General features: G+C 32.3%; 15 protein-coding genes, 2 long non-coding RNA genes and 1 other non-coding gene across 37 annotated transcripts; 10 read left to right on the forward strand and 8 right to left on the reverse strand.

Moving 5' to 3' along the window:
• The first annotated feature begins 1,528 nt into the window (after positions 1–1,528).
• Positions 1,529–113,349, forward strand: LOC115889044 (calbindin-32). 3 transcript variants are annotated; one of them, XM_030908961.1, is made up of 13 exons: positions 1,529–1,605; positions 63,691–63,842; positions 68,084–68,169; positions 80,449–80,538; positions 88,220–88,306; positions 90,124–90,180; positions 93,878–93,961; positions 97,416–97,471; positions 97,838–97,883; positions 105,050–105,061; positions 107,242–107,298; positions 107,359–107,430; positions 109,659–113,349. In XM_030908961.1, exons 2-13 carry the CDS (start codon positions 63,695–63,697, stop codon positions 109,806–109,808), a joined length of 945 nt encoding a protein of 314 aa, XP_030764821.1. In that variant the 5' UTR covers positions 1,529–1,605; positions 63,691–63,694; the 3' UTR covers positions 109,809–113,349. The 3 variants fall into 3 exon arrangements, with proteins under 3 accessions (XP_030764821.1, XP_030764823.1, XP_030764822.1); XM_030908962.1 differs by lacking the exon at positions 1,529–1,605 and adding an exon at positions 4,315–4,365; XM_030908963.1 differs by lacking the exon at positions 105,050–105,061.
• Positions 20,940–28,634, reverse strand: LOC115889046 (general odorant-binding protein 56d-like). The gene is given in 3 exon segments (XM_030908964.1): positions 20,940–21,230; positions 21,233–21,445; positions 28,478–28,634. Coding segments are annotated over 3 exon segments (489 nt in total). The 5' UTR covers positions 28,538–28,634; the 3' UTR covers positions 20,940–21,014.
• Trnah-gug lies at positions 67,761–67,832 on the forward strand. Its single transcript has one exon. It is a non-coding gene; the product is annotated as a tRNA-His (tRNA).
• Positions 113,350–120,473: 7,124 nt separating the features above from the next.
• LOC115889016 (histidine decarboxylase) lies at positions 120,474–159,201 on the reverse strand. Its single transcript, XM_030908916.1, has 13 exons — positions 159,145–159,201; positions 158,122–158,160; positions 155,669–155,955; positions 145,067–145,186; positions 136,890–137,035; positions 136,702–136,834; positions 128,357–128,586; positions 128,226–128,296; positions 126,401–126,420; positions 124,911–125,340; positions 121,329–121,496; positions 121,097–121,270; positions 120,474–120,913 (listed from the first exon to the last, which is right to left on the reverse strand). The coding sequence occupies exons 2-13, from the start codon at positions 158,147–158,149 to the stop codon at positions 120,717–120,719; spliced, it is 2,004 nt and encodes a 667-aa protein (XP_030764776.1). The 5' UTR covers positions 158,150–158,160; positions 159,145–159,201; the 3' UTR covers positions 120,474–120,716.
• A 5,491-nt stretch (positions 159,202–164,692) lies between these two features.
• LOC115888990 lies at positions 164,693–199,134 on the forward strand. 3 transcript variants are annotated; one of them, XM_030908897.1, is made up of 16 exons: positions 164,693–164,996; positions 165,060–165,148; positions 168,630–168,780; positions 177,571–177,730; positions 177,813–178,076; positions 179,310–179,523; positions 179,581–179,734; positions 185,390–185,558; positions 185,613–185,777; positions 187,008–187,251; positions 188,496–188,717; positions 188,773–189,164; positions 190,466–190,895; positions 191,006–191,357; positions 196,404–196,686; positions 196,748–199,134. In XM_030908897.1, the coding sequence occupies exons 1-16, from the start codon at positions 164,730–164,732 to the stop codon at positions 199,072–199,074; spliced, it is 5,883 nt and encodes a 1,960-aa protein (XP_030764757.1). In that variant the 5' UTR covers positions 164,693–164,729; the 3' UTR covers positions 199,075–199,134. The 3 variants fall into 3 exon arrangements, with proteins under 3 accessions (XP_030764757.1, XP_030764755.1, XP_030764756.1); XM_030908895.1 differs by having other exon boundaries at positions 164,693–165,148; XM_030908896.1 differs by having other exon boundaries at positions 164,693–165,148; positions 190,478–190,895.
• A 4,648-nt stretch (positions 199,135–203,782) lies between these two features.
• On the forward strand, positions 203,783–235,367 carry LOC115888999 (cysteine dioxygenase type 1). Of its 2 annotated transcripts, none has more exons than XM_030908905.1 (4): positions 203,783–204,254; positions 222,945–223,177; positions 230,495–230,680; positions 235,247–235,312. In XM_030908905.1, the coding sequence occupies exons 1-4, from the start codon at positions 204,010–204,012 to the stop codon at positions 235,252–235,254; spliced, it is 672 nt and encodes a 223-aa protein (XP_030764765.1). In that variant the 5' UTR covers positions 203,783–204,009; the 3' UTR covers positions 235,255–235,312. The 2 variants fall into 2 exon arrangements, with proteins under 2 accessions (XP_030764765.1, XP_030764764.1); XM_030908904.1 differs by having other exon boundaries at positions 203,785–204,254; positions 230,495–230,661; positions 235,247–235,367.
• A 205-nt stretch (positions 235,368–235,572) lies between these two features.
• On the reverse strand, positions 235,573–237,716 carry LOC115889000 (AP-3 complex subunit sigma-2). Its single transcript, XM_030908906.1, has 4 exons — positions 237,505–237,716; positions 237,360–237,451; positions 236,842–237,133; positions 235,573–236,223 (listed from the first exon to the last, which is right to left on the reverse strand). Exons 1-4 carry the CDS (start codon positions 237,571–237,573, stop codon positions 236,101–236,103), a joined length of 576 nt encoding a protein of 191 aa, XP_030764766.1. The 5' UTR covers positions 237,574–237,716; the 3' UTR covers positions 235,573–236,100.
• Positions 237,717–238,119: 403 nt separating this feature from the next.
• Positions 238,120–564,949, forward strand: LOC115888967 (neogenin). 3 transcript variants are annotated; one of them, XM_030908855.1, is made up of 24 exons: positions 238,120–238,330; positions 497,072–497,240; positions 511,708–511,844; positions 526,292–526,505; positions 527,879–528,103; positions 536,075–536,219; positions 540,267–540,427; positions 540,494–540,612; positions 543,351–543,807; positions 546,682–546,964; positions 547,175–547,381; positions 551,118–551,409; positions 551,469–551,627; positions 551,685–551,887; positions 552,874–553,021; positions 553,097–553,258; positions 553,581–553,775; positions 553,930–553,965; positions 555,250–555,411; positions 555,483–555,689; positions 556,641–556,712; positions 559,087–559,309; positions 561,982–562,142; positions 563,744–564,949. In XM_030908855.1, the coding sequence occupies exons 1-24, from the start codon at positions 238,243–238,245 to the stop codon at positions 563,977–563,979; spliced, it is 4,461 nt and encodes a 1,486-aa protein (XP_030764715.1). In that variant the 5' UTR covers positions 238,120–238,242; the 3' UTR covers positions 563,980–564,949. The 3 variants fall into 3 exon arrangements, with proteins under 3 accessions (XP_030764715.1, XP_030764717.1, XP_030764716.1); XM_030908857.1 differs by having other exon boundaries at positions 543,639–543,807; XM_030908856.1 differs by lacking the exon at positions 556,641–556,712.
• Positions 387,699–400,594, forward strand: LOC115888969. Its single transcript, XR_004051345.1, has 5 exons — positions 387,699–387,869; positions 388,043–388,246; positions 388,704–388,780; positions 389,709–389,924; positions 400,295–400,594. It is a non-coding gene; the product is annotated as an uncharacterized LOC115888969 (long non-coding RNA).
• Positions 400,983–402,122, reverse strand: LOC115888970. The gene is made up of 4 exons (XR_004051346.1): positions 402,109–402,122; positions 401,836–402,044; positions 401,495–401,646; positions 400,983–401,416 (listed from the first exon to the last, which is right to left on the reverse strand). It is a non-coding gene; the product is annotated as an uncharacterized LOC115888970 (long non-coding RNA).
• Positions 528,186–532,646, forward strand: LOC115888968. 2 transcript variants are annotated; one of them, XM_030908858.1, is made up of 2 exons: positions 528,186–529,152; positions 529,215–532,646. In XM_030908858.1, exons 1-2 carry the CDS (start codon positions 528,564–528,566, stop codon positions 532,493–532,495), a joined length of 3,870 nt encoding a protein of 1,289 aa, XP_030764718.1. In that variant the 5' UTR covers positions 528,186–528,563; the 3' UTR covers positions 532,496–532,646. The 2 variants fall into 2 exon arrangements, with proteins under 2 accessions (XP_030764718.1, XP_030764719.1); XM_030908859.1 differs by having other exon boundaries at positions 529,083–529,152; positions 529,205–532,646.
• Positions 564,950–568,157: 3,208 nt separating the features above from the next.
• LOC115888993 (THO complex subunit 7 homolog) lies at positions 568,158–570,830 on the reverse strand. Its single transcript, XM_030908900.1, has 2 exons — positions 570,664–570,830; positions 568,158–570,612 (listed from the first exon to the last, which is right to left on the reverse strand). The coding sequence occupies exons 1-2, from the start codon at positions 570,671–570,673 to the stop codon at positions 570,059–570,061; spliced, it is 564 nt and encodes a 187-aa protein (XP_030764760.1). The 5' UTR covers positions 570,674–570,830; the 3' UTR covers positions 568,158–570,058.
• Positions 570,831–576,206: 5,376 nt separating this feature from the next.
• LOC115888994 (transcription factor CP2-like protein 1) lies at positions 576,207–691,171 on the forward strand. The gene is given in 12 exon segments (XM_030908901.1): positions 576,207–576,407; positions 595,837–597,052; positions 627,212–627,323; positions 628,789–629,039; positions 633,244–633,470; positions 635,644–635,856; positions 649,907–650,170; positions 668,700–668,767; positions 679,691–679,844; positions 689,443–689,639; positions 689,828–690,063; positions 690,066–691,171. Coding segments are annotated over 11 exon segments (2,118 nt in total). The 5' UTR covers positions 576,207–576,407; positions 595,837–596,739; the 3' UTR covers positions 690,149–691,171.
• On the forward strand, positions 577,014–578,054 carry LOC115889084 (probable inactive tRNA-specific adenosine deaminase-like protein 3). The gene has a single exon (XM_030908999.1). It carries the CDS (start codon positions 577,014–577,016, stop codon positions 578,052–578,054), a length of 1,041 nt encoding a protein of 346 aa, XP_030764859.1.
• A 10,177-nt stretch (positions 691,172–701,348) lies between the features above and the next one.
• On the reverse strand, positions 701,349–704,120 carry LOC115889088. The gene is made up of 4 exons (XM_030909003.1): positions 704,027–704,120; positions 703,674–703,730; positions 703,516–703,593; positions 701,349–703,460 (listed from the first exon to the last, which is right to left on the reverse strand). Exons 1-4 carry the CDS (start codon positions 704,118–704,120, stop codon positions 702,460–702,462), a joined length of 1,230 nt encoding a protein of 409 aa, XP_030764863.1. The 3' UTR covers positions 701,349–702,459.
• A 28,504-nt stretch (positions 704,121–732,624) lies between these two features.
• On the forward strand, positions 732,625–741,332 carry LOC115888988. Of its 5 annotated transcripts, XM_030908889.1 has the most exons (11): positions 732,625–732,724; positions 732,807–733,164; positions 733,454–733,731; positions 733,781–734,031; positions 734,090–734,275; positions 734,325–734,423; positions 734,479–734,718; positions 739,805–739,916; positions 739,978–740,377; positions 740,427–740,761; positions 740,819–741,332. In XM_030908889.1, the coding sequence occupies exons 2-11, from the start codon at positions 732,861–732,863 to the stop codon at positions 741,296–741,298; spliced, it is 2,685 nt and encodes an 894-aa protein (XP_030764749.1). In that variant the 5' UTR covers positions 732,625–732,724; positions 732,807–732,860; the 3' UTR covers positions 741,299–741,332. The 5 variants fall into 5 exon arrangements, with proteins under 5 accessions (XP_030764749.1, XP_030764751.1, XP_030764750.1 ...); XM_030908891.1 differs by having other exon boundaries at positions 732,638–733,164; positions 740,439–740,761; XM_030908890.1 differs by having other exon boundaries at positions 732,641–733,164; positions 740,436–740,761.
• Positions 741,333–743,513: 2,181 nt separating this feature from the next.
• On the reverse strand, positions 743,514–843,272 carry LOC115889139. 6 transcript variants are annotated; one of them, XM_030909079.1, is made up of 22 exons: positions 843,097–843,272; positions 840,413–840,700; positions 832,488–832,623; positions 828,921–829,252; positions 824,358–824,573; positions 821,785–822,153; positions 813,418–813,616; positions 810,379–810,905; positions 771,735–771,873; positions 766,625–766,860; positions 757,215–757,370; positions 755,548–755,935; positions 752,677–753,026; positions 752,481–752,619; positions 752,258–752,430; positions 752,068–752,206; positions 748,884–749,092; positions 748,685–748,832; positions 748,420–748,622; positions 748,171–748,366; positions 747,830–748,059; positions 743,514–744,562 (listed from the first exon to the last, which is right to left on the reverse strand). In XM_030909079.1, exons 2-22 carry the CDS (start codon positions 840,525–840,527, stop codon positions 744,051–744,053), a joined length of 5,112 nt encoding a protein of 1,703 aa, XP_030764939.1. In that variant the 5' UTR covers positions 840,528–840,700; positions 843,097–843,272; the 3' UTR covers positions 743,514–744,050. The 6 variants fall into 6 exon arrangements, with proteins under 6 accessions (XP_030764939.1, XP_030764943.1, XP_030764940.1 ...); XM_030909083.1 differs by having other exon boundaries at positions 840,413–840,600; positions 843,060–843,272; XM_030909080.1 differs by having other exon boundaries at positions 843,020–843,272.
• On the reverse strand, positions 779,633–785,602 carry LOC115889140. 3 transcript variants are annotated; one of them, XM_030909085.1, is made up of 2 exons: positions 785,374–785,602; positions 779,633–785,281 (listed from the first exon to the last, which is right to left on the reverse strand). In XM_030909085.1, exon 2 carries the CDS (start codon positions 785,267–785,269, stop codon positions 781,286–781,288), a length of 3,984 nt encoding a protein of 1,327 aa, XP_030764945.1. In that variant the 5' UTR covers positions 785,270–785,281; positions 785,374–785,602; the 3' UTR covers positions 779,633–781,285. The 3 variants fall into 3 exon arrangements, with proteins under 3 accessions (XP_030764945.1, XP_030764946.1, XP_030764947.1); XM_030909086.1 differs by lacking the exon at positions 785,374–785,602 and having other exon boundaries at positions 779,633–784,970; positions 785,039–785,164; XM_030909087.1 differs by lacking the exon at positions 785,374–785,602 and having other exon boundaries at positions 779,633–784,967; positions 785,039–785,156.
• Positions 843,273–854,885: the final 11,613 nt, after the last annotated feature.

Here is an 854,885-nt window from a genome sequence, read left to right on the forward strand (position 1 = left end):
TTGTAATAACATTTTAGCATGTCACGTTTTTCTTTCACACAACCAAAGCCGCATAATAAAAAACACACAATTCTAACAGATTATTGAATTTTATAAGTTACTATATGCATGACTTGTTTACTACATCGTTAGAATCGTAATGAATTTTTCTATTTAAATCTGTAAAACATCAAATTGATGATGATGGTAAAAAGACAAAAGGTCTGATGACAAATCTGCAGAAACTGTTGTGTAGCTGGAAAAAAATTGGCAATGAAAATGTACCATGAGTTTGGGGAAACCTTGTCTAATAACGTCAGAAAAAAATTACATCGAAATTTTCAATTTTCGATATTTCTCGAATATCTCATATTAGGAGTTGAGTTTGAAATACTCTGCATAAAGTGATAAAATTGATATGATATAATTTTTGTTTAAATCCAGATTCTATAATTATTGCTAAATGTTTATTTATTGAGATCCCTTGATATTCGATCTGTAGATATCCAATAAAAGAAGCTGCATTATTGATGAATTCGTTGCAATAAAATCAAACTTTCGGGAACAAAACGAATATAGAATTTGCAGGTAAGTGTATCTGAATAACCACTCGAGAGGGGAAAACTTCGTAAAATATGGATGAGCTTTGTTCCAAATACTCAGTTTTCCGTTGAGCAAAATAAGCTAAAATCAATAGAAAGGTGTAAAAATAAAATCTCAAATGCGATGCCTACCCAATAGCCTAAAGATGCATGTGTATGGGCTCGTGTATTTTCATCAGGTCTTTTTCGTATACACCTAGATATGTCAAGCTGGAATTTATGTTACTTAATTGATGGTTACTATTACTTAAACCACAAACTATGCAGAAGAAAATCAAATTTATCAAATAAGAACATTCTTTTTTATATTGGTTTTAAAGCAATTACGCCATAATTCTTGTGGAGGTCCTTGGCGTTGTTTTTACAGCTACAGATTTGTACCCATCTGAGTCCGCGTTGACAGCATTTCCGAAAACAGACGAATTATCATTTTGTTTGTCACTCTTGTTTTTAGGGATCGCTTGACTACCTGTGAGATTCTATATACTCTAATATATAAAATAATACTTGACAGAGTTCTTATTATAGGCAAGAATATAGCACCACTCCACACTTCACGTGCAAAAATAATCGAGTCCCGGGCTATCATCGTTATTCAGAGCACTATATTAAAAAAACTGATTTTACACGTCATACGGCAATATGGAGCGCTTATAATATTTTGGACTTTTTATTTTGGAGCATGTTTCCGCTGCATAGCGTTTTAATATAATTTAGTTGTAGTAACTGCGATAACACAAAACCGGCCGTGCCGAGAGAAAATTTACCCAAATTTTGTCAAAATGCAATGCAAAATGCATGCGCATTATTACTATATTTTAATTTATTATTAAAGAAGCTTTCTTAAAAACAGCTGGTAACCCTGTGTGTTTATTACTTCGATAAAACACTAGTACCATTTACTCTACTTTATTCTGCAAGTGACTGTTTTTAAACATGTTATAGTGATTTTGTGCGTTTCATAGCAACTTTCTACACAATAATTATTTTTGTTGTCAGCTGCCGCCGAAAATATAAGACAACTGTAAGTAATCATAGCTACTCATAAATTACCATCCTCGATTAATTTCTCAAAATATACTGGAAATTCTTTCTTAAAAATATAGAGAAATTGACATAAATAATGGGGGGCGCGTAGCGGTAATCCGTACCGCATTTATATTTTTTAAGTATTCTGTAATTTAAAATATTTTATTGTAAAATTTAGCATGCTAAACAGTAACAAGCAACACTTTTAATACATATCTACTTTATTAGCACATAAAAAAACTTAAACGTATTATAAAAAAAGGAACCGAACTAAACATTTTTAGTATTCAAAATAAAGAAATGTAATTTTGCCAACTTACAAAAACTAAATAATGCAGAACATAAATATAATACTAAATTAAACCCAACAGAACCTTTTAAATATTCTTAACCACTGGAAGAAGATGAAACTTTAGTTTTATTCTATATCTATCGTTGATACAATTGATTAGTCTATCACTATAATTTTTGGCGAACAAATTTGTTGCCTTGGTTGCAAAAACTAGTAATTTTATGGGTTTCATATACATGACAGCGACCAACTCGCTTCTTATTGTCCCTAACTAGTACTTTTACCTCTGAAGCATATTTAGCGAGAAAAGCTTGGAAATATCTAGGAAGAGAATAATTCTAATAATCTGTATATTAATACAGTTCATTAGAACGGAAATATCCATTTCCGTTCCATGAAATATCCATTTCCGTTCATTAATACAGATTATTTAACATATTATTATAAAATTAATTAACAATTTAAAATGAAATCAAAATAATTAAATAATATGATATCTATTTTACTTACATAATCGGGCACGTAGCCGCACGGAGTACCGCAGCTCCTGTAGTTGCCAGGTTTACGACAGAATTGCTACTGAACCAAAATCGCTGGATACGTAACTACTACGACCCAGGGTATCGAATATCCCTTAATAAGCATATTTAGTGGCACCACCGACGTATGCCTAATGGATATTTTGTTTTAACAAAATTAGTAAAATTGCGGTATAAAATTCCGAACGCGCCCGCTCGTGGGTTAATCATACTTCAATAATATAATAGGTGCCTGGGTGTTTGTGAGTATTTGTAGTGAGCGCCACATACATATTTTTAACATGTTTGAAGAATAATAACTTGTAGTTCTTACTTGTATAAAAGAATGAAAAAAAATTGGCACCGGGAGGCACGTATAGCCGCCCATATACTAAAATATGTTAATATCTCGAAAACTGCGACTTTGACTGATTTTGATGTTATTACAAATTTTGTTGCAAATATTATTCCTAATCTTAATTTGAAAACCGCGTTTCGCTAGCTACTGTAATTTTGGAGTTACGATTTTTTAAAATTTTTAACCCCCTCCTATACCCCCTTACCAACCCCCCACCCCCACCAAAAACTAATGGCCAGATTCTCGGGTGCCACAGTATTTTTGTGCCAAATTTGGTTAAAATCGGTTCAGCGGTTTTTGAGTTATCGTGTTACAGACGGACAGGCGGACGGACAGACAGACAGACAGACAGACACTACGAAAATATTTTGTATTTAGGTCATTTATGACCCAAATAACTCATTTTGAATGAAATTAAAAAAACTTTTTTTTTGCCGATCCTAATAGCTTACCATACCTATTGGTATGGTCGGCTAAAAATATACATGTCAGTCATGCTATACGTAAAAAAGGTCTCTTGGTAAAAATAATATAACCCTGTATTTATCCCTTTTAGAAGCAACCGTTCTGAATATATTTGGAATGGAATTAGTCAATATATGGCATTATTGACAAAAAATTAACATATTTTTATGTTAGTTAGTTTAGATAGTGATTTGAGTGAAATAGTAAATTTGGGAACTTTTTATTTTTTTGTAAATTAATCATAAATTTTTCTCGATGAAATTATGATAAATCAGTTTTTTTTAACCTTTAGCACAAAAACATTTCTAATTTAACATTTGTTGAATATGTTCAATTTGTGTCAATAATGAGTTTCGATTCCAAATATCTCGAGAACCATTACTTCTAGCGATTTTTACAAAATAGATCTTTCTTACGTAAGAAATGGCAGAAATGCTTATTTTTTACTCAGTAGTATTTAATACAGGTGCAGACAAAAATTTATTACACTTCAAACTACTTTAAAATATGTAGCGCATCTATAAAAGTAAGAGTCACATTGACACTGAAATCCAATTTCTCCCAAACACCAATTTTCATCTAAATTCCTCGTTACACCCTGTATCTCTGAAACGAAACATTTTATAGAATATCCATTTATACGAGCTATTTAGATATTTCTATTTGCAGAATATGCTGCAGAAGCTTCTGTATACATGCACATATTATACACGCTACATATTTTTTTCTATATAGGTACATAATGTAATTAAAAAAAAATAAAGTTTCAAGTTATTTCTCTAAAGCAGTTCGATAATCAGAAAATTGCGAAAGCAAATACTTCTATTTCCAGGAACTATAGATCTATACCTAAGATAGATCGATTAATAAAAAATACCCTGGCAGTTCAATCAGACCAGGAAAAACACATTATCTTGCCAGTCGATTAAGGGCACTGTTCTTTAGGAAGACCCCTATGTAAGCCGTTAACGACCCACACGCGTTATCCTTAATCCGTAAACATCTAATCTTTTTTATTGTAGAGAAAATTGGAAATTGTATTAAGAAACAGTACACCTGGGGAGAATAGTCTGAAGTATATGGGTTGTAATATCCCAACGTAGGAATTAGAAAAACCTAAAGGTTAGTAGGATAACTACACTGAAAAAAAAAGTTGTTAGTAAATGGGCTATTTTACTAATATATACATATTGTTACGTTTTTCGTCGGTTTCGTGTGGATAGAAAGTCACAATTTATTTACACTAAGTAACAAACAATAACGATTAAAAGACTTAAAGTACTATTTACACACTATTTATAACTTATTTACAATTTATCTAACTATTTAATGTACGTCTGCTGGATCTGTGTCTATGAAAGGAATGCGGACAAAAAACATTTAAATAAACAGCAATATATTTTATACGTCGACTTGATGAGTACGTCACCGCAAATCGTTCCGCCCACTCATTTTATTGGCAAATTTGTCGATTTTTTATTTATGGAGCGCGTCGTCTAATTTTTTACGGAAAACATCGAGAGAATATCGTTTTCCCTCCCACGGATACCCCGTAGCTACAGAACGGACAGACGTACTGTATCTAAAAGGAATTTATTTTGAATTTAGCGCGGCGATTGTAACTGTATGCGTCGACCGGTTGTTTTTCTCTGTCCTCTTCAGGCCTCAGGCATCGGCTTATATATGAGAGAAACAGACAATCCAGATTTGACTCGAAAATTCTTATCCGCGTCGACATGGCGCCTAAAGCTCTCGCAGCCAATATCCACTCTTCAGATCCAAAGTACAGAATATCGTCGACCCCGCCAGCGTGTCTAGAGTACCGTCCATCCTCGGCAGGGGATAGCTATCCTTCTTGGTAGGACAGTTTCCAGTGACGACACCTACAATTATGCGTACTAGGTTCTTTTTGTTTTCTAGAAGTTGTTTTGTCTTTTTTCTATCTACCAGGGGCTCTCTTGCTATCTACCATCGTCTTCGAGCTGTAGCGCATTCCTCACGGTGTTGCCACGTCTCTTGCTGCTTGGCCTTGATGGCAGTTCCTATAGCTTCCTTCAGTGTGTTGACGTCACAAGTGGTGGGTCATCTGCCACGGCTTCTCCCCTGGCCCCCTCTTTGGCGAGTCTGCTTCCCGAGATTGCCGTTGCTGTGACCTGGCACCCAGCATAGAGTAGCCCCGCCTTGACGCAGCCAGGACAGTGCTTCTCGAAATTCCATCACAGTCTTCGACCTCACTGATTGCATGGTGATGCTTCTTAAAACGCCCAAGCTGTCAGAGTATATCACGATATCCCCTATTCGTCTATCAGCAATTTTCTCTCGTATACAACTAGCCGCTTCCTTTATCGCGTAAACCTCTGCTTTTAGAACATTACAGCCACCCGATAGCCTTAAAGATCGTCGGATGTATAGTTCCTCTGAGAAGATGCCTATACCTGTGCCTCTTGAAGTTGCGGAAGCATCTGTGTAGACTGATGTGATAGCAATCTCTTGAGTGTTCATTACTCGGTTGCTTTCCCATTCTTCTCTTGTCGGGATGCAAATCCTTATCTTTTCTCCAAAATCATGTTTGGTGAGCATATAGTCCGTTTTCTGGTTTAGCAGATGTGGACTCGTGTTGACCATGATTTTCACTATCACTGACAATATCCTCGAGTGACCGTAGTTGGTCTGGTTCCACAGATTGGATTCCCTTAATCTTAGGGCACCCTTAGCGGCCAGATCCTTCACGAGTCAGTCGATTAACTACAACTCCAGAATTGTTTCTAACGCAGCTTGCGCTGTGTTGTTCCTTGCTCTAGTTGTACCTAGTGCTGCTAATCGCTGTACTTTTGTGGACTAAATAGTTACTTAAAACATAAATAGTAATTAGACTGAAATCATAAATTTGAAATATTTTTGTGACAAAAGTTCAACTGAAACTGTTTTATCATCATTTTTTCGAGGAAAAATTTATAATTAATTTAAAAAAATAAAAATTTACCAAATTTATTATTTCAGTCAAATAACTAATCTACTCATGCAACGAGTTTATTTTTTGTCAATAATGACATGTATTTTTCTATTTCCATTCTAAATATCCTGAGAACGGTTGCTCGTACCGATTTTTACCAAGGGACATTTTTTACGTAGAAAGTCACGGAAATGTATATTATTATCTCAGTAGTTTTATACAAGTACGAACAAAAAGTTATTACTCTTCAAACAGTTAAAATACATGTAGGTGGTGGCCCCTACAAATATCAGCCATATCATACATAAAAGACTTATACTATTAAAAGCCATATTGACATCAAAATAAAATTTCTCATGTCAAAAACCTCGCAGACGTCAATTTTCATCCAAATATTGACGTTACTTCAAATATTATTTGGAAAAAATCGATCTCCAAAACTAAGCATTTTAGGACATACCTTTATGGAACTTTTTTACTTTTTTTTTTCTGACCACCTTGTATATTAAACTCGAGATTAAACTGATATAAAAAAAATCAAAAACAGTGTATTTAGAAAACAGTTACCATAACAAAACAAGTTCGAGACGCTTCTGCTTCGAGTCTGGGACAGATAACACATAAACAGATATCCAGTTTTCTTTCGGATCGTTCAAAAATACTTCTCTGAAGTAAATATTACAACAAGACACGAGACAGATACAAACATAATAGAATTATTCTTGACATATGACGATATTCGTAAAATAATAATGGCTTTTTATTGATTTTATCATAGCTTTTTTCTTTTTATTCACTTTATTTTTAAATCACATAAAGTCAACATAAAACAAATTTAAAATCTAGTTCGTTCGAAAATATACAAAGAAAATACGATATACGACAGACATCAGATATACATTACCAGTGCATTTGCTTTTTATTATTGTACAGCTATAGGTATACTCGTAAATCGTTTAGAGTAAACGGTTAAAGCTATATACCTATATTACTTTGACACAGCACAGATGTTATATAAGTATACTATACCTCGATATATACATTTTTAAAAAAATGGTATAAAGTAGAACAAAGTTTTATAGAAATGCAATATGTGCATCGTAAAATCCAAACATATAATAATATACAGGATTTTCCACTTCCACAACCCAAACCACTGTCTACAAAAATAAACTTTAATATTTATTATATATTTTTGAGACTCAGTACTTTATAAAATTAATTTTAAATTTTAGCTCTAATCTAATCATTTAATTACAATGCTCCATGTCGAATAGCGTGAATACCCATGTTAACGTTAGTTTGTATCCCCCCCCACGTAACTTTTTACTACATAACAGAACACAATTTTTACTTCACGGTCCTCTCCGCTCTACGCTACGCTAGGTTTTACGCCTCATGTGAGGCCACGCACTAAATTTTGCAATTTTGGCGGAAGTTTGAAACATCTTGTAGAGTGAACATTAGTTTGAAACATCTTGTAAGCACAGTCATCAGCGTATTTAAGTTCTGTGATTAATTTTGTACGTGTTTTTGCCTTGCGTCTTTTCCCTGTATTATCTGTATCTAATGCCCAAACCTCCCTCCTGCAGTTTGCACTATAATGGAGAGCAGATGGTGCAGAAGAATGTGTGGAAAAAACTGGGGACTTAACCGTAAAATGACTCTATGGCTATACACAAGGGTAGTAAGACCCATGATAACTTACGGGTCGGTGGCGTGGTGGACAAACACATCGCAAGTAGGTGCGGTAAGGCTGTTAAGTTCCACAAAAAGGGTTGCGTGCCTGTGTGTAACTGGGGCCATAAAAACCACTCCTACAAATGCGATGGAAGTCTTGTTGAACTTACCACCACTACATATTTTCATACAAGGCAAAGCCAGATCTGTCATGCACAGGTTAATTCACGGTCAGCAAGCCAAACGCATAGTGCTGCTAACCAGAAGCTAATCGATGAGCTAAAAGCAGACAAAGTATTGGGATTACCAATTGATGCAACGTCTACTAGGTATAGCTTCAACAACAAATTTAATATAACCATACCAGGAAGGGAAGACTGGAGTAAAGGTGTACCCATTCAAGCTGAGGCAACCTGGTATACAGACGGCTCAAAAACGTCAGAAGGCGTAGGAGCTGGTATAGTAAGGCCGAAACAAGGGAGATCCTTCCACGTAAGCCTATCCAAGGATGTCACAATTTTCCAGGCAGAAATAACGGCAATCCACTATTGTGTAGAAGAAATAATAAGGCAACAAAGAACAAATCGTTCTGGGGCCATCTTCACAGACAGCCAAGCGGCGCTAAAGGCACTCGGCTCCGCGGAGGTCAATTCTAGACTAGTATGGGACTGTGTGCGTGCTCTGAATACTCTAGGCGAACGTAGCACTGTTACGTTGGCCTGGGTGCCAGGGCACGAGGGTCACAAGGGTAACGAAAAGGCGGATGAAAGGGCCAAGCAAGGATCATCAATGCCATTCATAGGCCCAGAACCCTTCTGGGGCGTTGCAAAGGCGGTCACGAGACTGGCCACGGAACGATGGGTTGCCAACGAATCTCTAGAATGGGGGAGAAACTCACCAGGGCAGAGACAGGCGAAAAGGTTCATTGTAGAACATTCGCCTAAATTCACGGTAGACTTGATAAGCAAGGACAGAAAGACAGTCAAAGCTGTAGTAGGTCTACTAACAGGGCGTTGTAAGCTAAATAGGCATCTAAAGCTGATGGGATTGACAAACGAAGCTATGTGTAGGTTCTGCCAATCTGAAGAAGAAACGTCAGAACACATTTTATGTCGGTGTGACAGCCTGGCAAATGTGCGGTTCCCGGTAATAAGCAATGATAGGCCATTGCCAAGGAGCTACATGGAGGGTTCAGTCTCCAAGTTGCTAAACTTTGTGAAAAGGATAGGACTGGAGAATGTAATCTAAGGATCAGAAGAGGACCACAATAGACCTGAGAAGGTCGCAGTGGATCAGGCCGAAAGCCACCTCTAAGAATCTAATCTAATCTAATCTAATAATGGAGAGCGCTGCCATGAATATGTTGAATAAGAGAGGCGGTAAGGCACATCCCTGCCTAACTCCTGTGTTTGTTAGGAAGGGATCACTCAGTATTATGGAGGATTTTACACACTGTAAGAAATTTGTTGGGTACTCCGAACTTTTTCATAATTGCCCAAAGTCCCAAAGTGCGTCGCTTTTCACAGAGTCGAAGGCGTTTGTTAGGTCGATGAATGCAACATAAAGTTTAGACTGCTGCTCTTTTACCTTTTCCTGTAGTTGGCCTATGGAGAATATGGAATCGTCGGTGCCGCGGTTGGTGCGAAAATCCATTTGCGATTTTGGGAGGACTTTTTCTATATGTATAGGTACAGGCGGTTTGACATAATGTTTGCAAGAATTTTTCCTCCGATAGCCAGTAGTGAAAATTCCCGGTAGTTTCGGCAGTCTGATGCACTTCCTTTGTTCTTAAATATATTCATCATATTCGCGTTGTAAAAGTGCAGAGGTATCTCTCCGCTTTCCCATATGACATCGAAGAGATGACCAATAAGTTCTTTACTTGCACATTTATAGATTTCCGCCAGAATCGCGCCACAGCCAGCTGATTGGTTATTTTTAAGCTATTTTATGGAGTCCTTTATTTCCTGTTCTGTTATTGATATATCTAAAGGTGCGTCCACATTGCTCGTGATCCTGATTGCGCTCTTGTTTCTGCGATTGTACTTACGTTGCTTGCGCTTCCTGTTTGTCGTGTTTCTCAAGATCTTTCGGCCCGCAAGCAACAGCTTCACAGTTATGTGGACGCCGCACAGTGGAACGAGCTTATGGGAGCGGTTGGACATGATGTTTTCTTCTCAGCACTTTTAATCCAAAAGACGAAAAAATGATTTTTATATACCGTAATAATGTATAAACAGAACAATTTTAAATTTTAATGAAAGAAAGTGGTTGGCTCATTACAAACCATCCACAGGGTGACATAAAAATATAGTATGTTTTGGAAAAATCTTAGAATTTTTAAATGCTTATAAACTTTGCCAAACTGTCGTGGAATGTTTTAGTTTTAATCTTTTTAAAAAGAAATAGCGTTAGATTTTACCACTGAGATCTAGGACTACTGATACCGTGTTATAAAAATATGGTAATTAAGGGCTTATATTTTCCTATTTAATATAATTTTGCTAATATCTTCGGTTTGAAAAAAGATATCAAGATGCGGTTTTCACTGACTTTTTAAGCTTTCATTACTCTTTACTATCAGCTAAAATTACATATATTATCGCATTTTTTTGAAAAAACGCGCAATGTTTGTTAATTGTAAGACAGCGCCCCGTAGCGTCTACGTTCAAAAGCTTACTATTATTTTTTATATGGTATAATATAGAGTAAGAAACGCTCTTTTAAATGAGCCCCCGCTAGTTGGATTCCGTCCATCCAGTCCGGAGGTATTAATATTTAAATAAAAATAGATCTAACTTTCCCCACCACTTTATTTTGGCATATAGCTACATGGCTAACAAAAAATATTCAGAATTTACTGAAGATTATGAAGCTATTATTTATACTACCCTTTATCTAGGCAAAATTGTGTAAAAACTCCATTTTCTTATTTTTTATAGCAGTTGTGCCCTCTAGCGGCCATTCTACAAACTTGAAAATAATTTCCAGCAATTTCTCATGGCCTCTTTAGTTATGAATATTTTTTTCCGCCGGCCTCACGGCTAATACTTTCCTGAGATATAGCCGAAAGCTATTCTTAGTCGGACACCCTGTACAATTTATTATAAGCAAAGAATATAACAGTAAATCAACGCACTAGAATATTTTTATTACAAATAAAAAAGCTCAACACTGCACTTTAACCCGCTTTCTTTTTCCAACAGTTTATAAGTTTTCCATATATTTGTAGCACCCTGTATCTGTTTTTGATTTAAGCGTCATTTTGTATTTATCCAATTAATAATTAAATATTAATAAATTTATAAAAAAAATAAAGATAATTTGACTCTAAAAAATTTTAATTAATTTATTGGAATTGAAAACTTTTTGATTTTAGTATAGCATGTATTAGTAATATATAAAATGAAAATGTTTAGAGGGGGCAAGCTGGGGCAAGATGTTAAATTAGTTTCGTTATTAGAAAGGCTTAATCTAGCTTGTGACATATATAAAGTCTTGGCCAACTTTGGCCATTTTTTTATTTTTCTACATACACATTTTTTTGCTACTAAATATAGTATTTAGTAGCAAAAAAATGTTTGTGTCTCTTATATACAATTATTGTTCTCCCAAACTTTTGTGACTATATATATCTTTTATTTTAAAGTGAAAACAATCGTTTGCACTAATATGTATGGTTAAAAAAAAGTATTAATGTCTTTGCCACTTTTTATAAAACTAGGTTGTTTCACAAGAAATGAACACCATAATTAAGTCAGTGTAATATCTTCAATTGAAACTTTTCAAACAGACATATAATTAAAAATATTTTTTTGAGTTGGATAAAATATAACGGTCTGGACTTTAAGTAATTAAAATCTTCTACCAAAATTATTTAATTTAAAATTTTATTTTTAAGCCAATGTCCAACATTTTATATTGGGTCTTTCCACCGTGCGCCGTTGCTTGCAACCCGAAAGATATTGACTTTGATATCCTGAAGTATTTTTAATAGCGGCTGCTATGCCGTAATCATTATTGCAATACGAAGGAGGCAAAGAGAAAAAAGGCGGTGTTGGATTATTTGAGCAGCACAGTGAAAGTAAACTTCTACACGATGTCAATATGACCCCTCACATTAAGTCCAAAATAACGGAGTTACTTTACTTTGAAAATTTCCAAAAAAAATGATTTTTTGCAAAAATTTTGAGAACCACTGGATCTTTTCTGGATTTTCTTTCTTGTAAATTTAATCTACTGCCTATGTTGCCATATTATCAATAAATTATATTTTTTAACCAAAAACTAAAAAAATTTCCAAAAAATTTTTCAAAAAATTCCGAATTTTCAAAACATTTTTTTCGCGAAAAAAACCTCATAGGCGTTTTTCTGGGGTTGAACTATACTACCAGTTAAAATATTTGCACTTACTTCTGGGACGCCCTGTATTATTATAGCTCGACTTGGCGTCTTGGCGGACTGTGTATTACTGTTATCACAGATAACAGTGCTATTATATTAGATCGGTACCTGTTAAATATTCAATTGTGCTAAACCTTCTTGACTACAAGTATTATTCTAGTTTATGTATTAATACAGGCATTAATACTATACTGAACATATATCTGACTTCCCCTATTAAGGGTTCCTATTACCTAGAGTATATATTCAGCTTAACATGATAAAGGAAATATATATTTCGTTATTACGATATTTTAATAAATAAATATGCATATGCTCAACAAAGCTGCTGCTTGGCAACAGAACAGCATTAATTAAATGATACTGAATAATAAATGTTTTTAATTTTATATGCTGGTTTTTACATAGGTTTGATAAATAACGTTTTTAATTAAGTTGGCTAAACTCTAGGGACAAAATTGCGTAGATTTATCGATTAATAAGCAATATGGGACCAGTTACTGTAGAGCGAAATTGAACCGACCAAAAGCAATTTCAAGTGAATTTAATATCTAATATTAGCAGAAACTTTAACAACACCATATACTTTAGTTACCTTCATATTTTTTAATTAAATAAAATGTGGCAGTAGAAAACAATTTCAATTTAAATAAAATGTGCATAACATAACATATATATAAAACTATAAGCTACTATTAATACATTATATATGTACGATTGCGATAAAAAAAAGTAGTACAACAAAATATGATTTAATCTGCTGGTCTATAATAAAATATTTTCTTTCAAACTGTTAACTCAGTCTCATCAGAATTTTTATACTTTTATTTCGGCACGTATACCTACTAATTATTACCAAATCCATGGTAACACCTAAAAAGTTATGTGGCATAATTATATCATATCATATATCGGTGGCATATCGATATCCTTATGGACCAGGAGTTCTATCTGGGACTACTAATTCTTGTACTACTTTTTTTTATCGCAATGGTACATACTATATGCTACTATACCGGGTGCGTTTCAAAAGTGGCTCACCCATATAACTTTTTTATTTTTAAGTTAAAAACAAGATAGAAATATGTCATAAATTAGGATTGATTGACGTATTCAAGTGTTTTTCACTAACTTTCTGTTTCACCGGAAATGACGACAACTTTTGATTTTTAAATGACACTCTCGGTATTTTTTTACCTTATTTAATAGAAAATAACACTCTGAATAGAATGACATACCTATCATATGTCAACTTTTGACATTTCGCATATGGTTTATTTAAAATGATAACTTGCGGTTTGTAACGAAAATTTGACTCGAAATACCAAGTGTGTGATATCAAATTATTCGTATTGAGATATGATTAAAAATTCGATTTGTGCATATTCTAACTGGTCAGAAGAAGACACAAATCATTAGACGATCAAATCTATTTTTCCAAGGCTCCTTGATTAAGAATTAGTGTTTTAACTAGCCATGGCACTCTAGATTGAATTTTAAAATACGATTTTTTATTAAGCGAGAATGGCAAAAGTTGACATATGATATGTCGTTCTATTCAGAATGTCATTTTCTATCGAATAAAGTAAAAAAATACCGAAGGTGCCATTTGAAAATCAAAAGTTGTAGTAATTTCCGGTGAAACAGGAAGTGACCAAAACCAATTCAATACGTCAATCAATCCTAATTTATGTAATATACCTACTAACATACAAAATATCGTTTTTGTACCTATATGAAAAACTAAAATAGTTATAGGGGTGAGCCACTTTTGAGACGCACCCAGTATACATCTAACGTTTATTATATCTAAACAAATGAAAATAAATATCCTATGTCACTGTAACCTCAAAAATAATTCATCATGTAAAAATAATAAATCATGAAAATAGGGTTAACAATAACAAAAATATAACACTTTAAATTTGACCAAAACATTTTCAGATGCGTTTTTTCTTCATCTGAGTGTATTCATTAAAAAATACATAACATGCTCCTGATTTATAAGATTTTTAAAATATATATTTCAAAGATTCTTTGAAAAAAAAAATAAAAAACAAAATAGTTGGGTTCTATTGTGTAATAGGTACAGCTGGTTCCAATAAAATTGAATACGATTTGAAACATATTTTTATTATTTAGGGCAGTATATTCTATGATACCAGTCCCCCATTTCTCTACTCATGTCATGCTGACGTTCTGAAAACTTTATTTGCCACTTTCTCAAAAGCAAAGTTGTTTTATACAATGTAACAATAACCTTAACGTGTCAAAATACTTGACACATAAATATACACTACCCAAATATTCCAAAATAATGTGTAGAGTCGTATTCATTTTTTTTGGAACCAGCTATACATTAAGATTTTCTCTTCGAAAGTATCTTAAAATTTATTGGACAACTGAACTAAAGCGATACCTATATGTTGACCATAGTTCTGTGTAAGGTGAGAAAGTTAGAATACAAACAAGGTCAATAAAAGTAGTCATTTCTTTTAAATATTATGAGTAAGGAAAACATTGAATTAAAGTAAAGAAAGAAATTAGAATACTCTTCAGAAAATAAGAAAGTAGTATATTGCCGTACAGCCGGTACATGAACATAGTAAATAAGAATACTCTTCAGAAAATAAACTATAAAACAAATGTTATATAAAACAAAATATAACATTTGAAAAATAACATGATATAGATTATTTAATTCATTCATACCAGATGGCTTGTATTTGAGTACTCCCAACTCAAATACAAGCCATCTGGTATGAATGAATTACTTCTTGTACTACTACTGCTACTACTACCACTACAGCCATTACTCGCTGATGAGTATTTGACACGCATCAGAAGATGATTACGCAAAGCGTTTCCTTTCATGAGCTGAAAAGCCCGATACGTGATGTTATCCCTCTTCCGCACTCCGGACATCAGTGGCGGATACCAAGGCACCCCTAAAATCTATAAATGGTGTTAAATATTAGGCTTTTGGGTTAAAAATGGCCCTCTAAAAAGCATATTCTACATTGCCACCCCACCCCCCTAAAAAATTCCTGTAACCGCCCCTGCCGGACATTCAATAATCTCATTAATTTGTTGCCTCTTTACTTTTTAGTTGTCGTTGTTAACTGACTTTCCAATTCTTCTCCATTGAGTTCTATTGTACGCTGCTTCCTCCCACTAAACCTGCATGCTTATCCCCTTTAAGTTTTCGTGGAGAGTATCCTTGTACCTTCTGAGTTTTCCACCCGGTTTCCTCTTAGCGTCTACCGTAAAGAAGAAATTTCGGTAGGTGTCTGTTGCAACTTGTTTAATGTGTTCATGTACCGGCTGTACGGCACCCAGGTTTTGCTTCATAGTGGGGATTATTATTACTCGGTACACTGCAAGTTTCGTTTTTGTGCTTATGTCATGATTGTAGAAAACCTTATCTTTTAATTTCCAGAATGCTCGTGAGGCGCTGCTAATCCTGTGCTAAATTTTAGAGTCGATACTGGCTCTTTCCGAAATCAAACTGCCGATGCCGAGGTAATTGAATTCCGCTACATATTCCAATAGTACACAGGCCAGCAGTCGACACAAGATCTCGAACTATATTTTAAATCGAAGTCTCAGCCCAGAATAGAGGTGGGCAAAAGTAGTTGCGTATATATTCTGTGGTTCATTCATTTGAACAACATTTTCGAAATGAATTGTGAGTGTAGATGCACTATTTAGAATACGGTTCGTTCAAATAAATCTTAGAGGATATGGGTTCATAAAATAGCACGACGTATGTATAAAATCATATGAGATTTGTAAAAGGGATTCGTAAGAATTCAATCGGTTCGTGACTCACAATGCAGTTAATTTGTTCGTTCAAAGAATCCGTTTAAATGAATCGTGAATCTATAAATTAGCACAGCATAGTTTTAAATAGATCGGCATAAAATCCTTACATTACTGCTTGAATTACCACTTGCATACGATTATCTTTGAAAGAAGTAGTATTGTATACTACGTATTTTGTTCAGAAATAATGCCAATAATGGATATTAGAATTAGATAATCTGAAGAAATAGCAACAGAGTAATATGTATGTATTAATATTGTATATATTCTGTTATAATAATTTAATATATTAGTAACACATTTAATTATATTTGAACGCTGTCTTTATAATAATGAAGACCGCGTATATATATCATAGGTACTCGTATAGTAAGTCAACATAGTGGCGGACTAAGCCTGTTGGAGGCCCGGGCGGCGAAGCTAAATGTGGTCCCCGATCTGTTTAGATAATGATATACTTCTAATGCACATTTTGTAAAAATTGAATGACGTATGTATAATGGTTGAAAAAATTCAAGTATTTATACAGGGTGTCCCAGGCTGAGCCTGCGTTAGAAGTTTCTAGAGAACTATATCTAGATACGAGATTTTGTGCGTATCATTGTTTCACAATGAGATCTATCGATTAAAAATATTTTCAATATGGCGGCACTTTCGGAAGTACCGGAAATTGACTGCAACTTTCTTATTTTAAATGGGTGACCCCATTTTTTATTACATACTTAAATTCTCTGTAAAATTTTATGAATTTTGATATTAACACTCTATACCTAACGTTAACCGTTTTTGAGAAAAAAAAATATTTATAATTTTTAGAGGAAAAAACTGCCTGTCAAAAATATGTATATAGCCTAAACATCAAATTTAGTGATTGCCACAGCCACTGTACCATAAAGAGAAGACATATGGCTATGTCAAAAATTAAATTGTCCGAATGACATATAATAATGGCCGCATAGCTGTCATGGAATTGAGCGATTAAAAATTATCAGAAATTATTTTTTTTCAAATGGAAATCCATTTTTTTTTTATTTTACTCGTGAAAAGGCTTTCGTTACTTTCGTTTTTAAAATTTGTTACTTTTTGACTATACATATTCCTGTACCTAAAATAAATCGTTTTTAAGTTATTTAAGATTCAGCTTTAAAGCGTATATTTTTCTTGATTTTAACCAGTAGCTTATGACAGTATATTATCGATCATCATTTCCAAGCTAACTTTGCGCTGTTTTTTTTTTGATAGTACGGTATATTATTAAAATATCAACTATTATATATCACTAAAGAACGAAAATACGAGATATATTTATATAAAATAAATACACTTTTTAAACTTTTAAGCAGTAGTAGTTATAATATAGGAAATTCAAATATTCATTTTCTAGCAGATGGAAATAAATTGTCTGACTGTTTGACACTAAAAGGAAGCTAGATAAAATCAAGAAAAATATACGTTTTCAAACTAAATCTGAAATAACTCAAAAACGATTTATTTTAGGTATAGGAATACTAGTGAAATAAAAAAAATGGGTTTCCATTTGAAAAAAAAAGATTTATGATAATTTTTTAATCGCTCAATTCCGTGACAGATACCGCCATTATTATATGACATTTGAACAATTTAATTTTTGAAATAGATAGCCACAAAATTTTCTTGAAACAAATTTTCTTGACAGGTAGTTTTTTTCGTCCAAAAATTTTAAATATTTTATTCTTAAAAATGCTTCCAGGGAAATACCGCGACAAAATATCGCGATTTTGTAAGTCCTCCAAGATCCGAGGGGCCCCTTTGCTGTCTCAGGCCCATGGCTCCCGTTATACTAAAGACTTCACTGACATCATCAGTAATGAAGTTATAATACAAGTTATGCTGTGCATTAATTGTAATTTAAAATGTTTATTCAGTAAAAATAAAAAATGAAACCATTGAAAAATAACTTAAAAGCTAAAATAAATAAATTCAGTCTCAAAATATATAAAAAATAATAATTATTCGATATTTTAAACAAAGAAAATTATCCCTTGATTTAACTTCCTAAATAGAAAATGCCATTGATAATTACTGGGCCCTGATAGTTGATAATTAAGTAAATATCTGCTTCGATTTATACTATTTATAGTTGGCGTATACGTATGGTTTGCATACTCCACCTACAAACTGCTTTATAACTACTGCTTTATAACTACTTTATAACACATATTGGCCTTTTGCCAGTTGAATAAAAAGTTACTTATTAAGATTCGGAGGCCCCCTAAAAGACGGGGCTCGGGGCGGACCGCCCCTTCCGCCCCCCATTACACCGCCACTGAGCCAACAATAGTAGTCATTTTACAGACCACTGCAATTATAGCATTCTTTTTATCTTATGGTTCATCTAATTATCTGTTTATTGTGTAATAAAAAAATACTACGTAACTATACCGGGTGCGTCTCAAAGTGGCTCACCCCCTATACCTTTTTATTATTTCAGACAAAAACGAGATTGGGTATCTTAATATAAGACATAAATTAGGATTGATTGACGTATTCAATTATTTTTTGGTCACTTTCTGTTTCACCGGAAATAGCAGATTCGGTATATTTTTACTTTATTCGATAGAAAATGACACTCGAATACAATGACATATCATATGTCAACTTTTGACATTTTCGCTTACAGAAAAATCCTATTTTAAATAGAGAGTACTATGGCTTTGTTAAAAACACTAATATTTAATCAAGGATCCTTGAAAAAACAGATTTGATCATCAAATGTTTTTTCGCGTCTTGTCCTGGCCGGTTAAAAGATGGCCAAATCGTTTTGTTAATAATATCTCAATTTTTTTAAATGGAACGAGGTGGCTCATTAGCATATTTGGAAAAATAATTTTTTTTACGAATAATTTAGACACTTGGAATTAATTTACACACTTGGTAGTTCCAGTCAAATTGACGTTATGAAACGCATGTTACAATTTCAAATAAACCATATGCGAAAATGTCAAAAGTTGACATCTGATATGTCATTCTATTCAGAATGTCATTTTCTATCAAATAAAGTAAAAAAAAAAAGAGTGCAATTTAAAAATCAAAAGTAGTACATAGTTATTTCCGGTGAAACAAGTGACTAAAAACAATTGAATACGTCAATCAATCCTAATTTATTTCATATATTAACATACCAAATCTCATTTTTTTATCTGAAAAAAAAAAAAGTTTTAGAAAGAGCCGCTTTTGAGACGCACCAGGTATTATCTTTTGTATGTATTACTGACAAAACTTTGTGGGCAATATTATAGAATCACAAAAACAGTTGTCAGTTCCAGCAACACCATTTCTGTGGATAAACGGTTAATTTGTAACACATGTTTTACTGGCTATCGATTGCGTATAGAAATTGGAACATTAGGTTTTTATTACTCCAGAAACGTCATTAAATGCAATGGCTTGTCGTAGTCAGTCTGGCATCATTGACCGATAATGAGTTGAAGCTCTAAGTTGACATAATATTATATCTTTTTAAGTAGGAATTATATAGTAGACAGGGTGCTACAAATTCGAGACACGAGCATTGGTATCTCGGTAACCGTAATAGATACGAAGATGGTTAAATTTGGGGCAAAGTTGCGCTTTGGGATGTTCACCAAGACGCCATCAAAAAGTTTTAAAATATCGAGGATTGCTGAGTTTTTTTGGAAAAATCGATTTTTTTTGAAAATCGATTTTATTTTTTCCTGTCGTTACTTTTAGAAAATCAAAAACAAATTGCACATTCTCATAGCCACTTTATTAGGACTATCTGATAGTATAAGTTCCTCGGCAATTTTAGACTTATTTCAAAAAACGGCAAAGAGAAAATGTTTCTTTTATCGAGATCTACCAGCCCTGAAAATATTTTCCCTTATTTAAGACTCACCCTGTAAAATTTTTATATCCTTCTGTATCAATAATTCATAATAACATAACTCGGAATTCGTTCAAAAAGAAAGAAAATCTGTCAAAATTCAATTTGTAAGTTAATTCTTAATTACAGTTGGGGGTTGGAACCTTTGGTCGGTGCTCTGGTGTTGCAACAGCTAAATAAAACACTAAATCACCACAAAACAAAACTCATAACTCAAGTTTTAATCTGAAATCTGTTTTAAACTGAAGTTTAATATCTGGTGATGATGCTATCATGGGTACCGAAAAGCGCGTCAGTGCAAAAGAAAAGTATTTTGGTGTATTGTGGTGATTTAGTGTTTTATTTTGAAGTTAATCCTTTTTGATTTATTTTTCAAATTTCAATTTTACAAGTTAAAACTTTTTCGTTGTTAACATTTTTAAATATCATCGTAAAAATGTGTACCATGGAACATAATAGAGTGCATATTATGTTTTATGATATCATCAGATAATTCTATTTCTGTAATTCATAAATGCTTTTGGTGTATCACAGTCAGATCCTGTAAAAATGTATATGTTGGGTCAAAACAAATCAATTGGTTATCCTGTCTTTTACATCTATGCATTTTAACAAAATTAACATTTTAATAAAATTTAACAAAATTTTAGCACCAGTGCTAAAAAGTAAATGACTTTTACCATCAGTGACATATATGTCACATTTTAGGCACTGACAGCATGCGTTAAAAATTACATTTTTACTGACGTTTGTAGAAAAACATATTTTTCACATACTTACTGTGCAAATAAAAAGATATTTTTTATTAAGAGTTTTCTTTTATTTTATATAAATATATTTTAACGATACGTAGATTTAGTATAGGCACTATCTAATAGTGTTTATGGTGTTGAATTTCTAGATAAGCACTCCACTTCTCTTTCCATTAAAAAAACTCAAAAATTATCAAAAAAAATAAACTATTTAATCTCTACCAGCTAAAATCACAATAAATTATTTAAATTATCAAAAATACAAATAATCTTCTTATTCCTTCTTCTCCTCCTTCTTTTCACTCTTTTCACTCTTTTCACTCTTTTCACTCTTTTCATTCTTTTCATCTCCCTCTTTCTTGTTCAGGTCAGGATGGGTGTGTTCGAAATAGCACTTGTGGATGAGGTAAACGGTCTCGCAGGCATCTTTTCCTTTAATCTTGCAGTCCTCCACGATGGCCAGAGCCTTTTCTTTGTCCGCTTCGGGGGGGGCAGTTTGGCCTTGACAACGTCGATTTGGACTTCGCCGTCGTCGTTAACGAAGCCTGCCTTTTGGTAGAAGCATTTGGTGAAGCATTTGAGGGCGGCGTCGTCTGTGAACTCTCCCTGGTCCGCCTTTTCGATCAGTTCAGGCTTCACTTTGGTCTCTTCGATGCATTTCTGACGGTTTTCGATTATCTTTTTCCGTTGTTCTTCACTAAAGTCCTGAAAAAGAGAAAATTGCATTATGCAGGATGTCTAAAATTCGAGGATGACCTCTGAGATCTCGGAAAATATAAGACATCCGAAGTAGGTCAAATTTTAGCAAAGTTGCTCAATTTTATAATGAATTATACCGTATGATCGAAAAAAAACGGCGTCAGTTGGCTTGGAAATGACGATCGATGACATTTCCCATATAATTTTACATATAAAATGACAGCGATCTTCATTTCATAGCCATCGCTGACGCCGTTTTTATTCGATCATACTGTATTTATATTTGAGTGAATTTCGTTCGGCAAATTATAAATATCTGAATAGGTCGAAAAGATATTCGGGAGAAACGAAATAATGTAAAATGGTTTTTAATGTTTTCAGCATATATTTAAAGAGATATTTTAAAATAACTGCTTCTTCATTGTCACTCTTTTTCTTTATTAAGATGACGCAATTAAGTTTCAAATCTGACGTTTTTGTTTCCAACCATCAGTTTTATTCCTTTTTTATTACTTGTTTTAAAAGCTTAGGACCTCTTTACAAAAACTTTTATGAGAATTTTTGTTATTATTTATTTTTTTAGGCAGGTGTGCTGTACATTTATATTTAGGAGGTTACAAACTATTAAAAAATGTGGTAATAAGCTATGGTAAAGTGCGTATTTAAAAAAAATGAGCTGATGATAATATTCCGTAAACAATCGCCCGGTTTTGACATTTAATAGGTCTGTTCGTTTTCCTGTTATTATCGATTCTGAATCATCCTAGAACTCTCCAGCACATGCGCAAATGAAATAATGTCTGCATATTTCCTTCTGCGCATACGCATCACAATTCTAGGACGGTTCAGAATCCGTAATAACAGGAAAACGAAAAACTAATAGAACTATCAAATAAAGAGGAAAATGGCATTGCCGTGGTGGCATTTGATATAAAATAGCTCTTCAAATAAAACCAGGAAAAATAAAAACGATTTTAATATATTTCGATTTTTTCCACATATCTTCAGAAGTATTCAAATGATATGCGGGAAATTTTTATTTTTCAAATCGTCATTTTATTAGAACGAAATTGTAAAACTACCATAATTTGACATTTTTCATAAATCATACCTCTTATTTCCAAGATCACAATCTTCACCCTGTACAGGGCGGGTCAAATTAGAAGCTTTTAAAGGGAAACACCATTTTTTCTATAGGTGATAGACGAAAACTAATATCGATATCTGGAGCTCAATTTTCATCAAAAACATGATGGTGAAAACCACACATCGATATCGGTTACTGTTTTGGAGTTACAGGGTTTTTTTCAAAAATGTGCATTTTTTGAAAACACAACTTTTACTATAGAAAATGTTGTATTTCTATGAAAACATTTCAAAGCACCTTTTTACGTAAAATTTCGTGGTTTAAGTATAATTTTTTTAAATTAATAATTTAAAAGTTATCAACAAAAAATTGATTTTTTATTTCGGACACCCTGTATGTTTTTAATCAACTGAAAAGAACTTAAAATTAGCTTTTCAAAAATATACCACAGTTATATTTTGTTATAATCCCTTTCGAAATACAGAATTTTTAAAAGTTCGCCACTTTTAACTAGTAGGCTTTGGACCCCTTATTGATGATATGCCCCTAACGGAACTCGAAAAACATATTTTTCCAGCAAGACGAGGCACCGCCTCAGAACGCTGAAGTTATCAGAAAATTTTTGCAGCCAATTTCAAGAATAATGGAATAGCTAACCAAGATCCCAGCCTGGCTGTTGTGCCGCCCGCGCCGGCTGGCTGTTATGTGTTGGCTGTCGAGGCCGCCGGACTTAGTGCCTTAGGATTTAATTTTATGGATATCTTTGCGGAAGAATAAAGGTTCTTACTTTTAAATTGCCCATATAATCAAGACAAAAATTAGAACTAGTTAGCAGTTATGAGAGGGTATCTTTACCCCCTCTGAGTTAATATTTATTAACTCAGAAATCCAGAAAATGTTCAAAATCTGCAGCCCCGTCTGTTCATAACAGAAGACGGTCGATATGTCGAACACCTGTAGCAAAATCTCATGTCTTGGTTTGTTATCTATTTTTATTGTTATTAGATATAGTTTAAATATTTTGTGATGTTAGTTAAATATAGTTTAAATTGTTATAAAATTCTGCATCTCTCATTGCAAATATTATTTTCGTTTTAATTGCTGCTTACAGCTATAATTTTTGCATTACAGCCGGCGCGTTCAAAGACTATAGTTATTTAAAGTGGGCGAATTTTTATAAACTCTATATCTCGAAGAGGAATCGAGCAAAATATCAAGTGTGTTATATTTTTGGAATAGTAGAGTATCAGCACATCATACATTTTGTAACCAATTGCTAAAAGTAAATATTTCTATTTATACCATGATTTGATTAGATTCGGCCAGTGTGCGCCGGCGCCGTTCAAAGCTTACTTATTCAAAGTGGGTGAATTTTAAAAACTCTATATCTCAAAGAGGAATCGAGCAAAATATCAAGTATGCTATATTTCTGGAAAGGTAATTTTAAATTATTTTCAATGAATTAAAAATATACAAGGTGTCCCATATAAAAAATCAAATTTTCTGTTGATAACCCTTAAATTATTAATTTTAAAAGATTATACTTAAACCATTAAATTCTACGTAAAAGTTGCTTTGAAAATATTTTCATAAAAATACAAAATTTTCCATAGCAAAAAAGTTACAGCGATTTGTTAAAAATGCACATTTTTGAAAAACACCCCGTAACTCATAAACAGTAACAGATATCGATGTGCGGTTATCCCCATCATGTTTTTGATAAAATTGAACTCCAGACACCGATATTAGTTATCGTCTATCTCCTATAGAAAAGGGTGTTTCCCTTTAAAAGCTTCAATTTGGCCCACCCTGTACACATAAAAAAATAAAAGTTATCAGACATTTTAACTCTTGATAAAGGCCACTGTTATCCTGTTAAATAAACTAACATTAATCAATTTTGAGGTGTTTTGATGCATATACTGGGAAGTAATTCATTTTTTGAAAATGCGTAAAAAGCATACATAAAGAAATTGTCATTGTAGAATGAATAGTAGATCTCATATTAATTTAAAGTCAGCCGCTTCATAACAAAAATTTTTTTTCTTGCAACTCTATATTTATTACCTACTAATTTATGGTCCTACCAACTATTTGAATAGAATTAGATAACAATATTTCGTCCTATTGCTGCCAAAAATCACTAACTAACATTTTTCCGAACAACCAAATTCAATCACTAATTATATGTTTTGAAGCGGAGAATCGATTGCAAAAGTCATTAACTACGATTTCTGGCTATTTATGTTTTATTTTAATACCGAATAGTTAGTAACTATAACATCTGTATGCAATGCAATTCATCTTTAGACGCATTTTTCTCGGAAGTATTAAAAAGTAAGTTAGTGACTTTTTTGGCAGCAATGGGATGATTTATTAGTTACATACCATACAAAATTGATTTAAATCATTAGTCCAGCAAAAACCGAAATATAATTAATAATTAGGCTAATATATTTAATTGAATAATAACAAACAATAATAGAAATTATAACAAACTATTTAAAAATAATGAACAACATGAAATTCCTCTTTAACTCATTATATTATACAAATATATCTACAAATTGGCAGTAATAAAAGACGGCATATAAAATTATCCCTACAAAACTATTCAACAGAAACTAACAAAAAGCAATGTCACTTTGGAATAATATAAAACCCTGGTATACTTTTCTGTATTGATTGTTTCAATCAGTAATAGCTATTACTTATTATATTTTTTCATATATGCATAATAAACTATATTGTTAAATAAAAATAAGGTAAAAGTTGTTAGAAACATAATATGAATACCTACTGATTTAATTGAAGGTCGCATAAAAAAAACAATGTTAACTGTTCAAGTTTTTTTTTGTTTCACATGCATTACTTTGAAAAAATAGGTTATGAAACTAATGAATTTCCTGCAACAAGATATCTTTATATCAACAAATACAGTGCGATCAAATAGTTCTATAACCAAGCGTTCTCACAAAGTTAAAGCCTCGGTCAATGCCTTCAAATTCTGATAAAATTAAAAAAAAATTTAACACGGTCATAATGTAATCTTTCTAACATCTTATTATTTTTTTCTTCGGTTAAATTGGAGAATTATCAAATTATTATAACCACTTCTAACCCTTATGAAAATATTTCTCTAAAGGCCATTACTTTAAACGTCAGTTAAAATATAATAACCGACAATCAAATATAGATATCACTAAATTGTTTAAGAACATGATAACCATTTTAAATATTTGTTGCTAATATAATAGTGATAAAATATAATATACATTTATATTTTTTATATTTTATTTAAATTAAAGCTAAATTATATTCCTAAGTTTTGCAAAATTGTAGTTATTAATTTAATAATGCCTATACAGGGTGCGTCTCAAAAGTGGCTCACCCGTATAACTTTCTTATTTTTCAGATAAAAAACGAGATTTGGTATGTTAGTAAATTCTAAAGACGGGGCCCAGGGCGGACCGCCCCTTCCGCCCCCTGCTCCGCCACTGAGCCAACAATAGTAGTCATTTTACAGACCACTGCAATTATAGCATTCTTTTTATCTTATGGTTCATCTAATTATCTGTTTATTGTGTAATAAAAAAATACTACGTAACTATACCGGGTGCGTCTCAAAAGTGGCTCACCCCCTATAACTTTTTTATTATTTCAGACAAAAAACGAGATTTGGTGTCTTAATATAAGACATAAATTAGGATTTATTGACGTATTCAATTGTTTTTGGTCACTTCCTGTTTCACCGGAAATAACTACGACTTTTGATTTTTAAATGGCATCATCGATATTTTTTTACTTTATTTGATAGAAAATGACATTCTGAATAGAATGACATATCATATGCCAACTTTTGACATTCTCGCTTAAAACAAAATTAAATTTTAAAATCCAATCTAGAGTGTCATGGTTATGTTAAAAACACTAATCCTTAATGAAGGAGCCTTGGAAAAATAGATTTGATTGTCTAACGTTTTTAGTGCCTTGTCCTGGCCAGTTAGAAAATGCTCAAATCGTATTTTTAATCATATCTCAATTTTTTCAAATGGAACGAGGGTGGCATTAGCATATTTTGAAAAAGCATTTTTTTACGAATAATTTGGTACCACACACTTGGTATTTCGAGTCAAATTTTCGTTACGAACCGCAACTTATAATTTCAAATAAACTATATGAGAAAATGTCAAAAGTTGACATATGATATGTCATTCTATTCAGAGTGTTATTTTCTATCAAATAAAGTAAAAAAGTACCGAGGTGCTATTTAAAAATCAAAAGTTGTAGTCATTTCCGGTGAAACAGGAAGTGACCGAAAACAATTGCATACATCAATCAATCCTAATTTATGTCATATACTAAATATATGTCAACATACCAAATCTCGTTTTTTTAACTGTAAAAATAAAAAAGTTATAAGGGTGAGCCACTTTTGAGACGCACCCGGTATATTATATGTTAATACAGTTATATATACAGTATGTCCCCGAAGTGTTTTTAGAAGAGGTATATAAAACTTTTTTTATTATTGACATTTTAAGAAAAATGCATTTTTCATAAAAAATTTTGCTTGTTCTAAGATGACCAATCCCGTCTATACTTTTCCACATTTCCCATACGATTTTAGAAAAAAAATAAAAAAACATAAAAATATAGCTGAATTTTATTCCTTGAAAAGTCCCAAAAATCAAAATGCGCTTGTATGGTTATATAATTTTGATTTTATTCTTTGATACATGGCTATTATAATGTTGATTAAGTCATATTTTTGCTGTTGTTAAAGTGTCACATTTTCTGATAACTATTAACACCCTTTCCTTAGCATTGAACTAAATACATTTTGTGTTTCTTTAGCTGCTTAAGACAGCAAAAAATATGACGTTAATTCAAATTCTATTAATAACAATTGAAAAAATTCAACTATACATTTTCATGTTTTTTTTATATATTTTTTTTACACCAACGGTATGAAAATTTAGAAAAGTAATAACTGCATTAACCATTTTAGACAAGCAAATTTTTTTATGGAAAATTCGTTTTTTTGAAAATGTCAATAATAGAAAAAATTTTCCCCTTGTAAAGACAATCCGGGGACATACTGTATATGATTTTTTGTAAATCTACTGAGTAAAATTACATAGCACATTACATACAATCACATAGCACAATTTATTAATTAATATATATTATAATTTTAAATTAAAAAACAGTAAGAAAATAAGTTTAAATTACCCAATGAGTCCTCAATCATTGTTAACATTTTTATAAAAAAATTGTAGAGTGAATATCTTAAAATAATTATTTTTAAATCAGAACACATTAAAAAAAATAAATAAACTTTAAGTAAAATGCAAACATATATCTAATGAATTTTGCCGCCCTCGTTATTTAAATAGCATAAATTTCACAGATATTGATATAAACTACATATTATGTAGTTTATATCAATATCTGTGACATTTGACAGCATAATGTCTCTTTCATCCATATTAAAACTTAATTAAAAAACTTTAATTTATTTTTTAAACCAACGCTGATAAAAGTTGCATAAAATAAAATTCTGTATGCTTGTGACCAATGGTATCGTTCTCTGGAATATAATTTTACAATCATGCTTCTAATCTTTGGCTGAAATTATGAAGCGAAATTAAATATAATATTTCAAATTATGACATAAGATTGATAAAATATTTAAACCTGTATGGATTTACATTGAAATATGTTATCTTATTATAATAAATTTTGTATCTGGTAAAATATTCACCTTAAATTTAATAAAGATCAGAGATAATTAACTCTCCGGAGTTTAATAAAATTAAAAAAACTCCAAACAGATGTAATGAATTTTGTATGGCCTATCACTTTTAAACAATTTTTGACATCAAACGCTTTCAATTTTCTCTTATTTCCGCGATCGCGCACCCAAATCATCACCAATTTCTTTTTACCTGGCAGGAGACAGCCGACACGACGATGACCAACACTATCACTTTCAACAATCCATTCATTTTCGCTCTTGAACGAATCGATCCACTTTCTGTGCGTAATTAAGTCCATTCTTGAAAAACCATTTGTTTATATACGCGAGTTTACCGGCACCGAGGCCGGCCGTGGATTTTACTGTGTCTCCGCCAATGGACCAGTTTGCTTATTGATGGGGCGGCAGTACTATTATTATTGTTGTTTGCGATTCTTTTTTCTCATTGGAAATTAGCAATTTTAGTTTTTAGTTAGTATTTTCCGTGGTACCGAGAAGTTACAAATCCAAAAAATGTTTGCTGATTAATTCAAATATTAGATAAAATAGTAATTCTTGTTTAATAAACAGGGTGGTCCAAATTGTAATCGGGAATACTCGGCTGCATATTCTGCAGATAAATATAAGTAAAAAAGTTCGTATTAATTTATGTCCTAATATGCTTAGTTTTGGAGGTACAGGGTGGAGAAATTTCACTTTTAGTTTGATTTTTTATAAATAATGTCTGAACTAATGTCGATACCGTAAAATGGGGGAATAGAAACATAGTGGTGAAAAGAAACAAAATTTCTGAAAAAAATCAAATCACGATTAAAAATATTCAAAGTAAAAAGAGTCGACATATCTAATTTTTCTATCATTGGTAATACACAATAAAATGTAAAAACTATATTTTTATCTGTGGCAGCACTGTTTCTGTCAATCAGCTGATCAATAAATGTAAAATCGATTTATCACCTATTTTGTATGGCGCAAAAACTTTTAAAGTAATACATAAGCTGGTACATGTAAGTTGTTATATTATATATATTGTTAATTATTCTTAAACCTACTTAAATATGTAATAATTTACTGTTTCTAATCACCTTGTTGGAAGTAGAATAGATAAAAACCTTAACATCAATGTGTGTTTCTATTCTCCCGAATAGGAGGTGAATAGAAACACAAATGTTATTTTTATTTAATATTTATACGCATATTTTTCAAAAATCAAATTATATGTATACGCAAAGAACAAACAAAGACCCATGTTTTAAAATATTCGGGAAAATAATACCACATTTTTATCAACCAGTATATCGCTAATAGCCTACGAAACTGTTTCTATTCACCCCATTTTACGGTACTTTGATGAAAATTGGTGTCTGAAAGTGAAAAAAGTATATAGGGAAATTGGAACAACTTTCGTTGCAGTTATTTTAATTTCCCTATATACTTTTTTCACAATGTAAATATACTATAATACACTATGTGGCACTATTCACTCGGCACTATTCACTTGGCAATATTCAATTGGCACTAATCGCAACGGTTACTCCTCAAAGCTTTTGATAATAATTTAAGAGCGGTTCGGCTTTTTCCGGAATTGTGTCGCCAAATATTATTTATTCATATTAATTATTATTTTCTTTTAATGTATGACATTCATTTGTAAGGACATGTATGAAATACCTATAAAACATTGGAAACTGACGTTATGCCACGATCCACGATGGTTTTGTAGTTCACAGTTCACACAGCTTTGTAAGTTTTAACAGTAGCGTAATAGTTATTACACTGAGGTAATAAATAATATGTATTTTTTTAGTGCCAAAGGTACAACAGAAACATAATCTTTTCTAGAAAAAATTATAATTATTTAAAGAAAAATAATAAGTAAAAGAAAAATAATAAGTCACCCGAAATGACTAAAACTTTTAATTTTTAAATGACACCCTCGGTTTTTTTTTACATTATTCTATAGAAAATAACATACTGAATATATTGACATATCATATGTCAAATTTTGACATTTTTGCTTAAAATAAAATTCTATTTTAAATTTCAATCTAGAGTGCCATGGCTGTGTTAAAAACACTAATTTTTAATCAAGAAGCCTTGGAAAATAGATTTGATCGTCTAATGTTTTTAGTGTCTTGTCCTAACCGGTTAAGAAATGCCCAAATGGTATTTTTAACTATATCTCAATTTTTTTTAAATGGAACGAGGGTGGCTCATTAGCATATTTGGAAAAAGCATTTTTTTACATATAATTCGGTATGACACACTTGGTATTCTAGTCAAATTATTAATCAATCGGCTATTCGAGTCAAATTGTCGTTATGAATAGCACGTGCAATTTTAAATACACCATTTTCGAAAATGTCAAAAGTTGACATATGATATGTCATTCTATTCAGAGTGTCATTTCCTATGTAACAAATCATCTAACTTGTCATGTCAAGGGTGTCATTTAAAAATCAAAAGTTGTAGCCATTTCCGGTAAAACGGGAAGTGACCGAAAAGAATTGAATACATCAATCAAAATTTATAATTATTTAAAGAAAAATAATAAGTTCCCAAATTTTTAATTTCACTCAAATAACTATGTAGTTAACTTGCATAATATTTGTTGTCAGTGATAACATGTATTAATAGTTTCCATTCCAAATATGATGAGAACGGTTGCTCGTAGCGATTTTTACTAAGAAACCTTTTTACGTTAAAAAACGACGGAAATGTATATTTGTTTACTCGGTAGTTTAATACAGGTATGGTCGAAAAGTTATTATACTTCAAAGCAGTTCAAAATGTAGGGGTGCCCCCTACAAGAACGAATCACATTGTCATCAATGAGACACCAATTTCACCCAAATATAGTTCAGAATTTATTTTGAAAAAATTTAAATAAAAATTCTACACCCTGTATCTCCAAAGGAAGCATTTTAGGGCATAAATTTAAACGAACTTTTTTACTTATTTTTATCTCCAGAATATGCTGCCGAAGATTCCCGAATAAGAATTTGGACCATCCTGCATAATAATCCAAGGAATAAAAAGGTCAATGGGACAATTTATGCTTAAAAGATAAGGAGGGACCACAAGAGAATATAAGTAATAAGACGGTAAACACTTAAGTGAGAGTAGGAAGATTTACGAAAGATTGAGAGTGATGAGAAAATGCTATTTATTTATTTAAAGATTTTCTGTGTTGAAAGTGCCTCTAGTAAAAACATATTAAAAAGTGCAAGACTTACGAGAGTCTTTACAGCTATACCGAGACCAACATTAATTAACAGACTGTAAAACCAAGGCCAGGACCAAGGGAGTCTTCTTTGCGATTCTTAGTCTTGGTCTTTTTTTCAGTTACAAGGGGCCGTCCTCTACAGGAAACACTGCGACCTGTGAGGTCTATTGTGTGTGTCCCCTTTCTACGTCTGCACCCATTCTCCTATCCCTGCACCCTTTCCTATCCCTGCACCCGTTTCTACGCATATGCTCCTGTCTATATCTCCAGTAGACATTCTGCTTTTCCCTGCTTTTTCCTATGTATGTATGTATGTATGTATCCCTGCACCGTGCACCCTGCAGCGACTTATGCAGGTTCTTAAAAGGATGGGAGCATAGTTCCTCCGGTTCTTGCCTAGATTTCGCAAATAAAAAGTGCCGCTTGCGATCCAGAGCTTCGCAGTGATATATTATGTGCTCCGTTGTTTCAGTATGTTTATCGCAAAGTCTACAGTAAAGACTACTGTAAGTAAGTACTTTCATACAGGTTAAGCTTGTTCAGGTAACACAATTCCATATGTCCTACCAAAAAACCTGTTGTAATCCGCACTTTATTCCTGCTAAGCATTAGTAGTTCCTTTGTGGATTTAGATGTATAGGGAAATTAAAATAACTTTGGTTGCAATACAACCACCAGCAAACTCCATAAGACGACGCATGATGTCATTGATGACGTGCAACCAAAGTTGTTTTAATTTCCCTTTGGGTCCTTAGATAAAGGCATTGCTACGCCTGTGCGTGTGTCTGTATCTCCAGTAAATATTCTGCTTTTCCCTGATCCAGGGTTTTAGTGCACTACGCTATGGACCATACGTTTGGGTATTTCCAGTACTGTCCCTGGACAAATATAGGATGCCGACGATCCTTGCCTAGCTAGCTCATCGGCTTTTTCGTTTCCATGGATTCAACTATGGCCCGGCACCCAGAATAATGTAATTCTGTTCCTTTGTGCCAGAGCCCCCAGTTCAACCAGGCATTCGCATACGAGTCTCGACGATACGTTTTTTTGGGTTGGTTTGGTTTTGGTTAGACGGGGTTTGGTTTGCCTAGCATCATACGTATCTAATTTGGAAACCAAATAAGTCTATGACAAATTTCTATTGTTATTTTATAATATTCAGAAATAATAATTTAATAATTTAAAATAAATAAATCTACTTTCCATCCAATAAATTTGTAATATATGCGTATAATCCAATTATTTGATTTCAATAGTACAATATATTCGTATTGATGCAGATATTAAAGTAATTCCATATTAAACCCCTAGTAGTATTTTTAAATAGGGGATGACAACAAAATCCTTATACAAATAGGCACACGATTGCTCTTATCGAATAAATTTAATATTTGATTCGTAGTATAATAATAATTGAAAGACTCACATTTTTCATTGAAGAAAACACCTACAACATTTACATAGACCATAAAATTGGCAATCAATTTATTCAATTTCAACATATAAGTCCTGTAAAAATTGTTTAATCCTAAATTAAATATTGCTCAGAAATTTATACATATTCTTTATTTTCTTTTATTGTACAAGAAAAATGATATTCTTTAACTTATATTTCTTTTATGAAGTCTATATTAATTTTACTTCAAAATTCATACGAGTATATACCAGGCGATGCATCGTCGTTGAAAACAGAAAATCCCATGCAAATTTTGAACTGTCCAAATATTTGCTCCCCTATTAATTTTACAGCTCAGTCGTAAATATATTTTTTAAAGGTCTGTCTATACTGAATATACATGCGAAATTTGAACCATTTTGGACTAGGCGATTTAAAGTAATTTAAGAAAAACTGCATCTATATTTTGAAGAGGTAACAATGCAAAATCAGTCAAATCAACATACCTTATGTAGTCAACCTAAGATTTTATCATTGTCAAATGTACCTAAGTTGTTGTGCAGTCTACATTTATTACTACCTTAAAGTATCTACGCTTGTATACCCGAAATATATTTTTGTAATGTAAAACTGGTTCGAATGAGGCAAAAGCCTAACATTTAAAAGACACAATTTGACATTGACAAAATTATAGGATAACAACTTAAGGTACGTTTGCATTTGCCTGGTTTTGCGTTGTTACTTGATCATTTTTAATTCAAAAAAATGCAGTTTTCTTAAATTTCTTAAAATCGGCTTTTCCAAAATTGGTCGAATTTGACATGTATTTTCAGCATACGCAGACTTTTAAAAATATTTACTATAATAATAATAACTATTTACTCACTTAGCTGTAAAATTAAAAGGGGAGCCAATATCTGTATAGTTCTAAAATTGTATGGAATTTCCAATGTTACCAACGAAGATAGAAAGACTGAAGAAAGGATATTGGGAGGTGGAGGAATGAATTTGAAAAATTTAATTTTAGAAAAATTAACATTATACCTGAAAAATGTTTTAATATTAGTAATTATATTTTATTACCACATATACGAATAAAAGGCTTTATTATCTCAAATAAATATACCACACCTATTTCAATAAATTCATGATACAAATTTCTGAAGCAACAAAGGAAACGGAACTATTGTGTTTCGAATGCTGAAACTTCACGTTTTCCGCCATTTCCTATTATCTGAAATCCTTCGGATAGTGCTAAGAATCCAAATTAAATTTACCACTCTAATTTCCCTTTTTTCACTCTATTTCAAATTGGTTCTTTGTCTTCGCTTTAACTCGTTCATGTTTATTTATCTAGTGGAAAGTAATTCGCCATGCTTGGCATTTTTAAGAGTTTTCAATTGCAATTGTGTTTAATTTGCTATTGAAGACCACGATTGTTCTCATTTTGTGAATTAGGTATCAGTATTACTTATAAACTATTATTGATACTGAAGCAAAAAACATCAAAAATTCAAATATTTACTTTATGCAAAAAGAAAAAATAACTAGTAACTCCAAACTTTTCACAAATTTGCTTAAACCAAAAAAAAATTCTTTGTGCTTCACAGTGGCGTATTTATGGTTAGGTTTGGTTATGGTCTGGACACCCCCCAGGGGACTTTACGCAAAGATCGCAAAGAATTTACTAAGGTATTTTAAAATATCCATTTTTCATTTAACTATTGCTTTATACAGGGTATTTTAAATATATATGCTATCTCTCGTGAGGATATTCCGCAAGTAAAAATAAGATTTATTTTTCATATCAACATAGGTCCGATTCTGCTTTGTTTTGTAGCTACAGGGTATTAAAGTCTTAATAATCTTTCTATTCATTATAATTTTTTTTTCAAGTACTTTTAGTGATTCAAATGAAATTTTGAGGGTGAAAGTTACTATAAGTGCAACATATTTTAATGCTAAAAACGTATCGATAAATTCATCAGGGACGTGCATATGGGTTATCACTTGAATGTTTTTCAAAAAAAACATATGCGCCACTGACTTTCTTCTTTTGATATCAAAATTGTGTAGGCCGTTTAACGACAATTAAAAGTTATCTCTAGATATTTTGTCGAATTCGGCCTCCTTGATAAGATAAACGCAATTTTATTAATCACAATTAATAAAATTAAAATAAAAAAAAATTAAAAATTAACAAATTATATACTAGGTGGCCCGAACTTCGGGAGCATATTCTTCAGATAAAAATAAGTGAAAAAGTTCATATAAATGTATGTCCTAAAATGGTTAGTTTCGGAGATACAGGGTGTAGAAGTTTGACTTTTATTTCGAGTTTTTCCAAATAATTTCTGAGTTAACGTCAATATTTGGATGAAAATCGGTGTCTGCGAGTTTTTTTACATGAGAAATTTGATTTTGATGTCAATATGACTCTTACTTGTAGAGTGCGCCACCTGCATATTTTTTAACTGGTTTGAAAAGTAATAACTTTTCCTCCGTGCCTGTATAAGACTGAGTAAATAAATACTGGTAAGTAACTACTGGGTAAATAAATATACAATTACGATGTTTTTTACGTAAAAAATGTCTCTTGGTAAAAATCGCTACGAGAAATGGTTCTCGAGTTATTTGAAATCGAAATTATCAATACCTGCCATCATTGACAAATTATAAATTTTGACTAAATAGTTATTAGACTGAAATCATAAATTTGAAATCTTTTTGTGCTAAAAGTTAACAGAAACTATTTTATCATCATTTTTTCGAAGAAAAATTTATGATTCATTGAAAAAAATAAAAAGTTCCCAAATTTATCATTTCAGTCATATAACTATCCACTTAACACGTTTATTTTTTGTCAATAATGACATGTATTGACTATTTCCATTCTAAATATCTTGAGAACTGTCGTTTGTAGCGATTTTCACGAAGATACATTTTTTACGTAAAAAATCACGGAAATGTATATTTTTTCAATCAGTAGTTTTATACAGGTATGGACGAAAAATTATTACTTTTCAAAACAATAAACACACAGGTAGGTGGCGCCCCCTACAAATAGGAGTCCTATTGACATCAAACTCAAATTTCTCATGTCAAAAAACTCCCAGACACCAATTTTCATTAAAATATTGACGCCACTTCAAAAATTGTTTGGAAAAAATCGAAATAAAAATGAAACTTCTACACCCTGTATCTCCGAAACAAATAATTTTATGGCATACATTTATACGAACTTTTTTACCTATTTTTATCTGCAGAAGTTTCCGGAATACAATTCGGACCACCCTGTATTTTAACTAATTTAGATTATTTTTTCTACCTCCTTCGACCAAAGTAAAAATGAGAAAACTATTTAGATATATGTAATGTAATAATTGAATACAAATGAAAGAGCGTCGCTTTTTAACATCATAATAGTCTTCGTTAAAGCCTATGTGACACGGTCAAAGTGTACTTGGATCATGTTCACTTGGGAGCTGCGCGCGTCTTACTTGTGACACAAGTGACAATTAGTAGTAGTAGTACCATTATAGGTACATTATGTGAGACGCGCGCAGCGTCCATGTTTGATCCAAGTACACTTCGACTGTGTCAACAAGGTGTCAACCGGGCTTTAAACCTGATTGACCGATGACAAACTGACTAAGCTGTTAGATCTCGATAAAAGAAACATATATTTTCTCTTTACCGATTTTCAAAAATAAGTCCAAAATAACCGAGCTATTTTACTTGAATATTAACTAACTTATGCTTGAATATATTAAATGAATATATTATATTTATATTTACTTGAATATGAACTTGAAAATTAAAAATACTTTATATATATTTTTCTCTTCATTTTTCAGAACCACTGGATCTTTTCTGGAATTTCTTTCTTGTAAATTTAATCTGTTAACTATGTTGCCATATTATCAAGATATTATGTGTTTTTAACCAAAAACTAAACAAATTTCAAAAAAAAATCAAAAAATTCCAAATTTTCAACTTTTTTCTGTTGAGAAACCTCATAATCGTGTTTCTGGGATCGAAATACCGGGTGCGTCTCAAAAGTGGTTCACTCCTATATTTTTTTTTGTTTTTCAGATAAAAAACGAGATTTCGTATGTCAGTATATGACATGAATTGGGATTGCTTAAAGCATTCAATTGTTTTTTAACACTTCCTGTTTCACCGGAAATGACTACAACTCTTAATTTTTAAATGGCACCCCTGGTATATTTTTACTTTATTTGATAGAAAATGATATTCTGAATAGAATGACGTATCACATGTCAACATTTGACATTCTCGCTTAATAAAAAAATGTATTTTAAATTTCAATCTAGAGTGCCATGGCTATGTTAAAAACACTAATTCTTAATCAAGGAGCCTTGGAAAAATAGATTTGATAATCTAATGTTTTTCGGGTCTTGTCCTGGTCGGTAAAAAACATCTAAATCGTATTTTTAATCATATCTAATTTTTTTTAAATGAAACGAGGTTGGATCATTAGCGTAATTGGAAAAAGCATTTTTTTCGTATAATTTGATACCACACACTTGGTATTTCGAGTCAAATTTTCCTTACTAATCGCAAGTTATAATTTGAAATAAACCATATGCGAAAATGTCAAAAGTTGACATATGACATGTCATTCTATTCAGAGTATTATTTTCTATCGAATAAAATAAAAAATACTGAAGGTGCCATTTAAAAATCAAAAGTTTTAGTAATTTCCGGTGAAACAGGACGTGGCCGAAAACAATTGAATACGTCAATCAATCCTAATTTATGTCATTTACTAACACACCAAATCTCGAAATCCACTTTTAAGACGCACCCGGTATACTACCCCTAAAAATAATTGCACTTATTTAAGACTCACCCTATATATATATATATTTAAATAGAATATTTTACAATATAAATAATTGTATTTATAATTTTTTTATCCTGCATATCTAATTAATATTTTCATTAATTAATTATACAAACCAGGGTTGGCATGATTTAAATCCTGATTTAAATCAAGTGATTTTTTTAATTTTAATCATGTGATTTAAATCAAAAAATTAATTTTATTGAAACTTGATAATAAATAAAAAAATAACTATAAAAGTTATAAAAATCTGTCTTAGAAAACTATAAAAAATATTTCTATAACAGATATAACAGATAATAAATCGAAAAATAATTGTAAATTTTATTATAAAATAAAACTGTATAAAAATACCTATTCATCAATTTAAATGTTGAACCGATTTTTGAAATAATTTCCTGTGAATCCTAAGACCGCTAAACGCAAGGTTTTATTTTAAAATTTATGTATAAGTGACAAAAATTCGCTGTTCGAATACATATCATTCGCAGACTGGTGTAGAACTAGGTTCTTCTGATATAGAGACGACGATATCTTCATTCCCGAAAATCTATAATCGTTGTCAGAAAATATATTGTTTTATATTTTTTTTTGAAACGTTGGTATGTTTCCAAATTCTTACCGACATTTTGATTTGCAGTAAGTACTTTACACTTTGACATTAGATAATACATAATCAAGGATAATAGTATTTTCATTCTCGACTTAAGACAGGGGCGTAGATAGGTGTATGCTATGGGGGTGGTACTATGATTAAGTCGCAAAAAAAATCACCGTCGGAATTTTTTTGTCGAATTAAAACGATGGCGATTTTTTTGTCTTCAAAAAGATATAAAAACATAACACAAAAATTAAAATATAGATTTGTAAATAACATAAACAAAAATGAAACAACGACGTTTATTAGTTAATTTTCTATAAACTATAAAAATAATTCTAAACTATCAAAAAAACTATAAAAACTATAAACTATAAATAAAACTACAAAACAAAATCAAGTTTTCTAGTACGCTGTTTGGAAAACCTATCAATAACAGCATCAACATTTATTTCAATATCTTTATGGATATTGATTAGAGTTAACCCCACTAATCTGTCCTGGCCAATAAGAACACTTTGTGTGCTTTTAATTAGGTCGAACATATAAACGATAAATCAACATAATTAAAAGCATACAAAGTGTTCTTATATGTCGGATTTTAATTTAAAAAAATCCTTTCATAGTCAATGACTATTTCAATTCTCGTATCTCGTCAAGCGTCAGGGGGGGTACTGTCCCCCAGTACCCCCCCTTATCTACGCCCCTGACTTAAGACTACCGAACAATAGTGTGTTGTTTTATTAAGAGTAGAAATTATACTTTTTTGACGATGCTGTATATTTTGAGGACCATCGTAAAGCTATTCCGACGTTACAAGGAGGCACAAAAAGTACATTTTTACTTCGAATAAAACACCATTTTTTTAAAACATTACAAATAATTTTTTAATCAATTTCAAACATTGCAACATAATACAAACAGTAATCGAGAAACGATTTGTACACTCGTTGAATTTGACACCCAATATCAGTTTAATAATATATTTTTGCACTTTTGTGCCTAGGCGTAACAGTGCTTTACTTTTATGCCTAACCGTTAAAATGACAAAAATTAATACTTTTGAGACGTTTGAAAAAAAAATCCTTTTGATCTGAAGGGAGCGACTTTTTTTGCGGAATATATTGGTGACCGATGTGGAAAAATTACACGCGCCGTAGAATTGTTATTGTTATCGGTATCGCTCAGAGTAATAAAGATTTAGCCATTTAGGATAGGACTTTAATTCCTAGTCATTTGGAAATCCGATTTAAATATTGTTTTGAATTAAAATCAAAAAAATCGGATTTAAATCAAAAAAAATCCGATTTAAATCAAAAAAATCTGATTTTTTTATTTTTTTAAAAAAATCGTGATTTTTTTCAACCCTGATACAAAACCCTGCTATTGTATGTGACTCAGATATTAAATTTTTCAAACTTCAGCATTTCAAATACTTCATTCATCTTGAGATGCTGCAGGTAGGTAAATTAAAATGCTAATAAAATTCTTAATTATGCCCCAAAACTTTTTGTAAAAATGAAAATTTCCTTGAAGTTTTATTTGATTGGATTCCTAAATTAATTCATAGAAGTGAAATATAATACTTTTTAACTTATTCTTTTAGAACTCCTATAGATTTTCAAGAAAAATGAAATCCTATATTTTCCTTATCATTTCATATTATGTGGGTCGATTATATTTCAAAAAAATAATTTAATAATAGTTAACATTAATAAAATCCAGTTCATGTCTTGCATTCATATTGTCAAAATATCATAATCAAGACTATAATTTGTGGAAATAAATAAAAAATATATAAATATAACAAGGTTAAGGCTTCGCCAGGTGTTAATGTACAATACATTAAAACTATTATTAGCATATTTACTTTGAATTTTGTTAAATAATACCATAATTTACAACAGAACAAGTCATTGGATTTTCCAAAGACATATGCGAAAAAGGTAGTTTTATTGCCAATGTTAGGATCATTACAAGCATTAGTAATATACAAAAATACAGGGTGAGTTTTCTACGATGTTCTCTGTGGGTATCTTGAAAACTACTGGAGATCTGGTTAGATGGGGAAAGTATGAGTCGGTTAAATGGGGAAAGAATATCAGTTTTGAGGGGTCATAAATATACGCCTTTCAGATTTTTGAAAAAAATCATGGATTACTAGATTATTATATTATAATCTATTTTAGACAAAAAGTTGTAGATAATAACAACCTTAATGAGATTCCGTTCTCCGTTTTTTTTTCTAAAGCCTGTCATTTTTGACATATGACACCAACATACGTTTTTTTTTAAATAAAAACCATAGTTGACCATGACTTCATAAAAAGCGTAATTTGTTAAGCTTTTTATAGAGATAGAACCTATAATATATTTTTTTTTTGAAAAATTACTTAGTTATAGCCAATTAATATCTTTCTTGACTAAGTTCACTTAGTTGGCATAGTATTCTTATTCTGTTATGATTTATATCTAACTTATAAAAAGACAGATTGTTTTCTTAAACGGTTCTTTACAATTTCCATTGCACAAACTAAATCTTAAAAAAAAATAATATCACTACTCACACTTTAAGTTATTTTAGAAAATGTTCAAAAAATCTGCCATTGTTTTGAGTACATAAATGCATCTTTTTAAAACTGAATTACCTACTAGCTTTTCTCACAGAACGACCGGTCGACTTTATTAAACTTCTCCCGTACCGCCTCTTGTGCCTCTCTTAATTCATAAGCCGTGAGTGCCTCTCTTAATGCATAAGTTCTTTTGCAAACCTTGTTGTTAACCATACCGCCTAAAAAAATCTAAAATGGATAGGTCAGGTGATCGAGGAGGCCCATGCAATTGGTCCACCTCTTTCTATCCCAATGTTTGTATAATTATGTGATACATAATTTTTAACATTTCTTTCATTATGGAGGGGAGTGTCATAATGAAAGTCATGTCTTGAAAAACGTTCTCTAAAAAGCGTAAGTAACGTTCACCGTTCAACATATCCTCGAAAATGTATGGCCAAGAAAAGTTGAACCAATAATCCTACACGCTTTTCTTCATTTTATAAATTCATTTTCCAGTTTTTGTTTATTTTAATTTACAAAGTTTGCATGTGGCAGTTTGACATCTCTGAAAGCCACGACGATTGAACTTGTTTCCATGGCTAACTAATTAAGTAAGATTGTTTAAAAATGATACGAATTGGCTATAACTGATTTTTGGAAAAAAAAACTATTGTAGCTTATAATCTTATACCGCTGAAAATCTTAAAATATGGCGCTCTTTATGAAGTCATGGCCGACTATGGTTTCCATTTAAAACAAACATAGGTTTGTGTCAAAAATGACAGGATTTAGAAAAGAAACGGAGAACACAGTCTCATTAAGGATGTGATTATGTACAACTTTTACCTGAAATCTTTTTGTCTAAAATGGATTATAATGAAATTAGAGACAATTTTTAAAACAGTCGAAAATTGATTTTTTCGAATTATATAGTAAGCCAGGGAACTTTTTCAAAAATCCGAAATGCGCACATTTATGACCCCACAAAACTGCAATTCTTTCCCCATTTAACCGACTCTCTATATCCAGTAAATTCCGAGATACCCATAGTGAACATCGCAGAAACCTCACCCTGTAAAATGCTATACATAGTAATAATTATATTGTATAAATAAATATTGCCTCACTTAATTTATAACTTTTATATTTTAAGGACTATGACATGCTTTTCTTTAGAAAATAACGTCTAATATACAGGGTGGCGCACCTCATTCGCCTCGATTGATCATACGAAAACAGAAAGATGTAGAAATAAAATATTTTATGGGTACATGTGGAGAGTCAATGTGCACAATTTAAAATTATTTTGAAATATACAGGGGGTCTCAGAACTAAGATCCATACCAAAGTTATATTTTTTCTTCTAACACCCGGTATTTTATTTCATTTTTGGATTCTTGGGCCCAGAAAAAGGCATTTATTATCAGGGTTATATATGTTTAAAATCATTCGTTTTTGAGATATTTAATGATATTTAAATATACATTACTTTTAAGAATTAATTCTTGTGCTGACTTTAAAGGTAAAGAAATAAACTTTACTGAAAAATGTTATTGTTTCCTTAAATTTATACAGGGGTACCAAAAATTAGTGATCTATTTTATGGATTTATTTTACATAAAAACTTTGTTATTTCAAATGCAACACTCTGTATGTTTTAAATAAATCAAAGCAGATTCAAATGCTCTTTCAAACTATATTAGGGTTTTCTATACCATAGGATACATATACCTATACATATCTATCTCAGATTTTGAATAAAAAGCGATTTTTAAATAAAATTGCAATCAAGATGGCCGGTATAGCTATGGCAATTTTCTATTGACAGTTAGTAACTATTTTCAAAATCAACATTAGTGTATGGATATTATTATTTAAACAGATTACTAAAATTTACTCACATTAGTTTAATAAGTAAGTACATATTCTTTATTTTATGAAGAAAAATAAAGCCATATTTGCTGGTGGAACGAATGGATATGTTACTAGTGATTTTGTTTTGTGAGGAAAGTTATTTCTTGGCCTCAAGAGCCTAATACTCAAAGATATCCAAATAGGAATCTTCCTGATAAGCGTTCCTTTGAAAAACTACCTATCCTATTTCCTATTTCGCAGAATTGGTAGTGTAGTTTATAAAAAACCTATTAGGCAGAAACCTATCGTTAGAAGCGAAGAAAATGAATTTGCCGTAATTGGCTCTTTTATAAAAAATTTATACATCTACAAGTTATCGTAAAATAAAACAAAGAACTACTTCTTCGTTTTTCTTGATAGAATAATAAATACATATTAATATTGTAGGTCAATTAAATAAAAGTAAACTGGTATAGATTTAAATAAAGTCTATAAGCTAATGTCGAATTTGAAAATAGTTACTAACTGTCACTAGAAAATTGCCATGGCGATACTAGCCATCTTAATTGTGAATTTATTTAAAAATCGCTTTTTATTCAAAATCTGAGATAGATAGGTATAGGAAACTATACTAGGGTTTACTATACCTATCTATCTCAGATTTTGAATAAAAAGCGATTTTTAAATAAAATGGCAATCAAGATACCCTAATATAGTTTGAAAGAGCATTTAAATCTTCTTCGATTTATTTAAAAAATACATGGTATTGCATTTGAAATAACAAAGTTTTTATGTAAAATAAATCCTTAAAATAAATAACTAATTTTTGGTACCAATATATATATATATTTTTTTTTGGTAAGCAATAACATATTTCAGTAAAGTCTATTTCTTTGCCTTTAAACTCAGCATAAGAATTATTTCCGAAAAGTAATGTACAGGGTATTGACATCAATTCTCTTGTAGCATGCATATTTAAATATCTTTAAATATCTCAAAAACCAATGATTTTAAACATATTTAACCCTTATAATAAATGTCTTTTTTTGGGCCCAAGAATCCAAAAATTAAATAAAATACCGGGTGTTCCATAAGAAAAAATATAACTTTAGTATAGATCTTAGTTCTAAGACCTGTATATTTCAAAATAATTTTAAAGTGTGCACATTGATTCCCCACATATAGCCATAAAATATTTTGTTTCTACATCTTTCCATTTTCGTATAATCAACCGAGGCGAATGAGGTGCGCCACCCTGTATATGCATCAATATACAAATAGAAAAATTTAACAAAGAATATTATAACATACAAGAATATTCAGTTCATGTCCTCGGAATGTCTTGCAAAAGTATTGAAATGTATGTTTTATATAAAAAATGTTGCTTGTTCTAAAATGGTTAATCCCAATTAAGGTTGATTCTCACTATATCTTCCATCTCAATTCCATATCCATTTCATATTCGTTCCGTATTTTTATTGTATTGACGCTATACGTAAGCTTCCGTTCCGTATCAGTTCCATACTTTTTATTGTACAATTTATATCATTACGAAAGTTATAGGTATTTTAAAAATGTGTATCTTATGAAAAAGGTAATAGATTTAATTCAGAGATGAAATGATAAATAATTATCAACAAAATTTAAACAGAGCTGGTACAAATGTAAGAACTTGTTTCCGATATGCTTCAATCCGTCCGCCAAAAAAATGTACGGAAACGTAGTGTGCATTGTTTGTGGCGTTGTTCTATTCATTTACATGATATAATATTTTATGTAAACGGAAGGGAGCTGATATAGAAGGTATAGTGAGAATCAACCTTTATACTTTTCCAAATTTAAAAAATCACAGCCCCCTATGTGAGCTAGGGGGCTAAGTTCTCTAACGCCCCATCTACATTCGTGTACTATGAAACCCCATCATCAATGAATCGAATCAAAAAATGGTCCGATTTAAATGAAACTTCATATGTCGATAGATTGAACCAAGACCAACTTGACTGTGTACAGCACGTGGCACTGTGACAGTTACTTTTGACGTAAGAATCGTGAAAAGTTTATGTCGTCCGATCGCGACCAAATTTGGTGGGTAGGCTACGCGGCGGTGCACACGGTCCCACCCTGCAAAGTTGAATAAGACGTTTCTTTTACATCATCATCAGGGTAGGACTAACGATTCAATATTGAAGAAAAGTGTGGGTCGATGAAGGCATAATTGGGGACGGGCTACAGGATAACGCCCCCGACGTTTCGAACCGATGCCTCTAAATGGACGAAATCATCAGGATTTTTCTTAATTATTGGTCGATTGGAACCAAACTCGGCACGTGGATAGAGGTACCTGAATGGAGTCCTCAGACGGACAGACGGACAGACAGACAGACAGACGAAAGTAAGAAGTTTCACTTCAAATATGTGCACATAGTGCACACACAATTTTTTATATAAACGCTGCTGTTAAATAAGTGCAAAATAATTTATAAAGACATATTTAAATATTATAATTAATTAAGAGAAATTTATAAACAATTAATAAAAAGAGAAAGGGCTATTATCAAAAAAAGGTAGCAAGTTTAAAAAACATGCTACAAAGTATTGTTTTCTTTTGAAACTGATTGAAAACTTAGTTTAGCCGTCGTAGAGGCCTCTTATTGGTCACAATTTTTTAAAAATCCAACCAAAAAAAATTGTCATTTCTCGTAGGTAGGAGGTAAGAAATAATATGAAAATAATGATGTTAACCCTATGCACAATTGAATTAAAAAACAATAAGTAATCATTAGCTAATGATGATGCTTTCTAAATTAAAACGAGACAATGAAACGTCTACTATATCCTGTTGAAATAATTGATTCTCTGCATTTAAATAATAAAACGCGAAAATTCCCATATAAAAACGGTAGAATATATATTTTTCATTGCCGTAACCTGCACATTTGGGTTATTAGCGGTAAAATAGCCATACACATTTTATATTTTTCCTACTAATAGACAAAAAATCATTTGGTACGCTTGGCATTGCAGATTAATCATGGACTTAAAACAAAAATGGGAATATTTGGACGGACTAATGACAATAATTATTTTACTGTATCTTTTAAATCTCAACAAATTTTCCAGTGTTTGCGTTTTTCATTAAAATTTGATTACCAGAATATGTTGGTTATTTTTGAGTGAATAATATTGATAATTGTATACCGGATGACAACGAAATTATTGTACAAATTGCAATTTAATAATCTAATATATAAAATTCTCATGTCACAGTTTTGTTACCATAATCCTCCGAAACGGCTTAACCGATTTTGATGAAATTTTATATATAAAAATATATATATTTATATTTTTTTTTTTTATATATATATAAAAATATATATTTATTTTATTTTTTTTTATATTAATTTTATTTTTTTATTTTTATATTCAGTAGGTCCTAGAAAAGGTTATTATTAAAAAATACATACAACCATAAATTTTCACCCTTGTACCATCAACCCCTATTTTTTTAATAGTTTATTTTATTTTTTTAACATAATCCTCCGAAACGGCTTAACCGATTTTGCTGAAATTTTATATGTATATTCAGTAGATCTGAGAATAGCTTGTTAAATATTTTATACCCCTAAGAGATAAGGGCGACACACCCCATTTTTTTTACTTTTTGGACAATTTTTTTTATTTTTTTATAATGTGGCGTAAAAAATTCATACAACCCTCAATTTTTGCCCTTCTGCCATCAACCACTATTTTTTAATAGCGATATTAGCAATTCAATAATTTTAATTTAACAACACAAATTGTTTTTAAAAATTTTCAGAATACCTTAAATTAAAAACATTGGTATGATTGGATATATACCGGGTATAATGGTATTTACCTAAATTCAATATACTATTTATTGATCTTTTGTGTATATACCGGGTGAAAAACTTAGGTATTTACCCAATTTTCAATATACCGGGTGCTTGCCCATTATTGACCTTAGCCACAGCGACGCGTTTAGCAGAACCGGCTAAAATAATATTTCGGGGCCAATCTGAAACAATACTTAATTACCCAGTGTCGTCCGAACTGTTATTCGGGAAACTTCGGCAGCATATCTGAACATAAAAATAAGTAAAAAAGTTCGTACAAATATATCATAAAATGCTTCGTTTAGGTTTAATTTCTATTTCTTGTTTTTATAATTTCTGAACTAAAGTCAATATTTGACTGACGGCAATATGACTCCTACTGGTAGGGGCGCCACCTACATATTTTTTAACTGATTTGAAGAGTAATAACCTTTCGTTCGTACCTGTATAAAACTAATGTTTACGTAAAAAATGTCTCTTAGTAAAAATTGCTACGAGCAACCGTTTTCAACATATTTGCAATGAAAATAGTCGAAACCAGGAGCGGATAAAGGAATTTATTTTAGGGGAGACCCAAATAAAAATTAATGTAGAATATTCTTTTAAGGGCGCTTTTTTTAACCCAAAAGCCTAATATTTAACCCAATTCATAGTTTTTAAGGGGGGCCCAGGATCCATGGGCCCCCCACTGCATCCGCCAGTTGTCAATACAAGTCATTATTGACAAAAAGTAAACATATCTTGACTAGATATTTATTTAACTAAAACGATAAATTTAAAAACTTTTTATTAGTTTAAGCTGTTAATAAATTTTTCTAGAGAAAAACTACGATAAAACAGTTTATGTTGAATCTTTGGCATAAAAAGATTTCAAATTTATTATTCGACGAATAACTATCCAGTCAACATGTATAGTTTTTGTCAATTATGACATGTCTATTCCAAATATCTTTTTCTTTCATCTGTTCTTCTTATGATATGTCTGTTCCAAATATCTTTTTCGATTCCAAATATATCTTGAAACCATTATTCCTATAAGGATTTTTACCAAGAAACCTTTTTTACGTTAAAACTGAGGGAAATGTATATTTTTCATCCAGTAGTTAATACAGGTGCGGACAAAAAGTTATTACTCTTCAAACCAGTTAAAATTATTTAGGTGGCGCCTCGTACAAGTAGGAGTCATATTAACATCGAAATCAAGTGTCTCATGTCAAAAAAACTCCCAGACACCAATTTTCATCCAAAAATCGACTTTAGCTCAGGAATTATTTGGACACAATCGAAGTAAAAATAAAACTTCTACACACTTAGGACATACATTTATACGAAACGTTTTTACTTCCTTTTATCTGTAGAATATGCTGCTGAAGTCCTCCGAATATAATTTGCAACACCCTGTATAAAGACACTATTAGTTTTTATTGAAATATTTATATTAGGTCCTCATAGTTTTTCTATAGGTACTCGGATTTGAACAATCTCAGCATTAATATGTATTATGATTTAATGCTTTTTTCTACTCCTATCCAAGGAACTTCAATTTTTGTCTACTACCACGAATATATTACTATCGAACACGATACTATATTAGCAGTTAAAAATCGGAAAAAATATAAGGATCTAAGTAAAATTGGTGTTACCGTAGTCTTTCATTTTCTAAAATTATTTTAGTTATTGTCCTCCACCCTTTAAAAAATCTAGACATACCAAAGTTCCATTTAAAAATACATTGACCTACTACAATGACTACTTGATTTTTGACGTAATTATTAAATGACCTCATTACAGAACCAGAATGATCTTATTACAGAATGGAGATGGAGATAAATAAATATTAAAAATATCAGAAATTTTAAAAGCGCACTACCAATTTTGATCAAAATATAAATAACAGAAACTTGTTTTGCAAAAAAAAGAAGAAACAAGTTTAGATTGGAAAGTGTCCATAAGGACAATGTTACTATTTGGCGCTGTTCTTGCAGCGGATGCGATCCTAAGCTTCTGATAATTTCGGAGCGGTTCGGCATTCTCTGTAAGTATATCAGAAAATATTTTTTATTGAAATTTATTATTACTTTAATTTATTTTCAGAACTGAATACTAGTAGTATTAGAATGTATTTATTTAATAATAAACTTTAATAAAAGACCTATTGAGACTAAAAACATATTATATTCTTATATCCAAAGAATCCATTTTAACTGGCATAAAACATATATATTTTTATATTTATAGAAAATGACTTTTATATTGAAATACTAGACTAGAAGTGTGACTAGTATTACTCACTTAAACTTGAAACTTGAAACCTGAAGCTCTTATAATATATTTATTTAGACGTAGCATGCACAACCCATGACTCTTTTGTAAGGTTAAACTGTAAAATAGTTCAAAAATATACTATTTTATTTCTCCCTTGGAAGCTATAGGTTTTCACCTTACAGAGAACCAGTATTGATAACATGCGGGTATAAGAAATACGCACATAAGGTCATATTAGCATTATTTTATGATTTAATTTTGAAATATTTATAGAGTTGATCTTGTGTCAATTTAAAAAAAATACAAACCTTGAATAGAAAAAGTGTATGTTTCAAAGGATTAGCAAGGCTTTTTCATAAATTATCATCATATTAAATAGAACGACTGTTGTTTTATTGCGGGATGTGTGAATATGTATCATTTCCTTTTCTTTGTTAGGTTTTAATGATGTAAGACGTATGTACGGTATTTAAATAGACAACTCCCCATATCTAAATGTCAAAGTTACGAAAATACAAATTTATAAGAAATAGCAATATTATAGTTTTCAAAAAGTAATATTTTCTTAACCAAAGAAATGTTATGATTGTAATAATGTTTGATTGTCGTAAAATGTTTAAATCTATACTAATATATAAAATCCTTAAGTACATACTGATTAATCACGATCCTGCTCAAACCACTCAACGTAAGAAGCTCAATTCTGGCGTACATGTTGATTCTAAGGTGTAGACGTTCGATAAGAAAGGATTTTTCGAAATTCCAGTTCCAAGAGGGTGAAACCACCCCTCAAATATTAGAATATTTTTTATTTAAAAAACGGCCAAGTTTCCGAAAAAATGCTTAAACACGTAGATTTTATTTTGTTTTTTTACATATTTTAAATTTTTTTAAAAATATATACACGGTGTTTCGAAAAATCTAGTCATTGATTAATCACGATCCTTCCTGATTAAAGCGCTTGACGTAAAAAGCTGATTTTTGGAAAACAGATTGACTTTAGGGTGTAGAAGTTCGATAAGACGGGATTTTTCGAAACTCGAATTCTAAGGGGGTGAAACTATACCTCAAATATTAAAATATTTTTTATTTAAAAACCGATGAGTTTTTCGGAAAAACACTTAAACACGTATATTTTATTTTGTTGTTTTACATATTTTAAGATTTTTTTATAAAGTTATACAGGGTGTTTCATAAAATATGACCATTGAGTAATCACGATTCTGCTTAAACTGTTTGCCGTTTAAAGCTGATTTTTTTTAAAGCGGATTGACTGTGGGGTGTAGATGTTCAGTAAGGAGGGGTTTCTCGAATCTCAAATTCCAAGAGGGCGAACACGCTCCTCAAATATTATAATATTTGTTATTTAAAAAACGGTTAGTCTTTAGGGAAAACGCTTGGACAAGCATATTTTATTTTGTTTTTTTACATATTTTAAAATTTTAAAAAAATCATACAGGGTGTTCCAAAAAGTTGGGTAATTTCTTAACCACGATTCTGCTTAAACTTCTTGACGTAAAAAGCTTATTTTTGGCAAACGGATTTTTCGAAAGTCAAATTCCAACGAGATGAAACTACCCCTCAAATATTACCAAGTTATATAATAATATCGCCATATTGTTTTTTCTGATGCTGACATAAATGTGAGAACATTTTATCCAGTTTTTATGTTAATGGAAATGCTTGCTTTGCTTTATCATCACCATTACAAATGATTAATTCGACGCTAACGAAGTCTCTGGTACACGCTAGTATTATTATAAATAATCTTCAATTTTTTCAATGCAAATTAAAGATATTTATCTTATTTTGAGCCAAATACCGGGTGATTTTCAAATGTGACTCACTACTATAACTTTTTATTTTTTTTAACGAGAATTGATATATGACATAAATTAGGATTGGTTGACGTTTTCAGTTATTTTTGGTCACTTCATATTTCACCGGAAATTACTACAACTTTTGATTTTTAAATGATACCATCGATATTTTTTTTATTCAATAGAAAATGGCCTTCTGAATAGAATGACAACTCATATGTCTACTTTTGACATTTTTGCTTAAAAAATAGATCTAGTATGTCATGTTTTTTTTTGCTTTGTGATGAACTTTATAACATTTGATTTTATAATTTCATTGACAGAGAAATTTGACTCGTACCAAGTGTGTGGTATCAAATTATTCGTAAAAAAATGCTTTTTCCAAATATGCTAATGAGCCACCCTCGTTCCATTTGAGAAAATTGAGATATGATTAAAAATACGATTTGGGCATTTTTTGACCGGCCAGGACAAGACACTAAAAACGACTCCTTGATTAAGAATTAGTGTTTTTAACATAGCCATGGCACTCTAGATTGAAATTTAAAATACAATTTTTTATTAAACGAGATTGTCAAAAGTTGACATATGATAGTCATTCTATTCAGAATATCATTTTCTATCGAATAAAGTAAAAATATACCGGGGGTGCCGTTTAAAAATCAAAAGATGTAGTCATTTTCGGTAAAACAGGAAGTGACCAAAAACAATTGAATGCGTCGTCAATCAATCCCAATTTATGTCATATACTAACATACGATATCTCGTTTTTTTATCTGAAAAAATAAAAAAAAATTATAGGGGTCAGCCACTTTTGAGACGCACCCGGTTTATGTTACGGCTAAAATGGATACTTGGCTAGTTCAAACTAACCAGCCATTTTGTAAACAAACAGCAAAACCAACACCACAAACTGACACCTAACCAACAAAATAAACGCGCTTTTTGCAAAATAGTTGGCTTGTAGTTGGCAGTATCCATTTTAGCCATAGCCAGGAAGGGGTAAAATAAATAAATAAAATAATTATTTTGAAATTTCGGAGAAACGGTAGGGATTACAAAAAAAAAGTTATAGAGCGTCAAATTTTACATAAAAATGATTTCTATACTTTTTTACTCAAATCAAAATTAACCGAGATAGGATGGCTAGAAGCTAGGGGATGATAGTAGGAATTTAAAGAAAATCATGAAAATTGAAATATGCTGAAAGATTCATATATTTAAACGTTGTTTTTAATTTGCTCAGAAAATTATCAATTTCAATTCACCTTCTTTTAAATTCACCTACGAGAAGGAGTGAAAAATGTAAATAAGGTGGATTTTTCCAAATTACAGAGAAATGGTAAGGACTTTGAAAAAAAATGTTTAAATTATAGTTGCGCTCTAGCTTCTAGCCACTCTACAGGTTAATTTTGATTTGAGCAAAAAAAGTATAGAAATCATTTTTATGTGAAATCTAACGCTCTACAACTTATTCAAACTTTTTTTTGTAATCCTTATCATTTCACCAAAATTTTGAAAAAAAAAATTATTTATTTATTTCATCCCTTCTCGGGGGTGAATTTATTATATACAGGGTGTTTCAAAAAACATGTGCCATCTCTCGTGGGGAGATTCCTCATGTAAAAATAAGATTTATTTTTCTTATCAACATAGGTCCGATTCTGCTTTGTTTCGTAGTTACAGGGTGTTAAAGTCTTAGTAATCTTTTGATTTATTATAATTTTCTTCCCAGTACTTTTATTGATTGGAATGAAATTTTGAGGGTAAAAGTTACTATAAGTGCTACATATTTTAAAGCTAAAAAAGTGTCGATAAATTCATTAGGGGCGTGCATATCGGTTATCACTGAAATATTTAAAAAGAAATTATGTGCGCCACTGATTTTTTTTTCCTTTAATATCAAAATTCTGTAGGCCGCTTAATGCCAGTTAAAAGTTATTTCTTCATATTTTGTCGAAATCGGCGCGGCGTCCTTGATGAGATAAACGCAATTTTTTATTAATCAAAATTAATAAAATTAAAATAAAAACGAAATTAATAACTTATATATTTTACCTAATTTATTATTAATATTATCACTATTATTTATTATTACTATTAGTCCAACCTACAGCAATTTCAAATAAAAAAATAATGGTATTTAGTTTAGGATAATTAAAAAAAAACTAATTTTAAAAAGTTTTAACATCCTGTAACTCTAAAACTATGCATTTCCATACCCATATTTATAGGACCTTCTTTTCATATTTTTTGATGGGGATCAATGAGTACTTATTTAAAACTTTCGCAAGTTAATGATATTATTTTTTTTAAAGGTTGCTATTAAACTTTATCAAGGCAAATTAATATAATTGCGTTTATCCCCACAAGGAGGCCGAAATTGACAAAATATCAAGAGACACTTTTAATCGGCATTAAACTGCTTACACTATTTTGCTAACTAGAGATAAAAAAGTCAGTGGCGTACATGCTTTTTTTAGAAACATATTCCAGTGATAACCATGTTCCAGTGATAACCTATAGGTACGTCTCGTCGGTGAATATGTCGACACTTTTTTAGCTTTAAAATATGTCGCATTTATAGAAACTTTTACTCTCAAAATTTCATTCGAAATGCTAAAGGTACTTTGAAGAAAATTATAATAAATCGAAAAAATATTAAAATTTTAACACCCTGTAGCTACGAAACAAAGCAAAATCGGACCTATGTTGATATGAAAAATAAATCTTACGCGAGGAATCTCTACACGAGGCACATGTTTTTTGAAACACCCTGTATACTTATATCAAAAATACAAGTTTTTACCAAAACTTCGTATTTGACGGCCTATTTTATTAAATCTATTCTAAGTTAGAAAACCACCCTTTAATTAGTTTTATATTCAAGAATAAACAATCGTTATGAGAATTGTAAAAAAAAAAAATATTCGCTGATAATAATATTTCTTTGTAAACTAGCATATTATTAATGTTCTAGAACGTTCTTTATTTTTCTCTAGTAAAGCCCATAAACAATTCTAGAAATTATACTATGTAACGGTAATAAATTATATTTTTTAATTGTAACATTTTATTGTTATTTAAATTAACAACCTACAAAAAAGTACCAAGAACTCGGTGAACTGTTTTGTTTACCCACCAATCGTTTATATGCAATTTTGCATAAGCTTTAGCCACAACAACCTCATATGAATATGTATGAAAACTCAGAGTATTGTTAAGAAAAGGCACATGTTACACAATACTAAATCCTATCATTCTGATTAAAATTTTCCACGAATTATATATTCAATAAATAAAGAGCAGTTAATATTGAATATACAAGAAAATATAATGCCACTGACTGGAAAAATTAAAAAATTTTAATAAAAGTTTTATAATTCGATAAAAACTAGCTTCTTCGTGGTTCTTCATTTTTAAGCAAATTTTTCTAACCAATTAAAAAATAGGCATTTCAATGGATAGATATACAAGGTCCGGCAACAGTGCCGGCATCGAGTCAGGCATCCGCAGCTCCTATAATAAGAAACTTAGGAATTTTGTATAAGTGCAAACTAGGGATGTCAATCCCGAAAGGTTTTCAAAATCCTGGGATTTTTGAGATTTGAACGACAAATCCCGGGTTTAAAATTACCAATGAAATACCTAATATCATAAAAAAATTTAATATAAATATAACAAAACACGAAAATTAACAAAAAACTCTTTAAAAAAATCATATTGTCAAGGTGTATTACTGGTTGCATAACTGCATACTGCTAAAAAAATCGCAAGGTGCATTGAGGAACCTGGCGTATTCGCCAGAAAGTAAAGAAAATTATAGAATTCTTTAGAAAAATCTAGAAACAACCGCCAGGGGGTATACCTATAAGGCCCGCGCTTTGACAGTTGGAAGTTTTAAAGTTTGAAGTTTAAAGTTTGAAGTTTGCAGTCTGAAGATAGTCTGAAGTTTGATAATACCGCGAAATACCGTTAGAGTAATAGTAGTTGCATAAGTTGTGTTGTAAATAGTATAAGTTGTGTGTACAGAGTGAAACAAATAAATTCGTTAAGTATTTTATCGTGAGTTTAAATAGTGGACCCACGGAATCCGTAACAATTGGTGTCAGAAGTGGGATTCAAGAGGATTTTAAGAAGAAATTAAGTGGATTGGAAGATTTTTAGACCGGATTAGAGTAATTTTATGGTTGGTACAAGGGAACAAGCGAAGAAAATGGAGGAAGTAAGCAAACTATTAGGCGATTTTATGGAGAATATGAGAAGAGAAAAGGCAGAAGAACAAGAGAGGTTGCGAAAAGAGAAAGAAGAGGAACAAGACCATCTACAGAAAATACTTATGGAAAATCAAGAGAAAATGTTGGGTAATTTGGAAATTCGTTTCGAGGAGCGACATCGTAGAGAAAAACAAGAAGAACAGGACCGGCTTGAGAAAATTTTAGAAGATTTAAAAATTCAGCGACAACAAGACAAACAAGAAGAGCAGGACCGTATTCAACAGAGTATCGAAAATTCGGAACGAAGACAAGAGACCCACTTCCAAGAAGTCGTAGATCTGGAGGAGCACCTTCAGCAGAAAATGGAAAAATTAGAGATGGACCTACAGAAGACCAAGGTACAAGTAAGGACACCTGGCGTTTCTGGAACTGCGAACCTCAAGGCACCGACCTACGATGGACAAACGACCTGGACAATGTACCACCGTCAGTTTGAAGCAGCCGCCGCTGCCAACGGATGGACTGACCAGGAGAAAGCAGCGGCACTTGTCATCGCGCTGCGTGGCCCTGCCCTGGAACTGTTGCAAACTATTCCTGCAGCCCAACAGCAGGAATACCAAACTTTGGTCGCTGCACTGGACAGAAGATATGGCGACCAACATCGACGCCAACTTTACCAGGCCCAGATCAAGACACGTCTGCAGAGGTCCGGAGAGAGTCCGCAGGAATTTGAAGCAGACTTACGTCGGCTGGTACACCTAGCGTATCCTGAAGCACCGGAAGGATTTAGGGAGAAACTCGCTGCTCAGTGCTTTATCAGCGGACTGAGGGACAATGAATTACAGAGGGCGCTGCAAATATCGCGTTTTTCTACCAGCAGCGAAGTACTCGTCAGGGCGCTGGAAATAGAAGCTGCATTTAGCGCCATTCCTAAACCGAAGATAGGCTCGGTAACGGTTGAGGAACAGCCAACGAGTTCTTACATACGTTTGGAGGAGATGTTTAATAAACTATGCGAATTACTAGTGAACAAGAGAGTCAACAACACCCAGACAGAGAACCAAAGAAGATTCCAGGATATGAGGTGCTATGGATGCGGCAGGAATGGCCATATCAAACGAGATTGTCGCATCCAAATGCGATTCAATTCACCATCCAGAGAACATCGGCACATCGGAAGATCCCAGGACATAAGTTGCTATAGATGTGGCAGGAATGGCCACATCAAACGGGATTGTCACATCCAAATGCGATTCGATTCACCATCCAGAGAACATCGGCACATCGGAAGATCCCAGGACATAAGTTGCTATAGATGTGGCAGGAATGGCCACATCAAACGGGATTGCCGCGTCCAAATGCGATTCCATTTACCATCGAGAGAACATAGGCACCAGGAAATCAACACTAATGAGCGAGTATTGGCTGAAGAAAACAGAGCCCCTATGATGTTTTCCGTTAGGAGTCTAGGAAAAACCGCTGACAGTTTGGTGATCAACGGGAATGTCAATGGTAGAAGAATTCGAATGACTGTGGACACAGGCGCTATGGTATCGTTGGTGCGGACTAACTCAGTGCAAGGATTGAAGATGATGCCTCTTAGAAGAAGAGTGTATTTACGTACAGTTACGGGGGAAATGGCCGTTGTACGGGGAGAGGCTTTCATGGAACTGGAGTTAGGGAATTTGAAGTTTCGACATAGCGTTTTAGTGGCAGACATTGAAGATGATTTTATCATGGGTATGGATGTGATCAGTCAACATGGTTTTTCGTTCGATCACCATAGAAACATCCTGAAAATCGGAAATGAGGAATTTTCTGTATCTAAAGAGAAGAGACCAGGAAATATGGAAGCAAGATCAGCGGAAATTGTGATGATACGTGGTGATGCCAAGAAGACTGTGTTCGGGAAAACTGAGAAAACCTCTGAGTGCCGTGTAGGACGGGTACAAATTATCGACAACGAACCAGATCGACGACGAGCTACCTTGGGCAAGAAAATGAAACATCGTGAAAGCACTATCAGAGTAAGGAATTTTAAATTGAGAACTGACGAACAATGGACGACGATACAATTGAGGAAAGATCAAATGGAAGATCCAGACATCGGAGCAATACTACGGCTCAAGGAAGGTAACGGCGAGAGACCACCGTGGCAGGATATTGCGGACAGAGGGCTCGTTTTCAAAGCTCTCTGGGCTCAGTGGAATTCACTGGTGATTGAGAATGGATTGTTAAAGCGCACGTGGCAAAGTGCGGATGGCAGGACAGTAACAACTCAGTTACTGGTACCAAGGAAGAAAGTTACCCAGGTATTGGAAGAAATTCATGGCGGTAAAACTGGAGCCCATCTTGGGGTAAACAAGACCTTAAGCAAGCTGAGAGACCGTTTTTACTGGGTAGATTATTGTGAAGATTTTAAGAAATGGTGTCAACGTTGTAAGATTTGCGCAGCTAGACAAGGACCAAGTACTCGATCTGGAGGAAAAATGAAACAAGATAACGTTGGACTGTCGTTCGAAAGAATCGTTAGGAAGGGAAGATTACTGGACGTTCATAAGCACGTTAGAAGTAAGATTGCGCTAGCCAGTGACCGGATGAAAGCTCGTTACGACCTCAGAGCTAATTCTACGGGATTTCAACAAGACGATAGGGTATGGTTGTATAACCCACAGCGCAAGAAAGGAAGGTCCCCAAAGTTAACTCCAGCATGGGAAGGTCCTTATACAGTCATCAAGAGGATAAAGGATGTTGTGTACCGGATTCAACGCAGCCCTAGAAGTAAGTTGAAAGTAGTTCATCTGGATCGATTGAAGAGATACCAGACAGGAAACCTTGATCGGGACGATCAAATTTGAGAAGGGGGCAATGTCAAGGTGTATTACTGGTTGCATAACTGCATACTGCTAAAAAAATCGCAAGGTGCATTGAGGAACCTGGCGCATTTGCCAGAAAGTAAAGAAAATTATAGAATTCTTTAGAAAAATCTAGAAACAACCGCCAGGGGGTATATAAGGCCCGCGCTTTGACAGTTGGAAGTTTTAAAGTTTGAAGTTTAAAGTTTGAAGTTTGCAGTCTGAAGATAGTCTGAAGTTTGATAATACCGCGAAATACCGTTAGAGTAATAGTAGTTGCATAAGTTGTGTTGTAAATAGTATAAGTTGTGTGTACAGAGTGAAACAAATAAATTCGTTAAGTATTTTATCATGAGTTTAAATAGTGGACCCACGGAATCCGTAACAATATGAACACCAAACAAATTTTAGCAAACAAATTAAAAAAAAATAGCGCAAAAATATTAATGCGTCCAAAGTTTCATCCCCCAGTCTTGAACGTATCTTATTACACAAGATCCTTGCCGAAGAAAAACATCTTTCAGATTCCACGCTGGTGGCCTCAATGGTTGATAAAAATTCAAAAGGTTTTTGGAGATTACGTCCCCGACTACCACCATTTGAAAATAATAATTCAATTTCTTGGGTAATAATGTCCGACAATCGCGTCTTATTACTTCTTTTGGTTTTTATCGGCTTTGAAGATTGTTGTAATACTTTCTGCAGTTTAACCTTTAAAGGTTCATTATCTTCTCTTCTCAGAAGTTCGGCAATGGGAAGCTCATCCTCTTCGCTGTCGTTACTGGTTCCTCTTCTAGAAGTTCCTATCTGATGAATTGTCGAGCTCTAGTCTGATTAAAAGCTTTTCTATTCTTGATTTAATTAGGGAAATATTAAGTTATTTATTAAATCAATAAAATAAAGAAATATTAATATTTATATAATCCAATCCAGGGATTTTTCAAGGCAAATTTTCTTCCGGGATCCTGAGATTCCGGGATTCCGAGATCCCGGGATTGCCATCCCTAGTGCAAACCTAAAATATCTATTAGGGTGTATTTCAGGAAAATATTTTAACTTTTACAGGGTGGCTCAAAAAAGTGTTAGTGGATCGAGATTATTTTTTTAAATGGAATACCCTGTATATTATTGCATTTTTGGCTTCCTTTCTAATAACTTTACATAATCCTGAGATATTATTAAATATGTTTTAATAGTTTCAGAAATATTATTAAATAAATAAACAAAAATTTCAGCCATTTTCAAAAAATTTATTAAAAATACAAGAAATCAAAACTATTTTAGGTATTTACTACAGTTGGTTTGTACTTAATGGAATACCGTGTATATTATTGCATTTTTGTATATTATTGCATATGTACCACACCACCCGCATTACGTTGTATTTGATATAGCATCGCCGATTGAAAGAATTGGGGCTTATTTCTATCATCAAGATGACAGTAATTAATTTGAAGCCCAAACTTTAAAAATTCTGTTTAAATAATTTAATATTGGAGTGGAACATATTCCCGCCTTCCACAGAAACTGTATCGATTTAATATGACATAAATTGACACAGTTCCAATCTAAAATGTCAATATTCCATGGGTATACCGGGTGCGTCTCAAAAGTGGCTCACCCCTATAACTTTTTTTATTTTTTCAGGTAAAAAAAATGAGATTTAGATATGTCAGTATATGACATAAATTAGGATTGATTGACGTATTCAATTGTTTTCTGTCGCTTCCTGTTTCACCAGAAATACAAATTTTGATTTTTAAATGGCTCCCTCGGTATTTTTTTACTTTATTCGATAGAAAGTGACATTCTGAATAGAATGACATATCATATGTCAACTTTTGACATTTTGGCTTAATAAAAAATCGTATTTTAAATTTTAATCTAGAGTGCCATGGCTGTGTTAAAAACACTACTTAATTGATAATCAAGGAGCCTTTGAAAAATATATTTGATCGTCTAATGTTTTTAGTGTTTTGTCCTGACGGGTTACAAGTTTCCTAAATCATATTTTTAATCATATCGCAATTTTTTCGCCAGGGTGGCTCATTAGAATATTTGGAAAAATCATTTTTTTACGAATAATTTCATACCACACACTTGACATATTTGAGTCAAATTTTCGTTATGAACCGCAATTTCAAATAAACCATATGCGAAAATGTCAAAAGCTTACATATGGTATGTTATTCTATTCAGAGTATTATTTTCTATCGAATAAGGTGCAGTTTAAAAATCAAAAGTTGTAATCATTTCCGGTGAAACAGGAATTGACGAAAAACAATTGAATACGTCAATCATTCCTAATTTATGTCATATACTAACATACCAAATCTCGTTTTTTTAACTGATAAAATAAAAAAGTTATAGGGGTTAGCCACTTTTGAGACGCACCCGGTATAACATATTTAGGGTAATATACTTTATTTTACAGGGTATCCCAGAAATAAGTGCAACTATTTTAAGGGGTAGTAGATCTCAATAAAAGAAACATATTTTCTCTTTATCGTTTTTCAAATAAGTCCAAAATAACGGAGTTATTTTGCTTTGAAAACTCCACACCTGTAATTTTTAACCAATCAAAACGTGTTTTTATGACAAATCACCATGGCAACGGATAAATTTTAGTGAAAATTTTTTCCTTGTGGGCACCCAACAGCGAATTATACTGGAAATTTTTTGACGTTTATAATGACAGGATATCATTTTGAGAGTCTGTTTTTTATTTGTTTACATGATAATTTTGATACATTTCAATTACAAAGCTGAGATGAAAGTTTGTAAACTGCTTCCATACGCTTGACTTCGATTTTCTGGTATTCACGGGTGTCAACTGCTTAATCTCCTGGCGAATATTTTCTTTGCTTTCATGACCGAAGCGAAACATTTTTTTTAAGCCGTGCCGCTTGACAGCTTCAAAACTGAAATAGTTTTTAGGTTTGGGTGTCACTTAGTTATCATCACGGGGGTGTCACTTGTATGGGAAAATAGGCAACAGTCAAATTTAAACGTGCCAGGATAAACGACAAAGAAAGCAACATTTGCCAGGCATTGGCTTTCTTTGTCACTCACATTGCTTAAATCATGATACCGCGGCCATTTTGTCAACAAAGAAGCTGGCCGGCTGTCCTGGCAAGTGATTTAAAACAATTTTGCTTTTACAATATTAAATACCATTTGGATGTATTTAATGCGATTATTCAATTAACTGGTAAGTCAGAAATTACACACAAATACTTTATTCGTAAATACAACTAAGATGTAAACGTAGTTTTGTATTTTTAGATTTCAACTTTTGCAAAGACCCGCCGATAGAACTTGCCTGGCAGCGTACCTGTTTAACTAAACGTATTATTTCCTGATAATAATATCAAAACACGTAAGTACCTCTATAATTTATGATGACAAATGATTTTGATTATGTTTTATGTTATTTAAATACTTTCTAACCTCAAATAATAGTAAGATCCTTGTTTATATCGCACAGCCCGTTCAAAACTGTATTGTCTTCAAAAAATGTTTACAAAACAAACAATTATTACAAAAACAATGTCCTTTTAATCTGATTTATACCTCAGAAGGATGCCAGTAAAATTTTATTAAATCAACATTATATTATTTGGCCATTAATATCCAAAAAGGAGCATATTGCCTAACTTAAATTTTCTTTTACTTCTCTTGACAATGTTCTCTATATTCTCTATTTTGAGTTAGTAAACTTTTGAACGGGATGTGCGATATATAAAATACATAATATATCCAAGGGTATGATCTGATAAAAGTATTTTTTGATGCATTTTTTGGTTTTTTATGCACGTTGGCTTGGTTTATGTTTTATTCAGCTTATATTTATTTGGTATAATAGTTTTTTTGCCTTTGGAATGGCATGTATTGAGGCTATAGATAGTGTTTCATTAGATCATTAAAGGAATTTAAATTAGCACATATTTTTTGTGATATTAGTGTGTTATTTTGATACAACTACTAGGTAGTTGTATCATAGTGCCTTATGCATGTTATTATATACTTATGTATTATCAGTAAATAGATGATAACATACTACTAAAATGTATTTTTAATAGTATGTTTATCTTTCCTATTCCCTAGTTATTTGCAAAATGTATTTTGAACTAATTTAAGTCATTAATTGATCATCTTTATTTTTCAGGTTCCGGGATATTCTTTTTCATTATTAAAAAATATATATATTTCAATATTATTGTAATATAAATCGCAGCTCTAAAAAATAAATGATATTGTTTACTAAATGTGTAATTTATTTACTATGAATTTTCTCTGAAAATAATAAGTCTTTAATAATATCATTGATTTGCTGTGTAAAGTTAATAGACATATTTTTTAATATTTTAAATTATATTAAAGTAATAAAAATATGTTTATTAACTTTAAACAGTAAATCAGTGATACTTATAAAAATATTTTTTAAAAAATTTCCCCTCTTTTAAGCCCCGCCCCTCCAATTCCCCTCAATTTAGCTAGTACTGCCAGGCTGCACCAGGTGGCGTCTGTTTCCATTTTTTAACATGAAGTTAGCATTTCTTTAATGTACCTATTCTCTGGTTATCATAGTTACTAAATAATAATAATAATAATAGTAACTAAATAATCAATTCGACCAAAAATCGAAAAATACATTTTAATTATTTGATTTTCAAACACAATTTGTCTTCGACTCGATTAACTTCGATAATTTTCAGAATATTCATGAGTTCGAAAAAATTTCCGGAAATAATTTGACATCTAGTGGTATTACGAGTGAAAATTTCCAAAAAAAAAATATTTTTTGCTAAAATTTTGAGAACCACTGGATCTTTTCTGGATTTTCTTTTTTGTAAATTTAATCTACTACCTATGTTGCCATATTATCAAGAAATTATGTTTTTTTAACTAAAAACTTAAAAAAAATTCAAAAATTTTTAAAAAAATTCCGAATTTTGAAAAAAAATTTTCGCGAAAAAAACCTCATAGGCGTGTTTCTGAGGTTGAACTATACTACCAGTTAAAATACTTGCACTTATTTCTGGGACACCCTGTATATTATATTGATAAATGAGGTCTAAATTATAAGAAAATGTATTTTCTGCGAAAATTTGAAGAGATAGGTAAAAAATAGTATATTTAATACAATTTGATAGACAATGATATTGTGCATCTGATTCTCGTAAAATATACAAGGTGTTCAGTTTAAATTTTAAAGAAAATTTTTTGAATAAAAATAATTTAAAATAATAATTTAAATACATTTTTAAACACTCTGCATAAGGTAGTATAATTTTTATTATTGCAACATAAAATTTCGTAAATAGAAAAACTTCAGTACAATCGAGAGTACAATATTTGGTTTTAAAAACTTAAATACGTCTAGAGAAATGAAGCATTAAAATTATTACTGTATTTTGATATAAAGGTAAATATTTTAAAAACGGTAAGATTAAAATGCGGTAAACGTTAATCAAATTTACCTTTATTTTAATCGTAGTAACTAAAAATGTAATAATATACAGGGTGTTCCATTTAAAAAATGCAACTTTGATATTTTTTTATATATTATGGACACTCTGCATCTTGTAAAAATATTTTTAAATTGTAGCTCTAATAGTCCTTCAACGAATCCAAAACTTACAATTTGTAGAAATCTAATCAAACGATTAGATTTCTACGCATACAGATTTCTACGCATACGGAGTGTTGTAGCTAAACAGCTACAACACTCCGTGTCTTATGTGGTGAATAACCCTGTATAAAGAAAAAAAAAATACGTAAAAAATAATATAAGACTTCTATTTTTCCAGTTAACTTTTACGATTTCTATTGTTACCGAACATCACCTGATTAACATGAAACAGTTTTATAAAGCGATATTTTATTTCAGGAAAATGACTTCCCAAGCAGAACTTCAAAAGAAACTCAATTTGGAAAGGGCCACCAACTTTATGAGACAATACAGAGACCCCAATTCCAGAGAACTCAAGAAACTCTCCGCTAATCAGTTTATGGAAGTTTGGAGCCATTACGATAGAGACGGTAAGAAAGTTTACTAAAGATCGGCGATTTTAGTAATTTATTACCTATTATGAAAAATATTTTGATGAAAAAACGGTACTTTTATGAATCTTATCAAAAAATATAATCAACAGAGTTTTTCTTTTAAGATATAATCTACTACAGTCTGTCCAACGACAAGATCCTTGATAGTGATAGATGTGTCTGTCGTTTTAATTTCCAAGTAGTTTATTTTATTTTACAAAGAAATAAGTTGGTACAATTGGAACGCATAGCAGGAAATTAATATATATATATTTGACTGACAAGTGATTACTTCAAAATATTGTGAGAAAAACTTATAAAACTGAAAAAATGTAATCGAGTTATTTTATTTAAAAAAACGGTATGTGCTAATACAAAACAAACAATAACAAAACACCACATACCAAAAAATATAAAAAAGAACTATTTCTGATTTTCAAGCTTCAAGAAACTTCCCGCATTTATTATTATATTTATTAATACAGCTTATGTACAAATACAAATTTGTAATATTCCACAGGAATAAATAAAACAACATAAATAAAACAAACTATTTTATTAATAATAACACTTACCAAATTCAATACCTTGGTTGATTAATTAACTCTAATCTTAATTTTTTTAAACTAGTACCTTTTGACATTATTTTTCAGTACTAAAATCCATTATTTACCTATCGTGTGATGTCGATATTTTACAGCTACTTCAGTTTTTAGTATATGTTTAGTACGATCCTTGTACCATATACGAGATGCACTTATCTAACGACGAGATGGTATACAAACTTTATTGATGGTAACTTTATTGGTGTATAAGACTTTCTCCGTGGCCAGCGAGTATTAACTATAAACTGTGCTCTGGGTCTGCAGTTAATATTCCCTCGATTTTTCCTCCACTTGAATTCAAAAGCCACAAAACACACGTAATAACACGAATCAAAATGCATAATCTTCCAAAACGCATGGTATTTGATATAAGTTCACACAAAATTATAATCTATAATTTAGCCAGACTTTGACAAGCCTCAAAAATCTAAAGGCGAGTTCATACGCATCGGCGTCCGTTGTCGGTCATCGTTCCGTGAAACCAATAAAATTGAAATATGCCATTTTTGAAATAAACCAATAAAACTGGTTAAAAACAGCAAGAGACGACGCATGACGGATTTTTATTTAAACCCATCCATAGTTAACTTAAAAAATATTAGAAACTTTTTTTAGTAAAATAAATATATTAGTATGGGACGTATCTACTTTTCTTCTGTCATCGTCTGTCGAAATCTTACCTGAGAAAAAAAACAGAGTGTAGTGTATTTTTTTTCTATAAATAACATGCTTAATTTTACATAACAAAGTTGTATAAACGGGGCTTAAGTTATCTTTCTAAGTAATTTTCTCATGGTAACCATAGAAACGGCTATTATTGTTGACATCACTAATTATTTAATTTAATTTTAGTTTCCATGTATTCCAAATTGGACGTTTTCTACGAAAAGTGACGTCATCGATTTTGAAAGCTGCCATGCAATTTAAATACTCTTTTATGCATCCATATCTTTGAATCAAGAGGTCAATATCAAAAACTAATTTTATTTCTTATTTATTAATGAAACATACAGGGTGGCGATGGCGCCTCTCATACACCGCGGAGAATAGTAGTTTATATCCATCGCAATGTAATTTTGGCAGCATATTTAGGTTAACTGAAAGCATTTTATAAAAATATATAGCATTATACAGGGTGTCCCCAAAAAAAGTTACACATCAAATTTGTGTTTTTTCTAATGGAACATCCTATATATTAATTGATTTTCGGATTCTGTAAAAAAAATAATGGTGAGTTTTATTAAAAAAGCATATACCTAAAATCTAAGAATTTTGACATATTTCACATTTTGTGAAAATGAAGAGTAAATTTTAAATTTCGATAATATAGCTACCCAAATTTTAGTTGACCTTGTATAGTCTGATATTTAATTACAATAACCATTGTATGTTAAACCAAATTGCAAATTGACCTGAAAAGTTATACAGGGTGAGACAAAATTAATATGGAACATTAAAAAAAAGCAAGTTACACCTTTATTTTAAATGGAACACCCAGTATATTTTTCCGATATTCAATGGGGAATATATCTTCAAAATATTATTAAGTTTGGCTACCCATCAGACAAAGATTTTCCTAGATATTTTAATTTTTATGATTTTGCGTCAGTAGATCTTTATTATTTGAAAAAACCTAGGGTGGCTGTGTGATATACCTTTTGTTAATTTAACAAAAATTAAAGATTGTAGAGTAAAATACTCGGTAATAAAAAGATTCACCTTTAAAACATATTTTAATTATTACAGGATTACAACTAGTTATAAATTTATAATTATGTGCCAAAAATTAGCCAGATGAAATCAAATACTCAAAATGCTTTCTTTCCTGTTAGATAACTGCATAAAATAATTGTCATTTCAAAAAGATCTTTTAATTTTAAATGGCATACATAATATGTGGAGTTGTAGCTCGAAAAGCAGCTACAATAATTTCTCTCATATTGTCGACAATAGTTGGTCGAGTTTTGTATAAACACTGTTTTTAACATAGGTACATATATCCTCATAAGCCAGACTAGATAAAATCAGGAGCATTTAAGTATTCTATTAATTAGTAAATGCACACTGCATTCAGCAACTAACAGAATCATATCAATTATCTAGGAAGTAGGATATAAGTTTGCATTTTCGGCAAATTTCTGAGATTTTTTTTTGTTTTAAGTGACACAAAATGTTAACTAGTTGTTAAAGTTGGACTAATTATACAGCTATGTTGAAGTTGAAGTAACATCAGACATATCACAGCCACCTGAGAATAATATACTGGGTGTTCCATTTAAAATAAAAGAATAACATGCCTTTAAAGATGACCAATGTTCAATATTAATTTTTTCTCACCCTGTATAACTTTTTGAATCAAGTTTTAATTTGATTTAAAGTACAATAGTTTAACTAAATATTAGGCTATACCGGGTAAATTCCAATTTAGGTAGCTTTTATTGTAATTTAAAAATTGTTCTTTATTTCTAGAAAATGTTATATATGTTAAAAACCTTACATTTTAGTCATATACTTCTCTTATAAAACTAACCTTTATTTTTCTCCCAGAATCCGAAAATCAATTAATATATAGGGTGTTCCATTACGAAAAACACAACCTTGATATGTAACTTTTTTTGGGGACACCCTGTAAAACTCTCTATATTTTTAAAAAGTGCCCTGAATTAACCTACATATGCTCACAAAATTTCATTTCAATACAAACTGTCGTTCTCCTTGGAGCCTCCGTGGCGTATGGGAGGCGCCATCCTGTATTTGTTGTAATCTCTTACGTTATAATAATAAAGTTTCAATAAAACATGAATGTGACAAAATTAGACCACTGGAGTTACTTCTCCTGTCAGTTATTTTTAGTTAAATACATATCTAGGTACATACCTATCCTAGGTACCTTACCTACTGTTTTCTATAAATAATATGCGTATCTAGGTAGGTACCTTACCTACTGTTTTCTATAAATAATATCTTTTTAAATCTGTTATTAAATTAGGAGAATTAGTCACCCAAGTGTGAAGTATGTGTACCTATAATTAGTTAAAAAAATAATAATTTGAAATTAAGTACCAAGCGTATATGAACGTATACCTTTTTTGCTTTATTTGGAATCAGTACCTAATACCTATTATCTATATTTATTGCTATATTCACTATTATTGTATATTACTTTATTAGTCTACTTTAAATAAGTCTTATATCAGTAAAAATGAGAAAAAAGTAATTGAATTTCAAACCATATTTCATGCACTAATAATCTTACAAATCGATTTCGTATATAAAAGCGTATTAAAATACGAATTCCCATGTCTCGATAGCCGTGATCGTCTAGTGGTTAGGACCCTACGTTGTGGCCGTAGTAACCCAGGTTCGAATCCTGGTCACGGCAGTGTCAAACACTGTCACGGGGAGACTAACTTTTTTATTTTTTTTTCGGGTCTTATAATTATTAAATTAAACATACATAGTAGAAAATTTTGAAAAATTCCTAATATTTTAATTATTTTTCTATCTTTTATGAGTTTATTGTTCAATATATACCTACTCCGTTCTTTCTACTGCTTATTTATTTTTATTTTTATTCAATTTAAAGAAATGTTATTTGCTACTGTTTTAATAAATATATTTATATATTTGCAGGGAATGGTTACATAGAAGGTACCGAGTTAGATGGATTTCTAAGAGAATTCGTTTCCAGTGCAAACGCTACTGATGTTGGACCTGAGGTAATATGACAATTGTAAAAATACAAAAATCGTCAACACAAAACATCACCCTTGTTTTATGCCTGGCAATTTAAATGCAGTTTCTATTTTTGTAGTTTTGACATTATTTTTTATTTTTTTGAACTTTTGTATTTTTTCAAACAATAAAACGAAATTTGGTACGTTGGTATATGACATAAATCGGGATTGATTGGCTTATTCAAATACCTTCGGTCGCTTACTGTTTCCCCGGAAATGACAACTTTTTATTTTTAAATTGTATCCCCGGTATTTTTTATTACTTTATATTCATTACACTATTCATAATCTTTAGTAAATTTTGGATATTTTTCATTAGAACCATTTTCTCCTATCTGCTAAAATAAAGTGGTGGGGTAAGGTTAGATCTATCTTTATTTAAATGTTAGTAACTCCGGACTGAATGATCAGAATCCAACAAACGAGGGCTCGTTTAAAAGAGCGTTTCTTACTCTATATTATACCATAAAAATAATAATAATAAGGTTTAGAACGTAGACGCTAGGGGGCGCTTTCTTACAATTTAAGCGCGTTTCTTACAATATATAGCGCGTTTTTTCAAAAAAAAATAAATAAGATAGTATATGTAATTTTAGCTGATAGTAAAGAGTAGTAAAATATTAAAAAGGCAGCGAAAACCGCATCTTGATATCTTCTTTCAAACCGAAGATATTAGCAAAATTATCATAAATACCAAAAATTAAGCCCTTAATTACCTTATTTTTACAACACGGTATCAGTAGCCCTCTTGATTATGCCCATTCTAACAAAAAAATAAGATAGAAATAGTTAGTGTTTAACAATACTTTTGAGACGTTTGAAAAAAAAATCCTTTTGATATGAAGCGAACGACTTTTTTTGATGTATTGAATATACCTATCGGTGGCCGATGTGGAAATCACACGCCCCGTAGAATTGTTATCGGTATCGGGGTATTTAGCCATTTAGGATAGGACTTTAATTGGAAATAAGTCCTAGTCATTTAGAAATCCGATTTAAATATTGTTTTGAATTAAAATTTAAAAAAATCTGATTTTTTTAAAAAAATCATGATTTTTTCCAACCTTGGTTAAAACTAACCATTAAGTTTTAATCAAGGGGCTTTGGAAAAATAGATATTTTATCGTCTAATGTATCGAGTGTATATTTTCCTGGTCGCTTAAAAGATGCCGAAATCATATTTTAAATCGTAACTCAACTTTTTCGAATGGAAATGGCTTATGAGCATAACGGGAAAAAGCATTTTTTATGAATAATTTGGTATCGCATATCAGTCAAAATCGTTACATTTATGGCGATGGCTCTCTAAGGAGTAATTTAAAATGCTATTTTTTAATTGGAAATATCAAAAGTTGACATATGATATATCATTCTATTCCTTTGTTCTATTCAGAATGTCATTTTCGGTCATATAAAGTAAAAAAAGACGGTATCCTCTATACCATTTAAGAATCAAAAGTTGTTGTAATTTCCGGTGAAACAGGAAGTAATCTGTATATACCCTGTGGTTTTTAGAAATGGCTTGTCTCTATAACTTTTTTATTTTCTCAAACCAAAAAACGAGAGTTCGTATGTTAGCATATGACACAAATAAGGACCGACTGACGTATTCAATTTTATTCATTGTCACTTCCTTTTTCATCGGAAATGATACATTTTCCATTTTTATAATAATTTCCATTTTTGTCCATAACGAAAATTTAAATAGCTAATATGTATGCGGTACCAAACTGTAGAACAGTTAGTACTTAGTTAGTTCGAACACATGTCGGAACAGCTACCGCCAAATTAATGAGGTATCCGGATTACTGGAGGAATATTTCTATAATGTTGTTTCCAACTTAAACCGAAATTTTAAACACATTTTTTATTTAAGGTATCAAAAGTGGACATATATGATATGTCATTCTATTCAGATTGTCATTTTCTATCAATTAAAGTAAAAAAGTAAAAAATACAGATGGTATATTTTAAAAATCAAAAGTTGTGAATTCCTGTGAAACAGGCAGTGACCGAAATTAATTAAATACGTCACTTAATCCTGATTTATGTCATACACATAAATAAAGAAGTTTTAAGGGTGAGCCCCCATATAACACAACACAATCCTATAGATATCTTGAGGATATCCACCCAGGATATAGTAAATATCTTAGGGATATCCAAACACCAGAGGAGGATATTTATGGGATATCCAGATGGGACAAAAAAAGTAATCTTCGAGACATCCCTAGGCAAGCCTTTTTCGATTATTTGGGATATTTATAGGATAATACAAAGATGATGTTGGGATCATAATATAGAATATTTTTAGGTCATTATATTAGGACTGTTATTTGACAATTAATACTTACTTCATCCTTAGTTTATAGTAAAAACGTTCGCGATTTAGTTTTATTTAGCCACGTTTTGACGTTATTCATTGGATATTTTTATTAACAGCTCTAAAATATACCTACATTTTATGACAATGAATTTTGTTTCAAAATTTAGAAGTTTATTTGTATGAGTTAAGAGCTTACAATTTATACTGTACCATCGAAAAAAAACGGCGTTCAATTGACTTGAAAATTACGATCGATGACATTCCCCATATAATTTTACATACAAAATAACAGAAATTTTCATTTCCAAGCCACCTCTGACGCCGTTTTTTTCGATCGTATGGTATTATACCAGATTATACTACCCTTTATGGACCCTCTAGCAGTCTAGCAGCAACAGTTTACATCAAAGTAAGCACACAGGATACAGGCAGAGTACTTAAACCACCGAGTAGCGACAGTCCCGTTTTCAATTTTCTTTGCGGCTGCGCGAAATAAGTTGTTTATCTGTCATATGAAGAAGCGACGTTGCCACTGTTGCCATTTATCAAATATCTCTATATACTTATTTCAAGTATACCTCAGGCAACGAATCGTTTTATTAATTATTTATTAGCAGAAAGAAGCTATTATTATAGAAGCAGAATTATATTATAGAAGCAGAATTATATTATAGAAGCAGAATTTATTAGCAGAATAAAAAGACATCATGGGCATATATTGAAACATTTTACAATTCAGATAAATCTCAGTTTTATAGGTGTGCACCTAAACTAACTTATGCTCATTTATATCCCACGTCATTTGAAAGTATGAAAGTAAGCTATGCGGCGCAAGTTTTAAGCCATTCAGTGGCATGTGGTATGAATACATACATGAGTTTGGGTGCACTACCTCATGAGGCATTTGGTACAATTGAAGTAATTGAAAAATTTAATCGTCTTTTTGACGTTCTGAATTCAAATTCAACCCAAAACCCATTTAAATTTCAAAATGCTTATGACGGTTCGGAATTTCAGAATCAATTTTTGATAGAAATGTTAGAATTTTTGAAAAATTTAAAAATAATAAACGTAAATGGGAAGGACCTAACAAACACATTGAAATTTATTAAATGCTGGACAATTACTATAAAAAGTATTTTTAAATTATGGGACAACCTAAAGGCAGTAGGGTATAAATACCTCATGACTGCAAGGCTGAATACAGACTGCCTGGAAAACTATTTTGGGAGCGTAAGGCAGCAAAGCGGTAATTGCGTAAATCCCACCCCCATCCAGTTCCAAAGAGCATTTAAAAAGCAATTTATCCAAAATTATTTTCATTCAAAAAATATGAACTGCAAACCAGACCTCGCCCACTTACTAGTGAATCTTAAATCCGATTTCAAGGAATTGGAGACAACGGCAGAAGCAGAAACAAACTTGGAAGTTTTGGCTGTATCTGTAACGGACCACAGTTACAGAACTGAAAATATCGAAATAAAATGCCTTTTATTATGTTTGTGGGTATTTAATGAAAAAGATGTCTACAGGTTCACTCATGCGAAATATGCGAAACATTTAGCAGAGAGTGTCAATCGCTAGATGTACACACATTATTAACACATTTTAAGGCATTCGATCCTCTAAAGGGCATTTTTGGTGGATTGTCTTCACCGCCAGAAAGATTCGTAAATTTTGTTTATAATTTAGATTTGATTTTTGATAGCGAATTTGAAAAAAAAATGATAGGTGATCAAATTTCAAATTCGCTTTTAAATATATTCAAAAATTTGATCACCCCTGTAAAGACTTTCCAAAATCATTTCTTTTAAAATTATTTATTAGGTGTAAAATATTTTATACTTTAAAATTTAGAAATAGAGATTTTAAATTTAATAAAACCAAAAAAAATGTACGTAAATTAAGAAACTTAATGCATGTATAATTAAACAAGTTATAAATCGAAACATTTGTTTTTTTTCTTTCCAGCATCCTTATAAATTAGTATTCTAGATATCTTTAGTAAAGCCCTGTTGACACGATCCAAGCGTACTTGGACCGAGTCAACCGGGTAAAATGTAATACCAGGTAATACTGTATGATCGAAAAAAAACAGCGTCCAGTTGGCTTGGAAATGAACATCGATGACATTCCCCATATAATTTTACATATAAAATGACAGCGATCGTCATTTCATAGCCATCGCTGACGCCTTTTTTTTCGATCATATTGTACTTTTTAAATTCTTTTTTGCATCAATTCCATTTTTTTTATTACTAAGTTTTATACAAATTATTTTATGTAAAATAGGTAAAAAATAAACTGACAAAAAAAAAGATAAAAATCGATATTAGGTAAAAGCACAAAAAACTTTTTTTGCATTTTAAATAGCAACCACAAGGTTTCTTTTCAATCTTTTTCAATGAGATTCATATTATATCATTTATCTCTAAATATTATAAATATGTAATTCCACTTCAAATGGTGAGCAGTGTATACCACGTTTATAGGACCACTTCATAAGTTGAGCAGTTAAATACGTTGTTTATCTGTCAAGCACGTGATAAGAGAGAGAAAGAAAATTTGGTCCCACCCATAGACTTAAAATAAAATATAGACTACACTATTTACATCTCAACGCGGACAAACAACCTTTTTTGTACACATGTTTACTTCTGGGTACAGTCGACCGAGCCTTCCTCATCCAGCCTATGTTGTCACGTCTTTAATATTATCAATATTTTTTTTCTTGTTATACACATATATTGAGATATTAATACTACAGTTTAATAAAGTAGGTTTTAATATTCCATAGATGTATTAAATAGTTCTTATACTACTAAATTATAAGTCGGATACTATTTAAAAAGGATAAGTTCTTTACAATATGGCAACACCGATTAGAGGCGAGGGAGCCTATTCATTCATTTATTACCTTGTAGTACGTGTCGCACGTGTGCGGTAAAGCTTTGTTGCCGCTATCTCCCCGGCTGTATTACCGCATTTTCTTAGCTTGTAGTCCTTAAGAGTTTATTTTATTGACTTTTTCTGTTCAAAAACTATAAAATATGGTTCGCCAGTGCCAAATTTGCAAGAAATTTGACTTAAATAATCCATTTAAGTCTTGAAACGACTTTTGACCGGTAGGCAACTCTCAATTTACCAATTGGGAGTCAGTGGCGTTGTTGTAGAAAGGCGCTTATTTAGATAATATTTTAGTAAAATATAAAATCTGAATTTTTTCTCTTACATTACATTATTTACTTACTTACATTGTAACAAAATCATAATTATACCCCTGTTAATAATTAATAATGTTTTTATTAAAAATATATTCCGGTTTATTCTAAAATTATCTTCAGAATCTAAAATAACATACAAGAATTTTAAAATGATATTATATTATGAAACAATATTTTTTAATATACCGGGTCGTCTCAAAAGTGGCTCAACCCTATAACTTTTTTTATTTTTCAGATAAAAAACAGATTTGTATGTTAGTAGGTATATGACATAAATTAGGATTTATTGACGTATTCAATTGTTTTTGGTCTCTTCCTGTTTCACCGAAATGATTACATCTTTAGATTTTTAAAGGCACCCTCGGTATATTGCTACTTTATTCGATAAAAATGACACTCTGAATAGAATGACATATCATATGTCAACTTTGACATTGTCCTAAAAACATATCCTATTTTAAATTTCAATCCAGTTTTTTTTCAATCCACTAAGTTTTAATCAAAGGAGCCTTGGAAAAATAGTTTTGATCGTCTAATAGGTTTCGTGTCTTGTCTAGGCCGGTTAAAAGATGTACAAATCGTATTTTTAATCATACATATATCAATTTTTCAAATGGAACAAGGGTGACTCATTAGCATATTTGGAAAAAGCATTTTTTATGAATATATTGATACCATACACTTGGTATTTCGAGTCAAATTGTCGTTATGAACCGCGTGTTACAATTACAATTAAACCATATGCGAAAATGTCAAAAGTTGACATATGATATGTCATTCTATTCAGAGTGTCATTTTCTATAGAATAAAGTAGAAATATACCGAGGGTGCCGTTTAAAAATTAAAAGTTATAGTCATTTCCGGTGAAACAGGAAGTGACCAAAAACAATTGAATGCGTCAATCAATCCTAATTTATTTCATATACTAACATACTAAATCTTGTTTTTTTTATTTGAAAATATAAAAAAATTATGGGGATGAGCCACTTTTGAGACGCACCCGGTATAATAAAGACAGTACCGAGTTATAAATGTAGTTTTTATTTTATCCACTTCCTATCACCTTCCTTGCTTTAATGGAACAGATTTATGTTTGCTCTAATTTACATAATAAGACATCACTTAACCAGAAAAAAAATTACAACAATCATATTTTTTTTCTCTCCCTGTTGCCGATTCTATTATATCTGTGGAATAGATCCTGTTTTGATTAATATTAGGGGTTGTAAATGTTTGACTAAAATTAATAATTTATTATTAATTTCAAAAATTACCTAATTTCGATGATAAAATTTCTTCTATAACGTGTATTTTATTATTTTTATCCTTTTTGGACTCTAAATTGTTTTTTCTAAACTTTTATTTAAAAAATCTTAATAAAATATAAAAAAGTTTAAATACGATATATTTTTAATTTAATTATAGCTTCATTAAAATAAAAAAATTACCCGGCTATGATACGGAGAGTTCAGGTGTACTTGAGAAACGAAAGACAGTGTTGTGTTTCTCGGCAGAGTCGTCAGGGAACGACCGTTACGACAGAGACAACCTATCTATCGCTCGTGTCGCACTCGTTATAACCTAAAACAATAACACAACAATAACAAGACAGTGTCTGACCGCATGTTCCAGCTATTTATGAATGGGATGCTCAGTCTATATTTTATTTTAAGTCTATGGTCCCACCACATCAAAAGAGCCGACGGTGTCTGTCGCTACTCGGTGATCTACGTACTCTGATACAGGTATAATTTCTAACACCACACATTCCAGAAACTCACAATTTAAACACAAAAATAGGATTTCTGTTCGAATAGATCAAACACGAAAATGGGTTTAGGGATAAAGAACAAGCGCTTTTCAACAAATTTTCACCTATAATTTTGTCACAAATTTTGCATTGTGAGACCCTGAGTCGTTCGTCGTTTTTCGACATTAGTTGAGGTTAGGATAAAATTTCTGCTAGAACAAGGCTAGAACTATTAGTATAAGAAAAAACTAAGTCAAACTCAATCAGTTTTATTAGTTTCAGTAATTTTTAAGCCCATTAAATATCGACAAACGACCGAATTCACCTCGAATTTCACTAAATCAAAGAACTGAATAATACACGATGCAAAAACAAACAACTGTCGAGATGGATTGTGGGAAATTTTTTGCGCGGGCGTTTTAAATTCTCTATATTACTGGGAGTGGCCAAGCTCATAAATATCCAGATTATCCAGAAAATACCAACAGGATATTTTGTTGCCTTGACGTAATATATATCTATCTGTATTGTTTATTGCATTTTATGTAATATAAAAAGTAATACATTATTTATTTTTCCTAAATATCTAGACGATATTGTTAGGATATTTTATTATCATGAGCATGTTTGGATATCTCAGCTGGATGTACAGCTGGTTCCAATAAAATTGAATAGGATTTAAAGCATATTTTTTATTATTTCGGGCAGTATATTCTCTACTCATGTCACGCTGATATTCTGAAAAATTTATTTGTCACTTTGTCAAAAGCAAAGTTCTTTTATTCAGCATCACAATAACGTTAACATGTCAAAATACTTGGCACATAAAATATACACTGCTCAAATATCCAAAAAAAATGTGTAAAGAGTAGTATTCATTTTTTTTTTGGAACCAGCTGTACATCAGACATACGACCATAGAGATATCCATAGGATATTCTATTCTGAGACATCTACAGGATTTCAGGATGTCTGGATCTTTATAAGATGATCTTATAATGGGACATTCCGACATTCTATCCTGCGGATATTGTGTGTTATATAGGCCACTTTTGAAAAATCTCAGTATATGTCAAGAAAATCTTTTATTGGTGGGGTTCTAACTGATCTGCCATATTTATAAACTATTCTAAATAACTGAATATAAATAAATATAGGATAATAAAACACTTGATTTATAACAGTTTTTTGTTTGATGTTCCTATCTGTATAATAATTTATTATATGGGTGCATCCAAAATATTATAATAAATATTGAAACGTAGTTAAGTTACGACGCGACACGTTTGTTAAAAATACCCAAGTTGAAGCTTGTTGACATTTTGATATTTTACCAGAAAAAAGTACATCCAGAAATTTTAATTAAAAAAATGTTGTTTTATGTCCTATAGGTCGAAAAACACGCCGCTCCACTTTTTTAGCATTTTATCTTTTATATTTTTCTTTTAGCTGGAAAGAGCATGGAAAATGTGTTTTTTTTATTTTTCTACTTGAAAATTCAAAAAGAATTTTAAGTTCAACTAAAACTAAAGCCTTTTCTAAAAAATTTTTGTTCGTATTCGTACCTAATTTTTCACAGCTTATTTTTTCCTTTTCCATTCTCAAAATAGCTCCTTACATACAGAGTACATTTTAAAATTGTCTAACTAATATAATTTTTAATAATGTGGATATACATGGTAGTCCGTACTGTATTCCGGAAACTTCGGCAGCATATTCTGCAGATAAAAATAAGTAAAAAAGTTCGTATAAATGTATGTCTTAAAATGCTTAGATTCGGAGATACAGGGTGTAGAAATTTCATTTTATTTCTATTTTTTCCAAATAATTTCCGAAGTAACGTCAATATTTGTATTGAAAGTTGGTGTCTGGGAGTTTTTTGATATGAGAAATTTGATTTTGATGTCAATACGACTCTTACTTGTAGAGGACGCCATCTACATATTTTTTTACTGGTTTGAATAGTAATAACTTTTTGTCCATACCTGTATAAAACTACTGAGTAAAAGAATATAAATTTAGGACGTTTTTTACGTAAAAATAGGTCTCTTGGAAAAAATCGCTAAGCGTAATGGTTTTCGAGATATTTGGAATCGAATTTATCAATACATAAATTGACATAAATAATTAAACCTACTCACTAAATAGTTTTTAGACTGAAATCATAAATTTTAAATGATGTTTTGTCAAAAGTACAGCAGAAACTGTTTTATCATGATTTTTTCGAAGAAAAATTTATGATTAATTTAAAAAAATAAAAAGTTCCGAAATTTATCATTTCAGTCAAAGAACTATGTACTCAACATACTATGTTTATTTATCAATAATGTATTGAATAATTCCATTCTAAATATCTTGAGAACTGTTGCTCGTAGCTCGTAGTCGAGCTTTACCAAGAGACAATTTTACGTTGAAAATCACGGAAATATATATTTTTTCACTCAGTAGTTTTATACAGGTACGGACGTAAAATTATTACTCTTCAAAACAGTTAAAACGTTAAAACACATGTAGGTGGCGCCCCCTACAAATAAGAGTCATACTGATATCAAAATCAAATTGCTCATGTCAAAAAACTCCCAGACACCAATTTTTATTCCAAATATTTAAGTTGCTTCAGATATTATTTGGAAAAAATCTAAATAAAAATGAAACTTCTACCCACCGATATTAAGCAGTTTAGGACATACATGCATTTATGCGAAATTTTTTACTTATTTTTATCTGCCGAATATGCTGCAAAAGTTTCCGGAATACAGTTCGGACCACCCGGTATATATTTTTAATAACTTCAACACACACAGGGTACCGTATGATCGAAAAAAAGGCGTTAAAGATGGCTGGGGAATGACAATCCATGATTATTTTGGCGATGTCAATTTCTAGACACCATTTGCTAAAAATTGGCATAAAGCTTATCAAAATTTAACACTAATATAGAAAGATTAAAAATAGATAGAACGTTTCCAGAAACACAAATCTATTCCCAAAAAAAATTTTTTTTTCAAATTTTAAACTAAGTACGCCATTTAAAAATAATTTTTACTAAGTATAAAAATAAATTATAACCTTCTTAAAACCAACTGACAGTAAGCTTCATCAAAAAATAAAAATAGTATGGGCCAAGTAATGACGTCTAGAGCTTAACCTGGCCGAAATTGCCATCGATTGCCATTCACCAGCCGTCTGTGGTGAATCGTATGGTACTTTGGTACGCATATACATATAAAATTGTAATGTTATTTGTAATAATAATATATATAGTAGGTACTGTAGTGTACAGGGTGGACCATTTTTGTTGTTTCTATAGGGTATCTAGGAAACCGTAAGAAATATTCAAATTTTGATACTGCAGTCTCGGGTTCTTTTTTTGAAAAAATCACAATGCCGCAAACGGATCGTGGCTATCTTGATCGGTTTCGAAGCTACAGGGGGATTCTCAAATTTTGTACTTTTTGAAGATGTTCGATAGTTTGTTTATTTCAGCAACTACGCAAAAATGAATTATACATTCTAAATGTACTTTTCTGTGTAGAATACAGTGGCGTAGTCTGACTTTTTTCGAAAAAAATATTTTTTTTAGATATTAACTATACTTCTGTTTTTTTAAATAGAATCCCCTGTATATTTTTAAATTTCTTGATTCAGCTTGGCATGGGCTTCTCGAAAATATATAAGACTCTATATTTATTTTCACTATTAACCTCAACATTTCAAATTTTTCTTAAAATATCCAGTTAGTACAGTAGGCCGCGCCGAGTAACAAAGTAAACGGTTGTCATGGCAATCGGTACATAGCTTTGATATTGCTTTGATAGATGCGTGACATCTCATTTCAACAGATTGAAGTGTGTGTATTTTAAATAATAAAAAAATTAGTAAATTTGAAAATTTTTATAAATATAACATGTTAGAATGTTATAATGAGTGTAACAAACATAAGCAAATGACAGCTGATTTATATTTTTAGGGGTATTTTGAGCGCGAGCAACCAAACACAGCCATTTTTAAAAGGTCAGAAAATAGTTTAATCCTAGGTCACCTGATATCACTCTCTTAGACTTCTTTCTCTGGGGCTTTCTAAAAACGAAATTTATCGAAATGCAAATTTATTAGAAGAGTTACAAGATAGTTTTGTTGTGGCTCTGCAAAGTGTAACCAACATACACATTCGAAACGCTGTTAGAGGCAGCATGCAGAGACGGTGCCAACCCCGTCTAGATAATAATGGGCAGCAGTTTGAACATTTAATGTAGTCTTTGTGTTTTTATATTTTATATTAACTGAGAAGCCCGATTGAAGTAACCTGTTGAGTTTGTATTAAAATATGTTCTTTTGTTTCTGTCACACTTATTTTTTTTGCTTCGTATTTTTTGAATTTATATAATTGCTAATACATGGATTAATTTGAAAGTAGATATTCGCTTGTTTCCTTAAATACTCGGCATGACCTACCAAGAGGAAAGTCGATATCTTTAAATAAAATGGAATTTTAAAGTTAATAGTGGAAAAAAATACATAGTGTTATATATTTTCGAGAATCCCATGGCAAACTGAATCAGGAAATTTAAAAATACACAGGGGGTTGTATTTAAAAAAAACATAAGTATAGTTAATATCTAAAAAAATATTTTTTTCCAAAAAAGTCTGACTACGCCACTGCATTCTACACAGAAAAGTGCCTTTGGAATGTTTAATTCATTTTTGCCTAGTTGTTAAAATAAACAAACTATCGAACATCTTTAAAAAGTACAAAATTTGAGAATCCCCCTGTAGCTTCGAAACCGATCAAGCCACGATCCGTTTGCGGCATTGTGATTTTTTCAAAAAAAGAACCCGAGACTACAATATCAAAATTTTAATATTTCTCACGGTTTCCTAAATACACTATAGAAACAACCAAAATGGTCTACCCTGTACATATTAATAAACCGTTTACTGTGTTTACTTGTGTTTTATAGGCTGTATCTGACGACATGTTAATAGAACTGAAAGCTTGCTTTATGGAGGCATATGATGACAATCAAGATGGGAAAATTGATATTCGTGAGGTTCGTATAGATAACACTGGGGAACAATTTGAAAAATAATTTGTGTTGAGTTCGATATTTAAGCTGTTTTATAAGTAAATTGACATGCTAATTCCAAAACTGTATTTAGTTTTTTCCTATCACGTCAAGTTTTTTCCCTACAGTTGTGCATGCCACTACCCTTCGCAGGATTGTCAGTCACTTCTGCTCTCCTACCGGCGCGGCGATTACGGCGAACCTTCTTCAACTTGGGGCGTGAGTGACGTTGCGTCATCCAAAACTAATTCAGAAGTGTTTAGCCCCAGCAAGGAACTATTAAGCTTGACCAATCGGGTTGGTTAGCGTGGTTATTTGGAGGGTGTTAATTCATTTGTGTTTGTTAAAGTTTGTTATTTGTGATTGGTCGGGCTTAATAGTTGCCTGCTGGGGCTAGACACAAGTAACTAGTTCGGTCAGTTACGCACTGGTTACGCAGGAGATGCTAAAGTACGCGGATGTGTGTCGCTGTCATATAGTGAAGTAAAAGTCCGAAGTGGAGTCTATGTTTTTCTCTTTACATAAGATAAACCGTGTTTAGATTTTATTTATACACAAACTACAGATTTTCGTTATGTCTGCCTCTGGTAGTTCTCGTCGTAAGTGTCTAAGCAGCCCTGTCAAATTGTTGAACAACTCTTGGAAAGCTTTAAGAAGCTTGCTTGCAATATGAGCATCAAAGTGCATTTTTGTACAGTACATAGCCATCTTGCTAACTTCCCAGAAAATCTTGGTGCTGTTAGTGATGAACAAGGCGAGCGATTTCACCCAGATCTGTAGGTTATGGAGGCAGTATCAAGGCAAATGGGATGTCAGTATGATGGCTGACTACTATTGGGACATCAAGCGGGAATGCCCACAAATTGAACACTCCAGGAAAAGCTATAAGAGGAAATTTTTACCATAATATCTTTTTTTATTATTTTTTGCATAAACACAATTTAACTTTTAATATATTAACCTCTGTATGAATAAAATATTCTAATCTGTTTGGTCAGATCTTACCTTATTTCCCTTTGTATGTGCACTTTTAAGGTAAAAGGAGGGGGTATGCTGTAGCTTAAAAACTTGACGTAATAGAGAAAAACTGTGAATATTTTTGAATTCAGAGACCAAAAATTAGTCAAAAACAGGTCACAGATCCAAGTCAACAAAATTGCTGTTCCCCAGTGTAATATTAAGTTATATTTCTTTAGAAAATTTACAGTAGAATTATTAAAAATTATATAGCTGTAAATATTACAATGACAATAAAATATAAGAATAGCTGATTTTGTTCCCCGACACGACAGGCAGGGGCGTATACAGGAATTTATTTTAGGGGGGGCCCAAACAAAAAATAATGTAGAATATGCTTTATAGGTCGCCATTTTTAACTTAAAAGCCTAATATTTAACCCAATTTATGGATTTTTAGGGGGGGGGGCGGGCCCCATGTGCCCCCCCTCTGTATTGGCCACTGGCGACAGGTGTGGTAACTTTATTTATTTAAATAAAAGTGCATCAACCTTCAAATGAAAAAAAAAATAATGGAAAAGTACCTTGTGTATATTTAGCTGGTACGACCTACGAAATAGTACCACTCTTCTTTGGCGATATTTTTTTGTGTTCCATTTTCGTATGTTTTGCAGGGTTTTTCATTTATGAGTACCAATAGCTACAAAGATGTGTTTTTCACATCACTGCTACTTTTGTATGAAACTAAAGATACTACACATAGATTTGTTCTAACACTCTTAGTTACTGAAATACAGGGCGAAATTGAAAATCTTGCATTTTTTTTACCTCCTTTATGTCTCGGTTATCGAAAAGAACTTATCGAAAAGGCGAAAACTGAGACCCAGTTTTTCACGTAGAATTCAGTGGCGTAACTAGATTTTTGTTGCCAGTTGCCAGCTGTCATTTTTGAAATATGCTCATGAAGGCCAAGTCCACAGAGAAAAGAAGAACCGAGTGACAGTCCGCGCTGTCATCCGTCAACGAAGCCAGCAGTCAGTTAGTCAAGATGGCCGCCGGCTAGTCCGATTGTGCTCCTTCGTTTCTGTTAAATTTCAGTCCAATTTATATTAATGTTAAATAAAAGTTGTTAGAACACGCGCCTCATTTCAATACGACCACGTCGCCAGCCTCCAAATACTTAATAACATAGGCGACCGTTTTAAAATCGTTAATCAAAAAAATCGAATAATTTATTCGACGTCAAATTTTCGTTATTGTCTATTTCTGTGTTTAGAATTATTGCACAAGTGCATTAAAAATATCAATAGCTCTGATTGATAGCGTGCTAAAAGCTGCACAAGTTTATTTTCAGTGCTGTTTATAAAGGTAACACGATGGATAACAAAATGATTTTTTCAACTAGGTTTATAATTAGATTATAATATAATTTTGTTATTAGATTAAAATGTTAAAAAATTAATTTTTATCTTGTTTATGAAAATAAGTACAGAATATATTATATTTTTAGAAAGCTCAAAACAAGGCAAACAAAATAAAAAATAATATACAGGTTATCCCATTAAAAAGAATTTTGAGTCATATTTCAGAAACGACAGGTCCCAGCGAAAAACTTATTACGTCACTGTAAAGAATATTTTGGTCACTGGTTTCGACGTAAAATACTCTACCGGGACTCGACGTAAAATACTCTACCATTCGAATAAGTTATAAGCTAACCAAGACACGAAGAGAGTCGAAAAAGGCAACTTTTTTAAATTCGCCCGGTGTTTCAGAATCCCAGAGGCCTAGGAAAAATATGTCTGTAGCCTGTAGCATCTCTAGTTTTATAACAAAATAGCAGAATGATGTGAAAATCGCATCTTTTTATCTCAAATCATAAACAAGAAATCCCATAACCCATAAAGCACACAAAAATGGACACCCTCTATTTGTGAAGACTGATGCGTTTATCACAAGTACATACCAGAGGTCACCTAAGCTCTCTATGTGACAGCATAGTACTGTAACAAAAGATTGATTCTTAAAAATATCTTTTATTTAGTATCAATATTCGCAGATATTAACATTGAAAATGTTTCTGTTATCCTATATAAGGGAGCCCAAATCGAATTAAAATGCTACATTTGCCACACCATGACGTCATATATACAAGGGAATAGGAAATCTCGGCGCAGCGGCGGCAGTCGGCCAGCGCGCGCAAAAACCATTACATCGCTAATTGTTTATTGATATATCTTTATTAGTTTAAAAGTCGAGCGTGGAATTTATGAAGGTACGTAAAATAACCTCAAGAGCGTCCGCTAACGTTTCATTTTAAACCCAAAATTGGACGTCTGTGAGCGCGGATTAAACTCATTACATCTAATTGTTTATTGATATATCTTTATTAGTTTAAAAGCAAAAAATATGGGGTTTGCTTTGATACCTTGTCAAGACATGAGCGAAACTTTTAAATTGTTTCTTTTTTTCATTTAGGCCTTCGTTTTTCGTTAAATGAAAGTTATATTAAAAAAAAATCTCTATTTTTAAACCAAATTTTCGCATGATTGAAATGATTATTCATGTTTAAAGTTTTTTTTTGGTCATAAGCGCTAATGGAAATGTTTTTTTGTAAATAATTATAAAAAATTACTCCCTACGAAGACTTTATTCTGTACTGGATCAAAAAATAAGTATTTGTTTTCTCTATACGGTGGTATTAATATATCGATTTTTGATGATAGTGCCTTTTTACCCTGTTTAATTTTGTACTACTTTCGGAATAAGGGTCCCCATATCATGTACTGTGATGTACTGTACTTCCATCCCTGAAAAATTCAGCTTGTGACACCGAAGTGAGAGGTAACGTCAAAATAAGCTTTAATCTACCTACATCATCATAGGTAGGTGTAGGTACTCTAGGTAAATTCTACCTAGACAGTAGCTGAACTAGCTGACAGTAGTAATTAATTTGTTATCCGATAAGTAGTTGTCATTATATAAGTTTAATCGTCTTATACCTCCTATAACGGTAGGTTTTGGATTTTTCCTGATTGGTTTGTTAAACAAAAATATACTGGGCATATAAATGTCTGTTACAGGTTAATTCGTTAAAGAAATATGTTACACACATATTATTTTAATAATAATAGTATAATAGTAATGGCTATATTATGTTATAACACATTATTGAATTAACAATTGAAAACAGTATTGAATGTACTTATTTTAACCAATGCATTGTTTTGTTTTTTTAATCTCACAAATAAGAAATATTTTATAGTTTTTATTATAAAAAACAGTGATTATACAATTTATTTACACCCCTTACACTGTTTTCTGTAAGGGGTGTAACCAGGAGTATATTTCGTAACCTTTTACGATATAAGAGGGCACAAAGTGTTTTATTACTTAATGCTTAAAATTTAATAATATATTTGTACATAAAATAAAATAGACTAGAAAGTCAATTAATTAATATTGACGTAATTACTAAATAAGTACAAGATTTTTTTTCTAATTATTTTAGTGTATTTTTAGTCACCGAATTATAAAGGAGAGATATCCAACCATTGCATTATTTTACTCACAAATAAATGTTTTATGGTTTTTATTATAAAACAACGATTAATTTATTATACACCCCTTAACCCAAACACTCCAAGGAGGATATTTCGTGACCCCGTATTTAAAGTGGACAAGGTTTATTAGTCAATGTTTTAATTACCCAGCGTCTTTAATAAAAATCTAATGTAATTTTTCATAGAAATGATCTGACATGAAAAGCAAATTTTATCAAAAAACTTTTTGATTATCTACAAGGAGTAAACCGCTGACAAATGTCTGTATACTAATGCCAAAGTAATGCCAAAAATACAAATTAAATACCAAAATTTCTCATATAATGCCCCACTAATGCCAAGCTGATTCCAATATAATACCACTAATACCACGAATAATATGTAACACATTTGTTTCACGAATTAACCTGTAACAATACTGGTAGGTACGTGCACAGATTTTTTCCTAGGTAACTTAAAAGTCGTTAAAAAGTCTAATTATATTTAAAGAAGATATAATTCCAACAAATTACATTATAAGGCCAATAATGCACAAGTAATACCATTAAAATTTTAGCGTTTTTAACTTGTGTAACATATTTCTTTAACGAATTAACCTGTAACAATAGTGGTAGGTACGCGCACAGATTTTTTCGCTAGGTAACTTATTAAGTCGTTAAACAGGCCTATAAAAGCTATAACAACATAGGTAACTAATATTTATAATTTAATTCGAGTTTTAATCTCAAATAATAAATGTTTTTACTGGTGTATTTCTGAAGTGTTCATTATTAAAAGTAGATATTCTTCAAGTTATGCGAAGTAATAAGTAATGTTTCCGGTGAGACCGCGTATATGTCACCGGATTCTGGTTAGTATAAAGACTTTTTCTATAGAAAGAGTTTTTTCTATATTTTCCTTTCAAAATAAGACTAATTTCTTCTTATTCTTTTAAATATTACAGTGTTTCTTTTTCCTAAAATGTTATACTTAATTTTCGCTTAAAATTAAAAAATCACAAATGGAGGAAAATATACGTTATTGAATAAAGTTTATACAAATCACTTTACCATAACAAAAAAGTAAAAACATGTCATGGCGGAAGATATTCAGGTGGCATTTCACACATTTATCTATTAAAATCGAGATTAAAATAATAAACTTGCGTAACATGTTATACACGAGATAGAAAGTTTCAGAATCGATTAATACGCAATACGCTACGCAGTCAACTTATTCCTATGCGCGGATGAGCGTCTTCAAGACTCTTCCTTCGGCCAGGGTCACGACGCCGCCGAAGAGGAATCGGCCTACGTTTGGCTAAACAGGCTGGACACGGTGGAGTACGATATTGGCGAGTCTGAATATTTATAAAAATTTGCAAAGTAAAATATGTTGAAAAATAATTAGTCCATACATATATAAAAGCTCAAAGGGTTTTTTTGTTGCATCCATCCCGCCGAAAGCGCTTTACCAATCTTGATGATTCTTTTTTTAAATGAAAGGTATATATGTGTAGATTTGTTATGAAGTATTTTTATAGTGCTTAATGGCTATTTCTTTGTGTAAAACGACTAAATACTAAAACATACCTGAAAACACCTACACACAATACCTCCAGAAATAAATTAGTTGTCATTGTCAGTGGTGTGTCAGTTAGATTATATATTACGTTTTTAGATATTTTAGAGTGAGTTGATGCCGCCAGCTTTAGATACATAAATATTAGCACAAAGGTTCGTTTAAACGACATTAGTGAATTAGCTACACAAAGCGATTTTAGGAAATTCATCCTCTTAGAGAGTAAAATTATCTCGGAACAGTTTGTTGTATGAAAATTCCTTACTATTTCGTCTAGAAGAATGAAATCCTACAAAAAGAATTAGAAGAAATTTTTGAAATTCATCAACCAAATGGGTAAAGTTAGTAAAAATTTATATAAAACTTGGTGACGTCTGGATTATACACATAAAAATTGGCACAAAGGTAAAGCGAATTTATGAAATTTATACCCTTAGGGAGTAAAATAGGGAATGAAAGTTTGCTGTACGAAAATGCAATACTATAACATTATAAACCAGACAGTATAAAATTTTATACAAGGGTTTATTTAGTGACATCATAAGGAAATATATCTTCCTCAATTATCCTTCAAAGAATAAAAAATAACCTATAAAGAGAGTATTAGTGCTCTTAATAAATAAAAAAAAGATGAAAAATAAAAAACATCTATATGTTCACTAGCTCTCTATAAAGAAGTAAAAAATCATTTAAATCAATGCATAAAGATTGGAGGTGTAACGCGAACGTAGTCGCGAGAAAAAGCTAGTAATTTATTAAATTATTTTATTTAACTCATTAATTTTCATTGAAAAGGAATTTTTGTAATTCGCCACTATATTAGTTAAAAACTAAGAAACTCATATCAAATTTAAGTTTTGCGATTTTGGCTTATACGTTTTACAAAATCTGAACACATTTTAAAAGAAAAAAAGTTTTTGATAATATTTGTGTAGATTGACTACAAGTTGTATAACATAAATTGCTACGACCGGTCTACCTAGTGGTCTGCAGCATCGCCTTGTGGTGCAAACGTGGGCCTGTTAATCTGTGACGTGACGCACAACAGCCAAGAAAAACAGAAGCGTGGCTAGGAATTTAGTAATTTAAAAAAAGTCTTTTAGATACAGTAGTAGGTATTAAAAAGTTTTGTGTTTAAATGGGCTTTGCCTTTAACAGTTAAAAAATTATATCGTAAAGTGTAACTTTCCGTAAGAATTCTTTATCTGTCATTGATCATGATCTGTCATCATGTTAAATTGATGTTTTGTATGTTATTTTGTTTTTTTCGAGGTTTTTTTGCTTGCTTGTTTTACGGATAGGTGCGATCGCATAATTATTTTTGATAATGTTTTATTTAATGTTAACACTACTACTTTTTCAGTGAATCTTTAAATCTCTTGTTTTTTGTTAAGTTCGTTATTTAAACATATGTATGTAATACATTCATATTAACACTAATCATATTTTTACGTTTTTATTCATCATTTTCAATGCCCCCCCGGTTGCATCTTTGTAAAGGACTGTGAATTTTTGACAAAATCGAAACAAATTAATAACGCTAATAAGTTCTTTGACTAAACTTTAATACTTATTTGTCTGTTTTAGCTGGCTCAGTTACTGCCCATGGAGGAAAATTTCCTGCTGTTGTTTCGTTTCGACAATCCTTTGGAATCGAGCGTGGAATTTATGAAGGTACGTAAAATAACCTCAGAGCGTCCGCTAACGTTTCATTTTAAACCCAAAATTGGACGTCTGTGAGCGCGGATTAAATTATTGCGTGTGTAAGTGGGAGTTAACTAGAGATGCTGCACTAAATTAGAGCGTAAGCGAGGTCGGTGTAGGGCTTAATAAAAAAGGTAATTTAACTCGGACTTAGAAGCAACTTATGAAATGACCCCACTTGATTCAATATAGTAAACAATAAACGTATTTTCTATAGTAACCGTTTTTTTACTAACTCCTCCTTTCTTTCATATAGTAGCGTATTTTTTTACTTAGTGGGAGCTTAGAATATTTTTTACTTTATTCTTGCTCTGATTAAGATAATATTATATTAGAATTTTATCTACAGCCGAGAGAGAACCTACACCCTAAATTAGATTGTAGGGCATGTGGGAGAGGTGAAATTAATCACCGGGACTTATATAGAGACAGTTAGAGATCTATTGTGTCCGTCGTACAGTTTTAAAGCTTTTGACAAAAGCCAGTATCTGAAACGGTCTTACAGAGGTTAGTTCTCCATCTCCGATATCGAATGGTTGTAGTCTCACCGCACTCAGTAATGAGGTGTTCTGGTGTTTCCCCATTTTTTCCACAGGATCTGCATTCGCCGTGGTATGATCAATCTAGATTTGTGATGAATGAACCATTTGACTTCAGATTCGCGATCAGCGACCCAAAAAACTCACTTATACTGATCCGAACAAAAGTTCGGTTCCGTGGTTATTTAAAATTCGCATCGGTCATATTTGATCCGCCATTTTGAATTCTGTTAATCCGACATCAGATTCATGATCATGATCAGCAACCCAAAAAACCCTATACCGGTTTTTGTTAAGATCCGTGCGATTTTCGGAAATAATGACTTGCGAAAAACAAGCTTTCTTTTTGAGGTTAGAAAAAATATGAGACATGCTAGTTCAATTCTGACGGATGTTTTGAGTTTATTAGTCCTATTTAGGTACATTAGGTTATAGTATTATACATGAAAAAAAATTTTTTTTTATTTTTTCCTACTATATTTTCCTGAATTTTTACGGATTTTCACCAAGCTTTGAGGTTAGATAGCGGAGTCGTGCTCAGCGCCGAAAAATACTATAAGATATGATGGTCCTGTAAAAAGCACAGACCACTTTTTTTTGTGTGCCTGTGTAAAAAAAGGCCAAAATGATATTCCGCGCAAATTTTGCAGTGTAATTAGTGGAAAATGCAAGTTTGTTAACTTTTTCTACTAACTTAAAACTAGAACTACTAATTTTGGCGTTCTGAAATTGAAACCAAAGCATCAAACTTTTACGCTTATTAAACCCACTAATTTATTCCACTAATTTCCAGCGTCTGAATGAAGCTTTAGTAGTAAAAAAATTGACTCTGCTTAAGCTACAAGCGCACTCTTCTTAAAGTCTATAATGTAATTAAACGCAAAACCCGACATAATCCTAAAATGAGTTAACAAAAATTAAAATACTAAAAATAGATTGAATCAATTTCGTGGCTCGAAAGAAACAGAAGCCCCTAAATCCATCATAATTGTTCGATTCTCATTGCCAAAACTTTTCCAAATATTAACTTTTAGCTGTGTATCAAACCGAAGCAATTTCGGGAAGAGCGTTACATTTATCTTGCCATCTAAAATTTGATTAATGTCAGCTGGGGAATGGCGCACCATTTTTAATATTTTTTCGGCGTCTGGATAGTTAACCCTCTATAGTCTACGAACAGGAACTAATGTAGACGTATAAAATACTTAGCTTATTCCTTTTGACATTTTCGTACCATTATTTTTTCAGATTTGGAGAGAGTATGACACGGATGGGAGCGGTTATATAGAGGCTGACGAGTTAAAGGTGAGCTATACGATAGATACTGTGTTTTACTATATTTTAAATGTCGGATTGTTACATTATTTTTTCTATTAAAAAAATTGTATGTATACTATGTACTCATATTTGAAGCTAAAATTCTTACTAATAGCTATTAAATTGAAGGATTTGAAGGACATGTTTGAAAATGTGTAGTTTGAAATGTTGAAATAGTAATAAAAAAGTAAGAGTAATAAATTATAAGATATTTTTTTACATGTAAAAAATTGTTTTTTACGTGTAACAAATAGTTTTTCACGCGTAAAATTTGCTCACAAATACACGCCGCATCACTACGTAGTTCTTAGCCGTCGCGTCGGCTGGTCGGATATATTGCGTACATAGATGGCGTCTAGATGAACGACCAGTTTCAGCAGGGCTGTCAGATCTAACGATTTTTTACGTTTTACCAATTAGGAAATATTGTTTTCAGACATGTTAAAATATCCGAGTTAACTAGAAAGCGAAGTTCATATTCATGAGCTTATTAAATGTTCTAATATTAAATAATACATTTAAAATATTAATCGTAATTACAGTAGGGTAATTAGTATAGTTTTCACACATTGTAGAGGAAGAAAAAAAAAGATTATACAGGACAGATCAAAAAGAAACTTTAAATATGCTTTTTTATATTTTATCATCGAAACTAGAAAGTATAATACCAGGTATCAGTGGCGGATCTAGGGTAAAATACGTCGTGGGCAAAGACAAAATTTGGCGCCCCCACAATTCAAAAAATGTATATAGACAACCCCCCCATGTTTCTGACATACTTATATTTTGCCGCCCCTGTGCCGAAATTTTACTTGTATGTAAAATGTTTGCAGAAACTACTAACATACCTTATGTGATGTGTGCATGCGGTGCGTGATTAGAGTTTTTACCTATTGATTTCGGACACACTTTGGCGCCTCTGCGGCGCCCCTGGCACCTAACGTCGTGGGCAGATGCCCACCTTGCCCACGCCTAGATCCGCCACTGCAGGTATCATACCAACCATAAATAGAGTATATCATATAAAAATATTTTGAATTTTCACTAGAATCGACTCTTCATAAAAAATACTAGATCAAAGGGAAACTTAATCCTTTGATCTAGTTTGTATACTATTTTTGGGGTTTTTCTGCACGTGTGCAAAAACTGCACTAAAACACTATATCTTATAGAAAATTTTGCATTAAATTTGAGGGATATCATCTGAAAAATTATTAATTTGGAAGAAAAGCGGCAACAAGCTGCAGAAAATAATAATATTTTAGTGCAGTCTACTGGTCGCAGCGACCAGCCAACGGCCAGAGGTCGTTAGTCGTTAGTGCGCGTTGTATCATTTCATTTAATGGCATTAGAGGTAGCAGCGACCTGGTCGTTGCGACCTGTCCGTCATTGGCGTCATGTCAGTGCGTTTGAGCCCTAAGAAAAACAAATTCCAATTCATTTAATTTTGCATATAGAGCATTGATATTTTTTACGTACAACCTTAGAAATATTTATCTTAAGAATACTAGCATGAATTAATCAATTACCATAGTTTTTTCATAAAAATTTAAATAAAACACACTTTATTATTTTAGCCGATAATATCGACTAGTAGGATAATATCACAGTAATATCAATCACAGAGTCGGGAAATATCAATCAAACATTTTTATTAGCAATTTATCTAAAACATCGTTAAAAATACCATTCAACTTCAAATGCATTCAATACAAATATAATATTCAGCATCTTCAATGTGTGTGCAACACAGCTAAACCACAGCCAAACCACAGCTTACTTTCTCCCAAAAAGCTTTCACAAAAAACTTTCACAAACATTTATCATCAGCCTTTTTCTTTAGAACAACGCATCGTTTGACTTTATTAGCCCTTTTGCTTCTGCAAATTGGTAGGCGAGCTTCCTGACAGATTTTTCTCTAAGTCCATAGAACACTTTTGACCAGTTAATAATATGATTTGCAAACTCAGATTCTTGCTCAGCGGTGAAAACACATTTTCTTCCCAATTTATATTTTTTTGGAGAAAAGCGACCTTTTATACTATTCTGTAAGGTCCCGTATGGAACATCAAACATGTTTGCAGCTATTCTTATTGATACAACTTTCTCGTTTACTACTTGAAGAATACGTTTCATATTATCTTCTGACCATCTTCTGACCATCTTCTGACAGACAGACAAACGGACAGACGGACAGGCTAACAGACGGATATTTTAATACAAATTTTGAGAAAGTGAATCAAATTATTTATTAATTTTTAATTTATTACTTTTTCAACATTTCTAACTACACTTTTTTAAACATATCCTTCAAATCATTCAATTTAATACCTGTTAGTAAGAAGTTTCACTTCCAATATACGCACATAAATTTCTTTATTATGCGCACAATTTTTCTTAGCATTTAAATTGTTCCTAAATTTTACAAATATACGCTGTATTATTATATTACATGTTACATATGGGGTTTTTAATGGTAAAATCCCTGACAAAGATTATATTAGGTAGTTTTGATAAAAATTTACTAGTGGAAGTCATATGTAAGTAACATAACACCGGGAATATCTTAAAAATTTAAGAAAATGTTCACTTTTTAATTCTGCATCTAAAAGAAAAATAGTATACAGGGTGTCGCATTTAAAGATTGAGACATTTTAAATATTGCGATGTTGGCGAGACCATAAAAATTACACTGTATAAGATGATCCTGCGCGGGTTTATTCTTTTATTTTAGTTGTTTAGGAAAATATATCTAAGTATTAATAAAGTTAAATGCACTCCACTTTTTAACCACATTTCGGATTATAATGTGTTTAACCAAAGTTTTAGTCTTATGAGAAATAGTATGGCAACACCCCATAGTACTTTAAATAGAAATAGTGTATTCTATACAGAATTTTATGCTGAATCTAATTATCTACAGAACAATGGAGAGTACAAAGTATTTCCTAATTTTAGGATTTTACAATATTAAGGTTAGGTTGCAGTTTTACTACTGGTCCCTACAAAATGAATAAACTCGACAGGGCAATAAGTTGTTAAATCCTATGATATATGCCTAGAAAACTATAGAACAAACGGCAAGAAACTGAAAACTACCAGCCGCCCAGTGATGCTCTCCTGTAAAATTAGTAAAATGGCGCATATCATGTTTTTCCCCAGGACCTTTCATTTTAAAATAAAAATTAAAACTTTATCATAACTTTTTTTTGTGATACCCTGTACGCCACAAAATATTTTTAGGGTATGTCCCTTTATAAACCATTCAACATCTATGTAAAACTTTTTTCCATATCTTCGACAACGACGTCGATATGGATCTTCCTCTCACTAATGAGCCACCCTACAACCTATACCAACTTAAATTTATTTAAAAAACCTACCAGCCTGCCATTGCCTTGTGTCTTGGATAAATAAAAATTTAGATAATATTCTGAACCGAACTATATAAAATAAATCTTTCTTTTTCTTAAGTATCCAAACAACTTTTCACTTATATAAACGATCTTCTTAAAACCGTTGTTTTTAAAAATTTTACCCCGCTCCAACAGAGCCAGACGCCTACGCTCATTAAACATCAAAAGCAAATGTTCCAAATGGGAATTTTGTTCGACAGACCCATTTTTATCGGATTTTCTCTATTTTTTTAAAGCGCTCTCTCATTTCTTACTGCTTTATTTTCCAGAACTTCCTGAGAGATCTGCTCAAAGAGGCGAAAAAAATAAACGACGTCTCCGAGGACAAACTCATTGAATACACGGACACAATGGTGAGTAATAAAGTGCCGAATCATCCGTTTAACGATGGTCTAGTCTGATAAAATTACTCGTCGTAAAAAGATAATGCTTAGTCGATGGCTGTTGAATTTGTCGCTTCGTATATCTTATTATTTCGTTTTGGTATTTTGTTGCTTTATATATTTAGTACTTTTTTATTTACTAATAAAATGTTGTGTATAGTAAACGAACACAAAATTGAAAGGGCGTCATATAATGGCCAATTGTTTTTTTTTCTTACTTGTTATCTTCTTAAACCTCTGATGATTAAAATGTTAAACGCGTTCTAATGATTTCTTCTTCTTCTTGTTTTATAATGGCTCTACTACAAGGCTATTATATCTACTCTGCTACTATACAATTGCAAGCTCAATATTTTTTTTTGTAATGGAATGGTTAAAACACCTTTTATAGGCGAATAGTGCTCGTGGATCACTGAACGACCTCTTCCTAACAAATTAGTTAGACAGGAATGTGTCTTAATGTGTCTTAGCGTCTCTTCTATTCAACATATTTATGGGAGGGCTCTCTATTATAGTCACAGTTTAGGAAATTATTCCTTAAACTGTGTTATAGTAGACAGTAACTGCAAAAACGTTACAGCCTAGGCATACGAAGTTTTGGGCCTTAAGCTGAACATCGGTGAAACTAAAATTATGTGCACTCCCCCGGAAAATCTAAAAAAAGAACTATTATGTAGCGGAATTACCTCGGCAGTTTAATTTAGGAAAAGGCCAATATCGAGTCTGAAATTCCGCACAGAATTAGCAGCACCTCAAGAACATTCTGGAAATTAAAAGACAGTGTTTTCTACAATCATAACTTGAGCACAGAAACGAAACTTGCGCAGTGTACCGAGCCATAATCCGTACCATGTCATATGGAAGCGAAACCTGATGCGTGCTTTACTGCCGGCACACGAACGCATTAAACAAGTTGCAACAGAGACACCTTATAGAAAACTGTTAAGAATTAAACGGTACCATCATGTCTCAAACGTATCAGTTCTTGAAAAAGCTAGCTACGAGAGCGCTGAAGTCATGATGCTAAATCCCGCTTAAGATAGGCTGGCCACGTATACAGGATGCAAGTAAACCGCCTACTACTTCTATTCGGCGAGCTTGTAGAGGGTTAGAGAAAACCGGGTGGACAACTCAAAAGATACAAGGATATTTCTCATGAAAACTTAAAGTGGATAAACATGCAGAATCAATGGGAGGAAGCAGCGCATAATAGAACGCAATGGAGAAGAACTCAGTCAACAACGACAAACAAAAAATAAAGAGACAACAAAGTAATGAGATTTTTGAATGTCCGGAGTACGGAAGAGTTATAACATCACGTATCGGGCTTTTCAGTCACAGAAAAGCTCATGAAAGAAAACGCCTTGCGGATCTTCTGGTGCATGTAAAATACTCGTCAGCCAATAATGGCAGTAAGTAGGTAAGTACGTACTCCCAACAACATCTGGAGAGACGAAGGCCGTCGAGGCAAACTCTAAACAGTGTGGAAATCAAAATGTTACCTACTAAAAAAAGTCCACCTACGAAGAATCAGCTGCTGAAGTATGGTCAGGTATTATTCTAACTGGGTTATTTATAGAGTATTGGGAGGACCCTATTGGGGTAGGGTATTGTATATTTTAAAGGAAGGGGGAGACAATATGTCTAGAAAAAATGTTTTCAGATGGGATATTTGCAGTTTCTATGCAAATATTTGCAGTTTCTATGCTCGGGATTAAAATCCAAGAGTTTTAGGGTGTCATTGGGGATGGTAATATATTTTGGAATATATAATTGGGGACGGGGTCGATACGAAGATCGACGCGGATGTCGGAGTTGTGAACATACCAGGGCACGCTGGTAATGTGCCCTGGTATGCACTGGTGCGCAGTTGTTTCAGTGCGATGTTGACTTAGTCGTGACCAGGGGCTTTTCTGCTGCGCAGTGTAGACGAAGGAATTAGAGACGAAATTTCTTAGTGGTTGCTGGGGGAATTCGAGCCTCCAGAGGAGGAATGGGGTTTACGATCCACTCACACTTTTTTGAGCCACTCTGTAGAAGTTAAACTATTTCCTGAAACACATCAGATCAACAACATCCTAATACCTACATACCTACTTTAGGTCTACACTTATACCAAATTTCTAAGTGTTTTATTATATAGAAGCTACAGGTGCCCGACGCACTGTTACCGACCTGGATAAGGAGTAGGAACGACTTTGATCGTGGCAATCCTTATTAGCCTCTACTTTTTGATACCACATTATTAAAAGTGTTGTCCCCTATTCATAAATATACCTATGTAAAAATTAAATTTTGCTTAACTACATGATCAGTGTACTAATTCTGCAGCCGGATCTTAGACTATAACGTCTGGAATCATATTAAAGAAGAAAAGTTGTCATTTTTATAGATGCAATATTATACGGGGTGTTCCATTAAAATAAAAAAGTACGAGTACATCTGGCAACACAAAAATATATTATAAAGATAGCTGGTATATACACTACTTAAATCAGCAACCAAAATTTAAGATTTTGTACATAAGTGATTCACATTAAATATTTAATATGACACCTTACCCATGAATACGACACTTTACCATATACCGGGTGCGTCCCAAAAGTGGCTCACCCATATAAGTTTTTTATTTTTTCGTATTCATATGATTGATTGACGTATTCAATTATTGTTTTCGGTCACTTCCTGTTTTACCTGAAATGACTAGAATTTTTGATTTTTAAATGGCACCCTCGGTATTTTTTTACTGTATTCGATAGAAAATAACACTATGAATAGAATGAAATATCATATGTCAACTCTTGACATTTTCGCATATGGTTAATTTGAAATTATAACTTGCGATTCGTAACGAAAATTTGACTCAAAATACCAAGTGTGTGGTATCAAATTATTCGTAAAAAAATGCGTTTTCCAAATATGCTAATGCTATGCACCCTCATTCTATTTGAAAAAATTGAGATATGATTAAAAATACCATTGGGGATTTTTTAACCTGCCAGGACAAAACACTAAAAACATTAGACTATCAGATCTATTTTTCCAAGGCTTCTTGATTAAGAATTAGTGTTTTTAACATAGCCTACATGGCACTCTAGATTGAAATTTGGAATACAATTTTTTATTAAGCTAGAATGTCAAAAGTTGACACATGATACGTCATTCTATTCAGAATCTTATTTTCTATCGAATAAAGTAATAAAATACAGAGGGGGCCATTTAAAAATCAAAACTTGTAGTCATTTCCTGTGAAACAGGAAGTGACGAAAAACAATTTTATTCGTCAATCAATCCCAATTTATGTCATATACTAACATACCAAATCTCGTTTTTTTTATCTAAAAAAAACTAAAAAGTTAAAGGGGTTAACCACTTTCAACGCACCCGGTATACTTATCTATTAACACATCATTTTATGTTTCAGTTGCAAGTTTTTGATGCAAATAAAGATGGACGCTTACAGTTATCGGAAATGGCAAAGTAAGTAAAAATATTACAAATATGTATCTATTATTTATTTATGTACTAAAAGCGTTAGTACATGGGACAAGGTATACCCACTGAGACGTTTAAAGGCACTTGTAATATACAAACATTATTTTTATATTTTTTTTATATTTAGGTCTCTGTACCAGTATCTCTTTGTCAAAATGTATTGTTTACACATGATAACATATTTTAAAAGTAATTTAATAGTATGATGGGTATAGTTAACTAAAATTTCATTCAAGAAACATCGAATCTTTTAATCGTCTTGAACTTACAAGAAAATCACATTCAATAACAATGATTAATCAGTTTTTCAAGCTAGTATCTCTTGACAATGATCAATTATTAATTTTCTAGGCTACTTCCCGTAAAAGAAAATTTCTTGTGCAGGCAGGTTTTCAAGGTAAGTGACTTGCAATATTCTACTCATTTTACAACCCATTCTTTACTTAGATACTTCAAATACTTACGCCGCAAGTAGATTTTCTTCTTTCTCACATTTAACACCTAATTTACTTACATTTTTAGTAAATATAATGACATGTAAAAATATTTATACTAGTCCTTTCGAAAAAAATATTGGTTTAAATCATATTAATACAGTAGATAACTTAGTTCAAGGTATATAATATCCCTTGAACTTGAGTGACATTTGAATTGGTAATAAAATTGATTTTTTTTTTCACATATATAAAGGGTGTTACCTGAGTAGTCTAAAACATTTCACGATGTGATTCCTCATATGTTATAAGAAAAAAAAGTTCATAGGTATAAACATGGGGTATAAAGTACTTCCTCCTGATATACAGGGTGTACAAAATTTAAAGAAAAATGTGTGTGCACTATGTGCGCATATTTGAAGTGAAACTTGTTACTAACAGCTATTAAATTGAACGATCTGAAGGACATGTTTGAAACAGTGTAGTCTGAAATGTTGAAAAAGTAATAAATTAAAAATTACTGTATCTGGTATAAAAGGAGTTTATTACAGTTGAGGGTTGGAACCTTTGGTGTTACACAGCAAAATAAAATTACACTAAATCACCACAATACACCAAAACACTTTTACTTTTACACTGGACGCGCGTTTCACTAACCATGTTAGCATCATCAGCAGATTATTATAAACTAGTTAGTTTTGGTGTATTGTGGTGATTTAGGGAGTTTATTTCCTTTAACTGTTGGTTTTTCTACTTCAATCAGTGGCGACGTACAGCGCACACCATTGGATTATTTGATTAAAATAAATGATACGCCCCTGTTTTTTTTAAGATACTGTTTTTTTCTTGATTTCCTTCCTTTCCTAACAATATCTCTTGAGTTTTTCTTGTATATCGAACGGTTTTCGAGAAAGAAAATTATTTCAACTACCTCGCATATCTCAAAATCGTTAGAAAACGAGCATTCATAATTATCTAGACGTAGGTACTTTAAATTTTATTATATTTTCCTCTAAATCCATTTAATATACAAGTAAATCTCAAGAGATTTTATTAAAAATCTCTTAAATTTTATTAAAAAGTATTGGTAATCCAGAAAAATAAATTGATTTCTCGTAAAAAACGCAGTTGCGTACCATTTATTTTAAGCCGATTAAATCCGATATTTTTAAATTTTTAACACACTGTATCAACATCAAACACTCTGTATCAACATCAAACACTCTGCATCAACAAAAAGAAAGTACTTGTTCATATACAGGGTGATCCGAACTGTATTCCGGAAACTTCGGCAGTATATCCTGCAGATAAACATAAGTAAAAAAGTTCGTATACATATATATGTATATGTCCTAAAATATTTAGTTTCGGAGATACAAGGTATAGAAGTTTTATTTTTATTTCAATTTTTTTCAAATAATTTATGAATTGACTTCAATATTTGGATGAAAATTGGTGTCTAGTAGTTTTTTGACATGAGAAATCTGATTTTGATGTCAATAATATAACTAGTATATGTAGGGGCACCATCTTTTTTTAACCTATAACCACCTACATGTGATTTAACTGTTTTGAAGAGTAATAACTTTTCGCCTGTACCTCTATATGAAACTACAGAGTGCAAAAATATACATTTCAGTGACTTTTTACTTAAAAAATGTCTCTTAGTAAAATCGCTACAAGCAACCGTTCTCAAGATATTTAGAATGGAAATAGTTAATACATGTCATTATGGACAAAAAATATACACGTTGAGTAGATAGTTATGAAATTTGACTATTTGAATTTTTAGTTTGACTGAAATAGTAAATTTGGGAATTTTTTATTTTTTTAAATTAATCATAAATTTCTCTGCAAATAATGATGATAAAACAGTTTCTGTTGAACTTTTGGCCCAAGAACATTTCAAATTTATGATTTCAGTCCAGTAACTTATTAGTCAAGCATGTTGAATTTATGTCAGTAATGACAGGGTATTGATAATTTCGATTCCATATATCTCGATAAACATGACTCGTAGTGATTTTTACCAAGGGACCTTTTTTACGTAAAATGCGTAGTAAATGTTTTTTTTTCTAATTAGTTTTATACAGGTACGGACGAAAAGTTATTACTCTTCGAACCAGTTAAAAATATGTAGGTACTGTAAAATGGGGCGAATAGAAACAGTTTCAAAGGCTATTAGCGATACGGTTGATAAAAATGTGGTATTATTTTCCCGAATATTTTAAAACATGGGTCTTTGTTTGTTCTTTACGTATACATATAATTTGATTTTTGAAAATTATGCGTATAAATATTAAATAAAAATAACATTTGTGTTTCTATTCACCTGTTATTCGGGAGAATAGAAACACACATTGATGTTAAGGTTTTTATCTATTCTACTTCCAACAAGGTGATTATAAACAGTAAATTATTACATATTTAAGTAGGTTTAACAATAATTAACAACACATGTAATATAACAACTTACATGTACCAGCTTATTTATTACTTTAAAAATAAATATTTTATTTATAAAGTTTGGTTTGGTTGATTACCAATGAGAGAAAAATTAGATATGTCGACTCTTTTTATTTTGAATATTTTTAATCGTGATTTGATTTTTTTCAGAAATTTTGTTTCTTTTCGCCACTATGTTTCTATTCCCCCCATTTTACGGTAGCGTCATATTGACATCAAAATCAAATTTCTCATGCCAAAAAACTTCCAGACACCAATTTTCATCCAAATATTGATGTCACTTCATAAATTACTTTAAAAAAAATAGAAAATAAAAGTTAAATTTCTAGACCCTGTATCTCCGAAACTAAGTATTTTCGGACATAAATTTATACGAACTTTTTTAATTATTTCTGTCTGTAGAATATGCTGCGGAAGTGTCCGGAATACAGTTCGGACCACCCTGTATAACCTTTTTTCTTTTAGCATAATGAGGAATCACACCCAAATTTTTTAGACTACTTGAAAAACACCTTGTAATTTCAAAACTTTATTAATTATAGTTTTAAAATATTTCAATTTGTTATTTATAAATACTAATTGAGGACCGTACAACTTACAGGTTTACTCCTTTTCAAATTATATTTTTAAATTTTACGATTATGATACAAAAGCAAATCATAATAAGTATACAGAGAAGAAAAAATACTAAAATCCGTAAAAGTTTTATACAAAACAATGTTGTGAACTTTAGATTTCTTTAAAAATATACATTTTATTACACAAAATCTTTACTGTAATTGGCCTGTACTTTGCACGTGCACTTGCACAAATTAAGTATTTAAACAAATAAATTAATATATAAAAAAGTGCCCATATGATTTAAGAGTTGTAAATATGAGGTTTTTGTACTGTTTAGTATAACTGTTGTTATATTTATATTTCAAGTCATGCTTTTATATTTGCGATCGGGCTATATGTAACTTACTAGCCCGACAGTATTTGCTGTAAACTCTACATACATTACTACAGGGTAGCCCAATTTTAATATTTATTTTTCATATTGTTTAAAAAACTAACTAAAATATATTTAACACTATTAACGCTCCATAGATTGGCTCAACAGGGTGTTTCAAAATACAAATGTCATCTCTCATTGGGAGATACCTCTCGTAAAAATAAGATTTATTTTTCGTATCAACATAGGCCCGATTCTGCTTTGTTTCATAACTACAGGGGTTAAAATATTCATCTTTTTTCAATTCTAAGTGCTTTTAGCGATTGAAATGAAATTTTGAGGAGAAAAATTACTATAATTGCGACATATTTTAATGCTAAAAAGGTTGTCGACATATTCATCAGGGACGTGCTATAAGGTTATCACTAGAATATTTTTCTAAAAAAATATGTGCGCCACTGGCTTTTATTTCTCTTATTAGCAAAATTATGTAGACTGTTAAATGCTGATTAAAAGTTGTCTCTTGATATTCTGTCGGTTTCGGAGTTTCGGTCTCCTAGATGCGATAAACGCAATTTAATAGATTTGCCTTAATTCAATTCTAATAGCAACCTTTAAAAAATGATAATGGCATTAACTGGCCAAAATGTTAAATAAGTACTCATTTATCCCTCATGGGTGTGGAAATGCATAATTTTAAAGTTACAGGTTGTTAAAACTTTTAAAAAATAAGTCTTTTGTAATTATCTTAAAAGCCATTGTTTTTGGCGAATTTGCTGTAAGTAGCACTACATGAGTGTTATAAATTTTAGCAAAATTTAATAATAAATTATATTAAATAAACAATTTGTTGCTTTTATTTTTATTTTATAAACTGTGATTAATAAAATGACGTTTATCTCATCAAGGAGATCGAATTGGACAACTCTTAATCAAATGGCCTACACAATTTTGCTAACAAGAAGAAAAAAGCCAGTAGCGCACATGTTTTGTTAGAAACATATTCCAGTGATAACCCCATATGCGTCCTTAAAAAATGATCCGTAAATCAGTCGAAACTTTTTATCATTAAAATATGTAGCACTTATAGTAACTTCTACCTTCAAAATTTCATTCGAGTCAAAATTTCAAGCACTTAGCACGAAGAAAATTATAATAAATTAAAAAAAATGAAGACTTTACCTCCCTGTAGCTAAGAAACAAATCAGAATCGGACATGTATTAATATGAAAAATAAATCTTATTTTTACATGAGAAATCTCCCCACGAAAGAGAGTTTTTTGAAACACTCTGTATGACTTACTTTCTGTAATTTATATATTTTCACTTGTGTACCTTGAATGTGTAAAATGATCGAACAACCATGCATTTAATTTAAAATTAAAATACATTTGTTTAAAAATTTAAGTGATTAGAAGTGATTTCACGATTATGTTTTAAATATTTCGTAATAATGTCTTACAAAATTTTTATTAATGATGCTAAGAACAGAACATTCAATTATGATAATTTGTAACTAATACACACAGTTGGGCGACGCGACGTCAAGAATGTCACGCCGACAAGTCGTCGTTTAGTTGTTAACTAACTCGTCAACATCGATAGCAATAGCTAATAATTTAGAACAAGTTAGAGCTACAACTATTAAAGTAAAACATTGTATGATTAAAACTTAAAAACATAGAATAAACATTTATTAAAAACATGGGATAACCATTTTCGGCTAATCATAAGATGTGACTTGTGTTGCTGACTCACAATCAGAAACTTCAGAATCAACATTCCTTTCAGTATTCTCACTTTGGAGAATAAAATGCCGGGTGCGTCTCAAAAGTGGATCACCCCTATAATTTTTTATTTTTTCAGATACAAGAACGAGATTTGGTATGTTAGTATATGACATAAATTAGGATTGATTGACGTATTCAATTGTTTTTGGTCACTTCCTGTTTCACCGGAAATGACTACAACTTTTGATTTTTAAATGACACTCTCGGTATTTTTTGGCTTTATTCGATAGAAAATGACATTCTGAATAGAATGACACATCATATGTCAACTTTTGACATTCTCGCGTAATAAAAAATTCTATTTTAAAATTCAATCTAGAATGTCATGGCTTTATTAAAAACACTAATTCTTAATCAAGGAGCCTTGGAAAAATAGATTTGATCGTCTAATGTTTTTAGTGTCTTGTCCTGACCAGTTGGAAAATGCTCAAATCGTATTTTTAATCATATCTCAATTTTTTTCAAATGGAACGAGGGTAGCTCATTAGCGTATTTCGAAAAAGCATTTTTTTACGAATAATTTGATACCACACACTTGGTATTTCGAGTCAAATTTTCGTTACGAACCGCCAGTTATAATTTCAAATAAACCATAAGCGAAACGTCAAAAGTTGACATATGATATGTCATTCTATATATGTGAGTGCCATTTTCTATCGAATAAAGTTAAAAAATACCGTGGTGCCATTTAAAAATCAAAAGTTCTAGTCATTTCCGGTGAAACAGGAAGTTACCGAATACAATTGAATACGTCAATCAATCCTAATTTATGTGATGTACTAATATACCAAATCTCCTTTTATAACTTAAAAAATAAAAAAAGTTATAGGGGTGAGCCACTTTTCAGACGCACCTGGTATAGTGGACCAATATTTTTGAATCTACAAATGACAGTCCATATCGAAGAAGTGTGTGTATCCCCGATTTACGAGTAATCGCTCAATAAACATTCTTTAACTCTTTTTTAAAAAGTGTAGCAAACATGCCTGAAAAAGAATTAGTGTTTATTTTACCTCAAAGGAAAAATTAAAAAAAATAAGTATGATTATTGATACATTCCAACATTTTTAATAATCCATCATTATTATAGACCTAAAATCTAATGTACTGCCATTAATTGATCAAAGAGAAACAATAACCACCGCTTGCTATTTTCACAGAATAGCCTAAGTCAAACTATAACCAAAAATATCCGGAGAAATGAGTAATAAATGTCTATACCTATGTGGCGGATTCATCTCTCAAAAAAAATCCTTTATGGGTATTTCGCCATTGCACTGCAAGAAAAATCTACAAAATAAAATAGTTATTTTTTTAACACTTCTGCGTTAAACCTAAACGGACACTGCTGGTCAGAAGTTATGTTTACAGTAGTAATAAAAATTTGCCTAAAAAAGAAAAAAATGCTTAACGTTTCGGAAAGTGTATCTCTTTCTGTCGTCGGAGGCAAAAAAATACAAAGAATAAAGAAAAAACTATTTAAAATATTTAAATTCAACTATTCGAGAACACTTTACTTTTTTCAAAACAGATACATCTACAAGAAACCGTTGACGTTCTGTTCAATTTTCGTTTGTTTTGTAGATTTTTCTTGCAGTGCAGTGGCGAAATACCCATAAAGGATGTTTTTGGAGAAATGAGTAATCATTAACTAATGACCAAATCTAACCTCAATCGTAAACCTGTGACATTGTTGACATTATCGACATATACTTCATAGTTGACGTGCCGAGTTCAACAATAAAAGTAGACGCGTCGACGCCCAACTATTGCTGTCATTAAAAATTATGTTTATAAATAAATTTTCATATAACATTCATAAATTATGAAAACCTCATACAATCTCAAAAAAGTAATAAACAAAGTCTCATTTAATACATAGTATCTAAACTAGCTGCACGGCTTTATCTGTCTATCTTTGTGCCAATTCTTTTAGGAAGGATTCGAAGTGAGTACATAAAACCACTTGGTGTTTGAGAGGAAGTGTCAAAACCAAATCCAATGATACAACTAAAACTTTGAGTATTTTAAAACAATTTTACCTATTTTCTTTCGTATGAAAATTTTGTTTTTCTTTCAAATCTTTCTGAATATTCAACGTATTTGACACTTGCTCTGTAGAATAGTGGAATGCTGCAAAATTTAAAATGGACTTTTCTTACTTCTTAAATCTCTCAATACAAAGCTGTACTTAAATTTTAATTAAAAAAGTTTGTAACTGTTTAAACATTCAAAAAATATTTCGTATTTTATTTGTGATGCCATTGTAAAGATTTCAACGCTTCTGTTAGTACTAAATTGATAAAAAGATTTTTTTTTAGTTTATACAAATTTTTGAAACATAATTTTAGTTTGAAGATTTGATTAAAAAAGTTCAGGGCTTTAAAATGCAGTCAGGGTAAAACTAACTTTTAAACACAATTTCGCATTTTTGTGGCAATTTAATTTGTAAAAGTTATAAATTATTAAGCCCCATACCCACTAGGTGCGTCTGTTTGATTCGTCTATTTCATACGCCCATTCATGCATAGTATATATGATGCGATTCGTTAGTTCGTTTAGAAATTCGTCCATTGTATTCGTGATAGTTCCTTTGATGGTTCGCCCAAATACCGACACTCTACCAAACTGCTGCACAACCGCTTTGGGGCATCAAATCAACGCATTGACGAACCGCATCGACAAAACTCATCAGTAATATTATTTAATATAAGATCAGTAATGCAGTCCGAAATAGTCCATTTTCTATTTTCGTTTAATGTTACATATTTAAACTTCTTTTGTAGAAACTCTTATAATAGAAATAATAGAAAGGCATGCTTACACATTTAAGAGTTATAATTTTGATACAAATCTTTAGCTCATTAGCGAACGCATGCTGATATATTATTATTTAACATTCAAATAATTGAATTGGTTTATTTTTTAAGACTTATGAATTTACGATTGGCGATGGGGTAGTCCACTGTCATTGGAAACAAAAAGGAAACAAAATGCAAATCCTGAACTGTCCAAATATTAGCTCCCCTTTTGATTTTACTGCTAAGTCGTAAATAGGGGTTTTAAAGGTCTACCTATGCTTACCAGATTTAAACAATGTTAGACAAGCCGATTTTAAGTAATTTAAGAAAAATTGTATCTATTTTTAAATTAAATTGAACAAGTAACTATGAAGAACCAGTCGGCCATGTCAACATACTTTAAGTTTTATCCAGTTTTATTCCAGTTTTATCATTGTCAAATATAATTTGTTATGCTTGCGGAGACCACTAACCGTAGGTACACTACTACGTTACAGTAGCCTTACAGTACAGCTTAGCATGGCTGAGTGTCCTCGAAATGTATTTTTGTAATTTAAAACTAGTTCAAATGTGGCAAAAGCCTAACGTTTAGAAAATACAATTGGACATTGACAAAATTATAGGATGGCAACTTAAGGTACATTGGCTTTTGCCGGGTTTTGCATTGTTATCTGTTCAATTTTAATTTAAAAATAGATACAGATTTTCTGTTCAAAATTGTTCAAATTTGGTATGTGTATTCAGCATACGCAGGCCTTTAAAAACCTATTAACAATTTCGCTGTAAAATTAACAGCGGAGCCAATATTTGAACAGTTCAAAATTTGAATGCGATTTCCTATGTTTCCAACGACGATGCACCTATTCCGGTATACATATAATTTTTCTGTAACCTTCATCTCTTTAATATTATATTATAAAACATTGTTTCAAAACATATTACAAAATATCAGAATTACATTTATATTTTAGGTTTATGGATAATATACAAAATTGTAAAATTGTGCGTAATTTTTTAATATTGTATTTTATGTTTTAATGGAAAAATAATGTTATAACCTCGGTTATATCTAATTTTCATCCAAAGAAATCAAAGTCTAAAAGTCACTATTTTCAATGTTACCCTTTGAATAGTACAGGCAATGTTTTTCATAAGCAGTTTACCAGGTACTTTTATTATATTAAAATGTTGATTAAAAAATAAAAACCTATATGTATCCCTTACCGCTTATTTTGAAAAACTTTGCCTTCTTAGAAGACAACCAGCAGCTTTAAATGTATTTATTTCATCTAACACGTTAAATTAATATTACAATTATTTTATACAGGGTGCTACTAAACTAACCAAAGACGACATTGAAAGGGTTTTTGCACTTTATGACAGAGTAAGTTGTGCCATCACCGTTATTTGTTTAAATTATAAAAATATACATTTCTTGTTTTAGGATAACAATGGAACAATTGAAAATGAAGAACTGAGAGGATTTCTAAAAGACTTATTAGAACTTGTTAAGAAGGTAAAATAATTATAACCTTATAAAAACCATACGTTGTGTTCGCCACACTTAATTTCAGGACCTTATGTGCTCAAGAATAGTTTTAAATTGTAGACCTTACTATACAATTCCAGAAAATTTCTTACAATAAGCAAACAATATATCTTTATCATCGGTTGCATCAGAGTAGCATACGCAGATAAATTATGAAATATTTTTTTCTTGTTTCAAGACTGACATTGTCGTTAATTTTCAAAATTTAGAAATTTCAGTCGGATACAAATAAACAGAGACAATAAAACATTTTTTTAAGTCTGGAACTACTCTTGGCTTAACCACCAGGACCAAGAAGAGACAACCTTACCAAAAACGCTTACGCTTTCAAAGCTGTACGAGAAAGTATTAGATGAGCGGAACGCCAAACAGTCGATTTTGGTATTCTCGTTGCCGTGCGAATCGTTTTCTGGATACGCGTTGAGCACATAGCACATATAGACAGCATCGCATTTTTTCAGGCATCTAATAGGATAAAACAATGAAAAATGTCAATGTCATGTGAATCTCTTCTTCTTCTTCTTTCTTCTCAAACTCTCCTTTTCAGGAGAGAGCTGCGTTGCCTAGGCTGCCAGGACCATTCTGGCAAAGTACTTTTCTGCTTTTCTTTTTTCTTTTTTTTTGGGTGGTCAAGTTTAATGAACTTTCGCCGATTTATCTTTCTTAACAATTATTGAGGCTATTAAACAGGTTGCTTTAAGCTCTGCAACTATTCAGTTATGCATGCATTCTACGATTGAAGCTGCAGCTCTAAGTCCCAATAATTACTGTGCATTTCAAGAAAATGTGATTATGACATTTCTAATTTACGGCTATTTTTTTTTCGTGATTATAAAGTTAATGTTAGGCTTATTATTAGTAAATATTTAGAGTTTTAAATTACTAACATTCAAAAACAAAGCGATTTGTTTTATGAGTTCTGTCTTGTTGAATTTAAAAAGGATGTCATGCAGGGAAATCGGTTTTTGCTCTATCTCATTGTCGAAATAGGAATATAAGATTTTTTGGTGATTATAATTATGTGGACAAGCAATTATCAAATGAAAGACATCAGCAACCTCTCCACACTGACACCGATTATCTCTATTAATTCTGATTTTATAGAGATGTGACGGGGATAAGCAATGGTTTGATCTGAGTCGACACATGGTGGTTATTTGTTGCTTTGTCAAGTATTTATATTGTTTGAACCATGGTGTCCTATATGGCTGCTAAACTGTAGTGCAATATTCTTTCCCTTTCGTTCTACCAATCGCTACAAATCTTTCTTTCCATTTATTATATATGAATTCTTTCATTTTTGGTATAAAGGTTTTATAATCTGCTTTGGGTGTTAGTGTGGGAGGTAAGAGCCGTCCAGCGTTGGCCAACTTGTCTGCTTCCTCATTTCCATAAATGTTCGTATGACTTGGTATCCATGCTAATTGTACGTCCCTTTTGTTTATTAATTTCCTTCTTGTGACCGGTGTTAATTCGTCCGTTTCAGCGTCTATTCCAGTTTTGCTTATCTTCTTTAGGGCACTTGATGAATCAGAGAATATAACTGCCTTGGCGATGTCATATTATTCTATTTTAAGTAGAGCAATGTATATAGCATAAACTTCTGCAGAACAGATAGAATGAAAATCTGGCATTCGATCTGAGTGTCTTAGTTCGCTGACTTCTGAGAATACCCCCACTCCAACCTTCCCGTCTTGATCTTATGCTATGTGAATCTCATAATCTATTGTTGAGTTATGTCAACCTATTTTTCTATAGATATGTATGTCATCATTCTTATTCTACGAGGGAAATGTTGAAGACGCTTCTCAGCATTTTCGATGTTTTGAACAAAGCAAACTCTTAAATTATTTATTTAAGTACAATAATAATTACACTTAAACAATTAAATTCTACGTAAAAAGGTGCTTTGAAATTGTTTTCATAAAAATATAACATTTTCCATAGCAAAAACTTACAGCGATTTGTTAAAATTGCACATTTTTGATTAACTGCGAAACGGTAATGTATCGATGTGCGGTTTTTACCATTATGATAAATATTGAACACGAATATTAGTTTTCGTATAGAAAAGAGTGTTTCCCTTTAAAAGTGTCCAATTTGGTCCACCCTGTACATATCGAATATCTAATTTTTGGCATAAAGACACCTCTGAGTCTTGCAACTTGATGTGTATTTATAATATCGTTTTATAGGACTACGATGCTCAAGATCTTCAAGACTTTGAAGAAACCATTCTTCGAGGCGTGGACTACAATCAGGATGGCAAAATCAACAAGAAAGAACTGACCATGATTCTCCTAGCTATCGCGAAGCACAATCAGGAGGAGGAACCAGCGGCATAAGGGAAACACGAAAACGCAGCGTGACGAAATAATTCGTAATATTTAAGGTTTTGAAGTTGCCAATTTATCGACGTTATACCATAGCACAAATTTTTAACGGTTAAATTAGTTTTCTAAATGTAATGTCGTTTTACTCAAAACGGTGTAACTTCTGAAGCTGCTGCATCTGTTTTGTTCTAAAAGTTTTTCTTTTCTGAAAATAAATTGTTGTTTCTAAACCGTCCTATATCGGAGTTCTAAAGTAACATTAGATATATTGCTATGAGAATCCGGGAGATATCTTGTATGGTATACTTCTTAGAATAAATACAAAAAAAAATCAGGAATTTAAGAGGACAAGACAATATAGTGCGTTTTGTTTATTATTTTTTTACAGAATGACTTTATACAACAGTTTCATACAAAACTACTGAATAAAAGAATGATTTATTTTATTTTATTTTTACATTTCATTGTAAAACTCCGACTTTTTAGACAGAGACAGTTATATGAGGAATCACTGAGTTGCTGAATTATTCTCAGTGGATTTTTACTTGAAGTTTCAGTGACAAAATACAGATTTTTTTTTGTTTCAAACCAACAATATTCAAGTAACAACGAATATAATTATTACTTTTGATTGTGAGTTTTTTATGAGTATAGCATTCATCTGGTAGAATACTCATTATAAGTTTTAATTACACACATACTCAGTTCAGGTTGTAGTTGTAACTCATAGGTACTGCCTTTTATTGAAACTGTATTAAATATTTATACAAATTGAAAGTAAGCAATTGATAAAAAAGTAAAAACAGCAACAAAAACCATATAAAATTAATATTAGGTCTAATATATAATTTATATCTATCAAACTTGCACTGCTTCAGAAAGTTTCATTTCAATTATAGTGAATGTTAGAATTTAAACACCAGTTTGAAACACCAAATTCGAAAGAAAATGTAATGTAATTATAAACTGCTACTTGTCCTTAACTTTCTTAGAACAGCCAGCTGCCGGATTATTACGCTCATCGTGTAGTTAATCAAAATATAATTCTTACACGTCTATTTATAGAGGAATACACTTTTAACAGAGTGCCAATCAAAAAGTTGCCGCAAACAGAGGTTCTTTTTAATTTGAACCAGGTCTCTTTGAGAAAAATGGATGCCTTCTTTAACCTAACCTGTACTTTCTACCGTGTTTGACTTTGAACCGTGGCAAGCCTATTTGTAACAACAAATCTGTTTGACAACTTTTTGATTGGCACTCTGTTAAAAGTGTATTCCCCTATAAATATATGTGTAAAAATTATGTTTTGATTATTGATATTGAACTACTTGATGAGCGTAATAATCCTGCAGCCGGATCCTGTATTATCTATTGTATGTTTATGTTACGTAGGTAAAATCGTAATATTAAGATCCGGTAAAATCATTAGCTTATCGATTTCAATCAAGAAACTTAAAAAGCTTTAAGTGAATGAATTAATATATTATAACGTAGTTATCCATTTTGAAAGAGTAGGCTTTTGTAGAGCTTTATAAAAGCAGCAAAAGGAGTAAAATGGAACGCTGTCAATAAGCTAAGATATACAGAAAAGATAAAATAATAGTTAATACCTACCGAGAAGGAAAGTGTTTTATTACTATCTTGGTTAACTAATTATTATATCTCTATATAAGTAACGAAAACATTCGTCTGACGTTCGTATAGGTACTATTTTATTTACAACCACACCATTAATCGAAAACTACATACATTTTTTTATTTACATACAATATTTTATTTTAATTAAAAATAGAAAATTGAATAATTTAAATTTTATTTAAAAAATGTAGTAAATGCTAAAAATGTTCTTTTATGGTTGAGGTGCCATCAAAACCAGTATCATATAATTTGATACTTTGATTGATTAATAAACTTTTGACAATTTTGAATTTCTAATTCCTTCGAATTCTTGTAACATAGAAAGGCAAAATGTTGTTAGAAAGTGACAATAACCAAGATTTTTATATTGGTACCGTACTATAATTTGAAGAATCTGCAGCTTCTTTAAGTAATGGCCTGTAATGGTAAGGCACATAAATAAGAGAAATAAAAGAGAGAAGTAAAGGTTGATAGTGTGACACAAAATTTTAAAGTTATGTTAACATTATAAAGGGTGTGAAAAAAATAGTGTATCTAACTTCGGTAAGTGATTCTGCAGATAGATATAAAACAAAAAGTTCCTTTTAACATATGCCCTAAAATTGTCCCCGAAGATGTTACAAAGGTTATAAATAAAAATAATATATTTTGTTTATTTTTAAGAACATTTTTATACCGTTTCTCCTGAAATTTGGTACTCCTACTCACATTTTAATTATTAAACTTCCGTAACACCCCTCAAAAAGGGTACTTTCCATTAGGGTACTACTGGTGGTACCTCTTTTATCCTTGTAGGTACAGTAATTTCAACATAATATGCCATTAATAGCTAGACCTTTTTTACGTAAATAAGTGCTCTGTATTTAATTTGAAACGGTGAACGATTTTCAAGATATTTGCGTTTAAAGGTTACGATGCATCGATTTTAGTATTGTAGAGAAATGTTAAAGTATAAAGAAATTTTAAATAAATTAACCTTCTGATTTCGCTAATGCTTTAGCGAATCAATCCGACGTATCAATTTTAATTGATACGTCGGAACGTTTAAACGCAAATATCTTGAAAACCGTTTACCGTTTCGAACTAAACGACGAGCACTTTATTTACATAAAAAAGTCGTAGTATTAAGTCTTATTTGTTGAAATTACTGTATCTATAAGGATAATAGAGGTACCACCAATTTTTCATTGTATTTTTATTGTACACTATCGCCATTCGATTTCGTATTAAAATGTGTGTAAGACTACCAAATTTCAAGAAAAATAATTTACCATGTTCTTAAAAATAAACAAAATATATTATTTTTAACTAAAAACTAAATTTTGTATTATTTTTATGTACCATTTCGAAGACTCTAACTTCAAGAAGCATTTTAGGGTATATGTTTATTGGAAATTTGTGTTTTATTTTTATCTCTAGAATCACCAACCGAAGTTAGACACACTAATTTTTTGACACCCTGTATAATAATATCACCGAGAATATCACCATATAATATGGTTGTAAATAAAATATTTTTTAGTTTTATTTCCATCGTAAAACAATGTAATTATAAACTGCAGGCAATTAATATTAAATAAGATCTTAGTTACTGTGAACTGTTAACATATGATTGATGTTGTACTATATTTTCTACTGTTTCTTATACAAATAAATGCTAGTGTGTCGTTTAGTATATTTATAAGTATGTATTAAATTAATTTATAATAATTATATCATAAATCAGAATATGATTAACGTTAACATATTATTTAAACATTTTTTAAGATATGTAATGTTAATTTCTGATACATTTAAAATCGTATACTTAATGGTTGTTCGTATATTTTTAAGAATATTTATTTATACCGTGTGGTGCATCGGAACACAAACATAGGAAATCTCATGTAAATTTTGAAAAGTTAAAATATTATCTCCCCAGATGATTTTATACAATAATTTGATTATATTAGACCTTTTTGAAGAGGCGTTAATCTTTTGAACTTTCTTCTAGAATTTCGTTTTATTTGGAATAGGCGTCTAAAAGTACGCCTTCAAATTACTAAAAAATCTACCTTCAAATTACTAAAAATGTATAATAAGGCTCAAAAAAAGCTACAATTAAAATACCAGCAAAAATATGATTTTATCGTTATCAAATTCACATCAAATTCATGTCACATTTTTTTTTTGTTTACAACAGATTATGTGGTTCGGAAAGGATGGTTATTTTTTTCTGAATTGGAATGATCATCTACAAAAGAACTAGTGGAACTGAGAATAGTATTCGCGGAGTATGACTTGATTGCTGTTCATTACTCGATCACTCGCAGGCCTTGCTTATACCACATACATCCACAATACTTTAACAAATAAAAGATATATAGTTACAAATATTTCTTAAAAGGAACTTTATTAAACTATACTAATTATTAAAATGTGTACATAATCCCCCATTCACAGCCAAACAATACCCCAAATGATTGTAAAATTCAGGCCACCACGCAGCATTCCACCAGTAGCGTAACTATCGATGTGCCGTGAGTGCGAAGCACACGGGCCCGGGCGCATATTCGGAATTCGCCGACACATTAGCCGCTCGGTATAGTTCGGGTGCTGCGTAAATCGCCGACGTATTAGTCTAATACGTCGGCGATTTACGATGCGCTCAAAATATTGATACTTTCTTCGCAAGTTTGTAAATCGGATTAATTTGATCTGCATCTGTAATGAGTATTCGGAATTTTTTATGATCAATCAGTAATCGTCTGTATTGGTTTTCATTGTTTTCCAGTGATTAGCACATTTCGAGCAGATTGATAATTTAAAAACATGGATTTTAAGACATTACCAGCTGTACCTGATAAATAAATAGTCTCCAATAAACAGAGGTTGCAGATTACTGATAAAAACAGATTTTAGATAGTAGATGCTGCTTTTTGAAGAGATATTAAATAATAACAGTAATGCTGTTAATGTATTATTAATATAAAATAAATAGTAATAGCGCAGCTTTTGTTTATACTACGCAAGTCTTATGCGCTTTCATTTCCAAACCATACGATTGAAAAAAATTGCGTCAGAGCTGGCATGGAAATAAAGATAGCTGTCATTTTGTATGTAAAATTATATAAGGAATGTCAATGATCGTCGTTACCAAACCAACTAGCCGCTGTTTCTTTCGATCATACGGTACTTGCGATAAGTCTTAAAACTTAACTTACTCTTCATTAAGGCTCCAATCATTCTATTATCGGCATGGAAGCTTAAAACTGCTTAGCGAGTAAATTTTAGTTTATTTTTATTTAATTATAGAACGGATAACTGCCTTGGTAAATGTTAGAAGAGAAATTTTTGAAAGAGTTCCAAAAACATTTTCTGAGACTACGTCTAATAAGCATTTAGAAGGTTTTATCACTACCATTTTGATGGCAAACAAAAGAAAAATAGGGAAGCGAGCCGCAAAAGAACTTCACGAAATATAGACTGTCCAGTAAAATTTACTTAACTAGCACACGCTATCGCGAAAATCACTTATTACTTTACACTTGTTCTTGTGCAATTTTGTAGCTGTGTTTTCCTTTTTATTTTGCAAAATAAAAATAATTGGAAATATGTGATTTTTCATTAGAGCATTAAATTTGACAAAAAAGGAAATTTGCTGTATTGTCGCTGGATTTCTGCACATCGAATAGAAATAGAACTAAGCTAGTTGTAGCATCAAAAAGAGCATGAAAAATTATACTGGTCAAACTAGTTAACTCAAAATCACAAAAACTCTAGTTACCTAATGGTTGTATTAAGGGGACGATAAGGCAGCTGAGTTACGAGAGGTGCCCGAAACTGCCACTTTTTTTGGCAATTATTTCAATAGAAAATGAAGTTACTCGTACAATAGACATTGGTAATAATACAAGGGTAATATTGTGTCAACTTTCGCCCATGCTAAAGCACGGAAAAAATAATTTTAACATGTTCATGTTCCTATTTACATTGTTTATTTTAATTTTGTTAGTTTTGTTGTTGTTTATTGTTTTGTTTTTATTTATTTGATATTTTATATATTTTGGGTTACATATTCTGTGTTGCAGTAATAAATAATACTATACGTATAAAAATTAATTTGATAATGTTATTTCTAACTCTAACCTAAAATATGAATGCATATTATTCAGATTAGTATACCATACTAATTATACATTATAAGTATTGAAATATGTAGGTGTAATAGGGGGCCCGGTAAAATTTTTGCACACAGGCCCGTAAGTCTGTTGTTACGCCACTGCATTCCACAGAGATGTCGTTTTCAGTTCCTCTAAGTTTCTGTATTTAATATGCCCATAAAGATGGTTTTTGAGTGTTTTCCGCAAGGAAGTCGTTTGGCGAAAGATCGCCTGTGGTCTTTTTCTACTGTAACCCCAATAGACGGGAGTCAATGTTTTTATTTTATTCAATATGAAGAATATTCAAGTTATTGTTGTTTTCTTCCTGTTTAATTATTTTTGTCTTCAGACTTCCATATGCTTAATACCGTGTCTTTAGTTTCAAACCTCTGCCTAGTTTATTCTTTAAACTGTGGACTTGTTCGGTATAGGCATTGCAGAGACTGGGCTGCGATCAAATCTAACACAGCGGGAATACTATTTTCAACAAAATGCCGCTTAACCATCGTAACTTTTTCAAAAGTTGCGAAAATCTTAATTATTTTATACAAAATTACATCGACTTTGACAATGACACAATCACATTTTTGCAGGTAGGTATATTAATTGTAGCTTTCTCTGGGCCGTATTATAAATTTTACTTATTAAAAGGTAGATTTTTGCAAATAACTTTGGAATTTTCCAAATGAAAAGAAATTCTAGACAAAATTACAACTTTCACGTTTCTTCAAAAAAGTCTAATACAACTTTTGCATAAAATTATCTGGGAAGATAATATTTCACCTTTTGAAAGTTTACATGGGATTTCATATGTCCCGTGTTCGAATGCACCACAGGATATACCAACAAGAGTAACAGCACAGATGAAGCCAAATAACATATCAAAACTAAAAATTCTAACTCAATAAACAAGGTCGTACAGTTTTTCTCTATAGAAAATTGAATATCTCTATTTTTTGTTGTTGACAGGTTGTTCTATCTACTTCTTTTGTAAAAAGCTTAGTAAAAATGCCTACAGTATTGCTTAAATGAATTATAATGTTCAAATAGTAGCAACATTTAAAAAAATAGTTTTTAATACATTTCTAAAATAATTCACGTTAGTAATCAATGTGAATTAGACTTAATCAGATTTTTTGCATAGTAAGAAATATTTCTATCCTAGTAATTTACTAAACAACACTACTATCATAAATCTAATTACATATAGGTTGTGCAGAATAAACATACTCATATTCTACTATTAACTTTAAATATATAATACATACCTATAGCTGAGCATAATGTTCCTTGTAAAAAAGTATTTTAACATATATGTCTTAAAAGTAAGTAAAACGGCTGCTATCGAATATATATCACTTCTAAAAGACTTCTAAAGTTAAATTTTCAAATATCTATTTTCTCAGAATCGTTTATATTCCATTTAAAGTATTTTTATGCAACTGTTTTGTTTGTTATGTATTTTATCAATAATATTTAGATAAAAGATACACACAGGGTGTCTCGGATTATGTAGAGCTCAGAAATATTGTTTATCTAAATAAGAATAGATTGAAGTTACCCTGTATATTAAGCGTTAACCATCGAAGATATTATTTGCAGGTACAATAATGTGCTTTCAACCATCTTTGTTTTAAATGGTTTGAATATGACGTCAAGTTTATATTCGTTAAAAGTCAATATTATAAATTTTTTTAAGTAATTTTTGTTAACACACGTATAATGTTCGTATATCATTTTTTATCTATAGTATAAATATAATTTGTTCCGTTAAAATACCAAGCTTTAATATAAAGAAATCCTTTGAGGTACCTACTAAATCTTAATCTATATTATAAATGTGCTTGAACTACATGATCTATTATTATAAGTAAGGGTACTAGTAAATTGTAATAAGTTTTTATAAGATTGTTTTCCTTATGAAATAATTAGTTTTCTATAAAGAAGATATCAATTAGATTGGAATATTTTGTTGTGAAATAAAATACGTGAAAGTAAGAACGGAGTTTAATTTTATAGTATTTTTAGTTAGTAATTTATAGTCCACATTATTTTTGATGTAACTTTTTGCTCATGGAAATAATACTTTTTTTTTACGATTATTCAAAAAGTAGCTATTTTTTACACCATTTACTGCATTAAAAATCAATTTTTTTACACTAGTGCAAAAAGCACCTTGACATTATTAATGACGAGTTTAACAAAAGAGAAAAAAATTGTTCCTTGATTTTGTTAATCCAAATATTGTTTCTAATGCAAGTATATTTTTGCTAGTTGCCATATAAAGTCTTATGTAAATTAATAAGTTAAAAAATATTTGCCTTTTCCCAGGAATCGAACCCTCGCGCTTCGAATTGGTTAATCATAGTTGTCCAAGAATGTCCTTCGACGGCGAAAATTGTCATAATTTTCAAGTTGTCAGTTGAAAACATTGTATTACGTGTTTTGCAATATTGTTGTCAGGTTAAAAATGTCGAGTTCGGATAGCGACGAAGAAATTATAGGTACCCCTCCAGATATAACTGAAATAGGAAATGAAGCTACGACAAATTTATTACCCGACAAATCTAAAAAGGTGCATGAAATTTGTTATAAAGGGTTCGTTGAGTGGTATGCCACAAGGTTTGTTAAGAACATTACTGAAAACGTTCAAAAAAAGCATATTTCAAAGAAAAACCAGAGATATTAAAGCCATTAACCTTTTGGTTGGGAGTATTCAATGTTGAAGGTTACGCTGTTATTAAATAAAAAAATTGTGTGTGCACTATGTGCGCATATTTGAAGTAAAACTTCTCCTACTTCCATCTGTCTGTCCGTCTGCACGTCTGTCCGTCTGAGGACTCCATTCCGGCTATACACGTGCCTAGTTTGGTTCCAATCGACCCATAAATAAGAAAAAAATCTGGTTTCTGCAGTGTAACACACCTGTTTAGTTTTACTTTAAAAATAGATGTAGTTTTTCTTACGTAAAATCGGCTTGTCCAAAATTATTCAAATTTGGCATGTGTATTCAACAGACACGTAAACAGTGTCAAGGTATTCTGAGAAATGCTGACAATGGAATCTTGGTAGGTGTCGAGGAAAAGCTCGATCGGTGAAAGGAGTATGTTGAGTTGCTCTACGCAGATACACGGCCCGATCAACCATCCATATCTAGAAATGATTCTAGTCCTGATATTACAAAGAAAGAAGTCAAACGTGCTATAGATCTTCAGAAGAAAATCAAGACAGTAGGACCGGACCAGATCCACGCGTAAACCCTAAAGCTAATCGCCTATACAGATGACAGGAGCCTTAAGATTCTTACAGAACTGTTTAATTTGATATACAAAGCCGGCAAGATACCCACTGATTGGCTAAAATCCACTTTTATCCTATTACCCAAAAAACCAAACGCTTCTCAACGTGAGGACCACCGGTTAATCAGCCTGATGTCGCATGTCCTCAAAGTATTCCTCCGCGTAATTCATACCCGTATATACAACAGATGCGAAGGGCAGGTTAGGGATACACAGTTTGGATTTAGGAATGGAGTTGGCACGCGCAAGGCACTTTTTACACTGAACGTGCAGCGATGGAGGGACATGAACGTCAATATATATGCCTGCTTTATAGATTATAGAAAGGCCTTTGACTGTGTGTCGCACTAAAAACCTGCCGAGATTCTTAGAACCACCGGTGTGGATGAGGGGGACCTGCGCATTATCACCCAGTTATACTGAAACCAGACTGCAGAGATCAGGACGGATGGCGGAACATGAAGTAGCAATTAGGAAGGGCATCATGCAGGGGTGTGTATTATCCCCACTCATTTTCGACATCTACTCCGAGGCGGTATGCCGAGAGGCACTAAAGAGCATTGAGGATGGTATCAAAATCAATGGTACCCTGATCAACAATACCAAACTGACCCCAAAACTGAAATTTTAGTGAAGATCGAACAGGCCAGACGTACATTTGCTTCCATGAAAACCCTCTTCTCCAGCCGAGATCTAAGCCTCGAACTTCGCATACGCATGCTGCATTGCTACATCTTTTCAGTATTTCTCTACGGCTCTAAGAGTTGGACACTCAATCAGACATTGGGAAAACCGCATTAACGCTTTTGAGATGTACTTGTATCATCGTATGCTGCGTATATCTTGGATGGATAGAGTGACAAATGAGGAGGTGCTCAGGCGGATGGGCAAAGATAAAGAGCTCCTATCAACAGTGAAGGAAAGGAAGTTACAGTACGTCGGTCACATCATGAGGGGTGATCGATACGAGGTGCTCAGACTGGTCATCGAAGGCAAAATTGAAGGCAGGAGATCAGTGGGAAGAAGGCAAAACTCCTGGCTTAAGGATCTGCGTCGTTGGTTCGGAAGAACATCGATCGAAATTTTCAGAGGTGCGGTTTCACGCACCATCATAGCCAGTTCGCCAGATCGCCAATCTCCGAAGGAAGACGGCGGCCTAAGAAGAAGAAGATTCAGCATATATGCAGGCCTTTAAAAATCATTTACGATTTGGCTGTAAAATAAACAGGGAAGCCAATATTTGGATAGTTCAATATGCATGGGATTTTCTATGTTTCCAGCGCCGGTGCACCATCCGGTATATTTTTTTACAATATACATATATTTTATAATACTTACTACAATACAATGAGGAGTAAATTTACTGGCACATAACAAAAAAACAAAGTTCAGCAAAAAATATTACACTTTATTACATCTAGCAACATAATACGAATTATTCTAATGTACTTTTCCCGAATGTTGGATGCTGATCGAAAAAAACGGCGTTAAATTGGCTTGGAAATGACAATCGAACACATACATTATATAATTTTACATTTAAAATGACTAAGATCGTTAGTTTCAATCAAACTCACGACGATTTTTTCGATGCTGTGGTTTAATAAACATGTAATTAAAAAGATAATAATATAAAAACATTATCTAGGAATTACAAAAGGTATTTTGCAATATAATATCTATATTATCATAAAAAAGGTAACATAAATAAGGCATTATTCATTAAATTTTTGCATCAAACAATTTTTGAATATTAATTTATTTAACTTTCTCAACTGTCTTAAACTCCAGCAATATTATATTTTGACTTTATTGTTATAATTTAATCATTCAAATAACAATTACTTTTTAATATCGAAAGATGTCTTTTTTGGAAGTTTTGCCACCGCATGCCCACACTTATGACAAACGTCTTTAACTTGCATGCAGTTGTTGATTGAAATGTCAGTTTGATGATCTACAGATTTTGAACGAGAATGTCTCTTTGATGGTATGGCAAGATTGTCCTTGTTTGTTGCATTTGGACTGGAATCGTTATCTAAAAGTAATCAAAAGTAAAAAATGTCATTACATAAATTTCAACAAGCCTAAAAAATTTACTTGATGTGCAAAGTAATATATGCTTAATTATTTATAATCACAGACTATTCAGTACCAGCCGGTCATCATAAAATTTTTACATTGAAATTTGCGATTGAATTTCATTCAAATAATATTTTACCTGAAGTACTGTTGCTTTTATCTTCTGTCTCGGAAGAGTCTTCCAAAACTGGTAAGTTCTCCAGTGGTGTCTTTAGGGTAGGTGATGTTTCAATGCCATGAAACAAATCTAGCCTTGAATCCAAAGAAAACTGCTTTCCTGACATTAATATACCTTTAATTCTTCTTCTCATTGCTACAAAAAATTATAAATATATATTATTAATGTCAAGGTAATAGTAGTATATGTATACCAGGACTGTCTTGAGCATCTTTTCTAAGTTTTATTGTTTTTGAGAACTGTTCCAGAACATCTCCTTGATCGTATATTGCAGCAAATGATCCGTTTACTATTTTTGGTGACATTGGAACGTTAGAAAGCAATAAACTGGATCCAAAATTTTCATTCTTGTCCCTTGTTTCTAAAAATAATCAAAACATGATTACGCAAAATAAACAGGCATTGCATAGAGGGTAAAAGATGAAAGAATGGACATATTATAAGTCCCAGTTACTTTCAATGAATATAAGTAATAAATGGAAACCAATATAAGAGAAAATAAATAAAATAAAAAAAATAGAATCAAATAGAATGTTTTAGTCTTCTTTATTATACAGGGTGTTTTAATTACTGTGGTGTTTTATTTATCGTGTTAAAATACATGTACCATCTCCGTGGAGAGATTCCTTACTTAAAAGTAAGATTTATTTGTCATATCAACATAGGTCCGTTTGGGTTTTGTTTCGTATCTACAAGGTGTTAAAATCTTAATAATCTTTCGATTTATTTGCGTCACCCTTAGTGATTCAAATGAAATCTTGAGGGTAAAAAAACGACTAAAAAAGTGTCGATAAATTGTTATCACTGGTATATTTAAAAAAAACATGTGCGCCACTGGCTTTTTTCTCTTTAGATATCAAAATTATGTAGGCCGTTTAATGCCAGTTAAAATTTAGCTTTTGATATTTTGTCGAAATCGGCCTCCTTGATGAGACAATTGCAATTTTATTAACCACAATTAATAAAATTAAATTAAAAACAAAATTAATAAATTATATATTTTACCTAATTTACTATTAAATATTATTACCATTAGTCATTATTACCATTAGGCCAACCTACAGCAATTTCAAATAAAAAATAATGGTATTTAAGATAATTACAAAAAACCTAATTTTAAAATTTTGTAACATCCTGTAACTGTAAAACTATGCATTTCCATACCCATGTTTATAGGAACCCTTTTTCATATTTTTAATGAGGACTTATTTAAAACTTTCGCAAGTTAATGATTAAAATTCTTTAAAAGTTGCATTAGACTTGGATCAAGACAATTTAATAAAATTGTGTTTATCTCATCAAGGAGCCCAAAATTGACAAAATATCAAAAGACAACTTTTAAACTGCTTACATTATTTCGTTAACAAGAGGACAAGGTTAGTGGTGTACATGCTTTTTTTAGAAAAGTAGTCCAGTGATAACCTATATGCACGTCCCTGGTGAATATGTCGACACTTTCTTAGCTTTAAAATATGTCGCTTTTAAAGCAACTTTTGCCCTCAAATTTCATTCAAAACGCTAGAAGTAGGTACTTAGAAGAAAATTATAATACATTTAAAAAAATATGAAGATTTTAACCCCCTGTAGAACAAAACAAAGCAGAATTGGACTTATGTTGATATGAAAAATAAATCTTATTAGGACCTAAACAATTACTTTGTAAATGTGGCGAAGAATATAGTGAATACTATCTCACCCTCCCTTGATCCTCTATCATTTCTCTCTGACTATAATGTTAATTTGCACAGTTTCTTCCTTACGCCTGTGGGGTTGGCAGAGCTTCGCAATACATTAAATGATATTAAAAATAAATCTTCAGCAGGGACTGACGGACTTACTCTTAAAATGTTCTCTAGTATGCCGGAATGTACATTAAACCATCTTTCAGCCTTAATTAATATGTCATTTGAAGATGGTGCTTTTCCAAATTGCCTTAAGTCGGCGATAATTATTCCTTTGCATAAAGGAGGTGATAAAGAGCAAGCTTCCAACTATCGTCCAATTGCACTCCTTCCCACGTTATCGAAGATCATGGAGAGACTGGTTAAAAAGAGGCTTGTATCATTTCTTCTAAAATACAAAATACTCACCCCTTTCAGTTTGGGTTCTTGAGTAACAAATGTACAAATGACGCTATGTTTTCGCTGTTTAATAATGTATACCCAGTCTGAACAACCGTCTCGTTACAGCAACAATTTTCTGTGATTTCTCGAAAGCTTTCGATTGTGTTAATCATAACATCCTACTAACAAATTGCAGTACTATGGTATCAGGGGAACGCCTCTTGAATGGTTTAAGTCCTACCTTAACAACAGAAACCAGCGTGTGAGGGTTGATAAGACTGTGTCTTCTTGCAAGCCAATAGAATGCGGAGTACCTCAGGGCTCAGTGCTAGGTCCTATTTTGTTTCTGTTGTTTATCAACGATATTGCTAGTCTGGACATCAGTGGTAAAATCTGTCTCTTCGCGGATGATACTTGTTTCACATGGAGCAGCCCGGACACCACGGCACTTCATAGAACCATTTCCAGTGACTTAATCAACATAAAAACATGGTGCGATTCTAATTATCTGTGTCTCAACGTCTCTAAAACTAAAGTCTTATCATATAAAAGTACGTTGCTACCTTTTCAACTTGATAATACCACCATTGACGTCGTTGATTCTGTGAAATTTTTAGGCCTTGTTGTGGACAACTATTTAAAATGGGATTTGCACATCGATGCTTTAGCTAAAAAATTAAGTTCTGCCTGTTTCGCACTTAGATCAGTTGCTAATGTGCTTAATTTGTCAACATCTAGGACAGTCTATTATGCCCTTTTTGAGTCGCATCTCCGATACGCACTTCCATTCTGGGGTGCGTGTTGTGCGACTCAATTTGAGCGTATCTTCAAATTACAAAAGAGAGCTGTGCGATATTCACTGAGGCTAACCAGTCGTGCTCACTGCCGGGACTTGTTTAAAAGATATAAAATATTAACTCTTCCTTCCCTATTCATACTCGAATCCGTCTGCCTAGTTCGCAAGCACGTATCGAGTATTTCTCTAGGGCCAGTTCATGGCTATCCAATTAGGAACGCAGAGCATAACATGTATCTGCCAACCCCTCACTCTGAGTTAGTAAAGAGTTCCATATTGTACAATGCAAAAAAAAATGCACAATCATCTGCCATCTGAAATTAATTCCATTTCATCCTTTCCTGCATTTCGCAGAGCCTTGAGATCATACTTACTGGAGAAAGCCTTTTACGCGGTTAACGATTTTTTTATTAATATCTAGGGTTCTAAATTTAACACACATTCACTAAATTTAAGAAATGATTTTGTTTTCTATCCATTTAAATTTAGTATTGACATTATATAGAGTTGTTTATTTACATGTATGTTTATATTTTATTTATATTTAATTAAATAAATTTTTGACAATGTACAATTTCTATAATTGTATAAAGTATTGTTTTAGTTTTGTATGTTTGCTGTTAGTTTTATATGTTTTTCTATTGTTAAGTGAAGTTTTGTATGCTTTTTATATTCTTTTTTAAGCTTTGTCAACAAAATTGTAAAATTTTTTTATGACAATAAAGCAATTTCTTTCCTATTTTTACGTCAGGAATATCCCCACGAGAGATGGCTCATGTTTTTTGAAACACCCTGAATATGAATTAAATTGAATATGTATAACGTTTCCTGAAAGGATAAGTTTATTTCTTGGTCGTAAAATAGCTCACTAATATATTACAGTATAAAATATTATTTTGATTAGTAGGTAATTTACCTCCTAAAGGAACCTTTGTTTTTCTCATATATTTATCTCTCTCCTGCAGGATAATATTGGCAACCCCCACTATTTCCTTCCAGTCAGTAATGATATCTTCAAGAGTTGTCCTCGGCGAAGTTACAGTAAATCTAATGACGTATTTTCCCTTTAAGTTTGCCGGTACACAGTGTATGTTACCTCGAGAATTTAGCCGTTTACACAGCGTTTCGGTGATGAAATTATCACCCACCAATCGGAACACAACCAAACCTAAATGGCGCTTGGCGGGAATTTCAAACCGGGGATCGTTCCGGACAAACAATTCAAACTTTTCAGCCATGTGCACGCCTTTTCTTATGTGCTCTTGAATGCCAGTGATGCCATAATTTCGGATGACAAACCATAATTTTAGAGCACGAAATCGTTTGCTGAGAGGAATTTGCCAGTGCTATCAAAAAGAAAAAATACATATAATAAAGTAACAGAAAACACTTATTATTTAGGCCCAGTTTCAAACCTTCTGGCAAAACTTAAGATTAATCTAAGTTTGAGTTGGTAAATAAGTTAGTAAGTGTTAAGTAATCTAAGTTGGATCTCTTTGTTTAAACTGGAAACTCTTTTCTTTAATTCAATGTTATACATGTCAGTTAAATGATAGTAGCTAACTTCATGAGAGATTGATATATCTTTAGTATCATTATCAACTGCACTGATATTATTGGTGGCGTATATGCTATTATTTTTATGTTTCTTTAAGAGTGTGAAACGTGTGAAATTTAAAATAATTCATCAAATACTTAAAATAGTTCGTCGATGTCAATAAACCAAAATTAAGAGAATGAAATAAATAAACCAATAATCGCCCGATAAAAAAATATATGTAAACCAAAAACAACCAGTTCAGAATAAACAAATATTACTGCCCATACTTCAATTTTCAAATTGTAGTTTAACTTCACTCTATCCACCAGTAGGAGTTAAAACTTAAGACTGAAGCAGATTGCAGTTTATCGCAACCCATAAAACTTACTTTGATAGAAAATCTCAAGATTAACTATTACCTGAACATTAACCAAATGCTATAAAACTGGCCGTCATAATCGAACACTGGTAGTTGTCATAATGAAGATAACAATTTCCTTAAAGGTTTTGAAGTTTGGTAAACTAGAAACATAGTAATAAAACAATCCTAGAAACCGTGTGATTAGACTTTTTAAAAATCCTAAAGATATAAAGATATCGTTAATAACATAACATATACAATTTTTTGTATTCATGTTATTTCAAACCTTTTAAAAAAAGTTAATCAAACTAAATCGAAGATATTACCACAGCCATTAATAACCAGTCTGCCGACATAAGATCCATTTGCATGGAAATGTACGTCCATATCTAGATATGTGCAATCTCATGCTACATAACAAATCGGGTTCTGAGCTCCATTATGGAGCTTCATTCAAAAAAAAATTGAGACTACTCTATAAAAACTACAAAGTTTAAATACCTACCATATAATCAATAGCCAGACCTAAATATAATGAATTCGGTCAAAAACTATGTGAATGAATTTATTTACTTATTACCATTAACAATTTAACTGCTATAATTACATATTAATCAATTACCTAAAATATTATATATACAGGGTTTTCCAATATTCCGTGGACATAGAACTACTACGTATCTTTGAAATAAAATAAGTTCATTGTACAGGGTGTCCCACTAAGAATAGCTCTCGGCTGTATCTCGGAAAGTATTATTCTAAAGTACTCTGAAAAATATAACTAAAGGGGCTATGAGAAATTGCTGGAAATTATTTTCAAGTTTGTAAAACGGCCGCTAGAGGGCGCAACTGCTATGGAAAATAGAAAAATAGAATTTTTATAAAATTTTGCCTAGGTAAGGGGTACTATAAATAATAGCTTCATAATCTTCAGTAAATTTTGAATTTTTCTTGTTAGAACCATTTTCCCTTATCTGCTAAAATAAAGTGGTGGGGGAAGGTTAGATCTATCTTTATTTAAATGTTAATAACTCCGGACTGGATAATCAGAAACCAACAAACGAGGGCTCGTTTAAATGAGCGTTTCTTACTATATATTATACCATAAAAATAATAATAATAAGGTTTTGAACGTAGACGCTAGGGGGCGCTTTCTTACAATTTAACAAACATAGCGCGTTTTTTTCAAAAAAAAATAAATACGATAGTATATGTAATTTTAGCTGATAGTAAAGAGTAGTAAAAGCTTAAAAAGTCAGCGAAAACCGCATCTTGATATCCTCTTTCAAATCGAAGATATTAGCAAAATTATAATAAATATCAAAAAATAAGCCCTTAATTACCTTATTTTTACAACACGGTATCAGTAGCCCGCTTGATTATGCCCATTCTAACAAAGAAATAAGATAGAAACATTTAGTTTATTTTAAAATCGACGAAATACCAGAATACTATAATACCAGATGTATTAATATCTAATAATTAAGATATTAATAACAGTGAACAAGAAACGATGATTCTGTGAAGTAATGGTAAGCTTTGGAAAAAAGTTGCTTTTGACGTAATAGTATAAACGTCAAATTGTTATTAGATCAACATTTTGATAGTCTTAGCAGCGTTTTTTTTTTATCTTTTAATTGCTTTTTCAAAATGCCTTTATTATTTGAAGTAGGTAGTTGAAGTTGTTTGCGTATAGAGGTAAATTGTGTGCAATTAACTTATTTTGATTTAAAAGATATCCACGGAATATTGAAACTCCTTGTATATTTTGTAGGTCTGATTTTGAAAAAGAAACTGCAATCTTTTTTTCTCAAAAACTCTGCGATGGTAGGTTTTTTACAAGACAAAATATGTAGTAAATTGTACTAGAATGACCGTTTAACGAAAAAAAAATCGGTTATCGGAGGAGTTGGAAAATATTTATACTGCATATATAAAATATAGATAGAGATATAAAAAGAAGTAAATTGTGTCCAATGAACTTATTTTGATTCCAAAAATACGTTAGTAGTTCTATGATGGAATTGGGAAAACCTGTATATTCCTTATTAATATTGCAATTCGAACATATTTTTATAATTTATACGAGTCTTATTTTGCTCTATTATTAATACCTATTACTTTGAAATATAAAAAAAACAGTCAAGAAAATGATAGAAACGTATATCAATAACATATACGTAATTTTCCATCCATTTTCCATAAAGTTGGAAAAAGGAAAATTTAATTAAACCAAAGTATAATAAAATTCAAAATAAATTCATATTGGAATATGTTATTGCAATTTAATATTAGAAGCATTATTGTATTAAAATGGTTAGTTATATTACCTGAATATTCATGTGTTAAATACAGAGGATTGACGTTAAAAGCTCCATGCAAAGCGCTGCTGTTCTTAACCCTAGAAACAGTACAAAAAATACTAGTTAAATATTTTTTTTAATAAAACAGGATACAGTACCACATGGCAGTGCAATCAAAATGAACCATGAGCCATTTGGAAGGATTAAAGGCGATGGAGTTCGCTTTATCAATCCCTTTCAGCCAAATTCGGTATTCCGGACAGGTAAAGGCTGATCCAGCGTAAGCCGCATCCACGTGGCACCACAAAAGTTCGTTATAACAAACTTCCGTGATTTCCTCTAAATTATCAAAGGCGCAAGCACCGGTAGTACCCAAAGTAGCGCATACCTGAAAAATGCCAGTAAAAAATAAAAATTTAGAATGCAATAAAATTTAGTAATTTTAAAATTTTCGGTAACAACAGCTAACAATTTAGCTAAAATGAATCAAATCGTTGATCAAACTCTAAGTGCACGAGTACAGTTATTTTATATTATGTAACTAGCGTGTACCAGCGACTTCGTTCGCGTCGAATTAATCATTTGTAATGGTGATGATAAAGCAAAGCAAGCATTTCCATTGACATACAAACTGGATAAAATTTTCTCACATTTATGTCAGCATGAGAAAAAACAATATGGCGATATTATTATATAACTTGGTAATATTTGAGGGGTAGTTTCATTTCGTTGGAATTTGACTTTCGAAAAATCGGTGTGCCAAACATAAGCTTTTTACGTCAAGCAGAATCGTGGTTAAGAAATTACCCAAGTTTCCATGGCAAATGTTCCAAAAATGGCAAAAATTCCAAAATATGTAAAAAAACCAAATAAATTATGCTTGTCCCAGCGTTTTCCCGAAAGACTAACCGTTTTTTAAATAACAAATATTGTAATATCTGAGGGGCGTTTTCAACCTCTTGGAATTGAGAAACCCCTCCTTATCGAATCTCTACACCCCACAGTCAATCCGTTTGCCAAAAATCAGCTTTAAACGTCAAGCAGTTTAAGCAGAATCGTGATTACTCAATGGTCATGTTTTATGAAACACCCTGTATAAATTTATAAAAAATCTTAAAATATGTAAAACAACAAAATAAAATATACGTGTTTAAGATTTTTTCCGAAAAACTCACCGGTTTTTAAATAAAAAATATTTTAATATTTGAGGGATAGTTTCACCCCCTTAGAATTCGAGTTTCGAAAAATCCCTTCTTATCAAATCTCTACACCCTAAAGTCAATCTGTTTTCCAAAAATCAGCTTTTTACGTCAAGCGCTTTAAGCAGGATCGTGATTAATCAATGACCAGATTTTTCGAAACAACCTGTATACATTTTTAAAAAATCTTAAAATATGTAAAAAAACAAAATAAAATATACGTGTTTAGCGTTTTTTCGGAAACCTGACCATTTTTTTAAATTAAAAATATTATAATATTAGAGGGGTGCTTTCACCCTCTTGGAATTGGAATTTCGAAAAATCCCCTCTTATCGAACCTCCACATCCTAGAATCAACCTGTATGCCAAAATTGAGCTTCTTATGTTGAGTGGTTTGAGCAGGATCGTGATTAATCAGTATGTCAGTCACTTAAGGATTTTATATATTAGTAAAGATTTCACAAAGTAACTTTTCATTTCCATTCCATTTCACTTGTCTGAAAAAGTAGTGAAATAAGCGTTCGGCATTTAACGTTTTATGTAAAAATGGCCAGGTATTTTTACATAAATAAAGAATGAAATTATAGATAAAGGATTATAATATATCCATATTGTAGCATATTTTAGACAACTCCTTTATTTTTAAGATTTTGATGGTCAAACAGCAACAAAATATTCCTTATGTTTGAACTAAATTTTCTCGAAAATAAAGAAATAATTTAAAATTTCGTTACAATACGGAAATAGATAGAAGTTGTGTGATTGCAGTGATATATAATTTATACGGTTTTCTAACAAATTGCTCGCTACTGCAACCTACTGCGCTTGGCAACTGCTGAAGGTCTACAAACCTTAATCAAGCATTAATCAAAGCACGTGTGTTTGGAATATTGGGTGTGACTTAACACGACAGGATCGGGCTAAGCCTTAGGCAGATTTCTGATATATAATATATATTTCCTTCGGCCACACACCCACTTTACCTAACCCCTGAGAGTATCCAGAACAGTACAGCCCTTGTGTACAGCTTAATAGACTCTTAACAAAGCTGCATTTATCGAAGGACATTTATTCTCAAAATGGCATTGTGCCCAAGAATTCTTAAATTATACACTGTTTTACGTTTTGTATTTTGTGTGGAATATTATATACTGACACCCAGTATACACTGATATATTCTAGGTATTATACCGGGTTACTATTTACTATTCAATTTTCAGGGAATCTCCTTATAAAATTAAGGTAGGGTGAATATGCCAGTAGTCAGGCATGCACCAGTGGTCGGACACAACGTATTTATTGGGAAATAAGTTAAAAATATGGCTTATAGTATTGCTTCAAATACAGTAGAACCCCAATTATCCGAGTCGCAATTATCCGAGCTCCGGATTAACCGATCCAATCTAAAGACCCTGATTATCCGAGGTCGCGCGTCTATGCTCCGTATTAACCGATCTTCTAAAATATACCCTATGTATATTTACATATTACCGTTTAAAATCGTTGGGACCCACGGGGAATCCCCTTGGCCCGTGTGAGTGGTTCTCCTTATTTATATTTTTGAACTCTTTTAGCATGTAAATTTGAATGAATGTAGCTCGTTATTGCGTTCACTACGGAGAAGTAGTATTCGTATGTACTCGCATGATTTATCTGGGTGGAGTTCTAGTTAAGTGTATACCAACTACTTTGTTTAAATTTTCGTTTGTCGTATTATAATGGAACGAAACAAACGTAAAAGAATTGTCGTTCCTATTGAAGAAAAAATAAAAGCCATTAGGAGAATTCAAGCAGGAGAGACAATTAAAACTGTTGCACGAGATTGTGGAGTAGGTGAGGTAACAGTTGGAGATTGGAACAGAAACGGCACTAAAATAGAAGAATGGTGTATAAAACAAGCCTCTTCATCTTCAAGAAGAAAATCAATGAAAAAAGGCGACTATGAAAAAGCTAACGAAGCTTTATTCACGTGGTTTACTCAGCAAAGATCAAAAGGTGTGCCTCTGTCAGGTCCCATTTTGCAGCAAAAAGCAATAACGATTAGTAAACAATTTCCAGAGACAGATAGGGTTACCAGCAGTTCTGGATGGAAAGGTCCTGTACAAATTTAAATGAGACAGAAGAACAAGAAAGTTTATTAGAATTAATGCAAAACTTAAAAGGTTGCGAAAATGTGACAAGACAAGGCGTTGATGAATGGGTTACAGCAGATGATTTAGAAGAAGAAATGACTATTGAAGAAATAGCGAACGCTTTTCGAGAAACCGAAAAATCAGATGACGATAACTATGACGAAGAGGTGGATGAACAGCCTTCCACTAAGATTACCCATCAAGAAGGTTTTGCTTCCCTGGAAACAGCTCTGAGGTATATTGAACAACAATCAGAGGCAACCCCAGCGGATTTGCTTCTTCTTAACAGGTGGAGAAATATGGCAGCGAGAAAAAGAAGATGCAATATGAAACAGCAGCGCATAGATACTTATTTCACTGTTTTATAATGTAGATAGTATCTACATATGTAGGTACTTATGTATTTACATGTTAAAAATGTTAATAAACCGTTTAAAGTATGTATTGGTGCTTATTTTTTAATAAATCCGGATTATCCGAGTTTTCAGTTATCCGAGGAGGGTGTCCTCCCCGTTACCTCGGATAACCGGGGTTTTACTGTAATTAAAAACCCAATTCTGCCAATTCTTCCGCTTTGTTCTATTATAACATTTTCTTTGTCTAAATTGTCACCCTGAAACCGTTAAAAATTCGGGAAAGTGACCATATGTTTGTGCTTACTAATTTTTGTCTGTTAAAGATGAAGGTAAGATAGTTTACTGACCCTAAAATATAATTTTAGGGTCAGAACCATGTCTCCTGGGCATTTTGTTTTTTGGCTCATGTCAATACATGGTTACTTTTTAAGAATTTTTAAGAGCAAAATGAACTTGCCACCAATAATTTGCAATTTTTTCAGTTATAATTTATTTTCGAATTTTTTTTTCAATATAACAAGGCAGCTTTGGTGATTATTGTAAACTATATACTACTATGATCTGCCCATCATGTTCGCCGTTTGGAAAATGCTTGGCAGGACGGTTAGAGGCCGCGAAGCGTTACCAGTTTCATTAAATAAACTTCGCTTGGTCCTTAAAGAAGAATGGGAAAACATAACGCAATATGATATATGCAGCCTCAATGACAGTATGAACAAACGTATACAGGTCGTTATAGCAGCAAGGGAAGGCAATACAAAGTATTATGGTACTTTTTACAATTTCTTTTTCTGTTTGTATAGTTCAGTATTACATCTGTTTTCCTTAATATCGTTAGTTCTGTTATTATTATTAATGTTTATTAAAACCAGGACTGTATCGTTAGTCTTTAACGTTTTTTTTTTTTAAATTTAGTATAGAGTATCCGATGCAGCGTAATATGACGTTACGACAATAGTCATTAAAACCATCTCGTCTTTTTAAAAAATTACATCAAAAGTAATGATAAATAGGGCTAAAAATAACAAAAAAAAATAACACTGTAAATTTGACCAAAAATTTCTATGTTGCGTTTTTTTGCATCTGAGTGTATTTCATAAAATTTCATTTCCGTGCCACCAATAAAGAAAATTTAATCAACAATTTAAACTCAGCTTTCTCTAAACTGTCCGACCACTGGCATTCACCCTATTTACCTAAGTACTACCGTCGTGTTTTTGATATAATTTATTGGCTTCTGTGCATTCTTTGACTAGCTGTTGATTTTCTGACCATTTAGATGTTTCTTTAATGTCGAATTAAACAGCAAATAATTGTTAAAATGTGTTAGAGTATCTTAAATTAACAAAGTAAGTATACTTAGGTATACCAGGTATAATGGTATTTACCCAAATTTAATACCTATTGGGTATATTCCAGGTCCAAGACCTGAGCCCTTTTAAATTTCAATATACCGTGTTTGTCCATCACTACGATTAAGGTACAAAATAAACCTCTGTGAATCCCACCTATCTACTGCTGATTAAATACAAAGAAAAGCGCTGCATCTAGGAATTCTCATATAATCCTATATTCAACGAAATGAACATTAAACGAAGAATTTTTTAACTGATTGTGTAGTATTAAGTATTATTTTTATGTTTTCACAAAATTAAAGATAAACTTTTGAAATCAAAATGTAAGTAAGAAAATCCTAAGTAATTGCAGTAATAGCAACTGAAATAACTATACCAATTGATTGTTCGAGAACCTCGGACAGTATTAATTACAAACAAGGGATTTAAGCCTCCGCAATCTCAACCATTTTAAGACGATTTCACTAATTAGTCATTTGTGAGGAAACTTTTAGCTAGATAACAAGACCAATCCCCTTGAAAATAATTTTTCGATGTCATGGAAAAGATCGAGATGGCTCTCTTTATTTTTGCAATAAAATATCTGTCGTCTTTCGAACAATTGGATAGAATATTCTGTTTTGTAAATTCAGCATTTTATAATCTATAAAAGAAAAGAAAATTTTAGATTTATACGGCAATTAAAAATATATTAAAAATGGTAAATAATCAAATCGTTTTGTTTGAAGCGATCTTTTTTTGAAATACATATTATATTTAATTAAAATATATAGATTCTGCCGTTTACAAAAAAGACAGACATAAAAAGAATATCTATCGGTAATATGAAATTCACATATCAATGAAAATTAAATAAGCCAGTCGAATAAGATCTATTATAGGGGGTTACTTGGAAAAAAGTTTTGGAAAGCTAATTATAGTCTTGACTTGTTCAGTGACATGGAAGATAAGTGTCCTAATTTAGCACGGTTGCTCGATCGCTGCTCGACTCAGGAGGACCTAAAGATGGTAAAATTATTTGCCTTTTTCTAGATGTTCACCTATAATTCCGAAATGTTGCGTTCTAGTCAAATTTTACTATTACAAAAATTAAAGACCATTAAATTCTGCGTATAATGAGTATTAACTGGTTCAGTTCGGTCCAGTAGTATGGCAGAAATCGAAAGATGAAGAATGGTCATATATACCAATTTTGCTGATAAACGCATTAAAGTGACATTCAAATGTTCGTCACACGGAAATGATCATTCTAAATAATAAACCATAAAAAATTTTCGCTTTCCGTCCAACTCTCAATGAAATTACTTAAGAAGTAATATTCTAAATTAAACTAATACATACGTACATTTAATTAACATTAAAATTATTATACACTAAATTTTCCTAATATTAGATTATACGAAGCATTCTTCTTAAGCCACAATCACGATAAGGTCTATACCTTCATGGCGGATTCGTCCTTGAAAATTTTTTTTCACTGAAATAGAAACCTAAAGAAATAAAAGTTTTTTTGTAAAATACCACTGCGTCTAATCCAGACGCAAACTAGCTTGTCAGTAACTTTTTACTTGTAAAATAAATTTACCTAACGAAATGTTGTGTTCGACAAATTTATTTCGCGAGTAAAAAAGCAACTCACAAGCTAATTTGCGTCTGCATTCTACGCAGCGTTGTTTTACCAAAAAATAATTTAAATTTTAGGTTACTCTTCGAATGGATGGGAGCCTGAATGGCTTTCTGGTCCCCTACTGGTTTCTGTCAACTGCGACGACCTCGGCATTCCCTAGAACATTTGTAGGACACGCTGTTGAGTACTTCTGGACGTGCTACTTCCTTTATAGTGGGTATGGGTGGCAAGCCGTATTTTGTTGCTTTTCATCCCCACTGGGGAGGATTTTTAGCCTGTCTCAACCACGTCTGGACTTGGTGATAGTCTGGCAATCGTATATCAGCATCTTCCTCTGCTGCTTTTACAATAAATCCTTCATCATCTAGCTTTTATGGAGTATGCTAATTAGATGTTTTTTATTGCGGTCGTTGGATAATAAATCTTCTTTTGAAGTGGTAAAACTGTTAAAAATAACTATTTTTAAGCATCAGTTTTAGCTATGCTAGTGATCCGAATTCAACGAATTGATACTCATTCTACGCAGAATTGTTGGACGACGGAACGCAAAAAAATATTTATTTTCTCGGTATGTATTACTTGATGTAAAATGCTAATTTGATGCTAATTTTTATTGTATGGTTTATTATTTAGAATGATTATTTCCATGTGACGAACATTTGAATGGCACTTTAATGCCTTTATCAGCAAAATAGGTAAATATCACCATTTTTCATCTTCCGATTTCTGCCATACTTCTGTACCGAATTGAACGAATTGATACTCATTATACGCAGAATTTAATGGTCTTTAATTTTTGTAATAGTAAAATATTAGCTATAACGCAACATTTCGGAACTATAAGCGAAAATCTGAAAAAAGTCCAAGAATTTTACCATCTTTTGTCCCTCCTGAGTCGAGCGGCGGTCGAGCCACCGTGCAAAACTAGGTTACTTATCTTTCATGTCAACTGAACAAATCAAGACCATAATTAGCTTTCCAACACTTTTTTTCAAGTAAACCCTCTAATTTAATTGGCCTAAAATAGAAAATCGAAATTTTACTATTGTTAAATTTTACTAAGTTTTCTTGATATAAAGCACTATCTGTTGACACAGATGAACCACAAAAATTACAGCACGGTACCCACGAGAAATTAAGAGACCTAGAAGAAGACCAAACCTGAGATGGGACCATGGTATTAGGAAATTAAGAGAGATAACTTGGGCCCGCCTAGCCAACAATGGACAATAATGGGTCCAATTATAAAGAGAGTATCTAAGTATATGAAGAAAGCTACGTACATAATTGGAAACGGTTGAATAAGCTGAAAATGATAATAATGACGATGAAAGCACTATATAGGATGGAAACTTTGGCAGCATATTCTGCAGATTAAAATAAGTAAAAAAATTCTTATAATTTTATGTTTCAAAATAGTTCGTTTATGAGGCACAGGGTGTAGAAGTTTAATTTTTATTTCTATTAGGATTCTAATTTTTTCCGATTTTTCCTAATAATTTCTGAACTAATGTCGATATTTGGATGAAAATTCGTGTCTGAGAATGTTTTGATATGATAAATTTGATTGTAGTGTCAATATGACAGCTACATCTTTTAACTGGTTTGAAGAGTAATAACTTTTCGACCGTACTTGTATAAAATTATTGAGTCTAAATAAAACATTTTTACGTAAAAAATGCCTACATTGATAAAAATCGCTACGAGTAACCTTTCTCAAGATATTTGGTATGTAAACTATCAATACACATAATATCCTCATTGACAAAAAATAAACATGTTGAATAGATAGTTGTTCGACTGAAATGATAAATTTTGAACTTTTAAAGCTTACCCAAAAAGGTATAAGTCCCTGTTCTCGATCCTGCTTGATAGCTTTCAATAATTTACTTCCTCTCATAGAATAATTTTCATCACAATCAATGTATCTTAGTGTCACAAGGCCGATTAAAGCTGCTTTTTCAACGCTGCAAAAACTCAAATCATACATCTCTACTAATATAATAAAATTGTATCTATTACCTGGAGTGAGCTTGATCAGAACAGTATGCAACTAGTTTGCCGTTAATTTCATGTTTAGTAACATCGGGGTAGAGTTCTTCATACATTTTTATTGCTACGTATCTTCCAGCCAAAAGACTTATTAGTGTACATTCACTGGCAGTAGTCTAAATATACAGTTAAAACAAAATCATGGAAATTAGTTTTATGCTACAAATCAATTTGCAAATACTGTTTATTTTGAAACCTTTGGATACAAAATAATCAATCGCCAATCTATTTTTTTTAACTCTAGGTAGATCCGACCATATTAGCATAATGCATAATGACTACGATGTATAGTTAAAAATTCACTGACACGTAGAAAATATATTCTATTTATGCCTATATAAAATCCCATAACGAATCGATATCCGAAGTGTAAAACTTCATTCAGAACCTCCCAATTAGTGGAATAAATTAGTGGTTTCAATTACACTTTATATTTTTTAGTTTACGATCATTGACAATGTCTAAAAAACACAATTAAAATTAATAAAATATCCTAGCAACAGTTTGCGGTAGTTTGTTGTATCCATAGAGAAAGCATAATATTTAGCTTATAAAACAAGTAAAACAATAAACTTTTGATTTCTGACCAAAATTTTTCTTGACGGATGATAATCAAAGGCCAAAATGACATTCCTCGCAAATTTTGAAATATATTTAGTGGAAAAGTCAAAAGTTTGTTATCTTTTTCCACTAATTGAAAATTACTACCACTAATTATGACGTTCTGAATGCTTACATTAAAATTAGGTGAACAAACTTCTACGACTAATTGAAACTACTAATTTATTCCACTGATTTTAAGGTTCCTGAATAAAGCTTTAAGCTTCATTCAGAATCTCGCAATTAGTGGAATAAATTAGTGGTTTCAATTAGCGTAGTAGTTTGATCCTCTAATTTGAATTTAAGCATTCAGAACTCTCAGAAAATCAGTGGTAGGAATTTTCAATTAGTGGAGAAAGTTGACAAATTTCACTAATTATACTTCAAAATTTGCGAGGAATGTCATTTTGGCCTTTGATCATCATCCGTCAAGAGAAAATATCGTTATAAATCAAAAGTTTATTATTTTATAAGCTAAATATTAGGCTTTCTCTATGGATACAACTGATTACCGCAAGCTGTTGCTAGGATATTCTATTAATTTTAATTATGTTTTTAGGCATTATGGAATGATCGTAAACTAAAAAGTATAAATTTTAATTGAAACCAATAATTTATTCAACTAATTGGGAGATTCTGAGTGAAGTTTTAGACTTCGGATATCGATTCGTTATGGGATTTTATATAGGCATAAATAGAATATACAGGGTTGTTCACCACATACGACACGGGGTATTGTAGCTACTAAGATACAGAGTGTCCCAAATAAGTAAAAAATATTATAGTTGTATTTTTTAAATGGAACACCCTGTATATTATTCTATTTTGGGATTCTACGATTGAAATAAAGGTAAATTTGATTAAGGTTTATCATACTTAAACCTTACCGTTTTTGAAATATTTTCAATTTTCTGAAATTGCAGTAAAAATTTTAGGGCTTCATTTCTCCAACGGTATCAACGTTTTTAAAACTAAATATTTACTGAAGATTATTTATTGATCAGATATTATGTTGCAATAATAAAAATTTTACTACCTTATACAGAGTGTCCAAAAATTTATATTAAATAATTACTAGCTTTAAACGGCAATAACTTGTTTAATTTAAATGGAACACCCTATATATTTTACGTGAATCAGATGCACAATGTAATTGTCTATCAAATTGTAGTATACCATTTTTGACCCATCTCTTCAAGTTTTTGTAGAAAATGCATTTTCTTATAATTTAGACCTCATTTATCACTATACCCATCAATATATGCTCAGACAGTCAGGCGGCACTTGGGGCGCTTATGAACCCAAAGGTATCGTCGAAACTCGTCTGGGAATGCCTAGGTGAACTGGGAGCTCTGGCACGAGGAACAGAATTAAATTATTCTGGGTGCCGGGCCACAGCGGCATCCAAGGCAACGAAAAAGCCGATGAGCTAGCTAGGCAAGGATCATCGGCATCCTATCTTGGTCCAGAGCCAGTACTGGGAATACCCAAATGTATGGCCCGTAGTGCACTAAAACTCTGGATCAGGGAAAAGCAGAATGTCCAGTGGAGAAACAGACAGGGGCACAGGCACAGCAAGGCTTTTATCCAAGGACCTAGCTCCAAAACCGCAAAAGAACTGCTAATGCTTAGCAGGAATAAATTGCGGATTACAACAGGCTTCTTGACAGGACATATGGCTGTCAAGTGTTACCCGAACAAGCTCAATCTGTATCAAGGAAGTCTTTGCTGCAGACTCTGCGATAAAGATCTGAAACAGCGGAGCACATAATATGTCACTGCGAGGCTCTGGATCGCAAGCGACACTTTTTATTTGGGAAAGCTAGGCTAGAACCGGAGGAACTATGCTCCCATCCTATCAAGGACCTGCATAAGTTAGTGCAGGGCACAGGGATAGGAGAATGGATGCAGATATAGAAAGGGGACAAACACATTAGGCCTCACAGGTCGCAGTGTTTCCGGCAGAGGACGGCCCCTTACTGTAAAGAAAAAAAAATCATTATACCCATGGAATATTGACATTTGAGATTTTTTTAGCAACACATATGTACAAAATTTACAGGTGGTAAATATTGCAAGCCCATTGGCATACAATAAAAATATTTAAACTGTAAAAGAGTACTTATACCAATTAAATATACCACCATTATTTTCGACCAAAAACACCACTAAAAATTAGTTAATTACATACTTTTAAATTGTTTTAATTAACAAAATATTCTAAATAAATGTGGATTTGTCTCAGAAATCAATAATAATAAGTTATGAAAATGAACGTCTCTGTTTTTATAAATAAGCATTCGTCAAAAAATGAAATAAAATTTATAAGGTGTTACTTTTTCCCACACTGTCTAATAAACACACAAAATTCAGTTTTATAGTATTTGGAGCAATTATTATTAATCAACGTAAACAGTCAATTAATGTAGTTTGAATACTGGGATCATATTAATTGGACCTCTTTAACAAAAATTATATAAACAGTTTTTTTTATTTTTTAATTAAATAAGCCAACTATATCGACAATATTAGTATCTGTACCCTTTGAAAATTTGTAACATCTTTAAAAACTTGTTACATCTTTAAAAATAAGCTAAAATGTCAATATTCCATGGGTATAAGAAAATGCATTTTATACGAAAACTTGAAGAGATAAGTAAAAAACGGTATAATACAATTTGATAGACAATTAAATTGTGCATCTGATTCTCGTAAGATATACAGGGTGTTCCATTTAAATTAAACAAGTTATTGCCGTTTAAAGCTAGTAATTATTTAGTATAATTTTTTGGACACTCTGTATAAGGTAGTAAAATTTTTATTATTGCAACACAATATCTGATCAATAAATAAACTTCAGTAAATATTTAGTATTAAAAACTTTGATACCATTGGAGAAATGAAGCCTTAAAATTTTCACTGCAATTTCAGAAAATTGAAAATATTTCAAAAACGGTAAGTTTTAATTGTGATAAATCTTAATCAAATTTACCTTTATTTCAATCGTAGAATCGAAAAATAGATTAATATACAGGGTGTTCCATTTAAAAAAATACAACTATAACATTTTTTACTTATTTGGGACACTCTGTATCTTGTAAAAACATTTTTAAATTGTAGCTCTAAGAGTCCTTCAACGAACCCAAAACTTACAATTTGTAAAAATCTAATCGGTTAGCTACAATACTCCGTGTCGTATGTGGTGAACAACCCTGTATTTTCAGCGTGTCAATGAATTTTTAACTATACATTGTACTCATTAAGCATTATGCTAATATGGTTGGATTTGCCTAGAGTTTAAAAAAGCTTAAGAAAGTGTATACTGTATGTCCTGGAATCGTCTTAACAAGAGGAATAACCTTTATATTATTAACATTTTGAAAAAAATGAATTCGTTATAAAAAATGTTGTTTATTCTAAAGGGAAAAATACGGTTGAATTTACTAAAAATCAAACGCGTTTCTATGGTAATATCTTTGTTTTCGTGCTTTGACAGATAATTTATTTTATTAATGTGATTAATATCATACTTTTACTGTTCTTAAAGTATCACCGTTTGCGATATCTAGTATTACCCTTTCCGTAACATTGAACTAAATACATTTTTGCTCCTCTAACATATTAACACAGCAAAAAGTATGACGTTAATCAAAATTAATAATAACTATCTATCACAGGAATGACAACGAAAATTATATTACCATAGAAAGGTGTTGTGACTTTTAGTACTTTTAATAAAAATGCAATTTTCTCAAAATGTTATCTAATAACAGAGATAACTATACTCTGTTTTTTTTCTCAGGTAAGATTTCGACAGACGATGACAGAAGAAAAGAAGATGACGTCCCATACCAATCTATTTATTTTACTAAAAAAAGTTTGTAATAATTTTTAAGTTAACTATGGATGGATTAAAATATAAATTCGTCATGCGTCGTCACTTGTTGTTTTTAACCAGTTTTATTGGTTTATTTCAAAAATGACAGATCGTATTTCAATTTTATTGGTTTGACGGAACGATGAACGACAAACGGACGCCGATACGTATGAACTCGCCTTTAGATTTTTGACGTTTGTCAAAGTATTGCCAAATTATAGGTTATAATTTTGTGACAACTTTTGTCAAATACCCTGCGTTTTGGAAGATGATGCATTTTGATTCGTGTTATTACGTGTGTTTTGTGTCTTTTGAAGTCAAGTGGAGGAAAAATCGAGTGAAAATTCACTGTAGAACCCAGAGCGCAGTTTATGGTTAATACTCGCTGCCCAGGCAGAAAGTCTTATACAGACACACCAATAAAGTTACTATCAATAAAGTTCGTATACCATCTCGTCGTAGATAAGTGCATCTCGAATATGGTAGAAGGACCATACGTTTAGTATGATCATACATACTAAAAACTGGAGTAGCTGTAAAATATCGACATCACACGATAAGTAAATAATGGATTTTAGTACTGCAGAAAAATATTGTCAAAAGGTACTGGTTTGAAAAAATTAAGATTAAAGTTAATTAATCAACCTGTGAGGTATAAAATTTGGTAAGTGTTATTATTAATAAAATAGTTTGTTTTATTTATGTTGTTTTATTTATTCCTGCGAAATATTACAAATTTGTATTTGTACATAAGTTATATTGATAAATAATATAATCATAAATGCGGAAAGTTTCATAAAGCTTGAAAGTGAGATATAGTTCTTTTTATATTTTTTGGTATGTGGTGTCTTGTTTTTGTTTGTTTTGTATTAACACATACCGTTTTTTATTAAATAAAATAACTCGATTACATTTTTTCAGTTTTATACAGTTTTTTTTTACAATATTTTGAAGTTACTTGTCATTCAAATTTTAAATACATATATTAATTTCCTGCTATGCGTTCCAGTTGTACCAACTTATTTCTTTGTAAAATAAAATAAACTATTGTGAAATTAAAATGACAGACACATTTATCACTGTCAAGGATCTTCTCGTTCGACAGACTATAATAATAAAATAGTGTTTCTCCTCTTGTAGAGACAATCCGAAAACATACTGTATATTATATTTGATTTGTGTAATATTGCCTTAGTATTTTATTATTCATAGATTTTCTAATTAAAATATTTTGTTCCGTTATTTTATTAACACATAGATAATTACTGAAAATTATATTTTCGTTTTTATTTAACTACTAAACGTGAGAATAAAATAAGTACATTTTTGTTTTCATCTTAAATATTGTGGAGACATTTCTCAAGGTGAATAAGACTTCCAAGGTTGCTCTTTAAACCAAGATAATTGTTTATTTTTATTTTATATCATCATTTTTAATTAATAAACTTCGAATTTAAATGCCAATATTGCCAATATTGTTAAAGTTTTGAGTTTCAACATTTATTTCCTTCACCAAATAGTCAAGATAAGTTATTAACAAAATATGTCACATCAAAAATATTGTGTATCTACATAGGTTGAATTTTTAACGATAGAAATGTCAGTATAATATTTGTTTTTTTTTCTGTCTCTCTAATTATTCATAAATATTTTATTATTCAAAACATATTTATGAATAATAAAAATCTTTTTTTGAAAACTTATTCTAAGCATCATAACATCATCAAATACCATTACACTATCATTACTTTTATATGAGCCAAAATAGCCTTAGAAATGTAAATTTAGATTTAGTTGCTAATACAGGGTGGAAAGTGAAAACGGAAAGATGTTGAGACAAATTTTTATGGGTATATAATGTGGAAAGGTATAGTGCATAATTTAAAATTATTTTGAAATATAGGTACATATATTATTATAAGGATTAATTATATTTAAAAACGTTAGTTTTTGAGATATTCAAAGATATTTAAATATGCAAGCTATAACAGAAAAGATTATCAGCACCCTCTATATTACTTTTCAGAATTAATTCTTTTGTTGAGTTTAAAGGTAGAAAAATAAACTTTACTGAAAAATACTGTTGCTTCCTTAAATATATACAGGGATATCAAAAACTGCTGGTCTATTTTAAATATTTATTTTACATAAAAACCTCGTTATTTCAAATGTAACACCCTGAATTTTTTATAATAAATAGAAACATATTTAAATGCTCTTTTAATCTATATTAGAGTTTCCTCTCGTGGTGCCCGGTGGCATAGAGGTACAGGCTCTCGTCTACCAATCCCAAGGTGTGGGTTCGATTCCCACACCCGGCATTTCATCAGCCGTCTATTTTTATTAAAATAAAAATAGTTTGGGTACCTAGGTCGACTCAGCCTTAAATGAGTACTTGGGATTCACAATCCTGAGGTAATAATAGGCGGTTGAAGCGTAGTGCTAGCCACATTACCTTCCTTGTATACCGAACGGCTCTAGTATAGCAAGCTGTACCTTGCTACTCCCAAGGCGTTAAACGCTATATACGGGAGTTATTATTATATATAGAGTTTCCTATATACCTATCTGGGTCAGATTTTGAATAAAAAGCAATTATTCAATAAAATGGCAATTAAGATAGCTAGTTAATAGCTATTTTCAAGATCGACATTGGTTAATGTACCTTATTTAAATTTATATTAGTTTACTTTAGTAGGGGGAGATTAGGGTTCCTGCATCAAGAGGAGAAGAAACCTGTCCCTAGAAGTGAAAAACATGAATTTGCGGTATACAGCTCTTTTATAGAAAATCCATATATCTACAAGTCAGCGTAAAATAAATCAAAGAACTACTTTTTCGTTTTTCTTGATAAAATAATAAAACTTATTTATTAAACTATTGCACGTAAATTAAATAAAAGAAAACTGTTATAAGATAAATAAGTTTAAATAAAGTCAATAAACTAATTTCGATTTTGAAAATAGCTACTGTCACGAGAAAATTGCCATGACAATCCCAGCCCTCTTGGTTGCCATTTTATTGAAAAATCGCTCTTTATTCAAAATCTGAACCAGATAGGTACCGTATGATCGAAAAAAAAACGGCATCAGCGATGGCTATGAAATGAAGATCGCTCTCATTTTATATGTAAATTTATATGGGAAATGTCATTGATGTGCATTCATGCCGTTTTTATTCGATCCTACGGTATAAGGAAACCCTAATATAGTTTGAAAGAGCATTTAATCTGCTTCCACTTATTTTAAGATATATCGGCATCGCATTTGAAATAACGAAATTCTTTATTAAACGAAGGTTTTTATGTAAAATAAACATTTAAAATAGACCAGCAATTTTTGATACCCCTGTATATATTAATAAATCAAATTTATCAGTAAAGTTTATTTCTCTGGCTTAAAACTCAGCACTAGTTGGTCTAAGATCTTAGATCTCTGACACATCCTGTACATTTCAAAATAATTTTAAATTATGCACATGCGCTTCCCATATATACCCATAAGATACTTTGTTTCTACATCTTTCCGTTTTTTTATAATTAACCAGCGAATGAGGTGCGCCACACTTTATATTTTTGACTCAAATCTATCATTCTCAAATTCGAACATTTAAAACCAGATAAAGAGACAGAAAAAAACCTTCGGATCGGATCTAGAAACTTTGAACTTACTTGGATAACGCCACCTCCATCGCCATTTTTCCTATGAAGAAACTCTTCAGGTAGACCTATCATCTTGCCAAGCCAATTCATCACAATCATTTCCAATTCTGTACAGGCCGGACTGGAAGCCTGTTAAGTTTATGTTTTAGTTTATTTTTCAGATAAAACAAAGAGTTTTATTCTGCGTCTGAAGAAAATGACTCCATTTACGTAGTCAAACCTTTATAATTTTACGCGTAAAAAACTACTTTTACGTCTAAAAAGCTATTTGTTACACGTAAAAACTAATTTTACGCATATTTTTTTTAATTTATTACTTTTTCAGCATTTTAAACTTGTCCTTCAAATCCCTCAATTTTCACTTCAAATATGCGCACATAGTGCACAAACAATTTTTTTTTCAGTGTATCAAAATCTCTTATTTTTTGATATCATCGTTTCGACATTTGACTTCGTGTGTGATAACATTGATAATAAATTGAGGCATGTAAAAAAAGCTCGTGATGCCAGGAATTATGAATTATTTGTTTATTATTGCAGTATGTATTTAATATTTTAGTTGATATATCTTTATAGAGGAATTTATCTTTCTGCAATCGTGTTCTCATAGTATGTACCTATGATAATTTCCAGTTATTTAAAAAATATGAATTAACCAAATCTATTCTATGAGAAAAAATTGGCGCCGGGAGGCACGTATAGCCGCCCATACTAAAATATGTTAATATCTCGAAAACTGCAACTTTGACTGATTTTGATGTTATTACAAATTTTGTTGCAAATATTATTCCTAATCTTAATTTGAAAACCGCGTTTCGCTAGCTACTGTAATTTTGGAGTTACGATTTTTTTAAATTTTTAACCCCCTCCCATACCCCCTTACCTACCCCCCACCCCACCAAAAACTAATGGCCAGATTCTCGGGTGCCACAATATTTTTGTGCCAAATTTGGTTAAAATCGGTTCAGCGGTTTTTGAGTTATCTTGTTACTATTTAGAAAATCGAAAAACTAATTGCACATTCTCATAGCCGCTTTATTAGGGCTACCTAACAGTATTTTTAGATTTTCGATTTAGCTGATAATTTCCAACGAGGCCAACTTAATTTCTTTAAATACGGACCTGCATTTTTTATTTGATGTTTTGAAAGCTCTCGGTCTTCTGAGTACAGTGATATGCCACACTTAATATTTTTTCTTGTTTCGGACTTTTGAACACAATTTGTTTAAACTAATTTCAAATCCTGCTCGGTTTTTAAATATTTAATCTATTCCTCGTTACAACATATTGATAAGCTTTCAAACTTAATAATGGCGTGGGGTAAAACATTGAATGCGGAAAAAAAATCAAAAATAAAATATAAAAATAATATGAAATAAATAATATAATTATATAATATATATAAACAATCAAATTATTTCCCCGGAAGATGAATTGGAAATGGTAGAGCAGTATAATGGCCAGCGCGGTTCCTGGACGTGTCGCCAAGGGGCGGGGGGACATTACTTGACGTCATTTGTAAAAGTGAAATCAGTACATGTCAACTTTTACAATAGAGTACAAAATGCATTCGGAAGTATAAGAAGAAAAGCCACCCTTGTTGCATGATGTGTAATATATGTAATGTTTGTTACATCTTTTTCTTCAATAAAGACGATTTTTTTTTCACAGATGTTTCCTGGTTTTACACACAACGTGACGACTCACTGAGCAGGTCTCGTGTGTTGCTACCGATCTAGAAAAGGTCTAGAATTACTGATTTTTGGATTTTATGGAAAGTATTCCACGGTATTCCTATTTGGCGTAGTTGTTCTTTTAGGGTTTTAGGAATCAGTTCCATAGATGAAATTATCAGAGGAACTATTGTGACTGATTCCAAAGCCCACATGCTCTTTATTTCAGATTTGAGACTGGTGGGTTTTGTGATTTTCTCAGTTATTTTACTTTCTAAGTAGTCGTTGTTGGGGATTGCAATATCTATTAGTAGAGTTTCCTTCTTGCGTACAAGCACAATATCTGGGCGGTCGTTATCAATTTTGCGGTCAGTTATAATACCTTTATCCCAGTATATTTTGATGTCCTGACTTTCCAGAACGGGGGGTGGTGTGTATTTATAATACGGTTCAATGTTTTCGGGATCACAGCCATACATGTGAAGTATTTCCAAGTAAACGATGGTAGCTACTTTATTATGACGCTCTAAGTATTTTGTGCCCGCCATATTTTGACAACTGGACAGGATGTGTTCTATTGTTTCTTGCTGACAGTTGCATTTTCCGCATAAATCGGATGGTAGGTCCTCATTGAGGATATGTTTCCTGTAGCTTCGTGTAGCTATTACTTGATCCTGTACAGATACCATAAATCCTTCCGTTTCTGGGAAAAGGTTGCCATTTATTCGCCATCTGAGTGATGCGCGTTTATCAACGTGGGTTTTTCCTAGTTCGTAGAGATATCGCCCATGTAATTCCTTTGTTTTCCAGTTTTGAACCTTTGCTTGCTCGGTAGTCATGTTTGGTAGGGTTTTATATGTTCTGTCACTTAGGTTGAGAGGGGTATAGTTAATATCTGCTGTTGTAATAGCTTTGGCAATTTCTGAGTCACTTTCATTAAAATATTTTCTTAGTCCCATTATTTTATTGTGGCAGCTTTGGACTACATCTGCTATATTTCTACCTCCTGCTTCTCGAGGTAGGGATACACGTTCTTTACAAGATTTCGGGTGGTGCATTCTATTTTTGGTTAAGCTTACTCTGATTTTGGTGGTTATTCTTTCCAGATCTGTGTGACTCAATTTAACAATTCCAAAGGAGTACTGTAATACCGGAATTGCATATGTGTTAATAGCTTTTCTGATGTTATTATTATGCCTATGAGTGTACTCAGTGGCGGCCAAGTTTGTACAGCCAGCGATGATATGACTAACGTGTTCCTCTGACCCATGACATAATCTACATCTACTATCCACATTTTGTTTGAAGATCTTTTTTTGTCTATATCTTGTACTTAGGGCTTGATTTTGTGGAGGCATTATTAGACTTTCTGTCTCTCCTTTCAATCCTGCACCATTTAACCATTGTATGCTACTCTTTTTAATGACGAAGTTCTTATCTAAATGTCTCATAAATTGTCCGTATAGTGGTTTTTCTTTTAATCTTTCTATTCTTCGCTTTTCTATTTCTTCTCTTATTTTCAATTTCATGTTCCTGGATTGGGGATTGCTACTTCATTTGTGTCATATTTCATTCTGATTCGTGCTGCTTCCTTCGTAATTGAGTATTTTGCTCTTGCTTCGTCTTGCTTCTTGATAATCTTTACCAATTCATCTTTTTCCTCTTTTATGTACTCACTCAGTCCCATGATTGCAGTTTCTAATGCTTCCTCAAGCTCTAGCAAACCTCTTCCTTCATCTAGTCTTCTCATATAGATCCTATCAACAATGTCTTTTGGGTGGTGAATTTTCCCTGAGGTAAGTAGTTTTCTAGTCATTTGTCAATTTTCTTTATCTCCTCTTTTGGCTATTCCACTAAACCAAAACTGTAAGTCATTACTGGAATTGCTATTGTGTTTATAGCTTTTATTTTGTTTTTTGCACATAATTCTGTGTCAAGCACTTTTCTGATTCTCCTATAATATTCTTTCCTTAATTTATTCTTCATACTCTTGTTGTCGATTCCGTCTCCTTCTTCTAAGCCTAAGTATTTGTAAGTTTCCTCTGGATCCAAATTTCTTATTTCAAGTTCTATGTTCGATTCTACTTTTATGTTCTTACTTTTTGTCAACTTCCCCTTCATGAATGTAGCTGTGGAGCACTTGTCTAAACCAAACTCCATATTGATGTCTTGGCTGAATGTTTTGACAATTTTGAGCATTTGTTCCATTTCCTTTTCTGTTTTTGTAAATAGTTTCAAGTCATCTAGATATAATAGGTGGTTTATCTTAACATTGCAATCTATTTGATACCCAAGGTTTTTCTTTTTCAGTAAGTTAGCAAAGGGGTATGAGAGCTACGCAGAATAACAAAGGTGATAGGGAGTCTCCCTGAAAAATTCCCCTCTTGATTGCAATGTTATTATTAGTAGTGGTTTGGTTTGGTTTGGAACTAGATTTGGTTTAGAACTATCGAATGAATACTATCAAAACATTCGATAGTTGCAATTCATTCGAATAATTCGATAGCTAGTAAGAAAACATTCGTCGAAAACTATTCGAATAAAAATATCGAATAGATGCGTCATCTGCCTTGAAATATATTAATTCGGCAGCAAAAACCATTCATTTAAAAAATTCATTCATTTGTAAAATTCATTTATTCGTCAGGATCGATTATAATGAAATATAAACTGGATTTTAGTTGTCGCCCGGCGACGTAGGTTTCTTTCCTAGAAGCCCGACAGCAGTCGGCGGTCGGTGGCAATGGTATGAAAAAAGCCGGCATCTTTGATTTTGAGTCAGATAAAGATAAGGACACATTATTTCTTTTATTGAGGTGCTAGTATTTACACAGAAAATACATTATGAACGGCGCTGTTGCCGTATATTCGTATTAGTTGGTATTAGCAAAGAATATTATTATTTGGTATTATAGTTAGTTAGGGATAGTGTAACTATATATTTTGCATGTTTTTTTATTAATATTCTGTTGTTACACTGCAATAATACTTTTTATTTTGGATATAGGAAAATGATTTTTAATGTTTTTAAGCAAAACTGGTTTAATAAATAATAATAACAGTAATAATTTGTTATACCTATTAACACCAAAATTTAAAATCATTTAATATAAACATTTTTTTAAGTAGTAGCAAAATATAAACAACAAATTAGAAGTCAAAATTATTTATATTAGATCCTATTTAAAAATAATATAGTCTCTAAATTTTTTGGCAACGTTGGTTTATTAAATAATAATAATTACAGAACTAATTCGTTATATTAACAACAAATTTTAAAATCATGTGAAAACAACAAATTTTAAAATCACATAAATATAAATATTTATTAATTTTCTAAGCATGCAGTGTAATAGAAGAAAAATATAAATAAAAAATTAGAAATCAAAATTATATATGTGTATTACTTTTTATTACTTTGTATTAGTATTTAAAAATAATATTTGCTTTTACTGGCATTTACTTTAAAAAATAAATGAAATATTTCTCCGCAAAAATCTACATGTAAGAGAATTAGCATATACAAAATACAAATATCGTTAACTTTTTTTTAAATTGGCACGTGTAAAACTTTAATCAATCAATCTAATTTTCTCATCCCAAAATTTGAGTTCGATAACCCCCCATTTACTTAACCACATTACTTAAATATGATTATTAAGTTCAACTAATTCATATTACTAAAACATCTAAAATACAAATATATATGTATTTTTAAAATTAATTGTAAGTTCACCTCATCTCTCTTAAAATTGCTACTTCTCAAAATTTTCCATTAAAAAAATAGACCATATACCGTATAAAATTAAATAATTGAAAGATCGGAAAATCACACAAATTTTCGGAAAAATTTTGACCACCTGCACACGTACATAATCGTCAATTAAAAAAAAACACTACTACTTTAGTATTTTAAATATTTTAATAAACGCAAAAATAGCACAGTATTTAGAAGGCAAGTTATAAAAATTTGGAAGAACTAATAATGCACTGACGCAGACAAAAATCAAACGAATACTAAATTTCATTTATCAAAAGCATTCGATAGTCGTGGCTTAACGATAACCATTTAGTCGCACGGCGAGGTTGTCACATATGCTTTAGTATACAAATGAATGAATGATTTTATTCGAATGAAACCATTCGATAGTTGAAATCATTCATTCAGTAACCATTCGATAGTCTAATTCATTCGATAGTTCCCATCGCTAGTTATTATTATTATTATTAAGAAAGTTCAAAGAGCCATAAATAAAATTGAACGAAAAATAAATGTGTGCAATAGGGACGGTGGTAATCCTTTCGAACATGTAGAGCATTACAAACTAGTTTGCAGAATTTGACTTATTTATAATAACTACGATTAATATTATGCATATTATTAGATCGCACACTGAGATTTCAAATTCACAATAAAAAAAAAGGTAAAAATAATATCTTTAAATAATTGCGGACCTGGATATTATTTATTTGAATCTTTTAATTGGCTCGATTTTCCTTATTCATTATTAAATAGCATTTAATAATTTAAAAAACCAGAGTCGGACTTGAAATTATGTTAATAATAATTAAATAGTTTTGTTGTTGTTAAGATACCCAAAACAAAACAAAAAAGTATAAAGTGTGGCATATCATTGTACTCAGGAGAACGAGTTCTTTCAAAACCCGAAATAAAAAATGCAGGTCCGTATTTAAAAAAATTAAGTTGCCCTCTGTATCTCCCAAACTATCAGATAATCTGCAAATCTAAAAATACTGTCAGATAGCCCTAATAAAGTGGCTATGAGAATGTGTAATTAGTATTTTGATTTTCTAAAAAGTAACGACAGGAAAAAATAAAATCGATTTTCAAAAAAATCAGTTTTTTTCCAAAAAACTCAGCAATCCTTGAAATTTTTAAAACTTTTTTGATGGCATCTTGGTGAACATCCCAAAGCGCAACTTTGCCCCAATTTAATCATCTTCGTACGGTTATCGAGATACCAATGCTCGTACCTCGAATTTGTAGCACCCTGTATAGTGGTCGTGCTAATTATATTAATTGCTTATTGATTCTTTTATCGTTTGATTTAATGACAGAATCGCAAAATTATAATAATTATTGTTATAGTAACTATCATTTATTTTGTATTCATCAGAATACTTTGATAGCATGATCAATTTGTTAAGACCAAATATAATATGATAATACCCGTATTATATACCTAGGAGATATAACGTCAAATATGGCATAATAAACGCAGATGTTTTAAAGAAAAGAATAATATAAAATGCTCCCTACCATATGCCATTTAATTAGAATAATTTTTATATAATGCATAATAAATCGTCCTATTGCTGCCAAAAGTCACTAACTAACATTTTTCCGAACAACCAAATTCAATCACTAACTATGTTTTGAAGCGGAGAATCGATTGCAAAAGTCATTAACTACGATTTATGGCTATTTATGTTTTATTTTAATACCGAATAGTTACTAACTATAACATCTTTATGCAATGCAATTCATTTTTAGACGCATTTTTCTCGGAAGTAATAAAAAGTAAGTTAGTGACTTTAGTTAGTCACTAACTAACATTTTTCCGAACAACCAAATTCAATCACTAACTATGTTTTGAAGCGGAGAATCGATTGCAAAAGTCATTAACTACGATTTCTGGCTATTTATGTTTTATTTTAATACCGAATAGTTATTAACTATAACGTCTTTATGCAATGCAATTCATTTTTAGACGCATTTTTCTCGGAAGTAATAAAAAGTAAGTTAGTGACTTTAGTTAGTCACTAACTAACATTTTTCCGAACAACCAAATTCAATCACTAACTATGTTTTGAAGCGGAGAATCGATTGCAAAAGTCATTAACTACTATTTCTGGCTATTTCTGTTTTATTTTAATACCGAATAGTTACTAACTATAACATCTTTATGCAATGCAATTCATTTTTAGACGCATTTTTCTCGGAAGTAATAAAAAGTAAGTTAGTGACTTTTGGCAGAAATGGGACGAAATATAATTAACAATAATAACAAGAAATCAGTGGGTGAAGACGAAATAATTGATATTAATAAATTTTATTAATATTGAAAAAAAAAGGTTAAACCTGCCCTTATCAGCCGCTATCACACACAATAAATATGTCTTTTGCCTCAGAGATATTCTCAAAAATGCTTAAGAATTCTTATATAAAACCATGTCACAAAAAAGTCAAAATGATGATCAATGTGAATTACAAACATCAGCAAATTTTTTGAAAAAATTCTACATGACGGATTATTGAACTTTATGGAACAGTTCCCACTGCTCTCTGATAAAAAAATGGCTTCAGAAAACATAAATCCACAATCACTTGAAAGCGCCATACACTCATTAAACAACAAAAACAAAACACTGGCCGTGAATTGGATTTGTTGTTGACTTTGGATTTGTCCAAAGAATTTGACAGTCTTAATTATCAAACACTTTGCGAAAAACTTGAAATGTATTGCTTTAAAATTAATAAAATCCTGCTTGGAGGGTCGAACTCAATTGGTCGAGAAAGAGATAGTTTTGGCAATATATATTTGGAAATCTCACAAAATTATAATTGGGCGTAGTATTTTACAAGGCTCTACACCGAAGCCATTATTATACGCCCTATTCACCAATGAACTTCCTTTTGTTCCACAAGAACATACCGTTCTATATGCCTATGACACCTCTAAATGTAGTTTTTAGTGAGAAATAATAAATTATTTTTAAGCAAAGCTACAAACTGTCGCTTCATGCCTTGCAAGTAAACTTTGTAGCAAATTATGTATCATTAAATGTTGCAAAAATGCAGTAGATGCTTTGTGGAAAACGAGGTAGCAATTCATTTGAAATGGTGTCAGATGAAAACAAGATTGTTCTACAGTTACATTAAAGTTTCTGTGTATACTTATACTACGTAAACAAAAAGATTATGTTGGAAGGCTCATATTTCTGACATTTCTGCGAGAATTACCAGATACTAGTATAGTTATAGTTTCAAAGTAATTACAAAAAATATTTTTGGGGGAAATTCAAATAACACTTCGAGAGTCTTAGTGATAGCGATGCATCAGAAATATTATGAAGCTTCATTATAGAAAAAGTTGTAAGAAAACATTAATTAAGAATACATATCTCGTGTTTCCTCACTTGTGAACATATTGTTGACGTTAATACGCTTTACACTATCTACTATAATTTTTTGTGTCCAGATTTGATATTTAATAGAGTAAACCAAAATTAACTTGCTATCATATAAAGTGTCAATTGGATTTCCAAGGCAGACTTGATCTTTTGAGCGAATTTTTAAAAAATCTAATTTTTTGGTGAATTTACATAATAATGAATAAAAATTAGATACCACCGTATAAATTATTTTTTGCTCTATCTAAGAGTATAAAAATTCAAAATGGCGGCCATAAGAAAACAAAAACTTGACTGTTGTTGTGCGAAATCTAGAAGGCTTAGAAATTTTCTGAAAATGGCATTTAATTGGCCGGGGTCAAAAATATAAAACTACCAACTTACGTTGCAATAGATACAATAGGTCTGAAGATATTCTCATTTAAAATAAACGCATTATTTTCATTTTTTTTACATAAATCCGAAACTAATCAAGATACCGGGGTTTTCTTCCTAGGTGTTTGTCAATCTTCTAATTACACAACTTTTGTCCCATTTAACCGAATTCCTATCTCTTGTAGTTTCTGAGATGCCAGTGTTCAGCATCGAAATTGTCACCACCCTATCTATACAGGGTGTTTCAAAACAAATGCGAAAAACTTCAGGGGGTGATTCCTTGTTCAAAATAAAGTGTAGTTTGCTTCATAAACGTTGGGTCAAAAGTCAACCATTAGGGAGATATCGCGGAACAAAGATGGCGGAAAAATAATGTTCTTATTTCTTATCTTGAAAACAAAAAGAGATAGACTAATGAAATTTTATGGAAGCATTACTGTTATGAAAACACACTTTCTGGTAATTTTTTCACTTTTTTAAAATGAGTGGAAGGGGTTGAAAACGAAATTTAAAGAAAAATCTTATCAAACACATGCAAAAAAATTAATTTGGATATTTTAGTTTGTTTAGAAACTTTTTTATCTCTTGTATTTTTTTTATAAAACTCACCGATTTGAAATTAAAAAATAAAATGTAAAGCATTACATGTCAGAACTAAAAATATTTTTAGATTAAGAATCTAGTGATAATAATGATAATAATAATAATCTAGATAATAACGTATTGCAGTAGGGTAATGTCAAATAAAATAATAGAAACATCCTAAAAAGTGACAGCGGCCGACTAGATTTTTTCTAAAAAAATTACAGCTGCCCACTAGATTCTTTATCTAAAAAATGTTTTTGTCCTGACATGTAATGCTTTACATTTTATTTTTTATTTCAAATCGGTGAGTTTTATCAAAAAACACAAGAGATAAAAAGTTTCTAAATAAACTAAACTATCAAAATTAATTTTTTTGCATGTGTTTGATAAGATTTTTCTTTAAATTTCATTAACAAGATTGATAGGGGTAGTTTATTTCAACCTCTTCCACTCATTTTAAAGAAGTGAAAAATTACCAGAAAGTGTGTTTTCATAACAGTAATGCTTCCGTAAAATTTCATTAGTCTATCTCTTTTCGTTTTCAAGATAAAAAATAAAAACATTATTTTTCCGCCATCTTTGTACTGCGATATCTCCCTAATGGTTGACTTTTGACCCAACGTTTATAAAGCAAACTACCCTTTATTTTGAACAAGGAATCACCCCCTGAAGTTTTTCGCATTTGTTTTGAAACACCCTGTATATACATTTCATGAGCAGGGCTGCAGTTAGTATCGCATTAATGAAGATAAAATGTGTGAGCAATAGACCATTCTACTAGTATTAATCCATCAAACTTAATATATTTTTAATGTTACATTACCCAGGTGAATCCTATACAATTGATGGCGTTGCTGATCATCTCGCCCAGCATAGAAGGGTAGCTGGTCAGAGCAGGGAAATAGGCGTGCATATGAGGACTTTGCCAATGAGTAACTCCCGGCATGATAACTTTTTCCAAATCTTTAAATATGTTGTCCCATGATTCTCCTTTCAGCGGGGCAGAATCGGGGATTAATTCCCTGATGAATCCAGGTTTTTTGTCTGGAAACACTCGGCGTTCTCTGATGTTTTCCAGATAATCAGCGATGTAATCTATCACTTCCTTTCCTGTAATGAAGGTGAAAAAAATTACTTTTTCTTAAAGTCTTCAGTTCCTATCTACTTCATCATCGTTCTACATTCTACGTAAAATAATCCTGGTGTAAATGTTTATACCACAAACAAAACAGCGTTTTATTGTCATCATTTTGTCAATTATTTACATTACTGGTAGATAAAAATGGAAAAGGCCTGCATTTGCATTATCCAGATTCTTTTTTCCTAATTATCGGTGTTCACTAAGTATAAAATCACGTTAATACAATATGAAAAATAATTTTCATTGTAGCAGCGCCGTGCAGTCCATGGAAGCGGGGGAAGCACCGCTTCAGTAAACTTTTTAAAGATTTAAAAATTAAATAGTTAAACGTTAATAATACTGTTATTTTATAACAAAAGATTAATTTTATTTGTTAAAATTATTTATTTGAAACCTTACAAAAACGTAGTAAATTTAATTAGCCTTTTACTGCATGGATGCGCGCCTGGAAATCGCCGCCGGTCGCCTATCCCTTCTTCATGTAGGTGTTATTGACCTCGAACGCAAACGACAAATTTAAGCCGGAAAATCGCGCACAGTTACTAGCCACGGCAGCGAACTTTCGGTCGCCTTCCGCGACTTTTAATTTATCGGGACGGGTGCGGTTGCGATTTTATAGGTAATATTGTATTTTTTTCGGATTTAACTTAGTGTTTACTGCTTCGTTCGTAATGGAAGGTCAAGAAAGACAAGCTTCTGCTTCTGCTAGTGTGGACAATAATTTAGACTGTGTTTGTGTTGTATGTGTGTTATTAAAAAAGGGATTTTCTAGTCAGAACTTCCAAGACCGCTTAAGGAATGTTGTCATTTGACTGGTTTTGCATTTTTACCGTACAGTTTTAATTAAAAATACATGCAGTTTTTCTTAAATTACTTAAAATGGGCTTGCTCAAATTTGGCATGTCCATTAAGCATAGGCAGACTCGAAAAAATATGAACGACTTAGCTGTAAAATTAATAGGGGAGCCAATATTTGAACAGTTCAAAACTTGCAAGGAATTTCCTATGTTTCAAACGACGATGCCTCACCCTGTATATCTATTGTATACGCTTCTTATAGATATGTTATATTACAAAATTGTTATAGTCCTTTTTTGGTTTTATATGGATATGTTGTTTTGTAGCACGTAATAATTTATAAAATGTTATCTTATACAGTATGTCCCCGGATTGTATTTACAAGATGAAAAACTTTTTTATTATTGGTATTTTGAAAAAAAAGGAATTCTTTATAAAAATGTTTGCTTGTTCTAAAATGGTTAATCCCGTTTATACTTTTCCAAATTTTCATACCGTTTTAGAGAAAATTAGAAGAAAAAACATGAAAATAGGGTTGAATTTAATTTAATTTAAATAAAAAGGCGTTTCTATGGTAATATAATTTGGATTTCATTCTTTGATAGATGGTTATTATAAATTTTGATTAACATTATATTTTTTTGCTGTTGTTAAAGTGTCACGTTATCCGATAACTCCTATCACCCTTTCCGTAGCATTGAACTAAATAAAATGTATGCTTCTTTAACATTTTAAAACGGTAAAAAATATGACGTTAATTAATATTCTACCAACAACAGTCTATCAAAGAATGAAAACTAAATTATATTACCATAGAAACGCGCTGTGATTTTTAAAACTATGTTTTTTTCTAATTTTCTCTAAAACAGTATGGAAATTTGGAAAAGTGTAAACAGTATTAACTATTTTTGAACAAGCAAAAATTTTTTATGAAAAATGCATTTTTCTCAAAATGTCAATAATAAAAAGGTTTTTCCTCTTGTAAAGACAATCTGGGGACATACTCTAGTTGGTTACACAAACATTACAGAATCTATTTTGCTACTTGGGTAAGGCAATTTTACTATATTTGTATCATACCGATATATTGTCATACAAATAAAATCTAACAAACTGCACAATAAAGAAACATAAATTCCCATAGAAAAGAAATCGTCAGCTACATAAAGCTTCATATAGGATCAAAAAACTCTAAACGTCAATTTGAAGAAAATACAGTTCAATAACATGCAAATATCTTTTCATTCGCTTCTTCAACATTTTCAATAATGTTACATACCTACTGAATGTGGAACACTATTAGAAAATGTAATGGTTTGTTATAAATTTATTATTACCTTTTGTCCTAAATTCTTCACTATCCATTACTTTCCCACCTATAAAAAACAAAGATTGTAATATTATACCACCTGATATTAATGCCATTATCTGATTATGTCTGACGTCCTCTTTACTTTAATTTAATTTATTACAAATCAATTCAATCAAATGACGACGAAATAACACTATGACGAAGAAAACTTAAATTTTAATTATAAAATTGTTTGTTTAAAATTTATTGCTTGAATGATATTAAGAATTCCATTAACAAGAACAACTAGGCTCAAACAAAAGATGCTACTAGACAATAATTTGATGTGGTAAATGAGCGTGAACAAGAGCGAAAACAGAATATGGAAGAAATATTTGGCAAATGATTGTGTTAATTAAATAAATTTCCAATATTTTTTCATAAATTATATGGTTTTTAATATGTTATTAAATGTTTGAATGGAAAATTAGATGCCAAAAAGGGGAAAAAATGTAACTAAAATAGTTTAGATTTTTTTTTATTAGAATATTTGTAATGCGATATAGATAATGTGGAAATTGATAAATTAAAAAATAATAATTAGTTTTTTTTCCTTTCAGTATGTTAATATATTCTTTATTTATTGAAAGGTATTAAGCCAGTATTTTTTTGAAAAAATACGAGAATTTAGAAACAAAACACTAAAATAAATATTTATATAAATTGCCCATCTACAGTGAATGATGAGGTTAAGCAAATATATTGCATGGCACATAAATTTAAATCAGATATTAATTTTATTGGTATAAATAAAAACAGTACATCTCAACTATTAATAGATAAGAAAAATATACACAAATACAAAATAAATTATATAATAATCGATTATTACTTAATATTATTTATAATTTATCAACATAGTAACAGATCCGAATAAATTAACAATATACTTCTAAAATTATTGTGCCAAAAAAATATTGAATACTGCAATTAGTATACATAAAAATATTAGGAATATTGAATTTATGTATTTATGTATAAAAAATATTTTAGTTAAAAATTGGGTTACCTTTTTGAAGGAAATATTTTTTAAACAACAGCACACAGTCACAGCGAATCACTGAAGCCAAACAGCAAAAAGCAAACGAGCAACAAGTTGTAGCTGCGTCCTTTTATATAGGGCTTCCTCCTCCAGGAAAAATCGGAATTAATAGGATTTTTTCCTCAATAAGTCCAAGCGATAAAAGGGGGGAATGAAACAATACAATAGGTTTTTTTTTTAGTTTAGGTTTACCATTTTAAATAGTTTACCAATATACAGGGTGTTCCTTAATAGCATGCTAATATTTAAGGGGATCATTTTTGTGCCTATTAAAAAAACATACTTCGTATGAAAGTTTCCTGAAAGTCTTAACTTTTGCGATAGAAGGTGGAATTTTTTTCTAAAAAAACGATTTATTATAATAACTCTATGTTATACAGTATGTCTCCGGATTGTCTTTACAAGATAAAAAACTTTTTTATTATTGACATTTTGAGATAAACGCATGCGCCAGAAATAATTTGCTTGTTCTATAATGGTTAATCCCAATTATTATACTTTTCCAAATTTCCCCAATTTTTCCAAAAACACCCCGTATAATGTTATATATTTATCGGAGTACACCTCCACCTGTGAATACCTGAAAAATAGTGAAACTCATGTCATAAGTTTAGTTATCAATGATTTGTAATTTTGAAATGGTATTTTAAATAAAAATAGTTAGTACAGTGGTTTAGTACACTTTATATATCTATAAACCCCCCAAGAAACATAAAAGTGGTGTCAGAAGTGGGATAGATATATAAACTCGTGAAAGTGCAACATAGAAACGAAATCTACGAACGCCAACGCAACCTCGTCAAACTTCGTGCTCAAATACAGACATCGCCACTTTGGTAAGTCTCCTGTTTATAAACATTGTTAAAAATGGCTCAAGTAACACCAGAATTACTCCAACAACTATCGGAATTAATTGCCAATGCCATACGACAGTCTCAAATACCTGGTCCAACAGAACAAACGTCATCAGCACAGCCTCGACCACCCCAATTCTCCATGCAAGCGTATCGCGCTGCCGACGGAACTTCAATCACGGACTACTTTACACGGTTCACCTGGGCGCTCAATCTGAGTAAAATCCCTGAAGAACAGCATTCTCATTATGCACGTGTCTATATGGGTTCTGAGCTCAACGATGCCTTAAGATCCTTGTCAGTCCTGAAGATCCAGAATATTTAACATATACTCAAATTCAAACGAAACTTACTGTTCATTTCGACGCAACACGCAATAAGTTTGCTGAAAGTATCAAATTTCGAAGCATCATGCAAAACCAGGAGAATCCATTGCTAGTTTTACCTTAAGACTGCGACAAGCTGCAACCTATTGTGAATATGAAGCATTCCTCGACAGAATGTTGATTGAACAAATGCTCGCAGGTCTAGAGTCAAGAGAAATGTGTGACGAAATTATCGCAAAGAAGCCAGAGAACTTCACCGCTGCATACGAAATTGCCTACGCACTCGAAGCCACTCGAAACACTGCTGACGAAGTAAAGACTGCTGTCGTCAAACCAGATACAACGAACAAGATTGGATACGAAAAACCTCCATCTCGAAAGAATGGTAATCAGCGACCAAACAGTTCATCAACACGCCGATACCAGAAATCACCAAATCAAGCAAGGTATCACCAAACAAATGAGACATCCAAAGACAATCAGCCAGTATGCTCAGGTTGTGGTGAAAATCACCCTCGAAGTCAGTGCAGATTCCTCAACGCCAACTGTCTCAAGTGTGGAAAGAAGGGACACATCAGCAAGGTATGTCGATCGAAGACAACACGGGGTACAAATCTTGTCACTGAAGATAAACCAGCAGAAAACATTGATGTCGTGCAGCATCTCAGTAAACTAGAGGTAATTGGTACAATCAAGTCATCACCAAAGAAACTGATTGATGTCAACATAGAGGGAACCACTGTCAAAATGGAACTTGACACCGGCGCTCCATGCTCTATCATAGCCAAATTAAAAGTAGCTACAATCAAACCAGAGTTTATAGAGTTTCAATTTGGTGAATATCTCAGTGGTGGACGAATCACTCGATTTGATCTTCGTGGTATCATTGGAGTGTGAGGTGTATTCTCTGGTATCACTGGAGGTTCTAGTTCACGAATTGATGTTCTGGTAGCTGGTACAATTGGTGGTTCTTCATAGTATCGAATATGGCGTTGACGATCATTTGTTGGCACTTCTATTGCTCCTTGAAATATTCTTATTTGGTCAATATGACGTCTTATTTGTTTATCTTCATAGTTGATTTCATAGTGGAGATCACCTGTTCGTTTAGAAATTGTGCCAGGGAGCCATTTATCGAGCTTCTGGTTTCCAGATAGGAAATACACTCTTTGTCCATCTTCCAAGGTGCGAAAAGTTGATTGCATTGCAGCTCGTTGTTTTTCCAACACTTTCGTTGATATATCATCAGGTCTCGTTAGATTAAGGCGAGTGCGAAGGTCTCGTCCTAAGAACAATTGAGCTGGGGACTGTCCTGTGGTGGAATGTGGTGCTTTGCAATATTGTCGAAGGAATTGGTTAAGATTACTCTGTAGTGTTGCTTTCGTAGTTTTCATTGTATATAGTCCGTCTTTCACTGTTTGCACATACCGTTCCGCTTGTCCATTTGTTGATGGATGATACGGTGCTGATAGTTTGTGGTATTTTACTTCACTATTCTTCAGAAAAGTCTTGAATTCTTCTGCAATGAATTGTCTACCGTTATCTGAAACAACAGTGATTGGTGTACCATATGCTGTGAAGAGGTTGTCCATAATAGCGATTGTTAAAGCTGCTGTGGTAAGAGTGGTAGGTTTTACTTCAACCCATTTACTGTAAGCGTCGACAACGATTAACAGCATCGTGTCGGCTACTGGACCTGCGTAATCAATATGAATACGTTCCCATGGTGCCTTTGGGTACTCCCAATGGTGGTCACGAAATTTGGGTGGATCATGCGCTTGTGTTGCACATGCGGTGCAAGACTTAGCAAGTTTCTATTTATTTTTAAAATACGTACCTAAGTATATTTTTAAATAACATAACCCTGCGCCTTAAATATTAAATCCATTATGTATCCATTTACATGACCCTTAAAAAACTTCCAGTATTCCTTAAAGTTTTAAATTCGCTCCAATTTAGAAAAAACTATAATTATTAGATATATACTATACTCACACGCTCAGCTATTTAACACAAGTGGACTGAGCAGACCAGTTTGCGCAGTTTAACCTGTACTACAGCCTAGCCTGTGGCATATAAACGCAATTTTATAGCACATACTTATCTGCGTACAATGAAGTGAGTACTGCACTCACATCACCACATTTTCTCCATTGAAAATAGCCTCCCGAGATACACTTCTGTCTTGCACTTTACTCGCTTGTGCAATAAAAAAAACAAGGGATTTTCTACAGTCTTTGAGCGACATCTTGCCTTGCAGTATATGATGTAGGTGTCGCTTAAAGTTGCTAAACTGCAGAGTAAACTGATTAGTTCTGAAGATGCTCTGTTGGCTGGAATATGAATGTAATGTATTTTGGGGGAACTCAGCATTTTCTTGATGTATGCTTTGCGGAACATCACAAACGTACATACATACATACAGCCGTTACTCGCTGACGAGTATTCTACACACATAAAGAAGATCGTCACGCAAGGCGTTTTCTTTCATGAGCTTTTCTGTGACTGAAAAGCCCGATACGTGATGTTATCTGCCTACCGCACTCCGGACATTCAAAAATCTCATTGCTTTGTTGCCTCTTTACTTTTTGGTTGCCGCTGTTAACTGAGTTTACAACCCTTCTCCATTGAGTTCTATTGTGAGCTGCATTTTCCTACTCATTCTGCATATTAATTCCCTTTAAATTTTCGTGGAAAATGTCCTTGTATCTTTTCAGTTGTCCACCCGGCCTCCTCTTACCGTCTACAAGCTCACCGTAAATCAGAGATTTTGGTATGCGGTTTTCTTGCATTCTGCATACGTGACCAGCCCATCTTAAGCGGGATTTTGTGACCATGACTTCAATACTCTCGCAGTTAGCTTTTTCAAGGACCGATACGTTTGAGACATGATGGAACCACCGGACCCTTAAGAGTTGTCTAAGGTGTCTCTGTTGCAACTTGTTTAATGCGTTCATGTGTCGGCGATAAGGCACCCAGATTTCGCTCCCATATAACATGGTGGGAATTATAATTGCTCGGTATACTGCAAGTTTTGTTTTTGTACTCAAGTCATGATTGTAGAAAACCCTGTCTTTTAATTTCCAGAATTACCTTGAGGCGCTACTAATCCTGTGCTGAATTTCAGAGTCAATATTGGCCTTTTCCGAAATCAAACTGCCAAGGTAATTGAATTCCGCCACATATTCCAATAGTTCTTCTCCGATTTTTATAGCATTGTTGTGATCTTCCGGGGGAGTGCACATGATTTTAGTTTTGTCGATGTTTAGCTTAAGGCCCAAAGCCTCGTATGTACAGATATATGTGTTCAACATTTCTTGTAATTGTTGTACCGTGTTTGCAACTAGAGCGAAGTCATATACACGAACGTATACACGATCACAAACGTATACACGTGCAGACGTATCAGAAGTTAAATGATAAATTTAACATAGTACTTTTTTGGTTCTTTTTTGTCTGTCAAACCCTTATTCCAAGGTTTATAAAATAACAAATACTTGAGTTATAACAACGAATAAAACAAAGTAAAACTTTTATTTTTATTACCAATTGTATTTAAGAACCGCATGCAAGTACTTTCTATTATATAGATAATATTTTCTTTTCAACTTAAAATAGTAGAATGTAGAATGTTTAGGAGGGAGATTAATCACAGCGACCTTGCAGATCTAATGTTTCCCTTTCTTGAGTTATAACGAGTTAAAACTCATCATACAGTCTCGGGGTTTTGACAAAAGCCAGTATCTGAGACGGCTCCACAGAGGCCAGCTCCCCATCTCCAACATCAGCCGTACCAAAGTGCAGTATGGCACGAACGGTTGTCGTCTTGGCGCACTCAGTAATACAGTGTTCTGGTGTTTCCCCATTTTCCCTACAGAATCTGCATTCGCCGTTGTTATTCAGCTTCAAACTACTGAGGTATTCGTTGAAGAGACAATGTCTTTTTAGTGACAATCTAAAGATTAACTTAAATCAAGGATAATCTTTAATTTTTTTTTCGGTCGTAAATTCTGAGAAACTTTGTGCAGAAATGAGTGTAGACCGTTGGAGGATTCCCATTACCAGTTACGATTTGAGTCTTCCAAGTTCTTGAGTTCCGCTTAAATAGTTTCCGCTTGGAAAGCAGAACGGTTCTGATCCAGTTAGTGGAGTGTTCGATCCTTTTCTAGCTAATCGTCTACTTTTTCATTGCACACTAAATGTAATCGAATTGAAAAAAGTGGAAGAATCTGAAAGTCTAGTTCAAAGAATATACCGAAAAGTATAATTTTAATTTTGCGAGAATTCACCCATAATTCACCGTTGACAACCAATATGTCAATTTGACAATTTTAAGTATATTTACACTTAAAGCTTTAAGTAAGATTTTATAATGGCCTTTGTAAGCCTTATTTTTACTGCTCTTCGTTTAAAAAGTCTCCAGAAAACACTAGTCGAAGAAAAACTAGAAGCATTAAAAGTTGACCGTAAAGAACAAGACAAAGTAAAATTTCGTTTCAGACATATCGGTGTTGATATTCGAGTTGCTGTAAAGAATTTCTTCAAAAGAATATTTAAATGCCCGGAAGAATCTCGTGTTCACCAAACTTGTTACAAATTACAGCACGAGGGAAGCTGTGAAAACTATACTTTGAAAAGCGTATTTGGTTTTCTTGGAGGAGTTCTTTTGACGTATCTTTTGTATTTCTTCTTTATATTTCAGTTAAACGTTAAATTAACTAGTGCCACTGTAATTTGTTCTCTGTTAGGATGTATTTTAACCGTTGGTTTAGCGTTCAGTTCAAATGTTAGGTAAGTGCAAATTGTTTTTATTTAACATATTAATAATATTAGGCCAGTCGGTACGTCGTTTTAAATAGGCCTAGGTGGAAATAATTAGGGGCAAGCTGAATTATTTTTTATTTTCTTTGTTTTGATATACTGAATGATATATTCAATTGGCACGGTCTGTCGATCCCGGATTTGGCCGCCATTTTGAAAAAAATCGATATAAAAACTACATTTTTATGGATTTTTTAAAATATCTCGGTCTGGGTGCATTGTAGAAAAAAAATGCAGGTAACCAAAAATAAAGCAAATTAAATTCTCTACAAAAAAGGTTCTATTAATTATTCTTGTAAACTTATCAGTTTTAAAGTTATAGCAATTAGCATCTAAGGTGTATTAGCCGACCATACCAACTACACAGAATATATAGGCGTAGCTAGATATTCTGTGGCAACAGGTATGGTAAGCTTACTTACTAACAACTTTAATAAACATGTTGTTCCAAAATGGTATTTTTCCAAAATGTCTTAAGACGGCAATAATCATTCCACTGCACAAAGGAGGAGACAAAGATGAAGCTTCTAACTATCGCCCAATTGCACTCCTTCCAACGCTATCTAAGATCATAGAAAGGTTGGTTAAAAACAGGCTGGTATCTTTTCTGTTTAAGTACAAAATACTTACTGAATATCAATTTGGATTTCTAAGCAACAAGTCCACAAATGACGCTATGTTTTCCCTCCTTAATAAAGTTTACTCCAGCCTAAACAACCATCATTCTACAGCAACAATTTTCTGTGATTTTTCTAAGGCGTTCGATTGTGTAAATCATAAGATCCTAATTAATAAACTGCAGCACTATGGGTTCAGGGGATCATCTCTCGAATGGTTTAAGTCGTATCTGAGCAACAGGAGTCAACTTGTGAGGGTGGTACCACGTTGTCTTCTAGCAAGCCAATAGAATGTGGAGTACCACAAGGCTCAGTACTAGGCCCTATTTTGTTTCTTCTTTTTATTAACGACATTGCTAACATAAACATCAGTGGCAAAATATGTCTTTTTGCGGACGACACTAGCTTCACTTGGAGCAACAAGGACATCGCGGCACTTCATAGGATTATATCAAATGACTTAATCACCATTAAATCTTGGTGCGATTCGAACCTCCTGAGTCTCAACATTTCTAAAACTAAGGCTTTGTCGTATAAAAACTCGTTGCAGCCTTTTGTACTTGACAACACCACCATTGACGTCGTAAAATCCGTAAAATTCTTAGGGCTTGTTGTGGACAATTCTCTGAAATGGGACATACATATCGAAGCTTTGTCGAAAAAATTGAGCTCTGCCTGTTTTGCATTAAGGTCTGTTTCTAAGGAGCTTAACTTGTCAGTGGCTAGAACTGTTTATTATGCACTTTTTGAGTCGCACCTCAGGTATGCCCTTCCATTCTGGGGTACGTGTTGTGCGGCTCAATTTGACCGCATTTTCAAGCTCCAGAAGAGAGCTGTTCGATATTCACTGGGACTAAACAGCAGAACTCATTGCCGGGGCTTTTTTAGAGAATTAAAAATATTGACTCTTCCTTCCTTATTTATATTTGAATCCGTTTGCCTAATACGTAAACATGTATCAGCTTCTCAAGAAAGGCCATCTCACACTTATCCACTCAGGAACGCGGAGCAAGATCTTTATCTACCTACCCCACGCTCAGAGTTAGTTAAAAGTTCAATATTATACAACTCGAAAAAAATGCACAATCACCTGCCATTTGAAATCAAATCCATAACATCATTTTTTTCATTTCGCAAAGCATTGAACTCTTATTTACTAGACAAGGCTTTCTACGCCGTAAATGAATTATATTTGAATTGAAAATCGAATTTGATCTTGAAAACACTGGTCTAATGTTTGCTATTGCTATATTTACTAATGACATAGAAATTAATTTATTTAGAGGTCATTGATATTTTGCTATAAACTGGCTAAATATTTTTGAATATTGTTTTAATTTTTTTTGTTCTTTGACATTGTAAACATTTATATATGTTTATTTTAACAATAAGACTGACAATATTATTTGTATAATGTTTTGTATTATCTTTTGTTTGTTTGTTTGTGTACCTTGTTTTTTTTTTACTTTGTTTGTTAGTTTACCTTTGTCCACAAATTGAAAAATGTTTTGACAATAAAGGCATTTATTTATTTATTTATTTATTTAAAAGCTATTAAGATCGGCAATTTTTTTTTAATTTCACTCAAAATGAGTTATTTGGGTCATAAATGACCTAAATACAAAATATTTTCATGGTGTCTGTCTGTCTGTCTGCCTGTCCGTCTGTAACACGATAACTCAAAAACCGCTAAACCGATTTTAACCAAATTTGGCACAAAAATACTGAGGCACCCAAGAATCTGGCCATTAGTTTTTGGTGGGGGTGGGGGGTTGGTAAGGCCGTAAAAATGGGAGGGGGTTAAAAATTTAAAAAAATCGTAACTCCAAAATTACAGTAGCTAGCGAAACGCGGTTTTCAATTTAAGATTGGGAATAATATTTTGCAACAAAATTTGTAATAACATCAAAATCAGTCAAAGTCGCAGTTTTTGAGATATTCCGTTTTCCGTATATAGTCCGTTTTTGAGAAAATCTGTGTGGAGAACTCCAAACTCCCATCGGACCCGACCCCAGGTGGCGGATAGGGGAAATAACCGCGGACCAAAATTGGAAAAATTCATTTACTTTGAAACTAAAAGAACTGCCTACCAACTTTTTATTAACATATTTTAGTATGGGCGGCTATACGTGCCTCTCGGCGCCAATTTTTTTTAAATACATCTTAATGTGCGCTAGTGTTAAATTTGATAATCGATCTATTCGACAACTGCGCGAGACGGCAGCCGGGGTGCGGTTAATTACGCAAACCAGTTCGGGCGACTTTTAGTTTTAGCGTTTCATTATACTATTCCGAAGTAAGACACAAAGATTAGGATTAGGCATATAGGGGAAACCACTTAAAAAAAGTGCGCCGAGTGCTCTACCGACAGGTAGTGTGGAAACGAACACAAGAAAAACATAAATTTGTACTGGAAAATTATTCAAATTTACATAGAATCAGTTTCTCATATTAAATGAACCACAAGAAAATATATGCTTTGTATTTAAGTGCCTGTATCTCGTTAACCTGTTCATGCACGAAATCGGTGAATAGGACCTTTTTTGTAGAGAATTTAAATAGCTTTCTTTTTCGTCTCTTTCAAATTTTTTGTACAGTGCACCCAGACCAGAGTTATTAAAAAAAAACATAAAAATGTCATAATTTGACAGGATTTTCCAATATGGCGACCAAATCCGGGATCGATAGACCGTGCAAATTTAGTAGAGTATTCAACAAACCAAAACAAAGAGAATAAGTCTTATTGCAGTTTTCCCCTAATTCTTTCCACCTAAAACCACTTGTCGACTGGTCTATATGTCATTATTGTTCATTTATAATCATTGTTGTTATAGATGTATTGTTTTATTGACCTTACCTCAATTTTTTTCAAAGAGAGGAAGGCAAGCACTTTTGGCCTACGCTTTTGTCCTAGCTCTTACTGGACCTGCACAAAATACTTTAAATAATATGGGAATATTAAGTGAATCACTAGCCTGTGGACAGGTAAATACTGAATCTCACTCACATTTGAGCCGTTTACTGCAAAATTCGATTAACTCCATTTTCAGAAAATCTTAAATTTAAGTATAAAACCACTTGGTATATTTATTATCCAATTGAGAAATGGTAACCTCTGATGTTATAAATATAAAAAGTTATGAATATAGAAAGTGGTTTTACACGAAAATTTAAGATTTTTTAAAAAGTTGAGTTAATTGAATTGTGAAGTGAATGGCTATATAAGTAATTTATATAATAGTATATAGTTTTATTAGGAGTAAAAATGACACTTTTTTAAAAAGTAATTTTTACTCCGATTAGAACATAGCTATTTTTTAGCGCATATACGCACAAACAATAGCGCACAAAAAATAACGCACAAATAATTTTTTAAACAATTTCAAACGTCCCAAATAATACAAAAAGATTTAAAAGTCATACCCATAGATAAATGAAACAAGTTTAGATTGGAAACTGCCCATAAGGACAATGTAAACACTATTTGGCGCTATTTTTGCAACGGTCGCGACCCAAAGCTTTTGATAATTTCGGAACGGTTCGGATTTTTCCGGAATTATATCGCCAAATATTATTTATTATTATTTTTTATATGAATTTTATCAATGAGAGCGGGTTAGATTTTGAAATATTTTATAATTTTTGAAGAAACTTTGACAAGAGATATGGGCAAGTAAATATTATTTCTGTTTGCGGTTTTTTTAGCAACTGCAAAATTTTGACGGGCATTCCAATCTAAATTTATCACTTTATGTCAGTTAATCTATACTAATACCGTATGATCGAATAAAAACGGCGTCAGAGATGGCTATGAAATGAAGATCGCTGTCATTTTATATGTAAAATTATATTGGAAATGTCATCAATCGTCATTTCCAAGCCAACTGGACGCCATTTTTTTTCGATCAAACGGTATATAAAATCCTTAAGTGATACTGATTAATCACGATCCTGCTCAAGCCACTCAACGTAAGAAGCTCAATTTTTGCATACAGTTTGATTCTAGGGTGTAGAGGTTCGATAAGAAGGGATTTTTCGAAATTCCAGTTCCAAGAGGGTGAAACCACCCCTCAAATATTACAATATTGTTTATTTAAAAAACAGTCAAGTTTCCGAAAAAACGCTTAAACACGTATATTTTATTTTGTTGTTTTACATATTTTAAGATTTTTTATAAATATATACAGGGTGTTTCATAAAATATGACCATTGAGTTATCACGATTCTGCTTAAACTGCTTGACGATTAAAGCTGATTTTTGGCAAACGGATTGACTGTGGGGTGTAGAGGTTCGATAAGGAGGGGTTTGGTTTGGTTTGGTTTGGTTTGGTTTGGTCGAATCTCAAATTCCAAGAGGGTGTAACGCCCCTCAAATATTACAATATTTGTTATTTAAAAAACGCTTAGTCTTTCGGGAAAACGCTTGGACAAGCATAATTTATTTGTTTTGTATACATACTTTGAAATTTTTTAATAAATCTAAAAAAATTAAAAAATGAAATACAGGGTGTTCCAAAAAGTTGGGTAATTTCTTAACCACGATTCTGCTTAAACTGCTTGCCGTAAAAAGCTTATTTTTGGCAAACGGATTTTTCGAAAGTCAAAGTCCAACGAGATGAAACTACCTCTCAAATATTACCAAATTATATAATAATATCGCCATATTGTTTTTTCTCATGCTGACATAAATGTGAGAAAATTTTATCCAGTTTGTATGTTAATGGAAATTCTTGCTTTGCTTTATCATCACCATTACAAATGATTAATTCGACGCGAACGAAGTCGCTGGTATACTCTAGTATAATATATTTTGGTACTTTTATCAGTTATTCTGCTTAGGCGTAAAAGTGCTTTACTTTTATGCCTAGGCGTTAAAATGACTTTTTTATATTGTCAATCACGTCGCAAAAATTAATACTTTTGTGACGTTTGAAAAAAAAAACGTATTTTAAGTTTTATCGAGGTTTTTATAAATACATGCATAATAATTAACCATTTTGTGAGCCATGTTAATAAAGTATGTGGCTATAATATGATGCGTTTAAAATTAATGAGATTATTAAGTTCAGCCACTTATGTAAAACAACCAACTGGGATACTAGCTCTTATGATGTCGACACCTTCTATATAAATGTCGACATTTTCTATTTTCGTAAAAACATTAACCAGTCTAGCGTTCAAATCCTTTCCTCTTAGGCCTATAAAAAATAAGCATAATAAACCTTGGACCACTGTCTACGCATATCTTCTAAAAAAATGTTCAGTATCTCACTTAAAAAAATTCTCAGACAGTCTCTTCTTCCACAGTTACGTAAAACTATACAGAAAAATTTATCATAAGACTATAAGAGCCGCTAAGGACCTTTATTATAATAGGAGAATAGTCAATTCTGGTAATGTTGCTAAAGAAACATGGTCTATTGTGAATGAGTTGAGAAACAAACCTTTTCTTCGTCTAGCAATATCTCTACCTCACCTGAGAACCTTAACGATTACTTTGTAAATGTAGCGAAAAACTTAACTAATACCATATGTCCTCCTCATGATCCACTTTCTTATCTCTCTAATGATATTGTAAACTTACACAGTTTCTTTTTTTCGCCCGTAGTTTTAGAAGATTTTCGCAGTACAATTAATACCATCAAAAATAAATCCTCTTCTGGGACCGACGGGCTAACTTTAAAAATGTTTTCGAATCTGCCAGAAAGCACTCTGAATCACCTAACAACTTTAATAAACATGTCGTTCCAAAATGGTATTTTTCCAAAATGTCTTAAGACGGCAATAATCATTCCTCTGCACAAAGGAGGAGACAAAGATGAAGCTTCTAACTATCGCCCAATTGCACTTTTTCCAACGCTATCTAAGATCATAGAAAGGTTGGTTAAAAGAAGGCTGGTATCTTTTCTGTTTAAGTACAAAATACTTACTGAATATCAATTTGAATTTCTAAGTAACAAGTCCACAAATGACGCTATGTTTTCCCTCCTTAATAAAGTTTACTCCAGCCTAAACAACCATCATTCTACAGCAACAATTTTCTGTGATTTTTCTAGGGCGTTCGATTGTGTAAATCATAAGATCTTAATTAATAAACTGCAGCACTATGGGTTCCGGGGATCATCTCTCGAATGGTTTAAGTCGTATCTGAGTAACAGAAGTCAACTTGTGAGGGTGGATACCACGTTGTCTTCTAGCAAGCCAATAGAATGTGGAGTACCACAAGGCTCAGTACTAGGCCCTATTTTGTTTCTTCTTTTTATTAACGACATTGCTAACATAAACATCAGTGGCAAAATATGTCTTTTTGCGGACGATACTAGCTTCACTTGGAGCAACAAGGACATCACGGCACTTCATAGGATTATATCAAATGACTTAATGACTATTAAATCTTGGTGCGATTCGAACCTCCTGAGTCTCAACATTTCTAAAACTAAAGCTTTGTCGTATAAAAACTCGTTGCAGCCTTTTGTACTTAACAACACCACCATTGACGTCGTCAAATCTGTAAAATTCTTAGGGCTTGTTGTGGACAATTCTCTGAAATGGGACATACATATCGAAGCTTTGTCGAAAAAATTGAGCTCTGCCTGTTTTGCATTAAGGTCTGTTTCTAAGCAGCTTAACTTGTCAGTGGCTAAAACTGTTTATTATGCACTTTTTGAGTCGTACCTCAGCTATGCCCTTCCATTCTGGGGTACGTGTTGTGCGACTCAATTTGACCGCATTTTCAGGCTCCAGAAGAGAGCTGTTCACTGGGACTAAACAGCAGAACTCATTGCCGGGACTTTTTTAAAAAATTAAAAATATTGACTCTTCCTTCCTTATTTATATTTGAATCCGTTTGCCTAATACGTAAATATGTATCAGCTTCTCAAGAAAGGCCATCTCACACTTATCCACTCAGGAACGTGGAGCAAGATCTTTATCTACCTACCCCACGCTCAGAGTTAGTTAAAAGTTCAATATTATACAACTCGAAAAAAATGCACAATCACCTGCCATTTGAAATCAAATCCATAACATCATTTTTTTTTCATTTCGCAAAGCATTGAACTCTTATGTACTAGACAAGGCTTTCTACGCCGTAAATGAATTGTATTTTGAAAATCAAGTTTGATCTTGGAAACACTGGTCTAATGTTTGCTATTGCTATATATACATCGAAATTAATTTATTTAGAGGTCATTGATATTTTACTATAAACTAGCTAAATATTTTTGAATATTATTTTTATTTTTTGTTCTTTGACATTATAAACATTTATAAATGTTTATTTTAACAATAAGACTGACAATATTATTTGTATAATGTTTTGTATTATCTTTTGTTTGTTTGTTTGTGTACCTTGTTTTTTTACTTTGTTTGTTAGTTTACCTTTGTCTACAAATTGAAAATTTTTTTGACAATAAAGGCATTTATTTATTTATTTATTTATTAAATGATCAAAATTCTTTAATAACTTAACAAATATATTTAATAATTTAACAAATAGAAGAAACTTATGAGCTAACTAAAGCTATTTTACTCAAAAACTTTTTACTTACTCAGATAAAAAATTGAGTTTTATCCGGTTGAATTTAAATATATTTTTAAAAGTAATTTTCCATTTCATAGCGTTAATGGTAATGCAAAAGATATTTCTAATCAATGGTGAACTGGAATTTACTAGTTTTTCATTAAATTATATACAACTGAAACTAATCAGTGTTCTATATAAAATAATTTGATTTTAAATTATGCAAATTGGAAAAATTGGAATACAGACTGGGGATCGTTCGAGTTATTTAAGTAATGTTATTTTTGTTAGAGAACATTTCGGTAAAATAAAGGTAAACTAAACAAACAAAGTAAACAAATAAGGTACACAAACAAACAAACAAAAGATAATACAAAACATTATACAAATAATATTGTCAGTCTTATTGTTTAAAATAAACATTTATAAATGTTTACAATATCAAAGAATAAAAAAATAAAAATAATATTCAAAAATATTTAGTTAGTTTATAAAAAAATAAATTTATTTCGATGTCATTGGTAAATAAAGCAATAGCAAACATAAAGTCTGTCCATACCTTTGAATAAGAAGACTAAGGAAGGAGCATATCAAAAATCTTAGGTACACCGCGATGGGCCTCAAATATGGCCGACTTAAATTCCGGTTTATCAGTGTCGTTCTAATTTTATTTAAAAAATGTAAAACTATGATGTAGGGTAGACGTGGGGTAGACTCAATAATTTGTTGTTTTATTTTACGTTGTGAATAAATGTTGGTAGTTATTAAAATTGTTATAAAAATATATAATTCTAATAAAAATAGATAAGTTATAATAAGTATTTATTAACACAAACATCCGATACGCTACTGAAGCAGGTAAGTCAAATTAACGTATCTAAATTCTTTGACATCTAATCTTTGACAAGTAATAAATAAAAGCTAAAATGCAAGAAAAATATATAATTTAGTTAATTTAAGTAAATTTCATAAATGATCGGTTTACTACACGTATGTATATTATATAGTCACTTACTAGCGAAAAGTTGTTCCATTATTTCACTCAATTTTTGCCGAGATCTACCGCACGCTACATAACCAACTATTTTAGAGTCTTTTTCGATAAATCACGATAATGTCACTGTTAATTTAAGTTCTGCCACAATTTCCATCTAGATTTACTACCTTTATACAACTATCAGTAGTAGAATAAATAATAAATAACATAAAATAAGCTCCGTAAAGACTGACAAATCCACAAAAAATCAAATTCAAATGTGTCAAATGAATCGTCAAACAGAACTGTGAAGTATCCCCACCCTAGAGTGCTTTTATGGTGCTTTTTCCGCCCACCATGCATGGATACATGGATAGCATTATGCTCCTTCCTTAGTCTTCTTATTCAAAGGTCCATACAGAGAATACATGACAGTAACAGTTTCGTCTGTCGTTTGAATTCACAGGTAAATTGTATTCTGTGTTATTTAATGGATGTCATGTGTCGAAATCCCCGACTCGTTCAACAAACTTTAGATCGATATTAGGAATTCACAGGTCCAATGGCAGTCGGTGTCAAAATATACTTCTTCGAATATTTTTTTCGAAATAGGACGGTTAGGGTCGTTTACCAATGATAATTTACTTATCGCTGATCTTTTTTGACAGTGGTCGTCTTAGCTAATAAGTAGCAGTTAAACCCTCATATGGGCTATCGAAAATGCATTTTTTAACAAGGAAAACGTAACATGCATTTATTTCAAAAACTGTTTGACTTAGACATATTTTGTATGATTATATGTGATAACTTTTGGTCTATTCTACTGCAACCTTTTCAGGTCTATTAAGGTTGATTCTCACTATACCTTCCATATCAGCTCCCTTCCGTTTCCCTTCCGTTCACATAAAATATTATATCATGTAAATGAACAGAACAATGCACACTATCCATTCTGTTTCCCTTCCGTTCCATATCCTTTCCTTCCATACATTTTTTTGGCGGACGGACTGAAGCGTATCGGAAACAGCGTTGTCAAGTTCTTACATTTTTACCAGCTCTCTTAAAATTTTGCTGATATTTATTTATTCTTTTACCTCTTAATTAAATCTATTACCATTTTTAAAAGATACAACTTTTTAAAATAAAACATTCGTAATGATATAAATTGTACAATAAAAAATAATAGCGTCAATACAATAAAAATACGGAACGAATATGGAATGGATATGGATATGGAATGGAAACGGAAGGTATAGTGAGAATCGACCTTTATGGTTCTCTACTCTCTGGATTACTTTCTCTAATCGTATCCTTTTTACAAAGACTATAACTTGAAAACTGAACCAATATAGCTTATAACCAACGGTTATGATGGCCTAGAAAAAAGAATCATACATTTGCCAGATCGGTTATCGCACTGGCTTAGAGTATATTATGTCGTGTCTGATTGGCAAAATCTGTACATGGTTTCGTCGGTTAATATCATCAGCTTTAAAAAATACATATTGAGCTCCCAATGCCATGTTAGTAGACCAACTACTGATTTGACAGTTTTCCTGTTTTTTCTTTAGAGATCTGCTGTAAATTTTAACGAACATCTACATATATAAAATGCTAATGTTTATCTGTGTCGTCTCTACTGAAGTAACGACTTGCTCTAGAAAGTTGCTTTTTTTACTAAAAGATACCTAATTGGCTCTTCTAAAAACTGTCGTCGCCGGATTTTTTGTTTTTCATTTAATTAAAAAAAATAAAAAGTATTTTTTTTCCTTATGTCGTGGCGGATGCGCCAGGCTTCAACTAGTTCTATTATATTTTATAAATTACAATACAGTGGGTACAGGGCCGCTTTATCCATTAGGCAAGATAGGCAGGCATTTTTTTAATGAGGGGCGGCATTTTTTTTTAATGAAAACAACTCGGAAAAAGATATATTCGAAAATGAAACATACTGCGACAATATTATAATAGTTTTGAATTATTAAAATAAAATATTAAATATTTATTAACAATTAGTGTACATAGATTTATGTAAAATGATTCGAACCACCTTGACAAAAAATGCCAAGGAAACCCCCTTCTTAAAAATATAATTTTTAGTTTAACATTATTATTGTCCTTTTTGTGTTTTTTATTTTATTTTTATTATTTATATTGGAAAAGGCGATACACAAAATATGAGTCAGCTGCCATTTTCGGTCCTACGATTATCCAGGCTCAGAACTTAGTAAGGACATGGTGTTGGCGAGTCATCAAATCGATTATATATAGTGGGCCCTCCTCCTTTGAGTCAGATATTTACAATAAGAATTAACCTAAAATCCAAGGAGGCAATAGAGAAAGATGTGTCCTCTATTACAGAAACGGGACAACACCGGTATCAGAAAGAGACAGAGAAAATGGAGACAGATCCTCCAACCTCCACCTTACTGGTACCTTAGCCGCAGACATGCTCATCGATTGTGAATGGCATGGAGGGCCAAATCCCAACCGTGTAAGATTGTATACCCTCCTAATAGGAGGTAGATGTCCACTCCTCAGAGGAAGAACATCAACTTTTGAACATCTGTTGTCAGAAAAGGATGAGAAATACCCTGTCTTCCCAGCAACAGAAAAAATCCCCATGTGTGATGAGTTATAAACTGTATGATGAGTTATAACTCAAGAAAGAGGAACATAATAAACCTTGTTCCTGATTCTCACTCATTCTATATACATTCTACATAGGTACGGAAGACTGATACAAGAAAACCGGTACCATAAAAAAAGGATTCAATAGGTACTGGAAAACAGATTCAAAGCGGTACGGTAATAAAATCAAAACGTTTCAAATGTAACATACCACATCTATAATATTAGGTTTGTATTTGTATAAAATATTGTTTAGCACTGTTTTATTGATAACTCCGACGCGACGTCGTTTAATTGTAAAACTTCGTCGAATCCATATTTCGATCCATTTTGTATTTCGGTCATTCCAAGAATTATCCCGGTACATCCTGTAATATAATTCTGTCCTACCGGTCTAATTGTTGATATCGGTATACCACCAGTTGTAAGACCGGTATTTCTTGATACCATCAGTATTGAAGTACTAGGATCTAATATCTAACCACCATAGAAATGTTCTGGTCCAACTGATTGTTTTAATGAGCCTCGTTTGGCCATTTCATCTGCTTTGCCTTATTTTTAATATTTTTAATCGCGTTATATTTTTCATTACTTTCAGTCTATTTATTTATGACAATCTCTATTATTGAAGAAGAATTTCTTTTAGGAACAATTAAAACAGGCTGTGAAACAAATAATTGACGTAATTAAAAAGCCGTTTGTGGCAATCAAAGAAGCTATCAAAAAGGTGGTGAAAACCGTTAAAGAAGTGATTAAGAAAATTAAAGAAATACTGTTGAAAATAAAGAGGATTATAATGGCTTTAGGTAAAAGCAGCGTATATTTACGCTCAAGTTAATTAGTGTTACAGATTTCAGATTTTTTATTTATATTAAAATCTTGTTCTAGTTCGAGTAATAAAGTCTGTGTTTGAATTTCTGGGCAAAATTATCAATATCTGCAATAAAGAACTGGGCACGCCTTTTGAGAGATGTTCCAGAGTTTTCGAAAATGCTATAGCTGATTGTAACGCTAAATTGGGGCCGTTATTCAGCTGGTTGTGTTCTTTGGCTTATATTGTCAAAGCGGTTTGCTATATAGTAAAAATATTCGATTATGTTTGCATGTTGGTTGACTTTATCAGTAATTCTGTCGTTGGAGTTGTAATAAGAAGTAAGTCAATTATCATCTTAAATAGTATCTTTAATATAATACGATAAATATAGTATTATAGAATAGTCTCTGAATTTAAGTGATAATTAAAGATAAAAGTAAATAAGAGTATAATTGAGTGAATTATAATATTTACATAAGTAATATTAGATTATTACCGCTCATGATATTTTTAATCAAAACCTATTTTTGCGTATATTTATGAATAGGGGAATACACTTTTAACAGGGTGCCAGTCAAAAAGTTGCCGCAAACTATGTTTCATTAATATTAATAACTGATTTTGGAGACGACATTAAGATAATAAAATTTTTTGATCATTTATACAGGATGAGTTTCCTACGATGTTCTCTGTGGGTATCTCGGAAACTACTGGAGATAGAGAGTCGGTTAAATGGGAAAAGAATTGCAGTTTTGTGGGGTCATAAATATGCGCCTTTCAGATTTTTGAAAAAGTTCATGGCTTACTAGATATTTAAAAAAAAAAATTTCGGCTATTTTAAAAATTGTCCATCCATTCCATTATTATTATTTTAGACAAAAAGTTTTCAGATATAAGTTGTAGATAATCACATCCCTAATGAGTTTGTGTTCTCCGATTTTTTCTAAAGCCTGTCATTTTTGACATATAACACAAACATATGTTTTTTAAATGGAAACAATAGTTGGCCATGACTTCATAATAAACGCCATTTTTAAGCGTTTCAGCGATATAAGCTATAATATGTTTCGAGATACCCAGAGAGAACATCGTAGGAAACTCACCCTGTATATCAAATTAAAGCTATTTTTGGCAACCCCTATTTGCGGCAAGTTTTTCATAGGCACCCCTTATAACATCATCCACAGAATGAAAATAGCTTTAATTTGACATGTAAATGATCATTGACATGATCATGATCATCATATTAATATAGAAAATAGATATCAATAGAAAAGAAGTAAGAGTTGGTAAAAAAGTTTGTCCTAGATTTTCATAAGACGTCATTCCTAGTATAAAATATACAAGCATTCAAAATATAGGTATGCTAACACATATTTTGGGTTGTAAGGGGTTGTACCATGTGTTTACATTATAATCGTAAAAGATTGGAGTGAAAAATCTGAAAAAGAAAATTAGCTATGGAGCTTTTTTGGAACACTGGTTCACACTGTATTACCATATTTATATTATGATTTATATTAATTTTTATAAATTACAAAAAATATAAAAATGTGATTTTTTGTTCGTAGAAGTAAAAACTTTTGTACGTCATATCAAAACCATGTTCTATGTTCGAATTAAATTTTCTCATTCATTCAAATACGAAACCAAGGCATCTAAAAGTCTGACAGAAATAGCAAAAGAAATTGTAGCGGAAATCAAATACAGAAGTAAAGGAATCGTTGCTTTCTTCAATCTCATGACCTCAGCTGTTATGTTGTTCTTCTTGTACATGGTCTTCCAGTAAGTTCTTGAAACACATATGTTTACATTATAATCGTAATTCTGTTGTAATTCTAGAACAGCTTATTATAGAATAAGATACTTAACAAGCGAGAGATTTGACAACATATACATTACCAAGAATTTTAGAGATATTGACAGAAGAAGATCAAAAATTGGTAGAGAAACAGTATTGCCCTTAACTAAAAAGGAGAGCAAAACATATGTTCCGGTAATTTTTATATTAACTATTTAAAGTTTTATTGTCAATACAACGGTATCATACTACCTATTACAGTAAATGTTACAGTTTAGGTTAGGCTCTTAATATCAATAACATAAAAACATACAGGCTAGCGCATCTCATTCGTCTCGGTTGATTATACCACACAATTATACGAAAACGGAAAGATGTAGAAATAAAATATTTTATGGGTATATGTGGGGAGGCAAAGGTGCTCGGTGGCGAAGGGGAGGCAAAGGTACAGGCTCTCGTCTACCAATCTGAAGGTAGTGGGTTCGATTCCCACACCCGGCAATTCATCAGCCGACTATTTTTATTAAAATTAAAATAGTGTTGGTGCTGAACTACTTGCATCAAGGGTAGATTTGGACCAGTAGTGCATATTGAAAAGTGACCCAAACGACATAAACTTTAATATAATAATAAATAACAAAAACAATAGGTAAAACACGAAAATAAGTGAAATCAAGGACGAACTTGGATTAATAACTAAATGACGTTACATGAAATAAACCCCTAGTTTTCGGCCGTTTTCTGTTAAAAGCAATATGGCGGCACAAAATTCCTAGAAATTTTAATAAAATTATTGATTATCCGACTTTTGGACATTCTGATCTTAGAACTACCTACGTATAATTAACCAAGAAATTCGTAAAAATTATATTGATGGACGATAATGTTACATAAACATGTTTAAAAACTTATGACGTCATTTTTTTAAGTAAACGCCCTAAATTCGGATGCATGAAAACTGAACTTAATAATTTTAATAATTTAAACGTTTTGATATTTAATCGGACGTTTTGATATTTTCACATAGGGGAAGCCCGGGCAAAGTGAACACCCCGGGCAAAGCGAATATCCCCCACTATTCTCAAACTATTCGTTTGGCATCAATCACGTGACATAGCAACGCTCGTCTGTCTTTGCTCAATACGCGGCAAACACCTAAGTGGGAGAGCAGGCCATGCGGCGTCCGCAGAACGGCAAACTGTGTTTTCGAAAAATAATTTCTAATATTTCGAGGTAAGTATTTTGATGATTAATGATTAGAAAGACTAAGAATTAATGATGTCACATCAAATAGATTTCAAGCAATGAAGGGTGTCAGGTAGGGGTGTGTTCTCTCACCCCTATTGTTCAATATTTATACCGAGTACATAATGCGTGATATTCTCGATAACTGGCAAGGTGGAGTATCTGTGGGGGGAAGGAAAATCAATAATCTAAGATATGCCGACGATACACTAATCATAACATCAAGTGTGGAAGAAATGGAATTTATTATGCAACGTCTCCAAGAAACTAGTACATAATTTGGGCTAAAACTTAATCCTAACAAAACTACTGTCATGATTGTGGACCGACAAAACAACAACCAACCTCACGTGGGAAACATAGCTGGATTTAAGGTGGTTAATAAATACTTATATCTGGGATCGCTAATCGACAACAGCGGCTCATGCGAAGGCGAAATAAGACGTAGAATTGCGCTGGCTAGAACAGCCGTAACTAAATTAACTAAGATATGGAAAGATACAGCCATCACTAAGAACACCAAACTAAGACTGCTGAACTCGCTTGTTTTCCCGATTGCTACGTATGGGGCGGAAACATGGACGCTGAAGAAAAGCGATACCAGGCGAATAGATGCTTTTGAAATGTGGGCATATAGACGTCTGCTACGTATACCTTGGACAGCCCATCGTACGAATGAGTCAGTTCTCCAAGAACTAAACTCACAACTCAGCCTCTCAAAAAAATAAACCGATGTTTTCTGACATATATTGGTCACATTGCTAGAAGAACGGACTCACTGCAGCTGCTAATAGTCGAGGGAAAGGTAGAGGGAAAGCGACCACGAGGAAGATCACCCAAGAGATGGGTTGATCAAACTAAAGACCTAATCGGCCAAGGCCTTCATGAAACCGTCAGCATGGCTCAAAATAGAGCGGACTGGCACAATACGATAAAAACCGCTACAGGAACATCATAGTCACTAATCCCTCTTCAGGACCAACGGACCAAAGAGAGAGATTTTGATGATATTTTCTATATTATTTGTTTATTACTATTGGGCGTATTACAGTTCTATTACGTGTCAAAGAGCTTTATTATAATATGTCGAACGGAGAATTGAAATCAATAGTTTTCTTATGAATTGACTTAACCTTAAAAATGGTTGTGCTGGGCAAAGTGAATAGGGCAAAGCGGATATGGTATCCACTTTGCCCGGTTTTTACGATTATTTAGTTTCGGTATTACAAAGCTCATATTTTGTTGCAGATGGTGCATAAATATAAAAAAAAGACTAATCAAGGCTCTTGGGATAAAGATGTTATGCGGACGGCTATAAATTTATGCAAAGCCGGAGAATCGGTGAAGGGCACAGCTAAGAAATATGGTATGGCTTATGCGACTTTGTACAGACACGTCAAAAGTGGTAACGTTACTCCAAAACTCGGCAGATTCCGCCCAGTTTTCAGCGAAGATCAGGAAATAGAGTTAAGGACCTATCTCAAAGACATGGATTCCGTGTTTTTTGGATTAACTCGAGATGAGTTTAAGAATTTAACATATACCTACGCCAAAAAAAATAATTTGAATTATCCAAAAAGTTGGGACAAGTATGAAAAAGCCGGAGATGATTGGCTACAATCATTTTTGTCACGTCACAATGCCATTACTCTCAGGACTCCGGAGGCAACATCGGTTGCAAGAGCGAAAGGATTCAACAGACATGAAGTCGGACGTTTCTATGATAATCTTGAATCTTTGATTGACAAATACAATATTGACGCTCTAGATTTTATAATATGGACGAAACCGGTATTTCGACGACAACTAACAAACCCCCTAAAGTACTATCAATAAAAGGAAAGAAACAGGTAGGCATAATTGCAAGTGCGGAGCGTGGCCAATTAACGACAATGATCGGTTGTTGCAATGCCATTGGTTCATTTTTACCGCCCTTCCTTATTTTCGCCAGAAAGAAGATGCAGTCTAGGCTACTCGACGGTGCTCCTCCCGGGACTCAAGGTACTTGTACACCAAATGGTTGGACTTCAGGTGAGGTATTTCTTGCTTGGTTGCATTTCTTTGTAGAATATACACGACCTAACGCCGACAAAAAGGTACTTTTACTTTTGGACAACCATGAGAGCCACAAATACTATCCTGCATTGGAATATGCAAGTAAGAATAATGTCATAATTTTATCCCTGGCCCCGCATACTACTCATAAAATGCAGCCTATGGATGTGGCCGTTTACGGCCCACTAAAAACCTACTTTGAAAGAGAGGTTAATATGTTCCAAAAGGCTCATCCTGGGCGCATTATAAATCAATACGACGTAGCCAGACTGTTATCACCAGCCTTTCTGAAAAGTTCAGTAGCCATAAATGCAGTTCATGGATTTGAACGGCCTGGCATTTGGCCAGTAAACAAACACGTTTTTGGTGAAGAACACTTTGAACCAGCGGATGTGATTGCGGGCAGATCAGATATGAATATTAGCCGAGTAAGCATACATTCCTTACAAACAATAGAAATTCCTGATACCGCTGCAGAAGCCTCTTCAACTCCTTTGCCCTCACATTTACAAGAAAAGATTTTAACAGTTGATCCTCCAGGAGAAATGATTCCGCGTCCAGACAAACCCACAAAGAGCGACTCATCTAAGCCTCAACTTCAAGAAAGCACCCCAGAAAAAAATAATGTTCAGAGTGACATTGCCATTACACTAGAACCAGGAACAGAGTCACTTAAAGTTTCTTCTACTTTGGAACCGAATGCGACAAGTATTCCTGTTGTACATTCTCTAAAAGGTGATGCAATGGTACCAGATACTTCAAAAATATTCGCAGAAATAACGACCGTGACGACCCTCCACCGAATCCGGAACCTGGATGTTCAAACTTTCACCAGAGTCCCATATCATTAAGACCAATACCAAATCCTTATAAACCACTGACAACTCGTAAACGCAAATTTCAAAAATCAGAAGTTTTAACTAGTACTCCTATCAAAGAAGAGCAAAAGCAAAAATTTGAAAAAAATAAAGTAAAGAATATTACTAAAAAATTAAATGTAGAATTAAACAAATTTCCTAGAAAGACTGCTAAAAAAGGTAAACAACCAAAGAAAATTAGGAAATTTGAAGATATTGTATGTTTTTTTTGCGGTGAAATATATATTGAAGAAGATGATTTTCCAATTGAAGATTGGATTCGCTGTGGTCGGTGTTTCCAATGGTGTCACGAAGAATGTCACGTGATACTTAAAGATATTTAAATATGCATGCTACAATAGAATAAAGTAGCAACACCCTGTACATTACTTTTCCGAATTAATACTTGTGAAGACTTTAAAAACAGAGAAATAAACTTTACTGATGAATTTTATCGTTTCCTTAAACTTATACAGGGGTACCACAAATTGTTGATCTATTTTAAATATTTATTTTTCATAAAAACTTCGTTATTTCAAATGCAACACCCTGCATTTTTTTTTAAATAAATCGAAGCAGATTTAAATGCTTTTTCAAACTATATTAGGGTTTCCCATACCTATATATAAGTAAGTATTCGTTATTTTATCAAGAAAAATAAAGCAGTGTCTGCCGGCAGAACGAATGGATATATTACTAGTGATTTTATTTTGTGAGAAAAATTACTTCTTGGCCAAAGATACCCAAATAGGAATCTGATAAGCGTTCCTTTGAAAAACTACATGTCCTATTTCTCAGATCTGGTAGAGTGGTTTATAAAAAACCTATTAGGCAGAAACATTGTTATAAATTTAAATAAAGTCCATAAACTAATTTTAATTTTGAAAATAGCTACTAACTAGAAACTTGCCATAACGACACCTCTTGATTGCCAATTTATTGAAAAATTGCACTTTATTCAAAATCTGAGGTAATATAGTTTGAAAGAGCATTTAAACTTGCTTCGACTTAATTTAAAAAATACTGTGTATTTGAATTTTTTTATGTAAAATAAATATTTAAGATAGACCAGTAATTGTTGATACCCCTGTATACATTAACCGAAGCAATCAAATTTTTCAGTAAAGTTTATTTCTCTGGCTTAAAAGCCGGCAAAATAATTAATTCTGGAAAACAATGTACAGGGTGTTGGCAATTTTTTTATTATAGCATGCATATTTAAATATCTCAAAAACCAAAGCTTGTAAACATATTTAACCCTTATAATAAAAACCTTTTTTGGGCTCAAAAATTCAAAAATGAAATAAAATACCGGGTGTTCCATAAGGAAAAATATAACTAGATATGGATCTTAGTTCTGGTATACCCTGTATATTTCAAAATAATTTTAAATTATACACATTGCCTTCCCACATATACCCATAAAATATTTTGTTTCTACATCTTTCGATTTTCGTATAATCAACCGAGGCGAATGAGGTGCGCCGCCACCCTGTATACACAAATCTACTTCTATTCACCAAAACGTTTTATTTTTAACTCTTGAAGTTAATTTTATTAACTCTATTAGCATCATCTGCTGATAATGATGATGGTCATGCGGTTTGCAAGACAAACGTTTAAAATTTTTTGGTCGATTTGTGTAATCTTTCAGAACTACAATTTCTGTACAAAATTATAATTATTTACCTAGATATCTTCCGGAGCCTTAGCTAGCTCAGAAAGAAAGAAGCTATCCAAATCAGCAGTTTCTTTAGCCACTGCTTCTGTTAAACTGGCCACCCATATGGTTGCAGATTACTGTTTATATTGGATATTGACCATGATAACGTATCACGGAAGATATCAATCGAAAATTCAAGGCAATGCTTGTGTGATTGTATTTATTGTCAAAAGTAACTAATAATCAATTTCAGCACCTAATCTTCCTGTTGCACATATTTCTGGCGAAGGATTTATTGCAAAACTCCTACGAGTTATCGTCAATGCATTTCAACCAGCTGGAATTCAACTGGAAATTGATACAGTGCCTTGCCTGCCAATTCCAATACCTCCAGATTTTGACCGATATATTCAAATTGGTACTACAAAAATAGACAGCTATACATCTAAACTGATAAATACTGTATAATACTGTAATGATACGTTACAACCATTATTTGTGATAGATAATTCCGACCAAAATGTGTCAATTTGTTTAGATAAATATATTAACCATGTTGTGAAATAAGTATACAGGGTGGTCCAAACTGTATTCCGGAAACTTCGGCAGCATATTCTGCAGATAAAAATAAGTAAAAAAGTTCGTATAAATGTATGTCCTAAAATGCTTAGTTTCGGAGATACAGAGTGTAGAAGTTTCATTTTTATTTCGATTTTTTCCATATAATTCCTGAAGTAACGCGGATGTGATGAATATCTGGATGAAAATTGGTGGATGGGTGTTTTTTGTAGGTGGCGCCACCTACATGTGTTTTAACTGTTTTGAAGAGTAATAACTTTTCGTCGGTACCCGTATAAAACTACTGAGTAAAAAAATATACATTTACAACTTTTTTTTACATAAAGAGGGTCTCTTGGTAAAAATCGCTACGAGTAATGGTTCTCGAGATATTTGGAATCGAAATTATCGATACCTGTCATCATTGGACATAAATTAAACATGTTGACTAAATAGTTATTAGACAGAAATCATAAATTTGAAATCTTTTTGTATCAAAAGTTCAAAAGAAACTGTTTAATTATCATTTTTTCGCAGAAAAACTTACGATTAATTTAAAAAAATAAAAATTTATTATTTCACTCAAATAACTATACTCAACGTGTGCTTATTTTTTGTCAATAATGACATGTATTGACTATTTCCATTCTAAATATCTTGAGAACGGTTGCTCGTAGCGATTTTTACCAAGAAATATTTTTTACATAAAAAGTCATGGAAATGTATATTTTTTTAGTCAGTGGTTTTTATACAGGTACCGTCGAAAAGTTATTACTCTTCAAAACAGTTAAAACATATGTAGGTGGCGCCCCCTACAAATAGAAGTAATTTTGACATAAAAATCAAATTTCTCGTGTCACAAAACTCCCAAATACCACTTTTCATCCAAATATTGACGTTACTTCAGAAATTATTTGGAAAAAAATCAAAATAAAATGAAACTTCTACACACTGTATCTCCGAAACTAAGCATTTTAGATCATACATTTATACGAACTTTTTTACTTATTTTGATCTGTAGAATATACTGCCGAAGTTTCCGGAATACAGTTTGGACCACCCTGTATATTTAGATATGCATATTTTTTAGGTATCACACTTATGCTTTGTTGGATATTAACATTACTTGAACCTTACGGGTTAAGATTTCGAAATTATATCATGGGATATTACCATCCTTTAAGAGCAAAACAAAGAACTATTTGGTTGTACAATCATATTTTAAGATCGCGAGCCACGTTCTTGATATTTGCCAGAAGACAACTGAGAAGAAAATTTGGGAAAAAAGGGACAGACTATATAAGCTGTAAAGAATTATTAAGATCAAAATTAAGGCAAGCGTTATCTCCACTAAAACTAATATTAATGATTAAAAAAATTGTGTGTGTACAATGTGCGCATATTTGAAGTGAAACTATTAACAGCTATTAAATTGAATGATTTGAAGGACATGTTTGAAAAAGTGTAGTTTGAAATGTTGAAAAAGTAATAAATTAAAAAAATAATAAATTGTTTTATTCACTTTCACAAAATTTGTATTAAAATGACCGTCTGTCCGTCTGAGGACTCCATTCGAGTATCTCTATCCACGTGCCGAGTTTGGTTCCAATCGACCCATAATTAAGAAAAATCCTGATGATTTCGTCCATTTAGAGGCATTGGTTCGAAACGTCGAGGGCGTCATCTTGTATCCCGTCCCCAATTATACCGATATCGACCCACATTTTTCTTCAATATCAAATCCTTAGTCCCACCTTGATGAAGATGTAAACGAAACGTCGTATCCCACTTTGCAGGGTGGGACCGTGTGCCCCGTCGCTAACATAGCCTACCTACCGAATTTGGTCGCGATTGGACATCAACTTATGACGTTTCTTACATCAAAACTAACTGTCACAGTGACCCTGTCATATACGGTCAAGTTTGCCTTGGTCTATCTACTCTTGTTTCGCCATTGATGATGAGGTTTCATAGTGCACGAAACATCATCAAAATATCATGTAAAGAGTATTCAGCCCCCTAGCTCTAGAGTTACGACGCTACAAAGACCTATCTCAACTTGCTCATTGGCTTACCACTCTTTCAATCGGAACCACTCTTCGTCTCGCGTGTCATCTCGCTAGCTCATGTGTCACGGCTTTAAATTTTTACTCCCAGCGCGCGTAAAGGAGTTTTACTTCAAAAATCTCTACTAAAAATCACTGAAACTCCATGTAAAATAGATTTCTATAAATATAAACAAAAACACTGTCAAATTCCTCATTGTATTCATTTAATCATTTTTCTGACCTCATCTGAACGTTTAGCGTTCTTCTGATGCATTTAACTACGTTTTAATATGACTCTTTTTTTCATTTTAATCTAAAGAATTGTTTTCTTCCAAATATATATGTGCTAGTTTTTAATAGTCTGTCCAGCAAGAGTAGGGATGATTTCAACAAACTACATTTAAAAATTGGCAGAAAATTCATGATACTATTAAAATAAAATGCCTTACAATAATTGTCAATGCCATGTATTCTCAGATTTCTGTTCTGTATTATAACAACACGATTTTAAACGTATGCCTAATTTTTAGTTGTGGTATATTGAGAATTTGTCTCGGAAGTGATCTACAAAAAACATGTCTGCTTTGCGGAGACGTGTATCGTGAAGGTGATGATAACAAATTTTTCAAATGTCAAACTCCTGATTGCCCCGGTTTTTTCTGCCTTGAATGTTTTAAGGATTTAAAAAACATCTGTCCTGTTTGCTTATCTCCTATTGAATATGGAGATTTGGACGATGCTGATGAAGAGAAGTATGCACTTTATAATATTTCACTAATATCTGAAATAATAACTGCACCTTCTCAGAGATTCCTCAGGTGATGAATCGCCTTCCAAGAAACCGAAAAAGAAAAAAAGAAAATGTCCATGTTTCCCTTGTGGTAGAGATGACAGCGATGACCGAGAACAATTAATTGATAAAAGAGAAGATAAAGAGTATCCGGAAGACAAAGAAGGCACCGAAGATGAAACTGATACATCCACCGACTATTCAACTACTTATCAATATGATGACACTGAACAAAAGCCATATCCAAAAGATTCAGTTTTGAAAGATGTAGAAATGCAACCAGTTCCAGATTATGCCAGCATGGAACATTTTAGAAATGAAAGAAATGTAGAAGTCGGAATAGAAAATATCATTCATATGTCGAAAGATGCTGGGACAATAGTAGAAATAGATATTAAAGAAATATGCGGTAAGTATTCCAGTAAATCCTCAGGCATAATAATAAAATTTAGTACAAAAAACTAACAGTTCTTAATATTATCATAGTGTGAACGTTGATTGAAAGAATTGGGAAGATACGCAACCTAATGGGCAAATTCGTGACAAGGCTAATTTGATTTCCCCTTACGTCTCAAGTTCTGTGTGGTAGAGCCACATTCGTTCTGCGTCCAAGGCATAAAACACTCATTTTCTCTAATTCGGCTAGCGAAGAAATATCGGAGACGGTGTGGAACTGAAAACGACAGTGTTGCCGTATTAAAATGTGTAATATCATGACGTTTGATGAATTTGTTTATATGTATTGAAAATTTATTTGAGTTAAACATAGAATAAACATTAAAAATATTTTTTTATAGATACTGAATATTTCGTATGATCGATAAAAGTCGTTTAGTTGGCTTGGAAGTGACCATTATTGCCATTTACCATAATATTTTACATATGAAATAACAGAATACTTCATTTCCAAGCCAACTCTGACGCCGTTCTTTGTTTAATGATATAATATTCTATTGAATTGTTTAATGATACAAAAGCCGTATTATTAACGTACTGTGGCCAAAATCTGTAGTTCTGACAACACTGTTCCCGGCAACCACTTACTATCGACTAAAAGTAGAACTACGGTAAAGTATTCTTTATCGGCTGCGCTGTAACAGACTATCAGTGCGCAGCGGCGCAGAGCTAAACTAAATCTCGGACAGCCTGACGGAAAACTCCCAAGCCAGCTATCTCGGGCATATTTTGTGCCACGAAATCGCCCATAAGGTTGCGTATCTCTTGTATAACCTTTTCCCCGTCAATTTATTATTCTCATGATATACAGGGTCTTAAATAAATGCAAATATTTTCAGGGCTGGTAGATAAAAGAAACATATTTTCTCATAACCGTTTTTCAAAAAGTCCAAAATAACCGAGTTATTTCACTTGGAAAATATTCTAAAAATATGATTTTTTGCTTAAATTTTGAATACCACATATCTTTTCTAGATTTTCTTTCTTGTAAATTTAATATACTACCTATGTTGCCATATTATCAAGAAATGTTTTATGTTTTTTAACTTAAAACCAAAAAAAAATCCAAAAATTTCCAAACTTTCTATTTTTTTTTTTCACGCGAAAAAACAGAGACATATTTCTCGGGCCGAAATATACTAGTCCTAAAAATATCTGTACATATTTAAGACTCGCCCTGTATATTTAATTATTTTTTTTTTGTAAATAAACTAGAACAAATAATACTAGAAAAATAATACACTTTTATTTGAGATGCCGATATAGAAGAACAATGTTCCGAGTCAAGTCCCCTTATCGATTCAGCCAGTCAGTACTCAAATCAATCAGAGAAAGAAACAAGGCATGTTGAATTCATCGGTGTACCCAATCGATGCACAGATACTAGAGGAAAAGTCAAACACAAACTAAAGTATTTCCCATCGCCATCAGTATGCATATGTTCAGATCTTGATTTGGCAGAGCAGTTTGAAGAAACTTCGTTTGTAACATTGCCAAAAAGTACAATGTCTACCAGCACCAGGTCAGATTGTAAATTTTGCAAAGCGCCTAGAGCTCATGTTATTTCGGCTCTAAATATTGGTTACGAAACTGAAGAGGAACTTAGAAACATCGTACCAAAATTAGATTTGTCGTTTTTAGATGGAGGAATAAATCAATTTGACTCTCCAAAGTTTACAGATAGGTAAAGCAAGATTGCGGAGACAAAAATTTTAAATTCTATTTTGTGTATTTTTCAGTTATATAATTGTGTAGGTATTTGGCCTTTTAATAACACAAAACTTGTTTGTTTAGATTCACAAATGTTAGATATGAGGAAATGTGCGAGACTCCTAGTTCTTCACGAAGATCTTTGGAATCCTCTTCAATCCTTTCTAGTCTTCAACACTCATCATCAGATCGAGAAACTAATCCTTTTATTAGGCGAAGAAATACTGATGCTCGCCGAATGGCATATAATACAGCATATAGTAGAGATAATATGGATTCCTCAAGTTCGATAGATAGCTATGAAATGAACAAAACAAGAAATCGAAAAATTAAACAGTATTATGAAACTACAAATAGACTTTGTATGGACGAACGTTGTCAATATATAAAGAAAAAGACGCCATTTAAAGATATGTTTAAGAAACTGCTACCAAAGGTAAGATATTTAAACAATAACATATTATATAAATATACATAAAACTTCCAGAATAATTAATTGTAATAATTGGAAGTGTTAAGCTGGTCAAATTAGTGTACAGGGTGGGTCAAATTGAACGCTTTTAAAAGGAAACGCCCTTTTCTATAAGAGATTGAGAAAACTAATATCGGTGTCTGGAGCTCAATTTTTATCAGAAATATGAAGGTGAAAATCGTTCATCGATATCTGTTACAGTTTCGGAGTTACGGGGTGTTTTTCAAAAATGTGCATTTTAAGAAATCGCTGTAACTTTTTTGCTATGGAACATTCTGTATTTGTATGAAAACATTTTCAAAGCATCTCTTTACGTAGAATTTAATGGTTTAAGTATAATTTTTTTAAAATTAATAATTTAAGAGTTATCAACAGAAAACTAGGTTTTTATTGCGGACAACCTATATATTTTTGATTAACTGAAAAGAACTTAAAATTACCTTTCCAAAAATATAGCACACTCGATATTGTGTTATAGTCCCCTTCAAAATACAGAATTTTTAAAAGTTCGCCACTTTTAACTAGTAGGCTTTGGACCCCTTATTGATGATCTGCCCCCAACGGAACTCGAAAACATATTTTTCCAGCAAGATGATGCTCTGTCTCAGAACGCTAAAGTTATCAGCAAATTTTTGCAACTAATTTCGAGAATAATTGAATAGCTAACCATGGTCCCAGCCGTTGGCCGTCGAGGCCGCTGAGGCCGCCGGATTATTTCTTATGGATTTTTATCCTTGCGGGAATAAAGATTCTTATTTTTAAATTGCCCGTATAATCTAGACAAGAATTAAAAGTACTTAGCGGTTATGCGAGGGTATCTTTCACCCTACTGAGTTAATGAATTCCGCGAGAAATGTTCAAAAACGGTCACGTCTGTCCATAACAGAAGACAGTCGTCATGTCGAACACCTATAGTAAAATCTCTTGTCTTGGTTTGCTAATAATTTTTATTATTATTAGATATAGTTTAAATGTGTTGATGTTGTTAAAATATAGTTTAAATTGTTATAAAATTCTGCACCTCTCACTCCAAATATTATTTTCGCTTTAATTGTTGCTCACAGTTTTTTTGCATTACAGCCGGCGCCACACACTGGCCGATTTGAATTAAATCAAGACATAAAAAGAGTTACGCGTTTTGTTTTTATTAAAAATTAAAAAAATTAACATAATTTACCTAAATATATAAACTGAAGTAGTTTTAGTTTCATATTTAACAGAAATTGTATTATACAGGGTAACCAAAGCGGTAACCTAGGCTATAATCAGAATACCGTTTATAGTAGTATAGTATAGTATTTATTCGAAACTAAGACTTTTAGATTACACTGTATAATTTTATTGCGGGTAACTTCGGGCAACCTTTTTGGGTGGATACTATACCGGGTGTTGCATCGTCGAGCGGGACATAGGAAATCCCATGTAAATTTTAATGGGGTCAATTATTGGCTTTCCTAATTATTTTAAAGAATAATTCTATTTAGGTTTATTGAAGAGCACTAAAACCCACATTCAAAAGAATAACTTTAGATATTTTTGATTAGCCCGTTTACGAGTTATCGCCGATTTCTTTTTAAATATTTCTCCTTTCTTATGGCCATGTATTTACTTATGAGCACCAGTCAAGGTAAAAGATATGATTAAAACTGACTTGATTTGATTTGAAAAACGCTAAAAGTCATAATATTTTTCCCTCCAGCGCGACCGGTGGTTCGTCACAGAACTAATAAATTTGTGTATAACTGGTTGCGGTGAAAAAGTCCTTTCAAAGATCTCAATTTCAGTTTCCCATATATTTTAGTTTGTATATGATAACTGTCAAAGTTGTCATTTCAGAAATTTATCTATTTAGTGCTTTATGATTATTATTAAAAACTCATACCTACATCGAAAATATTAGCCATGAATTACACTACCAAAGAAAAATTATTGATGATTAAAAGGTATTATCAAGGAAATAGTTATCAAAAGGTGTCGGATATCAGTGGCGGATACAGAGGGGGGGGGCCATGGGGCCCGGGCCCCCCCTAAAACCTGTAAATTTGGTTAAATATTAGCCTTTTGGGTTAAAAATGGCGCCCTAAAAAGCATATTCTACGTTACTTTTTTTTTGAGCCCCCCTAAAATAAATTTCTGTATCCGCCCCTGTCAGACATGTTTGCAGCTCTGTATCCGAATAGACCGATACCTGGAAAATCTACAATCGCAAGGAATATCCAGAGATTTGAGACCAAAGGTACCCTAATAAATAACTGCAGATGTGAAGCAAGGCGGGAACGAAGAGAAGATGCAAGAAATGATACCGACTTGGAAATTTTATTGTGTGTGGAAGATAACGATGGAAAGATCAGCAGAAGGAAACTTGAGGATGAAATAGGAATAGATCACACTACAGCGTTTCGAATTTTGAAACGACATAAATACTATTCCTTCAAATATGAAAAACACCAAGAGCTACGAGATGGGGACGAAATACGGCGGCAGGCGTTTTGTTTTGATATGATGGAAAGAGCAAATACGGATAGGGAATTATTAAAAAACATATGTTTCACTGACGAATGCACGTTTACCTTAAATAATGAACCCAATGTTCAAAATTATCGATTTTGGAACAAAGAAAACCAACACAGGTTTGTCGAAACCAGGACGCAATATCCACGGAAAGTAAATGTTTGGGCAGAGATATTCGGACACAATATTATCGGGCCATTATTTCTTACGCGAAATTTAAATGCAGAATATTATTTCGAACTACTCGAAAATCATATTTTACCTGCTTTACATGAGGCCGCTAGGGAAAATCAGGAAGTTTGGTACCAAATGGATGGCTGCCCGGCACATAGTACCCTGGCTGTTCGGGAATATTTAGACAATAGTTTTAACGGAAACGTTATTGGCCTAAATCATACAGTAAATTGGCCAGCAAGGTCTCCTGATATTTCGCCAAATGATTTCTTTCTCTGGGGCCATTTAAAAAACAGGATATACAAGGATAAAAAATACCCAAATCTAGACGAGTTAAAAAATGCTATTTCTGCCGAATGCAATAGAATTTCAGTTTACCAACTAGCGAATGTAAGACGAGAATTTTATGATCGCCTGGGTTATTGTCTAGCAGTCGATGGAGGAATATTTGAACATCTTCTTAAATCCTAAAGTTCTAACAATTTAATAGTACCTCAATTAATAAGTTATTGAATATTGTAATAATACTAAAATTAACCTTGTAATTGATTACTTTATTTTACTTTAATTCATATTAATTTGTATTTATAAATACATCTTTAAGATTTCCGATGTAGGAATGAGTTTTCAATAATAATAAGGCACTAAATAGGTAAATTTCTGAAATGACAACTTCATTTGACAGTTATCATAAGAAAGGAGAAATATTTAAAAAGAAATCGGCGATAACTCGTAAACGAGCTAATCAAAAATATCTAAAGTTATTCTTTTGAATGTGGGTTTTAGTGCTCTTCAATAAGCTTAAATAGAATTATTCTCTAAAATAATTAGGGAAGCCAATAATTGACCCCATTAAATTTTACATGGGATTTTTTACATGTCCCGTCCGACGATATATATCCCCGGTATAGAAAGGCATTGCATAATATTGAAAAAAATATGTGACATTGGAAATATGGTGAGAACACAATCAAATTGCTTTTTGTATTTTGATTTTTTAATAATTCATTAAGAATATCATATTACCTAGCTTATTATCTCATACGATTTTTAAAATACAGACTTATACTATTATTTTTTGGTATTAAATAAGTCCATATCTCAGTAATCCCATTCCATAACTACAGTTTTAGAATTTAAAAAAAATAAAGCTTTTTATTACATTTGAGCACATCAATTATTGTATATCTATTTAACTGCACGCTTAAAACTTGCCAACTTTTAATCAACTTTGACCTTTCATGAAACAATAAATCATTCATTTGGTTTGTCAAAATCATGGGTAACTAGTCTGCTGGAATAGTAAAGTATCAGCACTGACATTTTTGTGACCAATTGCTAAAAGTAAATATTTCTATTTATGCCATGATTTGATTAGATTCGGCCAGTGTGCGCCGGCGCCTTTCAAAGCTTACTTATTCAAAGTGGGTGAATTTTTAAAAACTCTATATCTCAAAGAGGAATCGAGCAAAATATCAAGTATATGATATTTTTCTGTAAAGGTAATTTTAAATTCTTTTCAATTAATTAAAAATATACAGGGTGTCCCATATAAAAAATCAAATTTTCTATTGATAATTCTTAAATTATTAATTTAAAAAAATATATACTTAAACTATTAAGTTCTACGTAAAAAAGTGCTTTGGAAATATTTTCTAAAAATACAAAATTTTTTGTGATTTGTTAAAAATACATATTTTTGAAAAACACTCCGTAACTCGGAAACGGTAACAGATAACGACATGCGGTTGTGACCATCATGTTGTTGATAAAAATTGAGCTCCAGGCACCGATATTAGCTCTCGTCTATTTCCTATAGAAAAGGATGTTTCCCTTTAAAAACGTCCAATCTGACCCACCCTGTACATTATATTAATCTGTATAATATACATATAATAATATTTAATCAAACTATACGTGGTTTTCGTAAATGTTTCAAAAACATTTTTTATATAAACATAGCCATATAATGTTCAGATTAAGTCGAATTAAATACAAATAAGTATTTATCTCGGTATTTATATAATTAAATCTGTGGTTAAAAAAATCTTTGTGCTTTTCTATAACTTTAATTCAAAGTTTACATTCGAAATATTAATATTAATATTAACAATAGCACTGTGACAAATAGATTAATATTAACAATAGCACTGTGATATTCAGGAACACATCAAAAAACGATAGGAAACATCACATATACAATTAAAATAAATATAATTTTATTATCGATTTTTTTTCTAATAATTTAAAAAGTATTTTTTTGTCAAATGTTTCAATTTTGACATAATATGTCATCTTAATCGTATTTTTTTGTTGAAATTTTAGCGCAAAAAGAACAAACAAACTCTACCATTGTATCTAAGAGACATCGACGATACTGTTGAAGTGCGTTCGTACAATTATTCAGCCGAAAATTGGGACATTTTGGATGCAGAGACAGATTCCCCAACCTATCCATTCGGCAGTCGACAATCCAGCACCGCTTCTGAAGAACAGCTCCTTCTTGGCAGCAGAAGAATACGTGGAGGCGAATGTACTCACCTTATCAACTGTAAATTGATTGGAAGAACTTGCACTCAAAGAATACCACAAGCTAATTATATCAACAGTAAAATCATATATAATTTAATATCTCCAACACCGACCAAACTCAAATACTAATTTTTCAGGGCAATTGTTATACAAAGACTTCTCCAAACTTGCTTTGCCCCCAAAGCCAAAGTCTGCCAATGTTATCGATATCTTATCAAGATATTTCCTTAGCATAGAAGACTTGACACCCACAAGAGATCCTGGGTTTTCAATGACAACGCCTGAATCTTTCAGAAATACACAGCCGGGACAAAATATTGAACCAAATTTGAAGAGTGGAGAGTCCGATTTTATTATATCAAGATCATCCGCTGCGGTTCTGAATCTTCCAGAAGAGGCGACACCCGCTTCTTCGGAAAGTGGTCTTAGTAGTACGGTTTGTCGAGAACTTTTTGGTGATACTTGTCCAAAAGGAATAACTAAGGGAGCGTCAGAAAATACAAACCCTTTTATGAATGATCAGGAAACAGAGCAAATCAACATTTCCATAGAAAATAATTTAAATGATACGAGTGGTTCTAATTTAGTAGAAAATTCATTTACTTCAGAAGAAAAAACTTTAAGTGACCCTATAACAGCACAACAAAACTCTCTAACTCAAATAATAAAAGAGCCTTCAGTAAAAAGCAACCATAGCATTCCATTAAGCGTTAAAAGTGTTAATCAAAAGAGGATATCCTCACAGTTCGAAAGAACTGCTTCGGAGGCACCTTTAGAAAAAGTGAGTGTGTCAAGTATCCAAAAGAAAGCATCTTCGAATTTGGAACAAGCAATTTTGGAAGAACCAGTAATTTTATCAAATAAAAGGTCCAGAGAGGGGAAGGACGAGCTATTGTACAAAGATAACAAAACCGAAATTAGTCTTGTAAGAAGTTTAAACGGGGATAAAAAGCAATCAAAACTGACTTTACCTCAATCAAATACAGTCCTTCGTAAACCTTCTTTAAAACTGCAAATAACGTTACATAATACATTAATTGAAGAGGAAGCAAATTCTGATATAATTAATATGAAATCTCCTCAAAGCAAAGACAAATTTGTTGAAACAACTGAAACTTTCCCTCTAAAACCCGACTGGCTGCTTTCCAATGACAGCGCAGCTGGAAAAATAGTTATAGCCAATGACAAAATGCAACAAACTTCAGATAATGATTTTTGTCGGTCTTCGGCTAACATCATCAAAACAAATTCGAAAAACATTTCAAGACCCTGCCTGTGTCCTTTAACTTCGGGTGATAGTTTCAAGGTAGTACGTCAATCGCGAGAATACAGTGATATTTTTAGGCCAGATGCTTCAACACCAAAATACACTACATCTGAGAATTACTATTCATACGAAATACCTGAGAAAGATCCTAATACACAACGTCATTGCAAATGCCCTGCTTGTCGCGCAAAACAAATGAATCGGTACAAAAAATCTTCAGAAGAAGAATCATTGTCTGGTGACTGGCAGGAACAACATCAACATTATAGAGCTAATAATCCACCATGCAATTGCTGCAGGTGTTTAAATTCTCTACCACCAATAGAAACGACGTACAGAAGAGATACCTTCAGAACGCCATCTCCACCACCTTTTTATTATCCACCTGAACAAGCTTACAATGAACCTCGATACATTCAACAAGTTTATCCCGAAGTTGCACTACCAACCAGATTATCCCAGGATACTGAGGCTTCGAAAAAACCTTATAACGTTCATATAGAACATTATCATACCGAATGTCAGTACTGTTGCAAGCCTCGAATGCCTTCGCCACAGAGATACCCTAAAATGAATCGAGACAGACAATACATACCTCGATCAAGGTTTAGAAAACCTTACGGTATTCCTAGAAACTACGATCCCAGATCTTACACTTCTACGGAAGAAACTGAGTATAGTGATTACGATCCGAATGACGAAAACAATTTGACGGATTTACCATACCAAGATAATGAGGATTACTTAGAATTGGTTCAGGAACTGCAAGATACCTTACACACCCGGAACAGAAACAGAGTAAGAAAAACTATGCAAGAATTCGAAAAGCGAAGTAAGCAAAATAAGCCTTTGGAAAAACCGATCATAGACTACGATCAGGCAAGCGAAAGCGAAGAGCCGATAATAAAAAAGATAGAGGAATTGAAAACGTGTAAGAAAATGTGTTGTGCAGGAGATAAGTGCACATGCCAATCGAAGAGAGATGCCCCAAAAACGGGGTCGCTTGGGAAAGAGAAAGCCAATGTACAAGATCTTAGGGAAGATGTCGAAAGGCCTTCTCATTGGACAATGGATCCAGGTTCTGGAGAATGGTATAAGGACCATAAAGACTCCAAATCTAGAGGATCAAAAAGCTCCAGAAATAGTTCTGACGTAAGGGAGTGTTTCTGTAAATGTAGGCAGGCTAGACGTATGTAAAAATCATCTTGTTTCATATCTGTCAGTTTAAAATTGACAATAATAAAAATGTTCAAACGAGATACATTTCTTGGTGAACAATAATACTAAGTTTATATTGTTTTATTTGCACTTGTTAACAAAAAATATGCCTTTACCAGTTGATCTCTGAGATTACATTAAAACCTACTTTTTAGGAAAACGTTGAACCAATTCTGACTAAACACCTTACTTCCTTTATTATCTGGATGAAATAAAAAAATGCCAAGCCGATATATTTGAACTTTACTTTGTATAGCTGTAACAAATATTATTTTGTAACAAAAACATGCTTTATCTTTTCAATTATACAGGGTGAGCCTTAAATAAGTGCAAATATTTTAAGGGCTGGTAGATCTCGATAAAAGAAACATATTTTCTCTTGTTTTTTTTTTGAAAAATTAAAAAAAATATGAATTATTACTCAAATTTTGAGAACTTTCTTGTAAATTTATTCTACTACCTATGTTGCCATATTATCAAGAAATTGTTTTTTAACTAAAAATTCCAAATTTTCAATTTTTTTTTCGCGAATAAACCTCATAGGCGTGTTTCTTTGGCCGAAATATACTACCTCAAAAAATATTTACACTTATTTAAAACTCACCCTGTATATTAAATCATTTTTTTAATAAACTACCTAGAACAAATAATAATAGAAAAATAATACACTTTTATTTGAGATGGCGATATAGAAGAACAATATTCCGAATTAAGTTCCCTTATTGATTCCGTAAGTCAGTACTCAAACCAATCAGAGAAAGAAACAATAAGGCATGTTGAATTTATCGATGTATATTTCGACCCCAGAAACAAGATTATGTGTTTTTTTCGTGAAAAAAAAATTCTTGAAAATTTGGAATTTTTTTATTTTTTTTAGTTTTTAGTTAAAATCCATAATTTCTTTATAATATGATTTGATTTGGTAAAATAGAAGTTCATAGGTACTAGATTAAATTTACAAGAAAGAAAACCCAAAAGAGATCCAGTGGTTCTCAAAATGTTAAAAAATATTTTTTTTTAAATTTTCAAAGTTAAATAACTCGGTTATTTTTGACTTATTTCAAAAACGGTAAAGTATATTTCGAGATCTACCAGCCCTGAAAATATTTGCACTAATTTAAGACTCACCCTGTATATTCTTTTTTAAAAGATTTATCATCCTTTATCTTCTCTGATTTTACAGTGTATAAAAAAAAGCTATAAAAGAAAACATTCCATTAAAACTTAAATAAGGTTAATTCTGTTAACTATCATTCTTTTGTTGAATATCCTAGAAAAAACTTGCCAGATAAGGCAACTAAGGACATATATATTTTGCAAATGTGGTCTTCCAATTAATACCATTTTTCAGTAAAGAACCTAATGTATGTAATTTATACCGCGTTTAAAAATAATCTTCAAGTTATACTAATCATAAACTCACTAAAAATACCGCATAATCGAAAAAAACGGCGTCCAGTTGTCTTAGAAATGACCATTCCAAATGGCCATCCCTGACGCTGCTTTTTTCGTGATCATATTGCACATATTGACGATTATATTGTTGAAAATAAATCCAAAGAATTTTTGTACCTACTAATGCCGTTACCCAATAGAAAGAATGCTACAATATCTTTAAAAAAAATTATTTTAAATTGACTTTAGAAGTGATTTTCTATATTCTATAACACTATTAAGGATTTTGATATAATAAATATCTATTTTTTTCTCTCTCTGGGTATGTTATGTATCTTCCTCCTTCCATCTTAGGGTCTAACGTAGCCTTTCCTTATTCGCAATGATGACCACTTATAGATTGCAATAATTATATTGTTTAAACTTTAACGAGTACAGTCATTGAAAATGTCTAGAGTGTACCCAGAAATCCACGGCATTGGCCATTTTAAATAATTAGGAGCAATATACTAGCATCGCCAACCACATTTTTTTAGTTCAAGCCACTCTAACTCACTTAAATAATATCTTTTTTTTTTGTTTTCACTCTTGGCTTTAGGTCGTTGGGGTTGCAAAGATGTTTCTAGATTTTGTTCATTATTTTTTTATTTTATGACGACGTTTCGACAGTATATGTCTTTTTCAAGCCTCTTGAACGTAGATTCTTACAGAGTTAAAATTTGTTAAACTGGACAACACAATAACACATATTAACTATTGTTTTTAATTGTTTTTGGACATTACACTTTACTATAGAGCACGTACGTATTTCCTTTGTAGATCGCTCTGTATAAAACACGTTTATCGTTTCAATACCCGATGTCTACTTATTAACATTGAAACTATGAAACTACTTATATACATTGAAACGATAAACGTGTTTTATACAGAGCGATCTACAAAGGAAATACGTACGTGCTCTATAGTAAAGTGTAATGTCCAAAAACAATTAAAAACAATAGTTAATATGTGTAATTGTATTGTCCAGTTTAACAAATTTTAACTCTGTAAGAATCTACGTTCAAGAGGCTTGAAAAAGACATATACTGTCGAAACGTCGTCATAAAATAAAAAAATAATGAACAAAATCTAGAAACATCTTTGCAACCCCAACGACCTAAAGCCAAGAGTGAAAACAAAAAATATATCGTATACAAGTCAAAGAAACGAAAAAAAAAATTAAATAATATCTCTACCCTTTATCACCGTTATTAAATTTATAAGTGCCAGACTAATTCGGTTAGAAAGTTGTCACTCTTCATTCTATTATGATTTTAGTTTAGAAATATCATTATTATCTCATTATTTTTAGTATTTGTTTATAAGACATTTTTACGTATAGTGAAAGTCAAACTTATTTTCAGACAAGGGTTGTATAAACTGTGGTTGTATTGTTAAATATTTTTGTTATAAACAGAATGGACTGTAATAGTCAAAAACATACCACGTATTTGCCAGCTTTATATTATTGAAATCCGCCACTCTCTGAAATGCCTAGTCTTTTCATGTATTGCCAGAGCAAACAGCGTAAGTCTTCAATTAGTACACGCTTGACTGCGGATCTCAGGCATTCCCTGTAATGATGAAATAATTTCAGTGAAGTACCTGAATTATTACAGTTACCCTACGGTTCAAATCTTAAAAATATAAATAAACTACAAACAAATTTAAAAAAAGACTTTTATTTCATTATCAAAGCAATACTTATTTCTATAGGTATCGGTTTTTATTTAAATTAATTGATTTTATTTTTCGGTACAGGTGCGCCAATCTATTTATTATTTGGTTTTTGCATTCATAGAAATTTAACTTTAATATGATAATAATTTCAAATTACAGTGTAATAAAAGATGGTTCACCCTGTATACAGAAATAAGTGCAAATATTTTAAGGGGTGTTTGGTTTGGTTTTTCTTTTAAAATAAATTGATAATAACTGAGTTATTATTTAAATTTGAAAATCTAAAAAATAATGGCAACATTTTGAGAGGCACCGGCAGCAATCGATGATCCGCGGTAAATACGAGGCAATTACCTGGATCTCAGCTTGTTCGACGCCCCAGTGTTGACACATGGACTAGAAAGATTTAAAAACGACTTGGAAAATTCAGATTAACAGTGTTTTTTTTTACTTTTAATCTGAATTTTTATTATACCTTACATTAGAAAACGGGACTTCGATAGATAGCAGATCAATATAATTAGGTTAGAGCGTCGTTTTATCGCTTTACCTAAAACCAGCAAAACCTCCAAACCAGCAAAATTTCAAATGAATTTGATAAACCTAAAATTCAATAAATTGATCTCTGTCATCAGCTGATCGGTTTAAATGTAGGTCAAACGTTGACTCTTAACATATCTAATAGAGGGCGTCATTCAAAGAAATTCTAAAAAAAAAAATATTAGATTTATTCAATATCTTTGGACTCATCGGTTTTGATGAGTAAAAATTAAAATAATATTCCACTAAAAGTTAGAATATGTGACGTTCAGTTTAATAGATATGTGAGTGTGCACTATCAAAATATTTATATGTATATAACTAATTGAGGGAAACAATTAAAAATATTTCGTAATATGACCAAAAAAAGCTGCTATAATAATTGCTCATTATTTAGAGTTTCATAATTTCAGTTTACTAAAGTATAAAAAGGGTATTTCAAATAGTAGGCGTTGAACTATACTTAATAATAATTTACAATGATTAAAAAATCTACAGTGAATAAAATTAATTTAAGTATTTTTGGTAGAAATTTAAAAATGTGAACTTAAAACTTATAAACATACAGAACGTGTATAGCGTAGAAAGTGGCAACATCGCATTCTCTTGAAGCACTATAAACAAATTTCCGGAAACTGAACAAGCGGCACTCAAAAGTTTTTCAATATTTTCCGAAAAATGTCAGAAAGAAATAAAATATACGATTTTTTCCCCAAAAACCAGTTAAAATACTTGAATTTATTTCTGGGATACCCTGTATAAGATTATCAAATAAATATTAGCATATTTTAAGTATTTTAATATTCGCAGTAGGAATTGTGTACCAAGATATTGATTATACAATATCATAATATCGTGAAGATACATTACATGTTATACTCGTAACCACTTAAAATGAATTGTTATAAAATAACGGCGGAGAGAGCAAAATATAATATTTTGTTCTCTCCGTGTATGTCAGCGCGTACCTTTCTCGTCCCATCATCGGACTCATTGGCCAAGCTCTTATTCAGTTTTAGTCATTTTAATTTAATTGTTTGGTTTAGACTTTAACCAGTGTAAACAACGAAGAAGTAGAGAGCGTATCCCGATATTCGCACCAGCCAGGACGGATAACACTCGTTTCGACACTTTCCTGACCCCAAGGATCAGTTTTTATCGAAATCATCGGAAACAATACAGAACGCGATCGTCCAGTCGTGCGAAGATATTTCACATCAATACTTCTGTAATACACTTTTAATTTTTGTTTTTTATAAAATGTCCCTGTGCGTCTATCAACCGCTTAACAGTGACAGAAATGAAGAAGAATTCTGTGAAATTACCTTGACGAAACATTTGGGGCACTCTTTGCCAGAAATTTGTTCGCTGAGTGATGTGGTGAGTGAGCTGAGTAAAGTTTTCGAAAGTGAGAAAGTCAACGTCGAATTGGTGCACTACATCATGAGATCCTACAAATCTAACCCTGCGGAGTGGAAGAAATATGCCAAATTTGATCGATTCAAGTAAGCTAGATGTAGTATTAATTTTATTCTTCTCAATTTTCAGATTATTATGACAAAGCCTATAAAATATTTCCATGTATTAAACCGTTTTTCATCTAGCTAATTATTTTTATAGTAATTTCTTTGTTATTATTAATTGTAAAATTTACAATAAATAAGAATAAGTGTATTTACCACCAGAGCTGCAACAAGTCAATTTTAAAACACTTAAGTCTTAAATCGTTTCTAAAATCAAAATTATTAAGGAATATTAAGTCATTTTTGTAAAGACTTAAATCAATCAAACGTTATTTAAGTCGTTTTTATGACTTAAGTCTATATTTTTGACTTAAATCATGATGATCTGCAAGTTAAGTCAGTAAAATGACTTAAATCAATATAATTGCCCTCATGTCAAGACAACCAGAATTCAATCGTTCTCTTTTTTTAAATATTAATATTAATTTTCTTATATTACCAATTAAACACAAAACATACAAACACAAAAATATGTTTTTTTATAAAATTTAACCGATTTTGTAGTACATTATATGTACCTATTCATAATCATAACATGTCTATTAAAAAGGAGTGATGTGTTTTTATCACTATGTAATATCATAACCAACATGATATACAGGCTAGAGACCTCGATTTGTGACGTCACCGCAATAGTCGGGCTTTTGTATTGTACCCCATAGACTTAAAATAAAATATAGACTACACTATTTACATCTCAACGCGGCCAAACAATCTTTTTTGTATACATGTTTACTTCTGGGTACAGTCGACCGAGCCTTCCTCATCCAGCCTATGATGTCACTTCTTTAATATTATCAATATTTTTTTTCTTGTTACACACATATATTGAGATATTAATACTACAGTTTAATAAAGTAGGTTTTAATATTCCATAGATGTATTAAATAGTCCTTATACTACTAAATTATAAGTCGGATACTGTTTAAAAAGGATAAGTTCTTTACAATATGACAACACCGATTAGAGGCGAGGGAGCCTATTCATTCATTTATTACCTTGTAGTACGCGTCGCACGTGTGCGGTAAAGCTTTGTTGCCGCTATGTCCCCGGCTGTATTAACGCATTTTCTTAGCTTGTAGTCCTTAAGTGTTTATTTTATTGTCCTTTTCTGTTCAAGAACTATAAAATATGGTTCGCCAGTGCCAAATTTGCAAGAAATTTGACTTAAATAATCCATTTAAGTCTTGAAACGACTTTCGACCGGTAGGTAACTCTCAATTTACCCATTGGGAGTCAGTGGCGTTGTTGTAGAAAGGCGCTTATTTAGATAATATTTGAGTAAAATGTAAAATCTGAATTTTTTCTCTTACATTACATTATTTACTTACTTACATTGTAACAAAATCATAATTATAACCCTGTTAATAATTAATAATGTTTTTAATAAATATATATTCCGGTTTATTTTAAAATTATCTTCAGAATCTAAAATAACATATAAGAATTTTAAAATGATAATACATTATGAAACCAATATTTTTTAATATACCGGGTCGTCTCAAAAGTGGCTCACCCCCTATAACTTTTTTATTTTTTCAGATAAAAAAAACAGATTTGTATGTTAGTAGGTATATGACATAAATTAGGATTTATTGACGTATTCAATTGTTGTGTCTCTTCCTGTTTCACCGAAATCATTACATCTTTTGATTTTTAAAGGCACCCTCGCTATATTGCTACTTTATTCGATAAAAAATGACACTCTGAATAGACATATCATATGTCAACTTTTGACATTGTCGCTTATAAACAAATCGTATTTTAAATTTCAATCCAGGGTGCCATGGTGTTGTTAAAAACACTACGTTTTAATCAAGGTGCCTTGGAAAAATAGTTTTGATCGTCTAATAGGTTTCGTGTCTTGTCTAGGTCGGTTAAAAGATGTATAAATCGTATTTTTAATCATACATATGTCAATTTTTTCAAATGGAACAAGGGTGACTCATTGCATATTTGGAAAAAGCATTTTTTTATGAATATATTGATACCACACACTTGGTATTTCGAGTCAAATTGTCGTTATGAACCGCGTGTTACAATTACAATTAAACCATATGCAAAAATGTCAAAAGTTGACATATGATATATGTCATTCTATTCAGAGTGTCATTTTCCATCGAATAAAGTAGAAATATACCAAGGGTGCCCTTTAAAAATTAAAAGTTATAGTCATTTCCGGTGAAACAGGAAGTGACCAAAAACAATTGAATGCGTCAATCAATCCTAATTTATGTTATATACTAACATACTAAATCTTGTTTTTTTTATTTGAAAATATAAAAAAATTATGGGGATGAGCCACTTTTGGGACGCACCCGGTATAATGAAGACAGTACCGAGTTAAATAAATGTAGTTTTCATTTTATCCACTTTCTATCACCTTCCTTGCTTTAATGGAACAGGTTTATGTTTTCTCTAATTTACATAATAAGACATCACTTAACCAGAAATAAAATTACAACAATCATATTTTTTTTTTCTCCCTGTCGCCGATTCTATTATATCTGTGGAATAGATCCTGTTTTGATTAATATTAGGGGTTGTAAATGTTTGACTAAAATTAATAATTTATTATTAATTTCAAAAATTACGTAATTTCGATTATAAAATTTCTTCTATGACGTGTATTTTAATATTTTTATCCTTTTTGGACTCTAAGACGTTTTTTCTAAACTTTTATTTAAAAAACCTGTCTTAAATCTTAATAAAATATAAAAAAGTTTCAATACGATATATTTTTAATTTAATTATAGCTTCATTAAAATAAAAAAATTACCCGGCTATGATACGGAGAGTTCAGGTGTACTTGAGAAACGAAAGACAGTGTTGTGTTTCTCGGCAGAGTCGTCAGGGAACGACCGTTACGACAGAGACAACCTATCTATCGCTCGTGTTGCACTCGTTATAACCTAAAACAATAACACAACAATAACAAGACAGTGTCTGACCGCATGTTCCAGCTATTTATGAAAGAGATGCTCAGTCTATATTTTATTTTAAGTCTATGATTGTACCATATAGTACTGCATATAGTTTTAACGTTGAAAATGTTTCTGTTATCCTATATAAGGGAGCCCAAATCGAATTAAAATGCTACATTTGCCACACCATGACGTCATATATACAAGGGTATAGGAAATCTCGGCGCAGCGGCGGCAGTCGGCCAGCGCGCGCAAAAACCATTACATCGCTAATTGTTTATTGATATATCCCCAAAAATCGAATTAAAATGCTACATTTGCCACACCATGACGTCATATATACAAGGGTATAGGAAATCTCGGCGCAGCGGCGGCAGTCGGCCAGCGCGCGCAAAAACCATTACATCGCTAATTGTTTATTGATATATCTTTATTAGTTTAAAAGCAAAAAATATGGGGTTTGCTTTGATACATTGTCAAGACATAAGCGAAACTTTTAAATTGTTTCTTTTTTTTATTTAGGCCTTCGTTTTTCGTTAAATGAAAGTTATATTAAAAAAAATCTATTTTTAAACCAAATTTTCGCATGATTGAAATGATTATTCATGTTTAAAGTTTTTTTTGGTCATAAGCGCTAATGGAAATGTATTTTTGTAAATAATTATAAAAAATTACTCCCTACGAAGACTTTGTTGTGTACTGGATCAAAAAATAAGTATTTGTTTTCTCTATACGGTGGTATTAATATATCGATTTTTGATGATAGTGCCCTTTGACCAGGTCTAATTTTGTACTACTTTCGGAATAAGGGTCCCCATATCATGTACTGTACTTCCATCCCTGAAAAATTCAGCTTGTGACACCGAAATGAGAGGTAACGTCAAAATAAGCTTTAATCTACCTACATCTTAGGTAGGTGTAGGTACTCTAGGTATATTCTACCTAGACAGTAGCTGAACTAGCTGACAGTAGTAATCTTTGGTAGTAATTTATTTGTTATCCGATAAGTAGTTGTCATTATATGTATAAGTTTAATCATCTTATACCTCCTATAACGGTAGGTTTTGGATTTTTCCTGATTGGTTTGTTAAGCAAAAATATACTGGGCATATAAATGTCTGTTACAGGTTAATTCGTTAAAGAAATATGTTACACACAGATTATTTTAATAATAATAGTATAATAGTAATGGCTATATTATGTTATAACACATACATATGTATTGAATGTACTTATTTTAACCAATGCATTCAGGGACGTAGCAACAGGGGGTGCAAGTGGTGCGGCGCACCAGGGCCCGGGGCCCTGGGGGGCCCGGCACCGCCCTAGCGGCATTAGCTCTTGCAACCCGATTCTAAATTTGACTTTTAGCATTATTTGAGAATATGTTTTATATATAGATAACTTTTTAAGTTAAAAAGTTATCTAATGACAAAAAAAATTATTGGTGTCATGAATAGGGTGTCCCATAAGTCATGGATCAAATTTAAATAGGAGATAGGGGAGGTTATTTCCAACAAAAAAAGTGCTATAAACAATAAACATGTATCCTAAAATGGCTGGTTTTCAAGATACAGGGTTATTGTTGTTTCTTTACACAAAAACCGTTCGTCGGACAAAAAAATGTCAAGAGGCCATTTTTGACAGCAACTAGTAAGAGGTTATGAAAATAATTTTTATTTTGGAAAAAAAGCAGTGGCGTACCGATTTTTCATTGAATAAAATTGTCATTTTTCACTTTCAACACACTGTATCTTGAAAAGCAGGTATTTTAGGATACATGTTTATAGTTTTTTTTTGTTGGAAATTACCTCCCCTATCTCCTGTTTAAATTTGATCGGTGACTTATGGGACACCCTATAAAATAACTAAATTTTAAGTTGTCTAGTTTTGCATTCAGCTGCGATATGAGTCAGTACAAACATTTGTCGGAGCTGAAAAGCGAAAACGGAAAGAAACTGAAAAACGTGAAAGGGAAAAACTTCCTAAATTAACTTCCTTTTTCCATCGTGTTTAGAAAAATACAGTTGAATTATCTGAATTGTCTGAACCTGAAAATAAATACGATCAGGATGACCCCGGAATACCTCTATCACCGAAGTCAATTACAATGAGTATTGCAAAAGAAGAAAACCATGAGTCAACCACAATTTCTTCGACTTCCCTATCTGTATCTGTTTCACAAACAACGGTTTCACATCTCAGTACCGAAAAGAGTAATTTCAGCAGTATTCTCAGCGATTCGAATAAAAGATTTATAGCAAAATACGGACCATGTCAACTAGAAAATATGCAATTTCCTAAAAATGCTAATGGTCGATCGTTCAGTTTGGCGTACTACAACCAACGATCCAAGTCAGGAATTGTATACAGAAAAAATTGGCTGTGTTACTCACCAACATTGGATGTAGCTTACTGCGAACCTTGCTGGGTTTTTGGAGACAGAACTCAAGGATCATTAAATTGGCTAAATGGATTTAATGGCTGGGGTCATATTTCTCGGAGTATGACTAAGCACGAATCTTCTAACAATCACATTTCTGCTTGCCTGATATATAACAAATGGAATAGCGATCAAGTATTGGACACGGACTTGGATAAAACGCTGAAATTTAAAAATAATTATTGGATTAAAGTTTTGGAACGAGTTATTAACGTCACATTGACTTTGGCTAAAAATAATGTATCATTCAGAGGAGACAATGAATCGTTATATGATGGCGATCACAATCGTGGCAACTTTCTAAATATTATTGAGCTATTGTCAATTTATGATCCAGTTTTGAAAGAGCTTTTATCAAAAGATAAAAAATGTGTAAAATATTTGTCGCCAACCATTCAGAACGAAATTATCAACCTCTTAGCCAATGAGGTAAAAACTAAATTGATCAGTCAAATAACTGAATCTCCATTTTTTTCAGTAATAATGGACACAACTCAAGATATTTCAAAAATTGATCAAGTGAGTTTTGTAGTGAGATATGCCGACTTCATCAAGGATAACGACAATGTAAACATTATTCGTGATGTTGTTATAAGGGAAGTTTTTCTAGGGTTTGAAAAATGTATGGGGCAATCTGCTGAAGACATGTTGAAACAATTATTATTATTCTTTGAAAAGAATAATTTGAGCTTTGAAAGACTACGAACTCAAGGCTACGATGGTGCGGCTAACATGACTGGCGTCTACAATGGCCTGCAGGCCAAAATTTTGGAAAAACAACCCAACGCGTTATATGTATACTGTACTGCACATAATCTAAACCTAGTTATCAATGACTCTGTAAAAATTTTAAGGGAGTTACAAAATTTTTACGATTTTGTAGAAAGTCTTTATGCATTTTTTGCACATAGCATAAAACGATGGGCAGTATTGACGGAAATGTTCGAATCCAAGAAGCACACATTAAAACGATTGTGCCCAACGCGATGGTCGTCTCGTTATGATTCTCTTCATAGCTTAAGGTTTCACTATCGAGAAATTTTACAAGTTTTGACAAAACTAACCCTAACAAGCTCGAAAACAACGGAACAAAATGAAGCACTGGGATTAAAGAAAAAACTGGAAAATTTTGAAACAGTTGTATTGATAGTGATTGAACATAAAACATTAAGTATCACAAAGCTTGTGTCCAATGCACTTTTGGAAACTGCTAAGAAAGACATTGCAGAAATGAGGAACAGTTTTGAGGAAGTTATTAATGAAGCAGCTGATTTAGCTCGTGGTTGGGAAATCAATCCAAGTTTTAAAGAACACAGGATCCGCAAAGTGAAAAAACAATTCGATGAGTTATCATGTGATGAACGATTATTCAATGCCAAAGAAAACTTCCGTGTCGGTGTTTAATATAACGTTGGACGTTATTATATCTCAACTTGAAAATCGATTCAAAGGGTTAAATAGCGTAGTTAAAAGATTTAAAGTAATTTTTCCTTCGGTCTTGAGAGATCATTCTGATGCTGATTTGGTCCTCCTATCTGAAAACCTGATCAGCTTTTATTCCTATGATCTATCATATTTATTTTCGCAAGAAATTATTATAAGTTTCAGGCGAGTTTACAAAGATCAAATAAATGCAGACATTTCAGTTAATGACTTGGCGAAGTTAGTTATTTGCGATCAAATGATCTCCAGTTCATTTACAGAAATCTGCTGTGCTTTTATCCTTTTTCTAACAATTCCTGTATCGGTAGCGACTTTCGAAAGATCATTTTCAGTATTAAAATTAATTAAGAATTATTTAAGAAATAAAATGTCGCAGAACAGACTCTCCGGCTTGGCAATTTTATCAATAGAAAACGAGACAGCCAGAAACTTGGATCTTAATAGAATAATTTCATTGTTTGCCAATCAAAAGGCAAGAAAGGTAGATTTTTTTCAGCATAAATAACTATAAATTAGTTAATAAGTAATAGTTTTTTAGTTTTATGTTTTTGTTACTACATTTATTACTACTCCCCATACATTTTTGTGCAATAAATGTGTTATTCCATTTTTCATTGTTTTTTTTATAATGAAGAAAAGGGCCCGCTGGTGGTCTTGCACCAGGGCCCGGGTTCAACTTGCTACGTCCCTGAATGCATTGTTTTGTTTTTTTAATCTCACAAATAAGAAATGTTTTATAGTTTTTATTATAAAAAACAGTGATTATACAATTTATTTACACCCTTTACACTGTTTTCTGTAAGGGGTGTAACCAGGAATATATTTCGTAACCTCTTACGATATAAGAGGGCCCCCCCCACAAAGTGTTTTATTACTTAATGCTTAAAATTTAATAATATATTTGTACATAAAATAAAATAGACTAGAAAGTTAATTAATTAATATTGACGTAATTACTAAATAAGTACAAGATTTTTTTTCTAATTATTTTAGTGTATTTTTAGTCACCTAATTATAAAGGAGAGATATTCAACCATTGCATTATTTTACTCACAAATAAATGTTTTTATGGTTTTTATTATAAAACAACAATTAATTTATTATATACACCCTTAACCCAAACACCCCAAGGAGGATATTTCGTGACCCTTATTTAAAGTGGACAAGCTTTATTAGTCAATGTTTTATATATATATATATATATATATATATATATATATATATATATATATATATATATATATATATATATATATATATATATATATATATATATATATATATATATAATTACCCAGCGTCTTTAATAAAAATCTAATGTAATTTTTCATAGAAATGATCTGACATAAAAAGCAAATTTTATCAAAAAAAACTTTTGATTATCTACAAGGAGTAAACCGCTGACAAATGTCTGTATACTAATGCCAAAAATACAAATTAAATACCAAAATTTCTCATATAATGCCCCACTAATGCCAAGCTGATTCCAATATAATACCACTAATACTACGAATAATATGTAACACATTTGTTTCACGCATTAGCCTGTAACAATACTGGTAGGTACGTGCACATATTTTTTCCTAGGTAACTTAAAAGTCGTTAAAAAGTCTAATTATATTTAAAGAAGATATAATTCCAACAAATTACATTATAAGACCAATAATGCACAAGTAATACCATTAAAATTTTAGCGTTTTTAACTTGTGTAACATATTTCTTTAACGAATTAACCTGTAACAATAGTGGTAGGTACGCGCACAGATTTTTTCGCTAGGTAACTTATTAAGTCGTTAAACAGGCCTATAAAAGCTATAACAACATAGGTAACTAATATTTATATTTTAATTCGAGTTTTTCAGAATCGATTAATACGCAATACGCTACGCAGTCAACTTATTCCTATGCGCGGATGAGCGTCTTCAAGACTCTTCCTTCGGCCAGGGTCACGACGCCGCCGAAGAGGAATCGGCCTACGTTTGGCTAAACAGGCTGGACACGGTGGAGTACGATATTGGCGAGTCTGAATATTTATAAAAATTTGCAAAGTAAAATATGTTGGAAAAATAATTAATCCATACATATATAAAAGCTCAAAGGGTTTATTTGTTGCATCCATCCCGCCGAAACCGCTTTACCAATCTTGATGATTCTTTTTTTCAATGAAAGGTATATATGTGTAGATTTGTTATGAAGTATTTTTATAGTGCTTAATGGCTATTTCTTTGTGTAAAACGACTAAATACTAAAACATACCTGAAAAACACCTACACACAATACCTCCAGAAATAAATTATTTGTCATTGTCAGTGGTGTGTCAGTTAGATTATATATACGCTTAGATATTTTAGAGTGAGTTCATGCCGCCAGCTTTACATACATAAATATTAGGCACAAAGGTTCGTTTAAACGACATTAGTGAATTAGCTACACAAAGCGATTTTAGGAAATTCATCCTCTTAGAGAGTAAAATTATCTCGGAACAATTTGTTGTATGAAAATTCCTTACTATTTGGTCTAGAAGAATGAAATCCTACAAAAAAGAATTAGAAGAAATTTTGAAATTCATCAACCAAATGGGTAAAGTTAGTAAACATTTATATAAAACTTGGTGACCTCTGGATTATACACATAAAAATGGGCACAAAGGTAAAAGCGAATTTATGAAATTTATACCCATAGGGAGTAGAATAGGGAATGAAAGTTTGCTGTACGAAAATGCAATATTATAACATTATAAACCAGACAGTATAAAATTTTATACAAGGGTTTATTTAGTGACATCATAACGAAATATATCTTCCTCAATTATCCTTCAAAGAATAAAAAATAACCTATAAAGAGAGTATTAGTGCTCTTAATAAATAAAAAAAAAGATGAAAAATAAAAAACATCTATGCTCACTAGCTCTCTATAAAGAAGTAAAAAATCATTTAAATCAATGCATGGACGATTCGAGGTGTAAAGGTGCGTATTCATTATCCGAACGAACGAACGAACGAACGAACGAACGAACGAACGAACGAACGAACGAACGAATGAAAGTGCGGTATATTTAGACGGGGACCGAACGCATGCGGCCGTTTGTTCATTCGTTCGCTCGACCATCCGTTTCGAGTCGGTACATCAAAGGCGTTCGCCAACAAATGCCTCCGGTCCTCTCGTGCGGTTCTATCGTGCGGTCCCCGTCCATACCACTAGCGAACATTCGTTCGTTCGTTCGTTCGTTCGTGCGGATAATGAATACGCACCTTAACGCGAACGTAGTCGCGAGAAAAAGCTAGTAATTTATTAAATTATTTTATTTAACTCATTAATTTTCATTGAAAAGGAATTTTTGTAATTCGCCACTATATTAGTTAAAAACTAAGAAACTCATATCAAATTTAAGTTTTGCGATTTTGACTTAACACATTTTAAAAGAAAAAAAGTTTTTGATAATATTTGTGTAGATTGACCACAAGTTGTATAACATAAATTTCTACGACCGGTCTACCTAGTGGTCTGCAGCATCGCCTTGTGGTGCAAACGTGGGCCTGTTAATCTGTGACGTGACGCACAACAGCCAAGAAAAACAGAAGCGTGGCTAAGAATTTAGTAATTTAAAAAAAAAGTCTTTTTTAGATACAGTAGTAGGTATTAAAAAGTTTTGTGTTTAAATGGGGTTTGCCTTTAACAGTTAAAAAAAAATTATATCGTAAAGTGTAACTTTCCGTAAGAATTCTTTTTGCTTGCTTGTTTTACGGATAGGTGCGATCGCATAATTATTATTGACAATGTTTTATTTAATTTTAACATTACTACTTTCAGTGAATCTTTAAATCTGTTGTTTTTTGTTAAGTTCGTTATTTAAACATATGTATGTAATACACTCATATTAACACTAATCATATTTTTACGTTTTTATTCATCATTTTCAATGCCCCCCCCGGTTGCATCTTTGTAAAGGACTGTGAATTTTTGCATAAATAATAGTATTTATTGATAGTTTTGCCAGATATAAATATGAAAAATATTATACACAAAGGTATTAAAAAATCACATTAACTTTTTATCGCGTTAAAGTAATTGAATAGCATTAATATTTAGATCTAAAACACGAATATTAATATGAAATAAAAAACAGCATAAGATGAACAGAATAAAATCCAGACAATAAAAAGCATGTCCTAAAATTGCGTTAGCGAGTATTTAGTAACTAGTAATAATATACCTTGTGATAAAGTCTCCAAATATTAAACAATTTGAAAACTATACTTTATCGACAAGTTAAGAAAATGTATTGTATATGATAAGGGCAGAATACATTTTAAAGTTTAATTAAAAATAATTGTAAAAATTTGCCTAACATATTTAAGAAATGTGGATATCAGGTAGAATTAACTATTATCATTAAGTAATTTGTAGTTCGATGTTCATCAAGTAACCATCTCCATATATCGTAAATAAAAAGAAAAAGATATCATTTTTTTTATATAAAATACTGAAATAAAGTACAATTCATTTAATTTCTTTAAAATATATTGCCATTTCATAATAATAATATATATTTCATAATAATAATAATAATTTTCAATATTTATTTCATCCTGAATTTCCAAATCTTGTTTTCTTTCATCGGGATGTTTGGGAACATGCACAGTCATATAAGGGGGTTGATTTCGAAAAATTGTAGGCACAGCATCTTCTGTAGGTTTTGAACGTGTCCTAGTTACAGTTAATACTGTTGGGAAAGAAAATGTAGACAGATCCTGAGTACTTATTATAATTGCTGCTACAAGGCACAGGAACAGAACAATGTCGCGGCATTCTTTATTTCACAAAGAAAAAATAAAGAAACGAAAACTGTTTTACTTAAAAATACACGTCACTTACGTTGGTTTAACACTATACACTAACACTAACGCCTATTAATTATGTTTTTATATAAATTCCCCAACTTTTTCCTAGTCCGGACACACAGCCCGCATCGCCGGTGTTACTATAATTTTTACCGAAAGTATATTTTTTTTCGCGGGTACGATGTTATGAATCGGATCTAGATAGTTCACTATTCACTCAGAGTACACTCAAAATTATTTAGTATAATTTTATTAGATAGAAACGCGTAAAAAACACAGATTTGTTGTGAAACTAATGAAAACAAGTTTGTTTACGACTACTAATTCTCGACCACTTCGGTAGAACTGTCAAAACAGTCAGGCCTTGAATATGACGTTAGCCACGGTAATATGTATCTCGATGGCATAAGCTAAGGGCTGGAGGATCTTAAGGTACTCTTCAATATATTCGAGATAAATTTCTTTCGTTCGTCTTGCAGGCTATATAACGGAGTCGGGGATTTACTTTAAAGACAATAAAGTCACTACGCACGCGTAACACGCCAAATAATCAAAACCGGTTCCGAAAAAGTAACGTTTTATTTTGCTAGTGGTACTGAGCATTTTTTTTTCTGCTGCTTGGCTGCCGCCTACAGTTTAAAAAGAAATACTGCTGTTAAAAATTTATCAAAAAGATATTATATAAAAATCTGACTTAAATCTTTTTAATGAATTAAGTCTTTTCTTTTGTACTTTTTTTTTAATGACATAAGTCTTTTCTTTTGTACTTTAGTCTTTGTACTTTTGTGACGTTTGAAAAAATGTTTATTGTTTATAAATAGATACTTTTTTCAATTAAAGATTAGTTGTGTGAAGTTTTTTTTACTTGAAATCACTTATAAAAAAATAACAAAAAATCCAGTATATATTCATAGAAGCCTCATCAAACACAAAATCATAAAGATTTCTCTGCGGAAATGCATCATTCTCTTTTTTCCAAAAATAAACATAAATGAACCAACCAACCAAACCGAACCAAAACAAACCTAACCAAAGCAATCAAAACACGCTGTAAGCTAAAACGCGTCTGTTTACGAATTCCAATTATTCAGTATAATCTTGCTATATTTTACAATATTTTATGAAATAAATGAAAATGGTACACTTCCGCAAAAACTTTTTTGCGTGTATGTATTTACGTAAAAATTTCTAGAATGAAAAACAAAAACGTGTTTTCATGTAATTGGTTTCAGATATTCTAAAGTTGAAAATTTCATGACTTACTAGCTTACTTCGGGTTTTTCTTATTACCGATTCTGAACCGTCCTAGAACTGTGATACGCATGCGCAGAAGGAAATACGGAGAAATTATTTCATTAGCGCATGCGAGGCAGAGTTCTAGGACCGTTCAGAATCGGTAATAATAAGAACCCCGAACAAAGCTACCATTTGGAAAGCCCACCCCTTCCAAGTACTAAATAAACAAATATTTCTTATATAACTGATTTCAGCTAAACTAAAATAGCCCTGATTTCAGTAATTCTCTAAGTTGAAAAACTGAAAATGATGCATTTCCCGCAGAAAAATTTTTCTGACATAAAAATGCTTCCAACTACTAAATAAATATTATTTCCATAACTGATTTCAAGTAAACGAAAGTAGCCTAAAATAGTATTCTAAAGTTGAAAAACTCGAAAAGGATAGATTTCCGCAGAAACTTTTTTATGACATACTATTCGAAAAGGCCCCTTCCAATTACTAAATAAACAAATATTTCTTACATATCTGATTTGAAGTAAACGAAACTTGAGCCGATTAGTTTTTGACAAGTTTTTGTTGGTTATTCTGAAAAGTAATTAAAAAAATTAATCAATACGTGATGTTACTTAAGAGTCCACATGAAAGGGTGTTTAAGATAACGATTTTATCTTCATCATTCTTTTTTCAAACATTGCGTCTAAAAAACAGTTTCTTTTGTGCACAGCTTATTTAGTACACCAGCTGGTCATCTTCGCTTATTTTTGTCAAAGTACCAGTCTCTTAAAGTATGTCAGTATATGACACCAATCAGGATTGATTGACGTATTCAATTATTTTCGGTCTCTTCCTGTTTCACCGGAAATGACTACTTTTGATTTTTAAACGGTACTCTATATTTTTTTATTAATAAATTTATGTTCATTTCATATATTTTTTTTATTTTATTTGATAGAATATTCAAAACATTCTGAATAGAATCACATAATATCATATGTCAACTTTTGACAATTTCGATTTAAAAAATGGTATTTTAATTCATCAATCTAGAATGCAAAGGTGTGTTCATAACGACAATTTGTCTCAAAATATACAGGGTATCCCAGGCTGAGCGCACATTACAAATTTCTAGAGAACTACAATATCTAGATCGGAGATTTTTTGCACAGCATTGTTTCACAACGAGATCTATCGATTAAAAATATTTTCAATATTGCGGCACTTCCGAAAATACCAGAAGTTGACAGCAACATTTTTATTTTAAATGGGTGCCCCCATTTTTTATCACATACCTAAGTTCTCTATAAAATTTTATGAATTTTTATATTAAACACTCTATACCTAACATTAACCGTTTTTGAGAAAAAAAATATTTAAAATTTTTGGACGAAAAAAAAACTGCCTGTCAAAAATCTGTGTATAGCCTAAACGTCAAATTTAATGATTACCACAGCCACTGTGCCATAAAGGGAAGACATGTGGCTATATATTTCAAAAATGAAATTTTTCGAATGTCATATAATAATGACCGCAGCTGTCATGGAATTGAGCGATTAAAAAATTATCATAAATCATTGTTTTAATTAATTTCGTTTTCTGACAGATGGAAATAAATTGTCTAAATGTTTGACACTTAATGTCAAAGGAAACTAGATAAAATCAAGAAAAATATACAAACGTTTTCAAACTAATTCCTAAATAACTTAAAAACGATTTATTTTAGGTATAGGAACATGTATACTCAAAAAGTAACCAATTGGAAAACCTTTTCCCTAGTTGAATAAAAAAGTGGGTTCCATTTGAAAAAATGATTTATGATAATTTTTTAATCGCTCAATTCCATGACAGCTACCACCATTATTATATGAGATTTGAACAATTTAATTTTTGGAATAGATAGACACATGTCTTCTCTTTATGTCACAGTGGCTGTGGTAATCACCAAATTTGACGTTTAGGCTATAGGTACACGTTTTTCTGACAGGTAGTTTTTTTCGTCCAAAAATTTTAAATGATTTTTTCTCAAAAACGGTTAATGTTAGATATAGAGTGTTTAACATCAATATTCATAGAATTTTACCATTAGAGTAACTAGAAATGTATCCTGGGGTAGGTCAGGGGGGCCTGGGGTTGAGCCCAGGGGGAGGCTAGGGCTTTTGTTTGTTTAAAAATGAAAAATAATTTTAAAAAACACATTTTTTGAATAAAACGTTTACATGAATTTCTCTATCAATAAATTTCATAGACTTGGTTATCAAACCCTGTTCCCGTATATTACTTAAATACCTACAAATTTTCTAAAAAAATAAAAATTAACACATTTTTTGAACACAACAAAACGTAGCCAAGAGTCATAATTCAGGATTTCTCTGGGGGGTGCCCAGCAGTACCTGGGGGAGGCGGCACCCCTGTAGTTACGCCAATGAATTTTACAGAGAATTTAAGTATGTATTACAAAAAGAGTAGTACTCTCATATATACCAACCATCTGGAGAAGAGCGAAAGTCATCTTCATACCCAAAATAGGCAAAACTGACTGGGCTAACTCCAAATCATTTAGGCCTATTAGTCTCACATCGTTCATATTAAAAACGATGGAGAAAGTAGTGGACAACCATATTAGAGTAAATCATCTACAGGTTAAACCACTGCACGATAGTCAGCATGCATATAGAGCGGGCAGATCCACAGAAACTGCTCTGTACCAGTTAACTGAGCTAATACAGGCAAGCCTGGATAGCAAAGAAACAGCAGCTAGTGCCTTCTTGGACATTGCAGGGGCCTTTGACAATATACCTCACAAGGTGGTCAAGCGATCTCTTGAAACAAGAGGGGTGAACAGTACGATAATTCGCTGGTTTTGGGAAATGCTCTCAACACGAACAGCAGAGGCTGAGATAGGTACCAAAACTGTAGTTGTTAAAACAATGTAAGGAACTCCACAAGGTGGAATGACCTCCCCCCTACTGTGGAGCTTGGTAGTGGATGAACTACTGGAAGAATTAACTCTAGCGGGAATACACTGCATAGGGTACGCAGATGACATAGTTATCATTGCACGGGGGAAACATGAAGGCACCCTGTGTGATATTATCCAAAGAAGACTCCGCATCGCTGATAGATGGTGCAGGACTGTCGGGCTGAGTATTAACTCAGATAAAACCGCAGTAGTGCCATTCACCAGAAAGCGAAGTTTGAAAAACTTGAAAAGAATCCATCTAGATGGAAAGGAAATACTGCCATCACAGGAAGTGAAATATCTGGGAATAACCCTGGATAGTAAACTTCTCTGGAACAGGCATATTAAGAACATTACCAGCAAAGCCACAAAGGCTCTCATGATATGCAGAACACTGGCGGGAAATAGATAGGGCTGCGCCCCTAACATTTTGCGCTGGATGTATACCATGATAGTAAGACTAAGAGGTGATTACTTGCTTGGTATACAAAACTAGAGCAACTTACAGCAAGGCAAAACCTGTGCAAAGTACAGAGACTGCCATGTATCTGCATCATAGGTGCCATGAGAACATGTCCAACAGCAGCAATGGAGGTCATTCTAGACCTAACACCACTGCACATTGTCGTCGGTAGTTATGCCAATGCGACAATGATTAGAATGGTTACTGACGGAAATAGTACTGGGAGAATTTTCAGGTCAGGGGCTTGGAACACCCTCAAAAAGAAAATTCCACTTCTACAACTCCCAGTGGATGACATACTAAGAATTTACAACTTTGAGAAACACCTCACTGTAGTATTGAGCAGTAGCGTAGCGTAGGCCCCGCTGCACCCGCAGTGGCGGGGGGGCCTCGTGATTTTGAGGGCCCCGCATTATTTGTTCCTTTTTTACATTTTATTTGTTCCTATTAATTTATTTTAATTTGAATCATATTTTTATTAGAAAAATTATATTTATGTTTATTTATTTTTATTATTTAGTTTTCTTTTAGTACCTAAGTTTTGTTTTATGTTGATTTATTTTTAAAGTTTTATTTTTTATATTCCTTTATTATTATTTTTTCTTATGTGGAATAAGTTAAATTTTTGTTTATATATATAAAATGACTTGATATACCTACATAAAGCTATATTATGTTTTTTAGTGTTTTTTTTTTATTTTAATATAAGGGCCCCTAAAAAATCTTGCGGGGGGGCCTCACATTTGAAGTTACGCTACTGGTATTGAGTAATAAAAAGGATTGGAAGAAAGAAACGCTTATTCAGCATATAAAAGACCATACCATCACGAGGTATACTGATGCTTCTAAAACCAAAGCAGGGACAGGGATAGGAGTATTTGGGCCGAAAACTGAATACTCCGAACCAATGGGCACCTACCCCAGTATCCTTCAGGCAGAAATTTGCGCTATCGAAAGATGCGTACAATTTATCTTAGATAGGAACTATCGAAAACAGGAAATTGCCATCCTATCCGATAGTCAAGCAGCACTTACCGCGATCAACTCAGTAATCATCAATTCGAAGCTGGTCAAAGAATGCCTAGAAAAGCTCAACAAATTAGGCAAAGAAAATAAAGTCCTCCTACTCTGGGTGCCTGCTCACCAAGGGATAGAACGCAATGAAAAAGCAAATGATCTAGCTAGAAAAGGAGCGAACACTCCACTAACTGGACCAGAACCGTTCTGCTTTCCAAACGGGAACCAACTGAAAGCGGAACTGAAGAATCTGGAAGACTCCATCCGTAACTTGGAATGGGTGTCCTCCAACGGTCTAAGACACTCGAAAAAGTTTCTTAGAACTTATGACCGAGAAAAATCAAAGGTTTTCCTTGATTTAAGTAAAAACAATCTTCGGATTGTCACGGGATTTCTAACAGGACACTGTCTCCTCAACGAACACCTCAGTAGGCTGAAACTGAGAAACAACAGCGAATGCAGATTTTGTGGGGAAAATGGGGAAACACCAGAACACCATATCACTGAGTGCGCCGAGACGACGACCATTCGTGCCATGAACCTTGGTACGTCTGATGTCGAGGATGGAGAGCTGGCCTGTGTGGAGCCGTCTCAGATACTGGCTTTTCTTAAAGCCCTGAGACTGTATGATGAGTTATAACTCGTTATAACTCAAGAAAGGGGAACACACAATAGCCCTCCTAAACATTCTACATTCTACATGTATTACAAAATGGTGGCACAGATTTAAAATAAGAAAGTTGCTGTCAACTTCCGGTATTTCCAGAAGTGCCGCCATATTGAAAATATTAATCGATAGATCTCGTTGTAGAACAATGATGTGCAAAAAATATCCGATCTAGATATTGTAGTTCTCTAGAAACTTCTAATGCACGATCAGTCTGGGACACCCTGTATATTCGTTAAAAAATGTATTTTTTCAAATAAGCTAACGAGCTACCAAGTTTCATTTCAACAACGATGAAATGTATTTTTTCAAGGCTTCTTGTTTAAATTAGTTGTTTTAACATTAATTTTTAATCAAGTGGTTTCAAATTAATTGTAAATACTATATGTTTGTAAGCGAAAATCTCAAAAATTTATCAAATAAAGTACAAAATATCGATGGTACCATTTAAAAATCAAAAATTGTAGTCAATTTGGGTGAAAAAGGAAGTGACCGACACTAATTAAATAGGTCAATCAATCCCGATTTATGTATGTATGTTTTGTGTATATGCTAGCAGGCCAAATCTTGTTTTTTTATCTGTAAAAATAAAAAAGTTACAGAGGAGAGCCACTTTTAAAAAACACCCGGTATATAAGCGAACTATAACTAAAAAAATAATAAAATTATTCCATTTTAGATACACGAGGAACTTAGTAGACGATGGAAATGGAAAATATAACTTAATGGCACTTTGTTGGGGCGAAGGTCACGGTTCCAGTATTCACGACCACGCAAACTCACACTGCTTTATGAAAATTCTACAGGGATCATTAGAGGAAGTCAGATACGACTGGCCAAAAGAAGAAGAGGACGAACTTAAGGAATCTGGTAGAAAAATATTAAACCTTAACGATGTTTGTTATATTAACGGTAAGGATTATAAAAATATCCTCGTTAAATATAGAGGGTGTTTCAAATAACATGTGCCATCTATCGTGGAGAGTTCCTCGCGTAAAAATAAGATGTATTTTTCATATCAATATATTAGTGGAGTGCCCAGAGACTTTTACCTCGGAATTCAATTACTGTCAATGTATTAATGTGAAACCTTCTGCATTGTGTTTTACAGATAAAATATGTTTTTTTATGTTTACCCATTTTTTTTTTCGTTGCCGTTGCTTTTAATTTTTTATTTTAGTAATTTTAGTAAATTATTAATTATTTCCTTCTTAATTTTTTGATTTTCTTAATTCTTTTTCTAAGTAAATTTATTGAAATAAATAAATCTAATGCATAAGATATACCTATTCTGCTTATATTCTAATCATTGAAATTTTGATTGAAATCGAATTATACAGGGTAGCGCGTCATATACGACACGGTTTTTGCAAGGAGAACAAAAGTTTGTATTGAAGTGAAATTTTGTGAGCTTATGTAAGTCAATTTATAGCATTTTCTAAAATTATATAGAGTTCTACAGGGTGTCCCCACAAAAAGTTACACATCAAAGTTATGTTTTTTGTAATGGAACACCCTATATATTAATTGATTTTCGGATTCTAGTAAAAAAATAAAGGCGAGTTTCATTAGAAAAGTATATGACTTAAATGTATAGTTTTTGAAATACATTCACCGGCACGAAAAATGGGCAACTTAAAACTTTGAGGTATTTTAAAGTTTAATATATTTTGTTCTAGTGGGCCGATTTTGATGATTTTTTAAGCAGTATGTAGCCAAATTATCTGTTAATTATAAAGGAAAAACAAAATGTTGGTATTTTGGTGAAAGTTTGAAACACCCTGTGGAACATGTTAAAACAGCAAGAAATTTAAAAATCAATTTATCGTCTAGATACATCCTTTCTCCATAGTTTGTTTTTCGGTTCATCTCGTTAGCTTTATTTTTGTTGGAGATATTCGCTTTTGAAGAAGACACTAACATTTTTTCGTAATTTTTACATTAAAACCATGCCTTTGCTTTCCTAGTCAAAACAACCTCGTCCTAGTCAACAGATCTAGTAAGTTCTGGTCCCGAAGCAGACTAAACTTACAACAAGTCGATCGTCTTGATTAGAAGTTCTCATACGAAGGTTCCTGGACGTCTAGGTTGACGTGCTCATGGACGTGGACATAATTCAAAAACCACTTAGCATACTCTATGGTATTGAGGTATTTTTGGAACCGGAATTTTATAGCAAATTCACTGCACAGATATAAAGCATTTAATTTGAAAAACTAAAACTTAAGTGTAAAAATATATTTGACTCGCCTTGTATATTTATAAAAATATTTGTGAAATGTGAACTACCATTAAATACAATATATTTTGTAAAAGGTTTGGAGTGAAAATCTCAAATAGGAATACTAATACAGAGCTTTTTCGAACACGGAACCATCTTGTATGTATGCATTTGTATATGCGTGTTTATTTAAATACTAAAGTGAAAGCAACGAATTTAAATCGGTAAACTTTGTAATATATCTTATTAACAATACAATGCAAAAAGTTTTATAAAAATTCGTTCACAGTAAATGAATTCCGAGGTTTGTATCCCATAAGGGCTTAAAGCACTCCACTAATAGGTCCGATTCTGCTTTGTTTCGTAACACACCATTTTTATCGATAATTTTATTAACATTTGAAATTGTCACAACACAAAGCGACGCCCAGTTCGGGTTCTTTTTCACTTAATGTTTACTACCCGAAACTACTTCGTATCACACAAACCTGAGTATTTTATAGTTTCAATTTCAAAATAACTGCACCATTAAAAACTAAAATACTTATATTATGACAAAGCCACGATTTTAATATTATTTCAATGCGATCGACATCGGAACTACGTAAAATACACAGCCGAAAACTTCTGATCTCTGCCGTATCGAGCACTGCGGTATAATGTAATAACTGTAATGCACCAAGCCTATCCTATACTAACTAAAATTATAGGGGTAAGCCACTTTTGAGAAACACCCGGTATATAAGATAAATAGATAGATAGATGCAAACACAATCTCTGTAGTACCCAGTGGCGGATACAATGGGGGGCCCATGGGGCCCGGGCCCCCCCTAAAATCTATAAATTGCGTTAAATATTTGGCTTTTGGGTTAAAAATGACACCCTAAATAGCATATTCTTCATTACTTTTTATCTGCCCCCCCCCCCTAAAATAAATTTCTGTATCCGCCCCTAGTAGTACCCCATCATTTACTGCTTAATGGCATTCGGAAATGACGATAGAATATTGCCCCTATATGTATTTGGCGAGATCTAGAATTATTTCTTAAGTAGAACTTAAAATTGTTGTAGAAATAAAATTGTTGAATCTGACGTACTAAATATTTGTTTATCTAGAAAGTCTAACTGTTATTATCTATTTAGCAACAATAATATACATATATATTTATGAACGTTACACACATCGAGAATTTTAAGACAGTAAAAGTGATGATAAATAATTGTGAAATGTGCTTCGCATATTTGCAAATTAATGAAATAGAAAAGGCACTGGAATGTCCATCGAAAAATTCATAAATTATCAATATAATCAATTTTTAACACGTACTCTATGTATAAACACGTTAGTTGTTTTTTAAATTGATAGAAAATATTGATATTAGCTGAACTTCCAAAATAGCCACTTAATAGTATTAAAGAATCAGGAAAATCCCTATAGTATTTAAGACAAGTTAGTGTGTTATTCATTCCTCAATGAGTCCATTGTGCATTCTGATAGCTAAAGAAACCTCCTCTGTAAGAAAGAGTTATTCCTATCCACAAAAATTGTGAAAACATTATTTATGTTGATTGGATATTACGTTCCTTTAATTTTATTTTGAATCTTAAATACTTATTTGACTTAACCCTCAACTGGCGTGGTGGAGTCTAACGGACCCCAAGCACTATTTAAACTTCTGTAAAATGTTTACGTTTAACATTTAGGCCTCGCCACGCCATTTACCTTTAAGTTAGGGTACCAATATGCAACTGTTAAAGCCGCACTTATTTTTATCAAGTATTGTTTCTTGAAATAAGTAAAGATTCATTGGGGTCTGTGTGGCACCACCACGCCAAGAATGTTTCATTATTAGCATGGTGGGTAGTCCAAAAAAATTGCGTCACGGGGATGCTAATTTTGAGGAAGCATTAATTGAGTGGTTTGGTGACTTAAAGAGACTTAAGTGATATGAAGATAGTCGAGACATTGATTTTTCTCTGAAGAGTAACCATAACTCCGATTCTGAATTTCTTACTTATAGAAGTGAAAAAATTGAATAATCAATACCAGAAACGAAAGAGATGCCGGGTGTTACATCGTCGGACGGGACATAGGAAATCCCATTTTAATGTGGTCAATTATTGGCTTCCATAATTATTTTAGAGAATAATTCTATTTAGGTTTATTGAAGAGCACTAAAACCCACATTTCAAAAGAATAACTTTAGATATTTTTGATTAGCCCGTATACGAGTTATCGCCGATTTCTTTTTAAATATTTCTCCTTTCTTATGGCCCTGTATTTACTTATGAGCACCAGTCAAAGTAAAAGATAATTGACAAATGAAGTTGTCATTTCAGAAATTTACCTATTTAGTGCTTTATTATTATTGAAAACTCATTCCTACATAGGAAATCTTAAAGATGTATTTATAAACACAAATTGATATGAATTAAAGTAAAATAAAGTAATCAATTACAAGGTTAATTATAGTATTATTACAATATTCAAAAACTTATTAATTTTGGTACTATTAAATTGTTAGAACTTTAGGATTTAATAAGATGTTCAAATATTCCTCCATCGACTGCTAGACAATAACCCAGGCGATCATAAAATTCTCTTCTTACATTCGCTAGTTGGTAAACTGAAATTCTATTGCATTCGGCAGAAATAGTATTTTTTAACTCGTCTAGATTTGGGTATTTTTATCCTTGTATAACCTGTGTTTTAAATGGACCCAGAGAAAGAAATCATTTGGCAAAATATCAGGAGACCTTGCTGGCCAATTTACTGTATGATTTAGGCCAATAACGTTTCCGTTAGAACTATTGTCTAAATATTCCCGAACAGCCAGGGTACTATCTGCCGGGCAGCCATCTATTTGTACCAAACTTCCTGATTTTCCCTAGCGGCATCATGTAAAGCAGGTAAAATATGATTTTCGAGTAGTTCCAAATAATATTCTGCATTTAAATTTCGCGTAAGAAATAATGGCCCGATAATATTGAGTCCGAATATCCCTGCCCAAACATTTACTTTCTATGGATATTGCGTCCTTGTTTCGACAAACCTGTGTTGGTTTTCTTTGTTCCAATATCGATAATTTTGAACATTGGGTTCATTATTTAAGAAACATATGTTTTTTAAAAATTCCCTATCCGTGTTTGCTCTTTCCATCATATCAAAACAAAAAAGCCTGTCGCCATATTACGTCATCTCGTAGCTCTTGGTGCTTTTCATATTTGAAGGAATAGTATTTATGTCGTTACAAAATTCGAAACGCTGTAGTGTGATCTATTCCTATTTCATCCTCAAGTTTCCTTGTGCTGATCTTTCCATCGTTCTCTTCCACGCACAATAAAACTTCCAAGTTGGTATCATTTCTTGCATCTTCTCTTTGTTCCTGCCTTGCTTCACATCTGCAGTTATTTATTAGGATACCTTTGGTCTCAAATCTCTGGATATTCCTTGCGATTGTAGATTTTCCAGGTATCGGTCTATTCGGATACAGAGCAGCAAACATGTCCGACACCTTTTGATAACTATTTCCTTGATAATACCATTTTTAATTCTGTATTTTAATTCATGAAAGTACAAAATAATATCGTTAAAAAAAATAAAGTTTAAAAATTGCAACTCAAATAAAAACACAACGTCTTTTGCAGGAGCAATTAAATTTTTTACAAGTGTTGAAAATGTCCAGGATTATTTCTTATTATATCACATGATGCAATTATGCGATTTCGTAGGTCTTCGATATCCTGTACAGGTGTAACGTAAACTAATTCTTTTAAATATCCCCAAATACAAAAATCCAAAGGATTCAAATCTGGGGATCGAGGCGGCCAGAAATGAGGCCCACCTCTTCCTATCCAGCGGTTTTTATAATTAAGATTTAAATACCTTCGTACATCTATGCTGAAATGTGCTGGAGCACCATCATGCATGTAATACATCTCTCGTCTAATCTGCAGGGGTAAATGTTCTAGTAGAGGAGGCAATTCTTGTAGGAAATAAAAATACGACTCACCAGTTAATCTTAAAGGTAGAAAATGGGGCCCCTATTAAATGTTCATCGACAATTCCTATCCAAACGCTAACGGAAAACTGATATTGATGTCTAGATTCTATAACTCAATGAGGATTTTCTTCAGCCCATACATGCCTATTATGGAAGTTTTGAATTGCATCTCTTGAGAAACTAGCTTCGTCCGAAAAAAGAATTTTTGAACAAAAAAAAAGGGTTTTCCATATTCATTTGATGAAACCATTGGGAAAATGTCATTCTCGGCTCGAAATCTCTTGGTAAAAGAGCTTGAACTCTCTGTATATGGTAAGGATATAACTGCTGTTCTTTTAATATCCTCCATACAGTTGATGCACAAGTATTTAATTCCGCTGCAATTTTCCTGGTACAGGTTGCGCTTCAATAATATTTAAGACAGCAACTTCTAATTCGGGTGTTCGAATTTGGCGGTGTCGGCCGGTATCCAAACTTCTTTTTTCGAAAGTTCCAGATTCATGCAGCCTTTGATGAAGCCTAGTGAACGTGCTGTGGTGGGGAGGTCTACGATTCGGATACATTTCTGTATAAAGACGACAAGCTTCCAAGGAATTTCCATTTGCACGCCCATACATAAAATGCATATCTGCCATTTCAGCATTAGTGAAATTAACCATTATTGTTTTACTGATTATGTAATACGTAATTAAAACTCCTTTTTACGCAATTAAATAGATCATAAAAAGGCTTCGGAATAATTAACTGATCGTAAAATAATAACGTATTGCAGTAGAGTAATGTCAAATAAAATAATATTAGAAACCTCCTAAAAAGTGACAGCGGCCGACTAGATTTTTTCCTAAAAAATTACAGCAGCCCCTAGGTTCTTCATCTAAAAAGTTTTTTTCCTGACATGTAATGCTTTACATTTTATTTTTTAATTGCAAATCGGCGAGTTTTATCAAAAAAAACACGAGAGATAAAAAGTTTCTAAACAAACTAAGCTATCCAAATTAATTTTTTTTTGCATGTGTTTGATAAGATTTTCTTTTAAATTTCGTTGACAAGAATGATAGGGGTAATTTATTTCAACCCCTTCCACTCATTTTAAAAAAGTGAAAAAATTACCAAAAAGTGTGTTTTCATAATAGTAATGCTTCCATAAAATTTTATTAGTCTATCGCTTTTCGTTTTCAAGATAAAAAATAAAAACATTATTTTTCCGCCATCTTTGTACCGCGATATCTCCCTAATGGTTGACTTTTGACCCAACGTTTATTAAGCAAACTACCCTTTATTTTAAATAAGGAATCACACCCTGAAGTTTTTCGCATTTGTTTTGAAACACCCTGTATATATTTATATATATATATATATATATATATATATATATATATATATATATATATATATATATATATATATATATATATATATATATATATATATATATATATATATATTTGAATATAACTTGGCTAAGAAATCCATAGAAATTAAAAACCTATATATTTTATGATTTTCCCGTACAAATTATTTGTATTTATTACTTTAGCTTCACATTTCAGTTGTTTGTGCGTTCAGTATTATGAACTATATGTGAACTGTGCGTTCAGTAATACGGGAAAATCATAAAATATATAGGTTTTTAATTTCTATGGGTTTCTTAGCCAAGTTATATTTCTGTTGTCAAAAATTCCTAAAAAATGCGTTTTACTTTATTTTTATGTCTATTCTTATTAATTTATTGAAAATGAATTAATAAGAATGGACATAGAGAGAGAGAGAAATTGTTTGTTCACAAGTTTGAATTTATAGTAAACAGTGTTAAAATAACAAACTTTTTATAAAATCTCTTCATCATTTATTTTTAATTGAAAAAAAATTGGGGTCCATTGGACCCAAGGTAAACGGTACAAAAATTCACCACGCGCCAGTTGAGGGTTAAATAAACTAGACGAATATGAAGATCAAATTTTTCAAATCTTCAGCACTAAAATATGAGCATTTCTTTTATTTTAGATTCATTAGGCCTTCACAGAGTGGAAAACGTCTCAAGTTATGATACAGCTATTAGTTTACATTTATATTGTCCTCCATACGATCGATGTTCAGTTTTCAATCAGAAAACAGGAAAAAAATCGCAAGCTACAGTCACATTCTATTCAATGTATGGAAAAAGAAACAAGGTAATTGTCAATTGTCAAGGTAAAGTTTCTGTTCAAATAGGTAGTTTTGTTATCAAATATCTGCCTCGTCACTAATTACCAAATTCAAATAAGTTAAAAGAAAGCTTGGCCGGCCGTAGCTCCAGCTTTAGTTTTTCGATCTGCGGAGCGGAAGGTACTGGGTTCGAACCCCAGCCAGTACGGTCGCTTTATTTATTTAAATAAAAATATTTATTTATCTAAATAGAGCGGCCAACGAGCCGCCACCTCAAGGAAGACAGTGGCAAACCACCTCGAGTATATTTGCCTTGTACAGCCTCTCAAATAGTGTCGTTCGAATTCGGCAATAAACTGTAGGTCCCGTGTACTTGTGAAACACTGATGACCCACATCACAAGTACATGCGAAAGGTAGCCGACGCTCTATATAGAGTATGGCACTGTAAGAAGAAGAAAAGAAAACCTATCGGTGGAAATTCCCACAATTTTGAAAATAATTTAAACCATTCCTCTAGACATTGGCTGATATGTGTCAGAAGCCTCCCGATAGACGATGAGCTCGAGGAGGGGGGAGGAGTTAAATGACATTTCACGCCCTTCATTCGTCTAGATGCTAAATCAAATGGAATATTCCAAATCCGTGCAAACACATTTCTTTTCGTTGCATGTATTCCTTTCAAAGCATAGCGTTAACGAAGTACAATATCATGATTTTTTAAGTATGAAATTTTAAACTTGATGCGTTCACTTAAATCATACTTTGACTGTGTAAAGTTATTTGTTAACATAAATAATGTTGTCTGTTTATTTATTTTGCTTTATATTTTTCGGTAATTAAAAAATCAAAACTGACATGTACATAATATATTAAATAAACAAAATAAATAACAATACAATTTTAAAATAATAATGAATTTTTATGTTTCTAAATAGTGGCGGACAGTGGCGGATACAGAGGGGGGCCCATAGGGCCCGGGCCTCCCCTAAGATCTGAAAATTGTGTTTAATATTAGGCTTTTTGTTAAAAATGGCGCCCTAAAAAGCATATTCTTCATTACTTTTTATTTTGGGCCCCCCCTTAAAATAAATTCCTGTATCCACCTCTGGTGGCGGATACAGAGGGGGGCATGGGACCCGGACCTCTCTAAAATCTATAAATTGGGTCAAATATTAGGCTTTTAGATCAAAAATGGCGCCCTAAAAATCATATTCTACACATTCTGTATTACTTTTTATTTGCCACCCCCCAAAAAATAAATTCCTTAATCCGCCCCTGTTTCTAAATTATTATTTATTGTGTCGGAATGCGAATTGCCTTCATAAAATTCTTTAATTCAAAAATGAAAATGAAAGCACATTACCTTTAATAACATAGATTCTTTATAATTTAAATTTTGTAATATATTATACGGTATTGTATAAAAAGATAATAGATGTCCTCCACAGAGTTAAATCTCTCAAATGGCACGAGGAATTAAGAAACCTAGAAGAAGATCGAACCTGGGATGGGACCATGATATTAGGACTTAACTTGGGCCTGCATAGTCAAGCAGAACTAAAAGCGATCAACTCAGTAACCAGCAATTCGAAGTTGGTCAAAGAATGCCTAGAGAAACTAAACAAATTAGGTAAAGAAAATAAAGTCCTACTCTGGGTGTCCGCTCACAAGGGGACAGAAGGCAATGAAAAAGCAAACGATCTATCTAGAAAACGAGCGAACATTCCCCCACTAACTGGACCCGAACCGTTCTGATTTCCAAGCGGAAACTAGCTAAACGGAATTGGAGGACTCCATCCGTAACCTGGAATGGGAATCGTCCAACGGTTTAAGACACTCGAAAAAGTTCCTCAGAATTTACAACCGGTAAAAATCGAGAAAAATCGAAGATTTTTCTTGATTTAAGTAGAACAATCTTGGATTGTCACGGGGTTTTTAACTAGGACACTGTCTCCTCAACGAGTACCTCAGCTGAGAAACAACGACGAATGCAGATTCTGTGGGGAAAATGGGGAAACACCAGAACACCTTATCACTGAGTGCACCGAAATGACAACCGTTCGTGCAAAAAACTTTGGTACGGCTGATGTCGAAGATGGAGAACTTGCATCTGGAGCCCTGAGACGCTATGATGAGTTATAACCCGTTATAATTCAAGAAAGGGAAGCACACAATGAATCTGTAAGGTCGCGGTGATTAATCCCCCTCCTAAACATTCTACATTCTACATTGGACATAGCCAACAATAGACAACAATGTGCCCAACTGCACAGAGAGTATCTAAATATGTGAGGAGGACTACACCATAATTGGAAATAGTTGAATAAGCTGAAAATAATGATGATTATATAAAACAGAATTTGAAAGACCTTTTGTTCTAGAACAAATCTGAAGTTGTCTCTGAAACTGAAATCTGTCAATTCTAAACTGTGAAGTTAGACAATAGTTAGACAAAAACAATGCTGTCCTTGTCTAGGCGGCCATACTTGTCGTGAGGAGAATGACAGGAATGACACTAATGACTGTTTCCAATTTTCCTATTTCACTGTCACCCCCCTGCTAATAACCACTCATTGGAAATCTGCTGAAGAAACATCAACAGGTTATTGTCTTGGTGGCGCCATCTACCAAAGGATATCCGAATCTTTATTTTACAAGAGTTTGTAAAGTGTATGTTTAAACGGACGGTAGGCATATCTGGGTTAAGGTTTATTGAAAATCAGCTAAGGAGGACTGATACTATATTGGTAAAATTGATTGGTACTGCAGATATGTAAACATTAGACTTACGTCAATTGTACCTACAGGAAGGAATTATGTAGAATACACAACGTACAACCCGAGAGAACCTCAACAAATGCTACTAACCTTCGTGATATGCAGCCTTAGAAAAATCAACTGTAGGCAGAGATACAATCTTTAACTTGGAACAAACATGTATGATCAACCATAATCGATGGTTTTATTTGCTTAGGTATACTTTTTAAAATATTTGCAGTGTTACACCTTTTTTACCGTAAGACAGGTATGCATTGATCTTTACCTTGAAGTTAGTGTAAAGTCTTGTGTTTTCTAATGGTTACCAATGGAAGACAAAAATTCAGAATGCAATGAAGACTTGTAATATGACATCCTCCTCCTAGGTGCCTTCTCTGTTGGAGTTGGCGATTAATATAGCATATGACTCTCTGTCCAGAGCTTGGTGAACAAGAGTGTTTCCGTTGGTGTGGGTCCAGTCTCTTATGTTACGTAGCCAATATTTCTTTTTCCTCCCTATGCTACATTTTCCATCGATTTTTCCTTCTATTATGAGCTGTATTTCTTCATATTCTGAGTGCCGCATTGTGTGTTCAAGGTAGGAAGTCTTTTTGATATTTATTATGCAGGAGTTTTCATTCTGTTTAAAACTTCTGCACTCCACGTCCAACTTATCCTCAGCATGCGACGATACATCCACATTTCAAATGCATTAAGGCGTTTGATGTCTTCTTGTTATAATATGACATAAGGGTCATTTAATATCATCCTGATTAATCGAAAAGAAGAAAAAAGATTCAGTCTCGTTTTTTTTTTGTATTTTTTCTTCTTTTGGATTTATAAACCAGCAGTGCGATTCTACCGTATGATCGAATAAAAACGGCGTCAGCGATGGCTATGAAATGAAGATCGCTGTCATTTTATATGTAAAATGATATGGGAAATGTCATCGATCGTCATTTCTAAGCCAACTGGACGCCGTTTTTTTTCGATCATACGGTATAAACATATTTCCTGTCTAGTGACTGATCAATTGTATAAAAATGCCATAGGCTGGGCAAGAAATTTCTTGCTACGGAGCTTACAGAATCCCACTGCGGGTCTCTTCGGGAATAATGGACGCCTTTTTTAAAATCCTGATTAATATTAATTTAAAGTTAAATGTTTTTAAGTTTAATTTTAGACTGTAATATGATTTTAAATGAGAAAAACGCAATATATGAAATGGTGTTATGTCAACACTGTAACACTTAAAAGGCAGACCTATGAAAAAAATGCATTCAACCATTTTTGTAGAGAATTTCCTGTGCATCAATTTTATATATTATAAAGTATTTTTCTGTAGGTGTCATATTGTCCGACATATAAAGTTATAAGTGACATTTAAACCCTCCCCCCTCCTCGAGGTCATCGACTATTTTCGGGGACATTTGACACATATCAGTCCAAGTCTAGAGGAATCGTTTTTTAAAACCATTTACAAAACTATAGGATTTTTTTCACCGATTTACCTAATTTCATTGGGGTAAATGGCGAATGCGCTAGGCCACGATTGTTATAATCATATATTTCTTAAATATTTATTAACTTGAATGTGGTTGAGTTACTATCCACTATATTCTTATATTGTTTTACTAAACTCTCCGTTTTTTTTAAGATGAAGTATCAAAATAATTTAGATATCTGAAATATATATTCTAAATACATCTTCGACACAACTAAATGTATTTATGCATGCATAAAAACGAATTATGTTATTAAATTTCAATATTTTCAGAAGATTCCATTAGTATAATGTAAATATTGCTAAAATATAGTTAATATACATATTTATAAAATTTGTTTGTTGCAGGACCTTAAGGATATTTCAACACCTGAGGATAATTAGAATATATTAATTTAACTTTTTAAAATTATAATCGACATACTTATAGTTTAACTATTTGTTGAAAATAATGTATATATATATATATGTATATATATATATATATATATATATATATATATATATATATATATATATATATACAAATAATTATTATTTTATTATATTTCTTAAACCACTTGTTATACTAAGTTTTCTTCAGAATAGGAATTAACAAACTAATTTAATAGGTTTAAATCAGGTATTCATATTAGTACGACGTTTCGCCTAATGTGGTAGGCATTTTAAATACATATTAGTAATAGCGAATAGAATTTGTAGAAACAACATTAAAAGCAAATATGATTTTTTAGAATAAATATGTATTGAAAATGCCTACCACGTTAGGCGAAATGTCATTATATATATAAGAACATAAATAACTCAAGCGGGAAAACATCTGTTTTGTAATTAAAATAATAAAATGTTTCCTGTACTTAAATAATATTTAATTTGTTATATTTCTCTTAACTTGGTATGCCAAATAAGTTTTATTTACCTTAAGAATTTAATTAAATTTATTAACATTAAAGATAATAAACTAATAATACAAAATAATAAAAAATATATTTATTATAGGTACTGCATCAAAGTTATACATAGTCTAATAAAATGACCTATTCTATAAATATAATCTTATATAGCTAAATTGCATAAAAATATGTGCAGTATGATCATTATGTATACCTAGGTGATGATGGATCTTCTAACAGGAACCTAGCATCTGGTGAATTGTGATCTGAAGCTATATCTAGGTTTTGAAACTGGTTCCCTAATTGTGGTCAGAACTTAAGGTCCTTTATGGCTTGGGGCAAATCTGGAAGCTTGATGTCTTTGATCTGTTGAGGAATGTTCATATTTTTAACTGCTGAAACTGCCCGTGCTGGGGCAGCTGATATTCCAGCCTATAAAAAACAATGTGTAGTTTTAATTACAGGATATACCAAAGTATAAAGAAATATATTTATATTTAGATATACAGCTAAACATTATTACAACACAATATCTGCTTCTACACAGCCCCCTACAACATAGTTTAGAATTCAAAAAGCATATATGGCGTATTCTATAAGTAAATTACTATAACATAATTTTGAATACTAGTAGGAGACTGAATTAAAAACAAAACACATAAATGGACATCATAAATTAGTATTTGACATTGTTTAACAAAAAGAATTGATTCATAAAACTCACGTGTTATAGAAAATGATTGTCATAAACTAAACTTAATGTCGACATTATTTGCAAATGACTAGTCCACATCTATAATTGAAATATCTAATTGTTAAATAATTACTGAAATGAAAATGTTTCTTCTCAGATATACAGAAACAACAATTTATATAAAACTACCTTTTAATATATGTAATATCAGCGGCATGAACTATGAAAGTTTTAAAACTCAAAATTATGTGCCTAAATTTAAGCTTCAAGAAAATTTAGAAAAAAATTACAAATATAAATTAACCTAAATCATACACTTAAACATTATAAACTAATAAAAGTACAAGATAACTAACCTCTTGTTTTTCTAATTTATTTTGATCTTCTATCCTAGTTAATATTTCTGTCATGTTGGTTTCCAACACCATTCCACCCATAACCAACTCATTTAATATAAAATGTACTTTATCTACATGGAAAATTAAATCTAATTCGCATACATTCTCAAAACATTTGTCTAAAGTTTCAACGAAGACCTGGATTAAATCCAAAATTCCTAACTCACTTTCTGAAGAATCAACACAAAAAACAAAATACAGGGTGGCATAATGTCTGTAAATTAATTTGTAGTCACTGCCACCAATTAAACTAAAATTTAAAACATTGTAATTAAGAAATAATACAAGACAAAGCACAGATAACATATCGAGAGCTAAAAGGCAGGACCTTGCAATTTTGGTCATCGCCTTAATGGAAGTTGTACGAAGTTTTTATTGGCTCCTGTAAAATTCATTTTTCGTAAATACGAAGTTCTGTCTTTTAGCCCTCGATATACTATGTTACCAGTGGGGATATTAATATAAACAATATTCACCTTCCACCTTCTAAAAAATTACAGACATTATCATCCCTTTTTGACACCAGTTGAAATGTTTCTTTAATTATCTGTTGTTGCATATCTTCAGGCTGAAATATAAAATTATTTAATTATTTAAATAATAGTTCTACACAATACTTACAAAATACTGGTAGAATTTAGATAATCTAGGTTTTCCATGATTATTAAATACTAAAATAGCTTTAATCATGATTTACTATATATTATGACAAAGCAAACTATATAACAAAACTTATAAAATCCTAATTGTTCTTAATAAAAAATAATAAATTGAAAATTCCAACTTTTTAAAATATTTTAGTTTTTAACCTAAGTCACCTAAGTTTTTAATTTTTAAAAATGTAAACAGCTGATTTTAACCATAGTGGTGATGTGTCAAAATAATTATTCTACTCTGTGGTCAAATGATAAACAAGAAAAAATCTTTTATGAAATGAAATTGCTCCCATTAAAATCAACAATCCAAGTAATTTGTTATACGAATACTTATGTGGGTCATGTAGATAAATAATAAAAAATTATTTCATTCAGAAATTACAGCATAGATAGTTATTTCAGAAGTTATGAATTCTGATTAGTAAACCCTCCTTTACAGGAATCTGTAATGATTTTTGTCTTTGTTTTCTCTATATTTTGTCTCGCTTCTTTCTCCCCACTCGTTGACTTTGTTGACAAAAAAAAATGACGGCCGACAATGACGGAAGAAATGAAAGAGGAAATTTAGTAAAATGGCGTCGTCGGTTGATGAATGAGATTTTAAGGTTGCTTTGCGTATCGGTAGAAATTTGTGAATTGACTGAATAATAAACAAATATGAATTATAAACAATAGACAATTTATTACGTGTGCAATATTAAAAATGAAACGGACATTTTATGTGAATTGTTCACTATGTAAATCTTTTTTTCTTCTGGCGGTAGCTACTGTTTTAACACCTACAACACAAGGTAACCAAAAAACCAAATGGTTTTAAATTTATAGTTTTCAATAAGTAGTTTGGTATTTGAATTATTTAATGCATTAAGTAGCACAGATGTTTTGTTGAACTATAGAATATTATAGCTCATATACCTACAAGTTTTAAATTTGTTACAAACTTAGTTTATGTTTTGATTGTGTAGGTGTAAATTTAACCTCTTTATTAAGTTTATGTACCCACTAACAGTATGCTTAGTCGCAGCATACATTATTTTTCGGGAAAATTTTACTTATTCAATAGGAATTTAAAGAAATGATATTATTTACCAACTTTTCAATTGTTGAGTTATTTTATATCAAACAATTTCTGAGCTACTGCGCTGATTACATAAATATTAACAATTAACAATTTTAAACGGTATTAGAGTATATTATTAATATTATCAGCCGATAAATGTAGTTAATTTTGATGTTTTAAAAATAATTTTAGTGCTATACTTTGCCTCTCTTGTTTGAGAAAAATGATATGAAAATTTTATCTTATTGTACTAATATAATAAATATTTTTATCTTAGTGTTGTTATTGTATAACTACCATATTTTGCGCCATACAGTCTGAAAAATACGATAAGATATGAAATGAAATTCCACTACATTTGGAAACAAAAATGGATAAAATTATGTTTTAAAAGAAAATTGTAGGTAATCGTCTCGGTAATTCTACTATAATAACTAAAAATAAATTATATTTTTTTGTAATATACCCTTACAAGGTGTGTAATTCATGTAATAGGTACCTACCACTATTAATTGCTATCTCCCAAACTAAGTGCTACTATATCAGTTAAATTAGAGAAAAGTTGCCTTTTTGATGGCTATTTGGTCTTTTTATTGCGCTGCCAAAATTATATTAATTTCTGAGATACAGGGTGATTTATTAAAAACGGATAATATCTATAGAACAATTCATTTTTGAAACGCAATTTAAAATTGATAGTTTGTAATTCTTTAAGCGCTATAACATGTTTCCATCAATTCTTATTTTCGTCTTTTCGTATTCCGGCTATCACCATCAACTTAATTATTTTTAAGACGGACCTGGTTTTTTTTTATTTTTCAAAGCTTATCACTTTTCAAATGCAATGATGCATTACACTTACCACTTTGATTAAATATGTGTAAAAAACAAACATCATTTTTGGGGTTATTGTGATACAGCATTACATTTGGGAGCTATGTTTGGGAGCCTTTTAAATAAAAAAAAATACAATAATAATAACAGACCCGTAAGTATATAATAAAAAATAGTAATACAAAGAACAGGTGGTACCTATATTTCGACTTCAGGAACACGTCTATCAGTTTTTTTTTTCAAAAAAAAAATGTTGAAAATCGGGCATTTCAGAAAGCCTTTTTAGAACTGCCTGTTCATCGCAAATTTTCTGGAGGTCTAATTTATAATCTCTGCTATTACCATGGTTACGGCTTTACTCTATATGGTTACGTTAAAAAATTCGGTGGCTCTCAAAATTTTTTAATAATAAATCACTTGATGAATCTTTTTTTTTAATTTTCAAAATTGAATAACTCTGTTATTTTGACATATTTGAAAAACGGTAAGGAGAATATATGTTTTTTTATCAAGATCTACCAGTCCTATAAAATATTTGCACTTATTTAAGAATCATTCTGTATATGTAGATGTTTTTTACATCACCGTGTATCTCAGAATCTGACGGAATTTGGCAACACGGTAAAAAGATCTTAGATGAGCACAGAAAAAGCAAATCTTTTTTTAATTAACTAACCTATCTTGTAACACTTGCCGTTTGGTAGATAGCAATAGTGGTATCACAAGAATTAGACGCCCTGTATATTAGTTAAAATCGAAGTTAAAATATAATTTAAACAATATTTTTATATAATAAAAAAATTAACTTTTTTACTTCGTTTTTTGAGAGCGTCACGATGAAATTTTTACCCCCTGTAGGTATCTCCGAAACGAAGCATTTTAGGACATACATTATACGAACTTTTTTACTTATTTTTATCTGCAGAATATGCTGCCGAAGTTTCCGTAATACAATTCGGACCACCCTGTATTATACCGAGTATTACGGTATTATACTTAAAGATGGAAAATTATATAGTGAATATCGATTGTCATTTCCAAACTAACTTGTTTGTAGTTTGGGTCCAGGAGGTTGCATTATGTTGAAGACTACAATTATTCTTAAAATAGTATCACTTATTGTAATATGTTTTAGTTACTTGAAACAGCTGATTGACTATTTGCCACAGAAAATTCTACAATATATTTCCTATCAATTAAACTTTTAGTTACGTAATCGAGGGCGCGATTTTTAAATTAATTGTTGCCAATCATGGACATATTCGGCGCCGTGACTTCAAAATCAAAATTCTCATGTCAAAAAACTCCCTGACACCAATTTTCATCCAAATATTGACGCAGTGCCTTCTATTAAAAGATCAGCCTACGGGCGAGATTTATGACGTCACGCTAGTTAGATATAACGGATTAATAAATATGTTGTAGAATACATGGAAAACATAATTATTCCTCAGATTTTTGGTTTGTATTTTAAAAATGATATAGTTTACATGAAATATACATAATATATAGTTAATAACTACAACATATATACCTATTTATAGTAATAAATACTTTGGGAAATAAACTATGAACCATACAAATGCAACAAATGTTTTACAATGTACAGCTGGTTCCAAAAAAAATGAATACGACTCTTTACACATTTTTTTAGAATATTTGTGCAGTGTATATTTATGTGTCAAGTATTTTGACATGTTAAAGTTATTGTGACATTGAGGTCATTGTGTCAGAACGTCAGTATGACATGAGTAGAGAAATGGGGGACTGGTATCATAGAATATACTGCCCGAAATAATAAAAATATGTTTTAAATCGTATTCAATTTTATTGGAACCAGCTGTACAAATAATGTATAGGTACATAAGATAATGGGTAAAATGTAAATATATTTTAAATTTTGGGGTTTGAAAATCGATCTAATTTAACAAAAAACATTCAATATCTACTAATAGTAATGTATTATTATTTGCATTCACAAAATTTATATGTATATTTTGCAAGTATCAATGTTCGAAAAATTATATTTACAAATAATACAATATTATCTAAAAAAAGGCGTCAGCGATGGCTATGAAATGAAGATCGCTGGCATTTTCTATGTAAAATTATTCTAAAATTTTTGATTTTCTTGGGATTTTTAGGTTCGGGAAAAACGCTGATTTAAGTTTTCATTTGGGTTTTCATTATTTTTATTTGGTTTAAAAAAAACGTTTCGGCAACTATAGCCTTCATCAGTGTTGTGTCATATGAGAAAAATAGTGTCGAATATAATCCAAAAAATTACATATACAATATAATTCACACCTCATAATGTTTACTGCAATTAATAAACTAATATAAACTTATCAAAAGATGACCACATGTTTTTTAAAATTATTATTCTTAACACTAAAATTATCTACATTGACTATGGAGAACGCAGTAAACATTATGTGTGTGGTGTGAATATTTTATATGTAATTTTTTGGATTATATTCGACACTATTTTTTTCATATGACACAACACTAATGAAGGCTACCTATAATGTTAGCCGAAACGTTTTTTTTAAACCAAATAAAAATAATGAAAAACCAAATGAAAACTTAATCAGCGTTTTTCCCGAACCTAAACCCCAAGAAAATCAAAAAATTTAGAATATTTAGAAAGAAGGTTCAAGAATATCAAATTTTCCAAGATTGTAAAATTCTAGTTAATTATTTTATGTGTACAGTTATTTAGGGAATGTCATCGATGTTCATTTCCAAGCCAACTAGACGCCGATTTTTTTCGATGATACAGTATAATTCTTACGTAAAATGTAAATAACATTAGACCAATTAAAACAAAGAAATATGAATTTCTTAGTATTTTTAGTAACACCTTTATTCTTAAAACTTAATTTAGTATTATGCAAATATACCAATTTTATTGTTATTTTATTCATATTGTATTCAGCCATCACTTAAATATTTGATATTAATTTGGTATTGTAAATAATCAACACTATTCATTAAAAATTACTGAACAAATATATGTTATGCTTGACATACATTATATATTATCAAACAAAAACACACTCTTCTTTTAAACTGTATCAGTCTTGTCTTTACAAAAATCTTTTTTAAAATTTGAACTCAAAATAATAATCTTTTTCATGATCTTTAATACACATATTCTTTATTTTTCCCCAGATCATAATACCTACTTACATGTTTATCTTACGTGTTTGAATCTATCGAAGCTGAACCAACAACACTTGAAGTGGAGATTCCACAATATGAATAAAATAAACATAATTGTCCAATTTTCATTAATACTATCATAGGAGAATATTATTTTTAAATTTATTAAAGATATTTTCAATAGAATTCTCTTGATTTATAACTCGTACCCACTTTTCTTGCTCTTCCCACTTTAGGCTGCCTAGTATAACTATCCTTTCCACCAGGAACACAACAAAGATGAGGCATAGCACCAAAAACACACTCCACTTAAGCTTTATTGATGAATTGTTAGAGTCTTAAAAAACACACACAAAAATCACGATGAGTAAAAAATGTATGGGCACTTTTAGGTTAAATCACTTACACAACGTGTAATTTTTCAATTTTTCTATTTTTTATGCGAAACCGAGAGTGACCATATATCTGGTAGTGGTTTATGTCACTTAAACACCAAAATAATTAGTTTTTTGCACTACAATAATAAATAATCCCAAAAATCATAGAGTTAAAACCAAAAATCAACCGACAAAATATGAAACGGAATCTAACCCAATATCTAAGTATGTACAGCTGATGAAGTAAACAAAAGTCCGCCCCCAGGCTGATCTTTTAAAGAACGGCAGTGATTGACGTTACTTGATAAATTATTTGGAAAAAATCTCGAAATAAAAATGGAATTTTTACCCCCTGTATTATACCGAGTATTACGGTATTATCAGAGTAAGTAGATCGCCGAGTAGCGACAGAAACCGTCGGTCGGCTCCGTCGTCGGTGGGACCAAATTTTCTTTCTCTCTCTTTTGACGTGTTTGACAGATAGACTACGTATTTAACTGCTCTACTTATGAAGTGGTCCTATAAACATGGTATATACCTGCTGATAATTTGACGTGGAATTAATTATAAAGTTTTATACATAATTTTTTGTTTTGTTTTATCCTTATTTCTAAATTTGAATGTATAAAATATTTTAGAGCTAATAAATAATTTAAAAAACGATTCGTTGCCTGAGGTATACTTGAAATAAAGTATATAGAAATATTTGATAAATGGCAACCAACAGTGGCAACTTCGCTTCTTCATATGACAGATAACATACTTATTTCGCGCAGCCGCAAAGTAAATTGAAAACGGGACTGTCGCTGCTCGTCGGTTTACTTACTCTGGTATTATATCTACATATGTACTATATCGAAAATTGTATGGTGTATATCGATTGTCATTTCCAAACTAACTTGTTTGTAGTTTGCGCCCAGGAGGTTGCATTATGTTGAAGACTACAATTATTCTTCAAATAGTATCACTTACAATATGTTTTAGGACCGTTTGACACGGGACTTAAATTTAAGAACTGAAAAGTAGTTTGGGATATATTTTATAAAATATTGTATGCAAGAAATATGTATGTATGTCAGTGTATGTAAGTGCATGCGCAGAAAAGCGCAGGATTTATTGACGTTATTATTAATTACTTGCTGTTGATTGTTGAATACAAAATAAAAATAAACTATACTACAACTATGGAAAAAGAAAAATTGATATTAGTAGTCGGTGCAGTTGGTGGAATTTCGTTAATATTAATACTAAAAAAAAGAAAGCGGAATTGTGAAAATATGTGTAGAAAGAAAAACTGGCACAGGAAATGGATTGGCAAAAGAGCGGAAGGAAAAGGCATTTTGACAATGTTAAATAAAGAGTTGCTCCATGAAGATCCTTTATCATATAAAAACTTTCTAAGAATGAATAAAATATCATTTGAAAACAATTAAGGTCAAACAAATATAACATAAACATAACCTTACAAAATCAGAGAAATGAAATTATGTATTGCGCATGTTCAGCTAATTGCATGCAAGAATTTAGAACATGTTCTATTTTATTGCATGCAATTTGACTAAAAATGCGCGCGCAACAAATTGTATACAATTTAGGCTGGAATATTGTCCCGTGTCAAACGGTCCTTAGTTTCTTGAAACAGCTGATTAACTATTTGCCACAGAAAATTCTACAATATATTTCCTGTCAATTAAACTTTTAGTTACGTAATCGAGGGCGCGATTTTTAAATTCAGTTGCCAATCATGGACATATTTTGCGCCGTGCTGACTAACTGGAATTTAAATTTCGCGCTGGGGTTTCAGGTGGTAGCAATGCTGTAAAAAATGTCAAGTTGCCGCATTTATTTATTTCCTGGCATTGTCATTCGTTTTGACACTTTTTGTATTACAAGTTTTTGGTTTAAGTAAATAGTGTTGTGCTTTAAGCTTGAAAATGTTTACTAGCAGACCTTGCAGTTGAACATTATTCTTTTTAGAACCTCTTTTAGTGCGAAGTATACAAGTTAGCCTAATTTAGCTTAGATAAGCCGTAAAAAATGCATCCTAACTTTATTAGAATATAGAATATTTTGAACGGGAAATCGGTAGTAATGGCCCTTTATGTCCCTTAAGTGCAGTTAAGAAGGTGAATTTTATTGATGTAAATAATAACTGTTCATATAATATTTATAATTAATTTATTTTTGTTTCCTAAAATATGTTGATTAAATGAAAATATGTAAAAATGGGCAACGCTGTGCCAGTCAAACTTAATCACGTGACTAAAAGTTTATTCGGTATGATATGAACTGTATACCTATGTATACTGTACCCTGAATACCCTGTATACCTGATGCATGAATTGTTTTCTTATAAATACTTTTGTAAATACTCGTGTTTTAATACATTTTTATAGACCAAACTTTAATGATGATTATTTTAAAATAATTGACATTATCTCTTTTAATAGATTTAATATTGTTCTATTTTGGAACTGAAATATTTTACGACACATCAAAATAATCGTTATCGGTCTTTAAGTAAATATTTTATTTTTAATTGATCTCTAGTGTTAACACTAATGTCTCATGTGACATTTAATGAGAAGATTTAGATATATGTTATTTTCGTCTTTAGTTGGTTTAGTTTACAGACTAGCTTTTATTTTTGACACTCGGTGACATAAAAAGACAGAAGACCTAACAAAATCGAGACCAAAAATATACTTGTATTTTTAGAAATAATTTATCTAATATTTCCCGATGTTGATTTCCCGATGTCGTAACATTCATTAAGTCTTATGTTATTACTATTTATTAATAATTACTTATTTAATTTTGCGAAAAGAAATGTGAGTTGTGGAAAAAAGGAACATCAATTTTTAGAATAAAAATTTCAACATAGGGAAACAATAAATGAAGTGTGTTTTTGCAATTATTATTAATCGTGATGTTAGAAATTATTTCCAGATAAGCCTAGTATCTAGATTTTCGTAAATAATTAATTTACGAAAGAGTTCATTGACAAAACAAACTTGTCTATCTTTCATATCTTGCAAAAGTCTGAGTATTGAAGTCTGAGCCACTGAAACAGAAATCTAAATAAAAGTTATACAGGATCCGGCAATAGTGCGTCGGGCATCTGTAGTTCCTAAAATAAAAAACTTGAGAATTTTGTATAGGTGCAAACCTAAAATATATACGAGGATGTATGTCAGGAAAATATTTTAACTTCTATAGGGTGGCTCAAAAAGTGAGTGGATCGGGATGATTTTTTTTAAATGGAACACCCTGTATATTATTGCATTTTGGCTTCCTTTCAGATCACTTTACACAATCCTAAGATATGAGTAAATATATTTCGATAGTGTCAAAGATATTAATAAATAAATAAAAAATATATATTTTTTAACCTTCTTTAAAAAGTTATTACAAATACAAGAACCTGTCCTGAAATCAAAACTATATTAGGTATTTACTTTAGATGATCTATACTTACTTTGCTATAAATATCGTAATCTTAAATCATACAGGGTGTTCAAAATTCTACGCCAAATTTAAAATAAAAATATAAAAATAATTTTTCTTTTTTTTTTTAATGTGACACCCTCTATATTATTTTTTATTTTTTATTAGATGGAGAGTTAAAAAATTAAGTAGTAAATTAAAGAGTTAAAAATTTTTTGTACTTAAAGTAAGTATTTCAAAATGTTTAATGGTTTCGCCGAAGGTTTCGCAGATACACCCAGTATTATTTCTTATGGCTCTTTCAACGGTAAAATACAAGGGAAAAATCAGAGGATGCTTTGATAAAAATTTACTGTAGAAAATGCCATATAAAATATAAAACTGGGAATATCTGCGAAACCGTTAAAAATTTTGAAATACTCTTAAATACAAAAAATGCTCATTTTTTAATTCTCCATCTATTGGAGGAGTAGGTAGTTATTTTATATTTTAGAAAGTTTCGCGTAGAATTTTGAACATCATTACCATATTTATAGCAAAATAAGTACAGACCATCCAAAGTAAATACCTGATATATGGTTTTGGTTTCGGGACAGTTCTTGTATTTTTAATATTTTTTTAAAGAAGGCTGAAAAATATATATTTTTATTTATTTATTAATATCAGTAGAGGGAGATGGAGGAGCCGGAGGATGAGGCGGCGGCGTCGGAAGTGACGTAATCACGAGGGGTAAACCGCAGAGGGAAAAGTGTACACCGTAATTCCTTTTACTCAAATAATTCCTCAGAATTCCTCATAATTTCTTCGGAATTCCTTGGAATTCCTGGTCTTCAAGGTCAAGGTCAATCATTCAAGGTCTTCCTTGGAATTCCTTGGTATGAACTCTTTCAGTCTGAACCAGCGTTGCCACCTCGGTTTCGCAGTTCCGCAATGAATTTTCTGGTGATTTTTATAAATGTCTAATGTCTCTATAAGTACTAGATCTAACAATAAAAAGTACTTTTACGAGATTTACGTTTTAGAGTTAAATTTTAGGGCTAATAGGGGATCATGCGGTGGAAATACTGGAAATATGTCGGCACTTACTTATTAAAATTAAATTTTCTCGGGATTTTTTGAAAATGATAGGTACCTAGTTTACTCGTATCTATAGGAAAGGAAATTAATAAAACTTCAGTTGCACGTCATAATACGATCACCAGTAAATTCCATAAGATTACGCATGGTGTCATTGATGAAGTGCACCTAAAGTTGTATTAATTTCCCTATAGTATATACCTAGGTATTATTTCGAGGAAATGAAAAAATCAACTATACACTTTCTGAGTACTGAATAAAAAAATCTTATGAGGGTTTCTTTAAAATGGCGAAATCAGGGAACGTTATAAGTAGATCTCTCGGGGGTGGTTCGGACGTACTATTGGAATATATTTTAGATATATAATCGAGGGTACAATATTAAATTAAAAGAATATCTAACCTGTAGATATTTGATATTGGAAAATTTTGGAAGCGATTCGAAAACGAAAAACGAATAGTAAAGAATCGCCTGCAAAACGATTTTTAACCATAAACGATTACTACCTATTATAATATTCATGGTTTACTATCGTTAATTTTTTATAAAGTTGCTTGTAATTCCTCTTAATTCCTGTGGAATTCCTCTAAATTCCTAAGGAATTCCTTGGAATTCATCGGAATTCTTACGAAAATCATTGGAATTCCTTGGAATTCCTTGGAATTCCTCGTAATTCCTTGGAATTCCTGTAGAATTCCTTCATAGTGTACACCATAATTCCTCTGCGGTTTACCCCTCGCGTAATCAGTTGTGAACATGTAAAATGGGCTAATAAACAAGAACAAACAGGTTTGAACCGCTTTAAAATAGAACTAAACATGTTTGAACATAAAATGAACAGGTCCATTGTTTTAAGCTAAAAAGCGGTTCAAAGCAGATCGAAGCTGTTCACATCGGTTCAAATCTGTTTGTTCTTGTTTATTAGCCTATTTTACATGTTCACAGCTGATTACGTCACTTCCGACGCCGCCTCCTCCTCCGGCTCCTCCACCTCCACTGGCGTGGAATCGGTCATCTCCCGCTACTAATATCTCTGACAGCATCAAAATATATTTACTCATATCTTAGGATTATGTAAAGTGATCTAGAAGGGAGCCAAAAATGCAATAATATACAGGGTGTTCCATTTAAAAAAAAATCATCCCGATCCACTCACTTTTTTGAGCCACCCTATAGAAGTTTAAATATTTTCCTGAAACACATCTTCGTACACACTTTAGGTTTATACTTAAACAAAATTATCAAGTTTTTTATTCCAGGAGCCCGACTCACTATCGCCGGACCCTGTATTTTGTAAAATGCCACTGCGTAGAATCCAGACGGAAACAGCTAGTACCGTTTCAGGGTCAATGCTTAACATCTTCCCGAGCATCTCCTCTTTTTTCCGTCGTCAGAAGTAAAAAAAAAAATATTTCTTTGATTTATCCTTCTTGCTGTTTTCTTCTGAAATTCTCTTACCAGATATCTATCCCCCATGAGATCCTCCATATGTTACAAAGTCTTTAAAGTCAGCCATAGAGTATGCAAGTAAAGAAAGAAAATGTTTATCTCATCTGCAGCTTTGTCGGCAATTTATTTTTGAAACTACCCAAACGGCATTAATCAACGGAACAATTCGAGATGGTCGATAAAAGTACGTGTATGACAATGGCTGTGTACCGTTAAAACAAACGTGTATGGAACTATTTGTTCTATGCGGTGCATGTGCGAGATAGGACGTAGTTGATATATCTCGTATTGCACAAAGACAGAATGGAAATTTTATCATAAAAATACGACTCATTGGGCACACAATTCATAGTTATCTCGCATTTTAAGCAAGTTATTTTACTTATTTTTATTCACAAGAAATATACTTATATACTAGGGTTTCCGGAATCGGAGCTGTTTTTCGGAACTGGGAATTTCGGTACCGCGCCTCTTAGGAACCGGGATTTTCCGATTTTTTCGGTACTTTCGGTACTGACTAATTTTTGTTCAATGGTGGTGCAGTTCATCAATCAGAAAGCAAGGGATGGCTTTTCAAAGTAAAATGGATAAAAAATTGAGATTTTTAATGAAAAGAATATCAAATTATTGTCATGAAAAAAAATGAAAACAAGTAAAGAAAAAAAATTAAAACCGTTAATTAAATTTCACATCAAACAACATAAACCGACTTAACTGAATTTGATACAAAAGCTCTAAAATATTGAATTAAAAATGCAAATATCTATTAAAACATTACATAATAAATATTATAGGAACTTCGAAAGAAAAAAGAGGCAAGAAGAATAAGAAATAGCATCATTACTTATTTAGAAGAGTTTGATTTCGACCGCTAGAAAGTACTATAAAGGACTTTCTCACGTAACAAAAAAATAATGTTTTAATTATTGTTACTGAGGCACTTTCTGTGATAATTAGAGTTTCCAGAATCGTACTAAAATATTTTTGTTCAACGATTGTGGTGTTCGTCAATTAGCAAGCAAGAGATGGTTCTCAAAAGTAAAACCGATAAAAAATTGAGAGTTCCAAATGAAAATAATATCAAATTATTAAGTCATCAGAAACTAAACATGAACACAAATAATGAACACAAGCGAAAAAAAACACATAGGTAGCTTAAAAATTACACCAAACATCAACCAACCTCGAAACCAACTTAACTAAATTAGAAAAAAATTAACATTTTGAATTGAAGACGCAAATGCCTATAAAAACATAACACAAAAAAAACTAATACATTCAGCAATAGTATACTAAATAATAAAATACCATATCTAAACTTCAATAATTGCTAATAAACTTCAGAAGTAAATAACTTCAGAAGTAAGAATAGTAAGAGATAGCATCACTATTTATTTAGAAGAGTTTGATTTCAACCGCTAGAAAGTATCAAAAGTCTTTTGCACGTAACAAAAAATATATTTTTAATTATTATTACTGAGTCCCGGTTCTGAACCCTATTACATACAGTGCCGGCCAAAAGTGGAGAAACTTTTATAATTTCTTTCCTATTTGCGATTGTGTATAATAATCCTTCATTAGATTTTTTATTGGCATGCTTGCTAATAGTTACATTAAATAATGCACACAAAAAACTTAAATAATTGTTTTTATTGTATAAAATAAATAATATTTACTTTCCTAGAGGACATAAGTGGAGAAACTTTACTAACAATTAACAAAAACTACCTATTTTTTAATATTTAGTTGAAAATCCTTTGTTCTTGATCATCGATTCCAACAAAGACCTAATTTTATTTTCTGAAATCTCAGACCAAGCTTGTGACAGAGCAGCAAATAATTGATCTTTATTTGTAAATTTTTCTGGGTGTTTCTGCCTGACTTCGCGTTCTAGTTGCTCCCACATATTTTCTATGGGGTTCAAATCCGGGCTCTGAGCTAGCCATTTTATAACAGGCACTTGTTCTGCTTCAACAAATTCTTTAACGATTTTTGCAGTATGCTTTGGATCGTTATCATGCTGAAACACAAATACGTTTAAATAAAATATACGACGGCCTCCCCATAAGAGTTGAGGATTTACGTCCCAGTATTGAAGGAGGACAGAAAATCGAGTCGAATGGTTTCAAGACATAGGTTCATCCTTGTTTAGTCAAACCTCCTACAACACAAGGATAGACTTATGTAGGAGATGCATTGAAATTCTATAGCCATCCTTCAATATCGGGACAGAAATTTAAGCGGTAGGTACCTTCCGTATACTCTATTTTAAACGTATTTGCTGAAACAAGAGGTAACGATTCCAAACTAGAGGTAACGATTCCTCAGCAAATGGCAACATTGTATTTCTTAGATACTGATACCGATCCATAATTTCTTCTTTTCTTCTTAGTGGTCCCATCCCATGGCCAGAGAAGCACCCCACACAAGCACGTTGCCACCCCCATGTTTGATAGTTGGCGTAGTATATTTCGGATTGTATCTTTCATTATTAGGACGCCTTACCCACTTCATAGCATCGGAGCCGAACATGTTAAATTTGCTTTCATCCGACCATAGCACTTGTTTCCATTGATCGTAAATCCAATTTAAATGTTCTGTGGCAAAATCCAAACGAGACCGTCGACTTTTTTCGAAATAAAAGGCTTTTTGGCAGGGCGTCTGATGGCGTGTAGCTTCCCTTCACTTAGGCGTCTTCTAATAGTCCTCACAGAAATTGAAACATGTGGATTTTCCTTTTTTATATCGACCGCAGTAAAAAATTGATTTTTCAAAGAACACCTTATTAATTTATCGGTGGCAGCTCCACTTTTTCTGAGCCATCCTGGTTTAGGTTTACTTTCAATTATTGATCCTCTTACTTGGGACAGTTTTATTTGTTTGCAAATAACACTTTTATTTAATTTTAACTGACTTGCAATATCAACTTGCTTGACTCCCTCCTGGTATTTTTTAATAATCAGTTGTTTTACCTGATTGGATAAATTAATACCACGAGGCATTTTACATTTTTTTTAATTATTATTTTTTAAAATAATAATTAAAAAAAGATAGAGCGATTTCTGAAGGCACGTTTTGCCACTCATTTATGAATCCTTATTTTCTCTTTTAGGTGACCATTTTTTCCTCGCCTGTTTCAAAGTCCCATAAGAGATGATTCTCCTTACCTCTACCCCACCCCTCTAGAATCCCAAAATCCCGAAGGAAAGTTTGTCTCGAAAAAAACCCGGTATAAGATTAAAAACTCCGAAGATTAACACCAATTTTTTATGCATAATGTATTAATTTGCTACATTAAGTCCAGTAAATAAGGACACAAAAAGACCCAAGTCTCTATGTAATTCGTCTTTCTTGACATTTTAGGCGGATAGTGTACCTTTTGGGGAGTAGTTCAGTAAAAATCAGTTTTTCGCAAATATCTGCCAAAATATGGAATTTACAATTTTTTTTTCAAATAAAAAATGAAGCTTAGGTCATTATCTACAAAAAAACAGCATGACACTTTTTTTCATAAAGTCCCTGGAAAATGGTTAAAACCGCCCTAAAAGGTCAAAGAATGGGGTTTTCGCCAATATTGGTCGAAATATCGCATGTAGATGACTTTCATGATCGCCAAATGAAAGATTGGGTCCTTAGCTACAAAAATCATCCTGACACTTTTTTTTTCTAAAGTTCTTAAAAAGAAACCAATTCGACTATTCGTAATTATGCAATTTTCTTTTTTGTTTACACTTTCCGGAAATCCCTCGGAAAATTCCAAAAAAGCCGAAGAAGTCATTCTTGAATAGTTGTTTTTTACTAAAGTGTGATTAAACAAATACTTCAAACTTTCTCAGTTGCTTAAAGGGATTCTAAAAACAACAGTTAAAAAAAATCTTGACAAATAAGCTATTATTAGTAAAAATATGAAGAAGTTTGTTAAAATCTGAAAAATTTTTGGGCTAAGGAATGGTTTGCTCGTTTTTTTTATTATCATAAAATATGACAAAATTGAAACAAGTTCCAAAATGTGATAGCTGTTGATTCTACCTTTTAAATGAGCTTTGAATCATCAAAAAATATTAAATTTTAATCGAGTTATTAAACAATTTGACCTATCAATTAATGATACGCTTATGAAATTTATCTTCGGAGCGTTAACACTTTCGAGAAAATTTAGTGATCCTCGAGGCGGAAGATCTCTAAAACTACTAATCCTAAGCTTCTTTTTTCTAAATCTAAGCTTCATTTTTTATTGCAAGAAAAATTTTCTATATTGCATATTTTAGAAAATTTTTAGGCAGTTACTTTGGCAGCTATTTCGAAAAACTGATTGAAAAAATGGCCATTTGGGGCCATTTTTTCGGCCAAGGCTGGGGAGCAGGGTGTTACAATTTTTTTCTCAAAAGATACACAATCCGCTTCATTTACTGGACTTAATTTCACTATTTGAAAACTAAAATAATTAACGTACTTACAGACCGACAACGTCAAGACCCTGACTCAGAATGGCAAACTATCAAAAACATTGTAAAAATACTCCAGCCAATAAAATTAACAGTCAACGCGACATATATATATAGATTTATGCAAAACAGAAGCCACATTAAAAGACTGCTGAAAGCTCCACTGAAAGAACTATCCTAAATTAAAATTCCATTAAGCACAGATATACAAGATTATTATTTATTTAATAGATTAAGAAAACGGATCAAACAACTCAGAACCATTTATTCTGACATTTTCGGCATTCTTGCAAATCTCGAATTTATAAACTCTGAACCAGATGATTAATTCAAAACATCCAATATTTCCCTAATTAAATCTGAATTAGAAAAACTCTTGATCAGGCTGGAGCTCGACAATGGAGATGCACCCAGAACAGAAACCAGTAACGACAACGACGAGGATGAGTTTCCCATTGCCCAAATTCTGAGAGGAGAAGAAAATGAGTCCCAGAAGGCATTAAAACAATGTTGGAAGTCTATGCTCATGCAAATAGGGGCCAAGCTGTAACATTGTTATATTACATAACTTCGCTGTAAAATTAACAGGGGAGCCAATATCTGGACAGTTCAACATTCACATGGGATTTTCAGTTTCCAACGACAATGCACCACCCGGTATATTATTTATAATGTTTTTCTTAACTATAAATTTTCTTTGTTGTTGATATTTTACAACTACTAATTTATCTCCAGTCCTCGTATCTATTTCTAACACGAAAAAATCCATATGCACCAACTAGAAACGCAATTATTGAAGTCTTTTATTTATCTCTGTTTCGTTAACCCATCGCAAGAGCGCGCCGGTGTCGTCCTTTTGGGGTTTGAGTGATGACCAGGCGTTATTCCAGATTTATTTCGATTTTAGTTATATTTACGGTTAACGTTCCAGACTGCGGTGACTGAGTAGAGGATCAACGCACGCTCTGATGTAGCATGGCGCCTTTCTATAAACCGTTTTGTTAGTTTATCCCGAGGATTATCCTATATAGACGAATTTCGGAATTTAGATTTCCCTTTTTTTTTGTGAACTAAAGGTTGAGTAAGAATCTATTAATACTAATTCTTTAACAGACTTTTTTTTTATATAACTGTAGTTATTGTGGCAAAGATACTATAAAAGACCAGAAAGAGATTTATTCTATTATTTTGTATGTAATTTAAATAATGTTTAGTTTTGCTTATTTAATAAATAAACTTAAATGTATTAGTGTATTTACTTTAAAGGCGGGTTGATACGGTTACCCAACAAATTTCTTACAGTGTGTAAAAACCTCCAAACAAGCCAAAAGTGTCACATCACGGATCACTGAGCAATCCATTCTTAACAAATACAGGAGTTAGGCAGGGATGTTTCTTAGCGCCTCTCCTATTCAACATATTTATACTCATATTAAATGGACCGCAAACTGCAGCATAAGGTCATTAGATACAGACACGACGGTGCGGTGGTCTGTTCAACATAAAAACACGCATAAAATGTATCACAAAACTTCAATACGCTGATGACCGCGCTCTAGTTGCTAAAACGTTGCAGCAATTACAGCATATAACTGGATATACGAGGCTCTGGGCCTTAAGCTGTACATCGATCAAAACAAATAAAAGGTACAAGGATATTTTCTATGAAAACTTAAAGGGATAAGCATGCTGAATCAGTGGGAGGAAGCAGCGCGCAACAGAACGCAATAGAGAAGAATTATTGTAAACTCAGTTAACAACAACCAAAAAGTAAAGACGCAACAAAGTATGCTTATATGAGATTTTTGAATGTCCGGAGTGCGGAAGGGAGATAACATAACGTATCGGTCTTTTCAGTCACAGAAAAGCTCGTGAAAGAAGACCATAATGAAAGAAGACCACATGGGTAACCATTTTCTGATGCGTGTCAAATACTCGTCAACGAGTAATGGCAGTAGTAGGTATTCTAAGCGCCGCGCCGTTATAAATGGCAACATCCAATTGTACTTGGTCCAACTAACTTTAATTGTATCATCTCGCCTTTAAAGAAATATTCAATAGTATTTTCGGATATTAAAATATACTCCTAATATTTAATTTACTCCCTGCACAATATATAAAATAAAATTAAATAATTATCCGTCAAGGACAAGTTTATCTTTCAAAACAAGAAACAGAACTTCTACAACGTAAAAATGAGTTTTAATTAGGAACTGTTTGGTTTATCGGTTTAGGAGGAACGTTTTTTTTTTCTTATAGATAATACATATATTAACAAAATAATTTAGTGCATGAACGAGGCTGTTGGTCGTATAATAATGTTTGTAGTCTGTTAAATTTATTTCATTATTGGAAAATGTATTAATATTACAGCAAAATTTATGTAGTTAAACGTTTTAATTTATTTATTTTTATTATTGAAATTCGGATTCAGGTATTTATTTTTATTGGTGATGGGATAATTCGAGCGAAAATTCACTCGAGTACCCGATTATTGAAATAACCGACATCGCTTGATTATGAGCGAACGCTGCAAGTGACGAGTTACGAGCGACGAACGCAAGCGATCCTAGAATGAAATAAATTGAAATCCGATTTTAATGTAACATATTCGATAAAAAGCCGAGCGAATTTTCTACATATATTGCAGGTAGCAAATTTATACGACGTTATCCGTTGCATATCTGAGGGACAAAATTTTACGACCTACATCGACAATAGTTTGAAATAAACTAAATCAAGCGAATCGCTTGCTATCACCGATGGAATATGGCCTTTCGTATGTGCCCTGCGCACGCAACTTACCGCTTGGCGCTTGACGTTAACGAGTACTGATGACAACAAGCGACGGACGAAAAACCGTCGCTCGGTTATTGCAATCGCTTGAAACTCGAGTACTCGATTATTGAAATTAATCGGTTTTTCCCATCACTAATTTTTATTATTGAAATTGAAAGTACAATCCCTGACGCTAAATCCAAGGAATCCAAATCCTGCTCTTTGGACGGATCTAATGCAGACAGATATGAGAACTGCCTCAAAATAACCCTTGAGAATAAAATGTTAATATGTACGTCTGTAGATAAGAACCTTTGGTTGTTCATGGACATTCATCTGAGGTTTACCGAGTTACCGAGAACTGTGTCAAAATGGGCTTTCATTAATTTTAAATCAATATATCGAAGTAGACATAATAATATGCTTAACAATAACATAAAAAAACTCTTAGTGAGAGCCTGTTTCTCATTTCACATTTTGTGACGTTCTCTATAGTGGAATGACAGTTGAAACTGTTATTTAACAGCTTAAAATAACAGTTTTTATAAATGTATTATATTGTTAAAGTAGCCATCATTGTCAGTATACTACTGTTTTTTTCTGTAAATAGCAACTAGCAGCAGTTACGAATTTTTATTTCGAAGTAGGTAACAGTTCTAAAATATCATATTTTTAAATAATAACCCGTCAGTTTGCTATTGTAAGCCTTGAAGAAAAAGAATCGACAAAACTACTAGCAATAAAATAATATTTTCTTAGTAACTAATTCCTTTGATGAAACAGGCTATCTATTTTTTTTTATTAAAATTAATACTATGTTGACATCGCCGAAGCTCATCTTTCATGGATTATGTTTCCATTGTTTACAATCTGTGTGTTCGTAAGGAACTTAAAAAATGAATATTTCACTCTTAACAGCATGCGGAATCTCGAATTTTCTCGAGAAATTTCCCTAAGGGTTTTCCAGATGATTTACTTCCGATCGCTTCAGGAATACATTTTCCATTGCTTCGCCTTAATCTGCCGGCTTTGACATAGTATTTTGTGCTGTATCAGACCGGTATTACTTTTAAAAGGAAAAGTTATATTGGGCATTTAATATTTATGTTTGTTTTTGAATAGCGCCTTAGGGACATAAATAAGAAATGTGTAATGTTACGACATTGGAGAGATTTATGGGATATAAGTTTTATAAAGTCATTTTATTACGTAAATCTACCTAAATAATTTAGTAGCTCTGATAGGTAGGTATATAGGTTAATAAGGGTTCTTATATCTCTTATAGCTCGATGTAAATGTTCTTAAAAATGTATTTTATTTTCTATTCCTCTGGACTCTCAACACGAATTTATTAGTAACTTAGGATTATGTAGAATGATGAAAGAGGAACCACCCTTGGGAGCCTACCTTAGCCACTCACAATTTTTTGAAACAACATTTTTCGGTTCTTTATAAAATTACATTAGATTCCTTTTCTAAATCTGTCTTATCTTATTTTTTGAGATCTTATTAGTGATGGGATAACTCGAGCGATAATTCGCTCCAGTACTCGATTATTGAAATAACAGACATCGCTCGATTATGAACGAGCGATGCAAGTGACGAGTTACGAGCGACGAAGGCAAGCGATTCTAGATTGAAATAAATTGAAATCCGATTTTAATGTGACTACAAAGTCGATCTTGTATTGTCGATCTTGTCACTTATAAACAACACAGGGTCATTAGAAGGAGAAATAAGAAGATGTGAAATGACAAGAGTGGCAGTGCGAAAACTTTCAAAGATATGGCGACACAAAAACATATCTAAACACTTAAAAAAGACTTATTCACTGCCTAATATTTCCTATATTAATGTATGGGTCCGAGTCCTGTACGATGAGACAGTCAGAAATGAAAAAAAATGACGCAACTGAGATGTACTGCAGTTGGCAACGAATGCTCAGAATTCCCTGGACTGCCCGGCGAACCAATGAATCTATAATCCAAGAGCTGAACATCACAGAACGCCTCTCAACTTCTATACGTATACTTAAATATTTCGGTCACGTTATGAGGAGGGATACTGACTGTATGGAAAAAAACTCATTATACAGGGCAAGGTTCCAGGAAGAAGACTAAGACGCCGCTCGCCCTCCCGTTGGATAGACCAGCTATCAAAGATCACCCACAAGCCACTACACACGCTTGTTCATGAAGCACAAGACGGAATATTAATTTTTAATTAATTATGGAGACAAACCTCACACATCACCTGACCACTACATTCCTCTTGTAGGAATAAAGACATAGAGAGAGAGAGAGAGAGACAAAGTCGATCGAATTTTCTACATACATTGCAGGTAGCGATTTTATACGACGTTATCCGTTGCGTATCTGAGTGACAAAATTTTACGACCTACATCGACAATGCTTTAAACTAAGCTAAATTAAGCGAATTACTCATCGCTTGCTACTTGTCATTTGCATTCATCACCGAAAGAATATGTGCTCTGCGCAAGCAACTTACTTCCGAGCACAACAAGCGACATGCGAAAAACCGGATTATTGAAATCGCTTGAAACTTTAGTACTCGATTATTGAAATTAATCGGTTTTTCTTATCACTAGTTCTTATTTTTCAACAGTTGGGTATACAAACTGGTGAAAAATAAGAACTCAAAAATACAAGATTATAGACAGAAAACTGTAATAGTTTCGTCTAAAGGCGACTCCACACATTTAGATATTTGGTATATGAACGAATATGTGTCATCATCATCATCATTTTCAGCTTATTCAACCATTTCCAATTATGGTGTAGCCTCCCTTACATACTCTCTTTGTATTTAGGATTTGAGTCCATTGTTGTCCATTGTTGGCTATGCAGGCCCAAATTATCCCTTCTAATTTCCTAATATCATGGTCTCATCTCAGGTTTGGTCTTCTTCTAGGTCTCTTAATTCCTCGTGGGTACGATGCTGTAATGTTTGTGGTCCATCTGTTATCAGTTCTTCTTGCCAGGTGTCCTGCTCATTGCCATTTGAGGGATTTGACTCTGTGGATGACATCTATTACCTGGGTCTTTTGTCGTAGCCACTATATTCTTTTACGGTCTCTCTTGGTTATTCCCAGCATATTTCGTTCCATTGAGCGTTGTGCGACCTGCGATTTCCTTATGATGTCCGATCTTATTATGAATTAAGTTATGATTGTCCAGGTTTCGAATGCGTAGGTCATGACTGATAGTACATATTGGTCGAATATTTTCTTCTTTAGATAGAGTGGCATTCTAGATTTGAATATGATTTAGTTTCTTCGATAAGTACTCCATGCTAACTTAATTCTTGGGTTGATTTCTGGTAGTAGAGTATATAGGTTGATTATGGTAGTAGTAGTATCTTCTGCTACTATTTCCAGTGTTGGGCTATTTATTAGAATGTTTCTTTTCTTTCCACTGGTTCGTTGCACATTACTTTAGTTTTTACTAAATTCATTTTGAGACCCACTTTATTGCTGGCTGTATTTAGTTCATTAATTTATGCTTGTAGTTCTTAAGGACTATTGGCAATTAGGACTATGCCATCAACGCATCTTAGATGGTGAAGATATTCTCCATCTATTTTTAAACCTTTGTTGGTCCAGTCCAGTTCATGGACGATTTCTTCTAATGTTGCTGTAAACAGCTTTGGGGATATCGCGTCTCCTTGTTAGAAAGTGTCATAGTTAGTAAATGACCACAAATCAAAGGCGCGAATATTTGCAAAACTAGCGAAAACCTGTCTGTCTACATATTCAGACAGTAGCAGTGCCTCGTAGCTGCATTTTGTGTTTACTATGTTAAAATTTAGTGATGCAACGAAACTACAATAGAATATTTGAAAAACGAACTTGATGGAGTGCATCTCATCCGCTTCACAAAAACAGGATCGAAGTATCTGATGCTTGGAATAGAATATAAAAAGAATTAACCATCCATTGTTCCGTCTTAGAACTTAACGAAAAGAATCTCAGGTCTTCTAATCGTTTAAGAATATTAGTAGTTTAAGATTAGTAAGTAATTTTCTCCAGCTAGTGTCATTCTTCGCAATGTGGGGCCCCACTTTACTTAATGGAATTTCAAAATCTTCTGCAGACAATCTACAGAAAGGTTTAAACAAACCATAATACTCCTTTACCATTATATAATTATATTTTCTAAAGATTGTTAAGGAAACTGATAAAAAGGGATACATATTTCCGCGTCGCGTCGGTGGGAAGGATAGCCAATGTCATTTTTTAATATTTTATTTTGTTTTCTTTTCAATTAATTGTTATACATATTGGGATACATATTTCCGCGTCGCGTCGGTGGGAAGGATAGCCAATGTCATTTTTTAATATTTTATTTTGTTTTCTTTTCAATTAATTTCTTCAAATGTCTTTTTCTCTTTTTATTTAACACAGTATCAAATATGCCGTCACAGCAACCATTGCACTGAAATGTCTTCATTTTTCACTTCCATCAACTATTCAAGAACAAAATAGGCCTCGTCAACCTTAGCAGCTAAAAGAAGACGTTAACTTAAAATATTTTGCTTTCTTCTTTTTTTGCTTTCTAACAAATTATTGGTTATGAATGACATCTCAAAAATAATTAATTGAATATTATATTCTTGAAATTAATAAGTAGCAAATTCTTGTGGCATTTTATAAATAGGTATGTACTACATTCTCGGAACTTTTGAATGTTGGAAATTATTTATAACGTCGCTTTATATTTACCCGCTGTATAATTTATCGATAACGGGTATTTAGTGGAGTAATTAAAAATACGCTCGAGTCGTCTTTGATTGTCAATATAAAGTATAAACCTACTCGTCGCGTTTCACTATTACGATCTACATATTCATTTTTATGAATGAAGTTTGTTGTGTCTGCTCGCATGGAACTTGCAAACATGAAAGAACTACTGTTGGGTTGTAATTATATCGCCCGTCTTTTCAATACTGAGAATAAAGTAACATTATTTAATACATTTTTATCACATTTGAAACAATAATCTAAATATGTGGGTAATTCCACATTCCTACATTAGCAATTTGTTATTAAAGTACTGGTTGAAATATTGATATTAATACACACGTTCCGAACCTATTGCATCTGTTTTTTTTTTGTGTAAGTTGTACGAAAGAATATTTGCAGTAGGGTCAACTGGGGTAAATGTAAAAAGGGGTAAATGTAAACGCCTATTATTTTCTGGTTTAAAGAAAATTTGAACCTAACTTGGCAACATTGTCCGCATTGCGCACATTTGGTTTAGTCAAGGTCAGTTTTTAAATCATAAAACGGCAGTTGGTTTTGAAATATGGCGCGGTCAACATAATAGTGCAGTTTCAAGTGAAAAACGGTTGTACCAAAGTGTTTTAAGAAGTGGATTACTGGCCAAAAAACGGTATGTTTGATAAGAATTTTGGTTTGAATAATTGTTAATGTTATGATTGTTCAGTATTAAATCAAAAATTAGATGTATTTTGCAATTAATAACCTACAAAATATTATTTACATTTGCCCCTGAAGAAATTAGTGTTGGGGTAAATGTAAATGACCAAATGGGGTAAATGTAAATACGAAAATTAATGTGATTAGCCGCCGTCATACACCCCTGAAGACATGGCTAGGGCTGTAGAAGATATTTTGAACAGAAATAGAAGTTACCAACAAGTCGAGGACCACTATAGTATTCCAAAAGCGGTAGTTTTTAACAGAATTAAAGGACGAAAAACTGCAGTTAACAAATTAGGGTCTGGACGGTCACAAGCGCTTAGCTTTGACATCGAACGTGATTTAGAAAACTGTATTAGGGCGCGAGCACGAATGGGCATTCCATGTGACAAAGAAGATGTAAAACAAGTTGTGGCTGAATATGTGCGTGTAACTAATTTAAAAACCCAATTTGTCAAAGGAACCCCTGGAGATGATTGGTACCATTCATTTATGGAAAGACATCCAGGATTGTCAGTTAAGAAACCAGAGTTGCTACAAAAGTGCAGAAAAGATTCCAGGGATCCCTTCGTCGTTTATGATTTTTACACCGACCTGGTCCAAGTTTTTGAAGAAAACACATTGGAGAATAAACCAGCTTTTGTATTCAACTGTGATGAGACTGGGTTTTGTCACGATCCGACTAAATTCAAGGCGATTGGGGAAAAGGGAAAGGCGCTGTCTAGAATATCGGGGGGTTCAGGCAGAGAGTCCACCACGGTACTTGCGTGTATTGCCGCAGATGGATCCTACCTTCCACCTTTAATAGTATTTAAAGGAGTAGGTGTTCAGGCTAGATGGACATCGGATCGAGCTTTTCCAGGAACTCGGTAACACAATATTAATTAAATATTAACTCATACCTATTAAAAAAAATTTTGGACTTTTTTTGTCTTCCAGGTATACTTGTTCCGGTCACGGTTGGATGGAGGAGCCACAATTTTTTGAATGGTTGTCCACAGTTTTTGTTCCTCATGTACAGTCTACACGAACTTCTCGTAACCTACCTAATCAAACCGCTGTGTTGTTTTTTGATGGACATTCTAGCCACATAAGTGCGAGAATAATCAAAGCTGCTATAGAAAATAATTTGCACCTGGTAAAGTTTCCCAGCCACTTAACAGACAAAATACAGCCTCTTGATAAATGTGTTTTTGGCCCTATAAAAAAAATGTGGGAAAAGAAGCTTATCAACTTTGTAAAAGGACAACTTGAAAACAGACAATCGGGCCGTTTGTCGAAGAGCGTATTTGTCGAATTATTAGGAGAAGTGTGGTCACAAGGAATGAAGCCTAGTAATATTGTAAGGGGCTTTGAAACAACCGGCCTTTTTCCCGTCAATGCCAAACGATTTCCCGAATCAGAGTTTAATCCAGCTACACTAAAAAGGTACAAAGAAAGTCTTAGCGAAAATAATTCACCAAGCATAATAGAAACAACAAATACTAATAACTGTTGCAATGAAGAACCTCTTGTGTCAACTATATCAGCAAACATACCAATTGCTGGTCCATCTGGTAAAAATCCAGAAACTTGTACACCGCAAAATTGTCAAAATATGGTAAGTCCTAATCCGAATGCTAAAGATCCTGATCAATCACCTGAGGCATTTCTCCCGCATTCTACACCTGTTAAAAGTATACACACATCCACCTCCACCGTGACTCCCAACACAATAATTAACATATTTGCTGAGCATAGTAATAGTCGTTACATTAATCAATCAGATGTTAAAAAAGTCCAGAGGCAGATTACTCCGAGATTGAAGCCACAGAAGTATGGCGAAATTTTGACTACCCCACAAGTTCTAGAGAAAATGGAACTTGCTCAAAAGTTAAGAAATCAAAAGAAAGGGACCAATAAAAAGCAAAAAGATGACAATGAAAACAAAATTAAAATGGCACATAGTAAGAAAAAAAGGGCTGTTCATGAAGAAGAAATTCAAGAAGAATCAATAGACGAATCTGCTTTGTGTCAAGATGACTCTTCTGATGATGATCTCTTAGAATCAGTCATTGCTGAATCAACAGACGAAGTTGAATATCATGAACCAGTTTGGAGTGAACTAAAACCAGGGTTATTTGTATTAGTAGAGTTTAAGGGAGGGCAGAGAAATACAATCCAATACAAGTATGTGTGTTGTATACAAAGCATCGATCAAGAAGATGAAGATATTGTGGTTCGAGAGGTTAAATTCTGTATCAACAGAGTTTATTCAGAAGCCAAATGATGTAAGTAACATAACATTCAAGATGATTAAAGCAATGTTACCAGATCCAAACCTCGAATATCGTGATAGAAAAATTATTTATATTTTTCCTGGGGCAGTTGCGGTGTATGAAAAAATAAAACTATAGATTTGTATCTGTAGCGATGTTAAAATAATAGGCTCGCATAGGTTAAGTCTACTGTTTAGTGAGCTAATAGCTGTTTTTGAACCTTAAGTTTTTGTGGTTATTTTGTTCTTCTTTTGCAATTAAAAATTTGTATATATTTTTTGTATTTCGGGGTAAATGTAAACACCCCTCCTTTTAAAATAAAAATGTATAAAAACATACAGACTAAGATTTGTTTTCATTTGCCTCTTATGATTCTAATGTCATACTAATACTTCATGAAATATTCATTTACATTTACCCCTATTAGCTGGGTAAATGTAAACACGTAGGGGTAAATGTAAATTAAAAAATAAATAAAAACTAACGTGTCAAATGTCGGTTTGGCTTTGTAAATTAACAGGTAATAGACTAAGCGACACTGTGCTCAAATTTCAAAAGTTTAAAAAGTAAGAAACCTTAGATAATCATTAGCAAAGTTGAAGTTGATAAAATCGTTTACAATTACCCCAGTTGACCCTACCTATGTCACTTCTCGGTACCAACCATGTGTCCTTTTTATAGGATTTTTTGGAATTTGTAATAATTTGATATTTAATAATTATACTTAAAAGAAGTTAAGGAGTTTGTTTTCAGTACATTAATAATCGAACATTGTATTCCGGTTTAATAACTTTTGAACCTCGGATTTTAGCTATTCGTTTTGGACTTGAATTTATACGACTCGTACCCCCATCTAACTTGAGATTAGTGACGCAGTACGCAGCTAGGAAGTTATAAAGCTATTGATCTTACCAAATAAACTTTTAGTCGCGTGATTTAGCTTGACCGGCACAGCGTTGCCGACTTTTACATATTTTCTTTTAATCAAAATTATTTAGGAAACAAAAATGAATTAATTATAAATATATTAGCAGTTATTATCTACATCAACAAAGCTCACCTCCTTAACAGCACATAAGGGACATAAACGGCCATTACTACCGCTTTCAAGATATTCTAATAAGGTTGCGATGCGTTTTTGCAACGGCTGTTAAGCTACTTGCATCTTGTACACATTGCACTAAAAGCGGTTCGAAAAAGAATAATTTTCGACTGCCAGGTCTGCTAGTAAAAAAAATTAAGCTCAAAGTATCACAACAAAATTCCGAGCAAAATACACTTAAACCAAAAACTAGTAATACAAAACTACAGTGTCAAAACGAATCAAAATGTCAGGAAATAAGTAAATAAATGTGGCAACTTTAAATAAATAAATTTTGACATTTTTTACAGCAGAGTTACTACCTGAATCGCGCGCGGGAAATTGAAATTCCAGTTAGTCCGTCCAGCATCATATATCCGTGGTTGGCAATAGGTGTTTAAATTAAGGACCCATATTTCGCCACAACATTTTCAAAGTTATATCTAAAAAAAATAGTTGCCAGTTAAATTTAAAATTATAAAAATACCAGTCGTATGTACACCACACGATGACATTTTGAAATGTCAGATCATTTTTTTCAATTTTTTAGCTGGTGGTAAAATTTTCTGGTACCTATATTTTTTACCATTATATAGAATAACTAGCGTGTACCAGCGACTTCGTTCGCGTCGAATTAATCATTTGTAATGGTGATGATAAAGCAAAGCAAGAATTTCCATTAACATACAAGCTGGATAAAATTTTCTCACATTTGTCAGCATGAGAAACTACAATATGGCGATATTATTATATAACTTGGTAATATTTGAGAGATAGTTTCATCTCGTTGGAATTTGACTTTCGAAAAATCCGTTTGCCAAAAATAAGCTTTTTACGTGAAGCAGTTTAAGCAGAATCGTTACGAAATTACCCAACTTTTTGGAACACCCTGTATGATTTTTTAAAAAATTTCAAGATATGTAAAAATACCAAATAAATTATGCTTGTCCAAGCGTTTTCCCGAAAGACTAACCTTTTTTTAAATAACAAATATTGTAACATTTGAGGGGCTTTTTCTCACCCTCTTGGAATTTGAGATTCGAGCAACCCCTCCTTAGCGAAACCTCTACACCCCACAGTCAATCCCCCTTTACCAAAAATCAGCTTTAAACGTCAAGCAGTTTAAGCAGAATCGTGATTACTTAATGGTCATATTTTATGAAACACCCTGTATAAATTTATAAAAAAATCTTAAAATATGTAAAACAACAAAATAAAATATACGTGTTTAAGAGTTTTTTCCGAAAAATTCACCGTTTTTTAAATAAAATATATTTTAATATTTGAGGGATAGTTTCACCCCCTTAGAATTCGAGTTTCGAAAAATCCCTTCTTATCGAACCTCTACACCCTAAAGTCAATCTGTTTTCCAAAAATCAGCTTTTTACGTCAAACGCTTTAAGCAGGATCGTGATTAATAAATGACCAGATTTTTCGAAACACCCTGTATACATTTTTAAAAAATCTTAAAATATGTAAAAAAACAAAATAAAATATACGTGTTTAAGCGTTTTTCGGAAACTTGATTGTTTTTTAAATAAAAAATATTGTAATAGTTGAGGGGTGGTTTTACCCCTCTTGGAACTGGAATTTCGAAAAATCCCTTCTTATCGAACCTCTACACCCTAGAATCAACCTGTATGCCAAAATTGAGCTTCTTACGTTGAGTGGTTTGAGCAGGATCGCGTGATTAATCAGTATGTCAGTCACTTAAGGATTTTATATACATAGATATTAGTATAGATAATACGAGTAGATAGATAGATATTTTTTTTTCATTTCCAGTGTATTTGTGCTGTTTCAAATGGAGCGGACTGATCGTGTGTATTTTTAAGGTCCGACGGAGTACTTTCACCTGTGCATGTGAAACAACGTATTTAATCATACATATAGCAAATACGCACGCGGATGGTCCGTCGTTAGAAATTATCCGGACGGATCATCCGCGCCCATGTGAGTCTATTCATATGAACTCATGGCACTTGTTGAACGGACGGTCCCCTCCATGTGAAACAGCACAACAGGGATGATCAGCGTAGGCATGTTCAGTCGTCCGGATACCGGTACCAAGACCGGTACTTTTGAAATATTCCGGTATCGGTATCGTCTTTTACAGGACCGGTATACCGGTTTCGGTACCGGTACCGGAAGACCGATTTTAATACCAGTACAGGAAGACTGGTTTAAATCGCTCCCGAAAGACCGATTTCAATCAATACCGGAAGACCGGTTTCAATCGGTACAGAAAAATAGATTCATGAAAATATGAAAATCAAAAAACCTGTATATCACGATTTCGGTACCGGTTTTTTGCACAAAGCTGATTGTGTTGTCCAACTCTAGGTACCGTATGATCGAAAAAAACTTCGTCAGCGCAGCGATGGCTGTGTGTAAAATATCAATTTTATATGTGAAATTATGGGGAATGTAATCGATGTTTACCCAAGCTAACTGGACTTTCTATTTACAATTTTTAATACGGTATCGTGAGGTATATGCTCACTGGCACAGCAACCAAAACTGTTAATTCGGTCTTTCCGATATTCCGGTTCATCCGGTCTTTCGGTACATCCGGTACGTCCGGTAATATTACTGAAGAATTTAAAAGTAAATTTTCTCATCATATAAAAAAATCTGGAAAAAATTAAACAATTTAAATTTAATCTAATTTTATTTAATCTGAATTAAGTTGGGTTGTGTTTTTCTCGTACTGTATTTTAGTTTACATAATACAGGATGAGAAATATAGTAGTCTAAAAGGAATTGACGTCATAAGGGTCATAAACACAAGAAGATAATAATCGGTTAATATAATCGGTTGTAATATAATCGGGAATGAATAATCGGTTGTAATGAGTTTTGTAACGAGTAGTATTTACTATCTATTGCACTTTAATAAGTTTATGCATTTGTTCGGTGCTTTTGTGTGCTAAGTTCCACTTAGTCTATTAGGTGCGAAAAAATCTTCTGTCTATGTTTTTGGTTATCGTAGAACGAAAGACATAAACTGTGTCTGTTTGAAAGTTCAAGAAAACTCCGGATTTGAGGAAAAGTTTGATATCGGAATTGAATTGTTTTATTAATTTAACAGGTCCTTCATTATATGAAGTTGAAACTAATCTTATTTTTCTAAGCTACAATCGTAAATGCTGAGGTGTGTGCTGGTTATCCCATTTTCGTGTGTTTTACAGGGTTTCTAGTTTACCAGTAGGAGCACAAACATGCGCTTTTCACATTACTTTGCTACTTTTTCTTATGAAACTAAAGGTTTGTCCTAGCCATCTTACTGGTTGAATTTGAAATTGTTGCATTTTTCGACTCTTCGTATCTTGGTAAATTGCTTTTAATTATTCTGATTTAAGTTGGGTTGTGTTTTTCTTGTACTGTATTTTAGTTTACATAATACAGGATGAGAAATATAGTAGTCTAAAAGGAATTGACGTCATAAGGGTCATAAACACAAGAAGATAATATAATAAAATTACACTGTTTAATATGATTCAAGGAAACAAAATACACAAACAACTAGATAAATAGGAAATAAATACCACCAGTCGCAAGCGAGAGCTCAAACCGACTCCATTAAAAAATCAGCAGCTGACATGTTTGTACACAAACCGTCTTTAAGGCCTGTCTCGATTTTATCGACATCGCCGCATTTCGTATCTAAATCAAAATAAACAGTGATAATTAGGTGTTAATTGGGTTCGGCATGTGTTCATTGGGCGCAGAAAAATCCTTCGACTGTTTGCCATTAACGGCATTCGACAAGTGTCATTAATTTTCAGAACAATGAATAATCGGTTGTATAATGAGTATCGTAACGAGTAGTATTTACTATCTATTGCACTTTAATAAGTTTATACATTTGTTCGATGCTTTCCTGTGCTAAGTGCTACTTAGTCTATTACGGTAAAATCTTCTGTCTGGTTATCATAGAACGAAAAAGATAAACCATGGTTGTTTTAAAGTTGAAGAAATGTGGGGATTTGAATAAAACGTTGATACCAGAATTAAATTATCTTTGACAGACGAGACGAACAAATACAAATTTTGTGCAAGCGAGTCAAATTATTTATTAATTTTTAATTTATTACTCTTTCAACATTTCAAACTACTGATCAACAAACATGTCTTTCAAATCCTTCAATTTAACGGCTGTTAGTAAGAAGTTTCACATCAAATTGCGCACATAGTGCACACACACTTTTTTTTAATGGAAAGTCCTGTAGGTATATTAATTTGTTATTTTATGGTCTTATTATGAGCTTTCTAAAAATATAATATATCGATGTACTATACTTATTTTGATAAACATGATAAAAAATAATTATTTAACTGTTTAACATAGGCGGCCGGTTTAAATTAGGTTATCAAAACAATCGAATAATTCATTCTATTTCAAATTTTGGCTATTGGCTATTCGTGATAACTCTGATTGACAGCGTGTTATCTAAAAGCTGCACAAGTTCATTTTTAATGCAATTTATTAAGATAACACGTTGGACACCCTGTCCAACGTGTTAAGTCCCTATTTCAGTTGTATTGATTATTTCCGTGTTGTAAATTTTTAATGCTGCCGTGGTTGATGATATTGAAATAATTCGAAAGTTTCTAAATAAAATGCATTTTCTTGAAACATGATCTTCTTCAACTCGGGCTCATTTTGGGATTCTTTTGTATTCGACCAAACCATGCAGTGATTGCATTAATTGGTTCACAGATTTATTAGTCTCTTCATTTTTCCTCGTTCTGCTTCCTTCGTGTTTTGTGTGAATAACATCCATAGGTGGTTTCTACCTTTCATCCTTTGTTGGCATGAACCTAGAAACATGAAAATGTCATTAATGGAGTAAAGGCCTGGAATCGTATTTAGTTTTTCTTCATAGATCTTATAGTTCTGAGGTTTTCTATATAATAAGAAAAAGCATTATTGTATATTTTATTATGTATAATGCTTTGGAGCATATAAGTGCATATTTTGTATTGTTTATAACTGAACCCTATTAAGGAACTTTTGATGTGAATAAAGAAAATATACTCTCGGCATGTTTGTACACAAAGCCGTTCGACCGGAGCTTTTACATTCAATATAATTTATGATTAATTTAAATCTCAAGCCGACGTAATTAGGTGATAATTGGCTCTAACTCGCTTCGGTGCGCATTAGCTAGCTGGACGGCATCGGCATGGAAAAACAGCTTAACTAGGAGAGCTGGTAATCGGCATATGAGAGATTCTATTATATATTTCTTGATATTTTTTATATATTTTTTTTTATTTTTTTTTGTGGTATTCTATGTAATAGTAGAAATGCAAGTGCAAGAGGAATTAGCCACAACTAAAAAATATAAGAACAATAAAAAATTGTTTTTTACGCCACGGTACTGACATAAAATTAGAGATGACGAAATTAGAAATGCATGATGAATTATAAATGCATGACAAAGGGAGATTAACACTTCCTGGTCTTGGTCTTGCAGGGCCGTCTTGGTCTTTTTTCCAATAACAAGGGGCCATCCTCTAGCGAAAACACTGCGACCTGTGGGGCCTATATTGTGTTTGTCTCCTTTTTATATCTGCACTCAATTCTCCTATCCCTGTACCCTGCACCAACTTATGCAGATTCATAATAGGATGGGAGCATAGTTCCTTCGATTCTAGCCTATTAACTTTCCCAAATAAAAAGTGTCGCTTGCGATCCAGAGCCTCGTAGTGGCATATTGTGTGCTCCGCTATTCAGGATCTTTATCACGGAGTCTGCAGCAAAGACTTCCTTTATACAGGTTGATCTTGTTCAGGTAACACTTGACAGCCATGTGTCCTGACAAGAGGCCTGTTGTAAGCAGTTCTTTTGTAGGTTTTAGAGCTAGGTCCTTGGATAAAGGGCTGGCTGTGCTTGTGCCCATGTCTGTTTCTTCAGTGGACAGTCTACTTTTCCCTTATCCAGAGTTTTCCGTCTTGGTCTTGATCTTGCCGCAAGACTTTTGCAAGTCTTGCACTTACTTTCTACTGTTTTCGAAAAAAAAATGCGTTCTGTAACTTTAACACTATGCATTTCCATACCCATGTTTATAAGAACTTTTTTTCACATTTGTTGATAAGGAATCAATGAATTTAACACTTTCGGTAGTTAATGATATTATTTTTTTAATGTTGCTATTAGACTTGTATCTGCGATGGCAATAACCCGGAGGGCAGTGATACCTATATTTGCCATAGTTAATTTAATTATGATGATTCATAATTATTAAATTATTGATAATAAAATACGACCACTAAGTCGAAATAGTTCAGAACAAAAAAATCACAGTTAGATTGGAATCACCCATATATGAGCGCGAAAATTGGCATTAATTTTCCTAGTAAATAAAAAAAAGTCGTGGCAATACCCCTGGGGCAATTAACAGGTCTTATACGTCGGTTTTACGGCTGCGATATCGCTTGTGTCGCAGTTACGGCTGACGTTAATTGCAATTGACTTATTTGTTTGAAAATCGAACCGTATCAAGCCGAATCGAATATATATGTCTAATTTATAAATTATATAGTCGGTGACTGGGAAAATATGGGAGTGTTGGTCGACAGTAATAATTAGTTCTGAACTTTTTTATACAGGGTGCCAATTTTACAAACAGTAGCAATCGGGAATATGAGATAAAAAATAGCATCAGGAAGTTTATAAGTACATTATGAGGTATTGTGGAACCAAAATAACTTTTTGACTCAACCTTTTTTTTTGGGGTGTTAAATATTTTTATGTACGACTGAGATCTAGGAGGAGTGTGGGACTTACTCTCTTCTTATTAAGTTGACTGGAGGACAATACCCACTAAACATCACTTCTTCCAGGTTTACCTGGACCCGCTGCAAGCACCTCCTCAGTACACGCCAGGCTGTTCTTCCTTTTTACCTCTGTTCTTCGGTGCCGCTATTATATTTTGGACTAGTTTTGAGATGGCTCAAAGTTTCGTTTCTTTTCCGTTACTGTTTTTAGGAAGATGTCTGCAAAGATGATTTGACACAACCTGCCTGATCCTTTTTTATCTATCCGGCCTAAGGCCGTCCTCTGTCGGAAACACTGCGTCCTGTGAGGCTATTGTGTTTGTCCCCCTTCTATATCTGCACCCATTCTCCTATCCCTGTGCCCTGCCATAGCTTATGCAGGTCCCTGATAGGATGGGAGCATAGTTCCTCCGGTTCTAGCCTAGCTTTCCCAAATAAAAAGTGTCGCTTGCGATCCAGAGCCTCGCAATGACATATTATGTACTCCGCTGTTTCAGGATCTTTATCGCAGAGTCTGCAGCAAAGACTTCCTTGATACAGGTTGAGCTTGTTCAGGTAACACTTGACAGCCATGTGTCCTGTCAAGAGGCCTGTTGTAATCCGCACTTTTTCCTACTAAGCATTAGCAGTTCTTTTGCGGTTTTAGAGCTAGGTCCTTGGATAAAAGCCTTGCTGTGCCTGTGCCCCTGTCTATTTCTCCAATGGACATTGTGCTTTTCCCTGATCCAGAGTTTTAGTGCACTACGGGCCATACATTTTGGTATTCCCAGTACTGGCTCTGGACCAAGATAGGATGCCGATGATCCCTGCCTAGCTAGCTCATCGGCTTTTTCGTTGCCTTGGATGCCGCTGTGGCCCGGCACCCAGAATAACTTAATTCTGTTCCTTCGTGCCAGAGCTCCCAGTTCACCCAGGCATTCCCAGACGAGTTTCGACGACACCTTTGGGTTCATAAGCGCCCCAAGTGCCGCCTGACTGTCTGAGCATATATCTTCTGTATTCTGCACGGATCTCCTCAGTACACACCAGGCTGTTCTTCCTTTTTACCTCGGTTCTTCGGTATAATTTGCCGCTTTATATTTTGGACCAGTCTTGAGATGGCTTCAAAGTTTTCCTTTCTTTTCCGTTACTGTTTTTAGGAAGATGTCTGCGAAGATGATTTGACACAACCTGCCTGATCCTTAATGCGCATTGATACTTGCGCATATACTTGCCGCGAAAAATTACACATTCTGTAACAAATAATGAAGATTACAAATTCTGCATACAGCTGTTAAAATTCTCCATAAAAAAGATTTCTATTTATTTCATGAAAATGAATCGTAATTTGTTAAATGGGCATCAGTTACCATTCAGCCATTTTTGAGTTTTTAATTTTTTCCAATTCCGTATTAATCATACTACAGTTTCTTATTAAAAGGGGCTCTATTTATAGAGCCCCGCTAGCCAGTGACTAATGCCAAGTGACTTGTCTCAAAATTTATGTTCCATTACTGATGCTCCTTTAATAACGTCATTATTAAATGACGCAAATTTATATATTAAAGCAAAGCAACGCGGACAACGTTTGTTTAATATGAACATTACAACGCTGCTCAACGCGTGAGACGGCACTACTCAACGCTGGACGCGCCAAGCTCAGAGGTGCTAATATGAATACGGTCTTAGTGAGTAGCCACCCCATTGTTGTGTGTTGTAATCGTTAGACAATGGTTTGTGTGAATTATGAAATAAAATGTCTTGGACTGGCCTTGTCTTTAGTTTTGTAATTTTACGTAGCGTTTCGGTAATCTAAGTCCGAGTCTAAAGCTTAAAACTACAAAGCTTATAATATACTGGAGCAAAGCACTCACTAGCGAAAATGTTGAGTGCAGTCAAACGTGAGGTTGTCCACGGAGTGGTTGCCATATTGTGGAAATTTTCATACTTGGATGGCTAAAGATTGTCATTATTATTAAATATGGAAAGGGTTTCTTTAAATTTACGCTTTCTCCAATGGAGTTCCATGTGGACAACACGAGCTTCCGACCACTTTATGATGTAGAGCTTACCCCACATAGGGTCTGCAATACCTGACTTTATTGTTTCACCTCTTTGCGTAGGTTTTTTTATGTTCGTTAATTCGTACATTTACAGGACATTTTGTCTCCGCAATATACCACTTATCGCATGTCATAAAGATATCAAATACATATGGGAAAACCAATGTTCTTCCTCCAATTCGTTGATATATTTTTTTTTTGACATTAAACTCCATTGAAGAGATAAATCAAGCATGAAATAAAAGGTCTGTAATAAGAATATTGATGTCTAAAAATCATCGATATTTTTCAGGAACCGATCCTTAAGCCTTATTTAACATGTAACTAAACATGCTAAATAACAAAGTTTTATAACTTGTTAGAGAAATTCAAGTAAAAAAGTTATAAAACACAATGTTATACAACATTTTTCTTGTTATATACCATATATTATTAAGAATATATTATTATTATCCATTAGGTGTCGGTAAAGATCAAAGAAAGTTATAAAACTTTGTTTTATAACACGCCGCGACTTGTCCACACTTATGTTATTAAACATTAACTGCAGGACGAGCGGCGTTTGAATTTAGTATTTAGTATTGCCTGAACTCTCGCGTTGCACACAGTGATTTTTGTTAATTGTTTGCGCAATGCAATGGTGGAAAGAACTTACCACTCATTTAATTGAGTTATTTCGTGAGCATCGAGTATTGTGGGATCCTATCTTCATGGATTTTAAAAACAGAAATAAAAACACGACGCATGGACTGAACTAGGTGCAGAATTGAAAACTAATGCAAGTGAAGTTGAAAAAAAATGCGTTTGAGGTCATTTTAAATACTACAGCTGCTACTGCTTCGAGCAATAAAATGTACACTCATTTTGTTTAGTTTAGTTGTGTTACATAGTCTGGATGTCTGCTATTTTATAACAAGTTATAAAACAAAATTGTACAACAAATTTGTTGTATAACTTGATATTTAACATGTTTTGTTACATAGTCTGGACCCGGCTTTACCGTGGTTTATCAACCTGATTAACTTGGTTTTGCAACGGAATACAACCCTATGTGGTTTGATAAATTCTTTGATGGGGCTTTAAATAAATATTACTGTTCATAGCGCAATAATTATTATTTTTGGATGTCTCCTCATATTGTTTAATTTCGTAATATTATAAATATAGTTGGGAGTCTGTTTTGATACTCTTATTTCAGTAATTGTTGAGTTCTTAAGTTCATATTTTAATAGCATCCGGAAAAGGATAAATTATTATTCATTAAGTAATTGAGTTAGATAAGCGAAGATATATGTACCAAATATTAATTTTTTGTGATAAACTTTATATGAATTTTCTTAATATTTGATTGATTATTTTAATAAACCAAGTTGATGAGTAGAGATATAGAGGTTGATTTATTACGACCAAAATTGAGAGAAGTGTCAAAGCGTTTTTTACGAAATATTATTCATATCCATTTATTAACTGCAAACGATTCTGATAAGCCATGATTTATGTTAAATGTCAAAATAAATAAAGTAAAATGGATAATTGCTATATAATCAAATTAAAATGTTAAATTATTTGGATCTACATAATCTGTTGCACATTTTTGGTATTAAGAATTAGGTTATATGCAGATCAATGCAGATGACAGTTGTCATCTGAGAGGAAATGATTTAAATAATCAGTAATTCTAAAAACAAGAAATCAATTTATTTTAAACAGGCTGTTTGCAGTTAGAACTGATCGTAAATTCTGTAAATTTCTGCACTAATAAGTTTTATCAGAATCTAATTTAGTTACAAATCGGGTCAAAATTCCTAATTTTAAAAATATTGCCTCCTTTTAAACAGCGACATCTTAAAAGCTACTAACGAGTTTTTCAATATCATGACCCACACGGTTTTTTTTCTAGGAGGAGGAGGGAAAATCTTGAGAGTTTTGTGAACATGTATAGAGACATGCAATTTTGTGTTTCTTATTTAATTTTAACTTTTAAACTCAGAAAACTCATTGTATAAATAATATCGTTTAGTAATAATCATTTAATATTAATAAACTGTTTTGCAAAATTACATTTTTTTGTGAAACTATGCAAAAATATCTTATTTTTACAAGTTTCTTATTAAAAATATTCTAATGTATCAATATTTTTTTTGTAAAATTACTTAGGTATATTTTTTTCAGTGTACTTTTAAAAAAATAAAATTAGTTTTAATCATGTGGTGATGATGCTAACATGGTTAGTGAAACAAGCGTCCAGTGCAAAAGTAAAATGTTTTGGTGTATTGTGGTGAATTCGTGTTTTATTTTGCCATTCCGATATACATACATATTTGGAGGAGGCCGGAAAACATAACCAAGAGAGACCGTAAAAGAATAGAGTGGATACGACAAAAGACCCAGGTAATAGATGTCATCCACAGAGTCAAATCCAATAAATGACGATGGGCAGGACACCTGGCAAGAAGAACGTACAACAGATGGGCCACAAAAATTACAGCATGGTACCCACAAGGAATTAAGAGACTGAGAAGAAGACCGACCCCTAAGATGGGACCATGATATTACAAAATTAGCAGGGATAACTTGGGCCCTCATAGCCAAGAATAGACAACCAATGGGCCCAACGCCCAACTACAAAGAGAGTATCTAAATATGTGAAGGAGGCTACACCATAATTGGAAATGGTCGAATAAGCTGAAAATGATGATGATGTTGTTGATTATGATGATGGAGGATATATGGATATACGTAAGGTAGTAATAAGTATAAAGATAGAGTAAGTATAAAGGTAGTGTGTTTAATAAGTACAGGGTGAGTAAGTTATAGAGTATACAGGGTGCTTCAAAAAGTGTGGCGAATAGAACATATATTTTGTTTTTTAAATAGAACACCTTATTTTTTATTTTATTTTTAGATTCTGCATAAAATTCCATAACTTTTTTATATATAATGTTATATACCTAAAATTAATAGTTTTTGTAGTATTTAAATTTGTTTAACCAAATGTTAGATTGCAGTGTGATAAAAATTTGTCAGTGATGGCATTGTTTCTGAAGTTGGAGAACTAAAATTTGGTAGGAGAATTTTATAGAGATATAGAAAAACACCTATGTAAAGATATTTTAGTTAGGTGCTACAGGGTGTTTAAAATATATTTATGAATTTCAACGAATTTGTCAAAGAATTTCAAAAAAATTCAATTTTTCAATACTTTCTCAATTTCTGTCCACACCCGATTGAGTGAAATTTCCACTCTACAGAACCGAGTGAATCTTCAATTCTCAGAGTGAAAAGCACTGAGTGTTTTCACTCAATCGAGATTAGACGAAAGACTCCTTTTTTACTCATTATTGTTTACCTTGAGTAGGATTTTGATCGATTTTGATAATTTATTCACTTTAAAATGAGTGAATCACTAAGTGTTGAGTTCAAGACACCTTTTATTGAGTGACTTTTACTCAAATTTGTGTTACACTTAACTCGATTAGTACTCATATCTGAGTATTAATTTCACTCAGTATTGAGAAATATATTCTAAATTATTTTTTTAAAAGCTATATGTAAGCTAACTTGTTATTTTATAACAGGTGGGCAGGTGCCTTTCAAAGGTAAGTTTCAGTTTAGGACATGGTCTCGAACATGTCCATTTCCTAAAATTCACTTTTGGGAGGCATCTGGTCACTTGTAATAAAATAACAAGTTAGCTTACATAGCTTTTAAAAAAATCATTTAGAATATTTCGTTTTTTTTAACAAACCAAATAAAAAACTGTAGAACCTTCAAAAATATTTTTATTTGTCATTTTTATTTGACAAAAAAACAAATAAAACCAAATATAACACTATTATTATAATATCAAAAACATTTTAAAAAGTTTTCAACTCTTTTTGGAAAAAATACAGGAACTTTTTAAGCTAGATGTCTAGAAAAGTTGCATCACATCGCAAAAATCCGCTTTATTAAGAGCATTCGTCAGCTCGGCTACCAACATTCTCGAATATTTCTAATTTCTAAACTAACTTTTAATAACGAAAATCCTCCGGAAAATCCAGATACTTTTCCTCCTGAAAATTAAAAAAAAATGTTATTCTGCCAAATGTTCCAGTTCCCAGTTCCAGATTGAGGGAAAGTACCTAGATTTTCGCTACGCTAATTAGTCCAGGAAACATCCGAGCATTGCGGCAATCAGTAGACGCAGTCGAATTTGAATATATGTTAGGCGGATTTCTGCGATGTGAAAAAAAATGTTCTTAACATAAAACATATTTAGGAGTTATGAGTTCGTATTCGCTTCACCACGCCACGCGGCCACTGTCACACTTTACATCACACACACATACACTATGGACTTGTAACCTGGGCACCTTCGAAGGAACAAGACAACCTACGACTCGAACAGATAATTAAAAACTGAGGAACAGGGAAATAGCTTATTCGGTATCGAAGAAGCGCGTATGACGTATGATTAGTAATGAGCGAAAATACTCTAAACTGGGTGATTTCACTCAAATTTTTATTGTGTAAAACTATAACATGAGTTTTTAAGTGAATTTTTCTATTCCATTACTCAAAGATAGGGGTTATAACTCGAACATGAGCTTATTCAATAGCTATTGATTAAATAGAGATCATATTTGAGTAAAATGATGAATTTACTCTATTTTAGATAAAAATGTACTCAATTATTTCACTCAAAAAATTCACTCCCTGAGAAATATGTGTTCACTCAGGCTGATTTTTTACAGTGTAATAAGTATAAATTGTAGAGATAATAGTTACAGATTTTCCTGAAATGAATTAGTCAGTGTGACTGATATTACTGATATACACGAACAAGCCAAGAAAAATATATTTTTTGGTTCAGTACTATATATTATAGAGTACTTTTCTAAGTAGTATAAGGCAATAGATGTAGATTATCTAGAAAACATATTCAAGTGTATAATGGGACGGTTTCGCGGCAGTAGTAATATTGGCTTTACCAAATGAATTATAAACCAGAATTACTACGAGAAAAAAAAACTTTACCGTATGTCGAAGAAAATGTCTATATCAGTAGTGTAACAGGGGGAAATTTTGAGGGTCGGTTTGATGAAGTAAAAGGCGATAGTTTAAGTTCCTCGTGTATTTCTCTCTCTCTTTTGTAACTCTTTGCTATAATGGCTAGAAAATTATATAAATGATTTGCTGATCTTAAATATTATGGATAAATCTTACCTAGCACCAAGTTAATTCATACAAAATATAATAACTAATAAGATGTATGGTGAAATTTTAAACCACAGGCACAGTAGTATTCAACAATTAGGTAATCTAGTATTACCTTAATCTGTGGCTATTTGCCTCGACAGAAAATCCAACTCACATCTTTCATAATATAGAAATACACCAAGAAATTCACGACTGCGATTTTAGTTTATTTGAGTAAAGTTAATTAATTTTAACTAATACCAGTAATTGTAGTAATTAAGTAATAAATAGTTTGTTTATGGTAACTATGATTTTATAGGGTAATTGTATTAAAAATATGGGTAAAAATAGAAAAAATTGGAATAAATCGCAAACTATTAAATATAGGTAAATGACAAACTTAATAAAAGTTAAAGAGTTTTGTAAAATCTATCAGAAAAAATGATAATATATAGGGTGTCCTATTTAAAAAATTTGAGATTTTTTTATTTTAAGTAGTTGAAATTCATAAACATATTTTAAACACCCTGTATCATTTAACTAAAATATCTTTATATATATCTTTTTTTCATCTCTATAAAACACTCCTACCAAATGTTGGTACTCCAACTTCAGAAACAATGGCGCCACTGACAATTTTTTACCACACTGCAATTTAACATTTGTTTAAACAAATTGAAATATTACAAAAACTATTAATTTTAGTTATATAACATTATATACAAAAAAGTTATGGAATTTTACGCAGAATCTGAAAATAAAATAAAAAATAGGGTGTTGCATTTAAAAAACATATGTTATATCCGCCATGCTTTTTGAAGCACTTTGTATACTCTATAGTAATTTTAAAATATGTATCTTAACCTTTCCTACAACTTTTATATTTAAATTTTTTTGTAAACCTTCCAAACCAAACCAAAACAAATGAGATAATGGACTCTATCGTTGACTCTATCCTTTGAACTTCAAAAATGCTTAAATTAATTTATAAAAGTAAAATTTCAGAAAATGTGAATAGCAGCAGCACTGCTTCCGACAACTTAGCCAAGAGAAAAAAATCCTCAAAAAAAAAGAAAAAAACTCTCCTTGTCGGAACTTCGATAGCTGGGGCCTGGTCGTAACAAAAGCCGGGCTTCAGGATGAAACTTCTTTCAATGTTAAAAGTACAGCGAACGTAATGACTTATAACGCGACTGAAGGGGATATAAATCGAAGGGAGGGACTATTTTTGACGTTCTTTTTCAAAATCCTTCATCCTCCGAACGGAATGAAGATGAAAGGGGAGATGAGATATAGGTATCGATTTATATCTGCTGAGATTAATAAGCCTTCTAGAAGTTTTGTCATAGTTAATTTACTACTGTAATAATTCAGATAATAATCCGATATATATTTAACATTTTAACGCTTTTATGTATGGAAACGGTCGATTATTAGGTAAAATATAGGAGGTACCGCAAAAAGTTACATATAAAAGTTATAGGGTTTATAAATATCTATTAGCGCGTAATAAATTTAAGTATACAGGGTCATAAAGTCGTGGCATATCAAAGATTATTTTTTTTAAATGGAACCCCCTGTATATTATTGCATATTTCGGTTCTTCCTTCAATTCTAAGCAAAAATCGAATTACACACAATGTACCTCATACCAACCGTTTCCGAGTTATTGACTTTTGAAAATATCAATTAAACAATTTGATTTAATTAATTTCCATGTGTTCAGTTTCATTTAACGATGCTATTTTGCCGAAACTGTTATACATATAATTATTAATATTTGACATTAGTTCTCAAGTTAGCATTTATAGATGTATAAAATGAGAGTATAGCAAGTCTAGAAATTACAAAATTTTCGTTTAACATTTCAATTCTTCAATTTATGTACATTGTGTATTACGATTATTGCTTAAAATTGAAGTAACAATTGAAATATGATATAATATAGGTACAGGGGTTTCATTTAAAAAAAAATAATGTTTGATATGACACGACTTTATGACCGACCCTGTATACTTAAATTTACTAGTAGCTAATAGGAATTTAAAAACCTATTACAACAGTACCACAGTTTTGGCAGAATGGTTAGGTTAGGTTAGTTATCATTAAATCAAACCAAACACAACTAATTAAATCAAATTGTTTAAGTGATATTTTTAAAAGTCAATAACTCGGAAACGGTTGCTTTGAGGTACATTGTGTGTATTTCGATTTTTGCTTGGAATTGAAATATGTAATGATATATAGGGGGTTCTATTTAAAAAAATGAAACTTTGATGTGCCACGACTTTATGAACGACCCTGTATACTTAAATTTATTACTCGCTAATAGATATTTAAAAATCCTATAACTTTTGTATTTAACTTTTTGCGGTACCTCCTATATTTTACCTAATAATCGACCGTTTCCATACATAAAAGCGACCCTGTATATAAAAGTGTATACGACAAGATATACATAAAAAATTTAAACAAACCATTTGTTTATTAACAGCAAGATTTTGCCATAGACTTAATTAAACCCTTTTTTCTAGATTTGATTTGACTACTTACGTATTAGCATAAGTCTCAGGATTTTTATAAAAACAGAAAAGGGGTGTTAATAGTGCTAAATAAATTATGTATTTATTGTATTTTATTTCAGATTGCAGTTTCCTTTTCAAGATTTGTTTTCTATTTTAATGATTTTCCTTTTGTTCTTTTTAATGGCACTGTCACTTTTGTTAAACCTGCCTTAATTCCCGAGGCGATTGAAGAATGTATATTAAGAAAGTTTCGTAAAAAAAAGATTTCAAAGCTTTGTGTGTCTGATTATCTCTTAGGGTATATATTCTTTAATTTCTTTCTATAGGGAAAATACATCAAAAAGAAAGAATGATTTGGTTCTGTTTTAAAATCAAGATCAAAGCCATTCTTTTATATTTTTTGCGGAAGCTTTTTTTTTGTAAGATTTAGTTAATGTGGTGGGCGTATTGGAAGAACAGAAAGAAAACAGTCTTAAAGAAAAAAATACAATAATATTGTTTGACTATAACTCTCCAATATTTTATAGTATGGTTGAATTTTGCTGCAAACCCAGAGCAAGGCAGCTCCAACTAACGTCGCCATTTATGTACTGTTATATTGAGAGAACTTATTGTTGCAGGATCGGCCAATTTTTTAAAGGGCAATTCATTAAAAATCACCAGCCACCCCTTCAATTACTTTTGTAAATTCACAAAGCGTTAATAAATATAAATAAATTTAATTAAACACGTGTGTATAATTATAATATTTATTATAACGGTTAATTAAAAGTCACAAAACAGAACTTATGTATGTAAGATACTCATTGCCATCTCTTCTTGTCTAGGAGAACCTTACTGGAATTCTGAGCCTAAGAAAATTATCATTAGGTGCAAAAAAACTTAGAAAAAAGGTTGTTTAGGTAGCTTCGAAATGACGACTATTGACATTTACCATAATATTTTACATATTAAATAACAGCGATCTTCATTTCCAAGCCAACTCTGATGCCGTTCTTTGTATAATCATATATTATATAAATTGTTTAATGATAGAAAATCCGTATTCTTAACGCACTGTACCCAAAATCCGTAAATCTACGGATTAATCCATAGTTCTGGCAACACTGTCTCCGCAACCCACTCTGTCGACTGAAAGCAGAATTACGGTACAGTCGTACAGCATGGTACAAAGAAAACAAGGTATGATCGATAGCAGCCCCAATTTCGTTCAGTTTTCGCATATCACCTGTGACGTCATATGCCATACAAAAAAATATCCATATTGTTCAATCGCCACTAATAAAAAAAGACTTAAAATAAGGAAGAATTAGGACATAATCCCAAAAGTTATGTCAGTGGTGACACACCATAGCCAAGACAGGACGGAAGTTGGCAACATGCAAGCTACCGATCTGTGGCGGCGCAGAGGGCGGTCGACTCCGCCAAGAAGCAGAAAAGCAACAATATGGCTGACCATCCACGCCGAAACACGCCGTTGTTCAACATCTCAACAAAACGTGTCATACATATATTATAAATAATATTCTATCAGTATCTTTAGGTGTATCGTTAGTGGTAATAAATTGTTAATTAGTCTTAAAGTAGTGGAATGTGGTTTTTGGGGTATCAAACATCTCAACCTCATATCACCTTCATCAAAACTACCCGACACAAACGTACAACATCAAAATTTCCGACATGTCAAATCATCGAGCTTGACATTTGAAAAATTATTTTCGCATTTATTATGTGTCATCTGTTTGACAATTTGAAATTGGCGCGCGGAGCTTGCCGACCAATGGTGCCGTTTATCACCTGTGACGAAGTGACCAACCTGCGCAATATCATAGGTACCTTGTTTTCTTTGTATCATGGTCGTACAGTATCTTTTATACGCTGCGCTGTAACCGACTCATCAGCGAGCAGCGGCGCAGAGCTAAACTAAATCTCGGTCAGGTTGACTAGCGGCGACACGGTACCGTCAGCTACATCCCGGACATGTTTTGTGACACGAAATCGCCCATAAGTTTGCGCATCTTCTTATTTCATCAATCAACGAAAAAAGTCATTTTTAATCTAAAATGGTTTTAGAATTTATGTAAAAACAGATGGCATTTGTTTTAAGGTAACACAAATCTTTTTTTTTTCTTTATTTTTATTTTTTTAATCTCTTCTTTTATTGACAATTGATAGGATTAACTATATTAAAGTAAATACCGCCTATGCAGAATTATTTTGTTTCAAATATAACGTAACTCATTATTGGTGAATAAAACAAAACTAAAAAAAAATTATCAAATCTTAAATATAATTAGGTAAAATAAAAGTTAATATAAACATGCTTTTATTTGAACTACAAATATTTCTAGCTCAGAACAACAAAAATATATCAGCAATTTTGTTAGTAAATTAAAACATTTAATCTTCTTTCAGTTTTAATTGGACTAATAAAAGAAAAATCCGCTTTTTCTCGCATGTAAAACTGTAATCTAAAATCCGAAATTTGCCCATGTCGCCGAGGGGATTATATATTTTCCAAATCCCTCTATTTTTCCAACGCTACTGTCGAAAAGCTCCCTTTTTTCTATTTATCCTCGTGGAAATACCCCGTTTGTAAAGTCTGACTCGAATTCCTCGGGCAATTCAAAAGTCTGCATTGAGTGTTTGTTCAAAAGTTTAGGCCCGAGGCTCTCGTTTCATTATCTTTCATGGCGGCTTTTTTTAAATCTTTTTTGATGGGTCTTTAGATACAAAGAAACAAAAAAGGGGTTTTTACTTTTAAATATGCCAAATTGGTTTTATGTAAACTATTATGGGAATTTTCTTTTCTTTATAAAGCCGTAAGCTTAATAGCGTAAATGAGATGAGCTTTTTTATGCTTAAATACAATGCAATTTACTGTTAAGGGTACATAAAATAAATATTTTGGTCATTAAAAATCATACCAAACTTGTTTTTCTTTTAGATTCCCATATGTTTTTGAAAAATATTTAATAACGGTCACACATTCAATTTAAAGAAAATCAAGAGGAATCGTTAAAATGATCAATTTTTAAATAATGTCTACTTTTGTAGCGTGTACTGGAAAAGCCTATATTTTACTTTAAATAATCTATATTTTTCTAACCACCGAGACAGAAAACCTAAAAACTCAGGAAGCCTAACAAACTCTCAGAAACATAAATTCAAATCTAATTCAAGCGTGTCAAGTAAAACTTCAAACAAAAGAAAAACTTCAGTCTAAAAGGGGCTTCGACTATGAAATAATTTGTAAACAGTTCCGAGCAGAAATCATTAGTTTATGCAGTTCAAAAATTTGGCTTGAGCAAAATCCGTCTTGGCCCTGGTCTTGGCCCTCAGTCCCGGGCACCTCTTAAGTTTGGGAGAGGGTGCTAAGAATCCCCCGGTTGCCTGACACACTTAAACTTAAAGATGAGAACATGGAATTGGTACATGAAATGTACGAAGCCTGTTCTAAGCCGGAAAGGTACATAATGTAATCAAGGAAATGAAAATAGTTTAATATTGATATACTTGGATGCAGCGAAGTTAGTTTGGTTAGATGGCCCAATTCGGGCCACTGTAAGATTGATGACTATGATGTATATCACTGTGGAGATACAACAACACAAAACAGAAATGAAGTAGCCAGCAAAAAAGTGAACAATTGTGTAATTAATTTTATAGGTATATAAAACAGAGTGGCACTACTTAAAATTAATGGCAAACCTTTTAATATAAATATTATACAGTCATACGCTCCAACCTCAGAAAGCTCAGATCAGGAAATCGAAATATTTTACGAACAACTACAGACAGCCTTGAAATACACAAAAAAACAAAAAGTCAGATTCCTGTTAGGGGATTTCAATGCTAAGGTGGGCAAAGGTTCTGTTGGTTAGGGAATGCCTGGGAATGAGAAATAATAGAGAAGACCGCCTAATCCAGGTTTGTCAAGAAACAGACAGTATGATAATGAACACCTTTTTCCAACTGCCGCCTCGACGACTCTACACATGGAAGTATCCAGCTGACTCGCCGCAAAAAGTGCTTCAATCAATTTGATTTTATTATCATTAACAAAAGATACCCAAAACTCTGTAAAATCCGTAAAAACGTATCCAGGAGCGGATATCCTTTCAGACCATAATCTTCTGCTTAGCAAAATCAAGATACGCTTGAAGAAAACTCGCAAAAGAAATCCTCAAAAACGCCTAGAGGCTAAAGGACAACACCACAAGAATGGAAGTTAAAGAGGAACTAAACAACAATATTAACAGCATATCTCTGGGCATAAATTATGAAGACATGGATGTAGAAGATACCTGGAGCAAAATATAAAATGTCTGCAACCTTGTAGCAGATAATATGCTTAAACCTGAAAAAGGAACAAAAAAACAGCAATGGAGGAACGACGAAAACACAGGAATAAGAACGAAAGAACGTACAAGGAAATAAACAACAAAATAAACAAAAAGGTCAAAGAAACAAAGGAACAATGGTTACAGATCCAATGTAGGGAGATTGAACCCTTGGAACAAAAACATGACACCTTCAACCTGCACAAGAAAATCAAGACCATGGTAGGAAGGACTAGCTCACGCAGCAGTAACTTGATACTGGACAAACAGGGTGGTCTTATAACTGACACCAAAGGAATACTGGAAAGGTGGAGAGAATACATGGGAGAGCTGTTCGATGAGGAGCAACAGGCGGAAACCATTGTCCATGCTGATTCAGGTCCAGAAATAACACTAGATGAGGTACGGCACTCAATAACACGGCTAAAAAATAACAAAACAACCGGATCAGACAATGTTCAAGCAGAAATACTGAAGCTGTTGGAAGACAACCAACTTAAACTTCTGACAAAGCTACTCTGACAAAATATACGAAACAGGAGAATTGCCTAGAGACCGGCTGATTTCCACGTTTATTCCTCTTCCTAAGAGAGCAAATGCTAGTAGGTGCTCTGACTACCGAAAGCTTAATGAGCCTTGCATTGAAAATCCTACTTAACATCATCCACTCTCGCATATTTAGAAAGCTTGAAGAAAACATGAGCAAAGTTCAGTTCGGATTCCGTCTCTTCTTGATTTTTAACTGAGGTTGGTGCAATTATCTGCCAGTATAAAGCCGGGAACAGATTGTTCTGACGTGATGGGTTGTGCCGTGTTGTGTTGCATTATGATGTGCTGTGTCATGAACACATTGTTCTGATGCGATTAATTTTTTGAACAAAATTGGCAATGCATTATTTGCCTTCATATCGCCATAACTTCTAGTTCCTCAGACGAATTTGATGAAGAATGTGCTGCGGCTGTTTGTTCTGCTTTAATAAGATAGAAAAAAAATTGTGGATACACGAAATAACCGAAAATGGAGAACTGTCGGGCGAATATAATATACGTTAGTTAATCTTCTTTTTAAAGGTTGGTTGCGGTAATGCCGTGACTTTATGTCGAATAAACATTCATGGTTTCTAACGTGCTCAATTAATAAAATTTCGTCTATTTTAAAGAAATCAAACATCACTATGTGCAGCTAAGCGGTTGAAAACGGTTTTCCTGCATAACCTTTATGCATGAAAAGATGCCGATAACTTAAAACTCTTTTTTAAATTGTTTAAACATCTTATATACCGGGTGGTGCATCGTCGGTGGAAATATAGGAAATCGCATGCAAATTTTGAACTGTCTAAATATTGGTTTCCCTGTTGATTTTACACCGAAGTCGTAAAATGTCTGCGTATGCTAAATACACATGCCAAATTTGAACAAGCCGATTTTATTTATTTTCAGAAAAAGTGCATCATCAAGATATTTAAATTGAAACTGAACAGGTAACAATGCAAAACCAGGCAAATACCAATCTGACTTAGTGAATATCAAATTGTATTTTCTATACCTTAGGCTTTTGCCTAATCCGAATAAGTTTTAAATTACAAAATAAATTTCGGGGACACTAACCGAGGTACTATAATGTAGTATTATAGACAGCACAACAAATTACATTTGCCAATGAAAAATAATGGGTAGTAGATTGTCGACAACTTAAGGTTTGTTGAAATTTGGCTGGTTTTGCATTGTTACCTGTTCAGTTTTAATTTAAAAGTAGACGCAGTTTTTCTTAAATTAGTTAAAATCGGCTTTGCGAAAATTGTTCAAATTTGGCATGTGTTTCCAACATACACAGACCTTTAAAAAAATATTTACGACGTCGATGTAAAATTAACAATAAATGGACAGTTAAAAAAAGTTTTAAAAAAATTTGTGTATTCCATGATTTTCATCATAGAATTATCCAGTTTTGGAATGTTACAACGTTGTATCCACTTTTATTTAATAAATATAACATCTCTTTCCGGCCGATAACATCGCAGCCAATTTAGGCGATCAAATCGTGAGGAAAATTGACGCGTCACATTACCGTATAACGAATTCATTCGGAGAGAGATTCCTATCGAAAATGAACGGTATAAATCGCATCCGATTCGCTCGACACGATCGTTTCCCTAACCGAGCAAAGGTAAAGGTTAAAAATAAGCCATGCAGTTGCGGCATTGATTTGCATAATTTTAAAATTCGACTCCCTTAATTTCGAAAAATGCGTGGGATTCTTTTCAGTCTCTTAATTGAAACAACATACAAAAGTTGAGTTGAAATACTTTAGTAAAATGTATTTGTATACAGGGTGTCGTATAACTCGTTTCAGTTGATTTTATTTTTTTTTCTGAGGGAGAAAGGCAGTAAGTCGTTAATGCTTGATACTTCAAACTGTTTAGATCTTTATGAATAGGAGATTTCTAAATTGTCAAGTGACGTTAAGCTTCTTATGATGTTTGTAATCTTCTGGCCTATTTTAATAGCCTATTTGTTTAAATGTTGGTAATTTGTTGGCCTATCGTGTGTACCTACCGGTGTCAGCACCGACACCAGTGTTGATCTAAACACCGGTGTTAATCTCCGCGATACCCGTTTTGACTGCGAAAAAAAAATAGTCTTAATAAATTCATAATAAATCTGATAATAACAGTAATGTCATATCCAAATATATTATAAGAATATATTGCTAGTCAAGGAACAGAAATTGAAGCCAAATTTTTGAGATGGAGCTATACAAAATCCACATAAGTCGGTCCTTTTCGTTCAACAGCTTTGAACTACGCAAGCGTAAGATGTGCTTCACGATTAGTTGATTTATTTCATACTAACCAGTGCTACATATTTTGATGCTAAAAATGTGTCGACAGATTTACCAGGGCGTGCATATGGGTTATAACTAGAATATTTTTCTAAAAAAACATGTGTGCTACTGACTTTTTTCCTTTTATTCTTATTTATCCTCCCCACGACAGATGGCATATGTTTTTGAAACACTCTGTATATGGTTAACAAGTAAACATAAAATAGTTAAACGTGTTTATCGGTTCCACAAATATTTATTGTACATACATATTTCTTCATTTTCTTTTCTGTACAAACTGGGAGTAGCGAGAGAGACAGATTAACAATTTTTTAAAGCACTGTGGTGATAGACTAATATTTTTTAGATTTTGAGTTTGATATGTGAAAAAGGGGACTTTTTCAATACGCGAGAGAAAAGAGGACAGTGATATCAAAAAGAGGACTGTCCTGGAATAGAGGACGGTTGGCAACACTAGTCAACACCGACACCAGTGTTGATCTTGACACCGGTGTTCATCTCCGCGATACCCGTTTTGACTACGACACCGTCGTTTTGGTAATCGGCTTAAAAAAAATAGTATTAATTAATAAATTCATAATAAAGCTTCATTCAGTACCTCGAAATCAGTGGAATAAATTAGTAGTTTCAATTAGCCGTAGAAGTTTGTTCACCTCATTTTAATGTAAGCATTCAGATCATCATAATTAATGGTACCTAGTAATTTTCAATTATTGGAAAAAGTTAACAAACTTATAACTTTTCCACTAATTATACTTCAAAATTTGCGAGGAATGTCATTTTGGCCTTTGATTATTTATCAACCGTCAAGAAAAATTTTGGTTAGAAAACAAAAGTTTATTGCTCTATAAACTAAATATTATGCTTTCTCTATGGATACAACAGACTCCCGCAAGCTGTTGCTAGGATATTTTATTAATTTTAATTGTGTTTTTTAGACATTGTGAATGATCGTAAACTAAAAAGTATAAAGTGTAATTGAAACCACTAATTCATTCCACTAATTGGGAGGTTCTGAATGGAGCTTATATCTGATAATAACAGTAATGTCGTATCCAAATATATTATAGGAATATATTGCTAGCAAGGAACAGAAATTGATGCCAACTTTTTGAGATGGAGCTATACAAAATCCACATAAGTCGGTCCTTTTCGTTCAACAGCTTTGAACTACGCAAGCGTAAGAAGTGCTTCACGATTAGTTGATTTATTTCATACTAACAAAAATACTAACCAATACAAGTCTACCACGTAAATCAATTTAGCGTCTGACTATTTGCGCCTTTACTTATAAATTTAAATTTAATCTCTGGCATATTTAAACAAAAACATGAAGCGGATAGATATGATGAATATCTAAAATAACAGTTTGATATAATGCCATTACCAATAAAAAATAATACATTATACGTTATTAATATTTAGAGTTTAAAATAGTGTGCGAGCAGGTGACAGCGTTCAGCGACGAAATTGACGAATCAGATCGTTTTATTTGGCGCGTGCGCACGAAAATCCTGTTGAACAAAAAGAATAGACTTAGTGTGTAAATGCGGTACTAGCAATATATTCTTATAATATATTTCGTCGTATCGGTGTTTATTTTTATCTTTTATTGAAGCTCACCGATTTAACTTTCGCTTTCAAATTTAAATGCATGTACTTTATTTAGCCAGATAATCACTACAATAAAATGCAAGCGCCATATAAACAACTATAATGTAAAAAAGTGTTTAAATACAAATAATAGTCAGCTATAACAATCTGGCAACCCTAATATAACTAGATGCCAGATAAAAACTCTCGACACCGGTGTCGAGATGCCGCTGATGAACACCCCTGTCAAGATCAACACATAGGATCAACACTTGTATGTTTGTCATCAATCGGTTGTCATCCGGTTGTCATCAACAGTTAAAACCGGTGTTCAAAAGTGCTTTGAGCAATTCGAATGAAATTTGGGGGATAAACGTGAGTTGCTACATATTTTTGAGTGCTACATATTTTGATGCTAAAAAAGTGTCGACAGATTTACCAGGGACGTGCAAACAAAACTTTTTTCAAAGGGTTATAACTAGAACTTTTTTCATAGGGTTATAACTAGAATATTTTTCTAAAAAAAACATGTGCCACTGACTTTTTTCCTTTTATTATTATTTATCCTCCCCACGAGAGATGGCATATGTTTTTGAAACACTCTGTATATAGGGTTCAAAACACTGGCTGGCCAAATTATTTGAATGACGAAATAAATCACCAGGACAGACATAGGCTAAGAATTCATAGGAGAACACTCGTTAAACTTTACAGCAGACCTAGGAAACAGAGACGGGAAAACTGCCAAAACCGTAATGTGTCTACTAACAGGGCCTTGTAAGCCAGTTAATAGGCATTTAAAGCTAACAGGACTAACAGATGGTCAGGCTAAGAAATACTGAATAAAAATATAGCTATACATGTATCAAAAATAAAATGAGAACCAAGTTCTATTAAAAAAGACAAAACAAAGTAACATTCATGTTTGGTAAGTAGAAAATAGCAATTCTTGTTGCAAATTAAATGAAATATATCAAACACGGAAATATAATTTTAAAGTTGACGTTCTGCTTAGTATAAATAAAATATCACGTTAAAAAGACTTTGTCTAAAGTCGAATCCTTTAAGCGCGGTCTAACTAAAACACTAAATTACCACAATACACCAAAACACTTTTACTTTTACAATGGACGCGCGTTTCGCTAACCATGTTAGCATCATCAGCAGATGATTAAAAACTCATTTAACTTAACTCAGTTTTTAATCATCTGCTGATGATGCTAACATGGTTAGCAAAACGCGCGTCCAATGTAAAAGTAAAAGTGTTTTGGTGTATTGTGGTGATTTAGTATTTTATTTTGCTGTGTAACACCAAAGGTTCCAACCCCCAACTGTAAGCGGTCTAACTGATGAATGGTTAGGTACATTTTATGTGATATTAGATTGAACATTTAAATTTTTCGAGATATTTGAGAGCACGGGATCTAAATATCGGAATTTCAGGGCAAAATATACACCGAAATCCCCTACTAAGTTTGGAAACCCTACCAACGATATTTGAATTCGTCTCACCTATAAAGTCGTTCGATACAGAATTGTTTTTTTCCAATGCATTCTCAGTACTTTGGAAATATTAAATGACAGGAAAACTTTACGTTTCGTTGCGTTATACTGTCTCTTATTTTTATACAGATTATTTTTCTAGAGAAGCTGTTTCTTTAGTACCGACCCTCCCAGGATAAAATCTCGAAGGAGCTTTCTAGGAGCCCGTAAAACGCAAATACTAAATATTTATGGGCAAGGGTTCTGTTCTCCCTCTATAAGAATTTATTGGGCCATAGTTTTAAATGTCCAAATATTTTCCGGAACATTTTTATTTTGGTTTCGGCCAGACAGCACTATATTTCAGGTCGTATAATGTACGTTAAAGAGTTTCTCGCTTCTTGGAGAAGCTTTATTGTCTGCTGTGACCAAGTTAATGAAAAATACTTATTTGTTGTTTTAAGATGTGAACTTAAATATTGTTATTGTATATATAAATTAAAAAAATAAAAAAAATAAGGGTGTGCACTATGTGCGCATATTTGAAGTGAAACTTGTTACTAACAGCTATTAAATTGAAGGATATGAAGGACATTTTTGAAAAAGTAATAAATTAATAATTTGATTCGCTTTCACAAAATTTGTATTAAAATTACCGTCTGTCCGTCTGGGAACTCCATTCAGGTTCCAATCGACCCATAATTTAAAAAAAAATCCTGATCTCGTCCATTTAGAGGCATCGGTTCGAAACGTTGAGAGCGTCATCCTGTAGCCCGTCCCCAATTATGCCGAAATCGGCCCGCTTTTTTTCTTCAATATCAAATCATTAGTCCCACCCTGATGAAGATGTAAACGAAACGTCGTATCCAACTTTGCAGGGTGGGATCGTGTGCATTGTCGCTCAATTGGCCTACCCACCAAATTTGGTCACGATCGGGCGACATCAACTTTTGGCGTTTTTACGTCAAAACTAACTGTCACAATGACACGTATCGTACACGGTCAAGTTGGTCTTGGACCAATCTATCGACATACCATATTTCATTTAAATTGGACGATTTTTTCGCTAATGTTGATGGGTTTGATAGTGCACGAAACGTCGTCAAAATATCATCGAAAGATGGGGCTCCCTAGCTCACATAGAGACGACACTAAAACTCACGATACCCTAGACAAGGAAAGAGAGTCTCTCTTTCCTTCTCTAAGGACAAAATACTGGGAAGCTGAACCGCGCAACCGCGGTCTATGTCAAAGTCAGCTGAACTGCCGCTGATGGAGTATGGACTTCGTAAACAACGGTACTTTTATAAATTATCAGAGTAAATATGGCCCTATTTAAAAACAAAGTTAAAAACTCATCAGCATTCCTGTATTTTTAAATAATACAATAAAGAAGATTTACAATTTGTGAATGCGTTTTGGGAGACTGGATTATTTTTAATTTGTGTTGTTTCACTTGTTAAAAACACTATAATAATAAGAAACGTATTAATTGCCCACTGTGTACTCTAAATATGTTAGTCTGTATAGTTTGTGGAAGTTGCAGTATATTGCAACAACAGTTGAAGGTAAACACCATGAAGTAAAATTGGAAATGGAAACACATAACTTTGCCTATGACTTTGCCACAAAGGAAAGTTATAAACTGTGGTACGAAAAGCAGAAGATCAAGATAAATTATGCATTCGCCAAGTCAAGAAAATATAATGACTATGTGGAAAAAAAGCTTACAATTATTATTGTAATCATAGTAAATCAGCCAGGTAGGTAAAATAGAAATGAAAAAAAAAACACTATGCCAAATAATCTCTTTTTATTTTTAGGACACATCAGCAATTGTTCTAAATGAACAGAGAAGGCTAGTAGTTCAATAAAAAAAACATATAATGTGCCATAAAAGGAAAATGGATAAGGAAGAATAATTATTCCGAACAAAGTGAAAGAGGTTATTGGTTTAAGACTTTATTTATTTTGTTTTTCGTCTTACTTAAGTAAATATGTATTGACTGTTGGTTAAGGGTTTTATATTTATTTTGTAATACTTACTACCAGTACAATGTGTTATGGTTTATTGTTAAAATGATTGTATAATATTGTTGTAATTATTGTGTTATTTATTTTGTTTTTCTTCTTACTTAAGTAAATATGTATTGACTGTTGGTTAAGGGTTTTATATTTATTTTGTAATACTTACTACCAGTACAATGTGTTATTCTTTATTATTAAAATGATTGTATAATATTGTTGTAATTATTGTGTTATTGTTGTATTGTTGTAATTATTGTGTTATGATTGTATTTTCTTGACATGGCATAAGTGAGAACCATAACAACAACCAACAATCATAACAACACCCATAAATTTCTTGCAGTTTCTTCTTATAAGCCGTAGTCGAAACTGCAACATTCTAATAAAATTAGAACTATAAATTTGTTTTTTTTTATTTCTAATATGTTACAGTTATTAAGCTAACAAATTTTCCCAAAACGTTTATTTCCCCATGAAAATGTGATTCAATTTAAGAACTGACATTTTAATAAAAAATTTCAACTTGATTCGGAACATAATCTATTTCTCTGCCCTGTACTGTATACTGTATTACAAATTTTTCTAACCGATCTTCATTCATATGTAGGACATAATGATAATAACTAGAGTAGAATTCGAGAATAATGAGCTTTCTCCAAGTAAAGGCTGATTCATGGTACACCGTGACGGGCCGGGGCCGTGCGACGGTGAAGGCACGGCCAAACATTGTCAAATGTTATTTATACCTATGCATTCATGCTAAGCCGAGCACGGGCCGAGCTTCGCCGGAACCCGTCCGTGCCCCGTCCGAGAAATGTCGGTGTACATTTTTCCTCGGATCCGTACGGTCCGGCCCCGTTGCGGCAAACATAAATGAGTCGCCCGGGCTAAATACTTCGTTCATCTACGGGCCTATAGCGGCTGTTTTCTAGCAGTGTTGCCGCACCCAACTTTTAGCGCGTACCACATTATAAACTAAAAATGTACCACTTTGGTACAATTTTTTAAAGCACAACAAAATACATCTGCATATGACTTTAACCGGTTTGGTCGCTGTGAATTTCTTCATAAATTTCTACATAAAAAAACTTCCTGGAGAAAGACACAAATCGAGACGAAAAACATGAAATAGAAATTCAGAAAACCCAATTATAAGTATGTATAGGTTGAAGAATTCTAAGTAATTCTAATACTACACACAATACTTGGAAAACTTAAATTTTATTTAAAAAAAACGCAAATATAGAAGCATGTTAGAAACAGTAAATTTTCAAGTTTTTTCTTCGGGTTATTTAATATAGGCAACGCTATAGACATTACAACGTTTATAATACGTCGTTAATTAATGCGGATTTTCTCCGAATGGTATCGGTAAGCGCGTTTAATGCAATATCAACGACAATAATTATTAAATATCTATTCAATTTCGGTGCGCGTGGGAAATAATTATTGTACCAAATCATCCTGGATTTGAAAATGTAGTACTACTGTACCAAATAGAATTAAAAGTATTTAATTTGGTACAAATGTACCACTGCGGCAACACTGTTTTCTAGAATATAATCGGCACGGACATGATCCCCGTTGTCCACTCGGTGTAGCATATATTGAAGGCCCGGACGTGGCTCGGTGTCTACTTTACGGAACGTGCCCGGCTCGGGTACGGCCCGGTGTACCATGAATCAGCCTTAAAGCTATGGTTCTCACTTATGCATCAAATTAGATAGTGATCATGCAATCTGCAAATGAAACAATTTTTAATTTACACCAATAATCAGTGCAACTTTGACTAAAATCATTTGATGTAAACAGTATAGGTATATACAGGGTGAGTTTCCTACGATGTTCTCTATGGGTATCTCGGAAACTACTGGAGATAGAGAGTCGGTTAAATGGGGAAAGAATTGCAGTTTTGTGGGGTTATAAATATGCGCCTTTCGGATTTTTGAAAAAGTTCATTGCTTACTAGATATTTGGAAAAAACAAATTTCGGCTATTTTAAAAATTGTCACTAATTCCATTATAAGCTATTTTAGACAAAAAGTTTTCGGATGAAAGTTGTAGATAATCACATTCTTAATGAGATTGTGTCCTCCGTTTTTTCCTAAAGCCTGTCATTTTTGACATATGACACAAACATATGTTTTTTTAAGTGGAAACCATAGTTGGCCATGACTTCATAAAAAGCGCCATTTCTTAAGCTTTTCAGGGATATAAGCTATAATATGTGTTCTTCGAAAAATTACTGAGTTATAGCCAATTCTTATCATTTTTAAACAATTTCACTTAGTTAGCCATGGAAACATGTTTAATCGTCTTTGCTCTCATAAATGTGAAGCTGTCACATCCAAACTTTGTAAATTAAAATAAACAAAAATTGTAAATATGAATTTTTGTAATGAAGAAAAGCGTGTAGGATTATTGGTTCGACTTTTCTTGACCATACATTTTCGAGGATACGTTGACCGGCGAATGTTACGTTTTTTAGAGAACGGTTTTCAAGACATGTTAGGAAAGCTAAATTTAGTTAAAGACAATGTTTATCTTTCTTGACTAATTTCACATAGATTGCATAGTATTTTTATTCTGTTATGATTTATAACTTATAAAAAGCCAGAATATATTACTGAACGGTTCTTTACAATTTTCATTACACAAACTACTCGTAAAGTTTAAAAAAATAATATCACTACATACAAATTAAGTTATTTTAGAAAATGTTCAAAAAATCCTCCATTGATTTGAGTTGCATCTTTTTAAAACTGAATTACTACCTATTCTCACAGAAGGACTTAATTAAACTTTTCTCGTACCGCCACTTCGAGTGCCTCTCTTAATTCATTAGTTATTTTGTAAACCTTATTGTTAACCATACCGCATAAAAAATTCTAAAATGGATAGGTCAGTTGATCGAGGAGGCCCATTCAATTAGTCCACCTCTTCCTATCCCTGCGTTTGCATAATTATGATATAAATAATTTTTAACATTTCTTTCATTATGGGAGAGTGGGGGGTAGTGTGTCATAATGAAAGTCATGTTGGATTGATGCGTGAGTATCTACGCGCTTTTTTTCATTTGAAAAATTCATATTTCCAATTTTTGTTTATTTTAATTTACAAAGTTTGGATGTGATAGCTTCACATTTCTGAGAGCAACTGCGATTGAACTTGTTTCCATGGCTAACTAAGTGAAATTGTTTAAAAATGATAAGAATTGGCTATAACTCAGTAATTTTTCGAAGAAAAGATATTATAGCTTATATCACTAAAAAGCTTAAAAAACGGCGCTTTTTATGAAGTCATGGCCAACTATGGTTTCCATTTAAAAAAACATAAGTTTTTATCATATGTCAAAAATGACAGGCTTTAGAAAAAACGGAGGACATGATCTCTTGAAGGATGTGATTATCTACAATTTTTATCTGAAAACTTTTTGTCTAAAATAGCTTATAATGGAATTAGGGACAGTTTTTAAAATAGCCGAAATTTGTTTTTTTCGAAATATCTAGTAAGCCATGAACCTTTTCCAAAATCTGAAAGGCGCATATTTATGACCCCATAAAACTGCAATTCTTTCCCCATTTAACCGACTCTCTATCTCCAGTGTAGTTTCCGAGATACCCATAGAGAACATCGTAGAAAACTCACCCTGTATATTACCAAATATCAGCCAAATACATTAACCGCCTTCCTTCTTTAAAATGAGCAAATAACGACAAATTACATTTCGTAACTTTAATAATCTGTTAAAAATCTGTTGTTTTAAAAATATATAAATGCAGATCAGTTTTTAAATATAGCCATATTTCTAAAAATAGTCTAAAAACTATAAAAAACAAAATGAACAACCAAAACAGTCAACTACTGTTAGCAATTTCGCATAATTACAGATTCCAGCCACGCATCACCTTACAGATTCCCTCTTATACGCGAAACAAAAATAAAACCTTCTATATCTCTCATTATAGAACAAATTATCAATGCAGGTCCTCTATTAGAACAATGTTGGCAAATTACAATGAGCATCAAAATGATTTAGATGTATTTGGAGCCTCGTGCACTAAATTTACACAAATGGTTAGACTTGTTCTGGAGAGGTGAATGACCTTGAAATTGACGCCAAATAATGTAGCTGATGGAACTGTTTTTGGTGGTGATGTGTGTCATGTGTGTATGTATTTGGTTGGGTTAGGTATGTATTGGTCTGATGTTGGATAATTTTGGACGCTTCATGGGCTTTTTCTAGTTTTTTTTCTTATTCTGTTGATCTTTCTAGTTCTGTTTCTTAGTTTTTCTTTTAGTATTTAAGTAATTAGTTTAGTTTTAGTTTAGTTTAGTTTAGTTAAACACAACTGTAAAGGATATATGTATCTGTTAAGTTGTTTCAATAAATAAATAAATAAATAATAAAATTATTTGAAATTATTATTCGATTCTCGATTATTCATAACATTCATAATGTTCAAAATTCCCGCAAAGCGCTTCTCGCCGAACAAAACCGAACTCTCCGTGAATGATCCGAATGCTTCCGAGGTTTTCGTGAGTTTTAGTGTCGTCTCTCACATAGGGCCCCAGTTACGACGCTCCAAAGGCCAAAGACGCATCTCAACTTCTTCATCAACTTTACCACATTTTCGATTGTTACCACTTTTTGTCTTGTGGGTCACCTCGTTAGCTCGTGTGCCACGGCCTATGAATTTTTACACCAAGCGCGCGCAAAGATTTTTTCACTTCAATAAAAAAAAATGATGAAAGTTCATGAGAAAAACATCGTCATTGTATATCCGGATGTATAAGTAATTCTTGTAGCCTGTCGTCGTAGTAACCAACCAAACTAACTAACCTAACCTATCCAGTAGTAGTGTATCAAGTGTCACCTCCAAGAAGGCAGTGGCAAACCACCTTGAGTATATTTGCCTTGTATACAACCTTTCAAATAGTGCCGTTCGGTTTCGGCGATAAACTGTAGGTTCCTTGTACTCGGTACTGGTGAAACACTGATGACACACATCATAACTACATAGGAGAGGTAGCCTGCGTTCTGTATAGAGTGTGACACTGCAAGAAGAAGTTATTCTTAGCCCGCGGTTACATTGGACGCGGGTCCGTGCGTTTTTTTATACGTGCGAGCTCTGACGGAATTTACTCTTACGACTATTTTATTATAGTGGTTACATTAGAAGCGTGTTCATGGTGTCCTGTGTGCCGAGTTTGTCAAGACAAGCGCCACTACTTTGATGCTGTGTGAGGATATAATGTTAAAATATCTATACTCATGAAAAGAAGAAAATGTTGGGTAAATTATTTATATGCAAGAAGAGGAGAAGAAAATGAATTTGTAAAACATTTGGCGAATTAAGACAGCAAGGGGCCAAATTTTTTGGATATTTTAGAATGTCTCCATCAACAATAATATATCCCAAATAAAATTAAACCTGGTATTCAAAAATATTCAAAATTTTCGGAAATGTATTGGGATCAGAGAAAAAAATTCTAACGCTCGGACGTGCACGTATTAAAAAACAAACCAGTTTGTTTTCATCCGACCAACGGAAATTGACGTACGTGCACTAGTGATGTAAACTTTAGTTACTTTTATGGACTTGTAACTACTAGTTACTTTTGGTAATAGGACTCGTTATTTTGGACTCGTTACTTTAGTTACTCGTTACTTTGGTACTTAGTATCGTTACTTTATAATCGTTGTTTTGTGTACAGGTGGGAAGACTTGGGCTTGACGTGGAACTTCGTTTACTTTAAACACTTTAAACATAAACATATTGATAACACCTAGACCTACGTCGAAGTTACTTTGTAACGATTACTTAGAATTTTTACATCACTAACGTGCACGGACGCGCAAACTCCGATGCAATGTAACCGCCTGCGTAGATACCATTTGTTTCTTTTTTGCTGCGTGCACGTCCGTTCACGTACGACCAAAAAAACGCACGGACACGCATCCAATGTAACCACGGGCTTAACGGTGCTATTAAACAAAAACTTCAATCTGTACTGTAATTTTATGTAAAGGTAGAGTGGTTAACGACCCAAGAACACCAACACACTTCTCGCCGACGTTTCGGAGTCTATTTACTCAACTTCAGGACTCTGTTAGAAGAGGAAAAAGGTTAGAGGAAAATAAAAACTATTGCGCATTTTTATGTATTGATAGGGCTTTGAAGACGGAACAGAGGCCGAAACGTAGAAGAATTAATAACCAAACCAAACCTAACCTAATCAAGAAATTTATATTTAAGTTCTCTTCTTTGTTTCTGGCCATTTTTACTACAAGTTCAACCCTCATAAATTTTAAAGATTTCAATAAAACAAAAAAAAAATGAAAATATAAAAAATCCATGAAAGCACCAGCTTCCTCAATGGGCGACTCATTGATGTAATATTGTTTTGTAGAGTTATCACCTCTATCCTAAGGAATGTATAATGTTTAGCAGGGGATTAATCACCGTTACCTTGCAGATCTATTGTGTGTTTCCCTTTCTTGTGTTACAACGAGTTATAACCATCATAAAGTGACAGGGCTTTGACAAAAGCCAGTATCTGAGACGGCTTTACAGAGGCCAGCTCTTCATCTCCGACATCAGCCGTACCAAAGTTTATGGCACAAACGGTTGTCGTCTCGGCGCACTCAGTGAAGAGGTGTTCTGGTAGTTCCCCATTTTCACAGAATCTGCATTTGGCGTTGTTTCTCAGCTCTCAGGAAGATTATTAGAAGTTATATTTTGGTAAAACACATTTGCCTCTGGATTTTTCATTAATTTGGTGGGATAAAGTTAGTCCCTGTATTTTGCAGTGTTTAAAGTTAGTCTGCTGAGATGAGACCGGCAGAATGAATGTAGTCTGATGACATAAAGGGAGATCAGGTGAGTCTGATCTCTCTTCCAATGAGATCGAACCTTCTATTGCGATATGCTACACGATAAAAAATGTTAAGGTCTGTGACTCGGTCGGTAATGACATTTAAACAATTCTTGCACACGATGAAGGAGATAAAACCGTCAACTGTAATAATTATATATCGACAATTAGTGTCTTATTACGCAGATGACACCGTAGTGATCGGACAGTCTAAAGAACAGCTACAGACTCTGATGAACATCCTAACAGAGCACAGTACCAGAATGGGTTTGGAGGTAAACGCATCTAAGACCAAAACTATGGTGTTTTCTCGGACCTCTCAAGATCACCCTCAATTGGACATTGTTGTTAATAACACCACTTTACATAATGTACAAAAGTACTGTTACCTGGGTAGGGAAATAAACAGTCAGCTCGACCACTCTATAGAGATTAAAAGAAGAATAGAAATCGCTCGTGCAGGATTCTTTAAGATGCGAAGCGTACTCTGCAACCCGCGTTTGTCCATAGGGGTAAGGTTGAGAACACATAAGTGCTACGTTTGGCCTTTGTTGCTATACGGGTGCGAAACTTGGACCCTAAAACAGGAGGACCTCAGGAAGGTGGAGGCATTCGAAATGCGGCTTTATAGGCGAATACTACGTATAAGCTGGACCACTAGAACAACAAATGTGGAAGTACTGACCAGAATGAACACCCGTACCCACTTAGTCAACACAACAAAAATAAGGAAAGCCTCTTACCTCGGGTATATAATGAGACACGAAGAATACGAACAGCTTCAGCTAATACTTCAAGGTAAATTCGAGGGAAAGCGCGGCATAGGAAGGAAGAAGAAATCGTGGGTTCGAAATATACGAGATTGGACAAATATTTCAAACGGGAATACTTTAATACATCGAGCCCAACATAGGACAGATTTTGCCATAATGGTCGCCAACCTCAACGGAGACGGTACCTAGGAGGAGGAGGAGTGTCTTATTTATAAAAAATGTTACTAGTTTTATCAGGATCCAAAATTAATATTCTGTAGGTATATTCGACGAGAATTTACAATAACAAAATATCTAATATTATTATAACAATTCCAAATAATACAATACGTCTACTGTAGTTATTTACTATTATAAATTTACAAATTCGTTATTTGCAAATGATTGAACACTATAGCTTTGGCACAGTCAAAATAAAATTATGCCAACTGTCCAAATTATAGGAATGTTATTAAATTGTTTTGTAAATTATTCGTGCATTATGGATTTTCATGAATTTTATACAGATAACAAATATGCTAATTATCAGAAACTAACTTATCACTGTGATTGATTGTTCATTTATTAGTTTTCGATATTCAAAATAGAGATTATCTTTTCAATGGCAGACACAGATGTTTTAAGAGATTAGTTTAATATTTATTAAACTAATCTCTTAAAAATAGAAAAATATTTTTAAATAAAATAAAACTCATGAAATTGTATTCGATTTTAGAAAAAATAGTACGTCATTTAAAATCTGTTTTCTAAAATCTACAAACAAATAATAGCTAATTAAATTTTAAAAAAGTATATAACAACGTTGTTTTTTAAATTCCATTTTATTATGTAAAACAATTGATGATAATTTTTTTTCTGTTTTAGGTAAGTCCAATTCTTTGCTTATACTGACGGTTTTATGGTAAGTAATTTTATGGCCCAGATTTATTAATTAACTGATATTGTGATGTGTTTGAAACGTGTATTAAATTACTAAACTAAAGAGAATACAAATTAACTGTCAAAATAAATTTATAAATGCTTATGCGTTCCATCATAGTAAAAGTATTTTAGAAATTTTGAAGAAATTTACTGAGGATCTTAATTAATTATAGGAACTCTCAGTAACTTTTACTTAAACTATGAACTTAATTAAGAGATGCAACGCATCACCCGCATCAATGGAAGCTTTGCCGCTGTGTTATATTTGTATATTAAAGATCCATTGCGATTTGCTTTGGAGTAGCTTCCCTTGATTTATCAATTCGTTTTTTCCATTAACAAATGGAACTTCGAAATTCGTGATTTCAAAATGCTTATTTGTTTTAGCAGGCGTACATGTTTTAATTCTCTTTTTCTGATTGTCTTCTTTTATGGACAAATACAGATAAATTTAAAGGAAGCGCACTATGAGTGACGCTATTGACAGCGAGTTATATTTTTACACATTTGATCGATACTAAAACGTACAGACGGACATAAGGTTTTAACTAACCCAAATATTTACATCGAATTTCGTTACAAGGAAGTGTGATATATCTGGTTGAGGCAAACAGGTAAACTGTTATAAGTTAGCTTTATTTTTGGATTACAATGCCTATTAATCTTGGTTTTACCGTGAGAATACCTTACTTACAATGAATGTGTTTCGTTTGAATAGATCAGAAAAAAAATTGTGTGTGCACTATGTGCGCATATTTGAAGTGAGACTTCTTATTAACGACTATTAAATTGAAGGAGTTGAAGGGCATGTTTGAAAAGTGTAGTTTTAAATGTAGAAAAAGTAATAAATTAAAAAAATATTTTTTACGTGTAATAAATAGTTTTTTACGCGTAACAAATAGTCTTTTACATGTAACAAATAGTTTTTACGAGCAACAAATAAATTTGTAAGCGTAAACATAGCTTTTTTACGTGTAACAAATAGTTTTGTACGCGTAAAAAATAGTTTTTTTTGTGTTACAAATAGTTTTATACGCGTAATCTATAAAATTAATAAAATAGTTTGTTACATGTAACAAATAGTTTTTTACACCTAATTTGATTCGCTTTCACAAATTTGGGGAAGGGCGCGTAAAAAAGTTTCACTTCAGAAAGCCATATTTGCATTATTAATAATGGTCTCGACAAATGTTAGATTCTTGACATTGAATTATTTTATAAGTTATTAAATTAATATATTTTTAAATAGTGGCTATTGGTACTAGCGATTTCTTCACCAGATGTCTCACCAAATAATTACTTCTAATTTTCCAGTTGGATTGTAAGAAGGAAGTTTGATGTAACATTATTAACAGAAACGTATAGATACGGAATCAACTAATAGAATAAATGAATTAAAATTGAAAATTAAATATTATTTGACTAAACACGCCATATTCAATTTAAAGTTTCTAAAAACGCTGCAAAGTTCTGACGCAGAGTTTTGTTTAATTATGAACTAAGTTTCAGGATTTCACCGGCTACGCCGGAATATCCAAATTAAATACCTTTTAATTTTACCGTTTACTCAATAAACGTTAGATATTATCATCATATTCCTGTTAAACCAGTGGCAACTAAAAAAAAAAAAAAGGTTAAAAGGTACTGTACCTACGGGTCAACAGTAATTGAAAAGGGGTTTATTAAATAAATATTATCTTGGAAGCAAGATCTTCAATATTGTTGGGTGGTCCAAATTCTATTCGGAAAACTTCGGGAGCATATTTTTGCAGATAAAAATGTAAGTAAAAAAGTTCGTGTAAATTTATGCCCTAAAATGTTTTGTTTAGGAATTTCATTTTTAATCCGATTTTTTTCACTCACTGTACTCAATTTGCAAACACTTTCACTCAAAACTAGTGCCGATATTTAGAGGAAAATTGACGAATGTGTATTATTTGACATGGGAAATTTGATTTTGATGTCAATACGACTCCTACTTGTAGAGGACACCTACAAGCCTCGAGCAACCGTTCTCAAGGTATTTGGAAAGGAAATTTTCAATACATATCATCACTATCAAAACTAAACATATTAGGTTTGTTTCAACCCGCCGCAGAACCGTCAAGGAACGATCACGCTCGTGCGCAGTAATTCAAATGTGTTCCAACCGAGATTTGACGGTTATCGGACGATCCTAGTTGCGTACCAACCTATCTTGGGATCGTTTAGTTACGATTTCAGAACGGTAATTTGGCTACATGATCCAAATTGAAAACTGTTTGGGTTGACTTGGGCATTAAATCATATTGGCAGGGATTGTCGATATTTAACAGCTGATTGTGGTCCGGTGTCTGGCTGATGCTTCTGTCGTGGTTATTTTTTACGAATTCGATTACGTGTGCGTTATACTTTTGCTTGTGAGTTTGTGTGGAGTAAATCGTTCGGAAATTTTAATTAATTTTTTATTTTTAAAATAATGTTTAAAGATTCTACCCTGGCAATGAAATAACAGAAAACTACGCATAACAAGATCATAAAAGAGAGATTGTAGTTAGTGAGCATACAGTTGAAACAACATTTACCAACAATTACTGGATTCTGATTCTCCATTTCAAGAATAATAATTATTATTATTGCAATTTGCAAACGAAAATAATGGTTAAATAATGGTTATGTTATGAAATTCTAACCGAAAACAAAAAACCGATCGATACACACACGCTTGACACTTAACAATCCACAAAGCGTTGATACTTTTTGCACCGTCACGAAACTATTCGATGTCCGCGCATGCTAACAAAGTGCAAGAAAACCGATTCGAGTACGATTTCGAAACGATCCCGAAATGCTGGTTGGAACAAACCTATTGACTACATTGTTATTTCACTGAAATAAAAATGTTGGAGACTTATTTTTTTAAATAATCCTAATTTTTTCTAGAAAAAGCAAAATTATGATAAAACAGTTTCTGTTGAATCTGTGTGTAGTTTATAAACTAGCTAGAAATTTTGCTCTATTTTAGGGTCACTGAAATTAATGGAGTTATCATGTTAACCAAACTCATAATTGTTTATTATTCAAACTAACTAAAATGACCACAGTCCACAGTGCAATGTTACGTGTAATGTACTATTGTAATGTTAAAAGAAAAGTACAAAATCATGACATTGATGAATATTCAAATTATAGCCAAGTATCCATTTAGACCCTAACATACATAGGCAAAATATTTCGAAGAGTATAGCTTTATCCACGAAGGTATATATAATTTTATATAAGGTTTGTAGAAAAATAATAAAATTTATCCAAGTATCGGCCGCCACTGTACAGAATAGCAAAATAGATAATTGAAATATTGTTTTATCTTTCAAAACAATAGAAGCCAGATTTTCTAGTAGAATCTAATTTTCTGAACAAGACAATGAGGGAGCTACATGTTTTAATAAAACCCTGTTTTCAAATATAATTAGATGTGCCGATATACAGAGCACGTATTAGTTCAATTTATAACTTTTTAATGATGTTAAATCCGTATTGTTACGGATAGGGCTAATAAAGGGAATTTACCGTAGTATAATAAACTTTTAATTAATTTGATTTGGTAGATATTAGTTGTTATTGTGATTTATATGTTAATTAGTTATAGGCAGGAATGTTATAAATTTATTATTATTTTTAAATAGAATTGACAATGTATACTAATGTAAATATTTGTTAACAATATTATTGAATGCAAACCATACTAAATTAATATTTATTTATGAAGAAATATACAGGGTGGTCTGAACTGTAATCGGAAAACTTCGACAACATATCCTGCAGTTAAAAATAAATAATAAAGTTCGTGTAAATGCATGTCTTAAAATGCTTTTTTTGGGAGATACAGGGTGTAGAAGTTTCATTTTTATTTCGATTTTTTCTAAATAATTTCTGAAGTAACGCATTGATACTTGGTTAATGATAATTAGTGTATGGGTGTATTTTGACATGAGAAGTGAGAAAAAATTTGTCAAGTGCGAGTCGGACTCACGCACGAAGGGTTCCGGACCATTCATTATCTATACAACATTAGACACTATATTATTATAAACTTTTTTTCCGATTTAGCTGAAATTTTGAATGCGCGTATAAGTAATTTAAAAAAAATGAAGAAACACATTACTAAAAATTGTATTAATCAATAATAAATATGTAAAAAATAAAAATAAATATGTAAAAATATGTAAAAATTAAAAAAAAACGATTAAAAAAAGTCGCCTTGACTAGGATTCGAACCTGCCTTAGTACGGCTCTAACGTTATAGCAGCGTAAAGTCCTAACGCTTTAACCACGCGGCCACCGAGGACTTGAAAGATTCTATGTAAAATTCTTACTTAAAAGATAATGTTTAATGAAAGTACTTTTTTATTTATAAACATTTACTTAATTCTGTTTTTAGTATTTGTTCTTATAGCGGCAACATAGATACATTATCTGTGAAAATTTCAACTGTCTAGCTATAACGGTTTATAAGATAGACCTTTGTGACAGACTGACGGACGGACAGCGAAGTCTTCGTTATAGGGTTCCCGTTTTTACCGTACGGAACCCTAAAAAATGATGATCAAATAATGAGAAATTTGGCACAAAAACATATCCAAATTTGTTACTTCAGTCGTCTAATAACTATTTAGTCAACATTTTTTTTGTTCAGTGATAACGTTCATTAATTATTAATTATTTCGATTCCAAGTCTTTTTTGTTTTTTTTTTATCCCAAGTATATTGAGTCAATCAAAACCATTACTCGTAGCCTTTGTTACCAAGAGATCTTTTTTACATAAAAAAAGGAGGAAATGTGTATTTTTTCACTCAGTATTAGTGGGGGGTAATACAGGTATCGACAAAAAGTTCTCTTCAAAACAGTTAAACATGTAGGTGCGCCTCCTACTAATAGAAGTTATATTGAGATTGAAATCATATTTTTCGTGTCAAAAAATACCCAGCCACAGTACATCCAAATATCGAGGATAATTCAGAAATTATTTGAAAAAAATCGAAATAAAAATGAAACTTCTACACCCTGTATCTCGAAAAAGAAGGAATTTGGGACATATTTTTCCGCCGTTTTTATAAAAACTTTTTTACTCATTTTTATCTACAGAATATGCTGCCGAAGTTTTCCGAATACAAATCTGGTCCCCCTGTATATTCAATTATTATTTGTGATAAAAATATTTTTACAGGTATATTCAGCCTGTTCTTTATTTTGTTTGATTTCTGTACACTGTTATTGCTTCGATGAAATAAATAAAACTGCAGTCGTTTTGGCTACAGAAACCTCGGTACGATAAAATCTGAAAACTGTTTTCAGGAGGGCCGTAAAGCATTATTTATAGTGGGATTGTTTTGGAAATTTATAGTACTGTAGCTTCTTGTTATAACGCTGCCTTTGGACTTTTGTCAACTAACGATTCCGAGTTGGAAGTTCTGAAAGAGTAGAATGTACAATGAAAAAGGTATTTAAGTCGGCAGACTTATTATTTATGAATTGTATATTCAATTATTATTTGTGATAAAAATATTTTTACAGGTATATTCAGCCTGTTCTTTATTTTGTTTGATTTCTGTACACTGTTATTGCTTCGATGAAATAAATAAAACTGCAGTCGTTTTGGCTACAGAAACCTCGGTACGATAAAATCTGAAAACTGTTTTCAGGAGGGCCGTGAAGCATTATTTATAGTGGGATTGTTTCGGAAATTTATAGTACTGTAGCTTCTTGTTATAACGCTGCCTTTGGACTTTTGTCAACTAACGATTCCGAGTTGGAAGTTCTGAAAGAGTAGAATGTACAATGAAAAAGGTATTTAAGTCGGCAGACTTATTATTTATGAATGGGGTTTGGTCATATAGAAAATTAGACGAATGTAGTAATATTACTAGGTATTGAATTTTTTTAGGGCTATTAATTTTACCCTGAAAAATTATATCGATTTTCATTTACAATCAAAAAATCAAAATAGTTTATTTACTTTTTTTTAAACATTAATATACACAATAAACAAAGAGAAAAAATTAAGTAAATGGGACTGTGTCGCGATTATAAAAAAAACCGATACACAAAAACAAAAACAGTAAATGTTTTTGTGTCGCACAGCCCTGTAAATATTTAAAACAAATATACATGCAAAATGATACAAAGATTAATACAAAGAATTCAAAATAAAATACATAAAATATACTCAAATACAAAAAAAGAGAATGCAATCAACGGGAATGACCAGGAGGAAGGCTAGGGCACCAGGGAAAAGTTAAATTAAGTTGAAATCATCAGGTTATTATTAAAATTAAAAACTAAAAGGCGACGAAAGCAGGCAGGCAGGTTAGTCACTCGTTTAAATTTCTAACGGTTTTGTTTTTGTTGTTCTAAATATATAGACTTGACACTATTTACAAATTTTTCATATGAAAGCTCTTGAACGCATTTAGGAATCTGATGCCACAATTGAATCGCTACAAAGCTGAAAGATCTCTGAAATGCCGCAGTTCTGTGCTGGGGGACTTTGAAATTATTTACATTTCTGGTAAAATAAGAATGTTCATGAGAATTGAAAAGTGAATTTAAATAGGGTGGTTTTCCGGTTTTTAAAACTTTATAAATAAATGATAACATATGACATTTACGTCTATTGCACATTGATAATATAGAATTACTATTTAGGTATGGTGTAATGTGATGTCTATAGGGTATATTAAACGAGAATCGCATACATGAATTTTGAATTTTTTGTATAGATTTCGCTAGCCCTGCAGATAACGAGGCATCATAGACTATATCACCATAATCAAACAATGATAAAATAAGTGTATTGCATAAGTAATATTTAACAAAAGGTGGTAGAAATTTTTTATAAATATTTAGTTTTTTTAAGCGACAATATGCATTAGTAAGTTTATTTTTAATGTGTGAATTGAAAGTAAGTTTTGAATCGACATGTATTCCCAGATTTTTGGCCTCAGCAACTACAGGTAGCAAAACATTATTGATCTCAACTTTGAAATTTTTTGTAATACCCGTCACTCGAGCCTTGCTGGATTCAAAAAAAAGTACACAAGATTTCGAAGTATTTAATTTCAGATTATGATCTGTAGCAAATTTATCAATCCTATTTATATCAATATTATATTGTAAATTGGATATGATATAATTCTCGTTGGTGAAAGATAGATACAATTGTGAATCATCAGCGTATTGTTGTAACTTAGAATGCGATAATTCGTCATTCATGTCTGCTACATATAAAGAGAATAATAGCGGGCCCAATATTGATCCCTGAGGAACACCAGCGGTCATAGGAGTATAAGGAGATTTTAGCAGACTAAAGTCTTTTTTTATGCCAACACAATGCGATCTTTGAGTAAGGTAAGCACGTAAAAAGTTAACGGATTGTTCAGATAGTCCAAAATAATGCAACTTTGCTAGTAATAAGTTATGATTTAACGTGTCAAATGCTTTGCTAAAATCAAGCAGACTTAAACACGTTGTTTCTTTCATTTCCTGGGAAAGTCTTATATCATTAATAAGCTTAACAAGACATGTAGTTGTACTGAAATTTTTACGAAAACCTGATTGACAATCAGGAATAATTTTCATTAAATCGGTGTAAGTAATAACTTGATTACAGATATGTCTCTCTACTATTTTTGAAACAACCGGCAAAATACTAATAGGTCTAAAGTCTTCCTGATTTGTAGGATTCGTTTTTTTTGGAATAGGTATTATGACAGATTTTTTCCACAAATCCGGAAAAACATTCTCAAGAATACAGGTATTTATTATATTCATTAGTGGTTTCCCACAAAACGGCATGCATAGTTGTAGATCTCTTATTGACAAATTGTCTTCACCAACCGCATTTGTTTTAATTGACTGTATAATTTTATGTAATGATGTCTCATTAATTAATTTAAAGTTCAGTTCTGAAGTAATATTTTTGTGCCTATTATTATTGTAAAAAAAAATTTTTTCTATCGAGGTTGTGTCGATTATTCTATTGCAACTAGCAAAAAAATTATTAAATTTTATAGGATCCGCAATTTCAGGTGGAACTTCAGAGGTTATTCTATGAGTGAGATTTAATTTTTTTGCTGCTTTCCAGAAGTCACTACCCTTTTCACTAGATAGAGACTTAAAATAAGAAATTTTTTCACGGTTAATAGCATGTTTAGTGTAATTTCTTAGATCACGATAATATTTAAGCCGAGCATCCGTCTTATTTTTTAAATATTTCTTATGAGCATTATCCCTCAATTTAATCAAACACTTAATAGTGCCTGTAATCCAAGGTGTAAAAGGCTTAATTTTAGTTTTTTTTTGTTTTAAGGGTGCGTGTTTATTAATAAGATTTGAAATATTATTATTAAATAATTCTAATTTTGTGTTAATATTATTTGTATAATAGATGGTACCCCATGGTAATTCTTGACCGTCTTGTTGAAACTTTTCATAATCAATATTGTCATAGTTCCTGTATTGCATATATTTTTCTTTATATTCGGTAATGGGTATATTAAAATTTCCAAATATTAAACAGTGATCTGATATAGTCTCAGAAATATTAAAAGAGTGACTACTTTGGCAGTAAAGATTATTGTCGGTAATTATACAGTCAATTAGTGTAGATGCGTTCGTGTTCATATCTATCCGCGTAGGTTCCGTAATATGCTGAGTTAGATTAAAGGTATTAAGCAGTTCAATCATTTTTAATTTAGTTCTTGAGTTTTTTAATAAATCGATATTAAAATCTCCAGTTAGAATAATGTGGTTATAATACGGAACAGTAGCAGATAACATGTTTTCTAGAGTGTCAAAAAAATGCTCTAAATTCGACGAAGGAGGTCGATATAAACTCACAAATAGCAAAGTTTTCTTATTTAGGTTGATACGTACGCCAACATATTCACAACTCTCAGAGGTTATTCCAAGATCCACAATTTGACTACTAATATGTTTCCTTACATAGGCTCCCACGCCGCCACCCCTGGCCCCACGATCCTTGCGTATTAGATTATATCCCTCAAGATTAAAAGAACTTGAATCCCAGTCAGATGTTAACCAGGTTTCTGACAGTCCTAGTATGTCAAAGTTGCAATCATAAATATAATTAGCGAACTCGTCAAACCCTGTATTGAGTGATCGAACATTTAGATGAGCAGTGACAAGGCTCTTAGTTTTGACAATTTTGGAATTATGGCCTACCTGCGCAATATTATCACCTAATATCATTGAGATGTCGCAACCCAGTACCCACGCCAGTGCCTAGCTCCCATCGATCACACCCTCTCAGATTATAGCAATATAAAAATCGAGATAAAAATAGCAAGTTAAGTACACTCATTTACATATTCTGTGAATTTTTCCGATTCACCGTATTCCAGAAACCGCAGTAAGTAAACATTGTGCATATAAAAACGACAAAATGGATCTGTTAGCAACATCTTTAGCGCGAGAATATAAATATTAAACGACTTTTACTGTTGGCCGCGTCCATTTTTCCCTATGCTCGACGTGCACGCTACCCATTTTGCATAATGGTATCCCCGTACCTGTTTATCATTGAAAACACGTTTGGTTGTCGGTATGTAATGCCGCCTTAATTGATGTTTAGTCGGAACGCACGCGGTATAATAAATAATCTCGTAAATAATTCGCAATACTTTTCGATAAAAGTAATTGTTAAATTTTTGTCGGCTTCCGAACGACGCAGAACATGCCCGCTTACGAACGGTATAGAAAAGTAAGAGATAACACTGATGTTAATATAGGCAATATATGGTAAAAGAGGTACGAGATATGCGAAGAGACATGTTAACAACATTACGAAAATCTAATCGATTTTATGAGGTGGCTTTTAATCTGTTCCACTACATTTTCAGATCATTTTCAAAATATCTACTAACTTGGAGAATATAAACCTTTCATGACAGAAACAGTACTGGGAGAATTTTTAGGTCACGGGCTTGGAACACCCTCAAAAAGAAAATTCCACTCTTTCAACTCCCAGTGGATAACATACCAAGAATGTACACTTGAGAAATACCTCACTGTGCAATAAAAAGGATTGGAAGAGAGAAACGTTTGCTCAGCATCTAAAAGACCATGCCACAACGTGGTATACTGATGTTTCCAAAAATAAAGCTGGGACAGGGATAGGAGTATCTGTGCCGCAAACTATAATACTCCGCACCTATCCCAGCATCCTTCAGGCAGAAAGCTACGCTATCCAAACATGCGTACAATTTATCTTAGATAGGACCTATCGACAACAGGAACTAGCCACCTTATCCAATAGTCAAGCAGCACTAAAAGCAATTAACTCAGTAACCATCAATTCGAAGTTGGTCAAAGAATGCCTAGAGCAGCTGAACAAATTAGCAAAGAAAAATAAATTCCTCCTACCGTGGGTGTCCGCTCACCAAGGGATAGAAAGCAATGAAAAAGCAAACGATCTAGCTAGAAAACGAGGAAACACTCCCCACAAATTGGACCAGAACCGTTCTGCTTTCCAAGCGGAAACCAACTTAAATCGGAACTCAAGAACCTGGAAAACTCCATCCTTAACCTGGAATGAGAGTCCTCCAACGCAACTGTCTGAGATACTGGAAAAAGTTTCTCAGAACTTACGACCCAGAAAAAAAAAAGATTTTTCTCTGTTTAAGTAAGGACGATCTTTGGATTGTCACGGGATTTTTAACAGGACACTGTCTCCTCAACGAATACCTGAGTAGATTGAAACTGAGAAACAACGGCGCATGCATATTCTGTGGGGAAATTGGGGAAACGCCAGAACATGCACCCAGTGAATCATCATTGAGTGCACCAATGACTAAAGAATACAAGGACATGTAACGGCCATATACGGGCTGCAGCAAAATTTGTGACCTTTAGACGCCATTTTTTTGGACATAACGAATGAATCGTCAGCTGTTCATGAGCGACAATTTTAGCGATTTTTAATAGTTGGTTGTGTGTAGTGAACTTTGTATAAACTTTATTACAATGGTAATTTGTTCAGCTTTCAAGTGTAAAAGGCGCAATGATAAGAAAGATCCAGGAGTTACGTTTTATAGGGAAATAAACAGTCCACTACACCTTTTTAGCGTTTTTTATTGAATTCGATAATTATTTTTCTAATATTATATGTACTTGATATGTGCTATACGTCGATACTAGTTTTGTACCTTTTGTTAACATTTTATTACGTTTTTTTCGTAATTAATTAGTATGATACCACAGGACACACCAGAGGCGTAGTGAAAATATTTACCAAAAATATAAATATCGCTTCAACCGGCCATGTTAAGAAAAATATGTGCCACGGCACTGTTTGGAAGAATGGTCATAGTTTGGTTTCGGTTGCTATTTGTCCTTGTATTCTTTAGTCATTGGAGTGCACCGAGACGTCAACCATTCGTGGCATAAAGTTTGGTACGGCTGATGTCAAAGATGGAGAGCAGGCCTCTGTGGAACAGTCTCACATTCTGGCTTTGATGAATTCGCCTCCTAAACATTCTATATTTATAAACCTTTCATTTAGCTCCGCGCTTTCATAAGGAAACGCTCATTTGCCGGGCTATCACACTAACATAGAATGTGTTTGGCAGTTAATTTTTTTAATTGACAGCATCTACACGTGGTTTGGTCTATTAATCCCATCAGCTATTAATGCCAATTTAGCTTGAAGTGTTAGTAAATCCCTAACAGTTTTGATGAGTTTCCTATTTTTGTTTGTTATATGTGCCTTAAATTTTAACTAGTGGTCTACTCTGAGCTGTTTCAAAAAAAAATCACTATTCTTAGGATTTGTTAGTCATCCATGATGACAAGAGACACTGTTCTTCCACTGTTTTGTGACCATAACAAAAATGACCTTGCTTATGTAGCCTTACAGAATGATTGTCGTCCCTCATTTGCATTGATAAGTTTTTCATCACCCTTTTCGTAGCTTGTGTGGCCCTTGTGTCTCGGTTCTTCCCCTAACCTGACTTTTCTACGTATTTAAAGCCTGCACGCAAACCTATGCTAGTTTATAATTGACTCCTATGGGACTGAGTCTTTAGCGCTACTGGGTTATTTGTGCATGGAGGGGCCAATTGACTGGCGTGTTCTCTCCTACCCGAGGAGTACACCGCTGGCGAATTTCTGTACACTAATGCCAAATTATACCATATTAATACCAGTAATATCACGAGTAATGCCAAAAATTCCAACTAATACTACTAATTTCACAAGTAATGCCAAAAATTCCAACTAATGCGACCAATACCAGAAGTAATACCACTAATACCAAGTAGTGTTAACATCTTGTCGAGGGGTGTCTCACTCGGGTAAAAAATGTACACGTACTGCCAAAATATCCTTCCACTGCTAAGCGACTGCCAGTGACTATGAAGAAGACTACCTATGACTGCCATGTAATTATTATATGCGACTGCCATAAGACTGCCAGCGACTGCCAAGAAAATGTACATGTAATTCCACTAGTGAGACACCCCTCGCATCTTGTACACCAAAACTCTCTCACCAGCGGTTTACCTTTCGCTCCTACCTTATTATTTCTTTTACACATTAGTGGATGGCCGATATTTCTATATGGAAAATTGTCACATCCTTGAATAGGCTTACTGGGAAAGCAACCCCATTTTATACCCCTTCTGATGTTCTTGATTCTTGATCCATCTCCATATCAGATTTTTCCTGACTTCCTTACCTGGTACATTAATTTAAAACTAAAAATGCACATGGCAGGCAAACGTATATAAAGATAAAGTTGCTGGAATACATGTAGATATAAATGCCATAGCAACTAGTCTTGTTTGTATAGGTTTTCAATTTTAATTCTTTATAATTTCTACTCGAACTCCTACTGCGCCTGTTTCCCTACACATATGAGTAGTCAGAACACCAGTCTTGATCCTTTTCTTTATGTGAAATCTCATTCGATCGCAAATTTCAACGTAATATAATAAAATTCATAATTAAAAAAATGTTAACCACCTTCCAACTCCATCTAATGACCAGTTTTATAGTTCCATAATATTGCATTGTCACCAAAGATACTGCACGTCACCAAAGATACGGCAAGTTTACCAAACTTTAACCCAATTGAATCAACACTAACAAGGTAAGTTAAATAAAACCTTTTAAAAACGTTAACTTCGCCAGCTGGTACCGAATAGACTGTGGATCGAATCTGGTACTCTTCGATAGCCATACTTGCCGCCGATCCCCGGCCGGTCACGAAAAATAGAATGTTAATAATAATCATCAAATCGGATTGCTTGAAAATTTCATTAACAATTCATAAAAGAATGACAGGAATCTATTATCGGAAATAACTTTGCCTGTGCTATTGTCTCCTAATCATCTAAGGAAATAACGCAATTCTTCCGAGGAACGATTTGAGGTATGCGGCACGATCGTGCAAATCGAATGTGGCGCCGTGATAACGGTAACGTGCACATCGACGATTTCCGATCGTTTAAGTCCAACTGGCAAACAAAAGGGTTAATTTGAATAAAAACGTAATTTCGTCCAATAAGCGCATCGTGATTGCCGTTACGAGTTTTCGGGAAATTTTACGACTTGTTGAAGGCGTCCGTAGAATTCAATATTTTTGCTCTTCGAGTTCGGGGACAAAAAGGCTGTGTTTTCGTAATGGGTTGTGTTAAATCGTTGTATTAAATGTTTTCACAAGACATTTTTTATGCGCATATTTTCAAGCTCACATTTTAACAAAAATTTCAAGAAAGTACTAAGCCCAAACAAAAGACCAATCTTACACAATACACAATAAGAGTACCCAATATACAGGGTGGCCCGAACTGTATGCCAGAAACTTTGGCAGCATATTCTAAAGATAAAAATATGTAAAAAAGTTCGTATAAATGTATGTCCTAAAATGCTTAGTTTCGGAGATAGAGGGTGTTAAAGTTTCTTTTTTATTTCGATGTTTTCCAAGTAATTTATGAAGTAACATCTGCTTCATGAAGTAACATCTGGATAAAAATTGGTGTCTGGAGTTTTTTGACACGAGAAATTTGATTTTGATGTCATTATGACTCCTACTTGTAGAGGGCGCCACCTGCATATTTTTTAACTGGTTTGAAGAGTAAAAACTATATTCATCCTACTATAAAACTACTGAGTAAAAAAATATACATTTGCGATGTTTTGCGAAGGTTTTTTGGTAAAAATCGCTGTGAGTAATGGTTCTCGAGATCTTTGGAATCGAATTTATCAATACCTGTCATCATTGACGCATAAATTAAACTTGTTGACTAACAAGTTATTAGACTGAAATCGTAAATTTGAAATATTTTTGTGTCAAAAGTTCAACAGAAACTGTTCTATCATCATTTTTTCGCAGAAAAGTTTATGATTAATTGGAAAAAAATCACAAATTTATTATTTCAGTCAAATAACTATCTACTGAACGTGTTTATTTTTTTGTCAATAATGTATTGTATTGACTATTTCCATTATAAATATCTTGAGAGGGTTGCTCATAGGGGTTTTTACCAAGAGACATTTTTTACGTCAAGTTTTTAAGTCACGAAAATGTATATTTTTTCACTCAGTAGTTTTATACAGGTACGGACGAAAAGTTATTATTCTTGGAAAATTTGATACTCTTGAACCTTGTTTCTAAATATTCTAAAATTTTTATTTTCTTGGGATTTAGGTTCGGGAAAAACTCTGATTAAGTTTTCATTTGGTTTTTCATTATCTTTATTTGGGTTTTAAAGGAAAACAAACATTTAGGCTAACATTATAGCCTTCGTCAGTGTTGTATCATATAAACAAAAAATAGTGTCGAACATAATCCAAAAAATTACCTACAAAACATTCACACCACGCACCACATAATGTTTACCACAATTAATAAACCAATATAAACTTGATACACATAGTTTTAGTGCACACACAAACTTGATACACATAGTTTTAGTAAACAAAAGATACACATAGTTTTAGTGCTAAGAATAATAATTTTAAAAAATATGTGAAAAATATAATGTGCATGCGGTGTATGCACGGGTAAATGGTTGAGGAAAATGGAAACACATGTTTGGGGTAAAGGAAAACAAGTTTTCTTTTTACCTCAAGTCAATACAGGGGTGCCAGTTCTCACGATTTTGTACGTTTTACCAATTACAAGATAGTGCTTTCAGAAATATTAAAATATCTGAGTTACTGACTAAAAGCAAAGTTTCTATTCGTGAGCTTATTAATATTCATTTACCCTATGGTCACCTCAATTGCTATTCATAGCGAAAACCAAGCTGTTTTTATTTACCCTAATGTGGTAGATAAATGAAAACATTCATGGGGTAAATAGAAACACTTTAAAACAATCCTTATCTCTACTTCAACAAAAATTGTCATGTTTTTTTATGTATACCTTCACATACCAAGCTGAGAAGGAATCGTTATCCATAGGAAAACTTATAATTTTCTTTTATACCTTCTCTAGATAATTTTAAAATAAAGTTTGCAAAAATCGTTTTTATTTACCGCGATTGACCCTACATGAATATGGAGTGACCATGTCTCCAAACAAATTTACACGATGCATATAAAATTAGCATGAGCTATAAGGTCTGTCGATCGAGTCGGGGAAGATTTGACAGATGACATGACAAAAAATTACAGAAATGACAGGCACAACTTTCACTCTCATGGATCGTTGCACTAAATTATATTTATAATGTGCACATAATCATAATCAAAATAAAGACATGGTTAGCCGATAATTATTCATGGTTAGCCAATCTTTGCTACATTTCTATTATCGTAAGTGTGTAGTTGTCGTAATGTGTAGTAGTGATGGGCAAAACTGTTATTTTTAGGTAACAGTTGAAACTGTTATAGTTATTTATAAAAAACAGCTTAAAATAACAGCTTAAAAATAACAGGTTTCTTTATTTTATTGCTAAATATCTGAAAGAATATGAGGCGGTCACCGCCAGGCGTATTAACGCAGTTGCAACAATGACGTGCTCGGTGTAGTATTTCCAGGGTGTCATAACATTTCTAAATATCGATTGTTATCTAAAATACCTCTCTAAAAACGGGGGTTGTTTACAAATAAGCGCTGTTTACAAATTGCGATATAAAAAAGCCAAAATGCCGCCACTCGTCTATATCTATAAATTCCGATCTACCTACGCCCTACCCCTCGATCCGCGTAGATTCTGAATTGCGTAGCAGTGTACAGGGTGCATCTCACTCGACGGGCGAGAAGCTCTTCGTTATGATTTTACCATTTGCGGTCAAAAAATAGCAATATAAGAAAATGTGTAGTATATTCTTCATAAGTAAACCAACTACACACTAGAGTTCGAATTAATTTTACACTTAAACTAGCATGTACAGTTTGACAAATATAGGAAGAGACTTGGGGATAGCACCGGTCGCGCACACGATAGAGAGAGAACGCATTCGGCGGAAGAGAGATGCAGTTACGCTACGAAAAATCTGATTGAAGCAAATTTGTGGGATGTCCACTGCGCATCGGGGGGCGTCTCTTATTTTATATTTCTCACGTCTCTAGCTATACTTGTTAAGTTGTACCCGCGACTTCGTTCGCATCGAATTATTAATTTGTAATGGTGATGATAAAGCAAAGCAAGAATTTCCATTAACATACAAACTGGATAAAATTTTCTCACATTTGCCAAAAATATGCTTTAAACGTCGAGCAGTTTAAGCAGAATCGTGGTTAATCAATTACTCAACTTTTTGGAACACCCTGTATTATTTTTTAAAAAATTTCAAAATATGTAAAAAAACAAAATAAATTATGCGTGTCCAATCGTTTTCCCGAAAGACTAACCGTTTTTTAAATAATAAATATTGTAATATTTGAGGGGCGTTTTCACCCTCTTGGAATTTGAGATTCGAGAAACCCCTCCTTATCGCACCTCTACACCCCACAGTCAATCCGTTTACCAAAAATCAGCTTTAAACGTCAAGCAGTTTAAGCAGAATAGTGATTACTCAGTGGTCATATTTTATGAAACACCCTGTATATATTTTGTAAAAATCTCAAAATATGTAAAACAACAAAATAAAATATACGTGTTTAAGAGTTTTTTCGAAAAACTCACCAGTTTTTAAATAAAAAATATTCTAATATTTGAGGGTGGTTTCACCCCCTTAGAATTTGAGTTTCGAAAAATCCCTTCTTATCGCACCTCTACACCCTAAAGTCAATCCGTTTTCCAAAAATCAGCTTTTTACGTCAAGGGCTTTAAGCAGGATCGTGATTAATCAATGACCAGATTTTTCAAAACACCCTGTATACATTTTTAAAAAATCTTAAAATATTATTCTGAAAATTTTTCAGAATAAATAAATACTTAAATATTGAAACTTAATAACAAAGTATTGAAACATACAGCGCCATAATATCTCGACCTCCGCCCGTTATGCTCGTAACAGGTTGAAAAACAATATGTATCTAAAACAACTGATGCGTTATTCTCCAACCTGTTTCAAACCTCCGATTATCTCGAACGCCGTTCTGTTATGCTCGTAACAGGTAAAAAAACAACATAGCTAAAACAACTGATGCGTTATTCTCCAACCCGTTGCGAGCCTCCATCGACAATCGACCGATGCAGCAGCGCTCCTTTCCCACTCCTGTTATCTCGACAGCCAGGCGTTATGCCCGCAACTGTTTCAAAAAAGCTGCTTCTTTTATATCCTATTATTTTTAAGCTGTTGTCAGCCCAACACGACGCGCCGCGCCGTAGCGCATACCCCACTCCGTTGTCCGTTGTATCTCGCCGCCTGTATCGATGGTTGTCGAAATAATAGGTTTTCCATCCATACTAGTTGTTTTTGGAATTGCTTCGAGTAGCATCGAATTTCGTGGCGGTGCAGAGCGCCGACTTCGTTTCACGAACACTCGATCTCTGCGTGTCGTTATTTTATATCTGTTATTTTTTAAAAGCAGTAACGGTTGCGTTATGTTATTTCTAAATAATTGTTATAAAATAACAGATAGTTAAATAACAACCCATCACTAATGTGTAGTGATCGTAATTCTATAAACTTTGGTCGTACTAAAGTTTCTATTGCTACACTTTGCAAAGCGTTGAAGTCATGATTACTAAATCCCGCTTAAGACAGGCCGGTCAAGTATGCAGGATGCAAGAAAACCGCCTACCAAAATCTCTTCTTTACGGTGATCTTGTGGAAGGTAAGACGAAAGAGTTGTCAACCCGGGTTGACAACTCAAAAGGTACAAGGATGTTTTCCACGAAAACTTAAAGGGGATAAGCATGCAGAATCAGTGGGAAGAAGCAGTGCACAATAATAGAACGCAATGGTGAAGAAAATTGTAAACTCAATTAACAGGCGACAACCAAAAAGTAAAGAGGCAACAAAGCAATGAGATTTTTGAATGTCCGAGTGCTGAAAAGAGATAACATCACGTATCGGGCTTTTCAGTCACAGAAAAGCTCATGAAAGAAAACGCCTTGCGTAACCATCTTCTGATACGTGTCAAATACTCCTCAGCGAGTAATGGCAGTATTGTATTGCTAAACTGTTAGTAGGGAAGATATAAAAATAAATCCTATAAGAGGGAGGTTATTTTACCTGTCTTTAATATTTTAATGATGCATTCATTCTTAATAGCTACATCCTTGACTACGTCGGTATTTATGCAACCTATAATATCGCGGGGGAATAATAAACTATTTATACTCTGCGAATGCAACCTGTCCGACAAGAATATATAACTCGACATATTAAATCCTGCGATATTTTATGCAGGCGGTCGCCGACAAACAATTCTGCATTGATAAAAAGGCAACCCGTGGCAAATTATTGTATTATAACTAAGTAAGGCGGCGAATTTTTGACTTGGCGCTAATATGCATTCAATATTGCCCACGCAACAGGTTGATCGTGACTGTACGCGAATATTAAACGTATATAATCATATCGGTTATCTGGGGTGTTTGTCGTAACATATGGAATCGCCGTCACATTAGAAATATTTATTGTCTTTGTGTGTATTGTAAAAAATGCAGGAAAAAAATATTATTAAATTGCAACACTAAAAATATTTTAACTACACTCAGCAGCACGAACAACGGGCACCTTAAAATTTTGATTTATTTAAAGTTTAATATAATTTGTTCTACTGATTTTGATGATTTTTTCGGCAATATGTAGCTAAATTATTTGACTTTTTAGTACCTACCTCTTTCTAAATTAAATGAAAGTTCCCATCTGGCAATGATACGAGGGAAAACAAAATGTTGATATTTTGGTGAAAGTTTGAAATGCTCTGTGGAATATGTTAAGACGGCAAGGAATTTACAAATCATTTTATCGTCTATATACATCCTTTGTCGATAATTTATTTTTTGGTTCATCTCAATAGCTTTATTTTCGTTAGAGGTATTCAATTTTGAAGGTGACACTAACATTTTTTCGTAATTTTTACATTAAAACCATGTCTTTGCTTTTGGTCCTAGTCAATAGACCTAGTAAGTTGTGGTCCCAAAGCAGGTTTTCTTGACATAAGATTGGCTTCGTTTAATCTCCTTCTTACAGTCCGTTCACTTACATGTACGTTCCTTAGGTGAAATTCATTATAAATTTGAAAAGCTGGCAAATGTTCTCATACGAAATTTATAAAAGTTTTCAAACGAAGGTTACTGGACGTCTAGCATATGAACTTGTCTCGAGGAAGCGACTGCACTGTACTTTGTGCACACTTAAATCTAATAGCCACATAATTTTGATCTCTATCATCTTCAATTAAAGCAACCATAGCGGATACAACTTCTGGACTTAAAACCCAATCTGGTAGAGTAACTGTCCTACAGCCAGATAATATACAGAGAATAATAATATAATTTTTCAATAAAAGTGACATTACATAAATCATCAGACACTATTTCATAGGTCTGTTGACTGGGGCAAAAAGCATAGCCACGGCGAAAAAATTAGTCTCTGATTCAAAAGCGAATATCCCCAAAAAATAAAGCTATTGAGATGAACCAAAAATAGATGAATAGAACCATCTAGATCATAATATTATTTCAAATTCCTTGCTTTTTTAACATATTCCACATCAGGATGTTCCAAACTTTCAACAAAATAACAACATTTCGTGTCTTCTCGTATAATAGACCTATTGGAACTTTCATTTTTAATTTAGAAAGAGATACTAATATTACAGTTGAGGGTTGGAACCTTTGGTGTTACACCAGCAAAATAAAAACACTAAATCACCACAATACACCAAAACACTTTTACTTTTACACTGGACGCGCGTTTCGCTAACCATGTTAGCATCATCAGCAGATGATTATAAACTGATATGAAGAGATCTAAGCCAAATAATTTAGCTACAAATTGCCTTAAAAGATCATCAAAATCGGTCCCCTAGGACACAATACACAAAACTTTAAAATACATCAAAAATATAAGGTGTCCGTTTTTCGTGCCGGTGAGTGTATATTAAAATACAGAAGTTTTAGCTTTTTTTTGTCATGTTGAATTATTTTAATTGAAATAGACGTATACCGGGTGTTGCATCGTCGAGCGGGACATAGGAAATCCCATGTAAATTTTAATGGGGTCAATTATTGACTTCCCTAATTATTTTAGAGAATAATTCTATTTAAGTTTATTGAAGAGCACTAATTCAAAAGAATAACTTTAGATATTTTTGATTAGCCCGTTTACGAGTTATCGCCGATTTCTTTTTAAATATTTCTCCTTTCTTATGGCCCTGTATTTACTTATCTTATGAGCACCAGTCAAGGTAAAAGATAACTGTCAAATGAAGTTGTCATTTCAGAAATTTATCTACTTAGTGCTTTATTATTATTATAAAAAACTCATACCTACATCGAAAATATTAGCCATGAATTACACTACCGAAGAAATAGTATTGATGATTAAATGGTATTATTAAGGAAGTAGTTATCAAAAGGTGTCGGACATGCTTGCTGCGCTGTATCCGAATAGACCGATACCTGGAAAATCTGCAATCGCAAGGAATATCCAGAGATTTGAGACCAAAGGTACCCTAATAAATAACTGCAGGTGTGAAGCAAGGCAGGAACAAAGAGAAGATGCAAGAAATGATACCGACTTGGAAGTTTTATTGTGCGTGGAAGAGAACGATGGAAAGATCAGCACAAGGAAACTTGAGGATGAAATAGGAATAGATCACACTACAGCGTTTCGAATTTTGAAACGACATAAATATCCTTCAAATATGAAAAGCATCAAGAGCTACGAGATGGGGACGAAATACGGCGGCAGGCGTTTTGTTTTGATATGATGGAAAGAGCAGACACGGATAAGGAATTTTTAAAAAACATATGTTTCACTGAGGAATAATAATAATAATAATAAATAATGTTTATTCAAACTGATCCAATTACAAAGTATATACAAGACTTATACATAACTTCCGAATACAAAATAGTGAATAAACATAATATCCTCTTAAGGTAGAACCTTGTCTGAGGAGTTTTATTTCTACAACAATAACTACAATATTTTATACTAAATTTTTAACTATATCTAAATGTATCAAATTAATATATTTCATTGTCCAATACTTAAGCACGCTAAAAAACAAGTTATTACACAGCGGTCAGATATTGACATAGGGTAGATTGCAAGTTCTAAGGCATATTAGATTACATTATTTTTTTTTCAAATATTATATTTATTGTGAATGGTTTTTTTCCTGAGTATAAATGTATGCATTTCGGTTATTGTTTTACCAAGTATCCATTCTTTTAATCTTTTTTTAAAAATATTAATGTTTTGACAATTAACAACTTCTTTAGGTCCTACATATAAATGACTTTTTTGTCCGATAGTTTTATGCATCCGAGGTACATTAATAGTTAATTCGCGTCGACGTAGTGGGTATGAATGTGGGATTAGATTATTTTTACTTCTGTTGCTGAATGTTATAGATAATGTATTAAACCAAAATAATTGTTTAGCGTCAAAAATGGCTGCTTCTATGTATAAGGCATCAGAGGGATATCTATAGTTTTTATCGTATATTATTTTCAGCAACCATTTCTGAACTATATTTACACTTGATAATTGATTTTTGCTTGCTGAGCCCCAGGCCACAATACCGTATTGTAAATGGCTCTGAGCTAAAGCAAAATACACATTTCTTAGTAATTCTATAGGAATTACACTTTTTAAAAACTTAAATATTACAATAAGTGATCTTAACTTTTTAGTCACAAACTGAATATGATAATTCCATTTCATGTGGTTATCAAAGATGACTCCAAGATACTTAAATTTGTTTGTTGAGCTTATTGTCACTAGCTTATTGTTATAAGTTATATCTAAATTGAATTTTGGAAGAGTATCTGAATAGCAGGCAAAAGGTAAGAAGAAAGTTTTCTTAAAGTTAACAGTAAGAAGATTATTATTAAAGAAATTGCACACTATTTCCATTGATTTTTCTACTTTTGCTTTCAATTGATTCCAACACGTTGATCTGAAGAAAATTGCTGTATCATCAGCATAACTCAAAATGTGTGCATCGAGTTTCAAGTTTAGTAACTCATTAATGTATATACAAAAAAGTACAGGGCCCAGTACAGTGCCCTGAGGTACACCATAGTTGACCACCCTTTTCTCGCTTTTAACACCCTGGATGGACACGCTTTGCTGTCGTTATTTAGATAGCTTCTAAATAGATCGTTGGTCCTTCCTCTAAAACCCATATTACTAAGTGTGTATAACAGGATTTCATGGTGAACTGTATCGAACGCTTTTGCTAAATCTACAAAAACACACAAAGAAACCTCGGATGCACCAAGTGCCTCCGAAGCCAATTCTGATAGTTTTATAATAGCATCACTTGCGGATTTGGACTCCACGAATCCATATTGATTTTCGGAAAGGAGTTTAAATTGTTTCAGATACAAACACATTCTTTTTTTAATAAGTTTCTCAAGAATTTTGGAAAAGTTACTTAATTGAATTGAAGTGTGAATGCACGTTTACTTTAAATAATGAACCCAATGTTCAAAATTATCGATATTGGAACAAAGAAAACCAACACAGGTTTGTCGAAACAAGGACGCAATATCCACAGAAAGCAAATGTTTGGGCAGGGATATTCGGACACAATATTATCAGGTCATTATTTCTTACGCGAAATTTACATGCAGAATGTTATTTGGAACTACTCGAAAATCATATTTTACCTGCTTTACATGATGCCGCTAGGGAAAATTAGGAAGTTTGGTACCAAATGGACGGCTGCCCGGCACATAGTACCCTGGCTGTTCGGGAATATTTAGACAATAGTTTTAACGGAAACGTTATTGGTCTAAATCATACAGTAAATTGGCCAGCAAGGTCTCCTGATATTTCGCCAAATGATTTCTTTCTCTGGGGCCATTTAAAAAACAGGATATACACGGATAAAAAATACCCAAATCTAGACGAGTTAAAAAATGCTATTTCTGCCGAATGCAATAGAATTTCAGTTTACCAACTAGCGAATGTAAGAAGAGAATTTTATGATCGCCTGGGTTATTGTCTAGCAGTCGATGGAGGAATATTTGAACATCTTCTTAAATCCTAAAGTTCTAACAATTTAATAGTACCTAAATTAATAAGTTATTGAATATTGTAATAATACTATTAAATAATACTATTAACCTTGTAATTGATTACTTTATTTTACTTTAATTCATATCGGTATGTATATCGTATTTCGTAATACATATCTTCTTAACCATTATAGATCTTAAGTGTAGCACCCCATTCAGTTAAAACAAACATTTTTCGTTTCACCCTATTGCATCTCGTTTGAAAGCAAAAACCTGTCATTTTAAATATCGAACAATTGTTATTTGTTCTGTTTAATATTTCAGTCTACCCTCCGTAACATAAAACTATAAAAATTTCTAAACAATAGGTCACGTGTCTCATTAAAAAAACTCTTAACAGTGGTTTAGTATTGAATGGAAGATTATAATGAACAGATGGTGCTTATATACATTGCTTCTCTGGGTTACATAAAAATAATGCAACTAGATCCTATTGCTTTTTGTAAATTTTCTGTTAGTAGATTAGTTAATTATAATGATATAGTATCGTTTTTCTTCATCATCATCATCATTCTCAGTTTATTCAACCATTTCCAATGATGATGACCCTGATATATTTAATACCCTCTTTGTTGTTGGACCCATTGTTATCTGCTGTTGGCTATGCGGGCCCTAGTTATCCGTGTTAATTTCCTTATATCATGGTCCCATCTCAGATTTGGTCTTCCTCTAGGTCTCTTAATTCCTTGTGGATACCATGTTGTACTTTTGTGGTTTATCTGTTATCCGTCCTTCTCACCAGGTGTCCTGCCTATTGCCACTTAAGGATTTGATTCTGTGGATGGCATCTATTACCTGGGTCTTTTGTCGCATCCACTCTATTCTTTTACGGTTTTTCTTAGTTATTCCCATCATATTTCGTTCCATTGATCGTTGTGCGACCTGCAGCTTCCTTATAATGTCCGTTTTAGTGTTCCTAAAGTTATCGTTTTTCTTGTACCTCCTTAATTGCCTTCAAATATAGATTAGATAATGAAGTGCTAAATACCTTATTAGTCTACTAAACGCCATTTTAATTATAAATTAACACGACAACCCTTTAAATATATCTTAACGAGTTCATTGGCGCTCTGATTTGAAAAATATGTAGTAAACATCGATTAGTGCGTTAAGTTAGCGGAAATAATTTCTATAGCAATAATAATTTTGACCATGGTAGACAGATGACCAGCTGGTATTCTAAATAAGCAGTGTTATGTAGGTATGCATCTAAATGTATAAAATATAGCTATATGTATTGATTTGTTTTGATCCAACAGCAAAACGTTAACAAGCCGTATGGTTAGTTTGATTTGACCACGGACGTAATATAATCATTTTTGTTAATTGTTTTTTAACTGTTTTTAATATCTATATATATATATAAACCAATTCCAACCAAGTAATGACAGTCAGTAATGATGCCCAAAAGTCTTTCAAATCGGAGTAAGTGAAAAAAGCTCGATTTTGGCCGGGAAATTTTTTGGACATTTTCGAGACACAGTTTAAATGGGGTGATTATAGGGATCCTATCTATCTCTATCCTCGCTAGAGGCCTCGTTGGTCGTTTAGCTATTTACCGTTTCCGAGATATTTGCGTTTTTTGATTTTGGCAAAATTTCAACTTTATATTGTTTTCTACGAGTCCGTGTGAAAATCTAAGAAACGAAAAATAAACCAAGAGAGGACGCCATCAGTCGTCTATCCGACGGTACATAAATGGTTTCTTACAATTGAAGGGTTTGGTAGATACCCTAAAAAAATGTAGAAAAACCAGAATTTACAAAAAATTGCCCGGCTAAAATCCAGCATTTTTACTTATTCCGATTTGAAAGATTTTTGGGCGTGGATCGATGCAGAAGTCTTACATTAACGTCTCCTAACCGTACAAGGTAAGAAATGGTAATAAATAAAAAATCGATTTTTTTCAAAAAAAAATTCTATTTACTAACGAAACGTTCAGGGGAAAAGAGAGTTTTTTCTTTTGTCAAAAAGCTCCAATTGGAAAAAAAACGCCATCTTAGACGGGCCCTAGACGGTCAATAATATTGCACAATATTGTAGTTTACGCAATATGATTGACCGTCTAGGATTAATATTGAAGTGTGCACAATGATTCAGCAAAAGTTTGAGCGAGTTAAAATTTTATTGCACCATATGTTTTCATTGCATAGTGTAGGGTTAATATTGTGCAGTAATATTTAGTCCTACCAGTCAAAGGGTAAAGAACAGAAAATATGTCGGAAAAGCAGAAAGAAAGAGAATTTCTGAATAGTCATTCAGCTATACAGAGATTTGCCAGCTCTGTGGAACGTTAAAAGCAAAGAATATCATCACCGGGATAAGAAAAGTACTGCGTATAAAACATTATTATTGAAATATAGAGAAATGTTTATCCATGCAACAAAAGATGATTTGAAAAAAAAATTATTTTGGTCAGACATTTTCCACAACACGAGAGAAGTCCCGCTCATGCGAAAATATTGACGCTTGTGAGCCCGCAATGTTATTGTGTAAATAAATATTGATCGTTTAGGTTTGACGTGTCATACAATATAATATTGTCCAATAAAAGTATTGTGCAATTATATGGTAGGTCTAGAGACCGCCTTATACTCGTCAACCCAAATTTTCTCATGGCACGGTCGATTTTGTGTGAAAAAGATCATAGTTACTACAATTAAGTTATACTCAAACGCTATGCTACGCAAAAATAATCGTGGTCCAAAATATTACAGATGCTCCCGAACAGAAAGTCTTTTCTTAAATTGGGTGTTTTTAAACAGTGCTGTGAAAAACAATCATAGTCCTGGACTACGACCGTTTTCGCACGCCTTAGTGTCTAATCATTTATTGCATGTTAATAAATACAAGTATCCTTACATAAAGTAATATTTTGTAAAATGCAAAATTATAAAATAAGTACAATACTTATCAAACAGTAATTTAAAGTACACAAAAAAACAATAAATACACAATGTAAATATTTTGACCTATAACCATGCTATAACCCTTCACTGCTTTCTAAAAAATCAGTAACACTAAAATAAGCCATATCAAGAAGGTAACTTTTAATTGTCGTTTTAAATTGATGTCTTGGTAAATTTCTGATATTTTGAGATAATTTATTAAAGCATGCAGGAGCATAATGAAGGCTGGAGTTCCAAGATCTGCCGAGGCGCAAATGAACAGGCTTTATATTCATTCTGTTTCTGGTTGTATAATTGTGTTGTTCATCATGCGTAGTATATAGTTCTAGGTTATCCTTCACAAATAAAAGACACTGGGGGATATAGCAACATGGAAGTGTCAGTATTCCCATTCTTTTGTAGGCGTTTTTTGTATCTGCTTGATAACTTAAATTTGACAAAATTCTCAATGCTTTTCTTTGCAGTCCAAACAGTCTGTCAGCATGAGCTGAGTGACTCCAAACAAGTATTCCTTAAGTAAGCGCCGAGTGAATGAGAGCATGATAGGCAACTACTAACACATCACTCTCCACACACTTAGCCAATCGCCGAAATGCATACATGCTCATGGAAACCTTCCCTGCCACATAGTCTACGTGACTTTCAAAACTCAGTTTTGTGTCAAATTTTATTCCCAGAAATCGGACACTGCAGAAATCTATTTTATATTTTGTTTTAAGAGAAAAAATAACTCTTTCTATTTTAGTGTCATTCAGGCATAATCGGTTTGCCTGAAACCAGTCACCAACATTTAGCAAAATCGATTCAAAATCAGTTTGAATTTCTTCAGGGGATTTCCGAGCACATAAGATAGTCGTGTCATCGGCAAACAAAATCATATTATTCTGAAGTTTAGCCACGGGTAAATCATTAATGTAAATTAAAAACAATAAGGGTCCTAATACTGAGCCTTGCGGAATCCCATATTTTACAACACTCACATCAGAAAGCATACCGTTGGTTAATGTTTGTTGAGATCGGTTTACAAGATAATTAGCCAATAATTTCGAACTCAAATTATTTACGCCATAATATGAAATTTTTTGAGAAGTATGTTGTGATCAACACAATCAAAGGCCTTGGTAAGGTCTTTGGAAAACCGAACCAACATAGTTACCGCTCTCAAAACCCTCAATTATATCTTCCACCAAACGAATACAAGACATTGTTGTAGATTTTACGAAACCCAAACTGATTCTCTGTGAACAAGTTATTAGATTCAAAGTAGTGTGTTAACTGGTGTTTCAATAAATATTCAAAAATTTTTGAAAGTGTGGGTATTAAAGCTATAGGTCTATAATTATTCACACTTTCAAGATCACCTTTTTTAAATACTGGTACGATTTTGGAAAATTTTTAAACAACTGGGATACGTACCGTCTCTTATACATCTATTGAATAATTTAGTTAGAGGATATATTAATAAATTTATTACTTTTTTAACTAGTGGAATGGTCATGTTATAAATATCTTTACTATGCTTCTTTTTTAACGAATTTACGGCGTTTCGAGTTTCTATGAAAGTTACCTCTCTAAAGGAAAAATTTAGATTTAAATGTTTATTAGAAAATTTTGTTATATAGTCAAGCGCTGTGCTATTTTCTACGCTCAAAGACTTTACAATATTTTCGGTTATAGTTGTAGTGTGAAATGGTGCTATTTTTTTTGTTTAAAATTTAGCAAGTTATGATAAGATTGATAAGCTCCTCCAGTGTGAAGGACACTGAAGGCTAAACCCCAACCGTGGAAAGGTGTATACCCACTTAGGAGGTAGATGTCCACCCCTCGGAGGAAGAACATCTGTTGTCAGATGGGGATGGGAAATACCCTGTCCCCCCTACAACAGGAAGATCCCCATGTATGATAAGTTATAACTGAAGAAAGGGGCACACAAAAGTCGCGGTGTTTAACCCCCTTCCACTCATTCTACATTCTATCCATATTATATTTCATAATTTTATAACTGCCATAACTAGTGCATTTTGTGTTATTATAATCAAATAGGATCGGAGTGTTTATTTCAGTTTGGTATTATAAAAATAACTAGGTATTGTATTGTATAATCTAATCACTCACTTGAAACTAATAATTGCTGTATTTAACAACAATTGTATTATTTTAGACACATCGATAGTAAATATTTAATTTTAAACAGGTACTTAATACTAAAACCAATAAAAATGTTTTAAGATTTTGATATCGTCACAATTCCCATATTCTAGAATTGTTTTTATTCAAGTTTAGTAAATAAAGCACTGAATACGAGAGAAAGATAGTGTATTTTCCTACTTTCTATGCATTAAGAAGTTTGAATAAATAATGAAAACCAAGCTTAATATCAAAATGCTTTATACGTACCCAGATGTTCCAACATTATATAGCAGGTTTAATATAAAATATTAACTCAAGCTTTCTGTATTCTCATATACTTCTCCAAATTTCTGGAAATTTTACAATGTATAATCAGGTAAAAGCTGAGTGATTTATTATTTTAATGCTACAAAACTTTTGACTATGTTCTTAAAGTCTCTACAGTTAATTGAGTTTGTTGAAAATTACTTTCGGCAGACACATTTTGCTTAATGCTGATTACAAGCCCCACTATGTAGAGAGATGATTGCATTATTAATAAGTGGCAATCGAGGTGGCAATGTAGTTTTGGAGAGTTTGTTAATTTTAAATGCTTTTTGTTTACGATGAAAGTTGTGTAATATTAACTAACAATCTCATTTAGCGGGCTTTTGTTTAGTTCAATATGAGATAAATAACATTATTTGTTTTTTTGCTTGATTTGTAAGTTTGAAGTGAACTACTAAGCTGTACTACTGTGGTACTACTAGATTCACGAACATAAAAGAAGTTTGACTAGCAACTTTGAATTATTGTTGTAACATTGACATATAAATAATATCAGACAATGTCAAATTGATGAATTCCAATTTTCAAACTTTTTATCGACTCGAAAGTCCATAGCGGCTAGACATCTAACTTTTAATCTATAAGGATATTTCTAGATTTTTCATTTTTTCCTACCGTTATTAACTTAAAACTACCTAAAATTCAAAATTTGAAGTTTCTGAAACTTCTAGAAGTACCTTAGAATTTTCATGATCTGTGAGTGCGTCACTGTCGAATTTAAAGAAATTTAACAAGCGATAATTCATATACTATGAGGTATAATTACTAGATATATTGGCAATCTAGCCAGCTATAGTATGTCCTCTTGATTAGTAAAAAATAATATTCTTGCTTTATCCATAACGAAGTTACACAGGGTCAAAAGTGCCCTGCTTCGAGAAAAGATTGGTACGACGGTGCTCGGATTGTCGTGGCGTCAATGCCTCCATGTTGGTTTATTTAAGACTATTTTTCTGTTTATATGAAGACTGAAGAGCCTGAAACTACGACAATAACATTGTCAGATCTTGAAAATAAGAATTATATTAAGTCTGTCTAAATTGAAACTGTAGGCAGAGTTGGGTAACGACAGGTAGAAAATTATTTTTTACGTGTATGTAGAAAATGTAGAATATGTAGAATGTTAAGTAGAAAATGTATAAAATCCAAATACGTGTACACAATTAATTTAGTATATTTAAAGCCGTTTTTTCACTTTAAAAGATTCTTCCTGGATATTTCGACCAGAAACTCGACCCGCCCAGCAATTGCGGGACTTCACAGAAAGCAACTGTCAGAATAACCGTCGTTCTTTAAATTCTGTGTGGGTGTGAATAAAATTCGCTATTGGTTAATGTCAAAAGATGGCTGGGCGACCAAAACAGAAAACATCATTTTTGGTCAAAATATGACTTCCAAGAAATAAAGGTAAAAAGGAAAAACACTTCTTTGTGCATTTACTGTGAAGAAATATTGAAAAATACTGCAAAACAAAGACTTATCGCGCAATGAAGGAAGTTAATGATTTTTTAATTGACAATTTAGACATGCAAGGACTGGAAGGTTCTCAAGATTTTAAAAACAATCGAAATATATTTCGAAAATTAAATGAGCTTATGAAACGTTACAATAGTTCGAACTTTTTGGAAGTTAGCAGAAAATCATTACCCTTCTCTATCCAGACTGGCAAATTAAGTTAAACACAATCCCGGCGTCTTCAGCTCAACTAGAAAGACTCTTTTCAAATTGGTCGTTTATTCACTCTCCAAACCATGAGACACTCACCAAAAAAATGAGACATTGAGAAAAATTGAAAAATGCTAACTTATATTTATTATCACTTGAAGATTCGTCGTCTAATTACGAGTATTGTATTGTGTGTACGTGTAGAATATACGATAGAATATTCAAAATGTTCTACCTACCCATCCCTGACTAGGCAAATAAACAAATGTTTTATTGCTTGTGTATGTTAGGTCAACAATACAAAACAAAACAACAAAACCAAACCCAAACATTAACTTGTTAATGTCGACATTAACCGGACATCGGACTTTAACCGTAACATATATACAGTGTGTCCGTAAAGTAACGGATAAATTCAACGGATTTTTTTTGGAAAAACGCTCGGACACGTCAATCTTAATTTTTAGTGGCGCCATTTTTACACTAATTTGCTATTAGACAGGGTGGCCCAAAAAAAGATATCACGTGATACTTCAATTTTTTAAATGGAATGCCCCGTATATTTTGATGAATGTCGATACATTGAGACGAATTCAACGATATAGGGGTTAATAGGTCTATCTTGAACCGTTTTTTTTACAAAAAATAAAAAACAGTCTTTTTTTTTAGTCTTATACATGTCTATAATTTATTCCAACTTCCTTTATAAATCACCGAAATAAATATTGCTTTAATGAATTTGTCTTTTTTTTTTTGTTAGAAATGTTAGAAATACGATATATCTATCACACATAATATATTTATGTGTTATGGTTTAAGTCGATAGAAAAAAACACGAGACAGAATTATTAATAGACCAGAGTTTCTAATAACATTCTCATTTTCCAAATGCGCTCTTTCCACCTCCTGGTAATAACCAAAGACCTTAACATCTTCACTCTCAGACGTGGGATATAAATGAGGCGTTTGGTCGTAGATCAAACCGCACTACGAAAACAGAGTTCCAAAAATACAGCTGCAAAGACAGACGAAAGATTGGAAAACAAGAAGAAACGGAGAGACACACGGAGGCAGTTTTAGAAATCGATAGAATTTCTTCGATTGATTTATTTTAATGAGTTTTGATGGCGACCGTTAATATTAGAAGACTATATTTTTTTAATTTCCTCCTTCTGATGTTAGGTAGGAGGTATATTATTACAGCCATATGTCTGGAGAGTCGGATTACATGTGATTTTAATAATTTTTGACTGAAATTTAAACGCCTCATAAAATGTATGATTTTTATACTTATTTTATACACCTATTATCCATACTCAATATACCCGAGGATTGACGGTACTAGAGTACGTCTGTCCGTTCTAAAGATACGGGGTATCCATGAGAGGGGAAACGATATTCTCTCGATGTCTTTCGTAAAAAATTAGACGACGCGTCCCATCAATAAAAATTCGACAAACTTGCTAGTAGCCAATAAAATGAGTGAGCGGAGCGATTTGCGATGACGTACTTGTCAAGTCGACGTATAAAATATATTGCTGTTTATTTAAATGTTTTTTGTCAGCATTCCTTTCATAGACACAGATCCAGCAGACGTACTGTACACGCTACTGTTCAAAATACTAACTTGTGAAAGGTTATGTTTTCATTTTTTTTTGTAAATTCTACAAATCAAACACTTTATTTCCGTATCAGACAATTCTTTCTTTAATAAAAAGTAATTTTTTATTTAGATTTTTTCCAAAAAATACGTAAGATGATATTTAAAAATGAAAAACAATCCAAAAACTTCAAAGCCCTCAGAAACATATAAACAAACACTTACATACCTATCACTACTAGTTCAAAATCTATACAGGGTGTCCCAGAAATAAGTGCAAGTATTTTAACTGGTAGTATAGTTCAACCCTAGAAACACGCCTATAAGGTTTTTTTTGCGAATTTTTTTTGAAAATTCGAAATTTTTTGAATTTTTTTAGTTTTCAGTTAAAAAACATAATTTCTTGATAATATGGCAACATAGGTATTAGATTAAATTTACAAGAAAGAAAATCCAGAAAATATCCAGTGGTCCAGCTCAAAATATTAGCAAAAAATCATTTTTTTAATAAATTTTCAAAGTAAAATAACTCCGTTATTTTGGACTTATTTGAAAAACGATAAAGAGAAAATATGTTTCTTTTATCGAGATCTACCACCCCTTAAATTACTTGCACTTATTTCTGGGACACCCTGTATATAAATCTTAAATAAAAATCGAAAATAAGCGCATAAATCTTTATAATTTAATGATATACTATAATCATTAGATATATGATATACCTAATACACCGGGTGTTTCTGAAAAGTGGCGCACCCTTATAACTTTTTTATTGTTTTCAGATAAACGAGATTTGGTACGTTAGTATTATGACATAAATCAGGATTGACTTGTTTTCGATCACTTCCTGTTTCACCGGAAATGACTACAACTTTTGATTTTTAAATGGCATTCTCGGTATTTTTTACTTTATTTGATAGAAAATGACATTCTGAATGGAATGGCATATCATATGTCAACTTTTGACATTCTCGCTTAAAAAAATCGTATTTTAAATTTCAATCTACAGTGCCATGGCTGTGTTAAAAACACTAATTTTCATCAAGGTCCTTGTAAGGCCTAAAATAGTTTAATGTTGTTCGATCGTTTAATGTTATTCGTGTCTTGTTCAGATCAGTTAAGAGATGCTCAAATCGTATTTTTAATCATAACTCAATATTTTTTCAAATGGAATGGGGAATGAATGTGTAGATCTTTATCATATTTAGAAAAAAAACATTTTTACGAGTAATTTGGTACCACACACTTGGTATTTCAAGTCAAATTGTCGTTACATTTATGGCCATGGGCCATAGCACTCTAAATTGATATTTAAAATGTTTTTTTTTAATTGAAAATGTCAAAACTTGACATATGATATGTCACTCAATCCTGAATGTAATATTCTAAGTCACCGAAAACAATTGAATACGTGAATCAATCCTAATTTATGTCATAATATATTAAAATACCAAATCTCATTTTATTACCTGAAAAAATAAAAAAGTTATAGGGGTGATCCACTTTTAGAGAAACACCCGGTAAGTATACCTAATATACGATCTTTGTTAATAAACATTTTTAATAAATAATTGACAAATAATAGTCTTGTTTGCATATAATTTGTATACCTCTGGTACCTTCGTTTTGTAGGGTGAGTTGTGTTGTAAATAAGTGCAAATATTTTTAAAGGCGGTATATTTCGATTCCAGGAACGTCTATGAGTTTTTTTGCGATTTGTATTCCATTTTTTTAGAATTTTTTTAAATGTTTAATTAAAAACGTAATATTTTTAATAATATGGTAACTTAGCTAGATAGTTGATTAAAATCAGAGGAACGAAAGACAACGAAATCCAGTGATTCTCAAAATGTTAGCAAACATTTTCTTTTTAAAAAAAGCAAAATAATCCTCTATTTTGGACTTGGACCGCAAAGGGAAAAAATAATTATTTCGTTGAGATTAGTGATGGGAAAAACCGATTAATTTCAATAATCGAGTAGGTACTCGAGTTCTAAGCGATTTCAATATTCGAGCGATCGCTCGTATTTAAAAATACGGTTTTTAGCCTGGTTTTTAGTCCGTTGCTTGTTGTACCCGTAAGGCCAAGCAGTAAGTTGCGTGCGCAGAGTACATCCTTTCGGTGATGAATGGTATTTAGCAAGCGACGAGTGATTTCGCTTGCTTTAGTTTATTTCGAAGCATTGTCGATGTAGGTCGTAAAATTTTGTCACTCAGATCCGCAACGGATAACGTCGTATAAATTTGCTACCTGCAATGTATGTAGAAAATTCGCTGGGCTTTTTATCGACTATGCCACATTAAAATCGGATTTCGAGTTATTTCATTCTAGGATTGCTTGCGTTCGTCGCTCGTTCATAATCGAGTGATGTCGGTTATTTCAATAATCGAGTACTCGAGTTATCCCATCACTAGTTGAGATCTACTAGCCCTGAATATGTTTGCACTTATTTTAGATTCACCCTGTATTATTGGTGTGAAAGAATAAAATTTGTATTTTTGCACTGAGATTCTCATTTTGAAACGGCCTTAGAAACAAAATGTGTTATTTTACTTTTTTTTATTTCAGACTAACAATTCACTTCTAGGATTCTTCTTCGATTTATACGTTGTAAAAGCCAGTTTATTAATTATCCATAATCTCCATTTTAAATTGGTTCTTATTTTTTTTCCGTTGATTTATTTTAATTAGTAGCATGGTAACTCTATTAATTATAACCCTTATTTTCAACGTCCAAAATTTATTATCGCTAGAAACAGAATCTAACCTCGAATAACAGTCTTTTATAGGACCTGTAATTAATACAGGTGGTTTTTGTTCGTCGCTTACCTGGTCCAAAAGCTTATCGCTCAGGTACACTCACACATTATACTTAAGGTTTGTTCCAACCATCCTTAAAAAGGAAGACCAAAAGAAAGCGAGACCGCAAAGGGTGTGCAAGTGCAAAGGGTCGATTTTTAATATGGTCGATTTGAATTCAGATTTATCAGTGGTGTTCTATTTTTTTTAAATGTGTTAAAATATAATATTGGGTAGACTCAATAGTTTGCTGTTATTTTATGATAGGTTTATAAATGTTAATAGTTATTAAAATTAGTTAATATAATTATTTAATAACACAAATATTAATACGCAACTGAAACAACTAACTAAAATAAATAAAATTAACATATGAAAATTATTTTTGAAGAAGAGTCTTTTTGACGTGTATTTTCGTCTTACCTAAAAAATAAAAACCTTCTTCGCAAGATCGGAACTTGGCCTGAAACTTGGTACATTTATACTTATATTTTCTCATTTCTGCTCAATGGTTTATTAATGTTTTCTCACCTGCGTATAACTTTTCGGATTAGGTATTAATTTGATTTACAGTAATGATGGGAAAAACCTATTAATTTCAATAATCGAGTACTCGAGTTTCAAGCGATCGCAATAACCGAGCGATCGCTCGAGCGAAATATCGCTCGTATTTAAAAATAAGGGTTTTCGTCCGTCGCGCGTCGCCTTGTTGTAAGTACTCGTTAACGCCAAGCACCAAGCAGTAAGTTGCGTGCGCAGCGTACAGATTCTTTCGGTAATGAATGGCAAGTAGCAAACGACGAGCGATTCGCTTGATCGCTTGATTTAGTTTATTTCAAAACATTGTCGATGTAGGTCGTAAAATTTTGTCACTCAGATACGCAACGGATAAATATATATATATACGGCGTCATATAAATTTGCTACCCGCAATATTTGTAGAAAATTCGCTCGGCTTTTTATCGAGTATGTCACATTAAAATCGGATTTAAATTTATTTCATTCTAGGATCGCTTGCTTTCGTCGCTTGGTACTCGTCACTTGCATCGCTCGTTCATAATTGAGCGATGTCGGTTATTTCAATAATCGAGTACTTCGAGCGAAATTTCGCTCGAGTGATCCCATCATTAATATAAAGTACAATGGGTTATTTTTACTACGTATTAGAGACTATTCTGGGTAAATTTCAATTTAGATAGCTTTTATTGAAATTTAAAATTTATTTGTTTATTTATGGATAATGTTAAATATCTCAAAAACTTTACATTTTAGTGATGCTTCTCTAATGAAACTCGCCTTTATTTTTTTCTTAAAATTCGAACATCAATTAATTTATAGAGTGTTCCATTGCAAAAAAAACACAACTTTGATGTGTAACTCTTTTGGGGGCACTCTGTAGAACTCTATACAGGGTGTCCCAATAATCCGTGGACATAGAACTACTACGTATTTTTGGAATCGAAATAAGTTCATTAGACACAATTTACCTCTATACAAAAGTGCTTCGTTTGGCCGCTAGAGAGCATCAATCAAAAATAAACCCGAACTTAATTAATTTAAAGTTTATTTTAATAGTTATTTACAGTACAAGTGTGTTTATGAACATGATTACAACTCGGTCTACGACCTCGTCATTCTAATCACACAAGTGTTGTAATCATGTTTAAACGCACGTGTCATGTACAACGTATTATCTACTACCGAAAAATAAGAAAATGCTGTTTTAATTTTCGTTTATTAGTCGCCCACCTTTAACTATGACGTTTGTCACATTCTTTTCTGAAAAGTCAGTTTGCCCTGTCAAGTAAACGCGAGCACTTTTTGCCCAGAAAAATCATTTTAAAAATTACGATAAGCGATTCCGAAAATCTCCCTTCAGATGTAGAAGTTGCCGCAGCACGTGCCACGGAATCATTATTGCTTGAAAAGTTAATATATTTAGATGTTCGTAGTTGTTTTTCATTACTATAAAAACTAGTTGTGTTATAGATTCATAACACCACTAGTTGTGTTTTGAATTTCATAACGTAACTGAAATACTAAAAAAATAGTGATGTAAAAACATTATAACTAAACGGCTGTAGATAAATAATTTTATTTATAATATTTAATATTTAAAATAATCACATTTTTTCGGATATTTTAAGAACGGTTATTACGATTTGAATGAGATTTGGGGTATCTGTGTTTTGCTAAGCGTTTTAATATTTGACTTTCACAAAAATCAAGAAAAAGTACGGGTAGGATGAAAACTACCCCCACCCCTACATAAATTTTAGTATAAATATTTTGCAACTCCACCAACGACAGGTTTTATTTTCGTATAATTGTGCCTCTAGTATTTACTACATTTTTTATCTCTTCTGTCTAATTAGTTAGTTCTGTGATCGTATACACTGAACATTTTTTGTCGGTTTGGAACAAACCTATAAACGTATATAAGCAAGATCGTTCGACGTGATTCGTGGGCCACTCTTTTTCGTTTTTCCATACGTCCCTTTTGTCCAATTTAAATGGATGCGTTTTAAAGGACAAAGGCCGTAATATAGCACCTATTGTGCTTGGAGGGTTTGTTAGTACGGGCCGTATTTTTTAATTCTTTTTGGGATAAGGGGGAGCGTTTTTTTCTCCTTTTGTTGTTTGTAGTAATTTGATCGCACTTTGCTCGCTTGAAAGCTGCAAAAAAGGAGGTTGTTGTTTCAGTCCTATATTGGATAATAGGTATTACGTGCTGATTGAGTTGGGTTTAAGGTCTGTTTGTATGGATTATCAATCAGGGGTATTCAAGGATTAGTATCCGTTGACACAAAACGTCAGGAAGTTTATCATACTCTATGTTTTGTTTAGTTTTAGATATTTGTTTACTATTTTCTATTCTAACTAGTTTATTAAATAAAGTACTAGTAAAGACAATAATATTATTCTAATCTGGCTTAAAACTATCTCAGTTTTACCAACTTTTAATACTTATGTTGAATTTGTTGAATAATATCTTCAACGATATTCAACACTTAGCAGTTAAGTATGAAATTAAGCACAGTTCATACTATAAATTATTGAACTAAAGAGAATGAAGGATTGAGCTAAACGAAAGAAGATCTGTCAATAGAAAATTTACAAACGAATATAACACACCATCGCCACTTGCAAGAAAATCTACAAAATAAAATAGTTATTTTTTTGTAAACACTGCTGCGTTAATTTAACGGAGACCAATTTGTCAATTGTGATTATTAACTATATATTACTAATAAAAAATTTGTCTAACAAAAAAAGCAGAAAAATAACAAGGGATAGGAAAACAATATAACGTCTCCTAAAGCCTATAAAGGAAAAATAAAAGAGGCTTTGTTAAAACAGTATATTATAAATATCTATGTATGTTATGTATTGCTCAGGCATCTGTAGAAGTTAGTAATGTATGGCTATCGCTTCTTTGAGTTTAATGAACATAACATAAGTAAAACATTAAAAATAAATAAAACATAATCACGTACAGAATGTTTGAGACTTTTTGGTTTTACCTCCTTAACTAATTGTTATCAGGTAGTAATAATTGTTAATTTAACTTGATATTATGTTATTTTAACAAAACGTCAACGGTTTTTATAGATGTATCTGTTGAAAAAAAATAAAGTGATCCTGAATAGTTATATTTAGATATTTAAATAGTTTATTTTGTGCCCGATGGCGTAGAGGTACAGGCTCTCGTCTACCAATCTCAAGTAGTGGGTTCGAATCCTACACCGGGCATTTCATCGGCCGGCTATTTTTATGAAAATAAAAATAGTTTGGGTACCTAGGTCGACTCAGCCTTAAATGAGTACTTGGGATTCACAATCCTGAGGTAATAATAGGCGGTTGAAGCATAGTGCTAGCCACATTACCTTCCTTGTATACCGAACGGCTCTAGCATGGCAAGCTGTACCTTGCTACTCCCAAGGCGTTAAACGCTATATACGGGAGCTATTATTATTAAATAGTTTTTTATGTTTTTTTACTTCCGAATACGGGAAGAGACTTCCCGAAACGTTAAGCATTTTTCCACCGTGAAGCAACTGTTGTTAGACAAATTTGTTTATTAGTTAATCACTGCTGACAAGTTGATCTTCGTTGAATTAACGCAGCAGTGTTGACAAAAAATAACTTTTATTTTGTAGAATTTCTTAGAGTATAATATCTTTATTTTTTTCTTAGACAAAATTCGATCTAAAAATGCTGGTTATTAATGTGCTAGTAATCAATTATAGTTCGCAAAAGCACACCCCGCTTTTGTTATCGAAATTGACTCGCCGAAGTATAACAATCAATTACATCTAATTTTCTAGATAACGCGGCGCAGATAGCGTAACGTAAAAGTGTCCCTTTCCGCTCTCCGACGACCTTTAGCTCTTCGACGAGCCTTTCTAACCCCGAGTACCCCTCCGCACTTTTACCAATGGATGCCTCTCTGACCCATTTCCTGCTTCGACCTCCCAGTCGTCGAGTCTCTCGATTAATTACCGTACCTATCCGAATTTAATTAAAATGGGGATGTTCGTGTTAAGAAAAATATGTCGATATGACATCGATTTTTTAAAAGCTCCGTATTTTTTTTGTATTGTATAATTGTTATTACCGTGTGAGTTCTATTCAATGGTTGTAGAATGTAGAATGAGTGAAAGGGAGGTTAATCACGGCGACCTTAAAGATCTATTGTGTCCCGCTTTCTTGAGTTATAACTATACATGGAAATCTTCCTCTTGTAGAGGGAACAGGGTATTTCCCAACCTCCTCCGGAACAGCTCTTTATCCTCCGAGGAGTGGACATCTACCTCCCACGAGGGTATACACCCTTCCACGGTTGAGGTTTAGACATCCGTGCCCTTTAGAGTCATGGAGCTAGTACCCTTAAGGTGGAAACTGGAGGATCTTCTTTTTCTCCACTTCTCTAACTTGGTCTCGCGCCTTAGATCTGTTACCGGTGTTGTCCAGGATCTATAATAGGGGATTATATCTCTCTTTCTCTATTGCCTCCTTGGATTTCAGGTGAATTCCTATTGTGTGGACCTGACCATGGGCCTCCTCCCTCGAGTTGATGACTCGCCAACTCGATGTCCTTACATTGGACTTCTGGAAAAGCTAGTATGCTACACCGCGAGGGTTAGTCGGTCTACTTCTGGAGAGCATCGTATGTACCGGGTGGCCAACTAAGAATAGACGCCAACTGTATCTCAAAAACTACTTATCTTATAGCTTTGGGAAAAAAATTGTAATAAGTTTTAATAAGGCCAAGAGAAATCGCTGGAAATTATTTTTTGAAATTTGAAAAACATCCGCCAGAGGACGCTTTTGTGATGACCAATCAGAAACCAGGGGTTTTCTAAAAAATATGCAAGTGAAGAGGTATTTTAAATATTACTATTGTAGTCATCCAGAAATTTGTATTTTTTTATATAGAGTATTTTGCTCTATCTCATAAAATAAAGTGGTGGGGGAAGGTTACATTTGCTTTTATTAAAATAAGGATAACTCTGGTTAAGGTTAACCGATTTTAACAAACTAGGGCTCGTTTAAAAGAGCTTTTCTTCCTTAATGATCTCCAATATAAATTTTGTTTCCATAGATTTTTTTTGTAGTAGCTAGAGGGCACTGTTTGACATCGTAACAGATATTGCGCTTTTGCATAAAAAAATTAAATAGCAGGTTATATTTCTTTTTACACAGTTAAATAGAGCACAAAATTTCCAAAATATCATCACAACCTAACCAAACCGGAGATATTAAGAGATCATGTTAGGCTGCCGCTTAGGATTAGGATTATATGGTCTAAAAATTATAGTAGTAGGTTAAGTAACAAAAAGAGGTAAATTGATTACGTCAAATTATCAAAATATATATTTCAGTTTCATTTTAATGCTATTTAATTGTTATTTGTCCATGTTCATTCTTGATTCGACCCAATAAATAAAAACCCAGGCATATTTAATCCAGTGTACTAGCTGGATTTCCATGGCCAGCTCCAGCGTCTCAATCTAATAAAGTAAGTGGTATCCAAAAAGCCCCGCACATTCAGAACAAAATAAGCGGCACAACTGCACCACCATGTTGATGAAATAGCAATAAATGCACTTTCATCATAATGGATCCTCTATCAAAATTGGTAATTCACCAATTGTGGGTAGTTCATTTCATTCAGCTGATTAAAAAAGTTCAATCATTCGCCATCCAAGAATTCCAGCCCAAACATTTACCGACCAACGGTCTTGGTGGTGAACTACTTGCATCAAGAGTAGTTTTGGACCAGTACAGTGCTTAGTGTTATTATTCGCACCTTTAGTGCTATAGGAAAAGTAACCCGAACCAACATTACCTTAATAATATAATAATAAATTACACAAACGACAGGTAAAACATGAAAACAAGTGCAATCAAGCAAGAACTTTGATTAATAACGTTACATGAAATAAACCCCTAGTTTTCGGTCATACGAAATTCGGCCGTTTTCTGTAAAAAGCAATATGGCGGCACAACATTTCTAAATATTTTAATAAAATTTTAATCTGAGATCTTAATCTCTCAAACCATCTACGTATAATTAATAACAACTCAAACCAAACTTAACCAAGAAATTTGTAAAAAATATATGGATGGACGATAATATTACATAAAGACGTTTAAAAATTTATGACGTCATTTTTTCTAAGAAAACATCCAAAATTCGGATGCATGAAAACTAAACTTCGTTTTGATATTTTGATGTAACCAATTTACCTCTCTTTGTTTCCTAGCCTACTACTATAATTTTTAGACCATGGCGGCAGCCTAACATGATTTGTTCTCTTAATATCTCCGGTTAGAGAGAAGATAGAAAGTTGCGGTTTTCGCTGATATTTTGGAAATTTTGTGCTCTATTTACTGAGACAAAATACGTGAAACAAGTCGTTAAAATGCGATCTGAACAGACAACGTTATGCCTCATCTGACATAATGTTGTTAAAATGACGGAATAAGCAAAAAATTTTATTTTAAATGAAAATTAGGGTCCATCTGCGGACGTACTATCGTTTCTTTTAAATTATCGATATAGTTGTACGTCTCTATATTGACCTCCCACTCGAGGACTCTCCCGATTAATTGCCCCCGTATCCGAATTTGATTAATCTGTCGTCTTTCGATTGGGGAAGAGCGGCGCAGGGCTAATTAGCCGATGGAAAACGCGAATTAGAAATTTACGACTTAATTAGTCGGAGGTTTCGTGTAGCGGCCCACCTTCAAAGCAAGATATTCAAGAGTAATGGATGGCCGATTAGAGTAAGATACTGTAAATTAAAGGTACTCATTATATTATTAATTTACAATGGAAGAGTATCGTGTATACGATTAAAAACTGTGTCGGAGTGACAACTGACTGATCGGTGAAGGGAGGGCCATTCAATCTTTATATAATCACTAGCGTGTACCAGCGACTTCGTTCGCGTCGAATTAATCATTTGTAATGGTCATGATAGGCAAAGCAAGAATTTCCATTAACATACAAACTGGATAAAATTTTCTCACATTTATGTCAGCATGAGAAAAAACAATATAGCGATATTATTATATAACTTGGTAATATTTGAGGGGTAGTCAGTAATATTTGAAAAATCTGTTTGCCAAAAATAAACTTTTTACGGCAAGCAGTTTAAGCAGAATCGTGGTTAAGAAATTACCCAACTTTTTGGAACACCCTGTATGATTTTTTAAAAAATTTCAAAATATGTAAAAAAACCCAAATAAATTATGCTTGTCCAAGCGTTTTCCCGAAAGGCTAACCGTTTTTTAAATAACAAATATTGTAATATTTGAGGGGCGTTTTCACCCTCTTGGAATTTGAGATTCGAGAAACCCCTCCTTATCGAACCTCTACACCCCACAGTCAATCCCTTTGCCAAAAATTTGCTTTAAACGTCAAGCAGTTTAAGCAGAATCGTGATTACTCAATGGTCATATTTTATGAAACACCCTGTATAAATTTATAAAAAATCTTAAAATATGTAAAGCAACAAAATAAAATATACGTGTATAAGATTTTGTTCGAAAAACTCACCCGTTTTTAAATAAAAAATATTTTAATTGAGGGATAGTTTCACACCCTTAGAATTCGAGTATCGAAAAATCCCTTTTTATCGAACCTCCACACCCTAAAGTCAATCTGTTTTCCAAAAATCAGCTTTTTACGTCAAGCGCTTTAAGCAGGATCGTGATTAATCAATGACCAGATTTTTCGAAACACCCTGTATACATTTTTAAAAAATCTTAAAATATGTAAAAAAAAACAAAATAAAATATACGTGTTTAAGCGTTTTTTCGGAAACTTGACCGTTTTTTAAATAAAAAATATTGTAATATTTGAGGGGTGGTTTCACCCTCTTGGAACTGGTATTTCGAAAAATCCCTTCTTATCGAACCTCTACACCCTAGAATCAACCTGTGTGCCAAAATTGAGCTTCTTACGTTGAGTGGTTTGAGCAGGATCGTGATTAATCAGTATGTCAGTCACTTAAGGATTTTATATATTAGTAGGCTCAAGCTTCCAAGATTATTAAGTTCATCTTATTTTTTAATGAAAACCTAATTTTTATACATATACATATTTATGAATAGGGAATACACTTTTAACAGGGTGCTAATCCTAGATCATATACATAGTATGCTTACGTGGATAAGTAAATCACTATAGAAACTGTCGCAAACATATCAACGACTTTCATTTATCTTCTTTTTTTGTTGCACACGCGGTGCTTCTACACTATCTATCCTTATCGAGGACCTTTCGTCCACGCGCCAAATTTGAACTTTAATTTTAAAAATGTAATTTGTAAAATGCACATATTTGAACAATACATTGAATGTTTGCTGTCACAAAAATTAAATTAGGTATATAAAAAATACATTTAGCCACTCCGTACGAATATCAAAATTCTTAGGAAATCTAACCATAAAGTATGCCATGTGGTTTATTTGGTTTGGTTTGATTTGATGACAATGAAAAGTTGGTTTCCATAACAATGTACAAATTGTACTTTCTAAACCGTATTCACCGTTTGAAATTGTGATTGTCTTGGAAACACGGGCAACTTTCAATGCGCATGCGCAAAGTAAGGTCCTCGGAAAAGACACACCTATTAAATGTTTTATAAGTGCAATAAAAAAGGTTTGAAAATGACATGTCGTGATGTTGGAGACATATTTTTTAATGCTAAACTTATGGCGTTGATTTATCCACGTAAGTATTTTGATCCACGTTAGTATATTAGGGCGGTGATTAAAAAGTTGCCGCAAATAGGAGTCGTCACGGTTTATTGTTTTTCCTACTAGTTTATACGGGTCCGACAACAATGCGTCAAGCTACAAAGTTTGCATTCACAACCTAAAGTATGTATTAGAGTTAGAGTGAATTTCAGGAAAATGTTTTAACTTCAAAAAAGCTCAAAGTGTGTGTGGATCGGGATTATTTTTTTTAATGGAACACCCTTTATGGTATATAATTGCATTTTTGCTATTATTAAATGTGTTTTGATAGTTTCAGAAATATTAATTAAATAAATATTTTTTTGAGCCTTTTAAAAGATATATTAAAAATACAAGAACTATACTGAAATCAAAATTATACCAGGTATTTACTATAGTTGGTTTGTATTTACTTTGCTATAAATATCGTAATCTTAAATCATACAGGGTGGTCAAAATTCTATGCCAAACTTTCTAAAATATTTTACACATTCTTCTTCGTTTTTTTAAATAGAACCGCTAGAAATTCTAAAATGCTTTAAATACAAAAAATGTTTATTTTTTAATTCTCCATCTAACAAAGAACTAATAACAGTTGAACAAACAAAAAAATAATAACAGTTGTTCCTTTTTTAGCATAGCAATTTACATAACTAAATTTTAAACATATTGTTTCTCTAACTTACAGTACAAGATAGACAAACAATATACTTATTTAAAATTTAGAAATATTTGTTTCGGATCCATCAACTTTTGATTCCCTTTTACCCTCCTTTTAGGGGCTAAAGTATCTATATTCGTTCCAGGCGGTCCATTATTGTAATTTGATATATCCACGGAAGTTAATCACTGCGGAGAGAAAAGATGTAAGACGAGTTTCGTGTGGGATCCCCCAAGTCTCTCCATAGCGAGATGCGACGGATTAATGTGCAGGAGGTACTTGATTGAAATACGTATTAAGCATGGCGGAAACGAAATTTGTATAAGGACAAAGGAAACTGTCATTTTTGGCTCGTGGTACTCTTATTTCCAACTAATGCACGATTTGACAGTTTATAATGTACATATGTATGTAGATTGGAAACTGTAATATTAATAGCATCACAGGTTGTATTGAACAGCGGGTTCAATTTCATAATATAATATTAAATATATTTCAACCTAAAATCGTTGATTGCAGGAAAATAGAAGATGCGCAACCTTATTGGCCAATTCGTGACCCAAAAGGTGTCCAAGACACATTTTTGGCGATAACGCATAATGATGGGGAAATTTCTAGTAACGGAAAAAAATAAGACTTTTGAAGCATTTTTTCTAATCATAATTTAACTAATAATAAAAAAAACTCTTTATTAATCCTTAATATGAAATCATCGAGCTTGTATTAGATTTTTTCAAAGCATTTATGTGGCTGAAAGTTGTACAAGGATGAAGAAACAGTGAGGTAATGTTAGGAACTACAAAAGTGTAGCAGACAATTATACATATGTAGTTTTAAAGAGTGACTGTTACAGAATGAAAAACTTTTTACGTAATTATTATAAAATATAATAAGTCAATTTCGTCACTTAATGGTTAACTATGCAGTGAGCCATCATCATGATCATTCTCAGCTTAATCTACCGTTTCCAATTACGGTATAGCCTCTCTCACATGTTTAGACACTCTCTTTATAGTTGGGCCCATTGTTGTCTATTGCTGGCTATGAGGGCCCAAGATATCCCTGCTAATTTCCTAATATCATGGTTCCATCTGAGGTTTGTCAGGTTTGGTCTTCCTCTAGGTCTCTTAATTCCTCGTAGATACCATGTTGTAATTTTTGTGGTCCATCTATTGTCCGTCCTTCTTGCCAGGTGGCCTGCCCATTGCCAATTGAAGAATTTGATTCTGTGGATGATATCCATTACCTGGGTCTTTTCTCATATCCACTGTATTATTCTTTTACGGTGTCTCTTGGTTATTCTCAGCATATTTCGTTCAACTGAGCGACATGCAGTTTCCTTATGATGTCCGTTTTAAGTGTCTCAGGTTTCGCATGCATACGTCATGACTGATAGTGCATATTAGTAGAATGTTTTTTTCTTTAGATAAAGTTGGCATTCTATATTTGAATATGATTGAGTGTCTTCCATAAGTACTCCATGCTAACTTAATTCTTCGATTGATTTCTGGTAGTAGATATCCCAAGCTGTGTATAGTTGTCCCAAATATAAAATATATGTATTCTACTATTTCCAGTTTTATGTTATTTATTAGAATGTCTTTTCTGTCTACTAGTTCGTTGTTTTAGTTTTTGTTAATGTTATGTACAAAAAGTAGTACAAGTAACGAGTAATGTACGAGTACGAGTACGAGTAATGTAACGAGTACGAGTAATGTACAAAAAATATATGAAAATATATTTTAAAGAATTTTTATAGAAATATCAACGAATCGCATGAAGCATATATTTGCATATTTTACATTTAGAGCTGGCGTTCGCCTTTTCTTTATCCCGAATATCTAGAATAACGCTAAATCGAAGCATTTGGGTCGGGACGGATGGATGGATATGGAAATATATCTCGAAATACATATTCATATCCGAGGCACATTATAATCCCGCTGGCAATACTGGGTCAGACTTTTTCCAGCCGAATTGTACACATATCGCATAAAATCTTTCAACGCATATCCTTAAAACGTTTTAGCAGTAAAATATGGATGAAATATTGCATATAAATTTGAAAATACTCTAGAGTACTTTATCCGAGCCGTATGTCATCGTTTTTGCTGGGTTTTGTTTGAATAGAATATGGCATGAACTTGAAATAGGCCAAAATGAGTTGAATTAATGTTATATCTGCAGTATTGTGGTGAAGTGGCGTTGCTTAATTTAGTATCTTTAGTCTGTTTTAGATTATTAAAGTTCGGGTGGTACTCAAATATTGGGGTTAAATATTAAAACATATTTATGGCAGTTTCTCGAGATAAGCTCTATAGAAACTAGGTTTGAAATGAATATAAAGTGCCGAGTAAAGTTTTACCTAGAGATACACCTATCCCAGTGATGGCGAACCTATGACACATATTCAAAGATAAAAAATTCATGATTCAAATATTTGACTAATCATTTAATGATAATATTATTGCTTGCATCAAGTAATAATAATTAATAATTTAATTCTGAAACCAATGTAAATAACTGGTTTTAGAATCAGTTAACCAGTCCAGAGAAATAATTATGATCGGTTTGTTCTTTTTTTATATCCAGTTTATTTAATTTTACTGACATAATATGTTTGAAAAGAGAGTTTAGGTGTTCTTATTTTTGCTTTAAACTAAAAGGTATATGTGGTATTGACCTCAGAGTAAATAAATCTGTAATATAATCTAAGGTATTGACGATATTGATTTTTTTATTTCAGACCTAAAATCAAATAATCTTAAAAATATTAATATTACAAAGGCGTACATCTTTCAAATATTCTTAACCAGCGAACGTAACGCAGTCGCAGTCATCGATCTCCATCCGCCTCGATCAAAACCATAAATATAACGAAAATAGTTAAATTTCCACCCATTTTAGTTGCCCATAATGTTAATAAACTTTTATGTCGATGATACTCGTAAAATTAAAATCATGAATTTGGTGGTTTTCGATTTATATATAAAACAAAATATCAAAATTCATAATTCGTTGTACTGAAAAATTGTAAAAATTGAGATACGCCTTTACATCTTTTACACTAAATCACCACAATACACCAAAACACTTTTACTTTTACGCTGGAGGCGCGTTTCGCTAACCATGTTAGCATCATCAGCAGATGATTATAAACTAGGGACTAACTGGAGTTTATAATCATCTGCTGATAATGCTAACATGGTTAGCGAAACGCTCGTCCAGTGTAAAAGTAAAAGTGTTTTGGTGTATTGTGGTGATTTAGTGTAATTTTATTTTGCTGTGTAACACCAAAGGTTCCAACCCTCAACTGTAATAATTTACATCTTTTAACCACGAAATGATATTACGAATCTGTGAATGGTTACTATCTACTGGTTATAAAACATCATCAACATCATCATAATAATAAGAGAAAGCTTTGTTCTAAATTTAATTACAACGTTGCACGACTTGCATATTATTCTTTAATTTGCCCCGTAGTTGAGTGGTTTGATAAATTTTGTTCACGTTAGTTTTCTAGTCCTTCTAGTATCTTTCACAAGACGTCACCTTCATCTTTTCACGCCACTCCGGTAATTTATATTATATATGCCGTCTTTCATAATCAGTTCTTTTTGTTTGACATTCTGATTTGAGGGATTTCACTGTATATCATTATCTGTTATCTGGGTCTTTTCTCTTATCCACTCTAAACTAACTAAAACAAGAAAATTACAAAAAGGTAAAGAAATTTTAAGGGTCTAATATCTAGTGTCCACTCGCCTGGTGAAATTTCCCGTTTCCATATACCGATTCCAGACATATACCGATTCCTGGACTGTTGTTCGAAATATACCCAGGGTATCGGAGACATAACGTTGACTTCGCCCATCCTCAATTAAAGCCACAATACGAGCAACATCCGTTACACATAATGGCATTTTTTAATTTGACAACCGTTTTTCTCATATTGCAAATACTCATAAATCCGTTTTCGCCTATGTCATGTCGCCTTGAATTTTTACACATAAAACTTTCTGCCTTTTCCGAAATGAATTCTGAATTTTTCCGAGACGTTCGTTTTAAAACAGCATATCCCCAATACAAAAAGAGATAATATGGTGATTAAAAAAACAAAGAGCTCACAAAAGTTGAGGCTACAATGTCATTTAATTTAGCAATAGCTACTACCGCTGCTGCACCCTACAAGGTGTTACAAAGTTCGGGCAAATAACTTCATCTTATTGTTGTGTCCTATGCTCAAAATAAATTCGGAATAAAAATTTCTGACGTAGCATCCGTTAAAAAGGAATTAATTTACAATTTAAAAGAAAAATCATCAAAATCTAATGAGTGGTTCGCCAGAAATCCAACTTCGAAATTGGGTCTAGTTTTTAGTGGCCGGTTTTTTTGCCGGTGAGTTTATATATAATTTATTATTCCTTATTTATACTACACTTAAGTTCTGGATTACAATCCGTCTTTATTAACTAACTAATTTATAACCTCTAAATTTGCTAGAGGCAGAATAACAAATCGCATTGTTTAAACAAGACCGGCAGAAATAAATTATCCAATCAGTTTATTAAATCTGCTTTTCTCTCGGGAGAGAAAAACTGACAGCTTTAGCGAAATCCTCGGAGAAAAATGAAGCGCCATTAGCTTTTCGCAATCGGCGAAGGCAATCGATGTGGGAAGGGCGCCGCTACTGATGTGGCAAGCATTTTTCTAAATTTGTCACGTGATACACTCTCTCAAAACGTATGAGAAATGGTCGGGTAAAGGGAATATATATGTCGAAGATAAATCTGAAGTGGAATGGATGATTGGTGGATTACTCATCGGTGTTTTTTTTCAGCTTATGAGAAATAAAATTGCCCTTGAAGTAATGATTGTACAGGGTGTCCCATTTTAGTTGAAATCATACGGTATCCCCGTTATTAGTAAAGATAGGAGGTTGCGGTCTGCACAAACCTGTCCCACTTTTTTGTCAAACGGAAGATGTAGTCAACAAAATTTTCATAGCGCTCTTCGTTTCTGAGCTACAGGGTCTTTCGGGCTACAGGAAAAATTTTGCAATTTGGGACACTTGTATCTCTGTTATTATGAAAGGTATCGAGAAGATGGAAACTGATTCTTGTAGAACTTTTTACGTAGAATACAGTGGTGTAACGTTTTCTTGGCACAATGCAAACGGCAGCTTTTCGTCTTTGCGAGCAGTCGTAGGTTCGTTTTTTTTATTTTTTTATTAGGTGTTATAATTAATCAATAAAACAATAATTATTGGGCGCCAGGACATTCACTCAGAAATAATAGATCTCTTTACCCCAACTTAAATTTATTTATAATTAAAAAAATATTAGACAAGGACAGTAATTGATGGATGAAGTTAGGTTTTTAAAATGAATTAATACTTAAAATAATAAGTAATCAAAATTTAAATGTATGACATAAAAAAAATAGTATCACTTGTTCTGTTGATTAAAAATCATTGACATATTAATATTAAATTACGCAAAATAAAGTTAAATAAGTACCTCGAACTAACGCAGTTCATGAACCTTGTATGCGCACATAATTCCGTAAATCAATCAAAAGTTAATTAAATAAATATGTCAAGTGACACCATCACAAAATACTTGACAAGATATTAAAATATATAAAAATTTGTATATTTAAAATTAAGAAAATTATATTTTAATAATAAAATTCAAAAATGATATCTAATAATTACATAATTAATTACGTAATTCGTCAACAGTAAGTAAATAGATTTGAAATGAGTTAATAAAAAAATATGAAATCTGGCCTGATTATCCGGTGCAATTCCAGGCTTTGGCTCGTCCTTCTGGATGGTGTGTGGACGCTAGGTGTGGGAGCTCATCCCCAATCTACCACAGTCTCGAACAGCCCCTTACAATACCACCAGCCATGTGGAAATCAAACATGGATCATAGATACAGGCTCTCGTACCTCAAACCACCAATCACGACATATAACTCGCCATGTAACTGGACGGTAAAACCCTGGAAACGACACAACTTATGCACAAAATGCATTTTAGCAATTTTAGAACTTACCTCACGATGCTGAGGGTTTACTCAAAAATTAAACTCATGACAGGACAACCAAAACCACGTTTAGAAAATCTGTAAAGAGATAAGGTTGAACCAAAAGAGTAAAAATATGATGATGATCAAACTTACCACCAAAATACACATGAAAACTTAAAATTGATTCCTTCCCGAAATGCCAGGAACCATTAGGACTACATTACAAAGGTTAATGGAATTAAAACGTTTAAACTTTTTCGGATGACTTTAGATAAGTATGTCGATGTTTAAGCCACGAAATCTGAATCAAAAATGATGACTTCCGATAGTCAAAAAGATGGTCTAGTTCTGCGCCGACAAGGGCAAGTACGATCAACAGAGTGTCTGAAATTAGTCAGAACTAATTAGGTAGGCTGTATGTTGGGTTGCCAATAGTATCGTTTTATTAAAACATTACAGTGGGGTAGTCTGATTTTCTACGAAAAAAAATATTTTTGAAAATATGAACTAAAGTTATGTTTTTTCAAATGGAACACCCTGTATATTTATAAATCGTATAATCCGTCTTGCTATGACCTTCTCAAAAATATATATCACTCTATATTTATGTTCAGTATTTACCGCAATATTTAAAATATATCATTTTCCTATTAGTAGGCCGTTATATATAACAAAAAAATCAAAATGTCTTATTTATTAAAATAGTAATACACATATTAAAATTTTATTTGGGACTGAAATATTTTTCTTTTAATCTGTACCATTGAATCTCTAAATATGTTTTTCTTATTTTTTATAACGGGATTTATTATAACGGAATGGATTTGCAAATATCTAAAAGTTTACCTGCATTTTCCAGGTCTTCGATATTGTTGTAGTTGCTAAGATATATTTCATATTTCAAAAATCCCTAAATACATAAATCTAGAACGGACAACTCCAGTGCTCAGGGAGGCTATCCTATGGGTCCATTGGTCCCAATTCATTGATTTGGGAAATAGTAATTTAACAAAATTCTTATATTTTCAGTTGTGAGGGGGAACCCCATCTTGCTGAAACTAAAGGAATATCTAAAAGTTCCGGTACGATAGCTTTCAAGATTTAGAAATAGCGGTAGAGAGTTAAGTTTCCCTGATATATAGAGATTTTATTAGTGGCTTCCAAAATAAAACAAGAGTCAGATAGTGGCTCTGATAGCAGTATATTTTTAATAATTCTTTACTTTCTTTTATTATCAATCATGACCTACTAATAAAAATGATCGTTTAATGAAAACTTTTAAATATTGCAGTAAATAGTGAAAATAAATATAGAGTGATATATATTTTTGAGAAGCTTATGGCAAGCCAGATCATATAATTTATAAATATATAGGGTGTTCCATTTAAGGAAAACGTAACTTTAGTTCATATCTTCAAAAATATCCTTTTTGTAGAATAACATACTACATACGCCACTGTATTCTACGTAAAAAGTTCTACAATAAACAGTTTTTATCATCTCGATACCTTTAACAATAACAGAGATACGGCAGGTGTCACAAATTGCAAAATTTTCAAAAAGACCCTGTAGTTCAGAAACGAAGAGGGCTACGGAAATTTTGTTTACTGCATCTTCCGTTTGACGAAAAAGTGGGACAGGTTGGTGAAAACCGCACCCTTCTATCTTCACTAAAAACGGAGATACCTTATGATTACAACGAAAATGAGACATCCTGTACAGTAATACCCCGGTTTCTATATTACGTGAAAAACTAGATATACCCTGCTGGTCATCCAATTTATGTGGCCTGGATTTTAATGATGCGTGTGACAGAGAATAATATAAATGACCGGTTGACAGACAGAGAAACAAAATTAAATGCGGCATACAATGTTGCCGGTTTTTTACGTTTGTAGGAAAATGTGTGTAGAAAAATATAAACTATTGTAAAAACTTTCCTGTGTACTACTGAAATGATGATAATTTGATAATATATCTAAACTAAATATAATCTATTACAGCTGTAGTAAAATGAGTACTAATTGTAAAAAATAAAGTTCCAACCCTAGATGCAAAATTTTTGTAAACGCCTACTTGTGCGGTTTGAATTCTTGATGCAAAATCCGGCAATACCGCATAGAAGAAATGTGTCGACCTAATTTTTATATCTTTTTAATACATTTGATTTTCCATTAAGCTGTCTACATCACTGTCTTATACGTTAAAATCCAGACCGCACAGTTTCGATGACCAAATAGGTATATGGAAAATAGGGCATTCTACCGCCATCGCCAACCCGGCATATATCCTTTTATAGGTAGTCTATTTACATCAGATCCAAATTAGTTTTGTTTAAAAAAGGCCGCGTAGTTAGTAGATAGCCTCTTTAGTTATAAATATTTTTCCCTAGGCCGCGCCGTACGGCTGATAGTTTCCGAGGTACAGCCGAGAGCTATTCTTAGTGGGACACCCTGTACATACTTTTGTTGCGGGTGAACAAAAAAAAAGAAAATGAAATGCAACTATGCCAAAATATTGTTCTATATTTATATTTATAATATATTTGCAACATTAAATACATCAGTCGGTCTAAGAAGATATTTTATTTCGGATATATACCAGGTGAGTCCTAAATGAGTGCAAATATTTTCCAGGAAAATTTTTGGCGAAAAGAACCTTACAAGCGTGTTTCTCGGGTCAAAATATACCCCTTCTAAAAATATTTGCACTTGTTTATGACCAATTCTGTATATATTATTTATTATTTATATATCGAATATTCAACTCAGTTTAATAATATGTATTTTTTTTATTTTTAGGTAAGTCATCGTCAATTTGATTTTAAAAAGAAAATATGTGTAAGTATTAATAGTAAATTTCACAACTAATAATAATTTTGACTACAATGAAATACACCTACTATACAATAATATACGTAAAGTCGGTCCAATTTCTTCGGCCAGAGGGAAACTTTCGACAGGCGATATAAAAAAATACAATTTGCTTATCAGTTAAAATGACAGACAGCCGTCACCGAGGCCGTCACTTTCATGAGTATCTTCTCGTTAGACAAACTTTATATGGAAAATTGAGAGAACAATCAAATTAATATTTTTTTTATAACAATACTAGTTTTTTTCTTTTATCAATATTATGGTGAGGATCTCTCTTTTGACAGTCGTTCGTACAACAAGATCGGAATGATCGAGACTAATCGATTTGATAGTTATAGCCATTTTTTCTAATGTTGGGAATAATCGGATGATTTTAAATTTAACGCTCATTCTGCATTCTCTGCATCAAAAATCAGCGTAGTGTCATCTTCGTAGGCAATCGTATGTTCTATAATGACCCCAAGATTGAACCCTGAGGGACACCACGGGACACTTTTTATTAATTTGATTTTATTTGACACTATAACTCTACACAGACCATTATACTTAAAAACCTTCTAGGTTCTATTATCTAAATAAGATTTAGGATTTTTTAAGTAATATGCTCTGTTCAAAAGAGCAGGTCTATCAAAAATGTAATCCCATACTGGTGGTTACTACTCGGAAAACCGATTTATTTATTTTTATATGAGCAAGTGTTGTTTAAACGGTTATACTAGGGTTGTCTTTTATATTTTGCATGTAGAAACATAGTAGGGTGCTTTTCAACATATATCTCTCTGTATTTATTTCTACAAGAGGATTGTAGTGGTCAGGTAATGTTTGGTTTGGTTTGTAACCTTTGTGTGCGCAGAGACTTGTGGGTGAGTTTTGCTAGCTGGTCTATCCATCGGGAGGGCGAGCGGCCTCTTGGTCTTTTTCCTGGAACCCTGCCCTGTATAATGAGTCTTTCCTTACAGTTAGTATTCCTCCTCATAACGTGACCGAAATATTTAAGTATACGAGACTGTATAGAAGTTGAGAGACGTTCTGTGATGTTCAGTTCTTGGATTATGGATTCATTGGTTCGCCGGGCAGTCCAGGGAAATCTGAGCATTCGTCGCCATCAACAGTACATCTGAGTTGCGTCAATTTTGTCCATTTCTGACTGTCCCATCGTCCAGGACTCGGAGCATAGATAAGTGAAACATAGATTGGAAAGCGCCCATAAGGACAATGTAAACACTATTTGGCGCTATTCTTGCAACGGTCGCGACCCTAAGCTTTTGATAATTTCGGATCGACTTCGGATTCAATCCGCTGTTTGGATGTTCCGAGATGAACGAAACCGACGAAAGTTATCCGTTCTCGAAGTGTTTCCAAAAAGATGGTGGCGACATGCATTATTTCTCTTAAAAGCGGGTCAGATAACAATTCCTCTGCAAGATTAAATAAAAAAAATGATTTCTATTTAAATTATACCAAAAGTTGTCTGTCAATATTCAGTGAAAAAATTATTTTTTTTTTAATAATAATTTTATTCTGTGAGAACTAATAAGGATTTTTATCATTTTGTTAATATATTATTGGTGGCATTCAGTAAATAAGAAGGAGAGATAAATTTATTTTTGTAGCACAATAAATTTGTAGCAGGTTATAAAATCCGCAAATATAATGAAACAAAAATAAAAATCCCTATCGACAATAAATTTGCGGTTGAGTTTATTTCCTGCCAACACGAAAGCAAAAAAATACCGAAAGAAGAATATGATTTAGTAGGTAATTAAAATCCGTCGTCAGTGTCGCTTCTTTTTTTTCAGTTATTTGCCGAATTTTAATTGGAAAAGTTGAATATATTGCGGATTTTGTCTGTATATGTGGCGGAAATACTACATACGACCGACTGGGAAATGTGTACAATTCGAAAATGGGCAATTGAAAAAGTTGTTTCTGCTTGGAATATTAAATTTGTGAAAATTCTGGTTTGTAATAATTCTATTTCAGGAGAACGAGAATTGTTCTATTTTATTTCAGATCGTTTTTATGCATGTGAACACTGTGAATAATGATGTAATAAAGAACAGTAAAGTATTTCTCTTTGTTTTAACTAGAACTAATTGGAAAGTGAGAAAAACAGAAAATATAGATATTTGTTACATTCCAATGTTTGTTACTATTTACATATTGTAGTTATGGTTTGTAATATTAGTCTGCCTAACTAATAATAATGAAATTTTTTGAAGTGAAACTTCTTTACGCACTATGGGAGTAGAAATTGAAGGCCGTGGCACACGAGACGCGTCTGGAAAAGTGGTAACGATCGGAGGTTAAGACGGAGCGTCGTAACTAGGGTCCTATTTGAGCTAGGGGGCTGACATTTGGAACATTCCACTAATTTTCAAAATAGGACTCGTCGGGCCCTACCTACATGGTAGGGCTCTGCCAACTAACCAACCCACCCTGTAAAGTTATCAAACTCTTTCCGTTTATATCTTCATCAGGGTGGGACTAACGATTTGATATTGAAGAAAAATGTTGGTTGATTTCGGCATAATTGGGGACGGGCTACAGGATAAAGCCCTCGAAGTTTCGAACCGAAGCCTTTAAATGGACGAAATCATCAGGATTTTTCTTAATTATGGGTCGATTGAAACCAAACTCGGCACGTGTATAGAGGTACCCGAATGGAGTCCTCAGACGGACAGACGGGCAGACAGATAGACGAAAGTAAGAAGAAGTTTCACTTCAAATATGCGCATAATGCGCACAATTTTTTTATATATATAGATAGATATAACACACACAAGTAAATATAAAAACTTCTATATTGAAATTTAGAAATATCTTATTGAATTTAGGCAAGTAGTTACGTATTATGGCGTTTTATTGAAAAGAAGGTATGTTTTTAGATATGCTGAGATTTTAATCAGAATCAATATGACTGAAGAGGGTTTATACCTACGGATGACTCGCCAGCCTATAAATTGCCACGTTATTTCGGCGTGAATATTTAATGCAATTACCAAATGAAGTGGAACGTCGAAACACTCCATCCAATCTTGAATGGGTGAACGTCACATTTTGTCTTTTATTACATCTACTTCAGACAAATAATCTAAATAGACAAATTTTACTGTACAAAACGAAAGTACCCAAGATTTACAGACTATATGTATACAGAATAATGCTAAGCTGCCCCGTATTTATTAAAAGTTTATTGTTATTATTATTACTATAATATATAATTTTCAGCTTATTCAACCATTTCCATATTTCCAATTATGGTGTAGCCTCCCTCCCATATTTAGATACTCTCTTTGTAGTTGGCCCATTGTTGTCTATTGTTGGCTATGCGGGACCAAGTTATCCCAGCTAGTTTTCTAATATCATGGTTTCATCTCAGGTTCGGTCTTCTTCTAGGTCTCTTAATTCCTCGTGGGTACCATGCTGTAATTTTTGTGGTTCATCTGTTGTCCGTCCTTGCCAGGTATCCTGTCAACCAACTATTTTTTCATTATTATAATTTTTTTCTAACACTTCTTTATTTAATAATTTTTAGGTTTTATCTATTGATATATAATGTTTATTTGTTTCTATATCAATAATTCCTAATAGCATAACTCAGAATTGAAAAATCATATTCGTCAGTGTTAGGCTTTCAAAAATTAGTTTGACAAGACCACAGTTATTTAAGTTTTACAAGTTAAAGCCATGGAGTTTTTCCTTTTCAGATCAAATTTTGAAGAAAAGGATTATATTTAGTCATAATAATTATTGGTGAAATCAAACTATAATTAAACAGTGGTAGTTAGTAAACAAGGGCTTATTTACATTTTGCTTATACCGGGTAGCTTATACATAGGAAATGTCATGCAAATTTTGAACTATCCAAATATTGACTTCCCTGTTGATTTTACAGCGAAGTAATAAATATGTTTATTAAAGATCTGCATATGGCTGAATACACATGTCAAATTTGAACAATTTTTTAACTAACACAAGGCGTTTTTAACTAATTTAAGGAAAACTGGGCTTATTTTTTAATTAAAACTGAACACAATGCTATAATAAATAAACTATAATTGAATGCAATTTTTTGTGCTGTCTACTGTACTATATAACACCTATAAAAATTGTTCAAATTAGAATGTATATGGTTAACCTATTTTTATACATGTCTATAAACCAGGTTTTAAAACACTGAAACTACGTAACGCCAGTCAAATGATGGTTTGTGGTACAAAATCCTACCCTATTTTCGTCATTTAAAAACATGGTTCTATTGTAACTAGAACCCATGTAAACGCACTTAGCAGTTATTTCATTGCATCATGGATTTCTCAAATAATTGACACTGCTGTATCGTTATAAAATTTACAAGTTCTCCAGTTCTTTTGGCACTTGTGTTGTAATATCTTAAAAATTAGATATCAGGTTAACAACCCATTGTTTAGTAATTCTTCAAAACTTACTTCTATATACATAGATATACATTATATATACAGTTCTAGTATAAAGAAATTTGAATAATATTAATTGATTAATTTTTGCAGTCAGAACCATTTGACATTATCAATTTTCTTTGAAATATGATCAAATCTACGCAGTTGATAAAGCCTCATTTAGTAATTTTGTATTATCTGCAAGATCTTTCTTGTCTGATCTTAACAATGATAATGAATATATACTATTGTAATTATTTACTGTCGCTACAAGACATAAACATAATTTTATTCTTAGATTAATGTGGTAATGTCAAATCTTTAAATACAGCGCTATAATGTACCATATTATGTGGGGCAAACATTGCAAGTCATTTTATACTATTTAATAGTAAGTAAGATGTTTTCTAGCAGTCATATTTAAAATAAAATAAGTTTGTTACTCTATAGACAGTTTCTTAATGTATTAGATTCCAGTGCAATATTACTTTTAAAGTCTTTCCTTCTTGGGTATGTTTGAGAAGACTTGGATTTTTGTCGTAAATTCATATTTTATGTTTGCATTTTTCGTTATTTACCTTTATAATCCTGAAAGCTTTTTTAAGCTTGTAAGGAACGATAATGCTCGAGTTACTCTGTATTTTTATGCCTGATTTCTCTTTGGGAATATTTTTAAGAAATATAGGGAAATATATCGATATCGAAAGGTTTCAATATATTGGGATAAAATGTTCTTTTGGTAAAAACAATTTTTTGTACCTAGTAAGTTCTAGATTTTTCCAAATTTAGTTGTCTTGATATAGGAGAAGAACGAGAGCTTAGATGTATTTATTATAAATACATTTGAAGAATGTTTCTTTTTTTTAAGAAATATTTACCACCAAAGACCAAAGCCTCATACTCACTATGCGCCGATGCGTCGATTTGATTCGTCCATGCTTACTATGCAAGAATGCATATAGTAAGTATGATGCGGTTCGCCCAAAAACCGACATCGACCGCCCAAATCGACGCATTGACGATTCGCATCGACCAACCGCAACAGCGCATAGTAAGTATTGTGGCTTAAGTATCAATTACGTGGCGGACTTATTTTATCTATATTTGATTACGGCGATGTGGTTTATGGTACATTAAGATCTCTAAAAAAATCCAAATACTTTAAAACTCCTGTTTAAGGTTTTGTTTAGAATATCTTTTTTTTGAGATCATAATGCTCTCTCAATCATAATCTCTTTTTAATGACATCATAATGGTACATTAAGATCTCTAAAAAAATCCAAATACTTTAAAACTCCTGTTTACGGTTTTGTTTAGAATATCTTTTTTTTGAGATCATAATGCCACTTTTTAATTTTTTTTCTATTTTATCCATGAATCTTCTTCTTCTTTTAATGCCAATCCATTAACGGAGGTTTGCGATAACATTTTCCATTGCTTCTTTATCCCTGGCTATGGTATAGGGACTATATATCGTGTAGCCCTGTCCACTGTCCGACATTCAGGCCTGCATTCAACAATGCCTGCTGAGCTTCTTCGATGCGACATTTAATTTCCTTGTCTGATGTCCAATCTTCGGAGAGCCAGATGCCCAAGTACTTAAATTTATCTACCATTTCTATGGACCTTGTGTTAAATATTATCAGAGTATCAACACTTTGAGTTATCAAAAATATCCAGAAACCCAGCATATCTGGGTTTCTGGATATTGTTGATGTTTAAACCCATTGGCTTTGCTCTGTTCTTCTACCTTGTTGACCAGTTGTTGTAGGTCGTGGATATTATGTGCAATTAAAACCGCATCGTCGCGTCGGCCTAGCGAATGTTATTAATTCACACTTCATCAACCGTGACTTCCAGTTCCACGTCCTCCAAAGCCTCTTAAAAATAGCTTCTGAATACAAGTTGAATAGGATAGGAGTGGAGACAGCACACAACGGACATGCTATATGAAGTCTTTTGAGGAGATGCATTTATTTGTACGCGACCGAATGCCTTTTCGTAGTTTATGAAACACAACCTTTTTCAGTTCTGGACAAGCACTTGTGTTGCGACTATCGCTTCCCTTGAACCTAACCCTTGCCTGAACCCCATTTGCGAATCGCTTATGTATCTTTCACATTTTTTGTAAATTTTCTGGTGTATGATTTTTAGAAATATTTTTAGGGTGTGGCTCATCAGGCTGGCTCACCAAAGTGGGATATAGGCAGGGGGATAAAGTAGAACACAACCACTGTTTGGGGTAGTGCTCTGTAGTAGAAATTTCATCTGGGCTAGCCGTCTCGTAAGTGATCGATAGGCCGGTTAGCGAGTTATTGATATCTTTTAAATACTCCAACTTTTTATTATGTAAATAATTTATGTAATTTATAGGTCTAATTAATAATTTGAATTTTGTAATTATTAGATTCAATAATCAATGTATTACGAAAATTATTACAGTGTGAACCGTATACTTTGGTGTAAACCAAAAATTTGGTTACTAATATAATAGGTCTGTCATTTTATAATTATTTAATAGCATTGCGGCATTTAATTAATATATGTTTTTAGTTAGAAAATCATATTTACTATAAAAAAGGGTTGTAAAGAGTAGACATTTTAATTTCCAAAAGGGCGTTATTAATTTAAATTAAACATATTTGATTAATGTTTTTTGCTATAGTGTTTATTTTTTTATGTTCGGTAAATCTGATTTTAAAATAATTGCTGGTGGCATATACCTAATACAGGCTAATACCGTATGATCGAATAAGAATGGCGTCAACGATGGCTATGAAATGACGATCGATCACATTTCCCATATAATCTATACTAATATCCTTGTATTTGAATTTTTAAAGTAGCTCAACCTAAGACGTTTATGGATGTAAAGCACCAGATGGCGGGGCGTATTTCACAGTCTTTTACTAGAGAAAAATATTTTTTGTTACTCTGAATTTTGAAGCGGCCAATAAAAACAGAGAAAATAAAAATCGATAATTTTCGAACTGTGCCAATTGGTTACTAATCGACCAGATACTTTTTGTCTATTAGATATGCTATAAAAGCTGGTAATTATACAATTCGACCATTGTAAATACCCGACAAATTCCGCAAGGCCGACGAGGTCGATGTTTTTCACTGATAAGAAAAAAAAATGTTTGTTTAGATAATTTTCGAGATATTTTTTCTTTCTGAATGCACATTTTAAAGTATTTTATATTCTTTGTCCGCTTGATCTATTATACTGGTTGCACGTATTGAAGTTTTATTTCTTGTAGTTTTAAAATATTTTCTTGTTTCTTTGTAGTTGTAATGTAAAATTAGATTAATTTATTAAGTTTGATTATAATGTTTAGTGTAGACTACCAGAAGAAATTTAGTAGTGTTTTTTATTTTATTTTGAAGTTAAGTAGTAGGTGAAGGGGTAATTTGGTTAATTTTTCTTTATGTTTGATTAATTAATAAGTTTGATAATTTGTTTAGTGTAGAATACAAGAAGTAGTTTGTGTAGTGTTCTTGTAAGAGATTATATTCATTCATTTTGTAGTTGAGTAGAAAGTGAAGGTATTTGGGTATTTTTTTCTTTTTGTTTTTCTTCTAATAATTATTGTAGTAGTTCTTTTAAATATTGTGATAGATACATTATAATCTTCCTTCTAATTTTCTGGTAGTTGAATATACGAAAAAAATCTGATCAAATTTATTTTAAATGAAATTAATCTAGTCTTATTAATTAATCAAATTAAACTAGTCAAATAATATTAATTGCAATCAATTATTGAAAAATATTAATTATTTTGGAAAATAACTTTTGAAATGGAGTATTATTGTAAAAATTTAGCCATTTTTTTTTACCCAGTAGCGTATTTCAATATGATCTTATCATTTATCACTGTATAATAACTTTGTTGTGGCAGAAAAATATACCAGTTAGTTTCAAAATATTATTTTTTTTAAACGTCACAAAAGTATTAATTTTTGCGACGTGATTGACAATATAAAAAAGTCATTTTAACGCCTAGGATAAAAGTAAAGCACTTTACGCCTAAGCATAAAAGTATGAAAATATATTATTAAAATGACATAAGTCTCAAATTCAACGAGCCGTAACCATAGTTTCTCGATATATAATTACTCATGGTACAAAGCAAACTTGAAAACAAGGTATGGTCGATAGGGTCTCCAATTTCGTTCAGTTTGCGCATATCGCCTGTAACGTCATATGCCATACAACAAAATATCCGTATTGTTCAATTGCCACTAATAAAAAAAGACCTAAAATAGGGAAGAATTAAATAACCCCTAAAGTTATGTAAAATCATCGAGCTGGACATTTGAAAAGTTATGACACATAACTTATGACACATAACTAAAAGTTACATACACATTTATTATGTGTCATCTGTTTGAAAATTTGAAATTGGCGCGTGGAGCTTGCCGACCAATATTGCCGTTTATCACCTGTGACCAACCTGCGCAATATCATACCTTGTTTTTTTGTATCATGATAATTACTTACAAGGTATGAGTTTTAAATATGTTTATATTATTTGGAACGTTTGAAATTGTTTAAAACATTATTTGTGGCGTTTGAAAAAAATAGCATGTTCTATTCGGAGTAAAAATGACTTTTGTGCTTCGGCTGTATGTCAAACCTACAGTCTCGCCACGAAAAGTGTCATTTTTACTCCTAATAAAACAATATACTAGAAATTTTTATGTTTTAACGGGCTTTGTGAGTTAAAACATAATGATATTTTCAGTTTTTATAATTCTTGATCGAAAATAAACGGAGTCAGCGATGGCTATGAAATTAAGGTCGCTGTCATTTTATATGTAAATTTATGTGGGAAATGTCGTCGATCGTCATTTCCCTGCCAACTGGATGCCGTTTTTTTTTCATATGGTACAAAGTTAAAGCAAACTTGACTCTGACCATGTTTTACGCTAAGAAAGATTTATTTCGTGTAATAAAGATTTAAATGGTGTATTAAGTACATAATATTTCTTTAAATGTCAAATAATATTATTGAAACAAATGCCAAGTTTTATTTTTAATTAAGAAAAAAATTAATCAAGAATGTATAAATGTTTTGTTTTCAAAAAAAAATTATCTTAAATTCGTAAAACCTCAATTTAGAATAAAATGATGAAAGAATGAAATAAAATGTTATAGCCCTGGATCAAATCGAAATAAAGTAAGTGTATGTAACTTTTTTTAAATATTAATAATTACCAGTAATTAGCATTAATGTACCAACATATTGAAAATTGTTATTTCTTTGTTAAATACGGTTTAGAATCCTTAAAATAACAGCAAAAATAATCGAAAATCGACAATGAAATAATAGTTTTGTTTAAATTTCTTAATCAGCTGAGCCTATTATAGTTCGCAAAAATCCGAGCTATATTATTACATTACTCTGAGGGAAATACCGCAAATAATCGATATTTTTGACTCCGCCCCTAATCACATGCTTCATTCTTTTAAAGCTTTACGATTTGTTCACCAGAGGCAGCACATTTTGTCGAGAGGTTGACCAACTTTAAGAATATATAAACAAGGCTAATATCACAGAACACACTAAAGAAGAACGCTGACTCCCATGCATTTTTTAGTTTGAAAAGGATTTCAAATTTGTAAAGAAATCTGTAATCTGTATATTAAAGTGGCGCCATCTAGCCACCCAGGAAAGAAACAAAGGTGGCGGAAAATTTAAATAGACGCAATTTATTTTTAAGCAAGACTATTAGACTTGTTCGCCAGTTAAAGCCAATCAGATATCTACAAAATAATGTGTAGTTATCTGATTGGCCCCAACTTGGCAAACAAGTCAAATGGTAAAAAAGGATTTATATACAGTATGTCCCCGGATTGTCTTTACAAAAGGAAAAGCTTTTTTATTATTGACATTTTGAGAAAAATGCATTTATACAAATTTTTGCTTGTCTTAAAATGGTTAATCCCGTTTATACTTTCCGAAATACCGTTTCAGAGGAAATTAAGAAAAACATGAAAATAGTGTTGAAGTCCTAAAAATCCAAACGCATTTCCATGATAATAACGTTCGAAAAACGGAATTAACCATTTATACAGCAACATTTTTTATGAAGAATACAATGACAAGCAACATTTTTTATGAAGAATACATTTTTCTCAAAAGGTCAATAATAAAAAAGTTTTTCCTCTTGTAAAGACAATCCGGGGACATACTGTATAAAGGTTAAATTATTGTAAAGTGTTAAATGGTTTGCTTATATCATTTTATGTACATAAAAATTGTCAATAAATAATTTATTTTAATTTACAGAAAGTTATACCATGAAACATTTTACAAACAAATAAAAAAGAACATATTAAAAAGTATAATATTTATTGTAGTACCAGATTTAAGGACATATAACTGATTATTAAATAAAATTATTAGATAAATCAAAGACATTTATTATTTCTTTAGCTTCAATCGCATTTTGATTTGGTGGGTTGCTTTTACCCATTAGAATATTATTTAGTTTTTTTATATAATGAAAAATATAAATTTTACTAAAATAGTCAAAAATAAATTGTTCATTTTTCTCTGTATGTTCACAGTTATCAAAATTGAGTGACACATGACATCTGATAACACTTACTATTCTTTTCTTAATAGCATTAGCAGATATTGCTGAAGGGACAAATATTTGGTGGAGCTTATATATTAAAATAATATTTTTTATTAAATTAACATTAGCATATTTTAATCTGGAGACTGTTGCATCATATTCTTTAATACTTATTAAAAAGTGATGATAATCATCTATAACATCTCCCTCATGCAATAATTTTTTTTTACAAATTTTACAGCCTGGAGGTATTTTTTGAAACAGTTTATTTACAATAAATCCACTGACATAACCAACTGCACCAACCTCAATTTCGTTAATATTTATATTCGATGCCTCAGGTACATGCCACTGATCTGGTTGTGCTATATCCGGGGTTTGACTGGTTATGAGACTCATCATTGTTGCTAAAGAGTGAGAAGCGTCATCCTCACAATTAGCATCACGCGGGTGAAACTGTATATTTTTTAGTAACAATGCCTTGTAATACGCACTGAATGCCAGACATGTGGGGTTAATGTTTCTCACTCCATACTGTCTCATTTGACCAAAAAAATTTCTAATGGATCTTGGTTGAACATTCTTGTTGAAAACGTTGTGTAACCAAGATCCAATAACTTTTTTCTTATGGCTAGAAACCCTTTTAAGGTTTGTACCCACCCATTCAAAACAGGAGGCTTACTGCGATCAGTTGGCTTCGATTTGATACATTCCATACTCTGTAGTATTGTAATTGCACGCCTCCACTCGGCTACATGAGCAGACTTGCTAGAAACCAACTGTCGCAGTACCTTGCCTGGTTGGAACTTTAATGTTCCATTTACGGTGTCAAAAATCTTGTCAAATATTTCTAAAATTTCTGCAGTGTGTAACGCATTAGAATTTAATTGAGACAACCCATCAGCAGATTTGACAGATGTGATGGCACAATATTTAATCCCTGCTGCAACAGTTGCACTAAAAACCTGTGCCGCAATTGAGACTTTCATTTTTTTAATTTTTTCTGGTATAACATGAAAATCATGAAGTTTTTTCATCACATTGATATTATTGGATCTGTCAATGTTGTAAGCATTTAAAATATGGGACCAGGATACATTTTTTTTTCTTTATTCACATAAAATTGTATGTCTTTGGTCAAAAGATTATTTCTAATACTTTTTAATAAGTGGGGTGGATCAAATATAGTTACGAAGTTGGTATTATGGACATCAACACAAGCTATATCTGTATATTCCTGACCCTTTAAAATATATTGCCTTTTAGTCGACTCCTTTAAGATGTTGACAGCTTTTACATTATTTGCACCCTGGTCACATACTGATGCAATTACGTGTAAATTAATATTTTCACATTTGTGAATTATCTCTTTTAAAAACTTCACAATTGTCTCTGAAGGCATAGGCCCTTTGTGAAACATATATGCAACAGGTTGTTTCCATGTTTTAAAAATCCCTCGCAGCATAAAAACTGTTGCATGATCTGCAACATTTTTTGCTTCATCAAAGCCAAAAACACGATCGTTTTTTTCGTCATAGTCTAAATGAGGTTGGAGAACCATTTCATCAAAAAGTAAAACTGAATACCTGTCTTTTGGTCGCATTTTATCAGCTATCTTTCCCATTGACTGGAATACTGAATGAGATAAACCAGCATTTAAAGGAATTTTGTATAGTAAACCCTTCAATGTCGATGAGGAGGGGAGACTAAACCCTAATCGAATTAACATTTTATAGGTTGCAGGGCTGGACTTCCAAAGAATAAGAGCATCCATTTTGTCCTCAATAGAATACTTCCTTCCTTGGGGTTTCCTTTTTGCATTTGTCAATTGACAATTAAAAAGACGCTTTTGAAAAGATGTTAAATTCGTGGTGAGTTTTGCAAAATTTTGGTTTTGGATAACCTTACGTGCTGTCAGAAGCCTCTTCTTTGTAGAACTTTGTCGAGCTTCTAATAATTGACATTTAAGTCTTAGCTTCCGGACTTCATCATACAGCGCCAGTGACCTCGGGGACAAATTCTTCCTCTTAATTCTTGACACAACAGGGTCAAATTTCTGAGACTTCCCTAAAATGAAAAATGACATGTGTACCAAGTTAAAATAATAATAAAGAATAAAGGATTTCAAATATTTTAAATTTGTTGTCCTATATACTGTACTAAAAAACATAAATATTCACGTAAACCTACCACTCAAGGTACTATGTGGTGAAGAACTAGCAGACTGAGACTCCGTTTCTTGCACTGTCTCTTCCAGTTTATCTAAATCAGCAGCAGATGAGCATGAAGGCTTGATAACAGGACCAAATTCTGGAGATTTTGCTAAAATGAAAGATGACATAACGTAACCAAATAATAATAAAGAATAAAGGATTTCAAATATTTTAAATTAGTTATCCTATATACTATACTAAAATACATAAATATTCATGTAAACCTACCACTTGAGGTACTATGAGATGGAGAACTAGCAGACTGAGACACCATTTCTTGCACTGTCTCTTCCAGTGTATCTAAATCAGCAGCAGATGAGCAAGAAGGCTTGATAACAGGACCAAATTCTGGAGATTTTCCTAAAATGAAAAATTACATGTGTACCAAGTTTAACTAAAAATAATGAATAAAGAATTTCAAATATTTAAACTTAAACTTTACTGTGGAAATGTCATATGAAATATAAAACAGCGAATATCAGCGAAACCCTTAAAAAAAATTAAATACTCTAAAATACAAAAAATGTTCATTTTTTAATTATATCCATCTATTGAAAAAATAATACACAGGTTCCATTTAAAAAAAAAATGATTTTATATTTCAGAAAGTTTGGCATAGAGTTTTAAAGATTCTCTATTATTTACGATTACTATATTTATAGCAAAATAAGTGCAGACCATCTAAAGTACCTAATAGTTTTGATTTCAGGACAGTTCTTGTCTAAACTATCAAAAAATATTAAATAATATTTTAGGATTATGTAAAGTGATCAGAAAGGATCCCAAAAATGTAATAATATACAGGGTGTTCCATTTTAAAAAAATCATCCCGATCCACTCACATTTTTAAGCCACCCTATAGAAGTTAAAATATTTTCCGGAAATACATCCTAGTACATACTTTAGATTTACCCTTAAAAAAAATTCCCAAATTTTCTATTCTAGGAGCTACAGATTCCCGACGAACTATTGCCGTACCCTGTATACTACAGTAAAATACATAAAATATTCATGTAAACCTACCACTCGAGGTACTATGTGGTGGAGAACTAGCAGACTGAGACACCATTTCTTGCACTGTCTCTTCCAGTGTATCTAAATCAGCAGCAGATGAGCAAGAAGCCTTGATAACAGGACCAAATTCTGGAGATTTTCCTAAAATGAAAAATTACATAACCTAACCAAATAATAATAAATAAAGGATTTCAAATATTTTAAATTAGTTATCCTATATACTATACTAAAATACATAAATATTCATGTAAACCTACCACTCAAGGTACTATGAGATGGAGAACTAGCAGACTGAGACACCATTTCTTGCACTGTCTCCTCTAGTGTATCTAAATCAACAGCAGATGAGCAAGAAGGCTGAACATTCTCTACAGCAACATCTTTGTTTGAGACATCCTGAAGTGGCCTTTTTGTTTTTATTTTTTCTGTGTATGGAGACAAAGGTCTTTTTCGCACAGGAATATTTTCTCTATCTTCATCACTAACAATTATTTCTGTAGAGGACTGTGTATTGGCATTAATGCCATATGACACCCTCAATGGCACTGAAATAAATTAGGCAATTAGTATTTAATATGAAGTTTCCAAATATTAATTTAAAATCACTATTTATATTTACCAGGCAAATTTCGTGATGGTACACACGTTTTTATCTTTCTTTTCATATTGGCCACATCTTCTGGTGAAAAATGATCTTCACAAAAATTATTTTTCTGAAATTTTGAAAAGGTTCCAAGTTCTCGTATTTTGGATTTCCTGTAGCATTTAGCCACACTACAAAGGAATCCCAATGATATTTTGGATTAGGACATTGGAAGACAGCTTTTTGGCGATTATAAGTGCAGCCCAAAACGGAGCAAACATTATGAGATGGCATCTGAAATTAAATATGAAATAATAACTATAGGCCTTACTGAACATTGACTTAAAAATAAACATTAATCGTATGGATAATTGTTAGTAAGATATTTAACAACTTGTATATTATTTCTATTTTATTTGGTTAATAATAAATTAAACAAGTAAAACGACTATATTCTCATCAAATTCCAATATATAATTTTTGATTTAAATCACTAGTAAAAGTGAACTGCCGATTTTGTTTATGTAAATAACAATTGAAGGATACAGGCTTTGGTACAGAGGAAAAACTTGTTAAAATTTCTTAATTTTAGGATTTTACAATATTACAGGTCTAATTAGTCCCTACAAAATGTTTAAAATCTGCAGGGCAATAAAATTATTAAATCCTATGATATGTCTAATAAAAATCTAGAATACACGGAAAGAATGATAACCACCAGCCATCCAGTAAAATGGCGCCTATCATGTTTTACCGTGGACCTTTCAATTCGTAAATTAAAATCTAGCACTTACCTCAGTTTATGGGGTATGTATTCAAAATTACAATTCACTAAACACTAAACAAAGTTCAAAAATACAAAACAAAAACAGTTCAATAACACGATTATAACATGAAAGAATGCAAAAAAACAGTGAAGCCTACAGAAAACAACGAAACGCACGTATCCATCCAATGGCGAAACACAACTGAAGAAGAAGCCGGAAACGGAAAAGTGATTTGACATTTGACAAACGGAAAATAATTAAGAGGCCTATTTAGGCAACTATAAAAACAATTTTTTTACGCAGTTTTCAGGCAACTACAAAAACTTGACCAAAACTGATACGCCATCTAGCGCCCCAGGAAATTACTACCCTAAAAACAGATCGTTCAAGGTCGTATATCTCAGTTGACTGGCCCTGGCTAATATATAAAATCCTTAAGTGACTGACATACTGATTAATCACGATCCTGCTCAAACCACTCAACGTAAGAAGCTCAATTTTGGCATACAGGTTAATTCTAGGGTGTAGAGGTTCGATAAGAAGGGATTTTTCGAAATTCCAATTCCAAGAGGGTGAAACCACCCCTGGAATATTACAATATTTTTTATTTAAAAAACGATCAAGTTTCCGAAAAACGCTTAAACACGTATATTTTATTTTGTTTTTTTACATACTTTAAGATTTTTTAAAAATGTATACAGGGTGTTTCGAAAAATCTGGTCATTGATTAATCACGATCCTGCTTAAAGCGCTAGACGTAAAAAGCTGATTTTTGGAAAACAGATTGATTTTAGGGTGTAGAGGTTCGATAAGAAGGGATTTTTCGAAATTCCAATTTCAAGAGGGTGAAACCACCCCTGGAATATTACAATATTTTTTATTTAAAAAACGATCAAGTTTTCGAAAAAACGCTTAAACACGTATATTTTATTTTGTTTTTTTACATATTTTAAGATTTTTTAAAAATGTATACAGGGTATTTCGAAAAATCTGGTCATTGATTAATCACGATCCTGCTTTTAAAGCGCTTGACGTAAAAAGCTGATTTTTGGAAAACAGATTGATTTTAGGGTGTAGAGGTTCGATAAGAAGGGATTTTTCGAAATTCCAATTTCAAGAGGGTGAAACCACCCCTGGAATATAACAATATTTTTTATTTAAAAAACGATCAAGTTTCCGAAAAAACGCTTAAACACGTATATTTTATTTTGTTTTTTTACATATTTTAAGATTTTTATAAATGTATACAGGGTGTTTCGAAAAATCTGGTCATTGATTAATCACGATCCTGCTTAAAGCGCTTTACGTAAAAAGCTGATTTTTGGAAAACAGATTGATTTTAGGGTGTAGAGGTTCGATAAGAAGGGATTTTTCGAAATTCCAATTTCAAGAGGGTGAAACCACCCCTGGAATATTACAATATTTTTTATTTAAAAAACGATCAAGTTTCCGAAAAAACGCTTAAACACGTATATTTTATTTTGTTTTTTACATATTTTAAGATTTTTATATAAATGTATACAGGGTGTTTCGAAAAATCTGGTCATTGATTAATCACGATCCTGCTTAAAGCGCTTTACGTAAAAAGCTGATTTTTGGAAAACAGATTGATTTTAGGGTGTAGAGGTTCGATAAGAAGGGATTTTTCGAAATTCCAATTTCAAGAGAAGGTGAAACCACCCCTGGAATATTACAATATTTTTATTTAAAAACGATCAAGTTTCCGAAAAAACGCTTAAACACGTATATTTTATTTTGTTTTTTTACATATTTTAAGATTTTTATAAATGTATACAGGGTGTTTCGAAAAATCTGGTCATTGATTAATCACGATCCTGCTTAAAGCGCTTGACGTAAAAAGCTGATTTTTGGAAAACAGATTGATTCTAGGGTGTAGAGGTTCGATAAGAAGGGATTTTCGAAATTCCAATTTCAAGAGGGTGAAACCACCCCTGGAATATTACAATATTTTTTATTTAAAAAACGATCAAGTTTCCGAAAAACGCTTAAACACGTATATTTTATTTTGTTTTTACATATTTTAAGATTTTTATAAATGTATACAGGGTGTTTCGAAAAATCTGGTCATTGATTAATCACGATCCTGCTTAAAGCGCTTTACGTAAAAGCTGATTTTGGAAAACAGATTGATTTTAGGGTGTAGAGGTTCGATAAGAAGGGATTTTTCGAAATTCCAATTTCAAGAGGGTGAAACCACCCCTGGAATATTACAATATTTTTTATTTAAAAACGATCAAGTTTCCGAAAAACGCTTAAACACGTATATTTTATTTTATTTTTTACATATTTTAAGATTTTTATAAATGTATACAGGGTGTTTCGAAAAATCTGGTCATTGATTAATCACGATCCTGCTTAAAGCGCTTTACGTAAAAAGCTGATTTTTGGAAAACAGATTGATTTTAGGGTGTAGAGGTTCGATAAGAAGGGATTTTTCGAAATTCCAATTTCAAGAGGGTGAAACCACCCCTGGAATATTACAATATTTTTTATTTAAAAAACGATCAAGTTTCCGAAAAAACGCTTAAACACGTATATTTTATTTTGTTTTTTTTACATATTTTAAGATTTTTTATAAATGTATATAGGGTGTTTCGAAAAATCTGGTCATTGATTAATCACGATCCTGCTTAAAGCGCTTTACGTAAAAAGCTGATTTTTGGAAAACAGATTGATTTTAGGGTGTAGAGGTTCGATAAGAAGGGATTTTTCGAAATTCCAATTTCAAGAGGGTGAAACCACCCCTGGAATATTACAATATTTTTTATTTAAAAAACGATCAAGTTTCCGAAAAAACGCTTAAACACGTATATTTTATTTTGTTTTTTTACATATTTTAAGATTTTTTATAAATGTATACAGGGTGTTTCGAAAAATCTGGTCATTGATTAATCACGATCCTGCTTAAAGCGCTTTACGTAAAAAGCTGATTTTTGGAGAACAGATTGATTTTAGGGTGTAGAGGTTCGATAAGAAGGGATTTTTCGAAACTCAAATTCTAAGGGGGTGAAACTGTCCCTCAAATATTAAAATATTTTTTATTTAAAAACCGGTGAGTTTTTCGGGAAAACTCTTAAAATATGTATATTTTATTTTGTTGTTTTACATATTTTAAGATTTTTTATAAATTTATACAGGGTATTTCATAAAATATGACCATTGAGTAATCACGAATCACAAGCATAATTTATTTGTTTTTTTACATATTTTGAAATTGTTTAAAAAATCATACAGGGTGTTCCAAAAAGTTGGGTAATTTCTTAACCACGATTCTGCGTAAACTGCTTCACGTAAAATCTTATTTTTGGCAAACGGATTTTTCGAAAGTCAAATTCCAAAGAGATGAAACTACCCCTCAAATATTACCAAGTTATATAATAATATCGCCATATTGTTTTTTCTCATGCTGACATAAATGTGAGAAAATTTTATCCAGTTTGTATGTTAATGGAAATTCTTGCTTTGCTTTATGATCATCATTACAAATGATTAATTCGACGCGAACGAAGTCGCTGGTACACGCTAGTTTTACATATAAAATGGCAGCGATCTTCATTTCATAGCCATCGCTGACGCCGTTTTAATTCGATCATACGGTACTATATTATTTATATTTTACAGTGCGGGTGGGCTATTATTTAGAATGAAACTGGAGTACTGTCGAAGTAGTTACATTTAGACATTTTAGACAGGAAAAATCCCGAATTTTTTTCACGACATTAATTTTTTTTATTTCTATTTTGGAATTCCAATTTAACGAACTAAAATTGGTATTAGACAATTATTTTATTTTTATTTTAAAAAGTAAATACCGAGTTTAACAGATTTTACAGTTCGTTTGTCCTAATTGAAAAATAAATTGTATCTGTTCTTGACACAACTTGTTAGCTCTGTACGACAGGTTGTAAATAATTCCAGAATTGACATTTACGACGTGAAAATTCTTTAAAAGAACTTTTTAAACAATATTTCACAAATGTCCATTTAAACACTGTATATGTATGGTTAGTTAATGTGTTTCTACATTTGTTTACTTTTTCTATAAATCTTACAGTTGCGTGTATATTAACCGTTCTAAGTGACAAAAGTCTATTTAAACGATAATTCTTTTTGAAATGTCGGTCTTATTTAATGAAACCAATAAAACAATGTCAATTATGTGCAGTTACATAATAAATAGTAAAACACTTTGAAGTATTTACGATTACTATCAGTTATATCTTGGCAATTCACGCGTAAAATGAGTACGAATAGATATCTATTTATTTTAACATAAAGTTTAAGAAATATTTTAATTTATTTGTGTTTCATTAGGTATATAAAATATGAATTCGTTTTCTCTAGATTGTTTTCGGTTTTCTTGAATTTTTTGACATTATAGTAGAGTTTAACTACAGTCTGTCCCCGGATTGTCTTTACAAGAGGAAAAACTTTTTTATTATTGACATTTTGAGAAGAATGTATTCTTCATGATAATTTTTGCTTGTTCTAAAATGGTTAATACCATTTACACTTTTCCCAATTTTTATACCTGATGAAATGATTCTGAACGGTTGAACGGTTTCATATGTAAACTACCACTTTGAATAAGGAGGGTGGAATCAGGTAACTTGCAAATTTTCCGATGTTTGAAGAGTTAATAGCACAAGGTGACGGCAACACGATATCAAAAATGCTACAGAAAGAGGTGTCTAAGCATTTGGATACATTGCAAACTTCTTTTGAAGGCTACTTTAACTTAGAAAATATCTTGAAAATGAAATTTGGGTGCGGGGCAAGGTTATTAAAAGATAAGGTTGTGTCGTAACTCTTGGACCAATAAGGGACGTAGACAGAACGTATAAAATCATAGATAAAAGGAATAAAAAATAAAATGCAACCGAGAAATAGAGATAAATGGACAATACAATAAAGAAAACACACATCAAACAACTGAAAACTATTGACGCCATACACTATAAAAAATAAAGTACACAATGAATATCGATTCGGAAATGCACTGTCGGACTGTGGGTAGTTTTTATCCCTTTATCTATGAATGGTATCATTCCTATGACGTTTTCGATAATGGCGGATCGAGTTACGAGACAACCTTATCTTTTAATAACCTTGGTTGCGGGGTCCATTTATATTCGGCACGGATAATATCAGCGATGAAGATCTCATTAAAGATGACTTAATTGACATGAGATCAAAAGAAGTTTTGAAAGCTGAATTTCATGCAAAAGATCTTGGCGAGTTTTGGTGTTCAAGCAAGTTCAAGCTTACCCTCTTCTTGTCAAGCGAGCTATGTCCGTTCTTATACCATTTCCTACTATACCTGCCTTTGCACCCGAGGCAGGGTTCTCGGTTCTGGTCTCAATAAAAATAAAAACTCGCAACCGATTGCATGTGGCAGATGATATGCGCCTTGCCTTATCGAAGATAACCCCGCAATTTAACGTTCTCATTGAGGCTAAAGCATCCTTCTCACTAATTTACTAGTATACGTGTAATAAATCTACTAATACACGTTTTCTTTTTATGTAAATAAGGTTTTTTTTTTATTTTCCTCTATTATTTCTGATAGGGGTCTGTGGAATTGTACAAATTGCGAAAGAGAGACCCTGATCTATAGGTATAGATATTATACTCGATATTATATGAAAATCTAACGTATCTAAGAAAATACATTTTTAATTTGTTTCATTACTTCAAGAACTGAATGTTGTAATGTTCTTTGTCATCATTTATTGAAATACATCCTATGCAATTGAAACTGGATACCCTAAATAATAATTTAATCATGCTAATAATTTAGTTCTGGTCAGCCCTAAACTCTATTTCATATTAAACAGATCAGGGGACAGGCATAGAGAATTCTCAAGTCATCTAACGGCCGTAATAAATTACTGAAATGCTGACCAGCAGCTGTCCGAGTGAGTTGGCGAACCCTCAATTTATTATTATTTAGTAAATTCCCCGGTTTTAAGCAAAATCTGCTAACCCCAGGTCAAAAGCTGATGGCGATATCTCTCGAGGAAGTTTGGATTAAAACTTTAGTTACGATAAAACAGGGAATTCATGTTTTCGAGTTGGCAGTTAAAGTTTATAATTGATGCGATAAGTATTTAGATACAGTCACTAGCCACAGAAACTGACATTAATAAATCTACATTAATATTCATATTTTGAAAAGAAATAAACTGAAATCATTTAAGTAAGTAGTTGCTTTCTAATAATTTATTATCCAAATTTTGATTTTAGCTTTTAAGAATTTTCAATCGCATATTTTGAGCACTTGGCAATTTCACTTCACTTAAAATATGAATTAATCGTATTAAAATATCTGGGGATATTTTCCTTTACACATACAAAAAGCCTGTCTCTAGATGTGGAAGGATATGTCATCATGACCACCATCACTATTTTACAGAGAATTCTGACTGTTTCATATTAGTTGTATTGTATTTACTAAGAGTGGATCTTAGGTGGGACCATCCAATGCGGCCGCAAGGGCCTATTGTGTCTTAGTTCTACAAACTCTTTAAAGAAAAAAGAGTATTAAAGGTCACCCTCAAGAGTCAACCTTTTAACATAGGCTGATATGTCCGAGAGTGGTAAGTTCCGGTCTGATAGATAGCATGGTTTTGCCAAACCACTCACCATCGGGGCAGGGACACATAACATGCTTCATTGTTTCATCATCTTCCATACAGAGTCGGCATTTGGCGTCTTCCACTTGTCCCATTCGCTGCAGGTGTAATCTAAACCGGCAGTGGCCTATGTATACTGCAGTGAGCGTACGCGCAGCATTTCTGCCGGCCTCGACGAGTTCTCCTGTTCTGTGTTTGGATGGTCTTAATAGGATTTTCTTGGCATGTTCCTAAGACGTCATACCCCTAGGCCTGAGACGTTAACTGAGATGCCTTCTCGGCTTATCTCAACTTCAACAATTCGACTTTCAAAAAAATGTTAAAATACTTACCAATGATTCTACAAGACACGCCATTCATCATTTTCAGCTTATTCAACCATTTCCAATTATAGTGTAGCCTCCCTCACATACCTACTTTCGTTATAGTTGGACCCATTGTTGTCTATTGTTGGCAATGCGGGCCCAACTTATCCCTGCCAACTTTTTAATATTATGGTCTCATCGCAGGTTCGGTCTTCTTCCAGGTCTCTTAATTCATCGTGGGTACCATGCTGTGCTTCTTGCCAGGTATCCTGCCTATTGCCATTTGAGAGATTTGATTCTGTGGATGTGATTCTATTACCTAGTTCTTTTGTCATATCCACTTTATTATTTTACTGTCTCTCTTGGTTATTCCCAGCATATTTCGTTCCATTGAACGTTGTGCGATCTGCAGTTTCCTTATGATGTCCGTTTTAAGTGTCCAGGTTTCACATTGGTCGAATGTTTTCTTCTTTATATAGAGTGACATACTACTATGACTATCCACGGGGTGCCTCACTTGAGTAAAAAATGTACTGTCAAAATATAATTTTACTGCGAATGACTGCTGTAAGACAGATGCCAACGACTGCTAAGAAAATGTACATGTAATTCCAACAGCGAGACACTCCTCGCTAGAACCCCACTCGTTTAATGTTTTATGATGTTTTTTTTTACAAAAACTAGTGTTAAAATAATAGGAGTTATACCATCAGCATGACTACCAATAATACAAATCGTAGGATTGAAAAATTAAGCTGGCCGTTTTGGACAGAAGAAAAATGACAAAGATAAATGAAAAATTATGTTCATGTTGATGAAATTTAAAAAAAAGTATATTTTCCCTTTTTCAAATCTGTGATTAGAATCACTACATTTTAATTTTTAGTTTCTTCATGTATGTTGTGCCCATAAATATATTTTATTATGTTAAATAAATAATAAATAAACAAATATACACCGCTTTGGTATATCTACTTGCTTGTTACTATTTAGGAGTTTTCAAATCAAAAAGGTAAATTTACCGTATAGTTTAGGTGGGTCCATTCGATTCCAATCAAAAAATACTATATCTGTGGAGGTGGAAAGGCATTTCGAATTAAGCAAATCGCAAAAGTTCGACGTTAAATGGAGAACCAGCTAAATGCCTTCGGGCCGCTAAAACTTCGTAGCCGAGAATAGAACTATTTCGATATAGTTGCTTGATAAAGAAGGACGAGCGGCGTAACTTTATTACTAGCCCTAATTAGACTAACACCGTAAATTACAGTTCCGTTCGCTATTGGAATATTTACCGTAATAATGGATTATCCAGCATAATTAAAATATTTTATGATTAATATAATTTCTATTTTATATAGAAACACAATAAAGTCTGATCAAATGTGATCAGCCATGAATTTTGTTCACTACACTTCATCTATTAATGATGATTTATGATCACTATTTTTTCATTTCATTCATTTTGTCCTTTACTTCTCCGTCGAGCATAGGGCTTCAATAAACGCTATCCAGTGGGTTCGGTTGTTCGCAATTGATTTGACATCTCGCCAAGATCGATTTACTGCTTCGATCTCCTTTTTAATTGTCTTTTACCATGTATATCTTGGACCACCAGTTCTTCTACTGCCTTGTGGCTAACTAAATCACTTCTGCTACTGCCTAACCTAACCACTCAACAGCTCTGTTAGCGATGTTGTTGACGCTTCGCCTTACAGTGTGACCAATCCACCTCCATTTCCTCAGTTTGATCTCGTTATACACCTGCCTCTGGTTGGTTAAGCTCCATAAATTCTCATTTCTGATAGTATTTGACCAGAATATTCCTACAATTTTCCGCAGACAGTGGTTTATGAAAACTTGGAGTTTATCAATTAATGGCGATGTAATTTTCCAGGTCATACAGCAATACTGACTTGACATTCGAATTGAAAATATTAAGTAAGTTGAGAGTACTATCTAGATCTCCATTTATTGTTGAGCATTCCAAATGTTATTCTGGTCTTGTTTATTACATTTTGACATCTCGCCATGATCGATTTACTGCTTCGATCTCCTTTTTAATTGTCTTTTGCCATGTATATCTTGGACCACCAGTTCTTCTACTGCCTTGTGGCTAACTAAACCACTTCTGCAACTGCCTAACCTAATCACTCAACAGCTCTGCTAGCGATGTTGTTGACGCTTCGCCTTACAGTGTGACCAATCCACCTCCATTTCCTCAGTTTGATCTCGTTATACACCTGCCTCTGGTTGGTTAAGCTCCATAAATCCTCATTTCTGATAGTATTTGACCAGAATATTCCAACAATTTTCCGCAGACAGTGGTTTATGAAAACTTGGAGTTTATCAATTAATGGCGATGTAATTTTCCAGGTCTCCATACAGCAATACTGACTTGACATTCGAATTGAAAATATTAAGTAAGTTGAGAGTACTGTCTAGATCTCCATTTATTGTTGAGCATTCCAAATGTTATTCTGGTCTTGTTTATTACATTTATGATATCTTGCTCTGTGCCTCCGTTGGTTGAGGTTATAGTACCCAAGTAAGTAAATTATTTACCTCCTTTATAGATTATTGTTGTTCCAATGATACAGGGAGCGAAATTGTTGTTACAAACTCTCATCGATTTAGATTTTTTAATATTGATCTTAAGACCTGCAACTCGAGCTTCATTTGACAAGTCAAGTAGTTTTGATACCATATCCGCGCGACTATGAGAAAGGAATCATATCTATCATCTGCATAACTGAGATCTTCTAACATGCTAAAGATAGTTCACCATATTCCACGATGATTCTTGGAAATTGTTCTCTTTAGAATATCATCTAAGAGGATAGTAAAAAGAAATTGAGACAGGACGCAGCCCGGCCTTATCCCATTCCCAATGTTGGTGGATTCAGTCCGTTGACCCTTATGCAAGCCTGCACATTGCACATTGAGCCTGACAATAGAGTGCCTTTTTGATTCTTGCAATTTTGTTAGGAATTCCAGCTCTGCTTAGGGCTGGCCAAAGACATTTTAGGCTATCAAACGTACGCTCAAAATCAAGAAATATCAGTAATAAAGGTGAACGCCATTCCAATTATTGTTCCATGGACTATACGGAGTGTATTTCTGTAATTCACACATGATCGCTGAGGCCTAAATTCTGCTTGTTCTTGGCCTAAATTCTGCTTGAATATTTACTTACATTAGTGCGCGAGGAGGCCACATAAAATGTAAAGCTATACCGAGAGCTACGTGGGACCAGAAAATTGATTTGACTGAGAACATCCGGACTATCAATTTCATTATGTAATATATTTGTATAAAAATTTCAGCTCTGAATTTGTCCGTCGAACCTCCAAGGAATCTAGAGAATGTTTCTGCAATAAAGAGCTGTGACAGCAGCCAATTTGCGGGTAAACCCCATCAGTTCTTAAACTCAGATATTTCAGAAAACGACGCTGTACCTGCTCGAGAGCATTAATATGTGCCGCATAAAACGGCGACCATACAACTGATGCATACTCTAGCTTTGATCTTACAAAAGCATAATAGAGTAGTTTTAATGTGTTACTATTGCTAAAATCTCTAGTATTACGCACAATAAATCCCATGGCCTTAAACGAAGATTGAACGACTTCAGATATATGCTGAACGAAAGATAGTTTACTGTCAAATGTGACACCCAAATCTTTAAAAACAGATACTCTACCTATCATCGTATCACCGATAGAATAATTATAAATTTGTGTTTCCGATTTCAAGGTATAAGACATGACTTTACATTTTTCAACGGTCAATGGTAAGTTATTATATGAACACCATGCAACTAATCGATCAACACACCTCTGAAGCATTATGATGGTATTTTATATTAGAGTTTTGTTCTTGTTGTTTATGCTTCTGTCCCACAGTATCCCATTCAATACCGTGATAGCATTCCTTCCAAGTTGGTTTTGTTTTAACTAACTGGCTAATTTATCAATAAAAACATTTGTTTTAGTAACTGGCTAATTTATCTTTCAGAAAAATATCTTAGGTTGTTGCACAAAAGATCTACGCTAGTCGTAGTCACAGGTTGTCACTAAATTTTAAAAAATTGCATCTAGTTTATAAATACCTACATATATTATTGCAAGCAATGTATCACTGACGTACACAAAATGGAAACATAATTCTCTATACTAATTCATATGCAATATTGCGTACGCCGGACGACAATTAAATAATCATTAAACTACGTGATTTGCAATCGCAATCGGTAGGTATAGGGTAAAATAGAGTTTTGGTATTTTGGCCGCCGGTATATCGCCACAATGTAAACAAGCCGTACGCATTCCACTGGTGCATAAATTAATTTCGAATAATACTGTTTGCGTCTACCTAGGGGACTGACCATAAATAACAGTAAAAACAAAAATATAATAGATTTTTCTAACGAACTCATACAGACAAATTCAAAATAAATTGGCAAAACACCATCCAGTTAAAAACGATTGAAGCTAGTAATAATAATAATATAGAATTACTTGAAGGCGAGCTGATTTTTTAAAATTTTAAAAGCATTACCTGGTTAGGAGTAATCATAGACTGATTTAATAACACATTTTTTTGTTTCTGAAAACGATAACATGTTAAAGATAAATCTTATTGTGGTTATTTATTAATCTTATTGTGTGTTTTTTTTTTCAAAACTGGCTCACCCTATAGGTACCCTATAACTTTTTTTTTATTTTTTGAAATAAAAAAATAGATTTGGTATGATAGTATATGTCATAAATGAGGATTGCTTGACGTATTTCAACTAGTTTTGTTCACTTCTTTGTTATTTGTTTACTTTATTTTCAATTGAAAGTGTCAAAAGTTGTTAATTAACAACTTTTGACATTTTCAATTAAAAAAATTGCAATTTATATTTTAATCCAGATGGTCATGGTCATAAATGTAGTGACAATTTGACTTCAAATACCAAATTATTCATAAAAAAATGTTTTCTCAAATATGCTAATGAGCCACCCTCGTTCCATTTGAAAAAAATTGAGTTATGATGAAAAATACGATTTTGAGCTTTAACCGACCAGGAAAAGACACATAAAACATTAGACGATTTCTAGATTGAAATTTAAAATACTATATTTTTAATTGAAAATGTCAAAAGTTGACATATATTATGTCGTTCTATGCAGAATATCATTTTCTATCGTACATATAAAACAAAAAAATATTGTGAGTACCATTTAAAAATCCAAAGTTGTAGTTATTTCCTGTGAAACAGAAAGTGACCGAAAACAATAATTGAATGCGTCAATTCATCCCGATTTATGTCATATACTAACATACCAAATTTCGTTTTCATCATCATCATTATCTTCAACTTATTCAAGCATTTCCAATTATGGTGTATATAGCCTCCCTCACATACTCTTTTTGCAGTTGGGCCCATTGTTGTCTATTGTTGGCTATGCGGGCCCAAGTTATCCCTGCAAGTTTCCTAATATCATGGTCCCATCTCAGATTCGGTCTTCCTCTAGGTCTTTTAATTCCTCGTGGGTACCATGCTGTAATTTTTGCGGTCCATCTGCTGTCCGTTCTTCTTGGCAGGTGTCCTACCCATTGCCATTTTTTAATTTCGTTTTATTATTTGAAAAAATAAATTACAAGGGTGGCCTTTGAAAAACACCCACTACAGACAATAGTTATTTGAGTAACTAGTGCAAAAAGGAGATCGGGGAAGTTATCAAACAACAAATATGTCCTTTTTGCAGGTGAGGGAAGTTAGCAACTAATTGAAAGCAGGAATTATAAAATACGAAAATATAAAGCTTATACATATTTCAGGCAAATAATGCAAAAAAATAGCAGCCTAGCTGAAACTTATCAAGTTGAAAAAAATATTTCCTAATCTTAATGTGCGACTGATTACCAGGAATCGATTCGTTCAATTTTAAAAACGACAAGAGTGCATGGCTGGTATGGGGTTTGAAGCAGGATAAGGCAGGATTATAGCAGCCAAAGCAGGAACGTTTCAGCCATCCTGCTGTTATGGTGTTGCTATGTGTGATGTCACCAATCAGACTTAAACTTGCTGTATCTTAAAAACAACAAGTGTTGCTGGGACGAAATTTGCAGCAGGATGCAGCAGGGTATAGCAACGCAAGCAGGAACCAGTTTTGGCGATACTGCTTCCCATGTGTTGCCAACTGGGAAGTCAGCAACCAAAATAGAAGTAACTATAGCTCAAAATAGGTAGGTGTTGCTGGGTTGGGATTTGAAGCAGGATTGTAGCAGCTCAAGCAGGATCGTATTTTATAATTCCTGCTTTTAATGGGTTGCTAACTTTCCTCACCTGCAAAAAGGACATATTGTTTGTAGGACGCATGAGTTTTGCAGCTCGAGACAAAGTCGTGAGCTGCAATCATGCTGAGTGCAACAAATGTGCTTTTTGCACATGTTGCACACAACATTTTTTTTACAATCGAATTGATATTCTTATTTAAATATTTATTAAAAAGTTTTTACAGTAGGTAATTCACAGAATAATATTTCCACTAACAATGTCACTAGGTATAAATATTGTTTTTATTTTTTTAATGTCGCAATAATATAAATATAAAAAAATAAATAAATTTGAACAATTTACGAAGGTCATTGGTTGGATAAAAGGATGGACAAACTTCATTTCCAGTAGTTATTTTAATTTGATTCTCATTTCTTCTCGTGGAGGTCTCGGATTCTTGTTCTTCACTTAAAACTTAAAACTCTTTTCCGGAATGTTGTTGCGAGGTGTCTAGTACAGTTCGTCTGCTGGATCTGTGTCTATGAAAAGAGTGTGGACAAAAAACATTTAAATAAACAGCAATATATTTTATACGTCGACTTGACGAGTACGTCACCGCAAATCGCTCCGCCCACTCATTTTATTGGCTACTTGCAAATTTGTCGAATTTTTATTGATGGGACGCGTCGTCTAATTTTTTAGGAAAAACATCGAGAGAATATCGTTTCCCCTCTCACGGATACCCCGTAGCCACAGAACGGACAGACGTACTGTACTGGTACTTGGTTTACATTCCAGGATTTGACAGATTTTTTTTCCATATAGTTAAACTCGTCATTAACAAGTCAAGCTGTTTTTTGCACTAGTGTAAAAAAATTGACATTTAATGCAGTAGATAGTGTAAAAAATAGCTACATTAAATGTATTTGTTCAAGAGTCTTTTTGGATTATAGGATCACTCGTTAACTAAAAAAAACTCTGCCAAATTGATAATATAAACCTAACTTGCCTCTCTCAGATCTCTTAAGTATAGGTTCAAAATGTCCGATTCGTCTTTTCTCAAAAGGGATAATCCCTTGAAGGGTTCTTAGGAATTTCAAATCAGATCGAAATGTCGTAGTAAATCTTTTTATCTACATCTCCACAAGTATGCCTATAAAATATTTAGGTATTTTTTGAGTCGAATCTTAGCATCAAATATTTCTTTTATTTATTTTGGTTTTACATATTACTGCTTTAATTATATATTTAAATGCTATGGTATGTGCTGTTGTGCTATGTGCTGTTGTTTCTTCGTAGTGATGAGCAAATGCAAGACCAAGACTCTCTTGATCTTTGTCTTGTTGTAAGACTCTTGAAAGTTTCGTACTTTTAATTTTGAATGAATTTTTTAATAGATTTTTACTAAAGACACTTTCTACATAGAAAATCCTTAATAAACGGTATTAAGGACTTTCTTAATGGTATAAATCAAAGACATCTAAATAAAGGGAGACAAAACAACTTACATTTTACCGCGATCACGAACCGTGTTGCACAAAAATCGATGATGACAGATTTCCCTTGCGCCTATAGATTGTAGTATTGTTGTTAAAAATGTTATTATTCTTATTAATGTTTTTTGGGTACGATAGATACGTTAAACTAAATATTTGTGTAGGTATATAATTTTAATTAAAATACATAGATTATATCTTTGAAATTATTTTTAGAAATTATTTTTTCTGTTTAAATTATTATATTAAAATATATTAGGGAAATTACTGTGGCAACGCTTGGCATCGTTGTGGTTGAGATTTTACTACAAATTGTAGGAATCTGTAGGAATTACGCTGATTTTTGACGGTTTCATTCATCAAATGTTTTACAGGCCGTTGTTGCGAGATTTCCTTTGCGGTTGTGAATTTTTTGGGTTTTAACAGGTTTTCAAGCAATTATTGCGTTTTTTTGCGAAGAAAACTATTCAAAGTAGTATTTTAACTATCTACGGTGGTTCGCAAGTGCATAATTTGTAAAAAGGTGGATTATTCTACCCCTGGATTGATATTTCGGCGGTAAGTAACATTACGTCTTTCTAGCTTTAACAGTGGCGTCTCTACTATTTAGAACTATACGTAGATTATTACAAAAATGCGTATATTTTGTTATTAGATAGCGTTTTCGATTGTGAAATTAGAATTACACTAAGGAATTACACTCACATTCCAAACCGCTATATACCTATGTTTTAAAAATTGTGGATGTTATGGCTAATATCTGTACCAATAAAGCAGCTATTATAGGTAGTTAATACCTGAAATTTGAATATCAAAATCGCTATCGCTATTTTTCAAAATTAACAGGAAAATATAAAATAAAATAAAATCCAGATTTTCAATATTTCATTGTTACTGCCAGCCATACGCGTAGACGCGAGCCAAAAGGTATATTCTAACCTCAAATTTTCTCAAAAATAAATAATGAAGTGATCTCAAACATTTAGCCGAGTATCCGTACTTAAACAGTTAATACATTATTTGTAGAATATCAATCAAATTTACATCAATAACTTTAAGATTGGCGGCGTACCTAAAGGTACCATCACCATTTTACAATTACTTCAGACCAGAGCTTCAAGCACTCTTCAAGTAGGATTCAGGCTTTAGCTATTGTATAATTCTTCCCCTAATGTTGAAAGAAAACTGTTTTTGCGATCTAAATGGTATATTTGAGCTCTAGTTATTATTAGCAGGTTTTAGATATTAACCGTAACATATATTATAGGTAAGATTGATCCATTATTTATTTTTATTTATTATAAAGATATGTCTGTCCTACTAGGTTAATTTTGCCTTTTTTACCACATATTTTTATTTTACATATTTTATCAAATAGGTTTATTATACTTAATATATATTATGTATGTGTTGCATATGTAACCAATAGTATTTTTGTAGCTTTACTGTAAATACTGAGCGTAGACAGCGAAGCATTTCACTCTAGAGTTTGGAAAATCAATCAAAAGTGTGCAATCAAATTTGTTCTGATAAGTTTGATAAGAGCGATATTATGATCACCGAATAAACTGGTTGAAGGCAAATAAGACCAAATGCTGAGCCTCAAATAGATACTACCATTTTTGCTGGGGCCTTATCATGCAGGTAAAAAGCAGTGAAATACATTTTATCAGTTAATAAGTATTGTAACAATATTAGTATTATTTAGGCTAGGTTTTCTTCTAGTTCGCACTCCACCCAAAAAATATTTTACATAAATGAGCCTCCAGACCCGCTGAGGGACTGGCAGTTTGGCTTGTTCCTTGGCTGGCCTCTCAAATTTGTAAGAACATTGATAAAATATATTTTATACATGTATTTTAATATTGTTTACATACATATATTTTATATGCATGAGCTTTTGCTCTTTGCACTAGAAAATCTTCTTGTTTAAACTTCCCATGATAAATTTAATAATACCATTAGAAGGAAATTATTAGTATTTACGAAAAATTTAAAGAACAAAAAATATATTTTTATTTTATTGATATATATATATAAAATATATTTTTATTGTTATTTTTATTGAAAAATTAATTATTAATGTTTTTTTTGTTTACAGCATAGTAAGATAATTCTCATTTTCTGATCTTTCAATAGTTGGATATTTATTGGCTCAAGAAGTCCTATCAGAAAAAGGTAAAAATTATGTGTACATTATATACAGGGTGGCGCCTCTCATACGACGCGGAGGCTTCAAAGCGAATAGTGGTTTATATTGAAATGTAATTTTGGTAGCATATGTAGGATAATAGAAAGCGTTTTACAAAAATATCAAGAGTTCTGCGGAGTGTCCCCAGAAAAAGTTACGCATCAAAGTTTTTTTTTTGTAATTGTAAATAACACCCTATAAATTACATAATTGATTTTCGGATTCTAGGAAAGAAATAAAGGTGAGTTTCATTAAAGAAGCATATGTCTAAAATACTAAAATGTAAGGCTTGTCATATCACATTTGGTGAAAATAATGAATAAACTTTAAATTTCAGTAACAGCTACCTAAATGGTACTTTACACATTGTGTACTCATGCATTTGACATTTAAGCATTCTATTAATTGATGAATGCACACTGCAATTAAAAGATCAGAATAGTATTCTGCGTGTTCCATTTGAAATAAAAGAGAAACTTGCTTTTAAAAGTGGTCAATATTCAATATTAATTTTGTCACCCTGTATAACTGTTTGAGTCCTGTTGTAATCTGATTTCAAGTACAAAATTTTAAATATGTTAAAAACCTTACATTTTAGTCCAATAATGAAATTCACCTTTATTTTTCCTCATAGAATCCAAAAAATCAAATATTACAAAAAACAAAACTTTGCAATAAAAAACAAATTACATTACAAAAAAACAAAACTTTGTTGTGTAACTTTTTGGCGACACCTAATAGAACTCTCTATTTTTAAAAGCACATATTTTATACATTTATATGTTTAAATACTCTAAATTAACCTACATATGCCCCAAAATTTAATTTCAATACTAACTGTCGTACTCCTTGGTAGCATGAGAGGCGCCACCCTGTATTTTAAAGTAAAATTGTGCAAAAGATATTTAATTTCAGAAAGAAGTATGTTAATGAGGTATAATAATGATATTATGTAGAAATTTAAGTCTCATAAAAATTTGGGAACAAAGAAAATAAAAAATACATACTTTGCAAATGGGTCTAAGAAGATTGAAAAATAAAATAACATCAATGCATCAATTAATTGACTACTTAAAAGAAAAATCTTTGATAAGTGAATCATCTGAATTGACCATAAAGGTATAAATATAGGTATGCAGGGTGACATTTTAAAAACATAATGGTTATTATGTGAAGATCCAAAAAAACATAAAAATCGCTAAAAGCAATTTCTAATTGACCTGTAGCATTTTATTTAAAATTCACACAATTTAAATAAATGTACAGAATTATTTTATTTAAACAATTCAAGTTTGAGTCCTCGCACCGAGATGGCATTCTAAGTATTGTTATTATCTTTTATTTTTTTTACAAGTTTATTTCTGGATAGTTATTTCAGTCCGGTTGAAGTTGTTCGTCACTTTATTTCTGACGGTATAGGTATACCTATACCTCGTGCCTACCTTTATCGCTATATTGGTGGTTGAAGCCGAACCCGATAGAATTATCGGCGTTTTTTTTGGCATTTTTGAAATTTGTGTGAGCGGAGGTAATTTGTGTGAGCGGAGGTAAGACCTTTATTTTTTTACATAACGTTTCCTAATACCTTTTTTCTATTTGTACAGGGTTTTATTTTATGGTACGCATTTCTGGTGCCATTTTGTTTATTGTATCTGACAATTGGGCCACGTTTGTCCCTACAATATACACGTTGAATAACGGAGGAATCTCCTGAATATACAGCATTTTCCGATCCTGTCTGGGTGGAGACGTTTTAATCACGATCCAGTTCCAGCAGTTCACCACAACCAGCTTGTGACCAGAACGGATATAAAAGGCCAGATCATTTCTTTTTATATAATTTAAGTTCACTTTAATGCTTCAAGCCCTTCAGGCATATTAGATATTTTATTACTTTTAGAGTCACTTTGAAATATTTTATTCATGTTATGCATATTTCTGATATATACATAGTACAGTTTTTTTAATATAAAGAGTCCCTATATTTTGGTACCAAGATCGTCAGATTTTTTGCGGAATAATTAATAAAATATTAATATTCAGAAGCGTGCAGATTTAACTACCATCTTGAGTGATCTATTTTAATACACATACTATTTACCAACCAACATTTTCAAACATCAAATTATTCGTAGTCTTATTTTTATTCTAATTAACATTTAATTATTAATTATACTTAGTTGTTAGTTTATCTCAGCGTTTCATTTGTGTAATTCCTAAAAATAAGTAATACCTATATTCTGAGTTGATTTCTCAGTTCTCAACTTAGAAGTTTTGAAAGTAAATGGAAAACTGAGTGGCGCCTAGTATATTATAAAGACGTAATTATCACAATTTAATTTTCACTAGCTTACGACCCATTGCTCACCGGCGAACAGCTCCGTCGCATAGTATTAGTTGTTTTAATATTTTTTCTAAAAGAAAATTCTTATAAAAAAAAAACATTCCATCATTTTTTAATAACTTCTAATGCTACAAAATGGCGCCCAACGTGGGGCCTTGAGAATTTAAATTAAAAAAAAATAAAATTGTTTTACATCGATTTTTTTACGTCTTTATAATTTGGTTTATTATTTTTGCTGAGATAAACTAGACTATTTAATATTAACTTTGCCTAAAACGTATCTATTTTTATCTATTCAGTTCTGGACTTTAATTTCATATTTTTCCTTTTGCAAAAACAGGTATATTGTATTTTTCCTCGGTATCTGGTACTATTTTTCTATATTTTTTGGTATGGTATAGCTGTGATCTAAGTTATTCTGACGGTGAAATTGCTGTGTTTTTTTCTTTTCTCTATTTCTATTTCTAGTTTTTTCTGTCTATATTCTGTCTATTTTTCTATATATAAAATCTGCATAAAATTATTAATTACAAATTGTTTACCTAAAATTTTAACTAAATTTATAGATATTTTCATCGCGTGTTGTTTACCAGTTTTTTTTATTTCATACCAAATAGTTTTTTATATTGACATAGAAATTCTTTTTCTCCGACGTATTTTAACATTCGTAGTTTTATCAATTCTATTTAGATTATTTTCCTGAATATTTTTTGAACAGTATACAGGGTGGTCAAATAAAAAAAAATTATTTCAAGTCATTTTGTTTTTGTAATTGATTTATTTATTTTTTAATTTTAACTAATACTTATTTAGAATTTACATTTGTAAAATTTATTCAGTAATTATGGATTTAGAAAAGTTTAGAGTTAATCATTTGTTGGATTATGAGTTGGAGTATGAGTTAAATATTCGATTTGTTTATACTGAAAGGGGCGTTGATGATAAAAGAAAGATGCTTTCGAAACTTTTAAAGAAAGAACTAAACAATCCAGGTTCTCAAATTAATATGGACAGTTATAAAGTTGATTTTATGACGGAACAAACTGAAATTAATAAAAGTTTATCTTCTATTACAAGTTTAATTTCTGATTTTGAGGGTAGTTCTGCAGATAGTACATTTTTAAGAGTAAAATCTAGATTAGCTCATTTATCTGGTCGTGTAAGACGGATAGTAATTTCAAAGCCTAATGAGGAGGAAATTATTAAATTTAAAAATGAATCGTATGCTACTTGTTTAAAGTTAGAATCCGATTTAGATGAAAAAACAGTTTCAATCTCTAATACTCAAAATCTGAATGATAGTTTTGAACATAATTCTGTTGCTCCTATAGTCAATGTTAGTCCGGTAGTTTCTTGTTCCGCTAATAAACAACCAATTTCATCTTGGGGTATAAAATTTAATGGCGATTCGAAAAGCGTTTATTATTTTTTAGAAAGAGTATCTGATTTAGCTCAAAGCCGTAATTTTTCCGAAATAGAATTATTTAACTCAGCTGTTGAATTTTTTATAGGCGATGCTTTTGTTTGGTATCGTAGTGTAAGATCCATTGTTACTGATTGGCAAGGTTTAGTTAAAAGATTAAAGAACGATTTTTTACCTCCGTGTGCAGATGACGACATCTGGGAACAGATAAGACAGAGAAAGCAGAAAAGAAATGAATCTATAACTATTTTTATTGCTCATTTAGAGAACTTATTTTCTCGTTTATCTTTACCTCCAGCCGAAATTACTAAGGTTAAGTATATTCGTAAAAATTTATTACCTGAATATATTAATCAGTTAGCTTTGCATACTGCAGATAGTGTTAATGACTTGTCTATTTTGTGTAAAAGATTGGAAGAAGTCGTACAGTTAACTTCTCAATCTGTTTCTAAGAAAAATTCGCATTTATCTTATTTGGACGACTCACAGCCTAGTACTTCTACCTCTGTATATAAAAAGCAGTTTCATGATCGAAAAAACGTATCTACCTCTAACAAAAATTCTTTTAAAAATAACGTTCAGAAATCTACTGAAAATTCTAAGGACTCTAAATCTAAGATAATTTGTTTCAATTGTAATTTACCTAATCATACGTACAATTCTTGTAGAGAAAAACGTAAGTTATTTTGTTTTCGTTGTGGCGAGCCTAATGTTAAAGTTTCAAATTGTAGTAAATGTTCAAAAAACTAGTTAAATCACCAGTCATTGCAAGTGGTCGATTGCTTGGTGATGGTTCAACCACTAAAAGTTACTTTAATATTTTTGAGTGGAGAAAATGGCTTAAACATGTTTCAAATTTTTATAAAACACCATTTCATAATAACGAAATTCTACCATTGTTTTCTAAAAAAGTTAATGATAATAGACCTTATATATCAGTACGTCTTTTTGACAGGGATATAACTGTATTACTTGACTCCGGTGCCACTACCTCTATCATTGGAAATGAGGGTTTAAAGTTTTTAAATAAGTTAAAAATAAAAGTTCATCCTATCCAACATTCTAATCTTTATACCGCAGATGGCAAGGAACAAAAAGTAATAGGGTTAGTTGACTTACCTATTTCTATTGGTACTTGTTTTAGACTGATTAAAGCTCTTGTAGTTCCTTCTGTAACTCATTCTTTTATTTTTGGTATGGATTTTGTTAAATCATTTAACTTGATTATGAATTTTAAAAACAATAGTTATCTTATTCAGAATGATTCTATTAAACTAGATATAGTGGAGCCATTTTCTAACAGTTCTTTTAGTTCTAACTTGTTTTCTCTAGATGACTTATCTCCTTTTGAAAAAAATGAAGCTTTTAAAGTATTAGAATTATTTAAGCAGATTGATAGTGATAAAAAATTAGGCCGCACAAATAAAATTAAGTTAACTATAGATACAGGAGATAATCAACCTTTTAAAAAGAAACCTTACTTACTTTCTCCGTACATGCAGGACATTTTAAATAAAGAATTAGATTCTATGCTTGAGTTAGGTGTAGTCGAAGAGTCTAATAGTCCTTGGTCTTCTCCTACCTTATTAGTTAAAAAATCTAATGGAGAGTATAGATTTTGTTTTGATGGACGATTTCTGAACGCTATTACTAAACATGACAGTTTTCCTTTACCGCACGTAGATCGTATTCTATGTAACTTACGTAATGCTAAATTTATCTCATCTATTGATCTTCGTAAAGCATTTTGGCAGATTCCTCTAGACGAGGCATCTAAAGAAAAAACTGCTTTCTCTATTATTGGTCGTGGTCATTATCAGTTTAATGTCGTACCTTTCGGTTTGTGTAATGCCGCTCAGACTCAGCAACGTCTTGTAGACTCCATATTTGGTCCTAAATATGAACCTCATATTTTTTCTTACCTTGATGATATTTTGATTTGCTCTCCTACTTTTGAACATCATATAGAACTTTTAAAAACAGTACAAAAATTGCTTAAGGAAGCTGGATTAACTATTAATCTTGAAAAATGTAATTTCTTTAAAACCACATTAAAATATTTAGGTTTTATAGTGGGTAATAACTCTTTAGCTACCGATCCTGCAAAAGTTGAATCGATGACGAATTATCCTCGTCCTCAGACTTCTACTGAAGTCAAGAGATTTATCGGTATGTGTTCTTGGTATAGACGTTTTATTAAAGATTTTTCTTCTCTTGTTAATCCACTTAATGCTCTCCTTAAAGGTAAAAAGAAAAAGCAAACAATATCATGGAATGACGATGCTGAGGCTGCTTTTCTGGCTATAAAACAAAAACTTGTTAGTGCTCCAGTCTTATCTCAACCAGATTTCTCTCAAAAGTTTTTTGTTCAATCTGATGCTTCTGATGTCGGAATCGGTGGTATGCTTACACAATTTATAGATGGTGAAGAGAGGGTGATTGCTTATGCAAGCCGTTCACTTTCTAAAGCAGAAAGAAATTATTCGGTAACTGAACGTGAGTGTTTGGCAGTTATATTCTGCATAGAAAAGTTTAGACCTTGGATTGAAGGTACTCCTTTCACAGTCATTACCGATCATTATAGTCTGCTTTGGCTCAATAACTTAAAAACTCCTTCCGGTAAGCTCAGTCGATGGTTACTTAGGTTGCGTCAGCATACTTTTTGATTTGCAACATATAGAAAAGGTTCTATGCATTTAGTTCCAGATGCGTTAAGTCGTATTCCTTATTCTTCTCCCCCGATATCAATCTACCTGAGGTTAAATTATTTTATTATCTACAGATAACAGTTCTCTTGATCCATGGTACATTTCATTACGTGATAAAATTCAGAACGAGCCGGATAAATATCCACAATGGCGCGTAAAAAACGAAAAAGTATATAAATTCATTTCATCAAATAAATCTCATATTTTTAACAAAAGAGAATGGAAAATTTTAGTGCCTAAATGTCAACGTAACAAAGTTATTGATTCTTGTCATATACCTCCAACTAGTGCACATTTTGGTTTCCGTAAAACTTTGTATCGAGTACAAGAAACGTATTATTGGCCAAATATGAGATCAGATATTTTGAAATTTATTAGAAAATGTTTAGTTTGCGGTGCGCAAAAATGTTCAAATTTGCCTAAAATCGGTACCATGGGTAAAGAAAAAATTGTTGATTTACCTGGTCAGATTCTTTCTTTAGATTTTGTCGGTCCGTTTCCGCGTTCTAAAAAAGGTAATAAATGGTTGCTAGTAGCAGCTGATTGGTTTTCTAAATACACTTACATATTTCCTTTGAAGCATTCTAAATCAAATAATATTGTAGATACTATTGAAAACAACATATTTCTGATATTTGGTGTTCCTCAAATATTAATAACTGATAACGCTCCAAATTTTGCTAGTAATAATCTTAAAGGTCTTTGTGAAAAATATAAAGTTAAACAGTGGTTTACTCCCTATTATTCACCACAATGTAATTTTGTCGAAAGGAATAATAAAACCATAACTACTGCTATCAGATGTTATATTGATAAACATGAAGATTGGGATTTACACATACCTCAGATTAGACAAGCTATTAATACTGCAGTTCATGAAGTGACAGGTTTTCCGCCAACTTATTTGATGTTCGGTAGACATGTTCCTATATCTGGCGAATATTACGATTTTAGTATTAACGACCAATCTGTAGAAATATTGCCTGGTGATAGAAATACTTATGCTGAGAATTTGACAGAGTTTAGAAAGTTATTCGTTGAGATACGTAACAAGTTGCATTCTGCATATGAAAGAAATTTAAAATCTTACAATCTCCGGAAACGGGATGTTTCTTTCAACGTAGGTGATAAAGTGTGGCGTGTTAATAAGGTTTTATCTAATGCCGCCGACAAGTTTGCAGCTAAGCTCAGTCCTAAGTATATTTTGTCAATAGTTTGCAAAAAGCTCTCTCATTTAGTTTACGAGTTAAAAAATACAGATGGTTCTAAAGCCGGGAAATGGCATGTCAAAGACTTATTACCTTATCACGATCTTGACGATTCGTCAGATGAACAAGATTAATATTTTCATTTTCTTATTTCAATTTATCTTTTCTTAAGCTTTACCTATATTTTAATTACCTAAATTTTCTAATTTCTCTTTAGCATGTTTTTTGTTACACTTAATTAACTGTTTTATACTTACCTTACCTTCGAAAAAATTTACCTCTTACTTCTAGCAAAATATCTCTAGGATATTTACATTTTTATCTGTAACTTTATCTTTACTATCTGTATTATGAGTTATCTGTATTTTACTTCTAGTGTTGCTAAAAGAGTGAATTCTCTTTTCCATTTGAAAACTTAAAAGTTTTTTAATTATCTGAAAGTAAAATTTATCTTATCTTTTTCTTTATTTTTTTTTGTATCTTACCTTATAAAAGAAATTTTCTTTTATTATTTTGCTGATTTGACTCCTACAAAGTGTAGTTAGTTATTCAGTAACAAGCGATTTAAGCTGTTATATTATTTTATCTTACCTTTAACTTACCTTTTCACTTGAAAGTACAGTGATTATCTTACCTTTAGTATTTTTATCTTACCTTTACCTTACCTTACTTATTTTTTATCTTACCTTACCTTAGACTATTTCAAACTGAGCTTGGTGGTGCAAATTTGTAAGTATTATTGCAGATGTGACTATAGAATGGCATACTCGTTGAATAATGGAGTTTATAGTTGTTATAGGATTTCTTGTCACCAGAGCAATATTTTTGTTTTACAAGCAAATTTCATTAAGTCAGTTGATTTAGATCTAGCTATCTTACCTTTGTTTTTTATACCTTCGTTTGAGTGTTTTATGGGTGGTAATACTCATTATATAACGTACCTAGGACGTTTTGTTTTTCTCTTGTGAATTAGGCCGGATGACGATGGTGTCAGTAGCTTCGGACTTGTAGTCACAAACTGCTAGCGTGGAAGGATTCGTATTGGGGGTGTTTATTTGGCTACAGACATTTCGATGTACTGAGGAATAGTTGGGTGACACTACTGTGCGCAATCTCAGTTCCCTAGTGGGCAAGTCCGAGGGTACTGCTGACAACTTGGCCATACGAGTACCTACTAAGTTTAATTGATTTCCTAGTGCCATTTCTATGGTTTTCAGTTTGGTGGAAACTATATTTCACTCCCTTGATTGTGGAACATTTGGGTTACCTTTCTCTCTCTCTTCTCTTCCTTCCTTTTTTTTGGTTTTTGTTTTCCACCTTGGACATAGCATTTTTTGGTTTGGGTTGCGGAATTGTGTTCGGGGAAATGCCTGCCTTTGTGGAAGTTCTACTGAGGTTAGTAATCGAGGGACTTTCTACAGATGAATGTCGCGCAGTACTAGCTTGGATTTCACTTATCATCTCCAGAGTAGATTTATTTAAATTACTCCGAAATCCAGACCGCTTAGATCTTTTTTGACATTGGTTGGTTTTCTCTCGAGTGCTCTTCGGTTTATCCTTGCTGGGGAAGTGTTCTGTCCAAGTATCTTTGTTTGTGTTCGTATTTTTTTGTCGAAACATTTTTGTTTCTATGGTATTACCAAAGCGGTAATTTGTTTTTTACATAAGTTTTCACTATTCTCTTGGAATAGCGGTTTCTTATATTACCTCTAGCCTTCAGGCTTACTTTATAACTCATAGTTGTAGTTTTGTGTTATCCAGTTTTTTAGTAGACTTACCGATTTTGACTTAACCCGATTTTAACTTAACCCGATTTTGACCTATCTATTTTGACTCCTTGGTGGACGAGTGATACGCGTAGCTATCGAAGCTAAAATAACTGAATGACTACTAAATATTGTTTTTATTTTTTTTTTTCTTTAAGCTATTATCATTGGATAATGGTTTCTTTCGTAGTTTAGGATTTTTCTTTAATCAGTAGTTCCTAAAGTCTTTAGTACAGTAGTTATCTACCTATCTAAAGCTCTTTCTTGGTTTGTTTTATTTTCTCACCATTTATTTTTGATGATGTTTCTTGGTGGATTGTTTGAATAATGATCTAGGTGAACATTTTGTTCTCATAAAAAATTTAAAGTCTGTACAGCCTTTAATTTTTTCTTTTTGGAGAGAGGCAATGTAGCATTTTATTTAAAATTCACACAATTTAAATAAATGTACAGAATTATTTTATTTAAACAATTCAAGTTTGAGTCCTCGCACCGAGATGGCATTCTAAGTATTGTTATTATCTTTTTATTTTTTTACAAGTTTATTTCTGGATAGTTATTTCAGTCCGGTTGAAGTTGTTCGTCACTTTATTTCTGACGGTATAGGTATACCTATACCTCGATGCCTACCTTTATCGCTATATTGGTGGTTGAAGCCGAACCCGATAGAATTATCGGCGTTTTTTGGCATTTTTGAAATTTGTGTGAGCGGAGGTAATTTGTGTGAGCGGAGGTAAGACCTTTATTTTTTTTTACATAACGTTTCCTAATACCTTTTTTCTATTTGTACAGGGTTTTATTTTATGGTACGCATTTCTGTGCCATTTTGTTTATTGTATCTTGACAATTGGGCCACGTTTGTCCCTACAATATACACGTTGAATAACGGAGGAATCTCCTGAATATATACAGCATTTTCCGATCCTGTCTGGGTGGAGACGTTTTAATCACGATCCAGTTCCAGCAGTTCACCACAACCAGCTTGTGACCAGAACGGATATAAAAGGCCAGGATCATTTCTTTTATATAATTTAAGTTCACTTTAATGCTTCAAGCCCTTCAGGCATATTAGATATTTTATTACTTTAGAGTCACTTTGAAATATTTTTATTCATGTTATGCATATTTCTGATATATACATAGTACGGTTTTTTTAATATAAAGAGTCCCTATATTTTGGTACCAAGATCGTCAGACTTTTGCGGAATAATTAATAAAATATTAATATTCAGAAGCGTGCAGATTAACTACCATCTTGAGTGATCTATTTTTAATACATACTATTTACCAACCAACATTTTCAAAACATCAAATTATTCGTAGTCTTATTTTATTCTAATTAACATTTAATTATTAATTATACTTAGTTGTTAGTTTATCTCAGCGTTTCATTTGTGTAATTCCTAAAATAAGTAATACCTATATTCTGAGTTGATTTCTCAGTTCTCAACTTAGAAAGTTTTTGAAAGTAAATGGAAAACTGAGTGGCGCCCAGTATATTATAAAGACGTAATTATCACAATTTAATTTTCACTAGCTTACGACCCATTGCTCACCGGCGAACAGCTCCGTCGCATAGTATTAGTTGTTTTAATATTTTTTCTAAAAGAAAATTCTTATAAAAAAAAAACATTCCATCATTTTTTAATAACTTCTAATGCTACAGACCCTGTATCTCTTACCTTTTTGAGATTTCAATGCTTATAATTGTTATCTAGGACGCACTATAGATGTATATATCTGAGTGGCGAAGGGGAACTCTAATAATGTAAAGTTATCAGCCATTTATTAATTTAGTCCTAAAGCCATTATGCCAAAATCTGCCAAGATTCATTAACAAGTTTTAAATTTAGTTCTGGTCTAATTTTGTGAATGATACACTAATCCATATGACAGTGGCATAAATACGATTAATGGAAGGTTCTAATTTCCATGACAAGGCCAGGTCTAAATTTTAAAACCCTTTAGTGAATTTGGATGTGTCTAAAAAAGACTAATAATAATAATATTATAGAGATATAATATTAACAGAGATAATATATGTTTTTTTAGGCTTCCCTAGCTGGGCCAGCACAAAGTATTTTTGAAAGAATGTTAAAAGGACCTGCCACACAAAAATCCAATCCTCTGCTACTGTCCTTTGCTTTAACATTGTCATTTTATTCACCGAAAACATAGAATTTTATAAGGGATACATAAACTGGCCCAATATTTTTGATATTTTTAACTCTCAGAATGGATTTACAAAATATTCATATAAAAAATTATCAAAATATAAGAACAACATACTTTTTAATAATTTTGAAATAATTTAATTGTATATTATTGGACTTACTTTAAAAGAAAGGCCAATCATAGAGTCGCAAAGAAAAACAGCTTACAACATATGTATAAATATATGTAAAAGAAAGGCAATTATTAAAATATATTTTGACTAACTGGTTGAGGTCTACGTATACAAAAAACAAAAACGGAAGCTAATAATATATTCAATTAATGTAAAAATGAGAAGAGCATTGTGGGATTAAAAAACATACGATGGTGATAGATTGTCTAAAACTAATAGGAGTACTGGTATTGTAAGTACTAACCTTTCATTGTGTTTTTGAATTTTTTATTACTTTTAAGAGAATTCAATATAATTAGATATTTTTCAGTCTCAAACAATACTGATGGTTACAAAGAAACTGAAGAAAAGGGAAGATAGTAATTTACTAGACAAAAGGCTGTTCTTTTTTGTAATATGGAGATGGGGCAAAATTCAAAGTAGTAGTATTCAAAACAGAGAAGAACATAAGCTAAAGAAAAAAAGGGTTGCTTGTAGACATTGAAATAAAAAAAGAACAGTGAAGTTCTTAAAGAGAACTTATTTAATAATTTTAATTATTGTTTATATTCTAATGTAAAAACTGTAATGTATGTTATTTCTGAATAAAAGACATTTAATAATGATATTTTATAGAAATTAATACTCAAAAACAAAAAAAACAACAGCAACAATAGCAACATAAAAACATGTTTAGAATAAGTTAAAAAAATATTGCCCTAATCTTTCAAAATAATTTACTATTTCTCTTCTTATTAATTTGGTCCATATTTATTTCATCTAACGGCGGCAGCTCTTGTTCAGGTATCATTCTGGCTGTATTGTGTAGCACATTGAAACAACAAAATCTAAAAATTTAAGTACATACATTAAAATTTTTAAATTGTGTTCTATAATTAAACAGATATTTTTCTCACAGAACTCACTGTTGTGCAACAATAACTGACATTGTGGTTTGCAATTTTGGTCTTATACCATAAAACATATTGGAAAGTGGCGTTTCCATATTCCGATAATTCTGAAACATTTCTTCGGCTCTCTTTCTGCATATATCCCCTCAATGCATATGCACTATCACCTTATAACAGATAAAAAATATTTAAATAGAGTATATGAACCCTTTGAATATTTTCACATTTAATTTTAAAAAATTTCTTTCAATTCATCTTATTCGTAATATATTTCTAAATTGAATACCTACTCAAATATTTAAGGAATATATTTTATATAAATGATCTAACAATAAGTAAATATATGGACCACTAACCAAGCAGGATTTAATTTGAAAAGTCACCAGTCTCCAAGCGGGTCCTTAATACGTCCTTAATATCCAAAAAATGGTGGCTTCATGCAGAGACCCATGCCAACAAGCAATCATGTCTATTGTCTATAGTTTTATGACTAGCATTTCCAGTAATTTAAATGTCGGAGAAAATAATGCTTTTCTATTTCTAAATACCTCTCCATCATTACCCCCTGTAAAGTATAAGAAATCTTGTGCTGATAAATATTGAAGAAAATATAACATATAGGTACTTACCAGGTGAATGTTTTTCTTACATTGTGTTCCATCAACTATCCCTATAATCCAAGGAAACCCAAATATACTATAAAATTGTTCCTGCTCTGAAACTAGAGTTTCTTATTCAGGCATTTTATGAACTGATGACTAGATTTACTAGAATTCCAACTTTACCTCTCATTTTGATATTCTAGATTTTGTTCAATTAAACCGAGGATATATATTACAGTGTCATTTAAAAAGTCTCTGTCCTAAAGACTTAAGGAGGTTCATTTCTTGGAAATATGATTTTTCCTTACATTCACTCTTGAGGAAATCCATTTTCAATGAATATACCTACTGATCGACGTCTCTAAGATATCAAAAGTAATCATCGAACTTACGTAGAGGTATCATAATACACTTTTTAGCTTTCTCAAAGGAATATAATAAAAGTAATTATACTTCCTCGTAAAACAAATTTTTTGTGCCTTAGTCAGGTTAAGTGGCCACTAGCCTGGAAATGTGACCGCTTAATTTAAATATAAATTCAAGTTAGATTAAAGCATAGTTCAAGAAAATAAGCTAAACATAATGTTAAGTTTAGCTTAAAAAACTTGGTGCAAACGCCCCTACATTGTATATTATCGATATTACCACGTATATTACAAATTAAAATTTAAATTAAAATACACAAAATAACTTTTTACAATTTTGGATAAAAACACCACACCACCGTCACGCCACTGATGGAGCGAAATGACAGAAAGACAGACGAAACTCAACCGTGTTGTCATATTTATGTACCCATCTCTTTTTAACTCTCATAAAAGTGTCAAACCATGTATGATTCTAAAAAATTGAGTTTTATGAATGGAGTGTTCTGTCTACCTATATTTAGATGTCTTTGGTATAAATAATTTAATGCAAATGAAACTTTTTAAAGTTTAATCATCATCATCATCATCATTGTCAGCTGATTGAATCATTATTATGGTGTAGCCTCCCTCACATATTTAAATATTCTCTTTGTAGTTGGGTCCATTGTTGTCTATTGTTGGCTATGCGGGCCCAAGTTATCCCTGTAAATTTTCTAATATCATGGTCCCGTCTCAAGTTTGGTTTTCCTCTAGGCCTTTTAATTTATCGTGGGTACCATGTTGTAAGTTGTAATTTTTGTGATCCATCTGTTGTCCGTCCTTCTTGCCAGGGTCCTGCTTATTATCACTTAGAGAATTTGATTCTGTGGATGACATCTATTACTTGGGTCTTTTGTCGTATCCACTCTATTCTTTTACGGGTTTTTTGGCTATTTCCAGCATATTTCGTTCCATTGAGCGTTGTGTAAACTGCAGTTTCCTGATAATGTCTGTTTTAAGTGTCCATATTTAGCATGCGTAGGTTATGGCTGGTTGTACACATTGGTCGAATGTTTTCTTCTTTTGATTAAGTGACATTCTATATTTGAATATGATTGAGTTTCTTCCATAAGTACTCCATGCTAACTTAATTCTTCTGTTGATTTCTGGTAGTAGAGCTAGCTGTGTATTAGTTGTCCCAAATATATATATTCTTCTTCTACTATTTCCAGTGTTGTGTTATTTATTAGAATGTCTTTTCTGTCTACTAGTTCGTTGTATATTACTTTAGTTTTTGCTAAATTCATTTTGGGACCTACTTTATTGCTGGCTGTATTTAGTTCATTAATTTGTGCTCGAAGTTCTTCAGGACTATTGGCAATTAGGACTATGTCACCAGGGAATCGTAGATTTTTAAGATATTCTCCATCTGTCTTTATCCTTTGTTGGTCCAGTCCAGCTGACGGAAGATTTCTTCTAGTGTTGCTGTAAACAGCTTTGGGGATATCGCGTGTCCCTGTCGCATCTCATTGTCGATTGGGAACTGAATTCGGATGAAAACACTATTTGTAATAAATTAAAACAATAAACTTGCAGTTAAAAACACTATTTGTAATAAATTAAAACAATAATTTTGAATCAATAAGTAATTTCTCATATTTGTAACTAATCATATATTTATTTATTTAAAAGGTACATGAAACATAATCGCCTTTCGACAAACAAGCTTTTATACCAATATCGCTTATTGTTGACAGCTATCATAAATTTCATATTCGCTGGCAATACTTTGGGAGAAACATTTTTTTTAATATTTTTGAAATTATTAGCTTTGAAAAATGAGATGTAAATAAAAATCGTGAAAAACATGAAAGACCGCAAGAATTGCAGATAAAACGCTAATTTTACACTGGTCTTGGTCTTGCATAAATAGCAAGATCAAGACTAGTCTCGCTCATCATTATATTCGGCTGAACTTAATATGTAGTTGTTTTGCTTCATCAAATGCAAGTTTACTTCATTTTGTAAGTAATGAGATGTAATATTTGATATTGGCAAAGTTTTAAATTGCCTAAATAATAAATCGACTATATTGAGAAAATGGAGAGAAAAAAATATGTATTTTTAAACATTTTTTAATCGTTTTTATCTTTTTTATCAATCAAATTTGATTAGAAAAAGTCGAGGAGATTTATTGAACCTTGACAAATCGACTGTTTACGAAGAGAAAAGTTGAGAGAGCTCCGAGTCAGTTTTATTTCATTTATCATTTCGGTTTCGCGAGGCCGATCATCTCTTCTTCAGCCTCGTCTTTGTTTCGAATAAACGAAAATTAAGGCCCGTGAAAAGCCCGATCGTGAAAAATGGCTTTTCCGTCGATAATCGTCGGAAGTCGTCAGTAAATTGAGTGCGTCCGGATATACTAAACGGCTAAAGAATGATTGGATAGAATTTGAATTGTATTGCGACCCCTGAAGGAGATCGTCACTAGTCGATTAATTTATATTCATTTTTAATTGGATCATTTTAGTTTTTTACTGGATTCGACTTTCTAAGAAAACTTTAGTTGGCCATAAATCAAATATAGTAGGTATTTTAGATTCACATTTTCTGAATAATATTTCCAACTGAAAGCAACGCATTTCCAGTTATAGGGAAAACGGGTATCACAAATCTGATCATGAAATTATCAGATGTCTGATCTCTGAAATTTTCTGATCTGCTCGGAAATCTGATCTGAAATTATCACATCTCTGATCCATAAGATGAAAAGGATTTCAGTAGAGTTGGACTAAAGCGTGAATTAAAATTCACTAGTGATCGTGATTTTTTATTCGCTGTGAAAATAAATATCTCGTTCAAATTCACTTAATTGACGATAGGCGGCATGACGTCATATTCCAGGAGGCATTGCTAAACGATGTTTTCAATACTCCAAAGGCAATAAAACTGAATAATCTCGAAACTGGGTTTTCCGGAACCGGAGCTATTTTTGGAACCGGCAATTTCGGTACAGATCCTTTTAGGAACCGGGATTTCCCGTTTTTTTAAACCGAACTTTCGGTACTAATTAATGTTTGTTCAATGATGGTGCGGATCATCAGGAAGCAAGGGATGGTTTTCCAAAGTAACATCTAGACAAAACTTAAGATTTTTAATGACAATAATATCAAATTATTAGGTAAGCAGTCATGAGAAAATAACATGAACACAAGCAAAGGTATATGATACAAAATCTTAACCATCTAAGATTAGCTGATGACATAGTTCTAATTACCAATAGTCCTCAAGAACTACAAGTACAAATTAATGATCTAAATACAGCCAGCAATAAAGTGGGTCTCATAATGAATTTAGCAACAGCTAAAGTAATGTATAACGAACTAGTAGAAAGAAAAGATCTGGGTCTTTTCTGGGTTTTCTTTCTTGTAAATTTAATTTAATACCTATATTGCCATATTGTCAAGAAATTAGATTTTTATCTAAAAACTAAAAACATTTCCAAAAAAAGAAGAAAAGAGACCTCATAAGCGTGTTTCTAGGGCTGAACTATACTACCTACTAGTTAAAATATTTGCACTTATTTTACCCTGTATATATTTGGGACAACTAATACACCAGCTCGGGATTTCTACTACCAGAAATCAACAGAAGAATTAAGTTAACATGGAGTACTTATGGAAGAAACTCAATCATATTCAAATCTAGAATGCTACTCTATCTAAAGAATAAAACATTCGACCAATGTATACTATCGGTCATCACCTATGCATGCGAAACCTGGATGCTTAAAATGAATATCATAAGGAAGCTGCAGGTCGCACAACGCTCAATGGAACGAAATATGCTTAACGGGAGACCGTTAAAGAATATATTGGATACGACAAAAGACCCATGTAATAAATGTCATCCACAGAGTCAAATCCCTCAAATGGCAATGACCAGGACACCTGGCAAGAAGAGCGGACAACAGATAGACCAGAAAAAATTACAACATGGTACCAATGAGGAATTACGAGACCTAGAAGAAGACCAAGCCTGAGATAGAACCATGATGTTAGGAAATTAGTATGAATAACTTGGGCCCGCGTAGCCTACAATAGACAACAATGGACCCAACTAGAAAGAGAATAAAACAAACTAACAAACGCTTTATTGTACAAAAAGCCAAAACAGCTTCATCGACAAAGCAAAACAAAAAAGCACAAAAACAAATATACAAATAAAAATGTCATACAATACAAATCAATTCAAAAAAAAATTTACGTCATAAAATTACAAATAAAACATATATGGACATTGCAGAACACAGGCGTATCTAGAAAATTTTACAAAAGGAAAACTGTAAATGGATGAACAAACTAATGTTATATATTATAAAATCAAGAGTTATAAAATATTAAATATTAAATACTAGACCTTTAACCAGTGTGTGAGATGATCAAAATTGTAAAATTCAAAATTGTTCATGATTAAACATCAACAAAAAAGTCGTTTACTGCATATAGGGCTCTCTCCAGTAAGTATGATTTCAGAGCTTTGCGAAATGCGGGAAAGAATGAAAGTGACTTGATATTCGAAGGCAAACGATTGTACATTTTCTTGGCATTGTACAGTATTGAGCCTTTAACTAGTTCTGAGCTCGGGGTTGGCAGATAAATATCGTGCTCCGCATTCCTAAATGGATAGTTGTGAGAAGGCCTCTCCGGAATAGAGAATATGTGCTTGCGGATTAAGCAAACGGATTCAAAAATGAATAAGGAAGGAAGAGTCAGTATTTTGAAATTTTTAAAGAAATTCTGACAGTGAGTTCTACTGTTTAGTCCCAATAAGTATCGAACTCTCTCTTTTGAAGTTTGAAAATACGATCAAATTTTGTCGCGCAGCAAGTACCCCAGAATGGAAGGGTATAACGAAGATGGGACTCAAAAAGGGCATAATAGACCATTCTAGAGGTTGATGAGTTAAGTTCCTTAGACACTGATCTTAGCGCAAAACAGGCAGAGCTTAGTTTCTTTGATAAGGCTTCGATGTGCAAGTCCCATTTTAACGAGCTGTCTACAACAAGTCCTAAGAATCTCACAGAGTCCACGATGTCAATAGTGGTGTTATTAAGTACAAAAGGTTGTATAGTACTTTTATATGACAAAACTTTAGTTTTTGAAAGGTTGAGGCATAGGGGATTAGAATCGCACCAAGATTTAATGGTGCGTAAGTCACTGGATATAGTACTATATAGTGCCGTAACATCTTGGCCGCTCCAAGTGAAACTAGTGTCGTCCGCAAAGAGGCAGATTTTACCGCTAATGTCTAGACTTGCAATGTCGTTGAAAACACCAGAAATAAAATAGGGCCAAGTACTGAACCCTGAGGGACACCGCATTCTATAGGCTTACAAGAAGACATAGACGTATCATTCCTCACAAGCTGCCTTCTGTTGCCAAGATACGACTTAAGCCATTCGAGCGGCACTCCCCAGAATCCATAGTATTGCAGTTTGTTGAGAATATGTGAGGGAGGCTATACCATAATTGGAAATCGTTGAATAAGCTGAAAATGATAATGATGATGATACAAAAAAATACAACATAAACCAACTTAACAAATTTTAGAAAAGAGCATTCAATCATCACATTTGCAATCAAATTCAAATGTCTATAAAACGTAACATAAAATATAACTAATACCATAAAAAAATAACATATTTAAACTTCAATAATTGCTAATAAACATTAAGTAGACATCACTTAGTTATTTAGAAGAGTTTGATTTCGACCGCTATAGAAAGTATCAATGGACTTATAATGGCAAGTAACAAAAAATATTTTTTTAATTATCGTTAGCGAGTTCCGAAAGAACCGGGAATTAATAATTTCGCGTCCCGGTTCTTTGATGTTTAAAAAAAACGGGAAATCCCAGTTCTGAACCCTACTCGAAACATTCACAAAAAAACAGTTTTTTGTAATTAAATAAAGTCTGGTTATTTGTAAACAGGCTGGTATACAAATTTTATGGTTTACCTAGTACACTTCATGCTTCATGCAGACAATAAATCGTGTAAATATAAAAACATTGTAAATATAGCTTAGCATATACTGGGTGGTGCAATTTCTATATCACACAGTATACAGGGTCCGGCAATAGTGCGTCGGGCATATATATCTAGCTCCTAGAATAAACAACTTGGGAATTTTATTTAAGTGTAAACCCAAAGTATGTGCAAGGATGTATTTCAGGAAAATATTTTTACTTCTATATGGTAACTCAAAAAAGTGTGAGTGGATCGGGATGGTTTTTTTTTAAATGGAACATCGTGCATATTATTGCATTTTTGGCTTTCTTTCAGATCACTTACATAATCCTAAGATATGAATAAATATATTTCGATAGTTTCAGAGATATTAATGAATAAATAAAAAATTGATATTTTTCAACCGTCATTAAAAAAATATTACCAATACAAGAACCTTCCTGAAATCAAAACTATATTAGCTATTTACTCTAGATAGTATATACTTAGCTTTGCTATAAATATTCGTAATCTTAAATCATACAGGATGTTCAAAATTCTACGCCAAACTTTCAAAATATAAAATAATTTTTCTTTCCTTTTTTAAATGGAACACCCTGTATATTATTTTTTTATTAGATGGAGAATTAAAAAATTAACATTTTTTGTATTTAAAGTATTTCTAAATTTTTAATGGTTTCGCAGATACACGCAGTATTATTTCATATGGCTCTTTCAACGGTAAAATACGAGAGAAAAATCATTGGGTGGCTTTGATAAAAATTTATTATGGAAAATGCCATATGAAATATAAAACCGCGAATATCTGCGAAACCATTAAAAAATTTTAAATACTCTAAATACAAAAAATGTTCATTTTTTAACTCTCCATCTAATAAAAAAATAATATATAGGGTGTTCCATTTAAATAAAAAGAAGAAAAATTATTTTATATTTTAGAAAGTTTGGCGTAAAATTTTGAACATCCTGCATGATATACAATTACTATATTTATAGCAATATAAGTACAAACCATCTAAAGTAAATATCTAATATAATTTTGATTTCGGGGCAGTTCTTATATTTTTAATAATTTTTTTAAGAAAGGCTGAAAAATATATATTTTTTATTTATTTATTAATATCTCTGAACCTATCGAAATATATTTACTTATATCTTAGGATTATGTAAAGTGATCTGAAAAGAAGCCAAAAATGCAATAATATACAGGGTGTTCCATTTAAAAAAATCATCCAGGTCCACTCACACTTTTTTGAGCTACCCTATAGAAGTTAAAATATTTTCCTGGAATACAACCTAGAACATACTTTAGATTTGCACTTAAACAAAACTTTTAAGTTTTTTATTCTATGAGCTGCAAATGCCCGACGCACTATTGCCGGACTCTGTATATGTATATTTGGATATTGGACTGAGCTCAATCGCACGTATTGTCAAAAGCTTTTCTTCATAATGAACCAATTTTCCCTAAAAAGACGCTCACACTAAATTAGCAGGCGAGGAATTTTAATATAATCGCACTCTCGCTGTTTTAGGTTAGGTATAGTTTTTAGTTAGGACCGAGTGTAGTTTTAATGACGTTAATATTGCCGTATAAAAACTAATAAGAAACCAGATCAACGCCCGTTGCCTTTAACGTACAGAGCTGCTTATTAAAGAGTAAATGATAATGCGTCGGAGCATTCTTTTTAATAAACCTCCATAGTGAATGCGAATTTCGCGAAAAATATTAATGTTATCGTTAAGAGGAATGTTACGGTAAAATCTACTTGTTATTCTGGGCAGCGGAGGATGCGTTAAAAATGGCCGGGCTACAAATCAAGGAATTAAATTTGACGTTATGTAAATCATACGAGAATACGAAAAATGGTAGAGAATATTTAGGAAATGATACATGATATACAAGGAATTTTTTCACTTCGATACCTTAGTATTTTTCATGAAATTCGGGAAACTGATAAATGATATCTACTAACTGACCTCACAGATGTTATTCTGTCTAAAGTTCTGTAATCTGTTTGAAATTTTTTGAAAAAATTCTGAGAATAATTATTAATAATACATAAACACAATAATTAAGAAGAAGGAAATAAGCACACATCTGAATAATAATTAATTAAACAGAATATTTAATTTGAAGAATATAAATTTCAATTGAACGTTGATATTGATTAACTTTATTGTTACAGTTTAAGCATTTGTCACAGTTAAACGAGATTTGGTATACTTCCTGTTTCACCAGAAATGACTACAACTTTTGATTTTTAAATGTCATCTTCGGTATTTTTTTTACTTTATTCTTTAGAAAATGACACTCTGAATGGAATGACATATCATATGCCAACTATTGACGTTCCCGCTTAAAAAAATGTATTCTCAATTTCCATCTAGAGTGCCATGGCTGTGTTAAGAACACTAATTTTTAAACAAGGAGCCTTAGAAAAATAGATTTGATCGTCTAATGTTTTTCGGCTCTTGTCCTGGCCGGTCAAAAAAGATGCCCAAATCGTATTTTTAATCATAACTCAATTTTTTCGAATGGAACGACGCGAGGGTTGCTCATTATTTGGGAAAAGCATTTTTTTACGAATAATTTAGTACCACACACATTTCGAGTCAAATTGTCGTTACATTTATGGCCGTGGCACACTCTAAATTGAAATTTAAAATGCTATTTTTTTAAATTAAAATATCAAAATTTGGCTTACGGTATGTCATTCTATTCAGAATGTCATTTTCTATCAAAAGAAATACCGAGTAAAAATATCGAGTCATTTAAAAATCAAAAGTTGTAATAATATCCGGTGAAACAGGAAGTGATCGAAGACAATTGAACACGTCAATCAATCCTAAATTAGTTCATATACCTACTAAAGTACTAAAATACCAAATCTCGTTTTTTTATCTGAAAAAATAAAAAAGTTATAGAGGTGAGCCACTTCTGAGAAACACTCAGTATATTAAAATTCATCAAAAAAATTAATTTAGTATGATAATATGTATTTTAATAAACGTTCTCTAACCCAGTGTGAGTTCATAACAAATGGAAAATCTCTAACGAAGGGAAGGAAACTCAAACCTTACAATCTTTTCAAATTATGTATTTATTTATTTGGGGTAACATGTTTTGGGATTAATTACATCCCATCCTTAGGCCCTAAGACAACGCCAAAAAGCTACACTAACTCAGAATAAATAAAACATCTAGATTGAAAATATTCATTACAAAACCGCATTTGCTGTAATTGCTATCAGTCAGATGTTAAACAAATCTTTTATATAACAAATAAATAATTTGAAAAGGTTGTGAAGTTTGAGATGTGGTTAAAAGAGTGGCAGAAGTCTGAAGCGGCAATGGATCGGACACATAGACTTAAAATAAAATATAGACTGAGCATCTCATTCATAAATAGCTGGAACATGCGGTCAGACACTGTCTTGTTATTGTTGTGTTATTGTTTTAGGTTATAACGAGTGCGACACGACCGATAGATAGGTTGTCTCTGTCGTAACGGTCGTTCCCTGACGACTCTGCCGAGAAACACAACACTGTCTTTCGTTTCTCAAGTACACCTGAACTCTCCGTATCATAGCCGGGTAATTTTTTTATTTTAATGAAGCTATAATTAAATTAAAAATATATCGTATTTAAACTTTTTTTTTTATGTTTTATTAAGATTTAGGACAGGTTTTTAAATAAAAGTTTAGAAAAACAATTTAGAGTCCAAAAAGGATAAAAATAATAAAATACACGTTATAGAAGAAATTTTATAATCGAAATTAGGTAATTTTTGAAATTAATAATAAATTATTAATTTTAGTCAAACATTTACAACCCCTAATATTAATCAAAACAGGATCTATTCCACAGATATAATAGAATCGGCGACAGGAGAGAAAAAAAAAATGATTGCTGTAATTTTTTTTCTGGTTAAGTGATGTCTTATTATGTAAATTAGAGAAAACATAAATCTGTTCCATTAAAGCAAGAAAGGTGATAGGAAGTGGATAAAATAAAAACTACATTTATTTAACTCGGTACTGTCTTTATTATACCGGGTGCGTCTCAAAAGTGGCTCATCCCATAATTTTTTATATTTTCAAATAGAAAAACAAGATTTAGTATGTTATTATATGAAATAAATTAGGATTGATTGACGCATTCAATTGTTTTGGTCACTTCCTGTTTCACCGGAAATGACTATAACTTTTAATTTTTAAACGGCACCCTCGGTATATTTCTACTTTATTCGATAGAAAATGACACTCTGAATAGAATGACATATCATATGTCAACTTTGACATTTTCGCATATGGTTTAATTGTAATTGTAACACGCGGTTCATAACGACAATTTGACTCGAAATACCAAGTGTGTGGTATCAATATATTCATAAAAAAAATGCTTTTTCCAAATATGCTAATGAGTCACCCTTGTTTCATTTGAAAAAATTGACATATGTATGATTAAAAATACGATTTGTACATCTTTTAACCGGCCTAGACAAGACACGAAACCTATTAGACTTAGTGGATTGAAAAAAACTGGATTGAAATTTAAAATAGTGTCAAGGTGTATTACTGGTTGCATAACTGCATACTGCTAAAAAATCGCAAAGTGCATTGAGGAACCTGGCGCATTCGCCAGAAAGTAAAGAAAATTATAGGATATGTTTTTAAGCGACAATGTCAAAAGTTGACATATGATATGTCATTCTATTCAGAGTGTCATTTTTTATCGAATAAAGTAGCAATATACCGAGGGTGCCTTTAAAAATCAAAAGATGTAATCATTTCGGTGAAACAGGAAGAGACCAAAAACAATTGAATACGTCAATAAATCCTAATTTATGTCATATACCTACTAACATACAAATCTGTTTTTTTATCTGAAAAAATAAGAATAAGTTATAGGGTTGAGCCACTTTTGAGACGACCCGGTATATTAAAAAATATTGTTTCATAATGTAATATCATTTTAAAATTCTTGTATGTTATTTTAGATTCTGAAGATAATTTTAGAATAAACCGTTTATAACCCTGTTAATAATTAATTATTAACAGGGTTATAATTATGATTTTGTTACAATGTAAGTAAGTAAATAATGTAATGTAAAAGAAAAAACTCAGATTTTACATTTTACTAAAATATTATCTAAATAAGCGCCTTTCTACAACAACGCCACTGACTGCCAATGGGTAAATTGAGAGTTGCCTACCGGTCAAAAGTCGTTTCAAGACTTAAATGGATTATTTAAGTCAAATTTCTTGCAAATTTGGCACTGGCGAACCATATTTTATAGTTTTTGAACAGAAAAAGTCAATAAAATAAACACTTAAGGACTACAAGCTAAGAAAATGCGTTAATACAGCCGGGGAGATAGCGGCAACAAAGCTTTACCGCACACGTGCGACACGTACTACAAGGTAATAAATGAATGAATAGGCTCCCTCGCCTCTAATCGGTGTTGTCATATTGTAAAGAACTTATCCTTATTAAACAGTATCCGACTTATAATTTAGTAGTATAAGGACTATTTAATACATCTATGGAATATTAAAACCTACTTTATTAAACTGTAGTATTAATATCTCAATATATGTGTATAACAAGAAAAAAAAAATATTGATAATATTAAAGACGTGACAACATAGGCTGGATGAGGAAGGCTCGGTCGACTGTACCCAGAAGTAAACATGTGTACAAAAAAGGTTGTTTGTCCGCGTTGAGATGTAAATAGTGTAGTCTATATTTTATTTTAAGTCTATGATCGGACATGTGGCAAGGCAGGATCCAGACCGATGGCCTCAAAAAGTCATTCTATGGAGACGTAGGGAACAACAAGAAGTGTGGGCCGACCAAAAAAGAGATGGATCGATGACATCAGAACAGTGGCGGGAAGAGAATAGATAAGATTGGCTAGAGATCGCGAAGCATGGAAAAACCTAGAAGAGGCCTATATCCAACACTGGATGGAACCAGGCTGAGAAAGAGAAGAGAGTGACGTTTGAGTATCCTTCCCTTCGCTAGAGGTTTTCCATTTGATAATATTTTAGTAGTTAAGTAAACCAATTTAGCAGTTCCCATTTCAGTATTATTTATAATGTTTATCACTGTAATTGTAGATTACGATCTAAACTATCTCATACTAGTGTTTAATTTAATAGTCCTAATGAAAATAATAAAGAAAATCCCAATAGAATGTAAAAAATGCCTAGTCTCGTAAATTCATTTACCTACCAGTAGTTATAAAAAGCATTTTTGGTAAACTCTGTCTCTAATAGTTTCTGAAAAATAAAATTAATTTTCTTAAAAAGGTCCGATTAAATTAATATCTCCGAAACTAAAGTTCCCAAAAAATTCGTAATATATCTAGAAATTCATTTACCCACTAGTAGTTATAAAAAGCATTTTTGGTAAACTCTGTCTCAAATAGTTTCTGAAAAATAAAATTAATTTTCTTAAAAAGGTCCGATTAAATTAATATCTCCGAAACTAAAGTTCCCAAAAAATTCGTAATATATCTAGAAATTCATTTACCTACCAGTAGTTATAAAAAGCATTTTTGGTAAACTCTGTCTCTAATAGTTTCTGAAAAATAAAATTAATTTTCTTAAAAAGGTCCGATTAAATTAATATCTCCGAAACTAAAGTTCCCAAAAAATTCGTAATATATCTAGAAATTCATTTACCCACTAGTAGTTATAAAAAGCATTTTTGGTCAACTCTGTCTCAAATAGTTTCTGAAAAATAAAATTAATTTTCTTAAAAAGGTCCGATTAAATTAATATCTCCGAAACTAAAGTTCCCAAAAAATTCGTAATATATCTAGAAATTCATTTACCCACTAGTAGTTATAAAAAGCATTTTTGGTAAACTCTGTCTCTAATAGTTTCTGAAAAATATAATTAATTTTTTTAAAAATGTCCGATTAAATGAATATCTCCGAAACTAAAATTCCAAAAAAATTCGTAATATATCTAGAAATTCATTTACCCACTAGTAGATATAAAAAGCATTTTTGGTAAACTCTGTCTCTAATAGTTTCTGAAAAATAAAATTAATTTTTTTAAAAAGGTCCGATTAAATTTATATCTCCGAAACTAAAGTTCCAAAAAAATTCGTAATATATCTAGAAAATCATTTACCCACTAGTAGATATAAAAAGCATTTTTGGTAAACTCTGTCTCAAATAGTTTCTGAAAAATAAAATTAATTTTCTTAAAAAGGTCCGATTAAATTAATATCTCCGAAACTAAAGTTCCCAAAAAATTCGTAATATATCTAGAAATTCATTTACCCACTAGTAGTTATAAAAAGCATTTTTGGTCAACTCTGTCTCATATAGTTTCTGAAAAATATAATTAATTTTCTTAATAAGGTCCGATTAAATTAATATCTCCGAAACTAAAGTTCCCAAAAAATTCGTAATATATCTAGAAATTCATTTACCCACTAGTTGTTATAAAAAAGCATTTTTGGTAAACTTTGTCTCAAATAGTTTCTGAGAAATAAAATTAATTTTCTTAAAAAGGTCCGATTAAATTAATATCTCCGAAACTAAAGTTCCCAAAAAATTCGTAATATATCTAGAAATTCATTTACCCACTAGTAGTTATAAAAAGCATTTTTGGTAAACTCTGTCTCTAATAGTTTCTGAAAAATAAAATTAATTTTTTTAAAAATGTCCGATTAAATGAATATCTCCGAAACTAAAATTCCAAAAAAATTCGTAATATATCTAGAAATTCATTTACCCACTAGTAGTTATAAAAAGCATTTTTGGTAAACTCTGTCTCTAATAGTTTCTGAAAAATAAAATTAATTTTTTTAAAAATGTCCGATTAAATGAATATCTCCGAAACTAAAATTCCAAAAAAATTCGTAATATATCTAGAAATTCATTTACCCACTAGTAGATATAAAAAGCATTTTTGGTAAACTCTGTCTCAAATAGTTTCTGAAAAATAAAATTAATTTTCTTAAAAAGGTCCGATTAAATTAATATCTCCGAAACTAAAGTTCCCAAAAAATTCGTAATATATCTAGAAATTCATTTACCCACTAGTAGATATAAAAAGCATTTTTGGTAAACTCTGTCTCAAATAGTTTCTGAAAAATAAAATTAATTTTCTTAAAAAGGTCCGATTAAATTAATATCTCCGAAACTAAAGTTCCCAAAAAATTCGTAATATATCTAGAAAATCATTTACCCACTAGTAGATATAAAAAGCATTTTTGGTAAACTCTGTCTCAAATAGTTTCTGAAAAATAAAATTAATTTTCTTAAAAAGGTCCGATTAAATTAATATCTCCGAAACTAAAGTTCTCAAAAAATTCGTAATATATCTAGAAATTCATTTACCTACCAGTAGTTATAAAAAGCATTTTTGGTAAACTCTGTCTCAAATAGTTTCTGAAAAATAAAATTAATTTTCTTAAAAAGGTCCGATTAAATTAATATCTCCGAAACTAAAGTTCCCAAAAAATTCGTAATATATCTAGAAATTCATTTACCTACCAGTAGTTATAAAAAGCATTTTTGGTAAACTCTGTCTCTAATAGTTTCTGAAAAATAAAATTAATTTTTTTAAAAATGTCCGATTAAATTAATATCTCCAAAACTAAAGTTCCCAAAAAATTCGTAATATATCTAGAAATTCATTTACCCACTAGTTGTTATAAAAAGCATTTTTGGTAAACTCTGTCTCAAATAGTTTCTGAAAAATAAAATTAATTTTCTTAAAAAGGTCCGATTAAATTAATATCTCCGAAACTAAAGTTCCCAAAAAATTCGTAATATATCTAGAAATTCATTTACCCACTAGTAGTTATAAAAAGCATTTTTGGTAAACTCTGTCTCTAATAGTTTCTGAAAAATAAAATTAATTTTTTTAAAAATGTCCGATTAAATGAATATCTCCGAAACTAAAATTCCAAAAAAATTCGTAATATATCTAGAAATTCATTTACCCACTAGTAGATATAAAAAGCATTTTTGGTAAACTCTGTCTCTAATAGTTTCTGAAAAATAAAATTAATTTTTTTAAAAAGGTCCGATTAAATTTATATCTCCGAAACTAAAGTTCCAAAAAATTCGTAATATATCTAGAAAATCATTTACCCACTAGTAGATATAAAAAGCATTTTTGGTAAACTCTGTCTCAAATAGTTTCTGAAAAATAAAATTAATTTTTTTAAAAAGGTCCGATTAAATTAATATCTCCGAAACTAAAGTTCCCAAAAAATTCGTAATATATCTAGAAATTCATTTACCCACTAGTAGTTATAAAAAGCATTTTTGGTAAACTCTGTCTCAAATAGTTTCTGAAAAATAAAATTAATTTTCTTAAAAAGGTCCGATTAAATTAATATCTCCGAAACTAAAGTTCCCAAAAAATTCGTAATATATCTAGAAATTCATTTACCCACTAGTAGTTATAAAAAGCATTTTTGGTAAACTCTGTCTCTAATAACTCGGAAATCAAACGAACAAATCTGACGATATATCACCAGGGAGGAGGGGGATGTCAAAAAAACCTCAAAAACGCCACACGTAATTAATGGACGGCACCTTTTGAATATATGCACAAATATAACCAAAAAAATCATACAGATATAAAACTTTTTAATATTATTAATAAAAAAATATTTTAAACTTTAAAAATTCATTGACTTATCGACGAACGCTATTATCTCACCCAACAGAATATGAAAAAATTTTCAACGTTCTTTCCAGACATTTTTTTCTGAAATTGCGGTAAATATTGGTCTAGCACTTCCACGGAAAATTTAATGGAAATATTATCGCTTTACTTAAGGCTTAATAAAATGAAAAGGAATTGAAATTGGTTCGGGATATTGCTTTTTAATTCCAGTTTTATGAACTTTATAAGGTCTTTTATTTAATGTACTTTAAGCTTCTGGTTTAACATTTTAATTTAGGAATATTTTTTTCTTTAAAATGTTATACTAAAAAGAAGTGTTGTTAATCTGCGTATCTGGTCTGGAGTTTTTTTATACAGGGTGTTAAATATTCCGCGGACATAGAACTACTACGTATTTTTGGAATGAAAATAAATTCACTGGACATAATTTACCTCTATATAAAAGTGCTTCGTGTGTCCATTTGAGGGCATCAAATTTTAAAAACAAACATATTTTTTTTAGATATTTTATAAGAACCGTTATTCGTATTTGAATGAGATTTGGGATGCATATGTACTGCTGCGTGCTTTAACATTTGACATTCACAAAAATCAAGAAAATTTACGTGAAGGGTGAAAAATGCTACCCGTTCCTACATAAATTTTAGTATAAATGTTTTCCACGGACGGCCGATTCTTTTTTCGTAAAATGATACTTCTAGTATTTACTTCTATAGTCTCTAGTAAAAAAACGCCACCTCGTATACTTTTTGAAGAAAAAGAAATTTCTCCAAGCTAATTTTTTCGAGGCTTTTTCTAAAAAATGTTTCTTGACGTATCAAGCTATGTAGGCGGATAAAATCTATTATGGGCTATAAATCTATTATTATTAATAATCTAGTTGGTGAAAATATGTATTTGTATGTTAGTACCTATCACAAATGATATTTTGACAATAAGCTTCATAAAATCCTTAAAAATATAAATAAATTATAAATTAATTAACGTTCAGGTTTATTTTTGATTGATACCTCCTAACGGACTGTATAGAAGTATAGTAAAGTAAACTAGTAGCTTTACTTCTTGTCAAATCCTTTGTTCTTTTTCTGCCACTTTATATGACCTTGTTCTCGCGTCCCGTGACCACTGACGTAGCTGTATGGTCGTGGTCTATAACTAGGCAAAGTATAGTCGTAGCAGTCGCCATAGTTTCACAGAGATGTATTTAGGAAAATATGAGTTCACAATAAAATAAAATTAAAAAAATGATCATCGAGTAAAAATTGGCTTGAAAACAGAATATTTTCACATTTCGTGTAAGTAATATTCTTCCTGATGGGAAGAAATGCGGAAAAAAATATATAATGACATATTTTTATACGTATTATTATCTATTTCAATGATTTTCTACAACTTTTTTTTAACTTAAAACAAGTTTAATTTTACCATTAACTTAATGTGTTTGTTTTGTAGTAATATATTGGTTAGGTGATTTTCATTGGATAACTAATACGTTGAATAACACATTGTACTAAATAATATAATAACATATTTCAACTTCAATAATTGCTAATAAACATTACAGAAATTTCAAAAGAGAAAAGAAGCAAAAACAATGAGAAATAGCATCACTACTTTCTCACGTAATAAAAGAATAATTTTTTAGTTGTTACCGAGTCCCGAAGGTACCGAAAGAACCGGGAATTAATAGTTTCGATTGATATATCAAAAGAACCGGGAATTTCCGGTTATGAACCCTAGTTACCATATTATTAAGAAATTATGTTTTTTAACTGAAAACTATAAAAATTTCCAGATTTTTTTCAAATCCTCATATTTCTGGGGCCAAAATATACAACCCCAAAAAATATTTGCACTTATTTAAGACTCACCCTGTATATAGGGCGATTCACGGTTATGGTACGTTATAGCGTTTCCGGAACCGGAGCTGTTTTTCGGAACCGGTAATTTCGGTACCATGCCTCTAAGGAACCGGGATTTCCAGTTTTTTTCGGTACTTTCGGTACTAACAAATTTTTGTTCAATGATGGTGCCGTTCGTTAAACAGCAAGTAAGGGATGGTTGTCAAAAGTAAAATCGATAAAAAATTGAGGTTTAAATGAAAATAATATAAAATTATTAAGTAGTAATCAGTCATGAGAAAATTAACCTGAACACAAACATGATCACAAATGACTCTCAGAAAAAACCCAATGCACAATTTTTTGAATTATTACAACCAGTAGCAGCACACAGTAAGGCACTCAATTTATGTCAATTCGTCTCTGTGCTGGGACGCAACGCTCGAACCTCGCAGGTCGACGGACGGAACTCAACTGAAACGCTCTGCAATCTGCCGATATTCGACAGATTGTAAAAACTGGCAGAAAATATTTGGGAGAGTGCAACTACTCTTCTTTCTACTATGATAGAGGTAAATTTTGAGCAATTAACAATTAACTTATTTTTATTCAAAAATACGTAGTTGTTCTATGCGTCCACTGAATATTGGAACTCCCTGTATATTTTGTAGGTCTGATTTGGAAAAGAACCAAAGGAAAGTCTCCAAACATTTTTTTCTCAAAAACTACGCGATGTGGCATTTTGTTACAAGATACAAAAAAGTATAAATACTAGGAGAACCATTTTACGAAAAAAAATCAGTCGTCGGGGGAATTGGAAAATATTTATACAGAGAAAAATAAATAAAAATAATAAATAATAAATTTATTTAGAGGTGGGGGTAGTTTTTACTCTTCCCGTAGTTTTTTTTTCTAAGCGGCATATGTTAAACCGTTTTGCAAAAGATGGGCACCCCAAATCTCATTCAAATCAGAATATCGGAATATTCAAATCTTACTTAAAAAATGTCTTTTTTATTTTTTTTTAAGTTTGATGCCCTCTAACGGACAAACGAAGTACTTTTGTATAGAGATAAATTGTGTCAAATAACTTATTTTGATTGCAAAAAATACGTAGTAGTTCTATGTTCGCGGAATATTGAAATACGCAGATTAGATTTTAGATGGCGTGGTTAATATTTAACTATATTCTGTTTATTTACTAAAATTTATGAAAGAAATAAATTTTTTTTAATTAATATATTTTTCTTTGTTTTCAGGTAAGACGTCTATAAATTGCCTAGGTTAAAGCAGTAAGTTAATCAATGTTTATTGATTTATAAAATATATAAATTCTTCTGGGTCAACCATTATATAAGTAACTTTTTCATGACAATCTTGATAATGCCAATATGAGTTTTGTTTTAGTTTTGAAATAAGTTAATAACTTTATAGTTAATTTTATTTGGAATTCTTGAGATCTAATGTATATGGTATTTTTCGTGATAATGCGTTCATACAAAAAAGAAATGAATTAAATTGTCTAACTGAAATATTTTTCATTATGTCATCTCTATTTCCTTTTACAAAAATATCCAATTGTGTTATCAACAATTGCATAAATCCTGTTAATGAATCAGACTTTTTCCCAGTTGTACGAACAATGAATAAGAGATAACAGTTAATGAGACTAAAATATAAAACTGACCAAACACAAATTAGCTGTGCAATATCTTAGAGTTAAAAAATCGTTTATCAATATAAGAACTATATTGAGCAATGTGTTTATATTATTTTAATTCAACAATCCGATTTACTTAGAGGTAGGTCCAATAATAAATAGTTAAATACAAGAATAAATGTGATACATCTGTACCTTACATTTAGTGATGATTTCACAGTGGAAGTAGTTGTTAAATACATACATCTATATCTGAAAATTGATATTTAACTCTTTTGGCGGAATTCTATCATCTTGGTGTCTTCTAGACTTAATTATTTAACTAATAGTCCAAGAAAATAGGCCTTCACATACGAAGTTTAGCCTAGAAGCTAGGGGATGATTGTAGAAATTAAAAAAAAAACAAGTTGAAAACTGAAAAATTCATATATTTAACATTTTTATTCAATCTGTTTGGAAAATTATAAATAAAGTGTTTTTCCATAGAGTTAAAAATTAAAAGTTTTTTCCAAATGTCAGAGAAACGGTAAGGATTTTGAAAAAAAAATGTTTCAATAAAAGCTGTCCTCTATTAGCTTCTAAGGCTTCTAGCCACCCTATCTCGGTTAATTTTGATTTGAGCAAAAAAAGTATTCCATTTCTGTGTAGAATTTGACGCTCCACGCTTTTACTTGAACTTTTTAGCCGACCATACCGACAGGTATGGTAGGCTATTAAGATCGGATTTTTTTTTTAATTTCACTCAAATTGAGTTATTTGGGCCATAATTGAACTAAATACAAAATATTTTCATGGTGTCTGTCCGTCTGTCTGTCTGTCCGTCTGTAACACGATAACTCAAAAACCGTGTTTTTTTTTAGGGGGTGGTAAAAACCTTTTATAGGCGAGTGGTGTTCGTTCCCATCACCATCTCGAGAGAGACGATCATAGAGACGAACACCAAACAATGTGGGAGTCGAATTGTTACCTACTAAAAAAGTCCACCTCCGAGGAGTCAGCTCCTCCTCTCCCCTTACCCCGGAACCGCCGCATGGCATTACTTCGGGTTCGTACGTGATCTTGGGGTTTATATCTTATCTATGCTATTTTTTATCTATATTCTATTCTATTTATTTTTAGGATACTTCCACATTTCTTGCCTTTTCATCTTTTCCTTTCTCTATTATTATTTCTTTCATAAATGCCCCTACCTTTCCCCATATTTCGCTAGTTTTGGTCATTTTCATAATCAAGGTGTCCGAAGTTAACATTCCTACATCCGACAATAAGGCAGACCTTTCGTTTTCCCATCTCGGACAACAGAACAAGGTGTGCTCGGCATCGTCGATTTCGTCGCAGTACATGCAGTTGCCATTTGGTATTTTCTTTATTCTGTGCAAGAAGTCCATGAAGACTCCATGCCCGGAAAGAAACTGCGTAATGTAATAGTCCACGTCTCCGTATTTCCTCCACGTTGTGTATTAACTTTCTAGTCCACCTTCCCTTGTCGGATGTATCCCACTCCTCTTGCCATTTTTGATAGGTACCTCGTCGTTGATGGTTTTTCACCTCATCGTTAATCTCTGCTTTGACATATAACTCAAGCTTTTCCTCAGCTGCTAAATGCAGCGGGATCAGCCCAGCTATAACCAACACGGCATCTGTTGATATCGTACGATACGCTGAACAGATCCTTAGGGCCATTTTTCTCTGTGTGGAGAACAATATATTTTTCGTCCGTTGGAATTTTGGTGCCTCACACCCATACAGGAGCGCCGTATAGAATTATATTTTGCATTGATACCGCAAGAACTTTTCTTTTTGAGGACGGTCCTTTTAGGTTCGGAAATAGTCCACATATAGCTTTGACAGTTCTGTTGGCTTTTCCGCAAGCATCCTTTACATGTTGACTGTAAATTAGCCCTCTATCTAGTGTTATTCCGAGGTATTTTACTGTATTAGTTGGTTTAACGTACTTCCCACCGACTTTAAATTGTATACCACCTATATTTGTCTTTCGGTTTAGAAGAATAGCAGTTGTTTTCTTTGGCGCAACTTCCAACTGGTTTTGATTCATCCACAAGTATATATAGTGTAAAGCCTCTTCGGTTTTGCGTATCATTCCTTCGGAGGCTTCAGCTGTGGTTAATACAACCATATCATCTGCGTAGCAGATTATTTTTACTCCTTGAGGCACCCTTATTTCCATTACGTCAACGTAAAGGATGTTCCAAAGGGTAGGACCCAAAACCGATCCCTGGGGAAAATTACAGTATCTAGCGAAACGCGGTTTTCAATTTAAGATTAGGAATAATATGTGCAACAAAATTTGTAATAACATGCATCAAAATCAGTCAAAGTCGCAGTTTTTGAGAAAAAAAAATATCTAGTATTGGCGGCTATACGTGCCTCCCAGCGCCCATTTTTTTTCCAGTTCTTACCGTTTCTCCGAAATTTCAAAAAAATAATTTTATTTATTTATTTCACCCCTGCTCGGAGGTGAATTTAAAAAAATCTTTCACAATTCGTTTTGTAGATCTTTCAAAGTAACTTATATCAAAAATTCAAGTTTTTACCAAAACGTATTTAATGGTCTATTTTCTTGGACAATAATGCCATTCGGGAACTCCGCTAATAAAAGGAAATTTCGACGCCATTGGACATTTAAACAGGAGTATACCGGGGCGTCTCAAAAGTGTCTCACACCCCTATAACTTTTTTATTGTTTCAGTTAAAAAAAAAACAGATTTGGTAGCATATGACATAAAATGGGATTGATTGACGTATTCAATTGTTTTTGGCCACTTCCTGTTTCACCGGAAATGACTACAACTTTTGATTTTTAAATGACACCCTCGGTATATTTCTACTTTATTTGGTAGAAAATGACGCTCCGAATAGAATAGCATATCATATGTCAACTTTTGACCTTTCGCATATGCTTAATTTTAAATTATAACATGCGGTCCATATCGACAATGACTCGAAATACCAAGTGTGTGGTATCAAAATATTCGTAAAAAAATGTTTTTTCCAAATATGCTAATGAGCCACCCTCGTTCCATTTGAAAAAATTGAGATATGATTAAAAATACGATTTGAGCATCTTTTAACCGCCCAGGACAAGACACTAAAAACATTAGACGATGAAATCTATTTTTCCAAGGCTTCTTGATTAAAAATTAGTATTTTTAACATAGCCATGGCACTCTAGGTTGAAATTTAAAATACGATTATTTATCTACTCAGAATGATATTTTCTATCGAATAAAGTAATGTACAGAAATACCGAGGGTGCAATTTAAAAATCAAAAGTTGTAGTCATTTTCGGTGAAACAGGAAGTGACAAAATACAATTGAACACGTCAATCAGTCCTAATTTGTGTCATATACTAACATACCAAATTTCGTTTTTTTTTTATTTGAGAAAATAAAAAAGTTATAGGGGTGAGCCACTTTTGAGACGCACCCGGTATAAGGAAACTCCAAGTAACATACAGGTATATGGAGAGATGTATACTTGGAATAACAATAAGAGACCGCAATAGGATAGAGTGAATAAGACAGAATATACAGGTAAAAGAGGTGATCTACCGATTTAAATTTAAAAGCATTACACACTGGTACATAGGAGGTTTATAAAGATCAAGGATTTGCCATAAACTCAGATGGCATTAGAATATGGAGGAGCAAAATAGCATCAAATTTACCTGGAAGTATGATTACAAATGAATATATATGGGGTTACCGTAATTAACGGTATAATGATGATTATTTAAGTAATTATTATACTTTCGTTAAATTTTTTTGCCTATTAGTCTCTGCAATTCTAATTTGCTCAGACGAGTTTGAAACTACTCTGAGAATAATTTGTGTAATCTTTATTTTCTTCTACAAAAAATACACAGCTATTAAATCTAGCGATAGTACAAATAGGTTTAACGAGCAATCAATCTCCGCCCTTTTTTTCATGCTAACAATAAATAGAGATAGCAATGGCTGGGTTCGCTGGTATTAAACTAAACTAACTACAAATTGACTGTTTTATCACCTATCAAACGTTTATAGCCAATGTAGTAATGGTCTAGTGTATTAAACAAGTTCAATATAAAATTTATTTTTTATTTTAATGGAATTACATGTTTGTGTATTTTTACAATTATCTATAAATAAATTACACCTATGCCAACTTATTTTAATCAATCGAATTATATAATAACATACTATGCAGGTACTATTTTTAAAGTTCATATACGTTTAAAAAAAATCGTCTTAATAAAAATATACGTTTTCTTGTAATCAAGTCTATCATCATTCATTAATAAGCGTTTTTATTCCTCTTTCATTTCAGCTGGGTTTTTCTCGATGTACAATGAAATACACTTCATATATATATATATATATTTACTGTTATTACATGTCATGTTCCAGGAAATGACCTACCCCATAGGTATAAAGGAAATTTCTTTTTCTTTGATATTTTTTCTTATTCGCTTTATTGCAAAGAAGGCATATGCCGACCTATTTCTAAATGGTCAGGTTTTTCCGTATAAACAGCTGCTGTTAAATAATCACCATATCAATCATTCATTATTGTCATAACAGCGGTTGTTGATAGGTATGGGTACTTTACGTTCTTTTTATTTTCCAGTATAATTCATCTTTTAACATGTGGCCCATTAAAAACTTATTGGCGTATAACCATGGAAAACCATCAAAATATTTCTAATTTATTGTTTCTCCTACTGATATTTTCAACTAATCATAGACACATATGTATATATATTAGAGGTGAGCAAGAAATCGCAAACTGCGATTCAATCGCAGCGATTCTAAGATCGCAATCGCAACCTGCGATTGGCTCTCATAGGAAACTGCGTCTGCGATTTCTTCTACTTGCAAGATACAATTTAGGCAACCAATATTACTATGGTTACGATTTGCGATTTTGTTGCGATTGTGATTTTGTAAACTAGGATTGTGATACCTTCTATCTGCGAGTTTGAATTTTCAGAAGTTGTGATTTGCGATTTTATTGCGAATGTAATTTTGTGGTCCGTTGAAACATTTTATATTAAATTGCGGTTGGATTTTTTCTCTGATTTTATTTATAGAGAAGGTATTATTTTCTAGGGTCATGATCAATAATATACCGGGTGTTTCTCAAGAGTGGTTCGCCTCTATAACTTTTTTATTTTTTTCTAATAAAAAACGAGATTTGGTATGAAGGCATATGACATAAATTAGGATTGATTGACGTATTCAATTCGTTTCGATCACTTCTGTTTCACCGGAAATAACTACAACTTTTAATTTTTAAATGGCACCTTCGGTATTTTTTTTACTTTATTCGATAGAGAAAATGACACTCTGAATAGAATGCCTAGTACAATATTTAAATATTAAAATCGCAATTGCAGGTTACAGTCGCAGCGATTTAAAAATCGCAATAGCAGTTTCAATTGCAATTGGAGAATCGCACACTTGACCACAGTATATTTGACTTTTTTTATAACGTCACTAGCGTAGTTTCAGGATCTTCATAAAAACTGATAAAGGGTGTTGAATAGATAAATACCTAGATATACGGCAAGTAATAGCATTGACGAATTATATAAATAGAAATTTAAAAAAGCATGATATCATGATATATAGTATCTACAGAAAAAATAAACAGAACAGTAATATAATATGCAATGTATCTTAATATACGAGGGTTGTCTTTTATATTTTGCATATACCTATAGAAACATAGTAGGCGCCTCTCAACATAATATGAAATGTGAAAATTAACTGTCATCTTTAGTTAAAATTACGCCAAAATTTAAGATTGTTTTGTTCAAAGCTGTTCCTAAACTGAATTTCTGAAGTGGACGAGTCAGTCGAAAAATGGAATTAAGACGAGAAAAGTTTCGCGCAATTATTTTTACAATTTTCAAAGACAGTTGTCTTAACAAGAATGCCTTGTCGGGTTGATTTCAGTTTTCGGCACTGAAGCACGTAGTAGAATTTAAACGTGGACGGATTAGTCTTAACGACGATCCAAAAACAAGTCACACATGTTGCACGTAAGCTGATCCAAGAGGATCGACATGTCATATTGTGAAATTGAAGCATCATATGGCATTTTAAAGACCTCAGTTCAAAAAGATTTACTTGAAGAATTATCTGCATGTAAGAAAAATAGTTTCTGCAGAAAGCAATTAGAGTCAATTGGTGTCAAAAAAGTCTACACCGGCACCGGTATAACGCAGCAAACTCAAAAATGCATACGGTATTGTCATTGGTGATGAATCCTGAATTTACTCTTATGAAGCCGAAAATAAACGTCAATCGAGTGTTCCAAGATGAACAAATATCGATGAAAGTTAAACGTTCTCGAAGTATTTCCAAAAAGATGGTGACAATATTTGTCTGAAAAATGGGCATGTAGCAACGATTCCTCTGTAAGATCAAAGAACTGTTACTGCTGATTGTACATATCTATTTGTTTGTCGGAAGTAATTGCTGCACTAATTAACTTAGGAATGTAAACATATCAAAACCTCCAAGGTCTTAACTTGTAATTAAACAGCTGAGGTGTTGTCAAATTGAGTTGAATTACGAAATAAAATGATAATCAATTAAAGTATAGAACTTTGCATATATTTGGAATATTTAAGGCTTTTCTTAAATGCCTCGTAGTTTTTATTGTAATTATTGGTATGAAAAGAAAGAAAGGCTTAACATTATTACTATTCCCTTTGAGGGTTTGAACCCAAAGTTTTCTTTTAAGTATTTACCTCTACTAGTATTGTAAAAGCTAGTTGCGTAGCGCGGCTCTCTGCGAAACACTATAAGCAGAAAACGGTCTAAACGTGATTGGAATACGCGTCTACGTTATTTAATTTATCTGTTCGACCGGTAGGCTATCCTGTGCCATCGTTGACGACTTAAAATTCAATCCAGAAGGGGCCCTAGCGGGACGTGCCTGGTTCGAACTTTTTTGGAAGCCAAAAAGGCAAAAATGGACAAGGTGGATAAGGACGAATAATTAATAATATTCTAGGTGATCCGAATTGTATTCGGGAAATTTCGACAGCATATTCTGCAGATTAAAATAAGTAAAAAAGTTCGTATAAATTTATGTCCTAAAATGATTCGTTTCAGATCAAGATACAGGGTGTAGAAGCTTTATTTTTACTCGTATTTCGATTTTTTTCAAATAATTTTTGGAAGATAACGTCGATTTTGGATGAAAATTGGCATCTGAGAATTTTTTAAAATGAGAAATTTAATTTTTATGTTTATATTACTCCTACTTGTAGAGGGTGCCACCTTCATATTTTTAAGTGTTTAAGGGTTTTAAGTGTAATAACTTTTCGTCCGTTTTTTGCGTAAAAAGGTCACTTGGTAAAAATCAGCTACGAGTAATGGTTCTCGAGATATTTGGAATCGAAATTGTCAAAACATGTCATCATTGACATATATGTAAATTAAACATGTCGAATAGATAGTTATTAGACTGAAATAATAAATTTAAAATGTTTTGTGCCAAAGGTTAGATGTGTTCAATAATTTTTGAAAGGGTGATAACTCTTTCGAACATGTAGACCGTTAAAAACTAGTTTTTAGAAGTTGATTTATTTATAATAACTTCGATTAATATGATGCATATTATTAGACCGTACACTGAGATTTCAAACTCCCAACAGAAAAAAATAAAAATAATATCTTTAAATTGCTATTACCACAGATTACTTATTTGAATCTTTCAATTAGCTCGATTTTCCTATTCAATGTTAATAGGTAAGCGCCTTAGGTAAGCGCTGATCAATATTGTTGCGATGAATATAATCAGATTAAATAATCTAAAAACAAGAGTTGGGCTTGAAATTACTTTAAATAATAATTAAATAGTTTTGTTGCTGTTAAGGTACCCAAAACAAAAAAAAAGTATAAAGTGTGGGATATCATTATCAAAGTATAAAGTGTGGGATATCATTATATCAAAAAAATTAAGTTGGCCTCTGTATCTCACAAATTATCAACTAATTTGAAAAGATAAAAATAATATCAAATAGCCCTTATAAAGTGGATATGAGAATGTGTAATTAGTTTTTTGATTTTCTAAAAAGTAACGGCAGGAAAAAATAAAATTGATTTTCAAAAAAATCCGTTTTTCCAAAAAACTCAGCAATCCTTGAAATTTTTAAAACTTTTTGATGGCATCTTGTTGAACATCCCTAGGCGCAACTTTTCCTCAATTTAACCAACTTCGTATCGATTAGGGTTTCCGAAATACCAATGCTCGTACCTCGGATTTGTAGCACCCTATATAGCATTACTTTTTGAAGAACCCTGTATACTCGTCTATCCAACGAGAAGATCCTTGACAGTGATAGATGTGTCTGTCATTTTAATTTCAAAGTAGTTTATTTTATTTTACAAAGAAATAAGTTGGTACAACTGGAACGCATAGCAGGAAATTAATATATGTATTTAAAATTTGACTGACAAGTAACTTCAAAATATTGTGAAAAAAAAAACTGTATAAAACTGAAAAAATGTAATCGAGGTATTTTATTTAATAGAAAACGGTATGTGTTAATACAAAACAAACAAAAACAAGACACCACATACCAAAAAATATAAAAAAGAACTATTTCTTACTTTCAAGCTTTATGAAACTTCCCGCCTTTATGATTATATTTATCAATATAACTTATGTACAAATACAAATTTGAAATATTCCGCAAGAATAAATAAAACAACATAAATAAAACAAACTATTTTATTAATAATAACACTTACCAAATTTTATACCTCACAGGTTGATTAATTAACAGTAATCTTAATTTTTTTAAACCAGTACCTTTTGACATTATTTTTCTGCAGTAGTAAAATCCATTATTTACCTATCGTGTGATGTCGATATTTTACAGCTACTCCAGTTTTTAGTATGTGTTTAATATGGTCCTTCTACCATACTCGAGATGCACTTATCTACGACGAGATGGTATACGAACTTTATTGATAGTAACTTTATTGGTGTATCTGTATAAGACTTTCTGCCTGGGCAGCGAGTATTAACCATAAACTGTGCTCTGGGTTCTACAGTTAATTTTCACTCGATTTTTCCTCCACTTGACTTCAAAAGACACAAAACACACGTAATAACACGAATCAAAAAGCATCATCTTCTAAAACGCAGGGTATTTGACAAAAGTTGTCACAAAATTATTACCTATAATTTGGCAAGACTTTGACAAACGTCAAAAATCTAAAGGCAAGTTCATACGCATCGGCGTCCCATAGATAAATGCAACAAGTTTAGATTGGAAAGCCCGTAAAAAATTTACGTCGCGAAATTATTTTGGATCGCGACCGTTATACGCGATCTGGCGCTGCTATAGCGGTCGCTAAGAACAACGGTCAAACAAAAACAGAAATAATTTTCTCTTGTCAAAGTCAGAATCTTCAAAAATCATAATAATCTTTCAAAATCTAAACCGCTCTCATTAAAGAAATTCCGAAAAGTGTTTATAGCGTCCATTTTCAAAGTAATTATTGCTATCTTGTGAGTTTAATTCAAGTTTTATTTACTCCAATCGTTGATAATTGTGAAAAAGTGGCATTAAAAACTTAAAAAGCTGTGCTGTGAACTGCAAAAACCATCGTGGATCGTGGCATAACGTCCAATGTTTCATAGGTATTTCATACATGCGTCCTTATATAAAATAAAGTTTCTTGTATGCAACACACTGTATTTTATTTATAAAATTAAACGAAAATAATAATAAATTTGAATAAACAATATTTGGCGATATAATTCCGGAAAAAGCCGAACCGCTCCGAAATTTTCAAAAGTTTTGGGTCGCGACCGTTGCAAGAATAGCGCCAAATAGTGTTTACATTGTCCTTATGGGCACTTTCCAATCTAAACTTATTTCATTTATCTATGCGGCGTCCGTTTGTCGTTCATCGTTCCGTCAAACCAATAAAAATGGAATACGATCTGTCATTTTTGAAATAAACCAATAAAACTGGTTAAAAACAACAAGTGACGACGCATGACGAATTTATATTTAAACCCATCCATAGTTAACTTAAAAATTATTAGAAACTTTTTTTTAGTAAAATAAATAGATTGGTATGGGACGTCATCTGCTTTTCTTCTGTCATCGTCTGTCGAAATCTTACCTGAGAAAAAAACAGAGTATAGCACTATGTATGAGAAAAAATAATAATAAGTTAAAAGTAATAAATAAAAGTTGTTGATATCTTCGTTGAACATACAAATTACAAAAATTGCGAGAACCTCGTGAAATATGCCACACAACACATTTTATTTTTAGTTTTTCAGTAATTTGTTGTATAGACAATGTTCTAAAAACGTAAATACATAAAAAAAAGCGTAAAATATACAAAATAATCAGGAACTAAAATAAAATAAAGTTGGAATAGAAATTTGATCATTAATTTTTAAACTAGGTTAATTTATAATTATTGTAATCTAAATTTTAACATTAAGATACATTTTAGGTATGCACTTATTACCGTAATTTGATACTGACAACCACAGGCGTGTTGTTAATTATTTAATTAATACTTAAATTCATTCAACTTTAATATTTTATGACCTATTTATTCCCGATTGAATATTAAACTTTTAAAGAATGTGAGCATTATTATAGCTAAACAATGAATACAGAACCACTTCCAGTCACTTGCTACTGGCACATGTTAGTATTACTAGTCTTTATAATGTAATAATGTTAATCAAATTGCTACAGTGTTGTGGTTACGATATAAACATGTATCTCAAAGTTTATTATGTCCCTACTATCAATGAAGTTTTAAGTTTATGTGAAGTAGCAATTAACACGATGCCGAGGGTTTCAATGTAATTTTAATTAGATGGTCTAGAGCTATTTGAATATTACTTACGTAATATGAGTCTTTGTTTTTGTTTTCATTGACCGTAAAGTAGGTGTTTTATTGCTTAAAAGCATAATTAAATCATAAAAGACTGTTTAAATATCGTAAATCAGATGGAGGAGTAAAGTTTCTTTACTTTTATAATTCAATTAGATTTTGATTTGTTTATTGATTTGAAAGTAACTAAATTAGATTCTGTATTTAATTTAAATTGTAATTGTAATTTATTTTCTTTGAATGTGCTGGACAATTCCATTGTCTTTAATTATTTTTTTTATATTATTATACAGGGTGCTACAAATTCGGGGTACGAGCACTGGTATCTCGGTAACCGTAATAGATACGAAGATGGTTAAATTGTGGCAAAGTTGCGCCTTGACTATATAATAAAGTTGCGCAAGATGCCATCAAAAAAGTTTTAGAAATTTCAATGATAGCATAGTTTTTTGGAAAAAACGGATTTCTTTGAAAATCAATTTTATTTTTTCCTGTCGTTTCTTTTTGGAAAATCAAAAAACTAATTGCACATTCTCATAGCCACTTTATTAGGGCTATCTGAGGGTATTTTTAGATTTTCAAATTAGCTGATAATTTGTAAGATACAGAGGCTAACTTAATTTTTTAAATGCGGACCTGCATTTTTTATTTGAGGTTTTGAAAGAACTCTGTCTTCTGAGTACAATGATATGCCACACTTAATTTTTTTTTGTTTCGGACACATGAACACAATTATTTATTTAAACTAATTTCAAGTTTGGCCAAAGTTTGGCTCTGATTTTTAAAATATAATCTATTCATCGTTATAATTTTGATTAGCTTTCAAACTTAACAATGACGTGGGGTAATTATCATTGAATACGGAAAATCAAATGCAATAAAGTAATAAAAAATAATATAAATATAATATAACATAAACAATCAAATCATTTCCCCGGAAGATGAATTGGAAATGGTAGAGCAGTATAATGGCCAGCCAAGTTCTTGGACCTGACGCCAAGGGGCGGGGGGCATTACTTGACGTCGTTTGTAAAAGTGAATTTGTGCAATAGGAGGGTGGTAACACTTTCAAACATGTGGAACATTAGAAACTATAGTTTGTAGAAGATTTATTTATAATAACTACGATTAATATGATGCATATTATTAGATCGTACACGAGAGAATTTCAAATTCACAATAAAAAAATAAAAATAATATCTTTAATTGCTGACCTGGATATTATTTATTTGAATCTTTCAATTGGCTCAATCACATTAACATTTTTTTTCAACATAATCACATTGAATAAGTAAAAAACCAGTCATTATTTTAAATAATAATTAAATAGTTTTGTTGTTGTTCTGGTACCCAAAACAAAAAAAAAGTATGAAGGGTGGCACATCATTGTACTCGGGAGACCGAGTACTTTCAATTCAAAACCTCAAATAAAAATGCAGATCCGTATTTAAAAAAAATAAGTTGGCCGATGTATCTCACAAATTATCAGCTAATTTTAAAATCTAAAAATACTATCAGATAGCCCTAATAAAGTGGCCGTAAGAATGTGCAATTAGTTTTTTGATTTTTTAAAAAGTAACGACAGGAAAAAATAAAATTATAATATAATAATACCTCCCGTAAATAGCGTTTAACGCGTTGGGAGTAGCAAGATACAGCTTGCCATGCTAGAGCCGTTCGGTATACAAGGAAGGTAATGTGGCTAGCACTACGCTTCAACCGCCTATTATTACCTCAGGATTGTGAATCCCAAGTACTCATTTAAGGCTGAGTCGACCTAGATACCCAAACTACTTTTATTTTAATAAAAATAGTCGGCTGATGAAATGCCGGGTATAGGATTCGAACTTACTATCTTCAGATTGGTAGACGAGAGCCTGTACCTCTACGCCACCGAGTACCCAAAAATAAAATTGATTTTCAAAAAAAAAACGTTTTTTCCAAAAAACTCAGCAATCTTTGATATTTTTAAAACTTTTTTGATGGCACCTTGGTGAATATCCTAAGGCGCAACTTTGCCCCAATTTAACCATCTTCGTATCTATTACTGTTTCCGAGATACCAATACTCGTACCTCGAATTTGAAGCACTCTGTATATATTATTATAGAACATGTAACAGCTGGGGTCGCCCTTGGATAAGGAGAGAGGTAATAAAGGATCTTCGATGCTCTTAGATATTCAAAATATCAAATTTTCGCTCAGTAAAGCGTCCAAGGTCTTTTATTAACTCTCTCCTTATCCAAGGGCGATCCCAGCTGTTACATTTTGTATTGGTTATCAGTGCCCTGTTACTATCCTTCTATTATATTATTATATATATTTTATGTATTCATTGGTTTTTGTTAGGACTTCTTAAACTCGATCCAAATTTGAAGACGTTTTAATGTTACACTTTTTGGCTAATTCGATATTCGCCTTTTACTTATGGAGCAACTTATACGCCAAACAAGATCTTATACGCCAGACAAGATCAGGCGAATAGCCAAAAAGTGTAGCATTAAAACTGTCTTCAAATCTGGATGGACACTAAGAAGCGTCTTAACAAAAACAAGGCCGGAATTATTGAAACAAGAGAAACAGTGCATCTAACAGGTACCTTGTGAATGCAGTGAATGGAGAGACAAAACATTATTAAAAATACAAGAACTGTCTTGAAATCAAAACTATATTAGGTATTTACATCCTAGTACATAATCTAGGTCTGCACTTAAACACCAAAGTTTTTTTTTATTCAAGGAGCTACAGATGTCCGACGCACTATTGCCGGACCCTGTATAATAGTATTCCTTTAGATCTAAATTTTTTATTTTTTATATTAAAAACAGATAAATTTTACTGAATATGCTAACTATTAATTTTACTCTTTAATTTAAAGATTATTTATTGCCGTCGTTATGTAAAAACAAACCCGTACTTAATTATAGGTATTCTAGTACGAGATTTATTATGAAAATGTATATACACTTCCATTGTTGCACTGTTACGTCTAATTTATTTACTTTTATGTATGGTGCGATATATCTATCTCCAGCATTATTATTCTTTGCATACCAAGTTCCAGGAAGTTACCTAATTGTTAGCATGAAAGCTCCTTTGTCTTAACATATTTCATATGTCTACTATTATAAACAACTTCTTTTCGAGATTTAGAATGAACACAATATATTGTAGCAGTAATATTTTACTCTTTAGATATTACTATAATACTTATAATTACAGAAATGTATAAAAAAATAGACTAATATAATAATCAATTAAATAATGTCTATATATACCGGGTTTATTTCTTGAAAAAAAAAGCCTGGATATTTTTCCAGTGAAAGATAAATCCAAAAAAAAGTTATTTTTTTGTAAACACCGCTGCGTAGGCTCCAGAAACATAGTATAAATAGTTCTAAAGGGAAACTAGTTTGTCAGCGCGTTTTTACTCATAAATATTATACATAAAAAACTAACCAATAAAAAATACTTAACGTCAGAAGCAAAAAACAAAGAGAAAAAACTGCCCTAAAATGACTAAATATAACCAAATTATTTTATTCAGAAGAAATTTGGTATTCAGAGAACACTTTAAAGCTCTTTTACAACCAAACAATAATAACATCTTTTACATTCCAAGTATGGAAATTTCCACAGTTTGGCAATCACTTATGAAATGTACCAATGCTGGCATCCTCAGCGAACAAGCTCATGCTTGACAGCAACTCCGTCACGAGTGAATGAATAGCTCTAATATATAAACTCAAGTTTCAAATTATTTTAGTATCAGTATTGAGTCATTGTTTACAACATTCAGAAAAATAAATATTATCCATCAATAGATAAATCTATAAATAAAAAGTATGGCGTAAAAAACCTTTGTACCTTTGTCTTGTAAAGAAAGGTTTTGTTACAATTAGTGATGGGATAACTTTCGCTCGAGTACTCGATTACTGAAATAACCGACATCGCTCGATTATGAACGAGCGATGCAAGTGACGATTTACGAGCGACGAACGCAAGCGATCCTAGAATGAAAGAAATTGAAATCTAATTTTAATGTGCCATACATACATTGCAAATTTATCCGTTGCGTCTCTGAGTGACAAAATTTTACGACCTACAACGGCAATGCTTTTATATAAACTAAATCAAGCGATCAAGCGAATCGCTCGTCGCTTGCTACTTACCATTCATCACCGAAAGTATATGTGCTCTGCGCACGCAACTTACTGCTTGGCGTTACGAGTACAACAAGCGACGGGCGAAAAACCGAATTTTTAAATACGAGCGATATCGCTTGAAACTCGAGTACTCGATTATTGAAATTAATCGGTTTTCCCCATCACTAGTCACAATTTACTATAGTGCTGCGCGAACGCACTGCCAAATCAACTACCAATTAGAGCCGAGATCAATTCGTAGATTTGTGACAGTTTAATGCAGCACTTGAAGATGCAAGGCCATGCAATTGTGCATCCATTCATGACCAACTCTTATGAGTCTTACTTCCGCTCCTTTGTATACGTCAATATATTCATTTCCCATTTCACTTCCTATCATGTCAGCAAGGATTGCAGTGACGTCAAAATTGCCGTGAAACTAACGATTTTACGGACAAGTTCGACCAATTAATCCTGTTCAAGAATTTTAGTTCTTTCTTTATTCAGTACATTGTACTGAGCGTATTGACTGTACTCTTCTTCTCTACGAAAATCAGCACCCAAAGCCAGAAATTGCAACCCGGTATGTACCACGTACCATTCTATATGAAAAGATTTACTAAATTGTAAATTCAAACAAAATATCTCAGTGAACATTATAATTGAAGATGGATGCTGTCTAGACCAATTATTATGGCAGCTTCGGACCTAATAGTAGATTTTTTTTACGAATTAAAGTTTCCACCGATTGATGGAAACCCTCGTAAAAGAGTTAAACCTAATAACAGAGTGCGAAATAAAATTATTCAACGGGTGCAGTTAATTTGCACCAAAATTAAGCCCGTTTTGTCATTAATGCGTGCATAAATAAACTGTATACGTCGTCCCAAACACACAACGTATTGGCCTTATACCTATATGGCCAATTTTTCATGTTATATAGTCCAATATACGTACGAAAATTTTAACACTTTTTGGGTTTTATCGTGGCAAAAATAAAAAAATATAAATTTTAGATTATTTTGTAAACGTAATAGGGAGGAAAATGTACTATACTAAAAATAAATAGATTATACAGGGTGGCGCACCTCATTTGCCTCGGTTGATTATACGAAAACGGAATGATGTAGAAACAAGAGATGTAGAAACAAAATATTTTATGGGTATATGTGGGGAGGCAATGTGCACAATTTAAAATTATTTTAAAATATACAGGGTGTTTCAGAACTAAGATCCATACAAAAGTTATATTTTTTCTTATGGAATACCCGGTATTTTATTTAATTGTTAGATTCTTGGGCCCAAAAAAAGACATTTATTATAAGGGTTAAATATGTATAAAATCTTTGGTTTTTGAGATAAAATATGATGAGTTTAAATATGCACTCTACTATAGAATAGATAATTAACACCATGTACATTACCTTTCAGAATTAAGTCTTGTGCTGAGTTTAAAGGTAGAGAAATAAACTTTCCTAAAAAATTTGATTGCTTCCTTATATGTATACAGAGGTATCAAAAATTGCTGGTCTATTTTAAATATATATTTTACATAAAAACTTCGTTATTTCAAATGCAACACCCTGTATTTTTCAAAATAAATCGAAGAAGATACAAATGCTCTTTCGAACTATATTAGGGTTTCCTATACCTATCTAGCTCAGATTTTGAATAAAAAGCGATTTTCAAATAAAATGGCAATCAAGATGGCTGATGGTGTCGCCATGACAATTTTCTAGTGACAGTAACTTTTTTAAAAATCGACATTAGTTTATGGACATTATTATTTATAGTTTATAACAGTTTACTTAAATGTACCTACAACAGTTTAATAAGTAAAGTATTCATTATTTTATCAAATAAAGCAGCATCTGCTGGCGGAACGAATGGATATGTTACTAGTGATTTTATTTTGTGAGGAAAATTGCTTCTTAGCTTCAAGAGCTTATGCTCAAAGATATCCAAATAGGAATCTTCCTGATAAGCGTTCCTTGAAAAACTACTTGTCCTATTTCGCAGAACTGGTAGTATGGTTTATAAAAAACCCTATTAGTCAGAAACCTGTCGTTGGAAGTAAATAAAATTATTTGCAATTGGCTCTTTTATAAAAAATCAGTATATCTACAAGTCATCGTAAAATAAATCAAAGAATTAGTTGGTTTTTCTTGATAGAATAATAAATACATATTTAACAATAAATATTATTTATTAAACTATTGTAGGTAAATTAAAAGTAAACTAATTTCAATTTTGAACACAGCTACTAACTGTCACTAGAAACTTGCCATGACGAGATCAGCCCTATTGGGTGCAATTTTATTGGAAAATTGCTCTTTATTGATCTGAGCTAGATAGGTGATAATAAGAGAAAAAAATATCAGTGGCGTACTTTTTTGCTTTTTTTAGAAAAATATTCCAATGATAACGCATATGCATGTCTCTAGTGAATATGTCGACATTTTTTTAGCTTTAAAATATGTATCACTTATAGTAACTTTTACATTTCATTGGTAAAAGTACTAAATTTCATACGCTAAAAGTACTTAGAAGAAAATTATAATAAACCATAAAAATATTAAGACTTTACCACCCTGTAGCTACGAAACAAAGCATAATCGCAAGAACGGTAATCCTCATAAGACGTACGTCCGCCTCTTCCCGCGCTTTAGCTGACAGTTGTGACGTCATTGTAGTCCTTGTCATGATAGTGTGTATTATTAGTTGCCTATAGTAAACTTATAAAAATATCAGATGAGAAATTTTGAGTTAATTATTTTGTCAATTTTAAATGCGAAAAAGGTGTTTTTAAAGTTTTTAGAGCTATAGAGTGTATAAATACGTTCATTTTGTGTTGTGGATTGTGACAAAGTGCTTACTAAGTGCCTACGATATTGTTTATTAATTATTTTAAAGCAAAATATGGAAGTACTCTAAAAAGAATGTCTGCAAAAGGTGATGCTGGGAACAGCTGTTCTTAAAAATGCATTATCCGAATATTTAATACGATTTATACAGTTAATTTTCTATACTGCATACATATAAGGTGTTTAAATAAATAAAGTCAAAATAAACTAAATAATGAACGTTTTGCATCCGGCAACCAATAATGCACGTGTGTGTATTATTGGTTACCGGATAAGGACTAATAACCATGACAAGGACTACAATGACGTCACAAAGCGAGGAGTTTTCGCATGCACCTGGCAGACACTTTTGGCTGAATGAGCAGTCCTATTAGGTTAACTGTTCTTGGCATAATCGAACCTATGTTGATATGAAAAATAAATCTTATTTTTACGTGAGAAATCTCTCTCCACGAGAGATGGCACATGTTTTCTGAAACACCCTGTATATTTGTAACAGTATTAATTTTCATATAATAATATAGAAGAGTTATATCTTAAAATAAATAACTTTACTAATAAAAATAAATAACTTTAATAATAATAAACATACATAGCTCTCGTCTCAGGTCTCGTCTCGTATAAAAAAAGGCTTTGGAGTAACATTAAGCAGACAGGCTAAAGTTAATTTCATTAAATTTCCTGACAACTTCCTTTCCTTAACGTCTCCATCTCTCACTGCACGTATTTTAACTTTAATTAAATCTAGCTGCGTCTTCTAGCTTGCAAATATTTAAGCTGCGAGCTTTAAAAAACATCGTCGTACGTTAAAAGCAACATACGTATACGTTGATACATCCTTGGAACCGTTCCTTTCTTATTTATTTCTCCAACATCATAACAGGGAAGTTTAATATAGATATTACGAACGAAATATACGTGGCCATTACCGAGAAGGAATGGCCTGAAGTGGAACAAGATATAATTCATAACTCGCTTAGAATAAAGGTGTATTTTTAACCCGTCTGTTATTAAAATAACCAGGTATAGCTAGGTTCGTTTCTTCTACTCTAGCGAACTAAATGCATCTGATTAAAGATTTACGGCTGTTTCTGATGAAAACCGTGTTTCCTTTTTGATTGGTTTTATGAAAAGGTGGAAACTATAATTTAATAGAAAGAACTAGAATTTTAATTATAGCATCTTAGAATCTAGAATTATTAAATTCAGTGGGTACTGTGGGTTTTCAGTTCTGTTGGATTTCATTTTCTGTGTAAATTTAGTTTGTACTGCTGGGGATTTTCAGTTAATATTTGCTAAATTATTTTGAAATTAACTTTCTTAGCGTTTGCATATTTTATTTTACATAATATCTATCTAGCTTTAGTTTTATCTAGAATAAACTTTAAGCTCGTAGCTTTATACAGCTTCATCATTCCTAACAATCTTTGTCCTAACATTGACACAATGTACGTACCAACCAGCCTAAAAAAATCTAAGTTTTTTTCCAGTAACAAGGGGCCGTCTTCTGCCGAAAACACTGCGACCTGTGAGGTATATTATGTTTGTCCCCTTCCTATATCTGCACCCATTCTCCTATCCCTGTGCCCTGCACTAACTTATGCAGGTCCTTGTTAGGATGGGAGCATAGTTCCTCCGGTTCTAGCCTACCTTTTCCAAATAAAAAGTGCCGCTTGCGATCCAGAGCCGTGACATATGTGCTCCGCTGTTTCAGGATCTTTATCGCAGAGTCAGCAGCAAAGACTTCCTTGATACAGGTTAAGCTTGTTCAGGTAACACTTGACAGCCATGTGTTCTGTCAAGAGGCCTATTGTAATCGGCACTTTATTCCTGCTCAATGCCGGATTAAGGTCCTAGGGGGCCCGGGGCTATGGGCTACCCTTGGGGCCCCCCCAGGGCGGATTATTTTTCCTCATTGCTGTTATTTTCACCTAAACTAATATTGCTTGAGGTTGAACAGGAAGACAGTTCATGATCTTGATTTTTATTCAACTCAGAAATTGACGTTGAAGATTTTGAAGTTACTTTAGGCAATTTTAAAGTTTTCTTTAGTTTTTCTTCTTAAATCTAAAATTAATTTAAAATACCCCTAAGTTTTCGTAAATTTAAAAATACAGGGTGTTTCGAAACTATTATACCAACATCTAAAGGTTGGTAGATCTCGCCAAAATAAACGTTTTGAGATGGGACACTGATGGTCGGAAATGCGTCGTCTATGACGAGAGACTTTTTTGTTTTGTTTTTTATCTTTTGTAAGCGGCCCAGAGAAAGTAGGTACCTATAATATATTAATGCGCTTATTTTTAAAAGAAGAAACTTAAGAAAGTTATTGTGTTGTTTTCTTAAATCTATTATTCGCAATCGCTTACTTCATAGATGCGCTATGCAAAAATAACTAGCTAATCAAATAGAATAAAAAAGAGGAATCTAATCTGAGTAATTCCCCTAACGCTTTCGGTAATTCATCCATCCAGAAAAAATTAAAAAGAAGAACGAGCCATTGTTTATGCAGCACTCTCTGCACTCTTGATATTTTTTTGGGAAAGTGTGTTGCCGCCCAAAAAAGAAAAGAAGAAGAGTCTGTTTTTAACATTATGAGAATAACAAGTTGTCTGTTGCAATATATATAATCTCGATTTTAAATTCTCCTGATCCTGAGGCCCCTCTCAATTACGGGGCCTGGGGCTATAGCCCCCATAGCCCCCCCACCTTAATCCTGCTAAGCATTAGCAGTTCTTTTGCGGTTTTAGAGCTAGGTCCTTGGATAAAGGCCTTGCTGTGCCAGTGCCCCTATCTGTTTCTCCAGTGGACATTCTGCTTTTCCCAAAACAAAAGCAAAAACTAAGTTAGTCTACTACATTAATAAAATGGTTTCTTTCCTTTCAAGTTTATAAACTAGATGATACCTGCTTACTTTTCTGTGTACAAACATTTGGAACGATATGTTCTTTATATCTTTTGCAATTTTGGATATATTTTTACCCTATATTTTTAATCCCCCCGCACGTTCAACAGCATTAATTCAAGATTGAAAAATGTAGATCAATTTTTGGATTGTTATGTGGATCGCTTTTTGGAAACCGATTAATTATTCCTAAACACTATTCTTTATACCACGTTGGTTTTTGCAGTTCATACAGCAGTTTTTAACGCCATCTTTCTATAATAATTGTCAAGGGTTTACGTAAATAAAAATTTAAATTAAACTCGCAAGATCAAAATAATAAGTTTGAAAAACAAAGCTTTAAACACTTTTCGGTATTTTTTTCAACAAATGCTGCTAGCATGTATATTTAGAGCTGTTAGCACGTGTATTTATTTTTTGAGAATTTTCTAATGTTTAATAGTTCTGATTTTGACAATAGCAAATGCAAAAAGAAAATGTTTTCTGTTAGGTTTAATCATCTGCTGATGATTCTAACATGGTTTGCGAAACGCGCGTCCAGTGCAGATGTAGTGTTTTGGTGCATGGTGCATTGTGGTGAATTAAGGATGATTCATGGTACACCGGGCCGTACCCGAGCCGGGCACGTTCCGTAAAGTAGACAACGAGCCACGTCCGGGCCTTCAATATATGCTACACCGAGTGGACAACGGGGATCATATCCGTGCCGATACTTGTGTCTAGCCCTAGCAGGCAACTGTTAAGCCCATAGACTTAAAATAAAATATAGACTACACTATTTACATCTCAACGCGGACAAACAACCTTTTTTGTACACATGTTTACTTCTGGGTACAGTCGACCTCAGTCGACCGAGCCTTCCTCATCCAGCCTATGTTGTCACGTCTTTAATATTATCAATATTTTTTTTCTTGTTATACACATATATTGAGATATTAATACTACAGTTTAATAAAGTAGGTTTTAATATTCCATAGATGTATTAAATAGTCCTTATTCTACTAAATTATAAGTCGGATACTGTTTAATAAGGATAAGTTCTTTACAATATGACAACACCGATTAGAGGCGAGGGAGCCTATTCATTCATTTATTACCTTGTAGTACGTGTCGCACGTGTGCGGTAAAGCTTTGTTGCCGCTATCTCCGCGGCTGTATTAACGCATTTTCTTAGCTTGTAGTCCTTAATTGTTTATTTTATTGACTTTTTCTGTTCAAAAACTATAAAATATGGTTCGCCAGTGCCAAATTTGCAAGAAATTTGACTTTAATAATCCATTTAAGTCTTGAAACGACTTTTGACCGGTAGGCAACTCTCAATTTACCCATTGGGAGTCAGTGGCGTTGTTGTAGAAAGGCGCTTATTTAGATAATATTTTAGTAAAATGTAAAATCTGATTTTTTTCTCTTACATTACATTATTTACTTACTTACATTGTAACAAAATCATAATTATAACCCTGTTAATAATTAATAATGTTTTTATTAAAAATATATTCCGGTTTATTCTAAAATTATCTTCAGAATCTAAAATAACATACAAGAATTTTAAAATTATATTACATTATGAAACAATATTTTTCAATATACCGGGTCGTCTCAAAAGTGGCTCACACCCTATAACTTTTTTATTTTTTCAGATAAAAAAAACAGATTTGTATGTTAGTAGGTATATGACATAAATTAGGATTTATTGACGTTCAATTGTTTTTGGTCTCTTCCTGTTTCACCGAAATGATTGCATCTTTTGATTTTTAAAGGCACCCTCGGTATATTGCTAGTTTATTCGATAAAAAATGACACTCTGAATAGAATGACATATCATATGTCAACTTTTGACATTGTCGCTTAAAAACATATCCTATTTTAAATTTCAATCCAGGGTGCCATTATGTTGTTAAAAACACTAAGTTTTAATCAAGGAGCCTTGGAAAAATAGTTTTGATCGTCTAATAGGTTTCGTGTCTTGTCTAGGCCGGTTAAAAGATGTACAAATCGTATTTTTAATCATACATATGTCAATTTTTTCAAATGGAACAAGGGTGACTCATATATTTGGAAAAAGCATTTTTTTATGAATATATTGATACTACACACTTGGTATTTCGAGTCAAATTGTCGTTATGAACCGCGTGTTACAATTACAATTAAACCATATGCGAAAATGTCAAAAGTTGACATATTATATGTCATTCTATTAAGAGTGTCATTTTCTATCGAATAAATTAGAAATATACCGAGGGTGCCGTTTAAAAATTAAAAGTTATAGTCATTTCCGGTGAAACAGGAAGTGACCAAAAACAATTGAATGCGTCAATCAATCCTAATTTATGTCATATACTAACATGCTAAATCTTGTTTTTTTATTTGAAAATATAAAAAAATTATGGGGATGAGCCACTTTTGCGACGCACCCGGTATAATAAAGACAGTACCGAGTTAAATAAATGTAGTTTTCATTTTATCCACTTCCTATCATCTTCCTTGCTTTAATGGAACAGATTTATGTTTTCTCTAATTTACATTATACATAAAGACATCACTTAACCAGAGAAAAAAGTACAACAATCATTTTTTTTTTCTCTCCCTGTCGCCGATTCTATTATATCTGTGGAATAGATCCTGTTTTGATTAATAATAGGGGTTGTAAATGTTTGACTAAAATTAATAATTTATTATTAATTTCAAAAATTACGTAATTTCGATTATAAAATTTCTTCTATAACGTGTATTTTATTATTTTTATCCTTTTGGACGTTTTTTCTAAACTTTTATTTAAAAAACCTGTCCTAAATCTTAATAAAATATAAAAAAGTTTAAAAACGATATATTTTTAATTTAATTATAGCTTCATTAAAATAAAAAAATTACCCGGCTATGAGACGGAGAGTTCAGGTGTACTTGAGAAACCAAAGACAGTGTTGTGTTTCTCGGCAGAGTCGTCAGGGAACGACCGTTACGACAGAGACAATCTATCTATCGCTCGTGTCGCACTCGTTATAACCTAAAACAATAACACAACAATAACAAGATATTGTCTGACCGCATGTTCCAGCTATTTATGAATGAGATGCTCAGTCTATATTTTATTTTAAGTCTATGGTTAAGCCCGACCAATCACGTTAGAATTTTTGACACAACTGAAACACAAATGAATTAACATACTCCAAATAACCACGCTAACCAACCTGATTGGTCAAGCTTAATAATTGACTGCTAGGACTAGACACTTCTCGTGCCGATTATATTCTAGAAAACAGTGTTGCCGCAGTGGTACATTTGTACCAAATTTGATACTTTTAATTCTATTTGGTACAGTAAGTAGTACTACATTTTCAAATCCAGGATGATTTGGTACAATAATTATTTCCCACGCGCACCGAAAATGAATAGATATTTAATAATTATTGTCGTTGATATTGCATTAAACGCGCTTACCGATACCATTCGGAGACAATCCGCATTAATTAACGACGTATTATAAACGTTGTAATGTCTATAGCGTTGCATATATTAAATAACCCGAAGAAAAAACTTGAAAATTTACTGTTTCTAACATGCTTCTATATTTGCGGTTTTTTTTTAAATAAAATTTAAGTTTTCCAAGTATTGTGTGTGGTATTAGAATTACTTAGATTTCTTCAACCTATACATACTTATAATTGGGTTTTCTGAATTTCTATTTCATGTTTTTCGTCTCGATTTGTGTCTTTCTCCAGGAAGTTTTTTTATGTAGAAATGTATGAAGAAATTCACAACGACCAAACCGGTTAAAGTCATTTGCAGATGTATTTTGTTGTGCTTTAAAAAATTGTACCAAAGTGGTACATTTTTAGTTTATAATGTGGTACGCGCTAAAAGTTGGGTGCGGCAACACTGCTAGAAAACAGTCGCTATAGGCCCGTAGACGAACGAAGTATTTAGCCGCGGCGGCTCATTTATGTTTGCCGCAACGGGGCCGGACCGTAGCGGATCCGAGGAGAAATGTACACCGGCATTTCTTGGACGGGGCACGGACAGGTTCCGGCGAAGCTCGGACCGTGCTCGGCTTAGCATGAATGTATAAGTATAAATAACATTTGACAATGTTTGGCCGTGCCTTCACCGTCGCACGGCCCCGGCCCGTCACGGTGTACCGTGAATCATCCTTTAGGGTTTGTTGTGGTTCTTAGCAACTACTAGTTTTGGCCGGAAGCCGAACATTTCAATCTAAACTTATTTTCTATGCACTATGCGCAATAAGCACAAAACATCAATTTACAGAAATTGACAGGAATGACTTAATTTAGATACTTAATTCGTAAATCCTTTTGGTATAGGGACATTTACGAGGACATTATTTATTTATATCATCTATTAAATCTGCGGTCAAATCAAAATGTAAATAAACAAACGGTTGTTTACATTTTACTACTAATGTTGGGTCAATTCAAATCAATGTATATTTGGTTAGTCCATCATTTATATGTCTATGTTATTATTTATTGATTTGTGTAACATCATGTTTTATATAAAATACGTCTGTCTAAATATTACCAACATACAAAATACATCGATATACCACGTAAATAAATATCAACTTAACATTATTGAGACATTAAAGACGTATATACTCGTATACATGGTCATAGAATATATATATATATATATATATATATATATATATATATATATATATATATATATATACATGGTTATAGAAATAACTATGGTTTTATTACAAAGCTACAAAGCTTGATTTCTTGGAATGTCTTCTGTTTCGTCAGATTACAGTACATTTAATGTGATTTTGTCTAAACGTGTGTAGATTTCTGTATGGAGATTAGATTTCAAAGAGATAGTATTTCGATTTATCGAGGCACATTATAAAAATAAAACAGAATGTAAATTAGCAGGTGTCTGATTTTGCACATTTCAAACGGTATGTGAAGGTAAAAGCGGTATATAAGCACTTTTATGTGTATTATACAATATATACAATAAAATAGTAAATTTATGTCTTAGATATTCTCCTCTTTTGTCAAAATGTAGGTTTACATATCCTACTTTCAAGTGAAAATTGTTAAAAATCATAATATAGCAATTTGTCGTAGATATTATTTATTCATTTTTATTCTGTTGTTTATAATTAGCATATTCTGCAGATAAAAATAAGTAAAAAAGTTCATATAAATGTATGTCCTAAAATGCTTAGTTTCGGAGATACACGGTGTAGAAATTTTTTCCTAATAATTTATAAAGAAAAAAAAAACAAATATACATTTGCAACGTCAATATTTGGATGGAAATTGGCGTCTGGAAGTTTTTTGACATGAGAAATTTGATTTTCTCAATATAACTCCTACTTGTAGAGGGCGCCACCTACATATATTTTAACTGGTTTGAAGAGTAAAAACTTTTTGTCCGTACCTGTATAAAACTACTCAGTAAAAAATATACATTTGCAACGTTTTTTACGTTGCTATAAAAAAAGATCTCTTGGTATAAATCGCTGCAAGTAATGGTTCTCGAGATATTTGAAATCGAAATTATCAGTACCTATCATCATTGACATAAATTACATGTTGACTAAATAGTTATTAGACTGAAATCGTAAATTTAAAATGTTTTTGTGACAAAAGTTCAACCAAAATTGTTTTATCATCATTTTTTCGTGGAAAAATTTATAATTTAAAAAAAAAAATAAAAATTTCCCAAATTTATCATTTCAGTCAAATAACTATCTAGTCAGCATGTTTATTTTTTGTCAATAATGACATGTATTGACTATTTCCATTCTAAATATCTTGAAAACGGTTGCTCGAAGCGATTTTTACCAAGATACATTTTTTACGTAAAAAAATTACGGAAATGTATATTTTATCACTCAGTAGTTTTATACAGGTACGGACGAAAAGTTATTACTCTACAAAACAGTTAAAACACATGCAGGTGGCGCCTCCTACAAATAGGAGTCATATTGACATCAAAATCAGATTTCTCATGTCAAAACACTCCCAGACATCAATTTTCGAAAAGAAAAAATCGAAATAAAAATGAAACTTCTTCACCCTATATCTCCGAAACTAAGCATTTTAGAATATACACTTTACTTATTTTTATCTGAAGAATGTGCTGCCGAAGTTTCCGGAATACAGTTCGGACCACCCTGTATACTAAAAAATAACAGTAAGTATATATCTCTCAAACAAACGGCCCAGCTACGTCGAAACACCGGTTCCCATTAGAACACCGAAGAAAAGCGACGTAAGGCGATGCTAGTGGATGGACGGGTGACCGGTTCGAAACTTTGCATCGTGCTGTTGTCCAAAAAGGGAAAAGTGTAAAATCTATTGATACACACTGCTCATTCACGCCGGTTCAAGGCCGGATGAGATCGGATATCTCGTGAGTAAGAGTTAATTTAGACACTTCCTAAGTCGGTAGGCCATTGACCATGATATGGCTGAGGACCGCGGTTCGGATTCCGCGTAAACAAGTAGGTCCCGTCCAGTTTAGCCATTGCAGCAGAAAGGAGACGTTAACTTGAACCTCACACACATCTCTCAAACAATATGAACATTATCTTAATTTTAAGAATTAACCTTACACTGTAAAAAATCAGCCTGAGTGAACACATATTTCTCAGGGAGTGAATTTTTTGAGTGAAATAATTGAGTACATTTTCATCTAAAATAGAGTAAATTCATCATTTTACTCAAATATGATCTCTATTTAATCAATAGCGATTGAATAAGCTCATGTTCGAGTTATAGCTCCTATCTTTGAGTAATGGAATAGAAAAATTAACTTAAAAACTCATGTTATAGTTTAACACATTAAAAATTTGAGTGAAATCTCCCAGTTTAGAGTATTTTCGCTCATTACTAATCATATTGTCATACGCGCTTCTTCGATACCGAATAAGCTATTCCCCTGTTCCTCAGTTTGTAATTATCTGTTCGAGTCGTAGCACGTCGTAGGTTGTCTTGTCCCTTCGAAGGTGCCAAGGTCACAAGCCCATAGTGTGTGTGTAAAGTGTGATGTAAAGTGTGACTGTTAATAATATGTTTTATGTTAAGAACATTTTTTTTCACATCGCAGAAATCCGCCCAACATAGCATAGATTCAAATTCGACTGCGCCAATGCCGCAATGCTGATGTTTCCTTGACTAATTAGCGTAGCGAAAATCTAGGTACTTTCTCTCAATCATGAATTGGGAACTGGAACATTTGGCAGAATAACAATTTTTTTTTAATTTTCAGGAGCAAAAGTATCTGGATTTTCCGAGGGATTTTCGTTATTAAAAGTTAGTTTAGAAATTAGAAATATTCGAGAAGGTGGCCGAGCTGACGAATGCTCTTAATAAAGCGGATTTTTGCGATGTGGTGCAACTTTTCTAGACGTCTAGCTTAAAAAAGTTCCTGTATAAAGAGTTGAAAATTTTTAAAATGTTTTGATATTATAATAATAGTGTTATATTTGGTTTTATTTGGTTTTTTCAAATAAAAATGACAAATAAAAAATATTTTGAAGGTTCTACAGTTTTTCATTTGGTTTGTTAAAACGAATATTTAAATGATTTTTTAAAGTTATATGTAAGCTAACTTGTTATTTTATTACAAATGAACAGATGCCTCCCAAAAGTGAATTTTAGGAAATGGACATGTTCGAGACCATGTCCTAAACTGAAACTTACCTTTGAAAGGCACCTGCCCACCTGTTTTAAAATAACAAGTTAGCTTACATATAGCTTTAAAAAAAATCATTTAGAATATATTTCTCAATACTGAGTGAAATTAATACTCAGATATGAGTACTAATCGAGTTAAGTGTAACACAAATTTGAGTAAAAGTCACTCAATAAAGGTGTACTTGAACTCAACACTTAGTGAGTTCACTCATTTTAAAGTGAATAAATTATCAAAACCGAGTCTTTCGTCTAATCTCGATTGAGTGAAAACACTCAGTGCTTTTCACTCTGTGAATTGAAGATTCACTCAGTTCTGTAGAGTAGAAATTTCACTCAATCGGGTGTGGACAGAAATTGAGAAAGTATTGAGTGAAATCTGAGTGAAATTTCACTCAATTTTTTTTACAGTGTATAAGTAAGTTAGAAAATCGAAATATAAATTTAGAAAACGTGTTTAAAGACATAGAAAGAATACTAAAAATACGAAAAAAGAACTTCCGTATCTGTATGTCATTAGCGTTGGATATAGTCCCGTTTTCAATTATATCGTTTATAAAATCGTCGAACATCATACGTAAATAATTATAAAAGTCATCGTTACTTCTAATTAGTAAGAAAGCAGTTCTAGAAGCTGTGCTTTTATATCTGTGGGCTTGCCAAATTGGTAATATCGGAAGAAATTAAAACAACTTAATAATAATATAGTTTTAGCATGTATGTTCTAACTTTGACAATTTAAAAACGCTATAATTTCCGGTGAAAATGATCACCACCTTAGTGATACGAGGGTTGTTTTTTATATTTCGCATATGAGGGAAAAAAGAGTAGACAACTTTTAAGGACAAGGGTAAAGTGGGGTAGATGGCCAGCCGGGAGAGCTGACCAACGGCTAAAACTCAAAAAACGCGTCTTCCGATGGAGCTACCTGACATCAACTACAAAGAACATTATTGTATAAGAACAGTCAGTGTATTATGGCTTATATAAATGTGCTATAAAAACACCCAAAAAATAAAACAATTTCTCTTTCTTATAAAATTATACAATAGATTTGAATTACTTTATACTGTGAACGTATATTAGTGAATTTACTATATTTTTTAACTTATTGGGTGAGTACAATGTTTATTAGATAATCTTAACCGTCAGAAACAGTTAAAAATATGCGGTTAGTTCTGTTTCTCCCGTTGGTCATCTCTTCCTAGCATTTTGGGAGAGATGGCCACGAAATAGCAGGGAGAGATGCCCATATATTGTTTACTTGATGATGAGGAGGATATGGAAGTCCAATACGAGGAAGATAGAAGTGGTACCTTTTCTGAAATGGATGAACCAAATGTGTAGTTTTTGGAAAAAGCTACAACATCCGACAAAGGAAGATTGGTAGGGTTAGGGAAATTGCTCTTCCTATGTAAAGACTTGCCAAAATTGTGGTAAAAATGCTTTTAAAAAGAATCCAAATAGGTATTAAGAATTTTTTTTTCGTTCTCATAAGAAGTTTATCGTTTTCAAGTTTTGCCATTTTACTTTGATTTATATTACATAGCGAACTCCCCCATATTACATTGGCCAACTAACCCCGCCATGCGGGGACAGATGACCACATGCAGCTTATTTTTATATAAACAATAATAAATAAATTATAAGTATTTGGATTGTAATCAGTTTCCTATCAGTTCGGATGATAATTAAGCTATGTTAAACACATAAGTTATAAAGCCCAACTTTCACAAAAAAATTACAAGCACCTCCTATTCAGAACAGTGGCCATATCACCAAAAACTTTACCCTATTGTTTTTCGAAGTATTCTCAACGAAGAGAAATCTATACTAATATATAAAATCCTTAAGTGACTGACATGCTGATTAATCACGATCCTATTCAAACCACTCAACATAAGAAGCTCAATTTTGACATACAGGTTGATTCTAGGGTGTAGAGGTTCGATAAGAAGGGATTTTTCGAAATTCCAGTTCCAAGAGGGTGAAACCATCCCTCCAATATTAGAATATTTTTTATTTAAAGAACGGCCAAGTTTCCGAAAAAACGCTTAACCACGTATATTTTATTTTGTTTTTTTACATATTTTAAGATTTTTTAAAAATGCATACAGGCTGTTTCGAAAAATCTGGTCATTGATTAATCACGATCCTGCTTAAAGCGCTTGACGTAAAAAGCTGATTTTTGGAAAACAGATTGACTTTAGGGTGTAGAGGTTCGATAAGATGGGATTTTTCGAAACTCGAATTCTAAGGAGCTGAAACCACCCCTCAAATATTAGAATATTCTTTATTTAAAAACCGGTGAGTTTTTCGGAAAAAAACTCTTAAACACGAATATTTTATTTTGTTGTTTTACATATTTTAAGATTTTTTATAAATTTATACAGTTTGTTTCATAAAATACGACCATTGAGTAATCACTATTCTGCTTAAACTGCTTGACGTTTAAAGCTGATTTTTGGCAAACGGATTGACTGTGGGGTGTAGAGGTTCGATAAGGAGGGGTTTCTCGAATCTCAAATTCCAAGAGGGTGAAAACGCCCCTCAAATATTACAATATTTGTTATTTAAAAAACGGTTAGTCTTTCGGGAAAACGCTTGGACAAGCATAATTTATTTGGTTTTTTACATATTTTGAAATTTTTAAAAAAATCATACAGGGTATTCCAAAAAGTTGGGTAATTTCTTAACCACGATTCTGCTTAAACTGCTTGACGTAAAAAGCTTATTTTTGGCAAACGAATTTTTCGAAAGTCAAATTCCAACGAGATGGAACTACCCCTCAAATATTACCAAGTTATATAATAATAAACAAAATACGAGTAGCGGAAAAAGGGACCAAAAAACCCTACATATATGCTTATTCTCTGCATTAAGTTCATCAGACCGAAGGGAACAGCCATTCGATATATAATAATATCGCCATATTGTTTTTTTTCATGCTGTCATAAATGTGAGAAAATTTTATCCAGTTTGTATGTTAATGGAAATTCTTGCTTTGCTTTATTATCACCATTACAAATGATTAATTCGACGCGAACGAAGTCGCTGGTATACGCTAGTGCATTTATATATCCGTTGGAACCAATCCTGAAAGCAGGTATTCCACTGGCTTATTGATACTTAATATAATTCATTTATTTGAGTAAATTCGATGTGTTCTTGTTATAAAAACTCAATTGTTTTTAGAGCTGTGAGATGTGTAGAAACTTGCATTGTTTTGGTGCATGGAGGATCATTCGCCATTGAGGGTTGGTTTTTCTAAACTCACCTATTGCTTCCGGCAAACAGATAGATATGTACTCATCAGTTCTTTGATCTTGCAGGAGAATTGTTGCTACTTGACCGGCTTCTGAAATTGACGTTTATTTTCGGGCTCATAAGAGAAAATCCAGGATTGTATAGGTGTATTTTTTTTAGTTTCTTGCGTTAAACCGGTGTAGAGTTTGTGAAACCAATTGTCTAATTGCTTTCTGTTCTTCCGTCAACAAACGCATCTTAAGCCGTGTACATACTTAGCGAACGCATACGGCCGCATGGCTTAGAACGAACGAATTCGGGAAATGTGTACGTAGCAACGAACATATACGTTCACGTGCGGTTGCGTTCGCTGACTTGGCGGTACTTCAAAGGGAATACTACCGCACGCAAACAGATGTATGATGCGTTCACTAAGTGTGTACGTAACAGCGAACAGCGAAAAAGTACTTCAAACAGAATCACCGAATGTGTGCGGATTTGATCGAACGTATGTGTTCTCTAAGTGTGTACGCGGCTTTACATCTGTTTGCGTGCGGTAGTATTCTCTTCTATTCTATTCTAAGTACCGCCAAGTCAGCGAACGCAACCGCACGCGAACGTATGCGTTCGTTGCTACGTACACATTTCCCGAATTCGTTCGTTCTAAGCCATGCGGCCCTATGCGTTCGCTAAGTGTGTACGCGGCTTAACGTGAATGTAGATAATTCTCATTTTCACGATTTTTCTAGATAATTCTTCAAGTAAAATTTTTTGAATTGAGGTCTTTGAAATACCCAATGATGCTTCAATTTCATGATATGTGACAAGTCGATCTTCTTGGATAAGCTTACATACAGCATCGACGTTTTCCTGGGTGACTGCCGTTATACGCTTTCTTGTTGAGACAACTGTCTTCGAGAATTGTCAAAAATTATTGCGCGAAAATTTCCTCGACTTAATTCCATTTTTCGACTGACTCTCAAAAATTCAGTTTAGGTACAGCTTTGGCGTTAAGTAAATTAAAGATGACAGTTAATTTTGACATTTGATGTATGTTGAGAGCGCCTACTATGTTTCTATATGCAAAATATATATAACAACCTTCGTATTTTGTATTTAAGTACATTAATTTCTTGGTATTGTATTTCTGTGATTGAAATTCTGATAAAATCTCTTTAGATCGTTCTCTTTGGTTTTAACCGCTTAATCCGTAACATCTGTTCAAATTAATTTCAGAATTAAACTGTAACGGAATAAGTTTAATTTACTACTTCCTTCCAAACATCTAGGAATCCTATTTCGAAATTCTAATTTCTAACATTGGCGTCTAACGGATAGGTACATACGAACGTCCATCAGATTGTCTTAATTATGTGTAGGGTAGATTTCTATCAGTATTTGTCGTGGTTTAAATTTAAACCACCCTCAGTTAAGTATATGGAGCGTAGAGTCAAGGTTAACAAGGGGAAATTGTTACACTGTTCAAAAAACATGGGAATGAAAGAATATATTACTTTTATATATTATGTCCTCAACTTTTGGCAACTTTACATTTTTAGGAAAAACTGATGCGCATATTGTCAATGCAAGAAAAAAATTACAGGAAGACCTTAAGACGTTAAGTGTTTTTTCTTTAGCAAATTTTTATGTGACTATAGAGGAACTGTGATCTTTTTGTATAATTTAAAGTAAAAAAAATATATTTTAAATCTCTACTATATTTTTCTGTAGCTAATTATCATTTTTTTTCAAACGTCACAAAAATATTAATTTTTGCAACGTGATTGACAATATAAAAGTTATTTTATCGCCTATGCATAAAAGTAAAGCACTTTTACGCCTAAGCACAAAAGTACGAGAATATATTATTAAACTGACATGAAGTGTCAAATTCAACGAGGGTAACCATAGCAGAGACCATAGTTTCTCGATATATAATTACATACTTTAGGTATTACTTTTATATCTTTTTATATTATTTGGAACGTCTAAAATTGTTTAAAAAATTATTTGTGACGTTTGAAAAAAAATAGCCTGTTCTATTCGGAGTAAAAATTACTTTTTGTGGCTCTCCTGTATATCGTAGGTACAGCTTCGCCACAAAAAGTATTATTTTTACTCCTAATAAAACAATATATTATAATTATCCAGAATAGTAGTTTTTTACATGAATATTTTCATCTCAGAGAAAATTTCTATTTTGCTGTTTTTCGGGACAGGAAATTTCGGTACCGCGCCTCTTAAGAACCGATATTTCTCGTTTTTTTTTTCGATACTTTCAATACGTAAACTAATTTTTGTTCAGTGGTGGTGCAGTTCATCAATCACAAAACAAGATATTGGTTTTCCAAAGTAAAATCGATAAAATTTAGGTTTTTAATGAAAATAATGTGAAATTATTAAATAATCAGTCATAAGAAAATTAACATGAACATAAACAAAGAAAAAATATAGGTAACCTAAAATTCACACCAAACAATAGAAACCAATTTAACTAAATTTGAGCAAAAAAACTTAAAATATTGAATTAAAAATGCCAAATATCTTTTAAAACATAACATAAAAATATACAATACTAAACTAAAATATAACTAATACTTACATTGAACAACATTATACTAAATAATAAAGTAACATATTTAAAATTCAATAATTGCTCATAAACATTATAGGAACTTCAAAAGAGAACGAAGCAAGAACAATAAGAAATAGCATTACTACTTATTTAGAAGAGTTTGATTTTGACCGCTAGAGAGTCCCAACGACTACAGTACGACTTTGTCACGTAACAAAAAAATAAAAAACCAGGAATTAATTTCGAGGCTCGGTTCTATGATGGCCAAAAAGATCCCGAAATCCCGGTACTTTCAAAACCGGGATTTCCTGGTTCTGAACCCCAACTGGGAGTATTAATTAGGGTTTCTGGAACCGGAGCTATTTTTCGGGACCGGGAATTTTGATACCATGCTTCTAAGGAACGAGGATTTCCCGGTTTTGTCAGTACTTTCGATACTAGCAGATTTTGTTTAAAAAGTTGTGCCGTTCGTTTTTTTGGTTTTCAAAAGTAAAACCGATAAAAAAGTTATAAGAAAATTAACATGAAAACAAACATAAACACAAGCGAGGAAAAAAAAACAAATGTAAACGTATAAGTAATAAAAAACACATAAGTACTATTAAAATTTACATCAAACAACATACACCAAAATATTCTAATTATTTTACTATGAACTGTTTGGTCTAGCTCTGTCGTTGTGAATTTTTCCACCATTCTAGATTTTTGTTGGCTACACATCACTGTTTAAACTATAGGTACCATAGTAGAGCTTCGATAGTTCTACAACAAAACATATTAAAGTCTATGTTTCCATGAGATTTTTATAAAATTTAACCTATTTTCTTATGGCTTGTATATTTTTTACTGTGTATATTTTCGAGATAAAGGTATAGTATGCACGTATGTGGGCCTAATCCGTGACAGATGTTGTATTTTCTCTTTTATGAAATTTTACAATGTCCCGTCAGATAAAAGGACGAGCGAAGGGTTGCTTAGCCGAGAATTTTATAAGGGGGTGGCACGTTCGGGACGTGAATATCACGCTTGGGCAAACATGAACAGCAAATGGACCACGTGGTCGTTTTATTGTTATGTCGAGGAAAGATGACTTTATATTACTGCTTGTAACGTTTGAATTGTATAAGGATCTTGACAAGGGTTTTATTTTCATGATAAATTTGAACAAAAAAAACTTTTTTAATATTAACACTATATTACTTTATTTAACTCTAGAATTATATTTATCCTACCTAGAATTGTAAATCTATAATCCTTATAAACGATTCAAAACAAATGTTGATATTATACAGGGTGGTCCGAATTGTATTTGGGAAACTTCGGCAACATATTATGCAGATAAAAATAAGTAAAATGTTCGTATAAATGTATGGTCTAAAATGCTTAGTTTCGGAAATACAGGGTGTAGAAGTTTCATTTTTATTTCGAGTTTTTCCAAATAATTTCTGAACTGAGGTCGATATTTGGATGAAAATTGGTGTCTGGGTGTTTTTCACTTGAGAAATTCGATTTTGATGTCAATATGACTCCTATTTGTAGGGAGCCACCTATATGAACATTGAACTGAAAGATTAATAATTTTTTATGCAAGCATTAAAAAAACAGAGAAACAGGTTTACTAATGACAGAGAGGCTAAGCTGCTCTACATATCCCACAACGAAAACTTGGGAAAATCGAAAATGACGTTTGTTTAATTATTATTTCCGACCATTGTCGAAGATTCTGATTAGTCTTTAATTTATTTCAAATATTTCAGAAAATATATTTTCTGAAATTTTGCAAAGCTAAACTTATCAAAAATGTTTTCAAAAAACAAAAAAGTACAAACTTTTTTTGAATATGCATATTTTCTTTTTTTTATTCTTCAATTAAGTTATTGTTATGAAATTAATTAACGTAAAAAGAATTATATTTAAAAAATTGAGATTAATTAAATGAATCATAATATAACAGAACTAGCAGACCCGGCCACGCGTTGCTGGGTAAGGTCAGTGATGGTGAAGGATGCCAACCGTCCTCTATTCCAGAGAACAGTCCTCTTTTTGATCTTAGTGTCCTCTTTTCTCCCACGTATTGAAAAAGTCCTCTTTTTTACATACCAAACTCAAAATCTAAAAAACATCGTCTATCGTCACACTGTTTAAAAAAAAATTAAAGAATTTGTTTTGGCAGTCTATCGTTGGTCATTCTTTGGACGTGCCTGTACCATCACTTTTATATCTTCAACAATAGAATGTTTGACGCCCATAATTTCCCTGATCCTCTCGTTTGTAATTTTTTTCTCCCTTAATTTCCCGGCTGATCGTCTCCAGAAGTCCATTTCTGTTGCTTCCAGCATCTTTTCTGTTTTCTGCTTTAGTTGCCATACTTCATTGCTACAGATTTTAACGCTTTTTACAATACTGTTCTATATATTTTGTTTGTTGTTCTTGGATATGTTTTGATCTCATAGAATGTTATTAAGTAGGCTAAGAGCTCTTCGTCCTTGCGTATTTCTTTCTTGGATTGCTTGCTCTGTTGTACCGTCCTGTGTGATAGTCATACCCACATATTTATATTTGGTACATTGCTTTATTATTTGATGTTGTTCTTCGAGTATTAGATCTTGTTGTGTACCATCAACACACGGAGTACGGTAACTAAAACTGTGACACGAGAATTTTATATATTAGATGTCCCAATTGTGTTTTCGTGTAGGTCTATTCCATTGTATCAAAAAAGGGAGTATTTTTATTATGCTACTTTTACGTAAGCTATCAAATTGTACACGCACTGTGTTTATCGATAAAACATAATTCAGAGTTCCATTAAAATCCTTGTATTTCGTTTTATAGGCGCCACATAAAGCATCTACTAAACTATCAGTATGAATCCAGACATGTTTTATTGAGATATTATTTATGACGTTCTGTTTAATTGGGAAAAGAAAGAATATTACAGAGAACAGAAGTGGTTTTAAAAGCCAATAATTTCTCGAAAACCTCATATATTCAGGCTTCATAAAATTAAGTAAGTTCGGTATATTGGGGGTGAGTTTTATATCCGTTTTACAACAGGATGTATGTCAAATTGTATGTTACTAATGTCGTAAATGCTGAGATTGGTCTGTTTAATAACGGCTTTAAAAGGGAATTTGTTCTCTTAATGGGTCATTTTCATTAGATTTTATGTTGAATGCTTAAAAGCTCATAGTCATTCGAATTCTAAATATAAAGTTAGTTAATTTGGTTAAAAACATCACTTCCAGGTGAGGCATCGTTCTATATTGTAATTTTTTGATTACTGGACGACAAGGTTTTTCTAACATGGATTAAAAAAGCGTTTTTATGTCTATTTTTGTTGCTAATTACAACAAATATTTGCTATACGTACACATCACGTCGCATTTTCGAAGTGAAAAAACTTCTTTATGCGCGCTGGGAGTGAAAATTCGAGGCCGTGACTCACGAGCTAGTCAAACGGCCGTGACACACGAGCTAGTGGTAAAAAAAAGTAGTAACGATCGAACAAGTGGTAAGCCAATGAGGAAGTTGAGATGGGGCTTTGGAGCGTCGTAACTCAGATCCTCTGTGAGCTAGGGGGTTGAAACTCGAAGAGTCCTATCTTTTCATGATATTTTGACGTTTCGTGCACTATGAAACTCCATCATCAATGGCAAAAAATTCGTCTGATTTAAATGAAATTTGGTATGTCGATAGATTGGACCAAAGCCAACTTGACCATGTACGACACGTGTCACTGTGACAGTTAATTTTAACGTAAGAAACGTCACAAGTTGATGTCGTCCCGTCGATCGTCAGTCCTCAGATGGACACACGGTTACAAATTTTGTGAATCAAATTATTTATTGTGATGTGAATTATTTATTGTGAATTGTAAAAGTGAATCAAATTATTTATTAATTTTTAATTGTGTTCACTTTTTTAACATTTCAAACTTCACTTTTTCAAACATGTCCTTCAAATCATTCAATAGCTGTTAGTAAGAAGTTTCACCACATAGCGCACACACAATTTTTTTTATTTGGCTACTTGTATACCTGCAGTACGCCCTTTATCGGTATTCTTAGAAAATAAAGACCACTTTTTTTTCAAACTAAGCAATCCAGGGTAATGAATTTTATAATAATTTGAATAACAGAGACAAAGATACTATGAAAAAGACGCCATTCGTACAGAAAGTTTTCCAGTGAAAAACTGTTTGAGATGGCAAGTTTTGTGTGCTGATCTTGCGAAAATTCCCCAGATAAGTTTCATTATATTTGTGGGCGATTTATTGTTAAATCACAAGCTAGACCACTTTCATAAGAAAGTAGAAAGACTTACTTTTTATATTTTGGTTATAAAGTTAGGAACAGGATAAAAATTGGGCTCCTCATGTGTGCTGTATAAGTTGCAGTTGACTGAAAGGCCAGAGAAAAAAGTATACCATTTGCTGTTCCTATGATATGGAGAGAACAAACAAATAATAAAGGTTATTCAAAGAAACAGAAAGACAAAATTAAGTATCTAAATCTGTCATCTGCACTAAGACCTCAGAGCGCCTTAGACCTCATAGATTTGCCTGTACAACCCTTGAACTGCTCTTTCTGAAGATACGATACAAACCCTCTGGACAAGCCTGGAATATTTAGTAACCCTCCGTATGAACCTGAAACATCAAATGAGCCTCATATTATAAATCAAATACGTGATTTGAATTTATCCAAACAAACAGCTGAACTTCTTGCCTCCAGCCTACAGTAATGGAGTCTGTCGCAGAAGAAAACAAATATAACGATATTTAGAAAAAGGCACTTCAGACTGTCAGGCTTTTATAAAATGGGGTAAAACGGAATAAAAGGTTCATTATGTGTATGTGTTGACATTGAAGTCTTAATGGAAGAACTTGACTTAGAATATGTACCATCTGAATGGCGTATCTTTATTGAGCTTAAACCTCTTATAGCCTGGAGATAACTCCCTATTAGGAGATATACTCCCTATTAGGAGATATGCTCCCTAACCCCCTATTCTAAGCTGCTCATTTATAAAAATAATGTATTTTAATATTAGTTTAATATAGTGACAAAATAGGTGTATAAATATTTTGTACTAAAAGTTTAGAAAGAAAATAAGAATGTAAATATATAGGGGGAAATATATTATTTGTCATTAACGTTCAATTTATTAATATCCAATATTACAGTATTTCCGCCATATTAGACAAATCAATTGTAGGATATTGGTGTGCAATAAATCTCCAATCTTGATATTCTGGATTTCTAGATATTTCGAATACAAGTTGAACCATGAACTTTTATTTTAATAAGTTTCCTCTTTCCTATATAAAAACTTTTTATCGTGATTTTTTGACAAAAAGAGTCAATATTGTAGACTTCGGATGTCAACAATCCCGTTCTTCGAAGACGCCTAAAAGTTTTATCACTTTTTCCTATTTCCTAATCAAATCGGGGGTAACATGTCACATAAGCTCCGTCAAGGGAAAATTAGGGATAAGCCTGTTTTTCCAGCGCAGTCATTTTCTTGTCCCTGTTTTTGAAATGACGACGCACAAGTAGATAAATGAAAAGTTCTTCAAAAACTTTATTGGAAATATTAAATTCATTTTGAAATTATCTAAATCGTTGGTAGAGTTTGCATGCTTGTCGAATTTGGCAGAATTTTTTGTTTCATGAATAAATCAGTTATTCATTAGGTTTATTGAACTTTACATTCTTTTGATTACATTACTCTTTTTTCCAACTTTGAAATTTATCTCTTTATAGGTAAATTATTATAATTAAAATGTAATTAAAGCATTTCTGTTAATAATTTTCTAATTGTACAAAGAGGTAAGTGTTATTAAATGAAGATATACTTAATTTATGAAAAAAATATTATATTCAATATGATCTTTTATGAAAAAATGTAAATTATTTATAATTATATATTTTTCTATAATTAACGGACTTCATACGGCGTGTTTTTAACCGAGACTACAGGTTGAACTTGAGTGATACCGTACATAATGAAAGACTGCACGCTCAGCGCCCTCTATCTCAAAAACGGTTTAAGATACAAAAAAAAATTTGAAACAAAAGTTGTAGAAAATTTTATCCTCTACAGTATTCATAATAAATACAAATAGCGTAAATGTGAAAGGGAACGAGATATTTTCAAAATATGCGCAAAAAATCGATTTTTTGACCTTTGACTTCAGTTATCTACAAGTCGCGCACACGCTAACATATGTAGGTTTTGAGACATGTTTTAGGACGTTAAAATAAAGGTTTATACGAGTTTACAGTCGTTTATCTCGAATTCCGAGGTGAAACCCCTAAGATGACTGGACTAATAGACATTTTTTGAAATTTATATAGTACTTATCTAAAATAGATATTTACATATATAAATAAAACAAAGTCGAGTTAGTTACACTATTTATAACTCAAAAACGGCTGCACCAATTATAATGATCTCTGATTTGTTGGATTCGTCTCCGCCTGGAATAGTCGAATAACTAAATATCAGAAAAAATCTATTGATGTCCTAACTAAAAATAGCTATTGATACTATTGCAAATCAGTGATATACTTAATAGACGTTATAGAATAGAAATTCAACAGAAAATATGTAGAAAGATATTGGCTTATCTAGAAAATAGTTGAATCGAGATGCAATCAAAAATATGAACAACAAATTACAATAACTGTCAAATCGTTGTCTCAATCATTCCAAATTTATGTTCCAAGTCATTCCGCCAATCAATAATTCATACCATACCGTTTTTAAAGGTCTGTGTATGCTGGATACATATGCCAAATTTAAACAATTTTCTACAAGCCGATTTTAACTGATTTAAGAAAAACTGCATCTATTTTTAAATTAAAACTGAACAGGTAACAATGCAAAACCCGGTAAATATCAACATACCTTAAGTTGTCAACCTATGAATTTATCCTTGTCAAATGTTATTTGTTGTGCTGTTTACATTACTAGATTATGGTACCTACGGTTAGTGTCCATGTAAAACTTGTTGGAATTAGGCAAAAGCCTAATGCATAGAAAATACAATTTGACATTCCAAAAAATCATGGGTTGACAACTTAAGGTATGTTGGCATTTGCCTGGTTTTTCATTATTACCTGTTCAATTTCAATTTAAAAATAGATGCAGCTTTCTACAATTAGTTATAATCGATTTGTTCAAATTTGACATGTGTATTTACCATATGCAGACTTTTAAAAAACCATTTACGACTTTGCTGTAAAATCAACAGGGGAGCCAATATTTGGACAGTTAAAAATTTGCCTGCGACTTCCTATGTCTCCAAGGACGATGCACCATACGGTATATTTGTTTATGTTGAAAAATTTAAGACCGTGAAATGTTCAAAATGCATCTTTCGTTTTTAGTGTAAATATTTTTTTAAAATATTAGTTTCATGGTTTATTGTAATAATCACAATGTTCATCGTAGCTAGTAAAAAATAGAATCTAGCCAGCAGATTACCAATAAGGAGGCCTAATCTATCTTATTCTACTACATTGTTATTTTACCACTATTGTTCTTGACTTAGGAGAATCTCCATCTAGAACTAGAAATTTAACATTGAAGTAGTCTCAACGGATATACAGGGTCCGACAATAGTGCGTCGGGCATCTGTAGCTCTTAGAATAAAAAACTTGAGCATTTTGTTTAAGTGCAAACCTAAAGCATGTACCAGGATGTATTTTAGGAAAAAATTTAATTTCTATAGGGTGGCTCAAAAAAGTGTGAGTGGACCTTGATGATTTTTTTTAAATGGAACACCCTGTATATTATTGCATTTTTGGCTTCCTTTCAGATCACTTTACATAACCCTAAGATATGAATAAATATATTTCGATAGTTTCAGAGATATTAAAAAATAAATCAAAAATATATATTTTTCAGCCCATTCTTAAAAAAATTATTAAAAATACAAGAACTGTTCTGAAATCAAAACTATATTAAGTACTTACTTTGGATGGTCTGTACTTACTTTGCTATAAATATGAAAATCGTAAATTATACAGGATGTTCAAAATTCTACGCCAAACTTTCTAAAATATAATATAATTTTTCTTTGTTTTTTTAAATGGAACACCCTGTATATTATTGTTTCAATAGACTGAGAATTAAAAAATGAACATTTTTTGTATTTAGAGTATTTCAAAATTTTTAACGGTTTCACAGATATTTGCGGGTTTATATTTCATATGGCATTTTCCACAGTAAATTTTTATCAAAGCCCCACCCAATGATTTTTCTCTCATATTTTACCATTGAAAGCGCCATATGAAATAATACTGCGCGTATCTGCGAAACCGTTAAAAATTTTGAAATACTCTAAATACAAAAAATGTTCATTTTTTAACTCTCCATCAAATAAAAAAATAATATACAGGGTGTTCCATTTAAAATAACAAAGAAAATTTATTTTATATTTTAGAAAGTTTGGCGTAGAATATTGAACATCCTGTATGATTTACGATTACCATATTTATAGCAAAGTAAGAACAGACTATCTAAAAGTAAATACCTAATATAGTTTTGATTTCAGAACAGTTCTTGTATTTTTAATAATTTTTTAAGAAGGGCTGAAAAATATATATTTTTATTTATTTTTTAATATCTCTGAAACTATCGAAATATATTTATTCATATCTTAGGGTCATGTAAAGTGATCTGAAAGGAATCCAAAAATGCAATAATATACAGGGTGTTCCATTTAAAAAAAATCATCCAGGTCCACTCATACTTTTTTGAGCCACCCTATAGAAGTTAAAATATTTTCCTGAAATACATCCTGATGCATACTTTAGGTTTGCACTTAAACAAAATTCTCAAGTTTTTTATTCTAGGAGCTACAGATACCCGACGCACTATTGCCGGACCCTGTATAGAAGTTTGCTGTTATCAACGCTTATCGAAGCAAACTTCATCGACACGTAAACGCTAAAAAACTACTTCTACAATAAAAAAATGCTTCCTAGCAGCTTATTTTGAATTGCCTATGTATCACATTAAGATAGCTTTTGGCGATAAATTCCTACAAATATATACCATATGTATAATGGTTTTAATACCTGTTTACATAAAAATAACTTAATTTTTATTGATTAAAAATGAATTCCTATGTTTTATATAATCATCATTATCATTCAACCATTTCATTTCAAATTATGGTGTAGCCTCTCTTACATACTCTCTTTGTTGTTGGGCCCATTGTTGTCTGTTGTTGGCTATGCGGGCCCAAGTTATCCCTGCTAATTTCCTAATATCATGGTCCCATTTCAGGTTCGATCTTCCTCTCGGTCTCTTAATTCCTTGTGGGTTGGCCACATTTTGTAGTCCTTCTGTTGTCCGTTCTTCTTGTCAGATGTCCTGCCCATTACCATTTGAGGGACTTAACGTCTGTGAATGACATCTCTATTACCTGGATCTTTATCGATTTTACGGTCTTTTTTGGTTATTCCCAGCATATTTTTTTTCCGTTGTGCGACCTGCCGTTTCTTTATAATATCCGTTTTAAGTATCCAGGTTTCGCATGCATAGGTCATGACTGGTACTGGTATTACACAATGGTCGAATGTTTTCTTCTTTAGATATAGTGAGATTTGAATATGATTGAGTTTCTTCAATAAATAATCCATGCTAATATTTTATATATAAATAGTGGAGTGCTTTAAGCCTTTATGGGATACAAACCTCGGAATTCATTTACTGTTAACGAATTTTTATAAAACTTTTTGCATTGTTTTCTTAATAAGATATATTACAAAGTTTGCCCATTTAAATTCGTTGCTTTCACTTTAGTAGTTAAATAAACACACATATTCCAATGCATACATAGAAAGGTGCGTATTCATTATCCGCACGAACGAACGAACGAACGAATGTTCGCTAGTGGTATGGACGAGGACCGCACGATAGGACCGCACGAGAAGACCGGAGGCATTTGTTGGCGAACGCCTTTGATGTACCGACTCGAAACGGATGGTCGAGCGAACGAACGAACGAACGGCCGCATGCGTTCGGTCCCCGTCTAAATATACCGCACTTTCATTCGTTCGTTCGTTCGTTCGTTCGGATAAAGGTGCGTATTCATTATCCGCACGAACGAACGAACGAATGTTCGCTAGTGGTATGGACGGGGACCGCACGATAGAACCGCACGAGAAGACCGCACGCATTTCTTCATTCGCGTGCCAGTTCAAATCGTCAAGATATTGTTATAAACCTGTTTTTTTTTGTTTATATACCGTCATTGAATTATCGCTAAGCAAGTTACTATGGAGCAGTGCATAAGGAGTCGGGCTAGGAAGCGAGAGACCGGAGTTCGAATCTCGGCCGGAACATCACTTTTTATTTTTTTTAATACTGTTGTATTCTATAGTTTATTTTTGTAGTATAAAAAAATAACTATTTATTCTGTTATTTTTAATCTCCGTTATTAATATAAATTGATTGTTAGTACAATACCTCATTTAATATAAAATAATATTCTACTTTTTGAAATGTATCGGGCCCTAATTGTACCTAAAAGTAATATATTTTTAGTGATATACCATATTGTAAACTATTTAATATTTTAGTCACTTAAAAAGTTAATTTGCATTGAATAATTGCCTACCATTAAAGGAAATTTGAGCTATATAATCCTTGATGGGCATATTCTGGGTATGCAAATACTTCCTTTAAATTTTGGGTGTCGTTCAACCGATTTATTCTCAAAACCAGAAACTTCTACATATAAAAAGAAGCAGAGGTCACTAATTATAATAAACTTCACCCTTGGTATTACTTCCACTAATTATAATAAACTTCACCCTTAGAATTACTTCTATCACAATTACAATACGTTCATCTGCATTGGCATTTTCTACTTTTCGATGGGAAACAATAAACTTCCCAATATTTTTTAAATGATGTAACAATTCCTCTTGTGGTTACTTTTCCATAGATATCCTCAACTCTGTCCTCATGTGAATTCAGAGGCAATGAAAATGAAAATTATTTACCATAAACATCGCAAACTAAAAACCTAATAAACAATTTTATACCGAATATAGAAATAAATTCAGTATTCTTACCTATCGTCCAAATCCATGTTAATAGATAATTATTATTTTTAAATATATTTTTGGAACTGCTGGTTTTAGTAATTATTAAATTAAACGAACTAAAAAGTCTTAAAATAAACAATTCTTAACCATAACCCCAAAAATTGCAGATCTCCTGTCAACTTTCTTTATTTTTTATTTATTCATTATTTTCCTAGTGACGTCACAGGCGGTATGCGCGAACTGAACGAAATTGGAGCCGCTATCGATCATACCTTGTATTCTTTGTACCATGACGTCTAAACGCCTTTGATGTACCGACTCGAAGCGGATGGTCGAGCGCACGAACGAACGAACGGCCGCATGTGTTCGGTCCCCGTCTAAATATACCGCACTTTCATTCGTTCGTTCGTTCGTTCGGATAATGAATACGCACCTTAAATCTGAAAGCGCACGCAGGCGAACGCCTTTGATGTACCGACTCGAAGCGGATGGTCGAGCGCACGACCGAACGAACGGCCGCATGCGTTCGGTCCCCGTCTAAATATACCGCACTTTCATTCGTTCGTTCGTTCGTTCGTTCGTTCGTTCGGATAATGAATACGCACCTTAATGAATACGCACAGATGGCTCCGTATTCCTAAAAAGCTCTGTATCAGGATTACTATTTGAGATTTTCACTCCAAACCTTTTACAAAATAAGTGTTTAATGGTAGTTCACATTTCACAAATAGTTTTATAGATATACAGGGTCAGTCAAATATATTTTTCCACTTAAGTTTTAGTTTTCAAATTAAATGCTTCATATCTGTGCAGTGAATTTGCTATAAAATTCCGGTTCCAAAAATACCTTAATACCAATTATTATAACAAATTTAGAAAAAGATACTAAAAAGTCAGATAATTTGGCTACATACTACTTAAAAAATCATCAAAATCGACCCACTCTAGAACAAAATATATTAAACTTAATAAAATACCTCATAGTTTTAAGGTGCCCATTTTTCGTGCCGGTGAATGTATTTCAAAAACTATACATTTTAGTCATATACCTACTTTTCTAATGAAACTCGCCTTTATTTTTTTACTTGAATCCGAAAAACACAACTATGATGTGTAAATTTTTTTGGGGACACCCTGTAGACCTCTATAAATTTTAGAAAATTTAAATTGACATAAGTCAATGTTGTGGGCTTATATAAATAAGCCCACAACATTTCACTTCAATACAAACTTTTGTTCTTGCTAAAACCGCGTCGTATAGGACGCGCCACCCTGTATAATTCGATTTCAATCAAAATTTCAATGATTAGAATATAATCAGAATAGGTATAGCTTATACATTAGATTCATTTATTTCAATAAATTTACTTAGGAAAAAAAATTAAAAAATCAAGAAATTAAGAAGAAAATGACAATAAATGAATGAATAATAACAATTTACTAAAAATACTAAAATAAAAAATTAAAAGCAACGAAAAAAAATGGTTAAACATTTTAGTATTTTATCTATAAAACACAATACAGAAGGTTTCACATTAATACATTCACAGTAGTTTAATTCCGAGGTAAAAGTCTCTGGGCACTCCACTAAAATATTATATTAATATACAAATTAATTTCTTATAAAAGTAATTTATGACCACGAAGAAAGGTTTGTTCTTAAAACTTTCTAAAAACAAAAGTTTTGGTAAGCCTTGTTCCTCCTTGGCTGTAATTTTCTTATCTCTCATGTTTAGTCGCTTAAGCTTAAAGAAACGGATCTCGCTAAACTTTTCAATCTCTGTCTAGGGATTTAAATTAAATTTTCCTTTAGAATTCTTTTTGGGACACCCCCAGTAAAAGTGAATTACGCCTCGGAAACAGTGCCTATATCATGAGACCATTTTTAATTTTAATTATGGAGATAAATTTTAAAGGCCGTTTTCAGAGCCTGGTCGTTTATTATGGGGTAAAAAGGGTTTTGAATGGAAAACAGGGCACATCCTTTAAAGGGTAATTTATTTTTATATGTTTTTATTAATATAGATTACTTTTATTTCTTTTGAATGCAGATCTAGACTACTATTTCATACTATTTTTCGATATCGAGTTCATTAAAATTGATTCATCTAAAACGAAAATATGAACTGTTAATTGTAAATGTAAAAATGTTTGTGTTTTTCTCCATCGCTTTATTTTTGAATATAGAAAAAAAAATGGTTATAAGCAAGAAAGTGCGGATATACAGTGCGCATGTATACAGGGTGGTCCGAACTATATTCCGGAAATTTCGACAGCATATTCTGCAGATAAAAATATGTAAAAAAGTTCGTATAAATTTTGTCCTAAAATGCTTAGTTTCGGAGATACAGGGGGTAGAAGTTTCTTTTTTATTTTGATTTTTTTTTCAAATAATTTCTGAGTTAACGTCAATATTTTGATGAAAATTGGTGTCTGGGAGTTTTTTTACATGAGAAATTTAATTTTGATGTCAATTTGACTCCTACTTGTAGAGGGCACCACCTACATATTTTTTAACTATTTTGAAGAGTAATAACTTTTCGTCCGTACCTGTATAAAACTACTGAGTGAAATAATATACATTTTCGTGATTTTTTACATAAAAAATATCTCTTGGTAAAAATCGCTACGAACATCCGTTCTGGCGTTCTCAAGATATTTAGAATGGAAATAGTCAATACATGTCATTATTGACAAAAAATAAACATTGTTGAGTAGATAGTTATTTAACTGAAATGATAAATTTGGAAACTTTTTTTTTTTTAAATTAATCGTAAGTTTTTTTCCATAAAATGATGATAAAACAGTTTCTGTTAGACTTTTGGCACAAAAACATTTCAGATTTACGATTTCAGTCTACTAACTATTTAGTCAACATGTTTTATTTATGCCAATTATGACAAGAATTGGTAATTTAGATTCCAAATATCTCGAGAACCATTAGTCGTAGCGATTTTAACAAAGACACCTTTTTTATGTAAAAAATATCGTGAATGTGTATTTTTTACTGATTAGTTTTATAGAGGTACGGGCGAAAAGTTAGTACTCTTCAAACCAGTTAAAAATATGTAAGTGGCGCCCCCTACAAGTAGGAGTCATATTGACATCAAAATCACATTTCTCATGTCAAAAACTCCCAGACACCCATTTTCATCTGAATATTGACGTTACTTCAGAAATTATTTGGAAAAAATCGAAATAAAAATGAAACTTCTACACCCTGTATTTCCGGAACTAAGCATTTTAGGACATACATTTATACGAACTTTTTTACTTATTTTTATCTGCAGAATATTCTGTCAAAGTTTCCGGAATACAGTTCGGACCACCCTGTATAAACGATACCAATTACACTTTTAGTTACGTAATCGAGGGTGCGATTTTTAAATTCATTGTTACCAATCATGGACATATTCGGCGCCGGGCTGACTAACTGGAATTTAAATTTCCCGTTAGGGATTCAGGTGGTAGCTCTGCCGTAAAAAATGTCAATTTGCCACATTTATTTATTTCCTGACATTGTCATTCGTTTTGACAGTTTAGTTTTGTATTACGAGTTTTTTTTTGTGTGTGGTTTAAATAAATTGTGTTGTGTTGTGATACTTTAAGCTTAAAAAATTTACTAGCAGACGTTGCAGTCGAACATTGTTCCTTTATATGTTCTTTTATTCCATCATTTATTCTACAATAAGTAATATTCAAATATACAGGGTGGCCCATCAAAAACGTTCGCAAGGCATAACGGCCAGGGTAATTTTTTTCAGAAAATTCAAAAACACGTCAATTTTGTTTGTGAGGGGGACAACTTTTGCCCCAAAAATTATTGCAAAATCTTCAACCCCAATGGGGGTTCATCCCCCAATTTTTTCAAATAGGGGGTCAAGTAGAACCGAAATGAAAAGGGCTTTCTATTCTCTATACTTTCCTGCTTCGTTTTTGATGATCGGTCGAGTCGTTGAGAAAATATGAAGGATTGAAATTTGAAAAGAGTTTATATAAACATTTATCAGAGTAAATGATAAGAATAAATTCCTTCGACCAATTTGCTGTTTTTCTTATTATTTCTAGATGTTTGCAATCGGGTTGCGCAGATATTCAATGAACGCCATCCTGACAAACATCTTTATGGCAAAATTGTTCGCCAATTAGTAGCAAAATTTCGCGAAACTGGTTCCGGTATGAATAAAAAGAGGCAGAGGGAAAATCCTGTAGTAAATGAAGCTATGGAGGTATTCGTATTGGGCCAAGTTGCCATGGAGAGTATTCTGAGTACAAGAAAATTAGCCAATGAGACCGGCGTGAATCGTACAAGTTTCCAAAGGATATTAAAAAAACACAAGTTCCACCCGTAAAAAATTCAGTTGGTACAAGAACTCAACGAAGACGATTTTGATCGTTGCTTGCAATTTTGTGAAACTATGAGTGAACGAGTGGCGAATGATAATAATTTCCTATTTAATATGTGTTTTTCGGATGAGTGTACTTTCTTTTTGAACGGTGTAATTAATCGGCACAACTGTCGGTACTGGGCTGAGGACAACCCCAGGGTTTTTCACGAGGTGCACACACAAAACCCTTAAAAATTGAACGTGTGGGCTGGTATTTTTGTAAATTCCATTGTAGGTCAGTTTAACGATATTGAGAAGAACTTCAACGCACAAGTCACAGAACACCTATCTAGCAACGAGGGGTGTCTCACTATTGGAATTACCTGTACATTTTCTTGGCAGTCGCTGGCAGTCATTGGCAGTCTTATGACAGTCACCTATAATAATTACATGGCAGTCATAGGCAGTCTTCTTCATAGTCATTGGCAGTCGCTTAGCAGTGGAAGGATATTTTGGCAGTACGTGTACATTTTTTAATCGAGTGAGACACCCCTCGTCTAGCAACTACCGCACCTGATCGTTCAACGTTGTGGCAAGTAAAAAAATGCGTAAACATCTAGAAATAATAAGAAAAAACAGCAAATTGGTCGAAGGAATTTATCCTGAATTATCATTTACTCTGATAAATGTTTAAATAAACTTTTCAAATTTCAAACCTTCATATTTTCTCAATGACTCGACCGATTTTCAAAACCGAAGCGGGGAAATATAGAGAATAGAAAGCTCTTTTCATTGCGGTGTCACTTGACCCCTCTTCCTATTTGAAAAAGTTGGGGGATGACACCTCCGCTTAGAGGGTTGAAGATTTTGCAATAATTTTTGGGGCAAAAGTTGTTCCTCTTCTTCTTCTTCTTCTTTGGGTGGCATGTGCTATGCCGCACGTTGGCGATCATTCGTCTGTTTTATGGCTATAAGATGACTAGGGTGCCCTCTTTGGCTCGTCGAAATATGGTTGCGGCGTCAGGTATGCCACTCCAGTTTCTTATGTTGCGAAGCCAAGAATGCTGTTTTCGACCCGGTCCCCGTCGGCCTTCGATCTTCCCCTGCAGTATCAACCTGGGTATGGAGTATTGACGTCCCCATATATCAGTTGTTCCCCGCACAAACAAAATTGACGTGTTGTTGGATTTTTTGAAAAAGTAAATACCCTAGCCGTTATGCCTTTTCTATAGGCCACCCTGTATTACAAACCTCTTTTAGTGCGAAATGGTGGGAGTGTGGGAGATAGCTTAATAGTCGTTGCAAAAAACTCATCGCAACCTTATTAGAATATATTGAACGGGAAAGCGGTAGTAATGGCCCTTTATCTCCCAACTGTTGCTAAAAAGGTGAGTTTTGTTGATGTTAATAATAACTGTTTATATATTTATAATTAATTTATTTTTGTTTCCTAAAATATTTTGATTAAAAGAAAATATGTAAATATGGGCAACGCTGCGTGTCGGTCCAGCTTAATCACGTGACTAAAAGTTTATTTGGTATCAAATACCGGGTGCGTCTCAAAAGTGGCTCAACCCTATAACTTTTTTATTTCTTCGGATCTTTTACCTGTATATTCTGTCTTATTCACGCTAACCTATTGCGGTCTCTTATTGTTATTCCAAGTATACATCTCTCCATATACCTGTATGTTACTTGGAGTTTCCTTATACCGGGTGCGTCTCAAAAGTGGCTCGCCCCCTATAACTTTTTTATTTTCTCAGATAAAAAAAACGAGATTTGGTATGTTAGTTTATGACATAAATTAGGATTGATTGACGTATTCAATTGTTTTTGGTCAATTCCTGTTTCACCGGAAATGACTACAACTTTTGATTTTTAAACGGCACCCTCGGTATTTTTTTACTTTATTCGATATAATACATTTTAATAAATAAAATATAAATATAAAAAAATAAAATTCATAAACTTTAAACATAAAATTCTAAATATGTCAACTTTTGACATTCTCGCTTAATAAAAAATCGTATTTAAAAAAATTAAATCTAGAGTGCCATGGCTATGTTAAAAACACTAATTCTTAATCAAGGAGCTTTGGAAAAATATATTTGATCGTCTAATGTTTTTAGTGTCGTGTCCTGGTCAGTTAGAAAATGCTCATATCGTATTTTTAATCATATCTCAGTTTTTTCAAATGGAACGAGGGTGGCTCAGTAGCATATTTAGAAAAAGCATTTTTTTACGAATATTTTGGTACCACACACTTTGTATTTCGAGTCAAATTTTCGTTACGAACCGCATGTTATAATAATTTCAAATAAACCATATGCGAAAATGTCAAAAGTTGACATATGATATGTCATTTTATTCCGAACATTATTTTCTATCGAATAAAGTAAAAAATATCCAGGGTGCCATTTAAAAATCAAAAGTTGTAGTCATTTCCGGTGGAACAGGAAGTGGCCGAAAACAATTGAATACGTCAATCAATCCTAATTAATGCCATATACTAACATACCAAATCTCGTTTTTTTTGACTGATAAAAATAAAAAAAGTTATAGGGGTGAGCCACTTTTGAGACGCATCCAGTATACAAGGATTTGTTAGAAAATTTGGATTTTCACATATAGTTACTTAATCGATCTACATTATTTTCAGTGTTACAGTGTTGTCGCGCCTTTTGAAGAGTAGTAGTATCTTTGTTACTTTAAATGAAACACCCAGTATAATATTGCATTTTGGAAATTACTTTAATTTTTGTGAAACTTCTTTACGCGCGACTGAAAATTCAAGGTAGTGACACAGAAGCTATCGAGATTACCGTGACACAAGCTATATAAGAAGATGAAAAGTGGTAAGGTCAGCCTACGGTTTAGAAATACCTAGTGACGCGACGTGTATTTGTGAGAAATCCACTAGTTTATATAAAATATTGATATTTTAATTGGTTATTTTACGCGTATAAAACTATTTGTGACACGTAACATTATTGATAGTCATTCCCAGCCGTCTTTGACGCCTTTTTTTTTCGATCGTGATTCCCGAGCTACAGCCGACGTCCTTTATTGTTTGATCACCCTTTATTTTTTTTCTATCTGAAGCTTCTTTTATTATTTCTTCTCAACCTGAAAATTTATTGTTTGGATGTTTTTTCTCTGCAGTCAGAGTGGCAAAACATAACTATCAACAACGAGATTCCTAGTCTGCCGTTTGGCGCATATCTTTCTCGTATTCCATTTGGTAGATGTTATCTTCGCTCAACAAGTCGAGATAAATTTAATGAGCGGGATTCCGAGACGTTTGCGAATTAAATCTTAATGTAGACGTTGGACGATGAAGGATGGACATTTTGTTATCTCGACATGATCTCGGCGAGTAGTACTTGCTCCGCAAATTGATTTTCTAATAAACTCTAACTATTTATAGCTTACAACATAATTTAAACTGGATTTAATGCTGATCGCTTTCTTGTATACGTACTTTTACCATGCAAAGTACTGTTTGAAAGTTGTAGACAATGTTTTACTTGAAAGAAAACTCTTGTGTAATGTTATACATACACATCGGGACAGGTCAACTCTGTGTATAGGATTTTAACGTGTATAGGATTTTAACGTGATAAATAGCCATTTTTGAAACACTTAACGTACATACCGAAACAGCTAGGCGAAAAGAATGATGCAAAAATAGTTTGGATCTCAGGTGATCTATTTCCTTTCCCCACCCTTTCATCTACATAAAGGTGCGTATTCACTATCCGAACGAACGAATGCTACTATCCAACGAGCGAACGTCCAGTCTTGTTCGCGCGGTTCTATAATTTTCATTCGTTTGCGAACGTCTCTGATATACCGACTGAAAACGGATGATGGGGCGAACCGAATGGCGAACGGCCGCATGCATTCGGTTTGCTGTCCAAATATACCGAATTTCATTCCTTTGTTCTTTCGGATAGTGAATACGAACCTTAACATAAAGCACCGCCCCTCTCAATGCGTTCTCCCACCATGCTTATGCTTTACCTTGCCCACACCCGTAAAAACCGGCAACACTGTATCGGTCGCACCGGCTTCTCGCCGGCCCCTTTTGATGCTGTCTCTCTGTCTGTCAACCGGTCATTTATATTATTCTCTGTCTTACACGTTAAAATCCTATACACAGTAATCAAATGACCAGATCGGTATATTATATAATAAACACACCGGAAAAGTCTAGGGATATTACAAGTTTATCCCGGCATCGTCAGTAATTTTATTTTTTGGATTTCTGATATAATAAAATTAAAATAAACAAATGGTTTAGAGGACGTTTTGGAAATAAAAATGCGAAATTTACGGAAATTTTCAAATTTACCTTGATTTTTATTGAACTCAGAATTTTTTTTATTCTAAACTGTGAATTAAAAAAATATAAAACCATTTTTACTTAATAAAGGGTATGACCTCCTCTATTGTTCATTACAACCCTACATCGTATCTACATGATCCTGATCAGGTTGTTGATCTCTTCTTGAGGTACAGCCTGCCACGCGGCATTTACGGCCCGAATCAGATCCCGACGAGTTTCACGAGGCATACCCATCCTCAAAATTCTTCTTAGGACCGCGTCGTGCTCGATGGGGTTGAGGTCAGGAGATTGTGCCGACCAGGGTAAGATGTTTAATTGATGAGCATTGAAAAACTCACTTACCACTCTGGCTGTATGAGGCCGTGCATTGTCATGCATGAGAATGAAGTTTCTTCCAAAATCATTGGCATGTGGTAACACGACAGGCTCAAGAATTAAATCACAGTATGTGATTTCTGTTAGAAACCTTTCAAGAAAAACGAGATCGATTTTTCGGCCTAACTGGACTCATCCCCAGACCATAATTGTTCCACCTTAATAAGGGTGCATTTCCTAAACATGATCCAACCGAATAAGATTTCCTGGTTCTCTTCATACCCTAAGCCTTCTCGAATCTGGATGACTTCCAAAGCATAACTCATCCGTGAAGAGAACATTGGCCCATTGTTCATTCGACCACTGAACATGGTCTTGAGCCCTCAAATATCGTACCTCTCGATTTCCTCTCGTTAAGGGTTGAGCTCTCCAGGGGCGTCTGCTTCTTAAGTTACCTTATCTCTCTTTATCTATTGCGAATAGTGTCAGGACTAACGGCTACGTTATGTGTTTCCTGGAGAATTAGTCTAAGCTCTGGGTGCTGTAAGACTCAGTCGGAGGCGAGCATTTAATTGTAAAAAATGATCTTGCTGAGGGGTATTAATGCGATGTCGCCCTGTGTGCATTTCAGCAACATCACTACTTTCACGGTAGCGTGTATTTAATCGCGATATTACACTTTGCATTGTATTTAATGCTCTAGCTACGTCGATTTGGCGCATTCCAGCTTCGAGCATACCCACGGCCCTTAGCATTTCGTCTCTGTTAAGATGTCTACGCTCCATAATGTTGTTTAATCTAAACAATGTTATTTGAATGAATTCTGGCCAGTTATCATCAAAACATAGCCAGTACAGGTTAAATTCGAACAATTGATGCTAGGTGCTTTTTATACATTTGACAAAAAAAAACACAAAAACTTCTGCAAATATGCAAAATTTAGAAATAACAAGTGTGACTACTTCGTTTCAATCGAAGTAGAAAGAATCGGCCTAGAAATATATGGTTGTTTATTCAAAACATGTATTTTTAATTTTAATAAAATGATATCCCTAGATTTTTCCGGTGTGTTTATTTATATAGTATATTCTTATTCTTAAAATACTAATTCACCACAATACCAAAATACTTTACTTTTGCACTGGACGCTGTTAGCATCATCGGCAGATGATTAAAACTTGTTAAAGTGAAACTTGTTTAAGCGTGCTGGGATTAAAAATTGGAGGCCGTGATACACGAGCTATAGCGTCACTACCAAACCGAACTACCGAGGTCACTACACACGTCACGAAAAGTGGTAACGATCGAAAATGTCGTAAACCAATGAGGAAGTTGGGATGGGTCTTTGTGAGCGTCATAACTCGAGCTCTATGTGAGCTAGGGGGCTGAAACTTGGAATGTAGATGACCTAGTTCATGACCAACATAGGTTTTGAAAATTCTCCGAATAAACCCATTTTTTAACCTATCTTTTTTTTTAAATGTCATATTTTACAGATATCTGAGAATAACTAGATACATTTTTCATGTTATTTATTTTTATTCCATTTTAATAGAGATGAGCAACAAATCGCAAACTGCGATTCAATCGCAGCGATTTTAAAATCGCACTTTCATCTTGCAATTGGCTCTCATAGCGAATGCGATTTCTTCTATTTGCGAGTTTCAATTTGGGCAACCAATATTACTACAGTTGCGAGTTGAAATTTTGTTGCTATTGTGATTTTGTAAACTATTACCGTGATTTCTGCTAGTTTGAATTTTAAAGAGTTGCGATTTGCGATTTTGTTGCGAATGTAATTTTGTGATCCATTGAAGCATTTAATAAACTGCGGTTGAATTTTTTCTCTAATTTTATTTATTTATAGAGAAGATATTATTTCCTACGGCCAACATCATAATATACCGGGTGTTTCTCAAGAGTGGTTCGCTTCCATAACATTTTTATTTTTTTCTGATAAAAAAATGAGATTTGGTATGTTAGCATATGACATATATTAGAATTGATTGACGTACTGAATTCGTTATGATCACTTTCTGTTTCATCGGAAATGACTACAACTTTTGATTTTTAAATGGCACCCTCGGTATTTTTTTACTTTATTCGATAGAAAATACCACTCTGAATAGAATGCCATATCATATGTCAACTTTTGACATTTAGTCTTAAAAATCGTATTTTAGATTCCAATCTAGAATGCCGTGACTGTGTTAAAAACACTAATTTTTTAACAAGGATCATTGCAAAAAAAATAATTGTCTATTATTTTTCATGTGTTGTCCTGGCCGATTAAAAAATGCCCAAATCGTATTTTTTAATCATATCTCAATTGTTATACTATTTAGAGTGCCATTTTGTATCGAATAAAGTAATAAAGATACTGAGGGTGTCATTAAAAAATCAAAAGATTGAGTTATTTACGGTGAAACAGGATTCAATACAAATCAATTGAATAGGTACGTCTATCAATCCTGATTTATGTCATATGCTAACGTACCAAATCTCGTATCTTTATTTGAAAAAATAAAAAAAGTTTTAGAGGTGAACCATCTTAAAAAAATAGTTCTTTAAGATCTTTTAAGAATTGGATAAAGAATTAGATAACCGAGAACCGTAGAAAGAGTAGGTATTGAATTGGTATGTTTAGTTGCAGCATATTATTAAGGTTTAATAACTATACTATGTGTTGTAGCTTTTATCTGTTAAGCTATAGGTACATACACAATTATATACCTAGTACAATTTTTAAATATTAAAATCGAAATTGCAGGTTACAGTTGCAGCGATTTAAAAATCGCATTCGCCGTCTCTATTACGATTGGATAATCACAGTTTTGCTCATCCCTACAATCTAATGAAAAAACTAAAGCCGAAGTCTAATTTCACCTAAAGCAATAAATAAAAAATACCCATATGATGCCGACTTTATCTGTTGTGTTTCAGGGGTCTCCAAATGTCACGCGTAGACAAAAATCACATAAAATTATATTTGTATTAGAGATGTTTGTCAATATAACAAAAAATAAGTTCGATTTTGTTGACAAGTAATGTAAAATACCATTTAAGTAAATATAACGTATAGCTGTATATTATTCATTTGTGTGTACATGTTAAGAGGTCCGTATAATGCATAACAGAAATGATGAATAAATTTCATGTTTTTGACAATGACTTAAGTCGAGGGGATTTAAATATTCTTGAGGTATAAACATGTAGTGCCATTAATACTCCCAAGACTCTGAATAAGACAGGGATTTAAGTGCTGTATGGTAATATGGCATTATTTGAAGATCGCGTCGAAAACGGATTGAACTCTAACTGTGAATGAGTTCAGGGGATCAACTTATGTTAAACAATCATGTTCAGTTATTTATCAATTCGAAATTTTAAATTCTCTATCGGAATCTATACTAATATATAAAATCCTTAAGTGACTGACATACTGATTAATCACGATCCTGCTCAAACCACTCAACGTAAGAAGCTCAATCTTGGCATACAGGTTGATTTTAGGGTGTAGAGGTTCGATAAGAAGGGATTTTTCGAAATTCCAGTTCCAAGAGGGTGAAACCACCCCTCCAATATTACAATATTTTTTATTTAAAAAACGGTCAAGTTTCCGAAAAAACGTTTAAACACGTATATTTTATTTTGTTGTTTTACATATTTTAAGTTTTTTTATAAATTTATACAGGGTGTTTCATAAAATATGACCATTGAGTAATCACGATTCTGCTTAATCACGATTTTGGCAAACGGATTGACTGTGGAGTGTGGAGGTTCGATAAGGAGGGGTTCCTCGAATCTCAAATTCCAAGAGGGCGAAAACGCCCCTCAAATATTACAATATTTGTTATTTAAAAAACGGTTAGTCCTTGGGGAAAACGCTTGGACAAGCATAATTTATTTGTTTTTTTACATATTTTTAAATTTTTTTAAAAAATCATATAGGGTGTTCCAAAAAGTTGGGTAATTTCTTAACCACGATTCTGCTTAAACTGATTGAGGTAACTTATTTTTGCAAACGGATTTTTCGAAAGTCAAATTCCAACGAGATGAAACTACCCCTCAAATATTACCAAGTTATATAATAATATCGCCATATTGTTTTTTCTCATGCTGACATAAATGTGAGAAAATTTTATCCAGTTTGTATGTTAATGGAAATTCTTGCTTTGCTTACCAATGATTAATTCGACGCGAACGAAGTCGCTAGTTCACGCTAGTTCTATATATTTTTAAGAGAGGAAGAATAAAAATCGTTATTTTTCTTTTTAAATTGAATCCAATAAAAAACAAATAGAATGTAAAAAATGCCCAGTCTTGCAACACAAGTCTTCCACTATAAAAAGTTGTGAGATCTCATGTAAACCAAATCAGTTTGTTTTATTTAGTTTCTCTTTAAGCACCCATTCAACAATTTTGTTATAAATTGTTAGCAATTATAATGGACTTAATAATATAAAAGCCAAAGCAATAAGACTCTAAGTCTCGGTCTCAACATTTAATATGACCAAATTAAATTATTTCACGTGTTTCGCTCATACGAGCATCATCAGACAAATTTACAGATAAGGTCACACCACACACGTTTACATCTTATATATTAAAACAACACTTATAATATGTAAGATGTAAACGTGTGTGGTGTGACCTTATCTGTAAATTTGTCTGATGATGCTCGTATGAACGAAACACGTGTAACAATTTAATTTGGTCATATTAAATGTTAAGACCGAGACTTAGAGTCTTATTGCTTTGGCTTTTATATTATTACAAACCAGGTCTCTTTGAGTTCAATGGACGCCTTTTTTAAATTTTATAATGGACTTGGCAATTGCATGGCATCATTTCGATTACTAAGTAAATCTAAACAGTGGACCTAAGAATAAAGTTTTTTAATTAGTATAAAATATCATATCGTGCAATTACCAAGTCATTATAATTATTGCAGAAATAAAGATGTCTAATATTGATACTAACAATTTATAACAAAATTGTTGAATAGGTGCTTAAAGAGAAACTAAATAAAATAAACTGATTTGGTTTACATGAGATCTCACAACTTTTTATAGTGGAAGGCTTGTGTTGCAAGACTGGGCATTAACATTAAACATTCTATGTTTTTATTGGATCTCATTTCTTTTTGTAGAATATCCTATTTTTTTCTAGGGTAATATAGCATTCAAAATAATATTAATGAAATAATAATTTATAAACTTTGAATTATTATATAAAATCAGATAATATGAAATCAGTTAATTCTAGTTTTCTAACAACTTTTGATTTTGACTTCGTTATAACTCAAATTTCAATTTTTAAAAGGTTCAATTCATGATTTTACCAATGCTTATTCAAAATCATGTTTTTGTCAATTTTACACATATCTTATTTTTTATCTCGAAAACTATATTATGAGATAGGTATAAATTAGTATAATAGAAAAATTATAAGATATGAAAGAAGTTTTCAAAACTGTTATGATAGACTGGGTGTTTTATTTAAAATAACAACGATGCTACCACTTTTCACATAATCCGACAACACCGTAACGCTGATAATATTTTAGATAGATGGCGTAGATGCCTTTATATAAAAATCCAAATTTTCAAAACAATCCTATCACCGGTTCTCATAATACCATCGCCGGAAAGTCAGTTACCGGCAACGGCTAGACATCTAACTTTTAATCCCTAAGGATATTTCGAGGTTTTTGATTTTTTTTCTTCCATTATAAGCTTAGTGCTACCTAAAATTCTAAATTTTAGGTAGCACTAAGTTTATAACACGTCTAGAAATACCTTAGTATTTTGATGACGGTGAGTGAGTCACTGTCGAAGTTAAAGTAGTTTGAGTAGCACTAATTCATAATCCTTGAATTATTGTTGTTACATTCATATACAAATAAAATCAGACGAGATATTGTACTTTTTATTTCTTTATGAAACAGATAACATTTTTTTTTTAATTTTATGCATATGTATATTTAATATATTTCTGAGAAATTTAAACCTTATATAGACCCCTCAAAGGAAGCGCCATAAGAAGTTAAGATTAAACCAAGAAGTAATAAATAACAATGACGTTCATTGAAAACACTAGGAAGCACGATCTAGCAATTACCGACGAAACCTTAAAGTGTTGACTTAATGATTTCTTTGTCACTTCATGTAAGGGTAGGTATTAGAATACTCTTCTTCTTAAAATATCCTATATCCTATTCTAAGAATAGATCAACGTTTATACGGTTTTTGGTACGGTTGTAGACCGTACAACTGTAGATGTAAAAGGTACAACTTTAACGGTACAACTGTAGATGTAAATAGGTGAGAAAATTGCAATTTAACAACTACCTATGAAGGATAGAGGTAAAGTTCGCAGAATTAATAGAATTCTTTAAACTTTGGTTAAAAAAGTGGCGATCAAGGAGGGAACAATTAAGATTTCGCTGCTGTAGCATTTGAAAGAAGCGCCAAAAATGTTTAGAACAGGAAATAATTTAAGAGAGATAGATAAATATGCGCTTTCTGAAGGCGCGTGTTAGCACTCTTTTTCGACTAAATTCACTTTATTTACATCCGCTAAGTTCAGTTCGATCTCGTATTGCTTATTAGCAATATTGGCATCACTGTGGTTATTTAGTGAACGCTCATTTTCCCCTTTTAGGTGACCATATTTTCAAACAAGTTCCATAAGAGATGATTCTCCTTACCTCTACGGCTCTACCCCCCATACAACTACCATCTGAAACTTCTACATTAACTGGAGACAGTATAATTCAAAACTGTCTTCAAATTAAGTACTTAGTACCGTAAGGTTTGTCTTAATAAAGACGAATCCCAATGGTCAAAAGCTGACCTAATATGCGATACAGTACATTTAGAAAAAGTAACATTATTGGTGAACTGGTATAGGTATTACAAAAAACTCCATGAAGATCCAGCGATTGAAACATCGAAACAGTTAAAAATAGATACCCAGAAGTTTGTTGTTGAACAATGATGAACTCAAACTTCACTAACATGTGAACGCTAATGCAATTTAACTTATCAACAATAATTTTATCTACAGAGGACACGAAAGAAAGAAACACTTAGTAATCTAGTTTGTAGGTACAAAGAATATTGTCGAGATTTCTGGCTTAGTGCAAGCCAACAAGGTTTTTAGTGTATTAGAACATTATAAAGAGACATTGGATATTCATTGGATGTTCTTTAAATTAATTATAGTAGTATTAGTTATAATAGTAATAATAATAATAGATTAATATTACTTATTGCCTATTTGACCAGATGCAGATGCAGATGGTAGTATTTTCTAGCTACCCTTTTAAAGGTACCACACACAATCCATTGTTTATTTTTATTAAAATCCACGTTTCCGTCATAAATATCTTATTAAATAATAATGGAATTTGTTCCCGCAGATATCAGTGTGTTATCAAAATCGTTCATTCATTCATTGTCAGACGGTAGGAAGTCGATTCATAATGAACAGAGAGCTTCCCGTGTGGTCCTTATCACTTCCTACTCATAAATATTTAATTTCGAATCCATTGTCCAATTTTATTAGAAATTTTCAAAAGAAACGATTGCTTGAAAACGTGACCGACCTGAAAATAATCTCATTGTCGTTAAAACCCGTTATTAAAATAAAAGGAAGTAGGAATGTTGAAGAAAACTTTAATATAAATTGAAATATGGTGGTTTTGTTTGGGTTTCCTTCGAAACGATTTAAGATGGCGTTTTATAATTTTATTAGAATTCGTTATTGCTACTTATTTTATTTCAATATTTATTGAATGCAGTTGTAGTCTAAACTAGTCCCACTGGCTAGACAATACTATATTTCGACAGATGACACGAACAAACACGATCAATTTCTTGGTATATTTTTTGAGGTAAATTTGATAGCAGCTGTCATTGTCATATTCTCTTGTTGTACAGACTATACATAAATAGACAACAAACTATGGTAGTACAGTACAAATTTGTTCTAGGAGAGGTAATTTATTTTATCATGTAAGTAATTTTTTAGAGCTTAATAATGATAATTCTAAAGTCACTTCGAAAATATTGTTTAATACGTACCCATGTTTAGTAGTTTCCGAGGAATTTTCATTATTACCTCTTACAAGTCTGTATAGCATACTAAAATCTGTCCAACTAGCCAGGAAAGATTTCCACATTTACGAAATAAAAGAAAATTCAATTTGCCTGTGAATTAAAATGACGGATAACAACTGTCACTGTATTCCCTCGTTGAACAAACTTTATGTTATTTCGCCATTAAATAATTTCTATATATTGTTGTCTTCTAGATATATTATAGCGTTTTTTAAACCACTACCGCTGCTAACGGCAGCTTTTCATCGGAGAGCAGTCGTGGATACTGTATTTCACTGGAGAAAAACTAATTAACAATAATAAATCAAAAATATAGATATTGAACAGAGATACATCCATCCATATGAATCACTACCCTTATATAGGATAATGTCCGTACCTTGGACATCCATCCATAGGACATCCGTCCATAGGACCCACGAAATACTTCCGAGGGCTCAATAATTATAATAAACAAGGCAACTGTCCTTTCTTCCATACGTTCGGGAGGACAAAAGCAAAAGAACACAATTGCCAGCAAAATACAAATACGAGTTAAGTTGGGCCAAGCCAAAACTCTACCCTAAAAATACTCAGTAATAATAACGAATCTATAAAAGACAATATCTCATCTTTACCTGTAACTTCGAAATAGCAGCTGATTCAGATTATGCAGCAAGATTTAAATAATTACCATTTCTCTTAGCCGGGTTGCTGATGGCGACAGACCGGCAAAACCAAAAGTGAGGTTATATCGCGGAGAGCGAAATCTTGAAAATAAATGTCCACAGAAGCATCGCAGGGTTGTCGACTTGAAAACATTAGAACTACGCCAAGCGTTTCAAATAAATTATCAGTCCCGAGCGATACGGAATACGGTGACAATACGCGTATTATTATATTACATGTATAAGACATGTAACGAACTAAAAATGTTGCAAGATCTACATATATTTTGTTTAAAAATGTTGTCTTTTTACAAATTTACAACTAGCCTTTCGATGTACGATCACGGAGATGGGAATCTGCATATATATATTATGTTCTCTAACAAGTCGTGTTCTGAGAGTTGTTTGTTCTTGTGCTAGCGATAGATGACCGAGCATCTGGTACTATTTTTACTTTAAAATATTATTAATAAATTGTGATTTTTAATTTTATTTTACATTACATTTTTATATTGTTTTTATAAAAATATTGATTTAATGCCTCAACCAGGGTTATATTTCACTATAGAAAATCAAAGTTTAATTAATTATATTATAGAAATACACCAAAATACATCGTTAAAGTCTGCATATTGTAAAGAGCTCACATTTCATCAGATATGAATTTTATAAATAAAATTATTAAACCCGTATTTATTTGCTGGACTGATTTATTTAAACTAATTAATTTACATGTTGGTGATGTTGGTTAGTTAAAATATTATATCATTATGCTACCGGTTTTCAATGATTTTAAATTGCAGACACATTTTATTTTATAGACAAGCTACTTTATATTTTTAGTAAAACCATATAATGCGTTTTTTAATGAATATTCTCTGTAGTTCAAAAAAAAAGTATTTTAAGTTAACATCTATTTTTTGCTGCCAGGGATCATCTGGACGAGGCTTTGCTTACGCGGAGTCCAAACCGGGGTTCTCAGCCATATAATGGTCAACCGCTTCAGTTCTAAATTAATTCTTATTAGATACCTGTGATCCGGATATCTCATCCGGTATTTAAGCGGCGTGAATGAGCAGTACGTCTCAATAGATTTATTCACTCTTGCCTTGGAACAACAACAGTATGACGCAGTTTTCCAGGTTTGCCCGTCCATACTCTCACATTGCCTAACGTCGCTTTACTTCGGTGATCAAGGAGGTAAGGAGAAACATATCTTATGGGACTTTATTTGAAAAATTGGTCACCATGCAAAATGCATATACTTATACATAAACTCTATATAGATTATCGCCTATCCCTGCAATGTGTTGGAGTTTAAGCCGAGTTAGAGACAACTAGATAACCAGTCCATGTATATTTCACATAAGTTCGTCTTCTAGGCAGACACTGGCGCAATAGCGCAACTACAAAATTCCGTATATCGATTAGCCCTTAATCTGAGGATTAGCCAATTGTCGAACGGGAGCGCAAATGAAAGCCGTACGAAGTTGGACTAAGCCGTATGAGTGAACAGTGCTAGCGTGTACTCTCTTATTGATCTAATTATCCGATCGATAATTCAAAATCCAAGCTTGTGCACTACGCTTGCGCAGTAACTAACTTATGCCAAATTCCTTCAGAAGATTTATATACCCATTTCATCGGCTCGGCATCGCAGAATGCAGTTTGGAGCCAATATGGTTACTTTATAAATATATGCTAAAATGGGAAGAATAAGGTTTTACTAAATGACCACAGTGACGCTGACAAGCAATAATTCAGCAAACTGCACTTAGCGGTTATAAATAAAGTGAAGTTATCAAAAAGAGGGGCAACAGCTTTCAGCACTCTTCAGAAATCGCATATTTGTCTATCTGTTTTTAATTATTTCCTGTTCTTAAACATTTTCAGCGCTTATTTCAAATTTAGGGTTTTTGCTACAACAGCGCCAGCTTAAGTCTTCCCTCTTTTATGACCACTTTCTAATACATGAAAATATTTCTCTTTACCATAGTTTCCACGTATCTTGGCCGTTGCCCTAAGAAAAAAAACTGTGAAATTCCAAACAAAAAAAAATTGAATACTATACAAAAAATATGCTATCATAGAGTTTGGGCACGATGGCATTCAATCCAGGAAATGTAGGGACTGTCAGTCTATTTGTCAATCTCACTCTGCAATACATGCCAATTAAACTTCATTAAAGGAGGAAATTACAATTTGATGATGCTACACTTCGTTTGTAATGTATTTTTTTTAATTTGGGCTGTTGCGCCCAGTTTGTTTCACTTAAATTTTCAAAGCGAAACACACCTTATCTCGACTACAGACAGCTCCAGGAAAAGCAAACCTTCGAAATGGCGTGATAGTGTTAATGAAAAATAATGTCTTCTGATTAAAACTCACTCCAGTCGATATTTTTGCTTAACCGTAATGTTGGATCGGTCGTTAGTGACATTCTTTTATTGCGATTTGGTTTCTTCGAACTACCAAAGACCGATTTATATTGTCTGTCTTTTTTATTATCGTGTTTTTTACAAATATAATGTGGATCAATATGAGCAATTACTTTTAATATGTACAGGATCACTATACTTTGTTTTTTTTTCTTAGGTAAGATTTCCACAGACGATGACGGAAAATAGCAGATGAACAATCTATTTATTTCACTAAAAAAAGTTTCTAATATTTTTTAAGTTAACTATGGATGGATTTATATATAAATCCATCGTACGTCGTCTTTTGTTGCTGCAACCAGTTTTATTAGTTTATTTCATAAATGACAGATCATATTTCAATATTATTGGAGTGACGCAACGATGGACGATGCATAGACGCTGAAGCGTATGAACTCGACTTAAGATTTTTGAGGCTTGTCAAATTGTGGTCAAAGTCTTGCCAAATTATAAGTTATAAATTTGGGTCAAATTACATATGTCACATAACCTGCGTTTTAGAAAATTATAAACATTTGTTTATAATTTTTTTTTATAAAATTATAAGCGAATTGTTTTTGCATTTTGGTTCGTGTTATGTGTGTTTTGTGTCTTTTTAAGTGGATGAAAAATCGAGGGAAAATGAACTGTAGACTGTAGACCCAGACTACAGTTTATAGTTATATATTAGTTAATATTAACTAATATTCGGTGCCCAGACAGAGTTTTATACATCAATAAAGTTACCATCGTAAAGTTTCTATATCATCTCGTTATATGATAGGTAAACATTTAGATGTCAAAAGGTGGTTAAAACAAATTATGATTAGTTAGTTAATCAACTTTTAAGGTATAAAATTCAGTAAGTGTTAATAATTAATAAAATATTTTGTTTTATTTATGTTGTCTTTTATTTATTCCTATGCAATATTATTTTTTTTTATTTGTGCATAAGTTATATTGATAAATATAATAATAAATGCAGGTAGTTTCTTGAAGCTTAAAAGTAAGAAATAGTTATTTTTTATATTTTTTTTGTATGTGGTGTTTTGTTTAAAATACACCCTTGTTTGTTTTTTATTAATAAATACCGTAATTTTTTTAAACAAATAGCTCGATTAGATTTTTTCAGTTTTATACAGTTTATTTTTATATTTTTCGATTAATATATTTAAAATTTGAGTGAAAAGTAACACTCAAATTTTAAATACATATATTAATTTCTTACTATGCCGTTCCATTGTACCAACTTATTTCTTTGTAGAATAAAATAACTACTACTTCGAAATTAAAATGACAGACACACATGTATCACTGTCAAGGATTTTGTCGTTGGACAGACTATATCTGTTCCGACAAAGCTCTATCTGGTTGTCCGTTTAAGTTTTTCGTTTTTCTTAACATCCATTTTTTTAATTTAAAAATGTCTAGAAATTTTTCAATAAATTCGGAAAATAAAGAAAAATTACGACGCGAATTTTTTCAATTACGTAAAAATGTATACAGTGCAAAAGCCTCGGTTGTGAATAATCTGTATTTGCAAACTTCACTCCACGCAAACTTTTTGAACAACATTATTTCTCCCCAAGAAAAAAACCTTTAATTGCCTAGCAAACTCGACCGCGATTTCTTTTTCTAATTTGCGTTTAGAGAGCATTTTTAATTTGTGATATTGCCTCCAGTGGCGGATCTGCATTAAACGCAGCTACATCTTGACTTGCTATACATAGATAACATAGTATTTAAAAATATATTCAGTTTAAGGTTAAAATATTTTGTGATGAAATATTACTAGCAGTAAAATTAGTAACACTATTACACAATTAAATACAATACAGGGTGTCCCAATATTCCGTACACTGAAAACATTTATTTGTGAATTTAATAACAATATTGGAGGTTATTTCTTGCTACAGATTATTGTAGTAAATTTACCATCGTTCTTTAGTTTTACAACGTTTGTAAAATCGCTGTATGGCTAATTTCAAATCAAATCGAATCTTTTTATTAGGCCCCAATATTCAAAATATACAAAAAATACAAAATATTATACTTTCGCTGACTATAATAGCCTAATAAGGAATGCACCGCGATTATATAACCGATTCCCTGATTGTTAAAGGCATCAGCGTGACACACTCCCTGTAAAAAATATCAATATAATAATTTTTGTAAAATTACTTATATTTTTTTCAGTGTGGAATTATAAAAATTAAATTCGAATATGTTTGACAATTATACCAAAAAAAAATAAAACTTTTGAGTTTCTAAGTAATTCACACTCGCCACTGATTGCGCCCCTTTTTTATTTGCTTTACACTTTCGCGGAACGCGAACAAAACCTTATCTCCGCATGAGACAGCTCGAAGAAAGCCAGAAACCCTTCAGCCGGGCGCTATAAACTCAACGAAAAAAGATAACTTTTGAGATTAAACTGAACTGTGGCCTAGGTATGTTTAGACTGGCGCTTTCTAGCGAGTGTATTTTAAGTTTATAATTAAACATTAAATAGAACACAAAGATCTGCAAGAAAAGCAACATATGTCAGTATATGTTCCTTTTGATATACATACAAAGAATGATAAATTATATACTTTACAAGTTGGAATCACTTCAAATTGATTATTCCCAAATCTTTATTCCCCCAATATACGACTTACTATATTCACAGGGCATCTAGTAGAAACACTGGGTTTCTTGTTTCGATGTTTAGTGTCTGGTTTTTGTTCAGACGCTACTTAGAGTAGTTATCGACTTAAAAACAGTTTTATTGTTATATTGTTTGTCTTTCACCTGATCCTTTCTGATATTTTTTATATACCAAAGAGTCTAAAGCACCAACAATACATTGAAGAGGCACATCCTTTATAAAATTATTTAGTTCAGCATTAAAACATGTTTGTTCACTGCTTGTGGTACTTACTCGATGACATAAAGTTTTAAGTGTTCCTATCTTAGTTTAGATTGCAATTGAGAGAAAAACTTCGATTACACGTCTCTGCAAAACACCATCTTCTCCAAAAGCAACCCCCAGAAATGGCATAATAAGGTTAATGAAAACGAATAGCTTCCCAATTAGATTCAAATGTAGGTGATTTCTTAGCTTAATTGACTTTAAATTGGTGTTTAACGATTTTTCTATTGTCCCATTTGATAAGCCAATCAAATTAGAGGGTTCACTTGGAAAAAAGTGTGGGTAAACTAATTATGGTCTTGATTTGTTCAGTTGACATCAAAAGATGTTAAAATTCTTGATTTTTTTCATATTTTCGCCTATAGTTAAGAAATGTTGTAGAATGTAGAATGTAGAATGTTTAGAAGGGGAGTTAATCACCGCGACCTTATAGATCTATTGTGTGTTCCCCTTTCTTGAGTTATAACGAGTTATAACGAGTTATAACTCATCATACAGTCTCAGGGCTTTAAGAAAAGCCAGTATCTGAGACGGCTCCACAGAGGCCAGCTCTCCATCCTCGACATCAGACGTGCCAAGGTTCATGGCACGAATGGTCGTCGTCTCGGCGCACTCAGTGATAAGGTGTTCTGCTGTTTCCCCATTTCCCCACAAAATGTTTCCGAAATGTTGCTTTCTACGCAATATTTCATTATTACAAAAATTAAAGACCATTAAATGCGTATAATGAGTAATTTGTTCAATTCGTACACATATTCGATCAGTGGTATCGCAGAAATCGAAAGATGAAAAATGGTGATATTTACCTATTTGGCTGATAAAGACATTAAAGTGACGTTCAAACGTTCGTCAGACGGAAACAATCATTCTAAATAAGAAGCCATACAAAAGTTACAGAGCATCAAATTAGAATTTTACATCAAGTAATACATGCCGAGAAAATAAATATTTTTGCGTTCCGTCGTCCAACAATTCTGCCTAGAATGAGTATCAATTCGTTCAATTCGGATCAGTAGCATAGCTAAAACTGATGCTTAAAAATAGTTATTTCTATCAGTTTTGGCACTTCAAAAGAGCATTTCTCCATAGAAAGCTGGATGATGAAGTATTTATTGTAAAAGTAGCAGAGGAACGTGCTGATAGATTCACTGTTACGACTGCAATTGACTTATCACTGAGTTATTCACCAGTAATAAATGTTGGAGAGAGCACAGATCTGTTGATCTTACTCACAGCATTAGCACCTACCATTTCAAAGATTGTACTAAAGTTACTTCTTCTTCTTATCACGCCCTCTCCTGCCGAAGGTTGGCAATCCAAATGGCAATTGTGGCTCTGGAAACTGCAGCCCAGAAGATTTGCGCCGACGAGCGTTCAAGCCATCTCCTCAAATCTTTTAGCCATGAGTTCCGGCGTCTTCCTACTGATCTTTTCCCTTGCACTTTGCCCTATATTATGAGGCGCAGTATTTCGTATCTACCACCTCTCATCACATGACCCAGGTATTGCATTTTTCTTTCCTTGATGGTGTTCAGTATCTCTTTTTGTTTCTGCATGCGCTGGAGTACTTCATCGTTGGTGATCCTTTGTACCCATGAGATTCGCAGCATCCGTCTGTATACATACATTTCGAAGGCTTCTATTCTCATTTCGGTCTGTGAATCCAGTGTCCAGCTCTCACATCCATAGAGTAACACAGACAAGACGTAACATCTGGCCATTCGAGTTCTGAGTTCCGCACTGAGGTCTCGTTTTGTAAAAAATTATTTCATTCTCACAAAGATTTTTCTCGCTTACTCAATTCTTGAAAATATTTCTCTTTTCGGGTCGCACTGACTATTGATGTTAGCTCCTAAATACGAGACTAAAGACTAAATACGAAAGACTAATAAGCTCCTAAATACGAAAGACTAAAATTACTAATACTAGCTTAAAATCAAATATTCTGTTCCAGGAACATAGACATTACATTATTCTGACAGGAACATAGACTTACAAGATGCTGCGCTTATCTTCAAAAATAATAATGCTTGTGCTGATGAGATAGATGTCCGGAATAAAATCTTTTGTAGCCATTTATGGTGACCCTCGAAAACATACCTCATTAGACGATATATTCGCCAAAGTAGTACCCAACACAAACATAAAGATAGTCTTACAGGGTGGTCCGAATTGTATTCCGGAAACTTCGGCAGCATATTCCGCATATAAAAACAAATAAAAAAGTTCGTATAAATGTTAAGTCCTAAAATGCTTAGCTTCGGAGATAAGTTTCATTTTCATTACGATTTTTTCTAAATAATTTCTGAAGTAACGTCAATGTTTGGATGAAAATTGGTGTCTGGGAGTTTTTTGATATGAGAAATTTGATTTTGATGTCAATATGACTCCTACTAGTAGAGGGCGCCACCTACATATGTTTTAACTGTTTTGAAGCGTAATCACTTTTTGTCCGTACCTGTATAAAACTACCGAGCAAAAAAATATACATCTCTGTAACTTTTTACGTAAAAAATATCTCTTTGTAAAAATCGCTACGAGCAACCGTTTTTAAGATATTTAGAATGGAAATAGTCAATACATGTCATTATTGACGAAAAATAAACACATTGAGTAGATAGTTATAGTCTGTCCAACGAGAAGATCCTTGACAGTGATAGATGTGTCTGTCATTTTAATTTCAAAGTAGTTTACTTTATTTTACAAAGAAATAAGTTGGTACAACTGGTACGCATAGCAGGAAATTAATATATTTAAACTGACTTTTGATATTTGACTGACAAGTGATTACTTCAATATATTGTGAAAAAAAACTGTATAGAACTGAAAAAATGTAATCGAGTTATTTTATTTAATAAAAAATGGTATGTGTTAATACAAAACAAACAGGAACAAGATATATCCAACCAAAAAAATATAAAAAAAACTATTTCTTACTTTCAAGCTTTAGGATTTCTTACTTCCCGCATTTACGATTATATTATTTATTAATATAACTTATGTACAAATACAAATTTGTAATATTCCACAGGAATAAATAAAACAACATAGATAAAACAAACTATTTTATTAATAATAACACTTACCAAATTTTATACCTTAAAGGTTGATTAATTAACTTCAATCTAAATTTTAAACCAGTACCTTTTGACATTATTTTTCTGCAGTACTAAAATCTATTATTTACCTATCGTGAGATGTCGATATTTTACAGCTACTCCAGTTTTTAGTATGTCTTTAGTATGGTCCTTCTACCATATTCGAGATGCACTTATCTACGACGAGATCGTATACGAACTTTATTGATGGTAACTTTATTGGTGTATAAGACTTTCTGTCTGGGCAGCGAGTATTAACCATAAACTGTGCTCTGGGTGTACAGTTAATTTTCACTCGATTTGTCCTCTACTTGACTTCAAAAGACACAAACGTAATAACACGAATCAAAATGCATCATCTTCCAAAACACAGGGTATTTGACAAAAGTTGACACAAAATTATAACCTATAATTTGGCAAGACTTTGACAAGCGTCAAAAATCTAAAAAATCTGAAGGCGAATTCATACGCATCGGCGTCCGTTTATCGTTCATCGTTCCGTCAAACCAATAAAATTGAAATACGATCTGTCATTTTTGAAATAAACCAATAAAACTGGTTACAAACATCAAGAGACGACGGATTTATATTTAAACCCATCCATAGTTAACTTAAAAATTATTAGAAACTTTTTTTAGTAAAATAAATAGATTGGTATGGGATGTCATCTGCTTTTCTTCTGTCATCGTCTGTCGAAATCTTACCTGAGAAAAAAAACAGAGTATATTTCACTGAAATAATAAATTGAAATTTTTATTTTTTTTTAAATAATCATAAATTTTTCTGCAATAAATGATGATAAAACAGTTTCTGTTGAACTTTTGGCACAAAAATATTTCGAATTTATGATTTCAGTTTAATAACTATTTAGTCATGTTTAATTAATGTCAATGATGACAGGTATTAATAATTTCGATTCCAAATATCTCGAAAACGATTACTTGTAGCGGTTTTTACCAAGAGACATTTTTTACGTTAAAAACGTCGTAAATGTATATTTTTTTACTCAGTAGTTTTATACAGGTACGGACGAAAAGTTATTACTCTTCAAACCTGTTAAAAAATATGTAGGTGGCGCCCTCTACTAGTAGGAGCCATATTGACATCAAAATCAAATTTCTCATGTCAAAAAACTCCCAGACACCAATTTTCATTCAAATATTAACTTTACTTCAGAAATTATTTGGAAAAAATTGAAGTAAAAATGAAACTTCTACACCCTGTATCTCCGAAACTAAGCATTTTTGGACATACATTTATACGAACTTTTTTACTTATTTTTATCTGCAGAATATGCTGCCGAAGTTTCCGGAGTACAGTTCGGACCACCCTGTATATTATTCGTCGTTATTGACTACGTGTATATCGTCTAGTTTCAATCTGACATATTCTTAACTCGATCGTCTTTTTCTGTAGGATTGAACTTATTCAAACGGATGCAAACATAATATCATTTGATATACACTGGATAGGATCGACTTAGAATGACATTTAGAAACTAATCTTCCTACCTTAATTTCTTATAGTTTGTTTTGATTTAAATGTTGATCAAAAATCTAGTTTTATTTTGTTTTTTTCTTATTTAAAATGGAGAACAATCAAAAGTTAATACTCTAATATCAAAAAATGCTAAAAAACTCACTAAAATATCTGTTTCTTCATATATATCTATTATCTTTGTTTTTTTGTACAGTCTATCCTTATCTGATATTTAGAAATTGAAAAAAAACTAAGATGTATTAAGGCGGTCCCAGACACTACGTGCATTTGGCGAATATATATTTGTTAATATTGCTAAACATTAATACTAAATACATATAAATATTAAAAAATATTGTCATTGGTACTAATCTTTAAATCTTTATTATATCTACGAATACAACTATTGATGTAAAACTTTTTATCTGCATTGTTATCGATATGTGTGATAATACTACAATTACAAAACAGCTAAACGAAAAAAAAACTACTAATAAAATGAAACAGAAAATTAGGAGAGAAAAAGGATAATCTATGTGTTTACGAGCACAGAAAAACTAATTAGTGTTTGATCGACTTTTTTTAATCGTGAGAGATTAGAAACACCTCCAGAAAAAGCAAACGAACCCCTCGAAACCGGAGCGATGGACGTAATGAAAAAGAATGGATTTTGGATTAAACTGTCCAGTGGCCGCTTTTTCCAGCTTAATTGTGTTTAGATTGACATCTAGAGATTTTGGTTTAACTCCCTTTTTATTGTCGGGTTGATTTTTTTTTTCGATTCACGCAGATTAGTGCAAACATAGACGAACAAATTTTAGGATTATTTAGCTTATAATGTCATATTCTGATTGAGATTTAAATAAAAACGAAATATATACCTGCGAACTATTTCTTTAATTTTTATTTTAATATATTGATAATAGTTTTAATTCTTAACAAGGTTTTGGAAAAAAAATTAAAAGCATATTATAAATACAGAGTGTTTCAAATAACATGTCTCAAGTGGGAAGGTTCCTCACGTAAAAATAAGGTCCGATTCTGCTTAGTTTCGTGACTACAGGGTGTTAAAGTCTTTTTTTAAAAAGTTTTAAATAAGTACTCATTGATTCCTTACCAAAAAATATGAAAAAAGTTCATCAAAACATGGGTTTGGAAATGCCTAGTTTTAAAATTATCGGATGTTAACATTTTTTAAAATTAGGTCTCTTTTGTAAATTATCTTAAATTACATTATTTTTTTTATTTGAATTTGTTGTAGGTTGGACTAATAGTAATAATATTTAATAATAGATTAGATAAAATAAATAATTTATTAATTTTATTTTTAATTTCATTGTATTAATTCCGATTAATATCGTTTACCAATCTCATCAAGGAGATCTTTTAATTGGCATTAAACAGCCTATCCAATTTTGCTACCAAAAGAAAAAAATCAGTGGCGTACATGTTTTTTTTTTTCAAAAACATTCTAATGATAACTCATATGCACATCCCTGATGAATTTATCGACACTTTTTTAACATTAAAACATGTAAAATAACTTTCTTTAACTACCCTCAAAATTTGGTTCGAATCACTAAAAAAACTACACTTGAAAGAAAATTATATTAAATCGAAAAAAAAATCTTTAACGACTTTAACCCCTTGTAGCTACGAAATAAAGCTGAATCGGACCCATGAAAGATAAATCTTATTTTTACGTAAGAAATGTCGCCACGAGAGATAGCACATGTTTTTTGAAACACCCTGAATAATATAAAATTTACTAATAAAAATTTAGGATATACAATATTGAAGTTCTTTAGAAGAATTAAATATAAAAGTGGAAATGCTGGAAAAGCTGTTAAAAGGTTTACGTTGCGATAACTGACTTGTATCATTGGATTAAGTTAAAATACAGAGACATTCCATTAGCTAAAATACGTTTCTCTTTTATAAACAAAAAAAGTCTTTAAAAATGAGTCTGGGTGAAGGCCTCGGATATATCTTTTCGCTTTTGCGAGGATTTGTGAGGTGAAGGATATAATCCTGCATTAGATCATAAGATGCTTTAGGTTACGGATAATCTATGGAGTCTGCCATAAAAGATCAATCCAGATTGAAGAGATGAAAAGAAAGGCCATTGGCCACATTGTTTGAAACACAGATTCACTGTAGACCATGAAGGAAAGAACAAAAAATAAATAGGTACATTTCCAGTGGTTTATAAAAAAAAACAAACAAGGCACCTGTAGGAATTTTTAATATTCGCCCGATTAAAAACATGCGTGATATCATTTTTTTTTCTGATTGCAAGAAAAAATCTGATTTTGATTAAATTAATTTCTTTAAAGTATTTCTTAAATAATTTTCTTTTTACTAAAAATGCATTCTTCATATGATATTTCTTTTCCAGGTCATGCAGTTTTGGAATTTTCCGTGGAGCCCACCGATACGGTGGTGGAATCTGGCCAATCAGCGGTTTTGGATTGCGTGGTCAAAGCTTCCTACCATCAGCAAAGCGTCCTGATTCAGTGGCTGGATCAAGATGGTTCAAAGCTAACGTTTTTAAGTGATCTATACAGGTGAGTTTACCGGTTTTTACCTGTTCTATAAATATATAGTTCAAATAGATAAATCTGTCTTAGGAACTGGCTCGAAGAGTGCCCCACTATTGGAATTACATGTATATTTTCTTGGCAGTCGTTGGCATTAGTTGACTGTAATTATATGGCAGACATAGGCATAGTCTTCTTCTTCATTGGCCATAAATGTACATTTTTTACCTAAATAGGGCACCCCTCGAACTGTAACAATGTATATGTTGGCAAAATAAAATAACAAAATGAAACACTAATTCACCACCAGTACACGAAAACAATTAAGTTTATAACATGGACGCGCGTTTCGTTTACCATGTTAGCATCATCAGCGGGCTAGACGACCCTCTGAGAGTAGATCTCAGTGGAGCAGTTTTTTTTTTCACAAATTTATGTTGCTTGCTTTTTAAAAAAATTGTTACTCTGCTTAAATTTTTATAAGAATTTATCGATTATACACGGTGTTAAAAAAATATAACAAATATTAAGTTGACAACCAGTGTTGCCATCTTTCTGAAGTAGTATTTCCCACGAAGACGGTCAAAATTTTCCGTTTTTTTTTCTAAAAATTCCCACGAGTTCTCAAATCCAATATAGTGTCGTCTACACAATACAGTATTATGTTTTTTAACTAGATATAATTGGATATTATTTTCCAAATAAATTTCGAAATATACTTTTCAATTTTTTTTTACACAAAAAAACTCATAGCGTGGGCATAGTCGTGGCATCAAAATATACCGTCCCTAGAAATATCATATGTTAAAAAAAATGGCTTTGTAATGACGATCGTTGACATTCCTCATTTGATTTTACCGTTTTTTTTTGATCATGGTATTTACACTTAAGTATCTAAAATTCACCATGTATTCTAGGGGAGGGGATAAAAGAATAATGTCTGACGCCAACCGAGTACGGAGATACCTCTGACTTCTTCACAAAGGTTTTTTGCTCCAGAGGAAGAGGAAGGGAAAGCAAAAATAGTCCTTACCTCGAAAGAGAGTAAAGGAACGAAGAAACAGCCTGGCCACCAAAGGGCAAGAGAAAGAGTGAGAACTTTTCACCTCTGCTCCAGCAAGGAGAGAAAAAAGCCAGGATGGAAAGCCGTCCAACACCGAGAGGCAAGCAGGGCCGTATCACCAGCTTTGCCAGAACTCCAGTGTGAGTACATCGAGTTGGCGAGTCATTAACTCGAGGGAGGAGGGCCATGGTCAGGTCCTCGCAATATGAAAATATGACCTTAAATCTAAGGAGGCAATAGAGAAAGAGAGATATATCCTCTATCATAGATTCGGGACAACACTGGAGAGACCAGGTTAAAGAGGTGGAGAAAATGGAGACAGATCTTTCAGTCTCCACTTCACGGTGGTTCCAGTTCCAATCTCCACCTCTCGACTACCTCAGCCAGAGACCAGCTTCTCAACTATGAAGGACGACTATGAGCCCCAATTGTGGATGGGCGGATACCCTCATAGGATCGAGGTAGATGTCCAGAACATCTGTTGTCAAAGGGGAATGGAAAATACCATGTTCCCCTACAATAGGAAAATCCCCATGTATGATAGACTATATGATAGTTAGTGTACATGCATTTTTCTGTCTTTCTCTTGTGAGTTTTTTAGGATAATTAGGGTATGCACTGACATGTAATTTTTAGTCGGCCGACTTTGGACATGGTTGCAAAAGTGAAAACAATACATTCTTATGGAGCCGATCGGGCCAATATTTGATTACATTGCGTAGCCTTAGGCTATGCGCTGACAGGTAATTTTAATCGGCCGACTATTTAGTTGCATATTTGTAACCAATATATTCTTATGGATATATATGAATATATTCTTATGGTGCACGTGCAATCAAATAGTCGGCCGATCGACTTCATAAGTATGTATTGTTTTCACTTTTGCAACTAAATAGTCGGCCGACTAAAAATTATAGGTCTGCGCGTAGGCTTGTTTTATCGAATTTCCCTCCACAGTCCAAGTCAGGTTATTCAAAATGTCTTGTTTTTCAAATTAATATTTTTTTTAGAAAATATGCGATAATTGTTTTGAGTAGTTTTTTTTTAAATGTAATTTTTCTTTATTGAGATTTAAAACAAAAATTCTAACCAGAAAACGAAAACTATTCTAACTAATGATATTATTTGACAATATGCTATTAGTTATGCAGAGGTTGTTAGAGGAAGTTTATCTGGCAACACTGAGTGCAGTCTCGAATTATCATCGGTATCGGAGTCGATTTGTGCTCCCACCATGCTCATTCTTAATCCCGCCTACACGTTTACGAACCGGCAACACTGTATCCCCCCTTTTATTTTGCGTCTCTCTCTGTCAACCGGTCAATTGTATTATTCTCTGTCGTATCCATTAAAATCCTATACACAGTAATTAAATGACCAGGACTGTATATGTATAGTATGAGTTATAACTCAAGAAAGGGACACAATAGAGCTTTAAGATCGCGACGGTTTATCCCCCTCCCACTTATTCTACATACTACATCATCAGCAGATAATTAAAACTAGTTTTAAACTTAACTTAATTTATAATAAAATTAATTATCTGCTGATGATTAAAACTAAGTTAAGTTTAAACCGATGACGATGCTAACATGGTTACCGAAACGTGTTAAGTAAAGTATTTAGATGTATTGCAGTGAATTAAGTGTTTTATTTTGCTGTTGTTATACCAAAGGTTCCAACAATTCTAGTAATATGGTATATTATGTTCGTTCTTGCTTAATTTATTTTCCTTTGGACACATATTTATAGCTACGTCGTGTAACCAAATCCACAATGAAGCAGTTCAACGTATAAACAGATACACCGCGTCCTAAACGAAAAGGAAAAAGAGAAAACATGGCACGTTGGCATAGTAAAACCTATCGCTTTACATTACGGATGTACGAACGTCCAGCTGTCACTCCGACTGACAGCTGTAAGAAAACTTACTTCTTGTATTTCTCCCAACGCGTCGGTATTGATTAGTCCTTATGCCGTCGTCGCCGGTTGTCTTTAGGAAATGAAATTTCTTCTGTCTACTATTCGACCAACTTTGAAAACTAATATTGGTTTTGTTTCTACGGATTTTATTAAGAAAGGCACAGATATATGTAGTTATTAAATGAATTCGATTTAAGTGTTCTTAGCAAACGATATTAGTAACTAAAATATGAAGATGTTAGACAAATAGGTAAAATAAAAAAAAAGAAAAATAACACAGTTTACTAATCTCTTAGAGTCATCTTATAGTCATCTAGGGTGTTCCAATATTCTGTGGACATGTATTCTATGTATTTTTTAATCAAAGTAAGTTTATGTATTGAACACAATTTACCTCTATACAATTAATAAGGTGCTTAATTTGTGGGCAAGAGGGCATCAATCTTTTAAAAAATAAACACATTTTTGTGTGCGATTTTGAGTGCCTATGTTTTTGGTTTGGTTTGGTTGTAAATATTTGACTTTCACAAAAAAAAAACAGAAATGATCCTTGAAGGGCGAAACTACCTTCATCCCTACATAACGTCTGTTTTTTTAAAGGACCTTGTGTTGTTACATTTTTTGTCTCTATATCGCTTAGTTTTTGAAATTTTTTTCATAAAGCTGACATACAAAAAAAATATTAAAAAATGTCTATACCTATGTGGCGGATTCATCTATCCAAAAAAATCCTTTATGTGTTTTTCGCCACTGCACTGCAAGAAAAATCTACAAAATAAAATAGTTATTTTTGGTAAACACTTCTGTGTTAAACCTAAACGGACGCTGCTTGTCAGAAGTTGTGTTTACAGTTATAAAAATTTGCCTAACAAAGAAAAAAATGCTTAACGTTTCGGAAAGTTTTCTCTTTCCGTCGTCGGAAGCAAAAAAAATATAAAGAATCAAGAAAAAAACTATTTAAACTATTTAAATTGAACTATTCGAGAACACTTTACTTTTTAAAACAGATACGTCTACAAGAAATCGTTCACGTTCTAAGTTTTAAGTTCTAAGTGTTTACCAAAAATAACTATTTTATTTTGTAGATTTTTCTTGCAGTGCAGTGGCGAAAAACCCATAAAGGATTTTTTTGGATAAAAAAAAATATTTTCACATGTTGGCGCACAAAATCCAGTATGCGCTAATAGCCTGGTTGGCAAGAAACTGAACAAATTAGGTACAAAAAACAAAGTCCTCCTACTCTGGGTGCGAGCCCACCAAGGAATAGAAGGCAATGAAAAAGCAAACGATCTAGCTAGAAAAGGAGCGAACACTTCACTAACTGGACCAGAACCGATCTGCTTCCCAAGTGCAAACCAACTTAAAGCAGATCTCAAGAACCTGGAAGACTCCATCTGTAACCTGGAATGGGAATCATTCAACGGTCCAAGACACGCGAAGAAATTTCTTGCGAAAGACTTGCGACCCCGTAAAATCAAAGATTTTTCTTGATTTAAGTAAGAACTAGATTGAATTGTGAATGGTGAATGCAGATTTTGTGGGGAAAATCGCGGAACACCAAAACACGATGAGTGTGCCAGAGTGCACCCACATGACAATCATTCGTGCCATAAACTTTGGCACTACTGATATCAGAGATGGAGTAGTACTGGAGACTCTGTAAAACCGTCTTAGATAGTGGCTTTTGTCAAAGTCCTGAACTGTATGATGATATGTTATAGCTCATTAAATGGGGACACAATAAACCTATAATTTATAAGGTCGCGGTGATTAACTTCTCCCCTTTCATACAATCTACATCTACCGAGTGGACAAAAATGTGGAGTGTCAGTCAGTCATTTTTACGTTAATTGACGCTCGGATTTATTTTTGACTGATATTCTCTAACGTGCCCAAACCAAACAAAGCCCTTCTTTATTTAAAAAAAATAATAATTAACGTAAATTATGTTCAATTAACTTATTATGATTCAAAAACAAAGTAGCATTTGTATATCTGCAGAATATTGGGACACCCTGTGTTTTATTTCTCGAACTGTGTGGATAAACGAATGTCCAGCTGTCACTTGGGCTGACCCTTTAGATTAAGAGTAAAAAAGTCGACCTTTTTATGCTTTTTTTCCTGGATGGTTGCATCATTATTGATTAGTGGTTGCAGTTGACAGCTTGCCAAATTAAATTTCTTGCTGATTGTCGTTTATCCAGCTATTTAGCTAATTTTGATAAACTATTGATTTTTTGTTCATCTGAGACTAGTTACTCCAAAGCTAATATATCTAACATGAAAATGTAGGTAAATGTTAAAAGATAAAGAAAAAACCATTTCCATTCTTCATTCGAATATTTTTCAGGTAAAGTGAACACACAAAGTGTTTCATATTGGGACATTTAAGTCAGAAAACATATTTATTAAGAAATTGGAAGCTTCAAGTTGGCAGTACATATAAAGACATTAAGACAATAAACCAATGATTGTAAATTTTGAAGGAAATACGGTTTGATTTTAATACGGTCTGCTGGGTCTGATCTTTTAACTGCCATGGCAGAGACAGGCAAAAAAGTTCATAGTAGAATATTCGCCAAAATTCACTGCAGACCTGATAAGCAAAGAGAGAAAGATAGTCAGTGTTGTAGTAGGTCAATTAACAGGGTTGAATTGACATCTAAAGCTCATGGGATTGACGGACGAAACGAGGTGCAGGTTCTGTCAATCTGAAGAAGAAACATTTTATATTGGTGCCACAGCCTGGCAAATTTGCGGTTCTTTGTACTGGGCAGTGGCAGGCCATTAACACAGAGCTACATGGATGGTTCAGTCTCCAAATTGCTAGACCTTTTTGAAAAGTATAGTGCTGGAGAATGTAACAAAAGGGATCAGAAGAAGATCATAATAGATCTGAAAAAGTCGCAGTGGTTCACGCCGATAACCACCTCGAAGAATCTAATCTAATCTATAGTATATGGGTGATACATGTAAATTTAAAAAAATATATGGAAGACCTATAAAATCCATAGACTACTTTATCTTCATTTTTAACTTGTAAACGTTTTATTAATAATATAAAAGAATTAGGGGCCATAAATTTGAATATGAAAATACAAGTCGGTATACACTGACCGGCACGAAAAACGAGCACCTTAATATTTTCATGTATTTTAAAGTTTTATATATTGTGTTCTAGTGGACCGATTTTGATAATTTTTAAGCAATTTGGAGTTAAATTATTTGACTTTTTAATATATCTTTCTAAATTAGAAATGTAAGTTGTCATCGGCCATTTATACGAGGGAAAACATTATATTATATTTTGGTGAAAGTTCCAAATACCTTGTGGAGGATGTTAACAAAGCAAGAAATTTAAATATTATTTTGTCATCTAGATGTATCTTTTCTCAATAGTTTATTTTTTTGGTGATATTCGGTTTTGAAGAAGATCTAATATTTTTTCGTATTTTTATATTAAAACCATATTCTTTGCTTTTGGTCCAAGTCAACAGACGTAAAAAATAATATTTATGATTTATGAAACGTCTGTCTTTGAAAAATCGTATTATTATTGTCTGTTGGGCAATAACTCTAGCTTACAAAGAAAGTCCAAAAGTTGATTTCTACCATGATCAATTAAAGCACAGATAGCCTCTACTTCAGAACTTAAAACCATCTCTACTAGAGTAAACTTCAATAGGCAATAATAATATGACTTTTCAATGTCAGTTGCGTTACAAAAACAATAAACACTATTTTATAAGTGTATTGATGAGGACCCAAAAGCAAAGGCATGCTTTCAATGTTAAAATTGTTGTAAATCGTTACTACTTATTACCTCGTCTTATTCAAAAGCGAATATCTAAAATAAAAATAAAGCTATTAAGATGGTTAAAAAACAAACTATCCAGAAAATACGTACCTAGATGATAAAATGGTTTTTAAATTCCTTGCTTTGTTAATATATTCCACGGGGTGTCAAACTTTCACCTAAATATCCCAATAATATAACATTTTGTTTTTCCTCATATAATTGACACACGTGAACTTCATTTTTAATTTAGAAAGAAATACTAAAAAGTCAAATAACTTAGCTACAACTTACTTGGAAAATCATCAAAATCGGCCCACTAGAACAAAATATAGTAAACTTCAAACTACATCAAAATTTTCATCATCATTTTTCGTGCCGGTGAGTGTATAGCGATATGCAGAATAAGAATACTGTTTTGACTCTACCTATATTGATATAATAGATTCAAAATAAGAAGTATTTCTTCGGCTTTATGTCACACAAATTTCAAGATAGAATTAAATGAGCTGACACGGTATTAAAAATATTTTCCACATCGAGCGTTTCCATCGAAATTGCCCAACCAACCGTTTTAGCTGTGCTACCGTCGCTATGCACAGTGGTAGTTAATACTTAATACATTCAAAAATTCCAGGTTAGGGTATTCGGCATTCGGCAATGAAGGGGCCTTTTGAAGTCAGCTTATTTGACAGGCATATTTTATTTCCCATAGTAAAATATTGTAGTATGCAAAGAAAATTTACGATTTTGACAGATGATAATTTTGAAACCATATTTCAACAGCTTTTGATGTAGTAACTTTTGAAAATATTAACTTTATGGTTAAGAGATACTATTGGTAGATATAAATTCATATAATATAGTCATAGGAACTTTTGAAGTGAAACTTCTTTACGTGCGAGGGAATAACAATTCAAGGCCGTGACACGCCATGGCCTTCACACGACACGACCTTGTCGCACGAGCTAGCGAGAAAAAAAGTGGTAGGGATCGCGTAAACTCTAAAAAAACATTTGATTTAAAGCTAAGAAAATAATTAAAATAAACTTGATACCTGTGTACTAATATCCTCTGGTTGTGTGCTAGAAAGTAAATTTTCATGCATATTTTCATCGATAGGTTTGTAGCTTCTGAAAAACGGTCTAGATAAAGCATCTAGCTCATTTTCTAGCTCAGAATTAGAATTAATATAGTTAAGCAATTCGCATTTTCATTGGGAGACATTGTCATATTTATTTCAAATCAACGAGAATATTCGTATAATTTAACAAAGGTTACTGTAAACCACTATAAATACGAATTGTCGGTTAGGTTCAATTTTTTTTCTTTTCTTAATATACAGGGTGGTCCGAACTGTATTCCGGAAACTTCAGCAGCATATTTTACTGATAAAATTAAGTAAGAAAGTTCATATAAATATATATCCTATAAAATGCTTAGTTTCAAAGATACAGGGTGTAGATGTTTCATTTTTGGGGTTCCGTACCCAAAGGGTAAAAACGGGAACCCTATTACTAAGACTTCGCCGTCCGTCCGTCTGTCACAAAGGTCTATCTGATGAACCGTTATAGCTAGGCAGTTGAAATTTTCACAGATAATGTATCTATGTTGCCGCTATAAGAACAAATACTAAAAACAGAATTAAATAAATGTTTATAAATAAAAAAGTACTTTCACGAAACATTATCTTTTAAATAAGAATTTTACATAGAATTTTTCAAGTCCTCGGTGGCCGCGTGGTTAAAGGGTTAGGTCTTTACGCTGCTATGACGTTGGAGCACACAGGTTCGAATCCTAGTAAAGGCAATTCTTTTTTTTTAATTTTTACATATTTTTACATATTTATTTTTACTTTTTACATATTTATTATTGATTAATGCAATTTTTAGTAAAGCGTTTCTTCATTTTTTTTAAATTACTTATACTCGCATTCAAAATTTCAACTAAATCGGAAAAAAGTTTATATGAATAGTACGGAACCCTTCGTGCGCGAGTCCGACTCGCACTTGACCAATTTTTTATTTCAATGTTTTTCAAACAATTTCTGAAGTAACGTCAATATTTGTATGACAATTGTTGTCTGGGAGTTTTTTGATGTGAGAAATTTGATTTTGATATCACTATGACTCTCCTATTTGTAGGGGGCGCCACCTACATGTGTTTTAACTGTTTTGAGAGTAATAACTTTTTGTCCATACCTGTATAAAATTACTGAGTGAAAAAATATACATTTTCGTGATTTTCTGCTTAAAAAATGTCTCTTGGTAAAAATAGCTACGTGCTTTCCTTCTCAAGATATTTAGAATGGAAATAGTCAATACATGTCATTGACTAAAAATAAACATGTTGAGCAGATCTAGTTATTTGACTGAAATGAACTTTTTATGTTTTTAAACTAATCATAAATTTTTCTTCAAAAAAATGATGATAAAACAGTTTCTTTTGAATTTTTAGCACAAAAACATTTCAAATTTATGATTTCAGTCTAATAACTATTTAGTCAACATATTTAATTTATGTCAATGATGACAGATATTGGTAATTTCGATTCCAAATATCTCGAGAACCATTAGTCGTAGCGATTTTTACCAAGAGACCTTTTTTACGTAATAAACGTCGTAAATATATATTTTTTAACTCACTAGTTTTATACAGGTACGAACGAAAAGTTATTACTCTTCAAACCAGTTAAAAAATATGTAGGTGGCGCGCTCTATAAGTAGGAGTCATATTATTAACATCAAAATCAAATTTCTCACGTGAAAAAACTCCCTGACACCAATTTTCATCCAAATATTGACGTTACATCCGAAATTATTTTGAAAAAATCGAAATAAGATTGAAACTTCTACATCCTGTATCTGCGAAAAAAACTGCAGAATATGCTGCTAAAGTTTTAGGAATACGGTTTGGACCACCCTGTATATATGTATAAATTTAAGCGTTAACATTATTAGGTATTTGCATAAAAATGTATATTTTGAGTGATATTCCTCAAAATTTGTAAATAATGCAGGAAACAGAAATGTACAGATTACAGAAATAAATTGAAAATAATATTTATATTAAAACATCATTATATGTCAGTTTTTTAAACACGTTCTTCGAATCCTTCAATTTAATAGCTGTTAGTGAGAAGTTTCACTTCAAATATGCGCACGTAGTGCACATACTGTTTGTTTTACCGAAGGTAGATACACTATTTTTTGACACCCTATATATTCTCACCCTCTATATACTCTAGAATAAAAAGAAGAAAAAAATGCTTAATGTGAATGTTTGTTGGATTGGGTTAGTATCAGTAATAAGATATTATAATTTAATAATTAAAAAAAATGTTATGATGTTGCCTTGGGTAGGCCAACGCCTGTTTGCCTACGTTAATATACACGCCACTCAGATCCAGTGACAAAAAAAACATTATAATGGTTTTAACCATATCCACAACCATTTCCTACGCTATAACTATTTAAATATAGTTTTGATATTTATTTGAAGACGATATTTTTAACATACAGACACTGCACTATAGAAAAGCTAGAATAGTATGTTTTTTTTTCATGTTTTTTACAATTTATCCCTACACAGACTTTTTTAAGAATTTAATTTTGTTTTTATTGAACATCTCGAGAACGGAACAATGCAAACGGCAAAATCACATCATGCATTAAATTTTTGGTTACGTTTTAATTGATAGTTTAAAATTTTTGCCTTTGCTTTCCATTTATATATCGGAAATTATAAATTTTATTTCTCTTTCTCCATTGTTTTTCCGTATTTTCGAGATTCTTTCCATATTTTCTTAGTGCTTGTACCACTGTTCTCCACCTAGCATATACACACGTACTAACTTCGCTCCATGAGTTACTCTAGTTACCGCGCTCAAATAGAATTAAACCTTGAAAACTTGTTCGGTCTGATGGTTATCTTGAGGTGACAAAACCGGAGCTAACAAATTTAATTAAAGTCTGTTAACTGATCTCGCACGGCATCTGAGAAGACGCTTACTGTTAAAATGGATTTGGAAGGGAGAAGGGGAGGACGGGCTAAAAATATTTAATTTACAGGGGTAGGATTAACAAGTAAGATTAAGACTGTTTGCTGACATCCAGAGTATCATCGTGTTCAGTGCTGTGCTATTTGGTTTATTTATGTATTTTAAACGATGTTGATCGATTCGAACTTCAACTGCAACTGTGGATTAAATTAATTGAATTTTTAGTCCTTCTTAGAGACTCGTGCTCTATACAGATAGAACTCACATTTAGTTGTGATGTGTTTCATTAGTTTTCAACACCGAACGACACTATTTCAGAGCATCATTACGATACTGTTGCGGACCCGTGTGGACCCGACCTAACCTAACTATATGTCCCTTCCTCAGATAACCTTAATTAACCTTAAATATTATATGACATTTCATTTTCATTAAAGAATTGCCACCGTAATGATTAATTCGAAGTTTCGAGAAGAATCGAGTTCCACTGGAATGGAGTAGTACATACGAGAACATTCGAAACCTTCTCTACGCACCTAACGATCTATGGACTATTCGAGAAATCTTAAGCTGTGGGTATAAAAGCCGGCGGCTGTAGCCTGAAGAGGACAGATATAAATAAGACGAGTACAGTTAACGCGCAAAATTCAAAATAAATTCTTTCTAGATAAATAGTTGTAAATAGTTCTTTAAGTCTTTTATCGTTATTGTTTTTGTTAATTAGTGTTAAATAAATTGTGTTTAAATAAATTGGGACTTTCTATCCACACGGAACCGACGAAAAACGTAACAATACAGTAATTAATTTGTTTTGACCATTATGAAAAAACTTTAAATAAAAAAGTGTTAGGGGATGTTAGCAATTACATATATTGTAAGCAATTTAAAATTAGTTTGGAGTTTACAGGGTGCTTTGAAAAGATGGATGGAGATAACATTTTTTTTAAATATAAAATACCACTATATTTTTAATTTTATTTTTAGATTATGCGTAAAATTCTATAATTGTTTTATCATCATCATTTTCAGCTTATTCAACCATTTCCAATTATGGTGTAGCCTCCCTCGCATATTTAGAAACTCTCTTTGTAGTTGAGCCCATTGTTGTCTATTGTTGGCTATGCGGGCCCAAGTTCAATAAGTACTTCATGCTAACTTAATTCTTCTGTTGATTTCTGGTTGTAGAGACCCCGAGCTGTGTATTAGATGTCCCAAATATTCTTCTGCTATTTCCAGTGTTGTGTTATTTATTAGAATGTCTTTCCTGTCCTCTAGTTCGTTGTATATTACTTTAGTTTTTGCTAAATTCATTTTGATACCCACTTAATTGCTGGCTGTATTTTATATAAAATGTTATACCTCTAAAACTAATGGTTTTTGTAATTTATTTCGAGAATTATTTAAAAAAATATACTTAGATTTTAATATGGTGTGTGTTCCAACTTCAGAAATATATATTTCTGAAGTTGAAATGAATGGAAGTTCTCAAATTTGGTAGGAGAGTATTATAGAGTTGAAGTAAAAGATATTTGGTATATAAAGTTAGATATTACATGATGTTCAAAATAAATTACATTATTAGCATACAGGGTTTAAATCGTGATTTAAATCAAGTGATTTTTTTAATTTTAATCATGTGATTTAAATAAAAACAAAATAATTTTATTTAAACTTTATAATAAATCATAAATTATTATCATTTATTATAAATAATAAAAAAAATAACTGTAAAAGCTATAAAAACATGTCCTAGAAAACTATAAAAAATATTGCTATAAAAGATATAACAGTTAATAAATCGAAAAATAATTGTAAATGTTATAAAACTAGATAAAAATATCTATTCATCAATTTAAATGTTGTGCCGATTTTTGAAGTAATTTCGTGTGAATCCATTAAGCAGGACGCATATGATCGCGGAACGGAATGGATCGGAACGGAACGGATCGCAATGGAACGGAAATTTTAAAAAGTATATAATTAAGTTAGAGGCCGCACACTACCGCGGACCGGAGCCGCGAGGAATGGATCGGAACGGAAGGGAATCGCTGGGATTGCTTGCCGAGCGAATTTTTTCCGTGGTTCCACAAACCACTCAGGTTTTCAATAGAATGTTTACAAAATACGCACGATGCACAACAATTTTAAACAGGTTAGAGCAAGTTATTTATTATATTATCACGCAGTTCTGTGTTTGTGGATACGATGGATGAAGAACAATTGATTAATTTTATTCGTGGTTATCCACATCTTCATTTATTGAGTGATAAAAATTATCATAATCAACAAATGAGAGAAAATGCATGAGATGAAATTGTAAAGTATCCATCGCAAAAGAACAACACATACTAAAACTTAAACCAAGCCAGTCTAGTCGTAAATTACTCAAATATGTACAAATAATTTTTTCCGAGGAAGTCCGCGCTAATGTGCGGTGATTCAAAATTTCCATTCCGTTCCGATCCGATACGTTCCGATCCATTCCGTTCCGCGATAATGTGCGTCCTGCTTTAGACCGCTAAACGCAGGGATTTATTTTAAAATTTATGCATATAAGTGACAACAAATCACTGTTCAAATACATATCATTCGCAAAGTCTAGTTCAGAACTAGGTTCTTCTAATATAGAGACTATATCTTCATTCCCGAGAATCTATAATCGTCAGAAAATATGTTGTTTTATTTTTTTAAAGGGTTATTGTATGTTTCTGAATTCCTACCGACATTTTGGTCTGCAGTAAGTACTTTACACTTTGACATTAGATAATACATACTAATTTCATTCTCGACTTAAGACTATTTTCGAACAATAGTGTATTGTTTTATTAGGAGTAAAAATTATACCTTTTTTGACGATGCTGTACCTTGTACGTTACAGGGAGGTACAAAAAGAAATTTTTTTCTCCGAATAGAACGTAGTGTTTTTTTAAACATTACAAATAATTTTTTAATCAATTTCAAACATTGCAAATAATATAAACATTAATCGAGCAACAATTTGTACACTCATTGAATTTGAAACTTAATATCAGTTTAATAATATATTTTTGTACTTTTGTGCTTAGACGTTACAGTTCCTTACTTTTATGCCTAGATGTTAAAATGATAATAATTAATACTTTTAAGACGTTTGAAAAAAATCCTTTTTGATCTGAAGGGAGCGACTTTTTTTGCGGAATATATTGGTGACCGATGTGGAAAAAAACACGCGCGTCTTTAATTGGAAATAAGTCCTGGTCATTTGGAAATCCTATTTAAATGTTGTTTTGAATTAAAATCAAAAAAATCTGATTTAAATTAAAAAAAAATCTTATTTAAATAAAAAAAATCTGATTTTTTTTTAAATCATGATTTTTTCCAACCCTGTTAGTATACATATGAGATAAATCAGAATTGATTGACGTATTTAATTGTTTTCGGCCAAATGACTACAACTTTTGATTTTTCGGTATTTTTTTACTTTATTCGATAGAAAATGATATTCTGAATAGAATGACATAATCATATGTCAACTTTTGACATTCTCGTTTAAAAAACGTATTTGAGATTAAAAACATTTCTATTTCTTAATATTTTTTGATTCTTAAAACAAATGTAATAATGAACTTCATTATATCGTTGGCTTTAGGTGGTATCTTTTAACTTGAGTTTTTTTAAGATATTTAATGACTTATTTATTAGTATTTTTTCTAACGAGTTGTTTTTATTTCAGATCTCAGTTAACAAACGGATCCCTTTACATCAATAGTGTCAACGAAGAGCAAAGACTGACCGGGATCTATCAATGTATGGCAACATTGCCAAACGTAGGATCCATCGTTAGTAGAACGGCCAAACTCAGTATAGCTAGTAAGTTTTTAATTATATTTTGTCCCACTATCTTGATTTATATTCAAATCCAAATCATACAGTCTCAGGGCTTTGACAAAAGCCAGTATCTGAGTTCTCCATTTCCGATGTCAATCGTATCAAAGTTTATGGCACGAATGGTTGTTATCTCGGCGCACGCAGTGGTGAGGTTTTCTGCCATTTCCCCATTTTTCCCACAGAATCTGCACTCGCCACTGGGGTACTGTCTCCTCTTCAGGATTTAGAATTAATTAATGAGGTCAAAAATACGAAATATAAATATATGTACTTAGTTTTGGTTGGTTTGAAAGCAGATTTTTTTTAACTGTCAACACATTTTGTTTCTTAATTAAACCATGTATGGGGAAATGAAAGACCGAGACCAAGAGAGTCTTTGTCTTGGTCTTGCATTTGCTCATCACTAGCCCTTGGTCAGTAGCAGAGTTCGGAAAAAAAAACAGATGTGATGTTTAATTACTTTGTTAGTGGAAAATGTTAGTTTTGGCTAAGACGTAACTATTTTTTGAATACAGGTTTAAAATTTATTTGATAAATAGCAATCCGGTGGTGACTTACATACATAATATAACGATTGCGGTTGCATTTTTTTCAAGGATAGTTGTAATTAAAAAATTCGAGTATACCTTTACTAGTTTAGTTAGTAAAGCTTTTAAAATTAAGTAAAATTTGGATGAAACAAGAATAAACAATAAAACCAAAAATAAATCTCTTTTGCGGACTTCTGCGGTTATTTTCCGGTATTCAACAATGTGTTTTCTATAGATATAAGATCGAAAATATTGCTCCCGCAAGGCCGTAAAACTCCTTATTTACGACCTTTCTCTGGTATTTGAACATGTATTTTTATAAAGACAAAACTGCCAAAGCGGGAAATTGAGGAAAATTGCAAATTTATCGTTTTTCTTCGACCATTATTTCCAGTTTGGGTTTTCTCGTTACAGAAAGCAATCTTGCAAAGTCAGGGTCTAGTAACAACAAAGTGATTAAGGTTACCAAATATTTTACATTTAAGTATTCATAAGCTTGATTTATTATACTAAAATTAACTAATTATGTTTATTTTATTATAATGTATAATTTACATATGGTAATGAGATTTCATAGGCATAATGCAAATTCCTTTTATAAAATTTTACAAATATGTAACTAGCAAAATGGTGAACATACAATGCATTTTACGTCATGATTACACCAATTCTGACAAATGCCGAAAAAACGAGAACAGAAGAATCTATTTCACGTTGTGACTGTTTAATTTTAGACATTACAATTTGCAAAAACAGGAGTCGGTCAAGTTTGCCCCCCGTACTAGAGGAAATTCAAAAATAGATATACCATTATTTTGCACACATTTTGCACAATTTTGCACACCATAAATGATATTTTGCACACTTACCTAAAAGAAACCAGAGCAGTTTATTAAACGGGGAGAAAACTTGACCGTTCCCCCCATTTGTTACGAAATTGATTTAAGTATTTCTATGTACATCGATTCGGCTAATTTTGCACAATTTTGCACACCTGTTTTTAAATTTTGCACACCCTCCTGACGAAAGTTATAAATGGTTAAAAATTTGAAATCCACCCCCCCCCCCCATCTGTAGCTAAATTGAATTTTATTTATATCAAACGAATCAGATAATTTTGCACAATTTTGCACACCTGTTTTTGAATTTTGCACACCATCCTGATTAAAGTTATGAGGGTTTGAAAATTTGCAATTTCCCCCCCATCAGCTACGAAGTTGAATTTTGTTTATATCAAACGAATCTGCTAATTTTGCACAATTTTGCACAGCTATTTTCGAATTTTGCACACTCTCCTGACAAAAGTTATAGGGGTTTGAATATTTGAAATTTGTCTCATTGTGTGTGAATTGTCCCATTTAAAAAAAGACATAAGAATGAGTCATATTTGAAAATGAGAGATCTCAGCGCGACGTGGAAAACTGTACGGAACCCAGACTTCACCTTTTAACACCACCAGATAACCGAGATATGAGGGTTGCCGAAAAATGCAAAATTTTCACATTTACCCGGTATTTCAGGAAATAAGAGAGCTAGGACAAATCTGTGTGTAGAATCTTTAGTTTCATAAATGTTCTTCTATGCAAGCTATAAATTATCGAAAAGGTGAAATCTAAGTTCCGTGCAGTTTTTCACGTCGCTGAAATCTATCATTTTCGAAATATGACTCATACTTGTGTTTTTTTAAATGAGACATTTCACACACAATGGAGCAAATTTCAAATATTCGAACTCTTATAACTTTTGTCAGAAGAGTGTGCAATATTCGAAAATAGCTGTGCAAAATTAGCCGATTCGTTTGATATACACAAAATTCAATTTCGTGACAGAGGGGGGGGGGGGGAAATTGCAAATTTTCAAACCTTCATAACTTTAATCAGGATGGTGTGCAAAATTCAAAAACAGGAGTGCAAAATTAATCGATTCGTTTGATATAAAAAAATTCAATTTAGTCACAGATGGGGGGGAACTTTCAAATTTTCAACCGCTTATAACTTTCGTTAGGAGGGTGTGCAAAATTTGAAAATAGGTGTGCAAAATTTTGCAAAATTAGCCGAATTGATGTACATAGAAATAAATCAATTTCGTAACAAATGGGGGGAACAGTCAAGTTTGCCCCCCGTTTAAAAAACGGCTCTGGTTTCTCTTGGGTAAGTGTGCAAAATATAATTTATGGTGTGCAAAGTTGTGCAAAATGTGTGCTAAATAGTGGTATATTTATTTTTGAATTTCCTCTAATACGGGGGGCAAAGTTGACCGACCTCAAAAACAGTGTCGTCAAAACATGAAACTATCGTGAAATTGTCAGCTACTGGTCTGGTTGCAAAATTGCTTGACTGCAGCGAACAATTTTATGTTTATTTAATAGATCCTAAGGTAGATTGAGGATATCTCGATTCTAAGATATTAATTGAAGAAGTGATTGACCCGAAAAATGGTCTCTACAAACGAGGCACATCTAAAGGAATTTTGTTTCTGTGTTCTTTGTTTTCTAGAAATGATATTCGAGAATCCTCGGTAGGTTTTGAATGTGAAGTTTCTAATCTGATTACTGTCAGAGGGGTATTAATAAAAAAAGGATTTGTTTTCATTTTTAATAGTAGTTTTATATTAATAACAGGTAGGTACATTCTTATCTAAATGTTCAGTTATAGAGATGTTTTATTATTTTCAAGGGATTAATAATTTTATTATTTATTTGGTAGTTTTATGTTTATGATAGGCCATGGACTATTAACTGTCTGTTTTCTTAATAGGAAATTTTATTACGTTTTCTGTAAATGTATTATTAAGGTGGGAACGCATTAAGTGGTTGCAGTCCTGTCGCATCGCGAACTGGTAGCTTATTCTATATTTTTTTTTACATTTGGTCTTAGCTACTGAATATGTAGGTTCGATAATTGTAGAATAGATCTATTACTACTTACAGATCTATACTTACAAGTTGCTAGATTTTATGAAAATTATAGGACTGGAGAATGTAACCTAAGGATCAGAAGGGAACCACAATAGATCTGAAAGGTCGCAGTGGAACAGGCCGATAGCTACCTCGAAGAACCTAATTTATCTGCTTCTGATCTTTCTGCAACTTCTCCAAGTTCTGATAGGGTACCAGTGTTAAAATAGTCTTCGTTATCAAGAGTTTCTCAAAACATTTTAACTTTGTTACTTCAATTCGAAAGAAATATATTTGTACCTACTTTTTAATTAACGATGTTTTTGTATTAATATTATAAGTCAGCTTATCCAATAAATAATAAATTGACATATATATGTCAGAAAACATTCGACCAATGTGTACTACCAGTCATGATATATGTATGCGAAACCTGGACACTTAAAACGGACATCATAAGGAAACTGCAGGTCACACAACTCTCAATGGAACGAAATATGCTCAGAATAACCAAGAGAGACCGTAAAAAGAATAGAGTGAATACGACAAAAGACCCAGGTAATAGATCCACAGAGTCAAATCACAGTGTCATCCACAGAGTCAAATCCCTCAAATGGCAATGGGCAGGACACCTGGGAAGAAGATCGGACAACAAATGGGCTACAAAAATTACTGCATGGTATCCACGAGGAATTAAGAGACCTAGAGAAAGACCAAACCTGAGATGGGGCCATGATATTAGGAAATTATCAGGGATAATTTATGCCCGCATAGCCAACAATGGCCCAACTACAAAGAGAGCATTTAAATATGTAAGGGAGGCTACACCATAATTGCAAATGGTTGAATAAGCTGAGAATGATGATGATGATATGTCAGAGTTGATGGCGATATTTATGTATTATATCAAAGAGAAAGTAGTTCAGTATTTATTGATACATGGACGTGTCAATTTCCAAGAAAAAACAAGGACTATATGAAATGAATTATGTTCTTCATTCATAAAATTAAAGTTAATTTCTTATACACTGGTATGTTCTTAATATCTCCCAAGCTAAAGTTATATAATATCTCTACAACAATAATTATTCTGGACTTAACAAATGTTATACTACAGTTCGTTATACCCATGACAGAATGTCATATTTTTAAGAATGTTATGTTCAGTTAGTGTTTTGCATGTCACGCTGAGTTATATTAAAACAAATGTACGAATGTTTGTCTTGGATTAATACCGTAAATTTGTTCAACGTGTAAGTTTAACGTTACTTCTAGTCGTCGTGGCATATGTGACAGGGAATTTCTCTTAACGTCTATATTTAGGTTTTATGTATTCAGATTTGCTCTTTGTTTATGGATTTAACTGAATGCACGCTTGGCATAAAATCTATTTATATATAGACATGTATTAATTGGTTATAATTTATTGATATGAATTTAATTATTTAGCTAATTATAAATTAGACAGAAACACAAAAAAAAAAGTTGTAGTGGGTCTACTAACAGGGCATTGAACAGGCATCAAATCTATGCACGAAAAAAATTGTGAATAATGCTACAAATATAAAATCCTTTGTTGCAAAGTGTAGTGATATATAGAAGTACTTAGGATCATAAACTGCATATCAAGTAATAATTCCTCAGTGATTGTAGTAAAATGTAATCTGTATGTCGGCAATATTTCCGTTTCATTGTAGTAAAAATGACATCTTCGATCTTAACCAAAACTACAAATTATAGTGAAATCTAAATTTCTTATCGGCAATTCTTAAATACTTTTGTAGTAATAATTACTACAATTCGCTCTTAACCAATACCACATATTGCAGAAAAAAATTTCGCATTTAGAAATCAATGCGTCGCGGACGACTCCAAATGATGAGTCTCCTAACCTCAGTTTTGTTACACTGTTTACAGTTCCACTTATGAGTTTTATTTTTCCGAAATTCGGCAACAATTTTGCCATACTCCACTTTTCCGAGACCGGACATCCCCTGTGGACCCAAGTACAACGTGTAGCGCACTCAATTGATGTTTGATTTGCCTTTATAGCACGATCACAAATTCCACACTTACACGTCCGTCATATTTTCTGTCTTCCCTAATGCTGACTTTATAAAATTGCCACAACCTGCCATAAGCAAATTTTAATACAACTTTTTGTAGTACTACTTACTACAATGTTTCCATTCATTTTTGCAAAACATTCCTGTATCGATATTGTCTTTTACAAAACCAGTATTCCGGTACCGGAAGACCGGTTTTGGTACCGGTACCGGAAGACCAGTTTTGGTACCGATATCGGAAAACCGTTATCGAAAGACCGGTTTCAATCGATACCAGAGGACCGGTTTCAATCGGTACAGAAAAATAGGTTCATGATAATATGAAAATCAAACAAACAGTATAAAACAATTTCGGTACAGATTTTTGTGCAAAGCAGCTTATGTTTCTGGCTCGGAACGCAGAATATGTTGCGGTCGCAAGTAGTTAAGTTTTTTTATAATATAGGTAATATAACAAACATTTATCTTATTAGAGTATATTTAATGATGGGGAAAACCGATTAATTTCAATAGCCGAGTACTCAAGTTTCAAGCGATTTCAATAGTCGAGTACTCGATTATTGAATCGAGCGAAATATCGCTCGTATTTAAAAATACGGTTTTTCGCCTGTCGCTTGTTGTTTGTTGTACTCGTAACGCCAAGCAGTAAGTTGCGTGCGCAGAGCACATATTCTTTCGGTGATGAATGGAAAGTAGCAAGCGACGAGCGATTCGCTTGATCGTTTGCTTGATGCTTGATTTAGTTTATTTCAAGGCATTGTCGATGTAGGTTGTAAAATTTTTTCACTCAGATACGCAACGGATAAAGTCGTATAAATTTGCTATCTGCAATGTATGTATAGAAAATTCGCTTGGCTTTTAATGGAGTATGTCAAGGTGCGTATTCATTATCCGCACGAACGAACGAACGAATGTTCGCTAGTGGTATGGACGGGGACCGCACGATAGGACCGCACGAGAAGACCGGAGGCATTTGTTGGCGAACGCCTTTGATGTACCGACTCGAAACGGATGGTCGAGCGAACGAACGAACGAACGGCCGCATGCGTTCGGTCCCCGTCTAAATATACCGCACTTTCGTTCGTTCGTTCGTTCGGCTAATGAATACGCACCTTCACATTAAAATCGGATTTCAATTGATTTCATTCTAGGATCGCTTGCGTTCGTCGCTCGTAATTCGTCACTTGCATCGCCCGTTCATAGTCGAGCGACGTCAGTTATTTCAATAATCGAGTACTCGAGCGAATTTTCGCTCGAATTATCCCATCACTAATTATATTATCCTCAATATAGCTTAATTATTTCCTTCTCATAACAAAACTCACATACAAATAAAAGAATCTGCAGTATTAAAGAAAAATGCATTTCAGGTTCAAGTGTGTTATTAAAAAATTAATGTTATTTTCCAACAAAATAAAAAGAAAAAACTCTCTTCTGGACTAACTGGTCCAACTGGTCTTCCGGTCCAACCGGTGTTCCGGTCCAATGGAGGGTCCAACCGATCTTCCGGTATACCGGTTGTAGAACCGGATACCTGTCCTGAAGTCTTAGTATCGAACATCCCTAATCTACCATCAGTTATGATGGATTAATGATGGATTATCGGATGAAGCTATGTGCAGATTTTATCAATCTGAAGAAGAAACGACAGAACACATTTTATGTCAGTGTGACAGCCTGAAAATGTGCGGCTCGTTGTATTAGGCAATGATAGGTCATGGAGCTATATGGTGGATTCAGTCTCTAATTTATTAAACTTTTTGAAAAGGATAGGACTGGAAAATGTAAATTAGATATCAGAAGACCACAATAATAGACCCGAAAGCGTCGCAGTAAAACAGGCCGATAGCCACCTCAAAATATCTAATATTTATTATTATATTAACACAATTATAATTATAAATTACTGATATTTAGAACTAATACTAAGTATATTTTCCAGATACATAGCTAGTGGTGAATTGTTTTTAAGACAAATTTTATTGATCTTAAGACCCGCCGCAGTTTATTTTATCTTCTATTTGATTTGTAAATGTTTCTCTCAATGAATCACAAAAATATAAATATTAATCTTAGGTATATAGAACTACATAACACCTTTTTATAGTGATTGCGTAATGACGATTGCGTAAATTACCACTTTTGATATTGATAGTTATGTATCCGGCAAATCAAGGTCATGCCAAGAATAGCTGCAGAAGATCGTCTTCTCCCGAATCAGCATTATTTACATATAAAAGCAAATGTTCTCACACTATTGTCATTCCTGTTTATTCTCTTAATGTTGTCACTGTAACTTTTGAAAATAAAAATTTTTAAAAACGCAGCTCCGAACTTACTTACGCAAAACTTACTTAATTGGCGCGGTCGGTAGGATTATGCAGTAGTATTTTTCTAAATTTCGGGAGTGTCTCGACCGATTATCGAACATTTTCGCCAAATTGGGAGAAAGCTACGTAAGTTTTCAAGCTCTTCAGTGCAATTCTACGAACCAGCAACCAGCAGCAGCGGCAGTAGCAGCATTTCGACATCCGGGAATCGGGAAGAGTTGGAGACTACAGTACAAGGTAGGTGCCAATTCCTTTCGCTCCTTCTGACCCTCTGATTAAGGACTCAGTCGGAATATTTAATTATCAGTGTATTAAACACAAAATTTAGTTTAGTTTAGTCTATTGCAGACAATTAGTTTAGAAAAAAAATCAATTAATAAGTAAAATAAATAAGACAAAATAAATCGAAAAGAAAGTAATAAATAAAATAAATTCAATTTAATAATAAATAAAAAGTTATTTTTATACATTTTTAATTATTTAATGAGCGAATTAGAAGACCTTATTAATAGATTAAGGACTCTTAGTTTTGATAAAACAGAAATAAAAATGCCTAACACAAGTAATGACGATACATTAGCCGTTGATTGGAATTTATTTAAATCACGTTTAAATAATAATAAACCTTTCGATGGTGATTGTAACACTTTGAATAAATTTATTTTGAAATGTGACAAATTAATTCAAACTTATTCTATTCACAATAACAGTGAATTGAATTCTCATATCTTTGATTGTGTGCAAGAGAAATTGATTGGTAGGGCGGAAGTTATGGTAGGTAAAAGATCCGAACTAACAAACTGGGAATCTTTAAAAGCAGCTTTGCAACAGTGTTTTTCAGACCGCAGATACACAGATTGTTTGGTTCAGGAACTAACACGTACCAGGCCATACAAAGGCGAACATCTAATTAATTTCGGCACTAGATTACAGTTGTTGAGAAGTAACGTGGCACAACGCATTAGTAACGATTTAAATTTAACACAAGAACAAAAATTATGTCATATTAAATATTACGAGAAAACTGCATTGAATACTTTCATTGCTTGATGCACGGGAACACTCAAAAATAACATGCATCTTAAACAACTAAATTCACTCGAAGATGCTATGGCATATGTTGTAGAATTTGAGAATTTTGAGAAATTGTATGGAAACTTAAACAATCAAAATAATTTTAGTTTGCAAAATAAACAAAATATTTTTTCCAATGCACAAAATTTCTCAGGATTTCCAAATCAAAAATCAATGAATCAATCGAATTTTAATTTCGGAAATAATTTTAATACTAATCCTAATCAACAAAATATTTTCGGCAGACCAAATTTTAATAATTTCCAAAATAATAATACTCCAAATTTTAATACACCTAACAATCCAAATTTTAATAATTCGGGAAGCCATACTGGTTTTCACTCGCCTTCTCAGCCTATAAATATGCCTCAACCCCGACAACTACCCCCGCAAAGATATTTTACGAACAGAGAAGTTTTTGGTCCACCACAAAACGTGTTTGCACCAAAACCAATTCCACCAAGCCAACGAACAAAACCAATACCCATGTCTATTAGCGTAAAGAATACGAACGGATTTAATAAACAACAATCCGTGCAAAATCGGTTCAATAACCAACAACAGAGAGGTTGGAATCCTCCACAATTTATTTTCGAAGAACTACACGCTAATGAATATGAAGGAAACGAAGAAAATGCCCAACAGTACTATGATCAATACTGTAGAAATATCGAAAATGAGACATATTTTACTACAAACATGGAAAACACGAACTATCAACAAATCCAAAATTTCGAGGAATAAAAACCTAATGAAGAAAATCATGGATGCGGAAATTTTCACAATCCAGCCTATCCAGAAAATCCAACATAGTAGAAATAAATATATCAGCCAGCGGTATTTTGCCGTACATCGAATTAAAACACTCTAATATTAAACTTTTAATAGATACCCACAGCTCACGTTCAATTTTAAAACCAACAATTGCAGAAAAATTTTACCCACACTGTATATATCGTGAACCTAATACAATTAAAACAGCGATAGGTAGCGAAACAACACAATTTCAGGCAAAAATACCAGCATTTTTAGAATTTTCAGAAGACTACACAATCGATTTTATTCTATTTGATTTTCATAACTTTTTCGACGGTGTTATAGGTCTAAAAGATATAATAAATCTACAATTAAACATTGACTTAGTAAATAAAAAACTCGTAGGTTTTAACTTTGAGATTCCTTTTAAATATAGAACATCTTACGAAGCAAATTTCTGTATAACGTTAAATCCGAACGAAAAAGCTTTGAAACAAATACCAGTAAGTATATACGAGGGCGATATAATTATTAATAGAACTAATTTAGAAAATCTTATAATTCCTTCTACACTTTCTAACTCTGAAAATGGTTTTGCGACAGTTAAAATTCAAAAACCAACTAATAAAACTGTCTCAGTTATTTTGAATAAACCATTAGAAGTAAAATCTTTGAAAAGAAATTCTCATGAAATAAATAATTTAGAAAAGTTTTATTATTTCAATAGGGAAAATAAATGAATAAATCCATCAAATTTTAATCAGTCCGAAAATATAAACAAAAATAAATTTAGGGACGCAACTAAAGATAAAAAGGACAAGAACACACAAGCCGAAAATAATATTTCTAGGAATAAAGCGGAGACAAACAAGATGAACACCAATACTGTCTACAACCTAGGCGATACTGATAGTTCTGTAGGAGACTTTTTTCTCCTAGTAGATCAGAAGCCTAACAAAAGAAAGAAACGAAATAAAAGAACAAAACGAAAACGTAGAGAAATATTATCAAATATCGAAATAAAACAACCACCAGAGAACATTCAAACAAGAACTGGAATTACATCCAGAGTTAAAGATCCTCTACTTCAAGTAATTTATAAAAAAACATCTAAGGAACTACTATGTCAAGAAAGTAGTCAGAAGAATAACTTAACACACAGAACAATAAGTAAACCATATGTAATAATAAAGAACTACGAAACGAATACCGAAACAAATTTAGCACAAGATTCGATGAACTTTGACATGCCAACAAATGAAGAAATACGTAAGATCTTTAAAAATCAAACAGTCACCAGAAGAAATGGTAATGACAACGCCTATGGTCAAGCCTATCCACCTGAAAATTATAACTAATGACGAACTGCAGGAACAAGAACTGAAAGAACTTTAAAATGACGAACTGCAAGAACAGGCACATCTTTAAAATCATTATAATTAAATATAATAATTTTTAGCAAATAAGTACTAATAGAAATTCCCCCGTAATAGAAATCCATTCGACGAAGTTTATGCCATTTGAAATTGTACCCGAGAACAATAAACCCACTTGAACTTAATCAGCTGTAGGACAGAAAGAAAAATTATTTTACAGGGTGAAGCTAGCAGCATGGACGGTACTACACCTGGGCCCGAATTCTGTACTTAGAAAACGCTAAGTGCTTTTAGACGCTCAGCGTATATGACGTTAATTTTTGCTGAGCGCGCACTTAACTAACGATTTGGGTATTCTCGTCTGACGCGCTTAGCCTGTTAGCCTCTCTACTGATTGCGCTAAGCGCTTTAAAAACGGTTGCCTTAAAGGATCGTTTTGCTTGTCGAACTGTCAGTGAAAATCGAAAAAATTGTGATTTCGTGCGTTATCTTGCTCTTTAGTGAAAACTACTACTTGTTCTAAAAATTCCTAAATAAGTAATCGACAAATTACAAGTTGGTAGCTATAAATATTGTTCAAAACATCGAAAATGCTGTGAAGCGTTTTCAACATTTCCCTCGTATAATAAGAATAATGACATATCCATAGAAAAATAGGTTGACATAACTCAACAATAGGTTGTAAAATTCACGTAACATTAACATTTTTCATTGTTTTAGTCACATTTGACTATTAGATACCTGCGAAATTACGATGCTGTCAATATGCGCTCAACGCGTATCCAGAAAACGATTGGCACAGCAACGAGAATACCAAAATCGACTGCTTGACGTTCCGCTTATCGCATACTTTCGCTCACCGCTTTGAAAGCGTAACGTTTTTATGTCATAGTTACAGAATTTGGGCCCTGGTCCTTGGGTTAAATGATATTTTTCTATACTAAAAAATAATTTAAATAATTTAAACGCATTTAATACATGCCGTGATATGATAGGCTTAGCAGAAAACTTACTTTTAAGAACTGAATATTTAATTCAGGAGACATCTAATAGACTCGAAAATTTACACCCACATATTCGAGAAAAAAGAGGTTTAATAAACGTAGTAGGTCACATTAATAAATGGCTATTTGGTCATTAGAGTTGAGGGTTGGAACCTTTGGTGTTACACAGCAAAATAAAAACACTAAATCACCACAATACACCAAAACACTTTTACTTTTACACTGGACGCGCGTTTCGCTAACCATGTTAGCATCATCAGCAGATGATTGTAAACTTGTCAGTTTATAATCATCTGCTGATGATGCTAACATGGTTAGCGAAACGCGCGTCCAGTGTAAAAGTAAAAGTGTATTTGGTCAGTTAGATTCAAAAGATGGTAAACGTTATGACGAGGCTATTTCTACACTAGAAAATAATCAGAAAAATACAATCAAAGAAATGAAAATGCAAATTTTTCTTTCTAAAGGCTTAATAGATAGTTATAATAAAACTATAACAACTTTAAGTAATAATCAAAATATATTAGAGTTCAGCTTAAAAACATTCCAATCATCGGTACAACAAACTATAAGTAACCTAAACGACTATCTTAGTTTCCAAGGAGTTATAACACAGCTAAATTTAGATTGCCAAAATTTAATCTTATTTTTGGACAACTTGGAAGATGCTATCATGTTTTCAAAAGTCAATGCTTTGCATAATAGTGTTTTATCGAGTAATAACTTAAAGGAAATTTTGAATTATTTAGTCAAACTTTATGATCCATCAGAAGTACCAAAATTCAAAAATATTCTATTCTATCTTCTATCATATTATCAAATTTTGGGAACCCAAGTAAGTTAATTTTTGCGATACATGTTCCAATACTGAGACCAGATACCCTTTCCTTTTTTCATATATTTCCAATTATCCGAGATCAAGCCATTTTTATACCACGATACCCTTATTTGGCACATACCCAAGCAAGAAGACAATTCGCCGCCGAAATTTGTCCATCCATAGAAGAAACATACTTCTGCGTCGAAGAATTTCACCCCCACGACCAATGTGTTGAAGACTTGCTAGACAACCGAAGCATGGACAATTGTACAGCCCTTAAGGTCAACATCGAAGAACCAATCGTGAAACAAATAACGAGAGATATGGTTTTAATTCTCCCCATGAAGACAGAAAGAATATTGGCAAAATGTGACACCGATCAATACATCCAAATCAATCAAGCAGTACTTGTCAAAATTCCGGAGGCCTGCGAAATCCAAATACACGATAAGAAATTTTTCAACGACGAGAAAGTCAAAAAAAGAAAAACCCTGATTCTTCCAGAAATTAAAATATCCAACATCAATATATCCAAAATTCTAATGACACCCAATATTGCCAAAATAAATTTGGAAGAGATATACTGATTGAAGGACATGGCAAACCAATTGACTTTACCAGACGACCCTGTATATACCAGTCTATATAGTGGGACTCTATATATTGGAATGGAACTCTTAATATTATTTGCCATATTACTAATATTATTTAGAAGAAAACTGATCAATTGGTATCGATTTGTTGCCCAAAATTTCAGGAAGACGAAAAAAGAAGAAAGAAAAGATGTCGAGCTGAAGCCAAATTCATCAAAAATCAACTCCGTCGTTTTTGATTCTTAAGGAGGAAGGAGTTATGTATCCGGCAAATCAAGGCCATGCCAAGAATAGCTGCAGAAGATCGTCTTCTCCCGAATCAGCATTATTTACATATAACAGCAAAATGTTCTCACACTATTGTCATTCCTGTTTATTCTCTTAATGTTGTCACTGTAACTTTTGAAAATAAAAGTTTTTAAAAACGCAGCTCCGAGTTTCGGTTACTTAATTTGGTTAAGAAACTTATTCATAAATATTTACCAAGAATAAAAAACGCACAAAAGGGAAAGTAGTAGGTACCCATTAAAAATGGATATACAGTAGACTCTCGATTATATGTTATATGGGCTGTATCCTGGTATCCTCTTTGGCTGTACCCTAGCTCGGATATTTGACGGCTCGGATAATTCTGATTGATTTTTAAAATCTGTTTTTTATGTACCTACGTTGTGTTGCTTCGCTACTTTGTGTTGCTGCGGCAATTTCGGGATTCTCCGTAATTCCCCGTATTTACCTGATATATTAGGTCTGACGTTCGAGTAATACGGCGTCGCTCGGTTAATACGGATTTGTGTTATATGTGAGTACTGTGTACTATATAATGAAAAAACGCAGCAAATTCGCGGCAAATCATCAAGCGGGAGCCGGTGTCAAAAAATCCTCAAAAACGCCTCTCGTAATTTATAGACACCTCCTAATAAGTTTCGTGCTATAAACTTTTGCTCTATCCTGTGATTAACACTGTTTTATTTGTATTTTCAGAGTTATCTGGGTTTTACGAAGAACCACGCGACATAACCGTATACCTTGGCCAAAGAGCTCATTTCACCTGTTACGTAGACGCCGTACCATCGCCGAGGATACGATGGTTGAAAGACGAACGACCCTTACAAATTGACGACTTACGAATGACCGTACTGCCCTCCGGAGCTCTGGAGATCGACGAAGTTATGGAAAGCGATCAGGGATCATACAGGTAACTCGTTTTTTCCTACAGTTTAATGCTGGAGGCCATAATGGACATGTATAAAAGATAGACTAACCATATACATTGATTTTTATTTATTTTCTATGACACTGGTTCTTTTGATTCGATATACCGGGTGCATCCCAAAAGTGGCTCATCTCTATAACTTTTTTTATTTTTCAGATAAAAAAGCGATATTTGGTATGGTAGTATATGATATAAATCAGGGTTGATTGACGTATTCAATCGTTTTCTGTCACTTCCTGTTTCACCAGAAGCAACAACATCTTTTGATTTTTAAATTACACCCTCGGTATAATCTCCCGTTATTCGATAGCTATATCTCTCAAATTCGATAGAAAATGGCACTCTGAATAGAATGACATTGACACATTGACACACAATTTTTGACATTTTTGGATAGTTTAATTGAAATTGTAACATCCAGTTCATAACGACAATTTCACTCGAAATATTTACTGGGTGGTACCAAATTATTCGTAAAAAAATGCTTTTTCCAAATATGCTAATGAGCCACCTTTATTCCATTTCAGAGATATGATTAAAAAAGCAATTTGGGCATCTTTTAACCGACTAGCCCAAGACACGGAAAACATTAGATGATGAAATCTATTTTTCCAAGGCTTCTTGATTAAAAATTAGTGTTTGACACAATCATTATTATTGTTTAACACAACCATGGCACTCTAAATTGAAATTTAAAATACGATTTTTTTAAAGCGAAAATCTCAAAAATAAATATATGATATGTCCTTTTCTATCGAATAAAGTAAAAATATACCGGGGGTCGTTTTCGGTAAAACAAGAAGTGACCGAAAACAATTGAATACGTCAATCAATCCTAATTTATGTCTTATATTAACATACTAAATCTCGTTTTTTTTTATCTGTAGAAATAAAATAAGTAATTAGGTTGAGACACTTCTGAGACGCACCCGGTATACAAGCAAAATATATACAATCAGTTTGATTATTTCCAGTTTGATTTGACCCCAGACTAATACAGAATGTTTAGAAAAACATATGCTATCTCTCATGGGGAGATACCTCGCTTGAAAATAAGATTAACTTGTTATATTGACATAGGTCCTAACATTCTGCTTTGTGTTGTAGATACAGGGAATTAAATTTTTCATCCTTTTTCAATTTATAATTTTCTTCGGATTACTTTTAGCGATTCCAATGAAATCTTCGTTTTGTACAGAAAGGTTTGTCTATGTATATTGTTTGTCTGAGCTAGTGGCTCTAAATATCTTCTGTACAAAATGCTAAATTTGTTTATAGCGGTTTAAGCAAAATTGTAAATCTATTAAAATTAAGTAGGATTCATACACTTTACTAATATGTTTCTGTATTTTTAGATGTAACGCATCAGGATTAAATTCTTATAAATTAAGTAACAAAGCGCATATGTATATTAATGGAGATATGGAACAGGCTGCGCATAGTGCCGCTCCGATGTTTATAGCGCAGCCCCGGACATCCACTGTTATTGAAGGTCAGAATATATCCCTTGACTGCGCCGCCAACGGCAATCCCAATCCATCCATTTCATGGTTAATAGATGGATATCCAATTGATATGAAGTAAGTAATTTAGTAAACTTCATAACTAAATTAAAATACAATGTATTCTAATTGAATAATGTTAACAACATGTTCGAAAAGTAGGAGATATTAGCCGATTGGGCTCCTCCACATGCGCAGTTCGCTTGACCTTGACATATGTGGCTTTCAAACCTCCTTGAGTGATTCCAGAAAGAACCTTGTTGTGAGACCTTAAACGACCTTTAAGGTTGACTTTCAGATGTATTTGAAATGCGTTTGTGTACCCTTCACAAGGACCTTGATGTATGATCTTGAAAGACCAGATGTCTTTGGAATGAATCGTGCGTATCGATGCTCTTAGGAGAATATGGGTGGGGGGGGAGGTCTTATTTAAACTCTGACATGCCTCTACAGAATCTTATTGTAACGTATATATTTTTGGTGTGTGCAGCATTGTATAGGTTGTTCAGTAATTACTTATAAAGTTTACATTAACAAAATGTTATATATATGTGAAGCTTGTGGTAAATCGTTTACGCGAAGTTATAATATGCGGCGCCATAAAGCCGAATCGTGTAAAAAAGCAACCGACCCTGGACCTTCAACACCTAAACGTCAAGCTCTACACCCATCAATATCAAATGTTCAGCACACCTGTACGTCATGTAATATCACAATTCCCAGCAATCAGATATCCCGTCATGAGAGAACATTGCAGCATAGGAATAATGCAGCAATTCCATTATCAGAAAACGTCCAAATTATTCAAACTGCATTTAAATGTAGGATCGTTAGTTATCGAGTATGTGCAGTTAATGTCTACATAGATTACCAAATGTTCTTTAATGAAATAAAATCCACAGTGTTAGACCTATTGAAAAACATAATTTTTGCTCATAACAGCATCAAAGTAAACATGGAAGTATTTGGTTCTTATATTTTACCATCCACTGAAAATTATAGTAGCGAGAAATCATTTAATACTGCTAATCAAATTATCGATGGGTCTTCAGACTTAGATGAGAAATATTTATGGTTTGTCGATAAATTGATGACACAAGCATCTGAATTTCTTGAAAAAGACTCAGGTATGTTATAGATACTAAAGTTAAATAAGATGTATAGAGAATAATATTTCAGTTTATTTTAGGTTGGGCCTTACAAAAAATTATGTACTTAGAAATTAACGTTAACAAGTTTAACCCTATCGGTGGATCTTCATTCGTTGAGTTGCCAACTCCCATTCGGAGAAAAGAAGCCGTTGTCAATGTCAGAAACATGGATCAGTATTGTTTTGCGTGGGCCATAACGTCAGCCTTGTGTCCAGCTAAGTCTAAAATTGCAGAACTATCTTCATATCCACATTTTGCAACATTGTTAAATATAGCAGGTTTGGATTTTCCAATGAATTTGCGCGATATAAAAACTTTTGAACAATTGAATAATATATCAGTTAACGTTTATGGTCTCGAAAGCAAAATTGAAAATAATAAAATAGTTTGGGAAGTTGTAGGTCCATTGCGGTACACAGAAAGGAAATTGGTGGTACATGTGAATTTACTATTACTAATTGAAGATTGTAAAGTTAATAGTGATGGACATATATGCAATATAAATTGTGTTAAAACACATTATTGCTGGATAAAAAACTTGTCTCGTCTTGTTTCCAGCCAAATAAACTCTCATCAACATAAGCTTTACTTTTGCGATGGTTGTTTATTACATTTCAGTTCAGCACATGCTTTGGTATTGCATCAGAATCATGACTGTAATCACGTGTACACATCAATACCGTCTGTGACCCATAAGCTTGATAAATACGGTAAATGCGTTCCCGAAAACATTCTAAAATTCGAAAACATCGAAAAACAATTAAGGGTACCGTTTGTAGTATATGCCGATTTTGAATCAATTCTTAAACCGATTGCTACTGTTGCGCCAAGTTCAACAAAATCATATACATTAAAAAGCGTCAAACACGAACCTTATTCGTTCGCTTATTTGATAAAATGTTCTTTCGATGATAGTTTTTCTAAATTTGAGACGTATCGCGGTAAGGACGCCGCTAAAGAGTTTGTTTCTCACATAGAAAATGATTTAAGAAGTATTTACAACATATATCTAAAAGATTTTAAGAAGATGATCCCATTGAGCAATAAAGAAAAACTTGAGTTTATTAACGCAAAAACATGTTTTATATGTGAAAGATTATTTGATATCCAAGAGCAAAAAGTTAGGGACCACTGCCATCTCACCGGAAAATACAGAGGTGCAGCTCACGGAACCTGTAATATAAATTTTAAATTACCCAACTTTGTACCCATTGTCTTTCACAATTTAAGCGGCTACGATTCTCATATGTTCATTAAGGAATTATGTCGTCATGGAGACAAAATTGATATTATTGCCCAGAGTAAAGAAAAGTATGTCTCGTTTACAAAAAGCATTTACGTTGACGATTATGTAGGTAGTAAGGGTGAGGTAAAAAAGAAATATTTAAAATTGAGGTTTATAGACAGTTTTAAATTTTTATCTACATCTCTTTCAAATTTGGGAAATGGTTTATCAATTGAAAACTTTAAGGAAACAAAAAAGCATTTTCCGGAGAAAGAAAAATTTGACCTAATGCGTCAAAAAGGTGTATTTCCGTATACATTTATGGATAGTTTGAAGAAAATGAATAACCGTTCACTTCCTACTAAACATGAATTTTACGATGATTTAAATAACGAACATATTAGCGATGTGGACTATCAAAGAGCAAAGGATGTCTGGCGCTTATTCAATTGCAAAACTCTAGGGGATTATTCGGATTTATACTTAAAATCGGATACTCTTCTTCTGTGCGATGTTTTCGAAAATTTTCGCGATACAAGTTTAAAAATACATAAATTGGATCCACTTCAATACTATAGTTTACCCAGCTTGTCATTTGACTCAATGCTGCGCATGACCAAGGTAGAGTTAGAATTGCTAACGGATATTGATATGATTCACTTTTTTAAAAACGGTATTCGTGGTGGTGTAAGTCAGTGTTCGGAAAGAAAACATATAGCAAATAATAAGTTTCTTCCAAATTATAATCCTTCAGAACCTTCATCATTTATTATGTATTTAGACGCAACAAATTTATATGGATATAGTATGTCTCAACCATTACCATTAAGAGATTTCCGTTGGTTAACAGAACGTGAAATAATAGATTTAGACATAATGAATGTTGAAGACGATAGTAAATACGGTTACGTTTTGGAAGTTGATATACATTATCCTAAGCACTTGCACGATAAACATTCAGATCTTCCGTTCTTAGTTGAAAATATAGTGCCACCTACGGAAACATCAAAATTAACAAAACTAATTCCGAATTTAAACGATAAAAGAAAATATATTGTTCATTATCAAACACTCAAACAAGCCATAAAAAATGATCTGATAGTAACAGAAATTCATAGGGTATTAAAATTCCAGCAGTCACGATGGTTAAAAAAATATATCGATTTTAATACAGAACTAAGGAATAAATCTAAAACTAAATTTAAAAAAGACTTATTTAAACTATATAATAATGCCGTTTTTGGAAAAACCATGGAAAATGTTGAAAATCGTAAAGATATTAAATTAGTCACTCATTGGGAAAATAAAGGTAAACGATTAGGAGCCCAGGCTTTGATTGCTCGTCCAAATTTTAAAACCAGCTCAATTTTTACTGAAGATTTAGTCGCAATTCATATGGGTAGACTGAAAATACTATATGATAAACCTATATATACGGGATTTTCAATATTGGATATGTCTAAAGTTGTAATTTATGATTTTTTCTATAATTTTATTAAAAAAAAGTTTGGCGCTGACGCTTCTCTATTGTACACTGACACGGATTCATTGATATTAAAAATATATACGGAAAATTTTTACCAGATTATGGTTGAAAACCCAACAAAATTTGATACATCAAATTATGCATTTAATAACAACTACAACATTAAGAAAAGCGAATCGATATTGGGTAGAATGAAAGATGAATTTCCATCTGATCCAATAAAATGCTTCTATGGCACAGGTGCCAAAGCTTATTATGTGGCCTCAGTCAACACTGAAATAAAAAAGGCAAAAGGTGTAAAAAAACCAATAATCGCAAAAGATTTAACTGTAGACGATTATAAGAAAGTAGTAGAACGTGGTGGTCTTATATTTCGTAAAATGAAATCTTTCAAAAGTGACTTGCACGACGTTTACACGATGATAACCAACCGAGTGGCTCTTAATTCTAGAGATGACAAAAGATATCTAATTCCTACGACAACAAAAACTCTACCTTGGGGGCATACAGATATTGAGTTTTATAAAACAGATCCCGATACTAATTTAAATATATTTTTATATATCGCCGAACAGATGCTTCGAGATGAAATAGATGAAAGCGTATAAGTTGAAAAGTCCTATCTGTAGATATTAGTTTTAATTGAAAATAGAATATGTAAATGTATATAACTGTGTCCATTACGCATTTGTGCTTTGTAAATGTTTAAATTTTTATGTATTTTTTTTTTGTTAACATGTTTTAGAAAAGCTTATTTAACTGTGATTTATTTTATATTACTTAAATAAAATCATATTTGTTCCCCAAAAAAAATCTATGTTGTTTTTTTATTGTTCATATTCACATCTGAATTTAATACTTAATTAAGATAATTCCTACTAAAAGTTAAAGAGATTGTGTTATTATTCCATAGATATACATTTAAACTAAACTTACTTAACAAAGCTACCAAACATGAACTGAGATCACTGCATTTTATAGTGTAGGATAAAAAATTAGAACAAAGAAGAAAAATAGTTTGGCAGTCTGTACAGCTGCAGACAAATATATCTTATTCTTAAGTCAGCAATAATTTCAAATACAATTTAAAGAAAAATGCACATTTCTCTTAGAAGCTATTCATTTTCAAGTCAGAAACTCTGAACATATATTAGTGTGTTTAGGTCTATTAACAAAAAAAAAAAAACATTGATTAAAAAAAGATGGCATTGTGACCCAACAACTCATTTTAGCTACTCCTTTTAACTACTCATTTTAAAAGAAGAAAAAAAAATGCAGATTTTCAAAGTTAATGATAACACTACCTATATATGATTTTCTTTCAACTCTGAGCATATATTGGTGTATTAGGGCTGTTAAAAAAAATAAAAAATGTATTAATAATATTTATTTATTTAAAAAACTATAAATTATAATTATTAAAATAAACTATAAATTATATAGATAGCACTGCGAAATTATTAAAGAGAGCGTGTCTTTTACGTTCACGCTCTCCTAAATATTTCTCTGTTTTTATTGAGTCCTTGCAGTTGTAGGTAGTATTATAGGATTCACCCTATAATACTCCTCTGGGGCAGTATCCCTGCCCTGGTTCGTCCCCACGATAAATCGGATGGTGGGACCGTCTCATCCAGCTGATCCCAGGGATATATCGTATGGTATTGGTGGAGGCGTCGTATCGACTGGTTTGGCGAAACCGTCTCCCATGGTTCGTCCCAGGATATGTCGGCTGGTATTGGTGGAGGCGTCATCTCGGCTGGTTTTGGTGGAACTATCTCCCATGGTTCGTCCCAGGATACATCAGCTGGTGGTATTGACGGAGGCGACATATCCGGTTGGTTTTATTGAAACCGTCTCCCATGGTTCGTCCCATGATACATCAGCTGGTATTGATGGAGGCATCATATCGGCTGGTTTTGGTTGGAACCGTCTCCCATGGTTCATCCCAGGATATGTCAGCTGGCGGTGGTGTTGGAGTTTTTTACTGGTTTCCACAAATCCATAGTTAACTTGTAAGAAATGGACACTGGTTTGATTTTAGTAATGTACTGTATCACTAAGTGACAGTATATGATAGAATACAACACAGATTTGAGCTTTAAGTAGAAGTAAAACCCCACCATGATTTTAACTCCTCCTACTATCTTTAACTCCGCCCACTATTTTGTGAATAGCTTCCCTACTGCAACCAGTTTCAATATTCCAATGTCGAGAACATTTAAAATGGCAACAATGTTACATCTTAATATCGAGAGTTTGTGTGCGTTCAGGGACACAGCGGCTGACCGGTCGCGCTGAAACTTTTGCTAAGCGGCTGACTGTTTTTTGTGTGTAAAAGAGACCACTTACGCAACCGCTAACCGTCCCTGAACGCGCCCTTTAGATCTTGATGTTAAGGACTTTTTGGGTTGTTAAAGTATATAACCGAACATTTAAGATACACTCTGTTTAATGTAACTTTACCCTTGAAACATATTGAAGAATAATATTCAAACCGCATGCATCAGGTATAGGGAGAGTTTGTAGTGGGGTGTTCGTGTATAAAAGTAGCTCAACAGTATAAATTTCATTAGTTTTCCTAGCGAGAGATGTCCGAACATAACCTATTTAATACGCAGACTATAATGGCAAATATAATTTGTGATGATATCGATTTCCAACTTGAGAGTGAAGAGTTTGATCGCATATTTGCGAAAGTGGTGGAAGAGGAGAAGAAAAACCAAAAGTGAATATTATATCAAATATTCAGGTGGTTCAGCCTAAACCATCTCCAGTAGGGGGTAAAAAACAAACAATCCGGATCAAAGTTGAAGAACATACTGAAGGGGGAGACACCTTATAAGAGAAAAAGTGGTGGTGAAAAACGTAATACTAAGTGTAATAAGGAAAACAAGAACAGCAACCTCACCACGAGCTGCTCCAACAATTGCAGCTTAAGAGTCGCAACCGGTTCAACACCCACAGCAGCAGCAGCAGCAACAGCAAGAAGAGCAGACTTTCGACGACTACTTGAGTGAGGGAAGAGCGAAACCTGTTCGCCCAAGTGGTGCGAATAAAAAAGAACAGTTCTTGGACGAATTCAGAAGCAAATTGAATTGAGTGTAGTGGAAGCGCGAGAAACACTTGCACTACAACAACTGGAACTTCAGATTAGGGAGGAGCGTCTAAAAAGTGTGAACATAGAATGAGGACTATATTAAGTCTCTAAAATAATTAGTGTATTGGTTAAGACAGGAAGTTGTAATTATAGTATTTTTTTTCAAATGGTTTAAAATAAAAGGCTATTTTACAATAATTATTGTGATTATTTTTTTTTTTTATTAGAACAAAGTAAATACAAATAATACACTTATAGATCACTAGTGGGTTCAGGTAAGAACTAGACTAAGGAAGAATGCTGATGTTGCCATAGGCTTGAAAAATTCCCTGAATTATTCTATAATACTGCATAGTATGCGCAGAGGGTGTAACAATTGGGGGAGATCGGCTATAAGATAGAGTTCCTCATACGTTATTGCATTAGTCTTCAGATATTGCCCCGAAGAGATAAAAAAACATGTCTTCTGTAAATGGTGAGGAAATATTAAATTCCCTTCCGGACTGCGAAGATCCGAACTACAGTGATCTTAGATTTTGAAGATCTTGTTCAAAAACGAGTGGAGACAATAGAAATATCAAGAAAATGAAGAACAATCAAGAATATCGCAGAAACAGCATTCGCCCGGCTCAGCTTCAAGTACCAAATTTAAAGCGAATGTTGACGATGGATGAGAAAACTAATACTGAGAGAGAGGAAAGAAAAGAAAACAGTATCTTCATCATCAACAATTGCCACATTGTCAGGGGTCTTTATCACATCGTGTCGCACCATGATTGTCCATCAAGCTCCTTGTGAAGGGTACACAAACGCATTTCAAATACATCTGAAAGTCAACCTTAAAGGTCGTTTAAGGTCTCACAACAAGGTTCTTTCTGGAATCACTCAAGGAGGTTTGAAAGCCACATATGTCAAGGTCAAGCGAACTGCGCATGTGGAGGAGCCCAATCGGCTAATATCTCCTACTTCGAAACACAAAAAAAATACGATTCAATGTGTAAAATTGAACGTATATGGGAGAAATGTTTAAGTTTTTAAATCTTTTTTAATATTTTTTCTTGTTTCTACCAGTAAAAAATCTTATTTTTAGCGATTTGGATAGTAGATTTAGTTTGGTCGGATCGACTAGTTCCCTTAGGATTACGAAAATCCAAGAACAAGATGGCGGTACTTATCAGTGTCGAGCACAAAACCGAGAAGATAGTTTAGACGCTTTTGCCCTTATTGAAATTCAAGTAAGTCCACACATTTTCAAATATTTTAGGGTACCCTATAAGGCCGTGGCCTAACATAGCTGCACGCGTAGAGCCGAGTGGAACGGACAGTAGTAGCTTCGCGGTCCTCCCCGCTCTAAGCTTCGTTAGGGTAGGATTTCCTAACTGCATCGAAACGTATGCGTTCGACGCATGCGATAAACACGAGGTACTGGTTCAGTGCAATTATGTACAACTGATTTCCTTTGTGAGCGTCTGACGCTTCAGTGTCCGGCAATCGCATGACTGCCCTCGAGAGGAGTCTAGACGCACATGCTTTGCGTTTTCATAGTGAAAAGTATAAGGAATGTGTATGCGTTCTTTTTTTATTAATATTTTATAATAAAAACAAACATGTCTACAGTGGAAAAATCAACTAACTGTAATGAAACATAAAATGTTACAATTTTCGCCTGAAGAGGATGAGCAACTAATAGAATTCATAGCTGAACACCCTGCTATTTATGACAGCGGACAAAAAGATCATTAAGATCAACAAATACGGGAGAACATATGGAAACATATTTCTGAAAAACTAAAGAGAACAGGTTTGTATCAACAAAATATATAAACATGTTTTTTACAGGGTTTGGTCTTACTATTATTTATTTTAATCGCGATAAGATATACAAAAAAACCGAGACTAGATTATTTAAAAAAAGTTTTGAATCTACACAATTTTAAGAACGTAATCTTGATACCATTGCTTCTTGCCATGCAACACTTCCTAGAAGACTGTTAAGATAGGTTTTGAGTGGTCCCTTATTTCAAAACCTTCTAAGCTTAAAAATCTATTTTAAAATATTTTTTTCCAGAACATTATTTTAATATGAAACGCTGATAGAAAAACACAACCTGGTGCGTTTGCCGCAGCGCGTTCAACGCATCTAACGTACACGTCAGACGCATGCGTCTCGACGCAGTTAGGAAATCCTACCGTTAGGTTGTACGCCTCATGTAGAAACGTATACTTATTTATATTTTTCTAACTCAAATTCTTATTTATTTATGCTAATTAACTAGCTTAGTTTAATAACTAGTTTACCTAGTTATTGTATAGCATGTCAGATATCCACAGTTCATACCAAATAAACTTTTAGTCACGTAATTAAACTTGACCGGCACAGCGATGTCCACTTTTACATATTTTCTTTTAATCAAAATATTTTAGGAAAAAAAAATAAATTAATTACAAATGTATAAACAGTTATTATTTACATTAACAAAACTCGCCTTTTTAACAGCACTTAAGGGACATAAAGGGCCGTTACTACCGCTTTCCCGTTCAAAATATTCTAATAAAGTTGCGATGAGTTTTTTAAATCTTGTACACTTCGCACTAAAAAAGGTTCTACAGAGAACAATGTTAAAGCATCACAACACTATTTATTTAAACCAAAAACTCGTGTAAAACTACTACTAAAGTGTAAAAAACGAATGACAATGACAGGAAATAAATAAATAAATGTGGCAACTAGACATTTTTACAGCAGAGCTACCACCTGAATCCCCAGCGCGTAATTTAAATTCCAGTACGGCATATATTATAATATACAATACAGTATATATTTGCCATGGTTGGCAATAGTGATGCGCAAAACTGTTATTTTTAGATAACAGTTGAAACTGTTATAGTTATTTATAAAAAACAGCTTAAAATAACAGCTTAAAAATAACAGGTTTCTTTATTTTACTGCTAAATATCTGAAAGAGTATGAGACGGTCACCGCCAGGCGTATTAACGCAGTTGCAAGTTGCAACAATGACGTGCTCGGTGGTAGTATTTCCAGGGTGTCAAAACATTTCTAAATTCGATTGTTATCTAAAATACCTCTCTAAAAACGTTCGTTGTTTACAAATAAGCGCTGTTTACAAATTGCGATATAAAAAAAGCCAAAATTCCGCCACTCGTCTATACCTACACATTGCGGTCTACCTACGCCCTGCCCCTCGATCCACGTAGATCCTGAATTGCGTAGCAGTGTACAGGGTGCATATCACTCGACGGGCGAGAAGCTCTTAGTTATGATTTTACCATTTGCGGTAAAAAAATAGCAATATAAGAAAATATGTAGTATATTCTTCATAAGTAAACCAACTACACACTAGAGTTCGAATTAATTTTACACTTAAACTAGCGTGTACCCGCGACTTTGTTCGCATCGAATTAATAATTTCAAATGGTGATGATAAAGCAAAACAAGAATTTCCATTAACATACAAACTGGATAAAATTTTCTCGCATTTGCCAAAAATAAGCTTTCTAACGTCGAGCAGTTTAAGCAGAACCGTGGTTAATCAATTACTCAACTTTTTGGAACACCCTGTATGATTTTTTAAAAAATTCAAAATATGTAAAAAAAACAAAATAAATTATGCGTGTCCAGGCGTTTTCCCGAAAGACTAACCGTTTTTTAAATAACAAATATTGTAATATTTAAGGGGCGTTTTCACCCTGTTGGAATTTGAGATTCGAGAAACCCCTCCTTATCGAACCTCAACCCCACAGTCAATCCGTTTGCAAAAAATCAGCTTTAAACGCCCAGCAGTTTAAGCAGAATATTACTCAATGGTCATTTTTTATGAAACACCCTGTATATATTTTTAAAAAATCTTAAAATATGTAAAACAACATAATAAAATATACGTGTTTTAAGAGTTTTTCCGAAAAACTCACCGGTTTTTAAATAAAAAATATTCTAATATTTGAGAGTAGTTTCACCCCCTTAGAATTCGAGTTTCGAAAAATCCCTTCTTATCGAACCTCTACACACTAAAGTCAATCCGTTTTCCAAAAATCAGCTTTTTACGTCAAGGGCTTTAAGCAGGATCGTGATTAATCAATGACCAGATTTTTCAAAACACCCTGTATACATTTTTAAAAAATCTTATAATATTCTGAAAATTTTTCAGAATAAATAAATACCTAAATATTGAAACTTAATAAGTAAGTACTGAAACATACAGCGCCATAATATCTCGACCTCCGTCCGTTATGCTCGTAACAGGGTGAAACAGAATGTATCTAAAACAACTGATGCGTTATTCCCCAACCTGTTTCGAACCTCCATCGACAATCGACCGATGCAGCAGCGTTCCTTTCCCACACCGATTATCTCGACCACCGCCCTGTTATGCTCGTAACAGGTTGAAAAACAACCTATCTAAAATGACTGCTTCTCCAACCCGTTGCGAGCCTCCATCGACAATCGACCGATGCAGCAGCGTTCCTTTCCCACACCTGTTATCTCCACCGCCAGGCGTTATGCCCGCAACTGTTTCAAAAAACCTGCTTCTTTTATATCCTATTATTTTTAAGCTGTTGTAAATCATCGACGGTATCGACCGAAGCAGCTACGTTCGCCGTAGCGCTTTCCCCACTCCGTTATCCGTTGTCTCGCCGCCTGTATCGATGGTTGACGAAATAACAGGTCTGTTCGTTTTCCTGTTATTATCGATTCTGAATCGTCCTAGAACTCTCCAGCGCATGCGCAAATGAAATAATGTCTTCATATTTCTTTCTGCGCATACGCATCACAATTCTAAGACGGTTCAGAATCGGTAATAACAGGAAAACGAAAAAAGCTAACATGTTTTCCATCCATACTAGTTGTTTTTTGGAATTGCTTCGAGCAGCATAGAATTTCGTGGTGATGCAGAGCGCCGACTTCGTTTTTCGTTTCACGAGCGGCCGATCTCTACGTGTCGTTATTTTATATCTGTTATTTTTTAGAAGTAGTAACGGTTGCGTTATGTTATTTATAAATAATTGTTATAAAATAACAGATAGTTAAATAACAACCCATCACTAGTTGGCAACAATGAATTTAAAAATCGCGCCCTCGATTACGCAACTAAAAGTTTATAATAATTAAGTTGATATCAAATACATATAATACGTTTCTATGTTTTATCCTAAATCATTCAATTTTTATTAATAATATATACTTACGTCTATAATTATTCAATATTCTTTAATAGGAATATGGTGGTAGGTTTACGCCATGCACTAAATTAATTTCTTTTTAGGTGCCTCCTAGATTTTTAAAGAAACCCGAAGATAGGACAGAATATTCTACAAAAGATATAGAATTAGAATGTAGCGTATATGGTATACCCGAACCGAAAATTCAATGGTTCAAAGACGGTGAACTAGTCAAGTATTCTGAATACTATAAACTTGTAAATGGGTATGTTGATATTTTTATAAGTATGCCTACATATATGTGTTTTAATTTTTGAATTTTATATTTTAGAAATAATTTGAAAATAATGGGACTCCTTGTTTCTGATTCTGGAATTTTTCAATGTTTTGCAACTAATCCGGCTGGCAATATCCAGGCTGCAGCTAGCCTGAAAATCTTAACTAACCCCGGTATGTATTTACATAAATTTTCTATAATTCATTCTATTTAATAATATTTATATAAAATATATTATGACTGTTATGATTTTATTTTATTTTATTTGTATATATTTTTTATTTATCTTCACTATGTACCACCCATACACATTAATAACTGCAAAATTGCGTATTTATTTAATTATTTTTTAGTAAACGAGTTTTTATATTTATAATACTATTTTATACGTGAAAAATTATATTAAAAACAAAACTGGAATATAAAAGATATGAAATTCTCTATGTATGATATGCCGAAATTGCTAATTGGATAATTTTATAAATATAATCTAACTAATAAATTATGACATACAATCATGCATTTACAGTTTTTACGTATTAATCTAAAAGTTTTGTATATGTATAAAACATCTATGATAAGATACAATAACAATTATGACCTTTGTGTCATTAATGTTAAATTAATTACTGAAAATGCTTAAATTTCAGAAAATTAATTTCTATTACAGATTGCTGATTTCGTTTGTTTAATTGAATTGAAATTATAGTTATTATAGGGAAAACTAACAGATAAATAAATATATTTTTAATTTGAATGAATTTAAGTGATATATGTTCCAAAATTAATTGGTTCTTGAAGTATAGGGTGATTAACTTTACATTTAACTACTTTTGTAGACTATCAGAAAATAAAATTAATAATAATATTAAATCTAAAACGAAATTCTTGTTGCACTCAAGAACCTATTAGATGCAAGAAACAAAAAATGCAATAGGCAAAAAACAGTGACTTGGAGATTTAATCAAAATAATTGATTTTTGTTATACAGGCTGGTCCAAATTGTATTCGGGAAACCTGGGCAGTGTACTCTGCAGATAAAAATAAGTATATAAAAAAGTTCGTATACATGTGTCGTTATGCTTCGTTTCGGAAATACAGGGTGTAGAATTTTCATTTTTATTTCGATTTTTTCAAAACAATTTCTGTGGTAAAAAAATACCCAGGCACCAATTTTCATCCAAATATTGACGTTAGTTCAGAGATTATTTGAAAAAAAAAACGAAATAAAAATGAAACTTCTACACCCTGTATTTCCGAAACGAAACATTTTAGAACAAACATTTATTCAAACTTTTTTACTTATTTTTATTAGCAAAATATGCTGATGTTGTTTCCCGAATACATTTTAGACCACCCTGAATAATATAGTAGTAGAACATTACTACATTCTACATTCTATGTATTTTTTTTAATTGATCGCGTTGCGTTATTTCTAAAACAGAAAACTTTAGGATAAAATATATTTATATGGACGATATTTCTATAAAAGCTATGAAATTCGCCTAAATGAACCCGCGATTCAATATTTAACTTGGTGACTGTCACTGGCAAATGATTAAACATATAGAATTAATATCAGCTTTTGATACCTGCATAGCTTTAGCATGGCATAACATGATTCTAAAGCATCATTTAATTTTACTAAGAGGCTGCATTACAAAAAAAAATGTAAACAGCAGAAAATTACAAGTTTTTTTATAGTACATCAACAAAAAAAATAGTCCAAAACCAATGTGGGGTAGATGGTTATGGTGATGTGTAATTTTCTTTGCAAAAGGAGTAGATATTTTTCTTAGTAGTCATCTTTCTTTCAAAAGGAGTAGATACTTATATTATTTCTACAAGTTAAGATGTATATTTGTAATTTGTAATATTTGTAGTAAACAGTTTTTGGGAAAAAAAAATTGGGGAATTTCTTTCCAAAGCAGATCTACAAGATATACAAGGAGTAATTCCGTGGACATAGAACAACTATTTTTTTTAACCAAAATAAGTTAATTCGCCACAATTTACCTCTACAAAAGTGCTTCGTTTATCCGTTAGAGTGCACCAATGAAAAACAAACCCGAATATTAATTTATTTAAAATGTATGAAGCTTATGAAATATCATTTGTGATACTAACGTAACGTAATATTCGATATTTTTGCCAATTAGATTACTAGCACATAATAGATTTTATGCTCCTACATTTAACTTGATGTGACAGATATTTTTTAGAATTCATATTTGGAAAAATATTTTTTTTTTCAAAAAGTATGCACAATGGCGTTTTTTACAAGAGACAATAAATGTAGTACATTCTAGGACCATTTTACGAAAAAAAAATCGGTCGTCGATGAAGTTGGCAAATATTTATACTTAAATTTATGTAGGGGTGTGGGTAGTTTTTATCCTTCCCGTACTTTTTCTTGATTTTTGTGTAAGCCAAATGTTAAAGCGCTTAAAAAAACATAGGCATCTCAAATCTCATTCAAATACGAATATCGGTTCTTGAAATATGTATCTTAAAAAATGTGTTTATTATTTTAAAGTTTGATGCCCTAACGGACAAATGAAGCACTCTTGTGTAGAGGTAAATTGTGTCTAATGAACTTATTTTGGTTAAAAAAAATACTCAGTAGTTCCATGTCCACGGAATATTGGGACACCCTGTATATTCGTTAATCGAAAAAGGTCTTTAAAATTAACTGGTTTGATTAAAATGGTTGCACTGTATAATACACATCACACATCATCCATTAAGTGGTACAAGTTATTATTTCTTAGTTTTAATATTATTTTTTGTTTTCTATTTATTAATTTGTTTTTTTATTATTTTCTCCTCTCCCTCACCCGACTCCCTATCTCTTACGTTCTCATTTTGCATGCCTTGGTCACATCGTACACCGTCACACTCACGCCTTTAGTCGACAAGAAAAAGCCCCCGAAACCCCGATCGAAAAAAGTCCAACCCAGACCGCTGGACTCCTCGTACAAAAAACACTCCATGTCCCTGTTCACTTCGCTGCAATCCGAGGACGGTGGCAAGTTGGGAGACGTGGACTTTGGACATCTGTCCAAATCGGGCGGCAGCGGTCAGGGTGGCGACTACGATCCGCACCGGGCTTTCAGTTCGCTAAAGAGCAGCGAGTCGAACGACGAAGTTAACCTGGGCGATATCCAATCTGCATTCTCCTTTCCGAACACCGTTTCAGCTGGCAATTCGGAGCGGAAAGTGTCCGAAGGCCTACCCAGCGCGCCGCTGGATCTCAAGTCGGTCATTACCAAGGCCAGGTTCGTGATCCTGAGCTGGAAGCCGCCCCTGGAGAACGCCAACAACGTGGAAGCGTATTCGATTTATTACCGGCAAGAGGGAAGCGACAGGTGGGTTTATTTTTCTAGCGTTTCGAAATTATTTTAGTTTATTCGTATTTAACGTCTGTTTAATAAGAGAGGAGACGTTTTCAATAGACGAAATCGCGGAAAAGATCGAAAATGCAAACTGCTAATGTGTTCTTTAATAAAAATAAATGATAGATAGTGGATGCACATCCACCATGTTTACTAAATAAAAAACACTAAAGAAGGAGCATACAAAAAAATAGCATGCACTGATTTTAACCACTAATGAATGCCACTAACATTGATTAATGAAACAAGTTTAGATTGGAAAGCTATACTACAATACAAATACCGTATCACCGAAAATAATCGGCGTCCAGATGGCTTGGTAATGACGATTACACACACACAATGACATTCCCTATACAGAGTTGCTGATATGTGTGGAAACGGTCAATTATTATTAGAGAAAATATACAAGGTACTGCAAAAACTTAAATATGAAAGTTATAGGGTTTTTAAATGTCTATTGACGAGTAATAAATTTAAGTATACAGGGTCGGTCATAAAGCCGTGACACATTAAAGTTTCATTTTTCCCTTGTTTTTGTCATTTTTTCCTTGTATATTATGGTATATTTCAATTCTTCCTTCAATTCTAAGCAAAAATCGAAATACACACAATGTACCTCAAACCAACCGTTTTCGAGTTATTGACTGAAAATATCACTTATACCCTGTCAGCATTAAAATTTCGATGCGTTTAGTTTCATTCAACGATGCCATTCTGAAGAAAACTACGATACTTAATGATATTTGACATTAGTTGTCAAATTACCATTTATATATGTAAAAAATAAGATTAAATCAAGTCTGGAAATTACATAATTTTCGTTTAACATTTCAAAATCAAAACTTCATAACTCGGAAATGGTAGAATTTAGGTACACTATGTGTATTACGATTATTGCTTAGAATTGAAGGAATAATTGAAATATGCAATGTTATACAGGGGGTTGCATTTAAAAAAAAATTGATGTGTCATAACTTTATGACCGACCCTGTATACTTAGAGTTACTACTAGCTAATAGACATTTAAAAACCCTATAACTCTTGTATTTACCTTTTTGCAGTACCTTGTATATTTTACCCAATAATCGGTCTTTTCCATACATTTCAGCGACACTGTACAATTTTACATAAGAAATGACAGCGATCTTCATAGCTATCGCTGACGCCGTTTTTATCCAATCATATTGTACAACTTGGCGCTGTTCTTGCAGCGCCAAAATGACGCATTCGGACTTGACGAATTAAGTGGTTCTCTTCCAGATAAAAACTAACCAATCATATCACTTTGGCACGCATGCGCAACCAAAGAGCGCGAAACTGTGTTATTCAACTTTCACCTTATTTTGTGATAGAATACGCGTTGTATATAATAAAATCCAGACACTAGGCCAATTATTCAGTGAACACCAGTAAAAAATACAACTAAAGTGAAAAAACTTAAATATTATCAACTGGGGATCTTTACCATTGTAAAAAAGACTAAGGAATGTAATCTTGTAATACTATTTTTATATACATGAATTAGGGACGCCAGAAAAACACTCCTTTGTCAGTTTTGTTTGACATTTCACTTGACATAGATTATTTAACTATAAAAATGAGTGTGACCACTTTATGAGTGTGGGTGAGGGTCACTCACACTCACTTACACTCATTTATACAGACTGGTGCTAGCAAGACGACTTCAAGTTTTTAGAATAAAGTGCCTGAAAAAGCCCACTATATTGGAGCGAAACGTTGCATAAAAAAAGTTTTCCATCTTGCAATTATATAACCTCATACCCAAGAAAGGAAAACAAACTATATGGATAACATGGATAACAATATTAATGCAACATTGGAAAATTATGTGGATCACTGATTGGAAGCCGATGTTTTACCCCACGTTGGCTTTTGCAATCCATCACACAGTACTTAAGTTTTTTACTACCACTTTTCCACAATTATCTCGGGTTTGCGGTAATACGATTTAAATTTAACCTAACAACGAACAAGATCGCAGTAATAACTTTGAGAAACAACGCTTTAAACAGTTTTCGGTATTTTTTCTAAAAAGGTGGTTTTATTTTTTGAAGATTTTTTAATCTTTGATTGTCTTTGAGGATTTTACTGACCTTAACATGCGAAAATGCCCTCTGTCCTTGTTTCCCCTACAGCGGATGCGATCCAAAACAACTATACGTTTTAGCGGGAATTTGAATAATCTAATAAGTGAAATGTCAAACAAAACTGACAAGGGAGTGTTTTTCTGGCGTTGCTGCCGTCCCTAATGCATGTATATAAAAATAGTATTACAAGACTACATTCCAGTTCTTTTATACAATGGTAAAGATCCCCACAGTTAATAATATTTAAGTTTTTTCACTTTCTTTGTATATTTTTACTGGTGTTCACTGAAATTGGCCTAGTGCCTTGATTTTATTATATATAACGCGTGTTTTGTCACAAAATAACGTGAAAGTTGAATAACACAGTTTCGCGCTTTTTGGTTACTCATGCGTGCCAAAGTGATATGATTGGTTAGCTTTTATCTGGAAGAGAACCACTTAATTTGCCAAGTCCGAATACGTCATTGTTATCCCGGTAATATTTATTTTTAAAAATGCTGAACATTATAATTCATTTTTTCATAGATATACAGCATTTTTTGTCTATTCTTTTTTGTTGAAGAAATTAGAGTTGATTGCTATTAAATTTGTTGTTTAGTGCTATTTAATTAATTTTTGTTTGAACTTGCTTAGGGTTTTTATCCCGTTTATAATCTTAGCAAAAAAATTATTTAAAAAAATATATAGTTTTTATTTAAATGTTGTAATTAGAGTATAATGTTTAAATTCATTGCAGGGAAAGATTTCAAAACACATCAAGGTCTAAATTAGAAGAAATAAATATTGGCGGCCTATCACCTGGTAAAGTATACCATTTTCGAGTGGTACCGATAAGTGCCAATGGTCCAGGACATTCCTCAACTACCCTCACAATTACGACATTATCCGAGGAGCATGTTCCTAGTGCTCCTCAGAACTTTGAAGCCTACAGCACTACGCCAAGGAATATACACGTCAGTTGGAAGCCCCCAGAAGTATCAAATGGAAAAATTTTGCGATATACAATCTACTACATGGAGGTACGGATTGTGTATAAATTATTTAAGTGATCTAATAACTTAACAATATATCCATAACTGTGAAATTCTATTAACATTCAGCAACATTCTGTTAACCATTTTTTTTTATTATTTTTCATAGTTACAAGAAGTAGATAAATGAGTTTATTTTGAATTACTTCATCACCAATTAAAGATGTTTTGCATACCTAAATAATATTATTGTTTCAGACTACTTCATCAGTTGAGCACAATCTAGATACAACTGAACTTTCAACTGATATAAGTGGCTTAAACCCTTATACTGAATACAGTATATGGGTTGTTGCCGTGAATCCCAATGGTGCAGGTGCAGCTACAGAAGAAAAGTTAGTGCGCACCTTTAGTGCTCCGCCATCCGAAGCACCCAGCAATGTGACCGTTGAACCTGCTAGCACTGTAAGTTTCTCAATATTAAAGATTAATTAAATGTCGTATACAGGCCTGGTCGTCCTAAAGTTATGTTCTGGATGATGGGTTAGGAGATAATGATGAAAATTACTCAAAAGTAGGCTAATACATGACCAAGTACATATTTTGAATAGTATTGCAGCTAGAGTTTATAAAATTAATGATGACGTATTGCAAGCACCTCAGGAATAGTGATGGGATAACTCGAGCGAAAATTCGCTCGAATACTCGATTATTGAAATAACCGACATCGCTCGATTATGAGCAAGCTATGCAAGTGACGAGTACCAAGAGACGAACGCAAGCGATCCTAGAATGAACTCGATATACATTTCCGGTGAAACCGGAAGTGACCGAAAACAATTGAATAGGTACCGCATTGTATTTTATACGGTTACAAAGTGAATTGGTAAACATTTTAAATTCAAAGTGAACAGAACACAACCTGTACTTGTGGGCCTTATTTATATCTTCAATCAAGTCTTCTCCATTAGCTGCAGTTGCCCATGTTCTTGCCCTAAAAATGTATTGTTAACTTATTTTCGATATACTCATTTTATTTATTTTTATAATTATATTTAAATGAATAATATAATGATTTTTAAATTTAATTTTTAATATCTAGATTCTAGATACAAGATTAAATTTTATTTTACTAAATATTTAACATTAAATCTTACTAATATTAAAGTTTGTTAAGATTTTTAATTAGATCTTCCTATTTAGCTGAATGTCCTAATATGTATACTACTGTTTTTTTTCACAACTAAAATATGTTAAAATAATTAATCACATATATACATACCTAATAGGATCTCTAGGAAACAGAAAGAAACTTTTATTGAACAACAAAAATAAAACTACTAAAACAAATTATATTACATAATAATAATAATAGCTCCCGTATATAGCGTTTGACGCCTTGGGAGTAGCAAGGTACAGCTTGCCATACTAGAGCCGTTCGGTATACAAAGGAAGGTAATGTGGCTAGCACTACGCTTCAACCGCCTATTATTACCTCAGGATTGTGAATCCCAAGTACTCATTTAAGGCTGAGTCGACCTAGGTACCCAAACCATTTTTATTTTAATAAAAATTGTCGGCTGATGAAATGCCGGGTGTGGGATTCGAACCCACTACCTTGAGATTGGTAGACGAGAGCCTGTACCTCTACGCCACCGGGCACCTATTGGCAACTATATTACATAAGAAACGAAAATAAAACTAGAAAAACCAAATATATCACTCAAGAAAAAAATCAAAATAAATTAAGCCGCACGCTACTGACTCGAATCTGCCGTAACTGTGTGTTGTCGCTGAAAAAACTACGACACTGGTTACTTTCTGTTGATGGAAACCCAAATGGCGGCGTGCGCGAGGATATGCGCGTAGCGTTCCCGCCAAAGCGAGTTAGCCTGCCGTGTGATTTATATGCCGTGGTATAAGCATGACCTACAGTAATTTGTAAATAAACACACCTATTCGCAGACTTCAAGGACAGAAAACGGACACAGGAACATGAAAACGGGAGCCTTATACAAAAACCTGAAAACAGAAAAACAATTTTTTTTATACTAAAATTAACAATGTAAAAATATCAATAGGTATAAAATATAAATATACTGTTTAAAAAAAGCGTCCATTATTCCCAAAGAGACCTGGCTTATAAATCAAAAAGAAGCAAAAAGAGACTTTTAGTCGGATAGCATAATCAGATTATCAGTCCGATTTATTGCATTATTGACAATAAATCGCACATACTGGAGATAACTAACGTTGGTTATAGTTAAAAATGATCTTACCTTGCTGTAAATTGTTTCCATTTTCAAAAAAATCGCCGATCAAAGAGATTACAACACCATTTTCTTGCATCTAAAAAATGTAAAAACAGTGTTTATTTATTACCTATTTTTCATATACATGGGACATACCTACTACTGCAGAAACGTCATTTTCTCCAGGATTCTTCATGTAATATATATTTTATATACTTTATTATTATAAATTTTTATATTTATAAATTTTAGTCGAAATATTAAATTGAACTTCCAAAACGAAACTTAACGGAATTAATTAAAATGGCGTCGAATATTTTCTAATTTGTTCTAGAACAAATCAGAAGTTGTCTCTGAAACTGAAATCTGTCAATTCTAAACTGTGAAGTTAGACAAAAACAATGCTGTCCTTGTCTAGGCGGCCATACTTGTCGTGAGGAGAATGACAGGAATGACACTAATAACTGTTTCCAATTTTCCTATTTCAGTGTCACCCCCCTGCTTACTACTTGCCGTTCATTACCGAAAGAATATGTGCCCTGCGCACGCAACTTACTGCTTGGCGCTTTGCGTTAACGAGTACTAAACTTACAACATGCGACGGGTGAAAACCGTATTTTTAAATACGAGTGATATATCGCTCGAGTGATCACTCGGTTATTGCAATCGCTTGATACTCGAGTACTCGATTATTGAAATTAATCGGTTTTTCCCATTACTACTCAGGAATCAATACGTCATTATTACTCTTGTAAAATAAAGAAAGATCATAAATTAATTTTCCTCTGTCCAAAGTCTAAATTTCGTAGATGTAAGTTAACAACATTTATTAAACAATTAGTAAAAAAAGAGAAAACAACAACAATAATATTTTGGTACATCTTCAATTAGGGTTGCCACCCGTCCCGATTCTGTCGGGACAGTCCCGATTTTGATCCAAAAGTTTCGCGTTTTATATCTCGTTTTGTATTTGTTTAATATACACGTTTTTATTAAACAATAAAATTGTAAAATTTATTTAAAATACATGTTTATTAAAGTATTTTTAAAACTAGTCTTTTTATACTTTCTGCTAATAATGCTAAACAGGTTAACGAACGCGCGCGTCCAGTGTTAAAAATATTGTTTAATGGAAATTAGCGCACTTGTAGGCGTTAAGGCCTTTTTATGCTTGCGTATACTAAGTATGTTATATTTTAAAGTGTTTTGGTGTATTGTGGTGAATTAGTGTTTATTTTGTCAAAAAATGTTCATTTAAAAATAATTAAATAAACTAATAAAGCCAATTATACGGATTATACAGCTGAAACTTTTGATTTTGTTCTAGGTGTTTTAGATTTAATTGATTGTTTACTAATTTTGTTTCCAACTTTTCATTTTTTATTTTTATATAATTATTTGTAAATTTTGAATAGTTTTTTAAGTTAACGCAATAAAGCTTGATTTTCATGCATCCGTTATCCGGCGATACGTTGATACGATATTAATTTTATTGGTTGAATTTAAAGACTTTGATTGGTTAGAAACGGTTAAAGCTTAAAGCTTGATTTTCATGCATACGTTGTCCAACAATACGATGATACGATATTAATTTTACTGGTTGAATTTAAAGACTTCGGTTGGTTAGAAACGGTTAACCAATCGAAGCCTTTAAATACAACCAATGAAATTAATATCGTATCAACGTATCATCGGACAACGGATGCATGAAAATCAAGCCTAAGGCATAAAATATTGTTTCAAAATCCGATGGGCACATAAAATTTTACATTTAAGAAAATAGGCGGCACTAGTGCTGTCCCGATTTTTTAAATACAAAAGGTGGCAACCCTGTATCACTTGAAGTATCAAAATATTTTCTCTTTTGCTTTTTCCTATAGAAAGAAACTCAAAAAGTAGTCAAATCGCAACACACATATTGCAATATTTTATTACGTTACGTATTTTAGAGCATTCTCGTAAGATGGGAACCACCACCGATAGAGTCCCAAAATGGCGTCATAGTGGGTTACAAAATCAAATATCGCAAAACTGGCAAAGGAAAGGGAACCACATATACTACCCCAGCAAACGACCGGGATTACGTAATCAAAGATTTAGAAAAGGGCGTTTCCTATCAAATCAGAGTCTGGGCAATGAACGTCAATGGAACAGGACCGGCTTCGGACTGGGTCGAAGTAGAAACATTTCAAAACGATTTGGACGAAAGTACAGTGCCAGGGCAGCCATCTGGATTGAAATGTAAGTCAATTTATAATTGAACATATAGTTTTCTATAATATTATCATCATAAATTGCAGTTAAAACTACTTTTGATAAATTATATGTCATCTGGTCACCACCGACAAATCAAAACGTTCGAGTGCGTAGCTATATACTTGGATGGGGAAAAGGAGTACCAGATATTTATTCACATGAATTAGATGAAAGAAATAGGACCTATGTGATAGAAGGATTAGGTAAAAGATCTTAATACAGATCAATATACAATTCTACATTTTTTGTTTTGCCCGTAGAACCAAACTCGGAATACGTTTTAAGTATAAGAGCGAGTAACAGTATGGGTCCAGGTCCTCCCATATACGCCACTGCCAAAACTCAAGATGAGCCCCCTCCTGAACCAGCGGCTGCACTGATGCCGCCTTTAGGCTTGAAAGCGCATGTCTTAAGCACTACTTCTGTAGTTTTGTACTGGACAGATCCAACACTGAAACAACAGGTATTTAGTTTTTATTTATTTTAAATAGTTCTGATAGGCAATATGAAAAATTGCCATTCATTGGTGGCAAATCTGTTGTTTTCGTGTAATATTTGGAACTGATATTTTTATTTAGAAATAATATTTTAACTATTATTACCCTAAAAGTCCCTCAAACTTCTGTATTTACACTGAAATCATTATGTCTGCAACCCACAACTGTTACAATTCTACATCAAAAGTAGCCAACTGTTACACATTTTCGAATGCAAAGAATAATAGGAACATGAATTTTGTGGTGCGGCGAGCTCACTGCTATTATATCTGTTATTTTTTGAAATCGTCAGTTATTGTGATTCTATTAAAGGTTCGTTGCATAGCAATCCAGACTTACCATCACAAACTATTGATCACTGTTATTTTACTATACTGCACTGTTATTTTCGTATGCTATTCTTTGGAAGTAAGAAATATTGTGAACTGTTATTTTCAAATAACAGATCATTACATAACAACCGGCAACAACTTTTTAAATAACAATTTATTGTGACCCGGTCGTGGCTCCAGCAATAGTCTATCGGTCTACCACTGCTACTGGATTTGATCCCCGGCTAGTACGGACGCTTTATTTAAATAAAAAAAAATTATTTATATATAAATAGAGCAACTAGCAAGCCGCCACCTCAAGGAAGGCAATGACAAACCATCTTAAGTATATTTACTTAGTACAACCTCTCAAATAGTGCCGTTCGAATTGGGCGATAAACTGTCCCGTGTACTTGTGAAAAACTGATGACGTCACAAGTATATGCTAGAGGTTGCCTACGCTCTGTATAGATCATGGCACTGTAAGAAGACGAAATAACAACCTGTTTTTATTGCCACATAAATAGTCTCTCAGGGACAAAACTATGATTTCACAATTTAAAACGGTTTTGTAAAAATAGTTATTTTACTCTAAAAAAGCACTTTGTCCACTGTATAAAACTTGATGTCATTAATTATAGATCGTACGAGACAACCGATATTATACTGTTAAATACACTTCCGAAACATCAACAAAACCGAAGATGATCAACGTAACAGATCTAAATACGATGATTAACGATTTAAAACCGAATACGCTCTACGAGTTTGCAGTAAAACTAGTAAAAGGTAAGTTCTTATTTAGATTATCCTATAAATACTTGAATAAGAATGTTCCTATAAATACTTGAATAATCATGTCAGGTCGCAGAGAAAGTTCATGGAGTATGGTTGTTCAAAACAGAACGTGGGAATTACCACCTAACGTAGCACCAAGAGATGTCGATGTTCATCTTAAAGATGAGGATTCACAATTGGTCGAATTGACTTGGTTACCTCCGAAGATTACTAATGGTCGAATAACAGGTGAGAGATATTAAATTGATAAAATATTGAAATTGCAACAAAAATTAATGCTATTTTTTTACTGCCAACTAGAAACTTCAAAAAGAAGAAAAAAAAATATAACAAGTTGATTTAATGCGAATCCCAATTTCTTTTCTTTTTATATCCAGGATTGTTTTACCATCACGACATAATAAACGACCAGCATTAAATCTTCAGCCTCTTAATACTGAAAACCTTTTTTTGTCGTGACATTCGTTTAAACAATGAATTTAATGAACCATTTTTTATACTTACGCCCTACGCGTTTATGTGATCTTTTATTACGTGTAATATTTTCCAGGATATGTCATCCTTTATACGGACAATAAGACGAAAACGGAGGCCGAATGGCAAGTGCTGGTTATTAAGGGCGACAATCATTCAACCATTATATACGACCTGAAACCTTTCACGGTCTACTACTTTAAAGTTCAGGCCAGGAATAGCAGGGGCTACGGGCCCTATTCCAATATAGTCTCGTTCAGAACCGGGCAAAGTAAGTAATAAATTTAGTGATTTATGGCCTTATTAGGATGAAAATATTTTTAATTTTTTTTATCTCAAAGATTTATTATTATTTTGTGATTATTTTCTTGTTTTATTGCAAATTATGTTTTAATATTTTTGTTTTATTTGTTTTTGTTTATTAGATGTTGCACGGCATGCTCCAGTTCAAGGATCAGCAGGTAGTTTAGTTTTTATTATTTTAGATTAATTTATACATTTTTTAGTCATTCATTTTTACTATTATTTTATTTTTTATTAAAATTTGAATTTTGTATTATGTAATCTACGAGATTATTTTCATTTAAGAAAAAGTTAATTTTTGCGCAGGCAGTAATCAGTTGACAAAATAAGACAAGCTCTTATAGCGTTAATATGCAAATATTTGAACGTTTCTGAATATACTTTTTTTATATACAGGGTCCGGCAATAGTGCGTCGGGCATCTGTAGCTCCTAGAATAAAAAAGTTGAGAGTTTTGTTTAAGTGCAAACCTAAAGTATGTACCAGAATGTATTTCAAGAGAATATTTTAACTTCTATAGGGTGGCTCAAAAAAGTATCTGGATGATTTTTTAGCATTCATTTTTAGCAAGACTTCCTTTCAGATCACTTTACATAATCCTAAGATATGAGTAAAAATATATTTCGATAGTTTCAAAGATATTAAAAAATACATCAAAAATATATATTTTCCAGCCCTTTTTAAAATGGTTATTATTAATTTTCATGAACGTCATATTTTTTACTGTTGTTGTTAACCTGATATTTTTCACATTTTTCGAAAACTATTATCACCCTTTCTGTAGAAATGAACTAAATAAATTTTGTACTTCTTTAACGTTTTAAAACAGCAATAAATATGATGTTAATTAATATTCTATTAATAACAATCTGTCAAATAATGAAATCTATATGATATTACCATACGCCTTTTGATTTCTAGGACCCAAACTAAATAATTCAACTGTTTTCGTGTTTTTTTTTTAATTTTCTCTAAAACGGTAGGGAAATTTGGAAAAGTATAAGCAGGATTAACCATTTTTGAACAAGCAAAATTTTTTTATGAAGAATGCATTTTTCCCAAAATGTCAATAATAAAAAAGTTTTTTCTTTTGTCAAGACAATCCGGGGACATGCTGTATATTGATAATTAAAAATTAAGTTACGAATTTGATTCTAAAATCAGTTAAAAACCGTTCTAACGATATGACAGGCGCCTTTTTTTAATGATTAAAATAAAATTAGAGTCAAATAAGAAATACAGGTATTGTAAAATTGGATGAAGATTGATTTATTCATTGAAATAAAAATGTAATAAACCAAATCCATATCTATATTTTTGAGTTGGGCATTTTAAACAACTATACTGAAAAATGCAGTATATCCAGAACATTGCCAATATAATAAAACAGTATTTTATTATATTGTATATATTTTATTTTAAAAATACTAATTAATTTTCTAGAAGGTGGTGGTGTTTTTTCAAGAAAAGTATTACTGTACACTACCATAGGTGGGTGTTCTCTTGCAATAGTAACCGGCGCTGTTGTGGTTAGCTACCTTTGCTGTAGAAGAAGAGAGACTAACTTAGCCTCTCCAAGTCGAGACAAGAAAGGTTATCAAAAAGGTAAGTGTAACTAATGTGTGTATATAAAATGTTAGATTAATTGTTGATTTAATGTTTCTCGTTTTTTGTAGGTAATCAAGGAGTAAAACCTCCAGATCTCTGGATTCATCACGATCAGATGGAGCTAAAAGCTATGGAAAAGCGGCACTCGAACCACGATGGCGCTAGTAGCAGTGGTGCGCTAACACTGCCACGTAGTGTCGCAGGGAATGACTACGAAACGCACGATAGTATTCATAGCAATTCATTAGACAAACGAAGTTATGTTCCTAGTTATGGTAAGTTTTTTTAATGTTCATATGATATATTCAATTGATTTACTTTTTGAAAAAACAATGTATTTTTTAAATGTATATAAAATAACTTTTCTTACATGGGAATAAAGATGTGAGCTTAATAATAGTTAATGTCATTCAAATAATACATGTATTTGTTCTAGTTTGTGAATTATAACATCTATAATTTAAAGTAAAGGTTCACATAATAATCAATGACTTTATGCTTATACTTATGGTAAGTTTTTTTAATGTTCATATGATATATTCAATTGATTTACTTTTTGAAAAAACAATGTATTTTTTAAATGTATATAAAATAACTTTTCTTACATGGGAATAAAGATGTGAGCTTAATAATAGTTAATGTCATTCAAATAATACATGTATTTGTTCTAGTTTGTGAATTATAACATCTATAATTTAAAGTAAAGGTTCACATAATAATCAATGACTTTATGCTTATACTTACTTACTTTTTTAATGATCATATGATATATTCAATTGATTTACTTTTTGAAAAAACAATATATTTTTTAAATGTATATAAAATAACTTTTCTTACATGGGAATAAAGATGCGAGCTTAATAATAGTTAATGTCATTCAAATAATACATGTATTTGTTCTAGTTTGTGAATTATAACATCTATAATTTAAAGTAAAGGTTCACATAATAATCAATGACTTTATGCTTATACTTACTTATATCCATTATTTCTTTAGATGCATTTTAATATTCTTTACAAGTTCATTCAATAATTTCATGTTAGGAATTATCTTTTAAAGAAAGTATTTTTTTAATGTTTTACCATAATCTAGTTCAAGAACTAATAAAATGTGTCATGTGAACTCTTGCTCTATAATTACTGCATGTATCTGTAAATACGTTAAACCTTTCACACCACACATATTTTATTTTATGCACATATTGCTTGCATTTGCACTATTATAGGTGAAGATAAATTCAAAAAACCAGTCAGAACAAAGATCACACTTCCAGTGGATTCTAAACCGCCCAGAGAGCGTAAGTATCTTGTGCTTCTCTGTGCTAGTTTGCAATCCATTTCGTTAACATTCAGTAGTTTAATATTACCAAACAGTTAAAAAATATATACTTAAATCAGAAAAGTACTTTGTAATCTTTATGATCAATTTCTTGGTATTCGCGTTTTTAAAATCAACACTGTAGATTCTAGACCACAGCTTATTCAATAAGCCTTATCAATTTTAAACATATGTACATAGTTCTAAAAATTATATATACTTCAATTTAACTGTCTGCCCAAGAAGAGAAGACAGACGAGAGTCCAAAAAATTGCAGAAAAACCAATTTACTGTTAAATTAAAGAGACAATGGTATACTGTCATTCTTTTTCTCGATGCGATAGGGAGACTAAATGTCCTCTTGTAGTCCAAGAAAATAGACCTTTAAATACGAGGTTTTGGTAGAAACCTCAATTTTTGATATAAGTAACTTTGAAAGAACCAAAAACGTATTTTGAAAGATTTTTTTAAATTCGATTTATTTGAAATAAATAAATAAAATTAATTTTTCGAAATTTTGGAGAAACGGTAAGAACTAGAAAAAAAAGTTGTGGAGCGTCAAATTTTACAAAGAAATGATCTCTATACTTTTTTTGCTCAGGTCAAAATTAACCAAGAGAGGGTGGCTAGATGCTAGGGGATGATAGTCTGTCCAACGACAAGATCCTTGACAGTGATAGATGTGTGTGTCATTTTAATTTCAAAGTAGTTTATTTTATTTTACAAAGAAATAAGTTGGTACAACTGGAACGCATAGCAGGAAATCATAGGAAATATATTTAAAATTTGACTGATAAGTGATTACTTCAAAATATTGTGAAAAAAAGCTGTATAAAATTGAATAAATGTAATCGAGTTATTTCATTTAAAAAAAAACAGTATGTTTTAATACAAAACACCACTTACCCAAAAAAATATAAAAAAAGAACTATTTCTTACTTTCAAGCTTCAAGAAACTTCCCGCATTTATTATTATATTTATCAATATAATTTATAACAAATACAAATTTGTAATATTCCAAAGGAATAAATAAAACAACATAAATAAAACAAACTATTTTATTAATAATAACACTTACCAAATTTTATACCTTAAAGGTTGAGTAATTAACTTTAATTTTAATTTTTTTAAACCAGTACCTTTTGACATTTTTCTGCAGTATTAAAATCCATTATTTACCTATCTTGTGATGTCGATATTTTCCAGCTACTCCAGTAGTATATGTTTAGTACGATCCTTGTAGCATATACGAGATGCACTTATCTACGACAAGATGGTATACAAACTTTATTGATGGTAACTTTATTGGTGTATAAGACTTTCTACCTGTTAGAAGCGAATATTAACTATAAACTGTGCTCTGGGTCTACAGTTAATTTCCCCTCGATTTTTTCTCCACTTGACTTCAAAAGACACAAAACACACGTAATAACACGAATCAAAATGCATCATCTTCCAAAACGCAGATTCGCAGATATTTGACATAAGTTGACACAAAATTATAACCAATATCACTTTGACAAGTCTCAAAAATCTAAAGGCGAGTTCATACGTATCGACGTACGTTTGTCGTTCATCGTTCCGTCAAACCAATAATATTGAAATATGATCTGTTATTTTTGAAATAAACCAATAAAACTTGTTAAAAACAACAAGAGACGACGCATGACGGATTTATATTTAAACCCATCCATAGTTAACTTAAATAATATTAGAAACTTTTTTTAGTAAAATTAGATTGGTATGGGACGTCATCTGCATTTCTTCTGTCATCGTCTGTCGAAATCTTATCTGAGAAAAAAAAACAGAGTATAGTAGAAATTTAAAAAAAAATATAAGTTGCTGAAAAATTGATATATTTAACATTTTTATTCCATTTGCTTGGAAGATTATAAATTTCAATTAAGATTTTTTTAAATTCATCCCAAGAAGAGGTGAAAAATATAAATAAATTGTTTTTTTTTTCAAATTTCAGAGTAACGGTAAGGACTTTGAGAGAAATGTTTCAATTAAAGCTGTCCCCTAGCTTCTTGTCCCCCGATCACGGGTTAATTTTGATTTGAGCTAAAAAAGTATAGCGACCATTTTTATGTAAAAAACTCTATTACTTTTATTTGAGCTTTTTTTCGAAATTTCGTAAAAACATGTTTTTACCTAAACTTAGTATTTGATGGCATATTTTCTTAGACTATTATTATTTTAGAGTGTCTGAAATATTGCTTGTCACTTTCTTAACTAATTTTACTTAAATATTAGAGCAGGTTTATTAACATTCAGTTTAGTTAATCCTTTATAAATAATAATGAAATATGTATTTACAAAATATTACATTATTTTTAAAAAATTGTTTCAGCGATAGCAACCCCTATAAATACAACGACTTTAAGTCAGTCAAGTTCCGATTCAACACCGTCCACTAGACCAAACTACCCCAGAACAAATTATCAGGTTCCACGAACAACGCACATGTCAGTGGAAACCACCCCAAATAACACTGCAGTCGAAAACGTGTATTCTGCTCATCCAGGCAGTACAAACTTTGAGAGTAGCAACTCTAATCCGTCTACTTACTTAAGGTAAATTGATTAGATTTTTTTTCATAAAGGCCTCTAGGTTTATTTGCTATAGTCTATTTCTTAAAGCTTGAGAGCACGAAACATTAATTATAAATGCAAAAAGCATTTATTGTGTACAGTATGACATGCAAAAAGATGGAACCAATTTCATTTTTGGAGATATAATATATTCTAATAAAATTCAGACAGCTTTAACACGTTCGTAGATGGACATATCTGGTACATTTGCTGAGAACAATAGCAACCCGTCGTATAACAATAGGGCAATAAGGATATTTTCGGGTAGTGACCGCACCAGTGTCGGGTATTAGGGTTTTAAGATTTATTTTTTAAATTTTGTCAAAATTTCTTTTGTTACACAAGATAAAATAATATGATAATGGTAACACAAATGTTTATTTACCCGTTATTGGCATTTTTAGTAACATTGAAATATGCGAGTACACACAATTATCATACATATTAGTCCAGAAATCTAAAGTTTTTATTGTTAAACGAATGAAAACAATGTTCTTTTGAGACAATCAACCTACAATGTCCCCTTATTTCTTCCAAGAATGATAGAGTCTTCTGGAAGTTATGTTATCTTTTCGGAAATGTAATCTTTAAAAACATCAGCCATCATTTCTTCATGATAATCCTAGGTTGGTTTAGACTCAAATGCAGGTAGTCCATTCTGTATTATTCCATTCATCATCCTACGTCCTTTCCCGGAAGGGAGTTTCAAAGCAGTCGATAATCCTAATTCTTCTAAAAACGCTTCACAAGAACTTCCACTGCTATTGTCTTGTCAGATTTTCTTTACAGAATGTTCGTCATTCAGCCATGTTTTGTCTAAGTAGAATATATTCCTTCCTTGCGATATTTATGAATGTCCCTTAGATATTGCCTTCTCCAAATAATTATGCCTTTTCTTTCAAAGAGTATTCCTCCCCGTAGATGTTTTGGGCTCACACACTATAGATCACTATAAATCGTAGCTTCACCAACTCCTGTAACATTTGAACAACAATTTCGTAACTAGACTTCTCACAGTAGCTGATGGGGGATCTTAATGCACAAAGAAATCATGAACATTTAAAAGTATAGTTTTCGGTCTTAAATCAAAAATACCTTTTATCTAGCTTGGAATAAATATCTCTAGGTTTGCAAATCAACACCGCACGGTAGACACAAAGATACTGAATGCACGTAATTTTTGACAGTAAATATTTAGTATAAATTTATTTTTACATGTATAAATTAGCGGGGTTCATAACCATAATGTGACCAGGTAGCTATTGTGTCGCAGAATAACTACTGAACGATCAGCCAACGTAATAAAAAATGAACAATTTTTTGCTGCAATCTATTGTGGGCTCATTCAAGGGCAAAACAATTTATTTTATAAATAAAAAAGGAGGCAACGGCCCAGCTACGTCGAAACACCGGTTCCCATTAGAATACCGAAGTTAAGCGACGTCGTATCGTAAGGCGATACTAGTGGATGAACGGGTGACCGGTTCGAAACTCTTATCGTGCTCTTGTCCAATAAAGGCAAAAGTGTAAAATCTATTGACACACACTGCTCATTCACGCCGCGCCGGTTCGAGGCCGGATGAGGTCGGATATCTGGTGAGTAAGAGTTAATTTAGACACTTGCCAAGTCGGTAGGCCATTGACCATGATATGGCCGAGGACCGCGGTTCTGATTCCGCGTAAACAAAGTAGGCCCCGTCCAGATTAGCTCTGGCAGTAAAAAGGAGACGTTAACTGAAATCTTTACTTTTAAATAAAAAAAGTCGGCTGATGGAATTTGTAAAAGTTGTAGCGCCTATGGTTTATGATGTTTAATGGCCCCAGCCCTTCTTGCTGTGCTATCAAGCATTTTGAAATGGACTGTAGAACGGACGCCATTATATGGTTATTTATTTCTTTTTTATCTTGGGGGTTGTGATTAATAGAGTAATTGTAAATTAAATAGTACATAAACCTCATGGGGAGTCTTTATTGCTGTCTCAAGATTGAATTATTCGAAAAGCTTTGTGTCTCAATTAATATAAATCTTACTACAGTAATGGAACACTTCCCTACTCGGTGTGTTTTACAATTATTATAATTTTAGCTGTTGCCATATGGTTTCCACTCACTGTATAGTCAGATGGTGTATTATATGCTTCTTAAAGATAATATGATGAGTTAGGGAAAAAACAGACGATCTCACAAAACTGACTTTTACAAAGAAAACTGAGTTAATGTTTCCAAATATTATGTGAAAGATACAAATAAATATTAGTATATGTGCATAATTATTTGATTAGGTTTGGCTCATTTTAAGAAGGAGCCAGGAGCGTCATCAGTGCGATCGCCCCTTGCTTGCGACTCGACGGTTCAGTGATCCATGAGCGCGAGCTTAGATATTTTTATTTTAACGCTATAAAATAACATTTCAAATTATTTCGCGCGGCACTGTCTAACGCCGAGGAGGCGTTACCGGCAAAGTATTGATGACGCTCCTACTTTTTTTTAAATGCGCCCACTCTACAAATTTAACATGGGCAAGGGCTTGGTATTCTCAACAGATTAAGTTGATTACTTAAAAATTCCTATAAAATAGACATTGTGGTTTTTTTCCTTATCCTTCATATAATATATATAATCTACTTATTAGAGTTTTTTTTTGTTAAATCTAGCCAAGCTCCTCCTGGTAGTACTTACGCTCCTGGAATGAACGTTCTGGCCGAGTCGCAAGCAGGAAAAAGGATACAAGCTCAAGGGCATCCGCTTAAAAGTTTTACTGTGCCTGCACCACCGCCAGTATCGGCTCCTGGCACACCTCAACCGAAACATATTGGTATATAGTTTTCATTTTTATTCTTTGTAAACTAGATATTATCTGTGCCACTTTTTTGTAAAGAATGAATTTTGACTTTATTAGAAAACTAACTGGGATTGAAAATATGCTAATGACTACACTCAAGTCTTTAATATAATCGAACTTTTTATGGCAATAATAGGATAACTTGAAAGTTGAACCTCCCTGACATACAAGTCTGTAAAACAACGTCAGTCAACGTTAGATATATGCAGGGTGAGTCTTAAATAAGTGCAAATATTTTTAGGAATAGTACATTTCAATCCCAGAAACATCATTATAAGTTTTTTTCGCGAAAAAAAATTGAAAATTTGGAATTTGTTGGTAAAAATTTTGGATTTATTTTTAATTTTTAGTTAAAAACATAATTCCTTGATAATATGGCAATATATGTAGTTTAATCAAATTTACAAAAAAGAGAACCCAGAAGAGAAGATCCAGTGATTCTCAAAATTTAAGCAAAAAATAATTTTTTTTGGAAGTTTTCAAAATAAAATAACTCGGATATTTTGGACTTATTTGAAAAACGGTAAAGGGAAAAGGTGTTTCTTTTATCGAGATCTACCAGCCCTGAAAATATTTGCACTTATTTAAGACTCACCCTGTATTGTACTTTTTTTTTCTTGTGTGAACGGAATGAACTAGATTGTAGACGTGGATACGACCATTTCATAAATCACTGTGTTTCTGGTATATAACTATCATTGCATTTTTGTGGTTGACTGTTGACGGATATCGATTAGTGTCAAAATTAAAAATTTAGTCGCTGACCAATAAAATTTAAATTTGTTTGATACTAAAATACTAATTAATATTTATACTAAAATATGAATTTTTACTAAAGTATTGTTGTTATAATATTAATTAAAAATTATTATGTGCGCCTAAAATTAAAAATTGAAAGACAACCAAAAAGAATTAGGGTCTAATAAAGGTTCTTACAATTAAATAAAATCGTACTGCGCTCAATTATTTGTTTCGAAACGTGCTTGAAATATTTCAAACAATATAACCTGTTTTTGGACACACCTTAAAACAAATATCAGATAAATAATGATGATGTAACGTTGATCGATTGTTGTGCAGACTATACATAGCGTATCTTCAATCATAAAGAGACCTAAGGTCAATATAATAATAACTTGTGCTGTGCCACTTCATCCTGATTGAAGGTGCGATATATTTCGGATCTATTGTGATCTCGAAAACTATTGGAGACACGAGGATGGTTAAATTAAGGCACAGTTGTGTATTCATGTGCCTAATAATATGCCATTTAGAAACATTCAAAATTCTGAGTAGTTCCGGAGATATTTTAGTTTTTTTCTGACGTTATTTGACAAGGCACTAAAAACATGTTTTATTATCATTTTTTTCAGCTACACAACAGTACTTTCAGATTTGTTATCCGACGTTTTTTCTCTCGGATACAATGTGCAACTTTGCAAAACCAAACCCTAACCAAACCAAACCTAACCGTCCTCGTATCTCTTATACTTTTCGAGATCCCAATATGGTAGGGATCGAATTTGGATTATTCTGTTTAAACGAAATGAAAACTAAAATATTACAAATGACAGTTACAGTTCGGCCTACTTCATCCCCCTACAAAAAGCCTAACACCAGCAGCTCAAGCACTCTAACAAGTACACCTCCATCCAGAATAAGCGCTTCTAATCCTCCTCCGCATACGGCCGAAGAGATACAACGACTGCAACCGTCTCATTCCACTGAGGAACTGAATCAAGAGATGGCCAACTTAGAGGGGCTCATGCTAACGCTTAACGCCATCACAGCTAACGAATTTGAGTGCTAATTTAGGTGTGTATGGCGTTTTTATAACTTTCGACACTCAAAAATTTAGTACAAAAGGCTATATGTTTACCGAAAATGTAAATTCGGTTTCTTTTGCTCATTCAGAGCACACTGATATTCAGATTATTCTGAACTATCTGGATATTTAAAGCCAGCCTTAGACTGCTCTATTTATATACATATTTTTTATTTAGTGAGATTGTACGTACTCCGAGAACGTTTTATGTTGTGTACCCATATTAACGAGGATGTTTAATAATTTATAACTGATTGTTAGTTTTTATCAGTTATGCCGTTAAAATTTGATACGTCATCAAGAGCAGACAGACTATCATTGTCAAATTTCATTTAGTTTTTAAACAATTTTTCGTTATTTTGGAAAAGGTAAGGTTTAGTGATGGGAATACCGGTTCCACATGAGTCGCGTTACAATAGCGACCGTTCCAGAAAAATACCGCGACAAAAAACCGCGATTTTGTAATCGAGGTTCCAACTTCCTAAGTGTCGCGGTCCTCGTTTATGTAGTATTTCTGGCATTGGTACCTACTTTTATTTTATACTACCTACCTAGTCCCACAAACCACTGTCAAAGAAAATTCTTTATTGGTGACCGGTTTCGGCAATTCCAGCCATCATCAGACCTTAAACATAGATATAAACAGTAAAACTTATATAAATGTATAAAAACAAATAAAATTTTCATTTTATTTTATTTGCTTTTACGTTTCATCTTTGAAATAACGCTATTTTATACCATGCTTAATACATACCAAATATCGTTGTTTCAAAAGTAACGTAGCGACGGGAGCACCAACGCCAATAGTAACTGACCCAATCGCTACAGGCGAAAACGAAACCCTAGAAGCGCTCCAGCGACTGCTGGAACGAAGTAAGCCGCCTCCGAGGTCGAGCGTCGATAACCAGTTACAGTACGTCTGTCCGTTTTGTAGCTACGGGGTATCCGTGAGAGGGGAAACGATATTCTCTCGATGTTTTTCGTAAAAAATTAGACGACGCGTCCCATCAATAAAAATTCGACAAATTTGCAAGTAGCCAATAAAATGAGTGGGCGGAGCGATTTGCGGTGACGTTCTCGTCAAGTGGACGTATAAAATATATTGCTGTTTATTTAAATGTTTTTTGTCCGCATTCTTTTCATAGACACAGATCCAGCAGACGTACTGTACTTCTGTTCGCGACAGGGAACTAAACTCTAGGAGCGCGACGGCTGGAGCGAAGTAGGCCGCCGCGCCGCCGAGGTCGAGCGTCGATGCCCAGTTACAGCAGTTACGCGACAGGGAACTACAACTCTAGGAGCGCGACGGCTGGAGCGAACACGTCGCCGTCCCCATCGAGATCGCCCGACGCTACGTACAGTTCCAGTAACTATTGTAGGCGACCGACGAAATCGCGACGGCTGGAGCTAAACACGTCGCTATGCGGTTACTACGGTTCAAGCTACCTTCAAGAGCGATTATAAATAATTTATTTGCAAATTACAAATAATTTATAATTTTGTCGTCATTATGATCGTCGTTCTTCAGTAACAGGTTCCCCATTTGTTGTGGAGCGCGACACGGCGTTACAAAAAAATACCGCTCCAAAATCGCGTTACTCAAATACCAACACATCACTAGTAAGGTTACAATTGATAATAATTTTAGTGCAACGAAAATTTTTAATCAGTGGATATCTGTAAAGAGTTTCCCAGGTCGCCTTCTGTCGATGACGTCACGTCTAAGCGCTCAGGCTTTTTTTTTACGGTAGCGGTTTATTTCGTTTTTATGGGTATATCACTACTGAAACAATTATTTGAAATTTAAATGTCTGAACAAGAGACGCTGTATGTACTTGGAAAGAATGATTGTGTATGAATAATTATGTATTACAGAGGTAAACACTACATACAGGGTCGTTTTTATGTATGGAAACGGTCGATTATTAGGTCAAATATAGGAGGTACCGCAAAAAGTTAAATACAAAAGTTATAGGATTTTTAAATATCTATTAGCGAGTAATAAATTTAAGTATACAGGGTCGTTCATAAAGTCGTGGCACATCAAAGTTTCATTTTTTTAAATAGAACCCCCTGTATATTATTACCTATTTCAATTCTTCCTTCAATTTTAAGCAAAAATCGAAATAACACAATGTACCTCATACCAACCGTTTCCGAGTTATTGACTTTTGAAAATATCACTTAAACAATTTGATTTAATTAATTTCGATATGCTCAGTTTCATTTAACGATGTCATTCTGCCGAAACTGTGATACTTAATAATATTTGACATTAGTTCTCTAGGTAGCATTTATAGATGTATAAAATGAGAGTATAGCAAGTCTGGAAATTACAAAATTTTCGTTTAACATTTCAATTCTTCAATTTATGTACATTGTGCATTACGATTATTGCTTAAAATTGAAGGAAGAATTGAAATATGCAATAATATACAGGGGGTTTTATTTAAAAAAATAAAGTTTTATGTGACACAACTTTATGACCGACCCTGTATACTTAAATTTACTAGTAGCTAATAGGAATTTAAAAACCCATTACAACAGTATCACAGTTTCGGCAGAATGGCATCATTAAATCAAACCAAACACATCGAAATTAATTAAATCGAATCGTTTAAGTGATATTTTTAAAAGTCAATAACTCGGAATCAGTTGCTTTAAGATACATTCAGGCTGAGAGCGTCGGGCGTCGCGTCGCGTCGCGTTTGCGTTGCGTCCGCGTGTCGAAATGGAATCAATTCACTTAACTTAAATTAGACCGTTCAGGCAGACAGCGTCGCGTTTGGAGTTCGAGTTCAATGGGGCGGGCGCGACGCTCGACGCTCTCAGCCTAAATGTACCTTTAAGGTACATTGTGTGTATTTCAATTTTTGCTTAGAATTGAAGGAAGAATTGAAATATGTAATAATATACAGGGGGTTCTATTTAAAAAAATGAAACTTTGATGTGCCACGACTTTATGAACGACCCTGTATACTTAAATTTATTACTCGCTAATAGATGTTTAAAAATTCTCTAACTTTTATATTTAACTTTTTGCGGTACCTCCTATATTTTACCTAATAATCGACCGTTTACATACATAAAAGCGACCCTGTATATCTGGTATTGTGCGTGTTTTGAAAATATTTTTCCTCAAATAAAATTCTTTGATTGGCCACATAAGATAAATTTAAAGTTTTAAAAAAATACAACTTTGACCAAAAGCTTGGATTAAATTTACTCTTAAGCACGAACTTTAATAGAAAATACAAAATCTTACCTCTGTACTACTGAATTGCACAAATGCACTTCTGGTATGTATCTATAATTAGATAGGTATATAATAATATCAATATTTTTTATTTGAGTGACTGCTAAATGACAAATTTATATTCGTAAGTTAACAAATTTACAAAAAATAGTAGTTTAAAAAGTTTTCTTTAACACACCCTAATGTACTCAAAAGACTGATTTTTAAAGAAATACCTTTTTTAAATAGGCTCTATTTAATTATTGATTGCTTTAGAAGAAACTTACCTACTGTTTTCAACATGTATGGAACAGTTTGTTTTACTATTATGCCACAATTTATTTAATTATTCTCCGATCTCAGAAATTGCTACAAATACATTTTTAGTAAATCTGATTAAGAAGTAGAAAATGAAAACACAGTTTTTCATGAACTTGCCTAAAAAAGAGAATAAAACTATGAAACTTAAAAAAAAACTTGAAAGTGAATTCAACTTGCAGTCCCGGGAAAGAAATTGATTGAATAAACCATATTTATTTAACTTTTTAGATATTTCAATATTATTGGTAGATCATACATTAACTAAAAAATATAATTACATTTATTATTGACTGTACCTATTCCAAGTCCGGTTCTGTTTTTAAGTTATACCAGTTTATTTTTATACAGGGTGTCCCAGAAATAAGTGCAAGTATTTTAAGGGGTGGTAGATCTCGATAAAAGAAACATATTTTCTCTTTATCGTTTTTAAAATAAGTCCAAAATAACGAAGTTGTTTTTCATTGAAAATTTCCAAAAAAAATGATTTTCTGCTAATATTTTGAGAACCACTGGATCTTTTCTGGATTTTCTTTCTTGTAAATTTAATTTAATACCTATGTTGTCATCAAAATATAATGCTCTTAACTAAAAACTAAAAAACAAAAAATTTCGAATTTTAAAATATTTTTTTTCACGAAAAAAACCTCATAGGCGTGTTTCTGGGGTTGAACTGTACTACCAGTTAAAATACTTGCACTTATTTCTGGGAGACTCTGTATATTAAAAAAATGACAAGTTTTATTGCTTCAATCGCCTCTATATCTACATACTATTATAGGAAATCTCAAAAAATAAACTTTAGAACAGGTGGATGCAGACATCTGATTTCTAAAATGCCTTGAAAGTTACGTTTTAGTTAATTTTCTTTTATTATCAACTAATTTTAAGAAAGATATTTATATTTTTTTTCTGATTGAGCATAACAATTTTAGTTAAAATCTTAATTGCAATAAAAATACGTTTAAATCTGTATAAGTTAAATGAATAATAGAAAGATTTGACAATCATTCTAAAAAATTATCAACCCAAATTTATGTATTTGATTTAAGAAATCTCTAGATGTCGCCCCACGAACTATATGGAAATATTAATTATTTAAAACCTTGGGAATTGAATTCTTATTATTAGATATAATTTTATAACTAATAAGTAAGGCAAAATACAGAGAATTGCCAAAATATTGACATTATATAAAACAGTATTTTTGTCTCTGAACTTATAGCACATAGAATGATATACATTTCTTATATGTTTTTAATTATACATTATCTAAAATTGTTTATCTTTAAAGTCACGTGTATTTGGCCTAAATTATTTATGTCATGTGTCAATACTACATAAAAATGGAATATTTATTTATATATCGGGCTACAATTTCTTCTTGCCGGATTTAATAACAAAAATATGTTTGTGAATATATTTAATTAGACTGGACATTAATTTTAAAAGGTCATAAAATTATTTTTTATTTAACAATATTTATTTTTATTTTTATCTGTTGTTCATGTCAAATAAAAAAACTCCTTTACAAGAACTAATAAAATATAGTTACATTTAACTTAGGATGTTAATATTTATTTCACGAGAAATATAGATGGACGGTAGGCAACAAAATTAATTGAGCAGGTCCTATTACATAGTCTATTTAATTATATTTATAAACATATCATATTTTAACTGATTATTCTTTCAAATTAAAAGTTTCTAAATTAAGTCAAATGTTCCTTTAATGTAAATAATGTTTTAAAATATTTCTCCTATTTTACATGGGAATGCAGCTATTAAATCTTTATTTATTTGCACAATATCAAAACCTGTATATTTTAAGTTTATTTATATGAGTTAGAACTGTTGTACATATTTTATTGTAAAAAAATATTTTTAGGTAGGATAAAATATTTTGTATTATTGTAAAAACACATTTGTTGTTTTTGCACTCACTATATTTTTTATACAGTAGTACAAAATATCGTTATTTTTAAACTGTTAACCAGTGCTTTAAAATGTAATGTAATTCTTTTTGCCTTTGTATATTGTATTTGTGTTAGTATGCCATTTATAATTAGTTATGAGTAATTCTTTAGCAAAATTAAATCATCAACATTAAGAAATAATGTAAAAGCTATGTCTAAAACAATTGTTTTTTAAAAACTAAATCTTTCAGTATATTGTAAAACAATTAAATGATATTTTGCTAAAGAAACATTGTTTTTAATATGTGATGTGTAAAAGTTTTTATATTAATATATTATGGAAATTATGAATTGATAGTGGCAGAAATTCTTTTTTTTACTTCAGAGGATGCTGTGCTTTTTAATGCATCTGACATACTGCCTTTATGTAAGGTACCAAAATATTTTATAAAGTACATTTTTTACTATAAGGAATATGATAACAGTAAATAAAAACAATTATTGGTTTAAGTGGACTTTTATTGAATGCTCTTCAACTACAAACGAAAATAATATTGATATAAAACTAAATAGGTAATAAATATAATACTGGTTTTTAATCAGAATCGTTTACTTCACTTCCTAATTCTTTATATATATTATTAGCTGAAGTTGAAAGTACACGACATTGCTTTACTTTGCAGTTAAAGGTGTTACCTAGTACATGTTTTCTGATTTCTAATTCAGATATTTCTCTTTTAAGAATATCAATTTTAGATTGAAGTTTTCTTCTGGGCAACTCTTTAGCAATGGTTTGACATATTAGATTGTACGTAATATACATACGATTAGTAATTTTGGCATTCTCCAACAAACCGTCCTGCTTTACAATATCTTTCCTAATTAATTCTATTCTCTCTTTATATATGTTGTACAAATTCTTCATGAGTTGTCTTTGTTTATTCGTACTGGCACTGGACAGTAATGATTTTTTTCTATTAAAAATAAGTGAATGCAGTTGGGCCATCAACGCGTCATATGTGATATCTGATTTAGTGTTTGTATCAGATTCTAATAACCACGATATGAGTAACTTTAACAAATTGTTTATTTTTTTATCGTCACCTGTACCTTCACCGTCAAACAAAAGTCTTCGTTTTATAATAAATTCTAAAACAGAATATTTGAAAATATTCATTATGTTTTAACAACCTATATTACCTTCAGACATAGTATTATATTTATTATAAACAGTTATAAAGTAAAAGTGCTTATATTAAGCGTATTATCCGTTTCTCGCCCGTTTCAATATTACTAGATATTTTGTTTTAAACATTTAAAATATATGTTTAAAATTGGTCTATAAAACAGTGTTGCCACTACCAAAATTTTATTTTTGGTGGTAAAAATTATGTAGATTGGATCAGTGCCCTCTATTAAAAGATCAGCCTGCGGGCGGACTTTTGTTTACTTCATCAGCTGTACATACTTAGATATTGGGTTAGATTCCGTTTCATATTTTGTCGGTTGATTTTTGGTTTTAACTCTTTGATTTTTTGTATTATTTATTATTGTAGTGCAAAAAACTAATTATTTTGGTGTTGAAGTGACATAAACTACTACCAGATATATGGTCACTCTCGGTTTCGCATAAAAAATAGAAATTTTAAAAATTACACGTTGTGTAAGTGATTTAACCTAAAAGTGCCCATACATTTTTTACTTATCGTGATTTTTGTGTGTGTTTTTTAAGACTCTAACAATTCATCAATAAAGCTTAAGTGGAGTGTTTTTTGGTGCTATGCCTCATCTTTGTTGTGTTCCTGGTGGAAAGGATAGTTATACTAGGCAGCCTAAAGTGTCCGGAAGAGCAAGAAAAGTGGGTACGAGTTATAAATCAAGAGAATTATATTGAAAATATCTTTAATAAATTTAAAAATAATATTCTCCCATGATGGTATTAATGAAAACTGGACAATTATGTTTATTTTATTTGTATTGTGGCATCTCCACTCCAAGTGTTGTTGGTTCAGCTTCAATAGATTCAAACACGTAAGTAGGTATTATGATCTAGGGAAAAATAAAGAATATGTGTATTAAAGATCATGAAAAAGATTATTATTTTGAGTTCAAATTTTAAAAAAGATTTTTGTAAAGACAAGACTGATACAGTTTAAAAGAAGAATGTGTTTTTGTTTGATAATATATAATGTATGTTAAGCATAACATATATTTGTTCAGTAATTTTTAATGAATAGTATTGATTATTTATAATACCAAATTAATATCAAATATTTAAGTGATGGCTGAATACAATATGAATAAAATAACAATAAAATTGGTATATTGGCATAATACAAAATTAAGTTTTAAGAATAAAGGTGTTACTAAAAATACTAAGAAATTCATATTTCTTTGTTTTAATTGGTCTAATGTTATTTACATTTTACGTAAGAATTATACCGTATCATCGAAAAAATCGGCGTCTAGTTGGCTTGGAAATGAACATCGATGACATTCCCTAAATAACTGTACACATAAAATAATTAACTAGAATTTTACAATCTTGGAAAATTTGATATTCTTGAACCTTGATTCTAAATATTCTAAATTTTTTGATTTTCTTGGAATTTAGGTTCAGGGAAAAACGCTGATTGATTTTTCATTTGGTTTTTCATTATTTTTATTTGGTTTAAAAAACGGTTCGGCTAACATTATAGCCTCCATCAGTGTTGTGTCATATGAAAAAAATAGTGTCGAATATAATCCAAAAATTGCATATAAAATATTCACACCACGCACATAATGTTTACTGCGTACTCCATAGTCAATGTAGATAATTTTAGTGTTAAGAATAATAATTTTAAAAAATATGTGGTCATCTTTTGATAAGTTTATATTAGTTTATTAATTGCAGTAAACATTATGAGGCGTGAATTATATTGTATATGTAATTTTTTGGATTATATTCGACACTATTTTTCTCATATGACACAACACTGTGAAGGCTATAGTTAGCCGAAACGTTTTTTTTTATACCAAATAAAAATAATGAAAACCCAAATGAAAACTTAATCAGCGTTTTTCCCGAACCTAAAAATCCCAAGAAAATCAAAAATTTTAGAATAATTTAACATATAAAATGCCAGCGATCTTCATTTCATAGCCTTTTTTTAGATAATATTGTATTATTTGTAAATATAATTTTTCGAACATTGATACTTGCAAAATATACATATAAATTTTGTGAATGCAAATAATAATACATCACTATTAGTAGATATTAAATGTTTTTTGTTAAACTAGATCGATTTTCAAACCCCAAAATTTAAAATATATTTACATTTTACCCATTATCTTATGTACCTATACATTATTTGTACATTGTAAAACATTTGCTGCATTTGTATGGTTCATAGTTTATTTGCCAAAGTATTTATTACTATAAATAGGTATATATGTTGTAGTTATTAACTGTATATTATGTATATTTCATTTAAACTATATCATTTTTAAAATACAAACCAAAAATCCGAGGAATAATTATGTTTTCCATGTATTCTACAACATATTTATTAATCCGTTATATCTAACTAGCGTGACGTCATAAATCTCGCTCCTAGGCTGATCTTTTAATAGAAGGCACTGATTGGATAAATATTAACACATAATCAAAACATAATATAAATATTTTTATTAAGACGTGCTAAAAAAACGTTTTGGGGATATAAAAAGATACTTGAATAATACAAACAACACAAAATTGTATAATAAACATGAATACACAGGACGAAACCTTTAAATAAAACAATGCATATCGGCTTAGTCCCAAAAAATGAAAATTATTTCTATCAGCGCTCTCTTAAGCCCCTCCCAAGAAAATATATCTCATTAAAAATTTTGGACAAATTGTACTAACAAATTCTTCTATCTATTGACACTAAAATATTCCGAAGAGTGAAAATATGTAAAAATATCTAAGGAAAATAAAAATATCCTTAATCTAAAGAAAATTATGGTGGTTTTGGTAGATCGGCACAGTGCCTTCTATTAAAAGATCAGCCTGCGGGCGAGATTTATGACGTCAGGCTAGTTAGATATAACGGATTAATAAATATGTTGTAGAATACATGGAAAACATAATTATTCCTCAGATTTTTGGTTTGTATTTTAAAAATGATATAGTTTAAATGAAATATACATAATATACAGTTAATAACTACAACATATATACCTATTTATAGTAATAAATACTTTGGCAAATAAACTATGAACCATACAAATGCAGCAAATGTTTTACAATGTACAAATAATGTATAGGTACATAAGATAATGGGTAAAATGTAAATATATTTTAAATTTTGGGGTTTGAAAATCGATCTAATTTAACAAAAAACATTCAATATCTACTAATAGTAATGTATTATTATTTGCATTCATAAAATTTATATGTATATTTTGCAAGTATCAATGTTAGAAATATTATATTTACAAATAATACAATATTATCTAAAAAAAGGCGTCAGCGATGGCTATGAAATGAAGATCGCTGGCATTTTATATGTTAAATTATTCTAAAATTTTTGATTTTCTTGGGATTTTTAGGTTCGGGAAAAACGCTGATTAAGTTTTCATTTGGGTTTTCATTATTTTTATTTGGTATAAAAAAAAACGTTTCGGCTAACTATAGCCTTCACAGTGTTGTGTCATATGAGAAAAATAGTGTCGAATATAATCCAAAAAATTACATATACAATATAATTCACACCTCATAATGTTTACTGCAATTAATAAACTAATATAAACTTATCAAAAGATGACCACATATTTTTTTAAATTATTATTCTTAACACTAAAATTATCTACATTGACTATGGAGTACGCAGTAAACATTATGTGCGTGGTGTGAATATTTTATATGCAATTTTTTGGATTATATTCGACACTATTTTTTTCATATGACACAACACTGATGGAGGCTATAATGTTAGCCGAAACCGTTTTTTTTTAAACCAAATAAAAATAATGAAAAACCAAATGAAAATCAATCAGCGTTTTTCCCGAACCTAAATTCCAAGAAAATCAAAAATTTAGAATATTTAGAATCAAGGTTCAAGAATATCAAATTTTCCAAGATTGTAAAATTCTAGTTAATTATTTTATGTGTACAGTTATTTAGGGAATGTCATCGATATTCATTTCCAAGCCAACTAGACGCCGATTTTTTTCGATGATACGGTATAATTCTTACGTAAAATGTAAATAACATTAGACCAATTAAAACAAAGAAATATGAATTTCTTAGTATTTTTAGTAATACCTTTATTCTTAAAACTTAACTTTGTATTATGCAAATATACCAATTTTATTGTTATTTTATTCATATTGTATTCAGTCATCACTTAAATATTTGATATTAATTTGGTATTATAAATAATCAATACTATTCATTAAAAATTACTGAACAAATATATGTTATGCTTAACATACATTATATATTATCAAACAAAAACACATTCTTCTTTTAAACTGTATCAGTCTTGTCTTTACAAAAATCTTTTTAAAATTTGAACTCAAAATAATAATCTTTTCATGATCTCTAATACACATATTCTTTATTTTTCCCTAGTTCATAATACCTACTTACGTGTTTGAATCTATCGAAGCTGAACCAGCAACACTTGGAGTGGAGATTCCACAATATGAATAAAATAAACATAATTGTCCAGTTTTCATTAATACCATCATGGGAGAATATTATTTTTAAATTTATTAAAGATATTTTCAATAAAATTCTCTTGATTTATAACTCGTACCCACTTTTCTTGCTCTTCCGGACACTTTAGGCTGCCTAGTACATATACACTGTTGTGTTCCTGGTGGAAACTATCCTTTCCACCAGGAACACAACAAAGATGAGGCATAGCACCAATAACACACTCCACTTAAGCTTTATTGATGAATTGTTAGAGTCTTAAAAAACACACACAAAAATCACGATAAATAAAAAATTTATGGGCACTTTTAGGTTAAATCACTTGCACAACGTGTAATTTTTAAAATTTCTATTTTTTTATGCGAAACCGAGAGTGACCATATATCTGGTAGTAGTTTATGTCACTTCAACACCAAAATAATTAGTTTTTTGCACTACAATAATAAATAATACCAAAAATCAAAGAGTTAAAACCAAAAATCGACCGACAAAATATGAAACGGAATCTAACCCAATATCTAAGTATGTACAGCTGATGAAGTAAACAAAAGTCCGCCCGTAGGCTGATCTTTTAATAGAAGGCACTGATCGGCAAGACCTGCCAAAATGGGTAGATCTATCGAAAAATCGGTAGAAGTGGCATCGCCGCATTAAAATTTCGTAAGATGTGACATCTAGCCATTACTAGCTAAACTAATATTTTCTGAAATCTCTAGTATTAATTTAACCGAAATACTGAAATTCAATAAATCAATTAAAAAGATATGTTTTATATGTTCTTGAATTCGGTTTTTTAAAATAAGAAAGAACAGAAGGTGGTTGGTCTTGGACAAAATACAAAGATAAAATAAGTGATCCAACATTTTTTTGCGCCAAAAAGATTCATAATGAAGGGCTGGGTTCCAGTCAAGCAACTCTGTAAAAAAGACACCAATTATAAGACAGAATATGACAGAAAGAGATCGCGATATCTGCATATGTCTTTAATTATGTCAAATGTGCATGGATGATTTACGTCACCAACTGTCAATTGTCAATTATAAATTATAATAAATTTATTTTAATATTTTAGTTGGCGACGTATGTAAGAATATCAAACAGATTAAAAGAAAACGTGTTATTTAATCCGATTTAAGTTAGTTATTTACAAGTTAGTAGCTGTGCTTTATTTTATCACGTATACTGTTGATTTATAGACAAAATCAATGAACCTGGATATTTTATTAACACTCACCTATTATTTACACAGGTAAGGCAGTTCTTTAATTTGGTATTCAAATTAATTACGAAGTTTTACAATGTTTTTATATGTATATTTCGTAAAACTAAGCAATGTGTCTTACAGAAAGTCCATATATAAATATAATCATAATGAATTGAAAAAGTTAGCAGGCGATTTATCTAGGTTATGAAATACCTATCTAAACTTCAATGTTTATTTCAAACTATCAATTGATAAATATATAATAACATATTTTAACTTATTTAGCTATCAAATGACAACTCGGATTTTATCTTATTCTACATAATATAATTGTGAATTATTTTATTATTGTATAGTAGAATTTTGGTCCGTTTGGTATACAATTTAGAGATGATCTCCTATGAAGTATAAGTTGCTAACATTAATGACTTGTTTTATACTAAGTTTACGTCTAAGTATACGGTAATCTTTTCAAAAATATAATACTGTTCCATTACAGTAGGTGTTGAAGACAGGATCAAGAAAATCAGAAAACCCTTACGTCAGTACATTAAGATGCTAGTTATTAGTGTAAAAGTGATAAGTAATTTAACCTTTCGCAATTCTTAATATGCTGTGTAATTCATATGAAAACTGAAGATTTTTTCAAATATGCGAAGCTCCAAAAGAATCAAATTAGATAAACCTGAACACAGTCAGAAATGTTTAATTCCAATCATTTCAGATGACCTTATTCAAGATACACCTTTAATTGATGTTTATGTGGATACTATAAATGATCCCAAACATATTTCAAAAGTAATTATAGATTTGAATTCTTCATTACCTATTTTAGACTTGACTCATCTAAAGAGAGTTAAAGGTAAAGATATACTGTTATGCCCAGTAGACAGCATTGGGATAGACCAGGTTCATGGTTTATTAAAAATTAAGAACTTTGATACATCTTATCTTCAGAATAATATAAGAGTTGTATCTGTAGCAAAGATTCCTCCAAAAACTAGAACTCAGTATAACAAGGTTAATAAGTATTGGCCTTGCAACTTCCATAGTGATAAATACATAGAAAAGTTAGTAACAAACACATTATTTTCATCAGAAGAGTTGTGTGAGCATGAGAAATTTATGAAAATGGCAGTTTTATTGGCCAATTACAGAAAGATAACTTATAAAGACAGAAAGTGTGTAGGATCAGTTGTTGTTGATCCAAAAATCAAGTCCATTGTTGCTGTTGGTTACTCTAATGCATTATCTAACCCTTGTGAACATGCTACTATGGTTTCAATTAATAATGTTGCACAAACTCAACTGAGTAATATTAATGATGTGCCAAATAAATCCAAATTAAATTTATCAGGAATACCAGAAGATATACACACTGTACTGCAAGATAAGTTTGAGGGCAGTTGTTTTGGCTCAACTTGGTTCAAAGACAAATCAGAAATAGGCCAGCCTTCTGATGGTCCTTATTTATGTACAGGATACTATATTTATTTAACACATGAGCCCTGTATAATGTGTTCCATGGCTTTAGTGCATAGTAGAATTAAAAAAGTGTTTTATGGAATCAATTCATCCAATGGCGCTTTAGGAACTTTATGTAAAGTACATCTATTGAAGGATCTAAATCATCATTATGAAGTATTTGCAGGACTTTGTAAAAGTGAGTGTGAGGGACTGAATATACTATAAAAATATTTATAAAAGGCCTAAGGAATATAATACACACATTTAGAGAGTACCAAAATAAATAAGTTTTATTTAAACTTAAAAATACTCCAGTTTGTGACGCAACTTTTGACTAAACTTTTTGTAAAATTAGATATTTAACGCATGTACACTATGAAGCGTCATCTATGACGAAAGCTGTTTATTTTTGTGTGCTTAAGTGAATTACAGTATTGATACTATATATAAATTTTTTAGATGCCTTAACTCATTTAAATTTATTCCTTCATGTGAATTATTTAGTGTCAATGTATAATGTTAAGGTTTAAAATATTATTGTAACTTATTTTGTTAACTTACTTTGGTAACTTATTCATTAGGTAGACATTAACTTTTAAAAACTAATATTTTAAATATTAATATTTCTTTATTAAAAAAAAATAAGTGTAAAAATATTGTTTTAAATATTCAAGTATGTTATTCGGATATTAATTATAATAAATTATTTAAATATACCATTATATTTGTCATAAATAATGTTCACTTGTTAATACATAATGTTTTATTTAAATGAAAATGCACAACCTTGTAACTACTTAAATGTTGTCTTAGAGAAAACGTTTATGTTTACATTAGTATTACACCAACAATGTTCCCCTTATTTATGTAAATTAATATTGTTATTTTAATTTATAAGCTTTTGGTAACATTTGAATTTAATTTTATAAACTTTTTGTGGGAATTGCAATTTCCAAAAAAATATTTTTGAAAGGTAAATTTCGCTGGCGTTTTTTTTTATTATATGTTAATATTATGTATGTATATGGTTTTATTTTTTAATATTGGATTTATTTTGTATGTTATTGATAATTTGTAGAGGAAAAAAATAAATAAGTATATCTATTTTAATCGCATTTTAATCATAGGGAATTCAAAGAGACCAGCTGATTTGACTACCGAGTTTAAATTTATTTGTCAAAGGAAGTATAAAGCCGCGTATAAATATGCCGAGGCAAGTACGAGACAAACCCGAAACGAGTATGAAACGAGGCTATAGCAAATTCTTTCCAAAAGGCGTACTAATATGCCGAGACGAGGACGAGACGAGTCAACCTCCAGCGAAATTCGTCATATTATATTTTATAGCCTCGAGCCGAGCGATTTAGCCTCGAACAGAGTCCCTGCCCAGTCGAACGGCGTTGTCTCGCGGCTATCCATTTTCAGTGGAGCTTTTAGCGAACCAGCAAAGAAATTTAGTCCGGCAGCAGAACCCGGATTTTTCCCTGAAGTGCCAATTGTGGGATTAAGTTTTTTTTATGACGGATTATTATAGATCTATATGACTATTTTCCATATCCGGCTGATGACAAGCTGTCACCCTTGGGAAAATCCAGATATACAGGGTGTCCCAAAATATAAAACATAAAAATGTATTCGATAGGTTTTTAAGCTTTAGGCCTTAATTTTTGTGTGGCTTGGTCAATTTATTGTATTTATACTAAATATAGGCTTACTTTTATAGCATAAAAATAATAATCATTATTATTTGCAATATACAGGGTGATTTAAAAAAACTTATACCTACATTTTTCCGATTAATATTTTTCTTGTTTTTAGAACTTCGTATCTTAAATTCAATTCAACAATCATTATTGGTATTAATAATTTTACCAAAAAAATTACCGATGATTTTGTGTTTCCATTTCAAAATAAAGTATACAAAATGCAAAAATGTAATTTTTCGATTTACCTTCAATTAACGTGAAAATATATTATGTTTTTTTTAATTACCCTGTATATAAGATGTTTTGTTAGCACTTATACCTATGAAAAAACCTACATTATTAAATAAATCAATGTAAAACACACGTTAAAAACACACAAAATAACTCGATAACTCGAATAACACTCGATTTCACATAATTGATAATATAATAATCACCCTGTATCTTAATTTCCCCAAAGATGCCACTTTGTCATCACTCGGATATCAAAAGTAGGACACCTATAGATGATAAATCCGTTTTCAAAAAAACTTCATCCCAAAATTTTGGGTTTACGCCAGCGGCTGCCGGACTAATTAGCACATGTAGTGGGAGGGGCTTACGGTAATCTCCGTCGAGTCACTCTGTCTGCGGTGAGATTTTGATATGTGAAAAATATGTCTGACGACGAAGAACAAGTAGTACTGAGTGTAGTGAATAAAAAACGAAAAAATCGACGATGGTGGCGCACTGCTTTATTTAAAAAACGATCTGGATCAGAACTTTTAGCAGATTTAAAGTTTCAGCATGTCAGCGGGCAGTACAAAAATTTTACAAGAATGTCCCCTACAGATTTTGAATATTTATTAAACAAAATCGGACCAACTATCTCAAAAAGTGAAACTCATTTTCAGCAGCCTATTTCAATTCAAGATAGGTAATTAAGAATTTATAGGGTGGTCCGAATTGTATTCGGGAAACGTCGGCGGCATATTCTGCAGAAAATAAGTGGAAAGATGTAGAAACAAATGTTTATATGCAATGTGCATATATGTGTTCCACGAATCATTTTTTTTGTCTTTTTTATGATAATTTCTGTCTTTGGGGTCCCATAAATTTTTAAATGATCTATATGTCTCTATTAAGTTGAGCATTGCTTCTTCCGACCACTCCATAGTGCAAACTACCACAAAACTACCAAGCACGTCGCACGGTAAAATCTCGTTAAACACTGAGTGCGACACACTGTCAGTGTTGCATCAGGTAGGGCAAAAGGACAAAAATAGGTACCTATTGTTCTGAAGAACAAATAAACAAAAAATGATTTCTTTATCTTAAACTCATTTATAAATACCCCCATAAATATTTAATTTTTTAACTCTACGTCTTGGTATTTGTGTTAATACAGGGTATTGAATTAATCCTAGTAAAAATATATTCTAATGGGCCCTGGTAGAAAAACATGAAATTAAATATAATATTTAAAATACAGTTGTCCCTTAGTACAGGACTACAACTAAAAAAATATTTAATAAAAAATAACAGGTGGTTAAAAACGAAAAGGTACAGGGTGATTTTTTATAATGCCATTTTACATTGCTATAATTGTTAAGCTTCAAAAAACTAAATGGTAATTAAAGTAGGGTAATTAGTATAGTTTTCACACATTGTAGAGGAAGAAAAGAAAATATTATACATGGTAGATCAAAAAGAAACCTTAAATATTATGTTCTTTTTTATTTTGTACCATCAAAACTCGAAGATATAATAACGGATAGTTTATCTGAAGTCAGTTAGGAATAAATTGGGACCCATTGGGAATAATTTCAGCACTGTCTTTGTCGGTGCCTTTATCGGTATCGTCGGAGCAAAGAAATTAAGTCTCAGTACGTCCAACTAACCTAAACAAAGTTTTCAATACGTAAGAGAAAAATCAAATCAAAAAGAGGACTGTCCTCTGAAATAGAGGACGGTTGGCAACCCTACTTAAACCCCCTGTAGCTACGAATCAAAGCATAATCGGATTGGTTGATATAAAAAATAAATTTTATTTTTACGTGAGGAACTTCTCCACGAGAGATGGTTTTTTGAAACACCCTGTATATGTTTGTTTAATTTCAAAATAAGATAGATAAATTAAAAAAATTCATGATAAATTTAAATTATATTTACTTTGCCGTCAGAAATAATTCGGATTGTTTACATTAAAAAAAAATGGAGAAAGCCGACTGAACACTTGCCAGTGCCGTGTTTTTTTTTTGAATCTTTAATTATTTTATTAAATAATATATTTTATATGTTATTTGTATATCTATAAAAATTTTAAATAGAGTAAGATAAGAACTAATTTGACTTTATTTATTCAAAAAATTATAAATTTAAGTAATTAAGATATAAATTATTAATTTAAAAATTTACATTTAAATGCCAATAACTAACCTGGAACATATATTGTAAATACATTGGCATAACTACAGGGGTGCCCGGTGGTATCAGCCCCCCCCCCACCAGGTACTGCTGGACACCCCCCAGAGAAATTTTGAATTATGACTCTTGGCTACGTGTTATTTTTTATTTGCTTGTGATGTAGTAAAAATGACGTTTTCTAGTTTTGTTTAGTTAATATTATTTTGTTGTATTCAAAAAATGTGTTAATTTTTATTTTTTTTTAGAAAATTTGTGGGTATTTAAATAATATACGGGAACACGGTTTGATAACCAAGTCTATGAAATTTATTGACGGACAAATTCATGTAAAAGATTTACTCAAAGATGTGTTTTTTAAATTATTCTTCATTTTTTAAATCGCCGAAAAGTTTATTTCGTTTATTAATTTTTCATAAAATTTTCATGTTTTTATAAAAGAAATCACTAATAAATCTTTGTATATGAGATTTATTGGCTAACTTACCTATACTATTTTAGAGAAGATAAAATTGCATCTTTCTTGTTAGGATGCATAATTAACATTATAAAAAATAAAGGAACGAATATTTATTTTTATATAAAAATGGGATGTGGAATCCGAGCCACTTGTTCCACGGAGCCGCGGTGTATACGCCACTGGTTAAATAGACGCCCCAATCCTTTTGATGGTTCGCCAAAGGCTCCGGAAAAAACAGAGACAACGTCGTCCGGCTGGGCATAGGCTCGGCTCGAAGCTCAGACCCCGTCCCAATATGACGAGTCAGCCTCAAATCCGCTTGAGGTTGACTCGTCTCGGGTGTCTCTCGCACTCGTCTCGACATATTTATACGCAGCTTTATAGCACAAATAATATGTTGGTTAAAAATAGGCAAGGAACAAATTTATGATATTATTTTATTCTACATTTTCTGTCGTGGTGTTGTTACTCATGGTCATTAATTTCTGAACGAATTATTTTTTTTTAAATTTTTCATCAATTTTAACTTTGTCCTTATTCTGAACAGTACTAGGAAAACTGGAAGCAAGCTATTATTTTAACTGAGTTTTTGAATAGTGTAGAGCTGAAAGTGGCGCATCTAGAGACCGAGTTTGGGGGGGTGGTGGCAATATTTAAGTAAAATACTAGATTTAAATTAAATTTGCGGTGAAAGGTACTGTGTCTGTAGAAAAAATATACTTGGGTTGGTCTGGATTTTCTATTATGATTGGTATTATTAATTTCATTTGTGAAAAATTCATTTTACATACCACGTTTTAGCATATTTATAAATTTCTTGCTGGGGGTAATCACCCGCCCTTTAACCCTTAGGCCAGTCAATCTGGAGGTTGGGGTGGAAAAAATTAGTAACCAACCGATCTCAACGGGAATGAGTAGATAATGATCTCCTATTTAACCCCTCAAAAGTCCCATTCGGTCCCAGTGGGGGAAGATTGAAACAAATCGCCGCCATCTTGGATTTTTTCTTTTTTTTTAAATATATCCGTTTGCATAACTTTTTTCGAAAAAACTAAAGATATGTTTTTTGTAGAGAATTCAATTTAGAATATTCTACCTTCAATCATTTTTTTTCTAAAATAAATAGTAATAGAGATAGAGCAATTTTTTACTATCTTTTATAAATTTTCCAGTTTTTTAAACCAATCAGCTATAATTTTTGCGTTAATAGTATAGTGTTAATATAGATAAACCACAAGTATAAATTTAAGCATTAAAGCAATTAAAAATAACGTTAAAATACTATTTATTAAATAAAATTATTGTTAAAACAATTATTATTAAATTAAAGTTATTAAATAAAATCTGCTATGGCGTCATCCTGAGCGTCATTTTCCGCTTCAACTAAAATACAAAAGTTTGTGCAACTGATTCCGTTGCACTGACCACACTTTGCAGAACATTTAAGACCCAGTTTTCTACAAGAGCAATTTTTAGAGCACTGATCCTCTTTGCAATTGTAAAAAAAATATTTTAGTAGGTCAAGAGGCACCACATCTGTTGATTGAATAGGTGTCAGATTGCCTTTTGATCTTTCTTCCATCCATATTCTAAAAGATCTTGTTACCAATCTCTTCTTGAATCTAAAAAATACAACTGAAAACATTTCCTATAATAGCGATGTATCTTTACAGTTACCTGATAGCATGCCCTGAGTAAATTGAGTTTTGCAGAGTTCTCAGTTGGAGGCAAATTAGCTAAATTAAAGGTAGTCTTATGTTCTGATGTAACCCTACTGTATAGAGTATATCTCAGATAATTAATATGTTTAATATAGCTTGGGCAGTGATATAGCTTTAAAAGATAATTTAATCCTGACTGAAACAAGTCATCTTTTTTCAGTATCGACAGGCACATTTTTGACTTGTTCTAGTCAGAATTAAATTATTTTTTAAAGCTATATCACTGCCCAAGCTATATCAAAGATATTAACCATCTGAGATATACTCTATACAATAGTATTACATCAAGACAAGCCCTTACGACTACCTTTAATTTAGCTAATTTGCCTCCAACTGAAAACTCTGCAAAACTCCATTTACTCAGGACATACTATCAGGTAAATGTAACGATATATCTATTACAGGAAATGTTATAAGTTGTATTTTTTAGATTCAAGAATGAATTGGTAACAAGTAAGATCCTTTACAATATGGATGGAAGAAAGATCAAAAGGCAATTAATACCTATTCAAATAAAAGATGTGGCGCCTCCTGACCTACTAAAATAATTTTTTTGTAATTATTGCAAAGAGAGTCAATGCTCTAAAAATTGCTCTTGTAGAAAACTGGGTCTTAAATGTTCTTCAAAGTGTGGTCAGTGCTACGGAATCAGTTGCTCAAACTTTTGTATTTTAGTTGAGGATGAGAATGACGCTCAGGATGTCGTCATAGCAGATTTTATTTTATTATTCAATATTAGTGTAAAAGACAAGGAAACGTTGTGCCAGAATGCACAAATACGAATAAAAATTCATCAGAAAAACTATTTATTTTTTTACCGTCCGACATAAAGTTAAGACGAGCATGGCAGCATGCAGTGCGAAGACATGATTTTGTCTCTGACAGAGGCACCAGATTTTGTTGTGAAGATCACTTTAATGTAAGTTAATACTACAAGTAGTGTTTCCTATTTTTTTAATATAGGTTGAATAAGACAGAAAATAACATATATGTACTAAGTAATTAAAATCAGGTGTTATTCCTCACATTTTTGAGTGCCAAAAAAACGATCTTCTGCTTCAAATACTGTAAAGCCTCGAGGATTGGCGAAAAAAGAGAACAAGCAGCCATTATTAAGGAAATATTGAAAGACGACGCGAGGCAGGCGGCAAATGAAAATTTTCATTTCGGGGCCAATACAGTAGACAAGGATCTTAAAATGCATGATCAAGAGGAGCGCATTTCAAACCATCAAATTTATGCAGCCACATAAGAAATGCTACCGCGTGCTTGCACGTTCGGATGCGGCACAGTCATTACACTTTGCTTCTATTACACTTTTTTCACTAGTATTTATAATAATGCATTGTACATTATAATTTTTTGCATTAATTTTGTGCTCCGGTGTAATTTTTGCTACTACTTGTCATAGTGATTGCTGTTGTTTTAACTGCACATATATTATCCAATGGCATTATTACCATAATTTTGTCTGCCGGATCTGTAAGAAAAAAGTACATAGCTTACGTATCAGTTTTTACCTTAAAGTATAAATATTTTTCTATATATTTATTGTATTACGTCTTTTCGCGGATCAACCTCGAACCTAGTCAATCACATATCTTAAAATCATTAATTCAGTATTTGTTAGCTGTATATGAAACCACTGATTTTTTCTGGTTCGTGAATTTTTCGCGAGAATATTTATTAATAATTGATTAAAATTATTTTTTTTTTAAATTAAAATTTTTAAAATTTAAAAAATATCAAAAATAATTAAAAATAGTTTTCTACAAGCTTGTTAAAATGTTTTTCGCCACACTCCGATATATAATAATATTACTTTAAGGTACTATGTGCTTTAAAATTTACTTTAGTCATTAAAGGAAACAAAAGAATATATATTTGAGGAAAGTCTCTTATTTACTTGCACAATTATTATGTATTTATTCAATATTAATTATATTCATATTCTAACTTAATTATATTATTAATATAAACAATAAACAATTCCAGTGGCGGATACAGAGGGAGGGGCCCATGGGGCCCGGGCCTCCCCTAAAATCTATAAATTGGGTTAAATATTAAGCTTTTGGGTTAAAAATGGCGCCATAAAAAGCATATTCTACATTAGTTTTTATTTCGGCCCCCCCTTAAATAAATTCCTGTATCCGCCTCTGGTTAATTCAATAATTAGCCGAAAAGCCTCAAAATGCTAATTAATTGTATTAATGTTACAAATAGAAGAAGATTGCATAGGTTAGTTAAGAAAATGCATAGGTTGCCTTCTTTCATATAGGGTAAATAACCCTTTGTTTTTTTTTACCCTAGCGAGCCGCCACTGCTTTCCGATACAGATAGGTATTTAAGTTAAGCAATAGAAAATATCTTAGAAGCAAAATATAATAGAAATTAAAAGGTTTACTTAGGTACCTTTGTAACTTTATTTCCTTCATTTCTGAACTAATAAACTCCTTATTTTTATTAAAATAATCCATTATCATAAAAATGTCCACTTCTGGGAGATTGCCCGAATCAGCTTTATTGAACCCTTCTCCTGCCGATGCATCCTGTGAAAATAAACCAACGAAATAGTCTAAATAACGATAAAATGTAATAACGATAAAATAGCCGTTACAAAATTTAAGCTCTCATATCTCGAAAACGGCGAAAGATTTCGTTTTGAAATTTTAATGGTGCATTTATTATAATAAGTAGTATCCAAAAACGTTTAAAAAACATACAAATAGGATATGATGGAACAAGCCTATTATCAAGCTTATTAATCAAGTTAATGTTTTAAACGTTCCGAATTTGGTATACATCTAATAATTGTAATGAAAATTCTCTCAGCAAAAAGAGCCTCTCGTATGCAAACAGCTCTTTAACTACAATAGTTGCCCAATTACAATTTAACACATATAAAAGGATTGAGTCATTGGACTAAGTATGCCCGCTATACCGTCTTTTACAAGATTTTTCCAGTTCATAGGTTATTCAACACTTAAGATTTAGTTTAAGATTATTTACTTCTTTTGTTAGAAGAGATTCGTGCTGTTTTTGAATACTCCATTTCTTGATTTTCTTATTTCATTATCTTTTCATTCGTCAAGTAGCAGTGGCGTAGTTACACTCCCGCTGACACTCGCAGTCGCGGGGCCCTCTATTAAGAAGGGCTCCGTTCTGGACCCTGGCCGACCGGTTAAAAATTGATGTATTGGGACCAGGGGCCCAATGCCAAAAGTTGCGGGTAAGTCCAGAATTTCTAGTTACGCCACTGTAAAGTATATAGACACTATAACTAAATATCCTAAGTTACAGGTTATACACAAGTTCTAGTTATTTAACCAAACAATTCATTCATTTTAGACAAGGTTTTGAAGCTGTTGGTTGGGAAATACCATTTTTTTGAACCAAAAAAATTGAGTGCACTATGTGCGCCTATTTGAACTGAAACGTCTTACTACTTTTTTTTACTACTAACAGCTATTAAATTGAAGGATTTGAAGGATATATATTTTTTATGAATGCAATTTTTATGAATTATATACATAAAAAAAATTAGAGTTAATATAAAACCGTATATTATTCTAGCTTTATAATTTTGTAATGTGTTTTTAATTTTTAGTAAAAAATGATAATTCTATTATCCGACCGGATAGCTGTGACCATTAAACCAAAATACTACTACATCTATATCTCTGACTACTACTAACTGCTACTAACCAACAATTTGTTTTGTTTGGTCTGTTGTCTGTTTTTGTTTAAATTTTTGGTTCATTATTCATGTTGTGGATTTATTTTTAAATTAATGCCTTTGAATAAGAAGACTAAGGAAGGAGCATAATGCTATCCATGTATTCATGCATGGTGGGCGGAAAGAGCACTCTAGGGTGGGGATCCTTGACAGTTCTGTTTGACGATTCATTTGACACATTTGAATTTGATTTGAAATTTTGTGGATTTGTCAGTCTTTACGGAGCTTATTTTATGTTATTTATTATTTATTCTACTACTGATAGTTGTATAAAGGTAGTAAATCTAGATGGAAATTGTGGCAGAACTTAAATTAACAGTGACACTATCGCGATTTATCGAAAAAGACTCTAAAATAGTTGGTTGTGTAGCGTACGGTAGATCTCGGCAAAAATTGAGGGAAATAATGGAACAACTTTTCGCTAGTAAGTGACTATATAATATACATACGTGTAGTAAACCGATCATTTATGAAATTCACTTAAATTAACTAAATTATATATTTTTCTTGCATTTTAGCTTTTATTTACTTGTCAAAAATCAGATGTCAAAGAATTTTGATACGTTAATTTGACGGTTAAAATTAGAACGGCATTGATAAACCGAAATTTAAGTCGGCCATATTTGAGGCCCATCGCGGTGTACCTAAGATTTTTGATATGCTCCTTCCTTAGTCTTTTTATTCAAAGATTAATGCCAATCGTTAGGCAACCAGTAAACTCATAGAATATGTATTTCTTTTGCATAATCAAAATTGTCACTCTAAATTTTACATAACCAAATTGTCACTCTAAATCGCTGTCTTTTTTAGACAGATGTCACTTGTCTTGTGATTATTCAATTCATTATTCGAATTCTCAGAATGTTGTTAACAAAAGTTTCATCTTAAAAAAAATTTAATCAATTACAATTGTTTATCTCCATCGTTTAACGGATTAATAATACAGAAATTACAGCTCAATTATAAACAATTCTTTATTTATCGAGAAATTCACTATCTCCATTACTGTTTAGTGTAGTATTAGAAAAAGTTATAGAAGATGCGGGAATCAACAGAGAGGGCCTTCTGTATGCAAAAAGACACCAATGCTTAGCCTTTGCAGATGATTTAGTTATCTTAGCAAGAGATCGGAAAGAGCTGATATCTGTGACCAAAAGACTAGAAAATCAAGTGCAAGAAGTAGTTTAGTGTTTAATGAGAAGAAAACGAAATTTATGGAGTGGTCAGATAGGGATTTTGATAAGGGAGATGTCTGCAAATGGATTCTGAGAGAGGGAAACGAAACAAGTTTGAGGAAGTACGAGTAGATACATTCACATATCTAGGAGCCGTATTTTTGAGGGAACCAATTAGAATTTTAGAATTAGAATGAGTGGGAGGGGGGTTAATCACTTCGACCTTACAGATCCATTGTGTCCCCCTTTCTTGAATCATAACTCATCATACAGTCCCAGGGCTTTGACAAAAGCCAGTATCTGGGACGGTTTTATAGAGGGTAGTTCTCCATCTCCAATATCAGTCGTACCAAAATTCATGGCACGAATGGTTGTCGTCTCGGCGCACTCAGTGATGAGGTGTACTGGTGTTTCACCATCTTCCCCACAGAATCTGCATTCGCCGTTTCTTCTTAGTTTCAATCTAGAGGTGTTCATTGAGGAGACAGTGTCCTGTTAAAAAACCCGACAATCCGAAGATTGTTCTTACTCAGACCCAGGAAGATCTGTGATTTTTCTTGATCATAAGCCCTCAGAAACTTCTTCGAGTGTCTTAGACCATTGCAAGATTTCCATTCCAGGTTGCGGATGGAGTCTTCCAAGTTCTTGAGTTCCGCCTTGAGTTGGTTACCACTTGGAAAGCAGAACGGTTCTGGTCCAGTTAGTGGAGTGTTCGCTCCTTTCCTAGCTAGATTATTTGCTTTTTCATTGCCTTCTATCCCTTGGTGAGAGGCACCCAGTGTAGGGAGGACTTTGTTTTCTTTGCCTAATTTATTCAGCTTCTCTATGCATTCTTTGACCAATTTCGAATTGATTGATACTGAGTTGATTTCGAATTGATTGATACTGAGTTGATCGCCTTTAACGCTGCTTGACTATCAGATAAGATGGCTATTTCTTGTTTCCGATAGTTCGTATCTAAGATAAGTTGTACGCATCTCTCGATAGCGTAGATTTCTGCCTGTAGGATACTAGGGTAAGTGCCCATTGGTTCGGAGTAATTAGCTCTCTGCCCAAACACTCCGATCGCTGTTCCCGTATTGGTTTTGGAAGCATCAGTATACCAAGTTATGGTATGGTCTTTTAACTGCTGGGCAAGCGTTTCGCTCTTCCAATCCTTATTGCTCAATACTACATTGACATGTTTGTCAAAGTTGTACGTTCTTGGCATATCGTCCACTGGGAGTTGCAGGAGTGGTATTTCCTTTTTGAGGGTGTTCCAAGCCCCTGATCTGACAATTCTCCCAGTACTAATTCCGTTAGTGACCATTCTAATCATTGTCGCATTGGCATATCTACCAATGACAATGTGCAGTGGTGTTAGATCTAGAATGACCTCCATTGCTGCTGTTGGACAGGTTCTCATGGCTCCTGTGATGCAAACACATGCTAGTCTCTGGACTTTGCATAGGTTTAGCCTTGCCGTCCGTTGCTCAGTTTTGTGTACCAGGCAACTGCTCCATAAGTAATCATGGGTCTTACTATCATGGTATACATCCAGCGCAAAATGTTAGGGGAGCAGCCCCATCTATTTCCGGCCAGTCTTCTGCATATCATGAGAGCCTTTATGGCTTTGCTGGTAGTGTTCTTAATATGCCTGTTCCACAGGAGTTTACTGTCCAGGGTTATTCCCAGGTATTTAACTTCCTGTGTTGGCAGTATTTCCTTTCCATCTAGTTGGATTCTTTTCAAGTTTTTCAGACTTCGCCTTCTGGTGAATGGCACTATCGCGGTTTTGTCTGAGTTGATACTCAGCCCGACAGTCCTACACCATCTCTCAGTGATACGGAGTCCTCTTTGGATAATATCACACAAGGTGCCTTCATGTTTCCCCCGAGCGATCATGACTATGTCATCTGCATACCCAATGCAGTGTATTCCCGCTAGAGTTAATTCATCTAGTAGTTCATCCACCACCAAGCTCCACAGCAAAGGGGAGGTTACTCCACCTTGTGGAGTTCCTTGCGTTGTTTTAACAGCTACAGTTTTGGTGCCCATCTGAGCCTCTGCTGTTCGTGTTGACAGCATTTCCCAAAACCAGCGAATAATAGTTCTGTTCACCCCTCTTGTTTCTAGAGATCGCCTGACCACCTTATGTGGTATATTGTCAAACGCCCCCGCAATATCCAAGAAGGCACAAATTGCTGTTTCTTTGCTATCCAGACTTGTCTGTATTAGCTCCGTTAATTGGTACAGAGCAGTTTCTGTGGATCTGCCCGTTCTATATGCATGCTGACTATCATGCAGTGGTTTAACCTTTAGATGATTTTCTCCAATATGGTTGTCAACTACTTTCTCCAGCGTTTTTAGTATGAACGATGTGAGACAAATAGGCCTAAATGACTTGGGATTTGTCCAGTCAGTTTTGCCTATTTTGGGTATGAAGATTACTTTTGCTCTTCTCCATGTGGTTGGTATATATCCCATCGCTAGACTGCTTCTTGTAATGCTTAGTAGATGGTGAGTAGCTATTTGCTGACCCTCCTTTAGAAGGGCAGGAAAGATCCCATCCACTCCTGCTGCTTTATAGGGCTGAAAGGTGTCGATCGCCCATTTCAGCTTTTGTTCTGTTATTACTAGCTTGGCCACTTCCCAATCTTCCCTGCAAGGATTGTGGGGGTTCAGTGGGAGCTACATAAGTATCAATAGGTATGCTACCTGGAAAGTGTGTAAAAAGTAGGAGATTTGCTCTCTTCTTCCTCTCCCTCGTGTAGCTTCCGTCAGATTTCTTAAGTGCCATGTTGGGGATAGATCCACTCTTGGCCATAGCTTTGTGTAATCTAGCTGCATCAGGAGTAGAAGTGATGTTTTCGCAAAAGGATCTAAAGTCAGACCGCTTTGCCCTTCTTATCTCCTTCTTATACTCAGTTAATTTCTCGCTGTAGAGCTGCCATTCGCCACTGGATTTAGCTCTATTAAAGAGTCGTCGGACCTCCGATCTAAGTTTGGCCAACTTCTTGTTCCACCAGGGCTTGTTGTTACTTTTTTGTATGCCTTTACTTGCGGGGCAACTAGATTCATATGCATCGCTGACTTCCCTTGCGTACCATTCTAGATGCAGATGGTTTCTGGCCCTACTTGCATCTATACGGTTTAGGTTGTCTACGAGATTGGTGTTATATATGTCCCAGTCTGTTTTTCTTGGATTCCTTCGAGTTTCTGTTTGGGGTGTGATTCCTCCCAATTTGAACTCGATGATTCTGTGATCTGATAGGGAGGGTTCCGTTGAGACCCTCCATTGTTTCACGTAACTGATTACACCAGCACTCCCGATTGTTAAATCTAACACTTCTGCCCACGTTTTTGTCACAAACGTTGGGCTGTTCCCTACATTGAGAACTTCAAGATTGCATGCTAAGAGGAATTCAAGTAAACACTCACCTCTAGTGTTAGTGTTAGTGCTTCCCCATACCTCATTGTGTGTATTGGAGTCGCATCCCAATAGCAGAGGTAGTCGCCGTTGGCTGCAGAATCGCACTAGCTCCCGTACCTCCGGAGGCGGTGCCTCCCCGTCACCCCGAAAGTAAGCAGAGGCAATCACGATGTTTTTACTGCAATCCTCGATATTAAGCTGAACCATGATAGGAACAAGATCTCGGGTTGTAAATTCTGAAACACATGTGTAGTTAATGTCCTTTCTTATAAGAATACAGGCTCGGGGAAATTCCTGCCTGTTATCATATATTACCTTTGAATTTTTCCAGACAAACCTCTAATTTGTCCCTGATACACCCAGGGTTCCTGGGCTAGTACCATTGCATAATGATTTTTCTCAAAGAGTCTTGCTATTGTAGCGGAAGACCCTTTTGCATGGTGCAGGTTTATTTGGGATATCCCATGCATGGGGGGGGGGAGGAAGAAAGGATAAGTTCGGGGTGGGAAGAGGGGCTGGAGTAGGACTTTGGACCTGGTTTAGGTTACTGGGGTGTGTGAGGATTCTCCCGTTGTAGAGGGGATAGGGTATTCCTCATCTTCCTCTGACAACGGAAGTTCCTCCTCCGAGAAGTGGCCATCAACCTTCTTCGAGGATATACACCCTTCCACGGTTGGGGTTTGGCCCTCCGTGCCCTTCACAGTCGAGGAGCTAGTCTTCGGCTGAGGTACCTGTGAGGTAGAGGCTGGAGGACCGAAGGTAACTCAAGAAATTATGGCAAGAATAATGGTAGGAAATAGATGTGTTAGCGCACTACAGAAAATTATTAATAGTAAGAACATCTCTAGAAGTTTAAAAATCAGAATGTACCAAACAATGATACGACCAATATCAATAGTGAATGCATGTGAAACGTGGACGTTCAATGCAACGGAAAGTTTGAAGCTGGAGATTTGGGAAAGGAAAATACTGAGGAAGATTTTTGGAGGAAAGAAGATAGACAACATATGGACCAGAAGAACAAATGAAGAACTAAAGCAACTATATCGAGCACCTAGTATAACGGGACTAGCAAGAGCACAACGACTGAGATGGCTGGGACACATGAGATGGCTGGGACACAAGAAAGAATGGCTGAAGCAAGAATTCCTAGTATGATAATGAAACGGGAAATAGGTAGAAAGAGGAGGAGGGATAGACCGAGAACCAGATGGAAAAAGGATGTAGAAGAGGACTTGAGAAGGATGGGTGGAGAATAAAGGCGAAAGACAGAAACAAATGGAGAAAGATAACCATTCAAGCCATGAGCCTTTTAGAGCTATTATATAATTCAAAATTCGAGAAAAAATATTTTTTGGTAATAGATTTGTGTGTCTGGAAACGTTCTATTATTTTTAATATTTCTATATTTAGTGTTAATTTTTGACAAGTTTTATGTAAATTTTTAGAAAATGACGTCTAGAGATTGACCGACACACTCCGCAGCCGTCCTTGCCGCCGATTTTTTCGATCATGCGGTATTTAACGTAATATTATAGTAAAAATGTAGTTTTAGTTAAATAAAAATAAATTATTTTTTAATTGTATGTGATTGTTCGCACAGTAACTTTAATTGAGATTATTTAAAGTTTTATGTGTTAGTAATAGGAAAGTTGTGGTACTTCTAGTTCCCAACAGTAATAATTCATATGCGTATAAAAAACTTATTTCTTTTTTTCTTTATAGTGATATCGGGTATTTACAGGGATCGGATTTATCATTATTTAATGGTTTAATTATCTGATGACAGGGAAAATAGAGTGAATAAATATTAACACTGAGCAAAGAAAACTATAGTTTCATAGTAGAATTATCTTTGCTCTGAGGTTGAATCCATTAACATAGATTTAGTGAAAACTTCACGAAAGAAACATATCCAGTCAACAACCCATTCCATCAACAGAATCCAGTACTCCAGTTTTTTAAGTGTAAACAATATACAAGGTCGCTGATATGTATGGGAACGGTCGATTATTAGGTAAAATATAAGAGGTACCGCAAAAAGTTAAATATAAAAGTTATAGGGTTTTTCAATATCAATTAGCGGGTAATAAATTTAAGTATACAGTGTCAGTCATAAACTCGTGGCATATCAAAGTTTTATTTTTTTAAATTGAAACCCCTGTATATTATTGCATATTTCGGTTCTTCCTTCAATTTTAAGCGAGAAAAAATCGAGATATACAAACTGTACCTCAAACCAACCGTTTCCGAGTTATTGACTTCTGAGAATATCATTTAAACAATTCGATTTAATTAATCTCGATGTGTTCTGTTTCATTTAACGATGCCATTCTGCAGAAACTGTGATACTTAATAATATTTTTGTCATTAGCTTTCAAGTTAGCATTTATAGATGTATAAAATGAGATTATATCACGTCTGGAAATTACAAAATTTTCGTTTAATATTTCAAAATCAAAACTTCATAATTCGGAAATTGTTGAATTTAGGTACCTGTATTAAGTGTAAATAATACTGATTTATAATGAAATTATTTTTTTTTGAGCAGATACCGTATTCGGAAGAAACTAAAGATTATATTGACATACATGATAGTGTTGTGTCCTCGATGGTGTCTAAAGGTCCAATACATGTCGTCTGTCAACACCAAACTTACAATAATTTACCCGTGATTTATTTAGAGTGATAAAACAACAACTATCACAATCACAATTATATTCTTCAACCATTATTTGTATGTTTCCGATTTAATGTAGATGTTATAGATTGTGGGAATGAAAATTACTGCAAAAAATAACAATATGAAACTTACATTTTCATACTGACTTTTTCTGTCTACTATATTTCTATCGAGATAACTATATTCATAATATTTTATGTAATTATGAAATTTTACCTGCTCCTCTGCATCCATATCTATGTGTTAGTGCAGAGGAGAAATCAGGATAATGCTAAAATTATTATAGAAGAACTAATTCTTTGTTCTGAGATATTTTTAGCTATAATGGCCAATTTTTGGCATCTCTATAGGTATATTGTCATGTCGTCATGTGGTATTATGTGGCCCCCTATCATTTCTCTAAATATAAAATCAGACTTGCTTCAATAGTAAAATTAAATATTATTGACATGTCACTTAGTTGGAAATATATATGACTGCACAATTTTATTCAAATACACTAAAACATGTTCTTTTGAACTGTGACAATTGATTAATAATATATCATCAATTTTATTAGTGGAATTGGTACTTTAATTTGTTAGTTAAAAAGTTAAAATAAAGAGTTAAATTATATTGTATAGAGAGTGTAGTTTTACAGATTAATAGGGACAACCTAATTCTATTATACATACATTTAAACGTATAGTAATGTTAATTGTTTTGTTCCAGATACTGAATGTATTCAATTTTCGACCAAGAGGATTTAGTCTCAACGATCGATCCGTTTAAACTGGTGAGGACATCGTCCTTCTTCATTCCCAAACGGGAGAAAAAGAGAGGCTTTATTTAAACTTCGTCGTTGCTTTCATCGTCTCTCATCACCGACTCCATCTTATTCATTTCAGTACCTTGGCCGCCTCCTCCTCGTCAATTGGACTTAATTTAAGTAAATTTGCCCGCTCTACGGACGTCATTTCGACTGCTCCACACTCTCAGTCGCCTCTGGCATTTTTCACCAGCCAGATATCATTTATCCGGTCCCCATTGGCCAGCCAGAGTGCGTGCACCAGTGTCGTCGATAGAAGGGAGTCGTTTCGGTGATTTCAACGTTGTCATTCTTCAAGTCGACAGTCCATTCCAGACGTTGCTTCAGATTGGTATTCGCCAAGACGGCTCAGCCTTCCAGCTCTCGTCAACTATTTGGGTTTGCGCTCGTCCGCACTCACCCTTAAGCGCAAGGGTCGGCATCCGGTTACCCTCGTGATAAATGGATATTGAGTCACGTTTCCTGCAAATTAAGATGCTAAACATCGACAACAGCTTCCTGCAAAATCGGCGCCAGCGAGAAACGACGGGAATCAAGAAATTGTATAATTCCTTCTTCGTCATGTTTTAAGAAGAAATCCGCGACGCAGCTCGTTTTTTTTTCGTTTTTCGTTGTTTCGTTACTCGCGCTGAACTGCATCGCAAAGGGGGCGTTATCGCGTTTATCATCCCCTTCGTAAAAAGGTAGAAAAGAAGTCGTTTTAGAGATCATTTCATCATCGGGCCTTCTTCAGCTTTCATTTTCATCGATAGTCGTGTTATCATCTAGCCCATCTAGCTATCGTTTCTCCTCTTCGTCGTCTTATTATGGAGTACAAATTGTATGAGAGTTCTGACATCTTGTTGAACGAAACCACCTCCTCCAGTTCCAAAGAGTCTTGGAATTTACCGAATTGTGTCATGGACAAGGGTGAAGAGTATTTCGCTTGGGGTCAGCTGAAAATCGACGAAGACGAGTTTCAAGGCGACGGCAAGATCGGCGCGCAACGTAAGAGGAAGGCCTCGGCGGATTTGAAGGAGGACCAGAATGCCAAACAGGCCAGCTACAAAATTATCAAAGATCCGCTCAGTTTGGAGGACAAGGCTGGAGAGGCGAAGAAGATAGCGCACGTCGTTAAAGGTTCGTATCTAAAAATTATACTGTCTTATTCTTTACCTCGTCATTATTTAAGCATTATTGTTGGGATATCAAATACATACAGAGCGTAGGCTACCTCCCTCATATGTGTCATCAATTTTTGTACTAGGGAAATATATTCTAGGTTGATTGCCATTGTGTTTGGTGGCGTTTTTTAGAAGGAATAAAAAATGTAGTAAATACTAGAAGGACCATTTTACAAAAAAAAATCAATTGTCGTTGTCGTTGGCAAATATTTTTACTAGAATTTATTTAGGGGTGGGGGTAGTTGCCACCCACCCCGCATTTTTTTTGTGACAAATGACAAATGCTAAAGCGTTTAGCAAAATATAGGCACCCCAAATCTAATTCAAATTGAAATATCTGTTCTTAAAATATCTTAAAAAATGCATTTATTTTTTTCTAGTGACTTTAAAGTTTTTAAAAATTTGATGCCCTCTAACGGACAAACGATGAGACAAAACTTCAAATACAAAAGTACAAAGTTAGGTCGTTTATTGTCTTCTGTATATTTTTTGTGGCAATTTTTGTACTCTGCCATTTACAACAGTTGCAGTCACTTATTCTATGTAGTTACTGATAATGAAATCAGTTACTAATGCGAGAATTAGTACTATTTAACATTTGAATTGAATGATTTGGGAGCTAATGGGAGAATAGAAAGAGTATAAGACATCGGACAACGTCGTCGTACCGATTGAATATAATATATATTGAAACATTGTTATTAGCTGTTTAAGTCAGCTAATAGAAGTCGATTACTTCTGCAGTTGATTGATGAAATGTTTCTTTTGAATATTTTTCTGATTTTGTTTAATTGGATGTTTTGTATATAGAGATCAAAAATTAGTCGATTACGCTTCATTATTTCATTTGTTCATGTTAATAATGAAAATCTGTAGAAAATGTAAATAATTTTCACATAAAAAGAAACCATAGAAACACCATATCAAAATGATTCTAGTTTTTTAGGTTGGAAATATAATAAAATATGAAACCCTAAAACTAAATCAAATAACAGTAAATAATTTTCTTATAATTACTTGACCCCTCGAATCATTAGGTTAGTTATCTGTTTTTGATAAACAGGAAAAAGTCCACGCTTTCGTACACATTGTTTAATAAATTGAACAGCAATATACTCAGACTTATTTGCAGTGTTAATACCGAAATAGCGACATTTTCCTCGATAATTTTTCAATAATAAGTATTAAATAAATACACAGGATATTTATTGAAAGAACCGTTTGAATCACAATACTGTGACTTGGTGTCACTAGACGATCAATGGAATAGAGTATTCAGAAAATATCTGGGTAGGCCAAAGTGACGTGAGGTCGCCAGATTAAATAGACCAACTTTAATTATGCAGTGTGGATATATCTAACTCATGTTGGTTATGAACCGATGACCGATGATTTTTTGAATTATATATTTTGTGGCATTTTTTAAAAAAAAATTGAAAGGTAATTGTTTAAGATGATCTTTTCAAAAAATACTTCATTAGCATCTTCTGTTACCATCTCTTTATTAAAGAATATTTTGACATTTTAAAGTTCTTGGTTATTACAATATTCTTGGTTATTATTAAACTTCCTCGTTATTCTTCCTGAATAATGTCCGTAATTAACTACTCATTTAATAATATGGCGTTATTTTCGAATAAACCATTTGTGTTGCTTACTTATCTTTTAAACATTATTTATAAATTAAGATAATTGGATGATAGGGTCTAGGGATTATTAGAATAGAATGATATCTAAATAAATAAATATAGAACTATATTTAGGTATCTCTAAAGCGACAAATACAGGATTTACACAATACACTCAATATTTTGTTCTTGGATGTGAAATCGAGAGATGTTAATGTGTATTTTTAAAATAAATTATATTCATGATTTTGGTGTACAGGGTGTCCCATTTTGGTTGAAATCATACGTTATTAGTAAAGATAGAAGGATGCGGTTTGCACAAACCTACCCCACTTTTTTGTCAAACGGAAGATGCTGTCAACAAAATTTTCATAGCCCTCTTCGTTTCTGAGCTACAGGGTCTTTTCGAAAATTTTGCAATTTGGGACAGTATACCGCGTATCTCCGTTATTATGGATGATATGGAGAGGATGAAAACTGATTCTTGTAAAACTTTTTACGTAGAATAGAGTGACGTAGTCTGTTTTTCTACGAAAAAAATATTTTTGAAGATATGAACTAAAGTTTAAATGGAACACCCTGTATATTTATAAATCATATGATCCGTCTTGCTATGAGCTTCTCAAAAATATATATGACTCTATATTTATTTTCACTATTTACTGCAATATTTAAAATATATCATGTTCTTATTAGTAGGCCGTGATAAATAACAAAAAATCCCCAAAATGGTATTTACTAAAATAGTCCTACAAATATTAAAATTTTATTTGGAATTGATATATTTTACTTTTAAACTGTTACCCCTGAATCTCTGAATATAGTGTTCTTTTTTTATAACGGAATTTATTATAACGGGATGGGTTTTGCAAATATCTAAAAACTTGCATTATTAAAGCATTTTCCAGGGGTTCGACATTGTGTTAGTTGCCACGATATATTTCATATTTCAAAAATCCTAAAAGTCAGAAATCGAGAACGGATAAATCCGGGAATAAGGGGGGCCATCACATGGGTGCATTGGTTTCAATTCATTGATTTGAGAAATAATAATTTAACAAAATTGTAATATTTACGTTGTAAGTTAAGTTGTGAGGGGGAGCCCGGGAGCCCCATCTTAGATGAAAGTATATTTCACGTAAATTAGCTAAAGGAGCATTTAAAAGTCCCGATACGATAGCTTCCAAGATTTACGAACAGCGGTAGAGAATTAAGTTTCCCTAATATATAAAGAATTTAATAGTGGCTCTCAAAATAAAACAAGAGACAGAGAGAAAAGTATAGTTTTAATAATTCTTTAGTTTCTTCTATTATCCATCAAGGCCTACTAATAAATTTGATCTTTTAATATGTTTTTTTAAATATTGCACTAAATAGTGAAAATAAATATAGAGTGATATCTATTTTTGAGAAGCTCATGGCAAGTCAGATCATATAATTTATAAATATACAGGGTGTTCCATTTAAAAAAAACATAACTTTAGTTCATGTCTTTAAAAATATTTTTTTCGTACAATAACAGACTACGCCACTGTATTCTACGTAAAAAGTTCTACAATAAACAGTTTTCACCTTTTCGATACCTTTAATAATGACAGAGATACAGGGGGTGTCCCAAATTGCAAAATTTTCAAAAAGACCCTGAAGCTCAGAGACAAAGAGGGCTATGAAAATTTTGTTTACGGCATCTCTCGTTTGACAAAAAGTGGCACAGGTTTGTGCAAACCGCACCCTTCTATCTTCATGAATAACGAAGATACCGTATGATTTCAACCAAAATGGGACACTCTGTACATTGATATAAATATAAATTCAATGCAATGGTTGTCAGTTGAGTACTTAACTCCTGTTAATGGAAATTAGTTACTTGGCGCAAAATATCAGACACATCGAGACACAGGGTGTCCAAATATTTCGTGGACGTTGATCTATCTACTACGTATTTTTGGAATGAAAAAAGTTGATTGGACATAATTTACCTTTATACAAAGGTGCTTCAATTTTCCAATAGACGGCATTTTAAAAAATAAAAATAATTTTAAGTAGGGTGGGAGATTACAGTGGATGGTTGGAAACTTTGGTGTTAAACAGCAAAATAAAAGTTTAAACCAGTTTTAATCATCTGCTGACATGGATCTGGTAACATGGTTAGCGAAACGCGGGTCCAGTGCAAAAGTAAAGTGTTTTGATGTATTGGGGTAGGAAACAAGGGGAAGACTAGCCCCACCCCTGCATAAATTTAAGTAGAAATGTGTTACAACCTAACTGATTTTTTTCGTAATTAGGCCCTTCTCGTATTTTTTACCTACATTTTTTATCTTTTGTAAAAAACGACACATTGCATAGTTTTTGGGAAACAAAATGTTTTTCCGAAGCTGACCTACGAAATTTTGCATATCATATCAAGCGTTAAAATCTAGTATATAGGCGATAAGAATCTAATTCGCGAAAATGTGGAATGTTGTTAAGTTAGTATCACAAATGACAGTAAGCTACATAAATTTTAAATTAATTAACGGTAGGTGTTATCTTTGATTTCCTGCCTTCTGACGGAACAACCAAGCATTTTTGTATAGAGGGAAATTGTGTTCAATTAACTTATTTTGATTCCATAAATACTTCCACGGAATATTCGGACACCTTGTATATTAAAGACATATAATTAAGGGACAAGAATTTTGATTCAAGAAAATATTTTATCGGTGTAATTAATTCTAGCAGAAATGATAATTTTTGGTGTGCTGGAGAGATGTATTTATAATTATTGTAAATACATAAATTATTATTTTAATCTATACTAATATATAAAATCCTTAAGTGACTGACATACTAATTAATCACGATCCTGCTTAAACCACTCAACGTAAGAAGCTCAATTTTGGCATACAGGTTGATTCTAGGGTGTAGAGGTTCGATAAGAAGGGATTTTTCGAAATTCCAGTTCCAAGAGGGTGAAACCACCCCTCAAATATTACAATATTTTTTATTTAAAAAACGGTCAAGTTTCCGAAAAAACGCTTAAACACGTATATTTTATTTTGTTCTTTTACATATTTTAAGATTTTTTAAAAATGTATACAGGGTGTTTCGAAAAATCTGGTCATTGATTAATCACGATCCGAATAAAACGCTTGACGTAAAAAGCTGATTTTTGGAAAAAAGATTGAGTTTAGGGTGTAGAGGTTCGATAAGAAGGAATTTTTCGAAAGTCGAATTCTAAGGGGGTGAAACTATCCCTCAAATATTAAAATATTTTTTATTTAAAAACCGGTGAGTTTTTCGGAAAAACTCTTAAACACGTATATTTTATTTTGTTGTTTTACATATTTTAAGATTTTTTATAAATTTATACAGGGTGTTTCATAAAATATGACCATTGAGTAATCACGATTCTGCTTAAACTGCTTGACGTTTAAAGCTGATTTTTGGCAAACGTATTGACTGTGGGGTGTAGAGGTTCGATAAGGAGGGGTTTCTCCTGATTGCTTATGCGGATGATCTGGCTGTCCTGATCACCGCTCCGACCATCACTATCTTCGAAGAAAAGATACAACAGCTGACCTAACTATAACCAATAAGTTGGATAGAATGGACATACATCTGACACCAGAAAAATCAGAACTGGTCATTCTGGTAAGACATCGCAAGACTACGAAGTTAAATATCCAATTGGGAAATTGCTACATCAGACCTCAAAAGGCAATAAAATATATGGGCGTTTGGCTTGATTCGGGGATGCGCATGACTACACATGTCCTTAAAATCAGGGACAGGACGGTTGATTCCATCAAACAGCTGACCAGAATCACTCCCAATATTAGAGGCCCCAGTGACGGAAAGAGGAGAATGCTTGCCTCGGTTGTGCATTCGATGATCCTGTACGCCTCGCCCATTTGGAGCAGGGCAACAGACTATAAATACTATGAAAAAGTCCTCGAGAAAATTAACAGAATGCTAGCCCTACGCGTAGTGTCGGCGTATCGTACAGTTTCCACAGAAGCTGTTCTCGCTCTAGCAAAAATCCCCCCAATTATCCTACAAATCGAGGAAAGAACTTTAATATACAGGCACGGCTCAGGGTATCGATCAGAGGCCAGAAAGATAATACTGGACAAATGGCAGAACAGATGGGAGGCATACCAGGGTCGAATTAAGATATTTATCCCGGACGTGAAGGTTTGGATAAACAACACGTGGACGAAAACGGACTACTATATCACCCAGGCGATGACAGGGCACGGTGCTTTTGGAAAGTACCTGTTTAGAATAACTAAGGCGGAATCCACAAAATGCTGGTATTGTGAAGCATCAGACACGGCCAATCACACATTATTCGAGTGTAGTAGGCATTTGGAGACTAAAGCATCGGCGGAACAAATATGCAAGGTTAAAATAACAAGGGAAAATGTCGGCGAGCTTATGATGGAAAATAGAGAGAACTGTGAAGCAATCACCAGGATGATGAGAGCAATCATGCTTAAAACAGGAAGATGAAAAGATAAAAATTTGGCTGACACAGACATAAATGGCGAAACAATCTCCAGTCTTGAAGTAATGCCGCAAGGCGGTTCCGAGATTGGAGAGGTAACTCTACAGATGGGTTTTTAGTGGGTATGACTCGGGTGAGAGGTGACCCCCACACTCTGGCTGTAAATGGCGTTTCCCATCTCAAATTCCAAGGGGTTTCTCGAATCTCAAATTCCAAGAGGGTGAATAGAAATAGAGAGAACTGTGAAGCAATCACCAGGATGATGAGAGCAATCATGCTTAAAAAACAGGAAGATGAAAAGATAAAAATTTGGCTGACACAGACATAAATGGCGAAACAATCTCCAGTCTTGAAGTAATGCCGCAAGGCGGTTCCGAGATTGGAGAGGTAACTCTACAGATGGGTTTTTAGTGGGTATGACTCGGGTGAGAGGTGACCCCCACACTCTGGCTGTAAATGGCGTTTCCCATCTCAAATTCCAAGGGGTTTACGCCCCTCAAATGTTACAATATTTGTTATTTAAAAAACGGTTAGTCTTTCGGGAAAACGCTTGGACAAGCATAATTTATTTGTTTTTTTACATATTTTGAATTTTTTTATAAAATCATACAGGGTGTTCCAAAAAGTTGGGTAATTTCTTAACCACGATTCTGCTTAAACTGCTTGACGTAAAAAGCTTATTTTTGGCAAACGGATTTTTCGAAAGTCATATTCCAACGAGGTGAAACTACCCCTCAAATATTACCAAGTTATATAATAATAACGCCATATTGTTTTTTCTCATGCTGACATAAATGTGAGAAAATTTTATTCAGTTTGTATGTTAATGGAAATTCTTTCTTTGCTTTATCATCACCATTACAAATGATTAATTCGACGCGAAGGAAGTCGCTGGTACACGCTAGTATATCTATAATCTTTTTACAAAACATTACAATTTAGACTTATTATTTTGCATTTCTTCATTTATTTGTACTTATTCTTCATATTTTTCAACTCATAGGTGACATAATGTAAAATATTGTACAGTCTATGCGAACTACTTGATAAAATATGCTTAACGACACTTTAATACCACTAACAACAGTTTCAAGGTTTTTTAATATCTATATATTCCAAATACCGTTCTTAATAATATATTTAATTCTCTTAGAGAGAATAATATAGATATAATTAATATACAGATAAAATGGTCTGTGTGGAGTATGCTGTATGTCCTTATCACAGAATAAGAATAATCTTAGAAAACAATATAAAATGAGGTCTTTATAATCTAAGACACTATAATAAACACACTGTATTAAAATAACTTTTCTATAACACTCTTCCTAAAATATATCAGATAAAAGGTTTTCTTTTTCGGTAATATGATCGGGTACCTCAATTAGTATATTAGAGAGTTTTAAATTGCTTTCTTTTTGATGATAAAAGTGATGTGAATATTTGAAATGATGTCATTGACAATTTTTTGAAGGACAACCCTGATTTTTTGTGACTATGTATTCTTGAAGAGTTCCTATATCAAGTTACTATAGTACTATAAGTACTATATCAAGTACAAACAGTATTCTAGCATTTTTAGGGTTCCGTACCCAAAGGGTAAAAACGGGAACCCTATTACCAAGACTTCGCTGTCCGTCCGTCTGTCACAAAGGTCTATCTTATGAACCATTATAGCTAGACAGTTAAAATTTTCACAGATAATGTATCTATGTTGCCGCTATAAGAACAAATACTAAAAACAGAATTAAATAAATGTTTATAAATAAAAAAGTACTTTCACTAAACATTATCTTTCAAGTAAGAATTTTACATAAAATCTTTCAAGTCCTCGATGGCCGCGTGGTTAAAGCGTTATGACTTTACGCTGCTATGACGTTGGAGCCGTAGTAAGGCAGGTTCGAATTCTAGTCAAGGCGACTTTTTTTTTAATCGTTTTTTTTTAATTTTTACAAATTTATTTTTACTTTTTACATATTTATTATTGATTAATACAATTTTTAGTAATGTGTTTCTTCATTTTTTTTAAATTACTTATACGCGCATTCAAAATTTCAGCTAAATCGGAAAAAAAGTTTATAATAATATAGTGTCTAATGTTGTATAGATAATGAATGGTACGGAACCCTTCGTGCGCGAGTCCGACTCGCACTTGACCAATTTTTATTTCTTGCCATTTAAAAGTTATTTAGCCAAACATTTTTATCGATTTCGAAGAATAAAAAAAATATTTATTTACTATTGTGTTTACTAGCTGACAATTTTCCTTACCTTAAATGGAACTGAAACTCGTTTGGAATATTTCTAATTAGGGCAACTGCCTAGCTATGTCGAAACACCGGTTTCCGATAGATCACCGAAGTTAAGCGACGTTAGACGATGCTAGTGGATTTACGGGTGACCTTCTGGAAACTCTGTTCCATGGCAAGAGTGTAAAATCTATTGATACACACCGGTCATTCACGGCAGTTCGAGGCCGGATAAGACCGGATCGTGAGTAGATTTAGAGTCGATTTAGACATTCGTCAAGTCGGTAGGCCATTGTCGAAAGATAATGATATGGCTGAGGACGGCGGTTCGGATTCCGCGTTACCAAAGGAGGTCCCGTCCAGATTAGCCTTAACACAAAAAGGAGAGGTTAACTTAAAATACTTTACTTCACTTTTTCTAATTACTTTGGCAGAAATTAGCCCACACTCCTTTATTATTCGTTCTTTCAACTGCCTAAATATTTGCGCCAATTTAAAAAAATAATAATCGAGGCTCTCTATTAATACAAATTAATAAAATTAAATATATGGTTGTGAGTAAAGTAGGTGTCGATCCTTTATACGAAATCAGATGTCGCATAGAACAAAAAAAATGCATTTAGGAAGTTTAAGTCGCTGCTCTCAAATAGTTTACTAAACATCAAAATACGACATAAGCATGAGATAAGTTTACAAAGTGTTATGTGTGGTCGATTCTTTTGTATGGATGTGAAACTTGGACGCTTAATAAAGAAACGATAAATAAAATCGAAGCATTTGAAATGGGGACATACAGAAGAATGCCTAAAATATCTTGGCCCACCAGAACCAGTAAGGAAAAAGTTCTTCGAAGAATGGAGCACGACAGACTACTTCTGAAAATTATCAAGCGACGAAAACTTGAATGCCATATGATGCCATATAACCAGAGGATATCGATATGATTTGTTCTGACTTCTGATTGACCAGTAACGGAAAAATCGAAGAAAAGAAGTGGATTGAGCGCAAGTAGCTTTCGTGGTTGAGAAACTTGCGGCAATGGACAGGCTTAAACGCGGATGAATTACTCTATGTAGCGCGAGAATGAGAGCGATACACAGATATTGTTAACATGGCAGTCATCAACGTTCATTAGGCACATGACATTTGAAGAGAAGGGAAAAAAATACATCATACCTTAAATTTGGACACTGTGTAAATTTCTCTTGCATTTTTTTCATTAAGAATAGTACAACTTAAAATAGATATTAATCAACACCAGAAAACATATTTCGAAAAACAATATCTTTGATTTACTGAACTTGTTGTAAGTTAGAACTACACCCTGTATATTTTTATTCACTATAAATCGTTATCGGTCATTTTAGAGTTATTGTATCACTTATTTCTCGCAAGACATATTCGGAGACATAAATTTCTTGATATAAAATTAATGCCAAATTTAACATAAATATTTATATTTGACATGACGTCTGTCTGTCTTATCTAAGAGTACTTATTCCGTTATCTCGCTCGATTCATGTTACATCAAAACACTAAATGAGAATTTAGTTTTGTTAATGTCGGACGTTTAGTGTATTGTTTGTTTATTAATTCGCATACAATGTTGGGTCCGACAGGATATTACAAAAGTATGTTTTTTTTTCGTAAATTAAAATTGACGTTTGCATATTTTATTAGCTGCGGTATATTAAATAGCAGCAATGTATCATTTAGTGGCCAATGGGAATAATGCGGTGAATTGTTTAACGACTTTAAAGATAACTATAAATGTCAACATATCCGTAACATGAATATATTATGCAGTGTAACATCTAACATCGCATTGTTGATGTGTGAATTATTTTTGTATATAAATTTATATTGAAAAATAAACGAGCAAATTAATCAAAAAGCGTTAGAGCGAATTAACATTATTATTTTATTTTTTAAAAATAAAATTTGGACTTATTTTTTATTCAGTAATTTTGCCTTGTATAGAAGTTCAATATTACTATAGTAAATAGTAGAAATCAAGAAACTTTTTGTCACATGCTTTAGTTCAGACCAATAAATACCTATTCAGTGGATGCAAATATGATCTTGTAGTAGGCAGATTATTTAGAATTGGACTATTTTTTATTGGACTATCTTGAAAATTTTAATTTTTAAGATAGTCCAATAATACAGGGTAGCGCACTCCATTCGCCTCGGTAAATTATACAAAAACGGAAAGATGTAGAAACAAAATATTTTATGGGTATAGTGAGAACTTAATGAGCATAATTTAAAATTATTTTGAAATGTACAGGGTTTTAGAAATAAGAGGATCCATACCAAAGTTATATTTTTCTTAAGGAACACCCGGTCTTTTATTGTATTTTTGGATCCTTGGACATAAAATAAGACATTTATTATAATGGTTTAATATGTTTAAAAGCTTTGGTTTTTGAGATATATAAATATGCATGCTATGATAAAAAAGTTTGTCTTCACCTTGTATTTTTTGAAATAACGAATAGTCCAGCAATTTTTCGTACCCCCGTATACATTTAAGAAGACAATCAAATTTTTCAGTAAAGTTTATTTCTCTACCTATAAACTCAGCTCAAGAATTAATTCTGAAAAGTTATGTACAGGGTGTTGGTAATATTTTCTATTATAGCATGCATATTTAAATATCTTGAAATACCTATCTTAAAAACCTAAGTTAACCCTTATAATGAATGGCTTTTTAGGTCCAAAAATCCAAAAATGAAATAAATCTATAAGAATCCAAAAATGTCTATCCAAAAAAGGTCAATCCAAAAATGATATAAAATACCGGGTGTTTTATGAGAAAAAAAAAGGATTTATTATAAAAATACAGGATGTTACATTTTTGATTAAAGAAATATGTTTTTGTAATTATGTATCTTAATGTAGTCGAATTTCTTGCAATTTGTAGAGACGAAGAGTACACGAAAAAAAAGTTGTATTTTTGTTGCTAATTCTAAAATATTAAAAAGTCAGTGGCGTAGATTTTAATCACAATTATTTTCGATAAATATACCTAAATTAGGCCCTTATTATATTCTAGAAATATTACTGGTAAATTATTAAATTAAATAAAATCGGCTGCCGGCCATTTAAGATAGTTACGTCGATAATTACAAAAAATATATTTTTTAAAGTTTAACATTCCATATATTTAAAACTATGATGCATCACCTCCTGAAATTAGGTCGTGCATTTTTCGAATACCCCGTTTAATATAATTAATATTTTTATTCCATATTCACAAAATTTCGGTATAACGAATTTCGAAACAAAATTTTTTGAATTTTATTAAAGCAGCAGTAAGTAATAAAACTGTTTTGCACCAATCGGTACAACAGTTTTTTTTTGTCACAATACTTTAAACCGACGATTTTTTATACACAATTCGCTTTGGTTAAGTAGTGTCAATTGGGGTTAAGTAAAACTTATTTCAGGCGTTCCTATACACTCAAACTTATTAATTTATAAGGATTCTGTATCTATACTTCTCATCACGAGGACGTAACATGTAGCGAACGAAGATAAGAAACGATGTAATTTATTAACATGTTTTTATTTCTCTATAATATGTAGGTAAATAAATAAAAATATTAAAATAGCATGTAATCGCTCCCGGTAATCCGAATTTGTAATTAAGAACCTTGATGTCTAATGAATCAATTTTTGTGGTTTTATTGCATGTCTAGTAACATGATGATGTGTAAAGTGACTTGAGACTGTATTATTGTTTACATCAAGTAACAATTCCGTATTGTTGTTATAAAAAAAACAGTAAGCAAGGAATTAGTTAAGTTAGAGACGCCTGTTATGCAGAAAAATAAATGTGCATCCTTTATCCTCGTATTAGTCAAGACTAATTTATTTTTAAAAACCACCACCAAAAAAATATGTAGAAACAAAGACCGTCTAGGGAACTGAAGGGATCACTCAGTTTTACAACAAAATTGTTGTTTTGCCTACATTGAAATAAATTTACAAAAAATAATATGGATATTTACAGCATCTTTAATAAGTGGCTTTTAAAAATCTAATACGTAGGTTGCTTTTTAAAGCTTCATTCAGAACCTCGCAATTGGTGGAATAAATTAGTGGTTTCAATTACACTTTATACTTTTTAGTTTACGATCATTCACAATGTTTAAAAAACACAATTAAAATTAATAGAATATCCTAGCAACAGCTTGCATTAGTCAGTTGTGTCCATAGAGAAAACCTAATATTTAGCTTATAAAACAAGAAGCTTTTGATTTCTAACCACATTTTTCTCTTGACAGATGACAATTAAAGGCCAAAATGACATTCCTCACAAATTTTGAAGTATAATTAGTGGGAAAGTTGAAAGTTTGTTAACTTTTTCCACTAATTAAAAATTGAAACATTCCTACCACTAATTTTAACGTTCTGAATGCTTATTCAAATTAGAGGAACAAACTTCTACGCTAATGGAAACCACTAATTTATTCCACTCCAGTTTTTATTACAAAAAAGTGAAACAGAAACGAAGATATACAGGGTATTCCAGGCTGAGCGTGCATTAGAAGTTAGAGAACTATAATATCTAGATCGGAGATTTTTTGCACATCATTGTTTCACAATGAGATCTATCGATTAAAAATATTTTCAATATGGCGGCATTTCCGGAAATACCGGAAGTTGATAGCAACTGTCTTATTTTAAATGAGTATACCCCCATTTTTTATTGCATACTTAAATTTTCTGTAAAATTTTGTGAATTTTGGTATCAAACACTCTATACCTAATGTTAACCGTTTTTGAGAAAAAAAACATATTTAAAATTTTTGGAGGAAATAAACTGCTTGTGTCAAAAAAATGGTATACTCTAAACGTCAAATTTAGTGATTACAGCCACATTTTTAAGAATAACATTAAAGTTTCATTCATAACCTCGAAATTAGTGTAATTAATTGATGGTTTCAATTAGCGCAGAAGTTTGTTCCTCTAATCAATGTAAGCATTCAGAACGTCATAATTAGTGGTAGTAACTAGCTCTGTCACGTTGGAACCCGCTTTATAGTAAACTTTTCGATTTTTGGCTTATTATCAACTACAAACGATGCAATTGATTGTAGTAAATTCATTTTTTTTTTAGTACTAATAATTAGCCAGAAAAAGAAAACAATTGTGCGCAATGTAATAAAGAATAAAAATATTGTTTTAACAAATGTCTGAAAATCTTCAAAATCGTTTGTAGTTTTATGTAGTAGCAAAAAAACTCAACGAAAGTTTCTTGAAATTAGAGAATTATAGTAAAATATGAAAATTAACATAGTTTGACATAATGTCTTTAGTTGTACCCAAACTGCAAACGATGCAATTGATTGTAGTAAATTCAATTTTTTTGTAGTACTAATAATTAGCCAGAAAAAGTAAACAATTGTGCGCAATGTAATAAAGAATAAAAATATTGTTTTAACAAATGTCTAAAAATCTTCAAAATCGTTTGTAGTTTTATGTAGTAGCAAAAAAACTCAACGAAAGTTTCTTGAAATTAGAGAATTATAGTAAAATTTGGAAATTAACATAGTTTGACATAATGTCTTTAGTTGTATACAAACTACAAACGATGCAATTGATTGTAGTAAATTCGATTTTTTTGTAGTACTGATAATTAGCCAGAAAAAGTAAACAGTTGTGCGCAATGTAATAAAGAATAAAAATATTGTTTTAACAAATGTCTAAAAATCTTCAAAATCGTTTGTAGTTTTATGTAGTAGCAAAAAAACTCAACGAAAGTTTCTTGGAATTAGAGAATTATAGTAAAATTTGGAAATTAACATAGTTTGACATTTGTCTTTAGTTGTATACAAACTACAAACGATGCAATTGATTGTAGTAAATTCAATTTTTTTGTAGTACTAATAATTAGCCAGAAAAAGTAAGCAATTGTGCGCAATGTAATAAAGAATAAAAATATTGTTTTAACAAATGTCTAAAAATCTTCAAAATCGTTTGTAGTTTTATGTAGTAGCAAAAAAACTCAACGAAAGTTTCTTGAAATTAGAGAATTATAGTAAAATTTGTAAATTAACATAGTTTGACATAATGTCTTTAGTTGTATACAAACTACAAACGATGCAATTGATTGTAGTAAATTCGATTTTTTTGTAGTACTAATAATTAGCCAGAAAAAGTAAACAATTGTGAGCAATGTAATAAAGAGAAAAAATAGTGTTTTAACAAAGGTCTAAAAACCTTCAAAATCGTTTGTAGTTTTATGTAGTAGCAAAAAAATTCAATAAAAGATCCTTGGAATTAGTAAATTATAGTAAAATATGAAAATTAACATAGTTTGACATAATGTCTTTAGTTGTACCCAAACTACAAACGATGCAATTGATTGTAGTAAATTCAATTTTTTTGTAGTACTAATAATTAGCCAGAAAAAGTAAACAATTGTGCGCAATGTAATAGAGAGAAAAAATATTGTTTTAACAAAGGTCTAAAAACCTTCAAATCGTTTGTAGTTTGGGTACAACTAAAGACATTATGTCAAACTATGTTAATTTTCAAATTTTACTATAATTCACTAATTCCAAGAATCTTTTATTGAATTTTTTTGCTACTACATAAAACTACAAACGATTTTGAAGGTTTTTAGACCTTTGTTAAAACAAAATTTTTTCTCTTTATTACATTGCGCACAATTGTTTACTTTTTCTGGCTAATTATTAGTACTACAAAAAAATTGAATTTACTACAATCAATTGCATCGTTTGTAGTTAATAATAAGCCAAAAATCGAAAACTTTACTTAAAGCGGGTTCCAACGTGACTGAGCTGTAGTAACTGTCGATTAGTAGAAAAATATAACAAACTTTTAACTTTTGCCACTATTTATACTTCAAAATTTGCAAGTAATGTCATTTTAGCTTTTTATTTTCATCTATTAGAAATTGTGGTTATGAATCAAAAGTTTATTGTTTTATAAGCTAATTGGGCTTAGTCTATGGATACAACTGATTACCGCAAGCTGTTGCCAGGATATTCTATTAATTTTAATTCTATTTTTTTAAACAGTGGTCATGAATTTTTAAGTTTAAAGTGTAATTGAAACCACTAATTTATTCCACTAATTTGGAGACTGTGAATGAGTCTTAAAAATGGCAAACTAAAGAGTCTTTTCGTTCTGATATTCTAGAATATCGGTATAGTTTATTTTTATATAAGCGATTCTTTTTTAATATTCTTATGGCCTATTTCATATTAAAAGGTGACAAAAATAATTGACAGCGCAAACATAGTTCTATATTTTTTATACCGTGTATCGATACACGTGTTTACATAATAAACACGTTCATTTTCCATATCAAGAGAGTTCACTAGCGCTAGAGTTCTTTTCAAGGACGGATATATCTTGTTAAATATTAATCTGGTGCTAAAATATTTACCTTATTCACTATATTGCCAGGGTTGGGTAAATATCGTATTTTGATTTTACGACATTATGTATTACATCATAAGTGATTAGATTAGAACCTCTATCAGTACCGTTTCACATGGAGTGAACAGTCCGCGCAAAAAAGTTGAACAAGTACCATGAGCATATGAATATTTTCACATGGGCGCGGATGATTTCATCCAACGGCCATCCACGATGGCCCGCGCGGACGTTCCGCTTCCTATGAAACAGTATTTAATCAGACAAACGGATCTGAAACATCAAAAGGAATGCGGACAAGAATAATCAGCATTGTCAAATTTAACAATAAAAAAGCAATATTGCTCGATATTATCTATGTAATTAATATACAGAAAGGTCCACTGACTTCGAGACATAGGAAAAATCAAGTCCATTTAGCGTGTGTCGCAATTGTCACACCTTAAAAAATTTGTTTTTTATAGCTGTAGCAACTGCAGCGACTATGAAAAAAGCTGTGGGATTTTCATAGAAAATAAGGGCACCTGTAATTCATTTGAGAATGTTATAAATCGCTAAAAGAGGTTTCAAATCTCTTGGATTTCTATTAATATTAAATAAATTTTATTAAAAATTGAACTAAAATTGTTAGTATCATTAAAAACAATTCAAATTCAAAAATTGTATCAGTCAAATTCCCTCATTTAAAGTGAATATTAAAGTAAATAGAAATACAGCTCATTCTAAGCTCTACTTATCTTTAAGAAAAATTTAAATCATTGGTGCAATTGGGCCCAGGGGCGGATACAGGAATTTATTTTAGGGGGGGGGCCCAAAATAAAAAGTAATGTAGAATCTTAGATTAAGAATTGTAGAATATGCTTTTTAGGGCGCCATTTTTAACCCAAAAGCCTAACATTTAACCCAATTTACAGATTTTAGGGGGGGCCTGGCCCCCATGGGCCTCTCCTCTGTATCCGCCACTGATTGAGCTTTAATGTCATTTCGAATGAATAATAGTATTAATATTATTAATATTATCTCAATGTACATTATAATAATAATAAATTGGTATTATATTAACAACTTTTGTTTTTTTAATCCACAAAAAAAGTAACAAATTTCTCAATCAAAATATTTGTGGTTCTAAAAAGGACCTTTGTTTTCCCATGTTCGTCAAGGTAGGTAATGGGTAAACGGTAAAAAAAACAGGATAATGAAATTTAAAAAATTACAAAAATTGTTCAAAAATGCCTCCCTCTTGCATTAAACAATAACCCAAACGATCATAAAATTCCTTCTCCTCACATTGGATAACATATCAGGGGTGACAGTATCAAAGGCATTAAATATTTTCTGTCTTAACTGCTCCAAGTTTTGAATTTCTTCATGGCCGTAAATTTTAGATTTTATGTAAAAAGAAATCATTCACCGAGAAGTTAGGTGAAATTAAACGTCAGTCTAAACAAAACTGTAATTTTTGAAAACTTGTCAAAATTTGGACACACGCTAAACGGGCTTGATTTTCCTATGTCTCGAAGTCTCTGGACTTTTCTGTATATTTAGTTCATTGTATGTACAGCATACATAATTATACCGGGTGCGTCTTAAAAGTGGCTCACCCCTATAACTTTTTTATTTTTTCAGATAAAAAAATGAGATTTGGTATGTTAGCATATGACATAAATTATGATTGATTGGCGCATTCAATTATTTTTGGTCACTTCCTGTTTCACCGGGAATGACTACAACTTTTGATTTTTAAATGGCACCCTCCGTATTTTTTTACTTTATTCGATAGAAAATGACATTTTGAATAGAATGACATATCATATGTCAACTTTTGACATTCTCATTAAAAATTCAATCTAGAGTGCCATGGCCATGTTAAAAACACTAACTCTTCATCAAGGAGCCTTGGAAAAATAGATTTGATTGTCTAATGTTTTTAGTGTCTTGTCCTGGCCAGTTAGAAAATGCTCAAATCGTATTTTTAATCATATCGCAATTTTTTCAAATGGAACGAGGGTGGCTCATTAGCATATTTGGAAAAAAGCATTTTTTACGAATAATTTGATACCTCACACTTGGTATTTCAAGTCTAATTTTCGTTACGAACCGCAAGTTATAATTTCAAATAAACCATATGCGATGTCTAAAGTTGACGTATGATATGTCATTCTATTCAGAGTGACATTTTCTATCGAATAAAGAAAAAAAATACCGGAGGTGCCATTTAAAAATCAAAAGTTGTAGTCATTTCCGGTGAAACCGGAAGTGACCGAAAACAATTGAATACGCCAAACATTCCTAATTTATGTCATATACTAGCATACCAAATCTCATTTTTTTAATTAAAAAAATAAAAAAGTTATAGGGGTGAGCCACTTTTGAGACTCACCGGGTATACAGGGTGAGTTTCCTACGATGTTCTCTATGGGTATATCGAAAACTACCGGAGATAGAGAGTCGGTTAAATGGGGAAAGAATTGCAGTTTTGTGGGGTCATAAATATGCGCCTTTCAGATTTTTGAAAAAGTTCATGGCTTTTGAAAAATTTTGGCTATTTTAAAAATTATCCCTAACTCCATTATAAGCTATTTTAGACTAAAAGTTTTCAGATAAAAGTTGTAGATAATCACATCCTTTATGAGACTGTGCCCTCCGTTTTCTTCTAAAAACCTGTCATTTCTGACATATGATACAAACATATGTTTTTTTAAATGGAAATCATAGTTGGCCATGACTTCATAAAAAGCGCCATTTTTTAAGCTTTTCAGCGATACAAGCTATAATAAAGTGTGACCAACGGATCTGTAGCTACGGGGTATCGGCAGGGGAACGCAGTTGTAAACAAAACACGCCCAATTTCATTCATAAAATAGGCATGGGCGTACGCTGTTATATGAAAATAATGTGTATCATAAATATAATATTCAGATTAATAATTTTATACAGAGAAATTAATAATTATTTAATATTTAAAAACTTTATGCTGTTTGAATCGTTACTGTTGAGTTAGCGGATAAACACTAAAAGCTTTTATTAAAGCTCCCTTAAATATTTTAAATCATTTTATTATTGTGTTGTTAATATAATAGAAGAAATAATTACAGCTGGGGGTTGGAACCTTTGGTGTTACACAGCAAAATAAAACACGAAATCAGTACAATACACCAAAACACTTTTAATTTTACACTGGACACACGTTTCGCTAACCATGTCTGCCATCAGCAGATGATCAAGACTGAGTCTTGAGGTATATTTATTTATATATCTGTACTAACTATATTTTTTTCTATAATACATAATTTTAGATATAACTATTTCCAGCAAAAAAATTTTTGCAACCAAACTTTGGAAGCGCAAACAAAACATAATTTTACTCACCAGTAGATCCAATATTGCCTATTACACCAGATATGGTATCGCTCCGCCAGCACTTTTTAAAGGTTAGGTCATTGTCTACCCATATGTTTCATCCAAATAGATAATACTTGGCTATATCTTCGAACTTCGCGTATATATTTATATCTCTCTCTGCAATATAATGGGCCGCTCCACTAATATTTATCTGTTATTTTGACATTTACGCCAAAAAAAATAATTTGATTTTAATACCCCCCTAAGCGTTTCCCTGCCAAAGGAAAATTCGATTCTTCCTGCAAGTTTTGCAAAAACTTTCTAATTGTGGGGACGAGTTTGAATTCGAGATAAAATCTATTTATCAAATTCCTGACCACTTGGAAAAAGTCGTCGAGCTTTTCAACAGCAGTCTCACGTGGTCGTTTCTTTTCAGCGCTGGATATCATTTTATCGGGGTTAGTTTACAGCCTTTTTTTTATCTTCTGTGTGAATTTTTTTATAGCCGATACGCTAACTCTGGTATAAAGAGATATCCGCTCAAGTTTACGTTTAAGCGGCAACTTAAGCGAACTCTCTGTAGCTTCTTCGTCGCAAACCCTATTATGAACACAAGGAAATAAACCAAATGAGATTTCATCCACGTTTATTTATATTTATTTTAGTTTAGCTAAAATATTTAGGTAAAATGTGTGCTTTTCATTTTAGCCAATATTTAATTTTAATATTCTAATAATTATATTATTATTATTCTACTTACTTATATAAATTAGCTATTATTTCTCTTGTCTGGCTATGTAGCGTCTTACCCTTAACAAATTTATTCATTTTAAAACACAAATATACTATAATAATATAATTAAAAACTACGAACGAAAAACATTATAACAAGATAACAAAACAATAAAACACAACTTAACTATCAAATATAGGAATAAAGTTTAGGATAACCGGTATAAAATAATGAAATAGAGTAATAATGATCAAAAGAATGACACCGCCACTGGATATTTCAATAGTATTCAATATTCCTACTCTTTTCAGAAGAGACCGTGAAGTTGGGGATAAAGCAAGCGAATAGGAAAGGCGTAAAAGCCATGGCAACCGCGTGGTAACAAATCATGTGACGTACTCTCGCCAATCATGTTCGATGAATAGGCGGCCATGCGCGGCGATGCCAGTTTGCCAATGATATCCATGAAAAATCTTCAACTTTCATAATAAGCAGGTTATACGGAATGAAAGAAATAAGTTATTAAATAAAACATATCGAACAATGTGAACTACGTTAAAATTCCTTAGTAATATACGTCAGAATATATGCTAAACACATTATATATAATAAAAATATATTAAATTTATAGTTCATGTCTGGCAATTTTGCAATTTTATAGATAAACGTGGCAATTTTATAGATAAACGTCGAGTTTTTTTTCTCGCATTCCTTCCGTAGCTTCAGATCCGCTGGTCAAACAGTATGCTTTCTTCGAAAAAATACAGAGTTATAGTTAATTCTTATCATTTTTAAACAATTTCACTTAGTTAGCCATGGAAACAAGTTTAATCGTCTTTGCTCTCAGAAATGTGAAGCTATCACATCCGAATTTTGTAAATTAAAATAAACAAAAATTGTAAATATGAGTTTTTCAAATGAAGAAAAGCGTGTAGATACTCCCGCATCAATAGAGTGGTTCCAACATGACTTTTATTACGACCCCCCCCCCCCGCCACCTCATAATGAAAGAAATGTTAAAAATTATTTACATCAAAATTATGCAAACTCAGGAATAGAAAGAGATGGACCAATTGCATGGGCCTCCTCGATTACCTGACCTATCCATTTTAGAATTTTTTTATGCGGTATGGTTAGAAATAAGGTTTACAAAAGAATTTGTGAATTAAGGGAGGCACTGGAAGTGGCGGTACGAGAGAAGTTTAATTAAGTCCACCGGTCCTTCTATGAGAATAGGTAGTAATTCAGTTTTAAAAAGATGCAACGCAAAACAATGGCGGATTTTCTAAAATAACTTAAAGTGTATGCAGTGATATTATTTTTTAAGTTTTAGTTTGTGTAGTGTACATTGTAAAGAACCGTTTAGTAATATATTCTAACTTCTTATAAGTTTTATAAATCATAATAGAATAAGAATACCATGCAATCCAATTGAAATTAATCAAGAAAGATCAGAATTGGCTATAACTAAATGTAACTTTTCTAACATGTCTTGAAACACGTTCTCTAAAAAACGTAACATTCACCGGTTAACGTATCCTCGAAAATATATGGTCAAGAAAAGTTGAACCAATAATCATACACGCTTTTTTGCATTTGAAAAATTAATTTTTACAATTTTTACTTATTTTAATTTACAAAGTTTGGATGTGACAGCTTCACATTTCCGAGAGCAAAGACTCTTGTTGTTGAGAACTTGTTTCCATGGCTAACTAAGTGAAATTGTGTAAAAATTATAAGAATTGGCTATAACTCAGTAATTTCTCGAAGAAAACATATTTTAGCTTATATCGCTAAAAAGCTTAAAAAATGGCGCTTTTTATGAAGTCATGGCCAACTATGGTTTCCATTTAAAAAAACATATGTTTGTGTCATATGTCAAAAATGACAGGCTTTAGAAGAAAACGGAGGGCACAGTCTCATTAAGGATGTGATTATCTACAACTTTTATCTGAAAACTTTTTCTCTAAAACATCTTATAATGGAGTTAGGGACAATTTTTAAAATAGCCGAAATTTGTTTTTTTCGAAATATCTAGTAAGCCATGAACTTTTTCAAAAATCTGAAAGGCGCATATTTATGACCCCACAAAACTGCAATTCTTTCCCCATTTAACCGACTCTCTATCTCCAGTAGTTTCCGAGATACCCAAAGAGAACATCGTAGGAAACTCACCCTGTATATGCTATTCATGGCGTTTTTGCGCATACCGTTTCCTTATTGACTTATTGATTGTAACATTTTAACCGCGGTCAATTAAATGCCGTTTTCAAAAAATTTCTGAGCCTTCTAGATTTCGCACAACAGTCGAGTTTTTATTTTCTTATGGCCGCCATTTTGAATTTTTATACTATTAGATAGAGCAAAAAATAATCTATACGTTGGTATCTAACTTTTATTCATTTTCATGTAAATTCACTAAAAAATATGTTTTTCAAAAATTTGCTCAAAAGATCCAGTCTGCCTTGGAAATCCAATTGACACTTTATAACAGCAAGTTAATTTTTGTTTACTCTATTAAATGTCAAATCTGGACTCAAACATTTATAGTAGATAGTGTAAAGTGTATAAAGATAGTAAACTTAAAAAGTAAAGTAAAGTAAAGTAAAGACTTAAAAAGTAATAGAAATTCCGATATAGCATCTTGGCGCAAGTTATCGAACATTGTATCCTGAAAGGACACAGCCTCATCGTACTATTTTCGCAAAGATTTCAAGAAATTTAGCAGTTGCTGGTAGCTTTAAAAAACAATAGGGCAATATTTTAAAAGGCTTAATGATATTAATGTGCCAGCTCAGATTGAAATAAATCCGGAAACTTCTAGCCGTGAAATAAGTCGCGAGTATAAGTGATTCTTATGGAAGGAAAATTATCAAAAAACATAAATATCACAACTTTAAATTTAAATGTGTACCAAATTTACATTTTTTTAAATACTGGTGATCACGAGAGAAGTTTACAATTTTGCAAATTGTTTCGGGAAAGTGTTCAAGAGAGTCCTTTTTTTTCCAGAAAAATATTATGGAGGCATAAATCTTTATTTACAAATTCTGGTACATTTAACAGAAAAAAATTACATTATTATGCAAAAAAATATCCTTATTTAATTAGAGAAACCAGACCACAAATAAGATATTTTTTGAACGTCTGGGCTGGCATTCTTGACAATAAAATTTTAGGTTCTGTATTGACCTGTATTGACCTGTATTGAACTCTACTATACAATTTTTGTGCGTCCAGATTTCACACTTAATAGAATAACCAAAAAATAACTAGCTGACATATAAAGTGTCAAATGGATTTCCAAGGCATACTTGATCTTAGGCGAATTTTTAAAAAATTAAGTCTGCCTTGGCCTTCGTCTTGTAGTTAATAAATAGTCTTAGTCTTGGTCTAGGAGGGTCCAGTTTTGGTCTTGCTGCAAAACTCCTGCAAGTCTTGCATTTTTTTAGTAAATTTTTACTAGACACTTTGTACAGAGTGGTCGAAATTGGTCTGTTTTAACAGAGAAAAAGATAGTGTGATTTAAAATAAACGTACTATTTTCATTTTTTTGACATAAATCCGAAACTAATCAAGATATCGGGGTTTTCTTCATAGGTATTTGTCAAACTTCTAATTACGTAACTTTTATCCCATTTAACCGAATTCGTATCTCTCGTAGATTCTGAGATGCCAATGTTGAGCATCGAAATTGTCACCACCCTGTTTACATTTAGAGGAAAACAATTAGTCATGAGCAAATGTAAGACCAAGTCTGCCTTGGCCTTCGTCTTGTAGTTAATAAATAGTCTTAGTCTTGGTCTAGGAGGGTCCAGTTTTGGTCTTGCTGCAAAACTCCTGCAAGTCTTGCATTTTTTTAGTAAATTTTTACTAGACACTTTGTACAGACTGGTCGAAATTGGTCTGTTTTAACAGAGAAAACCTATTTCCTGACTAGTTAGAGCAAAACCGACATAGATGTCATGGGCTCAATTTCCGAGACACGTTTAATGGCGTAAACCGCCTGTTGATATTTTCACTGCCAACTGAGATACGGGGTCTTTTTGAATTTTTTCCCATTTGGAAAATTGCCCGTAGCTTTTGTATTTCGCGGAATAATACAATTCTGTAAAAACGTTCTTAAGGCATTTTTTTAAGCACAATCCAGTGGCGTAGTCAGTTTTTTTCTATGTTTGCTCTTTTTGTCAGAAATAATAAAAAATATAATTTTTTAAATGGAAGTCATAGTTGGCTATAAACTTAAAAAAATACTGACGTTTAATCCTTTCCAACGATATAAAGTTATGTGTATTTATTTCTAAGAATGAGAGATATATTTCGAATATTCGGTTTTTTATCTTTGTATCGAAGCGGGCCTTGGTTTGGTTTTGACCTAGTTGCTTAATTATTTTTTAAACAATTTAATATTTTATATTATTATTTATCTGCATAATTAAAGACTTTTGAAAAGGTAAATCAACATTCTATATTAGTATTGCCAATTACAATTAAAAGCCAGGGTTACAACTGAACTATTAAATGGTGAATTTAGAGAGAATTAGATAGGAACAAGTGGTCCCATATCTTAGCCTGCTATATCCTGTGATTTAACCCCTTTCGACTTTTTTATGGCGGAAATTAAAATATCTTATATATAAGGGAAGAACCATTGGGACAAGAGAAGAATTGCAGAAGGCTACTAGGCAAACTTTGGACTTATTACACCAGTTCGGCCTAATAAATCGTTGTAACTCTGTGCGCAATAGATATTTATTGTGTGTTCAACAAGGAGGTGCTCAGTTTGAACATCTTTGATGATTTTTTTAGAAAACTATATTCGTTACTCAAAAATACGTTTTTTTAGTTTTGTTCTTTGTTTATTGTATTGATTTCAATTGTAATTACTAATACTAATATAGAATGTTAATATTGTCTTTAATTATGCAGATAAATAATAATATAGAATATTAAATTGTGATAAAAAATATTTAGGCAAATAGGTCAACACAAAATCAAGGCCCGCTTCGATATGAAGATAAAAAACCTAATATTTCTTTCATTCTTAGAACTAGATACCCATAACTTTATATCGTTGGAAAGGGTTAAACGCCAGCATTTTTTTAAGTTCATAGCCAACTATGATTTCCATTTAAAAAATTATATTTTTTATTATTTCTGACAAAAAGAGCAAGCGTAGAAAAAAACTAACTACGCCACTGGATTGTGCTTAAAAAAGTTCTTTAAGAACATTTTTACAGAATTTTATTATTCCGCGAAATAAAAAAGTTATGGGCAATTTTCAAAATGGTAAAAAATTCAAAAAGACCCCGTATCTCAGTTGCCAGTGAAAATATCAACAGGCAGTGAGGAGACAGATTTTCTCTGTTAAAATAGACCAATTTCGACCACCCTGTACATACAAAATCGTTAAGTAAATAGTATTTTTAGTAATTTAATGCAAATAAGACTTAAAAATAAGGAAATTCTGAGAATATTTATAACGAAAATTTATATTTTTCAATATATTTTTACGGATTCCGTGGGTCCTTAATTCAAAACGCACGATAAACCACTTAACTAATTTGTCTTACAACTACAAACAGCAATAACTAATTAAATACAACACACTAATAACTCTTTGTCTGATTGTGATCATTGTCTAAACTCCTTCACCAATTAGTCGACATTTCGCTTATTTCAAAACTATTCAAAATTGACTGACTTGTTTTTATTTTGGAATAATGATGAATATACTGATAATAAATATTTCATACTAAATTTGGGATTACTACTTAAATACTACACACCCAACCCTGACCGTAACATAAAATGCGATTCAATTTTAGCGGCCAGAGTAACATGAACTTGATATACCGGACGGCAAAAGAAATAATTTTGGGGAGAGGTGTAACTTACGTATCTAACTACCATTCTAACAGTCGCATGTTTCGCCTTAAAATATGAAGTCAAACTGGTTTATGGTTCGTAATCACCATAACAAAGGTGGAAATAGATTTATTTCAGTTGATTTCCAATATGATGTACCGTAAATTAAATTATTGCAACGGCATTGGTAAGATTTATGTTATATATTTTCTAATGTATTCAACTCTGTTGCGTTGTAATTTTATTTTGTTTTATTTTAAAAGTATTGGTACTCAGTATATCCCAATAACTTAAATAAATAATACTAGCTTTTCTAGTTTAATAAGAGCTGACTGTATGTAACGATACCGTAGATATTTACTTAATTTAGTTTTTGTACTTGTATTGACACTATATTATCCGTAAATTAATTTCTTGACAACTGCAGTGCATATTATTTTGAAGTTAATTTTATTCCCTTTGAGATAAGATATATTTTGTTCGGTAAATCTTCTCCATGCTGTTTACTGGCGCACGTTATCTATAAATATTGCCTTAGAATAAAAACATAGTCTATAGGAAGCAAAAGTTATTTATATTTCGAAAATTTGGCAAAGTTCGACAATGACCTTCGCAGCTAGACGCTTATTACGTTAAAAGAAAGTGGGATATGGATTTCTGGATGGCGCTGGCGTTTGGAAAACGGAAATTTGTAGTGCCAGACATCATTACATTATTAAAAAATGCGATATTGCTTTTGGGTAGAATTTAGAAAATATACAAGTTTTTATTATTATACAGTGATATTCACGCTCACCTTCACGGTATTCGTCACAGAGTGTTGTAAAGATAAATGAATAGATTTTTAATTTTTACTAATGAATCATTTTTTTATAATTATTGCGAGTGTTGAAAGACTACTAGAACTACAATTTACAATTTCTTACAATAAGGACAGAGTGTTCCATATAAGTTAAAAATATTAGTTTTATTTTTTAAACGGGACGTCATGTATATTGAAATTAAATAATTTCGGTCTTCCATTATTTTTATACAGTATGTGCCCGGATTGTCTTTACAAGTGTAAACACTTTCTTATTATTGGCATTTTGAGAAATTTTGAGTCCTAAAAATTAAAAGGCGTTTTTATGGTAATATAATTTCGTTTTCCTTTGATAGATTGTTATTTATAGAATTTTATATTTTTCGTATTTCTTGTTGCTTTAAAATATTAAAAATTTATATAGTTCAAAGCTACGGAAAGTTAATGGAAAATGTAATGTAACAACAGCAAAAAATATGACGTTAAATTAGATTAATAATAACCAAGTATAAAGATGAAGAATGAAATCGAAATTATATTACCACAGAAACACCCTCTCATTTTTAGGACTTCAACCATATTTTCATGTTTTCTTTAATTTTTCCTTAAATGGTAATTAAAAAAATTAATTAATTTTGAAAAGTATAAAAGGGATTAACCATATTAAAACAAGCAAACCTTTTTATAAATAATTCAATTTTCTCAAAATGTCAATATTAAAAAAATATTTTCTCTTGTAAAGACAATCCGGGGACATACTATATACCGGGTGCATCTTGAAAGTGGTTCACCCCTAACTTTTTTTATTTTTTCAAATAAAAAAACGAGATTTGGTATATTAGTATAATAAATTAGGATTGATTGACCTATTCAATAATTGTTTTTGGCCACTTCTTGTTTCACCGGAAATGACTATAACTTTTGATTTTTAAATGGCACCCTCGGTATTTTTTTTATTTGATTCGATAGAAAATGACACTCTGAATAGAATGACATATCATATGTCAGCATTTGACATTTTTCTTATATGGTTTATTTGAAATTGTAACGTGCGGTTCATAACGACAATTTGATTCGAAATACCAAGTGTGGGTACCAAATTATTCGCGTAAAAAATGCTATTTCCAAATATGCTAAGGACCCACCCTTGTTCCATTTGAAAAAATTGTCATCTTTTCACCGGCCAGGACAAGACACGAAAAACATTAGACGATCAAATCTATTTTTCCAAGATTACTTGTTTAAAAATTAGTGTTTTTAACACAGCCATGGCTCTCTAGATTGAAATTTAAAATACGATTTTTTTTAAGCGAAAAGGTCAAAAGTTGATATATGATATGTCATTCTATTCAGAATGTTATTTTCTATCGAATAAAGTAAAAATATACCGAGGATGCCATTTAAAAATCAAAAGTTGTAGTCATTTCCGGTGAAACAAGAAGTGACCAAAAACAATTGAATGCGTCAATCAATCCTAATTTATGTCCTATACTAACATACCAAATCTCTTTTCATAGGTTAATGAAATGACGTCAAAATACGACAGACGACGTATGACGGATGCATGTAAACCCACACTGGATGTTTTTATGCCATTTTATTGGTTTGATTCAAAAATTACACTTCATACTAAAATTTGATTGGAGTGATGGAACGAGGCATGACATATGGTTGTATATCCTCACTTAAGTAAATCGTACTTTATAATGTTGACAGGCGCTGTCAACAGTTAATATAATTTGCTTTAACTAATGTTGGCCATTTCGTAAAATATTTTCGTTTATTGTGCTCTTTTCATTGGCGGCATTTTTAAATTGTACGCAATTCTTACTAATCTGTTTGTTAAGACCGTTTTTCAACTTTTGACCCTACTAATAAAGCCATTATTGTTACGACCTTTTCAATTTAAAGCTACTTAACTACAGTCGTGCACTGCCATACATTCCATGTGAATGCTAAATATTTTTGACATTGTATTTCATCCAGACAATGTTAAAAACATTTTCTTTTTGCAATAGAATTTTGAAATTAAACCTCATAATAATTATGCTTAATTTTAATGAAAATTCTGTTTAAACTGTGTCTCATCATAAATAGAAAATATCTATTTTTATGGCAAGAAATAGGATGAATAAACATCTAAAATATTCTGATTACAAAAATTTATAGGAGAGTGTTTCTTAATAGTGCGTTAATAAACAAATTAAATAATCTAGAGATTATGTCGTTAATATAATTTTGTAATGCTATTAATTAATCCTGACTAGTGCTGATCACAGGGGTAATACCTATACAGGATTATTCACCGCATTTGACACGGAGTATTTTAGCCAAACGATTAGATTTTTAGAAATTTTCAGTGATGGAATCGTTGGAGGACTACTAGTGTGTGTGGTACAATTTAAAATTATTTTCAAAAGGTACCAATGTTGGTAGTGTCCCAAATAAATAAAAACTATCAAAGTTGTATTTTTTAAATGGAATACTCTGTATATTATTACATTTTTAATTTCTACGATTAAAATAAAGGTAAATTTGATTGTTTACCGCACTTTAATCTTACCGTTTTTGAAACATTTACGATTTTGTGAAAATACACTAATAATTTCAATGCTTCAGTTCTCTAGGCGTATTTAAGTTTTTAAAACCAAATATTGTACTGAAGTTTTTCTATTTATTAAATTTTGTGTTGCAATAATGTAAATAATAGTACCTTTGGAAAAATACAACTTTAATATTTTTTATTTATTTGGGATACTCTGTACCTTTTGAAAATAATTTTAAATTGTAGCTAAACTCACAATTTCTAAAAATCTAATTTGTGGCGTGTGGCTATAATGAGGTAAAAAACCTTGTATAAAATATATCAGATAACTGATCTAAAATAAGCTATTGCTAACCAACATTCACAGTAGTGGCTCTAAAATGTAGCTAACAACTAATTTTAAGGCCTATTTTTACCTGTTTCATATTTAGGATAGTTTTCTAGATGTGAATATGAGCAAGTGAGATAAAGATTTCTTTTGAAAAAAATAATCACGTACTCCGACTTTTTCTGAAAAGCGAACATCGTTACATTAAATTTCTTATTTCAAGAGACTTATTTGAAATTTACTTCCAAGCCCGTAAAAGGGTAGTTCTAGGTGTGAATATGTGTGAGAGATGAATACATTTGAAAAATCTAGTCAGGTAGTCTGATCTTTTTTAAGAAATGTACTCTTTTAAATAAAATTGTTAAAACTTACGTAAACATATATCAAATTTAGTTCCAAACCCATAGGAGAGATGGGGTTAATTTAGAAGTTAATAGTATTTAAGAAGGTAAAACAGCGAATTTGAAATTGTTTAATTTTAATACAATCGTAAAATTATAAATGAATTTTAATAATTACATCTTTCTAACGGAGCTGTAGTTTTTCCTTAAATTACAATATACTATCTGAAATAATAAACTTTTATTGGGGATATATAAAATATTATCATAACAATCATCATGTTGGAATAGTAAAATGTATCAAGGCTTTTGTCCTCTATTTGAATTACGTTTATAGTTGTTAAAATTTAATACTATCATTGTTTTTGTTCTAGGTGCTGCTACAAGACTTTCACAGTGGGATGTAGAAGATTATGAAGACATTCAGCAAGATATTGACAGTTCTATTCATTTGGGAACCGAGTTGACACCCAATACCTATGTTAGGTAATTTTTTGATCAATTTCATATACATTTGTTTTGGATTTATATTTAAAATCACTAAACTGATTTAAATGTCGATTTCAAAGAAAATTGAACATAACATAAATAATTAATTTAATTAAGCATGTTCTACAGGGTCCGGCAATAGTGCGTCGGGCATATGTAGGTACTAGAATAAAAAACTTAAGAAATTTATTTAAGTGCAAACCTAAAGTATGTACAGCTGGTTCCAATAAAATTGAATACGATTTAAAACATATTTTTATTATTTCGGGCAGTATATTCTATGATACCAGTCCCCCATTTCTCTACTCATGTCATGCTGATGTTCTGAAAAATTTATTTGCCACTTTGTCAAAAGCAAAGTTGTTTTATACAATGTCACAATAACCTTAACATGTCAAAACACTTGACACATACACTGCCCAAATATTCGAAAAAAATGTGTAAAGAGTCGTATTCATTTTCTTTGATAATCATTTGTAATGAGAAATTCGGGTTAGAAATGAAAAGTTTATTATTTTATTAGTTAATTATTTAGCTTTATCTAGGGATACAACTGACTACCGCAAGCTGTTACTAGGATATTTTATTAATTTTAATTGATTTTTAGACATTGTGAATGATGGTAAATTTTTAAGTATAAAGTATAATTGAAACCACTTATTTATTCCGCCAATTTCAAGGTTCTAAATGAGGATTTACTCTTAATTTCTATGAGTTGCCTGAAATTTATGTTATTAGAGAAGGTGCTTTCTGAATTAAGCCGTGGGGAAGAAGCCGGTTACCCTTGTTTGTATGTCACTTAGTATCTGTCATTTAGTATTATTTGTGTAGCAGAAAAACAACTTGAACTCTGACGATTATAGCAATTAATTTACAAGGTTTTTTTTAAATAATAAAATAAAAATCCTAAAACAAAATTATTGTACAAAATATTTGACATTTGTGCCTACTATTTTGTCAAACCGTTTCGTATTTAACCAATGTCCTTACCGTTGTTCACCAAACTTGTTGTTCGGGATACAGCCTTATAGTACGATTGAGTAAAATTTGATTGAAAGATTGGCATGCATTTGTTTTTCAGTAGATATAAAAATATGCCCAACTTATTGATTACTTTTAACTATTATATGCTGTGATATAGTAGAAAGCCAGACATATTATTGACATTAAACTTATTGTTGAGATAATAAATTTTAACATCGTTGTGACCTTTCTTTGTATAAAGAAATTTCACTGATATCAACAATTATTTATTAATTTATTAAGTATTGATTATTGATAGGAAAAGAATTAAAATAAATAGTATATTAAATATGGGATTTTAGCCTCAATTTTAGCTTATACTAATATAATAAAAAAATGATACCATCAAATACATTAGTATTCATAATATATTTTGGGATATAAGAGATATAAAAATGCAATTAATATATGTATGTAAGTAAATGATTTTTTGTTTCAGTGAATCTTTATTAACAATTAATGGAATGCCATCAGTATTTAAGCAAGAAACCCCGTCACCCACCATGAACGACGTGGTTCAACTGCAAATCGCTAGGCAGCAACACCATAGCCCGAATTCCACCCAGCAAGCCACCATTATGAACCCAGTAAATAGTACCGTAGAAGAAAATAGTCAGAACGCGTTCAGTAACACGCTTAATCAGTTATTCAGTCAGACATCATTAACGAACATCCATAACGTCATTGATAGTAAGTATCTTTTTATTATAAGTTATGCTATTCAAATAAATAATTTATGATACGTTGTTTATTGGCTTGGGAGAATCCTACACAGCCTTATTTTTTAATATTACTGGATTTTGAAAAATTTCTACAACCAATAGTTATTATGGAAAGAATGTTAAGTTCTAAGCATAAAAATGTGATTTTTTGACTCAACATGTGCAAGCAAAATGTAAGCAAACCATTTGTTTATTATTTTTATTATACCGCAGACTTAATATTAGTGATGGGATAACTCGAGCGAAAATTGACTCGACTACTTGATTGTTGAAATAATCGACATTGCTGGATTATGAACGAGCGATGCAAGTGACGAGTTACGGGCGACGAACGCAAAACGATCCTAAAGTGAAATAAATTGAAATCCGATTTTAATGTGACATTCTCGATACAAAGCCGAGCGAATTTTCCACATAAATTGCAAGTAGCAAATTTATACGACATTATCCGTTGCGTATCTGAGTGACAAAATTTTACGACCTACTTCGACAATGCTTTAAACTAAACTAAATCAAGCGAATTACTCGTCGCTCGTCGCTTGCTACTTGCCACTTACCTTTCATCACCGAAAGAATATGTGCTCTGGGCACGCAACTTGGCTTGCGTTACGAGTTGCCAGTACAACAAGCGACGGGCGAAAAACCGAAATTTTTAAATATGAGCTAAATTTCGCTCGAGCGATCGCTCGATTATTGAAATCGCTGAAACTCGAGTACTCGATTATTGAAATTAATCCATTTTTAGATATTTCAATCACTACTTAATATAATCCGTTTGTATCTGTATATAAAAGTATTAAGTCCAAGCCCCTCCTGTGAGTGCAGCAAAAATCAAACCGTCAAACATATCGTGGAGGAATGCCCTGAAACAGCTTATAATGGCAGAGCAGAAGATTTCCTATTGGCAACTCCAGAATCATATAAATTTGTTAAATGTTCGTTTGTATTTTTTTTTCTTATTGTCATATACGTACTTTGTGTCTTAATATGCTATACGCTAAATAAATAAATAATCCGTTTTTCAAGATCTTTGAATGATGCTATTCACGTAGTTTCAGAATTTTGATAAAAACAGTAAAATAGCGTTAAAAAATATTGTGTTTATCCTAAAAACATTTAGTAATTACATAAATAGGAGTTAAATCCTAAAAACTAACGTGAAAAGTTATGCTTTAATTTTTGTTGGACATTTTTCCATATCTTGCACTTCATGTTCCATTAGACAGAGCTTTTGCCATACTTTTATATACAGATACTCACAACCTCCAAGCCGAGTTTTTTTACAAAAAAAATCACGTATGACACTTAATAAATGTGGAAAAAACTTCGCTGGTGTTATCAAATTGAATTTTGATAGGTTTTCAATTTTGACTTGTAATACATGTTTGACATGTAATATATGTTTCACATTTTATAGTAGGTACATGTTCTTGGTAATACTTAGACTAAATGGTAATATTCCAAAAATTGTAATTCAAGTTGTTATCCTAGGTAGTCTTTATAGATAAATCACCAGCTGTACACAGTACAAACATCTAATATCTAATTTCGAAATTGAAGTTATGTACAGCACGCCTTGAATGCGGAGAGCGTTCACGTTTCGTGGACGCGAATCCTTTGAAGCGGGAACGGTTGTAGAATGTAGAATGTTTAGGAGGGGAGTTAATCACCGCGACCTTATAGATCTATTGTGTGTTCCCCTTTCTTGAGTTATAACGAGTTATAACTCATCATACAGTCTCAGGGCTTTAAGAAAAGCCAGTATCTGAGACGGCTCCACAGAGGCCAGCTCTCCATCCTCGACATCAGACGTACCAAGGTTCATGGCACGAATGGTCGTCGTCTCGGCGCACTCAGTGGATAAGGTGTTCTGGTGTTTCCCCATTTTCCCCACAAAATCTGCATTCGCCGTTGTTTCTCAGTTTCAGCCTACTGAGGTGTTCGTTGAGGAGACAGTGTCCTGTTAGAAACCCCGTGACAATCCGAAGATTGTTTTTACTTAAATCAAGGAAAACCTTTGATTTTTCTCGGTCATAAGTTCTAAGCAATTTTTTCGAGTGTCTTAGACCGTTGGAGGACATCCATTCCAAGTTACGGATGGAGTCTTCCAGATTCTTCAGTTCCGCTTTCAGTTGGTTCCCGTTTGGAAAACAGAACGGTTCTGGTCCAGTTAGTGGAGTGTTCACTCCTTTTCTAGCTAGATCATTTGCTTTTTCATTGCCTTCTATCCCTTGGTGAGCAGGCACCCAGAGTAGGAGGACATTATTTTCTTTGCCTAATTTGTTGAGCTTCTCTAGGCATTCTTTGGCCAGCTTGGAATTGATGGTTACTGAGTTGATCGCGTTAAGTGCTGCTTGACTATCGGATAGGATGGCAATTTCCTGTTTTCGATAGTTCCTATCTAAGATAAATTGTACACATCTTTCGATAGCGCAAATTTCTGCCTGAAGTATACTGGAGTAGGTGCCCATTGGTTCGGAGTATTCAGTTTTCGGCCCAAATACTCCTATCCCTGCTTTGGTTTTGGAACCATCAGTATACCACGTGATGGTATGGTCTTTTATATGCTGAATAAGCGTTTCTTTCTTCCAATCCTTTTTATTACTCAATACTACAGTGAGATGTTTCTCAAAGTTGTAAATGCTTGGTATGTCATCCACTGGGAGTTGGAGAAGTGGAATTTTCTTTTTAGATGGATTCTTTTCAAGTTTTTCAAACTTCGCTTTCTGGTGAATGGCACTACTGCGATTTTATCTGAGTTAATACTCAGCCCGACAGTCCTGCACCATCTGTCTCTCAGCGATGCGGAGTCCTCTTTGTATAATATCACACAGGGTGCCTTCATGTTTCCCCCGTGCAATGATGACTATGTCATCTGCGTACCCTATGCAGTGTATTCCCGCTAGAGTTAATTCTTCCAGTAGTTCATCCACTACCAAGCTCCACAGTAGGGGGGAGGTCACTCCCCCCTACTGTGTTGTAGTTGTTGTAGTTCCTTGCGTTGTTTTAACAACTACAGTTTTGGTACCTATCTCAGCCTCTGCTGTTCGTGTTGAGAGCATTTCCCAAAACCAGCGAATTATCGTACTGTTCACCCCTCTTGTTTCAAGAGATCGCTTGACCACCTTGTGAGGTATATTGTCAAACGCCCCTGCAATGTCCAAGAAGGCACAAAGTGCTGTTTCTTTGCTATCCAGGCTTGCCTGTATTAGCTCAGTTAACTGGTACAGAGCAGATTCTGTGGATCTGCCCGCTCTATATGCATGCTGACTATCGTGCAGTGGTTTAACCTGTAGATGATTTACTCTAATAAGGTTGTCCACTACTTTCTCCATCGTTTTTAATATGAACGATATGAGACTAATAGGCCTAAATGATTTGGGGTTAGCCCAGTCAGTTTTGCCTATTTTGGGTATGAAGATGACTTTCGCTCTTCTTCAGATGGTTGGTATATATCCCATCGCTAAGCTGCTTCTTGTAATGTTTAATAGATGGAGTGTAGCTATTTCCTGACCCTTCTTTAGAAGGGCAGGAAAAATCCCATCTATTCCTGCTGTTTTATAAGCGGGAACGGTTAAACGGGAAACTAGTTGCGAACATCCGCGAACCCTCTGAAAAAGCGTGACAGTCGCATTCTCTTCTGTTCACAGATGTTCGCGGCGCGGCGCGAGTCTGGAGCCATTATTAACGATGCGATTTTTATATTACTTTGCTACTTTTTTTTATCAAACTAAATATGCTACGCATAGGTTTGTCCTAGCCTCCTTTTAGTTGCTGAAATACAAGGCGAATTTGCGATGCGCAGTAGTGAACAGATGTTGAATACAGATATGATGCGCAGTAGTGAACGCATAGAATAGCAAAATATATATTAAAGAACCAGCTTTCTTAAAATTCTCTCTTGAAAACAGCGAAATCGTTATGCAAATGAAAATATGAAGTGACACTAATCACAAGCAAATCGTATATCCAATGATCAACGGAGGCATGAAAATGCAATAAATTTAGAAACTGAACAATCAAGCTTTAATCTGGTTATTATATTTTATATTACTTGTTAGAGATTATTTGTGGTTATTATCGAAAATAATATTAAGTTAAATATTTTTTCTTAAATAAATTGGATATATGTATTTCTAAAGCAAGAAATAAACATAAAGGATCTCTTTTAGATAACAATCTATCTACCTCACCACATTTTCAAGACAACTATGGCGTTTCATCGACTAACTACGGTGTCAACGAAGACACTAGGTTTCAGTATGTATTGGCAGCTGCGACAAGCATTGCAACTAAACAAAACGAGGATACGTTGACGTATTTGAACCAGGGACAAAGTTACGAGATCAAGTTGAAGAAATTAGGCGATCTGTCCATGTACAGAGGAAAATTGCTAAGGGTATGTATATATGTTTAAATTTTTCTCTTATTGAAATGTGCCTTTATCATTCAGTTAAAAATTGTCAAAGTTCAATTAACGTAGATTTAGTTACACCTAACTTTTTTATCAGTTTATATGTACTTTTAATTGTGTCGTGTTTAACACATATTAAATTTAATTTTTATTTACCAACACTTTCTATTTAAATGTGTGCCATCCAGCGAAAGGGTGGATATTAAATTCCCTTACAACCTAATTTGCTTTCTAAATAATTTTTGAATATTACATAATTTGAAAATTTAAGACTATTTTCTATTGAGGGAATTATATATTTTTGAAGCTCCCCGTATATCTAAACAACATAGTTAAATATTGACACAGTTTACTATGATGCATCAATATTTTCCAATAACAAAAACTTCTGCGAAACCTATTAATTTTAATTAAGCTTAATTTTTATTTAGCATTTTCTGCAGCAACAATATTTTGGATGTTAGTTTTTATTTATAGAATGCAATTTAATCAATTTTCCAACAAATAAATATATTTTTAATTCAAAATGTCCAGATTTTTTTTTATATAATTCTAATTTTTAAATAATGCAAACATTATTAAATGATGTTTAAATATTTTTAAACGAGTAAAGAATTTAAGATATTTATATTGATCTTTAAAAAAAAATGTGTGTGCACTATGTGCGAATATTTGAAGTCAAACTTCTTCTTACTTCCATCTGTCCGTCTGAGAACTACATTCGAGTACCTCTACCCACGTGTTGAGTTTGGTTCCAATCGATCCATAATTAAGAAAAATCCTGATGATTTCGTCCATTTAGAGGTATCGGTTCGAAACGTCGAGGGCGTCATCTTGTAGCCCATCCAAAATTATGCCGAAATCGGTCCACATTTTTCTTCAATATCAAACCCTTAATCCCACCCTGATGAAGATGTAAACGAAACGTTGTATCCAACTGCACGGTAGGACCCTGTGCACCGTCTCTCACATAGCCTAGCACCAAATTTGGTCGCGATTGGACGACATCAACTTGTTGCGTTTCTTACATCAAAACTAACTGTCACAGCCACACGTGTCGTACACGTTAAAGCTGGCCTCGGTCGAATCTATCAACATACCAAATTTCATTTAAATCGGACGATTTTTTGATCTGACTCATTGATGATGGGGTTTCGTAGAGCACGAAACCAAAATATCATGAAATCGTCAAAATATCATGAAAAAATGGAGCTTGAAGAACCACATCTACATTCTGAGTTTCAGCCCCCTAGCTCACTTAGGGCCCGAGTTACGGTTACGACACTACGCTCCAAGATCAAAAAGTCAACGTTACCGCTTTTCCTTCCTCGTCTAGTATGTCACGGCCTTCAATTTTTACTCCCATCGCGCGTAAAGAAGTTTTATTTCAAAAAGTAATATTTGTAAAATAATTGATCCCTGAGGTCAAGTTATACATATCACAATAGCTGGTTTATTATTAGCTTTGGAGTATGTTAAATGTTATAGATTTTACAAATCATAAAATAGCTTTCAAAGAGGTAAGAAATACTTTGCAGGTACCTGGTTTCCAAAACCTAACCTCTACACCTCTACAATTGATATAGCATCGATTTATAATCAGGGAATTATATTACATCAGCTGTTTTTTGCTACCAAGTTGGTTCTGCTTTAAATAAATATTTGTGATATACATTCTTAAGGCATTTAAAGTGAAGCGTAGTTCTGAAAGAATGTATTATACTAAGTATTACCTATTTGTATATTTGAATTCAACATTTTTTTTATTTTTTTCTTTGAAATATTATATTCTCCCACTGTACAAACCAGACCTATCTAGTGTTTTTTGAGTAAGAAGAGAAAATCTTTAAAGACAGTGCTATTACAGATTTTCTACGGAAAATGCATGCGATCTAAAAAACATCTGCCAACTTAATTACCAGTGCAATGGGTGACTTTCTTATATCAAAAAGAGCACAATTAAAAAACAAAAAGGTTCATGTCCGAGCATACTTCTGAAAAAAGACATAAATATCTTTGATTTGTTGAATTTATTCGAATTAAGAAAATCACCTCCCAAAAAGTTATACAGATTTATTCCCAAAATGCGTAAACGTTGTGCAAAGGAGAATGTTATGATAAATTTTTAATTATATTAACAATTCGTTATTTGTTTCAGTCAATAATACGCATTTGCTTCCACGAAAGACGCCTCCAGTTTATGGAAAAAGAACAGATGGAATCATGGCAGAAAGCTAGACCCGGAGATCGTATTTTAGAAGTAGACATTCCGCTATCGTACGGAGCTTTTGACATCGTACAGCCCGGAACAGCTTTCAACGTTATTACCTTTGTCTGGGATCCAACCAAGGAAGTTGGGGTTTACATAAAGGTGATTTATCATTACTATATGCTAATCCCATATCATGACAACAATAAAACAACTAAATCAACACAATACACCAAAACACTTTTACTTTTGCACTGGACAGTGCATTTGCGCATTGTTTTGGTATATGTGGCGAATTAGTGTTTTATTTTGCTGTTGTAACACCAAAGGTTCCAACACCCAACTGTAACCATGTCATGACACTACATATATTTTGAATTAACTCCGTTACTTGGTGGAACTTCGTAAGCAAACGGAACATTAAACAACTGTTTATTAAATTCCACTATATTCGACTTGACGCTGGAGTTGTAATCTTCCGTTTACATACATTTTTATCGATCTTTACATTATTAATATAGTTTTGATCAGTTCACCAGTCTAAAGGCCACCTTACAGTCAGCAAAAGTTCTGCAATAGTCTCACTGCAATTTTAGCATGAGATTGCACCTTTATTGCAAATTTGCTTTACAGTCGCTAAGACATTTCTGCAATGATGTTTTGACATTTTAAAATTGAACTTTTTTTGTAATTTATCTTGTCAGTTTTGCGATTAGTAATGTTAGTATATTATTATACATATATTAATCTTAGTATATTATATTTATATAAAAACGTGTATATTATATATAGTAAACGCCACGAATGTTTGGGAGTGATTCATCGGTCGCTACCATGTGAACTAATTTGTTCAAGATTACATAAAACTTAATTCCAGTGCCGTGGTGTTTCAATATATAATCTGTTGTAATTTGTTGTTTTAACTGTCAAAGTCTTGTCCAAACATATATTTGGTTATAAATATAAAATGGAATGCTCCATTGGTCGTCGCACTGCAAGCACACCAATGGACTGACGCACAAAAACGAATTAATCAAAGAAACGCGATATAGTATCGTCTTTGTCAATCACGCTAACATTTTAGAATAAGTAGGAGGAGCGCAGGCAGATGATTAGACCGGGCCTTTAAAAACTTACATCTGCGGTAAAAATTTACGTTTTTAATGTAAAAATGATAGTGCGCGTGTCGATTCTAACTTCATCAAGTGATCAATCCATAGATTTAGGAAGAACAGATATCACATTATGCATTTTAACCCGATCAAACATACGGAGGTTGACTACGTACTGTAAAAAGCAATTGAGATAGAGAAGGCGACATTGCCACATATCAAATTTGCGCCTATCTACTTAGTTTGATTTGCAGAAAAGGTGACTTTAAAACCTTCACCGTATATCAATAAATCTCAATTTCTTAATTAAATTAATAGTTTATTTTTAAAGAAGCATGCGTAATAATATGTTATTAACCAGAGGATATATGGCGTTACTATTAAAGGACATGTTTACTGTTTAATGTGCTGAAACGTCTAGAACTATTGACAACGTCGCTGCTAGTCTTCCAGAATGAAATGAGCCGTCCGTCCCACCACCCCTCGCGACGGCTCATGGTCCGTTAGAGCGTACTACGTTCAGCTTACGGTGTGTTTGAAGTCGGAATCAAGTCCAAAGTGAACTTTTCAGTGTTTTTCAGTAGTTTTTGTTTTTGTTTAATGTACTTTTGAATCTGCAAATTTTTAATATGGTACGACAGTGTCAAATGTGTGGGCAAATAAGCTCAAATTACCCGAATTTGTCTTTCCACAGGTAGGTATTGTTTCCGCCGCGCCGTAATCGTACATAGGCGTCCCACAAGGGAGCCTCTCACAATTAAAATAATTTCTAATTATATTTGTTGAATTTTGATCTATTAAAACAAGAACGTAGTAGCCGGTAATTGAATTATAATTCATCTCAATTACTACCTAACTGTTGTAGATCATAACAAATTTGAATATAAACGTTACATTTGAAACTTTATTATAAGCCAGAAAGTGACATTTTTTTCTTAAAATTGCGTCCTATTTTGGTCATTATATACGATATTCTAAAGGAATTTTGCTCAATAAATAAACAAAGGTATTTACCCGTCCTTTTTTACATTTTATTGCTTTATTATATCTGCCCCTTCGGCCTTGTTTAGACAATTTTTTACCACCGTACAAATACGTCTTCCTAGTTGTACGGTGTGTTTAACTTTTTTTAGAATGGGACGAACTGTAAATAATTCTTGGGCTACTAGTTTTATACATACCTATATTATAGAGAGTGACCCAGGCCTCCAAAAAAGCTTTTTACCTATTACGTTTTTGGTTTGTGATTTTTATTTCAATTTTTTACATAAGATGGGGGCCATTGTAACGCATATTTTCCAAATATTTTTGTCAACATACAGGGTGATTCAAACCGCAATACATATGCTTAATACAGTTCATGAAGATTAGGACATTTAACTAAAATTTGATTATCTGATGAAGTAATATGTAAGATGATTAAAAGTAATGGATTTGTAAATAAACGTAACAGGTATTCATTATTATGCGACAGAAATCCCATACTGTAGCACACAGATTTTATACTTTTAATGATAAATGCCTTCTATTGCGAGACTAAAAGGCAATTGCCTCGTATCAGAGCCATCATAATACAAGAAGAAGACCGAAAGAGTCAAATCTTGTCTTATATTTTCAAAAAAAAACACAATTTTCTCATTAAATATTGATTTTAGGTATAGGAAGTTATTAATAAAATACAAGATTAAACAACTATTACACGGTACTTCACAGGAAGCTATCGATTGCAAACTAACTAAATCGTTACTAATTAGGTACTAATTTTGAAAAGTTCTTTTTAAGATAAAAAAAGGTAAAACTAAAACCTAAACTATCATTTGAGATTAAACGGGAAGTTCTAATTAATGTTGCTTATTCTAAACAAGAAAAATTTATTTATAAGTTAAGTTTTATAACATTCCTAATTAAATTTGGGCGAAAAGAATATTTTTGTTTGCTGTAGGTAATTTTCTCAGGGAAAATAAGTAAATAAAAATGACTTTTTAAGTCAAAAAAAGTCAAAAGGACAAGTTATTCCAAAAAAGGACAAGTGGCATCCCTAGGTATTTCTGGAATGGAAATTTAATGGCAAATCTACAACTTTGGTTTGAAAATATTTTCCGGCCACCTATGTTTACAAAAATGTCTAAAATGTGCCTAAATGCCTCCATATTCTGAAAAAAAATTGAAAGAAAAGTCACCAACCACAAACCTAATATAGAACTGTTTCGGAAGCCTGAGTCACCCTGTAAATATTCAAAAGTAACTGAAAGTTTATATAGAAGTAACTGAAAGTTTAAATTGAAAATCGACGTTGGAGTGATTTTCGAAAACTACTAACGTTTCAACATAAGTATATATGGGATATTAACTGTATTATTATATTAGACCTTATAACAAAACTCATCTGACGAAAAAGTGTTAATGTAGTATATTAATATGGAGTAAAAATTTTACTAATTACTTTACTTTTACTTTACTAATTAAATTCGTTCCAAAAAACGATACGCCACTGGCCATTAGAACAATTCAAATGCGCCTAGTTGCCAGGGTCGGAAATTTTAGACTTCTCTGTCTCTTCTGTCCTTGTTTGACACATTGGAATGTTTGATACACTACCAACGAGTATTTATGAATGAGATGTTCGGTCTATCTTTATAATGTCTTTGGATCAATCACTCCCAAACATTCGTGGCGTTTACTCTACACACGTTTATTGTTTTTTTGTCAGTATTGCGATTAGTAATGTTAGTATATTAATTAAATGCTACAAGATAATGAAACGTGATAAAACAATAATATTTATAAATACTTACCAAGTTATCACGTTGGTAAATAAACAATTGCTACAAAACTTGCAATCATAATCGAGCGAGACTAATTTCCTGTAAGTTGTTACTGTTGCAAGAAAATTGCCTAAGATGATCAGTTATTTTTGAATTGCGCATGGCCTTCCATCAAGAACATTGCACATTGCAGAAACTACCGTGTCTGGTTTGCTTCAAGAAATGGTATATGCAGCCTTGCAGCACGAATTTGAATTACAGGTCGGCATATTGTGGGATACATTACAGATATTCAAAAAACAATAATTACTTTAAGGAATACTTGGGAAATGTAATAACTGTTAACAGAAAAAGTTGCTCTATCCTCCAATGTTTATATTCAAATGAACCATAAATAGTGTTTTAAAATAATAATAATAAAATTTAGTAATAAACCATTTAAAATCAGACGCGTCTTTGTTGTCGACCTTTTCAGGGAATTTGCATATATTTTATGTACAGGGTGGACCATTTTAGTTGTTTCTATAGGGTATCTAGGAAACCGTAAGAAATATTCAAATTTTGATACTGCAGTCTCGGGTTCTTTTTTTGAAAAAATCACAATGCCGCAAACGGATCGTGGCTATCTTGATGGGTTTCGAAGCTACAGGGGGATTCTCAAATTTCGTACTTTTTAAAGATGTTCGACAGTTTGTTTATTTCAGCAACTACGCAAAAATGAATTATACATTCTAAAAGCACTTTTCTGTGTTGAATGCAGTGGCGTAGTCAGACTTTTTTCGAAAAAAATATTTTTTTAGATATTAACTATACTTCTTTTTTTTTTTAATTAAAACCCTCTGTATATTTTTAAATTTCCTGATTCAGCTTGGCATGGGCTTCTCGAAAATATATAACACTATATTTATTGTCACTATTAACATCAACATTTCAAATTTTTCTTAAAATATCCAGTTAGTATAATAGGCCGCGCCGAGTAACAAAGTAAACGGTTGTCATGGTGATCGGCACATACCTTTGGTAGATGCGTGACATTTCATTTCAACAGATTGAAGTGTGTGTATTTTAAATAATAAAAAATGAGTAAATTTGAAAATTTTGAGAAATGTAATGTTAGAATGTTATAGAGTCTAACAAACATAAGCAAATAGCAGCTGATTTATATTTTGAGCGGTATTTTGAGCGCGAGCAACCAAACCCAGCCATATTTAAAAGGTCAGAAAATAGTTTAATCCTAGCCACCTAGATCACCTGATATCACTCTCTTACACTTCTTTCTCTGGGGCTTTCTGAAAAACGAAATTTATTGAAATGCAAACTTATTAGAAGAGTTACAAAATAGTTTTGTTGTGGCTTTGCAAAGTATAACCAACATACACATTCGAAATGCTGTAAGAGGCGGCGTGCAGTTTGAACATTTAATGTAGTCTTTGTGTTTTATTTTTTATATTAACTGAGAAGCCCGATTGAAGTAACCTGTTGAGTTGTATTGTATTTAAAAAAACATAAGTATAGTTAATATCTAAAAAAATATTTTTTTCGAAAAAAGTCTGACTACGCCACTGTATTTATTCTAAACAGAAAAGTGCCTCTGGAATGTTTAATTTATTTTTGTCTAGTTGTTGAAATAAAAAAACTATCGAACATCTTCAAAAAGTACAAAATTTGAGAATCCCCCTGTAGCTTCGAAACCGATCAAGATAGCCACGATCCGTTTGCGGCATTGTGATTTTTTCAAAAAAAGCACCCGAGACTGCAGTATCAAAATTTGAATATTTCTCACGGTTTCCTAGATATATTTGGTTAGATATAGGTTCCTAGATACCCTATAGAAACAACCAAAATGGTCCACCCTGTACAACTAGCTTTCAACGTTATGCCATATATTGTACTCTCTGATTCATATGATAACGATTAAAATGGATTGTCGACGGAATTTCGTAGTTACTACACATTATTTCAAAGTTCAGATCCCCTTAATACTATAACGTTTATTACTAAAACTGGCATATATGTGCTTAAAAAGTTGAAATATAATCACAATTCCAACAATAAAATCTTTAACAGTGATAGATGTGTCTGTCATTTTATATATAATTTCAAAGTAGTTTATTTTATTTCACACATACATAAATTGATACAATTTTAGAATGCAGAGTGAAAAGTTAATATATTTAAAATTTTTCAATTTTACACCTTAAGAGTTGGTAACTTTAATTTTAAGTTTTTTAAACCAGTATCTTTTGACCTTACCTCTCTAAAGTATTAAAAGCAATTATTTACCTAGCGTGTGATGTCTTTATTTTATAGCTTTTCCAGTTTTTAGTATCATATAGAAGATGGTATACAAACTTTATTTGTGGCTAATATAACTATCTAGGTCTACATTTACTTTTCCCTCGATTTTTCCTCCCCTTAACTTAAAAAATCACAAATAATAACACAAACCAAAGTGTTAAGCAATATCGCAAATATTTATCATTTTCCAACGCTGGTTATTTGACATAATCTTACGCAAATAATAACCTTTAAATCTGACAAAAGTTTGACAAGTTTCAATAATCTTAAATCAAATTCATACGCATCTTAATCATATTATAAAATAGAAAACAAATTTCTTGCAGTATAGGTATATAATAAAATTATATAAGGATTCTTGCCACTTAACTGCTGATATAGAAATTTAATTCTACGCTGTGTTTGTCATAATGTGGATCAACCTGCTCTCACTACCGGTTTCGGAGCCCTACTCCATCATCAGGTGAGCCTGGGCAGATCCACAAAATGACAACCACAACACTGAAATCAGATTAATTCCGACTTGTCGAAAGTGTCAGTTAGATATTAAGTCCCGAACGGGAGATGGCGGCCTGCGTGCAATGGTAGTACTTTCGTACCACCGAGGCGCAACTATCGATAGTAAAAAGATGGTAAAAGGCTTTTTTTTCAGGCAAGCCAAATTATAAAATAGAAAACAAATTTCTTGCAGTATAGGTATATAATAAAATTATATAAGGATTCTTGCCACTTAACTGCTGATATAGAAATTTAATTGCACGCAGGCCGCTATCTCCCGTTCGGGACTTAATATCTCTATATCAGCAGTTAAGTGGCAAGAATCCTTATATAATTTTATTATATACCTATACTGCAAGAAATTTGTTTTCTATTTTATAATTTGGCTTGCCTGAAAAAAAAGCCTTTTACCATCTTTTTACTATCGATAGTTGCGCCTCGGTGGTACGAAAGTACTACCATTGCACGCAGGCCGCTATCTCCCGTTCGGGACTTAATATCTAACCGACACTTTTCGACAAGTCGGAATTAACTATCTCTGCGCTGTGGTTGTCATTTTGTGAATTTGCCCAGGCTCACCTGATGATGGAGTAGGGCTCCGAAACCGGTAGTGAGAGCAGGTTGATCCACATTATTTTTTTATTTTTATTTTATTTTAAACTACTCCTTACAAACACCAAAAAAATAGTTGTTACAGGTAAGGGACTTAAATCTAAATAAATTAACTTAACAAAACTAAAACTACTGTACATACAATGAATGCAATAAATAAAAAAAAATAGTTGAATTGAAACTAAAATATACGAAGTAAAAAAAAAACAAAAATGTGCAGGTATAATATCACTTCACTGTGGTGAAGGAGGTATGATTTAGGATCTTATTTATTTCTTTTACATTTGTATGGAAAATATCTATATTAAACGGACTTAAACTGCATTACATTCGTCCAGGATGTGGCACATATAAGAACTGACCGTATATATATTAAATGTTTTATTTGAATTTGTTGTGCGACGTAGGCTGATTTTTGGGACATGAAATTTGATATTATTTATTAGATCTGAATTATTGAGTTTATAATTATTTATTATGTTATATAATATTATTAAACATTGTACGATTCTTCGGGCGTGTAGATCCTGGAAGTTGAATGAGCTTAACATGTTTTTATATGATACCAGCAGAGGGAAAACTGGATAAACACCATTTTGTTTAAAATATAGATATCTTAGAAATTTTTTTTGGATTTTCTCAATCAGATCGCGATTGCATTCCGCTGTAGGAGTCCATATAATTGATGCATATTCTAAGTGAGGCCTGACTAAGCAATTGTACAGTTTAGACAACGTACTAATTTGTTTGAAATGCTTAGAGTTTCTAATGAGAAAACCCAGCATTTGATATGCTTTATTAACCATGTTTCGATAGTGTAGATTAAACCTTAAGTTAGATTCAAACGTTATACCCAGATCTTTGATAGCCCTACTTTCAGTCAGAGTTTCACTATGTATACGATATTCAAAATTTATCCTGGTTGATTTACGTGTAAAGCTCACAAATGAACATTTTTCGATGTTAAGAAACATTTTATTGTTTGTAAACCAAGTCATAACATTTGTCAAATCACTCTGAAGATCAATACAGTCACTCTCGGAGGCAACATTTTTGTAAATCTTGAAATCGTCCGCAAACAAAAGACACTCGGAGTGCATTATGCATTCCGGAAGATCATTCACAAAAAGAATAAACAGCAATGGCGAAATGTTGCTCCCTTGTGGAACTCCTGAAGTGACAGTAAATGCGTCAGATGTTTTGTTGCCTATTCTAACAGTACAGGTTCGATCTGTCAGATAGCTTTTGAGCAGCTCGAAAGCTTTTTTGAAAGACCAAAATGTATAAGTTTGTTAAGTAGTAGTTTGTGGCTTACTTTGTCGAATGCTTTTTCAGCATCGGTATAGATGACATCTAATTGCTGCTTATTATCAATCGCAAGGGATGCTGAATTTGTGAAAACGCTTAAATTAGAAATAGTTGATCTATCTTTAAGGAATCCATGCTGTTCTTTCACAATGTGTTCATTGATTAAAAGTTGCAAATTCTCATGCAGTATGATTTCAAAAACTTTAGCAAGTGGACTAAGTAGATTAATAGGTCTGTAATTTTGAATTTTATCAATTCCGCCTTTTTTGTAAATTGGAACCACTATTGATTTTTTTAATGTATCGGGAAATACTCCCGTATTAAGAGCGCAATTGAATAAATGAGTCAAAGGCTTTGCTAGTATTTCGGCACATCCTTTAAAAATATAAGAAGGGATATTGTCAGTGCTAACGGACTTTTTCGATTTTAATTTCTTTATAGCTGCTAGAGTCATGTCATTTGTTATTTCAACGAAGTCAAAATTGCCCCAGAAATCACCGAAATCCGAATAGACATCGATTTCAGACGGTTCATAAACTCCTTTAAAGTAGTTTGCAAAAGCGTTAGCAATATCCAGACTTCCCTCGTAGGATGTATCGTTGTGAATAATATGTTCAGGTACCCCGTTGCCCTGCGATTTAGACTTTATAAACTTCCAAAACCCACTCGGATCGAGTGACGCATTGTGTTCAATGTTTTTATGATATTCCCGAAATTCAACCTTTGTTTGAGCTTTAATACTGGTCCTGAGATCTCGGAATTCAATAGAAAATTTATTTCTTCTGTGCATTTTGTTTTTAATATTTATCTTTTTTATAAGATCTTTAGAAAACCAATGCGGAAATTTTCGTTTGTGGAAGCTTTTAGAGGATATTTTCTTTGGAATTGTTTTATCGAGAACATTATAAAGTTTACAATATAATTCAGACATACAATCATTAGGATTAGATATGTTTAAGAGGGAGTCCCAATTAACATCCCTCATCATACTATGCAATAGCAAGTAGTTGCCTTTACTATAGTCATATGTATAGACAGAATTTATCTTTTTAACATCAGTTGTTTTGACACTAAAATCAATGCGTAATGATGGATGATAATTGTCTTCCACAATCAATGAAGATACACATTTTTGTACGGCTAAATTATTTATATTACTTATCACTAGATCTAACCTACGACCGAGAAAGTTATAAACACTATTCTTTAGACGAACTTATGTTACACATAACATCACCAGGATCACCATCTTTCAATATGGAATCCAGATAATCAAAAATAGAAGTGTAAGTTGCGATATCGGAATTTGGCGGGGCATATAGACAGCACACGTAAAATACATAGTTATTGAACTTACGTAGTATTAAAAGAAAACCACTGGCACCAAAACTTTGTGAACTAATCAGTTGAGTGCGGATATTTTTATTGGTAGCAATTAAAATCCCTCCGCCTCTTCTATCTGAATTGCCGTTCTCTCGATCTCTGCGCTTTACTATATACCGGTCATCAAAGAGTTCTGAGTCAGGAAAACCATCAGTCAACCACGTTTCAATCAACAGGACAACATCATAATCATCGGCGATTATACTAGTGTAGAGTACATCGGTTTTAGTTCGTAAGCCACGTACATTTTGGTAGTAAATGTGTAGGTTCAGGTTACTTAATTGGTTTGTTGTTCTATTCTGGGGTAGCGTTTCCGAAAATTTTGTTGTATGTCGGTTGGTAGTGGGCTATCTAAATGAACTGCAGGCAGAGTTGGTCCCCTTAAGGCATCAGACGCCAGCGGAAATGTCTCCGGAAAAGTTGTAATTTTAGGACGCCAATTATCCTGTTTACCTCCCAGAAGCTTCTTCAGTCGTTCTTCGAAGGATAATTTGGCCTGTGGCATTTCCTCAGTATGCTCTAGATATTCTTTATATATAAAATTTGCCAAATTCTTTTTAATCATGTAGTCTGCTTCTGCGTCCGTAAAGAAAACATGTCATCTGGTGTAAACTGATCAAGCGATACAAAAATTCCACCACGTTCCACAGCATGTATGCTCTTTTTAATAAGGAGGTTATACTCATAGACAGCCTGTTTTTGTTTATATGATGTCATACTTTGACATGCCCCTATAATAATTAGATTCGTATGTTTGTACAGGTCCATCATCCCTTTTACAGCTGAACTGGTCAGAGTCGTTCTTTCTTTAGCACTGCGTGGGTCTACGAACAACATGACATGGTCCTCCTACCAAAAGCTTCACTAAGATTAGTACCCATTTTGGCCATGGTCCCAATGGTAAGGGGTTCTGCGGAGAACTGACAGTTGATATCACTTCCCGCGTTCCTTTTAAGTTTAAGAAGCTTCGAAATATTCTTCACGCTATAATAACTTCCCATCACCAGCAAGCGCCGGAACTGACAGGTTTTCTTTGGTAAAATTGGTACTGGATTCTTTGGTGAAACTGGTACCTGCATTGTCGTAATAGAGCAATCAGGAGTGAATCTAATAGAACTCTCCACAGCTGCTTCCAGAGCCAGTGGAGGAGTAGAGTCTTCCATTGTCTTCCATTTTATCAATTCAAGATTCAGTTCTTCTACTTTAGCCTTTAAATTGGAGATCTGGTCTTCATATTTCTTTACCCGGTTTTCCAGTTCATCCTCTATGACAGAGAAGTCTTCCTGGCAAGCTTGGGAGTTTCCTTTTAATCTACTTGTATAGGCGTTTTTTTGTTGCAGCTTGTTACTTGCTTGTTTTTAATTCCTGTACTAGACTTTGCAGTGTTTTAGTTGTATCATTTTCTTCATCCTTCAAAGCTTCCCGACAGTCAGATGAACAACAAGTAAAATTTTCGGAGATTATCTCGTAATTTTTTGTACGTTTACAGCAGCTTGGATGGAAAATGTTGTTACATACAGTACATATCCAGTTGTTATTTATTTTGTTTTTACAGCATTTGAATACTTTAGCCATTATAGTCTAATTATTTTTGTTCACCAAAAAAAAAGATTCAAGATAATGTTCAGAGCAAAAACGCAGAGCGACGCCCGTACGGTCTGAGAACTCGTAGTGTACTGTTATTATGACAAACACAGCGTAGAATTAAATTTCTATATCAGCAGTTAAGTGGCAAGAATCCTTATATAATTTTATTATATACCTATACTGCAAGAAATTTGTTTTCTATTTTATAATTTGGCTTGCCTGAAAAAAAGCCTTTTACCATCTTTTTACTATCGATAGTTGCGCCTCGGTGGTACGAAAGTACTACCATTGCACGCAGGCCGCTATCTCCCGCTCGGGACTTAATATATAACCGACACTTTTCGACAAGTCGGAATTAACTATCTCTGCGCTGTGGTTGTCATTTTGTGAATCTGCCCAGGCTCACCTGATGATGGAGTAGGGCTCCGAAACCGGTAGTGAGAGCAGGTTGATCCACATTATGACAAACACAGCGTAGAATTAAATTTCTATATCAGCAGTTAAGTGGCAAGAATCCTTATATAATTTTATTATATACCTATACTGCAAGAAATTTGTTTTCTATTTTATAACTTGGCTTGCCTGAAAAAAAGCCTTTTACCATCTTTTTACTATCGATAGTTGCGCCTCGGTGGTACGAAAGTACTACCATTGCACGCAGGCCGCTATCTCCCGCTCGGGACTTAATATCTAACCGACACTTTTCGACAAGTCGGAATTAACTATCTCTGCGCTGTGGTTGTCATTTTGTGGATCTGCCCAGGCTCACCTGATGATGGAGTAGGGCTCCAAAACCGGTAGTGAGAGCAGGTTGATCCACATTATGACAAACACAGCGTAGAATTAAATTTCTATAGCAGCGGTTAAGTGGCAAGAATCCTTATATAATTTTATCTTAATCATATTGACATATTATCCTCTGTGATTTTTGTAATAAACTAATAAGACTGGTTAATAACAAGACACGACGCATGACGGATTAATACCACGCTGGCAAATCTTGCTATTGGGTCGGTATTTACATGTGTGGAAGAGAATCGCGTAGGGATTATATTAAGTTGGAATGAGAAAAATGCGACGGTGTGTCGTTGCAGCGTTGTCACATCTGTCGGAAATACAGGTGCGCGTTTCCCTGGTCAAAATGACGCTTATTTCTATAAGTTTTTTTCTTCGGAGAGATAACTAGATAATATCATTAGATATGTTGATGGGCATCTGAAATCGAGTTATAAGAATATCGTTATGATGCCCATTTTTTATAATAGCAAAACGTCAATAATCGCGGTAATTGAAAACTCAGCTTTTTATCACATAACACGCGATAACTCAAGAACCCACTTTAGATATTGAAACTTTTATATTTCGAAGTTCGGATCTTCGACAAGATATTTAAATGAGAAAAAATTGATATGCTTGTTTTTTTCTATTCTAAAAAATTTAAAAAAACGCGTCCATCAACTTTTCAACAATTTTCAGCAATAGCAGTATAACTTTTTTGTTTATAAAGATTTTCTCTTACTCTCTGCGAAGAAAATATAGCATTACATTATGATCACCAAACGTAGTAAACTCATTGTTTAATTTCTAACCTTGCATTTCATAATTTACAAGCTATAAAGAAAATTACAACAACTCGTTAATAATTAAACAATTACAGTATAGAAATTTTAGAACATTTTCCGATGCACGTCATCAACTTTGAGTGAAAAGCGATGGCGACAGCGCTACCAGATTGTGATGGATTTATGAGATGAATCTTAATTTAAAAGTGACAAACAATATAAATATATTTAGTATATAATTTTTATATATTTTTTTAAGGCAGCAGCTACCCGCTACAAATTGAAATAAGTAGAAATAACTTGAAGTGGTATAATATATATAGAAAGTGGTATAGTATATAAGTGCTTACCAATCAATCTTACTTCTCTGACTGCATTCAAGGGTAATAAAGGACTTTACTAAAACATAACTATATATCTAAAATTAATATATAACCTAAAACAAATCATCTCTGTAATGTGTATAATAAATTCTTATAATAATATTGTAGTCACCATAATATGTCCTTCCTACTGATTTTTTAATTGTAATACTATAAAATTTGATGTAATACTATCCAAACAATAAAGTAAGGTTAAGTTCTAATATTTGACAGACTATCAAATAAATTATGGAAACTTTTCAGGCACAAAACGGGTACGAAATCTGTAAATGTGAGCCACATCTGTTTCTTAAAAGTTTCGAAAAATTTGTGACACTAAGGCCTTTATTGTTATAGCTTATGTAGCTAAACCATATTTTGGTAAAATGTTTCGAAACAAAGCGATTTATGTTACGAATCATATGTATCAAAAATGGGACGAAATTGTTTCGCAATGTTTCTCAGCAGAGATTTTGTTTCGATTTTGTGTCTAAAAATGCTACTTGGGTGCTTACTTGAAATTACTAAAATCGGAACGCCTAATTACTAATTTCAGACCGTCCTTGATATTTACTAGACAATATGAACTGTGTGCTAAATCGTGTTTGAGATACACCACAAAACATGTTAGATAAATAATGATGGACGTAACTTGAAACTAAACGATGATTGTACAGACTTTCCCATTTGTTTTAATCTAATTTCCTAATTTTAATTCTTTTTAGGTCAATTGCATTAGTACGGAGTTCACACCGAAGAAACACGGCGGTGAGAAGGGTGTACCATTTCGCATCCAAGTGGAGACCTATCAGAACGAGGACAACTTGGTGGCCTCGAAGCGCCTCCACGCGGCTGCCTGTCAAATTAAAGTGTTTAAATTGAAGGGAGCGGATCGAAAACACAAACAGGACAGAGAGAAGATCATGAAACGTCCGCCCGCCGAACAAGGGAAGTACCAGGCCAGTTGCGAGTGCACCGTTTTAAGTGATGTAGGTAGAATTAATTCATTTGTCGAAAGGGTTGGGTGTTAAGACTAACGCTAAAACTTTGCTCCTGCGACAAATGTCGGCATTGTATTTTTTCCAGCTTATATTTAACTTGCAATGGTCGGATGTAGATTGTCTATTTCAAAATTAACTAACTACTTTTTAATTGTTACAACAATTCTGATTTTTATGAATTACTTTGCAGACACATTAAGCGATTTTTCGCGACATACCTTTCTTAGTTGGGTATGCAGTGTATGCCATAAATCTCTGTTTCCGTGAAAATAAGCATGTGAGGAGAATATTCGTGAAGTTCGTAACGTTTTTGTCAATTAAATGTCAAGAATTAAATGTCAAATGACATACCCGGATATAACTATCTCGACAGTAGAGTATGTTTATATATATGCTAAACGTAATGATGGATAATCTGGATTTGGTAAACATTATAATAAACTAAGTTCAGTACAACATAATGCGGAAGCAAATCATAACTATAACATTTTTATTGGAAACACAAATCGAACAATTCAATAATTTGAATTAATCATACACCATACGCAATTAATTTTTGCGATTACACAAGTTGTCAAGTGGTGAGGAGCTTGAGTAGCAGAAAATTCACACACTTTGACATAACACATACCCTGTAACATATTTATGTATGTCGCGAAAAATAACTTTTTTCACTCCTATTAAAGGTCATTTTCTGACATTTGTTTATTGGGTGGGCAATATTTTTTTTAACTCCACCACTTTTAGTAATTTACTACTTGACTTCAAAATACTACTTTTGCTTCATTGAATAAGTATCAGCCAAGCTATACCGGATGCGTCTCAAAAGTGGTTTACTCCTATAACTTTTTTATTTTTTCAGATAAAAAAAACAAGATTTGATATATAGTTAGCATATAAAATAAATAGGATTGATTGACGTATTCAGTTGTTTTTGGTCACTTCCTGGTCCACCGGAAATAACTACAACTTTTGATTTTTAAATGACACCCTGGTATGTTTTTACATTATTTGATAGAAAATGAGACTCTGAATAGAATGATATATCATATGTCAATTTTTGACATTTTCGCATATGGTTTATTTGAAATTGTAAAATGCTGTTCATAATGACAATTTGACTCGAAATACCAAGTGTGTGGTATCAGATTATTCGTAAAAAAATGTTTTATTTTCAAATATGCTAATGAGGCCACCCTTGTTCCATTTAAAAAAATTGAGATATGAATATAAATACGATTTGGGCATCTTATAACGGGCCCGGACAAGACACAAAAACCATTAGACGCTTAAACCTATTTTCCCAAGGCTCCTTGATTAAAAATTAGTGTTTTTAACACATTCATAGCACTCTAGATTGCAATTTAGAATACGATTTTTTTAAGGTAAAATGTCAAAAGTTGACATATGATATGTCATTCTATTTAGAGTGTCATTTTCTATTGAATAAAGTAATAATATGCCAGGGGTGCCATTTAAAAATTAAAAGTTGTAGTCATTTCCGGTGAAACAGGAAGTAACCAAAAACAATTGAATACGTCAATCAATTCTAATTTATGGCATATACTAACATACCAAATCTCATTTTTTATCTAAGAAAATAAAAAAGCTATAGGGGTGAATCACTTTTGAGACACACCCGGTATACGCCAGAACATTGGGCCTGCGGATTTAGACTGCGGACTTATATACTTTTAAAAACTTTGTGTTTATGTGACGAACCAATTCTGTGGCAGGCTAAGCCTGTAGCGGACCAAGCCTGCCACAGGATAAATCCGCAGATTTGATTTGTCAGATTATATTAGTCTGAAAAACGAAAAAAGTCGGTGGATTTGTAACTTTCTTCTTTTCTAAGTGGCAGTTTTTATTCCGATATACATTTATCTACATAAAAACTGCTATAAAACCGTCAATTGCTCTCCCAAACGAGAGTATTTAATCGGGTAAAGATCTAATGGGCAGACTAAGTCGGAAGGTTAGATTGGGCCTTCCAAAATACGAGACTCTTGGTACGTGACAGGCCAAGTCCGCGTACTAAATCCGCAGACAAAATCAGGAGGCCAAATCTTCTAGTGTATGGGGTACTATTACCATATTGTACATGTTTTTTTTTTCACTGGTCAAACCGATTGTAAAAACATACCGATTCGGAATATAAATAAAACTGCGTTTCACATTATTTATTGTTGGTCACTTTATGAAAAATAAAATAATCAAAAAGGAAGCCAAAAAGTAATAATATAGTATAGGCTGTTATATCTTTTAAAATATCACCCTCACTCTCACTCACACATTTTTGAGACACCCTGTACAAGTAATCATATCGTTTGTTTTTTATTATTAAGAATATTACATTACATGACATTAATTTATAGAAAAATTCATCGGTATTGGTAAAGTTCACAGGAAACAATTATATTTTGTGCGACGTTTCGTGACTTTATTGTCACTTCCTCAGACCCTAAACATTTACTCTATTGCAAATGCATACAAAAATTATCCATGGCGACTCTAACCACTAGAAAATGAGCGAGACTATTCTTGTGGTCTTGGTCTTGACCGATCAGTGTAAGACTTTGGCAATACCAAAACCGAGACCAAGCGTGCGGTCTTACATTTTTTATGATATAATAAATTTCTTATTTATATAAATATAAGAAATTTCGGATTTGTTCCAAATGATTTCTTTAATTTATTACAAATATTGTATTCCTGACTGCTCCATAATAGTTTAAAGAAAGAAATGCTGATATATAATATATTGAAAAATAAGAAATAAAAATAATAAACCAAATATTTCTTCAGACAAATATTATGCTAATAACTTCTTTCTGTAATTTTTTTACATTAAATTATTCAAAAAATACTATATATTTAAATATTTTCTATGTAGAAAGTGCCTCTAGTAAGAATTTATTTAAAAAATGTAAGACTTGCCAGTCTTGCCGCAAGACCAAGACTAAGGCTGGACCCTGCAGACCAAGATCAAGACTAACAATGAACTGCGAGACGAATACCAAGGGAGTCTTGATCATGTATTTGTTCATCCCTAACCGTTCACAGATGAAAAACATACGCGATTTGAAGAAATAAACATGGAGAAAATTTTTGAACGATGTACAATATATCGTCATCAGTTTGATGTGGTACTTTTAAATATGAAGTCCAGGGGAAAACATGATAAGCACCATTTTACTAATTTTACAGGAGAGCCCTGGTCCAGCTGGTGATTATCAGGTTCTTTCCCTGTATGTATAATTTTACTAGGCATAATATCATAGGATTTAACAGCTTATTGCCCTGCAGAGTTTATACATTTTGTAGGAACCAGTAAAATGTTGCCTAGATGTTTTTTGACTTGAGAAATCAGATTTTGGTGTCAATATGATCCCTACTTGTAAGGAGCGCCATCTACAAATTTTTAACTGATTTGAAGAATAATAACTTTTCGTCCGTACCTGTATAAAACTACTGAGTGAAAAAATATACATTAACGCTATTTTTTACAGAGAAACGTATCTTGATAAAAAGTAAAGATTTCAGTTAACGTCTCCTTTTTGCTGCCAGGGCTAATCTGGACGGGGCCTACTTTGTTTACGCGGAATCCGAACCGCGGTCCTCGGCCATATCATGGTCAGTGGCCTACCGACTTAGGAAGTGTCTAAATTAACTCTTACTCATCCGATCTCATCCGGCCTCGAACCGGCGTGAATGAGCAGTGTGTATCAATAGATTTTACACTTCTCCCGTGGACAACAGCACGATACAGAGTTTCGAACCTGTCACCCGTCCATCCACCAGTATCGCCTTACGTCGCTTAACTTCAGTGTTCTAATGGGAACCGGTGTTTCAACGTAGCTAGGCCGTTGCGGTATCCAGATAAAAATCGCTACGACTAACCGTTCTCAAGATATTTGAATGTAAATTATCAATAACATGTCATTAATAAACATATAAACTAGATAGTTATTTGACAGAAATTATAAATTTGGGAAGTTTCCCGAATACAATTTGAACCACCCTATATATTAGAACTTCAATATAAATATAATTACAGAGAGAAGGACAACTATTTTTTTTCAATTATTTATAAGATAATAATTAGTGATGACCAGCTTATGGAAAGTATGAATACTAAGACGATAAAATATGTAAATTAATGTCATGTTATTTAACGTTACCTATTCTATTTTATTTTTTTATTGAATAATATTTAATAATGCCGTTTAAGTATTGCTGCTAATAAAAATAATTTGTTTTTAAGGCATGTAGTGGAAGTAAGTGAAAATATGTATTAGTTAAATGCATAATAAGGGCTCAAACAGTGTAATTTAGCCACAAAAGAAACGTATTTTTTATTTTAATTGAGGAAGTAGTATATTAAGTAATAAATTCTTGTAATTTTAAATTACTGTTTGCTTACTATAGTAAATTTTTCATGCTGAATTACTTTTTATGCCTCCAGTTTTTATGTTACAATGCAAATCAGTTTTGTACAATTTTATCACTGGAATAAACAAAATAAATTTTATTAACTAGACATCAAAATAGTGAAATAAATTATGTCCTGTTTTAAATGTAAATCATTATTTACCGCTTGAAGTACAGTAGGTCTGTATACACGTATGTAGATGGATCTGTGTCTATGAAAAGAATGCGGACAAAAAACATTTAAATAAACAGCAATATATTTTGTACGTCGACTTGACGAGTACGTCACCGCAAATCGCTCCGCCCACTCATTTTATTGGCTACATGCAAATTTGTCGAATTTTTATTGATGGGACGCGTCGTCTAATTTTTTACGAAAAACATCGAGAGAATATCGTTTTCTCTCTCACGAATACCCCGTAGCTACAGAACGGACAGACGTACTGTATATACGGTATCAACAGTTTCCAAAATATTTAATAATAATAAGCAAGATATGTTTAATAATGAGAACAATAATTTTATTGATGATAATATCATCGTAAGTATGGCAATAAGAAAAGACATTCTAGTAAATAACACAACACTGGAAATGGTAGTAGCCTAAGAGCTGACGACATATTTAGAGAACATATTTTAGGCAAGCTAGAATAACTAAAAATGTATTGTTTATTAACTGGTGAACCCAGAATCCTAAGTCTGGTTGGGGGGTTGGGGGTATTTCGCTACTGCGCAACCCATAACATTTGCAAAAAAATAAATCCAAAAAATATTCTTTAGGCAACTTGAAATTTGTTTATTCTTAAATTTTAGCATCTATTTAACCTAGAAATAAGTATGCCAGACTTTTTTTTCGGGTTTAAAGTGTAAACCGACCGTTCCAAATATGTTTAATTATTATACCTGGAAAACACACTTTAGGCATTCTAAAATTTTTACAGCGTGTTTATTAGATGATATTAAAAAATATGTGTTAATTGCCAGACGAATTCAATGGGATTTAATACTTGCCAGACGCGAATAAAGATTTTAAATGGGCGCGATAAGAAAGTCTTACGAGTATCTATAAGCGCGAGAAAGATAGTTTATTGAGACCCGTCGCGAGTCGGCAGCCGATGCGGCTGACGTAACAGCATTTTGGAGTCGTAAAAATTAAAAAAAAAAACTAACTAATATTGAATAAATAAATCGAAACATTTTTTAATAAAAATGTTTGACTGAAATCCTTTGAATAAGAAAACTTTTTAATTTAAGTATTTTGTATCTGAAAGAATAAAAAGACGAATAATTATTTAAAAATTAGCATAATATAAAATATATTTTTTTCAAACGTCACAAAAGTATAATTATTATTATACTTTTGTGACATATTATATTATTATTATTTTTTGCGACCTGACTGACAATATAAAAAAGTCATTTTAACGCCTAAGCATAAAAGTAAAGCACTTTTACTTACTTTTGAATCTATTTAGAAAGATTAACAATGGTACTTTAATAAAATTCCAGAATACTTATATTTTTAGCACTGTACAGGGTGGTCGAAATTGGTCTGTTTTAACAGAGAAAACCTGCTTCCTGACTAGATAGAGCAAAACCGACGTAGATGTCATAGGCTCTATTTCTGAGATATGTTTAATGTCATAAACTGCCTGTTGATATTTTCACTGCCAACTCAGATACAGGGTCTTTTTGAATTTTTTACCATTTTGAAAATTGCCCATAACTTTTTTATTTCGCGGTATAATAAAATTCTGTAAAAACGTTCTTAAGGCGCTTTTTTAAGCACAATTCAGTGGCGTAGTCAGTTTTTTTCTATATTTACTCTTTTTGTCAGAAATGGTAAAAAATATAATTTTTTAAATGGAAATCATAGTTGGCTATGAACTTAAAAAAGTGGTGGCATTTAACCCTTTCCAACGATATAAAGTTATGGACATTTATTTCTAAGAATGAGAGAAATATTAGGGTTTTGATCTTTATATCGAAGCGGGCCTTGATTTTGTGTTGACCTATTTGCCTAATTATTTTTTATCACAATTTAATATTCTATATTATTATTTATCTGCATAATTAAAGACTTTTGAAAAGGTAAATTAACATTCTATATTAGTAATTACAATTGAAATCGGTACAATAAACAAAGAACAAAACTAAAAAACGTATTTTTGAGTGACGAATGTAGTTTTCTAAAAAAACCTCAAAGATGTTCAAACAGCACCGCCTTCTTGAATACACAATAAACATCTTTTGCGCACAGAGTTACAGCAATTTATTAGGCGAACTGCTCTAATAAGTCCAAAAGCTTGTCTAGTAGCCTTCTGCAATTCTTCTCTCGTCCCAACGGTTCTTCCCTCATATAAGATATATTATATAAGATCTTTTAATTTCTCCCATAAAAAAAGTCGAAGGAGGGATATGGGATATCCAAGATATGGGGCCCCTTTTTCCAATCCAATTTTCTCCAAATTCTCCATTTAATACTTGAGTTGTAACCCTGGCGTTTTAATTATAATTGGTAATACTAATATAGAATGTTGATTTACCCTTTTAAAAGTCTTTAATTATGCAGATAAATAATAATATAGAATATTAAATTGTGATAAAAAATAATTAGGCAACTAGGTCAACATAACAGCAAGGCCCGCTTCGATACAAAGATAAAAAACCTAGCATTTCTCTCATTTTTAGAAATAAATACACATAACTTTATGCCGTTGGAAAGGGTTAAACGTCAGCATTTTTTTTAAGTTCATAGCCAACTATGATTTCCATTTAAAAAATTATATTTTCTATTATTTCTGACAAAAAGAGCAAATATAGAAAAAAACTGACTACGCCACTGGATTGTGCATGAAAAAGTGCCTTAAGACATTTTTACAGAATTTTATTATTCCGCGAAATACAAAAGTTATGGGCAATTTTCCAAATGGTAAAAAATTCAAAAAGACCCCGTATCTCAGTTGGCAGTGAAAATATCAACAGGCGATTTACGCCATTAAAAGTGTCTCAGGAATCGAGCCCATGACATCTATGTCGGTTTTGCTCTATCTAGTCGGGAAATAGGTTTTCACTGTTAAAACAGACTAATTTCGACCACCCTGTACATGGTACTCTTTTGTCGGGACTACGTTTTCTGGTAAAACCACTTCTTTAAATTTTAAACCATGTTGTTGGCGCACTTATGAAAATTCTTTGCATTTTTGTAGTCTGCCTTCATCAAAAACAATAACTTTGTCACTAGTAACTTTTTTACAAACTACACAACTTAAATGTTTTTTTATCCATTGTGATTTAGTAGGTAGTAGCGAAATTAATAGTTACTAAAATATTTATTTGCAGTAATTATTCTAAACTAATTACACTATGCACGTCAATATTTAATTTATAAATACATATTTGTACATGGTTACTTAATTCCAACAAAATAATCTTTGATTAAAAGCCTGCAAATAATTGAAATGAAAGCGAAAAAAAATTGTTTTTATGAAAATTTGAAGTACTCCAAAATACTGTTACGTCAGCCGCATCGGCTCATCATCGGCTGCCGACTGGTCTCAATAAACTATCTTTCTCGCGCTTATAGATACTCATAAGACTTTTTTGTCGCGCTCATTTAAAATCTTTATTCGCGTCTGACAAGTATTAAATCCCATTGAATTCGTCTGGCAATTAACACATACTTTTTAATATCATCTAATAAACACGCTGTAAAAATTTTAGAATGCCTAAAGTATGTTTTCCAGGTATAATAATTAAACATATTTGGAATGGTCGGGTTAAGCTTGATTTTCATGCATCCGTTGTCCGACGATACGTTGATACGATATTAATTTTATTGGTAGAATTTAAAGATTTTGATTGGTTAGAAAATAACGCAGTTTTTAAATTTATTGCATTTTCATGCCTCCGTTTATCGGATATACTTGGTTGTTATTTTATATTTTCATTTCCATAACGATTTTGCTATTTTACTTATATTTTTATTATTGTTAGATTAAATTTGTCAAAAAAGTGTCAAAACGTCCGTTATCGTATGAACGGGTCCGTTGACGGACTGAAGTAAAATATTTACGGATGAAAAATGGCGCGAAAACGCTATGGCCAATCAGAGCACCGTCGGACCAACGTACCAACGTATAACGGATGCATGAAAATCAAGCTTTACACTTTAAACCCGAAAAAAAAGTCTGGCATACTTATTTCTAGGTTAAATAGATGCTAAAATTTAAGAATAAACAAATTTCAAGTTGCCTAAAGAATGTTTTTTGGATTTATTTTTTTGCAAATGTTATGGGTTGCGCAGTAGCGAAATACCCCCAACCCCCCAGCCAGACTTAGGATTCTGGGTTCACAAGTTATTAAAGTTTATTTTTTTTGTTATTCTAACTTGCCTAAAATATGTTCTCTAAATATTTCGCCAGCTCTCTGGCTATAGGAGAATATATGCAGGGTGGTCCGAACTGTATTCCGGAAACTTCGGCAACATATTCTGCAGATAAAAATAAGTAAAAAAGTTCTTATAAATGTATGTCCTAAAATGCTTAGTTTCGGAGATACAGGGTGTAGAAGTTTGATTTTTATTTCGATTTTTTCCAAATAATTTCCGAAGTAACGTCAATATTTGGATGAAAATTGGTGTCTGGGAGTTTTTTGACATGAGAAATTTGATTTCGATGTATGATAATATGGCTCCTACTTGTAGAGGGCGCCATCTATGTATTTTTTAACTGGTTTGAAGTGTAATAACTTTTCGTCCGTACCTGTATAAAACTAGCTAGTTAAAAAATATACATTTACGATGTTTTTTACGTAAAAAAGGTCTCTTGGTAAAAATCGCTACGAGTAATGGTTCTCGACATATTTGGAATCAAAATTACCAATAATTGTCATTATTGACATAAATTAAACATGTTGACTAATTAGTTATTAGACTAAACTCATAAATTTGCAATGTTTTTGTGTCAAAAGTTCAACAGAAACTGTTTTATCATCATTTTTTTGAAGAAAAATTAATGATTAGTTTAAAAAATAAAAAGTTCCCAAATTTCTCATTTCAGTCAAATAACTATCTACTCAACATGTTTATTTTTAGTCAATAATGACAGGTATTGACTATTTCCATTGTAAATATCTTGAGAACGGTTGCTCGTAGCGATTTTTACCAAGAGACATTTTTTACGTAGAAAATCACGAAAATGTATATTTTTTCACTTAGTAGTTTTATACAGGTACGGACAAAAAGTTATTACTCTTCAAAACAGTTAAAACAGATGTAGGTGGCGCCCCCTACAAATAGGAGTCATTTTGACATGAAAATCAAATTTCTCATGTCAAAAAACTCCCAGACACCAATTTTCATCCAAATATTGACGTTACTTCAGAAATTATTTGGATAAAATCGAAATAAAAATGAAACTTCTACACCCTGTATCTCCAAAACTAAGCATTTTAGGACATACATTTATATGAACTTGTTTACTTATTTTTATCAGTAAAATATGCTCCCGAAGTTTCCGGAATACAGTTCGGACCACCCTGTATATTTCGGGCAACTAATACACAGCTCGGGGAGTACTTATGGAAGAAACTTAATCATATTTAAATCTAGAATGCCACTTTATCTAAAGAATGGAACATTCGACCAATGTGTACTACCAGTCATGGCCTATACATGTGAAACCTGTAAATTTAAAACGGATATTGTAAGGAAACTGCAGGTCACGCAATGGAAAGAAATAATAATATGGTGGGAATAACCAAGAGAGGCCGTAAAAGAACAGAGTGGATACGACAAAAGACCCAGGTAATAGATGTCATCCACAGAATCAAATCCCTCAAGTGGCAATGGGCAGGACACCTACTAGCAAGAAGGACATACAACAGATGGACCTCAAAAATTACAACATGGTACCCACCCCCATTTAATATATATGTTACGGTTAAGGTCCGATGTTCGGTTAATGTCGACATTACCCGGTTAATCTCGAGAATAGCACACAACAAAACAACCAAAAACATGACCTAACCCAAACATTAACACGTTAATGTCGACATTAACCGGACATCGGACTTTAACCGTAACATATACATTATTTAAATAAAAATTAAAATCGACATTAAGTAAAACCACCACTAGTAAAACAAATGTGAAGGACAGTAGTTACAGGGTGGAACATTTTGATTGTTTCTAACCAATCAACCGTTAGAAATATTCAAATGTTCATGTGCAGTCTCGGATTCTTTTTTTGTGAAATTCATAATGGCGCAAACAGATCATGGGTATCTTTATCAGTTTTGAAGCTACGGGGGGATTCTCAAATTTTAAATGTTTTTAAGATGTTTGATAGTTCGTTTATTTCAGCAACAAGGCAAAAATGAGTTCAACATTCTAAGGGCACTTTTCTGTGTAAAATGCAGTGGCGTACTAAGACTTTTTTCGAAAAAAAACATTTTTTTTAGATATTAACTATATTTAATTTATTAATAATGTGGATCTTGATCGTTATAAATCTTAATCTTTATACTGTAGCAAAACAGTACATCATTATAAATAATTATTATCAGAAATATGGACTAACTTAAGGAAGCCTTGGAGGACAGTAAATTTGATTTACATATCTGCTTTAGAAGAATATCATGCTCTGATCAACCTCATCCAGAATAAAGGCCAATATCAACATTTTTTGTTTATTCTAAAATTGTTTTGTAGTATTTGTCATTATTTTTACTTAATATTTAATATTATTTTTGTAAGGTATTTTAACATAAGTGTTTGGAATGTATATTTTACAAAATCTGTTTATGTTAAGTATTTATATAATAAAATACTTGCTATAAGTACTATAATTATTTGATATTGTTTATTACCTTATTAACCTGTAAAACCTTTAGATATTTTAATATACAATTTATTAAATTAAACTAACACTTTATTTTCATAAAACACAAGAACCATTCATATGAATAAATATCTCTGGATAAATTCTTCAAATATCTACTTTGAAATTTTTATTTAATTTAAATTAACCTTTTATGCAAAATTAAGCAATAAGGCTAATTCTCGCGCAAGACATCATTAGTAAGGCAAATTCATGAATGAGTTAAATTCTTCAATGTTTGTCTCGTTAAATGAGTAAGAATAGTATCCGAAAAATTGACCGAAAGCAAATCACCAAACGAAAATTTACCTGATGGAAAATTGCCCGAAAAGATAATTTCTCCATGAACATTTTGTTGAACCAGAAGGTTGCCCGAAAAAAGAAATAATTGTCAGGCCATTACCAGAAGCCTTCGTTATTCTCATCCCTGTTAATTTCTGTAAAATTCTATTTATTTAGGCAAGAACTGTAATTTTCCTACATACCAGGGGCGCTATTCTCTACAATCGTCGGTATCGGTAAGTTACCGACAGCTATCGGTACGTACGGCCAATCAGCGTCGTGTTTATTGTTGTTGTCATAGTTACCGATCCGCCCTATGGCAGATATCCGTAAATTTGTACCGACGACTCTCGGTATCTCTACCGTGAGGTTAACAAAGGCACGGTAGAGATACCGATTTTCGTCGGTACAAATTTGCGATATCTGCCATAGGACCGATCGGTAACTATGACAACAACAATTAACACGAAGTTATGAAGTTTACTATATACAAATACGTATCGAAAGCTGTCGTAACTTACCGATACCGACGATTTTACAGAATAGCGCCCCAGTCCTCGAACTAAAATGTGTTTTTTAGAACACGTTTGTGTTTTACAACGTCTTGTTTAAAAAAAAGTCTTTTTAAAATTCTCGGAAAAAACATACTGAAAACATTGTTTTGTACCGGTTGTCCCAAGTTCGAACCTCCTAATTGGACTACGGAAACTAGAAGTAGTACGTGGTCGGTTAAATTGAGGCAAAGTTGCGTAACTTGATGCTAGTTCAAATGCCACATTTAAAGTTTAAAAATTACTAATACTTCCAAAGATTTATGAACAAAAACGAATTATCGCTATTTATTTATTTTTTGAGTCTTTTTGAATAGATATAACAAAATAAGTTTCCCATTCTCATTGCTAGTCTTTTTTCGAGGGGTGTCTCACTTGGGTAAAAAATGTACACGTACTGCCAAAATATCCTTCCACTTCTAAGCGACTGCCAGTGACTAAGAGAAGACTGCCTATGACTGCCATGTAATTATTATAGACGACTGCTATAAGACTGCCAATGACTGCCATAAGACTGCCAATGACTGCCAGCGACTGCCAAGAAAATGTACATGTAATTCCAATAGTGAGACACCCCTCGTCTTTTTTGTTCTACAGTATGGTGTTATCAGATTTTCAAATCGACGATGCACCTTTCAGCTGCCCTAATCAACTTTCTATTTTTTTAAATACGGCCCTGGATTTTTTATTACGGATGTTAAGAGCTTCTAGGGTCCCACAACCAATGATATATCGCACTTGTTTGAAAAAAAATAATATTAATGTCAATTCTTTAAAATAAAATATAAATGACATTTTCCGTCAGAACTAATGTGTTAAAGAGAAGTAGAGAACAGATTCTTAGTAAGATCTTACCTGGGGCGCTATTCTGTACAATCGTCGGTATCGGCAAGTTACCGACAGCTATCGGTACGTACGGCCAATGAGCGTCGTGTTGATTGTTGTTGTCATAGTTACCGATCGGCCCTATGACAGATATCTCAAATTCGTACCGACGACTCTCGGTATCTCTACCGTGAGGTTGACAGGGGCACGGTAGAGATACCGATTTTCGTCGGTACAAATTTGCGATATCTGCCATAGGACCGATCGGTAACTATGGCAACAACAATTAACACATTTTTACTATATACAAATACGTATCGAGAGCTGTCGTAACTTACCGATACCGACGATGTTACAGAATAGCGCCCCTGGAAATCGTTAATATGTATTTTTCGAATTAGTGCGATACATCGTTGGCTTTAGGACAGAAAGAGTAATAAAAAATGAATTGAAATCGCGAATATTCGTTTTATTCCAAAAATCTTAAAAAACTGAATACAAGAAATGTTTAAACTTGTCATGTGGCATTTGAACCAGCATCAAATTAGGCAACTTTGCCTAAATTTAACCGACCTCGTACTACCTCTAGTTTTCGAGCTCCCAATAATGAGGCTCGAATATGGGACACCGTGTACATACATATATCATAAAGGTAAAAGTTTTTTTCTAGAATATGATAAAAAACTGCAGTTAAAGGAGTTTGAGAAACTATATAAATAATTAAAGAATACTTTTCTGATTTGAGATGACTTCAATATGCATGGTATATAATTAAAGTATTAATAATTTAGTCATTCTATTCAATGTTAATTTATTTTGAAATTATCATTCGTTAATGTACATGTTAAATGTGTAAGCTACATATTATAACTATACTATTTTTATAATTAGCATTAGATTTTAATTCTAATAAATTCTTATATTAAAAATAAGACAAATGAAGCCTATAAACATATCTAAAAGTCTACAACATACAGGGTGTACCAATATTCCGTGGATATACAATCTACTAAGTATTTTTGAAATTAAAAATTTGCCTCTATTGTTTCGTTTGTTCGTTAGAGGTCAGCACACATTTTTTAAAATATTTTAAGAACCGTTGTTCGGGTTCTTCCTATTTGAATGAGATTTAGGGTGCCTATATTTTGCTAAGCGCTTTAACATTAGACTTTCACAAAAATCAAGACAAAGGACAGGAAGGGTGAAATCTACCCCCACCTCAACATACATTTTAGTAGAAATATTTTCCGACTCCACCTTTTTGTTGTAAAATGCTCTTAGTATTTACTACATTTTTATCTCATTTAAGAAAACGCCACCGCTCATACTGTTTGAGATTTTTTTTTTCGAAGCTGGTTTGCAAAATATATTTCTTGTCATCAAGTTATGTAGGCGCATAAGATCTAGTATACGTTAATAAACTAGTTGGCGAAAATATGGAATGTTATGTTATTATCATAAATTATATTTGACACTAAGCTTCGTAAATTTTAATTTAATGTTCGGGTTTATTTGTTATTAACGCCCTAACGGGCATACGAAATACTTTTTATAGAGATAAATTGTGTGCAAATAACATATTTTGATTTAAAAAATACGTATCTGTTCTATGTTCACGGAATATTGGAACTCCTTGTATATTTTGTAGGTCTGGCTTTGGAAAAATAAAAAAATGTGTCCTCAAAAACTATGCGATGTGTTGTTTTCAAGAGCCCAAAATGTACTAAATACTAGGAGGGCAATTTTACGGGAAAAAAATTGGCGCCGGGAGGCACGTGTAGCCGCCCATACTAAAATATGTTAATATCTCGAAAACTGCGACTTTGACTGATTTTGATGTTATTACAAATTTTGTTGTAAATATTATTCCTAATCTTAATTTGAAAACCGCGTTTCGCTAGCTACTGTAATTTTGGAGTTACGATTTTTTAAATTTTTAACCCCCTCCCATACCTCCTTACCAACACCCCACCCCCACCAAAAACTAATGGCCAGATTCTCGGGTGCCACAGTATTTTTGTGCCGAATTTGGTTAAAATCGGTTCAGCGGTTTTTGAGTTATCGGGTTACAGACGGACAGACAGACAGACAGACACCATGAAAATATTTTGTATTTAGGTCGTTTATGACCCAAATAACTCATTTTGAGTGAAATTAAAAAAACTTTTTTTTACCGATCTTAATAGCCTACCATACCTATTGGTATGGTCGGCTAAAAATTCAGTCGTCGGTGGTGTTGGAAAATATTTATATTATAATTTATGTAGAGATTTAGATAGTTTTTACTCTTCCCGTATTTTTCTTGTTTTTTTTGTTGAGTCGAATTTTCAAGCGCATCAACGGGTTTTGTGTATAATAAGCTTATTTTGATTCTAAAAATATAGGTCAGTCAAGTTTGCCCCCCGTATTAGAGGAAATTCAAAAATAAATATACCACTATTTTGCACACATTTTGCACAATTTTGCACACCATAAATGATATTTTGCACACTTACCTAGGGGAAACCAGGGCCGTTTTTTAAACGGGGGGCAAACTTGACCGTTCCCCCCCATTTGTTAAGAAATTGATTTATTTCTATGTACATCGATTCAGCTAATTTTGCACACCTGTTTGAATTTTATTTTGCACACCCTTCTGACGAAAGTTATAAGTGGTTGAAAATTTAAATTCCCCCAAATCTGTGACTAAATTGAATTTTGTTTATATCAAACGAATCGGCTAATTTTGCACAATTTAGCACACCTGTTTTTGAATTTTGCACACCATCCTGATTAAAGTTATGAAGGTTTGAAAATTTGCAATTTCCCCCCCATCTGTCACGAAATTGAATTTTGTGTATATCAGACGAATCGGCTAATTTTGCACAATTTTGCACACCTGTTTTTGAATTTTGCACACCATCCTGATTAAAGTTATGAAGGTTTGAAAATTTGCAATTTCCCCTCCATCTGTCACGAAATTGAATTTTGTGTATATCAAACGAATCGGCTAATTTTGCACAGCTATTTTCAAATTTTGCACACTCTCCTGACAAAAGTTATAAGAGTTTGAATATTTGAAATTTGTCCCATTGTGTGTGAAATGTCCCACTTAAAACTACAAAGTATTAGTCATATTTCGAAAATGATAGATCTCAGCGACGTGAAAAGCTACACGTAACTTAGATTTCACCTTTTCGATAATTTATAGCTTGCATAGAAGAACATTTATGAAACTAAAGATTCTACACACAGATTTGTCCTAGCCCTCTTACTTCCTGAAATACCTGGCAAATTTGAAAATTTTGCATTTTTCGACAACCCTCGTATCTCGGTTATCCTATAACTTATCGAAAAGGTGAAGTCTGGGTTCCGTACAGTTTTCCACGTCGCGTCGCTGAGATCTGTCATTTTCAAATATGACTCATACTTATGTTTTTTAAATGAGACAATTCACACACAATGGGACAAATTTCAAATATTCAAACCCTTATAAGTTTTTTCAGGAGAGTGTGCAAAATTCGAAAGTAGCTGTGCAAAATTGTGCAAAATTAGCCGATTCGTTTGATATAAACAAAAGTCAATTTCTTAGCAGATGGGGGGATTGCAAATTTTCAAACCCTCATAACTTTCGTCAGGAAGGTGTGCAAAATTCTAAAATAGGTGTGCAAAATTGTGCAAAATTAGCCGATTCGTTTGATATAAATGAAATTCAATTTCGTAGCAGATGGGGGGGAAATTGCAAATTTTCAAACCCGCATAACTTTAGTCAGGAGAATGTGCAAAATTCAAAAACAGGTGTGCAAAATTGTGCAAAATTAGCCCATTCGTTTGATATAAACAAAATTCAATTTAGTCACAGATGGGGGGGAAATTTCAAATTTTCAACCCCTTATAACTTTCGTCAGGAGGGTGTGCAAAATTTAAAAATAGGTGTGCAAAATTGTGCAAAATTAGCCGAATTGATGTACATAGAAATAAATCAATTTCGTAACAAATGGGGGGGAACGGTCAAGTTTGCCCCCCGTTTAAAAAACGGCTCTGGTTTCTCTTAAGTAAGTGTGCAAAATATCATTTATGGTGTGCAAAATGTGTGCAAAATAGTGGTATATCTCTTTTTGAATTTCCTCTAGTACGGGGGGCAAACTTGACCGACCTCAAAAATATGTATTGTATAAAAATACGTTTTTAAAAAACTATATTATACAAAATTTTTATACGACTTTCTTTTCGCATTTCTTTATCTACTCGAATAATTTAAAAGCTCCTGTAATATTATTTTATTCTTGGGCAACGGCCCAGCTACGTCGAAACACCGGTTCCCATTAGAACACCGAAGTTAAGCGACGTAAGGCGATGCTAGTGGATGGACGGGTGACCGGTTCGAAACTTTGCATCGTGCTGTTGTCCAAAAAGGGAAAAGTGTAAAATCTATTGATACACACTGCTCATTCACGCCGGTTCAAGGCCGGATGAGATCGGATATCTCGTGAGTAAGAGTTAATTTAGACACTTCCTAAGTCGGTAGGCCATTGACCATGATATGGCCGAGGACCGCGGTTCGGATTCCGCGTAAACAAGTAGGTCCCGTCCAGTTTAGCCATTGCAGCAGAAAGGAGACGTTAACTTGAACCTCACACATTATTTTATTCTATGAAAAAATATTTAATATAATTACTTTTATAAAATGTTATCTTGTATAGGGAGAAATTGAAATTGAATATCAACATTTTTTATATGAAATTATTAATAATACTATAATTGCCATAATATTGGGTCCAAGGAAATGACAACTTTGATATTTTTGCTTAAAAAAATCGTATTTTAAATTTCAATCTCGAGTGGCTCTGTTAAAAACACTAGTTTTTAATCAAGGAGCCTTGGAAAAATATATTTGATCGTCTAATGTTCTTCGCGTCTTGTCCTGGTCGGTTTAAAGATGCCCAAATCGTATTTTTAATCATATCAATTTTTTCTAACGGAACAAGTCAAGTGGCTCATTAGCATATTTGGAAAAAGTATTTTTTTACGAATAATTTGGTACCACACACTTGGTATTTCGAGTCAAATTGTTGTTATGAACCGTATGTTACAATTTCAAATAAACCATATGCGAAAATGTCAAAAGTTGTCATTCTATTCAGAGTGTAATTTTCTATCGGATAAAGTAAAAAAAAAATACCGAGGGTCCCATTTAAAAATCATAAGTTGTACTAATTTGCGATGAAATAGTAAGTGCCCAAAACAATTTTGAATACGTCAATCGATCCTAATTTATGTCATATACTAACATACCAAATCTCGTTTTCATTTCTGAAAAAATAAAAAAGTTATAAGGGTGAGCCACTTGTGAGATGCACCCGGTATATCAGAAGAAATTGCTTTGCTTTTTGGCAAACGAAAAATTTTGTGAAAATAATAAGAAAATAGGAAATAACAAAAATATACATTTTCTTTACCTAAGCATCATTTGAAGGTCTATAGTTGGGCCTTGAATTGTTCTACTAATAGTTTATTATAACTCCATTCCAAACCATCTTAATATACCTAGTTTATGTTTATTTTCAGATTCCCTCTGATGCTGTCCTGCAAAGCTCTCCTCTACCATCAATTACAGCATACCATCCTGTCAAAAGGTATTTTTTCAATTCTCTAAATTACTCTATTAACTCATTATTTATCACCGCCTTTATAATGTAATATACACTGATTAAGCGACCCACCTAGTGAAGCAAATTAGAACTTTGTGTTCCCGTACTGAATACATTAGGAACTAGTTCATACCTCTCTAACCAGAATCAACCAGTGAGGTTTGGGAAGGCAAAACCCAAATATCTGTTTTGAAACGAACAGGAAAAATTTAATCTCCTATTCACTATTTTTAAAAATCGACGTTTCAGTGTTATAATACACCGAATAATACCTAAAAGATATGAAAAAGAGTCGATGGAATTCGCTAACAAAATCTCGTTTTATTCTGTTATATCTAGATTCGAAGATATAAATCTGAATATACCAGTAATAACTTATGGTTGATTAATCGATTCAAATAATGTAAGAAAATGTTATTACGATTAACGGTTAGTATTTGCGAATAGTGAGTTTATTTTATATCGCTATTTTATACTCATAATCAAATCTAGCGAGTAAAATATATATACAGTATGTCCCCGGATTGTCTTTACAAGTGGAAAAAAAATGATTATTGACATTTCGAGTCTATTTATTCTAAAATGGGTAATTCAGTTTTTACTTTTTCAAATTTCCATACCGTTTTAGAGAAAATTAAGAAAAAATATGACAATATAGTTGAATTTTTTGAAAGTCCTGAAAATCAAAACGCGTTTCTATGGTAATATAATTTCGTTTTCATTCTTTGATAGTTTGTTATTGATAGAATTTTAATTAGCGTCATATTTTTGCTGTTTTAAAATGTTAAAGAAACACAACATTTATTTAGTTCAATGCTACGGAAAGGGTGATAGCTATCGGAATATGTCATACTATAACAACAGCAAAAATATGACGTTATTCAAAATTAATAATAACCATCTATCAAAGAATGAAATCGAAATTATATTACCATAGAAACGCCTTCTGATTTTTAGGACTTGACCCTACCAAACGAAATTTTCATTTTTTTTAATTTTCTCTAAAGCGGTATGGAAATTTGAAAAAGTATAAACGGAATTACCCATTTTAGAACAAGCAAACATTTTTATGAAAAATGAATTTTTCTCAAAATCTCAATAATAAAAAAGTTTTTCCTTTTGTAAAGACAATCCGGGGATATACTGTAGACTGCCATGACTGTGTAAAAACCACTAATTTTAAAATATATTTGATTATCTAATCTATTTCGTGTCCTCTATTGACCGATTAAAAGATGCCCAAATCGTATTTTTAATAACTCATTTTTTTTCAAATGGAACAAGAATGGCTCATTATCATATTTGGAAAAAGCATTTATTTAGGAATAACTTGGGACATACCGTATATTTAAAAAAAATGTGTTTTTAATATAAATATTATTTTTTGACTAATTTTTATTTCAGTTTTTTAAAGTTTTTAATTAATGCAATTTAGGGTTCGGTCCACAATAGCACAGAAATTAAGATCGATTATCACTTCAAACGTTATTCCTGTATGATCGAAAAAAATAGCGTCCATTTGGCTTGGAAATGGACATCAATAACATTCCCCATATAATTTTACATACAGTATGTCCACGGATTGTCTTTACAAGAGTAAAAACTTTGTTATTAATGACATTTTTCAGAAAATGCATTCTTCATAAAAAATTTTGCTTGTTCTAAAATAGTTAATCTGGTTCATAGCCGTCTGTATTTAGAGTCGGCCGTGTCTGGTTTATACTTTTATAAATTAGAGAAAATTAATTAAAAATTAAATAAAAACTGAAAATATAGTTGAATTTAAGTCTTAAAATACATTCTTCATTGCTTGTTCTTAAATGCTCAATCCAATAATGGAGAAAAATTACAAAAAAAAACATGAAAACATGGTGAAGTCCTAAAAATCAAAAGGCATTTCTTGGTAATATCATTCCGCTTTCATTCTTTGATAGATTGTTATTGATAGAATTTTAATTAACGTCATATTTTTGCTGTTTTAAAAGGGATCACAAAATTGAATTCAATGCTACAGAAAGGGTTAATAACAGTTATCGGAAAATGTGACTTTATTTTGGTACAACAAAACAACAGCAAAAAATTTGACGTTAATCAAAAATAATAAGAATCTGCCAAAGTCGTAGCCTATCTGGCAAAGAATAAAATCGAAATGATATTACCATAGAAACATAGATCGATAAGGTCGCGGTGATTAGGTCCATAGAAACGCCTTTTGATTTTTAGGACTTAAAGGAAAATTCAACCATATTTTCATGTTTTTTTTTTGTTATTTTTCTCTAAAACGGTATGGAGATTTGGAAAAGTATAAACAGGATTAACCATTTTAGAACGAGCAAAAGTTTTTATGTAGAATGCATTTTCCTCCAAATCTCAATAATAAAAAAGTTTTTCCTGTTGTAAAGACAATCCGGGTGCATACTATATAAATTGACAGCGATCTTCAATTCATAGCCGTCGCTGACGCCGTTTTTTTTCGATCATATTGAATTACGCGGTGTTTAGTATACAGCACATTTCAACTAAAGTTTATCCAATGAGAGAAGGTGAATATTTATATACACGGTAGCACAATAAAGCACTAAATCACTACAATACACTAAAACACTTTTACTTTTACACTGGACGTGCGTTTCGCTGACCATGTTAGCATCATCAGCAGATGATTAAAACCCAATCAGATCATTAAAACTTTAAGTAAAACATTGAGTTTTAATCATCTGCTCATGATGCTAACATGGTTGTGAAATTACTGCGAATTTACTACCGAATTTCGAGCTAAAGATCGTTGGTTATGGTTGACAGATAAACAATGTTTTAAACGTCAGTTGTCAACCAATCAACTGATAAACAACTGACGTTTAAAGCATGATTTATCTGTCAACTAACCAACGGTTGTTAACATCATCAGCAGATGATTAAAACCAAATCAGATGATTAAAACTTTAAGTAAAACATTGAGTTTTAATCATCTGCTGATGATGCTAACATGGTTAACGAAACACGCGTCCAGTGTAAACTTAGAAGTGTTTTGGTGTATTGTAGTAATTTAGTGTTCCATTTTGCTGTATAACACCAAAGGTTCCAACCCCCAACTACAATATATACATGATATCGACAATAAACGACAGACAATTGTCACTGTCAGTCAATCTATCGTTGAGCAGGGCCCGAATTCTGTAACTTTGACATAAAAACGTTACGCTTTCAAAGCGGTGAGCGAAAGTATGCGATAAGCGTAACGTCAAGCAGTCGATTTTGGTATTCTCGTTGCTGTGCGAATCGTTTTCTGGATACGCGTTGAGCACATATTGACAGCATCGTAATTTCGCAGGTATCTAATAGTCAAATGTGACTGAAACAATGAAAAATGTCAATGTTACGTGAATTTTATAACCTATTGTTGAGTTATGTCAACCTATTTTTCTATGGATATGTCATTATTCTTATTATACGAGGGAAATGTTGAAGACGCTTCTCAGAATTTTCGATGTTTTGAACAATATTTATAGCTACCAACTTGTAATTTGTCGATTACTTATTTAGGAATTTATAGAACAAGTAGTAGTTTTCACTAAAGAGCAAGATAACGCACGAAATCACAATTTTTTCGATTTTCACTGACAGTTCGACAAGCAAAACGATCCTTTAAGGCAACCGTTTTTAAAGCGCTTAGCGCAATCAGTAAAGACGCTAAGCGCGTCAGACGAGAATACCCAAATCGTTAGTGAAGTGCGCGCTCAGCAAAAATTAACGTCATATACGCTGAGCGTCTAAAAGCGCTTAGCGTTTTCTACGTTACAGAATTCGGGCCCAGACTACATAATCTCCTCAAATTACAGTTGGGGCTTGGAACCTTTGCTGTTACAACAGCAAAATAAAACACTTATTCACCACAATACATTAAAACATTTTTATTTTTGCACTGTAAAGTTCTGCAGAGTGCTTTTTACTGGGTTTTTAAACTTTCAGTGCAAAAGTAAAAATATTTTAGTGTATTGTGATGAATTAGTGTTTTATTTTGCTACACAATCTCCGAAATAAAGAAATTTATTTGAAAAAATTTTGGTGCATAAACTCCAAGTTTGACAATAAAATCTTTATACCATATGATCGAAAAAAAAATGGCGTCAAAGACGGCTGGGGAATGACAATCGATTATAATTTTGGCGAGGTCAAGCCCTAGATGTTATTTTTATATTGAGTAAAATTATTTTAAACAGTGTAGTTTTAAATTAGAGAAAATATTTTATTTTTGGAAATACATTTGCGTGTATGAAAAATCTCTCTATAATTAGTGTTAATTTCCGACAAGTTTGGCATAAATTTTTAGTAAATGATGTCTAGAGATTGACCTTGCCACAATTACCATCGATTGTCATTCCCCAGCCGTCTTTGACGCTGTTGTTTTTTTCGATTATACGGTATTTTATATTAATTTTTGTACCGTCTCATTAGATCCTAGACAGTAGCTGATAAAAATTGTAATACAATATTTTGATTGGCTTGTATATCATCAGCTGCATAGCCAAGATAATGTTTTATATAATCAAACAAGCGTATAAACGTGTAGAGTGTAGACTTCATTCAGTTCATGAACTGCAGCGCGTCTCAGGTTTCCGTTTCGAACTTTATTATGTTTATAAACGAGTTTCCCGTCGTGTTGGTGGGCCTACTATAAAAACTCTCGGCCGTATTAGGTTTTTTAAACTTTATTAATATAAATAAACAAATTTTATATTAATAAATCATACAATCGAACAAAACGGCATCCGAAAAATGACATCCGACATCCGAAAAATGACAAAAAATACGATTTGCTTATGAATTAAATTGGCAGGTACAAATGTCACTGACGACGATCCTCCCGTTGTACAGACTCTGTCAACATTTAAAATTAAAACTGTTTGACCTTCCCCTACTGCTATATCATTGAAAATAGATCAGTTGTTACTTTGCAGTAGATCAACACTATATCACCTGTACTATAAAATATGTTTTTTTTCAAACGTCACAAAAGTATTAAATTTTGCGACGCGACGTGATTGACAATATAAACAAGTAATTTTAACGCCTAAGCACAAAAGTACAAATAGTTATTTTTTATACAAGACGATAAAATGGTATTTTATCGTCGACCGAAAAGATGAAATCGCGAGTGAATTAATTTCGGGAGGCGATAATGCAATTTTATCGTCGTGTATAAAACAATATTTTTTTCCATAGCGAGTTACGTTTAAAAACATATTCAGAAATTATTATTTCAAGGAATTTATTACGAGTAGAAAAAATATTGTGCTGGGTTGGCGTTGGTTTCTATGTCATTTGACGAATAAATAAAGCTGTCTCTTTAGTTGTCAGTTTTGAGTCAATATTTTTTAATTCTCTTTCGTGTCGATTGCTGATTGAATTGGAGCCAGAAATGGCTCAAAACGAAATAAGTAAATTACCAACAGATACTTAGGCTGAGGCTACAAATGCCATATCCAAACTACTTCCATTCCCGAATAACTTATGAAAAGGAATACAAGAATTTTCAAAACTGGAAGCACTTAAAAACGTGCGAGAAGAAATAAAATTTTTAACCTATCCTCGCTGTTAAAGTATCATTTAATCTACCCCCTATCTACCCAGATCTACCCTTGCGGTTAAAGTACTATTTTATTTACTATTTTTGATAGATATAAGGCAATTTTAACAGTTGCTATGGGAAAGAAATATATTATTAAACTGACATTAAGTATCAAATTCAGTGAGTGTAACCCAGGTGTAACCCATAGGTGTAACCATAGTTTCTCAATACATAATTACTTACCACGTATTACTTTTAATTTATTCTATATTATTTGCAACACTTGAAGTTGTTTAAAAAAATATTTTTGACGTTTGAAAAAAATGTGTTGTTCTATTCGGAGTAAAAATGACTTTTTGTGACTCGCCTGTAGTCACCAAAAGCGTGTAGCGTTTAGTACTTCTTATAAAAAGGCGCATTAAACGCTTTGCACGCTAAACGCTTTACTTTCTTTCTATGCGGCCGTGGGTTAATACCGTATGATCGACAAAAAACGGCGTTCAATTGGTTTGGAAATGAACATCAATGACATTCCGCATATATTTTTTCCGATAAAATGACAGCTATCGTCATTTCATAGCAATCGCTGACGCCGTTTTTTTTTCGATCATATTGTACTAAAGACATCAGTAATATTTTAAAAATTCACCTTTTGTTCCTTTTTTTGCACAAGTATAGTATAAGATACTTGTATGTAGAAAACGAATGCAATGGGTGGATTATTAGTGGATTATAAGCCACCACAAAAAAAAATACAGAAAATTTATTAAAGACAATTTTATTAAATTGAATTAATTTGATGGTGAAATATTTCTAATTAAAACATCTTTTGACATGAAATCAGCCCATGCTTTTCCAATAATAATTTAACTATTTACGTCTTTAAAAAAACAGGTTACGTGGGTTATTTTTAGATCCATCGCCTACATTATCTTATTTAACTTGCAAATACATTCGTTAAATGAAGGTCTAAATAACAATTTAACCAATTACCCAGAATACCCAGTGTCGATGTTAAATGCCAAACGTAACGCGCAGAAGGTATCATACAAACATTTTTTATTATTAATTACTTTATATCTTGGAATATCGATTTTTTTGTTGTGTTAACGTCGGTTTTGTGTCAGTGATTTACTGTAATATTTGAAGGACTTGGTCGATTCCTGTGTGCAATACGGCCTGCTACTGCGATAAGAGGCGACGCTCGGTGCCGAATAAAACCGCTCTTTCCCGGCTTAACTGGTTTCAGCCGGTTGCATTTTCAATACAACCGAACTTACTTACCGCGTTTAGTCGCTCGTTTCCAGACCTTTCTTGATGCATACTGGCTTATTGTTGCTTTTAATTGAGTGTCGAGATCGTCTTTGTCCAGTGTTGATAAAATAAAATACCTGATCGGTTCGGAAGACGGTCATTACCAGTCGAGATCGAGCTTTAACAGATAGAGAAGGAAATACTTGCAATATTTCGCTCGCGTTGGTGTTTTCTCCACTTGTTTCCGTTCTTCTATAATGATTTATCGTTGATCGAGTTAAATGGAATTCAATATACTGTGCTAAAATAAATCGTGTTTGTTTACATTTTTCCGGATTTACAGTTGACTTATGATCGGCGTATACCCGCTTTGCGCGAATTTCAACGGTGCACCATATTCATTTCCAAAGGAATGGTTGTTGGCGAAATCGTCGTCTTTCCTCAAAAAGAATCAGTTTTCCGTGTCCTGGATGGAGCAATGTACGAGAAAGAGGCCGGCCCAAAGTTCCATCTCCTTCTCGAGCAACTATACATTAGATGACATCAATTTTCGATTGAGATCGTCGAAAAGGAGAGACAATAGCGACGTGTACTTTTGCCACAGTCGTAGCTCAGTCGCCCTGATCTGAAATGGCTCAAGAAAACAGGCTCTACCTTCTGATACACACCATGACGATTGCCGATTGTGATTTCGTCATCCAGGCTCAATTTTTTCACACGTTCTTAGATGATCTGTCGCGAGTTGGCGACGCCAGGCTGATCGGTAGAAGGTTTAGCTTAAGAATCCACCCCAGCTTGAGAAGGAACAGGCACAAGCTAGCCGTGCAAAGACTGCAGATGCCGAACTTGAGGACGTTGATGAAGAGAAACTCTGCCGTGATAAAGCACAATGTTAGAACTGTCCACATGTACGTGATTATAGCAATTTTATTTTTCCTTAAATCACAAATCGTAGTTTTATTAAACTGATTTCGATATGACGAATTAATATTGGCAATTTTGGTGCGTTTGTTATTATAAACAAACTCCTATTCAAAAACGTAGCTAGGTTGCAGATTAAACTGGTTCAAACCAACAGTAACACATTACCTATCTACATGTTTTCTCTGATTATGGTTTGGCTAATTCAAATATACAATACCTATGATAGTGATCTTTGATTAATAATATAGGTACAAAATGAAAACTTAATTTAATAAATCATGTAACTTTTTTAGAGCTGATCTAATATTTTTTATCGATAAAATATGAAAAATTAAATTATCCATTTTTATCGAGAACTAAAAACACTTCGGCTTTTATTTTATTTTTCGTATGTCCAGCTAATAATTGCATGGTAATTTTTTTGACCCAAGTGTAGGTTTTTATATTGGTAACGATTTAGAACAGTCGAGGAAGGTCCTATAAATATGCACATACTTATATATTTTTGGTGTTTCTAATTGAATTTAAACTAAATTGATTTGATTTTATTGTTTCAACTCGGTTCAACTATTGTTGTTAGGTGCAGCATCATTAAGTTTATTTTGGAAAGCTATAAGATATAAGATACAATAAACATTTACAACAGTACAGCAAATAATAATCAAAATATGTATCAGTTTTTTTATATGTATAGGCATAAGCTAGAAAATATCAGTGGGTCTTTTATGATTGCGCGTAAATATTTTTATTTAAAAAGAATATGCAGTCTGCGGACTACGGAATCAGTTTTTAAACGTCTTACGACTCACAAAAAAAATTGACAAATTTTTTGCCCAATTTTATTTCACAGTATGGAGCTAGGGTATGTAATGTTGTGTACATATGTCATACTTGTCATGTTGTGTGAGTGGTTTACTCGTGCAATTATTTGTCACTCATTGCCCCGCGTGAGCGCCGAACTTGTTGTTTACAAATAAAAAAAAAATTGTTTACAAAGATGGTATACTTGCCAAGTACACGAGTTGTCAGAGTCCGGCTTAATATGCCTCAATTGTGGTCTTCCGCAAAATTGACATACGTATACGTACACATAATATTATCATTAGATAAACTACATGCAGTTAATGTAATGGCAATTTAAATGAACTTAAATGTCAACAAAGCACTTATATAGGCGTATCTATTTAAATTGCTTTAAAGAGTTCTGGAAATAGTTAATTTTTTAATTAATTTGTTTTTTTTCTGTAACTCGTAAAGAAGTGATATTTTTGGAAATAAAATAAATAAATTTTCTTACACCAATATATTTTCTGTAAGACACTCTGTTAAACTCGTTTTCTTTTGTTTATAAAATATCATATATTCTTATTAAATGTGGTATTAATAGTTATACAGGGGGTTTCAAAACGAGTGCGAAAAACTTTAAGAGGTAATTTCTTGTTAAAAATAAAGGGTAGTTCGTTATATAAATGTTGAGTCCTTGGTTGAGTCAAAAGTCAGCCATTAGGAAGATCATATAAAATCACATAAATATATATGAAGATATTATGATACAAAGAAAAATAATATTTTTATGTTTTCTCTTAAAATTAAAAAGCAATAAAATAATGGGGTATTACTACTACGAAAGCACCCTATCTGCTTATGTTATAACTTTTTAAAATAAGTGAAAGGGATCGAAATAGACTGGCCCTATTATTCTTGTTAGCTAAATTTAAAGAAAAAAATAATACGAGGGCATGAAAAAAATATATTTAGCCTGGTTTGTTTGGAAATTATTTTACCTACTGTATTCTTTATTTCGTATTTTTTCATTACCAACCTTACCGATACACAATTAAAACTAAATATAAAAAATTAGAACAAGAATCTAGTTAGTTGGCTGCTTACAATTTAATTTAAAAAATATTTCTTCTGTTTCAAACAAAACCACGAGTTGAGTGTATTTGAATATCGACGATTTATCGTAATTATTTTTAATACTTCGTATGATTATAAATAAATATAATTTAATGAGCCATAAAATTGTATTGAACTTTTTTTTTCTATTATGTTGCTTGTTGTGTAGCAGTAGGTGTTCTATTATGTGAAACCTTAACGAAATAGAGCTCTGTCGAACGGTAAATGTTGCTTTTTTACTTATTATGTTGGGTTTTACAACTGATTTGCGAATTAAGTGACATTAGATGAGATGAGCGATTAGACGGTTGACTGCGTTTATTTTTATTAAAAAATGTTTAATTTATATTATCAGAGTAATAACCAATCAACAGAATATTTCAAATAAATCCTGGAAACATGAAATGCAATAAAAATGCCTGATTTTAGATTAATTTATATTCATACTAATATTATAAACGCGAAAGTTTGTTTAGATGTATGGAGGAAAGTATAGTTCTTTGTTACTCTTTCACGTTAAAACTAATGAATGGATTTTAATGAAATTTTTCAATAATATAGCTTATACATCAGAATAATACATAGGCTATAATTTATATTATAATTAAGATTGTAAAAAAATAAAATCATAAAAACCAGGAGAGCAATAAAGTAACATACGGTTAGGTTGGTTAAACTCTGTCAAACGACTATCTTTATTCATAGACTATCAATTACAACTAGACACTTTGATGTAATTCATAGACTATCAATTACATTAATAGGCACTTTCAAATATTGCCACTATATGCTATAATAAATATTACACTTTACATTAATAAAATTCAAATTTTATGCCGACGAAATCGCGAGAAAAATCTTTTTTAACGAAAAATTTGATTCCTAATTTGGAATTATTCGAAGGAATAATTCAATTAACATCATTTTGTCACGAAGAAAATTCGGATTTTTTTTGTGGGTCAGTAAAAACGCGTTATGAAACTTCCATTAAATAATCATTTATTATGCCGTATATTAAAGACAATGGAATGATTGCGTTTATTACATAATTAATAAAGATTCGCAACAATTTGTCGAGCAATAATAACTGGCATTTTTTAATCAATTTCGTAAAAATCAAAACTTTAATTGGAACAAATTGATTGTAGCCGGTCGTGTTACACTCACACTAAATTGGAAGACAAATTATAACCTATTATTTTCAATTGGAAGTTTTAGATTAAAACTGACAGCTAATTTTGTATTGTTTTGTTCTATTGCAGCGGACCGGAAATTCAAAAGTCACCGATTGGCGGTCAGAACGAACCCGTCCTTGCCCAGCAAAACGTCAACCTTCAGAAAATATCTCTATGCGTCACACCGCCCAGTCCTCAGGAAAGTAAGGACGATAGTTCTAGCGCCGATGGACCAAACGAAGTAAGCAACAATACAATAGATCCTATCCATAGACGAATATAAAACAAACCAACTATACAGGGTGCTACAAATTCGAGGTACGAACATTGGTATCTCGGTTACCGTAATAGATATGAAGATGGTTAAATTGGGGCAAAGTTGCGCTTTGGGATCTTCACCAAGATGCCATCAAAAATGTTTTAAAGATTTCAAAGATTGCTGAGTTTTTTGGAAAAAACTGATTTTTTTGAAAATCAATTTTATTTTTTCCTGTCTTTACTTTTTAGAAACTCAAAAAACTAATTGCACTTTCTCATAGTCACTTTATTAGGGCTATCTGATAGTGTCTTTAGATTTTCAAATTAGCTGATAATTTGTGAGATACAGAGGCCAACTTAATTTTTTTAAATACGGACCTGCATTTTTTATTTCCGGTTTTGAAAGAACTCGGTCTCCTGATTACAATGATATGTCACACTTTATACTTTTTTTGTTTTGGATACCTTAACAGCAACAAAACTATTTAATTATTATTTAAAATAATTTCAAGTCCGACTCTTGTTTCTTAAATTATTTCTTATATTTAATCTGATTATATTCATCGCAACAATATTGATCAGCGTTAATTAACATTGAATAATATAAGGAAAATTGAGCCAATTGGAAGATTCTAATAAATAATATCCAGGTGAGAAATTTAAAGATATTATTTTTAATTTTTTTATTGTGAATTTGAAATATGAGTATGCAATCTAATAATATGCATAATATTAATCGTAGTTATTATAAATAAATCGACTTCTACAAACTAATTTCTAATGTTCTACATGTTCGACAGGGTACCATCCTCCCTATTGCACAAATTTATTTTTCGCCCAACTTTATTTATTGCTCTTTATAAGAAGAAAGTTTTCTTATACTTCCGGATGCATTTTGCACTCTTTACTGTAAATGTTCAGATGAATTGATTTCAAGTAATGTAGCCCCTTGGCGATAGGTCCAGGAACCTCGCTGGACATTATACTGCTCTACCATTTCCAATCCATCTTCCGGGAAAATTATTTGATTGTTTATATTATATTGTCAAGAAAAATGGCCTATCCGCCAGAAATTAAAAATGTATTACTGGTTGCCTGCACAACCCCAACGTATCCGCCAGAAATTAAAAGACTTTTTCAGGCGCCATCTTTTAGTCAAGTCGAGAAGTAAGGGAATCAGACAATAGAATTGTCTGGTATGAAGAAGTACGCTTTCCGAGAATTGGGGAAATTTCGAGAAGCAGTCAATAGAGTATATAAGCCGGAGCCATCGACAACTGAGACAGTTTTTGAAATTTGAATATACCGCGTGGAAATTGAAAATCGGACAATTTGGTGAAGGAATCTTATAAATAGTTAGTTTGTTGTGTGTTATAAGTTAGTAATTGTGTATAAAGTGAGAAAATAAATTCGTTAGGTATTTTATCGTGAGTTTAAATTAGTGGACCCACGGAATCCGTAACAATTGGTGTCGGAAGTGCGATTCAAGAGGATTTTAAGAAGAAATTAAGTGGATTGGACGATTTTTACACCGAATTTGGGAATTTTTATGGTTGGTACGAGACAGCAAGCGAAGAAAATGGAGGAAGTAAGCAAACTATTAGGCGATTTTATGGAGAATATGAGAAGAGAAAAGGCAGAAGAACAAGAGAAGCTGCGAAAAGAGAAAGCAGAAGAACAAGACCGCCTACTGAAAATTCTGGAAAATCAAGACAAAATTTTCGAAGATTTGAAAATTCAACGACAACAAGACAAAGAAGAAGAACAGGACCGGCTTGAGAAAATTTTAGAAGATATGAAAATTCAACGACAACAAGACAAAGAAGAAGAACAGGACCGGCTTGAGAACATTTTCGAAGATTTGAAAATTCAACGACAACAAGACAAACAAGAAGAACAGGACCGGCTTGAGAGAATTTTTGAAGATTTAAAAATTCAACGACAACAAGATAAACAAGAAGAACAGGACCGACTTGAGAAAATATTAGGTAATTTAGAAATTCGTTTGGAGGAGCGACGTCATAGAGAAAGACAAGAAGATCAAAACAGTCTTAAAAAGAACTTCGAAGATCTGGAAAAAAGACAAGAAATACACCTTCAAGAAGCCGTAGAAGATCTGGAGGAGCGCCTTCAACAGAAAATGGAAAAATTAGAGAAGGACCTACAGAAGATCAAGGCACAAGCAAGGACACCTGGCGTTCCTGGAACTGCAAACCTCAAGGCCCCGACCTACGATGGACAAACCACCTGGACGATGTACCACCGCCAGTTTGAAGCAGCCGCCGCTGCCAACGGATGGTCCGACCAGGACAAAGCAGCGGCACTTGTCATCGCGCTGCGTGGCCCTGCCTTGGAACTGCTGCAAACTATTCCTGCAGCCCAACAGCAGGAATACGAAACATTGGTTGCTGCACTGGACAGAAGATATGGCGACCAACATCGACGTCAACTTTACCAGGCCCAAATCAAGACACGCCTGCAGAGGTCCGAGAGAGTCTGCAGGAATTCGAAGCAGACTTACGTCGGCTGGTACACCTGGCATATCCAGAAGCACCGGAAGGATTTAGGGAGGAACTCGCTGCCCAGTGTTTTATCAGCGGACTGAGGGACAACGAGTTACAGAGGGCGCTGCAAATATCCCGATTTTCTACCAGCAGCGAAGCACTGGTCAGGGCGCTGGAAATTGAAGCTGCTTTTAGCACCATCCCTAGACCGAAGATAAGATCGGTAACGGTCGAGGAACAGCCCGGAAGTTCTCACATACGTTTGGAGGAGATGTTTAGTAAACTATGTGAGTTACTAGTGAACAAGAGTAGCAACAACACCCAGACAGAGAACCATAGAAGATCCCAGGACATAAGGTGCTATAGATGTGGCAGGAGTGGCCACATCAAACGGGATTGCCGCGTTCAAATGCGATCCCGTTCACCATCCAGAGAACGTAGGCACCAGGAAAACTAAAATCAGTCAATACTAAGGGGCGAGTATTGACTGGGGAGAACAGAGCCCCCAGGATTTTTTCCATTAGAAGTCTAGGAAGAACCGCTGACAGTTTGGTGATCGACGGGAAAGTCAATGGAAAGGGAATCCGAATGACAGTGGACACTGGCGCTATGGTATCGTTGGTGCGGGCTAACTCAGTGCAAGGATTGAAGCTGATGCCTCTGAGAAGAAGAGTGTGTTTACGTACAGTTACGGGGGAAATGGCCGTTGTACGGGGAGAGGCTATCGTCGAACTGAAGTTAGGAAATTTGAAGTTCCAGCATAGCGTTTTAGTGGCAGATATTGAAGATGACTTCATCTTGGGCATGGATGTGATTCGTCAACATGGATTTTCGTTCGATCACCAGAGAAATATCCTGAATATCGGAAATGAAGAGTTTATGTTATCTCCAGAAGAGGGACCAGGAAGAATGGATGTAAGATCAGCGGAAACTGTGGTGATACCTGGTAATACCGAGAAGATCATATTCGGTAAAGTGGAGAAAATCGCTGGGTGCTGTGTTGGACTGGTACAAAGTAGCGACGACAAACAAGATAGGTACTTAGTAGGAAAGTCATTGGTGAACACCGACAAGAATATACCGATCAGAATTGCGAATATTTTCCCGAATTGTGTCAAGATCCAAAAAGGTGACAAGATAGCCATCTGCGAACCTGTAAGAAGTGTCACCCGATGTGATGAAGTGTCATCAGCTGTTACACAAATGGCATCCAAAGAAACATTAAAACATCTAGAGCAGCCATGGGATCACCTAACATCTGATGAGAAACAGAAGGCTAAGGAGTTCCTGTTAAAGCATGGCAGTATTTTTGAAAAGAACAACAGTGGAAGAACGGATCTTGTGATGCACCGGATTAATACTGGTCATGCTCAGCCGATTCGACAACGTTCTAGAAGGGTACCCCTTTCCAAACAACAAGAAATGGAGACAATGGTAGATAAGATGCTAGAAGATGGAGTTATCGAAGAATCATCGAGTCCATGGTCATCTCCTGTTGTTTTGGTGACGAAGAAAGATGGTAGTACACGATTCTGCGTGGACTATCGGAAGCTCAATGACGTCACTAAGAAGGACAGCTACCCACTGCCACGTATAGACGACACGTTAACCACACTGGCAGGTTCGTGCTGGTTCTCCACTCTCGACTTAAAGAGTGGATACTGGCAAGTTGGTCTGGACGAGGAAGACAAAGAAAAGACGGCTTTTTCTACAGGAAACGGACTATACCAATTCAAGGTCATGCCGTTTGGATTATGCAATGCTCCAGCCACTTTCGAACGTCTCATGGAGGTGGTGTTAAGAGGATTAACTTGGAAAACGTGCTTGGTTTACCTCGACGATGTATTGGTTATGGGAAGAACTTTTGAGGAGCATTTGCGAATTTAGAAGAAGTCTTTGGCCGCATACGGAATGCTCACCTGTACTTGAACCCGAAGAAGTGTAGCTTATTCCAGCGACAAGTGGAATTCTTGGGTCATGTAGTCTCGGCAGACGGAATTTACACCGACCAGAAGAAAATCGCTGCGATCAAGGATTGGCCTAAACCTCGCGACAAACATGAACTTAGAAGTTTTCTGGGTTTATGCACCTATTACAGAAGATTTGTCAAGGGATTTGCCAATATAGCTGCACCCTTACATAGACTTACAGGTGATGAAGTCGGCTACGAATGGAACACCGATTGTGATGTAGCCTTTGGAAGACTTAAGGCGGCTTTATGTTCAAGTCCTATTTAGCCTACCCGCAACAACAAGGGAGGTATATCCTGGATACCGACGCCAGCAATATCGGCATAGGTGCAGTGCTATCACAAGTGCAAGATGGCGAAGAACGAGTGATAGAATATTACAGTCGAGTTCTATCCAAACCAGAAAGGAATTACTGCGTTACCCGGAAGGAGCTGCTAGCAATTGTGAAGGCAGTTGATCATTTTCATAAATATCTGTACGGCCAAGAATTTTTAATTAGGACAGATCATGCGGCTCTCAAGTGGCTTATGGAGATGAAACAACCTGAAGGTCAAATAGCACGATGGCTCGAGAAGCTCCAACAGTATCACTTTACCATCCAACATCGTGCTGGAAAAATGCATGGTAACGCAGACGGTTTATCCAGAAGACCCTGTCAAACCGATTGTAAGCACTGCTGTAAAAGGGAACAACGTGAAGACACTGTCATGATAAGGAGTTTTAAACTTGGAACCGATGAACAGTGGACGACGGCACAATTGAGGAAAGATCAAATGGAAGATCCAGACATCGGAGCAATACTACGGCTCAAGGAAGGTAACGGCGAGAGACCACCGTGGCAGGATATTGCGGACAGAGGGCTGGTTTTCAAAGCTCTCTGGGCTCAGTGGAATTCACGGGTGATTGAGAATGGATTGTTAAAGCGCACGTGGGAAAGTGCAGATGGCAGGACAGTAACAACTCAGTTACTGGTACCAAGGAAGAAAGTTACCCAGGTATTGGAAGAAATTCACGGTGGTAAAACTGGAGCCCATCTTGGAGTAAACAAGACCTTGAGCAAGCTGAGAGATCGTTTTTACTGGGTGGATTATTGCGAAGATGTCAAGAAATGGTGTCGACATGTAAAACTTGTGCAGCCAGCCAAGGACCAAGCACTCGCTCTAGGGGAAAAATGAAACAATATAACGTTGGACTGCCATTCGAAAGAATCGCTGTTGACATTGCAGGCCCATTCCCTGAAACGCACAAGGGCAACAAGTACGTTTTAGTAGCGATGGATTATTTCAGTAAATGGCCAGAAGTTTTTGCCATTCCAAACCAAGAAGCATCGACTGTAGCTGAAGTATTGGTCAATAATGTCTTCAGTAGATTTGGAATTCCCTTAGAGCTTCACACTGACCAAGGAAGGAACTTCGAGTCAAGACTGTTCCAGAAGATGTGTGATCTGCTTGGTATTCACAAGACTAGGACAACAGCTTTACATCCGCAGTCTGATGGGATGGTCGAAAGATTCAATAAGACCATTGAAGAACACCTCTCGAAAATGGTGGCCGAACATCAAAGAGATTGGGATCAACACATACCGCTGTTCCTAATGGCGTATAGAAGTGCAGTTCACAACACCACCGGACTTTCACCATCGAAGATTTTATTTGGTCGAGAATTACGGTTGCCTTGTGACTTGGTGTTCGGATCACCAGACGACGGCACCACAAATGTAGAGGACTACGCGGATGAACTGAAGGAAAGGTTAATGGAAATTCATAAGGCCGTAAGAAGTAAGATTACGCTAGCCAGTGACCGGATGAAAGCTCGTTACGACCTCAGAGCCAATTCTACGGGATTTCAACAGGACGATATGGTATGGTTATATAACCCACAGCGCAAGAAAGGGAGGTCCCCAAAGTTAACTCCAGCATGGGAAGGTCCTTATACAGTCATCAAGAGGATAAATGATGTTGTGTACCGGATTCAACGCAGCCCTAGAAGTAAGATGAAAGTAGTTCATCTGGATCGATTGAAGAGATTCAGACAGGAAACCTTGATCGGGACGATCAAATTTGAGAAGGGGGCAATGTCAAGAAAAAATGGCCTATCCGCCAGAAATTAAAAATGTATTACTGGTTGCCTGCACAACCGCAACGTATCCGCCAGAAATTAAAAGACTTTTTCAGGCGCCATCTTTTAGTCAAGTCGAGAAGTAAAGGGAATCAGACAATAGAATTGTCTGGTATGAAGAAGTACGCTTTCCGAGAATGGGGAAATTTCGAGAAGCAGTCAATAGAGTATATAAGCCGGAGCCATCGACAACTGAGACAGTTTTTGAAATTTGAATATACCGCGTGGAAATTGAAAATCGGACAATTTGGTGAAGGAATCTTATAAATAGTTAGTTTGTTGTGTGTTATAAGTTAGTAATTGTGTATAAAGTGAGAAAATAAATTCGTTAAGTATTTTATCGTGAGTTTAAATTAGTGGACCCACGGAATCCGTAACAATATTATATTTATATTAACTATTTTATATTATTTTATTGCATTTGATTTTTCGTACTTATTCAATGTTTTACCCCACATCATTGTTAAGTTTGAAATCTTATCAATATTGTAACGATGAATAGATTAAATATTTTAATAAACAGAGCTGGACTTGAAATTATATAGTTTAAATTAATTATGTTCAAATGTCAAAACAAAAAAAATATATTAAGTGTGGCATATCATTGTAATCAGGAGACCGAGTTCTTTCAAAATCTGAAATAAAAAATGCAGGTCCGTATTTAAAAAAATTAAGTTGGCCTCTGTATCTCACAAATTATCAGCTAATTTGAAAATCTAAAAATTCTATCAGATAGCCCTAATAAAGTGGTTATGAGAATGTGCAATTAGTTTTTTGATTTTCTAAAAAGTAACGACAGGAAAAAATAAAATTTATTTGGAAAAAAAATCAGTTTTTTTCAAAAAACTCAGCAATCTTTAACATTTTGAAAATTTTTTTGATGGCATTTGGTGAACATCCCAAACCACAACTTTGCCCCATTTTAACAATGTTCGTATCTATTACGGTTACCGAGATACCAATGCTCGTACCTTGAATTTGTAGCACCCTGTATACATTAATTTATTTTGATCCAGCATATAAAAGTAGAAATGTAAAAAGACTGGTTGGTTTGGTTGGTTATTTTTAATTTGGTTTGATCTATGGAGGGTAGAGGTAAAAAAAGGAGAATCATCTCTTATGGGACTTTGTTTTTTAAAAGTTGTCACCTAAAAGGGGTAAGTAAGGGTTCACTAAATGACCACAGTGGCGCTAATAAGCAATAAGGGATCGAACTGATCTTAGCGGTTATAAATAAAGTGAAGTTAATCATAAAAGTGTGACAATACGCACCTGCAAAAATCGCATTATCTCTCTAATTATTTCTTGTTCTAAAAATTTTTAGCGCTTTTTTTTAATGTAGAGCTTTTGCTACGGCAGCGCTATCTTAACTATCCCCTTTTTGATGACCACTTTTCAATAGGTGCACTACTTTTCAATAACAACACTCTAGTAATCATCTACTTACTCTACCATCTAGTAATCATGTAGATGTAAAGTTTTTGGCGTAGTTTCAGGATCTTCATATTAAACAGAAAAATAACAAACAAATAAATATCTATATTTACGTCTATAATACATTTAGCAATTGCATAAACAGAAATTAACCAGGATTGTACGCATGAAAAAATGCATCATAAAGAATTTTATGAGCTTCAATTTTTTATTTATAGTATTTTATGTATTGAGCATGTTTTCCGAGATATATGCAAAGAAAGTGTAAAAAATTGATTTCTTACCCCTTCCTCCTCTTCAAGCTGCCCATCAATCTTTGGACTTGGCACTTTTGACGCATAATATGCATCATATTATGAATCCAAGTCTGGAGATAGGGTTGTTTCGTACAGTATGTTTCGTAAATAAACGCTTTTATAGTCAAATATACATATATTTTATACATCAAATAAACTGTCACGTGATTAAGCTTGCCACAGCGTTGCCCACTTTTACATATTTTCTTTTAATAAAATTATTTTTGGGGAACAAAAATAAATTATAACTATATAAACAGTTATTATTTATATCAATAAAACTCACCTTCTTAACAGCATTTAAAGGACATAAAAGGCCATTACTACCACTTTCCCGTTCAAAATATTCTAATAAAGTTGCGATGAGTTTTTTACGGCTGATAAGCTATCTTGTACACATCGTACTAAAAGAGATTCTAAAAAGAACAATGTTCGACTGCAAAGTCTGCTAGTAAATATTTTTTAGCTTAAAGTTTCACATAGCTATTTATTTAACCAAAAACTCGTAATACAAAACTAAAGTATCAAAACGAATGACAATGTCAGGAAATAAATGTGGCAACTTGACATTTTTTACAGCAGAGCTACCATCTGAATCCCCAGCGGGATATTTAAATTGCAGTCAGCCCGGCGCCGAATATGTCCATGGTTGGCAACAATGAATTTAAAAATCGCGCCCTCGATTACGTAACTAAGAGTTTAATTGGTATGAAATATAGTATTATATATCTGATTATGATATATAAACAAGAAAGAAATAGTGAGAGAAATGTACAAAAGAGAAGAAAAATATTAAACGGCTCAGTCCTGAACTACTCGCAACCGTATACACCAGTGTACACCCAGTGCAGACACGCACACTCACAAACTCACACAAACACACCTACACTAGTGTACACTGATGTTACTGCCTTCAGGCCTCATCAGTACGGTAAGGAATCAGGAAGTGATGAAACCGATCCCAAAACACAAAAAAACCAGGAAGCAAACGATGCAACGAGGCCACGAGTTCAGGCAACGAGGCCTGAAGGCAGTAACATCAGTGTACACTAGTGTAGGTGTGTTCGTGAGTGTGCGTGTCTGCACTGGGTGTATACGGTTTGCGAGTTGTTGAAGGCTGAGCCGTTTACTATTTTTCTTCTTATCTGATTATATACATCCGGTTTCCATATCTTAGGTTTATTCTATATTTTGTACAGTAAGGGTTAATTTATTTATATGAATTGTCTGATGTAGTAAATTGCATTTTTTTTTTGTAGCTGTCATTTGATCAGTTAAACCAGCATGGTACACCCGAAGAGACCGTGCGCTGGTTGACGGCGAATCGATTTGAAAAATACTTGGAAACGTTCTCAAGATTTTCTGGATCAGATATGCTTCGATTGTCGCGTGACGATCTCATTGACATTTGCGGACAAGCCGATGGAATTAGATTGCACAACGCTTTGCACCAAAAGTAAGAACATATAGTTTATAATTTAATTATTATTGATCAGTTGTTCGGTGGTCTATATTATTTTTAACTTACCTTATTGTCGATGGATTGATTCGTTCTTTTCTTTTGTAAAGATCTTTTTTTTATTTTAACAGCAGTTAATATTTTTTTCTATTTAAAATTTTCCTCATTCTATGTTTTGTTTTCAGAGCTATAGCTCCCAAACTGAAAATATACATCTGTCAGGAAAACTCTACAGTTTTCAATGCCGTTTTTCTGTCGTCCCACAATCATATGGAACTTCTTCAAAAGCTTTGCTCCATGGTAACCATTACCTGCGATCAAGTCAAAGCCATTTATGTGGAAGGTCCCCATTCTATACATATCCAATTAAGTGACGATGTTCTTCAACACGTTGAAGAAGAGACCATGTTTTCCTTAAGTATCATGCAGGAAAAAGGAAATTACATATTTTTACTAAAGCGGAAAATCAAAAAGTGATGGCTGTTGTAAATATGCTTTACTATTGATGTAGTATGCAAGAATGAGATATTTCCATTTTTTTTTATTAGCAATACTGAGTATTGTGACTTTCTTGCAAATTATACCAATACCTGAAGAAGTATTTTAAAATAATAGCAAGATGAATGACACGAAGAAACGTTTACTTGGTCACAGTAAGATGAAATAATTTTAATTTTATGTTATTTTGGTATATATACCATAAGATCGATACGAGAAAGTTATCATAGAAAATCGCTGTCATTTCAAATAGAATAAAATTTCAGATGTCAACGATCGTCACTTTCAAGGCAACTTAACTTTTTTCGATCGTACGGTATATATATATATATATATATATACCTGTGTTATGATTTATTATAGAATCCATTATCCCATTTTATTATTCAATGATATATATTTTAATAAATAATATTATTCATCGCTGTTAGTATTATCTACTCTACATTGCTAATTTTTTTGTCTACATGTAGTATAAACTTATGATAAAAAGAAAAACATTTTTTTCTTTTCGACGTACGTGCCTTACAAATGCCTCATAAATGAATTAATATATTTTAATACAGAATATTTTACTGAATTGTACGTCGTTACAAAAAAAGCGTAGTATTTACAGATTTTACTCATGTTAAACATAAAATTATAAATAGTTTAGATATAGCTGCATGGTTTAGTTCTTTTGAAGTAAAAAATATCACTAATTTTCGTATAAAATACGAAGATATAAGATATATTATTATTAAGGATATATAATTATTACTAAGGGCCGGTTCTTCAAAGCAAGTATATACCAGGTATATCCAATTCTTGGAATATCTATTAAAATTCCCATTCAAAAAGTATAAAATGTTTGGAGAATAATTATCCCGAATTTATACTTGCTTTGTAGAATCGGCCCTAAGGAACAAAACAAGCTGTATATGTACAGGGTGGGTCAAATTGGACGCTTTTAAAGGGAAACACCCTTTTCTATAGGAGATAGACGAAAACTAATATCGGTATCTGGAGCTCAATTTTTATCAAAAACATGATGGTGAAAACCGCATATGGATATCTGTTACCGTTTCGGAGTTACGGGGTGTTTTTAAAAAATGTGCATTTTTAACAAATCGCTGTAACTTTTTTGCTATGGAAAATTTTGTATTTTTATGAAAACATTTCCAAAGCATCTTTGTACGTAGAATTTAATAGTTTAAGTATATATTTTTTTAAATTAATAATTTAAGCGTTATCAACAGAAAAATTATTTTTTTTATTTAGGACACCCTGTATATTTTTAATTAAATAAAACGAACTTAAAATTACCTTTCCAAAAATATAGCACACTTGATATTTTGTTATATTCTGCATGGAAATACAGAATTTTTTAAAGTTCGCCACTTAACTAGTAGGCTTTGGACCCCTTATTGATGATTTGCCCCTAATGGAACTCGAAAATATATTTTTCCAGCAAGATGAGGCATCGCATCAGAACGCTGAAGTTATTAGCAAATTTTTGCAGCCAATTTCGAGAATAATTGAATAGCTAACCAAGATTCCAGCCGTTGACCATTGAGGCCGCCGCCGAGCTTAGTGTCAATAGATTTTTACCTTTGCGAAAGAATAAAGGTTTTTATTTTAAAATTGCCCGTGTAACCTAGACAAGAATTAGAAGTACTTAGGGGTTATGTGAGGGTAACTTTCATCCACTGACGTAATGAATTCCGCGAGAAATGTTCCAAAACGGTTCCGTCTGTCCATAACAAAAGACGGTCGACATGTCGAACAACTGTAGCAAAATCTCATCTCTTGGTTTGCTATTAATTTTTATTGTGATTATATACAGCTTAAATGTGTTGATGTTGTTAAATATAATTTAAATTGTTATAAAATTTTGCATCTCTCATTGTAAATATTATTCTTGTTTTAACTGCTACTACAAGGAAGATTTTTTTTTGCATTACAGCCGGCGCAGTTCAAAGCCTACTTATTCAAAGTGGGCGAATTTTTAAAAACTCTATATCTCGAAGGGGAATCAAGCAAAATATCAAGTATGCTATATTTTTGGAAAGGTAATTTTAAATTATTTTCAAGAATTAAAAATATACAGGGTGTCCCATATAAAAAATCAATTTTTTTGTTGATAATTCTTAAATCATTAATTTAAAAAAAAGTATACTTAAACCATTAAATTCTAGTTAAAAAGGTGCTTTAGAAATGTTTTCATAAATTTACAAAATTTTCCACAGCAAAAAAGTTACAGCGATTTGTTAAAAATGCACATTTTTGAAAAACCAATGTAACTCCGAAACGGTAATAGATATCGATATGCGGTTTTCAGCATCATGTTTTTGATAAAGATTGGGCTCCAGACACCCATATTAGTTTTCGTCTATCTCCTAGAGAAAAGGGTGTTTCCCTTTAAAAGCGTCCAATTTGACCCACCCTGTACAGCAATTGATTCTGACGTGCCTAAAAATTGAATTGTTTAAAGAAGTAGGTGATGATGCTGTTATATCTGTAGTATCAACTGTTTAAATTATATTCTTCATCATCCAGTCTACGTAATATGCAATCAATGTAATGGAATATAGGTAGATTTCTAAATAAGATAAAACTCCATTACTGTTGATCAAATAATTTTAGTTTTTAATAAAGATGTTAGAGATTGGTCAAGGTAATTTTGGCCTCCAGAAAATATTAAGGAATTTTTAATCTTGATGTCTCTAAAAGATATCAACTACCATTGATTGACACTGCATACGTCTGTTATGTTTATGCGTGTTAAGGAAATCAATAATGAATAATCTGTATACTAGTACAAATTTTCAAACACAAAAGTATGAAACTCTGTGTTTGAGCTTTTTTTTCAGTTAAGTACAAAAACTTATTTTTAGTAAAGTTATTCCATTATAAGTGTATTAAAAATAATACATAATCGCTTTTTATATAGAAAAAACATTGTGCCTTGTGCCTACTAACACTAAGCTTAAGTACTGTCATATCTCAGTGATGTATTCATGGTAGTTTACTCTTCTTTAAATATCATTAAAATGAATACCTACTTCAAGACAGATTAGTTAAATGTGGAAATAAAAAGAAAGCTATCAAGTTACCTTATCAATGACGTTCGCTGACATTCACCATATAGTTTTACATTTAAAATATAGAATGTCATTTGTAAAGTAACTTGATGCCGTTTTTTTTTTCAAGATTTGTCTAGCGTGTTTTAATTCAATTTGACATTGTATTAAACTGAGTACATTATACCGTATGATCGAAAAAAAAACGGCGTGCAGTTGACTTGGAAATGACGATCGATAACATTCCTCATATAATTTTACATACAAAATGACAGAAATCATTTCCAAGCCATCTGTGACGCTATAATTTTTCAATTGTATGGTATTTCTTTTAGTGACCATATTTCCAGAAGAGTATGTACTTCAGTTATTGTGGTTCGTATGGATACATATTGTGCAATATTTTTATATATTATGTTTCAATTGTATCTACCAATATATATGTTACTTCATATTTTGTCCCAAACAAATTATATTTCTAGAAAATGATATCAATATCTTGATTTTTGATCATATTTTACATAATATAGATGTGCCTAGATCTCATATTTTAACCACCTCAGTTTTATATCTAAAATTAAAAGAATATATTATGTTACTTTATATAATCAATTATATATCTTTGTACTATACTTTTATTAACATTTAGATAGGCACTTATATATTTAGGTCTTTGCTAATAGAAACAGTATGATTAACTCTACAATAACTAATATTTTACTAACAATATATTTTAGATTACTGGTCTACGACCAATAGTTATTGTTATTTTTTAAGTAAAATTTAATATTTTAGTACCAACCAACTTTATTTTACAATATAATTTTAAAAAATTTACGTGGTATTAGCTATTGCTATGTTAAGTTTCATTATTTTTACATTGAAAATTTACTGTTATGATTTTTATTAATTGATATATTGGGTTTTTTGGATTGTTATTTTAATACCAATAAAATATTGAATTATGTATATTTTTTTTATTTATATCCACAAAAGAACGTTTTTATTGTGCTTTAAATAGGTATAGAAAGAAATAAAGAGATTAAAAATGTTAAATTAACATGAATCATATTAAAATAAATACTGAAATATATGTACTGAGAGTACTTAACTATCTTTGAATATAAAGACTTGCATTATGCTTTTAATTTTCACTAATATTGGACTGAAATACGATACGCCACTGTCAGACCGGAAACGTGGTCGGCCATTTTGAAATACTATTCCGGACTTTCAAGCGATGCTTATCCTCCTTCCTTAGTAGCTTAGTAGTGATTTACTCCACTACTAAGGAAGGAGGATAAGCGTTCAAGCAAGTAAAATCACTGAGAAAAGTCGCTTCCTTCTCGAAAATTTTTTTTTGAAGGTATAACCACATAAAATCGTTATGAAATGATCGGTTAGGGCTTTGTGCATGTGAAATGACTAATTACGACCTTTTTTGGGGGGGGTCAGAAATTTTTTATCCCGGAAAATGTCAAAAATATATAAACATGTTTTTTTACCTTTCCTACGCGATAACTCCTAAACTAATCAACTTATTCACAAACTCTTTTTTTAATCGATTGAGAACACATAGGCGGTGATAGCTAAGGTAATTAAAGTTCCATAGTGAGTGTATTTCTTTTTGGAAAATGGATTAAACTTCAAACATTAACTTTATTGTATCATGATTTTCGGTAAACGAGAAACTTTTTTATTTGAAGGAATTTTTACATAGTGTCTGCGTACGAAATAAAGAAAGAATATTAAAAAGGTTTTTAAAAGTTGTTACAACCTTGTATTACTAATATTTTTATAGTTATTCTGATTTAAAGTTATCATTATCCCGTGCGCGCCCTATAGTTAGACGCCGCGCAATACCGCCCGGCCTACATCACGTTGTACGGCGTGCTAGATGTGGTATTAATTTATGTTTTAGAGTAAATGTAGAAAATTCTTTTTAAATAATTATTTAATATGTGAGTAGAGCACATATATGTAGGTGTTGATTTAATATGAAATATTTTTGTAATATTTTTTTATGAAAACATGATTACATTATTTTTATTACATAATAAGGACATATCTTGAAGTTTGCATCGGATTGAAATTCTTTTATTAAACTACGAATTTCTTCTTTTAATATAGATGTTATTGTTTCTGTTTTCTGATTTTGATCTTCATACCACTTACATAAAGATTTAAACAAAAGTCTAAAAAGAGCATCGGCAACTAAAGTTAGTCCTCGGATAGCCCTGGAATATTATTTTTCATCTTACATCATTTTACAAGTATTGTCGACGTAATTAAATTAAGTTAAAGTGGTTTTCTTAAAAATGGCAAAAAGGCCTCCATCTCCAAAAATATACCCAATACTGACAAAAAAAGCCAGATAAAGGATTCCGCCTACCATTCCTGCCAAATGTTAATTTCCCATGTAATAATTTAGGATTATTCCGTAATATTTCGCGAGCTTTTAAATAAATGACGTAGTGTGCTATTATATAAATATGGTTTTGTTTTAAAGTTTTGAGCTAAATCTACTAATCTTACCATCGAAGTATATATGATATCACATTCGGTAGGTGAATTATTTATAAATGGCAAGTATAATATTTTGAAAACAAAAATTTCGTGTTGTTAATATCAATCCAGTTTAAAAAGGTTTCTTCGTACTTAACACTGCGAATAATTTGACATGCTAGATTCTTTTTTAGATTTTTCTCTACTTCGAATCTTCGTTTTAGATTATTTTCTATCCAACGTTATATATTTTAAGGAAGGATGTTAGGCTAGATAATATTTATTTGATCTCTAACTATAACAAAGTATTGTTACAAAGCCTAATAAGTATCAAACATTGTTAAAATTGAATTAACTTAAGCTTATACTTACATTATATAACTACAGTTAAATAAAAAGATAATACATATGCATGTATGCATATTACATTTTATTAAATAAGTATTACTACTTATAATAATATTAAATAAATATTTACTAAAAATAAATATACTTTCAATTAAAACGCATAAAAATTAAATTAATTTTAACATAGAATTAGAAATTAATGTAGTACTTGTGATATATGCTGTAAATGGCTATCTATAACACAAAAACTATAATTATTTAAAAAGCACCCAATACAACAGCACAACATTTCACAAACAATAAAAGCGGGAAGAGATATAAAAAATGATTATCTCAGTCAGTGAAAAATTCATCCAGTGTATATAGTATGCTTTCTTAATTAAAAATGTCGTTAATTTAGTTTTAATTTGTTTGAGATAAACAGTTGTGGCATTTAGGATTCTGAATTCTGACGACTCGTGTAAATTGTACTCGTTTTTTTTTGTATTGTATATATATATATATATATATATATATATATATATATATATATATATATATATATATATATATATATATATATATATATATATATATATATATATATATATATATATATATATATATATATATATATATATATATATTATATATTGGCAAGTACGCCAATATTTGCGTACTTGGCAAGTGTACTATCTGTGTAAACAACATATTTTGCAACAAGCTTGCTCACGCTACGCGGCGAGTGACAATTATTTGCGCAAGGAAACCACTCACACCACATGGCAAGTATATAAAATATGGCGGGTAAATAAAAAATGTTTGTACAAGTACACGGATCGTCAGAGTCCACCGTAATAAAAATAAACTTTAATAAATAATAATAGAAATGTTCGATTTTTGATGGTCATAAACGGTTATAAACTTTAATGAATACATATCTATTTTTTTATTAAATAATTCAATCATTTTTTCATCTCCATTTTTTTGTGTCTCACGCATTAAAAGATTTACGGTAAATAAGAATAATTAATATTATTCTGGTTTATATGATAAATTATTCAGCCCTATTGGCAAAAGAAATACTGACTATGGAATTTCAGCAAATTAATTAAAAAATCTTATTAAAATAGTTTACAATATAAGATCTGTTTGTCTAGATGTTAATTTGTGATGTTTGCCCTTTTTTTCCTATTTTATCACATATCAAAAATATTATTATAATATCAAAACCGTTCTATTTAACAATTTTTCTTTTTGTTAATATATTATATATTAAGCATACATCATATTGTCTTTTTCCGCAGCATTTATGATAGTTTTTAGGTACAGTAGGATTTAAAAAAAACTTATCACTTTTGTTTATAGTTTTTCTGCAAATTAAAGAGTCGATAACTAAATAATTTATAACGTACAGAATTTACTAAATTTCAAACTGCAGATAATCAGAAATAGGCCTACGGAACATCGCGTCCGCAGTGCCGCCAAATAAAATCAAAGAGTCTCGGGCGGCGAGGCCCGAGCGGTCTCGCGCGCGGCCTATTCGTAAATTTAATTTAGGATAACTAGAAAAGTATTAGCATTAGAAGATTGTACCAAGATTTAAAAACTTTTTCAATATTTTTACTTTATTTCATACGCAGATACTATGTAAAAATTCCTCCAAATAAAAAAGTTTCTCGCTTACCGAAAATCATGATACAATAAAGTTAATGTTTGAAGTTTAATCCATTTTCCAAAAAAAAAATACACTCACTATGGAACTTTAATTACCTCAGCTATCACCGCCTATGTGTTCTCAATCGATTAAAAAAAGAGTTTGTGAATAAGTTGATTAGTTTAGGAGTTATCGCGTAGGAAAGGTAAAAAAACATGGTTATACATTTTTGACAGATTTTTGTCATTTTCCGGGATAAAAAATTTCTGACCCCCCCAAACAGGTCGTAATTAGTCATTTCACATGCACAAATCCCTAACTGATAATCCTGTATAGGTATCATGTAGTTATACCTCCAAAAAAAATTTTGACACATTTTGATATAGTTTTTACTCCACTATAGTCTTTATATTCAAAGTTGACGCTAAACAATTTGACAGCATATTTTACAGGGTCGACATTAAGAAGTCGAATATCACGTTGTTGTCGAAGATATGAAAAAACGAATGGTAGTGTCGCATGGTTTATAATGGTGCATATCCTAAAAATATTTTGTTCTTTACAGGGTGTCACAAAAAAAGTTATGATAAAGTTTTTTAAATTGCACTTCTATTTTTCTGTAGATAATTGGATTTGTCATAAAATTCTGCATATGGTACACTACTTTTATTTGAAGCACTATGCGCTGTTGCCATTGCCATTCTATTTCTTATTTACAAAAACTTTGGTTAATAACAGTATAAGAATATCCGAAAAGTGGTTAAAAACTGGGGGTGAATATAACTTTGCTTGTATACTTACTAAAAATTTCCATTTTCCTAAACAGGGTATTTTTTATGGCGTCACAAAAATCGGAATATTAAAAATGCTATATCTCTATTTTTTTTAATGCAACTCCTGTATATTATTTTTCGTTTAGATGCAGACTTATAAATAATAAAACAATTTTTGTATTTAAAGTGTTCCTAAATTTTTAGCGGTTTTGCAGATATTCAACGGTAAAATACCCGACAAAGATCATAATATTAGGTAGCTTTGAAAAAAATTTACTGTTGAAAGAGCCATAGGTATGTAATATAATATCGCGAATATCTGCGAAAGACTTAAAAATGTGCTTAAAATTTAACAGTTAAAAGAGTTAAAATGTAACACTTTAAAAACAAAAAAATGCTCACTTTTTAATTCTGCATCTAAAAGAAAAATCATACAGTGTGTTGCATTTAAAAAACTGAGATATAGCATTTTTAATAATTATTGCGATAATATAAATTTTCCTTTGCGGGTTTATAATATACAGTTTGTGGGAAAATATAGCTAAGTATTAATAAAGTTAAATTCACTCGTTTTTAACAACTTACAAAGTACTAATATTTACAATACAACAGAAAAGGGGGGGGGGGCTGCAGTGGCGGACTAAGCCTCTCGGGGGCCCGGGGCGGCGAAGCTAAATGTGGCCCCCGCCCCGGTCTGTTTGATAATGATATACTTCTAATGCACATTTTGTAAAAATTGAATGACGTATGTATAATGGATGACAAAATTCAAGTATTTATACAGAGTGTCCCAGGCTGAGCCTGCGTTAGAAGTTTCTAGAGAACTACAATATCTAGATACGAGATTTTGTGCATATCATTGTTTCATAATGAGATATATCGATTAAAAATATTTTCAATATAGCGGCACTTTCGGAATTACCGGAAGTTGACAGCAACTTTCTTATTTTAAATGGGTGACCCCATTTCTTATTACATACCTAAATTCTCTGTAAAATTTTATGAATTTTGATATTAAACACTCTATACCTAACGTTAAACGTTTTTGAGAAAAAAAAATATATATAATTTTTGGAGGAAAAAAACTGCCTGTCAAAAATATGTATATAGCCTAAACGTCAAATTTGATTGCCACAGCCACTGTACCATAAAGAGAAGACATGTGGCTATCTATGTCAAAAATTAAATTGACCGAATGTCATATAATAATGGTCGCAGCTGTCGTGGAATTGGGCGATTAAAAAATTATCATAAATCATTTTTTTCAAATGGAAATCCACTTTTTTATTTCACTCGTGAAAAGGCTTTTGTTTTTAAAATTTGTTACTTTTTGACTATACATGTTCCTGTACCTAAAATAAATCGTTTTTAAGTTATTTAAAAAGCTTTAAAGCGTGTTTTTCTTGATTTTAACCAGTAGCCTATGACAGTATATTATCGATCATCATTTCCAAGCGAAGTTTACGCTGTTTTTTTTTCGATCGTACGATATATTATTAAAATATCAACTATTAGATATCACTAAAGAACGAAAATACGAGATATATTTATATAAATACACGTTTTAAACTTTTAAGCAGTAGTAGTTATAATACAGGAAATTCAAATAATTCATTTTCTGACACACGGGAATAAATTGTCTGACTGTTTGACACTTAATGTCAAAGGAAGCTAGATAAAATCAAGAAAAATATACGTTTTCAAACTAAATCTTAAATAACTTAAAAACTATTTATTTTAGGTATAGAAATATGACTAGTTAAAACCATTCTTAATCTAAGGTTAAAACGTAACGAATTGTAAACCTTTTCACTAGTAAAATAAAAAAAGTTGGTTTCCATTTGAAAAAAAAATTATTTATGATAATTTTTTAATCGCTCAATTCCATGACAGCTATCGCCATTATTATATGACATTTGAACAATTTAATTCTTGAAATAGATAGCCACATGTCTTTTCTTTATGTCACAGGGGCTGTGATAATCACTAAATTTGACTTTTAGGCTGTACAAATTTGTTTGACAGGTAGTTTTTTTCGTCCAAAAATTTTAAATATTTTTTTCTTAAAAATGCTTCCAGGGAAATACCGTGACAAAATATCGCAATTTTGTAAGTCCTCCAAGTTCCAGGCCCGTGGCTCCCGTTATACTAAAGACTTCACTGCTCATCATCAGTAATGAAGCTAGAATACAAGTTATGTGTGCATTGGTTGTAATTTAAAATGTTTATTGAGTAAAAATAAATAATGAAACCATTGAAAAATAACTTAAAATCTAAAATAAATAAATTCAGTCTCAAAATATATAAAAAATAATAATTATTCGATATTTTAAACAAGGAAATTTACCCCTTGATTTAATTTTCTAAATAAAAAATGCCACTGACAATTATATTGTTTATAGTTAGCGTATACGTATGGTTTGCATACTCCACCTACAAACTGCTTATAAGTACTGAACATATTGGCCTTGTTTGCCAGTTGAATAAAAAATTACTTATTAAGATTCGGAGGCCCCCTAAAAGACGAGGCCCGGGGCGGACCGCCCCCTAGTCCGCCACTGGGGGGCTGCAATTAAAAAAAAAACTTAAAACTTTATCCTAACTTTTTTTTGTGATAACCTGGTATACAACAAAATATTTTTAGGATATGCCCCTTTATAAACCATACAACATCTATATAAAATATGTTTTCATATCTTCTTCGAAAATGACTGCGATATTGGACTTGCTCGCACTAATGGGCCACCCTGTGTGTGAATACTAATTTATAAGGATGCTGGAAAGAAAAAAAAAACAAATGTTTCTATTTATAACTTTTTTAATTATACATGCATTAAGTTTCTTAATTTACGTACATTTTTTTTGGTCTTATTATATTTAAAATCTCTATTTCTAAATTTTAAAGTATAAAATATTTTACACCTAATAAATAATTTTAAAAGAAATGATTTTGGAAAGTCTTTACAGGGGTGATCAAATTCAATATTTTTGAATATATATTTAAAAGCGAATTTGAAATTTGATCACCTGTCATTTTTTTTTTCAAATTCGCTATCAAAAATCAAATCTAAGTTATAAACAAAATTTACGAATCTTTCTGGCGGTGAAGACAATCCACCAAAAATGTCCTTTAGAGGATCGCATGCCTTAAAATGTGTTAATAATGTGTGTACATCTAGTGATTGACACTCTCTGCTAAATGTTTCGCATATTTCGCATGAGTGAACCTGTAGACATCTTTACATTAAATACCCACAAACATAATAAAAGGCATTTTGTTTCGGTATATTTTCAGTTCTGTAACTATGATCCGTTACAGATACAGCCAAAACTTCCAAGTTTGTTTCTGCTTCTGCCGTCTCCAATTCCTTGAAATCGGATTTAAGATTCACTAGTAAGTGGTCGAGGTCTGGTTTGCAGTTCATGTTTTTTGAATGAAAATAATTTTGGATAAATTGCTTCTTAAATGCTCTTTGAAACTGGATGGGGGTCGGATTTACGCAATTACCGCTTTGCTGCCTTACACTCCCAAAATAGTTTTCCAGGCAGTCTGTATTCAGCCTTCTAGTCATGAGGTATTTATACCCTACTCCCTTTAGGTTGTCCCATAATCTGTGCCCATAATTTTAAAAGACTTTTGATAGTAAATGTCCAACTTTTAATAAACCTTAATTTGTTTGTTAGGTCCTTCCCATTTACGTTTATTATTTTTAAATTTTTGAAAAATTCTATCATTTCTGTCAAAAATTGATTCTGAAATTCCGAACCGTCATAAGCATTTTGAAATTTAAATGGGTTTTGCGGTGAAATTGAATTCAGAACGTCAAAAAGACGATTAAATTTTTCAATTACTTCAATTGTGCCAAATGCCTCATGAGGTAGTGTACCCAAACTCATATATGTGTTCATACCACATGCCACTGAATGGCTTAAAACTTGCGCCGCATAGCTTACTTTCATTCTTTCAAATGATGTGGGATATAAATGAGCATAACTTAGTTTAGGTGCACACCTATAAAACTGAGATTTATCTGAATTGTAAAATGTTTCAATATATGCCCATGATGTCTTTTTATTTTCAAAGCTAAAAATAAATTATTTCTTGTGGCCTTTATTAAATGGCATGGATCGAAAAAATAAAATAACTTTTTGCCTCCCAATTCAAATTCTGGGTTGTCGCAGGTAACCCCTAAAATATTTGAGAGTTGGACAAAATTTGACCCCATATCGCTAGCAATTCCTTCTACATTCAATGGAATTTCTTTTAATTTTAGTATGCATTTTTCCAAAATGGAAAGAAGCTTAATGGCTTGCAACTGAGCACCTGCAAAAAAGTATACTATTGGTTGCTTCCATGATGAGAATAAACCTCTTGTCATAATCACAAGAAAATCTTTGCAGGGCTTTGGTTGTCGTTCCCCATTACCTAAATCTTCAAAACCTATAATTTTGTCGCTCTTTATATCAAAAAACAAATTTGTCGTAATGGACATTTCGTCAATACACAGAATACAGTGTTTGTCCTCCTCTAGCATAGACTTAGTTTTGAATTCTAGGGCGTCATAAATAGCCTGATCCAGGTGTTGACATGAAAGTTTTGCTGTCAACCTCTCAAGAGTTCGCTTATCTGGCAATGTTAACATTTTTGCCAGAAAGCGATAAGCTCTGGGGCTCAAAAAATACAGTGCCAAAGCAAATTGTTTTAGTTCTGACGAGTATCGTCGTCCTAATGGTTTTTTTGATTTCATCTTTATATGAGTTTTAATTAGCTCAGTCAAAGGAGCATTTAAAAATTTGTCACACATGACATTAAAAACTTCTACGGAAAAGTCTTCCCCCTCCTGTATTTTTGGTATTTGCTTTCTTTTTCGTAGATTTCTAACCTGCGCCCTTAGTTTCAGTTTCCTCGGAGTATGTGAAGATAGGCTTGATGGAGTCTGAGTGGTTGCGGTTGGGGAAATCAAAGGCACTTCCACTTCTTCTGAAGTACTTGATCCTAAAAAAAAAATTTTGCTTTAAGCAAGGTTCTTTAAGTCAATTTAATATCTTACCTTGAAAATAATTGGGCGAGCAAAATAGGCTTAATGGAGTTTGAGGCTCAACTTGCACTTGTTCTGAAGTACTTGGACCTGAAAAATATTAAATTTTTACTTTAAGCAAGTTTTTTTAAGGCAATTTAATATCTTACCTTAAAAATAATCGGACAGACAAAATAGGCTTAATGGAGTTTGAGGCTCAACTTGCACTTCTTTCGGAGTACTTGGACCTGAAAAATATTAAATTTTTGCTTTAAGCAAGGTTTTTTAAGGCAATTTAATATCTTACCTTGAAAATATACCTATACCTATACCGCGATATCTCTAATGGTTTACTAATGCAGTGTTTTTTATCGCTGGCAATAAGTTTTACATTAAAAATATTACTCCATAAAATATGTTGGGACATTTGTACTAAACCAATATTACAGCATCTTAAACAAATTAGCCTTTACTTTTAACTTTAACAAACTCACTTATTAAAGTTTTAAGCAGTAGTTTTATTAACTGCCGAATGATATGTTACCGTATATCGATATAGCATTAAATATGCCCCTGACGGGAAAAACGGAAAGGAAGTAGGAGGAGCCTAACGACTCGCTTCGAGGACGACGACGCATAGGATTTCGGGCCAGTCGAGGTAATAAATTAGATGAAATAAATAGTTTTTATTGAAACTGTTGTGTCTCTCAATAAAATTAAAACCCACGAAAAGCATTTTTCGTATACATGGCGCCTAACAGCGTGGTTAGGCGAAAAGAAAGAAGCTGGAGAATTGCTGCTAACAAAATGGAATCGTTCAAGGTTGTTGACGAGACGCCCAAGCTTCCCAAGAACAAGAATGGCGGTGATTTTCTGGACTTTTCTGTTTTCGAAAAGCAGAGTTCCCACTCCCAAAACCCTTTCAAAGAATCAACGGACAGCAGTGACCAGTTGAGTCAATCAGACGATGGATTTGACCAATTAGAAAATATAATAAGACTCAACAACAGAACAAATCTTACTAAACGTAACCAATTCTTTCACTGAAGCATTAAAACTGTTCCAGCAATCAACATGTAACACTCCCTAGGAATAAGAATTTACCCTGTTTTACTGGTCTTGGCCACGAGAACCCCATATACTTTGTCGATGCTTTAGAAGGTATTTTAAGAAGAAACCCTGCCTTCGATGAAGAGAAAAGTATCTTTACTGTGTCTAGGCTAAATGGTGAAGCAAAAAAGTGGTACGAGCCTTACATCTGCCTTAATTTAACATGGAAAAACTTTGTAGATCGCTTTTATGAGAGATTTAATAATATATTGTTAACTGCACAACTTACCTCTCAGTTGTATGGCGAAGGTCAAGCACAACATGAACCAGTAGGCATCTTTATATCCAGGAAGATCGCTTTATTTTCCAGACTAGAGCCAACCCGACCTGACAACCTTAAGGCAGCAATCATCATGGAACTGTTAAAACCTACAATCAGATCCAGGCTAAGAACATATCCGACTTCAATGAACTGTGAACAGTTAATTGGGGCTGCCACAGCAGAAAGGAAGATTTGATTTGTACTTATTTTCATTTTTAAGTTTTCCAAATTTATTTATGTTTTAAGAATTATTTTGAATTTTGTACTCTGTACTATCATTATTTTAAAAGCATTTTTCGTATACAGATATTAATTCTATACTTTTCAATTTTAACAAAAAAATAAATACGACTCTGTATACATTCAACGGAAATTTATTAAATACGTCTCTGTGTTCTACCGCTATTAAATGGTGGCCAGAGAAATAGAAGGGATAGAGAATGAGCTTCAACATGCGCGGAAGGTCTAATCAAGTTGGGCGCCATATTCCAGGTCTCCGTGTCATTTTGTATATAGGTGGTAATCTATAAGTAATCAAATTCATAATCAGTAATCAATTTGCTGTTTTCAAGCATACAATTTAAATTTAGTGAAATTCTATCATTTATTGTAGTTAGTTAACATTAGTATGATTTATTTAATTATATCAGTGTCAAAACTGCGGCAATATTGGTATATAATGCACTAAATGTGCACTAAATGTCTGAATATTCTGACAAAGACGCTACGGACAGATGACCTTTTCGTCGTTAAACACTCGAAATGCCATTAAATGAAAGTATTTAAATTATTTCATATTTACTTGTACAGAATTATGCGTTTCAATTTAAAATTTTACCAAATTTGAGTAAAATTGTTCTAAACAACTTTTTGTTCAAGTTGTATATTCATAAAAACATTTGGTGCATAATTAATTTTGATGATTACTTACACCTTGTATTTTTTATATTAGCCTAGAGAAAAATATGTTTTTGTTTTATTTTTTTTATTGATCTCATCAAATTGTGTTACAAAAACTGTTACATAACATGTCTTCTAACAAATATTTTTCCTTAATCCATAAACATCATTGATTTTATTATGGGTATTGTGTGGTATTTATCCTGGTTTTTGTTGACAAAAAAACTCAGTCTTGTAATAGAACATCAATTTTATATTTGATAAAATTATTTTGATACAAAATTCAATTTGTCAAAATTCAAGCCATTAATATATTGATAAACAACCCAAATTATTCCTAAATATTTTATTATAAAAAACTATTTACGGTGGGTTTGTAAAACACATTATCGTTTGTCTTAATACTACAAAATGAATTTATTTTTGCACAAAGCTTGTCGATCCTTATTTGTCCATACCATAATTCTGTATGTACAACATACATATACCTAATTTATTATTAAGAGAATTAGATTATATGATCTCTCGGAGATTTTAAAGAAATTTTTTAAAGATAAAATGGATAAGAAATTTAGATTTTTAATATAAATTATTATTTACTGTATTTTATCTATTTGAAACATGGGATTGACAATCCCTAGTTAAGTTTCATTTGCATCAAATACTACTTTGCTATAAATCCTGGCTCACAATTTAGGGCCATTGCAAAATGCTTTTTAACTTCATCATAGATTTTACAAGAATACAAAGTGTAATATTGAAACAAAGTAACATTGTAAGCTTCGTGACTAATAATCTCATTTTAACACTCTTTAAGTATCATTTCGTTAACAATTATAAGATATTATATGATTTTCTCAGTGATTTGTGACACAGATACAAATTAATATATGCTATAACAGTTTTAAATATGAAACTTCTGCCTACAGATTTAATTTTCTTATTGGCATAATACCCTTTCTTCCTATATATAAATCTTGCCATTTTTTAAGTCCAATGTTCCTTGTTTTTACAGTTGTAGGAATACTAAAAATGTGGACTATAGAACTCGATACTATGTTTGAAAAAGCCTTCATACCTGTAACTGTGCATAAATCTAATTAACTGAATTCTCCTCCTCTTGTCACTCTGAACACGGCTGCTGCTAATGTTAGAAATATTTAGCACAAAACTACCTACAACAAACTTTACAATGAGTGTTAAAATTTTTTTTCGCTGTTAGAGTTAAAACACCCTATCTTATGTTTTCTTTTCCTCCAAATAATCTTCTTGTCAAGTTAGGACCAATCTTATTTGATATATTTCCTGGTCCACTTGAACTTGTGCTTTCATGGACACTATAAGAGTTCACTGTTTTACAGAAGCACGAACATTGATTTCAAGTATCTTCTTCCTCCTGCATTAGTAATAAAAACACATCCTCTTTAAGTAGCCCGCATCATACACTTGGTACGACCATTCCAATTACAATCCACGATTTTTCAAATCCTTATTTTGGAGAAAACTAAAGATGAAACAGTTTGAATCATCTGTAAACACAGTTATGTTGTATAAAACTTACATGAAAACTAATCATTATTCCCGGCGTATTAGCTTTCTTAGAATGACTATGAATATACAACAAGCCTTTTTGAATTAGTGTTTGGAATAATTGAGATAATAATAAATTTTAACTAGATAACAACTAGGCAAGAAAACAAAAGACAAAACAAACGGATAATGTCAATTAAAGGGGGGAAGTGACAGCGAGACCTGGAAGATGTCTGCCATCTTGCCGTCGACAAAAATTTGGATGCGCACTCGTCGAAGCTCATTCTCCCACTTCCATATCTCTGATGGTGGCCCAATTCGTGAAACGTCACGGATTTCAGCTCCAGTTAGGTTTCTGGACTACCGTATGATCGAAAAAAAAACGGCGTCCACTTGGCTGGGAAATGACAATCGATGACAATTCCCATATAAATTTACCTATAACATGACAGCGATGTTCATTTCATAGCAGAGATATGGAAGTGGGAGAATGAGCTTCGACGAGTGCGCATCCAAATTTTTGTCGACGGCAAGATGGCAGACATCTTCCAGGTCTCGCTGTCACTGCCCCTCTTTAATTGACATCTGTTTGTTTTGTTTTTCATTCGATATTGATATCTGGATAAAATTATGCTCAATCCAAATGATGATGGAGCAACACCAATTTCAATTGGTTGTACTAGCACACTTCGTACAGTACACTTAATTGTATCGTACAGTGCATGTCGTACAATTGTACGACGAGATTCACGAGATCAAGGGCGGACGTCAACGGAGTAGAATGAGTATGAGTCACCCCGCACCCGTAACAGAAGTGTACGAGTACAGTTGTATACAGGTGGATGACACTTCTTATGGGAGAACTGGAAATGGTTGAAAACTTGACTACAAGCGATTTTCTAGGAATCTTCCTTACCGATAAATTTATTGTGACAGGTGACAGAAACAACCGAGCGATTTCTTTCAGTATAACTGTTCAGCTCTTTTTCTTTCTAAAAGGTGTGCGTTGAAAGGAGACAAAAACAATTTTTACAACCCATAAATTGTTATTCGAACACCACTTTCTCCTTGTCGGGTCGTTGACGTTGACTTGTCTCCATTTTATTTCTTTGTTTACAGGTTGCAGTTTGCTGTAAATTAGATACATGATTATTTAAGGCAAATGGGTTTTTGATAAAACTCCACGGACTAACGTGTAGGTAGGTAAGTGTTGATAAATAGAAGTTTTTTCATCTTAACATGCTCATTGTCATTCTCCTGATTTAGGTGACAGAAAAGGATCATCAAATGAAATTGAATTTTTATATTTTTTCATCCCAGGACCGATAATAAAATATATATTTTATGGATACCTTCCTAAATATCAACGAGATGAGCCATCGGAAGAAAGGGACCATGGTACAAAACAGAAAGGTGATCTTTTTCTTTCCACTTAGGATATTGAAATTATTATATACTGTAGTCATGTTTGGCATTATATATTTAGAAATATGGGTAAAATGAAAGAACAGATATAAAGAGCATTGGGGAAAGGAGAGGCAATACCTGTACTTTCTCTCTCTGATATTTGTGAAAGTTACGGCAAAGGTATTTTTGTAAATGTCATCTTTTGATCGACCTGAAAACTTCGAGCCTTCTTCGAGCAAAAAGATGAGACTTTTAACAATACCCTGACAGATTTTAGAGACGATACAGGTTTTCCTCTCTTTTCCCTGGAATACTTTAATTTATTATTCTTTGTTTATCTAGATTTCTCAGAGCACTATGATCGAACTCAGCTTGTATGTTCCAGATATAATCGTCCAGTTGGCTTCAAAATGATAGAATTATTGACATTTCCTATATAATTTTACTTTCAAAGTTATGATGTATCGTCATTTCTAAATACATCTATGAGCGCCATTTTCAGGTTTGTTATAATTAATTTTGTCTCTTTGTCTACTTGTAACATTATTTTTTTAATTTTATTAATTTATTGTGGGTGAGAATTAATTTCTATTTATATATTTGATATTGATATTAAACTATATTTTTAAAAATGGTGTATTTTTTGTGTTTTTATCTATGTCATAATTAAAAATAAATGAAGAATTAAAATTTTTATTTTTAAACTTCCCACCATGCGTGACAATCTAGTCCGTAGTTCCTACAAGCGATATTGGGGGCGCTAGTAGCAGTAGACTTGTCAACAGTGTCAAATTTAAACGTCAATTTCACTTTCCAATATTTAGCAAGGCGCTCGCACTTCTCCTTGTGTATGTGTTTTGTGGTTGTATAGGAAGAGACTTGGGGATAGCACCGGTCGCGTGTTATTTTATATTTCTCACGTCTCTAGCTATACTTGTTATGTTGTACAATACGTACATATTTAGTATGCTACTATACTGTATACTTTACTAATGTACCTAGTAATAAAATCTACAAAATAGCAATACCTTCAGAATTGTTTAACTATAATTATTATATTTTTTATATAGATAAATCAAGTTCTAGGAGAAATACCTACAGTATATATTTTGAATTTAAAATTAGAAAATCCTAAAAAAAATTATCTATTAATTGGGATGTAGAAACTAGACATATTAGGCATTACGTGAAAGTACCATATAAAGCTACAAAAATAAATCGCTACTATTTTCAAGTTAAACGACAGTACTAATAAGATAGCACACACTATAATATACATAGTACATCAATTCACTACGTACGTGGGTATTACTGCGTATGTAGTGTACGTATTTTGGTTTAAAGCTAATTTAACCAAGCATCAGTTCCCGTAGTATGTTGTGTGGTCGGTCCCCGGTCCCGGGTCCAGTGCTTGCAAAGATGCAAAGTACAATGATAATGGTGGATTGTACGTTTCGTACAATAAAATTGTACGACACGTACACCGTACATTGAAATGTATCGTACATTTGTACGACACGCACAGGTACTTCCCATCTCTAAATCAGAGTCTCAATTATTTTAAACACTAATTCAAAAAGGCTTATTGTATATTGTCATGAAGATCATTTAGCAGAAGCTAGCACTTGGGAAAATGATAAGTTTTCATGTGTAAGTTTATACAACATAATCGTGTTTGCAGATGATCCAAAACTGTTTTATTTTAGTTTTCTAAAGGGCGGTTGTAAAATCGTGATTGTAATTGGGATTGGTCAAAAATAAGTGTATGATGAGGCCATTTAAAGAGGATGTTTTATTACGTGTGGAGGAAGATGATACTTGGAATCAATGTTCATGCTTCTGTAACAGTGCACTCTTATAGTGTCCATGAAAGCACAAGTTCAAATGTACCAGAAATATGTCAAATAAGATTGGTCCTTGCTTGACAAGAAGATTATTTGGAGGAGAAGAAAACATAAGATAGGGGTATTTTAATCCAGACCTTGAAAATTTAACATTTTATTGTAAAGAGTTTGTTGTGAGTGCTTGGTTGTAATTTTGTGCAAATATTTCTAACAGGAATAGAGTTACATTAAAGAAATACTAACTTCATATTTAAAAAATGGAAACAGACGCCACCTGGTGTCGCCTGGCATTACTAGCTAAATTGAGGGGGATTGGAGGCAGGGCTTAAAGGGAGAAATTTAAAAAAAATATTTTATAAGTCTCACTGGCTTACTGTTTTAAAGAGTTAATAAACATATTTTTTATTACTTTAATATAATTTAATGTATTAAAATATGTCTATTAACTTTACAGAGCAAATCAATGATATTAAATAACAATAAAAAAAAAATTATTATTTTCAAGAAAATTTTTTTTTTTTTTAATAAATTACACATTAGTAAAACAATATCATTTATTTTTTAGAGCTGCGATTTATATTACAATAATATTGAAATATATATATTTTTTAACAATGAAAAATATCCGGACCACAGAAAGAAAGATGATCAATTAATGACTTAAATTAGTTCAAAATACATTTTACAAATTTTTTTTTTTTTTTTGATAAGTAAAAAAATAGACATAAAAGAGACATTTTTAATTACTATATTTTTTTTTTTTTTTTTTTTTTTTTTTTAATTATTGTAAAATAAGTATGTAATAACATGCATAAGGCACTGTGATACAACTACCTAGTATCCTTGATAACTTACCTAAATCCACAAAATATATGCTAATTTAAATTCCTTTAATGATCTAATGAAATTATATTTTTTTTTTTTTTTTTTTTTTTTTTTAAAAAATTATTATACAAATAGATATAATAGCTGGATATAAAATGAGCCAACGTGCATAAACAACCAAAATATGCATCAAAAGTACTTTTTATCAGATCATACCCTTGGATATATTATGTATTTTATATATGGCACATCCAGTTCAAAAGTTTACTAACTCAAAGTAGAGAATATAGAGAACATTGTCAGGTAAAGAAAATTTAAGTTAAGGCAATGTGCTCCTTTTTGCATATTAACAGCCAAATAATATAATGTTGATTTAATAAAATTTTACTGGCATCCTTCAGAGGTATAAATCAGATTAAAGGACATTTGTTTTTTTAATAAATGTTTGTTTTGTAAACATTGTTTTTAGAGACAATACAGTTTTGAACGGGCTGTGTGATATAAACAAGGATCTTATTATTATTTGAGGTTAGAAGTATTTAAATAATATAAAACATGATCAAAATCATTTTTCATCATAAATTATAGGAGGTGCCACGTGTTTGATATTATTATCAGAAATATGTACGTTTGGTTAAACAGGTACACTTTATAATGGGGGTTCAGGAAGTAGTTAATTAAGACGTAATTTACCTGATTAACTTCGTGTAGTTTTCTTCATAAACTACGTCTTTCCCGTTCATTAACTACATGAAACTACGTTAATAAACTATGTATTGATAGTATGAATGAATTTTCCTTTGTGTAAGGGGTGTAGTAGAGATGTGTAGTGTAATGTGTATTTAAAGCCATTATTTCTCCTGTTTTCTTAAATACATTATATGTTTTTAAAGAGAAACAACAGTATAACTTCACCTCAAACCTTTGACATTTGAAAGTCACATACATAGGTTACATAAACTACACTCTCTACATAAACTACATTAACTACATGTAATGTAGTTTATGTAGTTTCTAAAATGTATGTAGTTTTTCCAGACCACAAACATGAGCAAGTTCTATCAGCGGGTCTTTACAAAGTTGAAATCTAAAAATCACAAAATACCCGTTTATATCTTAGTTGTATTTACGGATAAAGTATTTGTGTGTAATTTCTGACTTACTAGTTAACTGAATAATCGCATTAAATACATTCAAATGGTAATTTAATATTGTAAAAACAAAATTATTTTTAAATCACTTGCCAAGACAGCCGGCCAGCTTCTTTGTTGGCAAAATGGCCAGTATCATGTTTTAAGCAATGTGAGTGACAAAGAAAGCTAATGCCTAGCAGATGTTGCTTTCTTTGTCGTTGATCCTAGCACGTTTAGAATTTGACTGTTGCCTGTTTTCCCATACAAGTGACACCCCCATGATTTCCCCAACATTGCTTGGCAGCAGTTTTCAGAGTGTCAAGAGGAGGAGAATTCAGTTAATTAGATTTATGCACAGTTACAGGTATGAAGGCTTTTTCAAACATAGTATCTAGTTCTATAGTCAACATTTTAGTATTCCTACAACTGTAAAAACAAGGAACATTGGACTAAAAAAATGGCAAGATTTACCTGGGAAGAAAGGTTATTATGCCAATAAGAAAATTAAATCTGTAGGCAGAAGTTTCTTATTTAAAAGTTTTTTTTTTTTTTTATTTATATTAATTTGTATCTATGCCACAAATCACTAGAGAGAAAAAATCATATAATATTCATAATTGTTAACGAGATGATATTTAAAATTATTAAAAAGTAGAGACTATTAGCACAGAATATCTAGCTACGCAACAGAAGAATACTCAGAATGAAGGAGCTAAAATTGCACAAATAGAGTACTAGATGGCGCGACAATATCGTGATCAGAATATAATTAGACATTTTGAACTTTCGGTTTTGGATCGACGGCTCATCGACAGCCTTATAGCTCGGCTAAATATCCACAGTTGCCAGATTCAAAAAGAAGACTTGAATTGGCATCCCATTCATTTATTGTGTATAATGCAGTATGGGTTTCTTTCTATTCTTCTTTCTTGTCAGATACACTTATAATTATTCCTTTGGCTTTAATACAAAAATGGTTTTAAGTTTATTATTACAAAACATACATTTTCCTTATACACTATACCTTATAATGTTAACTAAGAAAATAAGACATAGTACCTTTAAAATTAATAATATACAGAATGATTGATAGGTGATATTTATAAATGCTGGAACGTTAGTAATGAAATATGGAAATAATTTTATTAAAATGCAGTACAAAAATGTTAGCTTGAAGCTAAAAAATACTATAATAACAAATTTCTTTCGTTTGCCACGTTATTTATATATTATAAGACCTAGGTAGATTTTAAAAAGTGAGACAGGTACAATTAATAATATATTAGTTCGACATAAAAGTTGCTGTCACGACATCGGACAATAAATTAAAATTCATAAAATAATTAAAATTATTAATTAAAACAAATCTTTATAGAAACGCAAATTATACCAAATTTGGACCCAATCGAACTCAGAATGATATCATAATGGTGTACTATATTATGGTAACACTCGATATACTTTAAGGTACCATATTGCAGTATCTTGAAGTCCATTAGTATACCAAATTTAAGAACAATCGAACGCTATGAAATGGTATCGTAATATGGTACTATATTAAAGTACCACTTTATATACATCATAGTTCAATCATATTACAATGTAACCAAAGATACATAGTATATAGGTTTGAATGATCAGACACGGGAAATGAGTATCGGTATGCATCATGGTACCATCATATTACAATGTCACCGAAAATTCGTAGTATCCCAAGTTTAAACCCAATCGAACACCATGTACGTAATATGGTACTATATTATGGTACCAGTTGATATACTTCATGGTACCATAATAATGCAATGTCATCAAAATACACGCAAATTATGTATCAAATATGAGCTCAATCAAACGTCAGGAAGTGGTATTAAAATATGGTACTATATTAAGGTACCACTTTATATACATTATAGTACCATCATACTACAATGTCACCAGAGATACGTAGTATTCCAAATTTAAGAACAATCAAACGCCATGGGTATCGTAATATGGTACTATATTATGGGACCTCTTATTATCTCCATGGGTACCATAATATTACAATGTTACTGAAGATACGTAGTATCCCAAATATGAGCTCAATCGAACTTTAGGAAGTGGTATTGTAATATGGTATTATATTAAGGTTCCACTTTATATACATCATAGTACCATCATATTACAATGTCACCGAAAATACGTAGTATACTAAGTTTAAGTCCCATATAAATTTAAATATAAAATGACAGTGATATTCATTTCATAGCTATCGCTAACGCCGTTTTTTCCCGATTATACAATATGAACTTGGTATGAACACAATCGAACGTCATGAAATGGTATCGTAATACATACATATAGAGTAGAACAATACTTATTATGTGTCGCCAATTACAATGAAAATTCAGGTTTCAATTATACAATCAAACGTCAGAAAGTAATTGTAATTTAGCTCATAAGATTTAATTCCAACTAACATGGCAAACTAAGAAAAACAAGCTCTAGTCTTTTTAATATGTGTAAATGATGTAGCAAATTTGAATGTAGGCTTTATCAGGAAATATTACGATATGAATTACACCATGGCAACACTGCAAAAGTTTTACATTTTGTTTGTAGAAACTGTTTCTGCTTTTTAAATTTGTGCCCTCTATTATGGTGAAACTATACATCAAAATATCTGATTTGGAGACAGACTTTTAAAACCTGTCTCCTTTTCTAATTTTATACATGCTAACATTAGGAAGCTTCTATTTGCTGTAGCTAGATATTCCTGTGCTGTAGTCGTGAAGCTTACAATGTTACTTTGTTTCAATATTACACTTTATTCTTGTAAAATCTATGATGAAGTTCAAAAGCATTTTGCAGTGGCCTTAAATTGTGAGCCAGGATTTATAGCAAGGTATTTGATGCAATGAAACTTAATCGGTACCTTCTAGTATGTATTTTAGTAAGTGGATTGTCAATCCCATGTTTTTTAAATAGATAAAATACAGACCAAGTTGACAATAATACAGTTGGGGAAGAAGCTATTTTATCTTAAAAAATTTCTTAAAATTCTGGGATCATATAATCTAATTTTCTTAATAATAAATTAGGGTATATGTATGTTGTACATACAAATTTTTTGTTATGAATAAATAAGGATCGACAAACTTCTTTTGTGCAAAAAAAAAAAAAAAAAAAAAAAAAAAAAAAAAAAAAAAAAAAAAAATAAGTGTTTTACAAACTTACCAGTAACAGTTTTTTTTTATTATAATAAAATGTTATTTAGGAATAATTTGGGTTGTTTAATATTATAATAATAGCTTAGTTTGACAAATTGAATTTGTATCAAATAATATTACGAAATATAAAATTGATGTTTCTATTACAAAGTTGAGTTTTTATTGTCGACAAAAACCAGGATAAAATACTAATAATAATACCCAGAGATATGGAAGTGGGAGAATGAGCTTCGACTAGTGCGCATCCAAATTTTTGTCGACAGCAAGATGGCACACATCTTCCAGGTCTCGCTGTAACTTCCCCTCTTTAATTGACATCTGTTTGTTTTGTTTTTTTCGTTTATGTTTATTTATCTAGTTAAAATTTATTATTATCTAGATTATTACTAAACACTTACTAATTCACAAAGGCTTGTTGTATATTGTCATGGTCATTTCTAAGAGAGCTAATACGCCGGGAAAATGATTAGTTTTCATGTAGTTTATACAACATAATCGTGTTTACAGATGATCCAAAACTGTTTATTTTTAGTTTTCCTAAAGGCGATTTGCAAAAATCGTGATTGTAATTAGGAATGATCAAAAATAAGTGTATGATGAGATGCTAAGCCATTTAAAGGGATGTTTTTATTACGTGTGGAGGAGAAGATACTTGGAATCAATGTTCGTGCTTCTATAAAACAGTGCACTCTTAGTGTCCATGAAAGCACAAGTTCAAGTGTACAAGAAATATGTCAAATAAGATTGGTCCTTGCTTGACAAGGAGATTATTTGGAGGAAAAGAAACCATAAGATAGAATTATTTAATCAGACAGCGAAAAGGAAATTTAACATTTTGTGTAAAGTTTATTTGTAGGTAGTTGTAGTTTTATGCTAAATATTTCTAACATTAGCAGCAGCATTGTTCAGAGTGTCAAGAGGAGGAGAATTCAGTTAATTAGAGTTATGCACAGTTACAGGTATGAAGGCTTTTTCAAACTTAGTATCAAGTTCTATAGTCAACATTTTAGTATTCCTACAACAGTAAAAACAAGGAACATTGGACAGAAAAAATGGCAAGATTTATATAGGAGGAAAGGGTATTATGCCAATAGGAAAATTAAATCTGTAAGCAGAAGTTTCTTATTTAAGAACTGTTATGGGGCATATATTAATTTGTATCTGTGCCACAAATCACTTTAGGAAAAATCATAATATTCATAATTGTTAACAAGATGATATTTGAGAGTGTTAAAAATGAGACTATTATGAAAATATTTGGCTGGGACATGTTATGTAACGGTTTTGAAACATAATTTGAAGGGACAGATAAAAAAATAAAACAAAACATATTTTTTCTAGGTTTATAATAAAAATACAAGGTGAGTAATCATCAAAAATAATTATGAACCAAATGTTTTTTATGAATATAACTTGAACAAAAAGTTGTTTAGAACAATTTTTACAATTTGCAAAAATTTTAAATTAGAAACGCAATTCAGTACAAGTAAACATGAAATATTGTAAATACTTATTTAATATCATTTGGAGTGTTTAACGACGAAAAAGTCATCTGTCCGTAGCGTCTTTTGTCAGAATATTTTTTTTTTTTTTTTTTTTTAGTTTATTAAAATATAGTCTAGTTTTGAAAGTGATAATTAAATAAATCATATTAATGTTAACTAACCATAATAAATGGTAGAATTTCACTAAATTTAAATTGCCCCCGTATGGTTGAAAACAACAAATTGATATTTGATTATATAGATTTACCACTATATACAAAATGACAGGAATCACAGGAAGACCTGGAATATGGCTCCCAACTTGATTAGACCTTCTGCGCATGTTGACGTTCATTCTCTATCCCTTCTATTTCTCTGTAATACCCTTAATAGAATCAATGATGTTTATGTATTATGAAAATGTTTGTCAGAGGACATATGTAACAGTTTTGAAACACAATTTGAAGGGACGAATAAAAAAAATAAAACAAAACATTTTTCTAGGTTTATATTAAAATACAAGGTAGGTAATCATAAAAAATGAGTATGAACCAAATGTTTTTATGAATATACAACTTGAACAAAGAGTTGTTTAGAACAATTTTACCAAATTTGCAAAAGAATTTTAAATTAAGAAACGCGTAATTCATTACAAGTAAACATGAAATATTGTAAATACTTATTTAATATCATTTCCGAGGTGTTTAACGACGAAAGGTCATCTGTCCATGTGATCTGTTGTCAGATATTACATTATATTTAGGTGTATTATATACCAATATTTTTTTTTTTTTTTTTTAAATATATTAAATAAATCATAGTAATGTTAACCTAACCATAATAAATGATAGAATTTCACTAAATTTAAATTACTTTATTATGGTTGAAAACAACAGCAAGTTGATATTTGATTACTTATAGATTACTACCCACAAAACACATACACAAGGAGTGCAGGCATATACTTCTAAATATTGGAGAATTAGAATTGACGTTTAAAATTTTGACACTGTTGACAAGTCTATTGCTACTAGCGCCCCCAATATCGCTTGTTGGAACTACGGACTAGATTGTAACGCATGGCGGGAAGTTTAAAAAATAAAAATTTTAATTCTTCATTTATTTTTAATTATGACGCTGCCAAAAACACAAAAAATACACCATTTTTTTTAAATATTTTTGCATGTTTAATATCATTTATCAAATATACAACAGAAATTAATTTCAACAAAATAAATTAATAAAATTAAAGAATAATAAAAAAAAAAAAAAAAAAAAAAAAAAAAAAAAAAAAACAAAACTGAAAAAATGGCGTCATAGATGAAACTAGAGTGAAGCCATCTATGAGTTATATAGAATGTCATCAGTCATCATTTTAAAGCCAGCTGGACGATTATTTCAAACCTACAAGCTGGGTTCACGTTCATAGTGCTCTTAGAAATCTAGATAAACAGAGAATAATAGAATTAAAAGTATTCCAGAGGAAAAGAGAGGAAGAACCTGTATCGTCTCTGATTCTGTCAGGGTATTGTTGAGAGTGTCATCTTTTTGCTCGAAGTTTTCGGGTCGATTAAAGATTGGTATTTACAATAATACTTTACCATAACTTCCTGGAAATATCAGAGGTGAGTATTATCTCTTTTCTTCTGGGATGCTTTATATCTATTGTTCTTTGTTTTATCTATATTCAGAGCATAATGCTGAACACGACTACAGTATATAATAATTCCAATATCCTAGGGTGGAAAGAAAAAAGATCACCCTTCTGTTTTTGTACTGTGGTCCCTTTCTTCCGATGGCACATCTCGTTGATATTTAGGAAGGTATCCATAAAATATATATTATTTTATTATCGGTCCTGGGATGAAAATATAAAATTCAATTTGATTTGATGATCCTTTTCTGTAACCTAAATCAGGAGAATGACAATGAGCATGTTAAGATGAAAAACATTTATCAACACTTACCTACACGATAGTCCAAGGAGTTTTATCAAAACCTATATTTGCCTAAATAATTTATGTATTCAATTTACAAACCAAACTGCAGCGTATAAAACTTTGAAATAAAATGGCGACAAAGTCCAACGTCAACGAACCGACAAGGAGAAAAGTGTTGTTCGAATAACAAATTATGGGTTACAAAATTGACTTGTCTCCTTTCAGCATACACTTTAGAAGAAAAGAGATGAACAGTTATACTGAAAGAATTTCAAGGTTTTATCTGTCACTCTTGTCAATGATTTATCAGTGAGGAAGATTCCTAGAAAATCGATTGTAGTCAAGTTTTCAATCATTTCCAGTTCTCCCATAAAATGTCATCCCACCTATTACCATATAGGTCTAAAGGGAGGCCAAGATCAGACATAAAAATTATGGGCCCAGTTTTTAAAGGATCTATTAGAGTTCAGAAAATCGCCGTTAGGGGCGCTTGTGATGATTGGGATACTAGAAATACACAGCTTCTTATGGCAAGAATAACTATTTTGTTATAAATTATAGAGCCAAGTTAATATTTGGGCATATTTTACCAGAGTTAGCTTTTAGAAACGTGGTTTTCTAATTGAGCAATGTGCGTGGCTAAAATTGTAGATACAAAATATAGAATTTGAGTTTGAAAAGTTAGTTAGGTTATATTAGATACCGGTTCCAATATTCTTTTTCTAAGTTGATATTATAAAAATGTTTTTATTATATATGGTTCTTTTTAGATACATACACATTGAAGTAACATATAAGCTGCTAAAATAAATCTTCCCTAGAACTGTTGTACAAAAAGATAGAAGTTCCAGCAACAAATTTATCACTAGTTCAACCTTTGATTTGATGTAATCAGTAATTGTTTCTTGATGAGAAATACGAATGAAATAGTTTATGGTGTGATTGTGTTGGTGTTTTATTAATAGTTTTGTTGAATTACGGTTTAAGGTTCATAGTTTTCATTAAAACATTTAAGAAATTGACATGTTTACATGCAGTTTAGTGTGATATCATTTTAATAAGCATTAAAATCTTTTCCAGACTAGTAGTGGGTTTATGGCGATTGACAGATTGAATAACAGAAAATTAGAGTATTTATCAGGAATAGCAATCATAAATGGAAACTGAAGTCGAACGTTACCATTGCACCATTTGATCGGTGTTATCTATCCCATAACTTTTTATAGCTGAAACTAGAGTGTAGGTATATTGAGCTGAAACGTTTCCTGTGTTCAATAGCGTTTTTTCTAGCGTTGAATTGTAAGTTTTATGTCATTAGCAAAGTTTTGCAAATTGTCACTGTTTAGTAGACAATTAAATTCAAGATATATTATATTCAATGTCACCTAATAATTGTAAAGGTTTTTCTATTGATATTCACTTTATTAATATATAAGGTAGGTTTGTAAATAAAATATTAATAGGAATAAATAATGTACTCAGTTTATTTCAAAGCACAAAATACAGAGTTGTGAATATGTATATAATATGTAAAAAAAAAAAAAAAAAAAATATTTAACAATATTAATACATTACAACTTTAGTTTCTATTAACTAATTCCACTAAATTTTTGAATTAGAAACTTTTTCAGTTGCTTCACTCCTTACACATGGTGGTTTCCTCTTTCTTTTATTACTAGAGAAATATGAAGGCAGGTTAGGAAAAATTCTTGGAATTGAACCCTCCTTTAATAATGGTCTACACCGCTCAATTCTACTGAAATGGTGTGATCAGAAAATTGTGATATAATAATGGGGTCAAAATATCTTCATCTAGAATATGTAGTTCACAAACAGCATCTTTGCTGCTAAAATTATGTAATCTGATCTAGGTATCATAACACACCACTGCTGTAGCAAGCTGGGATCCTAATAAGAGATTATATAATTGTTAAAATAAAATAAAAAAACATTTTTCACTATTAAAGCTGTTATTTTGAGAATCTGATCCTTGAAATTATAAATATTTAATATTCACTTTCAATAGCACTGTTCAAACTTTGGTTAATATAGGTACATGTCAACAGAATTTTAGCACCTATTAAGAGGTATTAAATTATTTTGAATTTTATATAAAGGCCCTCTAGGTTTATGTTATACATGTTGATTACAGGCTATATTTCCACAATGGTGGTTTATAATTTAATCTGTACACTGACAATTATATAATTTTAATTAAAAAAAAAAAAAAAAAAAAAATTTTTATAAATAAATGAGTCCATACTACTTACATTAGGAGCTTTGAAAGGGCTTGGGTTTCTTTCACACCCCGTTCTTTTACCTTGTTTTATTGGATTCCACTTGTGCAATGGGTACAAAGCAATTTCTACCACGACTCATTTTTGTACTGCTAAAAAATTCAGTAAATTAACTATAAATTTATTAAAACACAATTCGTCATTATACTATAGTAGAAATCTTGGTATCCCAGTCGATCTCAGTGCCTCTGCTGTCAAACCAAGGAAGCTGCTTAAAAGGAGTGGGGACAGAATTTCAAATTTTGCCCGTGCCGATAAATCTCCTTTTTTAAGCCCTCCATAGTTACCACCTATATACAAAATGACAGGAAGACCTGGAATATGGCGCCCAACTTGATTAGACCTTCTGCGCATGTTGACGCTCATTCTCTATCCCTTCTATTTCTCTGTTTCATAGCCATCGCTGACGCTGTTTTTTTTCGATCAAACCGTATTTTTAGTGAGTAATTAAATCTATGAATTAAATGTACTTACCGTTCATACTCTGATGGAAAAGTAAAAAGGGATTTACCATCACCAGATTTTGTTGAACAAGGCCGATATACACAAGAAAAACTTGGCATTATAATACAGTTTTTAAATAATTATTACCAAACCACGAAATACTAAAATGAACACTTTTTAAAAACACAAACGCACAAGCATTGCACTGGACTATGGAGTGTAGAGGTAAGGAGAAATAACAGAAGTGTCTAGTCCTAGCAGTCAACTATTAAGCTTGACCATAGACTTAAAATAAAATATAGACTACACTATTTACAACTCAACGCGGTCAAACAATCTTTTTTGTACACATGTTTACTTCTGGGTACAGTCGACCGAGCTTTCCTCATCCAGCCTATGTTGTCACGTCTTTAATATTATCAATATTTTTTTTTTCTTGTTTTACACATATATTGAGATATTAATACTACATTTTAATAAAGTAGGTTTTAATATTCCATAGATGTATTAAAAAATAGTCCTTATACTACTAAATTATAAGTCGGATACTGTTTTAAAAGGTCAGTTCTTTACAATATGACAACTCCGATTAGAGGCGAGGGATCCTATTCATTCATTTATTACAACCTTGGTACTCGTCCCTTGCGTGTACGAGTGAAGCTTTTTTGCCGCTATGTCCCCGGCTGTGTTAACGCATTTTCTTAAGCATGGTCCTTAAGTGTTTTATTTTATTGATTTTTTTTCTGTTCAGAACTATAAAATATGGTTCATGATTCTATAATTTAAAAGAATTTGACTTAAATAATCCATTTAAGTCTTGAAACGACTTTCGACCAGTAGGCAACTCTCAATTTACCCATTGGGAGTCTGTGGCGTTGTTGTAGAAAAGCGCTTATTTAGATAATATTTTAGTAAAATGTAAAATCTGATTTTTTTTTTTTTTTTTTTTTTTTTTTTTACTTTTTTACATTGTAACAAAATCATAATTATAACCTGTTAATAATTAATAATGTTTTAATACAAATATATTCAGTTATTCTAAATTATCTTCAGAGTCTAAAATAACATACAAGATTTTTAAAATGATATTATGAAACAATATTTTTTTTTTTTAATATACCAAGGTCAGTTTTCAAGCTATAACTTTTTATTTCTTTTATTGACATCTGTTTGTTTTGTTTTGTTTTTCGTTTGTGTGTTATGCTAGTTAAATTTTATTATTATCTCCAATATTAAACACTAATTCAAAAAGGCTTGTTGTATATTCATAGTCATTCTAAGAAAGTTAATACGCCGGGAATAATGATTAGTTTTCATGTGTAAGTTTAAACAACATAATCGTGTTTACAGATGATCCAAAACTGTTTATTTTTAGTTTTCCTAAAGGCGATTTGTAAAAATCGTGATTGTAATTGTGAATGGTCAAAAATAAGTGTATGATGTGGCCATTTAAAGAAGATGTTTTTATTACGTGTGTAGGAAGAATACTGAATCAATGTTCGTGCTTTTGTGAAACAGTGCACTCTTATATTGTCCATGAAAGCACAAGATCAAGTGTACCAGAAATATTCAAAACAGATTGGTCCTTCCTTGACAAGAAGATTATTTGGGGGAAAAGAAAACATAAGATAGAGTATTTTAATCGAACAGCAAAATTTACACTTTTATTGTAAGTTTTGTTTGTAGGTAGTTGAAGTTTTGTGCTAAATATTCTACATTAGCAGAGGCCGTGTTCAGAGTTTCAAGAGGAGGAGAATTCAGATAATTAGATTTATGCACAGTTACAGGTATGAAGGCTTTTCAAACATAGTATCGAGTTCTATAGTAAACATTTTTAGTATTCCTACAACTGTAAAAACAAGGAACATGGACTGAAAAAATGGCAAAGATTTATATAGGAAGAAGGGGTATTATGCCAATAAGAAAATCAAATCTGTAGGCAGAAGTTTCTTATTAAAACGGTTATGGGGCATTATTTAATTTGTATCTGTGCCACAAATCACTGGGAAAAAAATCAGTTATATTTATAATTGTTAACGAGATGATATTTAAAGTGTTAAAAAATGAGATTTTAGTCAATTGAAGCTTACAGTGTTAATTTGTTTCAATATTACACTTTTTTCTGTAAAATCCTATGATGAAGCTCAAAAGCATTTTGCAATGGCCTTAAATTGTGAGCCAGGATTTATAGCAAAGATATTTGATGCAATGAAACTTAATCAGGGGATTGTCAATCCCATTGTTTTTAAATAGATAAAAAAAAAAAAAAAAAAAAAAAAAAAATATTACAGTTGAGAAGAAACCTATTTTATCACTTAAAAAATTTCTTAAAATTCTGAATTCATAAATCTAATTTTCTTAATAATAAATTAGGTATATGTATGTTGTACATACAGAATTTTGGTATGGACAAATAAGGATCGACAAGCTTTTTTTGCACCAAAATTAAATTATTTTTGTAGTATTAAGACAACGATAATGCTTGTTTTTACAACTTCCCGGTACAGTTTTTTTTTATATAATATTAGGAATTATTTTTGGGTTGTTTATCAATATATTAATGGCTTGAATTTTGACCATTGGATCTTGTATCAAAATAATTTTACGGAAATATAAAATTTGATGTTCTATTACAAGACTGAGTTTTTTTTGTCGACAAAACCAGGATAAATACTAATATAATATTTTTATTTAAAAAACCGTTAAAAATGAGGACCAATTATCGAAAATAATTTGTTAGAGACCATGTTATGTAACAGCAATTTTTTGTAACCAATTTTGAGGACGAATAAAAAAAATTAAACAAAAACATATTTTTTCTAGGTTTATATTAAAAATACGAGGTAAGTAATCATCAAAAAATAATATGAACAAATGTTTTTTATGAATATACAACTTGAACAAAAAGTTGTTTAGAACCATTTTTTACCCAAATTTGCCAAAATTTTAAATTGAAACACGCGTATTCTGTACAAGTAACATGAAATAATTGTAAATACTTATTTAATGGCATTTCGAGTGTTTAACGACGAAAAGGTCATCTGTCCGTAGCGTCTTTTTTCAGAATATTCGTATATTTAGTGCACATTTAGTGTATTATATACCAATTATTGTACGCAGTTTTGACACATGATAAATTAAATAAATTATTATGTTAACTAACCTAAATAAATGATAGAATTTCCACTAAATTTAAAATTGCCCCCCGTATGGTTGAAAACAGCATATTGATATTTGATTACTTATAGATTACCCCCTATATACAAAATGACACGGAGACCTGGAATATGGCGCCCAACTTGATTAAACCTTCTGCGCATGTTGAAGCTCATTCTCTATCCATTCTATTTCTCTGCGTTAGACACAAGTGAAAAAAATAACTCTTTGGTGCAGCACACTATCCTAAAAACGGTGTATCGGCGTAACGGCCTAATGACCTTGAATAGATTTCCGGTAATTCTATTGGCTGAACATTCATCTGTCAGAATTTTATCTGTCAAAATTCATCTGTCAAAAAATTTCAGCCAATAGAATTACTGGGAATCGATTCAAGGTCGTTACGCCGCTACGCCGATACGCCGTTTATAGGATAGTGTGGATGCACCACCCTCACGGGACTTTTTATTGAAAAAAGTGGTCACAAAAAATGGGGAAGAATAAGGGTTCATCAAATAACCACAGTGGCGTTAAAAACGCATGATTCTAAAAATGAAAAGTAACCTAGATAAGAGAATAAAATAAATATAACCAACATTACCCAAAAAATTTTTTTTTTTATTTTCAGGACAGTTTTTTTGAATATAAAATAATTATTTGTTTATTCAATATTTTGTGCTTTTATTTTTATTTAAACAATGGTTAAAGTGTGTGTGGTGCGAAGTTGACTGAATAGCTGATGGAAAAATAAGGAGCAAAGGCAAAGCCTACGGTATGTAAAATACATAATAATTCAGTATTGTATATTATGTAAAAATTAGACGTCAATCAAAGCTGTAGAAACATTTTCGTAGATTATTGAAACATATATGTTTACAAAGTATATTTTTTACAATCTTTTTATAAGTTACAACCTAAATAATTTTATTTTTAATGATTTTAAAATTTGACAGACATGCACAATTGCACAAATTGTTGGCATTTTTTTTAACAAGTAAAAGTTACGGGAAATACATTAAAATTGTTAGTTACTTTCAAAAGAAATTAGTTTAATTAAAAAAAAAAAAAATTTTAATAATCTATCAAAATCAAAATCATCAGGATAATATTAGGTATTGATTTTCAGACAAGAATTAGATTACAGTGATGGTCAAAAGCATTTAGATATTGCTTTGAAATCTACAGATAAGGTATGGCAGTTTCATTTTAAAGAACAAGATGTTAAAGTGCTGACGATTCACTTTAGGGCTGTCGCGAGGATTGCATTTAAAATAAAAATTTTGCTACCAAAACAAAGTAAAAGACATTTGTGAAAGAACTAGGTGAGGAATATTCGATTTCTTAAAACAGTTTTTGTAAAATAAATAATACAAATGGGTACTATTTTTGACGCGGAGGCGGCGGAGTAATGTCGGGTGTTCGATATTTACGTTCCGATTGACGGATGGCGTCTTGTTGCTCTAACGCGCATGCTCATACCGGGAACATGGACGCTTTTAAATTTACGCTACCCTTGTACATTTTTTATAACGCGATTTTTATTTAAGCGATCAAAATACGCAAAATACGCCGTAGGCGTATTTTGATCGCGTTGGTTAGTCTCTGGTGTTTTTTGGTATTTTATATATATTTTATATATTCATTGATTTTCTTAAAAACTATTGCACGAAAAAGCATGAAAATATATTTTTAAAAAAAAAAAAATTTTTCTCGCTTATTTTACAAAAAATCGATTTTTTTTTTTTTTTTTTTTTTTTTTTTTTTTTTTTGTATTTTTAGTGTATTTATAGAAAATTTTGTTAATTTTGACAGCCTTAAAGTGATGAAAACGGACCCGTTAAAGTTTGTGATAAAATTATCATCAGAAATACTGTCCACTTCAGTATTTACATAGGAAAATGTTGGAGGATGAAGCTCTACCTACTGCCTCAGGTTAATTTTAAATTCTGAATTGAACAACAGCAACAGCAAGAAGGCACCATTAAATGAATATTATACCCATAAGTACCGTATGATCGAATAAACACGGCGTCCAGTTGGCTTGTAATGACGATCGATGGCATTTCCTATATTAAATTTACATATAAAATGACAGCGATCTTCATTTCATAGCCATCGCTGACGCCGTTTTTAATTCGATCATACGGTATTTTTACCACAGAAAGGTAATCGTTATACCACAAAATATTTAACATTTTGTTTAGAGCAAACAACACAATTAAAAAACCAAATATGAACGCAGCAAACTTAAAACAGGAAACCATTAAAATGAATATTATACCACGTAAGTACAATTTGATCGAATAAAAAACGCGTCAGCGATGACTATAAAAAGAAAAAAAAAAAAAACATTTTATATGTAAAATGAATATGGAGAATGTCATCGAGATGTTCATATCCAAAGCCAATTGGACGCTTTTTTTTTTTTCGATTCATACGTATTTATTATACACATAAATAATAATATTATACACTAAAACATCCCTTGATAAAGATTAACATTTTGTAGAGCAATAACACCATCAAATAATGGAAATATGAAAAAAGAAACAAAAAAAAAAAAAAAAATTTCAGCATTACCAGTTTATTGGTTATATCAATAAAAGAAATTATTGAGTTTATGAGTCTAGATCCTACAAGCAAGCAGATCTATCACATAATTTAAAATGAAGAAAATTTTCTATATATAGTATGTATAAACACTTCGCATCTTTTATTCAATGTTTTGTAACGAATTAACAATTGCAGGTAATTTATTCTAAATAACGAAAAAGAAACTTCGGATCAAAAAATATTTTCTTCTGATGAGGTTTATGAATATTAAAGTCTGTTGAAGTTTGGCCATTATGTGTTGGTTTACAATTTATTTATGATGTTACAGTAGTTAAAACATCCGAGTACGAAACATGTTTAAAATCCACTATTCTTAATGAATGGCAACTACCAACTTGAGAGGATGCTAAGAGAAAGGTTCTATTGTGTGGACTACAAGGAAAAGGAATATACATGAGGATCTGGAAGGGCTATAACATTACGTCTCAAGCCATGGAACAATAGGAAACGAAATTCAAAGGAAAATATTCAATAAGTGGGATTGCAAATATATTAGTGCAAAGGAATTGAGAAAAGAATTATTAAAAAGTGTTTTATAGTTTACGATAGTTAAACCATCCGACTATCCAAATATATTTAAACTCCACTATTCTGAATGAATAGCAACTACCAACTTGGGAGAAAGCTGCGAGAACGATTCTATTGGGTGAACTACAAGGAAGACATGAGCATCTGGAAGGGCTATAAAATTATATTATTATTTCACGTCCCAAGCCATGTTGGAATAGCTGGGAGCGAAAAAGAAGATAATACTCGAGATACTAAGAGATTTACGAGAGATACTAAGAGATTTACGAAATAACTTATGAGAAACAATAAAAAGAGGCTCTGATATCTGAATAATCGATAATAAAACCACATATTGACTTACTTTTATACTAAATCAATGTAGGTATGAAGTTATTTTAAAGCTGCATTATATTTATTTTAAACCCATCACCAATTATTACTTTAATAAATTTGTTCTATAATTACCATAATTTTAAGCTAAAACGATAAGCATATTTTTTCGTCGTCTTGAATGACATTTGCGAAATAACTTATAAGAAACAATAAAAAAGGGCCTAGTCTATTGCTGCTGAATAAAAATCGTAATTTATTTCATGCAACATGAAAATAAAATTGTATTTTTTTTAAACCCGCGGCTTGGCGTTTGCTTCACGTCAAATATTTATGTCTTGAATCATCTGTTCTAAAATGTTCGGCGCATGTCTTAAATTTTAGAATCTTGCTACCATAAAATAATTAACTAGAAAGAAGTGTCAACTCTGTGTTAAATCGTGGAAACACGATACGCCACCGAAAGCCTTCGTTGTCGTCTGGAGAACTAATTTTCCAATTGACAGGTTGACATGATAAGAACATGATGGCTTAATTTTTTTTCCGTTTCCGGTTATTCAATGGCGGGTCCTCTTTCAGTTCAAATTGTATTTTGTATTTTTTTCTTTTCATAAATAAAACCAAAAAATAATTTATTCACATATATTATTGAATATGGAACAACGTGACTAAATAAATATAAAAAATATAGAGGATTGTTTTGTTCAATCCAATTAGTTAATTAATATGTACTTTTTAACGTAAACTTAGTTTAAGGTATAAGCATGACTTACAGAAATTTGTAAATAAACACACGGGTAACACACGTATTCGCAGATTTCAAGGACAGAAAACGGACTCAGGAACATGAAAACGGAAGCCTTTACAAAACCTGAAAACAGAAAAACATTTTTTTTTCTTTTTTTTATTACTAAAATTAACAATGTTTAAAAATATCAAATAGGTATAAAAATATAAATATTATGTTTAAAAAAGCGTCCATTTTTCCCAAAGAGGCCTGGCTTATAATCAAAAAGAAGCAAAAGAGACTTTTAGTCGGTTAACATAATCAGATTATCAGTACGATTTATTGCATTATTGACAATAAATCGCACATACTGGAGTAACTACTTTAATGTTGACTTATAGTTAAAAATGATCTTACCTTGCTGTAAATTGCTTCCATTTTCAGAAAAATCGCCGATCAAAGATATTATAACACCATTTTCTTGCTAAAAAATGTAAAAAACAGTGTTTATTTACTACCTATTTTTCATATAAACATGGGTATACTTATACTACTGCAGAAACGTCGTTTTCTCCAGGATTCTTCATGTAATATATAATTTTATATACTTTATTAACAATTATATTTATAAAATTTTCAGCCGAAATATTAAATTGAACTTCCAAAACGAAAACGGAATGAATTAAAATGGCCCCTCGCTCGAATATTTTGGAAAGAATTGTTCTAGAACAAATCTGAAGTTGTCTCTAAAACTGAAATCTGTCAATTCTAAACTGTTTAGTTAGACAATAGTTAGACAAAAACAATGCTGTCCTTGTCTAGGCGGCCATACTTGTCGTGAGGAGAATGACAGGAATGACACTAATGACTGTTTCCAATTTTCCTATTTCACTGTCACCCCCCTGCTTGCTACAGCAGCGCCATCCTAATTCTTCCCTTTTTTTGACCATTTTTTAATGCACGGAGTTATTTCTCCTTACCTCTACACTCCATAATTGCTGCTGAATAAAAATCTGGGTAATGGTATTAATGTGCCGTGCTTATATGGTGAAACCACGTGTGAAACTTTGATAAAATAATTTAGTACACACTAAAAACACGGTATGTCGCTAGTGGTAGGAAAAATAATTTTTAGAGGTTACTAGTTGATTTGGTTTAAGGGTTTTGGCAGAAGTGTCTAGTCCTAGCAGTCAACTCAGGTGGATGACACTTCTTATGGGAGAACTGGAAATGGTTGAAAACTTGACTACAAGCGATTTTCTAGGAATCTTCCTTACCGATAAATTATTGACAAGAGTGACAGATAAAACCTTGACATTCTTTCAGTATAACTGTTCATCTCTTTTTCTTTCTTAAGTGTGCGGTTGAATGAAAGGAAACAAAACAATTTTTTGCCAACCCATAAATTGTTATTCGAACACCACTTTTCTCCTTGTCGGGGCGTTGACGTTGACTTGTCGCCATTTTATATCTTTTGTTTACGCGCTGCAGATTGCTTTGTAAATTGAATACATGAATTATTTAGGCAAATATAGGTTTTTGATTAAACTCCTCGGACTAACGTGAAGGTAAGTGTTGATAAATAAGTTTTTTTTCATCTTAAATGTCATTGTTATTCTCCTGTTTTAGGTGACAGAAAAGGATCATCAAATGAAATTGGAATTTAAATAAAAATAAAAAAAAAAAAAAAAAATATATATTTTATGGATACCTTCCTAAATATCAACGAAATGAGCCATCGGAAGAAAGGGACCATAGTACAAAATAGAAAGGTGATCTTTTTTCTTTCCACTTAGGACATTGAAATTATTATATACTGTAGTCGTGTATGGCATTATGCTCTTAGAAATATAGGTTAACAAAGAAGAACAGATATAAAGAATCCCAGAGGAAAAGAGAGGCAATACCTGTACTCTCTCTCTGATATTTGTGAAAGTTACGGAAAAGTATTGTTGTAAATGTCATCTTTTTAATCGACCTGAAAACTTCGAGCAAAAAGATTACACTTTCAACAATACCCTGGCAGATATCAGAGACGATACAGGTTTTCCTCTCTTTTTCCCTAGAATACTTTTAATTTATTATTCTTTGTTTATCTAGATTTCTCAGAGCACTATGAACGAACTCAGCTTAGTATGTTTTGAAATAATCTGTCAGTTGGCTTCAAAATGATGATCGATGACATTTCTTATATATTTACCTTTTCAAAATTATGATATATATCGTCATTCTTAGCCATCTATGACGCCATTTTTTTCAGTTTTGTATAAATTAATTTGTCTTCTTGATTACTTGTAACATTTTTTTATTTTATTAATTTATTGTGGTGAAATAAATTTCTTGATTATTTGATATTAAAACATTATTTTTAAAAAAATTGTGTATTTTATGTGTTTTTATCTATGTCATAATTAAAAATAAATTGAAGAATTAAAATTTTTTATTTTTTAAACTTCCCGCCATTCGTGACAATCTAGTCCGTAGTTCCTACAAGCGATATTGGGGGCGCTAGTAGCAGTAGACTTGTCAACAGTGTCAAATTTAAACGTCAATTTCACTTTCCAATATTTAGCAAGGCGCTCGCACTTCTCCTTGTGTATGTGTTTTGTGAGTCAACTATTAAGCTTGACCAATCAGGTTGGTTAGCGTGGTTATTTGGAGTCACAGAACAGATTAAAATTTGGAGTGTTGCAGGGCCATGTAAGTGAAATATTAAAAATGGTTCCAGCAAAAGTTTCCCAATTATGACGATGATTGGCGCTGCATCCGTCAATGTTTGTACAGGGATTTTCCTTACCGACAATACGACGTTGAGCTACGACCGGACCAGGACCATCAGAACGATCAGTCTTTCTTGGACATTTGCCGCGGACGTGTGTGTTAATTTCTGTGGTGATAAGTTGTGGTTGTGTATGTATGCCCAGTTTTGTACCATGTTTTCGCGCTCTTTATATACTCTCAAGATTAATTTTGAAGTATTGTATCACCTGTTTTTATGTAATAGTACTTTTGTTAATGTTTGTTTAAACATGTTTACCAAAGAGGTTATACTTAATATACATATCAATTTGCATAGCCTAACTTTTTTATTCAATAAACTTTGTAAATTTTCAGATTATTTAATTCCTTTTGTATCCGTTCTATAATTTTATTTTTAAACATATTATGTGACTGTTTCACATAATATGTTTTAAAAAAAAAATTGCAAATAGCAATAAAAATAATTAAATTAAAAAAGTGTATTTTACAATTCCCCCCGGCCCCGCACCCCTTTGGCTAACCTATAATGTCAGCTATGTCGAGAGATGGCGTTACGAAAATGGAACCGATTTATTACAAGGAACTTGGGCTTCTTTTTCGTTAGTATATTCTGTGGAGTGTTGTGTTTGTCAAAAACTCTAACGTGATTGGTCGGGCTTAACAGTTGCCTGCTAGGGCTAGACACAAGTGTTTTGGCTGGTTTTGGTGTAGCAGAGCCATCATAAAAAAAGAAGAAGAAGAAGAACCCGGTCAGAGACTCGGTATGGTTTTCTCTAATTTAAAGTTATAAAGAAAATTTTGATTTATCGGGGTAATATATCTAAAACTTTTTATATTAAGTAGATTGGTTGTTGTGCGATAGGTGTGTAATAGAAAACTGTATATAATTCTATAAAAATGCCACTAACAACATCACAAGTTGAAGATGTATTTTCCTTTCGAGAACAAAATGTAAAAGTTCTGTTATCAAACATTTTAAACTTAAATTTACAATATGAAGCCAATGAGAAAGTGATTGTTAACACAATAAATACCCTTTTATCGAACGCGAAATCTCGGAGGGAAGGATTGGAGTATTTAAATTTGTTAATAAACAATTGCAGTCCTTCAGTTCTTGCAGAGAATGCTCTAAACTGGACAAATCATTGCATTGTGAAATATCCTGATGATATGTTGAGGGAGCTTCGATTGAGAGTCTTAGGTAATTTGTTTCTACCATATGATCGAAAAAAACGGCGTCCAGTTGGTTGAGAAATGATTATCGATGACATTTCTCATATAAATTTACATAAAAAATGACAGCGATCTTCATTCCATAGCCATTGCTGATTTTTCGATCGTACGGTATAAAGTGTTTATTTAACATCTATGTATTAATTTTCAATTCATTATTAGTTATTAAACATAGGTATTCCTTAATAAATAAGGTACCTATTTTTCATATATAGAAGTATTACTCTATCACAACTAAAACACTATGTTATTTTTAGGAGTTATTGTTGAACTAGCCCATACTGATTCTGAATTTAATAAAAAATTTGTATCAGAACATATGTCTAAAATTTTTGAAACTTGTATTACAACCTCTTTTGTAAACATTTATGAATGTAAAACAGCCTTAGAAACTTTAACAATTTGTATGAAATATTATCCTAGTTGGTTTGGTTCTCACCAAGACAAAATAGAAAAGTATCTAGTGACCCTTTTGGATAATGATAATGAAGATTTGATATTAAATGCAGCTAAAGCATTTCATTATCTGCAACAAGTAAATTATTTATTATTTTATATGGTTAGTTAGTAATGTGTTATTTCAGACTGGTGGTGCAGGCACAAGTGGTGTAAATCACAAAGCAAATTTTACCAAAAGTTTTCATAAATTATGCAGAACAACTCACAAATTATTTGATGAGTGGTTCAAAAACGAAAAAGAGTTATTTTCAAGTGATGAATTGTCAGAGGATACATTTGATTTTTATGACGATCCAACCCATACAACACAGACACAGATGAACATTAATTTTAGAAGAATATCCAATATTTTAAAATATGCCGAGGCAATGATTAAGTAAGAATATAACTTTTCTTATTGTTATTAATTAGTTAACAGTTAATGTTGGTTTAAGAAACAAGTTTCCAGCAGTAAAAGAGACGGATCCAAAAGAACTATTAGATATCATTATTAGAGGACTGTCATTTCATAAATGTATAACAAGCAAGGAGTCGGAATCATTAACAACACATCACTTTTCTATTTTATTAAGCCAGATTCAGTGCATTCTTTTAAGGCTACTCAGACTGTACATTATATGGTACAATTATTCTATAATCTTTTATCACCTGTTATATGACTTTTTTTAGGTATCAAACATCTATTCTTCCTTTTTCTTATGCTATTTCAAAATTAATTATTGAAAGCATTGAATTGTCTCAGAAATGTGATTGTTTTAAAATTGACAGGTAAATTTATAAAAAACATCTTATTCTCATCCTATAGAAAATAATATTCTTTTAGTTTATATCAGGAGTGTGCTTATAAAGCTCTGAGTGAATGGTTGTCCATATCAAAAAGTTATCTTCATTCACAATTTCAGTCACAATTGTTAGTTTGTATATTGAAAGATATAACTCCAGTAAAATATCAAGTAACATTAACAATTTCTGAACCAAATATTGGAAAGAAATCTCAAAAGGCAAAAAGGAAGGCAATGGCTGATAGAATTATTTCAAGTGGAAATAGAAACAATAGCTCTAGGTAAGTATTAACAGTAATTTTTGTAATTATGGTTATAATAACATAATTTGGTAAGCTTTTTTTAATTAATCTAAATAAAACTCAATAGTACATAAGAACTTTCTATTATTACCAATCTGCTGTGGTACCAATCTCTTAAAGCCTGTTTTTTGACTAAACAAATGTACTGATTTGTTTCTCATATAGGGTCCGGCAATAGTGCGTCGGGCATCTGTAGCTCCTATAATAAAAGTTTTTAATTTTGGAATTTTGATTAAGTACAGATTAAGGGCTCAAGCGCACTGACGATGACGGCCAGGTCGCAGCGACCAGCATTTGATTCAATGTTATAACTGTAAAAATATTTTAACTTCTACAGGGTGGCTTAAAAAAGTGTGAGTGGATTGGGATGATTTTTTTAAAACTAAACACCCTGTATATTATTGCATTTTTGACTTCCTTTTTGATCACTTTACATAATCCTAAGATATTATTAAATATGTTTGATAGTTTCAGCAATGTGAATAAATTATTAAAAAAAATATTTTTTAGCCTTTAAAAAAATTATTAAAAATATAAGAAATGTCTTAAAATCAAAACTATACTAGGTATTTACTGTTGGTCTGTACTTACTTTCCTATAAATATCGTACTCTTAAACCAATCGGTGTTTAAATTCAATACCAAACTTACTAAAATATAAAATAATTTTTCTTTGTTTTTTTTTTTAAATGGAACACCCTGTATATTATATCTTTGTTAGACTGGGGAAGTTAGATGGAAAATTAAAAAATTAACATATTTTTGTATTTAAAGTATCTTAAACTTTTAAGCGGTTTCGCAAATATCTGCGTTTTTATATTTACAAATGGCTCTTTCAATGGTAAAATACCAGAAAAAAATCATTAGAAGGTTTTGATAAAAAATCACTGTTTAAAACCCATGTGTAATAATATAATATTACGAATATCCGCAAAACCGTTAAAAATCTCTCCCTAATAAAGATATAATATACAGGGTGTTCCATTTAAAAAATTATTTTATATTTTAGTGTGTTGAGCATAGAATTTTGAACATCCTGTATGGTTTAAGATTACGTAGGAAAGTAACTACAGACCAACTATAGTAAATATCTAGGTTTTGGTTTAAAAATACATTTCTTATATTTTTAATATATTTTTTACAAAATTCTGAAAAAATATTCACTGCCACTTTTTTGGAGTACCTTGTAGAAGTTAAAATATTTTCTTGTAATACATTCCAACACATACTTTAGGGCTCAAACGTACTGACGACCAGGTCGCAGCGACCAGCATTTGATTCAATGTTAAATCTTCTTCTTCTTTATGTACCGTCTCCATATCGGAGGTTGGCTATCATCATTGCTATTTTGACCTTGGAAGCTGCGGCCCTAAATAGGTCAGATGACGTGACATTAAACCATTTTCGCAGGTTTCTGAGCCAGGATATTCTTCTTCTTCCAACAGATATTTTTCCTACAATTTTTTCGATTATGAGTTGCAAAATCTCATACCTTGGACCTCTCATGATATGGCCGAGATATTGCAATTTTCTTTTTTTCGCTTCCTTGAGGATCTATGCGCCCTTCCTCATTCTTCTCAGAACCGCCACGTTGGTTACATGTTCTGTCCATGGTATTCTCAACATCCTACGGTATGTCCACATCTCGAAGGCCTCCAGTTTCCGCTCGCAAAGCTCGTTGAGGGTCCAAGCTTCCATACCATACAAAAGGACTGGGAATACATAACATTTGAGCATACGAGTTCTCAGATCTAGGCTCAAATCGCGGCTACAGAGCAGCTTCTTAATCTTCACAAAGGATGCACGGGCCTTCTCAATGCGAATCTTTATTTCTGAACAATAATCCGCGGTGCAGTCGACACTTGTACCCAGGTAGTCATACCTCTCTACTCTTTCGAGCTCCTCGCCTTCCGCGTACAGATGTTCATTAGGCACTCCAGTTTTAGTGACAATCATGTATTTGGTCTTCTTATTATTGAGTGTCAGACCATATTCTCGACTAGTTGTGATGACGTTATTTAATATATTCTGAAGGTCTTGCATGTTTTCAGCGAGAAGGACTGTATCGTCCGCGTAGCGCAAATTGTTCAGTGGTATGCCGTTAACTAGTATTCCACCAGCATCATTTTCGAGGGCTTTGTTAAAGATTTCCTCTGAGTAGACGTTAAAAAGGAGTGGTGAAAGAACACATCCCTGTCTAACTCCTCGTTTGATATCCACTGCTCTCGTCAGTTCAGATTGGACGCGAATAGACGCACTTTGATTAAGGAACAGTTTTACTATTATTTGTATATCTCTTGTATCGAGATTTTTTCGTTCTAACGCTTCTATTAGTTGATTGTGTCTTACTTTATCGAATGCTTTACTATAGTCAATAAAGCAGGCATATACGTTTTGATTGACATCAAGGCATCGCTGCATTAAGACATTGTAGGCAAACAAAGCCTCCCTAGCACCGAAACCATTTCTAAAGCCAAACTGAGTATCTGCTATATCTTCTTCTAATTTTCTGTAAATCCTGGGGTGGATGACTTTGAGAAAGATCTTAAGTGTGTGACTCATAAGGCTGATCGTGCGGTGTTCTTCACATTTTTTGGCATTATGCTTCTTTGGAATTGAGACAAACGTCGACTGGAGCCATTCCTTTGGTATCATCCCTGTTTCGTAGATCTTATTAAATAGAGAAGTGATAGCACCTAAGTGTTGTTCTTCAATCAACTTGTGCGCATCTGCAGGTAGATCGTCAGGGCCAGGCGCTTTCCCATCTTTGGCTGCTTTTATTGCCGCTTGCACTTCTTCCTTTAAAATAGAGGCCCCATTTCATTGTTAATGCTGGTAGTGATTTCTTCTCTTTGGTCGTTGAAAAGGGTTTCGATGTATTGTTCCCACAGAGTCAATTGATCTTTAATATCCAACACAATTTCTCCATCATCATTTGTATGAATGTACGATTTTTGCTTCCGAACAGTTCCAGTAAACTCTTTTATTTTTTTATGCATACTGTGTGAGCCGTGAAGTCTTTGCAGATTTTCTATTTCAGTGCATTCCTCTTAGTCCTCTTATTCCTCTTATCCACTCCTCCCTAGCTTGACGACATTTATATTTGATGACTTTCTGTATTCTTTTATATTCCTGTCTGTCTGTATTTTTCAGGTTCCTTCTTTCTCCCATAAGCATCAAAATTTCATGAGTCATCCAATCATTTCGCATTGTTCTTTTCTCAGGTTTCAGATATTTCTTGCAGGGTTCTATAATAGCCGATTTTAAACTTTGCCACATGTCTTCAGGTTGGCTCTGTGTTGCCGAACAGCAATTTATCAATTTATTTAGGTTTTCATTTATACCTTGGTACACCTTCACTTTCGCGTTATTACTTCTTAGTAGGCTGATATCAATAGATCTTTGGTTCGACAAAACTTTCAGCTTCTTGAGCTTCACCATAATCTCCGTCACCAGAAGGTTGTGGTCCGAGCCTACATCTGCTCCTGGGTATGTTTTGACACTTTTCACTGCATTCCTGTATCTCTGATTGAGGATAATATAATCAAATTGGTTTCGGACTATGCGGTTCTCACTGTCGCGTGGCGATTTCCATGTGTATAGGCGACGTTTTGGTAGTTTGAAGAACGTATTAGTTATTATCATGGAGTTTTCTTGTCAATATTGTAGAAGGTTATCTCCTCGCTGATTACGTACGCCCAGTCCATACCGCCTAATCCATTTTCCACAGGAACCTTGTCCAATCTTTGCATTCATGTCGCCCAGGAGCAAAGTGACGTCTTTGTTTTTAGTTAATTTCATGACGTCTACAATCTCTTTGTAGAACGATTCCACCTCCTCGTCGTCACTATCCGCTGTTGGAGCGTAGACCTGAATCAGATTGAGTGTACCACAGTATGACTCAAGTTGTAAAAGCAAAACGCGAGGAGAAAAAGGCACGAAGTTCCTCACCGATCTTTGAAGACTCTCATCAAGAATGACCGCAACTCCGTGACGATGTTGACTGTCACTGCCTCCTGAGTAATAAATAATTTTGTCTTGAAGTCTACTCTGCCCGCAGTTTATGAAGTCTACTCTGCCCGCGAGCTTCACTGATTCCCATTATTTTGATGTTCAATCTATTCATTTCCAGAATTACATTGTGTGTTTTCCCTCGAGTGAACATGCTCTGAACATTCCATGTTCCTATCTTTATTGGTTTTCGTAGTAGGGTATTTTTCGTATCGGTTGCATTACTCATATCAGTCACAACTGTCCTCCCCGGAGATCCGACCGGAGGACTTACTCCGGAATTATATTTAGTCCTGACTTCAGCCATGATGATAATGCAGGGAATATCGCTATGTGATCTTTAATGCAGTGGTTTTCCAATTTGCCTTCTGCATCCTTATGCCATGCCGTTCGCTACTTGCTGCAGTTCATCCGCCTTTTGAGTTGATTTCTCAGCCCAAGGATAAAAGAGTGCCCTTGCACTTTCTGGCTCTTCCACCCGAAGCTGTTGGCCAAAAAGTGGGGGCTGCTTATTCCGGCAGCCGTTCGGTCGTCAGAGCCTCGTTGGTTATCTAGCAGGGTGCACCGGATAACCGAGATTATCACGCGAGTAGGTGAGGTTGACATTTGGGCTGACCTTTTCCTCGGCCTCGCCCCTTACACCCCTTACACAATGTTAAATAAGTAAATATTTATTTACGGACTTGCCAATTTTTACAAAAAAATAGAAAAAAAAGAAAATACAGCAAACATAAAAAATAATGGAAAACTCAACAATCAATAAAATCAACAACTGTTATTGAAACGCAGCTGCGACCAGTTATAACATTGAATCAAATGCTGGTCGCTGCGACCTGGTCGTCATCGTCAGTGCGCTTGAGCCCTTAAATCTGTACTTAAACAAAATTCCAAAATTAAAAACTTTTATTATAGGGGCTACCGATGCCCGACGCACTATTGCCGTACCATATATAACTTGATTGTAGTTGATAATATTTGTTTTTAAATGTTGAATATTTAAATGTATAATTTTACCTATAAACATTTTCAATCATAGCTGGTATATTTAATTCTAGCTTAACCCATTTTGAAAAAAATAGTCAAGAAAATACATGTCGGTTTGCATTAAAAACATTACAAAAGTTATTAGAGTGTACTGAATTGAATGTAAAATCAACTTTACTACAGGTAATATTTATAGATGTGAATTAATAATATAATAGTTGAAGATGTTTTTAAATAATTTTAGGATTTATACAAATCTATATTTGAGTCTTTAACAGCACTCCAAACATCGAAGCCTATCCATCCTTATACTAATATTTTATGCCAAGTTCATTTATATGAAGTATTGATAGCTCTCTATCGCCAAGACACTTTAACCTTGTTACCACCACTTCAAACTAGCCTTGATATTCTTGTTAGTGGTAGTAGTAGTAACAACAAACTGGTAGCAGGTGTATGTGAAAAAGGCCTTGGGATTCTGGAAGTTTTATGTCAACCTATTTGTCCTTCTTTATATTTGGGTGCAAATAAGGAGGATGAAATAAATAAAGGGGGGGAAACTTTGCCTACTAGAGATTCTATTGAAATTCATGAGATGGTTATAGAGGAAAGTAGTGCTATTGACCAGTCAAGTGAAAATCAAGGTAAGTGGAAATTTGATTGTTGTTTTAGGGGTCTTACTTACTGATTTAGATGTTTCAGAAGATGAACAGCCACACACTAGTAATGCTGGAAACGAAAAAGTTTATTATGATGTGAAACTGACAGAGACTGATCACTCTACTATAGATGATGGAATAAGTGAGAAAGATGCAAATCTAAGTGACGTACAATTTGAAGAGATCTCTTCAGATTTAAAGAACGATTCTGTAGAAAATGAAGGAACTTCTGACGAAAGAACAGTTCTGAGGCCAAAAGTTACAGCTCCTAGTGAAGATGGAAACGAAACCATAGAAATTGGGGATGAAATATGTGAAGATATAAATAAAGATCAGACCAGTGTTGGCCTTGATGAGAGTACTGAGAAGGTTGTAATAATTTATAATATAATACTTTTGCGGTTTTATATGCAAAATATATTTTAGGAAAGGTTGGATAGTTCTTCTCAAGAACCTGTGATAGAGGAAAACACCAACAATGCTGAGGATAAAATTGAATCTCCGCTTCCAGAGGAGAATTGCTCTCCTGATTTATTCTCAGAGCCCAGGACTGCACAAATTAATGAAGAAAAATCATCAGAACCAATCAATACAGAAGTAATTTCTGAAATACTGCACACTGCACAAATTAATGAAGAAAAATCATCAGAACCAATCAATACAGAAGCTATTTCTGAAATATTGCACAAAGGAGATCAGGAAAATGCAGATGAAGGTAAACCAAAGAATGGAAAAAATACTGCTGAAACTCATGGAGAAGATGAACCGCCTGCTAAAAAAGCTAAAATAGATGAAGACGAGGGTATGGGAGATGTGTTTATTGAGGAATCAAAAGATAAAAGTGAAGATCTTGATTCAAGTTTTCTTCAAGAGGACTCATTTGTTGATGAGGTAAAGGAATACTAAATTTTGTATTTGAATAATAAACGAAAATGTTAAATTGTGTTTTATTAATGAATATATTCATGTTGATATATAATTCTGTCCTAACACTTCAATATTTATACATTTTAATATGTATAACTGATATATAAAGCATTAATGATTAAAGGTCCATGCAATTTTGGATTTATTTAGGTTTATGATGTATATAGTCGTCAAATACTTGAGACTTCAGACAACATATCTATTCATTTATAAAGAATGGCCGGTAATTGTGACAGTTTTGTATAAAGGGATTATAATTTTATTATTTTTAAATAGTTCTTTCAGAATTTACATGCAACATAAAATGCTTATTTACCAAGATCTATTATTCCTATTACATATAAGGTTTAAAAGACAGTAGTGCTATTTTATATAAACTATACATATGAATAAATATAATTGAGGTATCTATTTGTGGATTTAAACTCCAACTCTTGTTTTAACAATATACAAATTTACTTTGTCATTGTTTTGTCTAATGTATTCTAATCATAGTCCTCATATGGTTTAGCCTCTGTTATATTTACATCATATCTGAAGAAAATTAGAAATCATACTGTATTAATTCTTATTGTTTTTTTACATCTCTGCTACTACCATCATGTTTATATGAATTAAAAAAAATGGTTAACTTTGTGGATTACTTATTCTTATGGTGAAACGAATTTGGTTGCTTTTTAATTTTAATTGTAATGAAATTCTAAACCACTGGGAAATTACCAGTATTTTTATAGTTTCAAAAATAAATATACCGGGTGTGTCTCAAAAGTCGCTCACCCCTATAACTTTTTTATTTTTCAGATAAAAAATTGAGATTTGGTATGTCAATATTTGACATAAATTAGGATTGATTCACGTATTCAATTGTTTTCTGTTACTTCCTGTTTCGCCGGAAATGACTACAACCCTTGATTTTTAAATGGTACCCTCGGTTTTTTGTTGCTTTTTTCGATAGAAAATGATACTCTGAATAGAATGACATATCATATGTCAACTTTGACATTTTCGAATATGGTTTATTAGAAATTGCAACATGCGATTCATGACGACAATTTGAATCTAAATACCAAGTGTGTGGTATCAAATTATTCGTAAAAAAATGCTTTTTCCACATATGCTAATGAGCAACCCTCGTTCCATTTGAAAAAATTGAGATATGATTAAAAATACGATTTGGGCATCTTTTAACCAGCCAGGACAAGACACGAATAACATTAGACGATCAAATATATTTTTCCAAGGCTCCTTGATTAATAAATAGTGCTTATAACACAGCCATGGCACTCTAGATTGAAATTTACAATTCAATTTTGTTTTAAGCAAAAATGTTAAAAGTTGACATATGATATGTCATTCTATTCAGAATGTCATTTTCTATCGAATGAAGTAAAAAAATACCGAGGGTGCCATTTAAAAATCAAAAGTTGTAGTAATTTCCGGTGAAACAGGAAGTGCCAGAAAACAATTGAATACGTCAATCAATCCTAATTTATGTCATATACTAACATACCAAATCTCGTTTTTTTATCTGAAAAAATTAAAAAGTTATAGGGGTGAGCCACTTTTGAGACGCACCCGGTATAGGTTGCTGAATATCTACAGTATGTCCGGGATCGTCTTTGCAAGAAGAATAACTTTTTTGTTATTGAAATTTTGAGAAAAATGCATTCTTCATCAAAAAATGCTTGTTCTAAAGTGGTTAAACCCGTTTACATTACACTTTTAGAAACTTCCATACTGTTTTAGAGAAAATTAAAAAAAAACATGAAAATATAGGTGAATTTTTTCTAAAGCTTCATTAAGAACCTCGAAATTAGTGGAATAAATTAGTAGTTTCAATTAGCGTAGAAGTTTGTTTGGCTAATTCCAATGTCGGCATTCAGAACGTCAAAATTAGTGGTAGTAATTGTCAATTAGTAGAAAAAGTTAAACAAAAAAATCCAAAGAAACCAAACAAGTATACAGAAAAAGATCTTAAACTAGCTGCAAAGTTAGTCAGCAGCGGAGATGTAACGCACCTAAAGTTTTTTTTTTGACCAAAACTATAGTTACTTAAATAATGTTTTAAAGAAAGCCATTGTTTTAAAATTACTACCATCAAATTTGCAAGGCCGGACTTTTAGGACTGCTGAGATGTTTACTCTTTCAATAGATTTTTAGAAATATTTAGTTCTTTAATCGGTATATATCTGTATTTTTTTGGTCTACTCTTTAAGTGACTATTAATAATGTAATTTTTCTTCATTTTTAATTTAATATTATTGTTGTAAACTTTCAGTTTATAAATGTTTTGCGACGATGTAATTTTGACTTGAATTATAGTAGGTCGGTGTTCTTTACTAGTTTGGATTTTTTTATTTGAGTTCTGACCATAGCAGGGCCTTTAAAGTGCGTTTTTAGTCTGTTTCATAATTTAACTCAGCATGTCTCATTTTTAGATTTTTTATGGGTTAAATTTTTGGGGTACTTTTGGTATATTTTTACTTTTACAATAGTTTGGTTATCAACAAATGCCTTTTAGTCTCTCATTTTTTATTTTAGAACAACTCTTCTCTCAAAATGCCAATTATAAAAAGTTTTTCCTCTTGTAAAGACAATCCGGGGACATATATTATTCAGACTAATCTAATAAATTATAATTTTTTATACAAATATTTATCTTTGATAACTATCTTCGAGGTAATATATTTTATAGCACTAACACAGGTAAAAATGTGTTTATAAAAATCCACTAAAACGGTTCTGCCTGATTTTTTCTAATATTAGTTAAATTAGTGCGCGTAACAAATCCTCTTCTGAAAACCGGCATCCTGGTCAAATTATCCATATCTGAATCGTCATTAACTTCTTGCTCAGCTAATGACTTCTGCATTTTAGACTTTCGGTCTTGCATGCCGTCCACCACTTCCAAGTTTACCTTTGTTCTGCTAACCAATTTATTTCTTCTTTTAGGTCTTTCAGTCGTTGTGCTTGCGTTTTTTTCATCGTAATTTGGCAGTGGTATTTTCACAAAAAGAACGTCGTCTGATTTATTAGAGTCGTTAGCTATGTGATACTGGACATTTTTGAAATCGTTATTTTTTATCACGTCTATTAGGTTTTTTATTGCGGCCAATTTTGTATTCTCTTTTTTTCTGGATGGTATAGTGTTAGAACTGCTTTCAACGTCTGTTTCGGTATCGTTCGTAGGGTTTTCTTTGTGAAGATACGATACAGGCCATCTACGAGGTTCACCAAAGCCACCTGAAACGTTATATTTCTTTTTACATTTATAAACATAAGTCTTCGAGTCGGTTATCTTGGATTCAAACTTGAATATTTAAATAATTTCTATATCTTTGGAACGGATTGGGGTATTTGAAAATGTAAAACTGGTTGTCATTAGATTTAACTATTTAACTTATTAAATTAGTATTTTTTATGATAAAAACATAGTGCAGTAGCAGTTTACCTCGCTGCGCTATTCGCCGTTCACATCACCGTGTGACGATACTTATATGGTGATCGCAAAACAATTTCCGATACACGTGATCAACTTTGAGTGACAAGCGATGGCGACAGCGCTGCTAGATTGTGATGGATTTATGAGATGAATCTTAATTTAAAAGTGATAAATAAATATATTTATTATATCATTTTTTAAAGATTTTATTTTTACGTAATAAAGGACCTTTATTGTCACGTTCTCGTTCAAAATAGTTTATCAGGGAAACTACAAACTCTTTGCTTCGACTGTTTAAATGCTTAGGCATATTTTCAACACACTATTTCAAGAAATGCAATACAAAAACTCGAAAATTTAGTTCTTCAAAGAACTATTTGTGCTTAAAAGTACATTTTTTAAAAAAAAAACTATGAAAATAGGCAAAAAACGAGAATTACTCACAAAGATTTAACAACAACACGATATTATACAAAATAATGACTGACATTAGGATAATTGTCAAATAATAAACGACAACCTTGCTGAAAACGGCGCAATGTGACCAACATATCGATAATAAAATTTGGTTTAAGCTAATTTTTGCAGCTTTAATCTAAATAAAATATCTGTTACAATCATTTGCTCTATAAAGTCAAATGAAAAGGTGCTCGGTATCTTAAATTATACAACAAATTTAAATATTTTTGCCAAAATTTTATTTAGTCAGGTTTATAGACTTTAGTGTCAATGTCGATATGATTGATGACGTGCATCGGAAACTGTTTTGCGATTACAATATAATGTTTTAGGTGCGCGACGAGTTGATTGGCTCCATTTTGTTTTGATGCATAAATTTGTCCTAGAATTTATCCATATATTTATTGAACTGAAACTTCTGTACGAGCGTTGAGAGTAAAATCCAAAGCCGTGACACACGAGCTATCGTCACAAAAAGTGGTAATGATCGAAAAAGTGATAAGCCAATGAGGAAGTTGAGATGGGTCTTTGGAGCGTCATACCTCGGTCCCTATGCGAGCTAGGCAGCTAAAACTCGTAATGTAGATGGGGCTTGAAGAGTGGACTTTTTCATGATATTTTGATGACGTTTCGTGCACTATGAAACCCCATCATCAATGGCAAAATAATCTTCCGATTTAAATGAGATTTGGTACGGCGATAGATTGGACTAAGACTTGTAACAGTTAATTTTGACGTAAGCAATGTCAAAAGTTGATGTTGTCTGGTCACGACCAAATTTGGTGGGTAGGCTACGTGAGCGGAGGTGCACACGGTCCCACCCCACAATGTTGGATACGATGTTTCGTTTACATCTTCATCAGGGTGGGAGGGTAGTATTAAGCATTTGATATTAAACGGAAACATTTCCGGAAATATTTCCTGAAACATTGGAAATATATGGAAATATTGGAAATATATGAAATATTTCAAAAATAAGAAAAACTGAAATATTTATTTATAAAAATCATAACAAAACATCGCAAAACACAAAATGCTTATACATAAACACAAATAAAGAATTATTCTTCAAATTAAAAAATAAATTAAGGTTAAATTTGAACAAAAAAAAATTTTTGACACACTAGTCGAGCAAGAGGCAACACTAGTCGCTGTCATCAGCATCACACTCAATAACATTTTCTTGCCAGTCTACTTCCTCAAAATCTTCAATATAGAATCGGAAATAAAAATTGATCTATCGCCGTTTCCTATTTTCTTCAGCAAGTTTTCATTGTGGGATACATAGAGTAGCTTAGCGGCTCTATCATTAGTAAGCCTGTTTCTCTTTTTTGAATGAATATGACTATAAACGCTAAAGCTGCGTTCCGTGGCAGCCGAAGACGCTGGCATCATCAACATTCGTGAAGCTACTTGTGATAATGAAGATGAACAACACAATCCTTTCCACCAGGAGACTGGGTTATCAAAACTACTTTTCCATATGAAGTTATTTTCAAATAATTTGCCACTTCTACAACGGTAATCTGCTATTTCATCTATTATTTCTTGCTACTTTATATTGAGTTTATTTTTTAATATATTAAGTATATGCATTCTATGGCAGAAAGAATTTGGGTTTCATCAAGTTCAGAACCTTGTGATTTTGGATTTAGTAATTCTGCAGCATAATGAATGGGTTTAATAGCAAATTTTTCTCTTTTGTCAACAAACTCCAACAATTCGGATTTTTCTTTGTCGTCAAGTGAGGACAATGCAAGATTATTCTGAATTACCCTTCTAATATCACAAAATGCTTTTACTGCAAAATGAATATTGCTATTATCTCCTACAATTTTTAACCATTGGGTTATGTTATATGGGTATTAACCATTGGGGAAATTTGGGTCCAAAATACTTCGTCATCTAATATCCACTGCTTAACATTTTTATCAATCAGTTATGTTGCTTCTTGACTAACTGCAACTCCTTGTAAACTGAGCCTAGTATTGTATACACTTTTTAAATTGGTCAAAATTGAAGACCAGCGAGTTTTTACTACGCTACGACTTACGAGCTCGGGACTTCCCCGTAGAAATGCGAGGTTGCAAATAAGTTGGTGAATCCTCAAACTCGATATATTCACCTTATTATATGTTTGTAAAACTGTTCTATAGTAAGTTTAATGTTTATAGGGTTACAAAATATGAAAGATATATTAATAAACATCGGGTTTGAATCGTTAATGACAAGATTTAAGTATTTTTAAAAAAATTTCCAATATTTCCAATATTCCCAACATTTCTAATATTTCCGAGACACGTTTGGAAATTTCCAATATTTCCATTTCCATGGAAATATTTCCATTTACAAAACTACTAACAAGTTTGTTTGAATTTGAATTCTTGTAACTCTACAAATAAAACTATTCTTTATATTGTTGCCCTATTGGTAGATATGGTAAGAGACGGTACGATTCTGTGTAGATAATAAAATATTAATAACAATGGACAATAATATTAGCATTACCTAATATTGATGTAATTACACTGGGGTTTTAATGTTTTTCTATTGATACTTTAATTAAGTACATCGATATATATATATTTATACTTCTATACTATTATTACCTGGTTTTGGCGGTTTCAAAAATTGATTGTCAAATTGTTCCTCGTATTGATCTAAGCTTGGTTTTGGTTTTTCTGGTTTATCTGGTGCATTAGGTCGATCTGGTCTATAACCAGGAGAATGCGAAGGAGGTGGTGCATGTTGGTCAAAGCGGTCATTTACGTTGTGAATGTAAGGATAATAATAATCACTACACTTGCGCCATTGGGTCCGAGTTGGTCCAACGTAGCACCTAGAAATAATAATGTTATATTATTCGCCACAGGTTAGTTATTGCCATTTTATACCACACCCTGAGTCGAGATATTTTAGGAACACGACAAAAAAAATAGTGTAAATTTACCAGCTATATGGATATCCTTTGGACAAACCGCATTGATGGTCAGGGCTACAGCAGTAATCCCACGGGTCATGGTTGCCACCTTCTATCTCACAGTACCAGAACCCAGCTTCTTTATTTTCTTTACATAAAGTTCCTCTCTTGCATGGCCATCCGTTTACGCTATAAGCTCGCCAAACATCCAGAGCATTAGGATAGTCTTAAAATATGAAATATTTAAATTTTATTGATTTGATTATTAATTTTTTTTACCTAATCCATATTTATGCGTGAACCCATTTGGTTTTTGTACACTGTGTACGTTTTTGTAGGCGAAGTCAACACAATCGGGGTTGTAGTGATCCCATGTAAACAACCACGAATCAGGATCATGAATGTAATCAACATTGGGTAGCAAATCTCTCTGCATGATATCAGACAAGAAACAATTCTGGCCTGCAATTAGCCTACCAGTACTGAAAATATAGATGTTGAAGTTTATATTTTATTGAAATAATGGTTACTTTTAAGCTCTTACCTAAAGCTAAATGACATACACCTAAAGAATGTTCCTTCTCTTCCCTTGGAACATTCTATTTTGCAATCTAACTCTGTTGGTACGTGGGTAGATTTTATCGTTGCCTGAGGTAGTAATCTAGCTGCAGATCCAAATCCAATGTAACATACTAAAACATATTTAATATAATAATGAGTCTACTTTAGATTGCATCTCTTACTTTGATCTATTTTCGCGCCATCATTTATAATATGAGGTCTTCCTCTGATACCGAAATGATCGACTTCGCATCCGTGCCCGAAACTTCCTCTTTCGTATATTTCGAAGCCAGGTTCATATACAAAGTGTACTTTGGGATCTAATTCGAAAAGTGGACAGTCAGTGAGTTGACAATTATCTATAATTCCTCCAATGATTGGCGATCCGTACCTAAACAAGTTAAAATAATATATAATATAGTGTTGTTTAAAAATACCTTTTTTTGGCGAAAAACCCAGAAGTCTTTTTAAGAAGTTTAACAAAATCCGATAGGATTAAATTTTTTTTATGACCAAGTGTGCTTTGTATGGTGACAGATATACACTAACAATTAGAAAAAATTGCCCCTTTTTTTTTTAATTGGCAACATCAATGAATTTTTGATCATACAATAATTATGTTTTTCCAACGGGTTTTCTTTGGGTGAGGCCAGTTAGGCTTATTTATCTATTATCTTTTGTATTTACCCAAGCAGTGCTTCACTGATATGGATGTCTGTATAATGAAGTGTTAATATAAATACACTGACCTGCACGAAAAATGGATGTCTTAATTTTTTTATGTAGGCATTCATAAAAGTTCAATTTATTTTGTTGTAGTGGGCCGATTTTAATGATTTTTAAGCGATTTGTAGCTAAATTAGTTAACATTTTAGCCTCTTTAAATTTAAATTTATAGTTTTTATTTGTCTATTATACCAAGTAAAATAAAATGTAGATATTTTGGTGAATGTTTGAAACATCTTATGGAATGATTTACCAAAGTAAGGAGTTTAAGAGGTAATTTAGTTTCAAGCTGCATTTTTTCTCTATAGTTTAAATTTTGTTTCAATCAATTCAGTGGCGGATACAGAGGGGGGCCCAAGTGGCCGGGCTTCCCATAAATCTATAAATTGGGTTAAATATTTAGGCTTTTGGTTTAAAAATGGGGCCTAAAAAAGTATATTTTACATTACTTTTTATTTGGGCCCTCCTAAAATAAATTCCTGTATCCGCCCCTAACTCAATTGTTTTTGTTGGAGATCTAACGGGTAATATCAATTTTAGCATTAAATGTATGCCTTTGATTTTGGTCCTCATCAACATACATATGAAATAGTATTTATAGTTTTTGTCACTTTCATTGAAAAGTCATTTTATTATCGTTAATTTGCAATTACTCTAGATATGGTTTTAAGTACACAAGTTTTATCGGTTACCTATTGTTGCTTTAATTAAACATGGTAGATAGTAGAGATTAACTTCTGAACTTAAAACCATCTCTGCCACAGTAATTGTCAAAATTCAATAATAAGACTTTTAAATAACAATGCTATTACAGAAACAATAAACACTATTTTTTAAATGGTTACTAATCATTATTGTCTTCTTCAAAGACAAATATATGTGCATCAAAAAAAGCTATAGAGATGAACTAAAAATCACATTATCGAGACGAGATGCATCTTGTGGCTGGTGTTTTTAAATTACTTACTTTGGTCTAACCATTCCACAGGGTGTTTCAAACTTTCACCAAAATATCACTATTTTATTTTTCCTCGTATAATGAGGTGATTTTAATTAAAAGTCAAATGTTTTAGTTACAAACTGCTTAAAAATTTAAAATCGGTACATTAAGACAAAACCGTTGATTGAACAAATAAGAAGACGCGCAACCTTATGGGCGATTTCGTGGCACAAAATATTGGTGGGTTCATACAGCCAAATAAAATAAAATAAGAATAAAATAAAATAAAATAAGAAAGTTGGTTATATGGGATACCGTACATGCGTTCATACAGCCAAATAAAATAACAAATAAAATAAGAAGTCTTTATCTTTTAACTTCTTGTTTTATTTTATGTGAAAACGGCTTTGCGCACGCTTAATTCTAACCTACAAATATTTTCAGTTTGGATTTAATTTATTTTATAATTTCACATAAGTAAAATGTATAATATAGTAGGCAACGGATAAATAAATATACTATAAATAGTAAAATTACTATAAACAATCGTAAAAGTTAACTTTTATCCAGCCTCATCGTACTGCGCATGAGCAAATATATATTTCTTATTTTATTTTATTTGACTGTATGAACGCACACAAATAAGAATTCCTTATTTCTTATTTTATTTTATTCTTATTTTATTTTATTTGGCTGTATGAACCCACCATATGTTCGAGATGTAGCTGGCGTTACCGTACATTTCCGAGATTTAATTTAGCCCTGCGCCGCGCCGATGCGCTCTGATGAGTGGTTTACAGCGCAGCGGATAAAGAATACTGTACCGTAGTTCTGCTTTCAGTGGACAGAGTGGGTGGTTGCCGGAGGCAGTGTGGCCAGAACTACGGATTCATTCGTAGATTTACGGATTTTTCGGTACAGTACGTTAATAATACAGATTTTCTATTAGTAAACAATTTAATATAATCTACATATATATAAAATGCTAATGTTTATCTATTCTCTACTGAAGTATCGACTTGCTTTAGAAAGTTGCTTTTTTTACTAAAAGATAGCTAATTGGCTCTTCTAAAAACTGTCGTCGCCGGATTTTTTGTTTTTCATTTAATTAAAAAAAAATAAAAAGTATTTTTTTCCTGATGTCGTGGCGGATGCGCCAGGCTTGAACTAGTAATATATGATTAAACAAAGAACGGCGTCAGAGTTGGCTTGGAAATGAAGATCACTGATATTTCATATGTAAATTATTATGCTAAATGTCAATAGTCGTCATTTCCAAGCCAACTAAACGACTTTTTTCGATCATACGAAATATTCAGTACCTATAAAAGAATTTTTATTTTTGTTGTTTATTCTATATTCGGAATAAAATTTACGCATAAATTTTCAATACATAAATGCGGATTTTTCATCCGAAGGTATTTTCGTCAAAAGTATTGCAGATATAACACATTTTAATATGGCAACACTGTCGCGTTTAGTTCCACGCCGTCTTCGATATGTCTTCGTTATGAGTGTTCTATGCGTTGGCCGCAGAACGAGTAGAGGCTCCACCGGAGAGCACTTGAGACGTAAGGTGAAATCAAATCAATCTTGTCACGAATTCGCGCATTAGGTTGCGTATCTTCCCAATTCTTTCAATCGACTACAAACATTTTAATCTATCCGTTTTACTACAGGTCATGGTAGTTTATACTAACCTGAAACTGTAAGATCTACATGTAAATCCTCTTGATTTCAGACATTCCAACTGACAATCCACTATTGAATTAACTGTTAATGAATCTCTTACTACTGAATCTGACAACCTATGACTACTTCTAACTCTCCAGAAACATTCTACAATGAAAAGTGTGCTAATTGTAATAGTTACATTACAATTTCTCTTACCGCTATGTTTCTTCTCTAAAATAACTAAAGGTTCGGAACATGTCTGTTTATTATTCATTGTATATATGTCGAAGTCTCTATCAGGCTCTAAATCCGAGTAATAATCTAGTTCTTTATAGTTTCTATTGCTTAAATAACAGTTATCAGTTGGAAAACTTAGACTTATAGAATATCTGAAAACAATACATTGTAGCAAGTATTAATTATTCTGGTTATATTTTACCTGAATGCATAGGATGCACAAGGAAAATCTTTTTCTTTGACGCATAATAGTTCACATTCATAAATATTAGGAACGGCAAAGAATTTCTTTACGATTTTTTTATGCAGCCGAAAGCCAGTGGCAGTTCGAAGGGAGCATTCTAAATATGAAAATAATAATATTACTATTTGATTATAAACATTTATAATAGGTATACCTTCATTTAAGGTATGCGGTGGAGGTCTTCTTGGTTTGTAAGGTAATATACTGTTATCAAAATCCCGTATGTGTGGTTGGGATGGTAGATAATGACCAGGTTTTGGCAAGGGCAAGTAACTATTTTCAGGAGGAGGTAAATAATTTCCAATTTGCTTTCTAGGAGGCAGCAAACCATAATCTTGATCGTGATATTTATTAAATCCCCAGTAATTATAACCTTGATTATTTCCGTAACCTTTGTATTCTAAATTAATACCTCCAGTTCCATAAGATCCTCCGTACATACCCCAATCGCTTGGAGGCTCCGGTTTGGAATAGAAGTATTGTCGTCTGTTGTCAACTTCATTTCTAGAAAAAAAATGTAGAATTGTATAATAAATACATTAGAGAATGGAACCGAAAAAATATTTCGTTGTGTTACAAAATAATTCTGTATACCTACCTAGATTATAAATATATGTATTTTGGTGGGAAAGTAATATTTACACATTAATTAAAGATATTCTCGGAGCAAGTCGAATTTGGTAGTTTTAAGTATAATAGCAAAAAGAGTAAACCATGAAAAAACTAGTATTTTAATTTTAGTAGTAGAAACTCTTGAATGAATCTTAGTATTATATTTTTTAAGCAGATATTTCGATTATTTTTCAATAGGCTTCAGTGAACTATCCGGACAATAATTTCTTTTAGAAAATGTAGTCTATTTTACGTTAAAATATTATATATTTTTTAGTTCATATGAATAAAATATCTAGTGCTAACACGTTTCCTATAAAAATATTCTAAAAATATTGTATTAAAAAAATGTCTGTACCTCTGTGGCGGATTAATCTCTTCGTAAAAAGTCCTATGGATATTTCGCCACTTACACTCTAAGAAAATCTACAAAATAAAGTAGTTATTTTTTTGTAAACACTGCTGGCGTTAATCAAACGGAGACCAGCTTGTCACCAGTGATTTACTAATAAAGAAATTTGCCTAACGGACAAAAAAAGACAACAGGAAGAGATCTACTTCCCGAAACGTTATAAGCATTTTTTTGTCCGTTAGGCAAATTTGTTTATTAGCAAATCACTGATCACAAGTTGATCTCCGTTAGATTACAGCGCTTTCAGATGAAGCGGACCGTCCGCAGTACCATGAGTCGTGTTGCACAAGACAAGAATTCTTGTCTTGAAAATCTCAATTTCTTGTCTTGTCATGTCATTCAAGACACGACATTTTCAAAGTGTTGTCTTGCAGATTTATTGAATGGCAAAGTCTTGTCTTGTCTTGCAAGACTCTTGAAATTTCTTGTCTTGAAAAATTTTACATTCTAACAAAGACGTAATAATATTTCTATATTTTATTTCATAGAAAGCGTCGCGTCGTTTATCGTTGTAAATTATGTTCTACTTTGTTTACCCGTTTGTTACTTTTATTTTTTATGGTATTTATTTTATTTTTTTATTATGAAAGATTGGTTGGAAAAGTTTGGATACAGGGTGTACGGAAAGGTCATGCTAAAGTGTACTATTTGCGCTATTTGATACTACTTTTTGTTTGCGGAAAAAATTTGTGCATGAAAAGTAGTACCAAATAGCGCAAATAGCGTGCTCCACGAACCCACCATTAGTTTCAACTACCGTTAGTTTTTTTATAATACCATTATTCCAATATAATTTTGTGTATAATACCAATTACCAATATACGGATTGTTGCCTCGACTTTATTTTATTTCATTCTCAACTCTAAAACACTGGCTATGATAGAAAAAAAAATGAACACTGGTCAATATTAATGCCGGGTTTATACAACATTTGCATAAATCGTAATCATAATCACAGTCTTAATCATCGTTATAATCACAACGCAATTTTAGTATGCGTTTATAGAACATTTTCATAACCATAATTTATATATCAGTGAAGTTGGGTAACATAATTAAAGGCTAAGTTCATGGTAGATGTCAACAGGTTTATAAGAAGTGGATAGTTTAACTTTTATGACTATGATTGTGATTACGACTATGTAAATATTGTATAAACCCGGCATAACTTGCGCAAAGACCAAATTATCACTTAAAAAAATGTGTCATTTCTAACTCTCAAGAAATCTTGTAAGCCTCTTGAAATTTCTTGCATATTAAAGTCTTGTCTTGTCTTGAAATTCAAGACAAGAAATTTTGAAAGTCTTGTCTTGAATTTCTTGCAAGACTCTTGGTCTTGCAAGACTTTTTCAAGACTCTTGTGCAACACTAACCATGAGTTTATATAAACAATTTTACATGGGTCGCGTATGCCCCGTCCGGATGATTTCGTCTGACGGCTATCTTGAAAACACGCGGACGAACAGCGCGGACGGGCCTACTCCATCTGAAAGCTCCGCTCCATCTGAAAGCGCTGTTAATGCAGCAGTGTTTACAAAAAAATAACTATTTTATTTTGTAGATTTTCTTATAGTGTCTTAAATACCATGGGACTTTTTTGAACCTATATCTGTATTATCGATAATGCCGCAGGTTTGTATACTGAAGCGTCTAGCCGCTGCCGAGTTACCTCACAAGAAACCTTATGTTTCGAAGCTAAGAGTTCTATCGGACTGTTTTATAAACGCTGATTCAATGAAAGCCATCATTGTTGTATGTGATCAACTTTTGTTTTGTTACGATATTCCTTTCTTCTGTTTGAGCCACATTAGGCCCTTGAGTCCACAGTAGAAGGTTTTCAGTATAAAACCATTCAACAAAAACCAAATAATATGAATGCATAAATTTATGTGAACATTTTTGTGCAAGAAATCATGTAAGCGTTTGAAGCATTTTTAATAATAATATTTTATTGGTGTTTTTTTATTCTTTCGAGTGGAATATATAAATATGTAGTCCTACCTATGTACACTAAGACGATGGCCATTAGTTCCACGGTGAGGGTGATAAGATTCTGGATTACCGTAATGCCCTCCATAGGACCCCCAACCGTAATTATTTAATCCCCAATGATCTCTACTTGGTAATCTATCTGGAGGAGTTCTATCGGGAATGAATTTACTCTCTGAGAATGAATGGTTTGGGGGTCTAAAGGAACTATCAGGCTCGTAATGAGGTGGAGAGTGTCTATGACTGGGCCTCCACCCGTTCGAGGCCGGTAGGTAATGAATTCCGTTATAAGGCCTATAACCATCATTGTGCGAATCAAAACTATCTAAATTGTGTTCTTTGTAATGGTTACTGAATCTATTACTTTGTGATTCGTGTAAGTGATGATCGTATGAGTAGTCTGAAAAGAAATAAAACAACGTTATTTCTTACTAAGTAATTGCTTTAATGTTTTAAATAACATATTGCAAATATAGGGTCTAAATTAAATTATTGAACTTAATATATCATATACTGAACCTTTAAATATTTTGTTTGTTACTTATGTTAGTTGGCCGTTGAAAGAAACATATATTGTACTTTTGTTTGGTATGTATGAAAATTTTAACATGATAGAAGAAATTAGTCTTAGTTTGTGAAGATAAATTTATTTTTGAGAATACAGTCGAAATATCGGGTGTTTTTCAAAAGTGGCTCACCCCTATAACTATTTTATTAATAACATTTGGTATGTTAGTAATATGACATAAGTCATATATAAATTGGGTTTCATCAGGATTGATTAACGTATTCAGTTAGTTTCGGTCTGACATTCTTAATAGAATGGTATATCACCATGGTACCAAGAAAACAAGGTATGATCGATAGCGGCTCCAATTTCGTTAAGTTTGCGCATACCACCAGTGCAGTGACGTCATACGCCATACAAAAAAATATCCAGATTGTTCAATTGCCACTAATAAAAAAAGACCTAAAATAGGGAAGAATTAGGACATAACCCAAAAAGTTATGTCAAATCATCGAGCTTGACATTTGAAAAATTATTTTCACATTTTTACACAATCAAATTTCACAGATGCCACAATCTGTTTGACAATTTGAAATTGGCGCGCAGAGCTTGCCGACCAATGGTGCCGTTTATCACCTGTGACGTACTGACCACCCTGCGCAATATCATACCTTGTATTCTTCGTATCATAGTATATCATATTATCTGATATTGTCAACTTTTGACATTTTCAATTAAAAAAAAATTCTCAATTTCAAATTTCTTCAATTTCAGTCTACAGTATGTCCCCGGATTGTCTTTACAAGAGAAACAACTTTTTTATTATTGGAATTTTGAAAAAAATGCATTTTTCATAAAAATTTTTGCTTGTGTACTAAATCATGATACCTTAAGTAATTTTTGCTCAGAAGAAAATGAATAATAGTCTTAAGCTTAAATGTCATTTTTAGATGTATTGGCATTATTAGCCAACATCAAAAATGATTTATCTAATAGTACTCGTAGGTTTAAATTTTAAAGGTCCGTTTATGTTTTATTTTCTAAAGGCAGTGTCTAACAGTTTGTATATAGATAATATCCTCAATGCAAGTGCTCTTCATTTTCAGTGCAATCGTGCGGAATTGTCAGAGGCATAGAACGTCCCATATAAATGTCTGGGGCAGATATTTACCTCCTCTGCGATTTCCATATTCGTAGTTTCTTTCCCCATCGGGCAGCGGTCTTTGATCAATGGGTGGTAATGGTCTTGGTCGTGTTGGTTGAGTTCCATAGTCCCATCGTTCTCCCGGAGGGCGGAGAGGTCGAGCTATATCTGTTGGTCTCCTGTCTGTAAAAAGAACAACCCTTTAATTATTATAAATGCCACCTAGAGGCAAATATGAAAGCAATTGAATCTCCAAGGCAAATGTTTTAAAGTCTCTAAGAAAATATGTTGGAAAACCTGTGTGATAATATTGACTGTGATATCTGGGAAGATGGATATAAGATAGTTATGCGTAAAACTATTAGGGGTTTTCCTCCTAAACCTCAACTTATAATGGACTTTATGGAAAAAATTGTAAAACATCTGTTCCCAACTCACCCACTTGTGATATATGACTGTGATAATTACAATTATTTAGATAATAATTAAGTTTTTAAGATATTTTTTTATTTTATTTAGATAATAATAAGTTTTAAATTTTACAATTAACGATTTGTGTGAACAACAACAATTAACGATTTGTGTCCAACAAACTAAAAAATAATAAAGCTCCTGGTCCCAGTAATCAGAAGTACTAAAGGCTACTGCTCGTAACTAACCTGGAGACGTTTTATCGTTGTATAATGGCATTAGCTGGGAAAAGCCAATTCCCATCGGAATGGAAAATAGGCAAACTAGTAGGGAAACCAATTTATTGAATGAACCAGCATCTTTCAGACTACTCAGTCTCGAGATGTAGAAAAAAAGCTGTATGAATATCTCATACGAATAAAGCTGGAAGAAGAAAGTGCTCGCAAAGGGGGATTCTCAGACACACAATATGGTTTTCGTGAAAGAATACAAACTGTGGATGCTATCCTTAAAGTAATGCAGATAGCGGAAGAAGCTGGTGCATACAAGAGTAAGCATCGTAGACTCTGCGCAATGGTTACAATTGATGTCAAAAATGCATTTAACGCTTCCTGGCAAGTGATATTGAACAATCTCCAAAAGAGGAAAATAGATCAATGACTAATTGATATAGCATCCTACCTTTCAGAAATAATAATCATAATAGAGGCCGAAGGGTGATGATAACTGTGATGGTAAATAGCGGTGTCTTGGGACTTATGCTCTGGAACGTACTCTATGATGAACTATTGAGGATTGAAATGCCAGATGAAACAATTGAATCGGTTGTTACTTAAACACTCTAAGTCACTTTCTGGTCAAAATGAGTTTACCATGAAAATCAATTAAATTTGATATTTTCTATCAACTGACGCTAAAACACCCTAAGTCCGTTTGTTCTATATACTTTAAAACATTTGCAATCTTAACCGATGTAGCACTTAAACTACCTAAGTCATAGGACGTCTTAGGGTGTTTAAGCGAAAAATTAGTTTCCTTTTATTTCATTATATTACCGTAGAGCAAAAGCAATGGATGCTTATCATTGTCCTTTGCATAGAGGTATAAATAAACAAACATATTTATTGCAAGACATGCGTTTTGTCGAAATGTGCATGTAGCTAATGCGCATTATTGTACTCGTCTAAACTTGGTAAATATTAATCATTTTGTGACCAGATTATTGATTGTACGTGTTCTTAAATATGGAAGAAAACGAAGTTTTGAACAGTAAAAAACAGCGTAAAGGTGTTAGACACGATGCTGATTATAAACGAAATAGTATTCGAGATTCTCGGGTAAAAGGAAATGCACATAAAAATTACCGCGATAAAAATGTCGCTGCTAAAATTTTAAAACCAATGAATTGCCGGTAAATTATATTATAATTTCGTAGTGTTTTCAAGTGCTCCAACTCCCTAAATTTCCTGCGTACAAAGGCCCTCTTCCAATTTTAGAAACTAAATCAAAGCACTTTAAAATTTTATTACAACGAACATAAGCTTTTTTATGAAGAAATTATTAACTCAGAAAATAAAAAACCACGGAAACAAGGAGCTCCCAAAGAGCACTAAGCCAATAATAATTTAAAACATTTTTATTTTGGTTGGTTTTTGTAAACTTTTGTTTTATTTACAGTTGTTTTGCTAAAACACCTTAAGTCATTTTTTTTGTATTTGTTATATCACAATGTGTGTTTTTTTCAATAAATAATTTTGTAGAGAACAAATGGCTTTATATCTTATCTTTCCCCAAATAAATAAATTTTACTAATAAAGTTATATTTATTAATACAAAACGTTTTTTTTATTTCCCAAAAGTTGTAAAAACCGACTTAGTGTTTTTAAGCAACAATCGATTCAATTGTAGTTGCCTTTGTAGACGACCTTGCCATTGTATCATACGCAAAAGATGAAGCTATACTGAGGAGCACCGTCAGCTTGGCAATCCAACGAGTTGCAATTTGGATAGAGAATAATCTACTCACCGTAGCTTCACATAAAACAGTATTACTGACCAGAAAAAGCAAAATGTCCCCGGAGCAGTTTTATTTATAAAGGCAGTTCCTTTATAATAATATAGTAATTTACCTAAGAAATTCTTTGAAATACTGAGTGTGTGAGAAGTTAAGAAAACCACCACCAAGGCCGAGAAAACTGTCAACGCTTTAGCCTTACTCATGCCAAATGTAGGAAATGCTAGAGCATTTAAAAGAAGAGTACTTGCTAGTGTGGTACACTCACTGCTGTTGTATGCTGCACCGGCATGGCATAAAGTATGGCATAAGGTATGCAGCACATCAAAAACGGCATCTGGAGAGGCTATAGGAGTTATAGCTGAAATAACGCCTATTGAACTGCTCATACAAGAACGATATGATAGATACCATGAAATACAACAGTGGTAAGAGAAATGGAATAACGGAATATATGGCAGAGGGACATACAGGTTAATACCCGACATACAACTACGGTTGAAGACAGACAATATGGAGAAGTCGATTACTTCATGAGTCAAGCATTGTCTGACCATGAATGTTATAGAAAAAATTTGTTTGGTCGTCGTAGGGTTGAGAGTGCATTATGCATTTACTGTGGTCAACTCAAATGCATACAACTCAATCATGCATTTCTGTGGTCAGAGACTTTGACTTACCCGCATTTATGATGTCCTTAGTTGAAGGGGAAGAATCATGGAAGGTAATATATCGGATAGTCTAAATTATAATAAGTTGAAAAGAGAGGGAAGAGAGACAACGAGCACCATGACGTAAATCTAGACATCCTTTGCATTGAAGCAATACGAGAGCGGATTCCAGTTGGGGGAGGTTTTTTCAGCCGGTAGAAATCTGGCACTACCAACTGTGGGTATCCTATGCAAGATTTTTCCCTCATCGAAAATAAAAGGAATCTCAAGGCGGAAGTAAACGTCCAAAAACAAAAGCATCATTCAAGATCGTCAAGATATTTAAGGGATATAATTTGGCGAAATAAAAATATGAGCATCAGAAGCAAAGTAAGAATTTTAGGTAAGGCTTAGGTATAAAGATTTTTATATGACTTTATAAGGCGCGAGACCGGTTATGACGTACACGATAGAAACTGGAGCGGAGAAAACAATAACAAAATGGCTCCTAGGAACAACAGAAATGCGAACACTTACCTAGATTTATTACAGTATATACCTTAATGGCCGGAGAAGTGAAGACACAAGAGAAATATGTAAAATTATGTGAAAATATGTGAAACAGGACGTAGTAAAATGGACAAGAAACAGGAGAAGAGAGTGGAGAGACCATGTGCACAAAATGCCAATTGACCGGTTAGCGAAAAATGCTACGGAGAAATAGCCAAACACACATCGACCGCCTGGATGAACGAAGAAGATGAGAATTATTATATTGATACATTTAATATAATAATTCTTATCTTAGGAAATATACAGGGTGTCCGGAAAGTCAATGATAATACTGAAAGGGGTGATGGACCAACTCATAAGCATCCAGAAAAACATAAAAAACATTGTTTTTTTTGTCAATATATGGCGGGCGACGTAGAGGTGTGCGGCGTCTGCTCCGACAATTTTATTGTTTCAGCCAAGTGCATAAAGTGCGATTTTTGTAAAAAGTGTTATCATCCAAGCTGTGTAAATATACGAGACTCATGGTATAAATTTTTAACTGAAAATTCATCTTTGTTCTGGTTTTGTGATCACTGTAAAACTCTTTGGCGATCAAACAAAATTATAGACGAAAATCTAGTTCCAAATGAGTGTGAAACATTACGTAAGGAAGTTGAATGTCTTAACCGTGAGAAGGAACTGTTAAATAATTTAATATCAGAGTTGAAATATTCAAATGAAACGCAAAAGGCGCTGATTTCAACCTACCAAAATCGTGTTGTCGATAAGTCGAGTGGACTATCATCGCCGAATCAGCCTAGGAATTCATACAGTGAAGTGGCTAAAACGCAAAAAAGTGTAAAATCAATTCTCGTCATAAAAAACCAAAACCAAACTGTGCCAATTGATGCTGTGTACGAGGAGGTGACGAAAACTTTAAATCCAGCGAGCGTCGAGGCCCGTATTAATGGAACCAAGAAGATACGAGGGGGCGTCGTTATTGACTGTGACAGTGAAGACTCGTTGAAGAAAATTAAAGATGGTCTGAATGAAAAGTTAGGTAATAAATACGACATTAATGTGCCAAAAATGTTTAAACCTAGATTAATTGTTAAAGATGTTAGAGTTTGCGACTATACGAATAATGAAGAGGTTATTAAGAATATTGTGGCATTGAATGGTATTGGGGAATCCGCGATGTCTGAAATAAAAATAATCACACACTTAAAGTATTTTAATAAAATTAATTTAATTATTGAGGTAAGCCCAATGATACGAAAAATGATGTTAGAAAAGCAATTTATATTCATAGGATGGAAAAAATCATATGTATCGGATTACTTGAGAATCATTCAATGTTACAAATGCTACGGTTATGGTCACGTTGAAAAAGAGTGTAGGGGAACATTAACATGTTCTAAGTGTACCGAGGGTCATAAGTTTAATGCATGTAAATCTATTAATGATGTTTGTATTAATTGTGTAAACATAATAAAAAACTCAGAAAGACTGTACCTGTGGATCACTCCGCTAAAAGTAAAGATTGTTCCATATATTTAAATTATTTATCAGTATTAAAGCAAAGAATTGATTATGGTGAAAATTTGTAATCATTTAAAAATTGCCCACATTAACGTTAGATCAATTCTACCTAAAATACATGTTATAAGAAATTACATTATTTCGAGTATGTTTGATATTATAGCCATGTCAGAAACTTGGCTTACAAAACTTGTACCTGATAATATAATAGACATTGATGGATTTGGAGTAGTAAGGCGTGACAGAGAGGAAGGTAGAGGGGGTGGTATTTTATTTTATGTACGTAACTCTATTAATTTTGCTATTATTGGTGATATGATAACTGTTTATTCGGAACAATTGTGGATTAATTGCAAAATAAATAATCTCAATAATACTTTTGGCATAGTTTACAGACCACCAGGGTTTCTTAATTTTGACCACTTTTGGAAGAATTCGAGCACAATGTTTCTAATAACTTATTAATATGTAATAATCTATTGTGCCTTGGTGACTTTAATGTAGATATTTTAAAAATTGAATCAATATATACACAGCGGTTTATGTCACTTCTTCAATCCTTCAATTTGACTCAGACTATCAACGAGCCTACTAGACTTGGCAATACCGGGGCTACGCTTTTAGATTTGATAGTGTGCTCTGATTCTAGTCGTGTTTTAAACAGTTATGTTGATCCCAGCCTCGATGTTTCCGACCATTTTCTTATTAAATGTGAACTGAAGGTATTTATATCTAAACCTAAGCCCTATATTGTCTCATACCGTGACTTTAAGAACTTTAATCGCGAAGACTTTTTTAGAGAACTTTTAAATGCTCCTTTTCAGGATATTTTGTATATTCAGGACATTAATATAAGGTGAGTGTGTTCAGTGCCCTTATAGTGAGTTTATTTGACTCTTATGCACCAGTCAGGACAGCTCGCATAACGAAAAAAAAGGCACCTTGGATCACACAAAATATAAGATATTTGATGGAGACTCGAAACAGAGCATTAAGCAAATATAAAAAAAGAGAAAGACACTTCAGAATTGGGAGTATTATAGGCAGCTTCGAAATTTTACAAGTGCTACTATTCAAAGAGAAAAAAGGCTTTTCTTGAGTATAATTTACGTAACCGCAGTGCAAAAGATAATTGGAAGCTTCTGAGAAACTTGGGTGTTTATTCCAATGATTCCAAACACATTCCTGATTCTGTGGGTAGTGCTGAGGATCTTGGCGAATTCTTTATCAGTTCCGTTAGGCCTACCACTCCCGATCCTCATACCTTGAATTTCTACTTACATAACAGGAAGAAAACAAATGCGTCATTTGAGTTCAGGATCGCTACGGTTGACGAGGTACGCTCAGCTTTTTTATCGATCGAATCCGAAGCAGTGGGTACCGATGGTATTGGATTGGCCATGCTCCTTTATTGCTATCCAGTTATTCTTCCGTACATTGCGCAATTGCCTAAAGTATCCAGTATCACCAGTATGAGTGATCTAAGACCAATAAGTATCCTTCCAACCCTCTCTAAGATATTTGAGAGGGTTCTTGAATCCCAGCTGAGAGAATACATAAATAAACATAGTCTCTTGCCTCCGATTCAGTCGGGATTTCGGAAAAACCACAGTTGTACAACAGCATTACTCAGGGTAACGGATGATATTTTGGAGGCTGCTGATCGGGGTGACCTCACTGGTTTGGTTCTCTTGGATTACTCGAGGGCTTTTGATAAGTTGAATCATCAACTCTTATTAGCAATATTAAAGTTTCTTGGGCTTGAGTGTCGCGCATTGAAACTTGTCGAGAGTTATCTCTCAGATAGGACACAATCTGTAAGATTAAATGGCACGCTGTCAAGTGTTCGACATATTAATTGTGGTGTCCCACAAGGATCAATTCTGGGTCCATTATTCTTTATCCTCTACACATCACAGCTCGATTCGGGTTTGAGAGATTCAACGTCGCTTCGCTTATATGCAGACGACACGCAAGTGTATATGTCTTTCCAACCAGGAAAAATATTGGAAGCCAATGCCATCCTCCCTAGTGGACTTAGTATACTTCTAAAGACATCATCTAATCATTGTTTAGACATTAATCCCAATAAATGTTACGGTCTTTTATTTGGTAGAATACAGGCTAGAGACCAATATGAAAAATTGTTTTCTGTGTCTTTGGACGGAAAGAGGTTGAATAGCTGTAAATCTGCAAGGAACCTTGGTGTGATTACGGATACTCACTTAAGGTTTACTGAACATATTAACAAATGTATAAAAAAGGCCTTCATAAATTTAAAACTGATCTACAATCAACGTTACATCCTAAATCCTAATCTCAAAAAGAAATTATGTGACACCTTAGTTCTTTCACAATTTACCTATTGTGACTCACTATATGGACCGTGTATTTTAGATCATGATGCTAAACGCATTCAACGACTACAGAACTGTTGTATCTGTTTGATAGGCAGTATAAAAAAATATGATACAGGTATCACAAATAAAATGGCGGAAATTGGTTGGCTCAACATGGCTGGGAGAAGAAAATTTCATTCATACTTACTAATTTATAAGATAATCAATAATAAAAGTCCATGTTATTTGTTTGATAAAATTAAATTTAGGTATGATGAACATTCACTGGACTTGCGTCACAAGTTTAATATCGCTCCCCCTATACATCGCACAACTCTGTATGAGAGATCATTCAGTTATCAGGCATGTATTCTTTATAATAGAATTTCTGTAAATCTTAAAATTAACTCTTATTTGAAATTTAAAAGTTCTATACGACAGTTAATATTTAATTCTTCAATAATTTAAATGTTCAGATCTTATAATCTCCCGTCATGCCTCCATTTTAGTTTGTTTTGATTTATTTATTTATCTACTTAATGTACTTACTTGTTAATTACTTTCTGTATAATTATCTATAATACGGGATTAATTATTGGTTGCCTTTTTTTTACTCTTAGAATTATTCTCTTTGTGTATCTATCATATATAAATACTTATCAATTATTTCATGTTTCATGTATAAATATTTAATTAATTGATTTTCGGTATATTCTAACTATGTTATTCTACCCTTTAGTTTTCTATTATAATTATTATTGATTTATTATAATATTTTTATATAATATATATTAATTATGTCTACTAATTAGGGTTAAGTTAGGAAGCTAAGCTTCAACTTCGCCTTTTGTGATTTTTTTAAATTTCGCAATAAAGTCTTTATTATTATTATTATTATTATTATTATTATTATTATTATTATTATTATTATAATATGACCTTAGTAAAAAATCGATGGTTTTCGAGATAATGCCACTTTAATAAAATTTGTTAAAATTGTCCACTTGGAACAGATTTTCGGGTGTCACTCCTAAAGGAAATTATTATTCTTAGATTCATTGATAAATGCACGATAACCAGAATGGATATCGTGCCAAATTTGGATATCTGTCCCGATAAAGGTTAGCTGTGTGTGTCTAGACCATTTCCTCTGCATTCTCCATAAATGAGATACATGTTTGCATACTCCTGGGCGGTATACGGCAGCGGAATATTAAACAGTTCAATCACCAACACAAATAGTTCAATCAACACAAAGTCCATAGGAAAGTCAGGTTACTTCAGTTGATCTCCAATACAATCAAATCCAAATCAAAAGGTAACACACAAGTCCAGATACTTACAAGCAAAAGTAATTAACAGTATTGGCACAAAATAACAATAAATGTGTTTTTGCTTGATGCTATGGCGATAACACTTGTTTCATGGCCTCCTAGTCTAGGCTGTTGATTTTTTTTTTAAATTTCTCGTAAGTGAAATAAAACTTTTTATGACCATTCACAGTTGCAAAACCTAAATCAGAATTTAAGAATTATTAATTTTTTTAGGAGTGAGCCGAAAATTTGTTTCAAGTGGACGATTTTAACAAATTTATTAAAGTGGCAATATCTCGAAAACCGTCGGTTTTTTACTAAGGTCATAATAACATAAGTTCTTCTGGATGCTTATGATCTGGTCCATCACCTCTTTCAGTATTATCGTTAACTTTCCGGACACCCTGTATAGATCGTAGCTAGGAAAATTCTTTATATTGAGGAAAAATTCATTCCTTCATGAAAATGTTAAACCTTAAGAACAGTGTCGCAGTCAGTTTACGCTTACGTAAGGATTGATGAGCAGAGAACAATATAGACTAGAAAAATCTAGATATGCGAATCTAAGAGCTGAACTGATTTGAAGTAATTGTTGCGTTAGTGGGTTAGATGATATCCGACGTTATTATTTTGAAATTTTATAGTATGTTAATAGCGTAACAATTTAAAATACCGTATGCCCCTGATCCATCACCTCTTCTGTTCCCATAGTATCCATGTCTTCTATCTCCATAAACTGAAAAAAGTGAGTTGCTGGGCCTTTGTCCACAGTTCACTTGAGCAGCATTTCTATCTCTGGTGTAGTAGTCATAATCCGGATCAGTTACGATTTCCCTAACAACATCGATTTGTGGCAGTGACAAGGCTAGCAATTCGCATTCTCCCTTTCCTCGACCGGATGGATCCAATCTAAAGAAGGAAAATTGTATTATAACAATGTAGTTTTGTACCATTTTTTATACTATATTCATATTTTGTTTGTGGAAGCCGTGGAAGCCAATGGCTCAGCGCCAAGTGTGTTTGACTGCTACCTTTAACTATATAACCGTTATATAGTTAAAGACTGCTACCTAACCCTCGATGAGGGCTCGAGTCCTAGTCAATACGGTTGTTTTATTGATTTAAGTAGAAATATTTGTTTATCTAAATTGAGCATCCATCGAGTCATCGCCTCGAGGAAGGCAATAGTAAACCACTTTGAGGATATATGCTTTGTACAGCTTCGCAAATAGTGCCATTCTGGTTCGGCGGTAAACTACCATGCTTTTGTGATAAACCTATGACACCCATCACAAGTCCATACCAGAATTACAAATACAAAACAAGCGTAGTATCTGGAACGTTTGAAATCGTTGAAAAACTTATTTGTAGCGTTTGAAAAAAAATAGCCTGTTCTATTCGGAATAAAAATGACTTTTTGCGCTTCGGCTGTATGTCGAACGTACAGCCTCGCCACAAAAACCGTCATTTTTACTCCTAATAAGCAAATATACTATTTTTTCACAACTATGTCCTAATAAGATATTTCGATTAGAAATATTTTTAGTACCTATAGCCGTACCCCGTACTTCCGGAAACAGCGGAAGTTGGCAAAACAATTTTAATATATTAAACGAATACCTCCATTTTTTCTTGTAGATTTTAATTCTCTGTAAAATTTTATGAACTTTCATATAAGTCATTCTAAAATAGAAATTAATCGTTTCTCAGAAAAAAAAATCCATTAATATTTTTAAAGGAAAAAAGGATCAAAAGTCGAAAGCAATAACAAATATTGTCATAGAATTAGAAAAAAAACAATTAGCAAAGAAAAAGCTAAAAAAAACTAAAATATTTTTCTATTAATACTATTGTTTTGCAAATATCATACAATGACCTATTTTTTTATTTTTGTAATATGACATAGTCTAGAATTTTGCAATGAACAATAGTGTTATGCCTGTATTACCATTTTCCGTTTTTTAAGAAATATATATAAGTATTTTATAGCATGAGGGGAACTGGTTTTTAGGTTTTCTCATGACTAATATGTTTCCAGTCAAACTAAAATGCAATTAAATTAAAATAAACATAATAAAATAATGGTAGTAATTTGAACAAAACCTTTTTATAAATTCATGACTAAATGGATGAGAAAAATGCATTTATAGACCTTGGCTTCTTTTTAACGCAGCCATTTGGCATATCATTTGATTATACATGGTGTACCTAATAAACTAGACCATTAAATCGTATATTTTTTACACAAATTACATTTTCTGAGGTGGCTATTGGTCTGTTCCTTGCTTATTCATGCCACTTTTTCAGGTATATCGTTATTCTCATTTCTCTAGATTACATTGTTTAGTCGTGTCCTTTTTAGAGTCTAATAGCTTGGAGATTGAACCTTCCGGATATTTCTTTATCAATAATGGCTTATTATTATCTAGTCGCACAAAAAGTCGCACATTTGATTCATAATGATTCATAGTTACAATATCGATTAGTAAATTTTAACAATAACATATATATTATAACTGTAATAAAAAATATACTCTACATTTATTGCGAATGGTTCACTGCATTTCCGCTTGTTTCAAGATCTGACCTCTGATTGTGCGTGAGGATGACTCTGCATTCTCAAACTTACTATCGTATTGCATTTCATTTAAATTTAGATATTTTAGATGATGAATAAAATGTTTCATTTAAATACTTTTTTATGTCTTTTAGTATAGTGACAAAATATCACTTGATATACTTGGGATACTGACTAAACTATATCGAATGTACCCTTCATAATCTGAATACATCTTCTCCAATAACTCCTATCCAGAAGTCAATTATGCATTTAGCACAAGACGCAGAGAAATTCTAGTTCATGATCGCCACCCTCCAATGAGGAGAAGGCACTAGATGAAGAAGAAGATCCAGAAGACTTCATTTTTATTATTATTATTATAATTTGAAGTAGGTATTCTAATATACTCATTAATAGTTCAATTCTATTTTTCCTTTTGTCTTCACACAAATTCTGTTTTCATTTTGGAGTTTTCCGTATAGAGGGGAGAATAGAACAGGTGACCAAAATTTCACCTTTTTTTTCTAATGTTGAGAGATGAAAAGGATATTTAGGCAATCCATGACTGAATTTAGTGTTGTAAGAAAAGCGAAAATATTTAGTTTTATTCTCCGTCTCTGTCACTATATTAATATCAGATTTAATTTTTAAGAAAGTAAGAAAAAGTTTAAAAGTTAAAGGTTTAATTTCGGTCAAGTCTAATGTGTTTACAAAAAATGTACTTAAGATATTTTGGAAACTTAAATTTGTATAGACATATTAATAGACATAGACACAACAATAGAAGTTATTAATACAAAGCAAAATAGGAAATTTAAACCAATCCAAGTATATTCTTTCCACAGTCGCAATACCTTTCACCGAAAATTTCATTTATATTTAGTATCTACTTTATATAAATATTGTCACTTTCTCTCCCAGACTCAATCTCTAGATACGCCACTGTTTTTCAGTGATATCTATTTAACCGGCTACTTTCTGATAATGTAGAATCAGTAAGCGGCCCACAAACGGTCAATATTATTGCGCAATATTTCATATTGTGCAATAATATTGACCGTTTAGGGTTTACATTGAAAGGTTGCACAATATATTGTGTCAATCAAAAACAGTTTGATTTTTATTGTACAATAGTGATTAGTTTGTATCGTGTGTGGATAATATTGCACAATAGTTCAGTATATTTTTGTTTTCTCTGCGTGTTTGTCACGCTACTCCGCTCTATTTAGAATATTTAGATCAGTGGTTTTTCAGCAAATATGGGATCAAAAGCAAAAGAGGAAGAAAGACAATTTATTTTAGAAGTCATCGAAATGTGCCATTCTTTGCCAGCTTTATTGAATACAAAAAGCACAGAATATAGCAACAGAAATAAAAAAAAAATAACAATATGATGAACTACTAGGGATATATAAGGAAAAATACCCTGACGCTGATAGAAAACAATTGATAAGCAATAGCAGCTTGTTTTTTCTTATCCATGTTAACCAAAGTGCAAAACGAAACTAGTTATTGAACAAATTTATTGTACTGTTTGGAGATAACTAACAATATTATTGGGCAATATTATTGCGCAAACATATTGACCGTCTGTGGGCCGCCCCTTAAGAGAGGGTTAATCACCGCGGCCTTAAATATCTATTGCGTCCTCCTTTGTTGAGTTACATATCATCAGTCTATAACTCGTCATACATGGGGATCTTCCTGTTGTAGAAGGACAGGGTATTTTCCATCCTACAGTGACAACAGATTTTCATCCTCCGAGGAGTGAGTATCTACCATCTACGAGGGTATACACCCTTCCACGGTTGGGGTTTAGCACACCGTGAGTTTCACATTCTCCGGCTTAGGTACCCGTGAGGTGGAGACTCGAGGATCTGTCTCCATTTTGTCTCCATATAATAGAGGATTAATTTTTTCCTATTGCCTCCTTGGATTTGAGGTCAATTACACCGCAAGGGTTAGTCGGTCCACTTCTACAGAGCCCCGCATGTTGAAATAAGGGACACAATGGGTTGTTGCAATGTGGGAATACAATTGGTTGCCCACTGGTGCCCCAAGGCTGGTTGAGACCATTTGAGGCTAGTCTTCTATCAAGCCACGCATCCTTTCGACCTGGTTCCGCCTTCATATGAATTAGGTTTTTGGAGAGGTTGTCTTCTAACTAACTAACTAACTTCTAACTGTCCAGGCGATTAAGCTAACCCCACAGACAGTATGCCTGGTATGACGGACAGAGTAGTCCCATCCGGCATCGTTATACGTCTTGGTGCAATTTCACGTGTTTCGTGTTTTTTACACAGCCAGGGTCAATTCAATGAGATGCTCCTTAGACCAAGCCAAATTACCAGAGATGATTCCCCCTGGCACCTGACTAGGAGCTTCTCCACCAACGACAATGTCTCTCATCTCCTCGAGGAAGTACTTTCTGATAAACTACTCCTATATTATTAGTATATTATATACTCGGTCTACTAATACGAGTTAGGTACGTCGATTTGACATCGAGTTACGTTCGAGTTGTCGATTCTCTGCTGGTCTGTTTTGCTGCTGTAATAGATCATAATAATTAAAACGTAAATTTCTCCATCTTGAAAATAAATACTGGCAATTGCTTCTTAGAAATACAAAATCCTTGTTTATATGCTAGAAATTACACAAAATCTGTTATACCAAAAAAAGCCGGAAATTAGAAAAAATCTCTCTCTTCATCTTAACATGATGCAGATCGGGTGTACTCCAAACGCTCGTAGAGTTGCAAAAAACTCTGCTCCGCAGTGTTCTGCCCGATTAAGAAACGCATAAGTGTACTCTATTTACTATGATCGTCTACTGGATCGCACCTACAGAGAACAATATCTCCTTTTCACACCTACGTCACTATTTAACATGTAACTTCCTTGTCTACTACTTGTATTTTTGTACTTTGCCAGGAGAACTGTCAAAACTGTAGTAGGTAGTAGGTCTATTTATAGGGCGTTGCAAGCTTAATAGACATTATGAACAGAAATGGTATGTACTAGGCGATGACAATTGGAAAAAAAAGTTTCCAAGTCATTAAACTTTTTGAAAAGGATGCGACTGGACAGATAAGAGAGCTACAATAGATCCGAAAAGGTGTTGTGTAATTGGCCAATATAGCTACTTTATAAAATATAATTTAATACATAACTCCAATTATCGACTCGAGAAATAGTTATAGCTTAATCAGTATGTAGCTTACCTGTAGTTGAATCCTTCACAAGTAAATCTTCTTTCGTCACCGCATTCCCATTGGCATTGTTCTACAGTATCACAGAAGAGCAGTTTTCTTACTAAACTCCTTACGACTCTTTTACCAGCAAGTGTCCTTCGGAAGCATGCTGGAAAATTATCAATAAATATTAAAAACTAATTAAAACAAGGGAAACACACTATTTCTAAGACCTGTCTAAAGGCTTTTAAATAGTTCCAGAGACATAATAAATAAACTCTTAATATTATTGACACGGTATCTTTATTATTGGATATTTGTCAATGTAGTAGTTTTTGAGGAATAACATTTCAAAAATTTAGCAATATTGACAGGAAAAATTTTAAACATATTTAAAAATATGAATATAAATAGTTTTATAGTTGGCTTTATTTTAATATTATAAGATATGTAATTGAAGGTAAATAGTAGCAACTAAGCAAGTGCAAATTTCCCCGCCGATATTCGTTTACGTATATGCAAATATCATACCACGACCTCATTTGAAGACCAACTTCAATCAAAATTACGAAAAGATTTAAAACAAAAGCTAATTATTCCAAGGATTTTACCACAATGACCATTAGTGTTTCCAAAATTTGATGGATGTGATCTTTTTATCGGCTTTAGATTTCATTTGTGTTTTTTATACAGGGTGTATATGGATAAATGAACAAATTCAGAAAAAAAATATTTTTTTTCGACTTTTTACTAAAAAGTTATTTGCTTATACCGGGTTGGTCTCAAAAGTGACTCACCCCTATAACTCTTTTATTTTATTAAATAAAAAAAGAGATTTGGTATCATTCATTTCATGAATGCTACCAGTGAAGATGATTTGAAACTTTTGTTAAATAAAGGGATTTTGTATTAATTAAAAAATAAATAAATTCAATAAAATACAATATTCGAAATTTATATCGAAAATATATCTAATCTATATTAATAATTAAAAGTTAGGTTTTGAATTTCATTCTAAAATCAGTTCAAAACCCGTTTCAATCCGTATTTTATACCGGGTGCGTTTCAACAGTGGCTCACCCCTATAACATTTTTATTTTTTCAGATAAAAACACAAGATTTGGTATGTTTGTATATGACATAAATTAGGATTGATTGACGTATTCAATTATTTTCGGTCATTTTATTAAGATCTTCAGATATCACCTTATGACATATTTGCTCAAAAACAAATTGTATTTTAAATTTCAATCTAGAGTGCCATGGCTGTGTTAAAAACACTAATTGTTAATCAAAGAGCCTTGGAAAAATAGATTTGATCGTCTAATGATTTTAGTGTCTTGTCCTGGTCGGTTAAAAGATACCCAAATCGTAGTTTTAATCTTATCTCATTTTTTTCAAATGGAACGAGGGTGGCTAATTAGCATATTTGGAAAAAGCATTTTTTACAAATAATTTGATACCACACACTTGGTATTAATTAGCTGCATATCTAAATGAAAATAAACTAAAATTCTGATATATAACAGTAAATTTAGAACTTTTTTTTCTCTACATTTTTTTTATAAAGAGCACCAACCAAACCAAACCTTAGCAGAAATAAATAAAATTCCAATTCCAATAAATGGAATTAGTAATATCTTGTATATACAGGGTGTCCAAGATATAAGTGCAAATATTTTAACTGGTAGTATAGTTCAACCCCAGAAAAACGCCTATAAGGTTTTTTTCGCGAAAAAAATTTTTTGATAATTCGGAAATTTTTGAAAATTTTTTTGGAATTTTTTTAGTTTTTATTTAAAAAACATAATTTCTTGATAATATGGTAACATAGGTAGTAGATTAAATTTATAAAAAAGAAAATTCAGAAAAGATCCAGTGGTTCTCAAAATTTAATCAAAAAATATTTTTTTTGGAAATTTTCAAAGTAAAGTAACTCCGTTTTTTTGGCTTATTTGAAAAACAATAAAGAGAAAATATGTTTCTTTTATCCAGATCTACCACCACTTAAAACACTTATTTCTGGGACACCTTGTATAAACAAGGGTAATATCTTACATCAAATTTCGAAAAAAAAATAGCAGGCGTCTTTCAACATTTTTAGCTACAATTATTGATCTAGTAACTTGACATATGACATAAAACTTTTTGCTTTGGAACATAGGTATTTATATAATTTGAGATTATCATTTACATTATTATTTAAAAAAAAATATCTTGATTTTTAAAAAGCAATCCCCGTCCGATGTTTTTTAAATTATTTATTTACACACTATAGTCCCTATAGTATGCTTGAAAATCTTAACATTTCATCTTAACACAGATTTTGCTGATTATAATAATTAATGAGAGGATATTATTGTTAATACGTGAGTTTTTTCTTAAGGTTATTAAAGCTGATAATAATCTTTTTCTCACTATTTTTGTAAAATCTGAATAGGTGTTTCGTGTTTTAATGATTAAAATGTTTAATTCATTATATGGGTAAAAACATAAAGCGTTGTCATTAGCCTTCTATTAGCCATGTTTGTGACATTAAACATATACAGGGTGTCTCAGAAATAAGTGCAAGTATTTTAACTGGTAGTATAGTTTAATCCCAGAAACACGCTTATGAGGTTTTTTTCGCGAAAAAAAAATCAAAATTTTTTGGAATTTTTTTTAGTTTTTATTTAAAAAACATAATTTCTTGATAATATGTCAACATAGATAGTAGATTAAATTTACAAGAAAAAAAAATCCAGAAAAGATCCAGTGGTTCTCAAAATTTTAGCAAAAAATCATTTTTTTGGAAATTTTCAAAGTAAAATAACTCCTTTATTTTGGACTTATTTAAAAAACGATAAAGAGAAAAAGAGTTTCTTTTATCGAGATCTACCACCCCTTAAAATACTTGCACTTATTTCTGGGACACCCTGTATGTGATGGGGATGATGATGCTCTATTATTATTATCCTGCAATGTAATTTAACTTTTTTTTTTGGCAAATAAATTATTTATTTGAAATGAAAATTACAAAAATTGGTTCATTGGTTTATTTATTTTATTTATGTAGTAATTTACACAAAATTTTTATCGCTTTTACTAAATTTTGGTATTTGATTTTTACAGGGTGTTACAAATTCGAGCCACGAGGATTGTTATCTCGTAACCGTAATAGATACGAACATCATAAGTTGCGCCTTGGAATGTTTGCCAACATGTTATCAAAAAAGTTGAAAAAAATGATTTTTTGGAAAATAATTTTATTTTTTCCTGTCATTACTTTTGAGAATCTAATTGCACATTCTAATGGCCACTTTGTCAAGGCTACCACCAATATTTTTTTTAAACTACCAAGTGTTTGTAGATTTTCAAATTTTGACGAAAGGAGACCGAATTCTTTCAAAGCATAAAATAAAAAATGCACGTCTGTATTTAAAAAAATTAAGTTGGCCTATGTACATATCTCGCAAATTATCAGCTAATTTAAAAATCTAAAAATACTACCAGGTGGCCTTGACAAAGTGGTCATTAGAATGTGCAATTAGATTTTTGATTTTCTTAAAAGGAATGACAAGAAAAAATAAAATTGATTTTTCAAAAAAACAGTTTTTTTTTCAAAAAACTCAGCAATCCTTGAAAATGTTCAAACTTTTTTGATAGCGTTTTGCCGAACATCCCCAGGGCAACTTTGCCCCAGTTTAAACATGTTCGTATTTATTAGGTTTTACGAGAATTTTCTTTTTTGAATTTTTATATAGCGGGTGCGTCCCAAAAGTGGCTCACCCCTATAACATTTTTATTTTTTCAGATAAAAAAACCAGATTTCGTATGTTAGTATATGACATAAATTGGGACTGATTGACGCATCCAATTGTTTTTGACCACTTCCTGTTTCACCGGAAATGACTACAACTTTTGATTTTTAAATTGCACACTTAAACATTACCGTTTTTGAAATATTTTCAATTTTATGAAATTGCAGTAAAAATTTTAAAGCTTTATTTCTCCCAGAGTATCAAAGTTTTTAATATTAAATATTTACTGAAGATTATTTATTGATAAGATATTGTGTTGCAATAATAAAAATTTTACTACCTTATACAGAGTGTCCAAAAATTTATATTAAATAATTACTAGCTTTAAACGGCAATAACTTGTTTAATTTAAATGGAACACCCTATATATTTTACGTGAATCAGATGCACAATGTAATTGTCTATCAAATTGTATTATACCATTATTTACCCATCTCTTCAAGTTTTCGTAGAAAATGCATTTTCTTATAATTTAGACCTCATTTATCACTATACCCATGGAATATTGACATTTCAGATTTTTTATAGCACCATAATATGTACAAAATGTACAGGTGGTAAATATTGCAAGCCCATTGGCATAAAAAAAACTATTTAAATCTTTGTAAAAGAGTATACCAATTAAATATACCACCATTATTTCCTACCAAAAACACCAAAACTTAAATTGTTTTAATTAATAATATATTCTAAATAAATGTGGATTTGGCTCAGAAATCAATATAATAATAAGTTATGAAAATGAATGTGTCTGTTTTTATAAATAAGCATTCGTCAATAAATGAAATAAAATTTATAAGGTGTTACTTTTTACCACACTGTCTAATACACACACACAAAATTCAGTTTTTTAGTATTTGGAGCAATTATTACTACAACGTAAACAGTCAATTAATGTAGTTTAAATACTGTGATCATATTAATTGGTCCTCTGTAACAAAAAATATTTAAACAGTTTTTTATTTTTTTTTTAATTAAATAAGCGAACTATATCGACAATATTAGTATCTGTACCCTTTGAAAATTTGTTACATCTTTAAAAATAAGCTAAAATGTCAATATTCCATTGGTATAGTGATAAATGAAAATGCATTTTCTATGAAAACTTGAGGAGATGGGTAAAAAATGGAACAATACAATTTGATAGACAATTACATTGTGCATCTGATTTACGTAAAATATATAGGGTGTTCCATATAAATTAAACAAGTTGTTGCCGGTTAAAGCTAGTAATTATTTAATATAAATTTTTGGACACTCTGTATAAGGTAGTAAAATTTTTATTATTGCAACACAATATCTGATCAATAAATAATCTTCAATAAATATTTAGTATTAAAAACTTTGATACCCTTGGAGAAATGAAGCCTTAACATTTTTACTGCAATTTTATAAAATTGAAAATATTTCAAAAACGGTAAAGTTTAAGTGTGATAAACCTTAACCAAATTTACCTTTATTTTAATCGTAGAATCTAAAAATAGAATAATATACAGGGAGTTCCATTTAAAAAAATACAACTATAATATTTTTTACACATTTGGGACACTCTGTATCTTGTAAAAATATTTTTAAATTGTAGCTCTAATGTCCTTCAACGAACCCAAAACGTACAATTTGTAAAAATCTAATCGTTTAGTTACAATACTCCGTGTCGTATGTGGTGAACAACCCTGTATTTGGAAAAAGCATTTTTTTACGAATAATTTAATACCACACACTTATTGGTATTTCGAGTCAAATTTTTGTTACGAACCGCAAGTTATAATTTTAAAGAAAACATGCGAAAATGTCAAAAGTTGACATATGACATGTCATTTTATTCAGAGTGTTATTTTCTATCGAATAAAGTAATAAAATACTGAGGGTGTCATTTAAAAATCAAAAGTTGTAGTCATTTCCGGTGAAACCGGAAGTGACCGAAAACAATTGAATACGTCAATCAATCCTAATTTATGTCATATACTAACACACCAAATCTCGTTTTTTTAACTGAAAAAATAAAAAAGTTATACGGGTGAGCCACTTTTGAGACGCACCCGGTATACTTGATTTTTAGTAGGCAGTTACCAGTGCTCGTACCCCGAAATTGTAGCATCCTGTATACTTTTGTAGACTAAGTAACAGCATATTTCAATAGAGCATTACTATTTGTCATATAGAAGTTTTATTAAAATAAAATAAATACTGAAAGAGAAACAACTTCCTGAGAAAGTCAAATACAAATTAAAGCAATATTTATTTACTTGAACACCATTTTTACTTAAATTACTTGATTTTTAATAGACAGATATTCTTGTAATCATTATTAGAGAATTTTACCTTTAGCATCTTCTATGATTATTATTGATCCATCAACGCTACAGAATCCACTTATAATTATTAATAAAAGAACACTAATTATCACAGCACAACGGTTTCCGATTATCATTTTTAAACTATTATAATTTAGTAAATTATCACATTTCTGCGGAGAAACATAAACAAACATTTGTTGTTTTGCGTTTCCATATTATGAAAATGTTTAAACTTAATTTGAACGCGCAGAATAGAATGAAAAAGACAAGGATTCACAAGATGCTATTTAGCATACAATAGTGCGGAGATTTTGCGTAATTTGCCTTAAAAACAATTAGTTTTTTTTGTTGATTCGATTTGGTAACAGGTAGGTAACTAAATTAACCGTTATTTTTTTTTCATTTATAAACAACGCTTTTCAAAAAAACTAGTAGTAATTTCAAAAACTCATAACCTTGTTTAAAAAATGTAATTTACGCGCAAACGGTATCAATAGCACTATTTTTTTAAGATAGTACCACTGAGATTGGTACCGGTACTACTGGAAGTAAGTAAACGTATTGGGTAGGTTATATGTGCGATAGCCAAGGATAGAGTATCTATTTGCGATGGATATTTTTTTTTAAATTGGAATCATTATTTTTCTGCATTGTGGGTGCGTTTTAACGTTGATAGATCTATTCAATTGCACACAGTTAATTTGTGACGTTTAAATTATTTAAATTTGTCATTATTCTGTTTTTTGTTTGTTATGTGTACCGAGCGTTTCAAAATCCGTGGACTAATCTTTACGAGTGTATCTTTATACAGTAATAAAAAATCAAGAGCAATGAGATTTTTTATATTTTTTTTTGTATCGAAAAAACTTTTACGTGATAAATTTAACGTGAATTTAAAGTGAAAAAATCATTTTTACATATATGTCATGTGTGTGTCATGTTTACAACTGTCATGCCGGCAGTTTACAAAATACTCATTATACAGGGTTAGTCTTAAATAAGTGCAAGTATTTTTTGGGTGCTATACTGGGTGCGTCTCAAAAGTGGCTTACCCTTATAACTTTTTTATTTTTTCAAATAAAAAAACGAGATTTGGTATGCTAGTATGGTTAAAAATTTAAAAAAATTGTAATTCCAAAATTACAGTAGCTAGCGAAACGCGGTTTTCAATTTAAGATTAGGAATAATATTTGCAACAAAATTTGTAATAACATCAAAATCAAAGTCGCAGTTTTTGAGGTAAAAAAATGAAATATTTTTAAAAAAATTATAACTCAGAAACAGCTAAGAAAACGCGGTTTTCACTTTTATGTACCAAACTTATACTTTAGTATGGGTGGCTATTAGTGCCTCCCGGCGCCGACGCCATTTTTTCAAATGGAACGAGGGTGGCTCATTAGCATATTTGGAAAAAGCATTTTTAGTATTGAAAATACTTCTAGCCGCGTTTATATGGGACCCATCTTTGAAAAAACGACATACTAGAAGCAACATGGGTTCAATAACCTGCCTGTCAACACGTACTTAAGTTGATAGAGCCGGCGTTGATGAGCGAATAGGGCAAGATCGAGTCTGGACCGGCGCGGCGGATAAAGAAAGGGATATTATTTTAAAAGAAAATATGTCAAGGCATGGGTTGTTAGGTACAGTTTGGCTATTTTAATCTAACTATTTCCGTATGAGAAACAAGGAGCAAATTATACGAGAAAGAGCAGAATCACATATCACACATATATGATTATTATTTTTTAGTATTGAAAATACTTCTGGCCGCGTTTATATGGGACCCATCTTTGAAAAAACGACATGCTAGAGGCGACATGGAGTTCAATAACCTGCCTAATCAACTTGTCAACACGAAAGTCGATAGCTGAATAGAACAAGGCCGTCCGAGGGCCGAAATGAGGTCTTATTAGTGTGGGCCAACTATTTTATGGATATGGATGTTTAGTCTCTGAAAGCCGATATTATTATTGTTGGGACTGTAATTTCTACTTAATCACACACCTTTTTTCTATTTAATATCTTTACTGATTATAACTACAGAAAATTAATTCGACAAAAACCTTTTCGTTCTTCTTCGATCGGCTTCATTGACAGTTCTTCTTGTCTCTCTCTCTCTCTCTCTCTCTCGATACTTCCGCTACGGTTTCGCGCGCAAAATTTAAAATTTAAAAATTAAGATTTGGCCACAACATGCCGCCCGCTTTGAAATATATAACTATTTCAAAAATACAAACAAAATTATTTAAAACTGCTTACAAATTATGAATATCAAATATTAACATTAACATAATTTAAATTTCAAACTTAATCTATAAATCATTAGAGTCTGTAGGCAATAAGCACACTCTTGTGACGGCGCGTTTAAAACTATTATTATTGACCTTTACTGTTACGACACGCACTACACCATCTGGACCTGGATGAAGTTCCTCGATTCTTCCCGATGGCCATTTTAATGGGGGAGTGTTGTCTTCCTGGAGAAGGACGATGCTACCAACCTTGAGCAGTGCTACAGCATGTGATCTCCACTTTGTTCTTGTTTGTAATTCACAGAGGTACTCTGTATGCCACCTCTTCGTTCATATCGCTTTAAACGATTCTCCTTGATGTCGAGGTACGACTTGTCCGGCAAGGCTGTCAAACTTCTTCCTAGCAGGAAGTGAGCGGGTGTAAGAGGGATTGAATCAGGTGAGGATAATAAGGGACAGATAGGCCTGGAATTTAATATTGATTCGATTTGAATTAAAATTGTTATAAAATCATCATAGTTTAGATTTGCGTTTTCCAACTACCCTCTTGAAATGAAACTTAAAACTCTTCACGCCTGCTTCCCACAAACCTCCGAAGTTCGGGGCCTTTGCTGGGATGAAATGCCAATTTATATTCTGGTCTGTAAAATAGAAATTAACTTCATTTGTCCTGAATTGTTCTCTTACAAAATTGAAAAGGTTCTTTTGTTCAGAGTTGCCTCCTATGAAGTTTGTTCCATTGTCTGAAAAAACACTTGCAGGTTTTCCTCGGCGTCCTATAAATCGCCTATAACAGGCTAAGAAACTGTTAGTTGTCAAATCTAAAACAGCCTCCAAATGAATAGCCTTTGTTGCCAAGCATATAAATATACACACATATCCTTTTACTAATTTTGCTCCTCTAGTCATACGATCCTTTAAAAAGAATGGACCAGCAAAATCGCAACCAACATTGTAAAAAGGTAAGTACTGGTTTACTCTTTCTTTAGGTAAATTTCCCATGATGTAGGTTGTGTGTTTTGGATTTACCTTATAGCAAATGATACATTCGCGTACTAATTTTTTAGCCAAGTTTTTTCCATCAATAGGCCAATATCTTTCTCGAAGTGATGATAATAAAAGCGTAGGCCCACAGTGTGATTCAGCCTCTTGTGTTCGTTTCTAAAGATTAATTTTGTCAACTTATGATCTTTCGGCAAAATAATTGGATGTTTCTTGTCAAAATCTTGTCATGAATTCTGCAATCGACCACCTACACGTATAATTTCGTCTTGCAAAATTGGATTTAAACATAGTAAACTGCTTCTTTTTGACAAAGGTAGGTTTTTGCATAAACTATCATATTCTTCTGGATAGGATTGTTTTTGAGCTAAATGCGTTAATTTCTTCAACGAATTGTCCACTTCTTCAGCTGTCAAAAATTCCAAATTGCTCACCTTTCTCTTCCTTGTACTAGCGATAAATCGTAAACAGTAAGCAAATACTCTAGTAAGACGCGGTAACGACGAGAATCTTTCAAATAACTCAAAATTATCTAAGGTAAGTATATTTGCTATTGATTTCTCTTCTGGTAGAATATCTAATCTTATGCTTTCAGTGCTTAAATTATCCGTATCTAGAGTTTTCAGCCATTCGGGGCCTGTCCACCACAAACTAGATTTCTGTAGCACTTCTGCGGAACACCCTCTGGAAATCAAGTCTGCCGGATTGTCAGCTGACGCTATATGAAGCCAATTGTCTATTCCACTTGTTCGGTTCGCGACGAAAGTCTTCCATCTGCTTGAGCATCCCTTTATCCATGCTAAAGTTATCTGTGAATCTGACCAATAACATATTTTCTGGAATTTTACTTGCATGTAGTCCACTACCTTATTTGCTAATCTAGCAAGTAGAAGTGCTGCACACAGTTCCAATCTTGGTAATGTCACCCTTTTCAAAGGTGCAACCCTTGACTTTGAACACAGTAGCTTGGATTCATATTCACCTGATGTGCCTTTCGATCTTAAATATAGACAACAGCCATATGCCTTCTCACTTGCATCACTGAATCCATGTAATTCTATTCTACTAGCATTTGATGTTATAACTCTTCTTGGTATGGTAAAATCGTTCAATTCTGATAACTCCTTCTTAAAACTTGTCCACATTGATATTAATGTGCTTGGAAGTTCTTTATCCCAACCAACTTTTTCTTGCCATAACTTCTGCATTATTAATTTTGCTATCACGATCACTGGACCTATTAACCCTAAGGGATCAAATATTTGTGAAATTATTGCTAATATAGTCCGCTTTGTTGGCTTATTGTTTATCATCTTCGATACTAATATTTGTATTGTATCCTTTCTTGAATTCCAAAGAATACCTAATGTCTTATTTAACTCGTTTTCTCCTATTGATAGAATGCTTGCTTCTAATCCTTTGACACATTGAAATTTCTCACTAAGATTCTCTTTATTGCAAAGCCACTTACGCAACTGGAATCCAGCTTCAGATAAGATCTTCGTTACATCTGCTTGCAACCTTAATAGTTCTTGTTCTGAACTGGCGCCTTCTAAATAGTCATCCATGTAAAATGAATTCAGTATTGATCTGCTAGCGTCTGGATAGGCTTCAACATTGTCCAATGCCACTTGAACTAAACATCTGACAGCCAAAAAAGATGCTGATGCTGTTCCATATGTGACTGTATTTAATTCGTAGCATTTGATCTCTTGTTTGGGATCGCTGCGCCAAAATATCCTTTGAAATCGTCGCTGTTCGGGTTTTACATAAATCATGCGGTACATCTTTGAGATGTCTGCTGTCATGACATATTCATGTTTTCTAAATCGCAAGATAATACCTAGTAACTCATCTTGTCTAGAAGGTCCTACGTATTGCACGTCGTTCAGTGATAGACCAGTATCTGACTTCATCGAAGCGTCAAATACCACTCTAAGCCTTGTCGTCCTGCTGTCCTCTCGTACTACTGCATGATGAGGCAAGTAATACGCTTTATCGCCTTCTTCAATGGCACATACTTCTGTCATGTGACCCATTTTCTCGTATTCAGCCATAAACTCGATGTATGCTGATCTCATTGAATCATTTTTCAAAAGTCTATCTTCTTGTTTCATAAATCGCTGTAAAGCCATTTCTCTTGTTTCTCCTAAATCTGCAATATTAGGTTTAAATGGAATGCTTACTTCAAAATGATCATTTTCTGTCCTTTGTAGATTTTCCTTAAAATGTTTTTCGCAGAAGAGTTCGTCCTGGGACACAGGCTTCATCTTCGTCAGCTCTTCCATTTCCCAAAACCGAGTCAAATATTGCTCTATGTCTTGCAAACGATGTTCTGTACTAAGACAATTTATTGATTGATCTATTGAGTCTCCGGCATGTAATCCTCCAGCTATCACCCATCCTAAATAAGTTTCTCTCATTGATAACATAGAATCCTTAATCTTTAAGTTGCCTTCACACAGAAGCCCCCAAAATACTGAAGAACCAGACAGTATATCTATTGAACTGCTCTTGTTAAATTGAGGATCTGCGAGAGTAACTCCTTCTGGAATGTTCAACCGTTGCTTTGAGAATGATTTTACTGGTAAATTGTCTGTTATACTTGGAATCACTAAGCAGTCTAGTGTAGTCGTATACTTTCCATCGCATGAAGTTATCTCAGTGTTTATTTGATATTGTATCTTTGAAGAAGATATTCCTATACCAACAACACACTTATTTATTTTATTGCATTTCAAGTTTAATCGATTGCATAACTTCTCGGTTATGAAATTGCTTTGTGCACCACTGTCTAGCAAAGCTCTACATTGTAATAAATTGCCCCTTGAATCCTTGACCTTTACCATAGCCGTTGACGATAATATTAGACCTTTTTCAACTTCATATTCATTGTCCTTTTCCATTGTGTGCATAGCCGTTGTACTAGTACTCCCTTGAGGTACTGGTTGAGCATTGCTTCTTTCCTCTTTGTTTTTTGGCCTCTCCTCATTGTCCTTGTCGCTGTGCAACAAAGTGTTATGCTTTTTTCCACAATTTTTGCAGCCTGAATGTGAACATTCACTAACTCTATGCGAGGGTCTTAAGCAATTGTAACATAAACTCAACTTTCGTACTTGCATCGATCTCTGATCACCTGTCAAATTCTTGAATTTATCACATTGATATATTGCATGTCCATCTTTGCAATAATAACAACACATTCCTCCTTTATCGATAGCTGTGAATGCATTTAACTTTCCCTTTGCTCTATTGTCTCTTTTCTCATAACTTCTGGAAGTGCTTTTATTTGTTATTTCTAGCTTTTCTAAAAGATCACATCTTTGTTTCAGAAACTTGTTCATGTCACTCATTGTGGGTAGATCTTCCTTAGAATCATATAATTCCCATTCTCTTCTAGTGGTCTTATCCATTTTCTGGGATAATAAGTATATTAAGATTCTGTCCCAAGATGCTGTGGGTTCCCCTAGAATTTTTAATGCTCTAATATTTTTCGTAATTGCGTCATAGAATGCTCTTAAACTTCCATGATTTTTAGTATCGATTGTTGGATAGTCAAACAATGCCCTAATATGATTATGAATTAATAGAGCCTTGTTTTCATATCTGTCGTATAGTAGCTGCCAGGCGGTATCGTAATTTGCCTCAGTGACTTGTATTGTTTCAATTAAATTTAGTGCCTCGTCTCTTAAACATGATTTTAAATAATAGAATTTTTGTACCTTAGTTAGTGTGATGTTGTCATGTACAAGAGCATTGAAACCATCCTTAAATTCTAACCACCCATCGTAGTGTCCATTAAACTGTGGTAATTTCAGAGCAGGCCATTGTACAGCTCTTTGTGGCTCTATAGCAGTACCATTTTGTCTCATATCTGTACGATCTGGTGACTTTACTTGTAATTCCGCACTACTGATAAAATTTGCAATGCAATATTTCATGTCACCTATAAGACTATAATATAACGACTCAAAACTCACCTGTTCTTGCTCTTGCTCTTCTAAGTTAATTTCTGGATATTTCTCTACTTCGTTTTGTTTTTCATTGAATTCTGTTAACAGAGGCTCTAATTTTAACACTCGAAAATCTAATTCTTGTATAATTCTCATGTCGATGGATTCTGGGAGGAGATTGTCAAAGTACTTCTTGTTTCGCCATAACATTTGTATTATTTGCCGGCGTTCTGTTACTAGTTTATCCAGTTCACTCATTATTGCTATTGTCTTTTTATAATAGAATCAATATCAGTCAATATTAAAGGAAAAAAGGTAGGTGAACGATAAAAAATGGAAATTGAAAGAAATAGGAAACTCACCCCTGCCGATGCTGGAACCTTGTAATCGAAAATGGCGTCGATTCGATCGATTGTCTTCTATCGCTTGCAATTGTTGTATTTTCCACTTCAACGTCGTGGAATCCGGCTAGTTTGGACCAATGTTGGGACTGTAATTTCTACTTAATCACACACATTTTTTCTATTTAATATCTTTACTGATTATAACTACAGAAAATTAATTCGACAAAAACCTTTTCGTTCTTCTTCGATCGGCTTCATTGACAGTTCTTCTTGTCTCTCTCTATCGATACTTCCGCTACGGTTTTGCGCGCAAAATTTAAAAATTAAGATTTGGCCACAACAATTATAAAAAAGAATATGCGTCAAGGCATGAGTTGTTAAGTACAGTTGGGCTATTTTAATCTAACTCTTTCCGTATGAGAAGCAGGGGGCAAATTATACGTGAAAGAGCGGAATAACATAAATAATAAATTTAGACTAATGCAATATTTTTTCTTGGCGCGTAGGATAAAATGCACAATCGATGCATTAAAGGGAATAATTAATTAAATCATTAAGTTCCAAAACATATAATAATTCGGGTCTCATCGGATTTGCTGATATATTTTGATAAAATTTAGGTTATTAGGACCTATATTTTTTTATATGATAATTATTTTTTTAATTAACAACTTAGGACAAAGAAAAAGCTTGCATGGTTTCCACCGCCAACGTAAAACAAATGAATTCAAGGCGGTGCCAAATACTTATTGGGATAAGTTTTTGTCGTTTAAATATTGTTGTAAATAATAATTATCATTTAATTAGTGCTAACTTATTAAATTTCACAACACGGCAAAATTTGAACAAAATCGGCTAACGGATCTTTGAGATATTAATAAAAAAGGTCTATTAGAAAACACCTTGACACCCCTGTATCTTTAAAATTATACATTTCCGGACACATGTTTATATGAACTTTTTACCTTAAAAACACTCAAAGAATCACCTCCTAAAGTTTGGCCACATACTTAATTAACATCCTGTATTTAAAAATGGCTATCTAGTGATTTAGTAAGCTATGTTTATTTTAATAGGAAAAAAATCATTTCATAAAAAATAAACAAACCCATAATACAAATACTATACACCAATTAATTAATTTTAATTGTATCTAAAGGTACTCTAATAATTGAAAAATGGACAGGAGCACTTAAAAATAACTTCATAGAGTATACCAAATATGCTAAAAATAATAATTCCAATAAAAAAACACAAATGGCACATTAAAATCTGCATTATCTGAAATCAAACTATAGCTAAACGGCTAATAAAATAATAGAGACAAGACGCCGACATATAACAACCGACTATAACAAGATGAGCAGTTTTTAATAATTATTCCGAGTTATTATTTCATACTTGTTTTACAATTATTGTAATACAGTAGCATTCCTTCAAATAAATTTTGATTTAAGTATTGTTAATATAGTCATATTAATGATTATAGACCGTATGATTTCTAAAATAAATAACCAAGCGTGTTTTTATCAGAATTATTAAATGATTAAGTAGAAATAGTTAATATTTAGTAACTTCGTAAGTGTTATATTTTAATATAATTATGTATTTAATAATATTAAATAATTATCTTACGTTTAAATTGTGGTAAACTTGTATGAGTTTTAATCATTTATATTTAAAATCTTAGGGAAGGCAATATAGATTTTAGGGAGGAGAACTCAAGAGAACGACTGTGTAATTAGTAATTAAGACTTTACAATTTTTTTTACTTGCCATTTTCTTGTCGTTCACGTTGCACGTTGACTCTTCGTTGTGTCACACGTAATCTGAATTTCGGATATAATACAGAACTGATAAATTGGACCAAATATATTAATTGCTGGTAATCAAAGACATATTTTTGTTAACTTTGCAAACATTTAAGGCATGCAATAATTTTAAAAAATTTTGACGTTAGATTACTTTATAATTCTTGGAAGTCTTGGATGATAAAGATTTGAATTATTATGGGTCTGTTTTGTTTAAGAAGCTAACAAATAATTTCAAAAACTCAACTATCAAAATATAATGGTAGCAAATTTTTAAAATCATACATAGCTATAATGTTCTATATTAATTGGACATACTGAATGTAAACTAGGTATAGTTGCTGCAATCGATAATATATTTTGTTGCTTTTTTATATCACACAACATTTTCATCATAACAAAAAACCGTCAATACCGCTACTCATATTATGGGCACCTATGACTTAAATCTCATAATGATGTTTAAAAATACATAGGTATACATACTACACTGTAAAAAAAATTGAGTGAAATTTCACTCAGATTTCACTCAATACTTTCTCAATTTCTGTCCACACCCGATTGAGTGAAATTTCTACTCTACAGAACTGACTGAATCTTCAATTCACACAGTGAAAAGCACTGAGTGTTTTCACTCAATCGAGATTAGACGAAAGACTCGATTTTGATAATTTATTCACTTTAAAATGAGTGAACTCACTAAGTGTTGAGTTCAAGTACACCTTTTATTGAGTGACTTTTACTCAACTTTGTATTACACTTAACTCGATTAGTACTCATATCTGAGTATTAATTTCACTCAGTATTGAGAAATATATTCTAAATGATTTTTTTAAAGCTATATGTAAGCTAACTTGTTATTTTAAAACAGGTGGGCAGGTGCCTTTCAACGGTAAGTTTCAGTTTAGGACATGGTCTCGAACATGTCCATTTCCTAAAATTCACTTTTGGGAGGCATCTGTTCACTTGTAATAAAATAAGAAGTTAGCTTACATATAGCTTTTAAAAAAATCATTTAGAATATTTCGTTTTTTTTAACAAACCAAATGAAAAACTGTAGAACCTTCAAAAATATTTTTATTTGTCATTTTTATTTGAAAAAAACAAATAAAACCAAATATAACACTATTATTATAATATCAAAATGTTTTTTTAACTCTTTATACAGGAACTTTTTTAAGTTAGATGTCTAGAAAAGTTGCATCACATCGCAAAAATCCGCTTTATTAAGAGCATTCGTCAGTTCGGCCACCTTCTCGAATATTTCTAATTTCTAAACTAACTTTTAATAACGAAAATCCCTCGGAAAACCCAGATACTTTTGCTCCTGAAAATTAAAAAAAAATTGTTATTCTGCCAAATGTTCCAGTTCCCAATTCATGATTGAGAGAAAGTACCTAGATTTTCGCTACGCTAATTAGTCAAGGAAACATCAGCATTGCGGCATTGGCGCAATCGAATTTGAATCTATGCTATGTTGGGCGGATTTCTGCGATGTGAAAAAAAAATGTTCTTAACATAAAACATATTATTAACAGTCACACTTTACATCACACTTTACACACACACTATGGGCTTGTGACCTTGGCACCTTCGAAGGGACAAGACAACCTAGACGTGCTACGACTCGAACAGATAATTACAAACTGAGGAACAGGGAATAGCTTATTCGGTATCGAAGAAGCGCGTATGACGTATGATTAGTAATGAGCGAAAATACTCTAAACTGGGAGATTTCACTCAAATTTTTAATGTGTTAAACTATAACATGAGTTTTTAAGTTAATTTTTCTATTCCATTACTCAAAGATAGGAGCTATAACTCGAACATGAGCTTATTCAATCGCTATTCATTAAATAGAGATCATATTTGAGTAAAATGATGAATTTACTCTATTTTAGATGAAAATGTACTCAATTATTTCACTCAAAAAATTCACTCCCTGAGAAATATGTGTTCACTCAGGCTGATTTTTTACAGTGTATGAGTAGTGGTTGTGACGGGTTTTTACTAGGTATGACGAAAAGAAGCTGCAAACTAAGTTATCCTGGAACTATATTTTAATTTATTTTGATCTACAGTAACTATTACTTATTTTTTGTACGGCGAATTTAAATTTATGGACCGTCCATAAATTTACACCGTAAGTTCGAATATTGGTTAAACTTAGAAATACCCAGGTAATAGCCCGAAATATGCAAAAGAGGGAGTGAGTTTAGGTTAGATTAGAATTAGGTTTTAGTTGGTTTTGCATTAATAAAAATATAGGCCTAATCTAAACTTAATCTAAAGTGACCTTTTTTGCATATTTCGGGCTCCTACGTGGGTAACCCTACGATTAACCAATATTCGGGCTTTTACAGTAACATAATACTCATTCTGATTGATTTAATCTGGCTCCATAATGAAACTGTGGGTTCGAGGTGCTATTGCAAATTAATGCCATTAATTCCATATAATAGAAGGCAAGAAACTCTTATATAATTTTATTATATACCTAAAAGCTGCAAGAAATTTATTTTCCATTATATATATATATATATATATATATATATATATATATATATATATATATATATATATATATATATATATATAATGAACCGTGATCGTGACCATTCATGAATCTGTACACGTTCATCTCCATCATTAATATTTTTCTTACTAAATTCTTCACTTTTATAAAAAGCCATCACGATAAAAATCAAATATCAAAATACTAATACAATATCACTATACGTATCTGGAATATATTTGCGAATGGCAATTAGCGATACGTTAGACTGCCGGAGTGCTGACGTCACGAATGTCAAATTGCTTTCCAAACAAGCTTTAGTTCTTTTATATTTCTATTGAGCTCTTCCCAATGACGTCACCAGTTAATATAAAATGTAAAAAACAGGTAATTGCTGACCACCGCCGACTTTTGCGTCTGGTATTTTCAATACGTTTATGATGGTTGCGCATGTTGCAAAATCTGTGAATTTTTAATTATCAACTTAGGACAAAGAAAAAGCTTGCATGGTTTCCACCGCCAACAGGCGTTAAAACAAATGAATCCAAGGCGTTGTCAAATATTTATTGGGATAAGTTGATAAGTTTTTACCGTTTGAATATTGTTGTAAATAATAATTATTATCATTTAATTAGTGCTAACTTATCAAAATTCACAACACGGCGAAATTTCAACAAAATCGGCCAACGGATCTTTGAAATATTAATAAAAAAATGTCTATTAGGACTTGACACCCTGTATCTTTAAAATTATGCATTTCCGGACACATGTTTATATTAACTTTTTACCTTAAAAACACAAAGAATCACCTTCTGAAGTTGGCCAGATACTTAATTAACAGCCTGTATTTAAGAAAATGGCTAGCTAGCAATTTTGTAAGTAAAACTATGTTTATTTTAATAGAAAAAAAAAATACATTTCATAAAAAATAAACAAACCCATAATTCAATTACTATACACTAATTAATTAATTTTAAATGTATCTAAATAGGTACTTTAATAATTGAAAAATGGACATGAGCACTTCATAGAGTATACCAAATATGTAAAAAAATTCCAATAACAAAACCGCAAATGGCACATTAAAATCTGCGTTATCTGAAATCAAACTATAGGTACCTAAACGGCCAATCAGCCAGACAACAGTCACAAGACGCCGACATCGATAACGCTATGAGCAGTTTTTAATAATTGTTCCGAGTTAATACTTCAAGTAGCATTCCTTCAAATAAATTTTAATTTAAGTATTGTTAATACATATAGTCATATTAATGATTATAGCCTGTATGATTTCTAAAATAAAAAATCCAGCGTGTTTTTATCAGAATACTTAACTATTAAATGATTAACTAGAAATAGTTAATATTTATTAACTTCGTAAGTGTTATTTTTTAATATAATTATGAATTTAATAATTAAATAATTATCTTAAGTTTAAATTGTGGTAAACTTGTTATGAATTTCAATCATTTATATTTAAAATCTTAGGGAAGGCAATATAAATTTTAGGCAGAAGAACTCAAGGGAAGGACTGTGTAATTAGTAATTAAAATTGTACATTTTTTTACTTGCTATTTTTCTTCACACACAATCTGAATTTCGGATATGATGCAGAACTGATAAATTAGACCAAATATATTAATTGCAAGGTATGCAAAGAAATATTTTTGTTAACTTTGCAAATGCTTAAGGCATGCAATAATTTTAAAAAAAATTGACGTGAGATTACTTCATAATTCTTGAAAGTGTTGGGTGATAAAGATTTGAATTATTATGGGTCTGTTTTGTTTAAGAAGCTAACAAATAATTTCAAAAACTCAACTATCAAAATATAATGGTAGAAAATGTTTAAAAGCATGTATAGGTATAATATTCTATATTAATTGGACATACTGAATGTAAACTAGGAATACATAGTTGCTGCAGTCGATAATATATTTTGCTGCTTATTTTCCTCATAACAAAAAACCGTCAATACCGCTACTCACATTATGGGCACCGTTTTATATTTAAATCTCTTAATGATGTTTAAAAATACATATGTAGGTACATACTATAAGTAGTGGTTGTCACGGTTTTTTTTATTATAGTCTAAGCTGGCTACATAAAAAACCTTATCATCGTTACATGGCTAATTTTTTGTGTGAAGTATCCTTTTGTGTAGCCATTATGAAATAGTAATGTTTGCCAGCGCGATCCCGGGGCTTAAAGCGGGGGCGGCCAATCGAAAGGGTGAAATTTTGACACTAAAAATATTATAAGATACATGAGTTATAATTGCGAAAATAGCTTTTATTTATTATTAAGAAACGTGGAAAATTGTTGGCAGACATTTTTCTAGTTGCTAAAATGCCGACAGACGACGCCAAAGAGGCATGAAATTTTAAAAATTATTAAAAAATGAAATTTGAAGAATGAAAGAAATTATGGCATATTTGCATGTCGATTGGTGAAATGAATATTTATTTATTTTAGAAGCCGTATGCAAAAGGGCAGACAAAAAGATCGTGGCTCAATCAGCTGCAGACAGTTAGCAAAAGCGCGATATTACTCTAGCGCAGTGATTCCCAAAGTGGTCCAGGTGGACCCCCAGGGGTCCACGGGAGACTTGCTGGGGGTCTACGTAGGCGTGAACAAAAAATGGGGGTCCATAAGATGTTAATGGGGGTCCACGAAAATTTATCTGCTTTTGATAGTAAAGAGCAAAAATGTAAGCATAGTTTTTATAAGGGCCTACCTACATTGTTTTAAGTACCTATCTAAGCAGATAATATTTTAATAAGGCAAGCGACTGTTACTTGTCCAAACTTGCGTATTCGATATTACGTACAATTTCGTGTACAGACTTGCAAAGCGCTATCCGCCCGACAATGCTTAATGCTTGTTCAGACATGAACTTGATCACCACTATAAATACTTGATGCCAAAGGCAAACGCATTCATTTGTTTCCGGAATTTCGAAAAAAGGCGGAATTTGGAAAAAAGTTGTGAGAAAATTTATATCTGTGTTTGCTAGTGCCGGAGAAAAGTAAGTAACCTACCTTTTTTTTGTTATAGTACTTAAGTATTTTGTTTACGTGTACTAGTCGGTTGATCACAACGGCCTGTATAGATAGGTAACTTAGTAACTTACAGATATTTTAATTGTCCTCTTTCGATTTGAAGACAAACACAGCACGTTTTATTCAATTGTTTTTTCACGAGAGAAACACTGCCTCTCTAAAAAGGCCGAATAAGCAATATTGCAGAGCAATTAATTTTGTAATTTTTCTTGCAAATAACTACTAATTTTATAAAACAGTAATTTCATAATCATTTTAAATTGGTTTTGAAGTAACTATTTTATCAAAACTATTCCTTTTCGGAAAGAGCGAGCGGTGCGCGGGCGACGGGAAAAGGGCGGGGCTTGACTTCGATGCCAGTTTGTCACGTTTTAACAATGAAGCCGCAGACAAAAATACGCAAATACACGGAGCGCGTGAACTCATTGATTTAATAAAATGTTAGTTATCGTTTTTATGGACAATTTTGGGATTTCGACTTTTATTTTTCCTACACAAATATGATCAGTATTCGATACTGAGTACACCAATTTTTATTTATACTATTAAAAATTAGTGGTAAATTATGTACTTTAAAATTGATACCGTTTTGTGAAAACGTCTGTATTTGTCTCAGCGGTTTATTAGTTGGTCCCTTTACAAGCCGTAATTCTATTTCCGCGTGCTGACAAAGGCTGCGGTGTGATACCTATATTCAGAAAAAACTTGGTTACTAAAACATTTTTTTTACAGGTAAGGTAACTGACACGAAACATGGCTACAGCAAAGAAAAAATGTCGACAATATAGTATCGATTATTTGAAATATGGTTTTGTTCCATCAGAGGCAGACAAACAATTGCCCATGTGCCTATTATGCAACAAAGTTTTGAGCAATGACTCTATGAAACCATCAAAGCTCGAAGATCATCTAAAAAGGTGTCATACTGATAAAATAGGTAAAGATTTAAAATATTTTCAAACATTGAAAGAAAAATATGGAAAGAGACCCACCATGCACAGTATGTTCGCTTCAACATCTCAAAGTAACGATGATGGCTTGCGGGCATCTTACAATATCTCATTACTTATAGCAAAATCTGGAAAACCGCACACTATCGGAGAACAATTAATTTTACCCGCTGTTGAAGAGGTTTTAAAAACTGTTTTGCACAAATCTCCATTTGACGTACTAAAAAGAATTCCATTAAGTAACAATACTGTACAAAGACGCATTGATGAAATGAGCTCTGATATCGAAAGCTTTTTGTGCAATCATCTGCAAAAAACTCATTTTTCTATACAACTGGACGAGTCAACGTTACCCAGTAATGAAGCATTACTATTGGCATATGTCCGATTTATTGTTGAGGAAGAAATTCACGAAGAATTGCTATTTGCCAGAACTTTGGAGACTGACACTAAAGGCGAATCAATATTTAATGTCCTGAGTAATTTTTTTACGGAAAAATCGATCCCATTTACAAACATTATTTCAGTGGCAACAGACGGAGCTCCTGCAATGGTCGGGCGATATCGTGGGTTTATAAGTCATCTCAAAAGAATTATACCAGGACTTACAGCTATTCATTGCGTAATCCACCGACAACATCTTGTGGCAAAACATTTAAGTGACAGGTTGAACCAATCTCTTCATTTTGTAATAAAAGCTGTCAACAAAATCAGAAGCAATGCATTGAATACGCGTTTATTTGCTCAATTGTGCGACGAAAATGATGAAGACTTCCAACGACTGCTCTTACATACTGAAGTACGCTGGTTGTCGAAAGGTGCATGCTTAACGAGATTTTACTCTGTTTTCGATTCCATATTAGAGTTCTTAGAAAGTAGAGATCCAGATTTAAAAGAAAACTTGATCAAATTCAAAGCAGACATTGCGTATTTGACAGATTTGTTTAAAAAATTTAATGATATTAACTTGCAGTTACAAGGGGACAGCCTGAATTTAATAAAAACAAAGGGGATAATTTCGGCTTTTCTTGGGAAATTGAAATTTATGAAGCAAAACATTAGTCGGCGCGAATTCTCTCAATTTCCAAACTTGTCGCAGGTAGAATGTATTGATGAGGATATCCATACCTACAGTCAACATTTAAGTGCTCTGCATGATGACTTCAAAACCAGGTTTGAAGATATACTGACGATGGATATACCACCATGGATCATAAATCCATTTGATGAAACGGAAGTGGCCAATGTTGTATTACAAGAGGAGCTGCTCGAGCTAAGCACTAATGAGGAGCTGAAGGTGAAATTTAGAAAAGGCTACCCAACATTTTGGCTGCAAGCAGAAATACCCGAAAAATATCCTGGACTGTGGGAAATCGCAAGGAAATTTTTAATAGCTTTTCCCTCGTCATACCTTGTCGAAAGGAGTTTTAGTGCCGTTACAAACCTCTTAACAAAAAAAAAAAGGAGCAAATTAAACATCACAGAGCGGGGGGATTTGCGGTTATTGCTCACAAAAATAAAGCCAAACATTGATCGTTTGCTGACACTCCATCAGATACATCCTTCCCATTAATTAAAATTATGACCTGAACCTATATTACCTTAATATTTTTTCTTGTAATTCTATTCTTTTAATAAATAAAGTGATATAAAATGTACCATTTTTCGTTTTTATTTTACATATCGGAATATAGGGACAGAACTCAGAAGTGACACAATTTTTATTTTTTGGCGACTTTAAGAATGTGGTAGAAATGTAGCAGCAGGGGGTCCACCGAAACCAGTAAAATTTTGAAAGTGGCCCACGAGAAAAATAAGTTTGGGAACTACTGCTCTAGCGCTTTATTCAGGGGCCGCCTCATCCATTTAAGTATAGATAAATCGTAGGTATAATATACGATTATATTATAAATATATTTTTTTATTATTTCAATGACGATTTTTTTGTCTGCCCTTTTGCATACGGCTTTTTAAATTAATTAACAATAAACATGAGATTCCACCAACCGACATGCAAAATTCTATGCCTCTTTCGCGTTGTCTGCCGGCATTTCAGCCACGAGAAAATTGTCTGTCAACAATTTTACACGTTTCCTAATAATAAATAAAAGCTATTTGGCAATTATAACTCGTGTACCATATAATATTTTTAGTATCAAAATTTCACCCTTTCGATTGACCGCCCTCGCTTTAAGCCCCAAGCCCCCCCTCTTCACACAAAAAATTAGCCATGTACCGATGATAAGGTTTTTTATGTAGCCAGCTCTCGATCTATTAGGTATGATGAAAAGAAGCTGCAAACTAAATTATCGGTGGGGCCAACTATATTTTAATTTAGTTTTATCTGAGATTTATTTCTATTTTTATTTGAGATTTCTGAATGTCTGGAGTGCGGTAGACAGATAACATCACGTATCGGGCTTTTCAGTCACAGAAAAGCTCATGAAAGAAAACGCCTTGCGTGAGCATCTTCTGATGCGTGTCAAATACTCGTCAGCGAGTAATGGCGGTATGTATGTATGTTATATCCGCAACACTTTTTTGAATTACCCTCTATACTCTATAGTAATGTTAAAATGTGCTTCTTAACCTTACCAATAACTTTTTTATTTAACATTTTGTTCTAAAAACGTTAAAAAACGTATTATGTAAAAAACGTCGTGTAAGGGATAAAGGGGAAAACAGCCAAACGGGGGAAAACCGACGATGAATACCATGTTAAAGATCGAATATCATATTAAAGATACACAAATTTATTACTGTATGCGTTATTATTTGGCCATCGTTTGTTATATTCAATTGCAATTTAATATATGTTTGGCTTTCTTTCACTATGAACCCACTCGGCTTGTCTCGTGGCAGGTTGGCGTAAAAAATGGATAGAAAATGTCTCGCTCTCGTCTCGCTCTTGTCTTGCTCTCGTCTCGCGCTCGGCTCGTCAGGTCTGGATGCATCTTAGACTGCCGGAGTGGTGACGTCACGAACGTCAAATTGCTTTCCAAACAAGGTTTAGTTCTTTATATTTCTATTGAGCTCTTCCAAATGACGTCACAAATTTATATAAAGCCGCGTATAAATATGCCGAGGCAAGTACGAGACAAACCCGAAACGAGTATGAAACGAGGCTATAGCAAATTCTTTCCAAAAGGCGTACTAATATGCCGAGACGAGGACGAGACGAGTCAACCTCAAGCGAAATTCGTCATATTATAGCCTCGAGCCGAGCGATTTAGCCTCGAGCAGAGTCCCTGCCCAGTCGAACGGCGTTGTCTCGCGGCTATCCATTTTCAGTGGAGCCTTTGGCGAACCCACAAGATTCTTCATAGGACTATGCGATACTGAGGCAGTATCGATATTTTGGTATCGGTTGTATTGAATATAAAGTATCGATACTTTAAAATATTGATAAATATTTTAAAGTATTATTCGATACCATTCAATATTTTAAAAAATTAATTAATAAATTTAAGTATACTGTGGTTTTTAATTGGATTAGGATCGAAAAAAATCAACAGAAGTCCTTTGTTTTAAATTTGTTGACGTTTCGCAAAATTTATTTGCATCTTCAGGACACTACAAAGTTAAGAGAGCAAAATACAATCAAAAAAATTGAAAAATTTAACAAACAACTTAAAACACATATCAGTGGAATTCCACACATATACAATTGGTAAAACTACCCTAATGTTAACAATTAAATAAAATATATGTATATGTTATAAATTTAAGATCGCTTGTAAATAAAAATAATAAGGGATAAGGCCAGAATATAATCAGGATATTTTCTTATTCGCATTTAACGAAAAAAATCGACGATGGTGGCACTGTTTTATACAAAAAACTACCAGGATCAGAACTAAATCAGTCATCAAACGATCTCAAATTACTAAAAGCACTTGGAAGAAAATGATAAAACACTTAACCTAGGGTTGCCAACTTTGAAAATAAAAAATAGGGACGAGAGGATAAAAAGAGGCACAGGCGAAACATTTTTGAAACGTCGCGTCGCTTGAATGTCGAGAATTTACCAAAAAGTTATATAAACGGTATGCGATAAATATTTAAAACAAACAAAAATATTTATACTCGAAACTTATTAAAATAAAGCAAACCATTGTCAACAAAACTTTTTTTCAAGACATAAACTAACAGTAAGTAAACATAAAATTACATAAAAGACACAGATTAACAATTCTTTAAAGCATTGTGGCGATAAACGAATATTTTTTAGATTTTGAAGTTGGTATGCAACAAAGTTTTCAATACGTGAGAGAAAAGAGGACAATCAGATCAAAAAGAGGACTGTTTCTGGAATAGAGGACGGTTGGGAACCCTATTTTAACCCCCTGTAGCTACGAATCAAAGCAGAATTGGATTAGTTGATATAAAAAATAAATCTTATTTTTACGTGAGGAACTTCCCACGAGAGATGGAACATGTTTTTTGAAACACCCTGTGTATGATTGTTTAATTTCAAAATAGGTAAAAAAACAAGCTAGATAAATTAAAGGAATTCATGATAAATTTAAATTATATTCGGACTGTTTACATAAAAAAAACTGGAGAACGCCGACTACCAGATACCTGGAGATAACGGCACGGCAGCGGCGGCGGCGGAGCCTTCTGACAGTGCCGTTTTTTTTTGAGTCTTTAATTATTTTATTCAATAATATATTTTGTATGTGGTTTGTATATCTATAAAATTTTTAAATAGAGCAACAGCGCTTTCAGATGGAGCGGACCATACGCGCAGAGCGTCCGCACGGATGTTTTTTCAAGATAGCTCATCCGGACGGAGCATACGCGACCCAGGTGAAATTGTTCATATAAGCTCATGGTACTTGCTCGAAGTCGCGGACGGTCCGTCGCGGACGCTCCGTTCCATTTGAAAGCACTGTAAGATAAGACCTAATTCGACTTTATTTATTTAAAAAATTAGAAATTTAAGTAATTAAGATTTAAATTATTAATTTAAATCTACATTTAAATGCCAATAACTAACCTGGAACATATATTGTAAATAATATATCTGCATTTCTTCATTTCTAAAGTTGTATATTTTTTCAAGGTATTCAATTCGCCACATTATTATTCTATATGGCTTTCCATCATTGCAGCACGCTTATTAATAATTTTTAAAATATTATTATGTATATAATTTTAAATCTAATTCCCAGTTTTTTAAACCTTCGCCGTAATCTGCTTTCTGAACAGGTTTTTTAAAGCTCGGAGAGTTTTTTTAATTATTTCTATGGCGGGAACTTTATTATTTTCATATTTGCCATAAATTAAGTTTCTTAGTAGTCTGGATAGTTCAAATTTCTGGATTTTTCTATATCGAATCGTTCCATTCTTTGTCGATTCTCTTTATTTATGAGAGTACCGTAAGGAACTTCTGAGAGCATGGCCACCTTTTTCAACACACTCAATTTGCCTCTCTTATCTTCTATGTATCCTATACGTTCAGCAGAAATAGCGCATAATTTACGTTTGAGCCGTTAATAACTCGACGAAAAGGTCATTACGTTTATTCATTTTTCATAAAATTTTCATGTTTTTATAAAAGAAATCACTAATAAATCTTTGTATATGAGATTGACCTACTTTGGCTAACTTACTTATACTATTTTAGAGAAGACAAAATTGCATCTTTCTAGTTAGGATGCATTATTAACATTATTACAAATAAAGGAAAGAATATTTATTTTTATATAAAAATGGGATGTGGAATCCGAGCCCCAGACTCGAGGCAATTGTTCCGCTGAGCCGCGGTGTATACGCCACTGGTTAAATAGACGCCCCAATCCTTTTGATGGTTCGCCAAAGGCTCCGGAAAAAACGGAGACAACGCCGTCCGGCTGGGCATAGGCTCGGCTCGAAGCTCAGACCCCGTCCCAATATGACGAGTCAACCTCAAATCCGCTTGAGGTTGACTCGTCTCGGGTGTCTCTCGCACTCGTCTCGACATATTTATACGCAGCTTAAAATGTAAAAAAACAGGTGATTGCCGACAACCGCCGACTTGTATCTGGTGTTTTCAATACGCCTATGATGGTTGCGCATGTTGCAAAATCTGTGAATTTTTATGAATAATTTGATACCACACACTTGGTATTTCGAGTCAAATTTTCGTTACGAACCGCAAGTTATAATTTCAAATAAACCATATCCGAAAATGCCAAAAATTGTCATATGATAAGTCATTCTATTCAGAATGTTATTTTCTATCGAATAAAGTAGAAATATACCGAGGGTGCTATTTAAGAAACACGTCTCAGAAACACGTCTATGAGGTTTTTTGGAAACTTTTTTAATTTTTAGTTAAAAAACATAATATAATGTAATATGGCAGCATAGATAGTAGATTATATTTAGGAATAAGAACACGGAAAAAATCATAATTTAAGCAAAACGATATTTTTAATTTTCGAAGCAAAATAAAACTGGGCTATTTTGGATTTATTTGAAAAACGGTTAAAGAGACATGTTTGTTTTAATGGGATCTACAATATACAGGGTTGTACACCGCATACGACACGGAGTATTGTAGCTAAATGATTAGATTTTTACAAATTGTAAGTTTTGGGTTCGTTAAAGGATTATTAGAGCTGCAATTTAAAATTATTTTTACAAGATACAGAGTGTCCCAAATAAATAAAAAATATCAAAGTTGTATTTTAGTTTCTACGGTTAAAATAAAGGTAAATTTGATTAAGGTTTATCACATTTAAACCTTACCGTTTTAGAAATATTTTCAATTTTGTGAAATTTCAGTAAAAATTTTAAGGCTTCATTTCTCCAAGGGTGTCAGAGTTTTCAATACTAAATATTTACTGAAGTTTGTTTATTAATCAGTTATTGTGTTGCAATAATAAAAATAATACTACTTCATACAGAGTGTCTAAAAATTTATTTTAAATAATTTCTAGCTTTAAATGGCAATAACTTGTTTAATTTAAATGGAACACCTTGTATATTTTAGTAGAATCAGATGTATTGTAATTTAATTGTCTATCAATATGTATTATACCATTTTTTACCTATCCCTTCAAGTTTTCGTAGAAAATGCATTTTTTTATAAATTTAGACTTAATTTATCAGTATACCCATGGAATATTGACATTTTAGATTACTTTTAGAGCAACAAATATACAAAATGTACGTAAGTAAGTAAATGTTTAGTAAGTGCTAAAAACAATAATATTACTAGCCCATTCGTATACAAAAAGAAAACTGTTTAAATCTTTATAAAAGAGTATACTATTAATTAAATATACCACCATTATTTCCGACCAAATATTAATTAATTATATACTTAATTGTGTTAGTTAAAAAATTATTCTAAATAAATGTGGATTTGAATCAGAAATTAATATAATAATAATTTTTGAAAATGAACGTCTCTGTTGTTATAAATAAGCATTCGTCAAAAAAAATTAAGGTCTTTTACCACAGTGTCTAATATTCGTTTTTTTTGCTATTTTGAGCAATGATTATTAATCAACGCAAATAGTCAATTAATGTAGTTTAGTAATACTGGAATCATATTAATTTTTTCTCTTTAACAAATAACATTTTTTTTATTTTTTAATGAAATAAACGAACTATATCGACAATATTAGTATCTGTACTCTTTAAAATTTTGTTACAATTTTAAAAATAATCTAAAATTCCATGCGGGTATATGATGGATAAATGAGTCTAAATTATAAGAAAATGCATTTTCTAACAAAACTTGAAAAGATAGGTAAAAACTGGTATAATACAATGTGATAGACAATTAATTTGTGCATCTGATTCTCCTGAAATATACATGGTATTCCATTTAAATTAAACAAGTTATTGCCGTTTGAAGCTAGTAATTACTTAAAATAAATTTTTAGACACTTTGTATAAGAAAGTATAATTTTGATTATTGCAACACCAAATTTAGTAAATAGAAATACTTCAGTACAATATTTGGTTTAGAAAACTTAAATACGCCTAGAGAAATAAAGCATTAAAATTATTACTATATTTTGACAAAAACCTAAATATTTCAGAAACGGTAAGATTAAAATGCGGTAAACCTTGATCACATTTACCATTATTTTAATCGTAGAAACTAAAAATTTAATAATATACATGGTGATTCATTTAAGAAATACAACTTTGATATTTTTTATTTATATGGGACACCATGTATCTTGTAAAAATATTTTTAAATTGTAACTCTAATAGTCCTTCAACGAACCCAAAACTTAAATTTGCAAAAATATAATCGTTTAGCTACAATACTCCGTGTCGTATGTGGTGAACAACCCTGTAGATAATAATATATTTGATCTAACATAATAAATTTGATATTATACAGGGAGTCCAAAATAACCGACTTATTTTACTTTGAAAATATAAAAAAAATGATTTTTTGCTTTAATTTTGAAAACCACTGGATTTTTTTTGTTTTTTTTTCTTGTAAATTTAATCTACTACCTATGTTGGCATATTATCAAGAAATTATGTTTTTAAACTAAAAACTATAAAAAATATTTCAAAAATTTTCAAAATAATTTTTTCGCCAAAAAATCCTCATATAATCATGTTTTTGGGATCAAAATATACTACCCCTAAAAATATTTGAACTTATTTAAGACTCACCCTGTATAGATACTTATGATCATCAGGGGGGAATGCACTTGTTCCCCTGTTAAAATAAAAAATGTTAAGAAAATTATGTAATTAATTCCTAAGCGTAGTAGCGCCGCTCCGGCTGTTATATTGTTTCTGAACCATATAGCGAATATTATGATCTAAAATACATACGGTGATATACCGATCGCGTCTTTTCCGGTGAAACAGGAAATGACCGAAAACAATTGAATACGTCAATCAATCCTAATTTATGTCATATACTAACATATCAATAAATCTCGTTTTTTTAACTGAAAAAAAAACAAAAAAGTTATAGGGTTGAGCCACTTTTGAGACGCATCCGGTATATTATTAGAATGTTCAGTTTATTTTTTTCTGTAGATATACCGCATGATCGAAAAGAAAAATGGCGTCAGCGATGGCTATGAAATGAAGATCGCTGTAATTTTATATGTAAATTTATATAGGAAATGTCATCGATCGTCATTTCCCAGTCAACAACAGTTTTTTTCGATCATACGGTATTACAGTAGAGATATTTATTTAACCCTTTTTTCTGTTTTATAACGATTTTGAAACTAACGCCAATGGCGCTGTCAAATCCTAAAAATAGGATTTTACTATTTTTAAGTCTGAAGTTAAAACTACCTATAAACAAACAAATGGTTTGGTTCGTTTGATATATTTTTTTACTAATTTTATTTACAACGTTTTTTTAATATTTTTCAATATTTTCATATGCTATGGTCAATAATACCATTCCGATTATATTCTGTAACAATTTTATTACTCGGCCTTGAAAACTCTCGCTAAATAACGGGACACACTGTATAACAGGAATTTTTTAAGTTGCCTAAATTCTTCTTAAACGTTGGTTTTGATGTTGTGCAAGATTTTTTAATAAGTCAAAACATTCCAGACACACGAAATATTTTTTTATCTATATATGTATCTGTATCAATATTTCGACATTTCTTTGTGTCAAGCGACAAAAATTAATTATACATGGTAATTCATAATTTACACACGCGAATTATAATCAGTTCGAAAATTATGTAACACATAATAACACACATGTTTATTATTATTTTTTCCGGTACTAATGTTTTCGGGAACCTCCTAATTGGCGTCCAAAGACAATAGAGAAAATGTAATTTGGATTTCGTTCCCGTGCCACTGTAGGCATCTAAATTGGCGAAAAAGACGGATTTAAGTTTACGTACAGTAAATTTGCACGCGATTATACCAGGCACGATCTAATAGTTATGATATAATCATAAATAATAATATAATTATAGCAATGAAATGAGGGAAAACAAAACTTATCCTTTTATGACTTAAATCCTTTTATAAAATTCCATTCATGTTTTTCTAGAAACCATAATAAAAGCACAACTTTTTCAGTACCAGCTGGTCATCTTACCTTTTTTTTATTGAACGCCTGTACCAGCCCTGAACCATATAGCCCTGAACCAGCATTGAACGCCTGTACCAGCCATTGAAACCATAGCGCCTGTTTTATACAGGATGAATCTTAAACAACCTCTACACTCTTTTGGAAATGTTTTACGAAATATTTCGTGAAACATTTCGCAAAACGTTTTAACCCAGATTAACAATAAAAAACAAACAACCAATCAAGGCGCGTCTCGATCTATTTCAGGAAACGTGGGAACTAATTTTTATAACACAGGCTTATATTTATCGTACTATTTTGAGGAATAGCACGAAACAATCAAGGTCAAACGTTGTGGTGGCTTCAGAAAAATGAGTAAACATGGAGTATGAATAAATATCATTAATTTCTAATGGAGTGTAGGTAATGTAATACCACTATATTAAACTGATATGAAAAATGGAAAACAGTGCATTTGGAAAACAGTTACCGATCGTAGATTAAGATGGCTATTCCTCTAAGGTTACACAAGAATATTTAGTTTTAATCATTGTCTAACATTATTAATTATTACAATATGTATAGTAAAAAAATATTTCCAAAACTTCAAATCGTAAAACTGCAGGGCAATACCCAGTGACTAATTAACGAAATATCATCGTAAAGTAATTAACGAAATATCATCGTAACAAGAGCTATTTTAGAAATGTTTAGGTTTACTTATTTCACTGAGATTTATGAAAAAAAGTCCTTTGCCTCGGGTATAGATACTGCCATGTTTTGGAAAAAGCTCAAAACGAAACAAAATAAGCCAAAAAAATTCCCCACGCCCTCCTCACAAGTAGTTTTCGGCGTTTTTAAGAATCGAAAGTAGGTCGAGGTAAACCGAAGAGGATCAAGACAACTGGAAATAAACCGAAATGCGACAAAGTTAGGCGACGAAATGCGACTTTGACCTGCTTCGAAGAGCTCTCCGCATAGTGTAGAGGCTGCCTTAACTTAGTATAAAGATTTTCAGGGCTGGTATATCTCGATAAAAGAAACATATTTTTTCTTCACCGTTTTTTAAATAAATCCAAATTAATCCAGTTATTCAAGTTTGAAACTTAAAAAAAAATATTTATTTTTAATAAATTTTAAGAACCACCTGATTTTCTGTATTTGCATCCTTTTTATTGCCATAACTATGGTTTATCGTGGCGTAAATTATACCGTGCGAGAATTGGTGGTGAACAGGCAGTTCTAAAAAGTTTTCCAAAATATACCGGAAAATAAAAAAATGCAAGGTTTTCAATATCTTTTTTTTGCGAAAAAAATCGCATAGACGTATTTCTGGGGTCGAAATATACCACTCCTGAAAAAAGTTGCACCTGTTTAAGACTCACCCTGTATATACCACCAGTCTCAATATATTTTTTAAACAAAGCTTAGCAACAGCTCTAGAAGTTTCATCCCGAATCAAAATCGGGTCTCTCATTTTGATGCGAGACGAGACTTCTAGAGCGATAATATTCTTTGGTCTAACATAAGTTAAGCAAATATCTAGTTGGGCACATATGCCATGCAAATAATTGTAAGCCGAGAGGCTGATTATGAATAGGCTGTGATTTTAGGGTGAAGATAATTATATTATTTTTTAACACAACATAAAAACTCCTAAACCTGCTGTATTATATACGCTTCGTTAAAGAATAAAATATAAGCGCACATCGTTAATGTGTCAGTTCTAAGAGCGACATAAGAGATGAAAATTGCAATTTCAATTCGAGACTTCCTGTACTAATTAGAAGCTTCTTGTCATCGACGAATTCAAAGTGTTAAATTCCTAACATCAAAACTCGATTTATTCCGCTACGATGCACCTTGCGACGGTTATCGAGAAGATAAAAACATATTGTGAAAAAAGCAAAAGGAAAAGCATAGTTTTGATACATAACTTTTTTACCACAATTTAACTACCCGGACATAGGGTTTCCATACAAGTTTTTGGAAAGTCCGGACAAATGAGCTGTGAAATTCGTACAAAATTTGGACTTCGTCGAAAAATAAATTATGAATTTATTTATGTAAAGTTTGTCTAAAGCCGGTCCCACACGATATGTCAAACACCTTCCACGGCTTCCACGTTGGACACATGAACATTTGCCGGGTAGGAGACACATTTATGAATTGCAATATTGTCGAAGCCTATGCCAAACGATGCGCCCAACGTTGGTTCCAGCGTTGGACGCATCTGACAGACAGACCGACAAGTCAGTGTAAATGTCTAGTCACATCAAGCGTTAAAATCTAGTTGGGTATACATGGTGAGTCTTATAGAAGTGCAAATATGTTTAGAGGTAGTATATTTCGACCCTATAAAAAAGAAATTTTTCAAAATTTGAAAAACGTTTCATATATTTTTTTTTATTTTTAGTTAAAAAACATATCTTTATAATATGGCAACATAGGTGGTAGATTAAATTTACAAGAAAGAAAACCCAGAAAAGATCCATAGTGGTTCTTAAAATTTAAGCGAAAATTGAATGTTTTTTTGAAAATGTCAAAGTAAAATATTTTCGTTATTCTGGACCGCAAGGATTTGAAAAACGGTAAAGAGAAAATAGGTTTCTTTTATCGAGATCTACCAGACCTAAATATATTTGCATTTATTTAAGACTCATCCTGTATAATAATCTAGATGAAGAAAATGTGGAATGATATAGGTATCAGTGAGATAAATAATTTTTGACAATAAGCTTAACTTTTTTTAAATTATAAAGTACCGTTTGGATTTATTTTTGATTGATATCCCCTAACAGTAAAACGAAGCATTTGAATAGGGTATGTTCAATTATAATTAACTTATTTTGATTCCAAAAATACGTATAATAGTATTTCTATTTTCACGGAATATCGTGACACCCTGTATAGACTTTTATTTTAATACAGAGTGAAGCATTATTTTATTTTTCATTTTAAGATTTTTTTTAATGTAATTTTATACAGAGAAATTCTCACTTAATTATAAGAAATTACAGTGTTCAAACTCATAATTTAGTTCATACAAAAGTGACATCAGTTATGCGTAATAGCAACAAAGTGTGATCGCAGTGGCTGTAAAAGATGTAGCCTTCAGGTGTTATAATACAACGAGATAGTTATCTCAAACAATTAACGATGAGGTAAGTATATAATTTACTATACAATAGAGAGTTGTGGTAGCCATTTGATGTAAAATTCATAATTTTAAGAAATACCTATTTGTTAAATATCTCAATTAATTCTAAGCCCAGGCTTTTTACTAAAATAAATATTTAGATGTTTTTTTAATGCTTTGATATTTTGAAATTCCTTATTTCTGTGGCTTTTCCTGTGGCCTACATTTTTGTAGTTATCATTTTTCAGAATTATTTTAAATTTAGTTAATAAATATAATACGAAGGGCCCATCTTTTCATGATATTTTGACGAGAAACCCCATCATCAATGAATGAAATCAAAAAATCATCCGATTTAAATGAAATTTGGTTTGTCGTTAAAAAGGACCAAGGTCAACTTAACCGTGTACACGTGTCACTGTGACAGTTAGTTTTGACGTAAGAACCGTCAAAAGTTGGTGTCGTCCGATCGCGACCAAATTTGGGGGGTAGACTATTTGAGCAACGGTACACACGGTCCCACCCTGCAAAGTTGGATACGACGACGTTTCGTTTATATCTTCATCAGGATGGGACTAAGGATTTGATATTGAATAAAAATGTGGGTCGATTTATTATCGGCATAATTGGGGACGGGCTACAGGATGACGCCCTCGACGATTCGAACCGATGCCTCTAAATGGACGAAATCATCAGGATTTTTCTTAATTATGGGTCGATTAGAACCAAATTCGGCACGTGGATAGAGGTACCCGAATGGAGTCCTCAGATGAACAGACGGAAGTAAGAAGTTTCACTTCAAATATGTGCACATAGTGCACACTCAATTTTTTTTCTGTTTTTATAAAGATCTTGAAAAATGATTATTTTAGGCCTGTGATCAAATCAAACTGTATATTATATGGTTTATTTACATGTTACTTGTATTGTATCAAGTCTATTGTATCGTATTTTTTAATAATGGGTCAAAGCAAATCAAAGTATAGGTAAGTTTAGTTTACAGTGTGGTCCGAATTGTTATTCCGGAATCTTTGATAGTATATTCTCCAGGTAAAAATAAGCAAAAAAGTTTTGGGTGAAAATTGAAAATTGGTGTCTGGGTGTTTTTTGCCATGAGAAATTCAATTTCGATGTCAGTAAAGGTCCTACGCGGGATAGGGGGCGCCCCTAACCCCTAACATATTTTTTAGCTATTTTGAAGAGTAATAACTTTTTGTCCGTACCTGTATTACACTAGTGAGTGAGAAATATACGTTTCCGTCAGTTTTGACGTAAAAAAAGTCTCTTGCAGGGGCGGGAAAGTGAAATATGCAAAGGCGGTTACACCGTTTCCACGAAAATTTCGAATAAAATAGTTTCAGACCGTGTTGCTAGGTGGCAGTGCAATTATTTTTTAGGTTAGGAAGTTGCTACTAGTTATTGCCAGATGGCGTTAAATCATATTTTTTTAGTTTCCATAGTTTCCAACGGCCATTAAATTGTCATACTATTGTCAAATTCTCAAAAAAATATTGTCGTTCATATTATATATATATATATATATATACGCCAATCATATTATCAAATGATTTTCAAAGTATAATTTTTATTATACCCTGCTGGTCATCCAATTTATGTGGGCTGGATTTTAATGCTTGTGACAGAGAATAATATAAATGATCGGTTGACAGACAGAGAGACAAAATCAAAAGCGGCATACACTGTTGCCGGTTTTTTACGTTTACGTAGAAAAATGCGTATAGAAAAATATAAGCTATTTTAAAAACTTTCATGTATACTACTGCAATGATGATAACATATCTAAACTAAGATCTAAACCAAATATAATCTATTACAGCTGTAGTAAAATGTGTAATTAATAGTGAAAAATTAAAGTTCCAACACTAAATGCAACATTTTTCGTAAACGCCTACTTGTGCGGTTTGAAATGTTGATGCAAACTCCAGCAATACCATTTTAATATAATATTTGATTTTCCATTAAGCTGTCTACATCACTGTCTTACACGTTAAAATCCCGACCGCACAGTTTTCGAAATCGGTATGTGTTTTAATTAGACAAGTCTTTTTGTTTGTAGCCTGAAAATATAATGTCTTCTATTTTTTCCATTATTTAAGGATACTTACGTATTTATATTTACTCCATTTCCAAAAAACTTTGTTTTATTATAATAAACGATGTTTATATATTTGACTTCTATTTTTTGTATGTATAAATTTAACTGTTAAATTTTATTTTTTTACACAACACATAGTAATTTGTAATCATCTGCTGATGATGCTAACATGGTTAGCAAAACGCGCGTCCAGTGTAAAAGTAAAAATGTTTTGGTGTATTGTGGTGATTTAGTGTTTTATTTTGCTGTGTAACACCAAATGTTCCAACTCTCAACTGTAATATAGTAATGCTTTGCATTAGGTTTTTTAATATTGTTTGAAAAATAATTTTTAAGATGATTTTCATATTTAAAACGATAGTTCCAAGTGAAATTATATAAACGAGCGTATTTAAATTCAGACCCTCTTAATAGATGGCGACATTAACATAGAACCATTTTTTAGTAAGACACTTTCCTTTATTTTTCTTGGTATATTCTGTGGTCCCTGGGTAAAAATTGTTACGATTAACAAAAATCAACCAATTACCAAAAATATATTAAATATACTGACTGGATATTTATTAGTCTGAAATAATAAATTTTAATTGTTTTTGTGTCAAAGATTCAACAAAGTCACTGTTTGATTTCTTTCACTCAAATGTTTTATCGTATTTTTTTTTAAATTCATGATTGGCTGAAAAAAAATAGTAAGTTCTCAAATTTATCATCACTCAAACAAGTATCTAGTCAACATGTTAATTGTTAGCCGACCATACCAACAGGGTATAGTTATAGACTATTAAGATCGGCAAAAAAAAGTTTTTTTAATTTCACTCAAAATGAGTTATTTGGGTCATAAATGACCTAAATACAAAATATTTTCATGGTGTCTGTCTGTCTGTCTGTCCGTCTGTCCGTCTGTCTGTAACACGATAACTCAAAAACCGCTAAACCGATTTTAACCAAATTTGGCACAAAAATACTGTGGCACCCGAAAATTTGGCCATTAGTTTTTGGTGGGGGTGGGGGGTTGGTAAGGGGGTATGGGAGGGGGTTAAAATTTTTAAATAATCGTAACTCCAAAATTACAGTAGCTAGCGAAACGCGGTTTTCAATTTAAGATTAGGAATAATATTTGCAACAAAATTTGTAATAACATCAAAATCAGTCAAAGTCGCAGTTTTTGAGATAATTGAAACTAAGAACTGCTACCAACTTTTTATTAACATATTTTAATATGGGCGGCGATACGTGTCTCCAGGCGCGAATTTTTTTTATATAAAACGGTCGCTCGTAGCGATTTTTACCAAGAGACATTTTTTACGTAGAAAATGACAAAATATTTTTCACTTACTCAAAACTAGTGAATTTATGAAATATTACTTATTATTTATTATTAAATAGTATATCTACGTACTTACCATTGTTTATCTCTGTAATAATTGCCGTAATCTTTTCACCATGGTGCCCTATGCTATGCGAAATAACTTTCTTTCCACCTTCATTTTTATCATCCTGATATTCTCCAGGTTTACCATAGTGTTTGTTAGTGTAATCAACCCCATCATACCCATTAATTTCTGTAACAGGCTTAATAGGTCTTGGCGCGATTGGGTTATCTTGGCTTGGACGGCTGGGCCAACTTGGTAAAGGTTTTTCGTAACCTTGATTAGTATTTCGATCATTGTAACCTAGATTTTGATCGTTTCTGTCGCTATTTTGATTGTAGTAGTTATTTGGAGGCCTTGGTTTATCATTGCTATTATAGCCTCCTGTTGGCAGTGGCTTTAGAGGTGGTGGATCGTAGTTATCTGGATTTGGACGAAGAAACAGATAGTCACTGGGATGAGGTATTACTGATCCATATCTGTTGGGTCTAGCAGGGTCCGGTCTATCATAATTATCGTAGTAGTTAAAATCTGGATTGTTCGGACGTATTGGGTAATATCTAAAAAAGAATTACTTTACTATCCACATTAATTTCAAAATTACGCAATCTTTACCATAACATATTTTATCATCAAATCACTGTTTGAAAGACAAAATTTTCAAGGCCATCATTGGATGTATAGTTTTAGAGAAAATCGTTAAAACGGCATAAACAAATTAGCTGCTGAAGGAAGTTCAGTAGCTGAGATATTTATCCTTCCATTTAGTAATTTAAAAAATAAGAGAATCAGAAAATAATTTCTGAACTAACGTCGATATTTGGATGAAAATTGGTATCGGAGTGTTTGAGAAATTTGATTACGAAGCCAATATGACCCCTACTTGTAGGGGCGCCATCGCGCCATTTACATGTTGTTTAACTGATTTGAAGAGTATACAGGGTGGTCTGAACTGTATTTCGGAAACTTCGGCAGCATATTCTGCAGATAAAAATAAGTAAAAAAGTTCGTATAAATGTATGTCCTAAAATGCTTAGTTTTGGAGATACAGGGTGTAGAAGTTTCATTTTTATTTCGGTTTTTTTCCAAATAATTTCTGAAGTACCGTCAATATTTGGATGAAAATTGGTGTCTGAGAGTTTTTTGACATGAGATTTTGATGTCAATATGACTCCTACTAATAGAGGGCGCCACCTACATATTTTTTAATTGGTTTGAAGAGTAATATATTTTCGTCCGTACCTGTATGAAACTACTCAGTAAAAAAATATATATTTACGACGTTTTTTACGTAAAAAAGTGTTTTGGTAAAAATCGCTACGAGTAATGGTTTTCGAGATATTTGAAATTGAAATTATCAATACCTGTCATCACTGACATCAATTAAACATGTTGACTAAATAGTTATTAGACTGAAATCATCAATTTGAAATGTTTTGTGCCAAAAGTTCAACAGAAACTGTTTTACCATCATTTTTTGGCAGAAAAATTTATGATTAATTTAAAAAAATAAATATTTTCCAAATTTATCATTTCAGTCAAAGAACTATCTACTCAACATGCTTATTTTTCGTCAATAATGATATGTATTGACTATTTCCATTGTAAATATCTTGAGAACGATTGCTCGTAGCGATTTTTACAAAGAGATATTTTTTTACGTAAAAAGTCACAGAGATGTATATTTTTTCCCTCGGTAGTTTTATACAGGTACAGACAAAAAGTTATTACGCTTCAAAACAATTAAAACACATGTAGGTGGCGTCCTCTACTAGTAGGAGTCATATTGAAATCGAAATCAAAATTCTCATGTCAAAAAACTCCTAGACACCAATTTTCATCCAAATATTGACGTTACTTCAGAAACTATTTTAAAAAAATCGAAATAAAAATGAAACTTCTACACCCTGTATCTCTGAAACTAAGCATTTTAGGACATACATTTATACAAACTTTTTTATTTATTTTTATCTGCAGAACATGTTGCCGAAGTTTCCGGAATACAGTTCGGACCACCCTGTATATATAAATAACTTTTCGCCCGTACCTGTAGAAAACTAACGAGTTAAAAATTTTTCAGTAATTTTTTACGTAAAAAATGTCTCTTGGAAAAAATCGTTACGAGCAACCGTTTTCAAAATATATTAGGAATGGCATTAAGGTACATTCAGGCTGAGAGCGTCGAGCGTCGCATCGCGTTTGTGTCGCGTCCGCGTGTCGAAATGAAATCAATTCATTTAACTTAAATTAGACCGTTCAGGCAGACAGCATCTCGATTGGCGTTGCGCTCGCGTCCGCTGAGCGTCGGGGTTCGAGTTCAATGGGGCGGACGCGACGCTCGACGCTCTCAGCCTGAATGTACCTTTAGTCAATACATCTCATTATTGACAAAAAATAAACATGTTGATTGGATAGTTATTTAACGGAAATGATAAATTTGGAGAAACTTTTGTTTTTTAAGCTAATTATACATTTTTCTAGAAAAAAATACAATAAGACAGTTTCTGTTGAATCTTTGACACAAAAATATGTATTTCAAATTTATTATTTCAGATTAATAACTATCCAGTCGACATGTATAATTTTTTTCAATAATTATGACATGTATTGGCTATTTTCAATCCAAATATCTTGAGAATTATTACTCGTAGCGACTTTTACCAAGGGATCTTGTTAACGTAAAAAGTGACGGAAATATATATATTTTTTCACTCAGTAGTGTAATACAGGGGTTATTAATTAGTATTTTAGTAATAATTTTCCTCCAAAAATTATTACTTTTTAAAACAGCTAAACATATGTGAGTTTAGGCGCCACCTACAAGTAGGAGTCACACTGACATCAAAATCGAATTACTAATTTTCATCCAAATATCTGCGTTGGCTCAGAAATTTGGAAGAAATCGAAATAAAAATGAAACTGCTACACCCTGTATCCCCGAAACGAAGCGTTTTAGGACATAGGTACATTACAAACTTTTTTACTTATTTTTATTTGCAAAATATACTGCCGAAGTTTTCCGAATACAATTCGGTCCACCCTGTATAAAATTTGTTAAAAATACCTACTTACCCACTAGTTTCAGATTCAAATGAATCGAACTGATTATATGACTGGTATTTCCTTCTGTCGATGGCTAGAAATCCACCACTATATCCTGAATTAGGTGTATTAGGATCTGGTCTGTCATCGGACGGGGGTAAGTATGAAGGCCCGGGTATATTTTGTGGAGTTCCATAATCACTTGGATATGGCAGATATGGTCTGTAATCTAAAAAAATCATTAATGAAGAAAATTTTAAATTTAAATTTTCATTCATATTTTATAAATGTATTTTTTACTTTATTCGTATTTGTAGTTGCTATTTTTTATTATTGTTAGTTAATCATAATTATTTTTACCATTTTGTTAATACATTTTATAAGTACTTTAGTAATACCCTAATACCCTTGATTATACTATACAATGGGTATGCCTAAAAAACTATTTTAGAAACTTTTATGTATACTATTGAAATGACGATAATATATTTAAGCTAAATCTTTGGCTAAATATAATCTATTACAGCTTTAGTCAAATGAGCAACTAATAGTGAAAAATAAAGTTCCAACCCTAGATGCAACATTTTTCGTAAATGCCTACTTGTGCGGTTTGAAATTTTGATGCAAAATCCGGCAATACCGCATATAAGAACACTGTATCAACCATAGACTTAAAATAAAATATAGACTACACTATTTACATCTGAACGCGGTCAAACAATCATTTTTGTACACATGTTTACTTCTGGGTACACTCGACCGCAGCCGACCAAACCTTTCTCGTCCAGCCTATGTTGTCACGTCTTTAATATTATCAATATTTTTTTAGTTATTATACACATATATTGATATATTAATACTACACATTAATAAAGTAGGTTTTAATATTCCATAGATGTATTAAATAATCCTTATACTACTTAATTATAAGTCGAATACTATGTAAAAAGGATAAATCCTTTACAATATGGCAACACCGATTAGAGGCGAGGTAGCCTGTTCATTCATCTATTGACTTGTAGTACGCGTCGCACGTCGCACGTGTGTAGTAAAGTATTGTTGCCGCTACTTCTCTCTGGTTGTATTATTGCATTTTCTTAGTTTGTAGTCCTTAAATGTTTATTTTATTTACTTTTTGTATTCAAGAACTATAAAATATGGTTCGCCAGTGCCAAATTTGCAAGAAATTTGACTTATATAATCCATTTAAGTCTTGAAACGACTTTCGACCGGTAGGCAACTCTCAATTTACCAATTGGGAGTCAGTGGCGTTGTTGTAGAAATGCGCTTATTTATATAATATTTTAGTAAAATCAAAGAATATTATAGTTTTAAGAACTCTCGTGTGGAAGCTTTAGTGATTTGTCATACGGTGGCGCTTTTGAACATAATCGAAGCCTGAAAATGCTAATATTTTAAATTTTGAGGACTACGCGCGGCGATATTTCGTACGGTGTTGCCAAACATATTTTATTTCTCGATATTTAAAGAAATATGTATTGATTATATATTTCGTATATTCGATAGTACATGAGGCATCCTAAGGCTATGAAAAACTTAGCTATGAAAATAAAATTTTAGATTTTTAATTTTTTGTACCTTCTAATAAAAATTACTTCTATTCCAATAAAAAATTAACTAGTATGATTATGTGTTATCTGTGCTAGTATTAGGAAACTGGAGTAAATACGGAGAATATTAATTCGTTCTCTAAGATGAGCACTACTAAGTAATTTTTAAAATTCGACCCATAAGGGGGTGTAATTAGATAAAGGGATGTAATTATACAAAAAAAATCTGTACCTACTAGGAGTATGAACTTTGCACAGATGTGGCGCATTTGAACATTGATAAGCGATTTTTGGAAATGTATAGCCTAAGGGTAGTGAAACGGGGGGGTGAAATTTTGTACAAAAAGTGTTAGTTCTAGGAGTATGAAATTTTGTACAGAGTTTCCTTAAGTGACGAAAGTGAGTACCTAGAAGCTAATTTTTGACATTCATCCCTTAGAAATAAGGGATGAAAATTTGTACAAAAGGTTAAAATCGGTTTTAGAAGTATGAATTTTGCAGACGTTCCTTATGTAACGTAATTTAGCATTAAGAAGCAATTTTTGGAAATTCGCCCTCTAAGGGTGTGAAATGAGGGGTTGAACGTTCTGGAACAATAAATTCTGTTCAAGGAATATGAGAATTTGCACAGAGGTTCCTTATGTAGCGTAATTGAATAATTAGAGTGATTTTGGGAATTCATTCCTTAAGGGGGTAAAACTAGGGGTGAAAATTTGTATAATTTTTTATGTAAAATCCGTTCTAGGACTAGGAGTATGAAATTCTGTTCAGAGGTCCCTTAAATGATGAAAGTGAGTACCTAGAAGCGAATTTTAGGCATGCATCCCCTAAAAAATAAGGGATGAAAATTTGTACAAAAATTTGTTAAAATCGGTTTTAGAATTATGAATTTTGCAGACGTTCCTTATGTAACGTAATTTAGCACTAAGAAGCAATTTTTGGAAATTCGTCCTCTAAGGGTGTGAAATGAGGGGTTGAACGTTCTGGAACAATAAATTCTGTTCAAGGAATATGAGAATTTGCACAGAGGTTCCTTATGTAGCGTAATTGAATAATTAGAGTGATTTTGGAATTCATTCCTTAAGGGGGTAAAACTAGGGGTGAAAATTTGTATAATTTTTATGTAAAATTCTGTTCTAGGACTAGGAGTATGAAATTCTGATCAGAGGTCCCTTAAATGATGAAAGTGAGTACCTAGAAGCGAATTTTAGGCATGCATCCCCTGAAAAATAAGGGATGAAAATTTGTACAAAAATTTGTTAAAATCGGTTGTAGAAGTATGAATTTTGCAGACGTTCCTTTATGTAACGTAATTTAGCACTAAGAAGCAATTTTTGAAATTCGCCCTCTAAGGGTGTGAAATGAAGGGTTGAACGTTCTGGAACAATAAATTCTGTTCAAGGAATATGATGATGATTATATATGATGATTTGCACAGAGGTTTATTATGTAGCGTAATTGAATAATTAGAGCGATTTTTGGAATTCATTCCTTAAGGGCGTAAAACTAAGGGTAAAAATTTGTATAATTTTTATGTAAGTTCCGTTCTAGGACTAGGAGTATGCAATTTTGTACAGAGGTCCCTTAAGTGATGAAAGTGTGTACCCAGAAGAAAATTTTGGACATGCACCCCCTAAAAAATAAGCACTCCCTATAAAACAATTAAAATAAAAATTTGTCTAAAAAAATAAAAAAAGTTGGGGTGGGCCACTCTTATCACTTAGGGGTATAAAAATAGATAACAACCTAGGAATAGGTTGTGACCAAACCAAACCAAACCAGACCTACTGAATATACATATAAAATTTTATCAAAATCGGTCTAGCTGTTTCGGAGATGGTAACAAAAATTTAAAAAACAACCCCTATTAAAATATAGGGATGATGGTGGAATGGTGAAAATTTAGGGTTATTTGTATTTATTAATGCCAACTAAAAAATAAAAACATTTTTTCTTTTCAAAAAATAAAAAATGAGGGTGGGCTACCCTTACCACATAAGGGTATAAAAAATAGATAACAACCTATTCTTAGAGGTACTGAATATACATATAAAATTTTATCAAAATCGGTCAAAGCCGTTTCACGGATGGTAACAAAAAATTAAAAAAACAACCCCTATTAAAAAATAGGGGGAAGGTAGAACGGTGAATATTTTGGGTTCTTTGTATTTTTTAATGCAAAATAAAAATAAAAAATATATATTTTTCAAAATATAAAAAATGGGAATGGACTACCCTTATCACTTAAGGGTATAAAAAATAGATAACAAACTATTTTCAGACCTACTCAATATACATAATAAAATTTCATCAAAATCGGCAAAACCGTTTCGGAAATGGTAACAAGAAACTTTAAAAAAACAACCCCTATTAAAAAATAGGGGATGATGGTAGAACGGTGAAAATTTAGAGTTGTTTGTATTTTTTTAAGGCCAAATAAAAAAAATATTTTTTTTTTCAAAAATAAAAAAAATGAGGGTAGGCTACCCTCTCGGCTACTTATCTACTTATCACTTAAGGGTATAAGAATAGATAACAACTTCTTAGACGTACTGAATATACATACATATAAAATTTTATCAAAATCGGTCAATCGGAGATGGTAACAAAAAACTTAAAAAAAACAACCCCTATTAAAAAATAGGGGATGATGGTAGAACGGTGAAAATTTAGGGTTGTTTGTATTTTTTAATGCCAAATAAAAAAAATAAAATAATTTTTTCAAAAAAATAAAAATGGGGTGGGCTACCCTTACCACTTAAGGGTATAAAAAATAGACAACAAACTATTTTCAGACCTACTCAATATACATAATAAAATGTCATCAAAATCGGCCAAGCCGTTTCGGAGATGGTATCAAAAAAACAACCCCTATTAGAAAATAGGGGAAGATGGTAGAACGGTGAAAATTTAGAGTTGTTTGTATTGTTAAGGCCAAATAAAAAAAATTATTTTTTTTTCCAAAAATAAAAAAATGAGGGTGGGCTACCCTCTCGGTTACCCTTATCACTTAAGGGTATAAGAATAGATAACAACCTATTCTTAGACGTACTGAATATACAAATAAAATTTTATCAAAATCGGTTAAGTCGTTTCGGAGATGGTAACAAAAAATCTTAAAAACAACCCCTGTTAAAAAATAGGGATGATGGTAGAACGGTGAAAATTTAGGGTTGTTTGTACTTTTAATGACAAATAAAAAAAATTTAAATATTTTTTTTTTTTTCAAAAATAAAAAAATGGGGGTGGGCTACCCTTATCACTTAAGGGTATAAAAAATATATAACAACCTGTTTTCAGACCTACTCAATATACTTATAAAATTTCATCAAAATCGGCTAAGCCGTTTCGGAGATGGCAACAAAAAAAAATAAAAAACAACCCCTATTAAAAATAGGGGATGATAGCAGAACGGTGAAAATTTAGGGTTGTTTGTATTTCTTAATGCCAAATAAAAAAATAAAAAACATTTTTTTCTTTTCAAAAACTAAAAAAAAATGAGGGTGGGTTACCCTCTCGGCTACCCTTATCAGTTAAGGGTATAAAAATAGATAACAACTTATTCTTAGACGTACTGAATATACATATAAAATTTTATCAAAATCGGTTAAGCCGTTTCGGAGATGGTAACAAAAAATTAAAAAAACAACCCCTATTAAAAAATAGGGGATGAAAGTAGAACGGTGAAAATTTAGTGTTGTTTGTATTTTTTAATGCCAAATAAAAAAAAATTAAAATATTGTTTTTTCACAAAATAAAAAAATGGGGGTGGACTACCCTTATCATTTAAGGGTATAAAAAATATATAACTACCTATTCTCAGACCTACTGAATATACATATAAAATTTCATCAAAATCGATCAAGCCGTTTCGGAGATGGTAACAAAAAATTAATAAAAAACATCCCCTATTAAAAAATAGGGGATGATGGTAGAACGGTGAAAACTTAGGGTTGTTTGTATTTTTTAATGCCAAATAATATTTTTTAATGCCAAATTTAAATAAAAAAAATGGGGGTGGGCTATCCTTATCACTTAAGGGTATAAAAACAGATAACAACGTATTCTCAGACCTACTGAATATACATATAAAATTTCTAGTGATGGGATCACTCGAGTGAAAAATACTCGGTCATCCGAGTATTCATATCCTCGGTATGTCTCGAGCATTTTTGTCGATCCTCGAGGATTACTCGGCGGCCCGCAACAACATCGAGTGTGGCGTACCGACCTCGCTGCTCGCGAATAGGGGATGATAACAGAACGGTGAAAATTTATGGTTGTTTGTATTTCTTAATGCCAAATAAAAAAAATAAAAACATTTTTTCTTTTCAAAAACTAAAAAATGAGGGTGGGTTACCCTCTCGGCTACCCATATCAGTTAAGGGTATAAAAATAGATAACAACTTATTCTTAGACATTACTGAATATACATATAAAATTTTATCAAAATCAGTTAAGCCGTTTCGGAGATGGTAACAAAAATTAAAAAAAGTAACCCCTATTAAAAATAGGATGAAAGTAGAACAATTGAAAATTTAGTGTTGTTTGTATTTTAATGCCAAATAAAAAAATTAAAATATTGTTTTTCACAAAATAAAAAAAATGTAAAATTGGACTACCCCTTATCATTTAAGGGTATGAAAATATATAACTACCTATTCCTCAGACCTACTGAATATACATATAAAATTTCATCAAAATCGGTTAAGCCGTTTCAGGAGGATTACAGTAACAAAACTGTAACACAGAATTATATAAGATAATATTATATGTAAACTGCGAGTGCGGAGAACGGAAAGACTGATTATAGTAATAGATAAAATTTAAAACTATAATTTAAAACTATTCAAGAAAGTACACACAAAACAAGGCAACGCCGCGCGTCTATTCGTTCAATTCCGAGCAAAATAGCGAGGCTCCACGAAGTTGGGGCCTCGCTCGCCAAAGCGAGGCCCCATCGACAGGTCAGATTTTGATGCCAGACGAGACTTCTAGGGTATTAAGATATTCTTTGGTAAAATGTAAAATCTGATTTTTTTCTATTACATAATCATTTATATAAAAGTTTTTGTAACAAAATCATAATTATAACCCAGTTATTATACAAGTTAAATTATATTAGGCATCGGTTAAAAAATTAATCATGTTTTTATCAAAAATATATTCCGGTTTATTCTAAAACTATCTTCAGAATCTAAAATAACATACAAGAATTTTAAAATGATATTACATTATGAAACATTATTTTTTAATATACCGGGTGCGTCTCAAAAGTGGCTCACCCCTATAACTTTTTTATTTTTTCAGATAAAAAAAACAGATTTGTATGTTAGTATATGACATAAATTAATTATTTTTAAATATTATTAATAGAATGACATATGTATCATATGTCAACTTTTGGCATTGTCGGTTAAAAACCAATCGTATTTTAAATTTCAATCCAGGGTGCCATGGCGGTGTTAAAAACACTAAGTTTTAATCAAGGAGCCTTGGAAAAATAGTTGTGATAGTCTAATGTTTTTCGTGTCTTGTCTAGGCCGGTTAAAAGATGTACAAATCGTATTTTTAATCATATGTCAATTTTTTCAAATGCAAGAAGGGTGACTCATTAGCATATTTCGAAAAAGCATTTATTTATGAATATATTGATACTTGGTATTTCGAGTCCAATTGTCGTTATGAACCGCGTGTTACAATTTCAATTAAACCATATGAGAAAATATCAAAAGTTGACATATGATATGTCATTCTATTCAGAGTGTCATTTTCTATCAAATAAAGTAGAGATATACCTAGGGTGCTATTTAAAAATCAGAAGTTATAGTCATTTCCGGTGAAACAGGAAGTGACCAAAAACAGTTGAATGCGTCAATCAATCCTAATTTATGTCATATACTAACATACCAAATCTTGTTTTTTTTGTTTGAAAAATTAAAAAAAATATGGGGGTGAGCCACTTTTGGGACGCAGCCGGTATAATAAAGACAGTAGCGAGTTAAATAAATATAGTCTTCATTTTATCCACTGCCTAAAAGCCTGCTTTAATGGAGCAGATTTCTGTTTTCTCTAATTTGCATAATAAGACATCACTTACCAGAAAAAAAAAATACAACAATCATGGAGTTTTTTCTCTTTCCATGTCGCCGATTCTATTATATCTATAGAATAAATCCTCTTTTTATCTTTAGATAATGTTTGACTAAAATTAATATTTATTATTAATTTCAAAAATTAAATACGTAATTTCGATTATTAAATTTTTTTCTATAACATGTATTTTATTATTTTTATCGTTTTTGGACGTTTTTTTCTAAACTTTTATTAAAAAACCTCTCCTAAATCTTAATAAAATATAAAAAAGTTAAATACGATATATTTTTATTGAATTATAGCTTCATTAAAATAAAAAAATTACCCGGCTATGGTACGGATAGTTCAGGTGTACTGAGAAACTAAAGACAGTGTTGCATTCCTCGTCAGAGTCGTCAGGGAACGACCCTTACGACGGAGACAACCTATATATCGCTTGTGTCGCACTCGTTAAAGCCTAAAACAATAACACAACAATAACAAGATATTGTCTGACACTTTCCAGCTATTTATGAATGAGATGCTCAGTCTATATTTTATTTTAAGTCTATGGTATCAACCCAACTTTATCTCTTTTTAATACATTTGATTTGTCATTTAAGCTGTCTACATCACTGTCTTACACGTTAAAATCCAGATCACGCAGTTCCCATGACCAGATCAGTATATTCGTATAAAAATTTAATAAATTAATAATAGTATAAAATAGATGTTTTGTGTATTAACTTACTCAGAAAGTCAGACTCTGGTCTTAAACCAGGTTTTTGGAATTCATATCCTACATCCGGTTTATAATAATCCGGTTTTGGATAATCGTAGCCCGTGACTGGTTTAAAGTTATCTGGTTTTGGGTTTCCATATTCTAGCTGTGGTCTTACAGGCTGTCCATAACCAGTTTCTGGCTTGGTATAACCTGGTCTGTTTTTATCTGGTTTTGGATAATTGTAACCGTTATCCGGTTGGAAGTAATCTGGTTTAGCGCTTCCATAATTTGGTAGTGGTCTAGACGGTTTATCGTAACCATTGAAAGGTCTCTCTTGTGGCCTACAATCATCATATGGATGGTGAAGGGCAGGTGGTCGATATGGTGGAAGGTTTCCTAGAATACCAAAAATAGTAAGACAATTATTAATGATGTTAATAACACTTTACTTTTAATTGGATTATTATATGAATTAGCAAAAGTATACGCACTCTTAATATGCCAATCTTTTAATTAAAAGAAATATAAGAACTAATTCAAATGTTAAAAAACCGCTAAACACAATAAATGTGGGAGGACTGGTTTTGAAATAAAACGATATCTGTTAAATGCCATATTTTCTCCATCTCTCGTTGAGCAGACTAAAACGCATAAATCTTTTTTCTATCTTTAGTAATTTAAATATATTATTTTTTTCAATGTTTAATTTATTAAAGATCATGAAAGATGAGATCTTATTGTTAATGGTTGAACACCGAAAATACAAGCACAAAACAGATGGTACGAATATACTCAAAGACTTATAAGAGCAAAGTTTAGAATAGCAAGGAATGAATGGCTTAAAGGTAAATATTTAGCATTAAAACAGGTTCAAAAAGAAAATTACGACTTCAATCTCCATAAAAACCGAAGGAGACTGCTAATAAAGTACGATCAACTATGACAGTCAATAATAACAACTAGATAGCCCTAGAAAGTACAGAGAAGAACATGTTTGGAAAAAATATATTGAAGACATTTTGCCGATGACCGACCCTCAGCTGTTATCAATAACTCGCTACCAAGCCCATTGATCGGTAAAGACGAGATTGAAATAGCCGTACTTAATTCGAAAAATAACAGAACGGCTGTCCCAGATGAAATTCCTGCAAAAATACTTATACTTCTAGATGAAAGAGGCATTACAGCACTGCATAAAGTTTTCAACACCATACATGAGACAGGCCACTATCCCAAATAATAGTTGTCTTCTACTTTTATTCCCCTGCTTAAGAAAACCAATGCAAGAAATTATGAAGATCACATACCTGTTAACCTGATGCGCCCTACCTTAAAAATATTTCTGAAAATTATACACCAGAAATTTTACAAAAAAATGCGAAAGAGACGTAAGCGACTTGCAATTGGATGTTAGGGAAGGGTTAGGTACACGAGAAGTTATAGTCGTAACACAGGTGCATGCTCAGAACTGCTACGACCAGAAAAAGAATGTGTGCCTGTTTTTCATAGATATTTGAGAAAAAGCATCGATCTTGCACAGTACCATAAATTAATGCAGCTCCTTAAAAGGCTTGATATAGACCAGAAATACGTTCGATATATTATAGATGACTTAAAGTGGAAGTAAATATCACAGATAAAATTGTAAAAATAAATAAAATAATACGTCCAATTCCATACAAGTTAGAAGGGATGTGTGCTGTCTCCACTTCTATTCTATTTGTAAAATGGGAGTCAAGTTTAATGGAGTTTGGATTACAATATTTACTATGGCTGACGATACGGTCTTAATCGCTGATTATAGTTACAAGTTAGGAGAACAAATCAAAGCAATGTGTTTAACATCAACACAAAACAATATATTACACGAGTAATATCCAGAAACGCAGATATATTTAAAAACTCTACCATAACATTCAACAAAAGGCCCGTAGAAAGAGGAGATAAATTTAAGTAGTTGGGCAACTGGCTCTTCAAAGATTGGACATCACATTTGGTGTTGTTGGATTGAAGGAAATTAAATGTCGCATCTAACAAGCAAGACAGGCATTCCTGCGGTCTCAAAAGTGTGCTTATCTGTTCCGATTTTGACCTAAACCTTAGTTTAAGATTCATTATTGTATGGAAGGTTGGACATTGAAAGCCTAACCTAACCTAACTGCTATTAACAAATTAGAGGCTTTCGAGATGTAGCTGTATTGCAGAATTCTTGGATGGCTAGAGTAACAAATGAATAAATTCTAAAACGTGTTTGACGATATAGAATAAACTGTTTGAATTTTTAGAAAAAATAACGCATAGGTATCTGGGGCATATAACGCTAAAATATAAATTCTTGTATCTGTTGATGGAACGCAAGATCGAAGGCTGGAGAGGTATCGTAAGGAACAAAATGTCTTGACTCGGAAATAATAGATGAGGCAGTAAAAACATCGGCAGAGCTATACGATGTACAGTCCTTAATACATACCACTAGGAATAGAGAGGCAATGAAAAATATTATCGTAAACATCCCTTAGTAGATATGCACTATAAGAAGAAGAACATGAAAACTTACCAAAAGTTTGAAAACTGCGTTATGTAATAATAGAAGTTCTTACCGTCTCCATAAGTACTGGCTATTGGAGAACCTTGAGATGATCCTGGTTCATAGCTGTCTCCAGAAATTAGAATATTGTGAACGGGATGTAATACTGACTGTGGTCCTGAAGCAATGCTAACTAAGGCTTGAACATGCTCTACCTTATCACCTTGATGGTTTGAAGGTGGAGATAATGGTGTATGGGGTTTGTTATATTGATATCCATTTCCATACCCTAGAACATGATTTATTTTAACACTGAAAATGTTTCTGTTATCCTATATAAGGGAGCCCAAATCGAATTAAAATGCTACATTTGCCACACCATGACGTCATATATACAAGGGTATAGGAAATCTCGGCGCAGCGGCGGCAGTCGGCCAGCGCGCGCAAAAACCATTACATCGCTAATTGTTTATTGATATATCTTTATTAGTTTAAAAGCAAAAAATATGGGGTTTGCTTTGATACCTTGTCAAGACATAAGCGAAACTTTTAAATTGTTTCTTTTTTTCATTTAGGCCTTCGTTTTTCGTTAAATGAAAGTTATATTAAAAAAAGTCTATTTTTAAACCAAATTTTCGCATGATTGAAATGAGTTATTCATGTTTTTAAAGTTTTTTTTGGTCATAAGCGCTAATGGAAATGTTTTTTTGTAAATAATTATAAAAAATTACTCCCTACGAAGACTTTATTGTGTACTGAATCAAAAAATAAGTATTTGTTTTCTCTATACGCTGGTATTAATATATCGATTTTTGATGATAGTGCCCTTTTTACCCGGTCTAATTTTTGTACTACTTTCGGAATAAGGGTCCCCATATCATGTACTGTACTTCCATCCCTGAAAAATTCAGCTTGTGACACCGAAGTGAGACGTAAAGTCAAAATAAGCTTTAATCTACCTACATCATAGGTAGGTGTAGGTACTCTAGGTATATTCTACCTAGACAGCAGCTGACACTAGTAATTAATTTGTTATCCGATAAGTAGTTGTCATTATATAAGTTTAATCATCTTATACCTCCTATAACGGTAGGTTTTGGATTTTATCCTGATTGGTTTGTTAAACAAAAATATACTGGGCATATAAATGTCTAACACAATACATGTATTGAATGTACTTATTTTAACCAAAGCATTGTTTTGTTTTTTTTAATCTCACAAATAAGAAATGTTTTATAGTTTTTATTATAAAAACAGTGATTATACAATGTATTTGCACCCCTTACACTGTTTTCTGTAAGGGGTGTAACCAGGAGTATATTTCGTAACCCCTTACGATATAAGAGGGCATAAAGTGTTTTATTACTTAATGCTTAGATTAAAATTTAATAATATATTTGTACATAAAATAAAATAGACTAGAAGTCAATTAATTAATATTGACGTAATTACTAAATAATTACAAGATTTTTTTCTAATTATTTTAGTGTATTTTTATTCACCTAATTTATAAAGGAGAGATATCCAACCATTGCATTATTTTACTCACAAATAAATGTTTTATGGTTTTTATTATAAAACAAGGATTAATTTATTATACACCCCTTAACCCAAACACTCCAAGGAGGATATTTCGTGACCCCTTATTTAAAATGGACAAGCTTTATTAGTCAATGTTTTAATTACCCAGCGTCTTCAATAAAAATCTAATGTAATTTTTCATAGAAATGATCTGACATAAAAAAGCAAATTTTATCTAAAAACTTTTGATTATCTACAAGGAGCAAACCGCTGACAAATGTCTGTATACTAATGCCAAAGTAATGCCAAAAATACAAATTAAACACCAAAATTTCTCATATACCCACTAATGCCAAGGCTAATGCCAATATAATACCACTAATACCACGAATAATATGTAACACATTTGTTTAACGAATTAACCTGTAACAATAGTGGTAGGTACGTGCACAGATTTTTTCCTAGGTAACTTAAAAGTCGTTAAAAAGTCTAGTTATATTTAAAGAAGATATAATTCCAACTAATTGCATTAGAAGGCCAATAATGCACAAGTAATACCATTAAAATTTTAGCGTTTTTAATTTGTGTAGCATATTTCTTTAAAAAATTAACCTGTAACAATAGTGGTAGGTACGCGCACAGATTTTTTCGCTAGGTTACTTATTAAGTCGTTAAACAGGCCTATAAAAGCTAGAACAACATAGGTAACTAATATTTATAATTTCATTCGAGTTTTAATCTCAAATAATAAATGTTTTTACTGGTGTATTTCTGAAGTGTTCATTATAAAAAGTAGATATTCTTCATGTTATGTGAAGTAATAAGTAATGTTTCCGGTGAGACCGCGTATATGTCACCGGATTCTGGTTAGTATAAAGACTTTTTTCTATAGAAAGAGTTTTTCTATATTTTTCTTTCAAAATAAGACTAATTTCTTCTTATTCTTTTAAATATTACAGTGTTTCTTTTTCCTAAAATGTTATACTTAATTTTCGCTTAAAATTAAAAAATCACCAAATGGAGGAAAATATACGTTATTGAATAAAGTTTATACAAATCACTTTACCATAACAAAAAAGTAAAAACATGTCATGGCGGAAGATATTCAGGTGGTATTTCACATATTTATCTATTAAAATCGAGATTAAAATAATAAACTTGCGTAACATGTTATACATGAGATAGAAAGTTTCAGAATCGATTAATACGCAATACGCTACGCAGTCAACTTGTTCCTATGCGCGGATGGACACGGTGGACTACGATATTGGCGACTCTGAATACTTATAAAAATTTGCAAAGTAAAATATGTTGGAAAAACAATTAATTCATACATATATAAAAGCTCAAAGGGTTTTTTGTTGCATCCATCCCCGAAACCACTTCACCAATCTTGATGATTCTTTTTTTAAATGAAAGGTATATATGTGTAGATTTGTTATGAAGTATTTTTATAGTGCTTAATGCCTATTTCTTTGTGTAAAACGACTAAATACTAAAACATACCTGAAAAACACCTAAACACAATACCTCCAGAAATAAATTATTTGTCATTGTCAGTGGTGTGTCAGTTAGATTATATATAATTAGTTTTTAGATATTTTAGGAGTGAGTTCATACCGCCAGCTTTAGATACATAAATATTAGCACAAAGGTTCGTTTAAACGACATTAGTGAATTAGCTACACAAAGCGATTTTAGGAAATTCATCCTCTTAGAGAGTAAAATTATGTCGGAACAGTTTGTTGTATGAAAATACCTTACTATTTGGTCTAGAAGAATGAAATCCTACAAAAAGAATTAGAGGAAATTTTTGAAGTTCATCAACCAAATGGGTAAAGTTAGTAAAAATTTATATAAAACTTGGTGACCTCTGGATTATACACATAAAAATTGGCACAAAGATAAAGCGAATTTATGAAATTTATACACTTAGGGAGTAGAATAGGGAAGGGAATAAAAGTTTGCTGTACGAAAATGCAATACTATAACATTACAAACCAGACAGTATAAAATTTTATACAAGGGTTTATTTAGTGACATCATAACGAAATATATCTTCCTCAATTATCCTTCAAAGAATAAAAAATAACCTATAAAGAGAGTATTAGTGCTCTTAAATAAAAAAAAAAAATGAGAAATAAAAACATCTATGCTCATTAGCTCTCTATAAAGAAGTAAAAATCATTTAAATCAATGCATGAACGATTCGAGGTGTAAAGCGAACGTAGTCGCGGGAAAAAGCTAGTAATTTATTAAATTATTTTATTTAACTGATTAATATTCATTGAAAAGGAATTTTTGTAATTCGCCACTATATTAGTTAAAAACTAAGAAACTCATATCAAATTTAAGTTTTGCGATTTTGACTTATACTTTTTAGAAATCTGAACACATTTTAAAAGAAAAAAAGCTTTTGATAATATTTGTGTAGATTGACTAAAAGTTGTATAACATAAATTTCTACGACCGGTCTACCTAGTGGTCTGCAGCATCGCCTTGTGGTGCAAACGTGGGCCTGTTAATCTGGCACAACAGCCAAGAAAACAGAAGCGTGGCTAAGAATTTAGTAATTTAAAAAAAATGTCTTTTAGATACAGTAGGGTATTAAAAAGTTTTGTATTTAAATGGGTTTGTCTTTAATAGTTAAAATTATATCGTAAAGTGTAACTTTCCGTAAGAATTCTTTATCTGTCATCGATCATGATCTGTCATCATGTTAACCTGATGTTTTGTATGTTATTTTGTTTTTTTGCTTGTTTGTTTTACGGATAGGTGGCGATCGCATAATTATTATTGATAATGTTTTATTTAATGTTAACATTACTACTTTTTCAGTGAATCTTTAAATCTGTTGTTTTTTGTTAAGTTCGTTATTTAAACATATGTATGTAATACAGTCATATTAACACTAATCATATTTTTACGTTTTTATTCATCATTTTCAATGCCCCCCCGGTTGCATCTTTGTAAAGGACTTTGAATTTTTTTCCAGTATTCTATTTTAAACCACTAGATTTAATTTTTTTAATAATATTATTACGTTGCGAGGGCATTCTTTTTAATATCTTAGGTGAAAATATAAACAATGTTTTGAATAAAACATGATAAATACCTTGATAAGGATGCTTTAATGAACTATATAGATTTGGACTAGATGGTTGAGCATATGGATCTCCTTCTGCTGGGAGATTTTCATGATCGTGATGATGATGCTCATGCTGTTCTTGACCTACATTTAAGGGTTTTGTAGAATAAATATGTAATTCATCCGGTGGTTTCTCAGCACCCACAAATGAAGGTGGTTCGATAACTATTTTGCAGTCCATTTTCTTAATGTAGAGATCAAAATCTGTATCTCTGATAGTTCCTATAGGTTTTAAATCGGCAGTTTCTTTTACAGCCATCTTGCTTAGTAAGCATGTCCCGTTGCCTTTAGGACCAATTCTGGAATTAACGTATTAATTGTATTATTTTTTTTTACAAAATTGGTAACTAACTACTACTACTATTAACTTAACTACTACGGTACTGCTACTTCTAACCAAAATAGAACACTACTTTACTATAATACATACATACAATATACATTTAAATCATCAGCAGAAAACTGTGTTTTAATCATCTGCTGATGATGGCTATGTAGGATTACCAGACGTCTGGATTTTCACTACATCCGGTTGTGTCCGGGCGGATTTTTCATAAGCGCTCGGGTTTTAATGTTCCATTAAGAAATGTCCCAATAATACAAAATAACATATTAGTTTTAATAAATTTAGTTACTTAAAAAATCGTCGATAAATTCAGCAGTGTAAAAGTATTAATTTTTGCGGCGTGATTGGCAACATAAAAAAGTAATTTTAACACCTAGGCATAAAAGTAAAGCACTTTAACTACTAAGCACAAAAGTACGAAAATATATTATTAAACTGCAAGTGTCGAATTCAACGAGCATAACCGAGTAGTTTCTATATAGATATATAATTACTTATAAGGTATTACTTAAAAAAATTTATATTATTTGGAACGTTTGAAATTGTTTAAAAAATTATTTGTGGTGTTTGAAAAAAATAGCATGTTCTATTCAGAGTAAACATGATTATTTTGTGCCTTGTCTGTATGTTGGACTCGTTAACGCTCGTCCGTCAAACGTACATACAGCCTCGCCACAAAAACTGTCAATTTTACTCCTAATAAAACAATATACTATTTTTGCTTTTATAGCGCTAAAAAATTATGACGATTGAATTTTATCTGGATTTTTGGGAAGGCTTGCCTGGGGTGGACAAATTTTCATCTGGTAACCCTATGGTTAGGAAAACGCTATTCCAGTGTTAAAAGTAAAATATTTTAGTATACGGGTATTGTATTGAATTATACTTATTCTAGTGCTGTAATACAATAAAAAGGGGTCAATCCCTAAGAAAAAAAAAGTTAGGTAATAATTATTTTGGTTTGATTTGTAGTATAGGGTTTCTGGATTCTCGACCTTTTCTTTCTCGAGGCACGAGAAGAACTCTCAACCAGAATTTCTTGAGTTTCTCGAGTATCTCGAGAAATTTGAAAAGTTTTCATAAAACACGATGTAATTTTAAAATTTTTGCTTTTTACAAATTAGACTGATAGATGAGGCCAATTAAATGAAATGGCAAATCTTTATAGTTACAAGAATTGCACTTATTAAACACGAATACCTCCTGCAGTAAAATTAATTATTGTTTTAAAAAGGTAAAGTATTTTCATAAAAATACAAAATTTTCAATAGCAAAAAAGTTACAGCGATATGTTAGAAATGCACATTTTTGAAAAACACCTCGTAACTCCGAAACGGTAACAGATATCGATGTGCGGTTTTTACCATCATGTTTTTGATAAAAATTGAGCTCCCGGCACAGATCTTAGTTTTCCGTGTATACAGGGTGAGTTTCCTACGATGTTCTCTATGGGTATTTCGGAAACTAATGGAGATAGAGAGTCCGTTAAATAGGGAAAGAATTGCAGTTTTGTGGGGTCATAAATATGCGCCTCCCAGATTTTTGAAAAAATTCATGACTGAAAAAAAAATTGGCTATTTTAAGAATTGTCCCTAATTCCATTATAATATATTTTAGACAAAGGTTTTCAGATGAAAGTTGTAGATAATCACATCCCTAATGAGTTTGTATTTTAAATAGAAACCATAGTTAGCCATGACTTCATAAAAAGCCCAATTTTTTTTATTATTATTTATAAGCCTTATTTCAGCGATATAATGTATAATATGTTTTTTTCGAAAAATGACTGTTATAGCCAATTCTTATCTTTCTTGAATAATTTCACTTAGTTGGTATGTTATTCTCATTCTGTTATGATTTATAACTTATAAAGAGACAGATTAATTTACATTACACAAAGTAAAACTTAAAAAATAATATCACACTTTAATATATTTTAAAAAGTGTTCAAAACATCCGCCATAGTTTTGAGTACATAAATGCGTCTTTTTAAAATTGAATTACTAGCTAGTCTCACAGAACGACCGGTCGACTTAATTAAACTTCTCCCGTACCGCCTCTTCGAGTGCCTCTCTTAATTCATAAGTTCTTTTGTAAACCTTTTTGTTGGCCATCGATGAATCGAGGAAGCCCATGCAATTGGTCCACCGCTTCCTATGCCTGAGTTTCCATAATTATAATATAATATATTTTAATTTACAAAGTTTGGATGTGATAGTTTCACATTTCTGAGAGCAACGCAACGATGATTGAACTTCGATGATTGAACTCCATGGTTAACTATGTGAAATTAGTCAAGAAAGATAAGAATTGGCTATAACACAGTAATTTTTCGAAAAAACATATATTACACCTTACATCGCTGAAAATCTTAAAAAATTGCGCTTTTTATGAAGTCATGGCCAGCTATGGTTGCCATTTAAAAAAAAACATATGTTTGTGTCATATGTCAAGAATGACAGGCTTTAGAAAAAATTAAAAAACCCAAACTCATTAGGGATGTGATTATCTACAACTTTTATCTGAAAACTTTTTGTCCAAAATAGATTATAATGGAATTAGGGACAATTTTTAAAATAGCCGAAATTTGTTTTTTTCGAAATATCTAGTAAGCCATGAACTTATTCAAAAATTTTAAAAGCGCATATTGATGACTCCACAAAACTGCAATTCTTCCCTCATTTAACCGACTCTCCATCTCCAGTAGTTTCCGAGATACCCACAGAGAACATCGTAGAAAAGTCACACTGTAGAAAAGAGTATTTCCCTTTAAAAGTGTCCAATTTGTCCCACCCTGTTTTTTTTTCGATCATACGGTATAGTTAGCATATTATTTACCATTATTTGTTACTATTAAATAATGTGTATTTTGTTATTTGGTAACGAAAATTTGGTACAAATAATAAACAAAGGTATCTACCATTATCTATCTAAGGAAGTGATTTTTTTCAGCAACCTTGTTCACCAACTCGTAGGTATATGACTCATTAACAAAAGAATAAGTCCAATTAGGTTCTAGTATGATTACTTGTAAGTGGCCAACGGAAGTTGTAACCTTCGAGGTTCCTTGTCGACCAAGACACCTCACTTTATTAAAAGATGATTTAAATTAAAAATAATGTATGCATAATCGTTCTAAGAAACGAAACAAAGAAATGTAGAAGTAGGATATGTGTATTGTTTCTTACCCGAAGCTGAAAGCTCGGCATGTTTCCTTTTCTTGAGTACATTCCATTTCGCATTTTGATACAGTATTATGGTCGAATGTTTTATAGGTTTGTTTGGGGCTCAGCTTTTCACCTATGGCCAATCTCTCGTAGCAATCTGTAAATGTAAATAAGAAGATATAAAACTATAATAGAGAGGTAGAATATCAAAAGCTTACAAGAAGTATATGTTGTAATTAAATAATTTTGTAAAGTTTTTGATATAAATAATTAAAAGACGTTACATACACATTTATAACCAACAAAGGCTTACGCCAATTATTATTGCATCTCCCATATTCTTTTTAAAATATACGTTGCTGTCGCTTTAAAAAAAAATTAGAAAAGTAGTATGGGCATAGATATTGATAATGAATGGTTCACACAGCAGATGATTATATATCTTCTTCTTCTTCTTTCAGTGCCTATCCTCTATGGATGTTGGCAATCATGTTGGTCCACATAATCCTATTGACAGCCGCCCTGAATAGATGTACGGTCGTCATTCCCGTCCACTGTCTAATATTTTTCAGCCATGATGTTCGTCGGCGTCCCTGACTTCTTCTACTATCTATTTTGCCCTGCAGTATCAGTTGGATAAGTTGGTATTTATCATTACGCATCGCATGTCCAAGGTATGCCATCTTTCTCACTTTCACACTATGTACTATTTCTAGTTCCTTTTGCATTCTCTGGATCACGGTATTGTTAGTGACATGGTAAGTGTATGAGATCCTGAGCATGCGGCGATAGCACCACATTTCAAAGGCTTCCAAGCGTTTAGATGTAGCATCTGTCAGGGTCCAAGCTTCCACTCCATATAGGAGTGTGGAGAATACGTAGCACCTTAGAACCTGTGTTCTTTAGCAATATTCAGGTGCATATTGCGTAGGATTTTTGTAAGACGGTTAAAAACGGTTCTGGCTTTTTCTATGCGGCATCTGATCTCTCGTGGGTGATCTCATTCCTTGTTCAAGCTGCAGCCCAAACACGTGATTGTATCTGCTGTTTCCAAGGTTTCGTTATTCGTTAAACTGGTGGTACTGCGCCTCATCATTTTTACTAACTGCTAGAATTTTGGTCTTCTTGTAGTTAAGCCTCATATCACATGCCTTTACTACTCGGTCTATTTCTCGGTCTACTCGGTCTATTAATTTCTGCAATCCCTCAGCACTATCTGCTATGAGAACTGTATCGTCCGCGTACCTTAAATTATGATTATATATATATATAGCAGATGAAACAATAGTCGCCAATGACAGATGATTTGCAATATATGCTAAGAAAATTTATTGAAGAATACAGAGAATAAGGCTTGACAGTTAACATAGACACAACAAAATATCTATGTATGCACAAGAAGGAAATTTGAATTTGGACAACGGTGAAGAAATTATACAATGTCAAGAGTATGAATACCTGGGAATCACATTTGATAACACAGGAACTGGTGGTAGGGAATAAATCAAACAAATCAATAACATATCGAAAAAAAATCGAAAAAAATTAAAATACAGTGTGCTACAAATTATAAGGGTAAGGGCTGGTATCTCGGTAACCGAAATAGATACGAACATGGTTAAATTGGGACAAAGTTACGCCTCGGTATGTTCACCAAGATGCCATCAAATAAGTTTTAAAAATTTTAAGGATTGCTGAGTTATTTTGGATTTATTTGAAAAACGGTAAAGAGAAAATATGTTTCTTTTATCGAGATTTACCAGCTCTGAAAATATTTGCACTTATTTAAGACTCACCCTGTATAACCAATCAAATCATTTCGCCGGAAGATGGATTGGAAATGGTAGAGCAGGTAATGGCCAGCCAAGGGACTGGGGGAATTACTTGGCGTCATTTGTAAAAGTGAAATAACTACACCTTAACATTTACAACGAGTACAATAATGCCATTCGGAAGTATAAGAAGAATGTCTGTTGAAAGGGCTATAATACATAAAATTTACCGAAAAATAAATTTGTGCAATTTTACAAGATACAGAGTGTCCCAAATAAGTAAAAAATATCAAATTTGTATTTTTTTAAATGGAACACCCTGTATATTATTACATTTTTAGTTTCTACGATTAAAATAAAGGTAAATTTGATTAAGGTTTATTATACTTAAACCTTACCGTTTTTGAAATATTTTCAATTTTGTGAAATTGCAGTAAAAATTTTAAGGCTTCATTTCTCCAAGGGTATCAAAGTTTTTAATACTAAATATTTACTGAAGTTTATTTACTGATCAGTTATTGTGTTGCAATAATAAAAATAATACTACCTTATACAGAGTGTCTAAAAATTTATTTTAAATAATTATTAGCTTCAAACGGCAATAACTTGTTTAATTTAAATGGAACACCCTGTATATTTTACGAGAATAAGATGCACAATTTAATTGTCTATCAAATTATATTTTTTACCTATCTCTTTAAGTTTCCGTAGAAAATGCATTTTCTTGTAATTTAGAACTTATTTATCAATATACCCATGGACTATTGACATTTTAGATTATTTTTAAAGATGTACCAAATTTTTAAAGAGTACAGATACATGACAGATACTAATATTGTCGATATAATTCGTTTATTTCATTAAAAAATAAAAAAAAACTGTTTAAATATTTGTTAAAGAGGACCAATTCATATGATTCCAGTATTCAAACTACATTAACTGATTGTTTGCGTTGATTAATAATAATTGCTCCAAATACTAAAAAACTGAATTTTGTATAGGCATTAGACAGTGTGATAAAAAGTAACACCTTAAAAATGATATTTCATTTTTTAATAAATGCTTATTTATAACAACAAAGACTTTAATTTGATAACTTATTATTATATTGATTTCTGACTCAAAAATCCACATTTATTTATAATAATTTATTAACGAACACAATTAAGTATGTCATTAATTAGTATAGGGGTGTTATATTTAATTAATGGTATACTCTTTTATAAAGATTTAAATAGTTTTCTTTTTGCATACAAATGGGCTAGTAATATTATCGTTTTGCTAAAAACGATAATATTACTAGTCTGTACATTTTGTACATTTGTTGCTTTAAAAACAATCTAAAATGTCAATATTCCATTGATATATTGATAAATGAGGTCTAAATTATAAGAAAATGCATTTTCTACGAAAACTTGAAGGGATAGGTAAAAAATGGTATAATACAATTTGATAGACAATTTAAGTGTGCATCTGACTCTCCTAAAATATACAGGGCATTCCATTTAAATTAAAGAAGTTATTGCCGTTTGAAGCTAATAATTATTTAAAATAAATTTTGACACTCTGTATAAGGTAGTATTATTTTTATTATTGCAACACAATAACTGATCAGTAAATAAACTTCAGTAAATATTTAGTATTAAAAACTTTGATACCCTTGGAGAAATGAAGCCTTAAAATTTTTACTGCAATTTCACAAAATTGAAAATATTTCAAAAACGGTAAGGTTTAAGTATAATAAACCTTAATCAAATTTACCTTTATTTTAATCGTAGAAACTAAAAATGTAATAATATACAGGGTGTTCCATTTAAAAAAATACAACTTTGATATTTTTTATTTATTTGGGACACTCTGTATCTTGTAAAAATATTTTTAAATTGTAGCTCTAATAGTTCTTCAACGAACCCCAAACTTAGAATTTGTAAAAATCTCATCGTTTAGCTACAATACTCCGTGTCGTATGTGGTGAACAACCCTGTATATAATAATTATAATTAATAATATGTATATTATCAGATTGTACATTGAGATTTGAAATTTATAATACAAAAAGTTAAAAATAATATCTCTAAAATACTGACCTGGACATTACTTATTTGAATCTTTCAATTGGCTCGATATTCCTTATTCAATGTTAATTAGCGCTAATCAATATTGTTACGGTGAATATAATCAGGTTAAATAATTAAAAAAAAAGAGTCGGACTTGAAATTATTTTAAATAATAATTAAATAGTTTTATTGTTTGTTAAAGTACTCAAAACAAAAAAAAATGTGGTGTGGCATATCGTTGTACTCAGGAGAATTCTTTCAAAACCTGAAATAAAAAATGTAGGTCCGTATTTAAAAAAAATAAGTTAGCCTATGTATCTCAGAAACTATTAGCTAATTTGAAAATCTAAAAATACTAAAATATACCCCTGACAAAGTGGATATGAGAATGTGCAATTAGTTTTTCGATTTTCTAAAAAATAACGATAGAAAAAAAAAATAATAAAAAATCCGTTTTTTTCCAAAGAAGTCAGCAATCCTTGAAATTTTTAAAGCTTTTTTGATGGTATCTTGGTAAACATCCCAAGGCGCAACTTTGCCCCAATTTAACCATCTTCGTATCTATTACGGTTTCCGAGATACCAATGCTCGTACTCCGAATTTGTAGCACCTTGTATATTGAGTTTTCTGTTTTTTTTTATGGTCACATTTATTTTATATGAGACCATGATAAAGAGCAGCCTTCTATATGGACCAGAGACATGCAGAATATCTGAAAAATACAAGAAGAGGGTAGAGGCAGTAGAAATGGATGCTATTAGATCAATGGCAGTTTCCAGACAGCAAGTAATAAGGAATGATACCATTAAATAACAAATGGGTATAGATGGCACAATAACACAGGATTTAAAAACATACCAAAGCTATGAACTGACCAAAAACCAAGAACCTATATAAACGTATTTATAAAATAATGAATTAACAAACAGCGGGCAGATGAAAACAGGGAAGACCGATACTGGAAGTCCCACATTTAACGTTTTTTACTACCATCAATAGGTAATCCTGCAGTTATGGCACTAAATATATCTGAAACCCCGGAACATAAAAATATAACTGTAATGACATAGAAGACTCGTCCTAGTTCAAAGGTAATATTTTTCGGTATCTTCGCATTTCATCTACACTGTACAATCTATAAACAGATATTCACATCCAAATATACCTTGCGTATATTTTGAGGTCAATACAACGTATAAAAAAAGTCCATTAACATTTTTGATTCGTGCGAACTTAATTCAGAACCAGATACAGTTAAATCTAATTAAGTAATCGCGTGAAAGAATCTGCCAAAAATTATTTTGCCTCATAGAGATTAATGAAGATTTGCTCTCAATTCATCTTCTGATACTATTAAATTGGCATGTTTTATAATTTTCAGCTATACTGGGTGCGTCTCAAAAGTGGCTCACCCATATAACTTTTTTATTTTTTCAGTTAAAAAAACGAGATTTGGTGTGTTAGTATATGACATAAATTAGGATTGATTGACGTATTCAATTGTTTTCGGTCACTTCCTGTTTCACCGGAAATGACTACAACTCTACAACTTTTGATTTTTCAATGGCACCCTCAGTATTTTTTTACTTTATTCGATAGAAAATAACACTCTGAATAGAATGACATGTCATATGTCAACTTTTGACATTTTTGCATATGGTTTATTTGAAACTATAACTTGCGGTTCGTAACGAAAATTTGACTCGAAATTCCAAGTTTGTGGTATCAAATTATTCGTAAAAAAATGCTTTTTCCAAATATGCTAACGAGCTACCCTCGCGTTCCATTTGAAAAAATCAGATATGATTAAAACTACGATTTGGGCATTTTTTAACCGACCAGGACAAAAAAGACACTAAAAACATTAGACGATCAAGTCTATTTTTCCAAGGCTTCTTGATTAAGAATTAGTGTTTTTAACATAGCCATTGCACTCTAGATTGAAATTTAAAATACAATTTTTTATTAAGCGAGAATGCCAAAAGTTGACATATGATACGTCATTCGATTCAGAATATCATTTTCTATCGAATAAAGTAAAAATACCGGGAGTGCCATTTAAAAATCAAAAGTTATAGTCATTTCCGGTGAAACAGACGAAATCTTTTTTTTTAATCTGAAAAATAAAAAAGTTATAGGGGTGAGCCACTATTGAGACGCACCCAGCATTACTGCTTTCAAATGAATAGCTGAGTAGTCCAGTACGAACCATGTTTGAGTAAATCGATAATATTGTGATTTAATTGTTGTTTTAATGTTATTATTAATATTGAATTATATATTTTTAACGGTTAACTGCTCTATATACCCTGCTGGCAAGCGAACCTTTAGGTCGGCGTTGACATGTATAGGAGTACAGGAGTGAGTCGTTATGGCAATCTAGTAAGTCGGAGTGAGCAAAAATACGAAGTATTTATTACATAACTACTTAATATAACGCTAGATTCCATGCGCTTGGGAAAATACTCGCTTTCTGTCTTTATTCAGTAGGTACATCTTGTTTTACTAAGCATGTTGACCGTACCCTTCGTACTTCGTACACATGAAAACCGGCACCCAAGACCAGAAATGCCGAGCCTTAGTAGAAGACATGCGATGAGACAAAAATGTTTCTCTTTTGACTACTACACACTAAACATTTATTTTTAATATAGTAGGGAGATAAAAATTAATACATTATAAAATTGTAATTGGATTAGTTATTTGAATCAAAAACCCTGTATTATGATATACAGGGTGATTCTTAAATTAGTGCAAATACTTTCAGGTAGATCTCGATAAAAGACACATACAGTACGTCTGCTGGATCTGTATCTATGAAAGGAATGCGGACAAAAAACAGTTAAATAAACAGCAATATATTTTATACGTCGACTTGACGAGTACGTCACCGCAAATCGCTCCGCCCACTCATTTTATTGGCTACTTGCAAATTTGTCGAATTTTTATTGATGGGACGCGTCGTCTAATTTTTTACGAAAAACATCGAGAGAATATCGTTTCCCCTCTCACGGATACCCCGTAGCTACAGAACGGACAGACGTATTGTAGTTTATCTTTTATGAAAATTTAAAAAAATTATATTTTGCTTAAAATTTCAGTGTTTTTTTGGGACTTTTTATTTCTTTCTTGTAAATTTAATCTACTACCTATGTTGCAATATTATCAAGATATTATGTTTTTTAGCTAAAAATTAAAAAAATATCCAATTTTTTTTCAATGCATTACAAATTTGCAAAAACTTTTTTTCGCTAAAAAACCCTCATAGACGTGTTTCTGGAGTCGAATTATACTTTCAATACTACAATATACTACCCCTAAGTATATTTGTACATATTTAAAACTCACCCTCTACAGTAACTTATTAATGATTTATTTGATGTACCTAAATAAAAATTTTATATAAAAGCTTTTACTTAATTAGTACCATCTACACACTAAATTTCAATTTTCTAGAGCTATTAATTTTTTTTACATACGGTTAATATTGTTATTTTGGATCAAACTATACAGGGTGAATCTAAAAAAATGCAAATATTTTTAGGTTAGATCTCTATAAAAGAAACATATTTTCTCTTTACTGTTTTTCAAATAAGTCCAAAATAATCGAGTTATATTACATTATGAAATTTTAAAAAAATACTCCTATATTTTTTACTCTACAATTTTGAGATCCAATGGATCTTTTCTGTTTTCTTTCTTGTAAATTTAATCTTCTACCTATGTTGCCATATTAACTTAAAATTTCAAAAAGTTCCAAATTTTCTATTTTTTCTTCGCGAATACAACGTGTTTCTAGGGTCAAAATATACTACCCCGAAAAATATTTGCACTTATTTAAGACTCACCCTGTATAAGCAAATAACTTTTAACTAGGAAAATAATATCGACAAATTTGTTGGAAATACCGTCATTATTTGGTCTTAAAAAGTGTAACTTAAAAATATCACAACACTCAATAATACATTACACTTAATTATTTTATTTTGTCTTGGCTGTTGAGTTGTAGCATAGGGGTCTAGGGGGGGGGGGTCTTTAAAGATCTCAGTGTACTTTAGTTAATGAGGTTTATTTAAGCGATTGCTTTTAAATATATATTTAAAATATTTTGACTTACCATTTTTTATAACTGCTAATTGTCCAGCAACATCGATGCTTACTACACTTCCTATTAGCGTAATCGATACAATTAAAAGTCCACTTTGAAAAGTCATCTTTCCACAATTATCCATTCACAGTTTAATTATGTAAATAATACAAATGCATAATCCTTACTATACAACGTAAATCGATCTTGAGGTAAGACTGTTTAGGAGCACAAGAGTCGAATTTTTCGCAAGAGCGAATCTTTTGATTGAGACAAATTGTTCAATTATTTTTCACTTTCCTTAGTCTCATCCTGACGCTGTTTTGTAATAAAAAAATACTTTTTAGGTAATTCAGAGTTTGCATAGATTTGCATTTTTTTGTTTTTAAACTTTCTGAACAAAATTTTATATAGAAAATTGTAAAAATAATTAAAATAAGGTGTGCCCTTGGTTAAGTAATGTACAATTAATGGCTTTTAGGTATTTTTTAATTAAGATTTTATTTGCAAATGTAGGGGTGTAGAAGTTTCATTTTTTCAAATAATTTCTGAACTAACGTCGATATTTGGATGAAAATTGGTGTCTGGAAGTTTTTTGGAATGACGAATTTGACTTTGATGTCAATTCGAATCCTACTGGTAGGGGGATTTTTTTACTGTACTTGTATTAAACTACTGAGTGAAAAAATATACATTACCGCCATTTTTTGCGTAAAAAAGGCCCATTTAAAATATGCTGTATATAATTTTTCATCGATTCATAGAGTTATTTGGATTTCTGGTATAGGAATGCTTTATTTTTATATGTATTATTGTTTCCCTAAACTCTTTATTTAAATATTAAATAACAACATACAAGCTTTTATATAACTATTTTAAATATGGAATATTTCAGTGTGTAATTAGTTAAAATCAAGTTTTTTTCTTTTCTTGTTTTTCTTTTTTTTATTGACGTTTTATTGTTTGATACTAGATTTGTGTTAAATTAGATCTTTAAATTCTTTAAAACTTTTTATACTGTTTTTAACAAAATTAAGATCTCAAGAGCTTTCAATCAACTCACGTTATTTTTTTGAACAACTTTTTAAAATATTTGAACAGTAACTAACCAAAGGCATATTTTTTCATATTTAATGTTTTTTTTCTAAAATTTATATATATTGAGAAAAAATAAATATAGATAAATATTAGAACTGCACAAAAAAAAACAAAAAAAAAACAAAGAAAATGTAAGATGTAATGTTTGCTCTGCATTGTGAAATGTTTTTTAGTAGCTTTACTAGAAATTCTATTAGATATCGTAAAAAAAACTAAATTTTATACTTAACGCTATATTTTTATTTGGTAATTTCTAGGTAGAAAGAAAGTCAATATACAGGGTGTTTAATAAAATGTGCCATCTTTCGTGGGATAATTCCTCACGTAAAATTAAAATTTATTATTTATATTAACATGTGTCCGATTTTGCTTGGTTTCGTAGCTATAGGAGTTTAAAGTCTTATTTTTTTTAGGTTTAATATTTATTATAATTTACTTCCTAGTATTTTTAGCGATTCGAATGAAATTTGGAGGGTAAAAGTTACTATTTAACGCTAAAAAGTAACTTTTTCCCAGTGTCGACAGATTCACCAGGGAGGTACATATGGGTTATCACTGAAATATTTTTCTAAAAAACCATGTGCGCCACTGACTTTTTTCCTCTTATTAGCAAAACTGTGTAGGCCATTTACTGCCGATTAAGAGTTGTATCTTGATATTATGTCCATTTTGATCTCCTCGATGAAATAAACGCAATTTTATTCATCACAATAATTAATAAAAATAAAATTAATAATTTTTTTACTTAATGTAATTTGTTACTAAATTTTATTAAACTTACGGATACAGTGATACCTACAGCAAATTCCCCCCCAAAAAAATAATGGTATCTAAGACAATAACAAAAGGCCTATTTTTTAAACGTTTTAACATCCTGTAACTTTAAAACTATGCATTTCCGCCCCACCCATGTTTATAGGAACATATATATTTTTTGATGAGGAATCAATGAGTAGTTATTTAACATGTTGGCAAGTTAATGACATTATTTTTTTGTTATTATAATTGGATTAAGGCAAATTAACTTAATTGCGTTCATCTCATTAAGGTGACCGAAATCGACACAATATCAAGAGACAACTTTTAATCAGAATTTAACGGTCTTTACAATTCTGTTAACAAAAAAAAAGTCAGTGGTGCACATATTTTTTTTTAGAAAAAAACATTTCAGTGATAACCCATATGCACGTCCCTGGTGAATATTCAACACTTTTTTAAGATTAAAATATAGTAACTTATAGTAACTTTTACCCTCAAAATTTCTTTCGAATCGCTAAAAGCACTTGGAAGAAAATAAATATAATAAATCGAAAAAAGGATGAAGAGTTTAGCACTCTGTAACTATGAAACTAAGCAGAATCGGACCTGTACTAATATGAAAAATAAATCTTATTTTTACGAGAGGAATCTCCTCACGAGAAATGGCACATGTTTTTTGAAACAGTCTGTATACCTTACTAATATTAGACATTATTTACAAACATTTAAAATGTATGTACTATAAAATAATTGAAGTACAACGCTTTTTAAAAAATGCACCCAATATTTTAACAAGCGAATTCCAATTCATGAACGTTACAAATCTATCCCCAAAAATCTACTCTAAAAACACGTACACTAGAGCACTTCAAACACGAAAATGTAACTAAAATTTGCTGCGGTCACTATTTTAAGGGCAACAACGTCGTCGATTTGAAGCGCCGTGAAAACTAGAAGGCCGTGAAGATTCGCGGTAGATGTTCTTCTGTTTCTTCATTATCTCCGGCGCGAGATCTTCGCCGATAATTTGCAGGCTGTTATGACCCGTCCGGCAGAGGAAAAAAATATGAAACAATTATAAAAGCGGGAGTCATCAACATATTTAACGACTGTGGTCATTTCGTTGTTTGAAGGAACATCGCAGAATAAAAAATAAATTAAGGAATTTACTGACCGTGTTAAGTTACTCCTGTTAATTATTTTAGCATTGTTTTTCGGTAATGTATATTATTTGTTAGGTCCTAAGATAGATGGGCGTTTTAAATTGATACAAGGTAATTTTTTTTATTTCTGTTCATTACACGGTGTTTTTAAATAATAATTAGGTATTTATTTAAATAAAAATTGCTTTTTTTAAAACGAGAATGTAGTAATACCTTTGTAGCGGGTTTATTTCTTCTATTCTATAAAATGCCACTCCGTTGATTCCAAACGGAAACCAACTGGTTATAGGTTTTTACTCCTAAACAAATTTGCCTAGCCAACAAAAATTGCTTATATTTTTAGGTGATATACCCTTTGTGTATACCTCTCCCCGTCACCGCCCAGCTAACAATTTCATGGTTAGTGGTTTTTACTCCTAAACAAATTTGCCTATCTAACAAAAATTGTTTATATTTTTAGGTGGTATACCCTTTGTGTATACCTCTCCCCGTCACCGCCCAGCTAACAATTTCATGGTTAGTTGTTTTTACTCCTAAACAAATTTGCCTAGCCAACAAAACTTGCTAAAGTTTTAGATGGTATACCCTTTGGGTATACCTCTCCCCGTTACCGCCCAGCTAACTATTACTTGGTTAGTTGTTTCTACTCCTAAACAAATTTGCCTAGCCAACAAAGATTGCTAAATTTTTATATAGTATACCCTTTAGGTATACCTCTCCCCGTCACCGTCCAGCTAACAATTTCATGGTTAGTGGTTTTTACTCCTAAACAAATTTGCCTAGCCAACAAAAATTGCTAAATTTTTATAGAGTATACCCTTTAGGTATACCTCTCCCCGTCACCGTCCAGCTAACAATTTCATGGTTAGTGGTTTTTACTCCTAAACAAATTTGTCTAGCCAACAAAAATTGCTAAATTTTTAGATGGTATACCCTTTGGGTATACCTCTCCCCGTTACCGCCCAGCTTACAATTTCATGATTAGTTGTTTTTACTCCTAAACAAATTTGCCTAGCCAACAAATATTGCTATATTTTTAGATGGTATTCCCTTTGGGTATACCTCTCCCCGTCACCGCCCAGCTAACAATTTCATGGTTAGTGGTTTTTACTCCTAAACAAATTTGCCTAGCTAACAAAAATTGCTTATATTTTTAGGTGGTATACCCTTTGTGTATACCTCTCCCCGTCACCGCCCAGCTAACAATTTCATGGTTAGTTGTTTTTACTCCTAAACAAATTTGCCTAGCCAACAAAACTTGCTAAAGTTTTAGATGGTATATCCTTTGGGTATACCTCTCCCCGTTACCGCCCAGCTAACTATTACTTGGTTAGTTGTTTTTACTCCTAAACAAATTTGCCTAGCCAACAAAAATTGCTAAATTTTTATATAGTATACCCTTTAGATATACCTCTCCCCATCACCGTCCAGCTTACAATTTCATGGTTAGTTGTTTTTACTCCTAAACAAATTTGCGCAGCCAACAAAAATTGCTAAATTTTTATATAGTATACCCTTTAGGTATACCTCTCCCCGTCACCGTCCAGCTAACAATTTCATGGTTAGTTGTTTTTACTCCTAAACAAATTTGCCTAGCCAACAAAACTTGCTAAAGTTTTAGATGGTATACCCTTTGGGTATACCTCTCCCCGTTACCGCCCAGCTAACTATTACTTGGTTAGTTGTTTTTACTCCTAAACAAATTTGCCTAGCCAACAAAAATTGCTAAATTTTTATATAGTATACCCTTTGGGTATACCTCTCCCCGTCACCGCCCAGCTAACAATTTCATGGTTAGTGGTTTTTACTCCTAAACAAATTTGCCTAGCCAACAAAAATTGCTAAATTTTTATATAGTATACCCTTTAGGTATACCTCTCCCCGTCACCGTCCAGCTAACAATTTCATGGTTAGTGGTTTTTACTCCTAAACAAATTTGCCTAGCTAACAAAAATTGTTTATATTTTTAGGTGACATACCCTTTGTGTATACCTCTCCCCGTCACCGCCCAGCTAACAATTTCATGGTTAGTTGTTTTTACTCCTAAACAAATTTGCCTAGCCAACAAAACTTGCTAAAGTTTTAGATGGTATACCCTTCGGGTATACCTCTCCCCGTTATCGCCCAGCTAACTATTACTTGGTTAGTTGTTTCTACTCCTAAACAAATTTGCCTAGCCAACAAAAATTGCTAAATTTTTATATAGTATACCCTTTAGGTATACCTCTCCCCGTCACCGTCCAGCTAACAATTTCATGGTTAGTGGTTTTTACTCCTAAACAAATTTGCCTAGCCAACAAAAATTGCTAAATTTTTAGATGGTTTACTCTTTGGATATACCTCTCCCCGTTACCGCCCAGCTTACAATTTCATGGTTAGTTGTTTTTACTCCTAAACAAATTTGCCTAGCCAACAAATATTGCTATATTTTTAGATGGTATTCTCTTTGGGTATACCTCTCCCCGTCACCGCCTAGCTAACAATTTCATGGTTAGTTGTTTTTACTCCTAAACAAATTTGCCTAGCCAACAAAAATTGCTTATATTTTTAGGTGATATACCCTTTGTGTATACCTCTCCCCGTCACCACCCACCTAACAATTTCATGGTTAGTGGTTTTTACTCCTAAACAAATTTGCCTAGCTAACAAAAATTGCTTATATTTTTAGGTGGTATACCCTTTGTGTATACCTCTCCCCGTCACCGCCCAGCTAACAATTTCATGGTTAGTTGTTTTTACTCCTAAACAAATTTTCCTAGCCAACAAAACTTGCTAAAGTTTTAGATGGTATACCCTTTGGGTATACCTCTCCCCGTTACCGCCCAGCTAACTATTACTTGGTTAGTTGTTTTTACTCCTAAACAAATTTGCCTAGCCAACAAAAATTGCTAAATTTTTAGATGGTATACTCTTTGGGTATACCTCTCCCCGTTACCGCCAAGCTTACAATTTCATGGTTAGTTGTTTTTACTCCTAAACAAATTTGCCTAGCTAACAAAAATTGCTTATATTTTTAGGTGGTATACCCTTTGTGTATACCTCTCCCCGTCACCGCCCAGCTAACAATTTCATGGTTAGTTGTTTTTACTCCTAAACAAATTTGCCTAGCCAACAAAACTTGTTAAAGTTTTAGATGGTATATCCTTTGGGTATACCTCTCCCCGTTACCGCCCAGCTAACTATTACTTGGTTAGTTGTTTTTACTCCTAAACAAATTTGCGTAGCCAACAAAAACTGCTAAATTTTTAGATGGTTATACTCTTTGGGTATACCTCTCCTCGTTACCGTCCAGCTAACAATTTCATGGTTAGTGGTTTTTACTCCTAAACAAATTTGCCTAGCCAACAAAAATTGCTAAATTTTTAGATGGTTATACTCTTTGGGTATACCTCTCCTCGTTACCGCCCAGCTTACAATTTCATGGTTAGTTGTTTTTACTCCTAAACAAATTTGCGTAGCCAACAAAAATTGCTAAATTTTTAGCTGGTATACCCTTTGGGTATACCTCTCCCCGTCACCGCCCAGCTAACAATTTCATGGTTAGTGGCTTTTACTCATAAACAAATTTGCCTAGCCAACAAAAATTGCTAAATTTTTAGATGGTATACCCTTTTGGGTATACCTCTCCCCGTCACCGCCCAGCTACCAATTTCACGGTTAGTTGTTTTTACTCCTAAACAAATTTGCGTAGCCAACAAAATTTGCTTATATTTTTAGGTGGTATACCCTTTGGGTATACCTCTCCCCGTCACCGCCCAGCTAACAATTTTATGGTTAGTGGTTTTTACTCCTAAACAAATTTGCCTTGTCAACAAAAATTACTTAAATTTTTAGGTGGTATACCCTTTAGGTATACCTCTCCCTGTCACCGCCCAGCTAACAATTTCATGTTCTATAGTAATCGTGAGAATGTTGTCAGGAATAATTTTTATTTATACAGGGTATAAAAAATAGTGTATCTAGTTTCGGTGGGTGATTCTATAGATAAAAATAAAACAAAAAGGTTCTACGAACCCCTTAAAATGCTTCCCGAAGAAGTTACAGCCCTCGAAAGCTTAAATAAAATAATATATTCCGTTTATTTTTAAGAACATTGGTAAATCGTTTTTCCTGAATTTGCTACTTTTACACACATTTTAATGCCAAAGCGAATGGCGACCGTGTTTAATGTGTTTAAAAGCACTGAAAGGGCACTTTCTATTGGGATAGAGAGTACTACTTGTGGTACTTTTATCTGTTTAATTTTTTCGTTTAGTTTGAAACGGTTAAAGGTTACGATGCATAAACTGGATTTTTGTATTAGCGAAATGATAAAATGTAAAGAAATTTTAAATAAATTAATCTCCTGATTTCGGTAATACTAAAATCGATACATGCGGAACCTTTAAACGCAAATATCTTGAAAACCGTTCACCGTTTCGAACTAAACCAAGAGCCTTTTCTACAAAAACAAGTCTTAGCTTTAATTCTCATTTGTTGAAATTACTGTATCTATAAGGATAAAAGAAGTACCATCAGTAGTACTCTCTGTCCTAATGGAAAGTACCCTTTCAGGGCTGTTACCGAATTTTACACTATCGCTATTTTAATGCCAAAGCGAATTGGCATTAAAATGTGTGTAAAAGTACTAAATTTCAAGCAAGACGGTTTACCAATATTCTTAGAAATTAACAAAATATATTATTTTTATTTGCCCTTTCGAGGGCTCTAACTTCTTCGGGAAGCATTGTAGGGGATATGCTCAGAAGAACTTTTTGTTTTTTTTTATCTGTAGAATCATCAACCGAAATTAGATACCGTATTTTTTTTACACCCTGTATAATGGAAACGGGCACCGTTTTATAGAAGTTTTTAGGTCTTAAGCCTTTGTGAAATATACAGGGTGAGTCTTAAATAAGTGCAGATATTTTTAAAGGTAGTATATTTCGACCACAGAAACATGATTATGAGTTTCTTGTCGCGAAAAAAAAAATGAAAATGTGGAATTTTTTGAAATAATATTTTTTTTCAGTTTTTACAGTAATACGACATTTTAGTAACAACTGTAATGATTATAGAGCAAATATGTATCGTAAAAAGCTACTATAAAACATTTATGCCACTTAGTGTGCACAGTGTTGTTATATTTTACGTGTCCTGGTCCATAAGGTTAAGTGAGTTGAGGGTTTGAATTTTATGAACTTTACATTCTTATTTTCAAGATTATTTCAAAGATTAAAAGTAAGGTGATATTTTTCAACAATCTTATTGTTTCTGCTTTGAAGCATCTAAATTTATAAAATTTGACTTTGAGTTTTTTATACCCTAGACAGGATAGTGATGGAATGAATTGCTTTAAACTAAACTTATTTTACCAGCATTACCACCATTACAATTATATGACAAAATAAACAATAGGTATATAACATAAGAAAAAATTAAAAATAAACCAAAAATAATCATATTCAGAAAGATTAAAGCTTTTTTGCTATAACTCATTAAGTATATGTTATCATGTATATTATTGTTAATTTCTTTGGTTTTCTTAATATTTCTAGTTTGACTTGATTGGACTTCATATGTCATTTTAACAGAACATCAACGGTTTATAGGACGTATCTGCTAAACAAATTAAAATGTTTTTGAATAGTTGTATTTAGATATTTTAAATAGTTTTTTTCTTTGTTCTTTGTGTTTTTCTTTGCGACGACGGGAGGAGGTATTTCTTCTGACGACGGGAGGAGGTATTCCTCCTTAAACGTTCAGCATTTTTTGTCGATTAAGATATTTCCTACTAATAAAATAACACTGACAAATCCGTTGAATCCGAAATATCACTCCGTTGAATCAACGCAGTGGTATCTACAAAAACATAATTTTACATATTTTTATTTTGTAGCTTCTCTTCTAGTGGCGAAATATCCAGAATTATTTTCAAGAATAACCCGCCACTGAGATATAGACATTATATAAAGTAATCGCAAAACAATTTCCTATGCACGTGATCAACTTTGAGTGACAAGCGATGACGACAGCGCTGCCAGATTGTGATGGATTTATGAGATGAATCTTAATGTAAAATTGAGGAACAGTACATTTATTATATGATTTTTTTAATGATTTTTACGTTTTATTTTTAATTTAATAATTGATATTTTATTAATTAACTAGCGTGTACCAGCGACTTCGTTCATGTCGAATTAATCATTTGTAATGGTGATGATAAAGCAAAGCAAGAATTTCCATTAACATACAAACTGGATAAAATTTTCTCACATTTATGTCAGCATGAGAAAAAACAATATGGCGATATTATTATATAACTTGGAAATATTTGAGGGGTAGTCATCTCGTTGGAATTTGACTTTCGAAAAAACCGTTTGCCAAAAATAAGCTTTTTACGTCAAGCAGTTTAAGCAGAATAGTGGTTAAGAAATTACCCAACTTTTTGGAACACCCTGTATGATTTTTTAAAAAATTTCAAAATATGTAAAAAAAAACAAATAAATTATGCTTGTCCATGCGTTTTCCCGAAAGACTAACCGTTTTTTAAATAACAAATATTGTAATATTTGAGGGGCGTTTTCACCCCTCTTGGAATTTGAGATTCGAGAAACCCCTCCTTATCGAACCTCTACATCCCACAGTCAATCCGTTTGCCAAAAATCAGCTTTAAACGTCAAGCAGTTTAAGCAGAATCTTGATTACTCAATGGTCATATTTTATGAAACACCCTGTATAAATTTATAAAAAATCTTAAAATATGTAAAACAACAAAATAAAATATACGTGTTTAAGAGTTTTTCCGAAAAACTCACCGGTTTTTAAACAAAAAATATTTTATAGAAATAATTTCGCCCCCTTAGAATTCGAGTTTCGAAAAATCCCTTCTTATCGAACCTCTACACCCTAAAGTCAATCTGTTTTCCAAAAATCAGCTTTTTACGTCAAGCGCTTTAAGCAGAATCGTGATTAATCAATGACCAGATTTTTCGAAACACCCTGTATACATTTTTAAGAAATCTTAAAATATGTAAAGAAACAAAATAAAATATACGTGTTAAGCGTTTTTTTGGAAACTTGACCGTTTCTTAAATAAAAAATATTGTAATATTTGAGGGGTGGTTTCACCCTCTTGGAACTGGCATTTCGAAAAATCCCTTCTTATCGAACCTCTACACCCTAGAATCAACCTGTATGCCAAAACTGAGCTTCTTACGTTGAGTGGTTTGAGCATGATCGTGATTAATCAGTATGTCAGTCACTTAAGGATTTTATATATTGGTATAGATTTATTTATTCACAGTAACAATATAACACTCACAGTAGCAATATTTAAATTTAGGGCAGCAGCTACTCGCTACAAATCGAAATAACTTTGAAAGTGATATCATGTGCTTACTAATCAAACTTATTTCTCTGACAGCAGTCAAGGGTAATAAAGGACCTTTATTTTCACGTTCTCGTTTAAAATAGTTTATCAGGGAAGTACAAGCTCTTTGCTTCGACTGTTTATATGTTTCGGCATATTTTCGACACGATTTCAGGAAATGGAATACAAAAAATCGAAAATTTAATTCTTAAAAGAACTATTTGCGCTTAAAAGTGCAATTTTGAAAAAAAGACTATGAAAATCGAGAAAAAAACGAGAAAAAACGAGAATTACTCCCAAAGATTCAACAATAACACGATATTATACAAAATAATGACTGATATTATGATGATTGTCAAATAATAAGCGACAACGTTGCTGATCGTGGCGCAAAGTGTCCAACACAGCGATAATAAAAATCGCTTTAAACTAATTTTTGCGGCTTTAATCTAAATAATAAAATATCTGTAACAATCATTTGCTCTATGCAATGAAATCAAGAGCTGCTGGGTATCTTAAATTATACAACAAATTTAACCATTTTTGCCAAAATTTCATTTAGTCAGGTTTATAGGATTTAGTGTCAATTTTATATGATTGATGACGTGCATCAGAAAATGTTTGCGATTACCGTATGTATTGTTGTTTTAATAAATTTGCAAATGCTATTCACATTCACATGCTCTTCATATTAAAGTCAAACAATTATAATGATCAGTCCTTGTACATACCAATTTTCATTAAATACAGGTTTCTTTAGGTCTTTAGAGACCATTTTTATTTATGGTAATTCGGCTATTGAACAACACGAAGTTATAAATCAACGAGCTAAAAAGAGCACAGCGTTCTTTTTGGGTTTCTCAGAAACTCATCTTCAGCAGAGGAAAAAATCAAAGCAGGTTGGGTGATTCGGCAAAATAATTTCGCACAGTCATCTTTATCATCTTTTAAATTAAAAATCTAATTTTTTTTGTTGTGCTCGAAAAGCATTTCTAAATACTAGGTATACCCTGTTATTTTTATTATATTATTTTTAATTTACAATATAATATTTGTGTATTTATTTCAATATTTTTTTGTTGGATATATAATTATAGAAAATGCCTACGATGGATAATTATCTTATTATTCCCTATTAAATGCATGGGCATGGGTGATAGGAAGCCTTCCTTCAACTTCGCCTTTTGTCATTCTTATTTTTTTATGGATTACAATAAAGACTACATGTCCCCGAATTGTCTTTACAAAAGGAAACACTTTTTATTATTGACATTATGAGAAAAATGCATTCTTCATAAAAAATATTGGCTTCTTCTAAACTGGTTAATGCCGTTTATACTTCGTTTTCATTCTTTCATAGATTTTTATTGATAGAATTTTAATTAACGTTATATTCTTTTCTGCAGTGTAAAAGTAAAAGTGATTTGGTGTACTGTGTCGCTATATTTATTATATTTTGCTGTATGTATCGCTGTATAACACCAAAGATTCCAACCCCCAAATGTAAACTGTAATGTTATATTCTTTGCTGTTTAAAACTCTTAAAGAAGCACAAAATATATTTAGTTCTTCAATACTACGGAAAGGGTGGTAATAGTTATAGGAAAATGTGATACTTTACTAATAGCAAAAATATGACGCAGTATGATTGATAACCATCTACCCAAGAATGAAATCTAAATTATATTACCATCGCCTTCTGATTTTTTGGACTTCAATGAAATTCAACGATATTTTCATGTTTTTCTTTAATTTTCTCTAGAACGGTATGGAAATTTGGAAAAGTATAAACGGGATCAACCATTTTAGAACAAGCAAAATTTTTTTTATGAAGAATGCAATTTAATCAGAATGTCAATAATAAAAAAGTTTGTCCTCTTGTAAAAACAATCAGGCGACATACTGTATATTATTATTGTTATTTTCATTACATAGTTTGTATTTATGGAAGTTTTCATTAAAATAAATTTTACTTTCTATATATTCTATATTTTCTTATTGCTTAATAATCATCATTTTAAAATATCAATATTTTTGAGTGAAAATTGATATAATAATAATGCTCCCGTATATAGCGTTTAACGCCTTGGGTACAGCTTGCCATGCTAGAGCCGTTCGGTATACAAGGAGGGTAATGTCCACAAGTAATGTCGCTAGCACTACGTTTCAACCGTCTATTATTACCTCAGGATTGTGAATCCCAAGTACTCATTTAAGGCTGAGTCGACCTAGGTAACCAAACTATTTTTATTTTAATAAAAAATAGTCGGCTGATGAAATGCTGGCTGCAGGATTCGAACCCACACCTTCAGATTGGTAGACGAGTGCTGTACCTCTACGCCACAAGGCGGGGCGTGAAAATTGATACAAATCTAAAACATAGGAACAAAGTTTTATATTTATTTCATTATTTACTCAACTAGTTAGGTAACCAATTATACAACCGATTTTTAGAGTAATAATGAGTTGAAAACGTTAAAAATAAATATATTTTTTTTGTTTTGTTATTTGTGTAAGTATTTGTACGATTAATTAAAATCATTTATTTCTTTTAGATTTTTCTCATATGATACATATATATCTCTTATACAGAGTGTACATAAAACATCGTGAAAAATTTAGATGATAATTTTTTAAAAAATAATGTGAGCTTTCTCAATTTGGCGATTCCTTATAGTGTTATTTCCTTATTTAGCGTGAACAAAAATCACAACAAGCATCTCAATTACAATTTGAAAAAACACGTTTAGCAGAGAAAAAGAGTAAAGCTGTACGCACACTGGCGCGATCACGGCCGCGATCACGATCAGGGATTTAAGTGTACAAACACTTTATTGCTGCCCTGATCGTGATCGTGATCGCGGCCGTGATCGTACCAGTGTGCGTGTAGCTTAATTTTGTGTCAGTTTACCTGAATTGTATTTGACAATATTAACAGAGGCGTACTACTTTTTATATTTGATACCAATTAAACTTTTAGTTAGGTAACCGAATTTTGCGATTTATAAATTTATTGTTGCCAACCATGGACATATTCGGCGTCGGGCTGACTAACAGAAATTTAAATTTCCCGCTGGGATTCAGGTGGGAGTTCTGCTGTAAAAAAATTCAAGTTGCCACATTTAATTATTTATTTTCTGACATCGTCATTCGTTTTGACACTTTAGTTTTGTTAGTTATGAGTTTTTAGTCTCTGTTTTGGTTTAAATGACTTGTGTTGTTGTACTTTTAAGCTTAAATTTTTACTAGCAGACCTTGCAGTCGAACATTGTTCTTTTTAAAACCTCTTTTAGTGCGAAGTTTTTGATAGCTGTAAATATTCATCGCAACTTTATTAGAGTATTTTGAACTGGACAGCCGCAGTAACAGCCTCTTAAGTGCTGTTAAGAAGGTGATTTTGGTTGATGTAAATAATAACTGTTTTTATATATTTATAATTAATTTATTTTTGTTTCCTAAAATATATTGATTAAAAGAAAATTTGTAAAAGTGGGAAACGTTGTCCCGGTCAAGTTTAATCAGGTGATTAAAAATTTATATGATATGAACCATATGAACATAATGTAGAGTTTTAAGACCATACAAAGTGGTTCTAATGTATGTACCTTTTACTGAGTTATTCTTGTCATTGTTAATACTATAATACTACTTTCCACAAAATTGCAGGCAGCTATGTTCTGTATTTTGTGTATCTGTATTTAGCTTTTTTATTTTGAATATGCGTTTGTTACTTACCTTTTATTTTTTTCAGAGGATTGTAGGATAGGAAGGAGTAGAAATTCATAATTTTTCAAAATTAAAACAGGGAAAATAAAAACAGCAAATCAAAAAATTAAGTAATACAAAAAAATATATATATAATTTCTACTGGTGTTTTGGGAACAATTAAGTCGCAAATATTTTTGTTATATGGTTTGAAACTTGCACTTTTATTACAATTAAAAAAAAACTTACATAAACACATTATGTTCTATTCAAAAGCTAAAATTACAAAAATATTGTATACCCCTAATGTTTTTTATATAACAAAAATATTAACAAAAACTAGTAATTGCATTATATACCAACAGAAATAAAATATATAAACAAAAAATAATGTTAGCAACATCTACACTAAAATTTTTCACCAGTA

This window comes from Sitophilus oryzae, unplaced genomic scaffold, assembly GCF_002938485.1.
Source record: "Sitophilus oryzae breed Bouriz unplaced genomic scaffold, Soryzae_2.0 scaffold_810_pilon_pilon, whole genome shotgun sequence".
In the NCBI taxonomy this organism is placed as follows: Eukaryota; Metazoa; Arthropoda; class Insecta; order Coleoptera; family Curculionidae; genus Sitophilus; species Sitophilus oryzae.

Coding starts and splice junctions, on each gene's coding strand:
- LOC115889044 (XM_030908961.1), top strand. CDS start 63,695: ATGACTTCCCAAGCAGAACTTCAAAAGAAACTCAATTTGGAAAGGGCC. Junction 107,299..107,358: donor TTTTTGCACTTTATGACAGA/GTAAGTTGTGCC, acceptor TTCTTGTTTTAG/GATAACAATGGAACAATTGA. Junction 107,431..109,658: donor TATTAGAACTTGTTAAGAAG/GTAAAATAATTA, acceptor ATCGTTTTATAG/GACTACGATGCTCAAGATCT.
- LOC115889016 (XM_030908916.1), bottom strand. CDS start 158,149: ATGGATAGTGAAGAATTTAGGACAAAAG. Junction 128,587..136,701: donor AGGGACTTATACCTTTTTGG/GTAAGCTTTAAA, acceptor GGCATTTTTCAG/GTATGCGCTACTTTGGGTAC. Junction 128,297..128,356: donor TTTGATTGCACTGCCATGTG/GTACTGTATCCT, acceptor TACTGTTTCTAG/GGTTAAGAACAGCAGCGCTT.
- LOC115888990 (XM_030908895.1), top strand. CDS start 164,730: ATGGCCTTTGTAAGCCTTATTTTTACTGCTCTTCGTTTAAAAAGTCTC. Junction 177,731..177,812: donor GAGGATTATAATGGCTTTAG/GTAAAAGCAGCG, acceptor ATCTTGTTCTAG/TTCGAGTAATAAAGTCTGTG. Junction 188,718..188,772: donor GACGATGCTGATGAAGAGAA/GTATGCACTTTA, acceptor GCACCTTCTCAG/AGATTCCTCAGGTGATGAAT.
- LOC115888999 (XM_030908904.1), top strand. CDS start 204,010: ATGTCCCTGTGCGTCTATCAACCGCTTAACAGTGACAGAAATGAAGAA. Junction 204,255..222,944: donor GCCAAATTTGATCGATTCAA/GTAAGCTAGATG, acceptor ATTCCATTTTAG/ATACACGAGGAACTTAGTAG. Junction 230,662..235,246: donor TGTATGGAAAAAGAAACAAG/GTAATTGTCAAT, acceptor TGTTTGTTGCAG/GACCTTAAGGATATTTCAAC.
- LOC115889000 (XM_030908906.1), bottom strand. CDS start 237,573: ATGATTAAAGCTATTTTAGTATTTAATAATCATGGAAAACCTAGATTA. Junction 237,452..237,504: donor CTAAATTCTACCAGTATTTT/GTAAGTATTGTG, acceptor TTTATATTTCAG/CCTGAAGATATGCAACAACA. Junction 236,224..236,841: donor ATAAATTAGAAAAACAAGAG/GTTAGTTATCTT, acceptor TGTTTTTTATAG/GCTGGAATATCAGCTGCCCC.
- LOC115888967 (XM_030908855.1), top strand. CDS start 238,243: ATGAAACGGACATTTTATGTGAATTGTTCACTATGTAAATCTTTTTTT. Junction 528,104..536,074: donor GGATATCCAATTGATATGAA/GTAAGTAATTTA, acceptor TCTTATTTTTAG/CGATTTGGATAGTAGATTTA. Junction 556,713..559,086: donor TTCTAAACCGCCCAGAGAGC/GTAAGTATCTTG, acceptor AAATTGTTTCAG/CGATAGCAACCCCTATAAAT.
- LOC115888968 (XM_030908858.1), top strand. CDS start 528,564: ATGTTATATATATGTGAAGCTTGTGGTAAATCGTTTACGCGAAGTTAT. Junction 529,153..529,214: donor ATTTCTTGAAAAAGACTCAG/GTATGTTATAGA, acceptor AGTTTATTTTAG/GTTGGGCCTTACAAAAAATT.
- LOC115889084 (XM_030908999.1), top strand. CDS start 577,014: ATGCGAAGCTCCAAAAGAATCAAATTAGATAAACCTGAACACAGTCAG.
- LOC115889088 (XM_030909003.1), bottom strand. CDS start 704,120: ATGCGTCGTCGTCCTCGAAGCGAGTCGTTAGGCTCCTCCTACTTCCTT. Junction 703,594..703,673: donor AACTCCATTAAGCCTATTTT/GTCTGTCCGATT, acceptor AATATTTTTCAG/GTCCAAGTACTTCAGAACAA. Junction 703,461..703,515: donor CTCGCCCAATTATTTTCAAG/GTAAGATATTAA, acceptor TTTTTTTTTTAG/GATCAAGTACTTCAGAAGAA.
- LOC115888988 (XM_030908889.1), top strand. CDS start 732,861: ATGCCACTAACAACATCACAAGTTGAAGATGTATTTTCCTTTCGAGAA. Junction 733,732..733,780: donor CATTTCATTATCTGCAACAA/GTAAATTATTTA, acceptor GTGTTATTTCAG/ACTGGTGGTGCAGGCACAAG. Junction 740,378..740,426: donor CCAGTCAAGTGAAAATCAAG/GTAAGTGGAAAT, acceptor TTACTGATTTAG/ATGTTTCAGAAGATGAACAG.
- LOC115889140 (XM_030909085.1), bottom strand. CDS start 785,269: ATGAGTGAACTGGATAAACTAGTAACAGAACGCCGGCAAATAATACAA.
- LOC115889139 (XM_030909079.1), bottom strand. CDS start 840,527: ATGGATAATTGTGGAAAGATGACTTTTCAAAGTGGACTTTTAATTGTA. Junction 824,574..828,920: donor ATTAAAGCATCCTTATCAAG/GTATTTATCATG, acceptor ATCATGTTCTAG/GGTATGGAAATGGATATCAA. Junction 771,874..810,378: donor TATTACAGAGATAAACAATG/GTAAGTACGTAG, acceptor ATAATTTTCCAG/CATGCTTCCGAAGGACACTT.